The sequence below is a fragment of the Pholcus phalangioides genome, unplaced genomic scaffold (assembly GCF_987345545.1).
Source record: "Pholcus phalangioides strain wild (caught in Gottingen) unplaced genomic scaffold, Ppha-v1.0 ptg000021l_1, whole genome shotgun sequence".
NCBI classification, from domain to species: Eukaryota; Metazoa; Arthropoda; class Arachnida; order Araneae; family Pholcidae; genus Pholcus; species Pholcus phalangioides.
The window spans coordinates 13,488,051-14,524,016 of NW_028301614.1; the positions used below are offsets into that span (position 1 = coordinate 13,488,051).

At 37.6% G+C, this 1,035,966-nt stretch overlaps 10 protein-coding genes, 1 long non-coding RNA gene and 3 other non-coding genes across 16 annotated transcripts; 8 read left to right on the forward strand and 6 right to left on the reverse strand.

The window, feature by feature from the left end:
• Window positions 1–190,605: 190,605 nt before the first annotated feature.
• LOC149070665 (uncharacterized) lies at window positions 190,606–192,429 on the reverse strand. The gene has a single exon (XM_089248895.1). The coding sequence runs from the start codon at window positions 192,427–192,429 to the stop codon at window positions 190,606–190,608; it is 1,824 nt and encodes a 607-aa protein (XP_089105021.1).
• Window positions 192,430–197,761: 5,332 nt separating this feature from the next.
• Window positions 197,762–198,625, forward strand: LOC149070666 (uncharacterized). The gene has a single exon (XM_089248896.1). It carries the CDS (start codon window positions 197,762–197,764, stop codon window positions 198,623–198,625), a length of 864 nt encoding a protein of 287 aa, XP_089105022.1.
• Window positions 198,626–198,763: 138 nt separating this feature from the next.
• Window positions 198,764–199,507, forward strand: LOC149070667 (uncharacterized). Its single transcript, XM_089248897.1, has one exon. The coding sequence runs from the start codon at window positions 198,764–198,766 to the stop codon at window positions 199,505–199,507; it is 744 nt and encodes a 247-aa protein (XP_089105023.1).
• Window positions 199,508–199,621: 114 nt separating this feature from the next.
• On the forward strand, window positions 199,622–200,561 carry LOC149070668 (uncharacterized). The gene is made up of 2 exons (XM_089248898.1): window positions 199,622–199,968; window positions 200,060–200,561. The coding sequence occupies exons 1-2, from the start codon at window positions 199,622–199,624 to the stop codon at window positions 200,559–200,561; spliced, it is 849 nt and encodes a 282-aa protein (XP_089105024.1).
• Window positions 200,562–200,823: 262 nt separating this feature from the next.
• Window positions 200,824–201,624, forward strand: LOC149070669 (uncharacterized). The gene has a single exon (XM_089248899.1). The coding sequence runs from the start codon at window positions 200,824–200,826 to the stop codon at window positions 201,622–201,624; it is 801 nt and encodes a 266-aa protein (XP_089105025.1).
• A 325-nt stretch (window positions 201,625–201,949) lies between these two features.
• LOC149070670 (uncharacterized) lies at window positions 201,950–202,894 on the forward strand. The gene has a single exon (XM_089248900.1). It carries the CDS (start codon window positions 201,950–201,952, stop codon window positions 202,892–202,894), a length of 945 nt encoding a protein of 314 aa, XP_089105026.1.
• Window positions 202,895–223,348: 20,454 nt separating this feature from the next.
• TRNAE-UUC (transfer RNA glutamic acid (anticodon UUC)) lies at window positions 223,349–223,420 on the reverse strand. Its single transcript has one exon. It is a non-coding gene; the product is annotated as a tRNA-Glu (tRNA).
• A 32,219-nt stretch (window positions 223,421–255,639) lies between these two features.
• TRNAA-GGC (transfer RNA alanine (anticodon GGC)) lies at window positions 255,640–255,712 on the reverse strand. Its single transcript has one exon. It is a non-coding gene; the product is annotated as a tRNA-Ala (tRNA).
• Window positions 255,713–301,806: 46,094 nt separating this feature from the next.
• On the forward strand, window positions 301,807–807,387 carry kcc (solute carrier family 12 member kcc). Its single transcript, XM_089249045.1, has 26 exons — window positions 301,807–302,868; window positions 729,628–729,710; window positions 734,500–734,607; window positions 735,317–735,463; window positions 742,963–743,017; window positions 744,527–744,657; window positions 745,380–745,615; window positions 748,287–748,540; window positions 750,168–750,332; window positions 751,394–751,492; window positions 752,036–752,093; window positions 757,967–758,085; window positions 768,324–768,498; window positions 768,996–769,094; window positions 770,341–770,460; window positions 774,397–774,590; window positions 774,724–774,803; window positions 777,630–777,718; window positions 777,962–778,062; window positions 778,238–778,354; window positions 779,261–779,350; window positions 780,730–780,821; window positions 780,975–781,079; window positions 783,061–783,362; window positions 801,210–801,343; window positions 802,062–807,387. The coding sequence occupies exons 1-26, from the start codon at window positions 302,691–302,693 to the stop codon at window positions 802,151–802,153; spliced, it is 3,423 nt and encodes a 1,140-aa protein (XP_089105171.1). The 5' UTR covers window positions 301,807–302,690; the 3' UTR covers window positions 802,154–807,387.
• LOC149070674 (uncharacterized) lies at window positions 603,451–615,412 on the forward strand. The gene is made up of 3 exons (XR_016195024.1): window positions 603,451–603,779; window positions 614,831–614,884; window positions 615,024–615,412. It is a non-coding gene; the product is annotated as an uncharacterized LOC149070674 (long non-coding RNA).
• TRNAA-GGC (transfer RNA alanine (anticodon GGC)) lies at window positions 772,671–772,742 on the reverse strand. The gene has a single exon. It is a non-coding gene; the product is annotated as a tRNA-Ala (tRNA).
• A 24,531-nt stretch (window positions 807,388–831,918) lies between the features above and the next one.
• On the reverse strand, window positions 831,919–835,079 carry LOC149070676 (uncharacterized). Its single transcript, XM_089248902.1, has 3 exons — window positions 835,002–835,079; window positions 834,315–834,602; window positions 831,919–833,814 (listed from the first exon to the last, which is right to left on the reverse strand). The coding sequence occupies exons 1-3, from the start codon at window positions 835,077–835,079 to the stop codon at window positions 831,919–831,921; spliced, it is 2,262 nt and encodes a 753-aa protein (XP_089105028.1).
• Window positions 835,080–858,730: 23,651 nt separating this feature from the next.
• LOC149070677 (zinc finger protein 236-like) lies at window positions 858,731–960,453 on the forward strand. Of its 3 annotated transcripts, none has more exons than XM_089249136.1 (11): window positions 858,731–858,807; window positions 865,237–865,795; window positions 869,535–869,828; window positions 871,603–871,748; window positions 878,456–878,583; window positions 882,541–884,147; window positions 896,977–897,240; window positions 925,286–925,458; window positions 937,070–937,413; window positions 941,523–941,704; window positions 956,330–960,453. In XM_089249136.1, exons 2-11 carry the CDS (start codon window positions 865,274–865,276, stop codon window positions 957,674–957,676), a joined length of 5,007 nt encoding a protein of 1,668 aa, XP_089105262.1. In that variant the 5' UTR covers window positions 858,731–858,807; window positions 865,237–865,273; the 3' UTR covers window positions 957,677–960,453. The 3 variants fall into 3 exon arrangements, with proteins under 3 accessions (XP_089105262.1, XP_089105264.1, XP_089105263.1); XM_089249137.1 differs by lacking the exon at window positions 858,731–858,807 and adding an exon at window positions 859,042–859,282; XM_089249138.1 differs by lacking the exon at window positions 865,237–865,795 and having other exon boundaries at window positions 858,744–858,807.
• Window positions 960,454–995,656: 35,203 nt separating this feature from the next.
• LOC149070678 (uncharacterized protein F54H12.2-like) lies at window positions 995,657–996,173 on the reverse strand. Its single transcript, XM_089248903.1, has 2 exons — window positions 995,951–996,173; window positions 995,657–995,919 (listed from the first exon to the last, which is right to left on the reverse strand). Exons 1-2 carry the CDS (start codon window positions 996,171–996,173, stop codon window positions 995,657–995,659), a joined length of 486 nt encoding a protein of 161 aa, XP_089105029.1.
• Between the last annotated feature and the right edge of the window lie 39,793 nt (window positions 996,174–1,035,966).

Consider the following 1,035,966-nt stretch of genomic DNA (forward strand, 5'->3'; position numbering starts at 1 on the left):
ATTTTGCAAATCGAAAGGTATTTCGATCCCCCCCCCCCACTTTTTGAACTTCAAGTTAACCATCTCTGTCTGTTTTAGCTTTCAAAAAATGCTCAATTAAAGCTGTTCAATTTTTTCGATGTACTTTTTTACGGGCCCATAATTAATTTTAAAGCAACCTAAACTATATGAATTTATGCAGTTCAATATTAAAAGACAATACGGAGACATTAATTTTCATGCTTGAGAAGATGTAAATAAAAAGTTTAAATCAATGTTATTGCATGGATATCCAACTCGAAAGTAGGTCCGGGGCTAATTACTTCATATCTAATATTCTGGGCTTCGTATATCTCTAAGCGAACTCAATATTTCAAAAATCGAGAATTGAATACAATTTTTAAAATTATTGATGTGACAGAAAACCCCACCAAATTTCCGCATTTCTACATTAAAATCGGCAATTTTAACACTGATTTCTATGGGGCATCATCCTTTGCCTTAGGAGCCGTTCAAGTATTACGTAAGCAGAACCCCTCACCTTGTCAGCAAAAGTCACCAAAACGCTGACCCCCCCCCCCTTGTCAGCAAATTTCCGTCATCAGCTCTGCCCCTCTGAATCCTAACTCATATTTTCATAAAGGGTGGTTGATGACGTAAGCATTATCCAAACCCCCCCCTCCCCCTTGTCATCAAAAGTCAGAAAATCGGAAACTCCCTCCCCCCCCCATCGATGATGACGTAATACTTGAACGGCCCCTTACCCTCAAAGTGATGCTGATGATGGTGTCTATTGAAAAAGCTCTCATTACTGGGAGGATTGAATAAAGTGGCAAACCATTATAAAGGCATAAATATTATACATATACGTACAGCATTAAAGAAACGACAAACCATTGTGAAGGCATATACACGTCTTAAACGCATTGCTAGGGAACCACGGTAACCAAAGTAAACGTTCGGAAAGTGATTGTTGAGGCCCAAAAACCATTGTTGCCGGACAGTTTTTTGCCCATTTGGGGCATTTGCCCTGCTCTGACGAAATTTTAAAGTAGCCTATCGTTCAAGTCGGGTCCCATTTGGTATATATGCGAAATTTGGCGACGATCGATCCAAAATTGTAGATTTGTATAGAGAACATACATACACACATACACACACACAGACAGACAGAAAATCAATTTTATATATAAAGATAAAGTTACAATAATTAAATTTTTATACGGTACCCCTGTCCTCTAAAATCTAATTAAAAGATAGTTTCCCTGTCACCCTTGAGGCCAACAAAAATTTCTATGTTTTCAATGCAATATTCACTGAGATATGTGAATTCAAAATCGGAAAAAGAAGAAGAAGGAACAGCATAAATATTAACGAACAACGCTCTTTTCCCTCATTTATACTGTTCTTTCCCCTTTTTGAATCAAAATTTCTCTGCGAAAATCGCACTTGGCAACATGAGATTTTTTTTTTTGTTGGCCTCAGGAGAGACAGGGCAACAACTTTCGGACTGGAAGTTAGAGGACAAGGGCACCGTATGAAAATGTAAATTTTGTAACTTTTTTACTAACAGTTTCTTTTATTAGGATGACAACTAAGATGATGTACATGTTACATTTGATACATTTCTCCGATTAAAAGTTATCTCTAAAACCACCGATTCCATTGGACAACGATAAGAGTGGACACCCTGTACATACGTTGTCGGAGTTATGCATATTTCATTTTGGTGCCACCATCCGCCTTCGGATTTGTTCCTTTTTTCCCCTAGCACAAAAGAATCAATTGAGTTAATTGCGCTGAAATAGTCATCTGTCATCCATAGTTTGAAGTGAAAATAGCAAATGCCTGAATATTCATGATACGATCATCATTTTGATTATTTTTGTCACACCACGGTCATTTTCTGAACCCGAGGGCTAATTAGATCGGGACCTAAGACTTATTGCCTATTCCGAACGGCAGTTTCTTTTATAATCTTCGAGATGTAGGTGCGCTAATCCCTCGATGTGGGACTCCCTGCGGTACAAATCTGTTTCTGTGGTCATGTCGCCGTATCTGATGTACCCTTGTGCCACGAACGTTTTCTGACGAGGACGAACCGGGTATCGAACTCGTGACACTTCTAAACATCCTTTGGTACTTCAGGCGAGTATCTTATCGACCTGGTCTACCACGCCCTTCGTGTTATAAATTGCAAGTATCGTGTCCCTCTTGAAAAACTTTCCCTGCAGGGAATAGGGCAGACCTTCAACATCAGGCGAACTCCTATATACCGCTACTTATACTTAACTGTATATGCACCTCATTTACATTCCTCTGGAATTTCTATCGGATTGGTACAAGTCGGAATGTGTGCACTGAGGATTGCTTGTTATGTGTCGCTAACGAAGTGCTGCCATCTTTCTCCCGAATTCGGAAGAAGAAAGACAAGTAAGCAGGTTAACCTCTTATATATCGTAAGACGGTTTCTATTCGAACTAACAGAAGTTTAATAATCCTTAGTCACATGTGAATAATGATTTATTGTGGTTATCTTCCTAGTATGGATGAATTTTAATTGGAACCACGTGTGTCTAAACTTGACAGGTTTCATTGTAATAGCAACAGCGCAGCTTCACCGCAACCACGATGTAGTAGTCCGTTCGCCTAGTACAGAATGTCCTCAGTTTTTCCATAGATGTAGGCTTAGTCAAGGCCCTTTAAGCGGTTTTTAAAATTTTCCTGATCCGCATTATAACTGCCACACTGGGAAATAAAAGCGCGTAAAGAACCCGAGATATTTCGGGGTAAATAAAGCGGATCAAGTTTGACGCGACATCTCGGGATTGCGGTTGCAAGGGTTAAAGAAAGATATCAATTCTTCGTTCTTGACAATGATCGAGATAGGTTTCAAACTCACGGCCCACTGGTCATGTTCTGGTACGTTCGTTGTAGTGGGTCACGGCACTCTAACTCAAAAACTTTTCCGTTTATACTGAAACGTTAACATTTTTCATTTGGGATTTTCTTGCGACACATATGTTCAAAAGTATATGCCTAGGTATTTTCCTTCCCTTTTTTTTGTTAAATGATAAAGTAGTTACGCATCGGAAAATAGAGAAAGATAGAAGGAGGGAGGGAGGCCACGAAAGAGAAGAAGCAATTTACTGAGCGCGGAATGGGGGCGATTTTTCGCTCCACGCAAAAGAAAAGTGATTTTGAACACTTGGAAGGTTTCTTTCTGCGTCGAGAGAGAAAAATTCTACAGTATTAAAGGCGCATTTTGCATACACAATAATGGTCGCCGAACAAGTGCAGTTTCGTGTTCAAAGAAAGGACTTTAAGCCCAAATTTATACATGGAAATAAACTTATTTTTTTTTAGTAAACTTCAATTACAAATGGCGTTTGTGTTATAAAATCTTCTGTCAGAAAGTTTAGTTCGAAATTGAGAACCACGAAAAAATTTTGGATTCCTGGAAGTAAATGAAATGCTCTTCTCCGACGCTTAAATGAACCAGATGTCTATAAAAATGATACAGTAAAACTCGATTACAACGACATTGAAGATTTCACGAGATTTTGCTCTTATAACCGAGAAAGAAATAGCCTATATGCTTTTATAGCGTAGTGATAGCGTATTCGTCCGGAATACGAGAAGAGAAATTGTGGATCAGAGAATCAGTAGAGGCAGATGTGAATTTCTCTTTCCAAAAATTAGCATCTCTACATAACAGCCAGTTTGTATATCCTGTATAACCGAGGGGTCGTTACAACCGAGAATGATGTCTTCGAGGCTTTTCAAGTATCAAATAGTGGTTCCTAACCATTTTTCGATTCCGCACCCCCGCAGTGCAATGGGACTTACTTTCCAGAACTCCCTTGGACATTGCGTTTTCTGTCCGTCAGAAAATTTTTATGTAATTAGTTATACTAATTATTCAATAATTGATTTCTACAAACTCTTGAACTTATTATTGAATGCCGTTTCCGGCTATGGTAAATATTTAATTTTGGTTTCTTTTGTTATGAAAAATAATTGAAAACTTATCAAAACATACTATTCGTCTCTTGCGAGGGGGCGATCGTTCCTATCATAACCCCAGCTACATCAGCACCTGAGCGAAGGCAGGCATCTCCAGCAGTGAATGGAGCCGAGCCAGGCATCTTCAGTTCTTCAGCTATGAATGGAGTAGAAGCAGACATCTTCAACTCTTTAGTTGTGAGTCGAAGCAGCATCTTCAGCTGTGAATGAAGCAGAGGGAAATATTTTCAGCTGTGAATGAAGCAGAGGGAGATATCTTCCGCTGCGAATGGAGCGGGGACATACGTCTTTAGTTCTTGAGCAGTAAATGAAGCAGAGGCAGGCACCTTCAGCTGTGAATGGAGCAAAAACACGCATCTTCAGATTCGAATGAACCGAAGGCAAATATCTTCAGCTGTAAATGAACCGAAGGCAAATATCTTCAGCTGTAAATGAACCGAAGGCAAATATCTTCAGCTGTAAATGAACCGAAGGCAAATATCTTCAGCTGTAAATGAAGCTGATTCAGGTATCTTCAGCTGTAAATGAAGCTGATTCAGGTATCTTCAGCTGTAAATGAAGCTGATTCAGGTATCTTCAGCTTCGATTGGAGTGACGACAGACAAACTCAGCTGCAAATGGAGAGGAGGCAGGTGGATCCAGGGTAATTTGATTATTAACGGTGGTGGTTTTTTCAATCGAAACGGAAAACAAGTGCGATTTTTAATCGAAAAAGAAATTTTTGCAACACATATTTTCTGCAAACGAAAGCTGCAATAAGGTATCAAAATGTCGGTATGATTCATATTTTTCGGAAAGAGTTGAAAATTTCAATTCTTATCGAATATTTCAATTTTTCTCAATAATATAAGTAAACTTTTAATTTTTTTTCCCATTTCTCACCCACCTCTTAAATGATCTCCCGCATTCCCGTTTGAGAAATGCTTCACTCTGACACTATGATTGGGGTTGCCATATTATAAGTAGAAAGAGACGGAAAATTGTGTTCATAAATACGGGACATCTCCGATTCGCACCTAAAAAGCTGCCAATTGTCGGTGAAATTGGCTGGTATTGTTTATTAATTTTACTTGGAAGAAAATTAAAATGCTGCAGCAAACTTACAGAGATTGAAAATATGATTCCCGAAAAAACAATTACATGACAAAATTAAAAAAAATACGCAAATTATCTTCATTTTATTAAAGAATATGAAATATAAGCTTCGTAGACACAAAAAACGGAACGTTTTCATGAAAGTGACGGGAATTGCAAAATTACTGGACCATAAGGGGAAACGTTCGTATATGGGTCAAATGACGAAAGATGAAAATTCTCTCAATGATTTTTGTTATATCCGAGGTGTCGTTACAATCGTGATCGTTATTGATCGAATTCTATACTGATTTTTTTTTAGTCCACACACATAACTTACACAGAGCTGCGTGCATCAGATCATGCCTACATTCGGGTTTGAATCCATTTGAGGAAGACTAAGTCAGAAACGGAGATATTAGGTAGGTGAAAGTAAAGATGCCTACACACTACTACTATGACGTGGTCCCACGTCACGATAACGTAGTGCGTGGCAGCCTTTAGTCATGTGATAGTGATAGTGATAGGAACCGAGAGACACCCAGGCTCTGTCACACTCAGTGATATAAGCACATTGTCCCTGGGGACTCGGGTGCCTCCGGGGAAACCTAACCATTTATTGATCTTGAGAAAGATATATTACATACATGGGCAGGTGCCATTACGCACCTCGCCAGTAAACAAGTATAAAATTTGTAATCGAAAAATGGTGATTCTGTAAATAAATCACAATTGTAAATCACAGGTTATAAATCACATAATAATCGTCATAATAGTTCGGAATAGTTCTTGATAAAATGTGATCTGCTTCTCTTCAGGGATTTTCATTGGATCAGTAACTATCACATCTTTAGTCATGTGGCAACGGAGTTGAAAAATTGCATACAGAAACAGGAGCATATAAATGGAATAACTAAAAGCTCAAAGACAGAAAAAAAACGGATCCATATTACATACAGGGTATCCCATAAATTCGTATAAATAAATAAATAAATAAATATATATATATATGTTGTATTTCTACGTAGAAAGAAACGTTCCCTCATGTACTAGGTGCTGGTGTACCCCCCCATGTTTTCGGATTCTTGGAATGTGCTTGAGAATGGTAATGTAAATATAGGTCATGCTGTCTGGGGGTCACGCTGTCTGCGTGGGAGTGTATAGAAGAAGCCCATGTACTCGCATCAGTTGAGGTTTGTCTTTTGCAAAGGGTGGCAGCAGCTCTCATCTGCTCTCACCACTTTAAATAAATTCTCATTATTCTTGATGTTATGGAATTCCTCTGCTGAGTGTCTACGTGTATATATCTTGATATAAATACACTACGCATTTCTTTTTTAAATACCACAAATAAGTCGGCAGGATATTAACTCAGTGGAATTGTCAAGGCAAGATATCAAGGAAAAAGATGCCAAGAAGAAGAAGATCTCAACCTCTTCCATCGTCATCATCATTTTTATTCCCTATGCCATCCGTTCCTGTATCAAATCTACCACCATCGCTGAAATTCAAACCACCTATATTCGATGAAAACTCGACCATGGCAGTGGAGGATTATTTGAAACTCTACTCATCAATGGGTAAGATTATCGGACTTGAAGATGCGGCACTGGTAATTCTTCTTCCTCAGTTTCTTGGAGGCCGCGTGCTGGATTCTTTCTTGACTCAATATGACGTTCATATGTCATGGTCCACAGCATCTGAAATTTTGAAGAGCATCATTCCCACAAAACCGTTGAAGTATTTCACACTCTTCAATGAAACCAAAGTGTCTGATCTTCCTGATGGACTTGATAACTATTATGCTACCAAGTGCAAATACGGAAAACTCGCGAAACTAGAAGATAAGCAAATCATAGAAGGACTCACCCATGGATTACCTCCTAATATTCAACGACTAATTATAGTTAATGAGCCAAATACAACCGAAGAGTGGTATCAAATTGTATACAAATTGATAAATGTTGCGAAAAAGATGCACTCGTCTCCATCACACACATCAGATCCAAAACCCGGAATTCAAACGAGAGTCACAGATGCCTTTTCATGTACCTTCTCCTGAGCGGCAAATGTTAATTTCATCAAAAATGCCTAAAGAACCTTGTCCAAGACATCTCCAGCAGAAAAATCAGCGTCATTATCATTGGCTGTCCGATTGCCATCTTCCAAGGGACCAGTATCGCAAGAATAATCCACATAACAATAATATGGCGTGCTCATCACAAGCTACCCATGGATGTCAGCCAAGCCAACCGAATAAGTGCAACTGCGACAGTGGAGAGAGCACGAAACCAAAGCAAGGATTCTGACAGCTATTGATCGAAGATATATCAAGGGATCAAGAGACTATACCAATTTTTCCAGACACAGGTGCCAGCATAAATGTCATTCCTCTGCACTTACTAGCGAACTTTCACAACCGTCCCGATATCAACGGCAAGGACAATGTAACTGTTTCTACATTCGGTGGCGACATTAATAGTATCGGTTCCGTCAATTTGCTGATCAGAATTGGAACTATTTCAAGGTATCTGAAATTTTTTGTCTTAGACGTTCCTCAAAATTTTGCGTTATTATCTTTAAAGGAATTTCGGAAATTTTTTTTAAAAATTGATTTTGTAAATTTCTGTGTTTTGCAGTTTGATAAGGTTATTTCTATTTCAAATAGTAATCATAATATCGGTATCGATAGAAGTTTCTATATATCTCCTATGATTCCTATTTCTACTAGAGTTGAAAAGAAGGACTGCTCTAAATTAGAAGCAAAGGAACAACACATTGAGTCATTGGTTAAACAATATCATAATATCTTTGCAAAATCAAAATATGATGTTCCACCTTTAAATATTGATCCCCCTAGATTAATTTTGAAAGACAAAACACCGATTCACCTTCACCCTTATAGACCGACCTTTTCTGATTCATCAGAAATTAGGAAACAAATTTCGGACTTGGTGAAAAATCAAATCATTGAGCCGCATCACCATGGGCTTTCCCAGTTTCTCTGGTAAAGAAAAAAGATGATGAAACTACGTCTAAAACAAGATTAGTATGTGATTTTAGAAAACTTAATATCGTCATGAGATCTGAACATCATCCAATCCCTAGAATAGACGATGTATTAGATAAATTGGTATGTGCAAAAATATTTTCATCAATTGATATCGCTTCGGCTTTTTGGCATATCCCTCTCCATCCTAAAGATCAAGAAATAGTATCTATTGTCACCCAAGAAGGGCAGTACAAATGGAAAAGGTTGCCCTTTGGTTTAGCAAATTCCCCCTCAATATTTGAGAGAGTATTAAATACAATATTGCAAAAATATGAACTTCCTTTCTTGGTCCACTACTTTGATGACATAATTATTTTTTCAAACAATGTTGATGACCATATATCACATATCCGAAAGTTTTTTGAAATTTGTCAAAAAGAGGGACTCAAAATTAAATACTCAAAATGTCAATTTCTCAAGGAGAAAATCAATTATTTGGGATTTGATATAACCCCAGGGCATTATTCTCCATCTATAACAAACATCGAAGTGATTAAATCGTTGTCAGTCCCAAAAAATGTTAAGCATTTACAATCATTTTTAGGAAGTGTAACTGTATATCAAAGGTTTATACCGAATTTCGCGAATATTAGACATCCGTTAAATCAACTTTTGAAGAAAGGGGCTCCCTTTATATGGAATGATGATTGTCAACAGGCATTTGAACAGTTAAAAAATGCGATACTGTCAAAACCCATTTTGAGGATGTATAACCCTCAATTACCTTGTTATCTGTATTGTGATGCGAGTTCCACAGGAATTGGTGCGGTTCTCAAACAGCAATATCCAAATGGTGAAATGCATCCGGTTGGATATTTCAGTCGTGCACTTAGAAAATATGAGCTCAATTGGACTATTAGTGAAAAAGAATGCATTGCAATTTTAGATGCAATCCAAAAATTTCACGTGTATCTTCACGGACGTCATTTTACTGTCTATACTGATCACTCAGCTCTTCAATATCTTCAAAACATAAAAAATCCCACGGGTAGGTTATTCCGATGGTCATTGCGTCTTTCACAATACGACTTCACTGTAAAGCATATCAAGGGAAATTCCAATGTTGAAGCAGACATGTTATCACGTCTTTCCATGGTTCAATTTTTGTCACCTACAGAAATTATTAATTCACAAGACGATACAATTCTGTCTGACAAAAGATATTTCAAAGATAAAGATGATGTCATTTATATTCAGAGAAAAGGCATTCGAAAGGTTTTCGTACCGGAATCCTTAAGAAAAGAACTCATTCTCAGAGCGCATACAAAACATGGCCATACTGGTATTACTCAAACTATTAAATTGCTTTCTCCTCAATATTATTGGCCCTACATAATTAGAGACATAAAAAATTTCATTAAGTCTTGTACAACTTGTCAGACTGTAAAAAAACCTGTAGGACCAACATTAGGGGTTTTAGGAAATTTACCGGAAGCCAAAGTACCCTTTGATTTACTTGCTATGGATACAATTGGAGGTTTGACCAAGTATGGAAGTACGAAATCTTATCTTCACGTGGTTGTGGATCATCATTCTAGATTTGCATGGGATTTTCCTTCCAAATCTACTTCCATCAATGCGTATATCCAATGCCTTAATAAGATTTTTGAAACTGGAAAACCAAAATTATTATTAACAGACAGAGCACCTTCATTTACGAGTCCCAGATTTCGGAAGTATTTAAGTAAACAAGGGATAAAACATATTTTGACATCAAGCGCCAACCCATCTACAAATGGTTTAAATGAAAAGTTAAATAGAACTTTAACTGAAAGGTTGAGAATATTGTATTTTGAGAATCAAAAAAACTCTTGGATAAAGCATATAAAAACGGTCTTGGAGCAATACAATTCAACTCCTCATACAATTACAGGATTCCCACCTCAGTATCTCATATTTGGAGATCTTTCTTCCGATTTGACAGAGCATGTAAACCCATATCCACCTCTGGAAGAAGCTAGACGTTTAGCATATTCTAGATCTCAAAAACAACATGAAAAGAGCGCTGCTCTCCACGATAAAAAACATCCACCACATAATTTTCAACCAGGTGATAAGGTCATGGTTAAGGTGTTTCCTCATCCAGATAACGGAAAGTTGTGTCCAGCTTACACTGGACCTTACACTATAATATCAATATTAAGTCCACAAAATGTTGAAATAGACAGACCGAACCAACCCACACGAAGGAATAGTGAAGTTATACACGTGAAATCATGTTATTTTAGTGAATTACCATTTTTTGATAATGAGCGAACTCTTAAATTAGAACAAATTCAATCTGATTTATCTCCATTTGCTCCAGAATTTATACCGTCAAATTCTTCGAGCAGTTCATCGATTGAGCACAAATCAGTTGAAAATCAACATGTCTATGCTGTTAGTAATTCAGAATGTTCATTTTCAGATATTGGTAACGCTTGCATAAAATTATTAATATTTTGTATTCGGAAAATTCCATTTCATTTCTTATTATTGCTATTGTTATTTCTTCCTATTTCATATGTGTGCGTAATGCTGTATGTAAAATTTATGGTTTTGTGTCATATAGAGAATGTTACAATCATCGAGAAAATATCTTCAATTATTAATATTGATGTGAAATCATGTTTCGTCAATGTTACTGAATATGCTGATAAACTCTCAAGCCAGTCATGTCAGAAGACTTGTACATAACCAAAAGCACATTCAATCGTGTATTGTTTTTATTTTACTCTAGAAATTATGATTTTGTATTTTTGTGATATTTTTCTTAGTTTTGCAATGCCATTCTCATAAGTGGCTCTTATATATTTTTATATTATTATTATGTATTCCCAGCCACCCTCCCTTTAAGTGCAGAGTTTCACTCTTGTTATTGGGGGAGTATATGTTGTATTTCTACGTAGAAAGAAACGTTCCCTCATGTACTAGGTGCTGGTGTACCCCCCATGTTTTCGGATTCTTGGAATGTGCTTGAGAATGGTAATGTAAATATAGGTCATGCTGTCTGGGGGTCACGCTGTCTGCGTGGGAGTGTATAGAAGAAGCCCATGTACTCGCATCAGTTGAGGTTTGTCTTTTGCAAAGGGTGGCAGCAGCTCTCATCTGCTCTCACCACTTTAAATAAATTCTCATTATTCTTGATGTTATGGAATTCCTCTGCTGAGTGTCTACGTGTATATATCTTGATATAAATACACTACGCATTTCTTTTTTAAATACCACATATATATATATATATATATATATATATAGAGAGAGAGAGAGAGAGAGAGAGAGAGAGAGAGAGAGAGAAAATTCCGTTTTAAGAACACTTTTTTTCTATAATTCCCCAGATAAGTTTTCATAAAATCCACCCCAAAATCTGGAATTTCTTTATAACGAAGAGATTTCCCCGGTCTCTTGGAGTTCGTTATGACGGGATTCGAGTCTAATTCAAAAATTCATGAAAATTGAAGGAATTGTTATATTTGAATGTGGTCTGCGAAAAAGTTACGCTAACGGCGGGAGATTATTTTTTGGTACACGAAAAGTTTTTTGTCAACAGAGGGCCCTTCACAAGAGCAAATTAAGTGTTTGACCTGAACCTTCTTTAATCTCTTCTGCGTCCAGAACATTCATGAAGCTTCAGCTGACGATTCATGACTGAGGCGAAACAACTTCTCCAATAGTGAAGTTGTCACCGATGTCAACATCACAATGAAAACTTTATGTAAGCGTAAGTAACAGGAAAATCCAGAAATGATCTGTCAGTCGTACATGCTACATTTTATAGGACTCAGATTTGCATATTTCGAGTGATTTGTTTGATACAACGCCCTCTATTGATGAAAATTCGAAACTAAATTTTTTCTTTGAAAAAAAAATATATATATATATATATATATATATATATACGTATATACGGGGTGATTATAAAAAAACTATCCCGACATATGGGCCCCTAACTATCATACCATTCACAGAAACTGAATGAAATTTTGGCATGAGGTATTTTGAGGTATGCGCTCAAGAATGATATGGAAAACAACACTGTCACTCTAACAGTTACGGTTACAGTGAGAAAATTTCGAAAATATCGAATGGCAACACCAAGTTTTTTGTATTGGAATGCGATCTCCATACTGAAAAACACTAAATAGCGTTGGAATGGCACCTGTAGCACGAAAATCCCCGGAGCTAGGCAAGGAAAAAGTAAAAAGGACTTTGCCGTGCACCAGAGCATTAATGTTCGTTTCATTCGTCACACCGTTTCTTCGGCTGAGATCCCAGCCTGATTAGTTCTCCACAAGGCCATGTGGAAAACACAATAAAATGCTTTATTTTATGCTGCTTCTCTGTCCTGATTGGTTGTCCTCACTTTTAGCCTATCTACCGCCGGTGATTTTCACGCTACAGTTGCCGTTCGAACGCTATTTAGGGTTTTTCACAATGGAGATCACATTCCAATACAAAAAAACTTGGTGTTGCCATTTGATATTTTCGAAATTTTCTGACTGTAACCGTAACTGTTAGAGTGACACTTGTTTTCCATATCATTCTTGAGCGCATACATCAAAATACCTCATGCCAAAATTTCATTCAGTTTCTGTGAATGGTATGATAGTTAGGGGCCCATATGTCGTGATAGTTTTTTTATAATCACCCTGTATATCTACTCTATAATATAAAATCACAAACTCGAAAAGGGCCTGTTGCTAAGCAACCGAGTGACGGAAGTGGGTGAAGTTTTTGAGTGACGGAAATCTGTTACGTTTTTGCGTTACGGAAGTCGGTTACGATTTTGGGTCAAGTATTCATTTAACTCTAGCACATATTGGGACCCATTTGACCCATCGGGACCATGTTATGTGCATGTACCGAGAGACTCCCATATCCTACAGCAGGGCCCTTAGACTGGAATTTAGATGGCGAGCCCCCAAACCAGGTTTTCAGGGCCCCTCTGTGGTTAATTTATAGTGTGAAAAATCAAAAAGTGATAAGAATCGTTCTGGTCCTGTCAGCCCTGCCCTTGTGGGAGGGGGGGGGGGATCATGCCGAGCGGTATGTATATGTATAATATACATATAACAACAGTGCTCCCAACACACAGGGTCGGGGTACCCGGGAGGGATTGTACGTATACCTTCATGGGAAAGTTAAAAGTTTTCATTTTCAGGGGCACTTGATGGATCTCATTGTTTTCTTGCTGCTTTAACGTTGAAAAATTTGCGATAGAGGAAGCACAACATATATCCAGTCTGGGGGCTCCAAAAAATTTGCGAATTCGGTCACGGGTAGTTGCGTGGGTGGTCCTGGATTTTATTCGTTGGTAAAACGAATACAAATGAAAATGTTTCATGGCACTCGCAGCGGGATATGACTGACAAGCTTCCAAGTCGCCAAGTCGGGGGCCCCATGTTCACAGGTTTCATTTTGGGGGCCCTGTATGAATCTCATTATTTCCTGTTGTAGAATTTGCAACAGCGGATGCCCGAGATAAAGACAGTCTGGGGCCTCACTAACAGTATGCGAATTGGTGTCCCAGGTAATTGGTAGGGGGCCCTGGATTTTATTCGTTGGTAATACAAATGAAAATGTTTCACGTCAATCACAGCGGGGGGGGTGACCGACAAGATTCCAAGTCGGGGGCCCCATGTTTACAGGTTTCATTTTGGGGGCCCTGGATGAATCTCATTATTTTCGGTTGCAGAATTTGCAACAGCGGATGCCCGAGATAAAGACAGTCTGGGGCCCCACTAAAAGTATGCGAATACAACGGGCAACTGATTGGGGGCCCTAGCTTTTATTCATTGGTAAAACGAATACAAATGAAAATTTTTCATGGCACTCGCAGTGGGGGATGACCGACAAGCTTCCAAGTCGGGGGCCCCATGTTTACAGGTTTCATTTTGGGGCTCTGGATGAATCTGTTTCTTTTTGTTTTTTAACATTATACAATTTGCAACAGCGGAAGACCGAGATAAATCCACTCTGGATTCCCCACTAAAAATCTGCGTATTGTGTCCCCACCACTGGATGTGGAGCCCTGGATTTTATTCGTTGCAACATTGAAAAAAATGAAAAATTTTCGTGGCCTCTTACAGGGGTGTGCCCGACAAGCCTCCAGGTCAGTGCTCCATGGGAATGTTGATGGGTTCTAATTCGGGGCTGCTGGATGTATCTCATTGATTTTTGTTGTTTAACATTGTAAAATTTGCAACACATCGGTAGCTCTAGATATATCCAGTGTGGGCCCCACTAAAATTCATCGAATTGAATCTGGGGCCCCAGTTTCTGGGGGTGCTTGATGAATCTCATTTGTTTTTTGTTGCTTTATCATTATTTTTATTACAATTCGCTTCTTCAGTAAGCTGGTGCTTTCACACGTCCCTTTCCATGGTACGCTGATGAAGTGGGACGAAATAAACAAAATACGTTGTGAAGAGAAGTGGGGGGGGGGGTGGCCGCCAAAGGGGGCAGGGGGGGCAGAGCCCCCCTAGTATATAATAATAATAATAATAATAATATAATAATAATTATCTCACTTCTGAGAATAACGTTTCCGCAAACCGCATTCAAATTTCGGGACATCCCATATATATATTAATAGGGATTAATATATATATGGTCGATCACTATTAATCCAACAACTAATTTGTCACGACTATTGGACAAATGCCGTTGAAGAAAAAAACCGAAATTGATATATTGTTTATTGATTTTCACAAAGCATTCGATAAAATAGACCGATCTCTTCTAATCACAAAGCTATTGAACTTGGGTGTGCCAGAAAAGATGTGCCGAATACTGCAGTCATATCTGGGCTCTAGAACTTTTCAGGTTCGTGTTGAAGATTGCCTCTCTGGGAAAAAATGCGTATCTAGCGGTGTAGTTCAGGGATCTGTGTTGGGTCCACTGTTGTTTGTACTATTCCTGTATGACATTGCTTTTTACACTCATCCAATTCCACTAGTACAATTTGCTGATGATGTTAAACTGTTTTTTCCCACGTCTGAACACACAGAGCTTAATTCTGCCTGCCAACGTCTCCACAACTGGACTGTGGTCAATCGTCTTCCAATTTCCGTTAACAAAAGTGGTGTCATGCACATAGGGGGATACAGAATGAGCCCAAGCTACTCGATGGGTGGCGAAGAGCTCCAGAAGTTCACTTCCTACACTGACTTGGGGATCACCATTTGCAATACCAGAAATTTCGACTTACATTATTCGAATATAGTGTGTAAAGCGAGACGCGCTTCTTATGTCCTACGGAAGGCGTATGGAAAATTTGATACCGCTACACTCATGCACGCATTTACCGTTTTTATACGCCCAATCCTGGAGTATTGTTCTCAAATATGGTCTCCGTACAAAGTGAAAGATATAAAATTCATCGAAAAGGTCCAGAAGTCATTTACCAAACAGTTTTACAGTCTGCGTCGTCGCCCATACGAGGAAAGGCTGAGATGTCTCGGCGTCCACTCTTTAGAATGGCGTCGCCTTGAAGCCGACTTAAAGCTGTGCTTCAAACTTGTACACAACTTAGTATATACGGGTCAGTCAACTCCATTTTTTGAAATCAATCCCAGACCATCACTGAGAAGACATTCATTACAAATAAAAATTCCAACTGCCAGGAACAATGCTAAATTTTATAACTTCCGATGCCGAGTTGGAAGAGTATGGAACAAATTACCACCAGATCTCGTGTGTTCATCTACATATCACAGATTCTGTCACTCTCTCAACGCTTCTGATCTTTCAACATTTTTAATGTGCTATGCATTTTAGTTCATGTCGAGTTTTATTGGTGCATATATGCTTGTTTTGTTTATATAACTTTTTTTTTTCCATCAGTTCTATCGATTATTTCAATTTGGAATTACATGTGATGATTTTTTATTTGTTTGTTTATTTTTTTTTGTGTTTTTTTAAATATATATATATATACATGTATTTTATTCTGATTTATATATTGAATTTTATTGTGTAAACATGTTTATTTTATTGTTGTTTGGTGTTCGGGGATTTTTTTTTTATTTTTTTTTTATTGGCGTCATCTTTTATGCATTTTTCTCTTTGCATATATTCGTGTGTATGAATGTGTACTGATGCTCCCTGCCGTCACTTTCCAATTTTATTGATTGTTTGAATAGTGCACCTGTGGAGTTAGAGCCTACTGGCCTTGCACAGGTTTGTATATAATAAATAAAATAAAAAAAAATATTGCTACCAGAAAGTGTTGATATCACTACAATTGAACCTCCCAGTCAACTGTCCAATTAATTTCTCCGAGCGTTACCCGCGGTTCCCACTTTTTTTTAAGATGCGCGTGCTTTTTCCCTTTTCTTGGAAGTTTGAAATATTAAAATATTTTTTTATAGCTCGAATGTGTCGAGACATAATATGACACCCCAAAAGTGGAGGGGGGGGGGGTGGGTGTCATAATGTCCTGTGACTAAAAGAAATGCTGTTGATGGATTTATGTGGAACCATAGTAGTTGAACTTTTGCTAAAAGATATATGAGTAATAAAACAGATGCATCTTCGTAAGGGAATTAAAATAGCGATGGGGATGCAGCTTTCCAAAACATGACAAAGATAATAGTAATAATAATCTCAGACCTTGAAATATAATTGTCAGCTCCATCTAGTGACGAGATAATAAAGTAGAAGGATGGCTGTACAGAGATGGCAGCACATGTATGACAAATTATTTCGTTATATCTGTGAAAAAGACCGAAAAGTCTTCGTGTCGGCAAATGCCGTCATAAGCAACACCATTACCCATATCAGCGACGGCAAATGCCGTCTTAACCACTTGACTGGTGAAAAAGACCGGAAAAAGTCTGCGCGTCGGCAAATGCCGTCGTAACCACTTGACTAGTTAATGGACACCTCCCGTTAACGGACACTTTTCTGATTCCCGGTCTCGTGGAATAGGGATTTAATATATTTCACTCTATGTTAGCGGGCAGTAAAATCTGGCAAATTGCAACATGATTCACACGCTTGATATTAATAAACTATTTACAAGGTTTCACGAGATTAATTTTGAAAATTTAAATCGTAAGGGAATCCCCTCGTTTGTGAATCGTATGTAGCAGCTCAAAGCAGATGTTTTCGTTGCAGATTACGGATGTGAATGAACAACACTTGAGAAATAACGCAAGTTAAATGAAACTTTTGGTTGCAATTTCTGCATTGGTGATACGATTAGTTGTGATTTCGGATGTAAAGACACGATATGATTAGTTTTAGCTCTCCCGAAGGCTAGAAATTTAATAAATGCAGTTACATAGCAGTTATTAAATGTTTATGCCAGTGGAAAGTACACGAGATTAAACTATTTAAAGCGGTTTACGCATTTGATAGTTTGAAATGCATATGGATATAACCAGTACCGAAATTCATGTTTTCATTTCAGAAGTCACGTTTCGAGAAAGGTTGGTATTAAATCAACAGCTGGCCGTTCAAAAGATGAATTTAGGGGAGAGAGAAAATTCAACTGCCCTTTTGAGGGGAATCCATAGACTAAATATATACTTCTATTATTACTCTAAGGGGGAATCGGACCCACGTCCTTTTCCTTTCCCGGGTAAGCGCCCGATACCACTAGACTACAAAGGAAATGATTCTCAAGCTTCCCTCGGAGCTCATATGCGCTGAACGGGACCGCTCATGGACGGTCGGACCTAACTCAGGCCACATCACATAATTGCTGACTCTGCCACCAGACAGCGACTCATCCGAGGACGATGTCACTCTTCGCTATCCGTACGAAAATTTTCAACAGCTCTAAGAAAAGTTTGAGAATCGTTGCCTTTGTAGTCTAGTGGTATTGGGCACTCACCCGGTGAGTGAAAGGACGTGGGTTCGATTCCCGTAAAAAAGCAGTTCAATTTTCTCTCTTTCCTAAATTCACCTTCGCATCAGCCAGCTGTTGAAAATCTTCGTATGCATAGCGAAGAATGATATCATCCTTGGTTAGGCTGGTATTGGTTGTAAATCTCTGAGAATGAACGTACACGTAACTTGAGCGTAATAGTGTAAACGGTCTAAGAGACTCATGACAGTCGAGAGAAAACTGACCGCTGGGGGAGGGGATGACATAATATCTGTTTTTCGTTTTGCAGCACCGATCGATTAACTCTACATTCCGAGCGTCTTAGATCTCTTATTCAAATAAAAAGTTAGAACAGCGCGTGACATTCTCTACGCACTTCATTTAGAATGAACATGTTGAGAAATCCTTTTACCTTTTAAACCAGTGGTTCCCAAACTTTTTGAACCGTGACCCCCCTTCTGACAAGAAATTTATCGGTGACCCCTCCACGTAAGGTGACCTTGTGTCCCAAATTTCCAGGACATCCTGATTTTTTGAAAGTATTCTTCGGAACGCTTTTTTTAACTCGCTTCCAATTTGGGTAGTTAGTAATGAATGGAATCTCTCTCTCTCTCTCTCACACACACGCGCGCACACACACATTATTTTTGCATATTACTTCTCACACTTTCTGTGTTTTATTTTGGAAAGTACCCCTATATAATTGAATAATACTTTCTAAGTCATCCTGTATAAGTATTAACTTCGTATATCGATTGCAAGTAGAACTGGTTAAAATTACATAATATGACACATGGTAAGTAGCTCAATTGAGGGATAGAATTTTTGTTTTGACATGTTTGAATTTACGGGGCGAAAAAATGAAAATAAATTTGTTATTTGTGAACGTTTTTACTTTCTTTGGATAATCCCTCGCGACACACACTTTCTGGGAACCACTGCTTTAAAATATGCTACGATTTATACACTATCGGACATTCAAACTCATTCAATTTATGAATGAGTTTGAATATCCGGTACTCTGGATAGAACCGCTCACAACCCCGGACTGATGCAAAGCACCTTACTTTCGTTACCTCAAAAGAGGCAGAGTTGTGTCGAAAAATGTTAGCAAAGATTTATAGCGATGGCTCCCCTCGCGCCGTGCTCACAAGTAACGAATCACTCGCATCGTTCTCCCATGAAGACAGCCATCAACTAGATTGAATGTACAAGCCATTTGACTAAAATTGATATCAGAACCCAGTGACTAGTGAGAAAAATTGCACGGGCGCCCAGTGGCCCATAAGGGCTGGAGACCGAAGCCTAGAATTTCAAAAGAGGTGTGGAAAATACTTGTGGGGCAAGCAAAAAGAAGTTGGCATATTGAAGTGGGAGAGATTTGAGAATGGTTCTAAATACATAATTTATATACAAAATATACACAGCGCCTCTACTATGACGGGAAACGAAGAAACAAAGCCTCCATCCATAGTGCTGGGCAGTTTTGTTTCCCTTTGCTTTTACGGAACTGCAATATACACACATAGACTAGACCAGACCAGAATTAAACTTTTTAGCCGATTCCTAGCCCATGGGGCCAACTGCCGGCATAAAAACTGGTCAAGAAGGCCTATGAAGAGTAAAATGTGGTAATGTTTGTAGATAGAAAGGTGCGGCATGTAAGTGTAGTGAATGTTAAAAGAACTGGTCAAAATTGGTCAAAATAGTCATGATCGACGAAGCAGGCAAAAGCCACCACAACCACAGAAGCAGGTCACACGTCTTCAGTCAGCAACATCTGTTCAAAGTGTAAAAGGGGGAAAAAACATCACATGGGGATCGTGACGCAAAAAACCCCCAGCAAGAGCATCAAAAAGCAATGGTAAAAAAGTTCTGTTTTTACACAGTGCATCAGTGTTAAATGGAGAAAATTAGAAATATTTATGTGAACACAATTTCAGATCACAAGAGACTTTTTTTTTTATCATATACATTTTATGCAGTTCAAGTCCAATAAGTATTTTGTATGAGAAAACATATGGGGGTGGAAGTCGAATGATGCAGATTAATTAGATACAATTAATGCTGAATAGATGCGAGAAATGATGGATAGATACAAATAATATCGATTAGGTGCGAATATGTCGAATAAATGAAAAATCGTCAAAAGTACAAGGTGAAAATATAGAGTAGGGAATATGCACTTCAAAAATATTTACAAGTGAGAAAATACCTTTACAAATTTTCCCATGTAAGGTGCCCAATTTGCTTGGGTGTCCTATATTTTCTCAGAGAGTCAGTGTCATAACCAACAATCTCCCTCAGATGTTCAAATTAGGAGTTAAGCATATGATCGAATTGATCATAGTTTAGTTTCTTAATGTATGTGAAGATATGCGGCATGCTCAAGTCTTGTCTTATGTTTATTCCACGAACGAACCAAGGGGCTCCTACAAATCTCCTAAGAATTTTATTCTGTATGGTCTGGAGTTTTTTGATATTTGTTTTGCAAGCATGCGCCCAAGCTGGCAAAGCATAGAGTAGAGTAGGTCTTATTATGGATTTGAAAAGGATGATTTTGTTCTTTAAAGAAAGTTTTGCCTGTGGAAAGGTAATGCGGTTGAGCATACCCAAGATTTGTTTATTACATGATTTATGTGTGAAGAGAAGGAAAGATTTTTGTTAAGAACACAGCCCAAATATCTTATTCGCCTGGCAGGGCTTAATGATGGTATACCAATTCTCAGGCGCCTACTTGGCAGTATGCGACGCCTGGTAAACCATAAGAATTTGCATTTATCGCTGTTCAGTCGAATGGCAGATTGCTCGCACCAGTACTCTATCTCATCCATTGTTTCCTGTAAGTTGTCAGAGGCCTGATTTGCGTGACTACTGCTGCACAAGACTGCACAGTCATCTGCAAATAGGGAAATTATTCCATTTTGCGGGCAAGGTATATCATTGATATATAGATGGAATAATTGAGGCCCCAACACACTGCCCTGAGGCACAGAGGCATGAATGGATTTTGTCGAAGAAACTGTATTTTGTATTTTGACTTGAAAAGTTCGGCCCAAAAGATAGTGATAGAAAAATGTTATCATATGCGAAGGCATATTTAAGTCAATGAGTTTGGAAAGCAATGTAGCGTAGTCACAGCGATCAAACGCTTTTGCTATATCTAAGAATGATGCGGCCACAAAATCGTAGTTGTTAAAAGCTTCATTTATGAACTCTGAGACTCTAACTAGCTGTGTTACACAGGAGTACTCAGGTCGAAACCCATGTTGTTCGGGTCTGATCAATTCGTTTTCATAAATGAATCGGTTTGCTTTCATAAATGAAATGAATTTGTTTGCGACAATTTTCTCAGAGATTTTGCTCCAGTTGCTCAGTAAGCTGATTGGCCTGAAGTTATGTGCTAAAAGTGGATCAGTTCCAGTTTTGTGAATTGTTTTTATGACTGAATGCTTCCAAGGTTTTGGAAAATAATTTAATGATAAGGCACCATTAAAAATATCTGTAATGTGTGTGATAATATTTTCAGGCAGATGTTTTAAGGCCTTTTTGCTTATTTCATCAGCACCTGATGCTTTTTTGATATCCAGGGAGCTAATGATAGAACGAATTTCTTCATTGGTTGTTAGGTCCATGTGACTGGTTGAATTATTTGCTTGATTGTGAATGAACTGTGCAACTTTTCTACGAAGCCGTAAAAATACAATGTAAAATATACAGTGTTTTAAACTTTCATTAATACTAACTGAGAAGAAATGCTACTCAGTAAAATATTCAGTTTGAATAGTAACCCGTCGGCAGTTTATCCCGAATATACACGGATAACGCGTTCGTGCCCTTCCCGATTTTCCTGAATGCACTTGAAGCATCTCAAACGGTTTGTTTGTTTTATTCGCGTCACTTTATTCTAAATTATTTTCTTTGAACCTTCATTCACACATCGGGTTGCTGTAGATGAGACTACAACAGCTCATACCCCCTCCATCATCGCTCTGCTAATTAAATGCAGTATTGAATCGAAGCCATCGTGGTTGTAAGAGCATACGGATGTGATAACAATTCAAAATGTCATCAACACCATCTCTAAGATGGCGAACATTTTTGAAATTACAATTTTTTGTTAATTGCATTTTTAACTGGATTGCTATATTTTTGAAATATATGACATCCATATTTTTATGGGCATCTTTTTCTCAGCCACCTCGTTGGGCATTTTGCCTGTTGTGGCGTTGTATTTGTATTTGAAAATAAATGTAGCTGGAAGTATATCTTTACCTCGGGAGTTCTTTTCGATGCTTGTCTTTGCACGAGGGGTCGTGCATTAGAATAATTCCGCGCGTAGAGAGAGGATTTAAAACTGACTAGAGTGCGTTATGATGCAAGATATCCAGAAAATTGGATATTGTGTGAATATTCTTATTTTTTAAGATGTAAAAACTCATCTACCGGGAAGGCAGAGGCGACTTTTTACATCTCGAAAAATAAGAATCTTCACACAACATCCAGTTTTCGGTATATCTTGCATAAACAAGTGGAGAGTGATATTATGCCATATAATGCGTTATTAAATGAAGTAGAATTGATATCAAATACAATATGCAAAGGCGTGAAGTTATTGGAAACATCGGAAGGCTTCAAAAATATTGTGGGGAAAGGGGGGGGGGTGCGCTAATCCCAATATTTTTATTGGCGTTGTCGAGATGGGGGAAAATATTTAGTGGGCTCGGACTCATGAACCGGATACAAGTACACGCCTACGATAATTTGGTATTATGTAGTTCACTAGCAGTTTTTATTTGACATTATATATTATGTGTCCATTATGTAATATCCAATAGCTCTTTTTCGATAAGATATTACGCGCTTGAGAATTAATTTCTAATTTTTTAATTTGATATATCAAAGGCTGGCGATGCCCTTAGGAGCCGCGTCTCTCACACTACATTCGAACGAATGTAACCAATAGGCTGATTGGTCAATTTTTCAAATTTTGTAAAAGGTCTTTTATCAAACATTTATAGTTTAATCCCAGTCTTCTACCTGTGGGTGCTCATCTTCTAATTTGGTACGAAAATTCTATTTATAACTCCCTGCTGGACATGTTCGGCATCATGCCGAAAATGCTATGGTTGCTCATAAATTCATAGCACCCTTGACTCAGATGCCACAGTTGTACCCACGGCTGCGACTAGATGCTTGGTCAGCCGGGGCAAGCATACGTTTTGTCTCCCCCTTGTAATGTTGGGGGAAAAGGTTAAAAGGTGAAAATTACGCCCCCTCTGTTCCGGTGCATCGGACCCGCCTGCTCCCCCTTAGTTGGTTATACCTACCAAAGGTATATGAATGAATAGAAATAGAAATAGTTTATTAAGAGAAAAAAAAACCAATATATATAAATATATAAATACAGTATTGTACTCAAGGGATCGCTTGATCCGTCCAGAGTATACAAACATAAATTTTTCTGAGGTGGCAAACACTTTCATATAGGCTACTAACAAGTACTAAGCAAAATACAAGTACAGAAATAGACAAATATTTCAATGGCCTAGGTGACACAACACTATACTGGGGGCCGAGAAGTACCTTCCTATTGTAGTAAAATATTAATATAATTGATAATTAATTGTTTGAAAGCTCTTAATTTATTTTCATATTTTATTTCATTTGGCAGGTTATTAAAATATAATGGAGCCAAATATATAAATTGCTTTTGGGTTAATGTTTTTTTAGGTTGTATAATATTATATTGAAAACCTCGACGGAGACGTGTGTTTGTTGGGCATTGCTTGATTTCAAACCAAGTAGGATTTTTATAAATAAACATTAGACTTCGGTATATATACAATTTTTCAATATTAAATCTATAGTCTGATTTATAATTATAGGCAGATGGTGTAGGGTTACGAGAGGAAATAATATTTATAGTTTTTTTCAGAGCACTTATTAAAACATTTAAATTGGACTCATAATCACCTCCCCAAACACATATAGCATACTGAATAAGTGAGTAGAACCAAGCAAAATAAAGTGTATGAATAAATTGAGGAGATATAATATTTTTTAAGCAATATAAACGAACATTCATGTATTTTATTTTGTTACTAAGTGCAGTTGCATGAGAGTTCCATTTCAAATTTTTGTTTATAGTGACTCCTAAATATTTATACTCTTCAGTTTCCGAGACAATCGGACAAAAACATTGGTCATCAGAACATCCCAACTCATGGCATCGTATTATAAGTGTTTCAATATTTCTATTGTATAATTGAAAATTTATGTATTTAGTTTTGTTGAGATTCAAGGTTAACTTATTATGCCTCAACCAAGTGTTAATTTTTGTTAAATCTTCTTCAGTATCAGATTTCAGCATGGTATACGTTTGTTCTGACAAAACAATAGCTGTGTCATCGGCATAGCTAATCAAATCACCATGTAGATCCAGGTTATTGATATCATTAACAAAGATTAGAAATAAAATCGGTCCAAGAACAGAACCCTGTGGGACGCCAGTTTTAATAATCCTGTATGTACCTATTGTATCATTTATTTTAACTGCTTGCATTCTATTTGACAGATAAGTTTTAAACCAGTGATAAGTGTTGCCTCTCAGACCTGAACAATATAACTTATGCATAAGAATTGGATGATCGACACTATCAAAGGCTTTTTTTAAATCTAAAAACATAGCAAGGGTTCTTTTGCTCTCGTTAATACTTTCATATACTTTTGCTGAAAATTTCAAAATTGCCATCTCAGTATTCTTATTTCCAAGAAAACCGAACTGATTGCTCGAAAAAAAATTAAATTGATTTAGAAATTGATTTAGCCCTATTACGTATCAGGAATCGTAATGAATATTTAATAATACTGGTCTCTGGTTTTAATTTTAAAACCTCTCGTACGGGGAAAAAACACGACGCTTGTTTTAGAAAGAGGAATTTGGATGAGAACACACATAAATGCACTCGTTCTTCGGCCAAAATTCCTTACTTACTATATAATGAAGAATATCAAATCATATAAATCCCCTCCTCTCTCCATTTACCAAACCGTCTTGAAAACCTGTTCCGAAACCAAGAATATATTTGAAAAAGAAATCTGTAACTAGAGTAATCTTTTTCCCTCTGATTTTTCGATAATCGTGAATTTTCCACTTTTGGTGAATATTTGCTAGGGAAGGAAAAAATGTGTTTCACTGAAAGAAAGGGGGAAATAAAGAAACGTTCTATATATAGGGTAAAGCTCCGATTGATTCAACAAACTACTTCACCATATAATATACAAAATAAACCTACAACTTCTTGGCGATTTTTAAAATAATAACAAATTAGCAATCAAAATAAAGATTTAATAATGAGAGAATAACTTTTTAATAGCCCCCTTAATAGAGTAATTATATAATACGGATTATCTATTTCTTTTCTAGAACTCGCTTAAGCGTTGTTATAAATGTGAATGTATAAATGTTGAATATATATAAATGTGATGGATGAATTATTTTTTTATGCATTCTTAGCAATCGTTCATTATAATCACCGAGTTGTCATTGGTAAATTTGATAAATACTTAAAATTTACCACCTTTATTTGTTATTAGGGAGCGGTAGCTAAGGTCGATAAGATACTCGCCTAAAATACCAAACTATGTTTAGAGGAGTCGCGGGTTCGATACCCGGTTCTTCCTTGCCAGAAACATTCCTGACTGGGCAGTACAACAAAAACGGCGGCATGACCACAGAAAAAAATTTCTACCGCAGGGAGTCCAGCACCTAGGGCTTAGCGCACCAACCTGTCGGTGAGTATAAAAAGGCTACTACTAAACCACACATGTACCTCTTCGATATTCCTCTGCGGAAATTCTAACGAATTGGTACATGTTGGAATGTGTGCGTATGTGTTGTGAACCTAACGTGAAGCTTGTTTCTGTGTAATACTTGTTATAGTGCTGCAAAAGTATAAAAATGCTGCCGTTCGGAATCGGCAATAAATTTTAGGTCCCTGTCTAATAAGCCCTCGTGTGCAGAAATTGACCATCAAATTAAATCTGCGATTATGCATAATACCCTACTGCAGTTAGGGAAGTTGATAAATAAGAAAAAAAATTCTAAATGAGTGAAGAATGTGTGATGAATATAATCAGACTCCGATATAACGATAACAAATTTTACAATAGTACCCCGATATAATGCTACAATATGTATATGAATTATTATGCATAGTACGGTACATCATATAGTACGATTTATCATGCTTACCAACGACGCGACGTTTCGGTATTATGCATGATCACCGGTAAAAGAGATAAATTTAGGGAAATTTATTAAATTTACCAAAATGCTCGGTGATTATAAATAACTACCGGTTATTATGGATAATAAACGGATTTATCACATTTACTGTAACACACACATATATTTATACATAGAAAACACGATTTGTAACGTTTTTCCAGGCCATTATCAAAGATGGCTCAAAAACCAAGTCATTTATATCAATTTCGTGTGACAACGCTTTATAAACAAAGTTACGAAGTGTATCTCGTAAAAATGAAAGAAAAAATATATGTATGAAGGGCAATTTACGGCACATTTACACAAGAAAAGAAAAGTGGACCCCATGTCCTGGCGCCATCGATTCAAAACAGGCGGGACTCTCCAGATTTTCAAGCTCACTGATAACATTCCGGGACCCATTCAAAACTTCATCGTTCCCTTAAACGTTACGGAGCACGTTCTGGGATTCATTGCATTGTCGTGAGTGTGTGCGTGGACACATCATCATTTTCGGCGAGAAAATCATCTAAAATTGTGCGAGTGGTTTTTCGGGAATACATTTTTTTCTCGATGAAAAAATACTCATAACTGTGGTACGAGACATCAAAGCGGATTTCCGTGAATTGCTTCGAGGTATTTTGGAAATAACGTGTGATATATGTGGAATGGCTTGAAAATCTTTTGTGAATGGCATAGGGAGAAGTGTCTAAGGATTCGTAGAACATTGTATGCACATTGGATGTGTATTATCCTAAATGCGCATTAGTATACGATTGTGCTAACTTCTAGGTGCAAGATTATTTTTGTGATTTAATTTTCCCTTACGGATATGGAAAATTTTTTGATGAGATTTAAAATGAAAAGACGACTGAAAAAATCGATATAATTTTAATCATTCAAAAATATTTCAGTTTTGTGTTAAAATATTAAAGGTTTTTTTTCGAGTTATAATCGACGAATATATGGTAGAGTTATTTTCAGATTAACTTTCACTCACATGAATTGCAAAGGAATAATTTAAACGAATACAATCTTTTATTTTGAACGAGTTAAAAGGAATCAAGGTATCAGTTAATATGTTCTCTTACGCAAGAAGTAAAGCTATACTGGAGAATGTCTTCAACTAACGAATAGGAAAAAGAAGTAATCTGGGAGATATCAACGACGAACATTTTATTGCGAAGAGAAAAATTGGGAGAAATTTTGGCTTAAGACACTTAATGACGTGTAATGGGAGTTAAAAGCTGAAATGTGAATCACATTTGCTGCAAAGTGTTCAGGAATTCGATGGATGATGTCAATTTCTTTTTTTTCTCTCCTGAAAAAGTAAAGGAATCATTAGAAATTTTTATTTCGGTGCGAACTCGATACGCAAATTGTCGGAATTGATAGCGAGATTTAGTGGAAATGACTGAAAACGAAGCGATAATTTCTCCACAAACTCCATTCGAATCGATCCCAACGGAACATGAGTCGACGCTCACGAGTCTTTTATCAGGTAATAAACTATTTTTACGAGTATTTTGAATATTGTAAGTGAAACCTTTCATTTCTCGAGACACAAGTGTACACATTTAGAACATAATACAGTAAACAAGTATTTGTCATCTATTTTTCACTCTGAATCTGAAATAACACTATAACGACTGATATTCTATTTTATTAAAACTGACACTCCTGTTTGTCGCATGATACCAATATTTTAAGGTAAATTTTTTTATTTGTCTATTTATTTATTTGTTTCTATTCAAAAAAATTTATTTGTGTGAATTATGCACATGAAAAGGATTGTGTCTTTTTCATCTGTGATCACCAGTATGGATCGTTCCCTCGGTGATTTTATTCGTTCAAAAAAAAATGTCGTAGGCGAATGAAAAGGCTGGGTGCAAGATCTTGGTTTCCTATGGGGAAAGTCTCCTTTGTTTACGGAACATTTCAAATTTTCTATTATCTTTGGGCACTCAATATTTTTCCCACAAATACTATGGAGGCATTTTTATACTATTAACGAGAGCATTTGGGGTTTTAATTAAAGGTTATTTTTTCTTGAATTTTAACTTCAACAAGAGATGCAGCTTTTTAAAAAAATCACTAAAACTTACTCCCACTGCGTGTGTCTACAAAACTTTTTTAAATCATTACAATAAGAAATCCTCTCGTTAACGTACGTAACGCCTTAGTGTTGGGATGCGCACAAAGTTTCAAGACGTTTGAACAAGTGGCGTTTGAAAATTCGAATTTGGAAAATTCGAGAAAATGTGTTTTTTAGAAAATTTGTGTGCACCAACCCCTCTTAAAGAAACCTCCTGATTGCGAAGAGTCTAGTCACTTTGTGATGCACCCGGATAGTTAAAATTTATTCAGTACTTTCTAATCAGATAGCTTTTTTAGGCTTATTGTAATGAGCAGATATACTTTTAAGATGATTTAGAAAATTTGCCATTGTTTTCTCGAATTTCCTGATTTCAACCAGTATGAATGTAACCAGCTCGATTTTTTAATTAGCCTACGGCACATTGCCACGCACTAATAGAAACGATAAAAGCAATAAGTTGATATTTATGGTATATACAGGGTGATGTAAACAAGGTGCGTTTCACCTCAAATTACTCGTGAACCGTTTTTTGGTATACTTTCAATAAGAAAAAATACTTAAATAACGTGTCCGTCTTTGATGTGTCATTTATTTTACTAAGGGCCGTATATGGACCGAAATACAAAATTTCAAGTTATTCCCTTGTCTATCTTGAACACAGCACAAAAAACTCATTTTTTAAGTGCAATATTCACTGAGATATTTGAATTCAAAATCGCCGAAAATGAGAAAAGGACTCCATACACTAACGGACAAGCTGATTTTACGCTTCACATGTGGCACATTTTCATATTTGCAATGTTTTTGAATTGGAATATCTCAGCGAATATTGCACTTAAAAACATGGAATTTCATTTGTTGAGCTCAAGATAGACGAGTTGAGCTCAAATTAACGACTTTCTGAATTAAGTTAAAGATCAGGGGGACCCTATACAAAAATTATATTTTGTATCTCGGTACATATACGGACCTTAGTAAAAAATAAAATAATTACTCTTTTATATATACACATATATGTGCACTTTTTCCATAGCCCACGGATCTTCAACTTTTCAGACGCGGCGGGCCAAATTGAAACTTCCCACGGAACCCGTGGGCCACCAACTCATGTAATTTAATGATATCCTAACATATGAGGCCAATGGGGCTCCGAGTTAAACAGGGACAGAAATAATTGAATAATTTTAATTTATTTTTATTTTGAAATTATTAATTTTATTAATTGTCGACTAGTTCTTAAATATTTTTTCAATAATTCTGAAAACAAAGCGTTTTTGATTCATTACTGATTAAATTAATTAATTCTGAGATCAGTTTTAACCTGAAATCACTTTAAAGGATTCTTCAATTGTTTATATCGCGGTGATTCTGAAATATATTTCCTTTCTCAAGATATGTCATTTCTTTAAATAATTATGGAACTATTTCTTTCATCACTTCTAGAATTAATCATTTTCTGAAAATGATCAGTGAGCCACGACAAAAAGCTCTGAGGGCCAAATGTGGCCCACAGGCCACATTGAAAACCCCTGCTATAGCGAATGGCTAACGAGTCATTTGAGGTGAAACGAACTCAAGTTTTCCGCCTGTATGTACAGAACATGGAAAATTTACATTTATTCCCCTCCAGTACATTGTCCTCTTCACTCCAGAGGTACACATACCTCTCTACAAGAACCATTTCAGTTAAGTACACTTAGTGGCCCTAACTCAAATGGTAATTATCGACCTAAAGTAATAAGTTTTTTCTTAAATTACATTTTAACGTACAATAAACACAAATCAGTCAAATTTTTTCTTTTAATAGTTAGGTTGGCTCAGGTGGAAAGAGGTTATGACTACCAGTACTTTATCACACAATCGGTCATTCTACGGAATCGGTTTTGAGGGAAAAAAAGCGTTCCACTTTCTGTGATGGATTTCTTTCTTTACAGAATTTCACTCTTATGTCGCTAAAGAAAGTTCACTTTAAAAATAGATGGTAGCACTGTAGCAAGAATTACACAGGATTAAACTGCACGTCAGATTTACAACACGTGCACACACATTCCTATATGTACCAATTCGTTAGATTTCCCGCGGTTTAGTAGTAGTAGTAGTAGTAGTAATAGCAGACAGCCTTGTAAAATTTAAATTAAAATGTTTAACGAAATCATGTATTAGCAGATTTTGATGACAGAAAGCTCGGCAATCATTCAATTTTCATTAGTTGTCAAACTTCCATTGGTTGATGTATCCACTGCATAGGCAACACACGTAAAAATTGCGAGCAATGACATATCTCGATAAGAATGTTAGTTTTCAAAAAATCTCACAAAATGCAAAGTTGATTATGCATATATGAATAGTAACCATTCAGCGCCATCTAAGGATTACACCTGACTTAAAATTGGGGTCACCAATAAAATTCTTGTCAAAAGGGCGTTGTGCTTCAAAATGTTTGGGAACCACCACAGTTTACTGAATTTCTCAATAATACTGTACTTATACAATTCCTGGAAATGCATCAAACGTTTTGATGAAAACTCCGCAATGCAAAATGCTTTCAATAGATCCCTTTGGAAGAAAATTATATTATTTTCTTCGATTTATTATAAATTTACGAAGTAGTACCATATGCAACACAATATATATATATATATATTACGGAACGCAGTCGATAATAGTGCACGAGCAGTATCAGCACGAATTTTCGGTTCTGAGAAATTGCCAACAAAGTTAGAAATAAATTAAAAAAAGGAAGGTAAATATAAAAAAAAAGTTTACACAACTGCGAGAGTATTTTAGGGTGTAAATAAAAAAAATTGTACGTAATACTATATATATATATATATATATATATATATATATATATATATATATGAGATCGGTTTACTTTTCCGCTCCTGTGTGTTTCTGAGCCTTAAATCACTATTATTTTCTCCTTCGGGAAAACTTCCGGAGAATGATGGGAAAAGTGTAAAAAAAAGGAAAAAGGATAACAAATAAATGAAATTTGCCGGCAGGAGATTCTGTGGAAACTACTTTATTTATTGAAAGCATTCATTTTGGTTAGGCAATCGTGTTGAAATACTTAATTACCCGGTGTTTGCCCACAACGCTATGCAAATGTGCGAATAATTTGGTTCGTTGGAATCCAGACGAAAATTTTTTTTACTATCGACTTCTTTTTTAAAAACATATTGTGTGTGTGAGTTGGTGTTTGGAAGAATTTGCATACCGTATAAGTTGCATTAGGGTTGCATGAGGGGCAGTGTTCATCTCACGTACGCTTTTTATTCATATCTTTCTCAAGTGATGAAGTATCCATGATGTATCTAAAGATTTTAAAATTTCTGACAAAGGATTTACTGAGACCTCTCTGTATCACCAATAATATAATCTCAAAAAAGACGAATGATTATTGGTCGCGTTTTTTTGGTTTCATACAAAAAAAATGCTGTTCATTTTACTGATCTTTATATTTCAACTGTTGTTTTTAAAAAACAACTTTTTGTCAATTATTTTTCAAAATGATATCTTTTTGCAATTAAAAAACTATTAGTCCACAACTAAAAAAAATATAGATGTTTTCAGGACATATGATCAGCAGATTATGATCGGCTTGAAACAACTGTAAATTATATGTTCTTGAAAACGCGATAAATCCGTTGACCGTACGTAATCACAAAACATTTTGATGAATTTGATAAATTGCCCACCCACCATTTTTACAGAAGGCTTAAAACACTGAAGACAGACAATTAATGAAAAAACATAATTTGACTACATCAACCAGTGAGAGACGAAGCACGAGACCCGAACAGTGCGTAAGGGTAATTCAGCATCTGAAAAGTCAAACGCAGAATGTGGGGAAAAGTGTAAAAAAAAGGATAACAAATAAATGAAATTTGCCGGCAGGAGATTCTGTGGAAACTACTTTATTTATTGAAAGCATTCATTTTGGTATGAAGTACTACGGAAGGGACATTCCGAATTTACAGCAATTATATTCATGAAAAAATCATTTCAGAGTTTTTTAAAGAAATCATTTCAGAGTTTTTAAAGAAATCATTTCAGAGTTTTTTTCGAAAGAAATAAAAAATTTAGGAAGTTTTGAAATTTCCCCAGGTTGGTGGCTTCGTGGAAATTTCTAATTTGGCTAATTTGGCCCACGATGTCTGAAAAGTTGAAGACCCCTTGTCTAGGATTTTGATGAATTCGATCGGTGACGCTGGTACATGTTTGCATATGTTGATAAGTAAAGAAAAGACAACATGACAAGAGTGATAAAATTGTTTATGTGCTTATAAATTCCTTATAATATTACACTTATAATTCAGTTCAGTCAATTTTTATGGCAAAATACGTGTAGTGCACCCACCTCGTACGGGAGAAACTGATAAGTGGTTGAATTTAAGTGATATTTCCGATTGATTTTTCCATATTTATCAAACTTACCAACTTCATTTGAGAATTATGCATGATCACCGGTAAAAGTGGTAAATATAGTGAGATATAACAAACTTACCGTAACGATGGTAATTATGCACAAAACCGGCGAAAGATTACGCAATTTTACGTAATACAGTAAAACTCTAATAAAATGAATACGGCTTATAGTGAGAAGTTCGCCGTAACGAGCGATTTGCAGGTGATTGTCAAATAGCTAATATTAAACATACAAAAAATATTCGGATATAGAGAGGGAGAAAATCAGGAAGTATCCACTATAACGTCAAAAAAGTCTCAAAAATGTCAGTTTTTCCTCATTTGTCTTCAAGAAAGCTTTTCAAACCCGCCTCTTCCTATTTTTTTTGACTTCCTTAATATACGAGTATGCATGGAATATGTGATGATTTTATTCGAGTTTTGTCTCTCCCAGGAGACTAAGAGACCACGGGATCAGAACCTACAGTCTAAAGTTGTTTCTGAATGACTGAGAGTTGTTCTAAAAAAGACTTTCCGATCAGACGAAAAAAATTGACGAGTCCATACGGCCACGAGACTGAGCAGTGATATAATAATTTAGATTTTTAATCGTTTAGTTGGGTCGACTAAATCACTTTGATAATATGGAACTCTATGCAAAAATGTCTTGGAGCTATGAAAGCCATATCATATCTAAAAATATCATATCACTACCAAATATCATGGCTAGCGTTCTATTCATTCGTAAATTCGCTAATATTAAAACAATCTAAAATACGTTTTAATGCAAATAAAGTGGCAATTTTATGACCCTTAAACATGCACAAGTGCCTGGGATTCATTTTTTAAAATTCAGCACAATGGAATAAAATCTTAACGATGCATTGACTTTGAATATGCATTTTTAATTATAGCATGATTAAATTTTGAAAATAGCGTAAACTAAAAATCTGAACAGGAAAAAGGCAAGCGAATGAGTATTACTCACAACATTTTACATTCTCGGCGGCAGACGTTAGACGTCGCACAAAGTGTTGTCACAACCCGACACATAGCACATAATGGAAATTCGCTTATAACGAAATGTCCGTTATAACGACAATTTTCTTCGTAATTGCAAACTTTCGTTATAACGAACTTTTACTCTATATAAGATAACGGGCTTCGTACAATAAGTCTCGAAATTTTGACATTCTTATGCTTGTAATTATTAAGGAGACACTTCGAATATGTAGAATTGCCAAAATTACAGCTTTAATGATTATTTCACGTCAATATTGAGTGGGACAAATAAATTATGTTTCATACGAAGACATCTTAAAAAAAAATTAAATCGTTGCGCATTTTTGGGGAGATAACCGAGAAAATTATGGCAGAAACAATAAAGCATTAAATAAATGCTTCCATTTCGACGAAACCGAACACGAAACCCAAAAGTAAAGTGAAACAAAAACTTTTTCACGGGCGAAAAAAAAAAGGCAAAAATAAAAATATTAATCTTATTTTTTGATGTGTTTTCGTTGATGGTTAGTTCGGAAAGTGCACGCCTGGGAGAGCCACATTCGTCAAAACCTCTCAGTGTAAGGACACCAGACACAACAACACAATAGCCCCCGCCGTGCTATCATTTTTAGAAACTTTATAAATTTCCTGCCAGACATTTTCCTCTCTGTACCGTATCACATTTTGAGGATGGAAGAGCTTTCATCCTTTTTATTTCCAGTGAGAAACATCCGGGAGAGGGGACGGTAATGGCCTCTCCTTTTCACTCGAGAAATTATGGCCTCTTCGGGACAACAAAAATCGATTATATATATTTTCGGAGGCTGATACTTCTTTAAAAGCCCCTTTGTGTTCTCAAAATTCGGGTTAAATTTCCTCGAGAAAAAAAATTCGTTGTCTGTATATGTATAATGTATGGGAAACTGAAAAAAGAAATTCGAAGGCTTTTTGCGTTCATTACGAGTCTAATATTCGCCGTGGGTTTTTGCGAACAACCGTCTGAGAGATGCAAATATTTTACGCCACCGTTACATGAAGAAGCGGTTTACCACTCTATTATCCTTCTAAGAAGACAACGTTGCATTAGAGAAAAAACACCCTTGATCCTGATAAGCCTAGTGCAAGAAAGGATGGCACATGGGGTGACAGAACAGAACGGATCGAGTACGACCAGGCTCTGTCGCTTAACTCTTTACCTACGAGAGAGGTGAAAATCTATGGACCCTAGAATTTCGAAAAGCTTCTTCGAGACAAATTTCTTTCCCCCACATTTATTTCGTCTATTCTTCTACTGTACATTGTAGAACCTTTCGCAACAACTGGATTACTCGTAGAAAGCAAAGTATTTCAATGCTCTCTTCTCCGACCAAACAAAGCGAACGGGTATGGAAAGAAGATTCGTCTTTCTTCACACAGTAAATTTCCTGTGATGCAAAGTTTTGGCTACTTATGCTATTTGCCATAACCAACTTCGCCAATTGTCCTCATCAACGGCATTTTGTGACAGCAGAAATCGGATTAAACTTATTAATCGATAAAGATTTAAGAGGCTGAGTGACAAAATATTTTACGACCTACTGTTTTAAACAGAATATGTATCAAGACAAGATGACGAAAGCTAGAGAAATGTAAAGCTTAAAAATAATCCCTAAACTAATCACATTACAGAATTGTGTGGACCACTGGCGTAGGGGGGGGGGAGAGTTGAGCCAAGATTATAGTGCAGGATATTTTGCAGGAAAAAAAGTAAAAACCCCTCCCCAGAAGGGAAAAAAATCTGAAAACCCCCTCGAGAAAATTCTGCGTACGCCTATGTTGTGGACATTACCTATTCAAGAAGATTGCTTATAACTAGTAGCATGTCTGTTAGTAGAAGACAGAGTTTAGACTATATAAACATCCCACAAATTTTTAATCCTTATTTATCACACAATGAAACCCAATACCAGACGCATTGGTGGTCAAAAAAAGGTGCCCTGGGAAAAATAAAGGGAGATTTTCTCGAACGAGATAGAACGAGAGCTAAAAATGAAAAGAGATGTCCAAACACGAAAAAGCAGCAGGATAACAAACAGCACAACAAACCGATGGTGAGAGCCACAACCCAAATTCTGCTATTGTTACAAGTATATATGTATTGAGTATAGGCTAGGCCAATTTTTCTTGGAACTCGTCTGTATAACAGCCCTTACTTATCTTCTCATACATCTATTGTCCACTTTGCGATAGTGAATTCTTCAAGCATCTCAACCTTCTGTCAAGTGGATTAGAGGCTGAAAATGTTGGAGACAAGGAGTGGTGTTTATCAAAATCTATTCTAGTTTTGTTATCACTAATTTTAAGCCGGCAGGGCAGTGTTTCTCAAAGTGTGTGTTGTGGCTCCTAGGGGTGTTCCCACCTTTTTGTGAGGGGCGTCACGACGAGCTGGAAATACTGATGTGTATGTGTATGCCTATTTATGCTTTGAAGTGGTTCTTTTATGGATGTACAATATATATACTAAATAATTTTGCGAGCCACAGATGAACTATGAACAGGGCAAGGGAGGCACGAGCATGACCAACACCCACTAGAAAACATAATAAACCCACTAGAAAATATTAATTTAAAAAAAACTTCCACTTTCTGTTGATTTTTTTTTCCTCTGTAGGTGTGTGATATGAGACTTGATTGAGAAAAATTTTAGTTATAAATTTATTTTCCTAAAACCATTTTCAAGGAGGAAAAGGATAATTTTTTTCTGTGGCTCATATTTTCAATGGTTCTGTGAACCTAGACAAGTACAGGGAATTTTTTGTATTTTTATCTGAACTGAAAAATGGGGGGGGGGGGTGAGTAAAATAAAAAAATATAAATATGTATAATCTAAATTCATCTAGTAAAACGTTACGGCAGAAATATTTCATAGCACCAATTTTACTCGCGGAATAATAAATGAGTACGGTACATATATCAAGTCGATTCCACAGTGCGTAGCGCAAGCAGTCGCCTAAGTTTAATGACGTCGCGAGCTCGTGTTTCGGCCTTGAAAATTCTCTAGTAGGTGTTGGCATGACCCCGACAAGGGTAGAGCTGACAGGGCACCAGCCCCGGGGTCCGGGATGATTCTTAATTTCCCCCCTCCCGCATAAGAAGGCCCGCGATGCAAGAGATCCGAGCCAACCTGATTCAATATGTGGGGGGGGGGGGTGGGCATGGCCACGAGTGACGAAAGGTTGAGAACCACTGCAGTTGGATATGGAAGATGGAATTTGCACTAAATCCAAAACAAATAAAAATTTACTTTTCAGTTTTACCGATATTTAATTCCTTTTTTGACGGAAGCATCTTATTTTCTTGGTGTGCGTATGTTTTGCTAGAAAATAACAAACAGCTAGAAAAAATAGGGAAAGATCGAACTTCGGTAATCTTAGTTCTAGAAATCATTTGAAATTGTACGTAAGTTAATTAACAATAACGATAGTGATGTGCAAATACAATAATATTTAGTTGTCTTTTTTGACATTGATTCCTTCAAAATTTAATGGGTCCGATGCATCTGAACTTTTTGAGTGTTTCATAAAAAATGTCCGAAAATAAAATTTTCGTAAGTTTTTAATTACAAAAATAAATTAAGATATTCTGATGCATTAAAATTAATGTTCTTTTTTTTTCTATTGTATTACGGAAAAAATTCTTCGATTGCTAATTAAACCTATAGCTTGCTGGCGGATCTTTTACTAGTTTCAAAGAAAACGCAATAAACTTTCAATGAAAATCAGAATGTTGGCGAAATTTCAAAAAATAGTAACCACGCGTCTTTCTCAAAGCTCATCCGAGGTATTGTCATTGTCAATAGCCATTCTTTCATAGGTAACTAGCTGTAAAATAATCCTCTTTCTCCGACAAGAACCCCACTCAGCAGCTGTCAACAATCCGTCACTGCGTCCCGCCCACGGAATAAAAGAATGTGAAATGCCTATCCCCCTACCTCGGCCGGCTGGGCCGGATCGGCCGGATATAGTAGGGAAAGAGTAAGCGATATAAGCTCATTCGAACTACGAAAGCCTGGATAGTCAAGTGGAGATCGAGATGTAGTTCGGAAAGAAAATTCCCATTCCTGTGTGGGGAATCGAACCACCAATCTCTCACTGTCCGGGCGAGTGTACTAACTCACCAATCTCTAATATTAGAGATTGATGAGTTAGAACACTACCAATCTCTAATCCTAGAGCAATCCTAGAGAGATTGGTGGTTCGATTCCCTATAGAGGAATGTGAATTTTCTTTCCGAACTACATCTCGATCTGCGCTTGGTTATCCAGGCTTTCGTACAGCGGAGGGTGACATCGTTTCTCTCTATAAGCTCATTGCTCCGGAGGGCGTGGTCGTGCCGAACCAAACTCTGAGTTACAAGGAGAAAAAAAAATAATTGGGGTCTCTATCTTGGGATCTAAAAGACCTCTAGTCATGCATGTGCATTCCGATACAATGACATTGTTAGACCGGTAACGACCCGCCGCACATCTTCAGAGGCGATTTCCCAGGGTATGTAAGCCCAACAAACCTTTAAGATACAATTCAGATACAGACAGGGGCGTCGGAAGTGTTTCGAACCTGTGGGTGCCCGTCTTGAGATTCATGTAGGAAATTCCGATTTTTGAATCAATTCTGTGGGTGCTCGGACCCTTTCTACAAACTTCCGTGGGTGCTTGAGCACCCACAGCACCCCCGGCTCCGACGCCACTGGATACAGAAAAGGAAAAAACACGTGCAAGGTGTGTGTGTGTGTGTGTGTGTGTAAAACATACAACGAAGAGAATCAGATTATGCAATGATTTCCAGGGCTCCTATTTTAGGGTATCTACGCGAACCTTAGACAATATGAATTCAAATACGAGATACAAAGTAACATGTTCTAGAATAAATACATGTACAAGAGAGTGCGAGACTGTACAAAACAAATAAGTAAAAATAAAGAGTAAATCGGGGGCCCTGGGTGTGGGACCTAAAAGACCCCGAGTCATGTACATTCAAATACAATTTCAAAAAGCATGCGCGAGGACAGGCAAATACGAAAATGATTAGATTATACAGTACAAACAATTCGGGAGCCTCCTAGTTTAGTATGCCTAGAGTATGGGTTTCTAACCGGTATTCTGCGAACTCTGGGGTTCAAAGGGTGTGATCGCAACGAGCCGCAAAATGTTTAGGGCCGTAAAAAAACTGAATTGCATTACATTTAAAAAATTCATATTTCCTTGAACTATAACTACTTTAAAAAGAGAGAACTTGAACTATACTTTTGTGGATCTGTTGATGAAAAATATGTCGATTTATTAACAGGCACGCATAAAATAGTGAATCCATGCCACCCCCCCCCCCCTCATCCTTGAATGGTGTCTTGATTTTTGACTGGACTCCAGACTACGATTTTTTCAGCACTTGGCTCCTTGTATTGAATTTGAAGAAAATTTATAGTTTGAAATATTTTACAAATGTAAGACCGAGCCCTATCAGCATTTCCTTAATGTGTGTGTGTGTGTGTGTGGGGGGGGGGGGGGTATAGTCTTAACAGCACCATGAGCCCTCGAGAAAATGGATTCTCTGGGCACGTCTCCCAATCAAAATTAAAGAGGCAGTCAACCAAAATCTCGTATCATGTATTAGTCAGTATACATGTGTGTCGTTTGTGAAGCTCCCAATCCACCTGTACTACCCAGGATGCTCATGCCTCAAGACGGCCGTGCATTTTCTGGAACCTCCCGGAAAAGTTTTTTTTTTTGATGGACCCGAATTGCTAGACTTTCAGCGGGCCCCAGCAAACAGATTTTCAGTGGGTGTACGGAGCAAAAATGAGTTGATCTCTGGGCCTGAATCCCTATCATATGTCTCGGGGGGAGTGGTATGCAAATAAATATTGGAGAGGGTCGCAAATTTGTTCTGCGAATGAAGCCGAGGCAAAATAATATATTCAGCTGCGAATAGAGCGGAGGCAGATATTTTCAGTGGCGAATGAAGTGGAGGTGGGCATCTTCAGCTGCGAATGGAGCAGAGACGGGCACCTTCGGCTGCGAATAAATCCGAGGCACGCAACTTCACCTGCGAATGAAGCCTAGGCACGTCTGCCTAGGAGGCGGACAAAATGAACTGAGTGAAACATATAAACAGATCACTTAATTTGTTCCGCTTTCCAGTTTCAAGTATAAGTACAGGTACAAGTACAAGAAACAACGCCACAACAGGCAAAATGCCCAACGAGGTGGCTGATGAAAAGATGTGAAGAAAAAGAAGAAACCCGTGGCAAATATGGATGCCATATATTTCAAAAATACAGCAACCGAATTAAAAATGCAATTACAAATAATATATATGCATGATAATGTATATATATATGTATATTGTTTCATCACATTACTTGAGTGAGCCCAAGATGTAATTTAAGCATAACACCATGCAGCAATCCGTTTTAAGTGAGATGTAATTTTATGAAGTAACTTTTCAGATGTTCTAATTTTTTGAAACAAAGACGAAAAATAATTTGACATTTTTTGGGACGCCATCACTCTAATTTATACAATTTTTTTTGCCACCGATATGCTCAAGAAGAACCTCTAAGAAGATTAAAAAATGCTAATCTAATAAATAAAGAGCTCTCTCTCTCTCTGTTGCTGAAAAAAAATTCAATAGTAAAAATCATATAGGCCTGCTGGAAGGACCTTACAGTCCCTTGGGGTTACATAGTGCATGTGATATACGTGTGTGTATTTTGCATTTTTGTCTTAGGGTAATTAATGTTTGTATTTGTATCTTGTGATTTGTTGTTTGCTTAAATAAAAAAGAAGAAGGTTACAGCCATATTGTAAATGTGGGCTTTCTTACTTGAGCATTTCACGAACTGCACTTGTAAATTTCTGTGACGTTCTAATTTTTTGAGATAAACGTGTAATGACTCGTCCCAGACTAAAAACCTGGGCACGTTGGAAGACACCACTGAAAATATAAAGAAGTTTTGTTCCGTAACATTCTTTGGCTTATGACGTTGTCACCCGCTCACAGCAAAGCATTGAAGAGTGGAATGATTATTACAAGTTTACAATGATAACTGAATTTTAAAGTGTTAAGAAAAGCTCATGAGTGAGAGAAACTACGAAAAATCACCTAAACTCAAAACTACCCAGTTATAATAATCTCCATCGAGGGAAAACAGTCAAGTTTTTCCGAAAATCGTATTTGAGGTTACAAGATCAGCCATTTTGTATTCGATGAGACTTTGTTCGGGGTATAAAAGGAGACTTGTTTGCCCAAAGTAATTTCTACGATCGAGAAGATTTTATTATCAGTGAAACCAAAAAGTGGAGTTTCCGAAAAGAGATCCTGACTTGCGACGAGAGTTTTAATTGCTACCGGCCAATTAAAAGGGAGACCTCATAGTCGTTAGAAATCAAGAACATCGATTTTCATCGATGCGTGTTCGTTCCTTCTGTAGATGTAGAAGTATTTGGAAAGACTTGCGAACGTGAAGACTGCGTTCTCAATACTCGTACGCTAATAAACTAAGGTTACAGGTCTACTAACGTTATACGTCTGTTCATGCAGTGAAATGAGGCAGATATCAAAGGAAGAGAATAAATAATTTATATAACTATTGTCTTCGACGGAATATACTTTATATATACTCGTCTTGAGATCCAGAATTTTTCCAACATCTATTGGTATCCAGGCTGTGTTTATAGTGCCTGAGTGGTGCTCGTCGTCTTCCCCTATGAAGGTTACCGTCAAGGTCCATGAGCTCGAATCCGGGCAAACAACATCAGAATCAAGTTCTTTACCTACCTATCTACCCTGGGGATAGGCGATAGACGGCGCCCCAATTTCCCACTCAACTCCTTTCGTTGGAAATTGCCATACGACGATGTATGACCGGAGTTGGTGTGTGGTAAAGTAGGCCATGTTCATATGAATATCTTTCATAATAATTTTTGAAATGTGCGGTAACTTGTGAATAACTTAAAAAACCTGTAAATTATACAGGGTAGTAAAGAAAGTCGCTAAGCCATATTTTACAGGATAACCGTTTATCCTAGAGGCATACTTCCGATCATAAAAAAAACATCCACATAACGCGTAGAACACGGATACGTCATTTGTGTTGCAAGGGGTTGTATAATTATCAAAATAGAGAAATTAACTTTTTACACGGACATCATGTCATCAAAAACCGAATTAGAAACCTAAGCCGCTCGTCAATGAGAATTCCCAAATCGGCGACCCTAGTTGCATCCGGGATAGTGACACCATTCAACTCGTAAGAGAACCGTGGGTTCTTCGAACCAAAGTGAACGACCATGCACCTTATCAACGCTAAACATCATGCTCCATTCATTTGCCCACGCTACAATCCTATTTAAGTTGGTCTGGAGCAATTCCCTATCGCTTTGATTCCCAATTACCCCTATTAGCTTCTCGTCATCTGCGACTTTGCTAGTAATCCCATCGATACCCTGATCGAGTTTGTCGATAAAAAGTGAAAAAAGTATGGGGCCAAGGACACTTCCTTGCCCCCAGTCTCACAAGTCTCAATATTCGATCCACGTTTAGAACATTTCGTACATTTTGTGAATCATAATGTATCACGGCCCCGTACCTCATAATAACGATTGAAATTTTCACGAGACACTAAAACGATTCTGTCAGTGATTGGACAGAAAGCACCTTTCTGAAATGTTTCACAAATAAATAAGTTCTGATAGAGACCTTTTTCGAAAGAAATAATCCGAATAAAATTCTTTTTAGCCGCAAACTTCTTTTACAAAAAAAAAGCCCCGAGATAAGTTCGTCTGGTTCTTCTTCTTTAGATTCAGCTGGTGGTGGTAGTTGAAACATTAGTAGGCAGCTTAGGGAAAGGAATCGAGATCTTTGTGCTTATTCGACAAGATTGGCGAAACTGAGTCAGCAAAGTCCTTTGTACTTGGATGGAGAGAGAATGCAACACTCGTCTCTGTGTGATCATGAACCACGTCCCGAATCGAATTGATATCAAAGAGAAAAATCAACTTGTCGATTCTTCATAACTGAAAGCGAAGTATCCCTTTCAAAGATTACAATCACGGACCGATTGTGAGGAAAATCTCGAGAGAATCTCTCAAAAGAAGAATACCTCGCTTTCCGCCAGTTTCATATTTTGGCGGAGATAAAAACTTACATGACATATAATAAATAGAAGTTTGGGAATTTCAGATTTCTATATCCCTCGTGAGATCCCGCTGCATTACAGCGTGTTAGTTTTCAAGCCGAGGAATCATAAGGGCATGTGCATTTGTGAAATTTTCCCCTCGTTTTGACTCCACGGAATCTTTGTGTATACAGTGGAATATTACAAATAATTTTATTCTTAATACTCAAGTAAATTAGATAACAATTATAAAAACAGTACCGTCTCAATAGCATAATTTTGCCCTCTACCAGGGTGAAAGTTCCAGCCTACCAATTTTTGCACCCGAGTGGTGCAGTGAAATGCTATATGAATATCCGAATGCCTTGATTATAAAGTACTCGTATAATACAATATGTAGGCCCTATATAAATGATAAAAAAATCATATAGGTAAATTTCATTATGATTATCACTATTGGTGGTGATTACGCATGATTCCGAAGCATAAAAGTGAATAATTTCGAAGTGAAATTTATGTATGAAAAACATTATACGGGAATATCACTCTAATTAACGTTACGGAATCATTGCTCCTTTGAATGCAGATTAGGCACTAAAACTCTAAGAAATGAGCGCTGATAAATTTTGACAAAAATTTTATTTTTAATTTAAATTCGTAACGTATTTGAGAATTTTTTTAAACACGCTAATTTTAGTATTATTCGCAGGCCTAGGCTATCGTTACAGTGTTATACCCACTAACTGCCGATTCGAAAAATAGATGTCAGGAACAACACATGTCGCGTGCCACGCAAGACACACTATAAGTCAATATTGTCAAGTAGTACTCTATTGAAGTTTTATCCAACTGAAACCATTTTAAATTTCACTTTGACGTAGGAAAAAGAAAAGCGATGGTCCGAGAGACAACCTTTTCTTTTGGATCTTTCCTTGTGCTCTTTGGTCCTTCAAAATACAAATTTTCTTAAGAAGACGCTCAACTGTTGAAAATTATTTGCAATTTTATTTCTAGGACTTGGGAATTTTCTTTTTTTTCATTCAGAAATGAAAAAAAAAACCAAAAAAAACAGTTCACATATTTTTTTCCCCTCGTAAGTAAATTAGTATTATCCATCAAGAGCTAACGTTATTAAAATTCACGGGAACGAATCTGACAGCCAACAGCGAGCAGCAAAAAAATGCATAACTATCGGAAATATCATTCCTTCTCTTGCGAAATATTTGAATTGCATTATCGACATTATAATCATAATGAGATTAGATTATGCGCTTGTGACAACATTCGAGTCGAATTCTATGTAATTAAGTTCGTGTCTTCGTTCGTGAACAACAGCGCATGCGCATTGATGTGGTAGTTGACATATACGGGAATCGAAAGAGAAGAGAAATTTATATAGTCACAAGTACAGTAGATGCCGCTAATTAGAATCACAGATAGTGCAACAATTCGGGAAAAGTTATCACTTTCGCAAAGTAAGGAACGGACCGATATCATAACATATATGGGAAAAATCCGCGTATAGGTATCGGGACTTCGGTTAATGTTATTAATTTTTTTTTGTCGTCCAAATCTTTTTTGCGCATTCTGAAGCTGCGATTAAATCAGATCAACTTTTTCTCCCATGTTACCATTATCAACCTACAAGACTAAGAAGGAGGTCAGGAGGGTTTATGAATATTTCTGTACTCTGACGGAAAGATACTTTCCCGAGATATTAATGCCGAGTTAAAGAAAAGCGATTTGGTCTCCCAGGCGAACCCAGGCCCTCTTGCAAACCGGACAAGGATGCTTAGCTATCTATGTATCACTGGAGACACGGCCCTGCCTTCCTTAATTCACGCACTGTGGCGTGAGGCGCTGAATTAGAGGCACTAGTAGCTTCTCTTAACTTCAGCAAATGCCCCCCCCCCTGGTGGGACGGAGAGATACATAGATAGATATATAGGGGAACCCTGGGTAGAACGGGGTACGAAGTTGAAAATATGCTCTAAAAATACAAATGGGTTGGTTAGCAAATGTTTCTATGAACACATTACAATTTAATAATCACAAAAATACAATGATATTGTAAGAAAACAAGAGAACAATATATTGTTCTTCAAAAACAAAATGTTATGTCATTTGCCCCGTACTGTCCCGGGCACGGGGCGGAATGGGTTGGTAAGGACAAGTAATTATAAAAATATATAAAATTAGTGGAAATGCAGGAAAATGAAGTTTGCTTTATATTTATTTAGTTTTAAGTGACTAGAAAGGTTTAACTACAGTTTTTATTGATTGTGTCCGTTTCATAAGTCTATTCACAGAATACACACACTAGGACAGCCTCATCATCTTCGCTGTCTATTTCCACGCAGGAATTGTGTGCTCATTTTTTTGCACATGGAACAAGTGACCCAACCTTCAACTGACTTTTGAGTAAAATTCACCGCAATATAAACATTCACAGTTAGAACAATCCTCAGAATCGCTCTGGTTAGTTTCAGGTTTTTCCATTATTTTTTCCTATCTTCAGGCAATTTTCTTTGATTTGTCAATTCTTAATTTTATTGTCTTTCTTAAATAGTTTTATCCTTGCTCTTTCTTTTGTGTATGTGTGTTGTTTGGCAAAGTTTTTTCCCTCTTTTTCTTTAATAGTGGATTCTAAAACCTGCATGGGGAATCTGTTAAGAAAGCGATCTTCCGATTCGTCCTTTCTACGCTTTCTTTAACTTTTGGAATTGCCATTAGAATTTCCGGTGAAACATGAAATGAAGAGATCCTGTTGTCAGTTGCCATCCAAGAGCACCCAGGAGTGACACAACTAGCCTTATTAAATAGCACCGAAACGCCATTCTTCCTCGAGTGGTCTATAACTTCAAAGTTCTTGGTATGTGTTGAGTGGCCATCGAATATAACAAGAACCGAAAAAGTCTTTTGATGCCTTAGAAAATTCCACAAATTTTCGAAACCATACAAGAAATAACTCAGCAGTCATCCATCCAGTGCTGTGCGCCTCAGTCCAACCTCCTGGTGGCAATACTAACTCAAATTCTTTCTGCTTCTTCTTTCGAGGTAAAATGAGCATCTGGGGCATGTAAATTCCACTTGCCGACATACAGACAGGTTGCTGTTTGGTGGAATGGGTACTTCCCCATTCCGCCCCAGGAACACGATTCAGGTTAGGGTGGTAAGGTCACTCGAGAAAAATACGTAAACAAACGTTTAACTACACGAAACTAAAGACAATTAAACGTACTTCAAGCATGTACTAACTATAGTTATAATGTAAGAAAGTATGTATACCTTACCTTGGTTACAAATACACCAGAAGTTACAAGACAAGGGCAATAAATCACATAATGGAAACTTAACTCACCAATGCTCAAGAAAACCAAACTAACATGGTTGCCGTAGTTGCGCAGTAACATGTTGGTCTAGATCTACTTATTGCCGCTCACTGGTAGCGCCCCCTTGCCACCGAAAAACGTCGAACTTCATTCTGCCCCAGTACCCCGTTTTGCCCCGGATTCCCCTATATATCTATCTTTGCAAGAGTGCCGGGGTTCGAGTCCCGGCGTAGACCAGATGACTTTGGAGAGTTCACCTCGTTATAATATCCAGAAAATATATTTCCTTGATATCTTGTGCTGAGAAAAAGACACGTTTTTCCGTACTAATTAGTAGCAGCTATAATCCATTGTACGCGCATGAAGCTACTTTTGCAATGGCCTATCCATAGTATTTGAAATGCAATGTAAAAAAAGGAATTCCTTCAGTTCTTGGTCAGATTCTTTCAGTTTAAACACTTATCGATGAAAGTCTTTCTCAGGGATCTGTGGAACGTATTGCACATTTAAACAAAATATCGCTATTTGTAAAACACATTATGCAGTGTCAAACTCCTCATTAATGGATGAATAATAATAATAATAAAAGCAGGATTGTTATAATAAATAATAATAAATAAAAGCAGAAACATATTGTTTCAGAGCAGTATGAAAAAAGGAAACGGCACAATCGAACATTTTGCGACCAGTTACGTGAAAAGGAAAAACTATGTTACCCCGCTTTTATACGTGCTGTTCGATCAAACAGGATGTATGGTCATCGTATTCGCTTTTCGATTTCTTTGGGGCCATCCACGTATTACGTAAGCAGATTTTCAGCCATTTTTTACCCCCTTCCCCACCCTTGTCAGCAAAAGTCAGCAAAACACTGACCCTCCCCCCTGTCAGCAAAAGTTCGTCAGCAGCTTAGAATATTTCATATCTTCAAAAAGGGGTGGTTGATGACGTAAGCAACCTTCAAACTCCCCTCCCCCCCCCTTGTCATCAAAAGTCAGCAAATCCGAAACCCCCTCCCCCCCCTCGATGCTGACGTAATACTTGAATGACCCCTTTCGGATATAAATCACAATCGATGATTGTTATCAGGAACTTTGAGTCCCGATACGATCATATTAACCGGCATGCACTGTATATGATACGTGCGTCAATTCGATTCCCACTATGGCCTTCATTTGAATATGAGCAGTTACTTTTGATTCACCTTGCACCAATGACACGATTTAAGCAAAAAATAATGAAAATAAGATGATTATTATCTCTATTATTAATGATTGGTTTCATAATCAAATTAAAAGACCGGTTTGATAATCGCTGTTGTTATGAGAAAAATTCAGCAAACCAGTCATATCTTGTTCTTCACTTACAAAAGTGTAAACTACCAAAGATTATTCATAAATATTATTTCAATAAATCACATCTAAAACTAAGAATGTTGATAATTATTTTATCGCAACCTGTGCGATGATACTTATTATTTATGATGTGCTAATGCACAAGGTGAAATTCACCTGATCTGCCAAACGGATTGGTGGGTGTGATGGACGGGCCCGCGTGGAGCATAAAAGACCATAGCAGTCCTGTCTCGTTTCTTATGCGAGCCTGCATAATTAACTGTTTTATATCAATTATCGTTTGTGTATAACTTGAATGTTTCACGGATTGACTCATGAAAGTAATCACCAAAGTAATGACGTGTGTGTGTGCTAGATATACACGTTACAAATACGGTCAAACTCGGTTATAACGAAATCGAATAATCCTCGAAGTTTTGTCGTTATATCCAAGGTATCGTTACAACCGAGGATGTGTCGTTTTCAAGACCTTTACCGACAAAAATATAATAAGGTACAATCTAATACTGTGCATGCATTTTTTATTTCATCATGATTAGGAATGATTATATTTGATCGAGAAAAATACGGGAAATTGAGATAATTAATAAATAATATAGCCATTTGTCGGAATAATATAGCCAAATATTTGCTTACAAATAACCTTTGGCGAGAAATGCAGTGATGTGGGATGAATATATTTAGTCAAAGTATTGCGACACAATTTATAAAGTTGTTCAAAATTACTTTCATCCCCGATTCTAGTAAAGATTAGCAATTAAAGTAAGCCACACGTTAAAAAAACCAGTCATTTTTATAAGAAAAATTCCGGAATATTTTTTTTTATCGGCCATGCAAATGGCATTTCGGAACTTCAAACTTGTAATTCATCTTTTTCTTCACCTTTAGTTATAAGTAGAACATCAGACGAACATTCCCTGCATGCTATCAGTCAGCCCCAATCTTAGAAATTTCGCAGGAATACGTTATCGGAAACGGATACAAAGGTGACGAAAAATTTGTTACATCCGAGGGGGTTGCTTGTCAATCGACTTAAAAGCGAGGTTCATTTTTATTGCTCCCTGTGAGAATTAGCTCAGATCGCCAATTTTTGACGTTACAGCCGAGGTTGTTATACAGAACTTACAGTTACACGAGTGTATTCCAGAAGATTCTGCACATGACAAAAATACAGGAAACTTTTGACTAAGCAAATGCAAATACACTGTATTATATGCGATTTATTTTTCGCTTCAAACTTTGAAAATCAAGGTAAATCCGGTATTACAATCTAAAAGTTTTATGAAAGTCCTTTTATAATCATATTTCATATCTCGGCATTCTTCAGTGCATATTTCAGCATTTTAGTGTATATTTAGCCATTTTTTAAGTGCATATAATCTGGGCTCTCTATTTATCACTATTCCACTTGGACGCCATACCTGAAGACATAAATGAATGAACGCCAGAACTTTGCCACTGGACTTATCCCGTTGCCGAGATCTCTTCCAGCCCAGCTTCGTGGCAGAGTCTGGAACACTTTATTTAGTGTCAAAAAAAAAAACATACAAACTTTTTTACAACATATTTTTTTACACATACCCGGACAATTGTCGCGATTAACAAATTTTGTGGTGATTACAGACGAGATGGGATTAGGAGTTGGAGAAGTTTCGGGGTTTAGTTAAGATGAATGTACACATATTAGGATGGAGGTATGGTTTAAAAGCAATTGAGCCCCCCCCCCCCGCCCCCCAGCCATCTTATCTGTTATCTTACACTTGCCATATTTTATACACAGGATACAAAAAGAAAGAGAAATGAGAATCTTATTGCGAAATAATATATATATCCATCGGAGCGAGTCATCTCGCTTAACACCTTATTGGTGAGCAAATGGGTTTGATAAGTTGCGACTAGAAGCCAGCATCAGTTTTATTGGGTTGAGTTCACTCGCTCCGGTGGATTTAATGAAAATATACAAAATAGAAGTATTGTGTGGGGGAATATATACAATTAGGGAGCACCCGTGGCATCTCGCTTAGCACCTTATTCGGTGAGCAACATGAATACGACAATATGAGTACGCACGTGTGTTGTGGACATGAAATGCATGGACAACTTGAATGGAGGAAAGAGAAATACACACATTTATATACATATATATAACTGCCAGGTCGAGTCGTCTCGTCCTAAACCTATTTTGGTGAGCAATGTGGGCTTGATTTAAATGGGGGATTGTCTGGAGACATACCTGAAGGCAGGGAAAACCTGGTATATTCCGTATTACCCAAATTATACTACACACAAAAATTACATTTTCTCATTAATTTCCTTCCGAAATGATTGAAATTTTTCAGTATCAAGAATTTAGGGTTCGAAGATCTTTATCAACTGGTGATTGCACACATTAAGAGTAAAAAAATAATTATTATTAAATGGTGAACAATTATTTTTGGCACTACACAGTTGGGAGAAAGAATTCAGACTGGATATCGCTCCTCACGTTTTATTCGTTGCTGCTGTTCACTAACGAATGAGAATTAGAAGAAAAGCTATCGTTCGTTAAGACGATGACGATAATCGATTGGGTTGATTAGACGACAGGATGCCATCGACTTTCTGTGAGAAAACGAGTAAAAGTGGAGAATCTTTTCTGGTTTCCATGTCCAGTAATGAAGGAAGCAACCGTCTGCGGTAAATGCTGTTGTTCACTTGATATAAGACTTTCTTCAGTCTATCGATTTACGCTCGAAGAGAGAAATGCGGGCCTCGGGAAAGATCGGTCGAGTGGAAAAGCCAACCAATGTTGCTTCACTTGAGTATATATATGTTCCTCGAATGGATAGGGATGAAACTACAGTAAACGCTGCTTATTAGAATCATGGATAATTTTATCATTTGGGAATTGTTACAAACCTTCGCTAAGCAAGGAAAGGAACAATATCATAACGTGGGAGATATATTTTTTTTCGTAGAAACTTTCTTCCTTTTTTCAGATTTTGGAGCTAATGTTGAACCAGACCAATTTTTTCCTTATCGTTAATCGTTAACCTCTAAGTCATCCTTATTTTAATAAATTTCCGTATTTAGCTCACAATGTCCTAATCGGTCCGTAATAGCCAATGGGATTCATGTACGTGCAGCATTTCTTTTGCAATTCCTTTCCTATAGTAAAAACATGTGTAAGGTAAAAATAAAGTCCTTTTCTTCAGTTCATGGCCAGTTTTTTTTCAGTTAAAAACGTTTACAGTTCCTCAGCCGGAAGGTTTTCACAAGGGCATCTATAGAATGCACCATACAGTATAAAAAGTACAAATAATTTGTAATACACATTGGACAGTTCCATTGTAACTCCTCGCAATTTCTAAACAACCAAAAGGATTTTGGCTCAAAGGGTGAAAAATCATATTTTAGAAAAATTGAAAAAAAAAAAATGAAAAAAGTGCAATCAATACTTTGAAACCTGTTATATTAGAAAGATAAACGAATTCGTCGTTTTCCATGCGTTCCGTTCAACCAAACGAGATATATAGTCATATAGAATTGGATATAGTTATTAATCGGTTATTATTATCAGAAATCTCAAGCTCCAACGTGCGCTGTACATCCCGATCTTAAACTATGTTTTCCCCTTTCTAATTACGGCATGGAGTGGGCAGACATGACAAAATTTGAAAAATATAGGAAAATTAAAACTCGAGTTATATTTTGCGATTCGGCAATTTTCTTTAAAAATATGTGCAACTTTTTGATTCAGCGTAAAGCAATTCATTTCCGATTTTTTTCTCAAACTAAAGTGAATTCTTTGAGTAATAAAAATAAATAAAAATTTGAAATTGAAAAACTTACGGGGAACCTGCTCGCATCCGACGTAATAAATTGAACTAGGTGTCGTCTTTGCAAGAGGTGGGGGTGATATTTTGTTGAAGACGGAAAAAAAAAAAGCTATAGCGTTAAGTGAAAAGGAACTCCGTACAGTCATACTTCGGTTAACGAACTACTCGGCTTACGAATTTTTCGTTTAATGAACATTTTCGGTGATAAAGATGCACATGACTAACATAAAACAGTCACGTCGTGAGCTGAATTTTAGCACTAATCATCATTGCGCCCGAATTACTCCTGCCCATCTCGGAATCTTTTTCCAGATGTACCTCCCCTTATCTTTCTGGAAGTTTTTAAACCATTCTATGTAAAATGCAATATTGAGGTGATAGAAAATGCATTAAAAAAAAGAGCCTACGTTTTTAGAGCAAGCATTCTTTCAGTACAAGGATCTCATCATCAATCTGGGCAGTCTGAACATTCTAGGAGTTTATATCCTCCATCTGAGCTAATCGAATCATGAATGGATGGGGGACACCTACGAAATCGACTGGGTTGCGTCAACACCAGCTTTAACAGACTGCAGCTGGTGTTGGTTGTGTACTTATTACAAGTACAAATACAAATACAACGCCACAACAGGCAAATTGCCCAACGAGGTGGCTGACTTAAGAACATCATGGATCCCCGAGCCATTTTCTGGAGGCCCTACCTACTACTGCTACACCACACGCCTCATCCGGGCAATGGCTAAAATTGACAATGGTCGATAGAGCCTGGGCGGTGCACGGAATAAAATGAAATGCTACACCACACATGCACCCCGCCCCCCCCCCGCGGAACCCCCAACGAAGCGGTACATGCAGGAATGTGCGTGTGCGTGTAGTGAAATCTGACGTGAAGTTTTTTGTTTCTCTGTAATGCTTGTTATGTGTAGTGCTGCCATCTGCCACCAGTTTTTCAAACTATGAGTGAAGTGTTATGATTGAATGATTTATCGTTGTAGGACTGTTGCTCTCTGTGGCGAGACTTTTTAACGGGGAGATCGGCTCGCATTTGCGCCTTGAAGTTGGGAACCACAGAAAACCAACTTCAGCCGACCACATATTACTAGATGTTCAGTATTTCATCTGCCTATAAATCCTCATTTATTCAATTTTGTAGTTTCATTTTAGCGTTTGGTCAGTTTTTGTCTTTTTTTTATAGAGCTCCTTCGTGTTTCGTGAAACTTATCTTTAAATTTTTGGACAGAATGTTAGATACATAAACTTACACTTCCGGTCCAGCTCAATAGGTAGTAAATTGCCCCTAGGTGGCAATAGACCTGAGTTGTGCTCGGTTCGAAAGAAAGAAAAACGTCAATATATTTGTCGGGAGTCACAACTTTGGATGCCGACGAGGTCCTTTTTCAAAGAGAAAATGAAGGAAATGATATCTAAATTCGAGAAAATGGATTTACATTCAGATGGTAGAAAACCATTTTTAGATTATTTGGATTAAAAGCTAAACGAAAAGTTCTTCAATTTCATGCTCAAATGAAGCTAATATTAATTTTTTCACAGAAACTCGCGCTATTAAACTGCCGTCAAGTGTGAAATGGGAAGAAAACACGAGGAAAAATATCGGAATAGCATTTCTCTGAAAATAATGCTCTTTCATTGTTATTTTCAATCTGACGCAGATCGGATCAAGCTTTATACGTAAGTATATATACTATTTATCTACTATATTTTTTCGTTTTCATCGTCTCGGAAGAAAAGCCTATTAGAACGTCGCGAATATTAAAAGTATTATCAAAACATTGAAGAGATTGGCTCATGAAATCTTAAAATACCTCTTGGATTTAAACTATTTTAAATCCGAGCAAACTAAAACTATTAAACTATTTTCTCTGCTTCTTTTCATACTTTGCATAATTGAAGGCATTTGCAGTGTAGAGAATTTAATGGATAGAAAAACAAAAGAAGACGTTGGAGTTTGTAAGTTTCAGGGCACTAAACGAGAGAAAAAGTGGAGCTCTTTTTCACGAGACATTTTCTCAGCAATGAACTTGATTTCTTGTTTCCCTAATCTGAAGACATAATATTATGATATGGCAAATGCAAGTCAATCTGGACTTCAAAAAACTCGTGCCACACAAGTGTGGAACCAAGACGATGTGTTGGGGGGGGGGGGGGGCGAATTGTGTAAATGCGTTGGATCGTCTCGTATTTAACGGAAGAAACAAATTTTCTCATATTATTCGGCTCTTGCGAGCCTCCCCCATCCCTTGGATCCATGCCTGAGCGAAGGTAGACATATTTGCTGCGAATGGAGAAAAGGCAGGGAACTCCAGATTCAAATGGAGCGAGTGCAAGACTCTTCAGTGGCGAATGGAGCGGAGGTTTTCCGAACATTGTTCAGCGGTGGTAAAAAAAGCGAATAGAATTCATTTTCAAAAAGGTCTTATCTCGTTCTTCTAGTGATTCTTCTGACCTTTCGCGGCTTAGTTCGCTCTGGACTGGAGTGTGCCGTATGGTTTTGGAGCCCATACCTACACTGGGACTTGGTTGAGGGGTGTAGAGAAGAGCTAAGCGCACTCTTGTTGGCACACAAGGCTTGAGCTATGAAAAAAAAAAATTATTGAATATCTTCTCATAGGAAGAACACAGATGTTGAAGGGATATGATCGAAGTGTTCAAAATTTTCAACGGAATTTCTAAAATGGCTCACGAGTTATTAATACATCGTTCATCAAGTGCTTCGACAAGGGGATACTAGTATCGATTGGTAAGGGACAATTCTAGGTTATGGAGCAGCAGGGGTTTTTTCTGTAATAGGGTTATCAATAAATGCAATAGCTTAACTACGGGGGTCGTGAGTTGTAACACAATTGACACGTTTAAAAAGAAATACGATAAACATATTGGGATAAATCGAAAAGCTATCCATGCTAAGACGAGACAACCGTAATCTTTTTAATAGGCAGTGCAATATACAGAGTACATAGCAAACAAGGTACATAGCAAATATGACATTTTATTAGTGAACCGCTGATCCTAGAATTATGCATTGGATACTTTTTAGTTGGAAGTATGTGCTGTACTCAGATATGTCATTCATGTTTTAAGAGGTTGTATAGTTATTAACAAAAACTTTTTATACGGTCCTCGTGTGCCCCAAAAATCAATTAGAAAGTCCTCTGGCCCTATGTCTCCACATGCTACACAAAAAAAAAAAAATCATGTTTCTAATTTCGCGTTCTCTTAAAGTGATGCTCCCACTTTTTCGGGATTAGTTCGTCCTGGATTGGAGTATGTCGTCAGGTTTTGGAGACCATACCTACAGAGTGTCATAGACTTGGTCGAGGGGTTGTACAGAAGAAACCCGCTTGCTCTTGAGGGCACACGGGGCTCATGCTATGAAGAGAGATTTTTTCAGAAATTTTCACAGAAACCTTTTCAGAAATTCTGAAAATGTTTACATTGGAAGAGAGGGGGATAATGATTGAAGTATTTAAAATTTTACAAGATATATGGATAAAATGGACCATGGGTTATCAATACATCGTCAGTCAACTGCTTCGACGAGGAGGACAATAGTATCGATTGCTAAGGAGCAATTCCATATTGTGGTGTCGCAGGGAATTTTTCTCTAATAGAGTTGTGAATAAATATAATAACTTACTCCAGGGGTTTCGAATTCTGACACAAATGACACGTTAAAAAACATACGATAAACAGAGCAGGATAAATCCAGAAGCTTCCCATACTTAGATGAGACAAACCATAGCTTTTTTTATGGACAGTTTTTATATTTTTTCATAATTATTGATTTTTTTATTGCTCTTATTGGGTTGCATATTTTTAAGGGCATCTTTTTTTCAGCCACCTTGTTTCGACATTTCGTCTGTTGTGGCCTTTGTATCTGTATTTCAAATTCTGCGAAATTCACTGAACTTCCACCAAACGTATAACTTGACATTTTTAATGCTACAGCCCTGAGAGTAATCACGAAAGCTAACGCAGGGCAAACCATTTTTCCCTTGCCTACCCCCCACCTCAGCAGTGAAGGAAAGAAAGTTATCTCATTTTGACAACAAAGTGTTGATTTCGGGAAAACAATTTTTTCAATAGATTTTGTTCGGCCAATGCTTTACGTGTCTGGTAATAAATTTGCCAAGATAATTGGGTGAAGGTAACACGTAATAACAAGGTTACTACACTCTACAGGAAAAAGGAGAAAGTGCCAATCGTTACTGAAAATAACTGAACTTGACTTCTAACGGGATTTACTATTTCAGTTCATTTTCAATTAGCGAAACGCGGCGCATGGGGAAGTTTTTTCTTTTTGTTGGGTGTTTGCCGCGTAACTGATCGTAAGAAAAACTGACAAGTCGCAAAAATGCTAAACGGTAAAACTATCTTAATATTCGTCCTATCCCTTTCGGATCGGACGGAAATCACTTTTCTATGTTATTTTTTCACAAGGAATCACGTAGGTAATTATTGGGTGTTCTACAGTATCCACCCTGCAATAAAAATGAGATCATTTTACGCTTTGCGCTTCGAGTGTCAAACGGATGCAATTTACGTGATTCCTGAGAAAACATGGCGGTGGTAAGAATAACAAGACATTTTCCTCTGGATTGAGAATATATTTCCATCGGGTTTCTTACGTGCGCGTGTTTTTCACCAGAGATACTTTGAAAGATCAAAATAAATATCCGAGACGACAAATAATATGAATTGGAAAACCGTATTCAATCTCCAACAGATGGTGAGTGTTTACCGAGTTCTTTTCATAACGACGAAGAGTGTATACGTACGTATTCCATATTTTTGTACGATTTGAATTGGTATCGCAACGATTTGCGGAGAATGAAATAACAGATGTAATCGTTCATTTTGTGAGTTGTTCGTATCATGACTAATGTTTGCAGAATATCATGCGAAAAATAGCGAAATTATGAATTATGTATAAGAAATGAAACGGGGGAATACAAGAGAGGAATGCCTTCTGACTCGGCCGGTTCTCAATTCAGCGCTAAAGGCCCGTTTACACGAGACAAGCGCTTTAGTGGGCAACTTAATTTTAACTTACCGATTCTTCTTGAAACTGTCCACACGATAAGTGGTAAGTAGGCGCTCATTGGACAATTTTTACGGAGGTGAGCGCAGTTAGCGCATGCGCGCTTCAGTCTACTCAAATCCACGGAGAGAGACAGAAGCAACGCGCGGGAGTATAATAGTAATAATTTTTTATTTATCTGGCATTCAGAGAGGTGCTTTTTTTAAAGCTCATGGCTTTCGTAACGATGGATGAAGATGATCAGGTAGAACTTACGAATACTGTGATCACATCCACATTATATGATATTTTTTTTAAAGAATATAAATTTATTCAATAAAAAAGGAGAAACTATATCACTTGCGCGAGAGCAACACACTGAGCAAGAAGTAGGTCCCGCAAGGGGAAACAGTTCGCTTGTCCCCTTTTTTCGCCTCTGCCACGCACGTTAAGGGGGGCGAGAGATGACGCCACAGGGGAAAAAAGAATACACAACATATTATAATCTTATGTCATCAAGAAGAAATATAAGATTTCTCTATTTCTCCTCCAAGTTCTAAATATCGATTATATGATATTTTAATCGATGTTAAAGAGTAGATAATTATGAATTATGTAAGCCGAAAATACGGGAGAAGATTCTTGGCATTCGTAGGAAATTCTAAGGGTTAAAAATTAAATAATAAAAATTCATTAAACAAAAATTATTTCCAAATTTTCGAAATCATTATTATTTTTTAATTTAATCTATAGAGATGACATCTTTATGTTAAATATTTGATCATGTATTTTTACAACAGATGGCAGCAAATTCGTTCTGGACGAGAGAAATATTCGAAACCCCTGCCCTCCAGTTTTTAATATATAAATCCTCCCCACCTGATATATATTTATGAATCTTCAATTTTTTTCCACTCCTGACATCACGTCGACAGAATATTCCATAGCTTTTCCCAACATCGAATAATTTTAGCTTGTTTGAACAAGGTAATTTCCATTTCTATAGTTCAACAAACATTCATGGCGAAGATATTTTTCAATAAACTTGAAGATTGTGTCCTCTGGCCACCTCACCATCCAATATTTCGGCGGAATTCTAGCGAAACTTCAGGAGACGACGGAGTATGAACAGGTTCACGCTTGAGATCAAAATAAACCCCTCCGTGAGAGAGCAAAAAGACCCCTCCAGAGCGGCAGGTCACGCCCACTGGCGCATGCGCATAGGTCTACTTAACCGGAAAAAATAGAACCGTTCTTATCTCACTTACCAACTAAATCACTTCTGCACTTGCGCACTTGCCAACTAAAGCCATGTAAACGGCCCTTATCGTCTGCATACATTGTATCGTACTTGGCAACTAAAAATTAAGTTACCAACTAAAGCGCTTGCCTCGTGTAAACGGGCCTTAAGGTGAAGAAACGTTTTTAAGCGCATTGCTAATTTGCTCATGTTGGATCGTACATTTCTAAGAATTAATCTCTCGTAATAAAGACTACTACCAGCACTTATCCGTACAGGCACCTCGTAAACATTATTCTGAGGAATTTCTAACGATTCGGTGCATGTCAGAATGTGTTGCATATGTACACTGGCTTCCAAAATTTATGCACGCGTGGCATATATAACATAACGACAGCACTTTAATCTTGCCTTTCTGGATTGGACGGTTAGTGGAACACAAATAGATGATACTCGGACGTACAGTCCTCTCATGTGGAGCAAACAGTACTGGCAGATATTGTCTTACCAAGTGATGCTGCAACGATGGATGTAATAGTTGTGGAAATGTAGAGGTGGACGTAAAGGCGGGTGGTTGTGGAGGTGTAAGGGTCCGAAAAACCCAATTAGAAAATTTCAAGTGAAATATTCACTGGGATATTTGAATTCGAAAATCGCTGAAAATGATCGGAAGAACATCATATGGACCGTAGAATGAGCTTGGCTCAATGCGTTTCTTTCCTTCATTTTCAGCAATTTTTTAATTCAAATATCTGAACGAATATTGCACTTAAAAACATGGATTGCTTTTGTCCTCGGGAGAAACAGGGCAGCAGCTTTCTACAGCTTTCTAATATGGTTTTCTAAAACCATATTAGAAAGGGTCATCAATATAGAAGTTAATTTTTTTTTTATTTCAATTAACTGTACAATCCCCTGCAATATGGACGAATTCTACACGTTATTTGGTTACTTTTTCCAATCGAAATGCTTTCAGGACCAATGGTTCACCAGTTATTTCAGGATAAAGGAACTTCCCCATGCACCCTGTTGACACCACATAACGATTTTACGTCAAATTTTAGGAGGTACGAGAGCAATCAGTGCTTGCTTTATAACTATAGAATTCTTAAACTCGAGCGTGTGAAAATACCTCGAACACCGCGTGATAACTTATTTGAAGAAAACGCTTTTTATTCAATAACGTTTTTTTTTCTACTACATACAGTACCAACATATTTCAAAACAACAAACAAAAGAAGGAAGTTCTTGATATCAATATACAGTTCTTATCGAATTTTTCTTAGGTTTCGGATTTCAAAGAACTTGGAATATTTTATAAAATACACCTACATCGTTAGAAAAAATGTGAGAAAGAAATTTATGTGTATATATATAAGGATTTTATATTTGCGCTTATTCAACAGATTCCAGAAACACAAGTCAGCATGTTCTTTGTACTTGGAAGGCAAGAAACCGTCGCCAAATGATGACCAAAAAACCGTTGTTGAATCGAGTGATAAGTAAAAAAAATCATTTCCAACTTGTATTTGAATGGAAATGAATGATCTCTTCTTCTTCAAGGACACTCAAAGATTGTAAGGAAATTTCAAGTGACTCTTGAAAGTGGAATAGCTCATTATTGAGGAGATTTTGTATCGTTCATCATCGTATCATTGTTCTGCATAATTTAATGGATAAAACTGCTAAGTTATCCAAAAAAAGCAGGTTAAGTGCAGAAAATAAATTCGTAAGAAATGAGAGAAAAAGGTAAAAAGAAAAAATGCCCTTATTAAGAGCATCTTTATTTTTTCCCATTCCGACGTCTTGGGGCTTCTATCTGTTTTTTTTGGGCAGAATCAGGTTTTCTTGTTGGATCCCAAGCTGCAAGGTTGTAGAAATCTAAGTTTAAGATTAAAAGTGAAGAATTTATGACATTTACGGCTAATTTAATGTATTTTTCCTGTCTTACGGCTTCTTGTTCATAAGAGAGTAGCTATGTGATCTATGAAGTGAAATACTGTTCCATTGTGGAGTGTCAATGACGGAGAAGATTAGGGCACAATGTACTCGGTATTTCGAATAACGGGCAACGGCAACTGCTAGAACCGTCCTTAACCCTTCAAGTCAAAGTTAAAAAGTTGTCGAACCTTAGTAACCCACGGCTTCTTGGCGTCCAATTCACTGTTTATTTGTAGCCCCGTGGAAATAGTTTAATATATATATATATATATACCTCCCTTTATAAAAAAACCACTTCAAAGCATAAATAGGTCGCGATGCCCCTGACAAAAGGCGCAACTGGCAGCGATTTTTTTTCTGATTTTTGTGCAGCTGGTAAGTGCTCCCCTCTATCAACAATGGAAATAATAATTAAAAAATAAGGAAGAGAGACAAATAGTCTATATTTTTCTATAAAAGAAAAAATGATGATCTACTTTATATCGAAACGTGAAATATGATTTTCCAAAGAGTCTATTTCTTGGCCATATTCGCAGCAGGTGAAGGTAATATCAAATACCGCAACGCACTCATCTCAAAAAATCAACGGGCATTTTTTTTTCGGGAAGTTTTTAATTTAAAAAAGTTATTCAACTTAGCAACATCTAATTCTAAATACAAAAATAAATGTACTTCGTCCAAAAATTAAATTTCGTAAGCTTTAACTAAATTGAAATAATTAATCAAAAATTGAATTTTTTTTCAGGGAATTGACCCCTTCGCATACAAGTTTTGGCAACAAATTCTTTTGAACCCTATTTGGCGAATTGGTGATAAATCTTGAGAAGACACCAACGAATAAGGCAAATACACAGAAAATAATAAAAGTCCTAATGCATTTCAACACCAATGGGTGCCGTCTTCAGAGGAAAAATTTAACCACTAGTCTCGCTGACCGAGTTTCCCATTCGGGTTGAATACCAAATCTTCACGCTCGGTTGCTCAGCGGAAGAAGTACGTCTGTTCACTTCAAATGACCACGTTTCTGACCACGACGTTTGAAATGAACTTCTTCCGCTGAGCAACCGAGCGTGAAGATTCGGTATTCAACCCAAGTGGGAAACTCGGTCAGCGAAACTAGTGGTTACATTTTTCCTCTGAAGACGGCACCCATTGGTGTTGAAATGCATTAGGACTTTTATTATTTTCTGTGTATTTGCGTTATTCGTTGGTGTCTGCTCAATATTCTTGGGCAAAGTGGATCAACTCTTCTGGTGATAAATCTGTTAACCTTTACCTAACCACGCTTTAGAAAAAAAAAAAAGCTTAAAGAAAAAAATAGAAGAAAAGGAAGAAGAAAATAAATAGAAAAGGAAGAAGAAAATAAATAGAAAAGGAAGAAGAAAATAAATAGAAAAGGAAGAAGAAAATAAATAGAAAAGGAAGAAGAAAATAAATAGAAAAGGAAAACAAAATATATAATAGATAAGGGAGTAGGAACTGTATACAGTAGATTTTTCTTTTTATCCTCACAATACGTGTTTTTTCCCGCTCTTACATGCAGAAAGATAGAAGAAACATAGCAGAAAGATATTTATATGCGGGGGGGGGGGGGATCATCAACGGGAGTATAGGAAAAACAGAGGTCAAAAAACATCTTCAGTTCATAGAATTATAAAAAAGCTTCGCGATAATGAGGAGAGAGGGAAGAAAACGCGGAGAACTGGATTCAATTTACTTCACTGGCGTTGGACGAAATATTTTATCCGTGATTGTAAAGGGGTTAAGAGACACATTTCGGACAGAGGTATCCTTTTTGTTCCTTCTTAACCATTTAAGAGTTTTTTTTAAATTGTCCTGATCCGCATTATTATAACTGGCGCATTTGAAATTGCGAAACCTTCCCATTGCCACGTATTTTAAGAATAATTTTTTTCCGATCGCAAGCAGATAACCGCTTTTCCCCCCCAACAAGTAAATTTACTCCATCCATCGCTTTTATTTCCCTCACTATGATACAAAAAAATGTGTGTGGATTTCTAAAAAGAGAGATCCTTTTTTTTGGAATAAAATCTTTTTACTATTCATACTGAGCGTATATTTCTTTCTCTATTTGTCTCGGTCCTCTTTATCTAACCCTAAACAAGAGCTGACTCCGCCCACTGACAGTTGATCGGTTTAGAGGGGGAAAGATGGGAAACATGTTTTATTCTAAAAACAACTTAATTGCGTTTTTAGAAGACGAAGTATCTCGGGGTGATAGAAGTAAAGCAGATCAATTTCGACGAGATATCTCGGTATTGCCGCTGAAAGGGTTAATGGATATAAACTGTGGGTAAGAGTGAAAAATATTGAAAAATGCTACATGAAATTCTGACAGAAAACGTTCCATATCGGTCATACGCAGTCAATATAGCATACCTAACCATAAAACCAATCTACCAAACATTGTAAAGAAACCTGCATGGCAGACAGCATTTTATACAAATTGAAATTACAATGGATGCAGTTGAAAACACATTAAAAACTGCAAACGCCATAATCAGTGAACTAATGTTGCGGGATAATGGAACCTGAGAAGAAATACAATGCGTAAAAAGTAACAAAGTGACTGTTCGAATGACACTTCCGACAGAATGTGGTGAACTGGCGCGAAATTACGCATCACCCAAGCAAAAAAAAAAAGGGTCATGCGTGTTTTAAACAAACATAATCCAGAAAAACCTAATTCTCTATCCAGCACAAGAGCACCTAATTTCGAATTCCGTTCGGAATTTAAAAAAAAAAAAAAACCGGAAAATTGGCCATCAGACACCCTTTCCTGTATTCCTTTCAGATCCTGCGTGTACACATGTGTGGGTTGCTTTTTCTCACTGCAAATTTTTTTTCCCTCAGGGAGTTATAAATCTGGGGTTTTAAAGGATTGTGCAAATTTTCAGTTAGAAATATGGTGAATATGAACTTTGGGGGTTTTATCAGAGGGTAACGCTTAAAGTTGACCTTTCAGGGTTTTTTTAAGATGGATTCTAGGAGAAAGTGCCTACGGGAAAAATTAGATTTATTACGTAAAATTTAGCAATAAAATTCTGGAAAAAAATTGTATGCAATGATGAATATACCCTGCATCATCTTGGCTGAAAAAATGTCAACGAAATTAATTATTTCTTCACAAAAAAACGGATAATTTGTAAAAAAAGTGAAAAAAATAAAGATTTGCTGACATATATTTATATTTCTAATGCATTTTTTGAGTATCAAAAACGCAAAACGAACGCTCGAGTCCGAAAGGATTATAGGAATTGAGAGGGTGAATATCGTGAATACGACATTGAATCACATGAGCTAAAACCATGGATTTGTCATTCACTAAATATCCCAGCACCAATCAGCGAATAGTCTATGTGTTCAATACTATTTCATCAATTTATTTCATTCATTAGCTTTAACAAAATTGATTATCGATAAAATTCAAACGTAATTACTGTATAGTATTGTTACAAAAATTACGTAAATAGACCTTATTTATCATTTATTACGCCATTTTTGCCTGTAAATAGTGTAAGTAGTCAGTATTCTATGCACAATTGAGAGTTAGTGCATTTCTCTGTAAATCTCACCAAGTTGGTGACAAACTTGGTGAGTTTGGTGACAGTGCCAATGCACCGAATGCATGGAGTTATGAATGTTGTGGATGGGAATCTCATGAATAGGGATTACAACCTCCTTGCACGAGAATGAAGTCTTGGCGTCAAGGAATTTATAGGAGGAAAAGTATCTCACCAGAAGCTTCTCTAGGCTTCATGATTTTTTCTTCCTCGTATATAGGACTACAAGCGTGCGCCAAACAGCTGCTGTAGTTGTAAAGAAGCGGAACTCGCACGAAGCGAAACTTGTGTATACATTCGAGAAGCCGTCTTTCAGGTACTCTATGTTTAACGTGTATAGTCAAATCTTTGCTCGTGAATACGTGTAAATAGCTGTTCTAAATAAATTTGTGACATCCTGCATTTTGTTTCGTCCTTTATTCATTTCAAGGACTTGCGTGAGAGAAAATATCCGAAACACCATTAATTTTCATATTTTTCAAGTATTTACGCTAGGGAAAACACTTTGGCGATTGCGATGAGTTCATAGCTGAGATACAGAGTCATTCTATGATCGACTTGCACAAAACATTAGCTGAATTACCTTAAGATTTCAACTTTTCAAAATTCCTATTGCATGTTTGTTTCTTTATTTCAGAGAAATATTGTGAATTTCCCATTCATTTCGAAGAAATAATAATATATTTGTATATGATAAATCGATTTTCGTGTCTCTTTCATCTGATTTTGCTTGAAGTTTATTTCTTCGCTATGTAGGTCGTTCTAATGCTCCTGTCACTCTAAATTGCAGCTGAAATGAATAAATAAACATAACATACTTCTGGATTTTACTTTCTTCGATATTATCACAGTAGATCTAATATTATCGGGAAACTATCGTTATCTAGATGATAATCTAATATTAAAATCAGTGCAGCCCGTACTTTATATTTGTCACGAATTCTCAATTCACAGAATACGAAATACGTAAAAGTGACGTTTGTACGATATAACTGATAAAATATCTAGTCATTTTTTATAGTTTTATTGAATAAGGAAACGTATTAGCAGTGACGGAAAAGCAAAATTACGCTCAGAAATAATTTCTTATGTGTGTTCTCATTCAATACATGTCAAATATGTGATCACAAATTTAATAACGTGATCTTTTACCAATATATTAACACTATTCTCAAGAGAGAACAAAAACAGAATTATTTTACTATTTTCTTTCTTTTTATCTGATGAAGAATAATTTCGTCATTTTTTCAAATGGGAATTTTATTTTTCTCATAAAAGTCATTTTTCCTACTTATTAATAAAGCTCATATTTTCCCCTTCATCCTAATTAGTACAAACGTTGATTTTCGAAACAGCACAGTTCATTCAGGGAAAGTAAAATAACTAATAAAATTCCATTTCTTTCCCCGTAGCTATTTGAATAATTTCCCAAATAGCGTGGTCATGTACTCCAAAATATATGAAATGACAATTATTTTTAATTGGGGAAACTTAGATATTCACTGTTACGCAGACGAATTACGAAACAAAGAGTTTCTTTCTTCAGAAACCTGATGACAAGTTATGCAATTTGTAACACGTTTTGCATAACGACTTAAATGTTTTAAAAATATATGTTAAAAAAATATTTTTTTTTATTTCCGTAAATATAAAACCTGAACATTGAATTAAATTTTATACGACCCTGATTTTAAAACCCCCGTTTATTTATTTTTTAAACTTTATAATTAAAAATACATCGTAGCAAACAACTAAACTGACTGCAGACGGAATGTATTCATGGATTTTCATGAAAACAATCTAGAATCGTATTACTAAAAGCTAAAATGTTGCGATCTGCGTGAAACACTAAGAAACATGACGTTATACTTACTGAGATGAAAGTAGTTTTTCAGTGTTTTAAAACTAATTTAAATGAAAAGGGTAGATCAGTCCAAGTCATTCGTTGTTTTCTAATTCATCCGTATTAATTTCAGACCCGAGCATTCATTTTTTGGAGTTTTCAAGATGATTTTGCATGTTTGATACTCAAAATATACATTAAAATCATAAATATGTCTCGGCAAATTTTTATTTTTTATTTTTTTAAAAATTTTCAATTTATTTGTGTAAAAATAACTCTCTTTGTTCAACTTTTTCCAGCCAAGATGATGTGGATATATTCATCTTTACATACAATAATTTTTTACAGAACTTTACTTCTAAATTTAATGCAATGAATCACACTTTTCTCGGAGGCACTTTCTCCTGGAAGTTATTTTAAAAATCCCTGGAAAGTTCAACTTTAAGTGCCCTTCTCCCGGTGAAACTAAAACTATCTCGAATATACAATCCTTTAAATGAGGGCTTAACTCCCTGAGGTCAAGTGAAAAAAAAGCAAACTCTGCGGTAAGAAAAACGCCACCCACACATTTTTGGTAACAGGGTCTGAAAGAACTTTAAAAATGGTGAAAACACTTTGTGTGTGTGAATTTCTTGTTTTTTTATTTTTTTTTCAAACCGTTCACAATTTCGGTCTATCGCCATTGAGGCAACCAGCTATCGTTTCGCCGCAGAAGAATCGAATTGCTACTATAGTCTGGTGCTCACAATTTTGTGTGCGTTCAGTAAGTGCATTCGTACTCTCTCGAGCCTGAAGAAACCACCGACAAATGATATTTTCACAATATGCTACTGCCAAGTCCTTTACGTCAACAAGAAAAGACGGAAAAACAAAACGACATGCGAACATGTGTCACCCTACCTGGGATTGAAAATATTCTTAGTTCTAGAGCTCTATACTTCTAGAAATAATTTCTCTATAGCGAGAAATGATCCCGACTAAATTCAATAATTAATAAATTGTCTGATGGTGATTTGGCCAGCATTGAGGTGCAAATACGGACCGATCTCCCCGTTTAATAGTCACGCCACAGATAGCAACAGACCTACAAATATTCAATCTTTAAAATCCACTAGTATTTTAAAAAATAGATGGCCGCACTAAAAAATTCACGCACAACACTCTAGTTGTGCTCTCATACAACATACACTGTACATTCCGACGTACACCAATTCGTTGAAACTTCATCAGAAGAATATTTACGGGGCGCATGTGCAGTAGCTTCTAATTTACGTTAGATTTATTTACGGATGTAATTTATAACGTTGTGTCCGCGGGAAAGCACAGGATAATATTGCTGGTTTTATTATTAGAAATCTTCTTTCAACCACTAACAAAGTAGAAAGAGTTGTTCCTTGAATTCGATCGAACACTCCAGAGATTCTCACAACTCCGCACATTAGATCGATCGACTAAGAGAAGAGCATCTTCTTTCGATCAAGTGAAAGGCAATTACCACAGCTGTTATTTCCTTCATTACCAAGCATGATACCAGAGAACAACGAAACAGCTTTTTGACGTGAAAATGTACGCCTTTTCGATCATCTGACGATACTACTACACACCAACTCCGGTCATATATCGCCATACGGTAATTTCAACCAGCGGAGTTGGGTGGGAAATGAAGGCTCCATCCATCGGGGGTCGCCCAAGGCTCGGTAGGTAAAGAACTTGCTTCGAATGTTCTATGCCCGGATTCGAACCCATGGACCTTGATTGCAACATTTATAGTGGAGGACGAGCATCTTTATCGCTGCCCCACTCGGGGACGATCTGACGATACTGGGAGCATTCGCAAAAAAAATTTGCGTGACGTAATAATTTAAACGCTCGCATGTCAGGAAGTGCGCAACGCCAGTTAAAAGCAACGGTGTCGTCTGATGCACACAGAAAAGGTGCACCCAATGTAATATCTCACTTTGATTTTAATATCTCTTCCCGTCTGGGCACCAGGCCCGCTGCCCTGATTCGTAACAAATTGTTTTCGGCTATATTTCGAGCAGTTCACAGCGAAAATATACAACATTGGTACCATTTGTTGGCTATTCCGAAAACATAGAACATAATGTATAAACATTGACATAACCTATCGATTCGAGGCACAGAAAACGTATTCAGTCAAAACTTGCGACAGTGCCTATGACACAGCCTATCCCAATTTTTTCTTCACATTTTTTTATCCATCGAACGTTAGACCTATTCGTACTCGATTAACCTGGTCGATAAAGGGGAATATGATCTCACTCGTTACCTTAACAGCTTTCGTATACCTTATATTAGGCCGTGATTACACTATAAAAGTCTGACAGAAGTTCTGAAGTCTAAAGAAGACCAGGATTACAGCGTAAAAGTTTGGTAAAATATCTTGTACCAAACTTGAAAAAACCAACCAGTAAACCTATTGGTTGTAACCGATGCGCTTATTGGTTGCATTTTTTAAGTTTTAAAAAAGAACGTTTTTAAAACTTACATAACGTAATATCGGCTTTTGCAAAGAACGAATTACTTGCACATCCTGCACAGCACGGGCACTCTTGATATAGGTTACCAAATAAATTCACCATTATATACACATAGAGATGAATTATCTTTTGGGTGAGACAATATACTAGGGGAAAAAACAACGTGTGCAGACCCAAAATTGGAAAAAAGAACCACGGCTAGACTCGTTTCGGAACCGTATGAAGTTCTTTCACATCAGTAGCAAAGAAAAGAATTCTTTTCTTTGCTACTGATGGACGGACGGACGGATGGACAGGCGGCCGAGCAGGCACACAATTTTTCAAAGACCGGGTTCTAAAAATCGTAATGTTCGATATTTTTTCCATCTGAATATGAAATAATTCGAAGTTATATCTGGAAAAGAGTTTCCAGAATTTCCCGATATGGGGCCGTTCAAGTATTACGTCATCATCGATGGGGGGGGGGGATTTCCGATTTGCTGACTTTTGATGACAAGGGGGGGAAGGGGGGGGTTTGGATAATGTTTACGTCATCAACCACCTTTTATGAAAACATGAGATATTTTTAATGGCATCTTACTCGGTGCGCCAAAAACGAGAAAAACCTTTCGATAGTTTGTGGGCAATTCAAGTAACATCCCTCCTATTGATAAGTGCCCTACAGAGCCACTTTAGTGATCTCTAAATGTTTCGCGGATCCAAGTGATCTGGAAATGTTTCGCGGATCCAAGTGCTCTGGAAATGTGCCACGCATCACTTAAATAATCTGAGAATGTGCCGCGGGTAATTTGAGTGATGTAGAACCGCACTGGGGGCCCACTTAAGTGCTCTAAAACTACGTCACGTGTCACTCAAGGGATCTCTAAATGTGTCACGGATCGCTTCAGTGTTCTGGAACTGTGTCTCGGGTCATTTAAGTGATCTGAAAATACGCCACGAGCCGCTTAAATGTTCTGGAATTGTACCGCGGGACAGTTAAGCGATCTGTAAATGTGCCGTTTAGTTCATTTTTACAAAATTAGGTTTGAAGAGGGCACGCCGCATCAAGTAACTCCCAGGGCCATATTTGGTCCGCGGGCCAAGGAACTTTATGTGATTTATCATTATATGGCTTAGAGGGTGGGTCGCGATGTATTTATTAAAGATAAATTTTGAGTTCATAGCCTCCAAATAACATTGAAATGAACTGAAAGTGATTATAATAACATATAAAGGTATTTTCTTCCGAAATTTCAAATTTGAAAAACAATTTTTTTTTTTTGCATTAAAAAATTAAATTTTTGATCGTGGGAGGGGGGCAAGAGAGAACCCCCCTATGCCCCCCCCTTTGGTCTACGTCTCTGATCCTACCAATATGAGTTAGGTTTCAGAGGGGTAGAGCCGATGACGAAATTTTGCTGACAAGGGGGGGGGAGGGGGTCATAAATGGCTAAAAATTTGCTTACGTAATACTTGAACGGCTCCTATTCAGTGGGGGCATGTTTTGAATTTGCGAATTCATATTGAACATCTGGACTAGCCCTTATAAGACGAGATATCTGGACTAACTTGATGTTTTTTTATTTCGGAAGTTACGAGGTATTTCGCGTGTTTAAAACCTTCTTTTTGTCGAGCCCAGCCAGCTCTACACAGGAGACTTTGTTTGAAAACATGTTTGCCATTCTCCCTCTCAATAATCTATCGCGTGCGTCTCCATCCTGCGGGTGACCCAAAACGCAGCAAATTATGATCTCCTGAAAGGGTACTGGCAGATTAGGATGGGGGAAAAGAGCAAGCCACTGACAGCGTTCACCACCCACAGTGCAGTATAGCAATGGGAAACTATGCCGTTTGGTCTGTCAGGGGCGTCAGATATTCAGATTGAGGATATTCAGATGACCCTGAACACTTTGCTCATTGGGTTTTCATACTCTATATCATACATGTTCAACCAGTGGCTTTCGAAATCATCTAATGTGGCCCGCGACGTCAAACCAGATTTTGTAAAAATGAACCGCGCAGCCCATAACCAGACTACACCGGCGGCACATTCACAGATCACTTGAGTGAACTGCGGCACATTTTCAGACCGCTTAAGTGACCCGCGGCACTACTTCGGATCACTCGAGCTGCCTATGGTATATTCCCATATGGTTTATGTGGCCCGTGACACGTTTTCAAACCAATGAAGTGCCCCCCCCCCCGTCTTCAAAAGGTTGAGCACCTTTACTTTAAGTCATTCTGTTGGTCATTCACATGTTTATAAGGACTATAGATCACTCTTTTGGTCATTCACATGCTTTCACGCCCACTCGTCTATCTTTTGGTCTCTCGCTGATCTTGTTTCTTAATATCTTGGGGGAGGCGGATATATTTAGGGTTATACAAATTTTTCCGTCCTTCTCCCATTCTACTAATTTTCTTGGCCGCTCATTCCTCAAATTTGCCGTCTCTTTGAACTTGTCACCCTGGGCTATAGCCCCACTAAGGGCCTCCCCTTGCAGATACGCCCCTGACTGAATGAAGAGGGGCGAAAAATGTCCGTCTATTTTTGCGTAGTGCGGACCTTTCACAATAATTGTGAGACGTGTCAGCAAATTTTATGAATTGTAATTACGATTACGAAAGATTTTATACGTATTTTCAAATGCACGAAATACGAGCTCGACAAACACAATTCGAAACCAAAATGCGGCCTGCCACGAACGAATCATTTTATGAAACTTTTTTTGATTTTGCGAAGTTAAATTTCGGAAGATATTGGTGAAGAAAAGTAGAGAGAAATCACGATTTGGTACGTGCTTATTCGGCAGAATCACGTGGACTGAGTCGGCAAATTTTTTGCGTTCTTTGACCCTGGAGAAACACGTGTCGCTAATCATAAAGTAGCTGAATCAGATGATGATACAGAAAAGATCACAGTCTATTTCTTTTAAGGGGTCTCATACCTTTAAACATGGTGAAAAACTATGTTCTAATAGAAATATCAATAAAATTACTATTCAACCATTGATTTATTTCAAATATTTCTTACATAGTTCTGATTGTATGTGCTATCTTTTGCTAGTATAAAGTTTCACATAAGTGTGACTCTTAATTTTATATAAATTTTCAAAAGAAAAGAAATACAATTCAAAACAACAGTTTTTAATGCTTTTTTTCAAATTTACAAAACACTAAGTGTCACATATATGTAAAACTTTATACTAGCAAGGGGGCACATACAACTAAAACTATGTGTGAAATATTTGAAATAAATCAATGGTTGTGTGTGTGTGTGTGTGTGTGTGTGCGAATAATAGTTTTAATGTTATTTCTATTAGAGCATCATTTGTTCTTAGTTTGTCTCATGTTTTTATTTGTTTTTTCTGCAACTGTAACTGGATTATCTGTTGTTGTAGTGATGAATAAATTAATACTAAATACAGTCGAATACCGTTATAGCAAAAATCTCATTTTAACGAACACTTTTCCGATCCCCCAGATAAGTTTACACAGGAACAATGCAAAAACCTGGAATTCATTTATAACGAAATTTCATTATAACGAAGTGATTTATCTGGTCTCTTGGAGTTCATTATAACGGGATTTCACTGTGCAACTAAATATTTAGCATCAACCAGAAACGTTACGCTGCCAAAGTCTTCGTGCTTAATCCGGCTTAAACCATGCATAAATCCGGCCCGTTTCATATTTTGTAAAACTTTCAATATCTTGAAATATTCTCGCAACATGAATCGCGATGGAGCAATTATTAGACAGAATTGATTCTAAGAAACTTGGATCGAAATCGAAGCGGGTCCTTCTCAGAAAAAAAATCCCAGCTGTGGACTGATTTTTATTGTTCATCTCTCTCAAGAATTCGAAAGGATCGATCGGAAGCGGATCGAGACTATACTTCCCTATCGTTCGGGTGAATGTGTACATGCATATATACATGTATTTACCGTCGATAGCGTTCCGAGAAAAAAAGTCTATATTTTCATACTAAAAAAAAAAGAGTATAGGAAAATCTTCTACTATGCAAAGAGTGTAGGCGCTTTATTTTCAGCTTCACATTTTGAAAGTTAAACAAAGCAAAATGGACATGCCTCGTCTGGAAGTTCCAAGAAAATATTCAGAAGTTTTTTCCTTCAAAATCTAGAATATTTGAGTTTGGATTTTCTTTTTCTCCCTTTTATATATATTTTCTCAAACAGTTGGTGAAAAAATACATGCATATATATTCGTAAATTTGAAACAAGAAACTTGAGAGAAAACAAAACTAACTGAGAAGAGATTTTATACAGTAACATCAAGAATTTTACGATTGTTTGCTTCGCAAAGGTCAAATACGACGATAATACGTTTGACTTGGCATTTTGGAATCGTGCATTAATATTCTCCACGTATTAAATACAACTTGAAAACTACGAGCATTGAACAGGTTTTCCCTATTCAAAGGTCAAATACGACGATGATAGATTTTACAATCAATTCGCAATCAGTCGAACTCTGCTTACTCGAATTTACACTATAAAGATTTTAGATAAGTTCTTTTATAAAACTTGAAAAATACAACCAATTGGCGTATCGGTTACATTGGCAAATGTAACCAACAGGTTTATTGGTAGTTTTTTCAAGTATTATAAGAGATCTTTCATCAAACTTTTATAGTATAATCTTGGTTTCCCAAGTCGAAGTTTTCACTTAGTACCAGAACTTTTTCCGTATTTTAGTGTTGAAATTTTTCCTAACTCGAAACTATTGGGAATGAGAGGAATTTAAAAAAACAGCATTTTAGTAATACAATATATAGCAACAGAATTCCGCATTTAGCTATATAGTTTAGGATTTAATAGTAGAATTTATAAGCACTTAGCAATAGAGAATTTATAAGCATTTAGCAATAGAGAATTTATAAGCATTTAGCAATAGAGAATTTATAAGCATTTAGCAATAGAGAATTTATAAGCTTTTAGCAATAGAGAATTTATAAGCATTTAGCAATAGAGAATTTATAAGCATTTAGCAATAGAGAATTTATAAGCTTTTAGCAATAGAGAATTTATAAGCATTTAGCAATAGAGAATTTATAAGCATTTAGCAATAGAGAATTTATAAGCATTTAGCAATAGAGAATTTATAAGCATTTAGCAATAGAGAATTTATAAGCATTTAGCAATAGAGAATTTATAAGCATTTAGCAATAGAGAATTTATAAGCATTTAGCAATAGAGAATTTATAAGCATTTAGCAATAGAGAATTTATAAGCATTTAGCAATAGAGAATTTATAAGCTTTTAGCAATAGAGAATTTATAAGCATTTAGCAATAGAGAATTTATAAGCATTTAGCAATAGAGAATTTATAAGCATTTAGCAATAGAGAATTTATAAGCATTTAGTAACAGAATTCAGCATTTAGCAATAGAATTCAGTATTTAGCAATAGAATTCAGTATTTAGCAATTGAATTTAGCATTTATGAATCATATAGAATTTAGCCGATTCACTTAGCGGATTCATTCACCTGCTTTCGAATTTGATCAAATTTGATTTTCAAGTTTGATCACTTTCTCACAAAAAGACGGAAAAGAACAAGAGTAAAAAATTATTACATTTTTGTGGCAGAAAATAATCTCGTATACATTGTACTTATTCATCTGGAAATTCCAAGGAAATATTATTTCCTTGGAATTTCCAGATGATATTATATTCCTGATATATATTATATATATTTCCTGATATATATTATATATATTTCCTGAATATATTATATTCAGGATTTTTTTCCTTGAAAGTCTAGAATATTTTTGAGTTTGACCTTTCTTTCTCCACCTATGAATCAATATATATATACACACACATGTATATAGAAATGTATAAAGGAAAATTTATCAAAAAGTTACAAAACCAATTCATACTGCCGTGTTGTCTAAACTCACCAATGCCAGTGCCGTAGGCAAATGAAATATATAGAGTAGTATATAACATATTATTAAATATTTAATGAAATGAAGTTGGTATCAAAATTGTAAATGAAAAATGATGGCAAATATCGAATCCAAATATCTTGGCGACTATTGCACATAGAAACATGAATTTTGTTTTTTCACCGCAAGAGAAAAACAAAACAACAACTTCGTAAGTGACCGTAGACCGTACAAAAATTTGGATTTTCTATTTTATGATACACTGTTTTTCCCCTTCAGAACTAGAACAGAGTTTTTTTGAACACATTTCGATCATTTTTTATGGCAAAACCATAGCTTTACGACGAACGACTGATTAGATTCAGTTCGCATTAGGACTTGAAGGACACCCTGTATACATATTTTTCAAACAGTTGGTGAGAAAAAGTATATGCATATACATTCAGAAATTCGAAACAAGAAACCTGAAGTAACTGAGAAGGGGATTTTATCCAAGCAAACATCAAGAATTTTACGAGTTTCTTCTCAAAGGTCAAATATGACAACGATGATACATTTTGGAATCGTACATTATTATTCTCCAAGTATTAAATACAACTTGAAACTAGGAGCATTAAACAGCAGGAATATTCCCTAAAGACTTTTTCATCACAAAGACATAATCCACTTCGAGAAATATTTCCCGAATCTTCCGATGATTTATCCGATTCAGCTTTGCCAGTTGAATGTACGACGACGAACTACCACTACTAATATTATTCTGCTATTCCCTATAGAATTGCAGCAAATACATTCAATGCCATGCATAAGAATGGAGAGCGAGACACAGTTAAATCTAATTACAGTTCATCTGAAGACATAAAAGCGCTGCGATTTATACAAACTGAAAGGACATTATCGAACAAGATGGGAAATATGGAAAAACCAAACGAATACCTTTTTCGGGACCGAAAGATGTGAGAAAAAAATTGATGGAACACCGAACAATGCTCTAAACAAATCAATAAATAAATCCTTTTTTTTTATGGCTAAGAACAATAATAAAACGAGTCAGACAACAGCAGTAATGGATCAAACGTGGAAACATCTGGTATGGCAGCCATCGAGTGCTCTGCGATGGAAAAATGTAAGAAATGAAACCTGAAAAACCAGCTGATGCGAGGAATCACGACAACTTTCCATCTATTCAGTGCATTGCAGTATTCACCTCCTGTACTATGTTATAATATTATCAAAATTATCAAATAACTTGGAAAAGAGTAAAAGACCATTTTTAATGCTGGAGCGATGTTTGACAGAAAATATATATTATTTTTCTGGAATAAGTTTCTTTTATGAATGCGTTTCTATTTAAGGTTCGTGTAATGCATATACAAATACAAATACAACGCCACAACAGGCAAAATGCCCAAAGAGGTGGCTGAGATGATAACATACATAGTGAATATGATAAATATGGTAATTATACATAAGCACCGACCATTATAATAAGTTTGATAAATTTTGTTTGTATTGTATATTGCGAATTTATCATATTCACCAATGATCACGAATATTCTTCAAGTCGTATTTGTAAATCGTCGATAAAATTACTCAAACTTACAGGAATGTTGGGGTAAATCGAGAAAATACCCATACTTAGAATAAGACAACCATAAGTATTCTTTATGGGCATTGTATAGTATTTTATCATGTGTATTATATTGTTTCTAGTTTTTGTAGTTGTATTTTTGATTCAATTGCTGTATTTTTGAAATATATGACATCCATATTTGTTATGGGCATCTTTTTCTCAGCCACCTCGTTGGGCATTTTGCCTATTGTGGCGTTGTATTTGTATAATTGATTATAATTCTAAATCAATTTTATTATTTATCAATTATTGACCGGCAGGAACTAATAATGATTCATTGATTCATTAAAACGTGCTTTGACTTGGTAAAAGTTCGAAATGAAAACGTTTACAAGTGTATTTTGGGCTTTTACCAACTCGCATTGGTAAAACCTAAGTCTTACCAGCGAAACCAAGATTTTACTTGTTTTCGGGCTTATACCGTTACACAGGGGTTCTCATTCACCCAGTAGTGCCCCTTACCATAATCAATGCTTATTCGCATCTCCCCAGAGCAGTTTAACAAAGTATCTATTCGAGAAACCTTTGTCAGCAACCGTTCCGCTGCGCTTCTGACAAAGATTGGCGGCGCACATTTTGAGAACCTCTGCTGTAACATATATACATATGCACACATTCACCCGAAAAATGGGGAAGTCTAGCATCATTCTGTTTCCAGTGGAATGCACCTGGACTTTAATTCAAAATTAACTCACAGCTTAGATATTTCCTGAGAAGGACCTGCTTTTCCGTTTCGTTCCAAATTCTGTGCATACATTCTGACTAAAAACCAGTATTCATATAACAAAGATACTCCGAAAAATTGCTTGTTTGATAACACTGTACATGATGTTACTACGCGACGTGAATTCATCGCGAGTGTAATTTTTCAAAATCTTTCCATTCGCTTATCGAAGTCCTGTAATAGGAACGTTTCTTACGAGATAATTATTTACGACAACAATATTTCGTTTGAGTGATTCCCGTGACTGAGAGTGTAGCGAAGGATGAATCTCTTTGAGGAATCTAAAATTAAAACGTGAGTTAGTATAAAATTAAACCGGAAAAATTGAGCTTCATTTCCCATTTAGAAAATGAAAACACGTTAATCTGAATCATGCTCTACTGAGATAGAAAATCAACTTTCATCCAATTTGTGGGATTTGTTCGCGTGAGGTAAGTTCTGCAACAACTGATGATGTCTCACTCGAGCAGAAACTCCAACGAATCCAAACCGAAACAAGTGCCGCGAGCGATTTCATTAATTGAAAATACTCGACAAGTAGCGCAAACTGGAAACAAAGTTGAAACTAAAATAGGGAGAACGTGAATCTATAGAGAATCCTGCGCTTTTCAGAGCTATTAAATTAAATTAAATCTTCGAATCTGTAGACATTGAGTGGTGGGTTCCTTCTTCTCTATTGAGTACGTCGGTATATGCGAGTTTTCAAATAGTTTCAATATTAGATGAAAGAAAGATTAATTTGTACCAATCTGTTGAGGTTGGTAAATAACATTCAAAATGCGCAATTAAAATTGCTAAAATTTCGTTAAAACTGTCTTCTTTTGATCATCTGAATTCACTTTTGTGATCGTGTTCCTTATTGTATAGCATGTATAGGCGGAGATAGACTTGGAAGTCTGGGGAGGCACGATGATGATGATGATGTCAATTCACCATCGACTGATCGTGATACATTAGATCAGTCGACTCCACCTTTGACGCTGGGGGGCAATGCCCCCCCCCCCGTATCTCCGCCCATGATAGCATGTCTTGTCTACCAGTACGGAAAGTTAGAGTCCTTCGATAGATTTTTTTTATTCCCTAGCTTTTTTATTACGTGGCAAATGTGATTAGTCCGGTTGTTATGCATAATTGCCATTATAAGTGATTAATCTGTCAAACTTACCAAGACGATTGGTAAGTATGCATAGTAACATATATTAACTTTCTATAATAATTGATACTAACCTGAGTATATAATAACCGATTTATCAAATTTACCTTACACATGTATTCGAATCAAGTGAGTAAAATTGAAATTGAGGGAATGATGATTTTTGATATTTTTTCGTTCCAAAACCCAGTAGTTTTGTTCACACTAGACCAGAACGAAGACAGTTGCATTCTTCCATGTCTAATGTTAACGTATGCCAACAGAATTATTGGAGCACTACCTTTGTTTAAAACCGAAAACGGCCCAAGCTCTATCAAATTGTGTCAATTTTTGCTACTCGCTCTGTAGAGGGGTGAGACCGTACCAGAAAAACTTTACTTAACAATTACTTATGCCAGTGGTTATCAAACTTCCGTCTTCGGCCGTTCCCTTGCTCTAGTGGGGATGTATCCGCGGCTCACCCAGAATTTTCTACAAGGAACCACGTCATGGTATTGAATAGGCACGCATGCTTTGCGAATCACTGCCTTATGTGATAGTTTGAGTGGTTTCATCTACTACTCTTCTTGAAAGCAGGGAGCATGTTAGCAAGTTTACCATATCATTGGTCGACAACTGACAGATACGCAACAGCTGCAAATCCGTACATGTGGCGAATAGAGATTGTTGGCACATTACTTAAGGACAAAGGACTTAGGACTTTAGGACTTTTTGGATTAGGACACATTACTTACTGGGATAAATATCGTCCGATCTCGTTGCGTTGCCAGCAGATGCACCTCTGCCACCCTAATAATATGGCATTTTTCCTCTTCGTTCACAATTCCATTGAGTTTCTTATTGTCCCATGATTGGGAGGGATATCACCGTCTTTGTTGAAAATTGACGGAAAAAATCATTGAATGTTCTGTACACGTTTTATTGATATCTACCCTTAAGCCTTTAATTATTACAACAATAGGGATACAGCAATATGTACATTGCATATAATATTGACATGTAAAATCATTTCGGTTCAGCGTCCATATTATCTGCCAATCTAGAATCAACTTCAATTCCTCTATCACTTTCTTCAATTTTCTTTTGTCGATAAAAGATGACAGATCTCGTCTGCCATTCTTAAAGTCTAAAAATGATTTTTTTTCTCATCAAGGTCAGGATCCTTCACGGCATCAGTGATGCAGGAAAGCCAAGACAATCGCATCCGGTTTTTTCGAAGGAAAAATATGACATCGTATTTTGACAGGTCGATTGTCTCGTCTGATTTTCATCACTAGCAATAGTGATCATGCCATTGGTGATCCTCAAGATGAAGGAGATGTAGATCAAGAACATTATTTAATATTGAGATCTGGTGCTCTTTCTACATAAATTAGTCATTTGATGCAGTCAAATATCGGTTAATTTATTTTGATGTGCGGACATCGAACAATGTTTTAAAGCAATTTAAACTTCAGTTTTATACGTGTTAAAATAAGTTAGTTTCGTTTTTTGTATCGCAAATCAAAAAGGAATTTTCTTTTTAATTTCACTCATTGATACTCAACGAAACTAATTTTAACTGGATGTTACAGTCGATCTTTCTCTCAAAAGCTAGTCGGTTCTACGAAAAACGAACTATCTTTTGTTATGAGATTTAAATGCCGAAAAAAGTCGAGTCGCCAAAATTATTAGCAACACGTGATTATAATATAATGTTAATAATATTATTAAGTGATCATTATTAACTATTTCCCATAGCTGATAATAGTTTCAATCTTGTTACTTGCTCAAAACTACTCCACATTCTCTTAGTCGTCCATATACTAGAATGTAGCATTTTCTCATAGAAAGTGCGTGAGAGCAATAAATATTAAACAACTCATATCATTTTTTATGAAAAGTCCTTTATATGTCAAAGTTTAAGCAAAGTCCATGTAATATTCGAAACACGATTGCAAAACTTTTATGAACGAAAAGGGTTTTTGTTTTTGTTTTTTCATAATACGTTTGTCTAGTAACGATGCAGGTTTTGTACCAAAATTGAAGGACTTGTATGGTGTGCTCATAAGTTATACAAAAACAAAACCCACAACAAGCAAATTGCCAAACGAGGTGACTGAAAAAAAGATGAATATAAAAATTATGCATGTATAACTGCATGTCAAATGCATGTATAACTAAAATATAGCAACCCAATATTAAAACACACATATCGAAAATAATTAATAAAAGTTACACTCAAATCTGTTGATGTAAGTCTACGTGTGAATTTATAAAATTTCATTCTAAGTATGGAATGTAGTATGTAACTATATGGTATTTATGGTGCAATTGTAAGCGCAACCAACCTTTTGTGGATGTAAATACATAAATAAAAATATATGGTTCTTAGATTTTGGTACTGGTTGTACCAAAGACGGTACATCGACTGGTTGAGCTAGACGGTAACTAAGAAAAGGGTTTCTTTTTTGGTTTTATGCATTGATAATCCATGGTAGAATATCATATTAAAATTATGTAATGATACAATCAATGCATTTTAAAAATCATGTTTCAAACTCAAGTAAAATGTCAAAATTTGAATTATTCGTAAAACGCGTTGAAGTTTCTATCCATAGATCATTTGCATGTATAAACGCAACACTGAGCTGGACGTAAGTTCGGTTCTAAGCGTCATATAAACAATAGACGAGTCCAGTTTTGGAATCACAAAATATGGGGCTTAAAATGAAAGACGACATTTTCTTCCAAAATGAGACGCTTCCAACGTAGTCGGCACCTTATGTGAATGCAATTCACTATGAAGCAGAATCTTTAAAAAAATGATTTTTTAGGCAAATTCATCTGCGGGTCCGCAAAAGATTTCACCCAATCTTATATAGTAACCAGCCTCTCACAGTTTTTTTTATTTGTGATTCAAAAAATAGAATACTTTCTCTAAATTCGTTTTCGTTGCTGTGGTCAGAGCGTCTGCAAATTATTTTTCTTGTTTATTTATTTTTCAAGCTGGGCAAATTATTTGTCACATTTTTTTTTTTTTTCGTCGGTCCATAAAATGATTTTTCCTATTTCCTCAAAATTCACATTTTCTCCCATTTGTCTTTTGCAGGTCCGCAGACTATTTTCCTTACATTCCTTGGGTGGAAATGAATGCAAACCTATATAGAACATAAGAAAAAATATTTTTGGCTATAATGTTCTTAGCAATTACCCAAGTAGGGTCGTTCCAAACTCCTATATCACTCTACACGAGAGTTATTCATTTCCTTCTGACGAATGAGGATAAAAGAATCAGAAACGATGTGCATATAAAAGGAGAAATACAGTACTTTACGAAGTTTGTGTGAGAGAGTATAAGAGGACGTGTCTCTCTCCCGATTATCGACTGGTTGAGCGAGACGGTAACTAACACCATCGAATTTCTGCGAAAGGGTTTCTTTTCTGGTTTTATGTCCGGTAATGAAGGAAAGCAACGGCTGCGGTTATTACCTTTCACTTGATCGAACACTTTCTTCACTCAATCGATTCACTTTCGAACCTAAGAAGGGTTTGGTCTCGAAGGGGGAAAAGGCAACCAATGTTTCAACTTACGTGTCTATGGATGAAGTGAAAACAGTAAAAAAAATTAAAACCGTCGATTCGATCTGTTTTCGCTCTTTAGATGTCCAACTCCATACAATGTCTAACCATGTCTTTCAATGGAACGAATCATCAACGAGAAATCGTTATATTTAACCGATTTTAATCTCTGTATCTTCTCAGTAAACATGTATTATAAGTAGAGCCCTGATTATATGCAATTAAAAATGTCAAAATGTGCACTTAAAAACGCAAAATATGCACTAAAATCTTGAAAAAGTTGAAAATTCCAAAACAGCCCCAAAAATGGAAAAAATCTGCGTTAAAGAATTGCAATACAAAAAAAGCATGGTTTTTAAAATTTATATTTTCCATTTCTTAGTGCATATTCGTTTACAGAAATATCCCCTCATATGTAAATACTGGATATGCAAGTAACTTGTACATATTTCTTATATAGGTATTTTTAATTTACAGTTTGTAGTAGCTGCTCAGTAACGAAAAAATCGGCAACAAAAGAATTTTGACACTATTTCTATTAAAATGAACACTTTCGACTCCGTTTTTTGAACTCAAATATCTCAGTGAATATGACACTTACAAACGTGTAATTTTTTGTTGCCTCAGAAGAGACAGGGCAACAACTTTATACTTGGGAATGTGAGGACAGGTTGTCCGTATAAAAAGTTGTTCTTTTTATTTTGATAACTATTCTACTTATAACTATTCTTACAACGTAACAGATTTCCGTCACTCAAAAACTTCACCCACTTCCGTCACTCGGTTGCTTAACAACAGGCCCTTTTCGAGTTTGTGATTTTATATTATAGAGTAGATATACAGGGTGATTATAAAAAAACTATCCCGACATATGGGCCCCTAACTAGAACACCATTCACAAAAACTAAATGAAATTTTGGCATAAGGTATTTTGAGGTATGCGCTCAAGAATGATATGGAAAACAACAGTGTCACTCTAACAGTTACGGTTACAGTGAGAAAATTTCGAAAATATCAAATGGCAACACCAAATTTTTTGTATTGGAATGCGATCTCCATACTGAAAAACACTAAATAGCGTTGGAATGGCACCTGTAGCACGAAAATCCCCGGAGCTAGGCAAGGAAAAAGGACTTTGCCGTGCACCAGAGCATTAATGTTCGCTTCATTCGTCACACCGTTTCTTCGGCTGAGATCCCAGCCTGATTAGTCCTCCACAAGGTCATTTGTGAAATACAATAAAATGCTTTATTTTATGCTGCTTCTCTGTCCTTATTGGTTGTCCTCACTTTTAGCCTATCTACCGCCGGGGATTTTCATGCTACAGTTGCCGTTCGAACGCTATCTAGGGTTTTTCACAATGGAGATCACATTCCAATACAAAAAAACTTGGTGTTGCCATTTGATATTTTCGAAATTTTCTCACTGTAACCGTAACTGTTAGAGTGACACTGTTGTTTTCCATATCATTCTTGAGCGCATACCTCAAAATACCTTATGCCAAAATTTCATTCAGTTTCTGTGAATGGTATGATAGTTAGGGGCCCATATGTCGGGATAGTTTTTTTATAATCATTCTGTATATACATATACGTTGTTTGAGTACTTTTTTCTAACTGGAGAAGTATGGCTCTAGAGCAGTGATTCCCAACGGGTGGGGAGCGATGGAAAGCTCCAGGGGGGCTTTGGAATCTGCGGATATAACATAGGATCCGATGGGTTAGATTGCGTTAGGGGGCGGTGGGAGAAAACAATTTCTGCTGAAGGGGGCGGTGGGACGAAAAAGGTTGGGAACCTGTGCTCTAGAGCATCAACGGCTCGCCAATAAAATGTGCCTCGCTGACTTTCTTTTCATTTACTATCCTGTATAAATATTTAATTTTCACAAATGTTTTTTTTTAACTAAAAAAAAAAGATAAATTGCATTGCTCACTCGAACATTCAGAAGTTTGGATGGTCAACTAGAATTTCTTTTTTCAACTCTACAAACTGTGACGTGATCAATGTGCCACTGTGCGTTTTTTAGACATAGATAGATAGAACCGGACTGATGATTTTTTTTAGACATGTCATTACTATACAGGGTGTCCTGTAAGACCTCTAATTCGGCGTTTATCTCACCAACTGTTCAACGTATAGCTCCAATTTAAAAACGGTCAAAATGTGTCCAAGAATCACTCCGTTTTTATGACACACTGTTTCTCCAGATTGAAAATACAGTGTGTCACATAAATACAGTGTGTCAATCTAAATGCTTATACGGTGCCATCACACCCTTACTTCCAATCAAAAAATTGTTGCCCTGTCTCTTTTGAGGGGTTAAAAATGCACGTTTCCAAGTGCAATATTCGCAGAGACATTTGAGTTTAAAAATTGAGAAACGTTGAAAATAACAGCATAATGACAAACACTTCCTTCCCTCGTTTATGATATTCTTTCCCAACTTTTCTCGAAGTTTTAATTTAAATATACAAATACAAATACAACGCCACAACAATTAAAAACACAATCAAAAATTGTAAACAATATATACACATGATAAAATATTATACAACGCCCATAAAGAATATTTATGGTTGTCTTATTCTAAGAATGGATAGATTCTCGATTAACCGCAACATGTTTATCGTATTTCTTTTTAAACGTGTCAATTGTGTTACAATGTACTACCTCCGGGGGTAAGCTATTCCATTTATTGACAACCCTATTAGAGAAAAATTCCCTGCGACACCATAGCCTTGCATTGTCCCTCACTAATCGATACTGGTGTCCCCTTGTAAAAGCAGTTGATTGGCGGTGTACTGAAAGTTCATGGTCCATCCTATCCATCCCATTGAAAATTTTGAACACTTCGATCATATCTCCTCGACACCTGCGTTCATCCAATGTAACATATTCAAAAAATGAAGTCTCTCTTCATAACTCAAGCCCCGTGTGCCAATAAGGACACGCGTAGCTCTTCTCTGCACCCCTTCAACCAAGTCTATGTCCCTCTGTAGGTATGGTAAATATATACAGGGTGATCAGCGAATAAGCCCTTATTTCAAAATTAAATATCTCTACAACAAAGATCAATAAAATTATGTGGTAAACGGTACGTTTATTAGCAAAACTGTAAGAATGTTGTACAGAAATTTCGAAAATTTATTTATTTTTTTTAATTTTTTAAAATTAAAAAAAAAAAAAAAAAACTGGAGATTTTGGGGTTCCGAAAAACCTCATTTGTGTGAAGAGAAACCACTGCATTCGTCTAAAGTTATTGCATGGGCTGCGGTATGCGCCAGAGGCATTATCGGCTCCTTCTTCGTGCGAGAATTTTGGAACAATTTGTCAGCACACAAACTAGTGCAGGACCCTTCACACATTTTAAGAATTTTTTTTTAAAGTTAGAATCATACCTGCGCGAAAAACGGTTGATGAGATAAAGGCCGAATTAGGACTTACAGGACACCCTGTATACAGTACAATGGATTATTACTTATTGCAAACTAGCGCAGAGATATTTGTATGAATAGATGATTGGATTTTGACATTCTTGTAGTTAATACAATAGACGAGTGCAAGAAAGAGGAAAAGTTATTCTATTCGAAATAACATTTCCTTTTGTTTCCACTCTAAGGAATTACGTCTCCATTAATTACGACCAAATTAAAAGGTACAAATCTAGTTAAAGGAAACAAAACTCACTTCGTGTAAAGAAGCATAAAGAGGGGAAAAGAATTTCTCATAAGAAACAAAATCATTTTTTCATTCTGAAGGGAAAAATACAAAAAGAGTTTTCTTTCCATTTATATTCTCGCGCAAGAATAACATTAATATTTTTGACGACAGGCAACGTTATTAAATTTATGATAATAGAGTTGACTTGTAATGAATGAGAATAAAACACGGGAAAATACTTGAAATAATATTTCTCGAAATAACGCGTTTCTCTCTTACTATTTTATTATTTTCGTTGTTTATTATTTTAAATCTTGCGCCGATCTAATGAAAGATTTTTATTTTATTCTTTTTTCTTGTTTTTTTTAAACACTTTTTCGCATTTTGAATGAAAAAATATTGAAGAAATATTTTTATAATTAAATTACATGTTTTGTTCATTTGGTAAACTCAAAATTGAATTGCATTAATCTTAATTTATCTTCTCAATTATTTTATATTTTATGAACTCGAATTCATGTGAAACTATATTTATGGGCTGAAAAGTTTGAATGTGGTTGAAACAACCAATTCGATTGTATGGAATTGACTATTGCAAAAAGTCATGATTTTTTTTTATTGCGTTCGGTAAAATAATAATGTGGAATTGAAATCTATATGAAGTCAATCAGAAATACAGCAGAACTTCATTATAACTAGAGCCCAGAAGTTTAGGCAAAATGCCATAAGTGCCCTTTTTTTTTTTCCTATTTTCAAACTTTATTTTACCCTTAACTTACCCTTTTTGTTATAGAGCTGTAAATGGCTATTTCGATATTGTTTTGTTTATTCGTGAAATCTAGAGACCTTCTTCGACAGAACTTAGATATATACAGTACTGAGAACTTGAAAATAATTTTTATGTTCAAAATCTATTCAATGCTGAGTACGAATTAATTAAGGGTCCCAATCGATTGCCATCAAAATGGAAGGGTTTGAATATTCATGTTCCCGGTCGATTCACTCGTCTGACTTTCGTCACTGTAGGTGATGGAAGTGGAAGGAATTTCGAAACTTCTCTTAAACCATATTTAAATAATCATATGCACAAATAATGTGCAATTTGGTTGAAAATCGAAAGAGGAACCAATCTGAGGCAGAAGAAATGTTTCCACTAGCGTCCTCTGTTGTTGATTTTAAACACTAATTTTTGAATTGGTGCATATTATATATATATATATATATATATATATATATATATATATATATCTTTTCTCTTCAAAGAATATTAATATTAATAAAAAATCATGTTACAAGTTATTATTTTGATAAAATTTGTTGCAGTTGAACTCAATTATAATGAAATTTGATGCAGTGAAATATTGGTTAATTTATTTTTATATTATTTTGTTATGTTTCGAAGCAATTTTAATCTTCAGATTTTGAGCGTGGTAAAATAAGTTAGTTTCGGTTTTACACTGGATTCCACTTATAACGTTTCCACTGAACGTTTTCGTGGTCCCAACTATCACTACAGCCGGGTCAACTGGTTTCTTTTTTTTATGGCTCGAGATTATCTTCCGGCTGGTGATTATTAACTAATTCCGAATTGTGTAAATTTCTTGTATCATTTTCATCGGCATGGACTATTTTTTTATATTTTTCTACACATATTTTCCAAGTATTTTCTATAGTTTTTATTTCTCTTTCCACGCCAATTACTACAATCTATCATTGAAACAGTAGATTCAGTGAGTGCAGCCAATTTTCAGTCAGTTTTTGTACTCAGTATAGTGACTTTTCCCTTTTTCCCATTAATTATACATTTAATGTAGTGCCTACTTTAGTCAGTTTTAGTGCCTTTTTGTCTGCCTACTTTAATCATTTTTAGTGCCTTTTTGTCTGCCTACTTTAGTCATTTTTAGTGCCTTTTTGTCTGCCTACTTTAGTCATTTTTAGTGCCTTTTTGTCTACCTACTTTAGTCATTTTTAGTGCCTTTTTGTCTACCTACTTTAGTCATTTTTAGTGCCTTTTTGTCTACCTACTTTAGTCATTTTTAGTGCCTTTTTGTCTACCTACTTTAGTCATTTTTAGTGCCTTTTTGTCTACCTACTTTAGTCATTTTTAGTGCCTTTTTGTCTGCCTATTTTGATCGTTTTTATTGCCTGAACTTCCGAGCTCTAATTATAACAATCCATTCAAAGCATCGCTAAGTTTTGCAAACCAACGAAGTTGCTTAGCAAGGTAATAGCAACAATAAAATGGTCAAGGTTATAAAAATAATAAAATATCATTCATACTGAAAGAAAAAAGGTTTATGCAGCTTACCTACGAGGCTTTACATATCACGTCATTGTCGAATAACAAATACAGTGTAAGTAAATATTGAAAACATAAAACCCCTTCTTCGAGATGGAAATTATTTAGTTAATGTTATATTATGTTCAGAGACGTGCACTAAAAATATCTCAGCAAGTCATGTTAGAGAATGTATAAAAATAATGTAAGAAGCGTATAAGTACACAGCAATAAATTACCGAAAACAAGTGCATTTTGATAGAACATGAAATGATGGAAGTAAATGTTTTTTTTAGAATAAATCGGAAATATTTCTTGGGAAAACAATTTTTGTTTTTAAAAAAAAACGACTCTGAAATATTTTAGAAATATTTCTAAAATAAAATGAAACATTCCAATAATGACGTGTTTTTGTTTCATCCAAAAACAGCGGAAATCCTTGTTTTAATTTTTACTTAGTATGTTTGCCGTTTTACTTTCTTGTCATATAAAAACAAGTAAGAGAATTTTATAAAAAAAAAAAAAAAAACTTTCGAATTTCGCTGAATGTAAGCGACTGTGAAGATGATTCTGTCGAAATGCCTCGAGTTCGGAGTTCAAAAAGAAACTAATATCTTCGATGAGATGCATGCATATTCGTGTTTTGTTTTGTTATTGTAAATATTGCGGACTTTATATCAACGAGATCGAAGAAAAGTGTTTAATAAGTGCACTTTTAAAATTATTCACTAAAAGCAATGAGGAAAGTCTTTTTTTTAGACTCATTATAAGACTCAAAAAATACTTTGCCTGAAATTATGTAATTCAATTCAATTTTTTATTAACAATTTTTTCGTCTAGATTTTAAAAGAAACAGAAGTTATAGAAATTATTTTTAGTTAATCAAAAAAAACTTTCAGATCTCTACGGAGCAGCACACACATTATGTTGGTACATTTAATTAATATTTCATCCGAAAACCGGGGAAAACTCCAGTGATAAATGAAAGAATTCCGGTGTGTATAATGAGTGTCTCGTATAATAAGAGAAATTGTAAAATATTTTGAATATATATACATATATATAAAGAAATTTCTGTGAATTTCTGTAGTGAAGAAACTATTCATATTGCTTTTATTTTCGCCGTAATAAATAAATTCATGAGCAGTTCTATTTAGTAGGTTGGTTCGATTATATAAGTAAGTAAATATTGAAAATATAACTAGTTTCGAGATGGAAATTTATTCAATGTAATATTCTGTTCGGCCACGCACTGAAAATATTCCCGCATGTCATGTTAGAGAATGTATAAAAATAATGTACGACGCGTATATTGTAGTACACAGCAATAAATTACCGTGGATAAGTACATGGAAGGGCGGAAATAAATATTTATTGTTTAGAATTAAATCGGAAATCTTTGTTGGGAAAACAATTTTTGTTCTTAAAAAAGCGGCTCTTGAAATATTGACTGTTTCTAAAATAAAATGAAACATTCCAATGAAGTGTTTTTCTTTCTGCTTCATCGAAAAACACCAGCGAAAATCCTTCTTTTAGTGTTTGCTTAGTTCCCGTCACTTCTTTGTCATATAAAAATAAATAACAGAATGTCATGAAAAAAGGGCTTTTTCCGAATTTCGCTGAATGTGAGTGACTGCGAAGATGATTTTGTGGAAATGCCTCAAGAGCAGTCAAAAATTGAGAATTAAAAAAAAATAAAATTAATATCCTCGTTGAGATTTATGCATTCTTTTCTGTTTTGTTATATTAAATACAGTAGAACCTCGTTCATACGTTCTCAGTTATACGACTTTTGCATTTATTTGATATTTATCGTCAGTCGCAATCGGTACCTTTGCATTTCAATGTTAAAATAATTCATTTATTCGACTTTTCAGTTTGAATCGAGAAGTCTAAATCTTTTAAAAAATCGTCATTTATATCCATTAAATTCGAGTAATTTCTTTAGACTAAGGATATTCAACCTTGAGGTGAGTGCGGGCACTTAATTCACTTGAACACGTACCACAGTCGGTCACTCAATTAAGAGATCTAGAACAGCACCGCGTATCATTTAAGTGATCTGGGAATGTGCCGCGAGTCACTCAAGTGAGCTGGAACTGGGACGCGCTTATTTGCGAATATGCCATGGTTCGCAAAGTGATCTCTAAATATGCCGCGGGTCCGTTAACCCCTCAAGCCCGGAGGAGATTTAAATGGAATCGCCGGTTTTCGCAGGCGTTTATTAAAAAATTATATCGTTTAAAATATAAATTGAATGAATTTCAAATTTTTTACGTTTAAAAAAATAACGTCTCATCTATAATATTACATAGTAACACTTGTAATACACTGGTGAAATAAATTAAGAGAATTTGCATATTTTATCAAATTTCATGAAAAGAACTGAACTGAATGTAAAACCACTGCTTCTAGACAAAAATGCAAATCTTGTGCGTCAAATACGTAAGCATGTGTGTAGGCGGCATGTGTGTAGGCCAGTAGAGAAACAGGCTTTATAAGCGCGCGTAAGTTAAGACGCATTTCGTTCGCTAGCACACCTCGGCGAATTTCTTGGTGTTATTTTGCAGCAATCGGTTAATTTCAAATGGTAACAGTAAAAATGAGTAACCACCAACGTTTAGATGATGGAATGAGGTGGCGAATTGTGGGGAGGCTAGAAGCTGGCCAATCTCAAGTCCAGATTTGTAGAGAGTTCAATTTAACGCCCAGCGTCGTGTGTAACTTATGGAAACAGTTCCAGGATACCGGATCCATCGAGAGAAAGCCTGAGCAAGATCGTCCAAGAGACCCGACGGCCAGAGAAGATCGCCATTTGTCGATTATAGCGAGGCGTAACAGGAGTGCTACAGCTTCTCAGCTCTCTCGTGACCTGTATGCAGCCACAGGAACCCGTGTATCAAAGGTGACTGTTTCCAAAAGACTTCATAGAGAGGGTTGTTTGCAAGAAGATCTGCTGTTGCGTCCCGCTCACTTCTACGGACAGGGGAATCCGTTTATCATGGTGCAGAGAGCATAGAGATTGGAGTATAGATCAATGGGCGACCGTTCTCTTCACTGATGAGACCGGTTCAGCCTAAGCACCGATTCTCGCCGTACGTTCATATGGAGAGAACCAGAGACCCGCTACCTACCCTCCAATTTCCGCGAAATCGACCATTATGGCGGAGGAGGTTTAATGGTCTGGGCAGGCATCATGTTGGATGGCCGCACACCTATCCATGTCTTTGAAAGAGGCACTGTGACTGGTGTGAGGATGAGGTCTTGGAGCCCTATGTTCGCCTTTTCAGGGGTGCAGTTGGCTCTGAATTCATTTTAATGGACGATAACGCGAGGCCACATAGAGCTCTTCTGCTCGACGATTTTCTAGAGAGTGAGGATATTCGCCGGATGGATTGGCCAGCCAGATCTCTAGACCTTAACCCTATAGAGCATGTCTGGGACGCTCTGGGGAGGGCAATTGAACTAGCAACCTCCCTCCGGGAACCATCCAGGGAATGAAAACAGCGTTGCTGAACGAGTGGGACCAATTGCCACAGGAAATGATAAACTGCCTTATTTCAAGTATGAAATAACGCTGCAAGACCTGTATATCTGTAAGAGGGGACCATAGCCCCTATTAACCCATCTAACCCATTTTTTTGTTTATTCTGCAACTGCTGTTTCATACCTTCCGACTCCAACGAGTGTTATGCACGATCATGCGTGTGTATTACAATTATTGAATGGTTATTTGTTTTGTATTGTATCAATGTATGTACATATCAAATTTGATTAAAATCGGTACAGTAGGTCTAGAGATAATCGACCAAGTCTGCAAATCCTCTTAATTTCCTACACCAGTGTATTTAAAAGTTATATGATATTTTCTTTGGTAAAACTTTTTTTTTCCCTTCTACTGCTGCCAAAAATCGGATTTGTAACAGTCTCCTGCCTGTAACAAAGAACTACTTACTCAACTATATAGGGCATTCTATCTCAATGAGCTAAAAAATGTTCAACAGTAACTACAATGCTCAATTAACACTTTCCAGTGTTAGTGAATTCCATGCCTTCTAAGGTTGTCGTAAATGAAAACAAATAAGAAAAAAGAATTGATGAAAATTCAGGATAAATGAAAGAAATTATCATTATCTTGTGGCCCTCACCCCTAAAAAAAAATTCGGGGCCGCATCTGCCACACACCCCTAAGGGCGGCTCTGAGCAAAACCTATCAAATATCGATTGAACAGTTTTTCTAAAAGATGTAAAAAAAATTCAATTTGTAAACCTTGTATAATGTTTCTTTTGTAGTTTTAATTGTGTATCTGTGCAATAATTATGCGCTTTCATGAATTTGAACGCAAAAAACTATTTCGGTTATTGTTAATACAGTATTGTATTTTACAGTTTCAGCAGGTCACCCTCTCTTTTGAGGACGAGATTTTTTCCCGTGAGAGTCTGCAAAAGACGGGTTTTGCTGTATTACACGGTTACAAAAATATTCAATTACATTTCCACAAATCGATTAAAATTTTTTTGATTAACCAGTTACGAATGTTATCGTTTCCCAGCCCTACTATTTAATTATGTATTCTGTGAAGTTTGCTTCTCGGGGCTCTTTTACGACTCACTTGTTGGTGATCCATCTTGGGACCGTATGTGGCCGTGGTATCACGGCGTAAGAAAACATCGCATGCATCGGCGGGAGTAATAATGTGGAGTTTTACAAAATATAATGATTGAATATATACGAACTGTTGATTTTCTTATCCTAGCTCGTACATATTCAACCATTATAAAGTTTGAATACGAGTCAGGATAAGAAAACCAATAGTTCTCTGCAAAAAATGCATATTTTGCAGAGAATTGGCTTTCTTAGCTTGCAAAAATGCATTTTTGAAAGTTTGGGAAAAAATGTTAGATGCGTGTAAAACTGTACCCGTATTTTCAACGCTGTTTTACCTAACTTTCCTTCGTTTCTCGAATTAAAACTTCTCGGTGAATGTTGCACTTGGAAACGTGGAATTGTTTTTGTTGACATCTGGAGAGAGACACAGGGCAACAACTGAGTAATTGGGTTCTTGAGCACAGGGTATCTGTATAAAAAAAGCAAACAATATTATTTGAATAACTATACAACCCCTTAAAACATGAATGGCATATCTGAGTACTACGCGTTATTTGAATAATTTTTCCTAGCTGGAAGAATGCTTCTAGGACTAACGATTCACCAGTAAAATTTCATACGTCCTGATAGCTGTGCACCCTATCTAAAAACGTTGAGTATTGAATAACACATAATTTTTCAGCTAATGAAAGATTATTGCATGTATGCGTAATAATAATGTATAACCGCATTATATTGCAGACTTTGTTGCAGAGAGAAAGTTTGATTATAATTTTATCCATTTTTTTCAAATAAATCAGCTTGGAATTTTTTTTTTACGAATTTCACATTTTATTCGTACGCATATTTCAGAATGGGAATTCATTTCTAGAATACTTAGAAGTCTGGTATGTTTTGCATTATGCAAAGAGTAGAGAGAAAATTTTGATTATTCATACAATGTCCGTAGATTATATCGCTCGATATATGACTATTGTTCTCATCCACCAGCCGACGTGCCAACTCGATATATATTGCGCGTAACTCTTGTTCCATTCTTTTCTTATCCTTGGGAAACATAGCAATGCAAAAATGCATCATGATGTTGCTTCTCATTGTGCTTTCCTTTTCTATCCGAGAAAATGATCCGGAAAGCAATATTTATTCGAGAGAAAGGAAAACGAACGTTGATTACCACAAAAGATCAACGTCAGGAAATAATCGTAGCTGACGTTCATAACAGATCAGAGGTTGTTTGGTTCAGACGTTCCTTTTATGCCACTTCTCAGATGAACTCCACTCTGGTCTGTTCCGTTTTCTTTGTTTATGATTGTATTACTTGCTCCTACCAAATTGAATACTATAAGGACAAGATGGCCAATTGAATTTCCTTTTAGCTGGAAAGAAACCTTTTGTTCAGAACCAGTAGGCAATTTCGCGATTTATTATTGTTTGCATATACAAGGTGCGTTCCGTAAGATCTTAGAGTACGTACAATCATAAAAAATAAAAAATTAATACAGCGAAAAATATGTACAGCAAAAAAAATATTTATTCTTTTTCTAACAAGTAAAGTTTCCCAAGGTGACGTCTGGAAAAAGTTTCAAAGAAATTACTACTGATTCATTCTATTGATTTAAATGTGCAAAAAAATATAAAAAATTCCGGTAGAATTATTATGGGTCACTCACAAAGATTTGAAATTGCTGAGATTTTAAGACTTACGTTTGCTACATGGCAGTCCAGTGGTTAGGGAGCTAACTTCTGACTGTGCATGTCTGGGCTCGAATCCCGGTTCGGGCATTGATGTCTACTAACACTGACAAATTCCCTGGACAGATCGTAAAGATCTCTTGGAAATACGTGCTGATCACACTTATTTCTATATTGATATTTCGAACACGAATAGAGGCCTAAAATGAATTTAAAAATCCCGCAACCCCCTAGAAGGTTAAAGTGACGTCATTCAAACAACACATGATCGATTACAGCACAGACAAAAAAAGAGGGAGGGAGGGATTACTTAAGAAAGTGAAAAGAACTTTTTTTTATAGATATCGCCAAGAAGCGCAAGAGGCAACGAGTGGCCGACCGTTATCATTTTTAATAACCTTTGCGGCTTTAATAATTTCCATCCGCCGCTACGTTTTTTGTTCTTATGTGGTTTTCGGTGACATGAATATACTTAAATTTTTCATAATTTTGTGACCTTATTTGAAAACCTTATGACCCTTTCCTTGTAAGCATCTTTCTAAGAGGATATGCAACGGTCTTGTCGTTCAATCGACTTTTTAAAGCGAGTAGAGAAGGCTTTTTCTGGAAGCTGTTTCAGTCAGCTTTGCACAGGCAAAGTATCTTCCACGGGGCGTCTCCTTCAACATCGGAAACAGTGAGAAATCGCGTGGCGCTGGATCCGGATTGTAAAGGGGATGCGGCATAGTTTTATTATCGCGTTTACATATCATGTACCAGTTTTGAAACGTTTGTGACAACATATAGCGAGAAAGGGCCGTGAGCTTGCAGTAGGGTTCACTTAGCTTCCAGAAAAAGCCTTCTCTACTTGCTTTGAAAATTGCATTGAATGATGGAACTATTGCACATCATCTGAGGGAAGATATTTTGTGCAAGAATAAATTATTATTTTTTGCTGTACCTATACGTTTCTTGATTTTTTTATAATTTTACTCTTAGTTCTTATGGAACGCACTTTATAAGTAAAACAAGTATTACTGGTGAACCGTGAGCGGACTCGTGAGTTGGGTTGCAGATATAACTCGAGAGTTGGGTTGTCAGAGGAAATTGAAAGATGTCTGATGAGCGCCCTCTGCCGTCACTGAGTAGAAACTCTTTCAATGGTAAATTCTATGAGTACTTGGAGGAAATGTTCAGTTTGTTTCCTGCTATGTGTGATAAGAATTCTTCTGAATCTTTTAATAAGGAACGTTTCAATTTCTTATCTTCCGGGTTAACCAAGATGTATGAATATGCGCATCTAATTGAAAGCCAAAAATCAATCTTTTTTTTCTGCTAATAGTGGTGATAATTTTCCTCCCGATGCCAGCTCTAATTTTCTTGCTTTATCGAACTTAATAGAAAGCTGTTTTCTTAAAATTGAGAACCGACTGAGCAAAGTTGAACAACTTACTGAAATTATTCCAACGGTTCAAATGGAAGTTGCTAAATTGTCATCCAATACTGAAGTAACTGGTGGATCTTCCTCTGGTCTGTCACTCTCTAAGACTTCATCAAAGAAAATGTCACCGCAATCGTTACAAGATACAACCTCTGTACCTGGTTACGCTACTTCCGGTCACGCTCTACGGAATAGACAACAAGCTGATGCCTCAACATTTAATCGGAATAATTCAACTCAGCCTAAGGTAGTTACTGATGTTGATAATACACCTCGAGCTCGCAAGCCAATTTTAAATGGTAAAAGTAAACTTCGATTCTTAAGGGAGTGGTTAATCGTTCTAAGAAATCAGCTGTGTTTTTATCCAGATTAAGTCCCGATAGTACAACCGAGGATATTGCTCGATTCTTGAATTCTAATAACCTTAATAATTTCACGTGCACCAAGATGAAAACGAAATATAAATCATACGCCTCCTTCCATATTGAAGCTAATGAAGATGACATTAACATTTTATTAAATGGTGAGCTGTGGCCTGAAGGTTCCATTATTTCTCCATTTTATGGGAAATTACATACATCTCAAACTGAAAAGTCGGCCAATGTGGACACTAATTCAGACTTGGAACAGAGATTAAACGATAATAATCGACTAGAGAAGATATGTGTTTATTATCAAAATGTGCGAGGCCTTAGAACTAAATAATCATCTTTTAAAAATTCGTTTCTTTCCAGCAACCATGATTTTATATGTCTAACGGAAACTTGGCTTATATCAGATATATGTGATAGTGAAATGTTTGATGATAGATACTGTGTATTTCGCTGTGACCGATCTTGCAGTAATCTAAATTTCTCGAGAGGACGTGGTGTTCTTATCGCAGAAAAAAATAAATTTAAAGTTAGTTTTATTGCTCTTGATTGTAACTTGGAGATAACTTGTGTTAAGATATTTTGCAATGGTGGCAGAATCTTATATTTGTGTTGTGTTTATTGTTCACCAACTTGTGGCTTTCAGTATTATTGTGAATTGTATAATATCTTCGATAGATTTTACAATGATAAGCACAATTTAATTATAATTGGGGAATTTAACATTCCTGGAATTAATTGGAGTATTAGTTTCGATGACTTGCATGATGGTCGATCGAGATATGTTTCTAGTCTTTTCAACTTCATGCAACAATATTCCTTAATTCAATGTAATTTTATCACTAACTCGTTTGGAAGAATATTGGATCTGGTTCTGGTATCTATTCCTTATTTTTCTGTGCCGGTCAACCGGGAGGAATTTCTTCTTATAAAAGAAGATACCCACCATTCAGCATTATTGATATCTTTAGATAAACTTTCTGCCGAGCGTTATCCTACCAAACGGGTTAAGGATTTTAATTATGATTTTAAAAAATCTGACTTTCATTCCTTGTATAATTTTTTTTGTCACTTTGATTGGAATTTTTTACATTTGTGCACTAATGTCAATGAGGCTGTTCATATGTTTTACTTCTACATTTTTACAATTTTTGATATGTGTGTACCATTAAGAAAGAATTTTACTCGGAAATATCCTCCCTGGTTCGATAGGAATATTATTTACAATATCAAATGTAAGGAGAAATTTCGTAAAAGGTATTTGATGACTAATACTATCTCTGACCTAGTACAATACAAATGTTATAGAGCTCAGCTCTATATAAGCTCATAAAAAATATATTGATAATATTGAAGCAGCTCTCAGACTCAACCCAAAACAATTTTGGTCTTACTGTAACAATAAAAATAAGAATGCACCTAAGTATATGTAGTTCGAAAACAATGTTCTATTAACAGATGCCTTGATTACTGATGGTTTCGCCAAGTTTTTTGTATCGAATTTCAGTAATTTCTGGGAACGATCACAATCATTATTCTGCTTCAAACAACGACTTTCCTGTTTCTTCTGATGTTGTCAATATTCCTTATATCTCCGTAAATGACATCAAATGTAGTATAAAAAGATTGAAGGGGAGTGGCCCCAGAAGTATTGATGGTATACCTCCATATTTTGTCAAGGCGTGTGCTGAGCATTTGCTGTATCCACTTTTATTAATTTTTAATATGTCGGTTAAAAATGGGATCTTTCCGGATGAATGGAAGAAAGCAAGAATAGTTCCAATTATTGAAAAAGGTGATAGACATAAAAATTAAAATTATAGAGGTGTGGCCATTGTGTCACTTTTCGCTAAAATATTTGAGTCTATTTTATATGATAAAATCTATGCTCAAATTAAGACATGTATCTCCCCAAATCAGCATGGCTTTGTTAGAAATAGATCTACGGTTACCAATCTTCTTTCCCTCAATACCCATATTGTTGAAGCCATAGCTAATAAAATTCAGCTCGATGTAATTTACACAGATTTCGCTAAAGCATTTGATTGTGTTGACCACTCTATATTAATGTACAAATTAAAAAAAATTGGTTTATGCGATGATACATGTAAAGTTTCTGCTTCGTATCTAAAAAACAGATTGATTTTTGTATCTTTTGGCTCGTCTCTTAGTGATGGATTTTGTGCAACATCTGGAGTCCCTCAGGGGTCTGTCCTTGGACCGCTTTTGTTTCTTATTTTTATTAATGACCTTGCCGCGGCTATTCATAATTGCTTATTATTTGCTGATGATTTTAAAATATTTGACTTTATTGTAAATTTTGAATCTTGTTCTATTGTTCAAGATAAATTAACCCACATTTACCACTGGTGTATCGAGAATCACCTACACTTGAATATTAACAGATGCTTTGTTATGCCTTACACCCGTAGGAAAAATTCTATCACATACTCTTATTATATTGGAACTGATATTTTACAGAGAAGATATTCTGCTATTGACTTGAGTGTAATTTACACCTCTGATTTTACCTTTCGTGATCATATTAACGACATTTGTAGTAATTCGTATTGCAAACTCGGTTAGCTTAAAAGATTAACTAAAGATTTCACCAATTTGGATACAATGATTGTTCTTTTCAATTCTATAATACGATCTAAACTTGAATATGCATCTGTTGTTTGGAATCCTCATTACAATAATGCTATTGATTATATTGAAATTATACAAAACTCATTTATGCGATATTTGTATTTTAAGAAATTTAGAGCATATGACATTATAATTTCGACAACTTTTCTCCGACAAACTTTTTTAATTACCAGTCTCCAAAAGAGAAGAAATTTCATTCTTTTGAAATTTTTCTGGAAGTTGGTTAATGGTAACATCGATTGCTCTTTTCTGTTATCAAAAATTGGATTCTTGGTCACACGGTACAACACAAGGTCAAATAAATTATTCTATGTAGCTCACTTTAGGACATTGATTGGTCTGTCTTGTGCTATTAACAGATTTTGTATTTTGTATAATAGTTTACCTGACGAATTTGATATATTTGCGACACCTATTGATAAATTCAAAGAGCTTCTTCTCTCCGATTGATCAGCGATTTTTTTTTTAAATATTTAAATGGTGATTTCTTGTATTTGACTGTTAAATATTTAGTTTTTCTTTGTTTATTCATTTTTCATTTTTTTTAATCGTCTCGTGTGTTTTTATTTATTTTCATTTTTAATTGATCCGGTGATTTTATACAGACCTTTATTTTACTTATTTGGTATTGACTAGTGTTTGTTTTTATTTTATATGTTTCATATCTGTGTATTGCATTCTATTCTGTTTGATTTTATTATATTTACAATGTTTCGGTCATACCTTGCTGTAATTGGATTGTTTTCTGTAGCGTGGTATTAAATAAATAAATAAATAAAAGTATTCTGGCTAGATAAGCCTGTAGTTGCATTGATGACAGTCGGAGCCGTTCAGAATTGGCTCTGGTTTTACTAGTAGACATACATAAAATTCAGCAATTAGTCTTTCGTAGTTGAAAAATTCTCTGTCATTCCGTACTAAAAGTTTTTATACAGGGTACATAGCTAACAGGGCGTATGGTATTTTACTGGAGAACCGTTGATCCTGGAGGCATACGTCCAGTTAGAAAAAGTATCCAAATAAAGTGTAGTACTCAGATATGCCATTCACGTTGCGAGGGGTATATTGTATAATTATTAAAATAAAAATGTGTTAGATTTTTATAAGTACATCAAGAAACCAATTACACAGTTGTTGCCCTGTCTCGCTTATTACCAACAAAAAAATTCCCCATTTCTAAACGCAATAATCACTGAGATATTTGAATTCGAAAAACGCAGGAAATTTGGGGAAAGGACAGCGTTAAATGCGGGTAAACTGTTTTATCCACATTTAACGCTTTCTTTTTTACCAACTTTCCTTCGTTTTTCCAATTAGAATATTTCAGGAAATGTTGCACTCAGAAATGTGGAAGTTTTCTTGTTGGGTTCAGTAGAGAGACCGTATATATATTGGCACAGGGTTACATATAAAAAGTTAAAATTTTTATTTTAATAATTATACAATATACCCCTTGAAACCTGAATGACATACTTAGTACTACACGTTAATTGAATGTTTTTTATAATTGGAAGTATACCTCTAGGATCAACGGTTCTCCAGTAAAATACCATAGCTGTTAGCTCCAATGTACCCTGTATGAAAACGTTTAGTAGTGACTGACAGAGAATTTTTCAGCTGTGAAAGACTAATTGCTGAATTTTATGTATGTGTAAAATATAATAAAACCAGAGCTAATTCTGAACGGCTCCGACTGTCATCAATGCAACTACTTGGATAATAGCGCAGGCTTATCCAAGTAGTTGTAGTGGCTACGCCCTGTTTGCTGTGCACCCTGTATTAAATGAAAGCTTTTGTAACAAAATTTCCAAAGAAATCCTGGTACTTGGAAGACATATAAATGAGAATGATTGAGTCGGATCATTAGAGGCACTTGTCTCTCTCTCTCGAAATGCTTGATAATTCATTCGTTAAGAATTGTTTCTAATTTTAATCAGTAAATAATTTTTTTTTTACGATTGATCAACTTCACGAATATCGAAAAAAAAAATGAACTCATGAGCCTTTCCTCAAATCTAGTAAAATCATACATTCCATCTTTTATTTACGTGATTTCTAAAGTGTAATTGCAAGCCTCAAAAATGTGTAATGAAAGAGAAACTCAAACAAACTCGCATTCATCGGTGGAACAAACACTTTCCTATGATAACTTGTTTATGTAGTCAAGCAGCTGTGAGACCTTCGAGAGAACGTGAAATGTACTCTGTAGTTCCTTGGAGGCACAAAAGCGTGTCAAATCCAGAGCCATCTTTGAACAAGAAGAGAGTAAAAAAACAACCAGTGAAATATATAAACAGAAGCCATTGAATTCTGTTCTCTCACCAGCAGAGGAAAAATCAAAAACCGTAGAGAAACTATTTGCCGCCGCATCTTGTTCCCTGGGGCTTGTTACTTGATCTTCTTTTTGATCTGTGGATGGAAAAAGTACATATACGTACATCACATATATACCCACACACAACAGAGAGACTTCGAAAATCGCAACTCTTTCATCCGATTTCTGTATTTACGCTCAACGAAGAAAAAAGAAGGAGAAATACTTACAAGAAATATTCCCAAGGCAGGCAATATCAAAAGTAAGAAATGCGAGTTTGACACTTTCGGTCGTAACAAAAGGAAATAAGGAATTGTTAACATTTTCTTTGCTTCCCGTGTTCGATGATTCAATGACTGCTGTCGGATTATTGCACTTCCATCGATCCAAAGTCGTTTCCTAGAAACACGTGAGGATTAAGGATCGAACCCTAAAGAAAGGAAGTAAGATTGTCTTTTCTCGACCGTATATTTTCTCGTAATGACACCAAATATAGTACAGTGTTTTCTCAGTATTCGCTGGATAAATCCATTTCTTCTTTTCCATTGAAAATTTCTACAGCAATATTTAGAGAAGTGGAATTTTCTCTGCAGTACCAATCTTTAGTTCAGAATCATCACCCAATCCACATTTTTTCACGAAGCTCTTATTATGCAACGCTGTATTTCTACTTGAATCTAATTCTTTAACCCTTAAAGCGGCAATGACGAGATATCTCGTTTAAATTGATGCCCGCTATTCTGGCAATCCCGAGATATCTCGTCAAACTTGATCTGGTTTATTTCTGTCTACCCGATATATTTCGTCTTCTAAAAACGCAATGAAGCTGCTTTTACAAAGAAGATCATGTTTTCGCCCCCTCCAACCAATCAACTGCAGCGGGTGGAGTCAGTTATTGTCCAACGTTAGATAAGAAAAAAGAGCGCGAAAAATAGAGAAAGAAATATAGGTTCAGTGTTAATGACACAAAAAGATTCGTCCCCCCCCAAAAAAAAAGTATTTATCTTCCTAGAAAGCCATAACACATAGCAGGTGTTTTTGTATTATAGGTCAAGGAAATAAAAGCGATGGGTGGGGTAAATTTTCTTATTGGGGAAGGGAAGCAGTTATCTGCTGGTAATCGGGAAAAAAAATCTCCTTAAAATACGCAGTAATTTGGGTGGATTCCGCAATTTCAAATGTGGTAGTTATAATGGGGATCAGGAAAATTTGAAAAACCACTTAAAGGGTTAGAACACTCTCATTTCGGCAATACCGAGTCTAGATACTGCGTGGTGGTTTTTCTACATTAAAACATGTTTTCTATCCTCTCAACCTGTCAGATAAACTGCCAGTGGGCAGAGTCAGTTTTTGTTCAAAGTTTGATAACAGAAGGAGAGATGATGTTTCTTTTTTTCCCTTTAGAGTTGCATAGTAATATGCGGTAAAGTAGAAATGATGGAAAAATATTTCTCTTCCTTGATATTTGTGTCATTATTCTTGGTGGTGGGAGGGCAAGCACTTATCAGCTGTACAAGATCGGAAAAAAAATATTATTCTTGAAAACAGATGTAAAATTTTACAGAAGGTTCAGTTGTTTTCACTGTGGCAGTTATAATGTGGATCAGAGAAATTTTAAAAACCGGTTAAAGGGTTAAGATACAGGGCTGAATATAATCCAATAGCGGTGAATGATACAGCTTGAAATTTAAATGCATAGTAAATATTTGCAAAATTTTCTATTTGAATTTTTAATATTTTAATACGTTATTTACATTTCCAAAACATAGTGTCTCACATTTTTGAAACTGTTTTCACTTTTTATTTATTTATTTACTTATGATATATAATTATATATCAACTACGGGGGGGGGGGGCTCTGCCCCCCTGCCGCCTCTGGTGGCCAACACCCCCCCCCCCACTTCTCTTCACAACGTATCTTGTTTATTTCGCCCCACTTCATCAGCGTACTATGGACTGGGACGTGTGAAAGCACCAGCTTACTGAAGAAGCGAATTTAAATAAAAATAATAAACCAACACAAAAAACAAATGAGATTCATCAAGTACCCCCAGAAAATTTCCCCATGGGGGTCCCCAGATTCAATTTGCTGAATTTTAGTGGGGCCCCACACTGGATATATCTTGGGCTGCCGATGTGTTGCAAATTTTACAATCTTAAACAACAAAAATCAATGAGATACATCCAGGGGCACCGAATTAGAACCTGTCAACATTTCCATAGAGCCCTGACCTGGAAGCTTGTCGGACATAAAATTTTGATAAAATTATATATATTTTGTAAATACATATTACAAAATATATATAATTAACAAATATAATTAACAGATATAAACAAAATTATATAATTTGATATATTGATAAAATTTTTCATTTTTATCAATTTTACAACGAATAAAATCCAGTTCCCCACATCCAGTAGCGGGGACACAATACGCAGATTTTTAGTGGGGAATCCAGACTGGATTTATCTCGGTCTTCCGCTGTTGCAAATTCCACAATGTTAAACAACAAAAAAGAATCAGATTCATCCAGGGCTCCAAAATGAAACCTGTAAATATGGGGGGCCCCGATTTGGAAGCTTGTCGGTCATGCCCCGGTGCGAGTGCCATGAAAAATTTTCATTTGTATTCGTTTCACTAACGAATAAAATCCAGGACCCCCAACCAATTACCCGGGACACCAATTCACAAATTTTATGGGGCCCCCAGACAGGATATATCTTTTGCTTCCGCTATCGCAAATTTTTCAACGTTAAAGCAGCAAGAAAACAATGAGATCCATCAAGGGCCTCTGGAAATGAAAAATTTAACTTATAAGTGCAATCCCCCCCCGGGTACCCCGACCCACCCCGTGTGTTGGGAGCACTGCTGTTGTATGTATATTATACATATACATACCTCTCGGTATGACCTCCCCCCCTACAAGGGCAGGGCTGACAGGGGCCACAACGATTCTTATCACTTTTTGATTTTTCTCTCAATAAATTAACCACAGAGGGGCCCCTGAAAAGCTGGTTTGGGGGCTCGCCATCTAAATTCCAGTCTAAGAGCTCTGCTGTAGGATGTAGGAGCCTCTCGGTACATGCACATAACATGGTCCCGATTGGTCAAATGGGTCCCGATATGTGCTACAGTTGTATGAATATTTGACCCAAAATCTTAACCGACTTCCGTAACACAAAACGTCACCCATTTCCGTAACATAAAATCGTCACCCATTTCCGTAACATAAAATCGTCACCCATTTCCGTAACATAAAATCGTCACCCATTTCCGTAACATAAAATCGTCACCCATTTCCGTAACATAAAATCGTCACTAATTTCGGTTGCTTAGAAACAGGCCCTTTTCGAGTTTGTGATTTTATATTATAGAGTAGATGAGTGTTCGAAACGCCAAGGGATCGCATGGACCATGTCGATGATTACAAGAAATTATTCAATGTGTACATGTCGATAATTATAAAAAAATGAAAACAAATAAACCAAAATATTACAAAAAAATTCACAAACATGAAACACGTATAACACAGAAGTGTAGTTTGATTGAATATTAAGGTAGAGTGAATTAAGAAAAATTAAAAAATAATAATAATTAAGTCAAATTTCGTAACACATGTTGGTGGCAAGCAGAAGCGTTAGATCGTGGTGTAAAAAAATATTTTCTGTCGTCGAGGCGATTACTTTAAGAGAAATAAAAAAATATGCATATATAAAAAGAGAAGGGGAAAACACCTTACACACAATTTTCCAAGCTCACGAATACATATGCATAGGAGGTAGTGAATTAGTGGAGGGAAACATGTAATTTATTCATTCGATAGTAATTTTTTGTATCAGATATTGAGAGTACAAACTTTCTCAAAGATTTTTTAAAAGTATACCCATTTTGAATGTTTTTGTGAGAAATTCGATTCATACTCACGTGTTTTTAGACCATGCAGTAGAGTTTGCATTTACATATTTAGATGTGTTTGTCATCTTCTGTAAGGATCAGTAGAAACTCGGTCCGTGAGGATCAGGGGAACCTGTCTGTAAGGATCAGGATATGTATCTGTAGATGGATATGGATCTGGTTTGCTCTTCGTTCGGATATTCTTCCAGTTTGATATGCTAATTAAGTGTAAATAAAAAATATGTATGCATGATCAAGACCGCGAAGTATGAATCCCCCTTGAGTTTCGAAATTTTCGAATTTTACTACTTCAATTCCAATTCGGCAGATATAAAGGATGTACGTCTCACACGGAATGCACGTAAAACCCACAACCTACCAGAACATACACTTATATGAAGGTGGATCAAATGAAAACTGAACGGTTGTTATAATTTGGTTTATTTTTGTATGAGCCTGCCGAAACTTTGTATATGGGTAGAGCGAGAGGCAAGATTGGCAACCCTTACTGGAAAATGGAAAAACCGCGAGACACCCAGGCTCTGTCGCAAGAAGCAACGTAAGCTCTTCGGCTCCCTCCCCGCGGAGGGGGTAGGTCCAGGGCTTCTCCGGCAAAACCAATATTTATTGATACTTCAAAGATTACATATAGTGCAAGGAAATGAAAAATTTAAAACGAAGAATCAAATTAATCAAGTTAAAATCAAAATGCAACGGGCACGGATAATAAATAATCATAGAAAGTTGTATAAAATCATATCGCAAAAGGCGCAATGAGAAATTTGATTGATCAGGGATTGTATGCCAGAAGGGCAGAGCACTCCATTGCGCTCGGGCAGTTCAATACACTCTGTCCAATTCGCTTTTGATTACTGTTGAAGATCTTTAAAATATCTCCGGGACTGGATTAGATTTGGGATTCATCCTGCTCCTCGCATGCAAACAGTGCCACCAGAGCACTGTCAGGGTGAAAACGCGGCGATCTCCTTAACGGAGGCGTTGGTACCGGAGTTACAGGAGCTGGAGGAGATGGATCCCTTATCTTCTCAGGATGTTCCTCTCAAGGAACTTCACCATTTTTCTTATCTTTTCTTTTAATTCCTCTCGACGTAGTATGCCGAGCATCCATGGTCTGTGTAGATGGGCAGCCGGCGAACGGAAGCGAAAGGGCGTCGTTTCTGGACAGTATGTGGCGTGGTGCAGGGTCGAAAAACAGTTGAAGAACAGTTGTCACTGGCAATCTCTTTAAAGCGATGTAAGTTTGCCGGGAAAGGCCCAAAGTTCTAGTAACAGCGCCCGCACTACAAGAGCTCAAGGTAATCTTATCGGACCTTTTGAACCACCGCCGTGCGGTGTTGATCATGGACGCAGGAAAAGCTGAGAAAGAGCTTCAGAAGGGTGCTCCTCAGGGCTCATGTTCCGGCCCTTTGTTATGGAATCTTGTTCTTGATGAGCTGTTGAAAATTAAGTGGATCAGTGTCAAAGGATCAGGCGATCTAGCAGAGGAAGCCCTCAGAACAGTGTCAAATTGGCTGCATATGCATAAGCTCACTTTCTCTATGACTAAGATAAAATTCTTATGGATATCAAAAAAGAGGCCTCTCACTATCTGGTTCCAAGGAAAAACCATCAAGAAAACGGACGTGCTATGTCATTTAGGCGTCTTTATCGATAAGCAACTTAGCTGGGAAGATCACATCAAAGAACAGAGGAGAAAGGCGTCCGGTGTTCTTCAGAAGATGCGCCGGACCACAGTGGGGATTGACCCGGGCTCTAAGGAGATCACTCTACTTGACTGTGGTTGAGCCTATTATAGCTTATGGAGCTTCAATATGGAATTCTACCAGGGTCCAGATGTTCAGACGGCTCGATTCTATACAAAGACCCTTCCTTCTATATATCTCTGGTGCGTACATAACTACACCTACAAATGCTCTTCAGGTGATTCTGGGGCTTCTGCCATTATCCCTGAACACAGAATTCCTGGCCACAGTCACGCGTCTTCTAAAGCTTCTGAAGCCGTGTTCATTGCTTGAGGGAACTTTAGTCCCGGACGCCTTCGAATAGAAGACTATAGGCTGGTCCTCGCATCCTGCAGAATCTCTGCAGGTCAATCAAGTACTTCTAGATTCTTCGGAGGACGATATACCTAAGGAGAAATCCGTCGTATGGCTCTAAACTGGAATCAGGTACAGGAGCTGCCTGTATAAAAACCGTGGGAACGGAGATTGTGCATAAATGGGCTGCTAAACTAAAAGAAAACAATCCAGCATATCAAGCTGAGATGCTCGCTATATTTACAGCAGCTCTGGATGCAGCTACAAAAAGGGCGCAGACTGCAATAAGATCGGATAGCCGTTCGAGTATCCAGACCATTTTAAATCCGCTCTCCGAAAACGCAATGGCCAGAAGGATCGGGAGTATACTTGCATCTCACCCTTCAATACGCATCTCCTGGGTAAAAGCTCACAACGCCAGTGGGGAAACGAGCTAGCGGATGTGGCGGTTAAAGAAGCGACCAATACCGGAGACTTTTGCGACGAACTCTTATATCCAGCTTCTTACGCCAAGTCTCTCCTCTGGCGGGACATGATAGCAAAGTGGCAACTAGATTGGGATATGCCGGAGGCATCAGGAAGATCAACTCATGAAGTTATAAAGAAAGTAGATACTAGGAGCAGGGGCTGGGGTCACGTGAGCTCATCTTATTTGTCACCGGTACCCTACTGCGGAATGGACTTACGGAATCACGTTACATGTACTGGCGGTCGGCCGAAGGCCCGACAGTATCCTTCAACTGATAACAAGTTGTTTTTTGCACCTGCACCTGCGTCCGAGCGAATAAACAAGAGCAACTTTATGCCATTCGTTTTCAGAAGGAATTGGAGTTCACGAAGTGCATCGACGAACGAAGGCAGTGCACGGGCTAGTGAGGAGGACTGGTCCAAGCGTTTCCATCAAGGACGGGAATCTGTTCATGATGATACGCAACCTGGTCAGAGTCACCTCATCATCACGGAGGCTTTGGTGAAAGAAGTCCGCCATATATTAAACCCAAACAGACGACGCGCAATAAGTAACATCAGCAAGAAGGTGGAGTGCGTTTCGGTTCCGTTCATACAGCACCTCCTAGAGATAGAAGGCCTCTGCACGGGTTGTCAAGTTCACCTGTAACGCCATTAAGACTACCTAGCTTTGTCACATTTTGAAACACAGCATCCTATTTCGTTTCTTATTTTGGCGTAGAATCTTCCTGGTTCGCTCACAAATACCACATGGTGATTGGATGTGAACATAGAAATCGGCAGTTCTGAACCCGATCGTTTCTTTTTCGCATAACGATGATACTGGCACGTGCAGCGCAATTTTTTCTTATGAATATTCTGGGTGAGGATGGACTACTTACTGACATTCCGAGCAGCGTGCCGGGGACTTCTATCCCTAGGAGGTGCTGGTTCATGCCACCACTACAGAGAGATTCCTCTACAGGGAAGTGAGTGCACAGTGGAAATTTCTGTGCCAGTCCTACACACGAGCCAATGACAGCGCATGATCACCGTACATTGACTTCGTTCGCCGATGCACTTCGTGAACTCCTTCTGCCACTAAAAACAAATATTACCACACGTTGCTCTTCTTTATTCGCAAACATTCTGCAGGCGCAGATGAAAAAGAACAACCGATTGTCTGTTGGACGATGCTGTCGGTCGACTGCCAGCACATGTCACGTGATTCCGCGCCACTATCTAGGGCAAATTCATTCCTTACTATGTAGGGGTTACCCCTTTCTTACCTCCCTCTCTACCTCTATACAATGTTTCGCCACACCCATACAGAAATAAGCCAAATTATAGCAAGTGTTCCGTTTTCATTTTTGGTCCATCCTTATACATTATCATGGATATCGATACAACACTTTCTAACTCATGCACATCCATAAATATCAGTGCTGCTATTCATTAGAAGTTCCTCAGAAGAATGTTTACGAGGGATACTTTTCGGTGCAGTATTTTTACACAGTAAAAATCTTCGTCTCAATCAAAAGCTGTAAAAAGCTTCCGAAACGAAGTTCAGCTGTAGTGATCCATAACAACGTGCGAAAAATAAGTGCTTCCATTTTCCACAAGATTTTTTTCTTTTTGTCACTTACTATATAAAACCTTTCATGATTGTATAATAGATGGGAAATTCATGGATTCTATATAAAGGGATAAAAAGATATAAGTGTATATGGGCTTGGTAACGATAAAATATAAGGCAACTGTATAAATCTGAAAAATCTTTTAAGAGAAAAATTTTCCGAGTTTATACCTCAACATCGATAAAAAATTTTTATTTCATATTCCAAGGTAATATCGGTCCCCCCCCATTTCGCCCAAAAGAAGCAAAAACATATCATTCTGAAGGGGTGGGAAAAAAACTGAATTTCCACCGGAAGACATGAGAGAAATAAAATATCGAATACATGAAATCTAATGCGCAGAACGTGCCGCCCACTAAATACAGAATCTATTAATCACTTCTTTACGTCCCCGAAAATATGAAAAGAAACAATTTGTATTATTTCAAGTAAATTTGATTTGAAGGAAGCAAATGATAAGAACACAAAAAATCATGAATGTTGTCATCCTCATCGCCATATTCTTATTAAATGAAGAGAGATTTATATATATATATATTTTTTTTTTTGTATAAATTCCGAGTTTGTTGAAAATTCAATTTCCTGTAGCGGAAGCCTTCGTAGAGAGAGAGAGCACACAACTGGAAATAGATTGAAGTTTACGCTCCAAGTTATGCCCGAAATTTCATTTTCCTGGCACGTAGAAATGCGGAAGTCTGTTGACAAATAAATAAATGTCATCGAAAGATTCGGATGGTACGTAGATAAGCCTAGTACTCACTCGAAAGATTCTCCACACAGTTCTAGTGTTTCCTCTTTTATGGGAAGTCGTTTTTAATTTCGGAAACTAATAACCGTGATGAAAACGCTTGTGAGTGTTTTTTTTAAATTGCTATCATAGTTTAAAGGTCAAATATAGGCTTCGATTAAGGTGACCGAAGTAAATGGTAATTGGAGATGAGTAGAAGCACACATGATTTTTAAAATTCAGTTAACTTCTGGGAATGATTTCGGTGAAATTTTTCTTTATTTTTTTTCATGAGTAGTTGTTATATACGACAAACGGTGAATTATTTTCTAAACTTCAGACATGTTTTGAAATATAACAATTTTGATTTCGTTCCAGGCAGTTACGAATAGCACGAAGTTGTTAAAACACATAAATGAATGACTAGCCTAATATGCTAAACTTACTGTGAAAATATACCACCTGCTTCATAGCACAATCCCATATACAAATACAAATACAACGCCACAACAGGCAAAATGCCCAACGAGGCGGCTGATAAAAATATGGTTGTCATATATTTTAAAAAAAACAGCAACCCAATTAAAAATGCAATTAACACAAATTATAAACAATATATACACATGATAAAATATTATACAATGCCCATAAAGAATACTTATGGTTGTCTTATTCTAAGAATGGATAGCTTCTCGATTTACCCCAACATGTTTATCGTATTTCTTTTTAAACGTGCCAATTGTGTTACAATTTACTACCTCCGGGGGTGAGCTATTCCATTTATTAACAACCCTATTAGAGAAAAATTCCCTGCGACACCATAACCTTGCATTGTCCCTCACCAATCGATACTGGTGTCCCCTTGTAAAACCAGTCAATTGGCGGTGTACTAAAAGTTCATGGTCCCATTCTATCCATCCCATTGAAAATTTTGAACACTTCGATCATATCTCCTAGACACCTACGTTCATCCAATGTAAACATATTAAAAAAATGAAGTCTCTCTTCATAACTCAAGCCCTGTGTGCCAAAAAGGACACGCATAGCTCTTCTCTGCACCCCTTCAACCAAGTCTATGTCCCTCTGTAGGTATGGTCTCCAAAACCTTACAGCATACTCCAGTCCAGGACGAACTAAGCCTCGAAAAAGCGGAAGAATGACTTTAGGAGAACGCAAAGAGACCTTTTTGAAAATGAGACCAAGCATTCTATTCGATTTTTTGACCACCGCTGAACAATGTTCAGAAAACCTAAGCCGCTCGTCAATGAGAATTCCCAAATCGGTGACCCTAGTTGCATCCGGGATAGTGACACCATTCAACTCGTAAGAGAACCGTGGGTTGTTCGAACCAAAATGAGCGACCATGCACTTATCAATGCTAAACGTCATGCTCCATTCATTTGCCCATGCTGCAATATTAGTTTAAGTTGGTCTGGAGCAACTCCCTATCACTTTCATTCCCGATTACACCCATTAGCTTCACATCATCTGCGAATTTGCTAGTAATCCTATCGATACCCTGACCGAGTTAGTTTATCGATAAAAAGTGAAAAAGGTATGGGGCCAAGGACACTTCCCTGAGGAACTCCACTTGGGACCTTTGTGTATATAAATGTGAAAGTATGTATGCATGTTTGTTTTCTTTATACAAATCTACAATTTTAGACACATCGTTCCCGAATGTTGCAACCAAACAGGGCCGGGATTGAACCGTAGGCTACTTTAAAAGTTCGTCAGAGCAAAGCAAATGCCTAAAATGGGCAAAAAACCGTTGGACGGCAATGGTTCCTGGGCCCCCCAACAGGATGTTTAGTTCGGTTCTCGTGGTTCCCTAAGAATGCGTATGAGACATGCACTTCCATTACAATGGTTTGTTACTCCTTTGATGCTGGAAGTATTTTAGTTCATACATTTATAATGGTTTGTCACCTTTTCAATCCTCCCATCAATTGAAAAAACCCGGGTAGCACGGGCGGGGTGTTTTTGCTAGGTGGTTTATAAAATAAGATTTTGACTTGAAAGGGGCGATAGACCTTTTCTGTGAAGCTGAACTAGGAATAAAAGTCATCTGGTCTCCACTGGGAATTGAACCTAGTTAGTCTTGAAAAATAATAATAAATAAATAAAATAAATATTGATATTCTAAACACCAAAAATTAGAGGCCAAGAAAGCATTTTAAAATCCTGCGATGCTAGGGTCTTAGAGTGACGTCATTCCAGAAACACATGATCAGACAACGAAAGAGAGAAAAAGAGTGCGAGAGAGTTAAAAGAAGTTTTTTTGTAGATATCACTAAGAAGCATGTGAGACGATGAGTGGCCTTTTTGATGAATGATTTTTTTTGCGACTTTAATAATTGCATCCCACCGATATTTTTATATTGAAAACAATAAAATGTTGTTGTTTTTTATATTTTTTCCTTCTTTTTTTTGCTAATTATGATTACACACTAATTACATTGCATGCACCAGATTCACCAATAAACATCAATATTTGTGCAACAATATATAGCAACCTATGATGTTTATAGATATTACTCTGTTTTCTTCCCCTTCTCCCCCTTTTTTGTGTTTTCTGTGTTTATAATTCTTTTTTTTACTCTCGGTAGTTTTTCATTTTAATGTGGATGTAATATTTTTGTTATAAACATAAATTATATACTTGATTCCACTATTCAAAATGACCTTATGAAATCGGTGTGTCCACCAGGATGGATTTTTCTTTTGTTTGATTTATATGCTTTGTAACAATAATAATGACAATAAAATTGCAATTGAAAACTGAAATTGAAATGTACTTAAGTTTTCCGTAATTTATTGAGGGCGGCACCTTGAGATTTCTTTACTAGCAGAAAGTTAAAGACTACATGTTGCTCGGAAAACTTGACAATTTTCATTTAAAACGATTATTGGTAAACTCAACAACAAAGACACGAGATTCATTTTTCAAAGTTGGTACAGCTTTTCTTTTTCTTTTAAACAACGAATGCAGTATTGCTTTCCGATACAGCAAGTGATACTTCATTCCCGGAGACTACTTCTGAATCCATTTTTTGTACGTACGTATGTGTGCTTCTATTATTTTGGAAGATATTTTTCAAGCTTATTTGGTGGAACTGTTTTCTCTGATTAAACAGCATCGGATCGAGAAGTGGAGAGAAATCTCCAGAAGAAATAATCTGCAAATTAATGTCTAAATAGTTAATGATTTTCACAAAGATGTTGTGTTAGTTGTGTTAGTAGTAAGGAAATCACAAAACCACGAATTATATAACAAATACATCCTTATTTGAAATATATGAGTTCCGTCACGTGAGAATTAAATTGGAAATGATGATGCAGGACGAGAATACCATTAAATATACTAATCTAATCACGTTTATTTTCCAGAGACATCTTCTGAGCGCAAAAGCACATTTTCCAACCGATAATATATTAAGAATTTTTTCTCGGTCCAAAAATGCTTGTATTAAAAATACGTCGAAATGACCGTCAAAAACGCAATTATAAAAGAATATTTTTCTTTTATGTTTTGCCAGCTTTATCTGACATTCTTTTGGAACAGGTAGTTCCCATGGAGAAACTAATCAAATTAGGACAAAAAGAAAGAGAGAATCAGGTGCTTGAAGCGCCTTTTATTGTCCCACAGAGTACAGCAAAGGAGGATAGGAGAAGTATTGGAATTAAGATAGTACAGCGAGTACTTCAAATAACAAAAAAAGGAATAAGAAAATGGGAATCCTCCCGTTTTCCCCATTGCAACGTGGACAGCCTAATTGACTGTAATCAGCAGATGGTGAGTGTGTGTGTATGTGGGATGCTTTTCCATAAATTTTTTTTTCCTAACCGAAAGAGACTTGTGAGAGGAAATTAGCTTCGGCGTCCGCCTCAAGTCAAATAAATTTCAAGTGGTTTATGTATTCGTTCCGATCATTAGGGAAGTAATTTAAGCACTTCGGTGTGTCTTTGAAGATGATGATGTCCTCCGCGAAGAAACTGGGTCAACTATTACTAGATCGGAACAGGATGATTACATTCATGCGGCAACAATTTAAAAACATGCATTTTCTTATTTTGTTGCTCAATGGTATTTGGAATTGGAAATTGACTATGTTGATCAAAAGTAATTTTTCTGGTTTTCGTAAAACCAAGTTTTGTCCCTACTTTATCTAGGGAGGAAATGCACGTTAGAGGAGGGATATGTAAGCTCCACCGTAGGGGTTACTTAACCCTCAAAGCGCTCCCATCATCAATCGATGATGAGCGTAGTAGCCTGCTCAATTATCACGTGATGATTTCAAATGTTTTTTGTTCCAGTTCGATAACACGATTTTTTTCTATGAGGCATATAACGCTCTCTGTTACTTTCAGCTAGCAACTGAAGTCACTGCTTATTATACAACCGCTATCTTTTGAACTTTGACGACATTCAACTAGAGTTATGAAGAGAGACTTCATTTTTTGAACATGTTTACATTGGATGAACGCGGTTGTCGGGGAGATATGATCGAAGTGTTCAAAATTTTCAATGGGATAGATAGGATGAACCATGAACTTTTAGTACACCGCCAATCGACTGCTTTTATAAGGGGACGCCAGTATCGATTGGTGAGGGACAATGCAAGGTTATGGTGTCGCAAGGAATTTTTCTCTAATAGGGTTGTTAATAAATGGAATAGCTTACCCCCGGAGGTAGTAAATTGTAACACAATTGACACGTTTAAAAAGAAATACAATAAACATGTTGGGGTAAATCGAGAAGCTCTATCCATACTTACAATAAGACAACCATAAATACATTATGGGCACTGTATAGTATTTTATCATGTGTATATATTGTTTATAATTTTTGTTAATTGCATTTTTAATTGGGTTGCTGTATTTTTGAAATATATGACATATATATTTTTATGGGCATCTTTTTCTCAGCCACCTCGTTGGGCATTTCGCCTGTTGTGGCGTTGTTTTTGTATTTGTATAATTTTTACGGTTAGAATATACAGGGTGCATACCTGCCACATCGCACCGTATTTTACTGGTGGAACATTGATCCTAGAGGAGTGCTTACTGTTGAAAAAATTATCCAAATAACGTGAAGAACTCAGATGTGTTACGTGGGGACATGATTCAGATATTATCATATATGTTGCAAAAGTGGTTGTAGAGTTATTCAAATAAAAACTTTTCATACGGAAACCATGAGAAAATAATCATTTACCCTGTACAAAACGAAATATGGATGTCAGATGTCAGCACAAACTAGAACATGAAACAAGCACTTCCTGACAACATAAATGCGTTAAGGATACGTGCATGCACACATCCCGCAAGTGGGATTCGATAGAAATTTCACATAGGAATGTCTATGAGGTGCATGTGCGGTTAAAGAGTGGTAGTACAGTGATAATTCTGACGTCAAACTTCGCTCAAGGATGACAGGCGAGTCAACCTGGGGTTTAAAGGGCTTCTCCACGAGCCTGTTATGATGTACTGATTTGTGTTGGTAACATCGAAGACGTGCATCTGTTCCTTGTAATGTGAAAACATTAAATCAAGCTCAAAACCGTTCCACAGAAAGGAAAGGAAAGCAAGTACAGTAATGTAAGTGACAGTCAAAGACAGTGAAAGAAATTCCGGAAGTAATGTATTCCATGGAGGAACGTGTGTTAATTTGTGTTGGAGTGCCACCGATTAAATCACAGCCCTACTGCCACACACAAGGAGAAGTTTTCAAACACGTAACCGTCGTTATACCTGAAAATGCAACGATGTTTGCTGCAGTTATTGAGCGTCATCCGAATAAATCTGTCCGCACACTTGCAGCTGAATCCGGAATCACGCCATCCAGCACTGGTTTCGGTGTCGCCCGAATATGGTTTAGACGAGGCGCATTTTCATCTGGATGGTGTCGCTAACAGACACAATCGGTGATTTTCGGGTACCAAAAACCCACATTTGTCTCACGCACGACCACTCCATTGCCCAAAATTTACCGTTTGCGCTGCAATCTCCCGCAAAGGCATCATTGGGCCCTTTTTCTTGCGAGAAACGGTGACGACTGACCGGTATATTGCGCTTTTGAAACAATTTGTCGCCACTCAACAAGAGTAGGATGATCGACCAGGCACGGCGTGGTTCATGCAAGATGGGGTTCGCCCACACCGTACACAAGCAAGCCGTTTTTGACTTTCTGGATGAATACTTCGATGATAGAGTTATTGCGTTGAACTATTCGTCAGTTAAGGGAAAAGGCATGGACTGACCTCCGTATTTACCCGGCCTCACCCCCTGCGACTACTTTCTGTGGGGCACACTGAAGGACATTCTTTACCGCAACAATCCTTTAACACTTGACGAGCTGGAGGAGGCTATTTGTCAAGCTTGTGTGTCGATTTCCGGTGACACACTACAGAGAGTCAGACAATTTCATTCTTCGTTAGCGACATGTGTGTTGTGTGAAAGGTACACATTTTGAATCGCTTTTGATGTGAATGCAACCAGGTCTGCTCGCATTACCCACTATGTACAGCATACTTATGATAATGCCGCCATCTATCGGCGCAATTTGTAACTAAAATTTTGGAGTTTCTGTATCAGATTCTTTTTCAATAAACATACTACTGGTTTAATGCTTCTATTTATCACCGTTTCCAAGTTATTTATTTCAAAACATTATTGGGAGCGGTAGCCTAGGTCGATAAGATGCTCGCCTAAAGTACCAAAGGATGTTTAGATGTGTCGCGAGTTCGATACCTGGTTTTTCCTTGTTAGAAAATTTTCCTGACACAGGGGTACAACAAAAAACGGCGACTTGCCCGCAGCAAAAAATTGCTACCGCAGGGAGTCCCCATCGAGGGGTTAGCGCACCAACCTCTCGATGAGCGTAAAAAACCAGCCGGCCGTTCGGAATCGGCAATAAATTGTAGGTCCCGGTCTAATTAGCCCTCGTGTGCAGAGAATGACCGTGGTGCGACAAAAATGATCAAAAAATTATTATTTACAAAGTTGGGTAGGTGGGGGGGGGGGCTTCGTAAAACACCCGGTATGAAGAATTAAAGTATAATACAATATTACAGTGAATTCATCAATTAATTTCAATGCCTGAGAAATTACAATTTCAGAGAATATTCTGATATATGCCCTCAGCGTTAATTCTAGGGCACGGGAGCTCCGGCTCTTTTTGTTTATATTCTTCTTAATTTTATTTATTTAAAATGCTGCGATGTTGTATTGATGAAAATTTTCATTAATTTGGAGGCTTTTATTCTACGCTGTGTGGACCCGTTGCAACCCCACTTTTTGTTAAGATGCCACAAGTGGCAACGCTTAGCACAGTAGCCAGTCACTGTTCAAAAGCAGTCATAAGTAAAATTCAAACAAATTGCAGTATAATTACGTTGTCAACGTTCATAAATTTTGAGTGTAACAAGCAAGAGAAGTGGCATATATAAAAAATATCTATAAAAAGCTAAGTAATCAATTATTTCAGTTTTTTTATATTTTGATGGGCAGGTTGACAATAAAATAGAGTTGAAGCAGAGAATTCATGATAAATTTTATAAAGCTCATTTAGTTCTACCATTTCCAATGTTTTATAATGAGTGAATACCTAATTAATTTTGTGTGACAACGTACCCCATGGTCTGTGACAACTCGCCCCGAATATAAGGTTGATTGTCATATTCGACAAGAAATTTTTAAAATTTATATTTCATAGAAAGAGGGATTGTCCGGAAAAAGCTCTTGTACACGCCAAATGTTCAAAAAAACTTCATGTCCATATATCAAACATTTGAACTGGTTTGAATTACATGCCCGAAATAAATTGAAATGCAAAAAGTGTGGCAACTATCCCCGGTCTCCCCCACTGGAGTTTTTCTTATCCAATCAATGTTTATTTGCTACATTATTACACGTATTAAATAAAACAAAATATTAGTTTTTCGATTTTTAAAATCCGCATAATTATGGAAACTAAGGTATTATCGTCTTGTAATGCAGTTAAATTCTTTCGCACCCCATAAATGGAAATAAAATATTGTTTTTATGCGTTCGAAAAAATAATTGTTCATTTTTCACTGAAAAAACAAAACCACATGGAATTGGTAGTTAAAGCGACCTTTTTCTCCAAAAACTGCAGAATTTCGAAGTCTCTTCCTGGTCGCGATACAAAATTTTTTTAAATAGGTCGATTTTTCATGTTCCTTTACTACTGTATAATGATGTTTTGTTTTTAGAAAAGCGTGAACGAACTTTTCTATTTGCAACATGCAAATTTTGGTCTCGTAATGTGTTTCTTTATTATTTGAATTTTCTTTTAATACACCGTTATCATTTTTTTTTATTAAATATTATTGAAATTTAATAGTAACATCATTATTTCTTTCACGAGCCATCATTTAGTATTTAAATGTGTATTGGTCCACAAAGAACCTCGGTTAAAAAAATCTCGACAATTGTATGCATATATATTTTTCCAGTGGTCCGATATAACAGTAATCACAGATAAAGACGATAGATTTCAAGTAGCTATCAAATTTACCAACGATGCTTGGTAAGTATGCATAATAACCGATTTATCACATTTACCAAACATAAATATGTATATATAATTATCCGATTTTGTTGTATGAAGTATCGGCTGCATTTTGAAAATTGCGGAAAACATAATTTGTATTCAAAAAAATTATATTCAAATTCTAAATCTGACGCGTTTGTTTTTATTGAAATTCGGTTCGAAATTCTAAAAGTATGATTGGATTTTTCAAATTCGTTCAACCGGTTTCGAAAATGCGCAGTATTTATCTACGTGGGATGTTTCTTTAATGAATCCAAATTCGAAAAATTCGGAGGCATGTGTATGTACATCTCAGTATTTGTTCACGTGCCTGCACTAAACTCTAGTGAATTCTTTCTCCTAAGGTACTCGAGCAGAAAATCGAACTGGAACAACTTGTTTTTCTGGCATCAAGAAAGACGTGACGAGGGTACCGTGAACTGTTTAGAACCATCGACGGAGGCACTTGAAATCTCTACGTTCTAAGGAGTTGAGGAAGTCACCTCAACTTCATGAATTTCATGAGAGAAAACCACTCTATCTCAGAGAGAGAGAGAGAGAGAGAGAGAGAGCGAAAAAAAGAGTTTTGAATCTAATGAGAGAGTCCTGAATGTTAGAAGTACAGTATTTCACAAAAAAAAAAAAAAAAAAAAAAGATAAACCGTGATCCTTTATCCCGAGTCAGTTTTTTTTTGTTGTAATCTTGTGCTAAATTGTATAAAAAATGATATGTAGTGTACTTCGAAACGAAAGCTTTTGTCCCTGAATTAGGTGTGTGAAAATAAAAATGGAAATTACTATCATTTTTGCATATTCATGTATAAGATTATGTTGCATACCAGGAATGCACAATTTTGGCCAGCGTGCCAGATGTGGCTCGCCAACGGGTACGATCCGGTCTGCGAAAGATGTTACGGTGGAAAAGTATCAATACACACACATATTCTAGGCTGACTATATTTCCGTCATGAAAATATGTTATATCAACAGTTATCGCAAAATATTGTCAAGGGTAAGCAAAGTTACACATTAAACCCAATAAATGCTAAAAGGCAAGAAAGTTTCCAATTACAGTCAACAAAATTGTCAAAGACAAGTACAGTTGTCCATATAAGCCAAGAAAAAGACACGTTGTGGATTGCAATTAAAAAAAATGTAAGACAAACACAGTTGTTACTTACAGCAAAAAAAAAAAAAAAAAGCTAAAGGTAAGCAAAGCTGCCTATTACAGTCAAAAGAAATGTAAAATACAAATACAATTCCACAACAGGCAAAATGCCCAATACAGTGGCTGAGAAAAAGCCCATAACAAATATGGATGTCATATATTTCTAAAATATAGCAACTCAATTAAAAATGCAATTATAAATTCTAAAGACTGTGATAAAATATTATATACAATGCCCATAAAGAATATTTAAGGTTGTCTTATTCTAAGTATGGATAGCTTCTCGATTTCCCCCAACATGTTCATAACTTCGCATTGTCCCTTACCAATCGATAATGGTACCTGCCTCCTTGTAAAAGCAGTCGATTGACGGCGTATTCATGGTCCATCCTATCCATCCCGTTGAAAATGTTGCACACTTCGATCATATTTCTTCGACACTTGCGTTCATGCAATGTAAACATATTCAAAAAATGAAGTCTTTCTTGATAACTCAAGCCCTGGGGGAAAGGGTGTCCCGTGGCTTACGAGCCGGAGATGCCTGCCGTGGGCCCGGACATCAAGAAAGTTTCTCCAGCCGAGAGTTGCTCGACCGGTGGTCTTGGCGAGCCATGTTTGATGTTTGCATAACCCAAGCCCCGCGTGCCAATAAGGACACGCGTAGCTCGTCTCTGCACCCCTTCAATCATGACACGTAAAGTTGCCAATTGCAGCCAAAAAATTGCCAAAATGAAGCAAAGCTGCCTATTACAGCCATAAAATTGTCAAGGACAAGGGAAGTTACCATATGTCGCTAAAGTTGGTGGAAAATCTCTAATTGCTGGAAATAGAAGGCTATTGGAATTCGCAATGGATTAAATGTTCTTAACTAAAAAAACAAAGAAACAAAAACCCGTAAAGAATGGGATTCATTCAAAGTCATTCAAATTAGGGAGGTGGCGAAAGAATGCAGAAGTGTCCAAACAGACAGGTTTTACTGTACTATATTTTTTTCCCTTCGTCAAACGATAGCGAGAGAGTTTGTAAAACAGCAATGATGTTGAAGTGAAGGAAAAGAAAAACAATTTATTTACGCAGAGGTTGACAATGAAGTGTGTCGATGTGAGGAAAAATAGAGAAGGAAATTCTCGCATGTATTTCTTCCATCTACTTTACCGCACACCAACTCTGGTCATACGGAAATTTCTGACTAATGAAGATGAATGGGAAATGAAGGTGCCATCTATCACTGGTCACTCCAGGATCGGTAAGTAAAGAACTTGATTCTGATGTTTATAATCCGGATTTGAACCCGTGAAATTGATGGTAACCTTCATAGTGGAAGATGAGCATGTTGCCACTCGGGCGCTCTATTGATTCCATCTGGTCCGGGACAATATCTCGTCCCTGTAAATAAAGATACCAATATACATGGTGCATCAAAAAGAATCGTCCAATTTAAAAAAATCATAACTATCCAGCTTAGATCAAATAATGTATAAGTAGAAAGAGGGAAATCTCGAGTTTCACGCAATTGCCAACAGGTAGCGCTAACGGTCTTCCTTCGGCCGCCACTTCAGTGTTTGTCAAGATGGCGACTGCACAACAGAAATCGTTTTGTATTCTAAGCTTCGTGAAGTACGAGTCCATAACAACTGTTCATCGTATTTTTTCATCGACAATACCCTGGTGTTGAACTTCCTACCGCTACGAGCATTAGGCGATGGTATAAACAATTCCGAGACATCAGTTGTCTGTGTAAAGGGAAATCCCCTGATCGTCCCCACGTGTCAGACGAAAATGTGGAGCTCATCAGAAATTCACTCGCAGTTGTGCTCGCAAAAGTTTGGGACGAATTTGACGACAGTATAGACATATGCCCTACATCCCAAAATGGGCATATTGAGCACCTTTAATTTGGTTTGTAAAAAAAACTTTGATTATCCATGTAATGTAAAATTAATCTTAAGTGTCTATGTTCAATATTTTTCGCAATATTACGCATTTCAAATCGGGTGATGCTTTTTGAAAAACCCTGAATTTTTTTTGGAAAAATGATCATGTAGTATTACATCCTAACGCTAAAATCATCACAAGAAAAGATATGTAAGCGGTCTCTGGTGTCATTTTACCAAGGCAACTTTTCAACGATATTCTCGATTCCCGTTTTGAAGGATACCGTTATAGCGAAAATCTCATTTTAACGAAAACTTCTAATCCAAGTAAATTTACGTAGGAACAATATAATATAATCTGGAATACCTTTATAACCAAATTTCGTTATTACAAAGTTATTTCCCCGGACTCTTGCAGTTCGTTATAACGCGTCGACAAAAGTAGCCGATAAATGGAAAACAGAAGCAAGTTCACCTGCAAGGAGGCGATAAATCAAGTCATTGATGGCAAGGACGAATTAAGTGTTATTTACTCGGCTATATAGTGAATTGTGCTGATCTTAGTTCACCCGGTGACGATTCCGGTAACGACTTGCTGCTTGATAGACGATGATGATCTGCGACTTATTCACCGTGATTCGAAATTTTATACTCCAAGATTATCGGTAATCATTCGATCAATTGAAGATTACTATATTCTTATGGGATGGACGGATATACACCGCCATCTTATAATCCCGTTTATAATTTTGATTGCCCATTAGCGTTGATTGTTTAGATTTTATTTTTGTTATATGACTTCAGGAGTTGACGATCAATGATGTAAATTATTTTATTTTGCTGCCTCCGTCTGAGGTGGTCATGTTATGTTGTTTTTAATAAAACTTTTCGGATACACCCATCCTTCGGGAACGCTTCGATATCTCTCCGAGATGGGAAGCGGGATGTGTCCCGTCTTCAAAGGTCAAAGTTCGTTATAACGGGATTCGATTGCAACACCATTCCATTTTCATTCACTAGCGAAAAATGAGTAAAAATTTAAACGCTGCTTATTATTTTAACTGTTGAATAGAAGCAATTCCTTCCTCCCTATAGAATTCCCAATGATCAATTGTTCTCATCAGTTCGATACTCTTTTCCGCTCCCTTCAAGAAACACGGTTTTTTAATTATCCTACTAAAGTCTTTTTTAGAAATGTTTGAAAGTTAGTTATTCGGTTGAATATTAAAGTTAGATTAGTTTTGGAACCGTAGAAAGTAGGTCAAGTGTAAAAATGGGGATCATATTCACTAGGAGATTGCTTTTGGAAATATTCTCCAATTTTAATATTATTCATCATAAACGAAAAAAGAATTCTCGAATTTTCTTTTTTCTAAGAACTGAGAAAAAAAAATCTCATGAATAATTCAGAATTTTAAAAATTCTCTAAGGGGGGAAAAAGTTTTTCTTCATCTCAAGAACATGGAATTACAGAAAGTTGCCGCAGGGAACAACGTGTAATGAGACTAATGTTGTCCCAACGAGAAAAAGATATAACATATGTAATGACAGAAAAAAAAATATGTGCATAACTTTAATGTCGTATGTATCGTACAAAATATTTAATGAGTTTTATTTTCCTTCTTTTTTCATTTTTTATTTAGTTGCGCTTGAATATGAATCCTCGCTATTCCTGTGTTAAAATTTCAGTATGACTTCTGTCAATCGTACCTTCTATTTGATTTTGGAAATCATCTATAAGAGGGTTGGTCAACTTCCCATTGTTCGAGGGCCAACATAATGATTAGCTACTAGTACTGAACCAGACATGCACCTCGTCCATATTCCTTTGCGGAATTTCTAACGAATTGGTACATGTTGGAACGTGTGTGTATGTGTAGCGAACTTGACGTGAAGTTTGTTTCTGTGTAATGCTTGTTGTGTGTAGTGCTTCCCTATGTCATAATTTTTCTAACCATGAGTTAAGTGTGATGATTGACTAATTGTAACGTTGTAGGTCGGTTGCGCTCTGCAGGGAGACTGTTTAACGGGCAGATCGGCTCGCATTCGCGCCTCGAAGTTGGGAACCGCGGAAAACGAACTTCAGCTGACCACCACTATGCCGACGGTGGGGTACGAACTAATGATTGGCTACAGCGTTGTGGACTGCACCAGGGTCAACACTCTGGTTTATAAGTCGCACGAGTAAAATGACTCAAGAAACTTGTAGATTTGTCTCCGCTATAAGTAATGTGGTAAAATATGGGCTATTTAGTCGTTAAAGTTTTACCCTGAGCTCCACTTCTTTGTAAACTGATACGTATTCTTTATTTATCTGGTTGTGATCTCAGCCAGATGCTTTGAATAAAAATTATAGTTCTGCAAATTATTCCTTCCAATAACATCGATAGTTTAAATTTTAAAAACAAATAATTTTTCTGCAGTTAATTTTTATTTCTACTGACTTAGTGGGGGCCGTACGGGTCTAATAGACACTCAGGGAATATTGATACACGCACCAGTAGAGTTTTATAGGCCTTTTATTATGTGAAAAGCCTGCCAGAAGCCCGTCGCCTGGATTGTATTGACCACCCGGAAAGGGTAAACACACATGATAGTGAGATAGATGGCTTTTTCTCAGCCCAAGATATCAAGGAAACATTTTTTTTCCTTGTGCCCGGTACGCAAGAGGGCCTGGGTTCGATTCCCGGTGGAGACAGGATGACTTTTATTTCCGAATTCACCTCAGCATAATATCCAGAAAATAAAATGTTCCCTTGACACATGATAGTGCCAAGATGTGGACCATCGACCAGACAGACTACTTGTAACGTGGCAAGATTCTCACACGCACTATTTCTTGGTGTTCCTGTATATGATTACACGGAACCAAATTTTAGATACACAGATTTGTAATTTGTGTTAATTGCATTTTTAATTGGGTTGCTGTATTTTTGAAACATATGACAACCATATTTTTATGGGCATCTTTTTATCAGCCACCTCGTTGGGCATTTTGCCTGTTGTGGCGTTGTATTTGTATTTGTATTTGTATACATGTATTCTTATTATTTCCTGCCATTATTTCCTTCTTATTATAACCTGGCATGTCGAAATTCAGAGACGAATGCTTCTCTAATTTCGACAGAAGTAATCATCGTGTCCGAATGTGAAACTCCCTTGTTCAACGCCTCAATATGAGCCCAACCATTGAATATGGCATACTCTTTGGAGTTACAGTGAAAATGTTTATAACGATACTATAGGGAATAGAAAAAATATTGTTACAGTCAGGTTATCGTTGTAGACAGTTTGGGCATTTGCACTATTTCCTATTGAATAGGAATTCCGCTGGGACCAAAGAAAATATCGTTATAGAAAGTATCGTTACACACAGGTTTCACTGTATTAGGGTCTGCGTAGCCCAATCGGTTGAAATTTTGAGGTGTCATCGGAAATGACATTTACTTCGAAAAAGTTTCGCCACAGTGAACAGAATTCCAAATGTGATTCGGATACAGATGGAAAGGCCTCCAAAAAGGCAACTTGCCCAACGAAATCACGGAAGCAAGTTGAAAAAAAATTTTCTATATTAAATTTTAAGAGCAATTTGTGTGTTCGAAAATTTCGATGTACCATAAACCGGATTTTTGGTAAAAGGGGAAACCACGCGATGAACTGCAGTCCGTCAAATCAGTTGTACCAAGGGTTTCGTCGAACGACAACATTTGGCATTTTAATCGACTCTCACTTTGCCAAGTTCGTCTTAGTCCCTTCTAAGAAAGCATAAATTACGCCTGAAATACGAAGGCATATAATGTATCAGTTTGTTTATTAATTGTCTTCCTGATGAACCAATAGTGCAGAACGAGAAACTGCATGCATATCCTTGGCTTTCGATAGGAACTATAATGTGCAATTATTCGGTCGGGAGTGTGTAAAGCTATGGTAAATAGTCATGGAAAACTTTTCGAATTTCTTTTTTTCTACTTGGTACGCCAACAACAATCCGTCTACCAATCGTGTGCATCGATAAAATTCATAGAAAATCGTAAATATTTTTATCAACGGGAAAGAATAAACAACAAAAAAGGTATAGATTATCATCAGGTTTCTTAAATCTTTGCTATGCATCATGATAAAACCGTTATTTTTCAATCAATCTTCACAATGTTCTTTGGATGACGGGAAAATGATAGTAACATTTATCGTTAGCGATGGATATGCTATTTGTCACTCTCCCGTTTCTACACCCACCGAGCATTTATTTCCCTCCACGATATCAACACTTTGACGTATTTCACCGTAAAATATGCGATACGCACCCCTTTTTAGAATTTATGTAAGAATTTTTGAACAGATGCACTACGTTCCTAATCGATTTTACATCAGCCGCGAATACTGAATAAAAAGAAAAGAAATGACTATATATATATTTTGTATATGGACACATTTGTGAAGATATCGGAGAAAATTCAGAATTCTGAACATTTCCTTCAGAATTTTACGTCGTACCATCTGGTGCAGGAGCCGAGCCTGAAAAGCGTGGAGATTCATTCCTTGCTCTTCTTATTGATATGCAAACGAATTTCTTCGGGGAGAAAATGCGCCCAAAGTGAATTTCTTGGCACGGTGAGGCGAACAAAATAGATTGGATACGCTCATGTAGAATGATGTCATCATATTTAAGATGTGGATGATATAAATAAGAAAGAGGCACTTCTTTAGGTTTCTTTTCATGCCTCGATGGTACAACAGCTTGACGTCACTCAACCGAAATCTCAAAAGTCCGGAACTTTATTGAGAAACAACAGCGTCACTTTGAGCTTCAAATAATTTGGAAACCTTGATAATTAGTTATAAATAAAATTGTGCACAAATACAAGAAGCTGTGAAACATTTAATAAGGAAAACAACACAGTTAACACAAAATAAGAAGAAAATACAACAGCTAGACGCGTTTTGGAACTATATAAAGTTATAAAGTTCCTTCTGCAGTAGCCAAGAAAAATTGAAAGATAGGGAAAAGGCAAATACTTTATATAGCGGGAGTTACTCGCAGTTCGAGACAAAGAGTTGAATGCAAAGTCGTACCTCCAAGTCAGGTGATGACTTGGGTACAAAGTATAATGTACTCAAGTCAACCCACCTGTAGGGACGGTGACTGCGACTTGATATTTAATTTTTCGAAGTGTATGTTCCCATCTCATCCAACTGGAAATAATTAAAGTCAAATAAAAAAATTATAAATATATACATTAATAAATTAATAATGTAAAAAGATTTATTCTCCTATTTTTTTTTTAATTTGCCTAGTCGAAGATGCTGTTGTGATGTTAATCTTTTACAACAATTAAAAACTCAATCTGATCTTCCGTACAATTTCTATAGGCCCTGTCAGACCAGACACGACCCGGGCTCTGTCCCTTCTGGGATGCAAGCCCTTTACCCGTGTGGGTTGGATCGTGCTAGTGCCACGACCGTAGTGAGAAGGGTCTGGTCTTCCCGGACATATTAGAAAATGACTGATTTCTATGGAATAGCATGGTTATATCTATTGTCCTATGACTTCGGTTCTCACCCCTGAAAATACCAGCCATCTCTCTACAAGTAAAGTTCAGGGTACGACACTCCCTGGACCCTAACATGTTGGTGGCGTCTGTGTAAATGTGTGTGAGCCAGTAACGAATATGTTCAAAATATTGTCCTCAAGTAAACCCGCAAATATATTTTACAAATAAAACAACGAGCATTCAACAAATTGACTTAAGGGGATTAATTATCCTCCACAGTCAAAACAAAAGTACACTTTCCGAGTAAAAAAAAACTTCAAACTTCTAAAAGACTGTGTAAGATGCAACCATGAAACACTGTAAACTAAGGAAACAGTTATTTTCCGGATATTATGCTGAGGTGAGCTCGGAAAGAAAAGTCATCACGTCTCCGCCGGGACTCGAACCCAGGCCCTCTTGCATACCGGGCAAGCATGCTACCATCTACACCACTGGAGACACATGAATCTGCCTTCCTAATTTCACGCACTGTGTCGTGAGGCGCTGAAGCAGAGGCATTAGTAGCCTCTCTTAACTTCAGGAAATGGCCCCCGGGTGGGACGGTTTAGAGAGATTTAGATGGCTTTTTTCTCAGCCAGAGATATCAAGGAAACAGTTATTTTCCGGATATTATGCTGAGGACCTTTTCATAATTTTGTGTATTTCACTCTCACCAGAGATGAACAACTGAAATGGTTGGTGAACTACCGTTTTAGTGGTCAATGCTCCTTATTCTGACTAATAATATTTCAAAACAACAACTTGTGCGATATCATTAGCTTCTTTTGTGTGATTAATCACAGAAAACGATTTTGAATCGGCTCCGATGCTAATACCTTATAACATGTAAGGATGTTACCGAGACTGGAAAGGAAGCTAATCCCTGTCCCCTTAGGAAAATCGAATGGAATTTCCGGAATTCTCTCAAACAATTGATAATCATTTCGCCTGGCCGATATCTTTAATTAAAGGAACCTTCTTCGGCAAATTATCGAACTGATCACGAAGATGGCCGAGCACTTGTTTCGCACTTGTTAATCACTGTGAACGCATAAATTCCATTCGGAAGAGAAATTCCTCGCAATATAATAATATACTTGCTCACAAAATTGATTTGGTCAAATAATTTCTCCTAATGAAATCGAGCAAACAAACAAGTCTCTTGATTCTTGTGTTTAGAGTCCGGCATTAAATACCAAAACACGCTGGTAGGAAAAACTGTAATATTGGACAGATTTGAATGACGAATGACCTTTTGTTAACATCAATACACGTTTACGCAAAGCATAATAAAAGATGTACCATAAATAACAGACACATATTATAAAAAAATTAAAATATATAATACAATACTATAATATATTACTTAAACTATAACACGAAATTCAAAATAATAACTTTTTTTTAAAAAAAGGAGAAAAAAAAAGCTGTTTTTTGAAATACAGATGCGATATAAACTCAAAAATATAAGCAATAATTATAAAATGTTATGTGAATCCTAGAGATGTAAAATTCTCATCGAGGAGAATATTCGAGAATATTCTCTGCTAGGACTACTATTATAAATAACTTCAGAATATTCAAGTTCTTGATGAGAATATTCTCCTCTTATTTATAATATAGTTACATATAATATCCTTGAAAATATTCTACAGAAAGACTACTTTCATAAATCATTGGGGAAAATATTCTTATAGAAAATAATAAGAATTATTCTGAAGTTATTAATAATAGTCCTTCCAGAGAATATTCTTCACTTACCGAAATCTTTCCAGAGAGTATTATCAAGAATATATGTAATAACATAATAATAAATGTATTATAATAAATAATCTCGATAAATCACTTGAGAATAATAAGTATTATTTTTGTATAATAATAATTATTTTTTATAAGAATATTCTCTAGTAATTTATAATAGTAGTCTTTTGATAGAATATTCTGAAGAATATTCTCTGTCCCTATCTCTCTTCCTGTTAAGAAGATGGGTATATTGAAGTTTGTAGACCACAATATTGAAGTTTGAAAGCCTGAAAATTAAACTAACAGGGCTGAATCACACAACTTTTAAAGAAATGCGAGTTATACAGAATTTATGAGTGTATGTGCATTGAAAAAACAACAGTTCTGTATCTTCTTAGAATGAAGGTGATTGTATAAGAATAGCTTCCTTTATCAATCAACTTTGATTTAATTTCTTTTGTTGCGAACTTATTTCTGAAAATTTATCTAATTTTAAAATATTTTCTTAAGATTTTAATCTAAAGGTTTTTCTAAAATCTTTATAACCAAACTTTTAAAACCTCTCATCATGACCTGGAGAATATTGAGAATATTCTCGAACTAAAAGTTGTCATTCTGGGTGATCACACAAAAAATTGTTTTGTTGTAAATGTTTCAGGCAATGAAATCTGATTTATATTTCACAATATAAACAAAATTAGTAAAAAAAAATTAAATTATTTAAAAGAAAAATAAGTATTCTCTATTATTTTCCAATTTTTACATCCAGAAGAATATTCTCCGGAAAATATTCCCACCTCACACCTCACAGCAAATGACGCTAAAAAAAAATCGAACCGTATTTAATTCAGGCGAGCTATGAAACTTTTTAGAAAGAAAATTTTTCGAAAACAAGTGTGCGAAATCAACATGCTTTTCTCTCTATGTTATTCCTTGTCGAATTATTTACGGCATTTTGAATTACCTCAGTAATTTTTTCTGCTGCTATATCATTGTTCTCAAGTCGAGTCTCAAGGGACTTAGACTTGGTTGATGGGGTGCAGAGAAGAGCTACGCGTGTCCTTATTGGCACACAGGGCTTGAGTTATGAAGAAAGACTTCATTTTTTGAATATGTTTACATTGGATGAACGCAGGTGTCGAGGAGATATGATCGAAGTGTTCAAAATTTTCAATGGGATGGATAGGATGGATCATGAAATTTTAGTACACCGCCATTCGACTGCTTTTACAAGGGGACACCAGTATCGATTGGTGAGGGGTTATGGTGTCGCAGGGATTTTTTCTCTAATAGGGTTGTTAATAAATGGAATAGCTTACCCCCGGAGGTAGTACATTGTAACACAATTGACACGTTCAAAAAGAAATACGATAAACATGTTGGGGTAAATCGAGAAGCTATCCATACTTAGAATCAGACAACCATAAGTACTCTTTATGGGCATTGCATAATATTTTCTCATGTATATATATTGTTTATAATTTGTGTTAACTTCATTTTTAATTGGGTTGCTGTATTTTTGAAATATATGACAACCATATTTTTATGGGCATCTTTTTCTCAGCCCCCTCGTTGGGCATTTTGCCTGTTGTGGCGTTGTATTTGTATTTGGACAAACTATTGATCTCAATGAGTGGTTCATTTTCCAGTGTTGTACGGACGTTAGTCCAATCCGTACGAAGCACGTATAGAATTTGATAAGTGATATCACTGTTAATCTCGAATAGTACCGGATTATCGTCAGATCCGAGAGCACTGAGCACCTCAGTGGTGACTTCGTGTAGTAGGTTTTTTGTCAAACCAAAGTCAACTACGTCTGGCCTATGCTGAAGGTTGTAGGGATAATGTGTAGATGATTGCGGCGCATGAACATCAATCATATTTGAATGACAAAAATTTGCGAGCACCCTATCATCCTGATTTGTTGTGTTGCTATTGGCTTTTTGAGTTGAAATCACCAGCTACAAATATGGGCTTATTACCGTTACTTCTAAATATCGCTTTTACTAAGGTGATATCGAGTCGATATCGTGGTGCAGGCCCGTCATTTAGGGGGACGGCTTTTTGAAAATACTGGCTTTGAAAAGACACTAAAATGGTATATCTATTCTATAATATAAAATCACAAACAAACTCGAAAAGGGCCTGTTGCTAAGCAACCGAGTGACGGAAGTGGGTGAAATTTTTGAGTGCCGGAAATCTGTTACGGAAGTGGGTTTGATTCATATATCGATATTCACATTCATATATCGTACATTCATATTCATATATCGATATGATATCATATATCATATATCGATATTGGGTCGATATTCACATATCGGGACCCATTTGACCCATCGGGACCATGTTATGTGTATGTACCAAGAGGCTCCTACATCCTACAGCAGAGCCCTTAGGCTGGAATTTAGATTTCGAGCCCCCAAACCAGCTTTTCAGGGGCCCCTCTGTGATTAATTTATAGTGTGAAAAATCAAAAAGTGATAAGAATCGTTGTGGCCCCTGTCAGCCCTTCCTTTGTGGGGGGGGGAAGGTCCATGCCGAGAGGTATATATATGTATAATATACACACACAACAGCAGTGCTCCCAACACAGGGTCGGGGTACCCGGGGAAGATTTCACGTATAAGTAAAAAGTTTTCATTTCCAGGGGCCCTTGATGGATCTCATTGTTTTCTTGCTGCTTTAACGTTGAAAAATTTCGATAGCGGAAGCAAAAGATATATCCAGTCTGGGGCCCCACCAAAAGTATGCGAATTGGTGTCCCGGGTAATTGGTTGGGGGGTCCTGGATTTTATTCGTTGGTAAAACGAATACAAATGAAAATTTTTCATGGCACTCGCTCCGGGGGATGACCGACAAGCTTCCAAGTCGGGGGCCCTATGTTTACAGGTTTCATTTTGGGGACCCTGGATTTTATTCGTTGGTAAAACGAATACAAATGAAAATTTTTCATGGCACTCGCTCCGGGGGATGACCGACAAGCTTCCAAGTCGGGGGCCCTATGTTCACAGGTTTCATTTTGGGGGCCCTGGATGAATCTCATTCTTTTCTGTTGTAGAATTTGCAACAGCCGAAGCCCGAGATAAAGCCAGTCTGGGGCCCCACCAAAAGTATGCGAATTGGTGTCCCGGGTAATTGGTTGGGGGCCCTGGATTTTATTCGTTGGTAAAACGAATACAAATGAAAATTTTTCATGGCACTCACACCGGGGGATGACCGACAAGCTTCCAAGTCGGGGGGCCCCATGTTTACAGGTTTGATTTTGGGGGCCCTGGATGAATCTCATTCTTTTCTGTTGTAGAATTTGCCACAGCCGAAACCCGAGATATAGCCAGTCTGGGGCCCCACTAAAAATCTGCGTATTGTGTCCCCGCTACTGGATGTGGGGCCCTGGATTTTATTCGTTGTAAAATTGATAAAAATGAAAAATTCTCACAGGGGGGTGTCCGACAAGCTTGCAGGTCAGGGCTTCATGGAAATGTTGGCAGGTTGTAATTCGGTGCCCCTGAATGTATCTCATTGATTTTTGTGGTTTAACATTGTAAAATTTGCAACACATCGGTAGCCCAAGATACATCCAGTGTGGGGCCCCACTGAAATTCAGCGAATTGAATCTGGGGACCCGCATGGGGAAGTTTTCTGGGGGTACTTGATGAATCTCATTTGTTTTTTGTTGCTTTATTATTATTTTCATTAAAATTCGCTTCTTCAGTAGGCTGGTGCTTTCACACGTCCCTTTCCCCTTTTCCATAGCACGCTGATGAAATGGGACGAAATAAACAAGATATGTCCGGGAGAGAAGGGGGGGGGGGGTGGGGTTGGCCGCCAAAGGTGGCAGGGGGGCAGAGCCCCCCCTAGTATATATATATATATATATACATACATTGAGTACATGTGCTTTGCCCGCCCCCCCACCCCTGGAAAAAGCTGAAATGACGGCCCTGTCGTGGTGGCTTGTAGAAGGAGCAGATTACCATCGGTTGTTAATTTGGGTGATGTACCCTAATAGCGATGGCCTCACAAATTGTGGATGTAAGAAGATCAACTGTCTCAATATGAAAATTCCTCTTGATAAGAATAAGGACACCCCCCTCCTGGTAGGTTGGGGCGGTCATGCCTATGGCATTCATATGTATTGACTTTGAAGTTGCGTGCCACGATTCTTGTATGAGAGCCGCATCCGGGTCAAATTCATCAATAGTTTCACGCAATTCATGGTGGTTATTGTAGATTCCGTCACTATTGCAGCTGATGATTCTAAAAGGCTTAGGAGCCGTTGTAAAAGTGGTGTTGCTAATTGCTATCGTATTAGTGTTTGATATTCGCAAAAAGCGAATTAGATTTTCTTGGCCAATAGGATAACCTCTATAAAGCTCTGCCAGATAACTGCGAGCTTATCTTTCTCTTCAGTGGTATCCTTAAGCTTTTGGAAGGTGGTATTTGTGATGGTTGTTAGAGCAGTAGCAATGTCATTTGCGTCATGATCAATAGTGTCCTCGTTCCTCTCAACAACCATTAGCGACGGCCCTCCTTGTGATTCTAAATCGATCAGTGGTGGGACCAGTGGGTCCTGGGCATCCGTTGTTGAGGTCATTGTTGAAGCATGTTCCCCACTCAAAGTATGAGGGGTAGCACGTTTCTTCAGCGCTCCCACAAATTTGTGGATTTTGTTTACCACCCAGGGCCAGTTGGGACATCCTTGAAATGAACTTCTGTGTTCCAGACCACAACGAGAACACCTGTTTTTATGCGTTTTGTTCGTGTGTTGGGGGCAATCTTGAACCTTGTGTTTTTGTGCGCAAATGCCACAGACTGCAGAATTAAAACGGGCCTGGGCCGAATGGCCAATCCTCTGACATTTTCTGCACATTAATTTTCCAGGGCCACCCCTAAGTTTCTCAATTGTGACTGGAAGCCCCATCAACTCTTTAATTTTAAATATTCCACTATTTCCTTTTCCCGTTTCAATTATGAACAGGGGCATGAATTTCTTGGTTCTGAAGGTTCTCATCGGGCTTACTTTCCCAACATCATGACCCTCACTAATAAGAGCCGTTTGTATGCTAGTAACTTCCATGTTTACTGGAAGCCCTCTGATAACCACTCTTAGTGGACGTTCAACGTCCACCTGGAAAGTATGATACTCAAAACCAAGCTCATTAAAGAGCTTTGTACAGTTACGAAAATCATCAGTGTGAAAGAATTTAACTGACATCTTATTAGCACCCGATTTAACCTCGGGTTTGTGCTTGCACATATTAAATTGGTGTACACGACTAAAAATGGGGCTTCCATGACAGGAACCAAAATTTCTGGTAGGGGGGAGGGTCAACCAGAACACATTCGTTATAACGACAACGAAAATTCTTGAAAAAAGCATATTTCCTTTCCTTTTTTTTAAAAAATCGTACATACATAATATAGACTGGAAAAGAGCGAGTCTTTTTTTTTTAAACCGCTGTACTTTACTCTTATTTTATTTACTTGATTATCTGTTTATAAACGGAGCATGTTGGCACCTCCCCATAGACAAGACGACCACATGTTGTATCTTGTCTTCTTGTTTACCTGTATAGGGGGTGAAAGAAATATAACTTTACGTGCAGGTGTGTTGGTTGGACAGGTGAGGCATGACCTCTGGTTTTAGCATCGTTGTTATGTCTTGTAAAATCGTTTCCCACCCCTCTCTTCTTTCTTGGAATATTCCAAAATTGCACAGAAGGCAAATAGGTCTTAACCATTTTCTCTGCCTTAAATGTTATTGGACATTTTTATATACTCCGTTGCAGAAATTGCTGCATTCTACAAAGTGCAAAGTTGTGTTACACAATCAACATTGTGTATGTATATGCAGTTAACTCTGTAGATGCCTATTTCAGTAATAGTAGTTAAAAATAAGAGGAAGAAAGGTAAATTTATCAACAGTCGATCCCGCTTATAACATTTTTTCAAAAAACACCATGAAAAAAAGTTGTAAGCGGGAAATCTCGATGAGTATTAGTTTAAGCTGGGATCACGAAAATAAATAGTACTAAGCAGGAAAACGTTCTAAGTGAGAACGTTGTAAATAGTACCCACTGTAGTTTGTTTTTTCGCCGTTTATATGTTTCTAAAGTGCAAAAAACACAAAAATTCGTTTATAACGGGAAGTCCGTTACAACGACAATTCTCTCTCCCTCTCTGATTGCGAATTGTCGTTATAATGGACTTTATTTTTTGAACCACTGTTCTGCAGCATCAGATCTGGGATAAGCACCGGGTTTCAATTTTTAAGACTTTGCAAGAAAGCAGTGTCCTCTCTCTCCACTCCTCATATAAATATTATTATCAAATATTGATTATTGCGATTAGATGATAAAACCAATAATTCAGAGAAAACTACATTTTCAAAGGTAACGTCGTGAAATTCCGAACATATAGGAGAAAGAAAATCGTGAAAATATAATTCATTTTTCTAAGAAGATAAATAAATAGAGCAGGTTAGATTCACATCCATATCATATATTTTTCCTACGAAAAATTTTAGTAATTTCTGTATGTAAACTGATTATCCCTAGCACAAATATCTTCAAAGATATTTCTCGTTTCACTGAATCTGATCCCCTTCTGAAAAAGAGAAAATCGTAGAAAATAAGAGAATCGTATTCTGTTCAAACGATATTGAAAAAGCCCGAATGTTACAAATTTATGGGCAGTTTTATTTTATTTATTTATTTCTGGACTATCCTGTTTCAAATGTCTGTATACGTAATATATATATGAAGGAAAATATATTCCAACATGGAAGAAAAATTCTCCGATATTTCCGTTGTGTCTTTTCTAGAGTCGGTGTTCATTTTAGTTTGCTTTTCAAAATTCGAATATAAAATGCCCGCTATCTCCGTGAAAAATATATACGAGTTTATATACATAACGTTTTTCTCTTCCTTCCTCTGTTTTTTCCACTTTATGTGTCTAGGTTTCCCCCCCCCCCCCAAGAATGTCGTGTCGTTGTAGGTGAATATATACGTATATTATATGCGTGAGTGTTCGTATCGCAAGCCTTTGGCGATAGAAGCGCGTGGCAATACATTTCGGCCGATCTTCACAATCTACCGTTCGAGGAAAGAAAGGCAATAACGAAAAAGAAGAGGATACAGTTTCGGTGTGTTTTCCCAGAAATTTCTAGTGTGTTTTCTACACGCAGTTCGCATATTTGCGATTTAGTTTTCTGTATTATACATTTCTACAACGTCCCAATCATAAAAGGAATGTGAAGGGACATATAAGAAGTACAGTCGAACTCGGTTATATCGACATCGAAGATTGCGCGAAATTTTGTCGTTATAACCGACGTGGAGCTACCACAAAAGTTCACGTTTTCAAGACCTTTCGAGTATGAAAAATGCAATCAGATATTGTGCATTATTATATTTAGGGTGACCGGGTAAAACACGGGAAATTGGGATCATATATACAGGGCATCACCAATTGTCGCCAAATAATGTTGTCAGTTGTCGACAAAATCGTCAAATATGACTTACGGATAGAAATCCCTGTTGACCAAATTAGATAGCTCCGCAAATTTCACCAGATCTAATTTCCTTGAGACCCTTTCCACACTTGAGGCACCTCGGGCCGTGCCAGGGTGGGGCCCATCCGTCAAGACGAAGTGCAGTGAGAGACGGCAGTGAAAGACACGGAAAATATGTGAGTTTATATGGTATAATATGTTAATATATATATATATATATATATATATATATTCATAATTACCATACACATAATCTAATCTATAAATTACTGCAAATTATCTTCATACCGGTTTTAGTGAGGGTTCGGAATTGAAAAGTTCGTTGTAAATAAGGGGAGGGGAAAAAAAGTCAAGAAAGGGTAAAAATTACGAAATGTTTCGCACACGTGTGGTTATGCTATCACCCTAATTATGATAAACTAGCTATAATACCCGGCGCTGCCCGGGTTTTCTTGAATGAGGCTTTTTGGATCACGTGATATCTCCCTCTTTCTTTGAGGACATGCAAACCGTGTCTAAGTTAACCAATATGGCGACTTCCTGCGCGATTCTATGAAATAAACAAATCTAGATTTAAAGAAACGTAGAAATGAATATATATATTTTTTCTTTTTCAAGGGGTGCCAAGTATTTCGACCCCCCCCCCCCGAACTTCAAGTTATCCATCTGCCAGTTTCAGCTTCCAAAAATGCTTAATTAAAGCTGTGGAATTTTTTCGATGTACTTTTTACGGACCCATAATTAATTTTAAAATATCTTACCCCACATGAATTTATGCAGTTTGAATATCAAAAGACAATACGGAGACATTAATTTTCATGCTTGAGAAGATTTAAATACAAAGTTGAAATCAATGTTATTGCATGAATGTCCAACTCAAAAGTAGGTCCGGCTAATTACTTCATTTTTAATCTCCTGGGCTTCGTATATCTCTAAGCGAACTCAATATTTCAAAAATCGAGAATTGAATACAATTTTTAAAATTATTGATGTGGCAGGAAACTCCCAGTAAATTTCCGCATTTATGCAGTAAAATCTGAAATTTTAACACTGACTTCTATGGGGATCACCTTTTTCCTGACCTTTAAAGTGATGCTGATGATGATTCTGACGACTATTGAAAAAAGTGGCAAACCATTATAAAGGCCATTATAAAGGCATAAACTGTTATACATATACACTGACAGCGTTGAAGAAATGACAAACCATTGTAAAGGCATATACACGTCTTAAAAGCATTGCTAGGGAACCACGGTAACCAAAGTAAACGTTCGGAAAGTGATTGTTGAGGCCCAAAAACCATTGTTGCCCGACAGTTTTTGGCCAATTTGGGGCACTTGCCCTGCTCTGACGAAATTTTAAAGTAGCCTATCGTTCAAGTCGGGTTTGTAATATATATAAATACACTGCTGGCCACCGTAAATGCAACACCCTGAAGGAAGCATGCAAATAATATGAAATTTACAACATGCATTAGCGGAGGTGAGACATGCAAATGATTAGAATTTCAGCGCAGACGCACATCACGCGCGCCTGTGACGCCACTTCAAAGCGCTATTTAATGCTTGGAGATTTCGACGATTTGAAGTACGGCAATTGTGTTTTTCTTGTGGTTTTTTCAAAAAAACGATCAATTATGCCTCGTAGAAAACAGCGATCATCTTTTGATCAAGTATCCGAGTTCGACAGAGGAAGGATAGTGGCCTACCGAGATTGTGTATTATCTCTCAGGGAAATCGGTAGTCGTGTTGGACGAAACCAAACAACTGTAATGCGGATATGTGATCGTTGGATGCAGGAGGGTACGACGGACCGACGTGTTCGATCGCATCCACCTCAGTGCACCACTTCACGTGATGACAGGCGTATTGTGCGTATGGCAGTGACGGATCGCTCAGCCACATCACGAACCATAGCACAGCACATTCAGTCTGTACCGCATCATCCAGTGTCTGAGCGTACCATTCGACGCAGTTTACAGCAGAGTGGTCTGTCCGCAAGACGTCCATTGCTTCGTCTACCCTTGACGCAGAACCACAGACGTCTCCGCCGCCAATGGTGCGATGAAAGAAGGATGCGGACGGCACACAATGGAATTAAATTGTCTTTACTGACGAGTCACGCTTCTGTCTCCAACACCACGATGGTCGGATTCGAGTCTGGAGACACCGTGGAGAGAGGATGCTGAACAGCTGCGTTATGCACCGCAACACTGGTCCTGCACCGGGTATTATGGTATGGGGCGGTATTGGACATCACTCTCGCACTCCTCTAGTACGCATTGCCGGTACTTTAAAAAGCGCTACATCTCCGAGGTGTTGGAGCCAGTTGTCCTTCCTTACCTTCAGGGCTTGCCCACAGCCATATTTCAACAGGATAATGCGCGACCACACGTGGCACGCATTGTCCAAAGGTTCTTCGTCAATCGCCAGATTGAATTGCTTCCCTGGCCAGCTCGCACTCCGGATCTTTCGCCGATAGAAAACATGTGGTCCATGGTTGCTCAACGATTGACCCAGATTACATCCCCAGCTGCCACACCAGATCAACTTTGGCAAGGCGTGGAAGCTGCTTGGTCTGCTGTACCCCAAGAACACATCCAAAGTCTCTTTGAATCAATGCCGAGGCGTGTGGCATCGGTGATCTCCAACAATGGCGGCTACTCTGGCTACTGATTTTGGCAGGAACCACACTTCACAGAAGTCTATAAATTTAATCATTTGATGCTTGGTCAACATGTTATCTACAAAATAAATATTGTTGCGATATTTCTTGTCTTTCTTGGTGTTGCAATTTGGGTGGCCAGCAGTGTATATACTCATTTATATATATATTATATACCCATTTGGTATATATGCAAAATTTGGCGACGATCGATCTAAAATTGTAGATTTGTATAGAGAACATACATACACACACAGAGACAGACAGCAAATCAATTTTTTATGTATAGACTAGCTATAATACTAGCGCTGCCTGGGTTTTCTTCAATGAGGCTTTTCGGATCACGTGATATCTTCTTTCTTTGAGGGACATGCAAACCGTGTCTAAGTTAACCAATATAGTGACTTCCTGCGTGACTCATGAAAGAAATAAATCTAGATATAAAGAAACGTAGAAATGAATACATATATTTTTTTCCTTTTTTAAGGGGGGCTAAAGTATTTCGATCCCCCCTTGAAGTTCAAACTTCAAGTTATCCATATGTCCAAGTATCCATCTGCCTGTTTCAGCTTTCAAAAGTGCTTAGGGGGGGATTGAAATACCTAGCGAACCTTAAAAAAGGAAAAAAATATATATTCGCTTCTATGTTTCTTTAAATCTAGATTTGTTTACTTCATGAGTCGCGCAGCAAGTCGCCATATTGGTTAATTTAGACACAGTTTGCATGTCCCTCAAAGGAAGAGAGAGGAAGATATCACGTGATCCAAACAGCCTCATTGAAGAAAACCCGGGCAGCGCCGGGTATTATATATATAAAATTGATTTTCTGTCTGTCTGTCTGTGTGTGTATGTGTATGTTCTCTATACAAATCTACAATTTTGGATCAATCGTCGCCAAATTTTGCATATATACCAAATGGGACCCGACTTGATCGATAGGCTACATTAAAATTTCGTCAGAGCAGGGCAAATGCCCCAAATGGGCAAAAAACCGTAGGGCAACAATGGTTTTTGGGCCTCAACAATCACTTTCCGAACGTTTACTTTATTTACCGTGGTTCCCTAGCAATGCGTTTCAGACGTGTATATGCCTTTACAATGGTTTGTCATTTCTTCAACGCTGCCAATGTATGTATAATATTTATGCCTTTATAATAGTTTGCCATATTTTCAGTACTCCCAGTAATTTTTGAGTTACGTCATAATCATCATCAGTATTGCTTTGAGGGTCAGGAAAAGGGTGATCCTCATAGAAGTCAGTGTTAAAATTGCCGATTTTACTGTAGAAATGCGGAAATTTGGCGGGGTTTTCCGCCACACATGAATGAATGAATGAACGCCAGAACTTTGCCACTGGACTTATCCCGTTGCCGAGATCTCTTCCAGCCCAGCTTCGTGGCAGAGTCTGGAACACTTTATTTAGTGTAAAAAAAAAACAAAAAAAAAACATACAAACTTTTTTACAACATATTTTCCCCGGACAATTGTCGCGATTAACAAATTTTGTGGTGATTACAGACGAGATGGGATTAGAAGTTGGAGAAGTTTCGGGGTTTAGTTAAGATGAATGTACACATATTAGGATGGAGGTATGTTTTAAAAGCAATTGAGCCCCCCTCGCCCCCCCCCAGCCATCTCATCTGTTATCTTACACTTGCCATATTATATACACAACCGCCACACATCAATAATTTTAAAAATTTTATTGAATTCTAGATTTTTCGAATATTGAGTTGGCTTTTCAACTTTTTATTTATATCTTCTCAAGGAGGAAAATTAATGTCTCCGTATTGTCTTTTAATATTCAACTGCATAAATTCACATGTGGGTTAGGATATTTTAAAATTAATTATGTGCCCATAAAGTACATCGAAGAAATTCCGCAGCTTTAACTAAGCATTTTTGGAAGCTGAAACAGGCAGATGGATAACTTGAAGTTCAAAAAGGAGGGGGGGGGGTGGATCGAAATACTTAGTGCCCTTAAAAAAGAAAATATATATATATTCATTTCTACATTTCTTTAAATCCAGATTTAAGGGCGCTAAGTATTTCGACCCCAAATTAAAAAAAACCCGGATTTAACCCAAAAATTACTGGGATTCTCATTACTGGGAGTACTGAAAATATGGCTAACTATTATAAAGGCATCAATATTATACATACATTGGCAGCGTTGAAGAAATGATAAACCATTGTAAAGGCATATACACGTCTGAAACGCTAGGGAACCACGGTAAATAAAGTAAATGTTCCGAAAGTGATTGTTGAGGCCCAAAAACCATTGTTGCCCCACGGTGTTTTGCCCATTTGGGACATTTTCCCTGCTCTGATGAAATTTTAAAGTAGCCTATCGTTCAAGTCGGGTCCCATTTGGTATATATGCAAAATTTGGCGACGATCGGTCTAAAATTGTAGATTTGTATAGAGAACATACACACAGAAAATCAATTTTATATACAGTACTAGCTATAATACCCGGCGCTGCCCGGGTTTTCTTCAATGAGGCTGTTAGAAACACGTGATATCTCCCTCTTTCTTTGAGGGACATGCAAACCGTGTCTAAGTTAACCAATATGGCGACGTCCTGCGCGACTCATGAAAGAAATAAATCTAAATTTAAAGAAACGTAGAAATGAATAGTCCCCCCCCCCACCCTTTTTTTTCATGGGTGTAAGGTATTTCGATTCCCTCCCCCTGAACTTCAAGTTATATATTTCTGCCTGTTTGAGCTTCCAAAAATGCTTAATTAAAGCTGTGGAATTTTTTCGATGCACTTTACGGGGCCCATAACTAATTTTAAAAACATCCTAAACTATATGAATTTATGCAAATAAATATCAAAAGACAATACGGAGACATTAATTTTCATGCTTGAGAAGATATAAATAAAAAGTTGAAATCAATGTTATTGCATGGATATCCAACTCAAGAGTAGATCCGGCAAATTATTCATATTTTTAATTTTCTGGGCTTCGTATCTCCAAGTGAATTCCATAATTCAAAAATCGAGAATTCAATTTAATTTTTAAAATTATTGATGTGGCAGGCAACCCCCCCCCCACTAAATTTCCGTATTTATGCAGTTAAATCGGCAATTTTAATAGTGATTTCTATGAGGATCACCCTTTTCCTGACCCTCAAATCGATGATGGTGATGATTATGACGTCTATTCAAAAAGCCTCATTACTGAGAGTATTGAAAATGTGGCAAACCATTATAAAGGCATAAACTATTATGCATAACTGGCAGCATTAAAGAAGTGACAAACCATTGTAAAGACATAAACACGTCTGAAACTCATCGCTAGGGAACCACGGTAACCAAAGTAAACGTTCGGAAAGTGATTGTTGAGGCCCAAAAACCATTGTTGCTGGGACAGTTTTTTGCCCATTTGGGGCATTTGCCCTGGTCTGACGAAATTTTAAAGTAGCCTATCGTTCAAGTCGGGTCCCATTTGGTATATATGCAAAATTTGGCGACGATCGATCTAAAATTGTAGATTTGTATAGGAGAACATACACACATACACACAGACACACAGAAAATCCATTTTATATATATAGAAGATTAGCTGATACCCGGCGACGTTGCCCGCCCGCCCTGTAAAAAATTTACATATAAACTGCTGGCCACCCAAATTGCAACACCAAGAAAGACAAGAGATATCGCAACAATATTTATTTTGTAGATAGCATGTTGACCAAGCATCAAATGATTAAATTTATAGACTTCTGTGAAGTGTGGTTCCTGCCAAAATCAGTAGCCAGAGTAGCCACCATTGTTGGAGATCACCGCTGCCACACGCCTCGGCATTGATTCAAAGAGACTTTGGATGTGTTCTTGGGGTACAGCAGACCAAGCAGCTTCCACGCGTTGCCAAAGTTGATCTGGTGTGGCAGCTGGGGATGTAATCTGGGTCAATCGTTGAGCAACCATGGACCACATGTTTTCTATCGGCGAAAGATCCGGAGAGCGAGCTGGCCAGGGAAGCAATTCAATCTGGCGATTGACGAAGAACCTTTGGACAATGCGTGCCACGTGTGGTAGCGCATTATCCTGTTGAAATATGGCTGTGGGCAAGCCCTGAAGGTAAGGAAGGACAACTGGCTCCAACACCTCGGAGATGTAGCGCTGGCTTTTTAAAGTACCGGCAATGCGTACTAGAGGAGTGCGAGAGTGATATCCAATACCGCCCCATACCATAATACCCGGTGCAGGACCAGTGTTGCGGTGCATAACGCAGCTGTTCAGCATCCTCTCTCCACGGTGTCTCCAGACTCGAATCCGACCATCGTGGTGTTGGAGACAGAAGCGTGACTCGTCAGTAAAGACAATTTCATTCCATTGTGCCGTCCACATCCTTCTTTCATCGCACCATTGGCGGCGGAGACGTCTGTGGTTCTGCGTCAAGGGTAGACGAAGCAATGGACGTCTTGCGGACAGACCACTCTGCTGTAAACGGCGTCGAATGGTACGCGCAGACACTGGATGATGCGGTACTGACTGAATGTGCTGTGCTATGGTTCGTGATGTGGCTGAGCGATCCGTCACTGCCATACGCACAATACGCCTGTCATCACGTGAAGTGGTGCACTGAGGTGGTTGCGATCGAACACGTCGGTCCGTCGTACCCTCCTGCATCCAACGATCACATATCCGCATTACAGTTGCTTGGTTTCGTCCAACACGACTACCGATTTCCCTGAAAGATAATCCACAATCTCGGTAGGCCACTATCCTTCCTCTGTCGAACTCGGATACTTGATCAAAAGATGATCGCTGTTTTCTACGAGGCATAATTGATCGTTTTTTTGAAAAAACCACAAGAAAAACACAATTGCCGTACTTCAAATCGTCGAAATCTCCAAGCATTAAATAGCGCTTTGAAGTGGCGTCACAGGCGCGCGTGATGTGCGTCTGCGCTGAAATTCTAATCATTTGCATGTCTCACCTCCGCTAATGCATGTTGTAAATTTCATATTATTTGCATGCTTCCTTCAGGGTGTTGCATTTACGGTGGCCAGCAGTGTATATAGCTTATTAATTATTTCTTAATCAAAATATTTCTGCATTAAGTAAAAAAAAATTACTTTCATTTTTAAATATTTTAATTAAAAACTTTAGGCAATCGCTTGTGGATACACAATATTTTTGTTTTTCCATCTGGTGTGTAGATGTACAAATTTTTAGGATTACCAACACGCGAACAGGTGACGTAAAGCTGTCCGTGTGAAAAACAGGGCTCAAGTAGGTTGATACCTGCCACTACTAACAACTGGCCTTGCGCTTTGTTGATTGTCATGGCAAAAGTTAAACGAATCGGGAACTGTAATCGCTTTAAAGTGAAAGGCATAAGGTGATAATTGGGATACGTGGAATGAAGACGTCTTCTCCTCCAGCACATCCAGTTAGAATCGTTGCTTCAATGATGTAAGTGTGCAATTTCTTCACGCAGAGTCTGTTGCCATTGTATCGGTATCTCCAAATTTCTTAAAATCATTATAGGTGCTCCGGCTTTGAGGGTCAAGTTGTGTGGTGGCACTCCCGGAATATCCAAAGTAGTTCAGAAATTCTGCAGGATATAGAATTAAATGTCTGTGATCTTGTTCACACTGTCATTTTTCGGTGCCAGAATCGCTCTCAGAAAGCCACTCATGGTTTTGGTCATTTTGTTGAATGTTTGGGAAGACTTTGTCTGCAAGTTCTTGAACTGAGTTTATATATATATAATTACTGGCAAAATCCATTTGGGAACGTTATCAGTCCAGTGCTTGGGTCTACCCAAGCACTGACTACCCTAGCTGATACCCGGCGACGTTGTCCGCCCCGTAAAAAATTTATATACGTATAGCTTATTAATTATTTCTTAATCAAAAACATTTCTGCATCAAGTAAGAGGCCACTTTGAAAATTCATCAATTCACCACCTGAAAATTCAGTGAAAGCAATTCACCACCGACAACAGTTCGTCACCAGCGAGTGAGTGAGTGATCGAGTGATTGATCAAGTGAGTTAATATGTGCGCGAGTAATTGAGCAAGGGGGAATGGATATGTGGGCGAGAGTGAGTGATTGACAGTATGATTGACCGAATGGCGCAGTGATAAAGATGCTCGTCTTCCACTATGAAGGTTACAATCAAGCTCCATGGGTTCGAATTCGGGCATAGAACATTAGAAGCGAGTTTTTTACCTACCGAGCCTAGGGCGACCACCGATGAATGGAGCCTTCATTTCCCACCCAACTCCACTGGTTTGAAATCACCGTATGGCGATATATGACCGGAGTTGGTGTAGCAGTATGAGTGACCAGCGCCCAAGTGGCGTGGTAGTAAGATACTCGTCTACCACCGTGAAGGTTGTAGTCACGGTCGCAGGTTCATACCTGAGGGAGGATATACAGGGTGATTCAGAAAAGATGGGAAAAAACTTTAAGAAGTGATAGTACACACCGATACAAACAATTGTCATCAAAGAGTTCATGGTGAAACGCAAACGCGTTTCGAAACGGCTGCACCGCAAAGGTTAAAACGGCATTCTTGATGAAATTTATCGGGAGAAAAAGAACACCCTGCATGCAAATGTAACCTGGGGAAGAAGAAGAAACCGTATGCAAATCTGCGTCACAGTGAATAAAAGGCACGGACCCAGCACTATCAAAGTGCGGCATTATCCCATACGTTACAACTGTTAGAACAGTTGCAAGCTGGTATCCGCTCCTTTTATTCACTGTGACGCAGATTGACATACGGTTTCTTCTGGTTACATTTGCATGCATGGTGTTTTTTTTCTTCCGATAAATTTAATCAGGAATGCCGTTTTAATGTTTGCGGAGCGGCCGTTTCGAAACGCGTTTTCGTTCCACGTTAGACCATGAATTCTTTGATAACAATTATTTGCATTGGTTTGTATTATCCCCTTATCACTGCTTAAAGTTCCCCCATCTTTTCTGTGTATCACCCTATAGATAAGATATTTTCCCTAACGAGCTTGAGGCGACCGCCGATAGACAGAGCTTTCATTTCCAACCCATCCCATTAATGGCAGTAAATTGCAATATAGCGATATGGCCAGAGTTGGTGTTGGGTAAAGTAGTATGAATGGGTGAGCCAGTAACCGCATGATCGTATGAATTGCTTCGAGGGATGCGTTCTTTTAAAATGTCAAAAATCGTAGACACAAGATTGAAACATGCTTCTCATGTACACCTTTGAGTATTTATTCATGAAAGGATGCAAATGCAACAGAGTTCTAACCATAGCATAGACTGGTGATTACGTGGGTCATTTGGAATGACAGACGTTGAACGTTATTATTATCATGATCGTAATTTTTCAAGATGTCGCTGATCTTTCGCGAGACATCGTGCTACGCGACACGCATTGCGAAGCGAGGTGAAGCACTTGCTCAAAAGTTCCGCGATGCTCTTCGTAAACATTGAGGGTGCGTATCATGAAATTATACAGCCGACCTCCGGTGAGGTCGTCGATGTCGTATAGTTCGTGAGGGCACTGCCCAAACAGCAACGAAAAACCCCTTTTATAGCGGGGGAAGTCTTCCAGGATGAATGTTCCAGGGACGATCATGGCCGCACCTTCTTCCTCGCGCTGCATCACGAGATTCAAACAGTTGGTCATAGTGTCTCGCACGGTATCTTCGAGACTGCTGAGGTACGACTCGGACACCGGCAGAAGCGACGATTTCTCTTCGACTTGGAGTGATATTTGCTCGACTTTGTGCCTGACAGACGGGATCCTCGAGAACTTGCTGGACTTCCACAGCTTCACGACCGACGAACTGCTTGCGACGATCACTATCTGGGGCACAAGCATCTCCAAGGTGTCGCTAGCGATGTAGAGCTTGTATAGCTGGAAGGCGGCGTCGTTGAGCACGAACGCCACCTCGATGACCATGTCCTTGATCAGATTCTGGGTGCGTTGAATCTGGTGCTGGAATCTGGCCAACTCGTACTTGAGTTCGGGAGGTAAGTTCTGCAGACGCTCTCCTATGTATATCTTTAAGACGTTGCCGGTTCTGAGAAAAATCATATCTGACACGTTCATCAGTCCAAAGTCCTTCCGTTGGATGAATTTGTTGCGCTTCTTGTGGGATCCGTGTACCGCGTTGTGAAAATTCCTGATGATTTTCTCGATTCCTGCTTTCAAGATGGTCGAGGGATCCTCATTGTTGTTCGCGGCTACTTCTGAATCCTTCGCGTGAAGATCTACTATGTACGATATTGTCAATCTCGCTATTTGTATCGAAGAATTTATGAGTTCTTCGATGTACCATTTACCGGTTTTGTCGAACTTCGCGCTGTCGATTCCTAAGGTTTCGAAATTCAGCAGCTCGTCCAGCTGACTTGAAAATAGGTTACCCAGGTCATATGAGACTTTGGGAAAAGCATACTCGATGCTCGGTGGAAACAAGACGTCTCTCTCGTCCTTACAGGCCGATAAAACTACCTTCAGCTCTCGCAAATCATTTGCCACTTCGTCCACCGATCGGTTTTCATTTCCAAGCATCCGGTGAACGAGAGGTTCGAGCCTCGTGGACACGAGTCTGTACCACGACATCAACGAAAGCCATTCAGTCATCACCTCGATGAAGTGAGATTCGGTCTTGATCAATGGCAGTGGGATTTTCAGAGATTTAACAGCGTGGAACATTATGTGGGACGGCGGTGACAAGAAAATCCTCAGAAGAGTCCTGTGTCCCAAATCAAGTGTCCAGAGCTTGGGCCGACTCACTTCGTTCATGAAGTTGCGCGATTTCTCGTCCAGGCCTTCGATGCACAAGTACGGTATTTGAGGGACATGATTGAAGCTGTCGATGCGTAGCCTGACCCAACGTTGGAAAGACTTGATTCTCTGTTTGCATTCGCCACTCGGAGATACTGGAATCAGCCTCGGCTCCATAAAGAAGAACTTGTTGCAGATGGTGGCGAGCATTCTGGGTTCGTCGAGCATAGCATTGAATGTGATCAGTCCCTTGAGCTCGAGTGGCGGGAAGCGGTGTTCGATGGCCAGGACGAGTCTCATCCGGTTTGAAATCTCAGACTCTTCGGCTTCCGTCCTTCGAAATCGAGCATCCAATAGCAAAAGACCGGTCTCTTTCAGGAGTTCGTAAAAGTGAATTCCCCCGTTGTATTTGACACATCGAAAACCTTGAAAATCCATGAATTCTCCAAATAGCAAGAAAGTACCAAAAAACTTCAAAATACGTCGCTGGAAACGAAGCCTTTGTAGCGGACGATAAACGCGGCAAAATGTATGTTGAGTGGAAAAAACCATCGAAATTCGGCGAAAAATAAATCGCACGATATTCAATGATGTTTTGAAAAGACAAATAGTCACAAACGCAACGCTCGTAAACGTGAGCCTCGCGAGCTCGGGCCCGAGTGTAACAAAACTGTGGTTCCAATTTATCTAACATTCAGAACGCAAAACAGACTAGCCCAGCTAAAAAGTTACATCCAGGACTCAGGAATCGAAATTTTGTAGATAGTGATTCGTAACCAGAGCTTAGTCTGATTTTCTGAACTGCAGTCCGGAACAAATTCTCTCGACGTCATCCTCCTCTCCAATCTCTCGTCGTACTTTGAAAAGAACAGAAACGGAAATGGCCGCGAGAAGACCATCAGCCGACGGCAACACCGGAAAGAAGCCGAAGACATCGTACATGCCGGTCCCGGCGATACACCAGTTCCTGACCAGTTCGTTGGTCCAGACGGAAGCGACGGTCTACCTGGCTTCGATCCTGGATTACCTGATGGCCGAAGTCATCGAGCAATCGACGAACATCGCGAACGAGAAGAAGCACAACTTCATCGAGAGGCAGGACGTCATCGACGCCATCCAGAAAGACCAGGAGCTCAACGAAGCGCTCGGCAAATACTTGCCCAAGAAATGAGTTTACGCAGTTGTTTGAAGCCGCCAGTGAGAGAAGTCACAGTCTTTCACTTTTTTCTCTCCGTCCGGCTCATTGTATTAAATAACGATCGTGTCCATCACAAGTGTTCAGTTACGTTTCCGTCTAAAATCTCAGTCGAGCGATATCATAGAAGGGTCGACGTGACGCTCTTCATTCGATGGAATCCAGTGCAATAAAATGAATCACGGACTTCTATTGCCGCGTTATTGTACTATACAAGTGCTTCTTAATCTGGGGCCATATATGTGGCACCTTTGCAGTCCTGGGATATACTACGGGTGGCCCGTCAGATGAAAGGGAAATCACGAAAAGTGGTGAAGGGGAGCCACACAGAGAGCTGTGAAGGAATAAAACCTTCAGGTAAAATATGGTGGGGGAAAAAAATGTGATCACTTTTTCAGAATTTGTGTGTATACCTGTCCTTATAATCAATCTTAAAACTTGGGCCTCATATCTATGGGTGAGTCAGCATGATTTGATCTGGTATTATGACTTTCAAATGTTAGTATGTAACATTAACATCAGAAATAATTAATCATAATATTTAGAAAATCATAACACTAAATAATCAGATCTCTTTATAACGTCACGTTTGCGGATGGAATAAAACTGACTTCATAAGAGGAGCGACTTACTAATAAATAAGTCAATTTACTAATAGTACTGGCGGGACCTTTAAAGGTTGACGTTATATTGAGAAACAATCATAATAATTTCAGAAATAAAATATAGTTATATAATAAATATATATAATAATTATATATATAATAAACATAGTTATATACAGGGTGGTTATAAAAAAACTATCCCGACATATGGGCCCCTAACTATCATACCATTCACAGAAACTGAATGAAATTTTGGCATAAGGCATTTTGATGTATGCGCTCAAGAATGATATGGAAAACAACAGTGTCACTCTAACAGTTACGGTTACAGTGAGAAAATTTCGAAAATATCAAATGGCAACACCAAGTTTTTTTGTATTGGAATGTGATCTCCATTGTGAAAAACCCTAAATAGCGTTCGAACGACAACTGTAGCGTGAAAATCACCGGCGGTAGATAGGCTAAAAGTGAGGACAACCAATAAGGACAGAGAAGAAGCATAAAATAAAGCATTTTATTGTATTTCACAAATGACCTTGTGGAGGACTAATCAGGCTGGGATCTCAGCCGAAGAAACGGTGTGACGAATGAAACGAACATTAATGCTCTGGTGCACGGCAAAGTCCTTTTTACTTTTTCCTTGCCTAGCTCCGGGGATTTTCGTGCCACACACATGCTTGAAACACCCGCAACAAGGAATAGGGTAGGCGCGGACCCAGGGTGATGTGTCGGGGGGGGGGGGGGTGTTGATCGTCTAGTATTTAGGAGGTTCCTAAATACCCGAGGGGCTAAATTATTTCGAGGGGTTCGAGCCCCACCGTCGCCACAGTGGTGGTCGGCTGAAGTTGGTTTTCTGTGGTTCCCAACTTCGAGGCGCAAATGCGAGCCGAACTCCCCGTTAAAACGTCTCGCCACAGAGAGCAACAGGCCTACAAACAGTACAAATATTCAGTCACTATACACTACTCACTTCACTTCTGAGATATAGATGGCAGCACTGAAAAATCATACACAACACTAGATGAGCACTCAGACTGTTAGGTACACACACTTACAATTCCGGTACAACTCGCTAGGTAGTAAATTGCCTATGGCGATGGACCTGAGTTGTGTTCGGTATGAAAAGAAAAAAAAAGTATTTTGCACAGACCTATTTTTCCCATATAATTCGGCACTTGGAAGGGATGATCACCTACCTGATCTGGATTCGTCCCTTGCACCAGGATACCAGCGATTGATCTTGATTATAAAATTAGGTCTCTGAAGCCAATGGATCTTCCAACAGGATAATGATACAAAGCATACCGCAAAGATAGTGAAGGAATGACTCCTTCACAAGGTACCTAGACAGCTCTCATTCACCTCCCCAGTCACATGACTTGAATCTCATTGAACGCTTTGGGATAAACTCGAGAGAAGAACTCGCAAGTACACAGTGTTCCCAACAAAGCATTTTTGAAACAAACATTGTTGAAAGAGTGGTCCAAAATTACAGCCGATAAAGCAGAAAACCTAGTTCAGTCCATGCCCAGGAGGTTGGTTTCCGTTATTGATTCAAATGAGGTCGTAAAAAACAATTGTTTTCAATTCAAATGCAAAAATCGTGCATTTTAATAACCTTTTCACCCATTAATGCAGATTTTGTGACACGCTTATTCTCACTCGGTGTTTTTTTTAATTCAAAGAACAATTTGATATTTTTCATTTCTATCAAAAACATGTTTGAAATTGTTCAATATCCGATTAAGAAGAGGGGCGATATCTTGATTCCTTTTTTTTTTTCCTCTCCAATAATTCCAACTTTTAAGGGTGTATGTAGACTTTTGCGACTGACACTGTACTTAGACAGAAAACGAACAGTAATGCTGTAATTATTAACACACAAAAAAATTTAAAATAATTTAAATAAGAGAAAATATTTTTTTTGCAATTATTTTTATTTCACGATGAATCAACCAAGAGCATATAGACTAAGGTATATAAATGATTTCAAATGATAACTGTCTCAAAATCTCATATTTCACTCGATCAATAACGCAGATACAGGGAAATAAAAACAAAACTTGGGCATGTCGTCTTAACTTTCGTTGAACAAATCTGGTAGTTCGCGTACTACGTCCCTGGTGTACCGTTTAACGTCAAACGCGGCACGTTGTGATCACGTTGGCTATTTAAAACAGCTTGAAATGAGTAGTAATAATAGTTCTCCTGAAACTTGGACTCTTGGATCAAGGTAGGAGCTCTCTGATTGATGCGCTTCACGGTGTCACATGCAAAGATGCGAAGCAAGTTTTTTTCAAACATTTTATCCAGATGATTTGAGTGCTCGGATCTTGCTGCAGCCGTTTCTCGAATTCGACGAGATGAACCAATCTACCAAGTCTTTTTGTCCCAATGACGCTGATCCAAATCAAGGGGAAGAGTTCCGGGATTCAAACTGCGCACCTCGCCGTTCACCATTATGAGAAAAAAAATGTCTTCTTTCCTCGTTCACGAGCGCTACTTTCGGTGATAACTCTGGAAATGGGTTGTCCGTTGAGATCATCAAATACATCAAAAGGTTTTCAGCGGATGGATATCTACAATTCAAGCCGCATGTACGATATTTGCTGACAACTCGTCAGGGACAATCAAAACATCTGGATTCATGCGGGGGTCGAAGTCTCGGATTTTTCGGTGAACTGCTTTCACAGCTTTAGCCAGTTTTTAGATGAAAGTTTCAATATATATTTTAAAAACAACATAATTCGAAAATTTTGAGTCTAAAAATACTTGATCTGTGATACATTTAGAGATCCCTTGAGTGACGTGAAGTAGTTTTAGAGCATTTAAGAATATTTCATATCTTCATAAAGGAGGGTTGATGACGTAAACATCATCCAAACCCCTCTCCCTTGTCATCAACAATCAGCAAATCGGAAACCCCCTCCCCCATCGATACTGGCGTAATTCTTTAATGACCCCTTATGGTCCCTCCTATCCGTCCCGTTGAAAATTTTGGACACTTCGGTCATATCCCGCCATTGGTAGCTGCATTCCTCCAATGTATACATAAGTCCCTCTTCATAACTCAAGAGAGCGTGGCAATAGCCATACGGGGCTTGAGTAGCGCTCGAAGCTCTTCTCTGTACACTCTCAACCAAGTCTATGTCCCTCTGTAGGTATCGTCTTCAAAATTGTTTTCGACATACTACTAGACCAGCGATTCCTCAGAAAAACAAAAAGATCACTTTAGAAAAACGCGAAAGAACTTAAAGTATTAAAGGCAGCATTTTATTATAACGGAAAAATCAGAAATCCGGGATGTCTATAATTGGAATTTCCAAATCAATCTGCCGAATCCTATTCGAAACCATAGTACGATTTAACTTGATTAAACAGCCCATTCAATGCTGCGACTGTTCAGTTTTGATTAAATAAGTTTTGCAGCCCATGTGCGACATCTGCAGTGAACCATTTAATGTCCCCTGGTATATTGGAGTTGCGTAGTCCGTTCAGAAACGCTTGTTATGAGTAGTAAAAATAGTACTTTGCGAAACTTCGTCACAATGAATTCTCGTATCGCAGTAGGACCTTTTAGCAGGCTGCACCTCACAGTATCACACACAAAGGTTTGAAACAGACATTTCGTCAACGATTTCCGCCACACAATTTCCGTAATCTGATCTTCTTGTAGTCGTTTCTGAAATTCAACACTCTGTCTAAAAGAGTGTAAGACTGAGTGAACCAGTTCAGCCAGGCTCATCCTTTTGTCCCACTGTCTCTGATGTAACTCGAATGGTAGATTTCCGGAATTTAGGGCGGGCATCTGCACCTCTTCATCCACGATATTCAAAAATACTCTTTGTCCTTCCTTGTTCAGGATCTTAACTTTCGGAGGACTGTCTGGAAAGGTGTCGTGCACCGTGATCACCATGTAGAACAAAACTTTTTTCAGCGGATAGATGTCTGCGATACACGCGATATGAGCAATATTCGCCGCGTTCTCATCAGGGCTCACCAGTATATTAGGATACTTGCGGTGGTCGAACTCTCGGATTCTCCGATGGATGGCCTTAATAGACTTGGCCATACTCATTGTGAATTTCTGAATATAATATGGCGCGATTTGGAGTCTTTAAATTGAAGTCAACTACAGACGTACTTGAGCTGGTGAAACTTCAATGCAGGAAACTGACACTTTCCCAGACGGAGTTACAGATGCTACTACTTAGGACTAAAGTTGGAAAAGTTGGAAAATATATATATTCATATCTATTTCACGCGCAAGCATTATGTTGCCAACTTCGTTACTAACTTTGTTAATTATGATTGAGCTAACCATATTTCATTTAAGCAAATGTGGGACTATTGATTCAACTAATTTTGCCGAAAGTAGTAAAATTATATAGTCACACCGAATGCAATTATTGTGACTGGATCAGCGTACTCATAACTCGGGAAGATCCCTGACATTCAAGACGCATAGGGAGGAAACAGGTAGTTTTTCCTTTCAATTTTTTTTCGTGTTTTCGATATTTGCGAAACAAAATCAGTAATCTATATGCTACTACTACTAAACCACGCATATGCACCTCCTTCACATTCCTCTGCGGAATTTCTAACGAATTGGTACATGTTGGAAAAGTGTGGGTACGTGTTGTGAACGTAACGTGAAGTTTGCTACTGTGTGATTCTTGTTATGTGTAGTGCTGCCATCTGCCATCAATGTTTCTAACTATCAGCGAAGTGCAAAGTTGAATAATTGTACCGTTTTAGGCCTGTTGTTCTATGTGGCGAGACTTTTTAAAGGGACGTTTCAGTTTGCATTAAATGAAGTAAATGATTTTACATCATGAAAATCCCGAATTTCTTTCGAATCGGAATATTCTGTTCTCCGGATTAAAATATTAAAAATTATCCAAAGTGTTTGTTGCGCAAAATAATATGTTTCGAGACCAAAATTATTATGTTTCAAAATCGTTCACGTATTCGTTACCGATTGTCACTAGACAAATGGACGTAGGCGTATAGTTTTATTACAATTTTGAATGGCAAATGCAAAACTTTAACGAACAACAGTTCACACGAAATTTATCACCATATTTTATAAATTATAATTGCAATATAATGTTTTATACCAAACATTCTGTGAAATCAGTCAATGATCAAAAAAGATGCAGTAGATTTGAGATGAACTGAAAAAGATTTCCCCTTTTCCTTTTTACAAATTATGAATAATGCGTTATGAATTATGCCCGTTATTTTCAACTTTTCAAGGATAAGAAAATAGAAGCAGACGAAAATAGCTCAATCGGCATCATTCAAAAATAATACAAAATACTGTATTTTATATATTATGCCATCGTGTGAACTGATGTTAGGACAGCACAATGTAAGTACTGCTGTGGTAGCGCGTAGGGGCGGCTTCACGACGTTGAGGTTATGTTAAACCCATAATTTTAAGATGTTGAACCCATAGATTGTGCCGCCTCCTTGGACCATTCCATTGCCTCCCGGGGACGATATTGCCTACTTTGGAAAACATTAAGTTAAAGGAAGAATCAGCAAGACTGCAATAATCAACAACGCCTGCTTTGTGATAAGACTTCTTTTGATGTTATTCCATCTGGTAATTTTCTGAATTTTCAAAACACTTTTGCAAAACGATTTCTTCAAAAATTTCTTAGAAGAAATTAAATAACAGCAGTTTTTTCCGTTTTTTGCAAGTTTGAAAACATTTCTTGTAATTCAGTTAGTGTAATTCTAGAATGTTCTTAGAAGGATAGTAATTGTGCAAACGACCGCAACTGAGGGGGGGGGGGGCGGAGGATTTGGTGCCCGTTTGCCGGACCAGAGGGCACGCAAATTTCACCCTTTTGCTTCTTCTTCAACGTTACAAGGAGGCGCGTGCCTACGTTAGATGCACCCTTTCCCGACTGATCAAACATTTAGTTGCGGTCTTGATTGGGCATAAGGCGGGACGTTTCATTTGAATTCGGTGAGATTTTTTTAAAATTAAAAATCATTAAAAACATTTTCAATCGCGTATATCGATGCACACACATTTGTTGTCTCTATTTCAATTTATTAGGATAAGAACCAATAACTGAAAAAATTAGATGAAACAATGATTAAAATTATAAAAGGTCCACATTTTCATATTTTAAGGTCATATTTTTATGTTTTTTAGGTCATAAATGCTTGCATATTTCTAAAATTTTATGCCATAAAAATCCGTGCCCTGTAATAATATTTAATAACTTTTTGGGGCATGAAAAATGTTGATTCAGGCATAGGTATGCCTGATAGGGCTATGATCTATCTTACATAGGTATGTGTAGCGTTATAGGTGATAACACTGGCAAAGTTTTGGACCGAGAAGTTTTGTCATCTTACTACAACTCGCTGAGTTCTGGGAGGGACGCAAAGGATCACCAGCCTATGATGAATGGAAACCTGGTCACACCGAGGAATGTTTACGCAACCACGTTGGATCAGCGGGACAAATGGAATAGGCATCACGAGGGTTTTCCAACGATCGCAGAATGTTCGTGGTGTTTGATATACCGTGTACATTGGGGATGGTGATGCGAAAACATACCAAGCCATCATTGAGAGTGAGCCATGTGGAATCGACGTGGATATTCAGAAAATAGAATGTGTTGGTCAAAAGCGTCTCGGCACTCGTTTTAGAAAGTAGAAGCAAATTTCAACTGGGAAGAAATTGGAAGACGGCAATGGACTCGGGGGGAAAAATCGATTGACCGACAAACTTACTATGACAATGCTATTCGAGAGCGTAAAGATGCGTAAAGCTGTATGGGCCGTTTATTTTCATACGAGTTCTAGAGACAGTGAACCAACTCATAACTTTTGTCCCAGAGGTGTTGATTCTTGGTGTTCCTACCAAAGGGCCGTTGAAAATAACAACCTCTCAACATATCGACACAAAACTGAGATTCCTGTTGCTATAATGAATGCTATAAAACCTATATTTAATGACTTATCTCATCCAAAATTGCTTACCAGGTGTCTTGGAGGCAAGACTCAAAATGCAAACGAATCATTCAACGGCTTAGTATAAAAACATTGCCCAAAGACGTCAGGTGTGGGGCGCAAAATTGAAAAATTGGCGCAAAGTTGAAATCGCTGTAAATGAAGCTGTGGTATTGTATAATGAAAAATTGTGGTATTGTATATTGAAAATTGTAAGAGACTTAGAAATCATGAAGAACCTCAACATTAGAACTAGAGAAAATACAACTAAATGCTTATTGAAGCTCAATGAAAGGCGCGTGAAAACATCCGAGGCTAGGGGGCGCCAAAGCACGAAAGCGTGTCATCGGGCAAAAAGAAAAAATTTTCGCCAGTAAAAATTTAAGCAATAGTGAAGGCGTTTCATTTGCTGCAGGAGAATTCTGGGGAATAGTTCACATTTTATGCAATTTTTCCGTTTTTTTTGCTATTTCTGAAAATTGACATTTTTGACGCTCGCGCGCGATAACTCTAAAAGTAATTAACCAACTTACTCGAAATTTTTGACTGTTATAAGTACTGGCATGGTGGTGAAAACGAAGCAAAAGATTTCAGATATTTTCATAAATACTTGGATGTATAATTTTTTTAGCAAAATTTTTTTCGCATAATTAAAAATTTTCAAATTTAAATTTAATTTCGAATATCATTGAGTCGATTGATTTTAAATATTTTGGTTCATTTTCATAAATGAATTGTTCTTTTCATTTTGAATCTGTTTTTATTTTTCAAAGTGATACCAACTCATTGAATCCTTCGCGCAAGGCAATGATACATTTTCACATTTTATGTTTTTGCTCAATTTTAAAATGTTACTTAAAAAATAATAATAAAGATATCAAGTTACACTTGAAATGATAAATCACACTTCATATATTATGAAATGGAATTACCAAGTTTCTCAGATATATTGGTTATTAAATAATATTTTCAATGCAATTTCTAATAAAGCATACTTTTGGGGTAAAATCGTCATGTTTAAGGGTATATAAGACCCCTTAAGTGTTCGGCATTACCCCGGTCTCCCCTACATTTCATACAACTAGTTCTGCTCTTCGAACGGAAAGAGTGGAGCATCAAACCCAAATTTTTCAAATGAATAAAAAGATTCTCTGACTGACAAAAAAGTAAGATAGAAAGAAAAAAGATATAAAATTTATATTCACTGTAATTTTGATTATTTTCTGGACCCTTCACACAATATCAATTAATGAAATCATAAATTTGTCATTTCATTTCTTTTCTGAAAAATTAACTAGATTATTTCGCTTCCCACAAAATTAATGACACTTTTCACAAAAATAGGGACAATTTTTTTCACAAAACAGGACCCTATAAAAAAGTCTGGACAGACCCCTGCATACAAAACTCATGGGGAACCTGACAAACTTCACTCAATGTACAAATCGAAAATGTATAATACAGGAGAATTTACGTTCAAACCCTCTTATGGATCATATCCATAAAAACGCGCTGAATTTTTTCTTTTAAAATACGGATGTAAATGGGTGTTGTTGGCATATTTTTAATTGAAACAGTATATCAAGGCAACAATTTAATTAATTAGACTGGTTAAAGTTATTCAGCTAAAATGGTTAATTAAGGGAAATGTACATGGTGTTCATAAACACTTTAGAAAAAATTGGAAGGTAATAGTACTTATCAAGACAATATTCACAATGGAACCTATGATCGCAATACACTATTTTCCAATTACAGGGGCGAATGCTAGCCGATCTCCCATTTGAAAAATTGAGCGGGCAGACCCTCAACACGATACGTACATAACATGAAAATCCAGGGGCATTTGCCATTTTCACCTGAAAATACGGAAGACTGATGGCAACATGTAACCGATTTGTTAGAAATTCCGCAGAGGAATGTGAACGAGGTGCATGTAAAATTACGTAGTAGTTGTAGGCTATTTGAATGTAGGAGAAATCGAGACTCAAAAACAGCAAAAACGTAATCTTAAAAGGCGCATGATATTCATTCAATGCGTTCTCCCTACTTTGGCATGTTCTGAGATACGTAAGAATTAGTGATAAACTCATCAAGATAATCTCTTAAATGTATTCTAAGGAAAGAGTGAGAACTAGAAACTGTGATGAGCTCTAATTGCTGAAATAAATATTACTCTTAAATGGGTACTTTCTACAAGGTGAAATTTTATCTCACTCACTTTTGAACTTATTTCCCCACCGTCTGAACTCATCTAATTTTTGCACCAGTTTTCATGTATATGAAACCACTGGTATAACATGCACTTCTGTACGCGGATGATGCCGTAATTTTATCAGATATACTCCAGGGTTTCTGTGACGATTTTTTGATTGTGACCTTAATATTAATAAAATCAGTTATATATTGTATTCAGAAAAGCAGGTAAACTATCAAAGTATGATGAATGGTATTTTAAGGGGGGGGGGGGGTCCACAACTAATAACCACTTCGACTTACATGTACTTGGGGGTTCCATTTTTATGTTCCAGCAAATTTCATACCGCCCTCTTACATTATCTGGCAAAGTCTAAAACAGCTGTTCTACCAATAATAAAAATACTTGGAGGAACTCATAACAATTCCTTGGTCACGGCTTAAAATCTTTTTGATTCCCTTTTCCCTGCCACCTCGCAGTTCAGTGCTTAGGGAGCTATCGGTTCCGGTATGAATGTGTCTACTATAATATACTAACAAATTCCCTGGGTAGATCTTACCGATCTCTTGGGATTACGTAAGGATCACGTTATTATTATTTTGCTTTTAACGGCCTCATATGCATTTGGGTATTACAGTTTATTGATAAAATAGATCAAATACTTCGTGTTCGCTAATAGTTCCTAAAAATACCCCCGGGTGTAGTTTGAGAGCTGAACTCGGCCGCCAATGCTTTGGTGTTTCGTTTAAAAACATATATTTTGATATTCTGGATACGTTTGCTTGAAATGAATCCATACCGTTTGGCAATAACAATTTGACCAACTATTTCACTCTTGCAATGCGTCATCAAAGTCCACGATAATTTCTCGTGATTTATAGCCTTTGTGTCCGTCAATATATCGTTACTGCTTACAACATACTCCAATTTTAAACTATTCTCAACAAAATCATTCAAAAAATTCATTTTTAAATTTACGTGCCGAGTTTTTAAAGACAAAAATCAATAGTGGCTTGATCATCTAATACAAATACAAATACAACGCCACAACAGGCAAAATGCCCAACGAGGTGGCTGATAAAAAGATGGCCATAAAAATATGGATGTCATATGTTTCAAAAATACAGCGACCCAATTAAAAATGCAATTAACACAAATTATAAACAATATATACTCATGATAAAATACTATACAATGCCCATACAGAATACTTATGGTTGTCTTATTCTAAGAATGGATAGCTTCTCGATTTACCCCAACATGTTTATCGTATTTCTTTTTAAACGTGTCAATTGTGTTACAATTTGCTACCTCCGGGGGTAAGCTATTCCATTTATAAACAACCCTATTAGAGAAAAATTCCCCCCATGCGACACCATAACCTTGCATTGTCCCTTACCAATCGATACAGGTGTCCCCTTGTAAAAGCAATCGATTGGCGGTGTACTAAAAGTTCATGGTCCATTCTATCCATCTCATTGAAAATTTTGAACACTTCGATCATACCTCCTCGACATCTGCGTTCATCCAATGTATACATATTCAAAAAATGAAGTCTCTCTTCATAACTCAAGCCCCGTGTTCCAATAAGGACACGTGTAGCTCTTCTCTGCACCCCTTCAACCAAGTCTATGTCCCTCTGTAGGTATGGTCTCCAAAACCTTACAGCATACTCCAGTCCAGGACGAACTAAGCCTCGAAAAAGCGGAAGAGTGACTTTAGGAGAACGCGAAGAGACCTTTTTGAAAATGAAACCAAGCATTCTGTTCGCTTTTTTGACCACCACTGAACAATGTTCAGAAAACCTAAGCCGCTCGTCAATGAGAATTCCCAAATCGGTGACTCTAGTTGCATCCGGGATAGTGACACCATTCAACTCGTAAGAGAACCGTGGGTTGTTCGAACCAAAATGAGCGACCATGCACTTATCTACGCTAAACATCATGCTCCATTCATTTGCCCATGCTGCAATCTTGTTTAAGTTGGTCTGGAGCAACTCCCTATCGCTTTCATTCCCGATTACCCCCATTAGCTTCACATCATCTGCGAATTAAATCAGAAATCATCATCTGAATGTATAGTTTTATAGGCATATTCAAAAGCATTTTACAATTCAATTCAATTAAGTAATTCCGTATCCAAATAACATGTTTTGTAATCTCGTCAACTGCAAATAGTCCAACTTCACAGGTAGATAAACCAACATATCTTTGTTTATTGGATTTCCAATACAATAATGATGAACCTAACATAATTATTGAAACTGCGAAAGATTTTTCACCTTCCGCATTGTCTTAACTAGCGTCAGCATTCAAGTGATCTTCTTGGCCATCATAAAATAAAACGTAATCTTTTGCACCTTTCAAATATCTAAGAACCTACTTCAATAAATTTAAATGACGAGTTTCTGGCGTCTTATTAAATTGAGATAAGCAATTAACGCAAAAACATGTCGGGTCCAGTTCGATTAGCCAAATACGATAACTCGCCAATGAGTTCCAAGTATTTTGCAGGGTCGGTCGAATTATCTGAAGACTCATGAATACTATCATTTCCTTTGCTAATTGGATCATTTACAGGATTGCTATCAACCATACCCTAACCTTTTAACAATTTTTAAATATAGCATTTTTGTGATAAACTTAACCTTTTCAATTACAGTATTTGACACATCAGAACTATTACTGAAAATTGCAATGCCATCAGCATAAATACACATTACAAAAAAACAATATGGATTATCCAACATGAACATACAATTATCGGAAGATTATTTTTCAAACCAATTCCACTTAATACGTGTTTCAATTTCATGTACCATTTTCGACCGGATTGCGGTAATTCGTAAATATACTTGCCTTAGTTTGCACACATACCTTATCAGTTCCATACAATTTTCCGAATCCTGGGGTTGGTATCATACATACATCCTCAACCAAGTCCCCACATAAAGAGGCGGTTTTAACATCAAATAATCTAATATTTACATTAAGTTTAGATCCCAAGGCAGGGGTTCTAAAGATTTTCCCCCAGTGGCGCCCATTTCCCTGACTAACGCTTCTCCGTGCCGTGGCCCCCCAGAACAGTTCAACAAAGAATCACTTCGATCAACATTTGCCATGACCGCTGCTTCGCGGAACACAGTTTGAGAACCCTTGGGCTAAGGCGCAACGACATACACCCGTCTCTCCATTTATGCGGAGTATCAGTTCCACGTGGATTCGTTTTACGCGAATGAAAATCGCGTAAATAGAGTCTGTCAATACAAAATATTGGAAAGAAAAGCTGGTGTAGAAACAGGTTTGTGGAAAACGCTGGCTGCGCAAGTTTAGATCACGTAAATTGATATCGCGCACAAAAAGTACCGAGCATAAAAAATACGCGTATAAATAGAGTTATAATTTACCGCGTAAAAAAGTACCGCGTAAATGGAGGAACAGGTGTATGTTGGTTTCTGAAGGAATTTATTTGAGGAACGTGTAACGGCTACGGGGAAATATTATTCAGTCAAAAACCACATTTCGAAAAAAAAATTTAACACATACCATTATTCGGCTGTACCTTTGAATTTTTGTGTACCCCTATTAATTTTCAATTGTTGTTTCGTAAATGTTGTGAACATCAGATTTAAGCAAATACAAATACAACGCCACAACAGGCAAAATGCCCAACGAGGTGGCTGAGAAAAAATTAAAAACCATCGCATTCATATAACAGCGAAAACATTATGCAGCAACAATGTATAAAGCTACTGCACGAAGGAATTTCGTATTTAACAACAATCAACTGAACAGTTTCGCAAAACTCAATAATAGCATAACTATTATTTATATTACCATTATAGTGTTACTATTATAGTATTACCATTATAGTATTATTATTATAGTATTACCATTATAGTATTACTATTATTTATAAGTAACTCAATAAGGAACTGAATTCGAGCAGACACAGAGAGACCAATCATTCTTAACTTCCAGGATAGATCAAAAGAAAAAGACAAGAGAAAGTAAGAATTGCAAATAAAGTTTAGAATTCGAGGAACGGATCTGCATTTGTCTTTAAAAGACAATAATTAAAAATCATGTTAAATTACATTGCCACTTATTGATCTGCAAAAAAGGTGCAGGTAGGGAGAGAAATATGACGGGTGGAGTCATAATTTTTGACGTATTAATAACCGATCAATTTCAATTTTTCCATAGTTAAAAGATAATTCTATAAAAAATGCAGAAGGGAAGGGGCGAAAATTTCAATATAACGGAAAGACAAATAAAAACCAATAAATTTTGATGCATGAATGCAATCGACACTTACTTTTGTGTTACGGCATTGTACATAGGAGAGTTGTAGGATCATTACTTAGCGTTGAGTGTAAGACTGACACCACCTAGAGACTATTTACGTAATCTTCCTTGCGTATATCTCTTGTTCGGGGTGTTGGTAATACCGCCGTGGATGCTTCCGCGTATCCAGCTTCACAATAAATAAATAAAATTTTATGAAATATAACACTAAAAAATACAGAAGGGAAGGGGGTGATAAATTTCAATATACCGGGAGGACAAAAAATAACCGTATTAATAACAACTAATAATAAGTAATAACTAATTTTGATGCAGGAATGCAATCGAGACTTAGGTTTTGCGATACAGAATTGTACATAGGAAAGTTGTAGGACCATTACTTAGCGTTAAGTGTAAGGCCGACACCCTCTATATATATTCTATTTACGTTCATCTCTTGTTCGGTGTTGGTGATAATCTCCGGTAACAGTGATAACTTTTTTCTTTTTTTTTAGTCCTTTTTAAATTTACGAACGACGTTAGGGTCTTATGCATAATCGTCGGTGAAAGTGATAAAATTAGGGAAATTCATCAAACTTGCCAAAATGCTCGGCGATTATTTATAATAACTGGATTTATCACATTTACCGTAGCAGCTATAAGAACACCAAGTTAGTGTTGAGGATGCGCGTATTTGACCAAGGCTTTTTATAGCTCCACCAATTACATTCACTCATTTTCTGTACATTGCGTTAACTAGGATGGATCGCAAGGTGGGCACGTTAGTGTTATTACGGGTTTCGAATTAACCCCCGCAATCATTCCAAGACGTTCTTTATGCAGATTTTCCACAATACTTGTCATGTAACTCAAATGAGCTGATGTTGTCGACCAGTTGAAGCGATGGGAACACAATGCTCTTCGAGACGCTTCGAAACATGTGTTAGGCCTATAAATCAACAAACTCTTCCCCTTTTGCCAGAAGCAAATGAACGTCGACGAGAAATCCTCTTCGAGTTGCTTCATTCACTGCCAAATGTACACACACAAACAAATCGAGCTGCGTTGGAATTAGTTATATAATGTTGGAAAATCGTTATCGCACTAAAATAGCCCTCTCGCTACAAGATTATTCATCTGTGCACTTGCATTACTTTCTTTATTGTCCGTTATCTGTAGGAACGGATAGAGTGAGATAGACAACTCTAAACATGATGGTGGGAATCGGAATCTGATCAAAACATGTTATTAAGGGGTCTCATACCTTTTAACATGGTTAAAACTATGCTCTAATACAAATGTTATTAAAAATACTATTTAACCACTGATTTACTTCAAATATTTTACGCATGTTCCTGATTGTATCTGCAATCCTGCCAGTATTAAGCTTCACATATCTTGGATACTTAATTTTTTGTAAATTTTCAAAGAAATGCATTAAAAGAAACTTACATGCGGGATAAGATACCATGACATCAATGTAATTGAATAAAAGTGTAAATGCAAAAAAATATATATGTATTAATATATTTTTTTGCATTTACACTTTTATTCATATCACGTTATATATATATATAACTGATCAGTTCTCTCATGAAGTGAAGCAAAACAGATTTCATTGACTCCATCTTATTTGAAATTAAATTTCAAAATGTTTTAAATTTATAATTTAATTTTAAATAAGATTGAGCCAATGAAACCTCAACCTTTTGTTCACTTCATGAACTGAACAGTATATATAGCACTGACACTTTTATTTAATTGTATTGATGCCATGGTATTTTACGCAAGTTGCTTTTAATGAATTCTTTGGAAATTTACGAAAAAGTAAGTATCCAAGATATGTAAAACTTAATACCGGCAGGGTTGCAGATACAATCAGGAACATGTGTAAAATATTTGAAATAAATCAATGTTTAAATAGTATTTTTAATGACATTTGTATTAGAGCATAGTTTTAACCATGTTAAAAGGTATGAGACCCTTTAATGAAGTATCTATAGACTACGAGAGTCACAGTTACTCGCGTTTACCCGCGCCTGGATGAATTTCTTCACTTTGACATTAAGAGTACTGGGCAGAAATCACATCGCGTCAACACGGCTCGCCGGCCATCACGGTGCTTTGTTTCAATTAGACAGTCGGATTTCGATTGGTCCGTGCCAGTTCTGAGTTGGTAGTAGGCCGCCCGGCGAAGCCTCAGGGACTTCGTCTGCGGACGGTAACCATCCGGTGCGGCATTCCACGGGATGGCACCGACGCTGGTCTTTGCTCGACTCACATCCGCCGAAGCGGACGGTCTCGCCCAGTCCCGGTGCAGCGTCGAAATCACTTCGGACCACAGGCTGATGGGCCCGGCCCTCAGAGCTATTCATTCTCCCGAAGTTCCGGATCCATCTTTCCTCTTCGTCTTACCTACCGTGTCCTGCCGAATAGAGGTTGTTCACCTCGGAGACCTGCTATGGATATGGGTAGGCCGGGTATGATCGTAAAATTTGTTTTATAGGAGTTCTTAATATGGAGGTAAGATTTTAGAATTCATCAAACACGAGTAAATTACAATAATTATATCTGGAGTCATCAGAAAAATTCGTTTCATCAGAGGTCATTATGTTCGGTTCAGGCTCTATCTTGCATGTGCGGTCATCTGAATAATAAACCTTCTTATCACGGCAATGTGAGAAGTTTATCATATTTACAAATACGAAGTGGTGATTATGCATAATAACTGACAAACATTAAGAATTTTGTACGATTTATCATGTCTAACGACGACGCTTGGGTATTATGCATACTCACCGGTAAAAATATATAAATATATATTTTTACCGGTAATACAATGATATGTTTTAGTATTTATTAAATCTACCAACAACGATTTCGTATTACGCGTAACGGGAAATTTATCAAACTTAACAAAATGGTTGGTGGTTATGTATTACACCCGATTATATGCATAATAACCAGATTTATCACATTTACCATAACAACTATACTTGAAAAATTCATGAGTTGGACAGTTGTGAGTCTGTAAGTTGTTGTAGTACGAAATCACCTTGAAGACTTTCGGGGAAATTCTTAACTTAAAAAAAACAACAACATGAATTCGGATTATATATAGAAATGTTCAATTACTGTTTCTGTGACTGAACAGAACATGTCTTTTGTTGGCTTGAAATAGAAAAATGAGACTAGAATTGAAAATGTGAAATAATGTGTTCACTGCAAAGAAGAACATTAAGTGCGTAAAATATTTTATTTTGATAGAGTAAAATAAGGAAATGGATGGAGAGAAAATAATTTCTTTGGATTAGAAACTTTAAATTACTTTTAAAATTACAAAAGATGATGTTCTTGTTTTTCACGTTTAACAGAAAAATTATCATTTCCCCTTTTTTCACAAGAAAGAAATTCGAGACGAATTCGATACTTTTTCCCGCTCAATTTTCGATCAACTTTGCATACTTTGGTCCTTTTGCTCTCTAAAAAAATTAATTGAAGAAATATTTTGATTTGTTTTTTTTAACGATGAAATGGAATTTTTGTTTTCAAAGTTCTTTATTTTTCTGAAGTTTTAGAATTTTAAACGTGTTTGAAATCAATTTTCAGATTTTTTTCCTAATTATTGTACTGGGGATGAGCTGGAATAACAAGAGTTATTCTTTTCTGGATCGTCGTTGAAATTGCACTCGTAGAAAAGAGTATTATCGTTAAACCCACGTGTTTTTATACAGTAGAACTAGGCTAGTTGGAAATTTAGATAATTCGAAGTTTTACGATTCCACTTGGCTTTGTTATCTAACTCAATGCTAAAATTTCTTGTTTAATTCAAAACCAATTTGTTAAATATTATACAGTTAAAAATAAAAGTGGCAAAAAAAAAAATTGACGTTTCTGAATTCGGGTGCAGAATTGGTGCCGTTTTGTTAGACCGTAACTTCTGGAGCATGCTAACGTTCAGAGAAATGTGTAAGCAAGACTTGGAAGCAATTTCTGAAACGATTGTCCGAATAGAAATAATTCAAAATGCTAATTTGAAAATTTTTATTTTTTGATAATTCAATGCCAATCTCACCAAAATCGTGTAGCAGTTGATATAAATTGTGTTGTTCACCCTCCGGAAACAGATTTCTTAAGAACAGTTTCTTCGAACAAATTCTAATGGAAATAGATTTCTCCAACACCATGCAAAAATGATCAGCAAACAACTGTGATGATTGTAAACGGTATTCTTGTTCTTTGCTAAAATTTCCCGTCCCCTAAAGTTTTCCACCCAAGACAGTTGTTCCTCTTAACACCCCCTCCCCCAGTTGCAGCCCTGAATACAGATGATATGTTTTGCACATATTCCTGCATGTTCAGAGAATTCGAATAAATATTTGAACACACTTTTGTTTCACATCACCATGTTTTTCAGAGCAACTCATTACTTTTCCGCTCTGCTTATTGAAATTTCACGAACACGATACTGGAATAAAAACTGTATTTCCATTTCACTCGTCTAATTTTCGAGAACGAACATGCTTGGCATCTGACATTTTCAATAAAAATCAAGATTTGCGTGAGCAAAAGCCAAGTAAAAATCTCAACGTAGTTCGTGGAACAATATGTGAATCGTATATTGCATAGAAAAGACAACGTTCAAATTGGCTTATCCAATCGATTCTAACAATGCAGGCATTTGGAATTATCCGGAAACTGACTCGAATTTCTTGAAATGCCGGAAAATGCGGGTATCCCTGGCAAGCTGGTCGCCCTCGATATTTCTCCGCGTGCCCCCTAATGCGGGAAAATACGGTATTTGTTTTAATATCTGCGCTCGCAGAAGTAAAGGTGAATGTTCACAACCATAAGCGATAAGATCAAATCTATGACAGTTGTGATCTCAACTAGAGTTGAGATCACAACTCTAGTTTTTAGATATTTCTTCGAAATCGTGTTCGTGAAGTTGGTGTGAAACAAAAAAATCCAATGTGGAGAGTTTCCTGTTGTTTTTAATGGCATCGAGGACGAAAAGGTATTAGAAAAGCCACGTTTCTCGCGTCTGAAAAGATCTCGATCTCACGTCGAGATGAATATTAATGCTAGCATCTGCATTATCATCGCGCATCGTCCTCATTTATCGCTGTTCTCTTAACGAGAACTAATTACGAAGCTTAAAACCTAATTAGGGGAAAAGTAATTGAACTTAAGGGACAACTTAAATTTAGATTTTGGTGAAAGACGCCAGAGAGAGATGTTTCAGAATATGATACGACGACGGCCTGCTTCAGACACACGCAGTTTACACTTTTGATTAGGGAACATCAAGCGCGCCTGTTGTGTGTGTATGTGGTGCGTGCCATCGCCTTTTGCAACTCTCTATCGCTCTTCATTTAAAGAGAATTACTTGTTATTTTATGCGTATAATATTATAATCATTATTATTATACGCGAGTCGAGATCAAATTTCTACTTAGATAATCATAACTCAGCCCTGCGATGGTAAAGATCTCCGAGAATTATTAGTTGTTTGGTTGTATGTGTGTGTGTGTGTGTGTTGTAGATCTTAAGGTACTAGGTCAGCCAACCTGTGGCCCGTCGACCATTTTTAGGAAATAGATACTTTACATAGGAAACGTATTAAATTCCAAAAAAAAAAAAAAAAACCATTAAAGAGCTCTGGGAACTTTAAATTTGCACTGCTGTATTTAAGAATTGTGAGGTACTTTTCAGATTCAATAGTGATGTGTGCATTAAATACAGGGTGTTTCAAAAATAATCACCCGATTTGAAATGCGCATTATTACGAAAAATATTGAACGTAGGCACTTAAGATTAGTTTTATACTACGTGGCTAATCAAAGTTGTTTTACAAACCAAATTAAAGGTGCTCAATATGTACACCTTGGGATGGACGGCATATGTCTATGCGGTAGTCAAATTCGACCCATGTTTTGTTCATTCAAGCATGTTTGCATCCACTGCGTTATACATTATTCGATCAAAACGGCTTGAAAGCTGAATAGATTTGAGTTTTGTAAATCGGATCATTCTCTATGAAACACCCTGTATTTGTTGGAAGCCGTCGCAACAAATTCTGGGGACCTTGTGCCAAAACAGTTATTGAGGCCTATGATTTTCATATTGGTTATATATATCGAGAAGGAAAATTCGGTATTTTTTCAAAATGCATACAGTAAATAATTACAGAACTCAACAGAAAAATGGTAAAAAAACAACTTGATGAAAGAAATAATTTTGGAATTATTGAAAAAAAACAATTTTAGAGTTATTGAACAAAACGTTTCATAATTGATGAAAATTTATAATCAATGAAAAAATAGTTACCGAATTACTGAAAGAAATAATTGCAGAACTACTGATAGAAATAATTGCAGAACTACTGATAGAAATAATTGCAGAGCTACTGCGAATTTCAGAATTGTCAGGAATAATTTCACACAGAACTGTCAACGCTGCTTGGGTATTATGACAGTAAGTATGCATAATAACCGATTTATCAAACCATGTATTTATATAGAAATTAGCTCAATAATTTTCCGATTGGCATTTTCCAAAGCAATGGTGTTGACTAACTTCTTTTCAAGGATTGATATTTATGCAAAATAATTCTTCCGTTTTCGTTCATTTGGCCTTACACCGGCATTATTTTGGAACCCAATATATACAAATACAAATACAACGCCACAACAGGCAAAATGCCCAACGAGGTGGCTGATAAAAAGATGCCCATAAAATATGGGTATTAGATATTGGATATTTTAATGTTGTGTGGTAAAAGAAGGAAACATATTTACATAAGCTAATTGCTTTTCCGATTGATTACATTTTGCAATAATGAACGTTTGCCAAAAGAAAACGTTCCGCATAAATGTCCAACGTCGCTCTTCCTGTGACTTTTAGTAATCGATATGCGAATCGATTAAGAACAATGTTTCTCCCTGTGTCCCGCATCAAAAAATTATTGCTATCAATATTGTTATTTCGAATCAATATAATTTGCATTAACGTGAGCATAAAAGTCTGGATGGTTCTTGTGAATCGATGATTATCATGTAAAATAATTCACAGAAAACATTATAAAAAAATTCTCATAGTTTTTTTTTTATTTATGAATATTTCCAGTTTCCGTTAATGGAGAAACGCTTCCATGCATTACAAAAATTGACTATAAAAAAAACTCAGTGATATTTTTCGCATTTTCTGATTCGTATGAATTTCAAAAATTGTCTCGCAACATTCATGATGCTGGCTTCGTTCAATAACACATTTTGGACATGCACCTATTAGACAAAAAAACAGTCATCTTCACCTTGCTGCTCGTGAGCACCACAGTGCTCTCTGAAGCACCAAGAGTGCTCAATGCTCGTGCCAGATTTCATGCTCGCGAGGAGTAAATACATGCAGATGTCCATGTTCGTGACCCAAAAAATCTAAAGTATTTATCCAGGGCCAATCCAAGGACTTGTCCGATGATTGAACCTCATTTGAATCTTCAATTTGAAAATTTACAGTTCGAGTTTGTCCCATGAATTTAGCATCACCTTGTATGAGTAATAGCATATGTTTGCCAGCGTTGAAAATTTTTTCGTGGATTGGATATTTTAGATCTTTTGGGTGATTCTGAGAGGTGATAGAAGATACCCTGAACAAGCGTTTTTGATCATAGAACGTGTGCTCGAATCGCAATAGCAAAGGCGGTAGAGGGTGTTTTTAGAGAGTGCTCAACAACACTTTACTAGAAACAAATATATTTTCCCGACGGATTTGTTGTGATATATGCTATCAATCATTGGGAGGTATATATGCGCCTATGGATTTTTTCGAGTTTTTTATTTGCGCAAAAAGTATCAAGGTTATGCTGCGCCAAACAATGCTACAATATCATGTATGCCAAGGACGCTGCAATATCAATTTAGGCTTCGATACTTAGATCACGATTCATCATAATTATTTCGATGATTTATACTCCTGTAGTCGAACTTGTTTGTTCTGATTACTCATTTATATACTCATTTAATAAAATTCCGGATGCACCCATCTTTCGCGGGAACGCTTCGGTACTTTCTCGAGATGGGAAGCGGAGTTTGTCCGGTCTTGCTATGTTCAATGCGCCAAACAATGAACAAGCGGTGTAATGACTTGTGGTAGAATTAATTTGCGTTGCACGGCCTGCGCCATGAGAGAGGGGGTCTACCACAGTAAAATACCTCGCACCCCTCAAATGGTTGATTGCATTTATTGCAGAAAATTCATCAAAAAAATATATTTGTTTTTGGTGAAGTGCTGTTGTGCACTCTCTGGAAAAACCCTCTACTGTCTTACTATTGCGATTCGACCGCACGTTCTATGCTCAAAAATGCTTGTTTAGGAGTCTTATATTACCTCTTAAAGTTAAAAAAGTAAGCATAGAACTGGAACTATCAGGATAGTTCGTCAATCAAAAAAGACCCTAAAATGCAGAAAACAGAAAAGATTCAGATCCGAGCAAATTCAATCGATTCTTAGAATGCAGTTATTTGAGATTTATCCCGAACCTGTGACACCCGAATTCCCAGCATGTCCCAACTAGCCATGCTAGTCTCCCTTGATGATTTCCGGCATGACGACAAATGCCAGGGAATACGGTATATAAATGGTATATCATAGGCATAAATACTTCAATATTTATGTTTCAAAGAAATATGTGAAAGGAGAAACAGAATGAAGAAATTTTCAAATTGAAATCGAACTGCATACGGGTCTGCATGCTCTTTATTTTATCATAGTATATACGGGGAGGGATACACTATGGACCGCCCTATGGAAAAAAATATTACAGAAAAATGTTTTCAGTTTTTTTTGATTTGATCAATAATTTTGGAATTATAATGCATTGTAGAAAATTGATGGCGTCACTTTTGAATCCTGCCAAATTCACCAAACGTGCACCAAATGCATAACTTGGTGTTCTTAAGCTGATAGTAATGTTATAACCCTGATATTTATCACGAAATCACTGTGCCCCAGTTTTTTTTCTCGTCTTTTACTTCAAAAATTTGAATTAATAATGAAGAAAAGAAAATTACCCCATTTTGGCAACAAAGAGTTTGTTTTGGGAAAACAATTTTCCAATAGATCTCGTTTGTCTAACACTTTACATATCAGGTGAAAAATTTGCTAAAATACTGGGGCAAAGGTAACACGTAATAACAAGGTTAGCTTCACTCACAAACGAACAGAAAAAACACAAATCGGGAAAGAAAATAACTGAACTTGGTTTCTAACGGGACTGAATATTTGAGTTCATTTTCAATTAACGGCAACCGATGCATGGGGATTTTTTTTTTTCCGTTAGGTGTTTGGCGCGTAACTGACTGTCAGGAAACTGACGCGTCATAAAATTTCAAAACGTTATAACTCCCTTAATATTCAGATACTAAAACGGAATTTCTTTTTCCGTATTAGTTATTTTGAAGGAATCGCGGGTGTAATTATTGGGTGATCAATAGTATCCATCCTGTGAACATATTTCAGCTACGTGTGGAGACTGGTCAGAATTTGTTGCCATGCCCGTATAATTTCCTATATAATTCGCCTTTTCATCTTTGTACTATTTTGCACATCATTTTCCTCCTGATGTGGGTGTAGCTATGAACTCAATATTTCTATGAAACAATATTTTTTTTTCCTTTTTCCACAATTAAACACGAAAAAAGGACAATTTTTGGAGCAATTAAATTATTTCTTTTAATACCTATTTGAGATTATTATCGCGATGAAAGCGGCAAGTGAATGACCTGGGTGAAAATTCAAGCAAAAAGAGAAAGGAATTCGATCAAAATTCCGTGGAGGGTCAAGGTCGTCGTCCCTTGGGCAACTTGCCAGAGAAATCGCATTTATTGATCCATTCCAAGGAAAATAATCCGTTGGGAACTGAAAAGAGAAGAAATTCCTGACCTCAAGCTTTCGTTTCTTTTGAGAGAAAATCCTCCTTAAGACCTCACATTTGTTTTTAGAGAACAATTCAAGGTACAGAAAATAAACCCTGGAATCAAAATAAAAATTAACTTCCGCATCCCGTTGTCAATAGTACCAGTAGAGAAGTAGATACCGTAACACGGGGCTACTTAGCACAGTTTTTGAGAGTTCATTACAGAGAAAGTTCATGCTAGGCATAGCAAATATGAAAAAGTATTTTTGGAAATGATGTCGATATATTCTAATATGATGTGAGAACAGGTCTGGTGCCATAAAAAGACATCGCAATTTTCTTTTAATTTTTATGATTTTTTTTTAAAATTGGTGCAAAGTAAACCATTGGAGCGTGTTAATTTGCAAAACCTTACGTATATTAATTATTTTTTAACAATGTTTTCGAGGACTGTCGACTCCCTTAAATTTATTGCGTTACCACATAGTACTACGGGGAAACTGACAGGAATTGGATTCGTTTGGTCTTGAATGGAAAAAATTATCAAAATTCAAAAAGTCCAACTTATCTAATTTTTAACATGGGAAAAACAAGCAACGAATATGGATGAATGAAATTTGGTATTATTTTGCCAAAAAACAAGAGACAAACAATATTCATTTTGAACTTAATAGGATTGATGCTTAGTTGAATTAAGCCTAATATACCTACGAAAAAATAAACCTACATTGGGATTGCTTTTCACGACTTTTCAGGTGGTGTAAATTAGCTTCAGTTATGCTGAATACATTACCGTCAAATTATTATCGATCACGTTACATTACAAATATGTAGTTAATTGCGACTATAGGTATGATTTAAACGGCAATTAGTTTCTACATATAAGTGAACAGAATTTACTTTATAATCAAGTCGTTTTTTGACAGAAAAATGCTATAAGCTCTTGACAAAAATTCCAGGTGAAATCACTTGGCACAAATACATTTAGCAAACGATATATCCATAAAGCGGATGCATCGCTAACTAGATTACATGTGAGTTTATTTATTTATTTATTTCATAAACAACAGGCATATGTCCAATTACAATGCAGTGGAAAAAAATGAACATGAACAGAGCACGTAATAACACAAACAAGCGAGGAATACTACACAAATAATAATAATAAACAAAATATATTTCACAAAACGTTCAGGTTCACACCAAGGGAAGGGGGAATATCATTTCAAAAAAGAACATTACAACTTCCACACTTGATGAGACAGCGACACAGCGGAGGAATTTTCAAGTTAGTTCAGTATGGTGTGACATAATTGAGATTGCATTTTGGAAGATTGATTCCATTACAGCGGAAGGGATTACTATAATGATTGGTACATCCAAAATTGAAGAGCAGAAGTTTAACATTAAAGGTGATAAATGCATCCTGACGTCAGACCTGTAGTGATTGATAGTTGAAAATAGACCTAAGTGTTTTGGTACAGATACGAATATCAAAAATTTGAAATTTCGGTGAAATAAACGAAGCAAAAAGCCTATTTTGCGTGCGCTAAATTCTAACGTTACTGAAAAAATCATAAGGATTCCAAATTATAGAACAATATGGAACAGATCTAAAATAAGAATAATAAAAAAGCAGGAATGTTTCCAGATTTTGAAAAAACCAAGAATGTACTGTTGCGGATTATGAAACAGATATTTTTTGATGCTTTTGAAACACTATCATTGATATGCTGGTTGAAATTAAAAGACCTGTGTGAAAAGTGACACCCAGGTCTTTCATGCATTCCTCTCTCTCCAGTATTTGACCATCAATAATATTGATTCGATATAATTACACAGAATATATGTGTTTTACTATCGTTACTACAAGATTCTAGCAGATCGTTTGGGCACAAAACCGTACTGACAGTCAGAGATCCGAAATCGAACATGCCTATAAATTCTGTTATATGAACAACAAGTTAAAATACTTCTACCGATAATATCTTCTGTCGGGAAAAATCAAAACCGTTTGGAAATATTCACTAGAATAGTGTTTAGGCAACAGTTAATCCTCTTTCAGGGTTGGTGCTAAGTTACCCCTCTAAGTGCGAAGTAGCCTAGGATTACGGTAACTGAACTAACATGCAGCGACATCAATAGTTACGGTGTGTGTGTATCGAGAAACATACTCGGGAGTATGACTTCTTAAACTAAAAATGAATATTTCAGTGCGTTGTCCCATTGTTTTAAAATAGAAGAATGACAAGTAAAGAAGTTATTTGTGTAAAAAATCTCTTTCCACGTATAACGCATTCAAGGACTCGAAGATAGGATTGAGGTCCCGAGGGGATGATATTTCAAAAATGAAAACTTTTACTGAACTTCCAACCAAAATGTGCATTGGCGATGGCTTCGAACCAGAAAAAGAAGCTCGCTGCGTAAACTTGACGCAATGCCACTAACAATTTACTCGAAATACATTCGCCGCCTCAGGTCAGTTTGAAATAGCAATTCTGCCAACTTGGTTATTCGAGAACATGATTTTGCTCCAAAGAAAAAGATTTCTTCTCACTCTTAATGAATTTGTGACTCGTTTTCAAGAAAAATTCAGAGACAGCTCATCGAGCCTTTTAAGAATTCTCGGAAAGACTTTTTTCGTGAATCTAGATACTGCGTTACAGTTCTACCATGATTTAAAATTTTCTTTTGAATCTAGAGAAATTCCATTTCGAATCTAGTGAGAGCTTATTTCGTAGTAGAGAAAAAGCTTCAAACATGGGCTATGCTCTAAATGAGGAGCTTATTCTTACGAAAGGAAACATTCCCATTTTATTTCCGAAATAGGCCTACACTTTTTGATCTTTTATCAATCTTTGGCATAAGTTGTGTCAGATTATGCAACTGCGGTTATTTAAACGGTAATATTTTTGTTAGAAATTTCAATGTACGAAGTTAGTCGTTTCTATCAGAAGGGAACACGTACATCTTTTTCATAGACTTCGGAGTTTTTCATCTCTCGACAAACCGACATCCATGGGACAGAAAATTTTGTCTGTTAACGAGGGTTTCTCGTAAATGGATATTAAGATGCATTGAGTCCCGTCAACGTAATTTAAAATTGTGTCTGCTAACGGAAGTGTCCGTTATGGGTGGTTTTACTGTGGAATGATCGTGTTTCTCATGATAATGACGAGAGGGCACAGTAAGCGTACCTCTCTCTCCTTTCTTCCTGGCAATTTTTCAGATCGAGAAACATAATATTAAAATATACTTTTACCAATCCTACAAATACAACGCCACAACAGGCAAATTGCCCAACGATGTGGCTGATTTAAGAACATCATGGATCCCCGAGTCATTTTTTGGAGGCCCTACCTACATCTGCTACACCACACATGCACCCCGCCCACTCACTCAGCCCCCCCCCCCGTGGAACCCCCTAACGAATCGGTACATGCGGAAATGTGCGTGTACGTGTACTGAAACCTGACGTGAAGTTTTTTTTGTTTCTCTGTAATGCTTGTTATGTGTAGTGCTGCCATCTGCCACCAGTTTTTCAAACTATGAGTGAAGTGTTATGATTGAATGATTTATCGTTGTAGGACTGTTGCTCTCTGTGGCGAGACTTTTTAACGGGGAGATCGGCTCGAATTTGCGCCTTGAAGTTGGGAACCACAGAAAACCAACTTCAGCCGACCACCACTGTGGGGTTCGAACCCGGATCCTCGCATCGCGAGTCCGGCACTATAACCACTCGACCACCACAGCGGTGGTACCTGTTGGACTATTTTCTACTTTTGCAGAGCAAAACCATATATTTATACTTCTAATAAAATTAACTGTAAATTAAGCAAAAGTGTAAATGTTCCCTTTTGAAAATAAGCTCCTCATATGCGGTGTTGAATGACGTAGTAAAAGGTCCTGTAACGTTGTGGCGAGGGCAATCAAAGTATCACATTGTGGTAGGAAGAAAGTCTTGACCAGTTGAATTATATCAATGGTGTTGCAAAGTAGACGCCAATGGCTTGCTTTCATTAAATCAGTTTGTTTGTTACTTCAAAACTTTATTACCTTTACTTAATTGGATTATCTGTACATTTTAATAGATAATTCTTGCATGCTCCGTTGTTACTACATCACACATAAGATAATGAGCCATGTAGTGATAACCTACACTAAGGAATAGTGTTAAGTGATAATGATTGACTTCTTGTCGAATGCGGATACACAGAGGGGTGATCGACGCTCCTAACAGCCGAATAATTAGAAAGAAATTTGTGCCCCGTAAAATACAGAATGATCCAATGCTTACACAATGTCACTTTTCCTACACAACGCCCTGGATCCGTCGGCCTCCACTTCATTCGCAGCTGAAGGTGTCTGTATTGACTCATTCTCAGCTGAAGATATCCGCCTCGGCTCATTCGCAGCTGAAGATGTCTGCCTCCATTCCATTGGCAGCTGAAGATGCCTGTCTACACTCCATTCACAAATGATGTCTTATTTGATTCTGCCTTAGCTGAAGATATCTGCTTTCGCTCCATTTGAATATGAAGATGCCTGCTTCCGCGCCTTCGCAACTGAAGCTGTCTTTATTCGCTCAGGCACGGATCTAGAGGTGAGGGAGACGATAGTAGCGATCGTCCTCCCAAGAGCGGACAAATGTGGGAAAATTTGTCTGCCTCGTAAAAGGATGAGGTAGATAAACGGTTAAGTAGTGGTACTAGTCATATTATCAAAATAGGGAGAGTTGTATGAAAGAACGAATGCATCTGAAGCACTTTATACCAGAAAATTAAATATTAAGATATTTGATATTTAATATTAAAGATGTGTAAATATATACAATGCAGAAAACTATTTTCGGAAGATACGAAGCAGTGCAAATCATATACTACTACATTCTACGTCTTCTAAGCTTGTCAGAACTTTAAGGAAAAATATAAAACAAAGTTGGCTTGGAACCAACCAACAGCATTTAACATAGCTCAACTGGCAGTATGCCTGCCTGATGAAGTTTTTAAATTCATTTTAAAAAAAGGGAAAAGGTTCACCTATTTAAGCACAATGCCATTAAGAAAAAAAAAATGATTTGTGAAAAGGAGGACCAACATTTTTTCAAACTTTCCAGCACATGAAAATTAGTGCACGAACATGTTCTAGTAATTTCTATATCAATACATTTGTCAATGTTGCTTTCGTTAATATTTTTGTCTTTATGAGACGCGCCGTACAGTCTGTCGCAAATTGTTCGCACATCAGATATCTCTGCAACTGTTGGCTTCGGAAACATGCTTTCAACTACAATCAGTTTTTAGATGACGCGAAATGACCTAAAATCTGAAAATTTGTTGGAGGGAGGCAACTTATTCATAAAAAATGAAGAAATTAACTTTTAATTGGGTTGCTGTATTTTTGAAATATGTGACATCCATATTTTTATGGGCATCTTTTTCTCAGCCACCTCGTTGGGCATTTTGTCTGTTGTGGAGTTGTATTTGTATTTACAAAGTCAACGTGGGAGTTATAATTAATTTGAAGTTGATCCAGCTCTGACAATTCATTTGCAAAAAAATTCATATTTTTAAATACAAAATTCATCGAGATATAAAAAAAATCATTATGTTCTGGAAACTTACTATTGTGTTGACAAGTTTTCATTGGCTCAAAAGTTGCCATTTTTAGCAACTGTACACAGATAGAATGGACTCAACTATACTTTATTTTTTATTGACAATAAATATCAATTAAATTTTTTAACAATTACAGAATTTTTATAACTTTTAATATAATTGAAGTTTTGCAATTTGTGAACCACACCCTCAGCAGCTGCTGGAAACTTTGAATTCAAAAATATATTCATTAATATTGCGCTTAAAAATATGTATTTTTTTTTTTGTTAATGATTTCTCGGAACAACATTTAAATCTCACTAATTGGAAGTTTTTGCATACAGGGTCTACATGAAAAGCTATTATTTTTATTTTACTTCTTTATGTTTACGATCCCTTGTAAAATTTAGGGTAACCGCATTTTTCATTTGAAAACTTTTTGTAATTTAACTTCGGAAGTCAACGGCTGCAGAGATATCTGCTGTGGAAACGATTTGGGACAGCCTGTATAATAGAGTAACGTAACATATTTCACTAAAATTATTCTTCCAAAATTTTTCTCTATTTTTAAACATCAAATATTGCTTTATGCGCGTCGTTTTATTTATTTACTGTTTTTTTCTGTCGCAGTTTTTCATAACTTTGGTCGAAGGGTTTTCAAAACACATCTAGTCCGGTGATATATCGAGCCCGCATTTCCCGAAAGTAAATACTTTTTAGGATTTCGCGGAAAATGTATCCGCAATTTTTTTACCGGTTAAAAATTTATAAAACAATTTTTTTCTTTTCCCATGGGCAATACGTTCCTCCGGCATTTACACTTTTTTGTACTCCATTTGGTGATTTTTGTCCCTTCTTTATGTTGTACGAGTGCATACATACAGGGTGATTCAGAATTCGTGCACCAAACTACAAAGAGTGACAGAAGACATTTAAGAAATTTTCATCCAACAATAATTCATCGTCATAACTCAATCGGTGCATCGCTAGATAACATTGCCAATGAGCACGTAATGCGTTGGGTTTTCCAATTATCGTCATTTCTCTCCTGGATTGCGGAAGAGATGGTTCTCTTTACATACCGGGTTTGCACAAATGAATGACGTGATTTAAAAAAATGATACTGTCAAAACTATTGCACATAAATCGACAGACGGAATTTTCGTTAGCCTAAGATATGAAGGAAACCGAAATTTTTTGGTTATCATGTGGAGGTAGACTCCGAAAAAAAAAAGCCACCTGGACCCCGCAGGACTCGAACCCAGGCCCTCTTGCAAACAGGGGAAGGCATGTTACCATTTACGCCACTGGAAGCACGACACTGTCTTTCTTATTTCACGCACTGGCATGAGACGCTAAAGTAGGGGCAGTAGTAGCTTTCCTCAACTTTCAGCAAATGCGCCCCCCCCCCGAAGCGGGACGATAGAAATATACGGCTTTTTCCCAGCACAAGATATCAAGGAAACATGTATTTTTTAAATATTACGCTGAGGTGAAGATATTTACTGAAGTTAAAAGAGGCTGCGAATGAGCTTACTTCAGCCCCTCACACCGCAGTGCGTTAAATAAGGAACGCAGGGTCGTGTCTCCCGTGGTGTAGATGGCCGCTGTGGTGGTCGAGTGGTTATAGTGACGGACTCGCGATACGAGGATCCGGGTTCGAACCCCACAGTGGTGGTCGGCTGAAGTTGGTTTTCTGTGGTTCCCAACTTCAAGGTGCGAATGCGAGCCGATCTCCCCGTTAAAAAGTCTCGCCACAGAGAGCAACAGGCCTACAACGTTACAAATATTCAATCATTACACTTCACTCACAATTGAAGTATAGATGGCAGCACTCAAATATCATACACAACACTAGTTACACACTCAGACTGTTAGGTGCACTCACTTTGTTCCAGACTTGCCACGAAGCTGGGCTGGAAGAGATCTCGGCAACGGGATAAGTCCAGTGGCAGAGACCCTGGCGTTCATTCGTGGTGTAGATGGCAGCATTATCTTGCCCGGTTTATAAGAAGGCCTGGGTTCGAGTCCCGGTGGGGGCCAGATGACTTTTCTTTACGTGCTCACCTCAGCATAATATCCAGAAAATATGTTTCCTCGTTAATACACAATACTAATATATAAAGAAAAATATATTTTTTTCAATATCGCTCAATAGATGGCAGCATTTCCGTAAAACGCTGTGACTGAAACTGACTCATTATTATTTTTTTCTTTTTTTCAGTTACAAACTTCTAAATGCACTCTGCGCAGAAGTAGCGGAAACAACCGTTACATTATTCTAACACACGACAACTTTTTTCTCTCGATATCACTATTTTTAGTTTCAGACACCGAGTTCTACGGAAGTGCTGCCATCTATTGAGTGATAATAAAAACATTGTGAATTTTTTTCTTTATTTTTATATATCGCAGATTATATTATGTGCAACTGAAAATATAAATCTTTAAAATTGTGTCTCTGCAAACCCTGTATTTGGGGGAAGGCGGACGTCCATCTTATGCATGGTGCTGCTGACGGAATTGCTCTGGAAGATCAAAGACTACAGCGAGAGCATTTTTCCACAAGACGGTGACAGATCGAGAGAACTTCGAGCTATTGTACCGGTGTCTGTGCGAAACCGACTCGTTTGCCAGCGGCATGAAAATACACAGTAGCCCCCGTTTACACACACAGGGGGAATGAAAAATTCGTTTTCATTCGCTCCACAATAGGGGAAGATCGCAAAGCATTATGGGAAAGGGAGTATGCACCGCAAAAAGCCTCAGAGAAGAGGGTGCAAATATTTCCTCCTCTTTTCCTAATAGGGGAAAAGTCGTCAAGCGGGTGCCAGAGCTCCCAATATTTCACATGTAAACGGGACTAGTGAGTAACTGTTTGCACAGACATTTCTAGCACACTCCTGGGATTGTTTTAAGCACAGGCTCTCTTGCGCACACTGTGTATCACACAGTTCTGTGGGCTTCCTGTTTTTATTTAAATTAGGATATATTCCAGCAGTTAGTTCTGGTGAGGAGGTAACTACTGTGCCCGAATCTGAAAGGATGGTAACTTTACTTTTCCAGTGAAGGGTAATTTCCATCGCCTATTTTGGGTAGCATCTCCGTGGAAAGCACAGCGGATGTAACGCCTTTTATGTTTCTCCATATAAACTTTGAATCCCCGCCCCCACATGACCCTTTAAGGGTTAAATTTCGAAAAATCCCTTCTTACTAAGTGTCCAATAATATTAAATAAAACTACTGTCCAAATTTCATATTTATAGCTTCGGCAGATTCGGCTCGGCGATCGATAAATTGATCAAGAAAATTCAAGATCGTTGCATTTTCTGAAATTTATGACACATGATTGCCTTAATTCTGAATTACACTGAGGATCTCCCAAACGCATAAACACGCTTTAAACTTGTCATGGTTACATCATTCTCTAAAATACCTCGTTTACAAGTGAATACGATGGATATATTGTTGATGCTAACCTCGCTTAGAATAAGATGTTCTCCGACTAAAGGATTCGTCATAAGTGAACAGAAATTAACCCCTTTACGATCACGGACGTAATATTGCGTCCAAATACCAGTGAAATAAATTCGGGGTAACTGGCTTATATCCCCTAAGAGACAGAGCCTGGGTCATGTCTGGTCTTAAAGTGAAATAAATTCAAACAAGTTCTCTGTGTTTTCTTTCCCCTCTATTCACCATCGTGAAGCTTTACGGGAATCCTATGAACAACTGAAGTTCCTTTTTTTCCTTCCTTTCTTTCTATACTCCTGTTAATGATTTTTTTCCTCACATATAATGTATCTTTCTAGCATATGCGTGTAAGAGTGGAGGAGAACACGTAGGATGAGGATGAAAAGAGGCTCTAAAAATAACTGTCTTATCTATTATACTTTTTTTCCTGTTATATTTTTTCCCTTCGCCCTCCTTTTTCCAACGTGTGGTTAGGTTATGACGAGATCACCAGATCTATCGCTGATTCGCCAAATACAGATTATCCAAATTTGTTGCCAAACGCTTGTACATGAAGTGGCTGGGAAGAGCAGAACCTATATTTTTTAATTAAAAACTCAAAAAAGTAGTAATTTTTCGAATCACAGATGCATAATTATCAGGAAACGCAATCGCGGGTGCACACTACATGATTTCACTTCGCTGTCTTTTAGTAACTTGTCGAGTGTTGGAGCTTCCGAATCGGCGACCGGATCAGTTCCTGGGCAGGAACTTGTCGAGCGCTTGCCTGAGCTCCGAGTCGAAACGTATGGCTTCGATGACGTCCCTCTTCTCGATCACCTTACGCCTGTTCTTCTTGGCGAGGACCGTCGATTGCTCGATCACTTCGGCCATCAGGTATTCCAGGATCGACGCCAGGTAATCCGTCGCTTCAGTTTGGACGAACGTCTTCGAGAAGATTCCTTTCATTTCTGAGATCGGCATGTAGCGCGCCTTCAATTTCGGTTTGCCGTCGTCTTTGGGGGACTTCTTCGGAGCCATCACCGTGCAATTTCGATCACTCCCTCCCTGAACTTTTCAAAAGATGAAGTCGAATAGCGGTTTGGGGATCCGGCAACTTCTCTTTCTAGGTTTTGAAGACGGAATTTTGATTCCTTATTCCTGTATGGATTTTTCTCGTCTGTTTAGGAATTGATAGTTCTATGTTTGTTGAGTCGAATTTCGCGCACACGCGACAATTCAAAAAATTACAACAGCCTTTTCAGTCGCTGCGAGAGCTTACTCTATGTATTTTGACTACCTAAATAAAAGGATGCGCAACCATAAGGACGAGTACTGGCCACTGCAGCAGTTTAGAAAAGTATCGCGAGCTGTTCAAGTGGTCTAGAACTGCGTCGCGGGGCTGTTAAATACTTTAGCTTCAATTAAGTGGTCCGCGGCATACTTCCAGATCACTCAAGTAGCGCTTGCGACTTATTTTCATATGACTGTGGGAAGTCTGTGGGAAGCTGTGGGTGCTTGTCTTGAGCTTTACGTAGAAAATTGTAATTTCTGAATCAATTCTGAGGGGGTGCTCGTACCCTCGCTAAAAATCAACTCCAGCTCCTGCACCACTGCCCGGGACAAAGGTCTAGATCACTGAAGCAGCCCATGGGGTACATTTCCGGATGACTTCAGTGACCCACAGCACATTTACAGATCGCTTAAATGATAGTGATAGGAACCGAGACACTAGGTTATGTAAGCACATTATTCCAGGGGGTACCTCCTTAGAAACCTAACCATTTATTAAGTAAGCTTGAACAAGATATATGTATAAATACATGCACAAGTGCCATTATACGCATCGCCAGTAAACAAGTATAAAAATTATGATAGAGAGGTAAATAAATCACAGGTTATAAATCTCATAATCTTCATAATCAAAAATAGTTCTTGATAATCGATAAACGATTTGATAAGTTATTTTTTAGGGACTTTTATTGACTACTTTAGTGATGAGTCTGGTTTCATTTGCGGCTTTCTATCGGTAACTGAATCAATCTGTAGCAGGGTTGTTGCAATCGCTGATGCAGTTCACAAAGCTCAAGTGGCCCGCTACACGTTTTCAAAACAATGAAGAGTGGCTCGCATTCCTCAAAACGTTCAGCATTCCTATTTTAAGATAATGACTTGGCCTCTAAATTCCTTCGACATTTAGACCAAAGAAAATAATAGTTTTCCCGTGAATGACAGATGCGTAATTAAACGAAAGTGAATCAACAGCCCTATAACTTATAGAGAATTAGAGAAAACAAAAGTTTATCGGCGCTTTTTCTGCGACACGTGCATGGGAAACACGTAAAGAAAAATTCCGAAATTTTGAAATCCTCAGTTTCATTCTGTAAAGCATTTGGAATTAGCATACAACTTGTTGAATATTTAAAAAAGTTACCAGAGTGCTGTGTTTATCTTATTTATTTTTGCAGCAGCGCATTCCGATTTTCTCTCTAATTAACAGAAAGAAAAAGTCTGTGATTTGAAGAAGAAAATGATCTCTCTTATACACACGCAGAAATGAATACCGTCCATTTACACACATTTACTTTAATCTTATATCTTTTATTTCATTTTATTATTTACGAAATACTTGGAAAAATAGCGACGAAAGGAATGTGTGAGCTCTAAAGTCACGGAGTTTGTTTTCGAGTGGAAAGAGCTTTAATTTCTTTCACCTGATTTTTTTCTATCCCTTTTTTCCCGGGGATTTCTTCGAATTATATATTTTTTTCACCGAAATCAGCTTAAAAGGATGAAGAATGATTAAGATGTTTATTATAGCCGTTATTTTTCCCATTACTCGTGTGTATTTATATTTTTCCAAGATCTTAAAGATTCTCTTGTTTACTGGAAACTTTTACTCAGTGAAAATCATGGAAAACTTAACGATGACGTTCAACGTGTTAAAATAGCAGGAATTTCTGATGAAAATCATAACGAAAAACAAAAATAATGTAAAATAATTGACTAACATCCATTGTTATTTTCACATTAATCTTTTTTTCGTTATGATTTTCCTCAGAAATTCATGCGATTTTCATACGTTGAACGTCATCGTTATGTTTCTACTTTTTCTTCTGAGAATGCGATATCTGTGAATAAAACTTCAGTTTCTGGTTGGAAAAAACAATATCGATTATTCGTATTTGTGTTACTACTTTGTCCGTTGTTGTTACAGTAAACGCTTGTTATAACGACCGTCCATTATAACGACCAGTAAGACAGGTCCCAAATATTTTCCTATTTCAGCCACGTTAATTTTATCCGATTTAATGACCGGTAAATTCGATATATTACGACGGCCGAATATAGCTCGGTACTCCATTTTTCGTTTGTTTTTTTTTTCTAAAATATGGACAAAATCCTTCGTTGAACATGTTTGTCTTTGACGTTTGGAGAAAAAAGGTTATGGAATCCTTAGATAGAAATATGTAGATGGCTTAAACCAGGGTTTCTTAACCTATGGGTCACAGGACCTCCGAAATGGGTCGCTCAAATCCAATTACAGCCAGGGATTCTTAAGCTATGGGTCACGACCCAAATCTCTGATCCGTAGGAGCTTCCGACATGGTCGTATAAATCTACTCACAGCCAGTGATTCTTGAGCTATTGGTCATGACCCAGGTTCGATTCGGGGGCTTCCGAGATGGATTGCACTAACCACTTGCAGGCAAGGATTCTTGAGGTTGGATCACGACCCAAACTTCTGATTCACAGGGGCTATCAGGGGCAAAAGCCATGACTATAAACTAAAGCTATATATTATTATTATTACTCTATGGTGATGACCGAGACTCGATTTTTTTTTGGGGGGGGGGGGGTTCCGAGATAGGTCCTAGAAATTTTCTTACAACCAGGGACTCTTGAGCTATGTATCACGACCCAAACTTGTTTCGTAGCAGCTTTCTAGATGAGTCGTACAAATCCACTTACAGTCCTCTTAGAAAAGCACTTATTGCGTCACAGGTTTCACGAATTTTGAAGACCAAACTGTCCTGGGGTTGACAAAGCTGATCTTGCTGATTTTGGGTATCGGCAAAATACACAGTGTTTTCATATATATACACTCATGTCCATAAATTAAGGATAATGCCAGCTCCGGCAAATAAAGGTTCAGAAACAAAACAAACGTTACTTATTCATAAAGCCCATTTATTAAACAAAAGATAAAGAACAAAAACGATGGTGTATGTATGATGCCATTCATAAAAACTACGATTTTTGCTCCCTGGAGCAATTGTAAAAAATATCTCCTTTACAAAAACTTACTATTACATGGTTGGTATGATGGTTAATACATTGTATGTCTCCCATGCGATGAAATACAGTTCGTACAACGCCTAGGCATGCTGAGTATCAAATTATCGATCTGATCTTGGGGAAGATCACTCCACTCAGCATGCAATGCTCTCCGAAGTTCCGGTACACATGTAGGAGGTGGTTGACGGGCTGCAACTCGTCGGCCAAGCATGTCCCGCACATGCTCTATCGGATTCAAGTCAGGTGAGAATGCTGGCCATTCCATACGGGTTATATCCTCAGATTCAAGGCATTCGTTTACGATGTTTGCTCGGTGAGGACGGGCGTTGTCATCCATAAACACAAATTCTGCGTCCATGGCACCCCTAAACAAACGTACATGTTGTTCCAGAATGATGTCCCGATAAATTTGGGCTTTCATGGTTCCGGTTTGAACATGCAGATCTGTTCTGGAACCCAGTATAATTCCACCCCAAACGAGCAATGCTGCACCACCGTAACGGTGTCGTTCAATGATGTTGTCTTGGTGGTAACGGGTACCTGGCGTTCTCCATATGAAAGTCCGACGTGAATCAGACTGCAAGCTAAACCTGGACTCGTAGGAAAACATCACACAAGCCCACCGTGACGATGTCCACATTGCATGTTCTCTACTCCAGGCTAATCGCTGCCGACTGTGAGTTGCCGTGAGCGGAACACATCTGACAGGCCTGCGAGCATATAGACCAATATCTCCCGAACGTCTGTACACGATTTGCCTTGAAACTGTGGTACCCGTGACTGCAGATAGCTGACGAGACAGGTCGGATGCTCTGCTCCGTCTGCTTCTTTTGGCAGTTACTGCCAAATACCGGTCTTCATTCGGCGTTGTAACTCGGGGGCGACCTGTACTGTAACGTCTACTGACATTTCCGTTATCTTGGAATCGTTGCCAAAGCCTAGAGATGACACTTTGGGCAATTCCAAGTTCCTCGGATACTTCCATCTGAATACGCCCACTTTCCAGGCGGCCGATAATTCTACAACGTAAAAAATCATGCACATGCGTCCTCTGTGTCATAACTATTCACTTATGGCACTGAGCGCCTTACAGAACTCTTGTGAAGAATTTCACTTCTTTGCCACCATTCCTTATATACCCCCCCCCCTCTTACACTCTCGTCATTGTGACGTACTATCGGCATCATCTGGTGGCTTCCTGAAATTTGCATATCATTCTTGCAGATGTGTGTGATAATTGTACAGGTGAAATTTTTACTTTAGATTTCGATTTCCGTGTGATTCTGAATTATACTTAATTTATGGACATGAGTGTATATGTACAATGTTCATCCCTCATCCCGTATTATGTACAGTCGACGCTTGCTATAACGATCCCACGTTATAGCGACCGTTCCATTACAACGACCGGTAGGATAAGCCCCAAATGTTTTTATAGAACGACTACCATATATTTTTTTACTTTCGATATTACGACCGGACGGAGGGTCGATATATTGACGGGACGAGGGGGTCGTTATATCGAGTGTTCACTGTATTTAATTTTGTAGAGACAGATACATTTACATTGCGACATTATAATCAAATGAAAGATTTTTTTTCATTAACGTCATTAACGTTTACAATTTTCCGGAGAAGCTAATCCTAATACTTTTTTAACGTTCGATATAACGACCTCCCAATATAACGGCCATTTTCCGTGGAACGAAGAGTTTCGTCGTAACAAGCGTCGACTGTAATATGCAGTATTTTACGATGTAGCAAGTATATTTAAAATATTGTTTTTGATCTCATCAAAATGATAATTATTCAAGATAAATTAAATGAATTCAGACTGTATTGATTTTTAAAAGTTTTCAACTCAATTTACCTGAGCATGGATTTTGTCCATTCCTGCTATTGAATAAACTCAAGCCATCTCAATTTATTAGAAATTCTTTTTACAGAAATACACTGACGGAAAATGAAATCCCAATATCAAGAAGGAATTGAAGCTGAATAAACTAAAATTAGGAAACACGTTTACACATTTCAGACTCCGTCCACGTAAATTACGAAATTACAGAACAAATGTGGTGATATTAGCAGCGCGTTGCGTCCGAGTGGCGTGGTGGTAAGATGCTCGTCTACCACCGCGAAGGTTGCTTTCATAGTCGCGGGCTCGAACCCGAGGGAGGTATATGCGGAGGAGGCAACGACAGAAGTTATGTCAGATTTCCAACTTTGCTTTAAAATACACAAAAATAAATTTGGACGAAGAAAAAAAGTGATAACGTAAACCAAAATTCCGACAACGATGAACGAAATTTTTCCCCATGTTATAAATCCGATTCGTACTTGGCGAAAGTGATAACAATATCCGAATGATAGCATTATCCGCAAATATAATAAGCGGTGTCAACTAACTAAGAATATTCAGAAACTACGTCACATTGAAAGATTCGTATTACCGTTGCCTTGAAGAAAATGCATTTACGTAAACTTTTACTTGACAAACGGAAAACCCTTGCGGTAATTAGCGAAGACGATCGATCTTCTTCTCGTACACAGTTTCGTTTAAGCCTTTCCTTTTCTACTTGTTGTTTTTGCGTCTGACGAAGACATTCCTGAGACATTCCTGGCATCCGGAGACAGACAGTTCTTTTAGCAGCTTTGGTCTACGTCGAAACAAAATAATGAACCCCAGACTAATATTGGCATTACGTACTGTTAAATGTGAGGTTGAAGGGAGGGTTGGATTTCCGAAGTCTTACGAATTACTATTTCCATTCGTCAAGTGAAGAGACTTTTCTTTTTTAGATGTTATGCGAGTTGAACCGAGAAAGAAATTGGATGCGAAAAGAAAATAGGAAAGAAAAATTTGTGACGGTCTTCTTTTGTATGGAGTTGCAAACATCTAATAAGAGATATTGATATTCAATGTGTAAAAATCAATGATAGTACTGTATATATTCATCAAATTGAAGGGAGTTACCATTAAAATCGAATCATTCAGCATTTGACTCTCGAGTTATTTTTCTGCCGAAATTACACGTTCATTTGATTCCAATTAGTGTCGATGCCACTTATTAGAATAATGTTATTGTTATCACTTCGGGTATTGTTATCATTTTTGCGAGGAACAGAACGAACCAATACCATAACATGGAAAAATCCGTTTGTAGTGATCGAGGCTTCGGATAAGGCTATCAATTTTTTTCCGTCGAAAGTTTTTTGTGCATTCTGAAGCTAAGGTTTAACTAAACTTAATTTTTTTAATGTAAGCTATCGTTATCAGGTTGCAAGACTGTTGACAGTACTTGTTGAATACTTAATGTGTCGTAATCAGTTCATAGTCATTCGCTACGGTCTATATGTATCGTGTGGAGCTGATTTTGCAATGACATTCTTATAGTGAAGGTAAATGTATAACGAAAAAATAAAGTCGTTTTCTTCAGTTCTTGATCAGTTTCTTTCAGTTGGCTAGATTCAAATTTCTTTTAAAGAGTGATTTTCTCAGGGGATCTATGAAACGTATTGCACATGAAAGAAAAAACATCGTAATTTGTAATATACATTAGGCAGTTTCAGTCTTAACGCCTCACGTGGCTATTAAATAAAAATGCAAAGTTTCAGCTTAAAGGGAAAAACGGGGGTTCCGTTTAAGAATAGAATAAAGAATGAACCGAGAGATTTAACATTTTGCAACCAATTACGTAGGAAAGGAAAATGATTGTCCCGTTTCACCAATACGGTAGAAGTGTACCAGACATCTCGTTAACCATAACAGGATATATGGTCACCATACTCGCAAACGGGACTCTTTTTGAACATAGTTAATATTCGGTTATCGTTATCAAAAGCTCCTAGTCCCGATGTGGTCCCATTGAGCAGCGTGGACTATTTCAATAAAGCTCTAGTGTTTTCAACATATTGGGCACACTACTGGCAATAGTTTTCAATAAATAGTCATAAGTTGCAATGCTTTAAGGATGTATTATTCGTATGATAATAATATTACTTTTTGCAAGAAAGTTGTTTTTAATGTGTGAACTTAATTTCTAAATGTGTATACAGTATCTGTGTTAAAAACATCCCATTGCATCATCAGATTTAGAAAATATTGATATCAAGAGAGAAATCTAGAAGAAAAAAACCCGATGATTTTTGCTAAGCATTCGGCGTGGAGAACTTTTGCAGTACCCATGTTCTTGTGCGGTCACATTAACGCCACTTGTCTTCCTCAAGCACTAATATTATATCTACAGCATGAGTGGAGTGATCATATGTACAGGACATTTAAATTCAGGAGTGAAATACATATTATACGGGAATGTCCCGTATTTTTAGTGGTATTGCTGTGTTTTTGGTCGTACTCACTTTTTTATACACTTTTCCCTGTTTTTTTTCATTGAAGCATATTTGAATTGGCAATCTTTACTGATGTTATGAATGAAGATAATATTCATCACTTGTGAATTATATTATGATAATTAGTATAAATATTCATCTAAACATATTTTTTGCGTTCCAAGTTTTTCCCTCGGGAATTACAGAGATTTCCAATAAGTTCTTCATTATCCTCTAATTGTTAATGTATGAGCAAGAACTGGTGATTTTGCTTATGACCACCTTTTTTGGTGAAAATTACCGATATTCGGTATTCTACCATATTTAAGAACCCAAATTCCCGTATTTTTCTGAATGAATTGGGTGTATAACAAAATATATTTACCCACGACATGAAACACGGAACGTACACGGGACCATAGAAGGTTAATTGCGTTATGCGATGCATATCGAAGTACGTTTGCAACACATTTTCAACCACTTTTTACTAAAAATAACTAAATAAATAAAAGCAAGCTTTGTTAAGAAAAAAAAACAGTGACTGTTTGGATGTGACGAAACTCAACCATGACATATTTTTTCCATCGTAGAAATTTTAGAGGAAAAAGATTTTTAAGAAGCCATTTTGAATAATCGAATTTTCAAAAAAATGGTTTTATTCTAATGGCGGCGTCAATGTTCTGTTCACTACGACAGAAGTCGTTTCTTATCCTATGGCACAGATGGTCCGCGGGCAGATATGGTAATTAAACTCTAACGGACCAAAAATTACTGAATTGATGTAACTGATATAACAGTACAGTAATACCCTATGATTTGAAATAAAAAATTGGACATTTTTGTTCTAAGGGAAAGCATATCTCAACGAGGGAAATATCGATCCGTAATACGGGACATAATTGTAGCCCCATATGCAATGATGACATGTTTTTTTCTTTTATGCTCCGAGAAAACCCACCTAAGAACGCCGGATTACTGGATGGGACGGACTAGCGCGCAGCAGCATCATCGAGAGTCTACTGGTCTGCTGTATTCGTTTACGTAATTTAGATAAAACGTTTTAACCCTAGACACAACTAAACTTAAATCAGTTTACGCAGTAACTAATATAACTAATAGTCTATTAGACGAATGTTTAGTTATCTGGGGTTGAAACGATACAGATAGTTTGAAAGATTCCTCTTCTGCACGGGGAGTTCTACTCATGATGACACGCTCAATTTATCGGATTGGGGTCCATTACCTACTACTACTACTAACCAGACACGACCCAGGCTCTGTCCCTCTCGGGATATAAGCCTTTTACCCAATCAGGTTGAGTCGCGCTGGGCGAGAATCAGGGGCGCCGGGCCAGGGCGCCACCCGGAGAATATCCGGAAAGCAACCCCCCCCCACCCTCTATCCATGACTACAGTCGCCAACAAACTCCATGCACGGCCCTCAGGGCATCTCAATAAGCAGCCCCTCTCCGGGCAGCCACCCAGCCACCAGGAGGAGCCCACAAGCCCGAGCAACAGCCCGGAGCACCCCCATCCAGACCCCCGGGACCCAACCGCAAAAATCCCTGGATTTTAATGACAGAAAAAATATACAATATATACATATACACAATATGCATCACACAGTCATCTATTTACACGTGACAGATCCGCCCACGCGACAGCTGCCCCTGTAAGGCGCGGAGTCTTTATGTGTTCTGTTCGTTTTCAAATTCCGAAGACTCCTCCTCTGTGGAAAGTGCCCTGCAGTTTCTTGCTCTTTGCGATCGAGGCGGCTTTCCGTCGGGGATGAATGTTCTCTCGTCTGTTGTTATCCTCTCTTCCAATTTTTTCTTTTCGGTCAGTTCTTTTTAACAGCTCGGCTCTCCAAAGGGCCAAGTTTTCTTGTGTAGGCTTCCCGAAGTGAAATTTCTTGGTCAGTGGGCATTCAGTGGCATAGTGCAGTGGTGTTCCCACCATTCCACATCTGCAGGTGTCTGTATCCCGAAGGTGGAATCGCTTGAGGTATGCAGGGAATGGCCCATGTTCTGTGAAGAACAAGATCATTGCTCTTGACCACCCCTGATCTTGGAGCCTCACCCTCGGAAGTACCTGGTGGATCTTTCTCCCTGTTTTATCGTTGCTGTCCCACTGCACCTGCCACTGCCTTAGAAGATGTTGTTTTATCTTTGCCTTCGCCCAAGACCTTGGAAATGGAATATTTCGATTGACTTCTGGTCTTTCTGTTGTTGCTTTCGCAAGAGCGTCAGCTTCCTCATTACCCCAGTTCCCCTCGTGGGCTTTAACCCAGGAGAGGGCGATACCGGGGTTATTAATGAGAATCTTCCTGACTGCTCTTGAAGCGTACGTTTTGGACAACGGATTTGTGACTGCATGCAGCGAAGAAAGCGAGTCCGTGTATATTTTGACTGGAGGGTTTAATTCCTCTGCCTTCCTCGTTGCCTCTAGAAGAGCCAGCATCTCTGCCTGGAACACGGAAGCCTCTGCGTTAAGCTTATGTGCCCACTTGCTGATTATTTTGTTGCCTTCCGTAACGACGTAGGCTGCTGCAGTTCCGTCTTTAGTCTTTGAGCCGTCCGTGTAAATTACTGTCGGCGTTAGCTGTTTGTCATGGTGTAAGCTGATCTGTCCGTCTTTTACCTCTACTGCTGGGTGTGAGGACCATCCGATCTCTCTCTGTTCAATTTGCGAATGCTCTATGCGCTCGTTGTTGACTATGGTAGGCCGATTGAGTCTCGTCAGCAGTGCCATTTTTGCTTCAGACTCTATCCAATGCCCGAGGGGGGCCAGTCCTGTTATCACCTGTAGAGCGTTTGTTGGTGACGTGCAGTATGCCTTGGTGATATAGAGGAGAAAGCTCCTCTGAACCGAGTCTAGTTTTTTCTTTACTGCCTTGGTGAGCTTGGAACCCCAGACTGGGGCACCGTAGGCCAGCATCCTCTGTATCACCGATACATATAAGGTGCGACGCATGACACTGGTTATGCCCCATCTTGAGCCTGCACAGCTTAACAACTGTGGGAGAACTTTATTAACTTTATCAGCTTGTAGCCTCACGTGTTCTCGGAATTTGAGTTTCGGATCTATGTAAACTCCTAAGTATTTGAGAAGGTCCGTACGTTCGATAGGAGACCCATCAATCTGGAGCCCTGATGAGGTCTTGGACGATATCCACAGATATTTTGACTTTTCTGACGCCACCTCAAGCCCGTGTTCCGTCATCCAGTTGTTGATCTGTTCGAGTACTTCTGACGCGAGCGTCTCCGTTCTACCTTCCGTGGGGCTGCTGACCAAGATGGCAATATCATCAGCGAACGCCTGGACTTTCACGATTTCATTTCCCTGGCCTGGCCATCTCATCTTCAGAAGGTGGTCAATTACAGCGTTCCAGGGCGTTGGACCAGAGCAAGATCCCTGTGGACATCCTTTAGATAGCCTATGTGTCGCTAGTCCCGCTGTAGTCTGAAGTGCCACTCTTCTTCCCTGAAGAGTGTGGCACATTATTTTGGCAAGCTGTTCTGGTATCGGCATATCTTCGAGTCTTTCTCTGATGATGTTATGTCTCAGTGCATCAAACGCTCCTTTAATATCCAAGGAAATGAGCGCGATATCCTGTTTTTTCGCCCTTTGTTTGACGATCACCTCCTTAATAGCCAGGAGGGCTTGTTCTGCAGAACGTCCCTGTCGAAATCTGAATTGGTTTTCATTCCACCATCGTTTTGCCTCTGTGGGGGTCCATTACCGGCACCAATATCTTCGGGTAGTCCAACACCGAAAGAATTTGGAAACTGCTGATGTATAAATTACGCTTCTAACTTTGAGTCCGTACTTGAGGCTAAAAAAATATACATCTACACCAGGGGTCTTCAACTCATGTCCGGTGGGTCAAATGTGACCCTCTGAGCTTTTTGCTTTGGGTCGCCGATTATTTTTAGGAAATGGGTACTTTACATAGAAAAGGGATTAAATTCAAAAACGCAAAAAATAAAAAAAATGTCGAAGATCTCTGGGGGTCACTTGAAATCCGTACTGCTATATTGTAAGATACGTTTCAGATTTAATGTAATGCTGCGCATTTGATACATTAAAAGGGCCGTCGTAACGAATTTGGGAAACCCTGAGCCAAAACAGTTTTTGAGGCCTAAGATTTTATACAGGATACATACGTTGAGAGGCCGAATTTAACATCCAAACGGTATACATAATTACAGAATTCACAGAAATGCTAAAAAAAAATACCTTAATTAAGAAAAGAATTTTAGAATATTGAAAAAATAATTTCCTAATTGAAGAAAATATATAATTAATGAAAAAAGAGTTACAGAGTTACTGAAAGAAACAATTGCAGAACTACTGATAGAAATAATAGCGTTCAGAATTATTGAGAATAATTTCAGAAATGTCAAGAGAAATAAATTCATGAAAAAATTAAGAATTTTTTGAATAAATAATTTCCTAATCAGTGAAATTTAAAATTAATGAAAAAATTATTCAGAATCATCGAGACAAATTTCAGATTTAATAAAAGAAATAGAACCTCTCGATAACGGACTCCAATGGGACCAAAACTTTTGTCCGCTAACGGGGAGTGTCCGTTAAGGGAGGTTCCGCTGTAGTTAACTAATTAATTAATGAAAGGAAGTTATTTGAAAATAAATTAAAATTAAAATATAATTAAAAACTAAATTTAGAGTAAAAATAAAAGTGTTCAATAATTTGGAGAACCCTGTTCAGTAACTGCGAACGCCACGGTATGACTTGGCTTTAATTTGGCTCGCATTGTCTGAGAGGTTGAAGACCCCTGATCTATATTGAGAAAACAACAACCCTCACGTTTGTGCGTACAGGGTGCGAAAGGGGTGCGCGAGTAACGGGGCTGTATTCGTATTAAAGGCACTTCCTACAGCAGTTTAACGGTTGAAATACTTCAAAATAGTTGATGGTGTCCATGATCAAAAGGGATCCAGGATCAAACTCACTGACAAGAAATCTATTTATATCCTTCAAATCAGGGCAATCAGGAAAACGCTATTACGAAACATTCGGCGTTCGCGAAGAGAATTGTTCAGGAACACAATGAAATAGACAAGGGTAATAAGAATCCATCTTGAATTGATGCGGAGATCAGTTGAATATATATATATAGTACCTACGCACAAGAAAGAATGTTCTTACTCTTTTATCTTTCTGCTGTTTCTTCTTTAGTGTGAAGTTGGGAAACTAAAGTGGCTCAAAAGAAACTAAATTTTGAAGGGTTTTTTCTTCTTTTTCCGCCTCTCTCTTTCCTTATACAATGTTGGAAGAATAAAATCTTACTTTATTCTATTTCTTTCCATTCATCTACAAAGTGATAGTTTGGGAGAAAAACAGGCGAAAGATGAAGATTTTTTTTTTCTGAGAAACAGAAATTCTTTCAGAAGAAATTCCAGGGACAAAAAATAATGGACGAAGTCGAAGAAAATGATCGAGAGCAGAATCGGATGTAAGTGAAACGGATTTTTCTTGGAACATTAGGATGGCTGCTGTCGTGCTCTATTGATCGAAGCATTGCATTTTTTTTCGAATATTTTCAGGCTACGAAACCATAGAAATGTACAATCAAATCCAGTAAAAATAGGATCGAGACCAAAGAAATATATGTTTGAAAATGTCCATTGCTGTCGCTATCGAGGTATAACTCATTCGATATGGCTTCCGTGCGGTCGTTTTAGCATCTCGTGCTGGATTCTCATCGTGAGGATCGAGGTTCGAACTTCGTTCGCGGTGCAGTGGTGGTAGGCTGAAGTTGGTTTGCTACAGTTTTGTAACTTCGAGAAGCGAATGCGAGCCGGTCTCACGTTTGAAAAAAATCTATTCACAGAGACCAGTCATACCTTCAGGCCGATTCCAAACGACCACGCAGAAGTTGACGGAACACACGGGCGCTGTTTTTCACAGAGGAATCGGTTCCATAGTCGAAAAAAAATCCGCCCGCCCATCAAGGGCTCGGCGATCATCTGGCAACTCTGGTTTGTTCTTCATTCCCCAAAGCGTAGGCCGAAAATCCCGTGCTTGCAGGTGATGATCGTGTAAGACCGGTCTCAGCACGATAAAATGAAAATTCAAGCATTTTCCGTTTTCGCTTCAAAATATGAAAGGCAGATGGCGGCACCAGTAAGAACACGAAACAAACGCAACTCTGCCAACAGAGATGCGTTTGGGCCGTACGTTAGGTAAAATGTTAGGACGCATATACATCGACACAACACGTTTCTAATTAACTAACTAATTGTGCGATTGCTCGGTCCATATCCTACGGGACTTCTAAACGAAAAGCCATCACCGGGAAACAACACGTTCCTGCATGTAACCGATTCATTCGAAATTCCCCAAAGGAATGTCACGAGGTGCATGTACAGTTAAGTAGTCGTAGTCATCCGATATGGTGGCTAAAATTACAGAATTGGGAGAGCTACAAACAAAAGCAGTGAAGACTTTTCGTTATTTTGCGAGGTTCAAAGCCAGTGCCTCCTTGACTCCCTGTGCCTTTTTGGCTTTTCGTAATTGTGGCAGAAGAGGATCCATTACAGAATCAGTGCTTCTTCTCCGGACATTCTTTGACCACAAGGAGTTTTGACTCTACGCACTTGATCGGTACTGTGGTAAAATGTTCGTCTTCCACCATGAAGTTTTCCATAAAGGTCATGGGTTCGATTGTGGGAAAGAGAACATAGAAAACAAGTTCTTTATTTAACGATCCTGGGACCTTGACCACCGATATATCGCGGTTTCATTTCCCACTCATTGGTAGGAAATTGTCGTACGGCGATATGGCCAGAGTTGGTGTGCTTAAAACAGTTACATTCCTGTATAATTTTTCGTGACAATAGGAGGAGCTTATTTTCAAAAGGGAACATTTCCATTTTTGATAAATTTACAGCTTTCAAACGTAGAAAACAGTCCAACACAAGTAGCACGTGGGAGGGGTAGAATAATATTTAAATGCAATGTTTCCTGATTCGAGAGAGTTATCCACATTTGAATTTTCGAAATGCTACGTTTTGAAAGAAAATTAGTTGAAATGTCATCTTATTTGATTAAAATTTGAGCTGGTTAATTCTGAAAATTTTTAAATTTTATTTATCCCCTGTTGATTCCAGAATGAATCATTCATTGTTGATTCCAGAAGGTTTTCACTAGCCCAGGAGGATACCCTTACTGCCATCTCGTCATTAACATAAGAAACACGATCGTTTTAAAGTGGAACTTCCAATAATGGGCAGTCCCGTTAGAGGACACCTCCACTGACAAACACAATTTTGGATTACATTGACAAGACTCAATGTATCCTGTTATCCATTAATGAACACACCTCTTTAGCAGACAAAGTTTTCGGTGCCACGTGTGTCCACAATCGAGAGATGAAAAGTACCGAAGTGTATGAAAATGGTGGATGTGTTGTTCCCTTTTGATAGAAACGACATACTTTACATTGTAATTTCTACCAAAAATTTCCCGTTTAAATAATCCCGGTTGAATAATCCGACAGAGCTTATCATAAAGAATCATAAACCGTTAAAAATTGCATTTCAGGAAAAATTGTGAATGCTCCCTTTTGAAAATAAGTTCCTCATATATATAGCGAAAGATATTCTATTTTTAGGGAAGATGGACGGTGAGCACACAAGAACAGTGCTGAGAAAGGATGTACGTTTTTGAGATGGTGTCGTAGGTACACTGTAGCTTCACTCACCGATTTAAACTCGCTCTCACAACACTTGGATTATAATTACAAGACGAACATAAGTCATATAAATACAGATAATTACGTATATACTGTCTAAATATTTCCAAAGATATTCTGTTCTTCACCTTTAAATGAAATCGACTAATGATATGTTCCCAACTGTTTTATTATACATTTCCTTCGGGGATGATCCGCCGCCAATCACTTCAACGGGGAAAAAATATAGCGTTTATTCCAATTTTAACTGCTGGGAATAAACTCACACAATTAAAAAGCTGGCAAAAGATCCAACTGAAATCAACGACGGTATTTCATATCTAACGACTAGAGAGAGGAGGGATATGTCATCGCGGTTATATGTCGTCCGTGGAGTCGGAAGCGAACGCGTTGGTGCTTATAATCACTGCCTTAGGAAATGTTAGATAGCGCGCATATACTATATCAAGTAGCAATCAGTTTTGAAGTGTCGCTACGCACCAACTTCTACTCGAAACGATGAATTTTGTGAACTTGCCGGTGGTGCTGACAGAATTTCCTCGAAAACATTGAAAGAGTATTTGTAACGATGCGAAAAAGGGATTGCGGTAATTAATCTTGGAACTATTTCATCCGAACTCGATATGGTTATGCTGCGCGTTAACGTTGGGGAACAATTTAGTTAAAACTTGGGAATCGACAAATTAATCGGGATTCAAAATGCCTGTTCATCCTGGACGATCGGGGATCGTTTTATTTTTGTTTTCTTCCTTTTAATCTATTATTCTCATTATTACTGTTTGTAAGATGGCAACAGTGAGTTACGTTCAGAAACATCGTGGTAACAAGTCGCACATGTATGTAGCTCGCATGTTTTATATTTGAGGAAATTAAATCTAATTCTAAAATGTCGTCTCATAATTCCGAACAAGCGACTGCGGAGCAAGCCCCAAAGAAATCAGCAGGTGCATATTGTGAAGCGCCATGATAATGGTCCGTCGAGAAGCCGGAGGCTCTTCGTGTGTATTTGTTTCGATTTGGAAGCTGGACAGCTCGGTGATAGGAAAGGAAACTTACTCAACCAAAATAAGCGAGTGTTATCGGTGAGTGAACTTCATTCTTTTCCGTGTCGTTTCTGTTCGAATTAAATCGTTCGTCAATATGCCGAAATCAAAATCTAGTGATATGCTCTCAGAATTCAAGCTCTGGACGAAGGAAATTCGAACGGCGGAGGAAGAGGTGTCAGCCATTTTAGAATCCGATGACGTGTATTTGCTACGGGAATTCAAGCGCGAGCTAAAAAACTTGAATCAGAATCTAGAGAGGTGCTACCGCGATATCGCGAAATCGAATGAATCACTCGGTGAAGTGGAGTATGACGGCTACGTAGAGCTGAGACGAAAAATTCGCGAGATGACAAGTTCGGTGTCGATGGCTGAAGATAGTTTCAGCCAGCCCAGTGAAAAATCTCAGTCGAAGGACAATAATCTCAAGCTGCCAACGTTCGAGTTACCGGAGTTCAAGGGCAAGTTCGGAGGTTGGCTGAGCTTCAAGGAAATCTTCGAGGGTTCAATCGGGAACAACCCCACTTTATCAGATGTCCAGAAGGTCCAGTATCTGAAGGCGGTCCTGAAAGGTGAAGCGGCGAGATTAGTGTCGGGATTTGCGATTACGAGTGCGAGTTATTCTCAAGCGTGGGATTCTCTGAAGTCGAGATATGACAACAAGCGTGAACTCACGTATGCACAGTGCGCCAAGATCGTCCAGCTGAAACAAGTGAAAATCGTGAATTCAAGAAACATCTTGGAACTGCTGGACACGGCGAACGAGGCAATACGAAATCTACAGTGCTTGGGACTTGAAGTAAGTGGTCTCTCGAATGAACGGTTGGTGTACTTTCTAAAACAAAAATTGGATGATAATTTAATCAAGCAGTGGGAACTAAGTCAAGGTCAAGATTATTCCGAGTGTGATGAATTCATAGCTTTCCTTGAAAAACAGGCCAGGTGTCTAAAGTCTGTCTAAGATGGTCCCAGACCAAGGGAAGAGTCGAAAGGCAATTCTAGACTTGCCTTTTCCTGTGCTACTCGTAAACAAGCTAATGTGTTGTGTATAGTGTGTAAACAAGATCATAAGCTCAGTGATTGTAGCAAATTTAAATCCATGACATTCAACGACAGGTGGATTTTCGTGAAGTCAAATAAGCTATGCTTCAATTGCTTGAGGAATAATCACTCAGCTGCAAAATGTTTGTTTACAACCCGCTGCCAATGTTGTAAAGGAAAGCACCATACTCTCTTGCATGAATTCAAGGTACAACCTCTTGTCGTAACACCTACGAGTGAAGAAGCAGGCGTGTCGGGCACTTTCAATGTTTCCACAGCAAAATCAGGTCAAGTAATGTTGTCTACAGCACTCATAAATGTCCGCGGGTGCCGTGGTGATTATGTAGAATGTCGAGCACTCCTGGATAGTGGCTCCCAGACATCTCTCATAACCAAGGACTGTTGCAAGAAAGTAGGACTGATATTCAACAAATCTAAGCATTCGATTCTAGGGGTCAGTGATGAAATATGTGACATTTCGACAGCACAAGTGAATCTGAAGTTCATCGCAAGTTGCGGCAGGAGTCAAGTCCATACAGCAACAGCATTAGTCGTCGAAAAACTGTCTTCAAAAACGCCTAACTTCGAGATAGCCATTCCTGAGGGGATGTTCGGTGACATTCAACTAGCCGATCCTGAAATCTACAAGTCGAGACCGATCGATATAATTCTAGATGCAGATGTTTTCTTCGATATTCTGGAGCCTGAACGACTCTCAATGCCTGGAGCTCCACTTGCAGTGAGGACAAAACTGGGATGGATACTGACTGGAAGGGTGCCGGCTACGGGGAGACGGCAATGACTCGAAATTAGCTGCACTCAGACTCAGTGTTGTAGTGACAGTGTGGACGAGATTTTCAACCGGTTCTGGGAACTGGAAGCGATTCCCGTCGAAAGAGAAGAATTGTCCGATGAAATGATGTGCCAGGAAATTTACTCTACAGATGTCAAGAGAAGTGATTCGGGACGGTATGTAGTGAGTCTGCCATTCAAATCTACAACTGCTGAGTTGGGAGAATCTAGATCCATAGCAGTCAAACGATTCAAGACACTGAAGAGACGTTTGTCAAGCCAACCCGAACTCAAAAAGAAATACGTGGACTTCATGAACGAGTACCAAGAACTGGGTCATATGGAACTCATTACAGAATCAAGCGTGAGTACTCATTGCACTGAGCATTTCTATATGCCGCATCATGGTGTCCTGAGGGAGCAGAGCAGCACGACTAAACTGAGGGTGGTGTTCGATGCCTCGTGCAAGACGTCATCAGGTATCTCACTAAATCAAATTCTGCATTCTGGTCCAAGACTCCAGGAAGATATCTTTGATGTTCTTATACCTCGTACAATTCAGATCGCATGCTGTTGCATTCACCGCCGACATAGAAAAGATGTTTCGACAGATTCTCGTTCAGAGGAATCACTCCGAGTTTCAATGCATAGTGTGGGGAAACGATCCAAGTGAGGAGTTGAAGGACTATAGACTGACTACAGTTACTTATGGTACAACCTGTGCTCCGTTCTTGGCCATTCGAACAATTCAGCAGCTGATTCAAGATGAAGAGCAACAATTCCCAGATGTTTCAAGGATTGCATCGAAGGATTTCTACGGCGACGATTTGCTGACCGGTGCTGCAACCATCAGTGAAGCAAGGATGTTGATGAACAAAATGATAAAACTCATGCAAGGGGGAGGCTTCCAGTTGAGGAAGTGGAACTCTAACATCAAAGCGGTTATGAATGACCTTCCCCCGGAACTTCAAGGTTCTACAAATCTGGTTCAATTCAAAAAAAACTCCGTTCACAAAAATTCTGGGAATTGTATGGAATACATGTGTAGATACCTTCAGTGTTGAAGGTGATGAAACTTCCACAGAAATCCAAACAAAAAGACAGCTCCTATCCCAGATTGCTAAGGTTTATGATCCTCTGGGTTTTTTGAGTCCGACCACCGTGATCCTAAAAATTCTGATGCAAGGTCTGTGGAAGGATCATAGGGGTTGGGATGAACCTTTTGACGACTCATGTCTTGTCGGATGGAAAAAAATTAGTAAGGAATTTTCTTTCATCATCATGCATCATCAATGCTCTTCTCATCTTTCCGTTCCCAGATTTCTTATGGGGAGTACAAGGGCTGTCAGGAGTATGGACATTCATGGATTTTGTGATGCATCATGTAAGGCATATTGTGCAATTTGTTACCTTCGTACTGAGTTTACAGATGATGCAGTGAATGTAGCCTTGATATGTGCAAAGACAAAGGTTGCCCCATTGAAATCTACAACCATACCACGCCTGGAACTGTGTGGAGCAGTGTTACTGGTTAAACTATCCGAACGAATGAATGGAGCTTTGAATTTGAAAATCAACAACACAATTCCGTGGGCTGACTCGAAGGTTGTACTTCATTGGATAAAATCGGATCCCACTAGGTGGAGGGCATTCGTCGCGAACCGAGTGAAACAGATTCACGTATCAAGTGATCCAAATCAATGGCATCACGCTCCCGGCAAGGAGAACCCAGCTGATTGTGCCTCCAGGGGGTTACCACCGTCACAGCTGAGAGAAAATTTCTTGTGGTGGAGAGGGCCAGATTGCTTAAGTGAAAGTGGCTTGGTGATACCATCCAATTCCGACCCTTCAGACCAGTTGATGGAGGATGAATCGGAATTAAAGAAGTCGGTGAATGCAACCCAATCTCACGAAATCGTGGAAGAATGGAGTTTGATCAGCAAGTATTCATCGTTTGTTAAACTTCAACGTGTTGCTGCTTGGAGTCTTCGATTCATCCACAACTGTAAATCCAAGAACAAAATCGTTGCTACACTAAGTGCTTCTGAATTAAATGATGCTAGCTACTCTAGCATTAGTTCGGATCGTGCAGAACTCAGAGTTCAAAGACGAACACAGTTTTCTTGATAAGGGAAATCCCCTTCCACCCACAAACAAATTCTTGTCACTAAGTCCATTCATCGATTCAAGGGGTTTGATGCGAGTGAGTGGTAGGTAGAAACATTCGAATCTTAGTACAAGTGCCAAGAATCCATTGCTCCTGCCTAAAAATCATCATCTCACATCACTGATAGTGGAACATTTCCATCTGAAATACCTTCATGCTGGAGCTGAACTTGTTCTCTCAATGATTCGACAAGAATTCTGGATTACGTCGGGTAGAAGCACCGTAAGAAAAATACTCAACAGGTGCGTAACCTGTTACAGATTCAAGGCACGACCTGAGACGTCAATGTTGGGTAATTTACCCGCACACAGAGGCTTGCCCTGCAGACCATTCCAAAGAACTGGTGTAGACTTTGCCGGACCGATTACAACGAAGCCGATATTGAAGAGGTCGAAGGTTCGACTCAAGTCATACTTAGCGTTGTTCGTATGCTTCACAACAAAGACAATTCACATTGAAATCGTGTCAGAACTAAGTACTGCAGCTTTCCTTGCAGCATTTAGAAGATTCATATCCATAAGAGGGAAGCCCACAGATATGTATTCGGACAATGCAACCAATTTCAAGGGTGCTGTCAATTATTTAAGTGCACAGTTCGAACTCTGTAAATCCCAAGATGTGCAGAAAGTTATCTCTGAAGAAAAAATCAATTGGCACTTCATTCCTCCGTTATCACCTCACTTTGGTGGACTGTGGGAATCCAACATCAAATGTTTAAAGCGTCATCTGTTGAAAACGTGCAAGGGAAGTGCTCTCACTTATGAGGAGTTAACTACTCTGACTGTCCAGATTGAAGCTTGCATGAATTCAAGACCCCTAACTCAACTCGGCCAAGATCCAAACGAGCTGCAAGCTCTGACTCCTGGACATTTTCTCATCGGTACTCCAATGACTGCTGTACCCGAAGGTGATGGTGAAGCATCGGGAAGTCTACAAGCTAAATGGGCCAAGATACAAAAATTGCAAAAGGATTTCTGGAATCGATGGTCCAGGGAATATTTGACCAGTCTTCAACCAAGGATGAAGTGGAAACGTGAAACGTCAAACATAGCAGTCGGCGATCTCGTTATCTTGAAGGAAGACACACCTCCCCTCAAGTGGCACTTGGCTCGAGTGACCCAAGTCTTTCCAGGTGACGACGGAAAGGTCAGAGTTGTGGAAATCCAGACTGTGAATGGTTTATACAAACGTTCCGTGAATCATCTATGTCGTTTGCCAGTCGATTATTGACTGTCACCTTTTTTGGGGCGGGAGTATGGACGATCGGGGATCGTTTTATTTTTGTTTTCTTCCTTTTAATCTATTCTCATTATTACTGTTTGTAAGATGGCAACAGTGAGTTACGTTCAGAAACATCGTGGTAACAAGTCGCACATGTATGTAGGTCGCATGTTTTATATTTGAAGAAATTAAATCTAATTCTAAAATGTCGTCTCATAATTCCGAACAAGCGACTGCGGAGCAAGCCCTAAAGAAATCAGCAGGTGCATATTGTGAAGCGCCACATCCTTTGCAATATATTCACTTGACGTAGAGCTTATTCTTTTGGAAATATAGGTGTTACTGCATCTGAATGTTTAGGTGCAGACAATGAACACGTGGTTTCGTTGTAAAAGAATTTACGACACTATTTGTCATATGCAAGAGAGAATGTAGTAACTCTTTTCATTGCACATCCCAATCTTTCAAAACTGAGCTTAAAACTAGTTTCAGAAATTTTGGTCTTCATGTGCCACAGAACAAATCCTAACGTTTTCCCCCAGTTCTTGCTGTCGATTCCCTTTCGGGATGTGCGACAGATGCGGTTCGCACAGAGCGCTGCGGTTTTTTTTTGTCTGTCACTTGGGCATCGTACTGGACTCTCATCATGAGAATTAAGATACGAATCCTGTTGGCGGCACAGTAGTGATCGTCTTAAGTTGGTTTACTGTGGTTTTTTAACTGGGAAGCGCGAATGCGCGCGCGCGAGCCAGTCTCCCATTTCAAAAAGTCTTCCTGCAGATAGCAAACGGATGTTTACGATAATTACACGATACATTCGTAACACGAAAATTTGGAGATCTGTAATTTCTCGCTTCAAATTTGGAAAGCAGATGGCAGCATCAGTATAACAAGAAATAAGAGCTTAACTTTAGGAATCACACATGCTTTTAGAACACACGTTACGTCATGTACCAATTCTACGAAGGTTTCGACAGCTGGCTGATTCAACGATATATCTAGGAAAGAAAGTTCAACTAGTCTTGCGGGAATCGAAGCCACGTACTCTCACTTGCCTGGCGAGTGCCTTAGACCACTAGACTACAAAGCAAACGAGTCCTATCTCTCCTAAGAGCTTGGTTTTGTAGTCTAGTGGTCTAAAGCGTTCACTCGGCAAGTGAGAGAACGTGGGTTTGATTTCCTCGCAGGGCCAGTTGAATTTTCTTTGCTGGGTTTATCTTCGCATCAGGGAACTGTCGAAACCTTCGTAGTAATAGCGGAGAGTGACACATCTTCGGATGCACTAAATCGTTAGAAATTCCCCAGAAAAATGTTTACGAGGTGCATTTTGTAATTGTTGATAGTGTATTAAAAATTGTTCACAGAGAGAGTGGAATGTATTGATTTCGTTTGGTCGGTGATATTCATAAAAAAAAACCCGTAATGTTCGAATAACTCTACAAAAATAGAGGGTAAGGTTATTTTAACTTTTTAGGTTAAGGTTAACTGAAATTATTTTTACTTTTTAGGTGGTGTGTGAAATTCGTTTGTCAAGACAAAAAAAAAGGCTCCACGAAGGAGATTTAAGGAGTTACTAAATAGAAGGAAGAAAAAAAACGGCAGAGTAATGCGACTATAAATAGACAAATAAAACTCTAGGGCTTTCTTTTTTCACTTACATTGTATTTAGCCTGTGAATGAAAAAGTAATTCGTACTGAGCAGGAAAGGATTTTTTTTTAAAGATACTTTATATTCAGAAAATCTGATTTTATATTTGAAGCTTTCTTCGGCATTTGGGGCTTTCTTTGTCAAGTTTGTTGGTTTCGCGGAAAATAATTCGTTGGCATTCATTATTCATGGCTTGCGTTTGCGAGTATTATTTGCAACCGGCGATTTACCGCATGAATTGATAGTGTCATAATAAAATGTCCATTTTTCGCGTGAACGGAACGAATGCTTTTCAATTCAAATTACTAAAACAATCAAATAAAATTGCCGATGTGCATTGTTGATGATGTGGAATTCGTTAGTTGAAAATTTTAATATGCCTCACATCCCATTCAGGCCCGAGTAATCATTTTTTGGAAAGTTCTTAAAAGTGAATAACAATTTTATACAAACGCACTAAGCGTGCGAGTATGCCTTATAGTGGAAAATATTGCAATTTCGAATGATTTACGAGTGATTGTCAAAAATACAAAAATTAGGCTTTTGAAGCGAATTGCAAAATACTGTAGAAAGCTTTTGCCATAATTTGCACAAAATTCTTCACACATAACACCAGTTTCTCCCCTCTCTCTTCAAAAATTGAACTAAGGATAGGTATTTGCTCGTATTATTGCACATTACTCTATCTCAACATTGATCTTAATCACTTTTAACACAAAAGACTTTTAACAAAAAAAAAAAAAAAAAAGACATAAAAGCCATTTCCTCCTTTATTCTTAGGTTTTCTTAATATTCATACAGGAGATGCGTTGTCATGGATATCGTTATACCAAGAGGTGTTTAACATTGGACCAGGCGTCTTCAATCCGTTGTTCGTGAACATCACGGGGCTCCCTGAAATACCCAGAGTGCTCGATGCTCGTACCCGAATACGTTCTCGCGAACACCTAACATTCGCATGATGGTCTCTAGATAAACCTGATGAACGCTCTATAAATAGCAGCATCTCAATTAAACTTAAAATTTCATCAAAAACACCCGTGTAAGCTAGCTTCCTCAATAGTAACAATCTGTCTACTTTGTCAAATGCCTTTTGGAAATCGACGTAAATAACATTAACTCTTGTTCTGAATTGATAACAGAAACATCATTTGAACGATCAGAGACGAGATATATCGTCCAAAAGCAAATGGGCGAAATTCAGTTCGGCTCTCGTTTGTATTTACAACTTTTTTCTCATCATCGTGAAGCTTTATTGTAGCCTTAGGAACGGAAGTTGTTGTTTTTTCCATCCATTCTTTCTATACTCTTGTTTAATGATCCCCCCCCCACATAAATGTATTATTCTACCACGGTGAAATCTCGATATAACGATCGTCTGCGGACCAAGAAAAAATGAAGTCGTAGAAAAGTTATCGTTATATCGAGGCCGAAAGATGGCATTATCGTCAATTACCACCACCATATTTATACTGCTAATGGCATCTCTTCGAAATTGGCGTTGTAAGTACCACCATAAAATGCATTTATAAATGTCTATTCGCATCAAAAGAAAGAAGAAATGATGCGTTGAATCGAGTCCAGTCTTTGCACGATGTGAAGGGGTTTATCGCATAGCATTTTTGTGTACTACGTAAAAAGTAGGTTCAGGGCAACACTTTGGGAGGATAGTGGAAAATACCGATGATTTTTCAAACAACTTCGAAAGAGAGGGGAAAAAACAGGTCACGAATTTAAAAATATATTCGAGGTGATTTTGAGCGAAAAATATAAAAAAACATATGTTGTTGCAACGATTTCATAATCCATGAAAACAATCGTTATAGAGGGGTTTGTCGTTGTCATGGATATCGTTGTACCGAGAAGTGTTTAACATTAGACCAGGCGTCTTCAATCCGTTGCTTGCGAGCACCACGGTGCTCCCTGAATTACCCAGAGTGCGCGATGCTCGTGCCCGAATACGTTCTCGCGAGCACTTGACTAATGTTCTAATCAAATATCCTGGAGGCATTGCATTGAAGTATTGGAATCATCGTCATTTCGCGTATGTTACACTTGCCGTAAGGGTGCTCGTCTTTTGATGATTGGTACAGGCAGTGCTCGCGACTGGAAGAAGGTTGAAGACCTCTGCATTAGACTATAGGAAATTCCAAATAAGATTTGAAAAATATATCGTTGTAGAGGGATTTTTATCGTTATATCGATTATCGATCGTTTTAGCGAAGTTTGACTGTGTATGTACCGTAAAACCTCGGTACGTTTTCACCCCGGTTAAGTCGCCATTATTCTTCCGTCTCGTCTGGCTTTCATAGATAACAATGCTATTAAATCCGCGTTTACTCGCCGCTAATTTCGGTTAACACGTCACCGCGGAAAAGTTTGAGAGAGAGGGAGAGGAACAAATGATTTATATTATGTCTTCCTTTGAAGAAAGAGCTTGACAACAACATTGTCATATGTGCAAAAGCGATCATAAAAGCCTTATGTACCAAGAGTTGCGGAACAACACTGAGGAAGCTTATTTGCTTCACAAATTCAGGGCTTCAAATTTAAACAAAATGTTTTTGTGGATCGTTTTTTCCCAACTAGAGTACTCCGAGTGTTTGTTTTGCTCTACCAAACACCTCCTCAAGTCAAATTCGCAGCCCGTGTTTGAGTTTACCTTATATTTGGGGACGCCTTTTATATAAAAGGAACCAAGCGCCAGTTTTAACATTTTTGAGATATACTGACATCTGAACAATTGAAAGAGGTGGGATTTTTTATCTAAATAGAGCCAAGTGACATATAGGCTGAGATGCCGTCGGTGTGCACTTGAACCAATTTCCAAACTGAATCGAAGTTAACTTTAAATAGTTTTTTCTGTGATTCGAGAGATTTAATGACGCTTGGTTCCTTTTGTATAAAAACCGTCCATTTGTATCACGAGTTACTGATAAGTGTACCAGTGTACTTTACAATAATATGTGGAATACTAAAAGCTGAAAAAAAGTAAAAATTTCGTAAAAACATTGTAGTTTTAATTGATATTTTCATAACTTTTACGCTACTTTGAAATTATACGATTTCCACAATATTGCACATTGAAACTGACGGCACTTCGCTTAAGCCGTCATAATTTCTCGATAACGTGAGTGTGCGATTCGACAAGTTTTTACTGTATTTATAAAGGAGAGAAAGAAAACAAATAGTGGAGGGTGAGGAAAAAAGAGTGGTCAGGACAAAAGTGAAATCTATACACTCTCTCTCTCTCCCATCTGCCCCCCACCTCTTCTATATCCAACGTGGGAACAAAGTAACCAGTTTTTTTAGTTTTATCGTGGACACTTCAAATATAGATCATTCAAATTTATTGCCAAAAGCCTGTACGTGAAGGGTTTGATTATCTTGACATTTAGACGCATCGCATCACAGAAATCATCAATTAATGCGAAAGTAAGTAGAAATGCCGATATATTTTTTCAAGCTCTACAAATTTTAGGACCCATTCAATTGAAAAGTTATTTAAACGCCCAAAAGAGCAAGTTTCAGTAAATATTAAATTAAAATCTTTCGCACCGAAAGATATTATTGAAGGGCAATTCAATGGCGGAGAAAGGAACTGAAGCTGCAAATACATTAAAAAATACAATAGTTTCTTCTTTTATTACTTCTATTACTTTGTTACAATAACTCTACAAACATATGTATGAACTGCGTTGTATCGCTACTCATGCTTAAACAAACAGCAATATTTATATTTACCGTATTACGAGCAAACAGCGGAATATATCGATGTTCTGAATAACAAATAATAAAAGAGGCGCTCTCAAATATAGGGATATAAGAAGCAATAAAAATAAATGACCCATTTCAAGAGCCGGTTTCAAGCATCTCGCCCCCCCCCCTCCACCCGCAAGAGAAAGAAGCTCTTCATACAGATCTTGAAAATTCTATACATAAATATCGATTTTTCAAGATTCGGCCACGTTTAATATAAAAGACAAATAAATATTGTATTTCCTGGAAGAAAAATTGGGAAAAAAGAAAGAAAGAGAGAAATTATTTTGTAAAATAATCGCTCGAGGGATTCGCCCCTTAATATACAGTTACATTGAAGAGAGAGCTTCCCAATTGATTTCGTAGTTTTATACACAGACATGGAGCGCTCACGTACAAAAACATCCGCAACGATATTATGACTGCATTCTCTGTATGTATTGGCAAATTCTTCGTTATTTATATATATCTTCTCTGTTATTCATATGCGCCATACAGATCTTGCTTCCAGAGGGATCATCAGAACTGATACCATGTGTTGCAGTGAAACTTCGAGGAAGGAAAAACCTGCGCATATAATATATATCGCATCAGCCAGTTCTTTTGAAAATAAAACCTTCGTAATAGCCGACTCACCTCATTTACCGTAACATATATATGCGAAGATATAGTTAGGAGAGAGAGAATTCATCTGCCCTTACGGGGAATCGAATCCACGTCCTTTCACTTTCCGTGTGAATGCCCTAGACCACTACACTACAAAGGCAACGAATATCGTAGTCTTTCCTTGGAGCTCGTGTGCACTGAACGGGACCGTACATGAAGGGTCGGACCTAACAAAAGCTCACAATTGCTGCCACTGTCCACCAGATGGTGACTTATCCGAGGATGATGTCACTCTTCGCTATCCATACGAAGGTTTTTTTTTTAAAAAGCAGGCTGATCACGCCATTTAGTGGGCAGTGTCAGTAATTGTGAGCTTTGGCCTGAGTGAGGTCCGACGTCCATGTACGGTCCCGTTCAGTGCACACCAGTTTAAAGGAAAGAGTGAGATATTCGTTGCCTTTGTAGTCTAGTGGTCTAGGGCACTTACCCGGAACGTGAAAGGACGTGGGTTCAATTCCCCGCAAGGTCAGTTGAATTCTCTCTCTCTTTCTGCTAAATATATCTTCGCATCAGCCAACTCTTTAAAAAATTTTCGTATGGATAGCGGAGAGTGACATCATCCTCGAATCGGTTATTACACTTAATAACTGGTTATTATGCATACTTATCAATCGTCTTGGTAAGTGTGATACACTTTTATGTATAATAATGATAATTTTTTGTCGCACCACGGTCATTTTCTGACACGAGGGCTAATTAGACCGGGACCTACAATTTATTGCCGATTCCGAACGGCAGGCTTGTTTTTTATACTCATCGAGAGGTTGGTGCCCTAACCCCTCGATGGGGGTCTTCCTGCGGTAGCAATTTTTTGCTGCGGTCAAGTCGCCGGTTTTTGTTGTACCCCTGTGTCAGGAAAGTTTTCCGACAAGGACGAACCGGGTATCGAACTCGCGACACCTCTAAACATCCTTTGGTACCTTAGGCGAACATCTTATCGACCGAGCTACGGCACCCAGATAAATTTTCCATCAACACTTGAAATTTATCACCTTTATCTGTAATTATGCATAATACTCTTGTGTAATTGGCGTGAATTTGATATAAATATGAAAAAAAAAATCCAAATGAGTCTAGTATGAGTAACGAATATAGCCGGACCCCGATTAACGATAGCAAGTTTCACGATCGTACCCCGATATAATCACATAATACATTTATGTCTAGTACTGCGCATCTAGTGCATGCATATCATATAGTGCTCATTAAATTTACCAACGGCCCTTGGGTACTATGAATAATCAATTATATATATTGCTGTCTCGCTCCTAGAGACATAGAGCGGGGGTGCTATGAATAATCATCGGTAAAAGTGGTAAACTTATCAAATTTACCATAATTCTCTGTGGTTATGGACAGAAACCGGTTATTACGTATATAAGCCGGGTATATTATATCCGGTTTATATATTCAATGAAGAAAGTGATGATCAAACTTTGACATATATTTGATCATCACTTTCTTCATTGAGTTCATCTTCTATGCGTGATGAAAGATAACGGAAAACGCTTCTTTCCCTCGCTAATGCTGTTCTTTCCCAACTTTTTTATGATACTTGAATTTAAATATCTCAGCGAAGATTGCAGTGAAAGACATGATAATTTTCATTCATCAGAAGCCACAGGGCAGTAACTTTTTTATTGGATGTTAGAGGACGGGGGACCGTATAAAAATTTATATTTCATATTTTGTGGCACACTGTATTTCCACTCTGAAAACTGGTACAGAGTGATTTCTGAACAGATTTTGAGTATTTTTTAAATTGGAACCATATCTCTACGACGAGTAGTTAACGAGATAATCGCGGAATTAGAACTTGGAGAACAAACCTTATATGACACCGAGATATAAAATAGGCATTTTCTCTCGCCTGGATATTTCCAAACAATTGTGCACAATACAATTTGCATATTTATATTATGTCAAACCAATTGCCCGTATCTAAATTAACGTGATTATCAGCGTTTTTATACAAATATATTTCCCGCTGCAATATATTCATGCAATTAATTCCGTACATTCCAGCTGATGTCAATTACTTTCTAAATGTATTCGGATGCGAACCGCCAATATTTCATTTAGAAAATGTTTCTTATTATTCCTTTCGGAATATTACGTTTGAAGTGTTTCTTTCGCTTTCAATATCGTAATAGAGAGAAGTAGTGTTTTTTACATTCTAACGAAAAACTTTTTCTTCCGCCTTTTGCTACATTCGCCGTTTCCGATCTTTCTCCGTAGCTGCTCATCAATGTGAAAGTAAAAGAAAACTTATAAATTATTCACGAAAAGCCGAAATATTTCTGAGTGTAGGCTATTTTATAGGAAGAAGAAACTATCAACCCATATCCGTTTCTCTTGCATTTCTTATTCGGCAGATTTTCGTCTTCTTCTTGACAACGAGTCACAGAAATATTTGTTTTCTGTTCGATTAAATGAGATGTTTTCGAACATATTTTCTATCAAGAAATTGAAAATGTCATCTGAAAATTCGCTATAATAATGAGTATTTGCAGTAATTTTTATTTTTGAAAGAAATCCCAAGTTTATGTGCGTTTACGTATCCGTCAAATTTATTGGATTTCTGACTTAAACATACTTTAGTAAATTCTTTGAGAAGTCTTGTATCCCAGTTAACGCGGGTATCGGATGAAGTTGATTTTATTATTCAATCACTTCACGCATAGTTAGAAAAATCAATGGCAGATGGCAGCACTACTCATAACAAGCATTAGGCAGAAACAAACTTCACAGAATGTTCGCTACACGTACACGCACATTCGAACATGCGCGAATTCGGTAGAAGTTCTCCAGAGAAATATAGACGAGGTGTATGTTTGGTTTAGTAGCAATAGTAGTTCACGAGAATTAAAAACGTTAACCCTTTATAGGTCTGTCGGTCGATAATTTCACACCATTAAAATAAAAGTATTTATTTAAAAAAATACAATTATTATTATTATTATTTGAAAATTTGTATGAAAATGAGAGTGACGTTTATAAATGAAGGACTGTATTCACGTGAAATTCATTTCCTAATTTTAAGGTTTCTTTCTTTAAAGTTTCTCTCCCCTCACCCCCATGAAAGTGGGGGGGGGGGAGTGTATCTTCCAGTGGTTCGCTGGTTACCGGTAAGAAGCTGGATATGATTGTTCTGTAGAGTTTGCATTCAAGTTTTCCTTATTAGAAAATCGGGGGCTAAATTAAAAGTTATGTAACCAGTGTCATTGTAACTATATATAAAGGGTGATTCCATAATTTTCCTTCCCTGAAATTACTGGCGAATCGTTGATCCTAGAGAGGCATACTTCCGATTACAAAAAATATCCAAATAACGTGTAGAACTCGTATACGTCATTCATGTTGGAAGGGTTCGCGTAGTTAATAAAAAAATGAATAAAATAAAACTCTAACTTTTTAAACCAAAGTATCAAATTTCCCAATCTCTTCTGAGGCCAAAAGAAAAAGAGATCCACGTTTCCAACTTCGATATTCACTGAGATATTTAAAAATTGGAAAAATCGTAAAAATTGGGAAAAACAGCGTAAACTAACGGACAACAACTCTTTTCCTCGTTTATGCTGTTCTTTCCCAAGTATTCTCCGTATTTTGTATTTAAATATCTCAATATTGCACTTAGAAACGTGTGATTTTTTTATTGGCCTCAGAAGAGACAGGAAAACAAATTTCTAATTTGGTTCTCGAGCACGGCGTGTCCGTATAAAAAAATTAATCTTTATATTTTAATAACCATATAACCCTTTGCAATATGAATGATGTATCTGAGTTTTACACGTTATTTGAATACTTTTTCTAACTAGACGTATGCATCTAGAATCATTTTTGAACTTTCTTTTCTTTTTCTTGTCAGCAATGTGTTATAATTTGTTAATTTTTTGTTATCGAATTGCCCAATGTGTAAGCCTTACAAATCGCGCTTCTTGGTTTGTTCAAATGAACGCCAAGGATGCCATAGTATCCTTTCCGTCAATTTTAGTAAATGAATTATGTGATAAAAACATTTTGCTGCAGAAAAAAAACCCTCCCTGGTTACGTATTTCAACATGGAGTTCGTAAGAGAAATAATCCTAATAGGATGGTTGTGATCGAAATTAAATTGCGTCTTTCAGACATAAGATCACGTGTGCCAATATTTATATCGATAAGTGTAGGTTCTGTACATTCTGCAGCACAAAAAGGCTAAAGATAAAATCTGATGTACAAGAGATGTAATGTGACTTTATGTGAAGTTTGATTCGCTCCTTTTCACAGCTCGTTAATTCTTTGAGCGTTCAATTTTGTTGTATTTATATGTGAATTCAATACTTTCACATATTTTTTGTGAGTATAATTTTCTAGATTTCTTCGTGGATTCTATTTTGCCGATGTTTTATACTAAAGAATAATGTCATTTCATGTATTATTCTACGATGATTTTAATTAAAATTTTGTTACTTCACTCGATATTTTTCGATATAAATATTAAGGTGGGGGGAATAATTATCCCATCGTCACTGAATGAGAATGTTGCGCCAAACGGAGGGTAGGATAATAATTCCTTCCTCAATGATTTGCATATTATAAAGGATTTTCATAAAATTTCTACAATAACATGTTTGTGACCTTACTTACCTTTCAAGATATAACAAGGCAAAAAAAAAAGATTAAATCTGTGGCTTAGTCTTTTGTTGTATAAGGGGTAAATGAAGTTGAATGGGAAAATCAATGACTCAAACAAAATCGATATGTTGAGATGATATTTTTCGAAGAATGTAAACTTAGATTCGATCGTAATTAAAAGGCAATCAAAATGTCACATGTCTTTGCCATGATTTTATGGTATAATTCAAGAAAAGAAGAAAATATTAATGTAAATATGTTTCAGTGCTAGCACTTTTCCTGTTAAAATGACTGAATATTCGTTCGAGTAGATGCATTAGATGCTCAGGAAGGAACCATCTTTTATCTCTCGTTCTTGAAAGAACGAGTAATTTTTAAAACAGTCGCACTCAATTATTTTCTCTCGAGTCTTTTTGTGAACACCACATGCGCACGAATGAGAATCGTTCGAGGTCTTTCCGCATGTGAATGTCTCTAATGGGAAACATGATTAACGACTCTTGTAACTGCGTTGTTTGTTCTATGTGTCGCTGAGAAAAATGTTAACCTGAAAGCCATCTTTGTAGCGCCTCGTGTACAAAGATAAATTGGCTCCGCAAACTACAAAGTACTTCCATAAATTCTTAAAACTAATTTTTTTTAGCATTTTGGTTTTGTTCAAGGATTTCTTTGAGAGTAAAAAAGCGGAATTTATCATTTTGAGGATTTTTTTTTTTCAGTGAGATTACGCAAATTAGATCTTTTTCGCCCATCTAACTCGTCGAACATTATTCGCTTTGAGACCAAAGCATTACAATGAAATTTATTGCAGAAAATAATTTTTATCAAATCGCAAAAAATAATTTTAATAGATAGTGTAATATGTGGCTACTTTGCACTAATCCTAAAAAGAAGATTCAACGCGTTGCCTAGCGGTTATTGTAATGACAATTTCCCAGGCAGTTTCGACAGAAGACCTTATTAGTGAAGTCATGTATTCGAATTGATGATGCATTCTCTGTTTGATACTTTTCGCTAAACTATACTTTTGCTGCTCGATTTCACCTAGAATTTTTTTCAAGGAAAAGTTGCATTTTCTTGTCAGAAAATGACTTGAGGTATTCGCCTACACTGGAAACGTCATTTTGGAATAAAATATCATTATTTATTTTTCGTGAAAGCTTCATTTCTTGTGATTACAATACAGGCCTTGTTTCGTTTGTATGACACCTAGAACCGAAATTACGTTAGTTTTAATGTTTCGTTTTCACGTAAAAGTAATTCGTGAATGAAAACTTTGAACGTGTTTTACGGAGAACACTACTTTTTTGACATTTTACTTCAGTTCGAAACATCATTTCTAACAAACCTATTCATTGTATTCTTACGAAAAACTTTAATATGATATTCTGCTATATATTGTTAAGGTTATGAACAAAAATTGAAAGTTTATCACATGTATTTTTCTAATTACGGTGTTTTATACACGATATGTCAATTGAAATTTCAAAAAACTCACACGGGCATCGAGAGTTTCGGGTGTAACTTATGAGCATACAATTTTTATTTTTTGGTTCGTAACCTGCACCACCACTAGCTGTATGTGAAGACAAGAAAAAGTTCCATAGATAATTTTTTTTTTGCAATCGTGTTTCGAATGTGACATGAAATTTGCTTAAAATTAAAAAAAATAATAATTCATAGAGACTGACAGGTAGTCAAAATGTATTATTATATAGACATTTTTTTAGCAAAATAAAAGCATTAGAGTTCACTCCAGTGACATTTTTTAGAAAAGTAATAAGAGAGGTAGTCGGAGAGAATATCCCTTAATTAGAAAATTAATACGCAGTTTGTTTATATGTAAAAGTAATTGTCGTACGTAATTGATTATTTATCATTATATGAGCGATAGTAATTTGATGATTACGTTCTGAGCAAAACGGACTACTTTTGCATCACCTAAAAAGTCTTGAAAATAAACCCCAAAGCATTCGTTTTATTTCGTTTTAGGGTAAATGTAGCTCACGCAATTGACGTGCAAAACCGAATCTGTTTTTGATAAAATACAGTAATATCGATTTTCATTCATATTCGTAGTTTTTTCTTTCTTTGTGTTGAGTGATACGAGTTGTATTTTTCAGAATTTTTGTAATTTTTCTTCCATTTAAGATGAAATATTTGGATTTCATATGAAATCATATTATTCATTTCCTATCAGTTTCCTGTAATGCTATATGGTAACATGATAAATTTTAGTTGGGTCGACAGTACTTAAGTATTGCCTTGCTAAGAAATAATGTATAAGGTAATACAAAGTAACCCGTTCCTATGGATTACTTTGAACCTGTTTTAAAAAATTCACATAAAGTTTAAAAAAAATTGATGGAATTTCATAGCAACATACCTGTTTTCATATCAAAAACCATTTTACATATCAAAAACCATTTTACATATCAAAAACCATTTTACATATCAAAAACCATTTTACATATCAAAACCCATTTTACATATTTGCTATGCCTCTCTAGCGTGAGTTCTTCATAATAAACTCTAAAAATAGTGCAAAGTATGTGTAACCCCGTGTTTAAGGGATTCAAATACTTTTTCTGGTTAACTTCCTTATTTTAATTGTTTATATACAAATACAACGCCACAACAGGCAAAATGCTCAACGAAGGTGGCTGAGAAAAAGATGCCCATAAAATCCATGTCCATTTTTATAAATAGAAAGGTAAACTTAAAGTTTACCTTTCATTATTTTAAATTGACAACTATCTGAATATTTCATTCGTTTGAATTACCGTTATTTTTACGACATGGCGAAATCATATTATGTATTATTGAACTGAAAATCAGTTTTATACATGCATATGTCCCAAAAATACGAGGTGCAAAATTCATGAACCGAATTTTCCCGTACAAAACTTGTTTCGCTGATAAGTAATTTAAAATGTTCTCTGTTAATTCATAATGAAATAATTAAAAAAAACATGTACTCATGTTTTTATTTTCATTATGAAATTCTTATGTTGTGCACATCTGATATTAAATATGAAAGTTTCTTTCTGTTTTTCTTGTTCTATATTGACGATTTTTGATCTAAATTCTATAAAAATAAAATTTAAAGAATCCAATTTTCACTTCATTAGAGCACTTCTATAACAATAAGAAAAACAAATAGCAATTTATCCGTTTTCCGAAGATCAAAAAGTTAGAGAAAATCCTAAATAAATATATAAATATAATAGGATATAAAGATTTCGTCTTACAAAAGCTCCCCAGCTCTCACTTGATCAGTAATCTTATTTCCTATCTCTGCAATTATCTCTCTTAAAGACACACAAATAAGTAAGTATAGCTTACGTGCTGAAGCAGAAGAAATTGAGATTAAATTACAGAAGTAAGCTGAAGCATGTGCGAATGCAATGCGAAATTCTAAAAATTCATTCCTTCTGACCCGTCGATTATCATTTTATCTTATTTTGAGGATTACAAAAATAGAACGGGTTCATAATCTGGTTCCCTTAAAACGGAAATCGTTTTTTCATTATAGTTATTTTTAATATCTTCCATTACTCTTTTTTTTAGAGGGTGCGGTAGCCCAGGTCGGTAAGATACTCGTTTAAAGTACCAAAGGATGTTTAGAATGTCGCGAGTTCGATACCCGGTTCGTCCTTGTCAGAAAACTTTCCTGACGCAGGGGTACAACAGAAACGGCGACATATGACCAGAGAAAATGATTGCTACCGTAGGAAGATCCACACCGAGGGGTTAGCGCACCAAACTCTCCGTGAGTATAAAAACAAAAAAGCTGCCGTTCGGAACAGGCAATAAATTGTAAGACCTGGTCTAATTAACCCTCATGTGCAGAAAGTGACGGTGGTACGACCAAAATGATAAAATTATTTTTTTATTAAATGACAAATTCAACAATAAGTGTTGTTTGATTGCGTTACGAACACCGTCAAACACCGTCTCTCCTTCCTTCTATAATGAAAATGCGAACAAAAGCTGACTCCACCCACCAACAAATGATTTAAAAAGTCGGGGTGTGTAAAAATGTTCTTATGACGAAGAGGAATCCTCGAAGTATCTGGGCTCGTCATTACTGAAATGAAGGGATACATATCTCTCGTAATTGCCGAAATGCGCAGCATCCAGTTAGGCGAGATACCTCGTCCATGCCGTCGAAGAGGTTGACATGATATTCTTCGAGAGGAATCTGATCGATTGATACGTTACGATATTAAAGCATTTCGTGAGCCATCGAGTTCGAAAGATTCATGATGGTAAAGATATTGAGATAATGCAAGATAACTTTAGATATTCATACCCTTTTTAACCAAGATATTCGGCGGATTCCCCGTTTTGCATGTTAAATACGTATTTCCGGTAAATTTGTTTTTACACGAGAAAAAAATGCATTGCTCTTCTCAAGTCACTCCTGGTGTGATTCTTGTCATTTTACGAATCGTAAAATGATTTTCAGTTACCCTTTGACTACCACATCATGAAAAGTAAAATAACAAGAAAATGATAATAGAAAAGCAATAAAAATAAAAATATAATGATAATAATAAATATTTGTCATGTAAACTATTTAGTAGATCATCCAAGTTCTAATCAAAGTAAAAAGGAAACGATGCACAAACTTCGGTCCGCCGAAAGATTCCATCCGGCCCGTGGAGTAATGCCTAGGCTGAGCACATTTCCTTCATAAAAATACAGGAAATCGTGAACCATACGGGATATCACCATTCCTCGGAGAAAAAACTCAAAGCCAAGTAAAGTTGTCAATTACAGCCAAAAATAAAACTTTCAGAGGCAAGCGAGTTTGCCAATTTAAGCTAAAAAAATTGAGAAAAAGGAAATTGGTTATTTTCTTTCGAAATTATAGGCAAAAAAAATTTGTCAAAAGTAAGTAAAGCTGTCAATTTGAGCTAAAATAATTGTGAAAGGCAAAGTAAAAGTGACGATTTTAGTTTTGAAATATTTACACAAAAGTAAATAAAGTTGCAAATAAAGGCTAAAAAGACCTTTCAAAGGCAAATAAAGTTGCCAATTTCCACTGAAAAACTGTCAAAGGCATTAATTTATAAGTCATTTAAAATGATTTAATTCTTGATTTGAAAATCAGATTTCAGAGCCTCTTTGAAACAAATTGAAAAAAAGAAACATTTTATGAAAGGCTAAGAGATGACTAAAACTACGGGAATGTTCCTGTAAGATACAGGTCATGTGGTCACCCTATATACAAGTTTATTGAGCGGGAGCAGAAGAATAAATACCACTGTTGCACCAAACAACAACTCTGGCCATATCGATATATTGCAATTTACTGCCACTAATGGGATGGGTCAGAAATGAAGGCACTGTCTACCCCATATCAGTTCCGTGGACTGAATAGGTTGTGCACCCTTGAGTTAGAACGTAGCAAATTATCCAACCGAGTACTTTAAAGCAGTGGTTCTCAACCTGGGACCATATGGCCTCATGTGGTCCTGGGATGTTCTAAGCGGGGGCAACACGGATGAAAATTAGATGAAAGGGGAGCCACGAGAAGTGACGAAAAGGGTCACAGAGAAATGTGAAGAAATAAAGCTTTTGATTGAAATATATTGGAATAAAATGTGATTATATATATTTTTTCTTTTCAGAGTCTAAAGAAATAATATATATATATATAGCAGCTCATGTAATCTGGGCCATCTCAAGTCATGTAGCATGACTTGGGGGCCCTCATGTCCATAGGGAGCCTACATGATGAGATATGGATTTTCGGCGTAAATATGTAAGCCAGGGCCGCAGCGTGGCTTCTCGGGGCCCCAGGGCAGAACTGAAATGATTATTATGCCAAATAAGGAAAAAAATGTTGGTGGAGGGTCCCAGGGCAATACCTCAGTTGCCCCAGCGTAGTTACGGGCCTGGTGTAAGCTCTGTTTCACGGTTACTTGCAGTTAAGGGCCCCAAAAACATCACTTTGCCCGATTAGTCATGATGTTGAGACGACCATGCATAGAGCCCCCATCCCCAAAAGAAAGAAGCTCTTGAACTCTAGCCAAAATTAGGTGAGGATCCATAATAATGTGTAGGGAGGAGTGATTTATTGTGTAGGTTCGCTGGATAGTCCCATATTTTTACACAGACCTATTTTTCCGATATAATTCAGTTCTGGGAGGGGTGATAACCGTTTCCCCTCTACCCCTTTCTGGATCTGTGCCTAGCCTAGGATTACAGTACAGAGATACGGTAAGCCTTATTTATAAAACTTTTATTCACTATAAAATTAGTTTTCACTAAATTCAATTGAATAAGTAGAGAGGTTCTGTCTCCTGTATGGGGGGGGGGGGGGTCACGAGGATAAATATGGTCCAAAGAGGGCCATGGTGCAGGCCCGTCATTTGGGGTTCGGGTGGACCTGGCTTTTGAAAATACACTACAAATAGTATGCATTAAAAGAGCAACTGACAAAAACCAGATTTCAATGAAAAACTTCAAAAGCCAGAGTATAGCGCCAAAAAAGGCTGCTTTATACACAAAACTCGAAATTATAAAAACGATATTGTGAAAAGACGGGAAAATTAGAGGGACTTGAAAAATTGGAAAAAAATAGGAAAATATGCATCAATGAGGAGGTCGTTTTCAAGGGGGGAACCCCCTCCCCCCATTGCTCCAAATTGCAAAAATGTTTCCAATGATGGTAAGCCTAATATTTATACGCCATCTCGTTGGGCATTTTGTCTGTTGTGGCGTTGTATTTGTATTTGTATAATAGGCATAAAGTAATTGAAAATGATAAAATAATTAATGATTTTCATGTTATATTTGTGTATTCTCATATTTGACTTTTGACATTCCAAAGCTTGTTTATCGCAAAGATGTCGGGGGAACTGATGGTAATTTTATGCCTATTAGGCTTACCATCATTAGAAACATTTTTGCAGTTTGGAGCAATGAGGGGGGGGGGTTCCCCTTTGACAACGACCTCCTTACTCCTTATTGATCAATATTTTTCCAATTTTTCAAATTCCTCTAATTTTTTCGCCTTTCATAACATCATAATTTCATAATTTATAATTTCGAGTTTTGTGTATAAAGCAGCCTTTTTGGCGCTATACACTGGCTTTTGAGTTTTTCATTGAAATCTGGTTTTTGTCAGTTGCTCTTTTAATGCATACTATACATATAATCTAATACTAACTGTTCAGTCCTTCGACTACTGCCGGTACTTTAAAGCAGTAAGTACCGGCAGTAGTCGAAGGGCTGAACAGTTAGTATTAGAAATACTGTGTGTTACAGTCGAATCCCGTTATAACGAACTCCAAGACACCGGAGAAATCATTTCGTTAAAACAAAATTTCGTTATAAAGGAATTCTAGGTTTTTTGCATTATTCCTATGTAACCTTATCTGGAGATAAGAAAAGTGTTCGTTAAAACGAGATTTTCGCTATAACGGTATTCGTTAAAACGGGATTCCACTGTATTAGATAACTGTGAGAAAATGCTCATCGAAATAAATCGGAAATAATACACCAGCTCCGAATGAATCCTATAAGAGAAGGGTAACATCACATAGAGAAGTAAGTCAGAGAGAATAGTGTCTTATATCTTCACGCTACTTCATCATTCATTCATGGAGAAACCAAGTACTTAGTGCTGTAAGAGAAGGGCGTCTTTCAATAGTCGAGTAAATTGGAAACGACAATAGGAATCTCAAGATCGGAAAATTCCGTTGCAGTCGGCAATTAATTTGCGTTCGTTAAAAACCGAGTCTGGCCTTGAGGGATGGTATCCGCTTAATTAAAGTGCTTCGCAAATCAAACGAATAAATAAAATACCCATTAAGATGCAAATTCTCCTCGGACTCTATTTCTGGATGGAATTTAAGAATAGCACTTACACTGTATATGTTTTCAGTAATACACAGTTTGATCAACATAATTATGCCATGCGGAGAAATATTCGCATAAGGAGAAAGATGCTATTCTGTTCAATAATTTCTTGTCAGATCCACTACTACGTTCAAAAAGTTTCGAGACTTTTATTACGGAAGAATGGATACCGATAGAACTTGTTTATTTGGTGTTTCTTTCGAAGTAACTAGTCTGAGAGCAATTATTCATTTTTACCATTGTTCATACAAAGGTGTTAATGCGGATCGTGAGTTCTTCTCTTACTCCAGTGCCTTCATTGCTGCTAATTGCACTTCTTCGGAATCTGATAATCGTTGTCCCTTTTCTTTATCCGAGGAAAAGTCCATGAGGCAAGATCAGAAGGAATAGCTGGTTGTAGAAGTATTGAAATGTGTGATGCATTGTCTTTTAATCTGACGCCAGTAAGGACCTGTAAGCTTTCGGATTGTCGTGCTGGAGCACGCACGACTATGCCTTCCGAAGATCAGGTCTCACTAAATCATGCAGCCGTTTAGAGATTTCCCTTCTGAAATATAGATGGCAGCACTGAAGAATCAAACAGAACACTACGTATGCACTCAGACTATTAGGTACACACACAGTTACACTTCCGGCACAACTCACTAGGTAACAAATCCCTTATAGATGGTGATAGACCTGAGTTGTGCTCGGTTTCAAAGAAAAAAAAAAGAAAAAAAGAAAGCCGTTTAGGAACTTACGGCACAACTGAAAGCACTTTCGCCGCCTGGCAGTCGAGTGGTTAGAGAGCTAGTCTCTCACTGTGCAGGTCTGGGTTCGGGCATGGATGTTTACTAACGCTAACAAATTCCCTGGACGGATCATACTGATCCCTTGGGAATACGTGAGGATCACGTTATCTAGTTAAAAAAAACTTACTAGATAAGTAAATTATCCTTGGCGATAGACCTGAGTTGTGCTCGGTTTGAAAGAAAGCCGCTTAAGGACTCACAAGTCTCGTTTGGTGCCAGGTTACCTGTCAAAACATCACATGTCGATACTTTCACAACCAACTTATTCTCATGATCCATGTGACTTTTTCCTCGGATAAAGAATTTGCATAAGGGGCAAAGATTCTCAGGTTCCAAAGAAATGCGGCGACGAAGGCATTGGAGGTTATGGCAAAAAAGAGCTGGCCATTCGCGTTTACATCTTTGTATGAACGATGACAAAAATACATAATTGCACAGGGTAGCAGTCCCTTCTAGTAATAAACACTCTTCTTCAGTAGTAAAATATCGGAACTTTTTGAACGTAGTTTTACAGTGCACTCCGCGTAATGTACGATTCGAGGTTTCTGATGACAACCAATTGATAACTATATCCGCACAAAATCCTGGTTTTAAGTACTATGACCATACTTCCCGTTCGTCCGAACCGGATGTATGGAAACGGGACAACTCCGTTTTCCTGTCCCATCTAACAGGTTTCAAAAAACGTTAAATCGTGCTTTTTTTTCTCTAAGTTTTTCAAGAATTGGATTTTTTCTCCCCTTTTGAGCTGACATTTTTTTTCGTCCAGAAATTGTGATGAGTTAGAATGGATCCGTCTAATATGTATCACGAATTATGATACTTTTTATAATGGATAATAGGTTCCAGAGATAGAATGTGATGGTGAATTGAAAGAAACTACTTTACCGCACACCAACTCCGGTCATATATCGCCATACGGCAATTTCCAACCAGTGGAGTTGGGTGGGAAATAAAGGTTCCATCCATCGGTCACCCTAGGCTCGGTAGGTAAAGAACTTTCTTCTGATATTCTATGCCCGGATTCGAACCCATGGACCTTGATGGTAACCTTCATAGTGGAAGACGAGCATCTTTACCACTGTGTCACTCGGGCGCCAAAAACACTTCCCATGCCGGGAATCGAACCCGGGCCGCCTGGGTGAAAGCCAGGAATCCTAACCACTAGACCACATGGGAAATTGAAAGAAACTGACCATGAACTGAAGGAAGTGACTTTCTTTTAACCTCAAACATGCCTTCACTACAGGACGATATTCCAAATGAAGCGTTACACGTACATGGATCATGGCGGCTACTACGGCTCGATAAGCACATTGCAAACCTGAGTACGGAAATTTCTGTCAATATATAAGGGAGAGTCTTCTGACCTCTTACATAGCAGTTCAGATTGATTACGATAAATAGTAAAAGGTTAATGACTCAGTCGACTGATGTAAAGTATATGCTATATATGAATTGACATCACCATCATCCTGCCACTCCAGCATCGTCATCGTGCCCCCCCCCCCGCCTTTGAAGTTGGTATTATGGGATTCCCAACTTCGAGGTGCGAATGCAAGCCGATCCCACCATTAAAAAGTCTCGCCACAGAAAGCAACAGGCCTACAATGGTAAAATCATCAAACATTACATTACACTCATAGTTCGAAAAATATGTGGTAGATGGCAGCACTATAACGAGCATTACACAGAAACAAGCTTTCACGTTAGGTTCACAACACGGACACGCACATTCGTACATGTACCAATTCGTTAGATGTTCCGCAGACGAAGAATATGACCGAGGTACATGTTTGGTTTAGTAGTAGTACTAGTGGCATTTGAAGTAAATCTCCGCCTATTTAGCTTTAAAATATGCAAAAACAAAAAAATAAATTCGAAAAAAATAATCATAGCATAAACCAAAGTACTCATATACAAATACAAATACAACGCCAAAACAGGCAAAATGCCCAACGAGGCGGCTGAGAAAAATATGCCCATAAAAATATGGATGTCATATATTTCAAAAATGTTTTGAGGGTTCAGCAAGTAGATGAGTGATTAGAAACTTCTGCTTAGTTAAAAAAAAGTAATTTTGTATTTACTACTTCATGATGTTCTCCGCCTCTATCCCGGATGCAAATAGGGTCACCAGTTTGGGAATTCTCATTGACGAGTGGCTTAGGTTTTCGCAGTGGTAAAAAAATCGAATAGAAAGCTTGGTCTCATTTTCAAAAAGGTCTCTTCGCGTTCTAGTCATTCTTCCGCTTTTTCGAGGCTTAGTTTGTCCTGGGCTGGAGTATGCTGTAAAGGTCTTAGAGACCATACCTACAGAGGAACATAGACTTGGTTGAAGGGGTGCAGAGAAGAGCTACGCTTGTCCTTATTAGCACACGGGGCTTGAGTTATGAAGAGATACTTCATTTTTTGAATATGTTTACGTTGGATGAACGCAGGCGTCGAGGAGATATGATCGAAGTTTTCAAAATTTTCAATGGGATGGATAGGGTGGACCATGAACTTTTAGTACACCACCAATCGACTGCTTTTACAAGGGCACACCAGTATCGATTGGCGAGGGACAATGCAAGGTTATGGTGTCGCAGGGAATTTTTCTCCAATAGGGTTGTTAATAAATGGAATAGCTTACCCCCGGAGGTAGTAAATTGTAACACAATTGACACGTTTAAAAAGAAATACGATAAACATGTTGGGGTAAATCGAGAAGCTCTATCCATTCTTAGAATAAGACAACCATAAGTATTCTTTATGAGCAGTGTATAATATTTTATCACGAGTATATATTGTTTATAATTTTTGTGATTGTGTTTTTAATTGGGTTGCTGTGTTTTTAAAATATATGACATCCATATTTTTTATGGGCATCTTTTTCTCAGCTACATCGTTGGGCATTTTGCCTGTTGTGGCATTGCATTTGTATTTGTATTTAACCCAATTAAAAATGCAATTAACAAAAAATTGTAAACAATATATACACATGATAAAATATTATACACTGCTCATAAAGAATACTTATGGTTGTCTTATTCTAAGAATGGATAGAGCTTCTCGATTTACCCCAACATGTTTATCGTATTTCTTTTTAAACGTGTCAATTGTGTTACAATTTACTACCTCCGGGGGTAAGCTATTCCATTTATTAACAACCCTATTGGAGAAAAATTCCCTGCGACACCATAACCTTGCATTGTCCCTCGCCAATCGATACTGGTGTGCCCTTGTAAAAGCAGTCGATTGGTGGTGTACTAAAAGTTCATGGTCCACCCTATCCATCCCATTGAAAATTTTGAAAACTTCGATCATATCTCCTCGACGCCTGCGTTCATCCAACGTAAACATATTCAAAAAATGAAGTATCTCTTCATAACTCAAGCCCCGTAGCTCTTCTCGGCACCCCTTCAACCAAGTCTATGTACCTCTGTCTGTATGGTCTCTAAAACCTTACAGCATACTCCAGCCCAGGACGAACTAAAAGGCGAATCCTCGAAAAGGCGGAAGAATGACTTCAGGAGAACGCGAAGAGACCTTTTTGACAATGAGACCAAGCTTTCTATTCGATTTTTTGACCACTGCTGAACAATGTTCAGAAACCCTAAGCCGCTCGTCAATGAGAATTCCCAAATCGGTGACCCTAGTTGCATCCGGGATAGTGACACCATTCAACTCGTAAGAGAACCGTGGCTTGTTCGAACCAAAATGAGCGACCATGTACTTATCAACGCCAAACGTGATGCTCCATTCATTTGCCCATGCTGCAATCCAGTTTAAGTTGGTCTGGAGCAACTCCCTATCGTTTTGATTCCCGATTACCCCCATTAGCTTCACATCGTCTGCGAATTTGGTAGTAATCCCATCGATACCCTGATCGAGTTTATCGATAAAAAGTGAAAAAAGTATGGGGCCAAGGACACTTCCCTGAGGAACTCCACTTGTGACGTCTGTCCAACCTGAGAATTCCCCGTTCACCTTAACTCGTTGCGACTTATCTCTTAACCACGATTCTATCCAATTCAGCAGGTTGCCCCAATTCCAATCTCGTGTAAACGCTTCACGAGTTTACCATGTTGCACACGATCGAATGCGTTCTGGAAATCAAGGTAAACAACATTTACATTTTTGCCCTTACCCAAAGCCTTAGTCACGCGATCATAGAAGCAAAGGAGGTTAGTTACACATGACTTCCCCTTCCTGAACCCATGCTGATTATCTGACAATACATTATTCTCGTATATCCACTTCACAAACTGCCTTTTGATGACAATTTACAAAATTTTCGAGAGGGAACTCGTCAAACTCACTGGACGAATTGGACACAGCTTCTCTACTATCCTTCTTATATATCGGAACAACATTAGCATGTTTCCAATCCCTTGGGAGGATACCCTCAGCTGCCCATGCTGCAATCCTGTTTAAGATGGACACTGGAGCAACTCCATATCGCTTTGATTCCCGATTACTCCCATTAGCTCCACGTCATATGCGAATTTGCTAGTAATCCTTTGCTAGTAAGTGAAAAAAGTATGGGGCCAAGGAAAATTTCTTTGAGGAACTCCACTTGTGACGTGTGTACAACCAGAGAATTCCCCGTTCACCATAACTCGTTGCGACTTATCTCTTAACCACGATTCTATCCAATTCAGCAAGTTGCCCCCTATTCCAATCTCGTGTAAACGCTTCAAGAGTTTACCATGTTGGATCGGATCGAATGCCTTCTGGAAATCAATGTAAACAACATCTACATTTTTGCTCTTAACCCAAAGCCTTACTCACGTGACCATAGAAGCAAAGGAGGTTAGTCACACATTACTTCCCAATCCTGGACCCATGCTGATTATACGACAATACATTAATTCTCGTCTATTCATTTCACAAACTGCCTTTTGATGACAATTTCCAAAATTTTCGAGAGGGAACTCGTCAAACTCACTAGACGATAATTGGACACAGCTTCTTTACTACCCTTCTTAAATATCGGAACAACATTAGCAAGTTTCTAATTCCTTCGGGACGATTCCCTCAGCAACACTACTACTGTAAATCTGTACGACTGGCCCCAACAATTCATTAGCACATTCCTTGAGGACCCTGGGATAGATATCATCTGGTCCTGGTGCTTTGCTTGCACATACATTTCTTAGAAGATTTAGGACCTCCACGTCTTCTACTTGAATATCGTTGAGGGTTTTATTACCCCATGCAACACCCGTATATCGAATATCATTATCTCCATTGAAAACCGACGCGAAAAAGTCATTGAAAGCACTCATAACTATGAACGAATTTTTCCCGCGTTACGATATTCGTCCGTTCCGTGCGTTAGTGATAACAACACCCGAATGATAATACCATCTGTGAATATAATAAGCGGCGTCAACTTTATTAAGTATTTAATTAGATAAAAATATTTTCGCTATTCAATTCTATCGGATACATTCTAACATGTACGAAAAAAAACGTGCTGATTCTGAAATTCAGACCAGTTCAAGACTGTGGGTTATGAAAAGAATTCCTACGACAAGTTTTGGAGGAAAACTCGAAGTTATGGACGGATAAATTGCTATCGTGGAAGAAATTTTAGAAATTGTCCTTTACGTTGCCCGCAGTTTAAACTTCTTTTCTTATTTATTATTTGGTAAAAGAAATTTTTTTTTCTCTGATGCAGCAATATTGTTAAGTACATAAAGTCGGACTATATCTAGTTTCAGGAAGTCTTTCAAAATTAAAGTCCATATAAGATCTTCGAAGTTTTACTGAACTTGGTAGAAGAAAAATTTAAAGGAAAAAGTATTTAATCAAAGCAGTGATTCCCATGCGGTGTACCGTAGCAGTTAAAATAACCGCGAGATTGACCCGTGAAATACTTAACCCTTTCGCTAATCAGTAATCACATTATGAAAAAATTAAACAATTATCATGTAAATGTTTTGGTAGGTCGTTCGACCCTTCAAAGGGTCATTTTTTTTCTAGTAATTTGTATCAAAAAAAGTTTGGGATTGAGAATGATTTTTGAAAAGAAATTCATTTAGCTTATCAGATAAAATTTGTTTTAAACACTTAATTATTTATTTGATTATTTAGGAAAAAATCAATTGTTTTTGTTATTTGAGAAGTTGTTTACGGATGATCGTAACACAGAGAGGTGGTAAAATAGCTCACCGTGGACATTTAAAAATTGACGAATTTGGTGGGAAGTAGCCTTAGAAAGGGTTAAGTTCTAATTTAAGTCTAAAGAACTTTTTTGAAAAAAACTTATTTGGTACATGTATAACACGAATTATCTAACCTGGTATTTTAAAGTACCATCAAAATTATACACTTACAATAAAAAAAATACTAATTCAAATACGTATGTTGAGTATTACATAATAGCGAATATTTACTTATTTTACCGCAAAATGGAGCCATAATTTGTTTTATGCATTTGTTAAGGAACATTTTGTATAAGCAGTGTGTGCGTGTGTGTGTTACACAGTTAACACTTTTACTGAGAGGAAACATTTAACGAGTGCTATTAATTAACATATTTAACAAAACTAGTTTCCCTACACTTGTGTTGTTATCTGGTGATCGTAAAGTAGTCAATCAGCCATAGCAAACAAAAATACCAAAACCTAACAACGTATGTGAGGGATGTTACGGAAGTGGAAAAAATTGTGATATATTTCAACCAATTCACGTACAAGCTTTTGCCAAGAAATTTGGATTTTAAGGGAAAAAAAATATAAAAAGAAAAAGTGAAATATATAAGGGGTAGATAAGAAATATTGTTATTATTATTTCATTAATTTTGGAATTATCTCATCTATGCTGAAATTATTTCTTCCATTTATTGTTATAAATTCTTGTGGATGCCGTAAGAAAATATCGGGGGATTGTGTTTGTTTTCACCGAGTCACGTCACTATTTCCCTGATTTTTCTCAACTTTTCTACGATTTCTAAATTCTAATGTCTCAGGGAATTTTGCGCTTGAAAACGTGGATTTGTTTTTTTTTTGTTTTTTTTTGGCTTTCAGGAGAGACAGGGCAAAAACTTTCAAATTTGGTTCTTGAGCACAGGGTACCCGCAGAAAAAACGAACTTGTATTTTAATAACTATACAACTTTTCGCAACATGAATGACGTTTCTTTACACGCTGTTTGGATATTTTTTCTGATTAGAAGTGTGTCTCTAGGATCAACGGTTCGCAAGTAAAATTCGGCAACGGGAATCGACATTATATCATTCCAACCAATTCTATAGCTGAGGCTCAGCTCGAATGCTATTGTCACAAATAGCTCTTCAGTTTGCGTGATCATTCAAGGTTAAATAAAGTACTCGAGACCAGAGCGAGCTTTCCCCGGTTGTCGCTATGCTGTACCGCGGAGATTGAACTGATGGTCGCTATGACGTACCATCAGTTCAATCTCCTCACACACGAGATGAAGCTAATTACGGCCTTGCCTGGAAACCTTGCAAAGAAATTATTACAACTAAACATATGCGCTGTATCAACACACTTATTTCAACCCGATGCAAACGATCGGATGATGAAGTTGCAGTGAAATTTAAAAAAGTTTGAAGTACGGTTAAAATAGAGTGCTCTGAACAAGAATTACCGTATTTTATCGTGTATAAGGAACATTTTTTTTTTGCCAAATAATTGAATCCCAAAAATCATTGGAATAGCATTATAGATATTAGAAAATTACTCATTTCCTTGCAATTTGCGATTAGAGTTACTCTGATGATGATAATGAACTAGTGAATAAAGCTGATTGTGATGTATCAGACGGAAGTGATCAGGACTTCGATGGTTTCTGTGATGAAAAAAAAACTATGTCTTAAAACCTTAGAGCGGCAGCTGTTTTGGAAAGTAGCAAAGATGCTTTATGTTTGTGTGGAAAATATAATATATTATTATTTAGTGATAAAACACATTATGTGTTAAACAAGATTTAGACAGAAGTACGAGTTCTCTCTGTCGGTGAATCCTTTACTCAACAGAAAGACAACTTTCTCAGCTGGACAAAAAAATTACCTTTCTCTTTTTTTCTTCTGAAGAAGCAGCACAAGCGAGAAAATTTCAAAATGTTTGCTGAAGTTTATGAATGAATTAAAATCTCGGCCCGGACAGTGTCTGGTCTGATCGAGATAATTCATGCGAGCTATCACGGGGTTGATGCGTACAGCAACAATAACAGAAAACGATAGTTTTCTTTCCTCTTCCTAGTTTTTTTTTATTATTATCTTGTGTTGGGGAAAGCCTTTGTCAACCAAAAATCGGGAGAAAAATATCCTTGAAAATAGGTGGCAATTTCTAGAACTTTTAGTGATTTCCACTGTGGCGGGTATAATGAGGATCAGGAAAAATTTAAAAAGAGCTTAAAGGGTTAAAACAAAGAATGCTCCTGGAAAAAAAATATTCAAATTGTAAGCACAAACAATCGGAGTGGGGGGGGGGGTTCATATACATGCACGTTAGAATACGGTAAATTTATAAACCGATAGATCACATGCAAACAATGAAAATGCAATGCGTTTTACGTTACTGACATATAATGCTGTTTAAAACAATTTCTTTGATATAAAATTTTTTTTTCCTTACTTTAATTTTCATAAAAAACAGAAAAAAAGTTTAGTGTCTAAAAATGAACATTTATTACGTTTTCCATCGACGTGTCGCAAAACTGGCCGTATTTTTAGCTTTGTCTGAAGATAAGAGAGTAAGTCAGAGTTTTCCGATAGACGGCGCGCAGTTAATCTTATATTTTGCATCACCTATCATTGACGAAGAAGCGTCCTGTCGGGCTCTTTCGTAACACCATATCAATCTCGTACCATTAAGCGGTTTCCCTGATCGCATAGGAAGCCGATTATTATTGTCGAGGTGAATTTTATAAATACCGAATTTGTTCGGAACGGATGTAAAAGCGATGTGGGGGGCGTTCGAAACTGTGTCTCTAATTTTCCTAGAAAAGCAGTATACAGTATACACACACACACAAACACATACAACCAACCTACTGGGCAAGATGCCAGCAGACATTATTGATCTGAAGAGAGCTGGATAGAGAGGGGCAAACACACAGTTTCGAAGCGAACGATTTTCGATTCACAGGAAAAAGTTTATCCGCTTTTCCGCATTCCTGGACATATTGTTCGTTTCACTTTTCACAAATAAATAAATAATACATAAAAAAGATGATGATGACGAAACTGCTGAACGGGAAAAATCCCGATACGGGATGTGGGGGAAAAAAAGGAAGTAGCTGGTGAAAAATAAATTTTTCCCCCAAAAATAAATAAACAAATGGAATAAAATCAGGAATTTCACTCGGGTTCTTATTTAACATCAAGGGATTTTAACACCTTTTTACACACACACGCACAAAAATATTTATTTATGAGACTTTAAGTTAGCGGGTGCACAATCTCTTTCCAGTCCACGGGCCAAATATGTGGTATTTCTGCCACTCGCGGGCAACAAACGTCTATATCAGTGTTTCCCAATGTGGGCGATGATAGAAGTTACGAGTATACCATAGGATCTTACGGGTTTGTTTGAGTTAGGGAGCGATGAGAGAAAAAAAATTTTTGAAGAAGGGGGTGATGGAACAAAAAGTTTGGGAAACTATGGTCTGTATAAAAAGTGAGCATATGACCTGCATTTTACGGATATTTCCGCAATTTAGGCCGTCCCAATTTTTTTTATAAAATGTCCCCGTTTTTTCAGACAAGGCTCATTTGAATTTCTGAAATTCTAAAATAAGATTATTTTCGTGACAAATAATTATGTTTCGTAAATTATATTATGATAATTATGACTATCATAATTAATTATAGACATATAAATATATTTATCTCACATATTTGTCAAAGATATATGTTTTTTGGTAAATTGCATTTTGACTTAAAGTAGACCTACCCATCATTTTCTGGGATTGGCAATTTTTCAGTGATTTCACGCGACAGTCTGCAACTTTACTTGCCTTTGACAATTTTTTGGCTGTAACTGGCAATTTCCCTTGCCTTTGAATTTTTAGACTCTTATTGAATTTCATGTGCCTTTGACAATTTTCTTTTATTGTAATTGGCAACTTTACGTCTCTTTGATAATTTTTTCGGCCGTAACAATTGCAGCTTCACTTGACTTTGAAAACGTTTTCTTCGCGTATCCCGTATTTTCATGAAATAAATATGGTCAGCCAAGATATTTATCGTTGTATATATTAATAATTTTCTACTTTCGCGGGATGGAACCCCTTGGTGGGCCACATTTGGAAGTAGTTGTGCAACCGCCCCCCCCCCCTCCGCTTTTAGGTATCTGACTTCGTATAAAACTTCATTTTTGAAGAAAAAAATATCAATTTTTATTCATTTTTTTATATTTTTTTGTGAAAGTCCCATTTCTGTTTGATTCCAAAACACACCTTGTTTTGTTTATATCATACATGCTCAACACATGGCCCGCGGGGAAATGTGGCCCTCGTAGTCCTCTGATGTGGCTCGCGACCCCGAACTTAATTTTATGAAAATGAACTAAGCAGCACATGACCAGATTCTTTGCGACTCGCAACACATTCTCAGACAACCAAGGGAATCGCGGCACATTTGCAGATCACTCAAGTGACCTGGAGCTATTTCAGATCATTTAAGTGTCACGCAGCACATTCTCAGATCACTTACGTGTCACGCAGCACATTCTCAGATCATTTAAGTGGCCCACAACACATTCCACGCACTTAAGTGACCCGCGGCACCTTCCCAGACCACTAAAGGTCTACCTTTCTTGTCACTTTTTAAAAACTGGAGAGAAATTTAATAACATTTTCTAACAGAACGTGTCTCAAAATGATGAAAACAATACTAAAGTTCCGACTACCTATCATTTTCTATAAAAAGTAATTTTTATGTCAAATTGTAAGCAAAATTCATGTGGTAATATTCGAAACACGATTGTAAAAAATTCTGTGAATGGAATGTTTTGTTTTTTCCACAGTACATTCAGCTAACGTTGGTGCATGTTATGAACCAAAATCAATTGTGTGGCCGTAATACATGGCCATATTACATTCGAGCGAATGTAACCAATAGGCTTTTAGTTGTTTTTAAGTTTTATAAAACAACTTTTCTAAAACTTTCATAGTGTAATTCCGGTCTATGTAAAACGTGCAAACAACGTAAAAACAAAACAAGGTCCGTTATGGAATCACACATAATATAGCTTTCATAAGAAATTATCATCAAAAGGCAGTTTGTGAAGTGGATAGACGAGAATTAACCTCCTTTGCTTCTATGATTACGTGACAAAGGCTTTGGGTAAGGGCAAAAATGTTGACGTTGTTTACCTTGATTTCCAGAAGGCATTCGATTGGGTCCAACATGGCAAACTCTTGAAGCGTTTACATGAGATTGAAATTGGGGGCAACTTGCTGAATTGGATAGAATCGTGGTTAAGAGATAGGTCGCAACGAGTTATGGTGAACGGGGAATTCTCTGGTTGGACAGACGTCACAAGTGGAGTTCCTCAAGGAAGTGTCCTTGGCCCCATACTTTTTTCACTTTTTATCGATAAACTCGATCAGGGTATTGATGGGATTACTAGCAAATTCGCAGATGATGTGAAGCTAATGGGAGTAATCGGGAATGAAAGCGATAGGGAGTTGCTCCAGACCAACTTAAACAGGATTGCAGCATGGGCAAATGAATGGAGCATGACGTTTAGCATTGATAAGTGCATGGTCGCTCATTTTGGTTCGAGCAACCCACGGTTCTCTTACGAGTTGAATGGTGTCACTATGCCTGATGCAACTAGGGTCACCGACTTGGGAATTCTCATTGACGAGCGGGTTAGGTTTTCTGAACATTGTTCAGCAGTGGTCAAAAAATCGAATAGAAAGCTTGGTCTCATTGTCAAAAAGGTCTCTTCGCGTTCTCCTAAAGTCATTTTTCCGCTTTTTCGAGGTTCGTCCTGGGCTTCAATGGAAAATTGAAAATTTCCCATTGAAGATGGATAGGATGGACCATGAACTTTTAGTACACCACCAATCGACTGCTTTTACAAGGGCACACCAGTATAGATTGGTGAGGGACAATGCAAGGTTATGGTGTCACAGGGAATTTTTCTCTAATAGGGTTGTTAATAAATGGAATAGCTTACCCCCGGAGGTAGTAAATTGTAAAACAATTGACACGTTTAAAAAGAAGTACGATAAACATGTTGGGGTAAATCGAGAAACTATTCATACTTACAATAAGACAACCATAGCTTTCTTTATGGGCATTGTATAATATTTTATCACGTGTATATATTGTTTATAATTTTTATTAATTGCATTTTTAATTGGATTATTTTTGAAATATATGACAACCATATTTTTATGGGCATCTTTTTCTCAGCCGCCTCGTTGGGCATTTTGCCTGTTGTGGCGTTGTATTTGTATTTGTATATAATATTTAAAAAAAGCAGTTATTTTCTTCGAAAATGGCGTTTACAACGTAGCCGTGTACCTTATCTTACCTTGGATCTTGTAATGTTGACTTTCTTCATATGATATAAACAAACAATGCCATAATTACTGTTCGAATTCCCTATCCTGGATCATAGTTATGCTCATTTAACAAAGTAATTATTTGACGATTTATCATATTTGCCAACACGAGCTTGCGATTAAATATAATCATTGTTGAATATGGTGTATTCTCGGTTTATGGCCAAGAATCAACAAATTAGAGTGCGGATAATAGTGTTTGTCCGCTATCGAAAGTGTCCGCTAATTGGGACTGAAATGCATCATTAAAGCCCTATTCCTCGGGAAAGTTTCCGTTACCGGGGAGTGACTTTTAAAGGAGTTTCCACTGAACTGTGTTGTATTCACGATAAGTTAAACGAAATTTTCAAAATATCACGTACACATTGACAGATTTGAGTGTAACTTATGAACATACAATAAAATCCTTTAAATTTTAGTTCAGAACCTGCATCAACAGCTGAATGTACTGTGAAAAAACAAAACATTTCATTCACAGAATTTTTTGCAATCGTGTTTCGAATATTACATGAATTTTGCTCAAAATTGGACGTAAAAATTACTTTTTCATAGAAAATGTCATGAGCAGTACGAAATGCATTAATGTTTTGATCATTTTGAGATACTTTCTCACAAAAAATGTGATTAAAGTTCACTCCAGTACCATTTTATAGAAAAGTATTAAGAAAAGTAGTCGGAGAGAAAGGTATCCCCTAAATGCTTGTGAACGTGACACGATGGCCGAAGTCTCTTAAGAAAATGTTTTTTACTCTGTGGAAATGGGCGTGAAAGTAGAGAATCGTGAGAGTTTTTATTACGTTTCGGATTGAAAAACATAAAAAAAATATCCTCACATTGGATTTGAAGATTGCTTTAAATATTTAAATACTCGCGTTGCCGGATTCCAAAAAAAGAAGCCCAATTCAGTTAAAGCGTAATTAAATACACGATGTTACTGTAGAAAAAGGATTTTCACCTAGTAACGAACATTACAATATTCCAATTAGAAGGAAATGTTAGTAAATTTATTTTCACTCCCGGAATATTCCACAGCAATAATTCTTGCAACATTTTGAACAGTTCGAAATGAAATTAGTTTGTTACCAAAATGTTGTTCTGTGATTGGCCTTCTCTTTGAAAAAAATCATGCGTCGCTTTTTTTGGTTAACTTCTGTATTTGTACTGAAATAAACTAAGGTCATCTAAATCAGGAGGTTCCTAAAAATTCCAGTCCCGCGGGTATCAATATGTATGTTACGGCAAATGTGATAAATCGGTTATTATGCACATTTACCAATCGTCTTAGTAAGTTCCATACATTTATTACATTTACAGTCGAATATGCATAACACTGAAGCGTTGTTGGTAGATTTGATAAATATTAAATAAATTATCACTTTTACCGGAGATTACGCATAATAACCAAGTATCGTTGATAAATTTGATAAATGCGTATCTGGTAACTTCAACTTAAGATGTCTTTAAATAAATGAGGAACTGTGGGATTTATCTCAACGAGATCTGTCTTAATCTTAACTCGGTACTTAAAGCACTGCTTCTACCACTTAACCGTATATGCACCTCATACACATTCCTATTTACAAATAATACAAATACGACACCACAATAGGCAAAATGCCCAACGAGGTGGCTGAGAAAAAGATGCCCATAAAAATATGGATGTCATATATTTCCAAATAAAATATAGCAACCCAATTAAAAATGCGGAATGTGTAACGAATAGGTGCATGTCGGAACGTGTTGTGTGAGTGTAAGTATATTCATGGTCCTAAGGTATTTATGCTGTTAATGATGCGCTTGTTTTATGTTTCTGCTGTTGCTGCCACCAGTGTTTATATTTTGAAGTAAAAATGGTAAATGCTTGAATTATGATGTTATATCTGTACTTGCTCTTTGCGGGAAGACTTTTTCAAATGGAAAATCGGGTTGCATTCGTGTCTCACACAAATTTACCTCATTAATTTAATTCATTAACTCATTAAATTTAATTAATTTACCTCACACAAATAACAACTGTTAAAATTTCAAAGTAAACTCGATAAATTAACTAATATTGTTGTTCATAGAGTATTAACCAAAATCATGTTTTACTTTTTTTCATAAGGCATAATTACTTAAATCCAGTTGCTAATTTCAATCGAAGAATTGTGAGAAGAGGTTCTGGTCCATAATGTCTTTCTCACATGTAAATATAATACTGTATTGCATAATTATTTTCAATATTTTCCAGAAGGCATATTTTTACTGATGAAATTTCATTTTAAAAGGTTTACAAAATAATGACGTTCAGAGTCTTCCCCCCCCCCTCCCCCACTGAGATTGAGATCTTTGGTGGGGTCTCCTCTATAGTGAATTTACAGTGCAATGGAGAAAAAACACAGTGAGGTTTCTCCCGAGACCAATGCTAGAGCCTGTCAGCCCTACCTTTGTAGGGATGATGGTGCTCTCTTAAACAATTTAGGCTATGGATGTGCTTGATTTCATACTCAGGGGATTTTTGATCGACAGCGCACAGATGAACACCTTATGATTCAATTATTAGCATCAGGATTATTTCAGTTAAAGCCATATGTCAGAGTTCTTGTGCCGGTGCTTTTCGTCTGGTGATGCTAATAATCAAAGCTCGTGGTTCGTGAATATGCCTCCTAATAGACTGATAGGTCTCCAACCCATCACAATCTATAACTAGAGTAGTAATAATAAGTGAAGTTTTAGGTGTTGGCACGGCACAGCATGGATACCCATGGCCTCACATCCCATAATAGGGCCCCTAGGCTGAAATCTTTGGTGAGCTCTAGGTCAGACTCTTCAAGGGTCACACTAATACGAATTTTTAGTGTGAAAAGCAAAAATAGAATCACATCTGATGAGAATCATCTCGGGTTTCCGAGCAGGAGTCCTGCCCCCTTGTGGGGGTATATAGGGACCTCAGTTGGAGCTTCCACGATTAGATCTTGCACAATGATTTATGACATTAATATAAATAAGAAATTGTGCTAAGCCCTCTTTCATTTTGCCCTGGAGCTACGATGTTGTTAAGACGGCGGTAGGATGATAAATATTCAAAAATTTCTTGAGTTCTTTAGAACATTGTCATCAATTTATCAAGGGTTCAGCGAAACCACCTCATCATTATCAAGGGTTTCGCAAGAAACTTTTTGGTGGAAGCCCCTTATTTAAAGGATATGGTAATAATAACAAATATGGATAACAGAAATGGGCAGTCAGAACATTCCGGAGGCAAACAGCACCACGCTAGAGATACTTCTACTATGGTGTTGGCTGAAAAAAGCATTCATCGAGAGATGAGCAACGCCTCCAAACGGTGTCATCTCATGTGGCCTGCGACTCGAAACTTAATTTTGTAAAGATCAGCTAAGCGACACATTTGACGATTTTACCCCAAAAGTATGCTTTATTAGAAATTACATTAAAAGTATTATTTAATACCAAATACATGGGAAACTTGGTAATTACATTTCATAATATATGAAGTGTGATTTACCATTTCAAGTAACTTGATATCTTTATTATTATTTTTTAAATTTTAAAATTGAGGAAAAACATAAAATGTGAGAATGTATCTTTGCCTTTCGCAGGATTTAATGAGCTGATATCACTTTAAAAAAATAAAAACAGATTCAAAACGAAGAAAACAATTCATTTATGAAAATGAACCAAAATATTTAAAATTCATCAACTCAATGATATTCAGAATTAAATTTAAATTTTGAAATGCATGTCATAAAGCTGTACAAAATTCAAAATCAATTTAAAAAATAACTAGAAAGAACAGTGGGAAATTTTACAGGTCCTTTTAAATCAATATGTGATGTTTACATTTTTATTTGTTGACATAACTCGAGTTATAAATGAAACTTTTACATGCCGTTTTCAATATATTCTGCAGAATGAACTCTACCACAGTTTAGTTCAGTTCAGTTATCACATCAGTGGCACGTAATACAATGAAACCTGTCTAAGACGGATACTGCGTGAGACGGAAACTGGTGTTAAGCGTAATAAAAATATGGTCTGCTCCAAGATTAGGGCTTTTATTTGTACCTTTATAAACAGAAAGCTGTCTAAAACGGAATATTATTTCCCTCTATTGACATTCCGTTTTTGGGTATATTATATTTTTTGAAATATACAGGTATTCACTGTATATTTCTTGATGACTTCGTGACCCGCAGCACATTTCCAGATCATTTGAGTGGCCGCGGTGCAGTTCTACATCACTTGAGTGGCCGTTGATACATTCCTAAATTACTTAATTGGAACGCGTCACATTCAAAGATTTTTGAGTGATCCACTGTATAGTCGCTGGTCACTAGAGCTCACGAGTGATCTGCAGCGCTATTAAAAATTACTTAATCAAGTGGCCCGTGACCTCAAGTCAAATAAGTGGTTGGCACTCTTCTAAAGGTTAAACATCCCTGGACAAAAGAAAGGAAAATCCATTGGAAAAATGTTGATAAAGAGCGAAAAGATCCTTAACACAAAAAGAGAAGGAACCAATTTTTTTATTTTTTTCAGAGATCAGTTTCTCTAGAGAACGGGCGGCAGGTTTTAGAAGTGCAAGAAAGGAGGTGCTGAGATATGAATTAAACATTGAATATATATAGCAGTAGAGTTGAATAGCATTTCAACACTACTACTAAACCACACACGTACCTCGTCCATATTCCTCTGCGGAACTTCTAATAGCATTTGAACACTGAAAAGTACTGCATTTACCTTCATCCATTCATTCTTGCTTTCTCTTCAAAATTATTTCGATGCGTTAAAATTTTTGAGAGTGAAAACACTTTTATAATAAGTCTGTCGTAAAAAATGCCGCCCTAGGTGGCCGTCTCATGCCTGGCGCCGGCCCTACCGACATTTTTATCGTATTTCTTTTCAAATGTGTTAGAGTTTACTACCTCCGAGAGGTAGGTTTCTATTATTCACAACGCTATTAGAGAAAAATTCCCTGCAACACCACAACCTCTAGAATTACGAACCACCTTACCAATCGGTAATGGGGTCCCCTTGTCAAAGCAGTCGATTGAAGGAGTATTAATAATCCATGGTAAATTCTATCCGTCCCGTTGAAAATTTTGAGCACTTCGATCGTATCTCCTCGACACCTTCTTTCATCCAATGGGAACATATTCTACGGTAACATTTATTACAAAAATTTATTCTGCGGTACTCAAAATAAGCTTTAAATGTTAGTCTTTTTTCGGAAGAGTTCTGAGCCTTGAAATTTTGTCTACGGCTTCGAGAAAAAGTATTGAAACATTTCATTTCTCTGAGTGTGAAAGAAAGTAAAATAAGTCGCGCGCTATTGCAGCTCCAAGAAATAAGAATAGAAAAACACTCCTATTTTTATCTCCGAATCCAACTTTCGCTGCCGTTTCGGAAAATCCATCTTCGAAGTATCGGGGAAACAGGATGCATGTGGCGAATTAATAGGGAAAAAAATAAATCTTATATTTTGGACAAGAAATTCTATTTCGAAATGATACCGGGGAAAGTAATACGGGAAAATAGAACGGAAATACTGTTTCTATTTGTAGATAGTAATGCTATTATCTCCGGATTCGGTCCGAGATATCGCAGAGGTAAAAACAACATTTCATAGATGTGAAATTATACTTTTATTATTACGGTCGAATCCCATTTTAACGAATGCCATTATAGTGAAAATCTCGTTTTAACGAATCCTTTTTCAATCCCCCAGATAAGTTTACATAGGAACAATGCAAAAACCTGGAATTCTTTATAACGAAATTTCGTTATAGTGAAGTGATTTTTCCGGTCTCTTGGAGTTCGTTATAACGGGATTCGACTGTAATATATAATTTATTCTTGCTTACACTATAAAAATTTCAATTAACTGTTCATTCAAGCTGGATTGGATTATAATTATTGTCGAAAGTTTAAATTACACTTGAAATCCTTTCTAAATTTAAGCAATTTTCCACGTCTATGATTATTTCATTCATTGTTAGAAAAATTGATGGCAGATGGCAACACTACACATAACAAGCTTTGCACAGAAACAAACTTCACGTTAGGTTCACGACGCAATCACGTACATCTTCCAGGATAGGTCTAGGTCTTCTTTAACTATCTGCTTGTATCTGTTCTTTAGCCCCATTTACATGGAAATAAAATATCCCGGGAAGTTTCCGGAAACAGGTATTTTCACTACAACTCGTTTACATGCCATTTAGTTTAGGCTAGTGTTCCCCCTCCTTCTTTTCGTAAGTCGTCACTGGTCACGTGGGTTGAACGGGTGGTTGCAAAGCGTATCAATAATACGCTTTAATACGCTTTGGGTGGTTGGCTCAGCATAGCAGACGAAGGACCTGACAGTAATTTTCACGACACAAAGGATTATGGGAAAGGAGGTCGAAGTCAGCCCCATTATTCCGCAACAAAGATGGGACACTTTTGACTGATCTCCGTCCCTCCTTTTTCCCCCCATAAAGAAAAAAAGGTGCCATGCAGGTAATAATCATCAAAGCAACCCTCCAATCTTCTTACACATGTAAACAGAGCTATTGAGGCTGAGCGGCGAGCCATGATCTAGTAACGAACAGGAGTAATTGAAGCGGGATTACAATTGTCGATAGTTAAAATTACACTTGAAATCCTTCCTAAGTTTGACAAGTTTGTCGCACTATTTGACCATTTTTATAACTTCTGTCACACCACGGTCATTTTCTGCACGCAAGGGCTAATCAGGAGAGAGAAATAAAGTTTATTTATTTATTTGTGTTTTCAAGATTTTTGCCTTTTTTTGTACACGCCTAGAGGTTGGTGCAATAATCCCTTAGTGTGGGACTCTCTACGGTAGTAATCATTTTCTCTGGTCATGTTGACAACGTATCTCTTATACTTCCGCTTCAGTAAAATTTCTGACGAAAACGACTTGAGTATCGAACTCTCCACACCTCTAAACATACTTTGGTACTTTAAGCGAGTATCTTATCGACCTGGACTACCGCACCCTTTGCGGCACTACGATTATGTTTACACCAGAACTAATTAGAGCGGGACCTTCAGTTTTATCGCCTCTTCCGAAGGCTTTTGTTTCATATCTTTTAACAGTAAGTTCTTTCACTAACGGACCACGCTTAAAGCTTGTGCAGTTGTCTTTGCACCATGTTTCTTCCTCAAGGGAAAGTGCAGTGTCTGTTTTTGTCAGGAAAGATACTGAGGAATCTTCAGCCTATTTCGAGCTCACGAAATCTCGGAGCATTTTTTGGTAAATTGTGTGGCTGGATATTCAATTCAGCACCCAAATGTTGTAGAGTTATCCGGAATAGAATAAATTACTGTAGAAGGATTCTTTTTCGTCGTACTTATATTATGCGTTATATTAAATGATGTTCCGCTACTTCCAGATGACGTTTGCACACGTATGTTCCCATGTGGATTGTTCCTTTGGATTGTTATCGTACGCGTGAATTGCCCTTTCATTCTGGCGATGTTTTTTTTTTTGAAACACACACTATAATCTCCAGCAGACTGGCTCAAAGGTAACGTGTCTCTTATTTCTTGACAAGCCAAGCAAGAACGATATCTGATCCTTACAGTTTGGAGGGAAGTACCATGTGTGTGTAGAGGAGACATTGCTGTGCATTCTTCAACAATGGCACAAAAACAAGTTTACAAACAATAAATGACATTTTTATACTATTCGTATCAATGTAAATCATGTAAATATTATATGTTCCCCTGAAGTGCAACATCCTATATGTAAATATTCACAATAATGTTTTTTTTGTCATGAAAAAACATCCATTTGCTTAACATAACCCCAGAAAACTTTTCTCTCCTGGGTATTTAAATGCTCGCTAATTAAAGGGTTAATGAAAATTTACATTTTATGCACCACATTCAAGCTGAGACATGAAGATGATATTCAACGTGAACGAGACGAAAGAAACGGCATCTTCTTCTCCCCCCACCACAGGCTATAAAAAAAAATAATATTCTGTAAAGAAAGAGGTATTTTTCTTTACATTTTTGGAAGTTTTCTATTATGCTTGTTTTTTGTGAATATTCATGTGCCGTCTTGAGGGAGTCTTTTGTAAGAGCATTATTTACACAAAGGAAAGAAAATGTGCCTCGGAGCATACAAAGCAGGAGGTATAACGATGAGAGAATCAATCCATGCGAGAGCAATTATGTGAGAGCTTTTCTTAAATTGTAGCCTCTCTAAAAATATGGGCTATTCGTTTTTTTACTGCGTCATATTCCGAGCATGTACAAGTACGTGTTCTTCCGCTGTTCAGGCTACTTCGGCGTATGCCATGAATATGTAAAGTTGAGACATTACTTTCCTATTTATGTGTCTACTCCGAATAAAACTGCGTCAATAAAATTTGCTATTTCCAGCTACATTATGACCGCTATTGTCTCTTCCGTATACAGTGTTTAATAACTCTGTTCCCGTAAAATAATTCACTCCGATCGAGAAATGGCTCTGAAAATCACTGTGAGCAATATTACTACCCTCCGAAATATTCGTGGTCATTGAAATTTTGATAAATACGATTTTTCCAGTTTTATGATGCTCTCGCCCTATCAAAGTACTTTATTTACTTACTTACGCACGTGATATACAGCATGTTTTTACGAGTTATGGTGAATGTATTCGGTGAGACCGAAAATAACGAAAATAACGTCGATAAAGATACACACGCGTGGTCACATCATTGTTATAATAGATGAACTTCATCACTTACATAAACATGCGCAAAAACTTCTCTCAATGAAAATTCATCGAATATTTACATACATACCACAACGATTAAAGAGGTCTTCACTTGATATTGTCGATCCAAATTCACAAATATTTTTATTTATTTAATTTTTGCTTAAATGGATGTGAGCCATCATCCTATGAAATTTGCATTAGCAATTTTTTCATAGCAACTATTGTTAACCAGTTTGTTGTACGAGAAAGTAAATTGATCAGTGAAAGTAAAGTCAGTAGAAAGGTCAAGTACTATAACCCTACCTCAACGGTTCCTGAATACTTTTAGTCGTGGACTCCCAGATACCCTGAAGTCTGCCATGGATCCCCTCTATTTATAGCAGCCATCTATCACCGAGAATGTGCTCGAACAATGTAAGAAATCCTATCCAGCACTAGTAAATGTGGTGCGATTGCAATGCAATCTACTGGACTGCAACAGAACTAAAACAACGTTTCATGCTTCTATCGAGAAATGTCGTCAAAAGTATATTTTTTGCCAAATCATACAAATATTACTACTTTAATTCAATTAAAAATTTTCTTTCTTAAGTGATTTATGTATACTGTATATATATATATATATATATTTTACATCTTAACATTACCTTTTTAAAAAAAAAATTCTGCAATTTGACGGGGATACCCAACTGGGAACCCCATTACTCTACCTTATACAATTGCTCATAACTATACTATCAATAAAAATTGGCGTCAAAATTACCCTTGGGTCGGTCTTCGTTCGTAAATTTTTAGCCTGTGCCCGAAGATATTAGTAAATGCTGAAACATTCTAAACAAATCAAAAATACAGTGTTTGCAAGATATTGAAAATACTCTAAAGATTTTGAAAGTGCTTTTAAGATAGGCTGTTCATGAAGTTGGTAAAATAGTACCGTAGCTATACTTCGAAGAAAAAGAAATTATAGAATAATAATTATTATTTCATGTGTTGTTATACTCTGATTGTTTTTTAAATTTATTCAAGCATAAAAAGTACATATGCAATTGAAGGAGCTATACCCAAGGCGGCAGGAAAGGCTCATATTGGATATTTGATACATAGAAATATCGACTAACGTAAAGTATAAATGATAAACAATAGAATAATTATAGGAAAGAAAAAAAAGGGGGGTTGACACAAAATATGTATATCATTAAACAGTGACAACCATGGTGGTGGTGGTACCTTGAGTAATTAACATGGAGGGGAGAAATTACAAGGTTAGAAATGAAAAAGTGCTGAAGACGTGTAAGCTCTAGGTGAAGAGAAAAAAAATATATGTATACATATTTACACATAAATAAATTCCGAAAAAAACAAAATAAATAAATAAATAAATAAATATATATATATATATATATATATATATATATATATATATATATATATATATATATATATATATATATATATATATATATATATTTATTTATTTATTTATTTATTTATATATATATATATATATATATATATATATATATATATATATATATATATATATATATATATATATATATATATACAATCATAATTTAAAAAAAAGTTCAAAAGTGTTTTTCTATGTTTGTCTCACATAAGAGATGGGATTTAATTAATTTTTTGTAGGTAGGCACAGAGAAATTCGTATCGAAATTTAATGTAAATGAATTATAGAACTTTGGAATAATATACATAAAGTGTTTATTAGCTATTGTTTTGTGAATTATATACGTGTAGTGGTAGACTGTAAGTACTATTTATTCTGAGGACGAGCGAGTGGTATTAAGGTTGAAGGAAAACTGATTTCTGTGAATAAGCAACGGTGATTTGTAAAAATAAAGATATATAGAAGAGGTAATATATTTGTGGACGGTTATAAAGGGCAAATGTAGGCGAGTGATAATCATTAGTAATAAACCGTAAATTTCTATTTTGAATAGAAATGATTGGCTGAGGATCAGTAAGGTAGTCGCTGCCCCAAGCAAGAAGACCGTACATTAGATGGGAATGGAAAAAATCATACTAAAGTGTTAATAAAAAAGGTGTTAGTTGAACATTGGTTTCGGTAATAGAATTCGTAAATCATAAATCTAAGTTTATTTAATAAATATTTGACGTGGGATTTCCATTTCATATGTTATTAATTTGGAACAAATTAGCACGGAACCAATTTCTTACTTTTAAGAAATAATTATTTACAATATTTTGGAGAGATTGGCAATCAAATACAAATACAAATACAACGCCACAACAGGCAAAATGTCCAACGAGGTGGCTCACAAAAAAGATGCCCATAACAAATATAGATGTTGTATATTTTAAAAACACAGCAATCCAATTAAAACAAAATCAAAAATTATAAACAATATATACACTTGGATAAAATATTATACAATGCCCATAAAGAATATTATGGTTGTCTTATTCTAAGTATGGATAGCTACTCGATTTACCCCAACATGTTTATCGTATTTCTTTTTAAACGTGTCAATTATTTTACAATTTACTACCTCCGGGGGTAAGCTATTCCATTTATTAACAACCCTATTGGAGAAAAATTCCCTGCGACACCATAACCTTGCATTGTCCCTCACCAATCGATACTGGTGTCCCCTTGTAAAAGCAGTCGATTGGCGGTGTACTAAAAGTTCATGGTCCATCCTATCCATCCCATTGAAAATTTCTTACACTTCGATCATATCTCCTCGACACCTGCGTTGAACCAATGTAAACATAATCAAAAAAATGAAGTCTCTCTTCACTCAAGCCCCGTATGCCAATAAGGACACGCGTAGCTCTTCTCGACACCCCTTCAACCAAGTCTATGTCCCTCTGTAGGTATAGTCTCCAAAACCTTACAGCATACTCGAGTCCAAGACGAACTAAGCCTCGAAAAAGGGGAAGAATGACTTTAGGAAAACGCGAAGAGACCTTTTTGCAAATGAGACCAAGCATGCTATTCGATTTTTTGACCACCGCTGAAAAATGTTGAGGAAAACCTAAGCCGCTCGTCAATGAGAACTTCCGAATCGGTGACCCTAGTTGCATCCGGGATAGTGACACCATTCAAGTCGTAAGAGAACCGTGGGTTGTTCGAACCAAAATGAGCGACCATGCACTTATCAACGCTAAACATCATGCTCCATTCATTTGCCCATGCTGCAATCCTGTTTAAGTTGGTCTGGAGCAACTCCCAATCGCTTTCATTCCCGATTACCCCCATTAGCTTCACATCATCTGCGAATTTGCTAGTAATCCCATCAATACCCTGATCGAGTTTATCGATAAAAAGTGAAAAAAGTATGGGGCCAAGGACACTTCCTTGAGGAACTCCACTTGTGACGTCTGTCCAACCAGAGAATTCCCCGTTCACCATAACTCGTTGCGACCTATCTCTTAACCACGATTCTATCCAATTCAGCAAGTTACCCCTAATTCCAATCTCGTGTAAACGCTTCAAGAGTTTACCATGTTGGATCGGATCGAATGCCTTCTGGAAATCAATGTAAACAACATCTACATTTTTGCTTTTAACCCAAAGCCTTAGTCACGTGACCATAGAAGCAAAGGAGGTTAGTTACACATGACTTCCCCTTCCTGAACCCATGCTGATTATCTGACAATATATTATTCTCGTCTATCCACTTCACAAACTGGCTTTTGATGATAATTTATGAAATTTTCGAGAGGGAACTCGTGAAACTCACTGGACGATAATTGGACACAGCTTCTTTATTACCCTTCTTAAATATCGGAACAATATCGGAACAGCAAGTTCTTCGGGACGATACCCTCAGCAACACTACTACTGTGAATCTGTACGACTGGCCTCAACAATTCATTAGCACATTCGCTGAGGACCCTGGGATGGATATCATCTGGTCCTGGTGCTTTGAGTATCGTTCAGGATTTTATTACCCCATGCAGCACCCGTATATTGAACATAATTATCTCCATGAAAAACCGACGCGAAAAAGTCATTGAAAGCACTACACATGCCTGCATTGCTCTCTAACCTAGAGCCTCATATTGAGAGGCGGCCAACTGTCCCCTTACATCCATTATTGATGCATCGAAAAAATGCATTTGGGTCAGAGCCAATGTTATCTGCCAACCTAGATTCAACTTCCTTTTTGCTATCCCTTATCACTTTCTTCAACACTCTTCTTTTATCAGTAAACAATGATAGGTCCCCTCGAGCGCTTTTATACTCTCTGAATGCTCTTTTCTTTTCAAGATAAAGGTTTCGCACTCTATCCGTGAACCTTAGAGGTTGCGATGTACAAACACGCTTTTTTCGAACAAAGGGTATTTTGTCATGCAAAACAGAGGACAGCATCGTACTAAATTCTTCCCATTGACTTACTACCCCTACTGATTTCAACCGAAACATGTTCAATGAAAGGTGATCGGAAAAAAAACACGCCAAGTGAAACTCACAAGAACGAAGAAAAACACAAATAAAGACACAAAATGGCGCACCGACGTGACGGATAATCCCTCGGCAATCCCCCGACAACGGTTTCGGATAAAACTGCTGCAATTGGTTGGTGAGCGGAGCGCGATAAAAGCAAGTCCGGACCCAACGACAGCGAACACGAGAAAACGTTACGTTTTGTAATCAGAAGCAGGAAAGAGAGAACCGTGTCATCCGCGAACGCAATTATTTCATCATCAATATCAAGTTTACAAAAATCATTAATGAGAATAGTAAATAGTGTAATCAGAACATAATCATAACAAAACATATCAGAAAATGAAAACAACACAAATTCTATACCTGAATATTTTTTTTTAATGAGTAGTTCATTTTGTGACTTTCAGAGAACCTCGTAATGTTGATTATTATCTTTTGAACATGGTCACTTTTTTTTAAACTACTACCATGGTGGATATTTACCTGTAGGACGTTTAGTCCCGAGATGTAGAGAACAAATAACATTGCAATCAAATAGAAAGCTTGGTCTGCCTACCCTTTCTAAAAAAAATGTCTGTGAAAGTGGCCGAAATTTGATTTTCAGCTGAAAGAGCAATTTTTAAGCCAAAATATTTCAGAGAAAAGAGGGCGATACAAATAAATTTAACAGCAGAATGTTTTAGTAAATACAATCGTTGAAACAGTTCGAATTCAAAACTCTGGTTCTTGAAGCTTTTTTGTTCAAAAGGAAGGCTGAGTTCAGATAAAATAAGAAAATTCAAAAATTTGAAGCTCGCGTTTAAGGTGTGATAGGATCGTCTCACTTTCTGCTCAGAAGTTAAAATATTTTCATTCTGAAACTACAGTTTTCGTTGATGCCTAATACTTCCGTGTTGCATGAATACAGTCGTTGTACAAAAAATCTGAGTGACAATTTCGCGCGATAGAAGCAAAAATTCTAGGTTTGACACATGACAATAGATTCACCTCAATTAAATTTAACTTCAATTATTTAGAATTGAATTTAGAAATTTTATATAAGATTAATCTAATTGATCCCTTAAACCCGAAGACACCATCCGCCACGCAGAACTCTAAAGCGTTTGGCGTCGTATCGAATCATAATTGATAGTAAATCCCAAGTGTGGTGGATTTGTTCAATTAATATGTCTGGCGCTTCGCGTGGTTGGCTCAAAATGAGAGAGAGTTAGGGGTGGGGCGGTCATCGGGACTGAAGTCTAGTACAGGAGTGAAAATTAAGAAAAAAGAAAAGCATTCTGGCTGACGCACAGCTGTCAAGGAGCTATACTTGTGACGTCATAAGAGAGAGTGGTTTCCTGTGCGCATGCGCTTTAGGATACCCATTGCTCCATACATATATCCCGATCTATAGCCGCTACTACCACCCCCACCCAACATTATTTTCTTAGCTATAGAAGTTTCACTAAAATAGAGTAATACTATTTTTTTCCACTACTTTACCGCACACCAGCACCAATCACATCGTAATACGGCAACCGATGGATTTGGGTGAGAAATGCCATCTCCACACATACGATATAATCTCCAGAAAATACCCTGCTATAGCGCAGGCAGCTCGCTGAAATAAGAGCACGTGCTTTTATTTCAGAGAGCAGCCTGCAGTGTAACAGGCTATTTTCTCTGACGAAGGGGCTACACGAGGTTCGTATTAGCTTTGAAATAGCTATATGGTGTTTAATTTCTGTATTTTGAGTGAATATCGTTGGAATTAATCCTCCTACATCTATGCTGTAAAGGTATTTCCATTATACAGGGTGCTCGTGAGATCTAATGTGGCCTCCTTTATCTCATTAACCGTTCGTGGCGGAGGTATGATTCCATTTAAAAAAAATGCTCAAAATGTGTTCAGAAATCAGTGCAATTTTCACTCAGATATTTTAATTCAAAACTTGAAGAAAAGTTGGGAAAGAACGGTATAAAGTAACGAACAACGTTTCTTTCCTCATTTATGTTGTTCTTTCCCAACTTTCCTCCGATTTTTAATTTAGATATCTCAGCGAATATTGCGCTTAAAACCCAGGAAACTTTTTGTGTCTTGGCCTCAGGAGAAGCAGGCCAACCATTTTCCAATTGGATTTTTGAGGACAGGGTGTCCATATAATTTTTTAATTTTTTTTATTTTGTGACGCACTGTATTTTCTCTCTTGAACTGGTACAGAATGATTCCGGAAAACATTTTAAGTATTTTTTTTAAATGGGAATCGTACCTCTACAACGAAAGGTTTATGAGATAAAGGCCGCATTTCTACTTACAGGATACCCTATATAGACGGTTTACCTTAAGAAAAACAAAACGGAACGATTATCGAAAACATACTGATTTAATACCGAAACCTTTGTGCAATGAAAACTACTTTTTAAAGGTGCCAGTGATTTTCCTACATAATAATTATAATTTTGGGATCATGAATACTGTTTTCAAGTGATAACCTGTAGATATAAATATATTTGTGTTGACAATACGGGTTTCTAGGACCACATGTTTATCTTTACGGATCTCAACACTGAAGCACCAATAAGAGGGAACTCTCATTTTATTCGAGACCAATAAACGGAATAACTAGTCTCCTTAAACCGCACACACACGAAGATTCTTTCCAATTATCGCATAACACTTTTCGCTTTGCGAACATGGGATCACTTATCTGTTCCTTATTCGCGGGAATTCATGCTCCCATGCGTTCGTACGCCACTGTGTTTACCGTGTTAACTCTCTCGCGAGTTGATTAACGAACCTTCTCGCAAGACTACGATGTTTGCTCTTGCGTCTCTGGCAAACACTGGTTTGGAGCCGGAATCTTTTCTCTAACCGGCGCGAGAAGATAAAAACGACTTCATAAGCTGTAGTTACAACAAGCTTATCCTTAATTTTTCTTGTTTGAGTCTCTGTAACCAGAAAAGAGAAAGTTTATCTTTAACGCCTTAATTCAAATTTATGGCGGATCAGTTCCTCGCGGAACCAGTTAATTCAGAAGTTTTATGGCGTTTCGGTACTTCTTTAGGATGGCTGCGAGACATTATTGAACGATCAATGAGCAGGTGTTGTAATGCGGTTGCTTTTGAAGTTAGTGATTATGTTCCTTTAAATATATAATTAATTAAAAAATTCCTTAATAATAAATTTGTTTTCATTTCAAAATTTTGTCGATGTCTCAAACACAACAAACGTTCATTTATGCAAAAATTTCGATTAAGTACATTAACCTAGGAATAAATGTGAGGGAGGCCCAGGATCTCTTATAAGTGTTAATAAGTGCATGATCGCTCATTTTGGCCCTAACAACCCACGCTTCATTTACGAGTTGAATGGTGCTATTGTTCCGGATGCAACTGGGGCCACCGATTTGGTAATTATCATTGACGAGCGGCATATCTTGATGGAAGGAACCAATAGGGCCTTGAGTTGAGCAGGGACCGAAATAACTGAAACCATATTGATTCTGAAATTATTGCTTTTATTAATTATAAATTTTAATTAGTTTAGAAATAATTATTTTCACTAATTCTGAAAACATTTTGATTGATAACTGATTAAATTAGTTCATTCTCAGATTAATTTCGATCTGAAATCACTTTCTCAATGATTCTTTAACTATTTATTTCGATAATTCCGAAATTATTTTCCTCCTTCCCTCTCCATATCTGTTGAAATAATTACTATATACCAAGAATGATTGAATATACCCACTTAATATATGAGGAACGCCATTTCATCGATATAAATAATTAAGTTTTAATAGCCTGTTAGTGTTCAGTTCGATATAGTATAAGAGGAGATCATCGCTTATAAATTAATTACGGACATCTACGTTTACACTGAGCTTGAGTGATTATCGAATTTAATGAGTATCAATTGACAGAGGAATTCGCTGGTGGTGCGGATTCTCGGGATACAGACTCTGGAATTGCTTGATAATTAGTTGTATAGCATGAGAGGATGGACTATAGCAGTGAAGTTTTTGTGACATACAGGGTGTGTATGTCCTGTAAGTCCTAATGCGGCTTTTACCTCCTCAACCGTTCGTCGTAGAGTTGAGGTTCCAATTTAAAAAAGTACTTAAAATGTATGTCACAAAATAAAAATACAAATTTTCATATGCACACCCTGTCCTCAAAAACCCAGTAAGAAAGTTGTTGCCGTGTCTTTCCTGAGGTCAACAAAACAATTCCAAGTTTTTAAATGTTCATCAAATGTTCGCTAAAATATTTGATTTAGAAGATCGGAGAAAAATTGCTAAAGAGCAGCATAAATGATTGGAAAAGAGCGTTTTCTGTTATTTTACCCTTTTCTTTCCCAACTTTTCTCAGATTTTTGAATTCAAATGTCTTTGCGAAGATTGCACTTAGAAACATGCTTTTTTCTTAGTCCTCAGAGCAACAACAAAGGCAGAGCAACAACTTTCTTATTGGAAATAAGAGCACAGGAGGACCCTATAAAAATTAAGATTCTTTATTTTATGACACATTGTATTCTCGCTCTTGAAACTGATACAGATTGACTTTGGAACGCATTTTGAGCATTTTTTAAGTTGGAACCTTACCTCTACGACGAACGGTTGAATAGAAGAAGGCCACATTAGCACTTACAGGACACCCTGTATATAGGAGGTCCATACTGAAATATCAATTTCGATTTGCGAAATCTGCATTCAGTCATTTTTTTTACTTCAAACCATAATTATTCAAAAGGGAATATGCTTCACCAAGAAATAATGGTTTTTGTTTAGAGAAATTCATTGTTTAATTGTAAATTGTAAAAAACATTAAAATAACTATTTACTCGTATACATTCAAAATATAAATAAATCCGGAATGGAACGATTGAAATCAATGCGCAGATAACACATACATAATACTAGTTTTCTTATTTACGAAATGGATACGATAAATGCAAAATCTGCTATTTTTTAGAAGTAAATAAGATTTTATTTTTTCCGCAAAATCTTCATAATTTTCACAGTTTTAAGTGAAAGTGGCTAATAATTTAACAAAAACTTTCAACCAAGTACTTACTGAAGGCCGCGTACACTTCAAATAGAAAAAATTGTCGTTGGTTTACTTTGTTTTTGGGATGAAAGTAAACTTTCTGACTTGATTTGAAATTTTTTCAGCGAATGAATGGAGAATTTTTTATTTTCATCGAAATTTTTGTTTGCAAGTGAACAAAAAATTGAATCAAAAATGTTTGATATAAAAATTGCAAATGAATGAAAAATATTTCATTTGAAATGTCTTTTTTTATATATGAATCACTGCAAAATTTTTTGTTTCAATTTTATCGGAATGAATACAAATTTTTAATTTTAATTTTTTCGTAATGAATAAAAATTTTTGGAATGTTCAAGTTTTTTGTTTTAATTGTTTTGCGAATAAATACAGAATTTTTTGATCTGAAAAAATTATGTATTTTTATTTTTGCAAGTAAATACGAAATTCGTTATTAATTTTTTTTGTGAAATTTACGTATTCTATTAAAAATTACATATTCACTGATTAGTAATTACGTATTCTATTTTACGAACGCCTACGTGAAAAATCTTACGCGAATTATTTTTGTGCAATAAATAGCAAATGAAATGAGTTGATAAAGGAAATGAACTTTTTCTTCCAGAAAATTATTAAAAGTTGTTACTACTTTTGTTAATGATAAACAAGCGATTCAAAAAATATACCCGAATAATATTAAATGTGGATTTTTCCTTCTGGTAATCAATTAATTTTGGTTCAGCTTTCTACCAATGACGTTTGATATTCTAATCACTTCATCACTGCGCCTAAAGAGTTGATGGGCAAATAAGCTCGAAAAAAAAATCAATTTGCTTCTGTATCTTTACTACAACCTGCCAACAAGAATGTCCAATTATTTTTAATTACTTTTAGTATTTCGAAACTAGTTCATTATTGTGTAAAAGAAGAAAACATTGCGACAAGAGCTTTAATAATCGCCAACAAACAACTGATCGATTTTTTTCCTCTACTTTTTAAATATCTACTTGTTTCGAATTCACTCAAGAAAAATGAAGAGAAAACACCAAAAGATTATTAATCATCCGATTGCAAATATTTTTTTCCTTCATCTTTTTTCATCAACGAAAAAAAAAACATTTTGGAGAAAAGAAAGCTAATGTTTGCTTGCAAGGATATTATTTTTCAATGTTGGATATTTTCTTTCTTATTTTACCTTTACCAAGTAATTAATGGCTCACGTGAATCTTAGATGGAATTTTCTTTAAAAAAAAACAGTCATTTTTTTCACCCCTGTCTGAAGTCATTAAGCTACGTAAAAATGAAAAAGAAAAGATAACACGATTAAAAAATATCTCTTCATGATAAAGGAAAGAAACATGAAAATTTCATTATTACATTTGTCGAAGAAGAAACATGGATTCTACATGAAAATCTTTTTTTTTTTTTTGTTCCGTAAATCAACAGTATAGCATAAAAGAAGAAGTTCCAATACATTGGTAGTGAAAGCATATAATGTATCGAACACGAACACGTTATTCGAGCTTCCTATGTTCAAAGTAATGTTTCATACGTAAAAACGTGGGACAACACTATGGCATGCCAATCTATAAATCTCTCTAAGCAAAATCTTGGCAATGTTCCTACCGAAAGTTTTTGTTCGGTCTTCAATACGCCGCGCATCATATTTTATGCTGGTGCCATGTATCCACTTCGACGTATGTTTTGTTGGAAACCGCAACATATTCACAATACTGTCACCTTTTATCTTACCCGCAATATTTCAGATTTTTTCTCCTGATCCCAGTTCTTGAGAAATATTCGTTACTGCATTTGATGATTCAGGTGATGCACCGACCCATTGATCATTGCGAATAACAAAGTAAATTTACTGAAAGACCTGTAAACGCGTGTGTAGAGAAAGATGCCCTCTCCACTCGTTAATAAAATATGTATAGAAAACTGGCTATATGTGTGTAGGAATGCTGTTTTTTTCTATTTGGAAAGAAAAATTCATCTCCGCCTCTACGGGCAGTGTTTCTTGATATTTTTTGCCCGTGGCCCCCTTTGGACCATATTTTTTCTCGAGGCTCCCCTGTCTTACCCAGAGTCTTCGGCCCCCATCTAGAAGCAAGATCCTTTATATGTATTGAATTGATTTTTCAGTAAATTTATACTGAACAAAAATTTTGCAAATAAGATCGGCCTCCAGACCACTAGCCTAGAATTTATTGAGCTCCCCGCTAGTCCGAGTTCTATTTAGGGCCGCCTGAACATCATGGGCCCCTAAGGCAAAGTGATGCCATGGTAGTCCCATACTTAACTGGAAATAAACAGCCTACATATTTAATACTTATTTTCAAAATTTATTGTACTATACAAAATATCAGAAGATGGGGTCACTTATGGACATGAGGCCCCTGGGCATGACCCCTCACAAGAGAGTGGGACAGACAAAGCTGCAGCCCGGGGCCTGATATGATTTTCATCTTTTTTTTGTTTTTCACACTATAAATTTAATATAGAGGAGGAGGTCTGTGAAAAATGAAGCCGGGGTCTACGAAAAACCCCATCCTAGCGGCGAACTTGCTGCAAAATGTTGCTTACGCCCTCAGACGGCCCTGGTTATATGTGCGGTTTTATGGGAGAGACTGGTTATCTGTGGCGATGAAGATTACAATGAAGAAAATTCATCACTGCCCCCACGGGGACTCGAACCCCGGTTCTCTCGCTTGCCAGACCAGTGCTCTACCATCTAAGCTACGGAAGCAGATAGAACGTTTCAACCTTGGAGTGTATATATATGTTGAAAGGCACTGTACATGGACGGCGTCAACAATCAACATATAGCTCGCGAATGACATAGGCCAACCAGATGGCCACATTCAACATATATATATATCACTAGAACCGCGGCACTTTCATTATACCTAGAACCGCGGACTGGGTCAAATTGACCCAAACTGTGAAAAAACGGCGTTTCATAGTGAAAACGGGAATTTATTTTCGGTTTCTGGGTTTTTCCCCCTACTCTTACTCAATGTTGTTTAATTGCGTATTCATAATGGAAAACTATATTTGTTTATGAATATATAATGGTCTAGTATGCATTATTCACTCTATTCAGTCCAAAAACATTTTTCAATAATCCCATACTACGACAAAGATGTAAACTAAGCGTAGCACTTGGAGCAATTTTTTTTTTCATTATTCTTGCACATTCATCGCATGTTGAAGTTGTACAACCCATACAAAAATTAACAGTTTTGTTTCCACATTTTTATGTTACCTGGCATCAGCCTCATTTATTTTTATTTATTACTATTATTATTTTGATCGCTCATGAACAGTTACATGATCGCATGATCGCAGTTTGCATGGTCGCTCATTTTGGTTCGAACAACCCACGGTTCTCTTACGAGTTGAATGGTGTCACTATCCCGGATGCAACTAGAGTCACCGATTTGGGAATTCTCATTGACGAGCAGCTTAGGTTTTCTGAACATTGTTCAGCGGTTGTCAAAAAATCGAATAGAATGCTTGGTCTCATTTTCAAAAAGGTCTCTTCGCGTTCTCCTAAAGTCATTCTTCCGCTTTTTCGAGGATTAGTTCGTCCTGGACTGGAGTATGCTGTAAGGTTTTGGAGACCATACCTACAGAGGGACATAGACTTGGTTGAAGGGGTGCAGAGAAGAGCTATGCGTGTCCTTATTGGCACACGGCGCTTGAGTTATGAAGAGAGCCTTCATTTTTTGAATATGTTTACATTGGATGAACGCAGGTGTCGAGGAGATATGATCGAAGTGTTCAAAATTTTCAATGGGATGGATAGGATGGACCATGAACTTTTAGTACACCGCCAATCGACTGCTTTTACAAGGGGACACCAGTATCGATTGGTGAGGGACAATGCAAGGTTATGGTGTCGCAGGGAATTTTTCTCCAATAGGGTTGTTAATAAATGGAATAGCTTACCCCCGGAGGTAGTAAATTGTAACACAATTGACACGTTTAAAAAGAAATACGATAAACATGTTGGGGTAAATCGAGAAGCTATCCATTCTTAGAATAAGACAACCATAAGTATTCTTTATGGGCATTGTATAATATTTTATCATGTGTATATATTGTTTGTAATTTGTGTTAATTGCATTTTTAATTGGGTTGCTGTATTTTTGAAACATATGACAACCATATTTTTATGGGCATCTTTTTATCAGCCACCTCGTTGGGCATTTTGCCTGTTGTGGCGTTGCATTTGTATTTGTATTTGTATTTGTATAAGAGCACACGTTCCTTTTGCGCAAGGACAACACGTATGATGAACGCCGCTCTTCGATACGATTTTAGAGGAACTGCTTTCAAAAAATAGTTCTGGCCTTCTGTACAGCTCTATACAAAATACAGGAATATTTTTATAGTGAGATCCAGGATGTTGTAGAAAACGTCTGTGATGCCACCTTCACCGAATATTTTCTGGGCATTTCATCACTACAACTACGATCGTTACACTTTGCTGAATTATAGTGTGAAATAGTTTCTGTGTGTGTGGAAGCTTTTTGTGACTACTACTGCCAATATTGACTGCCAGATGAAGTGTGCTGAGTAATGAAAAACTTATATCGTTCTTTCCTTGATAAATTGTCATTGTGGCATCATTGTTCCATACAAACGTAGTTTCACTATCTTTATTGCGTCAGATAATATTACTCTTCAATTTCGTCTCACCGTCTCTACTAAGCTCGTATTTTTTGGCTTTTATCATTTGAGCCAGCTTCAGTGTAGTGAAAAAAGGTGTCGGTTGAGGCATTTCTACTCTTCTTCTCAAATGGCTTGATCAGTGGCATCACTCTGTGCTCTGAAACAGAGATTTGTTGGACGCTGATACTCCCCAAGATTTGGAAATCCGTGCAAAACGTATTTGGTGCAAGCCGGAAATTTATTATTTTTCTGTGACATCGTTTGCCTACAGAAATTTCAATTACACGTTTTTTCAGAGTTAAGCTTTTTCTCTCCCAAAATCTTTATTGAGTGTCGTCAGAATTCCAGGTATTCAAGTTTACAAAGGAAAAAAACTAGAATCGCGGACTGGGTCAAATTGACCCAAACTGTGAAAAAACGGCGTTTCATAGTGAAAACGGGAATTTATTTTCGGTTTCTGGGTTTTTCCCCCTACTCTTATTCAATGTTGTACTTGTGCCATTACCCCATTGAAAAAAAAAATATTTTCTAACAATGAATTGGCCTTGACCTTGAAAGACCTTTATGTTTCACTATCTTCATTTACAAAAAAATTTTAGAAAGGGTAACCGCTTCCAAGAAAATTATACACCCCTTTTTTCCTATAGAATAGTACGTTGGGTCAAAATGATCCAAACCGCGGTTCTAGGTATAAGTGCTTATAGCTCTGAAACACGAAATGTGAAGATAATAAAATTTTCGTAAATTAATATTCATATGATATCATGAAAAGACGCGAAATTTTTTTAACATCTGCGTGTAAGTTTTTGAGATAAATGAAAACGAAGTTTGATTTCGGTCAAATTGACCCACTCCGCGGTTCTAGTGATATATCCGCCCCAAGGTTGAAATATTCTGCTTCCATAGCTTAGATGGTGGAGCACTCGTCCGGCAAGCGTGAGACCCCCCCCCCCCTCCCGTTCGAGTCCTCGCGGGGGTAGTGACAAATTTTCTTCCTTGTAATCTTCATCTCCACAAATAACCAGTCTCTCAATGAATCTTGCATATGCAATGTTGCAAATCAATGGGAGCAATCCGAACAGCATCCAGTATCCATATTTTCAGACTGTGCATCAAGTCTGTGGGCAATGGAAAATCCACGCGTTCGCCGTATTAAAATTCCAGAGAGACGCACTCTGGAGTAGCTGGCAACGAGCAAGCTGACCAACTTGCTAAGGAAGCCACTAATCTTCAAACTCCAGGTGAACATCCATGGCAAAGGAGCTTTGGCCGACGCTTATCACGCGAGGGTCTGTTGAAGACGTGGGCACGTAGTTGGAATTCCAATGCGGCCATAGACGCCTATAAAGTCCACCGACAGTGGACATCGTGGTGGCAGCATCGTGTTTGGATCAGAGAAAAGATAATAGTGATCACAGACACACAGAGCACGGTCGATTTAGAACGGTTTAAGTGCTCAACTCACTCTGCCTGTAATTGTGGAGCTTCTGGATCCCTCTAGCACTATGAAACGCAGTGTCCAAAGACGGCTCAGTTTCTTTTTGGTAAAATGCCAGAGTCTTATACCTAAGCCTGGAAGACAAGGATCCTCCGTAGTCCTACGAACTTCCGCCGCCTCATAGGTCTTGTCAGGTTTCTGGAGCAGAACCTACAGCATATGTCGACAAAACCAGAGGAGCACGCGAACCGAGAGAAGGCACCGACCCGACGTATGTGCCATCAAGGTAGTGCAGCAGTCAGGTGAATGAGTACGACTTGCGACCAAGACTGATAGGAGTTACTGACGTCACATACCCGCTCTCGCAAGAGTACAACAGTTAATCGAGGATATAAAACTTGCGGCCTAGACGACGGCCGACCTATAACTATTGAAGACCGATGCCGACAATCGAACTGATGTGTGGAAGCTGGGCAATGTAAAAAGATGGATAACTGTGATTAGCTCATACACACAATGCGATTCAAAATTTCATATATTCATTATTGACAATCATTAGATTAACTGACGATGGCTATATTCTTATCGAAAGGACTACTACTACTACTACTACTACTAAATCACACATGTACCTCGTCCATATTCCTTTGCGGAATTTCTAATGAATTGGTACATGTTGGAATGTGCATGTCTGTCTTATGAACCTAACGTGAACCTAAACACCTCGAATTTATAAGGGAAAATACCTTATCTATATCCTCTCTCGGGTTCGAACCCGGGACCGTGACAGCAACCTTCACGGTGGTTTACCCAGCCTGGTGCGGCCATCGACAGATGGAGCCTACATTTCCCACACAACTTCATAGGTAGGAATTTGGCGGTATGACCGAAGTTGATCTTCGGCGAAGTAGCAACAGGAAAACTCGGAAATGAGTTAATCGCACGCCCTGCTCAGTGCCTTCTATCGACAAAAATTTGAACTTTTTGTACCAAAAGAAAACCCTTTCATGAGATTAACTTTTTTAGCAAACCACATAAAAAAAAACCAATTCCATCAATTTTTATGAAGTTTTGAACTATTTACTAATTTATATAACACTGTAATTTAACACTGCAGATTGCAATTACTATGCAAATCTTGTCGAGTTTAATTCTGCACGTTATATCGTACTTATATGTCCCGAAATTAAGAGGCTTTGAAATTTTATATCCGTCCTGAAATGCAACAGTTTGCAATTTCTCAAAATAAACAAAATATAGCGAGAGCTTTTTGAACTAAATATTCTTTATGACATGAATGTCGCTCTCCACTTGTTAATACAAGATATACAGAAGACTGGATGTTGTGAAGATATTTATTATTTGAGATGTTAATTTTTTAAGGAAGGAAAAAACTCATCTCTGCCTCTACCGGGAGTCGAACCCGGGTCCCTCGATTGCCGGACGAGTGCTCTGACCACTAAGCTACAGAGGAGATAGAGATATGCCGAACGGAACCGTGCAATGGACGGTGAAATCTCTATCTCCTCTGTAGCTTAGTGGTCAGAGCACTCGTCCGGCAATCGAGGGACCCGGGTTCGACTCCCGGTAGAGGCAGAGATGAGTTTTTTCCTTCCTTAAAAAATTAACATCTCAAATAATAAATATCTTCACAACATCCAGTCTTCTGTATATCTTGTAAATATTCTTTCTTGAGAGGTGAAAACTTTTTTCAGGGAAAGGGCGAGGACTTTCGAAACTTAGAAATTACACTAGGTGTGATAAGCTTCTTTTTAATACTATCTCGACAGAAATAGAGCATGGGAAGGTAAGTGAAGATTTTGGAATCTCAAGGGCGCTTTGGAATCACTCATGAAGATTTTCGTGCGTGCAGTTTTTTGTACCGTGAGTCTCCTGATTTTTAATTGAAGGAGTATTTGAAAGGTGGGAACTCCAGTGCGCATCTTTGATGTATTTTCCACTGAGAATTCAAATTACTGGATGTAACGACAGAAATTATCTGCGAAAAAAACACATTTGATGGGAAGAAAAAAAAATAATTCTCGCATTAATTTTTCACAACTAATCACGTGTCATGATCATTGTTTTACCAAATTAAAGATTTTTCGTCTTTTCATCAATATTTCACCGCTTATTTTCTTTAATTTAATCGAAAACCTTTCCACCGAACTCTCACTCCACATAAATTGTTTAATACATCTTAAATCCTCTTACCTCGCCTACTATGAAGCCATCGAAGTAGAAACACCTCGTGATCGCTTCGAAATAATTAATGAGCATTTCAAGTTCCAAAAAAAAAAAAAAAAAAATCATCGAAATTTAACGAGCATTAATCTTAAGGCAAAGAATCGCTTAATTCTCGTCATTTCTTTATTCTAATCATTAAGATGGAGTACTTTTGTGAAAGAATTCAAGACAGCAACAAAAAAGGAAGCACAAGGAAAAAAGAAAGATAAAATAGACGTTATGGCAGCCAACTTGGTTTGCATTTGATAAATTGGTTTAGGTAAATGGCAAAGTCGAGAAGAGACTTTTTCCCCCCTTCGTTTTCTTCTTGTTATCTTCTGTCAAACCCCAGACCGTAGAAAAGACAGAAAAGAAATGACACGTCGAGAGACATTCGTGCCGTTGCTATGGGATTTTTCTCCTAATGACGTCACAAAAGACGGATAAGGAAACACGGGAAAAAAAAGGAAAACCAGGAATATTTCCTTTTAAAACTCTCTTTGTAAATAAACTTCCTCAACCTCATCTTCCACTAAAAACCTCATAGAATTGCCAAAGTCTCTTAAAGAGAAAGAAAGAGAGACCTTTTTAAGATTAACGAGACATGCCCCTTCCATTAACTACTATGCATGACCTGAATAATTTCAAATATAAAAACTTCCTAAAGGTGTCTGTTTTTTAAAAGTTGTTCGAGATATAGTCTCGGAACGCCCTAAAATTATGGGACACCCGAGACGTTACCAAGTGAAGATCTAGAGAAGGGCGATGGGGGTGATCGCTCCTCCTAAGAGCCGAAAAACTTGAAATTTGTCTAACCCATAAAATACGGAACGATCCTATGTACCTACACAATGACGCTTTTCTAACACATTCCTCTGGATCCCCCTGCCTCCGCTTCATTCGCAGCTGAAGATTGTCTACCTTGGCTCATTTGCAGCTGAAGATATCCGCCTCGACTCATTCGCAGCTTAATATATCCTGCTCGGCTCATTCGCAGCTGAAGATATCTGCTTTCGATCCATTTCATTTGAAGATGCCTGATGTGCTTCATTCGCAGCTGAAGATGTGTTTATTTGCTCAAGCACGGATCCAGAGGTAGGGGACGCGACAGGGACTCTAGCTCTTCCCAAGAGCCGAAAAATATGAATGGAATATAAGAAACGCAATGGAAATGTATCGATCACAATGTTCTAAATAAAAATGTAACGCAAAATACACTTCCAGTCTCTGACAGCGATGAAATACTAGCAAAAAAATTGAGTGAGGACTTTATAACAAGAAACATAGAAGAAATGGAACTAGGCATAGACTGCGATTGTGAGGAGGAGCAAACAATAACTAATTCTAACAACTAGATGTATTTTTTCGAAATTAACGATAGTGAGAATGATGAGATTGTAACAAAATTACAGATTAACAAAGCAAATGTCTACGATCAAATAAATACAAATACAAATACAACGCCACAACAGGCAAAATACCCAACGAGGTGGCTGAGAACCTCTAAGATGTTGAAAATAATTGCACATTATCACATGGATATACTATGAAACCTAATCAATTCATCTATACTAAATAGATTCTTTTATATTCAGTTAAAAGATGTAATAGTATATTCCATTTATAAAACAGAAGAGACAAATAACTTATTAAGCTACAGGCCTATATCAATTCTTCCCATTTTTTCAAAAGTAATTAAAAAGTGTATGGAGAAACAGCTCATAAGTTTCCTAAATTAACAGCACTTTCTAGCACCTAACCAACATGGGTTTCAAAAAAATAAAAATACAGAGATACCCATTTTAGAACTTAGTAACTACAGGGTGATTATAAAAAAACTATCCCGACATATGGGCCCCTAACTATCATACCATTCACAGAAACTGAATGAAATTTTGGCATAAGGTATTTTGAGGTACGCGTTCAAGAATGATATGGAAAACAACAGTGTCACTCTAACAGTTACGGTTACAGTGAGAAAATTTCGAAAATATCAAATGGCAACACCAAGTTTTTTGTATTGGAATGCGATCTCCATACTCAAAAACACTAAATAGCGTTGAAATGGCACCTGTAGCACGAAAATCCCCGGAGCTAGGCAAGGAAAAAGGACTTTGCGGTGCACCAGAGCATTAATGTTCGTTTCATTCGTCACACCGTTTCTTCGGCTGAGATCCCAGCCTGATTAGTCCTCCACAAGGTCATTTGTGAAATACAATAAAATGCTTTATTTTATGCTGCTTCTCTGTCCTGATTGGTTGTCCTCACTTTTAGCCTATCTACCGCCGGTGATTTTCATGCTACAGTTGCCGTTCGAACGCTATTTAGGGTTTTTCACAATGGAGATCACATTCCAATACAAAAAACTTGGTGTTGCCATTTGATATTTTCGAAATTTTCTCACTGTAACCGTAACTGTTAGAGTGACACTGTTGTTTTCCATATCATTCTTGAGCGCATACCTCAAAATTTCATTCAGTTTCTGTGAATGGTATGATAGTTAGGGGCCCATATGTCGGGATAGCTTTTTTATAATCACCCTGTATATATTGCAACAGTATTATTATATTTATTAGATATGTGTTCAAATTTATTTTCGCAGTAATGTAATATAAATAAATAAATGTAAGTAAATGTAATTCATTCTAGAAGCATCAAAAATATAACCATTCTTGTAATCAACTTAAAAATATATGTGAATTCTGTGTTAATCAACTGACTAATTTTATATGTTTATATTTAAATATACACCATAGGCTGTATATATGTATATTTTCTTTGTTCAGTTAAATCTAAAAATATATATACTGTAGTATATGACTGCATAAAATATTGACCAATTTGTACTGTAACAAAGCTGTTGCATAATTCAATTAAATTTTTAATTTAACTTGTATTGACCCACTGGAAGGACTATTGGTCCTTTCACGCAATGTCTGTGTCATCGTAATGTCATTTTTTGTGGAGTTTTATTGTTTTGTGTTTTTTATCAGCTTTGATTTTGTTTTATGTGTTGCGTTCAGTCCAATGAAAATAATAATAATATGGGAATATTTGTCTGTCCAGTAAAATACGGGATGGCCCAACGAACCTACACAATGGTACTTTTCCAACACATCGTCCTGGGCCCTGTATCCGTCTGCCTCTGCTCCATTCCCTGCTGAAGACGTCGTCATTCGTTCAAGCACGGATCCAGAGGTGGGGGGAGCTGATAGGAACGATCACTCCACCCAACAAAAGAAAAATATGGGAAAATTTGTCTGTCCCATAAAATACGGGACTGCTCAATGAACTCGCACAATATTCGCCTCTCCCGACACATCGTTCTGAATCCGCTCCTGGATGTTACACTAATTTGGGAGACTCCATCCAGTATAATATATGTACAGGTATCACTCACTTTGCGCGGTTTCGCTATAGCGCAATTTTAAAAAATCAATATAAGAAACCTACGAAACTCGACCTGAAGTTTGATTTTGATTCTAAGATTCGACGTGGTTGAATTATGTTGTGATGACAAAATCTGTTGCATTTCAGGATGAGACAAACGCGGATAAATTCAACTCATTGGAACTTGCCAATGAATATCTTCTGGTAACACATTGGCAATGCAATTAGAATTTTACGAAAATGATAAGAATGATTGCGTCGTATTTGCGAGGGGTATAATGAATTTTGTGCCCTTTCTACAACAGTTTTTGTACGAACGACGGACGAGCTGTTCATCGGAATCTCGATTATTTCATCAGAAAGTTATGAGCTGTCATTCCCGACCTCATCAGGAGATAAAAATCCACACACACCCAGAACCAGTCCAACGATTAAGAACAGTCAGAGCAGTAAAAGGTATTAATTAAATTCATTCTATAAATAAATTCGGATTTTATTAAAACTTATTATATTGGTTTCAATAATCAATTTATTCATAAATAGTTTATTTCTTTTGCTAGCTTAAGAGTTTATTTTCTTTACTCTTCTATAAATAACCTTCCCCCATTCCTATCTTACTCTTATTAAATTCATCTCCCTTTACGCAATTTCGTCTCACGCCATTATTTCGTGGAACAAATTAATCCCGTAAAGCGAGGGACGCCTGTATTCGCAAATATTTTGCATCAGAATTTTTTTTTACGTAGTTAGTTAGTTCTCTTACAAAGAAAGGGTCCCAAGGTGACGTCTTCAGAAAGTTTTAAAAAAATCACCACTGATTCTATTCATTTATATATCCACAAAACCCGGCGAAATTATTGCGAGTAATTGAAAAATAATATATACATCAATATAGTGATACCTTGGCTAACGAAGATGATTCGTTCCGGAATAACGTTCGTTAGTTGAAACGTGATTTCATATAGGTTTCTATGGAAAATCGTTTGAGTCGTTCCAGCTTCTGCCCAAAAGTTAAATATAAGCTTTTTGAAATACCAAGGAATGCTACAAAAAAAGGCAAAAGCTGATTGAAGGTTGTAATGAACAGCTTCAAAATTGGATAAATGGGAATTTACAAGAATACGAGATGAGAGATGTCGAATATCTTTTTATTTTCCAATATGCACACCACCAACACCAACTTTAGTCTGTTAAAGACGGTGTTGCCGCAATTCAATCGAGTTCGTAGATGTCCTCATCCATTTGTTATTTGGTCAGTTCATTTCTGTCAGTTCTGATACATGCAGACGAAAAAGATAATCTAGAATGTCCAGACTGTTTTCAACTTGATGCTCAGTCTTGCACTGAAAGAACTGGTGCTCTGAAAACATATACTAATTTTTTTTCAATGCATTTTCTATTATCCGAATCTTTAGTTTTATATGAAGTGGTTCAAAGAATTTCAGAAAAAGAACTGCAGGTACATCTGGAAAAGAGATTTCGAGCTGGACACGAGTTAATTGGGCTCTAGTGATATTAATAATAATATATTCTGATGGAGATTAGCGTGAAAATTCAGCTCATGGCGTGGCTGTTTTATGTTAGCGCGCGTATTCATATCAACGAAAATATTTGTTAGCAGAAGCAGAAAAATCACGAAAAACATCTTAGTCAGCCGAAAAATTCGTAACTCGGGGCGTTCGTTAGCCGAGGTATCACTGTATTTTCAACACCAATAGACGTCAAGAACAACTTTAAAAATTCCCGCAACCCCAGAGTGACTCCATTCAAAACACATGATGATGTACAGCACTGACAAAAAAAAATGAGGGGAAAAAAGAAATAACTAGTTTTTCTAAAATTAGAGAAATTGGAGGAAAGAAAGGAAAAGAAAGTAAAAATAAGTTTTTTAAATAGATATCGCCAAGAAGGGTGAGAGGCGATGAGTAGCCGATTATTATCATTTTTAATAATTTTTTGTCACTTTAATAGTTGCATTCCGCCACTATTTTGTTTGTTTTTATTTATTTCTGGGTGAGATGAATGTCCTTAATTTTTTGGGGACACGTTGGGATTGTTTTCTATTAGTTGATTGATTCAGCTTGGAATATACAAACTGAAATGTGCTCAAACAAAATTTAAAGCATATACAAAATTTGTTCTAACTTAATATTTATTGCAGGGTCAAAATCATATAAAAATTTATTCGATTAAAAAGTAAAATTAACATACCTCTCATGTGGCAACAGCGCTGCCACAGCGGCGGGACGGACTAGATACAGATATTGCAAGGTAGTGCAAAACGTGCAATCCTTTCATCACAGCAAGCATATTTATACATTTTTAGTGTTATTAAGTAAGTTGTACCAAGTATATAGTACCAAGTTACTATTTTTTAATATTTTTCGAAATTTGGGGAAAAAATTCAATGAATATCAAGGAAACTGATATTTTCTGGATATTATGACGAATTCAACTCGGAAAGAAAAGTCATCTGGTCTCCACAGGGACACGAACCCAGGCTCTCTTGCAAACCGAGCTGGGTCCCGGTGGAGACCTGATGACTACTTTCTGAGTTCACTTCGGCATAACACCTAGAAAATATCTGTTTCCCTTGATATATTGGGCTGATGAAAAAAAGTCACCTATCCCTGATTCAGTGAATAATTCTTCACCTATTGATTCCACCCGGGCGCGGATCGAGGACGATGTGTCAGGGGGGGGGGCAGATTAAAAGTTCTTTAAATCATCCAGTAGTTTACGGGACCGACAACTATTCTGTTCTTGGAAGGGGGTGGTCGATCCTATTCTCCCCCCCCCTCCTCCCGCTGGATCTACACCTGGGCAAAAACACTCATTTTCAGCAGTGGATGGAGCGGAGAACCAGAGAACTTCAGATTCTCTAGTTTTGAAATGGAGTGAAGCTAGACATCTTCAGCTGTGAATGGAGCGGAGGCAGGCATTTTCAGCTGAGAATGAAACCACGGCAGATATTTTCTGCGGCAAATTGAGCGAAAGGAGACATCTTCCGCACTTTAGCTGTGAGTGGAGGCAGACATTTTCAGCATTTCGGTTTCGAATGGAGCAGAGGCAAACATCTTTAGCTTTTCAGAGGTAAATGAAGCCGAGGCAGATAACTTCAGCTGCAAATAGAGTCAAAGCATGTATCCTCAAGTGTTATTGGAGTGAACATCTTAAACGAGGTGTTAAAATATCAGTATGATTAATATTTCTTGAAGAATATAAAAATCAAATTTTTGTCATATTTCCAATTTCTCTGAATAATCAGTCAACATCTTGCAATTTTTTAGTCCGTCTCACACCCCCGGGTAAGAACCATTGTTATACATTCTAAAAAATTAAAAACTGTTGCCACCAAAAAACAACTTCTGCAGAAAATTGCAACATCGGTTCGTGCGTAAAAAAGCAGTGCCACAAAGAGCAAGAGAAGTTTTCAAGATTAGCGAGAGACGTGCCTCTTCCATTAACTACTACGCATGTGACCTGCATAATTTCCAAATATAAGAATTCTCTGTCTTTTAAAATTTGCTCGAGAAATATTCTCGGAACGTCTTAAAATTACGGAACTCCCCGAGAACTTGATACAACTTGATCCTAACGAATTCTGTCAGCTCCTCGCCAAAATTAAATAAGGCTCCCCTTGAACGAGATTGTTATTATGATACGATTACGCGTCGTTCAGATCCGAGGAGAGCGGTGCAAATAACACTCATAAATTTGCATAACCTTATCTGGCTTACAAAGCTTCCGATTTCGAAATTACTTCATCTCGACCATGATGGAATGCGGGAAAACAGATTCCCATCCCCGACTCAATACGACATATTCTGAAAAGTCGTTTCCATATTTACGATGATAGTGAGAATTACGGGTACCGACAATCATTGATAACTTGGAGTTATCCGAAAGTCTTATATTATAATTACGGGTTTCCATAAGCAGGGTTATATATGATTCAGTGGCTTCCTTCAGGATGGATAAGTGTCGAGCTGTTATTTTGCAGAGAATGTTTCGACAGGTATTTTCTCGTTCAAAGTAATAAATTTAAGTTTGGTTTGGTTCTATACGCTTCAATGTAACGACATTTGATTGCAAATAAATCCGAAAAAAAATTTCTTGCACAGTCGGGTTAATTTGTTTTTTTCAAAATAAAATAAAAAAAATTATGAATTATAGTGTAAATGTATTACAAAAAAACTACTCACTGTTCCATTCTTACTTATTATACGGTTTACCAATTTGGGGTAGTGATTATTTTACTAATTTAAAACCTATTATATCGCTACAGAAGAAAATTATAAGGATGATTTTTATTGACTATTATACTCCTTCCATCACTCTTCAAAAGTATAGAAATCCTACCACTTAGATACTTATATTTCTATGAATCCCTGTTGCTGCTCTTTAAACGTCAATACTCCCTACCATTAATATCCACTCGTTCAAGGCGTAACGCCTCATATATATATATATATATTTTTTTTTTTTTTCTGCTGATTATACATAAAAACATTTAAAAAAATTCATTTCTCTTACCTAATATAGTGCTTGCTCTCTTTACGCCTACAAAAAGTACATCAAAAGATATCTATTGTCTATTGATGATGTCTCCGTGCATTTTTAATCTTTCGTTTTCTAAAGCATTTGTCCCCACATTAATTAAAGTAATTGATTTTTTCCCATTATATTTATCAACACCTTAAATATTTTGCCTTTCCGACAGTAGCTCAATTATTCAAATCATACTTATTATCTTCAATTTTGATGTTTAAAACGCACTCACCACGCGTTGCCACAATGATGCCACTACTTAATTTTGTTTTTCCCCTTTTCACCCATCTATCACTTGCTATTTAACTATCAAATCCCCCATTTATATCTGTGTATATATGCAGGTATTTTTCACCCTTCACACATTGTACTTTATTTTGTCAATAACCCATCGTCCAGTATGCGACAGTCATGTTCACCTTGGATGAAAAGTTGTCTCTGTTTGTATATATATGCTTGTACATCTCTTTTGCTAAATAAATAAAAACACATTGAACTGAATTTTTTCAGATTGCAGTTCTTTTTAGTTCATCCGTAAGATTAAAAAGAAAACAACTCCACACAAACAATTCTGAAATTTTCCAGAAATGTTTATTTGTCATGTGTTAGTGATAATGCGCCTCGCAGACTTGGATATATCTGACTAAAACTCGTTAGGGTTTTATTAATTTTTGCAGTTTGAAAAAATGTATAAATTTATAAAATCTGAATTCAACATTTTTTTTTGATATATTTATCATTAGTCTATTGCTAATTGGAGGTTCGTTTCTACTAACACATGCCGAATAGACATTTCTGCAAAATTTTACAATTTTCGACGTATATCTATATATAGTAGGTAAACTTTGCCTAATATATACACTGCTCAAAACAATTAGGTAAGCATATGTTTTTAACAAAATTACGCAAAGATGTATACCGATAAGTAACATAAAATGAATCATCCATAATTTAAAGCCTAGCAGGAAACGGAAGAAGAAAACTTTATATGCAAATCAAAGTTCATGACGTCAGAAACCAGGAAAAGGAGATAAGGGCAGAAATCGCGATGTTGCAGAAACGTCTGTTTTACTGCCGTAACTGTGAAATTCGATTGCGCAGTATTTTTTTTTTTGAGACAAGGTGACTTGAGGATGTCTCAACAACGTGATTTACCGGAATTCATGGCATGGCGTGTTATAGGCAGACTGGAATCCGGGCAAACACAACGTAGTGTCGCGGACGCTGTTGGAGTCGCCAGAAGTGGTGTTGTTGCAAGGCTGTGGAATCGATTCCAAGAAACAGGAAATGTTAGACGACGACCAGGGCACGGTCGGCCACGCGCCACTACAGCAACTGATGGCCGGTATGTACAGTTAACAGCCCGTCGAAACAGAACATAGAATGCTACGCAGCTGCAAAGACGGTTGCTCTTGGCAACAGGACGAAGGGTGTCCAGCCAAACAGTACGTAATCGGCTTCATGAGGGAGGGCTCTATGCACGTAGGCCAATGGTCTGCATTCCGGTGACCCCACGCCACCGTGCGGCCCGAAGAAGATGGGCTGCTGAACATCGAGATTGGGAGCAACATGATTGGAGCCAAGTGCTGTTTACAGACGAGTCCCGATTCAGTCTGGAGTGTGACACCCGACGTGTTCTGGCATGGAGGGACAGGGGCACTCGAAATAACCCCGCATTCGTTCGCGAAAGGTCACAATGCAGACGAGCTGGTTGGATGGTATGGGGTGGAATCAGCATAGGCGGACGTACGGACCTGCATATCATTCGGAATGGCACTTTGACGGCCCGAAGGTATGCAGACGAGATACTGCGACCTCATGTCATCCCTTACGCTGGAGCCATTGGAGATTCCTTTGTTTTCCAGGATGATAATGCCCGACCGCATAGAGTTCGTCTGGTGGAGAACATGCTTGAAGCTGAAGCAATACAGCGTATGGAATGGCCAGCGTGCTCTCCTGACCTGAATCCAATCGAGCATGTCCCAAACATGGACGACGCATTGATGCGCGACCAAGGCCGCCTGTTACTGTCCGAGACGTGCAGATTGCACTTCTTGAGGAGTGGAACAGTATTCCCCAAAGTCTGATCGATAACCTCATCGCATCCATGGCAAACAGGTGTGCAGCAGTCTTAGCTGTTCGAGGAGACCACACGCCCTATTAAAACTCATGCATCATGTCTAAACAGTACTTTTTTTTATCGTTTACATGTAACCAAATTGTTGCCCTAAATCATCTTTTCATGTTTTTTCCATATTTTCAAAGAATTAAAGCTTAATTCCAAATTTTTTTACGTCTTTTTTCTGTATTGCGCATTGATACGCGTGTACTATCCATTGTATGCCAATACGTGGCTGTCTCGCACGGTTTTCTCCACTTTTTTGCTTGCTCCCCCTATTTGTTTTGAGCAGTGTATAATGCTCAGAAAAATCACCAACAAAAAAAGGAAAACACAAGTAAAATACAAAACTCTTTATGCATTTCGACACGCTATGGGTGTCGTCTTCATAGGATGAAAATATCACGCTGACCGAGGTTCCCACTTGGATCGGTTACCAAATCTAAACTCTCGGTTGCTCAGCGGAAAAAAAAAGTATAAGTCTGTCCAAGTCAAACGTCGTGACCAGAATAACTGGTCATTTATCGTGGTGACCAGAAAAAACAAATTAACCCGACTGGCGCAAGAAATTTTTTTGCATTTATTTGCAATAAAATGAAATATTTTTCAGTCCTTTTCGAAAAATCATCTTCGGGGGTCTAGACAACCCATAATCGAAAGATTAGTAAATTTGATCGTTGTGGGGGAGGGGGGGAATTGGATCAATGATATTGTAAGCTTAATGTAGTTAAAAACGAGAAGTGATGAGATGACACAAAAATGGAAAAGTTGTGCAATATACTGTAAATATAAACTGATGTGGAGAATATTTGTGTGAAATAGGAAGGCTTTTTTTATGATTGTCAGCGTTTCCAGATGGCTGGGTATAAATGTTTTATGTATGCTTTAATTTAATGCAAGAATGTAAACCCCAGGGGCACTAAATTTCTGCTATGCTAGCGAAAGGTTAATGACGCTTTTCTGGGGTAATATATATATATATATATATATATTCCTTTTTATCTGGGGTTATGTATCTCATATTCAAGTTTGACATCATCGGGCTTTCTGAGACCACCCATCCCTTTGAGAAAGAGCGCGAACCATCCCAAGATAGTCTCTCTGGGCGGTCGGCGGTCATGTCTGTCTGTCTGGTGATGAGAGGTCAAAGTTCGTATTTCAACTGGAACTTACTGCATTTACGACGAGAACAATGACTTAGATTTTCGGAGAACAAGGTTGTTATTAAGGATATGCTTTCTTCTGAATATACTTTATATGCCGAGGTGAACTCGGCTAAGAAAAGTCCACTGGTATCTTTCGGAATCAAACCCAGCCGTCTTGCAAGCCGGGAAAGTGCGCTACCCATATTCACCACAGGAGACATGACATTTCTTTCCTTATTTACGAACATGCCGTGACGCCCTGAAGTAGAGGTTCAGTAGCGTTCTTTAACTTCAGCTAATGGGCACCCCCAGGTGGCGATAGCAACAAGAATTAAATAATTTTCCCTCACACTAATCTATGAAGGAAAGACAGTAATCTGAATATTACGCTTTCCGAGTTCACCTCGGTATAATATCCAGAAAAAAAAAGAGACTTTCTTCATACAAGATATACAGGAAACTGGATGTTGCGAAGATATTTATTTTTTGAGATGTTGATTTTTCAAGGAAGGAAAAAAGTCACCATCTCAAAAAATAAATATCTTCTCAAAATCCGGTTTTCCACATATCTTGCATTAAAAAGTGAAGAGCGACAACATGTCATATTTTCTTCATACGTTGGGCAGAGAAAAAAAATCAGCATAATTTCACTCTCGCTAAGGCGGCTGTTATTATCATATAGCCTTCATCTCATTCGGCAATTATTATCGAACGTTTCGTTACGCGGAATGGGCTTAAGAGAAATATATACTTTCCAAGTTGTTTCTCATAGAAAGAAATATTACATACGTAAGGAAATTACTCACGTAAGGAAATTACTCACGTGAGTTTGTCTTCTAGTTTTGTCTGGAAGAAAATTACGAATATTCTATGACTGAACTTTCAAAAAACCGGCAGTTCCTAATTAATGCGATAATTCATTTCCTGTCAAACGCCCTCAAGAAATAATTGGTAACGCATCGATCGCTGGATGGTTTTTTTACTGTTGATTTTTATTAGAAGATCTTTGCGATAAAAAATTGTGAGAGCATGAAATTATAGAGATAATCTCAGTTATAATCAAGAGGTTCATTGTAATTTCAGAAGAGGCAAAATATGGAGTGTGATTATAAAACTATTTGGTGAAGCGGGGATTGGTTAAAAAAAACTTGAAATCGCAAGGGGACTTTCTTCTTTTTTTAATCATTCCATTATGGCGCGACTCTCAAAATCGGAAACCCGCGTGCACTATGTCCGTACCATAAGACGGTATTCTCAACGGCTATTCTGATCCGTTGTTTCAACTATTTGAACTTTCAGGAAGTGTAGATACGAAATTGTTCTCGATATAGAATTATCCTTAAAAATAAAATCAAAAATCAAAGGGTTAAAGGTTCATACTTCTTGGTGGCCAACATGTCAGAGTTACATTCACGTCAGTTGAAACTCAGGTTACCTATCGAACGTTTTCTACAAATCAATCAAAATTATTTAACAAAAAAATCACAACAGAACCACAACTAGATATAATCGATTGGACCAAGTGCGAAAACTCTAATAAAACACTGCATAAAAAGAGCGTTTTCTACATTTTCCCTAATGCACTTTGAATGAATTTAGGAATTTAGGAAATGAATTTAACAATTAAAACACATTTAGTTTTTTTGACTATGTAAAAATATTTATTACCAAAGGATAATGACAAATGCAATAAAAAAGTGAAAAAAAATAAAAAATTTATATAGTGTTTAATGAATGCATACATGTGTGAATCACGTGGGATACGTACAGATAGATACATGTGTGATTGTAGATATATGTGAAGTATTTATATTGCATTGTACTGATCCTCGCAATGAGTAATTTAATTATATGCAGTATACTGAAATCGTAAATACATGAACAAATGTACGATATGACGTGTGTAGTCTTTATATTAGCTGTTGCTTGAAACATTCGAAATTCTAACTCTTTAGAGCTACTGGAAGGATCAAGTCCCTCGAGGTAACAAAGTGTATGTTGTTTTACGTTTATATGATGTTTGTAGCTACATATGTATATGTTTGTGTCTGTATATACAGGGTGATTATAAAAAAACTATCCCGACATATGGGCCCCTAACTATCATACCATTCACAGAAACTGAATGAAATTTTGGCATAAGGTATTTTGATGTATGCGCTCAAGAATGATATGGAAAACAACAGTGTCACTCTAACAGTTACGGTTACAGTGAGAAAATTTCGAAAATATCAAATGGCAACACCAAGTTTTTTGTATTGGAATGTGATCTCCATTGTGAAAAACCCTAAACAGCGTTCGAACGGCAGCTGTAGCATGAAAATCACCGGCGGTAGATAGGCTAAAAGTGAGGACAACCAATAAGGACAGAGAAGCAGCATAAAATAAAGCATTTTATTGTGTTTCACAATTTTTCCGCATGACCTTGTGAGGACTAATCAGGCTGGGATCTCAGCCGAAGAAACGAACATTAATGCTCTGGTGCACGGCGAAGTCCTTTTTACTTTTTCCTTTACTAGCTACGGGGATTTTCGTGCTACAGGTGCCATTCCAACGTTATTTAGTGTTTTCAGTATGGAGATCGCATTCCAATACAAAAAACTTGGTGTTGCCATTTGATATTTTCGAAATTTTCTCACTGTAACCGTAACTGTTAGAGTGACACTGTTGTTTTCCATATCATTCTTGAGCGCATACCTCAAAATACCTTATGCCAAAATTTCATTCAGTTTCTGTGAATGGTATGATAGTTAGGGGCCCATATGTCGGGATAGTTTTTTTATAATCACCCCGTATATTACAGAAACAAACATAAATCACTGTTATACTAAAAACAGAATCGTCGTGCTCCCAGTGTGTGTTCGGTAAGTTTTCCACGCCCGATGGAGCAACGAATGCTAACCAGCTTTTCGTTTTGAAAAAAGGGCCTTTTTACAGAGTGAAGATCAGACAGACGCACAAACACTGAAATCATTTCGATTACTTCAACCCCCTTACTTGCCAATTTCATTTCCAATTCGGGAGATTCACTCACATTGTAAACGGGGCGAAATCCATTCCGTTACGAGGAGAAGCCCCCGAGTTACGAAACGTGCAGATTTTTGTGAATTTCAGCCATAACACTAATCACAAAACATACTCTTCAGCCGAACTTTGACGGGAAGGGGACGTATGAAAGTTTATATTTAATCAAAAAATTATTTTTTTGAAATTTCATTCAATACCGTATCATTACGATCTGTTATTACCGGTCTCGAAAAATAAATTAAATTTCTAGAAATCGGTATCTGTGAAGTGTAATTTTGTGCTTGACCAACATCTCTCACCAAAAAAGCATAAACTACTATTTCCTTTGTGCCCACCCTGTGTAATTTAGACGCATTTTAACATTGTGCGCAAGTGAATAAAGAACCAGTAAGAATTATTTTTCGTAGAATTTATTATCATTAAAATATCAAGAGAGAAGTACCGTTGGTATACTGTAAATATCCTACAATTTTTTTTTTCATAATTTAACCGCTTCACGTACAGACTTTTGGTAACCAATTTGAATGATCTCTATTCGACGCATCGGTGATAAATCTGGTGACATTGTTCTTACCTAACCTCACGCTAAAAAAAGGAGGAGAAAGGGAAAGGAAATATGGAAGAAAAGGAAAACAGTATATAATAGATAAATAGGTAAGGGAGTATATTGTATATTTCTCCTTTCACACACACCCAACATGTTCTCTTTCGCTCTTACATGTATGTACAGAGATATGTGGGGGAGAAAATCAATAAGGGGGACGTATAGGAAAAACGAGGAGGAAAAAAATATTCGGTTCATGGGGTTATAATAAAGCTTTGTGATGGTGAGAAGAGACCATAGAAAACACAGAGAACGGGACTGAATTTCTTCCACTGGTGTTTGGACGAAATATTTCGTTCATGATCGTAAAAAAGTTATAAAACCAAATCTTTATTGGAAATCTGGCAAATATGCGCATCCAGTTGTAGATCAATTTTCTCGGATTCGATATTCGCTTCAGTATAAATGGAATTTTTCCTGTAATCATCAGGCGGGAACGAGTCGTCGACCATCCCAGGAATATATCCATGCCATCGATTCCGACAATCAGAGATGGTGAACTGGACTTCAATATACGCAGTGGTCATTCCCACTGGAGACGAGGAAAGCGACGTCTTTCTATTCCGTGGACGTATCAAGTATTCAAAGAGCGTTTCGTTTCGGTCAAACGGTTCATTTTCCGAAGGGAATGTGTCTTTGGTTCAGTTGCTGAACCATTTCGTGACGAAGTTTCGGTTTTTATTTCACGAGAGACTTTCGCGCTCGACGTGCAAAGCATTCAATTCATTTCCTCTTTTACGGAAACTTCATTGATCGACGGTGGGAATATATTTGCAGTGGAGCTTCATTAATTTTCAAATTTTGAATAATTCGGACTTTTACGCTCACACAACCCCTTCATTTTTTTAATCTAATTTTATATTAAAATTTCTCGTTCAATTCGAATGTTTTGGATAACTGGAAGTAGGAGGGCAAAATCGTGATTTTAGTTGGAGCAAATGTTGACAGTTTTTGGGAAAATTCACAAGCAGTCATACGTTGCTTCTCTCGACGAATTTGTTCTAGCTTCATTATCCGTTGCTATTTTCTTTGGACTTAAGAGGAAGGAGACACCAAGGCAACATCGCTTTACTGTGATACAGAGCTATTTTCTGCTTACCAATATGTGAAACAGTAAATCTTTAAAAATAAGAGTTTAAAAAAAATATTCTGAGTTTCTGAATTTGGGTGCACAATCGACGCCGTTCGTTTTGATCTTAATTTCCGAACAGCCATGCTAACATTCTGTCAGCTGAGCAAAGTGTAAGGAATTGTCAAACCAGTCCTGAAGATAATCCCGGGTTTTATGACAACTTGTAATAAAAAATGAGAGCACGTCTTTCTTTGAAAACGGCACACTTTGTATGTTAAAATTAAATTATTTTTTCGTTGAATTTATTGTTTAGCAACTCCGTTCAAAAAGAAAGTAACCGAATTTGATGATCGGAAGCCGTCAAAACAACACGAGCTAAATGCGTATACAGATTATCCGTGCTGAATTAATCCGCCAAAACGGTTTAGAGGACTGGAGTGAACAATTTCAGAAACGACTATCGATAGAAGGAATCCAAAATGCTTATTATTATTATTACTATGTTTTGATAATTTAATGCCTATTCTAACATTGTAAATCTGGAGTGCATCAAAATTGTGCACCTCTTGATATAAATTGTGTCGTTCAACATCTGGAAACAGGTTTCTTTAGAATAGTTTCTTAAATTTATTATAATTTAGTAAATTATAATAAATTCTGATCTGAAAATAGAATGAACAAATGAAGAGCCAAGAGAGTTGTCTTGGTGCAAATATACGGTGAGATGTCATACAAATAGTAAAATATAGGAAACATTTTCGTGACTTGCCATATCAGTAACTGTTTCCGTTAATGAGGCTTTGAGCATTGTCAAAAAATTCTACAGTGGTGCCAATTCCAATAATAATACAAATACAAAGGCCACAACAGACAAAATGCTCAACGAGGTGGCTGAAAAAATATGGATGTTGCACCGAATATGTATATCTACATTATATACAGTCGAATCCCGTTATAACGAACGCCAAGAGACCGAAAGAATCACTTCGTTATAACGAAATTTCGTTATAAAGGAATTCTACGTTACCTAGCATTGTTCCCATGTAAACTTATTTTTAAGATTAGAAAAGTGTTCGTTAAAACGAGATTTTCATTATAACGGTATTCGTTAAAACGGGATTCGATTGTATATCAAAAATAGAGCAGTCCAATATGAGCGATAACGAAAAACACAATAATTATGATAATACACTGCTCAAAACAATTAGGGGAGCAAGCAAAAAAGTGGAGAAAACCGTGCGAGACAGCCACGTATTGGCATACAATGGATAGTACACGCGTATCAATGCGCAATACAGAAAAAAGACGTAAAAAAATTTGGAATTAAGCTTTAATTCTTTGAAAATATGGAAAAAACATGAAAAGATGATTTAGGGCAACAATTTGGTTACATGTAAACGATAAAAAAAAGTACTGTTTAGACATGATGCATGAGTTTTAATAGGGAGTGTGGTCTCCTCGAACAGCTAAGACTGCTGCACACCTGTTTGCCATGGATGCGATGAGGTTATCGATCAGACTTTGGGGAATACTGTTCCACTCCTCAAGAAGTGCAATCTGCAAGTCTCGGACAGTAACAGGCGGCCTTGGTCGCGCAGCAATGCGTCGTCCATGTTTGGGACATGCTCGATTGGATTCAGGTCAGGAGAGCATGCTGGCCATTCCATACGCTGTATTGTTTCAGCTTCAAGCATGTTCTCCACCAGATGAGCTCTATGCGGTCGGGCATTATCATCCTGGAAAACAAAGGAATCTCCAATTTCTCCAGCGTAAGGGATGACATGAGGTCGCAGTATCTCGTCTGCATACCTTCGGGCCGTCAAAGTGCCATTCCGAATGATATGCAGGTCCGTACGTCCGCCTATGCTGATTCCACCCCATACCATCCAACCAGATCGTCTGCATTGTGACCTTTCGCGAACGAATGCGGGGTTATTTCGAGTGCCCCTGTCCCTCCATACCAGAACACGTCGGGTGTCACACTCCAGACTGAATCGGGACTCGTCTGTAAACAGCACTTGGCTCCAATCATGTTGCTCCCAATCTCGATGTTCAGCAGCCCATCTTCTTCGGGCCGCACGGTGGCATGGGGTCAACGGAATGCAGACCATTGGCCTACGTGCATAGAGCCCTCCCTCATGAAGCCGATTACGTACTGTTTGGCTGGACACCCTTCGTCCTGTTGCCAAGAGCAACCGTGTTTGCAGCTGCGTAGCATTCTATGTTTTGTTTTGACGGGCTGTTAACCGTACATACCGGTCATCAGTTGCTGTAGTGGCGCGTGGCCGACCTTGCCCTGGTCGTCGTCTAACATTTCCTGTTTCTTGGAATCGCTTCCACAGCCTCGCAACAACACTTCTGGCGACTCCAACAGCGTCCGCGACACTACGTTGTGTTTGCCCGGGTTCCAGTCTGCCTATAACACGCCATGCCATGGATTCCTGTAAATCACGTTGTTGAGACATCCTCAAGTCACCTTGTCTCAAAAAAAAAAAATACTGCGCAATCGAATTTCACAGTTACGGCAGTAAAACAGACGTTTCTGCAACATCGCGATTTCTGCCCTTATCTCCTTTTTCTGGTTTCTGACGTCATGAACTTTGATTTGCATATAAAGTTTTCTTCTTCCGTTTCCTGCTAGGCTTTAAATTATGGATGATTCATTTTATGTTACTTATCGGTATACATCTTTGCGTAATTTGGTTAAAACCATTTGCTCCCCTAATTGTTTTGAGCAGTGTATATAAATATACTGCCCATAATTTTTTTTTTTTTTTAATATGGAGAAACTCTAGGACCCTTATTAATCGTAAGTGCCAATTTGTAGTCATATTACGGATCCAGTATAGATCAATTGGATTATTCGAATATTTCTGCTGTCCCCCTTGAGCTTCGAATTAACGAGAAGTTCGTCTATATATTTATTTTACAGTATTAAAGGGATTTTTCCCACATTGCATCCTTGAGCAAGATGAAAATCAACGATTATGACTCAAAATACGAAAATATGAGACTAAGCAGCTGTTTGGATAGACAGTATACTAATATAGCTCCTTCTTCAGTGGTAGAAAGTCTGTTATAAATAGCGCAGACTATTCGCTTGAACACAACACATGGTTGATGTAAGGCGAGGTGTTGTATTCAAGATGGTAGTTTGCGCTATATATAACAGGCTTTCTACCTAGCCATAGAGAAAGAGCTATATTAGTCTAGAGACAACTGTTTAGTCACTTATTTTCGTATTTTGAGTTATAATCGTTGGTTTTCATGATTCTCACTATACTCAAAAGCTATTTCTTTTATATTACGTATAATTGTTTGCGAGATATCGGTGCTTGCAAGCACGAGGCAAGGGGCCATCTTCATTTTTACTTTTCTGGCACAACAACCTACCTCATTGACGAAAGTAAGTTGTTTTGCATCAGTCCGAGTTGTGAGTGGCTCTATCTTTGTTTGTTCTTTAGTTATTGGGAACATAATTGTTAAAGTTTTTAAGGAACAGATAATTAGACGTTATTTATTTAAGAGGATTAAATATGCAATGGATTCGTGTCACACGAGATACAGAGATGCTGCTCCCCGTCCGGAATCGTCGAGGTTGTAGTAGGTATTTGAATTTGGATGTCGGTGTCAATTTGCGGGAGTCGCAAAACGGTAGATTTCGAGTGTCGTTCGTCGTCACTCGAGGGTTGTCTTGTTTCCGTTCCAGTGGATTTCCGTCATTTCTCGACCGACACACCATCCAGCCCACCCCCCCCCTTTTTACCCCAATTCAGTCGACGCAGCTCATTATCCACCGGAATTACAAGGTTAGCACTTTGCGTAGCGACTGCGCAAGAAACTAATCCCCCTTTTCAGTTTTAATGGTGACAAAGCCGATTCTACGTTATAATTATGCTTCTCAGTCGTTGTAAGGCATCATCGCTCTTTCGAATTTAATTTGAAATAAATTATTATTCAATATACGTATTAGATTGATTTCATGCTGTCTTCAACAGTACGTGTTCGTGACTCTTGGAGTCGTGTGCGTGTTCATCTGCATTGACTGTGAATTTGAGGAAAATAATAATTTATTGAGGGTTCAATAGAAACAGAGGAAACCTTATCTGATCTATGACTATGTGGCCAATTTATGATGTTTGAAGGGCGGCTCCGAATTTTTTCCGAACATTACGCGGAAATAAATTTGTATTGATCTGTGGAGGTTGTCTTCGGTCATCGAAGTCGAAAGTATTGTATTCACTGCCTCAGATTGGTTCATCAAATTTCTTAAGTTAACTCATTTAAGGACTGACAAAATTGCATTTAATAAAATACAGTGTTGTCTCGAAAATAACAGTCACAGGTTTCGCAAAAAGTTAGCAGCTGCAGACGACGCTCTTTCGGTGCTCCTGTCTGCGTAAGCATTACAATAATTTCAACAAGATAGAAGATGATCTTGAACAAGAAAAACTAGCACATCGAATACACCATAAAAATCTGAGAAAGAACAAGCAGTTCAGACATTCCAAATAAAAGTAAGAAACATTCTTATTTGGATTAGTCATTATTACCATTCGTTGAAGATTCTGCCGCAGTTTTATGCGAAACATCTGGCATTTTATAAATTTTGGGTCACAGCTCAAGAGAACGATGACAGATTTCTGGACTTGAGAGTCGTAGTCCAGAGGAATCTGATCGATTGTATCTTCAGTAATTGTGTGTTTGAAGTCACTGTGATACTTCTTGGCTCTGAGCTGGAGCTGAGCTGGCGTTTATAGAAAGACCAGATTTTTATTACTTTGGCCTGTTGACCAATTTCAACAACCACGAGAGAGTCAACCCAAGAGGTAACCTGATCTTCGTATAAATTCCAGCAAGGCATACCTCTTTGTCGGACTCACTCGTTTCTGTACAGCCAAGATTTTTGCGACCGTACTGAAGATTTCCCAGGCAGATATGGAAGAAGCAACTGGATAGTTAAATTCCACAGGACAACATAGCTGCTTAGGTCGGAATTATCTCCTCATTATGACGTCAGACGTGAAAGCTCCTATTCTTCACCCCCATCCCACCCCAAAAACAAAAAAATGTTTAATAGTCAGAATGACACTACCGGAGAAGATATATATGTGACTTCATTGTTGAAAATAACAGCGCATGAGACGACTCTACTGTGTTCAAGTGAATTATGAATTTTCACCACATCTAGAAATGTGGGTTTTATCATTCGTAATAGTCATTTTTTCCCGTAAAATACTGAACTACCCTTTTTCTCTTCCTTTATAATTGTTTTGCCAGACCAACTTTGGAATATTTCAGTGTTGTTTGGAATTCTTATTGTGTGTGCGCATCTAATATGTGAATAATAGAATGTATCCAAAACCGATTTTTGTGCATTGCTAATTTCAAAAATACCGCTGGTGTTCAACTGAAATTCTTAAATCAACATTTAATATAACTCATTAGAGATTCAACTTTGAAAAGCTTTGCACGGGTTGTTTTTTTTTCCCAAAGTTTTATGGAATAAATTTTGATTTACCATATGCATCCTGTCAATAATTACTTTTTGTTGTCCCATTATTAACCGTTACTTATTCTATGTTCCTCCATATCACACAAATATATTAAGAGATGACTCACTTTTCCGTTTTTTAATGTACAATAAAGTAGATTTTCAGTATTGTATAGTTGTATTGTATGTTCAGGGTGATTACTTAATTCCCCGTGCCGCAGTTTATGGGCGAACCGTTGATCCAAGAGGCATACTACCAATTACAAAATAACGCGTGGAACCCGTCGTTCTGCAAGAGATTGTATATTTATTGAATTAAAAGATAATAATTTTTCGTACGAAAGTCTTGGTCTCAAAAAACCTAATTAGGAAGTTGTTTCCCCGTCTACCTGATGCCGACCAAAAAAATAAGTTCCACGTTTCTTAGTGCAATATGCACTAAGCTACTGTATTCGAATTAAAAAAACGGGGGAAAAGTAGGGAAGAGCAGCATAAATTCACGAACAACGCCCTGATTTATGCTGTTCTTTTTCAACTTTCCTTCGATTTTTAAATTCAAAAATATCTCCACGAATATTACACTTAGGAATTTTTTTTTTGTTGGCTTCAGAAGAGACGGTGCAACAACTTTTTAATTGGGTGTTTGAGGGCAAGGTGTCCGTATAAAAAGTCGTTTTTTATACTTTAATAACAATGCAATTGCTTTCAACACGAATGACGTATATCTAAGTTCTATATATATACACGTTATTTGGATAATTTTTCTAACTGGAAGTATGCCTCTCTAGAACAGGGGTCCTGAACCTTTTTCAGCCGCGACCCAAAATCAACAACAATATCAAGTTCACGACCGATGGACCAATTTTTAAATTACAAAATTGTCTTTAATTTTTCTTATTATTTCTCTTACCATATTTCATTGAGTAAAAACGGGACATCGCCAATTCTCACAAAAAAGAAAACCGCCAAACAAATGATTGCAAAATAAAGAGCTACCTCAAATCACTGTGTAGCAAAATGCTTTTTTTTCATTAATTTGAATTCTCCGTAAAAAATATTAAACATAGCACATATCTGAGATGAATATTCAGATCTATGGTGGTAATCATCATAGCATGATTTATAAGTTATGAATAGAGTCTTCACCATTGATTTCAGTAAAAAATATGAAACAATCACAAGTAAGCTTGGTTGCGAAATGTGCCAAATTTATATTGACGTTTGGGCATAACTGGGGACTTTTGCAAAACACATAATTATTACAAAAAAAAAGAAAAGTTAAAAAATTTAAAAGTTACCACGCACACCAAAAGCATAAACAGGAAGAAGTGCTCTGCAGAACAGGCAGACAAACACTGAAAAAAAACGATAAGATTTTTGTTCAATCCTAATGACTGAAATTAGCAACACCGGTGGTTACTCATTATTCCCAGAAATTCTGAAGTCTTTTGTTCCTGTTCCAGACCCAGACCATTAGAGATAGATCTTTAGGAGGTAATGCCCAGACCCTAGAAGATAGCCTTATCAATAGGGGAGTGCATAGCCTTATCAATAGGGGAGTGTTGCCCTCCCCTATTGATAAGGCTGTCTATACAGAGAGAAGAGGAGGCGGTATGATCAGAGGGGGAAAAGATTGATATATATACTTTCTTTTCATCTCAAGTAATTGCTATCACATTCATACTCTTCAATATGTTCACATTTCCGTGTTTTGTCACGTTCAAAACACGAAAATCGCTAAAAATGAAAAAATAATAATTTTTTTTTTTGGTTTTCTGAGAAGCCTCGGCGACTCATCTCGGAGGCCTCGGTGACCCAACTTTGAGTCGCGATCCATAGGTTAAGAACCCTTACTCTACGATCAACGGTTCACTGGTAAAATGCGGCAAGGATAATCACCTTTTATATGCATGCGCACGAGTGAGCGCGTGTGTGCATGTTTTTTTTTTTTTTTAATTTGCATGTTCTGCGCGTTTGCGCGCATATGTTTTATTTCTATTTTTTTTTTCATTTTTGTTGGTGTTGTACGTCACTTGATTTTGTTCATCACTGTAGTTGTGTCGGTGTCTGTTGTGAAAAAGTGTTTAATTAAATAAACCATATTCCGTGTGAAATCTTCTATCCCCCCCCCCACCCCCATTCAGAACCTCTTTAACAATATTTGTCTGGAAATTCTGCCCATTACTCTCTATCCTGTCTTTCGACGTTGAAAAGGAGTAAATATTGAGCGCATGAATTTCTTATCAGTTTCCATAAATTCCAGACCAGTCGGTCTCAAGAATGGTTTATCTGATCGTCATTGACATAACCAATTGCGTCCCAGCCCACGAATCTTTGTTGCTTATTCCCGCTCCAAGGCAAATGTACACACGATAATAAAAAATGGTGAAATATTATTAATAAAATTTCCGAGACGTACGTACCTTTCCGTGGAATTCTCGGATCGTTTGAACCGATAATATAGCACCTGGAAGGGAATTGAAAGACGTCAGAGATGAGCTATTGGTTCCGATACCTGAAAAGATAGAGAGAGAAATGAAAAATAATCACCTCTTCTCTCTCTCTCTCGCAAGTTTTGGAGTTTATCACGAGTTCCATCGCTCCAATTTAGCCTGGATAATAAACCGGCAAGACCCTGAGAAAAGGGGCGTTCTCGTGACGCAAACGAGACTCTTCGCGATCAAGAACAAAATTATAGTCGGCAAGAATAAATCCTTCTTTATCCCCACTAATCCAATATTAGATGCATCCCAGAAGCCATAAATCGTATTAATGTTGTTTATCCGCTGGTCATTATTATTATTATTATTGTTATAAGGATCTCTTCGTCGAAGTATAGGGAAGAGGGTGTTCTTATGTGGTGGTGTACAGGTGTAACGCGCCTCGAGGTCAGCTCATTGTCCGGAATTGATAGCGAGCCCATGCATATTGAAGTATTACTTCTGTCATAGTTAATGCGCTGTCGCATTGCGCGTCCGAGAACATTGCGCTCTCTCTCTCTTTGTGCGTTCAAGAAGCATAATTTATTCCACTATCGGGTAATGACTACGTTCGGCCGTGGAATTTAATTATTTCTGGGCAATTAAGTGTATTTACTTGGACGTCCGTAGGCCGTTTGTGTATTGAGCTCACCCGCGAACAAACGTGAATGGAATTCAATATCGATACTCCGTTTCCGTGCCGCGTTGATAGTTATGATTTTCAATGAGAATTATGACCAAGGTATTATACGCATACAGGAGATTATGATTTTTTTGACAATCTTGATGGATGGTCTTAATATTGTCTTGGTTTTTATGATTTGATGATGGCAATGAAAAGAATTTTGGAGTATAATGAAAACGGATGGACATTACTTTTTGTTATTTTTAGAATTAAAAGCTTAGCCTTTATTCGTTGATTGCTTCCTTCTTCGCCTTTATTCTTAAGCTTAGAGGTTCATTGGCATTAATCTATTTGGAAAATTTTTCATAAAAAGTGTAGATGAATCTCATGTAATACATTAAATATTTCCGCATTGAAATTTTATTACCCTCTTCTATGGTCTTTTTTACTTCACCGTGACTATTCTTGATTCCTACAAGATATGCGAGAAACTGGTTGCTATGTAGAGATGATGACTGGGAAAGAAAAATTCGCATTTGTTTCCACTGGGACTCGACCCACAGCAATCTTGAATCCCATGCGAGGGCGCTACCACTACGCTATAGAAACAATGAGAAATTTCTTGCTCGGAGTGTACATGGTGAACGGTACGTTCCGATGGAAGCAATCAGCAAATGGCTGGAGAAACCGAGAAGCACGCAGAACACGGCTCTGTCACAAGAAGCAACTCGGCTCCAAAGTGGAACACGGGCATCTCCGGCTAACCCAGAGTTATAGAGATGTCAAACTTTACATATAGTACATCAATATGAAAATTATATAAATAGAAAAATCATGTGAACATCAAAGTGCAACGAGCACTGTAGCGAAGTAGTAGTAGCGCACTCATCCGGACTGTGATAGGGCTGTGGTTCGAGTTCCAGTAAAGCAAATGTGAATTTTTCTTCCCTAGTCATCATCTCTGCATAATAACCAGTTTCGATCATATCTTGTACATATTAACAAAGTGCAGAGGTCATTTTTTACCAAAATTTTTACATCTTCCCCAATAAATTTAAACCTTAGATTCACTGCCCGGAGGTTGATGTTACTGGGCTAAACTTCCTCAGCTGCAGTGTGGGGTGATCCTCTCCCCCCCCCCCCACAACAAAAAAAACCTACATCTATTAGAAATACAAGGCCACAACAGACAAAATGTTCAACCAGGTGGATGAGAAAAAGATGCCCATAACAAACCGGGTCGCAATTTTCTTCGGAATCTTTAAGGGATCTGTGTATATCATGAGGTATCCGACTGCTTTTCTTGTCAATGAAAATGGTGGACAACAATAAAATTTGAACAACCTTTTAATTCCTTTTCTATGAAAAAGGTCTTTTTTTTTCTGTCAAATTCGAAGCAAATTTCATGTAATATTCGAAATACGATTGCAAAAAAAAAAAACACAAGAATTCAAATGTTTTGTTATTTTCACAGAACATTTAGCTAGTGATAATGCAAATTACGAAACGAAATTTGAATAATTGCATGGGGTTGCTCATAAAGTTACACACGAATCTGTTGATTGTACGTGTGAATTTTTATTTTTTAAATTTCATTTCACATATCGTGAACACTGTAATCAGACTAATGCATGTACACCTCCGACTTTGGTTCAAAATCTTAACAATACATGGCAAAACATAATTTTAAACTTTCGTAACGATACAATCAATTGATTTTTGAAAATCAATAGAGAGATTGATGAATAGAGTTATGAAAATTTTGGGAAACTATGCACTAGAGCATGGTTTCCGAAATTTTTTGTTCCCTCGTCTCCTTCTTCAGAGAAGTTTTTTATCTCGTTGCCCCATAGGATCCTATGTTATACCCGCAGCTTCTATCGCCCCACCGGACACTGCACTAGAGGTCCTTCAAAGGTGGTCCGCAAGAGCTCGGGAAGGTGTCCATGGGATGTGTTTCAGAATAAATTTGAAATCATAAAGAAATTATAGCAAATCCAACTGCTCTCCCGTGATTTCTCCTCCACTAACTCCTACACTAAACGTCCTCGGTATCACTTGTTAAAAACGTGTTTTATCGTCATAAAGTAATGTCTACAATAAAATATAGTACCTATTCTCGTGTCATGAACCCACTGTTCTTTTTTGTTTTTTTCGTCGAAAATATCACTTAAATGCATAGTCAGTTGCTCTACCAGTGGTTACAAGCCGATAATTTTTGAAGATTTTTTCCAAAAACTAGGAATTCTTTTGAAGTTCAACCGTGCTTAATAATGTGCTAACCAGTGCATTTGCTCCTTCAATACACTCATTTGACTTTTTTATGACATTACATTGCGAAACTGCTCACCTCCCAATGGTCAAGCTGGAGATTCGGGCTTAAGGGACAACGTCAACTGATTATTTAGCACAGGGGGTTTCTTACGCGGGACCCTTGATGGTTATATGGCTGTTCTATAGAACTCAAAAAACTTTTTCGATATTTCTCCAAATAAATAGCGTGTCCCTACTGCCATCTCAACAGCATCGTATCCACGCTGAAATTCCGGCAACAGACAAGATCCACATAATTTTAGGGCCCTACGAGAAGGGCTTTGTCCGGGGGGGGGGCCCCCTTCGGAAACGGATTTATAGTTTCGTTGCCTGTGGGCGCAAAACAAATTCTGCCACCTTTCACCCATTCTTGTCTAGTTTTCTTGACTACTTATTCTTTCAAATTAGCCCCCTCCCCCATTCCGGACTATAGCCCGTTTAGCTATTCCCGATACTGCAAATATGCTTCTGTGTCTAAGTCACTCTTTCGGTCGTTCACACGCTTCCTAAGTAACTGTTTTCGTCCCTCGCTCAACTCCTTATTCTTTTGGTCACTCACATGCGGGCACACACTCTCTAGGTTAGTCATTCAAGTGGTCTGAACTTCTTTTAAACGACATTATCTCGTTAAAATTCAAAACAAAGAACAGCTTTACGAGTATCATCAACAAGAAAATTTTCTTGCTTGAAATCTCTCCGGCTTCTGGGATTTTTAAGGGTTCTGTGGCGTTTGGTCATGCGGAACCCCAGAAAAACTATCACGGAACCCCAGGGTTGCGCGGAACGCCAGTTGGTAACCCGTGATTTAGCATATGTTATTGCAGGGACACATCTACTGCAGTCTATATCAGAGGCCGCTGTTGTGGTCGAGTGGTCATAGTGTCGGACCTGGGTTCGAACTCCACCGTCACCATAGTGGTGGTCGGCTAAAGTTGGCTTTCTGGGGTTCCCGTCTTCGAAGTGCGAGCCGACCTCCACGTTAAAAGTCTCTCAAAAGAGAGCAACAGGCCTACAAATGCGAGCCGATCTCCCCGTTAAAAAGTCTCGCCACGGAGAGCAACAGTCCTACAACGATAAATCATTCAATCATAACACTTCACTCATAGTTAGAAAAACTGGTGGCAGATGGCAGCACTACACATAACAAGCATTACCGAGAAACAAAAAAAACTTCACGTCAGGTTTCACTACACGTACACGCACATTCCTGCATGTACCGACTCGTTGGGGGTTCCGCGGGGGCGGGGTGCATGTGTGGTGTAGCAGTAGTAGGTAGGGCCTCCAAAAAATGGCTCGGGGATCCATAATGTTCTTAAGTCAGCCACCTCGTTGGGCGATTTGCCTGTTGTGGCGTTGCATTTGTATTTGTATTTGTATAAATAGTTGGAAAAATTGATGACAGATAGTAGCACCACACATAACAAGCATTACATAATAACAAACTTCGTAACACGTACACGCATATTCCATCGTGCATCAATTCGTTAGAAATTCCACAGAGGAATATGGACGAAGCTGCATGTGTGGTTTAATAGTAGTAGTCTATATCATAATCTGTGCGCTGTACTAAGCAATAACCCCGTTCCATTGATAACGGATTGATCATTCGAATATACAAGCTTGAGCCCACCAGGAATATGTGATTCGGAAACACTTGGGAGAGTCTATCGATCATGTTTATGAGTAGAATAACATAGTAATGCACATTGTAATATCCGTGATATTCTGGCTATCAAAAGAACGGGGGTGAAGAAGCAGTCGTAGGTGAAATTGGAGAAGTTGTGCGAAGTTATCAGATGCGCCCTATATAACCTGTTAAACGATGAAATGATACTGTAAACATTCTACTACATTCGTGTTATAAAATATTGCTTAAAAAGTACTAGTCATTTTTTTAGCTTCGAATTGAAGTTATGTTCCGAGAAATCTCAGTTGAATACATGAAATATCGCGGCACAAAATACGCGAGTACGATTTATTAATATTCTCTCCGACTGTTTATGAACGCGATACTAATCATACAAAATTATAGGCTTTTCTTTCTAGATTAATGAGTTTATATGGCAGCTGTCAATTTCGCGATATCAAGTTTTTTACATTGATAAGCTTTTACGAGTATGTGATAGCAATTCTAGATACAAATAAATTTGCAAAATCGGAAACAGCAACAGACAAAATACCTTATTTCACGCACTTTGGCGTGAAGCGCTGAAGTAAGAGCCTCTCTTAACGTTCAGCAAATAGGCCCCTGGTGGGACAGAAGAAAGAGGTAAACGGCTTTTTTCCTCAGCATCGCAGAAGAAGTTAAATAAGTAAATAATTCTTTTTATTTGATAAAAACTCTCGAAATTTCCCACAAACGCTAAAAAATTACCCCATTTACCAATTTTAGCCAATTTCCTCCCCCCCCCCTTCCCCCCCGAGTTACCATCACCGACACCGATTATCACCACTTAGAGATAGAGGACCTTCGCACTCTGCTTGTGACTTGAAGTAAGTAGTCCATTTTCCCTCATAATATTCAGGGGAAAAAATTCCCTGCTTGTGCCAGTATCATCGTTGCGAGGAAAAGAAATGATCGGGCTCAGAATTGGCGATTTCTATGCCCCACATCCAATCACTATGCGGTATTTGTGAGCTAATAAGGAAGATGGTACGCCAAAATAAGAAGAAACGAAATAGGATTCTCTGTGTTTCAAAATGTGGCAAACTTGCTAGGTTCTCTGAATGCCTTTTATGGCAAACACTGCAGAGGTCTTCTATCTCTAGGTGGTGATGCACCGATTCGGATGATTAATCCATTTACAGCCACACACCAGTTGTCCTTGAAGGGCTAGTATTTTTATACTCCAAAAAATAAATGTCATTGCTGACTGGTTGAAAAAACCTGAATTTCGGGGATTTTTTACCAATCAGCAACGACGTTCCATTTTTAGTGCATAAAAATTCTATCCCTAGGAGCTCTCGTCAGAGTCATTAACCGCAAAAACCCGTCTGAAGCGGGATTGGAATAGCGAGAAAAAAATATACTTTTTATCGAAAATTATAATATATGCAAAAATATGCCTTAAATTGTGAAAATATGCTCAAATAGCGAAATGTGCAAAAAAATATATATGTATATATGCAAAGGCATAGAAATCCGAGCCCTAATAATCATAATCATCATCGTCCACAGTTAATCAGTCGATAATTGTACGTGTCCTTACGTAAATAGTCTTACAATAATCTTGCCCTGTATAGGATAGGAATATGATACGTAATTGCATTTGTCCAATCTAGAATATAGCAATCTCATTGATTTTCAGTATAAGCACACACGCAATCACTCCGGAATAAGATATAAATTATCTTATCGTATCTGGCGGGTGTGAATGAAATGGAGGCAACGGCTATATACACGACAATTTATTCACAAAGAACAGAAAGAATGATAAGATAAGAAACGTACAAGTGCGTGATTAATTCCCAACGATAACAAATTTTGAACTCCGTGGAATTTTTCTAAAAAAAAAACAGACTCAAACACATACACCAAAAAAAAAGGGACAAAAGAATTTTTGCCGCGTGGGGATTTACTTCATCCTACGCTCATAGGATTTTTTGTCATTGCATCTCTTAACGCTTATTCTTCATATTTTTCCGAGTAGAAAATCCCTAAAGGCTCCGACGGACACAAAAGGTCGAAAGTCAAGATAACGTTGAAGAACAAAGAGCAAGAATGTAAGAATGAGAAGAGGGTGGAAAATTAGGTTTTAGTTCAGGAGGAAATTAAAATCAATCGAAGCGTGGCCGTCTTTTATTATAATTTAATAACAATCCCCCCCCCGCTCTTCCCAGTTTTAAAGTATCTGCGGGGACTTTATTACCCATCGAAGAGAAGCCTTGCTTTGACTTCAACTCCTTTTTTTCACTTCTATAACTTTATCCTCCTTATTTTCGCATTACGATCCAATTGAAGCATAACTCAAATAAAAAAATTACCCGCTCAAGGTTTATTTTCGGTAACCCTTCAACGGAACACAACAATATTGAATAATGATTAGAATTCGATACGTGTGTGTAATGAGTGGGACGCGTCGCATTCTCAATGTCTCTCTCGGTTTTATTTGGATAAAAAGTTCGGAAATCTATCGCCCACGCTTCGGTGAATGATGAAATTAATGAAAGCGTAAGTCTGAGGCGTTTTCCGATAAAGTTTGTGAGTGAGAATCCAGACACCGATTATTATAAACTGATATGCAATATTCGCTTTTCGTCGATATTCATCTTTTTTTCCTATTACAGTGTAGTGTGTTCGAGATTGTCGAAGAAACTTCGATGTTCCGGATGATCCTAGGTCATGAGATTATTTAAAATTTCTTAATTAAAGCTTCTTTGTTTTTCACCAATAACGAGTTTTTTTTCATATTCAATATTTATTTATTTATTTATTCATCATACCAACAACATAAAGTCCAGTTACGATTGGAGAGAGTAAAACCAAAATGAACAAAGAGCAAATAAATAAATAATGTTTAAAAAATGCATAAAGTAAACGCATAAAAATACTCCCGATGGACTAAGAAATTAAAGTTTTTAAACGACGAATAAAGTTGATAATAAAATACAAAATAAAATGAAAATAAATATGAAAATTAATATAAAATATATAAAACTGGGGGGGGGGGGGAATAAAAACTTAAAAGTTTTACAGTATAAAAAGGTGATTTCTAAAATTCTCCAAAGGAGAATAAAAAATATTTAGGTGCCCTATTTTACAATTACATGCATGAATGAATAGGACCAAAATTAAATAAATTTGTTCTGCAGTGCTTAATTGCAAATAAATTATAAGATCTCGTGCATTACATTGGAACATTAATATTCACTTCCTGTAGAATTTGCATGCAATCAACCTCATTATGAGAAAATGATATCAGTAAAAGAGAACTCTACAACCATTTAGACAAACAGCATAAAATAACAAGCGTAAAAACGTACCAGTAAGAACATCATGATTAACACCGATTTTTTTTTGTAAAACAAAATAAATTTATATATATATTTATTTATTTATAATATAGTATAATATATTTAGATAATATAGTTATATAGTATAATATAGTTATATATCAATATTTTAGTCCGTTCAATATAAATTTCTTAATATTAATATTTAAGAAATTTATATTGTACGGACTCCACTAATTTTGTGTTCGGTAATCGTGAATTGGGTTCCAAGTAATGCACGTATATTGAAGTTTAGATCGAATAAGAGAGTTAAGCAGCACAGTTAGAACTTTACCGATATCATTAATGTGAATGAACCAATATCATTAATGTGTTTTTAAAAAGTAAAATCCGAAGAACGTAGAACACCAAGATCAGTCGTCGAATCAGTCCTTGACAGAGCAATATTATTTACATGGTATGAATGTGTTTTAGGTGAAACTCTGCGTGCTTTTTGTCTCAGTTTTCTTACAAAATACGCGCAATTTCAGTCGTAAGGGAGTCTTCACAGGGATTGAAGGGGTCTTGGTACCTAGACTCGGTTCTTTGGCAGCCATTTAGATTAGAATTTTTCACAAGCACCTCTATAGTAAACTTATTGTTTACAGAAGGAAATAAAAATCATTTTGGACATTCAGGCCTTCGAGCCCTTGTCGGTCTCTCGGAGGACATGGGTCTTGGCAGTCGTGTAATAAATTGAGAACAAAGCAAGTAAAAGTAAGTATCCCCCACTAGATACGTTGCGCTTTATTACTTTTCGGATAATTCGAGTTTTCACTAATCCGAGATGGTCTTGGTCCCGTTCACCTCGGATTATCGAGACTCTACTGTACTACTCTATTATAAAATTAATATTCAAGTATTAATGTTTCTGCAATTTTTTTAGTTTTTAGCCTACAATGTTGCAGTATGTTCCAATATCGAGCAATAATACCGGAGTGGAAGATTCACTAATCTTGATTGTTCAATCACAAGTTTTCGTATTTAACGCTACGACCACTACTACTCTTAACCGTGCATGCACCTCTTAAACATTCGTCTGGGGAATTTCTAAAGAATTAGCCAATGCAGAAACGTTGGGTCAAAGAAGCCGTCAGCGGGACTGCATCTTCTGAAGATCAAATCGTCAGTCAAAATAGAATGAACGGATGTTATGCTAGTTCTCTCCTCGTCTGCAATTTCTGCGATCGTAATTTGATGATCCTGCATCACCAGATTCTTCGCTTAGTCAACAACGATCTCACTCCTGAATGGTGAGGGCCTACCTCAACGTGCTTCACTCTACATTTATATGCAGTCATCTGTGAAGCGGATGTGCCACTCCATTGTCGAAGTGGTTGCGATTTCTTCATTTCCGATTGTTTGTTGAATCTTATGGACTGTTTCTAGTCGGTAATCACCAAGCTTCACATAAGAATTTAATGCGGCAGCGTGTTTTCAAGATTCTCCTGCTATTTTGTCAAAAATGAAATTGTGACGGCGCTTACTTCTTAATTCATCGGCAGTCCGCCGGCGACTAGCAACATCTATAATACATCCAGGTAAAAATTCAAACATGTGCACTAGTATCACCTATATTTGTGCACCAAACCACGCCTCCCCAACTTCATTGGGTCTTGCACAGTCGGATGCTTTTGAACAAACTTAACGCATTTTATATTTTCGTAGCTTTTTCTCGTTTTGTGTCTGGTGCTGTTATTTGTATTCGATAGTTTAACGTGTGAAATGCAAATGCTTGAATTTTCCCGTTATTTAAGTATGGAGATGTTAGACTGCCTGCTCTTTGTTCGGAGAGACTTTTTCGAATTCATTCGCGCCTCGAAGTTGGAAAACCTCAGTTTGAAAAACCTAGTACAGAAGGGTGTGGATCTCTTTTCAATTTATTTTCAGTTTTTCTTTTACTTTTTTGGCCGCAATCGTTCACGCCGGGGATTGAAGACGATTTCTCTCTCTCTCTCTCTTCATAATTAGGCAAAAGTTGAGTATTCTAATATTAGTTAACTAAAGTAGAGGGCCATTCAACAGTCCTGGTTAGTATCAGGAAAGTCTAACAGCGAGGGGGGTTAGCATACCAACCTCTCAATGTGTATAAAAAAAATGTGAAAAACGCCGAACGCTGCCGTTCGGACTTGGCAATAAATTGTAGGTTCCGGTTTAATTAGCCTTCGTGTGCAGAAAATGACAGTGGCGCGACAAAAACGATCAATAGAATCAGGAATGATAATGCCTTTCACGTGAAGATCGGCAATCATACTGAGATTGTACTTCTGCGCGAGTTGGATCAAATTGCAAATATCATTACAGTGTAGATAATCTGCATGGCGTTACAATATATGGTTAGATAAGTTAACGGAGCTCATTAATTTCAGAAATAATAAGATTATCTCTAAAAATAACTTTAAATAAAATTAGAAGTTAGTGTGTTAATAAATATCATTTTTTAAATAGTTTATTATCCGTTTTTTATCAAAGAGATTAAAAGAAAAAATGGTGAAAAACTCGAAGTGACACGCGTACAACTATTTATATTTTAAATTTTTAAAAACTTCAACAACAGATGACTCTTCTCATCTTGTATTGATGAAGCCAATTCGAAATACAGTCGACGTGGCTTATTAAAATCATGGATAATGTTATCGTTCGGAGATTGTTAACAGTTTCACAAAGAATAGAACGAACCAGCATCATGGGGGAAATTCATTTGGAGTTATCGGGACTTCGGATGCAATGCTATCTTTTTTTTTCGTCGAAAGTTTTCTTTTAACGCATTCCATTCTGAAGCAAAGATTAACAAAACTGATTTTTTCCCAATAAGTTACCGTTATCAGACTGCAAGACTATGTAGGAAGGCTGGAAGGTGTTCTCCTCCATCTCCCCTTGTTGACAAAAATTTCCGTACTTAATGTCGTAATCAGTCCTCAGAATTCGCCATGATTCGTGTACGCATGGAGCTGATTTTGTAATGGCCTTACAATAGTAAATGTATGGGAATAAAAACCCCTTTTTCTTCAGTTTTTGATTAGTTTCTTTCAGTTGACCAGATTCAAAATTTTTTTTACGTACTGTACATTTAAAAAAATTATCGTAATTCGTAATATGCATTAAACAGTTCCATTATAACGCCTAACAATGGTTGCGTAACATAAATGCAGGATTTCAGCTGAATGTAAAATAACGTCTCGTCTTAGAATAGAATAAAGAAAAGGAACGCGGAGATTGAACACTTTGGTACGAAGTACGTGGGGAAGAAGATCAGAGTTGTCCTGTTTTCCAATTTCTATTTACCACACGTCCCGTCCAACCTAAAGGAATGTATTATCACCGCACTTGCAAATGGGAATCTATTGGAAATATTTATCATTCGGTTATTGTTATATTGAGTCCCGATGTGATCATATCACGCGGTGTGGACTGTATGTTGTCTATTCTGTGAAATATGGAATCTTTGTTTGCTTTTTCACTATTCAAGTATTTCTTTATCTCTCATGATTAAGGACTTGTCCCCCTCAACCCGACAGATTTTTCGTACCTTTATCCTTCCCAATGGTTCGCCATTTCTTTAACGTCCCATATATGCCGAGAAAACCAGTCTGCGCTGGGCACTTCTGTTAACAATATCTGAGGAGTGTTCGATTTGATTTGCAATTGTAATTTCTATGCACGTCATTTTAAGGTCCAAAATTTCTATACGCGAATTATAGATCGATGTCAAATAACTTCAAACATCTTTACTATGACTAACTACTCAACTACGAATAACAAACTACTCACCTACTTATCCGCACGCAAATGCTCGCATGAAGTGTTGGAAGTCGATGGGAAACCCGGAAGAGAGAGTTAATGTAAAAAATCCGTATTCTAAACAAAATACATCTCAATATCGATGATCCCTTCACACTCATCCCAGGAAAAGTAAAAAAAAAATGTCCCAAATCGTAGAACAAGACCAAAATTACAGGGAGAAAAGAAAACAACTCCTCAAATCGATTCCTTATAATTTAATAATATTTCCTCATAATTTTACTTTCCTCGTAAATCCTTCCATTCACAGAGGCATCAAAATTCTGTGATATCGACTAAAAATCGGCGATATGTAAGTTATATGAGCATGATTTTTATGATGAATAAAGTAAATTTCTTTAAGAAAGAGACTTCCCGGATATTATTGCTAAGGCAAACTCAGAAGGGAGATTTTTCTCTGGAATCGAACTCTGGTATTACATTGAAATCCGAACAAAGTACTGACGAATGCCACCATTGAGACGCGACTTAACCTTCCGTAATACACGCACAGTAGCGTGGTTCACTGCAGTAGAGACTTTGCAGCTTATTAAGATTTTGTTTTTCTCCACGTCGCTGATAAGTGGCCACAACTTATAATTCGATATATTCTTGTGTTTTAAATCTTTTAAAAAATTCTAAAAGAAAATTTTTGAAGAAAACCCTTTCCCCTCTCATACAAACTAGCACTTTTTCCAACCTCATATAACCAAGAAGTCTATGTAGAAGAAGACGTCCGTCCACTTGTTAACCCTTTAAGTGGCATTGACGAGATATCTCGTCTTTATGAAAGCCGCTTATTTTAGCACTGACAAGCCCAGATATTTTGTAAAGTTGGTTTCTCCATGGAAAAAGTTTCTCTATACCCCTTTGTTTGCACCTACTGAAAATCGAAAAAGGGTGAGCTTCATTAAAAAATATATGGCATTTTGAAGGGAGGTTTAATGATTTGTAATTGGCGCTTAAAGAAATACATGTATGATGTTTAGAAAAGAGAAAAATTTATCTCGGCCCTTACAGCGACTGGAACCCCGGTCTCTCGATTGTCGGACGAGTGCTCTATCTGCTTAGAGCTTACGAAAAACTTCACGCAGCGAATTTTCCGTATACAGGGTGATTCTCAATTCATAGGACAAACTTTAAGACCCTAACTGATGTAAGACTTCTAAGCAAGCATTTTTTGGTCATAGAATATGTGGTCGAATCGCAATAGCAAAGGCAGTAGACGTTTTTTTAGAGAAGGCACAACAGCATTTCACCAAAAGCAAATATCATATTTTTCGGATGGATTTTCCGCAATAAATGCATTTAACCATTCGAGGGTGCAGGGTATTGTAATGTGCCAGATCTTCTCATGGTGCACCCAGACTAACGCAAATTCTACTACAAGTCATTGTAGCGCTCGATCGTAATTTCGCTCAACATAACCTTGATGGTCCTTGCACCAATAAAAAAAACAAACTAAAAGCTATGGTCGATAGCACATATCACAGCAAGTCAGTTCGGAAAAATATGGAATTTGTTTTTGGTGAAGGTTGTTGAGCACTCTCTAATGTTTTTGCAACCGCGATTCGACCGCACATTCTATGATCAAAAATCACCTCTAAAATATGCATCGGCAATGGTTTTTATAGAGCTCAAAACAAGAGGCAACACTCCTATACTTACACCATATAAAAATTAATCAAATCGTAGGAAATAATAAAAAAACAATAGAAATGTATCATGATGATATTAAATAAAAATACAGGGCGAGCAGAAATTCCATGAAAACTTAATGAAAATTCATTTAAAAAATAAAGAAAGAAATTATAAATTGATATTCTGGATGCAGAGTAGGTATTGTGAAAACGTTGGATTCATATATGAAGTAGAAGTCCGTTAGAACAACAGTTGGCAACCACGGAAAAAATTGCCGTTATAACGGACTTCTCGTTATAAGCGAATGCTTTTTTGTTAAATTTTTGCTCTTTGATCATTTTGATCACACCACGGTCATTTTCTGCACACGAGGGATAATTACACCGGGACCTACAATTTATTGCCGATTCCGAACGGCGTGCTTGCTTTTTATACTCATCGAGAAGTTGGTGCGCTAACCCCTCGATGGGGGAACTCCATGCGGTAGCAATTGTTTGCTGCGGTCAAGTCACCGTTTTTTGTTGTACCCCTGTGTCAGGAAAGTTTTTTGACAAGGACAAACCGGGTATCGAACTGGCGACACCTCTAAACATCCTTTGGTACTTTAGGTATCGACCGGGCTACCGCGCCCCATTTATGCTCTTCGACAATCACCTGCAAATTACTCGTTGTATCGAGATTCCCGGTATAGACTATACTTGTTAAAACGAACTTTTACTGTATACGGCAGACATTAACTTCTTTCTGAAAACACGTTATTCAAACGTGCATACAATGTATTTATAAAAGATGTGATGCAACAAGCAATGTGACTGCCAAGAAATTGTTAGGGCTTAAATGAATATGATTATATCGTAATGATAATATAAGGTGGTTTTTAAGTAGATTTTACTGTGAGAGAAAGTCATCAAAATGATAACAATCTTCGAAGCAATAATTTATAAATTGAAAAACCAGATTGATTGAAAAACTTAAGACTAACATACATAACTTACATAACACAAGATTAACATTAAAATTAAATATAATTTTCTAAACTGATTTGTGTCATAGCAATTTACTATCATTGTTTAATTTATGTTTTATTTAACTATTTATACAGAACTTTTAAAAACTTTAATGAAAATTAATTTGAAAATGGAAATGAGCGAAACACTTTGTGTATCAATAACTTGAAACACAAAAAATATATTTAAAAATAGATTTTCTTTTCAGACACACATGCTGGAAGGAATAAAAAATCCCTATAGATCACAGATTGGATGCGTATGCCTTTGTCTAATGTAATTTGTCCCTCATCAAATGCACATTCCAAAAATACTTTTTCTTTCATTTATTTTTGTTTTATTTTTCACTGTTTTCATTTTGTGATTATGCAGTTCCATTCGTCTAGATCATAGTTTCCCAACCTTTTTTGTCCCATCGCCCCCTTCTTCAGAAATTTTTTTCTCCTATCGCTAGCTAACCCATAGGATCCTCTGTTATACCCGTAACTTCTACCGCCCCCCTGGAAGTTTCCATCGCCCTCAAGGGCGCGATAACGCCCACGTTTTGAATCACTGCTCTAGATGCTCTATCTTGGGGGGAAGAAATTCCCGCAACACATGACGTTTATGACAACGTGACCAATTTGTTCAAAAGGTTATCTCAACAGATTCAGCAGAACCTTTTCCATTCCCATTTATTCATCTATGAATGCGACAAATTTACGAGATAAAGTTTTATTAATGAAGCTACAGTACGGAACCGGTGGTTACTCGTCAGGAAAAAATTGTGGAGATTCTGGATCATGTGAAATTCTCGCCCATCCTTAATTGGGACGTTCACAAAGTTTAAAAGTAAACAATAACTTCTACAGATAGCTCAGAAATGTGGAACTTTCATTATAGACACCCAGCCAATTAGTTTACTGCCTTTGGATCACATGTTTACTTTAAGTTGTCTGACAACGTTTGAAACGTCAATTTAGAAGAAAATGCCAATTTGTATTTTATTTTTTATGAAAGAACCATTTTTGCGATTCCTTTTATTGTTTATATGACGACGCTTAGAATCGAAGTTGCGTTCACTTTAATGTCGCGTATTTACGTACAAGTAATCCGTGAATAAAATGTTTAAACGCGTTTTACGAAGAATGCTATTTTTGTCATTTTACTGAAGTTGGAAACATGATTTCTGAAAATCTATTGATTGTGTCATCATAAAATTTTAACATGATATTTTGCGATATATTTTTAAAGTTTTGTATTACCATCTAAGGTCTATCATATATATTTGTATAATTGGTGTTTCATACATGATATGTAGAATGAACTTTCAAAACAACCACACGTACATCAACAGATTTGAGTAAATTATGAGCACAACATACAAACCTTTGAATTTTAGTACCAGACCTATGCATCATCACCAGCTAAATCTACAGTGAAAAACAAACCATTCCATTCATAGATTTTTTTTTTTGCAATCATATCTCGAATATTATATCACACGAACTTTCCTTTAAATTTGACATAAAATGACTTTTTCATAGAAAATGTCATAATAAGTATAAGATTCGTTATTGTTTTTATCATTTTGAGACACTTTCTATCAGAAAATGTTATTAAAGTTCACTTCAGTACTATTTAATAGAAAAATGACAAGAAAGCTAATTGGATATCTTAATGCGATGAATTAGAAAAATAGTATAATGTTTCGCATTGCATTTTTCCCTGTCTCATGATCGTCCACTAACAAAAGAGGATGAGGTACTTCAAGTCGGGAATGATATACTAAGATATCGACTTCATTTCAACTCAGTAGACACTTCCCCCCCATTGAAAAAAAATAAAAATTCCAGCTCTCAAGGAAACTTTCAACATCCTCTCAACAAGCAATCACATCTCAGAAAAGATCAAATAAAAAAAATAAAACGAAAAATAGTTATACATTTATGAATGAAGCTGCTCGTGTTTGTGTCGAAAACATCGATGTTCACGAAAAAAACAAAAAACAAAATAGAGGAAAGTAAAAAAAAAATCAAAATAACAGGAAATAACTTAATACAGATTTTTCCGTCCGGAGCGAGTGGTTTCCTCGAAAAATAAAAAAATATCCTGGATAAAATTTGGTGCTGGACATGAAATGAGAGGAACAGACAGAGAGAGAGAGAGAGAGAGTGAAGGTGCGAGCGGTACCGAAAGATACGAAGGACCTCTATATTCGGCAAAGGCTGTGTGTGTCTCCCTCTCTCTCTGCAACTCTGTGGGATCGATCCATCCTGTCCACAGCACTCACACCACTGCTCTCGGTGTTCTGTGTCGGGATGTAAACTCGCATCGTTGGAATAGCATCTATCCGTTTACGCCGCTTGCTTTCTGCGGATACGGTGTGCTGCTGCTGCTGCTGCTGTCTGTGCGATTATTGTGTGTATCTGTCCCCTCGTGTTAACTTTTTTTCCCTTCCCCCATCTCAGTTATTTGTGTATTTCTCGTCTGAAAAAGAATCCAAGGAGGTCAAAAACCTGATCTTGATACACATTTTCTCCTGTCGGGATCCGGCGCTCTCGTAATCGAAACTGTTAAAAACTCGGCCACGGAGAAAGGCAGCAACTGGAAAATATTTTTTGGATGGTTTCCAATTTCGTCTGGTTTTGTGCCCAGTCAATCACTGTACCTTTCGAAACTTTGACCTCGTTAGTTAAGCTGTTGCATCAAGGTTTACGAACTCGCTAGTGCCTATAAATACAACTATTAAACATATTATATATACAATAAATACTATCGTCTGTTGAAGAATGCTGTTATAAGTTACTGCCACGAGGTCTGCGTCCTATATTCCCTGTGACTTGTTCAAGATTCAGATTTTAAAGGCAAATATTTGATGTTTTTCGCTGATTATTACTTACAGTGCCGATAGAATATGCATTTACGAGTGTTACATTTCGAGCAAAGTCATTAAATTGTCCTGTGATCAGTCATTATTCCAAAGTCCATAGAGGTTTCTTCGAAATCAAAAATACTCAAAGATTTTGGATACAATATAGTAAAATATATATACATGTTTTCACACTAAACCCATTCTCAGGAAGTGCAGCAATAATATTGTATCGTAAAAAAAGGTATCCCGTTATTAATTATTAAATATATATATTCAATCGAAATAAGCAATGGCGAAAGGTGATTCCGACAAGGATTCTCAGAAGAGTTCGCCTGGAAAAGATTGTAAAGATAGTGACAAGGACTGTGAGAAAAAAAGTCCTAAGAAACAAGAGAAAAGTGAAACTGTCGAAATCGAAGTTTCGATCAAGGACGGGAAGGATTCTACCACCGAGTCGCTTATTGCAGGTAAAAATATGATATTAATTAATGCTTAAATAACCATTCTCATGTTTGTCTGTGTATGCAAATGATAAATTTGTCTTTATCAGTGCATGAATCAACCAACACCAATCACGATCACAGGAATTCGGAACTCCGCGGTGAAGACGAACCGATTCAGCGCGATTGCATTCGATTATAACCGTATTGCTATTTTATACACCACGTGTTCGTATTTTTCCTCCCATCCCAGATGGCCATGAGTTCAGTTTCATTTGTTTATGGTGGTGACACCTAGCTTGTATTATAAATAAGCTCGCCAGTAACATTGCGAGGAAACATATCCACACTGAATGGTTTGATCATTAATATTGTTTGACTTTTTTCATATAAAAATGTTGCTTGAATAAAACATCAAATTATATCATTATGACAAATTTGCTCAAAAATTGTATATTTTAAAAATAATATTATTTCAAAAGAAGGCTTTTCCTCCTTTTTATCTAGATTTGTCGCCATCTATACCAACACGATTTCAACAATGAAAAAATTTAACATATAGAATAAATGGAATTCAAATGTCTTTTCCTACATTTGAATTTTCCATTTAATCTATATGTTAAATTTTTTCATTGTTGAAATTGTGTTGGTATAGATGGCGACAAATCTAGATAAAAAATAAATTGCAGTGAAACAATTTGTAAATGTCGAGGAGGTACTTAAAAGATTTGATTCCTACTTTCGCCACCGAATATTATTCGACTCTTTTAACATCTATTTTTTTTTAAATCCTTCTAAAAAATATAAACATATTTCAATTTTAATACTTTCTGTTTCCGATTTTCGTTTCTTTCTTCAATACGCACTTTCATTCAAATACGGATTGACATTTCAAACATTTTTTTGACGAGATCAAGTCCTTTTTAATCCAATATACGATAGAACTCACTGCAACTTGAAAAGTTGGCGTAACGAAAATAATTTGAACGCTCGTATCTTAAGAAGTATTTGAAACTCATAAACCAGAGGTGTTCAATCTTTTTCTAGTCACGAGCACACTGCCTGTACCCCATCATAAAAGAAAGAACATTCTCACGGTTAGTTTGACATACAAACAGTCCTTGAATGTATTTTGTAGGAGGTGTTTAATAGGAACGTTGATCAAGTGCTAGCGAGCACGAAATCGAACATGAGCATCGAGCACTCTAGGTGCTTCAGGGAGCACCACAATGCTCGCGAGCAATGGGTTTAAGATGCCTGTTAACGTTTAAACGTTTTTATTGACAGCGGATAGATCTCGTTGAGATGAATCCAATGTATTACTGGTATTAATACGTCTTCTGGTTTGGTTTTCAGTCTTGCGGTACATTTTCGTAACGAAATCATTTCCCGCTATATGATAATCGAGTATGCACAAGATGATGATACATTCTCGTTGATATAAATCTCATTATACCTCAGGGGTTATTCTACCTTATAACATGGTAAAAAGTTTCCTTATGTAGAAATATCTCTCTCATTAAAAATATTAGTTATCCATTTATTTATTTCAAATTTTTGAAACATATATTTTATTGCATATGCTATTCTATGCTATTACAAAATTTTACATATCTCTGATACTTAATTTTCTACAATCTTTAAAAAAAAAAAAGCAATAAAAACAGCTCGCGCGCATGATAAAATAAAATATCAATGAAATTGAATAAAAATTGATTCGGAATAAAGGAAACTGTGCAGGTCAAAAATGAAAAAGAATATTGACATTTTATCTACTCAATCTACTCCAAAGTAAATTTTAATAATTTTAAAAGTTTGAAAAAATTTAAAAATTCAAAAAAAATTAACATTTTTATAAGTCAAGTATATTTATGAATGAATCGCGTCTTTTTTTTCGTCATTGAATCGAACAGTTTCCTTCATTTTGAATCAATATTTATTCCATTTCGTTGATGTCATGTTATTTTATCACGCGCACAAAATGCTTTTAATATGGTTTTTTTATTTGGAAAAAAATTAATTATTGAGACATGTAAAATTTTTATTTGCATAGGATAACATACACAATCAAATAATATATGCGGAAAAGATTTGAAATAAACCAATGAAAAGATAAAAGTTTTTATGATATTAGAACTAGAGCATAGTTTTTTTACTATGTTAAAAGGGAGGGGGACTGTTTTTAACGAACAATGAAGGCACTAAGTATTTATATTATAAAAAATAATATATATATATATATATATCATTTCCGATACTTTTTGTACCTGAATATATTCATGATTTTTGAGAGGGGGTTGAAGTTTTTCTCTTCGCAATGGTGCGTCAGGAAGTAATGGTAACGAAAAGTGACTAAGCCCCAAACATAACATTCTAAAATATTTCATGATTTACTAATGATGATGTGATGTTTTTTCCTAATTGAGCTATGGGGGGAAATGATCTCTAGGGGTTATAGTGAAGGCATTTCTATCATAACCGGAATTACAAATATACCCACATGTGTCAAACGAAGTTGAAAGATTGTTGATGCAATTAATGGCGTACAGTATATAGGCAAGTCTTTTTCTTGCAATTGAATTCCTCATAAGAAACGTTTATACTTTTTTCTTATCATTTGAGGTCATAGAAAATCACTGCTTCATGTAACGTGAACATGAATTATTGATAAAACTAGGGATCGGATTTTTTATGACCTAAAGATGAAACATCGTTGCTGATCGGTTAAAAAAGTTGAAATTCAAGTTTTTTAACTGATGAACAACGACGTTTAATCTTAGGGCACAAAAATCCAAAAAAGCCCTAATAGTAACAATAACTATCATTTTGGTTTCATGAATACCCGTCATAGTGAAATTGACAGACGTATTCGCAGTCCCCTTCACTTCCAAGGTGGTCTCCACATTTGAGGAAAAAGTGTTCTGTATATGCATGTATAATGCATACTGTGCAGTGTAAATGATTTTGTATTTCTTGCAATAAAGTTAGACGTTATAGAATTTATCGTAAAATGTATCCAATACTTTTATTCTTGGATCTGTAGTAAATTTTTAAAACGAACTTTTGTGTAATCTGGCCCACCCATCCCTTGCATTGCGCCGGGTAGTCCAGAATCTACTGTACAAACACATAATGAACGATATAAATAATGCACACACACACAAAAATTTCTCTCATGCAACATACTGTTCCGGAAATATAATGGCGTGGCCTTGACAATGAGCTCTATTAATGAGATTTCGGGAACTTTTTTTTTCAACATGCAAGTGATGGCTCGGAATTGAGTTCATTGCCGAGAAAGATGAATTGTTTTTTCCGTAGTACAAGTGATGAGGGAGAGAGAGGGTCAATGGAATAGGAAAGACTCGCAACGACCCATTTAAGAGCAACAGATTTCGAGAAAGGCAATTGACTGGGCTGGACACGAGCCAAAACTTTCGGATAGGTATCCGGAAACAAATCATTAAAGAAACTGAACAGACAGTCTTGATGATACCCTACTTTCCGACGCGAAACCACATTATATTCTGACTCCGTATATTGACCAAAGTGATAATGGTCGTAAGACGCGATCATAAGTGATAATGATTATTAGACGTGATCAAAAGTAAATCTATAGTGATTACATCAATGCGATGAATAAATGCCGAAACCCACAATTGAAAAGGAAATGGTTCACATTTCCAAGAACGTTCAGAGAGAGAAGCCATTTGAAGATTATATTATATCCGAAAGAGACTACTGTCTAGCAGACTAACGTAAACGACTAAAATGTGAATAAGAATTTACGAACGTTGGTTTTAATGGGTTTTTGGATTACCCTTATGGTAATAATAGTATTAATTACAGTGTATGAATTGAAATGGTTATTATTAAATACGTATATATAATAGTATATAATAGAAGTAATTAAATGATGGTATTTATTAAAGATTAAAGAACTGGAAAAATAACTCTTAAGATTGGAGGGGTTGGTGCATAATATTGGCTTCGCATACTTCCCAATGGGGAAAATTTCCTCGGTTTATTTTTATTTTAATTTTAAAAACCATATTTTAAAAACGTTTAACAATTTTTTTCTATTCTTCCTTCAGAGCATCGATTTGTTTCTCAAATTTTGTGATTATTTTTCTAGAATTTAACAAAAGGTTTTAGGATTTTAGTTGCTGGTTATTTATTAATGTTTTCGAATTTCATCTTTTACAACAAGCATACCAAATGTTCAAAAATCACCAGAATGTTACCATATTTTTTACCATGAATTTTTTTCCAATCACTTAAATGAGAAGTCCTCTCATTAAAGCATATAACACCTCAGTGCTGAGAAATAAACAAAGTTTCAAGACATTCGAACAAGTGGCGTTTGAAAAATTGTTCCTTATCTGACCAAACAACATAGGTTTGAGAAAAGAGCATTTCAGTGGGAAATATTAGCCTGCCATTGGTTTATATATTGAAACATTTTGAAAATATTTCAGTGCAGGCAGAACAAAAACTCGAACGCAGTTTGACGCAGAATATTTTATAGCAGTTATTTCTCAATTTTTCTAAAAACAAGAAGAAGAAACTTTAAAAATTCATAAAAACCAGAAAAATAACCAAAATAAAACACGGTTTGCAGGGTTAGCATCGCTAGGTCACGAGAATATTTTTAAGACACGAAAAATAAAACAACTCAAAAACAGCCGATAGGTGGTGCTGACGTACACAAGTCAAAGATACGCTAATAACGAACAGAATGCACCCCCCCCCCCAAATCATTTATTACAGCAGTATGCGTTCCACATGACCACCACCACACAGGGAATAACGCACTGCAGGCGAGTCACAAATCCAGCAACGGCAGAGTGCAGCAGGTCCGGATGCAAACTATAAAAAGACAAAAATTTCAGGCTGCAAATTCAAAGTTAAAAAAAAAGAAATGGAAACCGCTAATTTTGAGAAATTAGTGGAGAATCAGCACCACAAATTCTCTGCAACAAACAAAAAAAGATTTAACCTGGGACATCTACCAGCAAATTCAAGATACAATAGAACCTCTCGATAACGGACACCCATGGGACAAAAAACATTTGCGCTAACGGGGAGTGTCCTCTAATGGGGGGGGGGGGGATGTGGACGATACACAGTGCAAACTCGTTCATACGACTTTCACATTTATACTATGTTTGGCTTCGGTAGCAATTGGTTCTCTCTACTCTTTAATATTGAAACTGTACATGGTATTGTAAACCTGTGATTATGCAGTCATCAGTCGTCTCGATAAAGGAAATTTGATTGAATTTCACTTTTACTGGCGGTTATGCGGAATTCCCAAATAAAGTTGAAAAGTCTGATAATTTAGAAAAAAAAATGTTTTTCTCTTCACTAAACCAATTATTTATTTTTATCCGTAGATAATACGTGCAGTTATTTCTTGATTTATACAATATTGTAGGCCGAGGAGTATACACTTCGCATATTTTGGCTTTCTTCACACGTATTAATAAACAAAACCAACATTACCGTTCGAATTCAGCCATCCTGGATCACAGTTATGTTCAGTTAATTAGGAAATTAATTGGCGATTTATCATATTTACGAACACGAGCTTGGGATTTTTAAGCAAAACTTCGCATCAAAATGCTAAGCATAAAGGTTCGACTGCCGACTCTAATATTGAAATGTGACAAAAGATCAGCAAAAAGGAAAGAAATTCCCTTGTCTAAAAATAAAAAAATTGAATTTGTGAAAAATTCGTGCTGTGTTTTTCAATTACTTCAAAATAAATTGATTTTGGAACATTTTGAAAAAGAAAATTCGTTGAGATGTCAACGCTAAAAATACTTGTCACTTTTTTTGAAATCTTAAATATTTCTGAAACTTTTTTTTCATTTCGTAAGTAAATACTTTCATAAATAGAAAATTTTAGTTACAGAAATCTCAATTGATGAATTTGTGGCCTGAACAATATTGTTTTTAGTAGAACAAAGTGAGATCATACAATTTTTTTGGTTGGAAGTTCGTGTAAAAATTTTAATATCAAAGTTCCCAGTTTTTTTCCCCCGAAATAATCATTGCAGTATTTCTTTAATTTTTTGCTGATACCTCAGCAAAAAAAGAAATATTTGCCTCTCATATTTTATTTTGATTTGGGATCACCATTAGAATTTTTTCCCTTTAGGACACTCTTCGTGAAAAAACCTGTATTGGGGGTCTTCAACAGGTGGCCCACCGACGAAATTTAAGTGGCCCGCCAAGACATCGATTAGTGAAAAAATGAAATAAACATTCCACAATCTGAAACCCTAAAATTATGATCATAATTCTCATTCATTTTGGACATTCTTTCTAATCGTGTGAACAGTTGGTATATCTACTGCTACTAATATTAAACCACATATGCTCCTCGTTCACATTCCTCTGCGGAAATTCTATCCTACCTGAACATGTTGGAATGTGCGTGTAAAACTGTGACCCTAACGTGAAGTTTGTTACTGTGCAATGCTTGTTATAATGTATGTAGTGCTACCATCTTCCATCAATTTTTTTTAACCATGAGTGAATTGTAATGATTGAATAATTGCATCTATATCTAAAAGTGGATATTTACAAGAAAATCAAATCTTGACCAGAATTCTTACTGAGCAGTTTCCACTTTAAATCAATAAAAGAATAGTTTATTAAAAGTTTTTGAATCTCATCAAAAAATCTTTTGTCAACAGGAGCCGATGAGTAAACCCTTAGAATAAATTGGTTATTTCAAGATAAAAGTTGGTTTTTTTTAACATCAGACTGATAGTCTTGGGCATTACTGTGCAGAACTCCCAAAGTGAGCTACCTCGAAATTTATCACATTAATTGATAATTGCGTGATGATTAATGAGTGTTTATTAATTAATCATTGATTATTATGTAATTAAATTATATATATACGTTTTTTCTTCTATTTCTTGTATAACTTTATGAAAATATTGATGCTGCCTTCGGATGCAAAACATCGAAGACCCTACTGCATACCGATGAACATTTGGTTGAAAGCTATTATTTTGTAATTTCAATTACTATTTCTGTTCATTAGGGTGCATAATCATAAATTACAAGTAACTCCATTGCAAACGCATCATCGGTTTTGTCATGGATAATCATCAACGTGATCTTTGATGTTTGAATGATAAATACATGAAAACAAACTTGTCAATATTACAGATCATAGCGAAATGAAATTATAATCACAAATACAGAAAAAATTATGTTTCGTTCAAATATCATCTTAATTATACAGTGATCGTATGGAAAAAATGAAATAAAAATAAAGTAACTTCTAAAAAGAAGAAATGTGGAAAACTCATTTTCAACAAATTTATCATCATATTACAATACATTATGAGGCATATTTTTAATACATATGGAAACAAATTGGGTATTTTTCTTGATTTATTCATCTCAATTTTTCTTTTCGAATATTTATCTCGTTGTGAATATAACTCGCATATTTATTTTCTTTTTACGCCGATAATTATTCATTCTCGTTAAATATCGTTGGAAAATATTTTGAAATACTTTCCGAGTATCACGGTTATATATTTTTATGTCTCTTCCAATTTCTTTAATTATACGGGGTTTTTTTATCTTTCATTACCAATTAAAAGAAAATTAGAAAAGAAATTAGGAAGCTCATGTATTGAAGGTCGATTGGTTCATTTTTCGGGACATTTTTTCCGCTTGAAAATTAGGAAAGATTTGTAGGATGATTAGCTCTAGTTTTCTTTTTTGTTAGTTCAAATTATACTTTTTTCAGAGTTTTTTAGGTAATCTTCGAGAGTATTTTGATGTTGAAAAATATTATCTTTTAGAAACCAATTTCCCTATTCCTTTTCTCACAAATGGTTCACGCTGACAGTGTTGTATAACTAAATTTTAATAGAAACCGTATTTCACTGCGAATAATCCGCGGCTGCATCAAGTTCGGAGATACGAAGTTCGCTAAATTGAATAAAAAAACTTGTTGATCATATAATCCGCACAGGCAAATGTCATTCACCAGCAATGAAATTTTGGGGAAATTTTCATTGGGGTTTTAAATTAATATCAAAATTGGGGTTTTCATAGAAAAAATGCAGATTTTTCCTCTGGAATTTGAATTTCTTATTGTTCAAAAAACATTTATAATCACTCTTTATAGACTTTTTTTTTTTAAATACAGTATTTTTCTTTCAATCTCTCAACGAAAAAAATCGCAGAAAACAGGGAGTGTGGTATTTGGTCTGCGTCAAGAAATTCGGATTTTTCTGACGTAGAAAATTTTAATTAAAGTGAAGAATTTATCACCATGCTATTAAAAAGTTTGAAGTTTGTTTCATTTATACGCAAGATTTTTCAGTTTCACAGCATCAAAGTTGGCGAGTTATTTGGCGGAACTCAAGCTCCGCCCTTCGTGACATTACTACACAGCTGGCCACCCAAATTGCAACACCAAGAAAGACAAGAGATATCGCAACAATATTTATTTTGTAGATAACATGTTGACCAAGCATCAAATGATTAAATTTATAGACTTCTGTGAAGTGTGGTTCCTGCCAAAATCAGTAGCCAGAGTAGCCGCCATTGTTGGAGATCACCGCTGCAACACGCCTCGGCATTGATTCAAAGAGACTTTGGATGTGTTCTTGGGGTACAGCAGACCAAGCAGCTTCCACGCGTTGCCAAAGTTGATCTGGTGTGGCAGCTGGGGATGTAATCTGGGTCAATCGTTGAGCAACCATGGACCACATGTTTTCTATCGGCGAAAGATCCGGAGAGCGAGCTGGCCAGGGAAGCAATTCAATCTGGCGATTGACGAAGAACCTTTGGACAATGCGTGCCACGTGTGGTCGCGCATTATCCTGTTGAAATACGGCTGTGGGCAAGCCCTGAAGGTAAGGAAGGACAACTGGCTCCAACACCTCGGAGATGTAGCGCTGGCTTTTTAAAGTACCGGCAAATGCGTACTAGAGGAGTGCGAGAGTGATATCCAATACCGCCTCATACCATAATACCCGGTGCAGGACCAGTGTGGCGGTGCATAACGCGGCTGTTCAGCATCCTCTCTCCACGGTGTCTCCAGACTCGAATCCGACCATCGTGGTGTTGAAGACAGAAGCGTGACTCGTCAGTAAAGACAATTTCATTCCATTGTGCCGTCCACATCCTTCTTTCATCGCACCATTGGCAGCGGAGACGTCTGTGGTTCTGCGTCAAGGGTAGACGAAGCAATGGACGTCTTGCGGACAGACCACTCTGCTGTAAACGGCGTCGAATGGTGCGCGCAGACACTGGATGATGCGGTACAGACTGAATGTGCTGTGCTATGGTTCGTGATGTGGCTGAGCGATCCGTCACTGCCATACGCACAATACGACTGTCATCACGTGAAGTGGTGCACTGAGGTGGATGCGATCGAACACGTCGGTCCGTCGTACCCTCCTGCATCCAACGATCACATATCCGCATTACAGTTGTTTGGTTTCGTCCAACACGACTACCGATTTCCCTGAGAGATAATCCACAATCTCGGTAGGCCACTATCCTTCCTCTGTCGAACTCGGATACTTGATCAAAAGATGATCGCTGTTTTCTACGAGGCATAATTGATCGTTTTTTTGAAAAAAAACACAAGAAAAACACAATTGCCGTACTTTAAATCGTCGAAATCTCCAAGCCTTAAATAGCGCTATGAAGTGGCGCCACAGGCGCGCGTGATGTGCGTCTGCGCTGAAATTCTAATCATTTGCATATCTCACCTCCGCTAATGCATGTTGTAAATTTCATATCATTTGCATGCTTCCTTCAGGGTGTTGCATTTACGGTGGCCAGCAGTGTATTTTCTTCACTCGCTTTACTCGCAGCAACCCATCACTACGTGCTAATTCCTCTGATATAACTGAGAATGTAAGCACTGTAATTACGGGGCCGGGTATTATAGCTAGTAAGTTATAACTTCAGTATCAGCTTTTATGTGTAAGTATCATGAATATCTTATCAACATCGTGGAGATGATTGGAATGCATTTCAGTTTCATATAACTAATAGAAAGTTCAAGAAGCCAACAGAACTTATGATTTTTTATGATTAAAAGTACCACTAAGTTTATACAAATGCACAAAACACAACAACTAAAACTCCCAACGGAGATGGCCATAAAAATATGTGTATGCCAAATATATCAAAAATACAGCAACTAAAAATAAGGAGCAGTTCTCACGAAAACAACTAACGGCATAATTTAACAATGTGATACACTGTCACTGAAAAATCATGGTTGTGCCATCTATTGCAAAATAATTAATCACGAAAATCAAAGTAGGTATTTGGCAATCCGGAGCTTCTAGAATAAAGATTAAAACTTGGGTTTTGCATACATAATACGTGACTCTACGCCACTTATATTCTCCAAAATATATGAAATTGATTATGTGCATTATTTCAGATGGTTTTTTTTTTCCCGTCAGAAAAGGGATTGCCAAGCCGATGTCTGATTCAAAATGCATCTAAAGAAATAAATATGTGGCATCATAATGGTGCACATGCGGTGAAAATATCCCAAACAATCTTACAACGTTATATACATCGGCTTTTGTTTTTAATAAGACTTTCGAAACCAGCCCTTTTTAAAATGGATATTTCCACATACAGTTGAGAAGACGATGTTAAGTTATTAAAACAAACAATATTTTTTCACTACTATGATGCAAAGTTATTTGCTATTTTGCTCAAGCGATTGCGATCCTGTCTAAGTAACTGTCAGCGAAAGAAAGCTTATTTTTTTGAATTTTTTCTGCATTGAATAAATCGTTTATGTTTACTGTATTATCTTGTTTGTGGTCTGTCACATTCACGAAATCATAGATCTGGAAACTTTTCTGTATTTTATTCACGTTGTCTGAAAAAGACGAGTCTGTCTCAGAAACTAACGAAACGAAGATGAAGCAACAATAAGGGATGTAATCCTTCCACAGAGTTTCAGTATAATATGTTGCTGAAAAAAATATTTTATGCTATGGTAGAATACTTTATTTTCAAACTATTTGTTGTTCAGATAATATTACTTGTGTATCGAAAGGGTTTTTTTTGAAGAGTTGATAAATACCAAATAATATATTATCCATATTTGTGGTGAAATCTCTTTACTGGATAATTTCAGTTTACTTAATCAACTTATTATCTAGTGTGTGTGTGTGTGCATAACGAGCTATAATTAATTTTACGAATACTGAAAAATTGCAGTTTAATAGAACATTGTATTTCCGAATGAGAAAACACGCTACGAACTTTGGGAAACGTGATCATCGTGATAATAATATAAAATTATCACAAAAATGACTCCTCGTTGATAACTCACGGAGTGCAATGACAGGGCCGTACCTCTGGAATGTGGCATATAGACAGAAGTTTTGACGGAATTAATATTTTCTGAGGCACATCTCATAACTTTCTAACAGTTGTTGCTTCAACAGAATGATGTCCTGTTTGTACATGTTTGAAAGTCTTAAAAGTATTGATTTGGAGCCCCTCGAATGGTGATTGAGAACTACTTTTCTTAGTCTTATGGAGCAGTGTTTCTCAACCGCCTGACCCTGACATCAGTCAAACCGGGCCCCGTGAGTAATTTACTGATTCATTTTCCTTCATTTATTTCCCATTAGTCGTGTGTATGACCAGGCCTTCCACTCACAAAAAAGAAATCAACTGAGCCGCGGACATTCAAAGGTACATAGCAACCACTGCTATAGAGCACTTGCGGGGCATTTTGACTCCCGAAGGGTATAAAAATGGTACGCAGTACGAAAATAAACGTGACGCTATTGTTTTGATTATAGAAGCTTGGAAAACGATTGCACAACTGTTTATTATGATCCATAAAACATATTATACAGGGGTTGGATAAAATAATATGAACACCTGTGAAATGAGACGAAATCTTTATTAATAGGCTGTTGGCACTCCTTTTGCTTTAATTACAGCTTGTATTCGTCGTGGGATGGACAAATACAAGTCATGCACCACAGTCACGGGGATACGTATCCCCTCCTCCTGCGAAAAGGTCACTAATTCAGAACGTGTCTTTGGAGGTGGAAACCTAGTGCGCAGTTTGGCCTCCAAAGTACCAAGGTTCAATTATATGAAGATCAGGGAACTGAGCGGTCCACACGAGGTGTTGCAGTTCATCATCGTGTTCATCAAGCCAGTCTCCGACAATTCCGGCAGTTTGAACGGACGAATTATCTTCTTGGAACTCAGGTCGAGAATCAGGGAACAAATATTGCACCATTGGATGATGAGGGTCGGCCAGAATACCGACATAAACCGCTGCATTAACCCGCCCATCCAGGACAACAAGTGGGCCGAGACCACGGTGAGATATGACGACCCACAGCATCACTGATCCCCCCTCCATGCTTAACAGTAGAAAGGAGACAGTCAACATCATAAGCTTGTGCTGGCGTTCTCCAAACGTAAACACGTCCGTTAATCTGGAATAATGTGAACGACGATTCGTCTGACCAGATGACATTCTACCATTGTTGTTGTGTCGAATTCTTATGTTCGTGATACCACGTTCGTCGTTTCAAGGCATTGCATGGTATCACCAATGATTTTGGAATAGTCGCTCTACCTTGTATGTTTGCTGTGCTGCATGCAGTTCACGGCGGATAGTTTTTGTCGATAAACCTTCCTGTAGATGTGTGTTCATCTCAGATGTTATCTGGGATACTGTTATTTTGTGCTTTCTGCCTCTCCCCCCCCCCCACACACACACAATCCTCTTCAAAACCCTTCTGGGTCTATCAGCCATCTTAGCGTGAAATCAATTAAGCATTGAAGTTTTTTGCATAAGTTTTACTTAATTAACATTTTACAGGCAAATAATCCGTAATTATTATATTTTTTTTTTACATAAGTATTGCGGAAGACGAGGAAAACAAATTTCTCTAAAGTAGATGCATGCTCAAAGAAATGGTCCGGAAGGATCTGATAAATATCGTATTAGAGTTCCAAACTAGCTAAGGCTTCAGCTGCTGTACGTACCAAAGCATACTCTAGTCTAGTGAAAGCTTTTCTTCGTCAATGCTGTCCGCAAGCGATTGTTCATTGTTTCCTTGTATCATGCGAACGATATCGTTGACCGTTAACGGTTTCGAAGTGAAGGCATCATCGTCAAAGCAAAGAAATCGTCCAGCGTTCATTCGGAACAAACGTTTTCTTTGCGATATGTTCCCACAAAGGCTGCAAATCGGTGGATGCACTTTCATCAGCTTTATTCTTGTTTTCACAGAATTCTGCTGCGTTTAAATTTGCTTTCTTCTACCCATTACAAATGACTTTTTGAGCGATATCCGTCCAGGCTCCAGCTATCATATCCATAGCTTGCTTGGCATCAGGGCTCACTGTTATTTCTTTATTATCAAGCTGGTAAGTAGATCTCAACAGTTGCGTACGGCACTTTCCTTTCACCACCTTAATTATGCATCGGTCAAATGGTTATAAAACACACGTGCAGTTAGGAGACATGTATTCGATGCGAATGCACTCTAATTTTGAAGATTCAATGTGTGCCGTGCAATTGGCGATAAGAAACTCTCTTTTTCTATTTCGCTTCATTTTCCCATAAAACTTAACTAGCTCCTCATTAAAAATTCTCGTATATAGTCATCCAAGCCCTTCGACTTGATTTGTAATTATAAGACAGTGATTTCACGTTCTTCAGGCACCATGGATTCACAAAATTTTTCCAATCAACATAACTTTTCTTTTCTCGATTCCGTTCATGCTGCAGCAAAACAAAGCAGCTAAGGGTTGCTTGGAGTTTTCGCCACCAATGCACTTGTCTTTTTTAAATGTCAAAGTTTTGTTAGGTAACAGTTGGGAAAAGATTCTGGCTTTGTCTGCGTTAAATACATCGGAAGGATCATATGACTTTATTACTTTCGCTATTTCTCCACAATTCCATTCATTCACATTTTTCATATCAACTGAATTAGCTTCCCCGCTAATCTGTTTTGTTACCACACCATACCATTCTTTGAAACGATTCAGCCAGCCGACACTTTCTTGAAAGTTTCCGCATCCAGCAGCACGTTCGAATTCCAAAACCTTTTCTCCTATGAGTGGACCGGTAACTGGCACATTTCGGGAACGAATGTCCTGAAACCAAGACAGCTGCATCCACACCTTGTAAATTCGAAAGTTAGATCTTTTTCCAAGGAGATCCTATAATTACTGTTTTCTTTTGTTTTTTGGAAGCGTGTTTTCGAGTTCGTTATAACGGGTTTTTCATTTCTTTATACCGAAATTGCACAATACCAATAAATTGTTGCTATGTAAATTGATTTGAAGGATTAGAAAAGTTTTCGTTACAACGTGATTTTTGCTATAACGGGATCCAACTGTATAAAATACAGCCGAATCCCGTCATAACGAACACCAAGATACCGGAGAAATCACTTCGTTATAATGAAATTTCGCTATAAAAGAATTCTATTATTCCTCTGCAATCTTATCTGGGGGTTTAGAAAAGTGTTCGTTACAACGAAATTTTCGCTATAACGGTATTTGTTGAAACAGGATTCGACTGTGCGTGTTTTTACAACAATTTGTGACACCATGGCGTAGAAAATTTTAATCATCCCGACAATACCCTCGAAATGAATTCAGAACAATACGTTAAATTCTACTTCAATAGGCATTTCCATCCTTACGTGAATTTCATATGCTCGTTAATTCACTCCCGATATATATGCTTAATCTCGGTACAAACATTTCGCAATATATACTTTTTTGTTATTGTACCGAAATCGAACCAATTTTCCCGAAGGTTTTCCCCACACGAAATCTCGTCCCGTGATTTCTGTCCGCCTCCCCCTTTCTTCTAATTACTCAAATATTTTATTTCGCAATAAATTTAATCCTAATTAATTTCTATTCGCACACAATTAATTAAACGGCATTTGAGATTGAACAGTTAAATGAACCAAAGAATACGTTTCTTTCATTCCATTCTGATTCATGAAATTACTTGAAACATGTTATTTTCATTATTAAAACTCCTAATTATCGTAATTATTTTTTGCAATTTGCGTAATCCAGCATTTTATGTTATTGCGTCTTCTATTACTGATTATTATGTAAATGCACGGAATTAGAAAACTGGAAATGATGGAATTTTCCGCCATATTATATTATATGCAAAGCTATCTCTTTATTCATTCATTTCGTCCATATTAATCTTTTTAGTTTTACTTTACAATAGGGCTGTCAGATTTTATAATTAAGAATATGCGTTTTTTCTCACTCATGTTGTTTGGAAAATTTTCAAGATGATCGCAAAATATATTATTGTTGAAGTGTTAATTAGAATCTAATGGTTTATTATTATTATTTATATTTCACCGTAGCTACTCAACCTTTACAGTGGCAATGACGAAATATCTCGTCTAACTTGATGCGCTCTGTTTCGGCACTCCCAAAATATAACGGGTTCTTAAAACCAGCTCATTTCCCTAATGACGAGTCCCGCTAGTTCTGCACAACAGTCTTTCCTTGATAACATTCACCTACCTGTCGATCAACTGCTAGTGGGTGAAGTCAGCTTTTATTCAAAGTCTGATAATGAAAGGAGAAAAAAAGAGGATATTTTTACTTTTCCTTCGAGATTGTATGGGGGAGGGGGTGTATGCGTACAGTACATAAATAACTGAAAACGATAGAGTTTATCTCTTCCTTTTTTTTCATATTGTTATATTCGGTGTTGGCGGTGGAGACACTTATCAGCTGCCCTGGATCGGAAAGAAATATTCTTCTTCAAAACAGGTCGCATTTTCCAGAGGATTTAATAATTTCCACAGTGGATGTTATAATGCGGATTAGGGGAAATATTAAAAATTACTCAAAGGGTTAATACTTATTCAAAGGTCAAAGCACATTTCAGACAAGTCGATAGCGACAATGAAAGTGACAAGGTAGTCTAGATGTCCTACCCTGTTTCGAAAAAACAAAAACAATATAAAAAAACCTGTTAAAGATAACATAAAGACAAAGATAAAATCAAACGGCTTAAAGAATTTCAAAGAGAAGGTTTCAGAGTTTTTGTTTTCCTTACTAAAAAATTTCTACATGCGCGTCAACATTTCTTGTCAAGTTATTTGTAACATGGGTGTTACAAAAAATGGAAGTAAAAACAAAACTTTTTTTTTATAATTTATCACTTTCATTTCTGTTGGGCTGTTGCCACTAACCTTTTTAATTAAATTTGTGGACTTATTTCAAGAATTATGAACTTATTCACAGGAGCGTAGCCAGAAATTTCGTTCGGGGGGGGGGGCCACTTTCATTTCGGGGGGGGGACCAAAGTGACAGAACAATGGATTTGGCCATCTTTTTCCCTTTTTTCGGTCATTTTCTCACATTTCGGGGGGGGGGGACCAGATCCCCAAGTCCCCCCCCCCCCTGGCTACGCCCTTGCTTATTCATATGAATTGTACACATTTTTCCATATTCGTACAAATTTTGAGTGGTCTAGAAGTTAGGACCTGTTTTGGAAAAAATATTCAAAAAGAAGCTGTTAAAGATAGAAACAAACGGCTTAAAGCATTTGAACAAAAATTCCTTGTTTTAATTTTTTCAATAATTTTATTTCCATCCTTACTTCGATTCTTCGTAACAACCATTTTACAAATAACATAGCAAAAGATGCTATATAGTAAATAGACTTGACATCGTCCGCGTTGCTGAAGATGCGCATGTAGAAATTTTGCAGTAAATAAAAAAATCACAGTAGACTCAACTATCCGGTCTCCGGTACTATCCGGCCTAGTTGAAAGTTCCTTCATAATAATTCTTTGTTATTCCAAAGCCCCACAAAAACCGGTTTTGGGGTGTGGCTCCGCTAAGTCAACCATTAAAATTTCCCGCGCTGCGCTAGCCACATCTCAAAACTTGTTTTTGCGTACGTTAGAACGTAAGTGCAGGGAAATTGTGTCGTGGAAAAGGACTAAAAAGAAGAAGCGGTCATCTATCAAGAATTGTTTTTAAAAAACTAAAAACTGTGAGTTTTGACTATTTCGGCTTTGGCCTACATTTTGCGCAGGACCTTTGATATTTGCGTAATCATTCATCAATGAACAGTGAAATAAGTTTAAATAATTTTGGGTTTGCGTTAATGTTTGTTTATTTTAAAAGCGTATATAGCATGTATTATGTATACTGTGCAGTGTAAATGATTTTGTATTTTTTGCAATAAAGTTAGACGTAATAGAATTTATCGTAAAATGTGTCCAATACTTTTATTCTTGAGTCATTTATTCTGTAATTAGTTTATAAACTGTACATACCAAGCATTTTTTTATATCTTCAATGGTGTGGGAAGTAGTAAATGAATCATTTATAGAACTTCGGCTTATCTGACTTTTCTGTTATCCGGCCCACCATTCTGCCACGTTAGACCATATAGTCCAGAGTCTAGCTTTAAAACTTTCGCTTTCAAGTTCTTTGAACCGTTTGCCTCTGTCTTTAACAGCTCTTTTATTATTTTATTTTATGTTTTTTCAAAACAGGTCAGAACTGCTGGACTATAATATATTATAAAAATTTTTTGGTTCACTGATCAATTTTTGGAAATTGGCCAGTGAGAACTTGAATACCGCGTTCATGAGTGGTTAAGGAACTAGCTTCTCACTGTGCAGGTCTGGGTTCGAATCCCGGTTCGAGCATGGATGTTTACTAACACTAACAAATTCCCTGAGCGGATCATGTTGATCCCTTGGGAATACGTGAGGATTACGTTGTTATTAAAAAAAAAAATGTGATAAATCGTTATTATACATAATACCCGGTTATTATGCATACTTAACAATCATTTCGGTAAGTTTGATAAATTTATCGCTTTTACCGGAGATTGCGTACAATGAGTAGCATGTGTGATGAATATAGTCTGACTCCAATATAATGATAAATTTTACGATCGTACCCCGATAGAAAGATACAATACATGTATGAATTACCATTGTATCGTATATATCATACAGTACGATTTATCATGTTTGCCAACGACGCGATGACATGAATGTCGCAAACATTCATGTCATATATATAGCCATCTGGTGGCTCGTCGTCCATGAGCTATTAGCTGATCGGTTTCACCGTCCATTGCACAGTTCCGTTCGGCATATATACGCTCTAGCGAAGGAAAAATCTCTATCTCCTCTGTAGCTTAGTGGTCAGAGCACTCGTCCGGCAATCGAGGGACCCGGGTTCGACTCCCGGTAGAGGCAGAGATGAGTTTTTTCCTTCCTTAAAAAATTAACATCTAAAATAATAAATATCTTCACAACATCCAGTCAACTGTATATCTTGTATACTTTCATTCTTAGGTCCATCATACATCAGCGAGAAGAATGCAAGGAATTCCGATCTTAAATACAGAATATCAATAAGTTTTGCCAAAAATTTCAATTTATAATTTTAAATGCAATTTGTTAAACCGTACCGCTGAAATTGCTGAAAGGTTTGGAAATAAAAGGTTGCTGCTACAAATCTCAATCAACAAAAATGAACATCATTTCACGGAAAAATATTGAAATGATGTGACGGCCATATTTCATTGAGAAAAACACGAATCCTACCATTACGCCACACGGGCGCCATATATAGTATATGTGAACTGGTGTTGGTCGGAGTGTGCAATGTATGTATGTGTTATGTACCTAATGAGTTTGTTTCTGAGGAAGGTGAGAGAGACCGTTATGTGTTCAAGGACTATGTGCCATTCGTCTCATTTTTCTTGTTCGTATTGAACGTGAATTTTAAATGTTGTAGCCTTGTGATTGCTCTCTCTCTCTCTCTTGAGAGCCTTTCTTAAAAGAAAGTTACGACTGAGAACCGAAGCCGTGGAGAGTTTTTTATATTTCATTCAGAAAAATTGTTCGACTAAGAATAATAAATCCGTGAGCTAATCGTGTCACTATGGGTTCGAATCGCAGTTCGGACATATGTGGCTTTAGAAATTTCTGAAGACACCATACACATTACTCTGGCTAATGTCATTCATATACAAATAATTCCTGGAGCTGTGTCGAAAAAACTGTCGTTGTGAAATGATAAACACGTTTATCCATTCGTTAAGTTCATTACGTGATCGCATGGTCTTCGACTTAATCTCGTTATACTCTCTCTCATTTTTTCTCACTTCGTATCAGATATTACTTTCACGATGTTTTTGCTATTTTATAAATTACGACATTATCTTTACTTAACCCTTTTTGTCACCCTAGGACATTTCCTTAAAAGTGATTTTCCCGAGACATGAAAAGTAAGGCGCATTCTACATCAAAATTATCCATAATCGAAAGAAAGATTATCTTTCTCTTCTCCTCGAACATTTAAGAGTATTAAATATGAAACAACTCATTTCTGCCTCTTTTGAATGATCATCAATAAACCAATATTCATTTAATCGGAAGCCCCATCGATAGGATTTTTCCTTCTCCTCCAGCATCGAGTTCTCTACTAATTTCGTTCATCTCGTAGAAGTAGGATTTTCTTTAAAAATTGAATGTTATTTTTATTACGAAAATATTTGTTTCATAAATTGTTGTCTTTTTTTTCGCTCTTTTCGTTCTTTTCATATGAGTCAATTTGATCGGATCTCGATTAATTGCACTGGAAATTAGGCATAACGACCGAATCATATTGCTACTGCTAAACTGTGAGATTTGTCCGGTGTAATTGATTTTGAATTGACACTTGCATTTTGGTGACAGATTTTACGTGCGTCGAGCGTCACTGATCTTCGTTCTTTGAGCTCTTCGGATCTTTAGAATTGGAACATTATTTCGAATTTCAGGTTTCATCTAGAACTGAAGTCAGACAGTAGAAATATGTATATACTAGAGCTGTTACACACGGCTTCGCTCACGTGGATTTGGTAATCTGAAAATTACTTTGCGATAATTACCCCATATAATATTTAAAATTTTTTACTCCATTTGATATTTTTAGCCTCATGGCCATTTGGTGGTTGAATTTTCAGAAAACCCATCTTATTGGGTATCTACAATTCTACATTATAAAATATAATACTAACCAAATTTCATATTTATAACTTCAGCAGTATTGGCTCGACCATTATTGTTCCATATAACCGCCTCATGGACCCCCATTAGCGGGTCGAACTTGAAAATTTCTTCTTTAATGAATCTTTAGATCATAAAATAAAAGTACTGATTAAATTTCATGTTTGTTGCTTCAGCGATTTCGGTTCAGCGATGATTGCTCCATATAACCTTTGAATGCTACTATGGCATTATTGACATAAAGACTAATACTGACTTAGTTTTATATTCGTATGGCTATAACATAACTCGTTTTCTAAGAGTAAAACTCGATGAAAAAGATTCCAACAAAATTAAGAATAAACTCATTTTGGATTCTTTTCATTTTCCACGTGAAAGAAAAAGTAAATAAACAAAAAAGATGAAGCTCTTTTTTTGGGTTTAAAGACTCTCCTCTTTTTATTCTATTGAAGATATTTATCCATTTCCTTATAGCATGAACTGCCTGTCCTACTTTAGTTTATTCTGAAGACGTTCCAGACTTTTGGGACCTCCACCCACGCGGTAAAATATCCCGTTTTATCAAAAGCTAACAGTCCTTTTTTTTACCCCGGTGGTGACCTATCGGTTAGAAATTCTTCGGAATATGGACTGGGTCGCCGTTTCGGTTGGTAAGTAAATAAGATAAGTAAGCCGTTTGGCAGATGGAACTTTCTTTTCCTTCGCCCACGCAACATATAAACTCGTTAGGGGTTTTTTTTTTTTAATTTTTGTGCCATATTCTACTTGAAGCTAAAAAATTTTTAACTTCAAAAGAAATATTTTATTTGAAATTACATAAGTTATGGAAAAGATATTGCGATAGAGAGTCTGTCTTATCTGGGTTTCGCAGTAGACTATATTTAGTTAATAAAATAACTGTTTTAGTGATGTTCATTTATACATGTAATTAAAGTTAAATTATTGAAGATTCGTTCATTCAACGAAATTTTGTTTCACGTTCTAGTTAAAAAAAATGCTCACTTGTCCAGTAGAAGTAGTCGATGTTCCAACAAGATGAAAGTGCGGAACAACGAAATTAGAGTGATATGCCATCGAGGGTGACGCATCTGACTCCAAGATTGAATAGACATATTTTTAATATGCCTAACTTTAAATGAAGATGACTAAAGCATACGTACAAGAGTTGAGAGAGCGAGTGAGAGAGAGAGACACTACGAGTGTCCATCTCGTGTGAGAGCTCGAGATCGACTGCTGGCTTTTACTATAACACATACGGCCTGTCGGACCCTCCGAAACGGCATTCAGTCTCGTGATAATCTCATGCTTTAGTATAGTATGTACTAAGATTCTTCTCCACGTCAACAGAGCGTGATTATATGTATGGTATATTTTGTGATGTACTTCATTTTGTGGGGCTGGTTCTACATGAATCACCCTGTACAAGAAATAAAACCCCATAATGAAAAATAAATACCCCAACTTCCGGAAAATAAGCTGAAATTATACTTTGCAGTTTTGACAATGAATGCTTACTTCCTATAAATTTGTTAACCCTCAGAGTGCTCCCGTTAACCACGGTTTGATGAACTTAGTATAAGAGACTGCTCAATCGTTCTATGATGATTAGAAATTTCTTTTTTTAAAGATAAAATTCTTTAAATGGCATACAGATGGCGTTCGCACATGTGTGTTCCGTTATTTTTTACTATTATTTCTCTATTCTCTAACAGGTTTGTTGCACTGTATGGGATTGGGTGGGTATGGAACTGAGTAATGGTAGATAGATAGATAGAACCGCTCACAACCCCGGACTGATGCAAAGCATCTTACTTCCGTTCCCTCAAAAGAGGCAGAGTTGTGTCGGAAAAGTTAGCAAAGATTTATAGTGGTGGCTCCCCTTGCCCCGTGCTCGCAAGTTTCGAATTACTCGCGTCGTTCTCCCCAGGAAGACAGCCATCAACCAATGCAACATAGAAGCCATTTGACAAAAATGGGTGACTGAATCCAATGACTAGGGAGAAAAATTGCACGTGCGCCCAGTGGCACATAAGGGCCGGAGACCGCAGCCTGGGATTCCGAAAGAAATGTGGAAAAGACTTGTGGGCAAGAAAGAAGAGGAAGAAGCTGGAAAGTTGAAGTGGGAGAGCTTTGAGAATGATCAAAATACACAATACACAATGCATACAAATTACATATATACAGCGCCTCGACTGTGACGGGAAACGAAGAAACAAAGTCTCCGTCCACAGTGCTGAGCAGTTTTGCCTGTCCTATTGCAGAATATGCAATATACACACACACACACAGAGAATTCACACAGAGCCTGCACTGCAACGGGAATAATCAAACAGAGCCTCCGTTGACAGTGCTGGGCATTCACATTTGAATTACATGCATATATTATTTACTTTACAAAATTTCCCTTTTTTATACTATTGGGAATGCACAAAAACATTACTCTATGAAGGTAGTATTGGGTACAAATATCACCATGAGCTCGTACAAATATATATTCAAGGGTACAAAATTTCTATCATACTATAAAAGTGCGGCGGGAATAATCAAACACAGCCTCCGTTCACAGTGCTGGGTGGCAGCGATCACATTTGAATTACCCACACATATTTACATTATATATGTACATAATATACCCTAATTACATAACATATTTATATAATATATGCTAATTACATAATATAAATTTCCCTTTTTATAATAATTGTTGATATACATAAACATTACTATGTACGTCACATATTCACAACAAATGCCATAATGAGCTCATACAAGTATTCAAGGTTACTAAACCACCATCATACTATGAAATTGTATATACAAAAACATTCATAAATTATACAGGGTGTATTACTCAAATATTATGGTTTAGGAGCCTAAGTTTGTCCCTCTATATGGAACCCACATCCGTTTCAGATTCCACTTCCGAATCACTAGTGGACTGTTCACTACTTCCAGTTATTATCAAAATAGTTTCTTTATAATTTATCAGATAGCCCAAGACTTGTTGTAGTTTCCTCGTTGCAGATCTTTGTAAAATAATTTTCCGTTTCCACAAGATCTCTCGTCCGTTCGATGGCGCCTGTAAATGGTATCCCTTTGTGTACTCACAGTTTGTCACACAGTGTATCACGCTTCCCGGATGGCCGCATCTACACGTACTGGTCTGGCTGATTTTGATCCTTTGCATGTATTCACCGAATGGACCGTGTTCTGTGAGGAACATTACTATTTCTCTCGGCATGACTTCTTTCATTTTACCCACTTTTGGTATTACGTCGAAGACTTCTCTTCCAGTTGCGCATATTTGCCAATTGTGTTGCCATTTCTCTGACGCTTCTTGCAAGAGCAGATTTTTAATGTAGGATGCCGGTAATTTCATTAGGAGGTTTTCACGTTGATGTTTTGTAGCCTCTTTTGCGAATTTATCCGCCATTTCATTCCCCTCAATGCCTACATGAGCTTTCACCCATCGTATTGTAATCTTTCTGTGGTCCATTAATGTATTTCTAATGTCATGCACTAGGCCATAAGGGGATTCTACGTCTCGTATTGCCTGTATACATGACGTGCTGTCTGTCTTTATAGTTGATTTTTCTGCACAATTTTTTGCATAATTGACCGCCATCCAGATTGCGTATAACTCTGCTTGAAATACAGTGTTGTTATTTAGCAATCGGCAGTTCCATTTGTCTGTTACTTCACCCATGTATATACTGATGTAGGCGGCCCCTATGCCATCCACGGTCTTTGAACCGTCTGTGAAAATAATTCGATTTGTTGATTCTTGTACATCTGTGGTCGAGACCTGTGTCGGCAAAATATCTTTCACCGGGTGATACGTCCATGGTGGATGTTTATGCTCTACATCTGTAGGAAGATATGTTATATTGTTTATATTAATCTCGCGCTTTAGCCTTAAATTTGCTTTCTGTACTTCGTTTTCCAAAAGTATATGTAGAGGAAGATTGTTAGTTAATACTTGTAAAGCACTGTTTGGTGTTGTGAAATAGGCTCCAGTGATGAATAGCAGGAATTTTCTTTGAAGAGAGTCTACTTTTGTTCTTAGTTGTTGTTTGGGATCACCGAACCATGCGATAACACCATATGCTATAATGCGGAGGGCGACAACTTTATAAAGCGTATTTCTAATTTTCCGTATTAATGCCCCCATGCAGGACCAGCCATTCTTTTAAAATTTTGTAAACATTTCTGTGTTTCCGTGATCAGATAATTCACATGTTTGAACCACGTCAGGTTTCTATCAAACATTATTCCTAAATATCTGATGTTCATATTGTGTCTTATTGGATTGTTTCGCAGTCTAATGGTTGGTCTTCCCTTTTTGTGAGAAATCTATAAGTAATTGGATTTGGAGAATTCGATTTCTAATTTACTTTTTGTGAGCCATGTATCCAATAATACCATTGCTGCTTTTGCGTGCTCAGTGACCTTGCGGATTGCTGAATCACCAATTACCATAGCAATATCATCCGCATACACTTGAATCTTTATATTTTCTGGCCAGTTTTTCGTAAGTAAATCATTTATGACAGCATAGGCCCACTACAGGAACCTTGAGGGCACCCTTTTGTTTGAATTATAGTGGCCTCACCTTCATCCGTAAAAAGGGATATCTGTCTTTCTCTGATTGCTTCAATCATTGTTCTTCTCACATTGTCCGGCATTGAGATGTTGCGAAGTTGCCTTACTATTGTTTTATGTGAAATGTTATTGAAGGCTCCCTTAATATCTACTGATATTAGGGCAACATCTTGTTTTTGGCTCTTAAATGTTTGTATGCTGTCATGAATCTTTGATAGTGCTGTCTCCGTCGAGAACCCTTTTCTGAATCCATGTTGTTTATCGCTGATCCACTTCGTTTTCTCGATGTAGTAGTTGATTCTTTGTGTCAGCAACTTTTCGAGAATTTTGCCCATTGTGTTTAGAAGAATTATTGGACGGTATGAACTGATATTGCTCGGACCTTTTCCTGGTTTTAGAAAAAGTATCAGTTGCCCTTTCTTGAATGCTGTAGGGAAAATATTGAAGCTGAGGCATTTATTGAAGAGAGTCAGGAAAAAGAACTTGTGGAAAGCATGTATACTTTTAATCAATGCGTTTGTTATTCCATCAGGACTGAGTAATGGTAGAGTGTCCAATCAATAGCATGTAGATGATTTTGGGTTCGAACAAAGATTTTGCGTTTTTATCGCCCTTTTTTTCGATTGTATTGAATTGCAATGTATGAGATTCACTGCCACAAAATAGAACTGACAAAAAGAAATACTTTTTACGCTCCCGCATTTTTTCGACTATAGCAGCACCCAAAGGGTTAAAGGTGCCGCCAGTTGGATAGATCATAATTTTCGTTGCATTTTTCACAAACAATAAATATATTTATTGTAATTGTCACTCATGTGAATTTATTTTTACTCGTGAAATATCGATTTACGTAAGTAACCACAAAAGTACAAATGGACACCATCAACAAAATTATACATCAGCGACAGCTGACTTTATCTCAGAGAACCAGGCTTGCGCTTATCCTCTTCCATTGGGTGATTAGCGTAGAGATAATGGACAACACACGGCACCATATTCTCGGATAATATTTATAGAGGATAATGAGGAGAAAAGAAGCTTTTGGGGAAAGAGTTCAGGAGATTATCGTCTCTACATCCTTCCTTAAAGTACACAACGTCGCAATTATTGAGCTTGAGCATTTCTTAGCATTGGCTGTAGACTAGGCAGTACCTTTAAGATTATGTGAGCGATTCGATTTGAAATCTGTCTATTGAAAATTCATTCGTTATAAATTAAATCAACAAAGTTAAGCGAAACATGATTCATATCAAACCGGTTTAGGTCTTGAAGAAAACTTATTTAATTTAAATAAAGGAAACAGCTGAATCAGTTGAATTCCATTTATTTAATGCAAGACTCATCACGGGTGTCTTCTGTCGCAAAGGCGCCCTAGAAGATTTTAAGTCGCCACATCCACGTCCCGATTTAGACTTCAGTGGGAGTCCTGGGCAAAGCAGAACTTAGTGAGGTTCCCTGTTACTGGGGACAAATATATTTCGTTAGTCACTGAATATATACGCTTAAATTTTGGGAGCCCAAAAATCAAGAGTTCTACGTCAACCCCTACTTGCCCATATATAAATTTTGTCCTGCCCGTTTCATAATACAAAGCAAAACTCTTCCGGTGCACCCCTAGCATTTTTAGCAACCAGGCATCACTACAATTCGATGCAACCAGCGTGTGTTAAGGTACATCTTATAAAAATTTAAAATGAGTTTAAACGAGGATGATACAGGATTTGCACAAAAAAGTTAATGACACAATAAGCTTTTTTCTTAACATTCCTCAGTAGATGGCAGCACTTCCGTAGAATTCATTGGCTGAGCCATTCTTTTGTTGTTTTTTTCAGTTACAGATTTCTAAATGCTCGCTAGACAGAAGTAGCGGAAACAACCCTTGCACATATTCAAATACACAAAAATATTTTTCTCTCATTTTCATCATTTTTTTTCCCAGATAGAATACTACGTTCTACGAAAGTGCTGTCATCTATTGAGCGATGTTGATTAAAAAAATTGTGAATGTTGTTCTTTATTTTCATGTATTACAGATTATATTATGTGTAAGGGAGTTTGAAAATATAAAATTTTATAAAATCTTGTGTCATTCATTTGTACAATCCCTGTACTGTTAACCATCGCTTGGTTCACAAACTTATTTGTTAACATAGGGATATGCTAAAAAAATTGATCAATGAAATGGATTAATTCGTTCCAGTTATCCTGAATATTTCCAGTGCCAATTTTTACAACGCACCTTTGCGCTCAAGTGCATAACGTGTGGAACCAATCGAAATCATCATACTAACACTGAAAACACTTTCCCCAGGAGAGAAATAGTCCCTATCCTACGAGATAACTGGCTTATGTCTTAAACCAGGGCAGAGCCAGACCTATATGCCTAGTCTGATTAATTTCATCTATTAATCTGAGTGTCAAACTCCTCAAAATTTGTGTCTGCAAAGCAATCTGCCCACAATAAATACCTTCTAAACCAAATTCAGTAGTGTAGACTTTATGTCAGAGACTATAGAAAAACATTTCAGGCAATTTTTTTTTTGATGTGAACCAAAGCTGTATTAAAGATTCTTCTCAAAGTTTGAAATAACAAACTTATTCATAGAAGGAGTCGAATTTGGAGAAAAAAAACCCATCGTCATGTGCCCGTCGACATTTCTACTTCTTCGAGCTCTTATTAGTGGTTTAGTCTAATTTTTTTTTCCTGGCTTGCACATATTCACAAACCAAGATAAGTTTGTAAACCAATTTAATTTTTTTTGTTCGTAGACAGAATTGTATGCAAACAACCAAGGGTTGGCTGTATTTCAAAACTGTTCACAAATCGTTTTCCTCACAGTGGCTTCTCTTTCAATATAAAAGAGAGGAATTTTAATGTATAAGCTAACTACTAAGTAAATGGAATATATAAAAGAAAGGGTGTGCGCGGAAAAAGAAGCAATAATTACGGGAGAAAAACGAGACCGGGAATTTCATCAAAGAAACCAATCACTCCGGTTCACAGTCCAATATCCCCGGCCATTAGCCGTTTACGTGCAAATGTCAGATTACCAAACAGAAATCTCCCGGTCCCAATGGAAACTCCCTCTTCGAAACTTACATAAATTAGTTCCGGAAGAGCCGTCCTGCAAATTCGTACGAGAAAAAAAGAAAGAAATGAGGGCTGTTTCATTTAGCTTCATATGAAGTGAAGTGCGACCGATGTTTGCATGAATTCGTTGCTAGATTTTCTCGTTAACGCACTATGCATAATTGAGGACACACACACTCTGTTGCGCATCGCACCGTGGCCCCGTCTCTTCTCTGCGGGGACACCATTAGCTATACGGAGAAACACAAACATATCGGTGAGCTCCACCTCGCAACCATAAATCATCCCGGGTGCTAGTATGCTCGCTCGCATGCGTCTCATAATTTCGAGGTAAATTTAGGAATAGTTCATACGGAAAGGAATCTCTCGTAGATAACACATTCGTAGCAGCAACCAAAAAAGGAATTATTATTATGGACGATGTTATCCATGCTTCTCTTTTTGCTTGAATCATTTGTTTCCGTTCATGCGTGTGTGTTTGTTATTTGAGATTAATTTGATGAAGTACATATGTTTCGATTGGTTTTATTGTTTAGTCTCACCTACATCGCTGAAAGGATGTTTGAATTTTAAAATACAGTGTCAGGGCTGAAGGTATCGAAAAGTAATGGCTTAACCCTTTCAGACCCTGGTGCCACAAATGCGTGGGTTGCTTTTTCTCACAGTAGATTTTTTTTACCTCGGGCAGTTGAGCCCTGACTTAGAGGATTTCGTAAGTTTCGAGTTAGAAATATGGGGAATATGAACTTTGGAGGCTTTTATCAGCGGGCAGCACTTGAAGTTTAACTTCAGGTTATTTTAAGATGGCTTCTAGGTGAAAGTGCCTCTGGGATAAGTATGATTTAGTACATAAAATTTAGCCATAAAATTCTGGAAAAACTTTTATAAGAAGATGAATATACCCTGCATCACATCTTGGCTGAAGAAATTTGAACGAAATAAATTGTTTCTTCGCAAAAAAATTGAAAATTTGCAACAAAAAATTTGATGACATTTATGTTTTTAATTGATTTCACGAGTATCAAAAATGTAAAAACATTCCAAAAAAAGTGAATGCTCGGGTCTGAAAAGGTTATACTGAGAGAATCACACATGTTTAGCTTTGGAAGTTCTACACCATTGATATTGGAATTCTTGAAGATTTTTACCCAAGTTTTCTACAAAGATCGCGCATGCGCACTGTCGACAGATGCTAGGGGATGCTTTTCACCGCAGTTAAGCCGACACAACATAGGTTTTTGTGGTCGGCTGAATTTGTATTCCTGTAGTTTTGAAACTACGTCTACGCCACAATAAAACGTGAGCTGGGGGATCGAAGGGACGACATTCGCGCTCGAAGGACCCGTCTTATGAGCCAACAAGAGAGGAAAAGGTTACCCATTCAAAAGTATAACTTACGGCCAAAAAGAAAAGCATCGGTTGTTTCACTGACACCTAATAATCTATATAATTACAAGTGTCAACTGTTTCATCCTTTTCCGGCGGGTGTGAATGAAATGGAGATGCCGGTCATATAGACGTCAAATTATTATATCTTATTACAGCTTGATTGATGAGATTGGTATATTCTAGATTGGATAAACTCAATTCCAGATTCTATCACATTCAAGACAAAATTATGCTTTGATTATTTACATAAGGACTATTACGATTAAGGACTGATTCTTTGTGGATGACGCTATGATCACAATTTTTACTCCAGATTCTTATCTTGTATATATGCATATCGTTGTTTGTTATTTACACATAAATAAATAAATTTCCGGATACACCCATCCCCCGGTAAAGCTTCGATATCTATCCAAGATGGGAAGCGGGGTGTGTCCGGCCCTTCAATGTTCAATGTAGTTTTCCAACTTCAAGCTTCAAATGTAAGTCGATCGATCATCAAAAAATAGTCTCGAACTAGAGAGCACACACTCAATCAGGACTACAGCATTTAAAATTCGCGCATAGTACGTGACACAGGCAAATGAAATGAACTACCGAGTTGTTTTCTTCTGAATTCCTAAAATGGCTAACTTATAGAATGCAGCATTTCAAGAACACTTGACAGGCATTTCTCAGAAACAAACTGGACGATGGTACACAACACATGGCTGGCATATTCCGATATTCACAATTCGTTACACGTTTCTCGGAGGAATATATACGAGGTGCATGTGCGATGTAGTAATAGTAGTGACATATAGTAAACATAAACACAACATAAGGTAGCTGAATAGGAATAGGTGACCCAGGTAAACCGTGTACTAACTGAAGCATCGCATATGATTTGAAACAGCGTATCTCTGCGGCTATTGATAACACAACTAAAATTCTACTGAACACTTGGCAAACGATGGAGTAACTTTTGGTCGCCTTTGCAGCCCCTAAAAAGACGTTCACATTGAACTTTATTGACCTAGAAATAAACTTGAGGAGTTCCCCTCTTCAATGCAATTTGAATTTGCAAGTAGTCATTTTCTGCTTTTCACTATAAGCAGTTAATTTTGGATACCTTTAGCCTGAACATTCTGTACATGCTGAGTATGTAGATCTTGTGAAGTGTCGAGAAATGTTTTTCTGGTCAATCTTAACTAAAATATGTGCAGCAACATGTGATGCTTTCAAAAGAAACAAAAAAAAAAAAAAAACCATGATTGAAAAGGAGAAGCTGAAATAACACGAAGCGTGAAATTAGTTTGTCATCATACTGAAATATTAAATCTTACGTAATGATTACGACATTATCTCCCCCAAAGATGGCACAAATCAGCAGATATCTGCAAAATTCTTTTTTTTTTTTTTTGCATCTCTGTGATTTGTTACATTTTTTTTCAGTGGTAAAAACATTACCATGGTGGTCATTAACCGCTCAGAAACCATTAATATCTTCGCTAATGTTCGTACAGTTTGAAGGCTTCGAAAGTCAATATCTAACAGTTAGAGTCTAACTGAATACAGGTGTTTTTATGCCCATGCACAGCAAACTCGGATTCAAAAAGAGGAAATGAAAATGCTATTAAAAATAGGAATATGTATGTTATCCAAGAAACAATGATTGTCGCTCCAGAATGGGAAGTTTCTCGATTTTTTCCTGCAACAGATATTGTATTTATTCTTAAACAGGTCTACAGTGGTAGAATTCACTTCCAATTAAAATGATCTATATCATGTGTTTACAGCTCTGTTAGCAAAGAGCTCCTTAGGACACCAACAACCTTAAATTGTCGCTTAATGACGTAAAACTACAGTCGAACTCATTTAGTACAAGCACGGTTATTACGAGCATTTTTAAAACCATATTTAATTCATTTTAAAAGTTAAGAGATGGTTTGTGCACGCTAATTTCCCTTAGCAACTAAACTTATTTTTCAATTTTACAATAGAATTTTCTACGCCTTATTACGTTCAGATTTTGGTACCATCTATCCTAGAAGTATTTTAACATGAACCCCCCACTGGAAAGCATTATATATGCTAATGTTTTCCATTGAAATTCTCTTTTCTCAAAACTGTTTTTTGTCAATGTCTTGAAATTTTGACTATCTCTCAGCACTGGGTGTTACATTCTTTTATGAGGGAGGATTTCTTATTAAAATGATTTAGAAAATTTTTATGATGCAATGATTTGGGTAAATTTTGGTAATTTTCGAGAAAAAAAATGCTGTCGAACTTGAAATTCGAAAAAAACAATTAAAATCCTAGAAACTCTCGTTGAATTGTATAGAATTATACATATAGAATTTAGGAAAAAATTGATTTCCTATAAAGGAGAGAAAAGTTTAAAATTTTCTTTAGAGACAAGAGGTATTTTTCCCATACGAAAGCGTGGGGAGCTAAGATCTTCCCCCAACACCCTTTTAATTGCATTACAAATTTCACGCATTTTACGTGGGGTCAAATAATATTGCTTCTGATAATGTCTCTCACACAAGTCCTTGAACTGAGTAAAGGACGAAACAAAATTCAAGACGTCAAAGATTTTATTCAAAACAGCCATTTGCAAGTATTCATAAACAGAGATTTGGCTGTGTAATTCTGGAAGTTTTCTGGCGTGAAATCCCTTTATATTCTCTTTCCTTTACTATCTACAAATTTGTCGTAGTGACAGGACGTCATCGGAATCTCAGTGTTTTCGACAAAGTCGTCAATTTCGTCGCCAACTTGGTGCGATTTACAGGAAAATGCGTTATTTCCGTTTTTACACAAGATAATGATTATATTATTTACAGGCAAAACGTGACATAATAAATTATAAATAAGGACTATTTACATGATTTCCGTATATGTTAAGTGAATACCAACAATTCATTTTTCATTTGTGCAAGTAAATTTGCTTAAGAAAATATAAAACGCAAAATTAACAAACCCAAACCAGTGAAATTTTGTAAAATCCTTTTTGATATAGCATTATAATAATGATACACTGCAGTAGTGTTTCTTAAAAGTTAGCCAATGTCTAAGAGATGACCTAGTCGCATTCAAAGTCATTATGTTGCTATACATATCACGAATGAAACGTGTTGTTCAAGCAAGGCGTCCCAATTCAAAAGACAAGACCAGTAACCATACACCTGTCAAAAAGAAATTCATGCTTCATTTATCCCCCAATGCCGGATATATATTAAGTTTGGTCACAAAAACTATATTTTTAAATTTTAACATTTTTTTCTAAGGTTTCGCCCGGGAACCTCCGTTCAGCCATTGGCATTTTTTACATGAAACCAAACCCGCAAAAGATGGATAGTTTGAACAAGAATTTCATAAAATATCGCTATGAAAAATTGTAGAAAATAGTTCAATATAGTACATGAAAATATATATATTGAGCCATATGAAAGCAAACGGTGCGGCATGTGCTGCTTCGCATGAGACAGCAAAGAGACAAGGCGCCATTTCCGATAACTCAGGAGAGAAATCTGAAAACATAAATCTCATACGTGATCGTTTTATACGTACGACACACGAATACATGCCGACACATGACGAGGCTGGCCCGGGATATCATTCATTATGTATTGTGCTGGATCCCGGATCAAAGATCTTGGATATCTTTCCTCGCTATAACAGGAACAAGAAAGGAAAAATTCGATCCGTCTTTCCCTTAATGACATGCGTCTACTTCACTTGTCCGCCAAAAGAAAAGGAGCACCCCATTGACGTGAGCCCTTTTTTTGTCAGCAGTTTATCACGTCCTCGAGACGAATTTACTGAAAGAGTAGAATATACAACACACACGCGGCAACGATTTATCCTCGTCCGATTTGTTGGTTCCGTTTGGTCTCGTTCCTAATGTATTATATGTATACTCTATCAGCAATATTGCAGTGGCGATGTGTATGCTGGATACTATTGCGTAACACAGCCTTTCAAGTTCCATATACTGCAAGAGATTACTATGAGCTCCGAATATTATGGTACATTTATGAATTTCGCACGAGCTCCAGAAATACTGTTGAATAAAACAAAAATAGAAAGAACGAAATATATGACTTGACCACCTGAAAAACTATTTCCGGTACAACAGGTGCATGATTTGGACTTGGGTTTATTTGTCCGAAGAAATCCAGAAATCTTTTCATTCAATTAATTCATAGCCCTCAGAAAAATCCGAGATTTTCCGTTCTTTGTATAGGCAGTGATTAGCTGATAATCCTTCAGCGTTAATCAAGTTGCTTCTTTTCGGTACTAATATCGTCAGCTTTACTAAAAATTGTCACATTTGGCGCAACACATGATGAAATATATGATTTTTTGCTCTACTTATGTAAACGCACTGCTTATGTATATGAAATACCTAAGCGTAATATAGCCATGCAAAGCTTCAGTTATTTCTCCACAAGCCGCTTCGGGAAACCCTAAATATAATATGAAAAATACTTCGGAGTGTGGTTAAAAGAAAAAAAAAATAGTAATATAAAGGGGAATATAAAGATTTTTGTTTTTCATAAATTTTAAGTTTGGGCTTTCTTACCATTACTGTGATTATTACGGATTCATTCACGTGTTACTGGATTACTTTAACCTGAAAACAGTAATTAGTTATACCGGGGTTTCAATGGGTAATTATAATCCATCAAAATCACATTCATCATTACTCTGCCGATTCAAGAACAGTGGTGCGCTTTGCTACCGCTGTGCGTTCGTGTGGGGCATCGTGCTGAACTCTCGTAGGGAGGATCCAGGTTCGAACCCCCGTTGACGGACATTGGTGGTCGGCTGAAGATAGTTTTCTGCGGTTTTTCAGCTTCGAGGAGTTGAGTATACCTGTAGCTTCTACCGCCTCCCTGACGCAGTTTGACCAAATTGGTCTTTGCGCCAACAAATTTAAAAATCCAAGCCTCCCTGAACCATTATATCGCCAAGGCGGCAATATTGCTTACTTTGGGAAACTGGTCAATTATTTGATATCGAGTCTTTTATCTGGACCCGGAATGAACGCGAGTCGAGATTTTATGATGTCATACAATATACTCATGCGAATCATCTTTAACAGTAGCACGTCTTGCCAAACTTTCTCAAAATATTTGGACATCGAAAAATGCTCCTGTCGTAAGTGTCGGATACAGTAACGAAGGTTGTTCAGTGCCAATCCTAAAATAAAAATTCACTTCCCTCTCAACGTTGGCTACATATTGAGGAGGGGAAGTACCGCAGGAAGTACATTGTCTCTCATGCGTGTCAGCAAAAATCTCAGCCTTATCAGAGTCACTGTAAGCAGTACCATTAGGTCCAAATATCGGTGTAATCCTATTGGGAGAGGGCTTACACGTTTTGTAAACCTTGTAAAGATTCCCATCAGAACAGTTTTCCTCTCGTAGCAAACTCATATAACGTGCATTTAAGAATTCTCGATCTCATGTGATACTTTTGAGTGTTCTGTACCTGCCATGAAAATACAGATTTAAGGTACGTTGCCATTTCCTCCTGAATTTATTCTTCAATTTGATTCGTTCTTTAATTCGTTCTCACAACGGAGTTTATCCAATGGATTATTAGTCGGAGCATCACGGGTGGACTCAGTGGCTGCATTAATGCGAAAATCAGTAAACCTTGGTGAGTCTGATTCAAACTGAGCAAAGGTGCCAAAGGTGGATGAGAATTATCTTAAAATGTTAAAATATTATAGCTGAAATAAAACAAATTTAATAAACAGGGAACTGCAAAAATATATTTGCAATCAAAATTTAAGCAATGAAACTAAAGTTTTGAAAGAAAAATGTAAAAGCATCGCAAATAATGAGATTCTAATTATGAACCTGAAAGGCGAAGAAAAATGGAAACCATATAATCTTATATAAATATGTGATCTCACCATATATGACTCTTATATAAAGTATATCTTTATATTATTGTTAGTACTTCTCTCGATCGTGTAATTTTTAAATTCCTTTCATTGCTAAATGATGGGGAGTGGGGGGGGGGATGAGAAGGGCCAATTAATTACAAGTTCCAATGTAAACTTGGTGATTGAATTTTCCTGATAATGCCAGACTCGCAAACTTATTCGAATGAAAATTGTCTCGGTTGATCCTTAGGAAAATATACATAATAGTTGAAGCCCCATCTCACGTTGAACTGAACTGTATCCGAATGGAGAAACATCGTGATCCACTGCATCGATGCTTTACAATATTTTAACATTTCGAACGTTTTTCGTTCTTGGTTACAGAAAACGTATAAAAAGTATTGTTTTCATTATTATTATTTTTTTTTTTTACTTGAAACTTTATTTAACATGATGAAATAGCACATAATAATGAAACAAATTCATCAAGAGATCCCGTAGATCTGTACTGATGAGCACGAAGTATCGATGATTAATTGCAATGCAATTTCAAGGACAAAACAAACAAACAAAAAAAACAGAGGGGAAAAAAATGTTGATAAATATATCGAAATAATTCTGTATCTGTGAGCAAGTATACAATTTTAGAATACAATACAGCATTTCAGATATACAGTATGCTTTCATATACATTATAAATGAAGATTATGGAATGCTAAAGTGATGCGAGAATTGTTCAGCGACTTCGACATGTGGAGACAAACAGCAGGAAGTGTACTTAGACATTTATAAAATTCAATTCAGCACTGACCGATAGAGCTGTGTTTTTGTTGTTTTATCTTATTATTTTTTAAAAATGATCGTTGGTGTTAGATATTGAGAAAAGAAAATGTTTTAAACGTTTTTTCAGACATTTTCCTTCATATACCCACGTCTTTACAGGAAAATATTTTCTGAGTTTCCAACTATATGTACGATACGATCATATTTTAGGAAGCTGAAAGACACACCAGGAGTACTTTTTTATCTGACAAACCCACGACAGAGAGAGGGAGAAAGAAATATTATCGTGCGTATTTGTATTTTGCACTTGTTTTCGAATGTGAATTCATTTTTACGGATAGGGAGGAGTTAGTTATCTATACAAATACAACACCACAACAGGCAAAATGCCCAACGAGGTGGCTAAGAAAAGATGCCCATAAAAATATGGATGTCATATATTTCAAAAATACAGCAACCCAATTAAAAATGCAATTAATCTGAAAAATATGCTTTAATTTATATCCATTAGCACAAATCATTAATGCTGTCATAAACCATCTCAAATCCTTTATACAAGGGGAACACAACCCTTTTAGTTTGCGGGAAGATATGCCGAAATTCTGCCGTTCTCGGGCCAGAAGCTTGTATGTGTAGGGTGACCTGTATTTTATGGGACATTCCCGTAATTTTGGCAACCTCAACTTTTGTTATAAAATATCCCCTTGTATTTAACGAGGCTTACTTGAATATTTGAAATAAAGAATTAAGGTTATGAAGAGATGGGGTATTTTTTTCGCCCTGAAATATACTGAGAAATTGAATTTTCTGGATGTTATGCCGAAACTGATATTTGGAAAGAAAAGTGATTTCCCGGAGGAAATTGACACCTTTACCGTCATTTGACAATATTTTGTTGGTTAGAATTGGCGCTATCCCGTATATTCTCATAAAAAGATCCGATTTCAACTTTTTTTGCGAAAATATGGTCATCCTAGGTATTGAGATATGTTTATGTATACATTTGTTTTAGTGCATGCATACAACACTATTCGCGGACCGAATCGAATCTCTTGGCTGACTGAGGTTGGGATCACGCTCATTTACACTGACACCCACAACACTCATAATTATGTTCAAAAATAAATAAATAAGCTTATCAGAGCCTAAGCGTAATTTTAACCATTGAATTTTACTAAATGTTCCATTGCTAATTTAATGTCAATGACGGAAGGTCCGCTTGTCGATGTATTGGTTCATCAAACACAAATAAGTTTATTTATACCTATCAAACTACTGCTATTACTTAACTGTACGTGCATCTTGTACACGGAATCGTACTTGAACGCGTATTCTGCAGCATTTCTTATAAATCGGTACAGTTCTTCATGAGATTGAGGTGGAAAAGACGTACATCAATATCATTAACAAAATATATGACAAAGCAACCTGCAACCATTCGTTTGGATAAAGGAAAAGCAAAGATTAAACTTGGAAAAGGTGTCCGGCAGGGTGATATTATCTCACCAAAACTCTACCGCTGATTTAGAAGTATTCAGAAAACTGGATTGGGATGAGAAAGGAATTAAAATAAATGGAGAATTTCTGAACCATTTGCGTTTTGCCGACGACATTGTCATTATCATCAGTAATCCAGAAGAAATGATAAAAGAACTGGCGAGGCAAGTATTCAGGTGGGTTTGAAAATGAATTTGCAAAAGTTTAGTTCAACTCCTTTACGTTGAAGAAGGCGATCTTGCTCAACAACACAGACATAGAAGAAGTAGAAAGCTATGTATACTTGGGACAAGAAATCGCCATGGACAATGGAATCATTGATGAAATGAACAGTAAGATCAGGATTGGATGGAGAACTTTTTGCAAAAACTGTGTAATTCTGAAGAGCCACTATCCATTAAGTCTAAAAAGAAAAGTGTTTAGCCACTGTGTGCTCCCAGCACTGACTTATGGAGCTGAAACATGGACATTCACATGCAAGACGATACAAAGGCTACAGATAACACAAAGGAGCATGGAAAGATGTATGTTAGGAATCACAAGAAGAGACAGAAAACGAATCACTTGGATAAGGAACCACACAAAGGTACATGATATCATGGAAAGAATTAAACGTCTAAAATATATATTTATATATTGTATATAAATATACATTATATATATATATATAGATGCTTTTATGGATGGTTGTAGTATGGATCACGAAACAACGCAATTAAAATAGTTCATTCTAAAAACATCAAAAATATAACCATTCCTGTAATCAACTTAAAAATACAGGTGAATACACATTGTACGTGAATTCTGTGTTCGGCAACTGACTTATTTTATACGTTTGCATTTAAATACATATATATGTATATTTTCTTTGTTCAGTTAAATCTAAAAATAAATATATGATTTTATAAAATATTTACCAATTAGTACTGTAACAAGGCTGTTGCATAATTCAACCAACTCTTTAATTTAACTTATATTTACCCACTGGAAGGACTATCGGTCCCTTGGGGTCACAGAGTGTCTGTGTGATCGTAGTGTTACTTTTAGTGAAGTTTTATTGTTTTGTGTTTTTCTCAGTTTGATTGTATGTTTTATGTGTTGTCTTCAGTCCAATACATAAATAAAAAAAATTTAAAAAAAAATGTAAATGGGCAGGACATACTACTAAACCAGACATGCACCTCGTCCATATTCCTCTACGGAACCTCTAACGAATTGGTAAATGCTGGAATGTGGATGTATGTATACTGAGCCTTCTGTTTCTTTCTGTGTAATGCTTGCTATGTGTAGTGCTGCCATCTGCAATCATTTTTTTAAACCATGTACTTCTTCCGCAACTCACAGAGCTTGAAGTGTAATGAATGAATAATTATAAAGTTGTAGGGACCTGTTGCGAGACTTTCTAACGGGGTAAGACTTTTGATATACTCAGACTCGGCTCCCAGGCACGACCTAACGCTCAGCCAACCTCCCGAGGTTGGACATATTGCAAGGAGACAGGACAACAGATTTACCACGTGTATTCTCGATTAGTACCCCGAAGTGATAAACGTCCGAGAAGGCGTCCCCACTCAAGATGGATTGACGAGATCCGAAAAAATTGCTGGCGTCAACTACATGTCACTAGCATCAAACAGAGTAAAATGGAAATATTTAGAGGAGACCTTCATCCAGCAATTGACTCAGAATGGTTGACTGACGATGACACTCCGGAATGAGTCTCCTGGGTGTACATGTGGTACTAACATATTTATGTTGTCAGAGTTATGCATGTTTCGTGTTCTAGTGGTAGTCGCACCACTAGAACACGAAAAATCACATATGGCTGAATTTTTATGATACGTAAGTATCGTATCTCGCCTGCTATATGCGGAGAGAATTTTTCCTGTGAGAGATCGGCCTGCATATTTTTAATCTCATTTATATATTTTTTTACTCGCATTATTTTCAATTTCTATTTCCTTTATGAGAAAAGACCATATGATGGTCCCTGCCTTCAAAAAGTAGCCAAAGATGCGGACGAATTCGCTCCGCATCCGCATCGTGTGAATAGCTCCGAATAAACTTATTGTCAAAACTTCTATGTGCGCATGCGGAGCCCGCACTTAGGTTTTGACACATGCGGACGACGTCCGGACCCGCATGAACATTTCCTAGGTGCGGAGATTTTTCGGCTCGTCTGAAAGGCGCAGTATATTCCGATTGTTAAAACTTCTTCCGGACCCGCGTCCGTATCCGCTCCGTGTGAAAGGGGCCTTAGAGGGGATCAACCTTTGAGACATTGCGGGCCAAATTAAATTTTCTACGAAGCCCGCGGGCTACCCAAGCACACCGTGGTGTTCTCAGTTATTAATTACCGGTTCCCAAATTTCAACACTTTTCATTTACTTTGAACTTGTTTCTTTCATTCAATTTGAATTGTTCTTTATTTGCACAAATGATTTTCTTTCATTAATTAATTAATTAATTTTAATCGGTTGTTTATTTTATTAAAAATAAAATTTGTCGCGATAATTTTGAAACTATTTTTTCACTAACTTTAAATGTTAATTAATTATGAATAAATTACCTGAATTTCTTGAGTTTTTCTTTATTTAATTCTTTTACCAATTCCGAAATTGTTGAAAATTCTGAAATTGCTCTTAACAATAACAATACTGAAATTTTTCTCAATAAGTTTCATTAATTATGAATTTTCATCAATTATGAAATTTTATCACAAAAAATGAGTAACTTTGCCTGGTTTTAATTTATACAAAAATTGCCACGTTTTCAAGACAAACAAATTCAATTGGTCGAATGGTCGACGCGTTTCGGCTCTTCAATGGAGAGCCGTCATCAGGACCTCGTGGTCAGAACTTACACGAATGAAGAGTGATGTTTACGTCTGGTCGTCCGAAGAGTTCGCCTTTGTATTTGCTGCGTCCGAGTGGTCTTTGGATGCGAATTGGGGAGCCATCTGTTGTAAAGTGTTGAAAGTTTTTTCACGACTGAGGTTAATAAAGCCTGTCCAAGCTGACGAAATAGGTGGTGTGTTTCTTCCATCATTAACGAGGAAATTCTGGCATGTTCTGATGAAGTATCCCTCGAGAAAATTCAATTCCGAATTGTGTGTTGCTTTTTTAAAAACAAATGCTTTGTCAAAATCAAAATGATGTGAATGTTGCCAGCAGTGTTGGGCAATAGCCGAATTATCCGTTCGTCCCTTCTCAACATGCTTTCGGTCTTAACAAGATTGCATTCCTGAAACGTTGCAGAGATCACAAGGTAATGCCACAATTTTTACAAGTTTTTTCCAATCAGCCTGTTTCCGTTCGCATCAAACGCAACCTTTTCAATTGTCGACTTGCAATTTTGCGATCGATCATCCATGGTCACCGTCGCAATCTTGCTAAAATTGAATTGGATTTGTACAAACTGCATCTCTCTCTCGCACATTCTCGTGATGATTTCGCCCAGCTTGACGCAAGATCGTTCCACCGGGCACTTCACGTGTATCGCCAACATCAAGAAATTTTGGATAATAAGTTCACTCAGCTTCTTGCAAGAAGTTCTTCGAAAAAAAGTTCTCATAAATTTTCTGACTTCTCGAATGCTCCAAAAGTTGTCAATCTTTCGAGTGAAACATTGTCTGGTGCCCATTTGAAAGTACTTGAATACGGACTTAATTTCGCATCACCTAGGCCTCATTTTTGTCCTACAAAACTTCTTGCGCCCATCGAACGGTCGTTCCTCAACAGTAAAATTTCTCCTGATCAGAAAGAATCTCTTCGGCACTTGGTTTCCTCTTCAGTTTCGGCCAATCGAAAAACCATTTCTTCACCATTTGAGAAATCTGAGATCTCTGCCATTCGAGAACTTAAAAGAAACAACAATATTTTCATCACTCAAGCTGACAAAGGTGGCCAAATTGTTGTACTTGATAAATCCATGTATCACGAGTCGGTTGAAAAATTAATTAGCGATGGACCATATACTTGTCTCAATACGGATCCAGCTCCTACCCTTCTAAAACTGGTTCAAAAGAAAATCAATCAGACTCCCATTCTACATTCTTCGACCAAGAAACGCATCTTTCCATCCGCCGCAAACTGCGGGAGACTTTATGCTCTTCCAAAAATACACAAACCTTCATTTTCAGTAAGACCTATAATTTCTTGCATTGGATCACCTACGCATCAACTTGCTAAATTTCTCGTTGAACTTTTGTCCCCTCTCTGCAAAAAACATCGTTTCACAGTAAAGAATTCCTCAGAATTCGTTTCCATCATCCGCAGCATTCAACCAGATAACGCTACAATGATTTCCTTCGATATCAAATCCATGTTTACTAACATTCCCATCAGCGGTGCAATTTCTTTCCTGAAACAACGTCTGCAAGAATTCCACTTCTCCTCGATTGAAATCGAAGAAATATGTCAACTCACCCAACTTTGTGTATCGCACAATTATTTTTCAGTGTTTGGAAAGTTTTACCGCCAAACAGAAGGTCTTGCCATGGGCAACCCACTCTCGCCTATCCTCTGTGACATATATATGGATTTTTTCGAAACAAAACTTTTGGAAACCCACCACTTCAAACTTTGGATCAGGTATGTTGATGACACATTCACTTTAGTTGATGAGACTGATGTCAATGTCACTGAGTTATTCAATTTTATGAATTCTATTGACCCACATATTGAATTCACCTATGAAATGGAAAAAAATAATATACTGCCTTTTCTCGACGTGCTCATTAAAAAGACAGACACTGAATTTCATACATCTGTGTACCGTAAGCCATTCGCTATCTCCATGCCACCTCATGCAAAATCCTTTCATCCTCCCAATCAGAAACTTTCGGCATTTTCTTCTTTTGTTCATCGAGCACTAAAACTTTGCATTGATTCAGCCTCCCTCCAGAATGAACTCAATATCCTTCGTGACATCGCTTCTAATCGGGGTTTTTCACCTTTTATCATCGACAAGGTCCTCAGAAAAATGACCCAGACATGCACCACGAACCTGCTCCCAGCTGACTCAAAACAGTTTTCTAATACCGTTGTTCTTCCATTCGTTTCTTCAAGTTTCATGATCTCTTCTATCTTCAAGAAATTTGACTTCCATACAATATTCCAGCCAACATATATACTCACCTTTTCCCATCTGAAAGATCCTATCTCACCCTCCAAAGAATCTGGTATCTACTTCATCCCATGCAAGAATTGTGAAAATGGATATATTGGCCAAACTAGAAGAAATCTAGATATTCAAGTTCTCGAACACCGAAAGCATGTTGAGAAGGGACGGACGGATAATTCGGCTATTGCCCAACACTGTTGGCAACATTCACATTATTTTGATTTTGATAAAGCGTTTGTTTTTAAAAAAGCAACACACAATTCTGAATTGAATTTTCTCGAGGGATACTTCATCAGAACATGCCAGAATTTCCTCGTTAATGATGGAAGAAACACACCACCTATTTCGTCAGCTTGGACAGGCTTTATTAACCTCAGTCGTGAAAAAACTTTCAACACTTTACAACAGATGGCTCCCCAATTCGCATCCAAAGACCACTCGGACGCAGCAAATACAAAGGCGAACTCTTCGGACGACCAGACGTAAACATCACTATTCATTCGTGTGAGTTCTGACCACGAGGTCCTGATGACGGCTCTCCATTGAAGAGCCGAAACGCGTCGACCATTCGACCAGTGTAATTTATTTGTCTTAAAAACGTGGCAATTTTTGTATAAATTATGAAATTGTCTTTTTTTCAATAGTATTATTTATTTATTTCATTAAGGTGTTTTTAGCAGCTCTAAAAATTCTGTAATTATATATATATATATCTTTAGATGCCGAATTTGGTCTCTCTCTCTTTGGCCTCAAAATATGTAGCCTGTATGGAATAATAGGCCTCAAAAACTGTTTTGGCTCATAGTTTACCGAATTCGGTACGACCGACGGCCTTCTCAATGTATCAGTTGCACATCATTAAAATTGAATCTGTAAGGTATCTCACAGTTCTAAATACAGCGGTATAGATTCCAGTGGTCAGAGAGAGCTATTTATTGTTTTTTTCTGTAATTTAATCGTTTTTCTATGTAAAGTTGGTTATTCTCTAAGAATGGCCGGCTTTCTACAGCAAAATGGTCGGGGAAGGGGAGGGGTGCATTTGGCCCACCGGCCATGGGTTGAAGACCCCTGACATATGTGCAGGATATTTCCATAAAAGGCTGATTAAGCGAAAATCTAAATCACCATAACTTTCAATGCAAAACAACTGAGTGATGCGCGATTTTCCTATTTTTTCCCATCATACCACAAGAGCTCACTTTATTCACTTCTTCGGTTCGCTGAATGATCGTTTGAGCAACTTCATCGTGAGGATATTCACGAGGTTTTCCTAATCAATCATTTATAAATAGTACATATACTATGAAAGAATGTTTCAAGAACCAAGCACTGAATCTTTGGTGCCCCAACCCTTAGTAATACAGAGAAAAACGAAAGAAAATGCCGTTCCTACGTCATCGTCATCCAACCAACGATGTCCATGTTATTTTACAGCTCTTTATTATACCTTCCGAATGGGAGCGCATCATGGAGAGAGAGAGCAGCAACTTACAGCAAACTCTCGTAAAAATTTTTTATCCTTACTCGTACTTCATCTTCACGAGAGTATTAAACTCATTCGGAACAGGGCATTTCCTCGGATGGAATGACACGCGAACACATGATGCCCTTACCGTACCGAAGATCGTAAAAACACGCGAATGAAATCGTATTATCATAATGTCACTTGTCGGGGAGCCAAACAGTAAAACTCCCAAAATAAGCACGTTCTTTATAAATATGGTCTTAAAATAAGACGTGGAGAACGTATTATATTGATTTTTCTCAATATAAATATATTGTTTTTCAGAAGAAAGAATGTAAAAATAAGAGTTCAAGATAAATGGCGGCATTATATTATCAGATAATTATTTTCATTTATATATAAATAGATGAATTTATTTAATCGAAGATGAAATTCGTCAAATTTTGAAAAATGAATCTAGGTAATAATCATTATGAATTTGTGATGTGAAAATTATAAATGACGTCATTCCCTTTGTTCGTAAAAAGTGCGCCTGTTTATCCCGCTTCCTCTGGTTCACTAATAACGTGCGTAATCTTTATTTTGAAAATAAAAAGGCATTCATAAAAGTATAGAAATCGAAAACGATGCCTGCCATTTCACACACACATACTCTCTCTCTCTCTCTCTATCTCTATCTCTATCTGACACACACACACACACACCCATCTAGGTTGGCTTATAACATTCGCACTGGCTTCCTGACCAAACTGAAAGGTCACCGCCAATATTAGATTCACTGACATAATTTTTCATACCAATAATGGATGTGAGATGCCCCCCCCCCCCTCTCGATAGAGAATTCTAGGTGCGAGAGCAATGTGAGCATGTGTACTCCATTGAATATCTTTTTTGCATCAATCTTCAAGTGCAGAAGATGATATCCAAAGTACAAACTTCTCAAAAATGCATGTGCTAACAAAGGACCCGATGGTACTCATCCCAGAGTTCTCAGGAAATGTGCAAATGAATTGTTGGTGCCAGTTGCATAGATTTGCAGGAGGAGTGCTGCTGATGGTATCATTCCACGGGATTGGAAGCTTGCTAATGTGATTCCGTACTCACAAAAGGGTAGCAAAAAAAACCATGTGCAATTACCGTCCAGTGAGCTTGATGTGCTCTCTCTCGAAAACTTTGGGAATTATTATCAAAAGGCAAATGATGAAGTGGATAGGAGAGAATAATGTATTGGCGGAAAACCAACATGGATTCAGGAAGGGGAAGTCATGTATAACCAACCGCCTTTGCTCCCATGATCATGTGACGGTGACCAAGGCTTCAGGCAAAGGCAGAAACGCGCGCGTTGACATTTTGTATCGTGATTTCCTGAAGGCATTCGATCAGGACCAACATGGTAAACTCTTGACGTTTGAATGAGATTGGCATTGGAAGTAACTTGTTGAATTCGATAGAATCGTGGATTTGATACGTCACAGCGGGTTATGATCAATGGAGAATTTTCTGCAATATTAAATGCTCGGTTTCTTAATTACATATGGTGTCTACGCGTCCTCCTAAAGTGATCCTTCCAAGTTCAAAGTTTTGGAGACCATACCCACAAATTGTCCTAGACTTGGTTGAGGGGGCTACAGAGAACTGCACGTGCTGTTGTTGGCACCCGATGCTTCAGTAATGCAAAGTGACTTGATTGCTTGAACAAATTTATTGTTTACATTGGACGAACGTAGGTGTCGGGGGGGGGGGGATATGATTGAATTTTCAACGGTATGGACAGGGCAGACCACACCGTCAATCAACTGCTTCGACTAGGGGATACCATTACTGTTTCGGAAGGAACAACTCCGGATTATGGTGTCGTAGGAAATTTTTCTCGAAGAGAGTTGCAAATAAATGGTACAGCTTACCCCCCCCCCCCCGGTTGTCGTGAATTTTACCACTATTGATAGATTCTCAAAAAGAATACGATATTTAGTTATGGGATTAATGGAGAATCTATCCATACTTAGATAAGACAACCATGATGTTTTTATGGGCAGCGTATTTTATTTGATTATATTCATTTGTTTTTTATTAGTTTCACTTTAATGTGTATTTGATTTTTCGTGATAATCGCATTCATTTTGGGAATATACACTGTAGAGCCAAAAAAACTGTCCCCTGCCTAATATCGTGTAGGGCCCCCGCGAGCACGCAGAAGTGCCGCAACACGACGTGACATGGACTCGACTAATGTCTGAAGTAGCTGGAGGTAATTGACACCATGAATCCTGCAGGGCTGTCCATAAATCCGTAGGAGTAAGAGGGGGTGGAGATCTATTCTGAACAGCACGTTGCAAGGCATCCCAGATATGTTCAATAATGTTCATATCTGGGGATTTTGGTGGCCAGCGGAAGTGTCTAAAGTGTGTTCCTGGAGCCACTTTGTAGCAATTCTGGACGTGTGGGGTGTCGCATTGTCCTGCTGAAATTGTCCAAGTCCGTCGGAATGCACAATGGGCATGAATGAGTGCAGGTGATCAGACAGGATGCTTACGTACCTGTCACCTGTCAGAGTCGTATCTAGACGTATCAGGGGTCCCATATCACGCCAACTGCACACGCCCCATACCATCAGTCCTCAACAGTCCAATGTCGGTGTTGTCGGGCCCAGGCGAGGCGTAAAGCTTTGTGCCGTGCAGTCATCAAGGATACACGAGTGGGCTTTCGGATCCGAAAGCCCATATCGATGATGTGTCGTTGAATGGTTCGCACGCGGACACTTGTTGATGGCCCAGCATTGAAATCTACAGCAATTTGCGGAAGGGTTGCACGTCTGTCACGTTTAATGATTCTCGTCAGTCGTCGTTGGTCCCGTTCTTGCATGATCTTTTTCCGGCCGCCGCGATGTCGTAGATTTAATTTTGTGATAGTGATAGAAGATAGTGAATTACTTCCCTGGTTCAGTAGCAATTCTCTGTATCAGATATTGAGAATATACAAATTCTTTCCAATATTTTTAAAAATATACTCATTTTGAATGTTTTGTGGGTTTACTGGGGTAAACTATTACATTGTGTGTATGTGTTTATAGGGGCTAGCAAAATGAAACTTTTGCATAAAATGTTTTTATGAGGTTTGGGGTTTTCACTTATATCTGGTTTGGTCTCTTTGGATCACTGTACGTTTTTCACGAAAGTTAAAATTTCTATAAACAGTCAGCCATACTTTATAGAAACATAAGTGCCAGATTGGTAAAATGTTTAAATTGTTATAATGAGTCAAGTTAACGCTTTCAGTCTGATTTGAAAGAATTTTTATAAATTTGTTTTGGGTCCGGGTTATTTCACTCTAATGTTAGTTACATTATCTCCTTCATATGCTACTATTAAACTACTAAACTTCACATGTACCTCGTCCATATTCATCTGCGGAATTTCTAACGAATTGGTATATGTTGGGATGTGCGTGTCCACGTTGTGAAAATAACGTGAAGCTTGTTTCTGTGTAATGCTTGATATAGTGCTGCCATCTGAAACGTACTTTTCGAATTATAAGTGAAGTGTAATGTTCCTCCATAATGCTGCTACAAGGCCGTAACTTATGTGTGATGGGATCCATGCGTAATAGAGTGTCAATAGAAATATGTGATTTACTTTATATTTTAAGTGATAAAATTTGCTTAGTGAATACCTTTTTTTTAAACACTTGCTATATGGGTTTTCCATTTTGGATTTTTCTAGGTACTAACTTTTTCTAGGTTTGTACATTTACAGTTATGTCAAATTTGACAGTCGTTATTGTGATATCATATATTAGTGAGAGATTATGTTCTATGTGTGTGTTATTTATATTTTTCTTTCAGTTTAAACCGTATATATCTAGTTTTCTCAACATTGACTTCCATGTCATTTCCCGAATACCAGTTCCGAATTTTCAGGAGGTGTTCGTTGATCATATTTTGCAGGTCATTTAGATTATTGTCTGAGTAAAAAAGAACTGTGTTATCTGCATAACTTATCAATCGTTTATTTTTAATTCACATAAATCATTTATATGTATGAGGAACAGCAGTGGGCCCAAGATCGATCCCTGGACAACTTCACCTTTAATCGACATACTGTTGCTTAGTAAGCCATTTATTTTTACATGTTGATGTCGGTTTGCCAAGTACGATTTAAAAATAATATATATATATATATATGACCTCTGATGCCAGTAGAATAGAGTTTATATAGTAAAATTTCGTGGTTGACTATCAAAGGCCTTGGAAATGTCAATAAATATTTCAATTGTTTCTTTATTATTGTCTACACTATTGTAATTAAAATTAGTGAATGAGATTAGGGCTTTTCGGTGTTAGACTCAGGCAGAAAACCATATTCGTTTTTGGAGAAGAAATTTATCGCCTCTTTAGGTATACAAGTAATTTGCTTCTCAAAGAAACACTCAAAAACTTTGCATAGGTAGGACTGGAATGGGTCTGTAATTAGTAGGTTAGTTTATGTCACCCTTTTTAGAAATCGGTATGATAATAGATGTCCTGAGAAGAGTCCGGAAAAATATCCTCATTTCGAGATCATTATACAGTCTCGTTAAAATATTAATATGAGTTTTAGAGAAGTTTTAGTAGTTTGCATCGATTTCGTTTACGCCAGAGCTTTTTCTTTCTTTCAGTCGTAGTATAATGTTTTGAACCGCACACTGGTCGATTACTGTGTAATAAATAGAATGCATATTGGATTTTATGTAAAGCCTGAAATCATTTTTTATTGAATTTGTAACCATAATTTTATCAGCATCCTGTTTTCGGCCATCTTGTTTGCCTGTTTTGGCCATTGTATTTGTATTGTTCAAAATATGTGTAGACTCCCGATAATGTGCGCCAGTCCAATAATCCTGTATTTTTAGGTGGGTTTTTTCTAGCACAGAAGGGGGAAAACGTATCACTGCATGAAGTATAGATTATTTAAACGGGCTTTTCTAATTAAAATTTCCGGTAATGCCGCACACCCTGGTTTGATATGTGCCGTATTATTCTTAATTTTTTGTATATACAAGGGTTTCTTTAAGTGCTAATTCGGACATTGTCTTACCGACCGTTCATCGTAGAGGGTATGGTTTCAATTTAAAAAATTCTCAAAATATATTCAGAAATCAATCAAAGTTTTCAGAATGAAAATACAGTGTGCCATAAAATAAAAAAAACTTTTCGAACGGTTCCCCCTGCCCTCTAACACTTCCAGTTAGAAAAAAAATCCAGGTATGTGAGTAATGTTAGCCAAGATATCTGAGTTCAAAAAAACTGAAAAAGGGGACAGAACACCATAAATCAACGGACAACGCTTCATTCCCCCATTTATGCTGTTCTTTCCTATTTTTTTCTGTATTGAACGCAAATATCTCAGCAAACATTGCACTTAGAAACATGGAAAAAATTTTATTGGCCTCAGAAAAAACAGAAATACGTACTTTCTAATGGGAAATTTTAGAAGAGGACGAAACTAAATATATTTAGATTATTTATTTTATGAAACATTATTTTTGTTGAAAATGGTATAGAGTGAATTCTGAATATATTTTGAGCATTTTCTTTTGAAATTCGAATCGTAGCTCTACGATGAACGGTTGATGAGATAAAATCCGCATTACTACAGACACAGTCTAAGAGAAAAACCAGAAATAAAAGCCGATCGCGCGCACAAAGGACTTGCTTGCAAACAATACATTCGATTTCGATTGAATATATAATTGACACAATTACAGGCTCCTCTCTTTCCTTCAAAGTTACAGTGAAACATTTATAAAACCGAACGCACTGGTCAATTGCACGACGTAAGACTGTTGGAAGAAGGTACAATAACTGTGAATTCTCAGTAGCACAAACATTCCATCATAGACACATATATGCAGGGCCGTAACTAGGCAGGTGCAAAAGGTGCACCAGCACAGGGCCCACTTACAAGTGGGGCGCAGAATGGGCTAAATTTTAATTTCTTGCACAGGAATGCAAGCTACGGCCTGCATATATGAAACACACGTCAACGGGTACGCTCGAACAAACAACTTTTCAGTAAACCGCCGAACGTGCCAGGGAGTAAAGTTTGTGTGTGTGTGAACGAGGTCACAAATTGAATTTTCCACACATATATAAATATTCCAAAAATAAAACATACATAAATTACTCGCCAACTGATGGGGCCGAACACGCTATTTATATTCATATCACTCATAATAACCATATCTGAGTTTCTATATATATTCAAATATGTTTGAAGTTCCCTATTGAATTGATCAATGGTGAAGTTATGAGATCTATAGATTAATGAGAAAATAACATTAAATTCACAAAATTTTAACGTCAATACTTCAGCCGTTAGAAACCGATTTGACATCAATTCAACTTTTATACCATTTTTGATAAATACGTAAACACCTCCAGATTGGTTACATAATCACGACATTTATAATAACCATAATACCCTGGTATATTAATGGAATTCTGATTATCACATATATTACATCATAGATTCAACGAAACCTATATAAAAAAACGCGCCCCCTGGTGGGCTCGAACCACCGCGCTTTCGATTGAAGGCCGACAGCTGTAGGTAATTGTTCCACAGAGGCTCACTAGGGAGCGGTATATTTAATAATATACAGGGTCATAGAAAACGAATGATACGACACTACTAGCGAAACGTTGATCCTACAGGTTTATTTGCAATTAGAAAACGTTTCCTAATGATGTGTAAAACATTAGCTTATGGTAGCGGAGAGTGACGTCATCCTTGCATAATGATGTATAGTACTCAAATATGTCATTCGTGTTGCAAGGGGTTTTATAGCTATTGAAATATAAAAATTAATTTTTTATACAGTCCCCGTGTGCCCCGAAACCCAGTTAGACAGTTGTTGACTTTTTGCTTCTTCTGATGCCAATAAAAAACATTCAACGTTTCCAAGAGCAATATTCACTGAGATATTCGAATTCGAAAAACGGAGGAAATTTTGGAGTAGAAACAGCTCTAAATGCGGGTAAAACCAAACCAATTTCGAGGCCTTTAAACGGGCACGTGACCCGTTTGCCCAGGCCAGAAACTGGCCCAACGAGGTATGGCCACAGCCAGATTTACGTCGTCTCGTCTGGAAAAGGTTTTTTTTTCCTAATTAAACACATTCCAAGGAAAACATTTCTCTCTGAGAACATGTTTCTTTAAGAGAGAGAAAGTCACAAAAAAGAAAAAAAAAGGCAATAATAGATGAGAAAGAATAGAGAAACGCTGCAAATTTATTTCTTATCTTCTCAAGAGGATATAGGGGCATCGGAACAGTTTATCTCGACTTACGTCGTTAGTCTTAGAACGAATTACTGGAGTAAGTCGGAGTATTACGATACTCAGTTAAGAGTCGATGACACGATAAACTGTCGCTCTGTGATAATCTTCGTCTTTAATTGGATATCACGGTTTATGAGCCATGTCATCTTCGTGGATGATCGGGCCCAAAATGGAACTTTGGATATTTCCTGTGATTATACGCCGAAGGACCGAAAAGATAGATAGTAACGAAGCCCACAATCCATCAGTTTAAGGCCGCCTTGAAAAACCACGATCTGTCTCCACATCTTCAAAATGCTATGCTTTTTAATTTTTTCATTTTATTTTACTTATTCATTTTTTCCGAAGAATTTTCACTGTTTCTATCATTTCTGAGCCAGCTACTGTTACGTGGGTGTGGTTTTAAATTTTCGATGTATTAAGGAAACAAATATTTTTTGGATATCATGCGGATTCAACTCGGAAAGTAAAGTCGAAGCCAGTTCGTCTTGCATACCGGGCAGACATGCTACCATCTACACTCTGGAGACATGTGACCCCGCCTTCCTTATTTCACGCACTGTAGAGAATGAGGTTTTTTAATTTTCAATTTTATTGCCATTATTATTGTTACAAAACATGTTCCAAATCAAGCAAAAAAAATCCATCAAGGGATCCTATAGGATCCATAGTGGTGGACACACCAATTTCATAAGGATACAGTCATTTTCAATAGTTGAATCAAATACCGTATATAACTTATGTGTATAATACATCCATTAGTATGAAAAACTAACGAGAAAAAAAAGAATTATAAACACAGAAACAAAAAAAGGGGGAGACGGGGATGAAAACAGAGTGATATTCCCATAAACGCAATACGTTGTTATATTATTTATATTTATTGGTGAATCTGGTGTATGCAATGAAATTAGTGTGTAATCATGATTAGCAAAAAAAGGGAAAACAATATCAAAAATTAATAATAATAACAATAATGACATTTAATTATGGTGTTATATTGCGATTTAAGTTACCAATTATACTTTTAAAATTATCGTTAAGAGGGGGTTGGTCGCGATGAGAGGAACGGGCAAACCAAAACAAACTACCCAGGTTCGCTAAAAACACAAAACATCAAAGTTTAAAATCATTGATGACACAGTGAAAACACAAAACACAGTTTTACATTTTCTTATAAATCATAATGAATGCATTTTAATCACTCTTTTTAACATCATTAAGAGGGGATCCCTGAGTTCACAGCTTCCGCTGGAATACACAGAATACTATTGGTATCGTATTTCCATATAAATATTATATCCCTGATTAAATACTCCGACATTTTGTTAATCGAATGAGTGAAATAATGATAATAATAGACTTCAAAAATTATTTCTATATCAGTGTAAATATGATCATTCTTCGTGATATCGCTAGAAGGGATAGAAATAGACGGTTAAATAAACAAGGGATTTGCCGAGGGTGTCAAGTGTCTTCTCTGAGTCCGGAACGACGATGGAACCAAGAAGAGGAGGTCGTTGAGGCCCCTGACGACGAGTTTCGGGGGTTACGGGCCCTCGGAATATCCCCAGGTTCTCGAATGTCACTGTTCAGCGTCGACGACCAAGAACTTTGGTTTACGGGCTCTCGGGTTATCTCCAGCTTTTGGGAAGTCACTATCCAACGTCGACGACCGGTGTCCAGCGTCACTGATAAAGGTGAAAATGATCCTTTCATGCCAGATTTTATCAAAAGCTCGACTGTAATCAAAAAGAACTGCAACAGAGTAATCTTTGTAATTTCTATCGTTCTGTATTATGTCGAAAACGAACGTTGCATCGCGGTGGCCAAAAAACGAAATCAAGACATAGAATAGTCGTTGTATGAAAATATTTAGGACTTATCCCATCGGTCGTTAACGAGCTTTCGCTGTATTTTACGGCTTGAAGGCATTCGCTGATGCACTGTTCTCTGTGCTCTGCCTTAAAACTGAATAAGGTTGATTTATTATTTACTGTGCCTTTTCACCTGAAACCATAATAGGTGGTTATTGCTCTTCAAACCCCCTTCCTCGTTACACTTTTGATTTAAATAATATTTGTGTCTTAATTTTTCTTTTTACACGTAATTTTATATATTTAAATATTTATATTTTATGTGTACTTGCCAATTTAACTAAAGCACAAAATTTTAATATTAGAAACTTTTAATCCTTAGTTTTTTTTTTCTTTCGATGCTAAAAAATGATTTTTTTCCACGAAAAAAACACACAATTGAATAGTTAATATTTTCACATATTTTCAATAAATTTTTACATACTTTTTATGACAGATGCCAGCACGTGAGAAACATTTCTTGCTATTTACAAATGAATTTCTATTCGTTTAATTCTATATTTGCTGGTATAGTGTATATTTCAAAAATTAAAAATATATATATATTATTACGAATCATACCTTTTTATAAGATACTAGCAAAAATATCCGGCACTTCTTGGGTTTTCTTCAATTACTGAGAGGCATAGGTGGAGATTGACTTGGAAGTCTGAGGGGACACGGCCATTACTGCTGGGGGGGGGGGGGCACGATGATGATGAGGATGTCAATTCATACACATACATTAGATCTGCCCACTCCACTTTTGATGCTGGGAGGCAATGCCCCCACGACCTCCCTCGTATCTCTACCCATGTATAAATGAATAAACTATAATACTGGCAGCATTAAAGAAGTGGCAAATCATTGTAAAAGCATGTACATGTCGTGAGAACCACACACACTCTCACGTTAACATTCCAACAGGGACCTTTAATGTATAGGGAGCATGTAGGAAAGAAGTCAAACCTCCCACGGAGGCCCAGTGCACCCCATTAGGTGCAGAAACCCACCACATTCTCCCATCGCATCCGCCACAAAGCCCACCCGAAAAGTACGGGAAGGGAAGAGCATGGCCCCCCACAAGGGATGGTCTGGCAAGGCTCCAACTCTGGGGCCGGGATGATTTTCATTATTTTTTGTTTTTTCACACTATAAATCCACCATAAAGGGGCCCGTGAAAGTCTGGTCAGGGAGCCCGCAAAAGTTCCCAGTCTAGGGGCCCTACTCCAGGATGTGGGGGCCTTGGGAAAGAGGTCCCAGGTGTATAACAATTAGGGTAATAACTGTAGGTGCTGTACTTGCATCTCGCAGACCCTTTCCGGAATAATAGAATAATAGAAGGATATAAAAACATTAATATGCAAAAAAATATGAGAAGATGGGCAGAGAGCCTTGGACGATGTAACATCACAATACTCAGGAGCCATTCAAGTATTACGTAAGCAATTTTTTAGCCATTTTTGACCCCCCCCCCTTGTCAGCAAAATTTCGTCAGTAGCTTAGAATATTTCATATCTTCAAAAAGGGGTGGTTGATGACGTAAGCAATCTTCAAACCCCCTCCCTCCCCCCTTGTCATCAAAAGTCAGCAAATCCGAAACCCCTCCCCCCTCGATGCTGATGTAATACTTGAATGATCCCTCAAGAGAAATAGCATTAGGAACAGAATTACAACCAAAATAAAAATAATAATAATAGATGCTGTGGTGGTCGAGTGGTTATAGTGCCGGACTCGTGATGCGAGGATCCGGGTTCGAACCCCACAGTGGTGGTCGGCTGAAGTTGGTTTTCTGTGGTTCCCAACTTCAAGGCGCAAATGCGAGCCGATCTCCCCGTTAAAAAGTCTCGCCACAGAGAGCAACAGTCCTACAACGGTAAATCATTCAATCATAACACTTCACTCATAGTTAGTAAAACTGGGGGCAGATGACAGCACTACACATAACAAGCATTACACAGAGACAAACTTTACGTCAGGTTGCACTACACGTACACGCACATTCCCGCACGTACCGATTCGTTGGGGGGTTGCATGTGTGGTGTAGTAGGTAGGGGCTCGGGGATCAGCCACCTCGTTGGGCAATTTGCCTGTTGTGGCGTTGTATTTGTATTTGTATTAGATGAAATAAAAATGTGCGAATCAATTGGAGAAAACAAAAGAGATTGCTGCAGTATATACACAATGAGAAAATGCTAATTTAAGGGTGGAACAAAATAAAAACGTAAGGCACAGTTATATAACAAAAGCGAAACAGATATGGTAAAATATGGCGAAAAATGGGTACGGTGCTTGCCGGGTATGGAAAGCGGAGCTCATTAAAGTCAAAGCACAGACATACATCACCTTAGCTTTTTCTTAATTTATAGGGTTGAACATCAAAATTAATACTATAGTACATTTCCCAGCACACAAAATAATACTTCAGTCAAGAATTAAATAATATTTCCAAACACATCACATGGAGGAGAAAATGTTGGCACTGATGCCCTGATGTCCGATTCATTCATGATGTCCGATTCAACGATAAACATGTTGGGGTAAATGGAGAAGCTATCCATTCTTAGAATAAGACAACCATAAGTATTCTTTATGGGCATTGTATAATATTTCATCATGTGTATATATTGTTTGTAATTTGTGTTAATTGCATTTTTAATTGGGTTGCTGTATTTTTGAAACATATGACAACCATATTTTTATGGGCATCTTTTTATCAGCCACCTCGTTGGGCATTTTGCCTGTTGTGGCGTTGTATTTGTATTTGTATTTGTATTTGTATTTCAGTGGGCCTTTAATCTTACACTGAGAGTAAGTTGCACCCATTCTGGTGGGCCTTAAACGTGAAACCAGAGGGCATTCCTGCGAGCCATCGAGTCTGTCCAAGGGGATTCAGACATCAGGGACAGCTTGTTCTGGTGGATTTCAGCATCTATGTTGACTTGCTATTTGTTGCATCTATGATCACCATGTATCATTCGCAATTCTTTTGTATCTTTTCATAATTGCATTGTTGTCTATATATGCCCATATATGTATAAATATATAACTTGTATAACTAGTTTTCTTGGGCTCCCACTCGTGGCCTGCAGGCGATGTGCGTTTCTGCATCTGCCCATGTTCCCCCATATCTTTCTATTGATATATCATTTCATGTACAACAAGTGGGGAAGTGTGTGTGTGTGGGGGGGGGGATGAAGTTGTATGAGGGATCCTGCTGCTGGTTGGCTTGTGGCTTGGTGTGGGTGGTTTGCTGGTCTTGGATGTCATTGAATTTTTCCACCGTGGCGCACGTCTCCTGAGACGGACCAGCTTATATCCTCTAGTGGGACAGAGCGGGGTCATGGTTAGTCTGGTGGTGGTGGATTTCAGCGTTGTACAGGTATGTATATCAGATATGCTCATTTTCAAAATTCTTGAAATTTCACGAATTTGCACAGTGGAATCATAACTTGTATCAAATGATGTAAAAAAAACAACAGTAAAGTTTGCAAATCAATATAAGTAGTAATAACAAGACAGATTACATGAATAGCATGCAATGACAAAATATACTGTGTCTAGAAGAAAAAGAAATTATTAAAAGGTTGGACACAGTTTCACAGCAAATGAAAAATAGCAAGTAAGAAAAAAAAAGAAATAACATGATTACAAATGACAGAGTGTGCTTGTATAATCAAAGTATAGCAATGACAAGGAAAAAGTGCAGCAATCAGTGACAGCTGAGGAAAATGGAACACATCAAAGTCTGACACCAAACGATGATAACAATGCCATGGCCACCAAAGCACGGGACCGAGCTCGCGCTATTGGAGGTGTGAATACGTCAGTGTCTTGATCGGAGACTTCAGTTGAAGAAGGCGGATTAGAAATAAAATTTTCTTGCACAAATCTTGAATTAGTTTCCAAAAAAGAAACTAAGCTAAAGATTTTTTGTAGAGTAATAGGATTCCGGGCAATTTTGATTTTCCATGGGAATTGTCCAGCGTCCTAGCTATCAAAGAAGAAACTATGGAATGCTTCTGTGAGAAAGCATTCCGACACATAAAAATGTAGGGTTCCTCTTTCACCGCACGCACAAAAATAATTGTTAGAGGCCTTAAACCTTTTCAAGTAGGCCGGAAAAGGTCCGTGTTCGGTGAAGAATATTATTTTTTCTTTAGGCCATATTTTTCCCTCGTTAAATCTACTTCAGGGGCTAATCGTTGACCTTGGGTTGAAGATTTAGCCGAGTTCCATATCAGCTGCCATCTACGCAGCAGCAGCGTGCGGATTTGCCGCTTTGCACTGGAAGCAGGAAGAGGAAGATCGAAAATAAGTTCCTGCTGAACAGCCAATTTGGCAAGATGGTCAGCTTCCTCATTGCCCAAAGTGCCTTGATGAGCACGTATCCAGGAGATGCGAATCCTTGGGTGGTTCAGCAAGATGTTTCTGATTTCTCTAATAATAGGATATCTTGATAATGGGTTGTTGATAGCGTATATATTCGAAAGACTATCAGAGAAAATAGTGGAAGCAGGGCCGTCTTAAGAGCATCATGGGCCCCCGGTCAAGTGGTTTTTTTGAGGCCCTACCTGGTAAATTCTAGAATAGTTTTACCGGATCTCATTTGTGTGAGGGCCCGTTTCCTCTTGAGGCCCCCGGGCCGTGCCCGGGTGGGCCCATGCGTTAAGACGGCACTAAGTAGCAGAATCAGAGTTCTCTAAAGCAAATTGTAGGCCGTTAAAAATCGCAAACATCTCTGCTTGGAAGATGGAATTGTTGTCGTTGAGGCGCGTAGACCACTCCTGAATTTGGTTACTGTTCTGGTAAGCAACAAATGCTGCTGCCACGCCAGAATCATTTTTTCGAACCATCAGTATAAATGTATAGCGAGTGACTATCGGGGCAAATCTGAGTTGCTGAGATTTGTGCTGGCTTGAGAACACTGCTTTAGTGATGAGACCAGCCAGACACAGTGGCCTTAAATCTGCTTGCAAAAAATATTGTGTTGAAGAATTTAGTGTTCTCTTTGAAGCGGCGAAGATGAATTTTCTTACTCTCAGACTGCAGAAAGAAACCTAATGGAGCATTTACATGTCCGAAATGCATTGTTACGGAACCGCGTAACTGAAATAAATATTCCGGAAGTGACTGTTGGGCCCAAGAACCATTGCTGCCCGACGTTTTTCACCCATTTCGGGCATTTGTCCATCTGACGAACTGTTAGAGTAGCCTATGTTTCAATCCCGGTCCTGTTTGGTATGCATGAAAATTCGGCGACGATCGGTCAAAAAATTGTAGATTTGTATAAAGAACTAACGTACACACATACATACTTTCACATTTATATTTATGAAGATGTCAGGAAATTTTTCTAAGCGGTCGGAGTGACTTTATAATGAGGTAATATGGATAAGTATGCCTTTGACTCATAATAGAGTTTGAGACATGAATATCGGAAATCAATCATTCATTTCGGGTTCTTTTTTATTTAGTTTATACTCTGCATTTGCTTATGATGAATGCATTCCATGAAGAAGCATATAAATCACTTCGATTTTATCACACATTGCAATGAATGACGGGATCTTATAATAGAGAAACCAAACAAATGGTGGTGGTGGAATCGATTCTTCATCCTTCATATGCGTTCGATTAAGCCTCACGAAAAGAAGATGAATTTCCAAAAAATTTGAGAAACATCTTTTTTTTTTTAAAAGTTACTGTGGGTTTTATTTACGTTATCAGTGAGAAAAATTAGGTTCTATGGACAGCATATAGTCAATTTTTTTGTGTGTTATTTCTTTATACAGGGTGTTCCGTAAGTGCTAAGGCAGCCAGTATCTTATCAACCGTCTTTCGTGGAAGTAAGGATTCAAATTTAAAAAATGCTCAAAAAATGTTCAAGAATTAGCCTGTACCAGTATTGACAGCGAAAATATAGTGTCGCACGAAATGAAAAATAAAAATTTTTTTACGGTCCCCTTGTCCTTTAACTTCCAATTAGAAAGTTGTCTGTATCGTCCGAGGCCAACAGAAATAATATTCCGTGTTTCTAAGTGTAATATTCGCTAAGATAAAAAAAGCTATGAGAGAGAAGCAATATAACTGACGGACAACGCTCCTTTCCCTCATTTGTGCTGTGTTGTCCCAACCTTACTCCGATTTTTGAAATCGAATATCTCAGCGAATATTCCTCTAAGAAACACTGGGTTTTTTTTTTGTCAGCTTCACGAGAGACGGGGCAACAACTTTCTTATTGGAAGTTAGGGGGATAATAGGACCGTATAAAAAATTCGATTTTTTTATTTTGTGGCACACCATATTTACTCTCAAAACTGGTACGGGATAATTTTTGAACACCTTTTAAGCATTTGTTTAAATTGAACCTATTCCCCTAAGACGGACGGTTGATGAAATAAAGGCCGTATTAGCACCTGTAGGACACTCTGTATATATTTTTTATCTTGCTTTTTAATTAATTTTTTTTTCAACCGCCTCATTAAGGAATGGTCTGTTGTAAAGTTTAGATTTTGTACGTGTACTTTTTTGATCTATTTTACTTGAGTAAAAAATATATTTTCGTTCTTCTAAACCACTTTCATCGGAGGTATGTACACTGGTCATGTTTGAGCTAACGCCAACGATCAATTTGTGCTGTTGAACTCGAGCAACGATTCTCAATAAATATTTTGAAGGGTATTACACTGCTAAAAAAAAAGTCTTCTAAAGGAAGTTTCGACTGTTTTAGGGCATTTTTAGGCTGTTGATTTCAACTGGTGTTACTTTTGCTGGATTGGCTCTAGTTTTTGGAATTATGCATTTCCTTTACTATTTCAATGTAATCTGTATTACTATTGAATCTAATTTTTATTTAATTATCCGACAAAACCAATGGCAGATTCCTTCCCAACATCCCTCTAAAATCATTGAAATATCTTTGCCAATGATTTACAGTATTTATTTATAACGCGCAGTTTCAATGTGATTTGTATGCAACTTTCGGTATTACTATTGAGAGAGAACTTTAATTTCCGCTTTATCTCAAAAACTACAGCCAATCTGCAAAATCAATGCCAGATTCAGAATCAGCGTCCCAAAGTCACTTTAAAATCACTGAAATATTTTGAGAACGAAATCGGTGTTCAGCAGTGTTATCAATTTCTGTACGAAATGATTACTCATCACGAACGGAACCAAGGAAAAAGGCAAATAACGAGAAAAGTCCAGAATTCCTAACACTGTGAATTCCACACACTATGGGTAGAATGAGTAGTTTTTCCCCCCATTGTTTTCGGTCACCTTCCTTAATAGTTTATTCCTTCTGTAATTGTACCAGACAAACGATTATTACTCCTCCGAATTTGATAACTGCATGCTTTAGAAAAAGAAAGAGTAAAATATCTATATATATAAAGAAAGCACCCTTGTATGTCATTTTAATCGATTTCTATTAATTTGAAATACTTTTTGAAGGTAAATTAAGAATTCTCTAGAGGAGATACCTGTGTGCCTCCTGAAGAAAGGTGATCCTGTGTACGCCTCTGGACAGAGTAGTGATTTATGCATTATGATCTCTTAATTTTTGGACGTGAGGTACATTGTTCGATAAAAATGTTCGTTCCAGTGAGCTCTTTCGTAACTCAACTTTTGTATCATGCAATCAGAATCCCCGTATATGGATACAGTGATTCCTCGGCTTACGAATTTTTCGGCTATTGAAGATTTTTTTCGTAATTTTTCTGCCTCAGCTAATGAATGCGGATTCGGCTAACGAACATTTTCGTTGATATGAATGCACGTGCTCAGCTGCATTATGAGCTGAGGTTTCGCGCCAATCATCATCATAATCACTCTTACTTGATTCCGATTAACTCATGACCATCTTGCAATCTTTTTCCCCATGTACCAGTACTTCTCTTTTTGAAAGTTTTTGAACCATTTCATGTAAAATGAAAGATTCAACTAATAGAAAATGAAAATAAAAGGAGTCTTTTCATAACACGCGTTCGTTCAGTACAAGACTCTGAATATCAAACTGAACAATATGGACATTCTAGGAGCATGTATCCGACACAGAAATGAGCTGGCCAAATTACAAAATGAACTACTACTTCACCAAACACCAACTCTGGCCATATCGCTATAGTGCAATTTACTGCCATTAGTGAGGTGGGTTGGAAGTGAAGGCGCTGTCTATCGGTGGTCGCCTCGAGTTCGTTAGGGAAAATATCTTATCAATATCCTCCTCTCTTGGGTTCGAACCCGGGAGCCTGAAAACAACCTTCACGATGGTAGACGAGCATCTTACCACCATGCCGCTCGGGCACAGAACGGACTGGGTTGGTAGATTTCGACACACACGCACACACAACTAACACCAGCGTAGAGTAACTCCAAGTTAGTTGCGTGCGTGCGTGCACATTGGTGTAAAATAAAAATATCTTCAATATCTCTCATCTTCCTGTAGATTCTTCATTTATTCAATTTAAACGCTGTTCATTTTGGCCTTCGGTCAGTTTTTGTTTTTTTTATAGCGTTCCTTTGGTGCTTTCAAAAAAATTTATCTTTAAATTTTGGGCAGAACCTGGAACGAATCAAACGATTTTCCATAGAAACCAAACCTATGAGGAATCACGTTTCGTCTTACGAAGATTTCGGCTAACGAACGTGTTTCCGAACGAATCATCTTTGTTAGCCAAGGTATCACGATAAGTTATGGTGAACATAATTAGGAAGTAATTTAAATAATGAAATCCATAGCATTTTACCAGCAAATACGGTATTTTAAGATTTTGAAGGAGTATTTTTTTTTCCTCGGAAAAACTGTATTAGAGGAGCAATCAATAATTTTCCGGAGACTAATAGAAGCATTCGAAAATGAGATTTCTTCAATTTCCACGAGACGGATCTGATGAACGGTAATGCGTTTGTCAATTAGACTCGAAAGAAAGTTCATTTCACCAACTTTAGCAGTTAATAAACTTTGACATTTTCGTCTTCAGATTTCAGAAAAAAAGCTAATCAATATACTCGCATATATTTTTTTAAAAGACTTTTTTATAAATGCAATTTCTTTTATTTTACCCTTGAATAGAAAAGTAATTTACATTTCATTCACTGAAAAAAAAAATCCACCATTAATGAAATCAGGCTTCAGTTTTTTTCCCCTTTCCCCCTTGAAAATTCTGTATTTTATTTTTCGGTTTCAGACGTAAATGCCCTACCTCATTAGCGCCCGCCGATTCCTTGGAGGGACTCTGGGAGGGGGGGGGGGTCCACATTGGCTATATCTCTACGTGAATAATTAAACGAAATAAAACTCTCTTTCTTTAAGACTTGAAATTTCTTTTCGTCTTTTCGCGAAGCTATTTACAGCGGTAAGGAGTGTGGAAGTTTATTCTAAAAACTTCTTGAAATTTGTCACGGAAAAGTATTTTCTTATGTGTATGGAACAAAATCAACCCCCTCCTCAGCTCTTTGCGTCGAGCCTTCATAAAAAAATAAAAAGCAAAAATGCAGGTAACGCGCACCTGGGGCCTCACAAGGGACTCATATACAGTGACTCTCTTTTGCGGACGATGGAAGGACAAAAGAATTCGTCCGTAAGAGAGTGGGGGGGGGGGTTACCGTTAATCAGGAGTTTTAAATACATACTTTTATTGGGCGAGGGGAAATTACTATTTGTCCATAAAAAAGGGGTGACCGTTAAGAGGGGTTTTACTGTATCCAGACATACCTATTAACGATAGACGAAAACACTGAAAATCTACGCGAAAGCTATTGCCGTCGTACCCACAATAATAAACGATCGTCCAGCCGTCGAATGTGCGTCGTCCTCGGGTTGCTCATCTACTAATTCAGTGATGTTCAACCTTCAGGAGATTGCGTGCCACTTCATTTCGTTTAAAAACGGGTTGAGCGCCACTTAATTAAGTGACCTGGGATGATCTGTAAATGTGGCGTGAGCAGTTCGAGTGATCTGAAAATTTGCCACGCATCACTCAAGTGATCTGAAAATGTGCCATGTATCGTAAGTGATGTCTTATTTATATACTGGGTGATCAGCGAATAAGCCCTTATTTCAAAATTAAATATCTCTACAACAAAGATCAATAGAATTATGCGGTAAACGGTACGTTTATTAGCAAAACTGTAAGAATGTTGTACAGAAATTTCGAAAATTTAGTTTTTTTTAAATTTTTTAAATTTAAAAAAAAAAAACTGGAGATTTTGGGGTTCCGAAAATCCTAATTTGTGTGAAGAGAAACCACTGCATTCGCCTAAAGTTACTGCATGGGCTGCGGTATGCGCCATGTGTGCTGACAAATTGTTCCAACGTAACGTTCAGCAGTAATCGTTTCTCGCTCGAAGAAGGGGCCGATAATGCCTTTGGCGCATACCGCAGCCCATGCAGTAACTTTAGGCGAATGCAGTGGTTTCTCTTCACACAAATGAGGATTTTCGGAACAACAAAATCTCCAGTTTTGTTTGTTTTTTTTAAGTTTTAAAAAATAACGCCTTTGCTATTGCGATTCGACTACACATTCCATGACTAAAAATGCTTGTTAAGGTGTCTTTTATCACCTCTCAAAGTTTGTCCCATGAATTTAAAATCACCCTGTATTCATATTTCAGGGTAACTGGACCAATACTTGCAGTATACAAAGCTTATCCTGAACAGTTCGACACCAATGCCATTTACCATATGCCTGAGATTTATTGAGTTTATTTATTAGTCTATCATTCTAAATGTCCAGAACATCTCTGAAATTCTTTAATTTGATTCATGTTTCCGGCAATTCTAAAAAAAAATCCTTCCACGAAAGCACCAAACTCACAACAGCAAAATTGTATACATACTAAAAACTTGGCCCTTCCTAGTTACATTCAGTGGCGTATTTACGGCACATTCATAGATCAAGCACTGCTTAGAGAGTGAGCGATTAGATCAGCAAGTGACCTAGAGCACGGCTTGACAAATCAAAACACAATTTAGTCGCCAACCACATTTCTTAGGAGCCAAGCATCTACTATTTTTTCAAAGAAAAATAATTTTTTTTTTCAGCTTGTTCAGGACTTAGCAACCGTTTTACGTGATGGCAGAAGACACACTGGCATAATTTCCAAAACTTTTGTCCTGGCATTCCAAGAATGAAATCAAACACGTAAAATTTTAGGCACCAATGACAATTTTGTAAAGACAAGATTTTGACAAGATTTGTCACCACCTGAACTGCAGCGTGTGCAAGCACGTGAATGACAGAAAGGGAAACCTAGAGAGCGAAAGGCCAGGTCGGTGAACGTATTGAAAGTATTCAAATACTTTGCAATACGTGACGTTATACATCCCATTATTCGGAGAAATTTTACGGTAAGCATGTGGGGGTCGGTTGAAGTCGTCCAGAAATAGCAACTTTCTTCCAACGAAATTGATAATTATGAAAGTTACTTTTTCAATGCTTGTTATGTTGGGAATGTTAATGATGGGAAGTTCACGAATTATATAATTCTATAGAATTAAAATTTTGGAAACACGAAAACAATTCCTATTAAGAATCTGATTGTTATTAAAGAAGATTAAACAATATCCGTAGCTAAATAATTTCCCCCTCAAACTCGCTAAGTAAAGATAATCCTCCGTAATTACGCGTGCGATGTTTCGACACCTCACTGAGCGTTTCACCTTTTGAACTCGGTTTTAGAAATACTTTTACGAAAGGAAGCTCATCAATCACTGACATATTATCTCCGCTATGAATACGCGAAAACGCGCATTAATTTTCCACGCCTCATTTAACCCAAAGTTTTGCTCACTTTTCATAGCCGTTACCCTGTTACATAGTTGTTTTGAGAATTATGATGCATTATTACCTGCGATGCATAGTATACCTGAACATTTTTAAACTTCGATATTTTTGCTTTTTGAAACTTTCTGTAAGGTGGTGGAAAAAGGACAACCGAAAAATCACCATACCTCGGAAACCTGTGAATGTAAATATGTGAAAATTTTAGAGCGATAATTACAACAACGAAACTAAGCATTTTCCATCCAGTGAAAATAATTTTGACGAGTGCTGCACTGCTACAGGAAAAAGAATTGTTTGTATGATGGTAAAGGTCAAAACCTGAGAAAAGTATAAGGACATGCGTATTTTCTAACGTCGGGGAAAGAAATTTGAATTTTTCTCATGTTGGCGTAGCCGCCGAGACTGTTTTGATGAGTCGTGCGCAGTGGAATCGAATTTTTTTCTGAAAGTGTGATGATGGCGAGAGGCAGCATATTCATTGGACATTGAAAAAGCGAAATACTTGCTCTCAGAGAAACTGCGATGCCTAAGCATGAAATTTCGAGAAGAATTAAAAAATTGAAGACTTGGTTAAAGTTGCATCAATGGTACCGAGAATTATGAACTGAAAGTTTGCACAGGAAGGCTTCTTTCTCTTACCATTCGTAAAAAAAAGCCTATTATTCACAGTTTCTACGTGGAAAAAAATATCTCTGTGTGATTCAAAAGAAATGCAACTTTCTTTCAACACGACGAGCTGTAGGTAATGTGATAAAAAAAAAATTCAAGTGTCTGGTATGCAAAACTGAAAAGTACAACCTTCCCTTATAAAATAGCACAGAGAAAAGCGATGTGAATTGGCCAAACACTATGCATCTTTCGATGTCAAGTGGGATGAGACTGTTTTCTTTGATGAGAAGCAATTTAGATGGGCTCGACGATTTTGAATATTACTGGCCTATGCAATGACAGAGGCATATTTTGGAGACATAGGCATATCAATACAGTTTCAGCGGACTTTCTATTTTCTGAAGCACCTCACATAACTTTCGAACAGTTGTTGTTTCAACAGTACAATATGATCGTGCACATGTTTCAAAGTTTAAAAAAATATTTGTTTGAAGCCAGTTCAGGTAGAACCTCCCGAGTGGTCATTGAGAAGTACTTGTTTAGCACTTGTGTTGCATTTTGACTCGTGCGTCGCATAGAAATGGTACGCAGTAAGAAAACAAACAATCATTTTGCAGTCATTCAAACAAGTTTAGAAGACGATTACACAACTAGCTATTTAGGACTTATTACCTCTATTAATGACATCCCGAATGATAAAGATTATGAAGAAAAATGGTATCTCTATTGATCAAAACAAAACTTTTTCACATGAATTCCAATTTTCCTAGTACTTTTTCCAGATTTTGACCTTCACTATAACTCAAACAATTTTTTTCTGAAGCAATGCAGCACTCCTCAAAATTATTTTCCCTGGAAAATGTTTAATTTCACTTGCATTTATCGCTCTAAAATTGTCATACATTTACACCACATGTTTTCGAGACATGGCGATTTTTCGGTTGTGCTTAAACTTTTTTCTACCACCTTATGTATTTTTATGATATTAGAGATAATCATGTCAGAAGCGCATCACGTATCTTTAAAAAATATTCACGATTAAAAAGTTTCATTCTGTACACTTGAATTTACTGCAAAACAATCACTGCTCATGAATGAATAATACTTTTTATGAGGATAAAAGGGGCGATCATTCATTGATTCAATATATCAAACTCTAAAGGAAGGTTTGGAGCTCGAAAAGTGACAAAAAAGACGTTTCTGAATTTTCATATTTTTGAATACTTTACGCTTTCTTTGTCGTTTGACTCTTTTAGGTTTCTTTCCATCTCTTCTGCCAGTGTTGTTAATGTATGGTACTCGCATGTGTATATTACATGAAGATTTTCCATTAAAGTACTCTTTCTCAAAGTCATATTCATTGTAAGATAAGGCACTTCATTTTATAGTATAGACTTTTTATTTTCGTGCAGACTATTTGTTGAAATGTCTTGAAACCTTGCATATTTCATGATCCTGCGGTAATACATGCTTGAACGGAAGTAATTTTCAGTGAAAGGATTTTTGGCAATTGAATTAGATAAAATGTGAGCGAGTTTTCGTCATTTGTGAAAAAAAAAACAAAACAGCGCAGCATGTAGTTAAATCAGAAAGCTGCATAAAGTTAATATCAAAAATAAATCCAAGAATAGAGATGCATCAAAATGGAATTTATGACCACATTGTTTTGCACGTATTAATTTAAAAAAATAATCATATTTTATAATGCATTTCATCTTGCTGAGAAGAAATCATTTCAAATAATTTAAGAGATTGAGCATTTTATAGCCTTAATTCACTTTTCGTATAACCACGTTCATTCAAAATATTTGTTGAGATTCTTATCGGGAATCAGTTAAAAAAAAATTGTAATAAATATTACTAAAAATCATCGGATAAACTACCTTTTTACTATAATCACACGCAGAAAAAATATCAATTTGCTCAAATGACGTAAATTCGAATGAAAAGGTATTTTCCGAAAAAGGAAAAAGAAAGCCATCGATATTAATTCAAACTCATAATAATCTTTTGCTCTGGTTTTGACATCGACAGCAGTCATTTTCGTTCATTGCCTGAGGTTGGTTAAATTTTTCGAAATGGCCACCGCCGTCGGACGCCGATTTCAAACAGCAATTTCCCTAGAAGAAAGCATTTTTTTTATATTCCGTTTCTTCTTATTTTTTTCCTTCAAAGAAAAAGAAAAAACAACTCGAAGTTCTTGGAAGTGGTTCATTTTGAATTTCCGCTCGAGAACGTTATGGCATCCCGAAACCAAACTGCGTTCTTCCAACTGTGAAAAGAATATATAAGCACACGCCTCTCTCTCTCTCTCCCCTGCTTTTTCGATTTCCACGCATTTGAATTTCAAATTTCTAAACTGCTAAACTCTGAGGCAGAAAGTCCTCAGAAACTTGACAGAAAATCCATTCGTCTCCGGCTCTTTTGCTGCGATACAGAAATTTCTGCTCTTCTGGAAAAGTGATTACTTCGGGGCAACGATTCATTTCCCCCCCCCCCACATACTTACTTATAAGAATGCGCGGCGGTCATTATCTACGAAGGCTTTATTAAATGCCATCGTTTATAATGGTAACTTACCGGCTTCATCGTTGACTTACTCGTGTTCGGGGCGTTCGGCTTCATCGGTGCTCGATCGTGAAATGCGCAGAGGCTTTACTTCATTTGTCATCGTAATTTTAATAAGGGATAACAATACATGGAGATTAACTACTCGGATTTAAATGATGAATATAACACTTACCGCATCTATACACAAAACATCAGTGATCTTTATCTTGATTCTGAATCTTTATGGCATGATTTCGTTCATTATTACTGTATTATGTTTGGATATTTTATGCGACAACTGTAAGGGCATTCAAATACAAATACAAACAAAAAGACCACAACAGGCAAATTGTCCAACCAGTTGGCTGATAAAAGATGCTCATGAAAGATATGGATGTCAAATATAACCAAAATACAGCAACCCAATATAAACGCGTGAAAAATAACTGAAAATTACAATATGCGAGACCCGAAATAAGGGGAGGGGGGGGGGGGACTTATAAATGTTCTCAGCGAATTTACGAGATATGTCGTCTAACTTGATGCTTTGTATTTCGGCAATTACCAGACATATCACCTCCTCAAGACCCTCATATTTCGGCAATGATGAGCCCAGATACTTTGTGTAACTTTTCTTCTCCTAAGAACATATTTTTCATCCCTTCCTCCAACTTATCACACCAACTGCCAGTTGACGGAGTCGGCTTTTGTTCAAGTTTTTATAAAGCTAGGGCGACGCTCATGTCCAGCATGGTAAAATAGTCATTCGGACAAATTTGCTTACAAGTCTTGCCTCCCCCGCTGCAATGAAACACTAGCGGCATATGCTGGCTACTCACTGCACAAGACTGGCGAATATTTACTTCCAGAACACTTTATGCTGTGACTGTTGTGATTCTTCGACCAATGTGTGGCCAGGGTGGAAGATCGGGAAGGAAGGCGGCTTTTTTCTTTGACTTGGGGCGTGGGCTGGAAGGTCCCGGTCGTTCTTTTCTACCAGCTTTTCTATACCTTCCAGCCTCCAACTTATGGCGATCGTTGCCATTAGTGGAGTGGCCTCACTTCTCGCCCATGACCAACCTTGGAACGTATTAGGCCAGGCTGGACACGAAACTGGCCTCGACTTTGCAGAGAGAGAGGGTCGGTGTTCGAAAATTTCCTTTTCCTCCTTTCCTTTGAGATGGTATAAGAATATACGTAAAGTACAAATAATATAAAAAAATGAAATATTTCCCTTCCTTGATTTATTGTTCTTGGAGTTAGGGGGAGGAATGCAGTGTCATCTGCACAAAATCGAAAAAAAAAACTATTCTTGAAAAAAAATTGTAACATTCTACAGAAAGTTTGATTATTTTCACTGTGCCAGCTAGGTACAATGCGGATCAGTGGAATTTGTAAACCTTTGTGAAGTGAAATTTTAAAATCTCAGAAGGGGTTAAGATAACATTTCAATAATATATTTTTACGCTGATACTGGTTATAATTTTCTTTCGTAAAAGCAAAAATCAAAAATTTCCCCGAGTCAAGAGTAAGGCACACTCCTTAAATTTGTGAGTTTGAAACATGCTATAAACATTTATGAAAAAATTTTCCCTGGTTATAATCGAAAAAGAAGATTATAACTTCTAGGAAAGAGACTTTTGGGTATTATATCAACGGAACTCAGAAAATAATTGTCATGTGTCCCTTGGTGTATCGGTTTGCACACTTGCCCGGATTGCGAGAGAAACTGGTGCTCGTTGATTAGTGACGGAGACTGATAGAGTTGAATTTTTTCTGTCCGAGTTGAATTCGGCATAATATCCAGAAAGTCTCTTTCTTCGATGTATTGCGGGATTAGAAAATTATAACTTCTGTTGGAAAGAGAGGTGAGGAAACCATAGCACCAGCACAAGAACGGTGCTCAGAAGACACGTGTAAGAGAAACTGGAGTCTCTTCGAAAAGTATTTGCGCAATGAAAAAAATGAAAGAGTGTAGTGAGCCCCGCAGGTCGTCTTTGTACGAGATCAGAAGATCCCTTGGAACAGGTTGAGCTTCCGAAAACTCGCTATCATATTTGAACTAAATCCCTTAAGGGCACATAATGTATGGGCTCAATGCTTCTATTCTTCGTTGTTTTTGTTCTTTCATTGTTCGTTTTATTGCACTGTTACATGTGAATGTTCATGTCGAATAAGAAAAATTAAAAAAAAAGAATGCTAAAGTTGAAATCCTTCAAAGGACTATTGAAATTTATTCTTGAGATTGCATTTATCAACAGAGCAGACTTCATTTTGTCGGCAGTAACATTGTGTGATCAAACTTTAACTGAAGTGAAAAATACTTCACCTACGTAATCTTTTCACCCTAAAACCACAAATAAAAAAAAAATATAAAAAAGATAGAGAAGAAAAGAGAGAAAACATCCAGTTTTTCCCAGTAAGAATGGGTTTCTTCTCTTCATGAAATATTCAACATTTTCGATTCCTGTCCAATGTGTGTGTCTGTCACATACCGTATGCCACCGAATGCTAGTATTTATACTGCTTTTCCTCCTTCTTCGAAACTTCATTGTTACTTCTGCTATTTTTCCAACGCCTACTTTCATCAGGAAAAGAGAAAAAAGAAGGAAAGGGATATACAAAAAGTTTAAAAAAAAAGGTTTAATGTAAGCACCACATGTGTAAAAAAAAAGAGGGACATCTTTTCGTACTTTGAAACTTCACTAAAAAGATTCGTATGCGTTACTAAAATATTTTTAAACAAGCTCATTTCTTTCAGGATTATGATTGTTATCAAATATTCTTTGAAACAATGTTAGTTTATTCAAGGCAGCGTTTCTGAAGCTTTTACTACTTGCGACAAAACTCCCTTCATCAATTTAGTTCGCACCGTCCTCAAACCGTATGTAAATTTGGTGTTGAATATCAAATAACCGATATTTTCAGTTATACTTATGAGCAGAGCCCGGATAATATGCACTAAAAAGTGACGAAATATGCTCTACAAATATGCAAGTATGCACTTACAAATGCCAAAATATGCGCTTAAAAATGCCAAAATATGCGCTTAAAAATGCCAAAATATGCGCTTAAAAATGCCAAAATATGCGCTAAAAAGTTCTGAAGTAGTTAAAAAGAACCCGAGAAATTACGGAAATAAAGCATATCAAGTTTGACGAGATATCTAGGGATTGCTTTGGTAAAGGTTAAAAATTATAATTCTTATTGCGTAGTTATTTACAAGAAATATCCTCACATATGTATATGATATGGCCAGCCCGAAGTTGGCCAGTTCACGGACTGCTAGCTGGCCCAGTTGTCTCGGCCAATGTCCGAAATTCGGGCTTTGGCAGGCCCCTATATATCGATCCCTATGATTCGGGGGTCATTGCCACGTTGATGTATAATAGTATAGTATTTTGTGATAATTATGGCCATTTATAATTATCCATAGCAAATCATATTAATTATAGTTAGCTATGGCAACCCTAACGATCAAAGAAATCTGAATATCGATATCTTAGTGATCTATGTATAAGAAACCATACATAGGGATATATGATCCATACTGGGTTCGTAGATAGGGATCGACATATAGGGGCCCAGCAAAAACCCGAAATTCGGACATTGGTTGGATCAACTGGACCAACTTCGGCCTTTAGAAGTGACATGTATACTGCATACGCAAATAACGTATACATATTTTGTACTGGGGGTGGGGGCATTTTTAATTTCTAGTTTGTTGTAGCTGCTCAGTAATGAAATATCAGTACCAGAAGAATTTCGATACTATTTCTTAAAAAGACCGGGCCAGACCAGCAAAAAAGTTTGCCCCCATTCCTAGCGCCAAAGGGCTGATTGTGGGATTAAAGACGGGCTAGGTAGGCCTATTCTTAAAAAGAATTGAATACTTTTGACAGATCTCTAGAAATGGCATTGCAATAAAACGGTTGATATTTGGAAAATACAGTATTACAAACATCTCTAATAATTCACTAAATCCCGCGTGCGGGGGAAAAAACTAATATTATGAAAATATTATGATCAATAGTTATTTGAAAAAATTATTTAAAAAAGAGCTTTTGTTAAACCTCCAAAAATATATACTTATTCTGAAAACTCTTTGATTTTATGCATTCGTATGCATTAATACTAAAAAAGACCAAACAATGAAAATGCATATAATCCGGGCTCTGCATATGTGTAAGTATTTAGCGATTTATGAAAGAAACAATTCATTATAACATCGTCAAGATGTCTTATTTTGGATTAAATTATTAGCTTTTTTGGTTTTTCAATCCATTTTTGTTCCTGTCTTCACGTCTGCCTAAGGACTCGCAACTTGAAAAGTTGAGAATCACGGAGTAGGGTAATGAATCCGAAATTTCGATTGCGTCAGATTATTTACCGGTTGGCATTGAAAAATCGGGCGAGCTCAGGATCTGAGGAGCCCCGGATGTTGGATGGTTATCCTGAGCGTTCCAAAATTTGCTGATTTTTTTTGAAAAATTCATTCATTGGCCTGTTTGAAAAATGGATGAAAAAAGAACGAGAAGCGATAGAAATTCAGCTTAGGGACAATAATAAATTTTCAGTCAGGCAGAATTTCACAGTTATTTACAAATTTTTGCTAAAGAAAAGTGTAAAGAAATCAAAATAAAAAAACACACTGAATGAAAAGGAAATGAAATTTTTTTAGGTCCGCCAACTAAATCAAACAATTCTACAGAATTTTAGTTCAACCGAATGAAATAGTCCTACTGCTCGCCAACGCGGTAAATTTGAAAATACTCTCCGAAATGCATGCTGGAAATTTGAAAGAACCGGATTATCGATAGCCGGATATTATAACGAGAACCTTTGTAAGAGAGAAAGATAGATGGCTTTTATTCTCCGCCCAAAATATCAACGAAAGAGACATTTTCTGGATATTACGCCGAGGTAATCCCGGAAAGAAAAGTCACCTGGTCTCCACCGGGACTCGAGCCCAGGACCTTTTTTCAAACCGGGCAAACATGCTAACATCTACACCTGGAGACAACCCTCCCTTCTTTATTTCACGCGCTGTTGCATGAGGCATTAGTATTATCTCTTAACTGCTATCGTTCCACCTTGGGGCCATTTGCTGGAGGTTTCTAAAAGGACCCGGGTTCGAGTCCCGGGAGAGACCAGGTGACTTTTTTCCGGGTTTACCTCGGCATAACATCTAAAAAATAGCTCTTTCGTTGATGTTTTGGGCTGAGAATAAAAGCCGTCTATCTCTCTCTCTCATTAGAAATTATGTATTTCAATTATTTTTATTTTCTTTTTTTTTATGATTTAAAAAGACAATTGAGAACATGATGACATCAGTTTCTCAATGTGTATTCATGGAAAATGTTGATCAGGAAAATATATTTCCTTAGCTTCAAACTATTAAAAAAGGGGGGAAAAGGAGAAATTAATTGCCCGGATGACTGGTTAAGGCAGGGGTGTCAAACTTAAGGCCCTACGAAAGAACTAGTGGTGGTCCACGACATACCAACAAGATCCAAAAATATTGTCTTTTTTTCAATTTAAAAAGTATTTAATATTATCTTGTTATTAAAAAGTGTGAAGAAAATTTATCTCACAAAAAACGACAGCAAGAGCCGCTACGTGATAATCATTGCAAGCCTTATACGACAGTTCCTTTGTTAAGGAATGGATGATAAAACCCGCAAAAAAATTTCTGTCTCCAAAGTCACTGAAATAAGTTTGAATTATCCAATTAATCTACTCTGGTTCTGTAAAATGATTACAAATTGCAACTTAATCATCAACAATTGGATAATAATTAAAAGTTTATCATCGGTTACGAAACTATTTCCCAAATTGTAATAATTTATCATTATAATATAATATAATATATTATAATATAATTGATCTCAGCTGGTACATTATTCCACTGTTCTGGAATCAGCATCACTGCAAATTTTTTGAGCAAAATTTTTGAGTGAAAGATATAAAATTCATCGAAAAGGTCCAGAAGTCATTTACCAAACAGTTTTACAGTCTGCGTCGTCGCCCATACGAGGAAAGGCTGAGATGTCTCGGCGTCCACTCTTTAGAATGGCGTCGCCTTGAAGCCGACTTAAAGCTGTGCTTCAAACTTGTACACAACTTAGTATATACGGGTCAGTCAACTCCATTTTTTGAAATCAATCCCAGACCATCACTGAGAAGACATTCATTACAAATAAAAATTCCAACTGCCAGGAACAATGCTAAATTTTATAACTTCCGATGCCGAGTTGGAAGAGTATGGAACAAATTACCACCAGATCTCGTGTGTTCATCTACATATCACAGATTCTGTCACTCTCTCAACGCTTCTGATCTTTCAACATATTTAATGTGCTATGTATTTTAGTTCATGTCGGGTTTTATTGGTGCATATATGCTTGTTTTATTTATATAACTTTTTTTTTTCCATCAGTTCTATTGATTATTTCACTTTGGAATTACATGTGATGATTTTTTATTTACTTTTCTTTGTTTTTTTTAAATATATATATATATATATACATGTATTTTATTCTGATTTATATATTGAATTTTATTGTGTAAACATGTTTATTTTATTGTTGTTTTGTGTTCGGGGATTTTTTTTTTTTTTAATTTTTTATTTTTTTATTGGCGTCATCTTTTATGCATTTTTCTCTTTGTATATATTCGTGTGTATGAATGTGTACTGATGTTCCCTGCCGTCTCTTTCCAATTTTATTGATTGTTTGAATAGTGCACCTGTGGAGTTAGAGCCTACTGGCCTTGCACAGGTTTGTATATAATAAATAAATAAATAAAAAATAAATAAATAAATTTAAAGCCTGATTGAAGGAAACATCATCATCTCCGTTATGAAAATGTTTTCCAAATTTTGCTTATCATTGTTATGCTATGGATGAAATATCCTTTCATTAATGTATTACACATTCTGAATTTTCCGATGCTTTCCATACTCTAAATAACGACAAAACGATTTAGATTTTGAATGTTACACTTTGATTCTATAGGTTGAAAACATAATCGGTATTAAGTGTCACTCAGTCTCGATGCACTTCAGCTGAACAATGTTAAAATGGGCATTAACTTATAAAAAACAAAGAGTAGAGAAAAACAGAACTTTTATTTATACAAATACAACGCCACAACAGGCAAAATGCCCAACGAGGTGGCTGAGAAAAAGATGCCCATAAAAATATGGATGTAAAACGATTTAGATTTTGAATGTTAAAATACATTTTAACATTCATACAGTTTAACAACTTGATCAAGAAAAGCGAAGTCTGTGGCTTCCTGTAGAATTTTCCAAACTAAATTTGCTCAAACAAAAATCATGATTTTTTCCTCTAACTTCGAATCATCCAAAAAATTCGAAAAAAAGTTCGAATTAAACAAGTAACTTTAACATTCAGTTAGATACAAAACTCAAGAGGAGTTCGTAAATGTTCGAATTATCCGAAATTCGAATTACCCATGTTCGAATTAACCAAGTTCTATACTGTTTTTGAAAGCATTTGATGATATTTTTCATACCTAGATGTGTTCAGTGTTTTCTAAAAGCGCTCAACAAAATTTCGGGTACTCAAGACGGCCCAAATGACTGTTTCTTTGGACTTCCAATCTGAACGTGGCTGGCAAAAATTTAAATTTTGGTTCAAGACTTGCAGAAAAATTTTGGAAAATTTAGTCAGACATTGCAATATTTCCACAGCATCATTTAGCAGCAGCCCCTTCGCTACAAAGAGTTTGAAATAAGCAGCAGAGTTCCCAAGCTTATGACAAACACTTCGAACTTCATCCGATCTGGAATTCGTCAAACGCATCCCAATCCCAACAATTTCATTATGGATTTGCAGAGTGAGTTCGAGAAGCGACTTCATTAAACAGAAATACACTCATGTCCATAAATTGAGGATAATGCCAGCTCCGGCAAATAAAGGTTCAGAAACAAAACAAATGTTACTTATTCATAAAGCCCATTTATTAAACAAAAGATAAAGAACAAAAACGATGGTGTATGTATGAATAAAAAACTATTATTATGTAAAACTATCAGTATGTATATAAATATAAAAACTACGATTTTTGCTTCCTGGAGCAATTATAAAAAATATCTCCTTTACAAAAACTTACTATTACATGGTTGGTATGATGGTTAATACATTGTATGTCTCCCATGCGATGAAATACAGTCCGTACAACGCCTAGGCATGCTGAGTATCAAATTATCGATCTGATCTTGGGGAAGATCAATCCACTCAGCAAGCAATGCTCTCCGAAGTTCCGGTACACATGTAGGAGGTGGTTGACGGGCTGCAACTCGTCGGCCAAGCATGTCCCACACATGCTCTATCGGATTCAAGTCAGGTGAGAATGCTGGCCATTCCATACGGGTTATATCCTCAGATTCAAGGCATTCGTTTACGATGTTTGCTCGGTGAGGACGGGCGTTGTCATCCATAAACACAAATTCTGCGCCCATGGCACCCCTAAACAAACGTACATGTTGTTCCAGAATGATGTCCCGATAAATTTCGGCTTTCATAGTTCCGGTTTGATCATGCAGATCTGTTCTGGAACCCAGTATAATTCCACCCCAAACGAGCAATGCTGCACCACCGTAACGGTGGCGTTCAATGATGTTGTCTTGGTGGTAACGGGTACCTGGCGTTCTACATATGAAAGCCCAACGTGAATCAGACTGCAAGCTAAACCTGGACTCGTAGGAAAACATCACACAAGCCCACCGTGACGATGTCCACATTGCATGTTCTCTACTCCAGGCTAATCGCTGCCGACAGTGAGTTGCAGTGAGCGGAACACATCTGACAGGCCTGCGAGCATATAGACCAATATCTCCCAAACGTCTGTACACGGTTTGCCTTGAAACTGTGGTACCCGTGGCTGCAGATAGCTGACGAAACAGGTCGGATGTTGTGCTCCGTCTGCTATTTTTGGCAGTTACTGCCAAATACCGGTCTTCATTCGGCGTTGTAACTCGGGGGCGACCTGTACTGTAATGTCTACTGACACTTCCGTTATCTTGGAATCGTTGCCAAAGCCTAGAGATGACACTTTTGGCAATTCCAAGTTCCTCGGATACTTCCATTTGAGTACGCCCACATTCCAGGCGGCCGATAATTCTACCACGTCAAAATTCATCCACATGCGTCCTCTGTGTCATAACTATTCGCTTATGGCACTGAGCGCCTTACAGAACTCTTGTGAACAATTTCACTTCTTTGCCACCATTCCTTATATACCCCCCCCCCTTACACTCTCGTCATTGTGACGTAGTATCGGCATCATCTGGTGGCTTCCTGAAATTTGCATATCATTCTTGCAGATGTGAGTGATAATTCTACAGGTGGAATTTTTACTTTAGATTTCGATTTCCGTGTGATTCTGAATTATCCTTAATTTATGGACATGAGTGTATATTGACTCTCTTCTAAAAAACATTTTTGTTTTTACTTTAAAACGAGGTAAAACAGTTCCTAAAAATTAAATATCAAGATGTTTCATTTGTTGATTATGATAACGGACGGGTACGACATTCTCAATTGTTATTATTAGACATGTGAATGACTTAAATACAAAACCAAGCTCCAATCCGGCGGGGGAGCGATCGCCCATCCCAAGAGCAGAATAATATAAAGGAAAATTTGTCTGTCCCGTAAATACGAGAATATTCGATGCACCTGCACAATAATTCGCTTCTCCGTCACATCGCCCTGTATCCACCTGTCCCACTCGCAGCCGAACATGTCTGCCTCCGCTGTATTCGCAGCTGAAACTATCTGCCTCGGCTTCATTCGTAGGTGAAGATGTCTGCCTTCGTTCAGGCTTGGATCCAGAGGGGACGATGGGAACGAGTGCCCCTCCCAAGAGCCGAATGTGGAAAAATGTGTCTGTCTCGTAAAATGCGGGAAGATCGACCCTCCCGTCACATCGTCCTGGATCCGCGTCCGTATCAAACTTCATGGGAAAAATTTCAGCAAACAACACATATTTTTCATTCATCGACAAGGAAGGTTTGAGTGTAAATTTAATTTGCTCGAAAGCCATTCAGAAGAGAATATTCTCAATTAGTTTTTTGTGTCAACAGTTGATCAATAAAAATCGTGATTCGTAGGTGAAAATTAATTTTATGATTTTTGTTTATAAACAAAATCTCCTTTCACTTCCCTCCGATTCCAAGTGAACGCATTTTTTTAATGTTTACAATTAGTTTTTGATTAATAATTAAAAAACTTTAGAGACCCAAAATAATATATTTTTACTATTAATTAAGAGATTTTTGTTAATATAGTGCCTACATTTTTAGACTTTAGTACCTAAACTTCCGGGATCTGGTAATAAATAAAAGAAATACAAATACAAATACAACGCCACAACAGACAAAATGCCCAACGAGGTGGCTGATAAAAAGATGCCCATAAAAATATGGTTGTCATATATTTCAAAAATACAGCAACCCAATTAAAAATGCAATTAACACAAATTATAAACAATATAATAATAATAATAATAATAAATTTTATTGATTTGACCAGTAGGTCCTTCAATGAGTGGCAATTCATTGTTGCCACATTTTACAGTCATATTTACAAACAATATAGCCTATACACATGATAAAATATTATAAACGCCCATAAATAATACTTATGGTTGTCTTATTCTAAGAATGGATAGCTTCTCGATTTACCCCAACATGTTTATCGTATTTCTTTTTAAACGTGTCAATTGTGTTACAATTTACCACTTCCGGGGGTAAGCTATTCCATTTATTAACAACCCTATTAGAGAAAAATTCCCTGTGACACCATAACCTTGCATTGTCCCTCACCAATCTATACTGGTGTGCACTTGTAACAGCAGTCGATTGGCGGTGTACTAAAAGTTCATGGTCCATCCTATCCATCCCATTGAAAATTTTGAACACTTCGATCATATCTCCTCGACACCTGCGTTCATCCAATGTAAACATATTCAAAAAATGAAGTCTCTCTTCATAACTCAAGCCCTGTGTGCGAACAAGGACACGCGTAGCTCTTCTCTGCACCCCTTCAACCAATTCCATGTCCCTCTGTAGGTATGGTCTCCAACACCTTACAGCATACTCCAGTGCAGGACGAACTAAGCCTCGAAAAAGCGGAAGAAGGACTTTATGAGAACGCGAAGAGATTTTTTCTTACTAGTTCTGAGGATATAGTTGAACATGTTACAGTGGGGGAAGAGTTTTCTTCCAGTGATCATCGTATCGTCAGATTTCACTGTAACTTTTCCTCGGGTAACGTTGATAACAAAAGATTGGTTCCTTGTTTTCGGAGAACTAACTTTGATGTTTTGCGAGGAAAGTTAGCGGAAGTTTTCAAAGACCGGTTGGAATCAGTAGGGGTGGTAAGTCAGTGGAAAGAATTTAGTACGAAGCTGTCCTCTGTTTTGCACGACGTCATACCCTTTATTCGAAAAAAGCGTGTTTGTACATCGCACCCTCTATGGTTCACGGATAGCGTGCGGAACCATTATCTTGAGAAGAAAAGGGCATTCAGAGAGTATAAAAGTCGACGAGGTGACCTATCATTATTTACTGATAAAAGAAGACTGTTGAAGAAAACGATAAGGGATAGTAAAAAGGAAGTTGAATCTAGGTTGGCAGATAACATTGACTCTGACCCACAATCATTTTTTCGATACGTCAATAACGGATGTAAGGGGACAACTGGCCCCCTCTCGATAGGAGGCTCTAGGTTAGAGAGCAATGTATGCATGTGTAGTGCTTTCAATGGCTTTTCTCGCGTCGGTTTTTAATGGAGATAATGCTATTCGATATACGGGTGTTGCATGGGGTAATAAAACCCTTAACGATATTCAAGTAGAAGACGTGTAGGTCTTAAATCTTCTAAGAAATGTATGTGCGAGCAAAGCACCAGGACCAGATGATATCTATCCCAGGGTGCTCAGGGAATGTGCTAATGAATTGTTGGAGGCAGTCGCACAGATATACAGGAGTAGTGTTGCTGAGGGTATCGTCCCAAGGGATTGGAAACTTGCTAATATTGTTCCGATATTTAAGAAGGGTAGTAGAGAAGCGGTGTCAAATTATCATCCAGTGAGTTTGACGACCTCCCTCTCGAAAATTTTGTAAATTATCATCAAAAGGCAGTTTGTGAAGTGGATGAACGAGAATAATGTATTGTCGGATAATCAGCATGGGTTCAGGAAGGGAAAGTCATGTGTAACTAACCTCCTTTGCTTCTATGATCACGTCACCAAGGCTTTGAGTAAGAGCAAAAATGTAGATGTTGTTTACCTTGATTTCCAGAAGGCATTCGATCGGGTCCAACATGGCAAACTCTTGAAGCGTTTACACGAGATTGGAATTGGGGGCAACTTGCTGAATTGGATAGTGTTGTGTTCAAGCCAACTCGCATTTTGCTTCGTTCGCCTGCGAGAGAGCGGCCACATTATGAACCAAAAAGCCACCTGAAGGTAGCTCGTAATCCAACAAAATGTCTGATTTTCACCGTATCGAAATTGAAGTCAACAAACTGATAATTTTTTTATTTGAAAATCTGATTATTTATATTTTCCGATGGACTTGAAATACTGATAATGAATCATTATTATGTTCACACGAACAGTTTTATCACTGCGTACATGATTTCTCTGGAATGAATGGTTCAACCAAATATTTAAGAAAATTTCACACGTATTTTAGTTCATTTTATTTTAAATTCATAGTGACCATTCATACAACATGAACCTATATCCTTGATACTTGTATTATTGCTGAAAACGATGTGAAAGATTGAACTTTACAACTGTGATTCATTTGTGTGGCTACTCCCTCATCATTACTTTTATCCGCATGAAGAGAATAAAATTAATAAAACTGCTTGCTGCCACTTTTTGCGATTTTTATCACTATAAGAATTGGATAGAATCGTGGTTAAGAGATAGGTCGCAACGAGTTATGGTGAACGGGGAATTCTCTGGTTGGACAGACGTCACAAGTGGAGTTCCTCAAGGAAGTGTCCTTGGCCCCATACTTTTTTCACTTTTTATCGATAAACTCGATCAGGTATGGATATGGTTACTAGCAAATTCGCAGATGATGTGAAGCTAATGGAGCTAATCGGGAATGAAAGGGATAGGGAGTTGCTCCAGACCAACTTAAACTGGATTGCAGCATGGGCAAATGAATGGAGCATGACGTTTAGCGTTGATAAGTCCATGTTCACTCATTTTGGTTTCAACAACCCACGGTTCTCTTACGAGTTGAATGGTGTCACTATCCCGGACGCAACTAGTGTCACCGATTTGGGAATTCTCATTGACGAGCGACTTCGGGTTTCTGAACATTGTTCAGCGGTGGTCAAAAAATCGAATAGAAAGCTTTGTCTCATTTTCAGAAAAATCTCTTCGCGATCTCGTAAAGTCATTTTTCCGCTTCTTCGAGGCTTAGTTCGTCCTGGACTGGAGTATGCTGTAAGACCACACGTACACAGGGACATAGACTTGGTTGAAGGGGTGCAGCGAAGAGCTACGCGTGTCTTTATTGGCACACGGGGGTTGAGTTATGAAGAGAGACTTCATTTTTTGAATATGCTTACATTGGATGAACGCAGGTGTCGAGGAGATATGATCGAAGTGTTCAAAATTTTCATTTGGATGGATAGGATGAACCATGTCTTTTATTAAACCGCCAATCGACTGCTGTTACAAGGGGACACCAGTATCGATTCGTGAGGGTCAATGCAAGGCTATGGTGTCGCAGGGAATTTTTCTCTAATAGGGTTGTTAATAAATGGAATAGCTTACCCCCGGAAGTGGTAAATTGTAATACAATTGACACGTTTAAAAAGAAATACGATAAACATGTTGGGGTAAATCGAGAAGCTATCCATTCTTAGAATAAGACAACCATAAGTATTCTTTATGGGCATTGTACAATATTTTATCATGTGTATATATTGTTTATAATTTGTGTTAATTGCCTTGTTAATTGGGTTTTTTTTGTTTGAAATATATTACATCCATGTTTTTATGGGCATCTTTTCATCAGCCACCTCGTTGGGCATTTTGCCTGTTGTGGCGTTGCATTTGTATTTGTATAACCGTGGGTTGTTCGAACCAAAGTGAGTGACCATGCACTTATCTAATTTGATACTCACTGCGTCTGCTGATTTCTCAGAAAAGTGCAATAAATTCTCACGTAAGTCTTCACTTTGAAATGTCCATAACCCGCTCAATGCATCTCTTTGTATCTGTCAACCTAAATTTTATGGTTTTTAGTGTTAATAACCTAAAAAGACCTGCGTGGATTTGATAGTTGGAAATGATGTCTAAATGCCAAAGATTTAAAGTTCGAGTAAAAATTAAAATGTCAAATAATTGAAATTGTACTTCGTATAAATGAAATATTTTAATATTGAAATAGCTATATATGGAGATTAATCGTGACCGTAGTCCAGCGTCTTATAAATAGAATTTTGTCATGAAACAGAGTGAGGCGCGACACAAGTGGAATTTCGAGGCATTTACGCACAACCGAGCCCATCTTGGAAATTTTTCTTTTTTTCGTCCCACAATTTCTTCCTTCTGTTTCCTTCCTAAATTTAAAAAAGTAAAAAGGACTGTTTTCAGATCAAATTGCCAAAGTTCAATTACTTTAGTGCAAAAATGTCAGATTTTTTTCTGGGGGAAATACAGTCAAACCCCATTATAATGAACTCTAAGAGACAGGAGAAATCACTTCGCAATAATGAAATTTCGTTACAAAGAAATTCCAGATTTTTATATTGTTCCTATAAAAATTAAATAATTATTAATTTTTTCCGGGGAATTAGAAAACGTGTATATGCAGGCTGCATGGGTAACAGGACGTATGGCACTTTACCGGCGAGCCATTAGTCTTAGAGACATACTTCCAACTAGAAAAAGTATCCAAATCACGTGTCCAACTCTGATATGTGATTCATGTTGTAAGGGGTTGTATAGTTATAAAATAAAAAAAACAACTTTTTATACCGGCCCCGTGTGCCAAAGAACCCAATTAAGTTATTGCTCTGTCTTTCCCAATGCCAAATGAAATATTTTCACGTTTCTAAGTGCAATATTCACCGAGATATGCGACTTCAAAAAATCAAAAAATTGAGGAAATTTGGGAAAAAACAACATTAAATGCTGGTAAAATGGTTTCCCCGCATTCAATGCTGTTTTTTTTCCAACTTTCTTCGAATATCTCAGTGAATATTACACTTAGAAACGTTGAATTTTTTTGTTGGAGACAGGGAAACAACTTTCCAATTGGGTTTTGCGGCACAGGGTGTCCGCAAAAAAAGTCAACTTTTTCATTTTGATAATTATGCAACCCCTGGCAACATGAATCAAATATCTGAGGTACTACACATTTTATTCGGGTAATTTTTCCAACTGGAAATATTCCTCTATGACTAATGGTTCGCCAGTAAAATGTCATACGCCCCGTTACCAATATGCCCTGTATATTAAATATAGTGCGGACTGTTATTTGAAATATTGTGCTGTGTTTAAACAACAAATATTGTGTTGTGTTCAAGCCAACTCGCATTTTGCTTCGTTCGCCTGCGAGAGAGCGGCCACATTATGAACCAAAAAGCCACCTGAAGGTAGCTCGTAATCCAACAAAATGTCTGATTTTCACCGTATCGAAATTGAAGTCAACAAACTGATAATTTTTTTATTTGAAAATCTGATTATTTATATTTTCCGATGGACTTGAAATACTGATAATGAATCATTATTATGTTCACACGAACAGTTTTATCACTGCGTACATGATTTCTCTGGAATGAATGGTTCAACCAAATATTTAAGAAAATTTCACACGTATTTTAGTTCATTTTATTTTAAATTCATAGTGACCATTCATACAACATGAACCTATATCCTTGATACTTGTAATATTGCTGAAAACGATGTGAAAGATTGAACTTTACAACTGTGATTCATTTGTGTGGCTACTCCCTCATCATTACTTTTATCCGCATGAAGAGAATAAAATTAATAAAACTGCTTGCTGCCACTTTTTGCGATTTTTATCACTATAAGAATTGGATAGAATCGTGGTTAAGAGATAGGTCGCAACGAGTTATGGTGAACGGGGAATTCTCTGGTTGGACAGACGTCACAAGTGGAGTTCCTCAAGGAAGTGTCCTTGGCCCCATACTTTTTTCACTTTTTATCGACAAACTCGATCAGGGTATCGATGGAATTACTAGCAAATTCGCAGATGATGTGAAGCTAATGGGGGTAATCGGAAATGAAAGCGATAGGGAGTTGCTCCAGACCAACTTAAACAAGATTGCAGCATGGGTAAATGAATGGAGCATGACGTTTAGCGTAGATAAGTGCATGGTCGCTCATTTTGGTTCGAACAATCCACGGTTCTCATACGAGTTGAATGGTGTCACTATCCCGGATGCAACTAGAGTCACCGATTTGGGAATTCTCATTGACGAGCGACTTAAGTTTTCTGAACATTGTTCAGCGGTTGTCAAAAAAGCGAATAGAATGCTTGGTCTTATTTTCAAAAAGGTCTCTTTGCGTTCTCCTAAAGTCATTCTTCCGCTTTTTCGAGGCTTAGTTCGTCCTGGACTGGAGTATGCTGTAAGGTTTTGGAGACCATACCTACAGAGGGACATAGACTTGGTTGAAGGGGTGAGAGAAGAGCTACGCGTGTCCTTATTGGCACACAGGGCTTGAGTTATGAAGAAAGACTTCATTTTTTGAATATGTTTACATTGGATGAACGCAGGTGTCGAGGAGATATGATCGAAGTGTTCAAAATTTTCAATGGGATGGATAGGATGGATCATGAACTTTTAGTACACCGCCAATCGACTGCTTTTTACAAGGGGACACCAGTATCGATTGGTGAGGGACAATGCAAGGTTATGGTGTCGCAGGGAATGTTTCTCTAATAGGGTTGTTAATAAATGGAATAGCTTACCCCCGGAGGTAGTAAATTGTAACACAATTGACACGTTTAAAAAGAAATACGATAAACATGTTGGGGTAAATCGAGAAGCTATCCATTCTTAGAATAAGACAACCATAAGTATTCTTTATGGGCATTGTATAATATTTCATCATGTGTATATATTGTTTGTAATTTGTGTTAATTGCATTTTTAATTGGGTTGCTGTATTTTTGAAACATATGACAACCATATTTTTATGGGCATCTTTTTATTAGCCACCTCGTTGGGCATTTTGCCTGTTGTGGCGTTGTATTTGTATTTGTATTTGTATAAGGATGCGTATTTTGGAAGCTACAACTGACATTTCTCAATGAAACCATAATCTTTTACACAAATAAAACTAATTTGGAAATAATACAAATTTCATCCAGTACAGTAACTTGATGTCATTGTGACGTCTTCAAGCGCAGAGTTTACATTGATTGAAAATAATGTATTCTATTTTTTTACTGTATTCTATTATGTTTATTTTGCTTTTTCGTTATTTTCATAAATTAAAAATTAATCAAATTAAATTCAAACATATTTACACTTCAGACAATTTTTGAATACCTACCTTCTAATGGGAAAACGGGGGGGGGGCAGTAGAAAATTATTCATGTTCGCGAGGGGGGCCAAAGGAATGATAAATGGTTGAAATGGGGCAATGGACAAAAAAAGGGTGAGAACCACTGATCTATATGATAAAGACCGAAGCTTATTCAACATTCTTCTATTCCTCAGGCTCACCTGTAGGTTTACCAGATGTCCTTTTGGATGTCGCTTCAAGCGTCCTCCTACGTTTTGGAAAATTCTCCCGTTTGTCCTCCTTTTTCAGATTTCTGGAATTAAGTAGTGAAATTACACACTGGGAATATTTTTTTTCCACTCGCCGTCGAAATTCGAATAATACAAGAACGCAAATTGCCTTCAAGCAGGACAGATGCTATTCTGCTCAGGGCCCGGCGGCTCCAGGATAATATTAAAAAACAATCGGAAAAACTGCAGCTTTGAAAGAAGAGAACTGCAACATCCACTTTGAGAAAAAAATTCTTTGCTAACCAAAAAACTGCTAAAGTCGTTTACTGAAGTTGGAAAAGAGGGCTACCATTCATGATCCCACATAGGCTGGGAGGAGCCCCTAATCAGACCTTTCAAGGTCTCTTACAATTATTTTTGTAAGTGTGAAAAATTAAAAAATGATAAGAATCGTCCCGTGCTCAAGAGCCGGAGCCCTGTCAGCCCAACCCATGTGGGCATTGCCCCCCACATGCTAGTGCCGGGCTCCCAGGCCAGGATTTTTCGTCCCCCCCCCCCCCCGAAAAATGTTGTGCACCTCCCTTGAGAAAATATGATGGTGTATTTTTTCAGTAAAAAAAAAAAGAAACCCCTTTCGGGAAGAAAAAAATTTTGAATGCCCCCCCCCCCCCATGGAAAAATCCTGCATATGATACGGCATTTGTATATGCAGCAAAATATCGCTACAACCATAATCGATAATAAATACATCTACAATGATATTTTTTCAAATCTTCTTTGGAATTGCCTGGCTTAATGTTAAACTCTCGGTGCACAACGACATCATCTACTATGATAAACCCCTCTACAACACGATATTTTTAGGAGATTTTTGAAATCGCTACAACAATATTTTTTATATTTTGTTCAAAATCGTTTTGAATTTTAACTTCGCCACTTGTTCTCGTTCTTCTGAAGGCGTCTGATAACATCAATATTTTTCACTAAATGATCACCGAAAGCTAAAGTTATTTGTATTGCTGCACTCTGTGTACGACCCAAAAGCGCTATGCGGTAAGCTTCTTTACAGGGTCAATACACATCTAAGTGAATTTTATAAATATACTAATCAATTACAACGAATAATCAATACTGTAACGAATAAATACATAAAAGCGCATTTTCCGATGATATTAACAATGTCGATATAGAAAAAATGACAATAGCATAAATTTGATGACACGTGAGGATAATGTTACCTCTTTAATCCCTCTACCACAATATCTTTTTTGATCCGTAGAATATTGTTATATCGAGGTTTCACTGTATATTTAAACTAAATAATAAAATATAATTGTGTGTATAATAAATATTATTACATTTCGAGATATGATTATGCGATTTGTATATAATTTTACGCAATACAATAGAGCTCCCCTATGGGCCAGTTAAGAGATAAAATTGGTTAGGCGATATATGATTTTCCCTTAGAAACTTGTGATTGCCATAGGCGTACACAGAATTTTCACGAGGGTGGGGGATTACATTATTTTTTCCTGCAAAATAACCCTATAATCTCGGCTCTGGAGGGGTGGGGTCAGAACCCTAAATTCCCTTTTGCATACGCCAATGGTGATCGTGATCCATGGTCGGCAGGACCGCAACTGGGGGAGGGGACAAGCAGGTCTCTTGCCTAGGACCAGAAGGGTGCCCAAAATTAACCTTTTATAGCCTCTTCTTCAAAATTACTGGGGGGGGGGGGATATCAAAATGTTTTTACTTCAGCTGATCAAGCATTTAGTTGCGGTCCTGATGGCTAGTGTTCAATCTAAACCAATCATCTCTCGATTAACAATAATACATCTATTATGGTATATTTCTTTCTCTGCAGAATATCGTTATATCGAGATTTCACTGCAGTTTTATCATGCATAATATATAATACCCGGTGCAACCTGTGTTTTCTTTATTTATTGGGAGGATTGAAAAAGTGACAAACCATTACAAAGGAATAAATATAAGTATATAATACTGGCAGGATTAAAACAAGTTACAAACCGCATTGTAAAGGCATATGCACGTGTAAAACGCATTACTAGGGAACCGCGGTAACCAAAGTAAACATTCCGAAAGTGGTTGTTGAGGCCCAGAAACCATTGTTGCCCGACGGTTTTTCGTCCATTTCGGGCACCTGCCCTTCTCTGACGAACTTTTAAAGTAGCCTATCGTGCAATCTGGGCCCTGTTTGGTATATATCCAAACTTTGGCGACGATCGATCTAAAGTTGTGGATTTGTAAAGAGAGCATACACACAGACAGAAAATCGATTTTATATATATATACTAGCTATAATACCCGGCGCTGTCCGGGTTTTCTTCAATGAGGCTTTTTTGGATCGCGTGATATCTCCCTCTCTTTTTCTTGAGGGACATACAAACCGTGTCCAAGTTAACCAATATGGCGACCTGCGCGATTCATGAAATAAACGAATCTAGATTTACACAGAAACGTAGAAATGAATATATATTTTTCTTTTTTTAAGGGGCGCTAGGTATTTCGACGCCCTCCCCCCCCCGAACTTCAAGTTATCCATCTGTCTGTTCCAGCTTCCAAAAATCCTTAGTTAAAGCTGTGGAATTTTTTCGATGCACTTTTCACGGGCTCATAACTAATTTTAAAATATCCTAACCCACATGAATTTATGCAAATAAATATCAAAAGAGACAATATGGAGACATTAATTTTCATACTTGAGGAGATATGAATGAAATCAATGATATTGCTCGAATATCCAACTCAAAAGTATAGGTTTGGCTAATTACTTCGTATTTAATCTCCTGGGCTTCGTATATCTCTAAGCGAACTGAATATTTCAAAAATCGAGAATTGAATACAATTTTTAAAATTATTGATGGGGTGGAAAATAGCTCTAATTTCCGCATTTCTACAGTAAAATCGACAATTTTAGCACTGATTTCTATGAAGATCACCCTTTTGCTGACTCTCAAAGCGATGCTGATGATGATTATGACATCTATTCAAAAAGCCTCATTACTGAGAGTATATTGAAAATGTGGCAAACCATTATAAAGGCATAAACTATTATACATATACTAACAGGATTAAAGAAGTGACAAACCGTTGTAAAGGCATATACACGTCTGAAACGCATTGCTAGGGAACCACGGTAACCAAAGTAAACGTTCGGAAAGTGATTGTTGAGGCCCAAAAACCATTGTTGCCCTGCGGTTTTTTTGCCCATTTGGGGCATTTGCCTTGGTCTGACGAAATTTTAAAGTAGCCTATCGTTCAAGTCGGGTCCCATTTGGTATATGCAAAATTTGGCGACGATCGATCTAAAATTGTAGATTTGTATAGAGAACATACACACACACACAGAAAATCAATTTTATATATATAGATAGATGATAGATAGACTAGCCGATACCCGGCGACGTTGCCCGCGCCGTAAAAAAATTATATATGTATAGCTTATTAATTACTTCTTAATCAAAAAAATTTCTGCATCAAGTAAGAGAAAATTACTTTCATATATAAATATTTTAATTAAAATCTTCAGGCAATCGCTTGTGGATACACAATATTTTTTCTTTTTCCATCTGGTGTGTAGATGTACAAATTTTTGCTATTACCAACACGCGAACAGGTGACGAAAAGGTGTGAAAAACTGGGCTCAAATAAGTTGATATCTGCCACTGCTAACAACTGGCCTTGCACTTTGTTGATTGTCATGGCAAAAGCTAAACGAATCGGGAACTGTAATCGCTTGAAAGTGAATGGCATTTCTTCAGTAATAATTGGGATACGTGGAATGAAGACTTCTTTTTTCACATCCAGTTAGAATCGTTGCTTCAATGATGCAATTGTGCAATTTCTTCACGCAGAGTCTGTTGCCATAGCAGAGTATCGGTGTCTCCAAATTTCTTAAAAGCATTACAGGTGCTCCGACTTTGAGGGTCAAATTGTGTGGGGGCACACCCGGAATATCCAAAGGAGTTCAGAAATTCTGCAGGATACAGAACTGTCTGCGCTGTGTCTGTGACAGTGTCAACCGATTTGTAAGATGTGGAGTCTCCCGGAATAATTTTTAGGATTTTTTCCTTGATCTTGTTCACACTGTCATTTTTCGGTGCCAGAATCGCACTCTCACAAAGCCACTCATGGTTTCGGTGATTTTGTTGAATGTTTGGGAAGACTTTGTCTGCAAGTTCTTGAACTGAGTTTATATAAATAATAACTGGCAAAATCCATTTGCGAACGTTATCAGTCCAGTGCTTGGGTGTACGGGAATTCTTCCATTGCCAAGTTTGATCAACTGATGTGAAAATGATAGCAGTGCTGAGTCATTTTGCAGTTGAATTCGCATGTTGGTGGATAATGATAATTTTTTAACTTAATGCCAGAGTGTTGATGTCCTAACAAACTCGAGGCGACCACCGATAGACAGAACCTTCACTTCCAACCCATCTCACTAATGGCAGTAAATTGCAATGTAGCGATATGGCCAGAGTTGGTGTTTGGTGAAGTAGAGTGCTGATGATTTGAGGCAAGCATTGAGTTCATCAGCTGGCGTAGAACATTTTTATTCCCTGTTTTATCGTCGTAGTTGTTGTTCTCTGTTGTTAGTGACGTCAGATGTCCAGCTTCTGCAGCGAATATTATTCAAACTCCTTTTAAGCACTTTTTAAATTGAAACTATACCTCAACGATGGATGGTTGATGAGATAATGGCCACATTAGCACTTACAGGACACCCTGTATACATGCAAGCAAAAATATCTGGCGCTTCCAGGGTTTTCTTCAATTACTGGGAGTATTGGAAAAGAGCCAAACCATTATAAAGGAATAAACTTTAATGATGGCAGCGTTAAAGATGTGACAAACCATTGTAAAGACATATACACGTCTGAAATGCATTGTTGGGAACCACGGTAACCAAAGTAAACGTTCCGAAAGTAATTGTTGAGGCCCCAAAACCATTGTTGCCCGGCAGTTTTTCGCCCATTTCGGGCATTTGCCCAGCTCTGAAGAACTTTTAAAGTAGCCTACGGTTCAATCCCGGACCTGTTTGGTATATATGCAAAATCTGGCAACGATCGGTCTAAAACTGTAGATTTGTATAAAGAGCATACATACATACATACATACTTTCATATTTATATATAAGACTAGCTGATACCCGGCGACGTTGCCCGCCCCGTAAAAAAAAATTAATATATGTATAGCTTATTAATTATTTCTTAATCAAAAAAAATTCTGCTTCAAGTAAGAAAAAATTACTTTTATTTTAAAATATTTTAATTAAAAACTTCAGGCAGTCGCTTGTGGATACACAATATTTCTTGTTTTTCCATCTGGTGTGTACAGATTTTTGGGATTACCAACACGGGAACAGGTGACGAAAAGCTGTCCGTGTGAAAAACAGGGCTCAAGTAGGTTGATACCTGCCACTGCTAATAACTGGTCTTGCGCTTTGTTGATTGTCATGGCAAAAGCTAAATGAATCGGGAACTGTAATCGCTTGAATGACATTTCTTCAGTGATAATTGGGATTTACGTGGAATGAAGACGTCTCTCCTTTGGCACATCCAGTTAGAATCGGTGCTTCGATGATGTAATTGTGCAATTTCTTCACGCAGAGTCTGCTGCCATTGCAGAGTCTCTATGTCTCCAAATTCCTTAAAAGCATTACCGGTGCTCTGACTTTGGGGGTCAAGTTGTGTGGTGGCACACCCGGAATATCCAAAGCGTTCAGAAATTCTGCAGGATACAGAACTGTCTGCGTTGTGTCTGTCAAAGTGTCAACCGATTTGTAAGATGCCCCGGAATAATTTTTAGGATTTTTTCGTTGATCTTGTTCAAACTGTCATTTTTCGGTGAAAGAATCGCTCTCACAAAGCCACTCATGGTTTCGGTTCGATTTTGTCGAATGTTTGGGAAGACTTTGTCTGCAAGTTCTGGAACTGAGTTTAACAATTCGCAAAATCTATTTGGGAACGTAATGAGTCCAGTGCTTGGGTCTCTACGGGAATTCTTCCATTGCCAAGTTTGATTAATTGACGTGAAAATGATAGCAGTGCTGAGTCATTTTGCAGTTGAACTCGCATGTTAGTGGATAATGATAATTTTTTAATTTCATGCCAGAGCATTGATAATTTGAGGCAAGCATTGAGTTCATCAGCTGGCGTTGAACATTTTTATTCTCAGTTTTGTCGTCGTAGTTGATGTTCTCTGTTGTTAGCATTGGCGTACAACAGGGGGGGGGGGGTTCTAACTCCCCCCCTCCCTTGAACCAAGATATTACAGTGTTGTTTTGCAGGAAAAAACATACCCCCCCCCCCCCAGATGGGAAAAAATTCTGAAACCTCCTCGAAAAAATTCTGCGTACGCCTATGGTTGTTAGCGACGTCATATGTCCAACTTGTGCAGCGAATATTATTCAAACGTTAAGCATTCTTTAAATTTAAACTATACCTATACAATGGGTGGTTGATGAGATAAAGGCCGCATTATCACTTACAGGACACCGTGTATATAAGCTAGCAGAAATACCCGGCGCTTCCCGGGTTTTCTTCAATTACTGGGAGGATTGGAAAAGTGACAAACCGTTGTGAGTTTGTGAAAAGTGAATAAACTGTTATAATAACAGAATTAAAGGTGTGGCAAACCATTGTAAAGGTATATATCCACGTCTGAAACGCATTGTTAGAAACCACGGTAACCAAAGTAAACGTTCCGAAAGTAATTGTTGAGGCCCCAATACCATTGTTGCCCGACAGTTTTTTTGCCCATTTCGGTCTTTTTCCCAGCTCTGACGAACTTTTAAAGTAGCCTACGGTTCAATCCCGGATCTGTTTGGTATATATGCAAAATCTGGCGACGATAGGTCTAAAACTGTAGATTTGTATAAAGAGCATACATACATACATACATACATACTTTCATATTTATATATAAGATATACATGCACAGTATCAAATTTATCCTTAGTTTCTCTCAGATAAGATATCCACCTCATCTCTATAGTTTCGTTGTTCACCAAGCAAGCAAGTATACTCATACCACACCAAATGAAACTACTGTAGAATCTCTACACATGACGAACCAGTTTGAAACGTGTTTTACACAAAACGAAATTTCTATCCAAACGTTTAACTTTCCTTTCATTTAGAACATCAATGATTATTCCTATAACGCACGGGTTCTCAAACTGTGTGCCTCCGACCTTTGACAGGGTGTGAGGTTTTCGGAAATATTCTTTGTTAAACAGCTCTGGGGAGCTGGTGGAGCTCGCGGATAAGCATTGAATAGGGGAAAAGGGCGCCTCAGGTGAGAAAAGTTTTGACACCCTGATCTAATGTAAAGTTATTCCATGCAATGGTTTTTTTGATGAAACGAAGAGATTCCGTTATGCCAGGCGATTCACTACAGGCGTCCAAAAATAATAAATGAATTTAGTGAATTAAAGAGTTAATGAAAGTAATAATACTGAAAACTATTTTCATTTGCCTTGGTTGAAGAACCGGCCTGTAAAATTGACTGAAATAATACAAATATTTATGATTTATGTTCACTTCATCTATTCAACTGAGCAACTTGACAATTCTGTTACAGTCGTTTATACGACGTTCAATAGGCCGAGTCAAAACGTTTTATAAAACGTTTTATGTGTAAGTCGAAGTGAATACCTGAGCCTTTTTAAAAAATTATCTCCCTCCCCCATACATATAAAATATTATAAAATTTTATGTGTTTAATTGCATTCCAATTCTGTTTAAAAAATATCATTTCATACTTGAGAGGAAATTAAATCACATTTCAAATCATTTAAAGAAATAAAAATTAGCACAACACGCATTACCTTTGGGGCACGACATTGGGTACAAAATTGCAACAAAATCTTCTCGACTTGCAAAAATTTCCCCATCTTGGACTTTTTTTTTGGCAGTAGATGATTTTCAATCAGGAGCTTGTTCTTTGGTTTTGTTTCTCTGCTTTATTCGTTTCAAAAAGTTGAAACGAAGATATTCAACTGGTTTGCAAGATGAACTTTCGTTATCAATTTAAAATTCTTCCAAAATTTCCAGTTTTTTTAGAGAGAGCGACATTACGAACGGTGGATTTGACGCAGTCAGCAAGCAGTGCCGTCTGAATGCATGGCCCCACCCGAGCACGGCCTAGGAACTAATTGAAATTTTCAAGAATTCTCCAGGTTGGGCCTCAGAAAAATCAATTGGCCCGGGGGCTCATGATGTTCTTAGGACGGCCCTGTCAGCAAACGAAGCACCACATCGAAAGAAAATTCTGCAGGAAATGATCGAAAGAACTTACTGTGCATGTGTACCGTATCTGTCTATTTTCGGCAGACCTGTACCCCACCCAATGCTTACAGTAGACTTTCTCACCCTCTCAGAATAACGTTGAAAATATAGGGAGAGAAAAAATTTTGAAAGGACGTATGGCCGTCAAAACAATTGAAATCCATTTCTTCGAGACTCTCCCCATCTGCGTATTCTCAGAAAGAGGCAATAAACAAATCACCTAAGTGCCCACTCTAAATGGTCATCAGCCATCTCGTTGGCAATTTTCGTATACGTCAGCAATCACCCTAAAATGTATGTCTTTTGCGGTGGCAATATGCAAGAACTGTTGCAACAACGCTTTTTCACTGCATACAAGAATTTTGTGCGCATTTGATGTGGATATAAATTATGTTTTTCTTTTTTCAAAAATTTCCGAGTTTGAGTCGAAGTGAAAACGTCGAATGATTGAGATTTTACGTTAAATAAATGAATGAAATATTTTAACATTAAAATGTATTTGTTGTATTGCTGTTTAAAATGTATTGTTACCAATTGCTACCAAAGTTAAACGCCATATAAACATGAAAGTCGTATAACTGAGTGACGTATGAACGAGGTTACTCTGTAATTTGTAGATATGCCCTATTAAAAGTAAGCGTTTTTAAACTTTATGAAACACAATAAAACAAACATGCAACTGGCCTCGACGCAGGGCCAAACTCTTCGGACATAGATTTATTATAGTTAACTCTTAATGCTCAAAATAAAAATTTAACAAAAATTTACATTTTTAGCTTTGATTACCGTTCTTTAGGGCTAGAACCGTAGGATTCATCCACGTGGGAAAAAAATTCATCCTTTATGTACACAAACTCGTTCAACTATTTTACTAAAAGATTTCGAACAACTGTATTTTTGCAGACGCGCACCGTAAATATTTTTCTCTTCAACCGATCCAAGAATGTCGTCTGTGAATAGAAGTTTTGAGGAGAGATGTGTCCTCAAGACAGTACAGCGAATAAAAAAGGCCGATGCGAAAAATGTAGCCTTTTTTCCAGAAGCAAGGAAAAAACCCCTTGATTTGTTCGGAGTGGGGGGGGGGGGATTATTAGAGAGGCCGTGAGCGAAATCACGTGATTCAGTACACACGTCATTACAGCGATTTCGTACAATACTTTTTGCGGGAAAACGCTTTAAACGAGAAATCTGGATGACTATCAATTAGAGTTGGCACCAAAGAGTCGCAAAATAAGTCGCACTAAGGAGGAAAACATTATATGCGGGATCCACTGTATTTTGTACAAAAGCTTGCAGCAAAGCTTTTTCAGTATCATAACGAGAGTGGGGCTGGCGGAGTTTCAGGTCTGGACCATTCTTGCCATTTTGGTTTTTTTTTTCACACTATTAGTTCACTATAGAGAGGGTCCGCTGAAGAGCGCAGCCTACGGGGCCCCTTTTCCAGGATGTTACTGAAACAGCAGGGGTCGCGCTGTCGCCCTGAGGACACACACAAAATGCTGGTGTCCTTGACCATCACAATGCCTTTTTTTCCTTCCTAGGAGAACGACTATATATTCTAGAAACGTTGTGCCATCCAAGAGTGGGGAGGGGGGGGGGGCCTTGTACAATGTACTTTTCTTCGTTTCCGTTTTTTTTTTCCGTTTACTCGTACATGTGTATAGTTAAAAAAAATTTCAATGAGATCTAAGGTACGTAGTTGAAGATATCCGTCCATACGACTACAAATTGATATGAACATATCTGAAAGAAAAAAAACCGGAAAGACCTTTCCACGGGACCCCCAGACTCCCGGGCTGGAGCCCTGTCAGCCCCCCCCCCCCCCGACCCATGTGGGGGTCTCATGAAAGTGAGATCTGATCCGATTTCTGCCAGAGCACGTAAGTTGGGTAGATTAATTATTAATTTACAGAACAGAATCAAATTGTCATTCCCCCCACCATGCCCAGCTCTTGGCTGATTGTGGGGTTACGAACGGGCCCAGTAAGGTTTCATTATTCATTAGTATTAGAAACCGTTGCCGTTGCTAGTTGATGCGAAGTACCGAGCTTTAAGCTCTCGTCTTCTTCGTCTTGGTTTCTCTACTTAGGTAGAGATATTGATCAGTCAATGGCAAAATGGTTGCTTAAAAACAACCACCAGTACATTTTTTTTTTTTTTTAAATTATATATAACCCTTTATATATAAAATATTCTCACTAATACAAAACAATATCGATATACTGTTAACAATTTTCAGGGGTTAAAACATCTTCTACCCCATCAGATTACACTTACTTTCAAAAATAAATCTCGTCGATTGCAAGCATTCCCAATATCTACAATATTAAACAAATCAGTTTCACAAAGTGATTAACACAACATAAGTTTACAGCATATTTTGCAATATATTTCCATTTAGACAAAAAATTAATATGTGTATATACATGAAAAACTCCAACAACGTCACCAAAACCATTCAATATGTTTCTAAACATTTGACAAATATATTTAAAAAATATATAATTATAAAATAGAAAAATAGAGTATAAGGTTACAAATGGTCATCATAATTTACAGAACCTCAATTCACTCCTCAGAATCATATTATGTAACTCTTGAACATTTGACAATTGTATTAGATTAAAAAATCTATGCTGATTAGGTCACATAACAAATGGTTATATAATTCACATAACGTTCATATCATATACCTTTCAATTAAAATTTAATTTCGTTTACATGAACTGATATATTACATGACTGTATTTACATGAACTAATCTCACTACACCAATGTTAAAAATGGAATTGACCGGTAGTGATTAACATTTCCATCATTTTACAAAAATTTGATGAAATTTATTTATAGTAATATTTATCTATACTATGCTGTGGTACATTATTAATAAAAATGCAAGATCTTTTTAATCATAACTTCAGTATGATTAACCATTATTGCTTGTTCTACGACAATTAAAATTCTTTTCTAAAATTTGTAACCAAGATATTCTTTGGTCTTAGCTGTGATAATTTCTGTTCAGCTGGGTAGTTGGATGCTGAGCTGATAATATCCACTTCTGAAACCTCTTGCTTCTCAAAGTACTTTTTGGCCAGTTTCTTTATGTATTTGTAGATGGATGGAATTTGAAGATCAGCGTGCAGGTCGGTTAGTCTGAAGTATTTTGGAGCACCTGTGAATCTCCTGAGAATATAATTTTGATGTTTCTGGAGGTTGAAAGTATTGCTTTTTTTGAGCGAAAGCCCAAGCCGGTGCACCATATGTAAGAACAGGTCTGATAATTTGTTCATACATAATTTTCTTGTTCTTTAGTGATACATGTGACTTTGGGTAGCAAAAACGGAGGAGACTTTCCATTGCAATTTGGGATTTTTTTATCACTTGCTCGACATGATATTTGAAATTTAGGCGAGTGTCTATGTATACTCCTAAGTACTTAGTCACTATGCTTGGGTCAATCGCTTGATGTTCAATAAACAAGTAAGAATTTTGTGAAATCTCTTTGTTTGTCAGCCACATAAAACCACACTTTGAAACATTTAATTTGGCCCTATTCACTAAATTCCAGTATTCCACTTTTTCTATCAGCTTCTGGAGGTATATTAAAAGTTTATAGATCACTAATGATCAAAAAGTAATAATTTATAAATCCGTTAACCAATAATAAAAATCTGTTATTTAATACAATAAAAAAATAATATTTATCTTTGCAATTTAGTAAGTTGGTTTTTAACCTAGTCATGAAGCAGATAACCGTGGTAATGATTCAATTTGACACCCCTGGGTTGAGAAGTAAAATAATTTCTGAATGACTTTCAGCTTTTATCATATAGATGGCAGCACACACCCTTCTATTTCTATAATTAAAACTTATGTGCACTTAAAAAAGTGTTTTAAAAAATGTATACTGTATTTCTTTTCATTCAGTGATGGTAACTCGTGGGAAATTTCCCATATTCGTGGGAAAAATTGGTCCACACTTGGCGTTTGTGGGAAATTTTGAGAGTTCATCAAACAAAAGAATTTTTATTAAAAGAAAAATATAAATCCAAAACAAAGCTTTTCTATGTAGTGAAAATACTTGACTGCATATTTCCAACGATAGATGGCAGCACGATTTTCGAAATGTGTGGGGAAAACCATCACTGTTTTCATTATTAATTATTATATTGAGACGGAAAAATACGTTAAATGTATTCAAAAAACAAACACTTCATCATTGAAATTCAATTTCTAAGCCATGTTGAGCTTGCAGCACATCGATCCAGACTAAATATATTTGCGTTTACATATTTCTTATGCATCTTATTCTCGATCCTTCTCTCTTTGGTCATTAATCTTTATTATTTTCTCTCTCTTCTACTGAATGCGCATACGCGTAAGTGTACATGAGAGTACAAATGTACATCTCCCCCTTAGGGGGCCCTGTACGACAGGTGCAGTCATACAGGACCCATGTTTTGGGGACCCGCACATACGGTAATAATAATTTCTTTCATAAATTCTTAGTTTTCATCAATTCTGGAAATCTGTATTTTCGTCTAGAGAGAGAGAAATAAATCTTGAATTTTTCCACCAATACTCTCTGAATTATAATCAACTCTGGAACTATTTCTTTGAATTATTCTAAATTTTCATGTGGGTGCTGGAATATCATTTATTTCTATTATTCGGAATATTCATGGCTCTGTCAGAATTTTATATTTCTTTCATCTATGCTGAAGTTTCATGGGTGTTGGAATTATTTGTTCCAATTATTCTGAATTTTCATTTTTTTTTTTTAGGTGCTGAAATTGTTGTTTTTTTTTCACTTATTTTGGATTTTCAACTCGGGAATTATTTCTTTGATTTTTTTTTCCAAATGGTGCTGGAATTATCTCACCGCCAATAATTTCTCTCGTTTTCGATTAATCGATTCTGAATTCTCATTAGTTCTCACTCAGACGATTTCTCTAATCAAGTCTTAATTTTAGTTGGTTTTGGAAAAAATTATTTCTTTTCTTAATTATTTATTTATTTAAAAAAAAATTGTTCGAAATTTTCTTCTTTTTTTTTTATTTACATTTGTGTCTATGTTTTCTCATTCCTGCACATTTTGTATAAATTTATGAATTTTTGGATACCTATTGTGTGCCCTCTCAAACATGATAGTATATAAAATCCACATAATTATAAAGACGTTTCTGTCTCCTCTATTATCTTCGCAACGGGCTCCGCGTGTGGTAAGGGCAGGCAGCCCTGTACACACGTAAGCTAATTTCACCCTGGAAATGCGATTTAAATTGAAAGAAAATAACAATGATACAGCTCATAATTTTTCATTAATACATCAAAAAAAAAACTATTGCCAATCTCACAAAATTGAAACTACACAAATTTAGGAAAATTTCATTCTATTAAATACCTAGATCTTAATATCGATTCTAACTTAAAATGGAAAACTCAACTAGCAAATGTTTCAAAAAAATTGAGATTTTCCTTGAGTAAATTTTATTATCTAAACAGGGTTTATAGGGATCAGGCTATTTCTTTCATCTATTTTGAATTTATTTTGGATTTACAGTAAAACCTCGATAAGTCGTCACTCAAGTTTTTGAGAAATTGTGACGGCTTAAGCGGAGTAACGACTTGTCGTCAGTTTCGAGGGGGATACTGTAAAAATCATAAATTTGAAATATAACATTTATTCAAATACAAATAAAATAATAATAATAACAAATTTGAATTGCAATAGAAAAAACAGATTCCTCCTTTTATGGTATTTAACTTATTATGATTTAATACACGATTAAACTTACGGATTATACCTTTTTTTTAATTCAGACGGATAAGATCAGCTGTTGGAATAGTCGACTTTTTCTCCAGCGCATTATTGCACATTAATTTTACAACACATTTAATATTTTAGTGCTTTAAATTCTTCAGCAGTTGTTCATGGTGCATAAGGTAATGTCGAATTCAGGGACTGATATTTACTTTAAGGTGCAATGGCAGGGCAGAGCAGACATTAGAAGACCTCCTCCACTTGGGAAAAAATTTCTGTTTGTCAACAAATATATTTTGGTCAAATTTGAACTCCCCCCCCCCCAAAAGTTGAAATTATTGGAAAATACTTCCATTGCTAATGCAGAAATCAGGTATAGCTTGGACAGTCCCTAACTCTTCAAGAACTTTGGTTTTTTCATTCAGCAAATGAACTTCCTCTGTGTCACTTTCGTCACTGGAGTTTTTCCTTTTTTATGCATAAAAAGCTTTCGTGGTCGCTTTGGAACCAATAACAATGTGTTTACTCTTTCTTTAAAAAGCAGTGTGTGAGTGGTTCCCAACCTTTTTCCCTTCCCGCACCCCCCAGAGCGAGTGCGACTTTCCTCCCGCACCCTCTCGGATAATACGTTTTTGATCTGTTAGAAAATTGAGTTTTTCTTTCTGTAATTGATTACATTAATTATACAATAATTAAGCTAATTATACAGTAATAAAATTAATTACGCAATAATTACATTAAATACGCAATAATTAAATTAATTATACAATAATTAAATTAATTATACAATAATTAAATTAATTATACAATAATTAAATTAATTATACAATAATTCTATGAATTCTTATTGTTTAATGTATTTTGGGTTATGGCTATTATTAAATTTTCGCTTAACTTTTTTTAAACTAATTCAGAAAAACGAAACTAAAAAAAACGACTTTTCAACATTTTTTTTAGATTTGGAAAAAAATATTGATTGACTTTCACTTATTGTTTCCAGCCACAACAACTGCAATATAGTTGTTGCGACTGGAATACTACAGTTATTTATAATATATTATATTAATGTTTCTTTGACACTTCACTGAATTTTTTTACGTTTTTCTTGGGTCATGTGTGTTTACGACAGTATCAAATCTAAGCAAAACACACTAATAACTCGAGGTACGAACGTAAACAAACCACAAAATAGTTTAGGTAAAAATAATGGTTTTTTTTTCTCAACCGAAAGGGAAATAAAATGCGATCGCTAATCGAAAAAGAAACTTTTACAACCCAAAACTCTTATGATGCATTTTTGGTAGCAAAAGTCAAATGAGGCGTCGAAATATTGGTTTGATGCATATTTTTTTTTAAGAATTGAAAAATTTAATTTTTATCATCATTTTAATTTTTCTGAATAATCAGTCAACATGTTGTAACTTTTTTTTTCCCTCTCGCACCACTAAAGGTGCTCCCCCGCACCTAGGGTTGGGAACTACTACTTTAAAGGGAGTCATAGAGAGATCACCTGTTTCTTTTTTTCAAACTTTTCAATAGTGACTAGTTAACCGAAATTAGCAACATGGAAGCGAGGGTTTAATATCATTGTTGAAAGCTAGATTAACAGGAGTGACGACTTATTAGGGTGACGATTTACCGAGGTTTTACTCTATTTCTTTCATTAATCATGGAATGAATCGTTTTTCAATGCTTTCAATCTTTTTCTGAAAATGATCGGCGGGGCACAACAAAAAGCTCCGAGGGCCCAATACGGCCCGCGAGCAATGCGTTGAAGACCCCTGATCTAAACTATAAAGGGAACAATAAATTTTTATTGACCCTCTCTACTCTTGGGTTCAGTCTCACATAAGTTACGGTCTCGTAGCTTTTAGAGGAGATTATTTAACTATAATATTAGAGCGAATAACTCGAATGCAAGACAAAAAATTGAGTTCATAAAAATTATTTCCAATAGAAATGAAAGTATTAACCTGATTCATTATAACAATTTAAACATCTTACCAATCAGATGCCTTTTTTTGATCGTTTTATAAGTTTATTTATAGAATGGAAGTGCAAAAAATGATGGTGATTATTACCCTAGTTTTTTTGTAAGTAATTATTACCGGTAATTAGTTTTATCAGTAATTATTACCGATAACTAAAAATTACGGTAATTATTACCGTCATGTTTTTGTTTTTCCATGCTATTTATTATAGAAGGGCTCGTAAAAACTCTGACTTAGGTAGGGGCCTCTGAAGATATCAACATAGAGGCCCTGGTCCTGGATGCGAGGGCCATGCTCAAGCTATTACTATTCTGTTGTGGTTTTTCAGAAGGTATTGGTGAAGGAATACCATTATCGAGTGATCGCATTTCTACAAGCTTTCTGTAAGATTCAGTGATTTGCGTTACCACATATTTGGACACGATGTAGTATTTTCAATTGAAGGAGGATAGTAAGCATGGCCCCCGACATCCGATAGAGGAACGCCTATGCTGGGATTTTCACCCACACCCCCATAGTTAATTTACAGTATGAAAAAACGAAAAGTAATTGAAATCGTCCCGGGCCGTAGGGCTAGAGCATTGTCAGTCCCACCCTTATGGGGGACATGACAATATGGATGCCTACCGATAACTGTTCCCAATAGGCACGGTCCGGGGCCCTCAAGAGAAGAGGGTCTTCACAAAAATTAGATACTGTATATACAGTAGTTGAATTTTTTGAGTAGTATGCATGTAAATTTCCCTTGTAGAGCCTCAGAAAAATCACTTTACCCGTGGGGGCCCATGGTGGTCTTATAACGGCCCTGCGTCCCCCCTCTTGTGGGGACCATTCACAGTTAAAATAGTGAAAGATTTTTCGTGAAAATTCTTTTTTTTTAAGAAGAAATGTAATAAATTTATAATTGATATTTGCACGTTTATGTTTAAATATAATCAAATTTCATAAATAAAACCCCCCTGTATATGAAACACGTTTGGTTACAGATAAAGACGTTACATTGTGTGTAAGTAAAAACAGCAGCAGAAACAGAACGATATGATTGTAATATATAATAATATTTTTAATATAACTTATTTGTCGTCCTTGTCTTTGCACTTCACTCACAAGTTGGAAACTGGGTCCAAATCTTTGACACCGTGCAAGTGATGAGGACCGGTCCGATCATTTTGGCGTCCGGATTCCGGCAATCAACCTTGCAACTAATTCCGACGAAGTGCGAGCAACCGTCTTCTACAACGAGATCGGAAGGGATTGCCGGTTGTGCGCACGATTCGTCAATGTGCGATGACTCGAATTTCGCAAAGCACTTAGGAGTTGTGGACCACTCTCCGGTTTCCTTGCAAGTCACTGTGGTGTTCCCAATCAACATCTTTTTGTTCCTGCATGCGATTTTACATACATCTCCGTGGTTAGCAGTGCAAAAGTCTGGGAAAAAGAGATCTGGCATATGCGGTAGCAATACTGGGCAACGGTGGCGCCGATGTTGATTGGTCTTGAAGTCGCATGATGGCATGTTCGACCAGAGACCGGATGGCAAGCACACCATGACTGAAGGGCCATATCTGTAAGCTTTAGAATTGACGCAAGCGACGCTGCAGGCCTGGCCGATCGATGTCTTGCACCTTCCGTCTTCTCTCAGTTCCGGTGGTAAGCTGGGCCGAGCGCACTTTTCATTTCCATAGTAGGCATCGGTATACTGTACGCAGGACGGAAGTTCCGTCCATCTTCCTCTACGGCATCTAATTGTTGGTTCACCGATCAATACTTTGTCGTCGGGACAATGCACGGTACATTTTCTGCCATCATATGGCACGCAAATGTCTGCCGGTATAAGATGGACAGGCAATACAGAGCTGCACTCCCCCGGCTTCTTCTTCTTTTCACAACGAGGTATGGCGGTCCAATTCTTTGATGATAGGCACAGTATGTAAGTCACAGGTTTCGGACTCATGTCCTCACTCGTACAATTCAAGCGGCAACTCATTCCGACATAATAACTGCAATCTTCTTGAAAATTCATGCTCTCACCAATGTCGGGCGGAGAACACGCCATATTGGTGTAGGGTGAATAGGACTTCTTCACACACTGAGGGAGATCATGCCATCTTCCACTCTTGCAGGTGATTATATGAGAACCGACAAGAATCCGATTTTTCGGACAATGGACTTGGCATGTGCGCATGTGGTATCTAGGGCAGTAACCCAAAAAAGACAGAGAGTTATCTAACTTGGGAGAGCATCTAATACGCTTGAAATTCGGACGTTTATTACCTTTACGCAAGCAGTCCGGCGGAACGCTCCAGGTGCCATCAGAAAGACACGTGATGAGCATTGGGCCATAAAGTTCAAGATTCTTTGGACATTCGACGTTGCAACTCGCACCAGGGTACTTCATGCAGACGTGTGGGAATGAAATATTAGTGGAAAGTTTCGGATCCGGGCAAACCTCTTCGTAAGAAGCGGATGGTTCTCGACATTTGGGCATGTTAAACCACATGTCTGGCAAACAAACCATTTGTATCGAGCCGCTCACAATGTTGCCATTGCCACAGTAGACCTGGCATATCTCACCTCTCGCTCCTAAGCAGTTCTCTGCAAAGTACAAGTTAGGAATCAAGGATTTCGTGCAGGTATCCGCTTTTTTACCGGTTCTAACGCAATTCGGCAAAGGAGTCCATGAGTTGTTTGAAAGGCAAGTGATGACGTGCGGGCCTTCAAGTGTTTTATGTTGCAAACATCCTAAGAAACAACTCACTCCGGCAACATTTCTACAGGTTTGAACGACAGCGACATCTTCTGGAAGTTTTGGAGGGGAGCACACGGTCTTAGGATCGTAGTCTGGTTTCAGTTCCACGCATTTGGGGAACTCGGACCACGTTGAAGAGTTGCATATCACATTAATAGGTTCACTGATGGCCAAACCGTTCTTGCAGTGTAGATTGCACGATTCCCCTTCTTTTCCGGTGCATATGTCTGAAAATGCCAAGTTCTTCGGAAGTTTTGAATTGCAAGTGACTTCTGATTCTGCAGTTACGCAGACAGGCGGTTCACTCCACTTCCCCTGCTCACATTTGATGCTTACTTGTATAACATTTCCTAGAAAATAATAACCTGGAATGCAACTAACTGAACAATTACTGCCTTCTAGTGAGGAGCAGCCAGTTTCCAACACCATATTCCCAGGAAGTGAAGGAGCTTTGCAAGCAGGAGCTTCTATGGTCTTGCAGACGGGCAGCTCTTTCCACTTTTTTACCCAGCACTGTATGCTGGACGGCCCCTGTATTTCGTAGCCCTCGTTGCAGCTCACTGTGCAAAACTTTCCCGGGGAACCAGAGCAGTTTTTATCTGTGTTCAAGTTTTCAACGGGTGCTGGAACGGGACAACGATAGTCGACGAGTCTTTTGTCCCAGTAGGTGTATTGCGTTTTATTGCAATCGGGAAGATTGGACCATTCGCCTTCCGACGTACAAGTGACGACTCTTATGGAAACGATGTAAATCGGTGTCAAGCTCGGGTTCATGAAAATCCTCTGGGTACACCCTACTTTGCATGTGTTATTTCCGGCTATCCTACATTTGCTCGAGAGGAACACCACTCTGTCAGGAAGTTGTGCCATGGCGCACTTTTTTGCCACTGTAGGCTTGCAGGTGGGGAGATCTTTCCAATTTTTAACCCAGCACTGAATTATAGATGGACCTTCTAATCCAAAACCATCTTTGCACCATACTTTACAGAAACTTCCGGGAGAACCGGTGCAGTTATCTTCGGTTGCCAAGTTTTCAACTGGTACCGGAACAGGACATCGATAGTCAACCAGTCTCTTGTCCCAGTAAATGAACTGCGCGCGACTGCAATCGGGAAGCCCAGTCCATTCTCCATCGGATGAGCAAGTGACGGTCTTGATTAAAACGATGTAGTTGTCAGGTGTGAGGTTCGGAGTCATAAAAATTCTTTGTTTGCAGCCAGCTCTACATGTGGTGTGAGCGGAAGTCTTGCACGCGTTTGGCAGGAACACTACATTATTTGGAAGAATAGACATGGCACATTTCTTTCTAGCGCTAGGACGACAAACGGGCAATTCTTTCCACTCTTTCATCCAGCACTGTATCCTGGACGGTCCTTCCAGCTCGAAGCCTTCATCACAACGAGCTTCGCAGAATGTACCTGGGCTACCAGAGCAGTTTTCTTCGGTTACCAAGTTTTCTACAGCAGGAGGAACCGGACATCGGTAATCAACTAATCTTTTGTCCCAGTAAATATACTGCGCTCGAGTGCAGTCGGGCATATTGAGCCACTCACCTTTAGGTGAGCAGGGGACTCTCCGTATCAGAACAACGTAATTGTCTGGTGTCAGATCGGGATTCACAAAAATCTTCTGTCTGCACCCTACCTTACAAGTACTGTTATCAGACATCTTGCATGAATTTGGCAGGAACACAACTTTATCGGGAGGATCTGCCATAGCACATTTTTTCCTTGCCGTTGGTGTGCATTCGGGTAGTTCTTTCCAGTCTCGAACCCAGCACTGTATTTTGGACGGACCTTGTAGTTCATAGCCCTCGTTGCAGCCAACTTTGCAGAATTTCCCAGGAGTTCCGGAGCAGTTTTCTTCGGTTATCAAGTTCTCGACGGGTGCCGGAACGGGACATCGATAGTCGACGAGTCTCTTGTCCCAATATATGAGCTGTGCCCGATCACAGTCGGGGAGATCTAGCCATTCGCCTTCGGGTGAACAGCTAGCTTTTCTGATCATTACTATGTAATTATCCGGCGTCAGACCTGGATTCATGAAAATGCGTTGCCTGCAACCTGCTCTACACACACCCTTTCCCGTCACCTGACAAGTGCTTGGAATAAAGACGACGTTTTTCGGCAGAGTGGCAGTTGCGCATTTTCTTTCGGCGGAAAGTTTGCAGGCTGGCAGTACTTTCCATTCTTTCACCCAACACTGGATGTTGGATGGACCCTCCAACACATAGCCATCATGGCACCGCACTTCACAAGACTTCCCAGGAACTCCCGAGCAACCTTCTTCCGTTACCAAGTTTTCTACCGGTACGGGAACAGGGCATTGGTAGTCCCCCATTCTCTTGTCCCAATAAATGTGCTGCGCTCGTTTACAATCCGGTAGATTGAGCCATTCACCTTCGGACGAACAACTAACTCTTCTGATCATCACGATGTAATTGTCTGGCGTCAGATCTGGATTTATGAAAATCCGTTGCCTACAGCCGGCTCTACACGCATCTCCTCCCGTCATCTGGCAGGTTCTCGGAAGAAAGACGACGTTCTTTGGGAGAACTGCGGCTGCGCATTTTCTTTCGGCAGACACTTCACAGGTAGGCAGCTCTTTCCACTCTTTCATCCAGCACTGGATATTGGATGGCCCATCTAGTTCGTAACCTTCTTCGCACCACACTTCGCAGAATTTTCCAGGAGTTCCAGAGCAGTTTTCTTCAGTTACCAAGTGCTCGACGGGTGCGGGAACGGGGCAACGGTATCGGACGAGTCTTTTGTCCCAATAGATATATCGCGCTCTGTCACAGTCGGGAAGATCGGTCCATTCTCCTGTGGGTAAACAGCGCACAGTTTTTATCATGACAACGTAGTTATCGGGTGTTAAATCAGGATTCATAAATATACGCTGTTTGCACCCTGCCCTGCACGTGACGTTTTTCGACGTCTTGCACGTTTTTGGCAGGAATATTGTATTCTTCGGTAGGTCTGCTGTCGCGCATTTCATCCGCATATCCATTTTGCACTCCGGTAAGTCTCTCCAGTCCTTCAACCAGCATTGTACTCGAGACCTACCTTCTAAATTGTAACCTTCTTTGCACCACACGTCACAAAATCTACCGGGAGTTCCCGTGCAATTACGTTCTGTCATAGAGTTTTCTACGGGAACAGGAACAGGACAATTGTTTTCCACGATTCTTTCGTCCCAGTATTTACCTCTAGCGAAGTCGCAGTCTGGCAAGTTGTCCCATTGCCCCGGTTCTATACAAGTTACGTTCCTTATCGAAACTATATATATGGGCTTTAAATCCGGGTTCACGAACACTCGTTGTTTGCAACCGGCTTCACAGGTCACGTTGTTGGACTCTTTGCAGCTTTTCTGAAGGAAAACTACGCCGGGAGGTAGGGCGGCGTTTCTGCACGCAGTTCTCATCAACGTTGTTTCTTCACCACGTGAACTGCCGGTGTAACGACATGTCGGTTCGGACGACCATCGACCCGATGGCAGGCAGGTCAAGTTTCTTTCACCAACGAGAGTCATTCCTTTATCGCACCTCACGTAGCAGACGGAATTCGGTTCTGTGGAACAATCGGTCATGATCAGCCCAGTTCCAACTACGCTAGGACAAGAAAGTGGCTGGCATTTCGGTGTTTCCGACCATTTTCCGTCGTCTTGGCATCGAATTTGTTCGGATCCAACTATTGTCCACCCCGCAAAACAGCTGATTTTACAGATGCTTCCCACGCTGTTGGTGCAGTTCCAGAGAAGATGGGGTATATCCAAATGGGGGCATTGCGTATTTCCTTTCTCTCCACCTGAACTGCTACAGTGGGGCACCTCGCTCCATTCTCCAGATGGTAGGCACGTGATTTCACTGGAACCAACAAGTTCTTTTCTGCCATAGCAAGAAACAGAGCAATTCGAATAAGTTGCCATGCTGCAGTTTTCCATTCGTATATCAGGATCACGTAACATTGGGCAAAATGGATTGCAATTTGGTAAATCCGACCAGTTGCCATTCGACAGGCAAATGAGTGTGGGGTTTCCATCCAAGTGTCCGTTTGTACAAGTCACATTGCATGTATCACCGATGACCTTGGTGCATGTACCAGTGAAAGCCAACTTTTGAGACAAGAGATCTGGACACTGCTGAGCCTCCGTGTCTCTGCATTCTGGAATGGCCGACCAAGTCCCATCGAAAAGACACACTATAGTACTTGAACCCATCAGCTTTTGGCCGCCGGTACAAGAAACTGTGCAGGTTGATCCACTTTTCCAAGAGCAGTCGTTCTGCAATACCATGCTGTCTGGAAGTTCGGGTGCCTTGCAAGTGATGCCCACTGAAACGAGATATTTACAAACAAAGTCTGTGCTGAGTATTATGATTTTCTCAAAACGTCATAAATCCAACGAATAATAAAAAAATTGCGTTATTCATCATAATCATCTGGTGCTTTTTGTATAAAAGTAATTTCCGTATGAGATCATGATTGATACCGTTAGCACAGTAGAGAGTCACGATCAATCACTTTAAACGAAAACTTTGGATTTTGCAGAGATTCCTCGAGGAAGCGCATGTGAATTGTATAATACTTGGTTCATGTAATTCGACATGAATAAATTGTTTAGAAGAAAAAAACATTGTGCGCCCCTCGCGACATTCGTGTTGAGATTGGTTGAATGACCTAACACCTCTCAATACCTCTGAAGTATGAATGAAATGAAATTTCTTATTTATAATGAGTACTTACCGCATTTTGGTAGAGCTGACCATGAGCCATTCCTGAAGCATTCTATGAGCGGTGGCCCTTCCATACGGTGGTGTTTGTCGCAGCGAATGGAACATATTTGTCCGACGAATGGTTCGCAGACTGAACGAAAATGCTCCGATGACTCGATATTAGGTATGCTACACCCTGCAAATAAATCGCATTCTGTTTGATTCATCCTGAAGTAGAATTTCTAATAGTAACACGTTCATTTCCGTGACTTTTGTAAGTAAATCACCAAAAAAAATACAGAGGAACCATCACATCACATTACTCTATGTATGGCATTATAGCCACAACGATTTGAAGCCACTCAATGATAATAATGTGTATAAGTAACGTACCACACTTGGGTACTTCAGTCCAGAAACCAGTATCTTGGCAGACAATTTGTGCGTCACCATACATCAACAGGTTCTCTTCGCAGGAAAGCCTACACGTTGAACCCATGGATTTGCTGCAGTCTTCCACGAAATGCACGCCTAGAGGTAGTTCTGGACCTGGACAAGCTTAAAACAAAAATGAAATTCCGATAAGTTATTCGTACAATGTGTGTGTCTTCCAGCGATACGCTTTAATCCGAGTACGTATATAACGAAAACTTGTATGTGCGAGAGAGATGGTGACACAGGATGAAATTCCCAAGGGATTTAAAGTTGATGGATTCCGTCAAAAATGAATGTCTGAATACAATCGAGTTGTGAAAACAATCAACGGTTTTTTCAGTTTCAACTTACCGGTTACAGGAGCACATGATGGTATGGGTGGCACCCACTGTCCGTATGAGTTGCATTTGCTGAACCCAAGTTCCGTAGATGCTTGGAAGAATCTTTTGCAGCGGAAGAAGCAGATGCTGCCCTTGTAGAAGCCTTTGGAGCATCCAGGCGGATCCGCCATCTCCGCGTTCCTCTCTTCCAGTAATTCGATGGTCTTGCAACCTTTCTGAATCTCATTCTGACTGTCTGAAATACAGTAAATATACGCCCTTTCAACTATGTGAAGTGTGTATCTATCGCTCAGCAGAGGTGAATGAGATGAAAACCGTCCCGTGCATTCAAAATATGATCGTTTGACTCCAAGGGTGTTCAATATTTATGAGTGCGGGCCACTTCATTCATTTGAAAACGTGACGCGGGTCTCTTAATTAAGTGACCTGAAACAGCAACGTGAGTCACTTAAGTGATCTGTAAATGTGCCGTGGGTCACTTGAGTGATCTGGAAATTTGTCACGGGCCACTTCAGTGATGTGAAATGGCGTTGCGGGTCACCTGTGTAGTCTGGAAATGAGTCACTTGTTTCATGTTTTTACAAAATTTAGGTTTGATGTCGCGGGCCACTTCAGATCACTCCAAGGGCCACGGGTTGAGCAAGTATGGTTTAATCCGTAGTTGGAAAATGTATGTGGGAAAAAAGACCACTGTGAGTGGTCGAAGTAACACCACTTGGATGGCTGTCATTGGTAGTGGTCATCATCATCGTTACACGAAAATATGTATAAACTAAAATTATTTGATTTAACCGTAAAAAACAATTCGCTTACAGGATGAAGTGCAGTCCGGTATCGGCGGAATCCATTGTCCATTTTCCGAGCAGACGCTCAGCTGACTTTTCTCCTGGGGAAATTGTTGCTCGTGCGCGAGGCACGTGAACCAACACCTGCTGCCGAGCGCAGCTCCGTCTGAACAACCGAGTTTACTCGTCACGACGGCATTCTTCGTTTTGAGTGTCGACTTCAATTCGCAATATTCCTGGTTGCCATCTTCCGAACGAATCGAGCCTGAACGTGCAAAAGCATTTCATGAAATGATTCCCCGAAAGAATCTATTTTGCTAGGCTTTGACCATTTTAAACATCTCAAAGACGCGTAAAAAATGCTAGTTAAAAAAGTATTAAAAAAGTTCTTCTTAGGCAGTGTTTCTCAAAGCGTGTGTCGCGGCTTCTAAGAGCGCCGAAAACTTTTGCCGGACGCTTCACGACGAGCTGGAGATATTGATTTGTGCGCTTATTTACTCTTGGAAGTGATTCTTTTAAAAATGAAAATATATATCTACCAAACTATTCTGGGGAGTCGCAGATGAACCATGCATCTGGCAAGGGAGCCGCGGGTGATGAAGTTTGAGAACCACTGTCTTAAATGATGATGGCACTCTCCGCTATTCATGCGAACGATTCAATAGCTGGCTGATGCGATGGTGAATTCAGGAAAGAAAATGTAACTGTCTCTACGGATGATCCAACCCACGTCCTCTGACATGCCGAAAGAGCGCGCTAGACCACTACGCTTCAGGAGCAACGAACTTCTTTCCTTAGAGCTTATATATAAACACGGACCGTGAGATTTTAGCTAAAACAACAGGTCTGACTATCCATGTGCGATCCCTTTTAGCGCATGTAAACTCTAAGGGAAGAAGTTCGTTACATCTGCAGCGTAGTGGTCCAGCGCGGTCACCCAGCATGCGAAAGGGCATAGGTACCAATTCCCGTAGAAATAGTTGAATTTGTTTTCCTCATGAACTCATTTCCGCATCAGCCAGCTGTCAAAGCCTTCGTATGTGACAATAAGTCTTATCTTATTTGCATAAATAAATGAATCTGCAGGCTATAATTTCCATAATATGCATACATTTTCTAGCATGGCGCCCCCCCCCCCAGTTTTTCCATCACCTGCTTATAGACAGGGCGGCGGGCCAGGCTCTGGTTAGGAAGAGAATATGTATAAACAGTTTTGACTCACTCAGAATTGTCCACAGGCAAAATACGTGTAAGACAAATGCTTCATTATATATACTGATGTCTGAGTATCGCTTGACGTAGTTTGAAACAAATCCCTAGAATGATACAGTCATAAAAAAAGAAAGAAGGTCATTCTGATGCATAATATCCGCAATAATATTCAATATCTTCAATGCAAGAATTTCTCCTTTTTTAACAAAACCACGTTTCAATATACTATAAGCAAAGATCCTTACCATATTGTTTTTCTTTAATATAACGTACGAGATAGAATCGCCGACATTTCCTAGTAAAAATGATCCTTGGCTAACGTCGTGAGCCATTCGAAAATACTAATATCCATTTGTAATTCACAAAAAGTCAAATTCATTTTGTTTACGTTTGTTGCGCGAGGTTTCGAGTGTGAACGGCTGGAGCCAACAGTTTTAACAAAACTTCTTTACAAAATGCCTGTTTTTACATCATCAAAGTGGTATTGCCATTTTACGTGTAGTTTTCTTTTCAATTTGAAGAGATTGGCACTTTAATTTTTCTGAGTCTAGATTAATTTTCGCGTGAAAGTAATTGATCAGAACATGATTCAATTAAATTACGTGAATTTTTTTCTATTATTATGTAAAATTTTGTTTTATTCGTTGCTTGTTGACTAATATCTGTGGATTTTCGAACCTACCAATAAGAAATCTCAGTAGAATTTCATATCCCATTTGTAATCAACACGCAGGTTATATCAGTGTTCTTCAAACTTTTTCTAATTGCGGGACCTAATTAATTACGCGGTCCACCGTAAATGGGAGAAATATTTTGCGGACCGGTGCACAGGTACATGAAGGAATATATTTCCCTTCTATGATTTATCATATTTCATATTTATACTCTGTCGTTAATGAGAGGTAAAGCGTTAAACTGGGTTCCCTGCTGCAACCTATCGGATGAAAACGCGAAACATTTACTTTAATTCTTCATAATTAGTAGTTGGTTTCAAACCGGCGTGCAGCATGAAAACGAATTTCTAGTATATATATTGTTCATTTTAATGCTGCACATCGGTATAAATTTCAAGGCGTCATTGTACCGGTTACTGTATTTTATGTTTGCTGTAGAATGTTGCACTTACATATTGGCGTGCCGAATATGAATGTAGTTATATGTGAAACTAACGGGCAAATAGGATATTTTGCGGCAGACAACCCATTACACACTGTGTAAGTTTTTTCAGATGGCAGCGCAGGGGTTCTAGTGTAACAATAATATACTCTATTGTTATACACGCAAGAAACAGCGTTGCGCGTCCTAACAAATGTAAACATAATTTAGAAGAAGAAGTTAATCAAGTAGAAGATTAAATTAAGTAGAATTTGGTGATAGGTTTACAACCCATCAATATATTGAACCCACTTATAGAGAGGATGATACCAGAATAATTTTTTCCCCTAAATATTAGTTATGCTTCTACGTTTGTCGGAAATTTTCAGCCAATGAGACAATCTAATTGGTCGCCGCATATACAGTGTAACCACATGACCCGTATTTTACGGTACACCACCCTAATTTTCGTCATCCTAACTTTTTCCACGGATAAGTGTGGGGGCGTGGGGGGGGACATTGTGTGGGATTGATAATATGGGAATTACGTGAAGTTTTTTTTTTTGTTTTTTTCAACATGTCTCAATTTGAATTTTTTATTCTTTACCGAAGTCAAGAATTAAGATAATTTTTATGACTTAAAAATAATATGATTTTTATGACTATCGTAATTGGTTACGGCTATACAAAAATATTTGCCAAACAACGTTTTTTGACGTGAATACGTCTTTTAATTCATCTCACGATACTGGGAGCATTCGCGAAAAGTTGCTCGTCGAAATTCTTTAAATGCCCATATCTCAGGAAGTAGTCCCCAACGCAAGTCAAAAGCAATGGTAACGTCAGATGCACATTTTGAAAAGGTGAATCCAATGATATCACTCTGGTTTTAATATTTTTATCCCGTCTACGGCCCCGATTGGCAACAAATTGTTTTCCGCTATACCTCGAGCTCCTACTACCAGATGCAAGGCACAAAACTAGGCATTCGCATTAAAACTTGCGGCCGCGTCCATGAGAGAGAGAGAGACAGACAGTCTCAACCCCAATTTTTTTTAAAATTACATTTCTACCGAATGCGACTTGCAGTAGCCCCCCCCCCCCCTCTAATCTGTATGCTTAAAACAAAAATTTGCAAACACTATTAAATTAAATTATTTGAAAAAAATAATTAAAAATAGTTTTTAAAATAGATTCTCTAAAAATATTTCAATAAAAAAAATCATTTCACATTTGATGCCCTACACCGCCCACGCTTTATCGCCAATTGTCAACTTAAGCCATTGCACCGGACGAGGGGCTGGGCAGTGTCGGGTGCTTTAATATGCATATATATGTGCTAAAATGCTAAATGCTAAGTGGTGACGGTAGCGCAATTGCATCTGACTCCGTATGAATGAGACGTAGTTGTAGATACATTATCTTTAATTATGATGCTATATAAAAGATATTATTTACATGGTACATATATTAAGAGAGAGAAAGACGACGTTGATGCATCTCGTGTGAGAGCTGGAGCTGAACTGATGTGCTCACACACGTGGCCCTTCGGACCCTCCGAAGGGGCATCCGGTCACGTGATCATCTCGTGTTTCAGTACAGAATGTACTGAAGCCGCTGTGTAGCCGCTGTGGTGGTCGAGTGGTTATAGTGCCGGACTCGTGATGCGAGGATCCGGGTTCGAACCTCACAGTGGTGGTCGGCTGAAGTTGGTTTTCTGTGGTTCCCAACTTCGAAGCGCAAATGCGAGCCGATCTCCCCGTTAAAAAGTCTCGCCACAGAGAGCAACAGTCCTACAACGGTAAATCATTCAACCATAACACTTCACTCATAGTTAGAAAAACTGGGGGCAGATGACAGCACTACACATAACAAGCATTACACAGAAACAAACTTTACGTCAGGTTGCACTACACGTACACGCACATTCCCGCATGTACCGATTCGTTGGGGGTTCGTTGGGGGGAGGGGGTGCATGTGTGGTGCTGTAGCAGCAGTAGTAGGTAGGGCCTCCAAAAAATGGCTCGGGGATCCATGATGTTCTTAAGTCAGCCACCTCGTTGGGCAATTTGCCTGTTGCGGCGTTGTATTTGTATTCTTTCAAGTGACCAGAGCGTGCTTGTTAAGAGAGAGCCAATGTACAAAGTAAAGTAATAATAATAATACAAATAAGAATATATATTGAGGCTCTACATATGTATTAGAAATGTATTACATGCACGACAATAAAACACAAAAAAATTACAAATAACAGAAAATTCCCGATAGCAATTAGCATAAAAAACAACCATCATATGATAATTCTGCTTGTTTTCAACACCGAGGTTCAAAATTTGAAACGCAACCATGATGGTATCTGGCTTTCTTGCCGGCTGATTTGTCGGTGTAATATTCATGCCCGTTGAGTGTTGAACAACCTATTTGATGTCTACATAGATCATAATTCAGGCATTCATGAACTTCTGTATGTTCATCAGATGGACCACCCATCTTGGACAAGAATGAAGTCGACTTAGTCTTCGTTATGGTGCGCATTTGTGTGTAATTTCGTTTTTGTCCTGGGGCGAGTGCATCGAGCTTATATTACTGGAGGGAGCATCCAGCCGCAGCGACGTCGTCTACATCTAATGCAAGGATACCACGTGATTCGGTGCAAACAAACACGATCTCCCATAGAGATCAATGTTAAAATTGCCGATTTTAGCGTAGAAATGCGGAAATTTAGTAAGGTTTTCCGCCGCATCAATAATTTTAAAAATTGAATTGAATCCTCGACTTTCGAAATATTGAGTTCGCTTAGAGATACGAAGCCTAGAAAATTAAATATAAAATAATGAGCCAGACCTACTTTTGAGGTTGATATCCATGCAATAACATTAATTTCAGCTTTTTATTTATATCTTCTCAAAAATGAAAATTAATGTCTCCGTATTGTCTTATATTATCCAATTGCATCAATCCATATAGTTTAGGATGTTTTGAAATTGATTATGGAATTATTTCTTCATTAATTATTATTTCTTTCATTACTTCTGGAGTAATTGCTTTAATCAATTCTGGATTTGTTTCTTTCATTATTGCTGAAATTATTTTTCATGCTGATGTTATTTCTTTTACTAATGTTGGAATTATTTCTTTCATTGATTCTGAAATTATATCTAATTAATTCTGGCATTATCTCTTTCATTAATTTTGGAATTATATCTCATTATTTTTGGAATTATATCTCATTAATTTTGGAATTATATCTCATGAATTTTGGAATTATATCTCATTAATTTTGGAATTATATCTCATTAATTTTGGAATTATATCTCATTAATTTTGGAAGTATCAATTTTTCATTAATGCTGGAATTATTTCTTTCATTAATTCTAGAATTTTTCTTTCATTAATTTTGGAACTATGTTTTACTTTAGTTCTAGAATTACCGCTTTCATTAATTTTGGAATTATCCCTTTTTCTTTCAATTCTGGAATTATTTCTTTCATTATTAATGCTGAAATTATCGCTTTCATTTATTTTGGAACAGAAATTATCAGTTTTATTAAAACGAATTTTTCTTTCATTTATTATGGAATCATCTTTCCTTAATTCCCAATTATTATCTTTCATTAATTCCCAACTACTTTTCATTAATTCCCAATTTTCTTTTATTAATGCTGGAATTACCACTATCATTTATTTGGAGCTGAAATTATCTCTTTCATTAATTTGGAACTGAAATTATCACTTTCATTAATTTGGAACCGAAATTATCACTTTCATTAATTCTGGAATTATAACTTTCGTTAATTATGTAGTTATCACTCATTAATTCTGGAATTATCACTTCCATTAATTCTGAAATTATCACTCCCATTAATTTTGAAATTATCAATTTCGTCAATGCTGAAAGTATCTCTTTCATTAATTTGGAACTGAAATTATCACTTTCATTAATTTTGAACCGAAATTATCACTTTCAGTAATTTTGGAATTATCACTTTCATGAATTCTGGAATTATAACTTTCGTTAATTATGTAATTATCACTCATTAATTCTGGAGTTATCACTTCCATTAGTTTTGATATTATCAATTTCGTCAATGCTGAAAGTATCTCTTTCATTAATTCTGGAATTATCTTTAATTACTCTCATGAAAGGAATGCCACATGCGACTCATGAAAGGAACAAATCTAAATGAAAGAAATAGAAACGAATCGATCTGCCTGTTGTTGCTTCAAAAAATGCTTGATTAAAGCTGCGGAATTTAATTTATATGGGGCCCATAATTAATTTCAAAACATCCTAAACTATATGCATTGATGCAAGTGGATAATATAAGACATTAATTCTCATTTCCGCTCTTGAGAAGATATAAATAAAAACCTGGAATTAATGTTATTGCATGGATATCCACCTCAGAAGTGGGTCTGGCTAATTATTTTATATTCAATTTTCTGGGCTTCTCGTATCTCTAAGAGAACTCAATATTTCGAAAATCGAGAATTCAATTCAATTTGTAAAATTATTGATGTGGCGGAAAACCTTAATCCTATGTTAAAATCGGCAATTTTAACATTGATCTCTATGGGAGATCGTGTTTGTTTGCACCGAATCACGTGGTCTTCCTACGAAAGATGTTGGGGGACACCTTTCTCAGCACTGCCAAGCCGGAAACCGCTGACGTCATGCTCCCTCCAGTAATATAAGCTCGATGGGCGAGTGCTATTGCTCTCCAGCATGCGGCTGCCAAAAACTATCACCTACTTCGGTCATATATCGCCATACGGTAATTTCCAACCATTGTAGTTGGGAGGGAAATGAAACCTCCATCCATCGGTGGTCGCCCCAGGCTCGGTAGGTAAAGAACTTGCTTCTGATGTTCTATGCCCGGATTCGAACCCATGGACCTTGACGGCAACCTTCACAGTGGAAGACGAGCATCTTTACCACTGCGCCACTCGGGCTAAAAAAATTACATGGCATTGGCATACGCTAATATATGGCAGGTGACCAAGGGTTCACACAAAAAACATTTATAACTCACTCCAAGAAACTAAAAGGAATGTAAAACTCTTGGAAGTAATTTTCATAAAAGAGCAATTCATTTATTACCATGTGGAAATGTATGTAAATATTTTAGTTAATTTTTTTTTGGGGGTTGGGGGCGAGCCTTTCTTGTATAATTCAGTGAAACCTGTTTTCAACGGATTCGCAAGGAGACCGTGATTTTTTTCCGTTGAACACAGATTTCCACTTAATAGATGTTCAATTTGCATAATGTGGGAAATTACGTAACGATCTCGAAAAAAATTCAAATAAAATACATTAATTGAAAATAACGTAAATAATTTAAAAATAAATAAAATAATCAATAATTAGTAAGTAATTATTAATTATTAAATATTTATCACTTGGTATGACGTATTATTTATAAAAAAGACATACATACTGCATTTTCTTCAATACACTATATATACAGCCAATTACATACATTAACTACTCGCATCGCCAAATAGTGAGTAAAAAATTAAAAACAGTGCTGTAAATTTTTTTTTTCAGTGGTCACCCAATAACAGAGCAGTAACTGTATGCAGTTCACATCCTTTGCTGCTTGACTTTCAGTAAATAGTTTTGTTTCATAAATCGTAAGGAAAATGTCCTTGTCATTATGCTATGAAAAACAAAATTTCTGCAGTTCTTTGAAGGTTTTGACAGCATCTGTATATAAAACTTCAGTCTACGCTGTTTTTTCTTCTAAAAATGACATTCGTCTCAAACTTCATCCTCTTATTTTTGACTTTCTCTAAAATTTTCAATCTCGTGATTCGCTTGGCCTATTGGTTTGAAAAACGTTCGTTGTGTTTGTATGACCCCACTGTTGCCGTAGTGGTGGTCGGTTGAAGTTGGTTTCCTGTGGTTCCCAACTTCGAGGTGCAAATGCGAGCCGATCACCCCATTAAAAAGTCTCGAAACCAAGAGCAACAGGCCTACAACGATAAATTATTCAATCATTACACTTCACTCATAGTTATAAGAACTGGTGGCAGATGGCAGCACTACACATAACAAACATTACACAGAAACAAACTTCACGTCAGGTTTCACTACACGTACACGCACATTACCGCATGTACCAATTCGTTAGAACTTCCACAGCAGGGCCGTCATTTCACCTTTTTCCAGGGGGGGGGGGCAAAGAGCATGCACTAAAGGTACGCATATATATATATACAGTATATATATATATATTTGTGTATATATACTGTATATATATATATACCATTTGTAGTGTATTTTCAAAAGCCGGGGGGGTGCCCCTGTCCCCCCTAAATGACGGGCCTGTTCCACAGAGGAATATGAACGAGGTGCATGTGTGTTTTAGTAGTAGTGTTTGTATAAAATTTTCCGTTAAGAGCATACAATTTGCCTTTCCGTTTCCGCGTTAGGCCGGAATTACACTATGAAAGTTATATGGAAGTTCTTTTATAAAACTTGAAAAATTCAACCAATAAGCGTATATTGGTTACATTCGAGCGAGTGTAACCAACAGACTTATTGGTTGTTTTTTTTCATGTTTTGTAAAAGTGCTTTTATAAAACTTGAAAAATACAACCAATAAGCATATCGGTTACATTCGAGAAAATGCAACCGATCTGTTTAGTGGTTGTATTCTTCAAGTTTTTCGAAATAACTTTTATCAAACTTTTACAGTGTGAGGCCTGTATTACACTATAAACGTATGATAAAATCCCTCTTATAAAACTTAAAAAATCCAACCAATAAAGATAATAGGTTACATTCGAGCAAATGCAACCGATAAGCTTATTAGTTGAATTTTTCATGTTTTATAAACGGACTTTTGTAAAACTTTTATAGTGTAATACCGGTCTAAGATAGGTTCCGTTCAATCCAGTTTTTAATGTGTATTTTATGATTACAATCATGAGATCAAGATTTTTTTTTTCCGTTTAAGGCAGGTTTTACGGCATTGGAGGTAATTATTTTAGGAAGGCATCATAATAACGATGTTGGGAATCATTCGATTTTGTTTAGCGACATCTATGAGGAAGTATTAGAACTTTAATTAGAAATATCGAGAAAGCGATATACAGTATATAATATATATATATATATACTCTATATCGTTACTGTGTGTGTGTGTGTATAAATTCTTTTCTCCTCACATATTATGTGAAGAGAAAAAAAAAATTGATAGTGAATAATGAAATAAAGAACAGTGAAATGTTTTAATATATTAACAGTATTTATAAATGATAAGAATTCTATAAAAAATAAACTGCAATTCATAACATCAAGCGATCGAGACTATGCAATGATCATAACAATTATAAGTTAGCTGATGATGGCAATATTTTCTCATGGGATTTTATTGAATCAGTTATAAAATTCTCTTGATATATACATCAATAATATTCCGGGGCCTCAAAATGAAATAATATCCCTCTTCGCTGATGACTGTGCTGTAATTTGCAGCAGTAGAGATGCTAATCAAGTTTATAGTAATCTCCAAGACACAATTGATGAAATCCAGGATTGGTGCGAAGAATCAGCTATCCAGCTCAATTTTGAAAAATGTAAATTCATATGGTTTACAAGGAGACGTATTACCAAACAGACGTTTACATATAGGTAACCAAATTCTAAGACCAGAAAAACCAGTTAATATCTAGGTTGCATATTGAATAAAAATTTATCATTTTCTAATCACATTGATATGTTAGAAATAAAGCCGACAGAGTTCTGGGAATGTTAAATCGAATAACTTTCCCCAAGGCTAAACTCACGTTCAAAACAAAATAATTCTTTAAAAGTCAATTTTAAGACCAACTGTATACGTCCCCAGGCTTGTAAAACGAATATTAAGAAATTACAAACTACTCAAAACAAGATCCTGAGGAGATTCGTGGGCGCACCTCGGTATGTAAGAAGAGTCAATATAAGAAAATACTTTTGTGAACATCCCACTTATATTTATTTACATACATTAAACTCTGAACACTTTCACAGAATGTTAAATTCTTATTTTGAACATCTTAAAGAAATAGTCAATTATGACAGGGATCCTAATAAAATGTAGGAAACCTATACAAATAATGCACTTGAACTGGGAATTGCTATAAATCAATAAAAAAATACTTGCCAGAAATAGGGGGCAATGTAAATAATGAGTACATATGTGAGCACGTATCTTTTCTTTTTCATTGCTATAATTTGTATATTGAAGGAACCTGCAATTGTATGTATTGCATTTTTTAGTACTGATAAAACTTGTATCCGCATTTAATCGTATTTAATCGCGTCTACTGATATTACTCAAAAAAAGTTTGGACTTTTTACTAGGGCACTTTTTGAAAGAAAAAACAAAAATATCAACCTTGGATTCATAGAATATACAATATTGTATAATGAATACTATGTGTTACCACAATAGATTATAAGTGAGCCGACAGAGTGTTGCAAAACATTGTCTTACTAAGAAATTACCATCATTTTACGTGGAGCAAAATAACCTGCTCCATATGGATTACTTCGCAACAATTTTAAAAAACTCATAATTACTTTAAAAAAATTATGATGGCAACAGGCTTTTCACATTGTCTTAGAATATATCAACATCATTTTCAAAAATCTTTTCATGCATTTGCTATGCCTAGCATGAGTTTTTCCTAATAAGCTTTCAAATACGGCGCAAAGTAGCCCCGTGTTTCGTATCGCATGTCATATGTGTATCATATTAATACTCCGCAATGTAATAGGAACACTGTATTTTAGATCATAATTTTTTTCTTACATTCATAATACCGCTTTTCCTATACGCATAATAATGCAGGTGCAAACTTCGCTAATTTGAGAAAAGTTATCATCGTATAGTCAGTTCGCAGTGGCGTTTAAATGGAAAAATAATAATTATTCATCAGTAGTGAAATCTCAAGGAATACAAGGCGTTATTTGTCAGTATAAATGATTCATTAAAGGGCAAAATGCAGTGTCGTCTTAACGCATGGGCCTACCCGAGCACGGCCCAGGGGCCTCGAGAGAAGAGGGGGCCTCACAAAAATTAGATTTGGTTGAAATTTTCTGTAATTTACCTGGTAGGTCCTCAGAAAAACCACTTGGCCTGGGGGCCCATGATGCTCTTAAGACGGCCCTGGCAAAATGATCAATTTTATAAACGGAAACTAAGTGTATTAGATTGAATTCGGTTGAATTTCAAATGAACTACTGATTGAATTAACAAACGATAATTTAAGGAGAAATCGAAAACTGTATTTTTCATAAAAATTTGAGAATAGAGTTAAACTTATTTTACGTATAATTTTTTAAAATATATAACTTATTCTTAGAAAGGATTCACATTTCACTTCATTCATGCAGTAAATAAAAATGCTTGGTTTGGAATTGATCGTCCACTTCACAGAGTGCATAGAAGACTGGATATTGGTAGCATAATCATGCATTCAATTTTACATTTTATACGGAAAAATAATGCTCAACTCATAATAAAGTCTGTTTGATCGAGTCTCCAACAGATGGCGTGCATTTGTTCATCTCGAATTCTGTGTGGGAGGATGTCGAATAAATGCCGTTTCAGCCTTCAAGTTGAAAATTTTTGTATGATTCGATTACTACTTTGGTGATTTTTTTTCTCTCCCTATTTCCATAAAACGTGATGAATATTTCATTCTTTTAAATGACCTTTAGAAATTGCATGTTTAAATGCGACTGTACCGTCATATTTATTCATCATAGCTCCCCGCTCACCCTTAGCTGCAATATTTTATCTAGTTTCTCTCTCTTTTTCCTTTTCTTTTCTCTATATTTTATCAATATTAGAGACCGAAACCCTTCTATTACCTCAGAACAAAACAATCAATAGAAATTACAAAAAAATGGTTGCATTATAGGGGACAAGGGACGTTCAAAATAAAGATTACATTTCATTAATGTTTCCAGCTAATGTGTTTTTAAATAACGTAATAAAACAAAAACAATTAATTTACAAAAAAAATTAAATTACAAAAAAATTTTAAATAACACATACAATGCATTTTTGTGAATTTTTATTGCGAATCACATTATGTTGAATATTTTTATGTTTAATGACTAATCTATTGAATCAATTGCAAAACTGGAATGAACTGTATTTTGTCCCCTACGTATCATATTTTGATGAAATCTATTCATATTTTTTATCGTGCGTCCAGAGACACACACGCAAGACTTTATAATCTTGCATTTTATGATGTGTCGGATGGTATGTGAGAAAAAAAGACGAAAATAATCGTAACAAACCACAACTTTTTCGCCTTTTTAACAATTAATTCTTATTTTTAATTGACGCAATACAATATATAATACAATTAACATATATAATACAATTTTCTATAATTGTTTATTATCGGTGCCAGTTGCACTTCGACTTTACCTTGATTCTACGATTTGCATAATTTTAATTACGATGCACTTATATGAAATTTTTTATGTTTCAACAAATTTCGGTTTTGTTCGAGATGCCCTGGTCCCCCGGGGGGGGGGGGGTGAAGTGCTTAGGTTGCTTCATGCAACAGAGATTGGGTGTCACGCAGTTTCTCCAATCTCACGTAAATATTGATAGTTAATATTACCATCGAGTAAATATTGAAGGATTTAAAAATGGAGAGATGCTCAGTTATCTCAAATAGCTCATAAGAAACAGGCTTGTAAAATTTGGAGTAAATTGAATGAAAAATTTGGTTCGCAAGGAACATTTTGAATATCAGTTTGTGACGAAAAACAAACACGAAGAAAACTAGAAATTTCATGATTTTTTAATTATAGAAACTGCAGTAGAAATATAACTAAAAACAGTTTTTAATGCGGTTTGTTGAAAAATATTTTACCCAAATATTGATAAATTTCGTCATTTTCATGATTTGAACGTCCCGTATTCCATTAAGCAGAAGTACATAGATAAACGGGGAAAGAAAAAATAAAAACGAATTGTTTTGTGCAATTACATATTAAGATATTCAGGACACTGGTCGCAATCTTCATTTAGAAAGTTACCCAATTCATATTATGAGAAATACAAATACAACGCCACAACAGGCAAAATGCCCAACGAGGTGGCTGAGAAAAGATGCCCATAAAAATATGCATGTCATATATTTCAAAAATATAGCAATCCAATTAAAAATGCAATTCACAAAAATTATAAACAATATATACACATGATAAAATATTATACAATGCCCATAAAGAATACTTATGGTTGTCTTATAATAAGTATGAATAGCTTCTCGATTTACACCAACATGTTTATCGTATTTCTTTTTAAACGTGTTAATTGTGTTACAATTTACTACGTCCGTGGGTAAGCTATTCCATTTATTAACAACCTTATTAGAGAAAAATTCCCTGCGACACCATAACCTTGCATTGTCCCTCACCAATCGATACTGGTGTCCCCTTGTAAAAGCAGTCGATTGGCGGTGTACTAAAAGTTCATGGTCCATCTTATCCATCCCGTTGAAAATTTCTTACACTTCGATCATATCTCCTCGACACCTGCGTTCATCCAATGTAAACATATTCTAAAAATGAAGTTTCTCTTCATAATCTCTGCACACAGTCAAGTCATAATGGAGTGGGATTGTTTATTTTCGTGCTCGAATAAAAATTACATTTTTTATGTGTATATTAGAACATGACGGGTACTATATGTGTTATAGGTATTCATTAAGTGTAGGAGAAACAGTGTTTTTATAAAATTGTGCAATCGAGTGAAGTGAGAGAAAGTTCTGTGGATATTGGAAAAGCCACGCCGTTGCGAGGTGTTGGGGCTAACACAGTCGTGTGTAATGTTCGGGAGCTGTAAGTACGGGAAACTTTGAAAAATCTAAATGTTTGGAACCAAACGTTTCTGGAAGTTGAATGCTGCGGCCCCTCTGTTAGACAAAGATGATTACCCATTAGGTAATATGTTTTGTAGGATGTCATTGTTTGTATCCAACTGGGGCGTTTATATATATATATATATATATATATATATATATATATATTTTTTTTTTTTTTTGATTCAGAATCTGTCATTATTTAAATTCTGAGATGATTATTATTCAAGATATATGGTTTTTGAATGCTTATTATAACATTGGTTTTGACATTTGGTCGCCATTATCGAAGCAACGTGGCCAGGGACAGAAGCGTGCAAAAAATTATACAGGGTTAAAACTTGGAGGTTATAAATTGAACGCAAGCTGGACTCTATAGTCCCGTATTTGAAGACGGACCATGGTTTGAATTGAGAATCTGAACATTGTATATTTGCATCATATGCTGATAGTATGGATATATGTAATTAATAGCGTCGTGTACCCCGTGGATAATTTAACTATTGATTATTACGCAGTCCCGTAATAGGTTGGTGACCATATTACTTTTAAATTTTGCGAGACATTGTTTTATTTAGCATTCTGTGTCTATTGTACGCATCTATATATCATACCATAGCCTCTCACATGATCCTGGACTGTCTCAATTATAGAATGATAAAGTTTTAGTTTGACAATATCCATTTTGCATTTTGTGGTATGATGGCCCTATGTTACACATAATGTGTTTATTTTCTGAGATTGAGACATTTTATTGCATTATATCATCAATATATTTGAGAATAGCCTTAACTGCATACCACTGTGTGTTTGTATCACTATATTTTGTATGGGAATTTTTTGTTAAATGTTTGAATACGGGATTAAGTCTTTCGTCATTCTTGGCATTGTTGAATCAAATGTTTCTTCCTAAATTTAGCGCTAATTGGTGAAATCTGAACCATACGTCACGTTCCCATTCTTTGTCCTGTTTTCGTTGCTTTTTGTCCCTTATTGTGTAAAAACAGTGTAAAATGAGTCGCACATACTCCGGGCACTATAAATTGCTGAAAAACGTGTTAGCAAACGAGAAATCAACAGAAAAACTTGCAACTGTTTTTGAAAATCTTGAAAATGTTAGTAAAATCACCAATCAGGAAGAGACGCTAACTGACGATTCACGGGCTTCTCCGAACAGTACAGTATATTCTCCAATAATGTGTGATAGAGGCCCATCTTTTTTCCGGTTTACCTCTCCTCATCCGCCCAGACGAAGCCAACGACTGCAATCCATGTGTTCCACTGCCAAAGGACCGACGCAAACATCATTGGATTTTAATTTGTCTGTCACCTCAATGTCGGAGATGCACAATTCATCAGGTGTCTCATCTATATCGTTGGATTCAGCGCATCAAGCTGGAGATCTTCAACGACAAGCAACACCACCTATCCCTGCCACACAGGCCAGATTCGGATTTGCTACTTCAAATATCGTGAACTCGTCTTTTTTCGAGAATCAGTCCCTCAATTTGGACTCTTCTTCAATGGCTACCAACTTCGAGGAGGGAGACGACGAACCCTACGATGCATCGAACGACTTGTCTTCATCCCAGCAAACGGAAAAAGAGGTTAGCAAAAAATCTCTATACTTCAGGAGCCCTAACTTAAGTGATTCTTCGCAAGAGGACGATACTGCTTTGATGGACGAGGTGAATACAAGAAGAAAAAGTTTCAAGAAAACAAAAAAACATCAAAGTATATCCTCAACTAAGAAGGGAAAAAAACATGATGATCGGAATATCAGGGATAAGAATACACCCAACAATCGTCGAGATGAAAAAGGTACAGAAACAAATCAATTAAATTGTATTTCGAAAGAATTTAATCTCTTGGACAGTAATCCACAAAATATTACAGACTCGGACGTCGAGAAGAGTATTGAACCAGTTTGTGGACACTGTAAGGCATCTTTTAGAGATTTAGCGACTAAAAAACTATTGGAGAGACTAGAAGGTCTATATTGTACTGAAGAAAACAGCAATTTGGAGGAGTACTATGAAAACAGAGTCCGAGAAGCGGAAGACTTGGCGTTCCGACTTCAGCCTGATCGCAAAAAAATACAATTCAAGGAATATGGACGATTTGATAAATGCACAAATATTCTGCAAATGATGACCTGTATCACGGACATTGTACATTCTTCTACAATTGTAGAGAACAAGATTAGACACAACATCCCTCGAGCCGCCCGCAAAAGAGCAGATAAATTAATCAAACTCGTGGAAGATTGGATAGAAGAAAGTTGTGGAGAAAATGAGAAATTGTCCAAAACAGCACAAGAGAAACAGGTAATTGGAGGAAATACAATTTTGAAAAATCCTTCAGTTGTAGAGGACGGTGCAAAGATAACGAAGGGAAATTCTACTAAAATTCTCGGGCTTCCTCCCCCCCTTCCGCAGAGGAAGAAAAAGGTGAAGAAGGTGAGTCTCAAAAATCCCTCTTCTTCACAGACCCAGGAAAACAATACGGAGGATAAAGAGAAGACCGAGATTGATAATCTAACCATTCCGCCTCCAATAGAATCTGCTTCTGAAAAAGCAACGGCGTCAGAAGAATTGGGGCAATTTGAGATTGTAGAAGAGCTGATCGTAGAACAGGAAGACAAAACAATACAAGAACAATTTCAAGAGGTGCGCAAGAAGAAAAAGAATAAGCGAAAGGTACAGGAAAGAGGAATCTCACAGGAACGAAGAAATCCAGATGAATTTTTTACAATTCTTCTTTTGAAAAACAATAACTCTACAAAAAAATATATTTTTAATGAGTTTCGAATAATTTTAAACCAATTTCATAATGGCATAGGCAGAATCAGAAAAATAAGCAGAGGATATGCACTTGATTGCTACCAAAATAAAACATGTCAAGAAATAAAAACAGCTGTCCTCTCTAGAAAAGTGACAAGAGACAATATCTATGCCATCCCCACGAACAACTCCCAAATGGGGGATAGAAACAGCCAACAATCGTCAAAAATTAATCGAGTTCTTGGGAATACATTATCATCTAGTAAAAATGCTGAATCTCGATCAAATATTTACCTAGAGCGGGAGAAGACATCACAGGCAGGGACGGTTTTAATTTACAGGAGAAGAGAGTCAACAGGTCAAGAAACAATCAGCCTCATTGAATTTCTTGATGAATTCGACTCAGAAATTATTTGTACTCGTCCAGTTAGAAATGGGCTGGCTATTCAATGTAAATCCAGGGAAATTTGCTACAATATTAAGAGTTCCCTGGAGAATAATGACTATCTAAATCATCATGCTATTGCCTTTATCAAATCTCGAATGCCTAGTAAAAAGAGTGACCGATGGAACCAAACACAATCTTCGACCCCCTCCGATAACAGGCAATATCAGGAACAGGAGAAATTTCCAATTCACATGACCTACTGTAGCAGTAGAAATCCAACTCTCACAATGAAAAACCTGGAGGAACAGCTCAAATATGCCGGATTCCAACATCTAGTTCGGCGTACTTCTCAATGCCCGAATGGTCTTTTTATAGATTGCTCCTCCTTGTATGGACAAGCAGCGATCAGGAGAGAGATCAATAACAATTTTAAACTCAAACTTCACCTACGCGTCATCTAATCCTCAGGCTTATCGTTGGATCAAAAGACTTTTCTTCTTTTCGTGGTTCTAAATTCTTGTGTAACATCCCTTAAGAGAACACCTTATTTGTCATTATATAGGATTATGTCTTCTCCTGATCATCAACGTTCAGTGTCTGTTCCAACATCTTCCACAAATGGCATCAAAATATTACAATTTAATGCCAACAAATGCAGAAATGCGACTGCGCTTCTTCCGTTGCAAGCCACCAAAAACTCTTGGGGTATATTGATGTTACAAGAACCTCTGATTGGTAAAGGTAAACTACTCGAACTTCCAGCGTCTTGGCCGAAATGGACCTCTCTAAATAAAAAAGCAGCGATAGTCCTTGCTAGTCAACATCTCTCCGGTGCCACTTTTTCCATCATGACAAATTGTGTGGCAATTAAAATTTGCACCATTTCTGGAGAAATAATTATAGTCTCGGCATATTCATCCCCATACCAGAAAATTGAAAATACCATTCAAGAACTGAACCTTATTTGTGGGAAAGCTGGTAACTCTCCAATTTTAATATCTGCAGATATGAACGCCCACCACCAAAGCTGGGGATATAAGGATAATAACAACAGAGGATGGTCGCTGCTGGATTTCGCTAATGCCAATCATCTGATATTTCACAATGATGGCTCGAACACATACGAATACTTCGGGGCCACAGGCGCTCCAGACGTTACATTGTCAAATTTTGTTCCACCGCTTGATAATGTAACTTGGAAGGTCAGGCATCTCGATGTTACACATAGCCCGCATTCACATATAGAAATTTCTATTTCTGTTCAACCATCAATCATTAAGACGGTCAAATTCTCCAACTCGAGACGCCGAATTGAGAAGTTCACGAGATCAATGGTTGATCAATTACCTCTCCATGTACAAAATATCAACTTAGCTACATCCACTGAACAATTGGAAGAATGCACGAATGATCTCTTCAATCTCTTGAAAACGCAGGGTAACAAGTATCTCCTAATATCAAAGCAAAAGACACGATATTTCGACGGGTGGTGGACCAAAGATTTAGAGGTCGCTAGACGGAAATGCAGGACTAGTAAGAGAAGGTATCTAGCGGCAAACCTAGATAATAAGGAGGTATTGAGAATCATTTACCACCGTAACAGGGCCTTATATTCAAAATTAATCAGGAAGACAAAAAGAAGCTCCTGGAGGGAATTGTGTAACTCAGCTACAAATCCGTACGGTATATTTTACAAAGCAACGGTGAAACAATCTTCTCTGTCCCCACAACTTTTTTTCCAAACTGATACAGACGAGAATTTGACTGTCCTAGAACAAGCCCAAAAGCAACTTCAAGAATTTTTCCCTGAGGCTAACTATCCAACCAATCATCAAATAAACTTTTCAACGGCTAGCTTGGTGTCTCACGAGCCGGATAATAAGAAAATCTCACGCCAAGAACTGTGGTACATTGCAAGTCATTTAAATAAGAAAAAAGCTCCTGGCGAAGACGCAATTAATAATGTAACCCTTCAAGCTCTACTGCAAAGCTTTCCCGAGGTGTTCTCCGCATTATTTAATAAATGCTTTCAACTTGAACATTTTCCACGACATTTCAAGATTAGCAATGTCCTTTTCTTCCTCAAAAAAGACAAAGATCCAACATCAACTAAATCATATAGACCCATACATTTGTTATCAACACTGGGTAAATTGTTCGAAAAAGTCATTTGCCAGAGAGTTATCTTCTTCTTGGAAAAATCTAATGTCATCAGCCCCCTTCAATATGGATTTCGCCATGGGAGTTCGGCAGAACAAGCTCTCATGGACATTGTCACAGAGATCAAAAATCAAAGAATTAAAAAACATAACGTCATAATAATTACCCTGGACATCCAGGGGGCTTTCGATCACATCAATCATAATATTATCAGGGAAAAGTTGCTTAATCTGCCTATACCATCTAATCTAGCCAATATTCTGATAAGCATGCTCCAACACAGGGTGGTACAGATGCGGACACCATTAGGAACAGTTCGACATAGAATGGCAAGGGGATGTCCTCAAGGATCGTGTTCCGGGCCACTACTTTGGAACTTATTCCTTAATGATCTCCTCCTTAAGAGGTGGCCGAAGAATGTCAGGGTTCAGGCCTACGCAGATGACATTACGGTAATAGCCTCGGGCCCTACAGTAGAAGGCACAGGTAGACTAGCCACATATGTGCTAAATGAAATCCATCATTGGTTAGACCAACACGGACTCAGCATCGCAATGGATAAAACCAACTTTTTATGGCTCTCTTCCAAAAGACCACCATCGGTAAAAATTGGCGACAATTTCATTAAGAAACGATCTAATATTAAGATTCTCGGGGTGACATTTGATGACCAACTGAATTGGTACAGCCATATCGCTACAATTTCGACCAAAATTAATGCCCTCATGCCAAGATTATGGTGCTCTACTGGAAAGGAATGGGGCATTACCACGTCAATGCGAAGAATCCTATATATGACAGTGGCTGAGAGGATCATCGCATATGGTGCCCCAGCCTGGGGTATCACATTAACGGAGGAACAGGGTAGACGTCTTGATTCTATCCAACGTGGTTGCTTATTGTACATCCTCAAAGCTTACTCGACATCACCAACAAACGCCCTGCAAATCTTGGCTGGTCTGCCTCCACTAAGATATATCGTGGAGTACGAAGCTAAAATGGGGGCACTTCGGAACAAACGCAATATCCAACTACAAGATGCAACTCACATCAGTCACACTCAAATCCAAAGGAAAATCACCGGATGGACGAGACACCCGGCAGAATATCCTGATGATAGACAAATGTCTGCAGATCCGACTGACACTGAACTGTTTAAAAAACCCTATTTCGACATCTATACCGATGGTTCAAAGACGGAAAATGGAGTTGCAGCAGCTTTTACTATCCTTCAGAAAGATGACATCTTCTACAGATGGTCTTGTAAATTGAATACCAATAACACAGTATTCCAAGCCGAACTTTTTGCTTTACTTATGGCTATTAAGAAAGCGGAAGAACTCCAGAAGAGAACATCTATCTTCACAGATTCACTTTCATCACTCCACTCAATCAGGGATCCCCTGTCTCAACACCTCATCGCTAGGCAAATCAGAAAGGTTCTGTGTGCCAATCCTCAAATCAGTCTCAATTGGGTGAAAGCTCATGCAGGAACATATGGGAATGAACAGGCAGACCAACTTGCAAAAGCTGCGACTGCAAGAGTGACGTCTGACTTTTCGCTGCTCTTCCCTAAGTCATGGGCAAAGAACATCTTATCTGAGGAAATGATGCAGAAGTGGCAAAATCGATGGCAGACAGAACGCAAAGTTGGCAGGAAAATATATGCTCTCCTCCCCACAGCAAGATACAGATATAGGAAATGGACCAGGGAAATGGTTATATTCTTTTCCGAACATGGTCCTTTCCCAGCATATCTGGCGAGATTTCATCGACAGACTGAGAAATGCAAATGTGGCGGGGAGGGCACGGTCATCCACTACTCTACAGCCTGCCCGTTCACCAAAGACTTCCACTTACAAATCCCTGTTGCTGATACACAGTCTTGGAAGTTGAAGGTCTTCCAAAATCCTGGCAGTTATAATAAGATTAAAAATCTTATCAACTTTATGGAAAATAATCAAGAGTTATACATCTTCCCGAGACCTATGGCATATCAAGACAGAGAAGATCCCTTGGACTCTGATTCGGACTCAGACTATGTACCATAATTGCGACGTCTTTCCTAACCCCATGTGCTATAAAATATGTATAGTGATATTTTAATGAAATTTATCATTGTCAGTGATGCCAATATGTATTCTTTCCATGTTCATATATATTTTTTGTATCCAAAGTATCTACTTCAGATTCAATGTTTAATAATATCCTGTTTGAATTTTTCTGCTCTGCTTTGATGGGCTGAGCGCAATTGTTGATTGAATTATTGATTGAATTTTTTTTGATTGAATTATTGATTGAATTTTTTTTTTGATTGAATTATTGATTGAATTTTATTTTTGATTGAATTATTGATTGTGATTGAATTTTGATTGAATTTTATTATTACTTGCATTGTCGATTGAATTTTAATTTTTTTTTTTGATTGAATTGTTCACAAAATTTTTATTATTGAATCATGCGTAGTTTGTAGATGTTGTCCTGTAAGCATAATTAAATTTTATCTCATTTCATGTATATTTACTATGCATGTTATATACTATTTAATGCTTACATAATATCATCATGTACGCTATATATCTTACGTTTCGTGGCATCGCTGTTTGTCTAGATCATTCCCACAGCCCATCTGTTATAAAAACTCTGACGTTGTACCCGGACACCTGCTTATAAGCACATTTTATATACTTTCTCAACTGCTATGAAACGCCATAATTTTTGTTATTCATCAATATATTCATGTGTTCCAATGTATACCACCGGTGAATCCACTAGTGCGCAGCTGAACTTTGTATGTTCAAGTGAACTTTGTAATTTCTTCGGACTTGATCTCATCATTAGGACTATAATAACCAAATCTAAACATGTCTCTAACTGGCAATGAAAAGTCCCCCCCCCCCGGCTCCTTCAGTCTTGTGATATTATTAACACCAGCAATTGATCAATATCGATAATTCCCACTTACATATTTATAGTTCATTGGACCTGAATTTGTACATGTATCCTGTTTTTCATGTTCTATTTGCAGATTCGGACCTATGAAAAAACCCTTCCAACAAAAGACAAGATGAGTGAAGTTGGTGTTGCAGATTGGCTGATGGTTGGGGACAGAGTACAGTGATGATGGCGGATGGCTCGAGATGTTTTTGTTGGCCTCTTGCGGGCGATTCGCCCGGGCTCCTTGGCGGGGGTTTCCGGGGACTTTGGGGGTGTAATTGCCAGGAGTCGGGGGCGATGGGGGGCCTCGGCGGGATTGGGTCCTGTGGCTTACGGGCCGGGGATGCCTGCCGGGCCCGAACATCAAGATAGTTTTTCCAGCATGTCCCAGCCGCTGGGTAATCTGCCTCAGAGCTGGGCCATGTTTGGTGTTGGTGTCTGTATTCCTTTCCGTGGGTTGGAGGTCGGACAGTGGTCTTGGTGGCTAGCGGGGCATTTTCTTTTTTCCAGCATGGCCCAGCCGCAAGGTAGCCTGCTTATATCCCACAAGGGACAGAGCGGGGGCCATGTTTGGTGTTTGCATAATCTCTGCACCCCTTCAACCAAGTCTATGTCCCTCTGTAGGTATGGTCTCCAAAATCTTACAGCATACTCCAGTCCAGGACGAACTAAGCCTCGAAAAAGCGGAAGAATGACTTTAGGAGAACGTGAAGAGACCTTTTTGAAAATGAGACCAAGCATTCTATTCGATTTTTTGACCACCGCGGAACAATGTTCAGAAAACCTAAGCTGCTCGTCAATGAGAATTCCCAAATCGGTGACCCTGGTTGCATCCGGGATAGTGACACCATTCAACTCGTAAGAGAACCGTGGGTTGTTCGAACCAAAATGAGCGACCATGCACTTATCAATGCTAAACGTCATGCTCCATTCATTTGCCCATGCTGCAATAGCAAACGCTTCAAAACTTTACCATGTTGGACCCGATCGAATGCCTTCTGGAAATCAAGGTAAACAACATCTACATTTTTGCTCTTACTCAACGCCTTGGTGACGTGATCATAGAAGCAAAGGAGGTTTGTTACACATGACTTCCATTTCCTGAACCCATGCTGATTATCCGACAATACATTATTCTCGTCTATCCACTTCACAAACTGCCTTTTGATGATAATTTCCAAAATTTTTGAGAGGGAGCTCGTCAAACTCACTGGACGATAATTTGACACCACTCCTCTACTACCCTTCTTAAATATCATAAAAACATTAGCAAGCTTCCAATCTCTTGGGACGATACCCTCAGCAACACTACTCCTGTATATCTGTGCGACTATTCATTAGCACATTCCCTGAGGACCTTGGGATAGATATCATTTCGTTTTATTACCCGATGCAACACCCATATATCAAATATCATTATCTCATTTAAAAACCGACGAGAACAAGTCATTGAAAGCACTACATATGCCTACATTACTCTCTACCCTAGAGCCTCCTATCGAGAGGGGGCCAACTGTCCTCTTACATCCATTATTGACGTATCGAAAAAATGAATTTGGGTCAGAGTCAATGTTATCTGCCAACCTAGATTCAACTTCCTTTTTACTATCCCTTATCGCTTTCTTCAACAGGCTTCTTTTATCAGTAAACAATGATAGGTCACCTCGTCCACTTTTATACTCTCTGAATGCTCTTTTCTTTTCAAGATAAAGGTTCCGCACACTATCCGTGAACCATAGAGGGTGCGATGTACAAACATGCTTTTTTCGAACAAAGGGTATGACGTCGTGCAAAACAGAGGACAGCTTCGTATTAAATTCTTCCCATTTACTTACCACTCCTACTGATTCCAACCGGTCTTTGAAAACTTCCGCTAACCTTCCTTTCAGAACATCAAAGTTAGTTCTTCGAAAAGAAGGAACCAGTCTTTTGTTATCAACCTTACCCGAGGAAAAGTTACAGTGAAATCTGACGATACGATGATCACTGGAAGAAAACTCTTCCCCCACCGAAACATGTTCAACTAGATCCTCAGAACTAGTAAGAACTAAATCCAAAATAGCAGTACCCCTAGTGGCGTCTGATACATGCTGATACAAAAAATTTTCGAGCACCAACTTAAGAAACTCTCTTTCATACTGATCTCTAGATGAAAGGTTCTCCCATTGAATACCTGGGTAATTGGAATCCCCTAGTATGAGAACCCTCTTTCGCTTATACATGTAGGAAATTTCATCATGCAATTTGGCGATGTAGTTTGGATCCCTATTCGGTGGATACAAACCCCAACAATAAGTTTATGACGTCTTTTGTTCTCAAGCTCAACCCATACAGTTTCAATATAATTTCTCTTCACGTTACACTCTCTAGCCTTCAAACAGGATTTCCCGTATATCAACACTCCACCCCCTTTCCTATCCGATCTATTTCTCAAAAAAGTATCGTATCTTGAGATGTGTAAGAAAGATTCATCCCCATCGTTTGCCCAAGATTCTGTAATGGCTATAAGATCCAGGCCCTCCACAACTATCATAATTTCTAAACTATTACAATTGTGACAAAAAATCTATAATACCTGCCAATGACTCACGTGAAAGAAAATTTGCTATCAGCACTACTCTTGTGGAGGCTTGGATGCAACATGTAAATATTCGGCGACTTCGAACTGGAGAGAAAATCTCATCTCAAAATTGAAAGTAGAATTTTATTCTTTCGAACGAGTCAAATCAAATGAACACAGACGTTTTGTGCGCAACTTTGATCAGAACAAAATCATTTTTAATTTTGGGTGTAATGATCGCATAAAAATAAATTTGAAAAGTGCAGAACACACACAAGGAAAAAACTTGGTTCTCTTACTTTCTAGATTTGTCTTAGGGTTAAAATAGATTATTACCACCTTCAAAATCGACAAGTTCTAGGTTTGGTGAATTTGGCAGGATTATGAAGTGGCGTACTCAATTTTTAAAGCGTTATAACTCCTTAGTTATTGGTCAAATCAAAAAACTAAAAACACTTTTCCTTAAGTTTCCACAAGGAATCATGTGCGTAATTCTTGGGCAGATAGTATCCACCCTGTGTACTTATTTAGATACAAGAGGAAGATCGAATATTTTAATACAAAATTTTATGATTGAAAGTTATAGTTTCGTGCAGCTTAAATGATCTGTAAGAATGCTCTCACATATCGGGGTTGCAATGGGAGGTTGTAAGATTAAATGAACTTCTCTCATTCGAAGAACTCTCAGCTGCCTCATTTCCAGTTGCGTATAAATGTTCGTCGTACAACATGGTCATTACTTATTGGTGATTGCACTTGACATAACACACACACACGCTCTGCATCAAAATTTACTATCCCCGCTCTCTCTCTCTCTCTCTCTTACGATTGTGAATTGAAGCGCGGGAAGCTGTTAAAATCTTGATGAAGTGAGGCTCTCAAGTCCGAAGCTTCATAATTGGACCTTGGCGGTAAATTGATTGGTGGCCTTGCTAGTAATCTTGTGATTCCTCATTCATATCGATTTTCACGAAAGCGTAATCGAAGCAAATCATTTTCACGAATAGATTGATATCTTGGGATTAACATCATGCGAGAAGCCACAAAACGTGGATACATAAATAGCAATGAGCATATTTTTGTACAACTTCCTATACGTATGTGCATCAGAAGTTACGCTCCAATTTATCACGAGAAAGCCCAAGCATAAAATGAGCCGTATGCACCATGCACAAAACTCCAGGATATCATCGTATTGTGATTCACTATTGTTTTATCTTCCGAAGAGATCAGTTGTATTGGGATGTTTTGGTATATAGTTGCACAGAATATATATTTTCAGTATCTAACAGTATAGCATATGTAAATGTGTTTTACTATGTGCTAACATGTATCGTTCAGAAACGCACTGAAGAGATGCTACAATCCGATAAATCCGTTTTTCAGGAGATTTTACAATGTGGTGGTCTGCGGCGCGATTTTCATCTTGCGTTACCAAATCACATCAAACAAATTTTAACGCACTATTACTGACGGGGGGGGGGGAAGCACTGGTATTGCACAGAAAATACATGGATAAGAAGAAAATACAACTACTATACTACTAGACCCCCATATATATGTTACACTCCTCTGAAGAACTTGTGACGTATTGCACCGGGAAGCTGTTGAATCCTCGATCCTCGAACGCATATGTGCATAACATGTAAGGGGGGATGTTCCATCTTCAGTAGCCATCTATCTTCGAAATTGTAATTTAAAACAACAATTTATGCAACAAAAAAAATTTCATGCAATTTTTAGGTTGTGGGCCTACTACCGTCTTTTCCGACATTTTTCCAAAGAGCAAGGTATTTCGCATTCGTACTGGATGTTGAAAAACAACAGAGTTTGGAATTAGGTGCATTAAACGTGGTTTCACGGAGAATAATTATAGTAAATATGAACTCAACAGATGTTTCTAAGGTATCAGGCGTTTTAAAACACCATTTTGGAAGAAAATATCGTGCGATTTGTATTTTTTCATTTTTAATGGAAGCCCTATTTCTGTGATCCCAAAATAGGTCTTGACGCTTAGAAGCGAAGTTACGTCTACTTTATTGTTGCGTATTTACACCAAGTAATCTCTGTGAATAATAACTTTAAAAGTGTTTTACGCACAGAAAACTATTTTTGACATTTTACTTGAGTTTGAAACATGATTTCTGTAAAACTATTGATTCTATCATAAGAATTTAATATGATATACTGCCACATATTGCTAAGATTTTGTACGAAAAATCAAAGTTCTGTCATATGAGGGGTTGAGGATCAAAGTGAAACCTTTCGTAACGAAACTTCTTTTTTCGGAAACTCCCAAAAAATTAGTTTTTTTTAATGATTTTTTGTTTGTAAGACACTTTGGACTCTGAAGTTTCTTATAAGCAAAAAATAATTTCAATGAAAATTTATTTCATTGAAATTAATCTTTGATTTTAATCTTTTTCAATGAAAAGATTTTTTTGAGATTTTTCAGGGAAGAAAGTTTTGTTATGAAAAGTTTCACTCACATTGGACCACTTTGATCTCCTCAACCCCACATATATATTTCTCTAATTACAGGGTGTTACTGTATATATTATTCACTATATGTAGAATGAGAAATTTAAAAAATTCACACATGCATTAACAGATTTGAGCGCATTTTTATGAGCATACCATACCATCGTTTGAGTTTTGGTTCCTAACCTGCACCATCACTAGGTAAACGTACTGTAAAAATAACAAAACATACCATTCATAAAATTTTAGGGCAATCGTGTTTCCAATATTACATGAATTTTGCTTGGAATTTGACATAAAAATGACGTTTTCTTAGAAAATGACAAAAAAGACAGTTTAAAATTTATTATTGTTCCCACCATTTTGAGACACTTTCTATCAAAAAATGTCAATAAAGTTCACTCCAGTATCATTTTATAGAAAAGTGACAAGAAAGGTAGTCGGATACCTTAACAATATTGATAAAAGTGAATCATAAGTAATATGTACACAATTAGCTACCCATAGCCTTCTGCAAGATCGTGGAAATGACCTGAACTTGAACATGACAAATTTCTCATTTCGGAAGGGAGCGGTTGGTGAACTAAGGGGAACGAAGGGGTTCAGGAAGGGGTTGAATGAAGGGGAACGAAGTTCAGTGGGTTTAAAACTAGACATAAAAGGTGGCTCGACTCGTGGTAAATGATAACCATTATAAAATAACTAGGTTTAGGATTTTTATGACCTATGAAAACCGATGAATATGCTCCACGAAAAATGCATTCATGCCCTAAAACTCATAAAATATGCCGTAAAAACCTAAATATATGCTTTAATAAATTGGCTGACCATATAATCGTCCTGAAAAATATAGAAATATCAGGAAATCGACAATTATTGTCCAAAATGGGGCCAAAAGTACATAAATAAAATTGCCAATAGTTACTAATATCGCTGAAAAATCCCCAGTCATTGCCAGAAATTATGTCAGAGTTTAGTAAAATTGCCAATTATTACTAAAATCACCAATCACGGGAAATGAAGCTAAGGAAGAGAGAACTTGGAGGAAAAGTTCCTCTTAATTTCTATGCTGAAATGTGCAAAATAATGATCTAAAATATGAAAATATGCTTCAAATCCCGAAGATCATGAAAAACGCCTTAAAATTACCGAAAATCATGAAAAAATGTTCTTTTGCGTAAAAATAGCGAAATATTCAAAATCAGTTAAATTTTTCCTCTGAAGACGGCACCCATTGGTGTTGAACTGAATTAGGACTTTTATTATTTTTTGTGTATTTGCCTTATTCGTTGGTGTCTTCTCAATATTCTTGGGCAAAGTGGATCAACTCTGCTATATTCAAAATGCATAAAAAATATGCAAAGTCACAGAAATCCTAGCCCTACAAATAACCATTATAAATAACCATTGGTAGAAATGTCTTTGTTATCATAGTCGTATATGAACTGAACTCGCGGATAAAGATTTAAAATATACTAAGATATATTCGAAAGACAAGTGCCGCGCTTTTGAAACACTGAACTATTTATAAATGAAATCCCGTGCATTATCAGTAGTGTAAAAGTAGATCCGATCCCCAAATCTCACTGCGCATCGGCACATTCATCCATCAATCAGAGAAGAGCGGAAAGAAATCTCGAGCACATTCTGTCCCTCCAGAGAAAACAGATGCGACTATCGATCGATCGGCCGATCATAAGTCCGAGCAGAATAATAAGATAAGACCCCCCGAGAATAGCATCCGACGACCCACACACCATCTTTCAAGGAGGTTATCATCGATTCGTACGTCGGTCGCAGAGGAAAATCATAATATCTCTGGTGTGTCGGTGCGATTTTCCACCTTTTATCTGGAGACTCGGAAAAGAGATTAAGGATCGCCAGTGACGTCACAAGACCGTTAATGAGGTGTCGGAAGTTTCTTGAGACATGGTGTGCATAGAGAAAAGGTCATCACGGAATCCTAGAGTCACGAACACCAGCAAAACGCGAATCGTCTTTGTAATTTGCATTTAAACTAAGCCATTTCCTCTCCGGCAAAAAATGTTTTAAACAACTGCATTTCCTTTGTGTTTCAGTCATTTCTCGAAAAAACGAATTCCTTACGCTAATTCTTTCTTAATATTAATGATATTCAAGTAATTTATGTTTGTTATGTATGTATGGAAGTGACAATTTATAAAATATTAAACATGAGAAGCAGTTTTAAAAATCTTTTTTTCGGTGTGTCCGGTCCTTCAATATTCAATGTGTGTAATGACAGTTGTCTACCGGAACAACTTTCGCAGGTCGCATTCGGCCCGCAGGTTGTGCATAAAGATATTTAAATTCCTGTGACAATTTTGCCGACGAAATTTAAGCTTAAAAATGTGCTCTTGACTAGTTGGAGTTAAACACATCTCATGCAGCCCCTTTATTATTCTGACGGTACTTTAAGAAAAGGTTAGATAATTGTTTTAACATTGCCATTTTTTGTGTTTTCTAATAAAAATTGAATAATTTACATGATAACTGAAAATATTACCGTATTGAAAAGAAATAGCGATAAAGTCACTTTTACTTAAATGCAAAAATCGAAGCAACCCTATTAACTGTGAAACTGCTACAGAGCAGTATCTTTCATCAAAAAATTATATTTTTCGATTTTTTTCGACCCAGATTCCTACTGTTTTTGAAATTCAGCTGCAGATGGCGCCACTGAATCTATTTTTTTTATAATCCATAGTTAGTTGTTAGGAACCATAGAGTCGATAGACTCTCGGTGACTACAAATCAGGCATACGCCCCCTCGGGTCCAGCGCCCGGCGCACGAGACCCACCTGCTCCCCCCACTAGTTGCGGTCCTGCTCACGAGCACCATGGTGCTTTCTGAAGCACCCAGAGTGCTCAATGCTCATGTCCGATTTCGTGCTTGCGATCAACGATCCAGTTAAACACCTTATAGAAATTGCATTCAACGATTGAAATCATAATTTCATGCATTCTTATGTCAAACCTGCCGTAAGCGTGCTGTTTTGTTGACGATTGGTACAGGAAGTGCTCGCGACTAGAAAAAGGTTGAGTGAAAAAAGGATAGATGAGAGAAATCCAGACTTCATACCTTAAGCAATGTTGAACATTTTCGCCAGATCCTGAAATTTCTTGACTAGAATCTTGTCTTCTTTTTCAGAAAATAAGTCATTTTAGGTTAGTCACTGATTTCGGTGGTGTCTTAACGGGTGCGGCCCAACAAGGCCGAAGGCTCAGAATTGAACAGGGAACCTATATATTTTGGATAATTTCATTTATTCTGAGGTTATTATTTTTCATAAATTATAGAATTATATTTTCATTGAACATTAATTATCATTACTCTCAAAATTATTATTTCGTCGAAAATAAATTTTCAATCATTTTCAAATTATTTTATCATCTGATATGACTTTTCCTTAATTCCGAAATTGTTCTTTCATCGAATATTAGTTTTCATTAATTTTGAATTTTTTCCATCAAATCTGAAAAAAATGTTTCTTTCAATAATTCTGTAAATATTTCATTTATTTATTTTATTCATTTTTCATTTAATTTTCATAAATTGCGAAAAAGTTTTTCTCCATCAATTATGAAATCATTTCTTTCATTAATTCTGAAATTATTTTTTTCAATAATTATAAAATTATTTCTCTCGTTAGTTCTGAAATGTTTTCTAAAATTAAATTTGAAACTACTTCTGCGATACATTTTTTTCATTGGGTTTTTTTTCCTTCAAAATTCCTATAAATTCTGTGACTATGCAACTCTTTTCGTCGACGGGCCACCGTATAAAGATTCGAGGACCACGTGTGGGTTGCGGTCCCTGCGTTGAAGATCCCTCGCATAACTTAAAACAAGTGCTAAAAATTTCATTATTTATTCCTAGCGAGGGGGATATTCGAACTGTCGGCTTTTAACAGGGGTCTTCAACCCGTGGCCCGCGGGCTAAATTTGGCACTTCGAGCTTTTTTTGCTGTGTGGCAAAGCACACAGCAAAAATCTACTACTAGCCTACTAGCTTACTGCGCTGATAATTTTTCTTCTACTTCACATAAAAACACTGGATTAAACTCCAAAAATGTAATTCGTTGGCCGATGAAATATGTACTGCTTTAATTCAGACTGTGAAATACTTTCCAGATTCAATAGCAATGCGCTGAATTTAATACATTAAAAGGGCCATCGTAACGAATTCGAGGGACCCTGAGTCGAAACAGTTTCTGAAGCCTATGATTTCATATAGGCGACATATTTCGAGAGACCGAATTCGGCATCCAAAAGGTAGTATTCATAATTACAGAATTTACAGAAATGGTAAAAACACCTTATTGAAAGAAAGTTTTAGAATTACTGAAAGAGGATTTCTTAATTGATCAAAAAATAGTTACATAATTATCGGCAGGGTTGGTGAAAAAACCGGTTTTTTTTATTTATTCATATGGCCATTCAGTCAACCATACAGTCACTCGCATTTATTCATAGTCATTCACTTGGTTTCTCATACGATAACTCCCTTCACTCATACTGTCGCTCACTCAATCAATAAGACACTCACTTATTCACTCATACATATTCATCCCTGGCAGGTCGTTATAAAAATAAACGATTTACGGCCAGTAACACATCAATTAACACATCCTTAACGATTACGGCCAATAATCACTCATACAGTCAATAGCATACTCACTTGGTCACTCATACAGTCACTCACCCACTGATACGGTCACTCAATCACTCACACAGTCATTCAATCACTCATATGGTCACTCACCCAATCACTTGATCACGCACACAGTCAGTCACTTACTTGGCCACTCATATGCTCAGGATAGGCCAAATGTCAAGGGCGAAATGTACAGGGTCGAAACATCAGGGGACAAAATGTCGGACGCTAAATTTCTGCATCCCGAATTTTTTGTTGCTCGATCGAACATCCTTCGAATTGATGCAGGAATCAAAATATCCTACATAAATCCAGGGCCGCCCTTACCAGACGCGGGACTCAGTGTGAAAATAATAATAGGGGCCAAAAACGTCTTAATAATTTCAGAGCCTCTTAGCCCCGACTTTATGTATTCTGTGGGAGAGAGGAATCGGCATCCGAAAATTTATATATTATTACAAAATATTCAGAAATGCTGGAAAATATTCATACAAAAATTATAGACACAATGAAATGTAAAATAAAAGAAATGAATAAAAATTTCGAACTGAAGAAAATTTTATATTGAATCCAAATTGAATTTAATTTAAAAACCGGGTTTTTTTTTGTTTTAATTAGTATTAACATTAAAAACAATAAAATTTCTGAAAAATCATTCAAACTTCTAATAATTAATTAAAATGAAATGTTTATTAATATAATTAACACTATTCCCATATTTAATTAATCAATAAACATTCCTTACATTTTAACTAAAGCCAACTTGTGCAATTTAATTATTTTTTGTTTAACTCAATGGATTACTTTGTGTTTGAAAATTCTTTTAATGTTATTATTAATCATATAATATAAAGATGTTTTCTCCAGTTACATTCAGTATGCTTAATTAGGAAGCAATTTTGCAAGAACTCTAATAAAAATTAGGTGAATATAATATATTTAATGAAGCATAAATAATGCAGATTAATTAACGATGATTTGCGATATACAGGGTGTATATAATTAAGGTTCTGATTTCAAAACACTGTAAAAAAAAAGAACGATTGTCAGAATGACTTGAAAATTGGCATGAATATTCCTGAAGAAATATTATTAAGTGAAGGGCGAAAAAATGACTTTAAAATGTAAAATTAATCACATCATCCAACACATGGGAAATTTGCTTGCAGAATGGAAACAATAGCCAGTCATGGCAAAATGATAGCTTAATTATAGCATTACACGATTTCATAATTCATGGAAACATCACAAGAAAAGAGAGCGAAGTAATTCAACAAATAACTACAACTTACTCAAGAAATGTTAAATATGTTGTCCACCGTGTTCTGGCTATGAGGTGAAACCACAAAAATTCTTGTTTAACAACAGATCAGAGTATGCCATGGTCATGATGTGGATGCGCTTGCAATTCACCTCTATTAAACCAAATGCACCCCCACGTTAATATTCCAGAGGAACTTCTAACATATAGGGGATGCGCTGAAGCTTGCAATTCACCAATGTTTGCAATCCGACCACTGTTCATCACCACTAACATTTTGAGGTATCCCCTACAGCCAGAAGTTGCAAGGGTTAAGGTCAAATGAACTGATGGCCGGCCAGGTGTCGTGCAATCCTGTTATTGTCAAAACGGGTCTTCAGCAGCTACTTTGCTGGTATTGCAATGTGCATCTTGATAGAAGTTGTTCTATCCACACACTGATGCTGTGGAAATGCCGAAATGATGTCACTGCACACAATAGATTGTACTGCTGGCCAAGTACAGCATCATCTACTTGCGCATTTTTCTTTTGCCAAAGAAATTTTCATTGCTTCAGGAATATCCATGCAAATTTTCAAGTCATTCTGACCAGTACTAATTGTATAGTCTTGGAATCAAAACTTTAACTATAATCACCCTGTATATAGATGATTATTTTTCATAAATCGGTTACTACTACTATACAGTAGAACCCTGATTAACTGGGCCTAACAGTGAAATTATAAAAAAAAAAAACTATTGAATATTAAGACTGAGAGATATACAGTTGGAGATGGGCCACTTCTTGTAGGGAAAGAAAATGAAAATGTATGAGGTAATGTAACTGTAGTACACTAGTAGTAACTACTAGTACACTACTAGTACACAACTACTAGTACACTACTAGTACACAACTACTAGTACACTAGTCTTTGTCGTTTAGGGACAGCTGGTGTCTTTATTGGATTATAGGACCACCTGCCCCTAGCATGATGGTATCATTACTGTTGCTGCCGCTTTGTGAAGGGAAAAAGAAACCTTGTGAGATAATACACCACTACATTTAGATGTATGATACAATCCTTATTCATGAATTTGGTAAAGATATATATATATAGAGCATCAGAATATAGCCAAAGGTTAGAAAATATGGTAAGAATGAGAAATTTTGGCTTCTGTATATAACTTTAAATAACTAAGATACTTCATATGAAAAAAAAATATATATATCCAGGCCATTTTTTGAGACTTTTGAAAAAAAAAACCACTTATACCATCTTATGCCATTTAAAGATATACCATCAAAATATACCCCAAGAATATAAAATGTGATAAAAATAAAAAAAGTTTGGCTAATAATGAATCAATATGATATTTTTCAAGGAAAAGATATTTAGGCCACTTTTATTTGACTTTTTGAAAAAAAAACCGAACTGGTTTTCTTAAAAAAACCACTTGCTTAAAACCAAGGTTTAAACCATGGATGGACAATCAACATGGTTTAAACCAAACAACCCTGATTATCGGGACAGTTTTAAGATTCAATAAAAGAAATAATTGATTAAAAAGGACTAAGTAGTTAATTAATTAAAGGAAGATGTTTGAAAATAAATGAAAATTCAAATTTAATGAATGAAATACATTCAGAGCAAATAAGAGTGCTCAATAAATTTATGTAACCCTGTTTAACAACCTAGAATACCGCAGTATGACATGGTAGCCCGCAGGCTTCGTGGAAAGTTTAATTTAGCCCGCAATGAGACAGAAAAGTTGAAGACCCCTGGCTTATTACTATAAGTACCTTTCTCTTATTGAATCACGTATCACTACTCAAGACCATTAATGCATTTCAAACCATGGGCTTGCTTTCAGTTTCTTGTTTGATCTTATTGCACTATAATAAAAAAATGGGTAAGAAAAATCTTGAAAAACTCGTGTGTAAACATGAAAAAAATCTCATGTTTCTTATAATATAAGATCCATCGAGATTTAAAAGGGCTAGACGAAACCTCTCCGCGAATCCGGAGAGAAGCATTTCAAGAAAACATGGAATTAATATTCCGGTCTCGAAAGGCGAGAATTTTATGTTATTTTTGTATTTTCGTCGTCGGAAGCGGAAAATGATATTCCGATATCCTCTTTTGCTTTGCTTTATTTCCTTAGAGAGAAGTGCACAGTCTCTATTTTTCTTTCTTCATCTCTTGAAATAAATCAGTGTTTCGTTCCAATGTTCTTGGAGGATTTTGAATTCCGGCCACAGACGGAATCGCCGAATATAAAGCGTCGGAAAACGAAAGACGGTTCCTTTCTGCATACGAAACACTGTTTTTCATTCCGTACATAGACTTGACTTCTTGAATAGACAGACTTCCGTGTGTGTATATCGATGGAACATTCGGAGTGATTTAAAAATATTTACTGGATATTTTTCGCTTCACTCTGAATACTCTGACGCATCAGAATACTTTTCACATAATTGTTTTTTAATTTTAATAAAATAAGCTTGTACACTAAGTGGCCAATCTATTACGATCACCAGGCAGTTTCAGGAAAATGCGCTATGGCGTCACACTGTTCTGCAATTTCGGAGATGTAAATATAATACCGTGAACCCTCCATATGACGACGCTCTGTGGACTAAGAAAAATTTACAAATGCAAACACGGCTAAAAAAAGTGCCTATAAAAACTATGGATGTCAAATACCGTGTTACTAAAATACGACAACCCAATATAAAAGCATATATCATGAAAATAATTAATACTATGTAAGGCACTACCCATAATAAAATATGGTTGTCTCTTATTTAAGTATGGATAGGTTCTCGATTCAATCGTGTTAGAATTCATGACCTCCTGAGGTAAGCTATTCCATTTATAAACAATCCCATTAGAAAAAAACGCCCTGTGACACCACAACCTGTGTGGAATTGTCCCTCACTAAACGATAGTGGTTTTTCCTTGTCGGGACAGTTGATTGAAGGTGAATTAATAACCTAATGGTCTATCCTACCCCTCCCGTTTGCATACTCTATCCAGGATCATTGTAGAGGGTTTATCGTTATATCGAGAGGTAGCATTATCACCAGGAGCCACCAAATTCACGCGGTTTTTGAATCACGCGTCTCTTCTGAATTGGCATTGGTTAGTTGATGAATAAAATTCAAATGGCTGTTTCACCTTGTACAGTGGTTTACCGTACAGTACTTTCATGCAGTACACAGACAGTAGCTTGACGAAAACTCCATTACCCTTCAAAGTATCAATTTGTGGAAAATCTCATCATTTGGCTCTTTTCAGCAAGTAACTGAATTTACTACTAAACTGTATCACCGATATCTCTCTGAATTTTCACGACGTTTTAATGTAATTTTTATATAAGTTGCAATATACAGGGGGTTTCAAAAAGAATCTCATCAGATTAAAAAAAACTCATAACTACTCAGCTTTCAATCCGCTTTTATCGAATAATGTATAAGTAGAAAGAGGGAAATCTCGAGTTTTACGCAGTTGCCGACAGGTAGCGCTAACGCTCTTCCTTCGGCCGCTACTTCAGTGTTTGTCAAGATGGCGACTGCACAACAGAAATCGTTTTGTGTTCTAAGCTTCCCAAAGTATAAGTCTGTAACAACTGTTCATCGTGCTTTTCGTCGACCATACCCTGGTGTGGAACTTCCTACCGCTCAGAGCATTAGGCGATGATATAAACAAAGTATTTTTTAGATAGCAAGATGGACATCGTAAGTAGCAGAGATATTAATTTTTTTTTCTTCACTACTTATAAGTGATCTATGTATCCTCTTTTCGTGACGTGGCGCAAATATACACGGTACTCTAGTTCCTACTCGATACAGCATGTCAGTAGCCTATTGATGTTCGTAAAAGTGGTGGTAATTCAGTTTTTGAGCTCGTTCAAAATGTCTGGCCGTGGAGGCACGTACACAGCGTCATTAATGAAACCCCAAAGGAAAAAGTTGTCATTAGTAAAAGATCAGGAAAGACCTTAACACTCGAAAGACCACGCAGGTCATTTTCAGTGTTTTCGATCTTCTCTCTCGATTTTCATGAAGAACAAGATCGTTTAAAATGTTTAAATTTCACGGCTTTTCCTAAAAATGCTTAAATACTACGCAGTCCAGCTATCATAAATGAAAAAAAAAATCGGCTGATCACCGGAAGACCATCTACAAGGACCATCACCGGTCAATTTATCGGTGAAGTTACAGACACTTTCATAGTCACGCGCAGCAAATATTTTGTCGAATCATGGCATAAAATTTCTATCAATATAGATATGTTCCCTTCGGCTAATTGAAAGCATCTTTAACGATAGACTAATTACTAAATAAAAATACTATTAGAGAGAGGGGACGATTAAAAATGTATTGATGCAAATCATTGAATCTTATCTGAAAGCTAGTAAAAATATGAGCACATGAGGATTGTTTTTTTTTTTCATCAATAGTTGCTGAAATACTGAAGCAGGATAATACTACTTTGGTATAACAATGAAACTTCGTATGAAACGCGATTGATGCGTTTACACATAAAGACGTTATATTTTGCGTTTTCCGGGTAAGAAAAAATGAAAAACATTCTCCTACTACTTTCAATGTATCGAAATGTTGAAATATATATTCTCAAAGTGAGAAAAAAATTCTGAAACCGTCGAGTTTTTCGACGAAACGAAGTATAGTGTTGATCAGTTAGCTCGAAAGCATTTCGTGCGAATATCTTCATTGCCAGCAAGCGTTTTCCATAACATTCGACGTAGCCTCAAGAAATGCATGGTCGATTTTTTCTCGTTATGCAAACGAGGAAAGTTTTTAGTAGGTATTATTCTCTTCAAACCTGCGCCGAAACTGAAAATCAAAAAAAAAAATTCGATTGATTTGTGTTCATTGTATATCAAAATGACCTTTAAGAAGAAAAATGGAAAAAATAATTAATTCGCTTAATTAAATAACTATTTAATTAAATAATTAGGCACGCTTACGCATACTTCAAGTTTTAGCTTGAAAATAGAATCATTAAAGACCATTAAAATGAGTTTAAAAAATAGGTATACATGTGTGTGCCTCTGAAGCGAAAAAGTTAAAAATAAAATTTGTTTGTAAAATTTATTTGGGAAAAAAAGCAGAGTTTTTTTTATGTTATATTGCTTAACTACATTCATATCTACATTCAAACATTAATAAAAATGCCAAAAAATTCCTTCTAGGTAGAACGAAATGTCAGTCCGTCTAGTGTTAAAGGCTCGTCTAATGCGACGGCGACTGTGCTCTATATTTTCTTTACAATCGTTGCACTCAAACAAGCGACAAAGTTGTCGCACATTCAGAAACACAAAACACTTTTAGTATATTGAATGTGTGGGAATAAAAATTAAACCTTTTCTTCTTCATACTCCGTTTACTATTAAACAGTACAATTTAAATGTTTCAAGTTACATTTATTGTAAACCCGATTTCCAATCATCCTATATTACCAGAAGCATTTTCTTCTTTTCTAATTTTTTGTTAGTCCCCTAAAAACGTCCGCGATCAATCTTGCACTGGAAAATGTAAGTTCAAATTTTAGTACAGAAAAATTGCAGAACAGTGTGACCTCATAGCGCATTTGCGTAAAACTGTCTGGTAGTCATAATATAAAATAGTGTATTAATAGTGTATAATATAAAACTGGGACACGCAGAAAAGCAGACAAGTGGAGTCTTTTCTCACAGGTTTGTCATTCAAATTAAAAATGATGATGTAAATCCTATGGTTAAAATTATTTTATCCCCCCTCCCATACATCGGTAAGTGAATGAATAAAAAATATAATTATCGAAAAAAATAATATTAAAAGTATGAATTCAAAATAAAAAACAAAAAATTTCGTAAAATACTTTAAGCACGAATGAAACCGTCATTGGAAATATCATTTCTCGTTTTTGTGCCTCTCTTATTTAAATATTTTGGATTTAATTTCAAATATCTCTAGTTACCATTTAAAACGGATTTTACTCAAAAAATGAGCCTTCCAGAGCATCATTAAAATCACCGTTTCTTTGTGTGGAATCTAGTAGAACGGGAGGCTGACTAAAAGCATGAATGTCGTTATAGCCACATTATCTTACGTTTTAAACCCATTTTCGCTCACAGATTGTGATGTTGTGAAGGAGGGAAATAAAATGGAGGAGATTAGAGTGAAATTGTTATTTCTCTCTCTCTCTCTTTCTACACACACGCACACGCTTATCCATTCAGATATCCAGCGATTTCCTCTGAAGTAGAAAAAGAAAATCAAAGCTATAAAACACGCAGTTTTACGCAACTGAACCATTTCCACAATGGCCTTGTCCAGATCCATGAAAGATAAAAAAAACCCCATACAGTTTTAGTTTTTTTCCCCTCCTCTTTCCTGGATGGGAATGAAGTTTTTATCTGATTTCGGATTTGTTCTGTTTCGGGAAAACATGCATTTTGACGATCGATCGATATCTGTCCCTACACAAATCGATCGATGGCTATTTCATTCTATTCTAGTATCTCTCTGTTATGTCTCGTAATTTACGAAACGACCGACTTGAAAACCACCATAAAGACATACTTACGAAAAATATACAAAATTGTGTTGAAATACTATGGCTAAAACGGTATTCGATATAACGATATATCCCTATACAACGATTTTTTAAAAATCTTATTTGGGATTACCTACAGTCAAACTCATCTCGATACACAATGATATCCTTTTACTGAAATAAATCCCTCTATAACAATATTTTTTGAGGAGATTGTAAAACTGCTACGACAATAATTTTAATATTTACTCAAAATCACCCCAATATATTTTTAAATTTCTCATCAGTTTTTGTTCTTTCGAGGATTATTAATCGCATGTGTTTTGCACTATTTATCCTCTGAAAGTGTTGATGAAGTTGCCCTGAAGCTACTTTTTTTCTGTGTAGTACCAGAAAGTGTTGTCAAAGAAGCTACTTTACATGGTGAAACAACAACTTAATTTTATTCATCAATTAATCAGAACTTTTTGCTGCCGAATAAATGCTTATAAATGCATTTTGTACATTCCACTGCCAATTCAGAAGAGATGCTAGCAGCAGCATAAATTTGGCGGTGCCTGATGATAAATTTGGCGGTGTTTAATATAATGATATTCCCTCTACGATATTTTTTTTTGGTCCACAGACTATCGTTGCATTGAGGTTTCACTGTACGCTATAAAAACTTAAAATTGTGTCGAGATACTTTTTTCTCTTCAAGTTTTGTCAAGAATGCGGTTAAATCTCTTCCGTTTTATGATATTTGGATATTTTCCTTATCTTTAAGTTTTTTGCAGGTTCAAATCAAATGTACAGAGAGGTGTGAATCGAGTATAAATAGAGTATAAATCGAGTAATATTATTCTTCTAACTGCTTCTCTTATTCATATCGCAGTATCCCGGACATTCGGAGATTTTGCAAATACATATCGCTGTCTGGACCAGTACGAATCAAAAAAATAGTTTTTCATTTTGTTGTTCCAGTGTACTATCGAGAGTGTTCGCTAATGCAAATACAAAGGCCACAACTTCCCAACGAATTGGCTGAAAAAATAATGCCCACAAAAAATATGAATGTCAAATATATAAAAATTCAGCAACCTAAATAAAAGCAATATCCATGAAGAAATATTCACTATAAACTATGAAATATGTTACTGTGAATGTGATAAAGCGGTTATTATACATACTTACAAATCGTCTGGGTAAGTTCGATAAATTAATGTATGAATTATCACGAATCGTATATCATATAGTACGATTTATCATGTTTATCAACGACGCGACGTTTGCTTATTATGCGTAATCGCCGGTAAAAATGATAATAAAAGTGATAAAATGATAATATAAGTTGGTAAACTTATCAAGTTTACCAACGACGCTTGGGTACTATCCATAACCACCGGTAAAAGTGATTAATTCAGGGATATTTAATCAAACTTACCAAAATGCTTGGAAAGTATGCATATAGTGACCGGTTATTATACATAATAACCGCATTTATCACATGTACAGTGATATATATGCAGGGTGCACAGAAAAATCCCTTTAACCAGGAAAACCTCTCAAATCGTTGATCCTAGAAAAAGAAAGGGGGAGGCGGCAGGGCAAAAACTCTATAATTGGGTTTTTGAGGACAGGGTGTCTGTATGAAAAGAAAATTTTATTTTTATTTTAACAAGTCTACAACCCCTTGCAATATGAATAATGTACCTGAGGTCTACACGTTATTTGGATACTTTTTCCCAGTTCGAAGTGCGCTTCTAAGATAAACAGTTCATCAAATATTCCAGGGTAAAAAGAACTTTCCCTTATGCATCCTGTATACAGCGTGAATGTGACCTGTTCTGCCAAACGAAAGGGGATGATAGACGAGCCCAAGTGGAACATGAAACACCTTACCAACATTGGCATATCTCGAACCGTTTTCAACTTATAGGGGATATTTGATTATGGGGGAAAAAGCGTTAAAGCTAAAATAACCCCAATTTACTAAATTTTTGCTAGACCTACACGAAAACTAAGCACATATTTAGAAAGAACGGAAAAGATATTGTAAGGTGACGTCCATTGGCGTACGCAAATTAGGGGTTTTGGGGTCCTAACCCGCCTCAATCTGAGATTATAGTGTTATTCTGCAGGAAAAAACGTAAAACCCCCCTTGAGAAGAAAAAAAAATTGGACACCACCCCCCTAGAAATTTCTGCGTACGCCTATGGTAACGTCATTTTCATCAGAATATGCGGATTTAATGACAGGCTACAAGCGCTGAAAGATTGGCGAAGTTCAAAATTAAATTTTCACCGAAATATTTAATCGAGAAATAACTTGTTGATTCTCCAAGGCTATAATAAACCGTATCGATGTTCTAGTTCAGGAGTTTAACCTTTTGTTTGCAATACATCATTGAAATCAGCGTTTGTCGAAGTATACATTTTGATGACGATTGGATGTTGCACTTCACCAATCTCTCAGTGCTTGTAACTCACAGAAGGACTAAATGTAATGCCAATCTACTTCGACGAACGCCGATTTCAGTTATGAATTGTTTTTCCGCCTTTTTAAGCCTTTTGTTTGTATTGCAAACAAAAGGCTAAATTTCTCTTGAACTAGAACACTGAAATGGTTTATTGAAGACTCTTTTGAAAGTTTTTTGGTAAATTTGACAGATTTTAGCTAGAAAGGTGTTTGCGGAATTTTCAATTACAAATTTTAGTGGCAATTCGGTTTTCAACTCTGCTAATCTCTCGGCGTTTGTAGCTCGCCATTAAATCCGGATATTCTGATGAAATTGATGGCACCTCTTATAGGAATTTTTCTGCTCCTTTCAAAAAAAACACGCCGCTGTGGTGGTCGATTGGTCATAGTGACGGACTAGCATCGTGAGGATCCGGGTTCGAACCCCACCGGCGCACCAGTGGTGGTCGGCTGAAGTTGGTTTTCTGTGGTTTCCTACTTCAAGGCGCGAATGCGAGCCGATCTCCCAGTTAAAAAGTCTCGCCAAAGAGAGCAACAGGCCTACAACGTAACAAATATTCGATCATTACAATTCCCTCACAATTTGAAGTATAGATGGCAGCACTGAAATATCAAGCACAACACTAGCTACACACTCAGACTGCTAGGTGCACTCACTCTGTTCCAGACTCTGCCACGAAGCTGGGCTGGAAGAGATCTCGGCCGGTGGCAGAGCCCTTGGCGTTCATTCATTCATTGCTCCTTTCAAATATGAGCTTAGTTTGCATGTAGGTTTTGCAGAAACTTCACAAATTTGGATTTTCCAGACTTGACATATTTTTCTTTCATGACCGAATACCCACCATAACTCGAAAACGGATCGAATTATAGCAGGGTTGGTAAGGTGTTTCATGTTCCACTTTGACTCGTCTATCACTCTCCTTCCGTTTGGCAGCACAGATCACGTTCACCCTGTATAATACACTGTCCATAAAAAAATATGGTTGTCTTCATCGAAATATGGATAGTTTCTCGATTTAGTCCTATAATAAATACCATAATTCGTTTAAAAACGTGTCATTTTTCCCCCCTAATAGGATTGTGAATAAACGGAACAGCTTGATTCCGGGGATCGTGAATTCTAACGCGATTGACACATTTAAAAAGAAACACGATAAACATTTTGGGATAAATCAAGAAGCTATCAATACTTAGAGAATAAGACAACCATAAATATTTCTTATGGGCAGTGCATTACATTTTATCATGTAAATACAGTTTTTAGTTTTTACCAATTGTATTTTTAATTGTGTTGCTGCATTTTAGAAATTTACGAAATCCATAATTGTTATTGACAGCTTTTTAGCGACCTCGTTGGGCATTCTTCCTTTTGTGGCCATACATTTTTATTTAATTGTGGTAGAATTCCCAACATCCGTGTGGGTGAGCTATTCCATTTATTCACATCCAATGGCAGAGTGAAATATTAAATAGCTAGGACTCGGATTGTGTCAGTTAACGGAAATGTCCGTGACGAGAGGTTTCCTAAGTATCACTAAATAATGAACAACTATCACTGAAATATTCAGCTTTTACTTAATAATATCCCAAGCATGCATTAATATCGTTTCCCTCAAACGGTAGTAAACCACCGAATAAACCAGTAATAACTTAGTAGGCTACGGAAACTGATCGTGTGTGATCATCGAAATGCTTAATATAAAATTTTACATCGACGCATCAAGTACCACTCGAAAACTTTCGAGAAATCAATTTAGAATGAATTCTGTATTATTAATGTGGGAACAAATCGTTGAACTTAATGCTCCATATTTCATTCTCTCGATGTAATTTTATGGGTTGTAGCTCCATTTCGGAAGTGAAACGGCAATTTTACGGCCCATATTCGGCTGAAATGCTCTTTTCAAGGATCCAGTTGCTAACATCGAAATGATATTTCAACTAATTTATGGCCGACGGAAGCACGAAATTCACTCGAATAACTTCGCGTCTTTTGACTTTCTTTAAGAAAATAATCGAGAGAAATTTCTTCGAAGAAAAAAAGTCAGCATTAGGTCAAGTAATAGCTTTTCTCCAACATGAGATCGATCAACGGAAGATCACGGATCTACGAATATTGCGAAAGAACGAGAGAAATCTTTTCACTAAAACGAAATATTTCTTTATATATTTTTTATTCTTTTCCACAATCGTCTTTCTTGTTGCCATCCATGTTGGATGATTTCAAGAAAATTCTGTTCTTGTCACTTGTATATGTGGCTGAAAATGTTCATTATATAATCTGGAAGAAAATAAATGGAAAAGTTATCAAACTGTAGCGAAATGCAAAATTTGACCCGAAACGAAATTTGTCTCGTTATTGGATAATTGTTTATCAAGGAACTTTTATGATTTTTTCTGACTTCATCAGTTACTACTTCAACTTTATAAGGCTGATGTATTTTTAAATTATTTTATTTCCTTTCTTAATTTTTGTTTTATTTGTCACGTTAAAGAAGAAAATCCCTTTCAAAGGCCTTAAAAGTTCCTTATTCATTAATTTTATGGTGGAGTTTTTTTATTGAGATTTGTGGGTATCTGAAATTCCATTTAACATATTGAAGCACTGGGTTTCCCAACCAGTGGTCCGCGGAGCCTAGGTGTCCATATGCCTCCACTAGTGGTTCAACGAGGAATAGTAAAGAACAGCAGGGGAAACTAGGTCTGGATAGTTCTCTAGACCATGTCCTAGCTTTATAAAGGTTCCCCCGAACATTTTGCTTTACTTTTGACACTCCCTAGACTAGGAATTTCATTTGAGAGGTTCCATCTGAGCTAAAATGTTGAAATAATACTTTCAAGTTTTCTAATAAATGAATGTGAGAGGAAGCAGAGTGATTTTCTGTTAAAACGTTTCATAAATCTCTTCAACATTATTTTTACGTTGTTACTTTTATAATTTTACATTGTTTATTGCTGTAATAGTGATTTTTGAGTTCAATTCAATTGAATGCTAGTGCAGGTGACTTATTATTACATCCACTTATTCATTTGAGCATGGTTTTCGAACTAACACGCTATTTTATTAACCAAAACCAACTATAGCCATTTTTTTAAATCTCTATGCCGTAAAATCGTGTTACTTATTCACGTTTCCTAAATAGTTATTTCTCAAATGCGAATCGAAGCTCTCACCAACGCAAAAAATATAAATAAAAAATCTTTTGAAAGAATCACATAGCAAAAAAAAAATCTATGCCTAAACTTGAAAATCATATCAGCAGTGAGTCGAAAATAATGTTTCCAATGATGATTCGTACAATATATGATGTAGGAATTACGTTTTTAACTTAGGCATTCAATACCTGCTTTAGTATATTTACTTAGTGGAGAAACAAATGATAAAACTACGATATAAATAGTTACAGGTTTGAGCGAAATATGTATTGAAATCGTCTGCATAATATCCTCAAGTGGATGTTTTGATAAAAATGCCATGAAATAAGGCACAACACACCAAGATTGGATCAGCTGCACCTTCAAATATTTTCTGTTGAAAATTGAGCAGAGAACTTTCCTAGACTAATATCCTTGGAGAAAATTGTAGAGTGGACAAGATCGATTAGTTACATATAGGTGTTGGTATCAGGAAATGATAAATAGACCTAGGGTATTAAAAGATGAACAATTTGCATAGCTCAAATATATTTGAGCCTGGATCCTACATTGTAAATATATGAGGCGAAAAACTTAAAATTCATCCTGGGGTCCATTACTCACACTCCTTCATATGTTGGGAAGATGACATCTCTGCATGGTACAGTCTGATCTTGGTATAACGTCACTCCTAGAGACCGAATAAAATGACTTCACGAGTGGGGTAACTGATGTTAAGACCAACAGGATATTCATACAGAAAAACTGACCTTATAAGCGAAATGACGTTAAAATGGTTGATGTTATACGGATTTATTACTGTATATGTTGGTATGTTGAAAACAAGGAATTTTTCGTTGTAAAAGCGGTAGCACATAAGGCACTTTTATTATTTACACAAGAAGAACTACCTCTGTAATTGCAAAAGAAAAGGTTGGATTTATGTATAACTGTTTGAAAGGTTTGCAGTTCTTGGCAGGGCCCGACTTGGACTTAATGGGGCCATGAATGATAGAAGTATTGGAGGCACATCTTGAATGTGGTTGAAGAGGTATGGTACGTCATCATATACAGTATGTGTCGTTTGTAAACACATCAAAAATGGATATGCACTATTTTAAATGAGAAATGTAATGCAAAATTCTCAGTGAAATATCTTACAATAAATATTTTTTCGCACTCTCATATGATCAAAATCATCGATGATGTCATTAAAAGTTTAATGTTTGAGTTATCTCAGCTTCAATACGCAATAAAGATAAAGAGAAGACAGTTTTTCTTGTGGAAGACTTGAACGAACTTATGATTTTATCCCTTTTAAATAAGAACAATGATCTTTCCCTTGAACATTAGTTGAATGGTGTCACTATCCCGGATGCAACTAGGGTCACCGATTTCGGAATTCTCATTGACGAGCGGCTTAGGTTTTCTGAACATTGTTCAGCGGTGGTCAAAAAAGCGAATAGAATGCTTGATCTCATTTTCAAAAAGGTCTCTTCGCGATCTCTTAGAGTCATTCTTCCGGTTTTCCGAGGCTTAGTTCGTCCTGGACTGGACTATGCTGTAAGGTTTTGGAGACCATACCTACAGAGGGACATAGACTTGGTTGAAGGGGTGCAGAGAAGAGCTACGCGTGTCCTTATTGGCACACAGGGCTTGAGTTATGAAGAGAGACTTCATTTTTTGAATATGTTTACATTGGATGAACGCAGGTGTCGAGGAGATATGATCGAAGTGTTCAAAATTTTCAACGGGATGGATAGGATGGAGCATGAACTTTTAGTACACCGCCAATCGACTGCTTTTACAAGGCACACCAGTATCGATTGGTGAGGAACAATGCAAGGCTATGGTGTCGCAGGGAATTTTTCTCTAATAGGGTTGTTAATAAATGGAATAGCTTAACCCCGGAGGTAGTAAATTGTAACACATTTGACACGTTTAAAAAGAATTACGATAAACATGTTGGGGTAAATCGAGAAGCTATCCATTCTTAGAATAAGACAACCATAAGTATTCTTTATGGGCATTGTATAATATTTTATCATGTGTATATATTGTTTATAATTTGTGTCAATTGCATTTTTAATTGGGTTGCTGTATTTTTGAAATATATGACATCCATATTTTTATGGGCATCTTTTCTCAGCCACCTCATTGGGCATTTTGCCTGTTGTGGCGTTGTATTTGTATTTGTATATAACAGTTGAATGTTGGTGAGGTTGTCAACGATGATTCAACGTTGTCTCAGCATTTGGGAACGTATATTTAAAACTTCTAGTGGTATTTAATATTTTTGGCATTGCGTCCCCTACCTGAACCAAGGATAGAAATTCTTGCAGTTCGTCTGAAAAAGTGTTTGCGCGATCAGATGCATAAAGTTTTTCATTCGACAAATATACAGAATCTTTATGTGGATTTGAGAATTTCATGTTGATGAAACACGCAGACTTCTTGTCATCGTTTCATAAATCATTCTGTGGTAAAAACATGCGCAATTGAGGAATCGAACAAAAGACTGTGAACATTGAAACATATTTCTGTCGTGGAGTTGATATTGCAATAGGTGCATTGTACATGCTGCGTAGAGCCTATTACTGATTGGTATAATATTAAAATTGATATTTAATAGGCTTTGCAAATAATGAACACTTTAGAAATAGTATGATATGATTTAGGGAAAATTCTTTGATTTTCCAAAATTTTACCAAATGAAGCTTATGAAAATTTGAGTAAAATACATATTATTATAAATTTGGGCCTCTCCCTTGAAACATGGGGCCCATGTTGCCCATGCGGAAATCTGGCCCTGGTTTTTGGTTTTTTTTAATAGTAAACAATCAGTAAAGGGAAAACAAAGGAGTCGGGCCTTGAAGACGCAAACGTTACAATCGTAGGCTTAAGAAAATAATCGTAATTTCTTCGAAGAAAAAAGGGAGCATTAGGTCAAGCAATAGCTTTTCTCCAATCTGAGATCGATGAACGGAAGATCTAGGCTCTAAAAAAATTGCGGAAAAACGAGAGAATTCTTTTCACTAAAAACGAAATATTTCTTTATATATTTTTTATTCTTTTCTACGATCATCTTTCACGTTGCCATCCACGTTGGATGATTTCGAGAAAATTCTGTTCTTGTCACTTGTATATATGGCTGAAGAGGTTCATTAATCTGGAAGGAAATAAATGGAAAAGTTACCAAACCGTACCGAAATTCAAGAAGAAATAGCAAAAAAAGAGCTTTTAAAAGACCAGAAGTTTTGATCGGTGATCAGGATCATCGATGCTTCATGCTTCAAGGTCTTTTCACTCGTAGAACTAATGATGTGTGTCCTGGAAACATATACTTTCGACGGAAGAAAAATTTAATGTCAAGTTTCCAGTCAATAAAATTTACTGAAATATTAATTAGCAGCTGGAGCCGTTTGTTGCGGGAAGAAAAATATCGAAAAATAATTATGGTTATTAAATAATGTTCAGTACATTCAGTGGAATAATTTCGTCTCCGTATAAATGGAACTTTTATTTAGAACTAGCTATAATACCCGGCACTGCCCGGGTTTTTTTCAATGAGGCTTTTTCGGGGGATCACGTGATGTCTTCCTCTCTCTTCCTTTGAGGGACATACAAACCGTGTCCAAGTTAATCAATATGGCGACTTCCAGCGGGACTCATGAAAGAAACAAATCTAGATTTAAAGAAATATAGCAATGAGTAGTTTTTTTCTTTTTTAAGGGGTGCTAGGTATTTTGATTTCTTCCCCCCCCCCCTTGAGCTTCAAGTTACCCATCTGCCTGTTTCTGTTTCTAAAAATGCTTAGTTAAAGTTGTGGAATTTCTTCGATGTACTAATGTGGCCCATAAATAATTTTAAAACAACCTAAACTATATGAATTTATGCAGTTGAATATCAAAAGACAATACGGAGACATTAATTTCATACATAATAAACAAAAAGGTGAAATCAATGTTATTGTATGAATATCCAACTGAAAAGTAGGTCCGGCTAATTACTTCGTGTTTAATTTTCTGGGCTTCGTATCTATAAGCGAACTTAATATTTCAAAAATCGAGTATTCTCCAATTTTTGAAATTATTGATCGGGCAGGAAACCCCCCTCCCCCCCCCCCACTAAATTTCCGCATTTCTACAGTAAAATCGGCAATTTTAACACTGATTTCTATGCGGATCATCTTTCGCCTGTCCCTCAAAGTACCGGACAACCTCCGGGATAGTAATGTAAGAATGAGTATTCTGACCTTTGATACAGGAGAGAAAAGAAGCTACGTAGAGCTGGCCACTTTTGGGAAAAGAGGCTAATATGCTTACGGGCATATCCTTAGATCCTACCTTGACGATGAACAAGAGGGAAAAGAAGATATTTAGCTCGGCCGGCCCAATAAGGGCAAAAGGCCCATAAGCCCACCGGTTTCCATTCGAGGATTCGTAAGGATGAGGGCCCTACAAGTGGAGAAGTTGGATACCCGTGTAGTCAGGCCAATGGGGACCTGTACGTAAAGAAGACGGATAACTTTGTAGTCAGGCCATAAGGGCCCTACACTCAATGCTATGAATATCCGAGGAACTGTTGAGAATTGACATTACAACGAAACGGATGCACCGTAAGGCCAGAGTCGTGAAGCATCCAGATGTCTGCAAATATGTTTTGTGTGTAACTATTTATTGTTTTGACTTACAATGAAGCTCCGGAAGGGGCGGGATGTTTCTGGAGGCGGGAGAATTCGGTCGTGTGGAGTGATGTGGGTTTTTGGTTGGTCGGGTGGCGGCTGTTGTGGGACTTGGCTGAGGATGTTTAGTTGGGGTCGGGGGCGCGAACGTCCTGGTGGTGCCGGGCGGAGATGCTGGGCTATCGTTGGGTTGGGAATGTGAAGGAGGCAGGGTGACGAGAGAGTTGGTGAGGGGCGCCCTGGGGGGTTGGGTTGGCCTGGGGTGGCTTCGCTTGGCTGATACACCAGTAGGTTTTCCCGGTACGTCCGCGGTCTTATGACCACTGTGCTTAAATTGCAATAGCGATAGAGCCTGGACGTGCTCGGTTCATTCTGTATTATGTCCCTCAAAGTGATGCTGATGATGATTCTGACGTCTATTCGGAAAGCTCTCATTACTGGGAAGATTGAAAAAGTGGCAAACCATTATAAAGACATAAGCTATTATACATACACTGGCAGCGTTAAAGAAGTGGCAAACCATTGTAAAGGCATATGCACATCTGAAATGCATTGCTAGGGAAACACGGTAACCAAAGTAAACGTTCCGAAAGTGATTTTTGATGCCCAAAAAGCATTGTTGCCCGACAGTTTTTTGCCCATTCGGGGCATTTGCCCTGCTCTGATGAAATTTTAAGTAGCCTACAGTTCATTTCCGGTCCTGTTTGGTATATATGCAAAAGCTGGCGACGATCGGCGTAAAACTGTAGATTTGTATAAAGAACAGACATACAGACATACATACTTTCACATTTATATATAAGATGTCCTGAACGAAACGTGGCCGTTGGAATATTTCAATTGCAAAGAAATATACTATTCAAAAGTTTTGGGCTCGAAATATTGTGTTTCTGTATTTCATATTACTTCATTCGATTTTACCGCACACCACAGGAATTTTTGTCAGCCCCGAATTGGTCTTATTTGATTAAAACACTGACTCAAAATGCCTTCTTTTTGTATCCTGTGTATATAATATGGCAAGTGTAAGATAACAGATAAGATGGCTGGGGGGCGGGGGGGGGGCTCAATTGCTTTTAAAACATACCTCCATCCTAATATGTGTACATTCATCTTAACTAAACCCCGAAACTTCTCCAACTTCTAATCCCATCTCGTCTGTAATCACCACAAAATTTGTTAATCGCGACAATTGTCCGGGGAAAATATGTTGTAAAAAAGTTTGTATGTTTTTTTTTTTGTTTTTTTTTGACACTAAATAAAGTGTTCCAGACTCTGCCACGAAGCTGGGCTGGAAGAGATCTCGGCAACGGGATAAGTCCAGTGGCAAAGTTCTGGCGTTCATTCATTCATTCATGACTCAAAATGCCTACATGGAAAGCTCAAATACGGATTGAAGAGAAGAGGTTCAGTTCGAATGTTTCATCAATCATTCTTCAAGAAAATGAACCTCGGGATAATAGCTTTTCAAACTATAATTGGTTAAGACAAGAATGAATTTTCAAACAGTTATAAAAAAGGTTTTTAAATAATCCTACAGACACATTTTCAAACACTTATAAAAGCATGTTATCAAACAATCATAAAGACATTTTCAAACAATTATAAAGTCATGTTTTCAAACAATCATTTCGGCAAACATGGCTTTTTAAAGACTTGTGGAATGCCTTTTTCTCCACAATGCTGAAATCAGAACTTTTCTAACATCCCTTTGGAATATTTTTGTTTAATGTTCGAGTTTAAATAGGTTTCTAGACAATATTTAAGACCCTGTATAATAGGTGCAAATAATTAAGTAGTGAAGTCTCAACAATAGACCCAAAAAATCTAGGGAATGATGAATCTAATGGAGCAAAGTTTGAGTAAAAATGTCGATGTTTTTAAATTTTTAATGTTTTTCTTTTTTTGATATAAAATTTCGAGTAAGAAAAAATTTAGAGACTTAAAAAATTTCGGTAAAGAATTAGTATTTTATTATTTATTACATAATTTGAACATTCTCTACTTTTTTTATTAACTATATTTCACTTTTTCTTCTTTTTTTTCTTTTTTAACCACTAAAATACTGCACATTAGAAGAAATCGACATGTTGAATTTGTCGAAGTTCTACTTCGGCTACAAAACATCAAACGTGATGCTTTCGTGTTAGAGATAGAAAATGATGGTAATTTAGAAAACCAATGAGAATGAAAAAAAGAGGATAAAGGGGGAAGAAATGGAAACAGAATTTGCCAATATACGGAGTATGTACCTGGACGAAAACATGCAAATGATATATTCGTATACGGCCCGATGTCACGGAACAATTAAAAGACAAAAGCGGGCAATGGAACCGGGTCGATGAGGGCACAAATACATTCGTTGCAGTGTCAATAAACAAAAGGAAATACCGCAGTTTGTGAGAAATGCCGGTAAGATGAAATGCAAAACATGGAGAAAATAATGGCTGTTGTGCGACAGACGTCGGCTAATGATTTTCCACAGTCCATTATCGCGCTAATAGTGAAAGTGGAAAAGAAAAGTATGTTTTACATGGGAATAGATGGTACACAAGGTATTACTCAAATCTAAATATATTTATATCAATTAATGAAATATCTGCGTGTGCATTAATTTTACGAAAATTTTCGATAGTTTCCATTAAGATCTAGGACTTGCATGTAAAAAAAAGTTGCGTAATAGAGTATTTACCCGACATTATTCGGTCTATTGTTGCTTTTTTATCATACACATGCATATTTATTAATACATTTCAATTTTTCCATCGAAATATTTCGTTAATATAATGGATTTCTTATGTTTTTCACAAATGGGTTTTTAGTTAATTGTAGTAATTTAGTAAAGATTTTGATTTAGTTTATTATTTTTCTAGTAATTTATCGTCACCGGCGTTACCATTATTTTTCTAACTAATTATTTTGAACAGAAAAGGATGGTTTCGAAAACAACTTTCTTTTTTTTTTAACAAATGGATTTATATAAGTGGAAAAAAAAGTAGAATCAATTTATTACATAACCATTTCATTGGACTGAACATAAATCAAATAAAATAATTTTGCTCCCAATTTGATAAATAATGCGTAAAATAAATGATATTTTTCAAACGATACTCGAGACAACAATAGCTCAAATTAAGAACAATATCTCTTATCCTAACAAACAAAGCTTGTTTGTACCAACAGCTTTTGAAATGAATAGTTTTTAAGGTGAAATGCAATCTTAAAGCAATGCTCAGAAAAAGAAAGAAATATTCTCAACACTATTTCTTTACGAAGATACCTTTGAAAAATGCCAACAACGGCAGTTTGACAGCAAAACAAAATAAAAAACAATATCTTTGATTCAATCAAAGATAAGACAAACCTCATTGGTGTTCTAAATGTAATGCCAAAATAGCATCTTAAATTTCAGAATAATTTTAAATTGTTCATATATTTTAATGTTGATGGGGAAACTGCTGGTCCTTGGCCAATTTAAATATTGAAACACTGGAAATAGGTTTGACTGTATTGCTTTCTATATATAGTTGATATTTTTACAATGCAAGACATTAGAAATACACATAACCCGAACGGGTTTTCAGCTCTTTAAATACAATTTATATTTTAAATTTTAGTTTTATACTTTTTTCCTACAAAATTTCCTAAGGAAGGAAGGTGAGAAAATATTTAATAGTTGTTTGTAATTTTATCCTGTTTCATGGTACAGCAATGCAACAAAGTACAACACTATTGAATCGTGGAATATTTTCGACTTTTCAAAAATTTGTATTTCATGATTACAGTAAGAAAAATAAAAATTAATTAAAATTTTTATATGATGTTTCATACAGTACACTGCACAGTTACTAACAATGAATTTAGAGTGAAATTTTACTGTAAAAAATAGACTGAAGAAAAAAAGTTTGAAAAATAATATGCCTATATATGTTAAAAATATTTATTTAAAATACTTTAAAATAATTTCTCTAAAATGGTTATATCATTTTATAAAATAAATCATCAATTGTGAATACCACTGACTCTCTCTTACTACTCAGCAAGTTTTGATCATGTTTTACGATATTTTTTGATATCATATGCAAATGGAATCGTTCTTTCAATGATAATTACCCGGAAAACATTTCTTTAGTGTAACATGTTGCTATTGCAATTATATTCACTTCGCGTATTCATTTTTTCAAAATTATAATCTTCTTTCATAGAAAATTACTGGAATCACATAATTATGTTTTTAGTTTTAGTAATTTTATTTCTGCATAAACATCTTGAAAGCAAATCGTATTCCTACTTTTCTCGAAAAATCTTTATTCAAAATTAATGAGTAAGAATACACAATAATTTTTTTCCCCAATAAATTAAAGCCACCTTAAGCATCTTGAAATGTAATTTTTTTTAGAAAATCTGCTGCTGCTCCTGCTACCGAAGAATTCTCTTCAAATTCCGGTCAAAATTGTTAAATTTGAAAAAAAAAAAGTTTGAAAACTTGAGTGTTGTTCGTAAATATTCCATTCTGAAAATCGTGAATATTTAAAACCAAAATAAATCAGACAGAATTGTTTGAACCAGAATATTTTTCTTCATATTTATAAGCCCAAAACAAAAGCAAAAACAAGCGATGTTTTTCCTCAAAAAAGCGTGTGATGTTATTTATTCACGCACGCTTATATATAAGAAGATTACGTATTTTATTTCCGAGAAATATCTGAAGAAAATGAAAATTTTCACTGTTTTATGAATAAATTAATAATTTTTTTCTGGATTGTTTCAAAAGTGAAAATTCAGAAAAAAATTGCTCCCTTGTTTATGTACAGGATGATTCAGAAAAGATGGGAAAAACTTTAAGAGGTTAAGTAGGTAGTGCAGACAAAAACAAAAAAAGAATTAAATAATTTTTATATATATGTGTGTATGTAAAAATAAAATAATAATAATAATATATATTTATTTTTTATTTTATTTATTTTATTTAATTCTTTTGTTTTTGTGTGTACTACCATCTCTTAGAGTTTGTACCATGTTTTCTGAATCCCCCTGTATATATACAAAGTATGTACATGAAATTCGGAACTATTATGTAACGTAAGAAAGAATAATATATCCAAGGCACCTGTAAAAGGTATTTTCAATAGCCTAGACTAGGCATCTTTAACGCATGGCCAGCGGGCCACATTTGGCTCTCGGAGCTTTTTGTCGTGGCCCTCCCATCAGTTTCAAAAAATGGTTGAAAACATTGAGATACGATTATTAACGAAAGAAATATTTTCCAAATTAACGGGAAAAAAATGTTTTACAAATTAATGAAAGAAATAATTCTAGAATAAAAAAACAGAAAGAAATCCAGAACAAATTGGTGAAAATTCAGAATTAGTGAAACAAAAAATGTTTTTAGAAATTTTAGAACTTTGGAAAACAAATAATTTCAGAATTAGTGAAAAAAAACCTTATAAATCAATGAGAGATGATTTTGTAATTTCTGGTAGAAATTATTTCACGGTCAATAAAAAATAATTCAATAATAATTAAAAGAAAATGATTTAAAGACATATTGAGAAAGAAATAATTTCAGAGTTACCGAAATAATTAGAGAATCATCACACAATCAGATGAAGTGGCTTTAGATTGAAATTAATATGAGAATTAATTAATTTAATCAATAATAAGGCAATAAATTTTAAGTTTTTATCAAATTTTTGAACGACGCTTGGTTATTATTAGCAATTTCTGGTAAAAGTGATATTTTTTTTAAATATTTATCAACCTTACCGACGGTGCTTGGGTATTCTGAATATTCGCCCGTAATAGTGATAAGTTTACCAAACTTGGAGAGGCGATTGGTAAGCATGCCTAATAACCGGTTATTATGTATCATAATAACATATATGTATAATTATTATCTGTAACGTAAAGCTATCCGTGGTAAAAACTTGAAAACTTGTATCCGCTTTTCTAAGAACGATATTTTACCTAAGAATAAAGAAAGCATTTTTTACATAATAGGAAAATATACCGGGTAATCGGTTTTCAATGCATTATGCAGCAGCAGCGACAGAAATAATCGATACTTCCTCAATAAATAATATCGAATCTTTTATTTTTCTTCTCTCGATATTCAAGTAGCATCTTGAGAAATGAAAAACCTTCGGTGAAAATCGATGATTTTCCTTCCTTTCAAATTTGATACGGGGTTTCCTCGAAAAATATTCCGATATATATCCTAGCTCAAAGGGCATTTTTAAGAAAGAAAGTCTTATCACGAGAACTTTCCAACAAAAAAAGTACCTTTTCAAACACACGGGCACATTCAAAAAATTTTCTGCTGCAAATATAGGAAGTTTATCTTACAATAATCAACCAGAGCATTTATTTGGTTTAAAAATAATTCATAAAATAACAGAAATATTACCGCGATACTTACTGAAGTGTAGGTTTTCTTTCCATCCACTTAAATATATATATATGTGTGCGTGCGTTACGGTAAATGTGATAAATTGGTTATTATACATACCAATCGTCTTGATAAGTTTGATAAATTTAATAATATATGCGGCGAATATGCATAATATCGACATTTCGTTGGTAAATTCAATAAATTCTTAAAATTTGTCACTTTTATTTATGATTATGCATAATATAAAGCTAGCGTAGTTTGGTGAATTTTATAAATATGAAAAAAAAAATCCAAATGAGTCTGGTATGTGAGACGAATATAGTCGGACCCCGATATAATAATAAATTTTGTGATCCTACCACGATGTAATGATACAATATATGCATGAATTATCATATATAGTATATCATATACGCTTGGGTATTGTTTAATCGCCGATAAAAGTTGTTAGTACTTATTAAATTTACCAACGATGCTTGGGTACTATGCATAATCGTTAAGTGCATAAAAGTGATTTATTCAGGGAAATTTATCAAACTTACCAAAATGCTCGGCGACTATGCATAATAAGTGGTTATTATGAAACCGAAACTGGTTATTATTATAACAGAATTTATCGCACTCATCGTAACATTATGTCTCGGTAAATACGATAAATCCGGCAACTATGCATAATAGCCTACTATTTCGGTAAGTAATTTTTTCGAGTTCGTAACATTTACCGGTGATTATGCACGTATAGTTAATTCCTAGGTCATATTGGTAAAGACGACGAATCATCAATGAATCAATAATCGATACTTTTTTAAGAAATAGATCTGATAGGAAAGGGGGTGTGGAAAGTCGATATACGTGAAATCATGTTTGAAGGCTAGAGAGTGTAACGTGCAGAGAAGTTATATTGAAACTATATGGGTTGAGCTTGAAAACATAAGACGTCATAAAATTATTGTAGGGGGTTGTTTTAATCCGTCGAATAGGGATCGTCAAACTTCATAATAAAATTTCCTACATGTGTAAGCATAACAGGGTTATCATACTAAGGGTTTTTCAATTATCCGGGTATCGATTGGGAGAAACTTTCAGCTAGAGATCAGTATGAAAGAGACTTTCATAGGTTGGTGTTCGATAATTTTTTGTACCAGAATGAATCAGAAGCCACGAGGGACACTGCTATTTTGGATTTCGTTCTTACTAGTTCTGAGGATTTTGTTGAACATGTTTCGGTGGGGGACGAGTTTTCTTCCAGTTATCATCGTATAGTCAGATTTCACTGTAACTTTTCCTCGGGTAAGGTTGATAACCAAAGACTGGCTCCATGTTTTCGAAGAGCTAACTTTGATGTTTTGAGAAGAAGGTTAGCGGAAGTTTTCAAAGACCGGTTGGAATCAGTAGGGGTGGTAAGTCAATGGGAAGAATTTAGTACGAAGCAGTCCTCTGTTTTGCACGACGTCATACACTTTGTTCGAAAAAAACGTGTTTGCACATCGCGCTTCCTATGGTTCACGGATAGCGTACGTAACATTTTTCTTGAAAAGAAAAGAGCGTTAAAAGAGTATAAAAGTGGACGAGTTGACCTGTCATTATTTACTGATAAGAGAAAGCGATAATTGATAGTAAAAAGGAAGTTGAATCTAGGTTGGCAGACAACATTTGCTCTGATCCAAAATCATTTTTAGGTACGTCAATAATGGATGTAAGGGGACAGTTGGACCTTTCTCGATAGGAGGGTCCAGGGTAGCGAGCAATGTAGGCATGTGTAGTCCTTTTAATGATATTTTCGCGTCGGTGTTTAATAGAGATAATGATATTCAATGTACAGGTGTTGCATGGGGTAATAAAATGCTCAACGATATTCAAGTGGAAGACGTGGAGGTCCTAAATCTTCTAAGAAATGTATGTGCAAGCAAAGCACCAGGACCAGATGATATCCATCCCATGGTCCTCAGGGAATGTGCTAATGAATTGTTGGGGCCAGTCGAACACATATACAGGAGTAAGGTTGCTGAGTGTATCGTCCGAAAAGATTGGAAACTTGTTAATGTTATTACGATATTTAAAAAAGGTAGTAGAGGGGCTGTGTGTCCAATTATCATCGAGTGAGTTTGACGAGCTCCCTCTCGAAAGTTTTATGGACAGGATGGACCATGAGTTATTAGTACACCGTCAATCGACTGCTTTTACAAGGGAACACCAGTATCGATTGGTAAGGAATAAATCTAGGTCATACATATGGTGTCGCAGGGAATTTTTCTCTAATAGGGGTGTTAACAAATGGAATAGCTTACCCCCGGAGGTAGTAAATTCTAACGCAATTGACACGTTTAAAAAGAAATTAACACAACGAATAAAAAGCATGTTGGGGTAACTCAAGAAACTATCCATACTTAGAATAAGACAACCTTAATATTCTTTATGAGCGTTGTATAATATTTTATCATGTGTATATATTGTTAATAATTTTTATTAATTGCATTTTTAATTGGATTATTTTTGAAATATATGACATCCATATTTATTATGGACATCTTTTTCTCAGCCACCTCGTTGGGCATTTTGTCTGTTGTGGTGTTGTATTTGTATTTACCAGTTATTATGCTCAAACTTCAGTGTTGGATGATGAATATCGATCGGTAATTTTGGTTGCATTTGCACATGTTGATAAATTCAAAGAAAGCCAGCATTGCAAAATTGATAATTTTTTTTTTTGTTTCTAACTTGTTTACACTTATTTGAATTTAATTTACTTTTTATTGCAAATTACGTGTACTGCTCCCATCACATACGGGAGAAACTGATAACTGGTTGTATTCAATTGGAATTATAACAGGATTTTTCCATATTTATCAAACACGTCAAATTCGTTTGGGAATTATGCATTATCGAAGGTAAAAGTCCTAAAAATGTAGGAAAATTGAGCAAACTTACCGAGACGGTTTATTAAATTTACCGTAATATACTTTATAAAGTGGAACCACGGAAATTCAGTGTAATGCTGGAGGAAGAGGAGAGAAGAAAACCACGATTAAACAGCTGGGAATAAAATTTGTCTTGTTATATAACTTATTACACTTACATAACAGTAATAAGAGAATATATGCAGTCGAATCCCGTTATAGCGAACTCCAAGAGACCGGAGAAATCACTTCGTTAAAATGAAATTTCGTTATAAAGGAATTCCATGTTTTTGCATTGTTTTTATGTAAACTTATCTGAAGGATTAGAAAAGTGTTCGTTAAAACAAGAGTTTCACTATAACGGTATTCGTTAAAACGGGATTCGACTGTAGTTCAAATAAAATATTCATTCATGCGTATTTTCCGGTTTAAAATAAATATTTAATGTATATCTTCACGTTCAATTGATCACAAGTGAAATTACAAAAAAGCCCCAAAAATATTTGCATGAAGGAAAAATATTTACGCAATCACATACACATAGCGTAATATGAAGGATGATGCCATAATTACACTTGCCGTATTTTACTGGTAAACCGTTGATCCTAGATGAATACTTCCAATTAGAAAAATTATCCAAATAACGTGTAAAACTCAGATACGCCATTCATGTTTGCAAGGGGTTTTGTATAGTTGCGAAAATATAAAACTTACTTTGTATACCAACACCCTGTCCTCAAAAACTCAATAGAAAGTTGTTACCCTGTTTCTTGGGAGGCCAACAAAAAATCTCCATGCTTCTTAGGGCAGTATTCGCAGAGTCATTTGAATTTAAAATACAGAGGAAAGTTGGAGAAGAACAACACAAAAGAGGGAAAGAAGCGTTGCTTGTCAGTTCGTTCTCCCTCATCTTTTCTCCGATTTTTGAATTCCAATATCTCTGCAAATATTGCACTAAGAACTGTGGAAGTTTTTTTGTTTTGTCAGGCTCAATACAGACAGGGCAATAACTTTCTAATTGTGTTTTGAGCACAGGGTGTGTGTCCGTACAAAAGGTCAATTTTTTTATACCCAGTATACAGGGTGCATAGCAAACAGGCAATATGGTATTTTACTGACAAACAGTTGATCCTAGAGGCATACTTCCAATTAGACAAAGTGTGCAAATAACGTGTAGTACTCAGATATGTCACTCATGTCTCAAGGGATTGTGTAGTTATTAAAATAAATGGGCCCCGTGCGCCCCAAATCCCAGTTAAAAAACTGTTGCCCTGTCTCTTCCGATGCCAACAAATAAAATTCCCCATTTCTAAGTGCAATATTCACTAAGATACTCAAATTCGAGCAGCGAATAAATGGGTAAAACGGTTTTACCGCATTCAGAGCTATATGTATGTATTAATATATATAAGAACACATTTTTTAATTTAGTAAAAAAATGAAATTTTTCTCATAGGAAATGAGTTTAAAAACATGTGTTGGAGGAAAACCTAAATATGTTTAAAGAAAACAGTATTTTTTTCAAAATGATTCGCTGGGAAGAAACGAACATCTGTTTCTGCGTGTTTTCAGACCGAACAAATCATTATTTTAAAATACGTCGCGAAAGAAAATGCTTGTAAATATTTGAATGCCACGGCACAGAATTTATTATTGGAATGGAAAATGGGTAACGAAGAAAAAAACGTTATTTGTATGATGTGAAATGCAAACCCCATTTCTCTCCCTTTTTTAGATGGAAAGTGTCATGGAAATAATAAATATGTATCGTAATGCAATTGATTTTCCTTCGCGGGAATTGAAGAATAAAATTAAAATGTCTGGTTTGCATGTAGCTGATATCAATAACGTACGTAGAAAATAGAACATGGAGTTTGGAGCCGCTTTAGAAATAGAAAATTGACAATACGCGCACCCTAGGAAATACCTACAAAGCAATCGTTTATGACAGTGTTTTCCATCCTGTAGCCCGTGGACCCCCTGAGGGTTTCACGAGCACTTTGTAGTGGGCCCGCGGAATAATTTTAAAATTCACTCCCTTTGCAGGGATGATACGTTTTGTGCTGTATTAAATTCACTTTAATTTTTTATGATATGCAAATTATAAAGAACAATCCATTTTGGATTTTATGGTGAATGCTTAAAGTCCTAGCGTCCCGCCTCTCGGGGCATACGCTGGAATGGATTTTATGGTGAGGGAAGATAAAAATTGGCCTTCCCAACATGCGGTTCGTGGAGCATTTAGCTATGCTACGGGGATTCGCTGTATCAAAGTAGGTGGGAAACACTAAGTTCAGGATATTTTAAGAAAATTTATAAGTTACATTTAAAAAGTTCCCCCACAATAGCCGGCACTCCGTAAAAATTCAGGGACACCAGTTTTGTTCGGGAGAGTCCGGGGGGTGCGTTTAATGAGGACCATAGTATGCAGTTAACCAATTCAAGGCATTTTTAGAATAAAGATATATTTTCCTGACTCGAATTCCCCAACATGCCGGAAAATACGGTTATCCCAGGCATACTCTGGCTTCCCTTGGTTTTTCTCGGAATGCGGGCTAATACTGGGAATATGGTATCAGTTTTTGGATGGGATATAAGAAAACTTATAGTAATGTTTTTATTTCTTGGATCGTATGATATCTTTCAGTTTATATTTGAACATTTGATCACACATACAAAATGTTATCGAATCTTTCTGGTGATGATTATGTCGAAGTATCAAAATTTTACTTCTGATGATTTAATTGCAGTGGATGAAAACGATAGATCGGTTATTAGAGTCATGTTGGCAGTCAACCTCACCCGATCACTAGCTGTTTTTTTCTCTCTCGAAAATTCGATTGTTTCATGGAGGACTAGTTAATCCGAGATCTACTACTACTTGACCGTACATACACCTCGGAAACCTTCCAGTACGGAATTTTTAACGAATTCGTTCATACAGGAATGCGTTGTGCGTGTGTATGCGTGGCCCTAAAGCCCCTTTCACACGGAGCGGATGCGGCAACAAAACTATTCAAGTGCTTAGGGCCTACAAACGTCTTAATCCGGCCCGGAGTGCACACCGTACGTGATAACGTTGTTTAATAAAGGTATTTTTTTTAAAGTTTAAAAATTGAAAGATTAAAAATTTAAAAAATAAAAAAAATATATTTGAAAGAATTTTAAATATTTATATTTTTTAACTTTTTAACGCCCAGATACAAAGCCTGGGAGGGTCGTGAAAATACCATGTTTTTTGTGTTCGAAGTGGACTCGTCCAAATTTCGGCCACTTTCCCTCTCCCCACCCTTTCTCCATGAGTTTCTATTCATGCCACCCTTTGCATTGACGTTCACCCTTTCATTTCAATGGATTTTCGGGAGATAATTTGTCTATACTGAAAACACCCCTTTTCTTACAGTATTATCTCTTTGTAAAATGCATTGAGTACCCTTAGGCTGGGACCTGACTACGGCGCGATTGGACGCGGTTGAGGTTGGGGGGGAAGGCATCATCTATAGTTTTATTCTGTCAACGCAAAGATACAACTGCAACCGCTGAGCGCGGTTTTTTCAACCGAGAAAATCCACATTTTTTGGGACGGTTGGGGTAACCGGAAAGCTGCCATCATGTATTGCAAAGGCTTGCGCTCCCTGATGACGGTTCGGCTGGACCTGCGGTTGCTCTCTTCCATTGTCTATTAAGTGGTTTGACAAGGAGGGTGACGGGATTTCGGATGCACTGGACAAAGGAATTGCTCTCCTCAGGTTGCCATAAAAATGAGGGGAAAATCAAATTCGAAGAACTGTATGGTGAAGTTCTATTCGACAGAAGCTAATTCTTTGTTTGGCGCTTTTGCACTGATAACAATAAAAAAAACCAATGAAGAAAAAAAAATTTTCTAACTAGTGAAATCTTTTTGCTCTACATGAGCACACATTAAAACTCGGTTATAATGACATTCATAAACTAACGTGATTACGCTAAAACCGAGATGTATATTTTAGAACACTTGAATGAAATGCATTGGATCCCGATTATAACGTGTTAGCAAAAAACCAATTAGTTACCTCTTCCAAAAGAGTACAAATTACCACGGGGCCCAACCATTTATAATAAATTCATAAAAAATTAGAAGTAAAATAATCAGACATCTGAAGGAATATATTTTTATATTTGCAAATTCTCCATATCAAACTTTTGAAACATTTATTAAAAGCCTAAGTATGAACCGGGGATGAAATATGTCCCTAAGAGCTGCATTGTGTGTTTTGCTTTCATTATTCTGTCTTTTTGGTATTTATTTTTGTATCGTATATGAATGTGGCTGTCTATCTGTTGTTTTTGCAATGAAAATAAAACCATCTAGTCCAGCGGTTCTCAACCGGTGCTCCGTGTGAACTCCCAAGGATTCCGCGGTCGTCGAGGAAATTAAAAAAAGAACCAGTAAATTTGAAAAAAATAATTATTAATATTTTTGAATAAAAATAAATCAGTAACTTTGATGAATAAATAAAAAATAGGCCTACGGGGCTCCACCATAGAAATTATATACTGGAAAGGGCTCCGTGGGTCAAAAAAGATTGAGAACCGCTGATCTAGGCAAAACGTTGTATGCGGGTAATATCGAAGAGTGCACTAAGACAATTTTCACACCTACCGTTCTTTACAAGCAGTTTTTGATTTACAAAGCCGCAACTAGGGAGAGCGGATCCACTGTATCGAGTGCTGAACTAGAGGGGGTGCCGAATTGCCCCTTTAACACCACTCCTAACCTTTCCTTACACGGGGACGCCAAAAGCTTGCTAGCTCCAGTTAAAAAAGTATCCAGCTGCGGCCCTGTATGTACCTTAAACCTTGCAACATACATACTGATGTACAGGGCCACAACGACATGCGTGGTCAGCCGGGGCAAGCACGCATTTTGGCGCCCCCTTTTAATATTGAAGGAGAGATGAAAGGTTAACATTTGCGCTCCTGTCTGGCTCGGAGTTCGGAGCATCAGTCAGTGCCGTCTTAACGCATGGGCCCACCCGAGCACGGCCCGGGTGCCTCAAGAGAAGAGGGGCCTTCCAAAAATGAGATACGATTGAAATTTTCAAGGATATACCATGTAGGGCCTCCTAAAAACCACTTGGCCCGGGGGCCCCCATAATACTCTTAAGACGACCCTGGCACCAGTCCCACCTGCTCCTCTCTAGTTGCGTCCCTGATGTCGTATGTACAGGGTGTAAAGCGGGCCGGGGTAGCAAGTTCAGAGGGGCGGCAAATTTGAGTAATTCGTGGTCAAGAACTTTAAATTATAGCGTGAATAGGGGACAGAGCAATTCGAATAGCCAGCACGTGGCGAAGCCATAAATCTGTGTCTGGAAAGAGATTTAGTGTGAAGCATGTAAATAATTTCGTATAAGGGGGTGGTTGATGATGTAAGTGACCTTCAAACCCCCCTCGCCCCTTTGTCATCAAATGTCCGCAAATCCGAAACCCCGCCCCCGCCCCCCCCTCGATGCTGACGTAATACTTGAATCACACCAAATGAACATTTTTGGGAACTAAAAGGTCTAATGAGTATCAGAATGTTTTTTTAAAAAAATTTGATTTTTTACAGTTTTTAAAACATGAAATTCAGAAATTTCATTCCGATTTCCTATCTGAATTTTTTTTTCCTGACCATCAAAAGAAATATATATTTTTTTTAAACAGGAGAAAATCATTTTTTCCTTGACTTTCTTTTGGTCATATGGGGTTTCCCAAAATCACAATTACTGTGCTTAATTTCCATTAATTAGAAATTTAATTAATTGGAAATTTACTTTAATTACAAAGAAAAACGTGCTAAATTCATGGCCAATAATTTTCTTCAAGCCAAAACTTCAAAAATATGTTACTTAAATAGTTTTTTAATATGTATGTTATTTAAATTAATTATGATGATTCCAGTCATCATATATAAAAAAATTTGTGCGATTTGGTCATGAATCGTAAAAGCATCAAAAATGGGTCAACTTGTAGGCTGTCTTTCTTCAACCTTGAATTAGTTTCAAACGGCACATATTGTTACAGAAAATTAAATTCCATTACATGAATATTTTTATTAGTATATACAGTAAAACCCCTCCTTTTTGTGAACACGGACAGGACAAAAAAATTAAATACATGTAAAATGGGTGACCGTTAAAAAGAGGTTTGAAATTCATACGTTTTTATATTATACATCTGTAAATTATTATTTGTCCGCAAAAGAGGGAGTATCCGTTAAGACGGGGTTTTACTGCAATGCAGCTTATGAGCACGAATTTGCATGCTAACTGGAGCCAACTTCAGCTTGGCGAAAATAATTTAGCCAATCCCGAGATGTCACGTGACATAAAAAAATAAAAAAACCCGGTTGCTAACAGCAGTGTGTTTTTCATGCAAAATTTCACGGTTGCTGATAAGATCAACCGCGCCAGCCGAAACGGATACTCCCTCTTTTGCGGACAAATAATAATTTACAGATGTATAATATAAAAACGTATGAATTTCAAACCTCTTTTTAACGGTCACCCATTTTACATGTATTTAATTTTTTTGTCCTGTCCGTGTTCACAAAAAGGAGGGGGTTTTACTGTATATACTAATAAAAATATTCATGTAATGAAATTTAATTTTCTGTAACAATATTTGCCATTTGAAATTAATTCAGAGTTGAAGAAAGACAGCCTACAAGTTGACCCATTTTTGATGCTTTTACGATTCCTGACCAAATCGCACAAATTTTTTTATATATGATGACTGGAATCATCATAATTAATTTAAATAACATACATATTAAAAAACTATTTAAGTAACATATTTTTGAAGTTTTGGCTTGAAGAAAATTATTGGCCATGAATTTAGCACGTTTTTCTTTGTAATTAAAGTAAATTTCCAATTAATTAAATTTCTAATTAATGGAAATTAAGCACAGTAATTGTGATTTTGGGAAACCCCATATGACCAAAAGAAAGTCAAGGAAAAAATGATTTTCTCCTGTTTAAAAAAAATATATATTTCTTTTGATGGTCAGGAAAAAAAAATTCAGATAGGAAATCGGAATGAAATTTCTGAATTTCATGTTTTAAAAACTGTAAAAAATCAAATTTTTTTAAAAAAACATTCTGATACTCATTAGACCTTTTAGTTCCCAAAAATGTTCATTTGGTGTGATTCAAGTATTACGTCAGCATCGAGGGGGGGCGGGGGCGGGGTTTCGGATTTGCGGACATTTGATGACAAAGGGGCGAGGGGGGTTTGAAGGTCACTTACATCATCAACCACCCCCTTATACGAAATTATTTACATGCTTCACACTAAATCTCTTTCCAGACACAGATTTATGGCTTCGCCACGTGCTGGCTATTCGAATTGCTCTGTCCCCTATTCACGTTATAATTTAAAATTCTTGACCACGAATTACTCAAATTTGCCGACCCTCTGAACTTGCTACCCCGGCCCGCTTTACACCCTGTACATACGACATCAGGGCCGCAACTAGAGAGGAGCAGGTGGGACTAGTGCCAGGGTCGTCTTAAGAGTATTATGGGGCCCCCGGGCCAAGTGGTTTTTAGGAGGCCCTACATGGTATATCCTTGAAAATTTCAATCGTATCTCATTTTTGGAAGGCCCCTCTTCTCTTGAGGCACCCGGGCCGTGCTCGGGTGGGCCCATGCGTTAAGACGGCACTGACTGATGCTCCGAACTCCGAGCCAGACAGGAGCGCAAATGTTAACCTTTCATCTCTCCTTCAATATTAAAAGGGGGCGCCAAAATGCGTGCTTGCCCCGGCTGACCACGCATGTCGTTGTGGCCCTGTACATCAGTATGTATGTTGCAAGGTTTAAGGTACATACAGGGCCGCAGCTGGATACTTTTTTAACTGGAGCTAGCAAGCTTTTGGCGTCCCCGTGTAAGGAAAGGTTAGGAGTGGTGTTAAAGGGGCAATTCGGCGCCCCCTCTAGTTCAGCACTCGATACAGTGGACCCGCTCTCCCTAGTTGCGGCTTTGTACATCAAAAACTGCTTGAAAAGAACGGTAGGTGTGAAAATTGTCTTAGTGCACTCTTCGATATTACCCGCATACAACGTTTTGCCTAGATCAGCGGTTCTCAATCTTTTTTGACCCACGGAGCCCTTTCCAGTATATAATTTCTATGGTGGAGCCCCGTAGGCCTATTTTTTATTTATTCATCAAAGTTACTGATTTATTTTTATTCAAAAATATTAATAATTATTTTTTTCAAATTTACTGGTTCTTTTTTTAATTTCCTCGACGACCGCGGAATCCTTGGAAGTTCACACGGAGCACCGGTTGAGAACCGCTGGACTAGATGGTTTTATTTTCATTGCAAAAACAACAGATAGACAGCCACATTCATATACGATACAAAAATAAATACCAAAAAGACAGAATAATGAAAGCAAAACACACAATGCAGCTCTTAGGGACATATTTCATCCCCGGTTCATACTTAGGCTTTTAATAAATGTTTCAAAAGTTTGATATGGAGAATTTGCAAATATAAAAATATATTCCTTCAGATGTCTGATTATTTTACTTCTAATTTTTTATGAATTTATTATAAATGGTTGGGCCCCGTGGTAATTTGTACTCTTTTGGAAGAGGTAACTAATTGGTTTTTTGCTAACACGTTATAATCGGGATCCAATGCATTTCATTCAAGTGTTCTAAAATATACATCTCGGTTTTAGCGTAATCACGTTAGTTTATGAATGTCATTATAACCGAGTTTTAATGTGTGCTCATGTAGAGCAAAAAGATTTCACTAGTTAGAAAATTTTTTTTTCTTCATTGGTTTTTTTTATTGTTATCAGTGCAAAAGCGCCAAACAAAGAATTAGCTTCTGTCGAATAGAACTTCACCATACAGTTCTTCGAATTTGATTTTCCCCTCATTTTTATGGCAACCTGAGGAGAGCAATTCCTTTGTCCAGTGCATCCGAAATCCCGTCACCCTCCTTGTCAAACCACTTAATAGACAATGGAAGAGAGCAACCGCAGGTCCAGCCGAACCGTCATCAGGGAGCGCAAGCCTTTGCAATACATGATGGCAGCTTTCCGGTTACCCCAACCGTCCCAAAAAATGTGGATTTTCTCGGTTGAAAAAACCGCGCTCAGCGGTTGCAGTTGTATCTTTGCGTTGACAGAATAAAACTATAGATGATGCCTTCCCCCCCCAACCTCAACCGCGTCCAACCGCGCCGTAGTCAGGTCCCAGCCTTAGTCCATTCTCAAGGAACATTCTAGTACATCAGCTTTTAAAATCCCATTGATAGGGCGTTGCAGTTGTCTTTTCCGTTCCCGCCTCTGACAAGAGCTTTCATCTTCTTCCCCGTTGGTGATAAAAGCCCACCAAAACATACCCATACCCCCTAGCTGAGCCGACTTGAGACGGTTATGGGCATTAACCTAATCGACCGACTTCGGGCGACTTGGACATTATAGAGTTAATAATTTAAAAAATTTAAAAAGAAAAAAATTAAAAAAAATTTAATGGTACAGCTTCGATATAGGGGACACGCCAAGTTGGCGACTTTTTTCCGGCGATAAGTTGCCATCATTGGCGCGCTCTGGTTTGTTGCTGTTCTGCTGGGTTGTCGTTGTTCCAGAATATTCGAAGAATTCTGCGAGGGAGTGGCGCTGGTGGTTGTTTTTCCGTGTTCCTAGCGTCCTAGCGCGTCTTTCAAACGGGTTTTACTGCCATTTTCAAACTGGTTTTCTCTTTTTTCCATTCTATTCTCTCTCTTTTTTTCTTCCAAATGACGTCACCTTATAGCCGCGGCGTTTTGAAAAACCGTTGGGATAGTTCTTCATATTTTCTCTTCCTTCCGTATATACGATGTAGTGTGTGTGTTGGATTAATTGGAATTATTTTGGATATACTTTCCCTCAGGTTGTACCTTTAATATTTTCCAATATTTATTCTTTTCTACATGCAGGATGCCCCTGCATCGTTATTATTTTATTTATTTATTTTACCGTTGTTTATTTATAAGAACCCGGATTCCCGAAAAGAGAGTCCGGGTTTTAATTTATAATACATAGAATATATTTATTTATACAACATGCAGGACCGTTATTTATTTATAAGAACCCGGATTCCCGGAAAGAGAGTCCGGGTTTTAATTATTTTTTTATTATAATTATGCTTGTTGGTTTTAGCATTTTTATGCTCGCCCAATTCAGCTGTTATTTACGCTTCCATTTCTCTTGTTTCATGATATTTTTCATATTGTTTTCTATGCTGGCGATTTTTTTTTTCGGCGCTCGTAATGTGTCTAACGGCCTTGGCGACTTCTGATGGAGTCGTCGGACATATTTGGCGCCGAAAAAAAAAGTCGCTGAAAATCGCCAACCTGTCCCCTATATCGAAGCTGTTCCATTGATCCCGTCAGTGGCCGTTGTTGACAGGTTTTATTGTATAAAATTGTAAAGTTTTGTTACGATCTGTAGGCAATAGATGGCGCAATTTGTTCAGATGGCGCTCTCAGAAATATCGAAATCGGTTGATACCGGTTTCGGTTTGGCGGAAATGACTGTGATTGGTGGAATACTGGCACGGCGGGTAGAGAAAAATCTAGAAAGTCCCGCCCCTCCAAACAGTGATTCAACGCCCCTCCAGGCAGTCCGTATGGTGGCGCCGTCGACTAGGAAACTGTAACATAGAATTTTGTGGAATGTTCTATTTCTCGAAGTTTCTCTCGGAGTCATAAATAGTGCGGCGCTCACAAGATGTCAGGCTAGACAGGCCTAGAGAGGCTAAAAGTGACTCGAATAAGAGAGGCACAAGGAGATTCAGTGTTTAAATGTTGAGAGAACGTTGTTAACTCTCTGATTAGCTTGTAAATACGTGTAAATTGCTGTTCTGTAAATAAATCTGTGTTTGTCCGTCGAACCGCTTCTTCTTTTGCAATCTCGAAGTCTTGTGGAAAATTATCCGCAACAGTATGGACAAAAGGCAGTTAAAGTTGCTATACCTCCATCTCAGAAGGAAACGGAGCAAGGGCGTAGCCAGGGGGGGGGACTTGGGGGCCTGGTCCCCCCCCCCCGAAATGTGAGAAAATGACCGAAAAAAGGGAAAAAGGATGGCCAAATCCATTGTTCTGTCACTTTGGTCCCCCCCCCCGAACGAAATTTCTGGCTACGCCCCTGAAGCGGAGGGATAGGTGATGAACAGGGACCTTCATATGGTGTTTTTAAGGGTATTTATGGCAACTAATTAAAAAAATTTATGCAAAATCATCTTTAAATGTAGCCAAAGATGCGGGCGAATTCCACCCGGACCCGCGTCGTGTGCATAGCTCCATGTAACCGAATATACAAAACCTGTATGTGCGGATGCGGAACCCGCTTTTATAAGTTTTGACACATGCGGACGCCATCCGGACTCACACGCACATTTTTGAATTGCCGGCGCATCCCGCATCGTCTGAAAGGCTCCGTATGTACCAATAGTTAAAACTTCTTCCGGACCCGCATCCGCTCCGTGTGAAAGGGCCCTAACGAATTTATATTGCCAGAGCTTTTTTCGTGCAATATTGGTGATGCCATATGTCTTTCATATTTTAAAGTGAAAATGACAAACGTCTGAATTTCTATGTTATATAACTACAGGGCGATTCAAATTGTTTGTCCGCGGGACTAACACTGTAACTTAATTCTTTTGAAGGATCGCACATATAAAAAAAATAAAAACATTAATATTTTATACAGTTCCCGTGTGCTAAGAGACACAATTAGAAAGTTGTTGTCTTGTCTCTCCTGACTTGAGAAATTCAGGTTTCTAAGTGCAATATTCGCTGTGATAGATTCAAAAAGCGGAGGAAAATTGGGGAAAAATAGCATTAAAATGAGGGAAAAGATTTCCGTTTGTTTTTGCTTCCTATGATAGAAGAAAAAAATCATGTTTCAGACGGAAATGCCCCGTTTCCATGCACCCTGTTCGACCAAACAAGACATATACAGTAGGCATCAAACTTACACCTGGGAGTTCTGTCATTTATAGTAATCATTCGGTTGTTGTTATCAGAAACCTCGTGTCCCGAAGTGATCGCATTAAGCTGCGTGAACTGTAAAAATGCAGAAAAGAAACTCATCGTAAAAGAAAACAGCACACTAATAAGAAATACAGAATACTTTGTCAAGTTTTTATGTTTCTGCGAATGCATTTTTTGTGCTGAAATCCTAATAAGTTGAGCCTAGGACAACACATTATTAAAAACATTACGATGCAACAAAAAAAATTTTTTTCGAGAAATTTCCAGCGTCAATTCTTTCAAAGAAATATTTCTTCCAAGAATTTATTTTTAGTTAATGAGATATTTACAGAGAAAGTCATTAATATCATCCCAACGCTACGTTAAAATAATGCGCCTGATGGGCAATTAGTTATCATATTTCATTTTTTTTTCAGCTCCTTAAATGCTAACAAGTACAGCTTTCTTTTTCTTTGAAGAAACTGTCCCCCCCCCCTTCCCTTTTTTTATGTCATTTCCAGACTAAGTAAATTATGCACATTTTGTGCAGATTTTTTTTTTTTTTTTTTTGTCGCAAAGCGGTCGTTTGGAACACGAAAGAACGGAAAAAATCGGATCATACAGTCTAGTTTAACCCCCTTGGGGATTTCGGAACTGTATGTTATAAGCAAGGTCTTGAAATCAGCTAATACAGGGTGTCCCATCAAGACCGCCCAAACACTGCACAGTCAAATTCCTCGTAATATTGGAATACATAAAAAATGCTCAGAGAACTGTAACTGTTCGACTCATAGTTTTCGAGAAAAATGCGAAAGAAAAGTATGACGTCATATCCGGTGCTATATCAAACGACGGCTTGCCGTCATTCCACGGCGCGCATGCATTCCTCGATATGTGCGGTGGATGTTTTGAACATCTTCCCCTTTGAAAACAAATACAAATACCGATGTTCATATTTCCAATGAAATTTTTTCCCCTGCACCGGATATGACGTCATAATTTTCTGTCGCATTTTTCTCGGCAACTATGGGTCGTACAGGTACAGTTCTTTGGGCGTTTTTTTTATGTATTCCAAGCGAGTAATCTGGCTGTGCAGAGTTTGGGCGGTCTTGATGGGACACACTGCATAGCAGTTGTATATACGCATGTTCCTAAAAAATTCTAAAAAATGTATGTGTAAGCAAAGCACCGGGATCAATTGATATGTATCAATTTAAGGGTCCTAAGGGAATGTGCAAGGTGTTTACGGAAGTAGTGTTGCTGAGGGTATCAGCCCAAGGGATTGGAAGCTTGCTTATGTGGTTCCGATATTTAAAAATAGTAGCAGAGAGGCTGCGTTCAATTATCGTCCAGTGAGTTTAACGAGCTCCCTCTCGAAAATGTTGGAAATTATTATCAAAAGGCAATTGGTGAAGTGAATAGACGAGAATAATGTATTGTCGGATAATCAGCATGGATTCAGGAACGGGAAGTCATGTGTCACCAATCTCCTTTGCTTCTGTGATCACGTGACTAAGGCTTTGGGTAAGGCAAGAATGTAGATGTTGTTCATCTTGATTTTCAGAAAGCATTTTATCTAGTCCGACCTCTGGAAGCGTTTACATAAGATTGAGATTGGGGGCAACTTGCTCATTTAGATAGAATCATGATTGTAAGATAGGTCACAGCAGTGGTCAAAAGTGCCGCTGTGGTAATCGAGTAATCATAGTTACGGACTCACGTCGCGGGGTCCTGGGTTCGAACCCCACCGTCGCCACAGTGGTGGTCGGCTGAAGTTGGTTTTCTGTGGTTCCTAATTTCAAGGCGTGAATGCGAGCCGATTTCCCTGTTAAAAAGTCTCGCCACAGAGAGCAACAGACCTAAAAACAGTACAAATGTAATTCAGTCATAACACATCACTCACTTTACTTCAGAAATATAGAGGGCAGCATTGAAAAATCAAACAGAATATTACATACGCACTCAGACTGTTAGGTACACACAGTTACACTTCTGGCACAACTCACTAGGCAGTAAATGAGACTAGATGAATAAGTAAATGAGACTCACTAGGTAGTAAATTTTACGTGAGTCGTGCTCGATGTGAAAGAAAGTGTTCAAAACTGGAGTCCCTCAAGGAAGTGTTGTCCTTGAACAAGTTTCAGCACCAAACATTCGATTTTGAACTGTGAAAAAAAATCATCAATTACGTCCCACAGTAACTTAAACCTGACGATCCGATAATAATTCTAATTATGAGAAATAATTACAAATATCGGAGATTTTATAATAATTTTCCTGAAATTAATCGAATTTTCAGGAGCAATCTCTGAAGAGGTATTGGATAATCAATAACTCCGTGATGACTTCGGCCCATTTCGAGCTTTTCCCATTACTCATTATTACAAAATTACGTATTTATTAATTTATCCTTTGACAGTGAAAAGATAAGAGAAAAGAACCGACGCGGGGCGTTTTTATACTCTCTTTAGGGATGTCTCTCCAGTATTAATCATTATACTAATAATGATTTTCTAAAAATAGTTGAATTCTCTCGTTTTATTTTACTGTCTATTCTCCAATCGAATTTGGAATATTGATGATTGTTGCATACAGTGAGGGGGGGGGGGGGAAGGACGTAAAGCACGTGGTTTTGATGATATATTAATCTCTGGGATATGTCGGTGTAACAGCTCCGCGATAAATTGATAAAATTCTGACACGATCGATTTTCAAGGAATGTTTGTCGTAGAGTAGATGACTGGAAATTCATCTGATCCAGATGACAGATGACCGAGGTTGCTGTACGAATGAATGTTAGAGGAGAAACTTGGAAATGTAATAACCCTGCTGAAGTATTAATAACGTCAAAACGGGGATACGTCTCATTGTATGATGTTTGACTCCATTCAGTTCTAGAATCGATATTGAGCGTGAACGAGGAATCATCTTGATGTAGCGAATTGTTTTTGATGAAAAGCTTTGTTTTCGTATATATAATATGTGGTTTAAATACATTAAAAAATCTATCGAAATTTCTTAGCACGGGTTATACAGGCTCTCCGAAATTGTTTGCACAGCAGATATCTCTGCAACCGTTTGGCATTAGACACATACTTGTACGTTCATTTACAAAAACTTTTTCAAATGACAAGCAGTTATTTAACAACTCAAAATTTGTTTGAGGGCTCGTACACCTAGAAAATAAAGTAATTGACTTCTCATACACTGTAACCCAGTGGTTGTCAAACTTTTGTTCCCCGCGACTCTCTTGTCCGATTCGTGGTTTCCATGCGGCTCACCAGAATAGTTTAATAATTATATTCCCATATAAAATAACCTCTTCGAATCATAAACAGGCACACAAATCAATATCTTCAGTTCGCTGCGATGCCCCTGACAAAGGTTGGCGACGTACACTTTGAGAAACACCGCTGTAACCCAAGGGTACTCAACCTTCAGGAGAGTGCAGGTCACTTCATTAATTTGAAAATTCGCCGCGGGCCACTTAAATAAGAATCTGCAACATTGCCTCAGGTTACTTATGTGATATGAAAATGTGCCGGGGGCACTAAAATGATCTGAAACTGTGCCGAGGTGACTTAAATGATCTGGAAATGTGCCGAAGAAGATTACTCAAGTGATCTGTAAATGTATCCCGAGTCACGCAAGTAAAGTAGCCAGTTACAGCAGAAAAAACTGTCAACGGCAAGTATAGTTGTTAATAACAGACGAAAAAAATTGTCAAAGACAAGTAAAGTTGCCTATAAGGACACCCTGTATACGGATATGTACAGACAATTATTGGTGCTTAGCGTAACACACGCATGTGAAAAAAAATTCAAGTTTCTAGAATGCTTCAGAAAGTTTCTATTTGTTATGTAATTTTTGTTGTAAATTTTATTCCAATTTTTGTGATTGTATTTTTGAAATATATGACTTTTTCTCAGCCATCTCGTTGTGCATTTTGCCTGTTGTGGCGTTGTATTTGTAATATATGTATTTATCTAATTATACATAATAATAATAATAATTATTACTATTATTTATTTGCATATAGGCCATTGGCCCGTTACAAAGAGTATTTATCTAATTATATGTATTATGTATACGTGTTTCTTTCATTGTATTATTTCGCTTTTCATTTTTCTACATAGGTAAGTGCAGTGTTCTACTGATGCCATTATTTCTCAAGTAAACATTAGAAACTACATCTGAGCATGAACATACTGTGACAAATAGTCTACTCAGGTAAAACATGTCTTTTACTAAGAGTGCAAGAATAGTAGTAGTAGTAGTAAAAGAAGCGCATAAGCATAAATGTGTTTGACTAATTTGAATAATTCATATCAATATCTCGGGGGGAAAAAACCGGAAATCCGTGGATGAATATCTGAACAAATCTCAATCTTTGTAAATAGATGTCACTGTTATCCCAATGGGAAGATACACGTAATATATGTAATTTAGTTCTTACCGGATGAATTTTATGCCTTATGTGTGTTTGCTGTTAGCGGATTAATCGAGCAGAAAGGAACACAGCACGACTAATGGAGTCTGTCTTCATCGCTAACATGTAAAATATGGTAATTGAACCGTCCGCCGCAGTAAAAATAGAACAAGAAATCGGCAATCGAAAATGTTAACGACGTGGATGCATTACACGTGTGACATTAGGGCATTATTACTGCGCGTGTGTGATCGTGCGCAGAAAATCCCGAGATCGGGTGTCACAAACGGCGGAAAGACAAAATACATCGATAGAAAATGTCGGAGTCTCTAGACCTCGTGTGTTAATGGAGTTTTCGAAAGTAATTAGCATACTGGTGAGGGGACGTGGAAAGAGCTTTTCTCTTCTCCAAAATGGCTGGCAGTCGTGTTTTAATGCCTTTAAAACTTGCCGGAAAAAGGTTCGTTCGATAAATATTTCCCTGGAGGAAACGAGACAAGTCGTGAAGAATAATTCCCACGCCGAGATGAATTATTTACTAATTTTAGGAATTGGTGCACGTTCTTCATTTTTATTTCGCCCCTTCCTTATTCGAGGGTGCGTCGTAAATTATACAGGGGAATGCTTTCTTTTTGTTTCGTAATTCATTACGAGATGCTTAGCATCAATTTCACCGCCAGGGTTTGACCTTGGTGATTCAATTATTCTTCCCTGGCATATATTTCATCGCGGATCCGTGTGGTAAAACTCAATTAATGGTAGTATAAAGATAACTCATTTTTTAATATTAATATAATTCGAAGATTTATTTTTGGTTATGGGGCTTTTGCGAAAATAATTTTTCGGATAGCACTTCGAGGCTGTTTCTTCAATATCCTGGTTTGCACAAAATCTTTTTCAATCGCACTTACTTTGCTTTTCAAATGTTGTTACGGATAAATGTAGAAATGATACCACTGCCCAAAAACATTATTATAATGTTCTTGAGGGAATTTTTTAATGGTTTTGGGGCAGCTAATTTCAAAACAGGTGTTGGTTTTGATAAATTGGCACCAATTTTTGAGATAATGCATACTCTCAACAATGCGATTTGTATGACACTTTCCATCGAAATATAATTTACAGTTTATCTCTCAAACTAGGGCCAATCTAACAAGTCGAATGCCAGATTCGGAATCAGCGCCCCAAACGCACCCTAAAATTGCTGAAATGTCTTTGCCAATAATTTTCTGTATTTATTTATAACGCACAGTTTCAATGCGATCTGTATGCTGCTTATGGTATTACAATTGATATTTAATTTTCCCTTTATCTCAAAATCTAACGCCGATTTGGAAAAACCAATCACAAATTTGGAATCAATACCCCAAAATCATCCTAAAATCACTGAAATATATTTGAGAACAAAATAGGTGATGAGCAGTGTGTAGTCAAATAAACTGGTGAATTCATACTTATTAATGTGATAAAAAGCCTCAGAAATTATGATATATAGAAGAAGTATCCTTTAAGGGGTCTCCTACCGTTTAACATTGTAATAAACTTTCTTATGTAGAAATATTATTTAACCATTGGTTTATTATTTCATTGTATACACTATCTTATGCCAGTACAAAGATTCACATATGTGCAATACTTAATTTTTTACAAGTTTTCAAAAAAATGCTTTGAAAACAGCTTGCGCACATGATAAAATTGCATAAAATGACTGAGAAATATATATGCCAATGATTTAAGGTATTTATTTATATCGTTATCACAGTTTCAATGTGATTTGTATGCTGCTTGTGGTGCTGCCATTGAAATTTAATTTTCAATTTACCTAAAAAAGCTAAAGCCAATCGGACAAAACCAACGCCACATTCGCAATCAGCAGCCCCAATATACCCTGATATCATTGAAATATCCTCAAGAACAAAATTAGTGTTGAGTAGTAAATGAAATTGTATTCACGAAATTGCAAGAAAAATTCAACCAAATATTCAATTTCGACATCCCTTATGGCTTCGAATGTGACTTTGGGAGGATTCCCGATAGCTCAGAATTTTCTAGTCCGTCCATGAAAACATAAACGTGCTTGTTTTCCTTGGTAGAATTTTTACATGTCGTTCTCTAGAAGGATGTAGAATATATTTCTGGAACTTTTTCCGTCAGTTACAATCCTGCTACGTTCAGCAGCGAGATAATTCAATTAATGAATCAGGAGTTTGTTGTCACAAATAATCCAAGGAGAAACCATCGGCTCAACGTTTTGGGACGGGAGGGGGGGGAAGAAGCATCATTACAATTCAATAAATTGTAATATTAAATTTTAAATAAATACACCCATGTCAAATCTAAAACGCACTTTAATTCTCAGCTACGCTATGTATTATCCATGTACTCACTCGCCAGTTGAAAGCAAAGCACGCGACATATAAATTAGAAACTCCACAGTGTGTCTAGAAAAGGAACCCCCCCCCCCCCCGCCATTAAGATTGAAAAGCTTATAAACAATAAATGAAAAGGAAACATCAGTTTTTCATGCTTGTGCAGGCAGCCCTGTATACAACGGCACAAATCTTCAATTGTAACGCAGTCATAACATTCATAGTGTGAGAAGTAGATGGCAGTGGCATCAATACAACAAGCATTGCACAGAAAGAAACTTCGCGTTAGGTTCACAAAATGTACTCGCATATTCTAACGCGTACCAATTCGTCAGAGGTTCCGTAGAGAAATATGGACTAGGTTCATGTGTGGCTTAGTAGTAGTAGACAGTCGTGTAAAATTTTTATAATCAGATTTAGAGAAATCATGTAGTTGTAGATTTTGATGATAGGAAGCCTAACAATCATTCAACTTTCATTGGTTGTCAAAAACAGGTTGATGTATTCTCTGCATAGGCAACACACATAAAAGCACGAGCACTGACGTATCCCTATCAGAATACAGTCGATTCCCGTTTCTACGAATGTTTTTAACCAAACTTTTATAATTCCGCAGAGAAGTTTACATAGGAACGATGTAAAAATCTGGAATTCCTTTATAACCTAATCTCGTTATTACCAAGTGATTTCTCCGGTCTCTTGGAGTTCGTTATAATGATATTCGACTGTATCAGTTTCTCGAGAAAACTTGAAAAACGCAGAATTGATTATGCACGTATGAATAGTACACGTGCAGCGCAATCTATCGAATAAATTTTAACCAAAGTTTGAAGAAATGGAGGTTGCCAATATAATTCTTGCCAAAAGGGGTGACGCGTTTCAAAAAGTTTGGGAGCCACTGAATTAAAAGATCGAAAAATGTTGTGTTTTTTATAATTTCAGAAAGAAACCCGGTGTTACATTTACTTAAATCTTGCACACACAGGCATTCCTCCTTCTCTTAAAATTCGCCAAAAAATGTACATTCAACGATTTTTTTCTGAGACACAGCAGCACTCATCAAATATATTTTATACTAGGAAACGTTTAGTTTTTCACACACTTGTATAATTATCACTCTAACACTTTGATATGTTTACATCGAGAGACAGGATTTAGAGACACTGCGATTGTTCGGTTGTCTTTCAACTTTTTTTCCACCGCCTCTTCAACTGCAGGTGGCGTTCATGCAATGGCATTACTGTGACAAATCAAGTAACGATCAAATGATTATCCAACGAGGTATAAATATAGTTTTACTAATTGTCTTTTTGAATTACATGAAATACCTGAAACAAATATGAAATTTCAGAATATTTTTCACAATGCATTGTAGGACATTCAGTAACTACTGAATTTATCTTCGATGGTGAAATATGATCATTGTAAACGTTATATAGATTGTATTTCTTAAATGATTGTCTTTGAATGCATTCGTGCAAAAGGTTATTGCTTATCATTATCCAAAAACATACGTGGTAGTTTCACATACGCGGGGGAATATGATGGGCATTATACTCTATTGATTTCAACAGAAAATATAACACTACGCTATCCGTAACGAGCTGAAATGGGCTCGAGCCAGTAGATGGACGATAATGAATCGTAGAGATGGGGTCGTATTACGTAATTATTATAAATCAGGAATTTCGATGTCCCGGTCATTATAGTTATCGTAATCATTTAGTAGAAAATCTATTGCATCGTTGCTTTTGAGATTTTCCGAGATAAAAGCTTTGGTTAACCGGGAAATAAGCTCTAATGCAGTGAGAATGTATGGTCGGTTGCATTGCTGCCTTCAAACGCATGTTAAAGATAAATACTATTTGTCAATGTATAGCTTACTGCAGGGCCTAACTAGGCAGGTGTAACAGGTGCACCGGCACCTAGAATGAGCCTAAATGGGCCATTCAGGGGCCAAGAATGGGAACTATATGCAAATTCTTGCACAGGGCACAGGAATGGCTAGTTACGGCACTGGCTTACTGTATTGCGGGACTTGTGGCTCAAGCCAAGGCCACACTCCTGTCAAAGCTGGCCCAATACTTTCCATGGGCAAGTGGTGTGGCCGCTCCACCATTGACAATAATCGTCAAATATTGGAAGATATTGAAAGGCTAGTCGAGTACTTCCAGCTTCTAACTCAAGTCAAAGGAGCCGCCTTTCTTCTCGATCCTCCAATCTGTCTAGCCACACATTGGTCGAAGAACGCCAATAGTCACAACAGGAAGAATATTCTGGAAAAACCGCTTCTGTTCTCGTTCTTGGCAAATATTCGGCAAGGAATATTAGGCCTAGCTGGAGAAGTGTGTAACCAGCCTATGACTCTGCTGCTTCTTTGCATCAGAGAAAACCAAATACCGGAAGCAAAAGTATTTTCGAATGGCTATTGGGCCAGCTTTATAACACAAATGTGGCCATAGATTTGATCTTGTTATAATATTATATCCCCGTTCTTTTCGAATCAGTTATCCCTTTTGTGATGCATAAATTTACGAAGGTTTCGACAACTGGTTGATGCGAAGATAAATCCAAGAAGATTCAACTGGCCTTGCGGAGAATCAAACCCACGTCCTTTTCATTGCCTGATAAGCGCCTTAGACCACAAGATTACACAGGCAACGAATTTCAATCTTTCCTTAGAGCTCGTGTGCGCTCACTGAACGGGGCCGTACATGGACGGCCAAAAGCTCACAATTTCTGACACTGCCACCGGATGGCAACTCATCCGAAGATGCTGTCACTCCGCTATTCTATAGGTGTGTTTTACATCTAAAAATTCTTCTTAACCACAGTTGAAAACAATGATTCTGCACGATCGCTATAGCAGAGTTGTTCAATCCTGAAACGTTCGGAAATTGTGGAATGTGCATGGGATGCACATATGTAATATTTCATATTTTGCATTTTAAACATATTTAAAACATGTTTCCCGGTGATGGCTTTACGGTTAGAAGTTCCGTTAGATATATAGACATGGCGGTGAATTGTTGTCGGTGAATTTTCCGGCGGTGAATTGTTGTCGGTGAATTTTCCGTAAACCCATATGTAATATTTCATATTTTGCATTTTAAACATATTTAAAACATGTTTCCCGGTGATGGCTTTACGGTTAGAAGTTCCGTTAGATATGGACCGAGCCATCACACTGTTAGTTAGTGTTGTTCAATCGGTGGTTCGTGGGCCGGTGTCGCTACGAGGGAATTTATTTCGGTTTACGGAAAATTCACCGACAACAATTCACCGCCGGAAAATTCACCGACAACAATTCACCGCCATGTCTATATATCTAACGGAACTTCTAACCGTAAAGCCATCACCGGGAAACATGTTTTAAATATGTTTAAAATGCAAAATATGAAATATTACATATGGGTTTACGGAAAATTCACCGACAACAATTCACCGCCATGCAATTCACCGACCAACAATTCACCGCCATGCAATTCACCGCGAGGAAAATTCACCGACCAACAATTCACCGCCATGCAATTCACCGCTAGGAAAATTCACCGACCAACAATTCACCGCTAGGAAAATTCACCGACCAACAATTCACCGCCATGCAATTCACCACTAGGAAAATTCACCGACCAACAATTCACCACCATGCAATTCACCGACGACAGTTCGATGCGAGTCAGTTAGCGAGGGAATGAGCGATTGAGTTACTGAGTGAGTGAGTGAGTGACCCAGTGAGTGACTGAGTGACCGAGTGAGTAAGTGATTCAGTGAGCGAGTGGGTTACTGATTCAATGAGCGAGAAAGTCAGTCCGTGAGTGAGTGAGCGAGCTAGTGAGTGAGTGATCTATTGAGTGAGTAAGTGCCATATCCTAAAGATATGGCGGAAAGTTTAAATAATAACTTTATAGGAAGAAATTCAGATGATACGGATTCGGGTTGCTGTATTTTTGAAATATATGACATCCATATTTATTGGGCATCTTTTTCTCGCTGGGCATTTTGCCTGTTGTGGCCTTGTATTTGTATAAATTACAAATTGCTGTTGCCCAATACAAGATAGCATATTCAACAAAATTCCATTAACTCTGTTTTACTCAGAAACTTCTAATGAAATGTTAAAAGGGATAATAACAGAATTAAAAGATAATAAAGTAAGTGGATACGCGATGAATTAACTTCCTAAAAAAGCTTAAAATCATCTCCTGTTATCACTTTGATGTTATAAAAAACATCGCTGATCATCAGTAACCAATGGATTTTTCTTATGCTGAACTAGCTGTTATCCGCGATTTCACGTGATGAACTTTCAGGAATCCCGCCTTAGTGCGTATCTAGTATATGTACTCTATATTTACTATATACGTATATATATACTTCCTATGCAACGGAAATTAGTGACGATTTTTTTATTACGGGAGTCGGTGACGTTTTTTGAGTGATGGAAATCTGTTACGTTTTTGTGTTACGGAAGTCGGTTACGATTTTGGGGTCAAGTTTTCATTTAACTCTTGCATATATCGGGACCCATTTGACACATCGGGACCAAGTAATGTGCATGTACCCCGAGTTTCCCACATCCTACAGCAGGTCCCCTAAGCTGAAATGGATGGCGGGCCCCCAAACCAGCTTTTTCACGGGCCCCTCTGTGCTTAATTTATAGTGTGAAAATATCAAAAAGCGATAAGAAACGTTCCGGGCCCCTGTCAGCCCCGCCCTCGTGGGGGTCATGCCGAGAGGTATGTATACGTAAAATATACATATATCACCAGTGCTCCCAACATACAGGGTCGGGGTACCCGGGGGATTGCACATATACCTTCATGGGGAAATTAAAAGGTTTCATTTCCAGAGGTCCTAACGATAGTGGAAGCCCAAGGTATATCCAGTCTGGGACCCCATAAAATTTCGGAATTCGGTCAAGGGTAAATTCTTTAATCTCTGCGCAGAGTCCCGGTATTTCTTTCTCCTAATCAATGTGATGGTTTTGTCCACTTACAATTTGCTCCATCCGAACTTCATTCAAACTCTGTTCTATTTTTATGGCACCGATGAACTTCCATATATCTGGGTGGTGAGCAGATAATTGCTGTTGGAACGCTCGATGCCATCCTTCTATAGAATTGTTGGTAAATCGTTACGCGTTCCTTGAAAGCAGTTCCGAATGTCGATGTCAAAGCGCGACGACCACCAGGACGAAGAGGACGCCCGATCCAAGTGTCTTCAAATCTACACTTCATCATAAATACGTTTTCGGAACAATCGGATTTTTTAATCATTTGTGACACTACCAGGTTAAAAACTAACTAACTAACCAATTCACTCACTCCCTCACTCACCTACTGACCATTCACTCACTCCCTCACTTACCAATTCACTCACTCCCTCACTCACTAACCAATTTACTCGCTCGCTCAATCACTGACTCGATCAATCACTTACTCACTCGGTCACTCACTCACCCGCTCAATCACTGACTCGATCAATTACTTACTCACTCGGTCACTCAATCACTTACTTACTCGGTCACTCAATCACTTACTTACTCGGTCACTCACTGGGTCACTGACTCACTCGGTCACTCAGTCACTCTCTGGGTCCCTCACTCACTCGGTCACTCAATCACTGACTCGGTCACTCAATCACTGACTCACTCGGTCACTCAGTCACTCACTCGGTCACTCAATCACTGACTCACTCGGTCACTCAATCACTGACTCACTCGGTCACTCAATCGCTCACTCCCTCGCATTGAACTGTTGTCGGTGAATTGCTAGTCGGTGAATTTTCCTAGCGGTGAATTTTCCTAGTGGTGAATTGCATGGCGGTGAATTGTTGGTCGGTGAATTTTCCTAGCGGTGAATTGCATGGCGGTGAATTGTTGGTCGGTGAATTCTCCTAGCGGTGAATTGTTGGTCGGTGAATTTTCCGGCGGTGAATTGCTGGCGGTGAATTTTCCGGACACGATTTATTTCTGGAGCCCAAAACATTGGAAGCTGCATTCCTGCTGTATGAGATGGATGCTTTGAAATGCCGATTTATGTAAGAATCAAAATTAATCAGCCGCGTTAGAGATAAAAACCAAACAGAGGAACCGAATGGATAGATAGAGCCGCTCACAACCCCGGACTGATGCAAAGCAACTTACTTCCGTTACCTCAAAAGAGGCAGAGTTGTGTTGGAAAAGTTAGCAAAGATTTATAGTGGTGGCTCCCCTTGCTCGCAAGTATAGATTCACTCGCATCGTTCTCCCCATGAAGACCGCCATCAACTCGATGCAACGTACAAGGCATTTGACAAAAATAGTGACTGAATCCAATGTCTAGGGAGAAGAATTGCACCTGAGCCCAGTGGCACATGAGCGCCGGAGACCGCAGCCTGGGATTTCGAAAGAAGTGTGGAAAAGACTTGTGGGCAAGAAAGAAGAAGTTGGCATGTTGAAGTAGGAGCGATTTGAGAATGGTCTAAATACACAATGTATACAATATATATATATATACAGTGCCTCCACTGCGACGGGAAACGAAGAAACAAAGCCTCCGTCCACAGCGCCGAGCAGTCCTGTTTCCCCCTTCGTTTTACAGAATATGCAAACACGCAGATCCTGCACTGCGACGGGAATAATTAAACAGACCCTCCGTTGACAGTGCTGGACATTCACATTTGAATTACACGCATATACATTATTTACGTTACAAAAACTTCCCTTTTTTTATACCACTAGGGAATGCACATAAACATTACTATGAAGGCAGTATTGGGTACAAATATCACCATGAGCTCGTACAAATATATATTCAAGGGTACAAAAATTCTCACATTTTGGGGGAGGGACAGACCCCAAGCCCCCCCCCTCGTTACGCCCTTGTCTAAAACCTAAAAAGGATTTCATGTTATTATTTATCCTCAATTTTTTTTTTATGCATCGCAACTAAATCATTCCATTGAATTAAATCATTTAATTTTTAATTCGACTGCTCAATTAGGTACAAACTTCAAGATTCTAACAATTTATAGGTATGTTCTAAAAGTATGTCAGGAAAGAGAGTGACTGTTTTTTTAACATTTTTTTGCCCGTGCTGACAGGTATGTAACCTCAGAGACTCGACAAATAATGAAATTCTTTTTGGACATCAGTGTTGCGCAACGATAATAATATTTATTCAAATATATAAGCAGGGCTGCAATTATGGAGAACAGGTGGGTCCAGTGCCCCGGGCGCTGAACTAGTAGGGGAGTACGGAATTCACTCTTTAAGTGCTTCTTCTACATTACATAGGATGCCGGCTTGCCGTGGGTGACAAAATATCTAGTTGCGGCCCTGTACATAATTGCTGAGAAAATTAAGTAAAATTTGAACCAAAAAGCCACTTGAAGGTAGCTTGTCATCCAACACGAGACAACATCAGATCATCAAATTTTTTTCGATGTGACGTAAATCTCAAACTTTAATTTTATATAAATATGAATTATTTATTATTATATCAAATGTAATATTATTAGCAAAAATAATTAGAAACTATTTAGGCAGTATTGCTGCTCAAAATGTGATTAATTATAATTGAAACAAATTAGTTTTTATTTTAAAAAGCCAACAACTACACAAAATTTTAAAATACAGAACAAATAAAAAATCATATTTGAAATTTTTTTAGAACGTGTTTGCCTTATGGTGATGCTAGTGCTGGTGGATGTGTCTGGTTGTTATTTCGGAAACATACAGTCATGACTCCTTTCTTTTTTTAGTTATTTAATAGAAGAGAGAGAGACTTTTAGGACATGTTCGGTCGACAGTTGGAGCCAGACTGAACTCCAATACAAGAACACACTAGATAATGCCTAGCTAGTAAGTGGCATAAAAAAATATAATAAAAATATAAAAATTGTACAAGACAAGTAGCGCCACAGCCTTAACTAAAAAAAAAATATTTTAAATATATTCACTTACAGAAAAATATTTATTTATAATATTGTTTCAAAATGAAAAATAGCATGAAATTGAAAAAACTAAATAAAAAACTAAAATAATATAACTGAAATGGTCGGCTGAAGTTGGTTTTCTGTGGTTCCCAACTTCAAGGCGCAAATGCGAGCCGATCTCCCCGTTAAAATGTCTCGCCACAGAGAGCAACAGTCCTACAACGATAAATCATTCAATCATAACACTTCACTCATAGTTAGAAAAACTGGTGGCAGATGGCAGCACTACACATAACAAGCATTACAGAGAAACAAAAAAAACTTCACGTCAGGTTTCACTACACGTACACGCACATTCCCGCATGTACCGATTCGTTGGGGGTTCCATGTGTGGTGTAGCAGTAGTAGGTAGGGCCTCCAAAAAATGGCTCGGGGATCCATGATGTTCTTAAGTCAGCCACCTCGTTGGGCAATTTGCCTGTTGTGGCGTTGTATTTGTATTGTATTGTATAAAACACAATGGAACTTACCCTTGAATTTTTAGTGATCCTCAGATTTTGTTGAGGAATCACTGCACACGCAAGCCATTTTTTGAGAACATGGATCTCCGTTCCCCGCGGCAGTTGACGATGGCTTGTTTGAAAACCATATCCTAATTTAGATTTTTATATGCAGAGATAAAGCATGGCAATTGTTTTATTATTTTTAAAAAACAAAAATTCTCCTTAATGAACAAGATAGACTGAATATTCAAGCCGACCGGTGCCATTTAGCACGAACATAGAAGAAGGCGATCTGTGGAACTGGTTTTTCTCAGCCACCAGATCATCTCCCTGAAGAATCATGAGGTGTGGAGGCTTTCTTCTTTAGGGGGTGTTCAGAGGCGTATTTATAGTTTTGCCGCCGTTGGGCTTCACAAATTTTATCGCTCTTCGCCCATTCTAGTCTAATTTTCTTGACCACTCATTCCTCGAATTCACCGCACTGGGCTATAACCCATTTGGCTCTTCCGATCCCTGCAAATACAACTCTAAAACACTCTTTTGGTCACTCACACAATTGCGTACTCTTTTGCGCCCATACTCTTCCCCTCCTGTACTCCCACGCTCTCTAGGTCACTCTTTTGGCGTGTCCGGAAAATTCAGCGCCAGCAATTCACCGACAACAATTCACCGCTAGGAAAATTCACCGACCAACAATTCACCGACAGCAGTTCGATGCGAGTCAGTGAGCGATTGAGTAACTGAGTCAGTGAGAGAGGGAGGGAGTGAATATATAAGTTGCTGAGTCAATAAGCGAGTAAGTCAGTCCGTTTGTGAGCGAGCTACTGAGCCCGTGTGCGAGTGACCTAGTAAGTGAGTGAGGGAGTGAGTGAATTGGTTAGTTAGGTAGTTTTTAACCCAGTAGTGTCACAAATGATTAAAAAATCCGATTGTTCTATATTATATTGTCTATATATTACAATATATTGACCTAATGTCATATTTATAACTTTCGGCTCGGCGTGATTTCAACGTATGACCCCCCCCCCCTCCATTATTGAACTCTACCCCATCCTATGACCCCACTTAGGGGTCGAATATGGAAAAACCTTTCTTAGAGAGTCTTCCCGTCGTGAAACAAAACTATTCACGAAATTCGATATTTATAGCTTCAACGGTTTTGACTCGGCGATGATGAATCGGTCAGGGGACATGTTATTTTATGTACAATATATAGATGTAGATACGCACTAATAAGACGGGATTTCTGAAAGTTCATCACCCATGGGGATCACGAGGTGTTCAAGTGGTATAGGCTAGGGGGAATCATCGCTGAATAAATTTGAGATTGCAAGAATCCACACCAGTGAAGTCGCGGTTAACAGCTAGTTCATCATTAAAAAAATCCATCGCGGTTACTGATGATCAACAGTTTTTTTATAACATCTAAGGGCGGTATTCACCGACATGGTTTAAACCTGTAGTTACAATTTTTGGATAAGAGATCAACATAGATTGGTTAAAACCCTAAATTTAACCAATCCGTGTCGATCTCTTATCAAAAAATTGTGACTATAGACCATGTCGGTGAATACCGCCCAAAGTGATAACAGGAGATGATTTCAGTGCGCCATTTTGTGTCTATCTTTGTGTTTTCCTTCGTTCTCGTGAGTTTTACTTAGCGTGTTGTTTATTTTTGGGTCATATTCTGCGGTGATTTTCTTTTTTTTTTAGCGCACGTTGGATTGTGAGATAAGTGGTTTTTTTTTATTATATTGCTCTCATTTATTTTAAATTTACGTTGTGTATTTTCGATCGACTTATATTTATTTTTCTCGTTCGCATTTCATTTTCGTTGTTTTTTCGCCAGGTTCGCTCGCTTCTTTGATATAAGTTCGTAGGTTTTTGGACGTTAGTGTTAGCAAACAGTGTATACTTTTTCCCGGGTACTCTCAATAACTTTGTTTTCCTTCCATTTGGGCCTATTGTTGTAGTGTTAGTGTTTTGAGATAGTTAGCTAATTCTAATAAGTATAAATTGTACTTCGTAGCTTAATACTTTTTTTAGAGGGTGTTGTATTCTTTATATACATATTTATTTTATTCTTCGTGATTTAGTGCTGAGCATTCTACTTTACGTAATTTTTTCGTATAGTCTCTTACGTATATTTTGCATAGTAATGCATTTTACATTATTTTAATTTCCAGTTAACGTTTCTCATTTTCCTATTGTTAAGTATTATTATTATTATCTAGCTTTAGCAATAGTGTTAGTATGCCTCGACCTCGACTAGTGTTGTGTAGAGCTTGCGACGGGAGGTTTCCCTGGTCTAGGGGTATAGTAGCTGATAGTTTCGATTGTAAAGGGTGCTTGGATAGAAAAAGGCTGGAACTCGAGGTCGAAGCTTTACGGGAAAAAGTTAGGGTGCTAGAGGGCCCAGTTATAACGGACCCTCTGGTCGTCGAGCCACCTGTTGATGAAGAAGCAATCTCCACGAACAACGACATTTTAGAGGGCGAATGGGTTGTCGTGGATGAGGTAGAGGGGGATAGTGATAGGGGTTTAATCATCGGCGATTCTATGGTTAGGGAACTTGGGAACCGAGTGTGTAGGGATTTTCGGGGTTTCGAGTGCTGTTGTCTTCCTGGGGGGAAGATTGGCAACGTTCGAGACGTTTTTCATCGCCGAAAGTTGCCCTTGCGGGTGATTCTGTGGGTGGGAACAAATCAGGTAGGAGCGAATATTAGTGAGTCTCTGTCAGAATACCGGGATTTACTATTATCCGCTAGGGAGGGGGGTTCAGATGTGGCAGTGATTCCAGTGCTGCCAAGGGGTAGTAGGGGATATAGGAGTAGGAACCACCAATTCAATATAGGCCTGAAGGACATTTGCTCCTCACTTGGGGTCACGTTCATGGAGCTTCCCGCATTTACCGATAGGTGGCTTCGTACGGATGGGATCCATCTAAATAAGAGAGGGGTCTGGGAGGTTTACGATAGTCTTAGGTCAGGTTTTTTACTCCCAGACCACGTAGTCGGGAATGCGGGTTAGTTAATGATAATCACAACAGTATTGACGGGGAATCACCCACCTCTGACTTGGATGGCTTCTCGATTGACAACAAACCACCGGGCAAATTAAAATGTGTGTTAATAAATGCCAGGAGCTTGGGTAATAAGAAAGATTTTTTAGAAACTATGATAGTTGTGGAGGGCTTGGATCTTATAGCCATTACAGAATCTTGGGCAAACGATGGGGATGAATCTTTCTTACACATCTCAGGATACGATACTTTTTTGAGAAATAGATCTGATAGGAAAGGGGGTGGAGTGTTGATATACGTGAAATCATGTTTGAAGGCAGAGAAGTGATATTGAAACCATATGGGTTGAACTTGAGAGCAAAAGACGTCATAAGCTTATTGTTGGGGTTTGTTACAATCCACCGAATAGGGATCAAAACTACATTGCCAAAATGCATGATGAAATTTCCTACATGTATAAGCGAAAGAGGGTTCTCATACTAGGGGATTTCAATTACCCGGGTATTGATTGGGAGAACCTTTCATCTGGAAATCAGTATGAAAGAGACTTTCTTCAGTTGGTGCTCGAAAATTTTTTGTATCAGCATGTATCAGAAGCCACTAGGGGTACTGCTATTTTGGATTTAGTTCTTACTAGTTCTGAGGATCTAGTTGAACATGTTTCGGTGGGGGAAGAGCTTTCTTCCAGTGATCATCGTATCGTCAGATTTCCCTGTAACTTTTTCTCGGGTAAGGTTGATAACAAAAGACTGGTTCCTTGTTTTCGAAGAACTAACTTCGATGTTCTGAGAGGAAGGTTAGCGGAAGTTTACAAAGACCGGTTGGAATCAGTAGGAGTGGTAAGTAAATGGGAAGAATTTAGTGCGAGGCTGTCCTCTGTTTTGCACGACGTCATCCTCTTTGTTCGAAAAAAGCGTGTTTGTACATCGCACCCTCTATGGTTCACAGATAGCGTGCGGAACCTTTATCTTGAAAAGAAAAGAGCATTCAGAGAGTATAAAAGTGGACGAGGTGACCTATCATTGTTTACTGATAAAAGAAGACTGTTGAAGAAAGCGATAAGGGATAGTAAAAAGCAAGTTGAATCTAGGTTGGCAGATAACATTGGCTCTGACCCAAAATCATTTTTTCGATACGTCAATAATGGATGTAAGGGGACAGTTGGCCCCCTCTCGATAGGAGGCTCAAAAGTAGAGAGCAATGTAGGCATGTGTAGTGCTTTCAATGACTTTTTCGCGTCGGTTTTTAATGGAGATAATGATATTCGATATACGGGTGTTGCATGGGGTAATAAAACGCTCAACGATATTCAAGTGGAAGACGTGGAGGTCCTAAATCTTCTAAGAAATGTATGTGCAAGCAAAGCACCAGGACCAGATGATATCTATCCCAGGGTTCTCAGGGAAGGTGCTAATGAATTGTTGGGGCCAGTCGCACAGATATACAGGAGTAGTGTTGCTGAGGGTATCGTCCCGAGAGATTGGAAACTGGCTAACGTTGTTCCGATATTTAAGAAGGGTAGTAGAGAAGTGGTGTCTAATTATCGTCCAGTGAGTTTGACGAGCTCCCTCTCGAAAATTTTGGAAATTATCATCAAAAGGCAGTTTGTGAAGTGGATAGACGAGAATAATGTATTGTCGGATAATCAGCATGGGTTCAGGAAGGGGAAGTCATGTGTAACTAACCTCCTTTGCTTCTATGATCACGTGACTAAGGCTTTGGGTAAGAGCAAAAATGTCGACGTTGTTTACCTTGATTTCCAGAAGGCATTCGATCGGGTCCAACATGGCAAACTCTTGAAGCGTTTACACGAGATTGGAATAGGGGGCAACTTGCTGAATTGGATAGAATCGTGGTTAAGAGATAGGTCGCAACGAGTTATGGTGAACGGGGAATTCCCTGGTTGGACAGACGTCACAAGTGGAGTTCCTCAAGGAAGTGTCCTTGGCCCCATACTTTTTTCACTTTTTATCGATAAACTCGATCAGAGTATCGATGGAATTACTAGCAAATTCGCAGATGATGTGAAGCTAATGGGGGTAATCGGAAATGAAAGCGATAGGGAGTTGCTCCAGACCAACTTAAACAAGATTGCAGCATGGGCAAATGAATGGAGCATGACGTTTAGCGTAGATAAGTGCATGGTCGCTCATTTTGGTTCGAACAACCCACGGTTCTCTTACGAGTTGAATGGTGTCACTATCCCGGATGCAACTAGAGTCACCGATTTGGGAATTGTCATTGACGATCGACTTAAGTTTTCTGAACATTGTTCAGCGGTTGTCAAAAAAGCGAATAGAATGCTTGGTCTCATTTTCAAAAAGGTCTCTTCGCGTTCTCCTAAAGTCATTCTTCCGCTTTTTCGAGGCTTAGTTCGTCCTGGACTGGAGTATGCTGTAAGGTTTTGGAGACCATACCTACAGAGGGACATAGACTTGATTGAAGGGGTGCAGAGAAGAGCTACGCGTGTCCTTATTGGCACACAGGGCTTGAGTTATGAAGAAATACTTCATTTTTTGAATATGTTTACATTGGATGAACGCAGGTGTCGAGGAGATATGATCGAAGTGTTCAAAATTTTCAATGGGATGGATAGGATGGATCATGAACTTTTAGTACTCCACCAATCGACTGCTTTTACAAGGGGACACCAGTATCGATTGGTGAGGGACAATGCAAGGTTATGGTGTCGCAGGGAATTTTTCTCCAATAGGGTTGTTAATAAATGGAATAGCTTACCCCCGGAGGTAGTAAATTGTAACACAATTGACACGTTTAAAAAGAAATACGATAAACATGTTGGGGTAAATCGAGAAGCTATCCATTCTTAGAATAAGACAACCATAAGTATTCTTTATGGGCATTGTATAATATTTTATCATGTGTATATATTGTTTGTAATTTGTGTTAATTGCATTTTTAATTGGGTTGCTGTATTTTTGGAACATGACATCCATATTTTTATGGGCATCTTTTTATCAGCCACCTCGTTGGGCATTTTGCCTGTTGTGGCGTTGTATTTGTATTTGTATTTGTATTTAAGCATTTTTAGGAAGTTAATTCATCGCGTATCCACTTACTTTATTATCTTTTAATTCTGTTATTATCCCTTTTAACGTTTCATTAGAAGTTTCTGAGCAAAACATAGAGTTAATGGAATTATTGAATATACTCTCTTGTATTGTGCAACAGAAATTTGTAATTTCTTCAGTATCATCTAAATTTCGTCTAATAAAGTCATTATTTAAAATTTCCGCCATATCTTTAAGATCACTCACAAGGTCACTCACTCATTTACTCACTGGGTTATTCACTTAATCACTAGATCAATCATCCACTCAGTAGCTCACTCATTCACTCACGTACTCTCTAGATCACTCATCCACTCAGTAGCTCACTCATTCACTCACGTAGTAACTAGATCACTCATCCACTCAGTAGCTCCTTCACTCACGGATTCAATAGCTCACTCACTTTCTCAATCACTCACTCACTCACGGAGAGAGTCAGTAGCTCGCTCTCTCACTCAACCACTTACTCACTCATCTCACTCCCTCTCTCGCTCACTGGCTCAGTAACTCACAATCACTCACTCCCTCGCTTACTGACTCGCATCAAACTGTTGTCGGTGAATTTTCCTAGCGGTGAATTGCATGGCGGTGAGTTTTCGTAGCGGTGAATTTTTCTCGCGATGAATTGTTGGTCGGTGAACTGTTGTCGGTGAATTTTCCGTAAACCCTCTTTTGGCCATTCACATTATTGCTCACACATTGTTTTGGTCACTCACATGCTTGCACAGTTTTTTGGTTCTTTACTCTCTAGGTCACTCTTTTCGTCATTCTCATGCTCACAGACTCTGTAGGACACTCTTTTGGTGATCCACACGCTAGCACACTCTTTTGGTGATGCACACGCTAGCACTCTTTTCTGGTGATCCACATGCTAGCACACTATTTTGGTCATTCGCATGCTTGCACACGCTCTAGGTTAATCATCTTCAACCTGTTGCTCATAAGCACTATGGTGCTCCCAGAAGCACCAAAATTGTTCAATGCTCGTGATCGACTTCGTGCTCCCGAGCAATTGATTAACGCTTCAATTTAAATACCGTGTAAAAATTGCATTCGAGGATTACAATTATGTAGAGATTTCAGGTATAAGTATATCAAAGTTCCCGTGAGAGATGCTCTTTGTTTGATCGGTTAAAGACTTCGGTTAAAATTTGAAAGGTTAAAGACTCTTGCTCAAGGTCACTCACAAGGTTGCACACGCTCTCGGTCACTCTTTTGGACAGTCATTGACAGGGTCTCGTGCTCTCTATGTCACGGTTTTGGTCGGTCGCATGCTCATTCACTCTCTAGGTTATTCTTTTGGTCACTAACCGACCGGGTCCCTTGCTCTATAGGTCACTCTTTTTGTCAGTTAATGCTCACACCCTCTCTAGGCCACTCTTTTGATTATGCACATGCTTTCAAACTCTCTAGGTTTCTCAATAACCTAGTCCGTCGTTCTCTGGTCAGAGGAGGACTCACTGTGAGCAATACCCATTTCTGTCGCCCCTTTTTCTATTTTACTAATTTTCTTGGCCACTAATTCCTCAAATTTCCGCCCCTCTGAACTTGGCGCCTTGTGCTATAGCTCTGCTAAGCCCCTGGGATGACTAAATACGCCACTAGGACCGTTATATAAGCTTCTCGCTCTCGAGATGACACAAAGACGTTAATTAGGCTCGTCAATTCTGCCGTGAAAAAGTTTGTGAAGGAATGATAGTTCTCGCATTGTACGTCTGCTGTCGATGCCATCTTAAAAAAACAGAGAAGATGCGAAGTAGGTGCATCTGGAATATTTACACATCAAAAGCCTTCCGTGTTCTGCTCGATATTTATATGCACACCTCAAGAATTACTATTAAATCTTTTATTTATCGTGAGGGCAATCAACACGGAGGGAACACATTGAAAATTGAAACCGTTTCATTTTGAGGGTAATCGAATAGAGGCGCATTCGCTATGCTTAATTTTTTATTTGATTCTTATGAATGAAACTGTGACGATTGAAACGGAAAATTTGAGGGAGTAATTATTTGAAACCTGAAAGCCTTTTAAGAGACCTGTCTTTCTTTACAAAACGCGAGAGATGGAATACATTTTTTAAAAACCACAAAGGTCTTAGTAGATTGGTTTTTATCATTCATACGCGAATCCCCGAGGTTAAATTTTCTTAAATTACAGAAAGCATTTCACTGATAAAAAAAAGGATTTCTTTCGTTTGATAATGAACACAAAACCGAAAGACACTCTCGGAACTGGTCAAGCTACGAAGGGGACAATATTAGAGGCATCTACTAACACTAACTTCAGTACCCAAGCAGAGAGTTCCACCAGTGGCATGGAGTCGAGAATCATGGCCTCTTCCAACGAAACGACCGAGAGTTCTACCATCGAGTCAAGTAGCTGTCCGACAGAGACGTCTGCCAACACTGCGTTTAGCAGTGACGATGCGAACGCTATAGGGATCGGGTCGACTATTACGAACGCTGAGACGTCCGCAGCATCGGGCGTAGCGCTGGTCAGATCGAGCGGAAGCTCTTCAAATAACTTTTCGACCCGAATACTAATTTTTTGTGCAACTGAAGAACGTTTATAATGTCGATTTTGATCCTATCATCTACATGACAGCAGTACTAGAATATGTGACGGTAGAAATTGCCGAACTTTCAGACAACGTCGCCAATTCACGGGCCTATCACACCAACCCAGTGAAAATTGCAATTGGCCATAAAGACTCGCGATCCGCTATTCAAAATGAAGAACTTATTTTATTGTTCAAAGACATAACGTCAGTCACTGGCCATCATGAATTTCCCTTTCAGGTACCACGCGTGGATTCCCGCATCACGAAGAAGGAACCTACGCGAATGCCCACAAGTATACTCAAACTGACTTGAATCTCGCCGAGAGTTACTTGAAAGGGATTAGAGTAATATTCCAGACCATGTGCCCGTCGCCAGCACAAGAAAAAAAGTGAAGATCAGTATCTCAGAGATGCTGGATCAGCTTTTGCATAAGATCGTTCAGCAGAGCATCGCTTTCGCAGGAAATGGAATATTTCGAACGGCTCATGTGAGACACTCAATTGATATTTTGATCGGAAATCAAATGGCGTTGGAAGGAACCAGTTCCGTCGACATGTTCGAAGCAGGTTTTCTGTTATTCCCAACTGGAGGACGATATATCCCAATACAATCCGCAGAATTCAAAGGGGAATCCAAAACTTGGATTTTTTTTTGTCACTGGACTCTACCACAATATTATCACCGAAAATCAAAATTGTCGGATAGTAAGATGTAATAAACAGAACAAAAATGTTAATTATTTCCCTTGTTATTCGCTCTCATTTTTTGACACTTGAAATTTTCAAGAATTCTTTGTAACAGCAAATTTTATCAATATTTTAGAGAGTTGAGTGACTGTAAAGTAGAGGTTCTGCGGAGCCCTAGAAAACTGTTCTTAAACCTTTTTTTGGTGTCGCAGATCCCTTTTAGTGAATTTTAGTGAAAGTCGATGCACCACGGATCCTCTGTAGGTCGATGTTCGGGCCGCTGTGGTGTCGAGTGGTCATAGTGACGGACTCGCGTCGCGAGGTCCCGGGTTCGATCCTCATAACGCCACTTTGATGGTCGGCTAAAATTGGTTTTTTGTGGTTCCCAAATTTGAGGAATGAACGCGAGCCGATCTCCCCTTTAAAAAGTTTTGCCACAGAGAGCAACAGACCTACAAACAGTACAAATGTAATTCAATAATAACACATCACTCGCTTCACTTCTGAAATATATATGGCAGCACTGAAAAATCAAACACACTACATATGCACTCAGACTGTTAGGTACCCACACAGTAACACTATCGGTACAACTCACTAGGTAGTAAATCGCCCATAGATGGTGATAGACCTGAGTCCGTTTGAAAGAAAGAAAGGTCAATGCTCGAAGGACCACCCTGTAAGTGAAGGTTAATTTAGAGCCATCCCCCCTCCCATAGACATGGACTTAACATTCAGCTGCAGGGCCTCCAGGCTGTGAACTTTGGTGGTAGTGAAGGACTCGCATCGCGGAGACACGACTTCGAGCCCCACCGTCGCCACAGTGGCGGTCGCCTGAAGTTGGTTTTCTATGGTTCCCAACTTCGATGCGCAAATGCGATCCGATCTCCCCGTTAAAAAGTCTCGCCACAGAGAGCAACAGGCCTACAAACAGTACAAATATGCAGTCACTACACATCACTTCTGAGATATAGATGGCAGCACTGAAAAATCATACATAACACTAGATACGTACTCAGACTGTTAGGTACACACACTTACAATTCCGGCACAACTCACTAGGTAGTAAATTGCCTATAGCAATAGACCTGAGTTGTGCTCGGTTTGAAAAGAAAAAAAGAACTTTGGCGGGTCCTGAGGCTAGATTTTTCACGGGTACCTCTATAATTTATAGTGTGGCGTATGCAAATTACCGTGCTGTGACGCGCACATCCGATGCTGCAGTCCATACACATATAAACTGGAATCAACCCGGAAATACCTCACTCTGTCACTAGCCATCGCATCCACGCGGGTCGTGCTGATGAAATTCTTAAAACTTTAAGCTTAATTGTGTCCTAATATTTAATTTTTGAATGTTTAATTATTAATAGTTTAATAAATAGTTGTTAACCCTTTCAAGTTCGTATATTCAATATTGGAGTCATACACCGCACCACTGGAATAGTGTGAAAAAAATTATGAAAATCATCTCGGGGGGGGGGGCCCTCAGCTCTTATGGGAGACATGCCCATGGGACCCTCACATCCTGCAGCAGGGCCCCTAGACTGTGATTTCTAGTGGGCCCCCTATACAGATTTTTCACAAGCCCTTCCCAATTGGAGGGGCAAGGTAGGAGCACGGCCGCATCTAATGAAGAGCAAGGGAGTCTGGTGTCCCGAGAGCAGGACCAGGAAAGGAGCCGAGTTTTTCTCATTTTACGTTGAAAACTACGGGGAGGAGGACTACCAAAATAGATGCTGGCCCAGGTCCGTCTCAAAAGCATCGTTAGCTCCCAGACAAGTGATGTTCAGAGGCTTTTATCTTATTTAAACTACCAGTCTGCCAGTTTACATATTTACCATCGAAAATCATACAGTATTATTGTTATTCATCAATATATTCATGTATTCGAATATATACCGCCGATAAATCGACCATTGCGCAACTGAACTTTACATATTCAAGTGAACTTTGAAATTTTTCCGGACTTGATCATGGGACTAATATCTAAATTTAAAAATGTCTCTAACTGGTAACGAGAGAATCCCCCCCCCCCAGCTCCTTCAGTCATATGATGATGTTGATACCAGTAATTGGTCACTATATCGATAATTCCCACTTACACCTTTATAGTTCATTGGACCCGAGTTTGTACACGTATCCTGTTTTTCTTTTGATGTTCTATTTTCAGATTCGGGCCTATGAAGGAAACCCTTCCAACAGAAAACAAAATGAGAAGAGGTCCGGTGGTGCGATGCCGGCCGGCGTTCGGCCCGTGGTCTTGGTGGCTGGCCTGCTTATATCCCACAAGTAACTTAGCGGGGGGCCATGTTTGGTATTTGCATACAGTAGTAACAGCTTTAGTATGGGGACTTAACATGAGGGCTTCCTGTGCAACTGATATATAGTGAAACTCCTCTGAGATGGCCACTTGGCGTTTCGCAAAAAAGTGACCGTCTGCGGAGGTGACTGCCGAATAGGGGTTGTATGACAGGAAAAGCGCATTTCAGGGAGCGTGTTAAAATAACGGTTTTCAATGTCACAAAAAAAATCTTATGCCACAAAACAGATACATATACAGTGAAAACTCGCTACAACGATAACTTCCTCTAGAGCGGTATTTTTTTAAATATTGTTTGGAGCAGCCTATAGTCTGTAATGATAAACTTCTCTCGATACAACGATATATCCTTTAACCCCCTCTATAAAAATATTTCTAGGAGGATTCCTATACAAAAAAGAACCGCTACAACTTATATATTTTTTCGCTCGAAATATCTTTTTTTAACTCATGTCACATGTTGCACAGTTCTTCCGAGGACGTCTAATAATATCGGTGTTGGACATACTTGATCACCAAAGGTGCTTTATATTGCTACTTTTTGTGCGATGCAACAAAGTGTATTACGATAAACCCCTTTACAGGAGCAATACGCATCTAACTGAATTTCTTTCATCAGCTAACCAATTCAAATATTTTGCAGCGAATAAATACTCAAAAGTGCATTTTTTGGTGAGGGGCCATTCAAGTATTACGTAAGCAGATTTTCAACCATTTTTGACCCCTCCCCCACTTGTCATCAAAAGTCAGCAAATCCGAACCCCCCCCCCCCTCCTCGATGCTGACGTAATACTTGAATGACCCCTGATACTGAAAACATCAATTTACAAAAGTTGCCAACAGCAGCATAAATGTGATGACACGTGATGTTAATTTTGACTGTCGATTTAAAGATTATTCCTCTACAAAGATATTTTTTCTTGGTTCGGTATCGTTATGTATTAGGTTTCACTGTATCTTATGCAGAACTTGAAATACCAGATCATCCGATCAATTCCTTAATCTGTATTATCCGGGATCTGTTCTTTCTGTATAGCAACAGTACATGTTCTTTCATCACATTTCTTTTACTCCCTCACTGTTGCTGTACTCTGAAAAAAGTATCCTCAATGCCGGAACTTTCACATCATTTACCTATTCAGTAAAGATCATAGACTAAATTTGGCTGGTTTACTCTGTCACCCCGGGAGCAAATTTTACTGTCTCACTGGCAGCAACCGTATAGAATCAGCCTTTGTCATCTTAATTACAAATGTTTCCAACCTGATAGTAGTAGTAAATTCTAACCCAATTTTGACACATTTAAAAAGAAATATGATAAACGTGTTGGGGGTAAATCGAGAAGCTATGGTTGTCTTATTCTAAGTACGGGTAAGTATTATTTTTGGGCATTCTATAGTATTTTATGATGTGTATATATATTGTTCCTAGTTTTTATAATTGCATTTTTAATTGGGCTGCTGTATTGTCATACATAAACAGAAAATCCGATTGATCCGAAAAGATATTTATGTTGATGTATAAAGATTATAAGGTTATACAAAAAGAACTACCAGCTCTGAACGCAAAATAAAAAAAAATATGCACAAAAACTTTTTTTTTTTTTTAAATTCTTATCTACAAGAAAGTGGCTGTGGACAGGTTGGTCGCTGACCGCATACAGACGTGGTCGCGAAATGGGGGTGATTTTTGTATTATGTCTATGGAGCCTATTGTCCATTCCGAGGAAAACTGGCCGCAAAGAAGGTGGCCGAGGAATAAGAGTGGCCGCCTAGGGAAGTTTCACTGTATAGTGAAAATCCCATACCCCCTCCAAGATAATCAGTTATATTCTTTCTCTCGGTACGGTAGCAACGTGATTTGCTCTTATCGAAATAAAGCTTCAACTTATAGAACTAACACTCGCTCAACATAATGGATATTTACTATGCGAATTTGACTTACCTAGGTAATCACTCGCTCATCAGGGCTCACACACTCCACTTCAATTGCGATGTCTCTAATGTTGGGCCCCAAGTCCCCTTTAAAACACATAAGAGACTTGCGCACGCTTAGAAACTTACAAGATGCTTGAGTATCCTTAAAAGCGCGTAGATCTGGAAGTGCCTAAGAATCTTGCATACTGTTAAAAGTGGAAGGTGTGCGTAAATAAAAAAAAAGCCTAAGATGCTTGCTAATATTTTGCCCTTCATTGTTTTACAAATTTTTCCACCATTATTGATTATTTCTCAAGTAACCTAGACAGGATCGTCACTTACCACAGGTTGATGATCACAGGATGGGTGATCATCCCTTCCAAGTGCCGAATTAAATGTGAAAAATAAGGCTTAGTAAAATATAGGACATAAATACAAAGGCCACAACCTACAAAACGCCCAAGGAGGTGGCTGAAAAAAGATGCGCATAAAAAATATGGATGTTGACTGCATAAAAAAATACATATATTAAAAAAATGTTTCGATGATCCAACGAGCTTACATCGACCCTCTCGACACATCACCCTGGCTGGGTCATCAGCTTCCTCCTTGTGGTGGTTTCATGCATGGCAGTCTCAACATCAGGTCCTCGCATAAAGGTCTGGGGCACCGTAATTAGCTAGAAGTAACAGATTACATATTTACATACTCGCACTCGGAAGATCAGTACTAAATATCATCATGAATGCTCCCTATAGATATGAGACCCCGTTCCATGTCAACATCGGACCGTGTGTTAAGATGACGCTATTTCTATGAACGGCTCAACTGAATTCTGAACGTAGTAGCATTTTTTCCCACAATATTTCACTTGAAATCTATTTTTCATCAGTTTCCGCGGCCTCCTTCACCACTTGTCGTGGCTCTTTTTATCTGATTTTAACTCTCGACCCCTTTATAATGTACCAGGACCACAAAGGAGCCATATGGACCAGGTTGAGAGCAACTGCTCCAGCGTATAAATAATGGTTTGACTCCGTTGTTGGCGCCTTAAGATGAATGTTTGAGGTGTGCGTGTTGTGTCCGACGTGCTGCCACCCAGAGAGTGGATTTATGGTTTTGCCGCCTGTGGGCTGCATAAATTGTGTCACCCTTTACCCATTCAAGCCCAAGTTTCTTAACCACTCATGTCTCAAATTGACTGTCTTGGGCTATTAGCCCACTTATCTTCCTAATATGAACATGCCCCTGTCTTTCTAAAGTCGTTCTTTTTTTGGCTCACACTCTCATATACTCTCCAGGTCACTATATTTTGGTTGCTCACACACTCTCTAAGTCACTCTTTTTCGTTTCTCGCTCATTAAGTAAATTTTTTCATCTCACTTTATGAAGGTCACTCTTTCGGTTACTTCCATGCTGAACCCCCCCCCCCGGCCACTTATTTAGTAGCGAACTGACGTTCCCTCAGTCCAGGTCACTCCCATAATTACTCATTTTCTTGGTAACCCCTTATGCTCTCTGGTCACTCTTTTGGCACTCTCTGACCTCTCTAGACATCACTGTCTAGGCAGACGCGAAGTTATGGCTTTTTTTCAACCTTTTTTCTCATTCTACTCAATTTTTCTTGACCACTCGTTCCTAAAATTTGTCAGCCCCTTTGAAATCGCAGCCCACGGATATAGCTTACTTAGCATCCCTGTATATACGCATTAACGGACACTTCCCGTTAGGGGACAAAAATTTCGGTACCTTGGTGTCCATCATCTAACGCTTCCATCATGGCCCCCACATCCTGGAACAGGTCCCGAGGCTAGGATCTTTTGCGGGCCCTCCGGCCAAATTTCCACGGGCCCCAGGGCTAGAGCCCAGTCAGTCCACCCTTGTGGGAGCATGGCTTCCACCACCGTATGATTTCCACATATCCCGTTTCGTGTAAAAAAACTTTAGAGCTTTTTCCCTATACAGAACTTATAAAGTGTGCAGTCAAACACTGAATTCCACTGCCTCATTTTTGTTTGAATCCTACAAAGATAAAACTGGACTTCCCGTTAGCGGACACTCTCATAAGCGGACAGTGAAGAACTCTAATTTTTTTTCGAAACTAATTGATTAGTTTTTGTTCATAAATCGAGAATTTATCATATTCAGCAATGACTATGTATACTTCCAAGTTCGTATTGGTAAATATGATAAAATAATCAGTTAATTACTTGATTAACTGAACATAACCCTGGTCCAGGATGGTGATTCCGAATGCTAATGTTGGGTTTGTTTGCACATGTACGAAGAAAACCAACATTAAAAGACTGATAATGGTTTCTATGTTTTCATCTTGTTCTCACTTAATTTAATTCAATTTTTATTGAAAAATACGCGCAAAACATAATATTTGTTTGCAAGAAATCGCTACGTAATTGTTTGACCCTCCAGCCGCGAGCGCTTTTTGAATTTTTCTGTACAAAATCACGATGCATTTTTGCCTGCTGTGTATATAGCACGCGATAACAGCGTCTCCCACGAAATTTTATAGAATACGTGTAACGTGGTATTCGCGTTTCCCGCGACTTGTTACGTGCTGTTTTTTTTTTTTTTTTTTTTTTTTTTTGTATTATTTTCACTTTTTTTGCAAACAAATATTTTGTATAAAATTGTCGATAAATGTTCGAATCCATTCTGAATAATTGAAATTATAATTAAAAACGTTATATTTGTAGGATGAATGTCATAAAAAATATTCATAGTGATTTCATAGAAGATTTTTTTTTCGAATTGAGTAGTAGGTCTGCATCCTTGTAAGCCGCACGGCGGGTAAGCCAAGGAATACTGCATACATACTGATAGATGCCGATTCCCACCGGTGCCACAGTGGTGGTCGGTTGAAATTGGTTTTCTGTGGTTCCCAACTTCAAGGCGCGAATGCGAGCCGATGTCCCCGTTAAAGTCTCGCAACAGAGAGCAACAGGCTTACAACATTACAAATATTCAATCATTACGCTTCACTCACAATTTGAAGTATAGATGACAGCACTAAAATATCAGACACAACACTAGCTACACACTCAGACTGTTAGGTGCACTCACTTTGTTCCAGACCCTGCCACGAAACCTGGGCCGGAAGAGATCTCGGCAACGGGGTAAGTCCAGTGGTAGATCCCCTGGCGTTCATTCATTCATGATGGATGCCGATTAGCTTTCTCTACTACATGAGTTGATCTACATGAAAGAACCATCAGTGCAACAAAGAAAATCAAATGATGAATAATTCATAAAAATTAGTCTCCGAGAGGGATTTCATTTATATTGCAGAATTTTTTTCAAAAAACTAATTCGCAAATTCCATACAAGCAAGAGAACCTGCAATGATTCAACTTTTTGGCTAGACCTAGCGCAATCTTGAAATTTTTCCAACGCAGCACATAAATTTTGTTACATTTCAGGTATCAGACTACGTTAGAGAGCGCTTTTGTATAAAATAATAATGGGGCAACGAGGTGGATGAAAAATGGATGCCCATAAAAAGTATGGATGTCGAATAGATATCTAAACTATATCAAAAATACAGCAATCCAATAAGAGCAATAACAAAACTAATAATTATGATAAAATATACTGCCCGTAAAAAAATTATGGTTTTCTCATCTAAGTATGTATAGCTTCTCAATTTATCCCAGTATGTTTATCGTATCTCTTTTTATCAGCGTCAATTGTGTTAGAATTCACGACCACCGGAGATAGTCCATTTACAGTATTCACAACGCTATTAGAGAAAAACTCCTTGCGACACCACAACATAGAATTGTCCTTTATTGGTACCATCTTGTCAAAGCAGTGAATTGACGATGTATCAATAACTCGTGGTCCATTTTATCCATCGTGTTGGAAATTTTAAACACTTCCATCATATCCCCCCGACACCTGCGTTCCTCCAATGTAAACATACTCGTGAAATCAAGTGTTTCCTCATAGCTCAAGCCTTGTGTGCCGATAAAACAATGTTCAGAAAACCTAAGCCACTCGTCGATGAGAATTCTCAAATCGGTGATCCTAATATAGTTGCATCCGGAATGACGCCACTATTCAACTTGTAAGTGAAACGTGGATAATTCGAAACAAAATGAGCGACCGTGTCAACGCTAAAGGTGTCCAATCGTATTCAACCTGTCCCAAAGTGGTGGAAACCATAAATTCTGAAGTGCCTAATGTCATTTTCTATGAAAAAGTCATTTTGATGTCAAATTCTGAGAAAAATTCATAATATTCGTAACAAAATTGCAAAAAATTCTCTGAATGAAATGCTTTGTTTTTTTCACAGTGCAATTCAGATAGTGATGGTGCAAGTTATGAGCCAAAATCTAAAGGATTGTATGGTGTGCTCACAAGTTACACTTAAATCTGTTAATGTACGTGTGAATTTTCTGAAGTTTCATTCTACATATCTGCCACAGATGTGGGCGAAACGTTAGGAAGAAAATGCATTATACCAGAGGTCGGCAAACCGCGGCTCGCTGGCCCCTTGAGTGTGGCTCTTCCTGCGGGCTCCCAAAAATTCCAGATTTTTGCAAAATCATGTTTAGACACGCATTTCGGCCATTTTGTTCTCGCTCCCTCCTCTCCCAAGTGAATCATATTTTTCACGGTTTTTTGCCCAAAAAACAGAGTGAAAGCCTGACACTGATGTCACGTTACACTTCCGCGACCAATCAAAACTGGATTTCGGGCCGAAACTGGGAAGTTCGGGAAAAAGTTGTCGAAAATGAGGCTTTTTTCCTTAGGTACTCGGGGTAGATAGACTCAAAAGAAAAGTCTCCTCTCAGAACATGGGGGGGGGGGGGAAAGAGGACATGCAATGTTTTCCATACTAAGGAACGTCAACCTCTACCCTGCCAGATCATAGAAGACGATGCCCCTGGGCCACCACCTCTTATGACAGCCTCCCGAGGCCTCCTCTCTCCAACCAATGTCGGTCAACACTGCTAGAAGCAATCCACCAGGGGCGACCATCCGAAGACGATGCTCCTGGGGCTTCTGCCCCACAAGATGGAGTGCCTTGGACTTTCATCGACGACGTCCGCCGGCTAACATCTCGTCGGACGAGCTTACAGTGAACCCGTCTTACGCACATTTCCCAGAGAAGGGAGCCAGATATCCGTAAGACAACAAGTAAAATAATAACTTAATAAACTTTAAGTAAAGTTTATTAAGTTAATTTTAGTGAGCGTTGTGGAGTGAAACAAGATGTAGTGTCGAGGACTGAAAAGGTATGTTGAGATGGTTTGGATATATTGAGAGGTTGAACGAAAGGAGATAAACGAAACAAGTATACAAGACGAGTGTGGATGGGAGAGTTGGAAGGGGTCGACCTCAGCAAACGTACCTCAATCAAATCGAGGGTGTTTTTAACAAAGTCCAGCTGAGGAGTACCTTAATTAAGTTAATAACAACGTACCTACCTATTTAGATTAAGTTTGAAAAATTTGGCTCTCAAAACAAATTTCAATCGTTGTACTGTTGATACTTGGCTCTGTTGAGTAATGAGTTTGCCGGCCACTGCCTTATAGCCGCTAGCAAGTTACTGAACGCCGGCCAAGAAAGCCTCAGACAATGTTTCGAAAAAAAAGATTTTTAGGAATCATGTTTCAAACTCAAGTGAAATGTCAAAAATAGCGTTCTTCGTAGAACGTGTTAAAATTTTTATTCACGGATTAGCTGTATGTAAAAACTCAACGCTAAATTGTACGTAACTTCGGTTCTAAGGCTAATTAATTTTTAATAATCCTAAAATTTTATCGATTTTCCGCTCTTATTTTTTCAGTTAGCCTACGAAATAATTTTACTTAAATTTTTGAATTTGGCTTTAATTTCGAATTTTCATTAATTATGACTAGGGTGACCATACGTCCCGTATTTCCCGGAACAGTTCTGGTTTTTCTGTTTTTTTGGCCGTCCCGACTTTTTAGCGGAAGTATCCCGGTTTTTCCCGTTTTTTACACGAAGCATACTTGAAGTTTTATTCTTTATTGAAGTCAAATAATTAAATTATTTTCCCATTCATGAATTATATTATGATAATTACAATTATAAATAAGAATATAAATATCTCTCTCGCATTTGTCTTGATGAACGTTTTATTTCGTTAAATGCATTTAAATCCACTGCAATTCGCAGTAATGCATTATTTCCCGCTATGTTGATTTTTACATAATTTCTCTTATATTTGGCAACTTTGTTTACTTTTGGCGTGATTTTTGGCAATAATTGGCCATGTCCCATATTTTCCCGTATTTCTTTCGAGGCAATATGGTCAGCCTAATTGTGACAATCGAAGGACCATCATTTTCATTATATCTGAATTTTGATTAGTTTTTGTGTTCCATTAATCTCGTTGTTATTTTTCATTAAATATTAATTTTCAGCAGTTTTTTGAAATCATTCATTGATTTTTAAATTGTCATCAATCCTTTCATTTGTTTTGACTTTTCATCAGTTCTATAATTTCCATGTAATATAAAAGTTCCCATAATTTCATGATGGGATTATTTTCCATTAATTTCTAAATTTTCATTGATTTCAATTTCTATTAACACTTTCGGGTCTAAGCCCGAGCCTGACTCGGGATGCTGTTTTTGTTCAAGGGAACTAAGCCCGAGTTTGACTCGGGCTTAACTTTTAGGTCTAGTAGCTATAAATGACTGAATATATATGTTCCCAGTGTTGTTAAACCTAATCTATAAATCTTCAGTTCCAAAAAAAAACAAAAAAACTTATACAAGATATACAGAAGACAGGATGTTGTGAAGATATTTATTATTAGAGATGTTAATTTTTCAAGGAAGGAAAAAACTCATCTCTGCCTCTACCGGGAGTCGAACCCGGGTCCCTCGATTGCCGGACGAGTGCTCTGACCACTAAGCTACAGAGGAGATAGAGATTTTCCTTCGCTAGAGCGTATATATGCCGAACGGAACAAGTGGAGAGCGACATTCATGTCAAAAAAACTTATATATATATATATATATATGCCATCTATAAGTGTGTGTGTGTGTTGTGTGTGTGTGCATATATATATATATATATATACATACATATATACACACACTTATAGCACACACTTATAGATGGCAGCAGCCAACGGATGTAGGTATGATGTAGAAGTAAGTATAGTTGAAACACATTTGCCTTCCTAGGTAAGGTAGCCATGTTTGTTAATAACAAGATGATTTTTTTTAATAAAAATCACTTTTAGATATTTTTACAACATTTGGATACGTTTTTATTCAGCGTTGTTTGAAATTTTATGTTAAAAAATTATGTTTTCTTATGCGGAACTTTTTTTAAAACTCTAAAACTTACTTTTTTTTTGTATTTCGCATTGAATATTAATTATTATTACCTTTAAATAATTGCTATATTGTGAAAGAAAAGAGTTTAAAATTTCTAGTTAAAAAAAACTGTTGTGATGTATATATTCTAAGTATTTAAAAAAAAATCATGAAAAGTGCCAAAAGCCCTCAGTCCACAGGGACAAACATGGTCGAAATAGCTCAGACCTGAAAGTGTTAATTGTGTGATTCATTTTAAATTTTGAATTTTCACAAATTCTGAAATTTCATTAATTATATTTCATCAGTCGCAGAATATATAATCTATCTATCATTAGTCTCTCTGTGAATTACACACAGAAATTTCAAAGATATTTTTCTCTTCAAGAAACTTCAGCCCATTTATGAAGATTTCATTATTGATTAATCAAATTTTTGATGGCTAAACGGTGATGTTTTCCCCTGAAAGTAGCGAAATTCGAGTCTGCGAATCATACGCAGGAAATTATGGTGCATATTTTCAACGGTATTTTATCGCAATTTAAGCTTAAATTTATGTTAACGTTGTGCAGGTATACATTTGAAGCATCATATTTTAGTATTTACACATATGTCTATTAAATATTATGTCTATCAAACCTTTCAGTAGCGTAATTATTCATTAGACCTTTTATCTATGAAAAAATTCATGAAATATTTCTAAGAAAAATTAGCGTTTATGAAATGCGTCCAAAAAATATGGATTAGATTTTTTATAAAGAATTCATTTCCAATTCCACGTGTAAAGAACTATACGTTACATAGTGTCATACTTTACATAGCGATTTTCGAAAGTACTAGTATTTCTTCCATTTTTACGAATAATATTCTTTAAAAAAGCAATCGTTTCTCGATCGTATTTCACCGTAGAATGAATGGATCTTTGTTTAATACTCACAAATAATCTTTCCAGTTTCTTTTTTTGATGGATGAATAATTTGGAAGCGTTCCATATAAACGGACAGATGTCGGCCTTGCTGGCAACTTACCAGGGTCTGGTTCCAGTATTTTTACACGGGAAGAAGAAAACTACACAACATGTATAAAGAGAATAAGAAAACTGTTGTAATCTCCTCGTATCATTATTTTACATTGCCCGGAATGTATTTTTTGTTTTTTCTCGATGAGTCCAGTTTCAATTACGTGCGTGATCCACCTCTTTTGGAGTCAATGTAATGTCTGATCTATTGAATCGAGACCAGGCTTATAACAGGGGTTCTTAACCTTTTCCAGATGAGACCCAAAATCGTTAACAGAATCATCTTCAAGACCCATGAGAATGTTTGTTTTTTGAAATTAGTGAAACCAGTGACGCAGTAAGTACATTAACAAAAGGACTGTTCGGAGATTTGTATGACTCATCAAGTTTGGGTCGTGACCCATAGCTCAAGAATCCCTATCTATAAGTTAGTATGTACGAGGTACGACTCATATTGGAAACTACTGTGAATAAAGATAAGGTTGTGACCCATCGCTCGAAAATCCTTTGCTGTAACGAGGGTTCGTACGCCCCTTCTCAAAAGCCCCTGCGAATCAAGTTTCAGCCGTGACCCGTAGGCTAAGAACCCCTGCCTTACAATATTACCAAACACATATCATTCTAGGTCAGTGTTTCTCAACCTTCAGAATCCCGCAACCCGGTTGATTTCTTTCTGTGAGTGGAAGGCTCGGTCATACAAAAAGCTAATGGGAAATGTATGGGACGAAAACAAAACACACTAAGTCACTCACGCTGCAGTTTCACTGACGACAGGGAACGGCGGTTGAGAAACACTGCTTCAGAAGGATCAGGACCGAAACTAGTAAGTAGGTGGGTTTGATACCTGCGGGCGGTGAATTCACACTGTTACCCAGTGGTTGTCAAACTTTTGTTACCCGCGGCTCTCTTGTCCGATTCGTAGTTCCCCTGCGGCTCCCCAGAATAGTTTAATAATTATACTCCCATATAAAATAGACTCTTCGAATCATAAACAGGCACACAAATCAATATCTTCAGCTCGCTGCGATGCCCCTGACAAAGGTTGGCGCCGTGTACTTTGAGGAACACGCTGCAAACCAAGGGTGCTCAACCTTCAATAGAGTGCGGGTCACTTCATTAATTTGAAAATTCGCCGCGGGCCACTTAAATAAGAATCTGCAACATTGCCTCAGGTTACTTATGTGATATGAAAATGTGCCGGGGGCACTAAAATGATCTGAAACTGTGCCGAGGTGACTTAAATGATCTGGAAATGTGCCGAAGAAGATTACTCAAGTGATCTGTAAATGTATCCCGAGTCACGCAAGTAAAGTAGCCAGTTACAGCAGAAAAAACTGTCAACGGCAAGTATAGTTGTTAATAACAGACGAAAAAAATTGTCAAAGACAAGTAAAGTTGCCTATAAGGACACCCTGTATACGGATATGTACAGACAATTATTGGTGCTTAGCGTAACACACGCATGTGAAAAAAAATTCAAGTTTCTAGAATGCTTCAGAAAGTTTCTATTTGTTATGTAATTTTTGTTGTAAATTTTATTCCAATTTTTGTGATTGTATTTTTGAAATATATGACTTTTTCTCAGCCATCTCGTTGTGCATTTTGCCTGTTGTGGCGTTGTATTTGTAATATATGTATTTATCTAATTATACATAATAATAATAATAATTATTACTATTATTTATTTGCATATAGGCCATTGGCCCGTTACAAAGAGTATTTATCTAATTATATGTATTATGTATACGTGTTTCTTTCATTGTATTATTTCGCTTTTCATTTTTCTACATAGGTAAGTGCAGTGTTCTACTGATGCCATTATTTCTCAAGTAAACATTAGAAACTACATCTGAGCATGAACATACTGTGACAAATAGTCTACTCAGGTAAAACATGTCTTTTACTAAGAGTGCAAGAATAGTAGTAGTAGTAGTAAAAGAAGCGCATAAGCATAAATGTGTTTGACTAATTTGAATAATTCATATCAATATCTCGGGGGGAAAAAACCGGAAATCCGTGGATGAATATCTGAACAAATCTCAATCTTTATAAATAGATGTCACTGTTATCCCAATGGGAAGATACACGTAATATATGTAATTTAGTTCTTACCGGATGAATTTTATGCCTTATGTGTGTTTGCTGTTAACGGATTAATCGAGCAGAAAGGAACACAGCACGACTAATGGAGTCTGTCTTCATCGCTAACATGTAAAATATGGTAATTGAACCGTCCGCCGCAGTAAAAATAGAACAAGAAATCGGCAATCGAAAATGTTAACGACGTGGATGCATTACACGTGTGACATTAGGGCATTATTACTGCGCGTGTGTGATCGTGCGCAGAAAATCCCGAGATCGGGTGTCACAAACGGCGGAAAGACAAAATACATCGATAGAAAATGTCGGAGTCTCTAGACCTCGTGTGTTAATGGAGTTTTCGAAAGTAATTAGCATACTGGTGAGGGGACGTGGAAAGAGCTTTTCTCTTCTCCAAAATGGCTGGCAGTCGTGTTTTAATGCCTTTAAAACTTGCCGGAAAAAGGTTCGTTCGATAAATATTTCCCTGGAGGAAACGAGACAAGTCGTGAAGAATAATTCCCACGCCGAGATGAATTATTTACTAATTTTAGGAATTGGTGCACGTTCTTCATTTTTATTTCGCCCCTTCCTTATTCGAGGGTGCGTCGTAAATTATACAGGGGAATGCTTTCTTTTTGTTTCGTAATTCATTACGAGATGCTTAGCATCAATTTCACCGCCAGGGTTTGACCTTGGTGATTCAATTATTCTTCCCTGGCATATATTTCATCGCGGATCCGTGTGGTAAAACTCAATTAATGGTAGTATAAAGATAACTCATTTTTTAATATTAATATAATTCGAAGATTTATTTTTGGTTATGGGGCTTTTGCGAAAATAATTTTTCGGATAGCACTTCGAGGCTGTTTCTTCAATATCCTGGTTTGCACAAAATCTTTTTCAATCGCACTTACTTTGCTTTTCAAATGTTGTTACGGATAAATGTAGAAATGATACCACTGCCCAAAAACATTATTATAATGTTCTTGAGGGAATTTTTTAATGGTTTTGGGGCAGCTAATTTCAAAACAGGTGTTGGTTTTGATAAATTGGCACCAATTTTTGAGATAATGCATACTCTCAACAATGCGATTTGTATGACACTTTCCATCGAAATATAATTTACAGTTTATCTCTCAAACTAGGGCCAATCTAACAAGTCGAATGCCAGATTCGGAATCAGCGCCCCAAACGCACCCTAAAATTGCTGAAATGTCTTTGCCAATAATTTTCTGTATTTATTTATAACGCACAGTTTCAATGCGATCTGTATGCTGCTTATGGTATTACAATTGATATTTAATTTTCCCTTTATCTCAAAATCTAACGCCGATTTGGAAAAACCAATCACAAATTTGGAATCAATACCCCAAAATCATCCTAAAATCACTGAAATATATTTGAGAACAAAATAGGTGATGAGCAGTGTGTAGTCAAATAAACTGGTGAATTCATACTTATTAATGTGATAAAAAGCCTCAGAAATTATGATATATAGAAGAAGTATCCTTTAATTCAGCGTTTCTCAATCTTTCCGTATTTGCGACCCAATTTTCAATCATAATTTTCATCGCTACCCCCCCACAAGTGCAGTACAGGGGGGCACCCCCCCCCCCCCGCATGAAATTTTTGGAACTTTCATATGGAATATTACATTCACATAATTTGCTGAAAATTACTTTTATCAACTTATTTTAAACGAAAATAAAACAATCGTTCCTCTGAGAAAGTCACGAAAATACTGAACAATATGGGATGTATGTCAACCCATTCACTACAATTAGAAAAATCATCCCTCCCAACAGGGAGCTCTGTATCCCCCCCCCCCCCCCCCGTGCCCTATCGCTATCGAATCTATCGTGAATGTGCATGTTATAATCTGCGTGTTAGCTGATCGAGACAAAAAAAACTGCAGTGAAGGACCCCTTCATTCGTGGGAGTTAACGACATTAGTTTTAGTTTCGGTTGGGGGGGGGGGGGGGGGGACTGCGGAAAGAAAAAAAAAGGAGTAAAGAAGAGAAGGGAGATGCTTGTGGAGACGAGATCACGGGAGAAAGAGAGTTTGTGTGTATGTTTGATAGGAAATCGTTTTTTTTTTTTGCGCTGTCGTATTCAAGTTAATATTAAATTATTTAATATTAAAAAAAAAAAAAAGCAATGGATTTCAAGTGATTTTATTCTAGAGGAGGTGTATACGGTTTACAACGGTATTAAATACACATTACCGCAGTAGATTTGTACAGAAACATGGATAAATTTTTAAGCGGGCGCGAGCGAGCAGTAGACGAAGCATCGACAAGTGCACAGAGTAGCGTGGTTCCAAAAATGAAATCAAGAAAATATTCTCAAGAATACTTAAATTTCGGTTTTACCAGAACTGAAGTAAATGAAGAAGAAAGACCTTTATGTGTCATTTGCTCAAAAATTTTGGCAGCAGACAGCATGAAACCTAATAAACTTAAACTGCATTTGGAAACGCTTCATGGTGTGAGTACGTTAACAAACCCCGAGAATTCTTTGAATTGAAATTAAAATCGCATGAAAAGCAAAAATCATTTTTCATAAGAACTTCGTCTGTGAATGAAAAAGCTTTACTTGCCTCTTACAAAGTTTTATATAAAATAGCCAGATGTAAAAAGCCTCACACCATAGGTGAAGAGCTTATTTTACCAGCTGCAATCGAGATTGTAGAAACTATGTTTGGGGATAATTTTGCCAAACAATTACAGTCCATAACTCTATGATACTGTTGCCCGTCGAATTGGTGATATAGCTTAAGATGTACAGTATCAGCTTTTCGAGAAGTTACGTGACAAATTGTTTTCAATTCAGCTTGATGAGGCAATAGATAGCAATAAAGATGCTCATCCCATTGCTTATGTTCAATTTTGTCATGGTACGTCAGCAGTAGAAGGACTACTTTTCTGCAAACAAATAGAACTCAAAGCAACAGCACTCTCATTATTTGCTATCTTAAATGATTTTATAAACGGCGCAAACATAGAGTGGAAAAACTGCGTTGGAATATGCACCGATGGTGCTCGTTCAATGTCTGGAAAATTTCAAAGTATACAAGCACTTGCGAAACAAAAATCCCCACAGTGTGTCTGGACACATTGCATGATCCATAGAGAAGCTTTGGCTTCCAAAGAAATGAGCCCTGGTCTTAATAACGTGCTAACAACGGTTGTGACTGTAGTAAATTATATAAAAATGAGACCCCTAAAATCAAGAATTTTTTCTGCACTTTGTAAAGATATGGGTGCAGTACATTCAGCGTTACTATTGTATTGCGAGTCGCGATGGTTATCACGTGGGAAATTTTTGCAACGTGTTTATGAATTAAGAGATGAAATCGCAATTTTTCTAGAAGAGGAAAACCGACCGGAAGCCGAGATGTTTGGAGATCGTTTATTTGTGATGAAATTGAGCTACTTGGTAGACATATTTGATAAATTAAATAAATTGAATCTTCAACTCCAAGGAGCAAATACACATATGTTGGATACAAGTGATAAAGTTAATGCTTTTTGTAGAAAATTAGAATTGTGGAGCAGAAATTTAAAGCAAAAAAACTTAGAAATGTTTGCAAATGTGGATGAATGTGTTAAAACTTACAAAGCTGAAGAACAACATGTGAAAGTGGTTTTTCTAACCATTGAAAATCATTTATCCATGCAATCAAAGAATTTCAAAAAGTATTTTCTTGCTGACGACAACTTGGCAGCAAGTTACGAGTGGGTTAGGGATCCATTTCGAAATACTCCCCATGGTCTCTCAACTGCTGAAGAAGAAATCTTCATAGACTTCACGGCAAGTGGCGAAATAAAAAGACAATTTAGTAATGAATCACTCTTTGAATTTTGGGCAGGGGTGGATGATGAGTTTTCTGCACTGAAAGAAAGAGCATTTCGTATACTATTACCATTTCCAACATCCTACCTTTGCGAAACCGGATTTTCTGCAGTGGCTGCTTTGAAGACAAAATATAGATCTCAACTAAATATAGGAAAAGAACTCCAGAGTGTCCATTTCTAATATTAAACCTTCCTTCGAAAAACTTTGCTCTTCAAGACAAGCACAAGGAAGTCACTAAAAATAATTGAACTTGTTTTTAATTTATATTGGTATTCTAATTATTAAATACATTGTGCAGTACTGATAAAGTCCTATTTGAAGTGTATTATATCAGTGTAAATGAGAATTTTATTTTTTATTATCTTATAATGCATTTTGTTCAGAGTAAAATAATCATTTTTTTAAATAATACATATTTCTTTCGATATGCTAGCGCCCCCCTTTCAGTACTATGGCCCCACAGGTTGAGAATCGCTGCTTTAAGGGGTCTCCTACCGTTTAACATTGTAAAAAACTTTCTCATGTAGAAATATTATTTAACCATTCGTTTATTATTTCATTGTATACACTATCTTATGCCAGTACAAAGATTCACATATATGCAATACTTAATTTTTTACAAGTTTTCAAAAAAATGCTTTGAAAACAGCTTGCGCACATGATAAAATTGCATAAAATGACTGAGAAATATATATGCCAATGATTTAAGGTATTTATTTATATCGTTATCACAGTTTCAATGTGATTTGTATGCTGCTTGTGGTGCTGCCATTGAAATTTAATTTTCAATTTACCTAAAAAAGCTAGAGCCAATCTGACAAAACCAACGCCACATTCGCAATCAGCAGCCCCAATATACCCTGATATCATTGAAATATCCTCAAGAACAAAATTAGTGTTGAGTAGTAAATGAAATTGTATTCACGAAATTGCAAGAAAAATTCAACCAAATATTCAATTTCGACATCCCTTATGGCTTCGAATGTGACTTTGGGAGGATTCCCGATAGCTCAGAATTTTCTAGTCCGTCCATGAAAACATAAACGTGCTTGTTTTCCTTGGTAGAATTTTTACATGTCGTTCTCTAGAAGGATGTAGAATATATTTCTGGAACTTTTTCCGTCAGTTACAATCCTGCTACGTTCAGCAGCGAGATAATTCAATTAATGAATCAGGAGTTTGTTGTCACAAATAATCCAAGGAGAAACCATCGGCTCAACGTTTTGGGACGGGGGGGGGGGGGGAGAAGCATCATTACAATTCAGAAAAGAAAAGTATCGCCCGTGAAATAATAAATAACACAAACTTCTAGCTCCAAATTCACGAACCGCGATGGTAGTTTGCCAATAATAATAATAATAAAAGGTTGTCCTTGACATGGAATCAATTCTAAAGTCTCCGCCTTCAACTGTCTCTCCCCGTATCATTTATTTGTTGTAAGTAATAAAAGAAGAAGAGACAATCCGCGGACACCCTCTTCTACAAAGAAAAACCACGGAATCATGTTTAAATATATTTTTTTATATTACGAATTGGAAAAGAAATGGCAATGAAATTGGGTTTGCCTTTATATAGTGTGAAGATGCCGAAGGCAATACGAGAAAATACCGAAATACTTTGCTTTCATAGAAAACGGGAGATGTCTGGTTATGAAATTTCGAGAAAAATTAGAACAACGGTTCCCAAATTGTGGGTCACGACCCGCTGGGGACTGCGTAATTTAACTAGGGAAGAGGGATCGCGAGAGAAACATTTCAAAAAACATAAACGTCTTAAAATTAATTTATTTCATTCTTCGCAACGTAAATAAATACACCCATGTCAAATCTAAAACGCACTTTAATTCTCAGCTACGCTATGTATTATCCATGTACTCACTCGCCAGTTGAAAGCAAAGCACGCGACATATAAATTAGAAACTCCACAGTGTGTCTAGAAAAGGAACCCCCCCCCCCCGCCATTAAGATTGAAAAGCTTATAAACAATAAATGAAAAGGAAACATCAGTTTTTCATGCTTGTGCAGGCAGCCCTGTATACAACGGCACAAATCTTCAATTGTAACGCAGTCATAACATTCATAGTGTGAGAAGTAGATGGCAGTGGCATCAATACAACAAGCATTGCACAGAAAGAAACTTCGCGTTAGGTTCACAAAATGTACTCGCATATTCTAACGCGTACCAATTCGTCAGAGGTTCCGTAGAGAAATATGGACTAGGTTCATGTGTGGCTTAGTAGTAGTAGACAGTCGTGTAAAATTTTTATAATCAGATTTAGAGAAATCATGTAGTTGTAGATTTTGATGATAGGAAGCCTAACAATCATTCAACTTTCATTGGTTGTCAAAAACAGGTTGATGTATTCTCTGCATAGGCAACACACATAAAAGCACGAGCACTGACGTATCCCTATCAGAATACAGTCGATTCCCGTTTCTACGAATGTTTTTAACCAAACTTTTATAATTCCGCAGAGAAGTTTACATAGGAACGATGTAAAAATCTGGAATTCCTTTATAACCTAATCTCGTTATTACCAAGTGATTTCTCCGGTCTCTTGGAGTTCGTTATAATGATATTCGACTGTATCAGTTTCTCGAGAAAACTTGAAAAACGCAGAATTGATTATGCACGTATGAATAGTACACGTGCAGCGCAATCTATCGAATAAATTTTAACCAAAGTTTGAAGAAATGGAGGTTGCCAATATAATTCTTGCCAAAAGGGGTGACGCGTTTCAAAAAGTTTGGGAGCCACTGAATTAAAAGATCGAAAAATGTTGTGTTTTTTATAATTTCAGAAAGAAACCCGGTGTTACATTTACTTAAATCTTGCACACACAGGCATTCCTCCTTCTCTTAAAATTCGCCAAAAAATGTACATTCAACGATTTTTTTCTGAGACACAGCAGCACTCATCAAATATATTTTATACTAGGAAACGTTTAGTTTTTCACACACTTGTATAATTATCACTCTAACACTTTGATATGTTTACATCGAGAGACAGGATTTAGAGACACTGCGATTGTTCGGTTGTCTTTCAACTTTTTTTCCACCGCCTCTTCAACTGCAGGTGGCGTTCATGCAATGGCATTACTGTGACAAATCAAGTAACGATCAAATGATTATCCAACGAGGCATAAATATAGTTTTGCTAATTGAATATTTTTCACAATACATTACAGAAAAATTCAATATGTATATGAATATACATACCTTCGTATGTGAAATATGCACGTTGTAAACGTTGTATAGGTTCTAGTTTGTAAATGATTGTCTTTGAGTGTATTCAACACAAGGTTATTGCTTATCATTATCCAAAAACATACGTGGTAGTTTCTCATACGCTGGGGAATATGATGGGCATTATACTCTATTGATTTCAACAGCAAATATAACACTACGCTATCCGTAACGAGCTGAAATGGGCTCGAGCCAGTAGATGGACGATAATGAATCGTAGAGATGGGGTCGTATTACGTAATTATTATAATTCAGGAATTGCGATGTCCCGGTCATTATAGTTATCGTAATCATTTAGTAGAAAATCTATTGCATCGTTGCTTTTGAGATTTTCCGAGATAAAAGCTTTGGTGAACCGGGAAATAAGCTCCAATGCAGTGAGACTGTATGGTCGGTTGCATTGCTGCCTTCAAACGCATGTTAAAGAGAAATAATATTCGTCAATGAATAGCTTACTTTATTGCGGTTCTTTTGGTTTAAGTCATGGCCACACGCGTGTCAAGGCTGGCCTAATACGTTCCGTGGGCCCTTAGTGTGGCCGCTCCACCACTGGCAATGCTCGTGAAATGTCGCAGGTTGGAAAGTATTGGGAAAACTGGTCGAGCACTTGCAAACGGAATTCATAAAAGCAATCAATTTATTCTCAAACACATTCACGAACATTGCAATTGACTGATTCGTAAGAAATATATAAATTTTGATTTGCACACAGACTCAAACGAAAACATTTAAACTGATTCTCGATACAAAAATATGCGAATCATCGTTTTTTTTTCATTTCTTACGTAAAAAAAAGTGGAAAATCGGATTAAAAAAATGAATTACTATTTCTTTTTCAGAAGTTCATTTTCTCGCAAATTTGGGAAAAAAAATATCTTAAAACTCGTTACGAAATTCCCGAAATTGATTTCTTTAGTTTTTATTTTAAAAAAGATGAAAAACTATTTACTATTTTTTTCTTCTATCATTACTTCACTCACTGATTCTAATGGACGCCCGTCGCTTCATTGCAACAAATTTAATAACTTGGAAAAAAAGGTTAAAGAAAATATAACAGAAATAATTAAGCTTTTTGTTTTCTTTTACGCTCCCGTCCACTCACGAATTTTCTATACATGCAGTTTTTTATAGACGATTGAAAGAATGACCAGATTCTTTTAAGAATCAATAGATTCGAATGGCTGTAATCTCATGGTGCTACGATTACAAAAACAAGTTTTTCATTAATTACTAATGCCAGACATGATTTGATATTTTGTGATTTTAGTCTAGATTTTCCTACGCTTGTTGAGAAAAATCGATTTTTTCCTAATTTTTTTTTCCCCAAAGGATAAAAAACATAAAAGGATAATTATTTATGACTAGAATATGCGAAATCGAGACAAATACATAAATACAAATACAAAGTTGACAACAGACAAATTGCACAACGAGATGACTGAAAAAATTATGCCCATATAAAGTGCGGATACCAAATATAACCAAAATACACAACTCAATATATCGGGAAAGCATATATCAGGAAGGAAAGACTAATAATGAATTATATACAACACTGCACATAAAAAAATAATGGTTGTCTTATCTAAGTATTGATAGCTTTTCAGATTATCCCAACATTGTTGTCGTATTTATTTTTTCAAAGTGTCAATTGTGGTAGAATTGACGACCCCCTGGAGGTAAGCTATTCCATTTCTTAAAACTCTTATTAGAAAAATCTTCCTGCGACACAACCTGGAATCGTCCCTTACTAAATGATGCTTGTGCCCCCTTGTCGAAGCAGTTGATTGACGGTGCATCGATAACCCATTGCCCATCCCGTTGAAATCTTTAAACATTTCGATCACATCCCGCCCGACACCTGTGTCCCTCCAATTTAAACATACTCAATAAATCAATGTTTCGTCGTCTATCTCTCTCTGTAAAACATGAATTCTAGTAATGACAGAAACGTTAAGGAAATTAGAAATCTTTACTGAATTATCGCATTCGATATGTGAATTCATGATGTTTCATAAAAAAAATTGATTTATTTTTCTGCAACATTAGTCATGTGTATATTTTTGTCATAAAACTGGTTTTCAGATGTTGTAACATCGTTTTTGAGAGTGTTTGGTAATCTTCTACGGAATAAATTATTCATTGTCATTCAGTGTCGTAAAACATGTTATTTGCCACTGATTGATGTTGAAACTGAATAAACTATTCATTAAGATTAAGAGTAGTAATGACCCTATTAACAGATTCTAGGGGAACTTCGCTGATTGTTTTTACAAACAATTTATTTCACCAATGCATAATATATATGGCCAGGTAAAAAATACCATATTAAAAGAATGATATTCGTCAAGTTTTTCCAGAGATGAGGACTACAATGAGAAATAATATCTTGAAAACTTATTTAAAAAAATGCTCAATACTTTTTCAGTAATTTTTTTTCTGTCTTACCATTACAATGCAGATCGAAATAAACTATATGGCCACTTTATCATTTTGCTTTACTCACGTCGCTTATCTTATTTGCATATCCTTATGGTATCATTCTTAGGAACTTCTCAAATAATTCTACGTGTTTTTTTTTCTCGTCAAGGTTGATTCGCAAAGATGGGAAGAGGCGAAAGGCTATCCCTTGTAGAAAAAGATAAAAGTTCCTCGTTTCAAGAACGGGTAGATTAATTTCTCCTGAAATCAGAATAATGATATTTCTGAGACTCTGTTCAACAATTTCCTGAAGAGCAGTGAAATTATTCTGGGTATGAAAGGACGGTTAGACCGTTTCCTGCAACAGATTGGCTCTTGCACCAGTAGAAATATTCAGCGCCCGAGTGGCGCCGTGGTACGATTCCCATCTTTTGCCATGAATGTTACTGTCAAGGTTTATTATTCCAGCCAACTTTAAGTTCATTGTAATCAAAACACTTCATAAATTTCAATTCGGACGTTCTACGTGTCTTAAGTGTCAATCACCATTGAACATTGAAGGACCGGACACACCCCGCTTCCCATCTCAAGGAGATATCAAAGCGTTCCCGAAAGATGGGTGCATCCGGAATTTTATTAAATATGTATATGTATATATATCTATATAAATTTGTATAACAGAATAACAAGTCCAATTACAGGAGTATAAATCAACAAAATAATTATGATAAATCATGACCTAAGAATCGAAATCTAAATTGATATTATAGCGTCCTTGGGGCACGTCCAGACTCGATAATCAAATTCCGTTGGTGGCGGTCCGTCCGCGTTCGTTGGATGTCACTAGTCATGTAGGCCGTACAACGACGAATCGATGTCATGTTTGCGTCACATGTCCTGGTCCAAGTGTCCAAGTCAGCCAATGTTCGGACACCCAGATGTTTTAGCTCATTCTAGGAACACATTCCTGTTCCATAAGCATCCTACGTCTTAATTCTCCTGGGCAATTAGGAGATTTCATCATTCCCGAAGCTACATCGGCTGGCTAGCTGGATTATGGGGTGCATTGATTCACAACGTTAACATGTTAAGTGTTTATAGTTTCTCCAATAAAGTTCACCGTTCAACGACGTATCAGTTTCGTGAATTTCCGGTACCCCTACGTGGCCGCAAGTTGTAGACTCTCCCTGGTATCAGCTTTACTGGTCTGGAAGGCTGAAATTCATCCTGCTTCTTCCGTAGTCCACCCATCTTGTCGTGCAGCAAATATAGGTTACGGTCCAAAAATTGAATCAAATTTTGAATGCGTGAGAAGTTCATCGGACTTTTTAGTATTCTTCTTTTGAATGCCGTCATCTGACTTTGTGACATCTGACCAAAATGAAACGCTGATGTGTGTGGACATTGGCAGACGTAATGCCATAGCGAGCCCGTAGTACCACACTTACAAGCATTGTGAGATGATCGTCCAAAGCGCTCCAAGTATGTCGGAAATGGACCATGCTCAGTGAAAAGGATTGTTTTTGTTCGCGGCCATACACACTTGCGCAAAGCCACTCGACGTTGTATCTTGTAGACGTCTTTCGTTGAGTTCTTGTTCCATTCAACTTGCCAAAGATGAAGTATTCTGTCTTTCAAGATATTACGGGCATGACTCCTCGGCCAAGGTAGAACAACCAAGTCTTTCAATGTTGTCGCTTCCTTGGCAAGTTGATCCGCTTTTTCATTTCCAGCAATACCAACGTGCGCTTTGACCCAGACTAACCTTATGTTGTCGTGAGCGCGTAGGATAAGACGAATACTTCGTACGTCAGGGTTAGGTGAACGAGGATCTTGTATGGCTAGGAGGCCAGATGCGCTATCTGTCCAGATTGTTACTGGACAAAGCATCTCTCCCGCACGTTTAACAGCATTGAGTATCGCAAAAATCTCGGCTTGGAATACGCTATTCTCTTTAGCTAACCTTCGACTCCATTGCTCCTCTATTGAACCATCTTCCGCTAGTACCACATACGCGCAGCCAGTAGCCGTTTCTGTTTTAGAGCCATCAGTGAATATTTTCTTAGAGCCCAAGGAACCTATATTATCAATACCAAATGGCATTATTTGAGACTTGGTGAGATGTCTGCTTGGGTGAAACAGCCATTGCTTATGCCGCTGCTCAAATTGGTTTGACGAAATTCTCTGCTCGTCCAATATTATGTCCTTTTCAAGATGTAGCAGTCTGGTCTTAAGAGCCTCGTACTCCATGTAAATACTCAAAGCTGGGTTGCCTGTAGCCACATACAGAACTTCGTTCGCGGTTGTAACGTAGGCTCCAGTAACATATAGAAGAAAGGGACGCTGTGCGATATCCAGAGCTCTCTTTTGTTTTTGAGTTGGGTGCTGATACCAAGTGGCGCATCCATATGAAAGTTGCCTTTGTACAATAGTCTTATATAAGATGTTGCGAAAGGCTCACTGCATTCCCCATTTCGATCCGGCCAATCTGCGCAGTAATTGCAGTGTGCCATTTACTTTGTCGACCTGTTTTTGGATGTGCGCCATAAAGTTCAATTTACTATCAAAGTACACACCAAGGTATCGTATTATCTGAGACGGTCGAATTCGTATACCTTCAATGTAGATCTTAGGTTTCATCTTTTTCTTTGGGTGCGGCCACAAGAAGCGGGTTTTTTCTACTTCCAATTGAAGTTTATTATTAGCAAGCCAATTGCTCAATTTTCCGAACACTGTCTGTGCTTCATCCGTTATTGCTATATGGTCTTCGCCAGATATAACATATACCAGATCGTCGGCAAATGCCTGTATATATACCCGCGGGCCCCAGTTAATCTGTAAAAGCGTGTTGAGGACAAGTGACCACATCAAGGGGCCGCTGCATGAGCCCTGTGGACACCCTTTCATCTGCTTTTTCATGGCTATTCCTCCGTCTGTGGACATCATTATATATCTGTCTGAAAGCATATTCTCAATAACTCAGTGTCAATCACCGACAAATAGGTGTTTTTTCCCTCAAAAAGTCTCGCCACAGAGAGCAACAGTCCTACAAACAGTACAAATATACAGTCATCACACTTCACTCACTTCACTTCTGAGATATAGATGGCTGCACTAAAAAATCATACACAACACATACGCACTCAGACTGTTAGGTACACATACTTACACTTCCGGCACAACTCACTAGGTAGTAAATTGCCCATGGCGATAGACCTGAGTTGTGCTCGGCTTCAAAAAAAAAAAAAGGTGTTTTGCAAACGCGCGCCAGGAAGGAGGGTTCGATTGTAGGTAGGAATGACCATGAATTGAAGATGCGTTGATAACGTGATTCACTCTTTGTGCATTAAGAGGGGATACACTGGTAGTTTCAGAAATGTTATGAAACATCAGGTATTGATAGGGCATTTTTAAGTCTGAAGTCGATCGAACTCTATTTCAACCGACTGCTGTTCGTTTACTTTTCTTTTCGCAACGACAACAAAACGGAAAAGTTGTGCTTGACAAAAAAAATTATTTTTTTGCAAAGAACTGATGTGCGAACTCTTACAAAGACAGAAATTGCCAAAAGGTATGGAATTCAAAAAATTGCATTGAGTTCTGTAATCAAAGTTCAGCAAAAGATCCACGGCAAGTGGCTCAAGCAGCGTTCCACCATCCTGAAAATATTTCAAAGAAGCGAGATTCGTGTGGAATGGCATCCTACATCAATTCTATGGAATCATATTTATACCAAAATGTTGCGGCGAAGCAAACAAAAATAAGTGATTTTTATGGAAATTATCAATAAAGTTTGAATGAAAAATTCATTTTTTATTTCCCGCATTTTTTCTACCGTCTCTCCCATTCATGAACTTTCGATTTCACAAACTAATTGTCAAGTCCATGCGGCTTCGCAAAAACGAGCATCGACTGTATATAAGAACACGTTAAAATGTTCTTATATACATATCGTAGTCATCATCTCTGAAAAAAAATTTAGAAAAATGCTGACGGTTAGTTTTTTTTAATCACCAATTTTTCACCTGACCCTATGATTTGTTCCTCCACTTATTGCAGCCATTTTCATTAAAGAAGATAAGATCAGAATTATTATTAAAAAATCCGTCTTCTATTCCCAACGGATATAATTTTGAGAATGAGATTTTATAAACAACGTATAAAAACTTAACTGTAAAATTTATATTAAATATAAAAAAATGTTTAATATTTTTATGGATTGATCAAAGTTTCTGTAGATACATTCAGTAAATGCCGTTGGTTTAGTTTTTGTTTCTAATTTTCTGGAAAAACTCATCATACTGGTTGTTACAGTATATGTGGAAAGATTTTATATTACATTCCATCACGAAGTAACTCTAAATCCTTATCCGCCGTCTTCTATTGCGTTTTCCTCCAAATTATTCATTTTATTTCTAGAATATCTGATTCGATATTTCACTGACAATCTTCACATCTCTCTTATCCATAGGAATTTGCTTCACAAAATAAAATAAATATATGCTACTAAAAAATCCACTATTTTCTTTCTTCATATTTTCCCCATAAAACATTTTCCCGAATATCTTTCTCTACCTGACATCTAATATTTCAACGATAAGCTAAAACCCAGACCACATTCAAAATGTTTCTAGCTACATACAAAAGAAACGAAAGGAGTATAAATCGACCTGTGATTTTGATAGTGCTTTGCAACGAAAAAAAAATAATCGATGACGCTACAGCTTTAGAGAGAAAAAAATACAATGTTTCTCTCGAACGTGTCGGTTTTTCTAGAAAATTCCTTGTGAATAGTTATTTTTTTTCCTCAGAAACATTCTCCTCAATGTTCTTCCATAAAGAAAGAACTTTATTTCGTATAAAAGAAAGGAAAATAGAAACAAAGTCTCAGCATAAACCAAAGATAAGAAATGATGGTTTTTTTTGGTTTTTTTGCGGTAGTCCTAATCTTTATTTTTCTTAAGCTGTCTATCTCTGCTGTTTTATATATCGTCTGTTATCGACGTATATATTCATCTACATCATGAAAGAAGTCATTGTTTCGAGTCCCTGAAAGAATCCTGTGAGGGGCAATCGATAACTTATATGTTCAATAATAGTAAACACATTGTAGCACACCGATATAGAACGACATAGCGATTTCGATACTGTTCGACGTAGAAATAGCATGCATTTCTCAACGTAGTTCGACGTAGAGAATCCGGATAAATTGGAATTACTTCAAAAGAGACTAATTATCGTACAAGATATTCTCCTTTCGAAACGAAATGCTGTAAAAATGAGAGTAAAACTATTTTATTCAAGTATGACGTCACTCTCCGCTACCATACGAAGGTTTTTAACAACTGGCTGTTGCGAAGATGAATTTTTTTTTTTTGGAAAGATAAAATTTTCAACTGACTTTGCGGGGAATCGAACCTACGTCTTTTCACTTCCCGGGTGAACGCCCTACTACAAAGGCAACGAATCTCTCAATCTTTCCTTGGAGCTCGTGTACACCGAAAGGGACCGTACATGGACGGCCGGACCTGACTCAGGCCAAGCTCACAACTGCTGGCGCTGCCACCAGATGGTGACTTATGCAAGGATGATACCATAAGGATAGATTTATATATTATATATATATAGATTTATATTTTAGAGGAAGAAAAAGACGATACGTTGGTGTTTAATTGAGTGAATACATTTTTATTATATCGTCAAATATCGGACACGTAAAAATTTCCGACCTCTTTCCAACGTTCTATATTCATTCGATGTTCCAAGTCGGACCGTTATCGGTACGATATCGTTGTGCTACTGGGCAATAACAGTTTTGGGGAAATTTAGTAAAATTTCCATTTTCAAGCAATTTTGTGAGAAAAAATTTCTGGGGACTGTGATTTCTATATTTCTATCTCCCTCGCAGTTTGTTTTGTTAAGGTAAGTTTTTCGAATAAATAGAGCTTATGTGAAAGATAAACTTTCATTGATCGTCCAGGTGTGATGTTCATTAAATACCATATTTACTGCGTATAGGACGAGGGTTTTATTCAGTTTTCACTGCTCCAAAAACCTAGGTCGTCCTATATGCGAATATGTAAACAAAAATGCTACTAAAGGACAAAAATTAAATCAATTAAAAATGGAAATTAATTTAAGAAATAATTCCACAATTAATGGTAATTTTGACTGACTCAAAATGATATAATTTAGGATTCATCAAAAATTCAATATCGATGAGAAATTTAGTCAGAATCCGAGAGTAAAACAAATGAAAATTAATAAAGTAATCGAAAACCGACGAATAAAACAATCGAAAACTAAAGAGAGAAGTAGTTACAGAATTAATAAAAACTCAGCATTTATGGAAGACCAATAATTTCAAAATTTGTGAAAGGTTTAAGTACTTTTGTGGGGGGGGGGCCCTCTTTGATTAAGGAATCATGGGCCAGACACAGGGATCCTAAAAGTGTAGCTGAACCGGGGTCATAGTGGGCGGTCATTTTCAATTTCATTCGTCACATTAACAAAACGTACATTGCACAAACCAAATAAAACCCATCCAATGTATCGTTATAGATCCGTACTGGTGGACATAACTATCGTTAGTTAATTTTCAAACACGAAAAAGTAAATAATAATAAATTAATCATAATTTAAAAAAAAGAAAAAACGCAAAACAAAGAAATCACCTATGAATATGACAAAAGCATATGCACACATATACACGGACACAAAATATTACATTGACTTAAATTAAGATGAGTTAATTTTTTACTCATACAAAAATGAAATAAATAATACATTAAGTAAATAATTAGTATTACAAAAATAACTGAAGCAACAAGGTGAGATTTAGAAATTTCTGAGTGATAGGGTAGTATTTGTATTGTGTTTGTCTTTATTTTTTCGGGGTTTCGGAATTCCTCGAGGTTTTTCGAAACAGATTTTCACAATTGCACAGTGAAAACTGTTCGTACATTTACTGCAGTGGATCTTTGTCATCAGGAGTTATAATCGTTCTACCACACGAATCATCCGCCATGACGAGCGTTCTTGTTTATAATCGTTGATCAGAGTTTTCATTACGTCAGTATTAAGTAATTCATTAAAATTCCATCTCAATATGTATACGTTATCATTCCGATAATAGAATCTCTCACTAGTAATGTTTCAAATAACGTCGAAATAAAAAATAAACACAAATGAAAAAATTTTAAACTGTCGGAGCTCTGGGGAAAACACACCCACACCACCCGCTGTTGCCACCGAAAAAGATTTTGATGGCACCACAGTATTTTGTAATATCATTCTGAGCGTCAGCCCCCCTAACCAAAAATTTATTCAGAAATATCATATATACAATAATACCCGGACTTACGTCATGCGCATTTATGTCGTCTCATCCTAAAAATCTTGTTATTATTTGTGAATAAACCAAATGAGAGACAGGAGTAGATTGAATAAATCAAGTTTTTCTCATTTTGATCCCTGAAATCATACCCCGTCCTTTATGCGAGATCACCCTAAATGCAACAATTAAATACGGTATATCAGGCAAATTGCCCTGAAAAAATTATTCCCATAAAAAATGTCATTTGTCTGTATAGCTTTCATTTGGTCTACCTCCAGGCATCTTGGAAATCTATATATGGCTTATATTATTTCGGCTATAATGACTTTATTATTTCGCGGGAAAATATTTAAAAGTTTTTACTTTATTTATGCATTTCTGTGTTTATATGTCATTCATGATTTGTATATTACGTACATTTCTGTAGTTTTTAATTTATTGAAAATTTTAAATAATTTCGCATTCTTCTCAAAGAACATCAATTAGATACGAAGTGTCTATAACTGAAGTTCTGTAACCTCTATAGCTGTAAGTGTTTACCTAAACAATTTTAAAACTTTAGGAACGTTTTGATGAAGAAAAAGGAAAGAAATAGAAAAAAACAATCGGCCCTGCATTCGAATACGAATACAAAATTAGCAGCCACAACAAGAAAATTGCCTAACAAGGTGGCTGAAAAAAATATAAAAACCTATAAAAAGAAATAATATTGAAAAAACCCAAGAAATATATTATATATTATGGCTGTCGTAGACTAAATACAGCTGCCCAATATTAATAAATCGGAAAAAAGTAACCGAACAATTAAAATACTCTGCCTATAGAAGTATGGTTGTCATTTATGAAAATATGGATAGCATGTCCTGCCTAGCTTATCAATAGAGCCCGGAGGTTCAGGCAAAAGGCAAAATGCAATAAATGTCTTTTTTTTAATATTTTCGATTTTTTCTGTAAAAATGTCTTTCTAAAATTTTTCTCCCATAAATGTCTGTTTCGGATTATTTTAAGAACCCCCCCGTCTTCCTTTTATACCCATTCAAACCCAAATAGGTATAAATGCCCGCGACATACGAAAATTGGCGTTGGGCATATATAGAAGTGAGAAATATTTTTCATCTCTGCTCTCTTTTTTTATACATATTTTACAGACCCACATACCGTCAAATTCGCATCAAGATTGTGAGAGTTCCAGTTAAAACAAACGTTATTGAAATTTTAATTAAAATTACTCACTAATACATCAACTGTGCTTTAGCCGGATGGAACGAGAAGGCTTTTTGTTTCAGACAAAATTTGTCTGCATTTAAGGCATTAATTGTATTTAATGCAACCCATGCATTAAAAGCTGAAAATAAATTAGAAGTTTGTCTCTCCGCATGCTTCACATTACATGTTTGGCTCACGCATTGCGGCTAGATAATTGACAAGTGACTGTGTCGAGAATTGTCCTACTGTCTATCAGTTGACGTCATTGCTCCAATGTGGTGGAGTTGTTCTAGCCTTGATTATCTGTTATTTTCCTTTTTTTACATTGCGATCAAATGCATATCAAACAACCACGACCAGATATTTTAGATATGAAAAATCCTTTCCGTGACGCAAAATTGGAGAGTTTTTTTTTAAAACTCGTTACAGGCTCACTGAATGTAAAGCTTAATAGTTGAGAATTTCAAAAAAATATGTCGTTATTATGAAAATGTTTTTGAAATAATTCCACATGGAAAACGTTATTGTTGTGATATATGATTACCCTTCATTTGCAGCAAGCATTTATATTTTGCAGATAACTTCATACTGAGTAATCGATTGAATCGAACTCCGACCTAATATCGAAGGACAACAAACACTTTTTTTGGCATGGCAAAAAATTTAACGGCTAATAACAGTTGCAATAATCAAAAATTGAAACAGTAGATTGAGTCGGGGAAGAAATTTTTAAGCAGTTTTCGTTTTGTGCACCCTTGATATCACTGCTATTTTAGTAATTTTTATTTTTTCCAATAATTATATATAAATGCCTTTTTGTAGTGCCTATTTCAGGCATTTTAGTGCCTTTTCGCCTGCCTATTTTGACCATTTATAGTGCCTAAACTTCTGAGATTTACTTATCATATTCCCTTTTGAATGTGTCTATCGTGGGGGGGGGGGGGTTTCACGACCTCAAAAAGATTTGGAGACCATACCCAGAGAGGGACATAGTCTTGGTTGAGGGGGTGCGGAGAACCTTGTTGGCACACGGGGCTTGACTCATGAAGTTAATTCATTTCAGGGGCTTTATTTTTTCAATACGTTTACATTGGAAAGGAACGCAGGTGTCGGTGGGGGGCATATGATCGAAGTGTTCATAAATTTCAAGGGAATGGATAGGGTGGACCACGAGTTATTAATACACCGTCAATGCTGTTACAAGGGTATCGATTGGTAAGGAACAAGTTTTGATTGTGGTGTCGCAGGGAGTTTTTCTCCAATAGAGGTTGTCAATAAATGCAATAGCTTATATCCTGGGGTAGTAAAATCTAACGCAATTGGCACGTTTAAAAAGAAATCTGATCATGTTGAAATAAATCAAGAAACTCTCTCTCTCTACCCATACTTAAAAGAAGACAACGAATGAACGCCAGTGGGTCTGCCACCGGACTTATCCCGTTGCCGAGATCTCTTTCAGCCCAGTTTCGTGACAGAGTCTGGAACAAAGTGAGTGCACCTAAAAGTCTGAGTGTTTATCCAGAATTCTGTCTGATTTTTCACTGCTGCCATCTATACTTCAAATTATGAGCGAAGTGTAATGATTGAATATTTGTAGAGTTATATAGGCCGGTTGCTCTATATGACGAGACATTTTAACGGGGAGATCGGCTCGCATTGAAGTTGGAACACATAGAAAACCAACTTCAGCCAACCACCACTGTGGCGCTGGTCGGGTTCGAACCCGGATCCTCGCGATGCGAGTCCGTCACTATGACCACTCGACCACCAAGGCGGAGAATGAGACGACGAGAATTTTTTTATGGGAATTATATTTTACCATGTGTGTATATATATATATATTGTTTCTAGTTTTTGTAATTGCATTTTTAATTGGGTTGCTGTATTTTAGAAATATATCCCATCCATATTTGTTATGGGATTCTTTTTCCTCAGCCACCTCGTTGGACATTTCGTATCCTTGAATTTGTATTTGTATTTATAAAAGGTAAGCTATTCCATGAATTTACAACCCTGTTGGAAGAAAGTCTCTGCGACACGATAACATAGAATTATCACTGAAATGTTGAAGCAAATGACGCAGATGCTAATTTTTGCTATTATGTGACCCATCTATGAAGCTTCATGACACGGGGCATAAACATCCCGAGGAAAGAATCATTTCTAATTTCATCACTAATGAACTTGACGTGAAGTTTGCACGAACGTGCTTCACTGGTGAAACTCTTTGACGAAAACGGTGATTCCGCATCACAAGCTTTGCAGAGATTTTCGGTCTTTGAAAAGCTTTGAAAACTCTTCCCGTCCCTTCATTAAGACATTCTCAATGTGTGTCTTTGAAGAAAGTTTAATAGTTCAGTAAATAATATATAGTTTAATAGTTTAATAAAGTATAATTTATACTTTTCTGATGAACAACTATGGCTGTAGACAGCTCAGAATGAAAAAAAAAATATTAATTGAAGACAGCCCCTGTATCGGCTTTGTTTAATATTTTCTTAATTGACTAATCTTTAAACATTATCAAATTTTCTAGTATATTTTCCAACTAATAGTCAAACTCGTTTATAACGAAATCGAATATTTCACGAGATTTCGACGTTATAACCAAGGTGTCATTATTACAACACAGGTTGTCGTTTTCAAGACCTTATACGCAGAGGAAACATAAGCGCATGCAATTCAATACTGTACAGGAAGTTATTCCATTAAGATTAGGAAAAATAAGGAATATTGCCAATTCTCGCCAAATTTTTTACCAATTTTCGACAAAATTGGCCAATCATTGCGTTTTAATAACGCTTAGGCGGAGAAATAAAGTGATACAGCACGTATGCAGTGACATAAAATGCATTTCCTGAAAAAAATGTTAAACAAAAAATACGAGATACGAATATTTCTAGGCATGGCCATTGTAAAAATTTTAATTCATAAATTATGTAAATTACTATATCCATCTCTGATTGTAATAAAGATCGTGAATTAAAGTAAGCTTCATTGATAAACGGGGCATTTTTATAAAAGGGCGGAAAAAATTACCGGAAAAATATGGAATGTCCGAAATACGGTTCATACCAATAAGCTAGTCGAATCGTCGAACACATAATAGAAAACTCTATATACGTAGTAGAAATACAAATTGATCATTTTCGATACAAGGAAGACAAAGCCACGTATAACCAAACAAAATAAAATCCCGAAAAAGTGATGAATTGAACAAAATTAAATATACAAAGATAAGTAAACGGAGGAAATTAATATGAGAAAAAAATTAAAACAAGAAAAAAAAATCATGATGCCGAAGTACTCTTAGAGGTAAAAAAAATCATCAGTGTGACAAACATATACAGTACCTAGTAGAATGAGGAATTTTTATGACAAATATCTGGGAATATTTTCACTCGTATTATAATTTTTACACGCTCGCAAAATGGGCGAAGTATCCAAAATGTTCTTGCGTGCGCGAGGTAAATAAAAAACATTGCGGGAACAATGAGCCCGTCGCTCGCGAGATAGCACGGAGATGGTAATTAGGCTCGTCGAATAAGAGTCGTCATTCTGGAGTGAAAAACTTTGTGAAATGATAGTTCTCGCGTTGTGTACGTCTGCTGTCGGGACATGTCATCTTGAAAAAAGAGAGAACATCCGAATTAGGTACATCTGTCAGACCACACACCATCCGGGCTCTGTCCCTTCCGTGTCGGTAAAAAAAAAATGCGTCGGCCGGGAGTAGGTGCATCTGGAACGTACACACCAAAAGCCTTCCGTGTTCTGCTCGATAGTGTATACACGCCTTTAGAATTACTATTAAACCCTTTATTTATCGTGAGGGCCATCGACTAGGAGGGAACACATTGAAAATTGAAGACTTTTTATTTTGAGGGTAATCTACGGAGCCTCGAATAAGAAGCATTTGCTATGCTTTATTTTTGTTTGACTGTTATCAAAAAAACTTTGGCGGTTCAAACGGGGAAAATTTGAGAGTGTTATTATTTGTATCGTGAAAACTGTTTAAAAAAAAACTTATCTTTCTTTGAAAAGCGTGACACATGGATAACATCTTTTAAAATCACGAAAGTTCTCAGTAGATTGCCGTTCCTCTCTAGGATTTTAATATCGGTCATTTTTATCTTCGAAAGCAGTTTCAAACAAGCCAGCGCCAGTTCCGGAGGTGAAATTTTCTGAATGGGGAAAAAAGAGATCCACTGATAAAAAAAAAACGTTTCGGTTGGTAATCAACAACAACGAGACGAAAACCCCGAAATCTACAACCACCAAGGAGACAATGATCATAAAATCCACTACCACCACTGAGAACACCAACGATCAGACCGAGACTTCAGCGAGTAGCAACGATTCCGAAACAGGATTTCTCTTATTCTTGATTAAGGACGACGTATCCCAATACACTCCGCCGAACTGAGAGACGAATCCAAAATATCCGACTGGATTTCTTTTTGACATTGGATTCTACAATAATATTATCACAGACAATCAAAATTGTCGGATAGGGAAATAAAATAAACGAAACTTTTCATTTTTTTTCCCGTTACTTGCACTCATTTTTTTACACTTCAAATTTTTAAGAATTCTTTGTACAAGCAAATCAATGTCGGAGAGAGTTGAGCGACTGTGTAAAATAGGGGTTCTGCGGAATCCTACGGCAGTGTTTTTAAATCTTTCTTTTTTGGTGTCGTAGGCCCCCTTGTAGTGAAGGTCAATGCTCGGAGGATCAGCCTGTAGTGAAGGTTAATTTCGAGCATAAAATCCAAAATGTATTGTTTGTCTTCCGAAGTCAGGGGGCTCAAGTACAGAAGGGGCCTTATCATGATGAGAACTGGTTACGATTCGCAGAGGCCGAATCTAATGGAGGGCAAGGGTGTCTAGTCAACACGTCCTAGAGATAGAAGGCCTCCGCACTCTGCCTGTGACGTCAGTAAGTAGTCCATTTTCCCTCAGAATAGTCAGGAAAAAAATCCCTACTCGCGCCAGTATCATCGTTTCGAGGAAAAGAAATGATCAGGCTCAGAACTGGTGATATCTATGCCCCCACATCCAATCACGATATGGTATTTGTGAGCCAATTAGGAAGATTCTACGCCAAAAAGCAACAAATGAAATATGATGCTGGGTTTCAAAATGTGGCAAACTTGCTAGTTAGTCTGAATGACGTTTATGGCAAACAGTGCAGAGGCCTTATATCTCTAGGAGGTGCTGGCCTGGTGCTCTGAAAGCAAGGAGCTTAGTTTATCTCATTTTACGTTGGACATTAATTACTGGGATGGGGGCCGTGAAAATGGATATTAGACCAGGTCCGTCTCAATAGCATCGTTAGCCTCCGGGCGATTAATGTTCAGAAGCCTTCATCTTGTTGAAACTACCAGTTTGCATATTTACCGTCGAAAACCATATTTAGTAATCACGAGGGCTTACTGTGCAACTGAGTCTCTCTGGTTATGTCCGTGTACGCCTGTGGGTTAAGACTGGCCCGAGGTGACAGAATAAATTTTCATCCAGTTGCGATCCAGGTTAGAGTCTCAGAAAAATCACTTTAACCGGCTACATTTGGTGCTGTAAATGGGGAATGATTAATGCTGCAATTTGGTATGGATAGGTTTTTTTTTTGGCAACATGGCATGCACTAGTGAGGACGTGTTCATTTTTCGCTCCGCGTAAAAACGTTTTAAATTTGTTTATTTTTTTCTCACACGGATTGATGCCTAGTACTTTATTTATCGCTTCTTTCAAAGTCTAAGTTTTAGGCAAATAATTCATGTTATTCGCTGTGAATAAATTATAATCATCGTCTATTAGGTATGCTTTGCAAGGCATGTTCAGAAGTCATCGTGGTACCTGCCGATCAAGTGCAATGCTCAATTTAAATCTGAGTACCATTTTCTATGTGGTGGTATGACAGTGAAAAGGCTTCTCGCTTATTTTCAGCGGACAAAAAAAAATTGGACATGTCGGAGCTGCCTTCAGGAATCTAGCGTAACGACAAAATCTAACGACGTCGAAGTGGTATCATCGCAAGAAATTCTCAAGACAATTACGCAACAGAACAAAGAACTCCAGGAGTTTGTTTCGATTCAGATGGAGGAATTTCGAAAAGCTATTGATCTCAATAATGACACCATTTGTGAGCTAAAAAATGATCGAATCGCTCCAAAACACCAACAAAGACTTAATTGCTAAAAACAATATTCTCACAGAGGAAAATGTCGCAATGAAAAAAGCAATTGAAATATTTACGCCAAGATATGATAGAGCTGAAGTAATATTCACGACGCATGAACATCGAAATTTCAAATATCTGAATCGGAAAATGAAAATATGCATCAAATTCTGACAAAAATTGATGACTTGGCAAACACAAATATCGTCGATATTACAATATATATAGCCGCTCATCGAGTATCCACTTCCAACAAAGGCAGACTTAAACCTATAATTTTTCAGCTTACATCCAACTTATAAACAAAATTGAAAGATAAGGGATCTCTCTCAAAATCAACGCCTCTGTGAGCTAAATCCTAGATTTCTACGAACCCGGGTGTACTTCAACGAACATCTTACACCAGAACTAAGAAAACTTTTTTTCGTTGCGCGAAAATTCAAGTTTGATCATAACTTCAAATACTGCTAGACCCGGGACGGAAAGATCTTTTCGAGAGCTGGTGACACATCCGGGATTTTTCGAATAACATTTGAAGAGGATTTACATTATTTGACGAACTGGCTGACATTTTACTGAGTCTTCTAAATCCACTTGTATTACAATAAATATCCTGGATGATTTGAACAATTTTTTAACATCCCAGCAAGCAAACTGTAAGTGCAATTATAATATTTTTCATGTTAATATTCAGAGTATGCGCGCAAATTTTGACAATTTAATAGCTTTGTTATCTCGATGCATAAATAAAATCTGGATATATAATAACGAAATTTATAAATATCAAATTGAGTGCTTTGATTCGTTTTCCTGTTGCCGAGAAAATGATAGGCAGGTGGTATATAGCTGTTTATTCATGTAAAACGTTATATATACGGGGTGATTATAAAAAAACTATCCCGACATATGGGCCCCTAACTATCATACCATTCACAGAAACTGAATGAAATTCTAGCATAAAGTATTTTGAGGTATGCGCTCAAGAATGATATGGAAAACAACAGTGTCACTCTAACAGTTACGGTTACAGTGAGAAAATTTCGAAAATATCAAATGGCAACACCAAGTTTTTTGTATTGGAATGCGATCTCCATGCTAAAAAACACTAAATAGCGTTGGAATGGCACCTGTAGCACGAAAATCCCCGGAGCTAGGCCAGGAAAAAGTAAAAAGGACTTTGCCGTGCACCAGAGCATTAATGTTCGTTTCATTCGTCACACCGTTTGAGATCCCAGCCTGATTAGTCCTCCACAAGGTCATGTGGACAATTTGTGAAACACAATAAAATGCTTTATTTTATGCTGCTTCTCTGTCCTTATTGGTTGTCCTCACTTTTAGCCTATCTACCGCCGGTGATTTTCATGCTACAGTTGCCGTTCGAACGCTATTTAGGGTTTTTCACAATGGAGATCACATTCCAATACAAAAAACTTGGTGTTGCCATTTGATATTTTCGAAATTTTCTCACTGTAACCGTAACTGTTAGAGTGACACTGTTGTTTTCCATATCATTCTTGAGCGCATACATCAAAATACCTTATGCTAAAATTTCATTCAGTTTCTGTGAATGGTGTGATAGTTATATGTCGGGATAGTTTTTTTATAATCACCGTGTATTTTACGCTAAGAGAAACTAACTCCCCGTTGTTAACTGCGGAAAATGTTTTGTACTCAAAATATTTGAAAATTGCTTTACTATCAATTTACCGCTCGCATAATTTTACGATCTCAAACTTTAATATATTGAGTTAGAATCGTTACTAAAAAATCTGAGGTCTGATGGCATCGTATTAATAGGTGATTTAAATATAGATTTATTAACTAAATAACCCTGATACACACAAGAATATTTGAATAATTTATCTCATTTCGGATTCCAATGAATTGGAATCCGTTTGATTAATGAACCCACTAGAATAAGAAACACCTCTACATGTATCGACTATATTTTTACTAAAAATCAAAATCACACATTATCATTTGTTTCAGGGATATTTTTACATGATTTAACTGATCACTATCTCCTACCCGTTTAAAATTAAATTTTGATCACGCGATTTTGTCTCTAAAAAACCCCCCGAAGTTATTTTTTCCACCTATAAAATACGACTAGATAGAAAAAACTTATCCTCTCTCTCTATTTATCTAATTACAAATATAAATGGTTTAATAACGCAGATTTAGATGTGCAATATAAATATCTTATATGGGTCCTATAAACTCGATTCAAAAATAGCTTCAAGTATGCTTACACACCAGAATAAAAAAACAATTAAAAATAACTTTGAGACAGATCCCGGATGCAACTAGAGTCACCGATTTGGGAATTCTCATTGACGAGCGGCTTAGGTTTTCTGAACATTGTTCAGCGGTGGTCAAAAAAGCGAATAGAATGCTTGGTCTCATTTTCAGAAAGGTCTCTTCGCGTTCTCCTAAATTCATTCTTCCGCTTTTCCGAGGCTTAGTTCGTCCTGGACTGGAGTATGCTGTAAGGTGTTGGAGACCATACCTACAGAGGGACATAGACTTGGTTGAAGGGGTGCAGAGAAGAGCTACACGTGTCCTTATTGGAACACGGGGCTTGAGTTATGAAGAAAGACTTCATTTTTCGAATATGTTTACATTGGATGAACGCAGGTGTCGAGGAGATATGATCGAAGTGTTCAAAATTTTTAATGGGATGGATAGGATGGATCATGAACTTTTAGTACACCGCCAATCGACTGCTTTTTACAAGGGGACACCAGTATCGATTGGTGAGGGACAATGCAAGGTTATGGTGTCGCAGGGAATTTTTCTCTAATAGGATTGTTAATAAATGGAATAGCTTACCCCCGGAGGTAGTAAATTATAACAAAATTGACACGTTTGAAAAGAAATACGATAAACATGTTGGGGAAATCGAGAAGCTATCCATTCTTAGAATAAGACAACCATAAGTATTCTTTATGGGCATTGTATAGTATTTTATCATGTGTATATATTGATTATAATTTTCGTTAATTGCATTTTCAATTGGGTTGCTATATATTTTTTGGAAATATATGACATCCATATTTTTATGGACATCTGTTTCTCAGCCACCTCGATGGGCATTCTGCCTGTTGTGGCGTTGTATTTGTATTTGTAAATGAAATGTTTATACTGATCAAGAGAAAAGAAAAACTATAAGAAACTAAAAAAAGATATCCTCATGACCAAATGTATAAAACAGCCTACCACTGTTTAGCTAATACTTTGAAATGGAAAATCACAAATGCCAAAAATGAATGTTATAAAAATGCAATACAAACCGGCAAAAATGGTTGTTTGCGAATAAAATTATTAATAAAATAAATCAAACTCAAGTATTGCAAACTTTCTCAATTCAGTCAATACGGATCAATTCAGTTTACAGTTTAAAAACATTAATTCCGGTCACACTAGCGATGGCGAATATAAAAATTATTCATGCTCAACCATGAATTATTTTGCTTTGAATGATGTGGATGGTAATGAAGTCATAAATACCTTGATGTCTTTTCCTAAGAAATTTAAATCTGATTTTACGATAGAAATTCTATTTTTTTACTAAAAAAATTCGCCAAAATAATATGGATTTTGATAAAGTTTATAAAGTCATCATACCAAACAGGAAATTTTCCCGAATCTCTAAAACGAGCAACTATTACGCCTATTTATAAATCTGGCAAGAAAAATACTCTCTCAAATTATTACCGTCGATTTCAATACTACCGATTTCCTCCAGAATCATTGAAAAAATCTTACCATCCCGAATTTATAAATTTCTACAATACCCAACCTTTTTTGCTGAAAACCAATGTGGCTTCATAAAAAACCGAGGAACCGTAAACGCTTTGTTAAACTTCTCAAAATTTATATACAGTAGTATTGATAAGAATAGATAAAACACTGAGAAATTGAATTTTCTGGATCTAATGCCGAAACTGATATTTGGAAAGAAAAGTGATTTGCCTCCTCCGGGAATCGAACCCGGATCCCCTTGCATGCCGGGCATACCATTGCCCGCTATTCCTTGGTCCTTCTTAAACTGAAATAAGAAAATAAAAAATTAGAGTGATATATAATTTAAAAAAAAAAAAAAGAAACGTAGCGAAGTCTTTAAAATACACAAGGGCCTCCTCACACGGAGATACTAAAATCTGGCGACTGATAGGAGACTCCGTATCCAGAAGATCGAACACGTTTATTTCTATGGAGGTCCTCACAAGAAGGTATTGGCGACGAAATATTCAACGCGATGAAGTCACTGGAGACTTGGCGTGCTAGTCGAAAGAATCATTTTCAGTGCGACTCCATAGTATTTCTTCATATTTTCATCGGTCTAGGACGTTTTACGATGCCGTGACCACGCATTGGATTTAAACCACTCTAGGGTTGTGGGATTTTTAAAGTCATTTTTGGCCTTTATTGGAGTTCAAAATATGAATGTTTACTTTCTTTTTTTGAGCGCCCACAATAACTTCGCCGGAAATTTTTTATTATTTTGTGCATAGTGACATGAGTAGAATCAGTGATAATGTTTTAAAAACTTTTCGAAGGCGACATCTTGGGACGCTTTCCTTGTTAGAAAAGTGAATTTTTCATTTTATTGATTTATTTTTTGGCATCAGGAGAGACAAGCCAACAACTTTCTAATTGGGTTTTTATGGACAGGATGTTCGCATAAATTATTCGCTTAATTTTTATATTTTAATGACAAAACAACCCTTTGCAACATGAATGACGCATCTGAGATCTTCCCGCTATTTGGATACTTTTTCTAACTGGTTGGAAGTATGCCTCTAGGATCAACGATTCGCCAGTGAAGTGTGGCAACAGGAATTACGGAATCACCCTGTATATATGAAGACGGAATATAGTTTTCTCTCTGGTAAATCTCGGAAAATAAGAACAACGATTACGATGAAAAGTAAGATTTGCCATTACGAGCGAATTTCTCTCTTTTCATCACTTCCATCTTTTGCGATGTGATGAGTTTCCCAGAAAATGTTATTGATCAAAAAGAAGGTTGATGAACTTTGTTATTTGCATATTTCTCCGTTTCTCCTCTTGTTTAAAATTTTGCTTTTTCTTAATTCCCTCGACATTTGCATATTCTTTCGACCGTAATGAACGCTCTCATAAACGAAAGAAATTCTCTCGCATAAATACGATTATTGCGCATATTTTATTATGTGTGGCGAGAAAAACTTTTATTACTCGGTAATTAAAAAAGATGGGGAGTTTTCTTCATAAATTCGTTAAAAATCCAGTTTGTTTTCCTTAGAGGCTTGCAGTAATTTCCAAACTTCAGTTGTTTGCGCTGAATTTTTTATTGAATTTTCTTCAAAAGAACTGAAAGCAGTTTTTTTAAATCATTATCTCATCAGTAATTAACAAAAAATACTCGCTCCGTATTAATTTAATTGAACCACACAGATCACGTGTGATTTCTTATGAAAATAATGTGTTTTCGGTTTAAATAAAATACTATAATGAGATGTCAAAAACAAAATTGTTCCGCTTGCGATATTTTCTACGGTTTAGCTATAATTAAAAAGTTAATATTATGATGAAAGTATTTAGTAGCGTTTTTTCATCGTTTTGAAAATTTACGATTGAATTATTTTGAACGCTTTCAGAAACGCGTATTATTTCACGCTGAAGAGGAGAAATTTTCCAGATCATTCTAAGGCGGCGTTTTTAATGCATGGCCAGCGGGCCACATTTGACTCTCGGAGCTTTTTGTCGTAGCCCGCCGATCTTTTTCAGAAAATGGTTGAAAACATTGAAAAAGATAAATTCTCTAGAATTAATGAAAGAAATAATTTCTCGGAATTTTGATGAGAGAATGAATGAACGAAATAATTCCGTAACAAATTGATGAAAACTCAGCATTAATGAGAGAAATAATTCCGGAACAAATTGATGAAAACTCAGCATTAATGAACGAAATAATTCCAAAATTGTTGAAAATTCAGAATTAGTGAAAAAATCAACAAGAGAAAAAATTTCGTAATATCAAATAGAAATTATTTCTATCAATAAGAGAATAATCGCATAATTATCAAAAGAAATTATTTTAACATATATAGGAAAATAATTTTTTTTTCAGAATTACCAAAATAAATAATTAAAGAATCATTTAAAATGATTTCAAAATAAAGTTCATTTCAGCATTAATTAATTCAATCAACTTTTTCAGACTTAGAAAAAAATTATTTTTCTTTTAAATCTTTTTCTCAGCCACCTCGTTGGGCATTTTGTCTGCTTGGGCCTTGTATTTGTAATAACAAATAAAAATTGATTGTTAATGCAAGAAGTAATTTAAAAGCAAATGGAAGTCCTCAATTATTTTTGTCCCTGTTTTGACTCGAGGCCCCACTATTCCCCTTTCTATTAAGATGTTACTAAATTACATGAGTTGGTGGCCCACGGGTTTCGTTTGAAGTTTCGATTTGGCCCGCCGTGTTTGAACCGTTGAAAGACCCCTGTTATAAGGTGTCTGATGGGTAATATGGCCGATTTTCTGTATTTTTTTCATTCCGAAATTAATTCGAAATTAGGTGTTCTTATGCTGTGTAGCTATTTGTTTGGACGCATCACCAATTTTTTCTTTTATTTCGGTGGCATATATTAGTTTCGCGCCAGTTCACCAACAACACTTTCCCTGATTGCAGTGTGATACTTTCAGCACAAAGTTTTGTGCACGTCTAATTCACGTTAAAAAAAGTACGATAAACAGTGAGATAAATCGAGAAGTTATCCATTCTTAAGTAAGGCAACCCCATTATCTTTTCTATGTGCTGTGTATTATATATTATTAATTATTAGTTTCTTCTTTCGTGATATATGCTTTTATATATAGTTGTGTATTCTGGTTATATTTGACATACATATTTTTGATGAAGATATTTTTTTCAGCCACCTCGTTGGGCAATTTGTCTGTTGTGGCCATTGTGTTGTCCATATTTGTATGTAGGTTATAATATTTGGCATCTTGGTTTTATGGCCAGAAATGCTATATTCACTGCTCATGCGCAGGTATCAATTTATTTATTTATTTTTGTCAGAAATTTCATGCTATTAGTTCTCTAGGGCCAACCCTCGCACCCTCTTTCTAATTTCTAATCACAAAGAAGGAAGAAAAATAATTTATCTGTCTGGATATCTCTTAATTAACTGAAAAAGGTTTCAATTTCGAATTCATTATTTTGAATTTGTATTAGAGAAAAATTCCCAGCGACACCATAACAGAATTTTACCTTTATCCTTACCAATCGATATCTGTGACCCTTCTCAAATCAATCGATTGACGGCGTATTAATAATTCATGGTTTTTCCTACCCATCCCGTTGAAAATTTTGTGAACACTTCGATCATATCTCCCTGACACCCGCGTTCTTCCAATGTAAACATATTCAAAAAATAAAGTCTCTCTTCATAACTTGAGCCCCGTGTGGAATCAAGAGCACGCGTGGCTCTTCTCTGCACCCCCTCGACCAAGTCTATGTCCCTTTGTAGATATAGACTCCAAAACCTTACAGCATACTGCAGTCCAGGATGAACTAAGCCGCGGAAAAAAGACTTTTTCGCGAAGAGACCGTTTTGAAAATGAAATCGAGCATTCTATTCGCTTTTTTTGACCACCGCTGAGCAATGTTCAGGAAACCTAATCCGCTCGTGGACGAGAATTCCCAAATCTGTGACCCTAATTGCAACCGGGATAGTGACACCATTCACTCATGAGATAAACGTGGGTTGTTAAATGGGTATGTACAAATATTCAAAGGGCACACAGTCTCTTTTTAGTTTACCAATTTTGATAGTACCGGTGGCCATTGGAGTGACAGCTTTCGCAGATAGCGTGCAAGTGCAGTTTCCTGAATCCTCACATTTGAACACTCAAAGATCAGATGTTTGGGATACTACCTTCCCTTTCCACAGCTCCATAAGTTGCCAACTCTGCCAGGTTAAATCTCTTAAGATAAGATTTGAAGTTGCCGTGTCCAGTTAAAAAATGGGTGAGATGGAAATGAGAAGAAAAGTAAGGTCATTTTAATTGATATTGTACGATGATGAGATTGGCGTCGGTAAAAAGCGCTTCATTTAATAGGGGATAAATGGTTGAAGTTTTATATAGTCTTTATATGAGTTACAGTTTGAAAAAAAGACAACGTATATTTTACTGTTCTTTCCGTTTGACGGGACAGCCCTAGCAGACACCCTAATCTGTTATTGTGGACATTTCTACTGGTACAGGAGAGAGCTCTTTTCTCTAAAGAATTTTTTTGTCCACATCTCTAATTATTGTTAATCTCCTCTGACAATCTGTTGAAGAAAACTACCTAACAGTGCTTTTACTTTTCAGAATAAAATTCACTTGTTCTTCAAGAAACTGTTAATCAGTGTCTTAAGGTATCCGACTACCTTTCTTGTCACTTTTCTTTAAAACTATGCTGGAGTGAACTTTAATAATTTTTAAACTTAATTTTTTTGATAGAAAGTGTCCCAAAATGATGAAAACAATCACAAATTTTGAACTACCTATGTCATTTTGCATGAAAAGAAATTTTTATATCAAGTTTCAAGCAAAATTCTTTTGATATTCCAAACATGATCGCAAAACATACTATGAATAGCATTCCACATACTACAAAAGGCAACTAGCTTTTGTAGTATTATCTTACGTAATGATTTCTTGAAAATGTTCGCCACTCGTACGAACGAAACGTCGAAAGACCAAAACCGTACTTCACGTCGGCCAAAAAACCCGAAAACTTTTAAGCTTAATTCTGATTTACACGGTGGCCACGAAAGCCTTTTTTGTTACAGGTCTTTTTTTTTTTTTGTTTATATGACGCTTAGAACCGAAGTTACATCCACTGTAGTGAATCATTTCTAAACACACCAATCCGTGAATAAAAACGTCAAACGCGTTTTACGACGAATGCTGTTTTTGACATTTTACTTGAGTTTTAAACAAAATTTCTAAAAATATATTTATTGTATGATTAAAAAATTTTGATATTTTATTATATATTGTTAAGAGAAAACTAAAATCGGCGGACCATCACATGTGTTTGTGTAATTAGTGTTTTATGCACGATATGTAGAATGAAATTTGAAATTTGTAAAATTTGCATGTAAATTAATAGGCATGCCATATAATACTTTAGATTTTGGTTTATAATCTGAACCACAACTAGCAGAATGTACTGTGCAAATGACAAAACAATACATGTTTGTATTCTTGTAACACGTGTCTGAATTTGTGTATCACGTGTTTGTATTTGTGAAGTAAATAAAAAAAATAAAAACCATCTTGGCGTATTTGCAATCGTTTTTCGAATATTACGTTAATTTTGCTTAAAAAATTTGACAGAAAATAACACAGATAGTCTTTCACCTAAGCAGATCATAGCCCGCCGCTCAATGAAAGATTTCAACAGGTGATAGAGAGAGAACAACCTGGGCCATGCTGCGAAATGTGTGTGAATGTTTTGTGAACCTGACGTGAAGTTTGTTTCTGCGTAATGCTTGTTATAGTGTTACACAGATAGTCCAAAATTTATTATTGTTTTCACCCTTTTGTAACACTTTCTACTAAAAAGTGTTATTAAAGGTTTCACTCCAGTGACATTCAGTAGAAAAGTGACAAAAAAGGTAGGATACCTTAAATGAAAAATTTATTTATCAATCAGCTATATATACACCAGAGCTAATTTAATTTGCTCTCGTTTGCGTGATTGTGACACATTTGATAATATATTCTGTCGGTAAATATTTCAAAGCGCTTTTTTTTCTCCACAGTTAAGAAGGTTCGCACATTTCTGCTGGTATTTTTCGGGAGGGGGGGGGGGAGGGTGGAAAAACTCTCTACAAATTTGTTAGTTTTTTTTAAATCTTTTTTAAAGATTTTCTTCAAGCTTCATACGCCTAGTACATTCGTACATTCTTGCTCAGGAAACAATGAAGCTTACTTTTCAAACCGTGTTCTAATTAAACGCGTCTTCCGGATAAAATTAATCCGGGTCTCGTATTAGGCCAAAGTGCTCTTATTAATGAATTCCCAACTTTCAAAAAACAAGTTTGATATTCTTTATCGGTATTTTTCCCACTAATTATTATTCTATTATAAAAATGTTTATTCGGAAAATGATCAAATTACGGAGATAAATATCCAATCACGATAATAGCTTCGATTTATCTTTTTTTATTTTTCTCGGAATTTCCGGAATTTACTATGCAACGAGTATTAGTTTTATGGAATCTACCTGAATTCGCTGAAATAAATTCTCTAAAAATGCACTTTTGTTAGAACATGAATAATAAACTGACTTCCGCATTAACCTTTTACAAGGTTGTTTCGTTTGAAGATTGCTCACCTTTCGCTCCTGATCTAATTAAAGTCGGTGGCAATTACGCTAATCTAAGCTAATTAGTATTCCTCATGATAACGCCACGTGCTAAACACTCCGAGAGGCCATTTTCCATCGCCCTGGCTAAGGTTACGAGCGTTTTCCACCTCAAAAGACAGGGAGAGTTGATTTTCCTTACATTTTATTTTATGCATGGGCTCCACACAAACATTACAACACTATTTTCCTTTTTTTAAATTTTTGTGTTTGGAAATGTCTTGAGCAAGGACTGGGGCTTAATTAATTTGTATTACATTAAGAAAAAGAGAGAACTTTTCTGTATATAAATATATCTCTTAAAGCACCATTTTTTGGTTCATTCTTTACTTGGCATCTTTCCAAAAAAGTAAACAAAGCAATGGCATTGTTTTTTGCTAGATCTCGACTAACCCTGTGATAGTCTAGGAAGGTTTAAAATGCTGCATTGCGCACTCACATGAAAACAAGAAACAATCGTTCGTAGTACTTATTCGGCATCAAATGCTTCCTTTCAATTCAATTTGTTTGTTTTTACTTTTCGTCCTTGTTAAACAGTGAAAAAGTGAGCACTTTACGTGTCCGTAAAATTTACGGACAATTTGATGATATTTGTTGGTTTTTCTCAGTTCTATACTAACATCGAAATACTGCAGATCTGCGAAAATTATGCACTCTTTCGTTGAGCATTATTTCGTTCTTGGTTTTTACATTCCAACGACTTTTGACGAGATCTATTTAAGATTTATCTAGCCCTCTAAATGCTCAGTCGATTACGATGATTATGAAACGTCACTAATGCGTAATTACTGAATAATGAATAACCGAACAATTAATCTCGTAAACATTTCGTCCGAAACTTCTAAAGCAGTTGTCGTCAACGCATAGCCAGCGGGCCACATTTGGCCATCGGAGCTGTTTGTCGTGGCCCTACGACCATTCATAGAAAATAGTTGAAAATCGATTAACTTTATAACTGATCAAATAATTTCGGAATTAACGAAAGAAATAATTCTTGAATTTAATGAAAGAAATAATTCCAGAATCAATGAAAGAAGTAATTCTAGAATAAGAGAAATGATGTCGTAATTTGCGATAGAAATAATTTCACAATTGATGAATGGGTATTTGTATAATTATCGAAAAGAAATGATTTCAAGATATATTGAGAATGAAATAACTTCAGAATTATTGAAATAAATAAAGAATCATTAGTCTAACGACCCATAACCACACCTAAAAAACAGTTAAAACAAACAACTTAAAAGTTATTTCAGGTTAAACTTAATAACAATCAAATTAATTAATCAGTAGTTAATCAGAATCTTTCCCAGAATTGGTGAAAAAAGTTATTTCGCAACAAATCGATATTTTGGCCCCGATACAACTATTGCCCTATCGGTCCTTCTATCAAAATGTCAATGTAAATGACATGACTAATAAGCTCTTGCAAATCCGGGATTCTTCTTAAAATTATAAGTACCTCGATATGAGGGCCGCGGAAGGTAATATATATTAATAAGCATTTAAGGCTGAAAAGAATATAATTTAATATAAAACAGAAACATAATACGCATAAACATAATACATAAAATGTACGTATTGCATATTTAGATCTAATTATAGTGGACAGCTTGAAGTAGTTCTTCCGTAAATGCACAGGTATAGATAGTTATTATGGGGCTCAGTCTTATAAAAATTAATCAGACATTATGTGTGAAATTTTTAATTTCGAGCAAGGAATGGAATAATTATCAATCACACTGCAATCTTATGGTCAAACTCTAGTTTAATTTGAAACAAACAGTGGTCAAAATTATTGTAAATATTATCTGGGAGATTATAGTGAAGATAGAGGTGGTGATAAAAGTGAATTACACTGCTCAAAAAAAATCACGTTCTTAAGGAAATTTTAATGGTTTTATGGTATATATGGGTTCCTGATTTGAAAACTGGTGTTAGTTTTGCCGAATCGGCTCTATTTTTTGAGACAATGCATACTGTCAACAATGTGATTTGTGTGCTGCTTTTATATTACCATATTGAAATTAAATTTTCACTTCATCTTAAAAAGTAAAGCCAATCTGACAAAATCAATGCCAGATTCAGATTTATCGCCCCAAAAATACCCCTAAAATCACTGAAATATCTTCAAGAACAAAATCAAAGTTGAGCAGTGCTATCAAAGTATAAGCCTATATCAACGCAAATTTTAAAAAAAAATTCCAAAATCAAAGCAATTATTGGTAGAAGAGAACTCTCGCATCGCACATGAATTCTAACAGTTTTGAGATTATGGGCAACATGACAGTAGAACAATTTTCGTAAACAGTATTGATATTAGAACAGAAGGAAGTTTTCCATCACTGAATACGACGGCTAATACACAACAGACATACACAAACATATAAAAAAATATCCGATAACATTTCTCTCAGAAAAGGAAGAATTCTTAAGATGTTTTTTTAGCTCAAAATATGAGAGAAAAATGAACAACATGATACCAAGTTATTCTACGGAAAATAGAAGCAACACGGACTACACACAGCTAAGGAGATTACCTTATTTCAATTGGTTTTCGTGAATCGCATTTTTCCCACGTTATTGTTTATAGAAAAAACTTCAAGAGAGAGAGAATTATCAAGAGCCAGCCGGATACGACCTTTAAAAGCTTTGCACATTATAATGAACGCTGCCCCCCCCCCCCCCCTGCATGCGAGATTGTGAACTTAAAATTTCTAAACTTCATTCTTTTTGTTTTCGAATTTGAAGTAGAAAAGTGTATGAATATTCTAAATTTGCTTTCTTGTACAACTTTTTAGTAATAGGGGATATACAGGGTGTCCTGTAAGTCTCAATGCGACATTTATCTCATCAACCGCTAGTCGTAGAGGAATGGTTCTAATTTAAAAATGCTCGAAATGTGTTCAAAAATCACTTTGTACCAGTTTCGAGAGTGAAAATACAGTAAAATATATAATTTTCCAATACCGTCCCCTGTCCTTCAACTTTCAAAGAACTGTTGAAAAAGAATTGTTGCATTCTCTCTATTCGTGGAGAAATTTAAATTCAAAATCTTTGAAAAGTTGAAGAACTACCTACACAAACTGACGGACAACGTTTCTTTTCCTCATTTTTGCTGTTTTTCTCCCAATATTTCTATTTTTTGAGTTCAAATATCTCAGCGAGTGTTGCACTTGGAAACGTGAAACATTTTTGTTGGCTTCAACAAAGCAACAACTTTCTAATTGGGTTTTTAGGGCAGGGTGTCCGTATAATAATTTGGATTTTTCATTTTATGACTTAGTTTATTTTCCCTCTCAATACTGACACAGCGGGATTTTTGAACACATTTTGTGCATTGTTTTTTAGATTAGAACCACACCTCTGCGACGAACGACTGGCGTGCTAAAGGCCGCATTAAGACTTACAGGACACCCTGTATAATTACAGCGCCATCGATGACGTTTCACTTACGAGGTAAACGGGGAAACTATTCCAAATGCAACTAGGCACACCGACTTGGGAATTCTCATTGGCTAGCGGCTTAGGTTTTCTGAACATTGTTCCGCGATGTTCAAAAAAGCAAACTGAATATTGCTTCTTTGAATATATATATATATTTCTTATTGAATATATATATATATACATACACACGCGGTTTTATTTTTATATATAAGTAAACTTTCCCCCAACTTCTTATAGGTCGTAGGTCCTCGGCTGTACCTCCACTACGATTCCAGAACGAAATAACTGGATTCTAGACTCCCAAAAAGAAGAAAACAACACTTTATTTAATTTATTATCGAACACCTCCAATGAAACCGCCCTGTGTCCTCGGTACAAACTTTCGCACTCCCCTCTTTTCGAATGTCTCTCATCGTTCTCGTTTTTCCTCTCTCGCGACTCCTGTTTCTCCTCGGCCTTTTTCCAACCTCTTTTCTCCTGAACCTTACACGTCCCATCATCGAAAAGAACATCCATCAATTTTAAATGATCATGATGCTTCAAGAGCGTAACACGGTTTCTCACGGCTACCGTGACAGGGCGTCGGCATTACCTTGCATATCCCCCTTCCGGGTCCGCCAGGCCAACGCATGACGCTATCCGGTAGGCGATCGTTGTATCGTTCAGCAGCAGCTACTTTGGCGGCCATACCATCCTTGAATGGCAAATAACGGTTGTTCATCCAAGAGTTCATGGGGTGGTGGTCACCACCGACATAAGAGAAGGATGGCCTTTCCCTGCCCTGATTCCTGGGCACGCCGTTGTTGGCGATTGAAGATTTAGCCGGTTGGCTTCTGGTTTTCTCGGTCTTCGACTGCCGGTTCGTAGCTCTGTTGATTACTTTGGCAAATGGACACGAAAACAATCGCCAGTTCTATTGCTTGGACGTTTCCTGCCTAGCCGGGAACCGGTTCGGTGCCGATCTCCTCCCTTTGACAGCATGACCATCGTCGTATCGTTTCGTGTTCATCTTCTTGAACTGCGAGGCCTTGCCCTCGGATGCGGACGCGACACGATTGGTCTTGCACTTGATGAGGGCGAACGTCTTCACCATATTCCCGTTGACGTAGAGACAGCGCCTCGTACAGACATCCGGTATCTTAGATCCTCGATTGACGACTGCCACGTCGACGACTTCTCCGTGTTCTGATATAAACTGCGTCACTGACTCGGGTGTCATTTCCTCGAACGGCATGTTGTAGACCAGGATCATTTTTGCGCATCTGGTCTCGAAAGTCGGTACGGGCACAATCCGGCGCACTTTAGTGCCCCCACCGTTGACTTGGAGTTTGTTCGAGTTCCTGAGACAGTACCGGACGATCCTCCAGTCCTTGGTCAGGGTCTTTACCTTCCTGGAAGATGAGACCAACCTCAGGCTGATGTAGCCCTCCTTGTTTCTCTGGATTTGTTTCAGCATAAAGTTGTTCTTCATGATGTTGAAGTCGGTGAAGTAGCTCTCGACTTGGGATATGATCCTCTCTTCAAGTTCTTCGTTAGGTATGCAAAAATCGTTGTTATTGCCGTTGTTGGCCTTCTGTTTGCCATCGGCAGATGAAGTACACACACCGTCCCTACGGCTGGCTCATTGATCGGACTTGGAACTAGTACATTTCCCAAGAGTGCGTCGTACGCCGTCGGACATATTAACATTTCATTTATCAAGCGACTCGACACTGCGCAAGAAATCGGCACGTACCCGTGTTTGCCGTCGCTGATCTTCATCATACATATTTTCAGAGGGGCTATCTCACTTTCGCCAAATGCGGACTTGATCCTTATTCTCCCCTCGCCTTCACTGTCTTCGATCTCAACCAAATCCGATCTAACGACTGAGATCTGGGTCCCAGAATCGACTACGCCTCTTATTGTCTTCTGACCACATTTCAAACTCACGGTCTGCGGTGTATCAATGTCCGCACCGACACCAGCTGCAGGCACTGTGATATGTGCTGTTAGGACTGTGGTTTCTTCAATCATGTCCCCCTCTTCTGTCTGGACAGAGTTCGCTGGGCCCGACTCAAAGACTCCTGCTGGACTCTTGCAGGACAAAACCTTGCTATATGGCCTTCTGCTCCACACGCATAACAAGTGACTGCGGCTCTCTCTCTAGTATTCGAACCCATCGTCGCTTTAGGTGGGAAGGACTCACCCTGAAGTCTCTGGTTTTCGCTGGCTTTCCATCTCGGATTTTGATGAACCGGTCATGGGGTTCTCGTTCTGTCACTAGGGAAGGGTGTCTTCAGAGTCCTCTTCACATCATCGAACCTATCTAGTAGTTATCTGCTGGGACGCGTTTTTCCATTTGATCGGTGATGATTAAATCTCTTAGTTGCTCAAACGTCGTGACCTCCAAAGCCGTCGTCCATCCATCAAAATAGGTACGCACTTCATGGTAGAAGTCTCTCCAGGTGCCCTCTTGGTTCTTGTGGCGCGAAGAAAACATCTGTCGGAACTTCTCTGGGGTGAGTTTGAATCTCCGCAATAATAATTCTTTAACTTGGCTATAATCCTGTACTTGCTCTTCCGGTTCGCGGGCAATTAACTGGTTCATCTCGTAGGGAAGAAGTCCCAAGAGCTCAGCTAACCAATCTTCCCGTGCCAGGGCCGCGCGACAAGCTTGCCTCTCGAACAACACCAGGTACAGACTTATGTCTTCTTCCATCCTGAACTTTTGCATCATGTTCTGGAAATCCCGGCTGGGGGTTCTGCCGCGCCCAGCTTGATTATTTTCCTCTCTTCTGGCTCCTGTCTCGATCCTCAGTCTTTCGAGTTCATGTTCCATCTCCTTTTCTTTACGCCGCTCCTCCATCTCCATCTCTTTCTCTCTACGCCTGTCCTCCAGCTCCCTCTCTTTTTCTCTACGCCTCTCCTCCATCTCCATTTCTTTTTCTGTACGCCTCTCCTCCATCTCCATTTCTTTTTCTGTACGCCTCTCCTCCATCTCCATTTCTTTCTCTCTACGCCTCTCCTCCATCTCCATTTCTTTCTCTCTACGCCTCTCCTCCATCTCTTTCTCACTACGCCTCTCCTCGATCTCCATCTCTTTCTCTCTACGCCTCTCCTCCATCTCTTTCTCTCTACGCCTCTCCTCCATCTCTTTCTCTCTACGCCTCTCCTCCATCTCTTTCTCTCTACGCCTCTCCTCCATCTCTTCTCTCTCTCCCCTATTGCCTATGATCGCTTTCAGCATCTTCCTGCACGTCGCTTCGTTGTACAGTTCACTTTCCTGTATGGTACTCACTAGTTGCGTTAAGTTGAACTCCGGTCGGACTTCTACCCCCAAGTTGGCGGCCATGGTCTCCAGATCCTCCTTGTTCCCTTTTGCCAAATACGCCATCTTTATTTATCGTCTCGATACCGCCGTACAACACTTGCTCCCTTTTCCCTGGGCAGGATTGCCCCTCTCAGCACCGGTTGTCGGGTTGACTTCACGAAAAAAAAACAGCGTGGGTGCTCGACGCTGCTACTATCCTTCTATACGAACCGGGGTGGTTCCACCGTCGCTAGGACACTCTTCTTCGAATTCAGCTCACAATCTTGAGTCGTTGAAGCCACGACCTCATCCTGCCGACTGCGCCAGTAAACTTTCCCCCGACTTCTTATCGGTCGTAGGTCCCCGGCTGTACCTCCACTACGATTCCAGGACGAAATAACTGGATTCTAGACTCCCAAAAAGAAGAAAACAACACTTTATTTTATTTATTATCCAACACCTCCACGAAACCGTCCTGTCTCTTCGGTACAAACTTTCGCACTTCCCCTCTTTTCGAATGTCTCTCATCGTTCTCGTTTTTCCTCTCTCGCGACTCCTGTTTCTCCTCGGCCGTTTTCCAACCTCTTTTCTCCTGAACCTTACAATATATATATGAAAAAAACACCTTCACGTTCTCTCTTCTACTTTTCCAAGGCTTAGTTCGTCCTGGCCTAGAGTATGCCGTAAGGTTTTGAGCCCCTACCTTCAGATGGACTTGGTTGAATGGGTGAAAAGAAGAGCCAATAGAGAAATGGTTGCCGACGTAAACTTTTCGCGGAACCTTCCGTAATTATAAAGCTGTTCCGATTAACCCTTGATCATAATGAGACGGTTCTACGGAACTGAAACAAATTTTTGAATATTTATCCAAAAAAAGTGTCCCCACTGTTGTCTCAGCAGCATCATAGCCCAAGGGCAAAAGGAAAACGGACTTAGGTACCATCGACGATCTTGTCGTGAAAGCCCCTATGTAACTGAGGTCCCCGCATCGCCCCACAAGGGGGTGGAACTGATAGGGGGACCTGAGATGATTCTCTTCTTTTTTTTCACCCTATATGTTCATAAAAAAGGAGCAGGTGAACAAAGTCTGACGAGAATTCGAATTTATAATAAATTGAATGGTTTTTTTTTCAATTCGACGTTTTTGCGTTCAAGAGAAATTTACAAGTTTAATAATGTTCTGCCACCTTTAAAAATTCGAATAAAATATTCTGAGATTTTTTTTCCTTTGTCTTTGAAAATAGGAATTTTCGATAATGTGCAGAGTGATATGCGATAACTGTCGGCACCTTATTAACGCATGGGCTTTATCCGTGGATCTCGAATGCTTAGGAGGGTCTCATGATTATTTGAGATCCGGCGGTACGATTTTCCAGATAAAGGTGTGTAAAATGATAGGCTGTGAATTTCAACCAGGGACACCTGAACAACACTTGCCCTGGATGCCCATGATGCTCTTAAGACAGCACTAGTCGATGCGTAGCCACGAGATTGAAGCTCCATGAGTCTATTGGCAGGCATGCTCAAGAATTTTGATTGTAGCCATCACCAGAAGAAAAGCACCCATGCAACAATTGTGACTGAACAGAAATAATCATGATACGAATCATTGAATCACAGGGTGTTTATCTCAGTTGTCATTGAATATCTCCTGAGTAAAAAATCCAGCATCCATCCGCAATGGTTAAAGTGAGCACCATGACTCCCCACATGGGTAGGCCTGGCAGGACTATCACGGGGAACGGAACAAATCGTATTTTTTTACACTACAAATCACTGCAGAGGAGGCAACCAGAGATCTCAGTCTACGGAGAGTGGGTCCAGGTTTTGGAGGCCATGGTAAACATCAAGATGCTCGTGGGAAAAGGAAAAAATTTATTCCTACCAGAAATATTACATCTTTTTTTTTCCAGATAGTGAGCATATTCTCTTATTTCACCTGCACAGAATCTGTGAGTAACAGTAAAATGCATGCCACCTTAAACAATATAGGAAACTTTTATCTTGTGCATAACGGAAAAGTCTCTGTACACGGAAGAAACGTCATTCTCAGACTTTAAACGTCCATAATTTTTAAGCTTATTCACCATGGAAAAAATTGTGATTTCTTTTTTTGTCCATGACCAATAAACAAAAATTTTCTCAGCAAAAATGTGCCTTCTGAAAATACTTAAAATAATTATACGGTACCGTGCATGTGAGAAACATCAGTGAAATAGAACCCCTTCCGCCACCTATCAAATAAAACTGTTACGATTTTTCGATTAAAATTAGCGACCGGCTTCTGATTAATGTACAGTATAGGAAAAGTCAATGCAGTGTGATAACTGTTAATCACTTATGGTCAATAATATATAAATTAAATTGCCAGGTTAGCATCAAAATGAAATTTTGTAGCCAAAGTAGGAATTCAGTTGATGTTATCTATATATATAAAATTGATTTTCTGTCTGTCTGTGTGTGTGTGTGTATGTTCTCTATACAAACCTACAATTTTAGATCGATCGTCGCCAAATTTTCCATATATACCAAATGGGACCCGACTTGAACAATTAACTACTAGCTACTTTAAAATTTCGTCAGCCCAGGGCAAATGCCCCAAATGGGCAAAAAACTGTCCGGCAACAATGGTTTTTGGGCCTCAACAATCACTTTCCGAACGTTTACTTTGGTTACCGTGGTTCCCTAGCAATGCGTTTCAGACGTGTATATGCCTTTACAACGGTTTGTCACTTCTTTAATCCTGTTAGTATATGTATGATAGTTTATGCCTTTTTAATGGTTTGCCACATTTTCAATATACTCTCAGTAATGAAGCTTTTTGAATAGACGTCATAATCATCAGCATCGCTTTGAGAGTCAGGAAAAGGGTGATCCTCATAGAAATCAGCGCTAAAATTGTCGATTTTACTGTAGAAATGCGGAAATTAGTGAGATTTTCCGCCCCATCAATAATTTTAAAAATTGTATTGAATTCTCGATTTTTGAAATATTCAGTTCGCTTAGAGATATACGAAGCCCAGGAATTATAATTAGCCAAACCTATACTTTTGAGTTGGATATTCGAGCAATATCATTGATTTCATTCATATCTCCTCAAGTATGAAAATTAATGTCTCCATATTGTCTCTTTTGATATTTATTTGCATAAATTCATGTGGGTTAGGATATTTTAAAATTAGTTATGAGCCCGTGAAAGGTGCATCGAAAAAATTCCACAGCTTTAACTAAGGATTTTTGGAAGCTGGAACAGACAGAGGGATAACTTCAAGTTCAGGGGGGGGGGATCGAAATACCTAGCGCCCTTAAAAAAAGAAAAAAATATATTCATTCTACGTTTCTGTGTAAATCTAGATTTGTTTATTTCATGAATCGCGCAGGTCGCCATATTGGTTAACTTGGACACGGTTTATATGTCCCTCAATAAAAAGAGAGGAAGATATCACGTGATCCAAAAAAGCCTCATTGAAGAAAACCCGGGCAGCGCCGGGTATTATAGCTAGTTGCTTATAAAACATTTATTAATATTATACTGCATTAATTTTTTTATATGGTTCATTACTCGGGAAACCGATCACCAATTTCAATCGCAGAATTGTAAGTTTTATTTGATAGGTGGCAGAAAGGGTTGCAGTTCATTGATGTTTTCACTGTGCTGCAGTGTTTCTCAAAGTGTACGTCGCCAACCTTTGTCAGAGGCGTCGCTGTGCGCTCGAGATATTGATTTGTGCTTCAATTTATGCTTCGTATTGGTTCTTTTACAGGGAAAAATGATTTACCTGTTGAGCCGATCCTGTTGAGCCGCTGTTGAAGCATGATTAGGGCAAAAGGAACCACGGGTGGCCAAAGTTTAAGAACTGCTTCTGTACTGTATACTTATTTTCAACATTTTCTAGAAGGCAAATTTTTACTGAGAAAATGTTATTTTTACCCGATTATTGGTTGTGAACAGAAATAACAAAGAAAAGCACCATTTTTTTCACGGTGAATGAGTTTGAATGAGCATGGTGATGCAAAGTTTTGCAGAGCAGAGAAAAAAATTCAATATATTGTAACATTTTATTTTGTCATTTCGAAAGAATGTGCTCCCCCTCCCCTCATCTGGAAAAGAAAGGATCTCTATCGTATACTATATAGTGATTGTTTTCTTTTTTTATACCACCGAATTATATATCTTTTTACTCAGCTCAGCCGGGTTTTTAAGGAGGCTGATGTTTAGTACTTTTTATATTTTATGTAGACGGGAGCATGGATTCGATGTAACGATACAATTTATTATTCACGTACTCGATATGCGAGTGAAACCGTTGAAGTAGGATTACGAGGTATATATTTCTAAACTTAAACATGAGGATGCATAAGCTGTCATCTTTGGTTATGTTCCTTGCACGTGTTTACAACAGAAGGCGCCACTATATACGGCAATTAATGACAATAGTTTTTCAACCAAAACAGAACCGCTTTCAATATGCATACATTTTTAAAACAGTGATTTCTAAGAAGGCTTTTTGTTATTTATCAGACATTGAGTATTGTTTCATCCATTTTGTTCGTTTCTGAAGTGAAGAGATTGCTCGATTCTTTGAATAATTACCCCAGGCCCGTCTTAACACAAGAGCACCGCCGGACACGGCTCAATGGGGGGGGGGGAGTCGGCTGCATTCTCGAGTGCATAGGGGCACTCCACGATAATTGGATGAGGTGCTATGATTAATAGCAGTTACCGCTTGGCAAATGCCTCATTTTTCCACGTTGAAATTCGAACAATCCACGAGAGCTACATAATTTTAGGGCCCTCCGATTAGGGCTTTGCCCGAGGCCCCCTCCAGAGGTGGATTTATGGGTTTTGGGCTGTACAAATTTTGTCACCTTAAACCAATTGCAGTCCAGTTTTTTTTACCTCTCATTCTTCAGGCTGACATAATGTCATATCATAAAATAACACAAGTGACTAAATTTCATGTTCATAGCTTCAGCTACGATTGCTCCATATAACTTTTTAACCCCGCTTAGGGGTTGAATGTTGAAAAATCTATTTTTAGGGAGTCTCTACATTACAAAATGAAAATGCTGACCAAATTCCATATTTTCCACTTCAGTGGTTTCACCTCGGCATGATTTCTCTGTATAATCTTTAACCCCCCTTATGATTATAACCTTTGATAGCTGTGCCTCCATATAACCTTAGAACCGAGTTAAGACTCCCTGAGAGGTTGAAATTTGAAAAGTCGCTCCTTAGAAAACCTCAGGGAAACGTTAGGAAACCCTCTCAGGAATTTCGAAAAACCTTTCTTAGTGGATCTGTACTTCATAAAATGAAACTACTGACCAAATTTCATATTCATAACTTCAGCGGTTTAGGCTCGGTGGTGATGAATCAGTGAATCAGTCATGTCATTATATACATATACATGTATATATATATATAGTAATTTTCCCTGATGAAACGAAAAATGACATTAAGGAACTTCTGAAGCTTCTAATTCGAAAATTTTAAGTGAAAAAAATGTAATGTTACTGACTCATAAATTGTTTAGTCATCTAAGAGTAGCCTGATTTTTTTAAACGACACTACCTCGTTAAAATTCAAAATAAAGAATTCGCTTTGCGAGTATCTGTAACAATAATGGTTTTTTCTCTGAAAGCTTTCCGGGTTCCGAGATTTAGTTTGATCACGCGGAACCTCAAAAAAGCTTCCGCGGAAGACCAGTTGGAAATCCATGCACTAACTAAAGTACTTGCGGGTACGCAAGGCTTGGGCTAAGAAGAGAGACTTGATTTGTTGAATATGTTTTTTTTTTCGAACGTCGGCGTCGGGAGCGATATGATTGAAGTATCTACGATTTTCAAGGGGATCGATATGATGGATCATGAAATATTGTCACGCCGTCATTCAAATGCTTCGACTCGGAGACACCAGTTTCGATTAGTTGGGATAATTCTGGGTTGTTGTGCAGCAAGGAGTTTTTCCTCAAACAACAGGATTGTAAATGCATGGAACAGCTTATCTTCTGATGTCATAAATTCCCCCACAATAGACACTTTCAAGAGGTAATATGATAAGATGGGTGTGGAAGTAATTCATATTTAACGAATATTTCTATAGGCAGATATTTTAGTTTTTCAGTTCCTCTCTCCTGGCATATTATTTTTAGATAGCTGTATTTATGCCTACGGCAACAATAATTTTATAGGCGTTTCTCTAGTACTGTTTTTGTTTTCTCTTTTCCAGCCACCTTGTTGGGCGATTTGCCTGCTGTGGTTTCTAATTTTATATATTTGTATAATATGTATAAAAAAATGTCGAATAAAAAATGTCGAACAAACAACATCTTACGCGATCTGGCTTCCCAATGTGTAGACAACGGCACTCATTAGTAGCCCTCGATGAGTCCTGAACTACGCCGTACATACATTATAAGAAGCCAAAGTTAATGAATCACACACTTTAATGACGGTAGCCATAGATAAAAATGAAAAAGAAAAGCAATATCATCAAAAAAGTAGTAAAGAAAACAATTTTATCTAAACTAATCACACACCAGATGTCAATGTTATACATAGTACCGAATTCATAGTATTGAACCCCCTTTTTATTGAGGAGAACGAAAGCAATAACTTCACAGCAGAAACAGTAACAGTAATAATAAAATAAATTGGTATTGCTAATAAAAATACCAATTAATTTGTGAGATATCGCGAGGCACGTCTTTTTTAAAACGGAAATATCACATTGTACTGCTCAAATGATTAATAAAAGATATATGTACGCGAAAAACAAATTATGTTTTAATACTACATTAACTGAAAAAAAAAAAAAACAGTATAACGTTTGATACGCTACGTTTAATCCCTATCATTATGTTGGAATTTAAAAAAAAGCATGCGTATATAAATCACAGAGAGAGGGGGGTAAAAAAAAGACTAGCATGTAATCACTAGTGCAGTGAAACAGCTGCCTCATGCACATGAGTCATTAGTATTGTTCGTCGCTTGTCGCTTCTACCCCCCTCCGGTACGCAATCATACTTTTGTTGTTGTTGTCTTTGTACTTGGAATGGTCTATTCATTTACACGCAGCCGAGTTCGCCAACCAGTCGCAAAATGTCCGTTTTTGTCATGTTGCTGCTCGCAGAATAAACGTCGATACACAAGAAATAGATATGGCGGCCACGTTTTCTCAATGTTTCGGCTTCGGTTCGTCTCTGTTCAATGGCGGTCGACCCAAAACACCGACGTGCTTCTCTGGAAACAAAAAGACCAAATATCGTTGGGTCAAAGGTGAGCGAATAATACACATTATTCGATATTTATTTATTCTGTTATACAGTTTACGCCGCTTATTGGAATCACAGATATTATTTGATTATTGTTATCACTTTCGCGAAGAACTTAACGGAACAATATCATAATATGGGAAATAAAGAAAATAAAAAATGTCGGTTTTTGTTATCGGAACTTCAGATAGTGTTGGCAGTGATAGTTGTTTTTCTTTTTGCACATTTGTAAGCTAAGGTTTAACCAAACTAATTTGCTTTCCTGTAAGCTATCGTTATCTATCTGCAAGGCTATATAGAAGGCTAGAAAGTGTTCTCTCCTCCTTACCCCTTGTTAACAAACATTTCCGTTGTATTGGCTATATGATCTATGTACGTGTTTCCAATGTACTTTTAAAAGTGAAGTCAAAGGTATGACGCGAAGAAAATTTTTTTTTTCCTTCAGTTCTTGCAGTTTCCCGGATTCAAATTTCTTTTTTTCGAGAGCCTTTATCAAAAGATCTTAAATAAAAAATATCATAATTCGTGTGATACACATTAAACAATTCCTTTCTAATGCCTCACGATGACTAAATAACAAAAATACAGGATTTTAGCCCAATGGTAAAAGAAAAGTTCCGATTTACAATAGAATTTAAAAAAAAGGATCGATTTTGAACATTTTACAACCAATTATGCGGGAAAGAAAAACAGTCGTCCCGTTTTACTACCACCCGTTTACCATACGTCCCATTCGACCAAACGGGATGTATGGTCACCGTACTTTCAAACGGGACTTTTTTTTTTGGATGTAGTTATCGTTTGGTTATTGCTAACAGAAACCCAGAATCTCTACGCGATCACATTACACAATAGCTGTTCCGAATAATTGGTGTCCGACTACGTTTAAAACGTCGCTTTGGAAGAAAGTATTGATTTTTTTTTTCATTTTGTATGAAAGCCCCATTTCTTGTGACACCAAAACAGGCCTCTTGTTTTGTTTCTATGACGCATGTGGAAGTTACATTACTAAGTTACATCCACTTTGGTCTTCTCCAGGACTCGAACCCAGGCCCCCTTGTATTCCGGGCAAGCATGTCCGTCAACATTACCGTCCACATTACCATCTACACCACTGGAGTCATGGCCCTGCCTTCCTTATTTCGCGCACTATTGCGTGAGGTAGTAAAGTTTAATAGCATCAATATAAAATTCAGAAAATATGTTTCCTTGATATACTAGGGCTGAGTATATCAAGGAATATCTATTTAAATGAAATCTATTTTGAAAATATCTATTTAAATGAAATCTTATCTGATGAAATCTATTTCTATCCTCACCTGGGGGCCATTTTCTGAAGTTAGAGAGGCTACTAATGCCTCTACTTCATCACTTCACGCCACAGTGTGTGGGATAAGAAATTCATGGTCCTTGTCAATTACAGTCCACTAGTGTAGATGGTAGCATGTTTGCCGGAAAAGCAAGAGGGCCTGGGTTCGAGTCCCGGGGAAGACGAGATGACTTTTCTTTCCGAGTTCACTTCAGCGTAAAATCCAGAAAATATCAGTTTTCCGACGCTGTCTCCAGGTGACTTCAGCGCCAAGATGAAGGGTTGGACGACACACCAGAGCAAAGATCTGCTGGACGGGCAGATCTCCGCGGAACAACTCGCTCACATAACTCAAAACAGAATTTACTACACGGACGAGTCTAGATTAAAGGAGGCGACGGGGGCCGCCTACGTCATCACGACAGGCAAGGAGATCATTGCTACCTGGAAGGCCAAACTGAAGTCCAGGAACACAGATTTCCAGGCGGAGCTTCTAGCCATACTGGAAGCAGTCAAGGACGCAGCAATGAGAGGAGTCCCTGCACACATCAGGACGGACAGCCTTTCCAGCCTACTGGCCCTCAGGAGCCCTATATCAGAACACGAAATGGTCAGGCGGGCCAGAAACGTACTGATTAGGCATCCAGAGATCCAACTTTCATGGGTCAAAGCCCACGAGGGTACCTGGGGCAACGAGGTAGCTGACGAAATGGCAAAAGATGCCACCATAAACGGAACTGAATGGAACACGGTCAAGCTACCCAAGCTACCACACTCAGCCGCCAAAGTGATGCTAAGGGCGGACTTCCTCAGAAAGTGGCAATCTAGATGGGACAACCCGGAGGCCAACGGTCGCTCCACCCACGAGGTGCTGAAAACTGTGGGTCTGAAAAGTAGCAATTGGAAAAGGGAAGTGACAATGTTTATAACAGGACACGGGCCATTTTCGGCATATTTGAGGAGATTCAAACTGATCCCGAATGACAAGTGCAGTTGTGGGTCGACGGGCTCTAAATGGCATTACGCTACAACCTGTGAACACACAAGGATTTTTCACTTCCAGGCTCCAGATGAACAATACGAGACCGCCTGGATCAAAGCAATCCTTGACAGACCTGAATCTACAAGGAAGCTGATGGAAATGGTCAGATTCCTGAAAAATCACCCAGAAAAAGCCAATCTGGATGAAGATAACAACCCAGATGAGAAGACAACATCAGCAAACAGGGGCCAACTCAGGCGATCTGCCAGACTGGTCAACAGACGAATCGAATATACAGAACAAGATCTCACCGACGAAGATGATGATGATGCGTAAGAGTCAAAGTTCACAGCACTTCACGGAATACCTCTCTCGGCAATGGCTGCAGAGGACCAATTTAATATATCTGTAGTATTTTTTTTTTTTTTTTTTTGATGATGTGGCACATGCCTTTTAGCAAACTGCGGATTTGACTGTCGCGCCCGCATGTGGCTCCTCGGGTGGGGGTGCGAGAGTGCGGGGGGGGGTTGCAGGGAGGGCGGGAATGGGTGTCGGTGGTCGGGTGGCTTCGTGCGTGGTCGGGAGTGGCGCGTCGGTTGGAGCCCTTGTTGGGAGGCGTCCGTGTTTTTCTTGGTGGGGTTGGTGTCCCCGTCCTGTGGAGGGTTCTCTCTCGTGCCCGCGGTGGAAGTTCGTGGGGATGGTCGGGAGTCTCCCTCCGCGGGGCGTGTTGGGGCATTGTGGGCCGCGTCGGCGGGGCTGAGCGGGGATTGCGCCCGCAGTGCTGTTCTAGCTTGTCGAGCGGTGATGTGCCCTGGGATTGGGGGTTTGGGTGTGGGGGTGTGGTTGTGCTGCTTGGTTGGCGAGATGTTGGTCGCGGCCGGCTTGAGTTTTTTTTCCGGCACGCCCACGATCTCACGATCAATGACCTTATATCGCAAAAGCGACAGAGCCTGGGCGTGCTCGGTTCTATACTATACTATCAGTTTTCCGTGGTATTTTTGACATTCTATTTAGAACATGATTTCTAAAAATTGATTATATCATCACAAGATTTTATTTTGTCGCATGTTGTTAAAATTATAAACCAAAAACATCTATCATATGTATCTGTCTACTTATTGCTTTACACAATATGTTAAATTAAATTTCAAAAAAAAAAAATGCGGTCCAACATCAACTGATTTGAATGCAATTACGAGCAGGGATGGACAAATCGCAAAACAGTCTAGGAGCGAGAAAAAATCTTTAGGTGCCAACAAATTTTTTACCCAAGACAAAGTCCAAAATAATGTTGTTGTTTTTTTACTTTTACAGGGCACAGTGACCCTCTTTCATGTTGGCAAATATGCCGCTATAAATTCCAAGTATTTTGTGCTGCTCTCAGCCTGCAATTTAGACACCAATAGCAATTTTTTAGTCGCCATGCCGACTCAGCGACTGGGATTTGTCCCCCATTGCTTGCTTATGAGCATGCCATACAATCTTTTAAATTTCATAACGTGCGTCGTTACTCGCGAAACGTGCTGACTGAATGAATGAACAAACGCTAGAACTCGGCCACCGGACTTTTCCCGTTGCCGAAATCTCTTCCAGCCCAGCTTCGTGGCACAGTCCGGAACGCATTAGAGCTAAATGTACTGTGAAAATAGCGAAACCTTTCCTTCATAGAATTCTTTGTAATCATGTATTAAATATTACATGAATTTTGATAAAAATTTAACATATAGAAATGATTTTTTCATAGAAAATAACGTAAATGGTCCAAAATTTATCATATTTGTCACCATTTTGAGACAGTTTCTATCAAAAAATGTTAATAAAGAGTTCATTTCAGTACAGTTTTATGGAAAAGCTGCTAGAAAGGTAGTTCTTGTGCGTGTCCGGAAAATTCACCGCCATGCAATTCATCGCTAGGGAAATTCACCGAATGGAAAATTCATCGTTGGAAAATTTCATCGACAACAGTTCGGCATGAATGAATGAATGACTGAGTGAGCTAATGAGCTCACCCATTCTATCATCAGCTCCCTAGGTTGCTCAATCTGTTTCAGACTCTCAATCACCTGGTCGCTAACTCTGTCACTCGCTCATTCACTAACTAGGTCGCTCACTCTCACTCGCTCATTCACTAACTAGGTCGCTCACTCTCACTCGTTTACTCACTAACTAGGTCGCTCACTCTCACTCGCTTACTCACTAACTAGGTCGCTCATTCTATCACCAACTCACCAGGTCACTCATTCTATCACTAACTCACCAGCTTCCTCTATCACATACGCTCAATCACCAAGTCATTCACTTACTTACTAGGTCGCTCACTCTGCCACACACACAATCACCAGGTCACGCACTTAGTCACCAGGTCACTCCTTCTGTCACTCGCTCACTCAGTAGATCACTCAGTCACTCACTATGATACTCACTCACCAAGTCGCCCATTCACTCACTAGGTCACTTACTCTATTTCTAGATCGCTCACTCTGTCACTCGCTTACTCCCTAGTTTTTCTCATTCCCCAACACTAAAATCTCTGTCGTTCATTCACTAACTACTATATGATTTATGTACTCACTCTCTCGGTCATTCCCCGCTCACTTACTACTGGCTCGTGTCGGACTGTTATCGGTGAATTGTTAGTCAGCGAATTTTCCGTAAACCGTCCTCATATGAAGAATAGATTTTTGATATGGCAGGTTCGAGCGTTGATACTTAGCAACTTTTTATATTGATGATTCGTTAACTCAGGAGAAAGTTGTTAAGTATTAACGCTCGAGATGTATTGCATGAGAGCGCGAGAAAACTCCAGAAATGCTCAACGTACGATACCGCGATAACGGCATTCCGTATAATTTATGGCCATCAGCAGCTGAAGTTTTATGAAATGTTATTTGTAGGTCAACCACGTCTGATACAGATGTTACGGAAAATGTGATGAATCGGTTATTGCGCATAATAAACTGTCATTATGCATACTTACCACTCGTATGCTTGATAAATTTATTGTCTTTACCTGTGAATATGCGTAATACCCAAGCATCGTTGGTAAATTTGATAAATATTGAAAACATTAAAAATTCTACTGCTGGTTATGCATATAATAACCAAGTGTGTGTCGCGATAAATTTGATAGATACAGATATCGCCTTTATCTGTGATTATGCATAATACCCTACTGTAATTTGTGAATCTGAAAAATATTAAACAAATTTCCAAATGAGTCTAGTATGTGTGATGAATACAGTCGGATCTCCCGATATAATAACAGATTTTACGTTTGTATCCCCAGATAATGATACAATACATGTGTGTGTGAATTATCACGAATAATATATCATATAGCACGATTTATCATGTTTACCAATGACGCGACACTTGGGTGCTATGCATAATTGCCAGTAAAAGTGATTAGTTTTGGGAAATTTATGAAACTCAACAATGCTCGGCAATTATGCATAACAACCGGATTTATCGCAACATATAAAATATACGGAGTGAAAACTCAAGCCCGCTTCAGTTCAAATAACTCTCGAGAACCATTGGATATAAAAAACATGTAATTCAATTAGCAAAAGTATTCAAATAACGTTGAAAACGAAGGAAACAACACAATATATCCAGAGACAAACTGTTCATACGCTTCTCGTGCGGTTCTTCTCATTTGCAATCATTTTGGAATTCAAATATCTCGTCTAATCTTACACTTACAAACATGAAACTATTTTTTTGGGCGAAATAGTGACGGGGAAAATCTTTTCAATTGAAACTAAGAGAACGGGTGAATTGTATGGAAAATTAAATTTTGTATCTCAGAGCGTATACGGCTCCTATTTTCAAATAGGTGGCATATCTGCATTGCGCATGCTATTTGGATACTTTTTCTAATTCAAAGTAGTGTTTTTATAACCAACAATCCACGAGCTATTTGAACCGAAACGTATATATTTAAGTTTTTATGGTAGGGCCTCCAAAAAATGGCTCGGGATCCATGATGTTCTTAAGTCAGCCACCTCGTTGGGCAATTTGCCTGTTGTGTATGGGCAATATGCCTGTATTTGTATTTTTACCCCATACTTATTTCGACAAACTCAATGACGTGGCTTTTCTATCTTCGAATATTTCATTAAGAGGCATTCCAAGGCCTTCATCAGTTTCATTTCAATTTATGCTCCACCAACATGTGTAAGAAATATTGGTCCATTCATTTCCCTTATTGTTAACTTTTTTTCCTCGATCATTTTTCGTACTTTTTTCCTTTTTTTTTCTGAAACGCTATCACCGCCGTAATTGCTTCTCAATCGAAATGAATAGCACGTACCAGGGAACATGCGTAGGTAGCATCGACCTTTGCAGTCGCTATAGAATGTTTTGGGGGCACAAGAATTTTCTTTTCAAGAAATTTTGAGTTAATTACCTTCATAAAGCATTTAAATTAACAGAAATTGATTAAAACAACATATAAATGTATTTTCTTTATACAGTGTATTTCTTTTTTTCTACAAAAAAAATTTAAATTATTTTTAATTTCTGATCGTCTGGGAGAGGCCACGAACCCACTACCGCCCCCCCCCCTAACTATGCGTACCCATCCGATACAAATTTATAAGGACATACCTTCACCCCATATCTTTCTATAGAATTTTTTATCTATAAGTTACTGCATAAACTTCACTTTCATTATGTTCATTCATAGCTTCAGTAAATGACTCAAGGGGACTCAAATGTTTAAAAAAAACAGATTTTCGAATTTTTCAATTTTCAAATGCGTTCAAGTTTTTATTCTACCTGTACTAGAAATATTTTTGAAACATTTTATTAATATAAACTGGTAGCAGGCATATGGATGTTTTCCACTAAAATGCTCTTTTCTCAAAATGAGTTTTTTGTAAGATAAGGAACATTTTTTCCAACTCCACTCATTCAAATGAATCTTGAAACTTTTTGTCTCTCAACACTATGGTGTTACATACCTTAGCATGAGGATCTTTTATTGAAATTATTTAAAAAAAATTTATGACTCAAAATATGGGAAAATTTTGATTTTCGAAAAAGTTGCATGTTGTTGAAGTTAAAGCTCGAGAAAAAAAACAACCAACCAATAAAATCCTGAATGCTCGTGTTAATTATATAAAAACACCTTTGGTATTTGAGAAAAATGAATTGAGTGCCTCTAAAGGGAATAGAGAATGTTTAAATGTTCCTTAAAGGAAGGGGACTTTTCCAACAAGAAAGCATAGGAAGCCAAGGAGGTCGTGCACCAACCCACTTAACCCTTTATATCCTGTTGGTACTTTAAAACAGTGGTTCTCAACCTTTTTTTGTCCATGGCCCCCCTTTTAAACCATTTATCATTCCTGTGCCCCCCCCCCCGTTGAGACCATCATTGTTTTCGTAAGTATGTGTTTTTTAATTAATTTTTAATTTATGAAAATTATTTAAAAAGCAAAATAAACATAATACAACACAGTAAAAAAAGATATAAATTATTTTCCATCAATGTAAACTATGCGCTTGAAAACGGTATAGTGTCAAGTCAGCATGTACAGGATGAAGTTTGAATTATTTACAAATTAGTTTTTCTTGGGTGAATTTGAATTTGGGTAAATCACAATTTCAAACTAATCAGAAATTATAAATAACCAGATTTCAAATAAGAAAATTTATTGTTTTACTGATTATAATTTAGATACGGTGAGATTTATATTCATCGACAACATCGGATGACAAGCATCTCCAAGTGGCTTTTTGGTTCATAATGTGGCCTCTCTCTCTCGCAGGTGAACGAAGCAATGTGTGAGTTGGTTTAAACACAACGCAATATTTCACATAACAGACACTACTATATGTAATGTACAGGGTACATAGGTAACAAGACGTATGGTATTTTACTAGCAAACTGTTCACCCTACACAGGAATACTTTCAATTAGAAAAATTATCCAAATAACGAGTAGTACTCAGATACCCCATTCATGTTGCAATACCGATCAATCAAATCTATATGTTAATGTTACTTACATAGGGGGGGAAATTGCGAAAAATCTATGCATTTTGTTTGAAATTAAATTGTTTTGGTTACTAATAAATTTCTTCATGCCCCCCCCCCACTATTAGCAGCCGTGGCTCCCCGTTTGCGATATTATCCTCCATGCCCCCCCGGAATACCCTCGGGCCATCGTGGGCCATGTGGCCCCCGGTTGAGAACCACTGCTTTAAAGAACCCGGTTAGATACATTTTTTTGAACTAACTAAATGTTTCACACACGTTGTTTTTTTCTGTCGTTAATTAAAACTGAAATGGCCTATCAAATAATTTACATGGTAACTTTTATCACTTACCATTTATACTTTCATTTCAATTTATTATAATTTTCTTCTTATTCGACTTTTCACAATGTCGGATCTAAAGGGTTAAAATGGTCGTGATGCAAGCCCTCGCTTGGGTACAAGTACTACTGCTTAACCATACATGCACCTCGTGCACATTTCTCTACGGAATTTCTAACGAATCGGCGCAAGCCAGAATGTGTGTTCGGAGTTTTTGTGTGGCCATAATGTATTTATGTTTTCGAGTTGCGCTTGTTCCGTTTTCATGCTGCCACCTGTTTCATCAATTCGGGGTTTCGAGCGCTGTTGTCTTCCTGGGGGGAAGATGGCAACGTTCGAGACATTTTTCATCGCCGAAAGTTGCCCTTGCGGGTGGTTCTGTGGGTGGGAACGAATCAGGTAGGAGCGAATATTAGTGAGTTTCTGTCAGAGTACCGGGATTTACTATTATCCGCTAGGGAGGGGGGGTTCAGATGTGGCAGCGATTCCAGTGCTGCCAAGGGGTAGTAGGGAGTATAGGAATAGGATCCACCAATTCAATATAGGCCTGAAGGATATTTGCTCCTCACCATGGCCCCCACAAGGGGTGGGCTGACAAGGCTCCAGCTCTGGGGCCCGCGATGATTTTTACCTTTTTTGTTTTATCACGCTGTAAATTCATCATAAAGGGGGCCCGTGAAAATCTGATCAGGAGCCCGCATAAAATCCTGGCCTGGGGGCCTGGCTCCTCACTTGGGGTCACGTTTTTGGAGTTTCCCGCATTTACTGATAGGTGGCTTCGTTCAGATGTGATCCATCTAAATAAGAGGGGGGGGGGGGTCTGGGAGGTTCACGATAGTCTTAGGTTAGGTTTTTTACTCCCAGACCAGTAGTCGGGAATGCGGGTTAGTTAATGATAATCACAACAGTACTGACGGGGAATCACCCACCACTGACTTGAATGGCTTCTCGATTGGCAATAAATCACCGGGTAAATTAAAATGTGTGCTAATTAATGCCAGGAGCTTGGGTAATAAGAAAGATTTTTTAGACACTATGATGGTTGTGGAGGGCCTGGATCTTATAGCCATTACTGCATCTTGGAGAAAGGATGGGGATGAATCTTTCTTACACATCTCGGGACACGATACTTTTTTGAGAAATAGATCGGATAGGAAAGGGGGGGGGGTGTTGATATACGTGAAATCATGTTTGAAGGCTAGAGAGTGTAACGTGAAGAGAAATTATATTGAAACTATATGGGTTGAGCTTGAGAACAAAAGACGTCATAAACTTATTGTTGGGGTTTGTTACAATGCACCGAATAGGGATCCAAACTACATCGCCAAATTGCATGATGAAATTTCCTACATGTGTAAGCGTAAGAGGGTTCTCATACTAGGGGATTTCAATTATCCAGGTATTGATTGGGAGAACCTTTCATCTGGAAATCAGTATGAAAGAGACTTTCTTAAGTTGGTGCTCGAAAATTTTTTGTATCAGCATGTATCAGAAGCCACTAGGGGTACTGCTATTTTGGATTTAGTTCTTACTAGTTCTGAGGATCTAGTTGAACATGTTTCAGTGGGGGAAGAGTTTTCTTCCAGTGATCATCGTATCGTCAGATTTCCCTGTAACTTTTTCTCGGGTAAGGTTGATAACAAAAGACTGGTTCCTTGTTTTCGAAGAACTAACTTCGATGTTCTGAGAGGAAGGTTAGCGGAAGTTTACAAAGACCGGTTGGAATCAGTAGGAGTGGTAAGTAAATGGGAAGAATTTAGTGCGAGGCTGTCCTCTGTTTTGCACGACGTCATCCTCTTTGTTCGAAAAAAGCGTGTTTGTACATCGCACCCTCTATGGTTCACAGATAGCGTGCGGAACCTTTATCTTGAAAAGAAAAGAGCATTCAGAGAGTATAAAAGTGGACGAGGTGACCTATCATTGTTTACTGATAAAAGAAGAATGTTGAAGAAGGCGATAAGGGATAGTAGAAAGGGAAGTTGAATCTAGGTTGGCAGATAACATTGGCTCTGATACGAAATCATTTTTTCGATACGTCAATAATGGATGTAAGGGGACAGTTGGTCCCCTGTCGATAGGAGGGTCTAAATTAGAGAGCAATGTTGACATGTGTAGTGCTTTCAATGACTTTTTCGCATCGGTTTTTAACAGAGATAATGATATTCGATATACGGGCGTTGCATGGGGAAATAAAATCCTCAACGATATTCAAGTGGAAGCTGTGGAGGTCCTAAATCTTCTAGAAAATATATGTGCGAGCAAAGCACCAGGACCCGATGATATCTATCCCAGGGTCCTCAGGGAATGTGCTAATGAATTGTTGGGGCCAGTCGCACATATATACAGGAGTAGTGTTGCTGAGGGTATCGTCCCAAGGGATTGGAATATTGCTAATGTTGTTCCGATATTTAAGAAGGTATTAGAGAAGGGGTGCCCAATTATCATCCAGTGAGTTTGACGAGCTCCCGCTCGAAAGTTTTGGAAATTATTATCAAAAGGCAGTTTGTGAAGTGGATAGACGAGAATAATGTATTGTCGGATAATCAGCATGGGTTCAGGAAGGGGAAGTCATGTGTAACTAACCTCCTTTGCTTCTATGATCACGTGACTAAGGCTTTGGGTAAGAGCAAAAATGTAGACGTTGTTTATCTTGATTTCCAGAAGGCATTCGATCGCGTCCAACATGGTAAACTTTCGAAGTGTTTACACGAGATTGGAATTGGGGGCAACTTGCTGAATTGGATAGAATCGTGGTTAAGAGATAGGTCGCAACGAGTTATGGTGAACGGGGAATTCTCTGGTTGGACAGATGTCACAAGTGGAGTTCCTAAGGGAAGTGTCCTTGGCCCCTTACTTTTTATCGATAAACTCGATCAGGGTATCGTTGGGATTACTAGCAAATTCGCAGATGATGTGAAGCTAATGGGGGTAATCGGGAATCAAAACGATAGGGAGTTGCTCCAGACGACTTAAACTGGATTGCAGCATGGGCAAATGAATGGAGCATGACGTTTAGCGTTGATAAGTGCATGGCCGCTCATTTTGGTTCGAGCAACCCACGGTTCTCTTACGAGTTGAATGACGTCACTATCCCGGATGCAACTAGGGTCACCGATTTGGGAATTATCATTGACGAGCGGCTTAGGTTTTCTGAATATTGTTCAGCGGTGATCAAAAAATCGAATAGAATGCTCGGTCTCATTTTCAAAAAGGTCTCTTTGTGTTCTCCTAAAGTCATTCTTCCGCTTTTTCGAGGCTTAGTTCGTCCTGGACTGGAGTATACTGTAAGGTGTTGGAGACCATACCTACAGAGGGACATAGACTTGGTTGAAGGTGTCCAGAGAAGAGCTACACGTGTCCTTATTGGAACACGGAGCTTGAGTTATGAAGAGAGACTTCATTTTGTGAATACGTTTACATTGGATGAACGCAGATTTCGAGGAGATATGATCGAAGTGTTCAAAATTTTCAATGGGATGGATAGGATGGACCATGAACTTTTAGTACACCACTAATCGACTGCTTTTACAAGGGCACACCAGTATCGATTGGTGAGGGACAATGCAAGGTTATGGTGTCGCAGGGAATTTTTCTCCAATAGGGTTGTTAATAAATGGAATAGCTTACCCCCGGAGGTAGTAAATTGTAACACAATTGACACGTTCAAAAAGAAATACGATAAACATGTTGGGGTAAATTGAGAAGCTATCCATTCTTAGAATCAGACAACCATAAGTATTCTTTATGGGCGTTGTATAATATTTTGTCATGCGTATATATTGTTTATAATGTTTATAGTTACATTTTTAACTGGGTTGCTTTATTTTTGAAATATAGGACATACATATTTGTTATGGGCATCTTTTTCTCAGCCACTTTGTTCGGCATTTTGCCTATTGTGGTGTTGTATTTGTATTTGTCTTCCTTTTTCTGAAGTAAAGATGGAAATGCTTGAAATTTTCATATCATGTTAGTATCGTGTCGTATGTCTGCCTGCTCTCTGCGGAAGAGACTTTTGCAAATAGGAGTCAGGCTCAAATTCACGCTTCGAAACTTTCTTTCAAACCGAGAACAACTCAGGTCTATCACCATCTATAGGCGATTTACTACCTAGTGAGTTGTGCTGGAAATGCAACTGTGTGTGTGTACCTAACAATCTTTTTGAGTTGAGTGCGCATGTAGTGTTGTGATTGATTTTTCAGTGCTGCCATATGTATTTCAGAAGTGAAGTGCGTGAGGTGCTATGATTGAATTACATTTGTACTGTTTGTAGGTCTGTCGCTCTCTGTGGCGAGTTTTTTTGAAGGGGAGATCGGCTCGCGTTCACGCTTTGAAGTTGGGAACCACAGAAAACTAACTTCAGCCGATCACCACTGTGTCGACGGTTGGGTTCGAACCCATGACTTCGCTACGCGAGTCAGTCACTATGACCACTCGACCATCACAGCGGCACGCTGCGAAGCTGAAAAACGGCAGAAAACCAACACTTCAGCCTTCCACCACTGTGCCGTAAACGGGTTTCGATATGCGTGTATGTGTAGTGCAACCTGACGTAAAGTTTGTTTCTGTGTAATGCTTGTTATGTGTAGTGCTGCCATCTGCCACCAGTTTTTCTAACTATGAGTGAAGTGTTATGATTGAATGATTTATCGTTGTAGGACTGTTGCTCTCTCTGGCGAGACTTTTTAACGGGGAGATCGGCTCGCATTTGCACCTTGAAGTTGGGAACCCCAGAAAACCAACTTCAGCCGACCACCACTGTGGGGTTCGAACCCGGATCCTCGCATCGCGAATCCGTCACTGTAACCACTCAACCACCACAGCGGCTATCTGTGTGCGGCTATAGTGTCATATTTAATTATCATCTATGGACGCTATGTTTAGAGACCCACCTATATCAACATGCTCGTCAGGGTGATCCCTTCAGAAATCTGACGTTGCGTACCCTTTGGGACACTCTGCCTGTTAAATGCACATTTGGACGTAATGAAGTGACGCCCCGCGTATGATCATACAGGTTGTCCCAAATTGTTTACACTCAGCGGATATTTCCGCAACCGTTGGCTTCAGAAACATACTTTCAATTACAAAATTTTTACGCGCTATTATTCAATGTATTTCCCGATGGGTCAATACATGAAAAAAAAAACTAGGAAAATTAACTTTTAGACCCTTGTATGCTAAAACTTTCGATTAGTAAAATGTGAATTACGGCTCTGAGAAGTCACAAAAAATTACATATTCATAAATGCAATATTTATCGAGATATTTAATAAATATAATCACTATGTTTTAGCAACTTAGCACTGTGTTGGCAAGTTTTCACTGGCACAAAAGTTGCCATTTTTAGGGACTGTACACAAATAGTTATGAACTCGAATATTTTATTTTTTCGTTCACACATACATTTTTTGACAGTCGCAGAAATTTTACAACTTGAAATTTAATTTAAGTTTCACAATTTGTGAACTGTTCTCAATCATTGGCGACGAATGCTGAAAACTTCGATGTCAAATACCATTAAAAGTTGGTTTTTCTATTGTATTCGACCCCAGGGGAAATACAAATACAAATACAGCGCCACAACAGGCAAATTGCCCAACGATGAACATCATGGATCCCCGAGATACCTAATACTGCTACACCACACATGCACCCCGCCCACCCCCCCCCCCCCCCGCGAAACTCCCAACGAATCGGTACATGCGGGAATGTGCGTGTACGTGTAGTGAAGCCTGACGTGAAGTTTTTTGTTTCTCTGTAATGCTTGTTATGTGTGCTGCCATCTGCCACCAGTTTTTCGAACTATGAGTGAAGTGTTATGATTGAATGATTTATCGTTGTAGGACTGTTGCTCTCTGTGGCGAGACTTTTTAACAGGGAGATCGGCTCGCATTTGCGCCTTGAAGTTGGGAACTTGGGAAATGCAAGACTTTTTGTAATTGAAAGTATGTTTCTAAAGTCAACAGTTGCAGAGATATGTGCTGCGCAAACTTGGGACAGTCTGTATATTTATAAAATATAAGCGTAATATTGATCACATAATTTTTTGCTCAAAACTAATATTTCCAGTGTAAACTACCACTTTATCTCAATGGTGCTCAACCGTTTGGAGAGCGCGGGACACTTCATTGGTTTGAAACGTGTCTCCGGCCAAGAAAGTGATCTGTGAATGTGCTGCGAGCTACTCGAGTGATCTGCAAATGTGCAGTGGGTCACTTGAGTGGTTTGGAAATGTGCCACAGGTCACTTAATTGAGGAAATAATGTGCCGCGTGTCACTAAACGGATCAAAAGTGTGCCTCGGGTCACTTAATTAATCTAATAAGTCACTAAATTATATGGAATTGAGCCCGTAGGTCCTTTAAGTCTGTTAAGAATGTGCCGAGAGCCACTTAAGTGATTTATAACAGTGCCCCAGGTCATTAAACTGATCCACAAATTTGCCGCGGCTCACTAAGGAATCTGTTTATATGGTGCTTACTTGATTTAACAAAATTAAGTTTATTTTCACGGGCCACATCAGATGACTTCGAAGGCGACATTTGACCCACAGGCCACGAGTTGAGCATATATGTTTCACGTGAACACACTACGTAATATATGGTGTATCCCTTATGTGTGTGCGTATAACTGAAATATGGATATTTACTTACGAGTAATATGGTCAAGCCTGGCTTTTGCTGCGGGAATCTTCGGGATTTGATTCTTCAAAGCCTTGCCACTAAGCTTTGCGATTTTACCTTTGGCGATAGGTTTAACGGCGACAGCGGAAGCTTTGGCGTGTCTCATGAGACGCGGTATGGCTCCTTTGGTCGGGCCTACAACAGGAACTGCGGGAATGGGCTTTTCGTGTGGGGTCTCCGTCGATTTTGCAGTCTCGAGCGAAGGGCTACTTAACGTGATGGTCGCAAGAACGGGCACGTCTGCTAGATTCAACTGCGACGTCTGGGTCTCCTTGTCCTGGTAATTAGCTGGTGGCTCTGTGGCGTGTCTCGCAATAAGTTCGCTGATCCCCGTTTTCTCCAAGATGTTCGGAGTCGATTCCTCGAGGAACATCAGCTTATCTAAGACTGATCTTAGCCGTCCCAGGGAATCTGCACTGTCGGCTATCGGTGATAAATCCGTCGATGGCCTCAGTACTCGCTGTCTTTCATCTGCGGGGAAGCGAGAGAAACACAAATAAAATCTGAAAATCGTTATAGTATAGAAATCACCATTACAAGATCTTTCACATGGTCACGACTTAGTGCCGGCTGAAAACACTGTTGTCATTCGAAAACGAATGACAAAAAATGTTCAACTTATTTAGGCAATATGTATACAGGGTAATTCAAAATGAATGGTACAAAAATGAAACATTCAAATACAAATACAAATACAAATACAACGCCACAACAGGCAAAATGCCCAACGAGGTGGCTGATAAAAAGATGCCCATAAAAATATGGTTGTCGTATGTTTCAAAAATTAGCAACCCAATTAAAAATGCAATTAACACAAATTACAAACAATATATACACATGATAGAATATTATACAATGCCCATAAAGAATACTTATGGTTGTCTTATTCTAAGAATGGATAGCTTCTCGATTTACCCCAACATGTTTATCGTATTTCTTTTTAAACGTGTCAATTGTGTTACAATTTACTACCTCCGGGGGTAAGCTATTCCATTTATTAACAACCCTATTGGAGAAAAATTCCCTGCGACACCATAACCTTGCATTGCCCCTCACCAATCGATACTGGTGTGCCCTTGTAAAAGCAGTCGATTGGCGGTGTACTAAAAGTTCATGGTCCATCCTATCCATCCCATTGAAAATTTTGAACACTTCGATCATATCTCCTCGACACCTGCGTTCATCCAATGTAAACATATTCAAAAAATGAAGTCTTTCTTCATAACTCAAGCCCTGTGTGCCATAAGGACACGCGTAGCTCTTCTCTGCACCCCTTCAACCAAGTCTATGTCCCTCTGTAGGTATGGTCTCCAAAACCTTACAGCATACTCCAGTCCAGGACGAACTAAGCCTCGAAAAAGAGGAAGAATGACTTTAGGAGAACGCGAAGAGACCTTTTTGAAAATGAGACCAAGCATTCTATTCGATTTTTTGACCACCGCTGAACAATGTTCAGAAAACTTAAGTCGCTCGTCAATGAGAATTCATTTCCTGTTACTGCTGTAATTTATTTATTTCACATACACCAACATAACGTGAAAGTAGTTGATAAGGTTTTCACGACCATCATTTGATGAAAATTGTCTATTCGAATTCTCAAAGACCGTCGTCTGTTTGAATTAGTCCTCAACGTTTCTCCAACTCTAGTGGTTGTCATCTTCAGAGGAATTAGTAAAATTGGTAAGACTTTTGTTGCAGTTTCACCGATTCTCCTGGAGATGCCAACCACTAGTGTTGGGACTAAACGTTTAGGACAAACTCAAACAGACGACGATTTTCGAACCCCTAATATACAATTTTCATCATTACGTGAAAGATTAACTTTCCACATTTCATTTGGCAACACTGAAAAAGCTGTCATCTCTTACATGCTCATTAAAAAGGATGTTTTTAGAAAAACGTTTTTGCCACAACTGTACCATCATAGCCCATGTGATTTGCAGCTCCTTGAAATACAAGATTGATCAAGTAATTGATTCGACCCCATCACCTTTTCGTTATTTTAACTGTTGTGTAAGCTATCTTTCAAATTACCAGATACATTTTCTATTCACGGTGTATTCACATCTACAGACACTCACCATATCGCGTCAGACACGGCAAATATTCTTCAACATCAAATACAAATACAACGCCACAACAGGCAAAATACAAATACAAATACAACGCCACAACAGGCAAAATACAAATACAAATACAACGCCACAACAGGCAAAATACAAATACAAGTACAACGCCACAACAGGCAAAATGCCGAACGAGGTGGCTGATAAAAGATGCCCATAAAGATATGGATGTCGTACATTTCAAAAATACAGCAACCCAATTGAAAATGCAATTAACACAAATTATAAACAATATATACACATGATAAAATATTATACAATGCCCATAAAGAATACTTACGGTTGTCTTACTCTAAGTATGGGTAGCTTCTCGATTTACCACAACATGTTTATCGTATTTCTTTTTCAATGTGTCAATTGTGTTACAATTTACTACCTCCGGGGGTAAATGTCTGTCTGCGACTGCGCACCCACGATATGATAGATATGAATACGTTCATTGTTTTTATCTTAGAGAATGTTTGTTGTGCCTGTAGATGTGAATCCACCCTCATTCAGCGTAACTGTACGCTATTCTACAGGCTCTCCGTCGTATACTACGACCTAAACGCCACCTACGGTGCATAATCTACAGCGACACTCTCAGCGCATTACAAGCCTTGTGTTATTTTACATTTCACGTACATATCCATTTATTTATGAATTACTTATTACAATTATCTCATTTATCACGGTACCGCAGTGAAATTTTACTCAGTAATAGGCCATGTTTGAATACCAGACAATGAGGAAGTAGACACAGCGGCCGAACGGCACCCAATATTGACAATAGCCTCTTTGTATCTGCTACTGACCACTTCTCAATATTACAAGAAGCGATGCATCACCACTGGCAAAACCACCACTACTACTAAACCAAACATGCACTTCGCCCATATTCCCCTGAGGAAATTGTGACGAATTAGTATTGTTGGAATGTGCGTGTACGTGTTGTGAACCTAACGTGAAGTTTGTACTTTAAGGATGTTTGCTATGTGTTTTAATATTGTCACCATCTCTCTTCTAATTCGGAAGCAGCCAACTTGGCTTGTTTATATATGATTGGCAGAACCACTGGAAAAATCAAATAAATAAATTACTTGTCATGAAGCCAATTATCGGTCATTGATGTCCAAGTTGCAGGTCCGACTGAAACGAGCAAGTCCTGCTTGCCCGGTTATGCATAGGACACAGTCACCTGTTTTACCGATTCATGTCGTTTAGAGAGAGAGGAGAGCGCCCACATTGTCAAAGTTCATTGACCATGACTCACGTTTTTATTTGTTCACATCACCGACATCATTTTACGACCGCTTATGGTCAAAATCGTTGGAATGTGTGTCGCGTGTCGTTTTATTCGATTATTGTGATACATCTCGCATTTTTATAATCATCGATTTTTATGGCAAGTTATAATTTTCTACATTCTACGTCGTTCTTTTCGTACTTTACATCTGCGTTTTATTTTTCTCATTTATAAATGATATAATTCCGTAATCGAGTTCACGCCAAGTCGGCGACATTTTGATGGGAATTTTGGCTTGAAAATTAGCTACAATTTTGCTAACCAGCATTATCTGTGCGAGTTAAATTTATGGCAACCCTTGCACTATACGGAATCATGTGATATGACAATTTATTTTAAATAAATAACCAATTAAAAAATAAATAGCCAAAAAGTAAGCCTAATGATATAACATAATAATATAACATGACCCAATAATAATGCGTTTTGTCGGGAATATAATTTTGTTTATTATAAACTTGTATAAGTTATTTATTACAGCAACATTTTGTTACTAATACAAAACGACATCGAATTAATAAGGTGTTCTTTTATAAACAGTGCTTATGCTCTGTTGTGAAAAATCATTTGTTAATTTTTAGCGTAAAGTGACGAAACTCAAATAACTCTCGGAGGGAATATTAACGTATTGATGTTCATTTCTCCCGTTTTCGCTTTTGACGTCACAGCGTAGCAAGCGTTTTTAATAAGGTTTCCGCATATTGTGTTGAATCATATTTTGGCGATGGAAAAAATTCGACAACTTAGGGCTGACCCCAATTACTGAATTATAGACAAAAAACAAAATCAAATCCTGCTGTAATTCCAGTGGGAGTGGAATTTTTTCACATAGTTCCAAATTTGTAAAAAAAAAAATCTAAATACCGAAATCGTTGAGGTTTTCCCATAATGTAGTGCAATGTAAGATTTATTTTATTTTGAGTGATAGTCCATAAGTGAACACGTAAGGGATGACAGCTTTTCTCGATGTTGCTAATTGAAACTTGGAGATTTTGTCTTTCACGTTATGTTGATACATGTGAAATAAATTAATTGCAGCAGTCACAGAAACTGTTTCTTTTTTGAATTTCCCTGTACAATTCAATTTGGTATTGCCTAAATACGTTTAGCGCTTTTTTCAGTGTTTTTGGCTAGACACAGGCAAGTTATTCATTTCAATTGCTGCTGAAAAGAATCAAATCATGAATATGAAACTGTCATTGGCTCTTAAAGGAAAGTTTAATCTTTTATACGGGGGGAAAAACTTGTGGAATTTGAGCCCTTTCTTGAAACCGCTGCAGCTTTCTTCAAGTCCCGTGGACTAATGTTTGAGAAGCATCAAATAACAGAAAAAGGAAATGGGATGAAATTATAACCTTAGTGGAACCTCTCGATAACGTACACCCGTGAGTCCAAAAATGTAGTCTGCTAACGGGGAGTTCCAGCTAATGGGGAGGTACGACATACAGTCAAATTCCGTTTATACAACTTTCATATTCATGCATTTGACTTCGGTCGCAATTGGTTTCTATACTATATGTTACTCTGTGTGTAAAAGTGATACGCCGGTTGTTATTCATAATCAGTAGAGCCCGGAAGTTCAGGCAGAATGCCATAAATGCCTTTTCTGCCTATTTTCAAACGTTTTGATGAAAAAGGCCTTTTTTAACATTTTTCTGCCATAAATGCCTATTTTAAAATAGTTTTAAGTTTATTAGCGAATTTCAGAGGCATAATCTATAAAACTTGGATATTTTGAATATTGGGAACAAAAGAATTGGTTTGGTCATTTTAAAATTTTCGAACTCCTCGATATTAATTATCTCATCACAAAGCACCCTTTCCAGCCCCATTTAAACGTGAATAAGTGATCTAAGAGATTGGTGTTGCCATGCATTAACTTTGCTTTGACCAGATGGTATTAGACGTAAATGATGATTTTTCAGATGAACGCAGCCACAAAGTAAAATTAGAAATTTTGTTTCTCAACATGCTTCACATAACATGTCTGGCTCAGGCATTGGACTGCATTGTATAATGTGTAGCTGACCGATGACCGTCCCAAGAGATCATCAGTTGACGTCATGGCTCACATAAGGCGGGGTAGGAACAGACTGAGCTCTGGGGCCCATGTTGTTTTGATTTTGCTCTTTATACACCATAAATGCACTGCAAACAATCACGCTATTTATTTTACATGGATTAAATTGGCCAGATTCACCTTCAGGGTTGTGCACCCGCAGATGTGGCCACACAGAGCCCCGCTCTTGAAGGATTCCCACATACGTGATAATATAAAAAAAGTTAATTTTTTTGCAACGATAGAACAAGGTAGCTATGTTTCAACTACAGAAATTATAATGATTACTCCTAATAATACAACAAAATACAAACGAGAATTGGTGTAACCCGAAAGAGCATCACACAGAAAATTTTCTCTACGGACTTCACGTCTGGTAATGAATTGACATAATCTTGAGGGTCTACAAACTATTTTGCGCTTGAAATCAATTTAATTCGGATAATAATGCAATTATTATAAACCATAATTAAAACAGTAGACGTGCAACCAACTTTTCAGCTAGTTTTTGGACACTTAATACCTTAGTTGTTTCATCTTCCTACCATAAGTTATAAATGCCTTTTTAGTGCCTATTTTAGGCATTCCTTGCCTTTTTGCGTGCCTATTTCGCCCATTTGAAGTGCATAAACTTCCGGACTCTAAAAATCACCGATCTTCGCGATATAAAAAAGCTTAATTAAATTTCACTAAATTTATCACTTTTACCGGTGATTACGCATAATTCCCAAATGAAGTTGGAAAATCTGATAAATATAAAAACATTATAATCATTTGTATCTTCATTGAAACAATTAATTTTTACCCATTGCATTGTATATAAATACACTACACATATTTTGGGGATAAAAATTAAATTCAATGAAAATAAGTGTGAATAAGAGAGATTAAAACATTATCAGTCTTGTAATGTTGGCTTTCTTCACCCATATCGACAAACAAAACCATTTCAATTCACCATCCTGGTCCATAGTTATGTTCGGTTAATGGAGTAATCAATTGACAATTTATCATTATTTGCCAACACGAGCTTGGGATTGAACATAATCTTAGTTGGATATGATAAATTCTCGGTTTGTTATGAAATTATTTTATAAATTACAGTTTGGAGAGAAAGAAATTAAAGTTTGTGTTATTTTATTGTCTGATAACCGGTAGTGGAACTGACAAGAAAAAAAAGAATTGTTCGGTTGAAGGTGTCGAAATCTCACCTTCTTCTAGGAGTATAGGAGACGAACCATCCGGACGAGGCAATTGGGGCCAAGGCATTTCTTCAACGAATTTATGGTCCATCGCATTTTCCGCTGTCGCCCTTTCTTTGGGCGAAACTTGAAGCACTAAGTTTATGAAGTCGTGACAGATGTCGATATCAGATTGATTGAATTCTTTCTTCGGAAATGATTCGCTGAGAATGTGCTCCAGATATTCGACGCTCATGCAGATTTTTTGGAGGTAAGGAAACACGTCGAACTTCCACATCTCGAAACTTGAGTTCTTCTCTACGGAAACTTTTCTGTTCGTCAGCAAATCCAGGACGAACACTCCGAATTCCCACATGTCGGCGCTATCGCCACTCAAAAGACTCTGCTGCTGTTTCATCCCGGTGATCTCTTCGAAGAATTGGGTGAATTCTGGTGGTTGAAAATGTTCCAAGAAAGGGCTGTTCCGCGTCACTTCGTTCGTTCGAGTCATCAACGAGAAATCACCGATTGCAACGTGGCCATTATCTTTGACGAACGCGTTGTCCAGCTTCAGATCTAAGTGTGCCAACGACTTTTTGTGAAGATATTTTAGCCCGCGAAGGACATCCCTGAACCATATCCTACAGATGTCGTAATTTATGGGAACCCTGTAAAAGTTCTTGTCTTCCGACACCGCCCACAAGTCTTTTCTGTACTGCGGCATGACGAATATAGAGCACGTGTCCAGCATGAACAGTTCGAGAAGCGGCACCACACTAGGATGTTGAAACGTCGGCCATTCCTCCAGTTCCATGGTGCCCGGGTCAGTCGTGCATTTTACCGCGATGGGACACTGCCTAATGTCGTCGAACATAGTAACGACCACTCCGTAACCACCCTGGTTTACATGTTGAATGTACCGGTAACCTTTATGTTTCTCTAGGAAGTGTAAGGCCCTGATGGCCTCGTTATAGAGTTCTTCGCCATCGCTGTCTAGCGTGGAGCTGCTGGACATGTCGCCAGCCGTTGCTGTTACATAACTGGACTCGTCAGAGTAGTTCAGTTCGGTTCCGAGTAGAACATCCCCGCAACATTCATTCGCAGGAGTTTTAGAATTCCAGAAACCGAAAAAGGGTTGTCCTTCGGGAAAACTCGACGAGATTATGTCAGGATTCTGGTGCAAACTAAGCGAGTTCTTCTTAAATAACTTTAAATCCCGATAAGACATTTCATTGCTTTCGTGTCAACGAAAGCGATAAAGGCTTTTAAATGACTTGCGATAGTAATATTTCACATGCTTATTTTATGCGAAATAAGAAAATAAATGAACTGTATTGACGTCTGTAAATGTGCGCGCACTGTACTTTTAATAGTCTAAATTATATATACATTGATTAGTGATGCGACATCATAACGCAATTTATAATATTCGGACGCAATCAATCCGTATATTAGTACTAGATGGTATATCGATATAAATGGAAATGCCTTTACATCAGTCTGAAATACAACAGAATTATTTCAACAAAATTTCATTTGCAACGTCTAAATGTTTTAATGCCTTTTAATCCTGAATCCTAAATATGACAGTGGCCTGTGGGTTCCGACTGAATTAAATGCCTTTTAATCACTAATAGGGAGGGAAAAATATTTTAAAAAATTCACCGAAGTGAAGCAAAACTATCGAAAAATGTGAATGGAAACCGCAATTACTACTAATGTACAGAGTGGGCAGAAAAACTTTAAAAATAAATAAAAACTAAAAAAAAAACGAAATAAAAAACGGTTTGCAAGATTAGCATCGCTAAGGCCACGGAAATTTTTTTGACGGGAAAAAAACGTAAAAAACAGACGATAGGTGGCGCGCTGACGTACACAAGTCGTAGCAAAGATACACAAATAACGAACAGAATGCCTCCAAATCGTTTATTACAGTAGTATGTGTTCCACATGACCACCACCACATTGCAGGCGAGTCACAAATACAGCAATGATAAAGTGCAGCAGTTCCACATACACGGTTTACAACGGTGAACTGCTTGTGGATTAGGAGCGAAAGTTCTTATAACAGTCTCATTTGCATATTTCCACCGAAGTCGCTCGTACCAGCGCCACCTATCGGCTGTTTTTAGTGTTATTTTTTTCCAGACAAAAAATTCCCGTGACCTAGCGATGCTAACCCTGCAAAGCGTTTTTTATTTCGGTTATTTTTCCAGTTTTTATTCATTTTTAGTTTCTACAGATTTTTTGCCCAGACTGTATATGAATCGGAATTTTTTTATTTATTCGAATCTAAAATAGAAATCACTTTTAAACCATATTTAATCTAAACTCCGTTATTTAATTTGCAGGCTCTACTAAAAGCACATATTTGCTCATCGTTTCTATTGCTCTTGTAGTACTCATTCTCATCCGCTGTATTGATTATCGGTTTGCGGATCCGACTGTATTACAAATTTGTACCCATTGATTTACCTTAAAATAAGAATAATCAAATTAATCCCAAATGACCATCAATTGATGAACTTTACCGTTCACTAAATACTCTCCAGTTGCGGCCCTTTTTCTTTTTCAAGTGTATCGTTATTTTGAAGAAAAAACAATTTTACTTATCTACTAACAGAGTTTTAGATCATCCCCAATAACACTTATCTAATTTCAAAAATTAATTTAAAAAATTGCAAAAAACACTTCAACTATCTCGTTTCAAGTTTCTATAATAATTAACCGAATGAAATTAATCAGAATTCAGCTTCTATATACCGACCGACGTTTAAGAAAATCTTAAAAAAATGCCTCTTTAATATCATTGACATGGAGCAATTATATTAGAATATTGAATTGTTTTCCTTCATTTTTGATTTTTTTCCTTTTTCCGAAATTCAGAGGTCCTTCTTGTCAAGTTAAATCTAATCACTTTCATACCACAAATTCGTTTTTAACTTCTTTAAGCTTTTTTTTTCAATTATTACTACCTTTTTCTTTTCATTTTAGTAAACATTCATATTAAGAAAAAATGTAGGTAACCCACTGATATTGTCTCCACTGCAACCGTCAACTTTATATACAGGGCACCCATAATCGAAAGACCCTATTTTAAAGTAGCCTACAGGCGAAACCAGTCATCAGAAAATAATGATAAGATGTAACAATAAGATGCTCGTCTACTATCGTGAAGGTTGTTGTCTGGGTCCCGGGTTCGAACCCAAGGGAGGATATAGATAAGATATTTTCCCTAACGAACTCGAGGCGACCACCGATAGACAGCGCCTTCACTTCCAACCCATCTCACTAATGGCAGTAAATTGCAATATAGCGATATGGCCAGAGTTGGTGTTTGGTGAAGTAGTAGTCATCAGAAAAGTGTGAAATTTTGTGGAGGACTTCATGAAGTGATGGGAATTTGTTTCAGGGAGAAAAAATTAGTTGCACATGTCGCCACCGAAGAGCGTTTCACTTTGAATACCTGTAGTGAACATGTAACTTTATGTGATGTCACGCAGCAGCTGTTATAAAACCTAGAAACATTCGCGGAGATCCTTTTTCTCAATGTGTTTGCTGCTCACAATGACGATAGGTTTATAAGATCGCGCTTTCTTGGTCAAATTGTTTTACCAAAGCAGCAATTCCGCAGTAACTACTCTACGGAAATATCGGACTTGGAAGAGGATTCGAAAAGGTCCAACGAATGTTAAAAAAATTCGGAGTATGATTATGAAATTTGAAACCACAAGATCGTTGGCTGTTCGTCCTAGAAGAGGAAGAAAATATCTCTATAGATGCAGTACAGGAGGTTTCGCTTCAAGTGGAAGAGTACAGAGCTTGAAATTCTTGTGGTAGCAAGTACTAGTGTCAGGGGTGTAGCACAGGCTTTGCAACGTTCCATAACTGTCCATAAGATCATGCGGAATATCCTCCGATGTTATCCGTACAAACTTTCACTTGTGCAGCGGTTGCTTCCACATCATTATGACGCTCGACTTCGGTTCTCACCGCAGTTTCTAACTCGCGTTGAGGTCGATTCCGAATGGCCTTGGAATATCCTCTGGACAGACGAAGCGCATTTTCACTTGAATGGTTCAGTCAATACTCACAACTGCCGAATTCGGGAACCAGAAAATCCTATCTTAGAGGTTCCGTTGCATTCACCAAAAAAAACTGTATGTTGAGGATTTACTGCATCATTTATTCTCGGTCCCCTACTTTTACGAGGAGTTACGTTCCACAGGTCCAGTGACATGTTCTATCACTGGGAAACGATATGCATTGCTGTTACAGAACGAAATTGTTCCGGCTCTTCAAGCACGTCATCACTGCCTTGCAGACACAATCTTTATGCAAGACGAAGCTTCCGTCCCACCCACCCCCCCCACCCCTTAAACAAATTCCCATCACTTCATGTCCTTCACAAAATTTCACAATTTTCTAATTTCTGGTTTCGCCTGTAGGCTACTTTAAAATAGAGTATTTTAATTATGGACGCCCTATATAGCATTTTGTGTTTCCCATTCCTCTTTCGCTTATTATAATCACTATTATTATTTATTAAATTGTGCTGAATTTTCCGTCAATATATACTCTTGAATGTTGTGATTTCCAGTATGAGCCAAATTGGCTTCGTGGTGATTTTTCCCCTCGTTTTTTGTATAATATCGTGTTTTTAAGAAAAAAAAATTATGTTGATTGATGTTTTCAAAAAAAGTAGTCACTTGGGAAATCTCCCGTTAGCGTATGAGATATTTATTTGGGGTCGGTTCTATAAATTTTGCTATCTTCAGTTGATCTCGGAGTACAATCGGGTCGTTGTAAGTGGATGTCGAATAAGAGACAAGAGAATAAACAAATCAAACGTAGAATTTTTCTCTAGTCCCGTTTCGTTCCTGTACATTTATAAAAGAAAGATCGGATAAGAGTAGATACCATTTTTAGACGGGTGAAGTCACTTATATTTTAATGCTACTCAGTCCGAAACCTTTTCCCCCAATAGTTTTTCCCCCTTATATGTTGCATTGAGTTGATGGCTATCTTCATGGGGAGAACGACGCGAGTAATTCGAAACTTGCGAGCACGGGCAAGGGGAGCCACCAGTATAAATCTTTGCTAACTTTTCCGATACAACTCTGCCTCTTTTGAGGTAAGGTGCTTTGCATCAGTCCGGGGCTGTGAGCGGTTCTATCTATCTATCCCCCAATATTTGAAACTATGTTTCCTAAACTAATAATTTCCTTTTTTCCGTTCATATTCCCGTTCACATTTTCCCACAGTATATGCGAAAAGCATGTTTTTAGTAGGAATTCAAGTGTGAAATAATTGTAATATTTTTTTTGAAATACTGTGAAAAGTTGAAAAAAACAAAATACCGAAGTAATTTTCCGGGACTGAGTGAAAAAATTTAAGTGGAAGTTCCAACGGCCCACTTGTAGAGGTTCTAACGTGTATTATACGTTATATATCAGCTTGACTATTTTGGCCTTATTGCGCTTGGATTTAATAATCTAATACTGTCCCGGAAATTAATTTTCAGTTTAATAATAATAAAAACAATTATGATTATTTTGTATTAATGTAAATTAGAGACATATAATAATTACATATCAATAAGCATTCGAATCACCATGGGATCACATAGTCCATGTTGCTGATTACAAAGCAAATCTTTTAGCACGTGTCAATATGTACAAAACAAAAACAAACTCCACAAACACGAAACACGTATAATATTACAAGTGTAGTTTGATTGAGTATTGATTAAGGTAGATGAATCGGGGGAAAAAAAAGAAATCAAACTTCATAATTCACGTTCGTGACAGGCAGAAGTGTCAGATCGTGATGTAAATAAACTAATAGATTCAGTCATCAGACGCTTCTCTTAAATGAGGAAACAAAAATATGTATATTCATGCAAAAAGGAAAAAAGCAATCATGCACACAGTTTCCAAGTTCACATATATACATGCTCACGTATACACGGAAGAAGGAGTCCAGATTCAGTACATTGCTCGAACATACGAGACGGCTCCCACCTTCGATAGTAATTTTCCATATCAGATATCGAGAGTAAAAACTTTTTCAAAGATTTTTTAAAAGTGTACTCATTTTATGTTTTGTAAATCTACTGGCAAACCATTATATTATTTGGCGCAAAGTATGTGAAACTTTTACATAAAATATTTTTATGAGGTTTAGGATTCACGAATATCTGGTTTGGTCTCCTAGGATTAATCACTGCTCGTTTTTTACAGTTTTAAATTTCTTTTAACAGTCCTACATATTTTATATAAATATAGGTGTCAGGTTGGTAAAATGTTTAAATTGTAATAATGAGTTAGAGATTAACGCTTTTAATCTGATTTCAAAGAATTTTTATAAATTTGTTCTGTGTTTGGGTTATTTCACTATAATGCTAGTTAAATAATCTGCCCCATATGCTACTAAGCTATAACTTATGTGTGATTGGATCGATCCATGCGTAGTAGAGTGTAAATAGAATTCTGTCATTTACTTTATATTTTAGATCAGTGGTTCTCAGCCTGGGGCCATATGGCTCCCTTGCAAGGTCCTGGGATATTCTAGGGGGCCACGGGAGAAAATTAGAAGAAAGGTGATCCACGATAGGTGGTGAAGGGAGTCATAGAGAGCTGTGACGAGAAAAGCTTTAAAAGTGAAACATGGTTGAAAAATATTACTACTTTCAGAACCCATCAGATCCGTCCATAGAACCAGAGACATCTTAACCCTTGGGTCTATGTGGGCATGACCCGAGTCTTCATGTCTATAATGGAGGGAGGGAACTGCACTATATGGGATCTGGTACTATTATTTTCATACGTAAGCTGTTATTTCCAGCTAAGTATGGAGGGCCGCCAGAGCAACGGTTGATCTGTTGCGAGGGTCGATTTATCGTGCAGATTCGTTGGATCGTCCCGTATTTTACGCAGACCGTTTTTTACCATATAGTTTGACTCCTGGGAGAGATGATAATCCACCATTTGAATTCGTGCCTAGCCAGGATTCCAGAGATTGATCTGATTTATTAAAGTTTCATTCATAATAAAAAAAAATAGGAAGTATCTAACTCTTGGATGAGGGGGCCCTGGATAGGGCAGGGGGGCCACGAGAAAAAAATGTGATCCATAGGGGGACCATGAGCTGAAAAAGGTTAAGAAACATTGTTTTAGATGATAAAACTTACTTTGGGAAAACCTCGATTTTTTGAAACATTTGCTACATGGGTCTTCCATTTTAGATTGCAATCGATATTTAAATCTAGGTATTTTATGGAATTAACTTTCTTTAGGTTTGTACAATTATAGTTATGTGAAATTTGACAGTCGCTGTTGTATGAAGAGATGGTATTTTTTCGGATTGAAATATACTGAGAAATTGAATTTTCTGCATGCTAATGCCGAAACTGATATTTGGAAAGAAAAGTGATTCGCCTCCTCCGGGAAGGAGGCAAATCACTTTTCTTTCCAAATATCAGTTTTGGCATTAACATTCAGAAAATTCAATTTCTCAGTCGTTGTGTGTGACATATTAGTGAGAGGTTATGTTCCGTATTGTTGTCTTTCTTTCAGTTTAAATCACATATATTTTGTTTTCTCAACATTGACGTTGATGTCATTGGCCCAATACCAATTCCGAATTTTCAGGACTCTTCGTTAATCATATTTTGCAAGTCATTTAGATTATTAACTGAGTAAAGAAGGAATGTGGCATCTGATAATTTATAAACAGTTTTATAACATTTATTAACATTATTATTTACCATTAACATTACTATTAATTTTATAGTAATATAACATTTTATTATTAACAGTTCTTCTCGGTCAAATATTTATTGTGTCAAAAATTCGTCAATGTGCAACAGTATATTTGACTCCCATTCTATAGTGATAAAGTCGGCATGGCAATATCAAGTTATCGATTCAGGAGCTAACGACAAAAATCTGAAATATCCTTCGATTGAAATCTCATCTGATCTGTCGTGGATTATCTATAATTTCCAATTATGAGATTATATTTCACAATTGTGACAGGAATTGCATTTTTGTGAACGCTCGTATTTTGATATTAATAAAAAAAACGTCTTGTAATGGAATCGTGTCAGTCTCCAGGGGAAACACGCGAAATAATATCAACCAGTTCGTTTTTTTATTTTACTGCGACATCCTCCTCCCTGGTAGAGTATGTACAGTATATGCAGCCGTCAACCTGTCTGCGGTGCGATCACACATGCGACTCCCGCTGCGGCGCTCGCGAGCGATCCTTATGACGTCATCTCTCGGTCGGCCATATTGGAAAAAGCGCATGGCTCGCTCTCGATCTTTTTTTGCTCCTGATCCTTGTGTTTTGTGTATAACGCGAGGAAACTCAAGAGCAGTCTTTTTGTTTTTATATATACACGCGTGTTGTTTTGCCTTTCCTTCGCTGTCCCCCACCCCCGTTTCATTCGATCATCGACATCATGTGCATCGAGTCCTTTTAATCTTTGGTTGTTTGTCTGTTTCTTTGTCTTTTGATCAATTTCACGGGAAAACGATCTCTCTCGGTCCATCATAAGCTTCGAATCGTTTTTAGTATCCGTTGCTGGTGCTCTTCATGTTGTTGTTTCTCAATCCGCCCAGTCCAGAGGTACGTGATGTTAAATAAACATACTATATTATGAGCTAAACTTCGTGATCTGATGGATATTCCGGGTTTTTTATGGTTACAATTGACTATAGAAATTTTCGGTCGACCTTTAACCGGCTGAATTTATTTTCTTAATTTTTTTCTGTTATTTCTCCCTTCTTATCCACCATAAGTTCAGAGATGTCAACCCTAAATTTCATATAAACAAATTCCTGTACGTTTTTCTGGAACTGTTCATGTCCATAGAAACAATATTAAAATTTAAAAAAAGCAATTTTGTTCTTCCTTATAAATATGTGATTAAGAAAATTAATTGATGACATAAGTGCGCTGAAACGAATGAATTTTTTTTTTGTAAATTAAGTTTGGAATCTCACTCGTTCAAGAAACAAAATCAAGGGCTTTCATGCAAGAAAAAGTTTTTTCCTCTAATTGATAAAACCAATGCGTTTCCAATTGGGAACATTTATTTACCAATATAACGGGTATTTTGATGTAATAATAACCGACAGTTTATTACAAGACAAACACAAAATTTGAATACAAAGACAAGACGACCAAGGGGACTTGAGTCCCGTACTGGTCGTTACAATAAAAAGGTTCGCATTTGTTAAAATTATTATACTAAAATTCTGTTACAATTCATGACAAAAAATAAGTAAATAAATAAAAATACATTAATTAATGACAAAAAAGCAATAATTTTATATTTTATTCAGAGAACAATGAAAGAGAAAGCGAAAGTAAAAAAAAAACTAGACAGGAAAAGGTAAATCAATTAGTATAATATCAAGTGGTGGCAAAAGATATGTGCAGGGCGAATAATAAACATGTTGTAACGGGGATGAAAGTGTTGTGACGCTTATTAAATTTTAGAACATGAATCAACATATTCATTATGCAATACATGTGTCAATGCTACAGCAGTACGCATACAATTTTCTACGTTTAAAAAAAGAAATTTTTACATCAGAGTAAAATGAAAAAAATTAAGAGACCTTTATCCACACAGCATTGGATTGAAAATGATTGATGATGATGATATGCGGGGGAAAAAATATCTTAAAATGAAATTAAATATCGGTTTGAAGGATTGGAATTTGAAATAGGTGGAGCTTAAGGTACTATTTTAAATTTGAAAATGTAATTGCCTTGTAATTTCGATGGGAAAGGTGTTATAAAATTTCGGAATAAGAAAACTAAAATGTTTTCTGAGTATAATTTTGTGAACTAAAGGTAGTGAATAAGCGGAATTCAGACGACGATCGGATGTGCGGGATGAGTTTATATGTAAAGAGAATTGATTCTTTTTTTGATTATCATTACTGATCTATAAAAATATCGAAGAGGTGGGATCTAGAGTTGATAGAAGAGATCATTCGATGGACTACTATAGTCAGACGTCAAAAGCTTGACAATTTTTTTCTGTACATAAATAATAGGAGTAATATTAGTTATACGTATAATTGCTTCCCCAGAATGAAAGACCATAAAGTAAATGAGAGTGGAACATTAAGTAATAGTAGGTTTTACTCACGGTAGGTCTAAAACGATAAACCTTATGTAACATAAAACGCAGTTCAGATTGTAATTGGTTGATAATTTAAATAATAATGACATAAATGATAATGATAGTATTTTCCGTTAGAAGGTGAATTACGGATTAATCAGCATAGGTATCTGTGAATCAATCATTGTCGTTTGTACAAATGTCTCGTACAACGCATTCGTTCATCTATTACAAAATAATAATAAATTCAACTTAACAAAAATGTAGTGTTCGTTCAGCACCTATCAACAAGAAATGCTTGAGAGATACCTTGCGCAAATGGGACACAATTATACCATTATTAAACTATTACTTAATCCCAGAGAATTATATGTATAGTATTACTCCCAGTAACAAATATTACATTTTTTTTATAAACAATTTTGTGATGCGGCTTATACACTAGGTTTTCTGCTGAAGCAAAGAAATTACAATTCTTTCACGCAAGTGGGCCTTATATCAACACACACAGTTTTTCACTTATAATATTTATTCAGTAATTTCGAGATTTTTGTTTACTTACATTTCTAAATTCCAAATAGTTTCAAAAACATATTATAATACTTTCACTACCGCATTATGAAAACATGAAAGAATTATTGTGTAAATTTTTTGGTAGGTCATTGCAGTTCTAATCAAAGACTAAAAACAAAAAAAATTAAAAGAAAAGATTATCTAGTACACGATGAATTAATTAATGTGGTACTTGAAAGTTTCGTCACAGCACGCTCACAATAATAATAAAAAATACCATTTGAAATACGAACGTAATATTCGTGCAATTCTGCACGTTGAATAATGCATAATAATGAATATTTGTTTATCATATCACAAAGAAAGCCGTTATTTGTTTCTTACATTTGTTAGGGAACATTTCGTTAAAACAGTGTTATTTACTGCCTTACACAAAAGTGTAATAAGGAAAAATACTTTCACAGGGGCTAAATATCTGACTGAATTTTTTATTTACATATACAAAAAACTAATTTTCCCACAATTTTGTTGTCACCTAGTAATCATAAAGTAGTTATACAGCCTTTAGTCTCAAAATACCAGCACCCAATAATGTATGTGGGGAATGTTACGTGGGTTAAAAAATTATTGGCACTTTAAACTATTGTCAGTAGTGAGAGGGTTAAAAGTCACGAGTTTAATAACTTTTTAAATAAACTGACGAAAAGAAGTTTATGCGATACAGCTGAAACGAATGATGAACTGAAAGCATTAAAGAGGAGAGATGCGGTGCCTACATGAAACTCCCAAAATGTGTACGTGATGATAGTAAATGTCGGTGACAGTATTTACCCCGCATTTCGGGCGAGAGTTGTCTTGGTTTTAATTCATAGAAAATCGGACATTTTTGGTGCGTGGTGGAAATTGTCAGAAAGAGAAGATTTCAACCTTCAAGAATCGTGTATTTTCTTATTTTTCTTTGCAATACAATAGAAATAAAACTCAAGTGTCAGTAAAAACACAAGTATTCAGCTTTATTCAAATTCAGATAAAATTTCAAGTGTAAAAAACTGCATTTTAAATTTCGAATTATGGTTCAGGCTAAAATGGAAAACTTGAAAATGAACAGAATTGCAAAACTATATGGGAAGAATGTTTTTTTTTAATTTTTTTTTAATTTGCTCTGCTTGCATGTCACCCCCCCCCCCTCTCTTTTTTGTTGTTCTTCAAACAATTTTTACTTTTGTATAGCAACAATCTCTGTATTCCCAAAAAAAAAACTAATACAGTGGAACTTGGTTAATTCGAACATAATTAATTCTAACTTTGGATAATTCGAACTTTTCTACCTAAGTTAATGTCAAAATTTCTGTTTAGTTCATTTTTTTTGGAATAGTTTCGATAATTCGAAGTTTAAGGGGGAAAAAATCATGATTTTTGTATAAGCAAATTTAGTTTGGAAAAATTCTTCAAAAAGTCAGACTTTGCTTCTCTCGACCAAGTTGTTGAACTTTGTTTGAATCAAGTTTGAATTTTATGACATAATTACGGCACATTGTGGATGCGGTTTTTTCGACGTTAATTTCTGGTTGGAACTGCCATGCTAACATTGTGTCCGCTGAGAAACGTGTAAAGAAATATGAAGCTAGTCCTGAAAGCATACCCCGGATTTATGATAGACTATTCCAGCGTGCAACCATTCCAACAGTTGTAATGTACGGGATAATGACGCACTTTAGTAATACGGATTGGGCAACCGCCTGTGAGGAAAATACTCACCGTACATTCGTGGTGCCTCTGTGGTACTTCAGTTTTCAGCTCCGTAAATGAAATTCATGTCTGCTTTTTCAGTGTTACAAAAGTGCGCCATTATCTCATACGTTACAACTGTTAGAACGGTTGCACGCTGGAATACCTTCACAGGGCTGGCGTCCGCGCCTTTTATTCACTGTGATGCAAATTTGCATACGGTTTCTTTTTCTTCCCAGGTTACATTTTCATGCACGATGTTCTTTTTCTCCAAATAAATTTCAACAGGAATGCCGTTATAACGTTTGCGAGCGGCCGTTTCGAAACGTGCTAGCGCGTTTGCGTTTCATGTTAGACCATGCATTCTTGGATGACAATTGTTTGAATTGGTGTGTACAGTCGTCTCTTAAAGTTTTTCCCATATTTTCTGCATCACCCTGTATATAGTGAATACGAACTTTGGGGGTTTTCATCAGAGGACATCACTAAAAGTTGAACTTTCGTGGAATTTTTTAAGCAGGCTTCTAGGAGAAAGTGTGGTTTACTGTATAAAATTTAGCAATAAAATTCTGGGAAAAAATGTGTGAGAAGATGAATATAACGTGTATCATTTTGAGTGAAAAAAAATTGAACGAAGCGAATTATTTCTTCACAAAGAAAATTTAAATAATAAAGATTCATTAAGATTTATGTTTTTAATGCACTTTTTGAGTATCAAAAATGCATAAGAGCATTTTGAAATATATAAAACATAAATGTTCGGGTCTGAAAGGGTAAAGATACATGTGCATACGTCGGCTATAGTATCTCTCATTATTATTCATAATAATTTCTTTTTCTAGCCATTGTGTATAATACGAGAAGATTTAATCCAATAGTGTCTTTTTTTTTTAATTATACGTGCATCAAAATATCGATGCACATATAACACAATTTTTTATTGAATAGCACGAACGCCATTCTGTTCGATTGATTGTTTTGCCACATAATTAACCCTTTGACTGTTGATGATACACTTTGAAGTACCTTGTTTGATAATTTGTTATGTACTATCTGATTATTTAAAAAACAGTCTTTTTTTTTTGTTTTTGCCTTTATATAATTTGAACTGGAATGACCTACCAGACAATTTGCATTATAAATATTTATTTAAAAATCAAATCGCACATACAGATAGATCTTTGGTTGAAAGAGCAAATTGGAACAGATAGAGAGAAATTAAAATACAAATATATGCATGTGTATGAGGAAAATAAGGTATAAATTAATATCATCATATTTATTATCATTTTCTTTTTATTCCACTTTTCATTACATGGAAGCCAAAGGATTAAAAAAAGCAGTGGCAAACTGACATACATCTTCCGTATAAATCACCACATCACCGTGAAAAATGAGGAGTTATTTATAAAAAAATGGAACAAAATTGTGTAATGGTGTTAAAGGGTGTTATTATTTTATTATCGCGTTTGAATAACTGAGAAGCGACTGCAAATTCAGGGCAGTTTGTTGTTAATTTCCACCTATCTTTTATGATAATTTTACTGCATTTGGTTACCGAATTTATGGTCTTGTTATGTGTTAAAGGCGGACGGGGGAATGTATTGATGCACCGTCATCGGTGAGAATTGACGTGCAGAAAATCCAGTCACAGCTCTAAAATGTTCCTAGAATTTTTTTTCGTAACTTCTCTGATCTTCTTAGGTTTGCTTAAACGTACACCAGTACATTCATGTGCCACTGTGGTCGTCGAGGGGTCATAGTGACGGACTCGCGTCGCGAGGTTCCGGGTTCGAACCCCACCGTCGCCACAGTGGTGGTCGGCTGATGTTGGTTTTCTGTGGTTCCCAACTTCAAGGCGCGAATGCGAGCCAATCTCCCCTTTAAAAATCTCGCCACAGAGACCAACAGAACTACAAACAGTACAAATGCAATTCAATCATAACACATCACTCACTTCCCTTCTGAAATATAGATGGCAGCAGTGAAATTGAAACACAACACTACATGCGCACTCAGACTGTTAGGTACACACACAGTTACACTTCCGGCACAACTCACTAGGTAGTAAATCGCTCGTAGATGGTGATAGACCTGCGTTGTGCTCGGTTTGGAAAGAAGTACATTCATGTGATATTTTTAATTTTACTTGGTAAACTTTATTCAGAAATTTTTTCAGCAAAATGCGACTATTCTACCGAGTTCTTTTTATGCGGGTATTGTTTTTTCCTGGCTTTTCCTGGTTTCCTGCATTGTCAGGTGATGTTGACAACGTGCGTTGGGCTCGAGAAACGATTGCCGTGGGTGAGAATAAGCATTTTTTTTTATTGTTCAAATAAAGATTATCACAAATTAGTAAAATTCTGCTCGATTTTGGGATGCCTACCGTCACAAGCGTTTTTGCACTGGAAGAGTATTGCATTAGCTTAACTGCGCTAGGATTGTTGTTGTTGTTCAAATAAACGATAAAAGTTGCTGAAAAAGGTTTTGTTGCGCAAGTGATGGAGGATGAGGACAAATTTCATGAAGAAGCCGAGGTTCCTGTTAGACATATGAAGAAGAAAATAGGAATACCGTTGAACTTGGTTAATTCGAAATCCAACGTCGCTAGAGAAACATTCGAGTTATCCAGAATTCGAATTATCCAATTAATCTATAATGGATCCGTGAAATGACTACAAATTGCAATTTAATCATCAATTTTCCCAGAAGGCAATAACGACCAATTATTAAAATTTGATATATCAGTTACAAATACAAATACAAATGCAAATACAACGCCACAACAGGCAAAATGCCCAACGAGGTGGCTGATAAAAAGATGCCCATAAAAATATGGTTGTCATATGTTTCAAAAATACAGCAACCCAATTAAAAATGCAATTAACACAAATTACAAACAATATATACACATGATAAAATATTATACAATGCCCATAAAGAATACTTATGGTTGTCTTATTCTAAGAATGGATAGCTTCTCGATTTACCCCAACATGTTTATCGTATTTCTTTTTAAACGTGTCAATTGTGTTACAATTTACTACCTCCGGGGGTAAGCTATTCCATTTATTAACAACCCTATTGGAGAAAAATTCCCTGCGACGCCATAACCTTGCATTGTCCCTCACCAATCGATACTGGTGTCCCCTTGTAAAAGCAGTCGATTGGCGGTGTACTAAAAGTTCATGGTCCATCCTATCCATCCCATTGAAAATTTTGAACACTTCGATCATATCTCCTCGACACCTGCGTTCATCCAATGTAAACATATTCAAAAAATGAAGTCTTTCTTCATAACTCAAGCCCTGTGTGCCAATAAGGACACGCGTAGCTCTTCTCTGCACCCCTTCAACCAAGTCTATGTCCCTCTGTAGGTATGGTCTCCAAAACCTTACAGCATACTCCATTCCAGGACGAACTAAGCCTCGAAAAAGCGGAAGAATGACTTTAGGAGAACGCGAAGAGACCTTTTTGAAAATGAGACCAAGCATTCTATTCGCTTTTTTGACAACCGCTGAACAATGTTCAGAAAACTTAAGTCGCTCGTCAATGAGAATTCCCAAATCGGTGACTCTAGTTGCATCCGGGATAGTGACACCATTCAACTCGTAAGAGAACCGTGGGTTGTTCGAACCAAAATGAGCGACCATGCACTTATCTACGCTAAACGTCATGCTCCATTCATTTGCCCATGCTGCAATCTTGTTTAAGTTGGTCTGGAGCAACTCCCTATCGCTTTCATTTCCGATTACCCCCATTAGCTTCACATCATCTGCGAATTTGCTAGTAATTCCATCGATACACTGATCGAGTTTGTCGATAAAAAGTGAAAAAAGTATGGGGCCAAGGACACTTCCCTGAGGAACTCCACTTGTGACGTCTGTCCAACCAGAGAATTCCCCGTTCACCATAACTCGTTGCGACCTATCTCTTAACCACGATTCTATCCAATTCAGCAAGTTGCCCCCAATTCCAATCTCGTGTAAACGCTTCAAGAGTTTGCCATGTTGGACCCGATCGAATGCCTTCTGGAAATCAAGGTAAACAACGTCGACATTTTTGCTCTTACCCAAAGCCTTAGTCACGTAATCATAGAAGCAAAGGAGGTTAGTTACACATGACTTCCCCTTCCTGAACCCATGCTGATTATCCGACAATACATTATTCTCGTCTATCCACTTCACAAACTGCCTTTTGATGATAATTTCCAAAATTTTCGAGAGGGAGCTCGTCAAACTCACTGGACGATAATTAGACACCACTTCTCTACTACCCTTCTTAAATATCGGAACAACGTTAGCCAGTTTCCAATCTCTCGGGACGATACCCTCAGCAACACTACTCCTGTATATCTGTGCGACTGGCCCCAACAATTCATTAGCACCTTCCCTGAGAACCTTGGGATAGATATCATCTGGTCCTGGTGCTTTGCTTGCACATACATTTCTTAGAAGATTTAGGACCTACGTTACGAAACTACTTTCCAAATTTCAATAACTGATAAGTATAATAATTTATTTTAGCTGCTAAATTATGCTATTGTTATGCAAACAGCATCGCTGCAGAATTTCTTGACTATGCGCAACACCAAATGTTCAAGTATGATATTGTTACGATCTGTAGGCGATAGATGGCGCGATTTGTTCGATGATTCTTAGAAATATCGAAATCGGTTGATGCCGGTTTCGGTTCATCGGATAGGGATGCTATTGGAGAAGAACATTCTAGAAAGCCCCGCCCTTCCGGAGAATGGTTCAACCCACCTCCAGACAGACCGTACGGTGACGCCACCGACTAGGAAACTGTAATATAGAATTTTGTGGAATATTCTTTTTCTCGAAGTTTCTCCGGGGTTATAAATAGTGCGGCGCTCACAAGATGGCAGGCTAGAGAGGCACAAGGAGATTCAGTCAGTTGTTAAAAAATGTGATTGAAATTAGCACATTTTCAGTGTTACTGCTAGACGTTGTACATTAAAAATTATTGCTTATATCAACATATTATTTCACACCGACTAGTGGCAGAACATTGTTCTGTGACAGAAGTTTTAGACTACCAAAGTTTTAAGAAATAATTGATTTCATTAAAAATACTTAATATTCCCAATTCAAAATTATGTGAATCAAAAGTTGTTAAACATATCGCTCAGTTTTTAGTTCATTGCTAATGTACGATATTTATGTTCAGTATGTTTATTGCTAATGATAGCTAAATCTGCTGAAAATTTCAAGGAGATATTTAAAAAAATGCTTGACGATGCGTTTGATATTTGAAAAATGCGTGTCTCTGTTATTTTTTTTTCTTTGAACCCTTTGACTACCATATTATGAATACAATAATAATAAATATTTATTTTTTATGTAAATTGTTTGGTTGGTCATTTTAGTTTAAATTAAAAACAAAAAAAATACTGTTTTTCAAACAATTAGTAAATGCATAACAAACTATCTAACTTGGTCCTTCAAAGTACCATCAGTAGTCGAAGGGTTAATCAATGCGGAAAAACAATCAATCGAATAGGATGGCATTTTCACGCTATCCAATGCAAATATATATATATATATTCGTGAAGTAAAATAGCAACAACCAAAATTTTTCATAAACTCAATTAACGATTTCATTATCGGACAAAAATAATTTAATTCATTTTACTTAATTTATAATAACTTCACTTCCAGTCATTGTAAAGACAAAAAACAAGGAGTTTTGAATTTTTTTAGAATAACTGCACTTTCAAATGAACACATAAAAACATTTTTAAAAATTTTAACGAAATTTGTCATTTGGAAGCTGTTAGTCAACACTAATTTTTTTTACCGACCGAATGCAGATTTAGACTGATTTTTATTTCCCTTTCTGATCTTTCAGTTTCGGCTTATCAATCAAAAAATTCATGAAAAAAAAATTTCCTTGTATGTTTACTTGCCCATGTCCATAGAAACAGCGTTAAATTTTAAAACAAAAATTAAATTTTATTCGTGTTTTAAAATGAGTAATTTAAAGACATTAAATTGATATCACGAGTTTTTGTATGAGTTCTTGTATAGGCCCCACGGCCAACAATATTGTATAAATAAATAAATAAAATATGAGTTGAAATGATTGAAATGTTTGTTTTCTAAATCAAAAAAAAGTTTGGAGTCTCCCATCTTCAGGGGGGGGAAAAAATCTAGTGCTTTCATGAACAATTTTTTTTCCTTATAAATAAACCGTTAAATTTTAATTTTGTGTTTCATTTCGATATTTTAGAGAGTGAATTTTCAATATTTTTGATACGAATAAATTTGCCTCAAGAAAAGTTTATTCTATATATATTATTCTATATTTATTATTATATATATATCAAACGACTGCGAAATTAATATTTTGAGCAAATCGAACAAAAATTCCTTGAATCAATTGGGTTTATTGAATATTATAACTTGATTTAATTCTCCAATTCCGTGCTTAATGACTATCGAGAGCTGCGATAAAAAAAAAAAAAATCACATTTTTTTTATTATTGAACTTTTGTTATATTATATCTTCCAAAATTTAATTCCGAAATTCTTTATTTAATTTCCCATCAAAAGCGAGTCGGTTCGACGAACTCTTTCATATTCGATTACTTCACTTGTCACGTAACAAAACATCGATTTTTGTATCATTCTAACTGCACGGGTGTGAGCGGAATGCTATTCTTTCTTTCTTAGAGTTTTCACAGTATGTGCTCGTAGAGGAAGTTTTTGTAATATATATTTTTAGGTGAAATTTTGTTTGTGTAAGAATTCTGATCGTAACGTAGGTATATGGAGTGAATTGGAGTGGATTTCCGTAGGGGTTTTTCCTCATCATGAGCAGGCAGCCGGTGGCCCCAACCCCCCATCGAACCAATCGCCCCTTCCCGTGGATCGATGCCTTTTGTGAAGAGTTGCTTTGGCTCCCGAGCATCAAAGCCCCAGCAGCAACCACCAGGCCAGCAGCATCTTCATCATGTCTCTCCTCTCCGACCAAAAATAGCAACCAAATTGCTAAAACCCGTCCGTCATACAGCGATTTTTTTCTCCTCGCTCGTCCGCAATACCAAATTACACTATTTTACGGTATAATATAAAATAAATAGTTACTTAATTATTTTTCAACTCGATCGGAGGGAAAAAGGCATCGGGAGATTTTTTTCCCTTTCGGGATCGTGTCTTCGGTATTTGCACTTGTGCCAAAGGAACAATTTTGACGACAGAGGGATTTTGCACATCCTCCTTTCATTGGAGCAGCAACAACATTCCGTTCAAATTGAGAGACATTCTCTTTGTTGCAGGTAGGTTTCGAGAGGAAGAGGAACAAGAAGAGAAGAGATCTTCTCTCCTCTCAGGTGATGATCATTATATCTTACTGTTTCCCAGCGTTTCTTTCTTGTATTCTGTTGTTCTTATCTCTTGTTTATGATCGATTGTGAGCTTCCTAAAGAGAACAAAAATCTTTTTCATTTTATCTTCTTCCAACAAGGACAGACAGACTTTGCCGCCGACGACGACGAGAGAATTCCTTTCAAGATTCTTCTCAGGAATTTTAGTGATTTGATCCCGGGAAATATTTCGTGAATATATTTATTCACGAGCGGGACGTGAGATTTCTTCATCTCTGTATATGTTTGGAAAGACTGTGTTATTTCTTATTGTACCTCCACGTACCTAGTCCTTCTTCCTGCAGCAATAAGTCTTTGAAAAGTGCCCGTTGAATTGCTCAATTTTTGCGATTAGACAGTGTGTTCCGTTTTGTTTTCTTTCCTTTCCCCCTATCTCTGAACCGAGTGTGCAGGTATTAGGATCGTCTCGTGGACTCGATTCCAAGGATTGTAAACGGAATTTGAACAGTGTGGTGCTAAAATATAAGCGTGAAGATGGAGAGTACGAACAATGGCGGTGGTGGAGTTACGAAGTTCGAAGTGACTCAAGCGCAAACTCCCGATGATTCCGTCACTAGTCCAATGTCCCCGGCTTCATACACCATCAGTGAAAATGACAAGACCACCGACCTCCTTCTACCAGGTAAGAATTTAATATTTGATCCATTTCACACACCGTCAAGGGGGTTGGTGAATGAAAATTTGCCAAGGAAAAAACACATTTTTTTGTATTTTTAAATACTGTAAAATTTCTTGTGTGTAGCTGCATTAGAATTTTTTTTTCTACCTGCATTAAAAAAATATATAAGTTGAACCCACATATATGGAGAGCACGGATGCGTCGAATTTTCTCATATATCGAAGTTTTCGCGCATATCATAATGCCAAAGTAATTTTAAAAGTTTATAACGAATATCAATTTTTTTTTTTTATACTGACTGTAAATCAAAATTTTTACTGACTTTTTTGCAGAAACTCGTACTAAATAATGTATTCTATTTTGGCAATTTATTTTTTCTCTTTTTTTTACGCTCTTTTGCCTGAAATTTCGGAATTGATACAATCAACAATAAAAAAAAGGCAAATCGATAGATATCTAGAAATATCGTTTTTACAGGCAGCTCACGTGTTGGACTTATGTGTCTTCTTTGAACTAAAGATGAGGGTTACCTACAAGTGGCACAGGTGCGTTAGATCAAACAAAATACTGACTGTGTAAGCTATTTGAATTGGTCTATTGGTGCATATGGAAATACTACTTCAACACGAGGTCATTTTCACCGGTCAGTTCTGATGCAGGAATTCAGTTGCATAGTGCACGGGAGGATTTCGATGATGTCTGACAAACGCAGAAGCTCTTGCTTTCAAGGGAGTTGGTGCACGAAAATTTTCCAAAAAAACACATTTTGAAAATACAGCAAATTTTTCTACGTCGGGCTGCATTTGAGTTATTGTTCTGTCTACCCTAGAAGTATTTTCAAAGTGTTTGAATATAAACAGCTGGCACATATTATGTATGTGGATGTTTTCTACCTAATGGTTTTTTTCTCAAAGTTATGTTATGACAAATAAGAAAGATTTTTTTTAACCCCCATTTTTTCAAATGTCTTGAAACTTTGTGTGTCTCTTAGCACTGGGGTATTACATGCTTTATCGAGATTTATCTTTTAAATCATGTTAAAAAATTTTATGGTACAAAATATGGGTAAATTTGAGTGATTTTTTAAAATGTTGCATGTTGTTGCACTCAAAATTCGCAAAAAAATAACAGCGAGTGAAATCAGGGCCGTCATTTCAACTTTTTCCGGGGCGGGGGGCAAAGCACATGTACTCAATGTATGCATATATATATCATTTTCAGTGTATTTTCAAAAGCCGGGGGGGGGGGGCAACAGCTCCCCCCCCTCCCGCCTTCCCCCCCCAAATGATGGGCCTGGCTGAAATCCTAAAAGCTCTCGTTAAATTGTAAAAAAATATTTACAAAATTTGAGAAAAAAAATTGAGGTCCTAAAGTGAATATAAAACATTCTAATGTTTCATAAAGGCACGGGATTTTCCTATTGGTAAGTGCCAAGATCGTGCACCAACCCTCTTTTAAGCGAATCGATTTTTGATGAGCTTTATATTAAAGTCAGCTCAAAAGCATTGCAGTAAAAACCACCTGCAAATGTTGCGATTTAAACTCTTTTTCTGGGAATCAAGATATTATCAAATAATTAAAAATATGAATTAAAAGATATGTATTGATTTTTAACGTACTCGTAAATAATTTTTTTCCGTGATGTCAGTAGAGAAATTTCAATTCATTAAAAACTAAATTAATGAAAATAATTAAAAAACATGATTACCATGAACATAAGTTAAAAATTATAATTCTGTAAAATATTTTTGCATATAAACCAAGATAAAAAAAAACACATTTTTAATTCAAACACATTTTAAACAAATTAATTCATAACACATATTGATCCGTAAATTCAGAAAATTTCAGGGAATTCAGCAATTCATGAATTTTTACATCGAATTACCATTAAAAAAACTTTCTGATTGAACAGAATAATATGGATGTATTGTATTATTGTTTGTTATTGAAATATCGAAATTTATATTTATACAATGATGAGTAGAATTTTTGACCCAATGGTGCTTCATTGTGAAGTTAATTCTAGATACTGAAAATTTAAAGAACTATTTTCCCAAGGGGTGAAAAAATGATAAATGTGTTTCATTCATTTATTAAAAACTATTTAATAAAATTCTGTTTTTAGATATAAAAATTAATTTCCTTACTTTAAATTAAACAACCGCAAATTCTTTGCGAGCAAAAGAAAATCAATATGAAAATAGTTAATATATTCGACACCAATAACAGATCAATGTTTTCCTACGTGTGGACCGCGGACCACGGCAGATCAGCGAAAACTTTTTAGAGGGTCCATAAAATTATTTTTATTTACTTGCGTTGCATAACTGACACATTTAGTGCTGTTAAATTTTTAATTTATTGCGTTAATTTTTATGATAAGTGACTTTAAAAAAAATGTATTCTGGTTTGAGTAGCGAGCACAGGAGTACACGATAAGGGCCACTCTAAGACTGTGTGACTCGAAGGTGGGCCGCTCTAAAAGGGGCCGCAAATCCGAGCTGAAAGGGTGAAAAAACCTTTGTCGAGCAAAAATGGGTCCCGCATAGGAAAAACTTTTTTATTGAGCTCCCATAGTGTGTTCACGACATCAAAAAGTTTGCGAAACATTGATATAAATGAAACATATAAACCCTGTAGGTTATTTTGTTAGCTTTCTGATTTAAATATATCCGTACCCAAAACTACGTACGTCAATGTGCGTAAAGTTCAAAAAGCATAATGTCATTATGAATTGCCGATACATTGCATAACAAATCAAAGCCTTGAAAAAAGTTGAAGGCAACTGGCATGTTATTGCATTTTATTTATTCAATACTAATGGTGAAGCCGATATTTTGGGAAAACAAAAACAGCTTTCAAGGAAACAGTTATTTTCCGGATATGATGCTGAGGCGAACTCGGAAAGAAAAGTCATCTCGTCTCCGCCGGGACTCGAACCCAGGCCCTCTTGCATACCGGGCAAGCATGCTGCAAGAGGGTATGTATGCAAGAGGGCCTGGGTTCGAGTCCCGGCGGAGATGAGATGACTTTTCTTTCCGAGTTCACCTCACCGGAAAATAACTGTTTCCTTGATATCTCGGGCTGAGAAAAAAGCCATATATCTCACTAAAAACAGTTTTCTTCAGTGTAAATATCTCTATATCAGTGACTAACTAACTTGCGGCACGAATTTTTGTGAACAATATTTTCAAAGTTATTTTGGAGAAGTTTTCGAATACCATTACTGTGTAAACAAACATTTCTGATTGCACATGAAAACAATAAGAGGGTCACACGACCCAAAAGTCGATTTTTCAGAAAAAAGACTCAGTTTTTTGACACAAATCAAACGCAAATATTTTATATCAATGCGTCAGTTTTTTCTTCTAAAAATTGAAAAGAAAATTGCAATGCGAATTGATACAAAGAAAAACAGTTTGAGCACGATTTTCCGAAATTACAGTTTTTCAGTTTATCCATAAGATTAGGAAAAAAACAACTGCATCATTTCTGAATTTTTTCAGAATATTTATATGGCAGGAGTGAGTAAAATAAACTTGAAATGTGGCTATCTGACCATTCGTTTTAGAATTTTATGAATTTAAAAATATTGAAAAAAACAGAGATTTAAAAAAATTTATCTTGAACATTTTGAAGGAAAAAAGGTCCCATTAGTCAATTGCTAAATCGGAAATTTACTTTGCAGACACGTTTCACATAACATTTTTACGAAATTTCTGAACATTTGTTCAGTAATTTTTTTTAATGTTACAGATGGGCTAAAAATCTTCAGAAATTCGAGAACCATTTTCTAAGTTTATTTCTTGAATACTTTTATATTCATTACTTTCTTCTGTTCTAAGAGAACCAAGCAGCCGATTAAGAAAAAGATAAAAATAGTCCGTTAAATAAACTTCATTTATTATAACTTCTTCATGAATATAATCCAGATATGATTGATAAACACGGGCTTTTAGTGTTTCTTTGATACTTTATGGTCGATCCTTATCATAACTAACTCTCGTTATGACTCTCTTGCTGACGCTGCAGAACTTAGTCTACGAAATACGCATTTTATATTTTATTTTATGAAAGAATGCGGTAATCCTCGGCTCTGCACCACTGTAGAAACAACACGCGTCTTTTTATTGTTCATTCGTGTTTTTATTGTCTTTACCTTGATTGATTAGTAGTTCGCCCTCTTTGTCTGTAGAAGATTTCGATCCCCCGTAATATCGATCCCAGCTGGGAAATCCTCTTATAGGCGTATACTTGCTCGTTTTGTAGGCTGATAATATCGATTACCGCAATAAAGAGAAGGGTGGAAGCTTGGATGTATCGTTTTTATACCAGTATATATGCACACACACATGCACATGTCCATTAACGATCTTTTATTGTTTCTCCAGCTACTGTATGTGTTACAGACGAAAGAAAAAACTGAATGCTAAGGTGGAGATTTTTTTCCCACTTTGGAAGAGTATCAATATCCAGCTTATTATTATTATTATTATCATCATTTGATCACGATGTGAACCAACCAATCATGATAAACATGTCGAGAACATTTGTTTGAGAAATGTGCGCGTCACCTATCCCAAGGCCGTGAATCATTCACCGAATCGAATTTCCATGTTCAGTTCTAGTCTAGAAGAATTGATTATCGTCTGTGCTATCAATCCACGAGTTTGCTAAAGGAATGCATTTTATGTGTCGCTCTACGCCATACATAATCAACTCATGGCCCACTGGCCAAATGTAATCAACGGAGTCATCTGATGTGGCCCTCGATCTCAAATTTATCTTTGTAAAGATGAATTGAGTTACCAAATCGATCAAGTGACCCGTAGTGCTGCTCCATATCTCTTAAGTGTGACTCTCGGTACACTTCCAAATCATTCAAGCAGTTCGAGATCACTTAAATGGCCCAAGGCGTAGTCCCAGATCACTTACGCAGCCCGTGACACATTTCCAAATCACTTACGCAGCCCGTGACACATTTCCAAATCACTTACGCAGCCCGTGACACATTTCCAAATCACTTCAGTGACCCGTGGCACATTTACAGATAACTTAAGTGGCCTCCGACACATTGTTTCCAACCACCAACAGTAGCTCTGAGTAGCCATCCCGCGGCACAGTTACAGCAGCACTCGGCACATATCCAGATCATTCAAATAACCCGCGGCACATTTAAAAGATCACTTAAGTGGCCTGTGGCACGTTTTCAAACCAATGATGTGGCCCACCCTCTTCAAATGTTTGAGCACCCTTACGTGGCTATGAAAATGATGCGTCGTTTATACGTGATCATTATTATTCTCTCACACCTATACTAATGCGTTTTGTTCGGAAATGTTTGACAGACGCATTCGTTTACTACCTGAATGCAGGGGTGAATGACTTCAGCATGTTTACCTATTCTTAAATATTCCGAATAAAAGTGATTTTTTTTTAACTATTAGAGTCAAAGCTTTAATGAAGTCAAAATACTCAAGCCGGTTGACATTAAGTGTTGGCGTATAATATTATTCTGATTATATACAGTGAAAATCATACATAACGATAGTCGTGATACTTTTAGGCTTGATACTTTTTAGCAGACATCAGCTTTAATGAAGCGGCTTATTTTTTATTTTAGTTGCTTATTTTACGCGCGTGTGGCATTTTTATCAATCTATGAGCCAAGAAATTTGGATTAAATCCAACAATAGTTAGTGACTTAAAATGTGCCTTTCGATATTAGCATTAAATACACTGCTCAAAACAAATAGGGAAGCAAGCAAAAAAGTAAAGAAAACCGTGCGAGACAGCCACGTATTGGCATACAATGGATAGTACACGCGTATCAATGCGCAATACAGAAAAAACACGTAAAAAAATTTGGAATTAAGCTTTAATTCTTTGAAAATATGGAAAAAACATGAAAATATGATTTAGGGCAATAATTTGGTTACATGTAAACGATAAAAAAAATACTGTTTAGACATGATGCATGAGTTTTAATAGGGAGTGTGGTCTCCTCGAACAGCTAAGACTGCTGCACACCTGTTTGCCATGGATGCGATGAGGTTATCGATCAGACTTTAGGGAATACTGTTCCACTCCTCAAGAAGTGCAATCTGCAAGTCTCGGACAGTAACAGGCGGCCTTGGTCGCGCAGCAATGCGTCGTTCAAGGTCAGGTCATTCAGGTCAGGAGAGCACGCTGGCCATTCCATACGCTGTATTGTTTCAGCTTCAAGCATGTTCTCCACCAGACGAGCTCTATGCGGTCAGGCATTATCATCCTGGAAAACAAAGGAATCTCCAATGGCTCCAGCGTAAGGGATGACATGAGGTCGCAGTATCTCGTCTGCATACCTTCGGGCCGTCAAAGTGCCATTCCGAATGATATGCAGGTCCGTACGTCCGCCTATGCTGATTCCACCCCATACCATCCAACCAGCTCGTCGGTATTGTGACCTTTCACGAACGAATGCGGGGTTATTTCGAGTGCCCCTGTCCCTCCATACCAGAACACGTCGGGTGTCACACTCCAGACTGAATCGGGACTCGTCTGTAAACAGCACTTGGCTCCAATCATGTTGCTCCCAATCTCGATGTTCAGCAGCGCATCTTCTTCGGGCCGCACGGTGGCGTGGGGTCAACGGAATGCAGACCATTGGCCTACGTGCATAGAGCCCTCCTTCATGAAGCCGATTACGTACTGTTTGGCTGGACACCCTTCGTCCTGTTGCCAAGAGCAACCGTCTTTGCAGCTGCGTAGCATTCTCTGTTCTGTTTCGACGGGCTGTTAATCGTACATACCGGTCATCAGTTGCTGTAGTGGCGCGTGACCGACCTTGCCCTGGTCGACGTCTAACATTTCCTGTTTCTTGGAATCGATTCCACAGCCTTGCAACAACACTTCTGGCGACTCCAACAGCGTCCGCGACACTACGTTGTGTTTGCCCGGGTTCCAGTCTGCCTATAACACGCCATGCCATGGATTCCTGTAAATCACGTTGTTGAGACATCCTCAAGTCACCTTGTCTCAAAAAAAAAATACTGCGCAATCGAATTTCACAGTTACGGCAGTAAAACAGACGTTTCTGCAACATCCCGATTTCTGCCCTTATCTCCTTTTCCTGGTTTTTGACGTCATGAACTTTGATTTGCATATGAAGTTTTCTTCTTCCGTTTCCTGCTAGGCTTTAAATTATGGATGATTCATTTTATGTTACTTATCGGTATACATCTTTGCGTAATTTTGTTGAAACCATTTGCTCCCCTAATTGTTTTGAGCAGTGTATAAGAATAACATGGTAAGCATATTGTACATTAGGATTTTTTATATTTTCTTCCCATGCTTTTATGTTGCACTTGTATTGGTAATAAATAGCAAAGTCGAAATTTCTAAAAGCTACACCAAATTCAAATAAAAACAAAAAGATGATCAAAACATATTGGAAAGTTCAAAAGATATTGTATTGAAATTATCTGTTTCGAGTTAGCTTTCAACCTGCTGAAGGTTAACTAATGAACATAAATTCAACTGAAATAGATCCGAGAAAATATTTTCACAGTGGAAGTTACCTCACAAGCAAATGCCAAAAATTCCTTACTTTAAATGTTCAAATGGCTGAACGAAGCAAGTCAATAAATATACAAATACTAATGACAATAATCAAAAGATAATTTTGGAAATAATTCAGTATTTTTTTTTTTTTTTATCGCATGCCTGAATCGCCCTTTCAGTTTGGCGAAGTTTTTCTGAATTACCCTGTATAGCCCAACAATTGACCAGCTCTACGGCATTTTCAACTTTGCCTAGATCATCAATATTACAGCAACCGAGGAAATAATCCCGATTACATAAGAAATCCTCTCTTAATTGGAAGATCTTGAGGAAAATAAATATTAGTTAAATATATTTGTATAGCACTGCAGTTGAAACGACCTTCATATAATCCATAGCAGTGTCTGTCAAAGTTCGCAATATTACTCCCTGGGGCGATTATAGTTACAGATACAATATAGGATCCTAAGAGATCACTCAGGAAGGGGGGACAAATTCTGTGATCAGGAAGGCGATGAAAAAAAAGTTTGGGCATCTTTGATCTCCATGATTGGACCCTAAAATGACGTTAAAACCGTCACCCCCAGGTCCGGATCCGAGCACGATACCTGAAATAATCGACATTAAAAGCAATTGATTATCTTGTATTATATGAAGAGCCAGAATAATGACTTTTTGGCGTACAAAAAAATTGCAATGAAGTTCATCATTCGGGGTAACAAAATCTTTCTAAGGAGAGGACAAAAAGAAACAGTACAAACACTTAGGAAAAAAAGGGCTTGTTTCCGGAGCTATATAATTGCAATTAATTTGGTCCTTAATTGACAAACCATGCGGAAAAGAGTGATTCTCAATTAGAAAAAACGCCAGAAAGAATTAATTCTTCTCTAACTAAGGAAATGAAAGAGAAAGAAAGTCTAGAATTCCAGAGGATAAAGATTATTTTTTTGTTTTGTCTAAAGAACAAATCATTGATTTTCGTTGGTTCCACAAGAAGATGGTCGACTCCATCGCCCGTGTATGTAATCAGATGTGTGTGTGGAAAGAAAGAATAGTGGTGTTATTGGAAGAACAGTTGATTGGGGAGCACTTCTTGGTGGTTATGTCCGAAGCAATTTATGTGTGGCTGACAGCCTCTCCACAAAGGACTCCGTCTTTATTGGAACGTCCGTCCGCTCTATATTAGTAGATAGGGTCACGTTTTCGGTTCCAGAGACTCGCTTGCTTGTTTTTTGCTATCTCCTCTTTCGTTTTTATTTCTTTTTAGGTCTCTTCCCAAGAAAGTTCTGACGCCAGCAAAGAATGGCATCATTGTTCGCTAGTAATTGGTTTATGATCATTTTGCTCTCGCGATGAATCGATATACAGTCGATTAACAGGCGATGATTGGATTACATACTGCTGGCTGATCGGTTCATTGGTCATTAGAGATATATCCGGATTACGAAGAAAAACCGGATTATTTTGGTGGAGTTGGAACAATGTGCTTTATTCCACAGTAGTAAATACACCCCACTACCCTTGCCGATTTGTAAAAAAACATTTAGTGCCAAATACTGAAAGCCAGTATTTGGCATTAAATACAGGCTAAACAAATTAAAAAACCACTATCAAATTTTTCATCAATACCCAGCCATACTTAGATAAGACACCATAATATTTTTTGTGGGTAGTATATTATATATTATTAATTATACGTGATTTTATATTGGGTTGCTGTTTTTAGTTATATTTGACATCCATATTTTTTACGGGCATCTTCTTTTCAACCACCTGTTCGGCAATTTGTCTGTCGTGGCTTTTGTATTTGTATATGACAGTGTTCCTCTACCTTTCTGAAAACAAGGACCAATAAAATGAGAGAAAACATTTGACGGACCACTTGTGTCTCGTATTGCGGGACAGTTCTTTTCGTTGTTCCGATCTTTTTGTCCTGTTTTTTCAACGTTATTTATTTGAATTAGTGATGCATTTGCTAAAGTCGTGAGCGCACAGCGTTTCCTTAATATAAATTATATCATGATAATTATGGCAAAAACTATAAAAAATATTCTTCTCACATATTTTTGTCAGGTTTAACGTTTTGTCCTCAATATATTTTGGAATTTTAATTACGGTTGTACTATAAAGAATACGTATGGTTGTCTTACTCTAAGTATGGATAGCTTCTCGATTTACCCCAATATGTTTATCGTATTTCTTTTTAAACGTGTCAATTGTGTTACAATTAACTACCTCCGAGGGTAAGCTATTCCATTTATTAACAGCACTTTTAGTGAAAAACTCTGCAACACCACAACCTAAAATTGTCCCTTACCAAATGATACTGGTGTCCCCTTGTCGAAGCAGTTGATTGACGATGTATTAATAACTCATGGTCCATTTTATCCATCCCATTGAAAAATTCAAACACTTTGATCATATCCTCGACACGTGCGTTCTTAATGTAAAAATCTCCAAAAAATGAAGTCTGTCTTTATAACTCAAGCCCCGTGTGCAAATAAGGACACGCGTAGCTCTTCTCTGCACCACTTCAACCAAGTCTATGTCCCTCTGCAGGTATGGTATCCAAAACCTTACAACATACTCCAGTCCAGGAAGCCTCGGAAACGCGGAAGAATGGCTTTAAGAGAACGCGAAGAGACCTTTTTGAAAATGAAACCGAGCATTCTATTCGCTTTGTTCACCACCCTGAACAATGTTCAGAAAACGTAAGCTGCTCGTCGGTGAGAATTCCCAAATCGGTGATCCTTGTTGCATCCGGGATAGTGACACCATTCAGCTCGTAAGAGAAACGTGGATTGTGCGAAGAAAAGTAAGATACCATGCGCTTGTCAACGCTAAACATCATGATCCATTCATTTGTCCAAGCTCCAATCCAAGTTGGTATGGAGAAACTCCCTATCACTTTGATCATCGTTATCCCCATGAGCTTCATGTCATCTGTGAATTTGCTAAGAATCCCATCGATACCCCTGATCGAGTTTATCGATAAAATTGAAAAAAGTGTGGGGCCAAGGACACTTCCTTGAGGAACTCTACTCCTGAATCTCGTGAATCCACTCGTTTATCATGACTCTCCGTTCGTCATAATCCGTTGTAACCTATCTTTTAACCACGATTCCATCCAATTCAGCAAGTTGCCCCCAATCGTAATTTTGTGTAAATGCTTCAAGAGTTTACCATGTTGAACCCGATCGAGTTTAAAATTACCTTCAGAATTGCCTTTGAATTTTTATCAATTTTTTGTTATTTTATGTTTTATTTTGGGTTTAAAATTTGTTTCGTACGGATATTTCTCATCTTCCCTGTATATTCTGAAGTAATGAATGTCAATCCCCATCGCCCAGAAAATACGTAAAATCGGGACAAAGCGGTTCTTAAACATTCTTGGTTTCCCGAAATTGTTGGGAGGCACCTCACCCCACTATTTATTTTCGCACCGGGCTCTGCATCTCATAAGGGCGGCCCTATAAAAAGGAATTTCTATAATACCGATTCTATGGTCTATAGTGAATGTACTTTATGCCTCCGTTCCATAAAACTTTCTGGCATTAGCCTTTTACATGTTGAATTCCGATTTGAATTGATTTTAATAATTTGTTTTCTCTCTCTCCTCTTATTTTCCCTTCTGATACTTTCAACTGAAAAATTCATGAAATTTTTCTTCTCCAGAATGGTTTCTAGAGTTGCTCATGTCCGTGGATACAACATTGAAATCAAAAACTGAAAAGTTAAATTCCATTCTTCCTCAAAATTAAACAAAAAAAAATTAAATTTATGGCGTAACTGCGTAAATGAATAAAATTTTTGTTTCGCAAATTGTTTCGAATCTCATACCTCCGGGAAAAAATCAATTGTTTTTATCAACAAAAAAATTTTTTTTTTGTTCATAAAACATCGTACATAAAACAGAAATGCATCGATTTAATAATCGCATGTAATATAGACGTTTTTATAATTTTTGTTGGATTTTTTCCCACTCAGTAGCACTATTTGGGGGGGGGGGATCATTCATTGTTATAATATTTTTTTTTGTCTCACCACTGCCTGGACTGGAGTATGCTGTAAGGTTTTGGAGACCAACCCTACAGAGGGACATAGACTTGGTTGAAGGGATGCAAAGAAGAGCTACGCGTGTCCTTATTGGCACACAGGGCTTGAGTTATGAAGAAAGACTTCATTTTTTGAATATGTTTACATTGGATGAACGCAGGTGTCGAGGAGATATGATCGAAGTGTTCAAAATTTTCAATGGGATGGATAGGATGGACCATGAACTTTTAGTACACCGCCAATCGACTGCTTTTACAAGGGGACACCAGTATCGATTGGTGAGGGACAATGCAAGGTTATGGTGTCGCATGGGGGGAATTTTTCTCTAATAGGGTTGTTTATAAATGGAATAGCTTACCCCCGGAGGTAGTAAATTGTAACACAATTGACACGTTTAAAAAGAAATACGATAAACATGTTGGGGTAAATCGAGAAGCTATCCATTCTTAGAATAAGACAACCATAACTATTCTTTATGGGCATTGTATAATATTTTATCATGTGTATATATTGTTTACAATTTTTGTTAATTGCATTTTTAATTGGGTTGCTGTATTTTTGAAATATATGACATCCATATTTTAATGGGCATCTTTTTATCAACCACCTCGTTGGGCATTTTGCCTGTTGTGGCGTTGTATTTGTATTTGTATTTATTTACACATCAGTGAAAAAAAATCATTATTACAAATTTTAGTACGTAATTATAATTTTCTAATAATATTATCAGAATTTTTATTTTATCTTCCATTGCAAACAGAAATTTCCGACTGTGTCCAAGATTCCTTTGAATCTGGTACATTATTTAATGATTAAAAAAACTAATGAATTACAAGATGTTTCAAAAATAATCATCCGATTTAAAAAGTCATAACTATTCAGCTTTTAATACGTTTTGATCAAATAATGTATAAGTAGAAAGAGGGAAATCTCGATTTTTACGCAGTTGCCGACAGGTAGCGCTAACGCTCTTCCTTCGGCCGCCACTTCAGTGTTTGTCAAGATGGCGACTGTACAACGGAAATCGTTTTGTGTTCTAAGCTTCACCAAGTGTGAGTCCGTAACAACTGTTCATCGTGTTTTTCGTCAACAATACCCTGGTGTTGAACTTCCTACCACTCGGAGCATTAGGCGATGGTATAAACAATTCCGAGACACGGGTTTTCTGTGTAAAGGGAAATGGGCGTCCCCGCATGTCAGATGAAAATGTGGAGCGCATCAAACAGTTTTGCAGGTAGTCCACAGAAATCCACTCGCAGTGGATGCAAACATGCTCGCAAAAGTTTGGCACGAATTTGACTACCGTATAGACATATGCCGTGCATATCAAGGTGGACATATTGAGCACTTTTAACTTGGTTTGTAAAAAAATTTGATTAGCCACGTAATATAAAAGTAATCTTAATTGTCTATGTGTTCAATATTTTTCGTAATATACGCATTTCAAATCAGGTGATTCTTTTTGAAACACCCCGTATGATACGAAACGATAAATATGTTCCAGAATTATCAAAAAGTAGTCCGATTATACCGTGATATGCATATAGGTAATTACGGTGGAATATTGAAAGTTGGCAAATTTTTTTTGGAGTATTTTTTATTGAATAACAAAAACCACGCACGTAAACATCACAGTAATAACAGACAATAACAAACAAAAATGAATTCCAAAAAAAAAAGAAAAAGAACAGAGACATATACATATGCATACTATGCGGCCCAAAGGAACACAAGGAAGTACTTCTAGGACTAGAAGTTCTGGACTTCTTTCAGCCAAAAAGGATTTATAATAAATTTGGCTAATTTTTATTTCGGTCAGTGTATATCTTACGTTAAATGTTATAAATGCGGTTATTATGCGAAATCGCCAACCATTTTGGTAAATTTGTTAAATCACCCTAAATTTATCAGTTTCACCGGTGATTATGTATAGTACCGAAGCGTCGCGTCGTTGGGAAACTTAATAAGTACTAAAAAGTTATCACTTTTAATAGCGATTATGCATAATACCCAAGCGTCGCGTAGTTGTAAACATGATAAATCGATCTATATGATATACTACAGATGATAATTCATACATGTATTTTATCATTATCTCGGGGTACGATAGTGAAGTTTGTTATCATCAATGCGGGGTCCGACTATATTCATCACACATAATAGACTCATTTGGATTTTTTTTTTTTCATATTTATCAAATTCACGAATTACACTAGAGTACTATGCATAATCACAGGTAAAGGCGTTGAATTTCGAGTATTTATCAAATTTATCAACGACTCTTTGGTGTTACGCATATTCGCCGATAAAAGTGATAAATTTATCAACTTACCATGACAATTGGTAAGTATGTATAATAACCGATTTATCACATTCACCGTAATATATATATTCCGGGAGTAATCCCCCTAGGTTTATCTAGTGAGATGATCAAAGGACCATCTCACTAGATAAACCTTGGCAACATTAAGCTCTCATTTAGTTCAAGCTTGCTCAATCGATGAGCTAGCGAAAGAAAGTTCAAGAATTTTTCACCGGGGGTGGTATTGTTGCTATCATCTAGTGGTGCATGCCTAATTTAGTACACCCGTAACTTTGTTCCATCGCTCTATCTTTATCCGTTTATGAGTATTTAAACATCTCATGCGTAGGTAAAAAAGCAGCTTCTTATATTCATTTTCAACCTCTCCCAATCATTTTGGGATGGCCGAGAGGCGTAATTTAAAATGCCCCCTGGCGACGATTTCACGAACTTTTCTATATGATCTTGTTAAAATCTAAACAAGCTTTGCATTTTGCCTGTTATGGCGTTGTATTTGTATAAATAGTAATTTTAACAACCGCATCGTGGAACGGCATATACTGTATTATGTGTACTTCTGTAAGGGGCCGTTCAAGTGTTACGTAAGCAGATTTTCAGCCATTTTGGCCCCACCCCTTTGTGAGCAAAAGTCAGCAAAACACTGACCCCCCCCCTCCTCCCCCGTCAGCGAAATTTCGTCAGCAGCTTAGAATATTTCATATCTTCAAAAAGGGTTGGTTGATGACGTAAGCAACCTTCAAACCCTTCCTCCTCCCCTTGTCATCAAAAGTCAGCAAATCCGAACCCCCCCCCCCGATGCTGACGTAATACTTGAATGACCCCTAATGAACAAATGAGTGGTTTATAAATAATGTATTCAAAGTAGTTGAAAAGTTAGTAGGGGCTTAATGAGAAGAGATTATTGCTCAAGTAGCTCGCAGCTTCTGCGAGAGGTGATAGAGCCCTTATAATTGCAGTATTATAGAAAAATTACCACTAATATTTTGTCCACAATGAATAAATAAAACATTAATCTTTTTAATAATGAATTTTTCATTCTAAAGTGGCATTCTTCATTTTAACGGGTTTTCAACTCTTATTGGTTATCCCATGTCGTGGCGCTGTAGGCGAGTGTGCGTATGCATTGACGCTGTAATTATCGTATATCTAGCAACACGTCGTCCTCGCACGAGTCCTTTTCTCACCTCTCTTTCGCTGTTTGTGTGTGTGTGTGTTTTCGTGATAATTCACCAAAAACCGTATATAATTAAAAAATATGCAAGATCGATCAATACACAGTATTTGTATGCCTGTAATTACAAATACAAATACAACGCCACAACAGACAAAATGCCCAACGAGGTGGCTGATAAAAAGATGCCCATAAAAATATGGATGTCATATACTTCAAAAATACAGCAACCCAATTAAAAATGTAATTAACTAATTGCATTATGCTATAATTAATTATTATAGAATCGTAATTTCCATTTTTTTTACTTTAACAAATTGAATTTGAAAATAATTTTTTTTCATGTTATGAAAATGATCTTAATTCTTATTAAGGCTTGTTGAAATGAAACGTGGGATAACGGGACATTTTATTTAAAAAAAACGCTATGACAGGCAAAATTACGGAAATGTCCCGTAAAATACGGGTCATACGGTCACTTTATGTAAAAGTTTCTAACCGGCGCCAGCGGAATGAAGAGGTTGTACATGTGTACCCCCTGATCTATCCCATTATCGCTATAAATGCTGTCGAATTTCGCTCAAACCGAAAGAGACCTGTTGTTCTCAGAGACGAATATTTCCTTTTCGTTTCTGCGTCCTAGTATGGGATTCTTCGTATTTTGTATGCAGCAACGCTCTTGGCGTCATATTAATATATTTATCTACATATAACAGTACGTGTATATATTGATGTACCTCCAGAGAAAAAATATCCCAAGCAAAGTGTCATTATATCTTTCCGCATGGACGTACCTGCCACCACGTCCTGCGCAGTTTCCTCTCCGCCCCGATGCTAGTTTTGGCACCTTTCGCTTGGTTATTCTATTTATATTAGGTCGACGTACGTTATATACGGACGTGATGCTGAATCTCTGAGACGATATTGATCACTCTATAATGAATAAGTTACAGGCCATCGGTTCGTGTCATACGAGAAATCATTTCGGCGAATAGATTCTGCTCCTATTTTTTTTTTTTCCACGAGGGCATTCAGTCTGGTTCTGTCTCTTTATACGTACGTAAGGTCTGTATGCAACAACGTATACGTAAGAAGTACTTTTCCTGCGCATTATTTTCTTTCAGAAAAGTCTCGTTACAGTAGATAGATAGATAGAACCGCTCACAACCCCGAACTGATGCAACGCACCTTACTTCTGTTACCTCAAAAGAGGCATATTTGTGTCGGAAAATTAGCAAAGATTTATAGCGATGGCTCGTCTTGCCCCATGCTCGGTGGTATCGAATCACTCGCGTCGTTCTCCCCATGAAGACAGCCATCAACTCGATGCAAAATGCAAGCCATTTGACTGAAACGTATAGCCGAACCCAGTGATTAGGGAGAAAAATTGCACGCGCGTCCAGTGGCACATAAGGGCCGAAGACCGCAGCCTGGCATTTCGAAAGAAATATGGAAAAGACTTGTGGGCAAGAAAGAAGAAGTTGGCATGTTGAAGTGGGAGAGATTTGAGAATGGTCTAAATACACAATGTATACAAAATATATATATACAGCGCCTCCACTGTGACGGGAAACGAAGAAACAAATCCTCCATCCACAGTGCTGGGCATGCACATTTGAATTACTCACGTATATTATTTACATCACAAAAATTTCCCTTTTTTATACTATTGGGAATGCACATAAACATTACAATGAAGGTAATACATATTATAGAAACAAATATCTCTCGTTACAGTATAAGCATTTCATTGCGTGCACCGCCCAGGCTCTATCGACCATTGTCAATACAGTATAAGCAATAATAATCCGAATCAAGTTTGGGTCAAGACCCATAACCAAGACCACAACTACATGCTTGGTCAGCCAAGACAAGAACGCATTTGGCGCCCTCTTGAATGTTGAAAGAAAATGTAAAGAGTGAAATTTGTCATTTGGGACCAATAGCTGAAGAATCCGTGGCTGTAAGACAACTTGTCCGACCTATCTTGGAAGCCCCCTACGAGTCAAGTTTGGGTCACAACCAAACTTACTCGTTGGTTGTCAAACTTGGACAGGAAGGAAATTCCCCTCCCCAAGCCTTTTGTGGCCCCCTCGATAGATCGATCCAGCCTACGCTCTTGACGGTAGTAGCACCTAAAGAACACATAGCAACGCTGGACCTAATGTGAAATATTATGATTATTATACCTTCACGTCACTTTGAATTCACTTCGCCATAAAGTAGAAAATCAGGCGGAAATTAATCTGACTCCAACGCGGAATATTAAAACTTGGAAGAGGATTCCGTCTTGTTGCATCAAGCCTGACATATTGTTCGTAATTCCGATAAGTTGATGAACCCTAAGAAAGGATCGAGCTAATTAGGGAACGAGTTCAAGCTTCACGAGTCTGGCTCTCATTTTCGTAGCGGATTCCCGACTCATATCGAGTGCATTGCGATTCCATTCACTTATTAGTCCGTCGTTATTATTATTATTAAACATTCTATCTCTCTCTATGGAGCCAATTATTTAGCGGCCGTGAAATTCTAGTCTCGATTATTTCGAATATTTAATGAACCGTATGGACGAGGCCGCCATAATAGGCGGTCTATCTATGAATAGTAGCGGTGACGCTTCTGTTTCTAATTATCGATATTCTCGAATACTTCACGCAACGGCTGATGCGAACCTTATGATGAATAACCAAATGATTCGCGCGGGCTTTCGTTATATACCGCCTATTTTTATTTTCATTCTCTCCTTGGAGCCGAGCTTGATTTAGTGAAGGCACCAGTTTTTTTTTAAACCATCCTCCTGTATAGATATAGATAGATAATAAATTGATATAGTATGGAAATTTATTCGAAAACCCTTTTAAAAAGCACTTTCGGTGGCGATGGTAGTTTTATTAAGTTCCGGAACATTCCCTCGGAAAAACGTTAGCATCATATTGAGTGAGCGGCCATTTAAACGTCGATCGGGAAATACTTCAGCGTCATCTAGTTAATAAATTAATTTTCGTATGAAGAGTTCTCGTTTATTGTGGGTTTTTTTTCTGTCTGTGTGTGTGTGTGGTACCTTCTGTTTCAAGTACAGGGTGTCCCGTAAGCCCACTCTGCCTTTATCTCATCAACAGTTCGTCATAGAAATATGGTTTCAATTGAAAAAAAAATGGAGCAGACTGCGTCATAGATACGGCCACAAGTTTTGACGTGAATACGTTTTTTTAATCGCGTGTGGTAGGTACTGAAGTAATGAAATTATGTCATTATCATCGGCTTTGTCATTGCAATAGCTAACAAATGATACTAATGTCGTCTATTTTCGCTGTGAACTGCTCGAGGTACGAATTAGGGCATGCCCAGACGGGAAGAGACATTGAAAAATCGGACTGATATCATATTGGGTGCACTTTGCGATGCGCATCTGACGATACCAGTGCTTTTTTGACTTGCGTTGCGCGCTTCCTGACATACGAGCGTTTGAATAATTCCGTCTTTACAATTTTTGAATTCAAATATCACCGCGAATATTGCGCTTGGCAACATGAATTTTTTTTGTTGACCTCAAAAGAGACGGGGAAAAAATGTCTTAATTGGAAGTTGTAGGACGGTGTGAAATTTTTAGATTTTTTTTTTTTTATGACACATTCTCGCAACTGGTACAGGGTGATTTCTCAATACATTTTGAGCACTTTTTCAAATTCGAGCCATACGTCTACGACGAACGGTTGATGAGATAAGAGTCCAGTTGTTAGGACTTACAGGACTCCTTGTATATAGTAGTTTTTCCACTATATTTCGGTGATTTACGGTCTTGTAATCGAACTTGTTATTCTGTTATAAATAAATAAATATATATATATATACGCATTTAATAAAATTCCAGATGCACCCATCTTTCGGGATCGCTTTGATATCTCCTTGAGATGGGAAGCGGGGTGTGTCCGGTTCTTCAATGTTCAGTGTTTCTCAACTCCCAAGCCAGGACACCAATCTTTACCATATAAAGTAATAGTCCGTACGATAACAAATTTCACGGAATAAGGCAAGGGTGCTCAAATTTTAGGAGATTGCGGGCCACTTCATTGGTTTGAAAACGTGTCACGGATCACTTAAGTGATCTGGAACAATGCTGCAGGTGACTCAAGTGATCTGGAATAGCTCCGCGGGCGGCTGAAGTGATCTAAAACTGCCGCCGGTCACTAAAGTTATCTGTATATGTACCGCGGGTTACTTAAGTTATCTGTAGATATGACGCGGGCCGCTTGAGTGATCTGAAACTGTGTCCCAGGCTACTCAAGCCGAACTGTCTTAAAAGCATCGTAGACCCCTGAACCAAGCGATTTTTATTGGCTCTACCTAGTTTTTTTTTCAAAAATTTCAAACAGATCTCATTTTAATGAAACCCTTTCTTCCCCCACCTTGGAATCGTGTCCATGCGTTATGGACATGCGCACCACACTGTGCTCAAGTGATCTGTAAATTTGGCGCAGGTCACTAAAGTGTTCTGTAAATAAGCCCGTGGGTCACTAAAATGATCTAAAACTGTGCCACCGGTCACATAACTGAATATGCTACAGGTAGCTTCAGTGACCTGCTCTACATTTATAGATCACTTAAGTGATCTTAAAACAAGCCACTTTAGGGAAACTAAAGTGATCTATAAATATGCCGTGGGTTCACTTGAGTGATTTATAAATGTGCCGCAGGTCAATAAAGTGATCAGTAAATATTTAGCGGGTTCCTTTTAAGTGATCTGTAAATGTGCTGCAAAGTTCATTTTTACAAGATTATGGTATGAAGCCGCGGGTCACATAAGATGTCTCCGATGGCCACATTTGGTCCGCGGGCTGTTGTTATTGCATGTATGGACTAAGGTGTTAGCAATAATTATTTGACCGTTTTTAATTAGATAAGTAATGTGATGTTAGTTAATAATCAATAAGTATATTAACCACTGATTAATATAGAAATTATTAATTTTCTTACTATTTATCTAGTAAATTAAGAAATTAAATAGTTTATCGTCTTAATTTACTTGATAAATGGTCAGGGGCATTTATTGCCTTAATTTTGATTTGCTGGTCCGCCACCGTCTCAAAAAGTTGAGAACCACTCGTTGGAGGGTCCTCATTGTGTATTCGCCGGTACACAATCCTAATCAGTTCCTAGTACGAGTATTCAGTTTAAACATGAAGAATATCATCGATATGTTACGGTTAAAACTTGCAATTAAAGAACGAATATATTCAACTGCATAGAGACATATTTGAACTAAAAGAATCACTTTCAGATATAGAATATAGGAGTAAAGCAAATAACATCGAAATAAATGGTATTCCTGAGGAGAAAAATGAAAACATAATTGAAATGTTGAACAACATAAAGGATGTGCTCAACATCACCCAAGATACCAAAATTGAGAAAACACATAGGGTACCATCATTCACAAAGGGGAAACCTAATCCAATTATTGTCAGATTCAAGGAGGAATCATCAAAGACGACTTGGATTGATGCTGTTAAAAAGCACCCATCCTTAGATACTGATATCATCAATAAGAATTTTACTCCTCAGAGAATTTACATCAACGAACATTTGACTCGACACATCAAGCAACTGTTTTATGCTGTAAGGAAATTCAAATACAAATACAAATATATACAAATACAACGCCACAACAGGCAAACCGCCCAACGAGGCGGCTGACTTAAGAACATCATGGATCCCCGAGCCCCTACCTACTACTGCTACACTACACATGCATACCCCCCCCCCCGCGGAACCCCCCAACGAATCGGTACATGCGGGAATGTGCGTGTACATGTAGTGCAACCTGAAGTAAAGTTTGTTTCTGTGTAATGCTTGTTATGTGTAGTGCTGTCATCTGCCCCCAGTTTTACTAACTATGAGTGAAGTGTTATGGTTGAATGATTTACCGTTGTAGGACTGTTGCTCTCTGTGGCGAGACTTTTAAACGGGGAGATCGGCTCGCATTTGCGCCTTGAAGTTGGGAACCACAGAAAACCAACTTCAGCCGACCACCACTGTGGGGTTCGAACCCGGATACTCGCATCACGAGTCCGGCACTATAACCACTCGACCACCACAGCGGCAGCAAGCGTTCAAGTATGAACAAAACTACCAGTTTGCCTGGACTAAAAATGGGAAGGTGTTTTTAAGACAGACGGAGACATCCACGGTATTAAGGATAAGAAACACCAAAGAATTGGAAAAAATACTTGTAAACAATGTTTGACTTGGAAACTGAAAACTATATAGAATTGAACAACGATAGAGTGCCTGTCTTGAATTCGCCTAATTCTATAAAAGAGTTTTTAAATACCGATGAAACAGCTTGTAATACGACACTGAAATATATTGTCTGTAATGTGAGGAGTATGAGGAAAAACTTTGATAATTTTATGGGATTTTTAAAATATACTAATGAAGATTTTGATGTGATATGTCTAACTGAAATCTGGATTAAGGAATGTGAAGTGAATATGTACACAATCCCAGGTTATTATAGTTTTTATAATTGTCGTGAATATAATAAATCAGGAGGGGTTTACATATACATTAGAGAAGGTATAAAAGTCAATTCAATCTCTAGTCAATTTCAGACAGCAGAAATTTTAACATTAAAAATTTGTGATTTCAATATTATATTTTCACTATTTTATAGATCTCATAATTATACCATTGAACAATTTAATAATGAACTTAGAATATATTTGAACAAATTTAAAAACTCGGATATGGTAATTATGGGTGACATGAATGTGAACCTATTCAATGATAATGACATAAATATTAATGACTATTTGAATTTATTCTGTTTAAATGGTTTTTCTTCATTTGAAAAATGTGTTACAAGAATCGGATTTACTGATTCAACTGATGTTGACCATGTGTTTTACCGTTCGCTAAAAAATAATTTTCAGTGTAAAATGGGCGTATATGATGCGGGAATCACTGATCATCATCTACTAATTGGTTACATAAGAAAATGTTCACCATATAATAGCGATAACAATTCAAATTATATAGAAAAAACTTGGATAAATTATGAATTATTTGAACGATTTATTAGGGGTGTTGATTTCACGCGGGTGTTTGATGAAATCGATACAAATCAGGCTTATATACGTTTTATTGACATCCTTAGATTGAATTCAAGCTTATTTATAAAAAAAAAATATGTTAAAGATAGAAATAGGGCAAAGCTTAATGAATGGATTACGGATGACCTAATTAAAATGATAAATATTAAGGAGAAACTATATATGAAGCATCGTAAAAATCCATTCAGACATGATTATGAAATCAAATATAAACAATATAATACTAATTTAAAGAAAGCAATCAAAAAACAGAAAGATAATTATTTTAGGGAAAAGTTTATCAATTTGGGATCAAATAAAAGAAGTCAGTGGAAATTTATAAACCATTTTGTAAACAACAAAAAAATTAGGAAATTACCCAATTGTGATGATCAAAATAAACTAGCTAACGATTTTAATGATAACTTTATAAATCGAGTAAGGGACACTGAAGTAAACAATCAAACAAATGACTTTGTAAACAACGAAAGTTCTCAACTCAATTCAATTGTTCTTCACGAAATTGACTTGCCACAAACTGAAAGCTTGGTTAACTCAATTAATATTAATAAGCCAGCAGGAAGTGATGGTCTGACACCAAGAATGATTAAAATTATCTATCGTCACCACCCATCACTAATAACCCATCTGATTAATAAATCTCTAGATACTGGAATATTTTATAATGAACTAAAAAAGTCGATTGTTACGCCCATATACAAGAAAGGTAATAAAGATGACATGAACAATTACAGACCAATTTCGATTTTACCTATTATGTCAAAATTATTAGAGAAATGGGTAAAACGACAACTTAATAGTTATTTACACGCCATTGCCTACTACTCACATCATCAATTTGGTTTCAGGGAAAAAAGGAATACTGAAATGGCTATGATTAGATTAATGGATTATATACAAAATAAAATTAATAATAACAAAAAAGTAGCAGCTGTATTTATAGATATCAGTAAAGCGTTTGATACAGTAAACTGGGATATCTTATTGGAAAAACTAAAAAATATTGGAGTAAGAGGGCTCCCACTCGATTGGTTCAGATCTTTTATAACAAATAGGAAACAGACAGTTAAAGTAGGCAATGCGATAAGTCAGGTAAAGGCAATAGATACAGGCGTACCTCAGGGATCGGTTCTTGGCCCAATACTTTTTTCTATTTACATTAATGAAATTCATAATATCAATATTTCCGGTCAACTTGTTTCATTCGCAGATGATACAGTTCTAGTTTCCTCCGCTGAAACAACTGAAGAACTGATAAAAAATTTGGAAAAAGACATCCATGCAATAAATAAAAGAATTCGAAACCTTCGACTTAGGCTAAATGCTAGCAAAACTAAATGGGTTCTTTTTAATTTAACTAACGTAAGCACACAGACAGATTTAATGAAATTTCATGAATGTAACGACTTTCTTTCAAATACTATATGTAACTGTTCATACATTGAAAGAGTACAGCATTATAAATATCTTGGAATCATTATTTCATCTAACCTAAAATGGAAAGATCATACTGATCAAGTTGTTAATAAATTACGAGCAATCACAGCAATGACGTATAAATTAAAGGCTATCATCTCACACCAAAGTTTGAAAGAAGTATTTTTTGCATGGGTGTTCCCACATATTTTATATGGACTACAAGTTTGGGGGGGAACATATAAAAATTCAATCCATACTATTGATAATCTTTATGACTGTTTGCGACGTGACATTATACAAACTAACAGTTCTGCACAAAATAAAGTATCATTGATCCAATTTAATATACGGCAACTTTATCTGTATAAAGTTTTAGTATACATCTATAAGAATCCTGATTGGTATCCCAGAGTGAATATACAAAGAACTATGGGATCACAATATTTATATCAAATACCATTACCTAAAAAAACAATTTTCAAAAAATCAATATGTTTTCTTGCTCCGAGAATATGTAGAGAATTTGATGATATTATTAGACAACAGCAATCATTTTATATGTTTAAAAAGACTATAAAGGATCGTATACTGGAAATAGCAGATATGGAGCGGTTCGTTTCGTTCGATAGTTAATGCAATTGCAAATGATATAAGGAGTAAAATTTGTTTATATTTTTGTTGTGTAAGAAAATATATCTGTATTTCGACATATCAGACTATAGTTTAACTTTTAAGGTAATATAGTTGGTGTGACTTGAATGCAGCAATTGTAGTAAAATATATCTATGTATGTTGCCAGAAATTCTTTATGTAATGTATCAATACGACCCATGGAAGGTTTCTTATATCCCTTTGGGTCGAAAAGTGTTTGTTTAATTTTTTTTTTTTTTTTTTTTTTGTCTGTTTTGTCAATTGTGCTGTTTGTTCAATAATAATAATAAATCGGATAAATAGGGTACTGTACTTAGCAAACGGATATTATGCATACTTTCTAATTGTCTTGGTAACTTTGATTTTAGCGGTTTTTAGCGGCGAATATGCATAATACCCAAGTGTCGTTGGTAAATTTAATAAATCAAAAAAAAAATCCAAATGAGTCTAGTATGTGTGATGAATATAGTCGGACCCCGATACAATGATAACAAATTTTACTATCGTACCCCGATAAAACGATACAATACATGTATGAATAATCATTATATAAGTATATCATATGGTACGATTTATCATGTTCGCCAAGGACGCGACGCTTGGATACTATGCATAATCGCCGTTAAAAGTGATTAAGAAACACTATCAAATTTACCGAAATGCTCCACGATTATGCATAATAACCGGATTTATCACATTTACCCCAGCAGATATATTTGGAAAGGCATTTCACGAGTCAGAACGTATGCAGTGAAACCTTCTGAAATATTTAGTTAGACTATCGCAGTTGTATCTCTAGTGCCGCTTGATTATATTCATAAGGCGAATGCGAACCGCAGTTATCGTGAAATTATCTGCAAATGCGTATTTACTCAACAGTATATTGCTGTAGATATTTGCGTTTTAATAAAATATTAGAACAGCTTCGAGCATCAAATTTGTTGATTTGCATCAAACGTCATTATGCGCTTCTCGTGAAATCGTGAAGCTTCGGGCGGTTCACAACCAATAATTTCAACCTTCACTAATCTCTGTATGATGGGAGATTTTAACTAGTCGTAAGCAGATATTTTCAGAATTGATACTTTGGTGATGTTATGGATTTACTGCTACGTTCAAAAATGTCCGAAACTTATTTCATTAAGGAACAATGGATAGAACCCTTTTATTCGGTGCTTCCTTCGAAGTAACTAACCTGTGTAATTATGCATTTTTGCCATTGTTCATACAACGATGTAAATTTTTTTTTGTCACGTCACCCTGTGCCTTCGTCGCTACACTTTTTCGGAACCTGAAAACCGTTGCACCCTTAAGTAAATGGAGCAAGATCGGGGAATGAGCTGGTTGTGGAAGTATCTGATTGTGATTTTTTTTTAACAGGTGGATCTGACACCAAGACGGACCTTTGAGTCCTTAAACGTTTACATCAGGGGTGGCCAACCCGCGGCACCCGTGAAAAAAGTGGCACACGTAGAGTTTTTACAAAATACAAAGAAATTGTGTATTTCATGTTTCAAAACATTCTTTGCAACATTTGAACAGTCCTTTTCCTATGAATGATAGTCTTGTAGGCTGCCAAACCTATATTTAGTACGGTAAGCAGTTTTGGCAATAACTATGTGTGATGACTAATTACTCAATTCGTTTCTGTTTGGTTTTTCATTTTTGGATCCAGAGTTGTTGGAGGCAGTGGCGGATCTAGAGCTCACTGTTTGGAGAAGTGATTTTACAAATCTCTAAAAAAAATTCTCAATGGTATCACCATATGCCCCGCATTTCATTTTGTCCCGTTTCTCTGGGTTTTGTTTTTTTCCTCCATCCCAAGAGACATTTTTTGAAAAATGTTTCGGTTTTACCCGTTTTTTAGTTGAAGTATTCTTGAATTTGTTGTTGCAATATTACCACATAGAAGTTCCGAAATTTTCATGAATTATTGCATTTCGCTTGTAGGGGGGGGGGGGGCTTGACTTGTGTTCAGAATTCAGGGCCATCCGCATTACATATACACTAATTCTTTGGAGCTCGGCCCACTTTCAAAATTTATTGGGAAAAGAGCCCCAAGCCCCATCTCACCCTCCCCCTTTGGTTCCGATGCCCAACATGCTGTAGATAAAATGAATTTCTGTCGCAATATCTAAATACGCAATTTGCATTGCGATAATCAAATTTACTGCTCAAGAATGAAAACAATTTTAAACTCAAAAGAAAAGCAAAATAATTAAATAATTGGTTTTTCTATACTATACCAAAGAAAATGCCCTGAAGCACGACCAATACTTTTCCGTCAAGACTATTTATGACACTATAAAAAAATACAGCCATGGAGGCTACTAATTATATGATAAAATAAAAATATATGATATTTTACTTTTACAAACAATCAAGAATTAAATTTGAACGCGTGTATAATCGTTCATTTCAATACAGGTACAGGAGCTGCCTGTATAAAAACCGTGGGAACGGAGATCGTGGATAAACGGGCTGCTAAACTAAAAGAAAATAATTCAGTATATCAAGCTGAGATGCTCGCTATATTTACAGCAGCTCTGGGTGCAGCTACAAACAGGAGGCAGGCTGTAATAAGATCGGATAGCCGTTCAAGTCTCCAGGCCATTCTAAACCCGCTCTATGAAAACGCAATGGCGAGAAAGATAAGGAGTATACTTGTATCTCACCCATCAATACGCATCTCCTGGGTAAAAGCCCACAACGGCCAGTGGGGAAACAAGCTTGTGGATGCGGCGGCCAAAGAAGCGACCAATACCGGAATTTTTTACGACGAACTCTTGTATCCATCTTCTAAGATAAGGGATCCGTCTCCTGCAACTCCGGTACCAGCGCCGTTAAGGAGATCGCCGCGTCTTCACCCTGACAGTGCGCTGGTGGCACTGTTTGTGAGCGAGGAACAGGATGAATCCCAAACCTAATTAATGACGTCTCGGAGAAATTAGACTGACTGTATTGATCTGCCCTTTTCGTCATTTGATACAATCCTTGATCAATCAAATTTCTGATTGCGCCTTTTGCGATACGATTTTTGTACAACTTTCCATGAATATTTATTATCCGTGCCCGTTGAACTTTGATCTTAACTTGATTAATTTGATTCTTCGATTCACATAATTTTTGATTTCCTTGCACTATATGTAATCTTTGACGTATCAATAAATTTTGGTTTTACCGGAGATGCCCTGTTTCCCCCCCCCCCGGGGGGGGGGCGAAGTGCTTACGTTGCTTCTTGCGACAGAGCCTGGGTGTCTCGCGGTTTCTCCAGTTCATTTCAATACAATTTATATAGTTTTTATTTCTTTAATCTTGGCATGATGCTAAAAAGTGATCATTTTGCATAGGAAGATTCGAAAATGTATTTCATAATGTAATATTTAGTATGTTGTTTGATGGCGCTCTACGTAATACATATTTGTTGTTTTAATTTTGTTTTTAAAGGACTTAATCAAGAAAAGGTTTATGAGTAAAAAAAATCGGTTGTTGTAATTGATGGCTTTGATTATCCTGGAGGTGACAGAGATTACGTATCGGCCGCAGTGGCGTAATCGAGGGGATTTTCGAGGCGGCGAGAACCGAATCTCTAAAGGTAATCCTTTTCTCCGAGATTTCGGACGACGATGATTGATCTTCTGAGGGATTAGTTCGTTCACGTAAGGCTTGGTAACTTCATTGGATAAAGGATTAGCCTCTTGTTTGGTCATGTCCACCATAAGGAGGAAGAGGGGATGGTCATATCATTCATTATTATTATACATATACACTTTCTTGTGTAAGTGTGTTTATTGCGCGTTCACATACTCTTCCGGTTTCCCCTCAACAGATTACAATGGACAGGTATTTCACATTAGTTGCATTTCGCCACTCATCTGGTTTCAGTGACGTGGTAGTACGTTGCCGTCACGGTCCCAGGTTCAAATCCGGGAAAGAATATAGTCATATCTTCCCTAACGAACATGAGCATTCCCAACCCAACTCATTAATGGCAGTAAATGGTGATATGACCACAGTTGGTGTGCGGTGAAGTAGTGATCTGGGCAATTAAATTCTACCCTTTCCTTTTTTTTTTAAAGGTTTGAAGCTAATGAAATGTATTTTCCTGATAAAATATTTTTTATGAATACAGGGTGGTTATAAATAAACTGACACTACACAGACGTATGTAGCGTCCATTCTGATGGAGGTATTTTGACGAAACTTGGTATACAGGATATATGAACCATGGGAGAAAAAAAAAAAAAATACAATTTTTGACCACCAGGTGAAAAAGTGGGGGTTTTTTTTTATCGCACTTGCATTTTTCTCATGGTTCAAATAAAGTATATACAAACTTTTTCAATGAAATACGTCCACCACACAACGGATGCTGCATAGGTCAGAGTGGTGTCATTTCAATTCAACTAACACTGCTCAGGTTAATTATACTGATAGTGATAGGAACCGAGAGACACCCAGGCTCTGTCACACTCGGTGATTACATACATGGGCAGGTGCCATTACGCACCTCTCCAGTAAACAAGTATAAAATTTATGATCGAAAAAATGGTGATTCGTGTAAATAAATCACAATTATAAATAACAGGTTATAAATCACGAAGTCATCATAATAATCGTCATAATCGAGAATAGTTCTTGATAAAATTTTTGATTTGATTCTCTTCAGGTATTTTCATTGAATCAGTAACTATCATATCAATGAAAGCTTGAAATCAAGCAATGAAATCTGCTGCTGGGTTGATCTAATCACTGCAACGTGTGGTTTGATTTGGTCCAAAGACATTCGTCAGTGATTGCTGCTTGTATCCAGCTTTTCGATAAGCCCACGTGGATCAAATCATTCTCGACTGCTCAGGCTCCCCTTCTCTAAACAGATGTATGAGATCGCTGTCTGGGTGTAGTTGATGCCATATTCTAGTGGATCTACTAACTGGCATAGGTGGCTCTCTATCTGGTTCTGGCTCTTGAACTGCAGCTCTGATTTCCTCAGGGTGCTGCTCTAGAAAGCGGATCAGTTTAGGTATTTTACTTTTCGAATCTTCTCGCTTCAGGATGCACTCGAGCCAAAGTATTTGCAGATGTTCAGCTGGCTCTATGAGGTGGAAAGCCGTTGTCTTGGGGCATAGAGTTGCGTAGTGAAGAGGCGTGCCTATGGTCGAACATGCACATTTATCACTGGGGATTGATTTGAATATATGAAGGTTAGCCGGAAACGGACCATGGCTCGTTACGAACATTATCATCTCACGTGACCATTTATGGGTCCGAGGCATTACATGTCGCAGGATGGACCGGGCTCTGTGTTGTCATCCCACCTCTGTTGCCATTTATTCATTAGATCCTTCCATAGGTTTGCTTTGACGTGTGATGCAGGAAACAGCAGATCACCTGTAATGATTCCGACTTCGGTAGCTTCCTTCGCCGTGGTATCCGCCAATTTATTGCCCCATATGTGCTTTTACCTAAGAGAGGCTTATTCTGGTATGATTGCAGGGAAGCCTTCTTATTGATCTTATTCGTGAAACTTGATCACGTGACAAAGGCTTTGGGTAAGGGCAAAAATGTAGATGTTGTTTACCTTGATTTCCACAAGGCATTCGATCATGGCCAACATGGTAAACTCTTGAAGCGTTGAAGCGTTTACACGAGATTGGAATTGGGGGCAACTTGCTGAATTGTATAGAATCGTGGTTGAGAGATAGGTCGCAACGAGTTATGGTGAACGGGGAATTCTCTGGTTGGACAGACGTCACAACTGGGGTTCCTCAAGGAAGTGTCCTTCGTCCCATACTTTTTTCACTTTTTATCGATAAACTCGATCAGGGTATCGATGGGATTACTAGCAAATTACTTGGTTCGAACAACCCACGGTTCTCTTACGAGTTGAATGGTGTCACTATCCCGGATGCAACTAGGGTCACCGATTTGGGAATTCTTATTGACGAGCGACTTAGGTTTTCTGAACATTGTTCAGCGGTTGTCAAAAAATCGAATAGAATGTTTGGTCCCATTTTCAAAAAGGTCTCTTCGCGTTCTCCTAAAGTCATTCTTCCGCTTTTTCGAGGCTTAGTTCGTTCTGGATGGAGTATGCTGTAAGGTGTTGGAGACCATACCTACAGAGGGACATAGACTTGGTTGAAGGTGTGCAGAGAAGAGCTACACGGTGTCCTTATTGGAACACGGGGCTTGAGTTATGAAGAGAGACTTCATTTTGTGAATACGTTTACATTGGATGAACGCAGATTTCGAGGAGATATGATCGAAGTGTTCAAAATTTTCAATGGGATGGATAGGATGGACCATGAACTTTTAGTACACCGCCAATCGACTGCTTTTACAAGGGGACACCAGTATCGATTGGTGAGGGACAATGCAAGGCTATGGTGTCGCAGGGAATTTTTCTCTAATAGGGTTGTTAATAAATGGAATAGCTTACCCCCGGAGGCAGTACATTGTAACACAATTGACACGTTTAAAAAGAAATACGATAAACATGTTGGGGTAAATCGAGAAACTATTCATACTTACAATAAGACAACCATAGGTATTCTTTATGGGCATTGTATAATATTTTATCATGTGTATAAGTTTTTTTTTAGAATTTTTTGTTAATTGCATTTCTAATTGGGTTGCATATTTTTATGGGCATCTTTTTGTCAGCCACCTCTGGATATGGGACTCCCATTTGAGGTCTTGGCTAATGGAAACTCCTAGATACTGCAATACTGTAGTTCTTTTAATTGTCTTTCCCATCATTCAAATCGATGGAGGACGCTTCCTTGAGATCCAGAGAAATCTCGTTTTGCTCGCCGACATGTATATGTTACATTAAATGTGATAAATCTGGTTATTATGCAAAAAACTAGTTGTTATGCACACAATCGCCAATCATTTTGGTAAGTTTGATAAACTTCCCTAAATTTATCACTTTTACCGGTGATTATGCATAATACCCAAGCGTCGTGTCGTTGGTAAACATGATAAATCCTGCTATATGATATACGTATATATCATATAAGTATGATCATATATTATTATAATACATCTTATGATTGGGGTACGATCATAAAATTTGTTAACATTGTATCGGGTGTGACTATATTCATTATACATACTGGACTTATTTGGATTTTTTTAATATCTATCGAATTCACTACTTACACCAGGATATTATGCATAATCACAGATGAAAGCGGTAAATTTCAAGTGTTTATCAAATTTACCAAATTTGAGGTTTGGGTACTATGTATATTCGCAGGTAAAAGTGATAAATTTATCAAACTGACCAAAACGCAAAAACGATTGATAAGTATACATAATAACCGGTAATTATGTATAATACCCGATTTATCACATTTACCGTAACTTATATACCAAGTTTTAATGAAATGTCCACTCCATTGGGGTCGGAGTAGTGTCAGTTGAATTATATTGTCACTACTCCTACCTACGTAGTGCCGGTTGCGGTGGACGTATTTCATTTAAATTTTCTGAGTGACAATGGTCAAATTAAATTTTGTTATTAAGTGTATTAAGTTTATTAAGTGTACGCTTTGTAATTCTGGACTCAAGATGTAATATCGTACATATCCTATTTCATTGTTTCTTTTTCCGTGTTTACCGTAACAGATATATTTTGCCACACCGCGAATTTATTAATTATCATGAATATGAATTTTTTACAATTATTAGGCTAAATGTTAACTCATCGGATAGAAATTTTGTATTAAATATGCACAATTTTTTTAACAATGTCTGTTTTCTCTTATTTGAAGTAAATTATGAAAAATAATCCCCCTTCGTTTTATTTATTTTCATTATTTTTAACAAGTATGATTTCTTGAATTATGACGTGTTTTTGTACAATCATGGTGTTGCCAATCTCTGTAACAGGCTAATGGCCTATATGCAAATAAATAAAATTAAATTGCAAAATATATATATGTAACTAATTGAATTCCAACTTTCTCTCCTATGCAGTACTCTAAGATGAATTTATTGCGATTATGTTAATACTTAATAACACTCTTAATCACTATTGATAAATACAGGGTGGACAAAAAGTCCGTAGAAACTTTAAAAATGAATAAAAACCGGAAAAATAAACGAAATAAAAAAAGGTTTTCAGGGTTAGCATCGCTGGGTGACGGGAATTTTTCTAAGACAGGACAAAAAATGAAAAAAAACAGTCGATAGGTGGCGCTGGTACGAGCGACTTTGGTGAAAATATGCAAATGAGACGGTTATAAGAATTTGCGCTCCTAATACGCAACCATTTTACCGTTCTAAACCGTGTATGTGGGCCTGCTGCACTCTGCCGTTGATGGATTTGTGACTCGCCTGCAATGTGTTATCCCGTGTAGTGGTGGTGGTCATGTAGGACACATACTGCTGTAATAAACGATTCGGATACATTCTGTTCGTTACTAAGCCCGCACATAATGCGGTGACCAAGAGGTGTGGGAGTGCATAATAGGGACTAGCAATGAAAACAATTACATTGTTTTGTTCTACACCGCACATACTAGAGCAACGAGAGAAAAGAGAGAAAGCGGGCACTCAACGAGGTGTGCGATTCGAACAACCCTGTTTGTTTTTGTCTCGATCTGCTGATTTTCGCTATGTGCTGATAGGTCCGTTTCTCCTTTTTGTTCACTTTCCCTCTTCCGTGGAGTAATCATCATCATTACACCCTTACATTTCAGAACCCAGAACCGCTCCGTTCATTTTCTCTATCCTCCTCCTCACTTTACTATGTGCTATATATATAACATCTCTTCCTCCACCCCCATTCGTTTTCTCGTTGCAATTGTTGTCACTCGTACCTTGTAACTTTTCGCTCCACCATGCTCGCAGGCTATACAGGGTGTTCTGTTAATGTACCGACAAACTCAGAGGGTTGTTAGTAGGCATCACGAGGCATCAACATTGCAATGGAACATGGTGTCTCAAACCCCACTGAGAGGGTGAAAATCGCGAAAAATTCATGCAAGCTCTGAGTCCAGAGGAGACGAAAGGTGGATGTCAGTTGATCGCCGACCGGGTTCATGGGTTCGCTCACCATATCTGACGTAAGCAGCGTCGCGAAACGCATGCGCTTGGGACGACGCTGCGGACGACGTAAATTAGCGCTATTGCGGTAGTAAGCATGTGTAGCGGTTAGTTGTCTCTTTCAATGAGCATCGTGATGGCTGACTACACGAACGAGGAATACGATGATATGCATCTGATTTACGGTCGAACAGATGGCTGGCCGCAGTGCAGCGAGGCATGTGGTTCATGCACGATGGTGCCGCTGCGCATTTTTCCCGCGAGGTGCGTAATCACCCCGATGTTACGTACCCAAGGAGGTGGATTGGACGAGCGGGACCCGTTGCTTGTGCTCCACGTTCGCCGGATCTCAATCCGTGTGACTTTTTCCTATGGGGTCACCTTAAATCACTCGTTTATGCGACGCCTGTGGACCACACCGGAAGGTCTCATAGTGCGGATTGTCGTCGATGCGACAGACGTGAAAAGCGTACTTGGTATCTTCGAGCGCTCCCGGGAATCGGTTTTACGTCGTTGTGGACCGTGCAATAACATCAGCGGCAGTCACTTCCAACAACTCTTGTAATAATTAATCAAATAAATCATTTTGTAGTTATTATTGCACTTTTTGCTGTTCCAGCGTGACGTCGAAACCTTCATGCGTTTTTCGCCCTCTCAACGAGGTTCGCGACACTATATTCCATTGCAGTTCCTCTTGATGCCTACTAACAACCCTTCGAGTTTGTCGGTCCATTAACAGAACACCCTGTATAATACAGACAACACCTTCTCCTCCCTTCCACTTTTCTCTTTAGAAATGTTTGTGAGATTTCTAGCTTCAACTCTACAAAATAATTTTTTTTAACTATCAAAATCACTGTTTTTTTTTTTTTGCATTTGAAGCTATTCAGTCTAAAACACTGATCGTGGTTACCCAACTTGCGATTCCCCCCCCCCCTTCCACCACCCGCGCAATCGCTCTTTTATCTTCCTATACGATAGCTTCAAAAACAGAGAGTCGGTTGTAAACGACAAATTTTCTCAGCGAAGGGATGCACATTTAAGCAACATAAAACATCTTTTCTCAATCACTTGCAGGTGGTTAGGGGAAAAGAAGAAAAGGGATAAGAGTTTTTAAGTATTAAGTTTGCGGAGAGAGAGGAAAGGCAAAAAAAGCATATTGCGCAATTTTATTCTTCAAGGAAAAGAGAGCCCTTAAGTAAGGCCATAAAGTAAGGGGTGCTCGTGAGTGAAGAAAAGTTAAAGGCATTGAGCACATGTTTGACTTAAAAAATATCAGAGAGCTTCCTTCTCTTTCAGAAATGGACGGATTCCACACATAGAATAATTCGGATACCTATCGACGCTATAGCACATAAAAATCACTGCAGGTCCGAATCGTAACCATGTGCTTTTTTTCAAATCCATAGGCGGAGATAGACTTGGAAGTCTGGGGCACGATGATGATGATGATACCAGTTCATATATCTACTCTACAATATAAAATCACAAACTCGAAAAGGGCCCGTTTCTAAGCAACCGAAATTAGTGACGATTTCATGTTACAAAAATGAGTGACGGAAATCTGTTATGTTTTTGTGTTACGGAAGTCGGTTACGATTTTGGGTCAAGTATTCATTTAACTCTTGAGGACATCGGGAGCCGCTTGACCTGTAAGGGATCGAGTTTTGTGCATGTACCCAGAGATATGTATACATCACCAGTGCTCCCAACACACAGGGTCATGTCTTGTAAATCACAATTGTAAATCACCGGTTATAAATAACAAAATCATCGTAATAATCGTCATAATCGGCAATAGTTCTTGATAAAATTTGCTCTGCTTCTCTTCAGGGATTTTCATTGGATCAGTAACTATCACATCAATGAAAGCTGTCAATCTGCTGCTGGGTTGATCTAATCGCTGCACCGTGTAGTTTGATTTGGTCCGAAGACATTCGTCAGTAATTGTTGCCTGTATCCAGCTTTTCGATAAGCCAGCGTGGATCAAACTATTCTAGACTACTCACCTCAGGCTCCTCTTCTTCTTCCTCTTCTCTAAACAGATGTACGAGATCGCTGTCTGTGTGTAGTTGACGTCGTATTCTAGCGGATTCTAGCTCCTAACTGGCATAGGTGGCTCTCTATCTGGTTCTCGGCTCCGAGACTGTAGTTCTGATATCCTCAGGGTGCTGCTCTAGAAAGCGGACCAGTTTACGTATTTTACTTTTCGAATCTTCCCGCTTCAAGATACATTTTAAGTATTGCTGTGACAACAATAATTTTCCTGATTTTCCCAAGAATTTCTCTTGGGATTTCGGGAACGGGAAATCACAAAAAATTCCCGAGAACCGGTGGGAATTCCGGCCTGGAATAATCCGTAGAACTAATCTACAACTTTTGTTAATTTTTAAACTAATCTATAGGACATACTGCATTTCTTTGATGTTATAATGATGGCAGCAGCCCGAGAAAACGTGGTGTCGAAACAATCTCTCTCTTCAGGTGAGGTTTTAAAAATAGCTTCTCAATAAAAATGAGTGAAATTTCTCATCGTTGATGATACTCGCACCAAAACATTTAGTCTCGGTTTATTATTTTCCCCTGATAATTTCTGCAAGGTGTTACCAGAGATCGTGAGGGGGGAAAATAACAGTTTTAACGCAAGTTTCGTGATGGAAACTGACAGCTCCCGACTCTGATGTTGGCAGCTCCTCACACTGTGAAGTTTTTTCATTGTAGACAGACGTTCTTCGCCTTCGCAAACGTTTACACGCGTGTGTCTATGGGCACGAGATTATTTATTTCTCGCCGCTACCCCTTCCACAGCTTCTGCTGACACCTTGTTTTAAACATTTCTTGTTCTTTCCCAACGTGTGTCTTTGGATGTTCTCCAAGGTCGCTGCAGCTTTTCCAACCTGATGATCTTCCAGAAATACAAATATTTTATTTATTTTTATTTTCCTCTCTTCTTGATCCCTTATAGTTTGTGGTAAAATAAGGGGAAGTAAAGCAGCTGTGGTAAAGTGCACGAGACGCCTTATTTCTTCTCTTTTAATCTTCTTGAGCTACAGAAATATAAGAACATCGAACAACTAAAGGAATATACTGGGTGGTGGAGGAAAGAGACGCACAACAACAACTACTCACCTCCCAGCAACCGAAAAAGAAAGATTAATGGTCGTACAGTTTCATCAAGTTTGAAAAGTTGCGTGTCTTCTAATTCGAACCTCGAGCCAACAGCTGCTGCCATCGCGTAATCTCTAAATAATAGAAAGTCGGAATAAATAAAGGGAAACCAAGAAAGAAATCATAAGAGAAACCTTTTTAACGCGTCTGGAAATTACATTGGAATTAGATGAGGGGGGGGGATATAGTATCAAACAAAAGAAACTCGTATTATATATTTAGGTGTGATGATTTCTCTTTGGAGCGAGGGACATCTTCTAAATGGATCGTCACTTCGAGACATTGTAAAAGTGTCAGTGATAGTCTAGATAATGGTGGTAAATATGCCAATCTGTTCAACTATGTCGTGTGTGGCATAACTTGTCACTTTCATCACGTCGTCTATTCGGTGTCGACTCCTTTCCTTTCTAGTTCATCAGTGATAAGATATTTTTCAAGTGACTAACTGCTTAGCTCTGCAAGTTTAACTTACTGTATATATCGAACGTACAGTGAAACTAGGTTATAACGATCATCGGTTATAAACGTCAATAATTGACAGTCAGAGCTGATTGCCATAGAGCAGGAATGGCCAACTTATATGATGGTCAGCTGCAGCGTCGCGGACGGCACCAGGGCAGCATTCCGGCGTATAAGTGGCATCAGTAAAATGACCCACTTAACTTGTTGATTCACCTCCACCATAAGTAATGTGGAGAAATACGGGCAATTGAACAGGCGCTTGAAGACCTGATTCAAATATCTTTAGACTTCGAGAGGAATTTTAGTACTGGGATGAAAAGTGCGCCAATTGCCAGTCGCGTGGATAGTAGTGACCATCCGGAATGGATAAATACATGATAGTACCGAGATAGATGGACTAGCTCCACATGAAATGAATGCTTCTTTGTTTTCGACACAATCATCTTGGCCGGGCAACACCATTTGTAGCAGAGAGCCTCCGTGCGGAGCTCGTGACGTCACTGAAGAAAGTCATTTCACCTATAGCCATTGGATATAGCTGGCCGCCATCTTTACCCTTGTTTGTATATCCAATGGCTATAGGTGAGATGGCCTTCTTCAGTGACATCGCGAGTTTTGCACGGGGACCTCCTGCTATAGATGGTGTTGGTCCGGATGTGGACCTTTTCCTTGTTCAACGGCACAATATGAACCAGAACATCAAATATAACACATTTTTGCTGTTTAAAATTATTAGGGTCTGCGTAGCTTAATCGGTTGAAGTTTCGAAGTGCCATTGTGTGAGTTGTCATCCACTTTGAACAACGTTTCGTCACAGCGAGCAGAACACCAAATATGCATTCAGCTATAAATACAGAGGCCACCGATAGGCAACTTGACCAACGAAGTGGCGGAAAGAAATGGAGATAAAATGCCCTTAAAAAACTTTGAGCAAATTTGTGTATTCGAAAAGGCAGTGTGTGATGAGAACATAGCAAATTACTATAGTGACTAGGTGGAAACCTTCGTATTCCATATTAACCGACTATATTCCGTAATACCCGCATTTCTTATACATGCATTATTGGTTGACTGGTCTTGATAATTCCAAAGAATGTGCTGTGTCTTCTGTAACGCTAGAATGAAAAGATCAACGGTTGAATACGATTGCAATCAATGCGAGTCCTCATTAACATTCGGAGACGGCAATAACTCGTATATCATTCATTCCTGCGATGATATCAAGCTTTTACGATGAGAGTTATTGCTTGTGGACCAGATAAACATCATCTCGTATTATTCGAAATCCGCCCTTGAATTGTTCGGTCTGCTTGTCGACTGAAATTTAATCTAGAAGTCTCTTCAGCTAGAATGATTGCCTTGATTGTACTAGGTTACCCTATAAAACTTAGACGCTAGCTAATAAATACGTAAAATATTATTGCTGGTATTATCCGATGGTTTATGTATAGCATTTATTAGGCTGGTATTATATATATATACTAGCTATAATACCCGGCGTTGCCCGGGTTTTTTTCAATGAGGCTTTTTTGGATCACCTGATATCTCCCTCTTTCTTTGAGGGACATGCAAACCGTGTCCAAGTTCACCAATATGGCGACTTCCTGCGCGACTCATGAAATAAACAAATCTAGATTTAAATTAACGTAAAAAAAATTTTTTTTTTTTCTTTTTTTAAAGGGTAGTAGGTATTTCGACCCCCCCCCCTTTTTGAACTTCAAGTTATACATCTCTGCCTGTTTCTGCTTCAAAAAATGCTTAATTGAAGCTGTGGAATTTCTTCGATGTACTTTACGGGCCCATAATTAATTTTAAAACATCCTAAACTATGAATTTATGCAGTTCAATATCAAAAGACAATACGGAGACATTAATTTTCATGCTTGAGAAGATGTAAATAAAAAGTTGAAATCAATGTTATTGCATGAATGTCCAACTCAAAAATAGGTCCGGCTAATTACTTCATATTTGATCTCCTGGGCTTCGTATATCTCTAATCGAACTCAATATTTCAGAAATCTAGAATTCAATACAATTTTTAAAATTATGTATGTGACAGAAAACTCCACAAAATTTCAGCATTTCTACAGTAAAATCGGCAATTTTAACACTGATTTCTATGGGGCATCATCCTTTGCCTTACCCTCAAAGTGATGCTGATGATGGTGTCTATTCAAAAAGCTCTCATTACTGGGAGGATTGAATAAAGTGGCAAACCATTATAAAGGCATAAATATTATACATATACGTACAACATTAAAGAAACGACAAACCATTGTAAAGGCATATACACGTCTTAAACGCATTGCTAGGGAACTACGGTAACCAAAGTAAACGTCCGGAAAGTGATTGTTGAGGCCCAAAAACCATTGTTGCCCTACGGTTTTTTGCCCATTTGGGGCATTTGCCCTGGTCTGACGAAATTTTAAAGTAGCCTATCGTTCAAGTCGGGTCCCATTTGGTATATATGCGAAATTTGGCGACGATCGATCTAAAGTTGTAGATTTGTATAGAGAACACACACACACAGACACACACACAGAAAATCAATTTTATATATATATATAGATATAGATAGATAGATAGATAGATAGATATAATGGCTTTATACAAACCCCCCTCACCCCAACTGACCCAACTGACTTGATGTATAACCCCCTTATTACAAATACAAATACAAATACAAATACAACGCCACAACAGGCAAAATGCCCAACGAGGTGGCTGATAAAAACATGCCCATAAAAATATGGTTGTCATATGTTTCAAAAATACAGCAACCCAATTAAAAATGCAATTAACACAAATTACAAACAATATATACACGTGATAAAATATTATACAATGCCCATAAAGAATACTTATGGTTGTCTTATTCTACGAATGGATAGCTTCTCGATTTACCCCAACATGTTTATCGTATTTCTTTTTAAACGTGTCAATTGTGTTACAATTTACTACCTCCGGGGGTAAGCTATTCCATTTATTAACAACCCTATTGGAGAAAAATTCCCTGCGACACCATAACCTTGCATTGCCCCTCACCAATCGATACTGGTGTGCCCTTGTAAAAGCAGTCGATTGGCGGTGTACTAAAAGTTCATGGTCCATCCTATCTATCCCATTGAAAATTTTGAACACTTCGATCATATCTCCTCGACACCTGCGTTCATCCAATGTAAACATATTCAAAAAATGTAGTCTTTCTTCATAACTCAAGCCCTGTGTGCCAATAAGGACACGCGTAGCTCTTCTCTGCACCCCTTCAACCAAGTCTATGTCCCTCTGTAGGTATGGTCTCCAAAACCTTACAGCATACTCCAGTCCAGGACGAACTAAGCCTCGAAAAAGCGGAAGAATGACTTTAGGAGAACGCGAAGAGACCTTTTTGAAAATGAGACCAAGCATTCTATTCGCTTTTTTGACAACCGCTGAACAATGTTCAGAAAACTTAAGTCGCTCGTCAATGAGAATTCCCAAATCGGTGACTCTAGTTGCATCCGGGATAGTGACACCATTCAACTCGTAAGAGAACCGTGGGTTGTTCGAACCAAAATGAGCGACCATGCACTTATTTACGCTAAACGTCATGCTCCATTCATTTGCCCATGCTGCAATCTTGTTTAAGTTGGTCTGGAGCAACTCCCTATCGCTTTCATTTCCGATTACCCCCATTAGCTTCACATCATCTGCGAATTTGCTAGTAATTCCATCGATACCCTGATCGAGTTTGTCGATATAACTGATACAGGGTGATTCTAAATTCGTGGGACAAACCTTAAGAGGTGACAAAAGACACCCTGAACAAGCGTTTTTGGTCATAGAATGTGCGGTCGAATCGCAATAGCAAAGGCGATAGAGGATGTTTTTAGAGAGTGCTCAACAACACTTCACCAAAAACAAAAATGTCATATTTTTCAGACGGATTTGTTGCGATATGTGCTATAAACCACTGGATGGTGCCTATGCATTTTCGGATTGGAGCTATTTTTTTTATTATTGTAAGAATCGTTAAGGCTATGCTGCTTCAAACAATGATCAAGCGGTACAAACCTGTGGTAGAATTTGCATTACCCAGGTTGGCATTACCATCATGGGAGGAACTACCACATACAATACCCCATACTTTCGAATGGTTGCAGAAAATCCATCAGAAAAATATAATATTTACTTTTTGTGAAGTGCTGTTGTTCACTCTCTAAAAGCACCTATTACGCCTTTCTTTGCTATTGCGATTCGGCCGCACATTCCACGACCAAAATGCTTTAGAAGCAAACTTATATATACATATATATAATTACAAAACCTTTTTAATTATAAAGTTACTTAAAATCTCAAATTTGTTTGAAGGGTCGTATACACAAAAAAATAGAATATATAGAATATATATAGTTAGAAATCAACTTTTTATGCAATCCCTGTGCGCTGAAAGTCCCAATTACTGCAATGTAGAAAACTTTACATTGGATTTTCATATCTAAGATTGTCAATCCATTCCAAAATACACCAAATACAGATACAAACAAATAAAAACACTGAGGCCACAACAGACAAAATGTCCAACGAGGTGGCTGAAAAAAGACACTCATAAACAATATGGGTGTCGAATGCAAATCAAATACAGCAACCCAATATAAAAACATATATCACGAAAGAAAAACTAATAATAAATAATATATAATACAGTCCTCCATAAAAAAGATCATGGTTGTCTTATTTAAGAATGGGGAGCTTCTCGATTTATCCCACTATGCTTATCGTAAGTCTTTTTAAACGTGTCAATTGTGTAAGAATTCACGACCCCCGGAGGTAAACAATCCCACTCATTAACGACCCTATTAGAGAAAACTCCCTGCGACACCACAACATGGAATTATCACTTACTAATCGGTACTGATGCCCTGTCGTCAAAGCAGTTGATTGACGCCGTATTAATAATTCATGACATGGTCCATCCTATCCATACCGGTGAAATCTTTAAACACTTCGATCATATCCCCTCTCGACACCACCGTTCCTTCAATGTGAAGGTATTTAAGAAATTAAGTCTTTTTCATGGCTCAAGCCTTGTGTGCCAACAAGAGCACGCGTAGCTCTTCTCTGCATCCCCTCAACCAAGTCTATGTCCCTCCATAGGTATGGTCCCCAAAACCTTACAACACACGTGCAGTCCATGACGAACTAATCCTCGGAAAAGGGAAAGAATGACTTTAGACGAACTCGAAGAGATCTTTTCAAAATGAAACCGAGCATTCTATTCGCTCTCTTGACCGCCGCTGAACAATGTTCAGAAAACCTAAGCCGTTCGTCAATGAGAATTCCCAACTCCGTGACCCTAGTGGCGTTTGGGATAGTGACACCATTTAACTCGTAAGAGAAACGTGGGTTGTTCGAACTAAAATGATCGACCATGCACTTGTCAACGCTAAACGTCATGCTACATTCATTTGCCCTTGCTAATCATATTCAAGTTCGTTTGGAGCATTTCCCTATCGCTTTGATTCCTGACTATCCCCAGTAAGTTTACGTTATCTGCGAATTCGCTGACGATCCCGTTGATACCCTGATCCAGTTAATCGATAAAAGGGAAAAAAGTATGGACTCCACTTTTGACGCCTATCAAATCAGAGAATTCCCCGTTAACCGTAACCCGTTGTGATCTATCTCTTAACCACGATTCTATAAAAACGCTTCAAGAGTTTACCATGTAAATACGAATGCCTTCTGGACCACCAGACAAAAACCTAAAAGTATTATTTTAATACGCGGAAAATAATTTTGTTCAATAAAATATAGTCTTGCTAACAATTATAGTCCAAATAATTTTTCTATCAGTAATCCAAATTCTTTTTCTCCTACAGATGCATTTTTCAGATTTCTATTCAATGTTTATTAGGCGGAGAACGATATCACCAATACTCGCATATGCGGTATATACATTTAAAACAAGAATATCGCATATCTTCCTATGTTTATAAGGACTAAAGTAAATTAATAAGTTCCTCAGTAGAAAGCGTCCACTTTTTTTAAACAACCAGTGACATTTTGAATTACACGCTAGACTGGGCGGAAAGAACATCTTGGTCGAAATCCAATTTAGCGGAGAAAGTTCTTGGACAAAGAAATGAGTGCTCGGATACCTAAAAAAGAACGAAATCTATGGCATGGAAAAGAAAGAAGATAGTTCAAAAGAAAAATTCGCTTTGAAGACGAAAAAAAAGGAAGGATCTTGAAGTCATAAGGCGTTAAAGAAGAAGCCTCCGTAAATATTACTTCGGTAAGAGGAGAAAAAAGTACAGAAAATAGCTCATACATAGATGAAGGCGAAAAGACATTACTTGATATGAGATGAGAAGGAAGAATGCACATCAAAACGTACTTCTTTCCCGTGAGTACCCGCTATTATTATAGATGTGCATGGCCCAGGGCTTGTAAGAAACGGAAATAAAATATGCAACGGACAGGAAAAACGAACTGGACCAGCAAAAAAAAGGACCAAAAGGATCGAGACAAGCAACATATAAAAAATTCACCGCCATTGATTGGGTGTTTGAGGTCAAAAAATAAATGACGTCCGTCGAGAAAAAGACTACACATAAGCCGAACTGAACACAAAATGGGGAAAGCATTTCTTTAAAGGGCGGAAAGAATTCTTTTAAGAAGGTGTACATCCATCTAAGGTAGGGGGGGTTTTTCTCCCGTGGGCCCCGACGACATTTTTATGGTCCCGCAAAGATGCTGATTGGTGAAAAATGAAATTACCCTTCCACTATCTGAAACTATGATCGTAATTCTCATTCATTTTGGACATTTTTTCTAACCGTGCGAATACTTGGTATACCTTCAGAAAAGTCGAATCTTGATCAGAATTCTTACTGACCAATTTCCATTTTTTACCAACAAGGGAATAATTTATTAAAATTTTCCGAATTTCATCAGTAGTGGTCGAGGGCAAAACCCACGAATGCATCAGTTGAGGAATTTATTATTTCAAGATGGAAATCGGTTTTTTTTTCATCATCAGACTGATGGCCTTGGATAATATTGTACAAAACCCTGAGTGTGGACGAGTTCTGAATTTATCAAATCAATTAACAACTACTAAATAATTCATGATTTTTTATCAATTAGTTACCGATAATTATGTACAGGGTGATATTCAAAACTCAACGAACAAACTTTTAGGAAGGTAGAAAATACAAAAACAAAACAATCGAACAGGAATGAATGTATGACCAGAAACCCCAACCTGAACAGCAGGAGGATAAACGAAGATGCAGAAACGCAAACCAATAATGGGTTGAAAAACTCTTTGTTTAGCGATACTTAATTTGAGGACAGTATGTGCACACGTAGTTTCACAACAAGGGTTCAAAGTTCTTACCATATAGGTCGCAGCTGGAAACGGCCACAAAATGCCGAGATTTTTGAAAGAGTTCGAGAATCAATGCGTCACCGTTGTGAACCGTGCATAACTGTGGACGGCAAGAACTTTGAGCAGTTGTTAAACTATGTGTACACATACTGTCCTCGTGTAAAGTATCGTTAAATAAAGAGTTTTTCCACCGATTATTGGCTTGTCATTTCTGCATCTTCGTTTATCCTCCTGCTGATCAGGTTGGGGTTTCGGTCATACATTTCTATGTGATTCTGTTTTGCGGTTTTGTGTTCTCTACCTCCCCTAAAAGTTTGTACGTTATATTTTGAATCACCCTGCATATAATTTATGTCTTTTTTTGCAAAATAAATTAAAATTTTTGCATAACTCATTGTATAGTCACCAGTTCGGGGAGGGGGGGGGGCTCCCAAACGCCCGTGACTCACCCTCCCATCAAACCATCAAATGTGACCCGCGTAACTTTACGGAAATACCAATGTGGCGGTAGGATACAAAACGTTGAAGACCCTCCCTAATCTAAGGTCTGCCTGTCTGTTCATCGAAATGCCATCGCCGTAGACGAAGTGATCTGACTTATTCTCAGCTGAGCTAAAATAATGTTTTGATCATCGCCTTCACGTATATGCAGTCGAACTAGGTAAATTCGAAGTCCAAAGTCACTAGAAAAAAGTTCGAATTATCCAGTTAATCTTTCCTGGATCTGTAAAATAACTACAAATTGCACCTTGATCATCAACATTCGCCTAGGATAATAATTATAAATTATTGAAGTTTTATCATCAATTACGAAATTGTTTCCAGGACTTTTATAATTCATATTTATAATAATTGATCTTAGCTGCTGCATTATTCCACTGTTCTGGAATCAGCATCACCGCAGACTTTCTTGCCCATGGCATGCTCAAAGCCAGGTTTAAGGGCAAACAGTTCATATGATCATCCTTTACGAAACTAAGGAATTTTGTTTACCATTCTTATGCTAACAATGAAATATACTTTCATTGACCTATTACAATCTGAACTAAAATCAGATGAGCGGGATGACCAAAGTGGTCAAGGAAGTCACAGAGATCTCCGAAAGAATAAAGCTTTCAAGTGAACTACGGTGGGAAAAAATTTGACTAATTTCAGAATCACGAAGAGCTGCCCGAACGAGGCTCATGTGGACATGACATGGGGCCTCATATCTCTAAGGGGCCTTGCCTTCACGATGAGATCACATGATATTGAGACGGCCATGCATAAAACCTCCCACAAGAAGGACCCCCCCCCCATTCACTAAACCCTAGTTTAGGGCAAGCGTGGACCTTGGGTGATATATCGGGATGTTCGATTTATTGTGCATATTCATTATGTCTAGTATTTTACGCAGACCTATTTTTCCAAATAATTCGGCTCTTGGAAGGGATCATCACCCACCTTCTGGATCCATCCTGGCTCAGGGTTACAGAGGTCGATCCTATTTATAAAATTTTTATTCATCACAAATTTAGTTGTGGTTAAACTGAATTCGATACGTAGAAAAAAAGGATCTCGCTTAGACAGGAGGGAGGCAGGAGAAAAAAATATCGTTTAAAAGGGTTCATAATTCGTTGGGGAGGGGGGGGGGGTTAAAATAATATTTGTTATGGTGGATGCAAACCAATTAATGTTAAGCCAGGCCTTTTCTTAGAATTGTAAATTCAGAAATTTTTTCATCATGATGAATATTATCCGATTATTGACACTCGGACATTTTTCTACGGTGGAGAATAATGTCAGTAAATATGCAGAAGCTATGTAAAAGCCCTCTTTTCAAAATAAAATAGTCTGGAAAAAAATGAATCCGTTTATAAAATTAATTTGTGGTTTTGGTGAGTGCACTGGAAGATTATTTATGGAAATTAAATACCGCTTCCTGATGCCAACGCAAAGCAGGATCTGGTTCATCTCTTTCCGGTTTCTTTTTGTCTGTATCTCCCATTTATGCAATTTTTTAGATTAAGGACTGGCTGCGAAGACGACGAAATGTCTCGTCTCGTTGTCGGCGAGATGCTCTTATTTGCTCATTTGTTGCCCATAAGTAGCAAAGAATCCTTTTTCTTGCGTAATTCTTCCGTCCGTCGTCATAAAAGATTTCCCAAGATTGTTTTCCCTCCCTTTTTTTTTTCTCCCAGACATTATTCTCCAGAAATTGTCGTTTCACAATCGTAATATAACCAGAAAACAGTTCACCTCGAAAATTGCATTTGATGGTCTAAAGTGCAGAAATCATAGTTTAATTATAAACGGCGAAATTTTTCATCCGAAAACAATTAATGATTTTTAAAGATAAAGAAAACACGGAGGAGAAATATATATCTAAAACAAAACGTGAGTTACGATACTCGGGTTAAATGTTGGATAGATGCATGTGCAGTCAAACTTTGAAGTCCTTCGGTTACTGCGAAGTCCACAGTCATTATAAAAAAGTTCGAATTATCCAATTAATCTATCCTGAATCTGTAGAATGAAAGCAATTTGTAACTTAATCATCAACATTCGCATAGGATAACTCTTACTAATTATCATCGGTTATGAAACTGTATCCCAAATTTTAAAAATTTATAATTACAGTATAATATAATTGATCTTACTGCTACATTATTCTGTTCCAGAATAAGCATCACTGCAGAATTTTTTGACCATGTTCAGAGATTTACGGAAACCGTCCATGAACAACCGTAACGAAATTGTCTCCCAAATTTTGCTTATCATTCTTTATGCTATCAAAGAAATATGCTTTCATTTACGTATTACAATTTGTACTTTCTGACAATTTTCGTGCTCTTAATGGCGACAAAAATGAGCAGATTTTGAAATGGTACACCTTGATCCTATGGGTTGAAAAGCATAATCGGTATTAAGTGGTATACGAACTCGATGCACTTCAGCTGAACAATGTTAAAAATGGGCATTAAATTATAGCTATAAATAAAAAAAGCATAGCTGAGAAATAGAATTTTAAACTTTTATTAGTCTTTAAAAAATATTGTTTTTTGACAACTTGATCGAGAAAAGCAAAGTTTGACTTCTTGTCGAATTTTTCAAAACTAAGAATTTGCTCATAGAAAAATCATAATTCTTTCCCTCCAACTGCTAATCATCCAAAACATTGGGAAAAATTTCGAATTTAACACCTAATTTTATCATTAAATTCAAGGGGAGTTGTTAAAAGTTCGAATTAGCGAAAATTCGAATTAACCGAGTTCTACTATATTACATGTCTGTCGAGTGAAATGAGAAAAAATTGATATTCTTCTTTTTTAATGGAGATTCGATAGCCTCAGACGATGAGAGTTTTTTTTATTCATTATTTCTGTTAGATTTTATTCATCCCACGATTGTCACCTGCATGTGCAGCGGTTCCCAATTGTAGGTCGATCTTGACCTCCCACGGCTTAGCTGTAGAATCATTAAAATAATCGATGCCAAGTTGAAAAAAAAAAGAACACAAAGTTTTAATTATTTTGCAGTTCACACAATAAGATGGCATTGCCGCTGTGATGGTCGAATTGTCATAGTGACGAACTCGCATAGCGAGGTCCTTTGTTCGAACCCCACCGTCGCGACAGTGGTGGTCAGCTGGAGCTGGTTTCCTGTGGTTCCCAACTTCGAGGCGCGAATACGAGCCGATCTCCCGTTTAAAATGTCTCTCCACAGAGAGGAGCAACAGACCTATATACAAATGTAATTAAATCATTACACTTCATTCACTCCACTTCTGAAATACAGGTGGCAACACTAAAAAATCAAACACAACACTACATACGCACTCAGACTTTTAGGTACACACACAGTTACACTTCCGGTACAATCCAGTAGGTAGTAAATCGCCCATAGATGATGATAGACCTGAGTTGTGCTTGGTTTGAAAGAAAAAAAGAAAGTACTGGATAGAATGTCCTCCATTGTTCAAGAGCATTCTCACTAACATATGGCTGTCGGTTCTGCTACTCTATAGCACATACCAAGATTTTGGGGGGCCCACGACAAAAAGTAAGTTATTTGGGAACCGCTGATTCAGTTCTAGTGTTAAGTCAAAGAAACCCGCGTGATGTGCTCCCGAAATATAGTTACAGTTGGCCCCGTTTAGTTGGGTAACGGGTAAACGGATAAATCACTTATAATAACAAACATATAAATACACAATATAAAACACTCTGGAACCAATATTTCTTTCAGAGAGACAATGTTAAAGTTGATACTATGTTTTACAAATTTTCAATAAAATGCATTAAAAACAGCTTGCGCGCACGATAAAACTGGATGAAATCAATGTAATTGAATGAAAAATGATTCAAATTAAAGAAAACTTTTCAGTTCATAAAACGACAAAAGAGATTTTATCAACTCAATCTTATTCAAAATTAAATTTTAAGTTTTAAAATTTTATATTTTTTATGATCCAAATATTTATAAATGGATCTCGGATTTTTTTCTATCATTTTATGAACTGAACAGTTTCCTTTATCCTGAATCAATTTTTATTCAGTTACACTGATTTCATGCGCGTAAACTGTTTTTAATGTGACTTTTTTTAGAAAATTTGTAAAGGAGTATTAGAGATATGTAAAATTTTTACTAGCTTAGGATGGCATATGCAATCAAATAATGTGTAGTAAAAATTTTAAATACGCCCCAATGGATATTTTTTTATAATATTTCTACATACGAAAGTTTTTAACTATGCTAAAAGGTATGCGACCCCATAAACATTCCTTTACAGTAATTCTGTCCAACATATACGAATAAAGCGTGTTTTTTAACACTCTTCAATGAAATCATTACAATCAGGAATTCATTTCTTCGACATGCACCAGTGAATGTTATAGTGAGAATTTAAATGCAGTGTCCCATTAAATATCAACGTCGAATTGAAAAATAAAATGTCCATAATTTTGAAATCCTTGCAAGCCTATCCTGGGGACATAATTCTTCACTGCATTTCTGTATGGAGTATATGTACATGGAGGTACTAAAGAAACATCTATCGACCACCAATAACTAAAACTCGGAACACTTATGACAGAAATAAATTTCTCACGCACAAGATTGGTGTGTTTTATCATGGATGAATAAGCCTTTATTTCTTCATTTCCCAGAAAGTTATAAACTCCATCGTAAGAAGTACTTATTTGCGACAATAAGATGAAAATATACGACAGTGAATGAAAACATATATATTCGTAGATTATTTCTCCACGTTATTCTCTCGAAGGTTTTTGAAATAAAATAATCATATATATTTTTTTGGTGCTATATCTTAAATGAAAGCCAACCACGTCGATTTCGCACAACGACGGCGCCCTATCATAAATGTCAGATCGAGAAATTGGGCGTAAAAAAATGCCTAGAGTTTTTTTCGAGATTACGTTATTCTCTGGCTTCATACAGAACACGCCATCTTTATTCTTCATTTATAGTTATAAAACAAAGTATGCGCTCATATAAAAAATATTCATGAGTTGAATATCACGTATAGGGAACCGTAAATTTCATATGTACGAAATAAACGAGATAACTGCAAAATCTGTCAATTTTAACAAATAAATGCGAAAAATCTATTTTTTTACTACTCTTCCGCGGAGTTTCGATAATTCACACTTTTTGAAATGCAAAAGTCGTAATTCTGCTGAGCACTTGCAAACGTCCTTGAAAGGTTTTCTTTGTGATGTTGACATTGGTGGATAAAGCTATTGTTCAAGTTGTTTTACTTCGGCCGCGAATCACCAGCTTACAAATGTTTTAACAAAGAAGTTGCAGAAAGTTAAGGTCCCATCACTCCTGTTGGACTGGTCTTTCTGGCCGTAAATATACGGTCTGGTACAGAAGTCTTTAATTTGCTTTCGCGCAGTATCCTCTATCATCAAAAATTTGAATAATTGTTTTTCCTGTACCAAAAAAAATCCCGCCCCCCCCCTACCTTGATTTTGTACTAATGCCTTTTCACAAACCGCTTTCAAATATTCCAATTCCTTCATTTTTTTACGAACTTTTAGACTGTTTACTAATTTATGGAACACCCTATGCTTTAACATTCACCAGAAACACTGCCGAATTAATGTGGAATTTCTCATTTTGAACTTTTTTTTACGAGATTTGCTTATTCATAGCATGTATTATTCGTATCTTGAAACAAGTACGAAATGAACCTGAAATTTGTATTCGTATTTGAAGTACTCCTATTTGCATATCTGAATATTATCTCTCGGCTTCTGATACATCCGATTGTATTTGCTCTACCGGCAGTTGACCATTAATATTCACTCCGATAAGGTTGGGAGAAATTGTATTTTTCTACTTATATTATCGTTTGAAATTATCATCTCATAGTTATTATTTGAATTTGTTTTCGTTGCCTGGAATGAATTAGATTGCGTCCATCCGGTACGTAATGGACTATTGCTGTTCGTAGATTATACTCATTCATATATTTTCATTATAAAACAATGGTTTCAGACTATAAGTCATTATTGTTTCTGATAAAAGAGAAGAATTTAAAAACTGTGATTAAAATTACTGCACTAACTTCTCCATTGAACAACACGGAACTGAGAAGAAAACTCTCACAATTAGTTTCAATTCGGAACTATTTCACGTGATATTATTACATATGCAGATTTTTCGTTGCGATTATGAATATATTAAAAAATGGTTTCATTAGTATGATAAAAACCATATAAGCAGAAATGGAAAAGTAATCGGCGTTCTCAGAATGCTCAAATTCGTTTTTTAAATTTGGAATTTCTCACCAAAGTTCAATTACTATAAATGTTGCTTTAAATATGATAAATCTGGTTATTGTTCACAAACACCGACTATTTTGGTAAGTTTAATAAATTTCCCTAAAAAATCACTTTTGTCAATGATTATGCATGATATCCAAGCGTCGTTGGTAAACTTAATAAATACCAAAATATTATCATTTTTACCGGTGATTATGTACAAAAGAAATCCAAGCGTCCGTCGCTGGTAAACATGACAGATCGTACTTAAAGTCATCATATTTGCCGGTTACTATGCATAATCGTCATTTCGTATTGGTGATTATGAATCGGTCACATTGCTGTTATAATATTTGTTATTGAGATGGCAGTACTTGTGGGCCAGAGTCTGAACCTGATATAATGAACTCTGAATTAACGAATATTTTTCGAACATCCGAAATAACTCCGATAATTAACTCCTATTTGACGAATTCTGAAATCAGATCTTCGTATAACGAACTCCTATTTAACAATTTTTACACGCGACCATACCCCAGTATATCAAACTGTTATTTAACAAATTTCACGATCGCACCCGGAGATATTACCTATCATTATTTATGAACCATAACAAATCATGATTATCTATAATTCTTTTTTATTGTTCCGGATAATTTTTCGCATCAGTCCTTCAAATGAGCAGAGGATGAAACAAAATGCAGGACGTCACAGATTTATTTACAGAACAGCTATTTTACGCGTATTCTCAGGCAGCGATTTCACGAAATACGCTAATCAGAGAGCGGCCTACAAATAAGAGTTCTCGCTTTAAGAGAGAGAGAGAGAGAGAGAGAAAGAGTATTAAGTCCAATAATACAAATACAAATACAAATACAAATACAACGCCACAACAGGCAAATTGCCCAACGAGGTGGCTGAACATCATGGATCCCCGAGCCCCTACCTACTACTGCTACACCACACATGCACCCCCCCCCGGAACCCCCCAACGAATCGGTACATGCAGGAATGTGCGTGTACGTGTAGTGCAACCTGACGTAAAGTTTGTTTCTGTGTAATGCTTGTTATGTGTAGTGCTGTCATCTGCCCCCAGTTTTACAAACTATGAGTGAAGTGTTATGGTTGAATGATTTACCGTTGTAGGACTGTTGCTCTCTGTGGCGAGACTTTTTAACGGGGAGATCGGCTCGCATTTGCGCCTTGAAGTTGGGAACCACAGAAAACCAACTTCAGCCGACCACCACTGTGGGGTTCGAACCCGGATCCTCGCATCACGAGTCCGGCACTATAACCACTCGACCCCCACAGCGGCTACTGACTATATCACTTTTGTCATGGCATCACTTTATATAGGCAAAAGAATGGTTCTGGCATATTCTCGCGATCTCCACTCTTTTCTGTTGGCAACACGACAGCGCTGAACATGCCAAGTTTGTCACTATTTCGAGGGATTCACAAAAAAATGCGTTATCAATTATCTAAAGGTGGAAGATGACAAATAATGAAACATAATCACTATTTACATAATTTTCGTAACATTATTATTTATCAAATTTAACAACAAGATGCTTGGGTTCTTTTTCAGTTTTATTCACTTATACAAGAAAATATGCAAAAAAAATAGATCAAGAAACATATAACATATTATAAAGTGGCGTAAATATCGATAAACTGTGAGTTGAATATGAGGTGACGGGGGAGGGTAACGTGGCTATTCGTACTCACAACACACAATGTTGTTAAATTAGAAGTCATTAGTGCAATTGGTATTGCAGTGTTGAAATGAAGGAAAATAAAAAAGACACATTTATAAAATAAAATGTGAACAGTAAATCGAGAAAAAAAATATTTAGTAACTAATTCCTATAAACGTGCTGGAAGAACTTTTCATTCCCTTGAGGCTACAAAGTGGTTTGCATTATGTGTATATGTATTTTGTTTATTATGTGTTGATATTTGTGTATTATATATTTGTATTTTTGGAAATAAAAAAATACATATATAATAAAAAAACTGTTATTATATAAAATATATAATTATAAATAACAATTATAAAACTAATAATAATATTAAAGATTATAATAATTATTATGAGTATAAAAATCAAGGTGCAGACAGGTATTATTTGTAATTAAAAATAAGCAAATCGCTTCGGGGTGAAACACAATCAAAACGCAGAAATTTTTGTCTGAGTATGAAAACGCGTAGTATTGTGCATAATCATCGGTAAGAGTGATAAGTTTATCCAACCTTTCGAGATGACTGGTGATTGCGCATAGTAACAAATTTATCCCATTTTATCATATGATAAAGGCCGTGTAAATAGAGGTGGAATCGGTGCACACGCAGAAAGCTTAAATTCGTTTTACAAAATGCGATTTCCAACTAAATTCCAATTATAAAATAGTTATATCGATTAGCCTTTCCTTTTTGTCCTTTTTTCGGTATTTCCTTTTTTTCGCAATCATTCTAAGAGAGAGAAATTGGTTTTTCTTTAAAGAAAACAAAGATGTATATCAGTTTCCATGGTTTCGAAACTATTTTTTTAACCGATGCGCCTGAAGAATTGGAAAACTTTGAAAACTGGAACTGCGCGGATAAAACTCTAGAAATTTCTGAAAAGGAAGGAAAGAAAGAGAAAAGGAAAAGAAGTTCCTTTCCTTCGATTTCGGGACAAGGCGTCGCGACGATCCGCGAAGATAAATTCCTGTAGGGAAACGGAATTCTAAAGAAAAGTCGTTCGTGTCAAACAAGTCTGACTTTGAATTACAAAACACGTATTATAACGAGTATTTTTATCGTCCTTTTATGATCCTCTTGTTTTCTGCTGTTTGAATGCGTTCCCATCGAGATGATAAATTGATCGTCTTATCATCGATATGGTGTTTCAACAATTTTATTTATTTATCTAAATGTCAGGAATTGAACTTAATAAGCAAATGTTAAAAATAATTAGCGATCTAGCTAGATCAGTGTTTCTGAAAGTGTGCGTAGCGGCTCTTAGGGGTGTCTCGGCGGGTACGAGGGTGCCGCGTGTGACAGAAGTTTGAGGTCTAGATATAATCATTGATATTAATTTAATAAATTGTGTGTATAGTGTTACTAATAATATATATTAATCTTCAAATTGATATACATGTATCTAGTCTTGGTATTGGCCTGCTCTCCAGCCGTAGATGTTTGTGGCTGATGTATATGTGTGGCTTTGTGTTAGGTGTAGGCAGCATTTTTCCTTTACACTCGCTCGTGAGGAACTTTTTCAAGATGCAACTATTATTTAGGTGCCACTACTATTTTAGGATACTTAGGCATTTTGCCTGTTGTGGCCTTGTATCTGTATAAGATGTGTATTGTCAATACAGACACTTAGTAATAATTAGTCGTAAAATACGGCAAGTGTAGTGTGACAGATTTTATCGAAGGAGCACTACGATGGCCTTACCACATTACACCCATTGGCAAACCTATCAATATTTTGCTTGTTTAGTCAAGTCCCTCACGTGTAGGGAAGGTGTTACCTTCTATCATCCTAATTTGGATGATTGGGAAAGTCTAGGTCATTGAACTTTCGAAATGCGTGAATATACGACACATTCATATTGGGAATAAAAAAATTCATTTATTATACCTTACAGCATAATCAGCGTTCTTTCCAACTAATCAAGTTCAAATTTTTTCTCGTGTTGGACGTACAGTAATTTCTTAGGAGTTTGTAGAATACTTCTATATACAGGGTACGTACCTACCAGCATGCACCGCGTTTTACTGGCGAATTGTTCATCTTAGAGGCATAATACCACTTAGAAGAAATTGCCAAATAATGTGCAGTACTCAGATATGTCATTCATGTTGCAAGAAGTTGTAAGGTTATTTAAATATGAAAAAATCCTTTTTATATGGACACCTTATGCTAAAAAACGCAATGATTGCAAAGTTGAAATCAATGTTGTTACCCTGTCTCTCCTGATTCCAACAAAAAAATCCACGTTTCCAAGTGCAATATTCACGGAGTTTTTGAATTAAAAAAACGCAGAAAAATTGAAAAAAACTTTTCTGGCTACGTTAGAACACGTTAACCTGGCCAGGCAATTGATTTAGTACTTGACAATAATGGTAACAAGTAGTACAATCACGTAACGAAGAGCTTACTATTGATTAGCTCATCCAGTTGCATATTCAAAGTTTGCAAACCGCTACTGAAGAACTAACTGCCCAAACTAAACTGCCCAAAGCCGGCGTAATGACTTCGTAGATCCATTTCCACCAAAAAAACATGGCAAATTCAAACTTGGCAGACGGTTTCATCCTCATTAAAAAAGTATTATTGATTTTTGAGAACACTTATCTCTCTCCCAATTAGAATGCGATTAGGAAGCACAAAAAAAAGGAATACTCATTGTGTCATGTTACAGGCGAGTCTGTTATGGAGCCATTGACATCAAAATACGACGTCTCTTTCTCTCATCGAGGTATCTTTTACGTAACTTTTCTATGTCTAATATCAATTATAATAAACTAAAGAATATTGCAGAAAAAAAAAAATATATATATATAGAATTGAATATTTCGGTATAAGAAATATTGCAGTATTTGATTTGAAGAGCTGCGATCCATACCAACGGAGCGATTGAAAGTACCGTAGTAAAATCTTCGAATTTTACAGTGCTGGGGGCACCTAAATCATGTTTGCTTCCCAACTCAAAAATCTTAGATGCAGCCTTATATAACAACCATACCTCAATACAGACGTAGCCGCCCCTTTGACTGATTGAAGTGATAGAAAATAATAGAAAGGAGCCCCCCCCCCTTTGTGAAGAGACTGCAGGTTAACAATCGCCCTAGTATTAATGTGCCTATATACATTTTCAATCCAACAAACCCATCAATACGAAAACGTCTAGCATAGAATAACAATATTTATTTCCAATCTATGTCTTGAAAATTTCTTTCACTTTTCGAATTTCGTCCATTCAATTTCATTATTGATTTCAGTAGATATTTATCTTTACATTCATTATTTACATAGTATTCAGGTTAAATTTAAAAAAAGTGTTAATGGAAAATTAACCCTTAGGAAATCTCTCAGGACGTTGACGTGTACTTTTTTTTTATTGGGAATGATAGCCAAATACTGCACCGATAGCTATATGATTACTGCCGCTGCTGAATTAATTTCCATGTATTTACCTGTTGTCGTTTAACCAAAAAATATCATTAGCATCGGGATCCTCATTTTGAAACATTGTAACTAATTTTTAATAACTTAAATGTGCCAATTATTTTCTTAAAAAGAATTTTTATCCCGCAGTTGTCAAAAACACAGATTTGAATCATTTCCTGATTATAATAAATATAAACGAGAAACGAATCCTAGTCGATTCTCAAAAAAAATTGGAGGCAAAATTTATTTGCTTCTGAAGTTATTCCTTATTTAAATTTGAGTGGGATGATATCCAATGGCGTATTTATCATGGGGAGGGGGGAAGAAATCATGGAAATATGAAGGTTGTAAAAACCGTTTGAGAAAAAAAGTTCTTTGATTTAATGGCTCGGTATCCAATATTGTGCGATTGTTTTATTACATCGAATATTGATGATAAGCGCATAATCATCTCGGATACGAATAAAAGATTCGCGTAAATGACATTTAATTAGGGCCATTAAGAACTTTTTTAGAAAGAAGATGGCGGAAGCTATTTCAATAAAGTAAATTGCATCCAGCTACCGGACTATCAAATAAATCACACACATACTCCTTTTTTTCTTCTCTCTTTTTTGCTACTATAATAATAATTCGTTTTTTCTCTTCATCGACGTAATCGTAGGTTCCGTCGTACCAATTACGATAAATAGCCTCCGACTTCATCGTAACTCAAGTAAAGTATATGTTTTCCTTTTTTGTCCACGATGGGTTTTTCATTTCTGGCAGAAAAAGAGAGAGGGAGATAGAACGAGACGACGTGCCGAAAAGAGCATTTCTTGTGATGTAATGAGTCGTGAGAAATATTTATATACGTCCTAAACTATCTGGTGACGTCTGTCTGCCAATTTATACGAGTAAATCGAGAGACAGCGTTATTTTTGATTTAATATCTGGTGTATGTGCCTCAGATTTTGTTTCTAGACGCCCCCTATTACATAGCGAAAATCACAATCAATGACATCACTGACTAATAATCTTACCTTGCTGAGAAATATTAATTATATCCAGTCGGCCTTTTCAAGTTAAAAGGTACAACTCTCTCAGATTCAAATAGACTGGAAGTAAAAATAAAGATATTTTTATCGATGTACACGAAAGTAATAAACAACAAGAAAAGAAATCTTGAAAGGTTTCAGTTACAGTATTCAAATTTAAATTGATATTTTTCATCTACGTTACAAACATGTATATTCATATGTGTATAGAAAAAGGGTTAGTCAAACTTTCAAATAATTATTGCAGATATTGAAATTGTAAAACTGGGATGTGGGGTACTGATAGGAAAGGGAAGAAAAGGCCACACAAATTACCTGACCAGCTCCCCCAGCTCTAGGAAAAAAGCAGTGGCGACCGCATGGAAACTTGGAATAATATACATACAGGGTGCATACTGTAAATACAAATTCAACGCCACAACAGGCGAAATTCCCAACAAGGTGGCTGAGAAAAAGATGCCATAACAAATATGGATACACACACACACACACATGATAAAATATTATACAATGCCCATAACGATTACTTATTGTTGTCTTATTTTAAGTATGGATAACTTCTCGATCTACCCCAACATGTTTATCGCATTTCTTTTTGAACGTGTCAATTGTGTTACAACTTACCACCTCCGGGGGTAAGCTGTTCCATTTATTGACAACCCTATCAGAGAAAAAGTCCCTGTGACACCATAACCTCACATTGTCCTTTACCAATCAATACTGGTGTCTCTCGTATCAAAGCAGTCAATTTACGGCGTATTGATTACTCATGGTCCATCCTATCTATTCTATTGAAAATTTTGAACACTTCGATCATGTCTCCCCGACATCTGCGTTCATCCAATGTAAACATACTCAAAAAATGAAGTCTCTCTTCATAACTCCAGCCCCGTGTGCCAATAAGGACACGCGTAGCTCTTCTCTGCAGAGAATGTTCAGAAAACCTAAGCCGCTCGTCAATGAGAATTTCAAAATCGGTAACCCTAGTTGCATCAGGGATAGTGACACCATTTAACTCGTAAGACAACCGTGGATTGTTCGAACCAAAATGAGCGACCATGCACTTATCAACGCTAAACGTCATGCTCCATTCATTTGCGCACGCTCCAATCCTATTTAAATTGGTCTGGAGCAACTCCCTATCGCTTTCATTCCCGATTACCCCCATTAGCTTCACGTCATCTGCGAATTTGCTAGCAATATCATAGATACCCTGATCTATCCATCATCCAATAATTAAGCACGTAATTCCTTGTGAAAAATAATACGGAAAAGTGTTTTCATTTCTCTGATTTGACCAATAATTACGGAGTTATATCGCATTAAAAACTTACCTCCCTTATTACCTATACCTCCTATTATCCTACTACCTCCCTTTCGATCCTGCTAAGTTCATCGAACGCACACAAAACGTATATAACTTGGTTTTTCAGCTGATTGCAATGCGATATCGTAATGCTATAACCCTGAGAGTAATGAAGAAACCTAAAGGTGAGTAACCCGGTTTTTTCCCTGCCGTTTCACTCAAAAAATTTCACTTAACAGTTAAACAAATTAAATTATACCACACATTCTGGAAAAAAAAGTGTTGATTTTGAGGAAACAGATCTCGTTTGGCTAACGCTTTATAAATCTGGTGATAAACTTGCTAATACGTTGGAAGGGAGAGATAGCACGTAGTAACAAGGTTAACATCACTCTACACCAGTGATTCCCAACGTGGGCGTTAACGCCCCATGGGGGGTGATGGAATGTTCCAAGGGTATAACATAGGATCCTATGGGTTAGATTGCGTTGGGGGGCGTTGGGAGAAAAAAATTTCTGAAGAAGGAGGCTATGGGACAAAAAAGGTTGGGAAACTATGCTCTACACGAAAAGGAAAAAGCGCCAATCCTGAAGGAAAATAACTGAACTTGGATTGTAATGAGGTTGAATATTTCAGTTGATTTTCAATTAGCGGCAACCCGTTTTCATGAGGGATTTTTTTTTTCGTTGAGTGTTTGGCGCCTAACAGACCGTTTGTAAACTGACAGTCACAAAATTTCAAAATGTTATAACTCCCTTAATATTCGTCTGATCCTAAAATGAAAAATACTTTTTGATATTAGTTTTTCACAAAGAATCGCTTGGGTAATTATTGGGTGGTCGATATCATCCACCCTGTATACAAAGTGTTTACACGTTTAGTTAGGTACAAAATACAGTAAAATAATTAAACCAGGTGATAAAATGAAATTTTTTGATAGATAATCTTTCGAACACGATTCAGTTCATTATATGATGAAAAAGATTGAGATTTCATCGACTGAATCAAAGTTAAAATAAAATTTCAAAATTCAAAAAACTTAAAATGTAATTTCAAGTAAAATTGAGTTAATGAAATCTCAATCTTTTTCATCATATAATGAACCGAACAGTTTATTTTGAATGAATTTTTATTCGATTACATTGTTGATTGCTACTTTTTCATGAGTTAAAGCTGTTTTTAATTTCTCTTCGAAAATTTGCAAATACGTAAGTATTAAATATATTTAAAACTTGATACTGGCATAGGATAACATATATAATGAAAAATATGTGCAAAAAAATTGAATACGAATCAGTGGTTATATACAAATAATGTCTTTAATGATATTTCTACTCGAGCATAGTTTTCACTATATTAAAATGTATGAGGCCCCCTCAAAAATGGTGTCGCCTACCATCTGTGGAGAGACTTAATGGAGACGCAACTGGTTGGCTTTCATGATTCGGAGTTGGAAAACCACAAAAAAATAATAGAATCTTTGTCAATTTTTATTTCGATGCATGTTTATTGTTCCGCCTGTTTGGATGAAACCAGATCTTCGCAATACGAGTGCATCACGATGAACTAAATGAGAAAATTCTGTTTTTAAACTCACTTACCTCATGTAGTTTATTTGGTTCGTTTTGAGAATTTCGAAAAAATTCTAGCGAAAAAAACTTAATAATGGGATTTCTTTCTTTCTATGCCGCACACACGCCAACTCAAGTCATATCGCGCCAGCTGGTAATTTACTACCGAAGAACTTCAGTACAATATTTTTGCCTCTGAGAACATTTTTACCCCTTTAAACTCCGGGTATACTGACATGTTTTTTACTCCCGTCTTTCTCGGTGTATGGAGAAACTTCGTGTATTGTGAAAGCACCATCTATCGGGTTCCAATACGACTAGCCCTTACGCGAGTATTTTAAACGTGTCTGATGAGCTAAATTTTATTCCTTTTTTTTGTCGATGTGACTTCAATTTACATAGATCAAAATATATTGCATGAATAAAAAAGCCAATGAAATAATAATTATACAGCCAAAATGAACATATGCTCGAGTTACTTTCCTCTCAGACAAAGTCATTATGCGGTAGAAAACGTATTACAGGGGCCACACATTATTCCAATAAATTGGTATCAATGCACACCGCTTAATGTGATTACATCGGGACTCCCGGTGTATGATGAGAATTACAACTTGATAACTATATCCAAAAAAATCTCGATAGAAAGATCCATGACCGTAAGTCCCGTTTGCGTGAACAGTCGGAAAAACTATTGCACCTTGACAATAGTAAACCTCAAAACACTTGAAATTGCTTTGACAGTATTGCTTTATTGCTTTCTAACTGATGTTTTTGGAATGCAAGAGATTAGAAATACTACATACATAACCTTACAACTGAACGAGGTTTCGGCTCTTTGTATGTGGCATTGACAGAGATTTTGCAAGTAGCACACATAAAGTAAAAAAAAATCGTGTTCTTGTTTATGCCGTGTTTCTTCTCAACGTTTCAAGTTTAGTGATCTGTGTTTAGTAATTTTAATCTACGTATTCTCCTGATAAATCGTACCAAGTGCTCAACCATACCAAGAACTGTGAATAAAGTTATTGATATTTTTCACAAATAATAGAGCATCCGATACCCTGGAACAGCATACAACTTGGAATTTTTCTAGTTTATCATGGAATATTCAACTTGCACTGAATGTTCAATGCTTCTTTTTCTACGTTTAAATACAATATATATTTTAATTTTAGTTCTACACTTTTTACCTATAAAAACTTAGCTATAATCCCATTTCTTCTCTTTCATTCCACCTTCTTGGCCAAATTTGATGGAAAACAGATTTACAGCCATTAACATTGAACCCCTTTACGATCAAGGACGTAATATTACGTCCAAACGCCAGTGGAATGATTTCAATCAATCTGACTGTTTTTTTTTAGACACCTTTTTTTTCCTCATGGCGAAGGTTAATTGTAACCATATGAAACAAAGTTCTGTGTTTTCCCTCTCTGTTCTCTCACCACCATCGTGACATCTCAACGAGATAATGATCAACTGATAACGAGCGAGTGAGATAATGATGATGTTGGTTTTGCTCAGTTTTTTCTTCCTACTCCTTCTTCCTGGCATCCCCCCCCCACCCACCACACACCTATAATACATCTTCCTCAGAAACTAATCCTTCTATTTTATACTACACATAGAAGTGTAGAAGTGAGAAAAGGAAATAGTAAAAAAACTACAAAAAAAAGTTTGTAGGTGAAGGTGAAAAAGATAGGCACTGTACTCTGTCATCTCTGTACTGTTCATTTTGACTCCTTATTTCTTTCTTTTTTTCTAACTTGGAACAATGATACCACATTTATCACCTATACGTCTAATCATTGACGTACGCAAAGGGGGTTTGGGGTTCTAACCCCCCCCCCAAGCCGGTATTATAGTGTTATTTTGCAGGAAAAGACGTAACCCCCCCCCTCCGAGAAGAAAAAAAAATTGAACCCTCCCCCCCCCCTAAGAAAATTCTGCGTGCGCCTATGCGTCTAATACAGATCATTCAAATTTATCACCAGCAGCTTCTACGCGAAAGGGTTAAAGATTTACAGTGTGGGATGCTTCCAACGAAAACTTCTACCAAATGAATTTCCTTCGCAGGGGACGTGGGAAAATATTTTATTGTTCATCAGTGCCAGCCAGATACATGTGCATGTGGGGTTTGATAGTAGTGCCACACACAGCAAATTTTGACATCACGGATATTGCATCTTTAATGCAATCACCTAGCACCGAAGGAACTGACAGAACTAAGGATTTAGAAACATAATTTTCCTCTCTAAAAGTATAATAAAGAATAATTATAAATTGGGCTGTTGAATAGTCTTTCCTTGTTAACTAGGACAAGACCTTTCAATTGCTTCATCATGGGGACTTGAAGGAATCGACTGGGAGTAGAGGTTTCCAATCTGCACGTTGTCGTGGTGCAGCCTGTAAGTAGTCATGTTTAACACGGGATGAACGGACACGGATGGGCATCCTACAACCTGCACTGGCCAGCATGGAGGATTACGGCCAAAAACCCTCTAAAAATAAATATGAACTGAGTCTGTAAACCAAGATTCTCAGTCCTCAGCAGTCTGACTGCCCCTGGTTACGGCAGCGACCAGCTAGACATGAAGACAGTATATACGTATAATGGGCGATCTCTTTCTTCAAAAAATCGTTTGCAGAAGTAGGAAGAAGAACTGGAAAGAATAAATTGGGGCATCCTAGGCATCTGTGAAGTAAGAAACAAATGAAAGGAGAAAATCTAACTTGCCAGTGGACATGTATTTTACTACAGAGAAACAGATAATGGAAGAACTAGTGGAGTAGGATTTCTCATTCATAAACAGTGGAAAAATCGCATCGTTGAGTTGGATAGTACATCGGATAGAGTAGCAAAGTTGGTTATGCAGATATCGGATACAGATTATACAAGTCTATGCACCAACAACAAGCTATTCTGAGGAAGAAGTAGAAGACTTATGAGGAATCAGACGCGATGAATAGTATTGATATAATTTGATTTACTATATAACACCACTGAGGATGAACAAGATGTCACCACGATGAACAAAACTTTAACCACTATCCTAAAAGAAGTAGTAAAAGAAGTCGCTGGAGAAAAAGAAATCAAGCTGATGAAAAAAATAACAGAAGAAATAAAGAAATTGATGAAAGACTGGAGAGAATTTCAGATTAAGAAGAATGACCCTAAATCAAAAGTGAAATATGCAGAACTTTGTAAGACATTATGAAAGCGGATTACACAAGATGTCAGGAAGTTTAATTGCGATATTGTAAAGAAAGCACTGGAAGATAATAGGAGCTTAAAATCAGCAAAACGAAAACTGTGTGTTGGGAGGAAGGAAATTTTTGCACTAAAAAGGAAAGATGGAACCATCACAAACGATGGAAATTAAATCATTAGTATTGTTAAGGAATTTTATAATATTCTATACAAACATGAAGAATAAGATCGAGACAGAAGAAAGGAAGCAGGAAGAAAAAAAATTTAGCAGAATTTGTACAATTAGCACCTGTGCTGAAAGACGAAGTCTACAAGGCTATAAGATATATGAAAAAAGGGAAATGCCCAGGTGGGATTTCAATAGACATTATTAAAGAAGCAGGAGAAGAATTTGCCAGTTTGCCAGCTGCTTTGTTCACAAATTGTCTCACAAAATCGGATGTGCCTGAAAATTGGAATAGCACAATGATGGTTCTTCTTTACAAAAAAGTGAAAAAGAGGATATCAAGAATTATCAAACAATCAGCCTCTCATTAGTAATTTATAACATCTTCGCCAAAGCGCTGACATTTAGGCTTGAATCCAAATTGGACGAAGCCCAACCAAAAGAACAAGCCGAATTTCGAAGTGGATTTAGCACAATGGATCACATCCAAACAATCAGGGATTTCATAGCGAGAGACAAGGAATACAAATACAAATATACAAATACAAAAACAACGCCACAACAGACAAAACGCCCAACGAGGTGGCCGAGGAAAAGATGCCCATAAAAATATGGATGTCATATATTTCAAAAATACAGCAACCCGATTAAAAATGCAAATAACAAAAATTATAAACATACGAATACCATTGTGTACCAATTACCATTGTGTATGGCTTCATTGATTTTGAGAAAGCGTTTGACTCTGTCTTCACATCTGCTGTTGTTAAAGCTCTAAATGTATTTGGGGTAGAGATGACTTACATCAATATCATCAAGAAAATATTATGACAAAGCAACTGCAACGATTCGTTTAGATAAAGGAAAAGCAATGATTAAACTTGGGAAAGGTGTCCGGCCAGGTGATACAATCTCACCAAATTTCTTTACCGCTGTTTTAGAAGAAGTATTCAGAAAACTGGATTGGGGTGAGAAGGGAATTAAAATAAATGAAGAATTCCTCAACCATTTCCGTTTTGCCGACGACATTGTCATTATCAGCAGTAATCCAGAAGTACTAGAAGAAATGATACAAGAACTGGCAAAGGTAAGTATTCAGTTGGGTTTGAAAATGAATTTGCAAAAGACTTAAGTTATGTTCAACAAATTCCTTTACGTTGAAGAAGGTGATCTTGCTCAACAACACAGAGATAGAAGAAGTAGAAAGCTATGTATACTTGGGACAAGAAATTACCATGGACAACGGAATCATTAATGACATAAACAGAAGGATCAGCATTGGACGGAGCACTTTTGGCAAACACTGTGTAATTCTGAAGTCACATGCCATTATGTCTGAAAAGAAAAGTGTTTAACCAGTGTGTGCTCCCAGTGCTGAATTACAGCTGAAACATGGACACTCACATGCAATGTATATACATAAGCTACAGATAACACAAAGGAGCATGGAAAGATGTATGTTAGGAATCACAAGAGACAGAAAACGAATCACTTGGAAAAGGAACCACACAAAGGTATATGATATCATGGAAAGAATTAAACGTCTAAAATGGGAATGGGCTGGACATATCGTAAGAAGGCAGGACAACAGATGGACTATAAGTATTCTTGATGGGTACCCCCGTGGTGTTAAACGTTTAAGAAGGCGCCCCCCCCCCAAGATAGAACGACAAGATCAGAAAAGTGGCTGGAATCAACTGGATGGCTAAAGCATCAGACAGAGCAAAATGGAAAAATTTAGAGGAGACCATCATCCAGCAGTGGATTGAAAATGATTGGTGGTGATGATGAACTATACATTTCATCTATGTGAATACGTTCCTACCTCCATTATTGTTACCTTTGTTTATACATACATTAATAATCATATTTGTGTCATTTATATTTTACATTCCAATATATGATATATATTAAAAATTCTTATTATACATTGTTAACCTTAACATTTTTTTTTATCTTTATAATTTTCCCTAGTTTCAATGTACAACAGTGCATGCTTCAAGGTAGAAGACCCCTTGTTGTACCTTGGAATATTTTTGCCTTTTCAAAAATTCATACCTCATTATTACATTAAAAAAAAAAAAAGATAATTTGAAATTTATATCATTATTTCATGCAGTATGCAGTTACTGAAAATGAATTTAGCGAGATTTTACGGTAAAAATTGACTGAGAAAAAAAAATATGCCAAGGTATTAGCACTTTTTTTGCGTCAGTTGAAAGAAACTGACCGAGAACGGAAGAAATTGCCTTTTCTTCTCACCTTACACGCGCCTACATTTTATTCGAAATTCATTGCAAAAGCAGCGCTACACGTACGTAAATTATACTGGATATTGCGACCCGATTATGATATTATGAAATGAGTATGCAAATTTTTTTCAACGATGGAACTTTCTGATCTCCTGCGTAGTCGGGTTGATAACGGTAACTTATAGGAAATAATGTTTCTGCTTCAGTACAATCTCAGTTTCAAAATGTGCAACAAGACGAAAACTATTGGCGAAAAAAAAATTGATGACATGGCCGAAGTCCGTATAACTATGAGCAATTTTTTCCCATGTACTAACATTGGTCCGTTCCGTAGTTCACGAAAGTGATAACAAAACCAGAATGATAACAAAATCCAGCATTTCAATAAGCGGCGTTGACTGTATCTAGCTCTTCGGCAATTTTTTGTTTGAATCCTCTTTTACACTGATGAAATACTTATAAACGATATGCATATTTTTATTTCTAAATTTTATCGAAAACAAATGTACGATATGCATATTACACATACAAAACCAAATAATCATCTTCATTCATTCATTTTTTTATTTCGCCTCGTCCTGTAACATTATGACGAGCATCAAAAGTGATTTCGTAATTATCTATTACTGGTTTTTTCCTTTATATTTACCCATTTTTGACCGCTCTTACGATTCGCGACCGAATCGCGCAATTTTTTTTTATGTATGATGAATATGCTTAAATAGCACATTTTCGAAGCTTCGAAGAACTGGAAATTAATTAGCATGTTATTCTTTGCAATAAATAGTAATTTCTTATTAATTAGCATTTAATTAATGTAAATTAATTCAACTCAATCAAAATATAATTAATAACTATGATTTTTTTATATCCTAATGTACCACGTGACAAAAAAACCGGTAAAAATTATTATTTCTATTTTATCAAATTTATTTCTGTTTATGGTCGAAAAAAAATTCTAGATCGAAAATCGAGACAAAATTTCTGAAAATTGCATTTTCAAAAAGTCACGAAAATTCGAATTTGCAAACAACTTTTAAAAATACTATGATACTACTGTAGTTTCCAAAAATGTTAGAATTTTATACAAACATTTTTATGCAAATTATTTTTTTAAATATTTAACATATTAAACAAAGCCCTTTACGTAAGCGCAATGTCCGCCAAATATTGGCTAAAATAACTAAAAACCAAATAAAGAAATGAATTGTGAAAATTTTTCAATTGTACAATAAAATTAATTACCAACAAAACAATAATAATTACAATATTTTGATGATCTTGTCACAATCCCAAAGCTCAACTCAAGATAAACAGGACTTTTTTCTATTACTTTCGCAAAACCTTCGACAACCGATCGTAACTTTATTTGAAAATGCTGTTTGTTTCCCTTTGTTTATATATCGCATAAAAGCATTCGGCACAACGGTCACAAAGAATCCATAAAGGGCTTTCTGGTTATACATGAACACTAACACACGTGCACACAGAACAACCGAAAATCAATTCAACCCAGGTCTCGAATAACCCGAAAATATAGGAGAAGATGAAGGAAAGGTATTTTCATTCTGAAAACAAAACTCGAATATTTCTGCCAAAAAGAAATTTTCCCATCTCTTTTTTGGAGACTCATTGCGTATCGAGAAAACATCCGATAAAAGAAAATCTTCGTTTCAAATATTCAAGATGGAACTCGAAACGAAACGGTAAATCACATTTATTCTGCTTTGTATGTTCCAGAATATACCGTATATATTATAGAAAAAGGGCAGAAGATGGGGCAATAGCTCTTTCCTTCTATATATGCACACTCCAAAAATGACGAAAGAATGTTCTCTGTATTTTATTCGTTCATTGCTTTGGATTCAATTTTATCGAAAGAGAAATAGAGAGACATCCCTCTTGTCCAATATACATGCAAATGACACTGTTTTCGCCGAGTCGAGATTCCACGTATCGTAGGTCTTTAAAGGAGAAATAAATAAAAAAATGGATTTCTGTATATATATATATTTATACTCGTCGAGAACTATTCCTCGAATTCACCCGTGAATTTATTAGATCGCTGGATAATAGGAACAGACAGAAAGACGACCGTGGAATGTTCTCGATTGAATCGCTTCCGTCAAATTGCCGTGGGACCGCTTTGATGAGGGAAATTCTCAAATGCAAACAAAACTATTCGTGTGGAATTATTAGAGTGAAGTCTTATTTGTGGAGATTTTTATTCTTGCGTGAAATTCCTGTTGACGTGGAAAAAGCACACAAATATGATTTCAATTGATTTTTGCGGTCGATGAAAGATTCAAAAATGTCATTTACACCGTATTTTTCGACGGGTAATCCACAGATTATATGTTAAAATATGCATCTTAATTTCTAATACGGATTATACACGATGTTCTTCAAGTCCTATAATTCGACGTTTACCACATCAATCGTTTGTCGTAGAAGAATGGTTCCTGTTTAAAAAATGCTCGAAACGTATTTAAAAATCACTCTGTACCAGTTTTAAAAGTGAAATCACAGAATTGTTTTGAAGTTACAAATTTTTATATGAACGAACACCCTGTCTCAAAAGCCTAATTATAAACTTGTTGCCTTATCTCTCCTGAGGCCAATGAAAAATTTTATGTTTATAAGTACAATATTTGTCGAGATATTTGAATTCAAAAACTGGAGAAAAGTTGGGAAAGGAAAGCATAAAGACAGTTTATGCTTTTCTCTTCCAATGTTCCCCAGATTTTTGTATTCAAATATCTCGGTGAATATTTCACTTGAAAACGTGACTTTTTTTGTTGGTCTCGGCAGTGTTATCCGAAAATAGAACTAATATAACTGAAGAGTAATTTCATTCCCCCACCCCCCCCCAAAAATTTTTTTTAAGGGTATTTCTGTTAAAAAGACGGGTACTTTTATTTAATTATAATTTAAAAAATAACTCTATTAACAAAAATTATCCAAAATTTAAATGAGCATTTTCACGGCTCAACCAAATTTGGAGTAAAATTGAATTTTGACGCTTGAATCACGCATCTAGATGAGGATTGACGAACACCGGAGACAGGAAAACAACTTTTTAATTAGGTTTTTAGGACAGGGTGTCCGTATAAAAAAGTTAATATTTTTGTTCTGTTGCACACTGTATTTTCACATCCGAGAACTGCTGCAGAGTGATTTTGAAACACAATTTGAGCATTTTTTAAACTGGAACCGTACCTCTACGACTAACTGTTGATGAGATATTGCGGAATGAGGACTTAGCCTGCAGGACACCCCTCGTCTCAACTACTACTACTCGTTAACCACCCGTGCACCTCGTAAACATTCCTTTGAGGAATTTCTAATGAATCGGTACATGCCGGGATGAATTTTCTGAGTGCATTAGTGATCGTCTTTATGGTATATCAGAGTTATGCGTAGTTCGCGTGCTAGTGGTGCTGCCATCTGGCTTCGTTATTTTGAAGTAAGAATGGTAAATGCTTGCTACGATCTCTCTGCAGATGTTTTGCCACCAAATTGGAATAAATATGAATATTTTGAAAAATAATTAATAAAAAAATATTTATAGATGTAAATGTGAGTAGTAAGTCTAGAACAATCGACATTTCATTACATAAAAAACATGATTAACAGCCCTTCATTCGTTAAGATTTCATTTTTGATAAATGAAATTTTCACACGTGGAATGATTTCAAATACGAAGCTGCGGGCTCTTATAATGGAATTTTTTTTTCAAATTAGGAATTGTTGCATCAGCGGCTTTCACGCTTTCATCACTACGGAAAGGCCATTGCGAAAACCAGCTCCACACGTACATGGATTACAGTGAATACCACGGACCGATTACGGCATCAAGTACGGAAATGTTTGCAACAAGGACGGGGGAGAGAACACCTTCTAGCCACCTACTTAGTCCTGCAAGCTGATAACGATAACTTAGAGAAACAAATTAGTCTGGTTACTTTAGCTACAAAATGCGCATGAAAACCCAACTGGAGAAAAATGATACCATTATCCATTAACTACAGTCGAATACCGTTATAGTGAAAATCTCGTTGTAACAAACACTTTTCTAATCCCTCAAAAAAGTATACATAGGAACAATGCAAGCAACCTGAAATTCCTTTATAAGGAAGTGATTTCTCCGGTCTCTTGGAGTTCGTTATAACGGGATTCCACTGTATAAACGAATTTTTGCTCATGTAATGGTATCGGTCCGTTCCGTTCTTTTCAAAAGTGATGACAATACCCGAATGATAACATTATCCGTGATTCTAAATAGCGGCGTTGACTGTATTTTGAAGCTCACCGTCGCTATTTGAGAGAGGTTTCAAGTTCACGATCCGTTAGCCTTTGCGACAAGAGCGCATTTACGGCTCTTTTACGTTGTAAAAAGCACATAAACACCGAAAAGTCAAGAGCATTATTCTATTTACTTATTTATTTTCGCACGACTTTGCGGAGAAATAGTTCGAATCCCGCATTTTCTTTTATGTTTTTCTTGTGTGTGTTGCACTAATTTTATTCTTCGGAGCTTCTTCTTCTTCGGCTCTATTAATAGAATTTCAAAATAGCTGAGGTGGTTGTGACTCAATCTCTGTGATGTTTTTTCTTGCGTCGTTTCATGTGTTTGAGGAAGCCTGGTCATCACCTTGGAATGAAACTCGTTCAGGCAGAGAAGAATTGGTTTACTTTCTCTGACGTCATATTCCTGACGTCTTATGCATTGTATTCATGTGTGTCGTGTGTGTGCCTCTTTGTTTTATCCGTGTATTTTCTTTTCCGCGAAACCATCAGTCAGGACAGCCAAAAAAAACAAAACTGTTCAGGATTCTCTCTCACCCCGATGTTTTCACGTCTTTCACGACATTGAGTGATTGATGATTAGTAACTGAACGGGACGAAATGGTACCAGGGTACAAACTAAAAATTCCTCCGATAATATATAGTAGAACTTCATTACAACGATACTCGATATAACGATGAATTCCTCTATAAAGATATTTTTTCGAATCTTGTTTGAAATTGCCTATAGTCTAATGTCAAACTCCTCTCGATACAACGATATTTTTACTACGATAAACCCCTCTATAACGATACTTTTTTTAAGATATTTTGAAACCACTCTACAACCACAGTATAATCTTTATTTTTCACCACAGTATAATCTTTAAAATCACCTTCGATATGTTTTAAAATTCCTCACCAGTGTGTTCTTTTGAGGACGTTTAATGACATCGGAATTTTGTACTACATGCCCACCGAAAGTTTTGATGAAGTTCCCGTGAAGAGCTACTTCCTGTAAATTACTTTACGAGTTAAGTGTAGTTTACTCGCAAGGTGTTGTAGAAAAAACTGTTTTACAGGTTGAACTGCATTTTGTGTTGGCGTAGACTTTCACGCGGCATCTAATTCAGAATGAGAACTTACTATTAGGCCGCTCTCTGATATTTCTTTCTGACATATCACCTACATCTGTGGCAGGCATCTTCAAAGTCTATTCTGTACTACCGACTGCCACCAAGCATGGGCGGAGATACGGGGGGGGGGGACGTGGGGGGTATTGCGCCTCCCCCAGCGTTAATGATGGAGCCAACTAATCTAATGCATATGAATTGGCCTCATCATCATGCCCCCCAGCTTTCATTGTAATGTCCCCCCCCCCCCGCCAGGCTTTCATGTCTGTCTTCGCCTATACCACCAAGGTACCCTTCTTACCAACTTTTTCGACTTCACTTGCTGTAGATTGTTGGCCTGGTTTCCAATCCTTTCGCATGCAGAAATTCTCTCAAAAAATAACCCGGCAATAGATCTCCACCAATCGCAAATTAGTAACCCTTCTCAGACAATCCCGAATGAGAATGAAAGAACCAACTAATCACAGCAATCTACAGCACCAGACTCACCTCTGAAGATGCCGCCATAGCCACGGGTGAAACATCAGAAAAAAAATACCAGACCTCAGCCAGAGAGCCCGGTAAGTTCCCATTCTCAATTAACTGAATTTTATTCATCAACTGATCAATCAAAGTATTTTGACGCGAATAAATACTTAATACTTAATTAATAAATGCATTTCGTGGTGGTACTAACAACGCCAATTCAAATGCCAACAACACCATAAATTTGGTAGAGCCTGATGATATATTGCTACTTCTAGATGCACCGATAACCCCTCTCCAACGGTGTTTTTTCTTAGTCCGTAGAGCATCATCGTTCTATCGAGGTTTCCCTGTATTCTATTGCTCACGCATATAACTTTCGGACAATCATAGACATTTTCTTCATTGGGCAGATTTAGACAGAGATTTACTTTACTGTGTATTGATTCCCAGAAGTGCAGAATACAATAATTTATAAAACTGTTGCGCAACTCTGCATTATACACACCGTTGTTTCGGTGTAGTCCCGAAAAGAGAAACTTCCGAGAACTACTTTTTCTATTTTTTCGCACACGCAGCTCGTTTTATAGACTCTATGCACGGAATAGACAGATTAGTGCTTTCTCCAAAGAAAAATAATTTTGAAGCTGTTTTGTTGCGCATGAATTCCCTGCTTTTCTAACAGATCCAATGAAAACATTTTCATGAAATTCTGCACAACTGTTTTTCTATACAGTTTTATGATTGACACGATACTCAAGAATGATAACCGCCGACAAATGCATAGAAAATACAGTAATCTCACACTTACGCACCCTTTGATTTATACGTCTCGCTAAGTTATAAGACGATTTCTGAACTCCTGGCCAGTGATATAGGAGGATAATGATATTTATCATTCATTTATACGGCTGTCATTTGTATGACTTTTCCATTTATGCGACTTATGTTGTGACATATCTCTCAGTTATGTGCGGGTTGCAAATTTTTTTTTACAGAAAGCCTTTTACAAAGAGTGTAAAAAGGTAATCAATGAACAAGCTATTATGGCTAATTATATTTGTGCTCAAGAGCGTATTCATTCTCTTCTTTCGTAAGACTATACCGCTATTTACGACTGATTGGATATCAATCAGAACGGGGGTGCCTTTGGAGGTTCTTTTGGAATCCGTACATTTCTCACTATAGGATTTTGGTATCTGTCATCAGAGGAGTACGCAAGGGGTGTGTGTGCAGGAACCCCCCGCCCCACGGAAGCTGACCAAAAATTATAAGGACAAAAATAGTATTTCGGTGAAAAAATGAAATATCGGAAGAAAATATATATACCATTTAAATGTTATAGGTATTAATCAATTTTTGTTAATTTACATGCTTTTGAATGGTGGTAACTCGAAATTTCTCGGGAAAACATTTTTTTTGCACTCCCCCAAGCTTTTTGCTTCCTCTCCAAAGGTCGATCCTGCGTATGATCCTGTCTATCATCACTCTACCCAGTGAAACTTATCAGTTTCGATAACACATACTGCTCCATGGGTTCTAGGAATTTTAACTGAAGGGGTTAGTTAGTAGTATTGATGTGATGAGAGATTGGCGATAGGGATAACAAGTTGCAACCAATGGCAATTTATTCAGAAGGGTGGCACATTTTCGTTTTCACTGGAGACTGCCTTTCGAGTTTTTTTCTGGTCATTCTAGCCTGTAGAAGCTTTGCTATGTTTCAAAATGGGTAAATGAAAGCAATGTTATCGATTTAATTGAAAATGAACAAATACAAGTTTGATGGTAAGTCGTTTGCGAGAACTATAGAATATTGGGAGGTAATGCCAACTGCAACAATGAAAAGATTCCCCCCCCCCCACTTTCACCTATACGCCTATCACACTTATGCGTCTTTTTTTTCTTGTTCCGTTGCACCGACGCATAAGTGAGAGCTTATTGCATGCACTTGAATTCGGTTTTTGATTCATGTGAATCTGGGGACTCAGCAAACATCGTCATAAATCCCCATATCAAGTTAATGAGATAGTTTGGCAATGATATTGCCAATTATTGTCGAGTGGTGTTTTTTTCGTGTTGCCCTGAGAAACGCATGAAATGGTACGAAGTCTGTACACTTATTGCTATCAAAGAGGGAGCAATCGAATGATTAATGCAATCAAAAATTTTATAAAACACAAATTCATCAAAACGATGACCCAGAAATATCTTCCAAGAATAAATCAATTAACTGTCGCGAATGGTTCATTTCCTTCCGGTCTCGTAAGAACCGAATGCTTTCACGTTTCGAATCCATTTTTCTCGCACTTTAATTCGCAGCCATTCGCTGTATTTCAATGCATTTATCCAAAGAGGCATGCATTAACTCTGCGTATATGCTGCATATATATCAAGCGCATAGTAACTGAAGAGCAGGCACTATATATCAGTAGGCAGAAAAGCGCTCGAGTTAATGTTTCCAGGGCAAGAATTGAATTAAGATCGCAGAGGGAGATGAGCGAGCGAAAAATCGAATTTCCACGACGGAGACGATAATCTCGTTCAAAGTTTCGCCAAAAGTTTTGGCAAACAATGTCTGGAGCAGAATGTCGCCGTTTGATCTTTGCCTGGTCCTTCGTTGTTTGAGTAGGGCCAATGACAAAGCTTCGGCGAGCGGATTGATTAAAATCGAACTCCGCCGTTATCCAATTAATTGGGTTCCCATCGCCTGGTGACTGGTTATTAATAGCCATCGTATAACAGTCGCGACGTATTAATTTTCTTTGAAATTCAATTCTGAAAAGACGGCAATCGCGTGCATTTTACTTAATTACACATTAAGCAGCGATCATAAAAATCTAATTGCGCCTTCTCACAGGTACTTCATGTCAATGGAATGTAAAATTTTTAATGGTAGTTCTTACGACACTGCTCTTACATCGAGGAAAGTTTTGTAAAAATGTGGAATGGAAGATTCAGTCTGAGATAGAATAATGTAGCATGCACTACAATTTGTATCATTAACCTTTTTGTGGTTATATGCCCGATAAAAAAAATCATTTGAAAAAGGTAAGTTCACCTTTCAACTGCTTCACAAAAGATTCACAGACTTACCAATTACAAAGGAGGGCTAAATGTTCAACGAGGTGGCTGAAAAAAAGATGTCCGTAAAAAAACTATGGGTGTGAATATGTATATTTGAAAATTTAGCAAAGGCAAATTATAGGCAATTTTCATGAAAAAACTAAATTTTGAGAAAAAATATAATACCATGCTCATAAAAAAAACTATCGTTTTACTCATATAAGCATAATAGCTGTAAGAGCATAATATTTCTAGCAAAGAAACACCATCCTGGACCATATTAATGTTCAGTTAATGATGTAACTAATTTATGATTTATTATTATTTGCCAACACGAGCTCGGGATTGAACCATAATCTTAGTTGGATATGATAAAGTCTCGGTTTAGTATCAAAAGTTTTTATAAATTACAGTTTGGCTGATTTTATCAGCCATCAAAAGGCAGTTTGTGAAGTGGATAGACGAGAATAATGTATTGCCGGATTATCAGCATGGGTTCAGGAAGGGGAAGTCATGTGTAACTAACCTCCTTTGCTTCTATGATTACGTGACTAAGGCTTTTGGTAAGAGCAAAAATGTCGACGTTGTTTACCTTGATTTCCAGAAGACATTCGATCGGGTCCAACATGGCAAACTCTTGAAGCGTTTACACGAGATTGGAATGGGGGAAACTTGCTGAATTGGATAGAATCGTGGTTAAGAGATAGGTCGCAACGAGTTATGGTGAACGGGGAATTCTCTGGTTGGACAGACGTCACAAGTGGAGTACCTCAGGGAAGTGTCCTTGGTCCCATATTTTTTTTCACTTTTTATCGACAAACTTGATCAGGGTATCGATGGGATTACTAGCAAATTCGCAGATGATGTGAAGCTAATGAGGGTAATCGGGAATGAAAGCGATAGGGAGTTGCTCCAGACCAACTTAAACAGGATTGCAGCATGGGCAAATGAATGGAGTATGACGTTTAGCGTGCATGGTCGCTCATTTTGGTTCGAACAACCCACGGTTCTCTTACGAGTTGAATGGTGTCATTATCCCGGATGCAACTAGGGTCACCGATTTGGGAATTCTCATTGACGAGCGACTTAGGTTTTCTGAACATTGCTCAGCGGTGGTCAAAAAAGTGAATAGAATGCTTGGTCTCATTTTCAAAAAGGTCTCTTCTCGTTCTCCTAAAGTCATTCTTCCGCTTTTTCGAGGCTTAGTTCGTCCTGGACTAGACTATGCTGTAAGGTTTTGGATACCATACCTACAGAGGGACATAGACTTGGTTGAAGGGGTGCAGAGAAGAGCTACGCGTGTCCTTATTGGCACACAGGGCTTGAGTTATGAAGAGAGACTTCATTTTTTGAATATGTTTACATTGGATGAACGCAGGTGTCGAGGAGATATGATCGAAGTGTTCAAAATTTTCAATGGGATGGATAGGATGGACCATGAACTTTTAGTACACCGCCAATCGACTGCTTTTACAAGGGGACACCAGTATCGATCGGTGAGGGACAATGCAAGGCTATGGTGTCGCACGGAATTTTTCTCTAATAGGGTTATTAATAAATGGAATAGCTTACCCCCGGAGGTAGCAAATTGTAACACAATTGACACGTTTAAACAGAAATACGATAAACGTGTTAGGGTAAATCGAGAAGCTATCCATACTTAGAATAAGACAACCATAAGTATTCTTTATGGGCGTTGTATAATATTTTATCATGTGTATATATTGTTTATAATTTGTGTTAATTGAATTTTTATTTGGGTTGCTGTATTTTTGAAATATATGACAACCATATTTTTATGGGCATGTTTTTCTCAGCCACCTCGTTGGGCATTTTGTCTCTTGTGGCGTTGTATTTGTTGTATTTGTATTATCCGCTATCGAGAGTGTCCGCTAACGGGGAGTGAAATGCATTAAAGCCTTATTCCACGGGACCGGCTTATTCCACGGAAAAGTGCCCGTTAACGGGAGATGCCCGTTCACTGTACTTATATGAATGTATGTCGCTTGAACTTCCACAATTGGCTGAAAAAACAAGCGGTAGGGAAAAAAACCCGTGTTACACCAAAAAAAGCTGAAAATAATATCAAAGAAAGAAAAGAAGATTGTGAGAGTTTCCAAGATTTTTTTTTTCCACGTAATTTTGTTCTTTTTGCTCTTTATTACGTACTTGGCGTTCGAGGGTGTTTTTCTTTTTTTTTGCTTGGCACCCGGCCATATCGCATCCGAAAAGAAACAAATATGTAATAAAAAAAATAGCCGTGAGCCGAGTTCCGTGAAATTTCAGGCACAAAAAGTAGAGGGGGGAGGGGAGAGAATTTTCATCATGATGCACATTCATGGTAAAGTACAGAAAACTTGATAGCATTTTTCTCCGGGGGAAAATCGTAGGCACCTGCCCCGGTAATTACTTTACTCTGAAGCATTTTTTTGCGATGATTTTTCCGCTCTAATTTACTGAGCTATCGAAAAAAATTGGTTGTATAAAATTGACCTTCAGGTGCGTATTTTTGTAACGGCATTAATTTACCTCAGGGAGCCAATGTATACATTGTGCAAATTAAATGACTAAAAAAAACATCCGAAGTTCCTTTTTTTATAATCTCCCTCCCCGGCGTTCATAAAGAAAATAAATATATCTTTTGGGAGCGGATTCAGAACGATGTATCAGGAGGAGCGATATTGTGCGTGGGTTCGTCGGATCGCCCCGTATTTTACGGGACAGACAAATTTTCCCATATTATTTCGCTCTTGGGGGGGGGGCGAACGTTCCCTTCGGTTCCGCTCTGGATCCACGCCTTAGCGAAGGTAGACATCTTCAATTGTGAATGGAGCGGAGGTAGAATTCAAAATAAAACAAACTCTTCAGTTCGTGAAATGATAAAAAAAAGATTTGAGTTCCCTAACACTTGAGTTACAATTCTGTTTTTTAATTCTTTTTTTAATTTTAAAACTCAATTTTGAATAAGATTGAGTCGATAAAATCTCAATCTTTTTCATCATTTGATGGATAGTTTTCTTTATTTTTAATCATTTTTTATTAAATTACATTTATTTCATGAAATTTTATCATGCGCACAAGCAATTTTTAATGCATGTTTTTGAAAATTTATAAAAAATAGTTGGAGATGTGTGAAATTTTGTACTGGCATACGCAATCAAATATACGTGGTAAAAAATTAAATAAATCAATGGATATTGAAGTTTAAGAAAGTTAATCGCAAAGTTTTACTATAGTAAAAGATAGGAGATCCCTTAACCCATTTGCATCATTCGAGAAAGTGGAAAATTGGGCCATATCACCAAACTTTTTTTACTGTATAAAGTTAGAAATATTTCAAAATGAAAAAAAGCGAAAAACAAAATGGCGTACACAAAGAATTTATAATGTTACTTAGTTCAATGAAGATATACATTAAAAATAATGTGAAAAATTAAATTTAATATTTTTATACAGTATGATAGTAATTTAGTGTTTTGTTCTTATGCATAAAAAACTAGCGCGTATATATGCGCTCTGGTGATAATGGCCAGGAAAATTCCGCGCATATATGCGCTTATGATGCAAATGGGTTAAACGAGGAAGAATTCAATCACCGTTTCCCACCGTTAACATACGTTGTAAAATGCGTATAATACGTCTTATATTGTTTGGAATGTCCTAAACTCTTTAACTCGTTGCTTCGCTGCCATCTGTGTAATCATCCTTCCGAAAAAAAAATTTCACAATTTTCAATATCTTTGGTGATTTCCTCTGCTTTTTTGACGAGTTTGATCATAACATCATGACGAGGTTGATTAATGAATTTTCGACTCTTTCACCATGAAACCTTTGCAACACAGCTTGGTAGAGGCCATCGATGTTATATTTTCTCTTCCGTTTTCTGATCAGGCTTCCATTCTTTCACCAATCTATTATTTCATCAGACTTTTTCTTAACTACTTCACGTTCTAGCTTTTAGCAAGAAATTTGGATTATCTCTATTTTACGAATCGATGATAAGTCTCGTAACCTTGTCCTAGCCTAACCGCACGTTAGAAAAAGGAAGAAGGGGAAGGAAAAACGAAAAAATTATATATGAAAGGAAAAAGTATAATAGATAAGGAAGCTTTTTTAGAGTTCTCTTTCGCTCTTACATGTATAGGTTACTGTTTTTATGATAATTATGGCCATTAATAATTAGCCATAGCTAACCATAACTATTATGGCTAGTATGGAAACCCTATCAAAGGAATCTGAATACCGATATCTTAGTGGTCCGTGTTTAGGGATCGTCATATTGGGAATACTGAAAGCCCGAAATTCGGGCATTGGCCGAATCAACTGGGCTGGCAGTACGTGAACTGGTCAACCTCGGGCTTCGGCAGCAGTATATATTGTACGAAGATACATTATATGTGTGGAAAAGAAATCATTAACAGGAGTATAGAAAGAAAGGAGAGAAAGAAAAAGCAACTTCCACATAGATAATGGGGTTAATATAAGGATTCGCGATGGTGAAGAGGGAGGAAAGAAAACACGCAGAACTTGTTTGAATTTATTATGTGCCACTCATCACTCGAGTGCCTCCAATCCCATGGTCTTCACCCCAAGGATACAATCTGTTCGGCAACTATTCGTTCCTGTTGGGGGGGCTGGCGGCTCAAAAAGTCCCGTTTAATAATGCTCCAGTTTTCTCCAAGCAGAATTGAGGAAACTTCAAGCGCACATACGCATGCTTACAATGATACATCTAGTTTCTTATCGTATGCAGTCAAGCTCCCGCGTGTGTTCATTTTTCGAGTGAGGCACGCTGACCGGAGACTGTAGGAGAGAATATTACCCTCAATTCCACAGTAGGTGTGTGAGCGAAAGCTAAAAACCATTGACTCAGTTGAGATAACGTGAATCTAAGTAAGCAAAGTGCAAATGCTTTCCTCGTAATGCGAATCATCGCTCAAATTTAACTCGGTGAAAATTTGTTCTAAATTTTTAATCGTTACGCGAATTGCTCGTTAACCGAAGTTCCACTGCAATAGGTGGAGAAACGAAGCAGCGATTTAAATGTGCACCCGACACCTTTATCCGCTGAGTGATGAACATTTGGGTTGCCATGGCAACGGGATCAAGAGAAACCTTCGATTGCCTTTCTCCTCTGTTGAAAATCATTTTAAGAAAAACTCTGGCGAAAACGCATTAATCGCTTTTATATTCCCATACAAAGCATTCACGAAATAAAACAATTCAAAAACGAGGCGACTTTTTTTATCCGTAAAGCCTCCTCCGAAGACAAAAAAATGTTTAGATAATTAAGGAATTTCATTATTTTTTGTCCTTCAAATACAAATACAAAATACAAATACAAATACCACGCCACAACAGGCAAATTGCCCAACGAGGTGGCTGACTTAAGAACATCATGGATCCCCGAGCCATTTTTTGGAGGCCCTACCTACTACTGCTACACCACACATGCACCCTCCCCCCCGCGAAACCCCCAACGAATGCGGGAATGTGCGTGTACGTGTAGTGCAACCTGACGTAAAGTTTGTTTCTGTGTAATGCTTGTTATGTGTAGTGCTGTCATCTGCCCCCAGTTTTTCTAACTATGAGTGAAGTGTTATGATTGAACGATTTATCGTTGTAGGACTGTTGCTCTCTGTGGCGAGACTTTTTACGGGGAGATCGGCTCGCATTTGCGCCTTGAAGTTGGGAACCACAGAAAACCAACTTCAGCCGACCACCACTGTGGGGTTCGAACCCGGATCCTCGCATCACGAGTCCGGCACTATAACCACTCGACCACCACAGCGGCTTCTATTTGCCATTTCTTTCTTTATCATCATTTGCATTTAATATATGCTTTATTTCGTAATATTTGCTCGTTTTGTTAATTCAATGCTCGTGTAATATTTCACGTCAAAGTTAAAAGTCTGTGGTGAACAAAATATAACTTCATTAGTGGAAAGCAGCCATCTCTGCGGGAAAGTTTAATTTTCGTGACAGCTTCGGGCGCCGAAGAACGATCTCGAGGGGAGATTATTTCTTGATTCTTCTATCTTATCTGTGAGTTGTTATTTAGAGATAAAATTTTGGATACTGCAGTGTTCGTCAATTCGCATCTACATGCGTGATTCGCGAATCAAAATTTAATTTTACTCCTCAAAATTTCGGTCAGAAGTGAAAATATTTCAATTTTTTTTAACCCTTACAGCGGCAGTCCCAAGATATCTCAGGTTCTTAAAACGCTCTCATATCTGCAACCCCGAGCCCAAATAATGTTGCACGGTTTTCTTCTCCTGATAACATGTTTTCCTTTCTTCCCTCCCCCGTCCTGTTAATCAACTGTCACTGGGCGGAGTCAGTTTTTTTTCAAAGTCTGATAACAGAAGGGGAGAGAGAGACTATGTTTTTCCTTCCCCTTCGAGGTAGCACAGTATTATTTCGAACAGTATAAATAACGGAAAAGATGGTTCTTCCCCTTCCCTGTTTCATTATTATTGGTTAGGAGGAAAGCCCATATCAGTTCGCAATCGGAAAAATATATATTTTTCTGGAAAATAGGTGGCAACTTCTAAAAGGTTTAGTAAAAATACTATTTAAAGTATAAGTTTCCAACGCATGGAACCCTCGATTGTTTCGATATTGTCACATGGAACCAGGATACTTCAATGATGCTGATAATTTTATTGTACCTAAAAAGAAAAAAATTTATAACTTATACGATTCTGCGAAACTCCAGAAAATCTTTCACTGAATTTCAGGGTTCTGCGTAACAACAGTTGGAATCTGGTGCATTAGACCAGTGGTGGACAAACTTTCTAAGGAGCAGGCCAAAATACAAAAATAAAAAATTTTAGGGTGCTGGACATTGGGACATAGATTCATAATCGAAATTGTTATGCTCAGGAGTGAAGTGGCGGGAAGTGTTGTATTCTTTGAAGACTGACACGGTTTTTCATTGCAAATGAAACACGATGGTTCATCCTTTACTAATGTGAAAATGAATAATTATATTTCAATCATTTTCTGCATATTTATTAGTGGATGTTTCATTTTTGGCATATGAAAATGAAACACCTATTTTCTATTCGAATCTTTAGAGCTATATCTGGTTATGAAAAAAAAATGAAACACCCCCATAAAAAATTGAATTTTCTTTGTAACACTGAAATTGAAAATTTATATACTATTTGCGGCGGGTGGGATAGAACCGCTAGGCCATCCGCATTTAGCCCGCGGAATGTAGTTTGTTTATCATTACACTAGACCAGTGATTCGTGCGGGATGGGAAAAAAAAATTATAATATGTTGACGGATTATCCAGGAAAATTGAAATGATAAGAAAATTTGTGTGGATTCTTCTATTCTTTATGGAATATAAATCATGCCGAAATTTTGACACCTCATGTTTTTTTCAGCTTTCGTTTGCAGAAATGTGTTCATGCAAGTTGCAAAAGTTTTTTTTTTATTTGGTTAGCGATCGTGCTTGTTTGTTATGGTAAATGTGATAAATGTGGTTATTATGCATACTTGCCAAGCATTTTGATAAGTTTGATAAATTTCCCTAACTTAATCACTTTTGCCGTCAATTACCCAAGCTTCGCGTCATTGGTAAACATGATAAGCCGTACTAATAATATACATGATAATTCATACATTTATTGTATCACTAGCTATAATACCCGGCGCTGCCCGGGTTTTCTTCATTGAGGCTTTATGGATCGCATGATATCTTTCTTTGAGGAATTTACAAACTATTGTCTAAGTTAACCAATATGGCAACTTCCTGCGCGATTCATGAAATAAAGAAATCTAGATTTAAAGAAACGTAGAAATGAATATATATTTTTTCCTTTCTTAAGGACGCTAAGTATTTCGGTTTCCCCCCCCCCCTTTCTGAACTTCAAGTTATCCATCTGCCTGTTTCAGCTTCCATAAATGCTTAGTTAAAGCTGTGGAATTTCTTCGATGTACTTTATGGGCCCATAATTAATTTTAAAACCACCTAAACTATATGAATTGATGCAGTTGAATATTAAAAAAGAATACGAAGACATTAATTTTCACGCTTGAGAAGATATAAATAAAAAGTTGAAATCAATGTTATTGCATGGATATCCAACTCAAAAGTAGGTCAGGCTTACTTTAACGTATAACGTGAACTTACTTAACGTAGATTACTTTACGTTTAATTTTCTGGGCTTCGTATCTTTAAGCGAACTTCAGTATTCAAACAATCGAGAATTCAATACAATTTTTAAAATTATTGATGTGACAGAAAACCCCACCAAATTTCAGCATTTCTACAGTAAAATCGGCAATTTTAACACTGATTTCTATGAGGATCACCCTTTTTCTGATCCTGAAAGCGATGCTCATGATGATTATGACGTCTATTCAAAAACCCTCATTACTGAAAGTATTGAAAATGTGGCAAACCATTATAAAGGCATAAACTATCATACATATACATATACTAACAGAATTAAAAACGTGACAAACCATTGTAAAGGCATACACACGTCTGAAACGCATTGCTAGGAAACCACGGTAACCAAAGTAAATGTTCGGAAAGTGATTGTTGAGGCCCATAAACCATTGTTGCCCTGCCATTTTTTACCCATTTGGGGCATTTGCCCTGCTCTGATAAAATTTCAAAGTAGCCTATCGTTCAAGTCGGGTCCCATTTAGTATATCTGCAAAATTTGGCGACGATCGATCTAAAATTGTGGATTTGTATAGAGAACACACACAGAAAATCAATTTTTTATATATACACTGCTGGCCACCCAAATTGCAACACCAAATACAAATACAAATACAAATACAACGCCACAACAGGCAAAATGCCCAACGAGGTGGCTGATAAAAAGATGCCCATAAAAATATGGTTGTCATATGTTTCAAAAATACAGCAACCCAATTAAAAATGCAATTAACACAAATTACAAACAATATATACACATGATAAAATATTATACAATGCCCATAAAGAATACTTATGGTTGTCTTATTCTAAGAATGGATAGCTTCTCGATTTACCCCAACATGTTTATCGTATTTCTTTTTAAACGTGTCAATTGTGTTACAATTTACTACCTCCGGGGGTAAGCTATTCCATTTATTAACAACCCTATTGGAGAAAAATTCCCTGCGACACCATAACCTTGCATTGTCCCTCACCAATCGATACTGGTGTCCCCTTGTAAAAGCAGTCGATTGGCGGTGTACTAAAAGTTCATGGTCCATCCTATCCATCCCATTGAAAATTTTAAACACTTCGATCATATCTCCTCAACACCTGCGTTCATCCAATGTAAACATATTCGAAAAATGAAGTTTCTCTTCATAACTCAAGCCCTGTGTGCCAATAAGGACACGCGTAGCTCTTCTCTGCACCCCTTCAACCAAGTCTATGTCCCTCTGTAGGTATGGTCTCCAAAACCTTACAGCATACTCCAGTCCAGGACGAACTAAGCCTCGAAAAAGCGGAAGAATGACTTTAGGAGAACGCGAAGAGACCTTTTTGAAAATGAGACCAAGCATTCTATTCGATTTTTTGACAACCGCTGAACAATGTTCAGAAAACTTAAGTCGCTCGTCAATGAGAATTCCCAAATCGGTGACTCTAGTTGCATCCGGGATAGTGACACCATTCAACTCGTAAGAGAACCGTGGGTTGTTCGAACCAAAATGAGCGACCATGCACTTATCTACGCTAAACGTCATGCTCCATTCATTTGCCCATGCTGCAATCTTGTTTAAGTTGGTCTGGAGCAACTCCCTATCACTTTCATTTCCGATTACCCCCATTAGCTTCACATCATCTGCGAATTTGCTAGTAATTCCATCGATACCCTGATCGAGTTTGTCGATAAAAAGTGAAAAAAGTATGGGGCCAAGGACACTTCCCTGAGGAACTCCACTTGTGACGTCTGTCCAACCAGAGAATTCCCCGTTCACCATAACTCGTTGCGACCTATCTCTTAACCACGATTCTATCCAATTCAGCAAGTTGCCCCCTATTCCAATCTCGTGTAAACGCTTCAAGAGTTTGCCATGTTGGACCCGATCGAATGCCTTCTGGAAATCAAGGTAAACAACGTCGACATTTTTGCTCTTACCCAAAGCCTTAGTCACGTAATCATAGAAGCAAAGGAGGTTAGTTACACATGACTTCCCCTTCCTGAACCCATGCTGATTATCCGTCAATACATTATTCTCGTCTATCCACTTCACAAACTGCCTTTTGATGATAATTAAAGAAAGATGATTTACCAAGAAAGACAAAAGATATCGCAACAATATTTATTTTGTAGATAACATGTTGACCAAGCATCAAATGATTAAATTTATAGACTTCTGTGAAGTGTGGTTCCTGCCAAAATCAGTAGCCAGAGTAGCCGCCATTGTTGGAGATCACCGCTGCCACACGCCTCGGCATTGATTCAAAGAGACTTTGGATGTGTTCTTGGGGTACAGCAGACCAAGCAGCTTCCACGCGTTGCCAAAGTTGATCTGGTGTGGCAGCTGGGGATGCAATCTGGGTCAATCGTTGAGCAACCATGGACCACATGTTTTCTATAGGCGAAAGATCCGGAGAGCGAGCTGGCCAGGGAAGCAATTCAATCTGGCGATTGACGAAGAACCTTTGGACAATGCGTGCCACGTGTGGTCGCGCATTATCCTGTTGAAATATGGCTGTGGGCAAGCCCTGAAGGTAAGGAAGGACAACTGGCTCCAACACCTCGGAGATGTAGCGCTGGCTTTTTAAAGTACCGGCAATGCGTACTAGAGGAGTGCGAGAGTGATATCCAATACCGCCCCATACCATAATACCCGGTGCAGGACCAGTGTGGCGGTGCATAACGCAGCTGTTCAGCATCCTCTCTCCACGGTGTCTCCAGACTCGAATCCGACCATCGTGGTGTTGCAGACAGAAGCGTGACTCATCAGTAAAGACAATTTCATTCCATTGTGCCGTCCACATCCTTCTTTCATCGCACCATTGGCGGCGGAGACGTCTGTGGTTCTGCGTCAAGGGTAGACGAAGCAATGGACGTCTTGCGGACAGACCACTCTGCTGTAAACGGCGTCGAATGGTACGCGCAGACACTGGATGATGCGGTACAGACTGAATGTGCTGTGCTATGGTTCGTGATGTGGCTGAGCGATCCGTCACTGCCATACGCACAATACGCCTGTCATCACGTGAAGTGGTGCACTGAGGTGGATGCGATCGAACACGTCGGTCCGTCGTACCCTCCTGCATCCAACGATCACATATCCGCATTACAGTTGTTTGGTTTCGTCCAACACGACTACCGATTTCCCTGAAAGATAATCCACAATCTCGGTAGGCCACTATCCTTCCTCTGTCGAACTCGGATACGTGGTCAAAAGATGATCGCTGTTTTCTACGAGGCATAATTGATCGTTTTTTTGAAAAAACCACAAGAAAAACACAATTGCCGTACTTCAAATCGTCGAAATCGCCAAGCCTTAAATAGCACTTTGAAGTGGCGCCACAGGCGCGCGTGATGTGCGTCTGCGCTGAAATTCTAATCATTTGCATATCTCACCCCCGCTAATGCATGTTGTAAATTTCATATTATTTGCATGCTTCCTTCAGGGTGTTGCATTTACGGTGGCCAGCAGTGTAGATTATATCGGAGTACGATCGTAAAATTTATTACTGTGTCGAGGTCCGACTAGAATCATCACACATTCTAGATTCAGTTGGAATTTTTTTTTCATGTTTATCAAATTCACAAACGATACTTGCGTGCTATGCATAATCTCCGGTGAAAGTCATAACGTTCTCATTAGAAATCAAATTTACCAACGACGCTCGAGTATTACGCATATTCGCCGGTACAAGTGATAAATTTATGAAACTTTTTTATAAATTTATTTTTGATAAATTTATGAAATGACTGTAACTAGTATCGCATTTACCGTAACTTATATAACCCTTGCAACTGTGATGCCTTTCATTGTTATGCTCATGTGTGTTGCGTACCGGTATGTTTAGGGTTCTCCAGCATGGCCCAACCTCTTGGGGTAACTGGCTTATATCCCCCTAAGGGACAGAGCCTGGGTTATGTTTAGGGTAGTGCCTGAGTGGCGCAGTGGTATGAAGTTTACCGTCAAGGCCCTCGGATTCGAATCCGAGCTAAGAACATCAGAAACAAGTTCTTTACGCACTGAGCCTGGGGCGACTACCGATAGATGGCACCTTCATTTTTCACCCTAATCCACTGGTTGGAAATTGCCATATGGCGATATATGACTGGAGTTGGTGTGCGGTAAAATAATACGTTTTAGGTGCACAGATGTTATCTAATGTATTAATTAGTTCACGTTAACTCCGTAATGGATTAAACCTTCGTCAAAGCATACCATGGTATCGATTGCTTCTTTACAACTGCCGTACTACTCGGTTATTTGAGAACGACTGTGTGAACTAGACTCGTGTCACAAATATTTATACAAGTATCAGCCAGCAACAGCGTGTGCCGTAAAAAATTCTAAACACAGGGGGGAGCTATGTATAGCAGAAATCACAGAAATCGTTTCTGTTAATACAGAGTTTACTCACTGATATTAAAGTACAGCACATATTGATCAAAATATGTTGTGCAAAAATAAATTAGCGCGTTCTACGTGTGCGGAAAGCAAATGATAAATTTCTTGGAATAAATTCGGGTTGGTAATACGTCATTGTCTCTCCGAGTAGATATTATACATTCGGCATGAATGGAATATTTTTGAAGCTCGAATAGAATATTCTCTTTCGTCAAGGTTTTCAAAAATAAGAACGAGTGGAAGCAAATTACATATTCCGGTAATGTTATGGAAATAACCGAGGAAGAAACATTTGCATTAAATTCGTTAAAAATATGCAAAACAAATTCCAAGGAGGAGGAACTGTATTTAGAATTTTGAACGTAGCAGCGCTCTGAGCTAAATAAGGGAAGAAAGTTTGCTTTCGGTATACAAATGTCCGAATTTGGCGAGAACAAATTTTTACTTGAATGAAATTTCGGGAAAAAAACCTCAAGCATTTTTCGAAATTATTTCATCGACGAATTTCGACCATATCTATAGCAGAAATAAGAAATGTACGCCAAGATGTCGGAGATGATGCCATCAAGTAAAACTTCCGGATATGTCGTCGATCAGCACAGGAAAAAAAACGGAAATCATGCGCATGCTTTTGCGGAAATCAGAATCAGGAGATAGAGAGGGATGCACAAGAAGACATCCAGTCTCCAAGTTCCGGGAAAACTGCCAGAACTTTATCGACTAAACCGAGATCCTGTGATACCCATCGAGAGCCTGAACAAGATAAAGAAAACCATCCTCCCCCTCTCTCTCTCTGTGTGTCTGCGTGTATGCATGAAAGGATCCGGGACACGACCTTTCCCGATGGTGGAAAGCGGTACATTCCTTCGAAAAATTCCTCATAAATAATTTCTTACACCCGATTTTCAAAAATTCCAACTTTCCGAGGTATTTTCCTGTCAGTTTTCAGTTTGATGATCGCTATTCAAAGTTTGTCGATGTATGGGAACTTTCTTTCGGTCTGACTTATATGTTACGGTAAAGTAATAAATCCGGTTATTGTGCATAATCACCGAGCATTTTGGTAAGTTTGATAAATTTCCCTAAATTTATCATTTTTACCGGTGATTATACGTAATACCCGACTGTCGTGTCGTTGGTAATGATTAAACATGATAAATCTTACAAAATGATATAATATAAATGATATCATGCATGAATTGCATCATTATATCGAAGTTCGATCGTAAAATTTGCTATCACATTATCGGGGTCCTACTATATTCATCACACATAGACTAATTTGGAAATGTTGCCATATTTATTAAATTCACCCATTACCCTAGGGTATTAGGCATAATAATCACAGACAAAGGCGATAAATTTCAAGTATTTATCGAGTTTACCAACGACACTTGGCTATTATGCATATTCGCCGGTAAAGGTGGTAAATTTATCAAACTTACCAAGACGATTGCTAATTATGCATAATAGCTGGTTATAATGTGTAATAACCGATTTGTATCACATTTACCGTTACATATCATATACAGTATATGCTGTTATTCTCCCGATTGACCGTGGAATGCAGTTAGAAAACACCTATAAGGCCACTCCCCGATACTCGCGCCACTTACCTTATTTGCATATCCGTATGGCTAGGTATCATTTCTGGGAGCTTCGTGAATGATTCGTTGTTTCCCACAAAGCCTGATTCATAAAAGAGGGACGAGACTATATAAGCATAAGATAAATAAAGTACTCATTTTAGAAAAGTTAAACATGATATAATATTATTATTTATTTATTTATTTATACAATATTGTTGGCCCTTGGGCCTATACAAGAGGATGCGATTGAGAATGACAAAGATATTGTTTGATGTTGGATAAAAAAACTAGTGATAGAGGGAGATTCAACAATAGAGCTTGGGAGTTTGTTCCATTCACCAATGGTATGAGGAAAGAAGCTGTATTTAAAGCAGTCAGTGGAAGCAAAAATAGGTTTTATTTTAAGGGAATGGTCGAGTCTTCTAGAGATGTAGGATGGTTTGGCTAAGATACCAGAAATATCCATGTTGAACTGACCATGGAAAATTTTATAAAGCAATGTTAATCGAGAGATGAGACGAAGAGTAGAGAGAGGGATTAGATGAAGTTCATTTTTAAGTTCGGACACAGAAATGAAAGATGACCAGCAGTCGTGAACAAATCGGGCGGATTTATTTTGAATAGATTCAAGTTTGTCTATATTACTGGAGGTGTAAGGGTCCCAGATTTCAGCGGCGTAGGAGAGGACGGGGGATATATAAGTTTGGTAACAGAGAAGTCTGATATCCCGAGTAGAGTGTTTAAGATTGCGGCGGAGGAAGAAAAGTTTGTTAAGACACTTCTGGTAAATGTAGTCGATGTGTTTGTTCCAACGTAGGTCGGCTGAAATAATGACACCAAGGTATTTGATATGTGAAACTTGGGATAACGGTAAATGATTGATGGAGTAGGAGTATTCAAGAGGAAGAAGTTTACGGGTAACTTTCATGTGAACCGTTTTTGAGATATTCATTGGCATTTGCCATAGGGAACACCAGTCGGCGATGGAAGCCAGGTTATGTTGGAGAAGTTCTTGATCAGATTGATGGTGAATGATACGGTAAATTACACAGTCATCAGCAAAAAGTCTAGTGGTGCAGTTGAGGGATTGAGGAAGGTCATTGATATAAATTAGGAAAAGTAACGGGGAGAGGACCGATCCTTGAGGGGTCCCAGACTTTACGGAGGCGGATGATGAGTTATGATCATTAAAATGAACAAACTGTTTACGGTGTTTTAGGAAAGCCTCCACCCAATTAAGTAATTGAACGTTAAGGCCAAGGCGGGAGAGTTTGAGGAGAAGTTTATTGTGGGGAACTTTATCAAAGGCTTTAGAGAAATCTAGGAATACGATATCAGTTTGTAGGTTTTTATCAATGGCTTCAGAGAGGTCGTGGATGAAGAGGGCCAGTTGAGAGGTAGTAGAGAGAGATTGTCTAAAGCCGTGTTGGTTGGGGAAAAAGAAGCTGATGGAGTCTAAGTGGATACGGATTTCTTTTGCTACAATATGCTCGAAGATTTTACAGCAGGAGGAGGTGATTGCTATTGGCCTGAAGTTACGGGGATTGGAAAGTGAACCCGTTTTGTGGATAGGAATAATTTTATTGATTTTCCAGTCGTTCGGGAGGGTAGCAGAATTTAGTGAAACATTGAACAGGATTAAAAGATAGTCGGCGACTTCATCAGCACAGAATTTAAGAATGGAATTTGGGATGTCGTCAGGGCCAACAGAATGGGGTTTCAGTTTTTTCAAAAGTTTTAGGATACCTTGTTTGGAGAAGGATATAGGGGGTGAGTTGTGGATAGAATCAAAAAAAGAGCATTGGGGAGGAGAGGGGTCTATTGAGAAAACCGAGCAGAAAGCTAAATTGAATTCGGTAGCCATCTCTGAAGGAGAAAATGTATATTTATTTGAACTTCTCAGGGAAGTGGGACCAACAGATTTAGGTCTAAGGTAACTCCAGAATTTTGTTGGATTGGTTTTTAAGTAATGGGGTAGAGAATGAGAGAGGTATCTGGACTTTTGGACGGAAATGAGGTTTCTGAGGTCTCGGGTGGAGGCTGAAATTATGGATTTGAGTGAATTGGATTTGTTAGTTTTATATTTGAAGGCGATTCGGCGGATTTTCCTCTTTAAATGAATAATATCTCTGGTGATCCACGGATTAAAAAAAGACTTAGGAGAAACATTTTTAATTGGAACTGTAGTTAAGCATTTGTCTATAATACATTTAAAAGAGGTCCAGAGGGTGTGGATATTGTTAGAAGAGGATATGGATAAGAAATCATTGAAGTGAGAGCGAAAAATATTTTGCATAAGTGGATAATTTTCCTTGTTGAAATTACGTTTAGGGGCGAGTTTGTAGGATGGGATAGAGTGGCGGAGGGAAAAGTTAATGACTGGGATATTATGGTCGGAGCAACCCTCAAAGATGGAGGTGGAAAGGACTGAAATTCGATTGGAGGTAGCAATGAGATCTAAGGTAGAGCTGGAGTAGAGGGTGGTTCTTGTGGGTTCAAAAATGGATTGGACCAAGTTAAATTTAAGGAAGATATCTAGGACTTTGTTATTAATTCCGTGATTGCCGGACAGGGATTCCATATTTTTCCAGTCAATGCCGGGAAGATTCCAGTCTCCGGAGATAAGAATAGAATGTGTGTTATAAAATTTTTCAAGAATAATTTCCAATTGTTCAAAAAGGTGGAAATCAGGAGAGGGAGGGAAATAGACAGAAAAGATGGCAAGTGGGGGACAGTTGGGTTGAAGCCATTCGGCTCCAACAATTTCGAGTTCGGAATCTAATACAATTTCAGTTAAAGGATAGATTTTTTGAAAATAAGTAAGACCCCGCCCCCCCGAGAATTTCTATCCTTTCGAAAAGCATTGTAATCGGGTGGCAAAATTTCGGAATTAGAGATTGTATTATTTAGCCATGACTCTGTAACACCAAGAAAATGGGGATTATGGATGAGTAAGAATGATTCTAGAAAATCAGTTTTGTTTTTCAGGCTGCGAGTGTTAATAGTTCCCAACTGGTAAGTATTTTTTAATTTGGAGGTTGTGTAGACGGAAGGGTTGCTCGGGGGGAGTAGCCTAAAGGTGGTACCGTGGAAATATGGGAGGAGAGGGAGGGCATAGAAAGGTTCGAAGCAGTATGAGCGGGGAAGATGGGGCGGATATCATTAATATCGGGATCCCAGACATATTTGGTATTATTTATGAGTGCAAAATTGTGGATAAGTTTTACTTTAATGCCTTCGTCACGGTATTTTTGACTGGCTCTCCAAATTTGACCACGAAGCTTGCGTGTATCGAGAGAGAAATCTTCTGAGATAGATATGTTGCTGTTTTTAAGTTTCGAGGCATTTTTTAGAATCTCACTTTTGATTTTAAATTTGTTGAATTTTATTATCGTAAGTCTGGATCCGTGGGTCTTTTTGGAACCTAATCTGTGACAGCGGTCTATCTCACTAGGTGTAATATTTACGTCAAGGTGATCAGAACAGCATTGGATGATTTTGGATTCGAGGGTGGAGGAGGACTCGAAGTCAGATTCTTCAGGAATGTTTCGGAAAATCAAGTTATCCCTTCGAGAACGATCCTCAAGATCGATGACTTTATTGGTAAGGGAGGATTGGAGTTCAGAGAGATTAGAGGAGAGGTCGTAGACTTGGCTTTGGAGTTCCTCTACTGGGGAAAGTTTTTCCTCAACTGCACTAAGACGGTGGGATAGATCACTTAGCTGATGACTGAATGAGTCCTGTTTTTGGGTGAGGAGGGTAAGTTTGTCAAGAATGGCTACTTGGGTGTCTTGAATATTACGGAGAATGGATGAGTTATCCGAAAGAGTCGAAGATTCAGACGAAGGATTTGATCTATTTTGAGAGCGTGTTGGGGAGTGGCTGACCCTAGGCCCAGGGTTGGATTCGATATCTCCCGCCAGTAGAAGCAAGCTAGCCAAGTGGGTAAAAAGGACAAGAGGGAAAAAGGGAAGAGGTTTTGAATGGAGCAATTTCGAATGGTGGTAACAAGGACCGGAGCGAAAAGGGTTTTTCTTTAAAGCACACATATATTTTAAGTAAAAAATTGATGGTTGAGCAAAAAATAGAAACACACAGTACATAATAATTTTAAACGTCGGATGCAGGATCGACACAAAGAATATTAAATTTATAAAGATTAAATAAGTTGGTATGAAAATGTGAAGCGAACTAACCTGTAAAAATAGACTTGAATATAACATTTTTTTTGACAAAATGTCGATCCTGCATCGTGAAAGTCCATGGGTAGCGACACTTAAATACAAGCGGTGAAACGCCCACTTCGACAGCGAAATCCAGGTGGCAGCAGTAGTTGCGAGACGAGACCACTCTCGGGGAGGGGTGGTTTGGCGGCTACGTTCCGAATCGAATAGTGACGTCATACGGCTCTTGTATCGGTAGGAGATGGCGGAGAAAAACCCAGAGACGGCATGACGAGTATTTTTTCCTTCCAGAAGTGTACAGTAGAGTAGAGTCGGTGGTTCCCGCAGGTTTATCACCAAGAAAATCTGTAAAAATAGACTTGAATATAACATTTTTTTTGACATGTTCAGTATCGTCCGGGTATCGTCCCAAGAGATTGGAAACTTGCTAACGTTGTTCCGATATTTAAGAAGGGTAGTAGAGAAACGGTGTCAAATTATCGTCCAGTGAGTTTGACGAGCTTCCTCTCGAAAGTTTTGGAAATTATCATCAAAAGGCAGTTTGTGAAGCGGATAGACGAGAATAATGTATTGTCGGATAATCAGCAGGGGTTCAGGAAGGAGAAGTCATGTGTAACTAACCTCCTTTGCTTCTATGATCACGTGACTAAGGCTTTGGGTAAGAGCAAAAATGTCGACGTTGTTTACCTTGATTTCCAGAAGGCATTCGATCGAGTCCAACATGGCAAACTATTGAAGCGTTTACACGAGATTGGAATTGGGGGCAACTTGCTGAATTGAATAGAATCGTGGTTAAGAGCTAGGTCGCAACCAGTTATGGTGAACGGGGAATTCTCTGGTTGGACAGACGTCACAAGTGGAGTTCCTCATGGAAGTGTCCTTGGCCCCATACTTTTTTCACTTTTTATCGACAAAGTCGATCAGGGTATCGATGGGATTGCTAGCACATTCGCCGATGATGTGAAGCTAATGGGGGTAATCGGGAATGAAAGCGATAGGGAGTTGCTCCAGACCAACTTAAACAGGATTGCAGCATGGGCAAATGAATGGAGCATGACGTTTAGCGTAGATAAGTGCATGGTCGCTCATTTTGGCTTGAACAACCCACGGTTCTCTTACGAGTTGAATGGTGTCACTATCCCAGATTCAACTAGGGTCACCGCTTTGGGAATTCTCATTGACGAGCGACTTAGGTTTTCTGAACATTGTTCAGCGGTGGTCAAAAAATCGAATAGAATGCTTGTTCTCATTTTCAAAAAGGTCTCTTCGCGTTCTCCTAAAATCATTCTTCCGCTTTTTCGAGGCTTAGTTCGTCCTGGACTGGAGTATGCTGTAAGGTTTTGGAGACCATACCTACAGAGGGACATAGACTTGGTTGAAGGGGTGCAGAGAAGAGCTACGCGTGTCCTTATTGGCACACAGGGCTTGAGTTATGAAGAGAAACTTCATTTTTCGAATATGTTTACATTGGATGAACGCAGGTGTTGAGGAGATATGATCGAAGTGTTTAAAATTTTCAATGGGATGGATAGGATGGACCATGAACTTTCGGTACACCGCCAATCGACTGCTTTTACAAGGGGACACCAGTATCGATTGGTGAGGGACAAAGCAAGGTTATGGTGTCGCAGGGAATTTTTCTCTAATAGGGTTGTTAATAAATGGAATAGCTTACCCCCGGAGGTAGTAAATTGTAACACAATTGACACGTTTAAAAAGAAATACGATAAACATGTTGGGGTAAATCGAGAAGCTATCCATTCTTAGAATAAGACAACCATAAGTATTCTTTATGGGCATTGTATAATATTTTATCATGTGTATATATTGTTTATAATTTGTGTTAATTGCATTTTTAATTGGGTTGCTGTATTTTTGAAATATATGACAACCATATTTTTATGGGCATCTTTTTATCAGCCACCTCGTTGGGCATTTTGTCTGTTGTGGCGTTGTATTTGTATTTGTATAAAAGTGTAGATTAATTTCTCGAGAAATTTGATAAGAGTATTAATACATCTAAGACGCTGTCTAACAATTTCCTGAAAAACAGTGAATTGAATCTTATACTGAGCATAAAAATTGCGGTTAGGCCTCTCCTTTAACTTATTGTGGAGGAGATTGAATGTCAATCAAACGAGATTTAAAAAAAAAATTTCTTCAGAGAAAATTGCGAACATTTTAGAACTCTCTTGTACCGTAGAAATACCTTCAGTAAAAGATTAAGAAATCGGCATACAGTGTGTTCGAAAAGAAAACTTCGTTGATCACCCCTTACGAACACATACAGTGATGGGATTGGAATTCACTAAAAAACTGTTAATTTTGATAAGGTGAAAGCTAAAATGTAGTCTTTTCAGTCTATAACTCACATAAAGAGTATATAAAATTCCAAACGTTTATTCCCCTTTGAAATTAATTGCTTTGCAGCGAATTACTGTGTGTGTGCTTGTAAAGGGTGGTCAGGGAAACTTTTTTTACGAACACTGTACGCGAACTTTTTATTTTTTTATTAGGGGCATTTTTACGGTACAAAAGAGTTCTAAAACGTTCGCAATTTTCTCTGAAGGAATTTTATTTTTCAGAGGGATATTGCTCTATTATCTTCTATAACGCTGTCAATTGGAAAAATAGTACTTACTAAAAAAATTATTGCGAACTTCTTAAGTAATAAATTTAGTTCAATTAGTTGAAAGAGTCTTTGGGACGGGGGCCCTGGATCAGGGGTTTCCAACCTAGAGTTTCTCGTCTCGCGGAACCGTTGATGGTTATAAGGCTGTTCAGTGGAACCCTGGTTCATGATAATGAGACCATTTCACGGAACTTAAGCAAATTTTTGAATATTTATCCGAAAAAAAGTTTGTCCCTAATGCCGTCTCAACAGCATCATAGCCCCAGGGCAAAATGAAAGAGGGCACCACGTCTTAATCAGAGGCGTACACAGAATCTACTTTTGGCTTACGAGAGGGCACAAAAAGTGTCATCCCGAGAAATTTTGAGTTATCATCCTTCAAAAAGCATTTAAATTAACAGAAATTGGTTAAAATAGCACATAAAAGGTATTTTCTTCCGATATTTTAATTTTTTATACCAAAATATTGTTTTTCTGTATTTGAGAGGGGGCATGGTACCCTCATGCCCCCATGCGTAAGGATCTCTGCTCTTAATATACATATTTATTGTCAAACTATTGAGCCAGATCTTATCGGGGAACCCCCCCCCCCCTATTAAACTGAGGTCTCCGTATGCCCACACCAAGGAGGGGGCTGGCAGAGGTCCAGTCTGGGGCCCAGGATTATCCTCATAAGTTTTGTTTTCCACACTATAAGTTCATAATATACAGGACTCGTTAAGAGTCTTACCTGGGAGCCCACCAAAGATCTCAGCTTACGAGCCCTATTACAGGATGAGGAGGAGACATGGCCGTGCCATGCCCGATTGAACTCACTGTTGGGATTCTAGAGATTAGAGCCGTGTCATCCTATTGGACGCATATTTTTTTGAAATTTTGAAATTTAATTAACACATCAAGACAAATACAGAACACAAATACACAAAACACATATTACATTCCAATATTAACCCAAGGGATCGTACGATCCGTCCAGGGTTCTTTAACTGATAATACTTGGCAACAGACCAACCAGGTAAAAAACAGCGCTCGTATCTGGACTTGAGTAGATAAAAATTAGTATTCGCTGTGCTTGCACTTTGAGAAATTGATATCATTAATTTGCAACCATAAATTTATCATGCTCACTGAAATTTGAAATTGATCAGATTACAAAAAAACAACAACAAAAAAACTTAATATAGTCAAATATAAGATATCCAAAAAATAAGAGAGAGAAAGGCAGATTGCATTCTACTTGTTACTCAAGAGATTTGATTGATATCATTAATTAGTAATCGTTAAAATTTTCTAATACATTTTTCAGATTTTATATCATGATTTAGATTATTATATTCTTTAGATGCGATGTGTAAAAACTGTTTGTGTATTATGATTTTATTTGGATTTATCACTTCATATTGGGTTCCAGTTCTCCTTGTTTGTCTTACTGTTTGCTTTAATTTGAACCATGGGGTTTTTTTGGATAAATAAAATTGTTTTATAAAGATAAAGTTTCTGAGTATTGAATCTATAGTCATTATTGCAGTCCTGGATCATGAAAAATTTTTGAGATACATTGTTGATTACTTTTTGCAAAGAGCTTCTAACCATGTTAACATTAGTCTCATAGTCACCACCCCAAACTGTGATAGCATATTGTATAACTGACAGTACCCAAGCGAAATAGATTGATCGAAGAAAGGCTGGGGAGACAATATTTTTTAATGTATGGATTCTAATGTTGATAAACTTTAATTTATTACTTATAGAAACAGCATGGGATTTCCATTTAAGGTTTTTATTGAAGATAATACCCAGATAATTAAATTCATCCGTTTCTGAAATTTGTTCGCAAGTACAATGGTCCCGTGGGTAGTCATATTTATGACACCGGATTATGATAGGTTCTCTGTTTTTAGTTGAGTATAATTGAAAATAAATGAATTCGGTTTTCTTTAGATTGACAGTTAATTTATTGCAATTTAGCCAATTTGAGATTATTGAAATATCAGATTCCGCTTTAATATTGAGAGTTGTTTGATTTTTATCAGAGATAACAACTACTGTCTCATCCGCGTAACTTATAATATTGCCATTTAGTTGTAAATGTTGAATATCATTAACGTAAATCAAAAACAACAAGGGACCAAGTACAGATCCTTGGGGGACCCCACTAAAAATTTCCCTAAATGAGCCGGTATGATTATCGATCTTGACTGCTTGTTTTCTGTTATAAAGATAGCTTTTAAACCAGTTATAGGCAATTCCCTAATTCCAGATTTATATATTTTTCCCAAGAGAATATTATGGTTTACACTGTCAAATGCTTTGCGTAAATCTAGAAAAATTGCAATAGTTTTATTATTGTTATTAACATTTTTATAAATATACTCGGAAAGTTTCAAAATAGCAGTTTCTGTATTTTTATTCTCAAGGAAGCCAAATTGATTTTCTGCAAAATACGAAATAGAGTTGAGGAAGTTCATTATCTTTGATTTAACAGCTTGTTCTATTATTTTCGACATAATCGGAAGAATTGAAATTGGGCGGTAATTATTATATTCATTTACATCACCAGATTTATGTATGGGTTTTACAATAGCATATTTCAATTTATTTATAAATATACCCTCTGAAAATGAGGTGTTTATCATATGAGTTAAAAATTTTAGATGATATTTACAGATAATTTTTAACATTTTAGTATTTATGCCGTCATATCCAGTGGCTTTATTGCATTTTAATTTCATGATTAAGTTTTTTATATATTGATTTTCTATAGGAATAATTAAAATTGAGTTCATCTCATTATGTACAAATTGTTGAGGAAGACCGTTATCATCACTATTTCTTTCATTTATTTTATTTTTAGCAACATTGATGAAGTAATCATTCATTTCTTCGGTTATTACTTCAATAGTTTTATCAACAGATTTTTTTGCAGATCCAGTATCCCACGATTAAATAGCTTTTAATCATAACCATCAGGGCCGGAACTAGAGTGGGCAGGCGGGGCAACTGCACCGGGTGGCAAAATTTAGGAGGAGCGGCAGTTTTCGATGGTAACAAAGAATAACGTTACAAATTATTATGTGCTAGTCGGTGTAATGGTTAGAGCATGGGATTTCTGTAATGAAGGTTGTGGATTCGAATCCATCAAAAACTAACTCGAATGTTATATGTGTTAGTAGTAAATTGTAACACAAATGACACGTTTAAAAAGAAATATGATAAACATGATGGGGTAAATCAAGAAGTTATCCATACGTAGAATAAGACAACATATTCTTAGTTACTTTTTTGTCCATAACCAACGAACGGGTAAAAATAAAATTCTATCAGCCACAAAATATGTGTTTCAGAAAACAACTGCACAGTACAGGATCTACAGTGAAACTTCGGTTAACGAGCTCAATTCGTTCCGCTAACGTGCTCGTTATCCGAATAGCTCACTATTTGAACCAAACTTCCATATAGTAAATAATGGAAACTCGAATAATTCATTCCACAATTAATCATTCACATAAAAATGACTAATAAAAACGACATTCAATCAATAATTAATCATAACTATACATAATGCAATAAAATATACATAACGCCATAAATAAACATACAATGCGATAATGTTTACAAATTAACTTGGTCACTCACACGGAGAACTAAAATAGATCTCGAGTTGCCTCAACTTGAAAATTGAGTTGACTTGAACGAGTTGAGTTGCCCGTCCTCCCTCACACGGCGCTAGTAAAAAAATATTCATAGCCCGGGAAACTGAGTAAAAACAGCACAGTCTATTGTTCTAGTTCTTTTCTTCCGGTACTATCTTGTTAACCGGTATAGAAAAAATCGAAATTTATCAATAAATAAATAAAAATCGTTGCAAAGAAATAAGTCAAATAGTTTCTATTATATTAGTGACATTGCTACAGAATTTCAGTTCACAGATAATTTCTACGCAATTTCTTTATTTAAATTGATATCATTTTAAAATGACAATAGAATGGTAAAATTATATAATTTTTTAGTATATTTTCATTTGTTTTGAGTGATTTCAATGAAAAAAAAATTCGCAATAAATATGCTTCTCAGTACGTATACGTTGGATTTGTTATATATTACTTTATTGGTTAAAGTATTGTCACGCAAAGGATTTTGAGTACTTTCATGAGATGAAACGGCGAAAGCTACGGTTCCGAGAAGCAAAAAATAAACTCTTGGCAAAACTAGAGACAAACAACATGAATTGCTGATTGTTTCAGGGAATGATTTTCCCCGAATACTCCCACACACAGATGTGCGTGTTATATATATATATATATATATATATATAGATTCACGAAACAAATCATAAATTTAAAGCTGGGTCATCCATCGTCCAAACTCGAATGACGAAAATATGAAGGAATGCTACGCGGTTTCGTAACAGAAGTTGCAGTCATCAAGTGACTTGTTAGCGATCCTCCTGGGTAAGTGTGCAGTCCGCCAGCCTTGCGGCAATAGAAAACGGCCATCAAAATTCTGATTAGGCCGCTTGGCCACACCAAGTCGAAACTACAGTCACCAAGTGACTGAGTCGCGTTGAATATTTCGTCGCCAATACGCCCATTTCCTCGTGTGAGGACTTCTGTAGCGATATACGTGTTCGTCTTTTAAATACGGTTTCTCTTATCAGTCACCGAACTTTAGTTTCGCCATCTGAGGAGGGCCTTACTCTAAACGACAAGAGAAAGAGGACTATCGTTTAGGACGATTTACAGACTCACTGTTGTTTGCAAACTTAGTCTTTTTGCGTGACTTTCAAAAAGAACTTTATCCAGTAACACTTGCTTTTGCCTTCTTTTTTTTTTGGGGGGGGGGGTATTTCTGGAAAATGGTAGATTGCAGTGCCCGTTGGAGAAATTCATTGCTCGCACATTGCTACAGCTTTATTTGGGTGGCTCTTTTCTACACAGTTTTGCACAGATTCCCACATTCTACACATTTCTCTCATCTCATTTTATATGTGAGAGGGACTCCTTCTCTTACCTCTCTCTTCCTCAGACGAGATACCATCCATGAACTCTTGCTGGTGCGTCCAAAACAGATCAATCACTTCATCTTCCGTCAATGTCTAGACATTTTTCACCACTAGTTCTTGAATGCGATCCTCATACACCTCCAGTCCATGGTCTTCGCCAAGCCCAAAATCCTTCGACAAGTAGTAGCTCTTGTTTAGGAGGTAGCCCCACTAAAAATCACGTTCAATAATGTAATCAACCCATAGTTTTTTCCCAAGCAGAATTTGAAAACTTCAAGTGCACATACGCATCGCTGCTATGCTACATCTAGTTTTATATCGTAAATATTCACACTCGCACGTGTGTTAAATTTCCGATTGAGGCACGTTTACCGGAGATCGTAGGGGAGAATATTACCCAAAATTTCATAACACGTGTGAGGGCCGAAGCAAAAAACCATCATCTCAGTTGCGATAACGTGAAAATAAATTTTAAAAAAATCGCAAAATTTTTGCTCGTACTGCGTACCATCGCTCGTTAACCGAGTCACAATTTGTTCAAATTTTTTGCTCGGTAACCGACGTTCCACTGCATTATATTTAGAAACATCATCAAACTGGAGCCCGTTCTGTGCCACCCCAAATAAAAACACAGAACTGTTAATGATCCTTCAAAATAAAATTGATGTAGAATAATGTGTGAATATAAAAACGCAACATAATATGATAGTAAAATGTTTTTTGAGCAATAATAAAAGTTAAATTTTCAAGTTTACTCCAAAACTTTATCAGTTGCGATTTGTGTGAGAAATAAAATTATATTAATAATACTCGCAAAGAAACTACGGAGAAATTATTAATTACATATAAAGGGTTATATATAATTAAAAAAAAGCCACTTGCTTTGTCACTGACTGATCAATATCTCTACCTAAGTAGAGAAACGAAGAAGACGAGAGCTTAGCGCTCGGTACTTCGCAATGCTTTGTGTGTATTACTAATGTTATTTTACTGTCTTCAAATACTAACTGTTAAAGTTTGCGGTAAATTTGTTAATTTCATTTATATTATTATTTGAAAAATATTCATTTATATTATTATCCGAAAAATATTCATTTATATTATTATCCGAAAAATATTTATTTATATTATATTATATATTATTTATTTATATTTTTTTTATATCCACGTTATTTTTTACTAACTCCATTTTGAAGAATGATAGTTGTGATTTTATTCGATAGGTGGCAGAAGGGGTCTCAGTTAAGTAATGTTTCTCAATATAATGCATACTGTACTGTATAGTTATTTTCTGAAAGGCATATTTTTAGCTGATAAAATTTTCGTTTTACCCGTTTGATAGCTAACAAATGTTATGTTAATGTTAGTATGTAACTAAGAAAGGCAATTTTTTTGTGTAAAAGTAATAACTTTACAAAATACAGTGGAACCTCCTTTAACGGACACTCCTCGTCAGCGGACACCTCCCGTTAACGGACACTTTTCTGATTCCCCAGTCCCGTGGAATAAGGCTCTAATGTATTTCACTCCCCATTAACGGACACTCTCGATAGCGGACAGTAAAATCAGGCAAACTGTAATTTGTGAATTGATGTTCATAAATCGAGAATTTGTCATATTCAACGGTGATTATGTATAATCTCAAGCTCATATTGGTAGATATGATAATCCGTCAGTTAATTACTTGATTAACTGAACATAACTATGGTGCATGATGCTGATTCCGAACGGTAATGTTAATATTTTATTTGCACATGTTGATACGTGGGAAGAATGCTGAAATATCTGATAATGTTGCTATGAACATTTTTTACTTCTTCACACTTATTTTAGTTTAATCTGTATTGCAAAACTAGGGGGACTCTGCCCCCCCTGCCGCTTTGGCAACCAACCCCCCCCCCACTTCTCTTCCCAACATATCTTGTTTATTTCGTCCCACTTCATCAGCGTGCTATGGAAAGGGGGAAAGGGACGTGTCAAAGCACCAGATTACTGAAGAAGCGAATTTTAATGAAAATAATAATAAAGCAACAAAAAACAAATGAGATTCATCAAGTACCCCCAGAAAACTTCCCCATGGGGGTCCCCAGATTCAATTCGCTGAATTTCAGTGGGGCCCCACACTGGATATATCTTGGGCTACCGATGTGTTGCAAATTTTACAATGTTAAACCACAAAAATCAATGAGATACATCCAGGGGCACCGAATTAGAACCTGTCAACATTTCCATAGAGCCCTGACCTGGAAGCTTGTCGGACACCCCCCTGTGAGAATTTTTAATTTTTATCAATTTTACAACGAATAAAATCCAGGGCCCCACATCCAGTAGCGGGGACACAATACGCAGATTTTTAGTGGGGCCCCAGACTGGCTATATCTCGGTCTTCGGCTGTTGCAAATTCTACAACAGAAAAGAATGAGATTCATCCAGGGCCTCCAAAATGAAACCTGTAAACATGGGGCCCCCGACTTGGAAGCTTGTCGGTCATTCCCCCGGAGCGAGTGCCATGAAAAATTTTCATTTGTATTCGTTTTACCAACGAATAAAATCCAGGGCCCCCAACCAATTACCCGGGACACCAATTCGCATACTTTTGGTGGGGCCCCAGACTGGATATATCTTTTGCTTCCGCTATCGCAAATTGTTCAACGTTAAAGCAGCAAGAAAACAATGAGATCCATCAAGGGCTCCTGGAAATGAAAACCTTTTACTTATACGTGAAATCTCCCCCGGGTACCCCGACCCTGTGTTGGGAGCACTGCTGTTGTGTGTATATTATACATATACATACCTCTCGGCATGGACCCCCCCCTACAAGGGCAGGGCTGACAGGGACCACAACGATTCTTATCACTTTTTGATTTTTCTCACTATAAATTAATCACAGAGGGGCCCCTGGAAAGCTGGTCTGGGGGGCTCGAAATCTAAATTCCAGCCTAAGGGCTCTGCTGTAGGATGTAGGAGCCTCTCGGTACATGCACATAACATGGTCCCGATGAGTTAAATGGGTCCCGATATGTGCTACAGTTGAATGAATATTTGACCCAAAATCGTAACCGACTTCCGTAACACAAAAACGTAACAGATTTCCGTCACTCAAATTTAATCAAACTTTCTTTATCGAGACCATTGATGATTATGCACAGGCATCGGTGTATCACTTTTACACATAGTAACATACAGGAACCAATTGCGACCGGAGAGCCAAACGTCGTATAAACGAGGTTCTACTGTCTATCGTACTTCCCAAATAGCGGACACTCCCCGTTAGTGGACAAAAGTTTTGGTCCCATGGATGTCCGTTATTGAGAGGTTCTACTGTATAGGCATTTAGTCTCCTATGGAAAGAGGCATTATTCTTCTGGCTAGAATGACTAAGAGTGAGAGTATTTCGGTGCACACAATTTCTGCAGCACAAAAAAAAACCCTATATTCTATAAGGCAGTATGATATTTTTTCATTCCGCACAGATATCGAAATTCTGTGCAGGTGAAATTAAAAAGAATGTGCCAACTATCTGGAAAAATTAAAAGCATCTTCGGTACCACCGAAATAAAAAAAATATTCAGCTCAGCAGGATTAGTTTCCTCATTTCAGCCTCACCTTTTCCACGAAATTCCAGCAATTTACTAGGACTACATAATTTCAAGCCCTCCGATGAGGTCCCCCGTATGCGGATCTATCGTTTGGTGGCCTGTGAGCTATAAAAATTTTGTCGCAATTCATTCATCCATTCTAGTCTAGTTTTCTAGACTACTACTTCCCCAAATTAGCTGCTTTGGACTATAGCCTACTTACCCCCCCCCCCCACACACACCACAAACATGTCTGTGTGTCACTACCACTAATACTACTAAACCAAGCATGCACCTCGTCCATATTCCTCTGCGAAACTTCTATAATAATATAAATATTTGTGACACGAGTCTAGTTCACACAGTCGTTCTCAAATAACCGAGTAGTACGGCAGTTGTAAAGAAGAAATCGATACCATGGTATGCTTTGACGAAGGTTTAATCCATTACGGAGTTAACGTGAACTAATTAATACATTAGATAACATCTGTGCACCTAAAACGTATTATTTTATATTGATTTATAAATTCAAAATTTAATCAGTTTTATACGAAAGAGCTATAAACTTTCGTCATATTTGATGAGTTTTGAAATTTTATCAACAGCGGAAAAACATATCTAAGTCTTTCAACGTGAAAAATTCCTACCTTTTTTCTAAAAAACAAAACATTTTCGCGGTTCCATAAACCACCGAAGGAGATAGTCCAGAGGGAAAAGTATGTTCGCTGTTTTTACAGTAGCGGCTCTACGTCTATTCGTGTGATATGTTCGATCGAGCATCAAAACTTTATTGCCCAACCAAAATTTGTAAGAAACCCGTTTTTTTTTATAAATGAAGTTGTAGAGTGAATGGCTTATCTCTCATGTCATGTTTACGAAGTGATCCGCCGCCCTAAACGGGATTAAAGAAGCCTCCGAGCCCGAGCTATTTTTAAACCGTAAGCCCGAGCTATTTATATAAGAATCCCTTGTATCTGGGGAAGTGCGCCTTATAAAATTTCTCTTCCTGCTTTTTTCTCATTTATTTTTACCGAAAATATTTTTATTCCACATGCTTTTGTTCCTGTTTCGCATAAAAGATACTCGCTTCCGATTTTTCTTCCCGAAAAATAAGAATTTTTAATATATACATAGGCGTATCTTGAATTTGTCGGATAAACCTTGGAGCGCTGAAATAACTCGCCCTAAATTCGGTTTTCTATCGATTTGATGAGAGTGTATCGTTCAAGGAGTGAATGTAAAAAACTGTATTGTATACCAGGCCTGGACAAATCACCAAAAATCCACATGCTTGTTCGGACGTGGAAGTAATAGATACCCGAATGAATATTTTACGTACCCGAAAAATATTACCAATGGGATTTATTCACTTCAATTTTTTTTTAATTGATTTTATTTGCATAAAAAATATTTCAAGTGGTATAACTTGTAATTGCCCGGGATTAATCTAGGATTGCTGCCCGGAAACAGCAATCCCAGCTATTTCCGGGGATTTGAGGTTGAATGCTGTTCTTGTTCGTGATGACTTCGAACGGCTTACTGAAGGGCTCTTTTGCTTGTTTGCAATGTTCTTATCACCAAGTCATAATTGACCTCTCTTATGGAATCATGGCCGATTTACTGTACGGGAACCTAATTGGAAGCCATCAAAAAATACGCGGTTGTAGGATAGGGTAGCCATATCGCGCGACTGAGAAACCGGGAAGAATTCCGATTAAAACCGAGGCATCATGAAAAACAGACTTAAGACAACCATAAGTATTCTTTATGGGCATTGTATAATATTTTATCATGTGTATATATTGTTTACAATTTGTGTTAATTGCATTTTTAATTGGGTTGCTGTATTTTTGAAATATATGACAACCATATTTTTATGGGCATCTTTTTATCAGCCACCTCGTTGGGCATTTTGTCTGTTGTGGCGTTGTATTTGTATAAAAACAATTTGCGCAGGTTGCTATCCCCCAAAAGCAAAATATGCCAAATATTGCGACCTACCGTACCCGTACGTCGCAGAACAATCAGTGCTACGGAATAATCTTGAGAAAAATTATAAAAAAATAAGGGAAAATATATATAACCCTTCTGTGCAAAAAAAATACCAGTATTGCAAATTATTTTCAGTCAGCCGACGGCTCGTCAGATAAAATTTGCAAAACATTCTGTTTTAAGGAGCATTATAGCGTCGAAACCGTATGGCAGTGCATATAACTACCTATTGGCACTAAAAGCCCGGACCTTGTACGGTTTAGTTATTAGGTGTTCTTCAACTTTTTCTCGTCGCAGATCGCTTTGCGCGAACCAGCGTCGATGGGAGAAATAAAAACCGATAAAAAAAATATTGGGAAGTAAATATCTTAATAATCTTCCGACTTATTATATTTCATGTTTATACTTTGTTATTATAAATAAGAAAAACCCCGTTAATTTTGACCCCTGCTGCCACCTATCGAATGAAATCAAAACTACCTGTTATACTTCTTTAAATAAAATGATTGTTCGTTTTTTTTTTACCTATGTGCAGAATGAAAATCTATAACATATGGTATGAAACTATCTTTCTTATTTTTATGCTGCAAACCCGTGTAAATTTTATGTGACATAAGTACAAGTTACTATGCTATGTTGCTTGGTGGTTAGAAAAGTAGTGACAATAGCAGCAAACGTATAAAACATATTAACCAGTAGCTTGGACCATAAACCGATATGCAGTATATATAATTAAATAATGCATGGTATCATAACACATTTTTCTTCGTTTTTGTGCTGCATACTTGTTTGAAATTTAACTTCCATTCAAATATTATAGCAGATAATTTAGTTTTTATTCGATAGGTGTCAGGAGAGGTCATATTTTTGTGATGGATATTTTTCAGATATAGTTTTGTGTAGAAGGAGAAATGCACATAAATACTTTTTTACAATTTTAGAATCAATCCCAGAATTTTTATCCCTTTCGGAAATTTTATGTATTGTATAATAGCCTCATATATGTATATTATAGTTTTGACAAAATATTTTTTTTGCATTTTTATGCAAACCAAGAAGTCTTTTTTTCTCTTCCTCTATGAATACCATCATAATATAATTTTTCACTAGAAATTAAGTTTTCCGTTTTCCAAAACATCCCTGTTGCAGTATGCGATTCCATTTTGCAGCATATGAGAGCCCATGACCGCACTGGGCTGCTAAATATTAGGAACGAGGAAATTGATCAAAATACGTTGACTACGCATTTGCATCATTGGCACCAAAAACAGCATTTCTGTGGAATTTTACGCATGTGCGACGATTATTGCGTTATTGCCAACGAAAAAAAGAGTCCCGTTTTTTTGTCTATTTTTTTATGCCCGCGTCAGGCACACGCGTGAAAAACACATGCCCGGTCGAAATTTTTACATGCCCCGGGAAATAGATTTGTTCAGCCTCGCTGTATACGAACTGCTACCTGCTGGAAAAAATCTAATAAAAATTTTCGATTTTGCACACAACCGTCTTTTTCGGTTATACTCTGGTCATTGAGCCTCGCAAATGGGGAGCCGACGTAAACTAGCAGAACCAACTTTGAGAATGACAGTGTCGAGAAAAAAAAGTAAAAAAAAGCTGTTGAAGAGAGAGATAAAGACAGATGGTTTAAAGTGTTTTAAAGACAAGGGGAGTTTAATTTTTGCACAGTATTGTATTTCCATTCTTTGTGACATCCGTGTTACAAATAACATGGTAAGAAATACCATGTACGCTTAACATCCTCCGCATTCTGAGAAGCTAAGGTTTAACAAATCTATTTTTTCCCTGTAAGTTCTCGCTATCGGGTTGTAAGACTACGTAGGAGGCTAGAAGGTATTCTCTTCCCCACCCCCTTCCTTGTTGACGAACATTTCCGTACTGCAATATTGTGATCAATCCGTAGTATTCTCTGCTTTTGGTGAGTATGGAGCTGCTTTTGCAATGGCCTTCCTACAGTGAAGACAAATGTATGACAAAAAAAAACCTTTTCCTTCAGTTCTTGATAAGTTTCTTTCAGTTGACTAGATTCAAATTTCTTTTTCTGAGAAACTGTCTCAAAGGACGTTATAAATTAAAAAAAAATACATATTAAAAAATGTATCCGTGATGAACATTAGGTAGTTCCATTGTAATGTCTCACAATGGCTGAATAACAAAAATGCATTACTTCAGCTGAAAGGGGAAAAAGTCAAAAGTCCCGCTTTGGTATAGAATTTCAAAAAATTAAACGATTCAATATTTTGCAATCAATTATATGGAAAAGAAATGCAGAAGGCCCGTTTCACCCCTACTCATATGCCATCCGTCCCGTTTGGCCAAATAGGATGTATGGTCACCGAACTTGCAATCCGGATTTTTTTTTTTCGGATACAGTAACAGTTATCATTCGGTTATTTTTATCAGAGAGCCCGAGTCCCAATATGATCACATTCAGCGGCGTGGGCTGTATCATATGTTTTTATAAAATACGCCTAAGAAAAAACTTAAAGGGGCGAAAAAAGAGAAAATATTCATTTTTGATATCAGAAAAGACATTTTAATGGAAAAGAAGAAAAATACATTTCTCTGGGAAAATGAAAAATGGTTTCACAACACTATTTTATTTTCGTTCTTGAAGATGGTTCAGAAAATCCCTAAAAGGAAAGAAAACTTTATTTTGTGTGTGTCTTAGAGTTTCCCCAAAAGTTGTGTTTCTTTTTTCTTTCTCTGAAAACAAACTTTTTTTACCCATTTCATTTTTTTTCTTATCTTTTTAACATTTTTTTGTTTTCAATTTATTTATTTTTTTCGAAACGAGTGATATTTTTAGTAACTTCATCTCACCCATAAAGTACATTCGCCGACACTTGCGAGAGAAGTTCCACTTGCTTTTTTGGTGCAAAATAAACATGCGAGAAGTGTTTACCGACGATTTATATCCATTCACGTCGGATTTTAAGGCTGGAAATTATTCTCAATAGCTTTTTCCCAGGATCTCATCCGTCATTTTAAACCCAAATGTACGTGGCCGTTACGAATCACACGTGGAAGAAAGTCATTTGTAGATTTTAGATCAGGGATTCTTAAATTATGCAGGGTCACCAAACGTCCTCCTTTTGGATGTCATTTCAAGCGTCCTCCCACGTTCTAGAATATTCACCATTTTGTCCTTTTCAGCTTTCCATGATTATTTTTCTCTTTTTCCCACTCTGAAACACGTAGGTATCTCTTCATTGACATGAGTGTTTTGTGTATGTAGTTTTTCCTTACATGTTTACACGATTTGACCAATCACCGTTGAAATTTCCAGAGCACAAGAACCCAAGTTTGTTGCAAGACAGCAGTTACTACGGCCTGGCTTGCTCTAGTCTAGGATAATCAGGGCCAGACTTGGTCATACGGCGGCCCGAAGCGAAAATAGTTTTGCGGACATCGTTAATATTTATATGCCTGTCACTTCTTCCCGCCACACGAGAGGTACGATCGAGATAAGGAACAGAGATGAGCTCATTTTTACTCTATATATTCACCAAAAATCAATTTATGGACCCCTCTAAGACAGTGTTCCTCAACTGCCGGGCCCTGGCATCATTAGTATGTGGCAGGTAGTGTTCAAAACCGTTTCTTTTTCCCCACTCATTTCCCGTTGCTCGCGCTGGGCCTTCTACTAAGATAAGTGAAACCGGGTCGCGGGCTTCTAAAGGTTGAGAATCACTGCTCAAAGTGACTCGGAATTCGGATTCCTTCCCCTGAAGTCGATTCTTTAAAAAATATTTTATTCATTTGCAAATCAAATGCAAAAACTTCGTATCAATCGGGTAATTTTTCTTTTATAATAAAAGAAAGAAAGAATGAATTATAGTGTAAACGTAGACAAGAAAAACACTTTAATCGTGGTTTTCTCAGATTGCAGTTTTTAAGTTCCGTGAGATTAAAAAATAACTACTTCACCAAAAATTCTGAAATTTTGCAGAAAAGTTTAGTCGATATGTGTTAGTAAAATAGACCTCGGATTTAGCACTTGAATAATAGGAAATTGTTCTAAAAAAATGTTGAATTTAGATTTTTATATATAAAATTTATATATCTTTTTCAAATTTCGAAAGTGCATAAAACTCTAACAAATGGCTAGATATCCATGTTCGAGGTCCATTTACTAACACATGTCGAATAACAATTTGTGCAAAATTTCAAAATTTTGGGTAAAGTGGTTATTTTAAATCTGACGGATGAGCTCAAAAACTCCAATCTGAGAAAATCATCGCGTTCAATGTGTTTCTTCTTGTATATACGTTTACACTATAATTCATTCTTTTTTTCTTTTATTATGAAAGAACAAATTACCCGATTGACACGAAGTTTTTGCATTCGATTTGCAAATGAATGAAATATTTTAAAGTCATTTGAAAAAAATTGATTTCATTGGTCATGGCAATGTCAAATTTGAAAGAAAATCTGAAATTAAAGTCATTGTCATAATAGATAATATTCTACAACATATCGCGCGTCATGATACAAAAAACTACCGGAAATTGATTTTGAAACGTTAATTTTCGTCCCTGAGGGAACAATCCTTTCAAACATGTTTTTTTTAACATGTTTTTTTCTTAATGTTTTGCCAAAAAAAAATGAATATTCAAAACAACATTCATTGATTTAGCTGATGTAGTTATTATGGCCGGATTTCATGGTAAAAACTGAATAGATCCGATGATACTAACGGTTTGAATAGAACAATTATCAGGGGTGTGTCGAAATCATGGGCGCAGATGGTTTTCTTTTCTTTGCAGGGGAGGCACAGAGAACAAGTATTTATAGAGAATTGCTTAGTAGTTAATGACATTTCTATTAAACGACAGTTAGCTTTAGCTCTTTTTGTTAGGTTTTCTTATAATGGATACTGTTGGTAGCGTGAAGAGTCTACAGAGATGATGATATAGAATAAATAACAAGCCGTTGTAACAGAATGAATGTGTATTCTTCTCATTTTTTTCGTGGCCGCGTTGTTGTAGACTTTCTCTTATGACTCGCTTTAATTTTCTGGTCTCTTCGTACTACTTATTACTTCTTTGATATGTTTATTAATTCAGAAGTGACAGAAGGGTATTTGGTCTTTTTGTAATTAAAAGCATTTGTCAAAAGTCAACGGTTACAGAGATATTCGATGTGCAAACAATTTGGGAGAGAGAGAGCCCGTATAAATATACTAATTATCTATTACCTTTTTTCTAATTGATTTGTGCTTTTTGCCACTTCGAACCGTAATTTATGGAGCCCCTTCCTGTTGAGCTCATGTTTGAAAGGCCTTCAGTTTTTAATTTCATTTAACTCTTCAATTCTTACCCGCTTCAGATAAGTTATCACTTTTTTTATGTGTTTAAGGTGGTGGAAAAAAAGCTTCAGGGCAACCTAAAAACCACCATATCTTGAATAAATTTTGCTTGTAGACGAATAAAAATTTTAGAGTGATAACTACAAGTAGAATTGAACATTTTCCAGTAAAATTTATTCTGATGGGCTCTGCACTTTTTTAGAAAACAATTGTTCAAATTATAAGTAAAAGTCAAAACACATGGGAAAAAGTATAAAAGACATGCATGTTTTCTGACGTCGAATAAAAAAAACTTGCACTTTCTTCATACTGACGTAACAGTCAAGACTGTTTTGATCAATCGTGTGCTGTAAGATCAATTTTTTTTTCTTCTGAAAATGAGAAGATGCCAGACACCATATTTACTGAACATTGACGAAAAACTTTCTCTCAGAGAAAACGTGACGCCTAGCCATGAAATGGCTAGAAGAATTAAAAGATTGAACTCTGTTGGTTCCAGTTTCATAAATGGGCCTGAGAATGGCGGACTGAAAGCTTACACACAAGAAGGCTTCTTATCATGAGCCAGAAAAAGACGATCATTCACGTATTTTGCGCGAAAAAAATTTTCTCCGATGTAATCCACAAGGAATAAAACTTTTCTTCCACAAGGCAGACTGTGCCTAATGTGATAAAAAATTCAAATTTTGGTATGAAAAACCGAAGTACAATCTCTCCTTATGAAACTTCGCAGGCAAAGGTGGCGTGAATCGTTCAAAAAGCGTGTATGTTTCGATGCCAAGTGCTATGAGGATGTTTTCTTCCATAAGAAGCAATTTGGATTGACTTAATAGTATTAAATATGTAGGTATTGTACTGACCCATGCAATGACAGAGTCATATTTTGGAAATATAAACATACCAAGATAGTTTCAACAGAATTTTCTTAGGCAACTCTCATTACTTTTAGACAGTTGTTGTTTCAACAGGGCAATGCCCCTGTACATGTTTCAAAGTCTAAAAGGTGTTTATCTAGATCCAAATCAGTGGAATCTCTTGAGTGGTCACCGAGAAGTCTTTTTTTTTAACACTGTAGAGCACTTGTGTGGCAACTAGATTTTCGAAGCGTATAGAAATGGTACGCGGTAGGAAAACAAACACACAATCTTAATGTAGTAATCAAACAGGCTTGGAAGGTGATTGCACAACTAGTTATTAATGGCGGTTTTAATAGAGACTAACAATGACTTTATTAATAGAGTTATAATTTCTATCAATGACTATACCCGAAAGATAAAGATTATAAAGAAGAAAAGTGTCTCTCAAATATGTTTAGTTAAAATAAAATTTTTGAGCATAATTTTTAATTGTCTGTTTTACTTATCCCTCCCAGAAGAGTTAAGCACTTTTCGTCTCCTTCGGACCGGTGCTTGTTGTGCCCATTAACACGAAGGGCAAGACATATTCTACGCCAAAAAGATGTTTCGGGAAAAATTTCATATCGTATTTGATTTTACACTCAGTAATTTCTTTCATTTAGTAATTTCTCGAACGTTCAAACATCAATAATGATAAGAGACGTCAACGTTAAATTTCATTAAGATTTACAAGTTTCTCATTTAATGATAATCTTCAATATATTCTGCTGATAATTCTACATCTTTCCTCGTCTCATACTTAATAAATGAGATGATTTCATTAATGCGTTTGCGAATCGGTGGGAGAAGCCCGATAATTTTAATCCGCAAACGTTGGGCTTTTAATCGATCGTGTAGAGATCGATAAGGCGTGGATCATAAACTCAAACAAAAGGATCATAGAACACTTGTTTTTTTCCCCCGAACGAGAAAAAAAAAGGAGTCGACCACATCGTTATCATTACACTTTCCTTCATCCGTGAGAACAGGAAAAACAAAAAAGGTTCATCTCGGAAAATATATCAAATTGACGGAAGGCCCTAAGTATGGGCAAGTATAACGCCCGTCTGTGCATTAGTGCAATATGATGGATTTCTATGGGGGGCCAATGTCAACTTACGCAATGAAGTGCACGCTCAATCGAGACATAATGGTTTTTCATGATTTATTTCGCTGTCTCTATAAAGTAAAAATGTCTGAAAGTCCAGATGCTTCTCAGTGCTTTCGTTAATATATCTTTTTCCCGGGTATATGGAATTTTCAAATCTCGTAAATCAGTTGTAAATTCATATAGCATCAGCCAGTTCGTTTATTTGCAGTATTAATCCCTTTGGGGAACAAAGCGGAGACCATGTTCTGGTCTGTTACAGTGTAAATTTATTCATAACACCACCACCCCTACCACATCTGTAAATTGTATTTTTAATTGGTCATAACTCAGGAAATCAAGCTTATGCGGAAAAACAATATTAGTTATTATGTCCATAACTCATGGAAAATAACATAAATTGAAAACATTTTCATGCTGTTTCAGGAGATGGACATAAATCGGATGACCACTCGGGAGACCGGGAGAAAGATGAAGCGAAATTCGAGAAAAATCTATACTTGTACAGCGTGAGTATCTTATTCATAATTCATGCTGCTTTTTTGTGTATTTATATTTCTTGATCTATTCATCAAATTAATCGATTCACAACAAATGCAAAATGGATATCCACACGAATGAAGGCCGAAACACACTACACTGACGTGACTTGATTTTACGTAATGTCATAGACGTTGTGAATTCTGAATCGTGGAAATTCAATGTCACTGCCACATTCGGCCTTGATATCGTACATCAGCGATGGAAATGTGACTCGATTTTCTTACCATCGGTTCAAATGTTTTCAAAATACACCTTCAATTCACTGTATAGACTAGTCATCTGAACCAATACCGTCTAAATAGCAGAAAGCCTCCGCGCGAAGCTTTGGCGTCACTGAAGTCGTCCATTTCACCTGTAGCCATTGGATATAGCAGGCCGACGTATGCTAAATCTTTACTTTTTTGCAGTATATTCAATGACTATAGGTGAAGTGGGTAACTTCAGCCATGTCACGAGCTTCGCGCGGAGGTTTTCGGCTATAGAAGGTGTTGTCTGAACACGGGAGATACGAAATCCTTCACCATTAAACAGTACATTATATTTGTTACTCTCATCACGTTAACGGATACATATGCATCTACTGTGTCTTCATGTTAATTCAGCATTAAAAATATGTTTTCTAAACAATGTGTGACTGCTTTTCTAAAGTACTAATAGATATAACAACCATCTTCTATGCAATTAAATTCTAACGTTACCATAGTGTTCAGCGGAGAAAATGCTCTTCATAGTAATATTTGATTACGTATCTTTAATGGGTTATTATGCATAGAAAAATAACAGAACCTATAAACAAATATGCAAATAAATTAACTTCTTGTACGTTACTTTTATGCAAGTACAATACGGCGGTCTAGAGGCAAACTATGTACAGTCGCCGCTCGTTATAACGACCCCATCATTCTGTCAAAAACGGACACTATATCGAGCGGTCGGAAGGAGTAAAAAAAAAAAGAAATATATATATATATATATATATATATATATATATATATATATCGTTATAGAGAAAACATTGGGGTTTATCATACTTGTCGTTGTAATGGAATGGCCGCGTCGCTATAACGTGGAGTCGTTAGAGCGAGCGTCGACTGTACTCCCAAAATTGAACCGTTTTTTTAAGCGTACAACTTCACAACTTCACATCTGAAATCCAAGATTTCTTCGATACTCTTGGTACGCATATTATGTCACCTCGATTGATGAACGATGAGTTGGAAATAACCATACGAATCGGATCATCATCACGAGATGTGTCTTAGGTTGGTATTATACTATAAAAGTTTGATAACATCCCTTTTATAAAACTCAAAAAATTCAACCAATAAAGCTTATAGGTTACATTCGAGCAAATGCAACCGATAATCTTATTGGTTGAATTATTCAAGTTTTATAAAAGGACTTTTAGAAAACTTTTATAGTGTAATACCAACCATAGCCGCGCAATCGGATATAAACAGCTCGTTCGAATGGATGTCCTTCTCCTAAAACAAGCATCTTCAATCTGTTGCTCGCGAGCATCATTGTGCTTTCTGAAGCAACAAAGTAGCGGCTCGGTGCTCGTGTCTGATTTCGTGTTCGCGAGTACTTGATAAACGCTTGAATTAAACACCCTGTAAAAATCGCATTCAAGTATTACAATTTTTCAAATATCAGGCGTATGTAAACGTTACCGTAAGGGTGCTCTTCGTTTCATGATAAGCATAGGCAGTTCATGAAAGTCAAGAAAGGTTAAAGAATCCGTGTCCCAAAGACTTTACGCCACGATTTCTTTTGCCCTCATTCGCGTCCGAGTTTTATGGTGTATTACTGCAGCAATAAAATTGAGAGCAAGAACACTAAATCATAACGGTAATCCTAATTACACCAAAGCTCCATTGACCGGCACTTGGGCCAGCCAACAAGGCGTTACGAACTCTGCGTTCAGAGCGGAAAATATGTAAGGGCCCCCCCCCCCTTCAGCCAGAGAGGAAGACCATGAGGATGGGCGAAGTGGGGCCTGCAGAGACCGAAGACCCATTTGCCGATGGTATTTAAGTTGTGCGCGTCACTACAAATGTGTTCTGGACGGAATTGTATTTGTATTTTTTGTATGTATTATTATCCAACGTGGACATTGATGTTCCCAGATTCCGTCTGACACGCTGTCTATATGTTTATATGCTTGTATAAATGTATATACTCATAACTTGTATAACTGTTTTTCGTGGGTCCCATTCGTGGCCTGCAAATGATGTGCGTCTGTGCACCTGCCTATGTCCTCCCCTCCCCCATATCTTTGTATTTAATGTCATTTTTTGTACGGTGAATGGGGGAATTGTGGAAGGAGTCCTGCTGTTGGTTGGCTTGGGGCTGTCCGGCCTACTGCGGGTGGTTTGCCGGTCTTGGATGTCGGATTTTCCACCATGGCCCACGTCTCCTGAGACGAACCAGCTTATATACCCTAGGAGGACAGAGCGGGGGCCATGGTTGGTCTGGAGGAGGTTAAGTAGAAGTAGCAAGCATGCAGTTACTCCATGCATGCTTGCTACTATTTGTAAACTTTCTTATGTAGAAATAGTATTAAAAATAGTATTTATCCATTGATTCATTTCAAATTTTCACCACATATATTTGATTCTGTATGCTATCCTATGCCATTACAAAATTTTATATATCTTTAATACTGACTTTATTAAAAACTTTAATTTTAAAAACTTTATATATATATATATTTTTTAGTAAATAGAAAAAAGTATTAAAAACACCTTGAATGCGTGATAAAATAATGGCATAATGAAATTCAATAAAAAACTTATTCGAAATAAAGGAAACCATTCAAATCAGGAAATGTATTCGAGATACATTCATAAATTCTGAGGATATAAGTTTTTTTTTTTAATTTTAAAGTTTAATTTTGAATAAGATTGAGTCGATAAAATATCAATCTTTTTCATCATTTTATGAACACAGCAGTTTTCTTCAGTTTGAATGACATTTTTTATTCAATGGCGTTGATTTCATGTTTTTTTTAATCATACAAATACAATTTACAAAGCCACAACAGGCAAGATTCCCAACGATGAGGCTGAGAAAAAGATGCCCATACAAATATGGATGTCACATACTTCAAAAATACAGCAACCCAAAGTGTGTGCACCTCATGTGCTTAAGCTGTTTTTAATGCATTTTTGTGAAAATCTGTGAAAAACTAAGTAGTAGAGATATATAAAATTTTGTACTGGCATAAAATGGCATATGCTATCAAGTATGTGTGGTAAAACTTTGAAATAGTTCAATGGATATAAATAATATTTACAATCCTATTTCTGCATAAGAACGTTTTTACCATGTTAAAAAGGTAAGAGGCCTTTTAAAAATATGCATCCAACATTTTTTTTTATGTCTTCATTATTAATTCTAGGCCAAAACAGACATTTTCGTTTTTCTCATCTCCACTGTGATAAAATGACCTGGAAAGCCTGTTTAAAGAATTCAATGTTGAGTGAAATCTGCTTCAATTCTTGCTCAACGCAGCTGTTCCCGAACATAGACTGTATGCAGTGAATACAGTAGCCGCTCTTTATAAGCGGTTCATTCTTATATCCGGAATTTTTTTGTTTTTTTTGTTGCTTATCCAATTAGCACAGGAGTACGCAAGGGGTGGGGAGCCTTCAGGTGAGATTATGATGTTTTTAAAGTGAAACCCCCTAAAAGAAAAGCCTCATTAATTTGTTATTTAATACTTGAAATTTTATATTAGTTTAAACATCTATAGCATATCATTGTCCTTAGATATCGTTCGTTGTGAATGTACTATTATCGTGGCCCTCCCACAAGGGGAGGCTGAAGCTCCACCCCTGGAGACGGCCCGGATGATTATCTTTTTTTGCTTTTTCAAGATATAAATTCACTATGGAGGGGACCTTGAAAAGTCTGGCAATGGGATCGTCTGAAGATTTCAGCCTAAGTGCCCTGGTTCCAGTCTCTGCCATAAAGCTGGGCTGGAAGAGGTCTCAGCAACGGGATAAGTCCAGTGGTGGAGTTCTGGCGTTCATTGATTCAGGGTATGGGGCCATGACTATTGTCCGAGCGCATTACTCTAGATCATAGGTCCCCAATTCCCCCTTCTTCAGATATTTATTTTAATTTCATCATCCCCTCTCCCCCAACTCAAGAAAACCCATAGGATCCTATGTTATACCCGTAGCTTTACCACTCCTCTGGACCTTTCTCTCACTTTCTTCTCTGATTTGCCATTTTGGAAAACACTGCTCTAAAAAGATCCTCTTATCCGTAACTTCTTTGCCGAAAGATCAGATAGTTTTTGTTTTTTTTTAACCATACCGACTGCGAATGAGTTCTGTCAATCGTGACAGGAATCTCACTTTAGTACAAAGTTGTAATTCTTACTGTTTAGGGGGAGGGGGGTTACTACAAAGGTAAAATTGACAATGAGTAGTCCTCCAAATAACTTTGTGAATAACTGAAAATATTTTACAAGTTCCCACCACTGAAATGAACGGCGGTCGTTTTAGTAAAAAAAAACATTCTTTTTTTTAATTCTTACAAGCGGAAATCTGATTCTTATAATTATAACCAATGATTTCCCTATGTTAAAACATTGTTTGTTTTTCGTTTTGCCGATTTAATTCTTATAAGTGTTTGATTCTTATAATCAATGAATCTTATAAGCGGTAGCTACTGTGTACTCGTTCTACTATCATTCGTTCATAATTATAGCTCGTTGTTATCATCTTTTGTATCGTTTTACAGGAGGAGATGGCTGAAAGACCACAAATGGCTACTCTTCTCGGCTCTTTGGCCAACTATAACGTGGCGATTCCGAGTGTCGAAGATCCCGAGGGAAAAGCTGCTCCTAAGGTAAATTTAATTGTTCTAAATTGTCATCTCGACACCTTCGTTTCATATTCATAATTACAGTAAGATATTAACGCATTGGTTCCTCTGATGTCTAACTTGTGGCATTTCAACTAAAAAATAGCATTTCAAATTCGGTTTTTGTAATAATATTCAATGTGGTCTTTATCATTTTGCTGGTTGCTTTTAAAATTAATGTAAATTTCCTAAACCTTAGTTTCAAATTTAGTGATTTTTAATGGGAAAATACCGACCCAAAATAATTTTTTTTCCAAAATGCTTTCATCTCCGATTTAAACGATTTGTTTTATAAAGCATTGTTTTTGTTTTCTTAATTCACTGTTAGATCGTTTATCCAGGTCTAACTGAAAAATGCACGCACGTTTGTAAATATCTGTACAACTAATATCTGTTCTAACATGTCCTAACATAAACTTAAGATTTTTGGTGAGTCCCTTGACAAAAGTTTTGGTTCATGAACGGGGAAAATTCTTCAAAAGTCTGCTGAAAACGTAAAAATATTCAGAATTTCGACTTATTTTAAATAAACGAATCCCGGTTCCCACCAGCATCTGTACACAGTTCCTGTATGTAAAAGAGAAAGACTTGTTTACTTCTTATCTGTAAAACTCTTTTGCTAGACCAAGAGGTTGAAACGTCTCATGAATAAATGCATGATGATACTCAGATGCGTTTTGCTCATTTCATGTAGAAAGCAAATCTCGGAACCATCGCTGGTGTATATCTTCCTTGCATCCAGAACATCTTTGGTGTGATCTTCTTCATTCGTCTCGTATGGATCGTCGGAACGGCTGGAACGATTGTCGGCTTCATCACTGTATTCTTGTGCTGCTCTGTGGTAAGCATCATCACCCTCCAATATTCTTCTTCCAAACGTCACTGAATATACAGGATGGTAACTATCGACCGCCCAATAATTACACACGTGATTCCTTGTGAAAAACTAATATGGGAAAAGCGTTTTCCGTTTTTTGATCTGGCATATAATTAATAAGTTATAACGCTTTAAAAATTGATGACGTCACTTAAAAATCCGGCCAAATTCACCAAACGCACACCAAATGTATAACTTGGCGTTTTAGACAATGCTAAAAATGTAATAACCCTGCTATACAGAAAACGAAAGAGATATAAAAACCATTTTTTTCCCTCGCACTTTTCAGGAAAGAGAAAAACTTTTTTTACAAGTCAGAACAGGAGGTTGTTTGCATCTCACAAAGCTAGCTTCACAGAGATTATAGATAAACTTTAGTCATTTTTTTTCATTCTCCAGAAAGTACTGCGTCTAATTATTTATTGTTATAATTTTTAATTTGATGGCATTCGGCATACAAGAATATTGTGACATGCACCTTATATGTATTAGGTGATTGCCACGGATCAGCCTTGCAAGCAGCAAGGTTATACAGTCAACGGTATCCAACGCGAAAGCACCCAGACCATAAAGTTATTTTGTGACTGGACCGCCGATTGCACGAGTCAGGGTGTGTATTACCACAACCATACGTAGACGCTGGGCCAGTATCGTCCGTAAGAACACCGGCTTTCGAAGATAACGTGTTGTCGTTGGTTGAATCGGATCCAATGACCAGCAGAAGAGCGATCGCACGACAATTAAATTCAAGTCACGAAACGGTCTTAAACGTTTTGCACGATGAGTTTTTTCATCCGTATCATTACACACGGGTGCAAGCACTTTCATCAGAAGATTATGTGCGAAGGAAAGAATTCTGCCAATGGCTGCTTCAACAGCATTCCAATGACAGCACTTTCCTAAATAGGATTCTATTGACTGACGATGCAACATTTACTCATGAAGGTGTCTTTAACAGCCATATCTGGGATTTTTCAAGTCCCTATGCAACACGTACAAATGCTCATCAGGTTCGTTGGGGAATTAATGTTTGGTGCGGCATTATATACAACATTCTTCTGGGACCATATCTGCTTCCACAACGTCTGATTGCTGAAAACTACCTCGTTTTCTTAAGAGATTGCCACCCAGACTTCCTTGACGACCTTCCCTTGGCTATCTTGCGAAATCTTTGGCTTCAGCATGATGGGGCACCGGCCCATTACGCATCGAATGTCCGCGAGTGGCTAAATCAAGAATGTCCAAATCTGTGGATTGGCCGCGGTTGTCCAATACAGTGGCCTGCTAGATCCCCTGACCTAAACCCTTTAGATTTTTTTTTATGGGGCCATCTTAAAGCGCTTGTGTATAGGCATACGCTTGACTGATTTGCAATAAGACCGTATCCGCCTTGCATGCGGCAGTGACAACAGTGACACCGTCCATGCTGGAGCTGGTTCAGCTCTCCATCCCACGCCGTGCTTCTTCATGTATCTCAATGGACGGAGCACATTTTGAGCACTTACTAATGTAAGATCCAATCTTCCTTTTAGCCACTGTGGTGGTTGAGTGATCATAGTGACGGACTCGCAACACGAGGTCCCGGGTTCAAACCCCATCGTCGCCACAGTGGTGGTCGGCTGTAGTTAGTTTTCTGTGGTTCCCAACTTCGAGGTGCGAATGCGAGCCGATCTCCCGTTAAAAAGTCTCGCAAAAGATAGCAACAGACCTAAAATGGTACAAATATTCAATCATTACACTTCACTCACAATTTGAAATATAGATGACAGCATTGAAACGTCAGACACAACGCTAGATATACTCAATCAGACTGTCAGGCACACACACTCACATTCCCGGCAGAACTCACTCGGTCGTAAATTGGCCATAGCGATAGATCGAAGTTTTCTTCGGGGGGGGGGGGGGCGGGGTTTGAGAGAAAGAAACTTCCTGTTTCCAAACTGACCTTAAAAAATTTTGAGAGTGATGAAATTATTCTTCAAAGTTGTTTTTTCGAATAATACCTCCTCTAATAACTACCATAAAACTAAACGTTTGGGAATTAAACTTTCTGATTAAAATATCAAAATTTTAAGCCTGAAAATAAAACATTATCATGTTTCCAAGGGAATTTTAATGGTTTTAGGCTATATTAGCGCAGCTGATTTCAAAACTGCTCATGGTTTCGGTACAGTATCAATATTTCAATGTAGTCTGCGGCCACTAATTTTTACGTAGAAATTTTTCTTTCCATTTTTATTCACTTTCCTATTTTATTCAACACATCACATTTATATCATTACCAGATACAGGGTGATCAGCGAATAAGCCCTTATTTCAAAATTAAATATCTCTACAACAAAGATCAATAGAGTTATGCGGTAAACGGTACGTTTATTAGCAAAACTGTAAGAATGTTGTACAGAAATTTCGAAAATTTAGTTACAAAAACTGTTAACAGATGGCGTTCTGCGCTGAAAACTCTTTCTCTGAAAGGAGTCTGAAACAAAAAAAATAATAAAGTCAAGCAGTCTTTGCATAAATGATACCTATAAATAGCCTTTAAAACGTGCTTCGAAGTCTAAAGCGATCAGTACGACTGTTGGATAGTGAAAAGAGGCTAGCGTGTAGAAATTGAAATAATGTATTCCATTGAACAACGTGTTTTTTTGGTACTGGAATATCACAGATTAGAACACAGTCCTACGGCAACAAGGCGCAGTTTTCAAAACCGATTCAATGCTCCAGTTGGACCCGATGAGAAAACCATTCGCATGCTCTTCGCCAAATTCGAACTGACTGGCAGCGTGGATGATGATCGAAAGGGAAATGTTGGGCCTAGGCGAACTGTAGTCACTCCTGAAAATGCAACAAAGTTTCTGGAATTGTTCAGCAAAATCCTAGGAAAAGCATCCGAAGAATTGCATCAGAGACACGAGTCTTTGAAGTACACGAGCACGCAAAAAAATATTGAGAAATAGCCTACGGATGTTTCCATACAAAATCCAAAGTCATCAGGCCATACCCAAGGAAAGCTGTTCGACAAAGGGTTGACTTTGCGAATCTGATTCTCACAATGATCGACAACGAAGGATTTGATGTGGGCTGCATCTGCTTCACAGATGAAGCACATTTTCACTTGAATGGATTCGTAAATAAACAAAAGTGGAGATTTTGGGGTTCCGAAAATCCTCATTTGTGTGAAGAGAAACCACTGCATTTGCCTAAAGTTACTGCATGGGCTGCGGTATGCGCCAGAGGCATTATCGGCCCCTTCTTCGTGCGAGAAACGATTACTACTGAACGTTACAATTTCGTAACAATTTGTCAGCACACATCTAGCGTTGGAGGATCGACCAGGTATCGACTGGTTCATGCAAGATGGGGCTCGACCACATAGAACAGATAAAGTTTTTCGCTTTCCTCATGAATACTTTGGGAATAGAGTAATTGCGTTAGATTATCCGAAATTTACTGACACAGGAATAGATTGGCCTCCATATTCTCCCGATCTGACTCCTTGTGACTTCTTTCTGTGGGGCGCATTGAAAGACACTGTCTATCGAAACAATCCCGCTACTCTGGATGAACTTGAATCGTTGATTGGTGTTGCATGTGATTCCATTTCCGTTGAGACATTGCAAGACGTGATGTCAAATTTCATTGTTCGTTTACGCCACCTCATTGTTACGAACGGTGAACATTTTGAAAAAATTGTGTTCTGATTGCAAAGACTGCTTGACTTTATTATTTTTTTTGTTTTAGACTCCTTCAGAGAAAGAGTTTTCAGCGCAGAGCGCCATCTGTTAACAGTTTTTGTAACTAAATTTTCGCAATTTCTGTACAACATTCTTACAGTTTTGCTAATAAACGTACCGTTTACCGCATAATTCTATTGATCTTTGTTGTAGAGATATTTTATTTTGAAATAAGGGCTTATTCGCTGATCACCCAGTATCAGTGATCTTTATGTATTGATGTTAAGTTTAGTGGGCGTGGTAACCCCCAGGTAGATAAGATACACGCCTAAAAGTACCAAAGGATATTTAGAAGTGTCGCGAGTTCGATACCCAGTTCGTTCTCGTCAGAAACTTTCCTGACGCAGGGGTACAACAGAAACGGTGACATGATCACAGAGAAAGATTGCTACCGCAGGGAGTCCCACATCGAGGGGTTAGCGCACCAACTTTTCGGTGAGTATAAAAAAAAGGCTGCCATTCGGAATCGGCAATAAATTGCCTGGTCTAATTAGCCCTCGTATGTAGAAAATGACCGTGGTGCGACAAAAATGATCAAACGATGATTAAGTTTAAATGATTCACACACACACATATAGTACAGTTCCAATGTTGATTTGAAAATAAGATTTTTTATGATATAAAGAATAAAAATAAATAAAATGAGCTAGTCACTGTGTGAATAGGGTAACCATACCTCCTTCACTTTGTCTCGTATTTTCCGGAATAGTTTCGTTATTTCTTTTTTCTCCTTTCTTCTCGTTTTTTTCTCCGTCCCGAATTTTTTTTTTTTTTTTAAATGTAGTGGTTTTTCCTATTTTTTAGTCAAAGTTTTCTTGAATTTGTTATTTAATCAAAAACGTTGATACGGGTAATTTTCAACGGATTGATTGAATGCAATATTATCATATAGAAGTTCCGAAAATTTAATGAATTATCGCATTTTGCTTCGCCCCCCCCCCTCCCAATAGATACGCGTTTTGCCTATGGTATTACCATCAAAATTCAATTTTCATTCACTCAAAAACTAGAGCCGATCTGATAAAACAAATGTCAGATTCAAAATCAGTGCTCCAAAAACACCCTAAAATCACTGAAATATCCTTGAGAAAAAAATCAGAGTTGAATAGTGTGAATCAACAGAAAAAATTCGAAACCAAAAATTATTCTGAATACGTCAATTTGTAACGTAATAAGTTTTTTTAAAAGTTTCTGATTGAATCGTTGTTATTATCTTACTGTTTCCACCAAGTCACACCTTCGTCAAGCTACCATTTTTACATCCTTCGTTGAAGCTTTTTACAAGTAACAATTTCGATGGAAGTTCGAAACAAAAAAAATACTGCCGTTTTATTGATCAACATTGTAATCTGATTAAAACAACAACGTAAAATAATGATCGCGCAGTAAACACGTACAGATCTCATTTGGCTAACATGTCATAAATCTTGCGATAAATTTGCCAACATAGAAGGCCAAGCTAACACGTAAGCGATACGTAATAGCAAGGTTATAGTATCACACTACATGGAGAGAAAAAGTGCCAATCGTGAAGGAAGCAGACCGAACTTTTCTTCTAATGGGATTGAATATTTCAGTTCGTTTTTAAGAAGTGACAACCCACTGCTGGCAGAGAAATGCACTTTGGTTCGGTGTTTGGCATATAACTGACCGTTAGAAAAATGACACGTCACAAAATTTTAAAAGCATATAACTCACTTAATATTCGTCCAATAAAAAAACGGAAAACACTTTTCTGTATTAGTTTTTCACAAGGAATCACGTGTGTAATTATTGGGCGGTCGATAGTTACCACCCTGTATACGTAAACGTAATTTCGTAGCCTTTGAAGGAAGAAAAGCAAAATAAAGGCATATGTGTCGTGTTATCAAATCGGTACAGTATTATACACAGTAGAGCCCGTCTTAATCGGACACCTACGGTTCCATTAAAATCTGTCTGGTTAGAGAGGTGTCATATGCAAGGATGACGTCACTTTTCGCTACCATACGAAGGATTTAACAACTGGCTGTTGCGAAGATATATTTTGGAAAGAGAGAAAATTCAACTGCTCCTGCGGGGAATCGAACCCACGTCCTTTCACTTTCCGGGTGAACGCACTAGACTACAGAGGCACCGAATCTCTCAATCTTTCCTTGGAGCTCGTGTACACTGAAACGGACCGTACATGGACGGCCGGACCAGACTCAGGTCGAGCTCACAACTGCTGACGCTGCCACCAGATGGCGACTTCGTGGGTTCGATTCCCCGCAGGGGCAGTTGAATTTTCTCTCTTTCCAAAATATATCTTCGCAACAGCCAGTTGTTAAATCCTTCGTAGAGAGGTGTCCACGATATAGAGGTGAAAAGAAATATTTTAGAGCACCATTAAAATGCTTTAACTTATAGAATATGACAAAAAAAAATTTACTATGTGAACCCTTATTTACCTTTTGAATATGTGTTGGAAGATACAAAATAACTTTAATTACTAACAATATTTCACAATGAAGAAATTTCAAAGCATTAATCAAATATATATTTTCGAGTGTAATAGCTATTTCGCTTTTTTTTTTCATTTATGTGGAATCAGTAATTTTGTAAGAAGTCAGTGAAGAGGCGTTGCTTTTCGTTCTATCGATGGTTGAAAATGCCCATTCACTTTCAATTTTTTGTCGTAATCCAAACAAAGTTTCAATTATTTCTGGTTGATTCGAAAGTCACCAAACATTCAATACCCTCATTTTTCTTTTCGATGGTCAAATCTACAAACTTTCGCTCATGGGCACCCACATACTGCAGGAGGGCCCTAGGGCTGGGATCTTTGAAGGGCCTCCAGGTCAGGTTTTCACGAGCTGTGAAAATCTTCACTCTCTGTAGTGAATTTATAGGGTGAAAAACGAAAAAAAATTGATAAGAATCGTTTCATTCCTCCGGGCTGGAGCCCTGTTATCCCCACGTTTGTTGAGGTCATGATTTCGCTTACTCATAATGATAAGTTTAAATTTACTTGCACACTTGCGGAATATCGAAACTTATCCTTCACATACAAAACACTATTGAAGGCAATAAAAGTTTGAAACGCAGAGGGATAAAAAAAAAAAGCTTAAGAAATAAAGGGATGCACAGAGTTGTAAGAAAAACACCATAATGTGACTGCTACACCCCTATTTTGCTGGTTAACAATAAACTTGTTTTTTAAATCTGCTTGAGAGACAGGCAAGCCTACTCTCCCAACAACAACTTCATATACACTGTCAAGTATTCAACACTTGGCAGATAATCAGCAGACAATAAGTTGTACCTGTCCAAGAAAAGAACCCAGAGTGTGTCCAATGTCCAAGATATAGAGTATCTATACTACATGCTTTGATATAGGATTATGGACGGTTCCATTGAAGACTTTCCGACATGGGGAGGCGTCCAGAGTGACAGGTTATACTGTATCAGAATGAAACAAAATAATCTAACAATCTGTGTCACAACCACCAAAGCTTGGTAAACTTTACCAAGCTTTGATGATGACGCATTTATTTGTTAACCTGCATTCCGAGTATTTAGAGTATTTATTTAAATATTCGATACGTTTTTTTAGCCAGGAAAAAATCTACCTAATTAGAGTCGAATTCACTAAGTAAGAAAATTCTTCAATTAAAGAATGTGTGAATTGCGCATTCTACATTGCTTGCCTTTCAAATGTTTGAAAATTCCTGTGATAATCTGTTCTTTTTCCGGTTCTATCCTTAGACTTTCACGACTGTCATCTCTCTGAGTGCCATTGCGACAAATGGTATAGTTCCGGGTGAGTTATCCTCGTTTCTAGATTCAAATACAACACTCTTTAGAAACGAATGTTTTTAGAACTTTAGCTTAATGTTTTCAAAGATCTTGTAAAAGAATCGTCTTTGATAATCAGAAGGTTTTGCCGCAAAAAAAGGTACTTTTTAAAGGAGACCTATTACACCTTGGCACATTATTTTTCCAAACCTTTTTTTCTCAGTCAATATTTACCGTAAAATTTCACCAAGTTCATTTTTAGGATCTTTTTACTTCATGAAACATCATATAAAATTTTTAAATTACCTTTTTTTTCTTCACTGTAATCATGAAATACGGGTTTTTGAAAAAGCAAAAATGTTTCAAGGTAAAATAAGGGGTCTTGTACTTTGTTGCGCTATTGTACCTTGAAACTAGGGTAAAATTACAAAGATAAAAAAAATACAAATGTTACCGGAAAAAAGTAATGTAATTAGTATTTCTAATTAAAACATATATTGAAATATGAAATATCAAAATAGTGACGAAAATATGATTATTAATGTATATAAACAAAAGTTACAATAATGGAGGTAGGAACTTGTTTAGATAAAATGCATAATTATTCTTTATTATACTTATAGAAAGGAAAAAATTATGTTTCTAATTCTTGAGTTCTGACAGTTTCTTTGATGCATTAGTAATTGTTTTTTCATATATCAAATTTTAATACAATATCCGTGATGTCAACATTTGCTATATCTGGCACTGATGAACAATAAAATATTTTGTCCCGTCTCCTCCTAAGGAAATTCCCTCGGTAAAAGTTTTCATCAGACGGCTCCCGCACTGCAAATCTTAGAATATAAATTGTTGCAAATATTTTCCCCAACAAATTTGATCAGGAAACAACCAAAGGTGAATGGAAGAGGAGAAATTGATATAGCTGAAATTTTTGTAGAGAAAAAATACAGCACCACAATTTAAAATATAAATTGTATGTAAAAACAAAAGAAGGAGTATTAAAAGTTTAATTTGAATATTTCAAGGTAAACACTAGTTAATCCTCTAGAAAAACTTTTTTATGTTGTTCCAAGGTACACGATGCTCTATTATTTGTGAAAAATATTAATAACTTTATTCACAGTGCTTGGTATGATTGAGCGCTCGGTACGATTTATCAGGAGAATGCATAAATTCTAATTACTAAACACAAATCACTATACTTGAAATGTTCAAAAGAAACACATGAAAAACAAGAACACGTCTTTTACTTTATGTGCCTACCTGCGAAATCTCTGTCAATGCCATTGACAAAGAGCTGAAATCGTGTTCAGATGTAAGGTTATCTGTATTTCTAATCTCTTGCACTCCAAAAACATCGGCTAGAAATCAATACTTCGAAAACTATTTCAAGTGTTTCAACGTTTACTATGGTCAAGGAACAACTGTTTCTGCGACACACAGAAAAGATATATGTTATTATGTGCATTGATTAATTTGCTTTTTTTGACACGTGAAATTATTTTTCAACGTTATTATCTCTCTCCCGCAGCGGGTGGGTCTTACTTCATGATATCGAGGTCTCTTGGACCCGAATTCGGTGGTGCCGTGGGGATGCTTTTCTACCTGGCTACCACGCTCGCCGGATCCATGTACCTAGTGGGCGCCGTTGAGATATTCTTGGTGAGAATTTCTTTCCAAAATATACAAATCCATCGCATTATACAGGGTGTTCACTCCAATGGCTATTTCCTAAAACGTTGATTTTAGAGACAACTTTCAATTAGACGAAATGTTTCAAATGTTGTCGCTCATCATCTTAAATGCCATTTAAATTTTGAAAAAAAATTACAAAATTTAAATTTTTATACGGTCCCCTTATTCTCTAAGTTTCAATTAGCAAGTTGTTGCCCTGTCTCTCCCGAGCCAACAAAAAATTCCCATGTTCCATTCGCTGAGATATTTGAATTCAAATTTTGAAAATTTGAAATTTTTTCAATTTGAAATGGTCATGCTGTCTTTCCCCCACATTTTTTATCGGATTTTATGTTCAAATATCTCAGCGAATACTGCACTTAGAATCATGGTAAATTTTTTGTTGGCCTCAAGAGAGACAGGACAACAACTATCTATTTTGAAGTTAGAGGACGGAGGGACCATATAAAAGTTTAAATTTTGTCATTTTTTCATTACTATTTTTTGTTCTCGTTGGAATGGCATTTCAGATTATGGATGACATCATTCGAAACATTTTTTTCTAATTGAAAGTTGTCTCTATAACCAACGGTTCAGGAAATTGTCATTGGACAACGATAAGAGAGGACACCCTGTTTGGTAATAGTTTTATTTTATGATCTGGGAAGCATAAGATTCTCACAGTATCTTTTTCTTTTTACCCTCTGCAGAATTATCTGGCGCCGGAACTAGCGTTATATGGTGACGCCCGGAACATACCAGAGATAATGTACCACAACTATCGGACGTACGGAACGGTTCTTTTGATTATAGTCGGGATTATGGTGTACATTGGTGTGGCATTTGTTAGCAAACTTGCCCCCGTGGCCTTGTTTTGCGTCATCTTCTCGATAATATGCGTTTACGTCGGCATTTTTTTGAATTACGAAGGACAAGAGGATCTGACGTGAGTAAATTTTAATATCTTAAAATATAATGCAATGTCCAAAAATCACAAAAGACATAAAAGGTCACATCTGCTGGCTAATCTATCTATATAGCATGCCCAACAATGATCGCATACCATGCCTTTGGATACTTCCAATGTTACGTTATAGATGGCACTTGCAAATAAAATTTGAAATGAAGTCTTGAGCTGGGGTGCACAACCCGTGGGCCAAATTATTAGAAATAGAGGGCTATTGCAAGTTGCAATGGATTGAAATGTAATTCACCAAATTAAAGTACATATATACAAATACAACGCCACAACAGACAAAATGCCCAACGAGGTGGCTGATAAAAAGATGCCCATAAAAATATGGTTGTCATATATTTCAAAAAACCAGCAACCCAATTAAAAATGCAATTAACACAAATTATAAACAATATATACACATGATAAAATATTATACAATGCCCATAAAGAATACTTATGGTTGTCTTATTCTAAGAATGGATAGTTTCTCGATTTACCCCAACATGTTTATCTCACTTCTTTTTAAACATGTCAATTGTATTACAATTAACTACCTCCGGGGGTAAGCTATTCCATTTGTTAACAACCCTATTATAGAAAAATTTCCTGCGACACCATAACCTTGCATTGTCCCTCACCAATCGATACTGGTGTCCCCTAGTAAAAGCAGTCGATTGGCGGTGTACTAAAGGTTCATGGTCCATCTTAACCATCCCATTGAAAATTTTAAACACTTCGATCATATCTCCTCGACACCTGCGTTCATCCAATGCAAACATATTCAAAAAATGAAGTCTCTCTTCATAACTCAAGTTCTGTGTGCCAATAAGGACACGCGTAGCTCTTCTCTGCACCCCTTCAACCGGGGAAAATATGTTGTAAAAAAGTTTGCATGTTTTTTTTGTTTTTTTTTTTGACACTAAATAAAGTGTTCCAGACTCTGCCACGAAGCTGGGCTGGAAGAGATCTCGGCAACGGGATAAGTCCAGTGGCAAAGTTCTGGCGTTCATTCATTCATGCACCCCTTCAACCAAGTCTATGTCCCTCTGTAGGTATGGTCTCCAAAACCTTACAGCATACTCCAGTCCAGGACGAACTAAGCCTCGAAAAAGCGGAGGAATGATTTTAGGAGAACGCGAAGAGACCTTTTTGAAAATGAGACCAAGCATTCTATTCGCTTTTTTTACCACCGCTGAGCAATGTTCAGAAAACGTAAGTCGCTCGTCAATGAGAATTCCCAAATCGGTGACCCTAGTTGAATCCGGGATAGTGACACCATTCAACTCGTAAGAGAACCGTGGGTTGTTCAAGCCAAAATGAGCGACCATGCACTTATCTACGCTAAACGTCTTGCTCCATTCATTTGCCCATGCTGCAATCCTGTTTAAGTTGGTCTGGAGCAACTCCCTATCGCTTTCATTCTCGATTACCCCCATTAGCTTCACATCATCTGCGAATTTGCTAGTAATTCCATCGATACCCTGATCGAGTTTGTCGATAAAAAGTGAAAAAAGTATGGGGGGGCCAAGGACACTTCCTTGAGGAACTCCACTTGTGACGTCTGTCCAACCAGAAAATTCCCCGTTCACCATAACTCGTTGCGACCTATCTCTTAACCACGATTCTATCCAATTCAGCAAGTTGCCCCCAATTCCAATCTCGTGTAAACGCTTCAATAGTTTACCATGTTGGACCCGATCGAATGCCTTCGGGAAATCAAGGTAAACAACATCTACATTTTTGCTCTTACCCAAAGCCTTAGTCACGTGATCATAGAAGCAAAGGAGGTTAGTTACACATGACTTCCCCTTCCTGAACCCATGATGATTATCCGACAATACATATAGTATTTGTAAGACAAATATATTACACGAAAATATTTATTTTAATATAATTAATTATGACAGAGTTTATGAGTCACTAAAATAATCTTAATTCTTGATTTCAGTGAACGATTACAAAATACAAGCTTGCCTCGTTGAAAAAACGGGACATTTTATAAAAAGCTTTAGATCAGTGTTTCTTCAACCATTTTTAGCCCATGGCCCCTAAATTTTTCTCGTGGTTCCCTGTCTTACCTAGGGGCCCCCTTACCCTCATCCAAGAGCGAGAACGTTCCTACTTCTTGAATTGAATTTAGTCTGAACTAAATAATTTACAATCAACAAAAATTTTATACATGAGATCTATTTCTATACTTCTATACGACTGGGCCAGGCACAGATCCAGAAAGGGGAGATGACCATTCACCCCCCCCCCCCCCAAGAGCCAAATTATATGGTAAAAATATGTCTGTAAAATACGTGGCAGTCATACAAACCTCCAACGCATCACCGAAATACCGCGTGTCTGGCCCGCGGAATAAAAAGATTGCATAATCCATGCGTTAGAGATTGAAATATCGACTCCTCTATTGGGAGAGAGAAAAATAGATTTACTCTGAAAAAAAAACTGCCTTGTCATGCCGTCTTAACGCGTGGGCCTCAGGAGAAGAAGGGGGCCTCACAAAAATTAGACTTGGTTGATATTTTCGCGAATTCGCCACGTAGAGCGTCAGAAAATGATTGCCGGGGGCCCACGGTACTCTTAGAACATCCCTTCTTAACTGTTAACATTTTATTCTGGACTTATTTCCTTGACCACTTTGTTCATTTTGTAGGTTCTGCGCCCTCGGGGGACGGATATTAAAAGCTCAGGATTTCACCGTGTGTTCCAAGAACGAGAGTATTCCCGGCTCCTTGTATTACGTGTACTGCTCGTTGGACGGCAATCAGACTGTATCCGCTAATACCACCGCCCCGATGCCGATGAACAGCACCGATAACCTTTCGTACACGTGCGACCCATTCTTCATGGAAAGTGAGGCTGAGACCGTTAAGGCTATTCCAGGTCTTGCTAGTGGAGTCATATGGGGTGAGTATCTTACTAAATTGTTTTAACCGGGTCCTGAAAATTCACATCTACGCAATTTACCGATAAACAATTCATAGGCAACAGTTAGTGATCCAGTAAGTAAGTGATTCGATTCCCGGTGGAGAGAACGACACTTTTGCCAGAGTGGCGTGGTGGTAAGATGTCCGTCTACCACAGTGAAGGTTGGCATCAGGTCCGAGTTTCGAACCGGGAAAGAATATAGATAACAACATATTTTCCCTTGCGAGTTAGAGGTTACCACCGATAGATGGCGCATTCATCTCCACCCCAACTCGTTTTGGGCAGTAAATTGCGTACAGCGATATGACTGGAGTTGGTGTCTGGAGAAGTAGTAGTGAATAAATGTGTGTTCAAAGAGAGTGGGTGAATAAATGTGTGTTCAAAGAGAGTGGGTGAATAAATGTGTGTTCAAAGAGAGTGGGTGAATAAATGTGTGTTCAAAGAGAGTGGGTGAATAAATGTGTGTTCAAAGAGAGTGGGTGAATGAATGAGTTAGGAAGTGAGTGAGCAAGATTGATTGGTGAGCAAATTGACAGCTCGCATTCTGAAATGGGCCTGAGCAGGGGAATCAATGACTCTACTTAGGGTGAAACAAATTGATAAACTGGAATGCCAATGACGACAAAAAAAGGATGGTCCGGATAGCTATACAAATTTCAAGTTGTTATCCTATAGTACCTCTGATTGGACAATTCTATTTTGCAAGCGCTGAATTAACGCCTATGACTCAAATTATCAATTCATCTGCCCATATGATATATTTTCATTTATTTTACACTTTTACCTTTTTATGATGTTACAGCTTTTTTTTTTTTTTTTTTACGCTGTTCCCCGTTTCAGGTAATTCTTGAAATAATTCAAGTTTCAAAATAAATAAAAACAAAATTTGCTCATCCTTTCGGAAACGTTTTGATATCTTGCAAAAGTAGTGAGGCGGAATGAATCTGGTCATACCATGACATGGGTGAGCAAGTGACTGAATGAGTGAGGAAGTGAGTGGGTAAGCAAGTGAGAGCATGCAAGGAAGTGAACTAGTGAGTGGATGAATTAATAAGTAGATGAGATTAGAAAATATAAGTGAATGTGTCTGTAGGTGAGTTAGCTGGGGGAGGTGAGTCAGTGAATTATTCAGTGAGTGAATGAGTAAATATGTGAAGTTTTAGCAAGTAAATGAGTATGCAAGTGAGGCAAGTAGTATATAAGTGAGTGAGCTAGTGAATGAACTGGAGAGCGAGTGTTAGCAAACAAGTCAGGTAAACAGCAACTCACTCACTCATTCGCTCTCTCATTCAGTCACTCACTCGCTTACTCATTAGCTCAATCCCTCACTGGTGCCGACTGTTGTCAATTAATTGCGTGATAGGGAATTGTTGACGGTGTATTTTCCTTAAATGCAGATAACTTCGCAGTTTAATGTCAGACGCGCCAACGACGAGCAAAGTGAAGCCTTTGCAATTCAATATTCGATTCCTTTCTTCTCATAAACATGTCATTGCCAGCATCCAACATTTTTATTTCCTTTTTTTGTCCACACGCGAAATATACCATGATTGCATGTGATCATTTTAATTACTCATGTTGTTGATGTTGTTTTGAATACTTGCAGAAAACTTAGTCACAAAATTCCGTTACAAGGGAGACATGGTCGACAGTTCAATAGATCCCGAGGGTTCAGCCGTCCCTCACGGCCAGAAGATTTACAATGAGATTTTAGTCGACATCACGACTTCCTTTACTCTGCTGGTTGGCATTTTTTTCCCATCTTGCACAGGCAAGTATCTCAAATTAATTATAAATTAGTGCCTCTTAAAACACTTTCCACCTTCTAAAATCGCTTCCTGATTTTCTGCCACAACCTCCTTTTTATGAAGTTGTGATCGATGTCCATCCCTCACCTCCAAAAAATAAAAAATAAAAAAACATCGAAACCTCTTAAGAATCCCAAGAAAGAATCGCTTGTTCAGAATCACTTCTTAATACTTTATTTATTATATCAAACAACAGAAAACGATCCATTTACAGCAAGAAAAGACATACAAATGAGTGTGAAGAAATATAGAGTAAAAGTCCGTTAAAACGACAGTTCACAATCAAAGGGAATATGAAAATTATCTTTATAACGGACTTCTCGTTATAAACGAATTTTACTTTTGTGCACTGCAGAAACTTAGCAAATTTGTTTTTATCCCCATTTATAAGTCCTACTTTTCCCCCTTATTTTGAACTACTTTTGAAAAATATGAATATATATTTCGCTGCTTGCGCATACACAATGTTTTCCACACCCTATATAGATGACAAGATAAAATAAACATTTGGTTTTGTTATCTATGAAGAGGTACTCACTTGCTCCGTTTATAAACATCTATGAATAGGGTGAAGAGATTTTGAAAAATGTCACTCTCTTTCTTGCCGTTTTATGTACAATTCCTAAAGAAAGGGAAAGGAAAAGATGTTTTTCGAGAATTTCCATTGTCTTTATAGTGAATTTATTCTGATTTCCATTCATAAATAACTCGCTATATAACCGAATATTTTTCTTGTATATTTAACATTAGTTCTTTGACAATCACTTGCGAATTACTCGTAATAGCGAGAGATTCTCGTTATAACAGACTTTTACTGTATTTATAATAAAGATTTAATTGAATTTTTTGTTCTTCGCGACTTTTACTTTCCTCTTTTTTGGCATCTGTTATTAAATGATTGTTTATAATAAAGGTGTGCATTGAATTCTATCATCTGAATACTCACTTTCTTTTAATCATTTTCATTCGTAGTACGAATTTAGTGTGAAATTTATTTTTGGTTGGTTTTTGATCTTATTGTTAGGTATAATGGCCGGATCAAATCGTTCTGGAGATTTGGCTGACGCTCAAAAGTCCATTCCAGCTGGTACGCTGGCAGCTCAACTGACAACATCTTTTGTCTGTATCCTTCTCAATTTTTCATGAAATTGCCGAGCATGTGTAGCCTACTGTATGATTAGTTTTCAGCGGATATTTATTTTTGATTTTCCCTCACTTAAACTTCACCGAGAATTTTCTGTCTCATCTATACTTTAGCTAGCATAAATGGTAGGTCCACGAATCTATTACGTAATCGGTAATGTAGAAATATCCCATTTAGTTCTTTAATAATAAAAATGAGAACAAAATTCCGCGAATGGGGTGGTAGAGAAAAAGCATTTAAGGATAAACATTAATAATTCCCAAGTTGGTATTTAACATTTCGGTTACACGAAGGGTGACATTGATGAGAAAATAAATACGTCGATCATATCTTTCCGACACCTATGCTCTTTCAGAGAAAGCGCATTCAAAGAATATAAACTGCCAACTCTTCATCGAGAATTCACTAAAATTTGAATGATAGAACCACAATCAATGGCAAATCCTCATAGTAAGAAACTTATATTTGCATTGAATTTTAATTAAAATTTTAGTACTGATATTTCTTGAACTCGTGTCACAGATTTGTCTGGAGTCGTTCTTTTTGGTGCTTCTTTTGACAATCTGTTTCTACGTGATAAGTGAGTATAGTATAAGATTATTCTTTGACGCCTTTTTTAAGAGAATTATCCAATTAGCAACTCGCTATTGAAACTTGAGAATCGGACGACTATTAAGGTTGTGGAAAAAAGTTTAAAGACAACTGAAAAACTATCATATCTTGAAACCTGGTCTTTGTGCATATATTAAAATTTTAGAGTAAAAGCTGTATTTGTGTGTAATCAAATTTGTTCCAGTAAAAATAACTTGGATGAGTGCTGCGCTGCTTCAGGAATTTTTTTTTAACTACAGTAAAGGTCAACGCCTGGAAAAAAAGCATAAAAAAAAATTTAAATTATGCGAAAAAAATTTATTTCAATCAAAAGAGACACTTTTTAATATAATCTTTTGTGATGTCATTGATGGAGATGAGCCGTTAATAACTATGTAGTTCTGTACTCGTCTTTCGACCATGTTTGATCACTGCGATAAGATTATGTTTGTTTTCGTACTGCGTACCATTTGTATATGCGTCGTGAGTCAAGTTGTCACACAAGTGCTATCCAGGATTAAGAAAAGGACTTCTCGATGACCACTCAGGAGGTTCCACTGATTTGGCTCCAAATCAAGACCTTTTAGACTTTGAAACATGTACAGGTGCATTCTCCTGTTGAAACAAAACTGTCTAAAAGTAATGAGAGTTGCCTCAGAAAATACTGTTGAAACTGTCTTGATATGTTTATATTTCCAAAATATGGCTTTGTCATTGCATAGGTCAGCAATATTTAATACTATCGAATCAATCTAAATTGCTCAAAATTGCTCTAAATTGATCAAAAGAAACATCCTCATCCCACCTGGCACCAAAAGATACGGGATCCGGAACTTTCGCCCCCGACATCTCGCCCTTGGAACGTTTCGTCCCCGTTACATTTGGCCCCCGGAAATTTCGCCCCTGACATTTCACCCTGGTACATTTGGCCCCCGAAAAATTCACACCTGACATTTCACCTGCCCTGAACGTATGAGTGATTGACTGTATAAGTGACCGTGTGAGTGATCGAGTGACCATGTGAGTGATCGAGTGATCGAGTGACCGTATGAGTGGCCAAGTGAGTGTGAAATGGACTGTAGGAATGCGTTAGTGACCGTACAAATGACTAAGCGAGTGGCAGAATGACTCACCACGTGAGTGACCGTATCAACTAGTGTGCAATTGACTTTATGAGTGATGACGAGTGACCACGTGTCTGACCGAATGGCCGTATGAGTGATCAAATGAATGACCGCATGAGCGACCAAGTGATTAACTGTATGAGCGATCAAGTGAGTGTTCGAGGGATTGACCGTGTGAGTGACCAAGTGAGTTACTGAGCGATGAAACGTTTGAGTGAATAAGTGACTGACCGAATGAGTGGCCGAGGGAGTTACTGAGCGATGAAACGTTTGAGTGAATAAGTGACTGACCGAATGAGTGACCAAGTGAGAGACTAATTAAATACTTGTGTAAGTTTCCTAGTGAGTGATTAAGCGTATGAGTGACCAAGGGAAATACTGAATGATTTAGCGTATGAGTGACCGAGTGACTGACGGAATGAAAGACCGAGTGATTGAATAAATTTCCGAGTGATGAGAGTGATTGAGCATATGAGTGATCAAGGGAGATACTGAGTGATTAACCGTATGAGTGACCGAGTGACTGACCGAATGGCCGTATAAGTGACCAAGTGAATTATCGCATGAGGGACCGAGTGGCTGACACGGAATGAAAGACCAAGTGAATGCTTGAATAAATTTCCGAGTGACTTGAGTGATTGAGCATATGAGTGATCAAGGGAGAGACTGAGTGATTAACCGTATGAGTGACCGAGTGACTGACCGAATGCCCGTATCAGTGACCAAGTGAATGACCGCATGAGCGACAGAGTGGTTAACTGCATGAGTGACCAAGTGAGTGACTGTATATTTGACCAGGTGAGTGACGGTGCGAGTGTCCAAGTGAGTGATCAAGGAACTGATCGTATGAGTGACCAAGGGAGTTACTGAGTGATGGAACGCATAAGTGAATGTGTGACTAATTGAGTGGCAGCATGAGTGACCGAAAGATTGATAAAGTGAATGACCGTATGATTGACCCAGTGAGCGATTGATTGATTGACAAAATGAGCAATTGAGTGATTGACAAAGTGCGAGGGTGGAGTTGTCTGCAAAGATGATCCTCCTCATCCCCTCCCTTTTTATAGGTGGTTACGTAGCACTGCGTGACCAAGTGACTCACAATTTAATGGATCCTAAGAATTTGGAATTCTCAGTTGAAACATAAAATATTTTTCCCAAATTTACGTTGCTGCGAAATTTTTCAATATAAGAAGAGGTATTGCCATCTCCTGAACAAAAAACATCCCCCAAAGGTACCTTTTCCCTCCCCTCACGCTTCCTAGATATCCAGGTTGGTTTAAATAAAAACTTTCATACTTAGGTTCACCATGTATCATCGAGGAGAATGCAGGAAATTGCAATGCTGAATACGGCTTATCACTAAATTTTGCCAAAAATTGCAATTTATTGCACTTATATGATCACCCGCCGGGTCAGGGAAGGTGAAATGTCCGGGGGGTAAATTTTCATTTCTTAACTCGATCACTCATATATTCACTCACTTAATCACTCATGTGGTCACTCACTTAATCACTCCTGTGGTCACTCACTTGGTCACTTGTACCATCATTCATATGTTCACTCATATGGTCACGCGTACGATCAGGGCAGGCGAAATATCAGAGATAAATTTCCGATTTACTTGATTACTTACTGAGTCACTCAATTGGTCACTGATATGGTCAGGGCAGGCGAAATGTCAGGGCGAAATTCCCGTGGCGTGGAGAAATGTCCAGGGCGAAATTTCCAGGGGCCAAATGTACCGGGGTGAGATGTCAGGGACGAAATTTCCAGGGGCCAAATGTACCGGGGTGAGATGTCAGGGACGAAATTTCCAGGGGCCAAATGTACCGGGGACGAAACGTGCCAGGGGCGAGATGTCGGGGCGAAATGTCGGAGGCGAAATATCGGGGACAAAGGTTCCGTGAACCAAAAGATACATGGTATTTGGCCAATTCACGTCACGTTTGTCTGTACTGATTTATGAAGAGGGGGGCAGGTTTGCATTTCGATTTTGCGTACTAGAGAGATAGGATTTGAGGGTTTTTTTTTATCACACTAGGCTCAGTTCGACGTGGGCAAAACAAGTTTTATACCTTCTCAATTAAATACAACAGACGAAATTCCCAACGAGGTCGCTGAATAAAAATGCCAATAAAAAATATGGATGTCGAATATAATCTAAACTATATCAAGAATACAGTAACCCTATATTAGCAATGAAAAACCAGTAATTATGATAAAATATAAATATACTGCCCATAAAAAAATTATGGTTGTCTCATCTAAGTATGGATAGCTTCTCTATTTTACATCGGTAAAAAAATTCCCGCAAATCTGTGAATAATCGTCTTCAATACTATTGTCAATACTATTAAGTCAATCCAAATTGCTTCTTATGGAAGAAAACATCCACATACCACTTGGCATCGAAAGATACACGCTTTTTGAACAATTCACGCCACCTTTGCCTGTGAAGTTTCATAAGGAGAGATTGTACTTCGGTTTTTCATACCAAAATTTGAATTTTTTATCACATTAGGCACAGTCTGCCTTGTGGAAGAAAAGTTTTATTCCTTGTGGATTACATCGGAGAAAATTTTTTTCGCGCAAAATACACTCATTGCCATAAAAATTTGCGCACCCAGAAGAAGTCGTCAAAATGAAACGAAATTTTATGCATGTAAGTACTACGTTGATATAAGTAAGTGATTAGAAAATCCAAGAAAAAGGATCATTTATTGCAGAAAAAAGTACAGATGAACAGAAGTTTTAGTACTCTGTTGGACCCCCTCTAGCGCGAATGAACGATGCGATACGAGCGGGCATTGAGGCATACAAGTTCCGTATGATGTCGTGAGACATCTCGTTCCACAGTTGCTGTAAATGCGCCTATAGTTCGACCAACCTCGTAGGGTGTCCAACTTGCCGTCCCAAATGATCCCAGATATGCTCGATTGGTGACAAATCTGGGGATAGAGCAGGCCAGGGAAGGGTGGTAATGTGGCTTAGGCAGTCTTGTGACATCCTTGCTGTGTGTGGCCTAGCATTGTCTTGTTGAAAAATGGCTCCTGGGAGCCCTGCCATGAGTGGCAACACATGTGGCTGAAGGATGTTATGGACGTACCGCTGGGCTGTCATTGTGCCATGGATCAATATTAGGGGTGACCGTGTATCGTAAGTAATGGCACCCCATACCATGACACCAGCTGTGGGAGCGGTGTGTCGCTGTAAAGCGAAGGCAGGATTGAAACTTTCACCACGGGGCCTCCACACACGAACACGATTGTCATCACTGCTCAAGTTGAATCTCGATTCGTCGCTGAAGACGACCTGGTTCCATTCCGTTGCAGTCCAATCCCGTCGTGCTCGACACCACTCCAAAGGGAGGCGTTGGTGGGTGGGTGTCATTTGCAGCACACGTAATGGGCGCCGCGATACCAGATGTCCTTCAGCCAGGCGCCTTGCGATGGTTCGGGAAGACACAGGGGCCCGTAGTGAAGCTGCTGCCTGTGTCTGGATAGCGGCCAATGAGGCAGTTGGCTCTACGCCTGCGTTTCGGATGATGTGACGGTCTTCTCGACGACTGGTCTGTCGAGGGTGTCCTGAACCTGGTCGCCGTGTAAATGACGTCTCTTCTGTCCACTGGTCCCAACACCACCTCACAGTAAAATCAGAACGGCCTAGTTGACGAGCTACTCGCCGAGCTGACCACCCAGCTTCCATCATCCCGATGATTCTTCCCCTATCGAACTCTGACAACTGCTCATATGGTCTTCGACGGCGGCGTAACGGCATGTCTACCTCAGCATTTCCTTTGCAAACGATTGAATACACTCCAGCAAGCTCTGCTTACCTGTTTTATACTCCAAGGAGAACGAAGTTCAACGCCCTCTAGTGGCATTACGCAATGCGCAATCACGCTGCATTTCTAATCATTTGCATATCTGCCCGACATGTACCTTCAGGCCAACTTTCGTTTCGATCCCACAATTATTTCTTGGTGCGCAAATTTTTATGGCAATGAGTATACGTGAATGATCGTCTTTTTCTGGCTCATGGTAAGAAGCCTTCTTGTGTGTAAGCTTTCAGTCCGCCATTCTCAGGCCCATTTATGAAACTGAAACCAACAGAGTTCAATCTTTTAATTCTTCTAGCCATTTCATGGCTAGGCGTCACGTTTTCTCTGAGAGCAAGTTTTTCGTCAATGTTCAGTAAATATGGTGTCTGGCATCTTCTCATTTTCAGAAGAAAAAAAATAGATCTTACAGCACACGATTGATCAAAACAGTCTTGACTGTTACGTCAGTATGAAGAAAATGCAAGTTTTTTTTATTCGACGTCAGAAAACATGCATGTCTTTTATTCTTTTTCCCATGTGTTTTGACTTTTACTTATAATTTGAACAATTGTTTTCTAAAAAAGTGCAGAGCCCATCAGAATAAATTTTACTGGAAAATGTTCAATTCTACTTGTAGTTATCACTCTAAAATTTTTATTCGTCTACAAGTACAAGTTTCTAAGATATGGCGGTATTTCGGTTGTCTTTGAACTTTTTTCCCATCACCTCAGTAAAGACAATACATGCGCATTTCTTTGAGGAATTTCTAACTCATTGTTGCATGTCCGAAACAAGTACGTAGTACTGGTTACTTACTACGTATTATATAAAGGTTAAATGGATATTATTATTTTTTTTAGTACTCAAATATTAGTGCAGTAAGTAATATCATGTCTCTCGTGATTTTTTTTCCAGATTCGGCGAAAGTATTGGCGGGGGTCTGGCCGTAGCTCTAGTCGCTTGGCCTCATCCATTGGTGATCGTTGTTGGTTCTCTGTTATCAACAATCGGTGCAGGGATCCAATCATTAACAGGTTTGGAAACTTTGTTTTCGTAAGAATATTCCATCTTGTAACCTGATAAAGGTTACAAGATGTAAGGGTTGTCAGATGTCTCAACTATTTTTAAAATTCGGTATAATACGATCTTGTTTGGATCCCTCAATGGAATCGCTTATTTCAGAAACCCCATAACTGACTTAAAATTCGAAATCGGGTTTAGTATACTGTTTTTTGTTTTTTTTGTAGTTGATTGATTGACGCTTCGTCTGGTGCAGAAACACACTAAAACAACGTTCTGTATAACTTCATTTAGGATGCATGAAACATTCGTTTGACACAGATACCAGTTAGTGAAGTTAAAAGTTTTTCTCAAATATCTCAAAAGTTGAAATTCTGCACTTGAGGGGTTTTATAGAAATAAGCGATTCAATTGTATAATTCACCTCTTTTTGCAAACTTTTACACGAACAATCATACTTACTAGTCTCTAATTTACCTTTTAAACGGTTTTAAAAATTTTCCTGATCAAAATCTCTAAAAATCTGCTTACGTAATACTTGAATGGCCCCTAATGGTTAATCATGTTTGTGTAAAATAGGCAACACAACACACACGCAAAATGCCTCGTTGGGCATTTTGCCTGTTGTGGCGTTGTATTTGTATAAAAAAGCGATCTATATATTACGTGTAAGGTAAATGTGATAAATGTGGTTATTATGCGTACTTACCAAGCTTTTGGTATGTTTGATAAATTTCCCAGAATATATCACTTACCGGTGATTATTCATAGTACCCATTGGTGGTGAACATGTTAAATCGTATTAAATTTATCACATTTGCCAATTATTACACATAATAGCCATTTCGTATTGGTAAATATGATAAGTCGGTCCCGTTACCGTGATAACATTTAGATGACTAGTTTGAGCCGGATATAACGAACTCTGATTGAACGAATTTTTTCAAATATCTCCGAAGCAACTGCTATTAACAATGATAATGATTTCTCATTTGACAAATTTTACAATCTTACTCCGATTTAATGAACTCTCATTCGACAAATTTCACAATCATACCCCGATATAACGAACTCTCGTTTAACAAATTCGTTGATTTAACGATTTTTTACAAATTTATGTTCGTATGCAATCTGACCCCGATATAAAAAACATTTGACGAAGTCTACAATCGAACTTCGATTTTAACAAGTTTTGCGATTGTGCCACGATATAATGAACTTTCATTGATCAATATTTCACGAACTTACCCCGATATAATGAACTCTCATTAGACAAATTCGGAAGATGCATTCACGTCAAAAACGAAGGAAACATTAAAAGCACGAAGTTCCGCAAATAACTTTTTTTCTAGTTCTGTTCTTTGTCTCCAAATTCCCAAGCATACGGTGATTACCTTAGTGTTTCTCAACGTATGGTCCGCGAAACACTAGTGATTCGCCAGCAGACATGATAATAAAAAATGCGCCGATTTTACAATGGGGGAGGAGGAGATTTTTGCAAACGTCGTAAGCGGAAAATACTAAATATTTTAAACATTATAATCACAAATTAATTTAACATTATCGACATAGGAAAAAAGATTTGCAACCACGAAAGTTAGTCCTACTAAGCAGGGAAACGTCCAAGAGGTTATGTCATAGGGGGAGGGGGGGGGAAACTCGACTACAATTTCTTTTCTACTATTTAAAAGATAAAAAAAAGTTGTCTGTTTTCAAAATACAGTAAAACCCCGATTTAACGAATCGGATAAACAAATATTTTCATTCCTTTAATCAATAAAAATCATTATATCGGTTTATATTACTTGTTATAGGAGTTTGTCATATTGGATCCGACAATATATATCAAACATACTCTACACTCATTTGGAAATTTTTTCATCTTTATCAAATTTACCAATGACACTAGTGTATTATACATGACAATCGGTAAAAGTGATAAATTTCGAGTATTTATCAAATTAACCAGGTACGCTTGGGTAGCATATACAGGTAGTAACTATCGACCGCCCAATAATTACACACGTGATTCCTTGTGAAAAACTAATATGGGAAAATGTTTCCGTTTTTTGGATCGGACGAATATTAAGCGAGTTATAAGCTTTTAAAATTTTATGACGTGCCATTTTTCTAACGGTCAGTTATATGCCAAACACCGAACCAAGGTGCATTTCTCCGCCAGCAGAGGGTTGTCACTTCTTGAAAATTAACTGAAATATTCAATCCCATTAGAGAAGCCAAGTTCTGCCTTTTTCCTTCATGATTGGTGTTTTTTCTCTGCATGTAGTGTTAATATTATAAACTTGTTATCACGTACAACTTACGTATTAGCTTCGTCCCCTATGTTGGCTGTGAAAATTATGAAACTAATTCATAGTCAAACACATTGACTGGGCGCAGGGAATCCCGTAATATAAGTTTAATTGTATAGAGAAATAGACAGATACAACCGTACAGCATGGCCGCATAAGCAAGACTGATAGTTGCCACTCATATCAAAAGTAAATTGTACAAGATAAACAAAACAGAAGAGTTGCCATTCTGTAAACCAGCAGAATATAAAACTTCAACACTCCCACCAATTCTATGATTTACAGGTAATATATATAAAACAAAATTGTCAAAAATATATAATCATGAAATTTTGACATTGAGCATGTTTCGCAATTTTTCAAACCTCTCTTTTGGAAGGCGTTTGGTGAAAATATCGGCTATTTGATCAACTGATTTAACATATTTACACACAGATGGATTTATCCTCATATTTTTCTCTTATGAAATGGTACCTAACGTCTATGTGTTTGGTTCGCTTATGAAATACCGGGTTTTTGATGAGTTTTATGGCACTTTGGTTATCAATGCACAAGGGTACTCCATCGGCATTAATAACTTCACCAAAATCCTTGAGAAGTCGAGTTAACCACAGAGTTTCTTTCACAGCTGTCGAAGCAGAGATGTATTCTGCTTCTGTGGTTGATGTAGACACAACTGACTGTTTTTGGGTAGCCCATGTCACAGCTCCATCGATAATCTTGAACACATATCCTGATGTCGATTTTCGAGTGTCCACATCATTCGCAAAGTCAGCGTCGGAATAACCAACCAAGGTCGATTCATCAGAGCTCTGTTGTGTATACTCGATTCCGTACGATGATGTACCTTTCAGGTATCTAAAGATTCTTTTGACGGCATTCCAATGACCCAATCCAGGATTTTCTTGGTACCTGCTCACGATATTAACGGCAAGCATTATGTCGGGACGAGTAGTGATAGCTAGAAACATTAATGTTCCGACTGCTTCACGGTAAGGTACTGAACGTTTTTCAACTAGTGTTGAGTCTGCAGATATTATAGCATTGGGATCCGCAGGAACACTGACAGGATTTGCATTCTCAAGAGAGAATCGTTTCAGCATTCTATGAATATAACTTTTCGAATGGATGAAGATGGAATTTTTCTTCTCAATGAACTCTATACCAACGAAAAGTCCCTTTTCACACACCACAGCTTCAAAAGTGTTCTTCAGATTATTGATGATTTCGATGAGGATGTCTTCATTTTCACAAAATAGTAAACCGTCATCTACGTAAAGGGCTAGTAACACAGTCTTTAATTTGAATGTCCCAAAATAAACTGAAGAATCTGCAACTGATTGTACGAAACCATAACTTTTTAGAAAGTCTGAGAATTTCTTGTTCCAACATCTTGAAGCTTGTTTCAGACCGTACAAAGATTTCTTTAGTTTGCACACCTTGTTGTCATCGCTTGTTAATCCCGGAGGTGACTCAAGATATATTTCTTCCTTTATTTCACCATGGAGAAAAGCGGTCTTTATGTCAAATTGCATTATCTTGAGATTGCGTTGGACAGCAATAGCAAACAGAACCCTTATCGTGTCGTATCTTGAAGTTGGTGAATAGGTTTCTGAGTAATCAATTACTTCAATCTGCGAAAAGCCTTTTGCACACAGCCTTGCTTTGAACTTCTTAATTTTTCCATCTGGGAAATATTTAATTTTGAATACCCATTTTGAACATACAATCCTTTTGCCATCTGGTAGATTGACAAAGTCAAAAACTTCATTCTTCTCAAGAGCATCGATTTCTTCTTTAATCGCTTTCTTCCATTCCTGTGACTGAGGAGAACACATCGCCTCTTCATATGAAACAGGTGTTTGGATTTCCGTCACATTCGCTTCGAAGTAAGAAGGAGACTTTATTGCAGATCGATCTCGAAGATTGTACCTATGGGTTTTTCTTCCAGGATCAGGATTCTTAGATTCGCGATCAGACATATCATCTTGCATATCTTCATCACAGTTCGGGCTTATATCATTGTTTTCATCCGGAATGACATGTACCTTGGATGTTGAGGGAAGAATCTTCACATCATGGACTTCATTGAACTTGACATTTCTCGACACTTTCACAGTTCTTTTATTCGGATCGAATAATCGATAGTTGTTCGAGTCTCTATCATATCCCACGAAAATCATCTTCTTACTTTTGGGTTCCAGTTTTTTTCTTTGAGCGTCCGGATCACGCATGAACGCTTCGCTTCCAAAAATTTTGAGATGATTCAGGCAATTTTTCTTTCCAGTCCAAAGTTCATATGGGGTAGTATTTGGAGCTTGACTTATTGGTGTTCTGTTCAGAATATATACTGCAGTATTCACTGCTTCTGCCCACAAGTATTTAGGTAGCTGTTTTGCGTACAGCATTGATCTGGCACTTTCAACAATAGTTCTCAAGTCTCTTTCTGCACGACCGTTTTGTTCGGGTGTGTATGGTGCCGTTGTTTCCATCAAGATGCCTTTACGACCAAGGAAATTGCTGAACTCGTTATTGATAAATTCAGTTCCATTGTCAGTTCTGACTGCTTTGACAACATGTTGAAATTTGTTTTCACAGAGATGAACAAATTTTCTGAACTGTTCAAACGCATCACTTTTGTGTTTTATGAAAGCAACTGAACGATAGCCTGTGAAATCATCCTTAAAAAGAATGAAATAATTTGATCCTCCCACCGATTGAACAGACATCGGTCCACAGATATCACAATGAATTAGTTCACCTGGGATAGATGTTCCCTTCTTGTGAAAGATAGCTTATGTTGCTTTCCATACTGACAAGCCTCACAAAAGATTTTTCGGCATCAGAAAAATTAATATTTTCTTTCAAAATATTTCGTTCACATAGCTCTTTAAGAGCCTTCATATTTATGTGACCAGTTCTTTCATGCCATAATTGCAAGTCGTTGTTACTTGTAATATTTACCTCATCACTAAATATAACTTTGAAAAGCATTTTATACAAATTATTTGCAGTACGAATACCTTCAGCAATTAATCTATTGTCATTATAAATTTTCACATAGTGATTTTTTTTAATTATCTTCATGTTCCTAGCAGCCAGTACACCTTCCGACAGTAAATTTCTTTTTAGACCAGGGACATATAATACTTCATGGATCTCCCCATTATTCCATGTACCATTCACGAATTTCTTAATCAAAACCTTACCTTTACCAAGAACGGGTAATTCAGTGTTGTTGCCGAGCTTAATTTGACCATCCGCCTCTTGATAATCACTAAGACACTTTTTAATACACGTCATGTGAGCAGATGCGCCACTGTCAAGAATCCACTCATTTTCACCTGATTGAAGAGCACTGGAGTCACTTTCAGCACTGAGCAAATCATGATTCACATCCGTAAAATTGGACGCACCATCATTTTCGGACGAACGACGATTGAAGTCGTGCTTTCGTTGTTTACATTCGGAGGCATAGTGCCCTTTTCTTCGGCAAGAATAACAGACCACTTTCGACTTGTCGAGACGCTTTTCGAATTTTTGATGACTCTGAACATTTTTGTTTTTCGACGAATAGTACTTCTTCGGCTTAGAGACTGATACACACGCAGTTTCACTCTGTTCGTTGCGCGAAATCGAAAGCTCTTCATCGATGAGACGTGCCGTTAGATTGGCGACCGTTTGCTTACTTGAATCCATAGACAACCAGGCTTGACGAAAGTTCCTGTATTTTGTCGGCAAAGTACTTAGAATTTTCGTTGTGATTGTAACATCACTCACCTCTTCACCGGCGTCCATGATAGGACGAGCGAGGTTTTCAACTTTCGCTATATACTCCACAGCTGACTCGTTGCTTACCATTTTCAGCTGATGAAATCTGTCCAGCAATAACATTTTTTTGTTGAAGGCGGACTTTTGCTGATAAATCGAGTCTAGTTTGTCAATCATTTCTTTCGAGGAACGACAGTTCTGCACCAAGGATATCTGGGTCATCTCCATCGCCGAAGTGATAACAAACATCGCTGTTGCGTCAGCTTTCTCCCATCGTGCGAGGACAGGACCTACATCCGGTTTAGCATTCTCGCCAACAACCACGTCGTAGACTCCTTTAGCTTTCAACGCACAGTTCACCAGGAACTTCCATTGGGAATAATTCGAGCCGTCGAATTTGTTGATTGACGAAATCTCAACTGCAGCCATCGTGGTAGTCGAAACGTAAACTAACGGATTCGGAAATTAGTTCATTAAGAACATAAATCCCTCAAAACTTACAATTTACTTGTCAACAGGGGCTGGGGACATAACCTGTGAAAATTATGAAACTAATTCATAGTCAAACACATTGACTGGGCGCAGGGAATCCCGTAATATAAGTTTAATTGTATAGAGAGATAGACAGATACAACCGTACAGCATGGCCGCATAAACAAGACTGATAGTTGCCACTCATATCAAAAGTAAATTGTACAAGATAAACAAAACAGAAGAGTTGCCATTCTGTAAACCATCAGAATATAAAACTTCAACATGGCAAATTTATCACCAGATTTTTAAAGTGTTAGCCAAATGAAATCTGTTTGAAATTTTTTTTAGCCAAATCAACACTTTTTTGTTAAAATGTGGAAATTTGTTTAAATTTACTATCAAGTCAAATTTTATGAGGGAAGGTGCGTACGTGTTTACTGCGCGATCGTTATTTTACGCTGTCGTTTTAATCAGATTACACGTTGATCAATAAATCGGCAATATTTCTTTGGATTTTTTTGCTCTTTCATCGAAACTGTGTGACTGGTGGAAACAGTAAAATAATAGCAACGATTCAATTGGAAACATTTAATCAAACTTATTACGTTATGAATTGGCCTATTCAAAATAATTTTTGGTTTCGGATTTTTTCTATTGATTACACTACTCAATACTCATTTTGTTCTAAAAGTTGGATGTTTTTGGGGCACTGATTCTAAATCAGACATTGGTTTTATCAGAACGGCTCTAGTTTTTGGGATGAAGTAAAAGTTAAATTTCAATGGTAATACCATAAGCCAGGTGCGGATCTAAGGTTGATGTGGGGGGGGGGGAAGCAAAACGCGATAATTCATGAAATTTTCGGAACTTTTATATGGTAATATTGCGGGGGTTTTTTTCAATCAATCCAATGAAAATTACCTGTATAAACGTTTTTGATTAAATGACAAATTCAAAAAAAATAGGAAAAACCAGTACATTTTTTCAAAAAATTCGGGACTATTCCGGAAAATATAGGGCAAAATGAAGGATGTATGGTCACCTAACTAATAGTGTGTAACTCATTCTTTTTAAATTTATTATGATTATAATTTTGTAAAATCACCCCTCCCAACAACGAGCTATGGATCCGCTCATACCACAAGCAGCATACAAATCGCATTGAAACTTTGCGAAATGTAAATGTCATTAATAAACTTGATATCAATGCCATAGGTGCCAATGCTTCTGATTTACCCGGAAGCCTCTGATTTTTCGTATCTTCATAGAAAAATCCCTAAAACTCATCAAATTGAGTTTTGTTTGAATGGAAAATCCTTGAAGAAAATACTCTTCCAGTCCTTGCAATTTCAGGCTGACCCTGTTCTGAGGAAATATATGGGGAATCAGGATTTCAAATAAGAAAAATCGGTAATTGTCACCAAATATGATGGTTAAAGTAAGCAAATTGGATAATTATTGCTAAAAACATTAGGACAGGAAAAGATGTGTCCCGGAAAAACGGGACTTATATATGGTCACCTGTCGCAATTTCAAAAAATCCGCGGTTGTTTCCCTTTATTTGTTTGACATGTTTTCTTTGATGCAGAATGTGTCATCACGGGATAAACTACAGATTTTTCAAGTCTGTAAATTCGCACCTATGCAATACATAAAGATCTCTGATGTCTAGTAATGGTGTGTTGAATGAAATAGGAAATTAAATAAAAAGTTGAAAGAAAAATTTCCACGCAAAAAATAGTGGCTGCAGACTATATTGAAATACCGAATATCATGCATTATCTCAAAAACTAGAGCCGATCCGGCAAAACTAACACCAGTTTTGAAATCAGCGGAGCCAATATACCCTTAAAACCATTAAAATTTCCTTTGGGAACATGAAAATGTTTTTTTTCTGGCCTAAAATTTAACTATTTTAACCCACTCACAAACGTTTAGTTTGATGGTAGTTATTAGAGCCATTCGAAAAAATAATTTTGAAGATACACATCCCTCTCAAAAATTTTTAAGGGTAGTTCAGCATACAATATTCTCTTATATGCTGAATGGCATAAAATTAGGAATTATAATTTTAAAAAAATGGACTCGGTACTTTCTGGATAAACAAAACACAATGACTAATCAACGATTATTTATAACTTCTGCAAATCTGACGTTGGGAGATGACTATTATTCTGATTAAATTCTAATGAAGGTTTTTTTCTCTTTCCTGAAAAGTGTGATGAAAAAACACTTGTTTTTATATCTCTTGTTCTCTGGATTTCTGTTTGATGGTTAATATATTTTGGGCATTTCCAAAAAGCCAAGTTATACAAATACAAAAACAACGCCACAACTGGCAAAATGCCCAATGAGGTGGCTGCGAAAAGATGCCCACAACAAATATGGATGTCATACATTTCAAAAACGGAGAAACCCAATTAAAAATGCAATCACAAACAATATATATACATAATAAAATATTGTACAATAGCCATAAATAATACTCATGGTTGTTTTATTCTAAGTATGGATAGCTTCTCGAGTTTTGATGGTAGTATGCGATTATAAAATTTGGCAGAATTTTGAAGTGACGTCATCAATATTTAAAGCGTTATAACTCATTAATTGTGGATCAGATCAAAACACTGAAAACACTTTTCCATATTAGTTTTTCTCCAGGAACCACGTGTGCAATTATTGGGTGGTCGATAGTTACCGCCTTCTATAATCATCGGTAAACGTGATAATTTTTTTTTTTCATTTATCAGATTTACCAACGGCACATGGGTATTTTCACCAGTAAATCATGAGTAGTCAGTAGTCATAATCACCAGTAAAAGTGATAATTCTTTTTAGTGTTTATCGAATTCACCAATGATGCTTGGGTATTATATATATTCGTCGGTAAAAGTGATAAATTTTTATTACTTAACCAAGACGATTGGTAAGCATGCGTAATAACCGGTTCATCACATTTACTCTAACATATGAAACTCCAAAAAAGAGCAGTAAGGCTCATCACAAGTGATTTTTTTAACAACTTCAAAACAACTTTTTCACAGTCTTTTAATCCTTCCCTTATGTCAGCTTTACTTCTACAAATGTACTATAATTATTTTTAAGCTACAATTTTCTTTGCTTTTAAACAGTTGTCGTTTCTCAAATAGATTGAACAATAAATACTCGCTACTACTTATTCACAAAACTCTTCTAAAGAAGCATTTTACTCACATCATCCCAAAATTTTGCAACTCTTCACCACCAGATTGCCTTAATATTACTAATTTATTACCTTTCAATACCTTGATTCTTGTTATTTGTACTCATCTGAAAACCACGCACAATATATATTTCATATAGTTGCACTCCTTGCTGTTGCCAAAAATACTATAGATCATGCGAAAATTTGTTTTGATATTTGTTTTTCTTCCCTCATATTAACCACTACAAAAAAGAAAAAAACAGGGGAACAAAGGGAAATTTTAATTTTTAAATCCCCCTTTTGAGTTTTTTTTTTCTTTTTTCCGTTTTAGTTTGTTGATATTGTTCACTAATAAGTAACTGTGTTCATTAGTATTCATTATAAACTTGCAATGTATCAAGCAGTATAGGTCTCTAGACCCCTTGGCTGATTTTTTGTCTCATCTTGTATTTTGTGTAACAAAATGAAACAATAAAGTGAATATAAACTACTACACTTATTGTTTTGGCAGGTGCCCCTAGACTGTTGCAAGCTATCGCCAGAGACGGCATCATACCTTTCCTGAACGTCTTCTCTTACAGCAATTCACGAAACGAGCCCACTTTTGCCCTATTTTTGACTTTATCAATATGTGAAATGGGTATTCTTATAGGCAATCTGGATCATATCGCTCCTATTCTGACCATGTGAGTTTTCCATTTTTTTTCTTTTTTTTTCTTATTTTTAATTTGTTTTTTTCATTCTTCTCTATCATATATATGACTACTTAGTATAAATCATACGCAAGCTTTCATATTCACGAGTGCATAACATGAATTTTATCGGCAAAGAAAGAAATCTGGCATTTTTTAAACCGCGTATATATACTGTGAAACTAATCGTAGATTCTACAGTTTTTTTATACGCGAAATATTTCCGTTCTAAAAAAAAAACTATACCCAACAATTGAAGCATAAAATAGAATAGTTTTGGCAAATGTGTAATTTCTTTAAAAAAACGCATTGGAAGTGAATTCGATTGGTGTAGTGCAAAAACAAAAATGTAACAGTAGATAAAATATGTGTATTCGATTTTTTTACTTTACTTATGCAACCAATCATTATAAGTCATAGTTTTTAACCGTTTTACTTAAATTTGCATAATAGTTAAACATCCTTTTTTTCCCCACATAATCATTTATCAGGTGTTTCTTGATGTGCTACATGTTTGTGAATCTCGCTTGCACCCTTCAGAGCCTTCTTAAAACTCCAAACTGGAGACCCCGTTTCCGATGTTACCACTGGTGAGACGTGCTCTTTCTTCAATCTTAGTACTTTTTCGTTTGTCAAATTGTCACCGTTCCTTTTCTTTTTTGATTAATAAGTATCTCTCATTGGCGGTTATTATCATGGAGACTAAAGTTTGTTATATGTCATACATGTGCCTAACTGTGACCCGCAAGTTTTTGGATTTCTGGATTTTTGTTTTTCAATGGGGAAAATTGTTTTTTCTCTCTGAAACATGTATATATTGTTTGCTTTTTTTCATATACATTTTTACTTTTTACACGTTTTGACTAATCGCCATCAGAACTCCCAGAATACAAGAACCCAAGTTGCCTCCAAGCTGGGCAGGTGCTATTTTAATATCCGACCCATCTTGCTCCAGGATAATATGAGCTCAAAAACAGCTCTTGAAGAACAAAACCGCAACATCCATTTTGAGAATACCATTAAATTGTTTGCTCATCAACAGCTACTGCCGTACTCTGAATTGGGGGTGGGGAGGGGGTAACCTCTTCTATAAAGAAATGAAGAAAATAGGATACAAACACTCAGTGTTGATTATGATGGCGAAATCGCTTCTGGAAAAAAGCAACTCTCCTGAAAGAAAAATCCATCTGAGGGTAGAGAAAGAAAACCTCTCGCCTTGCTCCAGGCAAAGAAATGAAACTGATCAGGCTGTAAGAAAAATTCATTAAAAACGAAGGGGGACGGATCGTTATTTGTTTTTTTTTCAGCGGTTCTGGTTGAGAAAAGTTATTGTGGTGGTGGGCTTTTTTTTCGTGTAGTGATGCCATCTGTTGAAAAATTGGTGAAAGTGACGTTACAGAGGGTGCATGCAAACGTCCTCCTTTCTCATTTTTTTTCTAATCAGGTAACCCTAGGTGAACCAAGTTTTCGGTCTTTTGTAGCTTATTATAACGAGATTTACGTTTCTACTGAGGATATCACGACCTGTGGTTAAGGCTGCATTCAAGTTTACCGGAAACCGGTCCCACTTAGAATGATTATCCTGAATGTTACTTGAAATTTTCCTTTGCACTGTATTGAAAATGAGAAAAATCGAAATTATAAATTAATTTATTTTATTGTGGCCTATGACCAATTATAACGTAAGTGCCACCTGCGACAGGTTATCGGACCTCTTGAGTAACCCACACTTAACTGTTTTGAACATCACTGTTAGGAATGATTATGATCAATTGTGATTTTCAGCTAATGACTTGAAAACATATAATTCGTTTTCTGACTTTATTACACGCACAGGAGTGTTTCTCTCATCGGCGTGATTCTCTGCTTAGCTGTCATGTTCATCAGCAGTTGGTACTACGCTCTCGCCTCGATGGCTTTAGCCGGATGCATTTACAAATACATTGAATACCGAGGGTAAGTCAGGTAATTTCCACGAGATCCAAATAAAGTGATTCCTCATGTACAGGGTGGCCGTAATTGAACTGATGCTACTGTCGGCCATCAATTTTACAGCTCGATCTAACGACCGGTATGGCACCATATGGGGGAACTGATAAAGACATGGGAAGAAGAACTCAACGAAAAATATTTCTAAAATCCGCCGATTGTGCGATATGTCGTGCTTTACAATGCTTAAAGACTTGTAGTAGATGGAAAAATGAATTTCTGTGACGGAACTGAACAGAAACATCGAATTTTATTAGGGAGTTCGAAGTGAATGCCAAATGTACCCACCATCTTTGTGCACTAGGAATTGCATTCTCTACAGCAGAATATAACATCTCTGAGGGAACTTCCATCACAGCACGCCTTAAATTATTAGGGCTAAATAATTTTGAAGCTGACAACTTTTCCAGACACTGCTAAAATGGACCCCTTCAGGTGCCCCACTATCGCAATTCCTAGTTAAGATCCGAGGATCAAAGGCATTCGTTCAGTAGAAAAGGACTGAGGACTCATTCCTCAGCTGAGTGATGTCGGATACTGCCGTTCCGGCGACGCTCTGTGAGCAAGAGATGATCTATCTTGCATAAAAGTTAACTCGATTAGACATTGTCTTTGTTGCGGAATGACTCGTATCAAATTGTCCCGCAACTACATTGATCTGTTATTGTCTTCAGTGATACAGGTTTTTCGACTTCTGCCTAGCCAAGTTGCGCACAATCCCGTTTCTTCAACCTTCTGAATCATCGATTTCAATGCGTTAACTGAAAAAGCGGACGTTTGCGCAAGTTTTCCCCCTTTGTAAATGCACGAAAATATACTGCTACATCGAAATTGTAAAAGTAAAATAATTGCGTTAGTAATAATTGAGCCGAATTGGCAATCAGAATGTCTCCCCCCCCCTCTTTTCTATAAAGAATTAGGCACTGTCTGTTACAGCCGGCATAGCCACTGATTTTCAACTCGAAGTTCTTGACTGCGTTTTCTGCTAAGCACAACTTTTAACCGAACGATGGCGATTTCTTGGGTTCTATTCATTGTAAAAAAAACAAGAAAGGTAGCATTTTTCTTCGCTTAAGATCTTCCATAAGCGTATTAAGTTCATTTTTTGTTAAGGGGTCATCTAGTAGTTACCACTAGATCCAACATTTGAAAGTTCAATGATAACACCATTTTTGTTCTTCCATATTTGGATTCGGTATCTCAAAAAATGCCGAAATGCCAAATTTCATCAATTTTGAACAAACAGTTAGTGAAATATAAATAATTGAAAAACGAGTGTTTAGAAAGAGTGTGTAAAACTTTTAGTACACCGCCAATCGACTGCTTTTACAAGGGGACACCAGTATCGATTGGTGAGGGACAATGCAAGGTTATGGTGTCGCAGGGGGAATTTTTCTCTAATAGGGTTGTTAATAAATGGAATAGCTTACCCCCGGAGGTAGTAAATTGTAACACAATTGACACGTTTAAAAAGAAATACGATAAACATGTTGGGGTAAATCGAGAAGCTATTCATACTCACAATAAGACAACCATAGGTATTCTTTATGGGCATTGTATAATATTTTATCATGTGTATATATTGTTTATAATGTTTCTAATTACGTTTTTAATTGGGTTGCTTTATTTTTGAAATATATGACATCCATATTTTTATGGGCATCTTTTTCTCAGCCACCTCGTTGGGCATTTTGCCTGTTGTGGCGTTGTAATTGTATTTGAGTGTTAAACAGAAACATCATGTTTTTGAGCATAATTGCTGAAATAATATAGGTATCTCCTTACTTTTTATTTCAAATGATAGATTCTAACGGGTTAAACATAATTTTATTACTCATTTTGAATTTGGCTTTTTTTTCTAAATATGAGATGAGTTATTAAAACATATTTTAGAAAATTATGAATAGAAGCATACATTAATTTTCACTTCATTAGATTCAGCATAATCGAAAACCCAGCCGAATCGATTTTCATTCCAATCTGACCTCTCTTTCGCAAGATATGAGCGATTTTATGAAAATGACCACTTTACTGAAATGGGCAATTATTGTTTTAAGTATAAGGTGATACGACAAATAAGTCGTCCATCCAGTTTTACAAACATTTTTTTTTATACAAGATTCATTGATGACTGGTTATTTGTGGAGATGAAGATTACAAGGAAGAAAATTAACCACTGCCCCCACGGGGACTCGAACCCCGGTCTCTCGCTTGCCGGACGAGTGCTCTACCATCTAAGCTATAGAAGCAGATAGAATGTTTCAACTTTGGAGCGTATATATATGTTGAAAGGCACCGTACATGGATGGCGTCAAGTCAACTAATAGCTCGTGAATGACATAGGCCAACCAGATGGCCACATGCAATTAGAAATGTTCTCTCCACTTGTCAATACAAGATTCATTGAGAGACTATTATGCGTCCGGCAAGCGAGAGACCGGGGTTCGAGTCCCCGTGGGGGCAGTGGTGAATTTTCCTCCTTGTAATCTTCATCTCCACAAATAACCAGTTTCTCAATGAATCTTGTATTGACAAGTGGAGAGGAAATTTCTAATTGCATTTTTTTTTTGTTCGAGTAAACAAATAAACAACGAAACTCTGCAATTTTTCACTATTTCAGAAATTCGTTTCATTCCTTAGACAACATTCACGATCTGAAATGGTAAATATAATTAATGTGCAAAGAATTCACAAATTAATACCATACAATTACATTGATGTTAATATTTATGGAGATAATAATCAATAAATAACGGTTCTTCCAATAGCGTAAATCATCTTGGTGTGCGCCAACTTTAGGGTAGTGGCTATTGGTGGAGTCGTCTCTGCTAAAACCACGGCATTTCGTTTCATCCGTATTTTTTTTTTTTTTTTTTTTTTGCATTATTAAAAATTGGGGAATTGCAAAATGAAACAAAATTATAATATAAAATAGTGCATTCTTATATATATATTTTTTCTAAATTGGTGAAATTGTCGTCACAAGCAATTGCTTTGTGACACATCGTTTGAAATAATTATGGTATAAATATTCGTTCAATCACGGATATAAAGTCACCAAAATGAAGAGTAATAAAAAAAAAGTTTGTTTTTCACCTCCATAAAATAAAAAATATTTATTTTTTAACAGCAGTAAATCCAAACACTCGCGTAGCATATCGTTCGAAACTTGTTTTTGGTGTGTTTTTCCCCCTGCAATCAACCTTCAAATTCAGTTTCTCAATGTTTAGAGCATAGTTTCCCAACCTTTTTGCCCCATCGCCCCCTTCTTCAGAAATGTTTTTCTCCCATCGCCCCCCAACGCAATCTAATCCATAGGATCCTATGTTAAACCCGTAGCTTCTACCGCACCCCTGGAACATTCCATCGCCCCCCCGGGGGCGTTAACACCCACGTTGGGAATCACTGGTTTAGAGTGCCCCCAAACGCATTTTCACTCAATGTCCCTCATTTTTCTACTTACAGCAATGAAATTTTATTTTTACAAAAAATGCCATGAGGTAAATCAGATAAGATGGAAAAAATAAGGGTTTACATTGAAGATTTTGAAGTTTGAATAATAATAAATATGTATATGACTCCTCATCAAGACGAATTGATCGAAGTCGGGTAGAAAATCACAAGCCATAATTTTTGGTGAAAACCGCTTCATTCTACAACTTTTAGAACCCAAGATATGGCCAAGGTTAAAAGTTGTGTGTACTGTGCGTCTCCTATTGGTGAATTTTTTTCGTGGAATCCTTCCTATATCTTTATCATTGCCACACGAATTCCCTTATGGTTCCAGTTGTTAAATCGAGCTACGCATTTCTTTGAGTAGCGTCCGTTTAATTATGGCCTCACTATATTTCGAAAGATGGGGAAATATTATAATAACACGCACAAAATGTTTATTTTACTTAGGGCTGAAAAAGAATGGGGTGACGGTATCAGGGGCTTGGCATTGTCGGCCGCACGCTACAGCCTTCTCCGACTGGAAGAAGGTCCACCTCACACGAAGAACTGGCGTCCACAGATCCTTGTCCTGTGCAAGCTCAATGACGAACTGTCTCCTAAGCACCGTAAACTGATATCGTTTGCCTCGCAGCTTAAAGCAGGTAATGAACTTACCTAACTCACATCAAAAATTTATATCACGCTTTTTCCTTCGAAATCATTGAATAGACTCGTTTAACAACGAGAAAAAATTATTAATTCGATCAATACAGAAAAAGTTTTGTGGCTTTGCAGGCAAGGGATTAACTTTGGTGTCATCAGTTATTGAAGGAGAGTATTCGAAGAAATACAGTGAGACACAAACTGGCAAAGTTGTAAGTTTCGTATTGTATAATCATTTATTTGGTTGAATTATTAATTTCCAATAAAAGTGATTTTATTTTATGAAAAAGGCTTGTTATAGGTGTAGTGTTAATATAGAACGCGTCTTTCATCTACACGCCCTAAATGTGTATTTGCTATGTTAAGATTATTAATTAATATCTAAGATTGCTTTATTCGTGTAAATGGACGAAGACGACAACTTAATCACGTCTTAAGCAAAATTCTCGACAACTTCATCGAGGCTCAACTTGTATGAGAAGCAAACACGGTAATTCTTCGTAAAATAATATATACGACGAATAAAGGCGGATGCATGTTTAAAGGTCCTGACGTATGTCAGAGAAATGAAATTAATAATTTACAATATACTCACGCTGAACTGTCAAGACTAGCGTGACACTTTTCAGTTTGTTTAGCAGACAGGATGATTACGTGTCTGATAAAGCAGACGTCTCACTTTGACAACGGCTCTAAATATGTACTGGAACGGATGTCAGAATTTTTGCACATTTATTTACTTTTCCGAGGATATGTTTATTATTTGATCGGCAAAGTCTGGCTTAGTATTCATCTTTCATAAGGGGCCGTTCAAGTATTACGTAAGCAAACTTTTAGCCATTTTTGACCCCCTTCCCCCCCCCCCTTGTCAGCAAAATTTCGTCATCAGCTCTGTCCCTGTGAATCCCAACTCATATTTTCATAAAGGGTGGTTGATGACGTAAGCATTATTCAAACCCCCCTCTTCCCCCCCTTGTCATCAAAAGTCAGCAAATCGGAAGCCCCTCTCCCCCCCCCACTCCATCGATGATGACGTAATACTTGAACGGCCCCTAAACTGTTAAGCAAACAAAAATATAATTTGCGATCATTTTCGAATAACAACCATTTCTTCCGAACGATATGAGAACGTAGGTCGCAAAGCTTATACTCGCGGGATACCAGAGCATGGTCTCAAAGAAGTCTTGTGTAAAAAGGGATAGAAATAACCAAATGCACAGTCAGACTAGCCTGGGTTAATCAACTGATACCTTCTTCTTCAAGTGTTTGGGAAAGAGTAATCATAAAAGATAAGATTTACAGTGGTACTTCTGTATGTTGTTTTGATGAATGAAAAAGTTTATTTTTTCTTCCTACTAGTATGTCCCGATAATTTAAGAATAACTACTCTTTTCGAAACTGAATGTTTCGCAAAAAAAAAGTGGGAGAGATGTTCTCTCCCCACTTTTTTTTTCTCCTCGATTTCTTTCGAGAGAACAAAGTTCTCACCCCAAAGTTCTCTCGAAAGAAACTTACTGTTTGGAAAAAAGGATGCACAGAAAAAAATCAAGAAATATCTTCTCAGAAATTATCCTCATCGTTGTCTATAACATTCATCCATCTCTGGTTCAATTTTTTGAAAGCTTGTTCAAAAAATTGAGAGTTTTCGAGTTGAAAAAACTTACATCCTTATTTTTTGGCCCCTTCAGAAGTGTTCGGTTTTCTCTTGTTGAAGTGATTTTGTAGAGACAGGAATAGGTAGAAGTCAGTAGGAGCAAGGTCCATGTATGGAGGGCGGTCCAGAAGTTCCCAACCCAATTCCTGAATCTTTGACACTTTCGCGGTGTGCGGCCTAGCATTATCTTAGGGGCCATTCAAGTATTACGTAAGCAGATTTTCAGCCATTTTTGACCCCTCCCCCCTTGTCAGCAAAACACTAACCCCCCCCCCCCCGTCAGCAAAATTTCGTGAGCAGCTTAGAATATATCATATCTTCAAAAAGGAGTGGTTGATGACGTAAGCAACCTTCAAACCCCCCCCCCCCCCGTCATCAAAAGTCAGCAAATCCGAAACCCCCTTCCCCACCCCCCTCGATGCCGACGTAATACTTGAATGACCCCTTAGAGGTAAAGAATGTCCTTACGGTTCACGAGCGATGCCCTTTTCTACTTCAAAATTTCATAAACATGGCCCAAATAGCTACAATACACTTCGGCATTGATTGCCCGTCCACTGGGAAGAAAGTCATAGAAGATTATTCTACGGTGATCCCTGGTGCCTGGTCTTGGCTTTATTCATTTCCGTCGTTGAACCTTTTGAACAAGTATCCGACTGTTCTGTCACTTACAGTGGATTCTCCTGAAACGGAATTCATCGCGGTCGCAACACTGGAAGCACTAAGTTTTGATTTCCAGTTGAACCAAATGCCGCTGTGGTGGTCGAGTGGTCATACTGATAGACTCGTATGGCGAGGAGCCGGGTTCGAACCCCACAGTCACCACAGTGGTGGTGGGTTGAAGTTGGTTTTCTGTGGTTCCCAACTTCGAGGCGCGAATGCGATCCTATCTCCCCTGTTACAAAGCCTCACCACAGAAAGCAACAGACACAATTATTCAATCATTACATTTCACTCATAGTTAGAAAAGTTGATGGCAGATGATAGCACGCTGCACATAACAAGCATTACACAGAAACAAACATCGCGTTAGATTCATAACACGTACACGCATATTCCTGCATGTACAAATTTGTCAGAAGTTCCGCAGAGGAATGTGGATGAGGTGCATGTGTGGTTTAGTAGTAGTTGAACCAAAGGAAGTGACAAATTTTAGATTTTTTCAGCGGACATTTTACACTTCCCGTATAACATCTAAAAGTTGCAAACAATTAATGAAATTTTACGCACTACTATAATACGCTTTAACGTTTCCAAAACGATTGTGATTATTCAAATTAGCCTGTAAACACGACTAATACAGCTCGTCTGGCGTCACCTATTATTCCCAGCAAGAACTTTGTTCTCCAATCTTCTATATTCTGTTCTTTTTTTTGTAATTTAGGTTTTGAAGAAAGTGATGGCTGAAGAAAAAGTTAAAGGATTCGCTGAAGTTGTTGTGTCCCAGATCGTCTCTCAAGGCCTCTCTCACCTGTGAGTTTATTCGTTTATTTGCGTTTATGTAGACGGTAATCTAAAATGGCTATTATTAAAGTTTCTCGATAGTCTCCTTAATTATTTACCATAATTAAAATTTGATTGTGTATCTCATATACTTCAGTTTACCTCTGTTACAACTTTTTTTTTAAACTTAAAGTTTATGAATACGGGTTTTCAATGGTGATATGCTGTTGTTGTTTTTACTTATTTTTCTAGTGCTTAATTTTTGCGTTACAGGATACAGACATCTGGGTTAGGAGGCATGAAACATAATACTGTGATTATGGGTTGGCCTACAAGGTGGCGCCAAGTGCCATCTTCCTGGAGAACATTTTTAGGTCAGTAAGGTATTAAAGTATCTCACTTAAGAAGGAATTTCAACGGTAAAAGGTTGATTCCTTTTGTAGGACAAATAATTTAACTTATTGTAAAAATATTGCGTCTTTTACAATGAAGAACTTGCACTAATTAATAAATTTTGAAAGAATAATTATTCCTTGTTGTGGTGTGTAGATACTGTTCGGAGTATAGCGGCCAGCAAAAACTCTCTACTCGTGCCTAAAGGTATCGACCAATTTCCAGAAAACACTGACAAGATGACTGGTAAAATCGACGTCTGGTGGATTGTGCATATCCTTTTCATCGTATTATTTTTTATTCAATGTTCAACTTCTGAACTTTGTGCAATGTGAATATGTGCTTTTAAATTAATGATAGAAAAACACACTCACACACCTAAAGAAAGCTCTTTACCAATAATAAATTTTTGATATTGATCTTGAAGCAGCTATGCGATTCATTTTATTCATTGAAACGTTGAAATGATCAAAAGAAACGGCTTCAGAAAACGGTTTCCAATTCACAGAAAGAAAGAAAAAAAAAACATGAATACACAAACATTAAAACTCGTGCTCAAGCTTGTTAAGACCCGGTAATGCTAGATTAATGAAGTTTTGATTGTAAAAATATATATAAAAAACGAAACGCTTCTACCGTTTTTGTGACCGTCTCAATTTCACTGTCTCCCACTTAAAATGTCTCGCAACGAAGAACAATAGACGGTACAAATATTCAATCATTACCTTCACTCACAATTTGAAATATACATGGCAGCACTAAAACACAAATACAACGTCACAACAGACAAAATGCCGAACGACGTGGCTGAAAAAAAAGATGGCCACAATAAACTTCACATACATCACTAGATACTCTCGCACACAATTCCGGCACAACTCACTCCTGAAAGGGGTAAATTGGTAGTAAATTGCCGAGTGGCGAAAGACTGGAGTCGTGCTCTGTTTAGAAGAAGTAGTCACAAAATCATCGATGAAGTAATTAATTGGATCTTGTTGCCTTCCTTAGCAAACAGAAGGAAGTCCCTAAATCAAAAAAAAAAAAAAAAAATCTGGTGATACTTTCTGATATTTTAAACAAGCAACACGAAAGAGAATAACTCAAATCTTTATGGACAAATGTTCCATTTGTTTTGCTTCCCTTTTTGTGTGGATTAATTTTGCCTTGACGATTGCTCAAATGACGGTGGCTTGTTGATGTTATTGCCTTTCCTGCTGATGCAGCACAGAGTCTGGAAGAACTGCAAGTTGCGAATTTTCACGGTGGCTCGTATCCTTTTTGTCATTTTCTTATTTTAAATTTTTCTTGTCAGATTGTTTTCGTATTAAAATTTTCGAATAAAGTTGCATTGGTACGGAAATTTCATTAATTTTTCTTTTTCTCATTCGCCTTTCTTTCTTTTCACAATAAACTTTCTCCAATTTTTCTTATTCATTAAACCTTAGAAAAAATATGAAGTGTAAGAAAATATGTTCTATACAATTTTTTTATTGGTTAGAAGCTGAATGTTACAATTTAATAAATTACATCCCCATCCTCTTTCTACCATTTTAACTCCCCTTTGCTTACAAGCTAGTGGCAAGAAAATCGAATGATCTCTATTCGGCGATAAATATGGTAACCTTATCCTAACCTAACCGCACGTTTGAAAAAAGAAAAGAAGAATGGAGAAAAGTAAAAGAAAAGGAAGGAAAAAATGAAAGGAAAACAAGTATGATAGATAAGTAGATAAGAGAGTAGGTACGAAGTAGATTTCTCTTTTCATCCTCACCCTACCTGTTCTCATTTTTGTCGAACCACGGTCATTTTCTGCAGACGAGGGTTAATTAGACCGCGACGTACAATTAATTGCCGATTCCGAACAGCAACCTTGTTTTATTCTAACCGAGAGTTTAGTGCACTAACTCCTTGATGTGGGAATCCCTGCGGTAGCAATACTTTTTCTGTGGCCATGACGCTCTATCTGTTGTAACACCGCTTCAGGAAAATTTCTGACAAGGACGAACCGGGTATCAAACTCGCGACACCTCTAAAAATCCGTTGGTACATTAGGCGAGTATCTTACCGACCTGGGCTACCTGTTCTCTTTAGCTCTTACATGTATATATAGTAGAAGGATACATCACATATGGGAAAAAATCAATAATAGGAGTATAGAAATGAACGGAGGTAAAAAGAATAACTTTTTTTCGTATTGTTACAACAAAGCTTCGCGATGATAAGAAGAAAGTAAAGAAAACAGGTAACTTGTTTTAATTTATCCCACTGGCGTTTCGATGCAATATTACGTCCTCGATCGTAAAGTGGTAAATAATCCCACAACCTTTTACATAGACATAATTGATAAGCATCAAAATCAGGTCGTGAAGAATGACTTGCTGCTTACAAGCATAAGCGGAGATAGACTTGGAGGTCTGGAGACATGGTCATTATTTCTGTGGGGGGGGGGGGGCACGATGATGATGTCAATTGATATATGCATATATACATTAGATCAGTCCACTGTACCTTTGACGCTGGGATCCTAGTGCGATTAAAACCAAGTGAATGAAAACCTGTTGGTTCTAGTATCCCAACATATGAAACAAAAATTATGTTAATAGATTTACGATATTACATATTATTTTCTTCAACTGGATGCAACACAGAACTCGAGGACAACAGCATTCAAATGAAGAAAGATTTGAAAACGTTCTTGTACCATCTGCGTATTGAAGGTGAAGTTGAAGTTGTTGAAATGGTGAGAGTCAACTCCTTTCTCTACCGTGTTTATGCGATATTTTTTTTAGAAAACGAGTTTAATAATCGAAATTCTCAATACACCTTTATTATCGAAGAAAAGAATTATGTTTTAATTTATCTAATATAAGAAATATTTTTCTCAAATGTACAGGTTGATACGGATATATCAGCGTATACGTACGAACGCACACTTAGGATGGAGCAGCGGTCGCAAATGTTGAAGCAGCTGAAACAGAGAAGAGGAACTCTGACTGTGGTATGCGTGGACTGTTTATTCATCGAACGAATTGCAAACTAAATTCATGTTAAATAGAAACATATTTAATGAACAAAGTGTCCCTAAAATTCGTAAATCGTTTAAAAATCCATAGAAGTTTAAGAAAATTATTCTCACGAAAGGGATTTATTCTATTTTATTTTTTGATACAGGAAATAATTTACTTCAAGTTTTTATTGGTAGGGGCACTGAATGAAAGCAAAGCACTCGAAATAAGCAAATATTTCTGATAGGGCACAACGGGTTATGATGAACGGGGAATTCTCTGATTGGGCAGGCATCACAAGTGGAGCTCCTCAAGGAAGTGTCCTTGGCCACATACTTTGTTCACTCTTTATCGATAAACTTGATCATGGTATCGATGAGATTGCTAGCAAATCCGCAGATGACGTGAATCTAATGGGGTCTATCGGGAATCAAAGCGATAGGGAAGTTGAGATTAAGTTGCTCCAGACCAACTTAAAAAGGATTGGAGCATGGGCAAATGAATGGAACATAATGTTTTGGTTTGAACAACCCACGGTTCTCTTACAAGTTGAATGGTGTCTCTATCCCGGATGCAAGTAGGGTCACCGATTTGGGAATTCTGATTGACGAGTGGCTTAGGTTTGCTGAACATTGTTCAGCGGTGGTCAAAAAAGCGAATAGAATGCTTGGTCTAATTTTCGAAAAGGTCTCTTCGCGTTCTCCTAAAGTCATTCTTCCGCTTTTTCGAGGCTTAGTTCCTCCTGGGCTGGAGTATGGTGTGAGGTTTGGAGACCATACCTACAGAAGGACATAGACTTGGTTGAAGGGGTGCAGAGAAGAGCTACGCGTATCCTTATTGCCACACAGGGCTTGAGTTCTGAAGAGAGACTTCATTTTTTGAATATGTTTACATTGGATGAACGCAGGTGTCGGGGAGATATGATCGAAGTGTTCAAAATTTTCAATGGGATGGATAGGTTGGACCATGAACTTTTAGTACACCGCCAATCGACTGCTTTTACAAGGGGACACCAGTATCGATTGGTGAGGGACAATGCAAGGTTATGGTGTCGCAGGGGGAATTTTTCTCTAATAGGGTTGTTAATAAATGGAATAGCTTACCCCTGGAGGTAGTAAATTGTAACACAATTGACACGTTTAAAAAGAAATACGATAAACATGTTGCGGTTAATCGAGAAGCTACCCATACTTAGAATAAGACAACCATAAGTATTTTTATGGGCATTGTATAATATTTCATCATGTGTATACATTGTTTGTGATTGCATTTTTAATTGGATTGTTGTATTTTTGAAATATATGACATCCATATTTTTATGGGCTTTTTTTTTCAGCCACTTCGATGGGCATTTTGCCTGTTGTGGCGTTGTTTTTGTATTTGTAAATCAGAGTCCTATAAAATGCAGGGTGTGCAATTAACAGCTCATTTCTCAATTTTCGTGTTACTGGTGCTAACATAAGATTTTCGTTGTGGTTTTGACACTGGTGGATAAAGTGTTATTGGCCAAGTCGTTTCATCTCAGTCATGAATCGGCTGAAGTTTTATGAACGTTTCGGACACAAAAGAGATTGAAGAAAGGCTTAAGACCACTCACTCTTACCCGACTGGTTTCCTTGGCCCTCTATCGACAAAAATATAACTGATTTTTTTTCTGTATCAGAAAATCCTCCTTCCCGAAAATAACTTTTTCACAAACCCATTCAAATATACCAATTCTCTTTAATTTTTTACGAATTTTTAAACTATTTACGGTTTACCCTGTTTGTTCGTATAGGTCCACAAATGACGGAATGTTGTGTTATGTGCATATAATTGAAGCGATATTGTTTTGACAAACGGCATAAGTTTTTATCTAATCACAAAAATGTTTCGAAGATCCTGCCATTAAGATGTTCATATCTTGGGAAATGTCAACTTTTATATTTTTCTGATTGATGCGATTTTATATTTGGTCTTTATGAAACCCAAAAGGTTCACACAATCAAAGACAGTCAGCCCGCGACCAAGCCAAACAAAGTACAGTTCATAGAGATGCCCGACGAAGACATTGACCTGCTGGAGACGGATAGTGAAGAATCACCGAAGAAAGAGAAAGCCGAGGAGAAGTCATCAAGCCCAACTAAACCACCTGCAGTAGCACCATCCATATCTATCGATGTCTGTGAGGAGGCAGCAGCTGACGAAGATAAGAAAGATTCACCCACAGAGTCGCAAGAGAACAAATCACCTCCGCCTAATGCTGGTGGTGACAGCAAACTGCTTCTTGCCAAACCGTAAGTAGAAGCACACTACATTATCAATGTCAAATTAACTCGTATCACACAATTTATTTAGACAATAATTTTTTTACGAACAATAACAACTCAAATAAAAATAAAAAGTTTTAGTATCAACTGAAACTTTAATTCAAAAATTGAGAAATTTCCACAAATGTACGATATAAATTATCGTACTCATAAAATTATCTATAGTTCTTTATATCCATATAATCCATTACTCAATGCATATGCAATCACAAAATTTTCATCAACAAATAACAGGTAAACATAATTCTGGGGTTTGCAGAGTTCAGAGGATTTACAGCAAGCCCCATACCCTCCCTGAACGCAAAAAATATCATTCATTTTCCTCTATTACTTATAGATTTTTAACACCAAATTTAACACCAAAAATAAAATTTCATAAGCAAAAATATGCCTTCTAGAAAATATTGAAAACAATTATACGGTACGGTATTACTTTATATTACATGTGAGAAAGACATCAATGAAGTGTTACCCCTTCCACCACCTGTCAAATAAAACTGTTACAATTCTTCAATTGAAATTAGCGACCGAATTTTGATTAATGTGCCTCATGAAAAAAACAATACGACATAAGATTAGTTTATATTTTATGAGCAATAATATCAGTTAAATTATCAAGTTTGCATCGAAATTTTAGCAGTTGTTATTTGTGTGTGGTAAAATAACATAACATAATTTACAAGATATACAGAAGACAGGATGTTGTGAAGATATTTATTATTTGAGATGTTAATTTTTTAAGGAAGGAAAAAACTCATCTCTGCCTCTACCGGGAGTCGAACCCGGGTCCCTCGATTGCCGGACGAGTGCTCTGATCACTAAGCTACAGAGGAGATAGGGATTGTCCTTCGCTAGAGCGTATATATGCCGACAATCATGTCATATAACATAATTTATTTGTCTCCAGTCAATTTTTTTGAAAATGGGAAGTAAGAGTATGTCGAAACTGTTTTTTGCATGGGATTTCTTTTGCCAGCCATCGTGCGGCATGGGACAATGTATCTAATGCTTATATTTCATTACTTTAATATGATATGAACGCACGTAGTGACGACGACGAGGCCCCTAACGAAACTAGTGTTAGACACGACCTAATAGTCGCCATACTAAAAACTCTCGACATGCATTCGTCCCGTACGAGACATGCAGAGATTAAATCGTCTTCAAGAGGCGCGTGCAGTGGTAACAATTCGTTCTGTGAACTTATTGAACTGGGCTTTAGGGTCGTAAACTGTGAAGTTGATTATGACAAGTACGAAATTGAGGATGCTATGATAGGGAAACCGGGTGAAGTGCTCGATGCCGAGGCATCATCTTGTGGTATATTTCGCAAAAACAGCCCTTCTCCCCGTCAATCATCTGATGACGATGCAAGTAGCGTCAGTGGAAAGGGAGGTCAGAAGAAAAAGAGAAATAAGAAGAAAAAGAAGAGAGATAATGGCCCGAAGGACATTATTTGTGAGCCCATTATTGTAGAAAGGTGTGAGGTGCCCCAGGGTACCCTGTGTAATGATGGTTCAAACGAATCCCCACTTGTTAGTGCCTACGCTGTGGCCAGCGCATCAAAGGTCGATTTGGCCAATGCTGTAACAGCAAGTAATGACGTAGTCGCTCCAGCCAATGGGCAAACAGCTACTTGTGACGTCATTGCTACAGAAAATCAGGACTCAACCAGCAATAAGACGCGCAGGAGCGATGTCATTGAAGCTATACCATCAACAAGTACCGTAGGAAATGCAGGAAATACAGGACGAAATATCGGAAACTCTGGAAATAATTCAAAAAATGAAGAAATTGATGATTTCTTCATCAATTTCTTCAATGGAGCACATACATGCTCCATTCAGATAAGACAATAAAAGTGGTTATCAAGGAATTAGAAAGAAATACCCCCTGTGAAGTAATCAAAGAGTCGCTGGAAGCTGGGCTTCGAAATTATAAATGTTGCTCAGTTAAAAAGCCATAGAGGATAAGGCCCTGACAGAATAGTAGTACCAATTCCGATTTGGCTAGTGGAAATGCCCCGAAAAAGTCGGAGTAAGGAAATTTATAAGTTGACTTCTTTGAACTACATCAGAATCCGAGTTGAGATGTATAGAAAACACCAGGGTGTGGTCCAGTGTTTCAATTGTCAGGCCTGGCGACATACATCGAAGTCATGTCATAATGATCCACGCTGTGTCAAGTGTCCAGGGGAACATCACTCCTCTGAATGCAGTCTGAAGCGGGGTGAGCAAGACCCGATATGCACCAACTGTGGAGGAAAACACAGTGCAAATTACAGAGGCTGTTTATCGTGCCCCACTAGCAAAGGCAGAATGGCCAGAAATGAAAACACGACAAGACGTCCAGATATACCAAGAAACAGACCAAATATTGGTATGCATAATCGTGAAAATGATAGACAATCCGACAAGTTGAGACCAAGTCACAAATCTCAATATAAATCTCAAGATGACGATGATGATGACTGCTCAAGCGTCAGTTCAGCTAGAGGCTGGCCCAAAGGAAGGAAGGGAAGGTTCAACGAACCGAAAAGGACTTCTACTGCACCAACGGCCGAGGCAGTGCCAACTCATGATGACGAGAGTGTCGTGGTTCAGCGGGCTACCGGCGAGATGGTGCCTTTTGCCAAAATACTGAGGTCCCCTCCTCGACGAAGTGAATCACCGGCAACAGCTGTTAGAGACGTGCGGGTCTCCAAAGCAGCTTCCAATAGCGGTAAAGTAGCAAACTGCAATGTGGTGAAACCAACAGCTTCGAATCAACGATCTGACATGTATGGTGGCAACCGTGTGGAAAAAGAACCCACGAAAATAGCAAATAACGATATCAATATGAACTGATATATGATAGGAAAATAGCATAATTTTCCCGATTCAACAACTAATATCTATTACGAAGGACTGCTTTCTGAAAATCCTCAGAGCTACTTCAAACGAGGAGAAAATAGAAATCTTCTTCCACTGTTTTCTAACTGCAACTGAACACTTATTTGCTTCAACACTCACAAATGCCTAGTACACCAAATGTTGTGTTGCATAACATGAAGATCATGGCTTGGAATGCCCAAAGCTTGGTCTCTAGCATGACTGAGTTCAGGGACATCCTTGACACTGAGGGTGTTCACTTGGCACTGGTGGGGGAAACTTGGCTTCGTCCTTATCACACTGCCAAAGTAGCAAATTATGACTGTATCAGACAGGATAGAAGCTTTGGTACAGGGGGAGGAGTAGCTATATATGTAAAGAGACACATTAATTATGATATTATTCAGCTACCTCCCTCGACACAATGTGAGGTAATAGCAATAGAGATCTACGTAAACAATCAAAAAATTAGGATAGGAGTGTGCTATAAACCTCCGAGAAACACTATAGACATTCCACTTTTTAACGAATTTTTCAGTTGTCAGTACCCAGTGATAATGTGTGGCGACATGAATGCTAAATCCTTTCTGTGGAACTCGTACTCTACAAACACCCAAGGCAGGGTGCTCGAAAATTTTTGTATCAGAAAGAGCATTCAACCTTATGCGCCATACACTCCAACTCATTTTCCTGACCAGGCTGGCCAGTCACCAGATATTCTTGACATAGCGCTTGCTAAGAACCTTACATTTGCTATGTCGGTTCCCGTTCAACCTGTCACGGATTCTGATCACAACCCTATACTTCTGGTAGCGGATTTCAATATTCCTTTTATATGTAAACCAAAGAAAATAGTGATATGGCCATTATTTAAGCGAAAGCTGGCCAGAATCACCTTGCCTTCCTTCACGGGTGGCAATATTGATCAAATTGAATCTGACTTATTATTTCTCACAGAAAACATCACTAACACTGCTAAGGAACCCACCCGAGATGCTCCCACTATTAATCCACTGGGTATTCTCCGCTGGATTAAGGAACGCATCAAATTAAAAAACAAATTTAGGAGGAAATGGCAAAGAACGTTAAATCCGTACTACCAAGATGGATACAGATCTATAAAAAGAGAAGTATCTAGAGAAATCAAAGAATTTATGAGTGAGCGTTACTTCAGCTTTTTACGTGAGGCAAATTGTGCTGATGGCACGTTATACAAAGTGTATAAAACATGTAATCCCACTTATTCGAGGGTTCCTCCGATTGTCGACACAAGCGGAACAGTATATAATGACAGTGATAAAGCGGAAATATTTGTTGACACATATGAGAGACAGTTCTCTCCATGTGATAACACTCCTCCTCAGCTTATTGCCAGTGTTGACAGAGAAGTTCAATATTTTTTTAGGGATATTCCCCCAGAACAACCCTCTGCTTTATTTCCTACGAACACTGAAGAAGTAACAAACATTATCAAAAACCTCAAAAAGAAAAAAGCACCTGGTCAGGACACCATCACCAACAACACTATCAAGAATCTCCCCGAAAATATGGTTCGCCGGCTGGTCAACATATTCAACGAATTACTCCGTACAAACCACTTTCCGGCAGAATGGAAACTCGCTAAAGTTAAGGTCATCCCCAAAGCTGGACATGACCTACACTATCCACAGTATTGGCGCCCAATCTGACTTCTCAGTTCATTAGGGTAACTTTTTGAGAGAGTGGTAGCCATCAGACTACACAAATTTGTAGAGGACAATAACATTATCGGTCCAGAGCAGCACGGTTTCCGCAGCAAGCACTCGACCACCGCTCAATTATTGCGGTTCGTAGAACGAATTCAAGAAGCCAAAATTTATAAAGACACTGCAGCAGTAGCTTTTTTTGATTTAAAGAAATCTTTTGATAAAGTTTGGCCCAATGGGCTGCTGTTTAAGATGATTCGCATGGGAATGCCGTATAACATCAACAAATTTGTGAGCAATTATCTCGACTCGCGCTCCTTCCGAGTACAGATAAATGACTCAATATCTAATTCTAGACAGATTCGTTCATCAATAGCTCAGAGAAGTGTGTTAGGTCCCATCCTACACAATTTTCATATGAATGACTTTTCAGTTGCCCCTAAGGGTTTCACCGCTCTTTATACCGACGATAGTGCCCTTTGTTGCACAGATAAGGACCCTGGCAAGGCCCTTTCAAACTTACAAGAAATGGTAAGATTGGTCGAGCGCTGGTGTGTGCGAACCCGTGTTGAACTGAATGCAGATAAAACCAAATTCATGTGGTTCACTAACAAGTCCTCATTACTACAACAAGCACACATAGAGGTACAAGGAGTTATAATCAACCCAGTCATTTACAATAAATATTTGGGGGTGATAATGGACAAGAGATTCAGTTTCTCCCGGCAGTGTGTTGATGCCATCCGTAGGGCGACCGTGGCCTCGGTCATGCTCAACAGACTAAGCCACAGGCACTCAAGTCTTTCAATTCGAAATAAAATTATTCTGTATAAGATGGCAATTAGACCGATTCTTCTGTATGCTGCGCCTGTCTGGTTGTTCTCGAAGAAAATGAATATCATCGCTCTGGAGAAATTTCAGAACGAGACTCTGAGGAGATACACCGGACTACCTTGGTACGTTAGAAACGTTAATATCCGACATGATTCCGGAGTGGCTGATGTAACGTCATATGCAAAGAAACTGGCAAAGAACTTATTTGATAAATTGAATGATTCTGAATTTCCACACCTTGCGGAGATTTCATCATACGACAGTAGACACAACGCACGATTAAAAAGATCAAAAAATTCTCTACACATGCCTCGACCTGTGTTGCCAGCCAGGTCTATGAAGATTTGAAAACTTTTGAAAGAAGAAAAAAAAAACCCTTGGGTTTCAGGTAAACCCACGTCTTCACCCACCTTATTAGAATCTAACTATCATTGCAAAGCGCACTACTGCACAGGAATTGGCAGAGTCATAACGAAGGGGGTTTGATGGATTATAACTATCCATTGGAACCCCGTTTCACCAATGCGAGGTTCACTAACCTTGTTATACCACACATTAATAACAACTGTTAAAATTTCGAGACAAACGTAATGATTTATCTAATATTAACGCTTAAAAAAATACTAACTAAAATATATCATACTGTTTTTTTCATGCAGCACGTTAATCAAAATCTAGTTGTCAATTTTGATAGAAAAACTGTAACAGTTTTATTTCATAGGTGGCGGTTCTAGTTCATTAGGGGTTCTTTCTCACGTGTAATACAGGCTGATTCTAAATGAATGGGACAAACTTTAAGAGATTATGTAAGACACTTAAACATTTGATCATTTGAGTGACACCACGGTCATTTTCTGCACACGAGGGCTAATTAGACCGGGACCTACAATTTGTTGCCGATTCCGAACGGCAGGCTTGTTTTTTATACTCATCGAGAGGTTGGTGCGCTAATCCCTGGATGGGTGAAACTCCCTGCGGTAGCAATTTTTTGCTGCGATCAAGTCGCCAGTTTGTTTTTTTTTTTTGTACCCCCGTGTCAGGAAAGTTTTCCGACAAGGACGAACCGGGTATCGAACTCGCGACAGCTCTAAACATCCTTTGGTACTTTAGGCGAATATCTTATCGACCGGGCTACCGCGCCCCAAGACACCTAAAGAAGCATTATTGATCATAGAATGTCCGATCGAATCGCAATAGCAAAGGCGGCAGAGGTTGTTTTTTAGAGAGTGCACAACCGCACTTCACCAAAAACAAATACCATATTCGTCGAAGGATTTGCTGCGATATGTGTCATCAACCATTCGAGGTTGATTATGCGCCTTCAGATTGGATTGGTGTGTGTGTGTGTGTGTGTGTGTGTGTGTGTGTGTGTGTGTGTGTGTGTGTGTGTGTGTGTGTGTGTGTGTGTGTGTGTGTGTGTGTGTGTGTGTGTGTGTGTGTGTGTGTGTGTGTGTGTGTGTGTGTGTGTGTGTGTGTGTGTGTGTGTGTGTGTGTGTGTGTGTGTGTGTGTGTGTGTGTGTGTGTGTGTGTGTGTGTGTGTGTGTGTGTGTGTGTGTGTGTGTGTGTGTGTGTGTGTGTGTGTGTGTGTGTGTGTGTGTGTGTGTGTGTGTGTGTGTGTGTGTGTGTGTGTGTGTGTGTGTGTGTGTGTGTGTGTGTGTGTGTGTGTGTGTTTTTTTTTTTTTTTTTTTTTTTTTTTTTTTTTGTATTGGTGCAAGGACCATCAAGGTATACTGCGCCAATGATCAAACAGTACAATGGCTTGTGGTAGAATTTGCGTTACCCAAGTTGCACCATAAAAGACCTACCACATTACCCCGTGGTCAAAAATATTTTTAATTTTTCATCGTCTTGGGGAACGCATGCCCCCCCCCCTTCCCCCATGTTCCTTCTTGCGTACTATATCTCTGGTCACAAACGTAAGTATAAACTGAGGGCCATTACTTCGCTAGAATATTTCGCAGCAACGTATAAATAAAAACGTTTCTTTATGCTACGCAAAATAATATGTAAGCAACGTAATGCGGATAATCACGGTTTCAAAAACTAGGAAATGAGGAGAGCGATTCTTGGATTTTGAATGAATAAATTTTGTCTTCAGATTCAGAACAAATATATTAATTTATTAATATTTTTAAGTGCGAAAAAGCACATTTGTGATACTTGATTGAACAGGATTTTTCTTCAAATTATCTTTATAAACTTCATGTAGAATTTTTTTAATGCGATATCTATGTGATAAATAGCTCAGTTAACCCTTCAAAGGGCAGACATTTTTCAAAAACCCATAGAAAAAAATATAAAAAGGTGCAACCACTGTGGGACCATCCTCCCCCTTCAAAAAGAGTTATTATAGTGAATTGATATATATTTACTATCATCAAGATGTTTTTATTTAGGAAATTCACTAACGACATCTTAAATCATCAACGTTACCCCCCAGGGGGTCGTGACCAACTCTTTGGGAACCATTGTATCAAAGTAATAGAGGTGAAGAAAAACTTTTTTTCAGATATTCGTAGGGTGGCATAATTTCTAGGACCGCCCTTGATTGTATAACTGATGTTTCTTGAGTACACGCAGCGTAAACACCTGTTTTGAACACGTTCGATTTTAAATATTGTGACGGTGTCGTCTGGGGAAGGGGCACAAAATGAAAAACAATTAAATTTACGATTAAGGACTATTTTTGCGTTGTGTTTTGTGACGTCCGTCAACAAAGAAATTGACCATTGAAAACTAATAGAATTCACACAAAGGGGTTAGTAATAACAAAGTAATTTATTCAATTAACAATTTAAAATAAGAGCTACTCAAAGAGGAGATCCTTATCCAACATGATATAACGCCATCGCACATACATACATGAACTTGACAGGCCGAATTTTAAGTGATTAATTATCTGCATAGAAATGGAACTTAGATTATTTACTGAGAGAGATAATTCCGAGACTATATTTATACGGCACTCACCACCAAATCTTTCGGACCCATCTCAATCCTGATCGTCCGTACTCATCACCAGAGATTCCCTTCGTTCTCCTCTCACCTCGACTCTTCTCACTTCCTTTACGACTACGGGGAAAAAGACCCCGTTTTTAGCAGCGTCCCACCTTATATAGGCCCGATGGTACCAGCGGTTCCTCAGAAGAATTGCTTCTCGGAACTCGCCGGTTCCCTTCATGTCGGCGGCTCTATTATTACGAGAGACCGTCGAGGCGCCAGAAACTGTAACACCGTCTGCGTCTCGCAGTGTTACATACCTTTCCCCTTCATGGAAATCTACACCGTAGATTTATAGATACGTCGGTATTCATCGTCATATAGCTCACATATTAAACATAAAAATCAATATCCTAATGGTGGTGAGGCCCTGATTTTCATACTTCTATCTCTCTAGTTATATAAATACCCTGTAAAACTCAAATTCAACAAAAACATACATGTCAACCTATTCTTGCAAAAAAAAAACAACATACAATCACTCACTCTATATACATTGGTTATACAGATTACATACATAACTATTAATTTGCTCTTTTGCAACACAATGATAAACTTCAGTCCCATGCATAACAACTTCCAATATTACGGTATATATAATTCCTATACAAGCAAAAATAAAAATGTATCTCAACCATAAATTGTAGAGTGAGGAAAAGAAAAGGCTTTGCTATGGAAAGAGTACACAAAACACTTTCGGAATAGTCTCCATCATTTTTTTTTTTCTTCTTAGTTCACTAATCCCGACACTTCTTTCAAACCCGAAAACACTGTGAAGAAGTTATGTTCTTTCCCTGAACAACACTGAATTCCGTCATTCAGATGGCACACGCACTACACTTTTCAAGTCTCTTTGTGGATCAAGTCTCTCTATGGGAGTCTTTATCGCGACACAAAGCATATCGATTCCGACGTGGCGACAAGCCGTCTCGAGCGTCCGACAAGACAACACAGTCTCTTCGCGCACACATTGATGTTCGTCTTCTTTGTGGTTTTGTTTTCACAGGCCGACTTGACCGGGCGGCTTTTGGATTGTCGGAGATGCCTCCCATCAATCCACAGGTGTTGTGGATAAGAAGACCTACCCAGTCTTCCTCAGGGACCCATCAGTCACCTTATCACAACTATGAGCCGGCGCCCAATCATAGTAACCACCTGGCATTGCATTAACCTTCCGACTTTTCCATCAGCATGTTCCAGATGTCGGCAAACCATTTTCGTCGTCGTTAAGCTGAACACAAAGAGGTGCGGTTCCAAAAAAAATGTTTCAGAACTGCTTCCGGACTGTTTTGTTTGAGTATATACACATCACGAGAGAAAATTGCCGCGAAGAGGGATGGGCTGTTACTTTAGCTACCATCATCATCGTGAAAGTCCCGACATTGAGTGACAAAACTATTGTTTGCTTAGGGAATCCGCATTCACAATGGTCACTTTGGTGGTGTAAACTGTCATTAAACATAATAGAGACATATACATATATACATAAAGTAGTGAGTGCCATAAGAAGAAAAAGAAATTTCTCTCTCATTACAAGGTTAAAATGTCATTGCAATTTACATGTGTCAAGATATACATATATATATATATATATATATATATATATATATATATATAATTATATATATTTTTTTACGATACAAATACAATACGATACCCTAACAATTATTAACAACACATTAAAAGGCATTTCAAATTCATAATGCGCTGAAATAATCCAAATACTTCGAAAACAAGTACTATATACACGTGTTTCTAATATTAAAAAAAAATTTCTCACTCTTCAATTATTATTCGTCATCCCAGAACCATTTCAACACTCTCTCCGTGAGAGAGGCAGGGTATTTAACAGCTGTTTGATTTACATCAGTGCTTTCTACATGCGCTATGCGAGTGTGTCGTGGTCTGAGATTGTATCTGCTATGAGTGGCCTCAGTCGATTGCTGTTCAGGCCCGTACTGCGGTTCCTCATTGCCTACATTACTTGATAATGAAATCTCCCTTGCGCTATCGGAGTGAGATTGTGCTGCATCAGCTCCTTGGGGCGTTTGTATCGGCCGACAAAAAGATTGTAAATATTCCCACGGCAGAATCTCTGTCTCATCCGATTCAGTATCGCATTCCTCTCTTTCTGAAACCATTAAAGAACTAGATTCCGCATCGTGGTTTGTTTCGAGGATTTTCTCATTTTCTACAGTGTCGGGGCCCTCTCTCACTTCTAAAAATGTCCTGTCCAGTGAAGCCTTAGTCAACCTATCTGAGTGAACTTTTTGGACATCTTTTCTATCTTCAGTGTGTTTTATCTCGAAGAGAACAGGACTCAATTGTTTTTCAACCCGATAAGGACCCTTAGAATAGCGCGCCAATTTGCGCCCCTGGCCCTTCTTCACTTGGGGCGTATACAAGTATACGAGATCACCTATTTGAATGTTTTTGTCTATGGAATGCTGTGCTCGTTGTTGTTCTTGTTTTTCAGCCGCTTCTTCGAGGTGTTGCCTTACTATCTCGTGAGCACGTTGCATTCTTATCTTAAGGGTCTTAATATAATCTTCGTAATCGAAATGACCCCAAGCAATTTTCTCCTTTAATACAGATGGAAAAAGTCGCATATCCCTTGCAAAAAGGCAATGATAGGGAGAATCCCGGAGAGTGGCGTGTATCGCACTACGATATGACATTAGCACATGAGGAAGCATTTTATCCCATTCCTCCGTGTTATTAGACATGCAAGCTAACATGTGTAATATAGATGCATGGGACCTTTCATTAATACCATTAGAGCACGGCCTGAATGCACTGGTTGTTAATTTGCGGATGCCTAGCTTGGCAAGCATTTCTCTAAAAACTGACTCATTCAAATTTTTACCTTGATCGGTTAAACAAGCTTCGGGTCTCCCATACCGGCAGATAATTTCTCGGAAAAACACTTCTGCTAACGTGGCAGATTTAGTATCAGCCAGAGGTACAGCTTCCATAAAACGGGAAAATTGGTCAACCATGACAAATATGTACCTATTACCAGCAATTGTCAGATCTAGGGGGCCAACAATATCACAACTAACAACCTCCCATGGTTCGGAGGCGCAAACATTGCGCATAAGAGGTGCCTTGTGTTTAGCATTGTATCCTCTACGCTCTATACAAGTTTTACATGTGTTAACATATTGCTTACATTCCGCATAATAATTTATCCAAAAATAATCCTGTCTCAAACGCTCAAATGTCTTCTCAAACCCCTGATGGGAGCCTAAATTGTCATGCGTTTTTTCAAGCACTTCTTTCTTCATGCTCTGCGGGACCACCAACTGCTCTATGTACCGCTCTTTAGTAGGTCGTATGTGGGGTGGGGCAAAATGGTACAAGAGCTCTTCATTCAAAAAATACGAATCAGAAACCTTCCTGGGATTAACTGATCCACGCAGCGTTTCTATAATGGCCATTATTGCCGGATCACCATATTGCGAAGACTTGACACGGTCATATAATTCATTATCATCCTTGTCTGCGTCAGTGGTATGGAAACATCGGCTGAGAGCATCGGGGACAAAATTTTCCTTTCCAGGCTTGTGTTTTATTTCATAATCGTATTCTTGCAAGGCCAAACTCCACCTAGTTAATCGTGATGAGGGATTCTTCAAAGACAACAAATACGTCAACGGGCGATGATCGCTAACTATAGTGAACTTTCGTCCAATCAGATATTCTCTAAAGTATTTAACTCCCTCTATAATTGCCAAGAGCTCTTGTTCGATTGTTGCATACCTTGTTTCCGGGGGTTTCAACTTCCTAGACATGTACCCGATAACATGCGGTCCATCAGCATGCTCCTGGAATAACACCGCAGCTATTCCAGTTTGAGAGGCATCTGAACTGAGAAAAAATTGCTGGTCAAATCTGGGAAACGCTAATATGGGCGGAGACATTAAACACTGTTTTAGGCTTTGAAACGATTGTTCTTCCCGTTCACCCCATTCAAATTTCACATCCTTTTTCGTCAAATCTGTGAGAGGTTTAGCCAGGTCGGCAAAATTTTTCACGAAACGGCGAAAGAATCCGAAAAGACCTAAAGTCTGTCTACATTGTTTTGCCGATGTGGGTCGCGGGTAATTTTCAATAGCTTTCAGGTGATCATCACTAGGACTTATGCCCGCTGCACTAACTTTATGTCCTAGAAAACATACTTCTTCTTTCAAAAATTGACACTTAGAGGGAGCCAGCTTTAGATTATGTTTGCTAAGCGTACGAAGAACTTTTTCCAACTTAATTAGATGAGCATCTAAAGTATCACTCGCTATTAACAAATCATCCACAAACGAGAATATTTTCTCATCTTGCATTTCCGAAACCAACGCATCAGCCAATCGCTGGAAAGCGGCGGATGCCGATTTCAATCCCATGGGGGTAGTTTGGAATTCAAACACACCTTCTTCGTTTCTGAATGCTAACTTATGTCTGTCTTCCTGAGCCACTTCTTGTTGGAAATAGGAGCACTTCAAATCCAAACAACTAAAATATTTTGCTCCATTGAGTTGGGCAAATATATCTTCCAAACGGGGCATAGCATAGGAGTCTGGCTCAATGGTTTCATTTAACCTCCGCAAATCAACACACAACCTGTACCCACTGGGTTTCTTTTTCACCAATAGGGTAGGCGCAGGGAGAGGGCTATTGCTCTTAGCAATAATATTAGCCTCCAGCAAATCATTCATTTGATTTTTCAATTCATTGCGTAATGCGTATGGTGTCCTATACATTGGCGAGGGTTTCAGTTTTTTATTATTCCAATTTATTTTATGCGGGACCAAATTAGTTCTTCCGAGTTCCGTGATATCTCTAGCAAAAGCACCTTTATACTTAAGAAGTAACTTCACTAGCGGTCCTTTCATGGTACTGGGCACCTCACTCAAATTAAAATCTCTGTCACTTAGTGGGGGCAATTTCTTTTTCGATAAGGGTATTGGTTCTTCTTGGTCGACTTTATCATCCATGTGGTACACGTAAGCCACTCTTGTTCCCTTATTCAGATGCTTGGGCCGGTTAGATGTATTAGCAAGAAGTATACCAATTTTATCGTTTTCATTAATTTTCGTGATCGCATTAGCGACTAGCCACTCCTTTTCACCCTGTGAATGGGAGGGCTCAACTAGGAGAGGACCCGTATTTTGCACTCCGGGATTATTCACGAAAATCAATTTATGGGTTCGGGCCGGTAGCCTTAACTTTTTATTTAACTTCAAAACAGCTACCTCAGCAACATGAGCTGCCACACCCATGGCCTGTCCAGATGGCAGTAGGGGCAAGCGAATCTCATCATTAAACAGAATGGCTTTGTTAAAGTCCAGAATCATTTTTTGATTTCTTAAAAAATCAAAGCCAGCCAGTGCTTCGAAATGGGGGCTTAGTTCTCTATCCAATATATAGAATTTTTGAAGCTGTTTTCTGCCCCCGACAGTCAACATCACCTGGACACAAGCGCTATACCTCAAGGATGTTCCAGTAACGCCTTTTATTACCAGTTCTTCGGATGGCACATGCTTGCATAAATTTCTCCTAAAAAGATCCTGGGCCAAAGTCTGGCTGAGGAGGGAAACAGCGGCCCCACTGTCAATCAACATAGTGAACGACCTCTTGCCAATCTCAGCTGTTATCTTAGGCAAAACGTCTTTCTCTTCCACTTCGGTTTCTCTCTCTCTCTCGTTCACTCTGTTAGTATTTCTGGACACCCCTTGGAACGAACAGGCCCTGATCCTGGCTTTTTCCCTCCCCCGCTGATCTAGTCATGTTTGCCGATTTCGATTCCGAGGGACCCATCTCTTTCCGGCACTCCCACTCCTATTGTCATTGGGAAAACGTCCTCCCGACTGATGCCATTGTGTGGGGTTGGGAGGGGATACGTATTGGTTGGTTTCCTCCGCCTGTACCCTCGCCCTACAGAATATCCAGGTATGTCCAGGTTTATTACAAAAAAAACAAATGATTTGCATCCCAGGAAGCCCGTTTACTCCCTGATTAGTGCAGTTTATGGGCAGAGAAGGCTGAGGATGAACAGAATGAGACATTTTTAGGCCCGCTATCTCTTTAGTCAACTGGGCTATAAGAGCAGTTTGGGAGTCTGTCTGTCGTTTGGTTTCAGCTATTAAATTATACAGTGATGTCAATCCATCTCGCTGGGAACCTGCTTCGACTTCATTGCACATCACCGAGGACGAGGACTTCTGTATCATGGCTTCGTTCGCCTCGATGAGGGAGGCTATGCGAATAGCCGCATCGAGATCCTCGGGATTCTGGTGCATTACAAATCTCTGTAATCCGGGATTTAATCCGGCCAAGAATTGGGATAATTTCGTCCTGTCGGACAGTCTTTTCACTTGCTCGTCATCCGAATTGCTGCCCTGCAAGAAGCCAAAGGCCAATCTTTTCAACCGAGACGAAAAATTCTTCACCGATTCACCCGGCAGTTGCTTACATGTGGTAAACCGTTGAAGTCTACACGCCAACGGGATCTCTTCCTCAAAATGTGTTAGAAACCTAGCCTTGAAAGTCTCAAAATTGGTTTCAGAAGATACATCGGGATTATCGACAAGAAATTCCGCCGCCTTACCCTTCAATTTCGCTTTCAGCACAATTATCTTCTCAACATCACCCCAATTCGCTAATGCAGCTATATCCTCCAAATTTTTTATGAAAACAGAAGCTGTTAAAGTATCTTCTGCTCCACTGTAACTGCCTAACAATGAAAAATATCCTGCAATAGGATTAACTAACGCCCGACCCATAGAACCGTTCGAAGAATTTACATCCCCCAAAATTTCTTCATTCGCCATTATTTCTAACTATAATTAATACGAAATTACTAAACTAAATATGGACACAGCAGTAATTATCATTAAGATTCATCAAAAATAAAACTTCCAACGTATACCAAACAATCAACTTTCCTCACTAATAAGCGAATACTAGGCATAAAATTTAACAATTAATAGCTCAGCATATAAAATACATAACACTTTAATCATGTTGGATATGGATCCTGGTCATGGCACCACTGTGACGGTGTCGTCTGGGGAAGGGGCACAAAATGAAAAACAATTAAATTTACGATTAAGGACTATTTTTGCGTTGTGTTTTGTGACGTCCGTCAACAAAGAAATTGACCATTGAAAACTAATAGAATTCACACAAAGGGGTTAGTAATAACAAAGTAATTTATTCAATTAACAATTTAAAATAAGAGCTACTCAAAGAGGAGATCCTTATCCAACATGATATAACGCCATCGCACATACATACATGAACTTGACAGGCCGAATTTTAAGTGATTAATTATCTGCATAGAAATGGAACTTAGATTATTTACTGAGAGAGATAATTCCGAGACTATATTTATACGGCACTCACCACCAAATCTTTCGGACCCATCTCAATCCTGATCGTCCGTACTCATCACCAGAGATTCCCTTCGTTCTCCTCTCACCTCGACTCTTCTCACTTCCTTTACGACTACGGGGAAAAAGACCCCGTTTTTAGCAGCGTCCCACCTTATATAGGCCCGATGGTACCAGCGGTTCCTCAGAAGAATTGCTTCTCGGAACTCGCCGGTTCCCTTCATGTCGGCGGCTCTATTATTACGAGAGACCGTCGAGGCGCCAGAAACTGTAACACCGTCTGCGTCTCGCAGTGTTACAATATATTAAATAAGTAACGCCGATCCCAAATGATTCTAGAGTATTCCAAAACAGGTCGAACATAGGAACTGAAAAAAAAAGCAACAAGGTAGTTTCAACATTGGAAAAAAGCTTATTATAACAAATTATAAAACTATGACTTCTGGACGTTTTAGACACAGTATAATTGATACGTTAGACGAAAAAGAACTGTGAAATATTACACTCAAATCCTTCATACAATCAACCCCCTTGATTGACTATCAATACTGAATCAAACATAAGTGGAGAATGTCTCCTACTATAGGTAATAAATTTACACTTACCTATGTTTAAATACAACTTATTATTTTCACACCATGAATTAAGTTTGTTGATAGATTCTTGTAATTTAGCAGTGTCATCGTTACTATTAATAACGTGAAAAATTTTTACATCATCAGCAAACATTAAGCATTTAGTATCAATACAATCAGGTAAATCATTTATAAATAAAGTAAAAAAGTAAGGGACCCAAAACCAACCCCTGGAGAACACCATAATAATGTGTATAACAAGGGTATTCACAACCATTAAAAAGTAAATTAAACATTTCTTTCTCGAAGACTATCTTTTACATACTCTCGACCTTATTTTGCATTTATCTTCCTAATCGCGAGCCACTACGCTGAAAGTTTTATATATATATATTCTAGAAATTTAAAAGAGGTTCTTTTCAATAACAGTAACACGTTCACCTCAATACTACTTGCCCATCCCATATATCTAAAAGAATCTTATTAAAATAAAATATTGATTTGAAAATCGATCGAAATGAAAATATTGTTTTCTCCTTAAAAAGAATGGGTAAAACATGTTTGAATTTGTATAAATATAATCATGACGCGCACACACTCAGTACTACACTGCAAAATAAATTGTACAAAAATGTATTTTCCTTTCGAATGAGCACAGCGAGCTCATAACTAGTATTGGATCAGAAAACGATGGTCTAATAAAGAAACGTAAAAGGCAGGATCAAAGAACGGTATAGTGGATTTTTAAAAGAAAAAACTCGGGACAGAAATGAGAATCACGGAAACAGATATTTTCTGAATATTAGATTCTGAATATTGATTTTATGTATACTGCGGTGAAAGAAAAGTCATCTTGTCTCCACCGGAACTGAGAATGTTTTCGGTATTTAACTCGCGTTTTTTTACACAATTATCAAAAAGTAAATTCAAAGAATGAATCAAGAACCTTTTATCAATTGAAAATAGCCACGAAAACTTTATCTATTTCTTGAGGAATGTGTGTGTTTTTGTCCCAGGTGTAAGGCATTTAATAAAACGAAAAAATTTTAGGATAATAATAAGTACAACAGAAAAAGAAGCATGAATTAGTTTCGAAGACGTCATTTCTCAAAGATAATGAGGACGACCATACCTGTGGGTCATAGTACGAAATATTTTACAGAAAATGTAATGCATCAGGATTTTTGCACACATTCCGAAATTTCCTCCTTTCTTCAAATAGTTTTGAAATACAGTCAAACCTCGTTAGTACGTCACCCGGTTAACACGTCACTCAGCTTACCGGGTCACTTTTTGGAAGTCCCAATAGTCCTCGGGCAGGAATTGGCACAGCTATGGCTTACTCCGTTTAACGAGTCACTCCGCTTACTAAGTCATATTTTTGCTCTCCCAAGAGTGACTCATTAACGAGGTTTGACTGTATATATAAACTAACTTAATTGATTAAACTTTTTTTTCTGTTTAGGGATGAGGCAAATGTTCGCCGCATGCATACAGCGGTGAAGTTGAACGAAGTCATTGTAAGCAAGTCCAAAGACTCACAACTCGTTGTAATCAACTTGCCCGGAGCACCAAAGATCAAAACTGGTGAAGAGAACTGTATCCTTTTTGCACATGTGTATTTGCCGTTATCTCTTATTTAATATATTTTATTGCTATTTACAGTGGACCCCTCTCTACCTTTTCACAGTAATATGATGACTTTTTTTTTACGATTAAAAGTTCGTATATATTTAATTATTGCAGTGCTTGTCACACAGCGTGTTCGCCAATTCGCATCCAGATGCGTATTTTACACATCTAACACTTAGGGGCATCTTTTTTCAGCCACCTCGTTGGGCATTTTTTGTGTTGCAGAATTTGTATTTATATTTTCATTCCGAATTTTTAATAGGAGTGAAAAGACTTTTTCCAATTTTTAGGTTGAATTTTTTTCAATTTTAAAACTACATATTTGTGTATTAAAAAAATACTATTTTTTAAAGTACCCCTTAAATTCTGGGAGAATTGTAAAATTACTCAACACTGTCCCTTTTTTTGGAAAACACTGGTACTTAGTCACTTAGTTCTTATTGTCACAGTTAAATAATTGTAAGATCGGTCACACGTATATACATATAGGATAAACGTCTATCGTTATTTTCCTTCCTTCAAATAACAGTGCTTAGCAATCATAAACATTGTCCCTCAATGGAATTCGTTAACTATGAAATTATGAATTTATATTTTTCTAAAATAAGTCATAAATTTGGAATTGATGGATATTATGTGTGTGAGATTATGATAGGTATTAATCATCCTTGATTCTGTTTAAAAGATATGGAATTCGTCGAAGTGCTCACTGAGGGCCTGGAGAAGGTGATTCTTGTGAGAGGTGGTGGACGAGAGGTGATCACCATCTACTCCTGAGCTTGTATGGTGGTCATTCACCATAAAAATAAGCTCATGCTCACCCCTGAAAAAAAATAATAACTTTTTGGACATGCAAAAATTATGGTTGTTCGGTCTTAATATATTGTGGTTGCACATGTCACTTCAATAGGTTATTGTTGTTGTTAAATTATTATTAAACGCTGTCATCATACTTATTACACCCACCGCCAAAAGAAAAAAAAATACACTCCCTACTTAGCTTTTTGCTTAACATAATGAATAATAATTAATGTCTTCGGGTCGCAGAGTAACTTTCAGAAATGCACTCTTTATCGCTGTAGGACTCCATCGTCATCCTTATCATATTGTATTTAAAAAAAGAAAAAGTTATTCTTAGAATAATAACATCCATTTTTCCATATGCTTACCTCGAAGTATTTGTGAAAACATGATAGAAAGTTGTTGTTTCTTTTTCATTTATTTATTGGAATGTGTATGAGTGAAAATTCAAATATATATATATGCAGATATTTTTGGCACACACAAGAAAAGTTAATTTTTTTCATTTTTAAAATACAATATATATTATTTTTTCTTTTACTCATACACGCAATATTTACGTTCTGAGTTTTGTAACTGATGCCACTGATACTCCAAACAAGACAATTTATGTATATTGAAATAATTTATTTCATTTTATTATTTTTTTGGATCAAAAGTATTACTTCATATTAATGTTAGTTTTTGTTTTTATTTACCTTAAAAACTCCTCAAATAATTTAGCAATACACATTTCTATTGTAAATATGTTCATCGCATACGTTACGTTTCGATTTCATTCAGGTTGTATTTTAGTGTATGTATTTGTCTGTTTGTACGTGTGTGTATGTGTTAATTTAGTTTGATTGTTCACAATTTCACCCAAGAGTGTTTCAAGGGTTTTAGATGTTATTGTTTTCCCGTATAAATGGAGTTTTCCATTCGGTTTGTGTATGCAGAATAACGTTATGGGGTGTTTTAATTTTTTTCCCGTCCTAAAAGGGATTTAGAGTTCCTTCATGTTATTGTGCACTCGAGATTGTTTTGTAAGTTGTTGGCTTTGTTTTTGTACAAATTTGCTTTTTTTTAAATAATTTGGTTTAGTGACACCCGTTTTTTTCCCCCTTTGCATAGTGATTGGAAAGCAGTGGCTTTATTTGTTAAAGTTATGAATTGGTGATTTCAATAACTTACATATCATTTGATCCTTTCGCCTCTAGGTATTGTCAAAAAATGTCTCGTAAGCTCTTGTCGACTGTTACACGCGATACAGTTAATATTCACGGTTATTGTTATTATGAATATTTATGTGTTATATTGAAAAAACGAAATTTATATATATCTACATGTCAATGCGATGCTGTGTAAAGCACTGAGCCACCAAAGCTGAAAGTTATTTGTGTGTTGTTTATATGGAGTTTATCAGCGCTTAAAACTTAAAAAATATTATATATACAGTAAAAATATTCCATTCGCTTTTTATGCCCGATACATGTGCTCACTCACAATGCGATTTATCTCCTGTGATTATAAATGAAGGCCAAAGATTGAGATTTTAGGTGCTATACTTTTTAGTTTATATCATAGATTCCTTTTAAATGTTTAGAGATAACTTATTTTCAATCGATCCTGAGAACATCAAGCAAAGATTGAAGAAAGAAACTAGTTCTTAGTTTCAAGAGATAAAAACTGCCTAAACCGCATGCATTTATCGGGCTAGAAGCATTACAGTTATGTGTATTCTGTTATGATATCTCGTTTTCCCTGTTGTAAGGACAAGTATTACGTATTTTGTTTCCTGCATACAAATGAGCACTTCATGCGTACTTATGGGTGTTGTAAAAATATTCGGAATGACATAGTATTATAACGAAAAACTGTGGTATGTTCATAAGTTGCACGAGCATTCGAATATCTTTCTTGTGTATGTGTGTGCACAATTTTAGAGAGCTGAAACATTTCTTAAATAACCGCATTTGATGGTTTTAATAAACGCCTTTTTTTTTTCTTTTTATTTCCCTTAAATATTTAATAAAGTCTCGGATCCACAACTTCAAATACAGTTGGTTATTTATTTAAAGGTGTAATGTATGTAATGTATGGTACTGTATTAAAATGAAGATTGGTGAGATTTTTCAGTAAACTCAGCACTGTATTTGAAGAAATGGAGATTTACATATTATAGTAATTTAAGAAACTCATCTAATCAGATGATACTTTACAGGTTTTGCCACGCGCCTTTGAATTTCTTTATTATTCATAATTGTGAATATATTTAAGAAAAATGTCAAAGTTCATACTTTTTTTTTTTCATTGAAAGAAGTTTTTTGTGAACTTTCGGATAAATGAAAGTTTTATTGTTACTTATGTACATATGTTACAAGAGTATGTATTTGTGCTTAGGACTTAGATTTCTAGTCATGTGATCCTTCTAACGTGAAAAACAAGTTATTATTCAGAACGATGATGATGTTGGAAGAGAGTTTTATTAGGAAGTTAAGGTGTAAAAGTAAAAAGAAAAGATTTTTGACTTTCATATTTAAGAAAAAAATAGAGTTTTCAACTGAGCTTTTAGAAAATATGTTACCCCGAATAAAAAAAAAGCTTCTATATTGAAAAAGGTAAGTTGAAAATCAAATTCTTGTGTAAAAAAAGAAGAGGATTCTATTCTCAAGTTTGCAAGAGGTGATTTCTTTTCCTCCATTTTCTTCCCTTTTTCAAGGGATAAAAAAATAATTATTATTAATAATCAGATTTATCGTTGTTGTTGTTGTTAGAAAAGTCTTTGTACCTGTGAAATTTAAATAACTTTAATGAGAATATCATATAATGTGATTGATAATGGTTTAAAATCTTTCTTTTTTCCTTTTTTTCTTCCATTCGTGAGAAGTGATTATAGTGGTTGATTATATGAAAAGTTGATATAATAATGTTCTTTTTCGTGAAAACTATATGATAAAAATGATTGAGAAGAGACGATATATATTATATACACATATATAGTACTTCTTCTATTAGCTGCACAAATATGAGTGTGTGAGTCACAATACACTGAAATGTAGGAATTTGATTTCTTATCAAAAAGAGAATTAAAAATTCAACTAGATAACTTCTACCGTTTCAATATCCTGTCCCACAAATTGACTTTCACATTATTCGCTGTGAGTTTCCGAAGAAATTATTGAAATTTTCAAGTCAATCTACGTAATTTTATATTTATTTTTTGGTTCGATAAAATCATTCAAAAAAACATTCTTTTCCTAAAATTCACTCCATATGAACATTTTTAGACTGTCTTCCTGTACTAATGAACTGTATTATATTTTCGGATAATTTTGAGGTTGAGCATATTTTGATATACGAAGGATTATAAAAATGAGCGTGTCAAAAAGTTCTATGAAGAATGGATTGGAAAGCTCGCATTTGAGAATATTATATCGATGGGCAGAAACCTAAACATTTTTAATTATAAAAATCGAGGAGGCGGCAGAATTCTTTAATAGCATCTGAATTTACTCATATTTTCTCTATCGGTTAATGGTCATCAATTCTTTCCGTTCATTAAATCTCGTGTCGAAATATGTTTCGTTTATCGTGAGGGCAAGAAAAACTATAAAAAGAATAAATGATAGATTTCTAAGTTATTTTCAACATTTGTCTCGTGAAAACTGCTTCCTGTACGTGAAGGTTGTTTACAAATTTATAGTTGATTCTGGATGCAATTCTTGTCACACTTAAGGTTCTTATCCTGGGTCTGAGAGACAAACGTTTCTTCTTTTTTTCTTATGTACAAGAAAAATATCATTTGTTTAGCTCAAGAGATCTCTCGAAGATTTAGTGACGAATTAGATTCAAATAACATACATCGGGCTGCTTCTTTTATACATTCGTTGTTGAGCATCTCATCGACTATAACGTTTCTAGTGCTAGCAGTAGCTCAATATGGGAAAATTTGTAATCACGGAATTGAAACAATGGTTTATTCTGTGAGTGTGAATAAAGAATACGTTCATGAGGCAAAAAACTTCGACTTTGCACAGATTTATGATGGGAGGATAACAATGGTGATAATAATCATTGCTTGAAATTGCTCTGATAATCGGAAAACCATACAGCTGAGATTTAATTTCAGATAGTACATAATGTCTTTATTATTTTAATAGGCGAGTTATATATCTTAATTGTTAGTACTGATGTGTGTCGAAATTTTAATAAGTATTTCATAAAACTAATTATAGTTTGCTTCAATTTGATGGCGATGTTCTAAATTTTCAGAATTAGCAGCCAGATTCTAGTCCGGCAAAATTACCAATTATTTTGATTTTTAAGTGGACAACCGTAATTTCGATTGGAATTTTATACACAAGTTCATCGATATTCCTTTATGACTATTTACATTCATAATTACGTATGTTATTCGTTTGAAGTGGTGTTTTGTTTTTTTTTTCACAAATTTGTCAAAGCACGTTTACGATGAATTCACATGGGACGTACTGCAGTGTTGAGTACTGCTTTTGTAATGAGTAAAATAGATTTTTCAAAGTTATCGATTCGTAAGTAAAGTGACAGCCTAATTGGCTGAACATAGTTATCCGAAGTCACTGCTTATGTCCTAGTCAGATTCGTTCTAAATTGAAGCTCTCGAAAAAAACAGTTGAAATTCCAGTTGTAAAGTGCCAAATAGATATAATACGTATCAGAGATATCCGATTATTAACCTATTTTCGCTTCTTATCATATGACTTGACTTGAGGATAAAATTAAAAATACTCGTTAAAGAATTATGCTGTGCTTTCATGTTGAAAAAAAATTCACACTCTAGCGGAATACTTTACTAAACTTTATATATATAATTTCTTACAAGAAATATTTCTTTCCTTCCCCCTTTAAATTCATAATTGATAAGAAATCAATAAAAATTAGAAAATGAGTGAGTTAATATTTTATTCGATAATTTTTCAAGCACAAACACAATTTCGTTCTGATAGTTTGAAAGTCCTTGATTTGTAGTTTTATGATGTTTTAAAGCTATATATGGTGTGTTGTTCTTTTCGTCCTGAAAGTTAAATTTATACGTAATTTGGTCACAGTATTTAATTTACCAATTTCACCAGAACGGTATACAATATATGTGTGCGTGTGTAAATGAGACATGTATATCACAGGTGATATTAATTAATCTAGATCTCATATAGTTTACAAATAAAGGGAAGAAAAACTTTTGATTGTCAGTCAGTGTTTGTATATTTCTTCTTTAGTATTCGTAAATGTTTAGGACAGCTTTTATACTGTGTGTGTTTTGCAAAAAATAATTATTAATAAACTCTCTATGAGTCATGGCGATGATGAACAGAAGGAATGTCTCTTGTTTGTCAATTGGGCGAAACGAGAAGAACGCTGAAGATTCTTCCTTGATCCCCTCTTCCCTACATCGAACTCCACCAAGCCGACCTTCCCACTTTCCCAAACAAAGAGTCTGTAAGAAGATAAATTAAAAAAGAAAATTAAAGAGGTTACGAATTTATATGTTTTAGATCCTATATTTGTGTATCGACCACCTGATTACCATCTGTAGACTGCAATAAAAATTTTAATGTTTTTATATACAAAATACTATTTCGTTTCTTTATTTTCTTGCGTTCTCTGCCTTTTTTATTATACATTATACTACATATACCGGGGTTTTAGAAGCGTTTTGCTTTAACGGCTCTCTTGAGCTTCCAGAAATTTCCAAGTGCCTTCGCATGTCCTATTTTTCATTAACAATTTAGTGCTGAAAGTTTATCACCTGAACAGTGTTCCCTCTGCGCAAGCATACCCGCACACACTAAATTTTCACACACACACTCTATTGCAATATATGGTGTCATTTCAATTTTTTTTTCGTTGTATATTGACAATGCACAATGAAAAAACAAATTCGCGCAGTTTACGAATGAGTTATAGGGAATATTGCAACCGAGTAGCTTTATGAATTTGAAAGTTCTGGGAAGAGAAATCTTAACGCACGCTGACACGGAAACGGCCCGGAGGAGATCTGGTTACAATTTTCGAGAGAAAGTATGTAAAGTGGTAGGCAAGTGTTTCTAGGTGGGGGCAGTGCTGCCTTAACGTATGGGCCCACCCAGGCACGGCCCGGGGGCCCCCAGAGAGGATAGGCCTCAGAAAAATGAGAAGCAGTTGAAAGGGCCTCGGAAAATTCCTTGATACTCTTAAGACGGCCCTGGGCGGGGGAATTGTTGTCCAGGGCCGCAACTAGGGGGGAGCAGGCGGTCCTCGTGCCCCGGGCGCTAGACCAGAGGGGCGCAAATTTTACTCTGAAACCTCTCCTTCAACATTACATGGAGGCGTCAAAATGCATGCTTGTCCCTGGTGACCAAGCATCTAGTTGCGGCCCTGGTGTTGTCTAAAAAATAACTTTACCCGCGTGATGCTGATGACAGTCCTAGTTCTACGGGCTCCCCAGGGATACACGCCTCCAGTTTTGTGAAACTTGGTGATTACTTGATTCCTCTTGCCGCATTTTACTGGTGAATCGTTGATCTTAGAGGCATACTTCCAAGTAGGAAAAGTATCCGAATAACTTGTAGAATTCAGATACATCATTCATGTTGTAAGGGGTTGTGTAGTTATTAAAATTAATGTAAATTAATATCTTCACAACATCCAGTCTTCCGTATATCTTGTATTAACAAGTGGAGAGCGACATTCATGTCATATATATAGCCCTCTGGTGGCTCGTCGTCAATGAGCTATTAGCTGATCGGTTTCACCGTCCATCGCACGGTTCCGTTCGGCATATATACGCTCTAGCGAAGGAAAATCTCTATCTCCTCTGTAGCTTAGTGGTCAGAGCACTCGTCCGGCAATCGAGGGACCCGGGTTCGACTCCCGGTGGAGGCAGAGATGAGTTTTTTTTCCTTCCTTAAAAAAAAAAAATAAAAAAAATAAACATCTGAAATAATAAATATCTTCACAACATCCAGTCTTCCGTATATCTTGTATTAAAATTAATAAAAATTAACTTACAGACACCCTGTCCTCTTAAACCAAATTAGAAAGTTGTGGTCCTGTCTCCCCTGAGCAAAACAAAGTAAATTCCATATTTCTATGTGCAAACAACTTTAAAAGCAACTTTAAAGAAATTGGAAAAGATAAAAGCAGACAATAGAAATGCATAAATGAAAATATTTTAAACAAAAATATTGGATTTGGCCATTAAATTCAATAATTACTTTATTACGAGGAATTTAAATACTAATGAACAAAATTTTTGTACCCATTGTTTGGAACAAAATAATGCTACTAGCAATTCAATCAATTCCATGTTTTATACTGATATAAATCAAGAAGAGTTAAAACATGTTATAAGGGATTTAAAGGAAAATAAAGCAAGTGGTTATGATGGATTGACCCCTAAAATGATTAATATTGAATGGAATGGTATTGAATGGAATATTCTACAATGATTTGAAATACTCTCTAGTCCATCTCATATATAAAGCAGGAGATGGTAATGATTTGACAAAGTACAGACCAATATCAATACTTCCTGTTTTCTCAAAAATAATTGAAAAATGTATAAAAAAACCAACTACTTGATTTCCTAAATAGACAAAAATTTTTCTCAACTAACGAATATGGATTTCAAAAACATAAAAATACAGAAATGGCGATACTTGATCTAACTAACTATTTAAACAATGGATTCAACAATAATAAATGTTCCATAACTGTGTTCCTAGATTTGAAAAGAGCATTCGATTTTGTGGATTTGGACATTTTAACAAATAAACTATTTAAAATAGGAGTGAGAGGAAACATACTTGAATGGTTTAAATCATACTATTGCAACAGGAAACAAGCAGTTGTTATTCAAAAGAAGTTAGTACTTTTCAAGAAGTGAAAAATGGGGTACCTCAAGGCTCTGTTTTGGTTCCGATATTATTTTTGATATATATAAATGATTTATGTAACTTGAGATTGAATGGAGAAATTATAACATTTGCTGATGATACAGTGCTTTATGTAGAAGATACTGATACAGGAAATTTAATTAGAAAATTAGAAGATGATCTAACAAATATTAATATCTGGTTAATTAAACATAAATTAAAACTGAACACTCAAAAAACAAAATTTATTTATATGAAGACAAGAAACATAAATTATAACACAAACATACATCTAAGAATATATAATCGTTGTCAGTGCCTGGAGGATCAATGCCACTGCCAAGAAATAGATATTGTTCGTTAGTACAATTATCTGGGTATCACAATACAGAATGATCTTAAATGGAACACGCACTGTGATATTTTAATAAAAAAGATTAGAAAATATGCAGTGATCATTTACAAAATGAAAAACTTGATTGATGAATATTTTTTGAAAGATTTATTCTATGCATGAATATATTCAATTGTCAATTATGTAATCAGTGCTTGGGGAGGAGCATATTACGAGAATATTCGGAAATTAGATAATATATATATAATAGAATAAGATCTCAAATATTAATCGATAGTTCCAAAATACAATGCCATACTCTAATTTTGAGACAAAACTTTTTGTACAGAGTTATCAAATTTTCACAATTAAATGAAAATTACTTAACGAAAAATCAAAATAGAACTACAAATAGATATAATTGAGTTTATCAAGTACCAAAACCAAAAAAACATTATAATTATGATAAAAATAGCTTTTCCTTCATTGCCCCTAAGATATTAAACATTTTTCACACTAAAAATCAATTTAATAATAATAAAAACATAAATCATGTGATTTTTGACTTCGTCAGACGCATAGATTACGAAACCATAGAACGAAAGTTCTTAAAGAACAAAAGAGTATAATAATAAATGAGAGAAGTGGTGTACGATGGTTGAATTATATTGAGCTTCACGAAAAGCAACTTAATTGTGAGCATTATTCAGATATATATAGATAAGCGAAAATACTAATAAATATAATAATGCTGTTCCAAGAGAAAGAAAGAATGTTCTATAGCTTATTCTCTCCTTTAGGCCTGCTGGAAGGACTTTTTCAGTCCCTTGAGGCTACAAAGTGTTTGTAATATGTGTGCATTCATTTTATTTTTTGTGTATTATATGTTTGTATTTGTGTAGCACATGTCTAGATTTGTGTACTGCATGGTTGTATTCGTGTAACACATGTATGAATATTCGCAGAAATATTTGAATTAAAAAATTGGAGAACAGTTGGGATAAAACAGCTTAAAAACTAACTGACAACGCTTCTTTCCCTGATTGATGCTGTTTTTCCCAACTCCTACGGTTTTTGAATTCAAATACCTCTGCGAATATTGCACTTAGAAACGTAGAATTTTCATTGTTTTCCTCAGGAGAGACATGGCCACAACTTTCTAATTTGGTTTATGAGGACAGGGTGTCTGTAAGTTAATTTTCTTTTATTTTAATAACTATACAACCCCTTGCAACATGAATTGTGCACCTGAGTTCTACACGTTACTTGGATACTTTTTCCCAATTGAAAGTATGCCTCTAGGATCAACGGTTCGTCAGTAAAATGCGGCAAGAGGAATAAAGTAATCACCTTGTATATGTATGTATATAAATGTCACGGTTAAAAAACGCTTGAAGATCAGTAAATGTAATGTTCGGATGCAATGTATATCGGGGCGTTAAAACTTCGTTATGGCTGACTTTACAGATTTCGAAAGAGGCATGATTGTTAGAGCCCGTCTTGCCGGGACCACAGTAATGAAAACGGCCACCCTTGTTGGTGTCGGGAGACGTACTGTGTTGATGTAATGACAACCTATAGCAAACAGGGAAAGACATCATCTACCAAGCATAACAGTGGCCGAAAATCGAAGATGGCTGATAGACCCATAAGGGTTTTGAAGCGGATTGTGGCCAGAGAGCGCAAGATAACAGTATCCCAGATAACATCTGAGATGAACACACATCTACAGGAAGGTGTATCGACAAAAACTATCCACCGTGAACTGCATGCAGCAGACATACAAGGTAGAGCGACTATTGCAAAATCATTGGTGACACCAGGCAATGCCTTGAAACGACGAACATGCTGTCACGAACATAAGAATTGGAAACAACAACAATGGTAAAATGTCATCTGGTCAGACGAATCGTCGTTCGTTCACATTATTCCAGATTAACGGACGTGTTTACGTTTGGAGAACGCCAGCACAAGCTTATGATGTTGACTGTCTCCTTTCTACTGTTAAGCATGCAGGGGGATCAGTGATGCTGTGGGGCGTCATGTCTCACCATGGTATCGGCCCACTTGTTGTCCTGGATGGGCGGGTTAAAGCATCGGTTCATGTCAGTATTCTGGCCGACCAGCTTCATTCAATGGTGCAATATTTGTTCCCTGATTCTCGACCTGTGTTCCCAGAAGATAATTCGTCCGTTCACACTGCTGGAATTGTCGGAGACTGGCTTGATGAACACGATGATGAACTGCAACACCTCGTGTAGCCCGCTCGGTCCCCTGATCCTAATATAATTGAACCTTTGTGGGGTATTTTGGAGGCCAAACTGCACAGTAGGTATCCACCTCCAAAGACACGTTCTGAATTAGTGACCTTTTGCAGGAGGAGTGGCTACGTTTTCCCGTGACTGTGGTGCATGACTTGTATTTGTCAATCTCACGACGGATACAAGCTGTAATTAATGTAAAAGGAGGGCCAACAGCCTATTAATGAAGATTTTGTCTCATTTCACAGTTGTTCATATTATTTCGTCCAACCCCTGTACATCAGACACACAATATGCTGATATATCAACATATTGTGTGCCTTCAAATAAAAATATTGCCTTCGAATAAAAATGCGGAGAAAATTTATAGTAAAGTGTAAAATGTTTTGTTTTAATGGAAATTAAAAATGTTTGATGAACACTTGTTCATATGAAATTTTTATTTTATAGTAGGACTCAGGGGGGGGGGCTTTGCCCCCCCCCCTGACACCTAAGGCGTCCAACTCCCCCAACTCCTCCAATGGAGTTAACTACTCGTCACATCTTCTTTAATTATAAAGCAAAATATTCCTCAGGCACTGCAAATGCCTGCGAAATAGTTATTCATTGCCAGTTTCCCATTCTGATTTCGATAAGCAATGCACTGCCATCATAAATACAACAGAATACTCGATGCACCACAATACATACGTGATACACCACGATAGGCAATATAGCACAATAAGTAATGCACCACCATATCAGCAATACAGCAAATTAAGTAGTGATTCACTATATACGGTGTATCACAACACGCAAAGCACCACCATTGGCAATAAAGCACAATACTCAATCCACCACTATATGCAGTGCACCACCATTGGCAATAAAGCACAATACTCAATCCACCACTATATGCAGTGCACTACAATGAGAAATACAGCACAAAACGCAATGTACGACCATCGGCAATGCAGCAATAAGCAATGCACCCCCTATATGCAATGCAGCAATAAGCAATGCAGCAATAAGCAATGCACCCCTATATGCAATGCAGCAATAAACAATGCACCCCTATATGCAATGCACCAACATCAGCAATACTGCAAAATAAGTAGTGTACTATGATAAGGAATGCATCACAATACGCAATACAGAGCAATACGCGATGCATCGCAATAGGCAAAGTACCATAATATGAACCACAATACACCGTAAGCACTACATTACAATAAGCAATACAGCACAATATGCAATGCACCACACTACTCAATGTATCGCATTGAACAAAACACAATAATACGCAATGCACCACAATACGAAATAAGCACTGCGTTGCAATAAGCAATACATCATGCGATGCGCGATGCACAACAATATGGAATGCATCACTATTTGCAGTACGTCGCAATAAGCAATACACCCCACTATGCAATAACCACTCATTAAAATAAGCAATACAGCACGCGATGCACTACAATACGCAATGCATTACAATTAGTAATGCACCCCCATTTGCAGTGCACACCAATAAGCAATACAGTATAATATGCAATCCACCACAATACGCAAACGCGATGTATCGCATGAAGCAAAGCAGAATAATGCGCAATAAGAACTGCATTACAATAAGCAATACAGTACGTTATGCACTACAGTACGTAATGCATAACAGTACAAATCAACAACCAGCAAAATCAACAACCAGCAAAATCAGCAATGCACTGCAATCAGCGAAACATCGCAATAAGCAATTTACCACAATACGCAATACAGCACAATACGCAATACAGTGCACCACAATAAGCAATACAGCACAATACGCAATACAGTGCACCACAATAAGCAATACAGCACAATACGCAATGTATTACAATAAGAAATACAGCACAATACACAATGCACCACAATACGAAATAAGCACTGCATTATAATAAGCAATACAGCATGCAATGCACTACAATACGTGATGCATAACAATACGTAATGCACCACAATCAGCAATGCACCATATTGCACTGCACTACAATAAGGCCTACAGCACAATAAGCAGTAGACACGGCATTATAATAAGCAATACGGAACACGATGTACTACGTAATGCATACAATACGCAATGCACCACAATCAGCGGTGCACCAAAATACGCAATGCAACACAATCGGCGGTGCACCACAATACGTAATGTACCATACAATGCGCATACTGCATTGATGCATAACAATACACAATGCACCACATTCACCATATTGCAGTGCACCACAATATGCAATACGTACTGCATTATAATAAGCAATACAGTACGCGATGCACTACAACACGTAATGTATAACAATACGCAATACACACCATAATAAGCAATACAGCTCAATACGCAATACAGCTCAATACGCAATAAAGCACTATACATCGCAATAAGCATCACAATACGCCATAACCATTGAAACACAATAAGCAAGCGATACACTATAATCAGCAATGCACAACTATTTGCAGTATACCACAATAAGCAATACAACCCAATACGCAATGCGCTACAATAAGCAATACAGCCCAATACGCAATGCGAACAATACGAAATAAGCACTGCATTGCAATGAGAAATGCAGTACGCGATACACTATAATGCATAACAATTAGCAACGCACCACAATCAGCAGTGCACAACAATAAGCAATACAGCACACGATGCACCACAATACATATAACTATATGCAATGCAGTACAATACGCGATGCATCACATAAGCAAAGCACCATAATAAGCAATGCATTAGAATAAGCAATACAGCACGCGATGCACCAAAAATAGCTATGTACCACTATTTACAGTGCCCCGTAATACAGCATAAAATGTAATGCACCACAATACGCGATGTATCGCAATAAGCGAAGCCCCATAATAAACGCAAAAAGTACTGTATTACAGTAAGCAATATATCACTCGATGCGCTGCAATGCACCACAATAAGCAATACAGCATAATACGCAATGCTACACCATCGGCGATTCGGTGCAATAAGCAATGTACCATTTTAGGCAATGCAGCACAATAAATAGTGCAGCCTTATATTAAGGGCACCACAAAAAATAATGCATCACTATATCAGGGCACCACATTACACAATACTTAATGCACCTCCATCGGCAATACAGGACAGTGCTTATTGCACCACCATCGGCAATACAGCACAGTGCTTATTGCATCACCATCGGCAATACAGCACAGCGCTTATTGCACCACCTTCGGCAATACAGCACAGCGCTACATTGCACCACTAAAGCGCAATAATTAGTGACCCACCATATTCAATGCACCACTATATTCAGTGCACCACATTAAGCACAATACGCAATACACCAGAATAAGCAAAACAACACACTGCGTAATTTACCCCCATCGGCAATACAGCACAATACGCAATGAACCACAATACACCATAAGCATTGCATTAGAATAAGCAATATGGCACGTGATTCACTAAAATACGTAATGCATAACAATGAACAATTGGCCAATATTTACAATGCATCACAATAAGCAATGCAGCACAATACCTCATGCACCGTGAACGATAACTCACTCGAAAGAAGTGGACTGTAAACACTTATAATAATTTTACGATAATTTTAATTCACAAATATAACAAACTAGCTGATACCCGGCGACGTTGCCCGCCCTGTAAAAAATTTACATATATATATAGCTTATTAATTATTTCTTAAATATTTCTGCATTAAGTAAAAAAAAGTACTTTTATTATAAATATTTTAATTAAGAACTTCAGGCAATTGCTTGTGGATACACAATATTTTTGTTTGTCCATCTGGTGTGTACATGTACAAATTTTTGAGATTACCAACACGCGAACAGGTGACGAAAAGCTGTCCGTGTGAAAAACAGGACGCAAGTAGGTTGATACCTGCCACTGCTAGCAACTGGCCTTGCGCTTTGTTGATTGTCATGGCAAAAGCTAAATGAATCGGGAACTGTAATCTCTTGAAAGTGAATGGCATTTCTTCAGTGATAATTGGGGTACGTGGAATAAAGACGTCTTCTCTCCTTTGGCACATCCAGTTAAAATCGTTGCTTCAGTGATGTAATCCTTCAATTTCTTCACACAGAGTCTGTTGCCATTGCAGAGTCTTGGTGTCTCCAAATTTTTTAAAAGCATTATAGGTGCTCCGACTTTGAGGGTCAAGTTGTGTGGTGGCACATCCGGAATACCCAAAAAATATCCCTTCAGACATTCTGCAGGATACAAAACTGTCTGCGCTGTGTCTGTGACAGTGTTAACCGATTTGTAAGATGTGGTGTGTCCCGGAATAATTTTTAGGATATTTTCGTTGATCTTGTTCACACTGTCATTTTTCGATGCCAGAATCGCTCTCTCACAAAGCCACTCATGGTGTCGGTGCTTTTGTTGAATGTTTGGGAAGACTTTGTCTGCAACTTCTTGAACTGAGTTTAACAACTGGAAAAATCCATTTGTGAACGTAATCAGTCCAGTGCTTGGATCTACGGGAATTCTTCCATTGTCAAGTTTGACCAAGTTTGATGTAAAAATGATAGCAGTGCTGAGTCATTTTGCAGTTGAAGCTCGTATGTTGGTGGATAATAATATTTTTTTAACTTCGTGTCAGAGTGTTGATGATTTGAGGCAAGCATTCAGTTCATCAGCTGGCGTTGAACATTTTTATTCCCTGTTTTGTCGTCGTAGTTGTTGTCCTCTGATGTTAGCGACGTCATGTGTCCAGCTTGTGCAGCGAATATTATTGAAACGCCTTTTAAGAATTTTTTTAATTCAAACTATGCCTATACATTGGGCGGTTGATGAGATAACGGCCGCATTAGCACTTACAGGACACCCTGTATATATAGAGGGCCGTTCAAGTATTACGCAAGCAAATTTTTAGTCATTTTTGACCCCCTCCCCCCTTGTCAGCAAGATTTTGTCATCACTGCCTCCTACATCCTAACGCACCCCCTACCTCCTATTGGTGGGATCAGACACGTACGCGGGAAGGGGCATAGGGAGTTCGTGCACCTACCCCCACAGACGAAAACAATATTTTTAATGCAAAAAATATTTAAAAAAATTAAAATTTCGAAAATACCTTACTCAATATATACTTTATATGTTATTTTATTAGTCGATTTATGTTAATTTCAATGCTATTTCAAGGGTAAGAACTCAAAATTTCACTTCAAGAAACTCACTGTTACCCACCCTTTAAGCCATATATGATAAAACCTTGACCAGCAGACCAAATGTAGCCCTGAAGGTTATCTGATGTGGCTTGCCCCCTCAAACCTAATTTTGTTAAAATGAACTAAGCGGCACATTTACAACTCGCTTAAATGACCCGTGGCACAATTCCAGAGCATTTAAGTGGCCAGTGGCTCATTTGAGATCCCTTGAGTGACATGTGGCACAGTTTTAGAGCACTTAAGCGGCCCCCAGTGTGGTTCTACATCACTCAAGTTACCCGCGGAACATTCCCAAATTACTTAAGTGGAAATAATTACGGATAATAATAAGCGGCATAATTACGGATCACTTGAGTGATGAGTGGCACAGTTCCAGAGCACTTTAAGGATCCGTGAAACATTTAGAGATCATTAAAGTGGCTCTGTAGAAGACTTATATCAATAGGTAGAATGTTAGTTCACGTGCCCAATTACTATCAAAAGGTTTTTCCGTTTTTGTAGCACCGAATAAGATGCCATTAAGAATATTTCATATCTTCATAAAAGGTGGTTGATGACGTAAGCATCATCAAAACCCCCTCCCCCCTTGTCATCAAAAGTCAGCAAATCGGAAACCCCCCTCCCCCCCATCGATGCTGACGTAATACTTGAATGGCCCCTTGGCAAGCAAAAACATCTGGCTCTTCCCGGGTTTTCTTCAGTTACTGGGAGGATTGGAAAAGTGACAAACCATTATAAAGGAATAAACTGTTATACTGGCAGCATTAAAGATGTGACTAACCATTGTATAGGCATTATACACGTCTGAAACGCATTGTTGGGAACCACGGTAACCAAAGTAAACATTCCGAAAGTGATTGTTGAGGCCCCCAAAACCATTGTTGCCCGACAGTTTTTTGCCCATTTCGGGCATATGCCCACCTCTGACGCAATTTTAAAGTAGCCTAGCTGATACCCGGCGACGTTGCCCACCCCGTAAAAAATTAATGTATGCATAGCTTATTAATTATTTCTTAATCTAAAAAAATTCTGCATCAAGTAAGAAAAATTACTTTTATTTTTAAATATTATAATTAAAAACTTCAACAACTTCTTCAAAAACTCCAACTTATAATGTTGGTGGATAATGATAACTTTTTAACTTCGTACCAGAGTGTTAACTTTGTGCCAGAGTTTTTTAAATTGAAACTATACCTATACGATGGGCGGTTGATAAGATAAAGGCCGCATTATCACTTACAGGTCACCCTGTATATAGGCTAGCTGAAATACCCGGCGCTTCCCGGATTTTCTTCAATTCAATTGGAAAAGTGACAAACCGTTATAAAGGAATAAACTGTTATAATAACAGAATTAAAGGTGTGACAAACCATTGTAAAGGCATATATTCACGTCTGAAACGCATTGTTGGGAATCTAAAACTGTAGATTTGTATAAAGAGCATACATACATACATACTTTCACATTTATATATAAGATGTGAAAGTATGTATGTATGTATGCTCTTTATACAAATCTACAGTTTTAGACCGATCGTCGCCAGATTTTGCATATATACCAAACAGGTCCGGGATTGAACCGTAGGCTACTTTAAAAGTTCGTCAGAGCTGGGCAAATGCCCGAAATGGGCGAAGAACTGTGTGGAAACAATGGTTTTGGGGCCTCAACAATCACTTTCGGAACGTTTACTTCGGTTACCGTGATTCCCAACAATGCGTTTCAGACGTGAATATATGCCTTTACAATGGTTTGTCACACCTTTAATTCTGTTATTATAACAGTTTATTCCTTTATAACGGTTTGTCACTTTTCCAATCTTCCCAGTAATTGAAGAAAACTCGGGAAGAGCGCCGGGTATTTCTGCTAGCCTATATACAGGGTATCCTGTAAGTGCTAATGTGGCCTTTATCTCATCAACCGCCCATAGTATAGGTATAGTTTCAATTTAGAAAATGCGTAAAAGGCGTTTGAATAATATTTGCTGCACAAGCAGGACGTATGACGTCGCTAACATCAGAGGACAACAACTACGACGACAAAACAGGGAATAAAAATGTTCAACGCCAACTGATGAACTCAATGCTTGCCTCGAATCATCAACACTCTGGCACGAAGTTAAAAAATTATCATTATCCACAAACATGCGAGTTCAACTGCAAAATGACTCAGCACTGCTATAATTTTCACATCAGTTGACCAACAAGTAGACACAAGCACTGGACCGATTACGTTCCCAAATGGATTTTGCCAGTTGTTAAACTCAGTTCAAGAACTTGCAGACAAAGTCTTCCCAAACATTCAACAAAATGACCAAAACCATGAGTGGCTTTCTGAGAGCGATTCTGGCACCGAAAAATGACAGTGTGAACACGATCAACGAAAAAGTCCTAAAAATTATTCCGGGAGACTCCACATCTTACAAATCGGTTGACACTGTCACAGACACGGCACAGACATTTAGTTCTGTATCCTGAATTTCTGAACTCCTTTGGATATTCCGGGTGTGCCACCACACAATTTGACCCTCAAAGTCGGAGCACCTATAATGATTTTAAGAAATTTTGAGACACCAATACTCTGCAATGACAACAGACTCTGCGTGAAGAAATTGCACAATCACATCCTTGAAGCAACGATTCCAACTGGATGTGCCAAAGGGGAAGACGTCTTCATTCCACGTATCCCAATTATCACTGAAGAAATGCCATTCACTTTAAAGCGATTACAGTTCCCGATTGGTTTAGCTTTTGGTGACAATCAACAAAGTGCAAGGCCAGTCGTTAGCAGTGACAGGTATCAACGTACTTGAGCCCTGTTTTTCACACGGACTGTTTGCATGTTGGTAATCCAAAAAATTTGTACATCTACACACCAGATGGACAAACAAAAATATTGTGTATCCACGAGTGATTGCCTGAAGTTTTTAATTAAAATATTTAAAAATACATTAAAAGTAATTTTTTCTTGCTTTATGCAGAAATGTTTTTGATTAAGAAATAATTAATAAGCTATGCTTACATACATTTTTTACGAGGCGGGCAACGTCGCCGGGTTTCAGCTAGTTTATATATAAAACTAGCTGATACCCGGCGACGTTGCCCACCCCGTAAAAAATTTATATACGTATAGCTTAATAATTATATCTTAATGAAAAAAATTTCTGCATCAAGTAAAAAAAATTACTTTTATTTTTAAATATTTTAATTAAAAACTTCAGGCAATCGCTTGTGGATACACAATATTTTTGTTTGTCCATCTGGTGTGTAGATGTACAAATTTTTGCTATTACCAACACGTGAACAGGTGACGAAAAGGTGTCCGTGTGAAAAACAGGGCTCAAGTAACTTGATACCTGTCACTGCTAACGACTGGCCTTGCACTTTGTTGATTGTCACCAAAAGCTAAACCAATCGGGAACTGTAATCGCTTTAAAGTGAATGGCATTTCTTCAGTGATAATTGGGATACGTGGAATGAAGACGTCTTCCCCTTTGGCACATCCAGTTGGAATCGTTGCTTCAAGGATGTAATTGTGCAATTTCTTCACGCAGAGTCTGTTGTCATTGCAGAGTATTGGTGTCTCAAAATTTCTTAAAATCATTATAGGTGCTCCGACTTTGAGGGTCAAATTGTGTGGTGGCACACCCGGAATATCCAAAGGAGTTCAGAAATTCAGGATACAGAACTAAATGTCTGTGCCGTGTCTGTGACAGTGTCAACCGATTTGTAAGATGTGGAGTCTCCCGGAATAATTTTTAGGACTTTTTCGTTGATCGTGTTCACACTGTCATTTTTCGGTGCCAGAATCGCTCTCAGAAAGCCACTCATGGTTTTGGTCATTTTGTTGAATGTTTGGGAAGACTTTGTCTGCAAGTTCTTGAACTGAGTTTAACAACTGGCAAAATCCATTTGGGAACGTAATCGGTCCAGTGCTTGTGTCTACTGGTTGGTCAACTGATGTGAAAATTATAGCAGTGCTGAGTCATTTTGCAGTTGAACTCGCATGTTTGTGGATAATGATAATTTTTTAACTTCGTGCCACAGTGTTGATGATTCGAGGCAAGCATTGAGTTCATCAGTTGGCGTTGAACATTTTTATTCCCAGTTTTGTCAGCGTAGTTGTTGTTCTCTGTTGTTAGCGACGTCATACGTCCTGCTTGTGCAGCAAATATTATTCAAACGCCTTTTACGCATTTTCTAAATTGAAACTATACCTATACGATGGGCGGTTGATGAGATAAAGGCCGCATTATCACTTACAGGATTACAGGAGAACCTGTATATAGGCTAGCAGAAATACCCGGCGCTTCCCGGGTTTTCTGCAATTAAATTGGAAAAGTGACAAACCGTTATGAAAGAATAAACTGTTATAATAACAGAATTAAAGGTGTGACAAACCATTGTAAAGGCATATATTCACGTCTGAAACGCATTGTTGGGAATCACGGTAACCAAAGTAAACGTTCCGAAAGTAATTGTTGAGGCCCCAAAACCATTGTTGCCCTGCAGTTTTTTGCCCATTTCGGGCTTTTTCCCAGCTCTGACGAACTTTTAAAGTAGCCTACGGTTCAATCCCGGACCTGTTTGGTATATATGCAAAATCTGGCGACGATCGGTCTAAAACTGCAGATTTGTATAAAGAGCATACATACATACTTTCACATATATATATATACTAGCTGATACCCGGTGACGTTGCCCGCCCCGTAAAAATGTATAACATATTAATTATTTCTTAATCAAAATAATTTCTGCATTAAAGAGAAAATTACTTTTATTTTTTAATATTTTAATTAAAATCTTCAAGCAATCGCTTGTGGATACACAATATTTTCTCTTTTTCCATCTGGTGTGTAGATGTACAAATTTTTGCTATTACCAACACGTGAACAGGTGTCCGTGTGAAAAACAGGGCTCAAGTAAGTTGATACCTGCCACTGCTAACGACTGGCCTTGCGCTTTGTTGATTGTCATGGCAAAAGCTAAACGAATCGGGAACTGTGATCGCTTGAAAGTGAATGGCATTTCTTTGGTGATGATTGGGATACGTGGAATGAAGACTTGTTTTTCTTTGTCACATCCAGTTAGAATCGTTGCTTCAATGATGCAATTGTGCAATTTCTTCACGCAGAGTCTGGTGCCATTGCAGAGTCTCGGTGTGTCCAAATTTCTTAAAAGCATTATAGGTGCTCCGACTTTGAGGGTCAAATTGTGTGGTGGCACACCCGGAATATCCAAAGGAGTTCAGAAATTCTGCAGGATACAGAACTAAATGTCTGTGCCGTGTCTGTGACAGTGTCAACCGATTTGTAAGATGTGGAGTCTCCTGGAATAATTTTTAGGATTTTTTCGTTGATCTTGTCATCTTTCGGTGCCAGAATCGCTCTCAGAAAGCCACTCATGGTTTTGGTCATTTTGTTGAATGTTTGGGAAGACTTTGTCTGCAAGTTCTTGAACTGAGTTTAACAACTGGCAAAATCCATTTGGGAACGTAATCGGTCCAGTGCTTGGGTCTACTGGTTGGTCAACTGATGTGAAAATGATAGCAGTGCTGAGTCATTGTGCAGTTGAACTCGCATGTTGGTGGATAATGATAATTTTTTAACTTCGTGCCAGAGTGTTGATGATTTGAGGCAAGCATTGAGTTCATCAGCTGGCGTTGAACATTTTTATTCCCAGTTTTGTCAGCGTAGTTGTTGTTCTCTGTTGTTAGCGACGTCATACGTCCAGCTTGTGCAGCGAATATTATTCAAATGCCCTTTACGCATTTTTTAAATTGAAACTATACCTATACGATGGGCGGTTGATAAGATAAAGGCCGCATTATCACTTACAGGACACCCTGTATATAGGCAAGCAGAAATACCCGGCGCTTCCCGGGTTTTCTTCAATTACTGGGAGGATTGGAAAAGTGACAAACCATTATAAAGGAATAAACTGTTATGATGGCAGCGTTAAAGATGTGACAAACTATTGTAAAGGCATATACATGTCTGAAATGCATTGTTGGGAACCACGGTAACCAAAGTAAACGTTCCGAAAGTGATTGTTGAGGCCCCAAAACCATTGTTGCCCGACAGTTTTTTGCCCATTTCGGGCATTTGCCCAGCTCTGACAAACTTTTAAAGTAGCCTACGGTTCAATCCCGGTCCTGTTTGGTATATATGCAAAATCTGGCGACGATCGGTCTAAAACTGTAGATTTGTATAAAGAGCATACATACATACATACATACATACATACATACATACTTTCACATTTATATATAAGATAAGACTAGCTATAATACCCGGCGCTGCCCGGGTTTTCTTCAATGAGGCTTTTTTGGATCACGTGATATCTCCCTCTCTTTTTCTTGAGGGACATACAAACCGTGTCCAAGTTAACCAATATGGCGACCTGCGCGATTCATGAAATAAACAAATATAGATTTACACAGAAACGTAGAAATGAATATAATTTTTTTTTTTAAGGGGCGCTAGGTATTTCGACCCCCCCCCCCCTGAACTTCAAGTTATCCCTCTGTCTGTTCCAGCTTTCAAAAATCCTTAGTTAAAGCTGTGGAATTTTTTCGATGCACTTTTTACGGGCTCATGACTAATTTTAAAATATCCTAACCCACATGAATGTATGCAAATAAATATCAAAAGAGACAATATGGAGACATTAATTTTCATACTTGAGAAGATATAAATGAAATCAATGATATTGCTCGAATATCCAACTCAAAAGTATAGGTTTGGCTAATTACTTCATATTTAATCTCCTGGGCTTCGTATATCTCTAAGCGAACTGAATATTTCAAAAATCGAGAATTCAATACAATTTTTAAAATTATTGATGGGGCGGAAAATCCCACTAATTTCCGCATTTCTACAGTAAAATCGGCAATTTTAATAGTGATTTCTATGAGGATCACCCTTTTCCTGACCCTCAAAGCGATGATGGTGATGATTATGACGTCTATTCAAAAAGCCTCATTACTGAGAGTATATTGAAAATGTGGCAAACCATTATAAAGGCATAAACTATTATACATATACTAACAGGATTAAAGAAGTGACAAACCGTTGTAAAGGCATATACACGTCTGAACACTCATTGCTAGGGAACAACGGTAACCAAAGTAAACGTTCGGAAAGTGATTGTTGAGGCCCAAAAACCATTGTTGCCGGACAGTTTTTTTGCCCATTTGGGGCATTTGCCCTAGTCTGACGAAATTTTAAAGTAGCCTATCGTTCAAGTCGGGTCCCATTTGGTATATATGCAAAATTTGGCGACGATCGATCTAAAATTGTAGATTTGTATAGAGAACATACACACACACACACACAGAAAATCAATTTTATATATATAGATTAACTCGCACGAAATCCCGATCGAGGGAATCGTTGTACAATTGACCAGCTCGAGGTCTCAATTCACCCTCACTCACACTGTCACACACTCATAAAAAACGCTTTTTTTCTCTCTCTCTTTCCCTGGGAACGGGAGGGGAGCTCTCATCACCTTTTGACCTCTGCTCTCTCCTTACTTTTCTTCTTCTTTTTTACTATTATTATTATTACGCAGCAACATACCGCCGGGCGTTGCAAAGAATTCAACCAATTGCAATTGTAATGTAATAATATATAAAACTGATCATATCAAAACCTGAATAAATACAAATTTTAACTAAATACACAGAATAAAGAAAATTGACACACACTCCATTACATTATAATCAACACTTTCCGATACATAATAAAGCATAATATACGATATTTACATTAATTTTCCATAGGTAAAATACACAATTTTGAAGTAGGTCGCTTATATGTGCCTGAAGCCGTTTTCACAGCAACCACTCTAATCTTGTTATCCTGTTTGCCAGGATATGTTTCCGTAATTCGACCTATCGACCATTTACAAGGAGGTAAATTATCCTCTTTAACAATGACCATGTCACCTATTTTTACGTTTTCCTTTTCGAAGAACCATTTATTCCGTTGCTGTAATGTACTCAAATATTCTCGATGCCACCTTTTCCAAATGACTTGTACGAATTTCGTTGTTTGTTGCCATCGGTTAAGCCGATTTTCTGGCACCGAAGTCAACTCTGGTTCTGGAAGTGAAGTGATCGGTCTTCCAATAAGAAAATGACCAGGTGTTAGGGCCTCCAAGTCATTTGGGTCTTCTGACATGGCAGATATTGGTCTAGAATTTAGGACTCCCTCTATTTGAGTCAAAACAGTAAGAAATTCTTCGTAAGTGAGCCTTGTCTGGCCGATGGTTCGTTTTAAGTGGTGTTTGCAAGATTTCACTCCTGCTTCCCAGAGACCACCGAAGTTTGGTGTTCGGGGAGGAATGAATTTCCAATCTATGCCATCCGAGGATAAATAGCCAGCAAGGTCCTCATCTGGTTGAGCTACAAGGTTGTATAAGTTTTTGAGCTCAACATTTGCTCCCACAAAATTTTTTGCATTATCTGAATACAACTTAACACACTTTCCTCTTCGAGAAGTGAACCTTTTAAGAGTTGCAATAAATGCAGCAGTGGTAAGATCAGTAACAATATCCAGATGGATCGCTTTCGTCACTAAACATACAAAAATACACACATATATTTTATTCAAGGTACCCTTTCTTTGATTTTTGTACTTTATAGAAAAGGGTCCACAAAAATCGACACCAGAAATGTTGAATGCAAAATCTCTCGTTACACGATCCTTAGGTAAAACTGTGTAATAATCATCATCACCACCAGCCAAGGAATTGGGTAGTCAAGGCCGTCCGGATGGGAAGGGGAACTGACAAACAATGTATATGCTCTGTGTGTTTGTGTATGTAATGTTTTTCTTGATTTAAATAAAGTGATAATACAACATGGTGGCAGCGGTAAAAGGCCATGACAACAAAGTAGCATCAGAGAAAAAAAATATTCTGATACACATCAAGTAGATGAAAATCAGTACTTGCAAGGAACTTTCAATCTGAAAAGTAAACATGACTGATCCAGAGCACTTTCCTTTTGCCATTCCAGCAATGCAGATAAACCAGCCGGACAATTTTACATTTTCAACACCTGCAAACTGGTCAAGATGGATAACTCGCTTCCAGAGATTCCGTATAGCTTCTGGGCTCTCCACCAAGACGGGAGAAGAGCAGGTAAACTCGCTGATTTATATTATGGGTGAACAAGCCGAGGACATTTACACTTCTTTCAAGTTGGTTGACACTGAAAGGGGAAACTATGAATTTGTTGTGAAGAAGTTTAGTGATCATTTCATTGTTAAAAAGAATACAATTTTTGAACGAACACAGTTCAACAAACGTGTGCAGCAAGAAGGAGAATCAGTAAACAACTTCATTACTGCTTTATACAGCCTTGCTGAACATTGTGATTATGGAGAATTGCATGATCAACTCATACGTGATCGTATTGTTGTTGGTATTCGAGATAAACCTCTAAGTGAAAGGTTGCAACTGGATGCCGAACTTACACTAACAAAAGCGGTAGAACAAGTTAGGCTTAGTGAATCAATCAAGCAGCAACAACATAAACTCAATGAAACGGAAACCAATGTTCCTATACATGCAATGTCTTCAAGAAAATTTGATCACTTTCAATATCAAAAGTCTGGTGTGAAAAATAAACCAAAGAGCAAGAACTTTTCAGATTCCCAACATTAGGAGACATGCAAATGGTGTGGCAAGCAGAAACATGAGAGAAGATTATGTCCAGCTAGAGATGCCAAATGTTTTAAATGTTCGAAACTGGTACATTTCGGAAACGTTTGTTTAACAAAGAAACCAAACCAGCATTCAAAAATTTCGTTCTTGGGTCATATTCAAGACAACACAAACCAGGATTGGACAGTTTTTGTCAATATTATGAATAAGAAATTGAAATTTCGACTAGATAGCGGAGCAGATCATACAGTAATACCTGCAACTTTGTATCACAAGATGTTTCAGAAATTGAATTTGAAACCAGCTGATAGAACTCTCTGTGGTCCAGATAACACTCCGTTAAAAGTGCTGGGCATGTTCGAAGCACCTCTGAGCTATGTAAACAAGAAATGCACAGAAGAAATCTATGTCATCGATGGCTTGGAAAACTGTCTTCTTGGGAAACCAGCTTTGATATCCTTTGGTTTAGGACCCAATATCACTGCTGTTCAATGGATTACTGCAATAGATCCGAAAAAAGAGTTTCCTGAATTGTTTGAAGGACTTGGACTCATGAAGGAATGCTATTCCATACAACTCAAGCCTGATGCCATTCCATGTGCAGTAACATCGCCAAGACGAGTACCCATACCTCTTTTGAAGAAGACAGAAATCGAGATAAAAAGGATGGTCGAACAAAAAGTCATAACTCCAGTCACCGAGCCAACAGAGTGGTGCTCTCCTGTTGTCATAGTGCCCAAAAGTGATGGAAAGGTGAGAATTTGTGTGGATCTGATCGAGCTGAATAAAAATGTTCTACGGGAATTACATCCCTTACCCAAAGTGGAATACACACTGAATCTCTTATCTGGTGCTAAAGTGTTCTCAAAACTGGATGCAAATTCAGGATTCTGGCAAATCCCATTGGATGAAAAATCATCTTATCTCACAACATTTATTACTCCGTTTGGAAGATTCAGATTTCTTAGACTACCCTTTAGAATCTCTTCCGCTCCAGAACATTTCCAAAGAAGAATGATACAAATTCTGGAAAACACAAGTGGAACAGTTTGTCACATGGATGACATACTAGTGTGGGGGTCTACTCAAGAAGAGCATGATGTGAGATTGAGAGAAGTTTGCCAGAAACTGAAGGATGTTCATTTGACTTTGAACAAAGAAAAATGTATCTTCTCAACGAGCAAAATTAAATTTCTTGGTCACATCATTGATAGCCAAGGAATTCATCCAGATGATGAGAAAATCATTGCTATCAAGGAGTATAAGTCACCAACAAATAAGAAGGAACTGAAACAGATGTTGGGCATGGCAAATTACTTGGCTCGTTTTGTTCCAAATTATGCAGAAGTGCTATCTCCTCAACTATGCTTCTCAGTAACAAAATAGATTTTATCTGGGATATGCCTCAGCAAAATGCTTTTCTCAAATGGAAGGAGATACTGTCATCTGATCCTGTTTTGAAAATCTTCAATCCCAACCAGGAATCCATAGTTACTGTCGATGCATCTTCATATGGCTTGGGAGCCACCTTACGCCAAAAGCAAGATGATGGTCAGATTGGTGTTATTGCCTATGGTTCCAGAACTTTAACCACAGCTGAGACTCGATACGCCCAAATCGAAAAGGAAGCCTTAGCTATTGCATGGGGTTGTGAGAAATTTAAGGATTACCTAACAGGAACTCATTTCAAGATAGAGAGTGATCATAAACCTCTGATTCCTATCTTCTCCAGAAAACATTTGGACGACTTGTCACCAAGGCTACAAAGGATCAAATTAAGGATGATGCGATAGTCTTATGGCATAGTTCACATTCCAGGAAAGGAACTGTATGCAGCAGACGCTTTATCCAGGAGTCCTCAAGTGTATCCAAACAAGAAAAATGAATTGGAAGACGAAATAGATGCATATGTTCAAATGGTTTAAAGAGACTCTACCAGCTTCATCGAAAAGACTGGAAGAACTACAAGAAGCACAACTTGCTGACGAAGTTTGTCAGAAACTTTCATCATATACAATGACGGGATGGCCTGCAAAGAAAGATGTCGATTCCTGTTGTCTACCTTTCTGGCAACATCGTTATGAAATCTCCATTCAGGATGGGATAGTGATGAGAGGCTGTAGAATCATCATTCCTCAATCACATCAAAGGGAAGTTCTAAATCAGATTCACGAAGGTCATCTTGGAATTACAAAATGCAGAGCTAGAGCCAGATGTTCTGTTTATTGGCCTGGAATAAGTAAAGAAATAGAAGAAAAGGTAAAAAATTGCACGGCTTGTATCCAAGAATCTAAGAACAGGCACCAACCTCTCATTCCAACACCATTTCCTGAGAGACCATGGGAGATGATCGGCATGAACTTGTTCAAGTACAAGAATTCGTGGTATCTTCTTTTAGCTGACTACTATTCTCGTTTTCCTGAAATTGCAAAACTTGATAGACTGACAGCTGCTGAAATCATAAACCATTGCAAGTCCATATTCGCTCGACATGGCATTCCAGATATTGTTCGATCAGACAATGGGCCTCAATTTGATCCAGTGCGAACATTGGAATTTCAAACATTTTCTAAAAGGTATGGATTCATACACATTTCTAGTAGCCCAAAGTTTCCTCAAAGTAATGGACTGGTTGAGTCAGCAGTTAAAACAGTTAAAATGCTGATTAAGAAGTCTGAAGATCCATACATTGCTTTGATGGCATATCGAGCAACTCCCCTAGAAAACGGATTCAGTCCAGCAGAGTTGCTGATGGGTAGAAGAATTAAAACAACTTTGCCAATAGCTAAAGGTCAGTTGCAACCACAAGCAGTGGATAGAAAAACCATCCAGGTCAAGGAAGAAAGGAGAGTTGAGAGACAGTGCCAAAACTACAACCAAAGACATGGTGTGGGAGATCTAAAGAAATTACAGGAAGGAGAAGAAGTATGGATAACTGACAGAAGAGCTACTGGTGTAGTACTGAAAAAGACTTCATTCCCAAGATCTTATCTGATTAAGTCGGGAAATAACATCTATAGAAGAAATAGGAGACATCTAATCCCATCACCAAATTTCCACCCAGAGAAAGAAGAATTGGACTTTCCTTCATTAGAACACTGTCCTGCAGCAACTCCATCGAATTTCAGTGAAAACTCAGCTGTCAAGGTACCTTATGTCACTAGAAGTGGGAGGATGGTTCGCCCCCTAATAGGCTCAACCTATAAAAAAAAAAAGGGGGGGGAGATGTGTAATAATCATCATCACCACCAGCCAAGGAATTGGGTAGTCAAGGCCGTCCGGATGGGAAGGGGAACTGACAAACAATGTATATGCTCTGTGTGTTTGTGTATGTAATGTTTTTCTTGATTTAAATAAAGTGATAATACAACAAAAACACCCATAATTTGTTGAGCCGTTATAGGTTTAGCTTTAAAGCACACAATACAATCATGAACAATTTTTCTACATACACTTTTACCATTTATAACCCAAAACTTTTGTCTGAGTTGATTCAATAATGCTTGTGGCCCTAAATGCAGATACTTATTATGATAATGTACAACAATCAACTTGGTTAATCGGTGTTTTGTGGGCAATAGAATAGGAAACTTCTGATTATAGCCCAGTGTACTATTATTTAATCGGCCACCAACTCTCAAGATTCCTTTTTCGTCCACAAAAGGATTCAAACTTTTTATCGGACTGTCGAAAGGGACCTTACCTTTTTCTTTCAGACCTTTGAGTTCTGGTTTGAACTCCTCACCTTGAATCAATTTCACGAGATGCAGCTCAGCATTATTGATTTCTTCAGCATCTAAAGGACTATATTTTTTCTTGTTTTTACAATTATTAAGAAACCTAAAAATGAAACTCAAAATACGAACAATCTTAATATACACATTACTAAGATTCAAAAAATCACTGATAAATGATCGAGCTGAAACACTAAAAGTTTGTATATCACACATATTGTCACTCATACTGCAAATTTTGAATTCACGTTGAAAGTCATCTTGTATGACCGCTGACGGGATCGTTCTGTTTGGGTATTCACTGTCCATAAGAAACTTTGGATTGTTCCACCATAAAACACTTTGTTCCAGTCTCTCTGGAGCTAGACCTCTGGAAATGAGATCTGCAGGATTTTCTTCGGATGAAACATGTCTCCATTGTTGCACAGTTGTTAGTTCCTGTATTGTAGCTACAGGATTTGCCAAGAACGTTTTCAGAAGATGTGGTTCTTTCTGGATCCAAGACAGCACAATCATAGAATCACTCCACAAATACACTGCTGAAACGTCAAGCTTCAATGAAGCTTTTATACTCTTCATCAACTTAGCTAGTAACACTGCCGCACACAGTTTCAACCGCGGAATAGTTGTACGTTTAATTGGAGCTACTCTTGATTTGCTCGAAACCATTTTTACTGTCACACATCCGGTAGATGAAGTAGACTTGCAATAGATAACAGCCCGTATGCAGATTCAGAGGCATCTGCAAACCCATGAATCTCGATCGTAGTTGGCTCAGATATCAAAATACATCTATCTATTTTTAAGTTATTTATAGACAGAAGAGATTCGATGAACTCGTGCCACTCTTGTGCCTCTTTTGCTGGAAGTAGATCATTCCAGTCAATTTTCAGAAGCCACAGTTTCTGCATGAAAATTTTTGCTTTTGATACCACAGGTCCTATCAATCCCAGTGGATCAAAAAGTCTTGCGATGGTAGATAGAACATTCCGTTTGGTGAATACTGTATTGCTGTCAGCTTTCACACTGAAAGAAAAGCAATCCTCACTTGGCATCCAGGAAATTCCCAGAGCCTTTATTTCACTTGGGTCGGAAAAGGTATAATCACAATCTGAAAATAATTTTGGAATGAGCGCTGGATTATTTCCGCACCATTTATGCAGCTTCATGCCTGCAGTATTGAGGATGCCTATCAGTTGCTGTTGAAGCTCTTTCGCTTCCAGCAAGGTTGGTGCCCCGGATAGGACGTCATCCATATAAAAATCACTGGTTAGGACAGGAGCCGCTAGAGGAAAATTGTTTCCTTCATCCTGTGCGAGTTGTTTCAAGGTTCTCATGGCGAGAAAGGGTGCGCTCACTGTCCCGTAAGTTACAGTTGACAACTCATAAATTTTTATGGGCTCGTTATTGCCTTCCTTCCACAAAATTCTTTGAAGGCTTTTTTGACTCGGATGAATTTTTATGATTCGGTACATCTTTTCGATGTCCGCAATGAAAGCAAACTCGTGCTTCCTAAATCGGATCATTATTGAAAAAAGATCCTCTTGGATCACTCCTCCGTTATACTGAAGAGAATTCAAAGAATTGCCCTTTGTGGTAATCGTGGAAGCATTAAAAACAGTTCGTAGTTTTGTTGTCGTTTTATCAGGACGGTATACACCGTGATGGGGCATGTAATATGTGACCTTTGGCTCTGTGGTCTCATTCACCTCACTCATATGCCCAAGTTCTAGATATTCTTTGAGAAAATCTTTGTATAATGCCTGATAATTTTTGTCTCTCTCTAATCGATTCCACAGTGAGTTTAGTTGTTTTAACGCCATACTCTTGGACTCTCCAAGGCACCTGGGATCTTCCTTGAGAGGCATGGTGACTATATACTGGCCCTTATTGTCTCTCATATGAGTCTCCTCGTAATGGGTTTCACAAATTTCGTTTTCTTTTGATATTACTGGCTTTTCTCCAACACGTTCAATTTCCCAAAATTTTTGCATTGTTTTATTCAAGTTCTCTTGTTGAACTAGTCCACAATGTATTGTTTGTTTCTCTTTAGTGGATAATGCGCCACTTACAACGTACCCGAACACTGTATTTTGTAGAATTAAATCGGTGCCACTAGGAGAAATTTGTCCTGTCAATAATAGTTCATAAAATATTTCCGCTCCCAACAATATATCTATGCGTCCCGGTTCGTTATATTCTGGATCAGCTAAATTTACGTCCCTCATCCCCTCAATAGACACTTCTAACCTTTGGGAGGGAGTGCTATTTGTTATTTTCTCCACTATCAAGAAGTCCAATTCCCTCTCATAGTCCTTTCTTCTATTAGCGAGAGAGGCTCTCACGCATCCCTTGATTGGTATTGACGCCCCGTTTAAGCAAGATACAACAAGATTTATTTTTTCTTTCTTCAACTCAAGTTTCTCTGCAAACTTTCTGGTTACAAAGTTCGACATAGAACCCCCATCTAGCAGCGCTCTACCATTGTGGTATTGATCATCCTTATCTTTTACAAGGCATCTCGCTGTACTAAGTAACTGTCTTTTTTTGTTTGTTTCCCATGCAGCTGGTGGCTGTTATGGGGTTGGCATTGTGCTGTTTCAGCGTCGTTATATTGCTCGGGGGAGAATGTGTCATCTCCGTTCTTCCTGCAGGAGCAGCAGCAACAGTTTCTTCTTCGCGGGGGAAATGCAGGGTCACGTGGTGTCTTTTATTGCAATTTGGGCAAGAGAACCTTGACCTGCATTTTTTCACCCCATGGGAAGATGACAGACAATTGAAGCACAAATTATTACTTTTTACAATTTTAATTCTCTCGTCTACTGATTTGCTTCTGTAATCAGAACACTTGTACAATGCGTGAGTTTCAATTCCGCATTGTACGCATAATGAGTCTTTTGAATCCGAGAGAAACACCTTTGGCACATTTTTATTTATTTTTTAAGTGGAAATTTCCTCGCTGTTTTTGAAACCCACTATTGCTCTCAGTGAGAGATCTACCTCGTGAAGCAAAATATATGTCGCTCTCTTTAGCTAATTCAAGCGGTCGAAACCATTTTACTCCTTGCCTCACACTAATATGAGAAGCAGTTTCTCTATCTAATGTCTCAAACAACTTATCTGCAACAATGAGGTCTTTTAATGTGTCAAAATCTGACACTCCTCTGAGCTTCAGATAGTAATCGAAACTCGTTTTTAACCTCGACGCAAATTGCACATGCGTTTCATTATTACGATGAGCCCTTCGAAAATTCTCTAGACAAACCTGCGGTGTAGGCTCGTACTCTCGTAAAATAATTTCTTTTACTTTGTCATAATTTGACAGTTCATCATCGCTTATGTGAGACAAAACGTTGGTTGCCTTTTCACCCAACAAATTCAATAAAATTTCTGACTTAAATTTCTCTGGCACTTTTTTTGTGTTAAATGCTCTTTCAAGTGATGCGAAGAAATACCCCCAACCTTTCGGGTGATTGGGTACTCTAACAGTTAGAGTTCTCACACTTTTAATGAGAGATTCAATTGTGTCTTCCTTTACTTCTGTTTTATTATGTTCGATGCCGTTACAATTTAATTCTACACGTACTCTAACTAACTCTAATTCTGTTTTGACGCGCTCTAATTTCATGCGTTCTAATTCAACCTCTCTTAGTTCCTCTGACTTTCTATCTGCTATTATTGTGGCTAGATAGTCTTTTACAAAGTCAGGATCTTTTACACATGCTTGATTTTGCAAAATAAATTCTTTTAACTCACTCACCTTCGCATTCTCGATAACTTTTTCTCCAAGGTCCTGAGCAACTTGGATCAAGTTCTGCTTTTTTGCTCCAGCGAACATTTTGACGATGAAAGTTACGTATTCCGAATTATGTTAGCACTACTCACAGTTCTTTCGTGGTCACATAAGAACTCAACGAATACAAACTCGCTCCACAGACGTCTTCTCCGATTTGAACGACATTTTTCACAGTTCTTTGCATGGCCCCCCACATCCTGATGCGGGGCCCCTAGGATGGGACCTTTGGCGGACCCCCCAGATTAGACTTTTCACGGGCCCCTTTATAGTGAATTTATGGCATGACAAAACAAAAAAAATGATGAGAATCGTCCCGAGCCCCAGGGCTGGAGCCCTGTCAGCCTCCCCCTTGTGGGGGCCATGGTTCTTTGTCTCCGTATGAGACGGACCAGATGAACGATAACTCACTCGAAAGAAGTGGACTGTAAACACTTATAATAATTTTACGATAATTTTAATTCACAAATATAACAAATTAACTCGCACGAAATCCCGATCGAGGGAATCGTTGTACAATTGACCAGCTCGAGGTCTCAACTCACCCTCACTCACACACACACTGTCACACACTCATAAAAAAACGCTTTTTTTCTCTCTCTCTCTCTCTCTTTCCCTGGGAACGAGAGGGGAGCTCTCATCACCTTTTGACCTCTGCTCTCTCCTTACTTTTCTTCTTCTTTTTTACTATTATTATTATTACGCAGCAACACACCGCAATACCGCACAATACGCGATGCATCGCATTAAACAAAGCACCATAATACGCAATGAGCCATAATAAGCCATGAGCACTGCATTAAAATAAGCAATACAGACAGCACTCAGTGCACTACAACACGTAAGGCATCACAATCAGTAATGTAGTAATGTGCTGCTGTGGTGGTCGAGTGGTTATAGTGACGGACTCGCATCATGGGCACCCGGGTTCCAGCCCTACCGTCGCCACAGCGGTGGTCGGTTGAAGTTGGTTTTCTGTGGTTCCCAACTTCGAGGCGCAAATGCGAGCCGATCCCCCCATTAAAAAGTCTCGCCACAGAGAGCAACAGTCCTACAAACAGTACAAATATTCAGTCACTACGCATCATTCACTTCTGAGATATAGATGGCATCACTGAAAAATCATACACAACACTAGATACGCACTTAGACTGTAAGGTACACACACTTACAGTTCCGGCACAACTCACTAGGTAGTAAATTGCCTATGGCGATAGACCTGTGTTGTGCTCGGTTAAAAAAAAATGTAGTAATGTGTGTAATCAATAATATTGTACACCGCAAATAAGCAATGCAGCATAGTATGCGATGCATCGCGCAATAAGCAGAGCACTATAGTACGCAATGCACCACAATACGCATTAAACGCGGTATTACAATGAGCAATACAGCACGCGATGAGCAATACACCGCAATTAGTAATGCACCATTATTTTTGCAGTGCCACAATAAGCAATGAATGCAGCACAATGCGCAACGAGAAGCAAGTATTCATCCTCGACTCAAAATGAAACCTGTCAATTCCCGCATAAAGAGATCTGTACAATGCCCCATCCTGGGTACCCGGACCCTGTGTGTTGGGAGCACTGGTGATGTATACATACAAATACAAATACAAATACAACGCCACAACAGGCAAATTGCCCAACGAGGTGGCTGACTTAAGAACATCATGGATCCCCGAGCCCTTTTTTACCCTACCTACGAGCCCTACCTACTACTGCTACACCCCACATGCACCCCGCCCACAACCCCCCGCGGAACCCCCCAACGAATCGGTACATGCGGGAATGTGTGTGTACGTGTAGTGAAACCTGACGTGAAGTTTGTTTCTCTGTAATGCTTGTTATGTGTAGTGCTGCCATCTGCCACCAGTTTTTTTCTAACTATGAGTGAAGTGTTGTGATTGAATGATTTATCGTTGTAGGACTGTTGCTCTCTGTGGCGAGACTTTTTAACGGGGAGATCGGCTCGCATTTGCGCCTTGAAGTTGGGAACCACAGAAAACCAACTTCAGCCGACCACCACTGTGGGGTTCGAACCCGGATCCTCGCATCGCGAGTCCGTCACTATAACCACTCGACCACCACAGTGGCTCTGGGTACATGCACAAAACTTGATCCCTACAGGTCTAGTGGTTCCAGATGTCCTCAGGAATTAAATGAAAACTCGACCCAAAAACGTCACCCATTTCCGTAACATAAAATCGTCACTAATTTCGGTTGCTTAGAAACAGGCCTTTTTCGAGTTTGTGATTTTATATTATAGAGTAGATGAAATGATTTTGATATAATTATAATTGAATTCTTACTGTGTATGTTTTATGTCGTAGATGTTGGTATTTTAGGAGGAGCAAGAACTTATCCACCACATAACTTTAAGTGTGACTTTATAATTGCACATAATTTTTAATTTAGAAGAATTTGCACTTGTTTGTATTGTATACGCTTGTGTTTTCCTTGCAATTATTTATTATTATTATTTCTTTTTAATGTTTTGTGCATTTTTTTTTGCCATACTTTGAGAATTTAAATTTTTTTTTTGTTGCGTAGTTTTTTATTTTGTATTTTTTGTTCCATTAGTATAAATTAATAATTTTAAATAGATAATTAATATATTACACAATACATTGTCTTTCTTGTGTTTTTTTGTATTATATATAATTTCCTTAATTATAATACAATTTTTTCAATTATCTTCCTCTAGATGATAAATATGTCTCACATTTTTTTCTTTTGTAATTTTTGTGCATACATGAAAATGAATAAATTTCATTGGAAATACAAGTAAAAAACCATTACTTGTATATTAATGTTATAATAGCAATCTCCACCCAGTGCTGTTGTAGTGGGTTTGTAAGACATGGACTAAAAGATGGGTAAGAGTTCAGGGTACATGGGTTCAAACCCGCCATCTATCGTCCAGAATTTGAAGTATTTGCATATATCACATTCACGATATAGATCTATTTATTTCTGACTGCCTTTTTTAGCCAGAACGATATCGTGGCCCGATATAGATCAATATTGTAAACTGAAGTTTTACGATATAGATCTATATCTTTGTGCTACTTAGGTAGTTAGAAAAATGATGGCAGCACTACACCTAACAAGTATTACATAGAAACAAACTTTGCGTTAGGTTCACAACACGGACACGTACATTCCAACATGTCCTAATTCATCGAAAAGAATAACTTTCCCGAAACTGTAGAAGAAACCAACCTTGTACCAAAAGCTTAGACGCTAATGAAAACTATGTGAAAATATTCAAACAAGCCAGCCAAAGATATGCGACTGATTATAAACATAAGATTAATGGTTATATTATATCTATGCGACTGACCCATAGACATCTTTCTTATTGGTGATTACATTGACTTTGTCGGTGCTCATCCTGTGGGCATTATGAAAACTTCATCGAATCGTCATTCATAAGCACTGTACATTTCCACCCTTGATCTGCGCCCAACTCCCTCCTTCGCTGTGAGAAATAGAAATCCCAACAAAAGCGGGAAGTGCGGCTTATACGGTGAAAATTAATATTAATTTAATTGAATTATTAATTAATTAAATATTTCAGGTTCTTATGAAGACACTGTAATGGTAAATGTTGGTAACTCTCGAAGGGGGGTGGGGAGAAACTCTCGAGCCCATGGGGCAGATAGAAATTTACCGTTAAAGATAGGCTCACTGTAATTTGGCGAATACCATACAAACCGAAATTTGTCCACATGATATTGAAATTTTATCGCAGCAAAAATCAATTATTTAACATTTCAAATTTTTATAACTGAATTTTTAAATATAATTAAACTTTTATATGCAGTTAAATTTTTAAATGTAATTGATATTGTAATTTTAATTTCGAGTTGCATGTACATGAAGTTACATACAATGGGCTAAAATTAAAAGTCTTATTTCATTCTTTTTACTCGAGAGTTGTTACTTTAGACTTGAAAAAAAATCAAAAATCGATTGACATTTGCAGTGGTGTCAGAGACAGAGATACTGTTGGTGCCCAGGGTACTTTATGGAATGCGTATGAGCACCCAGAGAAATGTGATTTAGAAACCAAAATTTCCTACTTCAAGATCAAGACAAGAACCCACAAGTTCCAAACACTTCCGGCATCCTTGGCCAGTCAAAGGTGCCGACATGAAGGAAACATTGAGGAGATGGGGGAGGGGGCTGAAAATCGCCATTCATTCCGCTTATAAGGGATTCAAACCCGTACTCAGGAGGCGAAATGGTGCATTGCACTGTATATTCATGAGTTATTGGAGTTGGGAGGGGGGGGGGGCTCAAACGGCATCAGCCCCCAGTTTTGGTGCCTGTGGTCGGTGTGTTTGAATATTATTTCGGTGTTATAATACAAAGTGATTTGAAATGTGCACTGCATTGCAAAAAAATAATTTTAAAATAACACTTTTCGCAGCTGTTACACATAAAACTTAGATACATTGTCATAAAAAATTCCTTAAAGATATATTCTCTGCATGGATACATTTAATTGCGAATTACGGAAATCGTGCTGGGGGGCCTCTCGCTGCAAGAAATGGAAATCCCTACGGGAAGCGCGGCCTATACGATGGAAACTAAATTTTCAAAATTTATTTGATCCCAATTTATTATTTGGGTGAGCTCCCAACGCCCCTTGCTGCGAGAAATGAAAATCCCGACAGAAATGCGGCTTATATGGTAAAAATTAAATTTTGAAAATTTATTGGATCCCAATTTATTATCTTGGTGTACGTTCCAATGTCCCTCGATGACTTCAATGAATACTTTCCTTCATTTGTTAAAAATTAAAACAGAGGGGAAGGGGGAACATTTCCAATAAATGAGAAAAAAATTAGTTCCATTTTTTACGTCTAAAGCAACTACCCTCTATTTATAAGATCACAACAAACATATGATTTTTAAAGCAATTCAAATTTGTCGCGACGAATTTACATTACAGTGACGAAATGAGTCTGCGACAAATTTGTACCGCGACGAAATGAGTATTAGTATAGAACCGAGCACGCCCAGGCTCTGTCGCTTTTGCGATATAAGCTCATTGATCGTGAGATCGTGGGCGTGCCGGAAAAAAAAACTCAAGCTGGCCGGGACCAACATCTCGCCAACCAAGCAGCACAACCACACCCCCACACCCAAACCCCCAATCCCAGGGCACATCGCCGCTCGACAAGCCAGGACAGCACTGCGGGCGCAATCCCCCCTCAGCCCCGCCGACGCGGCCCACAATGCCCCAACACGCCCCGCGAAGGGAGACTCCCGACCATCCCCACGAACCTCACTGCGGACACGAGAGAGAACCCTCCACAGGACGGGGACACCACCCCCACCAAGAAAAACACGGACGCCACGCAACAAGGGCCCCAACCGACGCGCCACTCCCGACCACGCACGAAGCCTCCCGACCACGCACGAAGCCTCCCGACCACGCACGAAGCCACCCGACCACCGACACCCATTCCCGCCCTCCCTGCAACCCCCCCCCGCACCCCCGAACGGTCCGCCCCCCACCCGAGGAGCCACATGCGGACGCGACAGTCAAATCCGCAGTTTGCTAAAAGACATGTGCCACATCATCAAAAAAAAAAAAAAAATACTACAGATATATTAAATTGGTCCTCTGCAGTCATTGCCGAGAGAGTTATTCCGTGAAATGCTGTGAACTTCGTGACTGACTCTTAAGGGTTCTCCGCATCATCATCTTCGTCGGTGAGATCTTGTTCTGTATATTCGATTCGTCTGTTGACCAGTCTGGCAGATCGCCTGAGTTGACCCCTGTTTGCTGATGTTGTCTTCTCATCTGGGTTGTTATCTTCATCCAGATTGGCTTTTTCTGGGCGATTTTTCAGGAATCTGACCATTTCCACCAGCTTCCTTGTAGTTTCAGGTCTGTCAAGGATTGCTTTGATCCAGGCGGTCTCGTATTGTTCATCTGGAGCCTGGAAGTGAAAAATCCTTGTGTGTTCACAGGTTGTAGCGTAATGCCATTTAGAGCCCGTCGACCCACAACTGCACTTGTCATTCGGGATCAGTTTGAACCTCCTCAAATATGCCGAAAATGGCCCGTGTCCTGTTATAAACATTGCCACTTCCCTTTTCCAATTGCTACTTTTCAGACCCACAATTTTCAGCACCTCGTGGGTGGAGTGACCGTTGGCCTCCGGGTTGTCCCATCTAGTTTGCCACTTCCTGAGGAGGTTCGCCCTTAGCATCGCTTTGGCCGCTGAGTGTGGTAGCTTTCCATTCAGTTCCGTTTATGGTGGCATCTTTTGCCATTTGGTCAGCTACCTCGTTGCCCCAGGTGCCCTCGTGGGCTTTGACCTATGAAAGTTGGATCTCTGGATGTCTAATCAGTACGTTTCTGGCCCGCCTGACCATTTCGTGTTCTGATATAGGGCTCCTGAGGGCCAGTAGGCTGGAAAGGCTGTCCGTCCTGATGTGTGCAGGGACTCCTCTTATTGCTGCGTCCTTGACTGCTTCCAGTATGGCCAGAAGCTCCGCCTGGAAAACTGTGTTCCTGGACTTCAGCTTGGCCTTCCAGGTAGCGATGATCTCCTTGCCTGTCGTGATGACGTAGGCGGCCCCCGTCGCCTCCTTTAATCTAGACTCGTCCGTGTAGTAAATTCTGTTTTGAGTTATGTGAGCGAGTTGTCCGGCAGATCTTTGCTCGGGTGTATCGTCCAACCCTTCATCTTGGCGCTGAAGTGACCTGGAGACAGCGTCTCTCCGTCTATTTCTATAGACTTGTGCAGACGTAAAAGCCTTGTCGCTTTGGCTTCGTATTCGAAGCGAAACCTAAGTGGGGGGGGATGCCCAGGATCACTTGGAGGGCGTTCGTGGGCGTCGTATTATAGGCCCCCGAGATGTGTAAGAGGTGCGGCGTCTGGAGTGAGTCTAACCTGTCCCCTAGCTGTACTTTGGGCTCAGCGAACCAGATGGCCGCACCGTACGCTGCAATTCTTTCCGTCACGGTCAGGTACAGAGTCCTCCTCAGGTGTTGAGGGATGCCCCATTGCGGGCCAGCAATTCTTCGCATCCGTTGGAGAACCTTAAGTGTTTTCTTCTTCTGAGATATGATGTGGTTCTCCCACGGTAAGTTCTCATCGATTTGGAGCCCCAGATAACTGTGGAGCTTGGTCCTTTTGATAGGGATTCCGTTCATTCGAATGGTCGGGGGGCCTCTTGTTCGAAAACCAGATGAGGGTAGTCTTTTGATTCGAGAGGCTGAGGTGGCGTTTCTGGATCCATCCATTCAAGATGTTAAGGGCCTTTTCCGCCAGCTTACCTGTTCCTTCTACTGTGGCAGCTGAGGCCACAACTACCACGTCGTCGGCGTAAGCTTGCAGTTTGATCCCCGTTGGCCATTCCGCTTTGAGCAAATTGTCGAGGACCACGTTCCAAAAGAAGGGCCCCGAGCAGGATCCCTGTGGGGCTCCCTCCGTAACTCTGTGCTCTGCCGTTCCTTCATCTGTTTCCATTGTGACCAATCTTTCTGTGAGGATGTCTGCCGTCGTTGTTTTTAAGTCGTCCGGCAGGGGCAGACCATTCAGCCCCCCCCCCCCCAGACGTCTCCATGTCATAAATTATCGAAGGCCGACTGGACGTCCACCGAGACCACCGCTACATCCATTTTCTGTACCCTCTGTTTCCGGATTTCCTTCAGTAGATCCTCTATTGCCGACTCTGTCGTTGATCCTCTGCTGAAGCAGTAGTCGTTCAAAACCCTTTCCTATCGAAGAGAGAAGCGAAACTGGTCGGTGGGATCCCAGAACCCCCGAGTCCCTTCCCTTCTTCAGGAAAAGTAGTAGTTTGGCCACTTTGAAGACTCCAGGAAAGCACCCCATGTTCAGGCATCTCTGGAACCACGTTACAAAGAGTTTGGGGAACACGTTGTTGATCTTTTTCACCATCCTATTATCAACTCTATCCGGTCCTGGAGCCTTGCGATCGTTGAGGCTATTCACAATCGTGGTGATCTCCGTTCTCGAAATTCTTTTGTCCCCAGATGTCTACGAAGCTCTTATTGACGACAGTAGTGTCATTTCCTCTGCATCTTCTCGTGGAATTCCTGGATAGATGGTGTTTAGCTGTCGCGTGGCCCCTTCCAGTATGCTTTCTCCTCCTCCGTCTTTAATGATAACCTGGGGAGGGATTGGCCTGTGCTTCATTGTCGTTTTGTAGGGGAGTCCGTATGCCTCGGTGGTGTTCTGGCATTTTTCCTTCCACTTCCTCAACTTGGTTTCCCTAATTTTCTTGCTGTAGAGTGCCCTGTTTCGAGAGAAGATTTTCCTTGCAGTTTGTTTGTCCTCCTCCGTGGCCTTTAACCATTTCCGTTTGAGGGCACGAACCAGCTTCCTGTCTCTTGCCAGTTCAGGCGTCCACCAGTTTGGTGAGGCGGGTTTCTTCTTGTCGCTGGGAGCCGGCGAAATGAGTCTACGACAAATTTGTATCACGACGAATGAGCCTGCGACGAGTTTGTAGCAAGACGAATTGACGATGCGACAAATTATCCTGCGACTAGTTGAGCGCGACAAATTGACCTAGACCCAGAGAAGCAGTTGAGTGCTTACAGTATCTAGCTGTGGCTACTCGCCCGGATATAGCTTTTGCTGTAACTTTTGTGTCACAAGCTTTGTGTAAACCAACAAAAGATGACTGGATTCGTGTGAAAAGGGTTTACAGATACCTTCGTGGTACCACTGATTTGGGCCTGATGTATCGTTCATCTCTGAGATCAAGCTTCTGTGTTTACAGTGATGCAGATCATGCTGGTGATCAGAAAACTCGAAGGGCAACTTCTGGAATGTTCTCTTTGAATTCAGGTGCTGCTATCACCTGGTGGTCAAGACTTCAACACAGTGCAGCCATCTCCTCGACGGGAGCCGAGTATGTAGCCGCAAGTGAAGCTGCTAATGAGCTGGTGTGGTTGAAGCTGTTGTTCAAATAACTTATCGGATTCTGTGACATTCCAGTTCTCTATGTGGACAACCAAAGTGCTATAAAGCTGGTGCAAAATCCACAATTTCATCGTGCATCAAAGCATATTGACATTCGATTTCATTCAGTGCGTGAAAAATGTGAAAATAATGTAATGTCTGTGATGTATGTACCTTTCCGAGATCAAAGGGCTGATATCATGACAAAGCCATTGTCAAGAGTAATTTTTAATTGTGTTCGCAAAAGTATTGGGCTTCATATCGGGAGGGAGTGTTGAATTACGATATCTCGCCAACCTTGGCGGTGACTTGGTGACCGAAACATGTAGTACCGCCAAGTCAGTTCGTTTGTCATTAGTCGAGATCTGTACTCGCGGAGACTGGGTTGTGTATTGTGTATGTGCTAAGCGTCGTGTAATATTTTTTTTTACTTTACTATTGATTAAAGTAATAATTGAGTATGAAGCACTCCGTATTACTTTGCAATCTCCGTTATCTACTCTATACCTTCGGTCTGTAGAAATCGCAAGACTTGGAATAATTTAACCTGTGTTTCTGTGTGTTATTCAGCAGTTGAAGTATATTGAAGAAAATTCTAGTGAAATAACAGACAAGTTAAAATTATCATGAACTGGCAGCAATAAATTTCTAATATATAAGCATAGGTGTCTTAATGGTTGTCCCAAAGTTACTTCACTTCTGCATTTTCAATGACTCCAAAAAATTATTTCCTTCATTTAATCCAGTATTTCCAAAGTAGAAGCTAGGGAGATTTCCTATGGGTTCGCAAGAGGAAGAGGGTGATGAGGGGAAGAAATTGAAAAGGGGGTGATGGAACAAAGTTTGGGAAACTATATTGTACGATTCCACATAAAATGTGTCACCGCTTTTAGCCGGATCAACAACGGTCTGCGCCGTCATAAAACTCGAGGTTTACTCATCAAACACACGATCAGACGATGTCAGGCGATGAAAGTATAACTTAATTCATTTTTAATTTAACTAAAATATCACGGACTAGCCGGAACAAACTATTGATGAACAATAAAACAGAACGATGTGAGCGATAACAACAAAAATCAACTATTTTAAAGAACGCTGGACGCATGCGCATCACACGGCACAAGCTATGATGACGGAATAATCTTCATTTGCATATCCGCCACAGGACCTCGTTCCTCAGGGAGGTGGCCATGGGGACCCGAGCGAAAAATTGGCAATCGGACCGAATGTTGACGAAAATCATTTGTCCTTGATGTTGGTGTTGTCAGAATCCTCAAAGAACCCTCTTCCTCAGCGAAGAGGACCCTGGATCCGAAATCAAACGGATCTTCTTGAGCGACTGATGTAAGGCGCTGGCAGGTTCACAGGAGACTGGATGGTATGTTCAGAAGATTTCTCACTTTGAGGATACTTCGGTTCTGTGTGAGAGAGAGGCACCTGAGGGCGACGCTGGATCAATTTATACGGTTCCGACGGAGAAGCAACATCTGACCTTGACGGCAATGCTGAATCCTTTGAAGAATCCAGACCATCGATCGGAAGATGAGCAGGCGTGAGACGATCTATTGAAACCCATTTCGTTGAAGAATTCATCTGCAAAAAAAAAAATTTCGGCTTACGCTGCACAATTAGATATGGACCATCATAAGGCGGTTGTAATGGTTTCCTTACAGCATCGTGTCTAACAAAAACATGTGTACACAAATTTAGTGCTTTCGGAATAAACACCGCCCTATGTCCGTGTGCAGTACTTTGTACCGGGCGTAGCAGCTTCAACGCCGATCGAAATTTCTGAAGAAATTCTGGTTGAGACAGATCTTGTTCAGCAGGGCAGAAAAATTCACCCGGAAGGCGTATATTTTCACCGTACACCATTTCGGACGACGTATGTTTCCAGTCATCTCTGGTAGCAGTCCGCAACCCCATTAGCACCAGTGGCAAACAGTCAACCCAAGAATGTGATGGGTTACATTTAAGAGAAGCTTTCAATACACGATGTGTTCTTTCAACCATCCCGTTTGCTTTCGGGTTGTAAGCACTAGTCCTGCATATCTCCACTCTAAGTGACTTTGCCAATTCCTTGAAAGTGTTAGATTTCAGCTGTCGACCTTGATCGTAGATAATTTTGGCAGGGGCACCGAATCTAGCAACCCAATTAAATAAAAATGCTCGCGAGATGGTTTCGGCTGTGATGTCTGCTAACGGAACTTCCAACCACCTAGTAAAGCGTTTCAATTATGGTCATGGCAAATCTTAAATTATTGAACATTGGCAAAGGGCCAATAAAATCCAAATGTATGGAATGAAACCTAGAGTTAGGCATGGCTATTTGACCTAAAGGAGCTAATGTGTGTCGCTGGATTTTCGCCTTCTGGCAAGAAAGACACGAGCGACACCACGCGGTTATATTTTTACGCATTAAAGGCCAGACATAACGAGCACAAATTTGTTTCAATGTAGAACGAGTTCCAGAATGAGCCAAACCATGTACAGAATCAAAAATATTTTTACAAAAATTTATGGGGACATATAACCTATTTTTTGGCAATGAAACATCACAATATACTACGGAATTGAAATGTGGAAATTTTACCTGCTTAAGTTCCAAATTATTAAAATCAGGGTTCTTCAATAATTCCTTCAACTCGGGATCATCCGGCTGCTCTGCTGCTAACAAATTGTAATCAATTATCACAGGTTTTATAATTTCATCGACCCTTGACAAAGCATCAGCTACAAAACTTTTTGAACCAGAAATATATCTGTTGTGAACTGAGAAATAAATTCCAAATGACGTAAACGTCGTGGAGAACACTTTTCAAATTTTTGGGAAAAAGCATATGTCAAGGCTCTATGATCAGTAAATATATAAAATATGCGACCTTCCAACATATATCTAAAATGAATAGCAGATAGATAAATTGCCAACAGCTCTTTATCATATGCTGAATATTTATGCTGTGCGTTATTTAATTTCTTTGAGAAAAATCCTCAAGGCAAATACCCTTTTTCAGTTTTTTTATGCACTGCACCAGCAACAAGCGATATCACTGGCATCCGTAAATAACGCCAATTCACAAACGGGCTCGGGATGAGACAGCTGAGTGATATTGACAATACTTTCCTCACATTTTTGAAAAGAATCAGTCAATTCAGAAGTCCAGTTAATAATGTTATTGTCCTTTTTAGGACCTATTAATAAAGCATTCAATGGAACATGCAATTCAGCAGCTTTCGGTACAAATCTTCTATAAAAATTTATACAACCCAAAAAACGTCTTAATTCTTTAACGTTTTTAGGCAAAGAACAATTTTCAATAACTTGAATCTTATCCGGAAGAGGTTTACAACCAGAAGAACTGACGAGGTGTCCCAAAAATGAAATTTCATGCACGCCAAAAATACATTTTGTTGATGGTTAAACCAAACTTCCGTAATCTTTCGAAAACTAATTTTGAATGGTTATAGTGCTCGTCCTCGTCACAACTGGCAATCAAAACGTCATCCAGATAAGGAAATACAAAATCCAAATCAAAAAGCACTTCATTCGTAAACCGTTGGAAGGTTTGAGGGGCGTTACACAAACCAAATGGGAGAAACATAAATTCAAACAATCCAAATGGTGTAATCACCGCTGGTTTTTCGATATCCGATTGAGCAACCGGAATTTGAAGGCCCTAACCAAATCAATTTTACTGAAAATATTTTTTTTATGCAAGTTATGGGAAAAATCTTGAATATTAGGAAGTGGGTATTTGTCGGGTTTAGTTATAGCATTAAGTTTCCTATAGTCACCAGTGGGGCGCCAGTCACAATCGCCCTTAGGCACCATGTGCAGAGGACTAGCCCATGGGCTTTTAGACTGTCTGCAAATGCCATGTTATAGCATATACGCAAACTCTGCCTTGGCAGCTTTCAATTGAGCAGGGTGCAATCTGCGCACTTTAGATATTACAGGTGGACCCACGGTAACTATATGATGAACTGTTTCATGCTTGTTATCGGAAGGACAAGGATTGACCTTGGTGATATCCCGAAACTGTTGAATCAAATCGCGATACTTACCACCACCAGAAACAGTTTTTATGGCAGGTACCAACGTTGGCAAAATCAACCCTTTATATTCCAATTTCGTCACGGTATCTATGAGCTTTCTATTTTTAATATCGACAATTAAACCAAATTTATGCAAAAAAATCCGCGCCCAGTATAGGCTTTGATACATCCGCTATTATAAAATGAAAATTCAAGTGTCTTCCAAAGCCAAAATCGACTTGCATAAATTTAGAACCATATGTCCGTATTGTTAACTAGCTTGTGCTAGTTAAAATAGAAAATAGAGGGAATATTTAAAATTATTATTTTCAGATATATTTAAAATTGATAGTTTGGAGTATTTAAATTTGATTTTTGGATTTAACTATTTAGAACTGTAGGTCAGGCGCCGATAGCAGGCGACAGTAACCGATCTACTATAGTACAGCAAACAAATAATTAAATAATAGAAACGTAAATAAGAATGGTTGTCTATGGATGGTAGACATGTTTCTTGAGGGTTTAAAGTAAGTGGCGTCATGTCGATGGAAGAAGCTTTGTCCAAGCGGCGAGAACATAGTCCCAATTAAAAGAAATACAATCATAGGCCGATGTAAGTAGATGGGGCAATCGCCATTCATTAGGGAATCTTTTAGTTACCGTCACAAGGCATCTGGTCGGTTGTACTTCAGGGGTGCCCTAGGCAATAGGGATCGTCCGAGGAGTGTTTTCTTGGAGAAAAAAGCGGAGAATCGCAGAAAATAAATGGGACCAACGAATGAATAGACAAATTTCAAGATTGAGAATAGATGACGGCCATTTAAGTAGAAATAAAATCCCTTTATTTAGGGGGTTCAATTAAAGTATAACAGAGGATCTAAAATGCCGAGTGTTAGTCATGGGAAGCTTCAATGTAGGTTAAAGGTTAGGCCATGGCCGTTGGGGTTCTTGGGGTCCTGAAGGGAGAGTCGCTTGGACAAAGAAATTAGGGATGGATCGGCAGTGGCCAATCTTATGAATAAACCTTCAAGAAACGAATAGAAACTTAGAGATGATGGGTAAATATCAAATCAAATTAAATGGGTGGAGTTTTCCAAGGGACGGGGGACGTCCGAAATGAAATCTTAAAGGGATGAGAAAATCTGGATACAGGAGTTAGACAAAAAGGAAGCTCGAGAAGAGAAGCAAACATGAGGAGTGAAGCCAGAAAGTATAATCAGGACCGTAGTGTATGAAGCTCGGGTAATCGAGGCTCGAGACGCAGTGCTGCTAAGGGGCTAAAGACTGGAGAAAGGGTCTCTCTGCAACTTGGTGAGTGATGCATGGATTATATTCTCTCTCCCATATGTGATATAGTGTAGGTACTTGTAATTAATTATTTTGGGGGCGAACTGAGATGTAATGGAAAATCACGGGTCATATAATGTTCAGGGCCAAGAGCTCAATTGTTTTGGGGGCCAACCGAAGATTTTGTTAAGTATTTTTGAATGAAGTTGTATTAATTTCTTTTAATAAGAATGGTAATATGAGAGATACAAATTGCATTAATTCAATTAACTACAGTGTAAATAAACTAATTAACTTCCAGCATCTCGTGTATGACTACTTTGTGTAAACTTTGCCTGGGTTATATTTTTTTTAAACACAACGCAATGGACACCTACGAACGGTATTCGCTTACGTACTTACGAGAACGGTCTCAGACCCGAACGGGCTGACAGTATGTTGGTTCCATTAGCAGCGGTTAAAACATAGGATGCTGGCGGCCTTTAAATGAGCTGGGTAAAATGCTCACATCTGAACCACTGTCAATGAGAAATTGCGATTTTGACTTCAAATCTTTGACAAATAAACGGTGGCTAAAGACATTTCCTGCTTCGCTAGGATCCACCAAGTCCGTAGCCAGGGCTACTAGTTTAAATAACTGCAAGGAGGAATACATTTATTTGCTTTTTCAGCAAATTTCCTATGATACCAACACATACGTTTACTAGAATTATCTGAACGAAATTCGGCTGCGCCACTTCACCTACGTATGTGAGAAGACCCATCAAATTTTTCCCGAGAATTTTCAACCAAAAATTTTACTTGATTCTTCAAATCATTAAGCTCGTCAGTCAACTTCGAAATCTGGCCATCGAGTGATTCTCTACCAACCACCTCTGCACAAGCCGCAGACTGAAAATTCGTGACATCGAAAATTTTATCAGCCAAAGCAGAAAGGTTGATCAACCTCTCACCCGAAACAGATAAAATTGACCGAACAGAGCCCGGTAAATGAGAAAGCCAAATTGATTTTAATACTTCATCAGAAAAATTATCTCCAGCCCGGTCTCTCATTCGGCGAAGCAACGCATACGGCTTAGAATCGCCAAGAGATAAATCACTAAGCAACGTTCTTATTTTTTTCGATTCAGACACCCGAAATTCTTTAAGCAGTCTATTTTTTACTACAGTGTATGGTTCATCACGATCAGGGTTTTTAACTAAATCGGATATAAATGTTAAAACATGTTGATCTAACGCTGCAATTAAACTGCAATATTTAGTACTTTCAGTTACAATTCCAGACAAGCTAAAATTTGCCTCAATCTGAGCAAAATACAGTTCTGGGTTTTCTGGCCAAAACGATGGCAAACGCAATGAGATTTTGCCTACATCAGCAGGCAATTCACCAGTTTGAGAATCGTTGTCACACATTGCAATATACAAATGCAGCAAAAAATATATATACAAAAATATCAGCGATAAAATTCTAAAATTTGTAAAGACACACAAAATACACACCAGCAGCCGGAGGATCCAGAGTGGAAGGCTGAAAATAAAATGGTTAAAATTTTGATACTTCCCAAATTCGAATACCCCGCCAAGATCGCCGGTGGTATAGAAACACTCGGAGCAATGATGACATTCAGCAGATCAGAAGCGATGTTCGACGGAAAAAAAAATCCATACACGGGTCACCAATCTGGATGTGTCACCGCTTTTAGCCGGATCAACAACGGTCTGCGCTATCATAAAACTCGAGGTTTAAAACTCATCAAACACACGATCAGACTAAGCGAGTCAGGCGATGGAAGTATAACTTAATTCATTTTTAATTTAACCGTTTTGGGGACGACTGTCGGCATACGTACTGACCAAGAAGGCCTATGAAGAGGGAAAAAGGAAAAGAGCAGAAGAAAAAGTGGAAAGAAAAAGTATTATGCGTCAGACTATACAAAATTAAGTCAGGGAAAACGCCACCACAACCAAGACCAGATCCAGTATCAGGAACACATTTTTACATCATCAGTCATTTTCTTAAGCAGTTCAAGGTGGAAAAGAGGACAAATAAAAAACACTGCATGGGTGTCGCAGCGCAAAAACCTCATTCATTTTTAAGGATCAAAAGAAAGTACAAATGTGTGGTAAAACAATATACAAGAATGAAAATATAAGACACTATACTCAGTTCTGTTCGGTAAGTGCTCATCAAAAAAATAAAGACATGAATTTATAGACAAAAAAGACAATTATAGGAATTGAACCATCTGAACGACAAAAATTTTACTGTATGTCACAGATATTCCAGGAGTAGATTCTACAATCGATTCCAATCCAAGTGTAAAATTTGTTGGGGTCTTCTATATTTTCCCAATACATGAGCATCATAATCCACAACATCTCTCAAGTGTTGATGCTCCGACTCTCTCATCCTATCATACTGTTCTCCATTTATTTTCTTTATATAGTCAAAAATGTGTGGAATTTTTAAGTCATTCCTGATGTTGATACCTCTAATAAACCACGGTGCTCTGGTGTATCTCCTGAGGAATTTGTTCTGCACCGTCTGTAAATTCTTTATGTTCATTTTGCATGAATGTGACCATGCAGGTGATGCATAAAGCATTGTTGGTCTAATAATAGTTTTATAAAGAATTATCTTGTTTTAAAGTGTAAGTTTCGCCTGTGGGAATGTGATTTTGTTTAGCATCCCCGAAACCCTATTTGTTTTATTTTTGACATATTCTATGTGAGGTGTAAAGGAAAGGTTTTTGTTTAATAGACACCCCAAGTATTTTACCTGTGTAACAGGTCTCAGTACACTGTCTCCAATTAGGAGTGGCTGTCTTGGAAGTATTCGTCTTCTCGTAAACCAAAAAAATTTACATTTCTCATAATTGAGCTTGATAGCTGACTTATCACATCATGATTCAACATAGTCAATGGTTTCTTGTAAATTATTTAGTGCTTGTGTGGCATCCCTACTGCTACACAAAATAGCGCAATCGTCTGCAAACAGTGCAATAGCTCCATTCTGTGGAGCAGGGATATCGTTTATGTAAAGTAAAAATAGCTGAGGCCCCAATACACTACCTTGTGGAACAGAGGCCTGTATGGGCTTAACAGCAGACAAATTATCCTGAATTCTCACTTGGAAGGTTCTTCCCAAAAGATAATTATAGAAGAAGATAATAAAATGCGGTGGGAAATTAAGATCAATCATTTTGGAAAGCAAGGTGGCATGATCACAGCGATCAAACGCCTTTGAGATGTCTAAAAATGCAGAAGCCACAAAGTCAAAATGATTGAATGCATCTGTAATAAATTCCGTGACTCTGATAAGTTGCGTTACACATGAATGTTCTGCCCTGAAACCGTGCTGTTCAGGTCTAATAATATTGTTTACTTGCAAAAATTGTGTGAGTCTTGAGACAATGATACGTTCAAACACCTTACTAAAGTTACTCAAAAGGCTGATAGGCCTGAAGTTTTGAGCAATTAGGGGATCAGTATTCGCCTTATGTATAGTTTTTATGATTGATCTTTTCCAAGGTGTAGGAAAATAATTATTTTGAATTGCAGCATTGAATATATTGTTAACAGAGTTTAAAATGTTGACTGGAAGACATTTAAGTGCTTTATTACTGATACCATCTATTCCAGTCGCTTTTTTGACATTCAGTTTGTTTATTGTTTCACGTATCTCATTTGTGGAAGTAAGTTCCATATGAGTGTTGGTAATGCTGCCATAGTGGTGCAGATACTGTGCAACCCTACGTCTGATTCTTTGCGATGTAGCTGCAGGTTGATTTGTGTTTCGAGTGAACTGTCTTTCATATCCTTCAGCAAAGGAATCAGCCATTTCCTGATCTGTATAGACAAGTTCTCCTGTACTATTTTTTAGTTTGTTTATCCTAGTGATCTTAGGTTTACACAATCTCCATGCACGCCATAATTGCCCATTTTCAGCCGTGACGTTACTTATAAAATCAGTGAATCTTTCATTTACATGAGCCGCCACTTCCTTTTTGATTTCTCTTTGAAGCTTGTTTAATATAATCTTGTCTATGTTCCCTCTAAAGGTTTGCCACCTCTTTCTCACCCTGTTCTTGTATTGTATCTTATCAAGAATTTCCTTAGGGAGACCAAAATTTTTATTACTGACATTTTTTTCAGTGGAAACCTCGTTTATTGTGTTCTTGATAAGTGTGGTTATATGCTCTACTGCCTGATCGATGTCTTGGGCATAGGTTCATTTAATTCTAATGTAGGTAAATTCTCCAGTATTTCGGTGTATTTTACCCAATCGACTTGTTTCAAAATTTGTTTTTTCCTAGGCATTAAAAAGTCAATAGAGACAAAAAGTGGATTATGTGTTGAATAAAGAATAGGTTTAACATGCATTTGTATGTCACGAAGAAAATTTTTTGCAATACCGAAATCTATTACATCAACTCTGACCAATATTTTGTGGAGGATGGTGCGTTGGTTCAGGTGATGAGATGATATCCAAAAAATTGTCCAAACAGAATTTCCTCAGGATTCTGCCCTGCCTGTTTGTAGATCTAGAGTAAAACAATGATGATTTGCAATTCCAATCACCAATTGCCATAACCGGGATAGAAGTGTTGAAGATTTCTTTCAAAAGTTCAAGGTCTAAAGGATTGTTAGGTGGTTTGTATATAGCACAGAATCTCATTTTGACTCTGTTTATGAAAATTGTAGCAGCAACAGCCTCTATGTTATGTGAGTTTGGCAAAGGAAATTGTTGACAAGGGATATGATTTCTCACAAACAATGCAACACCACCTCCACGATTATGAATTCGGTCGTTTCTAATACATTGATAGCCGTTTATGTCAAATTTGTTGCTCGGAAGGAGCCAGGTTTCACTAATAAGTGCTATATCCACCTGGTAGTCATAGAGTGTTTGTTTAAAAAGTTCTTTTGAGCCTCTCAGGTTACCAGCATTCCAGGCCATTAAGCAAAGTGGCCTGGGGGGGGGCATTAATTAATTGTGTAATTGTTAGGAATTTCCAGAATCTGAATCAAAGCTTCAATAATCAGCTGTACTTTAGTAGGGTCAATTTTATCAAAACTCTTGATAAGTGTGTTGCTTTCAGTTGGGGAGCACCTTTCAATGTCCACATTTTGTTCTTCCGTTGTGGGCAGAAGTGCTGTGCTGTTTGCAGTTCCAGGGTTTTTTATGGAGATAGTTGTTTTACCTTCCTCTAAAACATCAAGTGTCTCTTCATGAGAAGAGTCAATGCCACTCATATCAATTTCAACTGTGTGAGTAATCACGTCAAGCATAACGTCTCTGTGGATCATATTTTGCAAGTCCATTTGCAGCTCTTCGAGAGTTTTATGATTTTTTTCATGACCAAGTGGATGGGTACCTGCATGAATAGTATTGTGCAGTTCTTCTTGCCTCTGTTTGAGGTCAGCCATTTCCTTTTCAAGAGCTTCACGTGAGGGTTTTTGAATGTCAATATCAGAGTTTAAAAGTCCTTTGGAGGACCTCACAAAAAGCGAGGACCCTCCAATATTGAATTCATCCTCATTAGATCCAACTAAGGAGGGAAAGTCTTCTATTGCAGGGGGTTTACATGTAGTAGGTAGCAAGGGCAAAAAAGTGCGGGTATTTTTAGTTGCAAAACCCGGTCTAGATCGACAACCAGGATACCGAGCAGTATGAGGACCACCACAAAAGTGACACTTCAAAAAATTTTTATCACCCTTCACCACACAGCTCCTGGTTTCCCGAACAAAAGGAACAGATAGGCATATTTTTACAAAAATATGAGCTGTGGCCGATCATCATACAGTTTCTACATTGCAGGGGAATTGTAAACAGTTGTTATGCTGGTAGAACCTGATTGGCCGAGAGATGTGGAGTTATCTGATTGGCTGTTGTCGTCATTCTGTTGCTGGACCTTGAAGGGGAAGGTTCTTGTTCTTCTGAGAGCTTCTTTCGAACCCGAAAAAACAATTTTTATCAAATGATGGCCGCGAAAACCTTATCAACTATTGCTTAGGAATGTTCATTGAATTTTGTATCGTCCCACTCGAGATTATACTTTTATTAAACAATTTTAAAACGCGATTCATTTTTTTTATAATTCTTTTAATTTTTTTCTTCAATCGAATGTTTCGTACTTTTTTGCTTGGAAAATTCTGCTAGGTTACCACACATGCTGTCTCGGACGCAAATTTTTTTTCTCCTCTAAGGCAGCAACCCTGTAGGATCCCAGCAAGAGAACAAAATGGCTGCCACGAGCCCACTATCCTTATCAAGTCGCCTTACCCGGGGCCTTCGTGGTAAGAAGGGAAAAATAACGAAGGCCCCGGTCTACCGCAGGCTGCAGACTGTCTGTAGACCCTGCCTCTGAATCATTGCGCATATTGGTGGGATCAGAGACGTATACGGGGGAAAGGGCCATAGGGAGGGCTCGTGCTCCCTTCCCACGATCAAAAATTTATTTTTTTAATGCAAAAAATAATATTTTTTTGTAAATTTTAAATTTCGGAAGACAATACCATTATATATTATAATCAATTTCTGCTAATTTCAATGTTATTTGAAGGCTTTTTTTTTTTTTTCAAACCGAGCACATCTCAGGTCTATCGCCATAGGCAATTTACTACCTAGTGAGTTGTGCCAGAAGTGTAAGTGCGTGTACCTAACAGTCTGAGTGCGTATCTAGTGTTGTGTATGATTTTTCAGTGCTGCCATCTATATCTCAGAAGTGAAGTGAGTGATGTGTAGTGACTGAATATCTGTACTGTTTCTCTCTGTGGCGAGACTTTTTAACGGGGAGATCGGCTCGCATTTACGCCTCGAAGTTGGGAACCACAGAAAACCAACTTCAGCCGACCACCACTGTGGTGACGGTGGGGCTCGAACCCTGGTCGAGTGGCCACTGTGGTGGTCGAGTGGTTATAGTGCCGGACTCGTGATGCGAGGATCCGGGTTCGAACCCCACAGTGGTGGTCGGCTGAAGTTGGTTTTCTGTGGTTCCCAACTTCAAGGCGCAAATGCGAGCCGATCTCCCCGTTAAAAAGTCTCGCCACAGAGAGCAACAGTCCTACAACGGTAAATCATTCAACCATAACACTTCACTCATAGTTAGTAAAACTGGGGGCAGATGACAGCACTACACATAACAAGCATTACACCGAAACAAACTTTACGTCAGTTTGCACTACACGTACACGCACATTCCCGCATGTACCGATTCATTGGGGGGTTCCGCGGGGGGGGGGTGCATGTGTATGTGTGGTGTAGCAGTAGTAGGTAGGGGCTCGGGGATCCATGATGTTCTTAAGTCAGCCACCTCGTTGGGCAATTTGCCTGTTGTGGCGTTGTATTTGTATTTGCATAAAGGCCGTTGGCCCGCGAACCAGATATGGCCCTGGGGGTTATCTGATGCGGCCTGCCCTCCTCAAACCTAATTTTGTAAAAATGAACTAAGCGGCACATATACAGATCGGTTAAGTGTCCCGTGGTACAACTCCAGAACATTTAAAAGGCCTGTGGCACATTTTCAGATCACTCAAATGATCCGGGACACAGTTCCAGAACACTTAAGCGATCCGTGACACATTTAGAGATCCCTTGAGTGACATGTGACGTAGTTCCAGAGCACTTAAGCGGCCAAAACACATTTCCAGATCACCTGCATCAGCGAAAAATTTAGAGATCACTAAAGTGGCTCTGTAGGGCACTTATGAGTAGGGGTTACCAGAAATCTTTCTTTTTGATGTTATTTCAATCGTCCTTCTACGTTCCGAAAAATTCACCCTTTTGTCTTTCAGGTTTCTCTGGAATTCCTTTTTTTTTCCTGGGGAATTTTTTTTCTACCCAGAAAAATATACTCTTTCTTTGTCTCTGTAATATCTTTTCATTAATATCGTTTTTGTGTGCGTGGTTTTTTTCCTCACGTTTACACGCTTTGACCAATCGCATGGGTGGAGATACGGGGGCGTGGGGGGCATTGCCCCCCCCCCCAGCGTCAAAGGTGGAGTCGACTGATCTAATGTATATATGTATATATGAGAGCTGACCTCATCATCATCGTGTGTCCCCCCCCTCAGCAATAATGACCTTGCCCCCCCCCCCAGACTTCCAAGTCAATCTCCGCCTATGACCAATCGTCTTCGAAATTCCCCGAATACAAGATTCCTGATAACATTTTGTTTCTTTTTTACCATAAGTTCACCTGCTGCTCCTTAGTTATGGCCCTGGGCGTAAGAAAGACATGAATTTATAACCTTTACGTCTACGAAATTGAAATATGTCAAAATAATACAGTTAACCTTCGCTGTACAAACAGCTCGGTTTGCGGACAATGAAAAATTATTCGGTTTACGAATCAGTCTTGGTTTACAAACACGTAAAAAGAGCTGAATCTCGAGGGAAGGTTGTTTCAGAAGTTTGTGGGGGAAGGTTCATGGGTATTTTTGTGGGGGGGGGGGGGGGGAGTTTAGGAGAATGAAGATTTTGATTTCATCTGGGTAATGTTCGCGCTCCCAAAAATACGACTCCTATTTGTCATCCATGGATCAGTACGTCATTTCAAACCTCAAGAAGCTCTACGTCAGAGAACTTTTTCAAAAATGTTTTACAATAATTTTCAAAAAAATTATTTTCATATTCCATACTGCATATGGCCAATCACGTATTTCTTCTGCTCTCATTGACAAAGTTTAACAGCAAATATTTTACAGAATTATCAATTTCTCTTCGAGAATATTGTGGCCAAATTGTGGTGCGGGCAGATATTTTGAGGGCTTTGACACTGGAATTATAGATGATATTATCGAAACCAGACATGGCCCTTGAGCATCGTTTTCATTACGTCTCTTTCATACTGTGGTTATTTTTTTTCTCAGTAACTTATTATTTCAATGATTTTGACGACTTTAAAGTTTCACGTTATGCACAGGAGCTGCTGCAAAACTTCTCACTAGAAAACTTCGGGATGCCGAAAATGGATTAATTCATTTTACATTGATTCTTATGGGAAAACTTTCGGTTTATGAACAATTCGACTTACGAAAGGACTTTCTGGAATAATTAAATTCGTAAACCGATGGTTGACTGCAGTTTTTGTTTATTCAACTGACGCCAATCGAACCTGATAGCCATCTTTTCACGTCAATTATCACGTCAGGAGTGATACCTGTTATGCAGTCTTTTTTTTTTTTTTTTTGTGTCAACTTCTGGCAACTTTTTCTGGTGACGATGGCACAATTGCGCATTTTCCGTTTTTGGGATCCCAATTTTCCGTATTTTTCTCCAGGAAATATGGTCATATGACGGATGAATGATTAACAAGAACTGTCCCGTAAAAATATGGGTTATATGGTCACGCATAAATCATTTCTTAAATCTCCCCCCAACCTTCTGCTTTCTTGCTTCCCCGAACGAAATGACGTCACAGTCCGCCATCATTGCGTTCACAAAAGATTTTGACGAGTTTTGAACAGGAGCTTTGAATGAGAAGATTGGTAAGCGTCCTCGATTGTTGTTCTTCATTGACCGGGATTCGAAACCGTCACCTTTCGAACGTTTCTAATAATTGCGAGGACGTTGGGTACCGCTTCTACGTCGCTTTAATGCCGTGGACTATACTTTTCATTGTAGCTGATTGCGGAATGATACGCGCGTAAACATCCTCTTTTATTTGCACTACGCCTCATTCAATTTATCCCATCCCCACCCCCCACCTCACTCTCCTTTTCTAAGGTGACAAAAATGTAAACAAAGATGTCTCTCTGATTCATCTTCGTTTCCTCGCGGCGCGCGTATTTGTTTTAATGAGAACCGTATCGTCGCTCGCAATTATTGAAGCGTATAGTAATAATGTTGAAATTCTAATGATGTCGGTGCATCGGGATCAAGTCCCGGGATCCAGATCTAGCCACAGATCTCCCGGGCACCTCGATCCACGAGAATTTCCGATCTTTCATCGCAAGAGAAAAAGTAATCGCTGTTGTTGATGAATTGTCATTGAAAAATTGTTTTTCCGTTACTTGGGGGAGGGTCAGGACTGTTTTAAAAGTATCGTGTGCCCCGGGCCAAGTTATTTTCCAGAGGCCCTATCTGGCGAATTTGCATGCTTTTTCCTCAAAAATTTCCAGATCTCATTTTTGTGAGGCCCCCGGGCCCATTCGTTAAGACGCCACTGGGAGGGAGGGAGGGAGGTTAAAACCAGTATCTGGGGACCCTCGAGTGACTCGGGCGCGGATCCAAGATATGACGGGACGGGAGGGCAGGGCCGCAACTGGGGGGGGGGGGGAGGGAGAGCAGGCGGGTCTTATGCCCCGGGCGCTGGACGGAAGGGGTGCCAAATGCACCCTTTAACTGCTTCTATACGTGTGGACGCCAAAATGCGTTCTTACTTAAAAAAGTAGTTACGGCCCTGCGGGAGGGGTATCCGCACCTGATCAAAAACAGACATTCCACTGTGAATGAAGCCAAGGTAGACATCTTCAGCTTCGAATGGAGCGATGACAGACATTTTCAGCTGTGAATGTTGCAGAGGCAGATATTTTCAACTGCGAATAGACCAGGGTTTAAACTGGATAAAAAATTCCATTCGCGAAAATGGGAGAAAAAGCTTTAGCAAAATGCTACAATGTTAATGTAATGATTGATGGTTGGATGTCTACTTGTTGCATACCTCCTGTATGCATTTTTGTTAAAGTGGCTACTACTTTTGCCCCCCCCCCCCCCGCAATCTAGGAGCAAGACTCTTTTTAGTTTTTCTGAGTTGAGTTTCTGAGTAAGTTTATAGTAAATAAAGTTTTTTTGAATAAGTTCGATCTCGCGACCCCTTGATTAGAGTTCTGTCAGCTTTCCTGTTGTGGGGAGGTTCTATGCATTACCATTTTGGCATTATGAACTGTAAGCAAAGCATTGTCATCAGGACCCATACTTAGCTAGAGACAGTAGCTTACATATTTTCACATGTTCAGAAATCTTCATACCAGATCTCGTTATGCAAGCCATAAAGACACGAGCCTCCCGCGCCATGGTTTAAGATAGCCCTGTTCTATGTGCAGACTTCTGCTGGATCCTGAAAGCTGGACGTCACTTTCCCTACCATATTTCATTTCAAAACTGCGAGGAGGGTCAAATGACTTCGCATTGTGAACCACTGGTCTATACAGTTTTATTGAAACAATGGTTTTAAGCCACTTCATTGGACATTTTGCCTGTTGTGGCCTTTGTGTTTGTATTTGTATAATTCCTTTAATAACAAATTAAGGGTTTGTGTATTGTATACAATTAAAATATACATTTCTTTTATGTTTTCTGAAATCCCATTTTCATGATTTAAAATGAAATTGTGATCGGAACTACGGGAAACTGAGTTCAGGAAAAACTCAAAGTAGGAAAAAAATTCATACTTTTTTGTAAATGATTAGAATGAGCTTCCAAATTATGAAACGTTTTCACAAATCACATTACTACGTGATCTGACTGCAATGGGGGGATAAATACACCCAGATGCAAATAGAGTATCCATATTACTTTACACAAAACTGATTACAAAATGTTCAATATGGGCTCTGCATTTGCTGGCTGTTTTTTAAAACTTATTATCATGGTTTTTCCAAGCTAAGATCATATCTTTTTGATGCAGCCATTGAGAGGAGTGAAAATGAGTACATTTACTGATATTATACATTTTTTATATAGTCTTCATATTGAAAAAATTGGTATTTACACCTAAAGAAAGAGCGAGAGAGTTTTCTTTATGTAGCCTAGTTACTAAATTGCGGGCTGAGAGCAGCACTAAATGTTTGGAATTCACAACAGCATGTATGCCAACATAAAAGAGGGTCACTATGCCCTGAAAAACAAAAACAAAAAAAAACATTTTGGGCCTTTCTTTTGGTAAAAAAAAAATTTCTGGCTCCTAGATTTTTTTGTGATTTGTCCAGCCGTTTTAATATATGTAAATAATATGAATCCCTTGAAGAAAGTCTTTTGATGGAAGAACTACTATAACCCACACGTGTACCTCGTCCATATTCGTCTGCAGAACTTCTAACGAATTGGTACATGTTGGAATGTGAATGTCTGTGTTGTGAACCTAACGGGAAGCTTGTTTCTGTGTAATGTTTGTTATAGTACTGCCATCTACCACATATCTTTCAAACTATGAGTGAAATGTAATATTTCAATATTTTACCGTTGTAGGCCTGTTGCTCTCTGTGGCGAGACTTTTTGATGGGGAGATCGGCTTGCATTCACACCTCAAAGTTGGGAATGATGGAAGAACTGTGAAACTGGTCAATTGGAATAAACTGACTGAGAATTGAAGGACGTAACTTTCGTACATAGATGATAAAGATGATAAAGGCTGCAAAATATAGGGTGTATCATTTTACTGGCGAACCATTGATCCTAGATAGATGTATACTTCCAATTAGTAAAAGTTTTTAAATAACTCGGTGAAAATGGTTTCCCACAATTAATGCTGTTCTAGCCTAAATTTCCTTTGTTTTTCGAATTTCAATATATATGTTACTATTGTGCTTAGAAACATGGAAATTATTTTTGTTGGCATCAAGAGACAGGGCAACAACTTTTTAATTTGGTATTCGGGCACACAGGGACTGTATAAAAAGTTTTTTTATTTTAATGAACCTATACAATCCCTTGAAACATAAATTTTTGAAATGTATGACATACATATTTATTATGGGCATCTTTTTCTCAGCCACCTCATTGGGCATTTTACCTGTTGTGGCGTTGTATTTGTATGACAAAATATCTGAGTTCTGCACATTATTTGAAAACTTTTTCTAATTGGAAGTACTATACCTATGCCAAAAACTCCCCAACCCTGGTATAAACAATCGTGTAAATAATTTCAAAAGGCACACACAGAAGATAGGAAAAAAAACTGGTTTGCTTTTTCTTGATTTCTCTTCAGAATTATTCATACTATTTTTATCCAGTTTCAAAAATGCCAAGTTGTACATTTGGTATATGTTCTGAATGAATGAATGCCAGAACTTTTGCCACTGGACTTACCACTCCTGTTACCAAGATCTCTTCCAGCCCAGCTTCATGGCAGAGTCTGGAACACTTTATTTTGTATCAAAAAAGAAAAAATGTACAAAATTTTTACATATTTTCCACAGACAATTGGAGACTGTCATGATTAACAAATTTTGTATTGATTGCAGACGAAATGGGGTTGGGAGTGGAGAAAATTTTCAGGATTTCGTTAAGACGAATGAATGAATGTACACATATTAGGATGGAGGTATGTTTTAAAAGCAATTGAGTCCCCCCACCCATGCCATTTCATCTGTTATCTTACACTTGCCATATTATATACACAGAAAAGAAAAAGAAATGAGAATCTTATTGTGAAATATATATATATCTCCATTGGAGCGAGTCATCTCGCTTAACACCTTATTGGTGAGCAAATGGGTTTGATAACTTTTGACTAGAAGCCAGCATCAGTTTTATTGGGTTGAGTTCACTCGTTTTGGTGGATTTGATGAAAATATGCAAAATAGAAATATTGTGTGGGGGAATAATTATATACACTGAAGAGCCAGAAAAACTGGTACACCTGCCTAATATCGTGTAGGGCCCCCCGCTAGCCCGCAGAAGTGCCGCAACACGATGTGGCATGGACTTGACTAATGTCTGAAGTAATGCTGGAGGTAATTGACATCATGAATCCTGCAGGGCTGCCCATGAATCCTGCAGGGCTGTCCATAAATCCGTAGGAGTAAGAGGGGGTGGAGATCTCTGCTGAACAGCACGTTGCAAGGCATTCCAGATATGTTCAATAATGTTCATGTCTGGGGATTTAGGTGGCCAGCGGAAGTGTCTAAAGTCAGAAGAGTGTTCCTGGAGCCACTTTGTAGCAATTCTGGACGTGTGGGGTGTCGCATTGTCCTGCTGAAATTGTCCAAGTCCGTCGGAATGTACAATGGACATGAATGGGTGCAGGAGATCAGACAGGATCCTTACATACCTGTCACCTGTCAGAGTCGTATCCAGACGTATCAGGGGCCCCATATCATGCCAACTGCACACGCCCCATCCCATCACAGAGCCTCCACCAGCTTGGACAGTCCCCTGTTGACATGTAGGGTCCATGGATTCATGAGGTTGTCTCCATACTCGTACATGTCCATCAGCTCGAAGCAATTGGAACCGAGACTCGTCAGACCAGGCAACGTGTTTCCAGTCCTCAACAGTCCAATGTCGGTGTTGTCGGGCTCAGGCGAGGCGTAAAGCTTTGTGTCGTACAGTCATCGAGGGTACACGAGTGGGCCTTCAGCTCCGAAAGCCCATATCGATGATGTTTCGTTGAATGGTTCGCACGCTGACACTTTTTGATGGCCCAGCATTGAAATCTGCAGCAATTTGCGGAAGGGTTGCACGTCTGTCACGTTTAATGATTCTCGTCAGTCGTCGTTGGTACCGTTCTTGCATGATCTTTTTCCGGCTGCAGCGATGTCGTAGATTTAATTTTTTATCGGATTCCCGATATTCACGGTACACTCATGAAATGGTCGTACGTGAAAATCCAAATTTCATCGCTACCTCGGAGATGCTATGTCCCATCTCTCATGCGTCGACTATAACACCACGTTCAAACTCACTTAAATCTCGATAACCTGCCATTGTAGCAGCAGTAACCGATCTAACAACTATGCCAGACACTTGTTGTGTTATATAGGCGTTGCCGACCGCAGCGCCGTACTCTGATTGGTTCCATATCTCTTTATTTGCATACGCATGCCTGTACCAGTTTTTTTGGCTCTTCAGTTTACAATTAGGGATCACCCATGCCATCTCGCTTAGCACCTTATTCGTTGAGCAACATGCATACGACAATAAGAGTAGGCATGTGTGTTGTGGAGATGAAATGCATGAAGAACTTGAATAGAGGAAAGAGAAATACACATACACACATTTATATACATGTATAACTGCCAGGTCGAGTCATCTCGCTCTAAACCTATTTTGGTGAGCAATGTGGGATTAGTTTAAATGGGGAATTGTGTGGAGAAAGCCTTAGCTAAGGATCAGCTTTGGTCTGGTTGTTTTGGTTGACTCGCTCTGGTTGGTTATATTTATATTTAAAAAATAATATATATAAAATAAAAACTACATGCAATGGTTTTATTTTATATTGAATGGTTTAATGAAACCATTCATGTCCTCCCACCTAGCACCCTCGCTAGAATCAGTGTACGTTCTGTGAATTTGGCTGGATTTTAAAGTGAAATCATCAATCTTTAAAGTGTTATTGCTCACATTGATTATGGGTCAAATCAAAATACTGAAGTCACTTTTCCATATTAGTTTTTCACAAGGAATCGTGTGCAAAAAAAAGTTATTGGGTGGTCAATGGTTACAACCCAGTATATATAGCCCACAATGATGTAAGTCCTATCATGAATGGAGTGCAGAAATACTTATCAGCAAGGGAGAAGAGAATTACCAGTTTGTTAGAAGTTCCGCAGAGGAATAAGGATGAGATGCATGTATGGTTTAGTAGTAGCAAGGGAAAGAAAGAGAAGAAGGGATAATATCTCTTACACAGTCTGCAGGCCGATAACTTATAGGGAATAAATATGTTTGATTCAATCTTAGCTTCAAAATACCCAAAAAACTGTTCATATAAATCAACTTCCTGATAACAACTGTAAATTAAGTTATATTATGACATAGGGATTATGTCATAATATAACTTCATATTCATAACTTATGTCATGATATTTCATTATATTATGACATAGGGATTCTGTCCATACTTTACAAAAATATGCAACACACAAGAAAAAAGAAAGCTTTACAAAAGTGTTCTTCCTCCCCTTTGTGGTATTGAATGAAAAGATTCTATTCACTGTGGAGTTTTAACACGGTTTGTGTCTTTCTAATTTCAGAAAGTGTAATAAATGATTAGATGCTTGAAAGACTACAATGGATGTAAGAACTACGAAATGTACTGTAGTAGACAGCATACCCGTGAGTTCTATGACCTCAAATATGGTTTCATCTGACGCTGTTCCTGTGGTGACAGTTGGAGAAGTGCCATTCTTATCAAACGAAAATGCCATGGATGTCTCGATTCAAGGAAATGCAACACAATACGTCAATTTATTTCCTGAAGGTTCTGTAATCAGTAGCAATGGACAGCCGAGTTATATTCTAACTGCAAATGTTGACAGCACAGGCGCAATATTTCTAGATGCATCTCAGCTAGGGTTGTTGACTCCTCAAGCATTTTCTGTTTATGATGGGAGTAAAATATATCATCCGACTACCCACGAAGCATCTGATAATCAACCCGCAACTGCACCTGAGATAACAAAAAACGTTCCTGAACTTCCTTCATCAGACGTTCAAGATGAAGATATCACTGAAGTTTCAGCTCCATCAGCATCGGTTGAAAAAACCAACAGTGTTCTAGAAACTGAATCCATCCAGCCACCTTTGAAAAAAGTAAGCTTGATTTAGCATATTTTATCCGAGGTGAGGCTGATTAAAAGACATGAAATATTAACATACACCATTTATAAATGAAAACATAATGAGAACAATCTTGATTAATAATTAGTGTATAGAATATAGACAAAGACACAACACAGCAACGCAAGTTCACCATATCTACAGACAAAATGTTCGAGAGTCCAGATTCTGCGCCCTGATTGGGCGAAACGAAGGCTGCTGGAGCGCTGTCTGTTAAGCTACTTTCCTTTTGCTTGGCTAGTTTTTCTTTCCATGTCGTGTCATTCTTTATCAGTGATGGTAACTCGTGGGAAATTTCCCATATTCGTGGGAAAAATTGGCCAAAATTTGGCCAAGTGGGAAATTTCTTAGCATTTGTGGGAAATTTTGAGAGTTCATCAAGCAAAAGAATTTTTTGAAAAATTCTTCATATTCCTCTGGAACAGTTCTTCACGGGATGTTTTCCCTTGGTACTCCACATTCACGTCCACTTTTCCATCTGGCAGGAACACATTACCAGTGTATGATCGGAAAGCAACAGTTGAATTTTGAAGTTGTGTTCGAATGTTCAGCTTATGAAATGCATCTCGTGTAATAAATGTAAATCCTGCACCAGAGTCCACTTCGAATCTTACCTCTCAACCTTCAATGTTGATCATGATGAAATATTTGTCGATATCCTTTGGTCGCTCGTGGTGGTGAAATATGTTGATAATTTGTTGCACACCATAACAACGAAAAGCTTCGGCATTGGACACATGATTGGTTGATTTGAATTCTGATGGATTTTTGCTCTGTTCATCTAGCAGTGTCTTAATGCATACTTTTCTGAGGTGTCCCGTTTTTTTGCAGGCACTGCACTTGAGAGATTTTGGATTCGTTTTGCAATGTGATTATCACGACCACAACGAACACAAAGATTTTGTATACCCAATTTTACAAAGTCTATTCTGGAACTGGAACGCTGATGGTTCTTGCTTACGATGGGGGGCAGGCGATAAGATACAGCTGTGTTTCGCGAGGTACTCGAGTCATGTTTTGCAGGTCTGGATTTCACAACTTTGTTGACTTCATCAAAAGTTGCACTTGTTGATTTCCTTGAAAGTTCGTGACAGTCGATTTTTGATGCTTCAAGAGCTATTGCTCTCTTCAAGATGTCATCGAATTCAAGAATTTCAGACTGTAAAAGTTGCTCACGTATCGAGCTGTCCCAAATTCCACAAACAAACTGTGCATGTAGAAATATATCCGCTATAGACGTTTTGCATTGGCAAGGTGACACGAACTCACAATTGGTAATATCCTGTCCCAGAGTTGCTATATAATCCGCGATTGTTTGATTTTCCGTCTGATAGGTAGACAAAAATTGATGTTGTGCCACTACTATGTTCTTCTTTGGACACAGATGGACTTCAAATGTTTTGATGAGTTTGTCATATGTGAGCTCGTTCAGTAGGCGTGGCGAAACCAATGCTGCTAAAGTATTATAATTAGAGACACCTACAGAGTTCAGAAGTATTTGAGCACACAATTCTTTGTTGGATGACACGTTTTTCATATCAAGAAAATTTTTGAAATGCTGAATATTCATTATGAAAGATTCTTTCTTTGGATCGAATGTTTGAATCATGGCCGGTTGCTTTAACTGCGTCTGGGTCGATAAAAATGCTTTGAATAATTCACGTTGTTGAGTTCGAAACGCGCTCAAAAATTTGTCAAATTGTTCAGGATCCATCTTAGTTCGATAACAAAGAGAAAGCAGCTTACCGGAATTAAAGTTTCTTCATCTCGTTGCCAATTATTTTATCCGTGGTGAGGCTGATTAAAAGACATGAAATATTAACATACACCGTTTATTAACGAAAACATAATGAGAACAATCTTGATTAATAATTAATGTATAGAATATCGGGATTGATACAGGACGTAAACACACACATGGACGGTCTTGACCACTGTCTTTATATCTTGTTGCCAGATACAACATAGCATTTTCCGTTCGTATTTCATGTAATCATTTATGAATGACAAAGAATTTGAACTGCGGCACTTTTGTCAGTTTTTAGAATATTTTTCAATTCAGCCAAGCACAAAATATTACTTATGTGAAAAATTTCTGCTCTTATTATCTATCTGTGCAATAACATAGCGTATTTTGTATTTAAATAAATTTGTTTTTTTATGCCTATTCTCATGAGAACTTCTGAAAGTTAGAACGTTCATAATTATTTGAAATGCAATAGTGTTAAAGGGCGCGGGGAGAAAGAATATCATGCCGATAAGACATTAGCTCACTTTACCAGAAAATGTTCAAAGGCTTTGTGAGTTTAAAACTCACTCAGTCCTCTTCAGAATTCTCCCTTACAAAAATTTCCATTCGTGACAGGGCGATTGCGCTGAGGTGACCACACATATTGATATCTCAGAGGGAGCTCACTCACCATTTAGTTATTGCACTAACCTATTAGTGAAAAACTGGAAAAAAAACTCATTAAAAATTGATGGTAATGGTAGGCTATTAACTGTAAATTCCAACATAATTAGTCTTTTTGCATGTGAAATTTCCATGATGTCACAGGAATGTAGGTGATACAGTCGCAGTGTATTATGATACTAAGCTAATACACATTTGTAACATTCATTGATACTTCTGCATGATGCAATTTCTTTTCCTGAGACAAAGTTTGAACAAGTTTTTAACACTTTGACTTGCACCATAAAAGAAACTCCTGACCATTGGTTCCCAATCTGTGTTCCACATGCATTTCCCACTGGTGGCAGCTCCAGGAAAAGATATAAAATTATTAAATTTAGTGAATGAATGAATGAAGAGGCCTTAGGGCCTCAGATGAAGAAAGATTCAGAAATGAATTTTAAAAAGGCTGCATGAGTCAAAAAAGTGGGAACTGCTGCTCTTAACAGACCAGAGACCAACCTGGTTTTTTGGTAAAGCTCGTATTTAAACCATCAACTCTCATACAAGACCAAGTATAGTAGAATGAAACCTAAACTTCAAATGAACTATGCAAAGTAAAATTATATGCAAGACTTGATAAATCCCAGGTACCAATTCTCGAGTGCTGTAGCGGGCGACAAAAAAAACATTAGGGATGCTTAAATCAGATGCGGACCTAGTGAAATATATTTGAGGGGAAAGCTATCAATATTTGTTCGGTATTTCACCGGACAAAAAATTTTTTCTGTATTTCTCTTGGGTGAGGATCATCGTCCCTTCCTGATCCACACCTGGCCTAAGGTTATCAATCTCCCCATTTATAATGGGGAGACTCAAGCACATTTGCAGGAGAGGTGAATGCTTGTATTACTGTATACTCATAAGCTATTGAAAGGAACTCAAGTACCCTGAGCCATCATGTTCTGGCATCTATATTTAATGCCTAAAAGTTTAATCCATGTGTAATTGTTAAAGTAGGGCCTCAAAACAACTCCAAAATTTTCAGAGTTTATGTATATCATCTTTCTGCCAACATAGAAAAAATATCACCAACAGGGGGTGGGGAGGCAAAATTATAGGTCCTGCATGGTTGGAGATTTTATCTGTTTACCTTTGATCACCATGTCCTGCAGAAGCAAAGCAAAAGAAAAAACATTTTGGACAATTTTTTTTTTTTTAATTTATCCTGTTCCTAAAAAATTTGGCTGGCACTTAATTTTTTTTTTGATTTGATGGGTCATAATTGTATACTACAATGTTTATTCTTTTTCTGATCAGGGTCCATTCAAATGTAGTCTATGTACCAAGGAATATCCCAAGTATGAACAGCTACAGCGACACATCAAGAAGCATGCAGATGATAAGCCATACAAATGTGACGAATGTAGCGCCTCTTTCAATGTTGAATCTAATTTGAACCTGCATAAGGCAACACACAATATCTCTGACCCTAAATGTCCAGAGTGCAAGAAGAAGTTTTCTCGCATCGCCAGCCTGAAAGCTCATATTATGCTGCACGAAGAGGAAGAAAACCTCATTTGTCCAGATTGCAATGAAGAGTTTTTCACACAGGTTTGTTAAGGCTTTTTTATTTGTTGTATTAATGTATAGGCAAAAGAATAAAATCTAGTATATATTCACATTAAATCTTACTGGTTATATTGCCTGAAAACACTGATAACACCACACAGTTTTGAAATAATTTCAAATTGAATGTACAGTCTGACCCCAATTCAACAAACGTCCTCCCTTTAACAGATTTTTTTAATGAAATTCTGGGAAAAATAGGTCAAACTCTTTATTTAACAAATAAAAAAACCTGATATAAATTGATATACCGTATATACTCGTGTATAAGCCGAGTTTTTTTGTGGAAAAATTCGTTCCTCAAGTGGGGGGGGGGGGGTCGGCTTATACTCGGGTCAGTTTTTGATGAGAAAATATCGACCCCGAAATTATCATCTGATCCTTCAAAAAGTGTTGCATCAGCAATGCGATGGACGGAACTGAAGATGATATCCTCTTTGAAAGTGACAATGGCGATGACAGCGTACCCTTCATAGGAGCGATGCCGCACCCTCTATGATGATCTGATGGATTACGATGAGCTTGGAGACTCAGAAGAAATGGTTTAAAAAGTTTGAATCGTTTTCTGTTGTAAATTTCCGTAAGCTATTCATTTTGCATGGAAATATTAGAATTTTTTTTCTCTGAAATGCACGGGTTTTTGGGGGTCGGCTTATACACGGGTTTTCAATTTATTGCGGTTTTGGTGGTCCTGAAGTAGGGGGGTCGGCTTATACATGAGTAAATACGTATGTATAACAAGTATGTTTTAAACTGTCCTAATTTTTTTTTTCTTATTTCTTTTCACTAAAATCCACAATCCAAAGATTTGACTCCCCAGGAATTGACCTTCAGCTTTTCTTTAGAGACAAACAAAAAAGGGGGAAAAGGAATCTGTTCTGTTTTGTGTAAAGGAGGCAATAAAGCCATTCCGAATGTACATGGGGAGGTTTCAGAAATTGATATATGTAACACCAATGCCATAAAACATTGCGCTGTCCACATGTTTAGATTTCAGTAAAAAAAAAAAAACAAAGTTACTTCAAGTTTGTGTTCTGTCTTACAAGTGAAAAATGATGGGTCATCTGAAGAGAAAACATTTTTCGATCAGCAAAACACTAACAATTTCAACAGAATTTGATAAAAATGTGTTAGAAGTATTAAACAAACTTTCTGTCAAGCAATTTGTTCATGCATCCAGACTTTATTCCTAAATTTATGTACTTTTTTAAAATTGTTGTCAGAAATATATTGTGACAGCAACCCTCAAAATAATTTATGTTTAAAATTTGCCATTTCTAGTGTTTTTCTCCTGATCAATTTGACCCTGATTTAACGATTTCTTCAATTTTACAAATAAAATTGTCTTTTTCTTCTGATTTGTTAAATTGGGGTTCCACTGTATATTATAAGATATTGAAATTTAAAATTTTTTTTTAAAAGTAATGGAATTTCAAAATTGCTGAAACACTTTGCAAATATATTACATACTTTAATTCAAGATGCTTTGGAGATAAATTGTTTTTCATTTGCTTGATTTCACATATTTTATTTATATTCTATTAATGTAATACTTAGATTACACACAACTTTAATTGTCCATTTCTCATTAGAATGTGTTATATACATAAATTCCCCCCCCCCCCCCTTGAGTGAAAACGTTTACAAAAAATGTGTTTTCCATATCACTACTCAGTTATGTGTTTGAGTTTTTTGGATTTGTTTCTCAATAAGTGGCGATAGAAAGATATTTTAGTAGTAGCTCATTCATTTTTTACAGTTCAAGCTTGATAGACATATCTGTGGCATCAAAGTTCAAGTAGAAGAGGAGAACGCAGGTTCTTCGTTCAGGTGTAAGAAGTGCAACCAAAGTTTTCTTAAACTGATACATTTGAAAGATCACATGAAACTGCATTATAAACTGAAGTAAGTCGGTTGAGAACCACAAAAATTAATTTATTCTTTTTTTTCCATTCTTGTGCACTTGACATATTTTTTTGCACACATTTTAAACATTTCAACCATACGTCTTCATATAAAGATAATTATTGATTTCTTCTTTGATTTAAATTGTACATTTATTATCTACAATTCCGTAGTGCATGGATTTGGGAAAAAGGATTAAGAGGTTTATGACCTGAGTCCATAAAGCCAACATTTCATGTGATACAACCTAATTGTCGCGAATCGGTGTATGAGTGTATGTGCGTGGGAGAGAGAAGATGTTTTTCTCATATATTTTGTGGTGTCAGATTTGACCCAGACGATTGTGACGTCATTAACGAAACCTCTCTCCCTCTGTGTTTTGTTTTTGCTTTTTTTTCTCTCTCTCTCTGTCTGTAGTGTACAAGATATAGTTGAAACGATGCTTTCGGCTCGAATGGAAGCAGTCTTTTTTCGAATGTGCTAGAGAATTTGTACAGTATGTATCATGTGTATTAAATAATATTTTAATCCAGTTCATCCTTCGTGTGAAAAGACAACTGCGTTTGTTTGTCGGGTAGAGATGCATAGTTGAAAGAAATTTCGAATGAACCCTTCATAACATTTTTTTGGCGCCCGAACAGGGACACGGAGGACATCGTGAACTTACGAACACAGATACATAGTGCTTTCTTTTTTTTATTTTGAGTTTCGCTGAGCCGACCATGGAAGCACTGAAAGTAAAAAGAAAATCTCTTCGCACGTCGCTGACGGTAGCAATGAACGCTATTGCAGAAGAGCTGCAAAAAGACACTTGTGATTCAGAAAGTCTTCAAGTTCTTCTCAATCAGATGTGCGATAAATTTGAGAGATTGGATTCCGTCCAAACAAGCATTTCTGAACTGTTTGAGGAAGAAGAATTTGAAAGAGACTTCCTTCAAGCTGAAACCTACCGTGATCGATTTCTAGCTCTCAAATTGAGACTAGAAAACAAGGTTTTTTCACAAGGAGCGAAATCGCAAGTCGATGAGCTGCTTCTACAACAAAGCGAAAGTTCAAGCTTCTGAAACTGGAACTAAAGTTTTCTGGGGATGCCAGAGAATATCTTGGATTCTGGAGCCAGTTTGAAAAAATTCACGAAGATACAGATATCGCTACGGAAGACAAGTTTCACTATCTCTCGCAGTGTATGGTTCCGAATTCTCGAGCTTCGCAGGTCATCAACAGTTTTCCAATGACAGCGGAGAACTACGAAAAGGCTATTACGCAAATGAAGAATCGCTTCGGTCGTGAGGATACACTAATCCAAGTTTATGTGCGCGATCTTCTTCATCTGGTCTTGAGCAACAACAGTGGTTCCAGGAAGGAGTTCAAGCTCGCAAATCTATACGACAGCCTGGAGACAAAATTACGATCATTAGAGACTCTAGGTGTCACTGAGGATAAATTTGCAAGTATTCTTTTTCCACTAGTTGAATCATGCCTTCCTGTGGATATCTTGAGAGTTTGGGAAAGAGAGCGAGGAAAGATAGAAGGTAAGAGTGACTTGGATTCTATCTTAGAATTTTTGAGAAACGAAGTGATATCGGAAGAGCGAGTTGTTTTGGCTCATGCCGGACTTGGCTTTGAAAAAACCAAGAGACCAAACAAGCTCATCGCTGAAGAGCTTTGTATTGCCACAGCTAATGATTTAATGGTCCATCATAAGATTGATAAACAACGCATGCTTAAAAAGACTGACGAATCTTGTATATTTTGTGGTAAATTTCATTCGTCAGATAAGTGTTTTAAGACAAGCTCACTATCATACGATGAAAAGCGAAATTTGATTATGAAAAGGGGAGCTTGTTTTGCATGCCTTAAGAGAAATCATATCTCGCGAAACTGTAGAGCCAAAGTCAGATGTTCTAATTGCAATAGAAGACATTTGTCAGTAATGTGTCAAGGAGACTTTCCCACTGAGGTTAAAAATGTAGAATTAGAAAGTACTAAATTAGAGAAGGGAGATAACGTACTGACAAATCAAGCAACCGATTCTAATGTTTTATTGCAGACTCTGATAGTTAGAGTAAAGCATGGTGATCGAGAGAAATCTATTAGAGCCATCATTGATACTGGGTCCGAGAGAACATATTTGAAAAAAGATGTCATTGATTTTTTGAAACTTGACAGTTGTGACGAGATTAAATTGGTTCATAAACTGTTTGGTGGTGTTGAGACAAAAGAAAAATTACACCATAAATACAAAGTTCATGTTAAGAGTCTTAACAACCAATGGAGTTGCAATATGTTCTGTTTAGATCAGACAAAAATATGTTCCGATATCAGGAGTATATCAAACGGTCCATGGATCAGTGAATTGACCAAATGTGGTATTCATATCACTGACATGGAAAATCTATCATATCGCGTTGAACCCGATATCAAATTGCTTATAGGTGCAGATATAGCTGGTAAATTGCTAACGGGAAATATTAAATCATTGAAAAGTGGTCCAGTTGTGGTACAAACCCATCTGGGATGGACTCTAATGGGAAAAATGCCCAGAGTAATTGAGAAAAACACTCCAAATCATGCTTTGTTAACAACATCGTTATTTCTCAATGCTTCCTGTACAGAATTATGGAGATTGGACACTTTAGGCATCACTGATCCCGTTGAGTCACAAACAACATCTGAAATCCATGAGCAGACAATACAATATTTCAAAAATACCTTAAATGTTGATTGTGATGGAAGGTATGAAGTTGCATTGCCGTGGATATTGGATAATTCGCATTTGCCCACAAACAAAGGCTTGGCAGAGAAACGACTTTCAACTACTTATAAGAAACTAATTGTTTCGAATAAAACTGATATCTATCAGGAAGTTTTTGATTCGTGGTTGAAAGTGCAAATTATCGAAAGGGTGACTGACAAAAAACAAATGCAGGTTCATTTTCTCCCGCATAGACCAGTATTCAAGGAATTGAGTGAGGGTCCAAATTTAATCGAGATAATTCCAACGTTATTGAATCGCTTCCGGAAATTTCCTATTGCAGTAACCTCTGACATTGAAAAAGCTTTTCTACAGATTAGTGTTAGAGAAAAAGAGATTATTTGCGATTTTTGTGGAAAAGGGATAAAGATCAGATAGTTGTGTACAGGCATAAGCGTGTAGTGTTCGGAGTCAATTGCAGTCCTTTCTTATTAGCTGCTACACTGAATCATCATCTTGACAAGGCTCCTGATGGCCTATCCACTACAGCTAGAACTCTGAAAGAATCTTTTTACGTAGACAACTGTGTGTGCAGCCTGAACTCAGTTGATGAAGCGAATAAGTTTATAATAGAATCGCAACTACTTCTTTCATCCGCAAAATTCAATCTAAGAGACTGGAGGTCCAATCATTCTCTTGGTATTATCACTACATCACATAGTACGGATCCCGTTCCAGTTCTTGGCCTAAACTGGGATTCAGAGAATGACCTACTTTCCTGCAGAGTCGAGCTACCGGAAGAAGAGAAAATTGTAGCTACGAAACGAGTTTTGCTTTCATTGGCAAATAGAGTATTCGATCCCATTGGATTTACTTCACTGGTCACTTTGCTTCCTAAGTTAATTTTACAAGAGTGCTGGAAACTAGAGTTGAAGTGGGATGAAAATTTACCCGACCATTTGGCCAAACAATTTTGGAAATGGGTAAAAGGCATACGATTAATTCCTACTATTAGTATATCGAGATGGGTGAATCTAGGTCGATTTACTGATAAGAAAGTCAGTCTTCACATATTTTGTGACGCAAGCAAATATGCTTATTCTACTTGCATTTTTTTGAGAATCGAAACAGCGGACTGTGTTTCAGTGAATTTCGTTCAATCACGTACCAGAGTTGCTCCGTTGAAGAGCATAACAATTCCTCGCTTAGAACTTTTAGCATGTTGTATTGGGGCAAGATTAGGCAGCACCGTTATTTCTGACATGGACATACCGGAACTGAAGGTTTACTATTGGAGTGACTCGACAACTGCTTTAAGTTGGATCCAAAGAGATGTGCACTGGGGTGTATTCGTTTATAATCGTGTACTTGAAATAAGAAAGTTGACTCATATAAACGAATGGAGGCATATCGCTGGAAAACAAAATCCTGCTGACCTTCCCTCAAGAGGTTGTTCGGTTGAACATCTATTAAATCTAAGATGGTGGGAGGGACCAGCATGGTTGAGTGAGCGCGAGTCTACTTGGCAACGGGTTGTCGAATTGCCAGATGAAGAAGTTGTCAATTCTGAAAAGCGAAAAGGTGTATTGATTGCACATAATGAAAGTTCGAAACCAGATGGCTGGTATTACAGGTATTTTTCATCGTACTTGAAAATAGTACGAATGCTGGCTTGGATCCTAAGGTTCATCAATAATTTGAAAAAATTGGATGTTTCGAAAGAGTTGGACATCAACTGTTTTGAAATACAGCGCGCAGAAAGAATGCTTGTTATACTGATTCAGAAGGAAGCATTCAAGGGTTTCGATGATGAAAAAATACGAGTATTGAGGCCAGTCGTTGATGAATTTGGTATAATCAGAATAAAAACGCCAGTTATGTACAGAAAGGACACCAAAAATTTCAGATATCCAGTCCTCCTGCCTTCGGATCATCCAGTTGTACATACCCTGATTTCGTGGAAACATAAGGAACTTCTACATGCCGGAGTTTCTCTCTTGATGAGCAGTTTACGTGAAGAATATTGGATCATAAAAGCAAGGAAAACGGTTCGGTTTGTTGTTCAACGTTGTGTGACATGTAAGAGGTTCAATGCACGTAAAGTAGAGTCTGTTCCTATAGCCTTGCCGGAAAACAGAGTGCAAGACGCAGCAGTATTTCAGATAGTGGGAGTTGATCTGGCCGGTCCATTGTATCTGAAAGAGGGACAGAAATCATGGATCGTGTTATATACATGTGCGGTGTACCGAGCTGTACACTTAGAGCTTGTGACATCACTATCAACTGAAGCCTTTCTCCAAAGCTTGCAACGTTTCATTGCTAGGAGGGGAAGACCATCAACAATCTATTCGGACAATGGAACAAATTTCGTTGGAGCGAATAAGGCATTCTCAAGCATTAACTGGGATGAGATCTCTGCTGCAGTGGCTATTCAAAGGATTAGTTGGAAATTTAATCCTCCTACTGCTGCTTGGTGGGGAGGATGGTGGGAGCGGTTGATCCCAATGGTAAAACGCATCCTAAGAAGAGTATTAGGACGAGCATCTCTATCCTACGAAGAGCTGATCACAGCACTCTGTGATTGTGAGTCTGTTGTCAATGACAGACCTCTTACGTATGTGACAGAAGATGTTGAAGATCTGGCACCGTTGACACCATCGATGTTCCTGATGGAGATACGATCATCAAGCGTTGCGGACCTGGATGCTGTAAATACCAAAGAGTTGAATAAAAGAGCCTTATACCGACAGAAGTTGCGAGATTTGCTAAGACAAAGATTTCGTTCAGAATATCTGGGACAGTTGCGTCAACAAACGTTCCGTAGAGGAAAAGTCAAGTCTCTCTCTGTTGGTGATGTTGTTCTCGTAGAAAGTGACAGAAAACGTCCATACTGGTCCTTGACTCGTGTGATAGATCTGATTCCAGGGAAAGATGGTCACACTGGACTTGTTCGAGTGAAAACGGACACTGGTGAACTTCTGAGACCGATTCAGAGGCTTTACCATATGGAGATCGAACATAAACTGGAAGAACAATCGGCCCCGGATCCAGTTTTGCGAACAAAAAGCGGGAGAAAAGTGACTGTTCCTGAACGTTTGAGTTATAGTTAAATTTTATTGCATACTTTGTGATGATTTTTTTTTAATGATTTTGATATTTTAATATGCTATTCGGAATTTTTTACATTTTTTTGAGAGTTTATGTCATTATGCTTCGAGAAAACTCTTTATCATTTATTTTGGTAAGTATTGTGATATATCTGAATATTTTTGTGAAAATTTTATGCAATTAGTATAATGTTTATTTTGATCTGAGAATATTGAGTTTAATTGGCATAAACTCAAGGTGGGAGGATGTCGCGAATCGGTGTATGAGTGTATGTGCGTGGGAGAGAGAAGATGTTTTTCTCATATATTTTGTGGTGTCAGATTTGACCCAGACGATTGTGACGTCATTAACGAAACCTCTCTCCCTCTGTGTTTTGTTTTTGCTTTTTTTTCTCTCTCTCTCTGTCTGTAGTGTACAAGATATAGTTGAAACGATGCTTTCGGCTCGAATGGAAGCAGTCTTTTTTCGAATGTGCTAGAGAATTTGTACAGTATGTATCATGTGTATTAAATAATATTTTAATCCAGTTCATCCTTCGTGTGAAAAGACAACTGCGTTTGTTTCTCGGGTAGAGATGCATAGTTGAAAGAAATTTCGAATGAACCCTTCATAACACTAATGTCCCATTAACATCTGTGAAGCCCTCTTTTTTTTCTTCATGTCAACAATACTATTTTTTAGTAGGTCATATGTAAATGCAACAAGATTTTTCATTGTTTTGAGAAAACAAAAAGTTGAAAGCTTTCTAAAATGCATTTTACTTTATAATGTTCCATTCAATATTTGTGAGGAGCCGTTCCAGGTTTGCCCAACCCCCCCCCCCCTTCTCTTTTTTTATATTTTTTGAGTTTGAAAGAAGAAATTGGTTTTGTTTTCTTATAGTTCCAACTTTGCATTTATGCAGGGTATCATTGTCTCATAAAACCTACAAGAAACATTTGGATCGATCAGCTTTCCCGCATAAGTGCTATACTTGTGGCAAACAGTTTAAGAAGCCTAGTCAGCTTGTTCGACACGTCCGTATACATACTGGTAAGAAAAAACACATTTTCCTCTCCTATTACACTATTGATAATTTCGAAAATATTATTTTAATTCCTGATTTAAAGAGCAAGAACATTGAAATGTCAATTTCATACAAATAATATCATGACAACTGAAACCTGGCATAAAAAGCATGTCTGGAAAGAATAATTTATATACTAGTGAGTAGAGGTGGAACAGATATTCAGTATTGTGCCCTAAAAAATTAAATTGTTTGCATTAATTAAATTATATGTATTTTTATAGATAATTGAAAAAAAAACTATTTATAAAAATATATCACAAAAATGAGAAACTTTGCCTGGTTTTAATTTAAACAAAAATTACCACGTTTTTAAGACAAATAAATTTGCATCCCTAATTCGCATCCAAAGACCACTCGGACGCAGCAAATACAAAGGCGAACTCTTCGGATGACCAGACGTAAACATCACCCCTCCACGACTCATTCGTGTGAATTCTGACCACGAGGTCCTGATGACGGCTCTCCATTGAAGAGCCGAAACACGTCGACTATTCGACCAATGGAATTTATTTGTCTTAAAAACATGGCAATTTTTGTATAAGTTATAAAAATATATATGAAAATATATTCAGTGAAATTCTTATACAGTACATCAGTATTCAAGGGAATGAAAAAATGTATCACTGTAAGGGAATTATCATACACTGGTGAAATAAATTAAGAGAATTTGCATATTTTATTGAATTTCATGAAAAGAACTGAACTGAATGTAAAACCACTGCTTCTAGACAAAAATGCAAATCTTGTACGTCAAATACGTAAGCGTACACATATGTGTAGGCGGAGCCAGTAGAGAAACAGGCTTTATAAGTGCGCGTAAGTTAAGATTCATTTCGTTCGCTAGCACACCTTAGCGAATTTCTTGGTGTTATTTTGCAGCAATCGGTTCATTTCAAATTGTAACAGTAAAAATGAGTAACCACCAAGGTTTAGATGATGGAATGAGGTGGCGAATTGTGGGGAGGCTAGAAGCAGGCCAATCTCAAGTCCAGATTTGTTGAGAGTTCAATTTAACGCCCAGCGTTACGCAAGGTCGTCCAAGAGCCACGACGGCCAGAGAAGATCGCCATTTGTCTATTATAGCAAGGCGTAACAGGAGTGCTACAGCTTCTCAGCTCTCTCGTGACTTGTAGGCAGCCACAGGAACCCGTGTATCAAGGGTGACTGTTTCCAAAAGACTTCATGAGAGAGGGTTGTTTGCAAGAAGACCTGCTGTTTGCGTCCCGCTCACTTCTACGCACAGGAGAATCCGTTTATCATGGTGCGGAGAGCATAGAGATTGGAGTATGGATCAATGAGCGACCGTTCTCTTCACTGATGAGTCCCGGTTCAGCCTAAGCACCGATTCTCACCTTACGTTCATATGGAGAGAACCAGGGACCCACTACCTACCCTCCAATGTCCGCAAAATCGACCATTATGGCGGAGGAGGTTTAATGGTCTGGGCAGGCATCATGTTGGATGGCCGCACACCTCTCCATGTCTTTGAAAGAGGCACTGTGACTGGTGTGAGGGATAGGGATGAGGTCTTGGAGCCCTATGTGCACCTTTTCAGGGGTGCAGTTGGCCCTGAGTTCATTTTAATGGATGATAACGCGAGGCCCCATAGAGCTCTTCTGCTCGATGATTTTCTAGAGAGTGAGGATATTCGCTGGAGGGATTGGCCAGCCAGATCTCCAGACCTTAACCCTATAGAGCATGTCTGGAACGCTCTGGGGAGGGCAATTGCAACTCACAACCCCCCTCTGGGAACCATCCAGGGAATTAAAACAGTGTTGCTGAACGAGTGGGACCAATTGCCACAGGAAATGATAAACTGCCTTATTTCAAGTATGAAATCACGCTGCGAGACCTGTATATCTGTAAGAGGGGACCATACCCCCTATTAACCCATCTACTAACCCATTTTTTTGTTATATATTCTGCAACCGCTGTTTCATACCTTCCAACTCCAACGAGTGTTACGCAGGATCATGCGTGTGTATTACAATTATTGAATGGTTATTTGTTTCGTATTGTATCAATGTATGTACATATCAAATTTCATTAAAATCGGTAATGTAGTTCTAGAGATAATCGACCAAGTCTGCAAATTCTCTTAATTTCTTACACCAGTGTAGTTAAGTATTTGTTGAATGGTTGTTGAGGGAATATGTATTAGTATCATGGGAAGTGTACTCGAACAAGAGAGTTACATTGTTATATAGGTGATTATATCATTATAGATAATATTGTTATATAGCAGTTTCACTGTATGCAATGGTAAAATCCTTGCCATACTAGAACTGAAGTTGCCATTTCGTTAATCCAGTGAAATAAATTTGTGTATACCTGTATTATAAAACACTGACTTTGTCTTTGTCCTCAGTCCTGGTGTCACCTGTAGGAGACACTAAACAGCACTTTAAAAAAATCTCACTTATCTAAATGGAATGCTCACATACCTCAACATACCCATCATCAGCAGAAACTAATTTTAGGCAGTTTCACGGTTAAAGATAAACATAAACGTAAAATTCAAAATAGCTTTAAACTGGTCGAAGCGGACAGTGATATTATACAGTGATCAAAACTACTTATATTCTGCTTTGTACTGCACCATGCTAATTAATTTTGTGTAGGAGTATTAATATCGTGGGATATAGAATAACCTAAAGAAATATAGCCATTATTTTGAATGGGAAGTTTGCTTCAAGGTACCAGTTTTTCATGGTACAAATAACTCTTAAGAACAAATTATAAACTTGTGACTCCTACAAGTAGGACAAAAGTCCTACTGTGGATACATGAAGTTCTAAATATTTTTTTAATATAATTATATACATACTCATATGGACACAAGTTCTGTGTTCCCACTAAAAAAAAGCCATTTTGAGTGGGGGATACAGCCCAGCAACATTTGTTGATGGCCTGGCTAGAATTGTCACTGTTCATATTTTCTGACGTGACTACCTGAAATTTTTAAAAAAACCATGCAATAAATACAGTATTAAATTTTATTTTTGTAATTTGTCTTTTTTAAAATGTTTCTATCATGTCCTGGATTTGCACTGTGCAGTTAGCTAAATACCTAATCAACATTAAACCAAATCAAATATTTGATGAAAAAATAGAATACTAATAAAATACTCATACTTTCAGTAATTTTAACAACTGTAACTGTAACGTTGATTCATTGTGTTGTAGCTAAATCATTTGTGTATCATACCTTCAAACTTGAAAGAAAACTTTTGCTACACAATTTGCATTTGAAAATTAGTTGTTGAAATGTTCTTGTTGAGAAACTAATTGTGCTTCTCAATTAGTTTTATCGTATTTTAATGTGTATAAAGAACCCCTTTTTGCCAAAACTTTTGTTTCAAAAGTAAGGAGGATTTCCTTATACGTGGATATTAAGCAGCGACATGGATGGTACTGAGGAAGATGCAATTTACGATAAGTGTGACTCTGATGGTGATATATAATGATTAGTTGATGTAGCTGATTGGGATGTGTTTGATGAGAACAATGAAAAATTTAATTGTTTCTATGATGTGAATAACATTTTTTTTTTATATCTTAAAATATAAAAAAATACCTTTGATGAAAACTTTTTTCGAAGTTTTAAGCCAAAAAAAATCAGGGGGTTCTTTATAAAGTTAAAATATAGTATTTCATTTAATTTCCAGTGTTATATGTTTGCTGTGTTTGCTTAAAGAAAGTAATGAGAATTCCAAAACGGAAAAAACAGAAATTTAACATGAATCCAAATAGTCCAGCATCTATGCTATGACCTCTCTTCCTTTACAAAAGGAAAAAGGTTTAATTCGAACAATAGTATTTAAAAAAATACAACTTAATAACTAATTAAAAAAAAAAGAAACCCTGTCTCACAACATGCTAAGCACGAGCGTGAACAGTATTTTTTCTCTTTTTTTCAGGAGAGAAGCCATTTGTTTGCAGTACTTGCAACAAAGCATTCAATCAGAAAGGTGCATTGCAGATCCACATGACAAAGCATAGTGGGATTCGTCCTCATAACTGTGAATTCTGTCCGGCAACATTTTCTCAGCGAGGCAATCTAAGAGCGCACGTCCAGCGTGTGCATATGTTGACCAAGGGAAATGCTGTACATCAATGCACTCATTGTACTTGCAGTTTTAAGAAGTTGGGCAGTTTGCACGCTCATTTGAGACGTTTTCATGCTAATGTCTTTTCATCACAAACAAATGAAGCTGAAGGGAATGATCTCAACAAACAGGTAGATGAAGTGATATCTCAACTCTTAAGCATAAGCCGGCACCAAGATGCAGATGATGCTGATGCACAAACAAAAGAAATTGATAAAATTGCAGACAGTAGCAGGGTCAGCTCTGATATATTACAGCAGGCACTGGAAAACAGTGGCCTTGCATCAAGCAATGAAGCACCTAAAAGTGTGGAGAACAAGAAGGAAATTCTCTCCAAGGCTCTTGTCATGACAGTCACTGATACTGCGACTGGGAGAGTCAACAAACACTTTGTGAGAAAAGTGGGTAAAATACGATGGTACCAATGTATTTATTGCAGCAAGGAGTTCAAAAAACCCAGTGATCTTGTGCGTCACATTCGTATTCATACTCATGAAAAACCTTATAAGTGTGATATGTGCTATCGTTCATTTGCAGTGAAGAGTACTTTAACTGCTCACTCAAGAACTCACAGTGGAATAAAAGAATTCAAATGTGAAGTTTGTAACAAGATGTTTTCTTCCGCTGGAAGTCTTCGTGTTCACTTTCTATTGCATACTGGTGCCAAACCTTACTCCTGTTGTTACTGTGGCAAAAATTTCCGTACTTCAGGCCACAGAAGAAGTCATATGCTGTCCCACCAGAAAGATAGCCCTGGTAAAAAGACCAGAAAATCAAAAGCCAACAAGACCAATAATGTGAATGTCAGTGATTTCATACTTCCTGAACCAATACTGATAACCGACTCTGGATATGTGCAACCACCAAGTAAAAGTGACATTGCACCACCCCCTCAAGAAAAAACTGCTGATAGGCCTCACCAGTGCGAGACTTGTCTTAGAGCTTTCAAAAAGTCCAGTCACTTAAAACAGCACATGTTATCACACAGTGGAGAGAAGCCGTTTGAATGCCAACTCTGTCACAGATTTTTTGTTTCAAATGGAGTTCTTAAAGCTCACATAAAAACTCATTCTGGTGTTAAAGCCTACAAGTGTGATGTCTGCGAATCAGCTTTCACGACTAGAGGATCTTTAAAGAGACATTATCTTATACATACTAATGAAAGGCCTTTTATGTGTCCCTATTGCCAGAAGACTTTCAAAACAACTTTGAGTTGCCGGAAGCATATGCGAAGCCACAGACACGAACTGTCACAAGGTAGTTCTGGTGGTATGACAGTGACTATTGTGTCGGACGCTGCACATTCTGGTGATGAGGATGACCCCAAAGCGCAGGTTGTGCCTCTTGTAAACAGCTTGTTGCAACCAGAAGTCTTACATGGTCCCGATATGGTTAATGTACAACAGGATGTGATAATGGTGAGTTTATTTACAAGTGTTTATAAATTGTAGCTTAAGAGTTTTGTATGTTGCAAAAAACAATGTTTACACTGTGGGTACTATATTATGATTGCACAAAATTTCTTTGTTGTTTTTTTTTAAAGACTTAGAGCATACCAGACATTTGATGGGATAATGATCCTAAATAAATGTCATTGTAGATGAATGAGAATCATCTTTCACCCTCTTGCTGATCGGAATACAGTCGAGTCTTCATTCAACAAATTTCCATTTAATAAAGTTTATCATTCAATGACATTTTCTACAGAACCTTGATTTTGAACGACATTCACATGCTATTCACTTTCCATATTACAAATGATAATTTCTGCATAACAAAGTTTTTTCTACGATTTTTTTTGTTGTTTTTTTTACAAATTTTCTTTTTCTTTTGCTACATTTCATGACTTCTCATTTTCTTGAGGGAAAAATGGCTAACAGAGAATAACTGTTTTGTTATGTGCGGATATGACTGGTGAAGGAAAATTAAAACCGTTAGAGTAATCTGTAGAAAAGTCAAAACCCCAGTTGTTTCAAAGGAACAAATCCTTAAAGGCGGACTATAATTTTAATGAAAAGTCATAGATGAGACTTCTACAAATTTTGAAGAGTGGCTAAACCTACTATTACTCAACCATACATGCACCTCATACACATTCCTCTGTGGAATTTTTTACAAATTGATCATGCTGAAGCCGGAATCTGGGTATGTGTTGTGAACCTAACGTGAAGTTTGTTTCTTGCAATGCTTGTTATGTGTAGTGTGCTGCCATCAAGTGTTCTAACTAATTAGTGAAGTATAATGATTGAATAATTGTACTGATGTAGGCATGCTGCTCTTTGCGGCGAGACTTTTTAAAGGAGAGATTGGCTCACATTTGTTCCTTAAAGTTGGAAACCACAAAAAACCAACTTCAGCAGACCACCACTGTGGCAACTGAAGTTAGTTTTCTGTGATTTGAAGAGTGGCTGTCAAAATGGGATAAATAACTAGAAAAACATTGTCATAAAATTATTTTACTTATAGACAACTGTCCTGCACATCTGCCTGACTGTGCTTCAGAATGCAAATTGAAGAACATGAATTTTTTTTCTATTGGCTAGTACAACTTCAAAACTTTAGTCCCCCAAAGCAGAATGTTTTGCGATGTTCTGCAACGAACCCTCAGCTGACTGAAAATGTTCTGCGGTAAAAATTTGCATGTACATAATAGTGTTTTTCTTCACTATTCTTAAAATTCTTCCAGATTGTTCTGCAACAGCACTGGTTGTTCGGCGACGTACGTCGCACATTTTGGCGCATTCTGCTTTGGGGCTTTAGTCATTGGATCAAGGCATTATAAAAAATTTTAAGCCTTCATTATCAAAAAAGAATCCTACAAAAAGTTATTCTTGGTTTGGAGAGCAGCGAGTGAGTGCATAGACAATTGAGTATTAATTTAAGAATCTCCATATCAAAGTTGAAGGCTTGGCAGTGTGATGTGACTGCATCTGACTACTATAAGGAACTATTTTGTTAAAGCTGCTTTCAAAAGTGATGCTGAATATGATGATGATTTGCAGATTCAAATCAAAATTTTCAAAATTTTATTGAAAATCTGCAGCATCTGAAAGACATTCATTTAAGTGTTCTGTAACTGTGTCGTGGGTTACTTAGGCGATATTTGAATGTGAAAGTGATCTTTGAAGTCTACTTCAGTGATTTGAAAATGTGCCACGGGCCACTTAAATGCTCTGGAATTGTGCCACGGGTCATTAAGCGATTTGTAAATGTGCCGTTTAGTTCATTTTTACAAAATTAGGTTTGAGGGGTGCAAGCAGATCAGATAACCTTCAGGGCCACATTTGGTCTGCGGGTCAAGGGTTTACTACATATGGCATAAAGGAGTGGGTCGCAATGAATTTTTAAAAAGAGAAATTTTGAGTTATTACCCTTCAAATAGGATTGAAATTAACAGAAATTGATTATAACAACATATAAAGGTATTTTCTTTGGAAATTTTAATTTTTTTAAAAATATCTTTTGCATTAAAAAAAAAGTCCCCTATGCCCCCTCCTGCATACGTTTCTGATCCCACCAATATGCGTTAGGAGGTGGGGGCAGTGATGACGAAATTTTGCTGGCAAGGGGGGAGGGGGTCAAAAATGGCTAAAAATTTGTATACATAATACTTGAACGGCCCCTGAATGATGATGATAATGGAGAGGTTATTAAGAAATCCCTCCAAGAAAAATTCTAACAGCATTTGATACTATATGAAGGGGGATTATAGTTTCAAGAAAATGTTACAGATGATGTGTTTCAATCTTTATGAAGATGTGAAAATTTTTATGAAAAATGTGTTCTTTATAAAACAATTCAGACTTTTCTACAGTTTAGGATATGTGTTAAAGTTAATAAAGGTGTTCGGTACCAGATTCAGTCTGTTTTTCTCATTTTACTCAATTTACAAATTTCTATTTAACAGATTTCCTTTATAATGAAGGTTTTAAGCAGAACAGTGAGAATTTGTTAAATCGAGGCTCAATTGTATTTCAACTCTGTTTACTTTGACTTCATACAAAGGAAGAAGCTGGATCTGAGGCCCAACCAAAAGTTTAATAACATAATCATTTCAGCTGGAAAGAGCCTTAGATTACACATTGTTGAAACAGTCTAATCTTGAGCAAACAGAAGATGATTCTAATTCATCTCTACTGTTATTTTTGATTTATGATCAGTCAGTCTTTTCAACCCCATAATGATAGTTTCAGACGAGAGAGACATCTGATAGTTTTCACAAACTGTTATATCCAGTGATTGCAAAACAATTTAAATTATATTTTATAAATGATTACATTTCTCCTAGTTTTAATCAAATCAGATATGCTACTTTTTATGCTTTTTGTTTTACTTGTCTTATGATCAAACACATTACAAATTAACAATTTCAGAGCAATTTGATTTTACTCTTTTTTATGCTAAGCTTTTTGAAACCAAATTGTAATTGGAGAGAAATTATGACGAGTAAAGTGTTTAAATTTTCGATTTGTGATAGTGTCCATTTGTTCAAGTGAGAATGACGAAAATTTTCATGGATACTTCTGAAACAATGGAAATTTATTTGGAAAAAGAAAGCAAAGTGCAAGTAGTGCAAAATGTGCATGCTGTACTTGGTCAGCAGTACAATCTATTCTGTGCAACCACATCATTTCGGCACTTCAACAGCATCAATGCGTGGATAGCACAACTTTCATCAAAATGACATTGCAATACCAGCAAAGCAGTTGCTGAAGAACCATTTTGACAGTAACAGGATGACATGACACCTGGCTGGCCATCAGTTCACCTTATCATATCTTAACCCTTGTAACTTCTGGCTGTGGGAGGGGGGAGGGGGTACCTCAAAATGTTATGAGCAGTAGTCAGATTGTAGGGTCTTTTAAAAGGCGCGAACTAAGCAAGTTATCAATTGCGACGCTCCGTGCTTATATTCCTGGAATTCATCTTTTCATTATTTTGCAGTGTGTGAATCCTTGGATTCTTTATGTGCCCTTCTACATCTGCATGTCCGCTACACCCTGGTGAAAACCGCTAGTGAATCGAACGGCTACTTCGGAAGATACGACCATCGCGGTGAACACCTTCCTCTTCGCAATGTTACAGCATAGCGACTTCTTCGGGGCCTTCATCTAGTACCTTCTCGCTGCTTTTTGAGTTTGATTCTTATTATTTTTCTTTTATTAGTCACTCTTAATTATCACTTGCTTGAAATATCATAGAAATATATCGATTTTGTGTGATTTTTGAATATTTTCCCGTTTTTGGAACGATTCGCCATATCTAGCAAAGATAAGAGATGTCTTTATATTGATGGACCTTGTATATTCGGTAATACCGAGCTGAAATTATTAAATTTATTCCCTGATCAGCTTTACAATGCCTTTCAATAATTCTATTGCCAGATTTATATATAAATGATTATTTGAGCCTATTTTTCATCTTCAGCAAATTATCTAGAATAAGCTTCGATTTTACAACGAGACTAACGGATTTGAGATTCTATCACAGCTACATCTTTCCTTTTTATAGATTTGAATAGATTATATATTTCTGAAAACTTTGATATATTTTATATTCAATTTGACCAATTAGTTATCGAAATATCCCCGATTTTACGATTTTTTATAATACGGTGTACATTAACATTAAGGATGAGCTGTATACAATGGCTTGAGTACAAGATCAATCTACTCTCCTTTACGCTACTTTATTCCTTTCAATAAACTATTTTTCATATTTCTATATATATATATAGGCGTCAATCTCTGTCTCCTAACTCTGACATCTTACATATATTTCTTCTTGAGCTTAGAACTCTAAATCCTGCGAATCAGATTTTTCCCCTATGTTTCTGTGTCCAATTAATTTTCTGATTCGTTGTGATTAGCTCATTGTATTTAACTATTGTATCAATCATGTCTATCACGTCCAAAACGATCGACATACCGCAAGTGGACAGAGAAATCTTAGAAGATCTGTTCAAAGACATCTCTCCAGTTGCCGAATCCTCTCCTACACAAGAGTCGCAGCCTCCTAAGCAGCATACTCAACAGGATCCAGCACCTCGTTACGCTACGACTCATGTGGACCCCCAGATGACGACGACACCAGTTACTGCATGCCAAAACATTACCTCATCCCGAAACAATAGCCAAAACCTCGGGAAAGACAGCTGTATGGAGCATCCATCCTTCGTATATATCGACTGCCCAAAAAGAAGCCATTGTCACTCTTCTAAGAAGCAGAAAAGTAAGGAAACCGCATACAGCCAACCTCCTGACACACAACGCTCATCATATGCTTCGCCATCTACGCATGACACGAACCAGCATGCAAAAAATTCTCCTTATACTACAGCTATGACATCAATTCAAGATACACCGAAGTCTTCCAAGGCGAAAGGCCTTCTGGCCCAGATCTTCATGAAATATCCTCAGACGCACTCGCCAAAACATACTAAAGATGCTCACATGCATTCGACAGTTACCGCCTCATCACCAATACTCTCCGCCTCGTCGATGCCTCATGGTCTCTCTGTCCCTAAATCCAAGACCAAGCGCCTCCACAAGTATAAATTCAAGGAACATACTATCAACACGACGCAAGAAAAGGCTAAAACCAATAAAGCTAAGAAGAAAACCATCAAACAGACTATAGATCGTCCAACAGCTGATTCTGCAACGGACTATTCATTACCGACCTACTATGAAGATAGTTTAAATGAATGTCCGGGCCTAAAATATGCCATTGATTGCTCCAACGAATCATCTGCAGTCACCAACGTAGTCGCTCCTCTCACCCAGCTAGCTACACCGACACCACAGGTTTATATCAACAAAAGAAGTTCCCTCTCTGGAAAAAGAATTACAAGATCGGCTTCAAAACTTCTACAGAAATGCTCTCATCATGTTCCAGCTTTATCGCCCGTCACTAATTTGCCAACCTTGTCTCCTACGAAAGCCCTCCCTTCCTCCCTACTTAGCCCTGAAATCTATTCCTCGGATAATGACAATAGTGAACAGATCTTCACCTTCCATATTTTCGAACGCAACCGAAAATACTTGAACATCATGCACATGGCTACAGACATAAAAGAAATTCTTAACTCTTTTACTGGTGTTAGAGGAACCCCATCGTTTGAATACAACATACCTCTTAAACCCAGGAAAAGAGCCAACAAACTTCTAGACATAATCCTTAATTGGATTGAAGGACTCGGAGAACGGACAGATTCACATACGCAAACCAGTGGCATAGAACAATATGTGGGTAAACCTCAACGGGAAAATCGCACACGATCGACATCTTCTTCTGCTGAACCGTCATCTATCCTTCCCGCTACTACTACTGCCAATAATTCTACATCTTCAGCGGCTTTGTCTCTCAGCTCTTCTACAACATCTTTTGCTACGCAAACAACAGACTCACTTATAGAAGAGACAAAGCCGCTACTTCAAGATTGTCCTTCATCCCATAAATCAACGGAGGAAGGCCATGGTTCTTCCTCGCTTGACAGCCCTCCGTCCGACATGTCTGCCTACGAAACAGTTGATGAGGTGATGCTGGACTCTGACTCCGACTTCTTCACAGTCACCAGGCGAAAAGCCAAAAAGAAGAAGGAAATATCTTCCCGCAGAAATATTTTCCCAGAAAATATCTTCACGGAAATATCTTCCTCGCTTGACAGTCCTCCGTCCGACATGTCTGCCTACGAAACAGTTGATGAGGCGACGCTGGACTCTGACTCCGACTTCATCACAGTTACCAAGCGAAAAGCCAAAAAGAAGAAGGAAATATCTTCCCGCAGAGTTCGATTCGTTCTATCTCCTATACATGCCCTTCCTACGGGTCCAAAGCAAGCTCTTGATCATCCCAACCGCAATCTCCAATCTTCATCTCGACATACACATCGACATACTCTACAGGAGGACCCGGACGGGAGGAACACCACCAGTGGAGCCCTGCCCCATCGATGGGACCCTGGAAGTACGAAGAGAATCACTTGGAGCCCACGGGTTGGAACGAGGATTCTTGAGCGCACAGCCAACGAGAAAGTACCCAACATCAACGAAAGACTCAGGGTAATGGCTGGCATCTCCGATGTCACACAACACGGAAGAACATACGCCGCGGTCATATCCAACGGGGAGAAGATAAATACAATACTGGTATACCCAAAGTACCTGGAAGATCTTGGTCTTTTGGCACCCGTCATCACTCGGCACCTGAGGAGCAAGGGAATAGGTGAATCACAGGCCAGGATCCGGTCGATACAGAAGGGAATTGCAGTGGACTTCAGAAGCATAAAAAACGCACAATCATTCAAGGTGGAATTGTCCACAGACAGAAACCTCCGCGAAGTCATGACGGCACGGCCTCCCAGGACCAAGAGGACTGCAATTCTTCTGAGAGACATTCCAGCCGCTACACGCGAGGAAAATATAGTGACGGCTCTCAAAAAAGCGCTAGACTTGGCAGGAAAGGACATTGTGATCAAGTCGCAGCTCAAAGCGAGAATTGCGGGGGGAGTGCATCAAATTGTGGAAGTGACAAAGAACAGGACACTAGAGGCAGCGCTGAAAAAAGGGGTGGTCACTACTAATAAGTGGCACTCGAAAATTCGGAGCTTCATCCCGTCGCCACGCTGTTTGAGGTGTCAAGCCATGGGCCACCGGGCCACGCAATTCACAAGCCCGGCGAGATGCGCCGATAGGCACGGAGCGAAGGACTGCCCAGGCGGAAGAGAATTACAATTGTCCAGATCAATCACGATAGTGGAAGATGTCAGGGACAGTACTGGACCCTACCCATCGATTAGAACTGTCACGTTCAGAAGAAAGGTGAGGCCCCATTGAGGAGCACCTGACAAAAATTAGGCGCCCAAGACAGATATGGAAACGGATGGCAGCACAACGGTGCCTACAGCAGATAGGTGCCAGGAAACCTCACGTCCAGTTGACATCCAGACACCAGTAGCCCAGACTCAAGTTTCTGCAATTCAATGCAGATAGGGCCAGACGAACCACATACCTACTAGAGCAACAAGTAGCGGCTAATCAAGTAGATGTCCTCCTCATCCAGGAGCCGTGGACGGCGAGGGGTGCACTACAAGGCATGCCGCAGGCGTGGAGAAAGTGGAAATCCCAGAACAACAAAGCAGCCGTAATTCTCTGCAATAAGAATATAGAAGCGGCCACGCTGAAGCTGGGTCAGCACACAGCAGCGATCAAAGCAAGGGTCAATGGCAAGGAGGTAGTCATTATGAGCGGCTACTCCTCACCGACAGCCGAAATCCAGGAAACCCTTGCCGAGATCAGAGAGGTAGTTCTCAGCCAGTGGGGAGAACCAACGATAATCGGTACCGATTTTAACGGCCACCACTCAGACTGGAATTACAGGGAGGATGACGAGAGAGGTAGGTCGATCCGTAATCTGACGATGGAGCTCCAACTCCAAGTGGCCAGCAGGGGCAATGTAGTACCGACCTACGAGCACAATGAGAAGAGGGGGTGGCCGGACCAGACGTTCTGGAAGGACACCGGAGAACTGGAAAGATGGCATGTCGGAGATGAAGTCACCCATGGTTCTCACAAATACATTCACTTCCAGTGGCGTACGGAAGGTCTTGTACCCCCAAAACCCAGGTATAGCTCGTCCATCAGGAGACTGGAAAAATTTGTCAAGAGGGTGGCGGCCCAGATCCCTAAGCTCCTGCGAAGGATCATGAGAGCGGACAACGGAGAAACTCTCGACGAAGCCGCTGAAAAGGTCCTAGACTGCCTCAGAGAAATGGCGGACAAGACTCTGGCAAGGAAAGAACCACCAACCAAGAAAGTGGCACCTTGGTGGACGCAGCAACTCGAAACAGAGAGGAAGCACCTGCGAGCCAGACACAGGCGATGGAAGAGGGCGAAAGAAGAAGAACTCAAGACAACCAGGTGCATCGAATTCAAGAAACACCAGGCACAGTACACAAAGATGCTCAGGAAAGCGAAGACTGAAGGATGGCGGCAGTACTGTGAAAAGGCCACGGATGCTTTCGGCAACGTCTACAGAGTGACGGCCAAGAGAAGAGAAAACACGGCCCAGATCATCATGAGAGAAGAAGACCAGACGATGGAAGAGGCCATAGCCAGGCAACTCAGAACCCTGTACCCGACTGACGAGGCGGAGCTGGGAAGAGAAGCAGACGAGGAGGAAGAAAGGGGCCAGAACCACCAAAAGCCCCCCATTGGCCCGATGGAACCGAACATCACCCAGAAGGAAGTACAGCGGTCGCTGAGCAGGACAGGTAACAAGAAGGCTCCGGGTCCGGACGGGCTTACCGTGCCCATATTGAAGGCGATTAATGGCAAGCACCCGGAGCTCCTGACCGCGCTTTACAACAAGTGTCTGGAGCTGCGGAGATTTCCCAAGGTCTTCAAGAGGGGAAAGGTTATTCTGATCCTAAAGCAAGGAAAGCCAGTGGACGACATAAAGTCGTATCGTCCAATCACCCTGCTCCCACACGCCGGAAAGATTCTGGAAAGGATCCTAGTCCAGAGGGTGATGTACCATTTGGAGAGACACCAATACTTGCACCAGAATCAATATGGTTTTAGAATGGGAAGATCGGCGGACGAAGCACTCTGTGACGTTGTCGACAACATCAAGGAAGCCAGGACACAAGGAAAGCACGTGGCGCTGGTGTCCATCGACATCAAGGGCACATTCGATGCACTTCGGTACACCAACTTGAGAAAGATCTTTGCCCAGATTCCCGCACCACAAGATCTAACACAGACTTTGATGCATCTCCTGAAAGACAGGAAAGTGGGCATGGAGCTGGGAGGTGAGCTCATGGAACATGACCAAACGAGAGGTAGTCCGCAGGGCTCGTGCTCGGGCCCCCTTATGTGGAACGTCACGGTGGACGGCCTACTTAAACAGTCCTGGGAAGAGGGAGTACGAGTCCAGGCCTTTGCGGACGACATACTCATAGTCATGGCCACAGAGAAATGGAAAGAGATGGAAGGAAAGGCCACCAGGACTCTGGATCAGATGGCCAATTGGCTACACAACAACGATCTGGAGCCGGCAATCGAAAAAAGTTCTTACCTGTGGTACAGTTCAAGAATCAAGAGACCCAAGATAAGGATGAAGGGAACCAGGATCCCATGGAAGAAGACGATGAAATATCTTGGGGTCACTCTGGACAAAGACCTGGACTGGATATCACACGTAATAACCCAGGGAGCCAAGGCGAGCGCTAACCTTCAAACATTGGCGAGCATGGCAGGCCCAAGATGGGGACTAACGCAGAAGCTCAGAAGGATATTGTACGACCAGGTGGCTATCAAGATAATAACATACGGAGCTGCTGCGTGGTACCAGGACCCATCAGAGAAGCTCAAGAGGCAGCTGGACAGCCTGCAGGGAGGTTTCCTGCACCTTCTCACAAGAGCCTACCACAAGACGTCAAAAGCAGCCATGCAGGCCATTGCAGGAGTTCCCCCACTGAGTCTTCAGACGGAGTATGTCGCCAAAGCAGCTATGGTGACAAGACTCAAGAGGAACATTAGTCTGGGGGAGGCCCAATACCAGTGGAGTGAGCTAGAGCAGAGAAGGATAGGCTGGGATATGCACCCCGCCACCGACATCCAGGAGAGCCAGATCATCACCCTGGAAGAAACGGGCCCTATCTCATACGAAGGAACCACCATATTCACAGACGGTTCTAAAACCCAGGATGGAACGGGTGCTGCCTTCGTGAGATACGAGGATGACGTAGTAACCCAGAAGTGGAAGCAGAGGATATTGACAGGGTGCACGATTTTCCAGGCGGAGCTCTTCGCTCTAAGAGAAGCGGTAAGCAGCTTGGAAAACACAATGACCCAGTCCAAAGTATACACAGACAGCCGATCCAGCCTGGAAGCCATAAGAGACCCCCTCACGAGACACGAGGACGCCAGGACCGTCCGCAGGGCTCTATTAAAAAATCCAAACATCCAATTGAACTGGGTTCGTGGCCATGTCGGAGAAAAAGGGAACGAGGAGGCGGACCGATTGGCCAAGGCAGCAACCTTGAGCCGTACGATCCTCCTGGAAAAGAAGATTCCAGCAGCGACTGCAAAAAGGATAATAAAGATTCACATCCTTGGAGAGTGGCAGAAATTCTGGGACCACCCCGCCACACATGGGAAGTTAATCCATAGGGTCCTGCCCAAAATACAGTGGAGAGAGAGATCTTGGAGCAGAGAGAAGACGATATTCTTCTCGGGCCACGGGCCGTTCCCCACCCACTTCCTCCGCTTCGGGATCTCAAACAATGACAAGTGCCTGTGTGGAGGAGTCGGAAGCCCATTGCATTACGCAACAGAGTGCGAAAAGACCTCAGATTTCCACCTGGTTAAGCCGCTCCCTCAGTTGGAGCATGAATGGTTCAAAAGGATGGAGAGAGATGGAAAAGCAATGGAAACCATCAAGGACCTGGTTAAATTCCTAGAGGCCAACCAGGAACATCTCCACACCAAGAGGGATGAGACCATCCAGACTCCACATGAAACGCAACAACTGAGGAGGAGCGAAAGACTGAGAGCAAGGGCAGAAGCCGAAGACAGCGTCGATAGGGTACTCTCCCAGGAAATAGAAGAATTAGAAGACGAAGAATACGACACAGAGGGAGAGCAATCGGAGAGAGAAGAAGCGGTCGAAATATGGGAAGACTCTGACTCTGACTTCAAATAGAATGATCCAGTGAAAGAGTAATCAAGAAACAAAGTCCCAATGATCAGTGTTTAAACTGTGAAGCACCCAACCAAAAGCTGAGGAGCTTTTGAATAATCGAACAACCCCCTCCCCTCATGCTGAAGGACCTGGCACCTGGTTGGACCAATGTGACACGAAGGGTTCACACTAGCCAACAAGGGAAGACATGGGTCCAGGACCTGGCGCTTGGCCACAGAGAGGAACAGGGGGCTCGGGCTCAATAAAGCTGGAAAGGACATCAGAACAGCTCATCGGAATAAATTGTATAATAGAAATATTTAAATCTGTATATACTTTTTTTTTTTTTTTTTTTAATAATGTGTTTTTATATTCAATGTTCATGTATTTTATATTTTATATGCATAATAAAGCACCCGACATCGCCCAGCCCCTCATCCGGGCAATGGCTAAAATTGACAATGGTCGATAGAGCCTGGGCGGTGCACGGAATGAAATGAAAAAATGAGTCAGATTGTAAACTTTGGTGAATTGCAAACACGTCCACATCATACTCTGATCTGTTGTTGAACGAACATTTTTGTGCTTTCACCTCATAGCCAGAACACGGTGGACAACTTATTTAACATTTCTTGAGTAGGTTGTAGTTATTTGTTAAATTACTTCATTTTTCTGATGTTTCCATGAATTATGAAATCATGTGATGCTAATTATATTATCATTTTTGCCCTGACTATTTTTTCCATTCTATGAGAAAATTTCTCACATGTTGGATGAGTAGTGTCATTGATTTTACATTTTTTAGTGGTTTTATTTTTTGCCTTTCCTATATAAAATTCCATTGCTTCAGGAATATTCATGTAAATTTTCACGTCATTCTGACAATATTTCTTTTTTTACAGTGTTTTGAAATCAGAACTTTAGTTATAATCACCTTGTACATAGTAAATCATAGCTACTTCAAGGCGTGAATGCGAGCCAATCTCCCCATTAAAAAGACTCTCCGCAGAGAGCAACAGACCTACAACGTTACAATTATTCATTCATTACACTTTGCGACAACCCAGCATAACTACCCAGGATTCTGATCTGGCAAAATCGGTGCAATCGATTCACAATAAGAGAGAGGAGACAAATGATTCCAAAAGAATTTCTAGATTTTAACATAAGTAAATTTATTAATACTTTCAACAATTAAGTAGGTTAACAATTGACAGAATTATCACAAAATTATTTCTCAAATTCATACCAGTCCCCAATGCAAGTCTGTTGTCTCATCAATCTAGTCCGACTACAGGAGTTTGACGATCTTTCTCAAGTCACATGAGCTGTGACGTTGAAAGTTTATTTCCCAATACCCCTTAGTTTTCACCTGCTGAAATACGCAAGAAAGCATACTTCATTACAAAAACATATAATTTTTTTAAGTGGGTTTAGTGATTTCTTCATTGCTGCTTAAAGGGTTAAATTATATATTATGCACTTTTGTCACGTGTGTGTAAAAAGGTTATTCAAGGTTTGTTTGCTGTCTCTTTTATCAATCTCTTTTTTTTTCCCTAGGTTGCTGATCCTTCGCAGACAAATAACATGGAACAGCTGCAAGGAGAGCAGCACAAGCTTCCAACTTCCAAAGACATTCCAGTCAATCAGATAACTTTCCCAAACAAGGCCACCAACAATATCATTCCATGTGCAGATGAACCTGAAAATGAGAGAAATTCAGTTCCGGACAGTCAAAATGCTTCATCTTCTCACCCTTCATTGTTTACCAGCGATTTGAATAATCTTTCTAGTATCTATGGGGATAGTCACTTTAGCGTTCAGGTAATGCATTTTATTGCATTCACAGTGCTTGATCTTGATCTGTCTGTTTGAAATGAAAAAAAATAATAATTGATTATTTTTTTTTGTATATGCTTCCTCAGTTCATTATATTCCCTGTCAAAAGCTTTTTATCAACATTTCAACTTTTTTACACTGTGATTTTGTGCTGCAGAGGGATCATTTATCTTTTCTGCACAAGGGCTGTTTCTGCCCATTAATTACTGTTGACGCTCATTATAATGACCATTTCTTTTTGAGACCAGTCATTATAACACCCTGTTTAATAAGTCTGAAATGCATTTATATAATGATTATCCTATATGTTTTGCCTTCGATATGACCTCCCGATACAACGCCCATTTTGATGAAACAATGGGAGAAGGTTATAATGAAAACATTGACTGTAGTATTATATTAGCATGGGTTGTAACTTGTCTTGTGGCAATGCATTGGGTCTAGTCAGCATTCATACCTAGCTCTCCAATAGCCAAGTGACCTGAAGCCTAAAGTAATTTTTGTCCTCATATTAAAATAGACCTGATATAACAGCTGAAACTAAGAAACAGACAAGGATAAATTTCATGTAACTTTCAGTGAGATTAAGATTTAGAAAATATGCTGCTCAAAGTCACTTTAGAAGTACTTGATCTTTCTCTGGATACTTCTTGCTATTAAGCATCAACATTTATTTTTAAAAAATGTAGATTTATTACTATAGTAATGTAGTCCCACAAAATGTTTAAGAATTTTTTCACGGTAGGTGGCAGCTCATGGTTGAATATTTGGGGGGGGGGGCAAATTTCCAAAAATATACTGCCATTTTCTGTGATATGTAGTCGAGTACTTGCAAGGCCGTAACTAGGATTTTTGCCACCCAGAGCAAACATGATTTTGCTGCCCCCACCAATTTAAAATTCAATAATTTATATATAATGGTATTCTTTGTTTTCCCCAAAACTTGCCCCCCCCCTAAGTTTTGCCTGGGGCAATCGCAATAAAATCATCCGACGTGACGTGACATGACACAGCGAAAATTCATCTCGTGGTCGGAGGACTATACCTATACAGTATACAATTAATAATGCTCTATCAATGCAACATTTATGTAAATAGTTTGTGCAGTGAGTTTAAGCAATGTCTTGACAACGTTGAATATCATTTAAGTTTAGTAGTTGCCATCGGCAATGATTATTGGAAATTGTGTGTGAAAATTCATACTCTTCTTTAAATATCAGGAGTCTGCACCCAGTCAAAATTTGGGTCTATTTTCCGGACCCTTCACAAAATTCTGGATCTGAAAAACAGACCCTTCACGAAATTCTGGACCTGAAAAATGGACCTTCACAAAATAAAAATTAATGGAACCATAAATTTGGAATTTAATCTCTCTTGTGTAGATTACTAGATTACTTTTCTCATCACAAAATTATTTATCCTTTTCACAAACATAAGGGAAATTTTCACGAAAACTGGACCCTATAAAAAAAGGTCCGGACAGACACCTGAATATTGTACTCTAATTTAAAAGGTGTATAAATTTCAATGATAAAGCAGCCAACTGCTACCGAATGTCTATTTTCTACGGACGGCTGCAATAAACTACAGAGTTACAGGAGACACTCGATACTACGGAAATTGGTTTAAAAAAATTGGGTCTTGGAGTTTCTTTTTACCATAATCTTTACCATGATGATGAATTCATATACACATGTGAGAGTTCAAGTGAGGACAAACTCAGAGCTGATCTGTTTTGTCTGCGCACGGAAGGCAATCTGTAAAGCTGCGTCAAAACCCACCACTACTCTGCTCAGACATGCAAAAAACAAGTTTTCCATCAGAACTGCCCCAAGAGCTCTGATAATGAATAAAACTGAGATGGGGTTCTAGGGTTGCTAGATTTTCGTATATACAGTTCACAAGGGTATATGCAGGTTGGGATTGCATTTGTAGTGAAATAGTTATCGGCTACCCCGACATTCTTGCATCCATCAATTAAGTAACAAGGCAAATTTAACAAAAATATTAGCACTTTTCTGATTAAGTCATTTATTCATTTACAATTCAAAATATTAAGATACATTAGTTTATAATTAAATTTCTCAATGACATTAAATCATCTTGACCATGATCTCAACATAACAAAGGAACAGCCTCACGCAATTTGTCTACTTTCCTAATTGCGAGGAGAAATCGCCACATTTTTCTTTAGAGAGTCGGGTCATTCATTATGTCAGCATCGATGGGGAGAAAGGGTTTCTGATTTGCTGACATTTGATGACAAGTGGGGGGGGGGGGTTGGATGATGCTTACGTTATCAACCACCCTTTATGAAGATATGAAATATTCTTGATAGCATCTTATTAGGTTTTGCCAAAAATGGAAAAACCTTTTGATAGTTATTGGGCACCTGAACTAACATTCTCCCTATTGCTAAGTCTCCTACAGAACCACTTTAGTGATCTCTAAATGTTTCGTGGATCCTTCAAGTGCTCTGAAAATGTGTCCGGGCCGCCTAATTGCTCTGGAACTGTGCTACGCATTACTCAAGTGATCCGTAATTATGCCACAGATCACTTAAGTAATCTGGGAATGTTCCGTGGGTAACTTGAGTGATGTAGAACTGCACTGGAGCCGTTTAAGTGTTCTAAAACTGTGCCACATGTCACTCAAGGGATCTCTAAATGTGCCACAGATCATTTAAGTGTTCTGGAACTGTGTCGTAGGTTACTTAAGTGATCTTTAAATGTGAAAGTGATCTTTGAGGTCTACTTCAGTGATCTGAAAATGTGCCACAGGCCACTTAAATGCTCTGGAATTGTGCCACGGGTCATTTAAGCTATTTGTAATTGTGCCGCTTAATTCATTTTTACAAAATTAGGTTCAAGGGGACAAGCCACATCAGATAACTTTCAGGGCCACATTTGGTCCACAAGTGAAGGGTTTACCATACAGGGCTTAAAGGGTGGGTTCCAATGAATTTCTTAAAGAGAAATTTTGAGTTCTTACCCTTCAAATAGCATTGAAATTAAGAAATTGATTATGATTATATATAAATGTATCTTTCAAAATTTTTATTATTTTTTAAAAATATTTTTTGCATTAAAAAAATTATTTTTTATCTGGGGCAAGAAGGCGCATGAGCCCCCTATGCCCCCTCCCACATACATTTCTGATCCCACCAATATGCGTTAGGAAGTAGGGAGCAGTACTGATGGAGCAATTTTGCTGACTGGGGAGGGGGTCAAAAATTGCTTAAAATCTGCTGACGTAAAACAGCCCCCCAGACAGTGATCATGAAGAACAGTCCATATCCACTTGGAAGAGGTATACCACTGTTCAAGATCAACACACAATGCGTTAGAAAATTAGTAAACAGCAACAGCAAATCAATCGGAAGATCTCACTGAACTGAACTGAATGAATGAACGCCAGAACTTTGCCACTGGACTTATCCCGTTGCCGAGATCTCTTCCAGCCCAGCTTTGGGGCAGAGTCTGGAACACTTTATTTTGTGTCAAAAAAAAACAAAAAAAACATACAAACTTTTTTAAAACATATTTTCCCCGGACAATTGGTACTGTCGTGATTAACAAATTTTGTGGTGATTACAGATGAGATGAGATTAGGAGTTGGAGAAGTTTCGGGGTTTAGTTAAGATGAATGTACACATATTAGGATGGAGGTATGTTTTAAAAGCAATTGAGCCTCCCCCCCCCCCCATGCCATCTCATCTGTTATCTTACACTTGCCATACTATATACACAGAAAAGGAAAAGAAATGAGAATCTTATTGTGAAATGATATATATATATATATATATATATCCATCGGAGCGAGTCATCTCGCTTAACACCTTATTGGTGAGCAAATGGGTTTGATAACTTGCGACTAGAAGCCAGCATCAGTTTTATTGGGTTGAGTTCACTCGCTCCGGCAGATTTAATGAAAATATACAAAATAGAAGTATTGTGTGGGGGAATATATACAATTAGGGAGCACCCGTGGCATCTCGCTTAGCACCTTATTCGGTGAGCAACATGAATACGACAATATGAGTACAAACGTGTGTTGTGTACATGAAATGCATGAACAACTTGAATAGAGGAAAGAGAAATACACACATATACACACATTTATATATATATATATATATATAACTGCCAGGTCGAGTCGTCTCGCCTTAAACCTATTTTGGTGAGCAATGTGGGCTTGGTTTAAATGGGGGATTGTCTGGAGAGAGCCTTAGCTAAGGATCAGTTTCGGTCTTGGTGTTTTGGTTGACTCGATCTGGCTGGTTATATTTATATTTAAAAAAAAATGAATATATATATTATATAAATTACATGTAATGGTTATTATGAAACCATTCGTGTCATCCCGCCTAGTACCCTAGCTAGAATAGCAGCATGAAGAACACTTGTGGTTATCACATTTACATCATTGTAACGGGAATGTCATAAAAATTCTTGTTCGGGTCCCGTTTGTACATGCTATATCTTGTACATGTAATGGTTATGTATTAGTAGTGGCAGTCATGTGGATCTGATTTTTGTTGTTGTTTTTATCCATTTCTGTTTTTATCTTTTTTCTCCCACTTATTTTTGTAATATTTAAAACATTATTTTATAAATCTGGTGGACAGATTTCTTCTTTTTCGTTGGTGTGTATATATCTGACAAGGCTTGTAATCCTTGCTGCTGTGTTTTTGTTTTTGATTATTTGAGTGAACCATTGTTTTCTATTGTTTTCGGAATATTTGTACATGTGTAGATGTTTTGTAAATTTGCACTCTGTTGCATAGTGAACAGGAGTACCCACCATAACGCAGGTACATTTGTCTGTTCGGCGGCGTTTCCATTCGTGTAGATATATAGGGAATGGGCCGTGTCCTGTTATGAAGATAGTCACCTCCCTATTCCAGTTTAGTGTGTTGTATGTGACTCGAGTCACAATTTCGTGCACTTTTCTAGCTGTTGTTCCTTGGTCCCAAATTTGCTGCCATTTCTGGAGGGTTGCTTAAGTTGTCGCTTCAGGAGCGTTAGTGGGAAAGAGTTATCAAGTTTATTGTCACAATTGATTGCAGCTTTGGCTAGAGAGTCTGCTCTCTCTTGTTTCCAAGATTACCTACATGGGCCTTGGTCCAACCTAGAAAATTTTTGGGTTATTTAATAGACCCGCCTCAATACACGTACTATTGTTTCTATTTGTTGGATCTAGAAGTGCTTGAAGGGAGGAGCGGCTATCAGTTATTATTAAAACCCGCTCTTCTGCTCCCGTTGCATATTGTGCAGCTGCTTCTATCGCTGACAATTCTGCTTGGAAGTTACTATTGTTTTTATCTAGTGCTGCTTGCCACGTTTGCTTTTCTGTATTGTTTGTATATACACAATAGGCTGCCCCGACGCCTTCATCGGTTTTGGAGCCATCTGTGTATATGTGGGTGTTTGCTACTTTTATATCGTGGCTGTCAATCGAAATTTGATTGGGGATAGTTGAGCAGGAGGTTTGGTGGTGCCAGCCATACTCCCGTGCTTCGAAGTTATTGGGGTCAAAGTCTAGAAGTTCTAGTTGAATGTTTTTTCTAAACCTAGCTGCGTTTGTGTAGACTGCTTCCATTTGGAGCTTTAGGTGTAGTGGGCAGTTGCCTGTGATCACTTGGAGTCCGAGTGTAGCTGTTGTGTCATAGGCTCCGGTTATTGTTAAAAGAAATTTCCTCTGCACGCTATCTAAGGCCTGTTGTGTTTTTTTGGTTGGATGCTTATACCAAGCGTAGGCGCCATGGGCCAAGAATCTCTCAACCACCGTCTTGTAGATAGTGTTCCTAATGCTTTGTGAGATGCCCCAGGATTTTCCTGCTATTTTAGTTAGTTTAAATTGGAAGCGAGTCGCTTTTAGTTTGCGTTCATTGATGTGTGATTCCCAGCCTAGGTTTTTTCGGATGGTTACGCCTAAATATTTGAGATTGTTTACACATTTAATATTTTTACCATTAATTTTGATCCTAGGGGGATATTTATTTTTGTGAAACAGAGAAATTGTGTTTTTTCTGTTGAGATTTTGAGGTTATATTCATTAAGCCAATTCGAAAAATCGTTAAGAATTTTGTCGCTAGCTGTGATACATTTACTGACCCTATCACAAAGGCAAAGTCATCAGGAGGAGGATTTTTAGGGCTTGATTGGCCACAAGATTCCATAAAGCTGATCTCAATGAACTATGACGATAAAGATGGTGACGGCCATCATTACTCTTAGATAGTTCCAAGTAAACCGTAAGACGTCATTTCATTGTCAAGCAGTCGCAATCACATCACGACCAGATGCACGTTAGTGTAATCGACCAATGTTAGATTATACTAACATCAACCACGTCATCACCATAAGAACGTTACGTAGACATAGATAAACTATGCGTACATAGTACGAAACACTATGCTTGAAGTTAATGTTCAACACTTCAGTTGAACATGGTTAATAAACGATCACAGTGTGGCATGTTAGTCAATTAAGGTGAAGAGGTTCTTGCTCAATACTCAGTATTTCTTGTAACAGTAGTTGGGAACCCTTAGGGAATTTGCCAAACCCGCCGCTATCTCTTATTTTTGAAACATGTTTATGTAATTGTATTATTTTATAATAGAATATGTTATATTATCTTACCTTTTTACAACCGTGCACGGTTGATTAAATTAATATGTGGTATTTTCATTGTTCACAGACTGGAAAAATGTGCAATCCTGATCACATCGCCATTTTGAATTATTATTGTTGCGAATTTTAGTAAAAGTTGCTATAAAAATCTGTTACCGTTTCATTATAGAAATTGGATATTATATTTTCATATTGGTCATGCTCTGACGTATATTTTTTTGAGATGGTCGGTCCAAGGAGTTGGACCATACCACACTTCCTTTTTCAGGTATAAATACCCAGAGTCACGAGTATTCAATCAGCTTTCAATTCGGTATTCGTTATTACTTCACTTGAGGTATGGTGATTGCCTCTTGGTGAATCGTCTGTTTATCCTGTTAGCAGTATGATATAATCATTTCACTGGTGCTCGGCACGTTGCCGGCTGGTTCCGGATCTCATCATGCCTCCTCGTATTCTCTAGCCATCCGTTATCACCACTGTCGTGTCTCTGTCATCCGTGATATTGCTTGGCGTCAACCATTGTTTCCGATCCCGGCTGTCTGATCGTCACCTCGGATCTATCTGTTGGGCCTGCAGTTCTCGCCACATGGAGCCTCGTCTCTGGTCGTGACCTTTGCTTGCTCCCGTCTAGGTCAATAACGTCATGGCTCGTGTAATTCAAGAAGGGTCGTCAAACTTCAGTTGCCGGACTATACTGTGATATTTCAATGGACTTGCATGGGGATTTGTATGAATTGGAGAAATACTTTTATGTTAATTTGTTAATCGTAACCTAAATAATTGTTAAAAATGTTAATAAATTTACTTCTGTTAAAATCTAAAAATTATCTGGAATCATTTGTCTCTCTCATTGTGTGTCAATTGCTCCAAGTTCACCAGATCAAAATCCTGGGTCATTATGCAGGGATGTCACATGCTTACTAGCAAAGCTGGATGAATGAAGAATGACTTGTTGAAGCTTCAGCTTGGAGTATTTATAGCAATGGTGAACATGTTTATTTTTGGACGAATCAGAGTACAGTAGGCTTTTGGTGCATGAAGAAAGTGATGACGTCACTTAATGGATTTGCATATGGATACGTGGCTTGAATTATTTCTGAACACTATTATTTTTCTGGCTGGCAACAACTCAACAAGATGGAGGAATTGATCAGTCCTCTCCACAATGTTTACACAGATATTACATTTTGAGATCTTGGAATTTTACTATGATGTGACAGATTGGAAGCCTGCAGATACCTCTGCTTGTAAGACAAGGTATTTAGAAATATACTGCATACAATTATATATATATAATTAAGATATATATTGACATAGCAAAATATCATAATATTATACATAAATAATAATTATACAATTATAAATCCCGTAACTCGACCAGGTCCTCTCCCGAGGACCATAGTATTATTGTTAATGTAACATATATATATATAAAAGCCTGCAGGGGCGATATGTTACATATTCAATATTCATGAATTATTAAGGGACTCTGTGGCCTCTGAAAGTTGCTTCAGGTGGCCTGAGCCTACTAGGTTCTATGCCAATGAGGTGTTATTTTTAATGAACTTTCAATCAAAATTAAATTTTTGAGTGATTATTTTTTTATTGTACTATGATTATGTTGTCCTAGGGGGTACCCGCTCCCATGGCAAAGCCATTCATTCATTGCTACTGACGAGCTTTAAGCCGATGTTGGCATGTCTGGATAAAGTTATAATATACAGTCAAACCTCGTTAGTGCGTCACCCGGTTAACACGTCACTCCGCTTACCGGGTCACTTTTTGTAAGTGGCAATTATCCTCAGGCAGGAATTGGCACAGCTATGACTTATTCCGCTTAACGAGTCACTCCGCTTACTAAGTCATATTTTTGCTCTGCCAAGAGTGACTCATTAACGAGGTTTGACTCTATATATTTGGGTGGCCCTTATTACAATGGTGAAAAATTTACTTAACATTTTTTAAACGCCCACCCCTCAATTTTTTTCCTTTTAACATAATGTGAAAGTATACCAAATATTTTTTTCAATATATAAAGATTAACCCTTGCCTCATCGAGCTCGATTGAATGAAGATGTAGGAGAAAAAATTACGCATTTAAAAATTTTTGTTTATTACTCGTATTAAGAAATTGTATGATTTTGCTATAAAATTATGGAATGGCATCTTTAAAAGGTCATATGAAACAACAAATTCACTTTTTAATAATATATTTAAATAAATTTTCGTTTAAGAGTAGCCTTCTTGCAGTAAGGGTACTGCTTTCTGAATAAGAAATTGTCTGTTCTTCATCCGCAGTTAAGAGCCCATTACTAATCTTGCATCAATTTCACCCCTCTTTCGACTGTCATTAACAACACTGAGATTCCAGAATGTTTCTTGTGACTTTAAATAAGAACCGTCCCTATCCCAAAGATCTGTTTGGCCCTCTGTTCCCGGCTCTTTTTGACTCTGTAAAAATTTTCTGTCTTTTTCAATTTCTATAATTTTCAAAGCATTAGCGTGAGTAATGTCAAATAAGTTATTCAAATTTCATATAAACTTACGTTCATGTTCTTTCTGCGTGTCTGACATACGGCAGGCATTTTTTTTTAAGATTGCGCTAATAAGAAGAGAGTGCATGTTCATAATTTTTTCTACACAATAAGGTATCGTTCATGTAGGAATCCTTGCCTTCTCCTAAAAAATGAGGCATTTGTGCACTACTATGTTGGCACTTTCCCTTAGGGACAGTTTAACCTCCTGTAAACTATAAAATAGCACCAATAGTATTTGCCTGTTAAATGGAAGTTTGCTTCCGGTAATTTGGTGACACTCACTGCCAATTAAATAAATATCTCTATCACCACTTCTCAAATTAGAAGCCATAATTACACTCGTAGTTGTTACACTCGGACAGCAACTAGAGCAGACTGAAAAGCTGGCTGAAGGTGGAGCACCACATGAACGAACAGTTCACTGCCTGCACCCACTAAGGCGTTTGAAGAATAAACTTCCTGAATATGCATTGGAATCCAGATGAAATAAAGGAGAAAGAATAAGCATAAACTCCAAAAAAATAACGTAAGTAGAAGATAATACTAAAGAATTTAGCCCTGAGAAGGGCCTTTTGATAAATTAATTTTAAAAAAAAAGGTAAAATTTTTTGAAGATGAAATGAGATGGGGAAAAACAACCACGTGGGAAGGGTAAAATAAAGTAATGGATGCCACAAGAGAGAAGAAAAAGGGCAGCTGCACAAGTGCAGTGAATATTTAGTATGTTATAGTTAGAGCCCGAAGTTCAGGCAAAATGCCATAAATGCCTTTTTTTGCCTATTTTCAAACTTTTTTGGTGAAAATGCCATTTTTGAAATTTCCGTGCCATAAATGTCTATTTTAACATAGTTTAAAGTTTATTAGTGAATTTCAGAGGCCATAATCTGTATAACTTGGATATTTTGAGCATTGAGAACTTCAAAAGTATTGCACTGTTTAAAATTTTCGAACTCTCAGTATTAGTTATCATCAGAAAGCTCCCTCCCCTTTACAGCCCCATTTAGACACAAATAAGTGGTCTGTGATAGTGTTGCCATGCATTAGCTTTGCTTTGACCAGATGGCGTTAGACGTGAATAATTTTGTTTCAGATCAACAAAGTCAGTCTGTGTTAGGAAAGCAGAGGAAAATTAGAAATTTTTGTTTTATCTGCATGCTTCCCATGTCTAGCTCAGGCATTGGACTGAGTTGTATATGTATAGCTGACCGATGACTGCTCCAAGAGGTTATCAATTGACGTCATGGCTCACACAAAGCGGAGTAGGAACATAGAGGGCTCTGTCACACCTTCTAAAGGAGGTGCCAGGAGCTTGCTCTAGAAGGTGTTGGCTCTGTAGCCCATGTTATTTTAATTTTATTTTATTTTTTACCATAAATGCACTGCCAATCACCATGGCTATTTATTAAACATACATATTTGGTATTCGACTGAATTAATCAACACTAGATATGCACTCCATGGCGATATACCTGAATTGTGCTCAGTTTGAAGGAGATTGAATTGAACAGAATCGCCTCAGTGGTGTGTGACAGATGTGGCCACACAGGGCCCTGCGCTTGAAGGAGTCCCGCATATGTGGTAATATAAAAAATTAATTAAAAAAAAATTGTCATGTTTCAACTATAGAAATGACGAAGATTATTCATAGTAAAACAAATCAACGAGAATTATTCGTAACTTGTAGGAGCCCCACAGATAATTTTCTCTACCGGTTCCGCGTCTGGTAATGGTGGCCCTGGAATTGGCCTAATCCTGAAGGTCTACCACCATTTTATTTTGGGCTTGAAATCAATTTAACTTGGATAATAACGCAATTTTTATAAACCATAATTAAAGCAATAGATGGACTTAAGTGCAACCAATTTTTCAGCTATATATAGTTTTTGGACCCCTAATACTTTTGTTTTTAGTTATTTTTTTCTTCCTTCCAAAAATTACAAACGCCTTTTTATAGTGCCTATTTTAGGTATTTTTAGTGCCTTTTGACTGCCTATTTCGATCATTTTTAGTGCCTAAACTTCAGGACTAGTTGTAGTAGTTTTCATCTCTCCAGCTTTGGCGCAAGCTTACAACCTGCTTCGCCATTGAAGTGACAATGCTTTACCTTCAAGCACTTTGGCACTCGCTGGCTTCCCACTTCTACCGCGATGAGGCACGGTTTCCCAACCTCTGATTTGAACAAATGAGGTCTCTAATTGTTTGTTGGAATAAAAGGGAAAAAAATGGGGGGGTGGGCGAACTGAAATTAAAACTTCAAAAAATAAGGGCCACCCTAATGACCATACACTTATTTTATTTATCAAATTCAAATATTGTCTGAAAAATTGGTGTTAGTCTGATTTCTATTTTTTAAAATTGTATTTATCTGAATTTAATATTGCTCAGACATATTTTTAAAGACATAATATTTAAACCACTAACTGTTACTAAAATGAAAATTAGGTTAATGTTTTATTCTGCATAAGTTAATATTTTGAGTTGAAAATAAAAAAAGATTAAATTGAAAAAAATCAATTTTTTTTTTTAAAATTGTGATTTTTATCATCCCTGCAAAGGCCACAACAGGCACATTGCCCAAAAATGAGCTAAGGTGCATATTTTGGTTATGAACTAGAGTCAGAATTTTATATCTTGATGTGTTGTTGGCAATTCATAAAGCTTTGAGTTTTCAAAAACTTTATGTATAGAAAATATTTTACAGAAGAGATTGAAATTGCTTCTCAAGATATCAAGGTGTGTGTGTGTGTGAGAGCAGGGTCATTCCATTTCAAATCACCCGGCAAAATGACACCCATAGTCTCAGATTTCAATGATTTTGTTTTTATTTTACCATCCTTATTAACCATGTGAAATATTATTTGCATATCTCTAAAACTTTTTTAGAAAAAAAATGATGCAAATGACTTTTTCGAGGCTCAATTTTCAAGTGGCATTGTTTGAGAAAATAAATCGTAACTTTTTCAATTTTCAATATATTCAAGTGAAAACTTCACTAAAGTGTTCACAAAAACATATAGAATATGAATAAAAATAATTCATATGCTTACATTTGAAATTTACATGCAAAACAATTATGCAAACTTTGTTTTTGTGGAATTTTTCGTTAGAAAAAATACAGTTTTGCTAACATATTTTTAGACCAGAGGCACAGCAGTTACCAAAACAACTTTTATTTTAAATTTCTCCTAAATATATGAAGTAAAATACCGGAGAAAAAAAAATGTTTTTTTGACCGTTAATATATTTGTTCTGGCTCGCAACACAAAATTCATCGAAATAAGATTGGATCGCTCCGATTTCAAATCATTCAACTAGATACTGAAATGCAACCCATCATCCCAGATTCCAATTATTATTTTTTGTTTATCACTTCTACCATCCTTGTTGACCATGCAAAATTTCATGTACATATCTCAAAAAACTTTTTGAGAAAAAAAAATGTTTTCTAACCTCACAAATGACGTCTCTAAGGCTAACCATTCAAGCAATATTATTTATGAAAATGTATCATAACTTTGCAGATTTTCAATACATTCAAAAGAAATTTTCACTAAAATGCTCACAAAAAAAATGAATAAAAAAGAACATGTAAACGTTAGAGGAAAAAAGTCATTTAAATTTAATTTTTTATTAATTATTAATTTTTTGGATGCACAGCATGAATTTTTTTAAAATTTAATCCCATTAATATATTAAGAAAGAAGACTTTAGGAGAGTAAACATTATTTTGAGAGTTAATACATTTGAGTAACAAAATACGATTTTACTTATATGACTAATCAATTTGTACATTTTGACTTAATATAATAATTTATGATTAATAAAAAAGAAATTTACATTTTATTTTTCATGTACACTTATATGTTTATTACAGTATTCACTAAATTAAGTTTCATGAGTAGTTAATGCAAATAATTCAAAACAATTAATAAATTTTAAAATTCTAGGATTGAATGAATTCATGAAAAAATTAGAAATGTTAATGTAATGTGTCAAATCAGAGTTGGTGAAAAAAAAGATTTTGTAGAAGAGTTGATCCACTTTGCCCAAGAATATTCAGAAGACACCAATGAATAAGGCAAATACACAGAAAATAATAAAAGTCCTAATACATTTCAACACCAATGGGTGCCGTCTTCAGAGGAAAAATTTAACCACTAGTTTCGCTGACCGAGTTTCCCATTTGGGTTGAATACCAAATCTTCATGCTCGGTTGCTCAGCGGAAGAAGTACGTCTGTTCACTTCAAACGTCGTGGTCAGAATGAAGCTGTGAGCCTGCGTGAGATACTAATGCAGCATCCTGATTGGACATTAGCGGAATAGTGCTATCCGATTGGTCCATTCAAATTTTCTTGTAATTCCCGCTCGAAATTAAATGAATTTAAGCCATGGTGTTGCGATCGATCGGGGGTGTAGATTTATTATCATTCACTAGTATATTTTTGAAGGCCCGAATATATGTGTGTATATTTCAAGAAGCGAGAGTTTTTCACAAAGTCCACAGTTGATCTAGATTTCTACGAAGGCACATATATTCAGGCCTTCAAAAATATACTAGTAAACGATAATAAATCTACACCCCCGATCACAACACCATGGCTTAAATTCATTTCGAGCGGGAACTACAAGAAAATTCGAATGGACCAATCGGATAGCACTATTCCGCTAATGTCCAATCAGGATGCTGCATTAGTATCTCACGCAGGCTCACAGCTTCATTCTGACCACGACGTTTGAAGTGAACAGACGTACTTCTTCCGCTGAGCAACCGAGCGTGAAGATTTGGTATTCAACCCGAATGGGAAACTCGGTCAGCGAAACTAGTGGTTAAATTTTTCCTCTGAAGACGGCACCCATTGGTGTTGAAATGCATTAGGACTTTTATTATTTTCTGTGTATTTGCCTTATTCGTTTGTGTCTTCTGAAAAAAAGGTTTTGGTTTAAATTCATACTTACAATAAATTCATTTATTGTCGAATAAAATAATTTTTTAAATTAAACCATGTTCAGATTCTTAGAAAAGTGTTCAAATTCCAAATAATTAAAAGAATAATTAATTTCACTTTTAATTGATCTATAAATATTTCTTATGACGCAACAAAGGCGAACTTTTGCATTCTGATATTATATTTTTGCATAAAGCATTATTTTGTATTTGATAAATCCAGATAGTATTATTAATCATATATATACTTGTAGATGTATCTTTTTGAAGTTTTTTTTAACATGCTTAATTATTAAGTTATTTTACCAAAACAGTGTTAAATTTTTTTAAATTTGATTTTTACAGCATATATTTCAATAAACATATATTTAATATATACGATAAATAGGAAATACAAATACAACGCCACAACAGGCAAATTGCCCAACGAGGTGGCTGACTTACGAACATCATGGATCCCCGAGCCCCTACCTACTACTGCTACACCACACATGAACCCCCCCGCAGAACCCCCCAACGAATCGGTACATGCGGGAATGTGCGTGTACGTGTAGTGCAACCTGACGTAAAGTTTTTTGTTTCTGTGTAATGCTTGTTATGTGTAGTGCTGTCATCTGCCCTGTTTTACTAACTATGAGTGAAGTGTTATGGTTGAATGATTTACCGTTGTAGGACTGTTGCTCTCTGTGGCGAGACTTTTTAACGGGGAGATCGGCTCGCATTTGCGCCTTGAAGTTGGGAACCACAGAAAACCAACTTCAGCCGACCATCACTGTGGGGTTCGAACCCGGATCCTCGCATCACGAGTCCGGCACTATAACCACTCGACCACCACAGCGGTGTTTGGTTATACTTGTGTGGCAAAAAATTCTACATTATAATATTTAATGCAGGCCTATAGATTTCTCCCAAGAAATAATTTAAAATTGCTGATAAGAAGCCAGAATATGAGGCATCAAATCACAAAGAATGAAATAATTATCAGATACAACCTGATTGTTATAGCTGAGGCAGATGGAAAAGAGTAGAATTAAAACCTAATGTATAAAATGACTGGTGGTGATATATTAGATGTGATGTTTCCTGTTGTGATGATGAGACTGTAAAAAATAATAGCTTATGTAAAGATATAAACTATGGCACACTGGTCTTTGTCCTTCAGAGGGCAGTTGGTGTCTTGTTTAATTATAAGACTATCATCCCAGCAGGTGATGATAAAAGTCACTGCTGCTGCTTCATTGAGGAAACTAAAACAAAAGTGTTACAACTAAACTGCCCCCCCCCCCCTATGATCTTGCTGAACACAGAGAATGTGCTCCATAAAGTATCCTACTCCAGGGTTAGCAAGTTTTTCTTATGATAACACAATTTCCATTTGAGCTAAATATTTTATATCATTTTGGAATTTAAAGCAAAATGTCAGAAAAGACACTTGAAATTTATAGTGTTGGAAAAAAAAAACTGGATCTGACTGCCATAAAAAGTGTTATGCAAAAGTAAAAAATCTGTTACTCATTACATCATTGGATCCATCCGACAACAATCTTTTGATCTTGAGGAGTGGAGCAAGTTCTGAACATTTATCTACTGTGTGTAAGCATCATAGAGCTTTTTTCTCAAAGAAGTATGAAACATACAAATACAAATACAACGCCACAACAGACAAAATGCCCAACGAGGTGGCTGAGAAGCATGCATACCTGGAAGCATGCTTTTTTAAATGTCATGAGAAAATAATAAAAGGTTTAACTCTATCCCTACTATATCCGGCCGATCCGGCCCGTCATGCAGACTACCAAATCCGGCCCGAGGTAGGGGGGATAGGCATTTCACACTCTTTTATTCCGTGGGCAGGACACAGTAACGGATTGTTGACGGCTGCTGTGCGGGGTTCTTGTCGGAGAAAGAGAATTATTTTACAACTACAGTTACTTATGAAAGAATGATTATTGACGATGACAATACTTCAGGTGAACTTTGAGAAAGACGTGTGGTTACTATTTTTTGAAATTTCGCCAACATTCTGATTTTCATTAAAAGTTTATTTCGTTTTGTTTGAAACTAGTGAAAGATCTGCCTGCTAGCTATAGGTTTGATTATTAATCGAAGAATTTCTTTCGTAGTGCAATAGAAAAAAAAAGAACATTAATTACAATACATCAGAAAATCTTAATTTTTTTGGAATTAAAACATTACAAAAATTTTATTTTCGGACATTTTTTTATGAAACACTCAATGAATGACAATTTTCAGATGTACTGTACATCGGACCCATTAGATTTTGAAGAAATCAATGTTGAAACAGACAACTAAATATTATTGTATTTTCGCATCACTGTCGTTATTGTTAATTAACATACATACAATTTCAAATGATTTCTAGAACTACAATTACCGAAGTTCGATCTTTTCATATTTTTTCAAGCTGTTTGTGTTTTTCCAGCAAAACATACGCACACCAAGAAAATAAGTTTCCGTTGAAAAAGTAATTAAAAATATCGGTAAAACTGAAAGAAATTTTTATTTTTGTGGATTTAGTTCGAATTCTATATTCCACACTCAACTGCAGTGGTTCTTAAACTTTTATCACTCGTGGCCATGGCCCCCCTCATCCTGGAGCAGGATAGCTAAGAACTCTTGCAGGCCAGCAGCACAAACAGGCTTTCTTATGGTGAATTTATGCATGAAAAAAAAAAATTAAGGATCACCCCGGACGCCAGGGCTCGTGCCCTGTAAGCTCTACCCTTGTGGGGGTCATGCCAAAGCCTCCTAGATACTAGGTACTTCTAGGAGGCTTTGGTCACGCTTGTGCCTCCCTTGCCCTGTTCATAGTTGATCTGTGTCTCTCAAAATAGTTCAGTATAGATTTGTACATCCATAAAAGAACCACTTCAAAGCATAAATAGGCACACATATACACATCAGTATTTCCAGCTCGTCGTGACGCCCCTCACAAAAGGTTGGCAACACCCCTAGGAGCAACAACGCACACTTTGAGAAACACTGTCCTGGCGGCTTAAAATTAAGTGATAAGAAAACTATAATAGCTTTCGATAAACACCACACCTTGTCTCCAACATTTTCAGCCTCTGATCCACTTGACAAAGAGGTTGAGATGCTTGAAGAATTCACTATCACAAAGTGGACGATAGATGTATTAGAAGATAAGTAAGAGCTTTCATACAGGCGAGTTCCAAGAAAAATTGGCCTGGCCTATACTATCTCAATACATATATGATTATAACAATAGCAGAATTTGGGTTGTGGCTCTCACATAGGTTTGTTGTGCTGTTTGTTATCCTGTTGATTTTTCGCGTGTTTGGACATCTCTTTCATTTTGAGCTCTCATTCTGTTTGTATCAAAACAAGAAAGGCTGAATTAAGGAAAATATTCGCCCCTGGGCAGGACTCTGCAAAAGAAAGACTTCTTGGAAATAGAAAGACTTATGGTGAAAAGATTCGGCTTCAACGTGATTTGAATAATTTCCTACTGCGATTAGATTTTGGGAGGTCCTTACTTATCTGGAAAAAGGACATTTAAAATTCTTTTCAAAAAAGAGGATTTTTTTTATCGATTAAAAGATTGGGGATGGAAACCCACGGCTCTGTGGGTACGTACACGTGGCTCTTTAATAATACTAAGGAAAGAATAATACAGTGTAGTTTACTTGCAAAAAAAAGAAAAAAAACCTTTTTCCTCGTGAATAAGTTTTGCATTCATTGTGAAGGATAGAGGTTTGGGGCTTCTGACACTGAAAAATTAGCCGACTCCAAGTGGCGTGTAATTTAAAGATCTTTATAAGTACTTTGTTGGGAAATGCAAAGGCGTTGAATTAGAGAAAATCTCCCTTTATTCTCGTGTATTTCCCAGGGCACCGTTTTTTTACCACCAATTCGTCTGGTATTGAGTTCCATTGTGCGATAAATAAGGATAAAATATTTGTGGGATGTTTTTTATAGTCTAAACTCTGTCTTCTACTAACAGGCATGTCACTAGTTATCTGCAATCTTCTTGAATAGATAATGTCCACACAATTCTGTAATGTGATTAGTTTAGGGATTATTTTTAAGCTTTACATTCCTCTGGTTTTCGTCATCTTCTCTTGATACATATTCTGTTTAAAATAGGAGTAGGTCGTAGAATATTTTGTCACTCAGATTCGTAAAATTTTATTGATTAATAAGTTTAATCCGATTTTTGCGGTCACAAAATGTCGTTGGTGAGGACATTTGGCGATGTTGGTAATGGCAAATAGTATAAGTAGCCAAAACTTTGCATCACAGGAAATTTACTGTGTGAAGACAGACGAATCTTCTTTCCATCCCCGGTCGCTTTGTTTGGTTGGAGAAGAGGGCGTTGAAATACTTCGCTTTCTACCAGTTATCCGGTCATTGTCGAGAAAGGTTCTACAATGTGCAGTAGAAGAATAGGAGAAATAAATACGGGGGGGGGGGGAAGAAATTTGTCTCGAAGAAGCTCTCCGGAATCCTAGGGTCCATAGATTTTCACCCCTCTGGTAGGTAAAGAGTTAAAGATATTAAACTTGTATTTTTCACAGAAAATAAATGAAATAAATGGTTTTACAAAATCAATTCTAGGGCAAAAAAATATGCCATGCTTGTAGAGACAAAGTGAATAAACACATCAATAAATTAGGTGAAGAAACTGAATATTGTGAAGAGATGAATATATTAATGTAGAAATAAGTAACTTGGAAATATCAATTTCTAAACAAGAAACACTTGAAGAAATAAATTCATCTCTACAGAAAATAGAAAAGTCATCAGTTAAACTTCACAGGGTAGCTCCACAGTGCAGGTCAAACTATGCCAAAATAAAAGTTGAATCTGCCTATAACACTTTAAAATCAAAGGTTTGTAAGTTTGTGAAGAATTACCAGAAAATGAATCTCAAAGCACACTTAATGAAGATATTAAACAGAAAGCAAATGATGATATTATTTTGATAGAGTTAATTCGAAAAAAGACTCAATTTAACCATCACAACAAGGGAAAAGTTTCAAATTTTAACTCTGCTTCATGAAATAAGGAAAAAAATCTGTGAAGAGTTCAATGTCACTGAATATGCTGTGCGAAAAGCAGGAGAGCTTTTATAAATGAAAAAAAAAAAGGTGAGCCATTGTGTTTTTATTATAAAAAGAATCAAAAATTAAATTTCAACGAATTTTTTGCAATCTAATTTTTTAATGCAAAGGTTTAAATTTTCTTTCAAGTCATAATCTACATTTTTTTTTGTGAGCATTTTAGTGGAAATTTCATTTGAATGTATTGAAAATCTGCAAAGTGTTATGATATATTTTCACAAATAATATTGCTTGAATAGGGTTAGCCTAAGAGACGTCATTTGTGAGGTTAGAAAACATTTTCATTTCTCAAAATGTTTTTGAGATATGTACATGAAATTTTGCATGGTCAACAAGGATGGTAGAAGTAGTAAACATAAAATAATAATTGGAATCTGGGATGATGGGTTGCATTTCAGTATCTAGTTGAATGATTTGAAATCGGAGCGATCCAGTCTTATTTCGATGAATTTTGTGTTGCGAGCCAGAATAAATATATTAACGGTCAAAAAATCTTTTTTTTTTCTCCAGTATTTTACTTCATATATTTAGGAGAAATTTAAAATAAAAGTTGTTTTGGTAACTGCTGTACCTCTGGTCTAAAAATACGTTAGAAAAGTTGTATTTTTCCTAACTAAAAATTCCACAAAAACAAAGTTTACTAGTATATTTTTGAAGGCCTGAATATATGTGCCTTCGTAGAAATCTAGATCAACTGTGGACTTTGTGAAAAACTCTCGCTTCTTGAAATATACACACATATATTCGGGCCTTCAAAAATATACTAGTGAATGATAATAAATCTACACCCCCGATCGATCGCAACACCATGGCTTAAATTCATTTAATTTCGAGCGGGAATTACAAGAAAATTTGAATGGACCAATCGGATAGCACTATTCCGCTAATGTCCAATCAGGATGCTGCATTAGTATCTCACGCAGGCTCACAGCTTCATTCTGACCACGACGTTTGAAGTGAACAGACGTACTTCTTCCGCTGAGCAACCGAGCATGAAGATTTGGTATTCAACCCAAATGGGAAACTCGGTCAGCGAAACTAGTGGTTAAATTTTTCCTCTGAAGACGGCACCCATTGGTGTTGAAATGTATTAGGACTTTTATTATTTTCTGTGTATTTGCCTTATTCATTGGTGTCTTCTGAATATTCTTGGGCAAAGTGGATCAACTCTTCTACAAAATCTTTTTTTTCACCAACTCTGATTTGACACATTACATTAACATTTCTAATTTTTTCATGAATTCATTCAATCCTAGAATTTTAAAATTTATTAATTGTTTTGAATTATTTGCATTAACTACTCATGAAACTTAATTTAGTGAATACTGTAATAAACATATAAGTGTACATGAAAAATAAAATGTAAATTTCTTTTTTATTAATCATAAATTATTATATTAAGTCAAAATGTACAAATTGATTAGTCATATAAGTAAAATCGTATTTTGTTACTCAAATGTATTAACTCTCAAAATAATGTTTACTCTCCTAAAGTCTTCTTTCTTAATATATTAATGGGATTAAATTTTAAAAAAATTCATGCTGTGCATCCAAAAAATTAATAATTAATAAAAAATTAAATTTAAATGACTTTTTTCCTCTAACGTTTACATGTTCTTTTTTATTCATTTTTTTTGTGAGCATTTTAGTGAAAATTTCTTTTGAATGTATTGAAAATCTGCAAAGTTATGATACATTTTCATAAATAATATTGCTTGAATGGTTAGCCTTAGAGACGTCATTTGTGAGGTTAGAAAACATTTTTTTTTCTCAAAAAGTTTTTTGAGATATGTACATGAAATTTTGCATGGTCAACAAGGATGGTAGAAGTGATAAACAAAAAATAATAATTGGAATCTGGGATGATGGGTTGCATTTCAGTATCTAGTTGAATGATTTGAAATCGGAGCGATCCAATCTTATTTCGATGAATTTTGTGTTGCGAGCCAGAACAAATATATTAACGGTCAAAAAAACATTTTTTTTTCTCCGGTATTTTACTTCATATATTTAGGAGAAATTTAAAATAAAAGTTGTTTTGGTAACTGCTGTGCCTCTGGTCTAAAAATATGTTAGCAAAACTGTATTTTTTCTAACGAAAAATTCCACAAAAACAAAGTTTGCATAATTGTTTTGCATGTAAATTTCAAATGTAAGCATATGAATTATTTTTATTCATATTCTATATGTTTTTGTGAACACTTTAGTGAAGTTTTCACTTGAATATATTGAAAATTGAAAAAGTTACGATTTATTTTCTCAAACAATGCCACTCAAAAATTGAGCCTCGAAAAAGTCATCTGCATCATTTTTTGATAAATTTCAACATTTTTTTTTCTCAAGAAGTTTCAGAGGTATGCAAATAATATTTCACACAGTTAATAAGGATGGTAAAAGCAACAAATAAAAAAAAATAATAATTGAAATCTGAGACTATCGTCTTTCTCGTCTTCGCCGTCGTTGGGAACGGACGTGCTTTTATCGCGCTCCGCTCACCGAGCAATAGAAGAAGTTTTAACCGAAACCGTTGCCAGGGGATTACCGAAGGATTATCCGTCGGTGCACCATTTTGTGTTTTTCTTTGTGTTTTTCTTCGTTCTCGTAAGTTTTACTTAGCGTGTGTTTATTTTTGGGTCATATTCGGCTGTGTACTCTTTTTTTTTTCTAGCACACGGATTGCGAGATAAGTGGTTTTTTTTTACTATATTGCTCTCAATTCTTTTAAATTTTGATCGACTTAAAAAATTTTTATTCTCATTCTCATTTCATTTTCATTGAATTTTTGCCAGGTTTGTGTTTTCTCGCTTCTCTGATATAAATTTGTAGGTTTTTGGACGTTAGGGTGAGCAAACAGTGTATACTTTTTCCCAGGTTCTCTCAATAACTTTGTTTTTCCTTCCACTTGGGCCTATAGTTGTAGTGTTAGTGTGATTTGAGATAGTTAGCTAATTCTAATAAGTAAAAATTGTACTTTGTAGCTTAATACTATTTTTAGAGTGTGTTCTATTCTTTATATACATATTTTTTTTATTCTTCATGATTTAGTGTTGAGCATTCTATTTTACGTAATTTTTTCGTACATTCTATTTTACGTAATTTTTTCGTACATTCTATTTTACATAATTTTTTCGTACAATCTCTTACGTATATTTCGGATAGTAATGTATTTTACATTATTTTAATTTCCTGTTAACATTTTTCATTTTCCTATTTTTAATTATTATTATTATCTAGCTTTAGCAATAGTGTTAGTATGCCTCGACCTCGACTAGTGTTGTGTAGAGCTTGCGACGGGAGGTTTCCCTGGTCTAGGGGTATAGTAGCTGATAGTTTCAACTGTAAAGGGTGCTTAGATAGGAAAAGGCTGGAACTCGAGGTCGAAGCTTTACGGGAAAAAGTTAGGGTGCTAGAGGGCCCGGTTATAACGGACCCTCTGGTCGTCGAGCCACCTGTTGATGAAGAAGCAATCTCCACGAACGACAGTTTAGAGGGCGAATGGGTGGTCGTGGATGAGGTAGAGGGCGATAGTGATAGGGGTTTAATCATTGGCGATTCTATGGTTAGGGAACTTGGGAACCGAGTGTGTAGGGATTTTCGGGGTTTCGAGCGCTGTTGTCTTCCTGGGGGGAAGATTGGCAACGTTCGAGACGTTTTTCATCACGGAAAGTTTTCCTTGCGGGTGATTCTGTGGGTGGGAACAAATCAGGTAGGAGCGAATATTAGTGAGTCTCTGTCAGAGTACCGGGTTTTACTATTATCCGCTAGGGAGGGGGGTTCAGATGTGGCAGTGATTCCAGTGCTGCCAAGGGGTAGTAGGGGGGTATAGGTATAGGATCCACCAATTTAATATAGGCCCTAAGGACATTTGCTCTTCACTTGGGGTCACGTTCTTGGAGCTTCCCGCATTTACTGATAGGTGGCTTCGTTCGGGTGGGATCCATCTAAATAAGCGGGGGGTCTGGGAGGTATACGGTAGCCTTAGGTCAGGTTTTTTACTCCCAGACCACGTAGCCGGGAATGCGGGTTAGTTAATGATAATCACAACAGTACTGACGGGGAATTACCCACCTCTGACTTGGATGGCTTCTCGATTGACACTAAATCACCGGGCAAATTAAAATGTGTGTTAATAAATGCCAGGAGCTTGGGTAATAAGAAAGATTTTTTAGAAACTATGATAGTTGTGGAGGGCCTGGATCTTATAGCCATTTCAGAATCTTGGACAAATGATGGGGATGAATCTTTCTTACACATCTCGGGATATGATACTTTTTTGAGAAATAGATCTGATAGGAAAGGGGGTGGAGTGTTGATATACGTGAAATCCTGTTTGAAGGCTAGAGAGTGTAACGTGCAGAGAAGTGATATTGAAACCATATGGGTTGAGCTTGAAAACAAAAGACGTCATAAACTTATTGTTGGGGTTTGTTACAATCCACCGAATAGGGATCGAAACTACATCGCCAAATTGCATGATGAAATTTCCTACATGTGTAAGCATAACAGGATTATCATACTAAGGGAATTTCAATTACCCGGGTATCGATTGGGAGAACCTTTCAGCTAGAGATCAGTATGAAAGAGACTTTCAGAGGTTGGTGTTCGATAATTTTTTGTACCAGAATGAATCAGAAGCCACGAGGGACACTGCTATTTTGGATTTCGTTCTTACTAGTTCTGAGGATCTTGTTGAACATGTTTCGGTGGGGGAAGAGTTTTCTTCCAGTGATCATCGTATAGTCAGATTTCACTAACTTTTCCTCGGGTAAGGTTGATAACAAAAGACTGGTTCCATGTTTTCGAAGAGCTAACTTTGATGTTTTAAGAGGGTGGTTAGCGGAAGTTTTCAAAGACTGGTTGGAATCAGTAGGGTTGGTAAGTCAATGGGAAGAATTTAGTACGAAGCTGTTCTCTGTTTTGCACGACGTCATACCCTTTGTTCGAAAAAAGCGTGTTTGTACATCGCACCCTCTATGGTTCACGGATAGCGTGCGGAACCTTTATCTTGAAAAGAAAAGAGCATTCAGAGGGTATAAAAGTGGACAATAATTTCAAAATTGTCAATTAGCATAACTTTCCTACAGAACTCAGAAACGAAAATCAACTGAACCCGTATTTTAGGAGCTAGAATTTCATTGTCAAAACTTATGCTGGAAATTCATCTTCATATTTATTGAGAAAAGCAGTAATATATGATATTCACTCAGATGGATGACCTTTTTGAACCACGAATTCTGCTTCATTACTACAGGCGTCGGGAAGAATTTTGGTGCGGTAATAGCCTACTTATACAGTGATAGTGGTAGCTTAAATACACACTGCTAATTTGTCTCGAGTGTAAAAAAAGCTATCTTCGTCTTGGCCACAACAGAATTAAATTCTTTAATGAATGCGCCACCCACAAGATTCACTTTATGCACCCACCATTGGTAGTGCAAAATGTTGTCACCAAGAACAGTTTTTAATAATTTCAAGCATGCAGTTATGTAACGGGCAGAGTCTGATACTAGATCCTTTATTTTCATATTTAGTTTCGAATTCTGTTAAGCTGTCAATTATAGTTTGGAAACACACGGAAAAATTAACAATAAAATTTTAATTATCGAGAAGACTGTTGAAGAAAGCGATAAGGGATAGTAAAAAGGAAGTTGAATCTAGGTTGGCAGATAACATTGGCTCTGACCCAAAATCATTTTTTCGATATGTCAATAATGGATGTAAGGGGACAGTTGGCCCCCTCTCGATAGGAGGCTCAAAAGTAGAGAGCAATGTAGGCATGTGTAGTGCTTTCAATGACTTTTTCTCGTCGGTTTTTAAAGGAGATAATGATATTCGATATACAGGTGTTGCATGGGGTAATAAAACCCTCAACGATATTCAAGTAGAAGACGTGGCGGTCCTAAATCTTTTAAGAAATGTATGTGCAAGCAAAGCACCAGGACCAGATGATATCTATCCCAGGGTCCTCAGGGAATGTGCTAATGAATTGTTGGGGCCAGTCGCACATATATACAGGAGTAGTGTTGCTGAGGGTATCGTCCCAAGAGATTGGAAACTTGCTAATGTTGTTCCGATATTTAAGAAGGGTAGTAGAGAAGCTGTGTCCAATTATCGTCCAGGGAGTTTGACAAGCTCCTTCTCGAAAATTTTGGAAATTATCATCAAAAGGCAGTTTGTGAATTGGATAGACGAGAATAATGTGTTGTCGGATAATCAGCATGGGTTCAGGAAGGGAAAGTCATGTGTAACTAACCTCCTTTGCTTCTACGATCACGTGACTAAGGTTTTGGGTAAGAGCAAAAATGTACACGTTGTTTACCTTGATTTCCAGAAGGCATTCTATCGGGTCCAACATGGCAAACTCTTGAAGCGTTTACACGAGATTGGAATGGGGGGGGCAACTTGCTGAATTGGATAGAATCGTGGTTAAGAGATAGGTCGCAACGAGTTATGGTGTACAGGGAATTCTCTGGTTGGACAGACGTCACAAGTGGAGTTCCTCAGGGAAGTGTCTTTGGCCCCATACTTTTTTCACTTTTCATCGATAAACTCGATCAGTATATCGATGGGATTACTAGCAAATTCGCCGATGATGTAGGGGTGGGAACTCTGCGCCGCACTGCGCCAAAACTAATATCTTGCGCCATCCTGCTCCAATAGCGTATTTTCGTATTTTTCTGCGCCAAATAGCGAATTTTGCTTCAGTATGCCCGGAATTTCGGAAAGGACGAAAAAATTTTTTTGCTCCAGCTAGCTACGAAACGATTCTTTCCGAGAAGAGCGTGTTTTATTCCACTATATCTAAACTACCGACTTAAATTATCGGCCCCTCATCCGCGATCGTCGAACTGAAGATGGTTTGCAATGTTTTCAGCGTCAAAGTGCAAATGCGAGTGTTTCCGTTTTAAAAAAAAAGTCGCCACTGGAAGCAACAGAAATTACTGTAGTCGATCGTCATTGTGTTAAATCCCGATGTTTCGTGAAAAAAAATTTCATTCCGGGAGTAAAAAGCGCATGTCCGCCGAATTACGAATGTTAGTTTAGAAACTTTGGCGAATAACGAGCGTTAAATCGTCAATATCGCCAAATAACGGGTGTCAGATCGCCAATTTCGCCAAATAACGAGTGTCAGATCGCCAATCTCGCCAGATAATGATTTCTGAATCGCCAAACATCGTGTTGATTCTTCCGAAATTCTCTCCCATTTTGCAACAAAATCTTTTCAAGTATAAAAAAATTGAAAACTTATAAAAATGTTTTAGCTCATTTGAAGTGCTGCTGTTCAAGGCAGCAAATAGTGCCCTCAGTAAGCAAAAATCATCTTGAATAGACGGGTGCAAAAAATTTTATGACAGCTGCTCTTTCAAACAAGGTGTCAAAAGCCTAAAACACCAAAATCAAAAATCAAGCTGACAACAAGATGTTTGATATCAAAAGACAGTGCAGTTTTATTTTGAAAAGGGTTGAGGGTTAACGAAAATATTCTTGTTAATTTCACTGTTCCAATTTATAAATATCTGCTCCTAATCCTGAATTTTGCTGCTCCAAATCCTGAATCTTGCTGCTCCAAAGTGGACTTAGTCACTTCCCACCCCTGATGATGTGAAGTTAATGGGGGTAATTGGGAATCAAAGCGATAGGGAGTCGCTCCAGACGAGTCTAAACAGGATTGCATCATGAGCAAATGAATGGAGCATGACGTTAAGCGTTGATAAGTTGATGGTTGCTCATTTTGGTTCAAATGAGTCACGGTTCTCTTACGAGTTGAATGGTGTCACTATCCCGGATGCAACTAGGGTCACCGATTTGGGAATTCTCATTGACGAGCGGCTTAGGTTTTCTGAACATTGTTCAGTGGTGGTCAAAATAGTAAATAGAATGCTTGTGTGTGGTCTCATTTTCAAAAAGGTCTCTTTGCGTTCTCATTTCAAAAGTCATTCTTCCGCTTTTTCGAGGCTTAGTTCCTCCTGGGCTGGAGTATGGTGTGAGGTTTGGAGACCATACCTACAGAAGGACATAGACTTGGTTGAAGGGGTGCAGAGAAGAGCTACGCGTGTCTTTATTGGCACACAGGGCTTGAGTAATGAAGAGAGACTTCATTTTTTGAATATGTTTACATTGGATGAAAGCAAGTGTCGAGGAGATATGATCGAAGTGTTGAAAATTTTCAATGGGATGGATAGGATGGACCATGAACTTTTAGTACACCGCCAATCGACTGCTTTTACAAGGGGACACCAGTATCGATTGGTGAGGGACAATGCAAGGTTATGGTGCCACAGGGAATTTTTCTCTAATAGGGTTGTTAATAAATGGAATAGCTTACCCGCGGAGGTAGTTAATTGTATCACAATTGACATGTTTAAAAAGAAATACAATAAACCTGTTGTGGTAAATCGAGAAGCTATCCATTCTTAGAATAAGACAACGATAAGTATTCTTTATGGGTGTTGTATAATATTTTATCATGTGTATATATATTGTTTATAATTTGTGTTAATTTCAGTTTTAATTGGGTTGCTGTATTTTTGAAATATGACATCCATATTTCTATGGGCATCTTTTTATCAGCCACCTCGTTGGGCATTTTGCCTGTTGTGGCGTTGTATTTCTACTATGGGTGTCTTGGCTGGATGATTTGACATGGAATGACCCAGCGAGCAAGCGCTACATCATCTGAAATTTTTATTTTTCGATATGTATAAATTGTGTATTTAAAAATAAATCACAATAATATAATGATCTATTGGATAGATCTTGGCTTTTTATTTAAAAGGGTTTTTTTTTCACTTGGCTCTTTTCAGGTTGATCCTCTGAATATAACATTGAATGGATCATACATCACAACTGAAACAGCTCCCGCCATAAATGGCTCGCAAGTAACAAGCAGCAATGTGGAAACGAATGATGTTAATGCAACTTCCACTCTGACAAAAGTTGCTGGAAATAAATCAAAAAGATCAAAAAAAGCTTATGAGTAGGTTTTGACTAGTGTTTGATTTTTTTTTCTTTTGAGCTCATTATAGCAAAAATAAGCTGCATGAATTCAAATGTTTATATATGCATGTCTCTAGGGCAGGGGCTAACTTTTTGTGTTTTACCAACTCTTTGTGACAAAGTGGAAGCCAGAAACCTTTGTTAGTGAAACAGAAGCCAGGTACCTTCCTTGTCAATAAAACGAAGCTCAAGGACCCTATTACCAAATGATATTTCAGCACATATTAATGTAAAAACTGTAAGTTATTCGCAGCACATCAAAGAAAGGCTTTCTGCATTAAAAATTGATACTTTTAAGTATCTACATTTGTTCATTGACTGAACTATTTCCCTATTGATTCAAGTTTAAAAAAAAAATAGCTATGTAATACAAAATAATTTAATGCTGAGATGAATTTTTCTTTCTAAAGTTCATCTCATCATGAACATCCAGAAAGTCTTTTTTATATATGCCGCCATGTTAAGTTGCTGAGAAAAAATGCCATCTCTCTCAATAACTTATTTGTTTCTCCATCCAACCTCACAGAACCCCTGAAACTTCAAGGACTCATGGTTTTAACCACTGCTCTAGAGTTATGTAATCGGTGTAACCTATATATCTTATTGAGTTTTTCTTTCATTGTGAGATTTTATTAATTTGAGAACAGAGCTAAATTTTCTCTTTTACGACAAACATCATTATTAGGGATACGTAAATTTCGCAAAAAAAAAATTGTAAGAATCATAAATTTTGCATTTATTCGCAAAAAAAAAATTCATGTTAGAATTTTTGTTCACAAAAAAAATAAAAATTAAAGAAAATAAAATATATATAAAAAAAAATAGCACATCATAGGCCCTCAGCTAAAATGATTTTTCTGAGGCTCCCTTCACCTACCTTGCTAGAAATGCTTACTCTTGATAATTTGAACCAGATCTCATTTTCATGAGGTCTCTCTTCACTCGAGGTTTCTGGGCCGTGCTCGGCCAGACCCATTCATTAAGATGACACTGGTTGGATGTCATGTGCAAAGTGAACTTATCTTAACTCTTTTCTGCTGCTGTGTCTTCAGCAGAATACTATGTGGTTCATTGATTCCAACATACAGGAGAGTCCTGTTTATCCGGCCTTCCGTATTATCCGACGTCCCACCGCAAAAAAAAAAAATCACCAACTGTTGATCTTTCAGAATTTCACACAACGATGGAGTTAAGGCTTTAGAAACTGCAATTAAATACATTGAGCAACAAGAAGCAGCTACATGAATCGACATAATGATGCTGTAAAGATGGCGAGATTTGGCAGCAAAGAAATGACACTCGTCAGGAAAGCAGATTACGATTCAAAAATTTATCTAAATCATCACAGGACTGAACTTTTTTAAGTACCGTATTTGGCTTCAAAACATTCTGTAACTGTAAGTTCATTTTCCCACTTAATTTTTTCTGTTATGTGCAAAATTATAACATAATTTGACGTTTAATAGGCTTTTTCCTTGACACCTCCGTATTATCCGACGTTCTGCCAGCCTGTTTATGTTGGATAAGCGAGACTCTGCTGTACTGATTTGTAAATTTTTTTTCGTAAAAATGCCCTTGAAATTTGAGCCCAAAAGATTTCAAATCTACAAACTTACTCCACAAAGCATGTGCAAATGGAAAGTTTGATAATTTCAAAATTGTCAATTAGCATAACTTTCCTACAGAACTCAGAAACGAAAATCAACTGAACCCGTATTTTAGGAGCTAGAATTTCATTGTCAAAACTTATGCTGGAAATTCATCTTCATATTTATTGAGAAAAGCAGTAATATATGATATTCACTCAGATGGATGACCTTTTTGAACCACGAATTCTGCTTCATTACTACAGGCGTCGGGAAGAATTTTGGTGCGGTAATAGCCTACTTATACAGTGATAGTGGTAGCTTAAATACACACTGCTAATTTGTCTCGAGTGTAAAAAAAGCTATCTTCGTCTTGGCCACAACAGAATTAAATTCTTTAATGAATGCGCCACCCACAAGATTCACTTTATGCACCCACCATTGGTAGTGCAAAATGTTGTCACCAAGAACAGTTTTTAATAATTTCAAGCATGCAGTTATGTAACGGGCAGAGTCTGATACTAGATCCTTTATTTTCATATTTAGTTTCGAATTCTGTTAAGCTGTCAATTATAGTTTGGAAACACACGGAAAAATTAACAATAAAATTTTAATTATCGAGATTTCCAGAAAAGTAGTAAAAATTCAAATTTTTACATTTATTCGTCAAAATTGGCAAATTTCGCATTTATCGCGGTTATTTCATAAATACGAAATTTAAATATCCAGGTAGCAAACAGGGGCATGACATTTTACTGGCAAGCTGTTGATCCTAGAAGTATTCTTCCAATTAGAAAAAGTTTCCAAATAATGTGTAGTACTCAGACATGTCATTCATGTTTCAAGGGGTTGTATAGTTATTAAAATAGAAACATTACAGGGGTGCTACAAAATCTGCTACAATTTCTGATGACTGTTACATTTTGCTACAATTTCTGGCCATTTGCTATATTTTGCTACAAAAACCCCAAAATTTTTCAATTCTGTATCTATCTTGTGCCAAAAACAAAATTCTCCCTTAACACTAGAACTACCGAAATTTGCGGACCCCCCCCCCCCAGAACTACCGAAGCGGTCTTTTTGACTGCTATTGCAAAAATGCATGAGAAAGCTGTTAATAAGGATTTATTTTGAATTAAGACAAGTGTCATAAGAACAAGGATTGCGTGTCTTGATATATTGTTGTATGGATATTTTGGGGGGTCTCTGGGGCCCCATCCCCGTGAAAAAAATCTTATGCTTACATTTTGGAATTTATATTGCGTATTATCTATGGATTTCAGTATTTCAAGTCGTAAGTTTTCAAGAACTGTTTTATAATCATCTGGTGATTTTTTCACCCCCCCCAGCTGGATAAATGAAAAAACTTTGATTTTGAAGTAAACAAAATATTTTTTTACAATTACTCAATATATTTTTTTACAATTCTAATTTGCAAACAAAAGAACAACCTCGGTTAAAAATCCATAAAATTTCAAAATAAAAAATCTTGATATAATATGGTGTTTCCTAACCTGTGATCTGTGGACCCCGGAGGTCCATGAGGACTTTGTAAGGGGTCTGCGGGATTATTTTCATTTACTGCCATTGCATGAATGACACATTTCGTGCTGTGAAATTACAATTTGTTCATTTTTTTTTATAAAGAAATTTATATGCAAATCAAAAAACAGAATAGATATTAGATTTTATGGAAGAGGGAGAGTGTCTAAAAATTGACCTGACGCTAATGGAGCTCCGCTGTGCAATGACCATTACTGCAAGGAATCTGCGATATCAAAAGTTTGGGGAACACTGATATAATACAAATACAACGCCACAACAGGCAAAATGCCCAACGAGGTGGCTGATAAAAAGATGCCCATAAAAATATGGTTGTCATATGTTTAAAAAATACAGCAACCCAATTAAAAATGCAATTAACACAAATTACAAACAATATATACACATGATAAAATATTATACAATGCCCATAAAGAATACTTATGGTTGTCTTATTCTAAGAATGGATAGCTTCTCGATTTACCCCAACATGTTTATCGTATTTCTTTTTAAACGTGTCAATTGTGTTACAATTTACTACCTCCGGGGGTAAGCTATTCCATTTATTAACAACCCTATTGGAGAAAAATTCCCTGCGACACCATAACCTTGCATTGTCCCTCACCAATCGATACTGGTGTCCCCTTGTAAAAGCAGTCGATTGGCGGTGTACTAAAAGTTCATGGTCCATCCTATCCATCCCATTAAAAATTTTGAACACTTCGATCATATCTCCTCGACACCTGCGTTCATCCAATGTAAACATATTCAAAAAATGAAGTCTTTCTTCATAACTCAAGCCCTGTGTGCCAATAAGGACACGCGTAGCTCTTCTCTGCACCCCTTCAACCAAGTCTATGTCCCTCTGTAGGTATGGTCTCCAAAACCTTACAGCATACTCCAGTCCAGGACGAACTAAGCCTCGAAAAAGCGGAAGAATGACTTTAGGAGAACGCGAAGAGACCTTTTTGAAAATGAGACCAAGCATTCTATTCGCTTTTTTGACAACCGCTGAACAATGTTCAGAAAACTTAAGTCGCTCGTCAATGAGAATTCCCAAATCGGTGACTCTGGTTGCATCCGGGATAGTGACACCATTCAACTCGTAAGAGAACCGTGGGTTGTTCGAACCAAAATGAGCGACCATGCACTTATCTACGCTAAACGTCATGCTCCATTCATTTGCCCATGCTGCAATCTTGTTTAAGTTGGTCTGGAGCAACTCCCTATCGCTTTCATTTCCGATTACCCCCATTAGCTTCACATCATCTGCGAATTTGCTAGTCATTCCATCGATACCCTGATCGAGTTTATCGATAAAAAGTGAAAAAAGTATGGGGCCAAGGACACTTCCCTGAGGAACTCCACTTGTGACGTCTGTCCAACCAGAGAATTCCCCGTTCACCATAACTCGTTGCGACCTATCTCTTAACCACGATTCTATCCAATTCAGCAAGTTGCCCCCTATTCCAATCTCGTGTAAACGCTTCAAGAGTTTGCCATGTTGGACCCGATCGAATGCCTTCTGGAAATCAAGGTAAACAACGTCGACATTTTTGCTCTTACCCAAAGCCTTAGTCACGTGATCATAGAAGCAAAGGAGGTTAGTTACACATGACTTCCCCTTCCTGAACCCATGCTGATTATCCGACAATACATTATTCTCGTCTATCCACTTCACAAACTGCCTTTTGATGATAATTTCCAAAATTTTCGAGAGGGAGCTCGTCAAACTCACTGGACGATAATTAGACACCACTTCTCTACTACCCTTCTTAAATATCGGAACAACGTTAGCCAGTTTCCAATCTCTCGGGACGATACCCTCAGCAACACTACTCCTGTATATCTGTGCGACTGGCCCCAACAATTCATTAGCACCTTCCCTGAGAACCCTGGGATAGATATCATCTGGTCCTGGTGCTTTGCTTGCACATACATTTCTTAGAAGATTTAGGACCTCCACGTCTTCCACTTGAATATCGTTGAGCGTTTTATTACCCCATGCAACACCCGTATATCGAATATCATTATCTCCATTAAAAACCGACGCAAAAAAGTCATTGAAAGCACTACACATGCCTACATTGCTCTCTACTTTTGAGCCTCCTATCGAGAGGGGGCCAACTGTCCCCTTACATCCATTATTGACATATCGAAAAAATGATTTTGGGTCAGAGCCAATGTTATCTGCCAACCTAGATTCAACTTCCTTTTTACTATCCCTTATCGCTTTCTTCAACAGTCTTCTTTTATCAGTAAACAATGATAGGTCACCTCGTCCACTTTTATACTCTCTGAATGCTCTTCTCTTTTCAAGATAAAGGTTCCGCACGCTATCCGTGAACCATAGAGGGTGTGATGTACAAACACGCTTTTTTCGAACAAAGGGTATGACGTCGTGCAAAACAGAGGACAGCTTCGTACTAAATTCTTCCCATTGACTTACCACCCCTACTGATTCCAACCGGTCTTTGAAAACTTCCGCTAACCTTCTTCGCAAAACATCAAAGTTAGTTCTCCGAAAACAAGGAACCAGTCTTTTGTTATCAACCTCACCCGAGGAAATAATATTCCTCGGGTGAATAATATATGTGCGTGTGTGATCTGGATATAAATATATTATAACAAAAAAATATTCATAATTTATATAATACGAATAATTGCATTTACCGAAAAGAAAACAAATAGATATTGGGACTTGTAGGCATTTGCAAAATTTTCTCGAGGAGAAGTTAAATTTTTTCCCTTCTGGGGATTTACGGTTTTTCCTGAAAAATAACACTATAATCTTGGCTCAAGGTGGGGGGGGGGGGGGTTTAGAATCCCCCCCCCCATTGTGTTCGCCAATGTTGGGACTTCGCAGAGAAATAAAAAGCATATAGCGATCATATATCACTTAGCAGTCGGAACATTGAATCTTTGCTTCTCAATGCTTTTTACAAACTGGATTTTTGCATTTTCTGCACATCAATGTTTTGTTTTTACATTTGCTCACATAGCACTGTTTGCGTTTCTCCAATTTCTCTGTTTGATCATCGTCAGAGTTTTCAAACAAATCTGAAGGGGGACATCTATCTGCGATGAAGGCTGATCGGAGTTCATCAGCTAATTGTAAAATGAAGTTCCTCCGAGAAATTTTTTTCTTCGTAACTTTTTTGTAGCAAATCCATGTATTGATTGCGCTCAGATCAAGGATATTATGAAACACGTGCATCGGCCAGCGCCTTGAAGGAGATCCCACAGAATATTTTCATGCCATCTGGTCTAAAATTTTGTTGAGTTATAAAATTCCACGGACTCGGATTTTTTTTTTTTTATTGGTCGAAATTTCAATTGAGGGATGAAGAGAACTCAAAACCAATACATTTTTTTAGGTTTTCCCTGATACGCAGTCATTGTAATAAGATCTAATTTTAGGAGTTTGGTATTGTATAACTGAGCATTTGAGTTTATGATAACATTAGGGATTTCTCGTCTGGATTTATTCATGGTTCCCACGAGACTAGTATCAGCCTTTTTCAATTTTTCTACAAGCTTCACGGAAGTGAAAAACTATCGGTTGTAATATTCCTTCCTTTCTTTAGATATGGTTGCGCAATCTTCATTACAACTTGTTCTGGAAGAGGTACATCATTGGGACGTAATTCATCTTTGCCGAGATATGGAAAACTGTTGCACACATAATTAGAATCAACAATCATCCAGATTGATTCCAGATTTGTCTGGCTTATTAGCCATATATTGAAGGAATCTGCATCTTGTCTTTGTAGGAAAAAGCTGTTCATCTACCATCAAATTAGGACCTGGAATGTAGCATGACTTGTAGTTGTTCATGAACTCCCCCAAAGCAGAATGTTTTGTGGTGTTCTGCAGCGAGCCCTCAGCTGACTTAAAATGTTCTGCAATAAAAATTTGCATATACATAATAGCGTTTTTCTACACTTGAAATTCTTTCAGATTGTTCTGCAACAGCACTGATTGTTCTGCGACGTACGTCTCACATTTCTGCATATTTTGCTTTGGGGATGAACTCATTCCATATTTCTGAAACTAAAGCAAATTTATCTGACTGTAATCGATTTGCTGTTGTAGATTTCACGTCAAACCTTAAATATTTCATAATTTCACAGAACTTATTTCTACCATTGAAACAGTGATCAAAATGACCGCTCAGTAGTTCTAGATAGAAGTTTTTCTACAAGATCAATGAAATGACTTAGAAAATTTTTTTGCACCAAAAGATTCCTTTCGTCAAATCAGGAAAAGTAACGGAGCGAAATTGTCAAATTTTGAAAAATAAAGATGTAGTGGGTGATCAAACTTCAGAATGACCGCGCGGTAGCTTTAGTGTTAAGAAACTTCAGAGTTGCATGGCAATAGAAGCTGACTTTTCAATAACGCCATTCGTTCTCGTAATTTGATTTCTTGGGGCCACACAAATAGAATTAGCTTGAGGCTCGCTCCCCAGGATTTGGTATTCAGGCTTCCAACAATGTATAAAATAGGGTCAAACTACAAATTGCCGCTCATCTGCCTAACAATGAAAAAAACCTTCAATCACTGTTTCCAGGTATTTTTTTATGAAAAAAAGTTGACTGCTTTGATTTATACGTTCCTTACATTTACTATTTTTTAAATTACGTTGATTTTCCCTGACTGGCTGTATTTGATGAAACATTCATGTATCCTTTAACATAGGGGTCTTCAACCCTAGGCCCGTCATCGCCATTTTGGTGACCCACCAAAACATTTTGATCGATTGAGGCAATATCATTCAACAATAATGTGAAACGAAGATTTCAACACAAAAAAGTCACCCAGCTTCATATAGACTTATAACAAGGACTGGCTGATCAGTGTATAGTATTTAGCTTCTTAATAAGGCCTTTAACGCAAAAGAAACCATACCATAAATAACTTTGAGTACATCCTGTCTTCCTTGAGTGGGAGAAAGCAGAAATGAATGGAATTTCCATGGTTTCGTATTTCTCAGGTGCATGGTTGGGAAAAGAGCAGGTGGATATATGCATCTTGATTGGTTGGAAAGAGGATTTGTACAAAATTGATACAGTTTGTTTACTTGTGTTTTTGGTCTTTGAAGCCTTTGATCAGAAACCTTTTAGTCTTTAAATGGGTGAGTGCATAATGGTGAACCGTGATAGGAAAAAAAGGAAAGTTGAAGAAAAAGTGAGATTTTTTCAAGAAAAATGGTCATCCCTTTATTTTTTCATTGAATGCAAAGCTACAGCAGTTTGTCTCATTTGCAATGAGAGTGTAGCCATGATGAAAGAATACAGTATTAAAAGAGACATCATGATACCAAGCGTAGCGCAAAGTATTCTGGATTGAAGGGGCATTTTCAAAGTAAAAAAGTCAATGAACTGAAATCGACGCTGAACTGTCAACAGTCATTATTCTTCAGAAGAAATGAACATTCTGAAAATTGTGTTCATGTTAGTTACATAATAGCAGAAAAAATTGCGAAATGTGGGATGTCCTTCATTGATGGATAATTCGTTAAAGAATGCCTTCAGCCTGCAGTTGATGTGCTTTGCCCATCACAGGCTGAAGCTGTTTCGAATAGTTTCGTAGTTTGTCTGATGTGACAGTCAGGGTTTAAGCTGGATAAAAAATTCCTATCGCAAAAAAGTGAAAATGGGGGGAAAAGCTTTAGCAAAATGCTACGATGCTAAGGAACCATTCAAGTATTATGTCAGCAGATTTTTAGCCATTTTTGACCCCCCCCCTCCCCCCGTCAGCAAAAGTCAGCAAAACACTGACCCCCTCCACCCCTTGTTAGCAAAATTTAGTCTGCAGCTTAGAATATTTCATATCTTCAAAAAAGGTGGTTAATGACGTAACCAACCTTCAACCCCCCCCCCTTGTCATCAAAACTCAGCAAATCCGAAACCCCCTTCCCCCCCCCCCTTGATGCTGACGTAATACTTGAATGACCCCTAATGTAATGATTGATGGTTGGATGTCTACTCCTTGCACTGTACGCATTTTTGCAAAAGTGGCCACTACTTTTTTCGCATTCTACGATTTTCTTTCGCATTTTGCGAAAAATGTGACCGTAGCTTAAACCCTGGTGACAGTAGCAAGACACGTGGAGGATCTGTCAGCAGATGTATTCAAGACCTTCAAATGCAAATGTGGGGAATTTTCGCTTTACTCAGTAGCTATGGATGAATCAACGGATGTAACGTGCTGCACGAGCAGCCATTTTCATTTGAGGTATTGACAAAAACTTCAAAATTGTTGAGGAGTTAGTATCATTGCACTTAGCGATACCACACGAAGTTCCGACTTATATTCAAGTTTGGCAGAAACATTGGCCAAATGTGAGTTGGACTTGGGCAACATATCTGCCATAACTACAGATGGTGCTCCCTCTATGACCGGTCAGAAGACGGGGGTAATGACATTGATAAAGTCAAATGCCAAAAAATGTAGAAATACGAAGATGATGGCTTTCCATGGCATCATACACCAGGAAAACTTGTGCAAAAAGTTTTTCTCCAACTTTGAACATGTAATGTCTGTTATAGTGAAAGCGGTTAACTTCATTCGATTCAAAGGATTTAACCATACACAGTTTCCAAAATTCTTAGAGCATTTGGAAGCTGAGCATGTGTGGCGACGTTATTTATTGTACATGAATGAATGAACACCAGAACTTTGCCACTGGACTTATTCCTTTGCCGAGATCTCTTCCAGCCCAGCTTCATGGCAGGGTCTGGAACACTTTATTTTGTGTAAAAAAAAACATACAAAATTTTTAAAACATATTTCCCCCGGACAATTGGGTACTGTCGCGATTAACAAATTTTGTGGTGATTACAGACGAGATGGGATTGGGAGTTGGAGAAAAGTTTTGGGGTTTAGTTAAGACCCCGTTATTTATTGTACAGAAGTAGGGTGGTTGAGCCGGGGAAAGATGCTTCAGCGCCTGTTTTCCTTGAAGGAGGAAGTTGATGAATTCATGAAATCCAAAGGAAAACTTATTGAAGAGTTTCAAGATAAAAAGTGGGTGAGAGATTTTTCATTTCTTGTCGATATCACTGGTCATCTGAATGATCTAAACTACTGCTTACTGGGAAAAGACCTACTTGTCCATAATTTTTATGACAACATGAAAGCGTTTGAAACTAAATTAGTCCGTTGGGAACATCAATTGCAAAACAAAAACTGTGTACATTTTTCTAAGTTATTGGAGTTGGTAAATCGATCTACAACTTGGAAACTGGACGATTATGTACAGGGCATTTCAAATTTGAGAATAGAATTCAGAAGCAGATTTTCAGACTTCTGCGAGAATGAAATTTCTATGAAAATGTTTTCCTCACCATTCTCGGTTGATATCGAAAGTGTTCCACCAGAGCTACAATTAGTATTTGCGGATTTTCAGTGTGACTCTGCAGTTAAATGCAAGTTTTTTTCTGGAATTCCTTCATTAATTAATTTTTATTCTAAGTATGTGTCCAAAGAAAAGTATCCATAAATACGGAAACATGCATTATTCATGTCTTCTATATTTGGCAGCACTTACATATGTGAGCAGTTGTTTAGACGAATGAAGAATTCAAAATCAAAAACTAGAAGGCGTCTGTCTGATCGGCATTCGGAGGATAATTTACAAATGGCAACAACACAAGTTTTAACCAACATTGAAGCTTTAGTCAAGCAAAAACAATGTCAAGTTTCGCATTAATTGAGGAATTACATCCACTCGCAGACAAGTCAGCAACTGTCTAACTGGATTTCAGGGCACGCTGGGACTATATAAAAAGTTAATTTTTTTTATTTCAATAACTAAACAAACCCCTTGCAACATGAATGGCATATCTGAGTACTACATACTATTTAGGTACTTTTTTAATTGAAAGTATACCTCTAGGATCAACAGTTCTCTAGTAAAATGTCATACCCCCCCCTCCCTCGTTTGATATGCATCCTGTATATACTCTGGACTTTTAAGTCTTTTTTCATAATCAAGTCATAGGTTTATTGGTTGAAACTAATTTGGTTAGTGCAAAATAATTTTGGTGCACCTTCGAATTAATCTTAATGAGGTTCAATTGGCATGCAGTAGAATCCCATTGTAACAATCTCCAAGAGAGCTGAGAAATTTCGTAACAACGAAATTTTCTTACAAAGAATTCCACAGATTTTTCTGCTTTGTTCCTATGTAAACTTGTTTGGGGAAATTAGACAAGTTTTCGTTAAAACAAGATTTTTGCTATAATGGTATCCATTAAAATGGGAATTGACTGTATAGGAGCAAAAATTAATTCTGTTATGTATCTACATTTGTTCACTGACTGAACTATTTGCCCAATTAATTTGGGTTTAAAAAAAAAAATACTACTTATGTAATACAAAATAATTCAAATGAATGATATAGGCCAATTCTGAATTAAAATCTGTAATGCATTTTCTCTCTCTCTTTTTTTGCAGTTGCTCGCAATGTGGACGTGCTTTTAAAAAGTCAAGCCACCTGAAGCAACATATACGAACCCATACCGGGGAGAAACCGCACATGTGCTTGCATTGCGGTAGGATGTTTGTGTCCACAAGTGTGCTTCGGGGTCACATGAAAACTCACGAAGGAAAAAAGGACTACATATGTGGAAATTGTAACACTGGTTTCACAACCAAAGGATCATTGACTAGGCATATGATGACCCATTGTTACAAAAAAGTGTTTGAATGTCCCCGTTGCTCAGAGACTTTTGAACTCAGAATTTTGTATGATGAGCATGTCAAGCAGTGTGAATCTAATCTCCAAAGTGATGTTTCAGGTACGTTTGCTTTCATTGATTTTATACAAAAACAAATACAAGGCCACAACAGGCAAAGTGCCCAATGAGGTGGCTGAGAAAAAGACGTCCATAACAAGCATGGATATCATATATTACTAAAGTACAGCAACCCAATTGAAAATGCAATCACAAGAATTATAAATAATATATATACATGATAAAATATTATACAATACCCATAAAATGTATTTATGGTTGTCTTATTCTAACTATGGGTAACTTCTCGATTTACCCTAACTTGTTTATCGTATTTCTTTTTAAAAGTTTCAATTTTGTTGGAATTTACTACCTCCGGGGTAAGCTATTCCATTTATTAACAATCCTATTAGAGAAAAATTCACTGCGACACCTTAACCTATAATTGTCCCTTACCAAACGATACCGTTGTCCCCTTGTAAAAGCAGTTGATTGATGGTGTATTAATTCATGGTCCATCCTATCCATCCCATTGAAAATTTTGAACACTTCCATCATATCTCCCCAACATTTGTGTTTATCCAATGTAAACATATTCAAAAAATGAAGTCTCTTCATAACTCAAGCTGTATGTGCCAATGAGGGCATGTGTTGCTCTTCTCTGCACCCCTCCAACCAAGTCTATGTTCCTCCATAGTTAGGGTTTCCAAAACCTTACAGCATACTCCAGTCCAGGAGAAACTATGCCTTAGAAAAGTGGAAGAATTACTTTAGGAGAATGCAAAGACACCTTTTAGAAAATAAAACCGAGCATTCTATTCTCTTTTACCACTGCTGTTCAATGTTCAGAAAACCTAAGCTGCTCGTCAGTGAGAATTCCCAAATCAGTGACCCTAATTGCATCCAGGATAGTGACACCATTCAACTCGTAAGAGAACCATGGGTTGTTCGAACCAAAATGAGTAACCATGCACTTGTCAACACTAAACTTCATTCTCCATTCATTTGCCCATGTTCCAATCCTGTTCGAGTTGGTCTGAAGCAAATCCCTATCGCTTTGATCCCTGACTACCCCCATTAGCTTCGCATCATCTGCGAATTTTGCTAGCAATCCCATCGATACCCTGATCAAGTTTATCGATAAAAGGGGAAAAAGTATAGGCCAAGGACAGTTCCTTGAGGGACTCCACTTGTGATGCCTGTCCAACCAGAGAATTCCCCGTTCACCATAACTCATTGTGACCTATCTCTTAACCACGAGAATATTCAATTCAGCAAGATGCCTCCAATCCCAATCTCATGTAAATGCCTAAAGAGTTTACCATGTTGGACTTGATCAAATGCCTTGTGGAAATCAAGGTAAACATCTACATTTTTACCCTTACCCATACCCTTCGTCACGCAATCCTAGAAACAAAGGAGGTTAGTCGCACATGACTTCCTTTTCCTGAACCCTTACTTATTCTCCAATAATACATTATTCTCGTCTAGTCACTTTGCCAATTGCTTTTTGCTAATTTCCAAAATTTTCGAGACAGAGCTCATAAAACTCATTGGGCGATAATTGTACATATCATAGAATTGACGTACATATCGATGATATTTATCCTGTTACATTTTTATATAAAAATATTTTTACATTCACTGGGATCAATTTCCAGCACAGCTGAGCTGGCTTACATTCAAATGGCTGAGGACTTTCCCCTACTGATTGCCTTGAGACAATATTTGCCATGTTATTCTTGTGAGCAATATTTTCTCTGCAATGCATGGTAAAAATGCTCCTGCCCATACAAAATCTACCGTATTACATTCAAAAAGCTTCAAGACTTATTACAGAAGAATGAATGCAGATAGAACCTGTTTATTTCTTGTTTCCTTCAAAGTAACAACCCTGTGCTATTATTCATTTTTGCCATTGTTCATACAAAAATTAAGTGCAGATCGGATCACAAGCCTTTGTTTGCCACACCCTCCTGTGTCATTGTTGCTGGTCGCTGCACTTCTTTGGAACCTGAGAATTGTTGCTCCCTAGGCAAATTCTTTATGCAAGGAAAAAGGAAAACATCATTTGGGGCAGGATCAGGGGAATGAACTGGTTGTAGAAGTATTGGAATGTGATGTTTCGACAAGTGAACTGGCACCAGGAGGGACCTGTGAGTCAGTGAATTGTCGTGATGGAGGACCTGTGACTTGTCCTTTCAAAGATCAGGTGGTTTGCATCTCACAGAATCATGCAGACATATTTATAAGGGCTCACAGGTCCCTCCTGATAGAGTATACCTCTGAAAACATCACATTCCGATACTTTCACAACCAAGCTTATTCCCTATTATCTTGTGACTCTTTCCTCAGATGAAGAATTTTCTTAAAGGACAACGATTTTCAGATTCCATTGAAGTGCAGCGATGAAGGCACTGGAAGATGTGACAAAAAAGGCTTGCAATCTACATTTATATCTTTGTATGAACAATGGCAAAAATGCATACATGTGTGCAGGGCCGCAACTAGATGCTTGGTCGCCCGGGGCAAGTGTGCATTTCGACGCCCCCTTGTGATGTTGAAGGAGAGGTTTGAGAATAAAATTTGCTGCCCCTCTGGCCCAGTGCACAAGAACCAACTGCTCCCCCCCTAGTTGTATAAGTAGTATATGTATATATATGTTTGCAATGGTTACTTACTTCCTTCTTTAATGCTGCCAGTATATGGGAAAAACCCTGAAGCCTATTATATATATACACTGAAGAGCCAAAAAAACTGGTACACCTGCCTAATATCGTGTAGGGCCCCCGCGAGCCCGCAGAAGTGCTGCAACACGACGTGGCATGGACTCGACTAATGTCTGAAGTAGTGCTAGAGGTAATTGACACCATGAAATCCTGCAGGGCTGTCCATAAATCCGTGGGAGTAAGAGGGGGTGGAGATCTCTTCTGAACAGCACGTTGCAAGGCGTCCCAGATATGTTCAATAATGTTCATGTCTGGGGATTTAGGTGACCAGCGGAAGTGTCTAAAGTCAGAAGAGTGTTCCTGAAGCCACTTTGTAGCAATTCTGGACATGTGGGGTGTCGCATTGTCCTGCTGAAATTGTCCAAGTCTGTCGGAATGCACAATGGACATGAATTGGTGCAGGTGATCAGACAGGATGCTTACGTACCTGTCACCTGTCAGAGTCGTATCTAGACGTATCAGGGGTCCCACATCACGCCAACTGCACACGCCCTATACCATCACAGAGCCTCCACCAGCTTGAACAGTCCCCTGTTGACATGTAGGGTCCATGGATTCATGAGGTTGTCTCCATACCCGTACACGTCCACCAGCTCGAAGCAATTGGAACCGAGACTCGTCAGACCAGGCAACGTGTTTCCAGTCCTCAACAGTCCAATGTCGGTGTTGTCGGGCTCAGGCGAGGCGTAAAGCTTTGTATCGTGCAGTCATCAAGGGTACACGAGTGAGCCTTCGGCTCCGAAAGCCCATATCGTTGAATGGTTCGCACGCTGACACTTGTTGATGGCCCAGCATTGAAATCTGCAGCAATTTGCGGAAGGGTTGCACGTCTGTCACGTTTAATGATTCTCGTCAGTCGTTGTTGGTCCCGTTCTTGCATGATCTTTTTCCGGTCGCAGCGATGTCGTAGATTTAAGTTTTTACCGGATTCCCGATATTCACGGTACATTCGTGAAATGGTCGGACGTGAAAATCCAAATTTCATCGCTACCTCGGAGATGCTATGTCCCATCTCTCATCCGCCGACTATAACACCACGTTCAAACTCACTTAAATCTCGATAACCTGCCATTGTAGCAGCAGTAACTAATCTAACAACTATGCCAGACACTTGTTGTGTTATATAGGCGTTGCCGACCGCAACGCCATACTCTGATTGGTTCCATATCTCTTTATTTGCATACAGATGCCTGTACCAGTTGTTTTGGCTCTTCAGTTTATATTTATACGTGTTCTTAAAAAAATTCATATGTGGAATGCATGCGTATTCTATTAGATTGATTAAGGTTGGCTGTCACTCTTATATAAATTTAATGCTTACTTTTTTATAATGAAATGGTTCTTACTTTCTGAACATGCCTTGCATCTGCCTACATGCCAATTTATTTATCTTGTTACAAAAGTTTTATATTTATTAAAACATAGTACTATATTTTTCCATAGGTCAAGGAGATGATCCTTATCCCCAGATGCTAGTTGCTAGGCGCAGCAGACCTACTCCAATCAAAATACCTGATGAACAGACAGAGCAGTTGGCGAAACAGAATCCAGAAGACACTGAATCTGTTTCTGAGAAAGTTCTGATTGCTTCAGCGGTTGAAAAGAACAGAATTAGTGAAATTAGGGTAGGTGTTCATTCATCTTCCGCACACTTGCATTTTTGGGGGATATTTTTTCTCTCTTGTCACAAGCTATAATTGTTAGGGCTGATCCGATTAATCGGGTCAGTTAATCAATCAATTGTTAATTGCAGTAAAAAATTTTAGTTGCGTTAATCAATATATTATTTAATCAATTATTAAAAGTTTGTGAATTAACTTCATTTGAAACTTGATTTTTTTTTTTATTTTTATATGTCATAAATCATGTTTTATACAGAACATCTTGGATAAGTGACCGTATTTAAAATATTTGAATCAATATTTTCATGAAATTAGATTCAACGTAACTTGATGATTTCAGTTTCAAATTGAGTGATGGGAATTTTAAAAGACAAAACCAAAATTTATTGTTTATTCAAGAGGAGTTTCTAGGCAATAGAAGAGTATAATCGAAAATAGTTTCAAAATCAGTGAATAATGATAAAAAATAATCAATTTCTTAACTAAAAAAACAAGATCCAAGTGAAGAAATTACAGGTTTTGGCAATTATGTTCAGCATATTAAATTGCTTGAAGTGGGCAGCCTTAATTTCTTAACCTATTCCTATATTTGTTTACATGTACAGAATATGTGTGATATCAATAAAATATATTTTTATACCATCTTAATATTTTATGGTCACAAAAAATATTTGATTAAAGTTTGATAAATTGATTAAAATTTTTTGAGTAACCAGTGAAAATTTTTAATCTCGATTCCCAGCCCTAAAAATTATGTGTAGTTGTTAAATATTGGTTTGTATTTAATGCTGTCTTCGAGTAGAGTTTACTGAATTTTTATTTAAGAAACAAATTGAACTTTGGAGAGACAATCTATGGAACTATGGTGATATTACATTTTTATACTTCGGCTGTAGCAAAGACTAAAAAATGAATAAAATTTATATCCACAAGAACAGGTTCCATTTTATAAAATTTTTATCTATAAAAGTATTCATCCACCTTGATGAGACCCCTGCCCATTTCACACGATATTCAACATTTTTATTTTAGCAGCTCAAATCTGTTCGATACATTCACAGAAACATGAAAACAATTTTTTTCTTCTTTCAATGAAGTTTTTGGATATTGTGGTTCTTAAAAAAGCTATACAGGTTGGCAAAAACAAAATCTATTGGATATAATAAAGAATTATCATATTTTGGACAATGGGAGAGGGGGGGATATCCTCTTTTGGCCCTTGTAAATCTATTTCGGTATTTTCCGTATCCGCACAAAGCAGGCACTCAACACCTGTGGCACGAAAATTCAGCATCTGCCATTTTCACTTCAATATGTGAAAGACAAATGGCAGCACCACTGTGATATAAACTACCCATAAGGGCGATAGCATAAATATGATTGAGCCACACATACTCAGAACACTTTCCACCATGTACTAGTTCGTCAGAAATTCTCAGAGAAATGCTTGCGGGTTGCATGTAGGGTTAAGTGGTGGTGGGGCCTAGTTTTCTCCATGGAATTGCTTACATCTGGATATATTTCTTACAGACTTACAGGGAACTTGAGCACATACTTTTTTTTTATTTATTTGTTTGCATCGCAACTCTTTTAATTTAATATAGAAAACCTTGCTGGGCAATTAATTAAAATTGCTGTTCTGTGCACAGAGTTAAATGGCTTTGGTAATGTACATTGCAGAACAATCTCTGGAAGAATTTTAAAAAAAGGGGGGGGGGGGAGAGAACTCTTCTGTGTAACAAACACTGTTATGGGAATTTTTATCTCGGAACAATTTCAGTCAACAGAGAGCTCGTCAAAACAATGCAAAGCAGCATTCTTCTTTCAGGTTGATCGCAGCACTGTCCCTCCCTTCCTGGAAAAATATTCTCTTTATATATTTCTACCCTAATGTTCTTTATTTGTGACATACCTGTGTCATTTATATTTCACTCTAGGACCAGTGGTTCTTAACCTTTTTGATTATTGCAATCCGACTCAACTTCCTGCACCCCTTTAGATAATACATTTTTATCTGTTAGAAAATTGTTTTCTCTAATTAATAATTTTAATTATCCATTAATCAATTTCTATGAATAATTTTACTTAATTCATTTTTTAATGCTCTTTTAGGCTATAGCTAATACCGTTGAATCCTGGTTTAATGAATACCATTATAACAAAAAAAAATGTTTTAATGAGCACTTTGCTAATCCAGGGTTCCCAGCAACCTGGAAAGTCAGGAAAAATATTAAATATTTGTCAAAAGTTGGAGAAAATTCTTAATATTTCGGAAAAGTCAGGGAAAATCTGGAGGAGGAAAAACTTAATAGGGGATGAATTCCCATTCATAAGTGGTTGGTCTTCACTTTTTCTACATAGAAGATTATCTCTTTCAGATCCTCTGGGAGGGAATAAAAATCAACAATCTTGGGCACTGTAGCCCAGGTCGATAAGATACTGGCCTAAAGTACCAAAGGATGTTTAGAGGTGTCGTGAGTTCGATACCCGGTTCGTCCTTGTCAGAAAACATTCCTGACACAGGGATATAACAGCAGACCTGCCAACTCTCTGGATTTAGGCGGGAGACTCCAGATTTTTAACCCTTCCTCCTGCTGTCTGGATTTATTAAAATTTCTCTGGATTTTGGCAGAATATAAGATTTTCCGCGAGCTTTCACGTTGTGGTGACGTCAATGACTACCGTCATCATTAGGAAACACCCATAGAAGGTAGCCGTGATCATTTCCGTTGAGCAGCCATAAAAAAAAAGTATTGGTGATCGCATTTAAGCAACTGGCAAAGAACGTGACTTTGTTTACTTAGCGTTTATCTGCAATCATTTATCAGGAGATGACATAGTTCCTTAGTTGCTGAAATTCCTGTATGATCATTATTGTATTCCATTGACAGCCATGCCATAAACACTAAGTTTTTCTGTCAGCAGCTTTGAATTTTGAGGTTTTTAATTGTTTCCTCTGATTAAATGTCGTCAAAAAGAAAATATAAAGCTGCTTTTAAGAGTTCATTTACCCAAGATTATCAACCACTGATAGCATCCACGAACAGAAACACTTATGTTTTATGAACATTGTGTAGATGTGATTTCTCTAATCTTCATGGAAAGACGGACGTTGAATTATATTCTGCTCAAGGACAATGCACAACCTGCCTGGGGGGGGGGGGAAGGGGTTGGAACTTTTTCTTAATAAATGGGGGAAAAAATGTTGTGAAAATGTTTTCAAAATTCACATTTTTTCGAGTCTATGATCTGGGGGGGGGGGGATTCTCCTCTTGGGACAATCTCCAGATTTCTGTATTCCTAAAGTTAGCACGTCTGTAACAGAAATGGTGATGTGATGGCTGAAAAAATTGCTACCACAGGGAGTTTCCCCATCGAGGGGTTAGCGCACCAATCTCTCAGTGAGCATAAAAAACAAGCCTGCGCCATTTGAAATCGACAATAAGCTGTAGGTCCCTGTCTAATTAGCCCGCATGTGCAGAAAATTACCATGATGCTACAAAAATTATCAAATGATTATCAACAATCTTTATCTGCATTTTCCTCTGGATCCCCTACTGCCAGACAGTTTGGTATAAGCAAAATATCTTATCAGTTGAAGGGTCATAGACTTCATCCAAGTCTATGTCCCTCTGTAGGTATGCTCTCCAAAACCTTACAGCATACTACTATCCAGGACAAACTAAGCCTTGGAAAAGAGGTAGAATAACTTTAGGAGAACAAGAAGATACCTTTTTGAAAATAAAACCAAGCATTCTATTCATTTTTTCAACCACCACTGAACACTGTTCGTTTTTTAACCACCACTGTTCACAAAACCTGAGCTATTTGTCAATGCGAATTCCCAAATCGGTCTTCCTAGTTGCATCTGGGGTAGTAACAACATTCAATTTGTAAGAGAAACGTGGGTTGTTTGAGCCAAAATGAGCTACCACGCACTTGTCAACACTAAACTTCATGCTCCATTCATTTGCCCATGTTCCAATCCTATTCAAGTGGGTCTACTTTACCGCACACACACTCCAGTCATATATTGCCATACAACAATTTTCAACCATAGGAGTTAGGTGGGAAATGAAGGCTCCATCTATCGGTGGTCGTCCCAGGTTCGGTAGGTAAAGAACTTGCTTCTAACGTTCTATGCCCGGATTTGAACCCATGGATTTTGATGGTAACCTTCGTAGTGGCAGACGAGCATCTTAAGACGGCATCACTCGGGCGATTTTTTTCAAGTGGGTCTGGAGCAACTCCCTAATTCCCAACTGCCCCCATTATCTTCATGTCATCTGCGAATTTTATAACAATCCCATCGATACCCTGATCGAGTTTATCGATAAAAAGTGAAAAAGTATGAGGCCAAGGAACTCCACTTGTGACACCTGTCCAACCAGAGAATTCCCAGTTCACCATAACTCGTTGTGACCTATCTCTCAACCACGATTCTATCCAATTCAGCAAGTTGCCCCCAATTCCAATCTCGTCTAAACGCTTCAAGAGTTTGCCATGTTGGACCCGATCAAATGCCTTCTGGAAATCAAGGTAAACAACATCTACATTTTTGCTCTTACCCAAAGCCTTAGTCACGTGATCATAGAAACAAAGGAGGTTAGTTACACATGACTTACCCTTCCTGAACCCATGCTGATTATCCGACAATACATTATTCTCGTCTATCCACTTTACAAACTGCTTTTTGATAACAATTTCTAAAATTTTCTAGAGGGAGCTCATCAAACTCACTGGGCAATAATTGGACACCGCTTCTCTACTACCCTTTTTAAACATCTGAACAATATTAGCAAGGTTCCTATCCTTTGGGACGATACTGTCAGTAACAGTACTCCTGTATATCTGTGCGACTGGCCCCAACAATTCATTAGCACATTCCCTGAGGACCCTGGGATAGATATCATCTGGTCCTGGTATTTTGCTTGCACATATATTTTTTAGCAGATTTAGGACCTTCACGTCTTCCACTTGAATATCGTTGAGGATTTTATTGCCCCATGCAACACCCGTACATTGAATAGCATTTTCTCTATTAAAAATTGACGTGAAAAAGTCATTGAAAGCACTACGCATGCCTACATTGCTCTCTAACCTAGACCATCCTTTCGAGATGGGGCCAATGGTCCCCTTACATGCACTATTGACGTATCTAAAAAATGATGATTTTGGGTCAGAGCCAATTTTATCTGCCAACCTAGATTTAATTTCCTTTTTACTATCTCTTATCGCTTTCTTCAACACTCTTTTGTCAGTAAACAATGACAGGTCACCTCATCCACTTTTATACTCTCTGAATGCTCTTTTATTTTCAAGAAAAAGGTTCCGCACACTATCCGTGAACCATAGGGGGCGCGATGTACAAACACCCTTTTTTCGAACAAAGTGTATATGACGTCTTGCAAAACAGAGGTCACTGAATTCTTCCCATTGACTTATCACCCCAACTGATTCGAACTGGTCTTTGAAAACTTCCGCTAACCTTCCTCTCAAAACATCAAAGTTAGTTCTGCGAAAACAAGGAACCAGTCTTTTGTTATCAACTTTACTCGAAGAAAAGTTACAGAAAAAACTCACAACATGATGATCACTGGAAGAAAACTCATTCCCTACCGAAACATGCTCAACAAGATCCTCGAAACTGGTAAGAACTAAATCCAAAATAGCAGTACCCCTCGTGGCTTCTGATGCATGCTGGTACGAAAAATTATCGAGCACCAATTTCAGAAAGTTTTTCATATTGATCTCTAACTGAAAGGTTTCTCCTAATCGATACCCTGGTAATTGAAAATATTACCATTATTCATATTTTTTTAATTTAAAAATTAAATTTTAATTTCAATTTTTCTGAATAATCAGTCAATGTTTAATTTTTTTTTTCTATCTCACAACCTCAAAAATGCTTCCCTGCACCCCTGGTTGGAAATCACTGCTCTAGACTGTGTGTGAACACTACATCTATATGTTACAGTAAATATGATAAATCCAATTATTATGCATAATCGCCGAGCATTTTTGTAAGTTTGATAAATTCCCATAAATTTGTCACTTTTACTGATTACACATTAGTGTGCGATAAGTGACTTGTGCCACTATTTGTACGATATTTCGTGAGTCCTTTATATCGTGAGTGACATCTGTGAGTGATCGTTGACAACCAGGTTCGAACAGGGCTAAAAAGGAAAAGCTGTGTGAAAAGAAAAAATTAACCTTTTTGAAACTTGAACACATTTTGAAGGAGCAAGAGTCAGTCCATGAGTATTACAAGGGGCCTTTATTTCTTTGTGTTGCTGTTGAATATGCATTTAAAATTTAGTTTTTTCCTTTTTTTTTAAATATTTGAAGAGGGTTTCACATATATCATATATTCAATCTATTCTTACAAAAATTTAAAAAAAAATCAACAAAAAAAAAAAATCTCAACATTTTAGAGGTGCACCTGACATTGAGAAATATTTTATTGACAGGTGATGGGGGGCTCCAAAAAAAAATTATAGAGAAAACCTAACTGTTTCTGTTAGGTGATTTGCGGTGCGCATTGGATGACTCTGGCAAAAATACACTGTGCCCTGCACACGCATCGAACTGCGGAACCTCCATGCATGTATGAACTTGATTGAATCTCGTTTTGACAGCCGGTGTGGTGGATCTTCAGCATAAAAAAATTCTTAAGAAAATTCAATTGCTTCAGCTAGTTGGTTTGCAACACGTATCAGACGACTCTGGCGAAATGGGCTATGTGTCCCGCACACGCATCGAATTACAGAACCTTCGTGCATGTCAGAACTATAACGAACCTTACTATTGACATCCAGTGTGGTGGATCTTCAGAACACCAAAATATATTAAGAAAATCTAACTGCTAAAATTTCTGGAGGAGGAGAGAATTCCATTTTAGTCGAACTGAACAGGGAAGGGGGCTACCAAGTCCCTGTTACAACGCACTAACTATAGTCCACCGATCACGAGAAGAACACTGGCTACGTCACGTCGGACGATTCTATTATTTACTTTTAGGTAAAGCAACTGCCCATCGAGAATAGCGCAATGGCAACAGCGCTTTCCCGTTTGGCGTCTTTTGTGCTATTTTGGCCGCCTAGAAATTTCACTAAAAGCACCACGGCAGTGCTCTCGATAACATCATTATCGCAGTGTTTTTGTTGCGTAAACACCAGCTGTTCGACAATGTCGTCTTCAGGCATTGTTGCAGTAGATTCACAAAAATAAGATCTGGTTGAAATTTCCCAGAATTTACGTGGTAGGGCCTCAGAAAAATCACTTGGCCCGGGAAAGCCTGTGATGCTCTTAAGACGGCCTGGCTGCTCGAGCACTTACGGATCATTATTTTAATACATAAAATTTATTTTTTATTCCACAGAAGGGTTCGAAAACTCCAGCCTTTTTTTTAATAATCAGTTCCATGCATCAAGCTGAAGCTGAACACTGCTCGTATAAAACATTTTCGACCACGGCCCCCAGATGGATTAGCTACTACACCGCACACCAACTCCGGTCATATATCGCTATACAGCAATTTCCAACCAGTGGAGTTGAGTGGGAAATGAAGGCTCCATCCATCGGTGGTCGCCCTAGGTTCCGTAGGTAAAGAACTTGCTTCGAATGTCCCATGCCCGGATTCAAACCCATGGACCTTGATGGTAACCTTCATAGTGGCAGACGAGCTGAAGACGAAGGATGGGCTGACAAAATACAACCTATAGGAGAATTTTTATTTTTTTATTTTTTTTTTTTTTCGCACTGTAAATTCAGAGTGGACGGCCGGTGAGAGATCCCAGCCAGGATCCCTGCTGCAGCATGAGAGGACCATTCTTCCGATGCCCTTAAGCATGGCCCCCACATCTTGCAGCCGGGCTCTCAGATTGGGATCTTCGACGGGTCACTCTAAAATGAATTTATAGTTGTAAAAAATGATTAGTATCATCCAGGGCCCCAGGGCTGGATCCCTGTCAGCCCTGCCCTTGGGGGGGGGGGCATGCCCTTAAGGTGGCTACAGACGTAACTGCAAACTTGACAAGCAGGCATGCTCAATCTTTTTATTTGTTACTACTGCATTTGTCACCTATTTAAAAAGCCCATATGAGTAGCTTCTGTGGAGAAAGTGAAAAAAGACAATGATATGGCTATAAGAGAAGGTAAACAGAAGAAGAATGGCTAATTGCTAGCAGGTGGCATTCTCTTGGTGCGGTATAAAAATTAGACAGAAGAAAATACCATATAATTTACAGTGGTAATAAATTATTATTATATTAATAATACTCCTTTTGTATTAAATTATTAATTTAAAGTAATTTTACTCCCTTCATTACTAAATGATCACTACTCCCTTCGAATTTTTTCTGTAACAAATATTTTAGTTAAAAATATTAAATTTAATAAAAATTCAAATTTTTTAAATTAAATTTAATTTAATTCCAAAATTTGTAACAATTTTCGAGTACATCATTTAACAAACGCCAACTCAAAAAGCGCAGCTCACTCAAGCGTGAAGACTGACGGAGTTCACTGAAGCGTGAAGAATGCCCGCATAACACAGAGAGAACCAATTTGCGCCAAGCCGGCCTTTACTGGCAACCCGGGAAAATTTTTATCCTTTCCCCGCGCCGAAATGGACCCTCTCCAGATGGAGGGGGGGGGGTTCGCGTAACTCTTCTCATGATCTGAGAACTATACTTCATCTTCTCTCTGTCGTCTGTCTTGCTCCTCTCTCTCTCCTGTTTCAACTGCCTCAAGAAAGCGGTACTGATTCAGTATACTCTATCGATCACACGGACTGAACGAATCCGATTGGTCGAGGACTCCTGTACACGAGCTCTTCAGATAGCATACCCTGTATAAGATCAAGTGCTTGGTTTCGGAGCGTCTGCTTGATGATTATGATGATGGTGACTGGTACTTTTCCCGCCGATGCAATTTTCATGATCCTCTACATTGAGAAATCAGCACATACTGGGTGCTCTGTGGCACGTGTGGTACCATTCAGTACTATATACTTTTTCTCTCACCTATAATTTTTTTTAAGAATGGGTTATAATCTGCCTCCGGATTGACTTTAAAGAATGCATATTTTGAAAAAAAAAAAAAAAAACGTTTTTGATGATTTGTCACAATATAATGTTTTAAAAAAATTTTTAATGTGTGTCCAGAAAGCAAATACAATCGCATGAGTAACATTTATTTATTACAAGAAAAAGTTTATAAAAGTGACATTTATATTATCATATTTCAAATAGCGCAAAAATCCTTCAAAAATTACTATTGAATTTCGGCGCAGCGTTTCAAGACTTACTAACCGAAACTGCAACCCAGTCCATATTCCGAAGAATTTCTAACTAATGGATCACTGCCGGGGTATGACAGAGGATCAGATATATTCTACTTCTGCCAGTCAATGAGATCGATGTAAGATGATACAATGGGAAGAAATTCGCACATAAATTTTACAATAGGAAGTTTAAACAGTCAGAGTCTATTTTTCTGAATGCGGCAGGCTGCTAGTTCACAGATGTGTGGTTCATTGTCGGTCAGCATTGCGATCAATGAATTTTCAGGGTGTGCGAAGTAGGTGTTTCTTTAAGAATTACAGGATATATTTTGTGCCTTTCAGTTCTGCGGGTGAATACCTAATTGCAGTGATGAGCTTGAACAGGTGCTTTGTTCTATCTTTACAGGAAGGGTGAGTTTTCATAGCAAACCAAGTTGGAGCGTAAAACTTGACGACACATATATTGCTAGAATTATTAAATTTTCAGAAGGAGATTCCATCGAAACGTACAACCGTTGAATTCGATTAGCACGAGTTAGCCATTGGGCATGAGACATTTTCCCTGGCGATTTGTTTATCATTTTTGTCGCACCATGGTCATTTTTCTGCACATGAGGGCTAATTAGACCGGGACCAACAATTTATTGCTGATTCCGAACAGCACGCTTGTTTTTTATACTCATCGAGAGGTTGGTGCTTGTGCTAACCCCTCTATGGAGGACTCCCGGTGGTAGCAATCTTTTTCTGCAGTGATGTTGCCGTTTTTGTTGTACCCATGTCAGGAAAGTTCTCTGACAAGGACGAACTGGATATCGAACTCGCGACACCTCTAAACAATCTTTGGTTTTTAGACGAGTATCTTATCAACCTGGGCTACCGCGCCCCCTGGCGATTTGTTTACTAAATCCTTAGACCTTTTGAAACTGCTGAGACTATTCTCTATAAATGTTTGGTCTATGCTACTACCGTGAATAGAAAACTTGGGTAACTCTGTTGAAATAACTTTAAACAAAACACAGAGTTTTTTTCACATATTTATATCTTTGCCGATTCTCCCTGCAAATGTTTTGGGTCCCGATGTGCTGCCATCAGTATGTAGAGTATGCAAGTGTCAGAAGGGGAATTCGTTCATATGCAGTAAACAGATAATCGACTGCAACGGCTTATCTAACCTTTTTTCAAGCAGACGTACGACACCTCCATATTTACCAACGTTCACATTAGTTCCATGTCACACCCAACTGCCACTAAAGACTCCATAGATATTTCTGATTCCAAGAAGAAATCAAAGATTGCTTGTTCTATGCATTCAGATGTGCCAGAAGCTGGTGCTGCAATGATGGTTCCATTATCAATGGAATAGGCTCTTCAACAATGCTCTGTCTATACATTTTTCCGTCATTTTCTGATATAATTAAAGTGTTATCCTTCCGTCCGTCAAAGTATAAAGCAGTTATTTGTAGGGCTTTGGTAGCTCATTGGTCAATTAAGAAGCTTTACTCTCTGGCAGGCATATTTTGTATTTGGGGCAAGTGCACTCTTCGATGTTTTTACACTTGCAGGATAAAATGCCAAACAATAATTTACACCAAAACTTTTTTAATTGCTTCGGTATTTTAGGGTGTGATTTTAAAAGATTTTTGTATTTCATACATGATACGCCTTTTAACATCGCTTTCACTAACTTACGTTGGACAGAAAGAATGGGAGCTCTTGCCCATATTTCTTCAATTTTTGCCCCGACAATGTTCTTTATATATATATTTTTTTTATTATAACATACAAACATATATACAAGCATATACATAAACACATTCAACATACACTTTTGACCTCAAGGGACATACCTGTCCTTCCAGTAGGTCTACAAGGGTTTCTCTGTGGATTATTTTTCTTAGCAACAGCCTATTATGGTTTAGGTCAGTTTATAATTGTTCAATATAAAGCATATTTTTTTTATTTTTATATTTATGTAACAAAGAAATTTTACATACAGATGGATTGTATCGTGTAGTTGTATTATTGTTGTAATATAGATTCTAGACTTATATGCGGGCTCTTTATTAGTTTCATTATCACGTTTTATCTTGTGTCAGTTCCACTCATAGAACTTTGTAACATATTTGTAGGTTGGTAACATATTGCCTTTAACGTCACTTGAATCACGAAATAACGGACATTTCCACGTTGAACGAGTACGATCCATGATGAAAATGGCACAAACGAGCGTGACACAACTTCGCCTTATTTCAGTCTCAGTTATACTAGGAAACATGGGCATCGCATGGATAGTAGGTTTTTCCTAGACTCTTCCCCACTCTATCCACCCATCCACCCCTCACAACTATACAAATACAATGCCACAACAGGCAAAATGCCCAACGAGGTGGCTGATAAAAAGATGCCCATAAAAATATGGATGTCATATATTTCAAAAAAAAAAAAAAAAAACAGCAACTCAATTAAAAATGCAATTAACACAAATTATAAACAATATATACACATGATAAAATATTATACAATGCCCATAAAGAATGCTTATGGTTGTCTTATGCTAAGAATGGATAGCTTCTCGATTTACCCCAACATGTTTATCGTATTTCTTTTTAAACGTGTCAAGTGTGTTACAATTTACTACCTCCGGAGGTAAGCTATTCCGTTTATTAACAACCCTATTAGAGAAAAATTCACTGCGACACCATAACCTTGCATTGTCCCTCACCAATCGATACTGGTGTCCCCTTGTAAAAGCAGTCGATTGGCGGTGTACTAAAAATTCATGGTCCATCCTATCCATCCCATTAAAAATTTTGAGCACTTCGATCATATCTCCTCGACACCTGCGTTCATCCAATGTAAACATATTCAAAAAATGAAGTCTCTCTTCATAACTCAAGCCCCGTGTGCCAATAAGGACACGCATAGCTCTTCTCTGCACCCCTTCAACCAAGTTGATGTCCCTCTGTAGGTATGGTCTCCAAAACCTTACAGCATACTCCAGTCCAGGACGAACGAAGCCTCAAAGAAGCGGAAGAATGACTTTAGGAGAACGTGAAGAGGCCTTTTTGGAAATGAGACCAAGCATTCTATTCGATTTTTTGACCACAGCTGAACAATGTTCAGAAAACCTAAATCGCTCGTCAATGAGAATTCCCAAATCGGTGACCCTAGTTGCATCCGGGATAGTGACACCATTCAACTCGTAAGAGAAACGTGGGTTGTTCGAACCAAAATGAGCAACCATGCACTTATCAACGCTAAACGTCATGCTCTATTCATTTGCCCATGCTGCAATCCTGTTTAAGTTGGTCTGGAGCAACTCCCTTACACTTTCATTCCCGATTATCCCCATTAGCTTCACATCATCTGCGAATTTGCTAGTAATCCCATTGATACCCTGATCGAGTTTATCGATAAAAAGTGAAAAAAGTATGGGGCCAAGAGCACTTCCTTGAGGAACTCCACTTGTGATGTCTGTCCAACCAGAGAATTCCCTGTTCACCATAACTCGTTGCGACCTATCTCTTAACCACGATTCTATCCAATTCAGCAAGTTGCCCCCAATTCCAATCTCATGTAAACGCTTCAAGAGTTTGCCATGTTGGACCCGATCGAATGCCTTCTGGAAATCAAGGTAAACAACGTGTACATTTTTGCTCTTACCCAAAACCTTAGTCACGTGATCATAGAAGCAAAGGAGGTTAGTTACACATGACTTTCCCTTCCTGAACCCATGCTGATTATCCGACAACACATTATTTTCGTCTATCCACTTGGATAGATATCATCTGGTCCTGGTGCTTTGCTTGCACATACATTTCTTAGAAGATTTAGGACCTCCACGTCTTCCACTTGAATATCGTTGATGGTTTTATTACCCCATGCAACACCCGTATATCAAATATCATTATCTCCATTAAAAACCGACGAGAAAAAGCCATTGAAAGCACTACACATGCCTACATTGCTCTCTACCCCGGAGCCTCCTATCGAGAGGGGGGCCAACTGTCCCCTTACATCCATTATTGACGTATCGAAAAACTACAACGTGACGAATTGTCTATGTTTGTAGAAAGTAACGTAATTGGTCGAAACCCTAACTGAAACCTACCTTGAAAGAAAATCAAAAAATTTATATCAATCCGGAGGCAGTTACACTAATCAGAATGTAAAAAAAATCACAAGTAGTATTTTGAGACCATTTATAGCACCTTTTTATCGCTATGCCCCTTAAAAAATATGAATTTTATTTTTTTGACCCACCCTATTACACATGGTACCTAAACTGGACTTCGTTGGTAAACATGAATTTTAGTATATGTTATAATATACATGATAATTCATACATGTATTGTATCATCCTATTAGGGCACAATCATAAAATTTGTTATTATATCGGGGTCTGGCTATATTCATCACACATACTAGACTCATTTGGAATTTTTTTACTATTTATCAAATTCATCAATTGCACTATGTAGCATTAGTTACGAGCTACAGTCCCGTTATTCAAGGATTCAATTAATTCAACAGGCAATAATAAGTGAACTAAACAAGTTCCAGATCAAAACATTTATTATTGCAACATATTTTAAACAGTTTGCACGTTAGAGTTCAATATAAAACATTTAATCTCCGAAATCTACAACTAGACTCTGATTCGCAAAATAACAAGAAAGGTCTCGTCCAACTTAGCCAAGGATCAACTATTGTCAGCGAGGCATCATAGAACAACTCTTAAGTCCTGCTGTAACATGTCCTCCGGGTCATGTTTTTCTTACTAAAGTTAAAGAGGAGGTTGTCGGGACATAGGAAACGTATAACGTGATATCCAAATGGGTGATATGTTACAACTAGAGCAGAGCTTGGGGCTCAGCGGCCACTAGAGGAAAATAAAAAAAACAAACAGTAAATTTGAAAAAAATTATTATAAATAGTTTTGAACAATAAAAATTAATCAGTAACCTTTATGAATAAACAAAAAATAGGCCTACATGGCTCGGCCATAGAAATTATATTCCAGAAAAAGCTAGGCGAGTCAAAAAACCGCTGCATTAGAGTATTATGCATAATCATAGATAAAGGTGATAAATTTCATATATTTATCAAACTTATAAATCACTCTTTGTTATTTTGCATAATCACCAATAAAAGTCATAATATATTTTCAGTATTTATCAGATTTGCTTATGGCGCGTGGATATTATGCATATTAGCCAGTAAAATATAAATTTATCAAACTTACCAAGACGATTGGTAAGTATGAATAATAACCGATTTTTATCAAATTTATAGTAAAATATACATATGGGGAAACTAAGCACTTTGTTTTCTTCCAGGATAATGCTGTAGAACAAGAGAATATGCCGAAGTATGCCCATGCCTGCAAGAATTGCCCAAAAAGCTTCAAAAAGCCAAGTGACCTCATACGGCATTATAGGATACACACTGGTGAGAGACCGTATTCGTGTGATAACTGTGGGAAGCGGTTCACTGTTAAATCTACACTCGACAGTCACATGAAGACTCATACTGGGGAAAAAAACTTCTCTTGTCATGTGTGTTCATCACAATTTGCGACTAAAGGTAGCCTCAAAGTCCATATGCGACTGCACACTGGAGCAAGACCATTCAAGTGTCCCCATTGTGACTTACGTTTCAGAACCTCTGGTCATAGGAAAAGCCACATTTCATCACACTTCAAAAGTAATGTGCTCAAGAGAAGAAAGCCTATAAGGAAGTTAGATGAAATCCAGAATCAACAGCAAAGTATAGGTGTGGATGAAAATACAGATCCTCTTCCTTCAAACGTTCATCTGACTAATGAAGATGCTGCTCAAATTGTTGAGATTCCACAGACGTCTGAAGGCATTCCCATTCAATTAGCACCTAATATGCTTGGTCAAGCTATCCAGATAGCTACTCTAGATCCAAGTTTGCTTGGAAAGCTTGTGCCGGTTGAATCTGGGCTTATTCAACAGCCATTCAGTATTACCTTAAACCCAAATATCCTCATCAATGGTCCAATAGGAACAGCGCAGGATATTGTTATTGGTGAAACAATTGCGGAAAATCCTTTACCAACACAATCTATCGAGGTACCTGCATCCACAAACCTGTTAGGACCACAAACAATCACGTTGAATCCAAATATAATTTTTCAGCAGTTGGGTATCACTGTTAATCCAAAAATGATGCAAACAGAGACATTACTGGCTGCAAATGCTTCAGGAGCTATTAACTACTCCGTAATATGTTCTAATCCGAATGACCTGACAACTCTCAATTCAACGGATGTCATCACTCAGGCCATTCCCCAGGAAGAAGAGGAAGAGGTGGTGGTGGTTGATGATGAGGCTGAAGAGCACACATTTGTTATCGAGTCATCTTTTTCCAACGTAAATGATGTGGAAACAGTTGAGGTCATAGCGCCCCCCCAGTTCGAAGAAAAAGATGTGACCATCCCCACACAAGTGAGCAAAGGCAAACAGCATAGACAGTACTTTTGCGACTTCTGTAAGATAATGTTTACTAAAAAAAGAAATCTAATTGCTCACATGGCAATCCACAAACCAGGCAACAGTGAGAAAGGTGGTTTAGTGCACATTTGTGAACAGTGTCAAGTGCCATTTGCTCATAAACGCTCGTATTTGGCTCACATGAAAAGAAATCACCCACCATCATGACCAATGTGCCTTCTTTTTGTACATTGTTTTTGTCAGTTATTTATTCTATTTCTCTTCCCTTCCCCCCCCCCCCACAACCCCACAAGGTGAGACCTTGATAAATGTGTGCCAATCACTCTACAAAATCGTAAAAATAATGTTTACAATATTTTAAGTAATATAATTGCTGAGGAGATGAACTTGATTTATCAAGTTTCTAAAAGAGCTTATTGTATTCTTTTATCTCAGGGGATATATACACATGACCCCTCCCATTTTGTTTTCGAGAAATCAATTTCCAATGAATTGCAAGATTTGTATACAAGTTGTAATTACAATGTTAAACCGAAAACAAAATGCACCTCTTTGCACTTTTTTTTTGGTCGTCATTGGAGTTAAGGTAATAATCCCTCAAAATGAATTATATTATTTTCACAGTGTTTCTTAAAACATTGTTACAAAAACGTATTGCACTATCTTTCTTTACCATTTGCATTGAGTTCTATTATTTGTTGGAATGTATTTATTATATTTTATATAATAGTAATGAATTTGATGCTGATCTTTCCAATACTCTTATGAATCATTCAGTCATTGAATTCTGTCATCATACAGTCTTTGAACTGTGTATGAATGAAGTACAAATGTTAATCTATATCAGAACAATTGTTTAACATTATCTCTTTTTTTGTTATTTCATCGTCTTATTTGCAGTGCAGCACAAAAAGCTCTGAGAGATGCTATTCATACTTACAAATCAAACTTCTTACCCAGCTGCACTGTGTCATGTGTAATATGCTGCAGAACAGTAGTTACCAATCATTTGGATCTTGTGGACCATTCAACCCATAACTTGGAATCTTTTGGACCACTTCCATTAATCTTTTTTAAAGGTACAAACATCTATAAAATAATCGTTAATTCATTAAAGAAATGTACATTTATGATTTATCCATTCCTTTAACAAGAATGCAAGTAGAATGCAATTAAAAAGAATTGATCTAAAATTTAAAATAATGTCTGATTTTCCTCCCCTGAACTATCAGTTGGTGATCGCTGCTTCAGGATAAGTAATTATTGAATTTGGAAAAAAATAGTAGCCATTTATTTATTTTGTTGTGACGATTCAAAATATTGTCAAACTAGATTCATGTATGAAAGGGTTAAACTCCAGCCCTCTATTGCGGGTACTTTTATTTAACAATTTAAAATCTGTCATCGTTTGACCATTATTATTTTTTTCATTATCTTTCCCCCGCTCCCATGTTATTAATTTGAAATTTGCCATGAGTTTCTATGGGCTTAAATGCAAGGAAGTATGTGATTGTAATTTTTTTGGATATTGATTACGTGAAAATCAAAATTGATTGTATATGTATCTGCCTCATGATGCAAAGTTTAGAAAAATAGAAACTATAAAAATGAATTATTTCGATTCTGTCTCTGAAATCTTTGCTTCCATCAACGGCATTGACGCCTGCATAGAGTTATGTGAAAGTGATGAAACTTTTTTCATCACGTTAGTCCGATTTGAAAGCTGAAGAAAAAAGCTTGAATCACCCAAAAAGAAGTACCATAAACCTTGAAGGAATTCAAAACAAGTTTTGTGAGATAACCCATTATATCTTCTGTCTTGCTTTTCATATTGTTCGCCCTCATACCAGAAGCACAAACGTGCAAAGTTCAAAAAAAAAAAAAATAATGTGGGAAATGTATGTGTGGACGTTTGAATGTTTATTTTACCCATGTTGCTGTATGGAAGTTATTTTCTTAAAATGTTTTGTTTCATTTGTTTCAATAGGAATACACATTTGCATTTCAGGCAAAACTTAGACAGCAAAATAAGATATCCAACCAACTGATAAGAAGAAAAGTAAATTTGCACATTCGTGCTTCTGGCATGCGGGGGGTGATATTATTCTCATAATTTTTACAAGTATGTATATTAATGCAGCTTTCGGTCAGCATGTTGTCAGCTAAAGACACATTCTTATTTTATGTAGACTAAACTATCTCCAATGAATTACTGGTTTGAAACCCTTTAAAAAGAATTATGGGCCATCATCCCGATACAAAGTAACCCATATAGCAATAGACAGAGGTTGTGTAGGATTCTAAAGTTTGCAGTACATATATTCAGGTACGAGTAAATTTCTACGTTTGAAAAACCGTGAAAATTTCAGCAGCGTGTTTAGTTTGAGATAAATGTTCAAATAGATTTAATATAGATGATTTTATTTTCATGGAATTATATACATGAAATGCACATTTTTTTATTTTAAAATTGCCTTCATGATGTACATAATTGAACCTCGAGAACCAAAAATTGCATTCATTAAATGAAGAAAATACTCAAACCAAAATGTCAAGATGATCAAAAATATACACACAGGGACTGGAAAAAAAATTGTTAAAATGGAGTTCTACTGTGAATTTAGCATGACTTACTGATGCAAATTTTTTTAATGCATACGTCAAATTTTAAATTGGTATATAATATAACAACTTTTTATAATTGGGAATTAATTTCAGCGACCCCCAACCAAAATCTCACAATTAAAGTTTCATTTTGCTATTCTTTTCTTGACTTATTTGCAAAAACTTTGCTATCATTGTCAAACTCTAGACAATGCTAGAAATGTCTTGGAATTTCATTCTAGTCACTGATGTCGTGAAAATAAATAAACATGTTTTTCATGTGTATCTATACCAGTTATGCATTACTATAAAACAATATATAGGAATATATTTTTTTATTCTGACTTGTATTAGCACGTCTCGCATATAGTAGCAATAAAATAATTTCTAAAACTTTCATCGTTGTTCTATAATATATTTTTTTCACACGTCACAGTATTTTAATTACACAACGTTATGAATAGAAATCAATGGACGAGATGGAAGAACCAGGGTTTTTGACAAAGATCAAGCCTTTTAGTGAACCTTTAATTTCTCAACTTTAATTCATGGTTCAAAACTTTTTACACACAAATTAAATATGGCTTTGGGTGGTCGAATGGCCACAGTATTTTTTGTGTGCGCACTCCTAGAATTGAATCTGCATTGAATCATAATTTTCAACTGTTGTTTGTTCAATTTCTTACATAACATAAAAGATGATTTAAAAAATTTTGTCCCGGCTTTTGCAAATATTTAAAAAATAAAATAGAAACAAACAATGTGAAATCTAATAAACTAATACTGTATATACAGATATTGAGTATATGTTCCTTTTCCCCTCCCTCCCAGAAGTTGAAATGACGGGCCTGAATGTCATCACATTTTTTAAATGTGATTCCATTTAAGAAGGTTAGAACAAATTGCTCGTGAAAGAAATGCTGAACTGTTTTTTCTTAAACTTATCCAGATCAGCTGCATTATTGCGGTTTGGAAGCAATGATTTTAGGGGGCAGTGCTTCCCCACCCCCAGTTGTGTGGAAACACAGGTTTCAAACACTTTTGGTGCCCCTTATGGGTGGAGAGGGGAGGCACAATGATAATGTCAATTCACGCACATTTAAATTGGATCAATCGGATCCATCATTGCCACTGAGGGGAGTACCCGATATTCTCTCCCTCGTGGGTGGAGATACGTGGGGCATTGTCCCCATGCAGGAAAGAATAACCCCATGCATGTATTCTTTCCTCCGTGCATTGTCCCCCCTCTACCAGCGTCAAAGGTTGAGTTGACTGATCTAATGCATATGTGTGTATATATATGAATTGACATCATCATGTCCCTACCCCCAGACTTTCAAGTCTATGCCTGCCCCTCCCAAACATCAAAAATGTGTTCAGGTGATCTTACATGTGTTGGCTGCTTCATCGTGCCCTCCCCTTTATCCTCGGATACAAAAAAAATATTTTATAGGGGTTTTTTTTTGGTTTTTTCTCTAACATTTGCTACCCTCCGATTGAATTATGCAGAGCTATCGGCTACAATGAGTATTCCCTGACTGAGAGAATAGAAAAAAAAATTATGAAATAAAAAAACAATAACGAGTAATACAAGATATACAGAAGACTGGATGTTGTGAAGATATCTATTATTTGAGATGTTAATTTTTTAAGGAAGGAAAAAACTCATCTCTGCCTCTACCGGGAGTCGAACCCGGGTCCCTCGATTGCCGGACGAGTGCTCTGACCACTAAGCTACAGAGGAGATAGAGATTTTCCTTCGCTAGAGCGTATATATGCCGAACGGAACCGTGCAATGGACGGTGAAACCGATCAGCTAATAGCTCATGGACGACGAGCCACCAGAGGGCTATATGTATATGGCTCCTCTGTAGCTTAGTGGTCAGAGCACTCGTCCGGCAATCGAGGGACCCGGGTTCGACTCCCGGTAGAGGCAGAGATGAGTTTTTTCCTTCCTTAAAAAATTAACATCTCAAATAATAAATATCTTCACAACATCCAGTCTTCTGTATATCTTGTATTAACAAGTGGAGAGCGACATTCATGTCATAATAACGAGTAACTTGTTACAAAACCAAACAAAATGGACATGGGATGATGTGTGTTTGAAATAAAGTCTTCAGATCTAGGGGCAATACTAGATCACTTTTGTGAGATTATGAGGTGCAGTCCCAGGGTGAATGTGTGTACAGACTGAAAGGACTCCCAAGACCAGAAATGAGTTAATTGAATCTTTTACTAAGAAAGATGAATTTTTTCAAACTAATAGTAGAATCTTGAAGATTGGAACCCATGAAATTAGACCAACAATTGGGAGGAGGAGGAGGAGAAGAAGCAGCAGCAGCATAATAAAGTTGATAGACGATGTCTCCGGAAGCGAGTGCAGTGAAATAGAAAATGAATTAGTTTCCGGATATTGACCATGCGGAATTTTTCTTGCTGAGTCCTGCCCCACAGAAGGTCTGACAGCATATTTCACTAATGCATCGCTATTCCGCGATTACACGATTTTTTTCACGTAGCCAATCACGCTGCTTCAGCCTCTACGATAATTTGCGTAACTCTACGATATCTACATTTTCATATCTGCCGCATAAAATCCATTGTCAAGGCCAAAGATGGCCACAGTCAACACCTACAGCAGAAAACCTCCGTGCGAAGCTCGTGACGTCACTGAAGTCGCCTATTTCACTTTAGTCATTGAATATACTGCAAAAAAAAGATTTCGCATACGTCGGCCTGCTTTATCCAATGACTACAGGTGAAATGGACGACTTCGGTGACGTCAAAGCTTCGCTCGTTTGGGTCATAATCCCAACAGACGAAATCCCGACAAGTCAAAAGCCCTACAGGGTCGAATTTAAAAATTTAATTTCGCCGTATAAGCCGCACTTCGCGCTTTCTGTAGGGATTTTCATTTCTCGCGCGATAGGCGTTGGGGTACCCTTGAAGAGATAATAAATTGCTATCAGAAAATTTCTAAATTTATTTGATTTTTGCACCGCGGCAAAAATCTAAGGACTCCGGACCAGAAAGTTTTGACCAGATCTCATTGAGGCCATTTCTGCTGTCCCGGGCACTGGTTCTGTTGTAAACGCATAGTTCTTACATAGGAAGGCAAATATTGCTACTGCCTTGTGGCCACGTGGTGAATATATTTTTTCACGTTATAAAAAATGATGAAAATTCCTTTTTATGATGTATTCATTTTTATGAATATTTATTTACTGAAAGAAATTATTTAAAAATTGGATTAAAGGGGAAAGATTAAGAAGAAAACGACTTCAAAGTAATTAAATGTCTTATTTTGGTCCCCCTGCTTAAACCGTATTCCCGTTTTCCCCATTGCACACTGAATTTTTCTGTTGTAATTTGCCGGATCCAGAGTTGTTGGCCCGTCGGCTTTGTTGAGAATTCTAATTCCAGCTGTAGTCTGTTCTACGCCGTTCTAGACGAGAGACATAAAATTTGTTCATCTCTTAAAAAGAGCCGCCTTACCTTTTAGAAAGCAGCTCTCTTTCCAGAAAGCGGCATTTTGTGGGAAAAAAGGAAGTGGCAAATGAGAAAGATAACGTTGGTATCCCAGGGGAACCAAATAAGAAACTGACACAGATCAGAATTGAATGATCATAGAATGTCGGAAAGACCATTGGAAGTCGGGAGGGCGGCGAACTACAGCGTGCACTTGCAAAATCTTTGAAGTATTTTTTCCCTTTGTTTCACCACACTCCTTTTGAAGAGGAAAAAATTTAGAGAATATTTTTGTGTGAAGTTCAAGAAAGGGACATTCACTTGTCACCCATTGTATGCCAGTTGTATACAGTACTCCCTTAAGGGCCCTACACACGCTCAGCTATACCTGCGCAGTTATGCCTGTACAGGCCAACTGTGCAGGCATAACTAAGCGTGTGTAGGGGCCGTCAGTTGCCCTGCACAGACGACCTGAAGGGAATGGTTTTTCGATTCGGTATAAAGGGGCCTACACACGTTCAGTTATGCCTGTACAGGTATAACTGTGCAGGCATAACTGAACGGTTCGATACATCCACACCATTCAGTTATACCTGTGCAGGCGAAGCTTCTGAAACCGGTTCTAGGCAATCTGTGGGGATATTTTCATTCTTCGATCTCTGTCTTCGCGGTCTTTTGATCAGTTCGAATTTTTTCATAGTCTATAAAGTTCGGAATTTTCTAGTATGATTTCCACAGATGATGCTGTGGGTGTAATTGGATTGGTTATGGCACTGAAAGTTATTAACAAAAAAAAGAAAAAACCGGGTAACGTGGTGCAAAGATTGGTTAAAAAAAAAAAGGCAACAATATTCGCACGTTAAATTATTACAGGAATTGAGATTTGCACCAAAAGATTGGCATAATTTTCTCAGAATGGATCAAGATACCTACTCAAAGCTTTTTTTTTTTCAAGTCCTTTCGGAAATTACTTCTCAAACTGTTTATTTTTTTAACAACACTGTCTCTGTTCGCTAGAGGATCTATTTCTCTCATTTTCCACACCAATCTCTCATAACTATCATCTTTCTTAATTTTGTTATGGTAATCTTTAGTTTTCACCTGCCACAAGCATTTCTTATTCCTATACATTTCAATGAATTCCTCCAAACATTCGCGCTGCCCGTTTCGAAGATCACTCGTCATTATAAACATCGAGTCGTGAAAACTTAACTGAACTCTCAACTAAACTCTGGTGGAGTGTTGAAATCGGTGTTTCCCAAAGTAGGACTATTCAGGCTATGAATGGACACAAGGGGGTGATGGGGGAACGAGAGGAAAACATCAATTTTCGAAAACTCAGACCATTTTACCAAGGAAGCCTTTGTAAATATGGGCCTTGGGGGAAAAAAAACAGATATTGCACACAGAAATTCGTACTTGTTTCATCAGAGCTAAAGTGTTTTTTTCTCCCTTTGAATGTGCGCTGTACATTCCAGACGTATTGTAACTGTAAATTGATCGGTAAAGCCTACTGTCACAGATCTCCACACCATCTGGGGTCCTGCAGCCCCGGGGCTGGTTTTACTAATGAATATTGTCATTATTCGAGCCATTTCCCCCCAACCCCCACAAAGATGGGATTGGAATCAGGATTCCGGTTTCAGAGCCCGAGATGATTCCATTCTTTTTTCCCACGTTAAAAAATTCACTATAGTGGCGGCTCGGCAAAGAGAATAGCCTCTGTGCCCTGCGGCAGGATGTGGGTGGGGAGGGCAGGGTCGGGTGACGCTCAAGAGCCGCGACGCACACTTTGAGGAAGACTGCTGTAACGGAAGATGTTTGTTGAATCTACACCATAAGTACAATAATGTATTTTGATGTTACTAAAACCTCTCATAATGACCGATTTTCATGACTTAAGTAAAAGGCACTACTGCCTACTCATGGTTATCAAGAATGCTATCCATATCTACAGTGATTATGACAATATATGCAATAAAAGATAAATTTTGGTATTACAATCGACGCCCGATATAACGACCCCTTCGTCCCGTCGAGAATGGACGTTATATTTGAGCAAGGTCGCAGCGAGACTTGGGCGTGTGGTCGGGCCTGATTGGGACGGTCGTTATATAAGTAAAACATAAAACATTTGGGACTTACCCTACCAGTCTTTGTCGCTATAACGTGAATGATCGCTATTGTAACACTGCGAGACGCAGACGGTGTTACAGTTTCTGGCGCCTCGACGGTCTCTCGTAATAATAGAGCCGCCGACATGAAGGGAACCGGCGAGTTCCGAGAAGCAATTCTTCTGAGGAACCGCTGGTACCATCGGGCCTATATAAGGTGGGACGCTGCTAAAAACGGGGTCTTTTTCCCCGTAGTCGTAAAGGAAGTGAGAAGAGTCGAGGTGAGAGGAGAACGAAGGGAATCTCTGGTGATGAGTACGGACGATCAGGATTGAGATGGGTCCGAAAGATTTGGTGGTGAGTGCCGTATAAATATAGTCTCGGAATTATCTCTCTCAGTAAATAATCTAAGTTCCATTTCTATGCAGATAATTAATCACTTAAAATTCGGCCTGTCAAGTTCATGTATGTATGTGCGATGGCGTTATATCATGTTGGATAAGGATCTCCTCTTTGAGTAGCTCTTATTTTAAATTGTTAATTGAATAAATTACTTTGTTATTACTAACCCCTTTGTGTGAATTCTATTAGTTTTCAATGGTCAATTTCTTTGTTGACGGACGTCACAAAACACAACGCAAAAATAGTCCTTAATCGTAAATTTAATTGTTTTTCATTTTGTGCCCCTTCCCAGTCGACACCGTCACAGTGGTGCCAGGTGACCAGGATCCATATCCAACATGATTAAAGTGTTATGTATTTTATATGCTGAGCTGTTAATTGTTAAATTTTATGCATAGTATTCGCTTATTGGTGAGGAAAGTTGATTGTTTGGTATACGTTGGAAGTTTTATTTTTGATGAATCTTAATGATAATTACTGCTGTGTCCATATTTAGTTTAGTAATTTCGTATTAATTATAGTTAGAAATAATGGCGAATGAAGAAATTTTGGGGGATGTAAATTCTTCGAACGGTTCTATGGGTCGGGCGTTAGTTAATCCTATTGCAGGATATTTTTCATTGTTAGGCAGTTACAGTGGAGCAGAAGATACTTTAACAGCTTCTGTTTTCATAAAAAATTTGGAGGATATAGCTGCATTAGCGAATTGGGGTGATGTTGAGAAGATAATTGTGCTGAAAGCGAAATTGAAGGGTAAGGCGGCGGAATTTCTTGTCGATACTCCCGATGTATCTTCTGAAACCAAGTTTGAGACTTTCAAGGCTAGGTTTCTAACACATTTTGAGGAAGAGATCCCGTTGGCGTGTAGACTTCAACGGTTTACCACATGTAAGCAACTGCCGGGTGAATCGGTGAAGAATTTTTCGTCTCGGTTGAAAAGATTGGCCTTTGGCTTCTTGCAGGGCAGCAATTCGGATGACGAGCAAGTGAAAAGACTGTCCGACAGGACGAAATTATCCCAATTCTTGGCCGGATTAAATCCCGGATTACAGAGATTTGTAATGCACCAGAATCCCGAGGATCTCGATGCGGCTATTCGCATAGCCTCCCTCATCGAGGCGAACGAAGCCATGATACAGAAGTCCTCGTCCTCGGTGATGTGCAATGAAGTCGAAGCAGGTTCCCAGCGAGATGGATTGACATCACTGTATAATTTAATAGCTGAAACCAAACGACAGACAGACTCCCAAACTGCTCTTATAGCCCAGTTGACTAAAGAGATAGCGGGCCTAAAAATGTCCCATTCTGTTCATCCTCAGGCTTCTCAGCCCATAAACTGCACTAATCAGGGAGTAAACGGGCTTCCTGGGATGCAAATCATTTGTTTTTTTTGTAATAAACCTGGACATACCTGGAGGTTCTGTAGGGCGAGGGTACAGGCGGAGGAAACCAACCAATACGTATCCCCTCCCAACCCCACACAATGGCATCAGTCGGGAGGACGTTTTCCCAATGACAATAGGAGTGGGAGTGCCGGAAAGAGATGGGTTCCTCGGAATCGAAATCGGCAAACATGACTAGATCAGCGGGGGAGGGAAAAAGCCAGGATCAGGGCCTGTTCGTTCCAAGGGGTGTCCAGAAATACTAACAGAGTGAACGAGAGAGAGAGAGAAACCGAAGTGGAAGAGAAAGACGTTTTGCCTAAGATAACAGCTGAGATTGGCAAGAGGTCGTTCACTATGTTGATTGACAGTGGGGCCGCTGTTTCCCTCCTCAGCCAGACTTTGGCCCAGGATCTTTTTAGGAGAAATTTATGCAAGCATGTGCCATCCGAAGAACTGGTAATAAAAGGCGTTACTGGAACATCCTTGAGGTATAGCGCTTGTGTCCAGGTGATGTTGACTGTCGGGGGCAGAAAACAGCTTCAAAAATTCTATATATTGGATAGAGAACTAAGCCCCCATTTCGAAGCACTGGCTGGCTTTGATTTTTTAAGAAATCAAAAAATGATTCTGGACTTTAACAAAGCCATTCTGTTTAATGATGAGATTCGCTTGCCCCTACTGCCATCTGGACAGGCCATGGGTGTGGCAGCTCATGTTGCTGAGGTAGCTGTTTTGAAGTTAAATAAAAAGTTAAGGCTACCGGCCCGAACCCATAAATTGATTTTCGTGAATAATCCCGGAGTGCAAAATACGGGTCCTCTCCTAGTTGAGCCCTCCCATTCACAGGGTGAAAAGGAGTGGCTAGTCGCTAATGCGATCACGAAAATTAATGAAAACGATAAAATTGGTATACTTCTTGCTAATACATCTAACCGGCCCAAGCATCTGAATAAGGGAACAAGAGTGGCTTACGTGTACCACATGGATGATAAAGTCGACCAAGAAGAACCAATACCCTTATCGAAAAAGAAATTGCCCCCACTAAGTGACAGAGATTTTAATTTGAGTGAGGTGCCCAGTACCATGAAAGGACCGCTAGTGAAGTTACTTCTTAAGTATAAAGGTGCTTTTGCTAGAGATATCACGGAACTCGGAAGAACTAATTTGGTCCCGCATAAAATAAATTGGAATAATAAAAAACTGAAACCCTCGCCAATGTATAGGACACCATACGCATTACGCAATGAATTGAAAAATCAAATGAATGATTTGCTGGAGGCTAATATTATTGCTAAGAGCAATAGCCCTCTCCCTGCGCCTACCCTATTGGTGAAAAAGAAACCCAGTGGGTACAGGTTGTGTGTTGATTTGCGGAGGTTAAATGAAACCATTGAGCCAGACTCCTATGCTATGCCCCGTTTGGAAGATATATTTGCCCAACTCAATGGAGCAAAATATTTTAGTTGTTTGGATTTGAAGTGCTCCTATTTCCAACAAGAAGTGGCTCAGGAAGACAGACATAAGTTAGCATTCAGAAACGAAGAAGGTGTGTTTGAATTCCAAACTACCCCCATGGGATTGAAATCGGCATCCGCCGCTTTCCAGCGATTGGCTGATGCGTTGGTTTCGGAAATGCAAGATGAGAAAATATTCTCGTTTGTGGATGATTTGTTAATAGCGAGTGATACTTTAGATGCTCATCTAATTAAGTTGGAAAAAGTTCTTCGTACGCTTAGCAAACATAATCTAAAGCTGGCTCCCTCTAAGTGTCAATTTTTGAAAGAAGAAGTATGTTTTCTAGGACATAAAGTTAGTGCAGCGGGCATAAGTCCTAGTGATGATCACCTGAAAGCTATTGAAAATTACCCGCGACCCACATCGGCAAAACAATGTAGACAGACTTTAGGTCTTTTCGGATTCTTTCGCCGTTTCGTGAAAAATTTTGCCGACCTGGCTAAACCTCTCACAGATTTGACGAAAAAGGATGTGAAATTTGAATGGGGTGAACGGGAAGAACAATCGTTTCAAAGCCTAAAACAGTGTTTAATGTCTCCGCCCATATTAGCGTTTCCCAGATTTGACCAGCAATTTTTTCTCAGTTCAGATGCCTCTCAAACTGGAATAGCTGCGGTGTTATTCCAGGAGCATGCTGATGGACCGCATGTTATCGGGTACATGTCTAGGAAGTTGAAACCCCCGGAAACAAGGTATGCAACAATCGAACAAGAGCTCTTGGCAATTATAGAGGGAGTTAAATACTTTAGAGAATATCTGATTGGACGAAAGTTCACTATAGTTAGCGATCATCGCCCGTTGACGTATTTGTTGTCTTTGAAGAATCCCTCATCACGATTAACTAGGTGGAGTTTGGCCTTGCAAGAATACGATTATGAAATAAAACACAAGCCTGGAAAGGAAAATTTTGTCCCCGATGCTCTCAGCCGATGTTTCCATACCACTGACGTAGACAAGGATGATAATGAATTATATGACCGTGTCAAGTCTTCGCAATATGGTGATCCGGCAATAATGGCCATTATAGAAACGCTGCGTGGATCAGTTAAATCCCAGGAAGGTTTCTGATTCGTATTTTTTGAATGAAGAGCTCTTGTACCATTTTGCCCCACCCCACATACGACCTACTAAAGAGCGGTACATAGAGCAGTTGGTGGTCCCGCAGAGCATGAAGAAAGAAGTGCTTGAAAAAACGCATGACAATTTAGTCTCCCATCAGGGGTTTGAGAAGACATTTGAGCGTTTGAGACAGGATTATTTTTGGATAAATTATTATGCGGAATGTAAGCAATATGTTAACACATGTAAAACTTGTATAGAGCGTAGAGGATACAATGCTAAACACAAGGCACCTCTTATGCGCAATGTTTGCGCCTCCGAACCATGTTAAGTTAGTTGTTAGTTGTGATATTGTTGGCCCCCTAGATCTGACAATTGCTGGTAATAGGTACATATTTGTCATGGTTGACCAATTTTCCCGTTTTATGGAAGCTGTACCTCTGGCTGATACTAAATCTGCCACGTTAGCAGAAGTGTTTTTCCGAGAAATTATCTGCCGGTATGGGAGACCCGAAGCTTGTTTAACCGATCAAGGTAAAAATTTGAATGAGTCAGTTTTTAGAGAAATGCTTGCCAAGCTAGGCATCCGCAAATTAACAACCAGTGCATTCAGGCCGTGCTCTAATGGTATTAATGAAAGGTCCCATGCATCTATATTACACATGTTAGCTTGCATGTCTAATAACACGGAGGAATGGGATAAAATGCTTCCTCATGTGCTAATGTCATATCGTAGTGCGATACACGCCACTCTCCGGGATTCTCCCTATCATTGCCTTTTTGCAAGGGATATGCGACTTTTTCCATCTGTATTAAAGGAGAAAATTGCTTGGGGTCATTTCGATTACGAAGATTATATTAAGACCCTTAAGATAAGAATGCAACGTGCTCACGAGATAGTAAGGCAACACCTCGAAGAAGCGGCTGAAAAACAAGAACAACAACGAGCACAGCATTCCATAGACAAAAACATTCAAATAGGTGATCTCGTATACTTGTATACGCCCCAAGTGAAGAAGGGCCAGGGGCGCAAATTGGCGCGCTATTCTAAGGGTCCTTATCGGGTTGAAAAACAATTGAGTCCTGTTCTCTTCGAGATAAAACACACTGAAGATAGAAAAGATGTCCAAAAAGTTCACTCAGATAGGTTGACTAAGGCTTCACTGGACAGGACATTTTTAGAAGTGAGAGAGGGCCCCGACACTGTAGAAAATGAGAAAATCCTCGAAACAAACCACGATGCGGAATCTAGTTCTTTAATGGTTTCAGAAAGAGAGGAATGCGATACTGAATCGGATGAGACAGAGATTCTGCCGTGGGAATATTTACAATCTTTTTGTCGGCCGATACAAACGCCCCAAGGAGCTGATGCAGCACAATCTCACTCCGATAGCGCAAGGGAGATTTCATTATCAAGTAATGTAGGCAATGAGGAACCGCAGTACGGGCCTGAACAGCAATCGACTGAGGCCACTCATAGCAGATACAATCTCAGACCACGACACACTCGCATAGCGCATGTAGAAAGCACTGATGTAAATCAAACAGCTGTTAAATACCCTGCCTCTCTCACGGAGAGAGTGTTGAAATGGTTCTGGGATGACGAATAATAATTGAAGAGTGAGAAATTTTTTTTTAATATTAGAAACACGTGTATATAGTACTTGTTTTCGAAGTATTTGGATTCTTTCAGCGCATTATGAATTTGAAATGCCTTTTAATGTGTTGTTAATAATTGTTAGGGTATCGTATTGTATTTGTATCGTAAAAAAATATATAATTATATATATATATATGTATATCTTGACACATGTAAATTGCAATGACATTTTAACCTTGTAATGAGAGAGAAATTTCTTTTTCTTCTTATGGCACTCACTACTTTATGTATATATGTATATGTCTCTATTATGTTTAATGACAGTTTACACCACCAAAGTGACCATTGTGAATGCGGATTCCCTAAGCAAACAATAGTTTTGTCACTCAATGTCGGGACTTTCACGATGATGATGGTAGCTAAAGTAACAGCCCATCCCTCTTCGCGGCAATTTTCTCTCGTGATGTGTATATACTCAAACAAAACAGTCCGGAAGCAGTTCTGAAACATTTTTTTTGGAACCGCACCTCTTTGTGTTCAGCTTAACGACGACGAAAATGGTTTGCCGACATCTGGAACATGCTGATGGAAAAGTCGGAAGGTTAATGCAATGCCAGGTGGTTACTACGATTGGGCGCCGGCTCATAGTTGTGATAAGGTGACTGATGGGTCCCTGAGGAAGACTGGGTAGGTCTTCTTATCCACAACACCTGTGGATTGATGGGAGGCATCTCCGACAATCCAAAAGCCGCCCGGTCAAGTCGGCCTGTGAAAACAAAACCACAAAGAAGACGAACATCAATGTGTGCGCGAAGAGACTGTGTTGTCTTGTCGGACGCTCGAGACGGCTTGTCGCCACGTCGGAATCGATATGCTTTGTGTCGCGATAAAGACTCCCATAGAGAGACTTGATCCACAAAGAGACTTGAAAAGTGTAGTGCGTTTGCCATCTGAATGACGGAATTCAGTGTTGTTCAGGGAAAGAACATAACTTCTTCACAGTGTTTTCGGGTTTGAAAGAAGTGTCGGGATTAGTGAACTAAGAAGAAAAAAAAAAATGATGGAGACTATTCCGAAAGTGTTTTGTGTACTCTTTCCATAGCAAAGCCTTTTCTTTTCCTCACTCTACAATTTATGGTTGAGATACATTTTTATTTTTGCTTGTATAGGAATTATATATACCGTAATATTGGAAGTTGTTATGCATGGGACTGAAGTTTATCATTGTGTTGCAAAAGAGCAAATTAATAGTTATGTATGTAATCTGTATAACCAATGTATATAGAGTGAGTGATTGTATGTTGTTTTTTTTTTGCAAGAATAGGTTGACATGTATGTTTTTGTTCAATTTGAGTTTTACAGGGTATTTATATAACTAGAGAGATAGAAGTATGAAAATCAGGGCCTCACCACCATTAGGATATTGATTTTTATGTTTAATATGTGAGCTATATGACGATGAATACCGACGTATCTATAAATCTACGGTGTAGATTTCCATGAAGGGGAAAGGTATGTAACACTGCGAGACGCAGACGGTGTTACAGTTTCTGGCGCCTCGACGGTCTCTCGTAATAATAGAGCCGCCGACATGAAGGGAACCGGCGAGTTCCGAGAAGCAATTCTTCTGAGGAACCGCTGGTACCATCGGGCCTATATAAGGTGGGACGCTGCTAAAAACGGGGTCTTTTTCCCCGTAGTCGTAAAGGAAGTGAGAAGAGTCGAGGTGAGAGGAGAACGAAGGGAATCTCTGGTGATGAGTACGGACGATCAGGATTGAGATGGGTCCGAAAGATTTGGTGGTGAGTGCCGTATAAATATAGTCTCGGGATTATCTCTCTCAGTAAATAATCTAAGTTCCATTTCTATGCAGATAATTAATCACTTAAAATTCGGCCTGTCAAGTTCATGTATGTATGTGCGATGGCGTTATATCATGTTGGATAAGGATCTCCTCTTTGAGTAGCTCTTATTTTAAATTGTTAATTGAATAAATTACTTTGTTATTACTAACCCCTTTGTGTGAATTCTATTAGTTTTCAATGGTCAATTTCTTTGTTGACGGACGTCACAAAACACAACGCAAAAATAGTCCTTAATCGTAAATTTAATTGTTTTTCATTTTGTGCCCCTTCCCAGTCGACACCGTCACACTGTAACGTGTATCAGTTATTATTGTTCTATTACATTATCAGTGAAAAAAGAAGAGGGAAGAAAGAGGGAGAGAAGGGCGAATATAAGAAAGCGGGGAAAAATAACTGCGCAGTTATACCTGATGGCCCATACACACGCTCAGTTATACCTGCGCAGGCATAACTGTACAGTTACACCGAATCGAAAAAACCATTCCCTTCAGGTCGCCTGTGCAGGTCAACTGACGGCCCCTACACACGCTCAGTTATGCCTGCACAGTTGGCCTGTACAGGCATAACTGCGCAGGTATAACTGAGCGTGTGTAGGGGCCATCAGGTATAACTGCGCAGTTTTTTTCCCCCGCTTTTTTTACTACCGTCCTACTTTCTTCCCTCTTCTTTTTTCACTGATAATGTAATAGAACAATAATAACTGAATAACTTGTTTTGGAGAGGGATTCCATTTAGTTAGATGAAATTTTTCTAATGGCAAAATTTTCACGATATTTTCTTACAATTTCGTATCGAATAAAAAAAATCGAAATAAAATTTTAGAAATATTTCGACCATTGTTAGAATTCGCAATTTTGTTTCTGAAATCACTTTTTCAATAAATTTGCCCGAAATTATGCACCGAAACACACATACTATATATTCAAATAATGTGCTATGACTATTAATTGTTTATTGATTATTTAGAGAAGAGATTTTTAACCAGGGTTCTTGGAGATTTTAGGGTCCCCGTGACATCAGATTATTTTAGTATTCTTTCACATGTACTTCCTTTAGAAATCAAGCAGGTGTTTATACGAGTCAGTTAATGTTTGCAAGTTCAAACGCAGGATTCCCACTCCTTTCTTGACCGAAACCCAGCAAGCATCAACAGGACAAAAATCACTGCAATTTATTATTTACTTTTACATGTAATTCTTAATGGATCTCATTGAATTTGTTTTTTGGACACATCTCGTCAGATTGCAACGAATTTCAACTTTCAGCTCAAACATTGAAAGAAAAAAAAATTCAGATGAAACTACGCTAGTTAAAAACGTAAGAAAACAATCGAAAAATTCTTTGAGAGAGATGCGATTGATAATATAATTATATCATTGAATAATACTATGAATATGCATACTATGCTTAATAATAAGTCAATTTCTAATTGAGTTGAATTAATCGTAAGAGGTCGCGTGAAAATGCAGTTTTCTTTCAAGGAAAAACACTACGTGAGTTACCATAAAAATTTTCAAAAAAAAAAAAAGTCAAAAAAATTATTTTTTTTAAATCGACGCTATCGCGAGAAAAAAATGCTATCATACGATGCTGAAGAAGCATGTATCCCCTATCTGTATATTCAGAGGAGAAACGATGCTTGTTTTCGAAGATACAGTCGACGCTCGTTATGACAACTTCACGTTATAGCGATCATTCACGTTTAGCGACAAAGACTGGTAGGGTAAGTCCCAAATGTTTTATGTTTTACTTATATAACGACCGTCCCAATCAGGCCCGACCACACGCCCAAGTCTCGCTGCGACCTTGCTCAAATATAACGTCCATTCTCGACGGGACGAAGGGGTCGTTATATCGGGCGTCGATTGTAATACCAAAATTTATCTTTTATTGCATATATTGTCATAATCACTGTAGATATGGATAGCATTCTTGATAACCATGAGTAGGCAGTAGTGCCTTTTACTTGAGTCATGAAAATCGGTCATTATGAGAGGTTTTAGTAACATCAAAATACATTATTGTACTTATGGTGTAGATTCAACAAACATCTTCCGTTACAGCAGTCTTTCTCAAAGTGTGCGTCGCGGCTCTTGAGGGTCACCCGACCCTGCCCCTCCCCACCCACATCCTGCCGCAGGGCACAGAGGCTATTCTCTTTGCCGAGCCGCCACTATAGTGAATTTTTTAACGTGGAAAAAAAAAGAATGATTGGATACATGGGTACAGAAGTATATTTAAATGTGGAAACATAAATCGCTCTGGTGGTATAGCACTATTTTGTTCTGAAAATATAATTTTTAATAAGTTGCATTTAAATGAGATGACGTGTTGATTCGCTGTTGGTTGATTGCACTTACGGGAAATACAAATTTATTTAATTAAGTATTTACAGGTATCACATGTGTTCTATTGACACATTCATGAACGAAATTAATTATTCGCTTGATTATAAACGAGATAAAGATATGTATTTCATCGGTGACTTAAACATTGATATTTTAAGATTTGAAGACTTAAATATTTTTTCTTATGTGAATTTGATGTCAAGATCTGGATTTGAATCGATAATTAATTCTCCAACTAGAGAAACCGCTGAAACATCAACTTGCATAGATAATATTTTTTGCAGATCCAGAAATTTAAATTAAAAAAAAGCTGTACTTCTCGATTTGTGCATAACTGATCATAAAATGGCTTTATTTTATTTAGAAACAGATCATGACAGCAATGACTCAAATTGTGAAACAAGGTGCTTTACCTATCTTGATAAAAATCAATTGATTGATCTTGTAAAAATGGTTACGTGGGATACTGTTTACAGTTGTGAATCTGCAAACTCGGCAATGAATACTTTCTTGGATTTAATTAAGAATTGTGTTGATGCTTCTACTAGAGTAAAGTATAATAAAAGAATAAGAAAACCCTGGATTACGAAAAAAATTTATGAAAAAATTAAAATTAAACATAGATTATTGAAAGAAATTAAAATGAAACCGTTTGATATTGAGCTGCGATATAATTTCACGACATTTAGAAATATGTTAAACAATGAGATAAATCAAAATAAGAATGACTATTATACTGCAGCATTTATTCAAGCAAACGGTGATTAGAATAATTAAATTTCTTGACAGCATTAATTTTTTTAGTGAGAACCAATTTGGATTCAGAAAGGCAAAACGTACAGAGGACGCTCTTGTTAATTTTCTTTCAAATGTGTATATAGCAGATAACAATAATTGTAAAGTTGCGTCATTATTTTTAGACATTAGCAAAGCTTTTGATACCGTGAATGTGAATCATAGTATTCTTCTAACCAAAATAGAATATGCAGGAATTCGGGGTTTGCCACTTAAATTTTTCAAAACATATCTTACTAACAGAGTTGAAAGTGTGAAAGTAAATTCCGTTTTGAGTTCTAAAAGACAAATTACATCTGGTGTACCTCAAGGATCAGTACTTGGACTTATTTTATTCCTAATGTATATAAATGACCTGTGTAACTTTAATATTAAAGGAAAAATCACTGCTTTTGCTGATGATTTAGCTCTTTGTTACTCTGAAAGCTCTTCAATTAACTTGAGGAATAACATGCAAAATGATCTTAAGTCAATAAATATCTGGTTTAGAAATAATAATTTGAAATTAAATATAGATAAAACTAAATATATGTTATTTGGTTCTGGTACTTTCGATGATTTTGGTGTCCTAAAATATCATAGTACGCAGATGGCTGTATCTCAGATTGTATGTGCACAGTTGTAAATAGAGTAGACACCTTTAAGTATTTAGGGATTTTTTTAGATTCAAAACTATCCTGGAAAACACATATTAATAATTTGAGTGTAGAATTAAATCGGAACATTAGGAAATTTTATTTTATCAGGAATAAATGTTCCCAATCTATTTTAAAACTTCTTTATTTTGCGTTAGTAGAATCTAGATTGAGTTACGCATTACATGTTGGGGTGGGACATACGTCAGCAATCTTTCTTCACTTTTTGCCACACAGAAGTCCTTCATCCGTATCATTCTGAGTAAAAATAGACTCACGCATACATTTCCACTTCTTAGTCAATTAAAGCTACTCCCTCTGCAACGTTTGTACGTTTATAAAAGTTTAAAAATGTTTTATAAAAGAAGTGGCCATCTCAATCTGAAATTACATACGTCTGGAATGCAATTTAGACGTCATACTATTCAGGTACCAAGGCCAAATAAAACTCGTTTCCAAAAATTTTTCCTTTATTTAGCTCCCAAAATATTTAATTTACTTCCTCAGTTAATAAAAGAACAATCTTCATGTACATCTTTTTTTGTCAATTTAAAATCTTGGTTGTTAACTCAAGAAGATTTAAATTATCTGTTTGATATTGTAATGTAACCTTCTTTTATCTTGCATACGCTGCTAAATGCCAAATTTTTTTGTTTATCAATTCCATTCCTGTTGCCACGTATTTCTTGGTGTTATATGTATGTATCGGATATTGTTTTGTGGGCTCACAAGCTTGCTTAACCCCTAAATGTTTTGTAACTGTGTGTAAAAATCTTAAATAAAGGAAATTTGAATTTGAATCGTCTCGGGTTCTGAAACCAGAATCCTGATCCCAATCCCATCTTTGTGGGGGTTGGGGGGAAATGGCTCGAATAATGACAATATTCATTAGTAAAACCAGCCCCGGGGATGCAGGACCCCAGATGGTGTGGAGATCTGTGACAGTAGGCTTTACCGATCAATTTACAGTTATAATACATCTGGAATGTACAGCGCACATTCAAAGGGAGAAAAAAACACTTTAGCTCTGATGAAACAAGTACGAATTTCTGTGTGCAATATCTGTTTTTTTTTCCCCCAAGGCCCATATTTACAAAGGCTTCCTTGGTAAAATGGTCTGAGTTTTCGAAAATTGATGTTTTTCTCTCGTTCCCCCATCACCCCCTTGTGTCCATTCATAGCCTGAATAGTCCTACTTTGGGAAACACCGATTTCAACACTCCACCAGAGTTTAGTTGAGAGTTCAGTTAAGTTTTCACGACTCGATGTTTATAATGACGAGTGATCTTCGAAACGGGCAGCGCGAATGTTTGGAGGAATTCATTGAAATGTATAGGAATAAGAAATGCTTGTGGCAGGTGAAAACTAAAGATTACCATAACAAAATTAAGAAAGATGATAGTTATGAGAGATTGGTGTGGAAAATGAGAGAAATAGATCCTCTAGCGAACAGAGACAGTGTTGTTAAAAAAATAAACAGTTTGAGAAGTAATTTCCGAAAGGACTTGAAAAAAAAAAGCTTTGAGTAGGTATCTTGATCCATTCTGAGAAAATTATGCCAATCTTTTGGTGCAAATCTCAATTCCTGTAATAATTTAACGCGCGAATATTGTTGCCTTTTTTTAACCCTTAACACACTAAGCTTTTTTATCAACGTTGTTTACTAAGCTGGGGTCCTTCAAGGACCCCAATTTTTTTTCTTTTATTAATCAATTTTTTTGCGGTATATTACTTAAATTAGGTTTTTTAGATTTCTGAAAGTATATTTCAGTGATACAAGCACTTTTAGAATTAAATATGTTATTTATTTCGACAGTACGTTGTAGACAGTAAAAATTTAATATAAAACTAGTTGTATATCGTAAAGAATCATGTAGTGCTGCAGCCCTTAGCACAGGTCACAGTTGTGCAGGTCTTTCTGTGAATTTCGCATACGAAACACTTGCATTTACTGCAGACAATATTTACTTTCCTGTCTATGTTTCTGGGGCAACAAGCACATCTTCCTCTCTTCCGGATCTGATGCTGCTGTGATGTTGATGATGCGCATTTAGCTGTGGTGTTGCCCGTAACATTTACTCCCACAGCTTCAATGGCTCTGACAACAGGAAGATGGAGACCATTTGGATTGTTTGCTCTCCGATGAATGTTTGGCAGTGTAAGTTCCTCACCAATTTCCAATAGAAATCGATATCTGCGATTTTTCAAGCCTCTGTTCCAGTCTATGTTTTTCGACATCCAAATGATGAAAGCATTTAGGGCTCCAATATCAAGAATGCTCATGAAAAGTCTCAGAGGCCATCTTGAGGTACGTCTGGCACACGTATATTCTCTTATCAACTTGTCTGCATTGTCTACCCCGCCTTTGGTACGGTTATATTCAAGTATCATGTTGGGCTTCTTATGACTTTCATTGGATACTGAATCATCAATAAATTGAGTGGAAAGGACACGAACTGTTTTGTTTTTCTTTGGGACGTAGCTGATCACTGCTACTCCTTCTGAGAAGATAAATATTGATGAAAGAAGGTCTCTATATTTTGCAGTTTCCATCATTACAGGAATATCTGGCTTTTTTACTCTCAGTGTTCCTGTCATAGTAACGTTTTTCTGCAGCAAAAATTCTGCAGTTTGCACAGACGTGAAAAAATTGTCAGTAGTCACACCTCTTCCAGATCCAAAGAATGGTTTCGTCAAGTCACGTACTACGCGGTGTGCTAAGTTTTTTTCTGGCAGGTTTCCTGGAAGCTTTCCAGTGTAGACTTGCATATTGTATAAATATGACGTCTTCACGTCCGCAGCTGCCCAGACTTTGATCCCATATTTTGCTGGTTTAGATTTCATGTACTGCCTAATTGGACATCTGCCACGAAATGCAACTAGTTGTTCATCTATTGTAATATCTTCAAATGGTTCGAAAAGCTTCTTGCAGTTTTCTACAAATGAATCCCAAACATCACGAATAGCTGCAAGTTTATCATTTGCCTTTCGTTGGTCACGTGTCGATTTATCGTCAAACCTGATAAACTGAAGGATGTGCACAAATCTGTCCCGTGGCATAGCAGCAGTAAAAACTGCACGACGAATTTTTTCATCTGTTGTCCACATTTCAGAAATGCTTTCTTTTCGGCACCGAAGAGCACCAGCAATCAGTAACACACCAAAAAACGCTCTTATTTCCACAGGATCTACATCTAACCAAATTCTCATTCTGTTCAGAGAAGCATTCACGTTGAAGTTATGAACAACACGTGACGCTTCAGCATTAGTGAAGGTGCATATAGTATCTACAATTTGGTCATCAAGGAACATGTTGAACACTTCGGACATGTTAGTTGCAAAATTAGTTGCTCTCGTTGGACCAAGACACCTTCTGACAATGTTATGTTTGCGACGACGAGCCACGGGAGGGACTGAACTTGTCCACTTTCTTCCTGATTTTGCAACTGATTCATCTCCATTAGAATCAGCATCAGAATTGTCGCTAGCAATGTCACTTTCTTCAGAATTCACTTCAACGTTGTCTTCAGATTCTGACTCATCTTCTTGTGGAATGAATTCTTCATCAGAGTCGCTCAAAATGTCTTCCGGGCCACTGAGGTCACACTCTTCTAGCAAGTGAACAATATCATCATCGGAAAGTTGTCGGCGAGACATTTTTCAAAATTTCCAATCAGGAAGGGTCATTGAAAGGGTCGCTAAAATGTTCATTTTCTATGATTTAAACAAGAATTAAATCTTTTCACATTTGTAACGTAGAATACTAAGCGGGGTCTTCCAGGGACCCCAAGCGCATTTTTAATTTTTAATTATTTTTTTTGTAGAATATTCTATAAATCCAATAAATATTTTTTATCATAAGGTGGTGCGGGACACATACAAAAATTAAGAAAACAATTGTTCTTATAGTTAAAGCAGGATCGCTAGAAATGCCACTCTGGGGTCCTTCGAAGACCCCGCTTAGTGTGTTAAGGGTTAACCTATCTTTGCACCACGTTACCCGGTTTTTTTTCTTTTTTTTGAGTTAATAACTTTCAGTGCCATAACCAATCCAATTACACCCACAGCATCATCTGTGGAAATCATACTAGAAAATTCCGAACTTTATAGACTATGAAAAAATCCGAACTGATCAAAAGACCGTGGAGACAGAGATCGAAGAATGAAAATATCCCCACAGATTGCCTAGAATCGGTTCCAGAAGCTTCGCCTGCACAGGTATAACTGAATGGTGTGGATGCATCGAATCGTTCAGTTATGCCTGCACAGTTTGTAATAAAAAAAAATAAGCAATTTTCGAAAGGAATTGAAAAAAAAAAGAAGCTTTGTGTAAGTTATACAGTTACAGGTTACAGTTATACAGTTACAGTAGGTTATATAGTACAGTTATACCTGTACAGGCATAACTGAACGTGTGTAGGGCCCTTAAGAAGTCGTGTATATGCTATGACTGGACAAAGGAACGGGCTCCCATAACATTTTCCCAGATAATGAGGTGGCGCTTGATTCGGGAGAATCTTTTAGCATGAACTTGAAAAACAATAACCAAACTAGTGACCGACTTATAGTCCCACAGGAAATCGACAGGGTGGTTAAATTTCTCAACGTCACAAAAGCTCCAGGTATTGACAGCATTAATAACGTTATTCTTAAAGCACTTTATGGCAAATATCCTGACTTCTTTCTAACTCTGTTTAACAAATGTTTTTTATTAGAATACATACCATCTCATTTCAAACACAGCAAAGTTTTGCTTTTTCTGAAAAAGGACAAAGATCCAGCACTCCCAAAATCGTATAGGCCTATTCATCTCCTGTCTACCATCGGGAAAGAGCTAAAAAAATAATCTGTCAGCGAATAATTTTCTATTTGGATCGAAACAACTATTTCAGTCCACTACAATGGATTCCGACACGGTCACTCCACGGAAAATGCATTAATCGAGATCAGAAATGAAATAGATAGACAAAAAGCTAAAAAACACGACATAGCAGTTATCACCATCGATATTGAGGGGGCATTTGATGCCATCAGACATGACCTATTGATGAAGAAGCTGCATGGCCTTCCTATACCTAGTCAACAAAGCAATATCACTAGCTATCTTCTGGTTAACAGAACAGTCTCTATTGATTCACCTGAGGGCCTGGTCTCTAAAAGCCTGACCAGGGGCTGCCCCCAGAGATCATGTTCTGGACCACTTATGTGTAACATCGTCATCAATGGTCTCCTGCGCCTAGAATGGCCCAAGAATGTGAGGGTCCACGCATATGCTGATGATATAACCGTTATTGCTTCGGGCCCTACAGTTGAGGGCGTTGGAAAACTGGCGACGAGAATTCTAAATTTCATTGCAGAATGGCTGCAAAAGAATGGCTTGAAAATAGCATCGGAAAAAACAAACTTTCTCTGGATTTCACCAAAACTTCCCCCATCTATAAAGATAGGAGAGTCTTTCATTAAGAGATTAGAAGTAATCAAGATACTTGGCGTATTCTTCGATGATAAATTAAACTGGCACGCTCACATTGGGGAAATGACCAAGAGGACTAATCAACTTCTTCCAGCCTTCTGGGCATCAGCCGGTAAAAATTGGGGAATCAGTTCCCCAATGAGAAGAACACTTTACATAACGGCGGCTCAAAGGATCGTTTGCTATGCAGCTGTTATATGGGGCACTAAGATGACAGAAAAAATGCGCAGACGCCTGGACTCTCTGCAACGAGGTTACCTGCTCTACATTTCTAGAGCATATTCGACCACACCGACATCAGCACTTCAGGTCATGACAGGTCTTCCCCGATTGAGACTAGTTGTAGAATTTGAAGCCAAGGCCAGTTTGCTGCAGCGAAATAAATCGCTGGTGAAATTAAATGATAATGTTACCTTATTTCCACAGCAAATGCAACGAAAGATCACGGGTTGGTCACTGCATTCAGCGATTTGGCCACTTGATCGCCAAATTGCAATCAGAAATACTTCCTGTCATCCTAAATGGCAAGATTTTCTGATTTTCACAGATGGTTCAAAGATGGAAGGTGGAATAGCAGCAGCATTCGTCGTCGTTCCACACAACAAAGTCCTCTACAGATGGTCTTGCAAGTTGAATGAAAATAATTCGGTGTTCCAGGCGGAGCTCTTTGCCTTGCTGATGGGTAGCAATAAGGCTCTGGAATACAACACTACTACCACATTCATCTATTCTGATTCGATGTCATCAATTATGGCAATAAAGAACTCTTTATCTGAACATTCAATGGCAAGACAAATAAGGAACATTTTGTGCAATAATTCTCATGTCCACTTACGTTGGGTTTAGGCACATACCGGGAACGTAGGCAATGAGTTGGCTGATTGCCTAGCCAAAGACGCCACTAAAAGAATCGATAGTGACTTCTCGTTATTCCTTCCTAAATCATGGACAATGAAAGAATTGGAGAAGGAACTTCTGAATCAGTGGCAGTATAGATGGATCTACCACACAAAGACTGGAAGAAAGATCTTCGAAGTGATCCCTATAGTGAAATTTAAAAATCTAAAAATCTTAAATGGACCAAAGAGGAGGTGCAGTTCTTCTCTGAGCATGGTCCCTTCCCCACATATCTACATAGATTCCACCGAAGGTCTGAGAAATGTCAATGTGAGGAAGTTGGCAGCGTGTTACACCTCTCCATAGAGTGCCCAGTTACTGAACGAGTTCACCTGCATAGCCCCAACAGAAGATATCATAGCTTGGAAAAAATCTATCCTCAGTAACAAAGCAATCCGAGACAAGCTATGTACCCTGATGAAATTCATCAATGACAATCAGAACAAAATAATAGTGCCAAGAGCCCAACAAGAAATGCATAACGACAGTGACTCGTGCACCGATTCTGACTATGAACCATATGGACCCTTATAATGTACATCCATTGCAATGCCTTTTCTATTGAACAGTGATGTTCATCTTGATTTCCACTGATTTCTGTAATATATATATATGTTTAATTTTGTTGCGATCCATGCGGATACTTATAATGTTGTATATCCATTGAATTATCTTTTCTCTATTGGACAGTGATGTTCATCGTGATTTCCACTGATTTCTGCTATGTATGTTTAATTCTGTGTTGATCCGTGTGGGTCCTTATAATGCTGCATTCCCGTTGCTGTGTGTGTGTGTGTGTTTTTTGACTTGGTTCCTCGCTGGTGTGGCAGGTGTCTTTGCGTGTTTGTCTGCAAGAATTGCTGCAGTTTAGTTTTTTTTAATTTTATTTTTTGTTATGTTTTTTTATTCTTTTTTTTTATCATTATTATTATTTTTAGATTCCCCCCCCCCTCCTTCTTTTTCTCTTTTTCTCCAGCGTAGCTTCGTTAACCGCTTATATCTCTATCTTGGGACAGAGTGGGACCTATGTTCTGGTTTGGTGGTGGTGGACAAAGGAACGAGTGTAGAAAGTACGAGAACGCTTGCCTAGAGTCAAGACTAGAGCAAAGTTGGTACTCATGCAGGCTGATCTATTATATATCACTTGAAAAAGCACATGCACGAATGTCAAGTGCCCAAGAATGTCACACGTACACTCGAAAACAGCTCCTCTTGATGTCGCCGATCCTTCGACAAACGCATTAGATATGGGATGTGAATGATCAAACGGCAGCATTCGAGGCTACTTCAATCGGATGCTAACAAAAGCCAAACAAATGCGGTGCCAGGTGTACATATTCATAAAATATTTCTTTTTCATCTGTTTCTATGTATCATAAACATATTTTTTTAACTGATGGTCCTATATTACACCCGGGTGGGCCAGAGAAAAACCGGACATGCTTTCCAGTGAAATAATTCTGATTGGGTGAGCATTCCGAATAGCTATCTCAGAAGCCACGCATTTAAAGTAACCTCTCAGTTTGTCTTAGCTTCAAAAAATTTGTCGGTTCGTTTTTATTCCTCAGTTTATTTTTTCGAAATGGCCGAAATTTGTGAAATCGTCCTTTCTCAAAAACGGAGTGTCAAAATTAATGCGCGTGTTAATGGTGAAAGACAAGAGCCGCGATTATTTATACTATTGATGCTGTGAAAAAAGAAAGTCAGAAAAGTGCAACGGTTGATTGACAAAGAAAGATTAAAAAAAAGGTCGATTGACAACTATACTTTTGGACGGAAAACATCATATACGTAAATTCACGGACCATAACCATAGTCCACAGGCTAGTAGCTCTACTGTCGCTAGCGCTAGAACTGTGGACCGCTTAAAAGAAGAGGCACGATGCTCGAAAAATCCACCGTACCAAATCATCCAAGATGGAGTCGAGAACACTGATCAAGACATTCGTCCGTACCTTCCCTCGAAAGACGCTCTGAGACAGAAAATCAAACGAATGAGGAGGAAAGAAACATGTCCAGAACCCCAATCATTGGAAGAAATCAATGTTCCACCTAATTTGCGGAAAACTTTGCAGGGTGAATTGTTTCTAGTAAGAGATTCTGCAATTGGAGAAGAAAGGATTCTTCTTTTCACGACAGTAGCAAACATTGAACGTTTGTCACAGGCCCCTACTGTAAATGTCTCAGTATCCCATCCACATGGATGGGATATTTAAAACTGTTCCAGCAATTTTTTATCAGCTTTACACAATCCATGCACCAGTTGGGTCTGAGAATTGCAGAATTCTTCCTCTGGTGTACGATTTAACGTCCAGTAAAAGCGAAGAAATCTATAAGAGGTTATTTCAAGACCTAATTGATTTTGCTAAAAAGAACGACCTACAACTTCGACCACCGAGAATCCTCACTGACCTAGAGAAAGCAGCTGTAAATGCAACGAAATCCGAGTTTCCAGAAGTGGTAAGCAAAGCTTGTTTTTTCCACCTTTGCCAATGTGGCTGGAGAAAAATCCAAGCATATGGATTGGCGACTAGCTACGGCCGACTACACAAGCTATGACGAAAATTTTAGCCTGATGCTGCGTCATTTATTTGCTCTAGCATTCATTCCTGCAGCATTTGACTTTTTAGCTCAACGTATGCCACAGATAGCCCAGGATTTGATTCAATGGTTTGAAACAAATTATGTGAAAGGAAGACTACGACGTTGCATGAGCGACGGCACTGCTGTTCGAGCACCACCATTATTCCCACCAGCATTCTGGTGCGTCTTCGATTCAATAGAATTGGGAACTCCAAGCACGCAGAAACAGTAGAGGGCTGGCACAGACGATGGGAAGCATTAGTGGGGCGTTCTCATGTTGGAGTTTACACTATGATAGAGGAGCTCCAGAAAGAACAGGAGCAGGTGGGATCTCAGGTTGAACGAATTCTTCGGGGAGAGCAACCGGTCAAGCAAAGAAAAATTGATATCGAAAGAGAAAAAAGAATCTTAACCGTGGTGAATGATTATGGTAATCGACCTCTGATGAACTACCTGACCTGAGAGGTATAGCTCACAAATTGTCGCTCTGAATGTTTTCCCAACTTGAATTAACTTTCATGAACTTTCATAATTTGAGATTCCGTTTAAATTTTTTTTAGTCTTTAACATTTAAGGTACACTAAGGTAAGTGAAACCACTATTTTCATTAGCTCAAATTCAACATAGCAACTACCTTGGAGAAGTGAATGAAATGTCTTGAAAATATGACAGCAAGTTTTTTTAATCATGTTTCCATAGGATTAATGTTTTAAAATGATTTTCTTCGGTGTTTATTTTCCAAGGTTTAATTTTATTTGTAGATGGCGAAGACGTACCACTTGCCTCAGTGAGTGGGTATGTGAAATCTAGGGCTGATTGTGCTTAAAAATCATTCAAAAAAAATCATCATATTAAGTGAAGGAGGTATAAACAAAGGTAACAACATAATTTATTTGTCCCCAATCAATTACGATAAAACTATACAAATTAGAGTTTACAATTAAATTACATGTTTTACAACACCTGAAAGGAAATGCAAAGAGAGAAAGAAAAAGTTATATATGAATGGACACGGTAGAAAGCTAATTCATAATGTGATGAAGAAAGTTGGGACAGGGAAGAGAGCAGTAGATAAAAAGCTTATAGTGTAAGGATTCACTATATTGTACATGTTGATTTAAAACACTTTATTTATATAAATTTATCACTATTTTGAAATTACTATTGGTTAAACTTAACTATTTACATCGCAGTCGACTATGAACACATCTGGACATTCAGAAGTCTCGACTCTCTCTGTTGGTATTACGCATATACATATATAAGTATACACTCGCAGCATTCACAGCGGCAATCATGGATGACTAACGCCATCTGCTGGATTATTGGTTGCTATACAATAGTATCGCTACAGAGTATCCCCCCAGTGAGTAGGGCGAACGATACATGAAATTACTGCGAAATATATATGCATATGAGAGTAACATGAAATACAGTATTTTTTCTTTGAATTGATTACTAAAGATGATTTGCATTATGTGAAGCTAAAAAAAAAATATACATATACTAAGAATTACATATATAAAAAAAAATAAGGATAGAACAAAAAATTTTGTTGTATGCATAATAAAAAATTGATACATAGATTGATTATATAATAGTTGCCATTGATTACTGCAAATACAAATACAACGCCACAACAGGCAAATTGCCCAAGGAGATGGCTGACTTAAGAACATCATGGATCCCCGAGCCATTTTTTGGAGGCCCTACCTACTACTCCTACACCACACATGCACTTTTGATTCTCGTGAGCTTTGATTGCCGATTTTAAATGACGGTGGAATCTCTTAATCAGGCCATTGGATCTTGGGTGAAAAGCTGTAGAGCGAATTCGATTTGTGCCAAGAAAATGATTGAGTTCCTTGAATAGATTTGACTCAAATTGCCTTCCTTGGTCCGTAGTAATAGTAGAAGGACAACCAAATCTGCTAATCCATCCCGTAAATAGTGCTTTGCACACTATTTCGGCGTTGATGGGAATTGGGACAACTTCAGGCCATCGACTGTATCTGTCGAAGATGGTGAGACAATATTGCATTCCTTGTGACATAGGAAGGTGTCCTATGATATCGATATGCAGGTGTGAGAAACGTGTATCTAGAGTTGCAAAAGTTCCTACTTGTGCTCTTGTGTGGCGTTGAATTTCGGACCTTTGGCATTGTGTACACTGTTGCACTAATAGCTTAATAGATTTCTGCATATGGGGCCATATATATCGGACAGATATCAGTTTACTTGTGGCTGAAGCTCCTGGATGGGAAAGGTTATGAAAATGCCTAAAAATTGTTTCGCTCGAGATTCAGGCAGGAATGGTCTAGCTATACCTGTTGACATGTCGCAATAAATATTTGTATCAGCTAGAGGAAATGGTATCAGTTTTAGTTTCAGAGAAGTGTTTCCTTTTAGGTAATTTTGGATTTCAGGATCAGTTGATTGAATTTTAGCAAATTCTCTGAAATCTAAATCTGGTGTTCATGAAACTGAATCTACCTCAATGCGACTTAATGCATCCGCTACGACATTGTCGGTTCCCTTTTTATATCTTATATCAGTTGAAAACTGAGATATAAAGATCAAGTTGGCGAAATTGTCTTGGAGAGCATTTTTCTGGTTTTTGTTTGAACGCAAAAATTAATGGCTTTTGATCTGTAAAAATTGAAGAATTTCTGCCTTCTAGCATGTAACGAAATTTTCTTATGGTGGTATAGATTGCAAATAAAATTCTCTATCATAGGTTATCCATTTCTTTTAGGTGTCTCATAATTTTTGAGAAAGAAATGCTATTGGTACCCAAGCAAGGTCAATACATTGCATTACTGTGCCACCAACAGCGTTATCAGAAGCGTCAACTGTGATACAAAGTTGTGCACCTGGCTTTGGATGCTGTAGCAAAGTGGCTTGAGCCAATGCTTGTTTTGCATCGTGAAAAGCAGTTTCAGCCTCAGGGTTCCACTGTAGTTTATCGGCTTGATTGCATGATTTTGTTAGTTTTGATTTCTTTTTATTTTGTCGACCTTGAAGAGATTTAACTAATGGAGATAATACAAGATTTACAGAAGACTGGATGTTGTGAAGATATTTGTTATTTGAGATGTTAATTTTTTTAAGGAAGGAAAAAACTCATCTCTGCCTCTACCGGGAGTCGAACCCGGGTCCCTCGATTGCCGGACGAGTGCTCTGACCACTAAGCTACAGAGGAGATAGAGATTTTCCTTCGCTAGAGCGTATATATGCCGAACGGAACCGTGCAATGGACGGTGAAACCGATCAGCTAATAGCTCATGGACGACGAGCCACCAGAGGGCTATATATATGACATGAATGTCGCTCTCCACTTGTTAATACAAGATTTACAGAAGACTGGATGTTGTGAAGATATTTGTTATTTGAGATGTTAATTTCTTAAGGAAGTCCGGCAATCGAGGGACCCGGGTTCGACTCCCGGTAGAGGCAGAGATGAGTTTTTTCCTTCCTTAAAAAATTAACATCTCAAATAACAAATATCTTCACAACATCCAGTCTTCTGTAAATCTTGTATTAACAAGTGGAGAGCGACATTCATGTCATAATGGAGATAATATTTCCGCTGCTTTAGACACGAATCTCCTATAGAAATTAAATAGGCCTAAAAATCTGCGTAATTGTGTTACAGTTTCTGGACGAAGAAAATCTTGTATAACTTTAACGCGATCTGAAAGTGGTTTAATTCCCTTCTCTGAAACGTTAAAGCCTAAGAAATTAATGTTAGAAACACCAAACATGCATTTCGATGGTTTAAGACTTAAACCATAATGATTTAGCCTATCGAAAAGTTCGCGCAGGTGTTTGAGATGTTCTTTCTCTGATTCTGAAGCAATCAGAATATCATCCAGAAATGCATAGGCAAAAGGCAAACCGCGAATACTTCATCAATGAATCGTCGAAATGTTGCGGCTGCATTGCATAGCCCAAATTGCATTCTTGTACTTTCATACAGGCCAGAAGGAGTAGCTATGGCAGTTTTTATGAATATCATCAGAATGAATGAGTATTTGATGATATGCTTTAATCAAGTCAACATGCGAAAATATTTTTTTCCATGTAGTTCTGCAGTGAAATCCATAATATTAGGCACACTATACCTGTCTTTCACTGTTTGCGCATTTAGTGCACGATAATCACCGACTGGTCTCCAGTCTGTGCAATATTTTTTTGGTACAAGATATAGTGGAGAAGCATAAGGACTTTTTGAAGGGCGCATATGGCCTAAATTAAACATTTGCTGGAATTCATCTTTTGCGGCACGTAAACGATCTGGTGCAAGTCGCCGTGGTTTTGCAAACACCGGTTGACCGATTGTTTCGATATGATGCACAATGTTATGCATTATTTCTACATTTGCACGTGGTGGTTTTGTTATCTCAGAGTAGTGTACGCGGCGCTTGACCGCGATAACGCCAATTTCCGCCACTAGATGGCGCCACCGGAAATGTTCTCGCTGGTGTGGTGTTTTTTTTTTTTTTTTCCGCGCGTTTTTGACCGACTTCTTTTTTTAGCCGGATTTCACACCTTTCGAGCCAGACTTCCTGTCGCTTGGGAAAATGTCCGATATATTTTCCGGATTTCACATCTCTCGAACCAGACTTCCTGTCGACCGTGTTTATATTCAAAATGGCGTTACTTTTTATGTCACGTCCCGGATGCCGATCCGTTAAACTTTCCGACGTTATCTTGACCATGGGATGTTTTCTGCGGTTATCAACTAATTTCCGTTCTCACGGGGTTCTTTCCGATAATTACCATACGCTCATTGGAGTTCAAATCCAAAGTAAAACTAAATGGGGCGGGGCCTTACTCGTCCAATTGCGAGGGTTCCTTGATTTTACTCAATGCGACCCCGTTTCTTTGAAACCTTGTTCGTAGTCTGTGCTTCTCATCATTTCTGCTCGTGTTCTGTAGCTGATAAGATGGATCTGAACGTGGACTACAAGGCTCAAATTCTGAAATCTCCGAAAAAAGTCTTAGATATGTCAAGGTGGAAAAGTCATAGCACACTTTTCCCCCTCTTTTGACATATGACATAGAGTTTTTGTAATCGAGAGTTATTCATATCATATTTATGTGTGATATTTTTGTGTCAAATAGTATATATGTGTCATGTGTTGTAAGAAAATTAGTTTGTCCTTTTTCAGTTGGGAAAACGAGTAGGTTACACACCTATTTTTGGTACATACAGTATGTGTTTTCAAAATTTTTGATTTTCGATACGATCCCGATATCGTAGACTTTGACCGATTATTCTAAATTAATCCTTAGGAATTTTTGCTCCTTGGTGTCAAGTGTGAGCCGATTTTGAGGCATCTTCGTTGTCTGATCTACAGTGACCGTATATCCTAATGGATGGGTCGGGCGTATGATGTTTTGTATGGCATCTTCGTTGAAGAAATTAAGAGTTTGTAAAAATTTAAATTTGTTCCAGGATAGTAAGGCAGGAGATGGGCATTTTTCGAACTTTCGTTTCCGATCTCGAAGGTGACGTGGAGAGAATTTTTTTTTTTATTTTTGCGGATGGAAACACACAAAATTACCGCTTTTCGTGTTTGAAACTGTTTGCCATGTCATCAGAATTTTTCTGGAGGATGAGACATTCATGCTGAACTATTTTGTGGAGTCATTAATTAAATAATTCATTAATAATTTCATTTTTTTTTAAAGGAAACTTACACACGTGCCGTTGATATTTGTTAACGTTGAATTTGGATAATAATTCTGATTGGAAAATGTTTAGATAATTCAAGAAAGTGAAATGTGTCATCGAAAATGTGTGATCTTGAATTTAAAATCATGTGTTAATTAATTTTTTTTATTTTCTTTGTCATATGACGAAATTCTTCCTGTATCATTAATTATGCGTCAAAGTATGTCATGTGACCTATCATTGGAACGCGGAATTAATTTCCCATCTAATGGTAAAATTTGATTTGTACTTTTTTAATGATATGTGTGCGTAATTAAGCGTTTTCCTTTTTGTATAAAATTTAGTGCATTGTCCTTGGGATCAGAAGAGTCTCCCCGTAGGAAGAAAGTTTCGTTCAGGACGTTATTTTATCCAGATTTTAGACTTGCCCTTTCACCTTAATTGGTCAGAAGTGATGTCGTAAAAATTTACGCCACGAATCAATGTGTGCGCATTTCGAAGCCACGCCCACTTTTCAATTTACTTATACCCTCGAAACGTCGGTGGGTGGGTTCAGTCTTCCGTTTCCACTCGTCGAAAAAACGCGGTCCCTTCGATGATAGTAATGTGAAATCGTTCTCGCGAGATGTTGCTGTTCGCTACCGCAGTAGTTCTCCCATTTTGTTGCCGAGGCGATCCTGAAGCCTGTCACCATGTCCAGAGCAGAGCCTGAGAGCGTTCTATGCCAGCTGAGAAGGATCCGGAGAGTTTTGTCCTATCTTGGATAGGCCGCCTGTTTCTCGATGTCCCTCGAACTTGACTCGAGATCCAAGAACTGTGGCAGTTACCTTTAGAGGATGCGGAACACTGACCCCCTGTGTGACAGAACGTTGAGTCACTCGGAATTTTTAAGTATGTGAAGTTATTTCTTGGTTTTCTCTCTCATTCACCATTTCTTTTTTTTCGTGGCGGTGATCTGGGAATTTGTATTTTTTTTGTTAATATCATGATTCATTGAGGTTAGATCCAACTTTCCCCCCCCCCCCCGTTGAAATTTTCGGTTAAGTATAGAAGTTCTTTAAGGTGTCTTAATTCTAATGATCTCTATGACAATGCACAATTTCGGGTTGATTTTGATATGTTTGTTTCGCTGTTTAATGTAAAGGTTTGTTAAATGTTGATGTTGGAAAAGCAGTTTTTTCTGCACGGAGAGACTGTTTTGAATTTGCTCAATGTCAGTTTTTGAAGTATTTTAAATGATGCTGCTGTATTGTTAAAACATCTCTTTTGGGAAGAAAATTAATTAAAAGTTAATTATCTTAACTATTATAAATGTGTAGGTGTGACTTGTATTAGTTTGGTTCTTTTAACTTGTTTTTCATGTGGTAAATCTTAATTAAGATGAAACTCTTGCACTCCCCGTAGATAAGGGTTATTTTGTGGGCAAGGTAACCACGCTCTGTATGTCCTGTTCGAATCACTGGCCTAGGTGTTGAAAGATACTCATATAAGGAGCAAAATGGTCATAGTTCTCATAAATAATATTGTTTTGGTGAAATAGTGTCTCTTTGGGAACTAACATGATATAATATATTGGTGCTGTGATTCTGCAAGTTAAAATTTTCAGAGAGTAACTCAAGTAAGAGAACATATAACATATTGGTGCTGTGTAATTTTTTTTGTGATATAAAATCCAACATCACAGATACATTAGAAAAAGAAGTCGAGTATTTGCCACCAGAACTTTCTAAAGTCGTCGTCTGTGGAAAAGAGCACCCAATACCATGACAGCATGCCGCTTATGGCGATAGCGGACTTACGTATTCTTTTAGTGGTCTCAGATTGACAGCCAAGCCTTGGTTGCCAGTTCTCCAAGAGGTGAGAGACGTTATACAAGCAGCTACGGGATGCCAATTCAATTTCGTCCTCATCAACCGCTATGCTGACGGGACTCGTCGAATCGGGAATCATCGAGACGATGAATCTGACCCGGAGGCTGATTATCCGATAGCAACGGTATCACTTGGCGCTGAAAGAAAGATGATGTTCACCCGTAAAGGTTTTGACCCCGTTGCATACACTCTTCAGGACAACTCCCTACTGACAATGAAAGCGCCAACGAATCGATTCTGAACACACGGGATTCCTGCCGCCCCTGAGGTAAAGGAAGCAAGAGTCAGCCTGACGTTCCGTAAGATGTGCAACGGTCCTGATGTTTCACCACCACCGATGAAAAAGTTAAAGACAAATGTGAAGGTAAGCGAATTTTCAAACTTTTCAATTTCATAATGATGTTTTATTTCTGAGCTTTTCATTTGATGAGATTTACTCATATCCCCTTTTTTAAATATTATTATAGGATGACGGTGCTTTTTCACCATCCGATGTGCCTCAGCATCATTATGAAGTGGGTAATGCGGTGTACGTAAAGGTGTGCAATTTTAGAAGTGATGTATATTGCCAGAAGATACGCTCTATATGGACAAAAATATTACCCTACGAAAGATGGTATCACTCTCACGAAAGATGACTTTATGGAATTATGTGACAGTGATGACGTGATCCGCCGGTCTCTAGCATACGACAAGGGTGAGTACGAAAATTCAATTAACGATCACGTAAAAGTGCGCGTTCGCGGTAACACTGTTTTCATAGAGAAAGTCAAGGGTGTCTCCACATGTTTTGTGTTGTCTGAAGATCAGTGGAACAATTTAATTTTTACTGAAAATAACGTACTTTCTAGTATAACCCTGCTAGTGCATAATGCCGCCGATTTATTATCGGTATATGACCCCCCTCATCAAAGTTTAAAACTTGGAGAAGACCAGATTTCTATTCTCCACCAATTTGTGAAAGATGTGTTCTGTGATTTTGTTTTTCGTATTTTATTCGGAAACGTTGATTGGAATGATTTTGAATTCACCCTCGGTGCTTCAACGAAAGACTTTTACCGTGCACTTATATACATGAACTTGGACGATTTCGCTTCCAAACTCAAGGACACTATCATATCAAACAATGATCAAAATGAAATTATTGAATTTTCTGGTGACATACGTGTCGCAGACTACATAGATCTAGATTTTTTCAAATCGATTCGTATTTCAGATTTGATTAAGGAGGCTGAACGACGATTTATGCAAACACCCTATTCCCTCATGTATAACCCTTATTAGCCTTGTATCGATCTTTATTCGTTGTATAATCATTATTTATCTCATTTAATAAATGTTTTCTTATTTTCAATTGCTTGTGTTTCATTTGTGTACTGTTTTTAAATAATCAACGCTAGACAATTTTTTTTTTAAACTAAATACTTTATTTCTTGAATAATAATCGTACAGCAAAATTTTTCTTTACATATTGATAAACAGCAAAATCATTTCCTTTTCTGTTTAGTTTCTTAACAATACTTTCTAAAGCTACATTTCTACTTCTCTGTATAACAAAGAACACAGCGTATTGTCCACATACATTGGAGGTAGGTGATTGTAGAAGAGTCGAGTTCCATAAAATGTTTTTATATCTTCTTGTAAATGATGCAATTTCTTTTCCGTAAGTCTCTGGCTTCTGTCCCTATGAATCGAAAAATTCCAAGGTGTTCTTGTCCGGAATGTTGATTGCCATCCAGTGAGAACCAGGTTCTGTGTGCTTATCCGCGTTCACAACTAAAGACGCCGGATAGGTTTGAATATGCACAGGTAGCATGTCACATGGAAACACATCGATGAAATATGGTGTTTCGCGTTCTAAAATTGCTTTTATTTGAGATGAGTACATATTTAACTGCTGAAATCGTAGAGGATGTTTCGTGCCTGATTTATTTCTATGACATCGTCGAACTCCAAGTAGACAATGACGGAAACTGGTTGGACGAGCGGAGCTTTAAACTTTGTTTCCAGTCGTAGGTTGCCGTGTCTAATCAGATTGAAATGATCGCCTTGGCAGAGATCGGCGCTCAGATCAAAGGCGTAGATAGCGTATCCCAATGGGAACTCGCTTCTAGAGATATCTATACCCCTGTCTTGACAGGCTTTTTCAGTCCCTATAAAACAAACAAACAAACAAAAACAAACCATGATACGCTCTAACATATAATCCTTGATCATATTGAGGCTCTAAAGGCTTGAAAGGAACTGGCTGTCCGTCAGTATACGCGGCTATGAAGTTAAGGTCGTAATGTTTAAACTCGAACGGCGACTTGCTATACGATCCCGAAAAAGCGTCGTTGTCTACTATTCCGACTACCACTCTTTTGGGTAGTTGTCCAACGACGACACTGTCTTGAACCCACGACATGCTTCCCTGATGTAGCGAGTAAACTTTACACACTACTCTGTCTATCGGATACTTGGCTGAAGTATATCCCCGTGAATCGAACCAATCATGTCTACGGTCTTACTTTCTTCGATGAACGCCGCTCGCTGTATTAAGCCCTCATTGGGATCCTTTGACGTCGGGTCCACATCACTCATTTTTCCGGCAGTGTCTTTATAAAAGAGTTCAGTTGTCAGTTGGCTGGTTTTGCTTTCGTTACCCTGGTTCAAGAGTTTTTCTATCATAGCTCGGTAGGGGTACGTGTTACTGGAAGATGATATCAGACGGTCATTCAGAGAAACATCAACCTGGGAAAACATGGATTGCAAGAAAAGGTTCACAGGTGCGACTTTACTCTCTTCATCTGGAAAAGTCCCATCACCTTTCACGACCTTAGCTTTCACGTGAATTAACGTTTGAGAGAGATCCAGATACTCATTATCATTTCCTCCAATGTTAAATTCCAGAGGGCCTCCATCGGAGACGTTTGAAAGCGGGTAATAGGTGACATATTTTCCGCTTTCTATGGTAGTTTGTGTTCCGGGTAGAGTGAAAAGATTGAGTTTAGATTTTGCCAGTTGAGGAAAGTCCTTCAAGAGAAAAGTCATCACGGATCGAAAATATCGCGTGTGTTCCCGCTGGGTCGTTTGGCTAAAATGATGCGTTTCGCCTTCTTGCGTTTCCTTTTATGTCCCGCTCCAAACATGGACCGAGATTTGGCCACTGCTTTTTCTCTCAATATCTTTCCAGCTTCACCCATTCGTCTTTTCGCTGGTCTTTTAACGTTTTCACCTTTCATTACGTCATCAACTATATCAGCGCCAGAGCGTAAAATCTGTCTACCAACAGTTTTAGCACTCTTTTTAAGAAAAGGCATGGCTACTCTAAAAAGACTTCCGAATATACTACCTAGACCGTATCCTCTCTGCATTACAACACCCGAATAATATGGCAGGCCTTGTCCGGCTTGTTGGACATAGTAGTCCTCAAACTGTTTAGTGCAACAATGGTATGGAACCTTCATCTTTCGTATCTAGTTCGTAAATGACAACGAATCGATAAAACCAGTGTTTTTATAAGAGCTGTCTCACGCTGAAGTGAAGAATCAGAATCGACTTTCCTCTACTGAAAGGTATGTGATTTCCCGAACTATCTCGAATTTCTATCTCTATAGTCTGGAATTCTTTTCGAGCTATAGGGAGATAGTGAGGTCTATCATAATGAGAGCTTATAACCTCGTTATCTTTTCCTTTCACGCGAACGACTCTCAGTAGTGGAGCTTGCACATCTCCCACAACCTGAGGCTGCACAATATCGGAATAGATGTACAAAACTGGAAAAAACACGTTTGTGTCAGCAACGTAAGGACTTTCGTAGTTTCTTCGATCAGCGTTGGCTCGAATCCCAGTAGCTCAGCAATGCCAGTTTTTAACAGAAGTTTTGCCCCATCTTTTAGTGTTATTTTCACTTTCCTGGTGTTTTCATTGTAATTGAACAATATTTTGTTTCTTAAAGCTGGTATTTTCAAGCCGTTCAAGAGATCTGGAACTGTCTCGTAATATCCGACTGGTACGTTTCTTCCCTGCAATTTATCATCACCAAGATCGAACCCGAACAGATAATTTTTTTCGGTTATGTTGTACCACGTGTGAATAAACAATCTCCGAAAGCGCACATTCCCATTCGCCAGTCAAACTTATTGGAAATGGCAATCTTGTGACAAAATGAGATATAGTTTTTTCAGGATAGTATGACCCTGAACTGTCGTTGGGAAGTGTTACATAGAACAGAACGACATCTTGTTGAATGACCGATAATTGTGCGAACTTTGTCACTTATATGCGCTTTAGATGACTCACCCATACGTTGAACTTGCTGTCGTACCCTTTAAATTTTACGTAATACTCCATCCTACCTTTTACCTTGCGTCTCTTTAGAATTTTTTCAACTTGGTAATACTCGCTCCGCTTCACTTTCTGCAATTCAGATTCGTAAAAAGTACCATGGACAATCTCGCCACCAGAGTCGGCTATCCTGTACACAGGAGGAAAGCGCTCGAGTCTCTCTTTAATAGTGATAATTTCACGAGTCCAATTATGTTCATATCCTTTCTCAAAAACCATTTTTGCGCGACTTATGCGGACCGTATCTCCAATCTCAAACTTGAACTTTGTCTTCACTGGTTTCAAGATATCCTTATACAGTTCATTCCAAACGACCGATTGATTCTCTTCGGTAACAAAAACGGGTTTAGTCTTTATACTGCGGTGCCATGTGTTGTTGTAACTATGAATTAGTTCGCTTAACACGTCTATGTATTTGTGCGTATTTTTATGTGTGAAATATTTGAACATTTTCTGTTTAAGAGTTCTGTTGAAACTCTCGACAACAGAGGCTTTTTTCTCGCTTTCTGTTGAAAAATGCATGACATTCATCGGTTTTAGATAAGTTTGTAGAGTTTTATTTTTGAACTCTGTACCTTTATCAGTCTGCAAATACTTGCATACGCGGTCTCTGAAAATTTTTCTGAACGCTTCGGTAACTTCTTTTCCAGTTTTATCTTTCAACGGTATGGCCCAAGCGAACTTTGATAAAACATCGATACAAGTGAGTACGTATTTGATACCTTTGTTTTCCTTCTTCAGGGCCTGCATGTCTACCAAATCGGCTTGAAATTGTTCGTTTATACCACCCACTATCACCCGATTTCTCTTAAAATTCTTTCTGGATGGTTTGTGCAATGTATATGCTTCGTTACCCTGCAATAATTCTTTGACATCTTTCAAAGTTACGTTTTTTCCGGTTTCTCTAAGACGCCTGTGAATCGCGTTGATTCCGCCAAAACTGGCCGGTTCGGAGGGACTTTTCAAAATCGGATATTCTCTTCCTAAATCTTATCGCATCCTCGACCCAAAACCCTCTTCTATCCTCACCTCCAACTACGAATATTGATACGTTATCGCTAAAACACATCTGTTTCTTAGCTCTGTTCATTAGCAAATGAGAGTATAATTATATCGCGTGAGAATATATACTAGAAAAAAGAACACAGGTTTTTAAATTTTCACATTCTTTATTGCTTCTAAAAAAAAAAAAAAAGTTACAGGCATAACCATTGAGGTGACATTATTTGTTCAACGGAATTTTTAAATGCTTCGTTTCCTCTAGGTACTTTTCCAAATTTCTTCTTTCGCAGATTATGTCTTATGAGTTCCTCGATATTGGTTCCCGGGACCACAACGCCATCTTGAACAAGTTCGCCGTCCTCATTCCAAAACAGCTGTCTGTTGTTCACTGTCATGGTGTCAACCAGTTCTCTAGCTCTTTTCTTCTGACTCGGAGCGGCTTTTCGTATGATCATGTTCTCGAAATCGGGTCTTATATCATCTTCTTTCTTTTCCCCTAAAATTTCAGTATTCGCATTTTCTGTGAGCGCTAGGTACCTTTGCAATACCTGAAAATACTTTTTCGCTTTTTCATCGTCTGTCAGACGTTTTCTCTTGAGGACAATGTTGATATCACCATCTAACTTGCTTAGCTGTTGTTCAACAGCGTTCAAATGTCTATCTGCCGGAACGATGACGTATTTTTTATCGTGCTCCATTTATGAGGGACGAGATAACGGATATTGCGGCTGGTAAAAGTAGGCTGAGAAAACCGTTACCTCTCTGGACTAAAATACGCCGTTTTTTATATAGTGGGAGATTCTTCTTGGACAAATTTCTCAGACTCCTCTTATGACGACTGAGTTTCGCTTTCTGAGATTTCGTGACGGGAACGTTGCCTTTTAACACGTTAAGACACAGACACACTTCGCATAGAGCCCGTATGACACTATTGCTACTTTTCTTTATCAGATCAGTACGCTTCTTGCCTCTACAACAGGTGAGCTCTTTAAGAGTCTCTAAATTTCGTTGTGCATGCCTCGACATCTTGATCGTCACTGACAGTCGAAACCTCTTTCTCGTATATACATACCGTATTTGACGGCCTTGATCAGTGCGCAATGGGGAAAATTAAAGCCGTGTTTGAAACAGCGGACTTTGGGATTTGGTAAAGAGGGGGATGTAGGATAGCCAACGAGATCGTGGCAGATCTTCCCCGTCATCTGCCCAATGAATTTGCATTTTTCAAGTCCTTTGCAATAAATTTCAGAATACGAATCCGACAACAATGAGAAATTTCTGAACATTTTTCATAAGGCATATTGCCGGCCTCCCATGAAATGTGGTGTAGGTTAGACATTACCCATGTAGCAGACGCCCTTTCTTTACCACTCAGTTCGAACCAGTCATTCGGTGGTTGAAAAGTACAAGTCCCGTAACTACTGCCATCTAACGAAAAGTAGGCCAGATCTTTAACTATAAATCCTCTCGAAGTACATTGGAAACCTTCAAAGTCTATGACAAGACCCCCTTCCATGATGTGACCTCTTCGACTGCTTGACACGAAATGAATTTATCTGGGTTGGTAAGCGTAATATGTATCATTCTGGAAAAAACCGGTTCTCAGGCGTAATTGTTCTTCCGTGTTCGGTTTCAAGTCTATCAATAGGTATCCATAAGCGGGTTTACAGGCATCGTTAAAAACCTCTTGAAAAAATGCCTGTCTACCCGGCTACATCTGCCTAGCTAAATGTTGAACTTGGCTTCTATCTCGCGGATTTTTGAAAAGACCAGATAATGCGTATTCAAAGATATTTCTCGCATCTGACTGCCTTTATGAAAGAAATTTTGAACGATGAATATCACGGAAAGGTTTCTGTGGTGGCTTCCGCGAATAAACAAATTAGTTAATCGCTTGTCGTTGCCTAGCTCCGACATCAGATCATCGATAACAAATAACGTTCGCGAACCTATGTAAGATTCGTAATCTGTAGGTAAACCTTCTACGAATGTGACACCCGAAATCTGTTCATAAAACGATTGATAAATACCATAGATATTTTCCTCTTTATTTTTGAAACATATGACAACCATATATTGACAACCATATATGACAACCATTCGAAGTGTTCAAAATTTTCAATGGGATGGATAGGATGGACCATGAACTTTTAGTACACCGCCAATCGACTGCTTTTACAAGGGGACACCAGTATCGATTGGTGAGGGACAATGCAAGGTTATGGTGTCGCAGGGAATTTTTCTCCAATAGGGTTGTTAATAAATGGAATAGCTTACCCCCGGAGGTAGTAAATTGTAACACAATTGACACGTTTAAAAAGAAATACGATAAACATGTTGGGGTAAATCGAGAAGCTATCCATTCTTAGAATAAGACAACCATAAGTATTCTTTATGGGCATTGTATAATATTTTATCATGTGTATATATTGTTTGTAATTTGTGTTAATTGCATTTTTAATTGGGTTGCTGTATTTTTGAAACATATGACAACCATATTTTTATGGGCATCTTTTTATCAGCCACCTCGTTGGGCATTTTGCCTGTTGTGGCGTTGTATTTGTATTTGTATTTGTATTTGTACATAGAACCAGACAATTTCCGTAAGAAATGGATCAATCATTTTTTCGGCTATGAGTCTCGAAACAAATCCAGTTTTTCCCGAAGAAGTCGATCCAGACACTATACATCCAAAAGGATGTTTAAGCTTTAGCTCCTCCATCGCAAATGATAGTTAATTCTTTTTGCATAACATTAAATACCAAAAAAACACACAAGAACGAGAGAAACAAATCTATAACAAAAATAAATAATTTATTCATGAAATATGCGTATTTACATAAGGGACTTTGCCGTTACTGCGGTAAGAAACATGTTCTGACGTGAAAAAAAAAAAAATTAATACCCATAAGGCAGCGTCGTGAAATCGGGCATCAGTACACGCTTGTTGTAAACTAGACCGTATTTTTTCTCCTCTCGTCTGGTCAGTATCCGCCTCCTCTTAGCCTCCCTCACTATCTTGTGAGTATCGACGATAGCGATCTTCATTGTAAAATCCATGGACTGGACCAGGGCTTTCACCGTGTCGTAGTTGAGCTCTAGCGAGTTTTTGAAGTTGAGCGTGAAGTCTCGAATCTTACAGAAAGTCCTGCTATCTGACCTTCTATAGGCATAATTCTTGGCTCCACCTGAAAATAAGAATTTTTTAAAAAACAAATAAGAATCTTGAAGAGAAACGTCTCAACCTGTGAAATTAAAGGATTAATTAAAGTTTCATAACAAGATAATCATAATAAATTCATCAATATCAAATGGACTTTTTTATCCGGAACTCAAATATTCCCTGGTACACCCAATTTACAAAAAAGGAGATGCAACCGACTTAATAAATTACAGACCAATCTCTATTGTAGCTGCTTTTTCAAAATTTATGGAAAAATGTATAAAAAACAACTTCTAAATTTCTTAAATCATCAAAAAATTTTTGCCATCAACCAATACGGATTCCAAAAGAAAAAAAATACAGAATACCTCAATATCCTAACTAAGAAACTTTACTCAGCTGGCATACGTGGTAATATATTGAAATGGTTTGAAACATATTATTACAATAGACAACAAGCAGTTAAAATAAATGAAAAAATTAGTACATTCTTGGAAGTTAAAAAAAGGCGTACCTCAGGGATCAGTTCTGGGACCTGTACTTTTCCTCATATATATATAAACGAATTTTGTAAACTAGAACTAAATGGAAACTTAATATCTTTTGCCGATGATACAGTACTGTATGTAGAAGAGATGGAAATGGAAAATTTATTAAAAAAAGTAGAGGAAGATCTTTTCAAAATAAATAGTTGGCTAAGTAAAAACAAACTGCAGATAAATATTCAAAAAACTAAATATTTTTGCTTAAAGACAAAAAACATAAATAATTTTAATAATATACATATAAAAATTCATAACCATTCCCCTAGTCATAGCATATCATACTGTAACTGCCAAGAAATAAACAGAGTTTTCGACTACAATTATCTGGGCATAATAATACAGGACGATCTAAAATGGAATTTGCATTGTGGAAAAATAACTAAAAGAATTCGAACTTTTGCAGCGATATTATATAGACTTAAAAATGCAATAGATGAAAAAATTTTTAAAGATATATTTTACGCATGGATATATTCAATTGTAACGTATGGAATCTGTGCCTGGGGAGGTGCATATTATACTAACATAAATAAATTAGATAATATATATAATAAAATCAGATTCACAATAAAAACTAATCCCACTAACCAAAACAAAACTGAATGCCATGCATTATCCATAAGACAAAACTATATATACAGAATAATAAAATTTGTTATAGCAAATGAAGAATGGTTAATAAAGAATCGAAACAGATCTTCAAGTAGATTAAGTATGGAATATCAAGTGCCAAAAACAAATAAAACTCTATTCAAAAAAAGTTTTAGTTACACTGCTCCAAAGGTATTAAATAAATACCAAACTGCTAATTATACTAATAAAAGATTGAATTATAATATTTTTGATTTTGCAAAGAGCATTGTGTTTGAAACGCTAATACAATAGAAATATTTACTAATACAAAAAAAAATATATTTTTTTTTTCCTAACTTTTACAATACATGTGTTTAATTTCTGTGCATAGAGATATCTATCATAAATATCTATATCTTCAACAATTTTCATGAACACTAATCAAAATTTGAAGAGATAATACTATGAACAAGATGTATTTTTTGTTTTAATTTTAAATATTTTCAACATATTTTTGTGATGTTATAAAAATCCAATTATTGTGCGTGCACACGATCATAAATTATTAACGGTTTTTTTTTGTTCATGATAATAGAATAATAATGAATGTTGCTTGAAAAATAGAAATATAGTATTACAAATTATTCGACCTTCTGGAAGGACAAGTAGTCCCTTGAGGGTCACAGAGTGGGTGTATATGTATGTCCATTTGTCCATTTTTGTTTATTTATTATCTATTTTGTTTTGTCATCTGTCTTTCTTATGTATTCTGTAACGTGTTCTGTTCAATAATAAAAAAATAAAATAAAATAATCGAAACGATAATGAAATAAAACAATAATGAATAAAATATACTCAATATGGAGGAGAAAACAACTTACTTGCAGTATTCGTACATTTCGTCTTGGAACTCTCTTTTTTCCTCTGCTCGTACCACTTGTCGAATTTCGCCTTGGTTTCGACGGTGAAAGCTTCCGGATTAAAGAAGTTCATGGAAGGGAGGGGTCCATTGTAGTCTTGGTTTTCCGGTCGGTTGAAGAGATGAGGAAAAAAACCCTTCTTCAGTTCTTCCAAACCGAATGTTTTCTGTAGTTTAGACCAGTGGTTCTCAACCGGGGGCCATATGGCCTAAGGGGGGCCCTAGGATATTCCAGGGGGGCCACGGATGAAAATCTGGCAAAAGGGGAGCCACGGCTACTGATACGGGGGCCACGAAGAAGTTTGTGGAATTAAATTTTTTTAGTCACTCTGACTAAAAAAAATTTAATTTCAAACAAAAATTGCATAGAATATCTTTTTCGCAATTTTTCCGCTATTCAAATAACATTAACATGAGGAAGGAAATAAAAAAAGCGTTGCATGTAATCTCGGTGGGTTTACGACTTGGGGGTGACAGTAGGCCCATTGCCAACCCATTGCCTCCACTGAAAAGAAATAAAGTCGAATTCAGTTATAACGAACTGCAAGAGACCAAATCATACATGAGGAAAAATACTCACGAAATTACATTTTTTAAAACTACATTGCCGTATAACTTATGAAACTGTAATTGCATAAATTTGCTTTTGTGTCTCAATCGCTAGTGTTCTTATGTCATTCCTTTCAATTTAACAGGAAAAACGTGATTTTAAACATATTTAAGACGGTCTTAACGTCATTTGGTTTGCTAATTGGTTTATATGCAATCCAAGCAGATAATGTATTGGGGCTTAGTAGGACTAAGATTCACACCACATCTTTAAAGTTTTTTTAATCTACACTGTAATGCTTCCTATTAACTGCCCTACTACGTAAGCCTGCTGCTGGCCTGCAACATCCCAAGTAATTTCAATACAATTTTCCTATACTGCAAGAACAATGTTGTGGACATTAGAAAAGAAAATTCTAAAATGGCGTATGACCACATTTAAAGCTATTTAAATCCGTTTATTTGAGAGTCAGGGCATCTGCTGATTTTTTAGAAACGTGTAATAAATTCTCACGTAAGTCTTCACTTTGAAATGTCCATAACCGGCTGAATGCATGTCTTTGTATCAGTCAACCTAAAATTTGTGGTTTTTAGTGTTCATAATACGCATGCAAAACCAATTCAGCGACACATTTTTCACAATCTGCAAAAACCTCGTGGATTTGATAGATAGAAATGACGTTTAAATGCCAAAGATTTGGAGTTCGAGTCAATATGAAAATGTCAAATAATTGAAATTGTGCTTCGTATAAATGAAATATTTTAATATTGAAAGCTATATATGTGGAGATTAATCTCGCGCCGGTAGTCATACGTCTCATAAATGTGAAATTTTGTCATAAAACTGAGAGTGAGGCCCGAATCCCCTTGCGCACAAGTGGAATTTCATGGCATTTACGCACAACAGAGCCCCTCTTGGCCAATTTTTCTTTTTTTCTTCCCACCCTTTCTTCCTTTTGTTTCCTTCCGAAATTTATAAAAGTAAAATGACATAATCATTATAAAAAGGACTGTTTTCAGATCAAATTGCAAAAGTTCAATTACGTTAGTGGAAAAATATCAGATTTTTTTTGGTGGGAATATAGTCAAACCCCATTATAATGAACTCCAAGAGACCGGAGTAATAAAGAAATTTCGTTACAAAAGAATTTCAGATTTTTATATTGTTCCTATGTAAACTTATCCGGGGCATTAGAAAAGTTTTCGTTAAAACGATATTTTTTTTCCGTTATAACGGTATTCGTTAAAACGAGAGTCGACTGTATTTCGTCTCAAACTATTTTTTTACGTGCGTATGCAGACTGCATGGGTAACAGGGCGTATGGCACTCTACTGGCGAGCCGTTAGTCTTAGAGACATACCCAACTAGAAAAAAGTATCCAAATCACGTGTCCAACTCAGATACGTCATTCATGCTGTAAGGGGTTGTCTAGTTATAAAATAAAATAAAAAACTTTTTATACCATCCCCGTGTGCCAAAGAACCCAATTAAGAAGTTGTTGCTCTGTCTTTTCCGATGACAACTAAAATAATTTCACGTTTCTAAGTGCAATATTCACCGAGATTTGCGAATTTGAAAAATTGGGGAAATTCGGGAAAAGAAACAGCATTAAATGCGGGTAGAATGGTTTCCTCGCATTTAATGATGTTTTTTCCCACGTTCTTCGAATATCTCGTGAATATTGCACTCAGAAACGATAAATTTTTTTTGTTGGAGACCGGGAAACAACTTTCCAATTGGGTTTTGGGGCACAGGGTGTCCACATAAAAAGTTAATATTTTTATTTTAATAACTATGTAACCCCTGGCAACATGAATCAAATATCTGAGTACTACACATCATTCGGGTACTTTTTCCAATTGGAAGTATGCCTCTAGGACCAATGGTTCGCCAGTAAAATGCCATATGCCCCGTTACCTATGCACCTTGTATATTAAATATAGTACAGACTATTATGTGAAATATTGTGTTGTGTTTAAGCCAACTCGCACGTTGCTTCGTTCGCCCTCGAGAGAGCGGCCACATTATGAACCAAAAAGCCACTTGAAGGTAACTTGTCATCCAACGAAATATCAGATTTTCACCGTATCGAAATTAAAGTCAACAAACTGATAAGAGGGGGTTTCGGATTTGCTGACACTTTTGATGACGGGGGAGGGGGGGGGGGTTGAAGGTGGCTTACGTCATCAACCACCCCTTTTTCAAGATATGAAATATTCTAAGCTGCTGACGGAATTTTGCTGATGGGGGGGGGGGGGAAGAGGGTCAAAAATGGCTGAAAATCTGCTTACGTAATACTTGAATGGCCCCTTATTTATATTTTCCGATGGATTTGAAATCCTGATAATCATTCATAAATCCATGATAATAAATCCATCAAATCCTGAAATCATTATTATGTTCATAGTTTTGAACAGTTTTGTCACTGCGTATGCAATGCCAAAATCCGTATATACCGGATGACTCGAAATGTTAAGTCGTCCGCCAAAGCAGTTTTTTTTTCCTTGTAGCATTTGCAGCGAATTCACAATGACACTAACAATTTTAAGGGAATTAAAATTATTTAATACTCTAGAATATTCTTTAAGAAATTCATTTTTAAAAATATTGTTGGTGCTGCTACCTACTTTCAAAATCAGAAGTGCCTTATGTGGTGATGACGAGAAGCTCAGGCATAAAAAATTAAATTTTTCATTCAGCTACGCTCCTTATAAATAAAGCTTATAAACTGACCTGAAAGATCAAAATTCCAGTTCAATAATTTCTTCAAGACCCAAAGAGACATCCAAAATAAAGGTCCTCCACACAAGCAGACGACAGGTAAGATCGTAAAAAGTGAATTTTTCCACACTGCACTTTATAGTAATGTGCTGCCATCTAATGTAAAATTTGAAAGCGACTCATGTGGTGATGATGAAGTTCAAAGTGAAAAAAAATATATTCTTTATTCCACTCAGCTCCTTATAAACAAAGCTCGTGAACTGAACTGGAAATTTAAACTATAAGTTCGGTTATTTTATTTGAGCATAAGGAGACGTCCAAAACAAAGAGCCTCTTAATGAGCAGACGACAGAGAGGAAGTCGGTTCCCTACGAGTTAAGCCCACAAACAGAACTGGAAGTTCGAACTGCCAGTTCAGTCATTTTTTCAGGACACAAGGAGACGCCCAAAACAAGTAACCTGGAGAGAAGCAAACGATAGAGATTATATATTACTGGAGGGAGCATCCAGCTACCGCGACTGCAGCGACATCAAATGCAGGGAAATCACGTCACTCCGTCAAAACAAAGTTCCCGCCTGGCAATTGCTCCATAGAAATGTACAGTTCGGTCTCTAAATATTGGGTTTTAAAGATTTAAAAAAAGGATAAAGAACTCATCTAAAGGGGAAAAAAGATTCAATTATTTTCATTTAATACCGGAATCATTTCTTTCGTCATTTCTTGAATTTTCCTTCATCAATTATGGAATTTTCCACCATTATTTTTTGAATATTCTTTCATTAATTCTGGAATTATTTCCTTTATTAATTATTTTATTTCTTTCATTACTTCTGAAATAATTGCTTTCATCAATTCTGGATGTGTTTCTTTCATTAATGCTGAAATTATTTCTTTTATTAATGCTGGAATTATTTCTGTCATTGATTCTGAAATTATATCTCATTAATTCATTAATTCTGGAATTATCTCTTTCATTAATTCTGGAATTATCTCTTTCATTAATTCTGGAATTATCTCTTTCATTAATTCTGGAATTATCTCTTTCATTAATTCTGGAATTATCTCTTTCATTAATTTTGGAATTATCTCTTTCCTTCATTCTGGAATTATCTTTCATTAATTTTATTATTATCTCTTTCATTAATTCTTTCACTAATTTTGGAATTATCACTTTTATCAATGCTGTAATTATCTCTTACATTAATTCTAGAATATTTTCTTCCATTAATGCTGAAATTATCTTTCTTTAATGCTGAAATTATAACTTTCATTAATTTTGGAATTATCTCGTCCAAGCTGAAATTATTTTTTCATTTATTGTTTTAAACTCCTATTTATGCCATAAGAAAATAACCGGGGGGGGGGGATCGTGTTTGTTTTCGCCGTGTCACGTGATGTTCCGACAAAAGATGTTGGGGGACACAGTTCTCAACGTGCGCCTGCAGCCTGCGGTAGACCCAAAACCAGCAACCAATCAAAAAGCATCATTTTGACGTCACCAAAAAGGGAGATTCCCCTCCCTTCCTCGCTTAGCGGTGACTTGTCCTGCTTGGCGACTTGTATCAAGGTTTCTAGAATATATAAAGGACTTGTATGTCATGTTGGCGAGAGAAATTTGTGGCGTCTGTAAAAAAGGATTTCAAAAGTAAATCCTCCCCCTTATTAAGGAAACACGCGTGAGAAATGTCCACAAAATTTTATGTGAAGGTTCCGTTTCTTGCTTTGAAGAGAACTGTTCTGCAAAGTTTAGAACATTTTGTGATTACAGAGAACATTTGAAAGAAGTGCATTCTGTTACGTAAACTTAACATAAAATTTCTGTTACGAGGATATAATACATCAAGAACAAATGAGTTTTGCTTAAAAATTATAAACATGGATTTTTTTATAATTAAAAAAAAATCTATGAAACAAAAAAATAAATTTTATGTCATTTCATACTCGCTACTCATGCGAAATCTGCGTTAAAACCCTTACTTTTTTAGTTTATTAATCACCTTTGCAATTTAAATATTCAAACAATTAAGTTTTATGTTTTTTCTATTTGTATTTTTTCTGCTTTAACGGGGGTTTGATCCTTAAAATTTCTTGGGCTGTGTACTATTGACAATAACTTAATATGATTTTTAAAAAAACAAGTAAGATTCATCCTGTTTTGATTCTATCATGTCAGACATAATATAAATAGAACATTTATTTATAAAAGCATGCTTATTTTGATTGGATACTGGTGATATGAATGAATCACATTTAATCATACATTAAAAAAACGAAGATAGTAATGAGAAAAACAAAAAAGCCTCAGTCGAGTTAGTGGGATTCGAACCCACAACCTTCGCAATGCGTGTCTTAGGCCGGTATTACACTATGAAAGTTCTTTGTCAAAGATCATTTATAAAATACGTTTGACAAAAAATTTCGTAGTGTAATGGGCAACTTCGATAAAAGTCGCTCTTTATCAAGTTTTATTTTATCAAAGTTACCCTCCTCTTACCTATATTTGAAAAAAAGATTAATGCTGATGCTTTCTATACTGCAGTTTCAATTGCTGAAGTTTACGTATAGGCTATACTTTATGATTTCGTAAAGAAATTAGAAAATGAGTTGTAAGGTAGTCAGTGGGAGTTGCAAATATCTTAATGCCGTATACGTGAACATCAGCCTACAAAAACAGAAACAAACAGTTGGATGCTTATCGGTTATAACGAATTCAATTCCGTCCTAGTGAATATAAATACTAAATATATAATACTAGCAATACTAAAATAATGTTGAATATATCGTTATAACGAATGGTCATATTTATATATATGGGATACAAGGGGTCTCATATTTTCAAGTAATACGTCACCACTCGTGGTGGGGGGGGGGGGTTCGCGTTTGCTGACTTTAATGACAAGGTGGGGGGGGAGGAGGAGTTCGAGTGATGATTGTTTGAGAAATAGAGGGGTAAGAAAATATGGAATTGGGTTATGGTACTTGGTTGGTATATATGAAATGGTATATTATTTCCGAAAGTAAAGTATTTATGTAAATTAGGCCCTATACTTCTGGTACTTGCAATCAGGTAGTGGGAGCCCTATAACATCACTCGGTCTGGGGCCGTGGCCCCCCACAAGGGGTGGACTAACAAGGCTCCAGCCCTGGGGCCCGGGATGATTTTCATCATTTTTTTGTTTTTTCAACTATAAATTCATCATAAAGTGGAACGTGAAAAATCCCAGCCTAGGGGCCCTGCTTCAGGATGTGGGGGGGGGGGCATGCCCGGGGCCTTATGATGCTCTTAAGTTTTACAGACATGGGTTATAGCAAGATTGGGGTTGGATGGGTCAATGAAGGTTACATGTCGTGGGTGACAATCTACGAGTCCGCAAATTTTAGGGAGCGGGGTTGTTTCCAAGTTTTTCTTTGGGGAGCCACACTGGTGGATCGATTTTTTTTCAATGGATTAAGTTCCATAAAATCGAAAGTTGTATTTCAAGAAAAAAGCCCGAATATCTCTCTGAAGCACTACCGTACTATTGCGGGAATCGACGTCGGGTGTGTTTTGTCAACGCGATAGCTAGATGGCGATCTCTAGCTTTAGATAACGCTCTGATTCTGTTCATTCCCATATAACCACTCAAAGAAGGATCGACGTAACTACAGATTTGTGTCAGAGTTCCTCACTCTTCGTAAGCCAATGCGCCACAGCGTTGGTTGATTTTCAACTTTGAGCCCTGAAGGCTAATCGATCTCACGTTAAAAAGTCGCGCCACTGAGAGCAACAGTCCTACAACAGTACAAATATTCAATCATTACGCTTCACTCACAATTTAAAATATCGATGGCAGCACTGGAAAATCAGACAACACTAGATAGGCACTCAGACTGTTAGGTACACTCCCACATTTCCGGCACAACTCATTCGGTAGTAACTTGCCCATGACGATAGACCGGAGTTTTGCTAGGTTTGAAAGAAAGTCTTTGTAAACGTTAGAACCATTGAAATATTGATAACAATTCAATGGACCACTTACAGCCATGATTCCATGGCTCCCTTGTCTCAGTCAACGGTTTACCCACGGCTCTCTTAATACTTGAAGTACTAGTTCAAATCACTGAACAGTTACACATCAATATAGATAGCTTGGCTCTGATGAAGGCTGGTGACTCACTCATAGAAGCTGCGATTCACACTTTGAGAACAACTGACTTGCAGTACACGGGTATTAATATTTTATTCAAAAGCTACGTGAACATCGTTAATGTTCTGTTAAGTCTGTTCGAGGACCACCTCTTCCATTATCGCGATTAGGTTGAGGACTCAGTTTTCTTCATTAAACTCGAATATTTACGTTGTATCGGTTTTCACGAATATCGGATCTGTCGAATTTTTTTCACGTGCCACTTCGCTATATCCGGGCTCGACTGACACATCACTGGATTTGTTGGTTCATATAGATGATACATTTATTTCATTATCATCTGAGATAGTTGACAGTAAACCAATATCAGGTGGGAAATCTTTTTTCAAATATTGCCTCCTCATCAATGTTTGATAAAAGAGTTATGCTGATGCACTTCCTAGAACTCCTTAATACATGCCTTCATATACATAGTATATGAAGGCGTCTTAGCACTTCCTATCCCGCACTGTGACGTATTAACTCTTCAAAAACCTGTTATTTCTACGCAGGGCCGCAACTAGATATTTTGTCACCCGGGGCAAGTCGGCATTTTGGCGCCCCTTGTAATGTAGAAGCAGTTAAAGGGTGAATTCGGCACCCCCTTCTGGTTCAGCGCCCGGGGCACCAGATCCGCTTGCTCCCCCCTATTTGCGGCCCTGTTGCTACGTTACCTTCTCCTCTCACTTGCCACTCCCTTCTCTGGGGAGAAAAAAAGATTCTTTTCCGTGTGTATTTCTTGGATTAAAAGAAAAAAACCTTGATTTTCTATCATATTTATTGTTGAAAAAAAACACGCAAGAATCTATAACTAGGCTGAATCTATAACTAGGCAATCGGGGCACTGTCCCAGGGTTCCGAGCCGAATGTGGCGCAGAAAAATTTACACTTACTATTTTACAATTCCGTTCTCGTATTTTTTATTGATGTTTTTGTTTAATTAATGTAAATTAATAGAAGTAAAGGAATCAGGTAATAGAATTCCATGACCTCCACAAAAGTGTGGCTGACAGGCAGGGTCGTCGTAATAGCATCATAGGCCCCCGAGCCAAATAATTTTTTGGAGGCCCTACCTGAAAAATTCGTAAATTGAATCTGGTAACCCTATCTGAAGACCACATAATCCGTATTTTCACTTATTTGTTCGATCATCCATATTGTCCGAATGTTTTTGTGGAAACAAATAACTATTTTTTCTACATGAAATCGATTATTGCAAATATACAATTTTTTTTTACCGAAATTTTCGTCTCATAAAAAAATTTCATGCCAAAAAATAACAAAGAGAACTCTCTATTTCTCTTTCATCATCGCATGAGTTGCCTGAAATTTCGAGATTATATGGCATCACCAACAGTATATAAATCAAGCCTCCGGAGAGAGTAGGACGTCAGCGGTCTAGGGGTCTGTTCATCCAAAATTTGGGTCCGCTTTCCGGACCCTTCACAAAATTCCGTATCCGAAAAACGAACCCTTCACGAAATAAAAAATAATGAATCCATAAATTTGAAATTTCATTTCTTTTGCTATAGATCAACTAGATTATTTCGCTTCCCACAAAATTACTCATTTCATCCAGGTTTAGGTTCACTTGTATTCAAGGCCATTAGTTAGGGTCCCGACATTTCCAGAGGGGTGCGGGGTCATCATGCGCTCAATGCGTGGAGAGGCGGATCAGAGGGCAAAGCGCACTCGGCATCATAGGCGGAGATAGACTTGGAAGTCTGGGGGCACGATGATGATGATGTGTCAATTCATCTATACATATATGGATTAGATCAGTCGACTTCATCTTTGATGCTGGGGGGCAATGCCTCCCATACCCCCCCCCCCCCCCACGGAATCTCCTCCCATGCTCGGCACCCCCGCGCGCCATCTCATGACGAAATAAGTTTTACTTAAATACTTATTACTATTAATTCATCAATAAGTATCATTCACACTAGTAATTATAATAATTAAACAATTATTAATTAATCAAGATGGTTGGGGGAACGATTGAGTTAATGATGTTAAATTAATTAAAACTGGCTTTAACTGGTAGGTGGTAGGAGTAAATTAATTATGAGCATAAATTACTTAAATAGCATCCAAAACTCATCATGGTGGTTATTTCGTTTGTTAATTCATTATTTGTTTATAATTAATGAATTATTATTCATAAACTAATCATCATCAGGAATTCGTAGTGATCAACTGATTTATTTAAAACGAACTTTGACTTGGTAAAAATCCGAAATGAAAACGTTTACAAGCGTTTTTTGGACTTTCACCAACTTGCTTTGGTAAAACCCGAGTCTTTGGGATTTTACCGTTACATATAAGACGCAATGTATTTATGATGAAACTATTAATATGATGAAATTATTAATATGATGAAACACGGGCAATTTAGTCGCTAAACTTTTACTCTGAGCGTTGTATTCCTCAACTTCTTCATAAACTGACATATCCATTATTCATTAAGTTGCGTTCCTAGCTAAAGATGTAATGCATCAAAATAATTAGCTTCTTCCGCAAATTACTCCATCCAATACAATCATCCACATAAGTTTCATGTTTTTTAAAACCGAGGCCATTACAGAGGTTGCAAATGATAAATTTCCTATAGCAAATGGTAAAAAAATTTCTTCATCCATAACTACTACTAGCAACAGCACAAGACTAAGGCCGGGATTACACTATAAAAGTTTGATAAAAGTTCGTTTATAAAACTTCAAAAATGCAACCAATAGGCGGATCAGTTAAATTCGCTCGAATGTAACAGATGTGTTTATTGGTTACATTTTTCAAGTTTTATGAAAGAATTTTAATCAAAGTTTTATAGTGTAATACCAGCCTAACGAAGAGTGACAAACGGACGAAAACTTTTGCAAAAACAATTTCATATAAATCTTTTATATAGTGTAATGTGGTCCATTTCCTTTATAAAATAAATTTAAAAAAAAAATTGAATACAAAATTTATAAAAGATCTTTGCCAAGTTTTATAAAAGAAAATTTTATCAAACTTTTATAGTGTAACGCCGGCCTTACGCTCTAACCACTGTACTAATTGCGGTTATAAAACATTTGTAAAATTCACTGTACTAATTGCGGTTATAAAACATTTGTAAAATTCACTGTACTAATTGCGGTTATAAAACATTTGTAAAATTCACTGTACTAATTGCGGTTATAAAACATTTGTAAAATTAAGCATATCTATCATTAAACGTCGCCAAGTATGTTGGCGTCAATCAACAATCGTGCCAAATAACCAAGATCATATCCTGCGATCAAGCTCTAGTGAAGATGAGAGGAAAAAACCTTCTCCACTCCCTATTTACTGACGTCATAAAATGCTGCTTTTTGATTGGTTGCTGGTTTTGGGTCTACCGCAGGCTCTAGACGCACGTCAGTTCTCAGCACTGCCAAGGCGGAGACCGCTGACGTCCTACTCTCTCCGGAGGCTTGATTTATATACTGTTGGTGATGCCATATAATCTCGAAATTTCAGGCAACTCATGCGATGATGAAAGAGAAATAGAGAGTTCTCTTTGTTATTTTTTGGCATGAAATTTTTTTATGAGACGAAAATTTCGGTAAAAAAAAATTGTATATTTGCAATAATCGATTTCATGTAGAAAAAATAGTTATTTGTTTCCACAAAAACATTCGGACAATATGGATGATCGAACAAATAAGTGAAAATACGGATTATGTGGTCTTCAGATAGGGTTACCAGATTCAATTTACGAATTTTTCAGGTAGGGCCTCCAAAAAATTATTTGGCTCGGGGGCCTATGATGCTATTACGACGACCCTGCCTGTCAGCCACACTTTTGTGGAGGTCATGGAATTCTATTACCTGATTCCTTTACTTCTATTAATTTACATTAATTAAACAAAAACATCAATAAAAAATACGAGAAATGATCAAAGTTATCGAATTGCAACGTATATTTGATAAAGAGATGATCATGAAGCGCTTTAAAAGTATGGGAAAAATTTATGTCTGTTCAATATGATTCGAGCCATGATGAAGTGTCAGCAGGTGGACCACTCGCCAATTATCTTCTATATATATAAAATTGATTTTGTGTGTGTCTGTGTGTGTGTGTGTGTATGTTCTCTATACAAATCTACAATTTTAGATCGATCGTCGCCAAATTTTGCATATATACCAAATGGGACCCGACTTGAACGAAAGGCTACTTTAAAATTTCGTCAGACCAGGGCAAATGCCCCAAATGGGCAAAAAACTGTCCGGCAACAATGGCTTTTGGGCCTCAACAATCACTTTCCGAACGTTTACTTTGGTTACCGTGGTTCCCTAGCAATGCGTTTCAGACGTGTATATGCCTTTATAACGGTTTGTCAAACCATGTCCAAGTTAACCAATATGGCGACCTGCGCGATTCATGAAATAAACAAATATAGATTTACACAGAAACGTAGAAATGAATATATATTTTTCTTTTTTTAAGGGGCGCTAGGTATTTCGACCCCCCCCCCCCCAGAACTTCAAGTTATCCATCTGTCTGTTCCAGCTTCCAAAAATCCTTAGTTAAAGCTGTGGAATTTTTTCGATGCCCTTTTTACGGGCTCATAACTAATTTTAAAATATCCTAACCCACATGAATTTATGCAAATAAATATCAAAAGAGACAATATGGAGACATTAATTTTCATACTTGAGAAGGTATAAATGAAATCAATGATATTGCTCGAATATCCAACTCAAAAGTATAGGTTTGGCTAATTACTTCATATTTAATCTCCTGGGCTTCGTATATCTCTAAGCGAACTGAATATTTCAAAAATCGAGAATTATATCAATACAATTTTTAAAATTATTGATGGGGTGGAAAATCCCACTAATTTCCGCATTTCTACAGTAAAATCGACAATTTTAGCACTGATTTCTATGAGGATCACCCTTTTCCTGACTCTCAAAGCGATGCTGGTGATGATTATGACGTCTATTCAAAAAGCCTCATTACTGAGAGTATATTGAAAATGTGGCAAACCATTATAAAGGCATAAACTATTATACATATACTAACAGGATTAAAGAAGTGACAAACCGTTGTAAAGGCATATACACGTCTGAACACTCATTGCTAGGGAACAACGGTAACCAAAGTAAACGTTCGGAAAGTGATTGTTGAGGCCCAAAAACCATTGTTGCCGGACAGTTTTTTGCCCATTTGGGGCATTTGCCCTGGTCTGACGAAATTTTAAAGTAGCCTATCGTTCAAGTCGGGTCCCATTTGGTATATATGCAAAATTTGGCGACGATCGATCTAAAATTGTAGATTTGTATAGAGAACATACACACACACAGACACACAGAAAATCAATTTTATATATATAGATATGGCTTTGGCATCAGCTACTCTGTCGTCTGCATGCTCCGGTTTGAAGGGAAGGAAAAGAAAACACGCAAGAGTGAAAAGAATATCGGCAAAACCGCGACGCATGTGACTCCTCCAGAAGCAGTCGGCCAATCACGCCGGACGTAAAGCACTGTCGTCAGGCGTATTGTGCTCTGTAGGAAAACAGTCATGCTGCTTTTCTTACTGGTGAGTGGACGGCGTGTCGCGCTGGGCGAATCACGTTGCGCGTGGCACAGGAAACCTGCTCCTAGGAAAACCCGGCTTTAGGATCTTCTATCGGATGATCGATGTTGAAAAAAAATCGCGCATTAAAAAAATTCCATATGATATCTTTTTGGTGGTGCCCCTTTAGTACTGATGCCCTAAGCACGTGCTTATTTTGCTTAATGGTTAGTCCGGCCCTGTGACTGCGCACATAATTTCTCTGGAATGAATGTTTCAAACAAATATTTAAATATTTTTCACACGTATTTTAGTTCATTTTTTTAAGTTTATAGTAGGGCTACAACATGAACCTGCATCCTTGATACATGTATTATTGTTGAAAACGATGTGGAAGGTTGAACTTTTCAATTGTGATTAATTTGTGTGGCTACTCTTAACTACTTTTATTCGCATGAAGAGAATAAAATTAATAAAACTGCTTGCTATCACTTTTTGTGATTTTTATCACTACAAGAATGCGTATTTTGGAAGCTACAGCTGACATTTTCTCAACGAAACCATAATCATTTACACAAAAATAAACTAATTTCAAATAATACAAATTTCATCCATGGTGAATTTTCCTACATGTGTAAGCGTAAGAGGGTTCTCATACTAGGGAATTTAAATTACCCAGGTATTTATTGGGTGAACCTTTCATCTAGAAATCAGTATGAAAGAGACGTTCTTAAGTTGGTGCTCGAAAATTTTTTGTATCAGCATGTATTAGAAGCCACCAGGGGTACTGCTATTTTGGATTTAGTTCTTACTAGTTCTGAGGATCTTGTTGAACATGTTTCGGTGGGGGAAGAGTTTTCTTTCAGTGATCATCGTATCGTCAGATTTCACTGTAACTTTTCCTCGGGTAAGGTCGATAACAAAAGACTGGTTCCTTGTTTTCGAAGAACTAACTTTGATGTTTTGAGAAGAAGGTTAGCGGAAGTTTTCAAAGACCGGTTGGAATCAGTAGGGATGGTAAGTGAATGGGAAGAATTTAGTACGAAGCTGTCCTCTGTTGTGCACGACGTCATACCCTTTGTTCGAAAAAAGCGTATTTGTACATCGCACCCTCTATGGTTCACGGATAGCGAGCGTAACCTTTATCTTGAAAAGAAAAGAGCATTCAGAGAGTATAAAAGTGGACGACGTGACCTATCATTGTTTACTGATAAAAGAAGACTGTTGAAGAAAACGATAAGGGATAGGAAGAAGGAAGTTGAATCTAGGTTGGCAGATAACATTGACTCTGACCCACAATCATTTTTTCGATACGTCAATAATGGATGTAAGGGGACAACTGGCCCCCTCTCGATAGGAGGGTCTAGGTTAGAGAGCAATGTAGGCATGTGTAGTGCTTTCAATGACTGTTTCGCGTCGGTTTTTAATGGAGATAATGATATTCGATATACGGGTGTTGCATGGGGTAATAAAACCCTCAACGATATTCAAGTAGAAGATGTGGAGGTCCTAAATCTTCTAAGAAATGTATGTGCAAGAAAAGCACCAGTATCAGATGATATCAATCCCAGGGTCCTCAGGGAATGTGCTAACGAATTGTTGGGGCCAGTCGCACAGATATAAAGGAGTAGTGTTGCTGAGGGTATCGTCCCAAGGGATTGGAAACTTGCTAATGTTGTTCCGATATTTAAGAAGGGTAGTAGAGAAGCGGTGTCCAATTATCGTGAGTTTGACGAGCTCCATCTCGAAAATTTTGGAAATTATCATCAAAAGGCAGTTTGTGAATTGGATAGGCGAGAATAATGTATTGTCGGATAATCAGCATGGGTTCAGGAAGGGGAAGTCATGTGTAACTAACCTCCTTTGCTTCTATGATCACGTGACTAAGGCTTTGGGTAAGAGCAAAAATGTAGATGTTGTTTACCTTGATTTCCAGAAGGAATTCTCATTGACGAGCGGCTTAGGCTTTCTGAACATTGTTCAGCGGTGGTGAAAAAATCGAATAGAATGCTCGGTTTCATTTTCAAAAAGGTCTCTTCGCGTTCTCCTAGTCATTCTTCCGCTTTTTCGAGGCTTAGTTCGTCATGGACTGTAGTATGCTGTAAGGTTTTGGAGACCATACCTGCAGAGGGACATAGACTTGGTTGAAGGGGTGCAGAGAAGAGCTACGCGTGTCCTTATTGGCACACACGGCTTGAGTTATGAAGAGAGACTTCATTTTTTGAACATGTTTACATTGGATGAACACAGGTGTCGAGGAGATATGATCTATGTATTCAAAATTTTCAATGGGATGGATAGGATGGACCATGAACTTTTAGTACACCGCCAATCGACTGCTTTTACAAGGGGACACTAGTATCGATTGGTGAGGGACAATGCAAGGTTGTGGTGTCGCAGGGAATTTTTCTCTAATAGGGTTGTCAATAAATGGAATAGCTTACCCCCGGAGGTAGTAAATTGTAACACAATTGACATGTTTAAAGAGAAATACGACAAACATGTTGGGGTAAATCGAGAAGCTATCCATTCTTAGATTAAGACAACCATAATATTCTTTATGGGCATTGTATAGTATTCTATCATGTATATATATATTGTTTATAATTTGTGTTAATTGCATTTTTAATTGGGTTGCTGTATTTTTGAAATATATGACATCCATATTTTTATGGGCATCTTTTTTTTCTCAGCCACCTCGTTGGGCATTTTGCCTGTTGTGGCGTTGTATTTGTATTTACAGTAACTTGATGACATTGTGTCGTCTTCAAGCGCAGAATTTACATTGATTGAAAATAATTTATTCTAATTTTTTTACTGTATTCTATTACGTTTATTTTGCTCTTTCGTTATTTTCATAAATTAAAAATTAATCAAATTAAATTCAAACATATTTATATATTTTAGACAATTTTTGAATAACTATCTTCTAATGGAAAAACGGGGGGTGGGGTGGTAGAAAATTATTCATGTTCGCAAGAGGGGGGCCATAGGAATAAGAAATGGTTGAAAGGGGGCCATGGACAAAAAAAGGTTGAGAACCACTGGTTTAGACAGAGCCATCGGGAGAAAGTTAAGGCTGTCGATAACCCGGATGTTGATGGTGTCTAGCCGCAAAGCCATTATTTTGGATCCACACTGCACCACAGAAGGCTTTATTCCTTGCTCTAGGAGATATCTGTAAAGAAAAAATAACACGTGTTATAAAATTTACCACAAAATTCATGCATAATAAAAATAAAACAAGCATGCGAAAATTTTCGAAAGAAACTTACTTGAGCAGGAATTGGCCATCGAACCCCTTCATGTTGTGTGCGATGGCGGTGTACCCCTTGTGTTCTTTGCGGAAGAGCCAGGTGCAGAATTCGTTGAGGGCGTTATACCCTCGAAAGACAAATTCAGTTCCGTCCGAGTACTGAGCAACTGCAAAGTTTATCACGTGCTCGCCTGAAGATTGATCCGTCTCGAAATCGAAGAAAACGAGCTTGTCGGAAGGGGTCTTCACCTTCTTCTTCTTGAGGGAGCAGAGATGGTGTTCGTCTTGATGAAAATTCTTGCAGTTGCTGCAATACTTTTCCCCGCAGACGTGCAAACCTCGAGGTCGCTCTTTTTCTACAAGAAATTTCTTGCATGTCGGACACTCGTAGAATTGCTGGCAGTACGTGGTGTTCTTGCCCCCAAGACTCTTATGCCTTGCAAAACATTCAGCCGATCGACATGTCCTGTGGCAGTCATCGCAGCGTTGGTGGGTGACGAGAGTGCATGATTCGCTGAAGCAGGTGTTGCAACGGACTGTGCATTTATGGTACTGGACATGGTCGTAGGCCTTATCGCAGTCCGAGCAGTAGAAATTAGTGCCGTGGAATCCTTTAGGCGATCTGATGAGGTCATAGTGTCCATTATTTAGCAACAAAAATATTTTTTTGTCTTTCTTGGGTGTCTTGAATACCACCTTCACTAAAAAAAAACATGAGAACAAAATTATAAAAAAATATTCAATTGAATATATAACATTCATATATAACGTTCGTTGAATTTTTAGTAATAAAAATAATTACCCGATAAAATTCTTCTGACGACTTGACGAATATTTGGACGTCTAGAACCTCGGCAAACTTGGTGATAGCATCGAATCCACAAGGACCAGGAGGAACTCCGGCCACTCGATGTAATGCCAAAGCCATATCTTTTTGAATATTGCTTCTGTCTCTTTTTATCCACTTTCGACGTTCCCTCTCCCGGATCACCACCACAACCTATCTGTTCTATGGCATCCTATGAGAAAGAAACAATATTAAATAATCGAAGGAGACAAATGAGATATTAAATAATTTTAAAACAAATTGAACCAACCTTCTAGACCTGGGTCCAATTGATTTCTTGAGAGAAAGGGTTCTCGGCCATAATGAACTCCACATCATCAACATGAAAATCCGATCCAAAGATCAACGCATTCTAGAAAAAATGAAAACTCGTTCAAAAAATAGAATACATTGGATATATTGGTAAAAAAAAAGAAATTAAAATTATATTGAACATACCTCTTCTTCTAGATCCCAGTCAACATCACTAGGCAATGGGTTTTCGTCGAAGATTGCAGCGGAATCCATCTCGATTGAGCTTGAAACTAAGAATGATGGTCTTTCCTTGATGACGGGGACATATATAGCGTCTCTGTAGATAAGCTATAGTAATTATCGGAAAGAACCCCGTGAGAACGGAAACATCCCTTAGTCAAGCTAACGCCGGTAGATATCAAAAAAGGCGACAGCCCCTACAAGTGCGAGATCCGGAAAAATCCGGGACGTGATAAGAAATGGCCTCCATGATACGAAAATAAACACGGGTGACAGGAAGTCTGGTTCGACAGGTGCGAGATCCGGAAAAAATACCGCCATTTTGAAAATATGTCGGACATTTTCCCAGGCGACAGGAAGTCTGGTTCGAGAGGTGCGAAATCCGGCTAAAAAAAGGAAGTCGGTCAAAACCGCGCGAAAACATTTCCGGTGGCGCCATCTAGCGGTGGAAATGGGCGTAAAAGTACCTCAAGCGTTGCGTAGACTACTATTAATAATTATTTTTTTAAATTTACTGGTTTTTTTCATTTATTTTCCTCGAGTGGCCACGGAGCCCTAAGGGCTCTACGGAGCACTGGTTGAGAACCGCTGGTTTATTGGAATCCTCCAATATTGCCAAACTCATTGATTTGGCATGAACAGGCTGGTAGGGTTACTAGTTAGCGAGATGTCACTTTTCCCGCTCAAAGGCTTTTCTTCTTTACCCTTCAGAACGTCTGCGGTCATTTTCGCTCTCTCCGCCTCGTCAGTATGTGAGGGGACATCGAGATGAGCATCGATGTATTTGCTCTTTTGAAATCGCTCGCTTTGTTCGACTCCCCAGTATGTGTTCGGCCTTATTGTTGGGGTTTGTTACAATCCACCAAATAGGGATCCAAACTACATCGCCAAATTGCATGATGAAATTTCCTACATGTGTAAGCGTAAGAGGGTTCTCATACTAGGGGATTTCAATTATTTATTAATTTCAATTCCCAGGTATTGATTGGGAGAACCTTTCATCTAGAGATCAGTATGAAAGAGACTTTCTTAAGTTGGTGCTCGAAAATTTTTTGTATCAGCATGTATCAGAAGCCACTAGGGGTACTGCTATTTTGGATTTAGTTCTTACTAGTTCTGAGGATCTAGTTGAACATGTTTCGGTGGGGGAAAAGTTTTCTTCTAGTGATCATCGTATAGTCAGATTTCACTGTAACTTTTCCTTGGGTAAGGATAACAAACGACTGGTTCCTTGTTTTCGGAGAACCAACTTTGATGTTTTAAGAGGGTGGTTAGCGGAAGTTTTCAAAGACCGGTTGGAATCAGTAGGGGTGGTAAGTCAATGGGTAGAATTTAGTACGAAGCTGTCCTCTGTTTTCCACGACGTCATACCATTTGTTCGAAAAAAGAGTGTTTGTACATCGCACCCTCTATGGTTCACGGATAGCATGCGGAACTTTCATCTTGAAAAGAAAAGAGCATTCAGAGAGTATAAAAGTGGACGAGGTGACCTATCATTGTTTACTGATAAAAGTAGACTGTTGAAGAAACGATAAGGGATAGTAAAAAGTAAGTTGAATCTCTACAGGTTGGCAGATAACATTGGCTCTGACCCAAAATCATTTTTTTCGGTACGTCAATAATGGATGTAAAGGGACGGTTGGCCCATTTTTCGATAGGAGGCTCTAGGTTAAAGAACAATGTAGGCATGTGTAATGCTTTCAATGACTTTTTCACGTTGGTTTTTAACCGACCGATGGATCTGCACGTAGATATACGTGTAAAAATGTCTGCGTCAAAAAGGTTCTGCACGTGAAAACACGATTCAGAAAATCCGTTTCTAAAAGGTTCTGAACGTAAAAAACCGATTTTCCTTCCCCCCTCAACGTCTTTGTTGAAATATGACGATGATGGTTCAGCACACGATTTTCTCATTTCTTCGCACAAACACTCAAAGCCATTGGGCTCCCCACGGTATTGAGCGAGAATCGCTGTCGCCACATGTGTGTGGTCAACTCGGAAAGTCAATTATCCTTTGCGGCTTATAGCATTGTATGTATATAATTCACATTTATGTGTAAATCCAGGTTATTTAGAAAAAGAGAAGAGATGCTTTATTTTCTTTTTTCCTCTACAAATATTCACCTAGATTTCAAAACAGACTCGTTCTGATCTTATTTAGACATTCTTAATTCTATTGTATTTGAATGTAAGAGAAAAATTCTTTTTTCTTCTTTTTTAGAAGCGAAATCTCACGCTGTACGTTATCAACCGCAGTGCAAATGAATGGGGATTACTGCATTTGTGATATAGTATCCCACCCATCAGAACACAAATTAATTCTCGGAATTTCTAGCACGAACTAGTTTCAGTTTTTCCTCATTTTTTTCCCCACTTTATTCTGCTCATTGACTGTATACATTTCCTTCTTAGTGTTGTCGAGAGCAGAAATATATTTTCGTGCTCTGTATATTATTTGTACTTCAAGATTTAATTTCGATTTATTCATAGCGTGCGTTAGAAAAATGGCTTCAGATTCTGAGCAGGAAAGTCCTATCTTCAGATGAAGAGTGCATGTCATCAGAATCTGAGTCTGATGAATCTGATTGCGGATTAGATGTGGCCAGAAATTGGTGCTTGGTAGGAATGGATATAAAAACGCCTGCACCACCGAAATTTCCATTCTCCGGAAAACCGGGAATTCGTATCACGGTTGAAAATCCTGATGATCCTTATGAATATTTTCGTTTGCTGTTCGATGATGAACTTTTAGACTATATTGTGCAAGAAACAAATCGTTATGCAGAACAGTTCTTCGAAACTGCTAAATTGACTCCATCATCCCGTGCTCGTAAATGGCATGACACTAACAGGAATGAGATGAATCGATTCATTTCTTTATTGTTATTGCAAGCGATGGTTCAAAAGCCCGTCAAAAGATGGTTTTGGTCAAAGCGACCAATGCTTTCAACCCCTTTCTTTGGCCAGGTCATGAGTGGTGAACGATACTCACTGCTTATGAAATTTCTTCAGTTTGAGAACAACGAAGCATTTGATGCAAAAATGCACCCTCAGCCTAAATTGAGAAAAATCTATGATGTGCATCGAAAGATCGTGAAGAATTTCCAAGGCGCTTACACCCCCTTGTCAGCTATTTCAGTGGATGAGACTTTGTTAGGTTATCAAGGCTTACTAGGATGGAAGCAGTATATATAGTCCGCCGACCACGAGATGAATTTTCGCTGCGTCATGTCACGTCACGTCGGATGATTTTATTCAATTTTTTTTTGATAAAACGATTGCACATCGAGAAAAGTTCATCAGTGACTGAGTTTTCATGATTGACATGTCCTTCTAGGATAAAATAGAATCGTTTGACGTGACATGACGTGCCGTAGCCAAATCTCATAAAGTGGTAGGAGGACTATACCAACTAAACGTTCCAGATTTGGAATAAAAATGTTCCAACTTTTGAATCGGAAAGCGGATACATATGGAATTCTCTGGTGTACACAGGGAAGGATACTGTTTTTCGTGATGAATACCGTCATTATGGCTTAGCAACGAAAGTTGTTTTCATGATGTTAAGTCAAGCCATGACTTGTTAGGAAAGGGCCATGTAATCATGACAGATAACTTTTATACGTCCCCTGAATTGGCAGAGATACTAATAAAACAAAGGACTGACACCTATGGAACTATGAGAATCAATGGGAAAGGACTTCATCCTGCCCTGAAGACCAAAAAAACTGAAGAAAGGCCAGTTCATAGCGTTCCAAAAAGGAAAGATGCTAGCCATGAAGCGGCAAGATAAAAAATCCCTATGCATGCTTAGCACGGTCCACAACACGGAATTCGTCGACACAAGCACGAGTGGAAAGGTTTACAAGAAACCCGTGCCGATAGTGGACTACAATTCTACTACGGGAGGTGTAGACTTTGCAGACCAGTGTCTGTCATACTATAATATTGCAAGAAATCAACAACGAAAGTATTACAAAAAAATATTTCGTTATCTACTAAATCAAATAGTATGGAATTCTTTTGTTCTATTTAAAAAGAATGGTGGAACATCGAAATAGGCAGATTTCAGGATGCGTTTGGTTGAAAGACTGATTGAAATATCTGGTAATAGGATGAAACCAATATCCAACGGAGGCGTAGCTTTGGATCCACTGGAAAATGTAATGAGATTGGCGGCAAGACATTTTCCTTCTTATGTGGAATGTACCACATCTCGCAAAAATTACCCTGTACGAAAATGTGTAGTGTGTGCCAACAAAACCGATGAGAAAGGAGTTCGGAGAGAAACTAGGTTTCAATGCAGTGAATGCAACGTTGGGTTATGCGCTGTAGACTGTTTCAAAACATATCACACAGTTAAGTTTTATTGATTATGAAGTATTAATTAAGTCATAAGTAAGATATATTAGTCAAAGTAATGAGTCATGTAAGAACCGATTTACCCAACCTCTCTCTCGGTAATTTAAAACTTCATTAATTGATGTCGGGTTTTTAATGTGCTCTAGATATTATGTCAAGATAACTTTTCGGAGGGAAAAGTGAGCTGGCCTCCACCGGGAATCGAACCTCGGTTCTCTCTCGATAACTGTCAAGTTAATGCACTGCGGTGCACAGGCTTTTCCCTCTATCTTCATGTATTGGCGTGTATGCGCTGAGTAGAAACATTGTAGCTTTATCAACTTCAGCAATAAGATTCCAAGGTACGATGGTAGATACCGGGTACAATATCTGTTCGACGCTTACATGCTACAATGCGTGAAGAGAGAAGGTAAAGTTCATGTTACCGCAGTACATTGGTTATTGTTGTTGCTCGGATTACGAGAAGACTGTGGTTTGATTATCGGAAGAGACCAGCTCACATTTTTTATTCCGATACATAGTCTTGGGATATCCAGAAAGCCCCCTCTCTGATAAACAGTCGGTTATCTGTAAATTTGGATTAATCAACACAGGCTATGTTAGGTTGGATCATCGAGATTCTATTATATAACATATATACTGTAATATTTTGTATTCATATTTTCGTCATGTGTACTTGAATTTCTCTTGAATACTCAGACCAATTCAATATTATTAATGTAAATCCGCGATTGCTTAACTAAATTATTTAAATGCACCGTATAACTGAATTTTTAGTTGATTACTGCAATCAATGCAAATCGAAACAATCCATTTACATTTAAATTTTTTTTCTCGTGTCGATGTAAATTTACACTTACAGATTTTGTTTGAATTTATACACATAATTTAGAATTCAATTATATAGTAGAAATTAGCCTACCACTTCGTGTGAATTTGTTTTATTTTGTATATATGCATATTCCTACAAAAATTTGAAAATTTTTGCGTTAATTAATGTTAAATTCAATTCACAGTACTGGGATTTTCTTAGAGCAGCGTTCTCAACCTTTTTTTCACTCGCTGAGTCCTATCCAGTATATAATTTCTATGGCGGAGCCCTGTGTGACTCAAAGAGCCCTTTTTTGTACATAATTTTTGAGGCAGAACCTTGTAAGCCTCTTTTATTTATTTATCGAATTTACTTATTTATATTATTTTCATCGAGTCGCCGCAGAGCCCCTGGGGCTCCGCGGAGCACCGGTTGAGAACCCCTGTCTTAGAGCATTTATTGAAATCTATTTTGCACGCATGCATTTCCTATCTCTTATTCCTGAATTTTTTTTGGACGAATGTGCTTGTGAATAGTGTCTATTGAAAACCAAGTAATTATGCAGCGTAGATACTGTGCATAGATATTTTAGTGCTCATCGCGCACAAGACCGCAAGACGGGTCATATTAAAAAAAATTTGTTGAAGTAATAGATAATAAGATGATTTCTCTTTCATACTCTGATTAATTAATGCATTTTACTAATTTAATTTGTTCATTTTCCAATTCAAATTGCAACACTTTCATCGCACATATTTGTTCTGTAAGGAGAACTAATTTTATTGCCATAAATTATATATACATACTAGGGGGGCTCTGCCCCCTGCCGCCTTTGGCGGCCAACCCCCCCCCCCCACTTCTCTCCCGGACATATCTTGTTTATTTCGTCCCACTTCATCAGCGTGCTATGGAAAAGGGGAAAGGGACGTGTGAAAGCACCAGCCTACTGAAGAAGCGAATTTTAATGAAAATAATAATAAAGCAACAAAAAACAAATGAGATTCATCAAGTATCCCCAGAAAACTTCCCCCATGGGGGTCCCCAGATTCAATTCGCTGAATTTCAGTGGGGCCCCACACTGGATATATCTTGGGCTACCGATGTGTTGCAAATTTTACAATGTTAAACCACAAAAATCAATGAGATACATTCAGGGGCACCGAATTACAACCTGCCAACATTTCCATGAAGCCCTGACCTGCAAGCTTGTCGGACACCAGCCTGTGAGAATTTTTCATTTTTATCAATTTTACAACGAATAAAATCCAGGGCCCCACATCCAGTAGCAGGGACACAATACGCAGATTTTTAGTGGGGCCTCAGACTGGCTATATCTCGGGTTTCGGCTGTGGCAAATTCTACAACAGAAAAGAATGAGATTCATCCAGGGCCCCCAAAATCAAACCTGTAAACATGGGGCCCCCGACTTGGAAGCTTGTCGGTCATCCCCCGGAGCGAGTGCCATGAAAAATTTTCATTTGTATTCGTTTTACCAACGAATAAAATCCAGGGCCCACAAAATGAAACCTGTAAAGATGGGGCCCCCGACTTGGAAGCTTGTCGGTCATCCCCCGGAGCGCGTGCCATGAAAAATTTTCATTTGTATTCGTTTTACCAACGAATAAAATCCAGGGCCCCCAAACAATTACCCGGGACACCAATTCGCATACTTTTGGTGGGGCCGCAGACTGGCTTTATCTCGGGCTTCGGCTGTTGCAAATTCTACAACAGAAAAGAATGAGATTCATCCAGGGCCCCCAAAATGTAACCTGTAAACATAGGGCCCCCGACTTGGAAGCTTGTCGGTCATCCCCCGGAGCGAGTGCCATGAAAAATTTTCATTTGTATTCGTTTTACCAACAAATAAAATCCAGGGCACCCAAAGTGAAACCTTTAAACATGGGGCCCCCGACTTGGAAGCTTGTCGGTCATCCCCCGGAGCGAGTGCCATGAAAAATTTTCATTTGTATTCGTTTTACCAACGAATAAAATCCAGGACCCCCCCAACCAATTACCCGGGACACCAATTCGCATACTTTTGGTGGGGCCCCAGACTGGATATATCTTTTGCTTCCGCTATCGAAATTTTTCAACGTTAAAGCAGCAAGAAAACAATGAGATCCATCAAGGGCCCCTGGAAATGAAAACTTTTTACTTATACGTGAAATCTTCCCCGGGTACCCCGACCCTGCGTTGGGAGCACTGCTGTTGTGTGTGTATATTATACATATATATACCTCTCGGCATGGACCTCCCCCCCCCCCACAAAGGAAGGGCTGACAGGGGCCACAACGATTTTTATCACTTTTTGATTTTTCACACTATAAATTAATCACAGAGGGGCCCCCTGAAAAGCTGGTTTGGGGGCTCGAAATCTAAATTCCAGCCTAAGGGCTCTGCTGTAGGATGTAGGAGCTTCTTGGTACATGCACATAACATGGTCCCGATGGGTCAAATGGGTCCCGATATGTGAATATCGACCCAATATCGATATATGATATATGATATCATATCGATATATGAATATATGAATATGAATGTACGATATATGAATGTGAATATCGATATATGAATCGAACCCACTTCCGTAACAGATTTCCGTCACTCAAAAATTTCACCCACTTCCGTCACTCGGTTGCTTAGCAACAGGCCCTTTTCGAGTTTGTTTGTGATTTTATATTATAGAATAGATATATACTAACCTTCAGCAATCTCATGTACCACCTTCTTAGGAGGTGAAATGAATTCATCCAAAAGAACCAACGTTTATTAGAATGTTGATATTTTGAGGGCGTGAAAGGGATACGAGTAAATGGAATTTTTTGTTGTTTTATCGCATTAATTTTTTTTGTTGGATAACAATGTTACGTGGTACCGGTAAATTCTATACAGGAATAAACTGAACATGTTCTACAAGGTACAAGTTTATTTGTTTGTGTGTGTGTGTGTGTGTGTGTGTGTGTGGTGCGCATATAAACCGTATATACTCGTGGTGTACAAGTCGAACCCCCCACCACCAAAACCACAACGCTGATCAAGATTTTGCTTTTCTCTCTGCAAAAACTGACCCACCCGTATATAAATTGACACCACTCCCAATAATTTTCGAAATGAATTTGAAAAAAAAAACTCGACTAATAAACACGAGTGACTAATATACACCTATGAAATAAAATGTCCTGACTGATAATTTTATTAACCGTGGCTCACTTTCCCAATTAATGGTTCACCTGCGGGTTCCCAGTATAGTTTTTAGGTATTCTCTCTTGTAAAAGAACCACTTCGAAGAGTAAATCGGCTCACAAATCGATGTCTTCAGCTCGTCGCGACGCCCTGACAAAGGTAGGTAGGCCCTAGTAGCCGCGACGCACATATTGAGAAACACTGACTCACGAACAGGGCATTTTCCAAAATTCCTAAGGGGTCATAAGGGGAATTTTCAATTACGAAACCCACGCGAACGAAGCCAGTTCGGTATGCAGTCTGTATAAATGCTATGGTAACTGATATATTCGGTGATTGTGTGCATAATCGCCGATCATTTCCGTAAGTTTTATAAAACTACTATACGTATTTATTACGTTTACCTGCGATTGTAGATAATATCCAATCGTCGATGGTAAATTTGATCAATACTAAAAAAATTATCTCTTTTCCGAGGATTATGCATTATTTCCGGGGATTATCCCCGGCAAAAGTGGTACTTTTTTTTTAGTATTTATAATATTGATTTTCGTATTGATAAATATGATAAATTGTTATCATTGTGCCGTGATAACATTTTAAATTTAAATGACCGTACTCGTGAGCTGAGCTAGAGTCTGAACTGGAAATAATGAACTCTGATTTAGCGAATTTTTCTGAACATCGCGAAATAACTTCTGTAATAATTAAGTCCCGTTTCACGAATTCCACAGCGAATGAAATTTGTTTTTTCCTCGATGGGAAAAAACAAAAACAAATTTTACAATTGTACCCTGATATAGAGTATTATGCGTATGGTTTATACCCGTTAGGGCAGGGGTTCTCAAATTGTGCACCGCGGCTTCCTGGTACTGCCAACTTTTTCAGTGTACCGCAGCGACAGCCCGAGAAAGGTTTTTCGAAGAGATTCTTCGTTAAATTTATCCGGGGAGCCGCAGAGAAGCGTTGATTAGGGAAAGGAACGCCACGGGTTGAAAAAGTTTGAGAATCCCTCCGTTAGGATATTATGCGTAATCATCGGTAAAAGCGATAAATTTCAAGTATTTATAAAATTTGTCAGCTAGGACTTGAAATTATGAATAATCATCAACAAAAGCGATATACGTATATATACATATACATTTGCATTTTTCAAGTTTACCAACAATGCTTGGGTATCCAAGTTACCAACAATGCATAATCACCAGTAAAAGTGATAGTGTAATATAGTGAAAATTTTCAAACTTACCGAGACGATTGCGATTATGCATAGTCATGCGTCTAGTGTTACCGTAATATACGCAGAGGAGTATTTACGGGGAGGGTTAAGCGGGCTCTAGCCCAGGGGGCAAGTTCGGATTAGTAGCAAATTTGAGGAATTAGTAAGCAAGAAAATTTATACTAGAATGGAAGGAAAGCGTGACTGTGCAAGCATGTTAAAAACCAAGAGTGACCTCGAAAACGGGAGACTAGGTCAGTGTGTGACCAATGGAGAGTGTGCAAACATATTAGTGATCAAAGACAGTGTAAAACAGCGTACAAGTTTGTGAATGACCTAACAAAAAGCCAGGCGAGTGAGGGACGAAGAGAGTGAATCAAACCGTGTGTAAGTATGGGGGTGACCTCTAGAGAGCGAGTAATCACGTTAGTGAGACTCAAAAGAATGACCAAGTGAACGGGCCGAAAAGTGTAAATTCGAGGGTGATGCATTCATGTGAGTGACCGAAACAATTACATAGAGAGTCAGGAATTGATTTGCAGAAGGCATTCGATCGGGTCAAACATGGTAAACTCTTGAAGCGTTTACACGAGATTGGAATGGGGGGAAACTTGCTGAATTGGATAGAATCGTGGTTAAGAGATAGGTCGCAACGAGTTATGGTGAACGGGGAATTCTCTGGTTGGACAGACGTCACAAGTGGAGTTCCTCAAGGAAGTGTCCTTAGTCCCATACTGTTTTCACTTTTTATCGATAAACTCGATCAGGGTATCGATGGGATTACTAGCAAATTCGCAGATGATGTGAAGTTAATAGGGAGTCACTCCAAACGAGTCTAAACAGGATTGCAGCATGGGCAAATGAATGGAGCATGACGTCCAGGCGCTCATTTTGGTTCAAACAACTCACGGTTCTCTTACGAGTTGAATGGTGTCACTATCCCGGATTCAACTAGGGTCACCAATTTGGGAATTCTCAGTGAGAGCGGCTTAGGTTTTCTGAACATTGTTCAACGGTGGTAAAAAAATCGAATAGAATGCTTGGTCTCATTTTCAAAAAAGTATCTTCGCGTTCTCCTAAAGTCATTCTTCTGCTTTTTCGAGGCTTAGTTTGGATTGGAGTATGCTGTAAGGTTTTGGAGATCATACCTACAGAGGGACATAGACTTGGTTGAAGGGATGCAGAGAAGAGCTATGCGTGTTTTTATGGGCACACAAGGCTGGAGTTATGAAGAGAGACTTCATTTTTAGAATATGTTTACATTGGATGAACGCAGGTGTTGAGGAGATATGATCGAAGTGTTCAAAATTTTAAATGGGATGGATAGGATGGACCATGAACTTTTAGTACACCGCCAATCGACTGCTTTTACAAGGGGACACCAGTATCGATTGGTGAGGGACAATGCAAGGTTATGGTGTCGCAGGAAATTTTTCTATAATAGGGTTGTTAATAAATGGAATAGCTTACCCCCGGAGGTAGTAAATTGTAACACAATTGACACGTTTAAAAAGAAATACGATAAACATGTTGGGGGAAATCGAGAAACTATCCATACTTAGAATAAGACAACCATAAGTATTCTTTATGGGCATTGTATAATATTTTCTCATGTGTATATATTGTTTACAATTTTTGTTAATTGCATTTTTAATTGGGTTGCTGTATTTTTGAAATATATGACATCCATATTTTTATGGGCATCTTTTTCTCAACCACCTCGTTGGGCATTTTGCCTGCTGTGGCGTTGTATTTGCATTTGTATAAAATATTGCTTATTTATTGCACACGCGATTTATTTGCGTTTTGCCGATGACATTGTTATTATCAGCAGAAATCTAGACGAAATAGAAGAAATGATACACAAGATCTGGCGAAGGCAAGTATTCAGATGGGTTTGAAAATGAATATGAAAATAAGAATAAAGTTATGTTTATTTAATCGCAGTGAGGAATGAAACGTCCAACTGTGTCGGGATTTGACCTGTCGGGATTTCGTCTATCAGGATTATAACCCACACCCAAGGCAAGGTTAAATACAGGGGAAGTGGAACCCAAAATATTAGTCGCAAAATTCAGTTAACTTCGACGAACATTCTCTTGCAAAATTTTTCTTTGGTACTTACACTGTTTTTTAGTCCATACGAAAGCTTCTCATACAAGGTTACAAGGAGCTGTCATATTAAGAAAAAAAAGTTAGGTTTGTGATCATGTTTATTTATTTAAAAATACAAACTACAGACAAAATCTCTGTTACAGTTTGCATATATGAATACAAGATAAAGATAAAAACATATGTATATGTTACCGGCAAAGTATGAAATCCAGGCATTCTATACAATGCTGGTCGTTTCAGGAAAAGTATGAAATACCGGTTTTATTCTATACTTTGCCTAGGCATTCTATAGAATGACTAGTCACTCTATAGAATGCCTAAACACAATCCAGGCATGGCATCTAAGATTGATTCGTGGGCAATAAAAAGTGATAAAGTTTAGAATATCAGGTGCATCAATATCAAAGTGAAGAATTTTTACAAAAAACCTAGTAAGGGCCCTGAGACGGTGAGTTTCAAGGGAATCATAACTGAACGATGAGCGAAGTATTTCGTTTGGTAAGTAATGATCATATGTCTGATGTTTCTTAAAATACACATTGCGTAAAAACCTGTTTTGAACACGTTCAATTTTAACTATATTAAATAAGCAATGTGGATTCCAAATTATGCTACAGTATTCCAAAACAGATCGAACATAGCAATTGAAAAGTAACAAGATAGCTTCACCATTGTGAAAAAGCTTACTATTACGAATAATAAAACCAAGACTTCTGGATGCTTTACACATAATATAATTAATATGTTGGTTAAATGAAAAATAACTGTGAAATATTACACCTAAATCCTTCACACACAATCAACCCTTAGAAGTAATTGACCATCAATACTGTAATCCAATATAAGTGGAGAATGTCTCCTACTATAGGTAATAAATAAATAAATAGGTGTAAATACAACTTATTATTTACACACCATAAATTCAGTTTGTTAATAGATTCTTGTAATTTGGCAGCGTCATCAGCATTATTAATAACATGAAAAATTTTTACATCATCAGCAAACATTAAGCATTTAGTATCAATGCAATCAGGTGAATCATTTATAAATAAAATAAAAAGTGAGGGACCCAAAATCGACCCCTGGGGAACACCAGAATAACATGCATAACAAGAAGATTTACAACCATTAAAAATTACTCTCTGAGATCTCCCAGTAAGGTATGACTCAACTTCTGAACTTGAGCAGATGTCCAGAAAAGCCCCAACACCTGATCTTCTGAAGAAGAATAATATGATTGATTGAATCGAATGCCTTTGAGAAATCAGTATAAACAACATCAATTTGCTGTTTATTATCTATAGTTTGTGCTGTAACTTGAGAAAATTCTACTAAATTAGTTAATGAAGATCTCTTAGCAATAAAACCATGCTGACAACTAGAAAACCAGGAACAAACGTGGCCATAAATTCTTTCATGGATGATAGTTCAAATACCTTACAAATAGAATTAATTTTAACTGTATGTCGATAATTTAAAACATCAGATTTATCACCATTTTTGAAGACAGGCAACACTGAGCAAGTCTTCCAAATTGTAGACACCTGAACTAATAGAGATATTAAAAATGATAGACAGAGGGCCAGCTAAATATGAGCCACATTCCTTAACTATGTATGGGGGAATACCATCATCACCTTGGCCTTTACGACTTTTGAGTTTTTTTGTAGCAGACAAAACACATCCTGTTCAGCAATGGAACCAAAAAAACAACTATTCGCAAAATCATAACTTGGTAGTACAGTCGCAGACAAGTTGTTGGAGCTACGAAAAACTGAACTAAAAAAATCTTTAAAAAATTCAGCAAATAGGAAAATCAGAAACAGGAAAATCAGAAGATGATCTGCCACAATAACATATGACACTGGGAAAGCAATTACGGGATCTTAAATTTCGGCAGAAATACCAAAATTTACGAGGTGGGTACCTGTTGTGCCCAGGACAGCGACTAAATGCATGGTCAGCCGGGCAAGCCAGCTGGGTAAGCACGCATTTAGGCGTTTCCTTTTAATGTCGAAGGAGAAGTTAAAGGGTTAAATTTGCACCCACCCCCTCTGATTACACCCTGATTGCACCCACCCCCGCAACTAATGAAAGAGGCCTTCTCTTTCATTAGTTGCGGTAAAACTTGCGCCCTAAACATTTCTATTTCTGAAAGTCTGAATTGCTCTAATATCGATATTTTGGAGGTCAAGTTCTCTGCTACCCATTCTTATTATTAAATCTTTCATTTTAACATACGGTTTTTTTGAAATTTTTTCAGGGAGATTAAGAATTAAGAAGGTTGTACTTTGTTTTCGTTTTTCCTGTGTTGGGGTAAATGGAACCAATGAATATACGCTAACCTTGTGCCTACTTCCATTGACTTTATCAACTGTGGTATTTTATTGTACTTTATGAGCCGTTTCTGTAGTGAATCATG

Coding starts and splice junctions, on each gene's coding strand:
- LOC149070665 (XM_089248895.1), bottom strand. CDS start 192,429: ATGCCGATACCAGAACAGCTTGCCAAAATAATGTGCCACACTCTTCAG.
- LOC149070666 (XM_089248896.1), top strand. CDS start 197,762: ATGCCGAAATCAAAATCTAGTGATATGCTCTCAGAATTCAAGCTCTGG.
- LOC149070667 (XM_089248897.1), top strand. CDS start 198,764: ATGACATTCAACGACAGGTGGATTTTCGTGAAGTCAAATAAGCTATGC.
- LOC149070668 (XM_089248898.1), top strand. CDS start 199,622: ATGATGTGCCAGGAAATTTACTCTACAGATGTCAAGAGAAGTGATTCG. Junction 199,969..200,059: donor TTCGATGCCTCGTGCAAGAC/GTCATCAGGTAT, acceptor CGTACAATTCAG/ATCGCATGCTGTTGCATTCA.
- LOC149070669 (XM_089248899.1), top strand. CDS start 200,824: ATGGGGAGTACAAGGGCTGTCAGGAGTATGGACATTCATGGATTTTGT.
- LOC149070670 (XM_089248900.1), top strand. CDS start 201,950: ATGTTGGGTAATTTACCCGCACACAGAGGCTTGCCCTGCAGACCATTC.
- kcc (XM_089249045.1), top strand. CDS start 302,691: ATGGCGAAAGGTGATTCCGACAAGGATTCTCAGAAGAGTTCGCCTGGA. Junction 735,464..742,962: donor TATTCTTGTGCTGCTCTGTG/GTAAGCATCATC, acceptor TTCTATCCTTAG/ACTTTCACGACTGTCATCTC. Junction 778,355..779,260: donor CGACGTCTGGTGGATTGTGC/ATATCCTTTTCA, acceptor ACGATTGCTCAA/ATGACGGTGGCTTGTTGATG.
- LOC149070676 (XM_089248902.1), bottom strand. CDS start 835,079: ATGTTCGCTGGAGCAAAAAAGCAGAACTTGATCCAAGTTGCTCAGGAC. Junction 834,603..835,001: donor AAGTTATCGAGAATGCGAAG/GTGAGTGAGTTA, acceptor TTGGGTGAAAAG/GCAACCAACGTTTTGTCTCA. Junction 833,815..834,314: donor AAACTGCTTCTCATATTAGT/GTGAGGCAAGGA, acceptor ACCCCATAACAG/CCACCAGCTGCATGGGAAAC.
- LOC149070677 (XM_089249136.1), top strand. CDS start 865,274: ATGGATGTAAGAACTACGAAATGTACTGTAGTAGACAGCATACCCGTG. Junction 884,148..896,976: donor TACAACAGGATGTGATAATG/GTGAGTTTATTT, acceptor TTTTTTCCCTAG/GTTGCTGATCCTTCGCAGAC. Junction 941,705..956,329: donor ACAGAATTAGTGAAATTAGG/GTAGGTGTTCAT, acceptor GTTTTCTTCCAG/GATAATGCTGTAGAACAAGA.
- LOC149070678 (XM_089248903.1), bottom strand. CDS start 996,173: ATGTCGTGGGTTCAAGACAGTGTCGTCGTTGGACAACTACCCAAAAGA. Junction 995,920..995,950: donor ATATGTTAGAGCGTATCATG/GTTTGTTTTTGT, acceptor TTTGTTTTATAG/GGACTGAAAAAGCCTGTCAA.